This window comes from Saccopteryx bilineata, chromosome 1, assembly GCF_036850765.1.
Source record: "Saccopteryx bilineata isolate mSacBil1 chromosome 1, mSacBil1_pri_phased_curated, whole genome shotgun sequence".
In the NCBI taxonomy this organism is placed as follows: Eukaryota; Metazoa; Chordata; class Mammalia; order Chiroptera; family Emballonuridae; genus Saccopteryx; species Saccopteryx bilineata.
The window spans coordinates 370,260,296-371,413,728 of NC_089490.1; the positions used below are offsets into that span (position 1 = coordinate 370,260,296).

The window sequence follows — 1,153,433 nt, forward strand, 5'->3', positions numbered from 1 at the left end:
TACGTGGAAAATCAAATAAGAGCTATTCCATTTAATTTTCTATCCTTTATCCCTACTGCCCCTGTGCTCTTGCTGCATCTCACTGCGCTCAAACCGGTTACCCTGAGCTTAATGGAGGTAAACTGGAAGAGGTCTGCATATACTGAACTCTGACTACATGGCTGATTAAGATCTCAGAGGCAGGGCTCATTCATTTACCCCAGAGATCTTATGAATACAGTAAAATTGTTGCTCACAGTTTATAAATAGAGTCTAAGGTTGAAAAATAATGAAGTTGCTAGTCCAAGGCTATACTATTTATGAGTGCAGAATTTAGATTTGAACCCAGGTTTGTCTTGCTCCTACTTTTAATCACTGTGCAATACCATCCCTTAGAATGAATAACCCATTTTGTTACACAAGGTTAAAGGGATCAAAATGTAACTTAATGTGCAAGGCTTGATTTGCTCAGGATTGAGAGAAAAACAAGGGAAAGTGGAATGAATTTAAGACAACATACATAACATGCATATATAGTCAAGTTCATTATTTATGCATGCTTCTATAATTATAATCAAAGTGCTAAGTTTTACCCCTGGTAGAATTGAAAATGGCCAAGTAAGACATGTTTTAAATTTTTTGGAAGGCAACGTCAAGGAAAAGACTAACAAATAATTAAGAGGCCACTTTGCTAATTAGATTTACTGAACATAGTGTTTGTGTTTGTTTTAAAAACTGATATTTGTGGAAACATTTAAACACAGTCACTGCAGCAGTCAAATGTTCTTGACTTAGAGCTCCCCCGCCCCCCCAGGGACTGTGCCCTAATTTCAGGATTTTGTGTCCTGCAGAATCCAAAGCCAATCTGCATTTCAAAGAAATGTGTGTGGCTCCAGTCCTGCCAGTTACACTCCTTACAATTATGATAATAGGAGGCTTTACATAAATGTGTTAATAGGCTTTTAGTGTATTCAAGATAACTCTCTGATTTTTTTTTATCTTTAATGAAAAGAGGAAATGCTTGAAGATCTCACAGTACTATTGTCTGTATGCTCTGGCTACCCCTACCCCACCTCTCTTACACTTTCTTTTTAAAAACATCTTTTCTTCTTTCATTATGAAATTGGCAATAGGCAGGCAAATTAGTGAGCTGAGAATACAAATTATTATTGTACACAATGCTGGCAGGCTTCAGAATAGCTAATATTATACCTAAAGAAGGATGAAACAGGGAAACACTTTTGTAAGCAGAGTTAGATGATAAAATACTTATGAAATGGAAAGAGAACAGAGAAGCATTATAATCGAGGGACATATGTTAAATATCTATCAACCTTAAATCTTTAGCCAGATAAGAATAGATATACGTTGAGTTTTTGTTTCTTTGTTTTTTGAGGCTTGTTTGATTTTGTTTGGAAATGTTTTGACCACATCAACAGTTTTTATATTTGGAGTTAATCATACTCTATTTCTTGCAAGAATGGACCAAACAAGACTAGTTTTTTTCCATGTGTCATCACAATTACCTTCAATTCACCTTCATGATGTAAGGAGACTTTATTTACAGATGACAGAATATGTTGGTGTAAGGCCAGGAGCCACAGCCACCATCACAGCTGCCTGGCCAATGCAGGTTCGCATTTGATTCAGACAGACAGTGTAAAGCCAGTAGCCACGGCCACTATCACAACTGCCTGGCCCAAGCAGGTTTGCATATGATTCGGACAGTCAGTAATGAAACAGTGGAGCCAAGAACTGGTGGGCCATCATCTTTAATCCTAGCTTGCTCCTGGCAGGCAAGTAAAAACACACACTGGGCTCCAAAACCCACTCATTCAGTGTTCACAAAGCTACTGACTTATCCGAGTTTCCTAGAATCAAAGGTTTCTAGCTCACTTATTCACCTCTGTTCTCCATCTCCTTCCTTCTCCCTGTACAAACTGGCTTCTCACTCAACACTCCGCCATTTTGGCTGCTTCTCTTGGCCTCCTCCACGTGGCCTTACTCTGCTCTCTGCTCTCTAATGCTCTCTCATGCTAATCTCAGGAACCAAGAGAGCAAGCTCCCGTTCTGCCCCTATTTTATAGTGTAGAAATCCAAACCTTTAATACAATATACAAAGTAGGGAAGTCTCTAATACAAAGTCACTTATCTGGGGCATAATGGGATTGTACCAGCCCTCATCAAAAAGGATGGGAAAGGCTTAATCCCAAAACCAAGCCCCAGGCTACAAGGATTCTTGCCTGCCCACAGCCAGCCATCAACACACATTAATATCACCTGGGCAATGGCCTCCATGTGGGCAGCGTCATCCTTAACAAAGTGAGCATTATACATTTTATCTGCCCAACACCAGTCTTATTCACTTCTGTTCCCCATCTCCTTCTCTCTGCACAAATTGTGCACTATCTGGCTTCTTCTTCAGTACTCCACCATCTTGGCTGCTTCTCCTGGCCTCCTCCATGTGGCCTTTCTCTGCTCTCCTTTTTCTGCTTTCTTCTCTAATGCTAATCTCAGGAACTGATAGAGAGAGAGAGAGAGAGAGAGAGAGCAAGCTCCCAGTCTGCCTCACTTTATAGCAGAAGCAGGGAAACTTTTTGGCTGAGAGCACCATGAACACCACATATTTTAAAATGTAATTCCGTGAGAGCCATACAACAACCCATGTATGTTATGCATTATCCAATAAAAATTTGGTGTTGTCCCAGAGGGCAGTTGTGATTGGCTCCAGCCACCCACAACTATGAACATGAGCGGTAGGAAATGAATGGATTGTAATACATGAGAATGTTTTATATTTTTAACATTATTATTATTTTTATTAAAGATTTGTCTGTAAGCCATACGCAGCCATCAAAAGAGCCACATCTGAGCCATTGGTTCCTGACCCCTGCTTTAATCCAATATACAAACAAGGAAGTCTCTGATACAAAGTCACTTATCTGAGGCATAATGGGATTCCTCATGAGTGTACACCACCCTACATCTAAAGGGGTGGGAAAGGCTTAGTCTTAAAACTAAGCCTTAGGCTATAAGAATCCTGCCTGCTTACAGCCTGTCTCCCCACATCCAATGCAAACTATAAGCGAGCAAACATATATATCATTATTTATGAATTTATTTGACCAACAGACAGTAATGAAACAACAGAACCATGCACTGGTGGGTCATTACCTTTAATCCTAGCTTGCACCCAGCGGGTGAGAAATACAAACAGTGGGAAAACACTTCCCTTTCCATTCAGGGCTCCCAAAGGTACTCATTCATTTCAGTATTCCTAGAATCAAAGGCCCCACCAGCCTTATTCACCTGTTACCCATCTTATTCTCTCTGCACAAACTGGCTTCTCCTTCAGCACTCTGCCATCTTGGCTGCCTTTCCTTTGCAATGCTAATTTCAGGAACCAAGAGAGAGAGCCCCTGGTCTCTCCTATTTTATAATGTAGAAATTAAAGCCTTTAAGTCAATATACAAATAAAGAAGTCTCTGATACAAAGCCACTTATCTGAGGCATAAATGAGATTCCTTGTAAGAGTGCACCACCTCACATCATGCAACAGTCAAGGGTGTGGGGAAAAGTTTAGTGTTGAGAAGATCTTAGTATTAAAAGGGTGGAAAAGACTTATTCTTAAAACTAAGTCTTAGGCTATAAGGACCTTGCTAGTTTACAACCTGTCCCCCACACCCAATGTAAACGATAAGCGAACAAACATATTCATCATATTTGCAAACTTATTTGACCCACAGTTAGTAATACTTTTTAAGGGTTATGTAACCAGAAAATATTGAAGCCTGAATTCAGTTTAGGTCCTGTTGACATCAGTGCTGCTTCTCTTTCAACGAGGGCATCAAAGAAGTCTTAAAAATATTTGAGTATTGCAAGATGCATCTTTAGTAATATGAAGGGATAAGATAACATACTAGAAAATGGATTATTTTATACCTTGATCAAACAGTGTCTGTTGAGTTCCTGTTTGATTAGATGGGTGTTCAAGAGTAAGACCTGTTTTTTTATTAGTTTTTCTAAAGAGACAACATTACAGAGTAAAAACTACATAAAAAAACAAACAAAAAAAACTAATTGGAAAGGAATTACTATTAGGGCTAAATTGTTTGGTGTTAACCAAAGATAGATTAGGCATTCAAGACCCAGAGGAAATTAAAAGTGACTCCATAATTAGGTAGAATTTACTCAGATAAACTAGAAAAGAGAAGCCTTTGTATCATGAAAGATAAATCTCTAAGAGTTAAACCCCTCATTTCTTTAACACTGGATAATTTAGTACTTCAATTTGAATATTTATTGTTTGTATGTACTTAGAATTGTGTGGAAAAACACATGCTCTACTAAATTGGTGTAGGCATTAGCTTGCAGAAAATTGGTTTGACAGGAGGTATTTTGACAACAAAGTCAGGATAGTATGAACAGTTGACAAGAACACAGCCTTGGGCTTTCAGATAGATGAGATTCAAATTCCAAGGTTTTTTTTTTTCACTGTGAGCAGATTGATTTGCTTCTTTAGCTCCCATTTTTATAAACACATAAGTAATAATATGTACAAAATACAACTAAAAAAAATTAGAACACAAACAATAAATATTTAAGATAAAGTGCTACAATTCTTAAAGATAGCCAATGAACTAATAAAATGATAGTTATTAATGTCAATAAATCTCTTCCATTTAAATGAGACTTTTCAAAAGTACAAATCAAATTACATTTTTTGGGCATTGAGCAAACTGCTCAGTCAATAATTTGAGGAATAAGGAAAAATACTTAAACATTATTGGCTTTTAGGTATAGATAGTGCAGGGAATTTCAATGTGTGGTTACTAATATTTATTATTTCATGATAAGCACCATCTTAGTGTTACTCAAATGAAAAAGAATTACCAAAAAAATGATGATATAATCTAGCCAAAAATTCTACCTGTTTTTCTTTCTGAGTTACTTTTCTGTGATCTAGTGCAGGTTGACATTGGCAGTCATGAAACCTGGCATGAATGTTAATGTTGCATTTCTAAACCCACTTGAATGCTTCATTGTCAAACAAACATGCTACAATGTTAGCTATTTATTCTGTTTTCCCATATGGCTTGGATAGCTGTGCATAAGAGAGGGTTTGTAAATAGGGAAAGGAGGGTGGTGCACTCTTTCTGATGCAATGTGAACAGGAAGAGGGCAGCTGATGAGACACTTACCCTTTCATTACACAATTATACACAACATTTAAGTCAGTTCTACTGAAGTGCCCCCAGGAAAACAGACTGAGAATGACTCCCATCATGCTCTTCTTACAACCCCATCTGAAATTTCTAACATGGTCATGTACAAGCATGCCCAGTTGCTATAAATGTGACAACAGATAAGAAGCCAGCACCAAGGAAAATTTTCTACACTAACAGCACAGTGGGACTGTTGGATGAAATTATGAATTTGTTAGAAATGTTAGGGGAGTTTCAGACAAATTGTAGCACATTCAAAGGACAATAGCTGGGGTTAGAAATCATGGCATACATTTGGGAATATGAATCTTTAATCTACAGAGGTGATTATGAATCAGGGATACTAAGTATGAACATTGTTTATATATTTGGAAGCAGTGTCAAGTCAAAGAGTAATTAGAATTTTTTTCTGAGTATCAACGTTGTGTGTTTCAGAGTGTGGGCAAATTCAGAATCACTTGTTAAGGGAGAAGGAAATTCCAGTTTGTATTAAGAGGGAAAATTCTGTTAATTAGAATTATTCCAAATTAAGTTGTATTGCTATGATAAACAGAGAATTCACTTGCAGTAGAAGTACTCAAGAAGAGGTACCAATAAATATAATACAGAAGTTAGTCAATCTTTGATGTGTATCTTCCAATAATAAGGGTCATTAGTTTGCCAAATAATGATGAAATTAGGATAATGTACTAGTCATCTACCTCTTTTCACTGCTCTAATAGTAACTGCTCAGGGTTCAGGATCATTTGACCTACCTTCTAATGGATTAGTCGATATGTATTCTTAATTGAGGGAGAACTTGAGCAGTCACTGGTGCATTTGCCATGAGGTAGAAAGAGAATTTTAGATGAGAACAAAATCTGCCCTGACATTGGTGACACCATTCTTAACATCACTCACCTGAGGTACATGGCTGCATTGTCTGATTTAGTAGGAAGAATACATTCCTAGTTCTTCCAATGGTTAATCATCTGACCAGCCTTATCATTGAGCAGTGTATACAGTTGTTTCTCTCTTCCACCACAAACACAAACAGACAACCTCTTTTTTTTTTAACAGAGTCAGAGAGAAAGACAGAGAGAGGGATAGATAGGGACAGACAGACAGGAACAGAGAGAGATGAGAAGCATCTCAACTTTAATTTGGATATATACTATCAAGATAACTTGACTACTAGCCATAGCGAATTATATTCTGCTGTAAAGTAAGATATTGAAATGGGTTCTAATTATAAATTATTATGAATATAACAACTATGTAAAATCAAAACTTGCAGTGTGCAAGTTGTGAGAACAAAGTTTGGGTATTGTTGGGCAGATAAAATGTATTATGCTCACTTTGTTAAAGATTACGCTGCCCACGTGAGGCCATCGCCCAGGTGATATTAATGTGTGTTGAGAATCCTTGTAGCCTGGGGCTTGGTTTTGGGATTAAGCCTTTCCCACCCTTTTTGATGTAGGGCGGTAAATCCTATCATGCCTCAGAGGGTGACTTTGTATTAGAGACTTCCCTGTTTTGTATATTGGATTAAGGGTTTGGATTTCTACACTATAAAATGGGGACGGAACGAGAGCTTGCGCTCTTGGTTCCTGAGATTATCATTAGAAGAGAGAGCAGAGGAGAGCAGAGAAAGGCCACGTGGAGGAGGCCAGGAGGGGCAGCCAAGATGGCGGAGTGCTGAGTGAGATGCCAGTTTGTGTAGAGTTTGTATTTGGGATAAGGAAGGAGATGGGGAACTGAGGAGAATAAGGCTGGTGAGCTAGAAACTTTTGATTCTAGGAAACTTGGATAAGTCAGTAGCTTTGTGAGCACTGAATGTGATTGGGTTTTGGAGCCCAGTGTGTGTTTTTACTTGCCCGCCAGGTGCAAGCTAGAATTAAAGACTATGGCCCACCAGTTTTTGGCTCCGTTGTTTCTTTACCGACTGTCCGAATCCAATGCGAACCTGCATGGGCCAGGCTGCTTTGATAGTGGCCCTGGCTCTACAGGTATAAAATATCCACTTTCTTGAATTAGTAAATTTCCCACTTACAGGGAGTTTATGGACAGTTTCTTATCCAGTTTAGTTTATTTTTTGGGTTAGGTGTATCTTTCCTAAGATATTGTAAAACATCTTTATATTCTCAAGAATATCATTTAAAACATCTCATATTACATTGCTTACCTTTTAAATGAATTCACTTATAATTGTAAAAGGTAAATTGTTAAATGAATGAGCCCAAACTTTGAATTTTCTAATTGAAGTCTGAATCTTTAATCAAGATGAGATATTTGCAACACAGAATCTTCAAATCAGATTTATTTAGCTTGTTAATAAAAGCAAAGCATACAACTTGGTATAATCATGTTGTATCAGATAAATACTTTAATAATGGATTTTCTTTCTCATGAGAAAAGTGATTTCCTGTCTCATTAAAAATTTTTGTACCAGCATGTTGGGCAGATAAAATGTATTATGCTCACTTTGTTAAAGATAACACGAGGAGGCCTTCGCCCAGGTGATATTAATGTGTGTTGGGGTGGGCTAAAGGCAGGCAGAATCCTTGTAGCCTGGGGCTTGGTTTTGGGATTAAGCCTTTCCTACCCTTTTTGATGTGGGGTGGTACAATCCAATCATGCCTCCGAGAAGTGACTTTGTATTAGAGACTTCCCTATTATGTATATTGGATTAAGGGTTTGGATTTCTACACTATAAAATGCGGTCGGAGCGGGAGCTTGCGCTCTTGGTTCCTGAGATTAGCATGAGAGAGCAGAGGAGAGCAGAGAAAGGCCACGTGGAGTAGGGCAGGAGAAGCAGCCAAGATGGTGGAATGCTGAGTGTGATGCCAGTTTGTGTAGTGTTTGTATCTGGGATAAGGAAGGAGATGGGGAACTGAGGAGAATAAGGCTGGTGAGCTAGAAACCTTTGATTCTAGGAAACTTGGATAAGTCAGTGGCTTTGTGAGCACTGAATGTGACTGGGTTTTGGAGCCCAGTGTGTATTTTTTACTTGCCCGCCGGGTGCAAGCTAGAATTAAAGACTATGGCCCATCAGTTTTTGGCTCCACTGTTTCTTTACCGACTGTCCGAATCCAATGCGAACCTGCATGGGCCAGGCGGCTGTGATAGTGGCCCTGGCCGTGGCTTCTGGCTTTACACAGCACTTTCCCTTAAAACAGCCAATAAACTTCAGTATAAAAGTGGACATTCTGCAAATCATTTCCTATTTCATTTAATATAAACTTGGAATATCAGCAATTTAAAAACTTTATTTCACTTTATATGTCATTATTTAACATGTTTTTTACATTATAAATATATTTTATTTTATTAATTAATTTTAAATTATTGTGTTAACATAGATTCAAGTGTCCCACTGAATACAACACCCTCCCTCATCCCCCATGTCCCTGTCTATACCTCCTTTGTCCCCCTTCCCCCAATTCCCACCTTCCTTCCCTCTGGAACCTGCTGTCCTACTATCTGTATCTCTGTGTTATGTATATATGATTTCACTAATCCCTTCACCTTCTTTGATCCCATCCCCTCATCCCACTTCCCCCTGACAGCTGTACCTCTGCTCCCTGTGACCTTGCCTCTCCTTCTATTTCATCCCTCAGTTCATCTTGTTCCTTAGAGTCCACATATAAGTGAGATCATATGATATTTGTCTTTCTCTGCCTGGCTTATTTCACCTAGCATAATAGTCTCCAGGTCCATCCATGCCATCACAAAAGGTAAGATTTCTTTCTTTTTCACGGCCGCATAGTATTCCATTGTTTATATGTACCACTGCTTTTTAATCCACTCATCCACTGACAGACACTTGGGCTGTTTCCAGATCTTGGCTATTGTAAACAATGCTGCAATAAACATGGGGGTGCATTTCTTCTTTTGAATCAGTGATTTGGTGTTCTTAGGATATATTCCTAATAGTGGGATAGCTGGTTCAAAAGGCAGTTCCATTTTTAATTTTTTGAGGAATCTCCATACTGTTTTCCACAGTAACTGCACCAGTGTGCATTCCCACCAGCAGTGCAGGAGGGTTCCCTTTTCTCCACATCCTCACCAGAACTTATTACCTGTCAGAATGGCTCTTATTAACATGTTTTTAAATTAACATTGGCATCACCTAAATTATCAACACTTATCTACTTAATATTCCATGACTGTCTAAATGCATTTCAATAGCACATTTTATATGAGTTGGTACTCGTAATTTCTGTCTTTGTCTTTACACTATGGTCTATAATTCTTCATTAATTAATTGATGATGTGTTAAAAATGTATCTAAATACACAGAAATATTTTCTTTCTTTTGTTGTCTTCATGCTATATCTCATGAAGAGATACAAAACATCTAAACTCATGAAGATGAAGTAGGAAGAAATATTTTGTGCAAACTAAATTCACCAAACTATTTTATCAAATATATTAAATGCACAAACATTTCATTTTAATCTCTTTGAGTACTAACACACTCAACTAGCCCACTTTATCTCTTGATTCTTTGTTCTGGTTCACTCTTCTTCATGAAGTCTCTAAATATACTGCATATTTGTTTAAATCTATATTAGCTGTCTCCCCTCCAGCATATAAGATATTATGTGTTTTCTTTTCCACTGTACACTCTGAATTTGGGAAAGCACTATATTTGTAATAGGTGCTCAATAAATATATTTTTGAAAGAATTACAAATACATATATTCTCAATTTCTTCTTTGAATTAAATAATACTAATTGAATTTTCATAGTGACTTTCTCATCTGTAACATTTGTAAGCATTGTCAGAATCATAGAGTCTACTCAATTTTTTTTCCTGAAGATGTATGTCTCTTTATTAAATATGTGCATTTATATTATAAGATTAAATTTTCTTTATGTTATTATTCTTACAACACAGAGTAATAGAATTTAGGCTAAAAGCAACAAGAACTATTTCTTACATATTATGTTTTGTTTCATATAATGTAATTTGGCAAGGGTCATAAGAGTGCTTTGCAAAATCATAGGAAAAGTTCACTTTAAAGACTTGGGCAATATATATTGAAATAATAATTTAACCCATATAAAATATTTTTAAAATTCTTTCATATCTTTTTGGTAATATTTTGTGCATATAGCTACTATCAGGATAAGATATGAAAACAGAATATTCAGTTTTGACAGCATCTTATGGAAGCCTTAGTCTCCTAAGCTGAATTGGGAGGATAGGACAAACTTCAGAAATACTCCTCCATAAAGATGTAGGTTTATTTCTGGGTTCTCTGTTCTGTTCCATTGATCTATATGCCTGTTCTTATGCCAGGACCAAGCTGTTTTGAGTATAATGGCCTTGTAATATAACTTGATATCTGGAATTGTGATACCTCCCCACTTTATTCTTCTTTTTCAAGATTGTTGAGGCTATTCGTGTTCTTTTTCGGTTTCATATAAATTTTTGGAATATGTATTCTATATCTTTGAAGTATGTCATTGGTATTTTAATTGGTATTTCATTGAAGTTATAAATTGCTTTGGGTAATATAGACATCTTAATTATGTTTATTCTTCCTAACCATGAGCACAGTATATGCCTCCACTTGTTTGTGTCTTCCTTGATTTCTTTTATCAATGTTTAGTAATTTTCTGAGTACAAGCCTTTAACCTCCTTGGTTAAATTTACTCCTAGGTACTTTATTTTTTTTTGTTGCAATAGTGAAGGGAATTGTTTCCTTAATTTCTCTTTCTGACAATTCATTGTTCGTGTATAAAAATGCCTCTGATTTCTGTGTATTAATTTTATATCCTGCCACCTTGCTGAATTCGTTTATTAGGTACAGTAGTTTTTTGACTGAGACTTTAGGGTTTTCTATATACAGTATCATATCATCTGAAAATAATAAATAAACCCACATCTTTATGGACAACTGATATAAAGAAGGAAATATTACCTTTTGCAACAATATGGAGGGACCTGGAAACTATTATGTTGAATGAAATAAGCCAGGCAGAGAAAGAAAAATATTATATGACCTCACTCATTTGAGGAATCCAAGGAATAATGAGAACTGAGGAATGAAATTGAGACAGAGGAGGGATCAAAGGGACCAGAGAAAAAGAGGACAGAGGGAAAGGGGATGATAGGATGGAATAAACCTGAAGGGAAGGGGGGAAGGTGCTGTAGGGGAGGGCAAGGGAGATGTTGAGTGGAATAGGGGGGAGGGAGGAGGCATTTGGGGTGACCCTAGAATCTCTGTAAACACAATTAATTAAATAAAAAAATGTTAAAAAAGAAATACTTCTCCATCATAGTGGGACATATAATTCATATTTGATAGACAACATTTAACAAGATATTTACCAAACAAACAAACAAACAAAAACTATTACCATCAGTAAGTATTCACTGGGTTCTTACTGAGTTATCCCTTTCCCTGGTTACATCAAATACAAAAACAAAGAACTCAAATTGTACTTCAGTGAAGAAGGAAAAAAGCCTTCAGGTAAGTTAACATTAGTGAAAGAGGATAGAAAAGAAAATAAACTACATTAAATCTCTTTCAACAGAGATATTAGAGGTTGTGGGTTTGATCCTTGGTCAGGGCACACATGGGAAATAATCAATGAGTGCACTACAAATTTTGTACCTACTACAGTGAGTCAAATAGAATAAATGTAATAACTCAAGGACACAGCTCCAATGAGCCTTTCTTCATGGTGCTAAAAATGGGAGGCTATGGTTAAGCCCAAAGATTAATGCATTAATGTTTAGAACTTGGGTTGGAGAATTTGGTTTAAAAAAATAGTCTATGTACTTAATCTATTCACATATGAATTAAAAAAATAACAATGGAGAATTATGTTTATATAGGAAAATATAAACAACTTAAATTTTAGCAGTCAGAATAGAATAACTCAACTGGAGCTGTGAGAAAGGAAGAAAATAAAGTGAGAATTCATAGTTAAAACATCCTAATATTAAATAAGATATTTAATTGGGACTTAAAGTTCTTCAGAATCTTAAATTATAGAATCATAATTTTGAAATAAAAATCTTATTGGAGATAAGCAATGATTTATATCTGTACTGTTCAGTAAAGAATCACATGTACTACTGAGCAGCTAAACTCTGGCTGGTGTGAAATGAGATGTCTTCTATGTGTAAAATGAAATGCACACTAGATTTTAAAGACTTATATGAAGAAAATAATGGAAAACTTTCCTTTAAACATTTGTATATTAAGTACTGAAATTATAGTTTTTTGAATATATTTTGTTAAGTATAGTACATATTAAAATTAATTTCACCTCTTATTTTTTATATTGTAAAATGTGGTTACTTGAAAGTCTAAAATTACATGTGGTTTTCACATCATATTTCTATTAGCACTGGCCTAAAATTTGATTTACCTGATATATTTAATAAGACTGTACCTTTCAAATAATTTCCTTATATATGTTACATATAGTCATATGAACCAAAATGATCGAACATAAATATAATGAAATTATATAACTATTAAAAATAGATTAAAATGTAGTTATTTTCTTTCATTTGAAAAATTTTTTTCAAACAATATGATTGCAATGGAATACTATGCTAAGATTTTATCAATTAAATATCACACAGAAACCTATTGGGGAGAAACAAAATTAACAGCTCTTGTGTGGCTCATGTCATTATTTAACTTGATTTCAGGAAGCTTATTGCTCTTTTCTTTGTTTTCTGTAATTTATTTCAAGGGTAAGGATTCCCAGCATTATTATCTCATTGTTTCTGAGATACAGGCTATATTAAAATCCCATTACTATTTACAGCTACTGTTAAAGCTCTTTCAGATAAATGATTGAATTAAACTAAAACAATATTGATATTTATATTACATTGTTCTTCCTTAGTGCCCTGTGGTTAAAGTGCAGTGAACCTCTTTCATTTCCATCACTCTAATAGTGCAAATTGCTGTAAAGGTCACTTACCAAACTAAATATCCTCACTTTCCTTGACATTAATTAAGGTCTTTTTTAAAAATGTTCTGTTTTCTACATTTTGCACCAAGCTTTTCTCTCCTCCACAGATCTATTCCTGGGTATGTTCTTTTCTCGACATCAATTCCAAAGTTTCACTTATCTCCTCTAGGACGCTGACCTCTAAATCTCTGCCAGCCTAGACTCTCACTGAACTCCAAATCTGGATTCACCCCTGGCTCAAGCTGTTAGAGGCTTTTTGCATCCCTTGCTCAAGTTCCCTTCATATCCAAAGCTAGCAAGTTTTAGCATTGTGGAGCAAGATCTTTTCATACTTTGAATCTCTCTGATCTTCCCCTCTGCCTCATTTTTTCTGCTTCCCCCCCCCCATATTTCTGCTGCTTACAGGTGGCAGATAATCTATAGTAATTTATATATCCTGTATCTGCAAAACTCTGCAAATTAAGAGCATCCTCTGGACAACAACTGATGACCACCAAGGATCAACTGTTCACTTTGCAAAAAAACATTTCTTAAGTCTGTGGAGGTCAAAATTTTTGTCCCTCTCTGTCTTATTTTTATTGTGGGGGGATTACAAACTTTTGTCCTTCTCTGTCTTATTTTTATTGTGGGGGGATTACAAACTTTATTTAATACCGTGTTATATCTATTTCTAGTAAATCTTTACATCCAGCAAAGAAAACGCATTTCCTTACCTAGTGCCTTAACTGCTCTTCCAAGAGTGTGACATGAATTGAAGGACAAAGTTAAATTCTATAGAAGAGTCACTTCCACAGAAATAGCAGTCTAGCTGAGTATGTATTATTATTATTATTTTCCATGCTCTCAAATTGCTGTGTCTGGGCAATCTGAGACCATACCAGGAACATTTCTTGCCTATTCTCTTAGAGACACAATTTCAATTTGAGGGTTATTCTTTATATAAATCCTGACTTAACCCCAGCTCATCTGTATCATTTAATAGATCTAGATAGTTCTCCCACGACTGGATAGGTAGCAGAAAATGGCTTTGACTCAAAGGCATCCATGTGAGGATCCAGCTTCCAATTTTGCATGTTCTTAAGCCTGGTTCCCCAATCTGACTTTCCTGCCATATTCTCTTTATCCCTTAAGTCGCTGTCATTGAAGCTTGATTTTTCTCCCTGAATGCATTTCAAGACTTTTGTCTTGAAAGCTGAAATCTTTAGGCTTTCCAAAAGTTACTTATATATTTTGAATATAAATAATTTTATTTCTGCACTATTTTGGTAGTAGCCTTCACCAATATTTATGGGTACATTCTTTGAAAACATATATTTCCAATGATATGTCAAAGAGCTTTGAAAAACACAGAGGAATTGGGATAGGGAGAAAGGTAGTTGTCAGCTAGAGAAATAAGATTTTTATAGCAGCTGTGGATAAAATACCAACCCTGACGGAAGTCTGTTCTTTCCAATCATTAGAAAAACTAAAGAGAAGGATTATATAAAGTATGACACAGGAAAGAAATGGAAGTCCTGGTGCTATGAAGCAGAACTATGGATACTGAGAACTCCAGTTTTCTGCCCACTTCACACTTTCCATGACATCTAGGATTGTTTAACTTATCAGTTAATTAGTTAAGCACATTAATTAAGTCACCTTTCCTATAGCAATCAGTCAATGATCAAGGTTGTCCTAGTGTCTAAACTTGCCTTTATGGAGAACACTAAATTTTTATTAATGCTTTATGGGAACACACACACACACACAAGTCTACAGAAGTATTATTTTGGTGTTACAAATTTTCTTTGCTAGGAACTATGTTTAACAACAACTATGAAATAGATATTTTATTTACAATATCCTAAAGATATGCAAAGAGGGTTACAATACTTTAGATACTTCGCCATAGTCACAAAGTTATGAAGTGGCAGACCTATTTTTTCTTTTAAGTGAGAAGGGAGATAGAAAGACAGGCTTGCCCATGCACCCTGACAGGGATCTGCCCGACTACCCTTGTCTGGGGCCAATGTTCAAATCAACTGAGCTATCCTTAGCCCCTTAGGCTGATGCTCGGACCAACCAAGCTATCCTCAGTGCCCAGTGCTGATGCTCAAACCAACTGAGTCTCTGGATGTGGGAGGAAAAGGAGAGAAAGGGTAGAGGAAAGGGAAGAGAAGCAGATGGTCACTTCTCACGTATGCCCTGACTAGGGATCAAACCCAGGACATCTGTACACCCGGTCAATGCTCTATCCACTGAGCCAACCAGCCAGGGCAAGACCTAATCTTTGAAAACATGTCTGCTTTTTTTCTAATCAACACCTTAACCACTTATCAAAGTTAATTGAGCAGTACACTTAAATGGGGGCTTATACTGTATGTAATTATACCGCAATGGCCCTGAATTTGAAAAATAAAAAGTAAAGGGTAATTGGGAATATATGGATAATAAGAAATGTGAATCATTTTTGTACTTGTTCTCTTTTGTATTAAAAGCTCACAAATAAATGATATGTAAGCATGCAAAAAAGAAGAAAAAAGAGCTAAATCACTATAGGAAGCCATCTATTATTGACAATAAGGGATGACCTTTGGCATCATACATGCTATATTTAGAAACTTCGCTCTGCACCTAAAAATCTTTGACTTTGGGAAGAATTACAAATCTCCCTGAGTCCATGCCTTCTTTTGCAAAATGGACTAACAGTACTTATTACTTGACTTATGTATGACTTCTTTGAAGATTTAAGGAAATCATAAACATCAACATTTAATGAGATTACTATATATATATAGTAGGCTCTCAATAAGTAGCATCACTATATGTATATAGTAGGCTCTTAATAAGCAGCATTATTACTGGATTGAATGAGTTCCTTCTCCTTTATTCACTGGAGGTGAAGTGGAAAGACATAAAGAAAGTGAAAACTTATGTATTCAAAACACAAAGTGTGGAGAGGCAAGAAAAGAGTGTTGACACATTGCATCATTGCAGGTGTTTGCCACAGGGGAGGCAAAGGACTGTCAAGGAGGCATGGAAAAACAATCAAAGCACCACATGTGTGTCCAATAAGTCTTCTATAAGATGGAAGGTTAAAAGCGGTGTCTTCTGAGTGCCTGCTTTTTTCCTTTGCAAAAAGCTACGGTATTGCCCTTTGGAGAAATTAATTTATTCAGCATATATTTAAGTGATTCAGAGAAGCCAGGTACTGGAAGCTTGTGTCCTGAAACTGTCGGAAATAATCTCAATTTATTTGAGTCATTGAAAAATGGAACTGGAAATGGCCACTGATATGTTGTTGTCCTTTAATATCCAAATACGTGTCTTAACCTAGAATCCCTTCCCTTCTCTCAAACTCCCCCAAGCAGAATCTAATTGTAAATAGTTTATTTGGGAGGTACAATGTCAGGAAAGAAGGACAAGAAAGGGATGTTAGCTTAAGGGTAAATTATGGTGCCAGATTCCACTAAAGATGTCGGATCTTAGTCCTTGGGGAAACTTGGGGAGCCAGTGTGAGGGAATCAGAGTACACCAACCAGCACATCAGCTCCTGCAGAAGGTTGCTGGGTGGGGTTGCAGTTAATTCCTGGATATTTCTGCTCCTCCTAAGGGCAGGCAAAACACTGGTGATAGGGATGTGAAGCACTCAGGCAATGAGAAGCAGATGCTGGCATAATGGAGTAGGGCAAATGTGCACTAAAATTGCCAGGGGAAAAAGACCTGGGTGGGGCTAAAGACTTTCAAAGTCTTAGAGATTACTTTGATAAGAGATAAATTAAGCATATAAAAAGGTTTTATACTGCAGGTAGGTCTTCTTAGTTCTGCTTGTATGTAAACGTTAATACACAAGGTGTGGCTGCAAAGTAGAGACATATTTTGAATGTTGTGTTTCCCAATCTGTTAAAAAAAAAAAAAAAGACAAAACATCTATGTCTTATTTCCTAAGTACCTTATCCAAAAGTGTTTTAGAAATACATGAGGGCTCTAAGGTCTAATCCAATTGCCCAAGTTTCACAAATTAAATTACAAATCTAATTGTTTATTTACAAATGGAGAAAATCACCTCTAGATAACTAGTGATATATTTATAAGAAATAAAAGTGCAGAAATGTATAAAAGTATTATTTTATTTGATAAGAGGTAAAGCAGTGAGATCTAGAACATGTGACAGGAATTTCCTGTTAAATATGGCCTTGTGGTTACTTCTTCATTCTAGTTCAACCTATTCTCCTATTAGCGTTTAATACTGTGGCTCTGTTTTCTAAGACCAAAATTTTTGTGCCCAGCAAGTTATATCTAAAATGCACATTTTATCTTAAATATCATATATATTATGATTATTTAACAAAATGTATATTAAGTATTAGCTGATGTAATGGTATTTCAATGTTAGTTAATGTATTGGTATATTGATATCAATGTATAAGTATTATGGTGTTATAATAAACTCCACCACTCTTTAACAGAAGTTCAAATTCATTATTTTCTATTAATTAACCCTCCAAGAACTCTGCATATGCATATAACATTATTATTGTTTAGGTCAGCAGAGTGAGGCCCAGAAGTATTGGCATTTTCTCAACGTGATAAAATAGCTTATATTCAGAACTTAAATTCAGGATCAAATATTACATCCTTGCTTTTTGACCCACTAAAGCTTAGTGCCAATTTCCCTCTCAATTCAAAGTTCTTCAGTTAATATTTCGGGATAATTTAGTTAGGTTTATAAAGGTATAGAGTCATAGCTCTTTAAAAACACTTTCAATCACCTGGTGGTTCCATGCATGAGTTCTACCAGGCGTACCTTATTAAAATGCCATAATGTGAAGGGAAACCATGAGGAAAGACAGACCAAGTAGCCCCGACACACAATTGGTCACTCACGTTAACAATTTATCCACACAATTAAGTTATTTCTCTGAGTTTGTTACCTGTGTTTAGATTAGCCCTATGTTGTTTCCCGTCCAGGGGATCAGCTACCTCTAGAAAACTACTCTACATGAGTGTGGACTAAACTCTATAATCTTCTTATAACATCAGGGTGGTTCACTCTTTCATGGACCGGCACAAAATTTCTTGCAGACCAAATGTTTTCAGCTAAGTGTCCTAGGAAGAAACTAATGCTGAGAAGAACTCAAAGCAGGAAAGCTTTAATGAGTAGCAAAGACTTAGTTTACCCATCAGAGAGGACATTCTGAAAAACAGCCTTTTCTGTTTGAAGAAGCTCCTTGCACAGATCACTATGGAATAATGTAGGAGTCATTTGGTGGTAGAGAAATACCAAGTGAAGGGGGAAAGACAGAAATAAGCACATCATTTAAAAGATTGCTAAATATTTTAAAGTAAACAATACTACCCATCAGAAACAGAAAAGGTAAGAAAAGGAAAAAAATTGCCCAGGACAGTTCATACCAGTGAACTCTCTACTTTTGACTCATTCTATTATTTGGAAACTGGAAGGAGAGGAATCAAAGGTCTCTTGGTCTCACTATAAACATTGAATGAGTCTGAAGTGAAATGAAATATATTCATCAGATGAAACCCATATGCAGAAATACTTAGGTGAGCAATTTTGCTGGAAGTTTGGGTATTATATTATAAAATCAGTTGATGGTGGCCCTGGCCAGTAGGTTCAGTAGGTAGAGTGTTGGCCTGGTGTGTGTATGCCCAGTAGGTAAAGTGTTGGCCTGGCGTGTTTGATTCTCAGTCAGGACACACATGAGCAGCAACCATCTGCTTCTCTGATCTACCTCCTCTCTTATCTGCCATGCTCTCTCTTTCTCGCTCTCTCTTCCCCTTCCACTTCATGGCTCTATTGGCTTTGGGCACTGAGGATGGCTCCATGACTTCTGCCATAGGTGCTAAAAAAAATATGACTTTGGTTGCAAAGGAAAAATGGTCCCAGATGGGCAGAGCATTGCCCCCTAGTGGTTTTGCTGAGTGGATCCTGTCAGGGTGCATGCAGGAGTCTATCTGTCTGCCTCCCCTCTTCTCAATAAAAAAAAAAAAAAAATTAATACAAATTAGTTGATGGTATTTAAAACAGAAGTTATAACAATAATAACAGAATTAAAAATAAGGCATTTTATGGTCAATTGCAAAAACACTTTCACGGATATGGCCATTTTAATTTTAAATTATTCAAGATACTTGAGAAAAACTGAGGGGATCCATATTGTTACTGTTATCATATCCAAGCTTAAGCAGATGTTTTCTTTTTCTTCTTCTTCTTCTTCTTTTTTTTTTTATATATTTTTCTGAAGTGAGAAGCATGGGAGAGGGAGGGAGGCAGACAGACAGATTCAGACTCCCGCATGTGCCCAACTGAGAGCCACCCGGCAAGCCCACTAGGGGGAGATGCTCGGCCTCTCTGGGGCATTGCTCTGTGGCAATCGGAGCCATTCTAGTGCCTGTGGTGGAGGCCATGTAACCATCCTCAGCACCCAGTCCAACTTTGCTCCAATGGAACCTTGGCTGCAGGAGAGGAAGAAAGAGATTGAGAGAAAGGAGAGGGGGAAGGGTGGAGAAGCAGATGGGCGCTTCTCTTGTGTGCCCTGGCTGAGATTCGAACCCAGAACTTCCACACGCTGGGCCGATGCTCTACTGCTGAGCTAACTAGCCAGGGTTAAGCACATGTTTTTTAAATAAACCAAGTAAATTACAACAAATGTTTTGCTCATTTCCTTAATGTCTCTATTTGTATTAAAATAAAACTTCTAAATAGATGTTCAATCCACTTGATTGTAAAGTTTGGAGAATTTCAATATTCATAGTGTCCATTCCTAAGATATATATCCTTGATTGATAAAATTAAGGTTAGAAAATTTTCACTTTTTTTTTCTCTCTCAAGAATCATCAGTCTACAAAATGATGGGAAAAGCATAAGTTTAGACTCTAAATTTCAGCAACACATTATTTTTTGGAGATGGTAAACTTTATAATGCAAAGTCTATATCATGAAAACCTTGTTTTACTTAAATATAAATATTGCTGTATAGTTTGCTGTGGACATTCCATTTATATTGAAAATCACCTTAAGATTCTTGTTCAAAGAATACTATGAGTTAGAGGAAAGCTTAAAGAGAAATAAAATATATATATATGTTTACTTTGAAAAAACAATATTTAAAAACAATATTTAATTCCTCTTTCACTTCTGAGCCTTTTGCTTACCATACATGATGACTCTAACAATTCAAGTGTTGTGAAATATCCATTACCTTGGACTCACACTCATTTATAAAATTATTTGGCAGTTGCTCTTAAATACAGCTGATTCCGGAGACTAACCTTCTATTTCCAGCTTTGCAGATGAGGCATTTAACCTCTTTTTACCCTTTAAAGATAGTAATAAATTGTTCCTTGGCTTACCTCTTTGGGATGCAATGACTAGTGGTGAGATAATGTCTATGAAGCAATTTGAATGTATCACACAAAAAGTGCCAAAAATTTTCAAAGCAACTTCAGGGATTTTCTCTCTTACCCAGAGGCAGGAAAGGAAACCCATGAAATTAATTCTGTCAATGACTTAATGAAGATTGGGGATGAGTGACATTCTTTTCTGCCTGCAAAAAGAAACCATTGTTCTATGGTTGGAGAAAGGTGCAAGGAGAGAGACTATCATGTCTAAAAAATTTCTGATGAATAGTTGCTGCTTTCACCAGGCCTCACTGGACAGAGTCATGTCAAAAGATGCACATGAAACTGTCAAAGGGAGAAGACTGAAGAAGTCTAACTTTTGTTCCTTGTTTCCTGGTTTGTGGAACCAGCATTTATCAATTTGGCCTAGGTTATAAACCTGGGTGTCATTCTAGTGTTTTTATTTATTCTTCACACTTCATCCATTTTCAAATTCTGGCCACCCTGTCTCATCACTTTCTTGTTAAGCACTACTTGCCTCTTGGTAATTGCTGTAGTGCTTTTTCAGTCTACCACCATGCTTTTAACTGGGTTATTATGGTCTTCTCCCACTGATTACCTGACCTTATATTTCTTTTATTTATTTTATCCTTCACAATCCCTTTGGTCTGGTTCCTGGTGCTTCCATCAAACACTTTACCCTATCGTTACCGGTTATATAGCCTGTGCTCCAGCCATGCAGAATTATTTATAGTTCTCCAAAAGCACAATGTTATTTCTTTCTTCTGGCTTTTGCACATGTGACTTTTGGCAAGGATGCCCTAAGTGGTTGGAGAAAGGGTTTTAGTAGGAATCAAATGCCAGCCTCCTCTATCTTACTAGAGGTCTTCGGGAAAAGTTCTGAATTTCTCTATCCCTCAGTGCCTCCTCTCCAAAATAGAAATAATAATAATAATACCAACAACATAGGTTGTGATGTGATCAAATGAGATAATTTATGCAAATATCACATATTAGGAAATCTAAAACATCAGTAATTGCTATCATATTTTGGCTAAGTCTAGTTAAAAGTTTAAGCCAGAACTTGCTTATTTCCTTTTGACAAACATTTGTTGTCTCCCTCCTCCTGCTGCAGCAGGGTAACTGCTGTCTCCCTCTTTTGTCCTCCTTTATCTAAAGTAGATAGTATAATAATCCTAATGTGTGTTTGAAATTATTTGTTTTCATTGCTGTCTTTTACACAGGAGTGAGAAAATTGAAAGTAAATCCAACTTTTGTTTATTCGGCAAATTCTGGCAAATACAGCTTCTTAATAAATACATATCAAATAAATAAAAGTAGCATCACTGATCTTTATTATAAAATATCTTACAGAGTTAAAACAAATACCTCTCTGTCTTTTTTAGGGCTTCATGGTAAAATGGTTTGGTGTTTATAAATGTGGCTGTCTTTTCCCAACTGACTTCTTCATTGACATGAAAAACTACAATGATTTTTGTCAGTTGAATGTCCACAAAGGTTTGTGGTAAGAACAGCTTAGTTTGCTCTACAATCACGATTTTTATCATAGTGCATTATGAGTTTTACACTTTTTGATAGCTAAAATATTTGGGATTAAAACTGGTTATTACCAATCTGTCTTTACTGAACCATATTGATCACATGGGTTGAGAATGGAATAGTGAACATTTATTTTAAAATGCAGGATTATATGTAGAGTGAAAATTGTTAAATCATAATTAAACCCAACTGTACAAATGTGCATATTTAAGTGGCAGTATTAATAAATCTATAATTATATCTCTACAATATTACAATTTAATTTTAAAATTATGGAAAACTATCATTTTTAAGTATTAGAATCAATGTTGATATTACTATTTCTGAAAGTAATTTCTGTGCTAAATATTTTACAAGCTGAAAGGACAGAAAACATATCTTTGATGATAATAAAACTTAATCAGAAATATGACTGTAGGCATTTGGAAAATATTGAATTAGATTTTTAAGTGACTTGACATTTATCCTTAATGAATAAGTTTTTTTAAAGAAGTAATTGGCAGCCACTTCTATTTGCCTCAGTAATATAACATCTCAGTTCAGTGGTGTCATATAATTAAAATCTGAAGCAGAGACAGCTCTTATTGATGGCTTCTAGAAGACCCTTATTTCTTTTTGTACAGTTTGAGCAGCTCAAGACAGCATCAAGCAAGGTTGGATGGTGATTGTTTAGCCTGCAGCCCTCCTGACTTCTGCTCAGCTCAGTGAATGTCCTGGAGCAGCCTATTCTCAGTTGGAGTCCTTGATGTCCTGTGTAGTATCAAATAGTTTGGGGAAATGTTCTTTATAAAAGGAAGATGTAATATATAAATTTCCATCCTAGATTATAAATCATTCTAAACTATAGGCTCTAGACCAGAAGTGTTAACACTTTTTAGTAGTTAAAGGCAGTGTTCAGGGGTATAAACAAAATTTGAGAAGAATTCTTGTGACCCATCACCATTCTCACATGGGTTGAGAATGGAATAGTGAACATGTATTTTAAAATGCAGGATTATATGTAGAGTGAAAATTGTTAAATCATAATTAAACCCAACTGTACAAATGTGCATATCTTGATATCTCTATTTGAGAATGGTGCATTCTCCCTGTTCTTTATTTTTTAAGAGATTTTTTTTTTAAATTTTAGTCTGTTTTCTACTCTAGGATTTCCTCAATTTATTAAATAACTTATGTTCTTTTTAATTTTAATTTTATTTTAGTTTATTGTGTTTACATAGATTCAAGTGTTCCATCGAATATTATCTCCCTCTCTCCCAACCCCTGAGTTTCCCTTGACACTCCCTTTGCCCCCTCCCCCCAATACCCTACCGCCTTCCCTCCAGGATTTGTTGTCCTGCTCTCTTTGTCTCTGTGTTATACATACATAATTTCACTAATCCCTTTCTCCTCTCTGATCCCATCCTCTCTTCCCCTTTCCCTCTGGTCCTTGTGACCCCGCTTCTGTCTCTATTCCGTTCCTTAGTTCACATTGTTCATTAGATTTCTCATATGAGTGGGGTCATATGATATTTTTCTTTCCTTGCCTGGCTTATTTCACTTAGCAAAATAGTCTCCAGGTCCATCCATGTTGTTGCAAAATGTAAGATTACCTCTTTTTTTCATGGCCACACAGGATTCCATTGTGTATATGTAGAACAACTTTTAATCTACTCATTCACTGATGAGCACTGGGGCTGTTTCCAGATCTTGGTTATCATAAACAATGCAGCAATAATGACACATTAGATCAGTGGTCTCCAACCTTTTTTGGGCCACGGACCGGTTTTTTTCATGGACTGGCCTTTAGGGTGGGACAGATAAATGTATCACATGACCGAGACAAGCGTCAAGAGTGAGTCTTAGACGGATGTAACAGAGGGAATCTGATCATTTAAAAAACATAAAACATTGTTCAGACTTAAATGTAAATAAAATGGAAATAACGTAAGTTATTTACTCTTTCTCTGTGGACCAGTACCAAATGGCCCCTGAACTGGTTACGGTCCGCAGCCCAGGGGTTAGGGACTACTGTATTAGATCACTGTTTTAATAGATATTCAGAACCTTTCACTCTAAAGCAACAGAATATACATTCTTTTCAAGTGATCTCATGGTAGATTCTCTAGAATAGACCATATGTTAGGACAAAAAATGAGTCTCAGTAAATTTAAAAAGATTGAAATCATACCAAGCATCTTCTCTGATCACAATGGTATGAAATTAGAAATTAACTACAATAGAAAAACTGAAAAACATGCAAACACTTGGAGACTAAATAGCATGTTATTAAATAATGAATGGGTTAACAATAAGATCAAGGAAGAAATAAAAAATTTCCTTGAAACAAATGAAAATTAACATAGAACTCAAAATTTATGGGACACAGCAAAAGCAGTCCTGAGAGGGAAGTTTATAGCATTACAGGAATACCTTAAGAAGCAAGAGAAAGCTCAAATAAACAACTTAACACTGCATCTAAAAGAACTAGAGTGAGAACAGCAAGTAAAGCCCCGAGGAATTAAAAGGAAGAAAATAAATGACATAGAAGCTGAAACACACAATACAGAGGATCAATGAAACCAAGAGCTGGTTCTTTGAAACAGTAAACAAGATTGATAAACCTATAATCAGACTCACCAAGAATAAAAGAGAGGACTCAAATAAATAAAATTAGAAATGAGAGTGGAGAAGTAGCAACTGACACAGCAGAAATACAAAGAATTCTAAGAAAACACTATGAAGAACTGTATGCTAAAAATAAGACAACCCTAGGTGAAATGGACAAATTCATTGAAACATATAATCTTTCAAAAATCAATTTGGAAGAATCAGAAAACCTAAACAGATCAATTACAACAAATGAGATTGAAAAAGTTATCAAAAAACTTCCAACAAACAAGAATACTGGGCCAGATGGCTTCACAGGTGAATTTTACTAAATATTCAAAAAACTAACTCCTATCCTTCTCAAGCTATTTCAAAAAAATCAAGAGGAGGGAAGACTTCCAAGCTCCTATTATTAGGCGAGCATAATCTCCATTTCAAAACCAGGCAAAGACACTACAAAGAAAGAAAACTATAGGCCAATATCCCTGATGAACTTAGATGCTAAAATTTTCAACAAAATGTTAGCAAACCGGATCCAGCAATACATGAAAAAAAATCATACATCATGATCAAGTGGGATTTATTCTGGAGAGGCAGGGCTGGTACAATATTTGCAAATCAATCAATGTGATTCATCACATAAACAAAAGGAAGGAGAAAAACCACAAAATAATATCAATAGATGCAGAAAAATCATTTGACAAAACCTGCATCAATTTATGATCAAAACTCTCAGCAAAGTGGGAATACAGGGATCATATTGCAACAAGATAAAGTCCACCTATGACAAACCTACAGCCAACATCATACTCAATGGGCAAAAAATTAAAAGCAGTCCTCTTCCAATCAGGAACAAGGCAGAGGTGCCCCCTTTCATCACTCTTATTCAACATAGTCCTGGAAGTCCTAGCCACAGCAACTAGACAAGAAGAAGAAAGAAAAGGCATCCAAATTGGAAAAGAAGAAGTAAAACTATCATTATTTGCCGATGACATGATACTGTACATAGAAAACCCTAAAGCCTCAGTCAAAAAACTACTGGACCTGATAAATGAATTCAGCAAGGTGGTAGGATATAAAATCAATAGTCAGTAATCAGTGGCATTTTTATACACCAACAATGAACTGCCTGAAAGAGAAATTAAGAAAACAATCCCCTTCATTGTTGCAACAACAACAAAAAATACCTAGGAGTAAATTAACCAAGGAAGTTAAAGACTTGTACTCGAAAAATTATAAAACAATGATTAAAGAAATCTTTGTTCTTCCTTATAGAGATGAAATACTTTTATGATTCTGGTCTACCACCTATGAACAGTGTAGAACATAAGTTACTCAAACTTCCAGTGCTCAAATTCTCTCTCTGTAAAGGCATTTGATCACAGCTACTATATCAGTTTTCTACAGCTACTCTTATAAATTACTGCAAATTTAGTGGCTTACAATAACACAAATTTGTTACCTTACAGTTTGGTGGGTTAAAACTCTGACACAGATCACATTAGCCTAAAACCTAGGTGCTTTCTGTGCTGTTAGATGCTTTAGAAGGCAATCTGTTTCCTGTTTTCTCTAGATTCTGGAGGTTTTCCACATTCTTCTGACAACATTCAGGAAAAGCTCTCCACTTTCTCAAACACAGGGATTTAGACTGGAAACACCAACATAATCCAGGAACTTCTGCAACTCATAGCCCTTGCCTGATCCCATTTTCAAAATCCCCTTTCTCCACTGCGCCACCACTGGCCAGGCCTGTTGGGCATCTTTACCATGGTCTGTATCACTGCAGACTCCACGGGGTTCTGCTTTCAGTCCTTTGTTTCCCCGAGTGGGTCTGTGGACTCCAGTGTCCTCTGACACACAATTTTTAAAATATCTAAACTAATTTTGGTACTTTTAGTGGTATTGTTTATTTACAAAAGCAACAAATGCAATTCACATGAATTACATATCTCAGCATGCCATTAAATGACCTTCACTGACATCACTTTAATGGCTGAAGACTATTTTCTTGAAGGGAATGCAATGTAAATTAATTAACCAAACACTTTTTGGGTTTTGTTTATATTATGTCATACCTTTTTGCCATAATATGATATTTTCACTAGCCATTTTGTATACTCTATGTTTCCTCTCTCAGAATTCAAAAAAATAATTATAAATAATATGGAAGATACTGCAGATTGGCTCATTGAACACTAATTCTGACTCACTACTATGTTCTCTTCTGCACTATGGTATTTGCAATGCTACATTTATCACACTACAGAGCTCCACATTTACCATAGATTCTATCAAAGAAAAACATTTCTTCAGTATGGGAAGATGGAACTTTGAATGTGAGGTGGTGGTCTCAGACAAGGAGAATGACCCTCTAAAAACAGAGATTGTAGGATTTATTGCTCTGGAGCATCTGTGGCTGGTGTGTTGGTTTTAGACCCTGGGAATCATGGTTACTGAGTGATATGTATATTTCATGTTAATCACTGATTCTCTAGAAGACTCTTGAATATTACCTATTAAGTGCTTCCAATGTGCACAAACTGTACAGTCATGCACTGCCTTATGATGTTTCAGTCAATGTGCATCACATAGACAATGGTGGGCTGTAGTACTCCAGCCTTCTGGGAACTACCAGTGTCGCATGGAAAAAAACCTACTCAAAACACAAAGTTATGTCAAAAGGAAAAGAGGGGGAGGCCTGCCAAGGGAGGAAAAAAGAGATACCTCCTGAATCCCTTAGCTTTTATTATCAGAAGCAGAACAGAGGTAACTGGATTACAAGGCAGGGAGATCGGGTGACAAGGGTGTTGGGCAAATAAATTTGTGAAATTTGTGTTGTTTGATTTTGCTCACTTTTATTGTTAAAATGGCCGCTGCCCAGATGATACAGCTAATTACCTTCCTTCTTGGGAAGAGGCTTGGTTATGCTAATGTGTGCTGGAGGAGGGGTTTCACGCCAAAAAGTTTTAAGAAGAAGGACCAAGGATGGGGAGGAGGCCAAGTTTTTGCAGAGAAGCAGCCCAGATGGCCAGGTGCTGAAGGAGTAGGCAGTTTGTGCAGAAGAGAATGGAGAAGGCTTGCAAATGGGGAAAGGGAAGTGACTGAAGCTAGTAGGGCCTTTGATTCTAGGAAAAACCGAAAAAGATTCTCCTGGTTGTGGAACTGGAGAACATGTGAGTAGGTTTTGGTGCCCAGTGTGTTTTTTACTCAGCAGCCAGTTGTGAGGCTATAATAAAGATATGGCCCACCAGTTTTCAGCTCCACAGTTTCATTACCATCTATCTGAATTCAATGAGAACTTGAATGTGCCTGGAGGTTGTGACTGTGGCTGGCTGAGGCTGAGGCCGCAACTACTGGCCATACAAAGGGAAAGAATGGATAATGGCTGTTTTGCTGACATAGAGAAAAGGTTAAATTGATCAGAAAATTTTTTTCTTTTGCTAATTAATGAGCGCAAAGGAAGGGGCAATCTAGAACCTCTAGGCCAGTGGTCGGCAAACTCATTAGTCAGCAGAGCCAAATATCAACAGTACAATGATTGAAATTTCTTTTGGGAGCCAATTTTTTAAACTTAAACTATATATTATAGTTAGGTACATTTCTTATCGAGGTAGCTCCCGCACATGGTACTTTGTGGAAGAGCCACAATGAAGGGGCCAACCACTGCTCTTGAGCCTTGGTTTGCCAACCACTGCTCTACCTACGCTAATTCTCTAAAGCCCGTCCACATGCATTCCTTTGTGTTTGCACAAAGGTCACTCACACTTTCTTGGTGTTTGCATCCAAGAGACATTCACTCTTTAGCTAAAGATCTCCAATTCAAGGCATAGAGGGTTCAAGGTTAGATGGGTGATTCCCTACAGTGGTCCCATAAGGTGATAATAGAGCTGACAAATTCACCCTAATATTGGAGTGCGATGCATTAATCATGTGTTTGTGGTAATGCTGGTATAAACAAACCCACTATACCACCAGTCGTATAAAATTATAATCCATAAAATTATGTACAATACATAATATACTGCTCACAGAAAATTAGGGAATATTTTATAGCTTCCTATTCATTTTGAAATATCCCCTAGTTTTTGTGAGCAGTATACTTGAGAATGATAATAAATGACTGAATTTTACTAGCTTATGTATTTACTATACTAAACCTTTATTGTTATTTTAGACTGTACTCTTTCAACTTGTATAACAAAAGGTTTGCTCTAAATCAGTGCTGTGTTATACCAGCAGCAAACTGCTGCATCTCATGTTTACTGTATCTTGATTGCATCATTTTTCTTGTGCTTGATTTACTTTTGTGTGGTTTTGTACAGTAAAATGCTGTGAGGCTTGTAGCCTAAGAGCAAATGGCTATACTATATAGCTACTAGGCAAGTAGGAGGCTTTACCATGTAGGTTTAAGTCAATTTGTTCTATGATGTTTGAACAAGGTTGAAATCACCTAACAATAAATTTCTCAGAATATATCCCCATGGATAAGTGACACATGACTGTACACATGTATATTATCTAATTGAATTCCATAAAAGCTAATAATTTGGGATTTTAATCATTAACTTATTGTATAACCTGAGATCAACAAGACTCAGTATGTTAAGTTCCTTAAGAATATACTTAAAACAAGTAAATGGAAGTGAGGATCTAAATGCAGGTAATCTGACCCATTAGCTCCCACTAATACCAGTTCATCACCTGTCTGCTTACCTTTACACTCTCTCTCTTGATACATGTCATTCATAAGTTATGTAAAAGTTGTTTCACCCTTAATTACTTGCTGTGAGCAAATAAAGAAATCTGTAAATAAATAACATTTTTAATTTAAATTTTAATGATGGTTGTGAGTGTACCCAACTCTTGTGCTGAAAGATAAGAACCTATTGTTTATGAAAGTTGCTTCACTCCAAGCTAAACCAGTGCGTCTTAGGCCACCTATTCTGATAACTGCCTGCTTTGCACGTACATACAGTGCAAACAGTAAGAAATTGTAACCATGTTTATGAAAACATGATTTGCATACAAGTAGTATGTGTAAATCCCACTCTCATTTACTAAGGACATGAAAGTCCTGACAAGGACAATGCATTATTAAGCCAACAGAACATAAGTGTTTCTAAATTGCCTAGGACCCTAGTTAGTATAAAGAACCCAATCTTTCACTGAGTATCTAAACATAACATTAGTCTTTTCTTTTCTTTTTTTTTTTTTTTTTTTTACAGAGACAGAGAGAGAGTCAGAGAGAGAGATAGATAGGAACAGACAGGCAGGAGCGAAGAGAGATGAGAAGCACCAATCATCAGTTTTTTTTGCGACACCTTAGTTGTTCATTGATTGTTTTCTCATATGTGCCTTGACCGTGGGCCTTCAGTAGACCGGGTGACCCCTTGCTCGAGCTGTCAACCTTGGGTCCAAGCTGGTGAGCTTTGCTCAAACCAGATGAACCCCCGCTCAAGCTGGCGACCTCGGGGTCTTGAACCTGGGTCGTCCGCATACCAGTCCAACGCTCTATCCACTGCTCCACCACCTGGTCAGGCTACATTAGTCTTTTCTTTCCTTTTTTTAAAGTTTATTTTTATTTTTTATCTTTTCTGAGAGTACAGAGTTGGCTGCATGCTGTTTCCCTAATGCTTAAGGTCACTTCCATTATTTTGCAGTTTTGTTAATGAACATACCCAAACAAAGGATCAGTTTGATGCAATATTTGGGAATAAACAGCAAGCAAAAGTAATATAGTGACGAATATCCTGGAACAGTTAGTGCAACCTTCCTTTCTGTTGGCTCATAGCTATTTCATTGCTAAATTGACTGACTAGATGATTGGCTTGTTAAATAAGAATTTACGTGTGTAACAAAGCAAATGGTACACTGTTTCTAGGGTGCCTTTTTTTAACTGATATCTTGAAACCAGGTCTTTTCTAACCTGAGTCAGCCGAAAACCTAAATTCAAAGTGAGCATCCCAATATAATAATTGATATTTGTCTCAGAATGTTTATTTTTCAGGCAAAGTTTATAGCTCACTCTTCTTTGCTTCCTTAGCCCCTTAGGTTTATTTCATTTATTGCACTTATCACATGGTGTTATTTTATCATTCCCTAGATATTTTGCTGCTTGATATTTTTAAAGTACATTAACACTTAGTTCAGCAGTTGATATTGTGAAATGAGAATAACATCAATGAAAGAACAAATAAAACCTTTCTCAATTGCTAAGAGGTAGCTCTAAAATCCCAGGGTATATATAACATAGAGAAAGAAAAAAGATATCAAAAGGGAAAGCTAGAGATAACATTTCCTAGGGTATGTTTATTTGCAAGGACACGTATAAGTAGTTAACACAGAGCTAAAGTTAATGCTACGGGCTGATGTGATTGGTTAGGGGAAAATAGGGGGAAATAGTCACACACAAGAACAGATAAATTTTAGTCTCCATTGAAGCATGATTTTTACAAACAGAAGAAAACAATATTAACACAGAACTAAAATTGAAACACCTGACGCTCTGTAAGCTGCAATGTTTGAATTGTCACCAAATGCTGATAATGGTATTTGATCCCTATATCTCCTAGACTAGAGTATAAATTAGGAATAAATAAGGAAAATAGGGAAACGTCATGAAAGATAGTTGAGAAAGATCACTGTTTTTGTTTGGATTTTGCCACTTATTGAAGTGGTACATGCTACTTAAACTCCCTGACTCTGTTCATTCATGGAAAGAAATAAAGATAACAGTTTTCTGTGGTTGCTGTTTAAATGAAGGATTTCCAGTCCACCCAACAGGGTTTTTCTTACATGTTGATACTGTGCAGAGAATGCTAGCAGGAGGGAGATTAACTGATAAAAAAAGAAGCTGATAGGAAAGGTGACATTAAGGATACTAGCTGAACTTTTCCCCCTTAAAATTACCAGCCAGTCAATGAGGGCAAGGTAGGGGAGACGCTTATGATACTTAAAAAAATTAGAGTGTTTTTTTAACCCAAATATATATAAACAACATTGAATATTCAATGAGTCATAAAAAAAGAGTAGTGTTTTATCTGAATGATCTTCTAATTTCAATTAGTCCAAAGGAAAAAAATGATATTGCTTTATTCCCAGAGTTAAAATCATTTCTAGAGAAAAAAAATGTGAAATAGTAATTGCTCTTAAAATGTTCACTGTATAGTAGGAAAAACAAGGTAATGTTATACATGCAACATTGATTAAATTAAGGTATAACTTGACAAATACCAAAAGTGAAGTATAAAATTTATTATGTAGGCTCTTGTTACAGTGTGGTTAATAAAAACATAGTGTTTGTTACACTGAACTCTCATTTTCTGAAACTTTACATTTAATAAATATTTGTACATTTTAATATATGAATAGATAGGAATTAAGAAATATATTTGATATTTCTATATGGGATGTAGCATTTCCCAAGTGGGATAAGTAGTCTGTTAGTTCTAGATTTTGATCTCTTGATAACAGTGCTCATGGTAATGGTGACCAGCTTCTGTATTAATATTTCAATGAATGATATCACCCAAACAAGAAATTTGGAACTTGTAAATAGCATCTTCCTATACATCCAGTAAATCATCAAGTTCTATTGGTTTTATATCTTTAATATTTCTGAGTGTTTACTAATTTTTGGCCCATTTCTATAATCCTCTCTTTTTAAAAATTATCTAAGTAACATTTATTCTTTCTCTAATATGAAATTCAGTTGTCTTTTCCATTAATATATTCTAGAGAGTCCCAATCTGTGGTAAGTGAAATACCTTTGCACTAGCAGACTGCTCATCCCTCTATCCTAACATTATATATGGTGGTGAAGACTGGGGCTATAAAGATAAATGCATAGAGATTCCAATCACTTCTCTACTACTTTGGAAAATTACATTAACCTTTCCAAGACACACTATTTTAATCTCCTAATGAAGTTTAAATGATAATTAAATTATCAGGTTGTAGTGAAGATTGCATGATATTATGCAAATAAAGCAGAAGGCTCAACACTTAGAAAAGGCTTAATAAATATTATTTGTTGTACCAGCCCTTACCACATTGAAGAAAAAATCACCATGGTTTTCTACTGTCTTAAAAATACCCAGAGACTTGCTCACAAGTAGTTCATAATGATGCCAAGTAATTAAAGCAGCTACAGATAAGTATCACTTCATTTTCTTTGTATAATTTGAATACATTAGCTGAGCAAGGAGGTTGGATTTTTGCCTCTCACTGGCACTAGGAATGCCAGGAATGCTGTATTTGGCTTGTCTTACTGTAAATAGTCTTTCTGTGGCTAGATTCTGATTCTCAGAAGGACTTCCTTTCCAACTGCTGTCTATCTAGAATTTGTCCATTTTTCACGGAGAAGAGCATATCCTTTCTCAATACACAGGAATCATAGGCATTATGATGTGATATATTATATTACAGTAATAATATATTAGGTTGAAGATATAGAATTGAAAATATTTAACAACTTTAAATTTATTTATTTTTCTAATCAAATATATGGGCTTTGAACTCACAATCCTAACCATTCTTCACTTTGGTAATCCTGGAATCTGAGAATGCTTTGTTTAGACAGTTGTTAAATAATCATACAAAAAGTCCTACAGTCTAATATATGAGACATGGGCTTATATGCTTGCATGTATGTGTGTGTATGCACTGTGTATTTGTATGCATACACACAGTCTATGAAGTAATGAAAATAAATGAGGAGAAGAATATCAACATTTTTTTACTGCCTCCCTAATGCTCCACTGCATGTTAAGGGTTCTTTGTTTATTCTTTAGTTCAGCTTCACAGCCTTGAGAGTGTGGCATCATTGCACCCATTACAGAAACAAACAAAGAGGCTCAAATAAGACAAATCGCCTAATCAAAACAATGTATGTTTAGCCAGGTTTTCTACCCTAGCCCAGGTGTTTCAAAAAACCCCTCTTGTTTCTAATGTACACTGCCACAATAATTTTACACTTTCATTTAATTATAATTTATGTCCATATATATCACCTGCAAGTCAAATCAGGACTGGGACATTATTGAATACTTCTGTGAATGCTCAGTAGTTGATGGCATTGGGTCAGTGCAACATGACAGACACACTGCCAATATGCATACCTAGTACCACACCATATAACAGAGGACGGGAAACTTTTTGGCTGAGAGAGCCATGAACACCACATATTTTAAAATGTAACTCCGTGAGAGCCATACAACAACCCATGTATGTTACGCATTATTCAATAAAAATTTGGTGTTGTCCCTGAGGACAGCTGTGATTGGCTCCAGCCACCCGCAACCATGAACATGAGCGGTGGGAAATGAATGGATTGTAACACATGAGAATGTTTTATATTTTTAATGTTATTATTATTTTTATTAAAGATTTGTTTGCGAGCCATATGCAGCCATCAAAAGAGCCACATCTGGCTCACGAGCCATAGGTTCCCAACACCTGCCATATAATCACTGAAACCAGCTATTGACTGTAAAATATACATGCAATTCTGTGTCCTCTATGATAGTAGAAAAACTGCAACATCTGCCTCAAGAAAAAGAAAAAAATCCAACAACTAAAAAAGCATGAGTATTAGGAGTGCCATTCTTTTTTTTTTTTTTTTTTTTTTGTACAGAGACAGAGAGAGACAGTCAGAGAGGGGGACAGATAGAGACAGGCAGACAAGGAGAAAGAGAGATGAGAAGCATCAAATTTTTGTTGCAGCTCCTTAGTTGTTCATTGATTGCTTTCTCATATGTGCCCTGACTAAGGGGCTACAGCAGAGTGAATGATCCCTTGCTCAAACCAGTGACCTTGGGCTCAAACCAGTGACTTAGGCTTCAAGCTAGTGACCTTTGGGCTCAAGTCAGTGACCACGGGGTCATGTCTATGATCCCACACTCAAGTCAGGGCCCCCACAGTCAAGCTAGTGAGCCTGCACTCAAGCTGGATGAGCCCACGCTCAAGCCAGTGACCTCAAGGTTTCTAACCTGGGTCCTTTGCATCCCAGTCCACTATTTACTGCGTCACTGCCTGGTCAGGCAGGAGTGTTATTTTGTCAAGAGATCTAAAATTCTTGAGCCAGTTTATATCACTCCAGTTATAGTGACTCTACCTATAATGTTATTGAGGAAATAGTTTTATACTATCGTAGTAAGAGACAGAATATTGTGATATGTACTATTTTCATATATATTAAAATAAAAGTAATTAAATATGTATATTTTTATAACTTTTTTGTATGGCACTGACTCAATAAATATTTGTGAATTTGTTACTTCTGACCTTTAATTTCATTGTTCTTTCAGAGTTGTTCCTTATTTCATATTCAACTGGGAAAACATGTAGGCAAAAAAGATGTTAAATACTCAAAAAAAATCTGAGATATTGACCATTTAGCCTGTTGTGATAGTTAATAAGTTAAAGTTCAGAAATAAGTTTCCTTGATATAAATCACAATCACTGAAACTGGGGCCTTGTGATTATGTTTATTATATAGTAACTAGGGTTGTGCCTCAAATAGAGAAGAGGTTTCAGGTGTTATAAGGGTCTCCTGGTGCTCTTAGAAACCTGCTACATTAATGTTCTGCTCCAGTGTTTAAAAGGATTTGTTTTAATCATGAGTGTTTTTCTTACAGAACTGAGACTGGTTATTCTTCCTCAACATAATTATGAATGAAGAAATATCAACAATAGCTATAAGATGTTTACTATAACTAACTGGGAAAATGCAAATCAAATCCACAATAAGATATCACCTCACATCTGTTAGACTGGCCATGCATCAGGAAGATGAGTGATAACATGTATTGACAAGAATCTAGAGAAAAGAACCTTTGCTCACTGTTGATGGGATTATAAATTGGTACAAACACAATGAAAAGCAGTATGGAAGTTCTTTAGGGAATTAAAAATAGAACTACCATATGATCCAATAATTCTACTTCTCATTACACAGTCAAAGGAAATGAAAACAGAATACTGAAGATATATCTGAACTTCCACATGTTTTGTAGCATTATTCACAATAGCCAAAATACGTAAACAACCAAGTATCTGTCAGCAGATGAATAGATAAAGAAGATGTGATAAATGTGATAAATGGAATACTATTCATCCATGAAAAAGAAGGAAATCCTGCTGTTTTTAATAACATGGAAGGATCTTGAGGGCATTATGCTTAGTGAGATAAGTTAGGCAGGGAAGGAAAATACTGAAAGATATCACCTGTATGTAAAATCTTTAAAAAAAAAAAAGCTTAAGTTGAAAAAAGAGAGAGGAGAACAGTGGTTTCCAGAGGCTGGATGTGGGCAAGTTGGGGAGGTGTTGGTCAAGGGTACAAACTTACAGTTAGAAAATAAATAAGTTTTGAAAATCTAATGCACAACATAGTAGATTTAGTCAACAATAATGTATTATATATTTCAAAGTTGTTGGGAGACTAAACCTTAAATGTTTTCACACAAAAAATTATGTGACATAATAAGGGTATTAGCTAACACCACATTGACAATTATATTGCAATATATAAATGTATTCAATACTTTGTAAATGTTAAACTCACACACTGTTATATGTCAATTGTATCTCAGTTTAAAAAATACATTTATTTTTTATTGGATTCCATATTATCTCATTGTCTCAATATGACCAAAGTATCATTATTATCTGTTTTATAAAGGACAGAGCTACACATTAAGAAATATAGCACAAAGTTACTGGGCTAATAGAGAGTAGACCCAGGATTGCTATTTAGACCTAACTGACCCCGGTACCTGAGCTATTATCAAGAATTATTTGTTCAAGTAATTCTGTTTGGGAAATTACTATGACACTGAGTATAAATTCCCATCATGAATTTTAACTGAAAGAACATTTATACATTACAATAGCAATAAACACTATAAAAACTGTGAGCAAGTTAAAAGAATAAAATAAGTTATCCCAAATTCTACATATCCAGAGACAACTTCTGTTCACAGCTTTGTGTAAATCTTTCCAAAAAAACTCTTCTGTCAGCCTGGACACATGTCTAAAGGACATATACCTATTCTGATATACTATGTGTAGATCTACATACATACATGAGTCATCCCTTGATCTATAGTGGCTATACCACTTTACATTTCTATCAGCAGTGAACAATAGTTCCTTTTCTCCAAAACCACTTCAGCAACTGTAATTACTTGTCTTGTTGATAATACACAATTTAACAAGTATAAGGTGGTATCTCACAGTAGTTCAACTTGCATTTTTTTAATAGCTAGTGAAGATGAGCATCTTTTCATATATGTGTTGGCCATTTATGTGTCTTCTTGGGATAATTTTGTATTCAAGTCTTGTGCCCAGTTTTTAATCGTATTGCTTCTTTGTTTGGTATTGAGTTGTATGAGTTTTTTAATGTAGTTTGAATATTAATCTCCTGTCAAAACTGTTGTTTGCAAGTATCTTCTCCTATTTGGTTCGTTGACTTTTGTTTTGTTATTGGGTTTTTTTTTTACTGTGCAGAGCATTTTAGTGTAAAATAGTTCCACTTATTTATTTTTGTTTTAATTCCCTTGTTCTTGGGGTCAAATTAATAAAATCTCTAAGACCAAGGTCCATAAGTTTAGTAGCTATGCATTCTTCTATGTAACTTACAGTTTCAGATTTAATATTTAGGTCTTTGATCCATTTAAAATTAATTTTTGTAAATGGAGACACACTGTAGTCTGGTTTTATTCTTATGCATGTGGCTTTCTAATTTTTCCAGCACCAATTATTGAAGAGTCTTTTTTCCCCATTGTGTGTTTTTAGCTCTTATGTCAAAAATTAATTGCTCCTATACATATGGTTTAATCTCTCAGTTCCTAATTCTGTTCCATTTGTCTGTGTGTATGTTTTGCTGCTAAAGCCATGTTGTTTTGGTTAGTGTTGCTCTGTAGTATAATATGAAGTCAGTCAGGTAACGTGGTACCCTCAGCTTTGTTCTTTTCTCTTAAGATTGCTTTGGATACTCAGGACTTTATGTGGCTCCATACAAACCTGATGACTTTTTGTTCAATTTCTTTTAAAAAATATTATTGGGATATTTATAGGGATTTTATTAAATCTGTACATTGCTTTGGCTAACAGAGACATTTTAACTATGTTTGTTGTTTCAGTTCATAATCATGAATTATCTTTCCATTTCATTGTGTCATTTTAAATTTGTTTTAAGTATACTTTGTAGTTTTCAGTTGTCCTTCATATCTTTTGTTAAGTGCATTCTTAGTTATTATATTCTTTTTATTGCAATTGCAAAAGAAATTATTTATTTTTTCTGAAATTATATTTTTATTATATAAGAATGCAGTGGATTTTTTAACAATTGATTTTGTAGTCTGTAATTTTGTTTATTGTTTCTAATAGTTTTTCGGTGAATTCTTTTGGATTTTCAAGAATCATGTCATCTGCAAAAATTGACACTTTCACTTCTTCATTCCCAATTTTAGATGTCTTTTATTTTTTTCTTTTGGTTGATTGCTCTGGCTAGAATCCCTAGTACTATGTTGAATAAGAGTGCTAACAGTATTATACATGCACTGGAGAAGTATGTTCATTCTGATATTCTGGGAAGAATGGCTCTCTAAATGTCAATTATATCTATTAAGTCTTTATTGATTTCTTTGTTTAGATGATTTATCTAGAGCTATTAATAAAGTACCAACAAAACTACTATGATTGTGTTTTTGTCAGTTTTTACCTTAAGTTCTGTTAGTAACTGCTATATATATATATATATATATATATATATATATATATATATATTCCCTAAATCAGTGCTCTCTGATTTGGTGCAAGAAGTGCTATGTCTTCTTGATGTAGTGTCCCCTTCATCATTTTAAAACATCCATCTTTGTCTCTTGTTACCTTTGTTACCTTGAAATTTATTCTGCCAGATATAATTATGGCTACATTTGCTTTTCTGTGGGTGCTATTTATTTGGAGATCATTTTCTATCCTTTCACTTTGAATCTATTTTTGTCTTTGTAGCTAAGATGTGTCTCCTGAAACATATGGTTGGGTTTTGTTTTTCTGATGCAATCTGTTACGCTGCACATTATTATTGGTGGATTCAGTTCATTTAAATTTAAGGTAATTATTGATATATAATGACTTCCTACAGCCATTCTATCTTTTGTTTTCTGATAGCTCTGTGCCTCCACTGGTAATCATCCCAAATGTTAATAAGATGGCCTTTGGACTTAGCTAATTAATTAATTAAAGGTGAATATTCTATTTAATGAGAGACCTTAAATCATTGTTCATTAATCAAACAGCTAGGTACAAAGCATGCTTTTATTCTGCAATTAATCCAATTAAGACCAGAAAGTTCAGTAAACTTTTTAAATTAGGTAAGAGGTCAGTTATATTTATTTTCCTGGTATAGTCATGGGTAAAGTTCATAAAAACTGTACTTATTGTAAAAACGTAGTGATGTTACAAGTGCTTTTATTTTAATACTTATTTTTGAGATTGTTATTGGTACTGGAAGACTCAGAATGAGGTATAACAGTATAATTTTAGCTGCAAACAACACTGAATTATGACTCACTTGGCTTAAACAAAAAAAACATTGATTATAGAAATAGCGCCATAGTTAGTTAAATCAGTGGCCTAACAACGTCATAAAGGATCTAGATTTTTTTCACATTTCTTTTCTGTCATCTTCAGGCTGCCAGCCTAATCTAACCCATGGTTACAAGATGACTAGCAAAGTTGCAGGCATTGTAGGAAGACTGTCATCAGAAAGAGAAGGCTTTTTCTTCCCCTATGGATGATGATCAGTATTATGTGTCAATTTGGCTAGGGTATAGTCCCCAGTTTTATAATCAAACACTATCTAGGTGTTACTATATAGGTATTTTATAGATGTGATTATTATCTACAATCAGTAACTTTAAAAAAAATATTGTGAATACTCTGAGTGGGATTCATTCAATCACTTGAATGTTTTTAGAAACAGACCTGAGGAAAAGGAAATTTTACCTCTGGACTGTGACATCAGCTTCAGCCTGAGAGGGTCCATCCTGCCCCCCTGACAGCTCGCCCTGTGGAGTTGTGACTTGGCTGGGCAGCTCCCACAATTGTGTAAGATAATTTTTTACAATCAGTTTCATAAGTATATGTTGCTTGTCTATTTCTTTGATGAAATCCTGACTGATAAACTGTTTGTTTTAATCGGGGATAAAAGCTTTATTAAAAGGCTCTCCCAGAGGTCCTTCTGCTACATCACATTATCAGAATTGTATCAGATGTTTCTTCTGAAAAGAATTGCTCTAAAAGGTAAAAGAATTTCCACTTATCAGGGTTTAACTTCAGTCTCTTAGAATAGAACTAGACACAGGAACAGAAATGCAGTTTTTCAAATGGGAAGAGGATATGAATAGACACTTCTCCCAGGAAGAAATACAAATGGCCAACAGATATATGAAAAGATGCTCATCTTCTTTAGCTATTAGAGAAATGCAAATCAAAACGGCAATGAGATACCACCTCACACCTGTTCGATTAGCTGTTATTAGCAAGTCAGGTAATAGCAAATGTTGGAGAGGCTGTGGAGAAAAAAGAACCCTCATACACTGTTGGTGGGAATGTAAAGTAGTACAACCATTATGGAAGAAAGTATGGTGGTTCCTCAAAAAACTGCAAATAGAACTACCTTATGACCCAGCAATCCCTCTACTGGGTATATATCCCCAAAACTCAGAAACATTGATACGTAAAGACACATGCAGCCCCATGTTTATTGCAGCATTGTTCACAGTGGCCAGGACATGGAAACAACCAAAAAGCCCATCAATAGATGACTGGATAAAGAAGATGTGGCACATATACACTATGGAATACTACTCAGCCATAAGAAATGATGACATCGGAACATTTACAGCAAAATGGTGGGATCTTGATAACATGATACGAAGCGAAATAAGTAAATCAGAAAAAACCAGGAACTGTATTATTCCATACGTAGGTGGGACATAATACTGAAACTAAGAGACATTGACAAGAGTGTGGTGGTTACGGGGGGGAGGGGGGAATGGGAGAGGGATAGGGGGTGGGGAGGGGCACAAAGACAACAAGATAGAAGGTGACAGAGGACAATCTGACTTTGGGTGGTGGGTATGCAACATAATTGAACGACAAGATAACCTGGACTTGTTATCTTTGAATATATGTATCCTGATTTATTGATGTCACCCCATTAAAAAAATAAAATTATAAAAAAAAAAAAAGAAATGCAGTTTTTCTTAGCAAAGCAGTAGAAAGTCATTACTGAAAAACTTAAGGGAGAAAGCTATCAGCATCTTTTCTTCACAAGCAGGGGTATGATGTTATATAACAGAAACACGATATTCTTGTAGTTCTAGTCCAGGTTCTGTGGTCCCATTCCAGGCTGTATCTCAGAATCTTTATGATATATTAGCTATACCCCATTACCTCCCTGGTCTTCAATTTAATCATTAATAAAATGAAGAAGCTGAACTAAGTGAACCTCCAGCTCTTTCTAGCTTGCTCTGGGATAGAGCCGTAATTCTGTTCCTTATAAACCTGGTGAAATTGAACACATACTCATGACCCAATTCATATTATTTTTCTTATATTAAGTCATCTATTCCTGTCCTAGAGAGTAAACTTCCACTCAGCACTTTATCAAGCCCATATTAGCATACATATAGAGGTTTTCATAGAAGGTAGCAGTTTGTATAAAAGAATTCATAAAACTAAGAAGAATAAAATGTAATTCCTACTTTATCATCCCTTCTCTTTCTGTCCATGCTCCTGATGACCCAGGTCAGGCTTCATTTCCGGCTATTGGCTCCTGATCTGGTGCATGGCAAATACCTTCTTCATGTTAGACTCTGAGTTTTAAAGACCAGTTATTTAATATTTATATTTTATTCAAAACTTTTAACAGTTACTGGGCAGTTTTTTAAAATTTTTTAAAAATTATTGATTTTAGCTAGAAAAGAGAGAGAGAAAAAGAGAGAGAGAGAGAGACAGGAACATAGAGCTGCTCCTGTATGTGCTCTGATTGGGGATCGAACCAACAACTTCTGTGCTTCGAGACAATGCTTTAACCAACAGAGCTATCCTCATAGGGCTAGAGAAGTTTCTAGAATAGTTGTTTTTTTGTTTTCTTTTGCATGAAAAATTGATAAGAGAGTACAATATGCTGCTGTTTCATTTTAATAATTTTTTCTTGCTACTGGACAGTTTTTCATAATTGGATGCATTCTGATCTGTCATTAGGTTACACTACAGGCAAATATATAATCCAAGAACAAAATGCCATTAGACAAAGAAGTCAATTTCACACTTCCTCTAATTAAAAATAAGCTTTTTTTTACTTAGATATCTTTACAAAATACGTAAGTAAGCAGCACAATCAATTTCTCTGTTCTAGATTCCACCATACTATCAATATGTTATGAATAATACATTGAATAACTCCTTGTGACTTGCATAGTTTGGAAAATTAGCAGCCAAAAGAGGTTGAAAACTTATATGCCATCAAAATGTATCTTGAAGTAAGGCATTTTATCTGCTGTCAAGCCATGACAGCTCCCCTCTATGTGAAAATTTAGGACAAAGACAGCAATAATGAGTTTCTAGAGGTGTGCCACTACTTGGTACTTAAACTATGCTCTTTCCAATTTGGTGAGAAAAAAAAGACGCTGCGTGGATGAAAAAAGCAGTTCTTGACAGAAAATATAAGGAGTGGGGCATAATCTGACATAAAAGAGACAGGCGATAAAATTGTGGTAGATAATTATTTTCCTGGAAGAAGTCTAAAATTAGAAATTCTATCATTAATTAATTACATGACCCTGGGAAAAAGCGATCTCTATAATCTAATTATTCTTGTGCATAGAATGAGAAGTTTGAAAGTGGTGATCTTCAATCTTTAAAGTTTCTTTGAATCAGCCCAAAATTGAAAATATCCTATATGTACATTAAAAAGTACATGCACAAACAAATTGTGGTAGGTCTATACAATGGAATACTAGGAATTCTACCATGGCATAAAATGGAATAAATTATAAATGTAACAATATGGATGAATCTAAAAGTAATTATACTGAGTGAAAGATAATAGCAAAAAAATCTAAACACTACATTTGTTGTCATTTATACAAAAGTCTGGAAGGTATAAGTATCTCTGTTGTAAGAGAAAGCAGGTTGTTGTTGCTTATATTGTAGAAAGGGCGGAAGCAGGAGAAATAATGACAAAAGAGCATCTGGATATTTTTAGGGTCATATGTGCTTTCATAATCTCTATCTGTGTTGTTTTCATAGGTGTGTAACAATGGCAAACTTATATGAGTTTCTTAAAGGTATGCCGTTTAATGTATGTCATTTTTTAAAAAGTTGTATGCAGATGTTTTGCACAACTTTGTTAAACCTATTGAGGTACCTTCATACATGAAAGTACTCAGCAGTAAAAATAAAAAAAACTACATGCAATAATATGCATTTCATATCAAAAGCATTGTGCTAGGTAAGGAAGCTAGACTCAGCTACATACTGTACGGTTTGTTTGTTTGTTTGTTTGTTTGTTTTTGTATTTTTCTGAAGTTGGAAATGGGGAGGCAGTCAGACTCCTGCATGAGCCCGACCGGGATCCACCCGGCATGCCCACCAGGGGGCGATGCTCCGCCCATCTGGGCCGTTGCTCTGTTGCATCCAGAGCCATTCTAGCGCCTGAGGCAGAAGCCATAAAGCCATCCCCAGCGCCTAGGCCATCTTTGTTCCAATGGAGCCTCCGCTGCAGGAGGGGAAGAGAGAGACAGAGAGGAAGGAGAGGGGGAGGGATGGAGAAGCAGATGGGCGCTTCTCCTGTGTGCCCTGGCTGGGAATCAAACCAGGGACTCCTGCACGCCAGGCCGCCACTCTACCACTGAGCCAACCGGCCAAGGCCCTGTACAGTTTTATTTATAATATATTCTAGAAAAGGCAGATGCGTTGGGAAAGAAAACATCAGTGAATTTTATTAATGGAAGGAGAAGGAGTTGACTGATTACAAAGCATAAGGGAACTCCTTGAGTTAATAAAAATATTCTGTATCTTTTCTGTGGTAGTGTTTATATGACTGTACACATTTGATAAAATTCTTAGAAGTATGCTTTTAGAAGAGCTAAATTTTACCTATGTAAATTATACCTCCATAAACCTGCCTTCGGGACATTCTAAATATACATTATCAGTTGCCTTTCTTGTCCCTTCAATTGACTATGTTTATATAATCAGCAGTCATTCACTATGCTACGTGCAGGCTGTGTGGTAAACACATTTAGTACATAAGAATTTTAGACACATTCATACCTTTCCTTCCATCTTAATGACCTTCTCACATAAACACATTTCACATGGCTGCACAGTCACAGAGACTCTGGAGCCTTGCTACATTTAAAATAATGCATTATAACATTTCTTACTATACTGAAGAATTAAGGAAAAAGTAACCAAATATGGAAGATTTTCATCATATATGTATATATTTTATTGATTAAGCATTCCCAGTTTTTTAAAATGGTATTTTCCAGCCATTTTTAACCCCTAATTTTCAATTCATGAAAATCTCCCTATGCTGTGTACTTTACAATTTGTATGATGAGAACAGCAGTAATTTCTTAAGTTTCTCAGTTATGAAATGATATTTTAACATCACATGTAATTTTTCAAATACATGTATTTATCCACCCCGTCTTCTCCCAGAATTCCTGTCATCTCATTTTTGTCTTTTCCACGCCCTCTCCTCTTTAAGAAGCCCTGCTCTGCACTGCGTTCACGGCTCCTCTCCAAGTCTCAGGACCGGGACTTAGCCTCCCCTCACACTGGCCCTTCATAACTGCTCTGCTTTGTTTTGCATCTTTTGAACATTTGCTAATAGAAACAAAGGATAGATTTTTATAATTTCATTCTGTCTTCTGATTGGCAGCCTTTGAAATAGTTATTTTAGTAATTAGAAGGTGTAATAAAAATAAAAATAAAACCTACAAAGTTCAAGCCTTCAAACCCCTCTCTCTTGGTCATTATTTCTCCAAAAAATTAGCAACATACCTGCTGATTCCTGCTCATTTTAATCAGACCCCAGTGAACCTTGATATCATGGTTTCAAGAGACAATAGATAAAATAAAAGAGCAAAGGAAACTCAATTGCCTTGTTTGCCTTTGTAGAAAATAGCCCTCGCAGACCTTAATTTTACATGCCTTTTTTGTGCAAGTAAGCATTAACCAAAAATAAATGGAATAATGATCTCCTCCTGAAATACCCAAATTGAAATAATACTTATATGAAAAAATTGACTTTCTATATATGATTAAGTTCTTAAAAATTTATATATCTTACAGTTAATTGAGGATAATCTGGAATTATAACTGTTTTCTAGTAAATCCATTAAACTCTAATTTTTTAAACTGGTCATCTTGATGTTTCTTTAACATGCTAGGTATGTCTCTCACTTTGAGGCTTGTATTTATTATTTATTGATTCATAACAAAATACCTGAATACTCAGTTACTTAAAGCAACAAATTTGTATAATCTCATAGATGTTGTAGTTCAAGGATTTGAGTTATTTAGGTGGGTGGCTCTAGTTAGGGTTTCCCATGATCATGCAGTCAGAATAGTGGCCAGGGCTTCAGTCCCCTGAAGATTGGCTTTGTCTGGAGAATTCACTTCATAATGGCCTATTCACATGGCTGCAGGCAGCAGGCCCAAGTTCACCAACAGAAGACCTCTTCCTGGGGATGTTACATTGTCATGTCCTCAGGACATGGCAGTGTCTGATCCAAAAGAAGATCAAGACAAACTTTCAGTGTTTTTCATGACCTTGTTGTAGATGTGATACATCACCACTTCTGTTTTATTTGACTTATTAGCAGCAAGTAAAAAAAGTTCTGTCCATTTTTTAAAAAAAGGGAATTTGGATTCAGTGCTTGAAAAAAAATATCAAAGAATTTGTGAACGTATTTAAATTTTGAAGGCCTTTGCTTTAGACCCCCGCCCCCATTGTTGAAATTTTCTCCTCATTTACTTCTGCTCGATAACTTCCTTGACTTTCAGTCTTGGCACAAGCCTCCCTGGTCAGTGAAACCCACTATGAGGACTATTGTAGCAGACCCCATTGGCGTTCTGCCCAGATCCACTCATGTTTAGTTTATTTTCTTATGCCTTTTTCCAGCTTTCTTTTCTCTCACTGCCTCTGTGACATGCTTTGGAGGGTTCTTCTCTTTCTCTCTCTCTTTAATTTTTATTTATTGATTCGAGAAAGAAAGAGAGCAAGGGAGAAAGAAAAAGGGAGAGAGAAAAACATTGGCCTATTGTTTTACTTATTTATGCATTCGTTGGTTGATTCTTGTTTATGCCCTGACTGGAGATCAAACATGCAACCTTGGTATAGCAAGACAATGTTCTAACCTTCTGAGCTACCCTACAAGAGCTAGAGCAGGGGTCCCCAAACTTTTTACACAGGGGGCCAGTTCGCTGTTCCTCAGATCGTTGGAGGGCCGGACTATAAAAAAAACTATGAACAAATCCCTGTGCACACTACACGTATCTTATTTTAAAGTAAAAAAACAAAATGGGAACAAATACAATATTTAAAATAAAGAACAAGTAAATTTAAATCAACAAACTGACCAGTATTTCAATGGGAACTATGGGCCTGCTTTTGGCTAATGAGATGGTCAATGTGCTCCTCTCACTGATCACCAATGAAAGAGGTGCCCCTTCCGGAAGTGCGACGGGCCGGATAAATGGCCTCAGGGGGCCGCATGCGGCCCGGGGGCTATAGTTTGGGGATCCCTGAGCTAGAGAATTGTTCTCATGCTACTGGAAGCTCTTTGCCATTTGCAGAGACCACAATGGCTCTGAAATTGACATTCTACCTTATTTCTTCCCTGGGTGGCCTTAGGCAATGAATGACTGGTATGGGGGTATATTCTGGAACGCTCTGTCTGCCCTTCCTTCTTAGGAAATATCCACTCTTTCTGCAGACAATTTTTCTTTAACAAAACTATTTTTTTTGTGAAATTGTCCTTGTCTCTCAAGCAGAATTGATTGCCACCTATTCTCTGTGCTCAGTGGCATCTTATAAAAGACTATTTTAGCCCTAAATGTGTCCAGATTCCTATTTCCAATCTTGACTTTTTACTATATATATTGAACTTGAAGGAAAAAGTCTACCTTATTCAAACTTGTATTTCTTGTGTCTAATATGATGTCTATATAGATTAGATCTCAATAAATATTTGTTGAATTAATAACATTAAGGAAAAGAAAGAGATGCAATATTTAAACTTCATCTTGCCAGCCCCCCAAAATGGGATATTCTCTCAGATATTTTGTGAAAATATATTAGATTAATAATTGTGGGGGAATAAAAGAATTTTCTATAGCAGTGTCTTATCAAAAATATTTTTTATTCTTGATTTCCTATGGTTTTATCTATTATTTTCCAATGATTAAATATCTTTTTCTGTTTTATAATAGGTTTGACAGTGGTAATTATGAAAACCAATCCTTAAATAACTTCACAACAAGTAAAAATACATGTTTTTTAAAAGTCTTCAAATATAGTGTGAAGATACACATTTTTATTTGGCTAAGTAGACAGTTGTGATCTGCCTTCTCAATGATCCAAATATCATTAAAAAAAATAGCAAAGACCAGCACATATTACCAGCTTTATGCATAAGGAGTCCTAGACCTGATCATAGCGTGGAATACAGTTTGTGCTACATTTGTTTGTATTTGAAGCTGGTTGGGTGAAGGTGGAGGAATGTGGCTGGAGCAATAGAATTGGGGAATATAGAAGTGGGTGGTGGCGACTGGGCAGTGAGAAGAGGGACTTTCATGCTACTCTGAAGATGGCCTATTATCATTTTATACTAGATTACAGAATGTCAAGGCAGATGAATAATAGACATTATCTGTTTCCTTATCCTGATCAACCCAGAAACATGAAACAAAAATCTAGTGTCACACAGCAAATTAGTGGTAAAACTGATATGACACTTTTGATGCCCAGGCCAATCTATGTATTTATTTATAATTTATCACCAGGATACTTCTTAGAAGACTTTTTAGTGGCATTTGACACAATATATTTGAAAATCAATATGAACAAAATAGAAATAGTACCATGTCATTGAAAGCACTACATGTAGAAAATGTGTCCATCTATTATTACTCAGTGGGCTAGTTGATTCTAAAATCCACCTCCTTTGGGTTTATCAGGCTGCTGGCAATGGATTCCAGTGCTTATCCTCCAATGAGTTGGAAAGCTTAGGGAAAACAGGGATTACATAGGGGTAAGCACGGTTTATGCCACTCCCTTCCGTGCTCACTTTGTATTTTGCTGTCGAATCAAGAAACTACTTAAGACAAACAGATGAGATCAGTTTTCTGTAAGTGACATACCGTATTTTTCACTCCATATGATGCACTCCCCCCCCCCAAAGTGGAGGGGGAAATGCTCATGCGTCTTATGGAGCGAATGTTGATTTTTTTTTTTTTTTTTTTTTTAGCTGCTGAGGGTTTCCGGACAACTTGAAGAGTATTTGAACAATAAAGTCTCTTCTCATTTGTTAATAACAGTGCTAATGGTTTTTAATACTACTGTTGGGTACATTATTATTATTGTGGTATATTTTATATGAAATATTGTGGTATATTTTATTAAATACATTAACACACCATTTGGTTCAGAGTATGTTTTTTCTTATTCTTCTACTTAAAACTCTGGGTGTGTCTTATGGTCAGGTGCGTCTTATGAAGCGAAAAATATGGTATCTATATCTATATCATAGCTGTATCTATTTATATCTATGTAGGGGTCAGCGAAACCTGGATATAAATAAACAGTAGTATGTTATGATGGAAAGAGAAACAAGAATGTATGAGTTTGTTAACTTGGCTAAGTCCCTGGACCTCGGTTTCTCCATTATATAAAATAATTCTTGACTGGATAGGGATTTTCTAGTCTTGTGAGCGTAAATACAGCAGACAGTTCACCTGTGAGCTCTGGTGCAGCTCTGCTTTGCGTAGAGCTTTATATTCTTTGGTCTCATCAGTCTCTTTGATCAACGATGCTGGTTTGATCTTAATGTCAAGCACAGCTTTCATTTACTCTTGAGAAACATACTTTTCTTTTTTATGCCTTCTCACTCTTTCTTCTGCTTTTCTTAATAATTTGAGGGAAAAATAGTAAATACATATTTTGCCACTGGTCGAATCATTGTCAGTACATTATATTTAACTCTTTATAATGACCTTTTTAAAAAACTGCGAATGCACCAATCTTTTTGAGCCCTCTTCTCATTTCTCCCTTTTTCTTTTTGTCTGGAACTTTCTAAGTACTTTATTACTCTCTGTGGTGTTTTCAGCCCTCCCCATTTCTCCCTACTCATTTTGTCTTCTTTTCCCTCCCTGTTCCTTCTTGGTATGAAATGTTGTATTAGTCTCATCTCAAGAGTTAAATGTCTACAATATACAAAGAAAAGTGGTCATAAGTGACAGACTAATGCATATTAAAAAACAATGCTTTATAGTTTTCTAATAAATAAAAGTCCTTAAAAGTAAAAAATGCAAATTCAGAAGAACAATGCTATTTTTAAGTTGTTCTTAATAGCCTAAGAGTAGAAGCCACTTACCATGAGATTAAAAAAAAAATCCTACACATTCTGTCTAAAATTTCCACTTATGATGGAAGGAATGATCATAGATTTAGCAATCAAATTAGTTTTTTTTTTAATCAAGTGAGAGGCAGAGAGACAGACTCCCACATGGGCCCTGACTGGGATCCACCCAGCAACCCAGGTCTGGGGCTGATGTTCTGCTCATCTGCGGCTGCTGCTCCATTGCTCAGCAAATGAGCTATTTTAGCACCTGAGGCAAGACAGTCATCCTCAACACCCAGGGCCAATTTGCTCATTCGAGCCATGGCTGCAGGAGGAGACAAGAGAGAAAGAGAGAGAAAGAGAGAGAGGCTAAGAGAGAGAGAGAGAGAGAGAGAGAGAGAGAGAGAAGGGGTGGGAGAAGAGTAGGCAAGCAGACAGTGGTTTCTCTTGTGTGCTCTGACTGGGAATTGAACCCGGAACTTCCACACACCAGGCTAATGCTCTGCCACTGAGCCAACCAGTCAGGTTCACAAGCAAGTTCTTAATTCAAGTTTCAGCTTTACCATTTCCCACCAAGAACTGGGCAAATTACTTATTATTTCTAAGCCTTTCTGTCCTTCACTCTTTCACATAATCTTTTTGAAGATGTCAACAATTTTAGTTTTGTGACCTCCTAGTTTTACCAGGTGATTATCAAAGGGAAAAGAAAGACACAATAATTCTAATAGACCGTTAGCTTTTTAAAATCTTCTTTCAAAGTCCTACCTCTCAAAAGAATTCATTGATTTACTCAATAATTCTAATGTGAGACATTTTTCTTAGCCTAAAACTAAGTTCCTTTTTATAGGTTTTTCATGAATATATTAATGAGTATAGAAACTAGAAGAAATGGATCTCTAGGATTTTTAACATTTATGATGTGGCATGTTGCTATACCTATTCTCTTTAGAGTAGTTTAATTATTTGGTGATAAATAAGTAAATTTCTGATAATCAAGTTGTTATTGTTTATTATGAGAGATGAGCTGCTTCATTCATTTCATCATATCAATATCTCTCTGGATACATAGTCATAAACACTGTGACAGAGCCACGTGCATTAAAAAGTTTCTATCTTCATAGAGCTTTATGCTCATATACTACTACTCTGATTTGGGGAACAAGATACTGGTCAGTATATGTCTAGGTATATCACATAAGCATTATCAATTTATACTAAATCTGTGGAAGTAAAGTGTCCGAAGCCCTCATTTTAATTGCACTTTCCAAAACTCTGAAGAAGTCCTAAAGTATGTATTCACATAATCATAAATGTTTTTTCCACTTTATTGAGGTTTGATTGACATAAAATGAATTGCATGCATTTAAATTGTGCACATACATAAACATCCATAAGGCAATTTCCATCTTAAAGAAAATAAACATATACATCACCAGCAAAAATGTTCTCATGATTCTTGAAGATACACATTCTTTTAAACTATTAAAGGTATATAATAATTTCAAGTTTTTCATTTAGTCATTCTACTACATATATACATACATATATAATCAATTCTAGAATAATTTTGCCAGTTTCAAAACTTGTTTTTGTATTAAATTTATAAATCAATTTTGGAGTTATGGACATTTTAACAATACTGATTCTTTCAATCAATATGGATAATAAATTTCTTCATTTATCTTAAGTCATAATTTTTATAAACATTGTATAATATTCAAGTACAGGTCTTACACATATTTATTAAGCTGTATCTCTAAATATATTTTATACTACTATAAACTAGTATTTTTAGAATCTAATTTCTGTTGTTCTTTACTACTAGGTAGAAATATACTTTATATATATATTGATTTTTGTATTCTGCTACCAAGAGAAACTCACTTATTAGTTATAATAGCTATTTTATAAATTACATAGACTTTTCTAAATAATTGATCATGTTGTCTGATTAATAAATGCTACTTATTTATTCTTTTCCAAACTAGAAGGCTATATATCCATTTTTCCTTTATTACTACCAAGAATATCATGAATGATGTGAAACAAAATGAAAAGAGATTTCATTTTTTGTTTACTTTATTCCTGATTTTATGAGAATAGCATTTGTTTTTAAGTATTATGTAAGCTAATAGATTTTTAAAGATATATTTTATTCAGTGAAAAAGGTTTTCTTTTATTTTTTGTTTAATAAGAATTTTCATAAGAAAATGTTGAATCCAGTCAAATTATTATTATTATTATTTTAATTAAGTGAGAGGCAGGGGGGAAGAGAGACAGATTCTCACATGCACCCTGACCATATCATCCTGATTGCGATCCACCCGGCAAGTCCACTTTCAACCTTTGTTTCTCATGCACTCATAAACTAATTACTAAAGAAAAAGGGGCCCTGACCTCTTCTTCCTTAGTAACTAATTTATTTGTGCCATGAGATGAAAATGGTTGTATTTAGTCAGGGGCACTGACTTTAGTAATTAGTGTGTGTTTGTGCCATGAAAAAAAAAGGTTGAAAATCACTGCTAGGGGACGATCTCTCTGTGGGCATTGCTCCATTGCTTGGCAATGGAGCTATTTTAGCCCCTGAGGGGAGACCATAGAGCTGTCCTCAGTGCCCTAGGCCTATTTGCTCAAACCAATCAAGCCATGGCTGCAGGAGGTGATGAGAGAGGGAAAGAGAGAGAAAAAGAGAGAGATAGAGAGAGAGAAATAAGGGGAGGGGGAGAGTGGAGAAGCAGATGGTTGCTTCTTCTGTGTGCCTTGACTGGGAATTGAACCCAGGACTTCCACACACAGGGTTGACCCTCTACCACTGAGCCAGCCCACCAGGACCCCAGTCAAATAATTTTTCTGTTAATGCTTAGCTAATCAGATGATATTGATTTTATGCCTGTTAACATAGCAAGTTACATTGATTAATTTCAAATGTTAAAATAAAATACATGGGAGTGTCTTATACATGGGGAAACATGGTACTTGTATTTCTGGGGAGGGGGAAATTACTTGGAATTGATGGATTACTCATGTTATATAATGTTGTATGTGATTATTTACTTATTTATATATTTTGGAGGGAATATATCCTATTTGGAAGAAGCAAGTATAGAGACAGAGACTAAAGAAAATTATAGTAAAGAAACTTTTTCTTAAAAGAAATGATTTTTTAAAAATGCATTAAAAATTTTTGCACTGATATTTGGTATTGGTCTATAATTTTAACTTATCTTTAGATAGTTTTGATGTCAGAATATGATAGCCTTTCAGTATGAGTTAGTAAATATATCTAAGTATAGCTGCATCTTAAATTTTCTGGAAGAATATTTATAAAATTAATATTATTTCTTCTTAAGTGTTTAGTAAAATTTACCAGTAAACCATAGGCATAGAGGATTTCTGGAGAAAAATTTTATTAACAGATTTGTTTTTTTCAGCTTATCTATTGCTTTTTGACAGAGTGTTTTGATGTTTAATTTGATAGGGCCATGGGATACCCAGATATTTGGTCAAATATTATTCTGAATTTTTCTGTTAACATGTAATTGCTATAGCAATTAAGTCAATAGATTGAATAAAAAAATATTACTTCCCTAGTGTAGGTGGGCTTCATCCAAGAAAGAAAGAGAGAGGACTGACCTGTGGTGGCACAGTGGATAAAGCGTCGACCTGGGACACTGAGGTTGCCGGTTTAAAACTGCATTTGTCTGGTCAAGGTAAAAATGGGAATTGAGCACATATTCCTGCTCCTCACTCTCTCTCTCTCTCTCTCTCTCCTCTCTAAAATGAATAAATTAAAAAAATTTAAACGAAAGAAAGAGAGAGAGAGATAGAAACAAAAACAGAGACAAAAAAAGTCTCATATTCACTGGTTCTATTTTCCTGGAAACTCTTTTTAACACAATACAATGATCTTTTGTAGTTTGTATTTTACAAGAATGTGTCTATTTTATATAAGTTGTCAGACTGACCTTCATAAGTTGTTCAAAATATTTCTTTACCACCTCTTTATGTGTAACTAATCTGTGGTGATGTTATCTTTTCCATCTTTAATATTGGCAGTTTTGTGTCTTCTCTCAATTGCTTAGTATGGTTAATTCTAGAAATCAGATTTATTACTTGAAAGTATAGTGCTTTCCGATATATGGCTGTGGTTGGTTTGAAAAGACAGAATGTTTTTTTTTGTTTGTTTGTTTTTTTTGTTTATTTTTTGTATTTTTCTGAAGCTGGAAACGGGGAGGCAGTCAGACAGACTCCTGCATGCGCCCTACCGGGATCCACCCGGCACGCCCACCAGGGGGCGATGTTCTGCCCACCTGGGGCATTGCTCTGTCGCGACCAGAGCCACTCTAGCGCCTAGGGCAGAGGCCAAGGAGCCATCCCCAGCACCCGGGCCATCTTTTGCTCCCATGGAGCCTCGGCTACGGGAGGGGAAGAGAGAGACAGAGAGAAAGGAGAGGGGGAGGGGTGGAGAAGCAGATGGGCACCTCTCCTGTGTGCCCTGGCCGGGAATCGAACACGGGACCTCCGCACACCAGGCTGACGCTCTACCACTGAGCCAACCGGCCAGGGTAAGACAGAATGTTTTTAACTCCAGAAAAAATTTCATACAATTTTTTTCTTACCAGAAGTTTCTGAGGTGGTTCCTGCTGCCAATTTGTGTAAAACAATATACCATACAAGTGTGTACCTTAAATTCAAAATCTTCAAGAAAACCCTTCAAATTATTTTTTGGTTGATTGATCTTTCCTCTAGAGTCTCATAGGATTTTATACTGGCATTGCAATACAACACACTGATTTGAATTGTAAATATTTACATTTTTATGTTTTCCTTTAAAAAGGGTATTTATAGAACAAGAATTCTTGCCTTGTTCTTAAAGCCCTGTACTTAGAGCCCTGTGACCACAGAATGAATGTATTCAATAAAAAAAAAAAAAAATTTTGTAGCCTAACCTGTGGAGGCACAGTGGATAAAGCGTCAACCTGGAAATGCTGAGGTTGCCGGTTCGAAACCCTGGGCAAGGCACATATGGAGTTGATGCTTCCTGCTCCTCTCCCCTTCTTCTCTCTCTCTCTCTCTCTCTCTCTCTCTCTCTCTCCTTTCTAAAATTAATAAATAAAATAAAAAAATTTTTGTAAAGTTAACCAGTTTGGCCATCTTCAGACTAACAGTAACACGCAAGATGGTCATTTCTCAAGAGGGTTTAGTTGGAAAGAAGTAAGAAGGGGTTAAAAAATAAGGTTATGTGAGAAAGTGAAAGCAGTAAGTTACACTTATATATATATTTTATAGTGTGTGGAACTATAATTTTGGAGTGCAAAGGTTCTCTGACCACTGCTAGGATAATTGACATTAGCATTGGATATTCTTGGTACTTAAATGAAAACTACCGTCTCAATACATACTCCCACTCGTGTGCAGAAAGGCTCAGCTACCACACGATTTAATACTCCTAGTCCCCAAAAATATGCTTAGATTGTTCGGTTGAACTAGTTATTTCAATTTTCTTAATTTTATCTTAAATTTGCCATCACTCTTGCTTTTCATGTAGTCTTTTAGAATCTATTAGAGACTTCTAACATTTTAGACAGTTTTTATTCTCTGTAGCATGTAAGGGGATCAACTTATATAAAGTTAACTTGTTACCTTATGGCTGTCACTGGAAACTCCTGCAAGGTATGAAGAGTGTGTTATTTACTTACCAACACCAGAATTATACAATTTATACATATCGACCCCATTGGTAGGATTGTTTAATACATATCTTTCAAAATGTGTTTAAGATAGTTTGACTTAAAATATAAACTACAGGTAAGTAGATATATATTTATAGGCTAGTCTTTAGGGAGTTTTAAGAGATATTTATATTATATTATATTATATTATATTATATTATATTATATTACAAATTCTTTTTAAAAGGATAAATATTAAATTTTTACATGTATATACATATATTCTAAAGGTATATGTATATAGATATTTCAAATATTTAATCATTGAGAGATAAGTGGATAGATAGATTTGTGAAAATATAGAACTGGATCAGGAATGTACAGTCTCAAGAACAAAAGACTTAAAGAAAAGTGTAGCTACCCAAAGACAGAGGTTATTATTTCCAGAGACACTAACCCTGGAGCCAAATAAAAGACTGCTAGACTTTTGGTTGCATAAGAATATGCTCCAGCATTAGAAAATGAAAACAAAGTATAGAGTGAGCAATAGCCAGGAAATAGTTACTATTGAGACAAGTCAACATAATGACTTGAATGTAAGAAAGTCAGATGATTTCAAATAATAATTCAACTATACTATGTTAAGAAACTGGTCAAATGGTTCACTACTTGAAATCTTCCACTAAGGTAAATTCTGACATGGAAAAGAAAGAGAAAGTGATAAGATAGATTGTTGTTGTATTGAGGATTTCATGAAGAAGAGCCGCAAAGGATTGAGGCAGCGACAATATTGCAAGTGGAAGACCCCAATCTCTTCAAGATTGAGGTGCCTTGGAAAGATCAGCTATCCAATTTATTAAGCAGAAACATGACATCATGAGTAAGTATAAAGCCAGTAGGCACAGCCACCATCACAGCTGCCTGGCCCATGCAGGTTCTCATTGGATTCGGACAGTTGATAAAGAAACAACAGAGCCAAAACCTGGTGGGCCATCATCTTTAATCCTAGCTTGCACCTGGCGGGCAAGTAAAAACACACACTGGGCTCCAAAACCCACTCATTCAGTGCTCACAAAGCTACTGACTTATCCGAGTTTCCTAGAATCAAAGGTGTTTACCTCACCTGCCTCATTCTCCTTTGTCCCCATCTCCTTCTCTCTGCACAAACTCTGCACTAACTGACTTTTCTTTCAGCACTCAACATCTTGGCTGCCTCTCTCTTCTCCTCCACGTGGCCTTACTGTGCTCCCCAACTTGCTCTCTGCTCTGATGCTAATCTCAGGAACCGAGAGAGTGAGCTCCTGGTCTGCCCCCCTTTATAGTGCAGAAATCAAAACCTTTAATCCAATATACAAAATAGGGAAGTTTCTAATACAAAGTCACTTATCTGAGACATGATGGGATTTCACCACCCCACATTAAAAAGGGTGGGAAAGGCTTAGTCCTAAAACCAAGCCACAGGCTACAAGGATCCTGCCTGCTCACAGCCTGCCCCCAACACACATTAATATCACCTGGGTGACGGGCTTCCACGTGGGCAGTGCCATCTTTAACAAAGTGAGCATAATATATTTTATCTGCCCAAAAAGTGAGAAACTAGTAAGCAGAATACAGCGTACAATTTAGTTTTGCAAAACTGATTAGATTTCTCTTGCCCTTTCTGAGACATAACACCACACCATCTGCTGTCTGATTCTGGACCAGGAGAAAGCTCCAGCAGGGCCAAGTATTGTGGCCTTGAGCCTTCTCTGGACGAGACTGCCTTCAGTCACGTATGCTTGGTCTCAATCTTCACTTCTTCACGATGGGAACAGAAAGTCATTCGGTCCTTTGGCTTTCCTCCAACAATATATCATTGGTAATATCTTGTTTTGACCAATTGTTTTGACCCACTGACCATCTTTATTGATAGAGAAATTTTGTGGAGCCAAAAATAGATAAAGAAAGGAAGGATCATGATATTCAAGTTTATAATAGTATATATTAACAAGTGTTAACAGATGAGAATGAGTTTTTATTAACCAGGTCTCACCAATTTTTTTAAAATAAAAAATTATTTAAAGTTAAATTTTCTGTTTATAACAAGCTTCACTGAAGAAGATCAATGCATAGGTTTTAGTTTTAATCAGGCTGCCTTTTACATGGAAAAATTTCAGTCTGTGGCCCAGGGTAAACAGCAGAGTAAACATGTTTATAGTTGATCTGGATAAAGTAAAACATGGAATAAAAGATAGTGTAATAAAATAAAAAATTATTGTGTTGGCCAGTTGGCTCAGTGGTAGAACATTGGCCCAGCATGTGGAAGCCCTGGTTTTGATTTCCGGTCAGGGCACACAAGAAAAGAGACCATCAGCTTCTCCCCATTCCCCCTTGTCTCTCCCTCTCTCTCTTTCTCTCTTCTTTTCCTGAAGCCATGGCTCAAATGGTTGAGCACATTTGCCCTGGGCTTTGAGGATGACTCCATGGCCTCTCCTCAGGTACTGAAATAGCTCAGTTGCAAAGCAGTGGCCCCTTATGAGCAGAACATTACCCTATAGGAGGCTTTCTGTGTGGATCCTGGTCAGGGCTCTGGTGGAAGTCTGTCTCTCTGTTCCCTGCCTCCCCACTTCTTAATAAAAATAAAAATTATTAGCAGTTTTACTAATTGTTACAATTATTGGAACATATTAAAATATATATATATTCAATTAAACTATATTCATTCTCTTATTTAAAAATATAGCTAATAAGCCTGACCAGGCGGTGGCGCAGTGGATAGAGCATAGGACTGGGATGCGGAGGACCCAGGTTCGAGACCCCGAGGCTGCCAGTTTGAGTGCAGGCTCATCTGGTTTGAGCAAAAAGCTCTCCAGCTTCGATCCAAGGTCACTGGCTTGAGCAAGGGGTTACTTGGTCTGCTGAAGGCCCGTGGTCAAGGCACATATGAGAAAGCAATCAATGAACAACTAAGGTGTCACAATGCGCAACGAAAAACTAATGATTGATGCTTCTCATCTCTCTGTTCCTGTCTATCTGTCTCTGTCTATCCCTCACTCTGACTCTCTCTCTGTCTCTTTACAAAAATAAAAAATAAAATTAAAAAAATATAGCTAATAATAAGATGTTTAATACTTCATATTTTATGAGTACTTACATGTTAAATGTTTTACACATATTATCTTGAATCCTAACACAAACCTTGTCAACTATGTTTCATAATTCCTGCTTTAAATAAATGAAAACTGACTATCACCCAATGTAAACAGCTTGCTCAGGGTCACACATATCAAATAATTAAAATTTCCATACTTGCAATTAAATATTTGACAAATATTTAATATATATCTCTTTGGCTAAACATCAAACTTTTTGATAGTAGGGTCTCTGGATATTTGCTACTCAGACCTTCTTCCTGACACAACATGAAGAAATAAATATTCTATTGGGCTGAATTTTCAGGAGTTTGAGATTGCTCAAAAGTAATTAAAAAGGTCTTGCTGCGTTTTAATGAATTTCTTGGTGTACATGTATTTTTGAAATTAAATATCCACATATTTAATGTCACTTTGGTTCAACATACTTTTGGAATCTCTTTTTGTATTTGTTCTGGAAGTTGGACTCAAATCTTGTTTATGAGAATTTTTTGGGTGTGTTAAATATTTGTCATTTGTGGGTAGGTTTCGATTTAAAATGCTGCAAACACTATTCAAAGTTAACTCTAGAATCTATAGTTGGCAAATAAAAGAACAAAAGCACTAGAAATGACATACAGTCATTCAATAAGGGAAAAAATTACCAGGTAGGCATAAAATTGTGCTTAAAATACCCTAAAAAGGATCAAACCGGCAGTCCCTGCGCTTCAGGATGATGCTCTAACCAACAGGGCTAAATGGACAGGGCCTGGTTTTGAGAAGGAAATAAAGGAAATGCATGAATGACCTTCAAAGCAGATTAGTTAAATGCAGTCAGTTTTATTTAGATGTGTGTGTGTATGTGTGCGTGCACGTGCATGTTTTCCCTTATGGAAACTTAATTTAAAAATTAAAATAAGTGATCACTAGCTCCAATGAACATGTGTATAAAATAGTTCCAGTAACCTCTGAACCCAGGTTGTGAAAGCACATACATTTTTCTCCACTAGAGATTTGGCCTACATTTACCACTCCATGAGCAAACATAGGTCAATCTGTACAAAAGAAAAAAGAAAAAAGGATGAAATTTGCTGACTTCATAGTTTGTTTCTGGGCTCTGTTGAAATCAATGTATAAGAAGAACAAGGACACTCAAGTTTCTTCAAGAACTATTCTATTCTGAAAATCTGGAAGCCAGTCCCTCTGCAAATAGAACATTTATCACTGTCTGAAGAAGTGTTCACAGGGGATAACTTGGGAAAAAAATATCCTCTCAAGCAATTCACTTCTCTTTCTGAGTGTTGAAAGAAAAGGATGGAAAAGAATATATTAGAGACAGTTTTAGCCTCATTGGTGATTTGCTCACCTCTCCCATGTCTAAGAAAGTAAATGAAATTGAAAGAGCTCTGGGTAAACAGTACATCGGGGTGTCACTGAAATGCGCTTAAGCCCATATTGTGTTAACTTTGTGCTTTGGACAGATTTAGAGAAATAAGATTGTGTGGCTATTGAGCTTGGTCAGAGGAGATAGCTGTTAGATGGTGAACCTTTCTTTTATGTATTGCTTTAGATTATTTCAAGGTTGCTGTGTTAAAAGTATCAGAAAAAGATCACCTTAGCTGTTTGCTTTCAACCAACCAAGCTCTTGAGAGTTCTGATAAAGCCAGAAATTTAAAAACTCATGCCAGGCATGCTAGCAACTTAATATTTACACATTTCAGGCAAATGAGAAATATGTGTCATTTTCACAAATTCATGAAAGGAGAAAATGTTAAATGAATCCTAAATATATCTGAAACTCCTCTTTTATCATTCTTTATTTCCTATAATTCAGCAAACTTAATATTGAAATATGAATTTCTTTAAATGGGAATAATAATTATTTTAGAGCAAGAAGCTTTAGATAAGATAAAGTTTCAGGAACAAGAAAAGATAATAGAAAGTAAAAATAATATGTCTATGTTTAGTCATTTTTCTTAAATGTTCATTAAGGATAAATTCAATTAAAAAATTTTTTGTGACAGTAGGCGTCATACAAATAAAATGTAAACTAATTTTAGGGAATTGCAAGTAATCAAGACCACAAGAAAGTCTCTGAAAGCTTTATGTTAGTATTTTCCTCAGCTATTGAGCAATCAAAATAGCAACTTTATTGAATCCCATCCATTGTATATACACCCTTTGTGTTGTGGCTGTTCATAAGAGTGACAGTCTCTTGTTGTTGTTTTTTTTTTTTTTTTTTTTTTTTTTTTTTTTAGAGAGGAGAGGGAGAGAGAGAGAGGAGAGACAGAGAGAGAGAAGGGGGGGAGGAGCTGGAAGCATCAACTCCCATATGTGCCTTGACCAGGCAAGCCCAGGGTTTCGAACCGGCGACCTCAGCATTTCCAGGTCGACGCTTTATCCCACTGCGCCACCACAGGTCAGGCAAGAGTGACAGTCTCTTAGAACGTTAATTACTGAATTATTTTCAGATTTCTCTGTATATCAAACAGTATTTTTTAAATGCTAAATTTTATTGAATTGTATTTGGTTGTATCTCCTTATCAACCTCATTTGAGCAAAAACAAGCTATCAACTTGAGCTTTGGAGACACTACACCCCCCACCCAAAAAAACAGCAATAAAGGTGAAAGATTGAGCTGTTTATTCTGTGAGTGTGTACTTGAAGCTAGTCAAGAGACCCTTCTAATTTTGCTTTCTCTTCAATAAAATGGAGCTTGTGCCATGCCTGTCTCCCATGGTTGTTTTCATATTCCAATTAATCATTAAATAACTGACAGGTATGATTGTAAGTAGAGCTGAATGAGACCAATTTCTCTGCCCTCGTGAATGTATATTCTAAATAAAAAGAGAGACAGTAAACAATGGAACTAATGACTGTATAGAATTCTACATCCTATAAAGATAAATACAGCAGAGTAAGGAATAGAAAATATTTCACCACATTGGGTTATCAAAGTAGGCATCTCTATGAAAATGATATATGCACAAAGTACCAAATACAAATAGAGGCGTAAACAGTCTTTGAAATTGGAAATACTTGATATAAGTATAACCCTACTATTTATCAGAGAAAGAAAAATAGAGTTTACTTGAATTCAATGTTAAGCTCAGTTAGTTAAGATAGACTGGTGAGACACTGAGTAACAGCTCAAAATTAAGGAAATTTAAAACCAAACCTAAAGTCAGTTCAATAGCTTTGTTGGAATAGTGTTATCTATCTTCCAGAACGTTTCAGGGGGATTGCAAATAAGATGTATTCTTTCCACTAATGTAGAAAATAGTTACTCTGAGAGAAATAAAGTGAAGCCCCATATCACACTGGCAGCCTGGTGGCTGGTAGTGACAGCTTGGGGACAGTTTATTGGGAAGGAGAAAGTGAGTATGTGGACTCCGTTATGAATGCCTGTCTTCAGTGTTAGAAAAAGGAATAGACCTGCCAGCCTCTTATTTCCCATCACTGATCTGTAAAATCTGGTTAATGCCTGTGCTGTCTCTCAAGCAGAAAATCGTGAGCTTTCTAACTCAATTGCACATATTAAACTCAAATTGTTCAATGTGGGAAAATAGCCTCTCTATTATTCATAAGCATCATGATTTCTTTTCCCTTTTCCTATGCATTTCTTTTTATTTATTTATTTATTTTGTATTTTTCTGAAGCTGGAAACAGGGGAGGCAGTCAGACAGACTCCCGCATGCGCCCGACCGGGATTCACTCGGCACGCCCACCAGGGGGCGATGCTCTGTCATGACCAGAGCCACTCTAGCGCCTGGGGCAGAGGCCAAGGAGCCATGCCCAGCGCCCGAGCCATCCCCTGCTCCAATGGAGCCTCGGCTGCGGGAGAGGGAAGAGAAAGACAGAGAGGAAGGAGAGGGGGAGGGGTGGAGAAGCAGATAGGCGCTTCTCCTGTGTGCCCTGGCCGGGAATCGAACCAGGGACTTCCACACGCCAGGCCGACGCTCTACCACTGAGCCAACTGGCCAGGGTCTGCATTTTTTTTTAGAAGGAGCCACAAAGGTGATTCATGGGAGGTTTGGAGAGCAGAGGAGCATGACGCCATATATGTAGCTCACATTCATTTTTGTTGAACTAATTATGCACCTGCACCAGCTTGAAGCAGCAGTTGAACCTGCAACTGCCCTCCGCTCCCCAGATTCTCCTTCAACTTCTCTGACTAGCTAGATGTGTGTGTATTTAGCTTCATGACAAATGATGCCAGCTTCTGCAGGACACCCTTTTTTACCCAGGACAGAGGTAGTAAGAAACAAAATGGGTTTCAATCGGTCCTTGTAGCTTTCCAGATCATGCTTGTGGATTCCAGCCTGCCTGACCTTGATCTTCTCCACCTCACAACCATCATCACCTCTTCCCTGCCTTCCCTGGAAAGTGTAGGCTGCAACATTAGACCAAAGCCCTACAGCAAAGGCTTAGCCAGCTCCCACATTTGAGTTGGGCCAAGTCCTTGTCACTGAATTGGGTTTTCAATTTACTTCCACATGTTCAACTCTGCACTTTTCACTTAGCAGATGCTCTGCACAGCTGCCTGACAAGTCCACATCATACACATTTCTAAACATTGTCATGAAAAACAAAAGTTTCTCAGTGTAGTGGGAAAAAAATGTAGCTTTGGTCAATTAATTAATCAAAATGAACTTTTGTCTTTGCACATGCCTGGCCATCTCCAGACCTTTAATTGTTGCATGTGCTTTTTGGGAATACACACACCAACTTTTTCTATTAAACAAAACACCATTGCAAAGTCTTTGTATCAGTGACATTTGAAGAAATTCGTTTCCAGCATTGTGTCAGCTTTGTAACACTGCCGGGTTTAGAAAGAACTCCTCTCCTGACCTTTCTGATTATTGAGCTAGATGGAGACCCATGAAAGCAAAATTACACAGCTAGAAATCTAATCATTTTACCAGAATGGATAGCTGTTTCATCCAGCAATTTCCAAGCCTCTCTAATGTGGCAAGGAAGAATTACTAATGTAGAACAAGCAAGACAAATAATCAAGAAAGAACAGTGTTTAAAGCTCATTAGCCCTGTGAAAGACTCTTAAGAGCTCACACACCTAAAGGGGTGATTAGATCATACTTCTCTACTTAAACTTCTTCACATTTCCTATGAATACAATGGTCAAAAGTTTCCTTTTTTATATTAAGTGGTTCATTTGCATGAATGTCCTTGGTCTAGAGAGAAGCAGAGCCTTGGGATTGCTAGCGGCAAGAGTACTCAGTAATGGCAAAAGTGTCAAATATCTTGACAGCTTCCACCTGAGGAACTGACTGTGAGTGATCAGATTTCCAGGGTTAATTCACTACACTCTTCAACTCAATTACCTAAATGCATTTTAAGGGTTTGTAATTTTCCTGAAGTATAATTTTATGTTGTCAGACCTTCGTTCTTGCCACAGCTGTGCAATTTAGTATCCATGTAAATTTTGGTAGGTTATTTTATCCCTTCAAGTCTCAGTTCCTTCCATGTTAAAACAGTTTAATATCTTGAATACCTTCTGCTCTTATTAATTATAAAAATCTGTGAAGATCATAGACCACAGACTTTCAAAGTCATCTGTAGTCACTTAATAATATAAAGAGATTTCTTTTCCTTAAAATGTCTTATAGGGTCCTGGTTAGTTGGCTCAGTGTTAGAGCATTGGCCATGTATGGAAGTCCGAGGTTCGATTCCTGGTCAGGGCACACAGGAAAAGCTTTGCCACCCCTCCCCCTTGTTCTCTTTCTCTCTCTTCCCCTCCCACAGCCATGGCTCAAGTGATTTGAACAAGTTGGCCTCAGGTGCTGAGGATGGCTCCATAGCATCCATCTCAGGTGCTAAAAAATGGCTCTAGTTTCAATGAAGCAAGGGCCTCAGATGGGCAGAACATCTCCTCCTAGTAGGCTTGCCGGTTGGATCCCCATTGGTGTGCTTGCGGGAATCTGTCTCTCTGCCTCCCCACCTCTCACTAAAAAAAAAACACAACAACAATATCCTATGAGAATTCAGATGAATGTCAAATTGAGAAACAGAAGAAGGACATAAAGATGTTTGTTGCTGTTATTAAAGAATGAATTTGATTCAAGGGCAAAATTGACTTTGACAGCTTCTCCATTGAAATGACATTGTAAACATGTACACACATAGAAGAGGAGGAAGAGGTGCTGGTTCCTGCTGCAGAGAAGCCCCAGTGAACTTACTGGTGGATCATTGAAGAATAATTTCAGGCTGAAAAACAGGAAGATACCAAAAAATGGACCCAAAGTGATGCTATACCACATATGTGAAAAGACTATTTTCCCCTAACTTTAACAATCAAACAAATATAATGGGAGGTCAAGAGGTAAAGATTCAATTATTTCCAATATAGTACTTTCTTTTTAGTACTTCCAGGAGGATGGAAATTTGTAGTATTTTCAGCCAAGGTACAAATGCAGGGAGAAAAAGTAAAGTACCATAAACCCTGCCAAGATTGTAAGACTTTGATTATGATATTAGTGACAAAAAAGTGATAGACCATGTCAATGAAGAGATAAAGAGAATCAAATGCCCTTATTTTACAGAATATAAAATTTTCATGATTGAAGAAAATAACCTGAGTGAAATTAAAAACACAAAATCTAAAAGAAGCAATGTAAAATTTGTGCCTATAATTTTCTCTTTGCAAGCAAAAATTTAAAGAAATGATTTATATTCAAAACCAACTATTATTCAAGATGGAATTAAAAGATAGAAGCTAATTCTATTGTCACTAGGGTTACTGGTAGCCAAAGTGATTAAATAGAGGAAAATTGGTGAGAATTTAAAAATCAAATTGAATATTTTTTAATTTTAAGGAAAATTCAGAGCCAGAAAGATGTTCAGAATTTGCCTCTGAAAGTCGTAACTAAGGAGTAAATAAGAAAAATTGAGAAGTCTGGAAGAGTAATATTTTATGATTGCATAACTGTGAAAGATGTGAAAGAAAATATTAGGTGAAAAATATCAAGCTTTCCCAGATGCTATTCAAGGTGATAATTTTTCTAGTTGTCCTGCAGGTAAAACAATCACATGATGTTCATCCCCAGTGCATATATCTAATTAAATCTCAAAGTAAAACATCATACAGATAAGTCACATAGAAGAAAGTCTCAGAAGGAATAGGAATGCATCGTGATACCTCCTGAGCAGAATTACACTACTTAGGGAGGTGAAGAGGAGAAAATTTGTTTGAACAGATGAACTCTCATTTACTTCATTATGCTTGCTCCAGAGAGTATTCATAAATCCAAATATAAAGAAGTCTGTAATCAGAACAAATGCTTGGCCTTAAAGTAAACAAACAAAAAGCAAATGAATTAAGGCACACTGCTCTGATCCAAGCAATAGTAATAACACTACAAAAAGGAGGAAGGTAAAAAAAAAGCCAGAATAAAAAGTAGGCTAAAATGTTATATACCAAAGAAAATTGTCAGAGTAAGACTAAGGAAAAAATAGGGAGAATCAAATATCAGGATCATATTACAAGATTACAGGAAAATACATGGCAGAAAGTAAAGCTTTTGATGACTTAAGATGGTATTGTTTACTGAAGAAAATCACATTTGTCTTCATTGGGTCTCTGAAAATATTACATTTCCCAAAGCTAAAGGTTGCAAAAATGTAAGAAACTATTACAGGTAATTCTGTTACAGATGAAAGTACACGGAGGGAGAAGAGAGATTTATACTCCAGAAAATTCCCAAGAATATGACAATTCAAGTAACATAGAGCTAAAAGTCTTAGGTTATAGTAAAATATAATAATATGTAATATAATGATATAACTTAAAGACAAAGGTTGGAGACTAAGAATGCAACAAGTAAAAGCTAGAACATGAGCTTAAAAAGTTTCTTATTCATAATTTCTTAGTATATCAATATAATAGAGTGAAGTTAAAGTTGTTAGAGTAAACTCTCTGTAAATTCAGAATTAAAGTAGATTTATTCTGCTCAAGAGACAAAGGGCTCAAATAACAAAAACAGTGCTTCCAAACTTGTAGCAATTTATATGTTTAGACAAACCCTTTGCAATGTAGCTGGCATCTCTAAAAAGTAGTATTAATAATAGAAAACATTGCTTATTAAATGCCCTAGCTGGTCTTCCATGAAAGGTAAGCATTACAAAACAGATTCAATCTAAGGGTTCCAACTTTTGATTTTGAGGCTTGTGTTGATCCTAGAACCTGAATCCTTACTACAGATAGGCAGTCAGTACACAGTGATGAGAACTTACTGTGGGTGGATCAGCTACCCAGAGCATTAACAGTACAGGGGAGAAAGACTATGGGATTCAATAGAAAGATAGAAAGTCAGAAGCCAGTAGGATGGTGGTCAGGTCAGAGGTGGTCAGGTCAGAGGCAACTGTATAAAGCAGAGGCACCAATAGAGTAACACACTTGGGTGTAATGAAGAGGAAGGAGAAGGTAAAAGGAGGGAAGGAAGAGAAGGAGAAGAAAAAAGATTTCTTGAAGACTCCTAAACTCAAACTTTTCTTCCTGTGGGTTTGTGTCTAAAAGTTATGCATCTGTTTGGTTCCCCCTCAAACCAAAAAATTATAAGCAGATAATTTATTTAACCTTTCCTGGGTGGTTAAAGTTGCAGAAACATGATGGAAACAATGTAATTTCTCTTTAAAACACTGTGTTTAAATAATTCCAGGAAATAAAGTTACAAAAAAAGTATCATCAAACCTTCAAATAACTTATGAGAGATAGTTAGCAAAATTTAAAAAAAAAAAAATTCCAAAAGCCCTCACCAGTTGGTTCAGTGGTAGAGCATTGCCCTGGCGTTTGGATGTCCCCAGTTCAATTCCCGGTCAGGGTAAATAGGAGAAGTGCCCATCAGCTTCATCATCCTTCCTCCTCCTCCTTCTCCTCCTCCTCCTCCTCCTCCTCTTCTTCTTCTTCTTCTTCTTCTTCTTCTTCTTCTTCTTCTTCTTTTTCTTTTCTCTCTCTCTCTCTCTCTCTCTCTCTCTCTCTCTCTCTCTCCCTCTCCCACAGCCAAAGCTGCATTGGAGCAAAGTTGGCCCGGGCATTGAGGATGGCTCCATGGCCTCTGTCTCAGATGCTAGAATGGCTCCAGTTGCAACAGAGCAATACCCCAGATAGGCAGAGCATCGCCCCCTAGTGGGCTTGCTGGGTGGATCCTGGTCAGGCATATGCAAGATTCTATATACATCTCTGCTTCCCTGCTTCTCACTTCAGAAAAATACAATACAATACAATACAATACAATACAATACAATACAATACAATACAATACAATACAATACAATACAATAAAATAACATTCTATAGCTCCAGACCATCAAAATGTATGACTTTGCACTATCATATAGGGAAATTAAATATATTTAATATGACAAAGAAATAAATTGAGAGTAGTTAAAAATAGTATGAGGTTATTGAAATTAAGGAGACATATTGGAAAAAGATAAATTAAATATCACATAATAAAGTATTATTGATTTAAAATCTATAAATATGTACTATATAAAAAATTGCATCAATATTAGAATTCAATGAACAGATTAAGTTGACTACACATAACTAAAGAGATGTTATAGAATATCAAAATAAACACTTGAGATATGACATAAGCAATAGCTTAGAATACATTTTATTGACACAAGGATGAGGAAAAAAATATGTAATTAAGAATTTACAATATGGAGTACAAAGTAAGAAAATGCAACATAATCCCTGACTGGGTAGCTCAGTTGGTTGAGCATCATCCCAATACATCAAGGCACATACAAAAGCAACCAGTGAATGAATACATAAATGAAATAACAGGTTGACACCTGATTTCTCTCTGTTTTCTCCCCCTCTCTCTATCTCTAAAATCGATCAATAAAAATTATAAAAAATTTTAAAAGAAAATGCAACATAAATCTAATGAGAGAATTAAAAGGAGAAATTAAAGAAAATGTGGGAAAGGATATATGAGAAAAAAAAATGATCCAAGATTTTCTAGAATTAGCAAAAGCTACCAGTTCATACATTTAGGAAATTCAATAAATTCCAAGCAGAATTTTTAAAAAGGATATTGACATCTAGACCCTTCACAAGAAAATTACTAAACAAGAAAGATGAAGAGAGGAATGTACAAGAAGAAAGTAATTAAGTATAACCAAAAGTACTGACAAGAGATTAATAAAGGTCAATTATAGAAACCAATATACTATAGATAATATTGTCATAGTCTTGAGAAAAAAATAGCTGCCATTCTGGAATTTTATGTCTACCATATTTTCTTTAAAGTATGATAATTATGTAACTATTTTGGGCAAAAAATATCTCAGAGTCCATTACCAATAAACAATTCTTTACTAAAGATACTTCTAAGTGTAATCTCTATCCCAGGCAGACACTCTATCCACTGCACCACCACCTGGTCTAAATGTAGTCTTTAGAAGGAAGAGAAATTACCCAAAAATAAAAGTTTTATGTGAAACTTTGATAATAATATATATGATTTGAAAGCAGATTGAATGTGTGATATACTGTATTTCAAAAAATGGCCTCCAAATATTTCTGGTCCTCTATGCTCTTCTGGGATAAGTGGCCACTTACCAAGAGATGGTACATTTGTCCCCTCACCTTTAACTAGGTAGGCTTTGAGACTGCTTCAACAAATAGAAGCAGCAGATTAGTGTCTTCTGATATTAGGTTGTAAAAGTTGATGTGGTTTCTATTTGGCTCTAAAGAGATCGCATGGAAAGACCACATAATATGAGAAAGAAGTGTTTAAACTATCACAATGACTCCTGTCTTTAATTCTTTTGACATTCTTAGCTCTGATCTATACTTGGAAGCTTTCAGAACTTTCCAGCCCCAACCACTGTGTGACTGCCACTTCCTGAGAGAATCAAAGTAAGAACCACCTAGTTAACCCAGCCAATCCTTCAAATCATAATAGATAATAATTAAATATATAGTTGTTTTGATTCACTAAGGTTAGTACTGGTGTCCTACACAACCATAAATACTAGATGTTTTAGTACATGATGGAACAGGAATGTTGAAACATAGAGAAGTGGCATTTGGGCCAGAGAGCAGGAAAAAATTAAAATGACCTTAAATAAATGTAGCAAAAGTCTGATGATTATTGAGGAGAGATTCAATAACAGCCTAAAACGAGGACAGAAATATTAGGAGCTGTTGGCAATGGCACTTGCCTTGTAGTGACAGAAAATTTAGCAACACTAATTACCTGCAGTGACTTGGAAAATACAAAGAGTACTTATTACCCATTATGGTCTAGCTAAGGAGATTTCTAGGGAGACAGTTGAAGGGGCTGAATATCTTCTGGATGTTTAATAAAATGAAGAAGAGCCTTAGGTTAGCACCAGGATCTCCATGGATCTAAAACACAAATGATTTATATTTTTATTATCTTATTCTCAATGTTAAAATTGAGAAATGACTCCTTGGAAGTAAAAAAATCGAGGGTGTTCTCAAGGAAAATAGCTTAAATATGGTATGTGACAAAGATGTGACTTTACAACCTTTTGTGAAGACACCTCAAAAAGATTGAAGGAGGTGGCAGAAACCAAACTCTGCTTAAGGATTTTAGCCACATGTCTTACAAATATTTTCCATTAAAAAGACTCTGTAAACATATAGTATAATAAATGGTATCTTGCTGAAAGTTTTCCTTTAATTTAGTTATTTTCAGAAGTTAATTTTTTTTGTGACAAATACAGAGAGAGAGACAGACAGAAAGAAGGACAGATAGGGACAGACATACAGGAAGGGAGAGAGATGAGAAGTATCAACTCTTCATTACAGCACCTTAGTTGTTCATTGATTACTTTCTTATATGTGCCTTGATGGGGTGGGAGGGGGGAAGGGAGCTAGAGCAGACCCCTTGCTCAAGCCAGTGACCTTGGGTTGAAGCTGGTGAGCTTTGCTCAAACCAGATGAACCCGCGCTTAAGCAGGTGACCTTGGGGTTTCAAGCTTGGATCCTCTGTGTCCCAGTCCAACGCTCTATCCACTGTCTCACTGCCAGGTCAGGCCAGAAGTTAAAATTTTTAAAAGTTGAAATTTCAAAACTCTATCAAAGACTTATTGTTTGGTATCTTGTTTAGGCTGACCCAATAAATTTAGTTTTGTACTTGAGGTTTTTTTAATAGCTTTTATTCTCAGATACATTAAATTCCTATATAACAATTGACTAGCAAAAATAGTAATGTGATTCTAAATTACAGTATGCTTAGGGCACTGTAAACACCATTTTTTTAAAATGACTGTTGTAAGGGTTAAATATTTGTTTCGTTTTCTTTTTCTGTCTTTTCTTTTGATAAAAATACACCTTATTTTGACACTTTGGACTCATTTAAAAAGTGAGTGTACTTTAACTCAATAAAAGTTCATGGACTAGCATATATCAAACATGACAGAGTGGCTTAAAATCTGTCTGGAAAGTATTGGATTTTTAATTTATTTTTCTGTGTTGATTGAAATTCTTATATGGTTTCTATCATTTATTCTACTGACATTTGTATTATATCAATTGATGTCAAACATACATAGAGTTCCGGGATAAACCTCACTTGGTCATGGTCAGAGATGAGATATTGCTGATTTAGAGATGAGAGACAAAGTTGCTAAACTAGAAATGTGGGCCTCCTGTAGATTATGGAAAAGGCATGTAAATGAACCCTTTCTCTGAGCATACTAAGAACTCAGTCATGCTGGCATCTTGAGTTATATCGCGTTTATGTCAGACATCTGACCTACAGAACTATAAGAAAGCAAATTTGTGTTCTCTTTCAGCCAGTATGTCTGTGGTGACTTGGTACAGCAGTAGTGGAAAGTTAAAACAATACTCCTAACTGAAATATTTCTCAGGCAATGACCATGACATAAAATGATGCTTAAATGCAGCATTTTTTCATGTCATTTCAGGCAAATTCTCACTGGGAAATTAATTATGGTCGTTAAGTATATAATCACCTTGGAAAGTATGACAGTGAACACTATGCTGTGTAGACCTTTTTCTTTTCCTTTTGTATTCACTCAGCATTAAGCCTGCATTTTCAGCCTAAATAAGAATAAAATTCAGGCTTATCCTTAGCAATTTATAGAGCATGACAGCATAAGCATTTTAAGCAGTCTGATTTAGTAAAGTATTACTTAAGCATTTCTCTCATTTTTCCCAGTCTGTTACAAGACAATATTATTAAAGATGCAAATATAATTCCAAATATAAGAGATACATATTGCAGTGTACATTTCCAGCTAATGTTTAATTAACAAGATGAATTTTAGGGAGTAGAGTATAAATCAAAGTAGTATGCTCATATTTTAAAATGTTGCAAGGGCCTGACCTGTAGTGGTGCCGTGGATAAAGCATCGACCTGGAACACTGATGTTGCCGGTTCAAAACCCTGCACTTGTCTGGTCAAGGCACATATGGAGTTGATGCTTCCTGCTCCTCCCCTTCCCTCTCTTACTCTCTCTCTTCTCTCTAAATTGAATAAATTAAAAAAATTGTTGCAGAGCTCTTAGTATTTACTAGACCTTGAGAGTATGAAGATGAATAAGACTAAGTATTAGCCATTAGCTAAATCATAGTTTGTTCTAGCAGGTTAAGAAAATATAAACCAAATACAATGCATAAGACACTGTATATAATGCACGTATGCTTCTATAGAATGGAAATAATAAGGAAACAGTGTAGGCAGCAAGATGAAAAATGATATAAACTAAAGCAGGTAAAGTAATCAAGTTATGAGTCAAGGTTATGAATAGCTTTACAACCTGTGCCACTAGGCTTGCACTTAACCCTGTAAAGTGTGTTCCCAATATGTTAGTAATGCATATGGCATTTTTAGAATTGTATTATTTCTACACATCAACTAAGCAAAAAGCCCTTATTTCATAATCTCTGTAGAATATACATAATGAGTTCATTTCTGTCCTATTCTAAGAACAAATATATTCATGAGCTTATGTCACACAGATACATCACACATATCACATACACATGCACACACACATCTATACAAAGTGGGATTCATATTGAGTAAAATTTTTACATGCTTTTCTGTTTATAAATAGTAAAATAGACATTATTATTACTCTAGCTCTATGTTGCAATTTGCCTAGATGTTCATATATATTATAGTTATTTGTGTGTATCTCATTCTCTGTACATAAATATATAGATAGATAAATATATTAGATCTTTAGATATATAAAAATATATGTAATCTCCTTAAAGATCTTTTATAAACAACATTTATAAACTTTATAAATAAAGCCACAGTTCTTGTTCTTTCCGCTGATGAGATGGCTTCTTACACTATCTGATGAAACAGCGATGATTTAGCAGCTGAGAGATGAGTCACTGAAACACTGGAGTTGAATCTTCTGAGTACGGATGGCAGATAAAGGCTGACCTGAGATTACTGTTGGATAAAAGAGATAAAGAGACATAGATACAAAAAGCTAGCAATCTATCAGATAGATGAACAGGAAGCCAACAAGTACCCACGTAGAAGGAACAGGCTTATCCATGGTCAAGAAAAACGTTTCTTGTAGGAGAATGAGGGTTTCATCTCATAGAATTTCTCTTGCTTTAATTCCAAGGGATGTTTATAAAATTTTCTTGGAGGAACAGAATATAAATAAGAAGGACTATAGTCAATATTCAAGACTATGGGAAGAATTTACATTGACCAAGTCAAAGTGGGCGAGTGACCTGAAAGTACTAGAGGGCTCTCGGAGCAAAAGAATAGAAAGTATTAAGGCAAGATGCTAGAGGCAGAGGTAGAAATGAAGTCTGCAAAGAAGTATAGAAAAAGTGTTCCCGGTAGGTAGAGAGATGAAGCTGCACCGGACCAACAACTAAGTGCCCTGTTCAGCTGCACCTTTAAAAGAGATGATGATATTTGGGTGCAGAAAAATTCAGAATAGAAAGATAAATTATAGCATGGGACAACATTAGATCACATGGTAGAAAGCCCTGTAACTGGTTAAAAGCATGGCTATAATCTGGATTCTATATATCACTGTTTTAAAAGTAATATTATTTTAGTTACCATAGATTTGTATTATATTAAATTGTAGAAATAAAATTATTTGAGAGTTCCCAGTATATAAAACAGCTACAAACCATGTTTTTGTAGTTAAAGTAGTAGTAGGGATCCCAAATCTCCTTTTATACCTTCTTTTAGACAAGTAGATCACAGAAATAATAACACAGTTGAATTCTGTAGAACAATCAAGCCCCAATTATAATAAATACAATGATGCAATTGCAAATTTTTTATATTTTTTTCTGAAATTTTCATTGTAGTGTATAGAGATGCAGTAAATTTTTGTACATTGATTTTGTATCCTCCAACTTTACTGTATTTGTTCATAGTTTCTAATAGTTATTTTTGGCAGGGTCTTTAACGTTTTCTATATAAAGAGTTATGTCATCTACAAAAAGTGACACTTTTACTTCTTCATTCCTATTTTGGATGCTTTTTATTTCTTTTTCTTGCCTGATTGCTCCGACTAAAACTTTCAGTACTGTATTGAATAAGAGTGGTGAGAAAATAAATAAAATACCTAGGAATAAACATAACAAAGGATGTTAAAGACTTATATACTAAAAAACTACAAAGCATTATTAAAAGAGATTGAAAAAGACACAAAGAAAGGGAAAAAGATCTTACGTGTTCATAGATTGGGAGAATCAACATAGCTAAAATGTCCATATTATTCAAAACAATGTAATACTGCCTGACCAGGTGGTGGCGCAGTGGATAGAGAGTCGGACTGGGATGCGGAAGACCCAGGTTCGAGACCCCAAGATTGCCAGCTTGAGCGCGGGCTCATCTGGTTTGAGCAAAAACTCACCAGCTTGGACCCAAGGTCGCTGGCTCAAGCAAGGGGTTACTTGGTCTGCTGTAGCCCCACGGTCAAGGCACATATGAGAAGCAATCAATGAACAACTAAGGTGTTGCCATGAAAAGCTGATGATTGATGCTTCTCATCTCTCTCCGTACCTGTCTGTCTGTCCCTATCTATCCCTCTCTCTGACTCTATCTCTGTAAAAAAACAACAACAACAAACAAACAAACAAAAAAAAACAATGTAATACAATCTCCATGAAGATATAATGACATTTTTTAAAGAAATAGAACAAAAAAGTCAGATTTTTGTGGAACCACAAAAGACCATGGATAGCCAAAATAATCCTCTGAAAAAAAGTTATTACACTCCCTGATTTTAAATTATACTATGAAGCAACAATAGTCAAAACAGCATGATATTGTCACAAAAACAGACACACACACCAATGGAACAGAATTGAGAGCCTAGATATAAAAGCACATATATGGACAAATAATTTTTGACAAAGAGCCAAAATCATACAATGGAAGAAAGAAAGCCTCTTCAGTAAATGGTGTTGGGAAAATTGGAGAGCCACATGCAAAAGAATAAAACCAGAACACAGTTTGTCCGCAGGTACAAATATTAATGCAAAATAGAACAAATATTTAAATCTAAGATATTAAATACTAAATTACATAAAAGAAAACAAAGATATTAAACTTATGGACCTTGGTCTTAAAAAAGATTTTATGAATTTGACCCCCCAAAACAAGGGAAGAAAACACAAAAATAAATGAATGGGTCTATACCAACTAAAAAGTTTCTGCACAGGAAAAGAAACTGACAACAAAACAAATAGGCAGCCAACTAAATGGAAGATGATATTTGAAAATGACAGCTGCAATAAAAGATTAATATCCAAAATATATAAAGAACTCATACAACTTAACAACAAACAAACAAGCAATCCAATCAAAAAACAGGCAGAGGACTTGAACAAAGAATTCTACCAAGGAGACATACACATAGCCAACAGATATATGAAAAGATGCTTAATTTCACTAGCTATTAGAGAAATTTAAATCAAAACTATCATGACATATCACCTATACCTGTTAGAATGGCTATTATCAATAAGACAACTAATTATAAATACTGGAGAGGTTTTGGCAAAAACAAAACTCTCATTCACTGCTGGAAGGACAGGTACAACCACTATGAAAAATAGTATGGAGGTTCTTCAAAAAACTAATAATGGAGTTATAACTGTGGGTATCTACCCAAATTATTTGAAAACATTTATTCAAAAGATATATGTACCCCTATGTTTATTGAAGTATTTATTACTCATGGTGGCAAGACATGGAAATAACCAGTGTCCTTAGATAGATGATTGGATAAAGAATATCTAGTATATACATACAATGGAATATTACTCAGCCATAAGAGAAGATGAAATACTGCCATTTGCAACAACATGGACCTTCAGAATGTTATATTAAATGAAGTAAGCCAGTCAGAAAAAGCCGAGAACTGTATGATATCACTCCTATGTGGGATATAAAATTGAAAGTAACCAATGAACAAATAAGAAAAACCAAACAAACAAAAACTCATGGACACAGACAACAACAGTATGGTAGTTATCAGAGAGATAGTGGGTGGCGTGGTTAGTAAAGGGAAAAGGGACCAAATATGTGGTGACAGAAGATGAATCTTGGGTAGTAGACACACAATGCATTATATAGATCATTTATCATAGAAATGCATACTTGGACCATCTTATTACCAATGTTAACCCACTAAACCTAATAAAAATAAATAAATACAATGAATTTACATGTTCTCACATGGAAAATTGTCCCCAATATATCAAGTGAAAATGGATTTTGCTGAATAATATTTATACTATGAACTCTTGTAAAATAATATACATACCATATATGAAGGTATGTGTATTGTATTTATATGTATGTATACAGAAAGATATCTGGTAAAACATTTATTACAAGGTTAATGGTAGGTAACTCAGGGCTGTGAACTACAGATGTAAAAGCATACTTTTTTACTGTTTCAACTGTTTACATTTGAAAATGTATTATTTTATAATAAATACATAGTTTTAAAAGAAAACCCTATTTCATGCTGTCACAGTAATAACAAAAAAACCCCAGAGATTTACTTGTACATTTATTCAACACAAATCAAACATAAATAAACCAAACAGCAAGAATGTTGTCTTAGTGAGGAATGTCATATACAACCTGGGCATGGTGTTCACCTGCCAAAATTCCTGTCTTTTTGGACAACAGTTCTCAAAATCTATGTTGAGCTCTGTTTCACCTTAAAAGGTGAAGATGACAGTTCTTCAGATCAATCATTATCACTTTGCATAGGGAGAACAATGTTCTTAAAAAATTACCTGGACAATAATATACCTGGTAAAGGATTAATCTAAAAAATTTATAAAGAACTCATATAATTCATCACCAAAAAAGCCCAAACAATCTAATTAAAAGTGGGCAAAGGCTCTGAATAGACACATCTTCAAAGAGGACATATATATGGCCAATAGATATGAAACAAATTAAAAACACAGTGAGATATCACTTCACAATAAATCAATAAAATTGTCATCAATAAATCAATAAAATTGTATCTATTTTTATCAGATTGGGTGTGCCACAGTGTTTTCGTAATTAGTTTATGTGTGCCAGGAGATGAAGAAGGCTGAAAATTATTGACTTAACTGTGTATCCAAGACTATGGTTCCCACCTGCTCCTTTCTGCATTAGCTCATGGGTTCTTTCTAGGCCACTGACTATGACTTTATGCAGTGTACAAGCAGAGCCCAATCTAATATTCTAATTTTGATTGCAAGCTGTACCTATTATAATTCCATTTGAAAAGTTGCTATCATGTTAGATTTGGGATTGGGAAGATGAAGGGAGAGATCGGTAACATTTTCCTCAATGTAAGAAGCATGAGAGAGGAATGCAAATGATAAAGTAACATTTTCCCTTACTAGCCCGAGGGCCTGGTTTGGAGATCCTTTAGAAAAGGAAGGCTCTGACTGGAGGTTATGTTGTTGAACAAGTGAAGAGTTTTCCGACAGCAGAGTTGTATTCTCCATTGTATAAATGTAACACAGCTTTTTTTATCCACCCATCTGCTAACGGGCACTTGGGCTTCCAAATCTAGACTATTGTAAATAATGTTGCAATGTACATAGGGGTGCATATATTCTTTTGGGTTAGTGTTTCAGTCTTTGGCTATATTCTCAGAAATGGAATTGCTGGGTCACAAGGTAGTTGTATTCTTAATTTTTTGATGAAACTCCACACTGATGGTGTATTACAGAGTTGTGAACCTGAAACCTGTATAACTTTATTAACCAATGTCACTCTAATAAATTCAATACAATTTTTTTTAAAAAGAAGAAAAACTGTTTTTGAGACTCATTACAGGTTACATTATCATTTCAGAATGGCTTTTACCCTAGAGAGCAACATTTCTATAAGATGCTTATAGCAGAGGCAGCAGTCATTGACACAGCTGATGAGTGGACCAGAGGCAGGAAATGTGGGCTGGCTTGCTCTTGGCCTGTTTGATTCTAATCTGTGGATTGCCCTGACAAAACCCAGGAAGCCTAAGCATTCAGGTGAGCTTGAAAGGCTGAGGCCAAGCCTGAGCAGATGAAAGCCCAATGTTCATGTGATCTAATCCTGACCATAGGCTGAAGATGAAAATCAAGGGCATTTACTCCTGCCTCTCTTGAAGACTAGCTACTCCTTGGGTCTAGCTCATCTATTACCCGGTGTCTGGTTCCTGCTCATGTCTTTTGCAAATTTATTTTGAGTAAAATGTCCCTTGGTGAAAATAAAATTTAGAGAAATAGAAAAAAAATGTAAGTCAATTTTATTGCCTGGTAGGTTTGATTTATGTTATTAGTATTATTATTATTATTTTTATATCCTGGGCTTTGGAATAAGAGGAAACTGTAAGGTATTTTTCCCCACCAAGAAGGAAGGAAGAGGTCCGGAGCCGCAAAGTGTGGAATAAGTAAATGGCTTTATTGAGTACAGAGCGCACACCCTGTCCAGCAAGGTTCCCTGGCCCCGAGGAAAGATGGAGGCCAGAGAAGTTGCACGGATTAAACTGCGTGGGAGATATTTAAAGGGTCCCTCTAGGGAAGTGGAGCTACTATGACGTGGTAAAATTTCACTGGCTGGCAGATGATCGCTTCTTTCCAAATGATTCCTGGGAAGCTTCCTTTGGCGGGCTTGATTGTGGGCGGTTCTAGCCAAAGTGGGTGGGTCTGAGTTCTCCACATGACTATCCCTCTATCCACCGACCTTACATTCTGACCTTTTGTGTTAAATAGGAAAAGGGCGCCGTTTATTCGTCTGGCTACTTCCTGCTGAATAGGGGCATCGTGGGGAGGGGGGATCAGAAGGTGGTGGCTTGGAGGAGTGTTAGGAGGAACATCTGTGTGGCCGTGACTGGAGAAACTTCGCGGATGCGGTCCTGTAAGGATTTAAAAAAAAGAGAGGAGTAATAGGGGAATTTGCAGGGTCCAGCCTTTTGGTGAGCTGGAGATGGATGAAGTCCAGTGGTTCTGACTGCCAGTGGTCCTATAAGGAGGCAAGCTTGAGGCAGAACTGCATGTCAGGAGTGGCATAAAAAGGGGAAAGGGAGAGGGTCCCATCCATTCCCATAACCGAAACCTGTGAGGAAACTAGAGGTCCAGAGTATAAAGGCAAAAACAGAGAAGGCAGCCCCCATGTCCACAAGAAATGAGATGGACTGACTTACCCACTTGTAGAACCCTGGGTTCTCCGAGTCCAGGCCGTGTCCTGGGAGTTCGAGCGATGCACCCACCTGGCTGGATTGGCCTTCCATTTGGGTGGTTTGTCCTCCACGTAGAGGCGCTGAGGAAAAAAACCTGTTTCCCAAAGGAGCAATCACTCCGCCAGTGACTGGGCTGCTTGCAGTCAGGGCAGGGCTCAGTGGGCAGCCTCAGGCAGGGGCCCTGCCGGGACCAGTGGTCCTGCTTGCCACACTTAAAGCAAGCTGCTGGTGGCTCTGCTGGTCACAGGGTTGCCACAAGAGTTTGGGTTTGGAGCGTTACCTTCTGCTGCATGGGGGCCTGGCGAACAGGCCTGTTTCTACTAGTTGGGATCGTTAAAAACTTTAAATGCCATGTCCACAGGTTCCGGATAGGGGTTTGGGGGTTTGGGAATAAGAGGAGGGGGGCTCATGCGGAGCCCGGCATCCAGATCTTGCAGGAAAAATGCTGGAGCCAAAGGCAGGACAGGGCAGGAACTTCCTGTAAGAAAATTGGGGTTGTACATTCTGAAAACCGGTGTAAGAGCCAATGCCAGGCTGAGAAAGGCCTGATGGAGGAGGGACTAGAGAACACAGTGAAGGGAGGGGCCCCTGGCCAGCAGGGGAGGAGAAAGAGATGGTAGTAGATGGCGAATAAGAAACAGGTTTTTGTGAAGGGAGAGGAGGAGAGAGTTTGGAGTCCACGGAGAAGGAAAGATTAGGAATAGAGGTTTTAGGTGAGGTTTCTCTGGCCAGAAAAAGGCCTGCGTGGTGTGGAACAAGTGTTACAGAGATTAAGGACAGGTGTGCGGTTAGAAGCCGTGAATGTAAGAGATCTCCAATCAGTTCCCAGCTTTTTTGGCGATAGTTAAATTGGTGAGGGTGTTAACACCCAAAGTCCCTTCAGGAGGTTGAGTGGGTTCTGTGGCCTGGCCACAGCGGAGAAGAAGAACAGTTTCTTCTTCCTTAGGGAGGGAGATTCCTGTGCACTCACAGCCACACTCAGTTCTCGGAGTGGTCAGACTTGAGTATTAGTGTCCTAAAAACTCAAGGTCCAGCCACGGATGAAAGTGGATGTGCTTGGGGAGGTCTCCACAAGCACACGCTCACTCAGACGGAAAAGAGTTCCCTGACGTAGCTACGGTTTCAGACAGGGAGTCTCGGAGGAAAGAACTAAGAGGAAAGCTGGAGGCAGAGGACTTACCGCACCGTGTGCCAAAGTGGGTTGGAGATCAGAGATCCTGGTTCTTTCTCAGAGATGAGGAGAAAGGAGCGGTCCTTATGGACTTCTAACTCCTTCCCGGGTTTCGGCACCAAAATGTAAGGTATTTTTCCCCCGCCGAGAAGGAAGGAAGAGGGCCGGAGCCGTAAAGTGTGGAATAAGTAAATGGCTTTATTGAGTACAGAGTGCACACCCTGCCCGGCAAGTTTCCCTGGCCCCGAGGAAAGATGGAGGCCAGAGAAGTTGCACCGATTAAACCACGTGGGAGATATTTAAAGGGTCCCTCTAGGGAAGTGGAGCTGCTATGACGTGGTAAAATTTCACTGGCTGGCAGATGATCGCTTCTTTCCAAATGATTCCTGGGAAGCTTCCTTTGGCGGGCTTGATTGTGGGCGGTTCTAGCCAAAGTGGGTGGGTCTGAGTTCTCCACATGACTATCCCTCTATCCATCGACCTTACAGAAAGTGTAAAGTGCTCTCGGGATCTAGAAGAGATTTACATGAGATCATTCTTAATAACATCATTTTGTGAAATTTTGAGACTGTAATACAGTTCAGGTTGATAAGTTCCAAATACAAGGTGAAGCAAAAGTAGGTTTACAGTTGTGAGTAAAACAGAGTTTATTCTTGTGTTACTATTTATTAATTATTGTATTTTCTTTTTTTTTTTTTTTTTTTTTTTTTTTAAATTTGAGAGGTTTTTTTTTGTGTTTTTTTTTTAATTTTTATTATTATTATTTTTTTATTTATTCATTTTAGAGAGGAGAGGGAGAGACAGACAGAGAGAGAGAGAGAGGAGAGACAGAGAGAAGGGGGGAGGAGCTGGAAGCATCAACTCCCATATGTGCCTTGACCAGGCAAGCCCAGGGTTTCTAACCGGCGACCTCAGCGTTTCCAGGTCGACACTTTATCCACTGCGCCACCACAGGTCAGGCAATTATTGTATTTTCTATACAAAAAATTGTAAACTTATTTTTGCCTCACCCTGTATTACAAGGGAAGGGATCATACTGAACTGACTTATGGGCTTCAATTCTTTATGTAGAGGTATTTTTCTTTTTATTAAAAATTTATAATTAGACAATGAAAACTACATGTGAAGAAACTGGCATGAATGTTATCCTGAGCACAGAAATGGAGATTGCCTTGTATGAGTTTGAGTTTGCTAGATTTGCCACACACCAATGTGATACCTCTCCACATGAGTCATTTTATGTATAAAAGTATTTGTGTCACGCCTGACCTGTGGTGGCGCAGTGGATAAAGCGTCAACCTGGAAATGCTGAGGTAGCCGGTTCGAAAACCTGGGCTTGCCTGGTCAAGGCACATATATGGGAGTTGATGCTTCTAGCTCCTCCCCCCCTTCTCTCTCTCTGTCTCTCCTTTCTGTCTCTCCCTCTCCTCTCTAAAATGAATAAATAAAAATTTTTTTTAAAAAAGTATTTGTGTCACTATCTTTTAGTCATGCACCATGGGAGGAAGAGCAAAATAAATATTCTCCTCTGTGTGTAGACTCTATAATCCAAAGAGAGAGCTAAACTTGAAACGAATAGCCACACTTGAATGATAAAATCAGAATTGTGACTGTTTCAAAAGGTAAGATTCATAGCACTCCCAGTTATAGGAGGGTAACTTGATTTCTTCATGGAGATAGAGAAAGGGTGATGAAAGAGAGGTGATCTTTGGGTTGAAATGTAAAAAGGATTGATTACTAATAGTTGAAGAGGAGAAAAAAGCAGTCTGCCTGGCAGAGCATCTGACTGTGCAAATCCCCTGTAGCCGTGCTGAGCAAAGCACCTATGTGGGTGCACTAAAGACAGAAAGAAGCCGGGAGCAGGCCAATGGAGACATTGTTTCTCGATTCACTCTTCCACCACTGATGGGGACTTGGGGAGCTAGTGCTGGAAAGAAAGTATTGTAGAGAATGTGAATTTAGATTTTTGAGCTTCCTGGACACATTTTGTGACCTTGATAGCTTTAGTAATCTTATTGTCTACTGTCTTAATTTCACTCACAGCAAAATCTGCTTTATATCACAAACAGCAAAATAACTTTAGGAAGGAAAATGTGAATACGATCACTATGTATAAATTTTATAAGAACCATCTAAACAAAGAATTCGAGGCTATCATTTTTTTAACCTGAATAATGATTAGCTTTCAGTCTCAGTTCTGAAAGCTTGCCAGCAATATGACACTCCTAGTTAGCCTCATTAGGTTCCATAATCATCACCTCCGCAGTGATGTGGGAAGCTTCCATTGGAGATTCTTCTCACTGTCATCAAATATGTTGCTTTGGTCAACATTGTTACAATATTGAAACCCATGTTGTCACCTGGCTAAGCCTCAGTCAGAGCTTTTTGCTATATTTTTCCAGATTTAAATTCAGTCTGAATATTATAAATGGTGACTTGGAATGTTAGCCCCCTGGGTAGAGAAGTCTCTTCTGTTTCACTCACTGCTGCATCTTTAGCCCCGAGGACAAGGCCTGCACACACTGGTGATTAATAAACATTTATGGAAGGAATGACTTTGAATATCTTCACTATGTACGTGACATCAGAATCTGACAAAGGGGAAAAATGAGGGCCCTAGAGCTAATCTATCCTTTTAAGTACTTTAAAAGATAAAAATGAGTATAAATAGATGGCATGTGCTCACTTTAGAGACCGCAAGTTTACTCTAATAAGGAGCCTAGAAGAGGCCTCTCTCTTATCTACTTACTGACTTTTCTTAGGATCCTGGTTTTAAGCAGACTTTTATTTCTCTTGTAGTTGACATTAGATAGGACTTACTTTCCACATATTTCCATTAGTCCTGTAGGGTTCAATTGCCATGATTTCCATATAAAAACTAATATAATGCCCCAAAATGCATACAAGTCACATATGCCCTATGTTCTTTTTTTTCTTTCCTGCTATTGACCCTGGTCTGTTCTATCATCTCTCTCCAACATAAACTGCTCTTGGAATTTTTTCCCCTAAGTGTCAATAACTGGTTAAGTTTTGTGTGCATGTAAATAGATTTAAAGCCTTTAGTTTAAAGCTTTAAAGGAACATAACTCTGAAAATGAATGTCAAGTTTCTGTGTCAGTCCAAAAGGAAATTATTTATAGCCTAGAAACTCAGTTATCACACATTTTTCCAAATATCTTTTTTCTCTACATAGATCTGGTCCTGAATTGAAAAACAAAAAAGAAAAAAAAGAAATAATAAAATGCATCTTCGGTAGCTATGACAACCCTTTATAGTATTAGTGATGTTCCCATGGAGAATGGCTGAGATTGATGGACTCTTATTGTTCAACTGTGAAAACTGAAGGCCAGAAAAAAGTGACTTTATCAAGGTTTTATATCTTACTATCATCAGAGGAAAGACTAAAATTCTGGTAATTTATACAAAGCCCTTTAAAATTTTATCTCTTTTTTGACATCAAATCTTAAAGTTTATACACTCTTAAAATATAAAACATGAATTTAGTAACAAGAAATATGAATCTAGACAAAAGTTGAACAGTAAATGACCAGAAAAGAATGGAATGGATACAGACTCAAGTAAAACAAAAATCAATATTAATGTAAAGTAACATTTTAAACACTGAATAAATAATCACACTTCATTGTAGTTATTAATATATCTTTGTAAAATTCAGTTATGGCTCTCATGATACCTATAATTATACATGGTTCATAAAAATACAACATGCATGAAACAAAGTATCAGTTGTAATTGACCTTTCATTTCTACAATTTTGGTAAAGCAATTAAATTAATTTTTATGATCAATTTTAAATAATAATTCTGAAAGTTACAGCTCAGTGTATAATGCCTGACTTAATGGATCTCTGAAAACAATTTAACCCAAATAAAGCTGTGAAAATGAAGCAGCTGATATGCAATATATTAAGTAAATAAGTAATAATTTCAGTGAATAGAATAAAGAATAGAAGGGAAAGATAAAAACTTAGATGCCAAGTTGGGGAGGTTTATTTTCGATATCTATGTCTCATCTACCCCATTTCAAAGAGTAATTTATCATTCATTCTAGTTCTCCAGCTATTTGGGCTCTAGTACTATCCACAGATCTATTGTCTATGATATACCATAAACAAAATGTATTTTTCTTTCTTAACATACAAGAATTTTAGCAACTTCTTGAATTACCCCTAATTTTCCTTAAATTTTATAAAGGTCATAATAATCAAAATAAATAAATTTATACTGATAGAATATTAATTCTGTGCCAGGTTTTGGAAGGGGAAAAGGAACTAAGATTTTTGAGCAACAATTATACCTATATTTTGCCATGAATAAGACGCAACCTTTCTGAAAAATTTGGGGTCTAAAAACTGGGTGCATCTTATACAGTGGTTGTTGAAGTGTGACATTTCAAATGCCATAGATGGAACTGAGGATGAGGCCATATCTGAAGACAGTGATTTTTCATCAGACACAGATGAGGACAAGCTAATGGATGGGAGTTTTGACAGTGATAAGGAGTTGTATGAATTTTATGATGAATAAAACTTGAGTTCAATAACTTTTTGTAATACATTATTTTTCAAATTTTGGGTCCCAAAATTAAGGTGTCTTTTATACATGGGAGCGTTTTATGCATGAGGAAATATGGTATATGAATACCAATCTTCACAGTATTATATGTCTAAAATTTTACTTAAATCTCATATCAACTATATGAGGCAGGTATTATCTTGTTTTATAGGTGAGAATATTGATACTTTAATAACTTAGGTTACCTGTATAAGGTAATGTTTATATTCTGTTTGACCTCAAAGGCCATGGGTTTTGTCCTACATGCTTTACATCTTATCTCTGAAGTTTGCATAACCAAAATGAGTTACTAGTATTTCTAGAAATCATGTTCAGTATAAATAGATAATGTAAGCCAGTGAGGTCTGTAGATAATTAATTTTTATATTTTACTTTACAATTAAAATCATTTATACTCACTGAAGAAGACCTAAGAAATAAAATTCAATAGACATAATCTGGACTTTCTTTCTTTCTTTTTTTTTTTTTTTGTATTTTTCTGAAGTTGGAAATGTGGAGGCAGTCAGACAGACTCCTGCATGCACCCGACCAGGATCCACCCGGCATGCCCACCAGGGTGTGATGTTCTGCCCATCTGGGGCATTGCCCTGTTGCAACCAGAACCATTCTAGTGCCTGAGGCAGAGGCCATAGAGCCATCCCCAGCTCCTGGGCCATCTTTTGCTCCAATGGAGCCTCGGCTACGGGAGGGAAAGAGAGAGACAGAGAGGAAGAAGAGGGGGAGGGGTGGAGAAGCAGATGGGTGCTTCTCCTGTGTGCTCTGGCCGGGAATCAAACCCAGGACTCCTGCATGCCAGGCCGATGCTCTTCCACTGAGTCAACCAGCCAGGGCCAATCTGGACTTTCTTAATGTTTCCATTGGCAACATCATTCAAAGATTAAAGACCTAGAAATCATTCTTTTTTCCTTTACCTTACTCATTTTCACTATCCAATAAAAATTCTAGAGCATTGCTCTTTAACAAGTCTGGCATCAATCAATAAGTTTCATTCTCTGCTCTCACCACCCTCTAAGAAAACTGAAATTAACTGCTTTTTCTTTTTTTTTCAAATTTCAAGTAAATTTATTGTGATGATATTGGTTAATAAGATTCTATGGGTTTCAATTCTATAGTATCTGATTTGTATATTGCATTGTGTGCCCACCACTTAAAGTCAAATCATCTCTGTCACCATATATTTGATTCCCTTTACCCTTTATTATTTCTCCATCTTCCCTCTTGTAACCACCTTATATTGCCTGTGTTTACAAATTTTTGTTTTGTTTTTCTTGTTTGTTCATTCATCCCTTTCAGTTTTATATCCCATGTGTGAATAAAGTCATATGGTTCTTAACTTTACCTGTCTGAAGTATTTTGCTTAACATGATATTCTGAAGGTCCATCCATGTTGTCGCAAATTGCAGTATTTCATTTTTTCTTATGGTTGAGTAGTATTCCATCATATACATGTACTACATCTTCTTTACCTAATCATCTATCTAAGAACCCTTTGGTTGTTTTTATGTCTTGCCACTGTAAATAATGCTTCAGTGGACATAGAGATGCATATACATTTTTGAATAAAAGTTTTTAATTTGGGGGAATAAATACCTAGATGAGGGGTTGCTGAGTCATATGGTTAATCTATTTTTAATTTTTTGAGAAACCTCCAAAATGTGTTTCATGATGGCTGTACTAGTATATATTCATACCAGCAGTGAATGAGGGCTTTTTTTGCTCTAAAACCTCTCCAAAACTTATAATTAATTGTCTTGTTGACAATAGCCATTCTAACAGGTGTATAGCAATATCTCACGGTAGCTTTGATCTGCATTTCCCTGATAGTGAAGTTGAGCACATTTTCATATATCTGTTGGCCATGGGTATGTCTTCTTGGTAAAAGTATCTGTGCAGTTCCTCTGTACATTTTTTATTAGATTGTTTATTTGTTTGGTGTTGAGTTGTATGGGTTCTTTATGTATTATGGATATTAACTTCTTGTCAAAGCAGTTGTTTGCAAATATTATCTCCATTTAGTTGATTGCCTGTTTGTTTGGTTTGGCAGTTTCTTTTGCTGTGCAGGAGTTTTTTTTAACTTGATATAGTTCAATTCAGTTTTTCTAATCTCAGTCATGCCTCCTCTAGTCCATTTTCTCAGCAGCCAGACTCATACTTTTAAAAACAAAAATCAAGTTGGATTAGTCACTCTATATATGTGAAGAGGAAATGTTAGGTATTTGGGAGAAAATATTTCATTGATGCTTTTATTTGAATTTCATTTTTGAACATATGAGCTGCAATGGAAGTTATTTTAAATATGTTATGATTTATAGAGTTATATCCTATTTATGTAATACTTATTATGTATGAATAATTATATTTTTAGTAATTAAATATGCTGAAACCTACAAGGAGATATTTCATATTATATGAAGTGGAGATCATTACTTGAAGAATCAGAGGAGGCAGTGTGCATATGGAAAGACCACTATTTTTATTGACTTACTGTGATTATTCTCCTTTGCATTGTTTAAAAAAAAAAACTCCAAGAAATTTCAGAAAATATAATACATGATAAATAATTTATATTTTTCTCAATTACAACACTACAAGTTAAAGTTAACATCTTGCAGTTTTATAGAATTATAGAGGGGAAAAAAACAAACAAAATAACTTCTATAACTTCTAGTCCTTTGCTTTTCAAACTATAGAATGGTGACAACAATTCCAGTGCCATGCGGACTTTTCCTATGGGGAACTTTCCTGGACTCCTGCTCCCTGTGACAGCTCCTAACAGACTGAACTGTGGTTGGGTTGCATCTTTCAGGGATTTGGCATGGTGATGGGGCCAACTTGGACTTGGGGAACATGTTAAGGACACTACTCTTTTAGGGATTCTTGCTGTATTGGCCAAGAGTTTGCTTATAGGCTTTTAATCACTGTAAAAAAATAGAGGACTGGATGAAGAAGATGGGGCACATATACACCATGGTATATTATTCAGCTAGGGGAAATGGTGACATCGGATCACTTATAGCGGAATGGTGGAGTCTTGGTAGCATTGTGCGGGGTGAAATAAGCGAATCAGAAAAAAACAGGAACTGCAGGATTCCATACATTGGTGGGACATAAAAGCGAGACTAAGAGGCATGAACAGGAGTGTGGTGGCTATGGGGGTGGGGGGAGGGAAGGAGGGAGTGAGGGAGGGGGAGGGGTACAGAGAGAACTGGATGGAGGGTGGCGGAGGACGATCTCTCTTTGGGTGATGGGTATGCAACAGAACTAAATGACAAGATAACCTGAAAATGTTTTCTTTGAATGTATGTACCCTGATTTATTGATGTCACCCCATTAAAATAAAAATTTATTTATAAAAAAAAAAGAAATAAGAAGGGAATAGGCAGATCTACAGGAAAGACATATATTGATCTTCCTGAAATATTTTACCTATTATTGGTAAAATAATCACACATTATTTTGGGGTTAAAATGAATACATGAATAATGGAATAAAACATAAAATATATACTATCTTAATACAAACGTTTCAAATCTATGCAACAACTATAGTAGGCCATTTGCTCTACAGCCTCAGAACCAGGGAGATTAGTGTTAACTGTTCCCTGCATTTAGAAATGCTGCCATGCATTCAATTCAACCTCTTCCTTATAGAAATCAGAAGGAAAAAGCTCAGAAGGCCCACATGATCCAACCACATTGACAAAGTTCGTTGAGGCAGAACCAGATTTGTGATAAAGTTTTTCTGATACCAGATGACATCTGTACCCACTTCCTTTTAACTACATTTTATTTTTTTTCCCTAGTCACTTTTATGCTTTAAATACTTAAGGGAGATGTTTTCTCTTTATATATGTATATATATTCTTCTTTTCCAAGTTATAGTAGGGGAGATAGAGAGACAGACTCCCACATGCACCCTAATTGGGATCCACTGGGCAACTCCTGTCTGGGGCCAGTGGTCTGCCCATCTAGGGCCATGCTCACATCTGAGCTGTTTTAGCACCTGAGGCAGAGGCTCCATGGAACCATCCTAAGTGCCTAGGCCAATGTTCTCAAACCAGTTACACCATGGGGAAGAGAGTGTAAGAGAGGAAAGTGAAGCAGATGGTTGCTTCTCCTGTGTGTCCTGACCAGGAATCAAACCTGAGACATCCACACACTGGGCCGACGCTCTGCCACTGAGCCTACCAGCCAGAGTCAATTTATTTTCTTAATGTCAGACATCATATACGTTCATTATGAGAAGCAAGGTTAACCTATGGAATTCTGTAAGTTCACAGTATAGTTGGTTAAACACTGATCTAGATTTTCTTTATGCTTATTATCTCATAAAACCCTATAACAATTCTCTTTAATTAATAATATTATCATAAAAGAAATATGAAGCTTAAAACTATTAAGTCAATTATACAAGGGTTTGTTGGTAGTAACTGGTAGTACCATAATTTAATTCCTTATTTTATGGTTTCAAATCTGTTTCTCTATTTTATCACACTATTCATTATGATTTCAATTATTTAAGAACCAGAAAGGTGTGATTTAGGGATAGTTGTGATTGTTGATCCCTTCATTCCTAAGGAGTAATCAACATGTACATTCTCCTATATTCTCATACTGTCCATTGTTTCCCCATTGTTCATTTATTAATTCAACTAAGGTTGATTAAAAAATGATACTTGGCCTGACCTGTGGTAGCGCAGTGGATAAAGCGTCGACCTGGAAATGCCGAGGTCCCCGGTTCAAAACCCTGGGCTTGCTGGTCAAGGCACATAGGGGAGTTGATGCTTCCAGCTCCTCCCCCCTCTCTCTCTCTTCTCTCTCTCTCTCTCTCTCTCTCTCTCTCTGTCTCTCTGTATCTCTCCCTCTCTCCTCTCTAAAATGAATAAATAAAAAATGATGCTTGCATTTAAGTTATTGAATATACAAAAAAGTATACAAGACAGAGGACTTCATAGTACACAATACAGACATGGTGTACTTTGCATTAATGGTCCCAATTGTTCATCTTTTCCTGCAGCACAGCCTTTGCTGTATGATTTTGTTGTTCTTCTCACTCAAGTGCCAAAATACAATTTTTGACCTCCAAAATCCGGACAGATAATAATCTGTTAGAAGAAAGATGCAGTACATAGTCACCATTGGCATCCTTGCTCCCAATAAATAGACCCATTCATGTTTCTTATAACAGATTCATTGGTGGCAGATGTTTTTTATGTTTGTATTTTTTTGTTTTATAATAAATACAATTTATTTTTTACTTGAATTTTAAAATCAGGGCCTTTTTTTTAAGAACTATTCTTATCTGTTTTCTAACAATGACTCTTTTGACTACCTCAGAGACACATTCAGTTACACCACAAAATTCAGACTTGTTAAGGCTTCATCCAGCCCAAAGATTGTAACATCTCTAGGTCTGTCACAAACTCTTCAATGAATGGTATTATTTGTAATATTATTTTTCTTTTTTTAAAAAAAATTGAATTGTTTTGTGGTCACCAATGATATCTTATATATCTTTGTACTCATATGACTCTCAGAAAGTACAAAGTTAAAATTGAATCCCAGTCATGGAAAATGCTAACAATTGTTAAATTTTTGATCACTTTTGGTTTTCTACTTGACCATTTTCTATTACTAGATCAGTAACTATAATTCATAACTCTGTTTCAATGTAAGACTTCTCAAATCCTTTACAGAAACTAAGTATGTCTAAATACAAATAACTATAAATTTTTTAAAAAGGGAAAATTTAAGGTTTCATAAAAATGCTATAGAAAACCTGATTATATATGTATAGTAAAGTCTGTTCATTTCTACAGAAAGTATATAAATATTTTAATAAAAGTTTCCACATCTTTCATACATATATGGACCAAATTTTCAAAGTTTTAAAATATATAAAATATTTAGCCTTAAATATTTCTAGAAGACAATTTTTAAAATATAAAGTTATCATAATTAAGGGATTTTTCTCATGTTGAGTCACTTGGCATGTGGGTGAGGTATGGGCTTTGGAGTCAGAAAGACCTTGCTTTAAATTCTGCCTCCATTATTTTCTAGCAGTTTGTTCATAAAACAGGGATATTGATCCCATCTGATAGGATGTGAAGAGAAGTAAATGAAACACTATGTATGAAGTGTCAGGCACAGGACAACACAGACTAAAACTTAATTGCTTTCTTCAAATTTTATTTAGCAATTCAAGAGATGTCACAAAGCACAAAACCATCATTCAAAGCCTACATGAAAAGGGGTGACAGTGGTAGTGAGAAATCTGTTCTGGGTTATAAAGTGCTGGTGACCAGTGATTTTACAATTTAGTGCAACAAACTAAAATGTATCTTAAATTGAAATTGGTTTAACTTTAAGACTTTCTAACCTATTAACACTAAGGTTAGTGCTGTATTGTGTTGCACTTTTCAGAGGACTGTAATTCTAAATAGAAACAAGTTACATCAGAACAAAGTGAGTTTTTATCAATGGAAATGACTGAGATTGCTTTATTACATTTTGACTGTAATTTTTTTAAGCTCTTGGCATACACAAACTAATATTAGAATTTAGAGGTAAAGGGAACATTTTTATCCTTTATTTGAACATTCAAAAATGGTCACTGGTATAGTTTCCTGTTTGTATATGAGTATAATATATTTCATATTTGCCAGTCAGGTCAGTTTGTAAGATTGAACTAGTCACTTTGTAGACAAAATTTACAGAACTACCTAGAATTATACTGTTTAGATTAGGATCTTGGTTAACAATTTACTGGTTATAGAACATTAGGCAAGACATTTACCTAATTTGTATCTCCATGCACTGATCTTTGAAGGAGTGATAATTGGAGCACCAACTTCATAACATTGTTGTAAGGTATGGCACTGTAATACTGTACTTAGAACAAAGCTTGGCACAAAATAGGTGATAATAATTATTAAATATTATCTCTTCCATTGAAAAACCAAATGCCTAGAATAAGTAACCCCTAATTTTAACTAAAGTATTCTAAGATTCAAATTCTTCTTTACTTCTCTCCTCCACAAAATATCTATCATATACCTCTGTGCTTTAAACTCTAAATTGCTGTTATGTTTGTTTAAATATTTTACTTTAATTTCAGTTTTCCACTCTATATTTGCATATGAAGCTTGATTCTCTAATACAAATGTCAATGATTTTACGTCATTCTGATGCCAATAAAATGCATCATCACAATGTCAGTTATCATAATGTATGCAATGAATTCATTTTTGTCTGAAATGCCCTGATATATGGTAGTTTTATTTGAGTTTAAGAATTATATTCATTAAACTTTTTGTCTTTATAGTTTTAACTAAAAGAAGGAGGAAAAAAGTCAGACTTATTTGTCACTTCTAAAAGATATTTTTGATTCTCATCTCCCCAAACAACGTTTAGACTAACAGTGAGAAAAGGAAAAAAAAGAAAGAGAAGAAAACAAAAAGGAAGTCCTCTCTGATGATTCATTCAGCATTGATGAATTATAAAGATTCCCTACCCAAGAATGTCCAGGCAGATTTCATCACATTCAAGTGGCTTGAGGTCAGATGAGCAATTCAGAAGTCTGTGAGTTGCAACTTGTTGCTTGTTCATTTGGTTTCTTTTATTATTTATTTTTGCTTGTTTATTTTTGTTAGCTTTTTACTACTATTCTGCTGGGTAGAACTCTGTCATATGAATTCATTTGACTTCAGCTATTGAAATCATTATCTGACTCAGTGCCTTCTTCTCCCATTCAGTCCCCAGACCTTTCTCAACGATATTTTTTCTCTGCTGGCTGAGTCCTTTGCATGAGCTTATATATTTTCTCTGGTCAATTTATAAGCCCTAATTTGATTCTTACATTTTTAGTTACTTCCCTATATTGCCATTATCTTATTCAACTTATAGAAAAATTAAAGTACAATTGTATAAATACTTCCTAATAGAAATCTTTTACTGTATCAATTATCCATATCCATTTCTACTTCCAAAAACAACTTTCACTATCCTTAAAAACTGGAGATAAAATTATTGTGAAATCAAATGGTTAGAATTATGAGGAAGCCTCCAACAAGGTAAAGATTTCCCCCAAAGGCCTTTTCATAAAATATCCATATGTTAGAATTTGGTCTTTGTGCTTACTGCTTTAGAATGGAGAGACTGAAGCTAGTAAGACATAAGATGACTGAATGTGTTTGTTTCTTTTGCACATGCCATGACAAATATCCACTTTAATTCTGACATTTAGACATGAAACAATCTTGTATTGCAGAAAAGGCAAACACATAAAACATTACACCACAACTGTATGATATAAAATAATTTTGCTCCAATATATATTTTATAGAAACTAGAGTCTAACCTTAGAATTAAATGATCAAAATTCATTTACTTTTGCGTATTTTAATTCTAGTTAGTAAAAAATAACTTTTTCCAAATTACTGAAACGTATGTAAAATAATTTTAATTCATTACATAATTGAGTTCCTGGAATTTATTAGCTTCAAGTTTTAGAGTCTTGGCTTATTTCTATCACTTTGCATTTTATTATTGATTTTTGTTTTGTTTTGCTTTGTTTGTTGTGTGTTATAGAGCAGTATGGGTGTTTATGGTTGAGCATTATGGGATGGCAATAACAAATACATTAAGACTCGTTTCCTAGCTTATGGGCTCCCTACTGAATGATGCAAAAGTGGATCCATAGCTGCTCCAAACTGAAAGCATTACAGCATTTCCTTATGTTACAACAGCTTTATGTTTTGTTTTTCTAGATGGCATGATAAGTTTTTGTAAGTCTAGGTATTCATCATTTGTCAATATTGGGGGTGGGTAAAGAACTGAAACACTAATATAGTCGGTTGAATGTCACAGTTGCTGAGATATCATAAGAAAAATCAATGGAGACCTTAAAACGTAAGAATGCTAATACAGAGTAGAAAATATGATTTCTCCCAAATAATTCCAGAATGTTAGAATGCTGGTAAGAGGTGGAAATTAAAAAGAGAAAGTTCTTTGGCAATTTTTATGTAAATATTATTTAAAATGTTTATGCAAAGGGTTTCATCTGAATCAAAGTGTGGCTATTGCCATACTTCAATAGTATTTGGACTGGCAACATAAATTAATAAATTCAATGAGTTTCTATGAGCCATATCTTCTTTTAAATTGCTGTGTTATTCTAAAGGATCACAACTAAAGAAAAGATAGATCCTGAAATTCAAAATTCCTAATTCATCAGTATGTTTCATATTTCTGTTTTTTCCACCACAAAACTTCTATATACACAATTTCACTGATTCAAAACCACAAATAAGAAGTTCCTAATGTCTCATATAAATGCTCAAGCAAAGTCGAAATAAACTTGTCTTTCATAAAGGCTTGAAACAGAAAATAATGTATTTTTCTATTCTTCCCCTATTTTGTTTAAAAGGATTATTTTATTTTACATAAAGTAAAATGATATTGGTGTTATATTGTCCTTGGTACATATGACTCCCTTTCTCCCAGCCTGACAACTTCTTGACTACTTTCTCATGCACTCTCATATCTATGAGAAGTATGACTACATTTTAATCTTTGAAGTAATATGTATGTGATGGTTTCAGTCCAAACTTACTCTCTAATTTTGATTATATACTATAGACAGAACATCCATTACAAAGACAAACCTGTTATAGCTAAGTTTAAAATTATGTAAGAATAAAATAAAATAGAAAAGAGGAAATAGATTTAAACATTCTTTAGAAACACAGCCCACAGCAACTAAACAGATGGTAAACTTAGGTTTTAGTAGAATAGAAAAAGAATAAAATTCAGATATAAATATAACTTGCTGGAAATACCCAGATTCTTACATTGAAAAATAGATTTGGAGATGCCATTTGAATTTCTTTCCTGATCATCATACTTATTATAGTGCTGAAAGTACTGTTTTAAAAACAAAAATAGTTATCTGAAGTTATGATAAATTTTATATTGTTTACTATCAGAAAGGCTTAAATTGTCAGATTAGACTTATAGTAATCACAGCTCTTACCTAGAGTCAACTGTGTTAGGAATTCAAAGACCAGAGAAAATATCAAGACACAGAAGAAACAGAGAGAATTCTAAGACAACTCTTAGACCAAATGTAGTTCTGCCGGTACATTTTTTCACTGCATTTAGATCCATTCTGGTTTAGACAGATCTTTACTAAGTATTCCCTTAAAGCAATGCTTCTCTGACCATTTTATTTATTTTAGATTTCTTACATACCCCATCAATTTCATAGCTTATGCAGTCTTTTACAGGAAATCATACATCCAGACGTTCTTGGTTTATTTACAAGCAACTTATACGGAGTTCATTCTCATGATAGCATTTCTTAGATAATAACTCACTATCCAGTAATAACAACAAAATGTGTTCAGCAAGTGATCTCTCCATAGCATGCTTAAAGGGAACTTGATCTTTTTTCTTTCCCCCAGGACAAAAGAGACACTATATTTAAGGACTGATAATACCCATCTCCTTTCTACTACTATTTTCCCAAATGTAGAATAATGCCTGCAGATAGAAGAGCTAAAAACCAGTCATTGTTAAAATTATGAAGACCCTCCTTTATTGATTTGTTAGCACATTTATTAAAATTAAAATGATAAAACAACTGAGAATAATTTGTATACCAACAATATAGTTACATAAATCAAATGAGTAAACTACATTTGTATGTTAATACTTTGCATGTTAAGTAATTCTCAGGTTCTCCCTTCCATAACTTCAGCAAGAAATTTTGAAATATATTATGTTTGATTTTAAGAAATATGTCAACTAAAAGATATTTTTCCTATAGGTATTTCTTCAACTAGGTAGCCATTTTTAGAAATAATTTAAATATATTTGAAGTTCTAACCATTATAAAAAAGTGCATACAGAGGAATAAATGTGTAGTAAATGTTTTCTGGTAAAATACAGTTATGAGGCAAAAATAATTATATTTTCTTTTATTTTCTTTTTTCTTTTATTATACGTTGATGTGTCTACAATGTCATACTATTACCTTATCTCTTAGTTTCCATGTGTCCCACAGTACTATATTTGTTCTGAAGCGAAGAGAAGTAAAATATATGCAACTTCATATAAAAGAGATGACAACTTGATAACTGAAATGTTTGGAAAATTAGTCCTGTGTCATACCACTAAGCTTAGGGAAAATATGTGAACATTGAACTACATTTGATCAGGAACTAACATTGTTGGCAAATCTGATACTTTTATACTGGTTCAGATTCAATATTAAATGAGAAAATAATAGTTTCATCATTCTCTATTCCTTGAAGAAATGAGATATTTTGATTTCTAATAAGGGCAAATGTTTCTAATATATGTGCTAACCAGCTTGCAAAGTGAGCAATAACAGGTGCTTATTGTACACTAAATTGTATGCTTGGTACTCAATACATTCTTGTTTATTTCATTATTTCAATTATTCAAACTGGGAGATATGTATCATCAATGCTGTCTCATAGATATTGAGTATCTTATCTTTTATATCAGTATTTTAAGATCTCAAAAATCAGGGTTTGTTTTATAAGTAATGATATTCTATAATCAATGTTGGCCAGGGTATGGTTGTTGATGCTTAAACCTTGCAATAGGAAAACTTGCAAATTAGGTGTCAAAATTTAGAAGAAAATCCAAGAGACAATAATGAAACATTGTTTAAGCTTTAGTGACCAAAGAGTTTTGAAAAAGGGAGGTGGTGACTCAAACATGTTTATAAACATTACTAAGATTAAAGTAAAAAATAGGCTAGGTTTACTTAATTTCAAAGTCAGTTTGAGAACTCAGTGCCATTTTGCATTTAGATATTTACTCAATTGTGAGATTTTGCATCACCAATGCTACTTATGTAACAAATGATGGCACTATATGTAAATATAAGGAAATCAATCACTTTGAGTTAACAAAAGAATTGGAAACAGACTGTAAAAGTATTTAGAAAAATCTTAATATTTCACTTATATTTTTATTTTACCTATAGGGGCATTACATTAATAAAATGTCTTATAAAAATTAAAAGAGCTCTTTCAATAAGTACATAATAAAAATTTAGTAAAGATAAAAGTATAATTGGTAGATTATTTTGTCCTGAAAGTACAGCAAGAATGGAGTTTCAGGCAATATGTTGATGGTGTTCTATTAGGTTGTACACTTGAAGCATGTATGGTCTTCTGAACTAATATCATCCCAATAAATTCAATTAATTAAAAATGAAAGAATGGAGGCCCTGGCCGGTTGGCTCAGCGGTAGAGCGTCGGCCTGGCGTGTGGGGGACCTGGGTTTGATTCCCGGCCGGGGCACATAGGCAGGCGACCATTTGCTTCTCCACCCCCCCCCCCTTCCTCTCTGTCTCTCTCTTCCCCTCCCGCAGCCAAGGCTCCATTGGAGCAAAGATGGCCCGGGCGCTGGGGATGGCTCCTTGGCCTCTGCCCCAGGCGCTCTGGTCGCGGCAGAGCGATGCCCCGGAGGGGCAGAGCATTGCCCCTGGTGGGCAGAGCTTCGCCCCTGGTGGGCGTGCCGGGTGGATCCCGGTCAGGCGCATGCGGGAGTCTGTCTGACTGTCTCTCCCCATTTCCAGCTTCAGAAAAATAAAAAATAAATAAAAAAAATGAAAGAATGGAGTGTCAGGACAAATGTATCACAAAGCTGTTTCAGAATAGGTAAAATATTATGTGCCTTTTTTATGGATGAGAAAGCTAATGTTTAGTATGATGGATTCTCTTGCATCATATCCTATAACTGGCAAAGGTCTGAGCTTGCACAGAGAATAGTTAATATAAAAAAATTATATAAGCAAATTGTTGATTCATAAAGTAACATAATTAAACCAACTTGGCATAAAAATTTAATTGTCATAGCAAATTATTCGGGACAGCTGAGGCTGGCTCCTGGGGAAGGGACCCCCTGATTCGGTTACTGCAGCAGAAGGATCAAGAGTGCCGACAAACACCCCGGGCTAGAAGTGCTGGCTCTGCCCTTTCATCTTTCACATTTAATTCAATTCTGGTCTTGTGAAAAAAGAAACTGTGAAACTACCACCAAATCTTCTTTTTCTGTCATATGTTTTCTTGCTCTGCTTCATTCTTTCCTGTCTTATCAAAAATGTGTGTTATGTAACCTATTACAAGTGAACAATCTATGACAGTAGACTGGGTTTGATTTTAAAACACAAAATTTCATATTTAGCAAGTTTTCAATTCACATTATTTTTTGAGAATGCTATCCACTTTCACTGGGCTTTCAATTTGCTAGTCTCTGTGACATCTTAGGACAAGTGGTGCAGGCCACCAGCCATGAAAACTGAGTACATCCAGTACATGGCTGGAGGCAGAAGATAAACAACCATTAGAAATGTAGCAATATTTTCCACTGAATTCTATGTACCCAACATCCAGGGAGCCTTACCTTAGAGACTTAGCCAAGAATAAGGTCAGCTAATTGCACCTCCTCCGCCCTTGTAAACACTGCTTGCTTGCTTAACCTAGATAGCCACCCTATAAAAAGGAGCCATTTTAGAAGTTCGGGGCTGCAGTGTTCCCTTGTGTGGGTTGCCTGCAGTCCCTGCACAGGTTTGCAATAAAACTTATAAAATTCACTTTGGGTTTGCTGTGGTCTGTCTCCTGGGATGTAACACATGGAGGCCCCAGCAAGATAGGCCGTGTAAGACCCCTCCTCACAGAGTGGACTGCAGCAGATGTTGGTAGCTGGCCAGCCTCTGGCAGTTGCCATTTGGAAACTGAATTTGGCTGATTTGAAACATTTGGGGTCTCAAGACTGTCTGGTAAGGAAGCTTCCTCTTTGAATATTTGGAAACAGAGCTCTGGTTAGAAAAGGGTGTAGTGGAGCAGGCGGAACACCACCTGATTTCCCCCCACCAGGTCGGTCAGGGAACGCAGGACGCTGCCTTCTCCCTTTTGGTTTCGGTTTAGAAGTTTTGTTTGTTTCGTGTGCATATTTGGTTTGTTTGTCTGCTTCACCCATTGTTTCCTCACAGGATTCTTTCGAGAGTCAAGGGCCATGGGTCAGGGGCAATCTGCTGCCCTAATGCCTCATTAGTGCTTGCTTGATAACTTTTCTGATTTCTCTCACAGGGCACGAGACTATAGGACTCCTGTTGATTCTGCCATGTTGTGGACTCTTTGTGAACTAGAATGGCCAACCTTTGGTGTAGGGTAGCCCTCGGAGGGCACCTTCAATTTACCCACACTCTTTGCTGTCAGGGAAAATGTCTATTGGGTCCCGCACCCTGACCAGATGCCATATATAGATGTGTGGATTGACATAGCCATGGGAAGACCAGGTTATGTTAAGAAAATTTTTAAGAACTATATTAAGGAAAATTCATAAACAAGCCCACAAATTATTGGAACTAACTAAAGACATAAGAGAGTGCTAGAGGAAATATAGAGCAGAAACTAGTTTCAGATATTCAAATATTCACCTACTGACCCAAAGCAATTTTACCCATTTAGAAAATAAAGGGTAAGAATTAATATTAAGAAGATACATTGAGAACTCTCTGTAAATTAAAATGGCCAACTTAAGAGCAGACTGGCCAAACCAAGGATTGCTAGACCCATAGAAAACATAGAGTCTAGCATACTATCACCAGCACCCACCCGCAAGCAGGTGGCACGGTCTTTATACAGCCCAGGACGGCAGCAGAGGTAGAGAAAGAAGAAAAAGCAGCCAGGCTGCAGCTGGCTGCAGAAGAAGCAGCAAGCTACCCTCACAGTTTCAAGCACCTGCCCCTCCTTCTTGGGCACCGGGAATCCCAGGCACCCTGATTGATTCCCTTATAGTGTATATAACAAAGAAACCTCTTTCTTAGCTCAATGGCTGAGCCACTGCTTAGTCAGGCAAAAGATAACAGCGCAGTAAACTAGAGGCTATCATCACCTTGCTACAGCCCCCTGCTCTCCTCTGCTTTGGCTCCGGGGAATCTCCACCTCCTACCTGGAGCCAGACCCGAGGAGAAGATTTAGGGAATACGGCCCCTTCTAAACCCACTACTTTAGCCATAATAGTCAAGAATTATAAGAAAAGGGTCCTCAGGAAAGTATAGGGTTACTATGCCCCTGAGAAAATTGAGGACCTTAAGTAAACTTAAGAAAATAAGTTTAGGCCCTGGCCGGTTGGCTCAGCGGTAGAGCGTCGGCCTGGCGTGTGGGGGACCTGGGTTCGATTCCTGGCCAGGGCACATAGGAGAGGCGCCCATTTGCTTCTCCACCCCCACCCCCTCCTTCCTCTCTGTCTCTCCCCCTCCCGCAGCTAAGGCTCCATTGGAGCAAAAATGGCCCGGGCACTGGGGATGGCTCCTTGGCCTCTGCCCCAGGCGCTAGAGTGGCTCTGGTCGCGGCAGAGTGACACCCCAGAGGGGCAGAGCATTGCCCCCTGGTGGGCAGAGTGGCGCCCCTGGTGGGCGTGCCGGGTGGATACCGGTCGGGTGCATGCGGGAGTCTGTCTGACTGTCTCTTCCCGTTTCCAGCTTCTGAAAAATACAAAAAAAAAAAAAAAAGAAAAAGAAAAAGAAAAAGAAAATAAGTTTATAAAATTGTGTGTTTTTTTAGTTTACTACCCCGACCCTTATAATGACCTAATGTTGTAAAGCTCTATATGTCAAAAAGAGGGTTAGCATCTCTTTGCCAGCTGGGAAGCCACAAAATAGTAACTACATTTTGACCATTCCTTATTTTTCTCTGAAAATCAGTAGTTCATTAGGGATAGTAGTTTATAATCTCTTATTGTGAATCGTACTAAATTTGTACTAATAGTAAAGCATATAGAATTTTATAGTTTGTCAAATATAAAGAGTTCTTTTTTGTACCAAGGATCTGTTGTTGTAAAAAACATTTTCTATGTTAGAAATGTATATATTATTTCAACAGTCTTTTGTTAATTCTCCTTTTCATTTGCTATTTCATAGCCTGTGATATTAAAATTTTAGTTTAAATATTAGGGGATATGTAATAATTCAGTAATTGTTAATTGTTCAATGTTAGGTCACAAAACCCAGAGTGACAAATATTACTATTGATTAGCTTAATAGAAGAATTCTTAACATAATAGGTAGAGCCTGACCTGTGGTGGCTCAGTGGATAAAGCGTCGACCTGGAAATGCTGAGGTCGCCGGTTCGAAACCCTGGGCTTGCCTGGCCAAGGCACATATGGGAGTTGATGCTTCCAGCTCCTCCTCCCTTCTCTCTCTCTGTCTCTCCTCTCTCTCTGTCTCTCCCTCTCCTCTCTAAAATGAATAAAAAAAAACCATAATAGGTAGAAAAGAGAACTCTAGAGACATAATCCTGAACCTCCACCTGATTTACCACCCTATCAAACTACAATTGTTAATCAGCTAAGTAAATAAATACATTAAGAAAAGTAGAGAGGCAAAACTGCTCGGGTTTTACTTAATATTTCCTATGGAAATGTCATAGATTAGAGCCCTCATAGTTTCAACCGAGTTAAAGGGCAGGGTGCTGATTTAAGGTAGCATAAGAACAATAGTTCAATTACAGCTGATAGTCAAGAAAGGAGAAAATAAGAAATAGTTTAAATTCTTTTTTCCAATTGACTATAGAATTAGAAAGCTCAGAACCCCCTTTTCTCAGAGGAGCCTCAAGCATGAAGAGGACTGTTAGAAATCTGTACTGTACCTAGGCTGCTCCACTTACAACAACTGAGACCACCTTGAGAAAATGTTTCTAATTGCCTAGCCTAAGTGGGACCCCACCACCCAACCAAGTAAAGAAATTTTTAGACACTTTCCAGCAGTTTCTGTTAGCCTGGATCAGAGAAGATACTCAGAAAAAAACCCTATAAGTTTATCTAAGGTGTCAGAAGTTATTCAGGATCCTCAGAAGACCCCCACAGCTTTCTTAGACTATAGAAAGCTTACAGAGTCTATACACCCCTAGACTTAGAGGATCCAGAAGATACTAAGCCAGTCAACTTAGCCTTTACATAGCATTCAGCTCTAAGAATTAGAAAAGAAATATAAGTTTTTCATTAAGTAGAAACATCGGCTGCTAAAATTAAGCATTTTAGAAGGGACATTGCTCCTCCCTCACTCTCATGGCCATAAATAACTCTGGCCCCTAAGATGGCTGGATAGCCAAAAATGGGTAAGATTCCTAAAGCAGGAACAACCTAAGACAGGCACAGTCGAAGAGGGGCCATCAGGAGAAGGCTTAAGATCTAGTAAATGTGAGGCTCAAACCGTCACCCCAGAGAATGCAAGAGACTGCTCTCCTGAAGTAGTGGTCATCATCCACTGTCCAGACCACCTAGAGAGGAGGACTCCATAGAAACTCTCAAGAAAAACCAAGCAAGCAGCTGATGATGCTACCAATAAGGAAGCCCTAAAACCAGTGGGGTTTTAGAAAATTTTAGTAACTTTTCTAGAACCCAGGTTGCCAAAGGTTTTTTTTACAACCAATTAGAAAAGTCAGACTTAGAATCTAATAGAGAAAGCATAATTTCTAAGTGTTTAGTCTATACCCAAATAAATATTAAGTAAAGTAAAGAAATTATAAAGAGAAACAGAGAGAGAATGTTCCCAGGTGAATCTTTAGAAATAGATTTTACTAAAGTAATTGACAGTTAGAAAACATGAATCAGATCTTAAAGGAAACTTTAAACTTGTTTTAAACTGGTAGAAAGTAGCCCACCTTACTCCCCTTAGCCCTCCTTAGGGTGAGGTACACCCCCTACAGGGAAGAATTCACTCCTTTTGAGATAATGTTTAAGAGACTCCCTCCCTTCCTGCCAAAACTCAGAGAGTAAATAAAACAACTAAATTAAATAACCACTCCTTCCTTAAGTACTTTCAGCAGGTGTCCCCAAACTATGGCCCACAGGCCACATATGGCCCCCTGAGGCAATTTATCTGGCCCCTGTCTCACTTATGGAAGGGGCACCTCTTTCATTAGTAGTCAGTGTACTAGAGTACTGTATGCAGCAGCCCTCCAACGGTCTAAGGGACAGTGAACTGGCCCCCTGTATAAAAAGTTTAGGGACCCCTGAGTCTTACAGGGTCTACAGATTACTCGGCAGGCTGTCCAAAAGACTGTCGGAGAGGTGATTCCAGGACTGCCAGAAGACCTAATACATCCTTTCCAGCCTGTAGACTCAGTCTAGGTAAAGAAGTACACACCCAAGGACTGACTCCCATGTGGGCGGGTACACACACCATGATCCTGACCACTCCCACTACTGCCAAGGTAGAATGCATACCCACCTGGATCCACCACAGCCGGCTGAAGCTTGCAGTCCCAGCAGAGACACCCTTGTGGATAGCGGAGACTGACCCCGCCAACCCTTGTAAGCTGACCCTGAGAAGGACAGCATGCCCTGCTTCAGTCACAAACCAGAAGTTGACTGGTCCATGCATAGCTAATGACTAGAGAAACTCACTAAGGACCTCCTTTTAATTAGACTTTAGAGAGGAAGGGAAACTAAGGTCAAAGGAAAGCCAGAACAAGTTGTCTTAAGAGTTAATACATGTACTACTATAAGTCTCTTAGTTAGAAGGGAAGCTACAAGGTAATAAAAAATATATGTATACTTACACATAACCTATAAATACTAGCTACTTAGAGGGAAGACACCCTCAAGAAGAAGTATACTGTAAAGAAAATTACTTATTACCAGCTTAGTTGTCACTAAAGGTAAAGGTTAAGATTTTTAAAATTAAGAGTTCTAACTAAAAGGAAATTATAGTTTCGGTAATAAAAGGTATAAGGTATAGAAATACTTTAGAATGAAAAAGGGAGAAAGTAAGTTATTATAAAGCCAGTTATTTCTAAATAGATAAGAAAGTTCATAAAAATTAAAAGTTTATGTAAGTTGCAGAAGGTTTGTGCAAGTTGTAGGAGGTTAGTACAGAGAAGAAAAATATAAGGCAGAAAGAAATTAGTATGAGAATTTATTCTCTTCATCCCCTTAGCTCACTACATTACTTACTGTTCTTACCGGACCCCTTGTTTTACTTATAGTAGGGAGGTCATCATTGGTCTGTGTATTATCAACTGCCTCATGCAGTATGTACAAAAGAGAATTCAAGCCATAAAGCTTGTAGTACTAAGGGCACACTATCAGCGTGCCAGCACATACTAGGGAGGACCCCTGACCCAATTAGCTTATAGCTACAGCTAAAGTAGAAAATTCTCATGAGCCTCAGCAAATATAATCTTGCTAGCAAAAGCAGGATATGATCCCTGTGTGTCAGCCCTGCAGATATTGCAGGAAGGTAGTTTATTATCTTAGAACAGTGTGTACCTGTATACTTTTGCAAAGATATTGTACAAATGTGCTGAAAACATTGTAACCTTGTAAGTTTCACCTATAAATACCCCTCTCCCCCTGAGCTCATCACCGTCCATTGTCAGAGGCGTAGTAGGCTAATCACTAGCCAGTGTATAAAACCCAAATTGATTACATCAGTTTAGGGTCTAGTTCCGGTTTGTTGCGGTTGCACCATAGCATTTGTTCGAGAAAGAATAGATACTGTAAGACTTACAGTCTTAGCTCAGCCCTACCAGATTATACCCAGTTCAGATGAGCAACACCAAAGTTCAATGGTATGAACTAGTAAGAAGAAAACGGGGAATGTGACATGTTAGGACAAGCGGTGCAGGCCACCAGCCATGAAAACTGAGTACATCCAGTACATGGCTGGAGGCAGAAGATAAACAACCATTAGAAATGTAGCAATATTTTCCACTGAATTCTGTGTACCCACCATCCAGGGAACCCTACCCTAGAGACTTAGCCAAGAATAAGGTCAGCTAATCGCACCTCCTCCGCCCTTGTAAACACTGCTTGCTTACTCAGCCTAGATAACCACCCTATAAAAAGGAGCCATTTTAGAAGCTCAGGGCTGCAGTGTTCCCTTGTGTGGGTTGCCTGCAGTCCCTGTGCAGGTTTGCAATAAAACTTATAAAATTCACTTTGGGTTTGCTGTGATCTGTCTCCTGGGATGTAACAGTCTGTTTTCCAAGAGTCCTTTTCTTCTGTTTCTTCCCCTTCAGTTCAAGTCTCAGTACAAAAGAATGTTTCTTCTTACTAGACATTTCCTTCTCAGGCCCCACTCACCTTGATATTGTTACTGCTTCCTTTTTGTGTTTCTATAATACTAATGTAATGGCCATACAACTGATTATATTTGAGCATTTCTGCTCCTATGTTAAATAGTGAGCTCTTCACTTCAACCCTAAATGTCTACACTATTGTAGGTTCTCCATAAATTTTCAGTGACTGTTAAATAAAAAGGAAAATATTAAAAGGTTACTTAATTTATAAATTTACTCTTCATTATTTTTTGTAGGTGAGTTATTTATCAAAAACCAAAATAATATCATTTTTGAAACAAATTCAGAAAAATAAACCCTTGATGAACATTAAGAATGAGAAATGGTCTTATACTTCAAAAAGTAGAAATTCAGGGACTTAGGAAAATATAAAGATATGATTTTTATCCACTGAAGCAATTTCTGGTCAAAAGTGAAAAGGTTTTTTGTTTCTTTAAAAATATTAGGCCAAGACTGCGTTTCAGTCACCTTGGTTAACTTCTTTTAGTAGATGTTCCTGATGGTTTACTGTACATTTTAGATTTTTACTGTTGCATCATTCAAAATATATTAGCTAACTGAGCTTATAAAAGTATTTCCATTTCTTCATTTCCTATGTATAAATGTTTATTGGAGAGCTTGAGATATTTCTCTCAGAAGAAAAGTGATAGAAGTAATAATTTGGCTTACTACAGTCCTTCAAATGGGTTTCTGGTATTGGACTTTATATTTTATGTTGTTCTTTATAACGGTTGTATTAGAAATGCTGAGATGTTCCACAGGATCTCTAAGATAATGAAAATAGAGTTGACCTCTGAGATTTAATCTTCAAATTGGCAGACAATGAGATGAGCTCGAAAGCTTGCTAACCATCCTGGAGCCACTATCTTGAATATTTAATTGAAAGAAAGATTGTATCAAAAGAAGGAAGTTAACAATTTAGAAAATGAAGTTTAGGTTATCCTCATCCTTGAGTTTTCTCTAATTCTTATTCACCAGAAATGCATCTTCTTGTTATTTTGGCTTTCCAAGAGCTTCAAAAAAATAAGTCTATGTGTGGGAGTGTGTGGATAGAAACAATTTTAATCATCTTATTCCAATTGAATAATGAAGGTCAACTGCACCTTGGTAAATTCAACAAGTTAAAGTCCAGCTGTGAGGCTTTCTATTGAACCTTTCTTGGTGTAAATACCCCCTGTCTTATTACCAGTGTATCTGCTTTACCAAGTTCTGTTGTTCCTTTGATTTTTATCTTAAAAATGTCTGGGACTACATCTCAAATATTTGGTTCTTTTTCTTTCAAGGCACAAGAGTTAAAAACTATCTACCTACAAATACTACAATGATCTCATCTTATGAGAATCCAAGACATGGGTGTGATAATACAAATGGACTGAATTTCAGCTACTAACTGTGTCTCTAAAATAATAAAATACTTTTTTACATCCCCCTCATCAAATGAGAGCTTGTATCTTACATTTTGAAAATTGCGACATCATTGTATAAATTTAATTAGCAGAATCATAGAATCAGAAGTTAAAAGATCATATTATTTATCTAATTTAACTTTCCACTTGAATATTTAATCTCATAAAAATATCTCCAAGTTGTAAAGTGAGGCTTGACGATCTTCAGATGCCAATTACTGAGTCACCTTTGAGGTAGCACATTTCATTAAAGCTCTGATCATAAAAGTGTATATTTCTCTAGAGCTTCCCAGAATGTACTAGGTCATGACTTATGTCATACAGAATGGTAGACCTTCTTCTGTAAATATTACATGGGAAAATACATGACTTTGAAAAAAAAAGAGAAGAAAAATGTAACTTCATGATTCAATCTAAAATATTTTTATGTTTACCATCAAAACAGCAAGATACACATATATACATTTTTTTTCAGAAGTACTTTGTTCCCAATATAATCATATGGGAAAGGAAGCATGGGCTTAATGATTTGGAAACAAAGGTCTTAAAATATCAAAGCAAAAGTTGTATTAAACAAAGTTGAACGGGTAAGAAAGATATTATTCAAGAATACTGTAAGAGGTAAAGAGATCATACACAATCTGAACTCATCTCCACTAAAATGAAGAGCAGAAAGATTTGCAAGAGCTGGGGTGGGAAATGTTTTTGATCATTTGAGTATGCTAATTACCCTTAACCAAACCAGTCAATCCATCCATCCATCCATCCATCCATCAATCAACTTTCTTGTGTCATTATGATGGTGGTAGTTTTACAAGTTGGAGCAGGACACCCACCAAAGTTAGACTCTTACTTTCTCACAGAGGTTGGAAAAAAGAGGCACTATCTTCTTTGATGACTCTATTTCAAAGGAATAGTTCCTAAGTCCTGAGAAAGAGTCCTGGGTTGTAAAATAACAAGAGGTTAAAGAAAAAGAAAAAAGAAAATTTACATATCAAAGAATAAGAGGAAACTTGTATAATGATCATTGTTTTAAAGTAATTGCTCTCAGAAAAGGAAAGACATGGGCTTACAGCCAAACAAATAAACAAACAAACAAACAAACAAACAAAATGCTGCCTAAAGTTTAGTCAAGCTGAAGGGAATGTTCAGTCAACACTTATATAGTTTGTAAATCTGAGTATCAGAATAAAAAACAAACCAGGATTGTTTTGGGCAAATTACTGACCCTCTCCTGATTTCAGCACTCTCTTCTCTAGAATGGAGATTTTTAACAACTGTTTAATCAGATTGATTGTGAGTTTTTCATGAAATAAATCAGGTAAAACACTGAAATCCTGAAGATGTTTTCCCCTCAACACAATAGCTGTTATTTTTATTACTGTCATTATTTTTACTCTATGGAACAATCTTATTTGCTATATACAACATGGACTTACCACTCTGAAATGTTGACTCTGTAAATATTTTAAAATAAAACAAAAGTTTGGCCCCATATCTATGCATTAAAGAAACACAGTTATTATTTTCTTTCTTTTTAATCACTGACAGTTGAGGTTCTACTCTTAAATATACCTTTGACATTAAAATCTATTTTGAACATAAATATAAAAATCTGATGTCAGAAATATACTTTTCATATTTAAATAGGTGCTTCCATTCTAATGAATGTTTGTTTTCTTTTTCTTTTTTTTTTTTTTATCTTTCTTGAAGCTGGAAACGGGGAGAGACAGTCAGACAGACTCCCACATCTGCCCGACTGGGATTCACCTGGCTCGCCCACCAGGGGCGACGCTCTGCCCACCAGGGGGCGATGCTCTGCCCCTTTGGGGCATTGCTCTGCTGAGACCAGAGCCACTCTAGTGCCTGGGGCAGAGGCCAAGGAGCTATCCCCAGAGCCCCGGCCATCTTTGCTCCAATGGAGCCTTGGCTGCGGGAGGGGGAGAGAGAGACAGAGAGGAAGGGGGGTGGGGGTGGAGAAGCAAATGGGTGCTTCTCCTATGTGCCCTGGCCAGGAATTGAACCCGGGTCCCCCCGCATGCCAGGCTGATGCTCTACCGCTGAGCCAACCGGCCAGGGCCTGAATGTTTGTTTTAATACAAAATATTATTTTAAAATATTTTTAAATTTAATGTTAAATTAATTTAACTTATAAATTAAATTAAATTTATTTTACTTAAATTTTAATTTAATTAAAAATTTTTTTTGACAGAGAGAGAGAGTCAGAGAGAAGGTTAGATAGGGACAGACAGACAAGAAGAGAGAGAAATGAGAAGTGTCAATTCTTCATTGCAGCACTATCGTTCTTCATTGATTGCTTCCTCATATGTGCCTTGACCATGGGGCTATAGCAGAGCAAGTGACCCCTTGCTCAAGCCAGCGACATTGGGGCTCAAGCTGGTGAGCCTTGCTCAAACCAGCTGAGTCCGCACTCAAGTTGACAACCTCAGCATTTTGAACCTGGGTCCTCTGCCCATATGAAGTTTATTTAATTTATAAATTAAATAAATTAAATTTATTTTACTTAAATTTTAATTTAATTTTTAATTATGGGGTGTTCTATCCACTGCACCACCTGGCCAGGCAATATTTTTAATATTTTAAAATATATTTTAATTTAATACAAAATGTTAATTTCCAAAAATTATATTTTTGACACTGGGAAACACAGAATCTCAAATCCTATTATTGTTAAGGAAAATTATAAGTTTGTACATCACTATCTGCTATTTGCAAGCTTTATAATTCCAAAGTTAATAGTCTAAATCAGGGGTCCCCAAACTTTTTACACAGGGTGCCAGTTCACTGGCCCTCAGACCGTTGGAGGGCCAGACTAAAAAAACTATGAAAATCTCTATGCACACTGCACGCATCTTATTTTAAAGTAAAAAAACAAAACAGGAACAAATACAATATTTAAAATAAAGAACAAGTAAATTTCAATCAACAAACTTACCAACATTTCAATGGGAACTATGGGCTTGCTTTTGGCTAATCAGATAGTCAATGTCCGGTTCCATATTTGTCACTGCTAGCCGCAACAAATGATGCAAGTGTTCATTGGTTAGTCTAGATTGGGTTGGACATTTTAAATTTTTCATCCTAGAAAATGTCTGTTCGCAGACATAAGTGCTGCCAAAAATTGTTGACATTTTAAGAGCATGGTTCCTGATATTAGGATATGTCTCTGATGAGAGAGAGGCATAGAAATTAGGCAAGTTGTTTGACTTGAATGCGTCTTTCAGAGAGTCACAATTCTGCAGTTCAGCCAGTTCCATTTGGTAAATTGAATCCACGTTTTCAATGTCAATAGAAAATGGGTTACAGAAAAGCTGAATGTCCTGTTCATGGAGATGAAGCTCTTTAAATCTAAATTGGAACTCCTTTTGCAACTTTTCCAGTGAATCCATACATACTTCTTTTGGGAATGCAGTCAAGGGTTTTTCCGCTAACAGATTTTGAGTTAAGGGGAGATGGCAGAAATTTTCCTCCTTCACTTGTTTAATAAGGAGGCCTAATTTTACTTCAAATGCTTTTACATGTGATTGCATATCACAGATGAGCTTCCCTTTTCCTTGAACTTGCACATTGAAACTGTTGAGTAGCTCTGTTACATCTGTCAGAAAGGTGAGGTGCCATTTCCATTCTGCATCATTGAGCTCTGGTACTTCTTTGTTTTTTGAAAGCATAAAAGCTGTAATCTGTGGAAGTAAGTCATAGAAATGTCTCAAAACTCTCCCTCGACTCAGCCAATGGACTTCGGTGTAGTACAGAACATCTTCATAGGCCACATTTAGCTCAGACAGAAATTCCTGAAATTGCCTGTGGTTTAGTGCATTAGTTCTAATGAAGTTAACACAACATACCACAATTTTCATAACAGAGTCCCACTTCAGTGATTTACTACATAACGCTTGTTGGTGGATGAGGCAGTGTATGGCTATTGGATGAGAATGGTTAAGTTTGTCCATCTCTAGGTTAATGCGAGCAATTACTCCTTTCTTAGGCCCCACCATAAGAGGCGCACCATCAGTTGTCACACTGGATAGTTTAGCCCAGTCCAGCTCCAAATCCTTCACAGTTTGGGAAACCTTTTCATAGATATCCTCTCCCGTAGTTGTTCCTTTGATGCTTTGCAGTGCAGCAAGCTCTTCTGTGACGTCAAAATTGTCATTCATCCCACGAATAAAAATTAGAAGTTGTACAGAATCACGAACATCATTGCTCTCGTCGAGTGCCAAGGAAAAATAAGAAAGTTTTCTCACAGAGTTTTGCAAATGCTGATGCAAATTGTCCCCCCCATTTCTTCAATCCTTCATGTTATTGTAGATCCTGAAAGACTAACTGTACTAAATAAGTCTGCCTTTTCTGGACACATCTCTTTGGCAACAGAAAGAAGGCACTCTTTAACAAATTCTCCCTCCATGAATGGTCTGCCAGAGCACGCTATTAGCTTGGCAACTTGAAAACTTGCTCGCAGTGATGAAATATTTAGCTGCTTCTGCTTCACAAAAGTATTTTGCTGAGTTGACAATGAATTTTTTAGTTTTAATATTTTATCTTTTCTCACATCTCCAACCAAACAATCATATTTATCTTTATGTTGAGTTTGATAGTGTCGACGCAAATTATACTCTTTGAACACAGACACTATATTCTGACATATAAAACACACAGCTCTTTCCTTGTACTGCATGAAAAAGTAATCATAAGTCCACTGTTCTTTGAATATACACTCTGAGTCAATTTTTCTCTTTCTTGACGTCATTGTTTCCTAGGGATTCCAAATTGATAATAGTTAAATACCAATATATATATGCTCTCTGCCCCTCCATATAGGTCCCATGCTCTCTGCCCTTCATGTAGGTCCAGGCCTCAGCCTCCCATGTAGGTCCAGGTTTCTTCCCACAATGTAGGTCCATGCCCTCTGCCCCCCATGTAGGTCCAGGTCTCTGCCCTCATGTAGATCCAGGTCTCTGCCTCCCATGTAGGGCCATGCCCTCTGCCCCTCATGTAGGTCCATGCCCTCTGCCCCCTATGTAGGTCCATGCTCTCTGTCCTTATATAGGTCCAGGTCTCTGCCCCCCCATGTATATCTAGGTCTCTGCCCCTCAGGTAGGTCCAGTTCTTTGCCTCCCATGTAGGTCCAGATCTCTGCATCCCATGTAGGTCCAGGTCTCTGCCTCCCATGTAGGTTCAGGTCTCTGCCCACAATGTAGGTCCATTTTTTTTTGATAATTTTATTTTAAATGGGGCGACATCAATAAATCAGGATACATATATTCAAAGATAACAACTCCAGGTTATCTTGTTGTTCGGTTATGTTGCATACCCAAAGTCAGATTGTCCTCTGTCACCTTCTATCTAGTTTTCTTTGTGCCCCTCCCCCTCCCCCTTTCCCTCTCCCTCTCCCACCTCCCCCCGTAACCACCACACTCTTATCAATGTCTCTTAGTCTCACTTTTATGTCCCACCTACGTATGGAATAATGCAGTTCCTGGGGTTTTTTTTGATTTACTTATTTCACTTCGTATAATGTTATCAAGATCCCACCATTTTGCTGTAAATGATCCGATCTCATCATTTCTTATGGTTGAGTAGTATTCCATAGTGTATATGTGCCACATCTTCTTTATCCAGTCATCTATTGACAGGCTTTTTGGTTGTTTCCATGTCCTGGCCACTGTGAACAATGCTGCAATGAACATGGGGCTGCATGTGTCTTTACATATCAATGTTTCTGAGTTTTGGGGGTATATACCCAATAGAGGGATTGCTGGGCCATAAGGTAGTTCTATTTTCAGTTTTTTGAGGAACCACCATACTTTCTTTCATAATGGTTGTACTACTTTACATTCCCACCAACAGTGGATGAGGGTTCCTTTTTCTCCACAGCCTCTCCAACATTTGTTATTACCTGTCTTGTTAATAATAGCTAATCTAACAGGTGTGAGGTGGTATCTCATTGCAGTTTTGATTTGCATTTCTCTAATAACTAACGAAGATGAGCATCTTTTCATATATCTGTTGGCCATTTGTATTTCTTCCTGGGAGAAGTGTCTGTTCATGTCTTCTTCCCATTTTTTTATTGGATTGTTTGTTTGTTTGTTGTTGAGTTTTATGAGTTCTTTGTATATTTTGGATATTAGGCCCTTATCTGAGCTGTTGTTTGAAAATATCATTTCCCATTTAGTTGGCTTTCTGTTTATTTTGTTATCAGTTTCTCTTGCTGAGCAAAAACTTCTTAGTCTGATGTAGTCCCATTCATGAATTTTTGCCTTCACTTCTCTTGCCTGTGGAGTCAAATTCATAAAATGCTCTTTAAAACCCAGGTCCATGAGTTTAGTGTAGGTCCATTTTTAAAATCCAATTAAAAAATAAATAAAAAATATACTTATCTAGTGCGGCAGCCGCTGCCGCGCTGTGGACCTGGCACCTTGGTCTTCAGTCTGTCAGGCCTAGATACGCACGTCGCGACGTGATCATCTAAAGAAGGTAGGACAGTGAGCGCCGAGTGCAATACAGGAAAGAGAGTTCCAGTATAGCGGCGGGCGCATTATTTCAATTGTAAGCGCCAGAGCGCTTACAATTGAAATGAATCAGGGAACCAGCTGAATCCCCGTAAGTGCAACGGGGGCCGGGTAAAAGGCCGTCGCGGGCTGCATACAGCCTGCAGGCCGTAGTTTGGGGACCCCTGGTCTAAATTATTAAACAAAAAGCAATACCTATAAATGTTGTGTTAAATTAATGGTCCCAGGCCAAGGAGGTAATTAGGTAAGTAAAATATGTTCTCGCTTTCAAAAATAGTACTAGTTTTTTGTTCTTTTGATCTCTTTTAAGAAGCTAGATGATGAGTTGATAAGGGAATAAGTAACTGAATTTTAAAAGAATTAAATGTATTTAAACATAAGATTGTTTCTACTATGTGAGGCCCCAATGTATACAGTCATATGTATACTTCTATATACATGCATGTATATATATTATATATATGTATATCTTAAGAGATTTTACTGTACTTCAAAATGAAAAAAATTTTCAGAAGCCAACATAGCTATTGCTTAACTTACAAACCAGAGAAAGAAAAATTATAAGGTGTGAAGCTTCCAAGATAACTGGGAGCAGAGAGGCCAAGATTCCCAGGAGAAGAGAAGTTGCAAATAGGTAGGCTCAACACTGTATTTTATTTCATCGGAGGCATTTACCGAAGTTCTAAGTGGCATCAGGCAAGTAGCCAAGAAATTAGGCAAAAAGTTGCTATAAAACAGAGTCAATTTTAGCAGTGGATTTAATAGTGAAACAGGAAAAAAGTGTAATGTAGGGTCTATGTAAAATGTGAGTCCTTAGTAAATAAGATAAGTTCTCATTTTGAGAGGGCAAATATTAACTTCATATGGACAGGTGGGCATTGACTTTATAATAATTGACCAACACAGCTTTCTGTTTGGTTGTTTTTATTTTTTCATTGAAATAAAGTTACCTCATTCATGATGCTTACCAGAGAATAAGATAAACCTACACTTAAGTGAATATAATACCATACAGATCACCACAATTTTTTAAAAAAATTTCTACTTTTCAGTTATGAATTTTCAAACATAATAACAAATTAAATAGAGAAAGAGATAAAAAGACAGTACATATGAAGATGAGCCAGTTATCTGTTTTCATAAATGAACATTAACATACCTATGGTTAAATATTTCAAGAAAAAAAATGTCACAGTTGAGAATTTGCCTAAAGAAAAGTTATTTTTAAAAATAATTGAAGTTAAAAAACTGAAAACAATGCAATAGTTAAAATTAAAGACTTAAAACATATTTGTTTAAATGTAAACTAGACACAACAGAGGAGAGCATTCGTGAACTGAAATAGAGGTCAAAAGAATATAGGTTTATATTCAGAGAGAGCAAAAAATAAGATAAGTTCATAAAAGGCCTATAATTTTATGGGTAGAAGGCCTGACTAAGTGAAATTAGAATGCCATATGGATGGGGAAAAATTAGGTAGAAGCAATATTTAACGAGATATAGAACACTTTTTTAAAACATATAAAGCTAGGTATTCATAAAACTACAACAAATTCAAGCAATATAAATATCAATACTCAGATATCAATACTGAGATCCATTATAACAAACATGCTAAAGAGAACCTTTTCAAAGCAGTTAAAAAACATATTACCTTCAAAGAGCAACATAAGAGTGGTAAGTGACTGATCAAAGCAATTGGTAAAAAAGAGAATAAATATATATATATATATATATATATATAGTGTGTGTGTGTGTGTGTGTGTGTGTATATATATATATATATATATATATATATTTGTATTTTTCTGAAGTTAGAAGCAGAGAGGCAGTCAGACAGATTCTGGCATGCACCTAGTCAGGATCCACCCAGCATGCTCACCAAGGGGTGATGCTCTGCCCATCTGAGGTGTTGCTCTGTTGTGGCCGGAGCCATTCTAGCGCTTGAAGTGGAAGCCATGGAGCCATCCTCAGCACCTGGGCCAACTTTGCTCCAGTGGAGCCTTGGCTGCAGGAGGTAAAGAGAGAGATACAGAGAAAAGAGAGGGGAATGGTGGAGAAGCACATAGGTGCTTCTCCTGTGTGCCATTACCGGGAATCAAACCCAGGACTTCCACAAGTTGAGCTGATGCTCTACCACTAAGCCAACCAGTAAGGGCAAGAGAAGATATCTTTTAAGTTGCAAAATATTATTACACTTCTCATGAAAAATTTTATAATCCTTAAAAATTATCTTCAAAGTGATAATGCTACTTATGTCTTTAATTTACTTAAAGATATATCAAAATGAATAGAATTGATTAATGACTGGATGGGGTAAATTTAGAAAGAAATAATGTGATAAAGCAAATATAGTAAAATATTAATGGTCATACCTAGGTAGTGACTATACTGGTTCTCACCAAAAAAATCTGTCAAAATTGTTTTATATTTGATTTTAAAATAAAATATTGAGAAAAAGTGACAACATAAAGGTTATCCTAACAGATGGAAATAGAATATAGAAACATCTGATATGAAAAGATATTCAGTATATTTAGTCACCAAAGTAATGCTATTTAAGATTCTAATGGAATATCACTACAGCTTCTGAAAATGGCTAAAATTAATTGAACCAACAAAAATGAAAACAGATAAAACCAAAAGTCGACTAGCATGCTCAGCAGTAGAAATACCCTCACACTGTCAGTGGAGTGAAAATTTATACATCCAGTGGCAATATGACTAACTCAAAGTTATGCTTATTTCAGTTCCCAGCACTTCAAGTTATAGGTATCTATATATGTGAAATACTTGCTATATATAAAATTATTTATAGCAATTTATGTATATTAGTCAAAACTGTAAACTAATTCAAATCAATGCATATATATTTCACCACTGATTGAGAGGTACTGGTCTAGAGCTATAATTTTTTTCCAGCTTTATTAAGGTGCAATAGATCAATAAAATTTTAAGTTATTTAAAGTGTACATTATAATCATTTGATTTATGTATACACTGTTAAAGCATTTCTCTCATTAGTTAATTAAAACATCCATCATTAAGTGTATATGGGCATGCACATTGTGTTGCCTTTTCAAACTACATTCCCCTTACAACAGAAAATTTTCCTATCCTTCTTTTTGAATACCAACAATGATGAATCATTATTTTTTTAAAAACCATCACATCTCCTTATTATCCCATATTTCAGGTGCCAAAAACAAAGCTTAGAAATGTTAAATTATTTGCCCATGGTCATATAAATTATAGATGGTAGTAGACTTATCCAGTTTTATTTAAATTTCACTATCTTCTGGGCATCGTCCAAATACTTTACATTTATTATTCATTTTTAAATCACAGAAAACCAGCAAATGACTTATGTGGTTTATATATTTGATAATAAATTGAATCAATATACAATCCTATCTCAAAATGGGTTTAATCCTTAGGTTATTTGATAGGTCTATGGAAAGTGCACGGGTCCACAACAATAGCAACAAAAAACTTTGGTAGAGTTTTGCAATAGTAAATTTTAAGCTGTATAATAAATAAAGAGAAATTCACAGTGATTTCTACTGTTTCTAGTAAATGCCACAAAGTTTCAGTTACTCTTTTGAGTTTCTGTGGTATCAATTCCTTAAATTTTTCACCAGTATACCAAATAGTACGTAGATACAAAATTTTCTTAATCTAGTTGCCAAATAGAATCATGATTGTTTGCAAGTGATTTATTTGTTTTGTATTTAAAAATTTGATTCAGAGACAAGATGGCGCTAGAGTAGGTGGACATACCAACATCCACCTCCCAGAACCAAAGTGGATTACAAAATAATTTCAAGAACTATCATCTGGAAAAACCAACTTAGGACTAAACTAAGAGGACTCTTCAACCAAGGAACACTGAAGAAGCCACACCAATACTGGTAGAAAAAGCAGAAACATGGAGAGGGCTGCTCAGCTCCCTGGAGCAAATGGCAGCCGGGAGAGACTCACATGGTGGGAAGTGACTTTAGCAGAGAGGGGAGGGTCCTGAGTCCCAGGAACAAAGCTCCAGTCTGCAGCCCCAGAGCCCAGAAGAGGTGTATGGACAGTATTTAGCTGGAAACAAGTCAGGATACTGTTTGTGAGAAAGAGTCTGATTTCTCAGACCCAGGATTTTTCTTAAAGGGACCGCGTAGAAAACCTCTTTCACAACCACTCACCCGGGGCTCTGGGGAATGGGGAGAGAGGAGAGGACCAGAGCAGCAGGAAGAGAGTGTAATCTAGGAGGCCCAGGGAGAAACATTTTGGGAGACAGCCACCCTAACCCGTGGGACAAGTCACTTCCCCAATCTGAAGTAAATATTTCCCCCGGAAACAGCAATACCAGCAAAGGGAAGCAGGACACCAGCCAATCAAGCTCTCCCACGGCACTCAGAGCAGAGTTGCTTAGAAGGAGGGAGCTTTCAGGACTACAGTAGTGAGTCTTAGGGTCTGAGCTGCAGCACCCGCACCCACATGGCAGAGGGCTCCCCCGAGGGCAGGCGGCGAGATGTGGAGGTGCAGTTCTGTTGGCAAGGGCGGAAGCCTACTGGCTGCCACTGGGCTCACATGTGAGCTCAGTCTTGCTCAGCTGGGGAGAAGTAGGCGTGCAATAGCAGTCAAGCCCAGCTGCTGGCAGTTTGTAATTCAGCCTGCGGGAGAAGGGCGGGAACCCCGGAAGGGGTGGAGACCAGCCCTTGAGCAAGGGTTCAGGAGCACAGCCTTGCCCTGCCTGTAGAACCGAGGCTTGTGGCCTGACTTGGGAGCTAGCTCCTCCCACGGGGGTGGAGCCAAAAGCCCAAAACAGGTGGAATTCTGCTACTGAGCTGAGCGTGGGCACGCAGTCCTGCCCAACCAGTAGAGCCAAGGATAGCAGCCATTCCACGAGTGGGCTCCTCCTGCAAGGGTGGGGTGAAATCCCGGAAACAGGCAGAGACCTGCAGCTGAGCAAAGGTACTTGCCACTGCCCTCAGAGCTGAGCATAATGCCACCCACAGGGGCGGGACAAAGGCCAAGGCCACCAAGGCTTGTGGACCACAGCACGTGATCACAGCCACTCCTGTGAAGGAGAGGTGGAAACCACAGCAACAGCCCCAGTGGACAGGCACTGGCAATGCCCAAACCCAAAAGCACAAGGCAGCAACAGAAGAGGGGGTGGCGGGGATGCAAACAGACCATACCTAAGGAACAGAAGCCATACCCAGTGGACTCCAGAGGCCAAAACCTTCCTTTACACCGAGAAAATGCGAAGGCAAAGAAATGCAACACAAATGAACCAAGAGAAATCCCCAGAAAAGGACCTAAATGAATCAGATATAACCAAATTATCAGATGCAGGGTTTAAAGTAACTATTGTTAGGATATTAGAACAACAATCGATGGTCATTACGAACACCTAAATAAAGAGATAGCAATTATAAAAAAGGACATTGAAATAATAAAAAAGAACCAGTCAGAAATGACAAATACAGTATCTGAAATAAAAAACACAATGACAGGAATTAAAAGCAGGATGGATGAAGCAGAGAATCAAATCAGCAAGTTAGAGGACACGATAAATAAAGGCATGGAAACAGAGCAGAAAAAAGAAAAGAGACTCAAAAAGTCTGAAGAAACTCTAAGAGAGCTCTGTGACAACATGAAGAGAAATAACATCTGCATCATAGGGGTTCCTGAAGAAGAAGAGAAAGAACAAGGGATAGAGACTTTGTTCAAGCATACCATAGCTGAAAACTTTCCTCAGTTAAGGCAGAAAAACATCTCACATGTTCAGGAAGCATAGAGAACTCCATTAAGGAGAAACCCAAAGAAATAAACACTAAGACACATCATAATTAGAATACTAAAGCTAAATGATAAAGAGAAAATATTAAAAGCTGCAAGAGAAAAAAAAAACTATCACCTACAAAGGAACCCCCATAAGGATGACTTCTGACTTCTCAACAGAACCACTTAAGGCCAGAAGGGAATGACAAGAAATATTCGAGGTAATGCAGAACAAGAGCCTACAAACAAGATTACTTTATCCAGCAAAGCTATCATTTAAAATTGAAGGAGAAATAAAAAGCTTTACAGACAAAAAAAACCTCAAGGAATTCACTACAACCAAACCAAGGCTACAAGAAATGCTAAGGGACCTGTTGTAAACAGATCAAAGGAGAAAAAGAATATAGCAAAAGAGGAATACAGTTTTAAAGAATAAAATGGCAATAAACAATTACATATCAATAATAACCTTAAATGTAAATGGATTAAATGATCCGATCAAAAGACATAGGGTAGCTGCGTGGATAAGAAAACAGGACCCATACATATGCTGTCTACAAAGACACACCTTATATCAAAAGATGCACATAGACTGAAAATAAAAGGATAGAAAAAAAAATTTCACGCAAATGGAAATAAAAAAAAAAGCTGGGGTAGCAATACTTATATCAGACAAAATGGACTTTAAAACAAAGACTATCATGAGAGATAAAAAAGGTCACTACATAATGATAAACGGAACAATCCAAAAGGAAGATTAACCGTTATAAATATCTACGCACCTAATATAGGAGTACCTAAATATATAAAGCAGACTTTGATGGATTTAAAGGGCGAGATCAACAGCAATACTATAATAGTAGGAGATTTCAATACCCCATTAACATCATTAGATAGATCCTCAAGAAAGAAAATTAACAAAGAAACAGCAGACTTAAAGGACATAGTAGATCAACTCAATTTAACAGATATCTTCAGAATATTTCACCCTAAAACAGCAGAATATACATTCCTTTCAAGTGCTCATGGTACATTCTCTAGAATAGACCACATGTTAGGGCACAAAAGCGGTCTCAACAAATTTAAGAAGATTGAAATCATATCAAACACTTTCTCTGATCACAATGGCATGAAACTCGAAATCAATGACAACAAAAAAACTGAAAAATACTCAAACACTTGGAAACTAAATAGCATGTTATTAAATAACGAATGAGTAAACATTAAGATCAAAGAAGAAATTAAAAAAATTCCTAGAAAGAAAAGATAATGAGCATACACCAAATCAAAATTTATGGGACATAGCAAAAGTAGTTCTGAGAGGAAAGTTTATAGCATTACAGGCATACCTCAAAAAGCTAGAAGAAGCTCAAATAAACAACTTGACCCTACATCTAAAAGAACTAGAAAAAGAACAGCAAGTAAAGCCCAGAGCTAGTAGAAGGAAGGAAATAATAAAGATCAGAGCAGAAATAAATGACATAGAGGCTAAAGAAACAATACAGAGGATCAATGATACCAGGAGCTGGTTCTTTGAAAAGATAAACAAGATCTTGAATCTTTAACCAGACTCACCAAAAAAAAAAAAAAAAAATGAGAGAGAACTCAAATAAATAAAATTAGAAATGAGAGTGGAGAAATAACAACTGACACAACAGAAATACAAAATATTGTAAGAAAATACTAGGAAGAACTGTATGCCAGAAAACTAGACAACCTAGATGAAATGGACAAATTCCTTGAAACATATACTCTTCCAAAAATTAATCTGGAAGAATCAGAAAACCTAAACAGATCAATTACAACACATGAGATTGAAACAGTTATTAAAAAACTCCCAACAAAGAAAAGTCCAGGGCCTGATGGCTTCACAAGTAAATTCTATCAAATATTCAAAGAAGAACTAACTCCTATCCTTCTGAAGCTATTTCAAAAAAATTCAAGAGGAAGAAAGACTTCCAAGCTCCTTTTATGAGGCGAGCATAATTCTGATTCCAAAACCAGGCAAAGACAACACAAAAAAAGAAAATTATATGCCAATATCCCTGATGAATTTAGATGCAAAAGTCCTCAACAAAATATTAGCAAACTGAATCCAGCAATATATGAAAAAAATCATACACCATGATCAAGTGGAATTTATTCTGGGGAGGCAAGGCTGAATCAATGTGATTCATCCCATAAACAAAAGGAAGGAGAAAAACCACATGATAATTTCATTAGATGCAGATAAAGCATTTGATAAAATTCAGCACTCATTGTTGATCAAAACTCTCAGCAAAGTGGGAATACAGGGAACATACCTCAAGATGATAAAGGTCATCTATGACAAACCGACATCCAATATCATACTCAATGGGCAAAAATTAAAAACAATCCTCTTAAGATCAGGAACAAGGCAGGGGTGCCCCTTTCACCACTCTTATTCAACATAGTTCTGGAAGTCCTAGCCACAGCAATCAGACAAGAAAAAGAAATAAAAGGCATCCAAATTGGAAAAGAAAAAGTAAAACTATCATTGTTTGCAGATGATATGATATTGTATATAGAAAATCCTAAAGTCACAGTCAAAAAACTACTAGACCTGATAAATGAATTCAGCAAGGTGGCAGGATATAAAATCAATACTCAGAAATCAGAGGCATTCTTATACAGTAACAATAAACTGTCAAAAAGAGAAATTAAGGAATCAATCCCCTTTATCATTGCAACCAAAAAAATAAAGTACTTCGGAATAAATTTAACCAGGGAGATTAAAATATTGTACTCGGAAAATTATAAAACATTGATAAAAGAAATCAGGGAAGATACAAACAAGTGGAGGCATATACTGTGCTCATGGTTAGGAAGAATAAACATCATTAAAATGTCTATATTGGCCCTGGCCGGTTGGCTCAGCGGTAGAGCGTCGGCCTAGCGTGCGGAGGACCCAGGTTCGATTCCCGGCCAGGGCACATAGGAGAAGCGCCCATTTGCTTCTCCACCCCTCCGCCGCGCTTTCCTCTCTGTCTCTCTCTTCCCCTCCTGCAGCCAAGGCTCCATTGGAGCAAAGATGGCCCGGGCGCTGGGGATGGCTCTGTGGCCTCTGCCTCAGGCGCTAGAGTGGCTCTAGTCGCGCCAGAACGATGCCCCGGAGGGGCAGAGCATCGCCCCCTGGTGGGCAAAGCATCGCCCCTGGTGGGCGTGCCGGGTGGATCCCGGTCGGGCGCATGCGGGAGTCTGTCTGACTGTCTCTCCCTGTTTCCAGCTTCAGAAAAATGAGAAAAAAAATAAAATAAAATGTCTATATTACCCAAAGCAATTTATAAATTCAATGCAATACCGATTAACATACCAATGACTTACTTCAAAGATATAGAACACATATTCCAAAAATTTATATGTAACCAAAAGAGAACATGAATAGCCTCAGCAATCTTGAAAAGGAAGAATAAAGTGGGAGGTATCACACTTCCTGATATCAAGTTATATTATAAGGCCATTGTACTCAAAACAGCCTGGTACTGGCATAAGAACAGGCATATAGATCAATGGAACAGAACTGAGAACCCAGAATAAACCCACACTTTTATGGAGAACTGATATTTGACAAAGGAATTAAGAGCATACATTGGAGTAAAGACAGCCTCTTCAACAAACGGTGTTGAAAAAATTGGACAGCTACCTGCAAAAAATTGAAACTAGACCACCAACTTACACCATTCACAAAAATAAACTCAAAATGGATAAAAGACTTAAATGTAAGCTGTAAAAACATAAGCATCTTAGTAGAAAACGTAGGCAGTAAGCTCTCTGACATCTGTCGCAGCAATATATTTGCTGATTTGTCTCCACAGGCAAGTGAAACAAAAGACAAGATAAACAAATGGGACTATATCAAACTAAAAAGCTTTTGCACAGCTAAAGACAATAAGAACAGAATAAAAAGACAAACTACACAATGGGAGAATATATTTGACAATGCGTCTGATAAGGGGTTAATCATTAAAATTTATAAAGAACTTGTAAAACTTAATACCAGGAAGATGAACAATCCAATCCAAAAATGGGCAAAAGAAATGAATAGACACTTCTCCAAAGAGGACATACAGATGGCCAATAGGCATATGAAAACATGCTCAACATCACTAATCATTAGAGAAATGCAAATTAAAACCACAATGAGATATCACCTCACACCAGTAAGAATGGCGCTCATCAACAAAACAACACAGAATAAGTGCTGGCGAAGATGTGGAGAAAAGGGAACCCTCCTGCACTGCTGGTGGGAATGCAGACTGGTGCAGCCACTGTGGAAAACAGTATGTAGATTCCTCAAGAAATTAAAAATTGAAATGCCTTTTGACCCAACTATACCACTTTTAGGAATATACCCCAAGACCACCATAGCAGTGTTTGAAAAGAAGAAATGCATCCCCATGTTTATGGCAGCATTGTTCATAATAGCAAATATCTGGAACAGCACAAGAGTCCATCAGAGGAGAAGTGGATTAAAAAGCTTTGGTATATATATACTATGGAATACTACTCAGCCATAAGAAACGATGACATCGGATCTTTTACAACAACATGGATGGACTTTGATAACATTATACTGAGCGAAATAAGTAAATCAGAAAAAACTAGGAACTATATGATTCCATACATAGGTGGGACATAAAAATAAGACTCAGAGACATGGACAACAGTGTTGGGGTTGCAGGGTGGGCAGGAGGAGAGGGCAGGGGTTGGGGGAGGGGAGGGGCACAGGGAGAACCAGTTAGAAGGTGACGGAAGACAATTTTATCAATGTCACCCCATTAAAATTAATCAAAAAAAAAAAGAATTTGTCTCACGGCTAATTAAGGCAGTTAGAAGAATAGTATAAGGATGATAATTCTGCTTCTCAGGCCACATCCTGCAAAAGGGGCCCCAAGCAAATTGGTGATTTGGCTCCTCTGATTTTGCCAATTTATTTAAAAAAAAAATAGGTCAGGAACGCCCTGAAATGGAACTAACAATACATGAGCATAAATTTAAAGGTCTTTTAGATACTGGAGCTGATGTATCTGTTATTGCTAAGCTACATTGGCCTCCTTCCTGGCCCACTCATGCAGCAGCCACAGTATTACAAGGTATAGGGCAGAGTAAATCTCCTCAAAAAAGTTCTAGTTTTCTAAATTGGAAAGATTAAGAAGGTCATTTTGGATTTTTTAAGCCTTATGTGCTCCCTGGATGGCCAGTTAATTTGTGGGGTAGAGATGTTTTGAAAAATATGGGAGCGTTGCTTGTCAGTCCTAATAGTTTAGTCAGTACTCAGATGCTTGATCGGGGATTTTTGCCCACCAAGGGACTAGGGAAAGAACGGCGAGGAATTCTCACCCCCAAAGAAGTGGCACCCAATTCCAGAAGGTGTGGATTAAGATATCAAAATTTAGCATAGGGTCCTTGGTAGCTCCTGCTACCTCAATAATGCATTGTGCAGACCCAATTACTTGGAAATCAGATAATCCTGTATGGGTAGACCAATGGCCCCTTTCTCAGGAGAAATTTAGGGCAGCTGCTCAATTGGTACAAGAGCAGCTACAGCTTGGGCACACTGAACCATCTAATAGCCCATGGAATACACTTCCATATTTTGATCTTGTTGCCTCCTGGATTATCAAGGGGCATAGGCAACCCTTACAGCTTATAGGTTTTGAGCCTCAAAATTACTGTCGTTCCTTTTTTCAAAGGATCAACAACAATGACTCTGGGAAACTTCCACTAAATGGCAAATCGCTCTTGCAAATCAATGGACTTTATACTGAAACTGTCCATTTAAAATCAGCTCAAAGACTAGAATTATATGCCATTACCATGGCTTTTCAGCATTTGCCATATTCTCCCTTTAATCTATATACAGACAGCAAATATTTACTTATGGTGTTTCCACTATAAATACTGCAGTCTTAGGGACAAATGCTGATGAACTATTTCAGCACTTCCTCCTTCCTCAAAGACTTGCATGTCAAGATAGAGCTCCATATTTTATAGGACATACTCGAGCTCACTTCATGCTCCCTGGAGCTTTAGCACAAGGGAATGCCCTTATTGATCAAGCTACCCAAAAGAAAATTATTTGGAGCAACCATGACAGATAGAGCAATTCAGTCTCATACTATTCATCACCAGAACGCTGCAGCCTTGTGTAAACAGTTTCAACTTTCTCGGGAAGCAGCACGGCAGATTGGGAAATCCTGTCCAAGGGGTCCTATACTACAATCTGTCCCTTCATTTGGAGTTAACCCTCAAGGACCCCTACCAGGACAACTTTGGCAAATGGATGTTACTCATATACCTTCATTTGACAAACAGTCTTATGTCCACATTACAGTGGATACATATTCTGGATTTGTAGTAACCTCTGTCAGAACAGGAGAGGCTGCTATGCATGTTATAGCTCATTGTCTGTATGCGTTGGTCTATTATTGGATTTCCTAAACAGGTTAAACTGACAATGCTCCTGCATATGGAGCAAAAGCATTTACTGTATATTGTCAAACCTTTTGAATTATGTGTATTTCTTACAATCTTTAAAGTCAAGGTATTATTAAAGTGTACCCAGCAAATATTTTAAGGTCAATTTAAAAAAATTTAAAAGGGGGAGTCATATCCTGGAACTCCTATGGGTCTACCATACCATGCTTTTTACTTAAAAAATTTAAATTTCTTTTGAATGCTGATGAACAGGAGACGCCAAATCTTTTTCTCCTGCAAACTACTATCTTCTTTATTTGATCCAGCTAATAACACTGTTTTGTCTTTTTCCAAATAGCCCCAGATATATGGAAAATATTTATATAGGTGGTTGGGGATCCTCAAACCCCTCAGCGAGATCTTCTGAGCATGGCTTTTAAGATACCAAGAGGCAGAAAAAGCCCAATAGAGATCAGGGGAATACCAGCTTTTAGGATACACCCTTAAAGACTCCAACACCCCAAAGGGGTCTCATAGGATGCCATCTGGGTCCTGCTTCAATAGTGGAAAGGAAGGTCATTGAGCTAAAGCCTTCCAGACGTACATGCCTCTGCTGTGAAGAAACAGGGACACTGGAAGGTAGGCTTCCCCCTCACTCCTCTAAGGGAGTGTTCAGTCTCTTCCAGCCCTGCTCCAGCCATCTATGACCTAACCTTGCCCAGAATGGTGTGGTTTGCCACTGAAGGCTTAAGGTGCCCAGGGCCATCAGCCCCATCTACGACATTGTGGACAAGCCTAGGGTATTGCTTCCAAGAAGCAGGTAAACTGATCTCATTTGCACAAGGGCCACTTAACTATGTCTTGCCTGAATAGTCAGGTTTTTTATTCTTCCCTCAAAGATCTCTGTTGTGGGTGTTGATAGTCCTATTTTCTGCTGCTTTGCTTAATATATAGTGTTTCCTTTATGCCTCCTACCTCAATACCCCACTCATATTTCAGGCTGGACCTACTCCTAGTTAAGAGCTCTCTTTCCCCCTTTTGCCAATTTCTATTATGAATCTACTTTTGCCACCCAGCTTGGTGTATCCCAAGGTTCTCTTTACCAAGCCACAGTCGCAGTGCTCCAGGGTAAAGCAACCTGGTCTCATCTCTCCAGGTAGAGGAGAACAGAAGCTCCATCTCCACACATGCTACAGATGGCTTTTCCAGTCTACCTGAATCATTACCAGCTAGAAGCAGCGGTCACTGGGACTTGGATGTGAGCAACAAAGTACAGAATTGTGACAACAATTCCAGTGCCATGCAGACTTTTCCTGGGTGTGGACTTTTCATGGACTCCTGCTCCTTGAGACAGCTCCTAACAGACTGAACTGGGGTTGGGTTGCATTTTTCAGGGACTTGGCATTGTGTTGGGGCCAACTTGGACTTGGTGAACTTGTTAAGAACACTACTCTTTTATGGATTCTTGCTGTATTGGCCAAGAGTTTGCTTAAAGGCTTTAATCACTGTAAAAAAAAATAGAAGACTGGATAAAGAAGATGTGGCACATATACACCATGGTATACTATTCAGCCATAAGAAATGATGACATCGGATCACTTACAACAAAATGGTGGGATCTTGATAACATTATACGGAATTAAATAAGTAAATCAGAAAAATACAAGAACTGCAGGATTCCACACATTGGTGGGACATAAAAATGAGTCTAAGAGACATGGACAAGAGTGTGGTGGTTACGGGGGGCAGGGGGAGGGAAGGAGGGAGAGGGGAAGGGGGAGGGGAGGGGCACAAAGAAAACTAGATAGAAGGTGACGGAGAACAATCTGACTTTGGGTGAAGGGTATGCAACATAATTGAATGACAAGATAACCTGGACATGTTTTCTTTGAATTTATGTACCCTGATTTATTGATGTCACCACATTAAAATGAATAAAAATTAAAAATAATTTGATTCAATAGCTATCTTATTTTTTTCTAAAATAGTTTTTCAGATAATAGTTTATATCATAAAAGTTAGCAGTATATAAAATTACTTCTATGTGGACTTATTATCCATTTCTTCCTGTAATAAAAAAGAATCCTGTCTGTTTTGTTGACTATTCTATTCCTATCACAGAAAAATGCATGACATAAAAATCTGTAGGATGACTGACCAGGTGGGATGTGCAGTGGATAGAGCATCAAACTGGGATGTCAAGGACCCAGATTCGAGACCCTGAGGTCACAGCTTGAGCATGGGCTCATCTGGTTTAAGCAAAAGCTCACCAGCTTGGACCCAAGGTCGCTGCCTCAAGCAAGAGGTTTCTTGGTCTGCTGAAGGCCCACGGTCAAGGCACATATGAGAAAACAATCAGTGAACAACTAAGTTGTTGCAATGCGCAATGAAAAAACTAATGATTGATGCTTCTCATCTCTCCGTTCCTGTCTGTCTGTCCCTGTCTATCCCTCTCTCTGACTTTCTATCTCTGTAAAAAAAAAAAAATCTGTAGGATTAATAAGTGAATGACACCAAAATATATATTTTATTTAGTTAATCCAGGTGATTCATATACATTTAGTAAGCCACTGGTTGGATTGAAACTGAGGGATTATTGCTCTGGGGTCTGTGATAGACAGAAACATAAGATGGCCTCCAAGATATTTACTGCCCTGGTGTACTTATACTCTATCAACCTGTACCCTTAAGTATGAACTGCAGTCATGAATATAATGGAATATTACTGCCTTGATTAACTATGTTATATGACAAAAGGAAAAGTATTTTGAAAATATAATTAAGGTCTCAAATTTGTGATTTCTGAATTTATAGAAAGAAAATTATCTTTTTTTATATAACTTTTTGTTAATGTTAATGGGGTGACATCAATAAATCAGGGTACATATATTTAAAGAAAACATGTCCAAGTTTTCTTGTCATTCAATTATGTTGCTTACCCATCACCCAAATTCAGATTGTCTTTCATCACCCTCTATCTAGTTTTCTTTGTGCCCTTCCACCTCCCCCTCTCCTTCCTTCTTTCCTGCGCCCCCCCTCCCCCCACCCCCGGTAACTACCACACTCTTGTCCATGTCTCTTAGTCTTGTTTTTATATCCCACCAATGTATGGAATCATTACCCAAAGCAATTTGTAAATTTAATGCAATTCCCATCAAAATTCCCATGACATTCTTTAAAGAAATGGAACAAAAAATCATCAGATTTATATGGAGCTATAAAAAACCTCAATTAGCCAAAGCAATCCTAAGGAAACTGAATGAAGCTGGGGGCATTACAATACTTGACTTCAAACTATATTATTAATATAAGGCCACAACAATCAAAACAGCATGGTATTGACAGAAAAATAGACACTCAGACCAATGGAACAGAATAGAAAACCCAGAAATAAAACCACATATATATGGTCAAATAATCTTTGATTAAGGAACCAACAACACACAATGGAGAAAAGAAAGCCTCTTCAACAAATGGTGCTGGGAAAACTGGAAAGGCACATGCAAAAGAATGAATCTTGACTATAGCTTGTCCCCTTGTACTAAAATTAATTCAAAATGGATCAAAGACCTAAATATAAGACCTGAAACAATAAAGTACATAGAAGAAGACATAGGTACTAAACTCATGGACCTGGGTTTTAAAGAGCATTTTATGAATTTGACTCCAAAGGCAAGAGAAGTGAAGGCAAAGATAAGTGAATGGGATTACATCAGATTAAAAAATTTTTGCTCAGGAATAGAAACTGACAACAAAATAAACAGACAGCCAACTAAATGGGAAATGATATTTTCAAACAACAGCTCAGATAAGGGCCTAATATCCAAAATTTAGAAAGAACTCATAAAACTCAACAACAAACAAACAAACAATCCAATAAAAAAATGGGAAGAGGACATGAACAGTCACTTTTCCCAAGAAGAAATACAAATGGCCAACAGATATATGAAAAGATGCTCATCTTCATTAGTTATTAGAGAAAGATTATCTTTAGTGGTCTTGACTTAATTACGCGAAAGCTCTTAAAATATGGTCTGCGTACTTCCTGAAGAGAACCACAAAAAATTAAGATCCTTTTGCTGACTTTGTAGAAGTAAACTACCATGTTCTGAGAGGGCCACATGCAAGGAATTGTGGGAGCTTGTAGGAGCTGGAAGTGTCCTTTGGGTGGGTGACAGCCAGCAAGAAAATGCAGACAGTGCTACAACTACAAGAACATGAATTGTACTAATAGCACTTGAGCTTTGAAGAAAACTCTAAGCTCCTAGAGTTTAGGGTGCTAAATTTGGAATAATTTGTTATACAGCAACGAAAACAAATATAGGGTACTAGAAATAAATCGAGAATGTGTCATTGTATGGAAAATGTAAGGTCGGTGGATAATGGGGGATGGTCATGTGGGGAACTCAGAACCATGAACTTTGGCTAGGACCGCTCACAACCAAGTGCACCAAAGGAAGCTTCACAGAAACCTTTTGGAAAAAAGCAACCAACTACTAGCCAGTGGGATTTCACCACATCATGTTAGCTTGACTTCCCTAGAGGGACCCCTTTAAATATCTCCCACGCGGTTTAATCTGTGCAACTTCCCTAGCCTCCATCTTACCTCGGGGCCAGGGAACCTTGCCGGGTGGGATGCGCGCTCTGTACTGAATAAAGCCTTTTTGTTATTCCACACTTGGTGGCTCCGAGCCCTCTTCCTTCCTTCTCAGCAGGAAAAAATACCTTACAGAAAATCTTGGACTAAGGGAAAATATCAGGTTTCAAATTCTTATACTTCTAACATAATAGAAAACCATATATATTCTAAATTATTGGACCATCCACAATAACAAAAAAGCATTTGTGACTACTTATTAGGCGTGTAAGATGCTAAACAGTTTGTTATTTTTACGGCATAACTTTATTTTGATGGGTTTAATTTTAAATGCCAGTTGTCACCAAAACAACATTAGCTAGCAACTTATAAACCATGAAATTATATAAAAAACAAAACAAAACTGGGCTGCATGCACAAGAAGATACTTTCAGTTTTGGTATAATTAGAAAAAGCTACCTGTGACTTTTATTTTTAAAAATTTCTAGAGTAGACCACTGCAACATTAACTCTTTGGATGGGAAGCAGGAATAGGAGTGTGTCAGTCAAGTAAAGACCTTTGATTTATACTTACAGCAGTATTTGGTAACTCCCAGGGGAGTCCTAAAGAAGCAAATATATATGTTGTTCTTTTTTTTTTTTTTTTTTTTTTTTTTTTGTATTTTTCTGAAGCTGGAAACGGGGAGGCAGTCAGACTCCCGCATGTGCCCGACCGGGATCCACCTGGCACGCCCATCAGGGGGCGATGCTCTGCCCATTCAGGGTGTCACTCTGTTGTGAACAGAGCCTGTCTAGTGCCTGAGGCAGAGGCCATGGAGCCATCCCCAGCGCCAGGGCCATCTTTGCTCCAATGGAGCCTTGGCTGCGGGAGGGGAAGAGAGAGACAGAGAGGAAGGAGAGGGGGAGGGGTGGAGAAGCAGATGGGCGATTCTCCTGTGTGCCCTGGCCGGGAATCGAACCCTAGACTTCCGCACGCCAGGCCGATGCTCTACCACTGAGCCAATGGGCCAGGGCCCTGTTCTTTATGATAATTCAAGAATTCACATAATTAATCCTACCTTGAAGTTATATGTATTCCATTATTGCCAACTTAGTTATTACGCCTGTAATGTAAAAGATGTTATGACCCCATCGTCGCTAGCTTGAGCCCAAAGGTCGCTGCCTTGAAGCCCAAGATTCCTGGCTTGAGCCCAAGGTCACTGACTTGAGCAATGGGTCATTCGCTCTGCTGTAGCTCCCAGGTCAGGGCACATATGGGTAAGCAATCAATGAACAACTAAGAAGCTGAAATGAAGAACTGATGCTTTTCATCTCTCTCCCTTTCTGTCTGTCTGTCTCTATCCGTCCTACTCTCTGATTCTCTCTCTGTGTCTGTCAAAAAAAAAGAGAGGCTTTTTATGTCTCTTATTTACACCATGCCTTATTTTTCTTTTCTCATAGTTATATTTTATAAACCCTTTTTAGAGTTTGTTTATTGTCTCTCTTTATTGTCTCTCTTATAATACAAACTTCATGTGGGCTATGGATGAAATATCAAACTCACTAGTATATTACTAATTCTTAAAGTAGGCTCTGGCATATAATAAAACATAGTATACACAGTGTGTCCATAAAGTCATGGTGCACTTTGACCGGTCACAGGAAAGCAACAAAAGATGATAGAAATGTGAAATCTGCACCAAATAAAAGGAAAACTCTCCCAGTTTCATACCTATTTAGTGTAGTTCGATGTGGCCTCACGCACAGATTTTTTAGGGCTCCTTAGGTAGTTAACCTGTATAGCCTCAGACTCGTCACTGACTGATGGCCTACCATAATGGGGTTTCTCCACCAAACTGCCAGTTTCCTTCAACTGCTTATCCCACGAGTACTGTTATTCCTATGTGGTGGCACTTCATTATAAACGCGCTGATATTCACGTTGCACTTTGGTCACGTATTTGAATTTAGTGAGCCACAGAACACACTGAACTTTCCTCTGTACTGTCCACATCTCGACTGGCATGGCCGTAGGCTGCTCCTCTGTATATACGGTGTTACGTCATCATCTGCACATGTGCACATGCTGCCACATCATCCTTCAGAAACTGGGAGTGTTTTCTTTTTATTTTGTGCAGATTTCACATTTCTATTGTCTTTTGTTGCTTTCCTGTGACTGGTCAAAATTGCACCATGACTTTATGGACACACTGTATGTGTGTAAGAAAAGAAGGGTTTTTTTGATCCTGTAAAAGTATTATGGGGTTTAGGTGGTCAAAGCTAAAATGATGGTAAGAAGAGAGAGACTCCATTTTATGAAGTAGCAATTAAGGAAAATGTCCCAAAGAACGTCTCAAAGCCATGATTTCTTATCCAAGTTGCAAAGATAGATAGCTCCTTGTGGGTAGGCATATCAGGTTATTGGACCTGACAAACACAATAAAGTACACGCTTTCTTTGTTTCTATCTTTGCAACTTGATTTTAGAATCTTCTCTATGGTAAATTATTATATGGTGCTGGTGGGAAAAAGCAATATAAATTAGAAATGAAAATGTTGAGATAAAGGAAGTATTTTCAAAGTTAAGAACTATTTAAAAATTAACATACATGCAAGGTTGTTGATGTTTGATTCTAAATTCATATACTACTCTAGCTTATTTAAAAATGCTTCAATGTATTTTAAAGCTGTACAGATAATTCTATTGCATCTCTGTAGTTCAGCAAACACTCAACTTTTAGAGATAAACATCTGAGATCAGCAATACTGATACTGAATTCAATAGCAAGGCCGCTTATACCTAAAGCAGAATGAACAATGTGTACATCAAAGCAAACAGAAATAGTAAAACACAGACGTAAACACTGAGAGCCAACTGACAGTTTGAAGCAAGTAACAGCTTTTAGCTTTTCTGTAAATATAGAGCAAGAGGAGACCGCATCTGTGCTTGTCTCCACTGAATCTTTGCTATCTAGTGTATGCTTGGCACAAAAGAGACTTAAATATTATTTGTGAACAAATATTTCCATTTTTCTTTATTCTGTTCAATTTATTTTTTAATTAAAAGGATAAGCAAATATTGCTACTTAGGCTTTTAGATACTTGTAGTTAGAATTATATTCTGATGATTTTGGAAACAATATATTTCCTGGGAGTCCTAAATTTCAGTTTTCCTCAGCCTTGAGCATAAGAGAATTTCTAGGAAGGAATCAAGAAAAAAGAACAAAAGATTCGATTCCCGGCCAGGGCACACAGGAGAAGCGCCCATTTGCATCTCCACCCCTCTGCCGCGCTTTCCTCTCTGTCTCTCTCTTCCCCTCCCGCAGCCAAGGCTCCATTGGAGCAAAGATGGCCCGGGCGCTGGGGATGGCTCCTTGGCCTCTGCCCCAGGCGCTAGAGTGGCTCTGGTCGCAACATGGCGACGCCCAGGATGGTCAGAGCATCGCTCCCTGGTGGGCAGAGCATCGCCCCTGGTGGGCGTGCCGGGTGGATCCCGGTCGGGCGCATGTGGGAGTCTGTCTGACTGTCTCTCCCTGTTTCCAGCTTCAGAAAAAATGAAAAGAAAAAAAAAAATTAAAAAAAAAAAAAAGAACAAAAGAAAGAAAAGAAAAGTTGATTCCACATGAAAGCTTTAATTTTCAAAGTTTAAAGTATTTTCTGTATCCACTGCATTTATGATCTGTTGAAAATCCACTTCACATATCTTGGCATGTTGCATGTGGGAAACATCAAGATCTATTTGTTATGAAACGTCTAATGGAAATCATAAACTTTGGTGGTACTGAAGTGTCCTTATAGTTTCCTCTGTTTCTAGCTATCTCCCTAGAACTTTACTGTGTTAGGCGCAAGAGAGGTCACCTAAGATTTTTATCTCATATTTGTAGCCTTTTTAGAATTGTTCACTGAGAACTGTCCCTTTTCTGTGCTCTCAAACTAAGATGTGGTTTAACTGTGATTGAATCCATCTTCTGCACGATTAGAATGTAAATTCCTTGAGGAAAGATCATGTCAATTCTTTGTACATTATTAGCACACATGAATTTTGTCCTGGCTGGTTGGTTCAGCAGTAAAGCATCCACTCAGCGTGTGGAAGTCCCAGGTTTGATTCCCAGCCAGGGCACACAGGAGAAGCGCCCTTCTGCTTCTCCAGCCTTCCCCCTCTCCTTTTCTCTGTCTCTCTCTTCCCTTCCTGTAGCCAAGGCTCCATGGGAACAAAATTGGTTCAAGCACTGAGGATGGCTCCATGGCCTCCGCCTCAGGTGCTAGAATCGCTCCGCTGTAACAGGGTAGATGGGCAGAGCACCACGCCCTGGTGGGCATGCCAGGTAGAGCCTGGTCTGGTGCATGCAGGAGACTGTCTCACTGTCTCCCCACTTCTAACTTTGGAAAAATATAACAACAAAAAAAAGTGTTTATGAAATGAAATGTTGCTATTAATCTGTTGTGCATTCCAAACACCAGAAGTACTGTAGCACATCTCTCGATGGCATTTTTTTTTTCTCTTAAAAAGTTTTTCTTGGGCCCTGGCCGGTTGGCTCAGCGGTAGAGCGTCGGCCTAGCATGCGGAGGACCCGGGTTCGATTCCCGGCCAGGGCACACAGGAGAAGTGCCCATTTGCTTCTCCACCCCTCCGCCGCGCTTTCCTCTCTGTCTTTCTCTTCCCCTCCCGCAGCCAAGGCTCCATTGGAGCAAAGATGGCCCGGGCGCTGGGGATGGCTCTGTGGCCTCTGCCTCAGGTGCTAGAGTGGCTCTGGTCGCAATATGGTGACGCCCAGGATGGTCAGAGCATCGCCCCTTGGTGGGCAGAGCGTCGCCCCCTGGTGGGCGTGCTGGGTGGATCCCGGTTGGGCGCATGCGGGAGTCTGTCTGACTGTCTCTCCCCGCTTCAGAAAAAAAAAAAAAGTTTCTTTTTTTTGTTGGTTGACTTTAGAGAGACAAAGAGAGAGAAAGAGAGAGAGAGAGAGAGAGAGAGAGAGAGAGAGAGAAACATGTATTCCACTTATAATGCATTCATTGATTGATTCTTGTATGTTCCCTGACTGGGGATCAAACCTGCAACCCTGGTGTATTGATATGATGCTCCAACCAACTGAACCGGGCTTCCAAAGGCATTTTCTTACATGGGCAACCTTCAGCTACCTACTGGTGTTTTTTAATTACCATACTTTTCCTACTAGTTTACCAGACTTCCTGCTGAGATAGCACTTTAAGCAGCTACATATCTTGCCAATTTATCAGAGAACATTGAAATGTTGCCTTTTTAGTAGTGATCTAAACAGTAGGGATGCTGAATAGTTGCCATGGCAACAAGGGTGAGGAAAACTAAAAGGGACTGACAAATTCCATTGAAAGGATGAAAGGACCGGATGTCCCAACAGAAGTGAACTGCTATTTCCCCCAAGACCATGTGCTTTCCTCTTCTAGTTTAGAAACTTAAGGTTCTTTGTGATCACAAGATTATCCTGACTGGACACCCCCCCCCAAAAAATGAGCCCAATATTTTAGTTAAATCAGTCTGTGCTGTCTTTCTTAGTGAATCATGTGGCTCCTCTCTAGACTGTTCCCTTTGCACCAGAAGATTAGACAACAGAATTTTAATCATTCAAAGCTTAACCAGAAAATAATGACATTCTCACCAACTGCTTCAAACTTCTTTCAGCTGCTTTTAAATTTACAAGCAATTCAAGTCTCAACAAGATATGAAAGTTATATATACCTCACAGGAATTTAAATTCTAATACATACAAGAGCAATAAACCATTCAGACTTATAATGCTGGGTTGGAATTTTCGCTGCCAGAATGACTATGGAGTGTAGTGAAGAGATGCAAGACAATATTGCATGCATAAGAAAATGCTGATGTTGGCAATAATGAGAATACATAAACAACAGGGCGATTATTACCTTATCCTGAAAATTTGTTCTGGTCAATTTGATGAATATTCACATGAACATGAAAATAATATAGTATTTTTCACTTATCATGTATACCATTTTTAAATGTTTATTTTATTGATTTTAGAGAGAAGAAGGAAGAGAAGAAGAGAAAAGAACATCAACCTGTTCCTGTTGTGCCCTGACCAGAGATCAAACTGGCAACCTCTGCACTTCGGGACAATATTCTAACCCACGAAGCCATCCAGCCAGGGCAAGTATATACCGTTTTTACATGACAATGTGAGATCATATTTGTTATTTATGTTGTTCAGGCTTTACATCCTCATAGAATTTTTTGTTTGCTTACTCTACTAGCTTATTAGATATGTTTGTAAAATATGTTACTATTATTATGAATCTGTTCATTCTTCTTCAATAAATTCTTTTTTTTTTTTGTATTTTTCTTAAGTGAGAAGCAGGGAGGCAGAGAGACAGACTCTTGCATGTGCTTGACTGGGATTCACCTGGCAAGCCCACTAGGGGGTGATGCTCTGCCCATCTGGGGCCTTTGCTCTCTTGCAACCAGAGCCACTTTAGCACCTGAGGCTAAAATGGTCATGGTGCCATCCTTAGTCCCCAGGCCAACTTGCTCCAATGAAGCCTTGGCTGCAGAAGAGGAAGAAAGAGATAGAGAGAATGGAGAAGGGGAAGGGTGGAGAAGCAGATCGTCACTTCTCCAGTGTGCCCTGGCCAGGAATTGTATCCAGGACATCCACACACTAGGCCAATGCTCTACCACTGAGCCAACCAGCCAGAGTCATTTTCAGTTAATTCTTGATTTATATATGTTAAAGCTAGGTTATTTAGAGGATACAGATTTAAAATTATGATATGTTCTTCTTAGATGCAATTCTTAAATTACTAAACAATTTCTCTTTTTATCCCCAATGATTTTTTAAATTAATATCTACTTTACATGATATTAATGTAGTTTTTTAAAGACTTTATTTATTCATTTGTAGAAAAAGGGGAGAGATGGGGGTGCAGAGGAAGGGCAAGAAACATCAACTCCCATATGTGGTTTGATCAGGCAAGCCCGGGGTTTCAAACCTGTAACCTCAGCATTCCAGGTTGATGCTTTAGCCACTGTGCCACCACAGGTCAGGTGATATTAATATAGTTTTGCCAAATTGCTTTTGATCAGTTGTCTGTTGAAATTAAAAAGGAAAGTTCTCATCCTTGTTTTGAAATTGTTACTCTTGTCAGCAGTATATAAGGGCAATTTGTATTTTGATCTATTCTCCAAACTGAGTCATTAAGTTGAAGAATAATATATATTTACATTTAGTATAATTATTGATATAGATTTCTTTTACCTTTCTACTATTAATTCCCACTTGTGTGATTTGATCTGTTACTTTTTTATTATTTTTTAATTAGTCTAATATTTATAGTTAATTATATATTTTATATTATATATTAGAATATAATTACTGTATGTACATATGATATAGATATCTTTTAAAACTTCTATTAAATTATCATTAAATTTTTTTGTATTTATGCTTTTAGTGAGAACAGAAAGGGGGGAGAGAGAGAGAGAGAGAGAGAGAGAGAGAGAGAGACAGGAATATTGAGCTGTGCCTGTATGTGCCCTGACCGGGGATTGAACAGGCAACCTCTGTGCTTCTGGTCAATGCTCTAACCAACTGAGCTGTCTGACCAGGGCCTAAATTATCATTTGTATATTGCTTTACTTTTCTTTAAATAGTTACTCAAAAGGTTATAACATCAACCATTATTATATTGTAATATAAAAAATGTTTACATTTTCCCCAATATTGCTAGAACCCTAAAATTGAGTAATAGCCACCTTGTGCATCTTTGTTACCATGAATTTTAGTTTCACATAAGTTTAAACTTATCAAAGCAGTATAAATATTTTTATGTTCAATCAATATTCTTTATATTTGCCCATTTATTAACCCCCTTTTTTTTTCTTTTTTTTTTTTCAGAGACAGAGAGTCAGAGAGAGGGATAGATAGGGACAGACAGGAACAGAGAGAGATGAGAAGCATCAATCATTAGTTTTTTGTTGCGACACCTTAGTTGTTCATTTGATTGCTTTCTCATATGTGCCTTGACCATGGGGCTTCAGCAGACAGAGTTACCCCTTGCTCAAGCCAGTGACCTTGGGTCCAAGCTGGTGAGCTTTGCTCAAACCAGATGAGCCCACGCTCAATTAAGCAGGTGACCTCGGGGTCTCGAACCTGGGTCCTCCGCCTCCCAGTCCGACTCTTTATCCACTGCGCCACCACCTGGTCAGGCAACCCTTTCTGTTTTCTTTATTTTCCCCTCTGTATTCAGGTTTCCATTGGTATTTATTGATTATTATATGAATAAATTCCTTTATATATAAGACTGGCTTGATTCAATTTTCCTGTTTTTCTTTGTTTAAAAACATTTATTTCTCATTTTTATTTTGAAGTTTTTTTATGAGTATCAGTTACTGTGTTGGCTTCTATTTGTTTAAGCACATTAAGTATGTCATAACAGTGCCTTCTACTTTCCACTGTTTTTAATGAGAAGTCAGCAACAGCAAATATTTCTTACTCTAGTAATTGTTTTCCCTGTATACTTTCAGGATTTCCACTGTGTTGGTTTTCACCAGTTTTTCTATTGTAAAAAGGGTGTGAGCATGTGTGTGCTTATAGTGCTACTGGTTCACCAAGCTTTTTGAATCTGTAGATATATGTTGTTATCAGTTTTAGAAAACCACTCAATATATTTTCAAATATTGTCTTTTCCCCATTCTTTCATCTTCTCCTTATAGAAGCTGAAATAAAAATGTATGTTAACACATGTGTCTATGTCCTATATTTCTGGTACGGTATCATATTTATTCAATTTTCTCTTTATGTTCTAAATTACGTACTCTAAATTTCATTTGTCAGTCTGTTTTCATTGTCTCTTTTTCTCTTCTTATTAGCCATATACTATTATCTCTTTCCATTAATATTAATTTATAAGAAATTTGGTTTACATCAATTTTCTCTACATGGTTCTTTCAAGCCTAGGAGGTGCTTGTCTCTCAGTCCTATAATAATATTTAGCTATCAGCCACTTTTGCATCTTCATGTTAGTTTTCCAGCTTCCCAGCCTAGGCCGTTTCAAATTTTATAAATACCTCTAAGGAGACTATATGATTGAAGAAGGACCCCCCCTTCCCATGTGTATGTATGTTTTTCTCCTGAGCATGTAGGGACTGCAAGACAGTGAACCTATATATTTTCAAGGTTTTTGCTTAGTTTCCCTGACTTGTATAAAACCCCAGAGTCTGAATTAGCTCTCAATCAGAAGTCACTGAATGATTCACATGGCACTCTAGCCCCAAGTTCCTGCAAAATGCATTGGTGGATTATCTTTCTGCCTGCGGAAGCTGTTGGTCATTAACAAGCTTGATTCTCAGCCCACTTGCAGAAGCAACAAATATCAAAAGAAAAGCAAACACAGCTGGCCATCCTCAATGCATCTCAAAAATGTTCTCTCTTCTGTGAATTTTAGCTCATCTAGGCCTTGTTGCAGCCAAAGCCTTTGATGCCTTTAAAAATATAATTTTATAACGTTTCTGGCTTTACTAGTTGTAACAGGAGCATTACGCTACCACAAACTACCGCATCTTACCTGGGAATGTTCCTTTTGAGATTTTCCTCTGAATTGCACATAAAAATTATATCGTTCATTGGTATCTCTGTAGATATCTTCAGAATAGGACTAGATTTTCTTCTTGCAGGCAGCTAGGTTAGGACCAGATTACCTTAGTGTTATCAGATATTCAGTGCTTCCTATTTATTTCCAGTGAGAGTTCATTTATCTCCCTTTAGCTTTACTTCTTGGACATAATCTTTTGGATTCTAGTAGGGCATCCTGAGTGTTTACCAGACAAGAGCTCAAATCTAAATTTTCATTCTACCATTTTCTCAGGCCATGATGAAAGTGCATTTGGGACCCAAATCTCCAGCTTCAGACTTCTGCTTAGCTCCTCAGCTCAGAAACCATTTATTTTTCTAAACTGGAAAAATACTCCAATAAGAAAAGTGTTTCCAAATGTCTGACTTCTTTTGCTTAGTTTCCTTTGTCTCTGGGAATTATAACCCGGTTAGTCTTTGTTGTTCTCCTATGCTCTCAAATACAATTTTTTTCTTAGTGTTTTTTCAGCTTGGCTAGTTGTTCTGTGAATGGATTGGTCCAAGTAAATTATTGTTCTGCTTCCAAATTGATTATCCAGTGTATATATTTTTACCATATTCTATATATTTACCTTTTTATTTTCAGGGTTTTTTTTTTTATCAATATGCTTCATTTTTTTTTCCAAAAAGAAAAACTATAAAATTTCTTTTAGCATACTCATGCTGCTAATTGATCCTTGGAAATGAAAGAGGATGCAGGTATAATTCTTTGCTGTTATTCAGAACATCTTATGAGAAAAAATGTCTCTACTAAACTCAACCTAAAAGGAAATGATATTTCAAAAATACAGAACAAAATACTAATCCTTCTTCTGCACAGATGATGGCTAATATTTATAATTATTAATTGTTAATTATTAAAATGACAACAAAGGTAACAGAAATAAACTTATAATTTATTTGATTAAAGAGATCAAGGGTCTGTGAAAATGACTGATCATATATATATGATTCATTTTGGAAGACTAGGCTCCATTTTTCATAAGAGAAACATCACTTCAAGATTCGTTCCCTCAGGAGGAGTGCTGACCCTTCTCATTAACTTTTTTCCCCCTCAACCCTTGTCTCCTTACACATTTTAACAAATCTCTAGTATTATTGATGTTTTTTAATCCTCAGATTGAAATGTCAAGAGCCACTTCAAATTCTCCTCAATTTATATCTAACTCAGTGGTCACCTAAGGGCAGAATTGTTAAGATAGAAAAAAAGTTGCATTTGCTCTATGCATTTTTAAAATAGTTTAATAAGTAAAACAAATGTATAATATTTATGTAGAATATAAAAATAAATTAAATTAAATTGTCAAAAGTCCTCTTTAACTTAGTAATTTTCTGAAAACCTATTGGTTGCTATGTGTAAAATTAATTGACTCTCTTGTGCCTTAAATAGACAAGTGGACCATGTTCAGATCCTTCAAATCGTGTACATTACTCAGGTCCCTCTAAAAGAAGCACATTTTTCCTTATCTTAATAGCAGCTAAACTTGGCTAAATTTCCAGGATATTTGGGCTAAATTTCCAGGATATTTGCTACTGACATTGTAAGAAGAGCTTAGAAACCACAAAACACAGGACTTATGGACACATAATTATCTTTACTTCGTGGACTGTTGGCTCTGCAGGAATAGCATACATTTCATTTCAATAACCATTCAATTCTAGCATCAAAACCTTTTCTTTTCTCAATAAGAAAAGGATGAACAATTTTTGATAATACTGAATTTGTCAAAAAGAGAGGAGATGACTTAAAAATATAAAACATACAATTTGCTTTTAATATATTATATATATATATATATATATGCACACATATCTGTGATAAAGACTTAACTTTGTCTCTGCCAGGTAACTTGGTTACATAGGACATAGTCCCAACATGCCATGTAGCAGGTTCGGTCCCTAGCCAGGGCACATACAAAAATCAACCAATGACAGTATGAATGAGTGGAGCAACAGATTAATGTTTCTCTCTCCCTGTCTGTCTCTTTCTCTCTCTCTCTCTCTCTCAATAAATAAATAAATAAAAAATAAATAAATAAATAAATAAATAAATTTAAAAGACTTAACTTACCCCTGACAGTTTCAGCATGCTGTTTTTACTCCTCTAAAATGCTGCATAAGTAGGATGGGGTTGAATTGGAGAGTCACAATGTTTACTGGAATCCCACTCTACGGGGAAGCAGACCTTAAAGCAGGGGTCTCAAACTCGCGGCCCACGGGCCGCATGTGGCCCGCCGAACAATTTTGTGCGGCCTGCAGACTAATCCACGAAGTTCAAAATATTTTGGATAAAATTAAGTAAGCCTAGGGGCCTACTTGTATTTTTCATTTCTCTAGCATTCTAGCTAGATATTAGCTTAGTTAACAGCAGTTGTGATGCGAACTACAGTTTCTGGTCGTTTTGTGACACTGAGTAAACTGCATGTACGATTGTACTGATTTTTATTTGTTTTCAACTGCAGTGAGAAAAGTGTTGCATAATAGTTGCCTTTTGTAGACCTAGTGCGACCCGCCGAAGGGCTGTGATCTTGCTCTGTGGCCCACATGCTGAGTTGAGTTTGAGACCCCTGCCTTAAAGGAAGAAACTCATTTGAGTACTTGAAAGAAGTCAGAGTTACTGAGATGTAAAGTAATTGATGTAAACATTTTAATAAATGGAAGAGCTCTTAGCCATAATCACGAATACTTAGTCACTTACCTTCTGGTGTGTTAATTATTTTTAAATGGACAGAGACAGGCAATTTTCAAGGGAACAAATGAAAGTGACAAATAAACACACATGGACAAATCGTTTCACCTCATCAGTAATTTTGAAAAATCATATTGAAATATTTTTTAATCTGTGAAATTAACAGACTAAATAAATTCTAATGTAAAATTATAAGATGAACAAACAGAAGCATATTCCTGTCAATAGATAAGTAAATTGCTACAATCCCAACACAATCAAATTGATGGCTAAAGAACTGTCAAGAGGTTTGTTTTTAACTCAGAAATTCTCTCAAGAAAATAATCAAAGATATTGGACAAGTATGTATTCCCATAGATATTTATTGAAACATATTTATGACTAAAAAATTTATACATATCCTATATCATCACTAAAAGAACTATAGTAATAGAGGATCTATAGTAATAGGGTGTCTCATGCTTTGCCTTTTCCTCATGAGAAAAAAAATAATTGATGTATGTATCATTTAACAAATAATCATGAGCCATTTAAACAAACAAAAAATTACCCCAATCACACAATAAAATCAAAACTGAATAGTTAATTTATAGAAAAGATTGGAAACTATGATATATTACATTTTTATATTTTTTAGAGTTATAAATATGCTCATCTATACATCTGAAAACAACACTATAACCTGCTTACTTTGTTCTTAAGTGAAAAAATGATGGTCCTTTTAAAGGGAAAAGCCTAAGATTATGGGAAAAATGAAATAGAATTGCAAGAAAAACCTACTTACTGAAATTATACTGAAAACTAGAAGTTCAGTTAATCATAAAAAGAAAATGATTAAGCTCATTTGTCTAAGATATTTGCAATGTTTCAAATATGTCATGTAGATTAGCTGTAGTTGAAGTGTTATAGTCTACTCATTAAAGTAGGCACTGGGAACATGAAGCCCTTGGTCATAAAAAACTGGGAAATGTGTGTACAACACTTAATATAAAAATTAATGTTGCTTTCTAACCTGTATTATCTGTATTTAAGATAAAAATGCTATTTTTAGATCTAAAGAAATGTACACCATAGAAATGCAAGAACGGCAGCAGGATAATTTGGTGATGACAGGATCTTGAAGATAAGAGTGATTAAAAGCATGGGTCTTTAAGAGCAAGAAAACTTGAGTTTAAATTTTAGCTCTGGCACTCATTCGACCTACAATCCTGAGCAAAGTATTTGCTAATCTCTAAGTTGTCACATTTGGGAACTGTGGAAGATCCAATTGCCTATCCAATGTCAACTCTTCTTCATTACCTATGAACAGAACCCTGATGTGTGGTTCAGGACTACGATTAGTCTATGATGATAACCTGAAGTCCTCAAGGCCACTGATTTTTTAAAATCTTTTTCTTTCTTTCTTTTTATTCATTTTTAGAGAGGAGAGAGGGAGGGAGAGAGAGAGAGACAGAGAGAGAGAAGGGGGGAGGAGCTGGAAGCATCAACTTCCATATGTGCCTTGACCAGGCAAGCCCAGGGTTTCAAACCGGCGACCTCAGCATTTCCAGGTCGACGTAATATCCACTGCGCCACCACAGGTCAGGCAAGGCCACTGATTTTTTAAAAGTGGACATATGATGATGTTTTAACTAACATCTATTGGGAAAAACTTCCCTTCCATACTGAAAGGACAAAGTCTTGTGTTTAGCCTTCGCTCTTCTTCTTGCCTGTCAAGCATACAGGGAACCTAATAGGTGCCATCACCAGGAGACAGTGAGGAGGCAAAGCATGAAGATGAAATACCAGGGAGTAGAAAAGAAGAAAATACTATCATTCATGGTGACATTGTGGAACCACTGCACCAGCCCACCAAATTGTAAGCCTTTATTACTTAAGCGAATTAACATCCATATATATTGATTGTTCATAATTGTCAGCCAAAAGCAATTCTGGCTAGAAGAAGAATATTGATGCTTACTTGTGTTATTTTAATACTAAAAGGATGATACTTGTAAAATGTGTAACACAGTTCCTGGTATATATTAAACATTCAATAAGTGATAGTATTAATTATTTATTATTTTGTAATTTTGATTTATTATTTAGTTCTCAGTTTGAGTTCTGGGGAAAAAAGGACTAATTTTTTAAAATTCAGAAAAGGTATGTAACTATTCTGATTCTAAATTTTCTAACACTTCTTATATCACTTGACACATGCAAGTAAAGGAAGCTAAGGTATATAAAGTTGATAACATGTTATCTAGCACAAACAAGGTCTCCTTTCTGTCTATTTTTTCACATTTTACCATGTTAATCCTATAGTATCTCAAGGGAATTCTGTATTTAATTGAAAGAGAAGAAGAAATAATTATTCTGACAATTTTTTTAAGGGATGGGGAAGACAGGGGCAGACAGACAAGAAGAGAGAGAGATGAGAAGCATCAACGCATAATTGCAGCAGTTGTTCATTGATTGCTTTCTCATATGTGTCTTGACTGGGAGTAAGTACAGCAGAGCGGGTGGCCCTTTGCTCAAGACAGTGACCTTGGGCTCAAGCCAGCAACCTTTGGCTTCAAGCCAGAGACTTTTAGGTTTATGTCAGCGACCAGGGGGTCATGTCTATGAGCCCACGCTCAAGCCAGTGACCTACCGGTTTCAAATCTGAGTGCTCAGCATCCTAAGATAACTCTCTATACTCTGCACTACCACCTAGTCAGCCTGGCAGTTCTTTAATGACTGATAAAGTTTGATTTAGACCCTTAGTCACTTACCAAATTAAGTGAAGGGACAATAAAGTAGAATATTTTATATAATTTTGCACTTATATTAGATATCAGAGATTATATGCTCAGAATAAATATAAGGTGGATAGGATAATATACCCAAATTCCTCCATTTTAGAGATAAGAAAAATGAAATTCATCAATGTGAATTTACCATGAAGTCACACAATTAGTAGAACTGTAATTCAAACACAAATGACTTGTCTCCTTATCTTTCTACTTATAAAGATCTCTTTTTATGATGGGAGGCTCTATTTTTCTAAAGCTGATAGCATTGTTGGAATCTGTTTCCAAAACTCTTCTCCTCATATCACTCACTCTCTGTACTTTTCTACAGTATACTCCTAATTTAAGTATGAGTTGTCAGACTCTACTAAAGTAGTCTTTGAAGATCATAAATCCATCCAAGGGAAATAAGAAAGTAAAGAAAGATATTGCAGAATTCTGTAAATAAGGTTTGCATTTAATGCCAAAATCCTCATTTTTAAGTTAGGTTTGACTCCTAACCCCCATTACTTCACACAAACAAGTTGATTTGCAGTCTATTGAGCATTATTGAGCATCTTTTCAGTTGCAGTTGTCAATTTTGAATAGGTTTAACATATTCTTTTACTCAGTAAATAGTTTTGGAGTAAAACTATATACTTTTGGAGATATATATATATATATATATATATATATATCTGGCAAAGAAGAAGAAAGCTTAAGTCTCTGCTCTCATTTAGTTTATCATATATTCTGATGTAGGAAACAGATAAACAGGTAAACAAATAAATATACAATACAATTATAATTGTGTCAAACAGTAAAGACAATAAAATATGGCAATAATTATGAGAGGTTTTTTATTTTTATATAAAAAAATTTAGACATGCTATGTATGGCTATACATGTAAAATGACATTTGAGAAGGGATGTAAATGAAGTTAGATAATCATGCAAAAGTGGGCACAGAAGGAATATCAAGTATAAAATTCTGAGAAACATTAGCTTCTTCCAGGAAAAACAGGAAACAAGTATAGCAGGAATGGTGACCAAGGCAAGAATTGTAAGATATACAAGTCAGGGAGTTGGCATGGGTCAGATCATGTAAGGATTCAATCAATAATTTCCTAATTTATTTTTAAAAAGCAACAGTAATAACAGTAGACCCAGAAGTCATACAGATGAGGGGGAAGAAGTTATAACTTTTGTACCAATAAGTGGCAGATTGGTGGAAGTATCTAAACTGTGTAGCAAAATGGGTTTGATATCCCATGTTAGTGCTGAATTAGTACTAACCTGCCTGTAGCTCACCTGGTGAGGATTTCTCACCATATAGCGGAGAGCTGACTACAATGCATGCCACCTGCAGACAGGCAGATCGCAGCAAAAAGAGACAGAGTTTGTTCTTGAAAATTTATCAATTAGATAGGCCACTGCTTTCAACATGGGAAACAGTAAGGGGTGAAGAGAGATACAAGTAGTGTTACCATCACCCAACATCAAATTCACTGCATAGACACATGATGGTTAGGTGTGAAGTGTTCCTACTTTAGCCCTTTATAGTCCAAAATAATGAGATTTTAAAACATACCAACAAAAAAAAGCAAAAAAACAAACAAAAATAAAACAAAACAAAATCATGGCAGCTGACTCAAAGCATTCACATTCTGCCTGCCAAGTAACATCCACCTTTTTGGATGGTCAAAATTAGCATTTTTGAAAGTTTTTCACTGTTGTTACAATGTGTTTATAAGATAAAAAAATATGGTGTAATGAGAAATAAAATAGATTTTAAAGGCAGAAAGACTATGTTTAAAACCCAAGTTTGCTGTTCACTAGCTTTGTGCCTTGAACAAGTGACTTCATATCACAGATTCTCTTTTTTTTCCATTTGAATATTTGAAAAGTTTGAATTCTACTGCCACCTCAAAAAACTGCTATTGAAATGGAAGGCAACATATGGTGAAGAATCATGAAATATTTCTTTATCCTCTGCACAAATAAGAAAGCTGTTAGTTCTTACTTCTAACTTCCAGATATGGTTTTTATATAATTTTACAGAGTGTACAGACCTTAATAAAGAGGAAAAAAACTTAATTTTCTCTTTGAGTTTCTGAATATGGTGTTTTCAACCCTACATAATGTCTCCAAATATGGAGATCAGAAGCCTTATAACACACCAGTGAAGGATGCTCAATTATCATAATTTGACTGAGTACATAAAAGAGAAAACAAGGCCATGTTTCAATTAATCAAGTGAGAAGAAAAAACTTAGAGCAGACACATTTCTCAAAGTAATTGATGACCAAGCATAGCAGGATACTGTGAAGTGGGTGAGGGTGAACATTGGAATTTGCAGATAAAATCTGAACTTGACAGAGTGATTAACACCAGGCATGGTCACCTTAGGGAGATGCAAACAAAAGACGTCTAGCACTAATGAAATGGTAGATCATTCTCTATAGCTTTATCAGGACCATTTTTTAAATTATCCACTTATCATTAATGAGCTGCTAACCAAGCAGAAAAAGTTTGTTTAAAGCAGACGTACATTCACACTAGAACTCATTACTGTGCATAAACTTCAGTGGCATTCATGCCATATCTTAACTATATGTTTTCATATTGTAGGTGGCCCATCTGCCCAGCCTTCTATCAGTGTGAAAAATTATGGGTATTTTATCCTTTCCTATTTATGTGTGCAGAATTCTCCCAGTTCAATTTAAATTGAGATAATGATTGTTATATAATTAATTATATATTTTTCTTTGTTTTTCCAAATTTGGCAGTAGAGTCGGATGGGCAATGAGAAGATTGGTGGGATTCTTAGCATTTGCAGTCAGAAAACTTGATTCCTGAAGTGTTTGTTTGGTGTCTTTCTTATTTTCTTTAATTATTTTTATAATTGTAACCTGAAGTCTATCCAGCTCTGCTGAGTTCAAGGATAGAACTGAGCTAATTGAGGCTACATCTTACACAATTTAAACTGCTCAACAAATTCACAATAAGTAGGACCAGTTGAAGAGCAATCAGTTTAAAGATCCATTACTCACATAAACATTTTTATATTTATCAAGCCAAATTTCTTTAGTAAATTTTTTCATATTTTGTGATAAAGTAAAAAGGTGATCTCTCAGCTCACCTATCAGTTTTCTTAACTTTCAACACCTAACCAGTCCCAATTAGGGGACTCCTCCTATGTTAGAATAGGATTCCAACTTCTGTAAAATCATATTTAAAAATTATATTGAATGGTTGTGTAATTCCCTTTATTACTCAGCAAGTTTATGTTTTTAATCGTGTCTATTTGACGCAGAGAAAATTTCTCATAGTGGTCCACATCAATTATATGGATTATCAATGTCTTTAGCATTTGTTTCCCAAGAATGGAATAGTAGAGTTTTCAAAAGTTTCTCTCCTTTTTTTCAGTTATTCTAAATCAAAGGAAATATGAGAGCCAACTTCTGAAATTCTCCAACAGGACTGTATCTATTAGGCATCTCTTAGAGGAGATTATTGGCACTATACTTGCAGTGAGTTGAATTGTGTCTCCTCCAAAATTAATATCCACCTGAAACTTAAGAATGTGGCCTTATTTGAACAGAGTGACCTTATTTGTACTTGTAATTAAAATAAGGATCCATATGAGGTAATACTAGATTAGTGTGGGCTCTAATTTCAATGCGCTTATTGTTTTAAAAAAATATTATTTTATATTAGTTTCAGGTGTACAATGTAGTGGATAGACAATTATATAATTTACATAGTGATCTCACTTATAATTCAAGTACAGGGGGTCCTCAGGTTACGACATAGTTCCATTCTTACAATAGTGGCATATCCCAAATTTTGGTGTAAATTGAAACATACTCTAGAAGTCACTTACCTATCTTAATACAGTTGTAAAATCATAATATAGAACATAAAAACACACCTAAGCCACAGAAAATGGAAAAGGACATAAATATACTGTACTGTACACTGTACTGTATTAACAAAAAAAATGACAAAAAATGAGTGTAAAAAATTCTTACCTTTATTCCTATGGTTGGTTTCACACTGGAAGGGGCATTGCAAGGTGGGAGAGAGTGACCTATTGGGAGGAGGAAGCTGGGGAGGCAGGAGAACCTGCAGAAGGTGCTGGAGATACTGGGTCAGGTGAATCAGGATTGCCTAAGAAACATGCAGGAGACGCTAGAGATGATTCTTCCTGAATACAGGAGTTTCATCTCGAAGCGGTTGAGGGTACAGGATCCGATGCAGTCTTCTCTACCTTCTTAAAGAATTATTCCTGGCTAGTCAGGAACTAATTTACCCATGTAACCCGTAAGTACGAAGCTAATGGCTTGAGCTAAAATACTCACATCTCAACTTTTGTAAGTTTTTATAGGAGTGAGTGTCGTAAACTCGAAACATCATCTGTCGAGATTGTCATAACCCAAGGACCACCTGTACTTGAATTATAAGTGATATCACTTTGTAAATTATATAATTACATCAGTGAGCTAATTCTTATGAAACAGAAAAGGACACAGAGAAACAGGGGAGGTTAGCATGTGAAAATTCACATAGAGACTGAAGCAAAGATTGGTGTACAAATTAAGGAACACAGTGAGTCATCAGAAGCTGAAACAGGCAAGGAAGAATTTTCCCCTAACGTTTTCAGTGGAAGGATGACTACAAACACTTTGATATTGAACGTCTGAACTCCAGATGTTGAAGAGGTTTGGTTGAAGTAAAATAAATTTTAACCAACTTTAATTTTGTTTTTGTGTGGGGGTGCGATTTGATAGAAACATACTATGTAATGAATCAATGATTCTAAACTTCTGAGTATAAGTGTAAACATGTTTCTGTCAATAAACATACTCATTTCAGGTTATGATTTTTCAACTCTATTTAGATATCTTAAGATAGAGGTAGGGCACCAAGATGGATATTAGACAACGTGCAAAAGAAAATACTAGCAGTCATTGTAATATGCTGCCAGGAAAACTTACTTCTCCCTGATTTGATAATCACTGGTCTATAATTACCTGCAGTTCTCAACTAACCAGACCATCATTTTAAATTTCAAATTTTAAAATAACATAGAAACAAGATTTTATAAAAAGAGGACTCAAAATAATTTGACATAATAGAGAGAACGAGAAGTATATTTTTTAAAATAGGAGAACACAGAAACTTGGAAAGACCGAATATGTACATGCAAACTTTGGAAAATGACTTAGCTCTCTTTCTTTTGGCCTTTAGTATAATGAGATGATTAGGAAGTAAATTCTTACAAGAACTGACATTAATGAAAGAATTTTCTAATGGCCAGAATTTTCTGAAAATGCAAAGTACTGCCCCAGGTCATAAAGGAGTTGCAGTGGGAAATTGGCTACTGAATTAATTTTTAAAAAGTGAGTTCTGGAATTCTACCCCACGGCTTAAAAAAGACAACTGAATATCCCAGTAGTAGGTTGTAAATATGTTTGACTGCAACCTCAAAAACAAAAGAATGTAATAGAAACAAAAAAATAAAATAGAATGTGGATAGCCTTAGATTAAAAGAAGCCTGAATGGGAGATAAGCATGAAACAAAACAGATTTTAAAAATGAACATGAAATAAAAGATAAATTGAAATAAACTCCAGCTTTTTTATGTTTAAGAAGATTTTTACATATTTGTCTTTATCACAGCATACTTTTATTCTCTAATAATCTGTTATAGGACATTCTCATAGGAATTGAAAGAAATGGAGATAAAGTCAAGAAATGTGTCAGGCTTAAGAAACAGAGACATGAAAGAAGTATGTAAACAGGGAAATTAAATAAACAGGAAAATTAAAACCACAATGAGATATCACCTCACACTAGTCAGAATGGCACTCATCAACAAAACAACACAGAATAAGAGCTGGTGAGGATGTGGAGAAAAGGGAACCCTCCTGCACTGCTGGTGGGAATGCAGAATGGTGCAGCCACTGAGAAAACAGAATGGAGATTCCTCAAGAAATTAAAAATCAAACTGCCTTTTGACCCAACTATCCCATTTTTAGGAATATACCCTAAGAACACCATAGTACTGCTCCTAAAGAAGAAATGTACCCCCATGTTTATGGCAGCATTGTTCACAATAGCAAAGATCTGGAAACAGCCCAAGTGTCTGTCAGAGGACGAGTGGATTAAAAAGCTTTGGTACATATATACTATGGAATACTACTCAGCCATAAGAAATGATGACATCGGATCATTTACAATAACATGGATGGACTTCATAACATTATACGGATTGAAATAAGTAAATCAGAAAAAACTAAGAACTATATGAATCCATACATAGATGGGACATAAAAATGAGACTCAGAGACATGGACAAGAATGTGATGATAACGGGGTGGTGGAGAGGGGGCGAGGAAGGAAGGAGAGGGGGTAGGGGGAAGGGAAGGGCACAACGAAAACCAGATAGAAGGTGACAGAAGACAGTTTGACTTTGGGTGAGGGGTATGCAACATAATAAAATGTCAAAATAATCTGGAGATGTTTTCTCTGAATATATGTATTCTGATTTATCAATGTCACCACATTAAAATTAATGAAATGTGAAAAATAAAATAAAATAAATGGAAATGCAATAAAATGCACTAAAAAATTTCTGCAGGAATTCAGCAGAATTTTATTTTCTTGATTTACATATTCTATTGCTAATCCTTTGAAGCATCAAAAAGTAGAAATTTCTGTTTCTCAGGGTTATTAATTTCCTTGGAAGTCTACAGACAATCCCATAAGCACAGAATAGAATCAACAAAGTAGTACACATGGCTGAATATGATGGCTGAGTTGACTACTAGACATCATTTTAACTCATATCTTAATGAGAACACTTGCTTACATGGTATAGCATAATTGCTGTGAGAAATACAAGGGATTGAACAAAATATGAAGCTCACTTTGGCTGAGTTGTATAACATTATTTTTGTGTGGAGGTCAAGAGATTGATGAACATTCTGGCAGAACTATTTCTCAGTTGGCATTCACTATACAACATTGTCCTATTTCAGCTTTAGTTGGTGAAGACTAAGGTTGCAATTTATATTTTGTATTTGTTAAATATCACCTGGCACTGTGCTTTTTTCATTTGCTCTGAATCAATCAAGGACTTTTGCACAGAATAAAAAAGCATAATGATCTTTCGAAGGGGTGACTTCTCGGTATTTTAACAAGGGCCAGTTGAACAGTAGGGAGTTAAGATAGGGCTTTCCTGGCAGATGGCAAAGTTTAAGAATACATTGGAGAAAACAGGCAGTGTACATGCCTCTAACACTTTTAAGAATAATTTCTAAATTAATTGTAACAACATTCTTCACATTTTATTTGTTCAACATTACTAAGTTCCAAGAATCATGTGATTTAGATATTACAAATGCAGAATTGCATAGCCTAACCTCAAAGAGTTCACATGTTGACAATTAATTAATTAATAAGGAAATATAAATATAAACCTAGTGATAAAGATGGTAAGATATTGAGCAAAGGGAAGGTCACTTCCATTAAGTGTTGGAGTAATGGAAGGACTCAGTGAAGAAGTGATATTTGAACTGAACTTTGATTTTTTGTTGAAAGACATAAGGAAGTAGAGGATGATATGCCACTGAGTGGAAAAAGTGTGCACTGAGGCACAGAGGCAGGAATGTTGGGATTGATGACTATCATTTATAAAAGTTAGACTGTCTGGAATGTAGAACCCATAGTAAAAGAAAATATTATCTCAACCTGAAGCCTGGATCAGGTCACAAAATTATGTTTATAAGTATTTCATTACATCAATAATGACCTTTGAAAAACAAGTTCATGAGCTAACTCATGATTTTCTTATTCAGAGTAGTGTAAGAGCTCTCTAGCCTACATTCCTAATGTTCATTTCTAAGTTTTTATCTCATAGATGCTACCTGGCCATTTTACATTCAACATGACTCCTGTGGTTCAAACAAATCACGTCATTTCCTCAGAGCATCTGAGACCCTTCAAATGATCATAAAGGCGTTAGTTACAAAATACTTGGCAACTCATCTCTATTAATTGGATTTGAAAAAAAAATTAGTCCCCTCATTTCAATAATTTAAACCTCAGAATACACTAGAACATACCATTAAAAAATATAGTTTTACATGATATTTTGATGTACATTTTTTTTTAGTTTTGAATGCTTTAAGAGGTAAAGCTTGCAAAGATCTTTTTACCATTTTATGGAAAATATTATAAATTAAATCCATAGTGATGGTTGGTTCATTCTCTAATTTCAGAAGTCTGCAAATTTAGCTAGATAACTTAATTGATATACACTGCTTTTTATCCTTTCAAAATTGAGCTTAATTATGTTAGTGGAATTATATGGCTCTAAAATGTCAATACAAAAGTATTGACAAACATGAGCAAACTGAAATGCTGAGGGAATCTGAGATCTGAAAGATAACACCCTCATAGTATAGACGGCCCTAGAGAAGTGTCTGTCTGCTCACTGTGTGAGGCTTCTTTAATAAATTATTTCCAGAGTACATATTGTTCAGAGTGATTCTCTATGTTCTTTCCAGCAAAAAAAAATACAATTGTAACAAGGATAAAATAAAAACCCAGAATTTTTTTCACTAAAACTAGCAACAACAACAAAAATGTTGGTTTTTGTGGGAGAGATATTAGTGATTTATTGCTAGCTATTTTTTTAAAAAAAATTATTACTTTTGAATTTACCAGTTTAATTTTTTGAAATGTGCTTCTAATCCAAGGATAGACAATACCCTGCTATTCATGTGTACTTTGATACTTCCTAAGAAAACTAATAAGTAGCCAAGACATTATCTTGGGTTTAAATCCTACTGTTGGGGAGCAGTATTTAGCTTCTAGAAACCTTAGTTTCTCCACCGAATATCTATCCCAGGATAGTTGTGAGCATTTAACAAGATAATATAAATAAAAATTCAGGGACACTTCTAGGTGGCCATTTAATTTAATAATTTAATAAAATTACACATTATATTTTAACAGTGTTACCGTTATTTAAATAAAATCATCAAAAGCCTTTTCACTGTAAAATTGATGTACTCTTTTAAGGTCAGAATTTATTATATGATATTGCCCAGACAACACAAAACTAGTATAATCCCCAAATGAAGTTTCAGGGTAATCTTGGGATTTTGAAGAACTCTAATTTTGTCTCTGTCATTCAATTATACCTTCATGTTCAAAAGCATCAGAAAGGCACATAAAGTATTTAGAACTCTAATATTTGTTCCTTTATTCTATTTTTTTCATACTTACAACTATTGTACCACAATGTCAAATTATTTTGGCTTTAAATTCTACAGATCAAATTCTCCAAATTTTATTTTCTCTTTAAAATTGTTTGGATAATCTTTTTAAACATGTTTGAATTTAAAATTGCATACAATAAAATGTAAAGAAATTAAGAATAAAATTTGATGAGTTTCTTAATATTTTTGCATTGTAAAATACCACCAAATCCATATATGAAGCACTTCTCTCATCTTTAAAAGTTCTCTTATGTTGCCTGACCAGGTGGTGGTGCCCTGGATAAAGCATCAGACTTGGACACTGAGGACCCAAGTTTGAAACCCCAGGGTTGCCGGCTTGATTGCAGGCTCATCCCAACTTGAGCACAGGCTCATCCAACTTCAGCGCAGGATCGCTTGCTTGAGTGTGGGATCATAGACATGAGCCCAAAGGTCTCTGGCTTGAGCCCAGGGTTGCTGGCTTAAGCAAGGGGTCACTAACTCTGCTGTAGACCCCCCCACTCAAGGCTCATATGAGAAAGAAGTCAATGAACAACTAAGGTGATGCAATGAAGAATTGATGCTTCTCATTCCTCTTTCTGTTTGTCTAGCCCTGTCTCTCTTTGTGTCTCTGTCACACACACAAAAAACTATCCTATGTCTTCATCCAGTAAGTTTTCCACTAATGAGATAATGAGCATTTTAATGTCTGTTTTTTAGATTTCTGCATATAGACTCTTTGTATACGGACTCTTTCATGTCTGGCTTTTAATACACGACATGCAATATGTGAGTTTGATCCACAATTTTCCATGCTTCAGTTGTAGGAACATTTTACTAAAGTATAGCCTTCCATTGTATCTACTACAGTGTGTTTATCCACCCTTTTGTTCCTGGGCATTTGAGTGCTTTTGACTTTTTGGCTATTATGAGTTTAGATGCTATGAATATTCTAATGTAAGTCTTTTGTATGCATCTATTTTTTACTTGGATAAACATTGAGAAATAGATAGAGGAATATATATTTAAGTTGATAAGAAATTTTCAATTAGTATATAGTATCATCATACCATTTACATACCCAGCAGAACTGTATAAGAGTTCCAGACATTTCTCATTCATGCCAACATTAATTATTACCTACCTTTTAAAATTTAGCTGCTTTAGAATATTTCAAATAGTATTTCATTGTGATTGTAATTTATATTTTATTGTTATATTTAAGTAAATTTTACATATTTTGTCCACTTAAATATTTTATTTTAAGTGACATTGGTGTCTTTTTTTTTTTAATTCAGTGAGAAAACAGGAGGCAGAGACAGACTCCTTCCATACACTGGGACCAGGATTCACCTGGCAAGCCTACTAGGAGGTGTTGCTCCACCCATCTGGGGTGTTGCTCCATGCTCAACAACTCAGCTTCTCTTAGCACTTTAGGCAAGGCCACAGAGCCACCCCAGCACCCAGGGCTAACCCACTCCAATCAAGCCATGGCTGCAGAAGGCAAAGAGAAAGAGACAGAAAAGTGATGGGGGGTGGGGTGGAGAAGCAGATGGGTGCTTCTCCTTTGTGCCCTGACCAGGAATTAAACCTGGTACATCCACATGCTGGGCTGATGCGCTACCACTGAGCAACCAGCCAGGGCCATATTAATGCCTCCAGTTGGTTGTTTGCCATTTTATTTTTGACTCATATTTCTTGATATATTCTAGATAGTAGTCACTATCAGATATATTTAGATGTCTGATAATTTCATTACCTAGATCTTTTGTGTCCAGATTTTATAGTCTGTTGTTCTTTTCTTCTTGGTTATTGTCATACCTTTTCTGTTTGGGTATCTTGTTATTTTTATTGAATAACATATTTTATATGATAAAGGAGATAAAATGGAACTCTATGTCAGTAGTTCCCAACCCCCGGGCCATGGACTGGTACAGGTCCGTGGGCCATTTGGTATGAATCCACAGACAAAGAATAAATAACTTACATTATTTTCATTTTATTTATATTTAAGTCTGAACGATGTTTTATTTTAAAAAAATGACCAGATTCCCTCTGTTACATCCATCTAAGACTCACTCTTGACGCTTGTCTCGGTCACATGATACATTTATCTGTCCCACCCTAAAGGCTGGTCTGTGAAAATATTTTCTGATATTAAACTGGCCCGTGGTCCAAAAATGATTGGGGACTACGTAGAGCTCTACGTGATATTTTTTTTTTTAAAGATGACTTACCTTTGATTCAGAAAGCGATTATACTTGAAAATAGAACCTCATTTTAATGGTATGCTTATTAAATTACTAAATTGGGCTCTAGTACCTGTAGAGTTTATTTCCAGTTTACTGTTACTCTTATTATATATGATTCAGGATCCCAAATGAATGTCTGGGCTGTTCACCAATACCTCTCCGTCCTGTTAGTCTATGAGTGACAGTTTTGTAACTTTGGCTCATTGTTTGTGTCAACTAAATTCTCTAAATATTTTTGCAATTTCTGCCAAGAAATCTTTTCCAAATCTTTTTACTTTAAAATGTTTCCAGACCTAGAGATAAGATAATCTTAGAAGATCCTTTTATGTTTCAGAAACAAAAAGATTATTTTTCCAAACCTATAAAAGCAAAAAAGATATACTAGATTTTAAAATGTGTATTTTTCCACTAATGGGTCAGTCCACACCAAAGTATTTATTCTATAGTCATCTTCTTAAAATCAGTTGTCCAAAGCTTTGAAGGTCTTACCTGGTAGGCTCAAAAAGGCCCTCTGGATTCATTTGCTAAAATCCTTTTAAGTATTTCTTGAAGTTCACAAGAGATGTCTCAAGAGCTGTTTATATCAGACAATCAGCCATATCCACTCCTTCTAGTGTATTTGTTCACCTTTACAGATATTCACACTGCTCAGCTTCACTGCCCACTGAGTCAGTTATGGAAACATAGCCATTTACACTTCTGTTTCCCCATATGATTATATTCAAGTCAGTGCAACCCAATGTCTCCTGTTAATTCAAAATTTGTCAAAGAAAACCATATTGTAACATAGCGTTTGTAGAAAACGAAACACTCCCTTTCTAATTTTATGCCTTGTTTTGTGTTCTGAACCAAATTCTCTCAAAATATTCCAGTAAAAATAATTTGTGTAGTTCTGGTTTTCACCTCTCAACCACAGGGATTAAACTCAATTCACAGGGCATAGATTCACAGGTCAACAAACTAGCTTTCAGATCAAATCTAGCCTACTGCTGACCAAATTCCTCTCTGTAGTTTCCCTCTCTTTTCCATCTCGATGCTACTCCCAACAAGGTTCTTAATGAAAACCAAAATTATTTTCTTAAATATCTGTCCTAACTCCTTCATTTGTTAGTTTTCAAAAACTCAACGGAATATGCTCTGTGTGTGTGAATTGAGTAAAATAGGATCAGAATTCTTCATATTAGCACCTTTGCCCTTTTGTATCAGCAATTAAAAATGCCCTATTATATTTAAAGGAACATTAAGCTAATATAGAATAAACAGTTAATTTTAGACTAACCTTTATATTACGTTTAGTTATTAAGAATTAGTCATTAGGTTTCAGAATTATATCAGTTCTACTTTTCTTAGTTTTTGTTTTGTTTTGTTTTTTACTCTAAACGACTAAAAGGAACCAATTGATGAGGCTGATGCAGAAACAGATACACTTGCTAACAGCTAGCTGCTGTATAAACACAGTGCTTAGAAGGAATTGTTAAATAAAAGGGTGGTTCATTTTTATCCATTATAGTGAAAGAAATCGCCTCAGAATTTAGGGTTTAAATCAGACATTTCATCATGGATTCTATGAATTGGAGATTTAGGCAGGACTGACCACAGAAGGCAATTCAGCCTTGAGATCATTCACGTAGTTACAGTCAGATAATGAATGGCTGGAGCTGCAAGAAAAGAGGCTGGGACAACTATATAGGTGCTGGGTCGGCATCACTCCCTTTTCACGTAGTGCTCTCTTGTGGGTAAGTTTGGGCTCCTTCACAATATGGCAGCTGCAGACTGCTGACATCAAGACTGACATCTTCAAGAGTGAATGCTCCAGGGAATGAGAGAAAATCTGCCTATGCTTTTCTGACCTAGCCTCACAAATCTCACACGGTCGTATCTTTTGCATTATACTGATTTTAAGTTACTCATAAGGTCAATCATATTCTAGAAGAGGAGGCACGGATATCATATCTCAAATCAGTTGTAAGGTTTTGGAAGAATATATGGGCATATAATATTGTTGGAAAGAAAATGTAAGCTGTCAGTCTGTCCTTTGGCCACAATAATCTATTCCCATTTCACATGCAAAATATACTCACCATCTCCTAAAACGCACAATAGAGGGACAGACAGAAGAAAATCTCAATAGATACTTTCAAAGAGAAAAAAAATAAGGAGGCATAGCAAACACTGGTCCATACTATTTCTATATTCCAAATCTGCATATATTTGCCAGTTCCTCTAGTAGAGCTTATTCCAACTCCATATGCCTTGTTTGTTGTGAGATAGTCCTCCTGAAAATACTAGAAGCTTAGTGATTAACAGACGGCTCTGTAAGGCACAGTTCCCTTGTCTTTGAGAGGTTTTTGTGTGTGTGTGTGTGTGTGTGTGTGTGTGTGTGTGTGTGTCATTGCCTTAGAAATTGCTGAATTCTTTTTATTTTTTTTTTGTATTTTTCTGAAGCTGGAAACGGGGACAGTCAGACAGACTCCTGCATGCGCCTGACCGGAATCCACCCAGCATGCCCACCAGGGGCGATGCTCTGCCCACCAGGGAGCGATGCTCTGCCCCTCCTGGGCGTTGCTCTGTTGTGACCAGAGCCACTCTAGCGCCTGGGGCAGAGGCCAAGGAGCCATCCCCAGCGCCCAGGCCATCTTTGCTCCAATGGAGCCTCGGCTGTGGGAGGGGAAGAGAGAGACAGAGAGAAAGGAGAGGGGGAGGGGTGGAGAAGCAGATGGGCGCTTCTCCTGTGTGCCGTGGCCGGGAATTGAACCCGGGACTTAGGCACACCAGGCTGATGCTCTACCACTGAGCCAACCGGCCAGGGCTCCGAAATTGCTGAATTCTTAAAGGATATTATATAATCCAACCCTGGATTGGTTTTTATACCTCAGCCACTTTTGTACTTTGAAAACCTTTTTCTATACACATATTTGTAGCTTATATACATTTCATGTTCCACACAAAAGAAAAATATTTCATTCTTTAGGTTATCTTACTCCTCTATCATTGCACAAGAAATACCAGATAATACCTTCACACTTGGCATAGAAATCTTATTTTTCATATCAAAGGTCAACAAACTATGGCTTTCAGGTTAAATCCAGCCTACTGTTGACCAAATTCAGCCATTTCTATTTGTTTTTATATTGTATATAATATATATTATGATACAATGGTAGGTGTGGCAGAGGGTATAGCTCACAAAACCTTATTGACTTACCATTTGACCCTTAAAGAATAAGTTTACCGATCCTTGATCAGGACATTTATTTTATTACATATATTTCCTATTTTCCATGTTACTATAGCTGCTCCTTCCTCTAAAACAATGTGCCACTATATAACAAGAGTTTCTATCCCTCTAACTTCTAGTAACATTGTTCTAATTTTCCTTTAAACCATAATTGTCAGCCACCTCCAGGACTGTCAGTAGTATTCCACTAACTGTTTTCTCAAGGTCTCTCCAGTGCCTATCTCCTGCTCAGTCTCAAAGTCAATGACATACTTAGGGATTTTCATTATGAAAGGACCCACTCAGCCCTGGCCAGTAACTCAGTAGATAGAGCGTCTATCTGGCATAGAGACATATCGGGTTTGATTCCTGGGTAGGCCACACAGGAGAAGCCACCATCTGCTTCTCTCCTTATTTCTTTCTCGCAGCCAGTGGCTTGATTGGTTTGAGCAACAGCCTCCGGCACTGAACATAGCTCGGCTGATTCAAGCATTGGCTCAACACAGGGTTGCAGAGTAGATCCCAGTCGGGACACATGCAGGAGTCTGTCTCACTATCTCTCCTCTTATCACTTAAATAAAAAAAATAAAAGAAAATAAAAAAGAAAAGACCCACTCCTAGTACCAAATTTGTTTCAATTATTTTTTGCCGCATAAAAGTATACACCAAAATATTGAAACTAATAGCAACAATAATTATTTTATTATCTTTCATGGTTTCTATAAGGCAAGAATTTAAGAAAGGCTCTGTTGTGTGGTCCTGCATTTGGAATCTCACATGTGGTTATAGTCACATGGGAGAAGGAGCAAACCCAGTGGAAATGACCAGCCATCTTTCTTCCCTTCTTTATTTCCAGGGCCTCTCCTTCTAGTCTCCTCCTATTCTCAGACCATGGCAGCCTCAAGGCTTCTAAAATGTATACATCAAGGCTGAACACTTGAAAAATAACAATTTTAGTGAATAGGTTGAAAGCTGCCTCACTTCCTCTAAGATAGCTCAAAAGTCACATAACTTGACTTCTGCTATACAGTTTTTGGTGACCAATGCATCACAAAGCTGCCCAGATTTATGGGGGAGGGAAAATAAACACCACTTCTCAATAGGGGACAGGCGGAATGGGTGATGTTATTGTGACCTCCACTGGCAAATACAATGTATCATAATGTTTGGCATTTCACATCAAACCTAAATATAAAAGAGGTATTTCTATCTAAAAATTAGGTTTTTGAGGACTCCACTTTATTTTTTTAAATTATCCACCCAAGAGTGAATATTTAATTAATTTTCACAGAGAAAAGCATTATATAAAATTCTTGATTGATATAATATTAGACTTGCTTTCAAAGCATACATTCAACTATTAGTTCAAATTATAAAACTTAAAATTTCTGACCCTTCTTGGTCACAAAGAAAAGTCACAGTTTATTTAGAAGTTCTCACATTAAGTATATCATATATTTCTGAGTGAGAAACACGGTCTTCTCTCAGGGAAGGCTAGTCTATTTGATCAAGGGAAATGTAGAATTACACTATATTAGTGTTAAATAATGTAAACCCTAGCCCAAGAGCTCAGATCAGTTCAGTTAATAGCATTTGAATCTATTTAATGTTAAGGCATCACTGCTTGCTCACCTCAAAATCTCATATCATAAAAAAGCCATATAATAAACATTTATTAAGTGACAATAAATATAAATTACTTTATAGTAGCAGGGATATAGAAGTACATTAAATCAGTGTTATCTAAGATTATGACTACTAGTCGTTGCAGTGGTAGACACAACACCAGTAGTATATTACAAGTGAGATAGTATTTCAATGATATTTGAATAGATTTATATAATATAGTCATTATAAATAAAGTCAGTTAAATTTGAATCATATTTCCATTATCATCACATAATCATATCTCATAAAATATTAACTTTTCTTGAGATCATCATGACCAATGAATGGTATGTTCAAAATTTTATAATTACTGAATAAAGCTATATTTTCACTGTACCAATATAAAGATTTACACTGAAATTTTATTTATTCAACAACACAATGTAGTGCAGTTTTATGTTCCCTCTTTTTATTGTCAATACATATAGTTTATTTTAAGCGATATTTAAATGTTCCATCAATAATTCTTGTTGTCTACATACAACATAATTTTCACACCCCTATACAGAGATTTCCAGTGTCTTTTAACAGAAAATATAGAAATTTTTTGAATGAACTCCATGTTAAATTCCTAAGAAATGTACACATTTTACAAGCAATGCTGAAAACGAAACTCTTTATAGCTTTCTAACAAAAACTAAATGGTTTAAGTCTTCATCTCAAAGAAACAATCCATTGATCACCATTACTTTAAAGCAAGATAGAAATCTGTGTAAAACAATTTTGGAAAAGCACTTAAGGGCTAATTACAGAGAATTAAATCAAATCATGTCCTTAAAAAATCAATTTTAGTAGCTGAAGTAATCCGTAGGACATATTAAATTTCAAAAACCTGTAGGAAAGAGACAGCAAGATCAGGATAAAATTAATGAAGAAAATAATCTCTTATTGCATGCGGGTCCTGTAGTGCCAAGCCCAGCTTGTAATTAATACTAAGTTACTTCATCAAACGTGATTTTTCCTTAAATGCTCTGAGTAAATGTTTTTAAAAAGTCACTAAGGAAAAGGAATTTTTAATGAGATCCCCCCCCCCAAATAAGAATACTAAAAAGAAATCTAGTAAACTTGGATGAAATTTCTTCAGGTAAACTTGTTTGTGTTTATGTGCTTATTTATTGATTTATTTCACACTTGTGTGAAATCTCAATGAATTTCAGTGCAGCAACTATTTGCTCTCTCAGCTGGAGCCAAAACTGTAAGAGGCTTTGAGATTCAGAGATGAAAAAAGCAATCCTTAGAGGGAGTATTATGATAAACCATCTTCATTTCACAATTCCTTTTGCACATTACTTTGCAAAAATACACTTGTTTATCTGATACATTTTTTTGTACCTTTTACTCTGTACCAAGTACTGTGCTAGACTCTGGATAAAATAAGAACAGAATACAGTTTGTCCTCTTCAGAAGCCCATTATTTAACAGTTTAGAACATGTTTTCCAAATCATTCATGGGCACGAGACTGGAAATTGTAATAACATGTTTTCTATCTAAGGTCTAGGCCTATTACAGAGCTGGTAGTTGGAAAGGTATATAAAAATTGTTGCTTTAATTATAATTGTAATTGTATGCTATTTTTAAAGTTGATTTTTAATTAAAATACCAACTTCCTTTGAATTCTGATTAGGAGCATAGTAAAATTAATTTCCCCTAAAAATCTTTGTCCTCATTAAGTTCAAAGAGAATGCAGAGTAGTGATTGATGCTTTTTTCCCTCTGAAGATCTCTGTACACACATTTGAGGTTCTTATATATTTCTTTCCTTCCATATGAGATTATCTTTAAGGAATGTCAATGAAGGGAGTAAAGGTTCATCACATTATCCCCAAAACCCACATTGTTTTTATTTATTCTGGTAAGAGCATTATCACCAGAAGAGGGCTTTTGTTCACTGTACAGGGCTGTTAATATTTTGTACCATGGGGTTTTGTTCTTTCACAAATATTCTGAAATGTGGCCTCCCTGGGCGACCCCTGTGTTTTGGTCGTTCAACCTTCGCCGGGGTCGCGACCAACAGATTGAGAACTGCTGACTTAAATGCTTTGTAGAAAATGCTCAATTGGCCCTGGCCTATTGGCTTAGTGGTAGAGTTGACCCAGCATGTGGAAGTCCTGGGTTCAATTCCCAGTCAGGGCACACAGGAGAAACAATCATTTGCTTCTCCTCTCTCCTTCTCCTTTTGCTCTCTTTCTCTCTCTCTTCTCCTCCCACAGCCATGGTTCCATTGATTAGAGTGCAACCACCTGGGCACTGAAGATGGTTCCCTGGAACTTCTACTTCAAGTGCTAAAAATAGCTACTTGCAAGCATCGACCCTAGATGGGGGTTTCTGCGTGGATCCCTGTTGGGGCACATATGAGAGTCTGTCTCACTATCTTCCCTCCTGTCACTTAAAAGAAGAGAAAGAAAAAGAAAGTCCTCAATCATGGTGAGGTAGGGTCTTCCCAATTCACCTAATTGTGGATACAATGGTAAAACATGAAGGCACTTTCAAAAACATAAAATTTTACTACTTATGATATTTTTTTATTTTTTTTATTTTTTTGGCTTAAAGAACAGAAATTTGTTTTTTCACTGTTCTGGAGATTAGAAGTCCAAGATCAAGGTGCAGCAGGATTAGTTTCTTCTGAGGCCTCTTCTGGTTTGGTTGCAGATGGCTACCTTCTTGCTGCATCCTCACATGGTATCTGCTTTGTACCTGTCTGTGTCTTAATCTCTTCTTACAAGGACACCAGTCAGACTGGATTAATGCCAAACCTCATGATCATATTTTAAGTTTATTAGCCTACTCAAAATATAATCACATTCTGAGGTTTTAGGGGATAAGACCTCAATATATAAATTTGTGGGGACGCAATTTAGCCCTAGATTTCACTTTAACATTTTTAACATATTTTTAAACAGAAGAGATTTACTTAAATGTAAATTAAACTTTATGATTTTATGCTTCAAAGTGTTTGGGGAACATAAATATTCAATATTGTCCCTCTGAAATTGTAACTTAATTTAAATAAAGAAACTGAAGTATCTTCTTGGATAACATTTTTTTTCTTTATTCATTTTTGTTTTATATACTACAAATATATGTAGTAGCGAATTGTCAAATTATTCCCTCATTTGTAAAAATAACATTTGTTCAGACCGTCTATCCACATAAAAACTGACATGGCAGGTATATGATGGTTTCAAGTTACTTTTGCCAATATCTAACGTTCTTTCCAGTGCATCATAGAAAGGCTGCATTTATTCTTCTTTTACACCTTAAATACAAAAAAAAAAATCTCTGCAACAATTCCTCTCTTAATAAATACATCTGTTTGCCATTCTGAGCATAAAATACATTCTAAACAGTATGTATTTACTCCAAATAACCAAAGGGTATGAAGAAGAATGAACTATACAGAAAGAAAAGCCAGACAGTATTGACAGAACTTTTATGTGTACCTAGTTGAGCTCCAGAAGGTCAAGTGTTGAGCTGTTGGGCTCTCTTGGCGCTGATTTCTTTTTATGAATGAAATTAATACTTTACTTTTATACACAGGTCCTATTTTTATGCAGATGAACTTGTACCATCTGTTCTGATAACTCCTAAATGCATAAGAAGACATTTTACTCATTCACTTAATGTACTGTGGGAAAACATTGAGTTGCTCAAATAATCAGGCTGGTCAATAATAATCTTAAGTATACATTTAAATACTTTATATCACACATACATACAAATCAATCTGTTTCATGATAGTATTGGATATAAAAGAGATAAAAGGGCATAAAAGGGTGTCATCAGACTGTGATTCTCTGGGCAATGTCTGGAATGTCCGAAAAGCTAGAAAAAGATAGATATTTAATCAATATACTAAAGGCCTCTCCTTGTCCTCTTCCCCCACACAGTATGAGTGATGAAAGAAGACACTCCTGGTTTGGCAGTCCCTGAAATATTATGCTGAACCTAAAGAATAGGAGGGAATGGTGATTGTGATGATTATATACAAACAGAAACATCCTGGCATTGTGACTATGTAAGACTTTGGCTCCTTGAAAAATTAAAAGACAATGAAATGAGGAAAGAAAGAAAATCACTGGCCAGGTAAGAACCTGGTACAGTGATATATATATTTAAACAAAAGTACCAGAAGGTAAGGGTAACCAGAATGAAAACAAAAACACAGCCTGACCTGTGGTGGTGCAGTGAATAAAATGTCAACCTAGAATGCTGAGGTCACCACTTAGAAACCCTGGGCTTGTCTGGTCAAGGAACATATAGGAGTTGATGCTTCTTTCTCTCCCCCTTCTTCTTCTTCTTCCTCTCCCCCTCTAAATATGAAGTAATAAAATCTTAAAAAAATAAAAACACAATGTCAAAGAAGAGTTTTTAAGCAGGGAAAGTGGTATAATGAACAAAAATAGAAAGAAAAGAAGTGAGTAAGACAATGGCATTCTACTTAAGATTTTTTATTTGAAGTCAGGAATTGAATGACCTTGGATGGTTGCAACCAGAGCTAATAAGCTCTAAATGAAATCATTGTCTATTGTTTCTGGCTGACTAAATACTACATGGGGTCAGCTGAAATAAGAAAGCTATGCTGATTTCTCATGTAAATTAAATTTTTGATTATTAATTAATTTAGTATATATATACTGTTTGAAAGACCACAAGTATATCTTTGAGTTTTCAAAATTTATGTGTTATTTCAGCTAGCATTATTGTGATTAATACAACTTTGCTCTATATAGACTTACCTCCTTATCTTCAATACTGAACACCTAACAACCCTTTCCTACCTAGATCTGTACTGAGAATTTAACTATTAATTAAACCACAAGTTGAGTTGGAGCTAAAGGGAGTTTTTTAAAAGCTATCTTCCCATTGTAAGAAAATAATTCAGTTGTTAAATCACAATGCATATTATGTTATCTCTGCAATAATTCATCAATTCCTAAATATTAATCATATAGTTTTTAATTATACAGATAGTTATAAAATACAAAATATGCTTAATATGCAATAGATGACAGATAACTAAATGTTATGGCTTTACAGAGGGCTGAAACAAATAAAATATAATTTAAAAACATCACAGTGAAATGAGAATGCAGTTTCACAAGCATAATTCAAACCAGTCTAAGCTTCTCTACACCAAATGCAACTACTTATTAAAAAAATACTGGGAAATGTGACAGGATTACTATATGGTAAATTATATTTATGAAGCTCTCCTAATATGTGGATATAAAACAAAAAGTGCCTAATTACTTGGCTCATTAAAATTCTGATATATCACTTTAACCAGTATAAAAAAGAAAGAGACCAACTACATATGAGGAAATTAAAATAAAGAACTGTCTTCATAATTTTTTGCAAAGAGACTAAATGAATGTATAGTAAAGTTTCAGATAGGAAAACAGAAATATTTTGGGGCATTTACTCAGAGATAATTTACATAAAGAATTGCTTATCTAGGTGATAAGAATTTAATGCTTTATGATATAGCACCTAGTTGGATAAGAATAAATATGTTTGTAAAAACTAACAATAGTTGACCAGTAGTACAACTGGTGGCACCTACTAGAGTCTGTGTATACTAAGAAAAACCGGACAAAAGAAATACTAAGTGTTTTTAGTCAAACAAACAAATCTTTATAAAATAATAAAGTAATATCATTTTTCCAAGGTATATGATTTTATTCTGGTTACCATAAGATGTGTACCCTGAATATGTAATGTTTCCTTTACTCTATAATTAAAATAACCTGAGACAGGAGTAATAATCGGACATTACAAAGATGTGTTTTCTTACTTTATTTTGCAGATATTTATTTATTCTACAATTTTCTCTCCTTACTCAAACTTTCTAATATTTTTTACAATAAGACAAAGATATATATTATATCAATTTCCAGAAATTAAGTTAAAAGTTGAATATTTTGTCATTTCTTTAAAGAGAGTTATTGGTTCAGCAGTCGATGACAAAGAATGATACTTTGTCAAAGAGGGAGTGGATCAGGATGCTTGAGGGTTTCCTATAGGGCACTACATTTATACTTGATTCTATAAGATCTAGGCACAGGCATCCCCAAACTACTGCCAGCGGGCTGCATGCTGCCCCCTGAGGCCATTCATCAGGCCCCCACTGCACTTCCAGAAGGGGCATCTCTTTCACTGGTGGTCAGTGAGAGGAGCACTGTATGTGGCAGCCCTCCAACAGTCTGAGGGAAAATGAACTGGGTAAAAAGTTTGGGGACCCCTGAAAACTAGTAAGTCTCTCTAAGTATCATCCTCCAAAGCAGAATAAGAGCTCTCTATATATCTCTACAGACATAGAATGCTGATCTTAGTTTCTGCATTTCTTTTCTTTAGAATTTTTTTAAAACTTAAGCAAGTGGAATGTTTCTAGCGGTGTTCCTTCTATAGACCTCTCTGGAGAATAGTCAGCGCTTAGAGAAAGAAGAAAGCCATTTTTCAAATGCATCCCATCTTTGCTTTTTCCCTTTTTAACTACAACATTATCACTGCTCTGGATATCTAAGTCAGCACATTTCCAAATGTATATAAGTTATTCAATAAAAAAGGTAGGCAATGTTTTGATAGAAACACAATTCATTATGCAAACAATTAAGGTGCTGATAAAAAGTAAAATTAGTTGTCTAAGGTCCAAGATAACATGGAATTCAGGATTTGTTCCCAAAAGAAAGGTTTTACTTGACATACTATATATATCTTCAATGCTTTGCTTTGGTTTTTCTTTGACTGGTTTAATGGTAGTATTGGGAAAGTTACATTTTCTCTTGCCAGATAAGTGCCGGCTTAGCAATACCACACATATATCTTTTAAATTTTATTATAATATCCTTCTTGTTAGAGCTTTCTTCTTTTATTAATTTTTATAACTATGATTCCCTTCCCCCCATGTGTCACTTCCAAAAGGTTCTTCTTTTCTTTGTCTTTTTAAAGAACACCATCCAAAACATTTTTGGATTTAAATCCCAGTGCATGTTTGTTTTTTTCTTCAGTAAATGTGTCTTTTGAAATATGAAAGTATATTTGCTTATAAACTACTCCATTTTGGCTAAGAGAAATTATTTCGAAGAGTTCTATTTACAAGTCTCATTAGAAAAGAAGGGGGAGGTTTAAATAAAAAACACTGAAACATGTTTCCAAAAGGAATAAATTCACTTACTAGAATGGCATTCATACATATTTAAACGAAATAATTGTTATTTTAATAAGCAAACCTGAACCCCTGAGATTCAGAACTATGGTTAGTATGTTTAATTCATTTTTCCAATGGCTGTTTTAATGAATTATGGATGTGCATTTTTACACATGCACTACAGAAATCATCTCTTATGAGCATCTTTCAACCACCATCAGACAAGCTCAGAAATCTAGGAGGATGGTATAATAGCCTAATGCCTTATGAATCTATACTGCCTGAGCTGAATAAACACAGTGTAAAGGTCACTGTTTTTTGATACTAAGACAGAATATTTGGTCTCAAAACATTTACAAGTCTGACCTTTCCAGAGTAATGAAATATGTTCCCATATAGCCATGCTATTGAAAACTCAAAATATATTTTCACTCATTTTCTCGTTGCTAAGTAATCCTTAAGTCCTTAGTACACTGTCACACAAAAGGTTAGTGCTACATTTTAAGGGCTGTAGACCCATCAAATGTAGTGAGAAAATATCTTTCCTGAAATTTTTAGCACTCTTTGTTTGCATAACTCTTTGTTAATGCAATATTGTGGAAAGTAATTAATTTAACAAGCAATGTCAGCAGCAAATATATTCAGTTTTTGAGCTTTTATATGATACTAAACATCCCATAATGCCTTTGTTTTTTCTCTAGATCTTGTTAATATTTCTGATTCTGGAGCAAACACATTAGGGGAACTACTCACAAGTCTTGCCTGGAGTATTCAGCTCTTGGTTCTGGAATGGAATTACTAGTAGAAACTGAGACAATGTCTTTATGGTTCAAGCACAAAGTGAAATATCTAAGCTCAAATATATTTCTGAGTATAAAATCTGAAGAGTGAGACAAAAAAAAAGAATGGGAAATCATGAGGTCAGATATCGAAGAGATTGTGGATTGAAGAGAAATAAAAAAGAAGATGAATTGTTGCAAGAAGCTGAAGGCTCTTTCTACATGATTGTGATGCAAAGTGAGTCTACATTCAGGAACCAGCAGATTCCATTCACTCACAGTTGCTGAAGGAAGTTCAGAGGCTTCTTGTTGGCCAGTCCATGGGGTCTTTTGTGAAGCTCTCCTAAATTTCCTCCCACCTAGCTGGTGTTTTCTTCATAGTTGATTCATGGAAAAAATCCATTTGAGCACTGTATCCTCTTGCCAGGGGGAAAATATCACTATTTCTTCACAGATCTATTACTATCGTGAGAAATCACCTTGAAGCTCCTGAAATCTAAAGAGAAAAGGGAAATATCCTCCTAGGTATAACTTCAATTTTGTTAAGCATTTACTAGGTCAGCACACCTTTATTATCCAGGTGTCATGCCTTTACATTGTCCAGCATTTAGGTTTGCTACTTCATCTCTGCAAGTCTCTCCATTCAAAAAATTCTCCTGTAGAGTAGATTAATGTCTACTACCCAGTAAGTTCTGGTATATAAGAAGTCTCCCAAATGGTCATTCTTTCTTTCCTTTTTCATATGACAGTTCCTGTTAAATGAAGAATAAAATGGGACAAAATAACAAGAAATTAGAAGGGGAATACAGAGAAAATAAAGTATATGGACACATAAAAAATAGAGAATAAAATTTAAACAAAATATCAGTAAAAATATGATATTGTGACAAAGGAAACATGGAAACTTAAACATTATAGATAATCAAAAAATGATATCTTTTTTCTTTCTTAAAATGAACAAAATAGAGTATCAAGTTTCTCTTGCATAAGGGGTCTTTGGAGAAGTGACTTGATATATGATATATTTTATAAAGAAAAATAAATCTGCAGCTTAAGTTGTTTCATCAGATAAATAAATATGAATACACAAAACAGAGAGACAGGGTAAAAGGTGAGATTATAAAAGCATTAAGAAACCAGCTCCATGATGAAAATAAACTCTAATATTTAAAATCTTAGAGTTGCAGGAGAGGTCTGTGTATTTCCAAAAAGACAAATATAAAAAAATCTATAGTATTAGATTAGGGATAAGATATTTGTAGCAACCTCACATAGTCAAGGTTAAGATGCCTTTCCTAAACATCCAGAGGAAACTGACAAACAGCCTTCACAGATCTCCAGGTCCGGATTCTAGTCCCATTGACACCAGTTTGTTCCTACTCTACTACTAATCACAAATTAGTAATTCAACAATGTTTTTGAAAGTTCTTTCTGGAACTTTCTGCCACTTCTCTTCAGTAATGCATAAATAACAGACATCAAGTTCATACATCCTACAAGTTTCTCCACAGTTCAAAAGTACTCATGGTTGGGAAGACTCTTTTGTTAAAAGCTCATCAATGAAACAGTGCCCTCTCTAGCAAGTACTTAGAAGGAAGAAATTGTTTCCCCCAAACCCCAGAAAACAAAAGTAGGAGGTGTGTGAAGAACATTGAAATGGAAATGAGATGATGGATATGGTAAGATGTGACTCATCCAAGACACACAATGAATTATGATGATAGACAGAATTAATTGAGCTCTTTTGACGTGCCAAGTATGAGGACAAATCATCTTACCTGCAGTTGAGCCAGGATATTTTATAAATGAAATAGCTAATCTCATTAATAAGTGAAATATCTTACTAAAAGTATTTTAAATAATGCTGTAGATTTAGCACAAGTCTGTTATATGTTTCTCTCATTTTTCTTGGCTTAGCAGGATAAATTGGGAATTTTCTTCTTTTGTTAATAGCAGGACTTCAAGAGGTTCTAGAAACCCTATGTGATACTTAAACTCAGGCTTGAAACCACCGGTTCCTTCTATCCACATCTGAAATTATGTGACAAAGTTTAATATGGAGATAAATAAAAAGAGGGGTAAACAATAGGGTACAAAATGTAATATTCTACATAACTGCCTATGTTTCACACACTATTCTAAGAACTGAGAATACATAAATAAACAGCACAAAGACTCTTTCCACTGGGAATCTGCATTCTTTTTAAAGATACAGACAGTAAGCAAATAAACATATGGTGTGACGGTTATCCATAAGAATACAGTAAATTTTAAAATGCATGTTAAATGTAAAGAAATAACAGGAATAAGAGAGTTGCCTGTGGGCCAAATCTGATTGTCTCATTATTTTTGTAAGTGAAATTTTACTGAAACAGTCAGTCTGAATGTTAATGTTAGTGTAATGATTGGTTAGTTAGTTGCCAGGAAAGTCTCTAACTTCTACTCCTGGAACCAGAATACAACCAGCATCCAAAAGAGAATTAGTTATTTTCACTAAAACACACACTGTCATTGCTCTAGGGAACACTGAAGTTTGAGGTACTTTGTCAGCACAAAAAAACTTTGCTGCCTTATTTTAGGTTCTAGGTTTTACATTAGAAGAATTCTATTTCTTCCATTATTTGTCAAAGGAGAAAAAAATAAAGCTTATCCCACTGAGAAATTGATATTCTTATTTTTTTTTACCTGTATGATAAGTTGCCAGTTGCCTTTTGCTGACAGCTGAGTAAAGGTTAAACTTACAATATTTGACCACAATGCCATATTCCCAAATGCCAGCATTTGGGCACATTTCTAAATAAAGTCTTAAATAATAATTGTGTTGATCCTTGAAAATAACTCATAGGCTCTTCTCTTTTGTTATCTTCTATAACTAAACAGTATTCCTCTCACTTTCTGTAGTTATGTTATGTCATGTACAATAATAATCAGAAACACATTGTTAACATAAGAAGTCAAAATGTTTGAATTGTCCTTGGTTGTATTTAATTCAGTTTTGTTCTTACAAAGTATTTGTGCTCATGACTTTCAATTGTTTTAAAAAAAAGAGTGAGGGAAAATTCTTACTTTTTTTCTATTCTTACTCCTTTTCTCCCACTTGGCATGGAAGCTGGGTGTTTTCCCAAATAAGTCAGTACATATTAAAGTCTGAAAAACACGAACCATGATGTATTGTCATTAATGAAAAGATAACTAGTTAAAATACATGTTTAACTTACTTTTTCCAGTTCCGTCTTCAATTCTAGTTCTCATATGTTGTACATTTTAGCCAAATTGAATATCTTGGTATTTCTATAGCAGTTCTATTCTTTCCTTGCCGGGACCCCTTATGTCCCCTGCTTGTATGATACAAAACTACATTTTCTCTGATCCACATATACCCATATCCAACTGCTTATCTCAGACTGAGCTTGGGGACCTTTCCTGGCTATGTTTCCCTGGTAATGCATTGCATGAGTAATTTCTTTGATCTCTTATCTTCATTACCTTTCATCAATTTATCTTTTATGATATTTGTCACTTTCTATCTTAGACTAGAATGTGTTTGTACATATGTCCTACTTCCTAAAGGACTCTTAGCTTCTTAGGGCCTAAATGACATCATTAATTTTTCTGAATGACCTGAACTTTAGTTCCTTCTAAGAATGGCAACTCCACAGAATGCATTAAATAAATATCTATGCTTTATTCTATCCTGAGAAAAAAAATTGAGTTAAAAAAGAAGAAAAAAATAAAAATGATCAGCATTAAAAACACATGGACATAAACATCTGTATTATCACCTTTGAATCAATATTAATTTGAAAACATTAAGTGTCATTTGGTATCCTCTGAGATTTGCTATTAATTATGCATATATGTGTTTTATAAACAAATTACTTTGCAACTAAAAAATCTCATTTTATACAATGGAATATATACTACTACATAGAATTTAACTGTTTGTTTGTTGTCAAGATGCTTGAGTTCAAACTCTGGTCTGTGACATAGTATGTCTATAACCTTTAGTGAGGTATTAAAACCCAATGAACTGCAGGATCTTCTGTAAAATGGGGATCATAATACTATTATACCATGGACTTCCTCAAGGGATTAATAATGAAGAAATTCATGTTTGGTAAATAAAAACATTAATAAACATTAACTTTTAGAAGAACTGAAATATAACCATAAAAACTCATGTAATAAAACTATCATTTTTAAATCAATATAAATAGACTTTGTTCCTCTAATATTTAAGCGGAGACTATTGAAGTTTTCTTAAAGTGCATGTCTTACCCATATACTACCACCTGGAATTGTCTTAAGGGAGAAGTTAAAATTTACAAAGCTAAATAAAATGATTCTAAATCCTTAGAAGTTTGACACTTTGAGGCCTGACCAGGTGGTGGCGCAGTGGATAGAACGTCGAACTGGGATGCGGAGGACCCAGGTTCGAGACCCTGAGGTCGCCAGCTTGAGCACAGGCTCATCTGGTTTGAGCAAAAAAAAAAAAAAAAGCTCACCAGCTTGGACCCAGGGTCGCTGGCTCAAGCAAGGGGTTACTTGGTCTGCTGAAGGTCCAAGGTCAAGGCACATATGAGAAAACAATCAATGAACAACTAAGGAGTCCCAATGAAAAACTGATGATTGATACTTCTCATCTCTCTCCGTTCCTGTCTGTCTGTCTCTATCTATCCCTCTCTCTCTGACTCTCTCTGTCTCTGTAAAAAAAAAAAAAAAAAAAAGTTTGACACTTTGAGACCTAGGATCTGAAAGTTGTCAACTGACTTGAGCTAAGCAATTTTAGCTCTGTATTAAAAGATGAAGTACTGGATTTGAAGTAACTTATTTTAGGTTAATTATCTATCATGGTGGAAAAATTACTGTGTTATTAACAAAATCATTAATTTACTGAGGCCTGTCACCTCATTGTCACACACATATACTTAGCTTCTATTTATTGATTGATTTTAGAGAAAAAAAAATCGAGAAAGAGAGAGAGAGAGAAACATCAACTTGTTCCACTTATTCATGCATTCATTGGTTGATTCTTATATGTGCCCTGACTGGGGATCAAACCCGCAACCTTAGCATATTGGGACAATACTCTCACCAACTGAAGTATCCAGCCAAGGCACCTCATTTTATATTGAACACAATTATTCCATTTGAGTGATTCATGAAGATTACTAAAATTCCATGTGTTGAAATATCTTTGCCTAAAAAATACAAAGAAAATGGAGTATACTCTAGAATCTAAAAGCCATATAAGCTTCCTGTGAAATTAACAGCAATTAATTAAAATTCCAAACTCTCTATCTGTCTACCTATTCTCTCAGCATATTAAGACACATCACATGCACTATCAATTTTGTCTTTCTGGAGAATTTTTCCCTACAGCTTTTGGACATGTTATTTATTTATTTTTTAAATTTTTATTGAATTTTTTTTTGTAGTAAAATTGATTATAAAATTATATAGGTTTTAAGTATACAATCCTGTAATACACCATCTGCATATTGTACTGTGTGTTCACCACCCTGAGTCTAGTTTCCCTCTATCACCATTTATCCCCTTCTTACCCTCTTTTACCGCCCCCACCCCCTTTCTCTCTGGTAATCACCATACTAATGACTGTCTATGAGGGTTTTATCTTATTTTTTTGCTTAATCCCATTACCCTTTTCACCCAGTCCCCCAACTCTCAACCCCTCTGACAGCTATTAGTCTATTCTTTGAACCTATGAGTCTGTTTCTGTTTTGTTTGTTTGTTTACTTTGTTCATTAGATTTCACATATAAATAAAATCATGTGATACTTCTGTTTCTCTGACTGGCTTATTTTATTTAATTCTCTTCAGGTCTATCCATGCTGTCACAAAAGGTAAGATTTCCTTCTTTTTTATGGCTGAGTAGTAGTCCACTATATAAATGTACTACAACTTTTTTAACCATTAGTCTACTGCTAGGCACTTGGGCTGTTTCCAAACCTTGGCTATTGTGAATAATGCTACAATGAGCATAAGAGTGAATATATTCTTTTGAATTAGTGTTTTGGGATTCTTCAGACATATTCCCAGAAATGGAATCACTGGGTCATAAAGCAGTTCTATTTTTAAATTTCTAAAGAAACTCCTTACTGTTTTCCTCAGTGGCTGCACCAATCTGCCTTCCCAGCAACAATGCCGGAGTGTTCCCTTTTCTCCACATCACACCAACATTTGTTTGTTGTTTTATTGATGATGTCTGTCCTGACAAGTGTGAAGCAATATTTCATCAGAAGGCTCTCAGGAAGACTAGGCAACCTTAGGGGGTGGCAGAGCAGCCGGTAGGTGGAGACAAACCTAGGGGTGCCTCAGGCTTTTTACTGATCTGGATTGGAGCTGGAGAAAGCCAACATTTTCAAGTAGTTTTGACTCTCCCAGGCACACCCACACTTAGTAGACAGCCACAAACAGCAAATAGCCTACCAGGTGGCTCCCAACAGGCAGCCCAAGGATCCATTTGATGTGTTCTAATGTAGACTGGTTGTCATCTCACCTGATCCACAGCTGTGTTTCTTTGATTTCTGTTTCCGTCATTTTGAAATTCCTTTTTATTCTTTCCTAAATTTCTTATATACAGTGGCTTTTTAATTAATGGTTTTAGAAAATAACTCTCTAATATCTTCCTAAATAAGGTACTTGAATGGCAAAATTTAAGAGCATTTAGATGTGAAGATAATATTATTCTACATTTGCATGACAGACTGGCTGGACATAAAATTCAAAGTTTGAAACAGTTTTCTCTCAGAATCTTGAAAATAGTGTTCCAATATCTTTTTTCTTGCAACGTTACTTATGGGAAGTTTAAAATCATTCTAATATTTACTTTTCAACACATATTTTGGTTTCATTCTTGATTCATTTTGTTCTGGTTATATGGGCTGTTTTCAACTAGATATTAAAGTTCTTACACTAGCAATTATTATTATTTATTATTATTATTATTATTATTTTAGGTTAGAGGTGGGGGTATTGTGAGACAGAATCCCTCATACATCCCGACTGGGATCTACTCAGCAACCCCTGTGTTGGACCGATGCTCTAGTACTGAGATATTTTTAGCAACTGAAACTAATGCTCTGTATCAGAGCCATTCTCAGTGTCAAGGGCCACACTTGAACCAATGGACCCACTGGCTGTGGGTGGGGAAAAGGGAGTGAAAAGAAGGGAAGTGGGAAATGAATGGTTGCTTCTTCTCTGTGCTCTGACTAGGAGTCGAACATGGGACATCCTACACCATCCAATGCTCTATCTACTGAGCCACCAGCCAGGGCCAGCAATTATTTTAAAAAATTATATTAGTAGTAATTTCTACGTCTATTATTTTAGAACACTTGTTATTTGAATATTAGTCTGCTAAGGATTTTTTAGTTATTGTAATTACTTCCTACAATTTTCTAATTTTTTTCCTCCAATGTTTTGTTGCTACTGTCTATGTTTCATTCTCTTTATCTTTTTGGTTTATGTCATTTCAACAATTTGTTTTACTGTATAGTGGGAATCAGGAAGGAATCACAGGGAAAAGTGTAGTTTCAGGGAACTATCTTTACCCAGAACTTGCCAATTCAGATTTCAAAAGACACCAAAAGGTTAAGCTTCATAATAAACAACTGTTTCTTTCTAACTGTACTCAATGAGGAATTTCACAATATGTTTTATGTACCTTTCTGTTTGTTTTTATGGTACACATTGAATGGGAACTCTCGATTTCTGTTTTCCCTCAGCCACTAGCAACCACCATTCTATTCTCTGTTTCTACAAGATTGCCTACTAGAGATAGTCATAGTACCAGAATCATGCAGTACTTGTACTTATGTGACTAGCATATTTTTAAAAAAATTGTTTTAGTTTTATAATGAAATCTAACTCCTTGTTAGTACCTACAACTGAGTTATATTTGTTTATTGTCTATAAAACCGTTTTTAAAATTATTTTTCTTAATTTTTCCATTGATTTAAGAGAGAGTGAGCAGATGTGGGGGAGGGAGAGAGAGAAATAAAAAAATCAACTCATTGTTCCACTTAGCTGTTTCATTTAGTTGTACATTCATTTGTTTCTTCTCATATGTGCCTTGACTGGGGATTGAACCCACGACTTTGCCGAGGTGGGATGATGTTCTATCCAATAAGCCATCCAGCCAGGGTCTAAAAAGCTTTTCATATTTTTGAGGACAGCTAAGATGTCCAGTCAAAATTATACTTGTTGGAAGACTTAATCTGAACATCTGTTCTTTTGATGATTATTTATACAGCAAGCTTTCGAGGCCGACAAACTCTCTTAGATAAACTCCTGATGGGCAGCAGACCACTTATGATTTGCTAGCAAGTATGGAAATCAATAACCTAGATAAGGTCTGACATATGGAAAAATATAGTAAAATGTGGAACTATTTTTATAACTGATATTTTTATCATATAGCTCATCACTGTCCAAAAGGCTAGTCATATCCATACTGAATTTTATACAATATAATTTTTACAGTTTTGTCATAGCTAATCTTTCTTTCATTTAGTCATTTATCAAATTATTTTTAATCCTATACAATTAGATGGGTACTGCAATCTAAAATTATAAGTATACTTTCAAAATCCAACCTAAAAATGAACAAAGCAGAGGACCAATAATACAGTTAGCTTTCAGAATGGGTGCATAATTACATGCTTTGAAAAACCTGCCTGTTGAGGTTTCCTTTCTCTCATTTTCATTCATCTGAAAATCTATAATGACAGCCTAACCTCGAGCAAGGCAGCCTGTGTGGCCAGAGAGCTTCAAGCTGGGACCGATGAGCCAGAGGTATTGCTGTATCAGACAGAACCACTCAGAGGCTCCGGGCTCATTTGTGCCGAGGCTTCAGGCTTATCTTTAGTCTAAGATTCAATGTCACAACGAGTGACAGGTACTTTATATCAAGAAATGTCACTGAGCAATATTGTGCTTATGTGAGTGGAATGGACACGTAGCCTTATAGAAGCCCAAAGAGCTAACAAATGTCCTGTCATATTTTATCAGAATTGTGTGGTGGTAGAAAATTTTCTTTGCCCTGAAAGGGAAGAGCAGAAGAAAAATCAGAGTTGACATGTCATTCAAAATTCTAGAAAGACAGATACTAATATTTGATTCAGGCAGTCAGAGTGTTTCTGTGCATGCAGTCATTATCAAGTGCAGAGAGGGGCCATGCCATGGGGAATATAAAGTTGGAAGGAGTGAGGTTGACTGAGTGATGCTGTGTAGAGAGAAAGCAACAAGAATAAACAAGAAGGTAGCAGGTGGAGGGTAAGGGATTAGACCAGTTGGAGCCATTTATTACTTAGAAACAGCTTTGAGTCCCTTGATGCTGTGCTGTTCCTGCTGCTCTCTCACAGGTGCACCACAGTCTATTTGTAACATGCAGCTATCAGCGACCAGTGTTTAGCAATAATCATTGTCAAGTCACACCAACCATAAAAAAATCACAACAAGCACATAGCCCTGATGAAGAAATTTTATACTTTTGCTATAAATAAACCTCTATTTAATTGAAAAAAGCAATAATGTCACATTTAAAACCAAGTTATGAAAAAAAATACCAATGTTTACAACACTGGGTCATATGTTTTTGCTAATTTGTTTATACTTTATCAAGAGATATTGAACACACTGTCTGCCTTGGTTATATATGTGAATATTTCTCAACAAAAACACTCATCTATTTACAAAACATAGAAGCAAAGGTTCTGGGGTTTCTTTTCATTTTTTCTTGTTATGTTTAGAAAATGATTGTTGTCAGCAGATAGAGGACTATGGTTCTATAGACTAAAAAACAATATCTGAATGTAGGGATGTGGGAGAGATAAAAGAAGCTCGCTCTCTCTTTTTTTTTTTTTTTTGGATGAGGTGTCTATTATTACAAATTGGGTGGTCCAGATCCCCAGTTTGCAAACCCCTTTTGCACCAATGTCTATCTCTCCATTAATACTGAGAGTTAATGAGAAGTTGTTTTACAACCAGTTAGAAGAGGGGGTTGCAGGGCCAAGTACACTTTACAAATGAACAAAGTCAGTACATGAGAGAAAGTGAAAATGGGCTGCTGCTGCTTGACATACACACTTAGAGTGTCCTGCAAAGCAATGGTGTGGGGAAGTTCTCCGAATCAGCAGAACTTTGAGCAATATAAAGAGAAACAGCCCAAGGTAAACATGTCGAGATACTTTGGGGCAGTGGAAATTAACTTAACATAACAATTTGGTCAGGTTATTCAGCTGCTCTGGCCCCTTACCAGAGAACTTGGTACAGTAAGCTGATGAGTGAAGTAACTATGATTTCAAAGACGAAGGCCATATATGAGTGCAGCTATGTGAAATCCCCCTCACCAAAGGTAATGTAGGTACTATCTCTGTTGAATGTTTGAAAAGTCAGCAATGGAAATAAATGCTGAGCTGCCAATGGGCAACTCTTCCATAGAAGATTACTTGGTACCTATTGTCAAATTGATTCCATCAGACTCCTTCCATCCTACAAAGTTCAGTCATTTATCCTGACCAGAATTGACACATGTTCCAAGAATTGATTTGCTTTTCATTTCATCAGAACCTTATCCACCTACATGGACTCTTGCATACCATCATTTCAGAACAAGGGACCCCTTTTGACAAAAAAAGGTGTTAACTATGACCATGAGATATACCACCTCTCCTTCCACATTTCAAAACCAACTAGTCAGTGCTGGTCTGATGGAGTAGGTAGTGGGATAGATATCTTTGGAAGATGCAGCTGGAATGGGCTTGACAATAAAACCATTAAGAATTGGGCACTATTCTTTCTGGATGTGTTTAGATTCTCTAAACTAATAGCCATTAGATGATACTTTGGACAAAACAAGTAGAATTCATTGGCAAAGGACCCAAGGAGTGAAAGTAGAAGTGGTATGGCTTACCAACACTTACACTGACTCAGGAAATGTTACTTAGCCAGAAAATTCTGGTTGTCATGAAGGCATAGTTCCATCAGGGGAAATAGGAAAATTTTCATTAAATTTAAAGTTGAGGATACTGCCTACTCATTAACTTTGAGTCAGTAGACCAGAAAGTTAATAAAAAACAAATGGCCATTATCAAAAAATATAATTACCACTGACAAGGGTAATTAGCTCTGATAATCATAAGGAGATAAAACTGCTACTGCATAGTGGAGGCAGGGAGGAATATGTTTCTCATATGATCCACCAAGATGCTTATTTTTACTTCCAAGCCCCTATTTAATGGTAAATGGGCAAGCATAACAGCATGATATAATAAATATATGGTAACCAAGGTCTCTGACACTTCAGAGATGAAGGGTCAGTCCACCAGCCAAGCCCCTTAGATGAGGAGATGTGCTTACCAACGGAGTAGTAGGGAAGAGTTAAGAATGATTAAGGGGAGAAGATAGCAATAGTCAGAGCTTTGGAAGTAACAAAGAGCAGGAGCTTGTAGTTCTTACCACTAAACATCTTCTTGCAAAATTTTAAAAGAAATGTGGTAAGTCAGAATCCAGATACTATAATGGGTACAATGACTTAATGTGAAATTAAAGTGCAAAGAGTTCACTCTGGTAAATGAACTTAATGCTTCCACTGAAATGTCTATCAGTGTTTCATCCACTGTTAGTGTAAGTGTTGGTTTCTTCAGTTCACTACTAGCCCTACTTTGGAGAATTGCTCTCAGGTGACAGAGAGCTCTGTAAAAAATACCACCCGCTGCTCAGTCTCTCTTACTGCACTCAATGCAGCCGACAGCTCACAGGTAGTGATCAGCTGAAATATTAGTATCGTATCCCTCCCTGGCCTTGAGGGGAGGACTGCTCTGCAATGTTATTTATGCTCAGACTCTCCTATGAATGAGGCCAACCAGGGCCTGACATTATCTGAGGTGATGACATTCTACATTGCCTTTTCCTCCTTCTTATTCTGCTTTCCTTACTTCCCTCAAGGTTTTCCTGACAAGCACTCTTTAAAAAAATCAAATACATCTGAATATTTGTTTCAGTCATTGCTTCTTGCAAATGCAACCCAGCAATAAAATTTTTAGAATATATGCAAGAAAAAATGCATACATTTTACACCATATAACATGTATAGAATGTTCATAGCAGTTCATAGCCCCAAACTGAAAATAAATTAAGTCTATTTAACAGTTGAATAAATATGTATAGTCTTATATCTGCATTTTATTGCATTATATTTAAATACAATATATGACAGATTTTATTTTCCAAAGACAATTGCAAAAAATATCTCCCATCCTATATGCCCTTATTAAAATAGGACCTTAACACTCCTTCAGTCCAATGATGCTTTCTATAATTCCTTCCCTTAAGCCTACTTTTTCCTTTTTTACTGCCTTTAATAATAAAATATGGAGTTGATTTCACAATATGCTATGTGACTTCTAAAATTAGGTTATAAAGATGCCACAATTTCATCTTGATTTCTCAGGATATCCACTCTTGGAACCCAGCCTTCCTGCCATGTGGAAACCCAACTAGCTAGACTACACAGAGAGATAAGATGTAATGTGCCAGCCAACTCCCAGTGGGGGTCCTCGTTGACAACCAGCATCAACTGTTAGACATGTAGAAGCCTCCAAGTGGCTCCAGCCCCAGCCATTGAATCATCCCTGGCCTTCCAGTATCCCTTGCTGTGGCTCCAGACATCCATGCAGCAGAAACAAACTGTCGTACTGCGACTAGTCCACATTCCTGTCCCACGCTGGATCAGGGAGAACAATAAAATTGTTGTTTAATGTAAGTGATTTTCGCAGCACTAATGAAGTACAGTACATTTATACAGTAGTGAGAATTAGCGGCATATGGAAGCGTCTCACATAATGTTGAGTGAGTGAAAAATACATATAAAGATACAGAATATACATTCTGTAAGATTCCATTACAAATATTAGCACCGGGCAAAACTAATGTGTGTTATTAATAATCAGAATAGTAGTTACTTTGGGGAACAAGAGGAATAGCAGTGATTTGTCAAGCATGAAAGGAACTTCTGGGATATTAGTAAAATTCTACTCCTGGACTTGAGCAGTGGTTACACTGGTGTATTCACTTTGAGAGAATTCATCAAGTTATGTAATTAGTAATTTTTTAAATATGTAAAATTTTACAGATTAAAACAAATGAAAATATTGAAAATTAACATTTTTGATATTTTTCAGTTTATCTTTCAATTTTGTACACTATTAATCCTTGAACAACATGAGTTTGAACTGCAGAAATTCATTTATACATGGATTTTTTTCAGTAAATAGATACAGTACTGCATTTGCTCTTCCTTAAACTTATTTATTAATATTTTCTTTTTTTCCAGCTTACTTTATTATAAAATTACAAGATAATATATTAAATAAAAATGATGTGTTAATCAATTGTTTATGTTATCAGTATGATTTCCAGTTAAGTAGAGTATTTTTCAAAAGTTTTTTGGGAAACCAAAAGTTATACACAGATTTTAATGGCAAGAGAAGTCCAGTGCCTCTAACCTCCATGTTGCTTAAGGACTAAATATATTTCATTTGTTTAGTATCTTGAGTTTCACACATTGTTCTCCCAAAATAAATAACTAGCACCTTTTAACTGATCATAAATAACACAATTATTTAATAAGTATGAGGTAATAAAATTATTTGTAAACACATACATTAATATTTATAATGCAATAATTCTTTTAAATATTTCAACAGTTTATACTTAGCATTCAAAAACAAGTGTCTAAAATTTTTTAGTATTTAAAATCAGCCTGACCAGGCGGTGGTGCAGTGGATAAAGCGAAGGACTGGGATATGGAGGACCCAGGTTCGAGACCCCGAGGTCACCAGCTTGAGCATGGGCTCATCTGGTTTAAACAAAGCTCACCAGCTCAGACTCAAGGTCGCTGGCTTGAGCAAGGAGTTACTCGGTCTGCTGTAGCCCCACGGTCAAGGCACAAATGAGAAAGAAATCAATGAACAACTAAGGTGTCGCAATGGAAAACTAATGATTGATATTTCTCATCTCTCTCTGTTCCTGTCTGTCTGTCCCTATCTATCCCTCTCCCTGACTTTCTCTCTCTGTCTCTGTAAAAAAAAAAAAAATAAAAAAATCAATATAACATTTATCAAAGCAAAAAGTGTCTATATGAATAAGTTCTTTTTTTTTTTAGAGAGATGTGGAGATGTGAGGGGAGAGGAAAGGTGTGTGAGGGAGGAACAGGAAGCATCAACTGGTAGCAGTTGCTTTTTGTACGTGCCTTGACCAGGCAAACGAGGGGATTCAAACTGGCAATCTGATCATTCCAAATTGATGCTTTATTCACTGTGCCACCACAGGTCAGGTAATAAATTATTATAGCTTGAAAATCGCTGAAAATTTTTTGTTAAATGAGTAGTGGACTTTTGCTAAGAAGAAATATTTCCACATAGTCTCCTGTGTGCTAGAAATACTTATCTCTAAGATTATGTGTTCTTTTTATCTGGCAAGAATAATCTCAGACCAATAGTTTATTTAAAAGATGCATCTCTTCCAAATATAATATTTCTGTAGTTCTATCCCTTTTCAGGAGTATCTTTCAATATCTTTTAACTGAAATAATTATTTTTTGATTAGAACAACTAAGTGTGAATCTAAGTAGGAAGACCTGATGAAGTTAGGATCATGGTGCATTAAAATAAACAAAATAATGGAATTAGAATTTGTTAAACTGAAATTCCAGAACCTTTTACCAAACTAAGACCACTAAAGTTAACTAAAGTTATGCCTATCTTAACAACAGATGAATTTCAAAACTGATATTTCCCACATCTAACATAGTTGACTAAAGAAAAAACACAATCTTTTTCAAATAAACAGAGCTCATTTGGTATACAGTCCAACATCTAATTTGATTTTTTTTTTAATTTTTATTTTATTTATTCATTTTAGAGAGGAGAGAGAGACAGAGAGAGAGAAAGAGAGAGAGGAGAAAGAGATAGGGGGGAGGAGCTGGAAGCATCAACTCCCATATGTGCCTTGACCAGGCAAGCCCAGGGTTTCGAACCGGCAACCTCAGCATTTCCAGGTCAACGCTTTATCCACTGCGCCACCACAGGTCAGGCTCTAATTTGATTTTTATGAGATATGCTTATATAAAAATGTAAAACTGTTCATGAGGCAGACCAAAGGATTAATTATTTAAAATTAAACAAGCTGATTCCAAGTACAGATTACTTGGACATTAAGAATTATCACTCTAACTGTAAAATTTTAGGTCCTTGAAATACACCAAGGAATGATACGGAGTGATGTTGAAACCTCCTAATAGAGTGCTTCTTGATGATGTATTTCATCAGAAACAGTCTTTTTTTTTTTTTGCAACAATTGTTATTGGCATACTATCAGATTTTTTAGGGTTCCTGAAAACACTTCAGTCTCTTATTGAGTAGTTTTATACATCTTGGATAAATTGAAAATCTGCTTCTTAGGAATTTTGAGACACACACCAAAGTTTTATCTTCATGTATTTTGTGATTAAGAGATTTTTAGAATTAGGCTTTGAGAGTCATTTGATGTGATGGGAAGGCCATGTAAGACTTGGAATAAATCATCTTAAGTTTGAGTATTCACTGCAATTGCAGCTGAGCAAACCGCAGCATTTTATTCATTTAACCCTTCTGAAGTGTAATTCATTCCTCTAGAAAATGTAATATATGTTCTTAGTTCCAAAAACTCGTTCTCATTATTAAATACCATATTAAATTTAAACTAAAGTGCTTATGCTTTAGCTGTAGGAAGATTTTTTAAAAAAGACTTACTTAGTGCACTAAATTTCCAAATATGAAGAAGATTGTTGAACATCCAAGCACAACTTGGCTCTCGCGCAATGGCATTTTGATATTATGAAACAACCTATATTCTTCAATTTACAAAATAAAAAAATACTGTATACCATTTTATTACTTTCCCTGCATATTTTCACAAAGATAATGAAGTCAGTCTCACACACATTTCCTTAGTGTCCCAAATCTTGTTAAGTGGTGGTGACCAGCTAAAGTATCAACAAAAAGGTTGTATTATTATCTTATTTGTAGGACTATTTTATTTCTTATTAATAGAATGGTATACAGTGAGTGAGAAGAGAATTAACAAGGATCAATTTCAACTATTCTTTCTTCTTCAATATCTTCAGAAATAAAAACAAAACATATTAATACGCACAGGACAATCAGATTCATAATTCTCCTGTAGTAAATACAGACCATGGCATTACAAATATATTATATATTTTCTCTCTTTTCAGATTTACTGGTATAGTACACTTTTCTTATAGGGTTTTCTAATTTGAAAGACTAAACTTTTACAAATAGAACACTAAGTAATCAATTATAAGATAGGGACAAATTGCGTTTTATATTTTTGTGTTTCTTTTCCTTCTGAGTTAATTTGTTCCTTGAGAGCCTGGGAGTCATCATTGCAGAAATATTAAGTCTCTAAGAGAGTAAATAATAAGAATAGCAAGCTACTGTATATTTTTAAACATTTTTTTAGCTTGTCTGGATTGGCTTTATAGATAAAAAAAGGACAACCACGGTTACCACTCTTAATAAAATAAAGAAGGACAACATGTACATAAGCACAGAAGAATGTCTCAGTCTCAGAATAGCATAATAATAGGGGTGAGACAATATTTAAAAACTTATATATAATTCTTTATGTGAAAATCTTCTGCTCGAGTTACTGGTGTAATAATAGTCCCTGCATCTCCTGTTTCCCTTTTTTCTTTTTTTTTCACAAGAGCTTTTATTTCCATATTTCACAGAATTTAAAAGCAAAGTCATAGAACTCTGATTGCCTCAGTCTGAATTCTGGTTTTATTGCTTAGTTTCTTGGTGTTGTTTTGGGAAAGTCCTGTTACCGCCCTGAGCCTCTGATTTCTTATCTGCAAAATGGATGGTATAAGCAGTACCTATTTCCTAGCATTGCTGCGAGGACTAAATAAACTAATTGATGCAAGGCCCATAGAGCAGTGCCAGGCAAATAGAAAACTATGAATGTCAGCTATTATTATCATTTCTTTAATCTCCTCTTCACGGAGTTATAGTCACAGGAAAACATAATATACACATGTGTAAATTTCATGCAGTACTCTATGCAAAGCAAAATGGAGAACTTAACTGAAATATACACCTTTTACAGGAAGCCTTTTCAAACCATCTTTTCACCTTCCCACTACTTTGTGTTATGCAAGACATCGTCCCTGCTGTGATCACACTACGCTGCAAATAGCAGCTTTAGAAAACTATTTTCTATACTGAAATGAGAGTCAGGTGCTACATCCCACTCATGCCTCACACACAGCAAACACTTGTGAAATGGTCGAGAAAGGAGAGGGTGACGTAAAGAAGAAAATTTTAAATTTGTTACCGTTTTCCTCAATTTTCAAGACAAAAAAATACTAACCTAAAGTATAATCCCACCCCATCACCTCTAATTGGAGAAACTAGTGTATTTCTTGTGACACAGAAGGGAGAGAATTAGAAATTTATTAAGGCCCGGTGTCGAAGGAGGTTAGTTATCGATCTGATTTGCGTTTAGCGTTAAAGACCTGCTGCTGCACACTGACCAGAATAGGCAGTATCTTCAATCCAAAAAACCTCTCTCTTTTCTATTTCTCGATACATTTGTTAATGAGCGAATGTTTCAATGGACCATAAAATTAAAACAATGAGCTTTCTACTGTGATTGCTAAATATTTTCACTGAACAAAAAAACGTGTTTCACGCTCAGTGGGATTTTCTTTTATCTATTGGTAAACAAGTGAAAAAGACAGCATCAAAGAGGTGTAGGTGTCTGGTGGTTGAATAAATAAATACTCTCAGCATGTGAAAAATATTAAATGATCTCAGACAAAATGAGATCAGAGGCCAACGCAGACAACACAGGAACAACACTTGACAGGCAAAGAGAAAAACTTCAACTGATACTTCAACAGAGGAGCTTGGCCGACAGACCGCGGCTCTTGTGTTTGTCCCTTTGGCAATGAAGAGCGCTTTGGATACTGTGTGCACTTGGGAGAGAGCTCTTCAGGAAATTTGAAGAGAGGAATGATGGAATTTAATGTTGCCATGAATTCAGATAAAATTAAAGTGGACTCATAAACACAAGCTTTCCCTGTCAAGCTAGAACAGCCAATATTCCTTAAACAGACTCCATATTGTCTTGCTCAAGTCTTGTCCCTCTCCATGGAGTCATTTTTCTTCCTTATACCACCCACATTATGATCTTTAACTATCTATTCAAAAATCTTTAAAGGTGCAAAGCATTATCTAATCATTCTAGCCTTGGGTACCGTAAATTAGCCTCCTTGTTTTAGAAATAAATTTTTCTAACAAAACTTATTATATAACTAATTGGGCTTCCCTGGTGAATGTTTGTGAGATTTTGTTTAAAGTTAGAACACATAAAATTTACAGGCACTATAATGAGTAAAATAGATAGCAACAAGAGCCTCTAGGGATGGTAATATTCAAGACTGTGTTTTGGTGGTAAAACAGTTTAGGTGAAGAAGTTGATTTGAACCTTAAAGAATGGAAAAAAATTCTATAGGCAGAGATGATGACAAGACATTGCACACAGGTGTGAACCCAGCAAGAAATGCAAATTAAGAGAAATCAAACTGGATAGGGGGGATTAGAAATTGAACCATTTTGATTCTTGTGTGGGATTAATTTGGATATATAAAATAAATTAAGGCTAACCAAGGAGATTAAATCAAGAGAGGAGAAGTAATTAAATATGAATCATGAGCTTTTGGATTTAGCCTATAAAATATTTTAGGACCTCTGAAGGTTTTCAGATTTGAAGAGATTAATATGATTTCGTACGTACTTTTAAAGTTTGAAAAAATGTTTTACATTTTACTGAAAAACAAAATAGCTACAATGATACTTTAAGAGTGAAAGAAGAAATGAAAAGAAAACTTCTTATACTTGGAGGTAAATAGGCAATTGAACTACATTGATGGCATTGCTCAGATTTGCACAAAACACACTTAAATATAAAGAAATTTACAATGACATTTAAACAGTTGTGGAAAACTTGTGAACAACAGCTAAGTCACTAACAAAAAAACTCATCTGATGCCAAAAATAATAACAAGAATAAAAGTCTGCACGAACATTTCTTTTAAAACTTTTAGTGTCATATAGAAAAGCAGTTTTTATACTCTTGTTGTGATTATCTTATAAAACTTTATAAGGCAAAACATTATCTAGACCTCAGAAAGGAGCAAGTCACGGCCCCATACTTTTCTATTTCCCATAGGGAAATAGTTCACAGCAGTTTAATAGCATGTATTGAGTGTTTAATGTGGGAACAATGATAAACAAGGTATGTCCCCTAACGTACAGTAGAGTACATTGCAGGTGTAGGTAACAAAAATACAGATAAACTTTTTGTGGTATGCAATAGATAATGTGGGGTGAAAATTTCATATTTGAGAGACTATTGTCTTGATCTTTGAAACAAATCTGCTCAACCATTGCTTTATTCTTTATTGGAAATGACATAACTCTTGGAATATACTTTTAAATGCTCTTGCAAATTGCCCTGGGGACTCTGTGCATTGACTTCTCTGCCTTAACACTACAGTAAAGGGGAGACAGCATAGCAAGCCCTTGTTTCCTTAGGCACGGGTCAGGGAACTCATCAGAACTGTGTCTTTTTGGGTGAATCCTTAGGAAGTGCATTATGTTTCTCTGAGTTAAACGATAAGAGAATCCTTTTTGTTACTCTCCATAAGATTTGTTCTTTGGCTCATAATTTGGTCATTTTCTCTATGGAATACTTTTCTTATCCTGATTTCACTAGAAATAAACTCCAGGATCTTTGTATTCAAAGCAAAGTATTTTTTTTTTGGTCTGTTTTGTCTTCTGCTGTATTTCCAGTACTCAGAAAAGTACATAGTAAATGCTCAATAAATAAATGTCCAATGAGTTTTTAAGAAAAATAAGCAATATGCAAAGTTCTTAAGTGTCTTTTCAATCATAACACTGGGAACTTTCAAATTAATTGAGGGTTCAGGGAAGGCTTCCTGGAGAGGATGTTTCTTATATGTTGAGTGTCAGATGACAGATAGGGTAAAGGGGATTTTTAAAAAGCATTCCATGCTGAAAAAGCATGGACAAATTGCACAGAAGGAAATGACATAGTGTGCAGTACCATAATCAATTTGCTATTTTATATCATATAAAAGCAGGGCAGCCCTGTTTTTTATAAAAGGTTAAGAAGGCAGACTCTAGAACAAGACAGACTTGGATTCACATCTCTGCTCTGTCTTTTGTTTTTTATATATCTATGTATGGATAGATAGATAGATGATAAGAAAAAAAATATTTTTTTTTGAGAGTGAGAGAGAGACAGGAAGGGAGAGAGGAGATGAGAAGTACTAACTCATAGTTGCTTTCACTCTAGTTGTGCATTGTCGGCTTTTTGTACATGCCTTGACCGGGGTGAACCAGTGCCCCCTTGTTCAAGCCAGGGTCATTGAGCAATTCACAACAGTGACATTTGGGTTTGAGTTGGCAAGCTTCAGGATTATGTGAATGATTCCCACCCTGCTCAAGCCAGTGACCCTATGCTAATGAACCCGCACGCAGAGCCAGTGACCTCGGGGCTTCAAAACAGTGAAGCCAAAGTTCTAGGTCAACACTTTATTCCCTGTGCCACCATCAGGCAGGCACTGACCTTTTTATTTTAAATAAAACATTATAGAAGTGATTTTGAGAAGTGGCAGTTGAGAGCTCAGATTCAGATCTTGTTTTCCATGGAGAACTTTAAAACGAAGTGTGTCCATGGGAGAGAACTAGCTCTCTGCAAAGATGGGGCTTGGGGAGGACAGTCCTTTTGGAGAAGGAGTCTACAAAGTAAAATAAAACTAGGAAAACTAATTCTAAGAAATGTTTGGAGTAACTGTGTTGGAGAAAGAGGCAAAAAGCTGGAGAAGGAAAATAATATATATAAAAGATAAAAAGATGAATATTCATTGATTCTTAAGTGATGTGACAAATATATTTCTCTAAATAAGTATTTCCATCGCTAGTTTTAGTTTATAATAAGGGTGTCTATTCATTTCTTTATTTTTAAATAAATAATGCATTTAAATTATTCTATCAAGACTACATTGCAACTGTATTTTGAAATGAGATTTATGATTCAAACTGACATACAATCATTATGTTATTATTATGGTTATCACTTTGATTTTCATCTAAAATTATATATCTTAGATTTATTATTCACCATATTTACTAGGTTTATGAATTATTTACTTTTTGGATTTAGAAGTTATAGATTTTGTTTTTCTTCCTTTAAATATATATGTGTATATATTTAGAGGGAGAGAAGAAAGAGACTTAAGAAAAAAATAAAAAAGAAGAAAATATAAAAATAATATATACTAAAAGAACATTAATTTTAAAGAATTTCTACCTGGTAATTTTGCTAATATTTGTGGTAATAACACAAGTTTAGATGGGATTTTATTTCCTGTGTGTTAATGTATTTCTTTTTATATTATCATTATATATTATTATAATAATTTCTAAGGTTATAGACAGTTATATTTCTTCTTCCACAGCCACCCTGCTCAAGCCAGTGACCCTGTGCTAATGAACCTGCGCTCAGAGCCGGTGACCTTGGCACTTCAGGATAGATACTCAAGATAGATAATCAGATGAGTTTCTCAGAAGTGGAAAAAAGAAAAAACTCTGAATCACAGAGAGAATAAAGGCATTATAAAGGTGAAATGGGTTAATAAAAAATCACATCGGAATCTTACTTTTATAACTCCCAAGTCTTTTAATTTTTCTTTGACAAAGAAGAATTATGCTACACAAATTTTATCCTTTCCTCTTTTGTTTCACCTCCTTTTTTTTTTTCAGGGCTTATTAAGCAAAGTCTGCTCCAGACTCTCTTTAATTGAATTGTGTTTTTATATCATAATTTTGCTTGTCCCAATTAATCATATTCTTAATATGTAAAAGATATATGTATGTAATTTAAATCAGTATTGCTCTTTAGCAACAGAACTAATTTTCAAGTGTTTTCATTAGTGACATGCACAAAAGTAATTTCAGTATACTTTAATTAGTGGAAGAGACCTACATCAAACAGTCTACTGCACATAAAATATCTCTGGCTGAGCAATACACCTAGACAAATATAGCATATATTGAACTCAGGGATATGGTTCAAAATGTCACTCTGAGACTACAGCTCAGTGGAGCAATGCTCAACCTGAAACACAGAGAACCTCTTAGTAATGAGATGATTTTTCATTATTAATGAGAAGAGTCTTGTCATTTATAGAAGCATCTGGACTGGAAAAGAGGTTCAGTGGCAACTGACTGCAGGCTAAAATCAAGGTTAGTATGGACCATTGCCCAGTATTATTCAGTTCAACTCTGAGACTAGATATTAACTTCTAGGAAGCACATTAAATAAAAAGGTTAGGTAAGCTATGTTGTGGGTTAAGACATCTATTATGTGATTATAATCATTATTTATTCACAAACCATCCTTTTTAAAAACTATCATAGTTTGGTCCTGGACATGCACCATTCTGTACATTGTTTTCATCTTTCAGCAGTTAATATAGCTTGTTCACTTATTTTTCTCTTGACTTACTTTCTTCTTCAAGCTTCTCTAATACATATTTTCCAAACTTTTGTCCAACTCTAGGCCATATTGTGTTTTCTTATTTTATATGATAATCAAAGGATTGGATTTGGAAGTTACAATGTCCTTCCAAATGATTACTCATCTTTGATAATGTTTTTAAATATTGATCATCATTATATCAATAAACAGATACTTGAACAATAGTACAGATTAATGATTGTAGTTGGCTTACAGGCACAGGCTCTTATCAAAACCCCTTGAAATTTAATTTACATTTAAAGCAAAGAGTCCACATTTTACAAGATGTTTTACAAACACCTATGTTTCATACTAACAGATTGATCATATCAAAATGTTCTTTTTAATCCCCAGCATATCTTTTTATTTTTTTGTCCAGATAGTTTTGGTCCTATCATCATTTTTTGTGTTTTTTGGTTTTTGGTTTTTTTGACAGAGACAGAGAGAGAGTCAGAGAGAGGGACGGATAGGGACAGATGGGGAGAGAGATGAGAAACATCAAATTTTTGTTGTGGCACTTTAGTTGTTCATTGATTGCTTTCTCATATGTGCCTTTCGTGGGGGATGGGGTGGTGGGCTACAGCAGAGTGAGTGACCCTTTGTTCAAGCCAGTAACCTTGGGCTCAACTTAGTGACTTTGGGATTCAAGCTAGTGACTTTTTTATGAGCTCATGTTTATGATCCCACGCTCAAGCCAGCGACCCCGTGCTCAAGCTGGTGATTCCGTGCTCAAGCCAGAGGAGCCTGTGCTCAAACCGGCGACATCAGAATTTCGAACCTGGGTCCTCTGCATACCAGTCCAATGCTCTATCCACTGCACCACTGCTTGGTCAGGCTCAGTTTTCTATTATTGCGTAAGATACCAACCCAAAACCTAGTTGCTTAAAACAATAAGGTTTTCATAAATTTACAAATCGGGTACATCTCATTAGAAGGCTTTTTCTCTGCTCAAATGGCCATCAGCAAGAATGTTGGAAATGAAATTACCTGAAAGCTTGGTCACTCATATGTCTGGCAGTTGAGCCTGTAAGAGAAACATGTCAGAATGTTTTCTTTTTTACGTGTTATCTTGGCTTCCAAACAAAGTGGTAGCTGGGTTCCTCATTACACATCTCAATAGGACTAGGTATAAGTTCTATTATCTTTTTGGACTTGCCGTATAATCTCAAACCCACCAGTATCGAGAAGCAAGGGAGAGAGACGTCCTTTATCAATGGAGGAACATCATGTCACATTTTAAGAAGCATATATAGAATAAAGTACACTTTAAGGCCATCACTGGGAAATAAGGTCTGCCACAGTCGGACCTTTAGCCACAACAGCTTACAATGCTTACACATGCAAAATGCTTTCACACTTTCTCCCCAAGAAACCTCACCAAATCTCATCTATTATAGCATCAGGTTTAAGCTGGAGGTGCAGGACTTTACCATCAAAATAATTTTGAGTGCAGTTGAGGATCTTTGGGTTTGATTCCTTGATTTCAGATCCTTGAGTTTATTCTTTTTTCTTTTTCAGATTTGGACCCTTCTCTTGATGTTTAAAGAGAATTAGAAGCAATTGAATTGACTTCTAATAAAATAAATTCTAATACCTGGTAGTTATGTTTCTGTAAATCTCATACTCTCCTTTGTAATACCCATTAATTACAATGTATTGTTAAAGAATAGATTTACAGTCTGAAAAACAGAACACCGTAGACTGATATGTGTAGCCACAAAATAAATTTGCACAGAACTGCCTTCTTGATCATTTTACAGGATTGATTGTTTATTTACTAAGGGTATTCAGCTTGGCATTCAATATACTGGTATATTTTCCTCAATCTTCTTGTTTTATAATTAGAGGTTTGTATTAAGGTAAGATAGGTTATGTCATATTAAAAATGACAATATATCAACACAAATGGGTTTATTTTTTATGCATTCACAGACATGGTCATAGCCATATGATGTAACCATCAATTTGCACCCCTTTATTTTTTTAATAATAAAATATTCCTTATATTTCTGAGAATAGTTTCTCTAAGAATCGCATAATATTCTATCATGTTCAGGTACCTAAATTAGTTTCCTGGGGCTGCCATAAGAAAATAACACAAATGGTAAGGGAAGCAGGAAGGAGGAAAGAAATGAAAAGAAAGGTGCTATTTCACGCAAAGTCTTAGCTTCCGTTTCATCATGCTGGGAACTGGGGTGGGGGGTAAATTTGTCCTGGATTGGTATCCAAGCAGGGACACATGAACTAATTTTTATGACTTCTGCACTAGTCATTTACTGGTTAAAGGCTCTCCAGATTAGTGCCAACTCAGGCTCGCTCTATTACATCTCTGAATGTACAGAAAATATGTGACTAAAGTAGCAGTCCTCTGAGGGTCTAGTGTATATGGGGCAATGTTTACTATAGTTTAGAATAACCTACCCTTGACAATTGCAGTTCATCATGAAATTGCAACTGGTACTCAGCACTTCTCCTCTACCAACCACTCTTGATTCCTCTCCTCCTGCTCTGGCTTTTCTGGGGTCAAGGCAGTGTTTCTGGTGAGAAGTATTCCAACTCCTGAGTATGTTTCCAAAGAAAATTTGTAAAAAGAAGATGTACAGAGAAATGTTTGTAGTAACAATACTCAATGACAACCAAAAAAAAAAAAGTAACAAAGTAAGGTAAGATGAAAAATAAGAAAAAATAAAAAGGAAAGAGCAGCAGAAAAGACTAAAAATGTCCACAGATGAAAAAGAAAATAATATAGTGTATTTATGCAATTGCTACATGCAATACAAAATAAATTTTAGTGAGCTAATAAAGTTCAAAACCTATTATAATAAGACAAAAAATGAACTGTTTACATTTATGTGTATACATATGTGAAAAAATACACAATCCAAAATAGTGATCTCATTCATGGAAGAGAAATAGAAATAGTATAAGAAAGGCCTATGAGTAAGAAGTTTAATGGTGAACTTAGTAATGCTCATATGTCAACAAAGTCGATAAATACTCGTGGGCTAAAGATAATTATGTACCCAGTACCAAGGATAATCACTAATCTGTCTGCACACCTGAGCTCAATTAAAACATAAAGGTTTACAGGTTGACTGAATTATTGCACTGGATAATCTGTAATGTCACTCAAATATAAAATTATTTCTTTAATAAAGTGAGTCTAGAAATTGTGCTGGTGTGCCAGCCCATGCTGGGACCCCTGACCCAAATTAGCCCAGCACTTGGGAGGAACTGGTACAAGCCTCAGCAGTTAGGCTCAAATCTAATCTTGCTGGCAGATGCAGGATGCGTTCCTTGTGTGTTAGCACAGGAAGGCGGTTTATTATCTTTAGACCAGTGTGTATTTCTACAAGATATTATACAAACATGCTGGGAAAATTATAACCTTGTGGCTTTTGCCTTTAAATACCCCTCTTCCCCCGAGCTCAGGGCTGTTCATTGCTTTCTCGGTGCAACGGACAGTCTACTGGCAAGTGAATAAAACTTTCCAAATTCAATCAATTTGGGCTCTGGTTCCGTTCAGTGCAGGTTGCACCACAACGGAAATGATAGCGAGATATTTTATTTGTGTAAGTACTAAGATGTGATCTTTGTGGAAATTAATTATTTAAAATTAATCAAAGTTTTAAGCATCTTATTTTAACATATAATAAAAGTATGAAACAAAACATACCACATTTAAATTTGATTTCATAATCCCATTCATATACTGCATAAAATTTTCAATAGAAGAAATAAAAACATCTATGGGTAGAATGATTTTAACCGTCTTAAAAGACAGAAACTGCTCCATAAAGTCACATAATCTAAGTCATTCAATTACATTCTTAATAGAGAGTATGCAGAAATATAAAGTTATACTTTGAATAATGAAAAATCAGAGTGCATTAACAAGGTGTAAATTCCATTTTATTCTCCTTATTTCAACAATGCAAGAACCTGATAAACTGCTTTATTCACATGGACACTTTCACCAATTTAAGACAAAGAAGAGCTATAGTATAATAATGAACCTGACATGAAGACAAATGACTCCAATTAGCTTCCTCATTAGTTTTAACTAAGATTACTTCTTTAGTCATGACTGATTTATCTCCCTTTCACTTCTGCAGTGCTTTAGGAAGTTGCCTGCCAGGCTAAAGCCGGGTAAAGAGATTTAATTTAAACTCTAGATAGCAACTTTCCCTTTTTCCTTAGTTTGATCTGTGACTGGCATTCAAGAAAGGATTCACATACATGTTCTTTAGCTGTTATTTCTATGGAAAAATAATTAATATTGAGAGACATTTATATTATATAGTAATGAGTAATATATGTCTATATTTCATATAATGAAAAAAATCTAGATATTTCAAAGAACTAGCTAGAAAATTCTTGAAAAATCTTGGATCAAATTTATGTTCCAGATTATCTCTCTCTGTTTCACTTTTGTCACAATATCACAGAAGGTGAAGGTTGAGAATTGGGATAGGCACATTGGGGGGATAAACTAAAAGCATTCATTAAAAGCTAAAGAATCTTCCTAGGACACTAGAGTTGCTAAACTATAGACAGATATAAAATTGTATTTTTCTTTAGGTTTTCAAAGAGATACAGATCAGCAGTAGAGAGAAAAGCTTTGCTTTTCCTTAGGTCTCAGGTGAAGGTTACATTGTACACTTTTCTGATGATTCAACTTAAAGAGTGTGTTTTAAGCAGGAACTACCCAATTCTTCTGCCTCCGACTGCCTCTGTGTTGATGTGGTATGGGATTGCTGTGATGAAGTCCTTCCCGATGTTAACATTGGAAAAGAGATGGGCTTTCTCTTGGAAAACTGAGATCACAGAAGCTTTCTTTCCACATTTAAATAGAAGAAAAAAAAAGCCATAAAAGCAGAAACTTCCCTGACATGTAGTCATCTCCTTCCTTTCTTCCTTCTTTTCTTCTTTCCTTCCTTCTTTTCATTCTTTCTTTGTCAGAACTCAAGATACATTGTACTGAGTGAGTTCTGGAGTTAAAAAAATACAAACAAACAAACACTAAAATAAAGCAGGAGAAACAGAACAAAACAGTAATAACAAAAAGTCCACTTAGACTTAGAGCCTAACAATGTAAAACCAACATGTGCATCTAGAACAGGAGGTTCATTTTGAAATAGAACTGATGGAAGAGTGCCACCTAGATTCAGGCATTTCTCTAAGGGATTCTGGTTGCTCTCAGTGGGAGGCATTAGAAAAGAAAGTTGTGGTGTCAGAGGTGCTCATTTCTAACTATTGGCACTGCCTCCGGGCCATTTCAATAAAAAGGGTTTAAAGAAAGAGAGATTTTAAAATGTTGAGTCTAAATTAATATTTCCAATTCCATTGGAGTACTAAAATGTTTACTTCAATTTCTTTGATTATAATTATGTCCTCATAGCAATGGAAATTATTGATTCTGAAACCATAACATAATTTCTTACTTGTTTTATTCTACTAAGTAAGGAAAATTATTTTAAAAATAATGATGCTTATGGGAATTATAAGCACTTATATAGTTGCATAAATGTTGTTGAACTATTTTCACCATGCATAATGGTAGATTTATTAGAAAATAAAACCTATCAAATATCCTCAGCAATAATTTTTAATAACAAAAGAAAGAAAACAGAACAGACATAAAAAGGAAGACAAACGCTATGATTTTATTTTAAAGTAATAGTCTTACTAAGGAGAAAGACAGATTTATATACAACAAACTATTGTACAAGGCAGAATGCAATAAGAAAATGACAGAAATCTAGACACAGGCTATAAAATTACAAAAGACAAAACATGTGATTGTGACTTGAAGTTTGGGAAAGTTTTCACAGCATGGGAGCTTTTTAAGTCATAAGAAGAACTGAGAAGTCATTCCAAAGAGCAGAAAGAACTTAAGTCATTCTGGTGAAGATTAATTTTACTATCAACCTAAGCAAACTAAATAATTAGAAATCTAAATATATGGAAAGTATATCACTTCTATCTTGAAATTAAACATGGATGACAGATTACACTAGCTTTACCTTCTCTTAATTGGATGTCTAGATGATTATTGTATTTCATTTCTAATATTTGAGATGAAAGAATATATTTTGTACATAGAATTCTTGAAAATAATTTTATATTACTTCATCTGACTTTCTATTTTTGTCACTTTACTGTTAGCTCTATGATATTTCTTACTTCTCTCTATTAAAATTTTTTCAAGATTATAAAAAACAAGATACATTTTTTAGAGCTCATAATTTATAAGAGAAGTTATGTCATACTTTGAAAGCAAGAAGTTGTACACAAGAATCTTGGAAGGGTATAAAAGTTAGTGATTTTAGGACATATTTTAAAATTGTAAAGAAATATTTATATTCCATATAAAAGTAAATAATTGAGTTTTAAGGCACAGACATTAATGAATCAAATGAGCTCTGTAAATTACTAGGCTCAATGACATGCAGAAAACAAATGTGTACTAGGTATATCACTTCCTCTTCCAAAAAACATAAGACCTATTTATGAAAGTGGCTACTTCAAAAATGACAAATTAAGATAGACAACATTTCATTTTCTCCAGGGTATAATATATATTTTCTGAATCACTTTATTCTTTGACAAATATACACATAGCCCAAAATTAAATGTGTGAAGCTTTATGCATAATAGCAATGTGTGTTACACGCACTTGAGTCAGCTCCAACTATGGTGACTCTAAGTTTGAGTGATGTTCACAACATTTCTGCCTAGCTCCTGTAAATTTATGCCTTTGCTTTTATGCAGATAATCCTTCTGATATTTGGCTAACCTCTTTCCTTGTTGCTTCTATTTTCCCCAGCATTATTGAATTTGCATGATGTGTCCAAAGTAAGATAGCTTCGGTTTTGTAATTCTTTTTTCCTCCAGTGATGTTACAGGCTTAGTTTGCTGTAGGCCCCTTTTATTCGTTTTCTCAGGAGTCCAGAGTGTTTGTAGAGCTCTTCTCCAATACGACATCTTACATGAATCTATTTTTATCCTATTAGCCTTCTTCACTGCCTGCATTTTTCACCTGTACATAGTATTTGGACATATGAAGGTGGGGATGATATTGGCTTTGGTCTCTAAAAACACATTTTTGTTCTTGGTATTTTATTTTAATTTTCTAAAGATAAAACAAAAGCAAAAGATTATTTTTATTCTAGACTACACTTCTATAAATGAGATTTTTATACCTACCCTGGTATGGCATAGTAGAAAATATTAAACATTTATTTCTTATTCTTTCGTCCACATATTAGCGAATCATGTTACCACCTCTCTCGATGTTTGTCTGAAATTATTGAGGCTAAATGTAATAAAAAGTCTGTCCACAGAAATAGACAAATAGAGGTTTATGTGTCTTCATACAAAAAGAATTAGAAAGAAGTAAGCCAATCAGACAATTGACTAATTTTATTAAGAACCTAGATTTATTTCCCCCCTTACCATTCTTAGTATATTGACTTACTCTTTAAAGTCTCATGCTAATTAGTGACCTATCAAGTATTCAGTATTCTCATGCATAGAAGGGAAATAAAAATACTAAGCAAAGGAGAAGAACCCTGATAATTGCATTTGTTTTTGTTTTATTTTCTTTTTATCAGTAAAGCCAGAACTTTGCCAGAAGCTGCACTCTGGCACCTAATCTATCTCTTTCACAAAAATCATGTCAATTTCCTACAGCTACCTACATCAAAATCTTAGAAATCAGGTCTTCAGTTGGGCATATCACTATCTGAAACAAAATCTAGATTATGCAAGCAAGGAAGGGAAATAGAGATATTTACTTAATAAACCAAAAACACAATGCCTGACCCAATAACCTGAGTATTACCATTGACTAAATCAACCTATATAAATGGAAAGATATACCACATTTATGGATCAAAATGTCCTTGTTGTTAATATGTAAATCGAGTCCTAAGTATGACCCAATCTCAATTAAAATTTCAGAAATATTTTTGTAGAAATTAAAAAGCTATTTATAAAAATCATGTGGAAAATAAAGAAATTCAAATTTTTTTAAAAAAAATATGAAGTTGGATGACTCATACCAGCTTATTTCACAAATAACCAGCTGAATGTAATATTAGTGAAAAGATGTAGCTATAAATCAATGGAGTAAAAAATTCAATACTTGAATCTCAGTATAGAGTCTATTGATTTTTGACAAGGATGTCACATTGACAAGAAAGGGGAGTATTTTTTATAAAAGATGATTAGACAATTGGACATGAGCATACAAAAAAAAAGACTCTATTTTGAACCAAAATAAAAAGATAATTTAACATAGATGTTAGACTTAAGTATAAGAACTAAAATAATAGAACTTCCAGAAAAAAACATAGCAAAAAAAAAAAAAAATCTTGTTAGGCATTGATTATTTAGATATGACTCAAAAGGAGAATCTACAAAAGAAAATAATGATCCCTGACCAGTTGGTGGCACAATGAATAGAGCATTGGCCTGGGACGCTGAGGACCCAAGTTTAAAACCTTGAGGTTGCTGGCTTAAGCATGGGTTCATTCGACTTGAGCGTGAGATCATAGACTTGATCTCATGGTTGCTTGTTTGAGCCTAAGGTTGCTGGCTTGAGCCTAAGGGGTCACTGGCTCAGCTGGAGTCCCTCGCAACCGAGTCAAGGCACATATGAGAAAGCAATCAATGAACAGCTAAGGTGCCGCAGGTATGAATTGATGCTTCTCATCTCTCTCTTTCCTGTCTGTCTTTCCCTCTCTGTCTGTTTGTCTTTCTCTCTCTCTCTTGCTAAAAAAAGAAAGAAAATAATGACATACTAGACTTCATCAAAATATAAAATCTCTTCTATTTGAAACTCACTGTTTAAAATATTGAGATGTCAAGCCACAAACTGAGAGAAAATATTTCCAACTCATATATCTAATAAAGTATTTATAAGTAGAACACAAAACAAACTCTCACTTCTTTTCTCTAGTTCTGTCCTCTAGGACCACAGCAGGTCTTTTTTTATTATTCTCTAGAATAGAAAGCTACAATGGAATCAGGCCATCATTCAGATAATTTGAACAGTTTAGAAGAGCAGAATTAAGCATTAGTTGAATAAACTTCAAAGTTTTTTTATAAACATAACTTTATTATAATTTACAGGATTCTTCACATTGATTCCCACTTACTTCTTCAGATTTAATTCCTGCTATTTTTCTATCAGACTACATGTTAAGAATTGCCATCAGTGAAGTGATTTCAACAGCAATTTTAGTTCTGGATACAAAAATCACTTAGAAGTCAAGCTATTCACTGCTTGCTTAAATTCCCAGTAGGGCTGGGTACCAACTTAATGTTATTTGTGAAATTTTTAGCCCATTTTAGACTTTTTGACCCTTTTGATTCCAAAACATACCTTTAATTTTAGTTAATTGTTGATTAACATCCTGCAGACAAAGATATCTGATTGTCTGAAATGACTAAATGGTTTGGGATTATAATTATATATGCACCTCCTGTCAAGAATGGGTAATATGATCAAACAGCAATTAAAATGCAAAGAAGAGATGCATCAAAAAAATTACAAGCTGTTCATATTTACAAGTGAAACTATAATTATCATACATTAGAAAGAAAGTGAAACTAACATTGATTAAGTACCTACTATGTATCAACCATCTTGCTATTTAATTTGCAAATATTATCTCATCCACAGTACAGCTCTTTGAAGTAAACAATAAAATCTTCATTTTAAGTATGTGAAAATGTAGACTTTGGAAAATAAAAATAACTTGACAAGGTCATCTGCTTACTAAAGGAATAATATTGGATTTGAACTCAAATGTCACTCTAAAGACTTCTTTATTTCTGATAAAAATGGCTTTAAAGGAGAGAGAACTATGAATTACTAAAAAAAAGTCACAGTCACTCTGAGGAAGAAAAATAAAACAATTGGAGACAGCATTCAGAATTTAATACCTAATTGCTTCTTGTCCTTTTGGTTAAGATCAAGTGTAGAGATCAGAATTTATACCTTACACCATATTTCATTTTGAAAATATAATTGATCAATTGATTATTCCTACTTTGGTGATTTCTGTTATAACTTCCTAACATTCTTATTTTAGCAAAAAATTTGTAGTTTTTGTTTATAAAAAAACATAAATTATTCTTTTGGCTTTTATTACTGTGTATATAATTCATAGGAAAACAAACTTTTCAAATTATATAATTCTTATGGAAAAGTTTTATGTGTATAAAAATTTTATATATTTTTCAGGGAATGTTTAAATGATATATATTCTGAAATGTTATTCTCCAGAGGATAAACATACACAGTTGATTTCTGTGCAGTATCATTAAGAGAATGTGGATATTTGAAACATAAGGAAGCCAAAAGTAATTAATTTCACCAGATGCATAATAAACTACACTTGGACTAACTTAGAACATTTTCATGAATAATCTTTAGTGTCTGAAAAGTCAAATTTCCAAGTTTTTTACTAAAATCTGCTGAAGTCAATGGACATTGGAAAGGTTATAAATAGCATGAAAAGAAAAATATCCAGGAACTGTAGCACACCAAAAACTGTTCCACTCTCTGAAAGGGTCATGTAACCATTTTTGAAAGACTCAGCACTAGATATGAACTATATTAGAGAGGAACAAATCCAAAGTCATTGATGAATAAGCCATTTCTATACATCAGCAAGTTCTTATAGAGCACAGAGGCTGCTTTTTGTACTGGGCTAGATGCTCTTTACACCTCTGCTGCCCCAAACAATAGTATGTTTTGCTGTATGTAGAATAAGCTGCTAAATGAAATTTACTTCAATCTTAATAGGTGAAACTATATATATATATATTTAAGGCTTTATGTGTTACTAACACTACATGTAAGTCAATATGAAATTTATGTGCCCGAATTTTTCTCCAGAAGCTATATGAATATTTTATTGACATGATTTTGTGGAATATGAATATAGATTAGCTAGAAAACTATAATTAAAGTATAAATTAAATGTGGTCTAATGACTATGCTAATTCTTTCTCCTTCCTGCAGACAGAGATATTTTTTGTTTTTCCTTTTATATCTAGAAGAAATGACTTTATTAATTGCTTGACAAACAACTGGAGTATTTCTTTTTATTTACCTGTTTTATTTGCCACTTTAAAAATATGTCTATAAAACAATATGAAATTTCAACATAAATAACAACTTAACAGTAACTGTTGCATTTGCTACCACTTCATAAACTTATATTTTTGAAGTCAACTCTTAAGTATACAGTCAATGTGTCTGTGAAGTTAAACAGTTGCTGATATGGGACATACTAATGCCATAATTTTGGCAAATGAATAGATCAATTCCCAATGAACAGATCAGGTACTACTGCAAGATTTTCAAATTAAAATAGTCATGATTTTATGGAGCTTTTTAAGATAATAAAAACAAAAGAATGCATTTATTGTCTTTTTTCATAACTCAAACCTAAAAGAGAATGTAACCTTAAACTGAAAAGATTATGGCTCCTAGGTACAAAATACATTGCTTTTCTCTTGTTATGTCTTATTATTTGGCCAAAAGCAACAATTTTATAAAGTGAGACAAAGCAAAGCAAACCATACATATTAAAAATCAACAAATCTTAAACGTATTTCGTGAAGGTGGTCAGAGTCAGGACAGATTACATTCTTCAAAATACAATGCAAAATGATAAACTATGTTATCCCAATAAGTTAAAATAATAATAAAAATAAGAATGATAATAAATACAATGCAAAGAGCAATAAAGAGAGGAATATAGAGACTAAAATTTAAGAATATTTAAAGCCTAAGTGAGGCTCCAAATTATAAACTATTTGAAAATGGCAAACATGATCATTAATAAAATGATCACCCTTATATTTTGAGAATAGTAAAGAAAATCTCTTCTTAATTAGACTTTATTTTTTCAGAGTTTAGGTTTAGAGCATATTTGAGAAAAAGGTACAGGGATTTTCCATGCACTGCTATGCCCTGTGCACTTATCTTTCCCCATCTCAGCATGCTCCACCAGAGTGGTAAACTTTTTTATACTTTATAAACCTGCATTGGCACATCATAATCCCCTAAAACCATAGTTTACATTTGATTTCACTCTTGGTGTTATAAGTTCTATGGGGTTAAACAAGTGTAAAATGACATGTATCCATCATATTAATATACAAAATATTTTTGCTGCCTTAAAAAACCCTCTATTCATCTTTCCCCCTCCCCAATCCCTGGCAATCACTAATGTTTTTACTATCTCCATCGTTTTTATGCCTTTTCCAGGATATCATATATGTATCATATAGTATGTAACTTTTCAGATCGGCTTCTCTCACTTAGTAATATCAATTCAAGTTTCCTACCTCTCTCCTTATGGCTTGATAGCTCCTTTATTTTTAGCAATGAATAATATTCCACTGTCTGAATGTACAACAGTTCATTTATCCATTTATCTACCAAAGGACATCTTTGTTACTTCCAAGCTTTGATAACCATAAGTAAAGTTGCTAACAAACATTTGTGTGCAGGTTTTTGTGTGGACATAAGTTTTCAGTTCTTTTGGGTGAATACCAAGGAGAAAAATTGTTGGGTTGTAAGGTAATAGTAAATTTAGTTTTATAAGAAACCAACAAACTGTATTTCAAAGTGGCTGAATTTTGCATTCTCACCAGTAATTAAGGATAATTTCTGTTATCCTTGTCAGTACTTGGTGTTGCTAGTGGTCTGGATATCAGTCATTCTAATGAGTGTGTAAATGCTATCCCATTGGTTTTTTTTTTATTTCATTTTTCTGCAGTCATAAGATGTGAGGCATCTTTTCAATATAATGCTATTCCATCTGTAATCTTTGGTGAGGTGTCTAAGGTTTTTGGCCCATTTTAAAATCTGTTTGGCTTTGGGCAGTGGCTCAGTGGATAAAACATCAGCCTGGTGTATGGATATCCTGGGTAAGGGTACACAAGAAAAGAGACCATCAGCTTCTCTTCCCTTCTCTCCCCTTCTTCTCTCCCTCTTTCCCTCCTGCACACAGTGGCTTTATTGGTTTAAGCATGGCCTTAAGTGCTGAGGATAGTCTTAGTGCATCAGCCTCAGGTGCTAAAAATAGTTCAATAGCTGAGCATTATCCCTAGATGGGCAGAGCATTGTCCCCAGATGGAGACTGCTGGGTGGATCCCAGTCAGAGTGCATGCAGGAATCTGCCTCACTATCTCCCCTCCTCTCACTTAAAAAAGGAATCTTGTTGTTCATTTTCTTATTGTTGAGTTTTAACAGTTCCTTGTATATTTTGGATAACAGTCCTTTACATCTCATTATCAGATATGTCTTTTGTAAATATTTTCACCCAGTCTGTGGCTAGTCTTTCCATTCTGTTGACATATCCTTTGCAGAGCAAAAATTTTTAATAAGGTCTGCTTATCAATTACTCTTTCATGAATTATGTCTTTGGTGTTGTTTTAATGAATAACCATTATCTCTAAGGTCACCTGGGTTTTCTCTTATGCTAGTTTGCAGAAACTTTACAGCTTTGTTTTTTACAGTTAGGTCTGTAGTTTTTTCTGAGTTATTTTTATGAAGAATGTAAGATATGTATCTAGATTCTTTTTTTTTTTTTGCTCTTCTTCCAGCATCACTGTTGAAAAACCATCTTTGCTCCTTTGTATTTCCAGACTTTTTATATGTTGCTAAAATGAAATAATAGGTTTTTTTTTTTATCAATTCTAATCAGACTGTGTCTTCTATAGCTGTTATACTGTTAAATATTACAGAATAATGGCAAAATTCACTGTGTTTCTAATGACTAGCAAAAGATGAAAATACAAAGTGGCTAGGGAGTAATTATGTAGTGGAGAGCCAGCATAACAAAAATGTATCATTGTTTTCTGGGAAAGCAAAACACTCAGCTAAAAATAAGAAAGCTTTGTTTCTCTGGCTCACATCAGTTCCTTTGATAAACCATTTAAACTTTCTAAGCTGTGTCTTTCTTTCTGTAAAATGAGAGAAAATCCTACCAGAATACATGTGCTCACTGTTTGAATACTTCTTCCTCTCTTTCTGTATTTTTGTCTCTGTCTTTAATCTTCTCCTTCTTCTGTTTCACTCCTTATTGCTTTTTCCCTATTACCTACTCTTTCTCCCAAATAAAGAGAGAGAAAGAAAGGGGGAATAAAAAAATTTCCTTTGTAATACAAGTATGATTTATGTTAAACAAGTTGTTCAATTTTGAGAAAATTTTGAGCTTATTATAATAAACTTAAAATCAGTGTATCGTCTTTTCAAGTAATAAAACTTATTAAGAAAATATATTTTCTTTAAATTAAAAAAATAACCTATTATCATAAATTAAATAGAAGAGCTGGTGAATAATTCAAAGTAGATCCCAATATTTTTTCAGACTTGGCTTGATAACTAGATAGAAATACACGCAATGAAACATATACCAAATCTAAAGTGTAAGTCCCTTTGTACTGGGTTTAATGAATACCTGGTTTAAAATTCTGATGTTGGTAAACAAGTGCTGAAAATATATTCATTTATTTTCTTTTTGATGTAAGTATTGATATGTGTGCTATTAATAGAGAACTGGCTCCATCTTTTAGCCTTCACCCTGGTAGATGTTTGGAGGAAACTTGCATCACCTACTTCTACAGACATGCATTGTAGACTCCATTTTAATCCAATGTTCTCAACTGGTGTGAAACTTGACTTCTTGTGTATTATGCAGTTATTTGATACCACTGATTCTGCCTTCCCTAACCTTTAAGAAGATTGCCTTTTTTGTCCATGCCTTCTCAGTTGGTGTCAGTAAAGGCAGAGCGGACACACTGAGGAGAGATGGAAAGAGTGACATCAAAAGCCATAGAGACAGAGATAGCAACACACAGTTCTGAAAATGTATTTGTCCTTTATTCGAATGTTCAACCCTAGAGTCCTAGACATTTGGCTGCTTTTACATGGTTCTCATTCTGTATCTCACCCTGACCTCTCTTGTAAGGATTGTCGAAGTTACTTATCTGTGGGATTTCTCTCTGTTATTCCATAAACTAATAGAGAGGAATAAATTGGGCTTTTCACCTTTGCATGATCATCAAAGGACCTGGGACCCAGTAAACACTTAAGTAGTCATTTAATTAATAATTAAAAGAGAAGAAAAGAACATGGGATTATGCTACATTTATTATTTTCTATGATTTAAGAATTCAATAAAAACTAGCTCTAAATGGTATGTATATTTAACCTTGAAGATAATTGTATCATTGCACCATGGCTTCTATATTTAAAAAATGATGAAAATATTGAATAGAAGCAACAAAAAGGTTACAAAACTTTTGCTAACAATATTTAGAGAATGTAATGAATATCAAGCAAACATCACCTGCCTGGAGATTGCCAAGGAGCTGCACATCCCTTTTTCTGTGTGTTCTCATGCTAATATTCATCTGTCTCTAAGCCATATTCTTATTCATAGCTCACTAACCAACTGCATTTTATCAGGCTTTACAGCTAAAGAGATAAAAGGCAGTTTATTATCTTAAGAAATTGTGCTTTTTTTCCCCTGGTAAAATACATATGTATATATACGTACATACAAATATAATATCAGACCTCTTTTGAAAGAATACTTATATAAACAATAATGACATATAAAGGAATGAAGGACCGCTGGATTCATTTCAATGCCTTACAGTCAAAATGAAATTTGGTCCTATTTCTCTGCATAAATAAGTCTACATATCTCCCAGAAAGTTAAGAGCCATGTGTTGGAGATGCATGAAGAATAATATAAGAACATTGTTTTGTCATTCTGACCCAAAGTATACCAAATAAGATTAAATTCATGAATATTCTTGTGAATCAACTCTATTATATTACTTGGGTGAAAATTATATAGTTGAAAGAACTTGGTATACATTGTTATAGTAAAAATCACTTAAAGAATTCAGTAAAAGTATTAGCATGCATTTTTTTAAGGAACACTGTAAAGTCCATGTTCTAATCCCCTACCCAATGCAGCTACCTTTTCCTAGCTGAACAACCTGTATCCCCCAACTCTCCACTTAACAAGCCTCAGACGTACTGACCATTCTTCAATGCTATACAGTGCTCCAATATTTCTCTCTATAATCAACAAAATGAGGAGAAAACCAGTGCTCTCTAGCTACTTTCAATCCAGGAAGAAAAGTTGTCTGAGGAGGAACTGGTAAAATTGTGTAGATACAGAAGTGGTATAATCAAATGAAATTTATTCTATCCTGAAGTAAGCACACACTATTGAACTTACTCTGTTAAATTTATAGACTTCATCTGATTTTGGTTCTTACATATTTATTGCTTTACTTACTTTTTTTTTTAATTCATTTTTAGAGAGAGTGGAGAGAGAAGGAGGAAGGAGCAGGAAGCATCAACTCCCACATGTGCCTTGACCAAGCAAGCCCGGGGTTTTGAACCAGCGACCTCAGCGTTCCAGGTCGATGCTTTATCCACTGCGCCACCACAGGTCAGGCCTTGCTTTACTTTCATGGAAACATTTTCTCTGCTGTGTTCTAAACCAAACCACCAAATTACCCATGATGCACTATTTTCTTGTGGTTTGAAAAAATTGCCAACATCCTGAAGTTTAGATGAGACTGTGTAAGTGGGGAAAAGAGAAATATTCCACATTTTCTCTTTCTTGTGGCTCACAGAACATTTAAAAACATGCACTTAGAGGGGACAAGGGAAAAACATAAGGTCACTGAAAACTTTAAATGCACAGTTGAAATGTAAGAATAAATTAGTCAACAAGGGATTATCCTCTTTCTGCCCAGAGTTAAACTCCCCAAAACAGAAATCATACTTGATTTAATTTTCTAGATCTTCATTTCTTCTCATATATGGCTGCCAGAGTGCTCATTCCATTGCTAACATTCTGCTCACTCCTGCTCATGGCAACACTGTCAGTTAATAGTCTCAGACATCTCAGCAATTCATCCATTGAGGGTATAGATCTCTTCTCCCACAGGCCAGGGTTAGAACAACTGGAAGAGTCTGCTTTGAAATGGAAATGAGGGAGGGAGAAGATGAAGAAAAGGAATAAGAACTGAAGGCAGCACTTACAATTTTTTCCCCTTGAAGTACTGTTAATAGCAGAGAGGAGTGGAGACCGGAAACTTCTGAAGTCTGGGGAACCGCCTGAAAGAAGTAAACCATCTCAGGCATGAGTTTTCTTTGAATTGTCAAGTTTAATAACTAAAAATAAGAAAATCTGCATTCTGTTATATAACATAGATGTTTATTTTAGCTTAAAGGAAATGTTTTAAACATGTTAATTATAAATCTGTTACCATGAATGTCCTCTAAACAAAAAAATTGAGAACAAAATACAGGAAGGTGCATGGTGTTTACTCTTACCTCCTAACCCCTCAAAATACCTTAGCTATTTGTCAAAAGACAACCTGAGACATTAGAACTCATACATAACATAACTAGATAACTAAAGAAGACTTTAATAGCATCCCTAATTCTGAAACGTCATAAAATGCAAGCTTATTTTTAAGAATATAAATAATACAAATATAAGATGACATAAATTTTAGCATCATAGAAAATCTAGTTCCTATATTCATAGGACTGAAATATTTTTTTTCTTATTATGTGTGATTCAATTTCTAAAATACTTTTCATAAGGTTCTATAGTTTTTCTAAACTCATTCATTCACTTGCTCATCCTTTTTTTCTTATTGGCTTTATGAGGCACATTTACTTTATACTAAACATTCATATCCAATTGGGCTTATTTCTAGAATTTCTATTTGGTTCCATTACTTTGTCTTTCTATTCATGTAATATCAAATGGTTTTAATTATGGAGGGGTTTATTATATATGAACTTCCCCAATCCTCATCAATTTATTTTCTTTTTACCAGTAGTTAGATAATCCTTTCTTGTTGGTTTTTGCAATGAACTTACAATTATATTGATTAGGTTACAAAAATTTGTTGGTATATATATAATTGGGACCGATTCAAATGTCATGTAACTTAGGTGTATGGCCAGCAGTCACAGCTACCGTCGTTGCCAGGCAGGTGCAGGTTCTTATTGAGTTTAGGCAGAAGGTAAAGAAACAGTGGAACCAAAAAATGGTGGGCCATTCCTTTATTCTAGCCTCGCAATTGGCTAGTGAGTAAATCACACACAGAGGGAAAACACTTCCCTTTCCATTCAGGGCTCTCAAAGACACTGACTCATCCTGTTTTTTTCCTAGAATCAAAGACCCCCACCAGTCTCAGCCACCTCTGGTTCTCCATCTGCCAACATGGCTTCTTACTCTGCAAAAGTGGCTTCTCTCCCCTTCTCTTCCATCTTGGCTTCTTCTTCCTTTTCTCCTTCTTCTTCCTTCTAAAAACCACCTGGGCCCACAAAGAGCACTCCTCCAGCAACATTAGCATAACAACGACCTTTCCCAAGCAGGAAAGTATTTAATTAGCAGTTTCACCTGGGCAGTGCCATTAATGTGGGCAGCACCATTTTTAACAGTAAAAGTGAGCAAATTCAAATAACACAAATTTTACAAACTTACTTGCCCAACATTAGGGAAAACTGATATGTATATCCTGTTATTTTATTTATGAATGTGATTGTAGGTTATAACTCATTTAACCTTGAACCCTCTATGCCTTGTGTAGGATGGTGGGCAAGGGGGGACAGTCATGTGGGGAACCCAGACCCGGGAACTTAGCTAGAACTGCCCATAGTCAAGCGCGCCAAAAGAAACTTCCCAGGAGTCCCTTTGGAAAAAAGTGACTGTCTGCCAGCCAGTGAGATTTTTACCATGTCATATGAGCTTGACCACCCTAGATGGGAGCCTTTAAATATCTCTCACACGGGTCACCACATGCGACTTCCCTTGCCTCTCTGTCCCCAGGACCAGGGAATCTCATCGGGCAGGAAGTGCTCTGTACTCAATAAAGCCTTTTATTATTCCACACTTTGTGGCTCCGGCCCCTTCCTTCTTCCTCGGCGGGGAAAAATACCTTACATTTGGAGCCGAAACCCAGGAGGAGTTGAAGTCCACAAGGACCTTTCCTTTTCCCGTTCCCTCCGAGAAAGAAACAGGACCTCCGACCTTCCAACCACTTTGGCGCACGGTGCGATAAGTCCTCCATCTCCAGCCTTCCCTCAGTTCTTTCCATGGAGACTCCCTGTCCAAAAACGCAGCTGTGTCAGGGACCACTTTCTGTTCTGAGTGTGTGTGTGCCCATGGAGACGTCTCAAGCACATCCACTTTACCTTATCCGTCCATGGCCAGAGCTTGAGTTTTGGGACACCAGTTCTCAAATCTGACCACTCTGAGGACTGTGGGCAGCCGTGGGTGCCCAGGAATCTCCCTCCCTAAATAAACTGTTCTTCTCCACTGTGGCCAGGCCACAGAACCCACTGGATTAGTTTCCTGAAGGGACTTTTGGTTTTAACACCCTCACCAATTTAACTATCGCCAAAAAAGCTGGGAACTGGTTGGAGATGCCTTACATTCAGGGCTTCTGGTTATTTGTGCTCCCATCCTTAATCTCTGTACCACCTTTTCTACCATGCAGGCCCTTTTTATGGCCAGAGAAACCTCACCTAAACCCTCTGCTCCTAATCTTTCCTCCTTTGCCCGACCCCCAACTTTCTCCCCCTCCTGCCTGACCCCCAGGGGTGCCCCTCTCTCAGGATCCCTCTCTGGTTCCTCTGTGGATGTCTTTCGCTCTTTCTCTCGGGTCTCTTCCCTCCAGAGAGCCCACTCCCCTCCCTTCGCAGGATCCTGTTTCTCATTCACCTGCAAATACTAGTCTCTCTTTCTCCTCCCCTGCTGGCCAGGGGCCCCTCCTTCCTCCACTGTGCTCTTAAACTCCTCCTCTGTCAGGCCATTCTCTGACTACTATTGGCTCTTACACTGGTTTGCAGGACCCCAAGGCCCAACCCCAATTTTCTTGTAGGAAGTTCTGGCCCTGTCCTGCCTCTAGCTCCAGCATTTCTGGCAGGATCTGGGTGCCAGGCTCCCCAGGAACCAACCTCCTCTTATTCCTAACCCCCAAACCCCTATCTGGGACCTGTGAACATGGCATTTAAAGTTTTTAATGGTCCCAACTAGTAGAAACAGGCCAAGGCTGTTCACCAGACCCATATGCAGCAGAAGGTAACACTCCAAACGCAGGCTCTTGTGGCAGCCCTAAGGCCAGCAGAGCAACAGGGGCAAGGCACAGAAAGTGTCCACCCCAAGTCCAAGCCACAAAGAGAAATCCTACCAGCAGCTTGCTTTAAGTGTGGCAAGCAAGGTCATTGGTCCCGGCAGGGCCTCTGCCAACGGCTGCCTACTGAGCCCTGCCCTGACTGCAAGCAGCCTGGTCACTGGTGGAGCGATTGCCCCTTTGGGCAACAGGCATTTCCTCAGCACCTCTACGTGGAGGACAAGCCGCCCGAATGGGAAGGCCAAAGCAGCCAGCCAACCACCCATCACTCGAACTCCTGGGACTGATGCCCTGAACTTGGAGACCTTCAACATCCTCACCAAACCTCCGGGTAATGCTGCAAAAATGGGTAAGACCTTATCATTTTTGTGGACACGGGAGCTGCCTTCACTGTTTTGCCATCACACTCTAGACCTCTAATTCCCTCACAGGTCTCGGTTATGGGAATGGATGGGTTCCCTTCTTTTCCCCTTTGCTCACCACTCCTAACATGCAGTTTTGCCTCAAGCTTGCTTCCATGCAGGACCACTGGCAGTCAGAACCACTGGACCCTACCTATCTCCAGGTCACCAAAAGGCTGGACCCTGCAAATCCCCTTATCACTCCTCTTCTTTTTAAATCCTTACATGACCGCATCAACAAAGTTTCTCAACTCATGGCCAAACAGATATTCCTCCTGACACCCCTCAAAAGCACCACCTGCCGATCTTCCACTCCCCACAATGCTCCTAATCAGCAAGAAGTAGCCAGATGGGCCTGGCCAGTTTGCTCAGTGGTAGAGCATCAGCCTGGCAAGCAGGAGTCCCGGGTTTGATTCCTAGCCAGGGCACACAGGAGAAGTGCTCATCTGCTTCTCCATCCCTCCTCCTCTCCTTCCTCTCTGTCTCTCTCTTCCCCTCCCACAGCCGAGACTCCATTGGAGTAAAGTTGGCCCGGGCACTGAGGATGGCTCCATGGCCTCTGCCTCAGGTGCTAGAATGGCTCTGGTCGCAACAGAGTGATGCCTCAGATGGGCAGAGCATCGCCCCCTGGTATGCATGCCAGGTGGATCCTGGTTGGGCGCATGCGGGAGTCTGTCTGCCTCCCCGTTTCCAACTTCAGAAAAATACAAAAAAACAAACAAACAAGTAGCAAGATGGATAAGTGGTGCCCCTAATTAACACAAAAAATCAGAATGTAGGGTGGTGGGCAATGGGGATGGTTAGGTGGGGAACCCAGACCCGGGAACTTAGCTAGAACCGCCCATAGCCAAGCACACCAAAAGAACTTCGCAAGAGCCCTTTGGAAAAAAGCGACCATTTAACAGCCAGTGAGATTTCACCACATCATATTAGCTCTACCACCCTTGTTGGGCAGATAGAATATATTATGCTCACTTTGTTAAAGATGGCGCTGCCCACATGGAAGCCGTCACCCAGGTAATATTAATGTGTGTTGGGGGCGGGCTGTGGGCAGGAAGGATCCTTGTAGCCTGGAGCTTGGTTTTAGGACTAAGCCTTTCCCACCCTTTTTTGATGTGAGGTGGACTTTGTATCAGAGACTTTCCTATTTTGTATATTGGATTAAAGGTTTTTATTTCTGCACTATAAAGTGGGGCAGACCGGGAGTTTGCTCTTTCTCGATTCCTGAGATTAGCATTAGAGAGCAGAGAGCAGAGAGAGGCCACGTGGAGGAGGCCAGGAGAAGCAGCCAAGATGGTGGAGTGCTGAGTGAGAAGCCAGTTTGTGCAGGGAGAAGGAAGGAGATGGGGAACAGAGGTGAATAAGTCTGGAGTGTTAGAAACCTTTGATTCTAAGAAACGTGGATAAGTCACTAGCTTTGTGAGCACTGAATGAGTGGGTTTTGGAGCCCAGTGTATGTTTTTACTTGCCCGCTGGGTGCAAGCTAGGATTAAAGATGATGGCCCACCAGTTCTTGGCTCTGTTGTTTCATTACCGACTGTCCGAATCTAATGGGAGTTGGCATGGGCCAGGCGGCTGTGATGGTGGCCGTGGATACTGGCTTTACATTTGGCGTCATCTGTGGCAGGATTCAATACAGTTCTTTATAGAGTCACCACCACCTTTGAGCGGTGGAGTAGAGGACTGGTTGCTGTTATGGTCCCCATGGGCTGTCCTTTTGGGGACCGTAGGCTGGCTGATATTTACAGTCATGAGTGAGAAAACTGAGAACTCTGTGGAAGAGGCTGCCCAGGACCTGCAAACAGAGCAGTGGAAGGAGCTGAAGCAAATGTAAGAGAAACAGATGCTGACCCTGGAGCTGGAGGAAGCGCTGAAGGGGGAAGCCAGCCAGGTTTGCGAGATTTGCCTGGAAATGGAGCAGCTCCTGGAGGAGGAATCACAGGTTTGTGAGTTGCAGATTGCCCTGGACATTGTAGAGGACCAGCAGCGGCAGGAGGCTAGGGCTGAGGCCCGAGCTGAGGCTGCAAGGCCTCCTGAGCAGAAGGTGGCAGTGGCCCAGGACTCGAGCCCGGCAGTGGGAGCTGGTGTTTTTAGTTCCTCTTTGGAGGATGAGGAGAATTGGGCTGGAGTTGCAATCCGCAGTCTCCAGAAGATGAGAGCCCAGCTGGAAGGAGTACCTGCTATGCTCCTGGTAGGTCTGAGATTTTGGGACATAGGATTGGGCGCCATCAAGCTCTCCAGAGCCGAGATGGAAATGCTGACTGCCATTGCGACGTGCTCCTCTTGGGGACAGTGTAAGACCTGCCAGGACGGCAGGGATGAGGGAGGTGGCTGAAGCCTCATGTGCATGGACTGATTTACTGGACTACGACCAAAGTGGGCTCTGGCTCCTTTGTTCGATGGACTTACAGATTTTGGACAATGTGAAATACCCTGATGGGATGGGGGACTGCTTTGCTGGAGGCCCTTCCCCTGCCCCGGGAAGTTTTTCCCATGGCTAGAAAGAAGGCCGAGGACATTTTGCACTTTTGGCAAAGTGCTCAGAGACTGGTGAAATGTACCTTTGTAATTGTTGAAATTGTATGATTTATCATGTTGTAATTTTTGTAATGTGCCTAATTTCCTTGCACAGGGATGCCAGTGATGTAGATTGTGGGTACTAAAGTGAGCATAGGTGTAGATTTTTAGGCAGATTAAATATATTATGCTCACATTGTTAAAGATGGTGCTGCTCATGTGGAAGCCATCACCCAGGTGATATTAATGTGTGTTGGGGGCGGGCTGTGGGTAGGCAGGATCCTTATAGCCTGGACTAAGCCTTTCCCACCCTTTTTGATGTGAGGTGGACTTTGTTTCAGAGACTTTCCTATTTTGTATATTGGATTAAAGGTTTTGATTTCTGCACTATAAAGTGGGGCAGTGTAAAGCCAGTATACAAGGCCAGGGCCACCATCACAGCTGCCTGGCCCATGTAGGTTCGCATTGGATTCAGACAGTCGGTAAAGAAACAATGGAGCCAAAAACTGGTGGGCCATCATCTTTAATCCTAGCTTTCACCTGGCGGGCAAGTAAAAACACACACTGGGCTCCAAAATCTACTCATTCAGTGCTCACAAAGCTACTGACTTAATCCGAGTTTCCTAGAATCAAAGGTTTCTAGCTCACCAGACTTATTCACCTCTGTTCCCCATCTCCTTCCTTCTCCCTGTACAAACTCTGCACAAACTGGCTTCTCACTCAACACTCCGCCATCTTGGCTGCTTCTCCTGGCCTCCTCCACATGGCCTTTCTCTGCTCTCTCCTCTCTGCTCTCCTCTCTAATGCTAATCTCAGGAACCAAGAGAGCTAGCTCCCGTTCTGCCCCCATTTTATAGTGCAGAAATCAAAACCTTTAAATCCAATATACAAAATAGGGAAGTCTCTAATACAAAGTCATTTTATCTGAGGCATGATTGGATTGTACCACCCCACATCAAAAACAGTGGGAAAGGCTTAGTCCTAAAACCAAGGCTACAAGGATCCTGCCTGCCCATAGCCCACCCCCAACACACTTTAATATCACCTGGGCGACGGCTTCCATGTGGGCAGCGCCATCTTTAACAATGTGAGCATAATATATTTTATCTGCCCAACAGGCAGACTGGGAGTTTGCTCTCTCTCAGTTCCTGAGATTAGCATTAGAGAGGAGAACAAAGAAGGCCATGTGGAGGAGGCCAGGAGAAGCAGCCAAGATGGTGGAGTGCTGAGTGAGAAGCCAGTTTGTGCAGGGAGAAGGAAGGAGATAGGGAACAGAGGTGAATAAGTCTGGTGAGCTAGAAACCTTTGATTCTAGGAAACTTGGATAAGTCAGTAGCTTTGTGAGCACTGAATGAGTGGGTTTTGGAGCCCAGTGTGTGTTTTTACTTGCCCGCCGGGTGCAAGCTAGGATTAAAGATGATGGCCCACCAGTTCTTGGCTTCGTTGTTTCATTACCGACTGTCTGAATGCAAAGTGAACCTGCATGGGCCAGGCAGCTGTGATAGTGGCCGTGGAGACTAGCTTTACAACCCTAGATGGGACCCTTTAAATATCTCTCATGCGGGTCAACTCATGCAACTTCCCTGGCCTTTCTGTCCCTGGTGACCAGGGAAACTTGTCGGGTGGGAAGCGTTCTGTACTCAATAAAGCTTTATTATTCCACACTTCGTGGCTCCTGCCCCTTCCTTCTTCTTCAGCAGGGGGAGGGAGTTGGGTGGGGAATACTTTACACCTTGGATTGGGGAACTTTAGTTAAAAGCCTTGAATGAATGTCTCTTGGATGCAAACACCAAGAAAGTGTGAGGGTGACCTTTGTGTAAACACAAAGGAATGCATGTGAACTAGTTTTAGAAAATTAGCCTAGAGGTTCTAGATTGTCCCTTCCTTTGTGCTTGTTAATTAGCAAAAGAAAAGAGTGTTCTGACCAATTTAGCCCTTTCTCCATGTCATCAAAATGAGCATTAATCATTCTTCTCTTGTCACCTGATCTCCCTTCCTTGTAATCCTGTTACCTCTGTTCTGCTTCTGATAATAAAAGCTAAGGGAGAAGGAGATTCAGGAGGTCTCTCTTTTGTCTCCCTTGGCAAGCCTCCCTCCTTCTTCCTCTTGACGTAAGTTGTGTCTTGAGTAGGTTTTTCCACACGACACTGGTAGTTCCCAGTGTGCTGCAGTACTACTACATGTAATATATCTTTCCATTTGCTTAATTCTTTTTCTGACTATCAGGAATATTTTGTTTATTTTTTTATATATTGTTGGGCAGATAAAATATATTATGCTCACTTTGTTAAAGATGGTGCTGCCCATGTGGAGGCTGTCGCCCAGGTGATAGTAATATGTGTTGGGGACAGGCTGTGGGCAGGCAGAATCCTTGTAGCCTGGGGCTTGGTTTTGGGATTAAGCCTTTCCCACCCTTTTTGATGTGGGGTGATACAATCCAATCATGCCTCAGAGAAGTGACTTTGTATTAGAGACTTCCCTATTTTGTATATTGGATTAAAGGTTTTGAATCTACACTATAAAATGGGGGCAGAACGGGAGCTTGCTCTCTTTGGTTCCTGAGATTAGGAAACAGCAGAGAGCAGAGAAAGGCCACATGGAGGAGGTCAGGAGAAGCAGCCAAGATGGTGGAGTGTTGAGTGAGAAGCCAGTTAGTGCAGAGTTTATGCAGGGAAAAGGAAGGAGATGGGGAACAGAGGTGAATAAGTCTGGTGAGCTAGAAACCTTTGATTCTAGAAAACTCGGATAAGTCAGTAGCTTTGTGAGCACTGAATGTGAGTGGGTTTTGGAGCCCAGTGTGTGTTTTTACTTGCCCGCCGGGTGCAAGCTAATGGCATACCAGTTCTTGGCTCCGTTGTTTCTTTACCGACTGTCCGAATCCAATGCGAACCTGCATGGGCCGGGCTGCTGTGATGGTGGCCGTGGCTTCTGGCTTTACATGTATACTTTGACTATTTCTTGTTATGTTATTCATATTTGTTTTTTCTTTCTATCATAAATATAATTTATTCTATTACATCTCTGAATGATTTTTAATGGCTACTGATTTTGTATGTAAATATTATTACTTTAAACTTTGCTGGTTTTCTTATTGTTAATAAATTTTTTCATGGATTCTTTTCAAGTTCCTAGCTATCTAATCATGTCATAATGAAACTTTTTTTTTGTTTGTGTTTTGGGCTTTCAGATTATAGTATCTCTAACTGATGTAAGTGTCTTTGAAAATACTTTAAACAGAATGTTAAAAAATATTGCAAATTGTTGGCATTCACAATTTTTTCTTCCTGAGTTTACTATTGTAAAGCCAGGAGCCATGGCCACCATCACAGCCACCTGGCCATGCAGGTTCGAATTTGATTTGGATAGACAGTAATGAAACAGCAGAGCCAAGAACTGGTGGGCCATTAGCTTTAATCCTAGCTTGTACCCCACAGGCAAGAAATACACACAGTGGGAAAACACTTTCCTTTATATTCAGGGCTCCCAAAGCCACTGACTTATCCAAGTTTCCTAGAATCAAAGGTTTCTACCTCACTAGCCTTATTCACCTCTGTTCACCATCTCCTTCTCTCTGCACAAACTGGCTTCTCCTTCAGCACTCTGACATCTTGGCTACTTCTCCTCTCCTTCTGATGTGGCCTTTCTCTGCTTCTCCTCCAGCATGGGTTCCTCTGCCTTATTTTATAGTGTAGAAATCAAAACCTTTAATCCAATGTACAAACAAGGAAGTCTATGATACAAAGTCACTTATCTGAGGCATAATGAAATTCCTCATTAGAGTGCACCACCCCACATCATGCAACAGTCAAAGGTGTGGAGAAAAGCTTAGTTTTGAAAACAACTTAGTATTAAAAGGGTAGAAAAGGCTTGGTCTTAAAACTAAGCCTTAGGTAATAATGACCCTGCCTGCTTACAGCCTGTCCCCCATACCCAATGCAAACTATAAGTGAGCAAACATATATATCATATTTACAAACTTATTTGACCAACATTCCACCCCTTTTACTCGCTTCACAATCTAAAGCACAGGTATTCCTGCACAAGGAAATTAGGCACATTACGCAAATTACAACAACATATCAAATCATACAATTTCAACAATTACAAAGGTACATTTCCCCAGTCTTTGAGCACTTTGCCAAAATCAAAAAATGTCCCTTGGCCTTCATTCTAGCCATTTGAAAAGCTTCCTGGGGCAGGGGTAGGGCCTCCAGCAAAGCCGCCCCCACTCCCATCAGGGTATTTTACATTGTCCAAAATCTGTAAGTTCCTGCAACAAAGGAGCCAGTGTCCACTCTGATCATAGTCCAGGAATCCGTCCACGCACCTGGGGCCTCAGTCACTCCCCTCTCCCCTGCTGTCCTGGTAGGTCTTACACTGTCCCAAAAAGGAGCACGTGGCAATGGCAGTCAGCATTTCAATCTCTGCTCTGGAGAGCATGATGGCATCCATCCCTATCTGAAAATTGCATACATACCAGAGGCATAGTAGGTGCTCCTTGATGCTGGGCTCTCATCTTCTGGAGACTGTAGATTGCAACTCAAGCCCGATTCTCCTCATCCTCCAAAGAGGAACTGAAAACATCAGCTCCCGCTGCTGGGCTTGCACCCCAAGCCGCCACTGCCTTCTGCTTTGTAGGCCTTGAACCCTAGCCCCTGCTTCCTGATTCTCCACAATATCCAGGGCAATCTGCAACTCACAAACCTGTGATTCCTTCTCCAGTGGCTGCTCCATTTTCAAGCAAATCTCATGAACCTGGTCAGCCTCCTCTGGTGCTTGCTCCAGCTCCAGGGTTGGCATCTCTTTCTTACATGTTTGCTCCAGCTCCTTCTACTGCTCAGTTTGCAAATCCCGGGCAGCCTCTTCCACAGAGCTCATGCATGGCTGTAAAAGTCAGCCAGCCTATGGCCCCCATAAGGACAGACATGGGGAACCATAATAGCAGTCATTCCTCTACTCCACCTCTCAAAGGTGGTGGTGGCTCCATACTGATCTATTTCAAATCCTGCCACAGACTACGCCAAATGTAAAGCCAGTAGCCACAGCCACGATCACAGCCACCTGGCCCATGCAGGTTCGAATTTGATTTGGACAGATGGTAATGAAACAACGGAGCCAAGAATGGGTGGGCCATTAGCTTTAATCCTAGCTTGCACCCCACAGGTGAGAAATACACACAGTGGGAAAACACTTCCCTTTCCATTCAGGGCTCCCAAAGCCACTGACTTATCCAAGTTTCCTAGAATCAAAAGTTTCTACCTCACTAGCCTTATTCACCTCTGTTCTCATCTCCTTCTCTCTGCACAAACTGGCTTTTCCTTCAACACTCTGACATCTTGGCTGCCTCTCCTCTCCTTCATGTGGCCCTTGTCTTCTTCTCCTCCAGTATGGGCTTCTCTGCCTTATTTTATAGTGTAGAAATTAAAACCTTTAATCCAATATACAAACAAGGAAGTCTCTGATACAAAGTCACTTATCTGAGGCATAATAAAGTTCCTTATTAGAGTGCACCACCCCACATCATGCAACAGTCAAAGGTGTGCAGAAAAGCTTAGTTTTGAAAACATCTTAGTATTAAAAGGGTGGGAATGGCTTAGTCTTAAAACTAAGCCTTAGGTAATAACAACCCTGCCTGCTTATAGCCTGTCCCCCATACCCAATGCAAACTATAAGCGAGCAAGCATATATATCATATTTACAAATTTATTTGACCAACAACTATAAAATTATTTAGTGTTTCTTCTTTAAGTAATGTGTTACCTTTTTAGCCGAGGTATAAGATTTTTTTTTTGTTAAATAATTATTTATTAGCTCTATTTCCTAACTGTTCATAAATTGAATGAGATTTTAATTTTGCCAAATATCTTCTCTAAATCTACAGAGAGATAATCATGTAATTCTTATTTTGGGTGCATGAACATAAAATATTATTAATTTATATCCTTATAGTGTAATATCCTTGTATTCTGCAATTAACTTCATTTGATCATGATGTATAATTTTTATTATGCTGCTGATATCTAACATATTTAACAATTTACTTGAGATATACTTCTCATTTTTTATATTTATAGAATATATTTTAGTTTACTTTGCTGTTGTTTTAGTGGGATTTTTGAATTGAGTATTTATTTCATTTGCCTCCATTAATGAAAGTATTTTTATGCTATAAATATTTCTCTGGCAGTGATTTAGCACTATCTCATGAGTTTGATATATTTTGACTTCATTATCACTAGTACTCTTTTTCAAAATTTTGCAGCTAAATTTTGAATATTTTCTCTGACCCAACAGTTAATAGTGTCTTTTATTTTTAAATTATTTGTAAATTGCAATGACATTTAAAAATTTTTTATATGTTTTATGCTTTAAGTACTGAGAATGATGTTTGTGTTACTTTTATGTTTTGGAAATTTTTTGGAGTTTTGTGTGTAACCTAAAATGTAGTCATTTTTCATTGATAGCCTAGGGTTTTTAAAAGTTGCCTTTTCTATCATCAAAGTTTAGGGTTTGATCTGCATAAGTATTCATATACTTGATTATTTTTTCATTATAAGGAGTGTGTTAAATCAGGCTATGATTAATGTGTGTACATCTCTTCAAATCCCTCTTCTCAATTAATAATTTGGAATAAACCTATACAAACATTTTCAATGATTTTGCAATTATATGAATAGTTCAAACATAATGCCTTTGGCCTTTTAATGAGCAGTGCAGTCAACACATTAAGAAATTTAGACATGAGTTGCCATTTACTTAGTAAGCTGATTTATGCTTAGGTTAAACATCTGTGATAAAGTAGGAAAAGCATTCCTACAAATGCATAATTAACCCCAACTGTGAAAAATATCACTAGAACAGTCACATTTAGCATACTTACTTAAATATTAAATCACAAGGCAAAAACTGAGTTAGTTTTGTTTTATGATCAAATTGAATCTGCTAAATTTTTATATTTTATATACTTATGTGAGAAAAATGTCTAAAAATACTCACAAATATGATTCAAATTCTTGCCTGTTGCACATATTTGCCATAGTTCTCATCTAGAACCTAAGTAAAAGTGATAAGTGATGTCTGCATGGGCTTTCCATGTCTGTATACAATCAATACCTCACAGAACTGAAAATTGTCAAGTCACTTCACATTTAAAGTTCTATTAAAATACTCTCCATTCATTTCCTTTAATAAAATTTCTGAAGAAGCTAGATCTACCAGATAATCATTAAGCTTCAAACAGGTCTTACCTTAAACATTCAAGGTTCCCATAAGAATGGATTAATAAGAAGTTTAAGTCAGCCATGAAAATTACATGCTTGAAATCCAAATGAGAAGAACCAGTTAAAGAAAACAGCACAGGGCCTGACCTCTGGTGACACAGTGGATAAAGCATCGACCTGGGAACACTGAGGTTGCCAGTTCAAAACCCTGCACTTGTCTGGTCAAAGCACATATGGGAGTTGATGCTTCCTGCTCCTCCCCCCTTTCTCTCTCTCTCTCTCTCCCCCCCCCCTCTAAAATAAATAAATAAATAAAATAAGAAAACAGCACAGAAATATTTTTCTCCTATTTTTTTTTCTTATATGGATTTTTATTTGAGTATCTGGTTGGTTTCATTCAAACTTCAGCTTTGCATTCTTGTAGTAGCTATATTAAAATTATTGACCTACTTAGAGAAACCAACACTAAATGGTCTGTTACTATTTATGTAGTATATGGATATGGGGAAATAGAAAAGAGGAAGGGCATAGATAGTTATAAAATTAATTATTTTCATAATAATACTAATAAGTGAAAGCTTTTTATTCCTTTAGTGTTATAAAGATTTTCCAATTAAAAAAAACTAGCTCATAGTTTTATTGATCTTTTTAATTGTTTTTCTGGTCTCTATTTTATTTATTTTTGTTCTGATCTTTGTTATTTCCTTCATTCTTCTGAATCTGTGCTTAGCTTGTTCTTCTGGTACTAGTTCCTTGAGGTGTAAAGCTAGGCTATTTATTGCAGATTTTTCTTTTTCCTTAATGTAGGCAGGTATAGCTGTAAACTTTCCTATTACAACTGGTTTTGCTGCATCTAAATAAAATAAGAGCCCTGGCCGGTTGGCTCAGCGGTAGAGCGTCGGCCTAGCGTGCGGAGGACCCGGGTTCGATTCCTGGCCAGGGCACATAGGAGAAGAGCCCATTTGCTTCTCCACCCCTCCGCCGCGCTTTCCTCTCTGTCTCTCTCTTCCCCTCCCGCAGCCGAGGCTCCATTGGAGCAAAGATGGCCCGGGCGCTGGGCATGGCTCTGTGGCCTCTGCCTCAGGCGCTAGAGTGGCTCTGGTCGCAATATGGCGACGCCCAGGATGGGCAGAGCATCGCCCCCTGGGGGGCAGAGCACCGCCCCTGGTGGGCGTGCTGGGTGGATCCCGGTCGGGCGCATGCGGGAGTCTGTCTGACTGTCTCTCCCTGTTTCCAGCTTCAGAAAAATGAAAAAAATAAAATAAAATAAAAAAATAAATAAAATAAGAAATGAAAGAGAACCTAAAACAACTGATACCACAGAAAGAAAAAAATAGTTGGAATTTTTATTTTAAAAGCATGTTAAATTTTGTCAAATGGTATTTCTGCATCGATTGAAATGATAACATGATATTTATCCATTCTGTTAATGTGGTGTGCTTCATTCATTAATTTGCATATATTGTACCATTCTTGTACCACAGGGATAAATCCCCACTTATTTATTGAATAGAATCCTTTCAATTTAATTATTTTTCTTACAGTGTCCTTATTCAGCTTTGGTATTAGTACTATTGGCCTTGTAAAAGGAATTAAAACTGTTTCTTCCTCTTTAATTTTTTGAAAGAGTTTTAAAAAATTATAGTTAAATCTTCTTTGAATGTTTGGTAGAATTGACCAATAAAACAATCTTACCCTTGGCTTTCATTTATTGGAAGGTTTTTGCTTACTAATTTATTCTCCTTACTCATTATTGGTCTGTTCAGATTTTAATTTTCTTATAAGTCAGCTTGGTAAATTGTATGTTTCTAGGAATTTATCCATATTGAATATTAATACATGAATTCTGTTAGTGTAAAAGAAAAGGAATTGCAGAAAAAAGTAAAAGAAAAATTGTTATAGTAAAACTAAATAAAAATGTTATAATTCTAAAAAGAATATTTTAAAAAATTACATATATACTTAATAAAACATGAAACCATAAAAGACTTTGACTAGCCAAAGCAATCATGAGAAAAAAAAAAAAGAACACTCTCAGATCTAGAGGGATCTCACTTTCTGGTTTTAAACTATATTTGAAACTATACTAATAAAACCAGCATAAAAACAGACACATAGAACAATAGAGCAGAATAGAGAGCTCAGAAATAAACACACATATACAGGATCAATTAATGTTCAACAAAGGTGCCAAGCATCACAATTGAGAGCACATACTCTAAATTACTTAGATTACCCCATTTTTTAAAATTATTTTTATTTATTTATTCATTTTATAGGAGAGAGAGAGAGAGAGAGAGAGAGAAGGGGGGAGGAGCAGGAAGCATCATCCCGTATGTGCCTTGACCAGGCAAGCCCAGGGTTTCGAACCGGCGACTTCAGCAGTCCAGGTCAACGCTTTAACCACTGTGCCACCAGAGGTCAGGCTAGATTACCCTGTTTTTATTCTGTTCTGAGGGTTGTATTCGTGGCATGTAAAACCTAAAATCTTCCTAGATAATTCTAACATTCACTTGGATTGAGAAGCTTTACTCTGATTGCAAAATTCTTCTGCTTCTTGGGCAGCCTTTTACAGAGTATCAGTCACCCCCCCCCTTTTTTTTTGTATTTTTCCGAAGTTGGAAACGGGTAGACAGTCAGACAGACTCTGGCATGCACCCGACCAGGACCCACCTGGCATGCCCACCAGGGGGCGATGCTCTGCCCATCTGGGGCATTGCTCTGCTGCAACCAGAGCCATTCTAGCACCTGAGGCAGAGGCCACAGAGCCATCCTCAGTGCCCGGGCAAACCTTGCTCCAATGGAGCCTTGGCTGTGGGAGGGGAAAAGAGAGACAAGAGAGGAAGGGGGGGGGGTGGAGAAGCAGATGGGCGCCTCTCCTGTGTGCCCTAGCTGGGAATTGAACCCAGGACTCCTGCACACCAGGCCAATGCTCTACCACTGGCCAACAGGCCAGGGCTATTTCCCCCTTTGATATGAAAAAAAGGATGTTGAATAAAGAAGCTCAGTTACATTAGTCTTTCAGGCTTGAAATGAAAAATTAAACTAAATGACATAATATTTTCTACACAGTGCAATAAAATAGTTCTTATAAAACAGTAGTTTGATACTTTACTTTTCTATCCTCAGCAAGATTATATAGAATGGTAGATAAATATGGCACTTTAACTTTGTACATCTGAATGTGCTCAATTTCATACATGTACATCATGAGGACACTAAACTCTTTGAAGCAACTATGAAATGAAGTTTAAATTGCCCTTTTATATTATTTGTATCACATTATTAATTTTCAAAAAGACCTCTGAGGTAAAGAATGATATTATTTTCCTTATTTTACCCAAAAAAGAACATATCAAAAAGTGGTAGACAAGAGTATTATTTTATCATATACCCTTGTTTAAATTTTTTTCTCAGATTTGTGAAATACAGGGCTTCAATATTCAGCTCAACAAACCATTTCTATTGCCAATGTCTTTTGAATAAAAGCTATTTCATCAATCGGAGGCCATATCAAGAAGGGAGGTTGCAATATAAACAAGCATCTTGTAGTCATCAACCAAGATTTACCAAACCCCACATAAGAAACATGTGCTTTGAGTAAGTTGGGACTGAGAAGGTATAAATGGCTGCTTACCAAGAGTGCAGAGAAATCAAATGGTCAAAGCCAAAGAAGTGTTAGAAGTCAAGAGTGTCTAGAGAAGTAAGAGAAAAATTACAAAGGGACAAAGAGCAACTTAATTAAATGTTTTCCTATACTTTGATTATGAAATGAATACACGATGCTTTGGTGTAATCATATTTGTGATATTTGTATCATTATCTGGTGTTCTGTATTGGTGATTTAGACCACGTTCACTCCTTAGTTACTTTAAAGGCCTCTTGTCCTGTTGAGAATCTAGGCTGGATTGTACTTTCTTGTCCTGCACACATGAATTTGATATATAAGGTCATGTATTTTCCTTGTGATATTTCTCCTCCTAGCCTAAAAATGGAACATGTGTTTTAAAACTGTGTCTTAAGAGTAAACATACTTTAATTAAAGAAAAAAAAAATCTTTGAGTCTTTTTATCTCCACACTTAACCTAACAACAAGGCCTATGAATTCGGCCTCGTAAATAATATGACTATTATATCTAAATATCTTCTAAATTTACTGTTATTTTCCTAGTCCACGCCTCCATTATCTCTTGCCTGGCCAACATAATTCTAAATGGTCTGTCCACCTCCACTATTTAACCCTTTAATCTATTGCCACATAGTTCCTAGAGTAATCTTTTTAAAGTTATATTGAAACCTTCAGTGGCTTTACAATATTGTCAAGTGCACTTGAGATTTACCTTGGTCTATACTGAAATGATTATTAATTTATTTCCATATTAGGACACCTTTGAGACTAAAACACAACATTATTAATAATTTGACCAGGAAAGTAAGCAAAACTAATATTCTTCATGACAAACTGGACCATACAACCAGTCCATCTAGGAGCATCTCTGGGACCTGACGTACCTACATCTTCAAACATTCGTCAAATTCTCCTCTTTCACCTGCTCCAACCACAGTGGACTCTTTCCAATTCTTCAAAGAAAATATTTTTTCTGAAGTGTTTTTCTCTTCTTGACATTCTTTCTCTTCCCTCACATGCTTTAAATGCCACCTCGTCAGGGCTCTCTTTCCTGAACATCCCATCTCACATCATCTCTCCACAAAAATAATGATTTTAGGTCCTGTATGCAACATTTTATGTAATGCTATGTAATGATTTAATACATTATTTAACTGTTATTTTCCTCTTACTCACTATAATGTATTGTAATCAGCTGAAGATAGGGATTCTATGTGCAGAAAGCTTGGCACATAGTGGGCCCTCAGCGAACATCAGATAATGAATGAGGAGTGTAGTCTTGACTGATCTTTTTAATGTGTGGCTGGTGCTGCAAGGGTAGTCTTGAAGCATTGCTCCTCTATGATGAAATTTTAAAGATGAGTCAGACCTTATTCCAATAACCCACTACTCTAACCCTTGAGCAATAAACCACAGGAAATGGAGTAGACTGCTTTAAATACGCATGTTGTAATGGTCTATATAAATAACTCCTGATATTCAATTAATAACTAAGCTTAGACTAAAAACATTTTTTAATAGAGGTATTATTTTATGGGGTAAAAAGAGTGACAATTGTAACACTTATTTTAAATAAAAATAAAATTATCATAGTAATAAAATCTCATATTTTTCACCAAATTATAACTGTACTTCACAACCTTAGACAGCGATAAATTCACATCTGTATAATTGCAATTACTATCAATTTTGTTTTCCCTCTGAATTTTTTCTTTACATCATTTAGAAATTAATTTAGAATTAATTAATTTGAACAAAGAGTATCTTTACCAAATTCTTTAGAATTAGTTAGGTGTACCTTAAAGTGTATTATATTCTTAATTTATTTCTTTATTATATCATTTATATCATCTCCCAATTTATCCAATTATATGTTTTTGTCCTCCACTAGAATGAGTTCTCAAAATACAGATGTTATGTCTTAATTTTTATTTCCCTCAGACCAAGCACAGGTTTAATAAGTGGTAGGTTTTACAAAAATGTTGCTTGAAAAAATAATTTTTTTACTTTGTATTTTTCTTACTAGAATTATTCCAATTTCCTCTGTGACCAGTCGACAACTACACAAACACATCAGTTTCAGATTCAAAGCCCACAGAAATCTGACCCCCAGTTTAAATAACCACCCAGTATAAGAAACCCCTGTACTGCAATGTAAGTCAGGTACTTCCCAATTGTAGGGTGATAAATACCACCCAAGAAAATATCAGCTTCTTATGGACTTTTACTTACTTTTAAATTTTTTTGGAATTTTAAAATATGAGGATGTGTGTGTGTAATTTAATATTTTAAAAATATTTGATTAAAGAAAAAGTAGTGTTCTGAGGAATAGGATAATTGCATGTTGCACTAAGGCAATGTGTGAGACTTGTAGTTGAAATGGTTAGATCTTATGGATACAAGATAAAAGCGGACGCTCTGTGATTCTGAGTTTATACATTATCTATAGTGAAGCTTTTGATGTTCTCTTTTTCATTTCTTTTCTAGGTATCTTCAAATAATAATAGATAAAATAGTAGGAGATAAAAGATTACAAAATTTGGTATTATTGAGAGTTGGTTCTTTTATTTTAAAAGTATCATCAAAGCAAATGAAAATAAATTTCTTATGAGGTTTAAGAAGCAGGAAAATGGAAAAAAATTATTTTATTTTTGTGTTTTACTTTCAAAATGAGAAATGCCAATAATGTAATCTCCAGCATCTTTTTGCCATAAAAAATATGACAAGCAGAATAATGAGCAGGAAACAATTTTTTTCTTTCAAAACACCATTACATTATCCTGTGATTCCAAGAAACTATGTTATAAATACACCAGTTTCACTAAAAAATCATTATTTCTTGCCCGTGTTAAAAGTGCTTCTATTTTCTAATATTTCCATAAAAGTAAAACATATTTACACAGATATTTTAGAAAATACTATATCATTGTTATTATGCTAAACAGATTTACATATCATTGTTACCACATTAATTTATTTAAATATATTTTAGAATGATTAATGTTGCTCATATCATTTGAATATCATTTGTTCTTGATTAAAGGAGATGCTTATGATTTTAGGAGTGTAACTTAAGAAAAATGTATTGACTGTATGATTGTTAGTATTAGGAAATCTGATTGAAGTCATATCTTTCCACTAAATGGTCTTCCTTTTCCCAAAATGTACTCAAAGAAGGAGAGTAGCCTGTTGCTTTGTCATATGAGTAATTTTCACCACTATGAGCTCTTCCTACAATCAACTTAGTACACTTTCCATCTTTCTGATTTATGTGCCCATTTCTGCTTTATAAATAATAATGACTTGGTCAGGTAAATTTTTTGAAGATTATTAATTTCAAGTAGTGTGTAAACTAATGTGTTTAACTCATTCAATTCTCTCAACATTTATAATGGGGTAAGGATTATTTTTATTCCCACTTTATTAATAAAGAATCTGAAAAACAGATAAATAATCTGCTCATAGTCACATAATTTTAAAAATGGAAATGGAGTGGGAAAAGAAAAAACATTCATCTTCTATAGTTTACTTTGCTCTGGAATTACTTGAGTGTCCTGTGGTCATCATCCATTTCTAACCTTTACTACAAAGCATTTCCTATCATGCCAGGTCATGTTTCTCTGTCCACTTTAAAAATATTTACCTAGAAAATGGAGAGCATTACCCAGTTCTAAAGTGTTTTATGTGACCCACTTAAGTTTCATGTGGATAAATAAACAGGTAAACCTAACATTTATTCAGTCTATCAGAGATTAAAAATCCAATTGAAAGTTACTACTTCTGTTATTTTATTGAGTAGAAATCTTCAAAACTGACTTTCATAACAAACCATCATAGACTTTAAATGTATTATAAATGTAATAAATGTTTTCAGAAAGTAAGTTACATGATATATGTTGAATGACGAAAGAACTGAGAGTTTATCCATATACTGCCACCGTCTTGCAAGGTGCATTAGTATAGTAGCCTTAGTGAAGTCATCTATTACAGAAGTTATATAGGTAAAATTATTTCAACAATCACCTCCAACTCTATTTTTTTTATAATTTAACCATAGTATTTAGATTGTGAATTTTTGCCATTCTTTAAAGCAGTAGAGTGTTACTGTACTTGCGGTTCTCCTTATGCTGCTATGTTTTTTATTGGAATTTCTCTATTCTATTGAAGATGATCATTTTTTCTCAATGAACTTATGTGCACTGAAACAACATAAATCAGAACAAATATTTTTAAAATGGCAGGTAATCAAGTCAAAAATTTCATATGTCATTTTATTATATTGAGACTTATTTGCATAATGAATCTTTTACTTATTTTTAATTTAATAGTGCAGTGGCAATTTAGCTTTGGAGCTTGTCTACGCAGTTGAATGTTGTTTTATTCATTCATCATTCACATCTGTCATATCTTAACTTTTAGTATAAATTCATTTTTAACAGAAACTTGCATTTATTATTCTAAACATAAGTTCCACAGTATCTCAAGAGAATCTGAGGCATATGATGTTAAATTTGTTTGTCTCCATGTAGTTCAGCTTTTTTCTTTAATTAAGTACATTAAGCAAATTTCAGTAGAATCTGTATAAATGCTCATGGTTGTGGAAATTTCTCTTGAGTGTATTAAACTTAATCAGCAAATCTAAGGAAAAAATTCATTTAATAATTTAGGGAATTTTGTATTGTATAAATATTTAATTGAATAAAAGTCATATAAGTCTTTAATTTTAAATAATAAACAGAAATTCTGATCATAAACATTGCTAAAAAGAACAATAGCAAGTGTAGCCACAACAATGCACTCTTAAGTGACAAAAATTTATAAACTTAGCAATATAAAACAATGTTAGAGCTTTCAAAATTTTATTTGATCACATAAAAATACAGTTGGAAGTGATTATTGAAGTAATTTTACTTATTTACTTTCCATTATAAAAATAATTTAGTATTTATTTATATGAGATATAACTTCCCTTTCCTTTTTTGTTATTTGATTTCTCATAAAATTTAAAAAATGACAATAATTATAGTTAGAAAACAAGCTCACATCTTGAGTCAAAATATTATTTATATACTAGAAAAAAACTTCAAAGTTTAGTGTAACAGTATAATTTTATAGGGCTTTAATTAACCTGAATTACTTTATTTAAAATAAAAGATAGTTAAGATGATAGCCACATCAAAATCTATAAAATGAGGTTCTGAACCTAAAAAATATAAAACATTTGAAATCACTTTCTTTGGCGTCTTCAAACCCTTACCAGAGCATTAGAGCTCAATAGACGATTATATTTTTTTATAAGTACGTATTCAAGAAGTTATGTGGTCTCTGTGTGACACCTCATTGTTCTTATTTTATTTCCCTACTTCCTGAAACTACACATAGCTCCCTGGGTTCATATCAAATTACTAGATTAAGACTGGTTTCCCTTTACTTTTGGAGAAAACAAACAACACTGAGCCACTGTTATCTGCATGGGCATTCTGAGAGCCTTAGATTGTTTAGAATGAAGTAAAATGGTTAAAAAGTAATAAATCCAAAGAACAGAAACAGCAATCTTAAATCTTTAAACTGCCTGATAATAATATATTTCATACTTTGTCATGTTTCGCTTACATTTTTATTTGCTCGATTCAATTAAGTAAGGCATTTGAGTACATACCAAGAGTTATTCTTTTTCTCTTTTTCTTGCATATTTTTACGTTAAATAGGCCATATATTTTATTATCACTAAAATGAACTAATTTTCGACATCATTTAACAAAACCATTTTCACTTTGAAGAATTGAAATATGCTAGAATTTTTTGGTTTCTATAATGTAACTGAAGACTTAATTAGATCAGTATGCAAGACCTATCATTGAAACTCTCTATGGCTGCTCAAACTACATTTGAATGATTAACAGCATGTCATACTAACAACAGCAATTAAAAAAATATTATATTTAATTTTCCCTTTACATTTACAAAGGCAGAGCGTAATTTCATATCTGAATACTTCATTACTTTATTTTGTTTTCCCAAATAAGCTATTTTGGGAAGGTTAAATAAAAAAATTGTTTGGAGATTATGCAAATATTAACATAATGATACATTTTAATATGTCTTTTGCTTGAAACTCTTTGTAACAGAAGTATTTATTGAGATAGAACATACTTAGAGTTCTCAGAATACTTTATTCTTGTGTTTTTTTAAGTGAAAAGAGGGCAGATAAACAGACTCCTGAATGTGCCCCAACTGGGACCCATCTGGCACCCCTATCTGGGGCTGACACTTTGTTCATCTGGGGCAGATGCTCTCAACAAAGCTATCTTTAATGCCTGAGGTGGATCCATCTTCAGCACCCAGGGCCAATGTGCTTGAATCAATCAAGCCATGGCTGTAGGAGGGAAAGAGAGAGACAGAGAGAGAAGGGGAAGGGAGAAAAAGCAGGTGGTCACTTCTGTGTGCCATGACTGGGAATCAAACTCAGCACTTCCACATGCTGGGTCAGTGCTCTACCACTGAGCCAACTTGACAGGGCAAGAATATTTTACTTTTTAGTGAAGTCTACTACCTCATCTAAAAAGCAATAAAATAATTTTTAAAAAGTTCCTTTTAGTGCAAACTATTTATATCATTTTTCTCTCTCCTATTAAAAATGAGTCTTTACTAATTTATTTAAAAAAAAAAACTTGGAAAATCATTGCCCATCTGCTCATTGGCCAGTGTTTATCAGAAACACTTTCAATAATATCTAAACTACAGATAAATAATTTTTTAAATTTTTTCAGCTTCATAACTATTTGAAAAACATTATGAGCCTTTGCTATTAAAGAAAACACTTTACCTTTCAGTAAACTTTACAAGGTCCACAATATATAGAACTGGGAGCTATGAGGCCAAAGGAAGAATAAAACTGTGGAGACCAAACATAAATTATGGTTTTGGAATAATGTTGATACAATTATTTAAAGTTACTGAGGTCATATAACCATCATGATAACAAAAAGCCACTTTTTAGAATTATTTTGGTCATGTAAACTTGCTGTTTGATATAAATCTAAGAAAACAGATATATTTTTTGAGCACTAGCTACAATCCAAGCTCTGTGACACTCATTCTAATTGTGTTGTATTCATTTGTTTATTTAATGCATCCAGAGTTCTAAAAGATAATTTTATTAACCGTTTTACTAATGAGGATTCTAGAATATGGAGAGATTAAGTTAATTGTCTTAAGATAACAGTTAATAAATGGTAGAATCCTGATTTGTCTATCTCCAAACCCTTTATTCATCACCAGCATATATGACCTGCCAAAGGGCCTCACATGAAAGATTCTGCATTGTTGATGCCTCAAATCCAATGTTTGTAAATACCCTTCATGTTTATCTCATACAGTGCCCCTAAACATGTGTTTGAATTGCAATCCTTAATGATCACAGTCCACCTATGGATAAATGTTTCTAAGGAAAAAAGCTGATCCTAGTCTTTTTCATCTTTGGATAGCTTTCTTCTGACTGAGATATTTGTACTAATGCCAGAAAAGTTCCAAGCTTTCAAGATTCAACCACAAACAGAAAGACAAGATCATTAGTCTTGCAGAACTTGCATATTAAAAGAAGTGATAATAAAAATCAAATAAGCGAACAAGAAAATATTAAATATTCATAACAGCTTTGAAGATTCCAAAGCAAGTTAATGAGATGAAAACTGAGTGGAAGCGCATTTTAAATTGGATGGTTACAGGCCTTTCTAAGAACACTTAAATTAAAACTAAACTGATATAGAAGCTCTTAGTTCGATTCCCGGCCAGGGCACACAGGAGAAGCGCCCATCTGCTTCTCCACCCTCCCCCTCTCCTTCCTCTCTATCTCTCTCTTCCCCTCCCGCAGCCGAGGCTCCATTGGAGCAAAGATGGCCCGGGCGCTGGGGATGGCTCCTTGGCCTCTGCCCCAGGCGCTAGAGTGGCTCTGGTCGCAACAGAGCTACCCCCCAGAGGGGCAGAGCATCGCCCCCTGGTGAGCGTGCCGGGTGGATCCAGGTCGGGCGCATGCGGGAGTCTGTCTGACTGTCTCTCCCCATTTCCAGCTTCAGAAAAAAAAAAAATCTCTAGAAGCTCTTAGTATGTGAAGATAGGGAGAAAAATATTTCATGCAGTGGGAAAACTTCATGCATATTTCTTAAGGAAAGAAACAAACATGATCTAATCTAGAAAAAGAAAGCTAATTTGTGTGTCTGAAGAAAGGAAACTGTCAAGGTAGCTGTACAAGAGGGGGAGGGGAGATAGTACTTATAGGCACTGCATATTCTGCTGTGGAAATAAAGTTCTTTTCTAAGAGCAGATGACTTTAAGCAAGGAAGAGACATTACTTATATTTTGAATGGAACAAATCTTGATGCCGTGTGTTGAATCGGTGATAACAGGCCAGAATGCCATTAGAAGCCTGTTGTAGTTAGATGGTGTTACCTCAGACTAAGTTTGTAGCAGTGAAGATGGTAAGTGCATAATTTCTAAATATGTTTCAGAGGTAGAACTCACATGTCTTGTTCATAGATTGCATGTAGAGGGAAAGGAAAAAGGAAACAATAGGCAGTTAGTGGCCCCTTAATTTTTGACTGGAGCAAAAGAATGTTTCTTGGTTTATCTTATTAATATGGAGGTTGACCATCATAAGAAGAGGTTTAATTTGTGCAGTCATCAACGTTGGTTAGGTTGGTAGATCAATAGGGCACAGAACACTCTCTCTGAGTAGTAACTTGTGGTTGTGTGCTAAAGAGAAGATTCTGGAATTCTGTATTTGTCATCTAAGGCTACCAGAACAAAATGCTACAGACTGGGTGATTTAAATAACAGAAATTTATTTTCTCACCATTAATGAGACTGGAAATCCAAGATTAAATTGTTGGACCATTTGGTTTCACCCAAGTCCTCCCTCCTTGTCATGCAGGTAACTGTTTTCTCGCTATACTTTCAAATAGCTCTAATGTTTCTTCCTTTCCTTAGATGGGCACCACTCCTGTTGGACTAGGGTGCCATCTTTATGACCTCTATTACCTTAATTAACTCTTTAAAGGCTCTCTTTTCAAAAGTCGTTAAGTTCAGGATTAAGACTCAAACATATTTATTGGCGAGCAGCACAATTTAGTCCATACCAGGTGCCAATGAAAGGATTTCCAGCATGAGGAGAGAAATATTTCAAGAATATGATAAAAATAAGTGGTTTTGTACAACAGAGTGACATTCCTTTAGTGCAACATAAACTGAAACAATATATAGATTAATACCAAGTCTGGGTAAAACATAGTATATGTTATTACTTAGAATTTTAGTATATTCTTTAAATTACAAAATAAATTTCAAATGAGGAATTGAAAAATTCCTTGATTTTGGATGTTCACCTTTATGTAGGCAATGAGAAATACCAACAAGATAACACCAGAATCAAGAATAAGCGTCTGGTGTCCAAACTATTTTATTTTATTATTATTTTTTATTATTTTATTTAATTTGCTCGAGAGACACATACACAGAGAGAGAGAGGAACAGACAGGGACACAGACAGGAAGAGAGAGAAATAAGAAGCATCAACTGGTAATTGCAGAGGTTTAGTTTTTCATTGATTGCTTTCTCTTATGTACCTTGACTTGGGAGCTCCAGCTGAGCTTGATCAGTAATCCCTTGATCAAGCCAGTGACCTTTGGGCTCAAGCCAGCAACCTTGGGCTTCAAGCCAGCAATCTTTTGGCTCAAGCCAGTAACCATGGGATTATGTCTATGATCCCATGTTCAAGCTGATGACCCTGCACTCAAGCTGCTGAGCCTATACTCAAGCCAAATGAGCCTGAACTCAAGCTGGTGACCTTGGGGTTTCAAATCTGGGTCCCCAGCATCCCAGATCCACACTCTATCCACTGTGCCACTGCTTAGTGAGGCCAAAACTTTTAGACTCTCAGCTGAATCATGAATCTAATTCTAGCAGCTTTCTTTAAGAAAAGTAGCTTGGCCTGATCTGTGGTGGCACAGTGGATAAAGCGTCGACCTGGAACGCTGAGGTTGCCTGTTCGATACCCTGGGCTTGCCTGGTCAAGGCACATATGGGAGTTGATGCTTCCTGGTCCTCCCCTTTCTCTCTCTCTCTCTCTCTCTCCTCCCCTCTCTGAAAATTGAATAAATAAAATCTTTAAAAAAAAAGTAACTTGATTTTGAGCACAATTAGATTTGACAAACTGTCATACTAATAGAACCTAAAACAATTAGATATGCATTCAGATATTGGAAATTTTTCTCCATGAAAAAGGAACAATACTTGTTTGTGTGGTTCAAAGGGAAGAACTGAAACCATTTAGTGTGTGCTACAAGGAAAGTGTAAAGAAGACAGTTTCAACAATTATATTATCAAACATGTTAATGTTTTGCATTATGAAAATGAGAGTTTCACCTCTGCGGGAGAATAAACAAGTGAAACAGCCACTTAGAGAAAAAAGCACACAGGGAGAAATCAAACACTGATTAGACATTAGAATTACATGAGCTTCAGAGTTTCTGCCAGCTCTGAAATCTAACATTCTATAATAAAAGCAGCCTTCATAGTTTATTTTGATATTTAGGGAAGACATTGAAATAGCTTTTTGGAGATATTTAATGGAGACAAAGAGGATATTAGTCAGTAATTTTTCAGCCCATAATTGAGAACTTAAAGCTGCCCAACTTATAATCAAACTGACTATTGTTCCCCATCGAAATTTTCTCTTAAAATCTAATAAAATATAAAAGAATATAATTTTAATTCTCCCTCCTCAAATATGGAACATAAGATTTATAGCATACATTCTTACTGTCCAGAGCCTGAGTATTTTGATTTAAGGTCTTTCAAGAATCCAAGATACATTTTAGTAGTCAACAAGTTCTAAATATGTTTTGAATTATCAAAGTTGTTTCTCTTACTAAAACAAAGCAGTTTATGAAATGTAATTAGAACTGTAACGTTATGACTGAGTTGTAGAATGGAAAGAGGCAATATGAAAAAATTAATCCTCTTCCCAACTCAACTACCCAGACCTACATATCTGTTATATAGATATGAGAGAGAGGACCAAGAGATGCCAGGAGTCTAGGAGATGAGAGAGAGAAGAGAGTTTATTCTACCAAGATGACATACAAGCTTATACCTTGATCTATACCTGAGCAGGTACTTTGCAGATATCAGTGCAGTTATATCCATGGGAGCCAATTCAACTGAATCCATTCTGATTTGCAGACTATCTGAGAAAAAAATTTCTCCCCTGAATGTTTTTCTTAAAACCAGGAGTGGGAAAATAGAGAGAATGCATTCAACCAATGCTTTCTTCTTTCTTCACATCGTCAGATATCACTTTTAATCTTTTAAATAACTGACACAAAGTATCACTTTTAATCTTTTAAATAACTGACAAAAAGTATTCCATTAAGACACGAGGTAGATTAGGGAATATTACAATAGGCTACCTTCGATTACTCAAACTCTTACTGAATCTCTTCTACACTCATCTTTCTACATAGTTCATTCATCGAAGAGCGAATTGTGATAGTCATTACCAAGAATACTCTACATTTAAAAACATTCCTTTTATTTTTTATTTATTTATTTTTTTACAGAGGCAAAGATGGACAAACAGACAGGAATGGAGAGAGATGAGAAGCATCAATCATCAGTTTCTTGTTGCGCATTGTGACTTCTTAGTTGTTTATTGATTGCTTTCTCACATGTGCCTTGACCGTGGGCCTTCAGCAGACCGAGTAACCCCCTGCTGGAGCCAGCGACCTTGGGTCCAAGCTGGTGAGCTCTTTGCTCAAGCCAGATGAGCCCGCGCTCAAGCTGGCGACCTCAGGGTCTCGAACCTGGGTCCTTCCACATCCCAGTCCGACGCTCTATCCACTGCGCCACCACCTGGTCAGGCAAAACATTCCTTTTATTGATAATTAAGGGGGAACCAGAAATCAAATGTTCTACTAAATAAACTATATTATTGATTTTTATAGCACTTAAAAGTAACATTAGATGAGAGGTTATCAGATAGTCACAAAATTGTAAAACAATATATGCCAATTTTTAAAATAAATCCTCATGTTTACAGGTATTGGTGGGCAATAGTAACTAGTTCAACATATTATTTCTTTATACAAATAACATTTTCCAGAGTACCAATACTTTTATATTATAAAAATGTATATTGTAACATTCCAAAATAATGAAATAAATAGACTACAAGAATGATTTGTCATAGTGGGAAAAACATCCTAAATTTTCTCCAGTATAAGGATGGTACATAATCAATTATATGCACCTCACCTTTGAATTTTATCTTTATTTTATTGAAGGTAGTTTATCCACACAAATATGAGTTAGGTTTTATAGTTTCCTGATATTTATAATTTTTTTGACTTATTATACAAAAAAAAGTTTTTTTAACCTCCATTATTAGAATCTAAGAAATATTACTGTACATTTGTAATTCTCAGAGAAAAGCATAAAGAAAGAAAAGGATATAATTATTTTATAGACCTCCATATTTAATATACATATGAATATGAATAAGTATCAATATGAGAACATAATATAAATAGAAATATATCTATATGAATATAAAAATGGTGTAGTTAAATTAGTAAATTTTACTAAAGTGCATGGGAAATTGTTCTGATAAGACAACGAATATTTAAGTGACTGTACTATATCAGAGTTGCCATAAAGCAGAAAGAAAAACATCTATTGTTTTCTACTTGGATGGGAGACTTTATGGGGGAAGGATCTTTGTTTGATGAACACCAGGATACAAAACCAAACAAAAAGTAATAATAAGGAATATTTTGTACATTTATCTGATGAACAGCTTGAATTGTAAACACTCTTAATAAAGATGTTCCTCAAAGCAATGTACTTCTTTTTTGAGAGAGAGAGAAAGAAAGGGTGGGGGACAGAAAGGGACAAACAGAAAGGGAGAAATGAGAAGCACCATTGCATAGCTATAGCACCTTAGTTATTAACTGATTGCTTTCTCATATGTGCCTTGACCAGGGGGCTACAGCCAGTCACTCCATGTTCAAACCAGCATCCTTGGACTCAAGCCAGTGACCTTGGGCTTTAATTCAGTGACCTTTGAGCTCAAGCCAGCAACCATATGATTAAGCTGATGAGCCTGCGCTCAAGCTGGCAACCTTGAGGTTTTGAACCTGGGTCCTCAGCATCCCAGGCCAACGCTCTATCCACTGTACCACCACCTGGTCAGGTCAAAGCAATGTACTTTAAGGTTCAAAATCTATTTTAAGATGTTTAAGGGGATTGCATTTAATTCATGCTCTTTTAAAACTATTCAATAAGAAAAAGGAAATTTGTTAACTTCTGTTTGGGTAACTAAAATTTCATTGTTTCTTATTGACTAAAACAATATTTACATGGTGTAGTGTATTTATATGTTTACTATAATTAACCTATTATTTAATTAGTAATGTAGGAAAAGTAACACTTTATCTGTAAGGACAGAGCAAGGTCAAATGATTGAGTTATTACTTAAGGTTTACTATTAAGCTAGAAAAATGTATTTCAATCAACCAGGAAATTATGACGTGAGATTTTCCCACAAGGCTCAGCACTGGTATATGCAATTATTTCCAGCTACTTTATGTTAGGAAAACCCAACACAGAGGTAAGTAAATTACAGAATGGATAATTTATTTTACAGTTTAAGAGTTTGTTTTGTTATGAAAGATAACAAATGCAAGATTGAGTTCTTGTTACAGTATTCTAAATTATAATAATTAAAATGATAATAATAATTATTATATACTAGTATAATATATGCTAAAAACAATTACACACTAATGATGGTATTAAAAACTTATGATTTATAAAATAAGTTCACATATGTTTATATCAACTGATCATCATGACAACCTTTTTTACAAAGAAGAAAAGTATTACTTTCACCATTTTATAGATGAGAAAACTAATGTAGAAAAGTCTATACCTAATAAAGCAATATTATCTCCATTACAACATATGGCCCCACAGTTATGGCATAGAATCTGTAATTATTGGAGCTAATTACACATACGATTATGAGGAAAATCATAAAGTAACTATGTATACCAAGAGAGTATTTACAAATACTCAAACTACAAAGACATGGATTACATTTTTATTACCAAATCTTTTTCAAGGGTTGATGGTATTTTAACTGATGTGAGTATATGTGATGAAGTCACTTTCTTCATTTCTCTTGATGCATATTTGTCCTCTAAAGACGCCCATGATGAGTTTATAGATTCTACTATTTAATTTTTTTCTCCTAGAATTCTTCTATCTGCAAGATTATAAATGCTCTTTAGACTACTAGTAACATTGGGCCTATTTATTATTACTGCCCAGTCTTACTGCCATCATTTCAAATGTTTATTTGTTCATAAATTTTTGTTCCTGCTTTATATACTACTTTTTAGTTTCTTCACTTATCTCTGCTTTTGTGTTATCTTCTCTAATCTGAGTCTCTTTGCACTGATCGATTGTGTAATAAGCTTAGTAAGTCCCTATTATACATTTTTTCATCTTATGTTTTTAACAAGTATAATTTATCTCTATTTTCTGTGCCATCATATCTTTCTGGATCCCTGCTGGCCATGATTTAATCCTTTTCTACTACTAATTCATACTGCTGAAACATACTGATGTACTTTCCCTCCCTGTTTGTCAGTTATTAAGCTAAAATATTTTTGTTTTCTTTTCTGATATTTTATGGCACTGATAACTTCCCAATTACCAATGGTCAGACTATTTTTCTGCAACTCCCAGCTGAATTTGGCTACATATACTTCTTGTTTCTGGGTTTTTTTGCTCAGCCTTTCTTATCAGATTTGTCTATGATATACTGTTTTGAAAAGTGTGTTTATTTATCTTGCTTTATAACAATGAATTCTATAAACACAAAATTCATACATCTATCTTATTGTTGATAGATATTTGGGGTGGATACAGTTGAGACTCTTACAGTGTTTCTATGGACACATCTTTTACTACATATATATGCACATGGCACAATTCTGTTGGGCATATGGAATTGCCCATATGCATAGAGTCATAGAGTATGTAAATGTTCAGCTTGAGTAGGTACTGCAAAATGGATTTCCAAAGTATTTGAAAGTAAATCATACTATTACCAGCAGTATCTGGGAATTTTACTTGTGTTACATCCATGCCAGCTTATGGTTATATTAATTTTTTTTTGAATTTTAGAATTGTCTGAGGCCAATGCTCATATCAACCAAGCCATCCTCAGTGCCTGAGGCTTATGCTCAATCAAATCACTGCTGTGAGAGGTGATGAGAAAGAGAAGGGGGATGGGAGGGGGTGAGGAGCAAATGATCACTTCTCACGTGTGCCCTGACCAGGAATTAAACCCTGGACGTCTGTATGTCAGGGTGATGCTCTACCCACTGAACCACCTACCTGGTCCCATTTTTAGCATTCATGGGTGGGACAGCGGTAAATTACAGTTTTATTTGATCTTTTCTGATGATTAATGAAGTGAGTAAACATTTTGTATATTAGTATCCATTTGAATAACTCCTTGAGAAGTGCTTATTTAACTTTCTGTCTATTTAAAATATTTAAAGTTAAAATATTACATAATTTTATTTTACAGTACATGTAGCATATATTTATGCATTTCTTTCCTCTTTGATCATATATGTTAATATATTACTCTGTACCTTGCCTTTTCACTCTTCTATTGGTAGCTGTTGTAAGTAGTAATTTTTAATTTTAATACTGTGCAATTAGCCTTGCCAGGCATTGGCACAGTATATAGGGTGATGGCCTGGGATGCTGAGGACCCAGGTTCAAAACCCCAAGGTTGCTTGTTTGAGCATGGGCTCACCAGGTTGAGTGCAGGGTTGCTGACTTGAGCATGGGATCATGGACATGACCTCATGGTTGCTGGTTTGAGCCCAAAGGTCACTGACTCAGCTGAAGCCCCCTGATCAAGGCACAGATGAGAAAGTTGATGTTTCTCATCTCTCTTGCTGCCTGTCTCTCTCTCTCTAGCTAAATATATATATATGAGGTAAATAATCATTATTTTATTTTTTTTCTGGTATAGTTAATGTTTTTTTAATTCCAAGAAAATTTTTGTCTACTCATAGCTAATAAATATATATAATGTCTTATGGTATCTTCTTATTGCTTAACTTTCATATTGAGAACTACAATACATTTGGAATGAATTTTATTCATGGAGTAAGACAGAGACCAAAATTTATTTATAGTTTTCATATGGATTCCAAATGACTGGGCACCATTTATTCAAAAGACAATCTTTAAACCATGACTGCATGTCACCAATGCCATAAAACAAAATCTGCTGGAATTTTTTATCTGAATTTATTTGCATCTATATAGATTAATTGTATAAATTATTTTTTTTGCTTCATAATTTTTTATTACTTTTGTATCTGAAACAAGCTCAATACTAATCATCAGGAATTCTTATTTTTAGGTATTACAAAGTCTTTCTGGTTATGTAAATAAAATAGACATTTTTCTTACATGTGGAGTGATGAGAAGAATTTTTTGGAATGTTTTCCATTCTATCACTTTAATGAGATAATAGCATTTTATGTATGCATAATTCTAAAAATGTCTAATAGTTTTCCCATGCTTTTCTGCTATCTTGGTGCTATGTTCAAAATTGTAACTAAGCAATTCTATCAAGAGGGCAGAATAATATTCAAAATCATTTTTTCAGTGATATTTTAAGGTCTTATACTATTATTAAGTATTATCAACTCTTTTGCCATTTTAGTTTTTATTTTTATGACCTATAAATATTTGGCTATGTTACTAATATTTAAAATGATTTATCCACATTTATTTGATTTAAATATGCTACAGTTTAAATTGATAGAGAGAGACAATATTAGGGAAGGAACTATTGCTTTTATAAAACTGATTATTATTTAGAGATTTAATATTTCAAACAGAACAGGTTTTTCTAAGAGAGCTCATTCCCATTTCAGTTGGCTTAGCCAGAACAGAAGCCCACAGTCAGAAAAGTTCACCTGATGCCCATCTCTTGAAGAGCTGAACCTCAATACATTTTCATTTATACCAAATCAGAGGCTTATGTTATTCACAACTAGATATATGTCAAGCCCTTACTAAGTTCAGATTATGTTAAAATTTCAGGGGTTAGAAGCAAACTAAATAGAAATACAGCCTTATTATCTTTTAACCAAACAAATCTCCAATGGGTGACCATTAAAATTAAATGTTCTTGCTTGACCTGTGGTGGTGCAGTGGATAAAGCATCGACCTGAAATGCTAAAGTCACCAGTTCAAATCTCTGGGCTTGCATGGTCAAGACACATGCAGGAAGCAATTATTATAAGTTGATGCTTTCGGATTCTCCCCTCTCTCATTCTTTCTCCCTTCTCTTCTCTCTAAAAATCAATGAATAAAAGATTTAAAACAATTAGATGTTATCAATTACTAAAGGACTTTCATAAAATCTTTTCATGTCCAAGAATCTACACTCTCCTTTTACATGAAACAATTTGACTTCCACAAGTTGCTTTTTTTTATTCTCTCAATTAATGTTGGTTATTTTTAAGAAATTGCAAGTACTTAAGGTTCATTTTTTATGCAATTTTTATTAAGAGAATAACAAGTAACATTCATGAGATCCCTACAGTACCATCATAGCCTTCTCTTGCCCCTTAAGTTGCAAATTTCCTGCTAATAATATTCAACTTAAAAAGCCGCAATAAAGACAAATCTGCATCCAGGGCTCAAAAATTTTTCTTTTTTCTTTTTATTTTTTTTATTGTATTTATTTTTAATGGGGTGACATCAGTAAATCAAGATACATATATTCAAAGATAATATGTCCAGGTTATCCTAAAGTTCAATTATGTTGCATACCCATCACCCAAAGTCATATTGTCCTGTCACCCTCTATCTAGTTCTCTTTGTGCCCCTCCCCCTCCCCCTTCCCTCTCCCTCTCCCCCCTCCCCCCATAACCACCACACTCTTATCAATGTCTCTTGGTCTCACTTTTATGTCCCATCTACGTATGGAAAAATGCAGTTCCTGGTTTTTTCTGATTTACTTATTTCACTTCGTATAATGTTGTCAAGATCCCACCATTTTGCTATAAATGATCCGATGTCATCATTTCTTATGGCTGAGTAGTATTCCATAGTGTATATGTGCCACATCTTCTTTATCCAGTCATCTATTGATGGGCTTTTTGGTTGTTTCCATGTCCTGGCCACTGTGAACAATGCTGCAAAGAACATGGGGCTGATTGTGTCTTTACAAGTCAATGTTTCTGAGTTTTTTGGGTATATACCCAGTAGAGGGATTGCTGGGTCATAAGGTAGTTCTATTTTCAGTTTTTTGAGGAACCACCATACTTTCTTCCATAATGGTTGTACTACTTTACATTCCCACCAACAGTGGATGAGGGTTCTTTTTTCTCCACAACCTCTCCAACATTTGCTATTACCTGTCTTGTTAATAATAGCTAGTCTAACAGGTGTGAGGTGGTATCTCATTGCAGTTTTGATTTGCATTTCTCTAATAACTAAAGAAGATGAGCATCTTTTCATATATCTGTTGGCCATTTGTATTTCTTCCTGGGAGAAGTGTCTGTTCATATCCTCTTCTCATTTTTTTATTGGATTGTTTGTTTGTTTGTCGTTGAGTTTTATGAGTTCTTTGTATATGTTGGATATTAGGCCCTTATCTGAGCAGGTGTTTAAAAATATCATTTCCCAATTAGTTGGCTGTCTGTTTATCTTGTTATCAATTTCTCTTGCTGAACAAAAACTTCTTAGTCTGATGTAGTCCCATTCATTAATTTTTGCTTTCACTTCTCTTGCCTGTGGAGTCAAATTCATAAAATGCTCTTTAAAGCCCAGGTCCATGAGTTTGGTACCTATGTCTTCTTCTATGTACTTTATTGTTTCAGGTCTTATGTTTAGATCTTTGATCCATTTTGAGTTAATTTTAGTACAGGGGGACAAACTGTAGTCCAGCTTCATTCTTTTGCATGTGGCTTTCCAGTTTTCCCAGCACCATTTGTGGAAGAGGCTTTCTTTTCTCCATTGAGTGTTGTTGGCCCCTTTATCAAAAATTATTTGACTATATATATGTGGTTTTATTTCTGGGCTTTCTATTCTGTTCCATTGGTCTGAGTGTCTACTTTTCTGCCAATACCATGTTGTTTTGATTGTTGTGGCCCTATAATAGAGTTTGAAGTCAGGTATTGTAATGCCCCCAGCTTCATTCCTTTTCTTTAGGATTGCTTTGGCTATTCGGGGCTTTTTATAGTTCCATATAAATCTGATGATTTTTTGCTCCATTTCTTTAAAAAATGTCATTGGAATTTTGATGGGAATTGCATTAAATTTGTATATAGCTTTGGGTAATATGGCCATCTTGATTATATTTATTCTACCTAACCAAGAACAAGGTATATTCTTCCATCTCATAATGTCTTTTTCGATTTCCCTTAACAATGGTTTATAGTTTTCATTGTATAAGTCCTTTACATTCTTTGTTATGTTTATTCCTAGGTATTTTATTTTTTTTTTTGCAATCATGAAGGGGATTATTCTTTTGAGTTCATTCTCAGATGTTTCATTGTTGGCATATAGAAAAGCTATTGACTTCTGTATGTTAATTTTGTATCCTGCGACCTTACTGTATTGGCTTACTTTTTCTAGAAGTCTTTTTGAGGATCCTTTGGGGTTTTCGATGTATAGGATCATATCATCTGCAAAAAGTGATACCTTTACTTCTTCTTTTCCGATATGGATGCCTTTTATTTCTTTGTCTTGTCTGATTGCTGTGGCAAGAACCTGTAGTACCACATTAAATAAGAGTGGAGAGAGTGGACAACCCTGTCTTGTTCCTGATTTAAGGAGGAAAGCCTTCAGTTTTGTGCCATTTAGTATGATGTTAGCTGATGGTTTATCATATATGGCCTTTATCATGTTGAGATATTTTCCTTCTATACCCATTTTGTTGAGAGTCTTAAACATAAAATTGTGTTGTATTTTATCAAAAGCCTTTTCTGCATCTATTGATAATATCATGTGGTTCTTGTTCTTTGTTTTGTTGATATGGTGTATTACGTTAACCGTTTTACGTATGTTGAACCATCCTTGAGATTCTGGGATGAATCCCACTTGATCATGATGTATTATTTTTTTAATATGTTGTTGTATTCGATTTGCTAGTATTTTGTTTAGTATTTTAGCATCTGTATTCATTAGAGATATTGGTGTGTAGTTTTCTTTTTTTGTGCCATCCTTGCCTGGTTTTGGTATAAGGGTTATGTTTGCCTCATAAAATGTGTTTGGAAGTATTGCTTCTTCTTCAAATTTTTGGAAGACTTTCTGTAGAATAGGAACCAAGTCTTCTTTGAAGGTTTGATAAAATTCGCTGGTATAGCCGTATGGGTCTGGACTTTTATTTTTGGGGAGGTTTTTAATGGTTTTTTCTATTTCTTCTCTACTAATAGTTCTGTTTAGGCTTTCTGCTTCTTCTTGACTCAGTCTAGAAAGGTTATATTGTTCTAGGAATTTATCCATTTCTTCTAGGTTGTTGAATTTAGTGGCATAAAGTTTTTCATAGTATTCTACAATAATTCTTTGTATATCTACGATGTCTGTGGTGATTTCTCCTCTTTCATTTTGGATTTTGTTTATATGAGTTCTTTCTCTTTTTTCCTTGGTAAGTCTTGCCAAGGGTTTGTCAATTTTGTTGATTTTTTCAAAGAACCAGCTCCTTGTTCTATTAATTTTTTCTATAGTTTTTCTGTTCTCTATTTCATTTATTTCTGCTCTGATTTTTATTATCTCTTTTCTTCGGCTGGTTTTGGGTTGTCTTTGTTCTTCTTTTTCTAGTTCCTTAAGGTGTGAAGTTAAGTGGTTCACTTGGGCTCTCTCTTGTTTGTTCATATATGCCTGAAGTGATATGAACTTCCCTCTTATCACTGCTTTTGCTGCATCCATAGATTCTGATATGTCGTATTATCATTTTCATTTGTCTGTATATATCTTTTGATCTCTGCACTTATTTCTTCTTTGACCCTTTCATTCTTTAAAAGTATGTTGTTTAGTTTCCACATTTTTGTGGGATTTTTTCCCTCTTTTTTGCTGTTGAATTCTAGTTTCAAGGCTTTATGATCAGAAAATATGCTTGGTACAACTTCAATTTTTCTGAATTTGCTGATATTGTTTTTGTGGCCCAGCATATGGTCAATTCTTGAGAATGATCCATGTACACTGGAGAAAAATGTATACTCAGTCACTTTGGGATGAAATGTCCTGTAGATGTCTATCATATCCAGGTGCTCTAGTGTTTTGTTTAAGACCACTATGTCTTTGTTGATTCTCTGTTTGGATGACCGATCTAGAGCCGTCAGCGGTGTATTGAGGTCTCCAAGTATAATTGTATTTTTGTCAGTTTTTGTTTTAAGGTCAATAAGTAGCTGTCTTATATATTTTGGTGCTCCTTGGTTTGGTGCATATATATTAAGAATTGTTATGTCTTCTTGATTCAGTGTCCCCTTAGCCATTATGAAATGGCCATTTTTGTCTCTGAGTACTTTTGCTGTCTTGTAGTCAGCATCATCAGATATGAGTATTGCTACGCCTGCTTTTTGTTGGATGTTATTTGCTTGGAGTATTGTTTTCCAGCCTTTCACTTTGAATTTGTTTTTATCCTTGTTACTTAGATGAGTTTCTTGTAGGCAGCATACAGTTGGATTTTCTTTTTTGATCCATTCGGCTACTCTGTGCCTTTTTATTGGTGAGTTTAATCCGTTTACATTTAGTGTAATTATTGACACTTGTGAGTTCCTCATTGCCATTTTATAGATTGCTTTCTGTTAGTTTTTTGCCTTGTTTGATTCTTCTCTTTCGTTTTTCTATCTTTTGTTTTTATTTGGTTGTGTTCCATACCTCTTTCCTCTGTTGCTATCTTTTTTAAATCATGTGCTTCTGTGGTGGTTTTTTCAATGGTGGTTACCATTAAGTAATGAAAAGGGTCCCTACCCTGTTCATTGTAGCGAACTATTTTGTGAGTACTTTTGCCCTCCATCGCCCTTTGCTACTGTTAATCTTCATCCTCTCCCCTCCTTTCTTATTGTTGTCACAGTTTAAAGTTGGTTTTGTTATGTTCTTCTTGGAGCTTTTACTTGTGGCTTTGTTGTTTCTTTTTTTTATTCTTTGTATCTGATTGGAGAACCCCCTTTAGTATTTCCTGGAGTGGGGGTTTTCTGGTGATAAATTCTCTCATCTTTTCTGTATCTGTGAATGTTTTTATTTCTCCTTCATATTTGAAGGTTAGCTTTGATGGGTATAGTATTCATAGCTGAAAGTTCCTCTCTTTCAAGACTTTAAATATTGGGGTCCACTCTCTTCTAGCTTGTAGAGTTTCTGTTGAGAATCTGATGATAATCTAATGGGCCTTCCTTTATATGTTGTATTCTTCTTTTCCCTGGCTGCCTTGAGAATTTTTTCTTTGCAGTTGGTTTGTGCCAATTTTATTATGATGTGCCTTGAAGTAGGTTTGTTGGGGTTAAGAAAACTTGGAGTTCTGTTTGCTTCTAGAATTTGAGGTTTTAGGTCTTTCCAGAGGCTTGGGAAGTTCTCATCTATTATTTGTTTGAGTATGTTCTCCATTCCATTTTCTCTCTCTTCTCCCTCTGATATACCTATTATTCTTATGTTATTCTTTTTGACGGAGTCAGATAATTCCTGTAGGGCTATTTCATTTTTTTTAATTTTTGAATCTCTTTCTTCTTCTCTTTGTTGAGCCTCAAGTTGCTTGTCTTCTATTTCGCTGATCCTCTCTTCTATCTGGCCTGTTCTATTAGCTAAGCTTGTTACCTCATTTTTCAGCTCATGAATTGAGTTTTTCATCTCTGTTTGATTTGTTTTTATAGTTTCAATTTCCTTGGAGATATACTCTTTGTGTTCATCTAGTTGTTTTCTGAGCTCCCTAAATTGCCTTTCTGTGTTTTCTTGTATATCTTTGAGTATTTTTAGAATTTCTATTTTAAATTCTCTGTCATTTAACTCCAAGGTTTCCAATATCTTAAATTTTTTCTCCATAGATTTTTCCTCATCTCTCTGTGTTACCTCTCTTTCTTTTGTATCCATGATATTCGATTTTCTCTTCTTTAATGGCATCTGAGGGTGGTTTTCTTGATAGTATTAATGAGATTTTATAAGGAATAAAAGGATAAAAAAATAAAAATAAAAATAAAAAATTGCGCGTTTTTTTTTTAAAAATTAATCATTAAATAAAGAAAAATAAAATAAGATAAAAATTTGAGGAAAAAAAGGGAATAATTCCTTCCCCTCCTTTTTTCCTCTCCTCTCCTCTCCCCTCTTTTTTGAGAAAATCTTGTGATGAACTGTGAATTATATTGTACTAAATAGAACAAACAATACCTGTAGTGGAGGGCCTGAGTTGGGGAGAAGTAATATAGGGGTAAAGGAAAAAGAAAAAAAAGAGAAGAAAAAAAAATAAAAGAAAAAAATATTTATATATAAAAAAGGGGGGAGCAGTATAGACCCACAAAAAGCCAATTAGGAAAAAATTTGGGTCAAGAATAAAATGATTTGCTTTTAGGTGTTGGCTGACTCAGAGTTATGATGAAAGGAATAAGAGGGAAACAGGAAAAAGGGGTGGAAAATTAAAAAATTACTATTGTATTTAGTGGAACAAGAACTAGATAAAATGGAGAGCCAGGGATGGGAGCACTGCTAATGTGTTAAAAAGGTGAAGTAAAAACCCTCCAAAATGCCACAAACTTAAGTTTGAGTCCCAGATAAGATAATTTGTTTGTTATTGAAGTTTGAATGAGAGAAGACGTAAAGGAGAGAGGAAGAGACTAATATAGAGGGAGAAAAGAGAGAGAGAGAGAGAGAAAAGATGGAACAACTTAAAGAAGAAAAAAGAAAAAGGAGGAGAGAGAAAGAGGGAGTTAGGGGTTTTGGATTGCAACCCTCAAAGAGAGAAAGGAGGAGGAAAGAAAAGATAATGGGAGATGTAACACTTATGGGTAGTGTAGTTCAAAGAGAGGCGAGAGTAAGACTGAGAGAGAATTAAATGACCAAATTGGAGTAGAAAAAAAAAATCAAGAATGAAGAAAAGAGACACAGATGAACAAATATAATACAATGGGATAGGTTATAAAATCTGCAGATTATTCTTGATTTTGAGAGGTTGTCGTCTTGCTTTTTCTTTTCTGTCTTTCTGGTCGGTGACTTTGTACCCCGGGTTCTGCCCCTGTGGCACGCTCTGGAAGAGGTTTGCAGTTGATAATTCTCTATGGTAATGTCATGTATTGGGCTTCAGTCTCGTTGGCAGTCGAGGTTCATTAGTGTTTATAGGCTCCAACAGTGATAGGATCTCTCACTGTGAGAGTGTTCCTGGAGCCTCTCTCCTAGTCTTTCCTTCCACAATTAGAAGCCTGATAATCCAGCTATGGGGTTGCTGCTGCCTCTGCCTGGATAGTAAGAGTCTCAAAGAGCTGGCAACTCCCCACTCTATTCCCACTAAGCACAGGGCTCTGAGTAAGGCTCAGTCAGTCAGACCTGCCAGCATAATCAAGCGTGGCTTCCTCTCACTCAAAGACCTCTGGCTCTGCCCCTCTGTGGGATAACTCGAGTGCCCACTCCTGAGGCGTTTGGAGGAATCTCTTGCCCACTCTCCGTGCGCACCCACCAGGATGTCAGACCAGACAGGTCACACTTTGAGTGAAATCCCTACCCACACGGAAAAGATCGAGCTTTGGAATTGGCTTTCGCTCTATCCTCGTGCGGCTTTCCCAAGGGGCTAGGGCTGCCTGAGATTCCGCTCCTGGCCCGCTCACAGACCTGCTCCTCTGTGGGAAAAACACGGGCGCCCACCTCTGAGGAGTTCGGAGGAATCTCCTGTCCACTCTTCCTGTGTGCGCACTGACCAGATTATGAGTTTCAGGCGGGACACCTCTCACTCCGAGAAAGCCCTCTGCCCACACGGAAAAGTTACTGGGTTGGAATTGGCTTTCGCTCTGTCCCCGTGCGGCTTTCCCAGGGCGCTGGGGCTTCCGCTCCTGGCCCGCTCACAGGCCTCTGACTCTGCTCCTCTGAGGGAAAACACGGGCACCCACCTCTGAGGAGTTCGGAGGAATCTCCTGCCCATTCTGCGTGTGTGCGCACTGACCAGATTATGAGGATCGGGCGGGACGCCTCTCGCTCCGCGAAAGCCCTCCTCCTGCACAGAAAAGTTCCGCCGTTGGAGTTGGCTCCAGCTCCCTCCCTGTGCCTGGTCCCCTCAGGGCGCTGGGGCTCCTAGGAGATGCTGCTTTTTGCCCACACATAGGCCTCTGACTCTGCTTCTCCGTGGGTTAGCACGGGCGGCGCCCACCCCTGAAGTGTTCGTAGGAATCTCTTGCCCACTAACCACGCCAACCAGGAGATGCAGAAAATGGCTGCCCCACTTGTCTTTCTTTGTCTGGGTTTGGCGCGCGCGTGTTAACTTGAATTGCCCAGGTTTTTCCACGGCTTGGATCTCCGTGCCACGGCCTGGTTTAGCTGTTTGTACCGCAGCCTGGAACTATCCACTCCCTATGCCCGCCTTAGTTTCTATATTCTCAGTTCTCAGTGAAAGCCATCCTGTTTGGATTAGAGAGGAAGGCGGAGCATTTCTTACTCCTTATTTCCCCCGGAGTTTGACCATATATTTAGCCAATCTTTCGCTCGATCCTACCTTCGGGTGTGTTGTGAAGCATCTGAAGACTCCAAGGATAAGTTTTTCTGTTTCTGGTTGAAGAACTTGTTGAGTTTATGGGGAGATTTTCGGTATCGCTTCCTACCGCGCCATCACTGTGACATCTCTCCCTCAAAAAATTTTCACATAAAGATTACAACTAACTGATAAAATGCATCTCAAGACCAATTTTTTCAACTTTCAAACTTGCAGAAAACACAAAAATAGGTATTGCTTAATGTTAATAAAAGTGTAGCAAAACAGGCAAAATTATATAGTATTTAAACCATTAGAGTTCAATTGACAATCTTTCCAAGTCGAAAATGCACATCCACTAGACCCACGATGTCTACTCCGGAAATGAAAATGCATAAAATAATAGAAATAGTTATGCAACTTTTCTTGTAATACAAATGACTGGAAGCAACCTAACCATTCATCAATGTATAATTCAGTGAAATAAATTGTAGTAGACCCATACATGGGATACTGAGAAACTATTTTAAAAATAGAACTATATTTCTGTTTTGGTATGAAAAGGCAATTCACTTGAGGAAAAGGAAATTTCTATACATTCAGGCAGCTTTACAGCTGTGTAATAAACTACTAAAAAAAGCTAAAAAATTCAAAATAAACAATATATTATTCCTTTCTCTATAGATACTTTGTTATGGTAATATTGTGCAGAATTTTAAAGATCATGGCAGGAATAAAACAAAAGGGACGCTTTCTGGAAATCACAAATTTAAATTTTGTCACCATTACTGCCATAGATACCTTCCAGGCTCCATTTCACTTTAATGTAGAATGTTATAATTAATCCAGGCAAAAATACAAAGTAGTAGTTAGTGGGAAATGTTACATAGCCAAATCCCAAGGCTACAAATTATAAAAGAGCATTAAATTTTGCCTCAAGCATCAGGCTGTGGTAGAAAGCATCTTATTCAAAATTCAGAAATTACTTGTTATTCTGTTAATTATGAATGAATAAAAGATCAAAATTTTATTAACTTATTTTTGAGGGAACTGTTTTAAGGCAAAAGGTTAGATTATTTCTCGTTTGGGAACTGCATCTAATATATAGTTGAAAACACATATCTTCTAACTTTAAAATGCTCTGTGACTAAATATTTTTTCTTAAGGTCCAATGGCAAAGGGAGACAAGTTAAGACTATATATTTGCAAATAAAAAATTTAGTGAATGAATAAAGTCTGTGATTTCTGTATGGTCAAACTTGTCAAGAAAACTGTCTTTTTAAATGTGTATCCCCTACCATGTGTGCTCAGTGAGAAGCTTTTAAACAAACATTTTTTAATTGTCCATGAGTCCCTGCTCTTATCATTTAATTCTCCATCTTTCTAGCCTTATATAATCTCACATTTGACAAGGTCCAGAGAGCATAAAAACAGTATACATATTATGCACATTTACATTTATAGTACTTTATTTAAAAATATTATACTTACAATACCATAACTTAAAAATCAAAAAGACAAAGATCAGAAGGTATTCTACTTCTTTGTAAATCAAACCTTTATGTCTTTATTCCATTCTACCATTTTTATATGTACATCTTCAATTTTGCATAGCTAGCATCACAGATTGTATATCACTTTTTATTCTCTATGGGTGTAACTTAACTTGAAAAATTTGAATTAAGTGCTGTGCACTACATTTTCATCTTAAAAGTTTTAAAAAAACAGGTAAATAAATGCAATTAAAGAATAAACTAATGATGAACATATTAAAATGTAAAAAATGATAAATAAGCATTAAGATGAATGATAAAAAACAATGTTTTTAAAGTTTATATTATATAAAAAATTCTAAATTTTTCTCATTTAAATATTATATCTCTTAACATAGAGATTTTAATCTATATAAACATGTTTTATTGGAAGGAAATATAGGTCTTAGAAGATGAGCATACTGAATTACCAGAAAATAAGAAATTAAGAAAACCAAAGTCCCTTCCAAATCTAGCACTTTTTTCTACAAAACATGCACTGAACAAGGTGGCTTAAAAGACTGAATGGATTATGCCAAATCTCAAGTTACTCAAAGTTTCATCTAATCTGCCGCAACATAGTAAAGGCCATTTATGACAAGCCCATAACTGACATCATAATCAATTGTGAAAGATTGACGATTTTTCATCCAAGATCAGGAACAAGACAGAGGAACCAACTCTCATCACTCTTATTCAGTGTAGTACTGGAATTTCTTATTAATAAGGAAGAAAAGGAAAGAAAAGTCATCAGAAGTGGGAACGAAGAAGTGAAATTATCACTTCTTGCAGATGACTTACTTTTATATATTGAAAATCCTAAAGGCTCCATCAAAAAACTGAGTTCTAATCAACAAATTCAGTAAAATTGCAAGATACAAAGTAACAAACAAAATCAGTAGTATTTATATCTGTTAACAGACTACCTGAAAAAATTATAAAAAATTTATGTCATTTATAATAGTATCAAAAACAATAAAAATGTAAGAATAAATTTAACCAAGGACGTGAAAGTTCTCTACACTAAAAATTAAAAGATGCAAATAAATAGAAAGATAGTCCATGTTCTTGGACTGAAAAAATGTCCTACTACCAAGAGTCATCTATAGATTTAACATAACCCTTATTAAAATTTCAACAGCAGCTTTTACAAGAGTAGGAAAAAATTAAGTATATATGGAACCACAAAAGACCCAAACAATAAACTCCAAGAAAGAGCAAAACAGAAAACATCATACTTCTTGATTTCAAACTATATTTATAAATCTATACTAATCAAAACAGTATGGTGCTGGCATAAAATCAGAAACCTCTGTCAATGACACAAAATCGGGAGCTCAGAAAAAAACCTGTGTATATTCAGGCAACTGATATTTTACATCCTATGAAATGGTCAGCACATACATAAAAAAGTGTTCATCATTAGTCTTAAGGGAAGTGAAAATCAATAGGCCAATTAATTCATACTGAATGCTTCTAGTTTTGCATAATTTCCCCCAGAAATACGATGTTCAGTATAGTAGCCAGAAAACACACATGACTATTAAGCTCTTAAAATGTAGCTCATTTGAATTGAGATATGCTACAAATGTAAACTATCCATCTGATTTTATATTTAATATAACAGCATCTCACTAAAACTTTCATATATATAATGTAATGTATTTAATTAATAATAAATTATACTGACTATATGTTTAAATCATATTTTAAAATTAATCTCAATGGCTTCTTTTAATTTTTTTTTCTTCTTTCCCAAGTGAGAGGAGGAGAGATAGACAGACTCCTGTATGTGCCCTGACCAGGATCCACCTGACAATCCCCTTCTGGGGCTGATGCTCTGCCCATCTGGGGCCATGCTCACAACAAAGCCACTTTCAGCACCTGAAGTGGAGGCTCCATGGAGTCATCCTCAGCATCTGGGCTGATGCCCTCGAACCAACTGAGTCATGGCTGTTGGATGGGGGAGAGAGATAAAAAGAGACAGAAGGGGAAGGGGTGGTGAAGCAGATGGGTGCGTCTCTTGTGTGGCCTGACTAGAAATATCACCCAAGATATCCATGCTAAGCCAATGCTCTATCACTGAGCCAACTGGCCAGGGCCTTTTTCAATTTTTTTTAAATGAGGGTGTGAAAAAATTTAAGTTGGCAATATGGTTTCCATTTTTGGTTTATATTACTATTACTGTGACAGCACTATTCTAGAAGTTTGCAATCAAAAGAACACTTTGAGTCAACAATTAAGCAACATGACCTCTCCTAAAACTTGATATTTATTGCAAAACTAGGGTGACCATGTCCAGGATTCTGGGGTTTGCCAAGATGGCAAATTTTCAATGCTAAAACAGGACAGTCCTGAGCAAATCAGAAAAAGTTTATTCCCAAAATAAAACTTACTTTTTTTCATGGTAAATACAGTTTAGTATCTTTATCTGGAGGTCCCATAAGTACCTAACAATTAACCTGTCCAGAAACTGACTTCCTCATCTTCTCCAACTCCAATCTCATGACTGCCCAACTCCATTAATGGAGTCACACTTTCCACTACTGTAAGACGTAAACCAAACAAAGCCTTAGAATTATCCTTGGTCTTCCCATCAACACTCATATCCACATAGTCATAAAGTTCCGTCAATATTTCTGAGTGTATCATGTGTATAATGCCAATTTTTTATTTCTACCACCCATGTCTTATATCAACTACTCATCATTAATTAGCTTCTTGTGGAAAAAAAATTAACTGTTGGGTTTTTGTACATGTGTGTCAGGTGTTTATGGGCATATGTGGTTATTTTTCAGGTCTCTTGTTCTCCAAACTGATAGATAGTTGCTGCTTGTTATATATAAATGCTACAGTTGTTAACAATAAATTTCAGGAAGAAGATTTATGATCAGTATATAGAAAGTTATGAGAGGGGTTGAAAGTAACATGGAAAAATACAATTAACCAGAAGAAAGACTAGATTTCTCATTCAAGATGATAAATGAGCCCTGGCCGGTTGGCTCAACGGTAGAGCGTCGGCCTGGCATGCAGGAGTCCCAGGTTCGATTCCCGGGCCAGGGCACACAGGAGAAACGCCCATCTGCTTCTCCACCCCTCCCCCTCTCCTTCCTCTCTGTCTCTCTCTTCCCCTCCCACAGCTGACGCTCCATTGGAGCAAAGATGGTCCGGGTGCTGAGGATGGCTCTGTGGCCTCTGCCTCAGGCGCTAGAATGGCTCTGGATGGAACAGAGCAACGCCCCAGATGGGCAGAGCATCGCCCCCTGGTGGGCATGCCGGGTGGATCCTGCTCGGACGTATGCGGGAGTCTGTCTGACTGCCTCCCTGTTTCCAGCTTCAGAAAAATGAAAAACAAACAAACAAACAAACCTTGGACTTGTCCGATCAAGGCACATATGGGAGTTGATGTTTCCCCCCCACACACCAAATTAATTAAAAAAAAGATGATAAATGAAAAACAACGGTATGCCACTTTTCCCTTAAAGTATAAAATAGTAATAATATGAATAATAAAGAAAAATTAAACTATAGCTATATGATTTAATAAAACTCTGAAACTGAAAAATTAATGAAGTCTTGATTGATAATGCAGCATGGTATAGATACAACAGAATTAATTCTTGTCTAGGAGGAAGCCAATTTGTGCAAACAACCTGGGTTTGGTCTACTCTGGTAGACAGCAGAACTGACTGTCTTTTTTTGTGCATGTGTTTATTTCTTTGTAATTTGTTTACAGTTTTTAGGTAAAATTTTTGGATTTTATAATTCCTTATTTTATAATGCCCCTTTGCCCAGTATCTAACAAAGAGATAATGCACTGAATTTATTTATCAACATGGTTGTCAAAATCTTTCAGCTATTACAAACTCATTTAGAAAAAGAAGAAAAATCTATTTATTATTTTGCACTAGACAAACTTATGATTTTCAAGGTTTTGAACACTTAAAGATTATACCACAGAAGACTAAAAAGCATATAAAAGAGTAAATAATAGATATTTTAATAAAGAAGCATTTTAACTTTGGTATTTTAAAACAGACATCTTAAAGTTCTTTTTAATTTTCCTTCAAGTGTGACCTCAAATAGTTTTGAATTCAGGTCAAGAACTGTGAATTCAACACAACACCTGTCTGTTAGTGTCTGTTAAATTTTTGCTATGGCAGATCTGTATTTTTCAAAATATTCATTCATGGTCATAGTGCACATATTACAAACAGACATCTTTGCTCTATCCATAGATTCAAGGTCAGAAAATACTTTAAAAAAAAAACAATTTTGAGAGGATGAAATATTTACACCTGTGAGAGTGAACCCTATCTTATATAGCTATGTGTTCTCAAAGTATCCCATAACTCTCCTAATTCTTTGTTCTCTCTAACTGATATTTACACTGTCAGTGAATTTCTACTAGCTATTTATGAGAATAGAAACAGTTTGGTTTCTATTTTTCAAACTTCTACCTAAAAGGAGTCCTATTAATATCTAGAAAAGAGCTCTCTAAGTAAGTAAATGATAAATGCAAACCTAGAGTTTTCCTGGTATAGACAATGGAGAGCAAGGGGGTCAGCATGGTGGATATGGAGGAATGAAGAGCAGAGTGATACATTATATGAGAAAACTAGCAGAGGGACCAAGTAATGTATAGCTTTTGGCCATTGTAAACATATTAGGATTAAATTTTAAATTTTGAGTGAGGTAAAAAGCTATTGGAGGGTTTTGAGAAGAAGAAACACATAATTTGACATCACTTGAAAACAGTTACAATGACTATTTTATGAATAATAGATTTAAAGGGGGGGCAATGGAGAATGAAGAGACCCTTACAAAGCTGTAGTAATAATTCAGATGTGGTTTGGACTAGAATAAACTTGGGAGAAACAGTGAGATTTTCCAACATAATTTGTTGAATATAATATTGAAAATGAATGTAAAAAAATTGATCTCCAATGTTTTTGGCCTAAACTGGTGGATTTGATAACAGCAGTTTTAATTAATTAATTAATTAAATTTATTTGCAAGCCACTTCATTGAGGTATGATTGACATTTGAGTGCTGTCCACATTAACATACATAACTTAGTGAGTTTAGAGAAAAGCATACATCTGGAAACCATCACCACAATCTATGCTCTAAACATATCTATCACCTCCAAAAGTTTTCTTTTACCTTTATTATTATTATTATTATCATGTGATAAGAACATGTGACAAAAGATCTACCAGCTTTAATAGAGTGCAGTGGGTTTAAGAATGAATGAAGCAGAGGAAGTACATACACATCATGAGAACAGACAACTGTTTAGGTTCTGTGAGAAAGCAGAGCAGGTACAGGAGGTGTTTGCCAGGCAGAGATGAAAGATTCAGAGAAGGACTTGGTAAATTTACATTGGCTGTGTATTCTGTTGATAATGAATAAGTAGAGATATAACAATTAATAATAAAAAAGAAGAGAATACCTTTTACCATATAGTCATTGAATAAGCAAGAAGAATAGAAAAAATGCAGTGAAGGGATGCCCTTATATTTATGAAAAATGTATCCATTGAAATTCAAGAATACAGAATATAGGGTCACCAATATAGCAGATTGGTAGATTAGGTATTGAAGTATGCAGAAGTCTTTTCTGATCTCTTTATTCTCTTCAAAAGAATGGGAAATGAGGGGCTATGTGGAATATTAGATGCAGATGTGTGAAAGAAATGACTTGAAAGAAGAAAATTGATTCACTTGCTTAAATATAATAGAACTGATGGGATCCACTGAAGGCTCATATGGTCATAAATTTAAATTAAAGTCAGCTAGTGGGCTTGTGTATTTTTCTATACCCACAGGAAAAGAATAGTGAAATATTAGTATTGAACTCAGATTGCACGTGTGTTTGGGTAAGTTCTCAGAGAGAGATAGTGGCAATTGCATTAAGGACAATGAGCAAATAAGTCATTGAATCTAAAGCAGGAAAGGTATGGAATAAGAATTTGATGTAGATGATAAGCAGTGGAAAGATCAAAAGATAAGATGTGCCAGTAAGAATATTTTTTTGCCTTAGACTATTAGAGTGAATATAATGGAAACACAATAGGCACTCAGTGAAATGTGAGATGCTTTAAGATTTTGGAAGCTGTGAAATTACTGGAAAGAAAGAAAAAAGGCCAAGGTAATGTTGGGAAAGGAGATTGAAGGTCACAAAATATGGAAAGCCTAAACCCATAAGAGGTCAGAGAAGAGAGAGAGAGTGAGAATGAAAATGACTGAATTATTAAGAAATAAAGGAGAATGACAATCATTTTACAAGAACGAGATGGGTTAGCAGGTGAATTTATCTTATGTAATGCGCTTCAAAGGAAGATATTAAGCAGAAGAGAGTAACTGATATGCAAATGTTAATAAAGACCTAAAGGACACTTTCCTTGAAGTGAAAGATTATAAAGTTGGATTATTATGTGATATTGTGTTCCTGGAGGACAGCCAGATTTCTGTTAAGAGTGAGAAAGTTAAGAGGACATTCATACACGATATTAGAATAGAGGCAACTTTACTAATACCATACAGTATTATGTGTTCCAGAGGTTTCATAGGAAAAGTTTGGGACATGTGGAGATAGGGTTGGATAAACAATTTACAGAAGTGAATGAAGCATATACTATGAATGTTGAATATTCTATAGCTACTGAGGTTAGCACACATATTATAAAGGGTGAATTCACCCTGAAAGTCTCTTAGAAAAATCAATGAGGCCCTATAACTACAGCCTCCTTCCTGGAACCATTTCTTAGACAGATTGTGGTGGTTATTTGCATAGTATTTAGTTTGAAGAAAGAGAAATTCTGCCAAAATTTGCAGAGTTCTGTGGGTTCCCTTTTTAAAACAGCCAACAGTAGTGTCAATGCCAAGCAATTAAAGCATTTCTCAAAGGCATAAAAGTATAATATAGTTGCTATATTTATGGTTTTGTGTGTATTTTGATATAATTGGTTAAAGAGTTTCAATTATTCTTCTGTTAAACAGCAGGTTTTTTAAAAACATAATTTTATGTGTGTTTTTAAATAATACTCTGAATATATAGAAATTATAAATGTTCAGGTATTTGTCTTCTAAGATAATTCAATCTTGTGTTTCTTAGCTAGGAAATGGTAGAGCAATTTTTTTCCCTATTTTCATTAACTCCATATATTTCTCCCCAATTAGAATCCAGTAGAAATAAATAAGATAATATGTAACCTAAAACTAGAAATTCATAGCTCTTATGCACTGTATATAACAAAATTTGAAACCACTTCTATGAAATATACAATGTATCTACTAGATCAAATATTCTCAAAATGTAGTCCATGTTCCACCTTCAATGATCTCCTCTAGAATATTTATTTAGCATACAGATGTTTCTATGCCTCTGGGCACCTCTTGAACCATATTCTTAATGTGTGGGATCCAGGGAGAAAGGAAAGAAGGAAAGAGAGAAAAGAAAGAAAAGAAAGAAAAGAAAAGAAAAGAAAAGAAAAGAAAAGAAAAGAAAAGAAAAAAGAAAGAAGGAAGGGGAAGGGAAGGGAAGGGAAGGGAAGGGAAGGGAAGGGAAGGGAAGGGAAGGGAAGGGAAGGGAAGGGGGGAAGGAAGAAAGGGAAAGAGAGAGAAAATGGGAAAGGGAGAAAGGGAGGAAGGGAGGGAGAAACAGAGGAAGAAAGAATGAGCAGAGAGGGAGGGAAAGAGTAAAGAAGATAGTTATTTATTATAATATGCTAAAATGTGGCAACCATTATAGTTTCAGAGAGTACATTTCAGAAAATGAGAGATTACATATTTATTTTAGTGGCCATTAGGAAAAATTGTTTTAAGAAGTATAAATAACAAGATTATCTTTCATACTTACTCTATGCTGTATCAATCAATACCTCAAAAAGAAACCTTAGAGCCAAAGAAAGAAAGTACAAATAATTGATTTTAATGATGAAGAAAATCTCAGGTAGGGAGAACACAGTGAGGTGATTTTCTACTGTATCAGCTATGTTTCCCACAGTTACCTTCCCTGTATGGTTACAGGTTAAATTTAGCCAAGAGGTAAACTCGTATGAGACTGGGAAGACAGAAGTGAAGCAGCAGCTGTCAGGCTTCGGAGATCAAGGGAGAGTGCCAGAGATTTCTGTCGTTCATGCACCTGCTGTTGATCTAACGGGTCAACTTGTTAGTGTGTGGCAGCAGCCAGGTCTGCAGCTCCTCCAGTTCCCACAATATCGCGATATCGTCCCTCCCGGATTTTGGATTCCTGCACAGCACATGTTCAGTTCTGCGGCAAACAGGTCTAGACTTTTCTATATATCACTGTGCAACTGAGGTAAGAGACAGTGAGAGACAAGCATGGGTCCCTATCTGTCTTCACGGATTCCAATCTGTCTCACTTCACACTAAGCTTCTTCTCCTGAGTTCCAAGCTTGCTGACACAGAACAACTTCAGGTCCCCAACGTAATGCAGGGGCAACGAACCTCCTACAGGCTTTTCTATTAGCTCTCATCATCTTCTAAATTCTAATGCCTATAATAAATTCTTCATTTCATATTTAATAATAGTCATTCTACTTTAATTCACAAGACAAGAAAGGGGAAAAAAAAGTCAAGAGGAAATTATCAAAAAAGTTGCTACTAGAGTTGACTGGAGCTTAACCTCACTGGAGATTCTGCAAGGTGCTATGGAACAAATGTATTAGGATTATTCTAGAAGACAAGGGGTTGAAATGTTTATCTTTCTGTCAATCATTGCTGCTCTCAAGGAATAATTCTCCATGTTTTCTAGTCTGTCCCATCTGTGAGCAAAGCAGGCTTGATTGGCCAGATAAAGTCCATCAGACAAGAAACGCGACTGCTGGCAGATGGAAGACGGGTGACCTGAACAGAGAAGGTGCGGGCCAAGGCCAACGTGACATGTGGGTCACTGACAGAATCAGCCGTCAGAACTTTATATGCATTAGCTCTTTAATATTCACAGCAACTCTACAAGGTATTCAGAATCATACACAAATGCAGTTTTTAAAAGAAATGTGTAGACAGCCAAAGCAAATTTCTCAGTCACAAAGATGATTAGTGGAGGAATTAAGATTTAAACCCAGATATTAATGCTTTCAAAATGTATGTTTTTAACCACTTTGGTAGTTTTAACCACTTTTGGATGTAAGTTTAGTTTCTTCAATTATATATGGCAGCAGGCATGAGCCTACATGGTGTGGCAGAGAATGGCTTCCAGTATGGGGTATATGGCAGACTATTTGGGGCTGCTCAATGCCTTTGGCCCTATCTGTATTATGGAATCTTATTCTAATATATATGCATCTCAACTGAAGATTAACTAACGATACCGCAGTAAAAGATGGGCCTAAACAACCAACCAATACATCAAGTACAGAGTATGGAATATTTTTAAAAGAAAACTCTTTCATTTTTTAGCTTCTTTTTTTCACCATAGGCTCCAACTGCAGTTTGGAGACAAATACAAAATAAAATTTTCTGGGTGAAAGTCAAAAACAGTTGTGTGTTATAGCCAGACTTCTACTCTAACATGAAGATGTTCAGAAGACAGTGATCATAGATGAAGATAAGATGCAGCAACAGAGAGAATTTGTAGAAACTATTAAACCCAAAGTTAATTCAGCAACTGAACCAAGGTATATTCAGCATCCAAGGCAGGAATGAAAACAGAGACAAATCTGAATAAGTGTAAATAGGCTTAGTTCTCCAACCTCACCTTTCCCCAATTTCTGCTTTGTGTTATCTGCTCTTCCTTTATTAATTATCTTGAAGATGCATCAGCCTACTCTACTTCCTTTTGTTTCTGAAACTCTCTATATTTTGATCCCTTTACTTGTAAAATATTTTCTGCTATAACTTACAACATGGCTAATGATAAAATGTTGAACGTTCTTTTCTAATATTAGTAACAAAGAAAAGATGCTCAATGTCATTTCTTAAATTTAGTTATGTACTGAAGTTTCTAGTCAATACAAAAAGGCAAAACAAAAAAAGGTAATTAAAAAGATCAGAACAAATAAAGTAAAACTAAATCTATCTGAAGGTGTTATGAGTGTTTCTGTACACTATAAACTCAAACAATAAAATAATTATTAGAACTAATAAGAAAATTTAGCAACTTTGTCAAATGTGTGGTTATATTAAAAATATAAATTTTATCTTTATATTAGTAGCAAGTAATTGCAAGATAAAATTAAATAAATTACATTTTAAGCTAAAAAACATAAAATGCTTATAAAAAGTTTAGCAAAAGAAATAAAAGATTTCTGCATTGAAAAATACAGAATATTGTGGAGAGAAATGAAAGATCTAAATAAGCTTAGTAATATTGTTAACATGGCATTTATTAACAAACTGATCTATTGATTCATTTAATTTCAATCAAATCTCAGCAAGCTTCCTAATAGAAATAGACAAGGTGATTCTAAAATTTATGTGAAAATTAACTTAAATGGATACAATTCATTATACATAATTTATATCAGAATCAAGTTGACTTAAAAAAACCAAATAAACACCTGTTCAATACTCAGACAATGGTACTTAATTTTCAACACAACTAAATTAGTCTTGGAATAGTAAAGGTCTTTTGAGAATGCCTATTTTGAAATGATAATTTATGACATTATTTGGCATAAGCAAAGCCTAATCTATTTAGAATTATCTGATTTATGTTTGTAGTTTGTTTGTTTTGCTATTGAATTGTAAGTTTCCTACTAATTTTGGATATTAACCTCCTTATCAGGTATACAAATTATAAATATTTTTTGTTCTATTGTTGCCATTTGACTGTTGGTTGTTTTCTTTGTTGCACAGAAGCATTTTAGTAGTACAACTTTTCTATTTTTCCTTCTGTTGATAGGGCTTTTGTAGTCCTATCCAAAAAAAATTGGCTAAGACCAATGTCATGAAGAATTATCCCTATATTTTCTTTTATAAGTTTCATAGCTGAAGTTCTCCCATTTAAGTCTGTAATCATTTTAATTGATTTTTGTGCATGGTGTAAGAGTTTATTTGCATTATTTTGCATGTTGACATCCAGTTTTCAACCTTATTTACTGAAGATACTATCCTATTCCCACTGTGTATTTTTAACATTCTGTTCAAGATCAAATGGCAATCTATGAGTGGGTTTATTTCTGTCTTCTCCATACTGTTTCATTGGCAGATATGTTAGTCTTTATGCTAGTACCATACTGTTTTTATTACCATTGTTTTGTAATATATTTTGAAATAAAGAAGTGTGGTTCTTCAAAACCACCATAAGATATCACCTTACACTTGTTACAATGACTATTATAAAAAAGTTAACAAATGTTGCTGAGGATTTTGAGAAATTAGAACTCTTGTATCTATACCATTGGAAATGTAAAATGATGCAGTTACTATGGAAAACAGTATGGAAGTTCCAGATAAACTTAAAAATAGAAACACTATGATCCAGCAATTCCACATCTGGGTAGATATCCAAAAAAAAAAAAAAATCAAATTAAGGATCTTGAAGAGGTAGGTATCTGCTTTCCCATATTTATAGAAGCATTATTCATAATAGTGAAGATATGAAAACAACATAAATGCCTATCAATAGATGAAATAATTAAGAAAATATGGTATATACATACAATATAATATTATACAGACTTAAGAAGAAGAAACCATGTCATATTTGACAACGTGATGAACCTGGAGGATATTGCACTAAATGAAAGAGGCCAGTAATGGAAGAAAAAAATATTGTAAGATTTCATTTATGTAAGATATCTAATGTAGTAAAACTTTTAGAAACAGAAAGTAGAATGGTGGTTTCCAGGGTGTAGAAGAGAAAGAAATGAAGAGTTGTTATTTAACAAGTATAAAGTTTCAGTTTTGAAATATGAATAAATTCTAAAGATCTGTTGTACAGCATTGTGTCTAGAATTACCAGTATTGTATTGTGCATTAAAATTTTGTAGGGAGGGTATATTTTATGTATTTATACAACAAACATTCATTAATAAATTCTTAAATGCCCATTTTTAAAAAAAGATTAAACCTATGTTGCTGGTAAAAAAGAGTAATATCCAGGTCTAATTTACTGCAGGAGAGAGAGAGAGAGAGACAGAGAGAGAGAGAACAAACAAATATGTCTAGCACCTGTCTAAACAATAGCTTGAAAACAACAAAAAAGCTATTACATGAATATACAATGTTACACAAAAATAACACAATTAAATTTGCTGAGCTGATAATTGATACTTATGTCATTATAATTATGCATACTAGGGTTACCAAAGTTAATAAATACTTGTTAATTGCCAAAGGCAATCTTTCACATTATGTTTGACAGAATTCTGTAGCTGTGCCAGGACAATTTTTGCAGCATAAAAGCTATGCTATAAAGAGCTGCTGAGCATGTCATTTCACTAATAATTGATTTTTCCCCTTTCATTTTTAAAATCATTCAGGTGGAAAAAACACTGACTAATAAATTCATAGCACCACAGGTAGAGATCTTTTCAGATGTTCTGTTGTGATTCTGACATCTTATTAGGCTTCATCAACATGTACACACAATGTCTTATGACTTTAAGAAATATTTTTCAGTACAAAAAACAATTATTGAGTTTTATATTCTGCTTAACTAGTACTGATTAACTTCTAAGATATTCAGCACATTTAAATCAACAGTTTCTGATTGTGTTCTTAGCTTCCTGAGTTTATATTACAGAACTCTGAATATTTAATGTATTCTTTCATCTTTCACCTGTGTTCATTGCTCTGTTGTGTCACATCACTACTATATATAATAATAAAGAACAGAAGTAATTCCCAAAATTACAGCTTTCTAACTACTTAGATACCCATGCTTTAAAAATTTTACATGAAGTTATTAAACGTCTAATTTATATATGTTATGGAGTTCAGTTTAAAGAGAGTTAAGACAGTTTCTGCTCCAAAGCAGTTCTGTCATCTATTGAAGTATGTTAGTTAAGGTTCTGTAATAAGAAATTGAGAAAGAATTATATGTGAAAGTAATTTATTTGGAGAAATGTTTTTAAGGAATAATGAGGAGAATTCATGAAAAGACAGGGAGAAACTTTCAGTCCAGTATGTAGGTCTGACATTTTTGAAGAAGCATGACAAGGAAGTAAGAAAGTTTAGGTAAGAAGAGTTTCAGACTGCAGCATAATTCTAAGAAAGTTTGATAAGGCAGATGGAGAGTCCATGAATCAGAGTTGCGTGACAGAAGAATTGTACATTCCCTAATAATTGTGCGGAATTAGTATCTCTATCATATCAATCACTGAAAAGATGACCCCAGGAAAAATGGTCCTGGTGCAACTGCCATTCTGTATTTGCATGAAATCTCTGGAGTATTAGCTAAAAATGGACTTTGTGGTAAACCACAACAGTGTATTTTCATGACCACCATATAGATAGAACATTGTCTTCTTGTAGTGCAGCAAGTGGCTCTTAAGTGGTTCCCATTGGCTTCTTTTTCTGAGAACCCCCCCCAAAAAAACCCCCAAAAAAACAACAACAAAAAAACACCAACAACAACAACCAAAAAATCTTAGAAAAGGGAGGGAAAAGTATACTGAGACAAACATAGTTTTCATCACTGCAATTGGTCTTAGGTTACAACAGTTCCACATTCTCTCCAGTCAACAAATTCTGGATCAAATAATTGACAAAGGATCATAACTTTTGACTGGAGTTACCACCGTCAAAGCTTCCTGATTTATCTATCATTCTTCCCCTTTTTTGGCTGTAGATTGTATTGTTCAGTACTCCAGAGAAATAGACCAATAGGATATATAAGTAGATGTAAGATAGGTATAGCTATAGATAAAAGATTTATTATAGGACTTGACACATATGGCTATGAAGAGTGAAAAGTCCTATGACCTACCAGGAGCCAGCTGGAAAACCATAAAGTTAGTTTCTATAATTAAGTCTAATACCAAAGTCCTGAGAATCATGGTGTTGATTACGTAGGTCCTAATCCAAACCCAAAAGTCCAAGAACCAGGAGCACCAATGTCTGAGGGTGGGAGTGATAGATACGTGACTTTACCAGGAATTCCAAACTGCCCTTTTGATGTTCCGCTTATCTGTTATACCTCACCCTTGCTTACTGGATAATCGCCCCTGAGGCAGAAGAATTCCAGGAAGCTGGTCAACCTGCCCCAAGAAGAAGCATTCCAGAAAGCTGAAATCATAAAACCATAAAGGGAACATACCAGAACTTTTGACTCAGTACCCCTTCAGGCTCTCCCAAGCCCTATAAAATTCACTCATAGCCTGTAACCAGTGCTCTTCTCCCCGGGAGAAGTGCCTGGCAGGGTTACTTTCTTCCTTTCAATAAAGCCTGTTACTCTGGTCTTTTCAGACTCCCATGGATTCCAACAGGAAGAAGATGGCTGTTTCAGCTCCAGTTGAACAAGAGAACAAATTTACCGTTCCTCCACCTTTTTATTTTATTCCAGCCCTCAACAGATTAGATGATGACCATTCACATGGGGGGAGGTCATTTGCTTTATTCAGTTCACCAATTCAAATGCTATCTAGTTTGAACATGCTCCCACAAACACTTTCAAAAATACAGTTTAACCAGCTATTTGGGTATTCTTTTGCTTAGCAAATTGACATATAAAAGAAACCATCACATGGATGTTAAATAGAACCTTTGTTGTCTGCTCATCCATTTTGCCTCAGGGAGCAAATGCTCTATTAATCATGTCTACCATTCCCCACAGATCAAGCCCCTATAACTTCCTTTCTAACATCCCTGATAATTGAAGTCTTCATACTTCTGGTTCTTAAGCGTTCTCATCTGACCTCTATTATATGAGGTCCTAAAATCCTTTTAAATTTTAATGAGTTGAGCTCCCTGTCACCTCTCCTGGTGTCAGCAGAGGCCTGCACTAGAGAGGCACCACTGAACTTCTCTGTGATGCTGATTCTCCTCTCCTCAGAGCTGTCCCAGTGGCCTTGGTAAAGGATGTGTCCTTTGGGCCCTTCCATGGTATGTAATGCTCAGTGAGTATTCTGTTCTCAAATAACATACTTCTTTTGATATAACCACTTCACCCTCTTTATTTCTTCTTCTGGAATCTGCCAGCACAATTTAGATATTATCTCACTCTTTATTTTCCAGTCTCCAGGTTTCTAAGAGTCACTCACAAAGTAATTTGAATATAGTTCTCAGCACAACCTTGTTAGTTGTAGATATCAATATCCACACCCTGTCTACACTTTTGGAAACCTAGGATCTAAGAGAGAAACAACTAGCCCAGGATTACGTCATTGTAGCTAGACATAACATTCAAATCCGTCTGGCTCCAAAACAAATGTTAAAAAAAAAAAAAAAAAAAAAAAAAGGAAGGAGCAATTTTGCAATTCTGCTCCAATGTTTTCCCCAGAATGTTTAAATCCTATATCTTGAAAAATGAACAAATGTCAGTGAACTCTGGCTTCTTCTGACCTACTCATTTACAAACCCTCAAAAATCCAATTCTGGAGTACTATTCTGATTTTTTCCCAATATACAAATGAGTTTCTTATAATAATTTTAGTTTTAATTACTTTTAATAATCATAGCAATCAACAATTCCTATAATGATAACTATCTAACTAATAATGCATTCTTCCCTTAATAGGCCTAGCATGTCCCTGGTCAGGTTATGATGATATTAAACCTACATTATGAGCCTGATTGCAGGAAAAAAGAAGTGGGTGACTTTGAGGGGAGACCTGCTACTTGGCAATGGAGAGGTTTCTGCAGCGTTTTTCAGCAAAGGAGCAGTGCTAGCATGTATTAAGGAAGAGTGGCTAGGTTCATTCAACTCTGAGATATGGAGATCTTTTTAGCTAACATCTTCAGGGATTCTACCCAGATATTGTCTTCTATGTTTCAGAGTTCCAGGTGTTCTCAATCAGGGCCCTGGACTTCACAATAAAAGACCGACCTTGGCTGAGCATTTATACCACTCTAGAGCTCTGAGGCTCTATTAGGTCAACTGATGCTCAGCTATTCTGGCTTTTCCCCTTCATGATATACAGACTTCTTTAAGCCATCAAGGAACCTTTCTGCTCTTAGTGTTAGGTCTTCACTGCTTGATTATGACCCTAGTCTCTCATCAATATTTACAGGGGAGCCCAAAAGTGAGTCATTTGGTTTCAGTAATAGTAGCTTTTAGTTGAAATGACTAGGAGGTTGTGTAAGGGTTTGGAAATAGTTAATCTGCTGGCTATTCTCTCTTCATGGCTCCTTGGGTTTTACTATGAAATGCAGTGAAAAGTTTACCTTTGCAGGAATGTTGGGGAAAGCTTACATGGGGAGGGACCTAAAAATTAGAAAAGTCTAAATCACAGTAGTTGTTTGTAAAAGCCTGGTCACAGGATTTACTGTAAAAAGTCAAGGCCCATAAATTAATTAGAAATTTAGTTCACCAATCTTAAATCCCTACTTTGTATCCCAAGAAATCAGCAAGTCTTTTTCACAGACAATTCCCAGAGGCAGATGGTCTCAGAAGCACCAGGTCCTGGTTGTTCCTGGGAGACACTTGACTCTGGCTGTCTTGAAGACTTAGCAAGGACACCAGATAGGACATGCTGTTTGGGCCTGTATTACATTAGAAAAAATTGTCGGGGAGGTATTTCTGACAAATGAATCCCCACCTCCAGCTCATTGTTATGTGACAAACTGCACAGTTTGCCCCTGAACCCTATAAACACTGCCAGTACCAGGAGAGTGTGAAGGAAAATCTTTTCAACAGGAGTCCTCTACCTTCCAGTTTTCTGGTAATCTGAATAAAAGGCACTCTTATATCACTCAAATCCATCTCTGTGATTGATTGGCAGCGATGAGCAACTCAATCCCTATCTTGAATGGGTACTAATACCTCTTAGCAGTAGCCAGCCAACTCTGCTGGCTTTGTAGGCACCGTTCCCTCATACATTTCAAATCCCTAAATCATCAAATGTATAATGGGTGTTTCTCAAGGTCACCAGCTATGACAGTAGTTGGGTTATTACCTTTTGCCACCTTATATGACTCAGGATGGTCTTTTCTGGTGGGTGGGAAGAGAACGAGTCTCCAAATCCATTCTTATTGCTTATTCTCTTGTGCCTGGGCTCCACTTATTTTACTTTGGATCTTCTGAAGAGCCAATGACAAGATTATATACACAAAAAACGTAGGGGGAGAAAGGCCTGTGAACAATATAGAAGGGCATGTAATGTATAAGAAGGAGAAACCTTTTCTGCCACTATTCAGTGGTGACAACTATAAAGAAAGGTTGCTGAAGGAACACTGGTTAGAAAGCATATCAGTATGCAGTCCATCTCTCAAAAAGTTTTGATGAAAATCAAATATTTTTCAAGTGAAAGTTTTTTGTTTTTTGTTTTTTGTATTTTTCTGAAGCTGGAAACGGGGAGGCAGTCAGACAGACTCCTGCATGTGCCTGACCGGGATCCACCTGGCACGCCCACCAGGGGGCGATGCTCTGCCCATCCGGGGCGTCGCTCTGTCACGACCAGAGCCACTCTAGTGCCTGGGGCAGAGGCCAAGGAGCCATCCCCAGCGCCTGGGCCATCTTTTTGCTCCAATGGAGCCTCGGCTGTGGGAGGTGAAGAGAGAGACAGAGAGGAAGGAGAGGGGAAGGGTGAAGAAGCAGATGGGCGCTTCTCCTATGTGCCCTGGCTGGGAATTGAACCCAGGTCTCCTGCACGCCAGGCCGACGCTCTATCACTGAGCCAACCGGCCAGGGCCAAGGTTTTTGTTAGAACTCTTCCTCATCTTACAGAATGGGCCTCTGTTATCACTCATGCAATGCTCAGTCAATGTTTGGGAGCCAACTGTGGGAAACGGGCTGGGGTGAATGTGGTAGAAAATCTAGGAGAGCAGCAGCTGGAGCTTAGTCATATTTGTCTCCCTCAAGAGAAGATCTGAGTGACATGCTGTCATGGTATCCACATAGAGGAAGTAATTTACACACACACACACACACACACCAAAATAAATAAACCTCTCAAATAGTGCAAAGCAATCAAAACCCCAAAGGAGATACAGATAAATGAACTGACAGTTTAGGAAAGCAGAAATTATTTGATGGTAGGGGAATCATCAGAGAGTTCTGTCTGGAATTAGATGTGGTCTCTAGAATATTTGATAAAGTAAGTGAAAATAGAAAGAGGACTTAAAGAATGTAAAGGAGGGATGGGGTTGAATTTTTAGGAGCAGAGTGGAACAGCCAGAGGAAACAGTCAAAGCAAAACATTAGCTTCTTTTGGCAAATGACCAGAAATAAAATTTGAACTGTGTGAAGTATTTTTATGGAGGATAGACATGGAAGGGAAGTTATAAGTAGAATTTGTCATTGCTTCCCCATTCTGGGCTTTGAAATCACTTCCTACTGAACTCAATCTACATTTTTTTGTGAGTGTAACCATTCAGAAACTTCATTTCTTTAATATGATTTTTCCCTTTCTTTCATTTTTGATCAAACTGGTTGCATTGAGCACCCTGACTCACTTGTTTCTTTCTCAGTTGCAAGTCTACTTCCTTAATCATTAAGCACTCAGAAAAATTAGGTTCTAATTAGCATCACGTAGCCCAGGGGTCCCCAAACTTTTTACACAGGGGGTCAATTTACTGTCCCTCAAACCATTGGAGGGCTAGACTATAAAAAAAAACTATGAACAAATCCCTGTGCACACTGCACATATCTTATTTTAAAGTAAAAAAAAAAAAAAAAAAAAGGGAACAAATACAATATTTAAAATAAAGAACAAGTAAATTTAAATCAACAAACTGACCAGTATTTCAATGGAAACTATGGGCCTACTTTTGGCTAATGAGATGGTCAATGTGCTCCTCTCACTGACCACCAATGAAAGAGGTGCCCCTTCCAGAAGTGTGGCAGGGCCAGCTAAATGGTCTCAAGGGGCTGCATGCAGCCCGACCCTCGGGCCATAGTTTGGGAACCCCTGATGAAACCTTAGGAAAAAAGCCCTCAGGTCTATTGACCAAAGAGACAGTTTCAATCAAAGTAAAAATAACATCTAGGCCTCAGTTGTGATACAGCTCCAGGTGCGAAAAGCAAGAAACCATGGGTGATATAAGACCATACTCCAGCACTGACCACGCTGTAGAGACCATGATCCTGACCACCCTTATTCACCATGATTAATGATTTTTTCCTCTATAAAACCTATCTCCTGGAAGCCACAGGGGAGACAGGTCATTGATTAGCTCACCCATGTCTCTGGGCATGGGTCACCTCCTCAAGTAATAAACCTTTACTTTCTTTGCTACAAACTCCTGTTCATGTCTTCTCCCCCCCCCCCCGCCCTTTTTTGAATTTTTTGGAATGACACTGGTTCACAAAATTATACAGGTTTCAGGTACACATTTCTACAACACACTATCTGTATGCTGTTTTACGTGTTCACTACCACAAATTAGTCTCTGTTTGTCACCATTTGTACTATTTATCCCCCTATATCCTCCTCCACCTTCTCGTCCTCCTCTTTCTGGTGCTGTAATTGCCATAATGTTGTCTGTGTTCGTAAATCCTTTCTCCATTCGTGTTTTACTTAGCTCTGATGCATGCAGCCAAAGGGATCACTTTAAAGCAGTAGCATGAGGTTGGTTGTTCTGTTTTAACTACTGTAAACACAAGATAAGAAATCTGATTATAATATTTAAACTCTTATACAAAAAAATCTAATAATAAAAATGTTCGAGTGTTAATTAATTACATATTGAGATAAATAACATCTCAGACTCACAAATTTGTCCTCTTAAAATTATTTAATTTATTTATTTATTTATTTATTTATTTATTTATTTTAGAGAGAGAGAAGGGAAAGAGACAGAGAGAAGCATTGAGCTGTTTCTCTATGTGCCATTGACAAGGGAGTTCTAAAGTGAGAAATTTGGCTTCAGTAATAGCAATTAGGTGTAATAAATAGGAGATTGTGTAAGGGTTAGGAAATAGTTAATCTGTTTGCTATTCTCTCTTAATGGCTCTCTGGTGTTTACTTTGATATGCAACGAATAGTTTACCTTTTCAGGAATGTTGGGAAAAGTTTACATGGGGAAGGACCTAAAGATTAGAGAAGTTTAAATCACAATAGTTGTTTGTAAAAGCCTAGCCACAGGATTTACTTTGAATAGTTAAGGTCCTATAAATTAATTAGAAGCTTAGTTTACAAATCTTACATCTTTACTTTTTCTCCTGGGAATATAGGGAGTCTTTCACAGATGATTTACAAAGGGAGAGGGTAACAGAGGGATCAGGTCCTTGCTGTTCTTGGGAGACACTGGACCTCAGCTGTCTTGAAGATTTACCAAGGACACCAGATAGGATCAGGCTAATATGACCTGTAACAACATCAGAACAATTTGTAGGGGAGACATTCCTGCTGCCTGAACTCCTACCTCCTGCACATTGTTACATGTTTAACTGCCCAGACTTTGCCCCTGAACCCTATAAAAACAACCAATACCAGGAGAGTGTGAAGGCATTTTTTTTGGACATTGAGTCCCCACCTTCTTGGATTGCTAACAATCTGAATAAAAGACACTTTTTATACCACTTGGATCCCATTTCATGTTCAGTGGCAATGGGCAACTTGAACCTGGGCTTGTTCCAGTAACCCCTTACCAGGGATTGAACCAGCAACCTTTGCATATTGAAATGGCACTTTAACCAACAGAGCCATCTGGCCACAGCAAAATTTTTCCTTTTTTGTTGTTGCTACTACTTTTCTTTTTTCATCTTCCAGTCAGGTCAATGGTGAATCCAAGTAATTTAAATAAAAATTACTGTAACTAAATCTTTATAATAATCTACATTTCTAATTAGGAACTCCAAAAGTCATTACTCATTTTAATTATAATTTAGTTCCATTACTGTGCTAATATTGTTTTAGATTCTAGTTATTTTACTTAAATTTCTTAATTTCTACTTACTAGGATTTAATTAACTCAAGAGGAGTTTTCACTATATTTTTAAAATATAGTGTAAGAGAGAAGGTACAAGAGGGTTTTCAAACATTTTGAAAATAATCAAATGCTAATTATTGCTTTGCCTTAAATAACAAGTATGGTGACTCCCTTTTTATAAAAAGGTAAAATTTTATATTTTCTATAATCACATTTGTTAAGGAAGCTTGGAAACTAATGTGATAATTAAAGCATAGCATCTTTTCTTCACCTTATACTTGATTTTTAAATTTAATTAATGTTATTATAATTTTTTTATTCTTTACTAAAAGGCTTGAATACATACCATGTTAAAGATCTCACCTGGAATTATAATGCTCTTACTATGCATCTACCAAGCACTTTTCTTAGAGTAGCCCTATGATAGTATCCACAGAGTTCCGAATTCAAGGGCAAAACATAGTCTCAGTAAATAGTCACAATATTTAGAAATATTACCTATTTTATTTTATTACGTGTTTTTAAATGTTATTAATTATTTCTGTTCTCAGGATTTTCAATAGAAGGATTCAGTCACAAAAGCACATAGTTTCAACTATTAAAGTTTTTATACCAAATACAAAGCACTGTTTTTATTTTTCTTTCTAATATATTGGGGTGGCACTAGTTAACAAAATTATACAGGTTTCCAGTGAAACATTCTACAACACATTATCTGTACACTGTTTCACGTGTTCACCATCCCACGTCAGGTTTCTCTCCATCACCATTTACACCATGAATTCCCCTTACCCTCTCTCAACCCTCTCCTGCCCCAGCAACCACCACAGTGTTGTCTGTGCCCATGAGTTTTTTTCTTTTTTGCTTAATCTCTCTACCTCCACCACCCGGTACCCCTAACCCACAGCTACCAGCCTGCTCTCTATCTTTGAGTTTGTCTCTATTTTGCCTGTTAGTTCATTTTACTCTTTAGATTCCACATGTGAGTGCTATCCAGATGTAGATTTAACAGTGGGAGCACCGGGCAATTTTTAACATTACAAGTAAATAATATTTTTTATTTATTTAAATATATGGTTAAAATGTATTTTTATTTTCCCTGTCTCTTTTTTTTTGTCGTGGTCCAGCCACGACGAGTTCATTATGGGGTCTTGAACGGGAAAAGGTATGGAATTGAAATAAATGATAGACAGGGACTTAAAGATGTATATATACAGATGGGTTCAGGAGGACGCCACAGCAAACAGTCTTTAGTGTCCCTTAGCCATAATGTGCCTGCTCCCAGAAACATATCCACTTTTATTTATAGAAAAAAATGTGGCCCATCAGCAATTCAATTAAATTTCCAAGGCAACTCAAAGACAACCCCCACCATACCATCCAAATCTACTTCACACAATAAGAAACTAGCTTCCAGCCTCCTCTGGAGAACATGGGTGAGATAAATGAAAATCAGGTGTAGCTCTTTGTTAACTAGGCAAATGAGGTGGGGTTTGGGACCAGCACCTCTGTCCAGATTGCAAAAATACTCTGTTTATTTCCCTGTTTATTTATATATTCAGTCCCCAACACTTTTTTTTAAGGGGCCCAATATTTTCTTCTGTGCCCAGGGCCTCAACCGACTTTAATCTGCCTCTGGTGATATCATATGGTACTCTCTTCCTTTTATGAAATGTAATCTGTTTATTAATATTTATTAAGTCTTCAAATCTACCATTAAAGCAATGTCATTTAAGTTGAGAGTTTAAAGAGGATCTTGGTTTTTTGAAGTTAGTCTATCGAGATGAAACATGACAACAGAACTGTTTAGTAGAATTTCCTAAAGTACTACTACTTTACTAAAGTATTATTACTTTAAAAGAGTATAAGGTATTTGAGTTTATGAAGTCACTTCTGTTTGGTTCAGTCAGAAGGCTTAAAGTCCATTCTAATAATGCAATGAAGAAAATTTATGTTTTAGATTTTATCTTTTCAAAACTAAAAATTTGGATACTAGAGAAAATTGAACTTTAGAACTAAAAGATCTTGGAAATAATCTAGTATTCGATGGCAAATAAATTTTTCTTATGACAAATTTATTTTATTGTTAAAGGCTACATGAGCTTTCATTTTAGAAATAATTCTAAGGCTGGTGATGGCTTCAATGGTAGAAAAACTATATTAGGGAAAGCAAAACCATACTTGTGGGGAATTGACTAGCCTGACACCTGTGGGATACTTGACAATTTTAATATATGCTGCTCACAAAAATCAGGGGATATTTCAAAATGAATATGAAGCAATAAAAAATCCTCTAATTTTTGTGATCAGTATAATTCCTTTCATAATTGTTAGTAAAGAGAAATTGATTTTTCATGTCATGAAGTAATACTAGTGGATCCCAATATAAAATATTTTATCTTAATTCCTAAGTCAGTGCTTTCTCTACTCTCCCATGTTTTTCCCTGTTAAAGTCCTAAAAACACCTATATGTAGTGAGAATGTAAGTTTTAACTACGATTTAAATGATTATGTATCAAAAACTAAGACTTTCATAAAGGAATTCATAGAACCTAATTTTTGGATAAATTAACAATGGCATAATTATATTAAATCAAATATTATAGTATTACATTTTTTTCTCATTCATAGTAATATTTTTAATAAATGTGCAAGACATTTTAAATAATTGCTTGCTCCAAAGCTTTAAGAAATTAGGTTCATTGAGAACTAATTGTTGAGATCAATTAAGTCTCCACATCATTGAATAATAAAAAATTGTTAAAAGCATTGCTTTTTACAAAACTTATTTCAACTAATCAAAAGATTTTAGTATTATAGAGCAGTGGTCCCCAACTTTTTTGGGGCCACAGACTGGTTTAATGTCAGAAAATATTTTCACGGACCAGCCTTTAGGGTGGGATGGATAACTGTATCATGTGACCGAGACAAGCGTCAAGAGTGAGTCTTAGACGGATGTAACAGAGGGAATATGGTCATTTTTAAAAAATAAAATATCGTTCAGACTTAAATATAAATAAAATGGAAATAATGTAAGTTATTTATTCTTTCTCTGCGGACTGGGACCAAATGGCCCATGGACCGGTACCAGTCTGTGGCCTGGGGGTTGGGGACCACTGTTATAGAGGATAGTGAAAAACTTGCCATGATGTTTTATAAGATTTACTTGAACAATAAAAGTTTTGACATGTTTTGTTGACTTTCTTATCTCAAAATATTGTTTTTTAACAATGAAGATTTTGAAATAGAGTGAAAAATTAAAGTGGTTCTATAGTGGTTATGCAATTGTTTATGCAACAGACATCATTAGGGAAGGTAACGTTCTTTGGGTACTTTGAAGACAATGTATCTGAGGAGTCAGCAAACTCTCTTTCATTTAGTTCTCTGTGTTTACTGGAACATGAACACATTATTTGGGGATTATTGTCACTAACAAGTCAACATTGTCTCCCAGCAGTCACATCTTGTCACAGCTCAGGGCTCATAGTATGATCAATTTACTGATTGGTTATTGAATAAGAGAGAGATAAAAGTCTCCGAAAACCTTGCACCAGAAAACATAATTATAACAGCAAGTGTAGCCATAGATAAGTATAACTTAAAACATGAATTAGAAAAATAGTCATGAGACTTTCTCCTTGTTTTTCTCATTTTTATCTTGATCTTTTTATTATTTGCTATACAGCTTCCTTCAAATACTTTGTCCCATAGCTCACTCCTATTTTATTGATATTTTTCAATTATGTTGTTCTTCATGATACATAGTTTAGATTTTGGGTAGTTGAATATTTTTCCAAATTCTTTCTTCTGCACTGCTATATCTGCTATTAATCTTAACATTATATTTTCTGTTTCTAGAATTTTGATGAGGTTTTTTATATGCCTTTTGTTTTTTTTACATTTCCCTTCCATACACACACAATTTTAAAAATTTTTTTACTACTTTGATCATCTGTGTAATTTTTGAATTTATCTCTATTTATTTATTTTTATTACCACTATTTTAATTTTTATATTGTTTGTTTTTTTAAAAAAGCTTTTCTATTTTGAGCTTTGTTCTGGAATATGATTTAGTTAAATGAAAACAGTTTGGTGCATTGTAAGCTTACCCTTAAACTCTGTAAAATGGGGCCAAAATAGCCTTTTGCATGGCCAATTTCAGTCGTACTCTTAAGAGGATTTCTTTCTAATTCTATCCTAAGAACTCTACTAAAAATCAAAAGTATTAGGAGGCCTTTGCACCTGGTTGGGCCTCCTAATAACGATCAACTTCGCTGGTTATCTTCGTGTTCTGCTTACATCTCTGATTAACCAAGTTCTCTGGCAGGCAGAACGTAGCAGGCTCCTGACTTAACTTGGTTTGACTGTGGTTAATTTATATAGTTCTTATGGCTATCTTCTATGTTAGAACTCCTGTGTCTTTATTTATATCTCTATTTTTTTTTAACATTCCTTTGCTTTCTAGCAAAAGATATTTTGGGCTCAAAGCCTTGGAATCAGTATATTTTCAAAAGATTTCTGGTGCCTTTAGAATGTTATCTTGGAACCAACATCTGAGCTGCTAAGTATATTTTCTATGCATTAAATTATATTTAGTCATATTTTTAGATGAAAAATAACTATTTCATAACTAAAGAAATAGAACAACACAGGTAATTTTCTCAAATTTATGAAAATAGTAAATGACATATGAAAAATGTGAATCTCCATTTCCTGATTTCAGTGGTGCCATGTTAAATAACAGCTGTTTTTTTAAGTTGTATACCAGAAAGCTTATCCATTCATTAAAATGGGTTTCACTGAGCACTTAATAGACACTCTTATAAGTACTAGAGATACAGCATTGAATAAATTGAGTAAAAGCCTGCATTCATGGAACTTATTTTCCACTACGGAAAGGCAGTATATTAGATGGTAAAAATTTCTACAAAGAAAATAAATGAGGAAGTGAATAAAAAATACCAGATGAGATGTCAAATGTACTAGATGCCATTTTAGACAGGTCCAGAAAGGGAATATTAAGAAGATTCCATTTCTATTAAGGCCTAGAGCTGGTAAAGAACATTACCCATGAGTATTTGGGAGTAGAGCATTCCAGACAGAAGAAGAACATGTGCTAAGCACTGATGTTGGAACAAGCCTGTGTATCTGAGATATAGTAAGGAAACCACTCTGGAAGGCATAATATGGGAAAAGAATAGTAAGACATGAGGTTAGAAGTGCCCTGTACTTTTCTCAAGAAAATGAAATAAATAGAATTTACACAGATATCAAAACAAAATATTGATTTAAAAATCAAATGAATACTACACTTTGGGGAAAACTTATAAAAATTATAACAAAAATATAAAAACCAAAATGAAATTTAAAATAAACATATTAAGGTCTGACCAGGTAGTGCTGCAGTGGATAGAGCATCAAACTGGGATGCAGAAGACCCAGATTTGAAACCTTGAAGTTGCTAGGTTGAGTGTGGGCTCACCATCTTGAGTGCAGGCTCATCAGCTTGAGCATGGGATTATAGACATGACCCATGGTCACTGGCTTGAGCCCAAAGTCACTGGTTTAAGCAAGAGGTCAATTGGTGTGCTGTAGCCCCCTGGTCAAGGCACATATGAGAAAAACAGTCAATGAACAGCTATGGAGCCACAACAAAGAATTGATAATACATAAATAAATAAATAAATAAATAAAACATATTAAGGATAAAAAGGCATCATAGAATGGGTATAAGCCCATCTATATAGTGGTTACTTAGGCTGAATTTTAGCCATGAAATGTTTAAGAGAGTAACAGTGGCATATATAGTCAATCTTAGCCACAGAGAATAGAAATTAACGTTAAAACAAACATCTAATGGAAGACTAAAATTATTTCTTTAAAAATCATACTATTTTTTCTTTCTTTCTTTCTTTCTTTCTTTCTTTCTTTCTTTCTTTCTTTCTTTCTTTCTTTCTTTCTTTCTTTCATTTTTTTGTATTTTTCTGAAGCTAGGGAGAGACAGTCAGACAGACTCCCGCATGCGCCCGACTGGGATCCACTCGGCACGCCCACCAGGGGGCGATGCTCTGCCCCTCCAGGGCGTCGCTCTGTCGCGACCAGAGCCACTCTAGCACCTGGGGTAGAGGCCAAGGAGCCATCCCCAGCGCCCGGGCCATCTTTGCTCCAATGGAGCCTCGACTGCGGGAAGGGAAGAGAGAGACAGAGAGGAAGGAGAGGGGAGGGATGGAGAAGCAGATGGGCGCCTCTCCTGTGTGCCCTGGCCGGGAATCGAACCTGGGACTTCTGCACGCCAGGCCGACACTCTACCACTGGCCAACCGGCCAGGGCCAAAAATCATACTATTTTTTCAAATTATTATACAACGGTTATATTCTCACTGCAAAAGAAAATTTCAATATGCAAAATAGAATTAAGAAAAATTAAATTAAACTTCTACACATGGTAACATTATCTCATATATTTGTATATTTTCGCTCTTTCCCTTTCATTCCCTCAACGTATATGTGATCAACATGTCCTGGGTATATATTTATAGTGCAAAAGTCTATTTGCACTAATTTTTATTAGAATTCAAATAGACTTTTAACAGCTAGTTATTAAGTTTTTCTTACAAAAGAGGAAAAATTAAATTCTGTATTTGTAGATGTTTTGGGGGAAGTAGTGTGCTTTAAGGTGTATTATAAGAAGATATAAATACAATTGTATGCTAACCTTTATTCATAACAACATTAACTATTGGAGGTGAGATGGAGACCAGAGAGAGGACAGGATCCTGACAACATCATAGAAGACAAGGTTCTGGGGAGAATGATAGCTTCTGTGAAACTGTTGTTTGCTGACACAATGGCCACACAATTGTGTCAGTACTCAGTTCTAAATACTTTGGGATTTGTGTGAGATAAGACACATATATTGTCTTAAAACTCCAGGAAAATCTGCAAAAATCTGAGGGACTGAGTTATTTAGGGAGTATTAAGTAAAATATACCAGGTTCACAGAAGGGGTTGCAAGTTCAGCTCTTACAAATATGGGAGTTCTAGATGAGTTTAAGAATATAAACTCAAACTATTCTCCTGAATAATAACAACTACCAACAGTTTTAAAAATAACACAACTTTTTCATCATGGTGAACTTTTTTTATTTTAGTCTTTACCAAATTCATTTTCTCCACATATATTATTTAAGTACCTTTCTAGGCCCTGAGGGTACAATATCGAACAGGACAGCCTGCTTTGTTCTCACAGTGCTTACATTCTATCTGTATTTGTGAGTGTTTGAGAGATAGAGGAGATAGGCAGAAGTTGGGGTGAGTATAAAACAGACAATAAATCATGTTTACATGACAAATAATAACAAATAAAGTATATAATTTATTGATGCAAATGAGATGTCATTATGTTAATTGTCTTTTAATTTCTGAGGGTGGATTTCCAGAAAGCGTTTCCTATTTGTAACTGTAATCAAATAAAACTCTATTCTTCCTGGTCTCATTGTCAGCCCTGAAGAGGCTACTCGAGAAGAATATTAAGAATATTAAATGATCTGCCTTTTTTATTAAGTTGGCAATTAAAATCTCTGAGTTCCTTTAGAAGTAAAGTTCAATTCAGTTCCACTACAAATTAACTCCTCTGGGAATTTTTCATTTACTGACAATATTGTAACATATTCAGATCTCATTGTAGACTCAAAAGTGCACTTATCTTTCCTACATTACCTGAAAGCCTTTTTCCCCTTAGTGTAATTTGCTGCTCCCAATTTCTTGAATAATATGTCTAATTTCTTGCCTATTAAACATGAGTTTCCTTTTATACAAGCTTACATTTCACTAAAATCTCTAGTTTTATGGTTGAGATCTTTCATCAATTATATTAAATCATGAGTATTATCCATAAGTGAAATTAAACCCAGAAGCTTACTCATTCTATATTAAGGAGTTGATGAAGCTAATAAATTAACCAATTCAATATGGCTTCATCTATGCTTGTTTGCTCCTTTTCCCTCATTATTGACTACTCTTGCATAGGAACTTAAATTAACAAAGTAGAGACAGACTCATGGATACAGAGAACAGAGTGTCAGCTCTCAGAGAGGAGGGGTGGGGACATGTTGAGAATGAAGAAAGAATTGAGCAAAGGAAAAATAGACGATTCATAGTCACAGACAACAGTCTGGTGACTACCAGAGGGAAAGGGGAGTGGGGAGAAGTATGAAAGAATAAATGAGGGTAAATGGTGATAATAAAAGATTTGACTTAGGGTGGTAAACACAAAATACAATAAATATATGGATGATGTATTGTAGAATTGTATACCTGAAACCTATTTAGTTTTACTTACCAATGTCACCCCTGTAATTAACTTTAAAAATAGAATTCTTAGTGTATTCCATATCTGGTTTTCAATATCTGATTTGCTTTATGAAGTTGTTTTGTGTAGATTATGACTTCAGATTAAAAACAAACAAACCATGATTCTTAAATGTCACTAGCAAAAGATAACAGAGCTCATTAGCAAGCATTTATTAAATGTTCACTATTGTCCAGATACTGCTATAGAAACATTGCAGAATCCTTCCCATGTATTCCTTGTATTCTTCCACTATTTTTTTTCTATGGTGATCTTGAAGTGACAGGGTTTACTAAAAACATTTATAAGAGTGAAAATATTGATTCATGACTTGCTATGTTTTTTCTATGCTCTTTTCAGTTTGGGAGATACTTTTTATTAGAAAATAAAAATGCATTTTCACTAATGTATCTAAACTTTATTGTTTTTATTGAGAAATTTCTGCTTATACAGAAATAACCAGAAACTAAAATATCAGAGGCTCAATAAGGTAAATCATTGCATTTTGCTCATACTTACTAATGCATCAAGGTAGAGGGGCTCAGCCAGCCATAATCACTTAAGGTCTCAGGCTAATGCAAGCTCATTTTTGTGCTTCCAAAACCACCTCAATATGGAAAAAGAACATAGTGACTCACAATATGGCTCATAAAGTTTCTTTCTAGAAAAACACATATCCATTCAATCATATTTCACTGGCTACTGCAGGAACATGGTCATTCTCTTCAAAAGAGGATGAAGAAGGACATTTCTATAATGCCCCCCAAAATAGAGAGTTACAAATATTTGTGAGCATCTCTATTGACTGTCATATGCTTATGGCTTATTTTCTTAACATCTCTTTTCTCATTTTATAATTTAAAAGGTTAATAAAATACCTTTAAAATAACATAACCTTTCAAATGACTTTGAATGCTACCTTTAAAATAACACTACCTTTCAAAAACATAAAATAAAAATTAATTTTTATACAGAATTCTATGATTGTTGAAAGAGAAATACCTCACTCCACTGGAATGAAAACTAATACTTTTTATTTTTGTATTAAGCATGTTAATATTTTATGCCATGGATCACATTTCTGATTCCAATCTGATTTAATTCCTCTTTTTATTCCTTCACATGTTACTTTTTCTTGAATTATTATATAATATATAATATTTTACTGACATAGGAAAGATATGAAAATAAAAATAGTTTCCCTTACAAAACTCAATTTAACAGTACTTGTTTTATTCCCAACATTTTATCTTTCAGGCTTTTATCAAGACGGAGAAATATATTTTAAAATGATGCAATATTAACAATGGATCAGCTTTCTATTTTTTATATTTATATACATACTAATTTTTGTTAACATTATGTTTAGAAATGTAATGATTGATTGCTCCCATACATTGTGATGCAATATTATTTGTTTTCTCTAAATGTCATTTACAAAAATTTATTAGGTAAGTAGCACTAAAATAACTACCATTTAGAAATAATTTTTGGTTTTTTTTCTCTGATTATTTCTTTAGGATAAATTCATAAGGATGGAATCACTGTATAATTCAAAAAGGTCTTGAATCATATATTATGGTTTATTCAATTCTATGCACCTATGATTATACTTGGCAGAATAAATAAATGGAACCTTTTGATTTAAATGAGTAAACATTTTTATATATCTTACAACCTATTTTCTTTCCATTTTAGCCCAAAAGATTGCATATTTTATTTTAATATCTGTTTTGGTTTTTTTAAAAAACTTTTTTAAATTTTTATTTTATTTTATTTTATTTTTTTACAGAGACATAGAGAGAGAGTCAGAGTGAGGGATAGACAGGGATAGACAGACAGGAACGGAGAGATAAGAAGCATCAATCATTAGTTTTTCGTTGCACATTGTGACACCTTAGTTGTTCATTGATTGCTTTCTCATATGTGCCTTAACCATGGGCCTTCAGCAGACCAAGTAACCCCTTGCTGAGCCAGCGACCTTGGGTCCAAGCTGGTGAATTTTTTCTCAAACCAGATGAGCCCACGCTCAAGCTGGCGACCTCGAGGTCTTGAACCTGGGTCTTCCGCATCCCAGTCTGACGCTCTATCCACTGCGCCACTGCCTGGTCAGGCTTATATGTTTGTTTTTATTAGATTTAGATTATATTAATAATATTTTCAGAATACTCTTTTCCATTAAATTTTATTGGGGTGACAATGGTTAATAAAATTATACAAGTTTCAGGTATACAATTGTATAATACATCACCTCTATCTTGTATTGTATGTTCAAAACCCCAAGTCAAGTTTCCTCCAATCACCATTTAATTCTCCCTTTCCTTCTCATACCCCCCCCCAACCAATGCCCTTTCTTTCTGATAATCACTGGGGAAGGGTTTGTGGAGCTGAGTGAAAAAAATGAAGTGATTAAGTAAAAAACAACTTCATGGACAACATATAGTCAATAACATTGTAACAACTATGTATGATGTCAAATGGGTGCTAGATTTATGAAGTGATCACTTTATAAGTTATATAAATATCTAATCACTATATTGTACATGAGAAACTAATATAGGGTATATCAACTATACTTGAACAATTAAATTTTAAAAAATTGTTCTTGGGAAGAATCATTTGGCTTCTTAAATTTTCACTTTCTTAAATTACTGCTGTCCATGATGTCTACAAGGTTCAAAGTTTTGCATAGTAGACTACTACATTTTATCCCAGAGTTTATGAGACTCAAAACAATTAGATTTTTCAAGACTCTGTCATGTTTGGACCTATACTTTAGAACAGTCATGCTCATTTAGTAATTTAATAAAAATTTAATGAGTGCTTTCCTTTAAAATAATTGTGCTAGTTGCTGATTTAGGCGATAAAACCTTTTCAAGCATGGAGTTTACAGTCTAGTCATAAAACAATTAAGAGCATAAATAATAAATTAAAATTAATTGTTTTATTTGATAACAGTCATGGCAAATGTCCCACGAAGATTTATTAAACGCTGTGAAAGTGTACTGTAGAAGCTGGCCTGTTCAGAGTGAGGGCAGTGATTGTCTGGGGAGGGGAGGAGAGGAAGAGAGGTAAGTTTTTCTTAAAGAAATAAAATTTCAGCGGAGAACCAAAAGAAAATTGGTGTGAATCCAGGAGAAACAAGGGCAGCCAAGTACATTATGGAAAAGAAAATTGTATGCCAAGGGCCTGCAGGTAGGAAGAAAAAAATCACTTAATTGATAACAGAAAAAAGGAAAATGTGCTTGAGGCTCATTCAGTAAGCTAGAGAAAACATGACACTCATGTAACCATTTTCTAAAGCAAAGCAATGTCCTTCCACTTCTCTTATATGAGAGTTCACACACTCTAAAACAGTTAACACTATTTCCTCCCCAATTAGGTACCATAACCTCTCTTACCCAAAGCTCTCAGTCCATTTTTGAATTTGATTTGTATCTGTGTCCCTCATTTTGGAGTGTTCACAGAGAAGCTCATGTTTTCACAGACCTAATTGTCTTAACTATGTCTGTTTTCCTATTCATATTGTCCCAGAGGGCTTCTATTATGTCTCACGTTTTGATATATTATCTTTTGTGTCTGTCAAACACAGTTCTTTGCAAAAAAATAAAAATGTTTTTTTTAACTAATGCTAACCAAATTAGTGAATTGTCATGATTAACAAGCCCTAGGCATACACAATATGCTTTTGATTATTTTCAAAACAAGTATTTGTGAACACCTTCTTTGTGTTAGGCAACATGTTTAGATAGGTTCTCTGCAAGTTTATGGCCAGTATCATTGCTGTAAGTGATGAATGAAACTTTGCCTATGAAAGAGCAAGAAAACAGAGGGAGGGATGAACACTAGCAGACATTATTGACCTGTGTTCAAAGAAAATTTAATCTAGTACAATTTAATTTCAATTTAATCTAGTACATAATTGACAACATAAAGATAAGATTCAAATGTATGAAGTCACTTCTGGGGTCCTTGCTAGATTTCCTGGAGGCAAGCCTGAGTTTAGTGGTCAATAAGAAGCTCACAGAATAAGGGACTCAAGATAAGAAGAGTGAAGTAAGAACAAGCTCATGTCCTTATCACCGAGAGATAAAGTCTTATGAGTATACAAGGGTCTGCCTATTATCCTTCTTTGAACAGGTGCTACATTAGAGAACTAAGTAGATAACAAGTACCTCCCATAAAAAGCCCAAAGAAAGAAATGATAATCCCTCATGATTACTGAGTAACATGACTTGACACACTGCTTCTTTCTCAGTAGCTGCACCTAATCGTGAAGTAGTTTAACTCTGCTTTATAGAAAAGCAAAGTGCAGACTGGGAAAAAGAAGAGATCACTGAGTTGGTTCCTCTTTAGTGAAAGATCTCAAATGTCATCCCTTAACTGTCACATTGACCCAAGTTTGGGATTCAGGATAGTTTCTTGGGGGTTGATATTTGTGACCTGAGAGTAACTATAGTAATAAGAGAACAGCTTTTTTTTTCCCACTTAAAAGAACTATGACCTACAGGTTTTTGTAATCTTTCTATAAAAGAACTTTATCTCAGAAAGGTTAAGTTGCAAAGTTTTTAGTCCTCTGTTTGCTTACCTATATTAACCTCCAGAGATGCTATAGTACATGTAAGACATTAAATAAATCTTGTGAATTTGTCACTCAGACCTAACATTTTCATAAGGTAAAAGCATTGAATGCCTTTGTTCTCATTGTATGAATAAATAGAAATTGTCAATCTGAATAATGATATTCAGTGTATTAAAACAAATATTTCCAACCCATGGTTACTTCTCCCTCCATTCAGGCTAGGTCCTCAAAACTATTTTAGAAGTTACAGGGTTGTCTACGGCCATACCACCCTGAACACGCCCGATCTCATCTGATCTCGGAAGCTAAGCAGGGTCGGGCCTGGTTGGTACTTGGATTGGAGAAGTTACAGGTAAAGTGAAGTATTGAATATATCTGCATTTGGAAGGATGAAACTTGAATGTGAATGGATAAAAAGATAGATAAATACATGAGTATATAGTCAAATAACTAAAAAAGAAGGAAATCTTGCTATATGCAACAACATGGATGAATCTGGAGTATGTTATGCTAAATCAAAGAAGTTTGTCACAAAAGAAAAAATACTGTACGCATTCACTTATATGAGTTATTTAAAATAGTCAAACTCACAGAGGCAGAGAGTAGAATGCTAGTTTCCAGGGGCTGGGGAGGGAGAAATGGGGACTTACTCTTCATAAATAAGTTCTAAATATCTGCTGTAAAATATAGCAACTAAAGTTAACAATGCTATTTTACATTCTTTAAAATTTTTGTGAAGAGAGTAGCTGTTGTTTTAAACGTTACTGCAAGAAAAAATAAAAACAACAAAACAGCAAGAGGAAACTTTTAGAGGTGATGACTATGTTTATTACCTTAATTGTGGTTATAGTTTCATGACTAAATTCTTATGTTTAAATTCATCACATTACATGCATTATATGTGTACAGATAGATTATTTTACAGTATATTAATTATAGCTCAATAGAGTTTTATTTTTAAATGTGAAAACAAAAACCTCTTGTGGTATAGAAACTTGAAAATGAATCTCATTTTTAGATTTGTTGAAGGATAGTCATTGCTCTTAAAAATAAGTAACAAATAATTTTGAATACATAAATATGCTTAAATGGAAATTGACAGGACTATGAACATTAACTAACATATGCTTGTGAAACACATGAATTTACAAAGGAGAAAAAAATATAACCTTGTAAAATTATATCAATAATAAAAAAATGGCCCTGGCCAGTTGGCTCAGCGGTAGAGCATCGGCCTAGCGTGTGGAGGACCTGGGTTCGATTCCCGGCCAGGGCACACAGGAGAAGCGCCCATTTGCTTCTCCACCCCTCCACCGCGCTTTTCTCTCTGTCTCTCTCTTCCCCTCCCGCAGCCAAGGCTCCATTCGAGCAAAGATGGCCTGGGCGCTGGGGATGGCTCTGTTGCCTCTGCCTCAGGTGCTAGAGTGGCTCTGGTCGCAACATGGCGATGCCCAGGATGGGCAGAGCATCCCCCTCTGGTGGGCAGAGCGTTGCCCCATGGTGGGCGTGCCGGGTGGATCCCGGTCGGGCGCATGTGGGAGTCTGTCTGACTGTCTCTCCCTGTTTCCAGCTTCAGAAAAATGAAAAAAAAAAAAATAATAATAAAAATACTAGACCAATAGAACAATCACTGCCTATTCCTGAAGGACTACTTTATGATTATATTTAAATTATTGATATAAGGCTAATTGATTTTGAAATTTATTTTCACAAGAAGTTTCAACATGTCATTTATTAAAATTAAAAAATATTAGATTTCAAGATCAATTATACTCTGATGTACAATTTTTAAAAATGCAATTAACCAAATTTGAAGTAATAATGAGAAAACAATCTTGACAATGAGTGATACACACATTTTTAAAGCATTTATTGCTATATTCATGTAAAATTTATCTCTAATAGTTAATAAAATTAAAATAAAAAATCATTTTTAAACACTTTGATCAGAATTATGCATAAAATCTTTATATATATTCATGAAAACAAGATCTAGTTTTTCCTTTAAAAATGAATAAAGATATTGTTTAGAAGTTTTAGATAAAGTTTATATTTAATAGTTTTTGCTAATCTTTATTTTTTTAATTGTATAATTTAAAGAAATTTTGATGAATTATATTACCAGATGTATTATAAATGCCCCCAATCCCTTATATTTCAGTTCAATTTTCCATGAAAGTATCACTTTTCATGACGGTGTTAATCCAAAAACTTTGGGAAACACTGAGAAAGTGGGTAGTGTTCTTTAATTATCTAGAAATGAATGTTTTATTTAGCAAACCAAGTTAATTAATTCCAATGAAATCATGTCATAATAACTATATAGAGTCTCAGAAAATAAGAATATGAATAATTTGGAAGACAAAAAGTTATAAGAATGGGGAAAAATTCCAGCTTTGTATAATAATGGGTCATATGACTTAATGGAGTCCACATCCATATTATTAAAAGTTAAATAAAGGTTAAATACTCTTCATTTAACATACAAGCTAGGAAATTTCTTCTAAATAGGCTTAAATAAGTGGATTCCAAGAGTGAAAGAAGTTGTTATTAATATTTTTTTCAGGATGATACATAAACTGAGAATGTCGTGGCAAACCAAGAATGAAATCACCTCAACAAATATCACAATACTAATACCAGCTAATTCACATTATGCCACATAAGACTGTTGTATAGCACAATGTCAGGGGTCTCTTGTCACAAACTACGTTGTATTCTAGCAGGCACTTATTACAAAGAATTCAAAATGAATGGTATTCCAGAGTGTTGTGCAAATCAATGGATCTATCCGTACTCTTAACCAGGTACATTTCTGTGGAACTTACATTATATTAGATACTTTATTCTCAAAATAATACAGAGGTAGGTGCTATTATTATCCCAGTTTACAGAGAATGAATCTTGCTACAGACAGATAATGGTGAAGCTTAATATAAACCTCGGCAGTGTGGCACCAATAGCTACACTTTATTTGCTTCTCTATTAATATATTTTTTTTCTACAGTGCATTTTCTTTAGCAATCAGTACAGAGACCCAAGAGTATGAAACTTAGGGAGTGCATAATACCTCTCAAAATGTATTCCTTTCAAATAATTTCCATTGCATTTATAAGAAATATGCATACAAAATATACACAAATGAGTTCAAAAATAACTTTTCACAGAGTCTAGCCTGAAATGGCAGATTTAATAAGTTAGAGCTTAACCTATGAAAATTTTATTTTGAAATGTGAAAAAAAATGAATAAATCACATCATACATAGTTTCTTAGAATTGTACTGCTCTGTTTGTTATTCCTGCTTTTTATTTCCTGGTTCAATGAAGATTTAAAGGAAAAAAAAGAGCCCTCATGTGGACAGATTCATACCTTTTCTCCTCCCGACAGTCATTTGGGTAAACAATGCTATGACTTCGCCACATGATCTGAGTGAGCAACTAGTAAAACATTTTTTTAAATGAAATATTTTAAATCAACCTTTGTTTAAAACTCAAGCCTGTGTGAATTGAAAGGCTTGCTCATAATTCTTGAGACCATAGAGTTTAAAATTCATATTTCAACATAATTTTTTTACTGTATTATTCTCATAGATGTGAATTAAAAAAATACTTCAGTGAAAGAGCAGATACACAATAAGAAGAAAGATAAACTGAGAGAGAAGAGGCTTCTATGCAGAAAAGAGCAATTTCATAAAATAAGAGTAAATAATTGAAAAAGGGAAGACAGTGAACGTAAAAAATAATAAAAGAAGTATGATGATGTTTCATTTCACTTTTATATAGCTCTTAATTATTTCAAACTGTAAGTAATGCAAACTTGAAGCCACATTTGTGAAATTTTAGAGTGGTAACAATTTGGGACATTCTTATAAGTGTTTATTTCCCAAACCACCATCATAGTATTAAGACTTCAAGCTTATAAGCAAGCTAAAATTTTATGTACTAGACATACTTCCTTTGAATAAGGAACTTCAATATCTTAAAGAAGTTTCTGCAATTAATCAAAATAAATATATGATTTTCTGCTCATACGTAAATCCTTTTGTATATACTCAATCAAATACAGTAATGGACCATGGTTTCTGTCCATTATGACATCCCATAGAACTGACTGGGTGCATTTTCTCTAACTTTGAGCATGCTTAGAATAGTCTGGCTTAGATATAGAATAAGTAAAATACCAGAAATAATTTTGGGACTGTGAAGAAATATCCAAGAGTCTTGAGAAGAATTAGCAGCCCCAGTAATAAATGTGTGGGTCTTTGGGAGCGTGACAGAGGAGTAGGCCGTAGGAAATCTCAGCAATCCTGATGGAGACACAAACAAGAAAAGCTCATGAAATTGCTTACTAGGGTGACCTGACATAGTATTGATATGTCATGAATAAAAAAAATAACAGAAATGGTTCCATATATGAATGTCAAAATAATTATCATGAGGATTAATGCCTGGACGAGCAGGCATCAATTTTGAAGTCTTAACACTATATAATGGCTACCAAGATAAGCAGCATTACTATATTTAATGTCTCTCCTTCCCACTCACCCATAAAGGTCCATTGGAGGGCAATGCTGTTACCCAAGAAACTTATAGGTGAAGAGATTAAGAAAACAAACAAATATAAAACCCTCATAGACAAACAACAGGATGGTGATTACCAGAGGGAAGGAGAGTAGAGTAAGGTAGGTAAAGGGGGCGTAAATGATAATGATGAAACGAGACTTGACTTGGGGTGATAAACACATAATACAATATTCAAATGATGTTTTATAGAATTATACCCCTGACACCTGTGTAATTTTATTAACCAATGCCATCCCAATAACTTCCTAAAAAAGAACAAAAATAAATTAATTAAAAAAAATTAAAAACACATGCTGTACAAGATAACTAAAAGAGTTTGTGTTATTAAGAGAGTTGTATTTTTTTAAAATGCATTACCATTTTTTAATACAATTTGCATTTTCAAATAATGAATTTCTCACCAAAATGTGAATAATTCAGATACAAAATAGAAATAAAAAGGAATACTGAAAGCACATTCTGTTGAAAAAGCTTAGAAATTTTTTTCCTTTTTTTCTTTATTCATTTTTAGAGAGAAGAGAGAGAGGGAGAGAGAGAGAGAGAGACAGAGAGAGAAGGGGGGAGGAGCTGGAAGCATCAACTCCCATATGTGCCTTGACCAGGCAAGCCCAGGATTTTGAACCAGCAACCTCAGCATTTCCAGGTCGACGCATTATCCACTGTGCCACCACAGGTCAGGCCAGAAAAAAAAAGCTTAGAAATTTAACATTAGTTTTTCCAAGAGAAATGGAGTAAAAGGATTGAATTTACATTTTATTAATGTGTTAAGTCTATTTGTAACTATTTTTGTGGATTTTAAAAATTTACACTTTTAACTATCAAAATAAATCTGAGTAATAAATATTGTCATGACACATTTATAATGTGTAGTAAATAGACTAAATAACCCATTGCTTTTAATATTTCAAGAAAAAAGTGTATATAGTTAGATATTTAAGTCTTATAGTCACCTCACTACTGCACATTGGATTCAAATTAAAGAAAAAGTTTATATTAAGAAGTAAAAATTAGGAGTGACGTCACGGAAATGGCGCCGTGAGAAGCGCGTCCGACAGCTCTCCCCTAAATCACAACAAATTTATCAACTAGAAACAGAAAAATTTATCCTCGGAGCATTCCGGAGTTCCACACAAACTGAAAGCAAAAGGACTGTTATCACTTGAATCTGAGAGACGAGGGTGTGGAGGAAGCTACCGCAGCAACGCTCATTCAAGCCGCCAGGGAGTGCGCCCGCGGTGAGTCAGCCCATATACTTGGGAACCGCAAGCCGCCGCAAGCGGCCGACCGCAAGCCGCCGCGAGCCCGCGAGCTGCCGCGAACCCCCGCGAACCGCCACCGCGAGCTGCCGCGAGCCCCCGCGAACCGCCACCGTGAGCGGCCGCCACGAGCCGCAGCGCGCGCGCCCGGTCCGGTTGAGCACTGCTGACGTTCCCAGCGGCCCGCACACTGCGAGTGGGGGTCGCCGGCCACCGGTGCCCGGAGCGCCCCATTCGCACGCGTGCCTTGGGCATTCCACGCGCCCAGGGCGCCCTACTGGCCCGCACACCCAGGGGGCTCCATTATCCTGCAACTGGTGCGGTCCAGCCGCCAGCGGCGGGGCGAGCGGGAGAGGCTTGGGAGATTCTCTCCTTGGGCGGGGCACCTCACCCAGCCATTCAAGCTAACAATCAAGCGTTGGGGGAGGGGTGCGCGCAGGCAACCTAAAATACCTTCGGAAACACAGCTGCGACCCAATCACTGAAATTAGCTTAACCCATAAAATCTGCGCACCCTCGGTTCTAATTGATAAGATCTCTCTCAGTTCAGCGATCCAAGACAAGAGGCGTGATATTTTTTAGTGCCTCTCCGTAAAGGGGCGGGGGCAACTTCTGATTGATAGAGCCTCCATATTCAGGGATAAACGCTAACAAGAAGGACTTGGCAGATAATAAGGTCTATACTACACTAGTCGTAAGCAGAGACTAGTGCCTCTTCTTCCCTGCAAAAACAGGCTACAAAGTGTGGAAAGCCTGGGTTGAGAGGTCCAATTGAATGATAGGCGCTGAACAGTCACCTTGACAACAATTGACTCCCACCCCCGCCTGATTACACTGGAGGCCCTGACTCTCAGAGCCTTTCCCAAAGCCTTGCACTGAGTGGGGATAGAGTGGGGATTTCCCAGCTCTTTGAGCCTCTTACTCCCCAGGCAGAAGCAGTTGCAGCCTTATAGCTGGATCACCAGGCTGCTAATTCAGAAAGGGGGGACTAGGAGAGAGAATCCAGGAAAGCAAACTCTCTCATCGTTGGACCCGGCAAACGCCAACAATCCTTTACTTCCAGCAAGACTAAAGCCAATTATATGACATTGCCATAGAATCCCATCAACTGCAAATCCCTAACTAAGAGTGACACAGGGGCAAAGCCTGGGGTACAGAGTCACCGACTAGGAAGAGGGAGAGAAAAGAAAAAGGAAGAAGTTAACCTCTCAAAATCAAGAAAAACCCACAGACTTTACAACTTGATCCACTAATTTTGTTGTTGTTGTTGTTGTTGTTGCTTGTTTCTTCTATCTTTTTGCCTTTATTTCCTCCACCTCGGTCCTTCTATTCTCTGCCCATCTTATGCTTCCCCTTTCTTGAACTACACTACCCATGAGTGTTGCATTTTATTTTTCTTCTTCATCCTCACCCTCCTTTAAGGTTATACTCCAAAACACTTAACTCTCACTCTCTCCTCTTTTGTTTTTTTTTTGTCTTGCTTTATTTTGTTTTTTTCTCTTCCTATTTTATTTCTTCCTTCGTTTTTCTCTTTTTCTTATTTTTTCCTTTCTACTCGTTTTTTCTTTTCTCATTTTACTTTCCTCCCATATAATCCTCAATCACGAACAAATTAGTTAATTTGGGACTCAAGGCTTTTTTTTGGTTTTATTTCTTTTTTGCTTTTTTTTTTTTCTCTTGTTTGTTTATTTTTGTGGCATTTTGGGTCCTCCCAACCCAAGGTCTCCATTGTATTTAGTCTTCGCTCCACTTAATACAACAGATTTTTACTTATTATTTTTATTTTTTCTTCTTTATTATTCTTTTTTGGTCCTTTTTTCTGATTCCCTCTTATCCCTCTCATTATATCTCCTAGTTGACCATCACTTACAAGCAAATCATCTTATGCTTGTCTAAGATTTTCTTCCTTTTTTTTTTTTTTTTTTGCATTTAGTAGGTCCCTACTCCCTTTTTTTGCCCCTTGAACTCTTCACCCCAAATTAGGCCCTCCATTATAGGCATGATATTTCCCTGAGGAGGGGAGAGGAGGGAAAGAGAAGAGAGAAAAAAGGGGGAAATAATAAATTATTACTGTTTTTTTTTTTGTGGGGTGTTTTACCCTTTTTTCTTTTTTCTTTTTTTTTCTTTTTACTCTTCATTAATTCTAATTAGTGCTATCAATAAGACCACCCTCAGATGCCGATAAGAAAGAGGAAATCGAATATTATGGATACAAAAGAAAGAGAGGTAACACAAATAGATGTGGAAAAATCTATGGAGAAAAGACTTAACATATTGGAAGCCTTGGAGCTAAATGACAGAGAATTTAAACTAGAAATCTTAAAAATACTCAGAGATATACAAGAAAACACAGAAAGGCAATATAGGGAGATCAGAAAACAACTCAATGAACACAAAGAATATATTACCAAGGAAATTGAAACTATAAAAACAAATCAAACAGAAATGAAAAACTCAATTCACGAGCTGAAAAACGAGGTAACAAGCTTAGCTAACAGAACAGCCCAGATTGAAGATAGGATTAGTGAAATAGAAGACAAACAACTTGAGGCACAACAGAGAGAAGAAGAAAGAGACTCAAGAATAATAAAAAATGAGAAAGCCCTACAGGAATTGTCTGACTCCATCAGAAAGAATAACATAAGAATAATAGGTATATCAGAGGGAGAAGAGAAAGAAAATGGAATGGAGAATATACTCAAACAAATAATAGACGAGAACTTCCCAAGCCTGTGCAAGGAACTAAAGCCTCAAATTCAAGAAGCAAACAGAACACCAAGTTTTCTTAACCCCAACAAACCCACTCCAAGGCACATCATAATAAAGATGACACAAACCAATGACAAAGAAAAAATTCTCAAGGCAGCCAGGGAAAAGAAGAGTACAACATATAAAGGAAGGCCTATTAGATTATCATCAGATTTCTCAGCAGAAACTCTACAAGCTAGAAGGGAGTGGACCCCAATATTTAAAGCCCTGAAAGAGAGGAACTTTCAGCCAAGAATACTATACCCATCAAAGCTATCCTTCAAGTATGAAGGAGATATAAAAACATTCACAAATACAGAAAAGATGAGAGAATTTATCAACAGAAAGCCCCCACTCCAGGAAATACTAAAGGGGGTTTTCCAACCAGATTCAAAGAACAAAAGAAAACAACACCACAAGTAACAGCTCCACCAAGAACACAATAAAACCAAACTTAAACTGTGACAACAAAGGAAAAAAAGGGGGGAGAGGATGGAGATTAACAGTAGCAAAGGATGATGAAGTGCAGAAATACTTATAAGATAGGGTACTACAATGAATATGGTAGGTACCCTTTTCATTACTTAATGGTAACCACCCTTAAAAAAACCACCACAAAAACACTTGACTTAAAAAAGTTAGCAACAGAGGAAAGAAGTATGGAACACAAACAAACAAAAACAAATGATAGAAAAACAAAAGAGAAGAATCAAACTAGATACAAAACTAACAGAAAGCAATTTATAAAATGGCAGTAGGGAACCCACAAGTGTCAATAATTACACTAAATGTAAATGGATTAAATTTACCAATAAAAAGACACAGAGTAGCAGAATGGATTAAAAAAGAAAATCCAACTATATGCTGCCTACAAGAAACACATCTAAGCAACAAGGATAAAAACAAATTCAAAGTGAAAGGCTGGAAAACAATACTCCAAGCAAACAACACCCAAAAAAAAGCAGGTGTAGCAATACTCATATCTAATAATGCTGACTACAAGACAGAAAAAGTACTCAGAGACAAAAATGGTCATTTCATAATGATTAAGGGGAAGTTGAATCAAGAAGACATAACAATCCTTAATATATATGCACCAAACCAAGGAGCACCAAAATATATAAGACAGCTACTTATTGACCTTAAAACAAAAACTAACAAAAATACAATCATACTTGGAGACCTCAATACACCGCTGACGGCTCTAGATCGGTCATCCAAACAGAGAATCAATAAAGATATACTGGCCTTAAACGAAATACTAGAACACCTGGATATGATAGACATCTACAGGACACTTCATCCCAAAGCGACAGAGTATACATTTTTCTCTAGTGTACATGGAACATTCTCAAGAATTGACCATATGTTGGGCCACAAAGACAATATCAGCAAATTTAGAAAAATTGAAATTGTACCAAGCATATTTTCTGATCATAAAGCCTTGAAACTAGAATTCAACTGCAAAAAAGAGGGGGAAAAACCCACAAAAATGTGGAAACTAAACAACATACTTCTAAAAAATGAATGGGTCAAAGAAGAAATAAGCGCAGAAATCAAAAGATATATACAGACAAATGAAAATGAAAATACGACATATCAGAATCTCTGGGATGCAGCAAAAGCAGTAATAAGAGGAAAGTTCATATCACTTCAGGCCTATATGAACAAACAAGAGAGAGCCGAAGTAAACCACTTAACTTCACACCTTAAGGAACTAGAAAAAGAAGAACAAAGACAACCCAAAACCAGCCGAAGAAAGGAGATAATAAAAATCAGAGCAGAAATAAATGAAATAGAGAACAGAAAAACTATAGAAAAAATCAATAAAACAAGGAGCTGGTTCTTTGAAAAGATCAACAAAATTGACAAACCCTTGGCAAGACTCACTAAGGAAAAAAGACACAGGACTCAAATAAATAAAATCCAAAATGAAAGAGGAGAGATCACCACAGACATCATAGAAATACAAAGAATTATTGTAGAATACTATGAAAAATTATATGCCACCAAATACAACAACCTAGAAGAAATGGATAAATTCCTAGAACAATACAACCTTCCTAGACTGAGTCATGAAGAAGCAGAAAGCCTAAACAGACCAATCAGCAGGGAGGAAATAGAAAAAACTATTAAAAATCTCCCCAAAAATAAAAGTCCAGGCCCAGACGGTTATACTAGTGAATTCTATCAAACATTCAAAGAAGACTTGGTTCCTATTCTACTCAAAGTCTTCCAAAAAATTGAAGAAGAAGCAATACTTCCAAACACATTTTATGAGGCCAACATAACCCTCATACCAAAACCTGGCAAGGATGGCACAAAGAAAGAAAACTACAGACCAATATCTCTAATGAATACAGATGCTAAAATACTAAACAAAATACTGGCAAACCGAATACAACAACATATTAAAAAAATAATACATCATGATCAAGTGGGATTCATCCCAGAATCTCAAGGATGGTTCAACATACGCAAAACGGTTAACGTAATACACCATATCAACAAAACAAAGAACAAAAACCACATGATCTTATCAATAGATGCAGAAAAGGCTTTTGATAAAATACAACACAATTTTATGTTTAAGACTCTCAACAAAATGGGTATAGAAGGAAAATATCTCAACATGATAAAGGCCATATATGATAAACCATCAGTCAACATCCTATTAAACGGCATAAAACTGAGGACTTTCTACCTTAAATCAGGAACAAGACAGGGTTGTCCACTCTCTCCACTCTTATTCAACGTGGTGCTAGAAGTTCTGGCCAGAGCAATCAGACAAGACAAAGAAATAAAAGGCATCCATATTGGAAAAGAAGAAGTAAAGCTATCACTTTTTGCTGATGATATGATCCTATACATCGAATACCCGAAGGACTCCACAAAAAGATTATTAGAAACAATAAACCAATACAGTAAGGTCGCAGGATACAAAATTAACATACAAAAGTCCATAGCCTTTCTATATGCCAACAATGAAATATTAGAAAACGAACTCAAAAAAATAATCCCCTTCACGATTGCAACAAAAAAAAAAAATACCTAGGAATAAACATAACAAAGAACGTAAAGGACCTATATAATGAAAATTACAAAGCATTGTTAAGGGAAATCGAAAAAGATACAATGAGATGGAAAAATATTCCTTGTTCTTGGATAGGAAGAATAAATATAATCAAAATGGCCATATTACCCAAAGCAATATACAAATTTAATGCAATTCCCATCAAAATCCCTATGAGATTTTTTAAAGAAATGGAACAAAAAATCATCAGATTTATATGGAACTATAAAAAACCCCGAATAGCCAAAACAATCCTAAGGAAAAAGAATGAAGCTGGGGGCATTACAATACCTGACTTTAAACTATATTATAGGGCCACGATAATCAAAACCGCATGGTATTGGCAGAAAAATAGACACTCAGACCAATGGAACAGAATAGAAAGCCCAGAAATAAAACCACATATATATGGTCAAATAATCTTTGATAAAGGGGCCAACAACACACAATGGAGAAAAGAAAGCCTCTTCAACAAATGGTGTTGGGAAAACTGGAAAGCCACATGCAAAAGAATGAAACTCGACTACAGCCTGTCCCCGTGTACTAAAATTAATTCAAAATGGATCAAAGACCTAAATATAAGACCTGAAACAATAAAGTACATAGAAGAAGACATAGGTACTAAAATCATGGACCTGGGTTTTAAAGAACATTTTATGAACTTGACTCCAATGGCAAGAGAAGTGAAGGCAAAGATAAATGAATGGGACTACATCAGAATTAAAAGTTTTTGCTCAGCAAGAGAAACTGATATCAAAATAAACAGACAGCCAACTATATGGGAACTGATATTTTCAAACGACAGCTCAGATAAGGGCCTAATATCCAAAATTTAGAAAGAACTCATAAAACTCAACAACAAACAAACAAGCAATCCAATAAAAAAATGGGAAGAGGACATGAACAGACACTTCTCCCAGGAAGAGATACAAATGGCCAACAGATATATGAAAAGATGCTCAGCTTCATTAGTTATTAGAGAAATGCAAATCAAAACTACAATGAGATACCACCTCACCCCTGTTAGATTAGCTATTATCAACAAGACGGGTAATAGCAAATGTTGGAGAGGCTGTGGAGAAAAAGGAACCCTCATTCACTGTTGGTGGGACTGTAAAGTAGTACAACCAATATGGAGGAAAGTATGGTGGTTCCTCAAAAAACTGCAAATAGAACTACCTTATGACCCAGCAATCCCTCTACTGGGTATATACCCCAAAACCTCAGAAACATTGATACGTGAAGACACATGTAGCCCCATGTTCATTGCAGCACTGTTCACAGTGGCCAAGACATGGAAACAACCAAAAAGCCCTTCAATAGAAGACTGGATAAAGAAGATGTGGCACATATACACTATGGAATACTACTCAGCCATAAGAAATGATGACATCAGATCATTTACAGCAAAATGGTGGGATCTTGATAACATTATAAGGAGTGAAATAAGCAAATCAGAAAAAAACAAGAACTACATGATTCCATACATTGGTGGAACATAAAAATGAGACTAAGAGACATGGACAAGAGTGTGGTGGTTACCAAGGGTGGGGGGGGAGGGAGGACATGGGAGGGAGGGAGGGAGAGAGTTAGGGGGAGGGGGAGGGGCCCAGAGAACTAGATAGAGGGTGACGGAGGACAATCTGACTTTGGGCGAGGGGTTTGCAACATAATTTGATGACAAAATAACCTAGACATGTTTTCTTTGAATATATGTACCCTGATTTATTAATGTCATCCCATTACCATTAATAAAAATTTATTAAAAAAAAAAAAAAACAAAAAAACAAAAAAAAAGAAGTAAAAATTAGTAACAGATCTAGTATAAAAACAAATGTTTAAAAATTAAAAAAAAAAGTTAAGGTCTTAGAAGTCCTGGTCCTACAAATATATACACAGGATACTACAACCCTCTTCAAATGATTGTGATTTGAAAAGGAATACTACTATCAATCATACTATTTGACTGTGATTTTATAAATATAAATGATTTTAAAATTAATACTAATTAATTATTTAAAAGCATCAGATGAATAATTTTCGGTAAACTTTCAGTTTATATTTTCAAGTTAGATTTAATATGTATTTCTAAAAGTTTTAATGTCACTGAACATTTTTTATAAAAACACCAAAGTTTCATAATTATGCCTGAATTTCTAACTGTTTCTTTTAGATAGATTACTCTATACAAATTTTGAACACTCGACTGTATCTCAGGTTAGTATATATCTATCCTTACACATTTTCACCTTCAGAGATTAGTATCTTATATGAGCAGTTCATAGACGGGGCCCCACCTTCATGTCCATTACTTTATTCAAACTCTTCATGGCCTGTCCTGTGACAGAGAATCAAAATTCATCTGAAGCCTACTCTGGTATGTTTGAGAGAAGAGAAAAAAAGAGAAGAAACACATGTTTCATCAGTGTTTTCTTGACAAGGAAAAAAGAGTGAAGAGCACACCCATCTCAACAGGGTATGTTGTTAAGATAAATCCTAGGCCCATGAACAGATTCACTGCATATTTTACTTAACCTAGAGAAAGGAAAAAAAACACAGGTGTGCTATGGGTTGCAAAAAACAGTAATGAATGAGGAGACCAGTGGCAACACAGACTAATTAGTAGAGATGTTTGATTTATTATACCTTAGATAAAAATAAATAGACATAGATCATTTTCATTATGTTTCCTTAGATATAACCATGTGTCCCTCCAGTTTGGAAATTACTAAATTACATTTTAAAAAGTTGCTGTTCTGACATTAGCAGATTCTTATATGGAGCTAATTCGGCTTTGCAGACATTATTGACAATAAGACAATATCAATGGGTACTTCATATTTGTAATAAATTAATAATTATGTGTCAGAATAATTTCATGGTTTTAGATGGCTGTAGTCTGTCTTTCACAGACATAGTTGCAGTGATGGGGTTCAGCTGGTTCACACAGGTTCAGCAGAACCAATACCTAATTTTTCGTTGAGTTTAGTGAACTGGTTGTTAAAATAGCACTTGTAATCAGGTTTCTCTCTAAGGTGGGCAGGCTGGGCAGCTGCCCAAATTAGAAATCACAAATTTACATTCCTTACTCTTTTTCAGTGTTCATCTGCACAACAGTGTATTCTGAGCCCCTGTAGCTTTGTTTATTCTGTCCATAGTTGAAAAAAAATTGCAAGTGAGGATGCCAATCAAGAAGCAATATGAAAATATCTTAAATAACAATTTAATTGTTTTATGTCAGGTATTATTTAACGTTTTATGTCAGGTATTATTCAATATGTTATATTAATATTTTAAAACTTTCTTTTTTATAACAATGTAGTTTTGTGTACCTCTTTCATTGTTCTTGTTTCATGAAATAACAAACTACCTTTTGATATATCTTTTTTTATGCATAGAATGGTTATTAGGGCAGAGAACCGGTTTTTAAATTATTTGAATCCCACCACTGCATAGTTGCATTTCTGATTCAAGTGGTCATACTTCTATGGACACAGCAGTAAAGTGTCAGTGAAAAGTGTGATATACTAGAGCTGCATTTAGGTTCTAATGATTCTCACTACACCTCTCTGCATTTGGCCTTATTTTCATTATATTTATAATTTTCTACTGAACTTCGTAGTGCTTCTTTGCCTGTCATTGGTTAATAAAATTATGTGTTGTAGGCATACAATTCTATGATACATCTGTATAATGTGTGTTCACCACCTCATGTCACGTCTCTTTACATCACCATTTATCCCCCCTTTATCCTCTTCTACCTCCATTCACCCCCTTTTCCCTTTGTGATCACATACTGTGGTTTCTCTGAGTTATTTTCTTTTTTTTTTCTTTTTTTTTTTTGTATTTTTCTGAAGCTGGAAACGGGGAGAGACAGTCAGACAGACTCCCGCATGCGCCGACCGGGATCCACCCGGCACGCCCACCAGGGGCGACGCTCTGCCCACCAGGGGGCGATGCTCTGCCCCTCCAGGGCGTCGCTCTGCCGCTACCAGAGCCACTCTAGCGCCTAGGGCAGAGGCCAAGGAGCCATCCCCAGCGCCCGGGCCATCTTTGCTCCAATGGAGCCTTGGCTGCAGGAGGGGAAGAGAGAGACAGAGAGGAAGGAGGGGTGGGGGTGGAGAAGCAAATGAGCGCTTCTCCTATGTGTCCTGGCCAGGAATCGAACCCAGGTCCCCAGGCACGCCAGGCCGACGCTCTACCACTGAGCCAACCGGCCAGGGCAAGTTATTTTCTTTAATACTTTTCTTATTAATATATTGTTATTTATATGTATATGAGTGTATTAGTTTGTATGCTTTACAATAGTTTCAATAGAAAATTCCTATTGTAAACCTGACCAGGCAGTGGTGAAGTTGGATAGTTGACCTGAGACACTGAGGACCCAGGTTTGAAACCCTGAAGTTGCTGGCTTGAGCATGGGCTCATTTGGCTGGAGCAAGGGTTCACCGGCCTGAGCATGGGATCACACACATGACCCTATGGTAGCTGGCTTGAGCCCAAAGGTCACTGGTTTGAATTCCAAGGTCGCTGGCTTGAACAAGAAATCACTGGCTCAGCTGGAGCCCCCCAGTAAAGGCACATATGAAAAAGCAATCAATGAACAACTAAAAGTGCCTCCACTATGAGCTGATGCTTCTCATCTCTCCCCCTTCCTGTCTGTTTGTCCCTCTCTCTCTCTAAAAAAAAAAAGCCTTATCAGGCAATGATGCAGTGGATAGAGCATTGGCCTAGGACACAGAGGACCCAGGTTTAAAAACTCAAGGTCATCAGCTTGAGTGCGGGCTCACTTGGCTTGAGTGTGGGGTCAGTGGCATGAGAGTGCGATCATAGACATGACTCCAAGGTCACTTTCTTAAACAAGGGACACTTTCTTTCTCACTCAGCTAAAGCGCCCTGGTCAAGGCATATATGAGAAAGCAATCAATAAACAACTAAGGAGCTGCAATAAAAAATTGATGCTTCTCATCTCTCTCCCTTTCTATCTCTCCCTATCTGTCCCATCTATCTTTCTCTGTTTCTCTCTCTAAAAAAATAAAATAAAATAGAAAAAGAAAAGAATTTCTGTTCTACTAATTTGGATCCATGTTAATATTATATTCAAAGAGCTGCTTGAAATAACAAATCAAACCAAGATGTCTGCTGACTATGAATGAAAATAAAATAGTTCTTATACTTCAAAACATGTTTCATAATGGTATTAAGTACAGACTAACTTACAACATTCAAAAAAATTATGATTCCCAGATTTATTTTTTACCTTTTGGAGGAAGGTGATGGGCAATAAAATTAGAAAGAAAGCCCGGTGTCAGCTCAATGGGTTATTTTCGCACACTCATACCATCTACCTCGGTTATACAGGCAGATTCACTAATAAGATTTCTTTTACCAAATACCAAAAATGTAGGTTAAAAAAAAGCCAACTAGCCCTGGCTGGTTGGCTCAGCTGTAGAGCGTAGGCCTGGCGTGCGGGGGACCCGAGTTCAATTCCCGGCCAGGGCACATAGGAGAAGCGCCCATTTTCTTCTCCACCCCCCACCCCCTCCTTCCTCTCTGTCTCTCTCTTCCCCTCCCGCAGCCAAGGCTCCATTGGAGCAAAGATGGCCCTGGCACTGGGGATGGCTCCTTGGCCTCTGCCCCAGGCGTTAGAGTGGCTCTGGTCGCAACACAGCGACGCCCTGGAGGGGCAGAGCATCGCCCCCTGGTGGGCAGAGCGTCGCCCCCTGGTGGGCGTGCCGGGTGGATCCCGGTCGGGCGCATGCGGGAGTCTGTCTGACTGTCTCTCCCCGTTTCCAGCTTCAGAAAAATACAAAAAAAAAAAAAAAAAAGCCAACTAGGCCCTGGCCGGTTGGCTCAGTGGTAGAGCATCGGCCTGGCGTGCAGAAGTCCCAGGTTCGATTCCCTGCCAGGGCACACAGGAGAAGCGCCCATCTGCTTCTCCACCCCTCCCCCTCTCCTTCCTCTCTGTCTCTCTCTTCCCCTCCCGCAGCCGAGGCTCCATTGGAGCAAAGATGGCCCGGGCGCTGGTGATGGTTCCTTGGCCTCTGCCCCAGGCACTAGAGTGGCTCTGGTTGCAACAGAACGACGCCCCCGGAGGGGCAGAGCATCCCCCCCTGGTGGGCAGAGCATCGCCCCTGGTGGGCGTGCCGGGTGGATCCCCAGTTAGGCGCATGTGGGAGTCTGTCTGACTGTCTCTCCCCGTTTCCAGCTTCAGAAAAATACAAAAAAATTAAAAAAAAGAAAAGCCAACTATAGTATTTTTTTCTAATTACCCAATTAGTTTTATATTTTTCACATGGCATGACTTCCTCCTAAGTCACCATATTACCTTTCCATTACAAACAAATTGCCTTAATTTAGGGACTGCTCATAAATACATGTTATATAAATGGACAAAATTTTATTTATCTTTTACCTATCCAAATACATCTGAAGAAAGCCCTGGATGAGTAATGTTTGTACCATTTCTGGTCTTTATTACTACTATTATGAATGCTTAATTATTAGTCATCCCAGCTCTAGGTTAAAACAACTGATAAACAGATTCACTCCGACAAAGCTGACCATATTGAACAAAACTGCTTTTTATTTCTGAGCTGACCAAAATCTCCTCTCTTGAACTGAGATGACATCGAGTTGTAGGGAATGCACAATGACAGAAAACTGCACTCTTGACTCTTCCAAAGGATTTACCTCTTATTTAAAGGTCTTCAAGTAGAGAAGTGGCTTCTAATCAGATATAAAAAATTACTACTTCCATGAACCAAATTAAATGGTAATATTTCAGTCTTCTTCTCTTCCCTATAACTGTAGCATAATCAATACTTATCTAATAAGCATATCCATAAAATTGAATTATATAATACTACTATAGTCATGTAACATTTCTCAATATTCATTTTGTGCTATTTCTCCAGGATTAAAGAGCTTATAAGAATGACTTCTTTCAAAGAAAATAATCATAACCACAATGTTACTTATACGTAATAACATGCAAATAATTATGAAGATGTGGTTTAAGGAAATAGCAAGGTCAGCCAGAAGAACTTACAAACAGAAGAAATGAATGTGTCTCAGCTCATATTTTAAGATGTTAATAACACATTGATCTGGTAAATAAAATTTATCAAAGGAAATTTTTTAAAATTTCACTTAAAGTCTGAGAATAAAATATCGATATATGAGTTTTTTATATATGTTAAAGTAACCTTTTTAAGTACTTTAAGTGTTTATTCCAAATGTCTGTTTTGGAAGACCTAATGGCACAAGTATTAGAAGTAGTCTTTGCCTCTGATTCTCCCCAAAACAAGGCTCTCAGAGGCAAAATACCCAGCAACTTTGCTCTTACAGGTGAGGTTGCTTAGCAACTCCCATTCACCATGCTGTAGCTGTCTGAATGCACCAGTTCTGAGAGAGCAACTAGCCTGCAGATCAATTACTAAAACGGAAAATGAAGACAAAAATGAAAACGTTAGTAAAGTATCCCATGGAGTAAAAGAGTTTTCAGATATTTAAAGGTAGAAATCTTGTAAAATAGCTCTCCTTATATCTTTTTTCCTGCAGAAACACGTGTGCAAAAAACCTTGAAAGAAAAAAATCTTTATCATTGCAAAACTCATCAGTATTTTGGAGTTAAAAGTAAGGCTATGTGATTTTTTTTATACTGCATCTCGGGGACTTCTAAAGTGATCATGAAAATTTTTGTTTTTGTTAGTATTTTTTTTTAAATGCAGCTTCTGTTTATTACAGGAACTTGGAGGATATGATTTCTGCAATCATAAAAGTACAGTTTGAACTGATACATATATGTCTAGGGAGAAACTACCTAATTTGTGGATTATAGAGTCACTTGATCTCTTTACTTCTCAAGTTTTTAAATTTCTCATTGGAACTACTAAAACCAAAAAAATGACCTCCAGGTCTGGCTGGTTGTCGCCATGAAAACCAATTACGTAAGACATGTATTAGTGAGAAGGAAAGAGATTTATTTAAGCGCCAGCTGCCTGAGAAGCTGGGGGTATTCCTGTCCTCAAAAACCTATCTCCCTCCTTCTTCTGGGGCAGGCAGGGCAGGGGTTTTTGTAAGGAGGAAGAAGGAAGGGAAATAAAACTAGAAAAAAGGAATCAAAAGGAAGGAGTTGAAAGCTCTTTGCTGAGTAGACTCAGCACAATTTTTTCAATGAGTAGTTGAAGCTTTCATACCTCTTGGAGCTGGTACATCTGAAAGCCAGACTTTGTCTCTTTGGTTGTTAAGGGAACTGAAGCTAGCAAGTAACTTATAAACTAGAGTTTTTGTTTTATATAACAAGTGTCCGCAGATTCCCACAGTTGAACTGTCCTCTTTGGGCTTGAGCCAGCGAGAGTCAGACCTGCCAGCCCCCACGTGGTGGGAGAGAGCAGAAGGGCAGGGGCTTAACTTATTCTTCTTTCCAGACGTTAACTCTCGATGTGCATTCACCGAGGGGAACAGGCCTTTTAACTGGAATAAGAACTCAGCCGAGGTGAAAGTACAGGACTGATTATATACATTTGATTTGTTACAGAATATGTAACTATGATAAATAGTAATATTGAATCTTGGTTATAAGATCAGAACACTAGACTGAACATTTTTAGAAATCTTTTTATAAACTTACTTTGTTAGTCCATTCTTATTTAGCTCTGTTTAAAGCAAGTGAGACTAATAACAGTAAATCAGTAATGTAGCATATTTATTTCAGGTTATACTACTGACAAAAACAAAACAAGTAAAAGAAATTAAGTAAAGTAAGAACTAATCACAGCTCAACTCCAAACTCAGACGTCACTTATAAAATAAGAAATTGGAAAAAGATGTTCTCCAGGTTCTTTTCCAGTCATTTTCCACTCTGCCTTTCACTGTAATGTTTCATTTCACATTCTGTACTAGTAATCGTGGCTTATCCTATTTGTTCTCAAATGGAAAGATGTTCTCCTTTTAAAATTAAAAAAAAAAAATCTCTCAAACAGTGTTGATTTCAATTATTGTAATCATAAAGTTAAATGAATATCAAAAGTATATTAGATATACATATGAGTTTAATAAGGCTGCCACAACCAATTACCACAAACTATGTGGCTTAAAACAACAGAAATTTATTCTCATCAAATATTTAAGGCCAAAATTCTGAAATCAAAGTGTCCACATGATTAGTTCCTTCTGAAATCTTTGAGAAAGAATACATTTTACACCTCTCTCCTAATTGCTGGTGGCTGTAGCTATCCTAGCATTCCTCGGCTTGTCTATGTATCACTTCAATCTCCACCTCCATCTTCACCTAGCTTCTTTGTGTCTGTGTGTTTCAAATAGCCTTATTTTTTCTCCTATTAGGATTCTGGTCTTAGACTTAGAGCCTACCCTGAATGTAGAATGACCTGATTTCAAGATCCTTAACTTAATTATGTATCCAAATACCCTATTTCCAAACAAAGTCACATTCACAAATATTGAAAGTTAAGATTTAGATATATCTTTTTGGTAATAGACTATTCATCCTACTATGCCATAATTTTCTAAACCTTTTAGAATTCTACTTTGTGGTATTTATCTAAGAAACCCAAAATACAAATTTGAAAAGATATATGCATCTCTGTGTTCACTGCAGCTTTATTTACAATAGCCAAGATATGGAAACAACTTAAGTATTTATTTATAAATCATTAGATAAAAAAGTGGTGTGTGTGTGTGTGTGTATATATATATATATATATATATATATATATATATATATATATGGAATAGAATATTACTCAGCCATAAAAAATAAAATCTTGCTATCTTCAACAACATAATGGTTTTAGAGGGTATTATGCTAAGTGATATAAGTCAGAGAATGGCAAATACCATATAATTTTTACTTAGATGTGGAATCTAAAAAAACAAAATAAATAAACAGAACAGAAACAAACTCAATATCAAGGACAAACTGTTGATGGTCATCAGAGAGATGGGAGTTTGGAGGATGGGTGAAAAAGGCGAAAGAAATTAAGAAGTACAAGTAGCCAGCTAAGAAAATAGTCACAAAGATGTAAAGTACAGCATCAGGAATATAATTAATAACATTGTGTTAATTATATATAGTGTAACATGAGCACTAGACTTATTTGGAGTGATCACTTTCTAAGGTATATATGTCTAATCACTATGGTGCACACCTGAAACTAATATAATTTTGTATGCAGTTGTAATTTTAAAATGTATTAAACCTTTTTTTAGTGATAGAAGCAAAACTACCAGGCAACAAGCTTCATATTGACAATAATGTTCTAAATAATCCAGCCTTGATTTAATATTTATTTCAGAAAAACACAGCCTCTGGTTCTGTAATACAGATAACATATTTTTCTATTATGACTTCAACATAATAATGCTGAAAATTCTGTTTCTAATAATTATGTTTTATAAAGTAATATCTCATACTTAAAAATCTTTTAAGAGAGCAGTTGTTGAATGCTTTGCTTGTTTTAATAAGGTGAATCTTGCTCACACTCTAAATTTGTCTTTTTCTGTGAAGATAAAGTTAGCTTGGTAGCATATGAAATTCCATTGGGAATCAATAATAAAAATGGTCTCTATTTTTATCACTTCTGCTACAATTTAGTAAGGGAGGCAAATTGGTAAATACAATTCATAGCTGCATCTTTTTATACTTTACCTTTATTAACTCATTTTATTTGCTTTACCAATTCATGTGATATATACTATTATTATTTGTATTTTGTAGGACATTGAAGCATGCAGGAATTATATAAAACTTGCTCAAAATCTTAAAGCCTGTAAATGATTGACTGCTATGTAATAAGATAACTTCTTTTAGTTTTTTTTTTTATTCATTTTTAGAGAGGAGAGAGAGAGAGAGGGAGAGAGAGAGACAGAGAGGGAGAGAGAGGAGAAAGAGACAGAGAGAGAGAAGGGGGGAGGAACTGGAAACATCAACTCCCATATGTGCCTTGACCAGGCAAGCCCAGGGTTTCGAACCGGCGACCTCAGCATTTCCAGGTCAGCGCTTTATCCACTGTGCCACCACAGGTCAGGCCTCTTTTAGTTTTTAAATTGGTTTGGTCTATACTATTTTTCTATCTATTTTAACTGCTATAACATCATTATCAGTTATGAGACATCTTGGTATGAATATGACCATAAATGCAAATATAATGTCCATATTTATTTTCTGTTATTGAGAATATTAAAAAATATCTGGATTTCCCCTATATTATTTTACAGGTTATTAGAAAAATAAAATTTCAGAATTAAAAGTACATTTTTATAATTAAATTAAAGAAAAGTAAAACAAACAAAATGCATCTGTGGACCTTGTTGTTATCAACTGATCTGTGTTTGTGGCTCCCAAAGTCCAGCCTACAGTTTAATGAGGAATTCAAAATGGTTTTAGCAATCCTTAGCAAAAAACAATTGTATGGCCAGTGGCTGCTGCCATTGTGGCCATTCACATACAGGTCTTACTGGATTCAGGCAGATAGTAAAGAAGCAATGGAGCCAAAATATGTTAGGCCATTCCTTTATTAAAGTCTTGCACTGGTCAATGAGCAAACAGGCAGGAAAACACTTCCCTCTTTCTCAGGGCTCACAAAGCCACTGACACATTCTCTGGTTCCACAGCCAGGAGAATCTTCTCTGGTATCTTCTAGAATCAAAGGCCCCATCTGTCTTAGCAGAAATCTCAAAGCCCCTCACCTCTGGTTCCTCATCTGTGCACCTTCTCATTCTCTGCCAACATGGTTTCTCTCTCAGCACTCTGCATTCTCTCCACTCTCTCTGCAAACATGAATTGTTCTTCAGTAAACATAGCAAAACAACAGCCTTTCCCAAGCAGGAAGGTAATTTGCAATGTCATGGACCACATATACCTGGTGCTGCCCAGCCCCCAATGCAAATTATAAGTGAGCAAACATAAAAATCATATTTTACACACTTTTTTGATCAACAACAATAGAAAGACATTGTTGTATATATTTGGTCATTATCAAGAAGGAAAAACATTCTTCACTAATTACATTAATTAGTATATCATTATAAATTGGTAAATACAAAGATGAAATTTTAAGATGAAATATTAAGACACTCATTGACAGTTATTAAATGTGGCATGAGTTTTACATGTTATAATGGATGAAATCTTCAGAACGATTTACAAGGTAGATGCTAATATTATCCCCATTTTACATAAGAGGAAAAAAAGGCACGGAGATATTTTGAACTTTTCTCAAAATCAAACAGCAAGTAGGTGACAAATCCAGGTCATAAATTCAAGAAATCCAATCCCAGAACTTGCACTCTTACACAACATTGCTTCATTGAAAACCACTAAAATTGGCTGAACATACAACCTTACTTCCCCTGGTATCTTTCTTAACCTATAGGACCGAGTTCTGGCTAGTATGATGTATATGGATGTCTAAACTTTATCTTTCTTTTGTTTTGTTCCCTAGAATGTGAAAACCAGCATCCTGAATTCCAAGAATGAGGACCACACACCAGGAATGATGAAGCAGAATTTCTGTATGGCCTTGGACTATATACTGTAGTTATTCATAAAAGAGGGAAATAAATTGTTTTATTGCTAAAATCCTATTAACTTGACCTTTGTTATTTGAAGTTTGAATTAATCTTACATGACAAAGGTAGGAGATTACCAGTTATTTTGCAACTGAGGAAGCTTAAGTGAAAAGATTGAAATGGCCAAAATTGCCACTAAATTTAAAATGAACTATCTCTAATTCTTGAGATAATAGTACATATGCGTGGTCCTCTGTTTTCCCATTCCACATAAATAAGACTATAAAGGTGTAGAATAAAGAATAGCATGTTTTCTACTGGATATAATAGCTTTATATACAGTAATATTTTATTTTCCCTGAATTATCTAGAAAATGTATCACTTTATTTGTTTACTGTACTTGACCTAGCATTATTTTGAGAACCACATATTTCATATGCATTATTTTAAATATCTATAGTTGAGTACAATTTAGTCCTTGAATTTAAAACAAAATAATATTTTATCTCAGTGAAAATATTTCATATTGTTTCATGTAAGCACAATGTCCCAAATTTTCAGATTTAACATAAACAGTGAGTTCACTTTTAAAGACATTTTCTCATTACTCAAACTTTCAAATAATTTAATGGTATAGAAAAGGGATTTTTAATGTAATGACATTAATTTTCTTGTATTTTCATGAAAATAGAAATTCAAAACCTTACTAGTAAGCTCTATAAAATGCCCTCTCAGCCTTAGCCAGTTGGCTCAGTGGTAGAGCATCAGCCCAGCATGTGGAAGTCTCGGGTTTGATTCCTAGCAAGGGCACACAGGAGAACAACCCATCTGTTTCTCCACCTTTCCCCCTCTCCTTTCTCTCTCTCTCTTTCTCTCTCTCTTCCCCTGCTGCAACCAAGGCTCCATTGGAGCATAGTTGGCCTGGGCACTGAGGATGGCTCCATGGCCTCTGTCTCAGGTGCTAGAATGACTCCAGTTGCAACAGAGCAATGGCCCAGATGGGCAGAGCATAGCCCCCTAGTGGGCATGCCGGGTGGATGTCTCTCTGTCTTCCTGTTTCTCACTTCAGAAAAAAAAAAATCCCTCCTTCATTTTTGTTATTAAAATCACTATAAAATATTGCATTCTGCTCATCTATTCATGTTCTCAGTAGTTCTCCTAGGGAAGAACTGGAGCTAGATTCATTGATGGATTTAAATCCAGGTCAAAGCTTCTTTGTACTTGAACTACCTTTTTGGCATAAATCACTAAGTTGCCTTTAATATAAGACTTAAAAAGAATTTTAAAAAGCAAGAAGCTTCCCTATGGGTTATCTATTCCTATTGATGCCATTTTAGTACATTGATTAAGAGCATTAAATTACTGTCAAATGGCCTGGGTTTAAGTCCAAGCTTTCTGGCTCTGTGGCCTTGGGCAAAGTATTAAGTCTTCTTAAGGCTTGTTTTTTTGTTTTTTTTTTTCATCTGTAAAATATTGATGAGTAATATTCACTGCATAGGGTTGCACTGTGTGGGTGAAATGAACAAATGTGTGTAAAGCTTTTAACCCATTGCCTGAAACTTAGTAAGTCCCTGAAAGAACTGTCACCAAGAATGTAAATCAGAAAGAAGAATTCAGAGTCCCAAGAAACAGGAGATTTACAATAAGGAGATCTGAAAGGAAAATCCAAGAAGATGCAGAGAGGAAAACCCAAGTTCATCAGCTTTGCAGCCAATGACAGGAACCCCCCATCCAGACTGGGGTCACACCCGAGGACTTTGGGAAAAGGATCTTCTTGAGAATGAGGTCAGTAGAATAAAGGTTGTGTAAGTATTTCTATGATGTTCACACTGCTGAAGGAGATTTTGGGGAAGCTAAAAGATACATGTATTAAATATTAAGGAACTGGGAGGTAAGGGTGACAATTATATTCTGCTCTTGGGGGGAGATAGGAAAGCTGGATGTCTTTTGTGATGCATGGCTCATAAGAGGAAAAGAGGAGTCCTTCACAGTGAATCTGCTTAAAGGGGAGCTGTGAAAATATAACCAGACCTTTCTCTCTGAGTAGCAGAGATGGGAAGTTAAAGCTTATGATTTTTTAAACAGAGAGAGAATGTTTTGAGTTATACCGCAAAGCCTGCTAGGTTGCGATAACATCAGTAGGTGCCAGAGTCTGTCACAGAGGGAGGATAAAGAAACCTGCGTCGCTACATAAATAATTAAAATACAATACAATGATTGCTGAAATAACATTTATAAATCACAATAGAAACACCAAAGTGATTAAAGCCAACTGCTTGTGTGAGACAGAGAAAATCAAGGTATAGATGCTTTGAGCTTGGTCTTCAGTGTAGAAAAGTGAGCGGCATGCATGCAGACAAATAGCATGTGCCAGGCAGCAAGGAGAGAGGCCAGTGTGAGGGAAGGCAAGTGTTTGGCAACAAGAGAAGGAAGCAAGCTACTGTGGGAAATGTGGTCAGCTGATTTTTGGTTTTAAAAGACTCGGTCCCAGAATAGTAAAAAATTGGTCTTAAAACCTGTGAAAAATGAAATGTTTTCAAACTAGAAACAGTTATCCTGTAAACAGGTCTTTTATTTATTTATTTATTTATTTATTTATTTATTTATTTATTCTAATAATTTTATTTTTTTGATGGGGCGACATCTATAAATCAGGATGCATATATTCAAAGATAACATATCCAGGTTATCTTGTTGTTCAATTATGTTGCATACCCATCACCCAAGTCAATAGCCTTTCTATATGCCAACAATGAAACATTTGAGAATGAACTCAAAAGAATAATCCCCTTTACAATTGCAACAAAAAAAAATAAAATACCTAGGAATAAACATAACAAAGAATGTAAAGGACTTATATAAGAAAAACTATAAACCACTGTTAAGGGAAATCGAAAAAGATATAATGAGATGGAAGAATATTCCTTGTTCTTGGGCCTGACCTGTGGTGGCGCAGTGGATAAAGCGTCGACCTGGAAATGCTGAGGTTGCCGGTTCGACACCCTGGGCTTGCCTGGTCAAGGCACATATGGGAGTTGATGCTTCCAGCTCCTCCCCCCTTCTCTCTCTCTGTCTCTCTCTCTCTCCTTCTCTCTCTCCTCTCTAAAAATGAATAAATAAAAAGAAATAAAAAAAAAGAATATTCCTTGTTCTTGGTTATGAAGAATAAATATAATTAAGATGGCCATATTACCCAAAGCAATATACAAATTTAATGCAATTCCCATCAAAATTCCAATGACATTTTTTAAAGAAATGGAGCAAAAAATCATCAGATTTATATGGAACTATAAAAATCCCCGAATAGCCAAACAATCCTAAAGAAAAAGAATGAAGCTGGGGGCATTACAATACCTGACTTCAAACTATATTATAGGGCCACGACAATCAAAACAGCATGGTATTGGCAGAAAAATAGACACTCAGACCAATGGAACAATGGAGAATAGAAAACCCAAAAATAAAACCACATATATATAGTCAAATAATTTTTGATAAAGGGGCCAACAACACACAATGGAGAAAAGAAAGCCTCTTCAACAAATGGTGCTGGGAAAACTGGAAAGCCACATGCAAAAGAATAAAACTGGACTACAGTTTGTCCCCCTGTACTAAAATTAACTCAAAATGGATCAAAGATCTAAACATAAGACCTGAAACAATAAAGTACATAGAAGAAGACATAGGTACTAAACTCATGGACCTGGGTTTTAAAGAGCATTTTATGAATTTGACTCCAAAGGCAAGAGAAGTGAAGGCAAAAATTAATGAATGGGACTACATCAGACTAAGAAGTTTTTGCTCAGCAAGAGAAACTGATAACAAAATAAACAGACAGCCAACTAAATGGGAAATGATATTTTCAAACAGGTCTTTTAGAAAGACAATAACTTTGTTGTGTTTCAATTGCTTTAAGTTGTAAAACCAACAAAAAATTAAAATTAAAATATATGTGTGTGTTTTAGTTTGTAGGTCTGCCAAAGAAAGTTACTACAAACTTGCAGTCTAAAAACAACAACAACAAAAATGTATTTTTTCACAGTGTTAGAGATAAGATGTCTGAAATTAAGGTGTCCATGTTCTATTTGAAGGATCGTAGGAAGAACTCCTCCTTGCTTCTCCCAGTTTTTGCTAATATACAGCAATCCTTGGCATCTTTGGCATCACTCCAATCTCTGCCCAAGTGTTCACTCTGCCTTCTTCCCTGCATCTCTATCTGTGCCATTTCTCTCTTTTGTGTGTGTGTGTGTGTGTGTATGTGTGTGTGTGTGTGAGACAGAGACAGACAGAAAGAGTGACAGAAAAGGACAGACAGGAAGAAAGAGAGATGGGAAACACAAATTCTTTGTTGTGGCACATTAGTTTTTCATTGATTGCTTTCTCATATGTACCTTGACCAGCGGGCTACAACAGAGCGAGTGACCCCTTGCTCAAGCCACAACCTTGGGCTCAAGCTGGTGAGCCTTACTCAAACCAGATGAGCCTTTGTTTCAGCCAACAACCTCGGGGTTTTGAACCTGGGTCCTCTGCATCCTGGTCAAATGCTCTATCCACCATGCCACTGCCTGGTCAGGCCCATTTCTTTTCTTATAACACTAGTTGTATCTGATTCCAGATGCACCTAAATCCAGTGTGGCTTCATCCTAATGTGATTACATCTTTTAATATCCCATTTCCTAATAAGATCACAAAAATTTGGAGAGGCACTATTCAACCTCCTAGAGGCCACCTTCTGTCCCCATCAATAGTCACATTCAACCCACATGCAAAGTGCATTATCTTCATCACAAAATTGCCAAAAGTCTTAGCTCATGCCAACATTAACTCTAAATCCAAAATTTTATCTAAGTACCATCAACTCAAAAAGTTCCAAATCTGATTATTCAAATCAGGTATGTTTGTCAAATTTTATTTGCATTCAATTTGCATTCAGTGAAAGACCAACTTTTACTAATTGTTATTGTGATTATAATTACACAAGTCAGTAAGAAAAGTAACAAAACATAAATGCAAGGCAATAATTATTGGTGATTTATCTAGATGTTCAGTTCAAAAAGAAGATAAATTCAAAAGAATATTTACTCTATGATTCCATTTATGTGAAGTGGCAACTCTTATTTACAATGATAGAAATTCAGGTCAGGTCTTGGCTGGTTGGCTCAGTAGTAAAGTGTCAGCCTGGCATGTGGATTTCCTGGGTTTGATTCCCAGTTAGGGCACACAGGAGAAGCATCCATCTGCTTCTCCACCCTTCCCCCTCTCACTTCTCTCTCTCTTTCTATCTTCCTCTCCTGTAGCCATGGCTCGATTGAAGCAATTTGGCCCCACACACTGAGTATGGCTCCATGTCTTCCACTTCAAGCACTAATAAGAGCTCCGTTACTGAGCAACAGAGCAATACCTTAGATGGGCAAAGCAATGCCCCCTAGTGGGCTTGCTGTGTGGATCCCAGTCAGGGAGCATGAGGAAGTCTATCTCTCTGCCTCCCCTCTCACTAAATTAAAAAAAAAAAAGAAACTCAGGTTAATGATAATATTGTCAGGGAGGCAGATATTAAGTGGAAGGAGTAAGAAACATAGAAAACTAACTTCAAGAGTGAAGGAAATGTTCTGTCCTCTGAGTTGGTGAAGGGACACAGAGAAATATATGTATATAAAAATATATCTAGCTTTACATTTAAGATTTATGTATTTTATTGAATTTATAATGACCAAATAAGTCAAATAAAAATAAATTACAAAAGAAGTGTATTCTTTCTCATATGAAAACTTCTAGAACCTGACCTTTGGTGGCACAATGGATAAAGCATTAACCTGGAATGCTGAGGTCGCCGGTTTGAAACCCTGGGTAAGTCACACATGGGAGTTGATGTTCCTGCTCCTCCCCTTCACCTTTTTCTCTCTCTCTCTAAAATGAATAAATAAAAAAAAATAAAAAAATAAAAAATATAAAACTTCTAGGAATGCCTTATTTAGACACAATAAATCAGAGAACTAAAAAAATGTTTAAGTAAGCACAGGAGAGGCCAGTATAAAGAACTAGGTGAAAGTCATAATAATCTAAAAATATATATTTTTTCTTCATGTCTCTTCACAGTTCCCTCAGAGAATATTCTATGTATATGATTTCTTTTAAGATAACATCAGAACATCATTTCATACAACTTGTTAAAACAAGTGCCATTTATTGGCATTTGAACATAAGTTAATGTTTTATTATATTTTAATTTAGGCATATATGTACCTTTAAAAGCAATTTCCCACTTTTCTGAAGTTTTATTAACCTATAATCTTTCTGCAGTGATAGCATTCAAATGAAAGGATTGTTAGTATATATAACAGCATCATATTCCTTCATTATTTGAATGTGAAAAATGAATCTCAGAGGCTAAAAGCATTTACATTTAAGTGACAGGATGTAAACATCATATCAGATTCTAAACTTTTTTGAACAGGTTCATTGAGGTATTATTGATATATAAAAAACTGCACATATTTAATGTATACAATGATGAGCTTGGACATAGCAAATACCCATGATACCATCACTACAATCAATGGAGCTTAAATCCTTAATTTTTCAATTTTATTGCTTTCTGAAACTGAACTGCTGTTTACATAGCTCAGACAAGGATGTTACAGTCCTGATCTAGGGAATTCAAATTAAGATATAAGATAGAATTTGTATGTCAAATTCTACTTACATATTAAATAATAAACAATAAAATATCTCATTAAATATATTTATCTGGTAACCTAGTTTAAAAACAATATTTATTAAATGAGTTATTTGGTGATACTTTTGCAATACTTAGTATTAATAACTATAACACAAGAATTTATTTTATAACACTATTTATTTTAACTAAAATATATGCAAATACAAGTTTGTAAAACAAACAAAAAAAATAAGAATTTGCCAGCATGATAAAATCAGTTTGAATGTAGAAAATGTTTAGATACAGAATAGCATTTTCAGTTCCTCAAGACTACAGAGTTTGAGACAATTTTCAGCATATAGTATATCATGCCATCCTTGACCACAAGCAATGAAAGCAAAATTTTATGTACGTTGAAAAAAATCAATATGAAATTGCTTTTAAAAAAAGTCTTTTTTTTCTTTAAGAAGTCATATCATATCAGCAGCTAGAATTTGTAAAAATGAAAAAAAAAATTGTACAAGTTTTCCTTCACTTTCTCAGAGAAGAATTCTTTGTTCTCTGAATATATTCTGCAGGATCTCTAAACATCATTTCTTGCATGATTTATTTATAAGGTGAAAAAAGCAAAAACTCAAATGTTCACATAGTGTCAATAAGTAGTATTTGAGCTCTCTTCAAAAAATAAAAAATGTTCTCATTTAGAATACCACATAATTATGCCTGGCACCTTATTTATTTTAAATGCAAAAATTTGAGTAATATAACAATCAAGGATTCAAGATCATAAATTTTTAGAGAATCTGACAGAAGGAAAGTTTAATGTTGTTCAATTAAAAATCTAAAACAAGAATAAACTTTTATCTTATCATTCCATAGAATTTATTCTAAAAGAGTTCTTTTCTGTCTTGATTTATTATTCTCTTTACCTTGTACTGATTCAGTAGCAGCATGTCATGTTCCTAGTTTACAGTTTCAGTTCTCTTTGCTCTTCAGTTTGATTTGAAATTTAATAGATATGATTAAATATTTCATTTGTCAATTCCCCTTTGAATTCAATAATCCCTTCAGAATCAATACCCTTAAGTACAAAATACTTGATAATCCCTTCATATGAGGATTGTGATCCACTTAGTATTGATAACTATAACACAAATAGAAAAGGCTTATAACACTGGTTCTCAAACGTCAATGTGCATCAGCATCCCCGATGAACTTGAATGGTAAGTTTTTCCAAAACCCCATTTCTATTCCCTGTTTTCTTGCATCATTCCTGGCACCACTTGGATTAGTAAAGGTTTCCGATAAACCATGGTTAAAATGAAATTTGAGGTACAAGAGAAGAACTGGAGGAAATTCTTGGTAAAAGTGAAAGAGAGAGAATAAGAAAAAGTTGGGAAAGAATTCAGAACCAGAGATAAGTGTGACACCTAAGAAGGGAGAGGAAAAAGAAAGATATTTGACAAAAAGGAGTCTCAGACTGCAGCACAGTTTAAAAAACGCTTTGGCAAGACTGAGGCAATGGGCCAATTTGCCTTTTAAAGGAGTCTTGGATTTTACAAGAATAGAGCTTCCTTAGTATACTTGCTTCACTCAGTAGGAGCAGCCTTTGTGTAAAATATAGGGCAGATTCAAAAGGGCTACATTTGGGACCATCTGTTAAACTTGCTGCTGGAGCAGGTGATCTGAGCGTCACAATTTTATGGCCAAGAAAGCTTGCCAAACAAATTTCTGGGCTTTACCTGAGAGAGATTCGTATTTAGTAAGTGGGGGGTCGCTCTGAGAATTTGTGTTTCTAAGAAGTCCATATAAACAGCATTTTTACCTGAGAGAGATTCGTATTTAGTAAGTTTGGGGGGTCGCTCTGAGAATTTGTGTTTCTAAGAAGTTCATATAAACAGCATTTGTTGGTTCAATTTCTTCCTTGGATATCTTGGAGTAGGAAGATAATATATATGCTGAAATTAACTCTTTTTCTACAAAAAACTTCTGCAGCACTTTAGTAATATATTGAATAGTCCAGTGAGTGTTAGTTTAGGAAAATGCATAAATGCTGCTAGATAAACTGCTTTAAACACATTTTGCCGGTGGGAAAGAAAATCTCTGGGGCTCCATTATTGCTCCTTTTTTCTTATTACCACAGCAAAGAGAACCTAACTTTTCTTTGTTACCTTTTGATAGTTAATGACATGGGTATTGAAACAATGCATAGAAAATTCACAATGTACACAGCAATTTAGGTTATGGTCTGAGAGTTTGGTTGGGAAAGGAGATTTATTCAATTCCCCAAAAATACTAAAGACACAGACACAAATCTCAATGCATTGTATCCGAAGCAGGAGAAAAAAAACTGACTCAACTATTCTCTTGCACTAGAGAAACATGCAAATCTATCCAATTTTCTAATGTAGAATCAAAGTAATTTGGTATATGTATGATGTCAAGTAAGGGTCTAATTTCATTCTCTTGCATATGGCTATCCAGTTTTCCATCACCATTTATTAAAAAAAACTATATTCTTTCCCCATTATGTGTTCTTGACACTTTTTTTTTTTTTTTTTAGAGAGACAGAGAGAGAGTCAGAGAGAGGAATAGATAGGGACAGACAGGAACAGAGAGAAATGAGAAACACCAATCATCAGTTTTTCATTGTGGCACTTTAGTTGTTTATTGATTACTTTCTCATATATACCTTGACCATGGGCCTTCAGCAGACCGAGTAACCCCTTGCTCGGGCCAGAGACCTTGGGTCCAAGCTGGTGAGCTTTTGCTCAAACCAGATGAACCCGCGCTCAAGCTGGCGACCTCGGGGTCTCAAACCTGGGTCCTTCTGCATCCCAGTCTGAAGCTCTATCCACTGTTCTTGACACGTTTTGTTGAAAGTTAATTGACTATATATGTGAACATAATAAAGTAATTTAAAAAAAATCCTTATTTGAACTTATCCCCCAGATGTACTCTTTATTTACCCAAACACACAAAACTTGAAATTGTCATCAAGTGCATTATAAGTGTGTCATTCAGTATAGTACAATAATTAAACTACAATTGAATCATACACAGCAGTCCTCCATTATCTGAGGGAAATGTGTTCTAAGTTCCTCAATGAATGTCTGAAACAGTAGATTGTACCCGACCCTAATATACTATAGATATTTTCTTTTTGTATACATATGCACCTATGTTAAACTTTAACTTATATCAAATAAATAGGCACAGTAAAAGATTAACAACAATCACTAATAATAAAGCATTATAATTATAATCTAATTATACTGTAATAAAAGTTAAGTAAATGTGGTTTTTTTCTCTCAAAATATCTAATTTCATGGATAGAATATTTGTTCTCACCTTAGATCTTAGTACGATGATATCATCTTAGTATTAAGATCTCAGCAAACATTTTTTTCTTTATTAAGTTGAGAACTTTTATATTTTCACTTAAAGGGAGCACTTTACAGCTTCCCTTTGGCATATCTGAATTACCAGCACTACTCTCTTGCACTTTCGGGCCATTATTATGTAGAGTGCAGGTGACTTAAGCTCTGGAAACCTTGCCAGTGATCTGATAACCTGCACAGCTTCTAAGTGATTACCAGGTTGGTACTATATACAGTGTGGATACCCTGGACAAAGAGATGGTTCATGTCCTGAGAGGATGGAGGAAGGTGGGGTAAGATTTCATCTTACTCTACTTAGAATTTTGTGTAATTTAACACTTTTAAATGGTTTATTTATGAAATTTTCTATTTTATATTTTTGGACTACATTTGACCCCTGGTAACTGAAACCACAGAAAGCATTTGAAAACAAGAATAATGGGGGACTACAGTAAAAGTAGAATTAATTTTGGTATGGCCCTACAGTAAAATTAGAAGTTTATGTATACATACATGCATACGAGAATTTACTTTAAATTATTTGCTGCACTTTTATATTTCCCTTACATATATATATATATATATATATATTACTATAATGAATTCAAATGCTTCTAATTCATTTTTTTCTATGACTATACAATATTGGAAGAGTTGGAAGAATAATAATTTATTCAGTTATTTTTCTATTATGCACTTATCTTTTCTTTCTATTTTTCCCCCACGTAGTGATATTTTAAACCTGAATCTGAAACTATATACCTGCCCTCTCTCTCTGATCAGAGAGGTCACTACCCACCTCTTGGCTTCACTGACTCACACACCTTTCCATATGTTGAGTTAGATGTACACACACAGATACAGATACACAAACACACAGATACATACAGTTTTTATTTGTTTCCACCTTCTTCAGAATTTAGCTAGGTTGTCACTTCTTTAAGAATCTATTTTTTATTTTTTAAGTAGGGTTTTTACCCAATCAAGTGCCCCCGGAATACCATGCATTAGTATATTGCACTTCTTAGTGTAATGTTATATTAATTTGTGATATTTGCAATTATCAGTCTTTTGGGTTAAAAATAATTTCTATGAATATAAGGATATTTTAATTTTAGTTACATATTTTTTTTACTGCTTTAAATTTTTAACACTTTTTACAAAGTATTGAGTATAGTAACACAATTATTTCACGAATGAATATAGTAAATGTTAAAATGCAAATATATAAATAAAATATTATGACTATTGAAAGTCTAAATTGATATTTTTAAAAAAGAGTAATAAATAGACAAATATGAGTAATTATTAATATTCTAAACATTTGTAATTATAAAAAGTAAATTGAATTTTGAAATATTTTAACAAAAAACAAATAGAGAAACATGAGTGAAATATGTTATACAGTACTTAGATCTAAAACAAAAAAATTTATCTGGGACTTATCATAAAGTGATGATTTTCTAAGAATTTGATTTTTCTTATCTGTCTTTAGAAATTAATGTTTTGGGAATAATGAGAATAATTATACTTGCAAACACTTAAATAGCATTTCTATATGGTTGGTACTTTTCTAAGTACTTTACATATATTTCATGATAAACTCTTATACATCTTAACTCACAGCAAGTCTATTATTATTTCAATTTTAATGAAGATGTTGTTATGGCAAATAGAGATTAAGAGGTTAAGTAACATGGCCAACTTTCTAGAGCTAGCAAGAAAAGTCAAGATGTTCTTCTGGTCAGTACAATTTTTTTTCTTTTTGTCACAGAGACAGAAACAGAGAGAAGGACAGATAGGGACAGGTAGACAGGAAGGGAGAGATGAGAAGTATCAATTTTTTATTGCAGCACCTAAGTTGTTCATTGATTGCTTTCTCATATGTGCCTTAACTAGGGGACTACAGCAGACCGAGTGACACTTTGCTCAAGCCAGCGACCTTGAGCTCAAGCTGGTGAGCTTTGCTCAAACCAGATGAGCCTGCACTCAAGCTGGTGATCTTGGGGTTTCAAACCTGTGTCCTCTGTGTCACAGTCCAATGCTTTATCCACTGTGTGACTGTCTGGTCAGGCTCAGTCAATACAATTTTTAAAAATCAATACTAACACAAATAGCTTAAAGAAAATTCAAAGATGATCCTCCTATGGTTTGAGTTTTATTTTTAACTTCCTCTCTGTACTTGTATTTTTCTTTTGAACCATTTAAGGCACTTTCCATTGCTTATTACTGAGTCACAGATCTAAAAACTTAATGGCAGGAGCAGTATTATTTATTTCTCATAATACTGTGGTGAACTGAGTGGTTCTTCGATTTCACATGGCATAAAATGCATTCAGCTGATGTGTCAGCAAAACTCACAGACCAAAAGGCTTCAATTATAGCGATCTTCCATGTGGTGAGCTCGGCTTCCTCACAGCATGATCTCAAGGTAGTTGAACTTCTTATGGAAGCTGGTTTCAACAAGAAAAAAAAATTGTCATTACTATAAGAGCCTGGGTTGGATTGGAAAGTCACTTTTACAAATTCTGCAAACAAAACATGTCTCAAGTCCAGTCCAAATTCAAGAGAAGGGAGAATAGACTCTACCACTTGATGAGAGAGTGACTATTAGTAAGGAACAGAATGTAAGGACTCTTGCACAGACACACATCAATGTTTTATTATTCTTTTTATTTTTCAAATATTTATTTTCCTACTCAATTTTGGTAGTACTGGAAAGAAAATGTGAAAAAGAAAGTAAGAGGAGGAAAGAGAAGTATAAGGCAAGCTATTTCACCTTGGCCATATTTTAGTATGGAATTGAACTGTCCTCAAAACCCTGATTTTTCTTTAGGCTTATCCACAGGGAAGGAGGAGCCAGAAGTCTGAGTGAATGGCCAGAGGCTAGAAAGAAGAATGTGGTTTTGGAGGATTGCTTGTAAATCTATGGAACTTAAAAAAAAAAATGTACTGAATGAGTGTATTCAGTGTAAGATTACAAAGGAAAGGAAGGGACAAAATGTAGAGGACTCTGAATGACAGGCTGAGGATCTAAACTTGACATTTTTGCCCAGAGTCAGCCCTGGGCTTACTCCTTAAAACTCAGTAGAGACAACATATATAAGGAGAATCAAGAAGTTATTTTGACTCAGAATTGTACAAATCTTGTTCATGTTTGTTCTGTTTTGAAAAATACTTTCTCGGCCTTAAATATGACAAATGTTTTGAGCAAGCATGTTCTCGACAGTGCCAAATTATCCCAGTGTAAAATGTTTTAGAAGTATGCCGTTCTCGCCTGACCAGGTGGTGGCGGCGGCACAGTGGATAGAGCGTTGGACTGGGATGCCGAGGACCCAGGTTCGAGACCCCGAGGTAGCCAGCTTGAGCACGGGCTCATCTGGCTTGAGCAAAATAAAAAAAAGCTCACCAGCTTAGACCCAAGGTCGCTGGCTCAAGCAAGGGGCTACTCGGTCTGCTGAAGGCCTGCTGTCAGGGCACATATGAGAAAGCAATCAATGAATAGCTAAGGTGTCGCAACGAAAAACTGATGATTGATGCTTCTCATCTCTCTCCGTTCCTGTCTGTCTGTCCTTATCTATCCCTCTCTCGGACTCTCTCTCTCTGTCCCTGTAAAGAAAAATAAATAAATAAATAAACTTAGAAGTGTGCCGTTCTCAGAGAAAATATTTAAATAAAGATCCTTCTTAGAATTAAAGTGAAAGGGGATTATTAAAAATGTGTTTTCCAATTAAAATATTTTTAAAACTCTATCTAGTAACTGTTATTAGTACTGTTGAGTAATATTTTAAATTATTTACAGCCTAATTTCTAAATAAACTCTGGGTACATCACTATGCTCCTGTTCTCACAGGCACCCATGGCCCAGCCATGCTTGAATATTGGCAGCAATACACCTATCACCAAAGGTAGAGAAAATAAAAGGAGAAGTATTGATTAAAGTATTTGACATAACTTTATCCTTTTTTTTTTTTTGTAATTGGAAGCATGGCTAATGATAGACGTCTAATAATTTTACATACTTTTAAACAATGAATATTTTGCTACTAGAAAGGCTGACAAAGCTTGTTTTCTGGAAAAAATAAGCTCTGACTGTTAGTAAAAATAATATAGAGTGAAATAATGAGGGGAATTAACTGTTTCATTGATATAAGGAGTTGGAAATATTTGTGTCATGGAGGTGAACATACAAAATTACTCTGTCTTTAAATTAGAAAATAATAATTAAAAAATATCATTTTCTTGCACTTAAAAAATCACATTCAATTTCCAGTATAAGATATATGGGGGGAGGGGCAAAACATTATTTACTTGAATCTTTTTAAATATTCAAGTATGTAGGCATCTAAGATTTACATAATTATATAAACCTAAAGTTAAAAAATACAATTCTAGGTATAAGGGGATCAGCAAATTGTCTGATTTGAGATCTGTTACCTTCTTGAACTACTTTTGTTAAAGGGTTATAAAAATGATAAACAGTATTAAAAAACTAAAAATTTCTACATAAAAAAAATCATATTTTTAAGATGGCAACTCATTAAGAAAGTGTGAATTAAACCAAAGTATCTCTCTTTTCCTTTCATTTCTCCAAGTCCATGAAGATTGAAGACCTAGGTCAAAACAGGAATCTTGGTAATTATAAGAAATATATGTTGTGAAATTACTTTTTGGAAACTATAAAAAATATTAAAACATAGAATTTTGTTTTAAAAAAACAAGAAACAAAACTCATCTATTCTCAGAAGAAGAAAATACATGTTTTTCTGAGAACATACTACAAATATGTAGTAATTTTAAAACTGATATAATTTACTTTTTAAATTTCTTAGTATTTTGCTAACAAGATATTTTTCTCTATGATTATTTCCCAAAAAACACCTGTCTATCCACAGTAACACAGGCTTATCTGAAGTTTCTAAAGTTAATTAGATCTGGTTACCCAAAAGATAATATATATCAAGAAAATAAATACCATGAAATAAAAATATTTTTTAATGATTTTTGAAAAATAAAATTTTACTTTTTTTTTTTGCATTTTTTTTTCTGAAGCTGGAAACAGGGAGAGACAGTCAGACAGACTCCCGCATGCGCTGGACCGGGATCCACCCGGCACGCCCACCATGGGGTGACGCTCTGCCCACTAGGGGGCTATGCTCTGCCCATCCTGGGCGTCGCCATGTTGCGACCAGAGCCACTCTAGCACCTGAGGCAGAGGCCACAGAGCCATCCCCAGCGCCTGGGCCATTTTTGCTCCAATGGAACCTTGGCTGCGGGAGGGGAAGAGAGAGACAGAGAGGAAGGCGCGGCCGAGGGTTGGAGAAGCAAATGGGCGCTTCTCCTGTGTGCCCTGGCCGGGAATCGAACCCGGGTCCTCCGCATGCTAGGCTGACGCTCTACCGCTGAGCCATCCGGCCAGGGCCCAAAATTTTACTTTTTATACTTGTTTAAAATCATTATAATTCTCCTGAGTTAATTTTTTTTTTTGGGGGGGGGGGTTTGAACCAGTATTGTGTGGATCTTATGACAAGCCTGTGGATGTTTTCCAAATGATGGCACATTTATATGTAAGGACCTCCCTGTCAAAAACTTGTCAATATGTACTATATTTTATAGTGGGTAAGATATTGCTTAACACACAAATATTCTCTCTGTCAGTTTGCATTTAAAACAATTTTCCAGAACTATTAAATACAGTGTTTTGTGAAAACTCAAGCAAGTGGTAGCATCTGACCTCTCTGAAGCACTGTAGCAATGAGTGGGATGGCAATCTGAGTCACTGAGACAGCCCCTGTTCTGATAGTACATAAGAGTTCTCTGGTGAGAACTGAAAATAAATATGAGTGCCTTAACTCAGATCTAATGAACCTTCAGGGAACAGGTTCCAGGCATTGTTAATAAGCTTCCTAAGTGATTCTGATCTGTCTAATTTATAAATAATATTTGAGAACCACAGGATTAAATTAAAAAAAAAAAACACGTACACAATGGAAACCTTTCTCAAGTCAACAAACTATAAAGAATAAGTCATATTTGAAGTGCGTCCATTATTTATTTATAGAATTCTGAATTAACCCTTGCTCAGCTAAACGAATTACAGAAAATGAGTCAATTTGAAGTGTATCCATTACTTATTTATAGAATGCTGAATTAACTTTTACTCAGGTAAATAAACTGTAGAAAATGAGTCATATTTGAAGTACATCCATTATTTATTTATAGAATCCTGAACTTTGAAGATTAACACAAAATTTAGTTTCTTCATTATAATCTGGCTCTCTATTAGCTGGATATGTGGTTTGAATGACAGATTTTAGGGGAAACAGCTTTGCATTTTTATTCTTGCAATTACATTTTCATTCATATATTGTGTGCCTCCTAGATTCAAGGCATTATTGTCTTGAACTTCTTGACATTGCAAAGTCACTACTTACTAAATTTTTTTTTGACAGAGACAGAGAGAGAGTCAGAGAGAGGAACAGACAGACAGGAAATGAGAGAGATGAGAAGCATCAATTCTTTGTTGTAGCAGCTTAGTTGTTCATTTATTGTTTTCTCATATGTGCCTTGACCAGTGTGGGGTTACAGCAGAGTGAGTGACCCTTTGCTCAAGCCTGCAACCTTGAGCTCAAGCCAGCGACCTTGAGCTTCAAGCCAGCTATGTTTGGGCTCAAGCCAGCAACCAAGGGGTCATGTCTATGATCCCACGCTCAAGCCAGCCACCCCGTGCTCAAGCTGTTGAGCCCACACTCAACCAGCGACCTTGAGGTTTCAAACCTGAGTCTTCCACATCCTAGTCCAATATTTTTTCACTGCACCACCTCACAGTCAGGCACTACTTACTAAATTCTGACCTCTAATCCTAGAACCTCCCATACGTATCTCTTTCCTTGGTACAAAGCCTATGAAAAGGCTTTGATTACTTTAAATAACCAATCTAACTCCAAAATAGATCTATTTTAATGATATAACATATGTGGAGAAGAGTTAAGTTTAAGCAGGTTTCCTCCTTCTCTAAGAACATGTGTCCTGGAACTTAATCACTATACAGCAGAAGGCAACACAAAAACTGTAAGTATTTTCGGCCTTTATTCAACATTAAATCTAAGTCACTGAGAAAATAACTTTCTTTTTATTTAAAAAAATTTTTTTTTGTGACAGAGACAGAGAGAGTCAGAGGGACAGACAGACAGGAAGGGAGAGATGAGAAACATCAATTCTTTGTTGCAGCTCCTTAGTTGTTCATTGATCATTTTCTCATATGTGCCTTGACCGAGGGGCTACAGCAGACCGAGTAACCCCTTGCTCAAGCCAGTGACCTTGTGCTCAAGCTGGTGAGCTTTGTTCCAACCAGATGAGCCTGTATTCAAGCTGGCAACCTTAGGGTCTCAAACCTGGGTCCTCCACATCCCAGTCCAATGCTCTATCCACTGCGCCACCGCCTGGTCAGGTGAGAATCTTACATTTTAAATGAATATATATAACAAATGCAATACAGAAAGACAAGAGATCATTTCATAAAGAATGGTCGTGAAGGAGATTAGGATTAATAATCTCTTAAATACATAGTATTTATGAAAATGTAAAAGGTGAAAAACATTTCAAGTGTGAAAAATAGGCTGACCAGGTGGTGGCGCAGTGGATATAGAGCATTGGACTGGGATGCCGAGGACCCAGGTTCGAGATCCCAAGGTTGCCAGTTTGAGTGTGGGCTCATCTGGTTTGAGCAAAGCTCACCAGCTTGGACCCAAGGTCGCTGGCTCGAGCAAGGGGTTACTTGGTCTGCTGAAGGCCCACAGTCAAGGTGCATACGAGGAACCAATCAATTAACAACTAAGGTGTCACAACGAAAAATTGATGATTGATCCTTCTCATCTCTCTCTGTTCCTGTCTCTCTGTCCCTATTTATCCCTCTCTCTGACTCTCTTTCTGTCTCTGTAAAATAAATAAATAAATAAATAAATAAATACATACGTGTGAAAAAAAATGTGAGCAAAGATATGAAGGTTGAATCTAGTTTACCAAATGCCATTTCTCCAAGGAACCATAAGAAATTCACTTTTTGAAGTAGTCAGTGTTTATGTGGAAATAGTCTTCTAAACTATAGTTACACATGAACAAGAATTTGTTAAACTTTTATATTCGGGCCACATAGAAATACAGAGATAATTTCTTTTCCTTGATGATCTATTCCACAGACACTGTAATTTTACAGAAGCAAAACAACAACAACAACAAAAAGTATAAAGCCAAGCTTTAATACTATAAATCTACCTGAGTTATGTTGTTGGTGAAAGTTATCAGTTTTCTGGAGGTAGTACATGGGATTTGTAACCTCAATCCCCTAGGACATCCTACAAAATAGAGACAGTTCAACATATCTCTTAAGAGACTTGCAATAATAATGAAGTAAAAAAATATATATATATATTTTGCCTCCTGGATGCCTAGATTGCAAAATAAAAACCTGGAGCTACATTAGTTCTGTTATCTGCATTTTCGAGCTGTTCACAAATAGTGGGCTGGATGATACAAATTTATACATTCAATGCAATATATTGAAGCAGGAATAATAGTTAGCTATTTGATTATTTAGTAAGTATGTGCTATCAAAACATAATTTTCCACTAGAAATTTTTTTGGAAAAGAAATAACAGTGAGTCCTAATGTAAGCTTTGTGCTTCAAACACTCAAATTCTATGACATCATCCACAAATTCACTTGCAAGTCTTATTTTCTACACACATTCATTTTAAGTCTATGAATGTTCAAGTAGAAAATGTGATCTATCTCAAAGGGAAAAAGCTTGTGTAATCCTATTAGAAGTTCAGCATCTTCTCCCTAAAAGCTAACATTTTAAATATTATAGACTTGCTCTCAGTCCAAATGTGAATCAAACTACAATTCATTCTCTCTTCTACTCCTCTCAATCTGGCTGCTTACTCTTAGAGAACAAATGACATGAAAAAAAGGCAGTTTGCATTTCTATAAAACAACTCTTAAAATTATTTACTTTAAAAATAAAAATATAAATTTTATTACCTAATATTACATGTTACCTTTATTGATAATTACTTTTTATTAAATATATGTATAGAAAGAATACTTCATGCATATTAAACTTTCTTATAAAAGTTAAGCTAAATATTAGTTGCACTTACTAAGTCAGACATTTTGTTATTGTGAATATATGTTTTCATTTCTTTTAGATAAAAAAAATGGCTAGGTCGTATGGGCAGTGTATGTTTAACACCAAAAGAAACGGAGTGGTTGTATGATTTGTCACTCCTATAAACAACATATTAGAAGTTCTAGGTGCTCTATATTCTTGCTAACCTTTGTTATTGTTGGCCTTTCTAAATGTGGTTTTAATTTGTATTTTTCAAATGATGAGGATCTTATTTACTTTTGTACATTCTTTTGTAAAATACATGTTCAAATGTTTTTATTGGCATGCTTAACACTTTTTGATTCAGTTATAAACGTTTTACTTTCTGGATACAAATAATTTTCTACCAATCTGTGCTTGTCCTTTCATTTTCTTAACAATTACATTTGAAGTTAATTTTTTAAATGAAGTTCTTAGTTATCTTTTTAATTTGATTTTTAATTTATTTTTCCCTTTTTAAAGATTTTTATTTACTTATTTTAGAGGGGAAAGAGAGAGAAATAGAGAAGTGAAAGAGAAGGGGGGAGGAACAGGAAGGAAGCATCAACTCCTATATGTGCCTTGACCAGGCAGGCCCAGGGTTTTGAACCAGCAACCTCAGTATTCCAGGTCAACACTTTATGCACTGCACCACCACAGGTCAGGCCAACTAATTTGATTTTTAATTTAGTTTGCCCATTTCAACATCATAAAAATTTTCCATATATGGTATTTTCTTCTGGGAATGTAAAATTTTACCTTTATATTATGTTTATGATAAGTTTGGAATTATCTGTTGTGTATGTTAAGAAAAAGGATTCAAAATTCATTTCTTTCACATGGCCATCTGTTATTCTAGCACTATTTGTTTAAAAAACTTTTTTTTGTCTCAATTTAATTATTTTAGCAATGTGCAGTAAGTGCACAAACATGTCTGAAAAAGGTTTGGTCTTGCCCAGCTCCTGGAGAGTAACTTCTAAGTCTGATGAATATCTTTGATAATAAGACTTTGTTTACCTGGGGAATCTTGACCCATGTCAGATCACAATTTGATTTATAATGGAAGCCTTGTGCTATGCAACATTATCTGGATGTTTGGAGGTGCTGGAGAGTAAGGTCAGCCACACAAGTGGTCCATCATGCATTCTTCACTGACCTTCAATAACTTTCTTAGCTACCAAGGCTTAGCTGAGCTCTGTGTTGGACAATACTCCATTCTAAGAGAAGTGAAGTTCTGTTTGCATGACTCACTTAAGTAAAAGAGCACAAGCAAAAGTTTGTTCCTCGAACTCTTTGGGGCTCAACCCTATGTGTCTTTACCCACTGATTATTTTAATCTCTATCTTTTCATTGTAATAAAACATAACCCTGAATATAATAGCTTTGCTGAGTTTTATATGTCCCTCTAGCAAATTATGAAACATGATGGTGGTCTTAGGGATACTTCAAAATGTATGTAACTGTTTTTATATTAATTGATCATATGTGTGGTTAATGAGACTGTATTTTTAATTGCTTATTGTTTAGTTAACTCACTATTCTAAATAATATAGCTTTATATTATGTTTTGGTATTATTAACTATAAGTTTGTATATTTGTCTTTAAAAAAAAATTAGGGTGAAACCCTGTCCAGATAGCTCAGTTGGTTAGAGCACTGTCTTGCTCTAAGGTCATAAGCACAATCCCCAATTAGGGCAGAAATAGTAATCAACGAGTTAATGCATAAGTAAATAGCACAAGAAATCAATTGCTCTTTCTCTCTCTTCCTCTTTCTTTGAAATCAATAAATAAAACTTAAAAATTAATTATTTAAAAATGGGCTATGCTACATGGCAGCGGAGTACGCAGACACACAGTCTGTCAGCTCACACCACCGAACTGGATTACAAACTAATTTAGGAACAATCAGCATGAAAAATCAACTCTGGACTACAAGAACAGCTCTCAAAAACCAAGGAGCAAAGATGCCACAACAAACCTGGTAGGAAGAGCCTGAATCTCCCCTGCTTACAGGAACAGAGGGGGGGGGGTGAGGCTGAGAGGCCAGAGGGGATCTCACTCCAGGGAGAAAAGAAGAAAATACTGCTCACAGTCACTTGCCTGACAACCAGTGAACGAGGTGTGTTGAAAGGCCCAACTTGTCTTCCAAAAAGAAAGGGGGGAGAGACAGAGAGAGACAGTGAGGGGCAGAGGAAGGCAGGGGACAAACCGAGAAGCTGACCCATCCAGTGCTGAAGTCGGCCATAACTGGGAGAGGGGCTGATCCTTTGACAAAAAAAAGAATTAGGTACTACCAGGTCACAGATCTCCAGACATCTCTCCAGCTCCAATCAGCTCAACAAGACAAGAAGTGGGGAGGAGGGGCATAACTCAGGTCTCCATGGAGATCTGAGATTCACCTCCCCCTACTGAGGCTGAGAAAACACCCTGCCCCCAGAGAGACAAACTGGCAGAAGAGGCCTTCAGAGTCTCAGGTTATACCCACCACATTCCTGGATATAGTTTCAAATAAGCCCCCTACTGAGTTCAGTAAACAAGACTATCACCTGTTAAGAAAACAAACAAATCAAGACTTCAAAGTGGCCCAAATCTGAAAGTGGATTACAAATAATAGCTGATGCTAACCCAAGAAGACCTAGAAATAACACAATTGAAAACAAGAGGCAGACAACACCAAGCTTAGACTCAACCAGCTCTACAAACAAAACACTCAAACACACAGATATAATGAGAAGAAAGAGAAGTGCAATCCAAATGAAACCACAAGAGAAACCTCCAGGACATGAACTGACTGATATGGAAATAACCAAACTTCCAGATGCGGAGTTCAAAATAATGATTATAAGGACGCTTACAGATCTTAGAACAACAATGGATGGTCATTATGAACACCTAAATAAAGAAATAGCAAGTATAAAAAAGGATATTGAAATATTAAAAAGAATCAGTCGAAGATGGCAAATACAATATCAGAAATGAAGAACACCATGAAAGGAATTAAAAACAGGATGGATGGAGCTGAGGATCAAATCAACGAGTTGGAGGACAAGTGGAATGAAGGCATGAAATCAGAGAAGAAAAAAGAAAAGAGACTCAAAAAGTCTGAGGAAACTCTTAGAGAGCTCGGTGACAACATGAAGAGAAATAACATCTGCATCATAGGGGTTCCTGAAAAAGAAGAGAAAGAACAAGGGGTAGAAACTTTATTCAATCAAATCATAGTTGAAAACTCCCCTAAATTGATGCAAAGAAGGGTCTCACAAGTTCAAGAAGCATGGGGAACTCCATTATAGAGAAACCCAAAGAAACTTACACCAAGACACATCATAATTAAAATACCAAAGCTAAGCGATAAAGAGAAAATATTAAAAGCTCTAGAGAAAAAAAAGGTATCACCTACAAAGGAGCCCCCATAAGGTTGACATCAGACTTCTCAACAGAAACACTTGAGGCCAGAAGGGAATGGCAAGAAATATTCAAAGTAATGCAGAATAAGAATCTATAACCAAGATTACTTTATTTAGCAAGGCTATCATTTAAAATTGAAGGAAAAATAAAAAGCTTCCCAGACAAAAAAAACACCTCAAGGAATTCATTACAACCAAACCAATGCTGCAGGAAATGTTAAGGGGCCTGTTGTAAACAGATCAAAGGGGAAAAAATATAGCAAAAAAAGGAATACAGCTTTAAAGAATAAAATAGCAACAAACAACTACGTATCAATAATAACCTTAAATGTAAATGGATTAAATAATCCAATCAAAAGAAATAGGGTAGCTGCGTGGATAAGAAAACAGGACCCGTACATATGTTGTCTACAAGAGACACACCTTAAAACAAAAGATGCACATAGACTGAAAGTGAAAGGATGGAAAAAAACATTTCAAGCAAATGGAAATAAAAAATGCTGGGGTAGCAATACTTATATCAGACAAAATGGAATTCAAAACAAAGGATATAGTAAGAGATAAAGAAGGCCACTACATAATGATAAAAGGAACAATCCAACAAGAATTTATAACTATTATAAATATCTACGCACCTAATATAGGAGCATCTAAGTATATAAAGCAGACTTTGATGGATATAAAGGGCGAGATCAACAGCAATATTATAATAGTAGGGGACTTCAATACCCCACTAACATCACTAGATAGATCCTCAAGAAAGAAAATTAACAAAGAAACAGCAGACTTAAAGGACACACTAGGTCAGCTTGATTTAATAGACATCTTCAGAACCTTCCACCCTAAAGCAGCAAAATATACATTCTTTTCAAGTGCTCATAGTACATTCTCTAGGATAGACCACATGCTAGGGCACAAAAGTGGTCTCAACAAATTTAAGAAGATTGAAATCATATCAAGCACTTTCTCTGATCACAATGGTATGAAACTAGAAATCAACTACAACAGAAAAACTCAAAAATTCTCAAACAAATGGAAACTAAAGAGCAGGTTGTTAAATAATGAATGAATTAAGAATGAGATCAAAGAAGAAATAAAAAAAATTCAAGAAACAAATGATAATGAGCATACAACAACTCAAAATTTCTGGGACACAGCAAAAGCAGTATGGAGAGGGAAGTTCATAGCACTACAGGCACACTTTAGGAAGCTAGAAAAAGCTCAAATAAACAACTTAACCCTGCATCTAAAAGAACTAGAACAAGAAGTAAAGCCCAGAGCTAGTAGAAGGAAGGAAATAATAAAGATCAGAGCAGAAATAAATGACATAGATGCTAAAGAAACAATACAAAGGATCAATGAAACTAAGAGCTGGTTCTTTGAAAATGTAAACAAGATTGATGAACCTTTAACTAGACTCACCAAGAAATAGAGAGGACTCAAATAAATAAAATTAGAAATGAGCATAGAGAAATAACAACTGACAAAACAGAAATACAAAATATTGTAAGAAAATACTATGAAGAACTGTATGCCAAAAAACTAAACAACCTAGATGAAATACAAATTCCTTGAAACATACAATCTTCCAAAAATCAATATGGAGGAATCAGAAAACCTAATCAGACCAATTACACCAAATGAGATCAAAACAGTTATCAAAAAACTCCCAACAAAGAAAAGTCAGGGGCCTGATGGCTTCACAACTGAATTCTGCCAAATATTCAAAGAAGAAATAACTCTTATCCTTCTCAAGCTATTTCAAAAAATTCAAGAGGAAGACTTCCAAGCTTCTTTTATTAGGCGAGCATAACTCAAAGAAAAAAAATTATAGGCCAATATCTCTGATGAATTTAGATGCTAAAATCCTCAACAAAATATTAGCAAACCGGATTCAATAATATATGGAAAAAATCATACACCATGATCAAGTGGGATTTATTCTGGGGAGGCAAGGCTGGTACAATATTCGCAAATCAACCAATGTGATTCATCACATAAACAAAAGGAAGGAGAAAAACCACATGATAATTTCAATAGATGCAGAAAAAGCATTTGATAAAATCCAGTACCCATTCATGATCAAAACTCTCAGCAAAGTGGGAATACAGGGAACATACCTCAACATGATTAAAGCCATCTATGACAAACCCACAGCCAACATCATACTCAATGGGCAAAAATTAAAAGCAATCCCCTTAAGATCAGGAACATGGTAGGGGTGCCCCCTTTCACCACTCTTATTCAACATAGTCCTGGAAGTCCTAGCCACAGCAATCAGACAAGAAGAAGAAATGAAAAGCATTCAAGTGGGAAAAGAAGAAGTAAAACTATCATTTGCAGATGATATAATATTGTATATAGAAAACCCTAAAGTCTCAGTAAAAAAACTACTGGACCTGATAAATGAATTCAGCAAAGTGGCAGGATATAAAATTAATACTCAGAAATCAGAGGCATTTTTATACACCAACAATGAACAGTTTGAAAGAGAAATTAAAGAAGCAATCCCCTTCACTATTACAACCAAAAAACTAAAGTACCTAGGAGTAAACTTAATCAAAGATACTAAAGACTTGTACTTGGAAAATTATAAAACATTGATAAATGAAATCAAGGAAGATACAAGCAAGTAGAAGCATATACCATGCTCATGGTTAGGAAAATAAACATCAATAAACTGTCTATATTACCCAAAGCAATTTATAAATTCAATGCAATACCAATTAAAATACCAATAACATACTTTAAAGATATAGATCATATATTCCAAAATTTATATGGAACCAAAAAAGAACTCGAATAGCCTCAGCAATCTTAAAAAAAAAGAATAACGTGGGAGGTATCACACTTCCTGATATCAAGTTATACTACAAGGCCATTGTACTCAAAACAGCCTGGTACTGGCATAGAAACAGGCATATAGATCAATGGAATAGAACAGAGAACCCAGAAATAAATCCACAGCTCTATGGACAACTGATATTTGACAAAGGAGGTAAGGGCATACAATGGAGTAAAGACAGCCTCTTTAATAAATGGTGTTGGGAAAATTGGACAGCTACCTGTAAAAAAAATGAAACTAGACCACCAACTTACACCATTCACAAAAATAAACTCAAAATAGATAAAAGACTTAAATATAAGCTGTAAAACCATAAGCATTAGAAGAAAATATAGGCAGTAAGCTCTCCAACGTCTCTCGCAGCAATATATTTGCTGATTTATCTCCATGGGCAAGTGAAATAAAAGACAGGATAAACAAATGGGACTATATCAAACTAAAAAGTTTTTGCACAGCTAAAGACAATAAGAACAGATTAAAAAGACAAACGACACAATGGAAGAACAGATTTGACAATACGTCTGATAAAGGGTTAGTAACCAAAATTTATGAAGAACTTGTAAATCTCAACACCAGGAAGACAAACAATACGATTAAAAAACGGGCAAAAGAAATGAATAGGCACTTTTCCAAAGAGGACATACAGATGGCCAATAGACATATGACAAAGTACTGAACATCACTAATCATTAGAGAAATGCAAATTAAAACCACAATGAGATATCACCTCACATCAGTCAGAATGGAGCTCATCAACAAAACAACACAGAATAAGTGCTGGCAAGGATGTGGAGAAAAGGAACCCCTCCTACACTGCTGGTAGGAATACAGAGTGGTGCAGCCACTGTGGAAAACAGTATGGAGATTCCTCAGAAAATTAAAAATCAAACTGCCTTTTGACTCAGCTATCTTACTTTTAGGAATATACCCTAAGAACACCGTACAACTGTTCCAAAAGGAGAAATGCACCCCCATCTTTATGGCAGCATTGTTCACAATAGCGAAGATTTGGAAATAGCCCAAGTGTCCGTCAGTGGACGATTGGATCAAAAAGCTTTGGTACATATATACTATGGAATACTACTCAGTCATAAGAAATGATGACACTGGATCATTTACAGTAACATGGATGGACCTTGATAACATTATATGGAGTGAAATAAATAAATCAAAAAAAATTAAGAACTATATAAATCCATACATAGATGGGACATAAAAATGAGACTGAGAGACAAGGACAAGAATGTGATGGTAATGGGGGTGGGGTTTGGGAGGCATGGAAGGAGAAAGAGGGGATGGGGGAGGGGCACAAAGAACACCAGATAGAAGGTGACAGAAGACAATTTTACTTTGAGTGAGGGGTATGCAACATAATCAAATGTCAAAATAATCTGGAGATGTTTTCTCTGAACATATGTACCCTGATTTATCAATGTCACTGCATTAAAATTAATTTTAAAAATGGGCTATGCTATGTACTTTTTATTTCTCTATTCATTTTAGAATCAGTCTTTCATCTGCTATTAAACATTCTGTTGATATTTTGAATGGGGTCGTGTTAAATCTAAGACCAATTAAGAGAGAATCGATATCTTAAAATATGATACATTTAAATCATAAATATAGGTATCTGCCCATTTATTTAGTCCTCTTTATTTTTTCTTATCATTGTATATATTTTTAAGCTTATTGAATTTTATTTTATTTTTTTTAATTGAATTGACTGTGGTAACATTGGTTAACATTATGATACAGTTTTCAGATACTCAACTGTTCAACACACGTCTGTACATCATACTGTGTGTTCACTCCTCCCCTAATTCAAGTATTCATCTGTCACTGTTCTCATCTCCTCATTCAGTCTCCTCCTTGCAATTACCGTAGTTGTCCCTTTCCATGAGTTTTTTTTTGTCTTTTTTTGCTCAGTCTCTACCCTTCTCACTCAGCCTCTCCACTACTGAGAGCTGTCAATCTCTTTTCTACGTATGAGTCTGTCTCTATTTTTTTTTGTTAGTTCATTTTGTTTATTATATTCCACATATAAGTAAAATCATATGATATTTATCTTTCTCTGACTGGTTTATTTCATTTAGCATAATGTTCTCCAGCTACAACCATGCTATCACAAAAGGTTTGATTTTTTTTGTTGTTGTTGTTATGGCTGTGTAGTATTCCATTGTGTAAATGTACCAAACTTTTAGATCCACTCATATAATGATGGACTATTAGGCTATTTCCAGGTCTTGGCTGTTGTAAATAATGCTGCAGTGAACATAAGGCTGCATATATTTGTTAGAATTAGTGTTTTGGCATTCCTAGGATATATTCCCAGATGTGGAATCAATGGATCTAAAGGGAGTTTTGTTTTTAATTTTTTGAAGTAACTCCGTCACCATAAAAACAAACAACCTTATTTAGAAATGGTCCTGAATATATACTTTCCAAAGAGGACATGCAGATAGCCAATAGATATATGAAAAGATGTTCAATGTTACTAATCACCAGAGAAATGCAAATTAAAGCCACAATGGGATATCACCTCTCACCTGTCAGAATGGCTATTATTAATAAACAACAAGTGTTGGTGAGGATGAGGAGAAAAGGGAGCACTTGTGCACTGCTGGTGGGACTGGTACAGCTACTTTGAAAAGCAGTATGGAGTTCTCTACATTATATTCTTGCCTCTTGACTTTTTACAAAATATTTGTTTTTTCACTGCATCTGTTTCCCAGCATATAAATTGCAATGAGTGCTTTAGGACTTTGGGAATATTATACTTCTGTTGCCAGAACAACAGAGCAGCTCAGTCCTCATGGTACAGGACAGAACCACTGAGCAACAAGATGGGCCTCTGCCCAGATCTGAAATAACTTCTCAATGTCACCCCAGAAACCACTAAATATTAGGAAGAGGATAATGACATAGAGGAAGAAAAAAAAATGAAGAAAGAAAATAAGTGAAAGAAAATATTTTTTTCTTAATTACTGTAGCCATTTGGAGAACAGAGACCATATTTTATTACTTTGTGTCCCATACAATTACCCAACCTATATATATTATAAACATTAAATAATTAAATATAATCTAAAGCAAAATATCTATTGTATATTACTTTTATTTGTCCCTTATTTGTTATGAACCAGTTTTTAGTACATTCAATATTTAAAAGATAAAAAGGTGCTATATTTACAACTTTGATTCATGTAAAATTTTAGTATTAGTTGTGACAACTCCCATATCTAACTATATTAATAAAAATCATAGAAAACTACTTCAAAAACAATTTATAGAGTTTTAAAGATAATATGTGTCTTTCCAAGTTGTACTTAAATACTAAAAAAGAATCAAGATTTGACTACCAAAAATACATCTACCTGAAAAGACAGTTTATATGAACACTTACAGAAAAGTTTGTCAAGTTTCATGACATATTTTCAGTTGATTTTTTAAAATACAAAATGATGTATACTAACATTTTTACAAATTCTTGATGTTTTTAACTTTCATAACACATTTTTTTCCTTTACTCTGCAGCAAAATTGTCATTTACTTTTCTAATTTTCATGGTATTTTTAATGTATGAAGGCACATTCTGTTAACTATAAATTATCAGGCTTTTGATAGATTCAGTCTTTGTTCATTAGGTATAAATCCTCATTATTTAAGGCTAGTAATAAAACTGAAACTCTACATAGCAAATGCCAAACCAATATCAAGTTTGTTATATTTTATGTGCTCTTGTACATTGGTGAAGAGGTAAATGAATAAACCTACTTATGAGACATATTAGCAACCAGAAGAGTGTAGAAAAATATCTAGTAGAAGTTATTTTCATTCCCTGTTACGTGTTTGTTCTTTTCAATAATGGACGTAAGGAGGGAAAAATGATATGAAGTGTATTGATGTGTTTTTGTTATTTTTATAGATTTCTGGAAATTTAATTATCAATGATGATGTTAAATGTAAGATCTTTGCGTCACAGGGTAATCCACATTTGGGAGCATCCATCAGAGAAGGGCCACTGAAAAACAAGTGGAGAAAAATATGAGACCTGTTAAAGTCAATTACTTTCTTTCTCAACCATGCTTCTCAAACCATGGAACATTCATGGACTAACTGTGGTCACAGATATGGATGGTATGCATAGGCCCAAGTACATGGATCCTTACTTATGAAGGTGAATTTAGATATAGTTGTTCCTATTGCAAGCAGCAGAAACAAACCTAAATTCTAACTACAGTATGATTTCTACAGAAAATTGTTTAGGCACTTACTTGATTTGATTCCTTCAACTTTATAAGGGGCTAAAATTCATGCTAACAAAGATTGACACACAGTCCAAGTATGAGTTTGCCTGCCAAATAATTACCCCCAGGACCACCATCTGAGGGCTTAGAGAATGTTTGATGCATCAGCACGAGATGCCAGATAGCAACATAGCAAACCAAGGGAGCCACAGAAAATAGCAAAGGCTCCGCAGGAGTAGACAGATGATCATAGGATTTACCAGTCATATGACATATCCTAAACCTAAAGTCCGCCAACGTAAAAAATTTATTAAAATGCCCATTGAAGGCAAATCTAAAGCACCAGTTTGAAGTCAATTCTTGGCTAGGGATATTTGCTATCTGTAAGGATTCAGTAAACAACTTAAATCAACTTAAATCAACAAGTTTTATGTAGTGCTGTAACTCCATAACATTGAGGCTAGGAGTGACCCACTTATTCTAAATTCCAATGGTTTTGGGGGGGAATTCGTGCTTTCTGTTACTGCAGATCTGGGTTTTGTAGGTTTCAAGGTCTTATTTCCCAAAATGGAAATACTTCTTTCAGAGAAAAAAAAAAAGAAGATACCTATTAAACTATCTGCTACAGCAAGGGTCGGAAAACTTTTTGGCTGAGAGAGCCATGAACACCACATATTTTAAAATGTAATTCCATGAGAGCCATACAAAGACCTATATATGTTACACATTATCCAATAAAAATTTGGTGTTGTCCTGGAGGACAGCTGTGATTGGCTCCAGCCACCTGCAACCATGGACATGAGCGGTAGGAAATGAATGGATTGTAATACATGAGAATGTTTTATATTTTTAACGTTTTTATTTTTTTATTAAAGATTTGCCTGTGAGCCAGATGCAGCCATCAAAAGAGCTACATCTGGCTCATGAGCCATAGGTTCCCGACCCCTGTGCTACAGTATAGTTCTGACTTTAGCACTTTTGTGCCAAGGAACCAGCAGACAAGAAAAGGAGTGATTTTCTCAGCAAGGAAGTAAGGCAACACTATAGATTATAGAATAATATGTGTTGACACCCAGGTGACCCTCTTAGATGTCTCTTGATATGCTCTTGTGCAATTTTTGTGGTAGATAGAGAGAGAAGCAAGTATGACTTGCCCAAGTTATAGTAATAAAGAGTTTGGGCTCTTACTGGATGACTCTGGGGCATGCCACCACACTAGTCATACAACCACGAGGGGTTCTAACATTGATGAGTGTTCAGTCGAGGGAGATGGTTAATATCATTTGTGTCTCAGTATCAGCCACGGTGAATGAGCCTGTTATTTGCCTCTCTTGATCTTCTATATATATATTTTTTCATTAAAAGAGGCCCACTGGAATATTGGAGGAGCTCTTTCCAGAACTTAATAGTAAAAGTAGATTTTAATGCTTTAAAAAGTTTACTAGGGTGGACACTGGGATATACAGCCCATATTCTTCTTCAGAAATGCACAGTTTATAGCTCTAGCTGCAGAAAAGGCAGCAGAGCAAACTTCAACACTCAGTCAACTTTAAATATGGTTTCAATTAAAGAAAACTTTCTTGTCCAAGAACGTATCAGTTGCTGGAAAGTGTGATCCAGTGACTATTCAATGTGGAAATATAAAGGTCTGGTCGCATTGCCCCAACTCACAATAACTCTGAAGGGTCATCTCAGCTTCTGAGCTCTCTACAGCATAAATTGAGTCCTTCAGTGAAAGAGCATTGTGGTCCAACTTACCTCTGCCCAGTCTGCTTCTCTCCCTTTCCTTAAGTGTCACTTCCAGAGGTATTATTACCTAATAAACTTTCTGTTCACCAATTTCCATCTCAGACTGCTCCCAAAGAAACCCAACATAAAATATGATCTCCAAGATGCTAATTTAAAATAAAGGATGTCGTTTTTAAAATACTATTGATTTGGCCCTGGCCAGTTGGCTCAGCGGTAGAGCGTCGGCCTGGCGTGCGGGGGACCCGGGTTTGATTCCCGGGTTCGATTCCCGGCCAGGGTACATAGGAGAAGCGCCCATTTGCTTCTCCACCCCACCCCCCTCCTTCCTCTCTGTCTCTCTCTTCCCCTCCTGCAGCCAAGGCTCCATTGGAGCAAAGATGGCCCGGGCGCTGGGGATGGCTCCTTGACCTCTGCTCCAGGCGCTAGAGTGGCTCTGGTCGCAGCAGAGCGACGCCCCGGAGGGGCAGAGCATCGCCCCCTGGTGGGCAGAGCGTCGCCCCCTGGTGGGCGTGCCGGGTGGATCCCTGTTGGGCGCATGCGGGAGTCTGTCTGACTGTCTCTCCCGGTTTCCAGCTTCAGAAAAATACAAAAAAAACCAAAACAAAAAACAAAAAAATAAAATGCTATTGATTTGATTCATTTTAGGAGTATTGCAAGAAAAATATTATAAATAAAAATGTTTTTATTTATATATGAGCTATTATTGAATTATAATTTAGAGACATAGTTAAACCAAGATTCTAATTCAAATAAACTTTAAGAGATATTTTGTAGTTACTATATATAGACTATAAGTCTACAGTTCAGATGAAAATCTACTTCAACACTGGATGATTTATTCATTCATTTAATCTATTAAATGACAAACATTTTTATGAAAAGTGATATTTTATTTTTATAATAAAACATAAGTTTATAGCAGTTAGGTTTAGAATAATTCTTTTATTGGAAAAACTGGATGGATATAAATAATAAAAGGTAAATAAAAACAATTTTACTAATTGCAATATAGTAAATAACATTGGATAATAATTACTTACCTAGCTTTATCACAATTGCTTTATCATTTTACAGTGATGCTAATTAAAGTAAAATTTAAATTGATTTATTATAATTAAAGTAAGACTTGTATAAGCATTTATGAAGTAATGAGGTCTTTCAAGTGTGTTCCATAAAATAAAGTTGCATAACATATTTTACCATTAGAAAAAAAGAGACAAAAGCATTTGTAGTCAAATAAATTCTGAAATGATAGAATATTAGACCACATCTTGGATAATCACAGTTCACATTAATATTTTAACTCATTGAAAGAAGGCAATAAAATATTCTTAACTGTTATCTGAGATTCTACCAATTTAATTGATATTAATTCAATCATTTGGGATGAACCCTTTATATTTTTTAAAAAGTTAACATATGGATTGAGAAACACTAGTTCAAACATACCCCTCACTTATTCTTATTCAACCAATATTTAGTAAGCACCTATTTGTGAATTTTTCACTTCTTGTAAGCATAAAACAAAAATAAAATATCAGTTTTGCTAATTCAAAATAAGAGAATTCCAGGTATAATATAAGAGAAACATAGTCTTTCTCATCTGAAACAATTAAAGGGGAGAAAACCAGATAAATAATCAAGTAAATTAATATAATAGGTGTTAAATAGTGTTTAAAATTAACCACAGATATATTAAACTATAATGATGGCAAAATCATAAAGATGTTTTAAATCGTGATCCCAACCTTGATTTATTTACTTGGTGTACTTGCATTCATAACATAAAATAAAATAATTTTTTAGAGTTGTAATGGATATTTAGTTATTTAATGTTATTTAGACTCAGAGTATTTTAAAGTCCTATTTGTGAATTTTTTACTTCTTGTAAGCATAAAACAAAAATAAAATATCAGTTTTGCTAATTCAAAATAAGAGAATTCTAGGGAAATATACAACATCCATGATCAATCATCGTTGAAAAATATTTTAGTTTTTTTTTCTTTGCTCCGAGAGGTTTATTCTATAATGATGACATTAGGCTTCTGTTTTGGCCTGGGTAAAATGTGAATTTAAATACTCAGTCATTTGTCCTGCCACAATGTGTATCTGGCAAACCTATGAAATTTAGTGTTGAATCAATTCAATCCCTGTTTAGAGACTGGAATGCTTTCTCCTTCTCAAGGACAGCAATGTATCATGTGTTCTTTATTTACATAATCTATAAGCTCAATCATATCTAAAGCCCAATTTTAACACTGCTACTATTTCTCTAAATAAGATTCTATATTATCAATTTTTTCACTGGTCTTATTGCCTCTCTATTTTATATTTTAATTGTGAGATATTTCAATGAGGTAGTTCTGAATATAGATCTGCAGAGGAAATAGTTTAAACAACCAACGCGATTAAACAAATATCAAAAATGTTCCCAATTAATTCTCATTTTAATACCAAAGAAAAAATCTGACTAGTGATGTCACAGTAGATAGAATGTTGACCTGTGACGTTGAGTTCCCAAGGTCAAAACCCTGATATTGTCGGCTTGTTTGTGGGCTTATCAGGCTTGAATGAGGAATCATTGACATGATCCCAAGCTCTCTGGCTTGAGCACAAAGGTTGCTGACTAGAAGCCCAAGGTTGCTGGCTTGAGCAAAGGGTCACTGGCTCAGTTGGAGCCCTCTTGGTCATAGGAGAAGCAATCAATGAAGAACTAAAATGAAGCAACTACAAGCTGATGCTTCTCACTCTCTGTTCTTCCTGTCTATATCAATAATATATATATACATATATATGTATATATATATACACACACACATATATATATACATATATATACACACACACATATATATACATATATACACACACATTCTCCCTAGCAGCAAACAGTAAAGTTGGCATACCTTGTTGCTGAACTTTACAAAATATCATCAAATACCTTCTTAATAAAGCAGCATTTACTTTATTTAAACTCACTGAGGTAGGGATAACATTACCTTTACAGAATATATTTGTAGATCTTCCAGTCAGGTGTCAAGTGGTTTCCAGTTTATCTTTCAAAGTAGGACATTATTGCAATTTTTAAAAAGTTTGTGAACTAAGAGTTTAGGAGATGATGACAGTAAATTGAGGGTCTTGAAATGGGTCTTTTGTTGTTGTTGTTGTTACTTTTCTAAAGTTAGAAAGGAGGAAGGCAGTAAGACAGACTCCCACATATGCCCAACAGGGATCCACCCAGCATGCCTACCAGGGAGCAATGCTCTGCCCATCTGAGGCATTGCTCCATTGCACTTGTAGCTATTCTAGCACCTGAGGTGAAGGCCATGGGGCTGACCTCAGCACCCAGGCCAACTTTGCTCCAGTGGAACCTTGGGCCTTGGCTGCAGGAAGGGAAGAGAGAGATAAAGAGGAAGAAGAGAGGGAAAAGTGCAGAAGATGATGAGCATTTCTACTTTGTGCCCTGACCGGGAATCAACCTGGGACTTCTACATACTGGGTTGATGCTTTACTGCTGAACCAACCGGCCAGGATCCAAAATGGGTCATAATAAGTGAGTGTTTGATAAGTGAGCTATTTGCCCGGGTGAGCAGCTTTTTATCTCTGAATAATTGATTTGTAGAAATTTTCCTGGAGCAAGCAATGAAAATATCTGTGGGTTTAGTCTTACCTTCCCCAGGCAAATGTTTCCTAGAATAAACAACTAAGTCATTATAACATCGATTTTCTAGACCATAGATTGATGCTAATGGTTTCAGTTTTTAGTGTCATGTGTATATGTGTGTTTTATGCTCACTATTGTGTATTTTTCATAAATAAGCTCTATTTCATTGAAACTAAGGCACTGTCAACTGTAAGACATGCTATTATTTTACGTGTCAATAAGGCAGAAAGCTCTATGCCAAATTAACTACAACTACATGCTGGCAAGATTCAATCATGCTTCAGAGAACTTCCTATAAAAATGCATATTTTAGTATTGTTGTAAACTTAGTCTGAAATAGTATGAGTCTAAAAACATTTTGTGAATATGTTGAAAATATTTTGTAAGAATAAGCTGTTATCAAATTAAATGGCTAAAAGATTGGTTTGGTTCCTGAGGACTCTTTGGATGTTAGAAAACCCTAAAAAGAGCAATGTTTTCTATTTTCTGCATATATTCTTCGTACAGTCACATTCTTTTATTAAAGAGACAATCCTGTTAGGTCACACTTGCAGATAAATATTATTTCTGGCTGTGATTTTGTTCTGTTTTAGAGAGGGAAGTGCTATTTGTGAGACAATGGACACATATCCAAGAATCTTTGAAAGTTCTGGTCTCCATTTACTCAAAAAGGCCACAGGTGTAGACCATTTTAGAGGACAGTCAAAGCAATCTTAACCTCTTAGTTCGCAAGAGCAAGGTCGAGACTTAAAGAAAATATGGTTGAGCATTTTAGAAACGTTTACAAGTTAAAGTCAGTTCCTATGGTGCATTCAGAATCAGTTAACTGTACACACAAGTATCTATTCTGTGCCCATGAGCATCTGCTTGCAGATAAAAATGTTCTGGTTAATGAAAAAAGAACTTGCAGAGAAATAGTAATATCTGTCATTAAAGATTTAGCTCTTAGAATTAACAGACAGTTAAGCTTTTTAAAAACTTATCACTACTACCTAAATGTATCTTCTCTGCCCTAAAAAGTTTCCAACATTAAAATCTAAGAATAACCAACCACATGTATTATTTAGCACCTAGTATATTTTCATTCTTCAGGAAGGTATCTGAGCTGTAAGTATATATAATATATAGTGTGTATATTATATTCAGTATAATACATGTATGCACATATAAATATGTATGTGCACATGTATATATATATGCATGCATGTATATTTGTGCAGATATATAACAAAACTATCACAGAGCAAAAATATTCAAACCTCTTTATTTTTCAACCTTCTCTTGGGGCATCACATCCACTTGGAAACTTTATAGACTCCCTCTTTGAAAAAGGTCACCATCCTATTTAAGGATTCCAGTAACCTCTGTGGACCTTTCTGCAAACTGGAAAGAGAGGTCTGTTTTAGGCTGATAAATTAGAAAAGTTTCTACCTTACCTACCCTTCTGGTGGTTCAGAATACAAAGACCACTTTTGTGAAAAAAATGCTGCCTCCCCTCCCTGCAAGCTGACTTAGTCTTTCCCTGGACACTATAATATCCAACATAGACTAGTTAGGGTTGAGATCTAATTTACACTTGAGTCGTGTGTCTGTGTGGTGTGCAAAACGCACAGCCATTTGAGGCTGCTTTGCCTATTTTTGTAACTATACTATGTGTAACCTTTTAAAAAATTTTTATTTTCATAAAAATTTAGTTTAATCAACACATTTATCTACTTTTATTTTTAAAAATTGTAGTTTTCCCTGTAGAACAATTCTTGTCCCTTACACTATTATCTTCTAATTAGCCTTTTCCATTCACTGTGGTAATCTTCACATGCTATCTTCCTTACCATTTATGAGCATTTAATTCATTTTCAAATGGCTGCTTCTAAATTATTGACATACCTTTTTTTCTCACTTTATAGACTTTAATTCAGGAAAACTATTAGACCATATACAAATATCTTACTAATCAAGAAGCATTTTTATTTAACAGTACTTTCATTTTTACTTTTAAAATACCTTGAGTTTTTTTATATATCTTCCTTTCACTGCCTATAAAACTCAACTCATTTCTTTGTGTTCCTGAGCACACAGCTATATTCTATTTCCTACCCAGCCTTGTAAATTGAGTGTAACCATGTGACTATTGATTAAACCATCTCCAACCCTGGCCTGCCAAATCTCCTAAATTATAACGCTCTTTCCCCACTCACCTGTGTAGTGCAGACAAGTACAGCAAAGGTATAGGGCACTTAACATGGCGATATTAGAAATAGAGGAGAATCAACAACTAATTGCAGAATCACCTCTCTGTTGTGTAAGCAAAAATTACACATCAGTTTCTTTTGAAACATTATATATTTGGGGGATGTTTTTTACAGGCATTAACTAATACACAACCATAACATTAAAGTAGAAAATAAAGCAAGTACTTGGAATTGAAAACAAACAGAAAATTCATAATTAATATAGGTTTCAAGTTATATATTTACTGAGTTTTATTTGGATGAATATTTCTATTTCATATATAGGTATAAGCGTACAGTGATACCTTGAGATACGAATTTAATTCATTCTGTAACTGAGCTCGTAATTCAGTCAACTCGTATATCAAACTGCCGATACTGGACCCGTGTGCCAATGCGCCAACTAGCAGCAGCTTTCTGAATCACGACTCATATCTCGGAATTTCGCTTGGATCTCAAACAAAAATATGGATCAAGTCGCAGCTCATATCTTAAAAAAATTTGTATATATGTTGGTCTGTTGGTATCTCAAGGTACCACTGTATATGTGTGTATATGTATTCATGATCATGCATATGGATTCCATAATATGTATTACACTTTTTCTACATCATATATAGTATATCCAATTTAATAAAATGTTTCAACAAAAAGAACAGAGAGAGAGAAAATGGTGTACAAGAATTCAAACATTAAGAAAATGTGGTCTACTAGAAATAGGATATAGGACAAAAGGAATGGAATAAAATTATTTTAAATCAGACACAATATTAGGTTGGAGTGTTTTAAACTATTGTATTCTATTATTACAATTTTTGAAATATTGTACATAAATTTTGCAAATAAGATACATGGTTCTTAACTTTTTTTTTACTAGAGTAATGTCACATTGACATTTAGGAATTCTATATGCCTGAAACTGAACAGCTGTCTCAAGTTGTCTAAAAGTTTAAACTAAAAGAATTTTAAAATATTTTTATAATCCTCTGTAAGTGAACTTTTCATATAGTACTAGAGTGAGATTCAAATTAATACCTAATTGTCAGAAACAAGGCTGGTCTCACTTATCTTTGCTACTTTAGAGACCTTTATATTTCAAAGTGCTGTCCATGTGCCCTTTGACTAATGACTTTCAAAGAAAGTTGCAGTTCACTGGTATATCTATAAATATTTTCTAAATTAGAGACAGAGAAGTAATGGTCTTAAGAGAGCAATTGGCAGAAAAACTATTAGACTGTGAATAGTTAGAAAACATTTTAATTATAAAAGCATGTTCATATCTATCTAAATATCCAATAAATAATTTAAGACAAACTTAGTAATAATTTACAGTATTGAATCATTTAAATACAATCAGCAACCATTGCAAATGACTAATTTATTTCCATTGTTATGTGTTTCTCAAAAATACAGCTTTAAAAATGGGGGTAAAACATCTCTGTCTCTCAATTATATTAATTATGAATTACATTTTAATCTAAGATTTCTCAGTGAGTATGGTATTTTTAAAATGGCATGTAACTTTACAAATTACCTCATGAACATTTATTTAAAGTGAATACTGAAATAATGAAACTTTAAGGTGACAAATCGCCATCTTCTGTTGTTTTAAATTAAAAGTCATTTCTCTTCATTTTGAGTACAAGAAATGAATATCAAAGACAAGAAAGTGATTAATTATAAAATTCAAATCTAAAGTAGCTTTCAGAAGAATATAGTGAACATGTACTTTAATAGATCATTTTAACATGAATTATACTTATTTTGTGAAGATCAAATTGATTCATTAAAAGAATTCGTCACTCCTGGTGGAATATTGCTTCAGAGAAAAGTAATCAGCTGCATGTGTCCAATTGACACTCTCTTACAACCCTTGTACCTCTGTACCAGTTTGGACATAGAGAGGAAATACTCATGCTCGAAGTCAATGGATTGGTTCCCAATGACAAGAATAACATGCATTTTCCACTTACTCATACTAATGTTAATGGAAAAAATGGAATGAAACATAAAGGAAATATATAATAAATATAACAAAATCAGGGTAACATGCAGTATCTATTGTTAAAAACTCATTGTATATGCTACACAACAGTAAAATGAAAAAATAACCTATCATATTTAATCTTACAATGTATATTTTGAGCATAATGTTTTATTTATTCTTATATTACATTATTAGTCATAATTTGACACACTTATTATAAACCAAACACTTGGCTAAGAGTTGCATGCATTAACTTCTTTCATCTTTGCAACCATCTCATGAGGGATATAAGAATATGCTCAATTACAATTTATTTTTATTTTTTAAAACAAATGCCTGTGATGCTTATCATAAGCTAGGGCAGTGTTTAAGTGCTTCATAAATATGAATTCAATTCTTATTACAACTTTTTAAGCAGATACCATTATCACTCACATTAGCAGATGAAAACTGAGGCAAAGAGAAATTAATTAATTTGCCCAAATTTGCACAACTATTAAGTTTTAAACTAAAAATTAGAGTGGTTAAGACATTTATCTAAGAGCAAGCAGCTAATTAATAAAAATGAAATATTAATCTGGGATCTACCTGTAAAACTTCCCTTAGACTCAGATAAGAGAGTTCCTTGCTCTGGATTTAAAATCAGGGACCCTCTCCTGGCCCTCCTTGTGCTGTGCCTCTTTCCAAGGAGAAAGAAGTGCACAGAGCCAGGGAGATATACAACCTAGGAGCCCTTCCCAACGCTCTCCTAACCACCGTACTGGTACTTCAGCCTAATGTCCTGCATGTAAGACTCACGGTTGCTTGCACAGCCTGCTTAAACCTCTTTCCAATTTCCATTCTCCTAAAGGTGACCACACTTTCAGTTGTGAAAATTCCTGTCCAAGGAATGCCAAGGGTGGCTTTTGCAGGACTGGGAACTGAGATTGAACATGCAGGATGAGGAGTTTACAAGTATGCTCTTGAAGCCATTCGTGGTACAGGATGAGACAGGGGGTTCAGAAGGAATGGACGAGCCATTGTCCAGGGTCCTGCAGCTAGCTCTCTCCCAGTACCACCATATCCCTGGGGATCTCAGAGTTTGCAAGAATTCTAAGTCAAAATCTGAACATCCAGATAATATAGAAAGATATAAAATAAAAAGTTTTATTTATTTTCTACTCTTGTCTTATACCTTAAAAACATTGGGGGTTGTTCTTTCCAGAAAAATATATTCCTTTTCTTTATGGCACTCTACATTTTAAATTTGCTATTAAACGTGCAGATAAATTACAGAAAATGCCACCTTATCATTAACATGGTAAAAGAAAGTGATTCTCCCTCTCCTCTCAATTATATTTTATCAATCTTGTATGGGCAGATCTCTTATGAATTAAAAATATGCAGGAGTGTCCCAAAGCTGAGAATGAAGATGCAAAGTCTTGATATAAAAAGAATGAAGCAATCCTTAAATCGTTTAGCTGATAGTGCATCTAAACAGTCGACTGATATGTAACCAACTTCAGGATTCCCAGCCTTTCATAAGCTACCACCATTTCCTTAAATTTTCTCATAAAATATTAAGTATAGATGGTGAAATTTTTGCTGCTGAAATACTCTTCATACATGTTTTGTTTTCCCTATACTTTATATAAAGGAAGCAAAAAGTTTTCTTCTGAGTTATTGCATCAGGTTAGCTGTTCAGTGTGGTGTCTCTCAGTGAATAGTATATCATTTGATCCAGACACGCTTCCAGTTTCAAATTAAAATCAATTGTAAAAAAAATTCATATTTTATTAGCTTTGACCTTAGTAGAAATATGTGAAGATTTGAAAATAGTATATGAAGATGAGGAAAAAGGGATAAAGAAAAAAAAAAACAATCATAGAAGTTCAAAACATTTTATCCAAGGTAGAACTCCCATATCAAAAATAATAATTTTTTATTAAAAGTTAAATTATTTTCACTTCAAAAATTGAGCCTTTAAAACCCTAGCTATGCACGAGTATAAACACTTAACTAGGCTGTACAGAGCCAATCAATAGTGGAATGTATGAGCCTTCAGGGGAAAAAAGAATACTATGACAGACAACTTCCTTTTTTTTTTTTTTTTTTTTTTTTTTTGTATTTTTCTGAAGCTGGAAACAGGGAGAGACAGTCAGATAGACTCCCGCATGAGCCCGACCGGGATCCACCCGGCACGCCCACCAGGGGGCGACGCTCTGCCCACCAGAGGGCGATGCTCTGCAGCGACCAGAGCCACTCTAGCGCCTGGGGCAGAGGCCAAGGAGCCATCCCCAGCGCCCGGGCCATCTTGGCTCCAATGGATCCTTGCTGCGGGAGGGGAAGAGAAAGACAGAGAGGAAGGAGAGGGGGAGGGGTGGAGAGGCAGATGGGTGCCTCTCCTGTGTGCCCTGGCCGGGAATCGAACCCGGAACTTCTGCACACCAGGCCGACGCTCTACCACTGAGCCAACCGGCCAGGGCCAATTTTCATTTTTTTAAAGAAAAGCTTTATATGTGACTTTTAAAAATAGTTCTTTTAGATTATTATTTTATAAAGGTGAAATGAAAGTACTTGTCATATGTAGCTAACTCTCTATAAAACATCCCCAATTCTATAGGGAAAGGCTGACCGTAATGCTTAATCAGATTTCAACTTTTTTCTATCCTTAAGTTCTGCTTTTTCAGCACGTTATGATTGCATGGTTCAGTTCAACTGTCCAGTTAGAGACCCCAGCACTGCTACGGAAGGGCATCTGTCTTCCTAAATTTTAGTCTTTATAACTCATTTTTTCTTTTGTGGTACGTCAGGAGATATTTAAATTATAGTATAGTCTCAAAATAACTCCCTATTTTTTAGCATTGGCACTGAAAACAAAAAGAAGATAATTACCAAACTTTTTATACAAGAACAGTCTCTAAGGGAAAGGAGATATACAGCCTATCATTTTATGGCTTGCCCATGCAGTCCCCAGAATGGTCATGTTTAGAAAAATGGAAGATGATATGGACTTTTCTGTTGTATCTTGTAAATACTGGTGAAAGCCAAAATAGAACCACACATGTGGTCCACTAGAAAACTGCATTCTGTTACTCAAAGAAACAGGAAAACAGATGGCTGTAGAATTTTAGCATAGATTTCGGAAAGCATTTATATTTGTATTGTATTATTGTGTAAGCTGTGATAACACAATGCCAGAAACATTTGAAAAATGACATATCTCCACTACACTTGATCTTAGCCAAAAGGCCGAGAAGCGATGAAAAAAAATGACATATCTCAACAAATGTTCAATTTCTTGGATAAACTAATTTGACTAACTTTCTCCCTCCATCCCTTGCCCCCTTACCAAGAAATAAAAAAAATTAGAAGTAGATGTACAAAAGCCACACATTTCAAGAGTTTGCAAATCTTTTGACTTTGCTGAAGTTATTTAACCTATCTTTGCTATTTGACTAACTTATGCTGAGGTAGCATATGGATAAATATTAAATGTTATACGTATTTGCGGCATTCAACAAATGATACAAAAGTGAATATTCTATGGGAACATAATTTAAAGGCAGATTCTATTTAGAATCAAATGTAAATGAAAATCTATGGTGCTGAATATTGGGGATAGAACAATAAGTATAACATAACTCCCTTTGCATGATGAAATGTACGTTTTGTAATGCATAATACAACTTATTATATATAAAGCTTAATACAATTTATGCTGTATTAATGATCCTATTTTGACAGGTAAGCACATGCAAGACACAGAATATTCACATTAAATCATATGAGCTATGTTGTATAGGAAAGTTCAGGTTTTAGGTGAGTCATCCTTTGCCTGAATGTACTGATTCCAAGAATTTTGTATTCTCATGTTCAATAGAGTTAATTTTATTATGGTTTACCACATCAGTATACCAAGTGAGAGGCTCAACAGCTGCTTTGGGGTTGGTTTGTTATTAACCTCAAGATTGCAGAAGTGAAAAGCAGGTTTTATTCATGTTTCTTATATTTCCAATTTATCAACTGACATTCTCTGGCATCTTTTCCACTACTCCTGCAGTTCCTGAATCTCAATGATCCTTAATGATCTTGTATTATTGATCTTTTCTTTTCTTTTCTTTTTTTTGAGTGAGAGTGAATGAGACACAGGAAGGGAAAGAGTTAACCCATTATATATTTTTAAATAACTGCATGATGTAGGGGGTATAACTATTCTTCATTTTATAGATGATGACTTTATTTTGGAAGTAATCAGTACCTTTTTAAATTAATTAAGTGGTTCATTAATTTCTTTATATATTCAACAACTATCTATTGAATACTTAGTTTTTTCCAGACAATAAAATGAACATGATGGCATCATCTCCCCCCAAAAACCCATATTCACGACCCATATGAGCTTCATTCACAAAATTTATAATCTAATGGTGAAAAAGTTAAATTAAGCAATAGGATTAGTGTAATAAATTCTAATGAATGTGTGTAGAGATTGCCTTAAGTTCATAAAAGAGGTCCATATAACACCTCAGGAATGATCATGAAACACTTTCTAGTATAGCAACCCTTAACCATGTAACAGTTATATAGCAAAAAGTTCAAGTGGGAAGCTAAAGTTGTTTTAGGCAGAGAGACAACATACATGAATGCAATTTGATTTGTAAGCAGTCACTCCCTGTTGGTAGCTATTTGTACTTCTGATGAATTTAATCAGATATTCTGCAAGAATGATGGGAGAAGTGGGTCTTTAGCCAGTAGAAAGCATAACTGAAGGCCCAGCAGTCAAATTCCAAGGAATTTGTGTCTTACTTAATTCACAAGAAATCTCACGATATAATGAAAGCTGTGTCTGGTTATTGTAAAATTTAAGAATATCATTAAACTTTATGTGAGCATATAGTTAGGATATTTGGTTGGGGGAAGGAGTAGGATGAGATCCTAAAGAAAACTGGAAACATTACAAAATTTCTCCATCATAAAGCTCTTGGAAAAATATCCATCTTGGATGGTCTCCAAACTGTTAACTAAGTAAGTTGAATATAGCTCTGCATAAATATATGTGATTTCCCCCTAACTGCTTCTTGCTACTAAAGTCATTGAAAATATGCTGTTGTATATTAATAGATTATATTATTTGGAATAGAAATTTTACATTACTTTATATTTTAGTGACTTCGTGATCCAAAATTATCTTACATTAAGTATTTCAAGCAGGCAGGATAGAATAGCATTTAGATGATCACTCTTAAATCAGACACTTAGCCTTCCCTAACCCTGGCAGTGCAGGTAATCCCAACAGCCTTATTTCATAGAAACTATCACCAGTCTTATCATTTAGGCTTCTCAGAACTGTAGGTTGACCAGTTAGAGAATTTTAGATTTTTAAAAATTTTTAAGGGTGTGTCAGTCATCAGTTCTTTATGATTATGCTGGCAAGCAACACATTTATTTTTATGGGACAATGCTATTCTGAGCATTTATTCATGCAGAGTCTCCAATAACTAAAAGATAGGCTGTCTCCAGGCATTCTGTTCTCAGAGTAGATCTCTCTGGATTCTCCCAGGAGAGGAGGGAGGATTGAGTTGGCCACAACTTCTCCCCAAGTTAGAATGTGAATGATGGACATGGTGATGGTGGAAGTGACACCTGACAATCTTTTTTAACCAGATGCTTCTTGTGGCCATAAAGTTTGGGGAACATGGGTTAATAGAAAAAGTGGTTGGAGAGTCTGGAGATCTGGTCCATGATCTGTCCTGGCCAACTCTGACAACAAACTATAGTATTTTACTTCTCTGGCTCCCTTTGTCCCCTTTCTATCTCAAGCAGCACATTTTAAACATTTATATGAAACACTTGAAACTTCTCACTTCATGAGGGTACAAATGGCAGCCCCTGTATTACTTTCTATTTGTAGGGACTTATAGCCATGGAATAGCTCTCTAAATAAATTTCTCTCCCAGTACAAGGTGAGACAAAAGTAGATTTATAGTTGTATGTTAAACACAGTTTGTTCTTGTATTATTATTTATTATTGTATAATTTTCTATATGAACAACTGTAAACCTACTTTTGCCCCACCCTGTATGCTTCTAAACTCTTTGAATCCAATTAAATTCTAGAAGTGGGGGAAAGGGTACATTATGAAACAGTTATACTCTATTCTCTTTACAAAATATACATGGAGGTCTGGGAATGCCTTCATTCTGTTTTACTCTCATTTTTATAGTTTTAAAATATTTAAAATAGTGACAGAAATGCCATTTGAGTATCATATTATAAAAGAATTTAAAATTAAATCCAACCTTATGAATGTTAAAATTGCTTTCAGTAGTTCTCTCAAAATATCAGTTTAACACATAATTTAAGAATCTCAAAGAATAAAAGCTTAATCTCATTTTAGTCATATAGTCATGACCCAAAGATGCACAATCTTTGTGCCCACACTCTTGGGTCCATCCACATGCTGCTTTCTCAGACTTGTTTGTCCTTAGATCTCTGACTTTTATCCGGGATGGCTCATGATCACCATTCCTGGGTTCATTCCTACCATTGACCTGACTACTTTTTTCTCAACATGAAGTAGATAAGTACACTAACTAAGTTGCATCTACTAAAAATTTTTCCTTACTATACTTTTCAAAACTATTCAGAACAAGTTTTTGGGAGCATAGCAGTTCATTGGTGGTTTGCACTCACATATGGGACATAATTCATCTCCAATTTAAGCTTAGCGTTTACTTTTTCTGAAAGGTTATTATGAAAAATACTCCATTAGAGAATAGGTGGGAGCTGAGGAAAAAGAACTGACACAACAGTGATAGGAACATGAGGCACAGAGCAGTTGTTCATGTAACTTCCCTGTGCTTTGTGGATCTGTTGAAATCCAGTTCTACAGGTGCCACTTTCACCTTTTCTGTTGTAGCTGGGCTCGCTAGAATTTATGACTGGGTGTTCTGACACAACCCAGCGCAGAATGACCTGCTGAGGCTACATCATCACTTGATTTTTTTTGTTGGTTTGTATGTTTTGTTTTGTCTGTTTGTTTTTCCCAAGGGAGAGGAGAGGAGATAGAGAGACAGACTCCTACATGTCCCATTTGGCAAGCCTGCCTGAGGCCAATGCTGTGCCCATCTGAGGCCTATGCTGTGCCCACTTGGGGTCATGTTCACAATCAAGCTATTTTTAACATCTGAGTCAGAGGCTTGTTGGAGCCATCCTCAGTGCCTGGGGCAATGTGTTTGAACTAATTGAGCCATGGCTGTGGACAGGGAAGAGAGAGAGGGAGAGAGGTGGAGGAGCAGATGGTCACTCCTGTGTGCCCTGGCTGAGAATCAAACCCGGTACACACACATGCCGGGCTGACGTTTTACCACTGAGCAAACCAGCCAGGCCACCACTTGATGTTTTAGATCAGGCATTCCACCTCTACCAGAGTACAGTGTCATGCAGACACAATAATGTTTTTCTCGATTGTCCATCTGTCTTGTCCCTAGGACCACCATGTGTTATTAATAATCTCCAAAAAAACTCTGTGGTTGAGGATCATCCTGATTTTGCTGAAAACTGCACTAATTATATAGTCCAGAGGGTTCAGAAGTATCTAAACATGCCAACTTCTCAAGGTCATCTGTGCACATTCACGATCCCGGGTTTCAAGGTCCCACAATTTTCTCTTACTTTCCTGATTTTGGCATGCTAAGTTTGCTTCAACTAAAATTCCATTTTTCTTTAACACCTAGCAAATTTTAAAATTAGGCTGTATGCCTGATGTTCATCTCCACTTGTCCCCAAATTGCAAGAGATGAGTGTGTCTTTAAGTGCCACAGAGGAACTAATTCTCTAATTCTTACATTTTGCTTTAAATTGTGGATTAATAGATATAGATTCTCATTTTTTTCCAGTAAATCAATGGTACTTAGCAACAGGCACTAAATTCCACACTAAATAATAGTTGTTCATTCTCCCATGCTTGCCCCAAACCAATGATTTTGGCCACGTAGGCACCATTCATCTTATATCTGGTTTAAGTCTATTACAGGTAAACATCTAGGCAAATATACTGCTATGACCTTCCAGAGATTATCAAGATACTATTTATTACCAGTGATGGAGTCCTTATTGCCATTGGTTGATGGATGATTCATCTCCAGAATCTTAATTTAGAGTTGACTTCCTAGGAACATGCCTGGTACCAAGTTCCTTAGATTAAACTTCCTAGCAACAGAGGTGAAGATATGATTTCTTTTAAAAGTCATTTATTGATAGAGTAATCTCTGGGTGGATGGAGGACAAAAAGCAAACAAAACAACAACAAACCTTGTAAGTAAGATAGCAGAGAAGGAGAGTACAAAAGGAAAAGGTGAGAAACAATACAGTCTCAGAAAGTTCTTGGCTATGGCTGAATTCATTGGAGGAGATTTCTGAGAATTAATGGATCAGCAGTGCTGCTGCCTTTGGAAGACTGGAGCTCTCTTCATTTCTTCCTCAGTAGCAATTTTTGTCTTTGGGTTATCCAGGGAATTAGAAGGCAAATATAACATCAGTGTTAAAAATAGCACTAGCCAGTAAAGAGTTATTTTCTGGAGAAAGAAGGTAACTGTGGGCCATTAGTAGCTGACAGCAACTGGGGAATGGGTATGCCAACCGCAAGAAAGATAGGAGAAATTTCAGCCAGAGATATGGGTGGGACAACACAATTTCTCTTATAAAAATAAATATTTTTATCTGTGTGTGTGTGAAGTTTGAACAAAGGTGAGGAAAGAGAGAGATGTGAGACACACACACACACACACACACACATAACATTACTTTTGCTTTCAATATGGGAAAGTTAGGCCTGAACTTGTGGCCAAAATAAGTGGGGAAAAAAGTAAAACCTTAAGATAATTAATACCAACTCGGTGGAATTAATCTTTGCAGTATACAAATGAGGACTGAAAATGCTATAGAGACTTCAAACACAAGGATGGGAGCAGGAGCAAGCAGAAATTTGACCTTATCCTGCCCTGACAGTGACTGTCAAGAACATGGGATAAAAAAAAAATCTTATTAGACCCTTTGAAATTTTATTATCTCTTCTTCAGAATTCTATGCCAGACCTCCAGAAAATAAATAAAAAGCAACCACCATACAGATAGGCCTTAGGGTATCTTTGAGGCATTCTCCTGTGAAACACTATTTCAAAATGTAACAGTAGTGAAACCAACACTGAGTGTAAAATGAGTGATTAAATAAAATGCAGTCACCAAAAAATGGTGTTAAATGCTGTAGGGGAGGAGTCAGCAAAGTATGGCCCTTTCAGTTAAATTCAGGTCATGCCTGTTTGTTTGTTTTTTAATGGCCCATGTAATTACAATAATTTTTTTTACATGTTAGAAGGTTGTAAAAGAAGAAGGCCAAAGCAGAAAATGGAATACGACTTTCCCAAAACAAAACTCAGTTTATTGCTACTTGTCATGGGAAATATGTCTTCGTAATGATGAGACTATATGAAGCCCTGATGCAGGATATACTTTCCCAGCAGGGAGATATTTGAGTAGACAGACTTTTCATTAGAGGTTTTCCCAAATTATAATATCAATAGTTTGTGAATAATATTCCCCTAATGGTCAAAGTGAACTAGTGATCTTTTACTAGACAGTTACAAAGAATTTCTCTCTAAGCTACAGAATGCTCAGGGCTTTTTGTTTGTTTGTATATAAATTTGTTTTGTTTTGTTTTGCTTTTCCCAAGCAGTGAACCTCCTTACTATAGTACCGGATTCCACAACAAAGTTTAATCTCCATACTATAGTTTTCTAAGACAAACACTTCCCTTATATTCACCTCATCCTTCTCAGTTCAGGCATTGCCATGGTGATACTGTGTGCTGTCAAGAGTGTATGTCAGAGTAGCTTTCAAACCTTTCAGCATCTTTTATTTATTTATTTTTTAATATAACCGACAGTAAAGTATACATTTATATCATGACTCATCTACAGGTTTCACCAAAAAAAATGTGTGTGTGTGTGTGTGTGTGTGTGTGTGTGTGTGTATATATATATATATATTTCTCTTACTAAGTGTAATGTGCTTTGTGTTTTTTGTATTTCTTATACACACCCACTAAGTTGATTTCATGATTCATGAATAGGTTATGACCCTCAGTTTGAAAATAATAATCGATTCTAGGGTAGAAGCTCTGAAACTGCGGAGAAATTAGAGACAAACTATTTAATAATCATCAATCAAAGTGCATATTTATTATAAGAAAACCAGTAGGGCACTGGTTCTAAAATTTGCCATTCATTAGAACCACCTGGAATTCTTCCTAATACACAGATCATTACTAGGATGCACTCCTGGAGACTTGATACAGTAGACATGGTGAGCAACCCAAGTATTTGCAATTTGAACAGATTCCTAGGTGATGTTATTTTTTCTGGTTGTGGGGGATACACTTTGAGAAAGTGGTCCAGGGGGAAAATCAAGGATTTTCTCCCACTGTGTTCATTTCCTTAGAGCCTTACTCAGAGCTCTAAGGATGCCCCCTTGTGGTAATCCAAAGTAAAAGTTTAGAAAATGCTACAAAGAGTGGTAAACACAATTAAAACACTAAAATTAAAGACATCCCCTCCATCTTCCTTAGGAATGAGAACAATGATTATTGTATGTGATATAAAACAATACTTAAAAGGCCAGACTTGAGATTCAGATAAACTTGGGTTCAAAACTACTTCTTTTGTGTATACACTGGGCGAATTACTTCTCTAATTCAAAGCTCTTTAGCCATAAAGAGATATGATAATATTACTTTATACCTCTACTGATATTATTGTTAAAATTAAATATATCATTATATGAAGGCTGGAGCATACTGACTTATAGTCCTGGGTGTGGATAACCATGTTTTCGTTAGTGTTCTGGAGTATAACTCTTGAGCTTACCCATACATCCTCATGTCAAGCCCTCCACCTAACGCATCTTTCTCAGATATGGCTAGGAAAAAGGGCTTGCTTACTGCAAAGGGCCAATAAGAATTCAGAACTTGCCTGACTTGTGGTGGTGCAGTGGATAAAGTGTTGACCCAGAATAATGAGGTTGCCAGTTTGAATCCCTGGGTTTGCCTGGTCAAGGCACACATGGGAGTTGATGCTTCTTACTCTTCCCCCTCTTCTCTCTCTCTCTTCTCTAAAAAAAATGAATAAATAAAATCTTTAAAAAAAAAAGAATTCAGTATTCAACTATACCTCTTGTCTCTGCAGTACTTTAAAACTGTTTCTACCACCTGAAGTTAGTTGCTCCAGAAGCCATTTGCTGCACAGATCCTTGCTGTTGTCAGAGCCAGTGGCTGATTGGCACAGCTGAACCCAAGACATTCCAAGGGATCCTGTCCTTACTGCTGCAGACATGTCTTAAGTATGTGGTTAGAACTGACCCCCATGCCCTGCGACCTGCTGTTGCCACAATGTAAATGTCTATTTCAGGCTCCAGTGGTTATTTGATGGACAAGGTTAGAACACCTGTCCTCTCACTGCTGTGCTCCGCCACAGGTGTGCAATCATCAGTTGGGCCTGGCTCCCTAGAAAGCAGCTCTTTAGAAGCACTCAGTAATTTGAACACCCCACAAGCCCATAATCTAAAAACAGCCATTCTTCAAAAACAAATTTGAAAGCCATCACAAAATAAAACTACTTGTTTTTAAGAAAAATAATAGGGTATATATCTTCCAATAGTAATAATTTGCCTATTTTCTATCTGAAAATAATAAAAAGAAATTATAATGATCAATTCCTGCCTTAAGGAGCTCACTGTATAATTGAAGATGTAAACACATATTGAATTTCTTTAATCTAAACATAATTCTATTTTTCCACATTTGAATATTTCTAACATCTAGATAGTTTTCAGTGTAGTGACGTTCATTTTTCTCTGAAAAGAAAACCTGTTAATCAACCAATGCTGTATTTACAGTCGTTGGTGTTTCAGAGTAAAAACTAGGAAAGGGAGAAATTAACTATGATTCAATATCAGGGCTTGTGTAAGGGTCTGGCTGAATAATTTTAGGTTATACATCTAATGGTTGTTATGTAACAGAAAAAGGCTTGGGAATGGAAAATGTAGACACTGACTTCTATACAAACACACACACTCACATACACATTTACCATATACCCTCAAACCACCAACAACACTATTAACACCATCATCACCCTCATATTTCATACATAAGTTTAAAAGAGTTTTGATGTGAAAAGTGCCTGTTCTTCACCTCTAGGAACCAAGCAACCCCAAACAATATTAACAAGCATAGAATATTCCTTGAGCATTGGTAAATAATAATATAAAAATAAATCTCAGCAAAACATGTACAAATTTCAACATAAAACATTAAAATATGTTAATAAAATACAAAACTGCTCTTGGCCCTGCCGGATGGCTCAGTGGTAGAGCGTTGGCCTGGCGTGCAGGAGTCCCAGGTTCAATTCCCGGCCAGGGCACACAGGAGAAGCGCCCATCTGCTTCTCCACCCCTCCCCTCTCCTTCCTCTCTGTCTCTCTCTTCCCCTCCCGCAGCCGAGGCTCCATTGGAGCAGAGTTGGCCCCGGGCGCTGAGGACGGCTCCATGGCCTCCGCCTCAGGCACTAGAATGGCTTTGGTTGCGACAGAGAAATGCGCCAGATGGGCAGAGCATCGCCCCCTGGTGGGCATGCCGGGTGGATCCCGGTCGGGCGCATGCGGGAGTCCATCTGACTGCCTCCCCGTTTCCAGCTTCAGAAAAATACAAAAAAATAATAATAATAATACAAAACTGCTCTTGTATTCTTTAAAAAATGTCTCTTTCTTGATATAAATAAATATTATGTGTAAAGTTTTAAAGCTTAACTTTGAAATTTTAATTGCAGAACTAAAGATAAAATAATATTGGTTTAATAAGTTTCATTGAAAAGGGAATAAAAAAACCCATAGTTTGACAAAAAAAGGCTACATTCGCCTAGAAATGATAACAAAAAATAAATGACTCTTTCAGAGAAATGCTGTCATTTGTGAGCAAAGGTTGCCATCTGAACTGGCTTTGAATCAACATCTCTAAGCTCTGCAGTCTAACTAGAGCCCTCTATGGATTAAAATGTTTTTCCAATGCACATACAGTTTTAGAAATGCACAATGTGTAAGGTGCCCAGAATTTATCTGTGTATTTTTTAAACTGGCATCAACTAGGAAAAATGAAAGTTTGTCAGGAGAAGCATTCCCCTCTACGATGTACATTTCCCTTTACAATGTCACATTTAGCAACATTACAGCTATACTGTGTGATGTTGAAAATATTTATGAATGGTGCTCAGTACTCTATCAGGATAATTCATTCGATATACACAAACAGATGCAAAATACATTGAACCTATTTACTGAAATAGAATAATAAATCGATATAGTATAACTTGAGACTCTAAGGTTGATGTTAAAATTTGCCTGACTTTGGGCAAATGAAACTATTTAAGTCTTAGTTTTTTCATATCTAAAAAGAGATGACAATATTCAACACATGAGCTGATAAAAGTACTTATAGATAATCTATGCAAAATGTTGTATCTGGCACCTGTTTAGGAGCTCAGTAAATTAAATTTTCATAGCTTTATTACAGATAGTCAGAGTAGAGTAAAAGATATACATGACATGAATTAAATGCTTTGCATATCCTAAAAATATGTGCCAAAAAATGGAAATATATAAACGTCCCAAATCATATTAGAGAATGACTCTTTTCCCTTTACACACAAACCCACTAAAGGGTTTATTTAAATGCCACACCCTGGCCAAATAGCTGAGTTGTTGACAGTGTTATCTCAGTATGCCAAGGTTGTGGGTTAGATTCCCAGTCAGGGCATATACAAGAATCAACCAATAAATGTGTAAGTGAAAATACAGATCAGTATTTCTCTCTCTCTTTCTCTCTCTCTAAAAATCAAACAAATTTCTATAAATGTCACATTCCTTGAATTCACTTAAAACCTGATTTATAAAATTTTGGTTTGTATAGAACTTTATAAGAGCATATATTGTATGAACATATATAGACATATATATTTGTCAAAGTTCATATGCTTTATAGATCTGCATATTAAAAGTTATTATTTCATCTGAATATTTCTATGCTTCAGAAGAACTTTTTGTTTACAGTAATGGACATTGTACATTAATTGTGAAATAAGTAAAATCTGGGCCTAGAGATCTACAGAGAGACAACATCTAACCTCTTAAACTCCACACACATGGCACACCTGTCGTTGTAACTGTGGCTGTGACCCTGGGGGTGGAAAAAGTAAAGCCAGAAATGGTGACTAGAGCTCCTGTCTTTTTTACAGGTCTGTAACATGCTAGGGTCTATATAAAATTCTGGCTGGTTGTGTCCTCGGAGGTTTCTTAGTGAGAGATATTAAGGAGATATTTAAAACTAAGAAATGAGCCCTGGTTGGTTTATTCAGTGGAGAGAGCATAAACCTGTTGTGCCAATGTCCCGGGTTCAATCCTGAGCCAGGGCACATATAAGAAATGACCGTGGCCTTCTCTTTTTCTCCCCCTCTCTCTTTCTTCCGGCCTTGCAGTCAGTGGCTCTATTGGTTCAAGCAAGGGCCTCAGGCACTGAAGACAGCTTGGTTGGTCCAAGTATCTGCTCAAGATGGGGGTTGCTGGGTAGATCCCAGTCAGAACACATGTGGGAATTTCTCTGTCTCCACCTTCTCTCACTAAATAAATAAATAAATAAATAAATACTAATAAACGATTTTAGTAGAATATATATCATAAGCTTTGGCCAACACTGGCATTGATGTGAAGGAAGAGGGTGATTTTAAAATATTTAAGAGTATGCATTTTTTTTATAAATTATTTACTGGTTCTTTCTGTTTTTGCTTCCCTTACTTTCTCCATCAAGAACTTAGACCAGTGTGATGCAGTACCAGGAAAAGAAAATAAGACAGGAAAAAGAGAGGAGAGAGTGGGAGGAAAATAGAGAGGAAGAGAAGGGACTAATAGTTTGGTACAACAACATCAACATAAAGTCTAGGAAACTTGGAAATCTGAGAGAAATCAGAACCTTCTTCATGGTCCACTTTGAAATTCTTAACACACTGATCTCTGAACTCCTTTTTTTTTGCCTGCAGTCTGATGAATAATGGGACATTCATGAGGACAGAGGATATACACACAATATATGTGATCCTGGCTCCCACTTTTTGTGCCACCTTTTTGTATATCACTAGTGATGCTCTGTGAGCACAGAATTATGAGAGACCCCTGAGTTCAAGGATATGCAAAGTCAGTACATGGTAAGCATGTTATGTCAACTACTTAAGTCAAGTGCAGAGAAACTTGTTACAAATCCAGAAAGAAAGCAGAAGTGTTCTAAGAAAAAAGAATAACAAATATCCCAATCATAGCCTTTCTTACCCTTTTTTTTTTATATATTAGCCAAATAGTGATGTTGAAATTATGACATAGAAGGAAAAAGGTATGTCAAGGCAACCTGTTGTTCATTTTCCTTTGGGTCCTGTACTCATGGTAAAGCTGAAGGTAGAGAATACTGGTTGGGTGTGCACACATCAAGCGGAAACGTTAAAAAGAGCTGAGTGATGTTTGTATATTTCCACTGTTCTGGTAAGAACAAAACCCATATGTATGCAGGAGCCACAAAACATGGTTTTCTGGTTTTAGTGATTATGCATGCAAGTTAAATGTTCTTATTTAAAACTAACCCTCAAAATTATTATTATTTTTTAATTTAAATAGAGTTGAGTCCTGGCTGGGTGGCTCAGTTAAATGGAGTGTTGTCTGGATATGCCAAGGTTGTGGTCCCCAGGGCTCAGTCAATCAATGGAGGCATAGATGGGTAGAACAACAAATCAATGTTTCTCTCTCCAACTCTTTCATTCTCTACCTCTCTCTCTAAAATCAATCAACAAATTTATAATGAGAAAAATTTAAGTAGAGTGAGTATACAATTTTAATAAGTTATATTAGCTTCAGGTATACAATATAGTGATTTGGCAATTTTATGACTTACTACATGAATGACCCCACTAATCACCATGCACACTTATCAGAGTATTATCCATTATATTCCCTTTCATCCTTTTTACCCATCCTCCCAACTTCTCCCCTCTCATAACCATCCTTTAAAATTCCTTCAACATGAAAACATTTAAAATTTTATTTAAAACATTTATGAATTTACACAGATATGTAAGCAAATTTAAACAAAAAGGATACAAATATAACACATTTAAAACTAACATTGCACAACACAAGGGTTCATGGTAAAAATCATGCCATCAATTTTGTTTTGGTTTTTCTGTACTTAGAATACAGTTGAATTGGGATTAGACACCACTGTGACAAGTAGAGAGAGAGTGCACTGACAGCACATTTTTCCTGCTTTGTGAACAAGGCACCTTGCACGTTCATTTATTATTGGACCCTGCAACTTATGTAGTCAGCCCGACACAAAGTTAATATAAAATTTAAAGGGAAGAGAAATTAGAGGTTTTTTTCTACATCAGTAAACAGAGAAGTGTAATGCCACAACCAGGAATACTTGTGGGAAAACTTCTCATTACTCAACTCGTTTAGGAAATCCCTGGCTGCTACACATGGACTCTCAAATATGGTCCTCCCCTCTGCCTCATAGCCTCTTCTACTTCTTAGTGACATTAATTAGCCTCATAGAGTTCCATCTCTTAATGAAGGGACAACCCTTTATGCATGCCACTGCTTCTTTATTCCTAGGTCTGCAAAAAAGCACAGGTTATTCTACAATAATAGGCTATTCATTGATCCAGACCATTGCTGTCAGTTTCATCTTTCTTTCTTTCTTTCTTTCTTTCTTTCTTTCTTTCTTTCTTTCTTTCTCTCTCTCTCTCTCTCTCTCTCTCTTTCTTTCTTTCTTTCCTTCTTAAAAGAGACAGAGAGAAGGACAGATAGAGACAAACAACAGGAAGGGAGAAAGATGAGAAGCATCAATTCTTCACTGCAGTACCTTAGTTGTTCATTGGTTGCTTTCTCATATGTGCCTTGACCAGGGAGCTCCAGCAGAGTGACTGATGCCTTGCTCAAACCAGTTATCTTTGGGCTTAGGCCATCAACCATGGGGTCATGTCTGTGATCCTACACTCAAGCCAGCAACCTCATGATGAAGCTGGTGAGCCTGTGGGTCCTCTGCATCCCAGTCCAACGCCATGACTGTTCGTTTCACGCAAAACAGTGGTTAGCATTTTACTGAAAAGTTGCAGTGAAATCATCTAGAGAACAGGGTTCAGTTCCCATTTAGCTATCTAGAATCAAGGTGAAGGCAGCAACATTAGGACATAGATATACATTGCAGATTTTTTTTTGTATTATATCTAGGCTTCATTCATAATCATAACCAAAAATCTTAAGTGTATGTCCTTGGTCACAGAAGGCAATCCTAGAAATTGATGAATTTGGGAGTTTTTCATGGGTTAAAATCAAGATTCTACCACTTACTAGACAAGTTAATCACCCTCTGAATAGATTTCCTCATTAATAGTGAGATGGTTATATCGCATTCATATTTTATTTTCTCACAAAACACAGAAAATTTTAACTGAAACGAATGATCAATGATAAAGAGAAAAAGACAACAGGCTGCTACATGAATATTTGTGATTCTTGGGAAATTTAGAATCTGAGGTCCCTTTGCTACATTTAGGAAATCTCCTCCTTATGAAACAAGGTCCTCTGTCAAAGTATGAAATGTTAGATATTCATTCTTCTCTCTAGCAATGAAACTAATTGATATATGCCAATATCCTCTAATCACACACACTCACCCAAGAATTTGCATTAATATGATACTGATGGAAACAATCGGACAATCCAGAATCTTTCATGCAGAGGCTACACCTGCAGCTCTAACTGCACCAGGTAGAAAAACCGGAAAGGGTGATTGTTCCAATGGCAGTGCCATTGTCCAGTGTCAATGGAGTAAGCTCTGGTGTCCATTCCCAGTGGCAACAACAGTAATGTCTGTGCCAGGGCATCATGGAATCTTAATTTATGACACTGTTTCTTTGCTGTCTATGTATCCATCTTAGTTCTCTGCCTCTCTTAGAGAGTCTGAGTGGCATGATGACCTTCGAATATATCTACAGCATATGTTGGCTTGAGTTGTTTTGTTCCTTGAACTAATAGCTCTGATTGATGTAGCAATTGATCGTATGTTCAGATAGCCCAAGAGACCTTGACAAATGATATAGAGAGAAATAATAATTCATTCTAAGCAAAGATTTTTATACTTTACAAGAGTCAGCCAAATCTAATTGAATATTACACTCAGGAGGATAAACAATGGGAAAATTTATTTTATATTGTGTTAGAGAGATAACTACTGAATCTAAATGTACAAGAGCACTTTTAAAGGAATAAGTTAGCCTGAGGAGAAGAGTATCCTTTGCCTCATGTTTGTGCAGATTGTAAAAAACTCCCCACACAGTATAGCACTGTTATTCCTGAAAGATAACAACAGATCCAGGCCAAGAGCATAGAAGACTCTCAGAAAAGACTTTTTGACTTGACTCTATAAAGCACATTAGGAGGAAATGTCCTATGTATATTCTTGGTATCTCACTTGCTGAACAAGAAGGCCAATATTTCTGATGATCTTATTAAAAAAAACTAGAAGTCATATTTGGAGCTCTCTGATGACTATGAGCCCTCTCTTTACACAAAAGGATGTGTAAAGTAAGATTTTTGTTCTAAAAAGAGATTTAAAGGGTACTGGAATTTTAGAAAAAAGAATCCACCGATCTCAATTTGTAGTATAAAAAAATCCAGTAAGTTCCAGTTTGAGCATCAGAACCTATCTGTTGGATTTTTTAACCTTCCTACTTGGCCTTTGTTCTGATATATGTTCTTTTATTTGAAGATTCTATGAAATTGTTTGGTTGGCCTCTTACTACAAAATTTCAGTGTGCACCTTAAATGTTATATAAAACATTGTTTTGGGGGGGTTTTGCTTAAAACTATGAGATTTATAATTTAAAAGGACACAGTGCCAGGCATTATGTTTTCCTTTTGGGACTTCAGACTTCCTCCTCCTTCTGACCACTTAGCTGACCTCTGTCTAGCTAAGCTGTTTCTTGACATCAGTCCACTATCCAATGTCCCCTTGTTCTAAAGGGTGCAAGAAGAGAACCAGATTCCATATTTCTTAATGACAAGCTTTCAGTAGCAAAAAACACAAACTCCAACTAAAGCCAGCCTGAAAAAGAAATAACCAACCCCTCCAAAATAGACACTATATCATTCAATAAGAGTTTTGTATTAAGAAGTTTCAGTCACTGAAACTTGGTACAGTCACTTAGCAATAACATGAGTGACCCAGAGTCATCACAATGTAGAAAGAACACTTGCAGTATCTCTCTTTACTGTTCCACTATTTCAGCCATTCAGGCATTTGTTCCCTTCTGACAGAATGGTATCCCAAATAAAAAGGAAAGAAACAGAGGTTAAATGGGCTTATCTTCGAATGGTTCTCTGCTTTTACCAAGAGGCATCTTTCTAAGAATCTCCTAAGAAGATCTTATTCATCTCACTGCGTGTCTCTTCCCATCCAGAAAAATAAGTAGTAATGCCCTAGGGTAGACTCCTTATCAACAAAACAATAACTGTATTCACTTAGCAGGAAAGAATTAATTATTTTTTGGATAGGTAGCCAACCGTGGGCTTAAAATCAGAAGCTTAGAATGATAACTGAGATTACAATAAACATGTTATATTTATTGCGACTAATGCATAAATTGCAGCATTCAGTCCAAAAGTGGAACCCTGTAGTCTCTCTAATAAATATCTTTGTTTCTGTTTCTTTTTATCATAGTTGAGGCATGCAATAAGGCAGAGGTGATTGCAGCAGCAGTGAGCTGAACCATCCACAGGAAGAGATGAATCACGCCAGTGTATTTTTCTGCAGGGTTTTAAATCACAGCAGGTGAAGGAGGATGACTGTATGTAGAAGACAGATGAGTCACAAGCAGAATTAAAGCTTGCTTTGTTTGAGCCACTTTGCCCTGAAGAGCCTGTGGAGACCTGATCCACCGTGATAAGTGTTAGATAAAAAGGAAGAGGGATTCAGTTAAAACCTCACCCGCACCAAAGAAAAGACTTCTGATGTGTGGGGGCATCTGCTAAAATAGAAGAAATGAGAATAGGTATTTAAAACATAATTTATCGCAGAACAGAAAGTCCTTGGTCTATTTCCATAGGTATATAACATAGTTTGTAAATACTGTAATTACCTGTGTCAGTGTAATAAGTTTGACCAAAACTATCCCCACACACTAGAATCTTTTCAGTATCTTTTATTCTTTCATCATATTACCTGATCCAGAAAAAAATCTTGAACTTGACTTAAAACCTTATTTTATCTTTAATAACTGCATTTGAAAAATGTCAATGTAAAATGACAGCAATGTCAGTAGCAATCGATTTTAGGGAGGGTAAGCGTAGCAGTAGCAATTGAATATACAGACATTTTCTACTGATATTTTGTTCTCCTGACTGGATGAAGTAGCTAATAATAATAATGATTGTTTCCTTTTTACTTGTGCTAAGGACCATACTTCCCATGTGTTGTCCTTAACAGTTATAAAAACCCTGTCTCCAAAATAACTAACCCAGCTTCATTTACTCAGGGCTATGCGATGCAGCTAGTGAGCAATGGAATTAATCTTGCTTTATCTCTAATAGGCTGCTTCAGAGAAACCTGTGTGTTCCACAATCCCTATCATACTTTGGGACAATGACAGAAGTTTTCTTCTCAAGGTGTCAGGCATAAGAAAGAAGAATGGAAGAGAACTACAAAGAGTTACTGTTCCTGTCCCAAATGGAAGGCACAGAAGAAGTGGTCATAAGGCTCATAAAATATTGCTTTCATAGTAGGTATATAAGTTAAAATTCTCCAACAACAACGAAAAAGAAAACCCACACATATACATAGTGTATGTGTATATATATATAAAATATATATATATAAAATATATATTAAATATATATTAAATATATATATTATATTAAATATATATAATATATATATTAAATATATATATATATATATATATATATATATATGAAGGAGGTATTTATTTTAGGGAATTGGTTTGCACAATTATAGGAGCTGGCAAGTTTGAAATCTGCAGAGCAGGCTGGATAACCAAGGAAGAGATGATGTTGCAACTTGAACCTACAGGGAGTCCATAAGCAGAAATTTCTTCTTTCTCAGGGAAGTGGCAGCTGAAAAATGCTACACAAAATACTGGGGGGAAAGCATAAACATACATATTAGATATTTAAATTATTACCTAGTATTTTCTACTGCTATTAAATTTTAATTAGTGTTGGCAACCTTCACAATGTCAATAGTTACCGATCACATCCAGCAATATCACTTTCCCTAAGTCAAGATAATACACAGAAACATCTTCAGCAGTGTTAATTGAATCACTTAAGTGCTTACTAAAGATTTGACACCTGCCATGTAACATTCAAGTACTGGATTCACAAAGAGAAAATGACATAGTCTCTGTCATCTAGGGACTTGCAGTCTTTGAGGGGAGCAGGGAAAGAGAACCTCTGCATAAGAAACACTTTGATCCTTTCACTACTAGCTTCAGTGTCAGTGTCATTTATTAAAGCAGAATTATGTTTCCCTTCTCTGATAGGCTGCTGAAGGTGAGCTTTATAACTCTGGGGATGTTTCTTCTCACAAATAATTTCCCAACACTAGTAAGAATATTAACAAAACTTTTCAGATCAGTAATAACAGCTTGCTGAAAATGCAATACATGGACAGTAGAAATAAAAGAATGATAAACGACAATAATTTAAGAAAATAGTTACATTAGAAGTTGTTTTATTTATGTATTTACATTAAGCTTTTAAATATTTGCATGCCACATAGGTACAAAGCAAAAATATGAAAAGATTATTGCTCAGAGAATTATTTAGAAAATTTTTTATTTTTATTTAGAAAATTAAATGTAATGTGGTAATGTTGACCAATGAGAGTACAGAGGTTTCAGGTAAATATTTCTATAGCATCTGAACTGCTGATTATGTTGTGTGCCCATCACCCAAAGTCAAATCATTTTCCATCACCTTATATTTGTCCCTCTTTACTCCCTCTTTAGAGCACTAAAATAGAGTCATTGGTCATTCTCAGAATCAGTGGAAAAACAGGTATTTTTGACTTGGATCTGAGTTTAAAAATCTGCTTTGTCACTCACTACCACTTGCAACCTTGAGAAAGCTACTTGAATTGCAAAGCCTAATCTAGTTTCCTGGGTAATAATATCAATTGTTTTTTACACTTATAGAGATTAATTATGATTGCACTTGTGGAAGTGCCAAGCAGTAGCTGAGAGTAATGTGCTCTTAGTAAGGATGGTTTCCTTATTTGTATTAGATTTCAAACTTAAGAGAATGCAGGAGAATAGCTCATCACTTTATGGTTTTATGAAACTGCTTGTTATATTCTGCATCATTTATATCTTTTACTTTGGTATTTAAATTGCTAATGTGATGTGAAATAAAATTTTGTCTGTTTCCCACCTGATCTGTAGCTAAAACACACACACACACACACACACACACACACACACACACCTCCTGGTGAAATATGGCATTCAATTCTACATTACAAAATTATCATTGTTAGAGATCACTACAATAATTTCTTGCTCTCACTTAAAGATTTCTCAAGTTATCCAAAAGGTAACGTACACTGAAAATACACAGTTTTGTACAAGAATAACTAACAGGCTTATACAAGAAGCTGTTGAAAATACCAGACTAAAAAGGTAAAGGGAGCTAACAGACAGGAATCATGAGCCTGACCTTTGTTATAGTCACGCTCTTACTATCCCTAGTCTACAGCTAGCACACTTAAGAAGGCATTTGCATTGCTATGAGATATAATTGGGGAATATTATGTCCTCTGAAGCTACACAATGATAGATGTGCTTTCCGTACCTTTTGGTTCATTCTGGAAAGCAAGACTCAAATTTTGATGAATGTTTCTTTAAACACCATGTAAGAATGGAGAATGAGAAACTAAATATCAAATGTGGAGCTCTTCCGCTTAGATCACAAATCTTGAGAGATGGAAGAGCTCTCATGGATCAAGCTTCTCCTTTTAAAGAGGCAGTAATTGAAATTCAAAGAATTTCAGGTCAAATTGTTATAAGAGAGAGGGCTTACTTTTCTTTTCATTCATTATTAATTCAAAAATCATAGTTTAGCACTTAGAAAAAATGTGAAAATAATCTGTTTTGGACACTTAGAAAAGTAGTGAAAATAATTTCTTTTAGAGAGTACAAAAGTTACAAAAATGTAAAAATAAACCATGTGCTTGTTAAATTAGGTACATTATTGTGCTTTCCCTTATGGTCTTTTGACATTACACAGACAAAAATCGCCTACATTTAGAAAATGAACTTCTCTATCTTAGGACTTTAATGTTGATAATTTTGATAAATGGTAAAATTAGGTTTCTATTTTTAAATCTTAGGATTAGAAACTTCCTGAGCTAAACTATATATATTATTAAAATATTTTTTATTTATTGAAATATGCATAGATGCATTTAAAATCAGGTGTTAATTTTATGTATATGGCTTGTTGTATTAATTATAAAATATCTGAATTATAAAAAGTAATATATTTAACACATATAAAGTAAGTTACATATATGTCACTTAGATATGTAAGTAACTTAAATATATAAAGTAAGTTAGCCATAACTGGTATGTGTAATAATAATATGGAGAGTTGTGAGTACACTCTCTAACTTCAAGGTTTTTTTCTGATGTTTTACCTTTGGACATGTATTCCTTCATTTCTTCATTTTTCTTGCACCCTTGTATTAGTTTCTGTGCTTTAGCTAAAACAGCCACCTCTCCTAATCTTGGAAGACTGGTTTTGTGTAGCAGACAAGCCTTATTCTTGTTCAACCCTTCCCTGGTTCTTGGTTGTATCTCAAATCTTTGTGATTGTCTGAGCCTATTTATTTATAATGACTCCTAGTAGGAAAGGGCGTGTGTCAAGCCAGTAACCACGGCCATTATCACAGCTGCCTGGCCCATGCAGGTTCGCATTAGATTCAGACAGACAGTAATGAAACAATGGAGCCAAGAACTGGTGGGCCATTAACTTTAATCCTAGCTTGCATCCAGCAGGCAAGAAATACACACTGTGGGAAAACTCTTCCCTTTCCATTCAGGGCTCCCAAAACCACTGACTTATCCAAGTTTCCTAGAATTAAAATTTCTACCTCACCAGCCTTATTCACCTCTGTTCCCCATCTCCTTCTCTCTGCACAAACTGGCTTCTCCTTTAGCACTCTGCCATCTTGCCTGCCTCTCCTTGCAATGCTAATTTCAGGAACTGAGAGAGAGAGAGCAAGCCCCTGGTCTGCCCCATTTTATAGTGTAGAAATCAAAACCTTTAAGCCAATATACAAATAAAAAAGTCTCTGATACAAAGTCACTTATCTGAGGCATAAATGGGATTCCTCATAAGAGTGCACCACCCCACATCATGCGACAGTCAAGGGTGTGAAGAAAAGCTTAATTTTGAAAAGATCTTAGTATTAAAAGGGTGGGAAAGTCTTAGTCTTAAAACTAAGCCTTAGGCTATAATGACTTTGCCGGTTTACAGCCTGTCTCCCACACCCAATGCAAACTATAAGTGAGCAAACATATATATCATATTTACAAATTTATTTGACCAACAGTGTGCAGTAACCCTCAACTATCTCCCAAAGGGGGAGATCTCAGTAGCACCCAGATTTAGGCTGATTGAAAGCCAGACTGTCAGGCAGAAGCTTTTCAAGTAGCAAATTCATGCATACAGTCCCATGGGACCACAAAAGCAAGCCCAGTGGTCACTGGTGCCAGGCGAGGGAGATGCATGCGGCTGAGGAAAACCAGAGCAGCAGACAGAACATAAACCCCTGTAAAAGCTTTCCTCAGGAGCCCACGAAGGGGGAAGAAGATGCAAAGATGACACTAGCCCCTCTCTGTTGTCCTGGATAAGCCCCAGCTGTCCCCCAAATATATGTCACATCAGAGGCTTGCTCTCAGACCAACACTCCAGGTAACTGGGGACACCTTGATCAGCCCCTTGCTCTGGGCCCTGGGGTAAGGGCGTCTGTGTGTAGGGCAGATAATGTGTGAACTCATGCCCATGAGCCTTTTAAAAGCCTTTCCTCAGATTACTATAGTTTTTGGTGTCTCCCGGACACTAGCCAAGGTGCTTTCCAAAGCTAGATGTTTGGGAGCTTGTTTCTCAGATGCAGGTTTTAACAGTTGGGGATGCCTGGTGTGGGGTTCAAACCTGCCCTTCTTCAGGGAGGAGCTCTGGGTTTTGAGTTCTCCTCATTACCTGGTGTAAAGCCAGAAGCCACGGCCAGGGCCACCATCAGAGCAGCCCAGCCCATGCAGGTTCGCCATAGTCTTTAATCCTAGCTTGCACCCGGCGGGCAAGTAAAAACACACACTGGGCTCCAAAATCCACTCACATTCAGTGCTCACAAAGCTACTGACTTATCCGAGTTTCCTAGAATCAAAGGTTTCTAGCTCACCAGCCTTATTCTCCTCAGTTCCTGTAAAGCCAGGAGCCACGGCCAGGGCCACCATCTGAGCAGCCTTCTGGCCCATGCAGGTTCGCATTGGATTCGGACAGTCGGTAAAGAAACCATGGAGCCAAAAACTGGTGGGCCATAGCCTTTAATCCTACCTTGCACCCAGCGGGCAAGTAAAAATACACACTGGGCTCCAAAACCCAGTCACATTCAGTGCTCACAAAGCCACTGACTTATCCGAGTTTCCTAGAATCAAAGGTTTCTAGCTCACCAGACTTATTCACCTCTGTTCCCCATCTCCTTCCTTATCCCAGATACAAACTCTACACAAACTGGCATCTCACTCAGTACTCCGCCATCTTGGCTGCTTCTCCTGGCCTCCTCCACGTGGCCTCCTCCCGCTGCTGGCTCTATTCTCTCTGCTCTCTCATGCTAACCTCAGGAATCAAGCGCCCAACTCCCGCTCCATTCCCATTTTATAGTGTAGAAATCCAAACCCTTAATCCAATATACATAATAGGGAAGTCTCTAATACAAAGTCACTTATCTGAGGCATGATAGGATTGTACCACCTTACACCAAAAAGGGTAGGAAAGGCTTAATCCCAAAACCAAGCCCCAGCCTACAAGGACTCTGCCTGCCTTTAGCCCACCCCAACACACATTAATACCACCTGGGTAACGGCCTCTTTAACAAAGTGAGCATAATACATTTTATCTGCCCAACAGTTCCCCATCTCCTTCCTTCTCTCTACACAAACTACACAAACTGGCATCTCACTCAGCACTCCGCCATCTTGGCTGCTTCTTCTGGCCACATGGCCTCTTTCTGCTCTCTGCTCTGCTCTCTCTGCTCTCTCATGCTAATCATCCCAGGAACCAAGAGAGCAAGCTCCCGTTCTGCCCCTATTTTATAGTGTAGAAATCCAAACCTTTAATCCAATATACAAAATAGGGAAGTCTCTAATACAAAGTCACTTCTCTGAGGCTTGATGGGATTGTATCGCCCCACATCAAAAAGGGTGGGAAAGGCTTAATCCCAAAACCAAGCCCCAGGTTACAAGGATTCTGCCTGTCCACAGAGACACACATTAATATCACCTGGGCAACGGCCTCCTCGTGGGCAGCGTTTTTTTACAAAGTGAGCATAATACATTTTATCTGCCCAACACTGTTCATGATCTATGTTGTAGCCTGAAATTCACAATCTTAAATGTTAGTTTTGATTCCAGCCATAACATCTCTTCTTTCTCAGACTCAACTCTAAAGTAATGTCATACTTTACCTCCTGGTATTTGGAAGAGTAATTCTGACCAAACCTAACAGCAGAACTAATAATACTAAAAAAATTTGACCTTGAAATGAAGGGGGATGAATATCTGTGAGAGGCTAAAAGGGCTAGGCTCCTAGCAGAGAAATTTAAAGATACTATCCAAATTTAGAAATATATTTAGTTTTGGTAATTTTATTTCTTTCAAATTTTAGAATAATTTTATTTTTATGCACGTGTAGTGTATAACGTAGAAAATGAAGACAAGAATTGGGACAATTTCTAAATGAATGAATTCAGAAGAGCTTTTCTAAACCATATACATAAAAACAAAACAAAACAAAAAACTTGTGCATTAATAGCAATTAACATACTCTCTCTTTTATGTGGTTCTTAGTACTCCAGATAAACACAGTCTACATTATGAGTGCCTTTTAGGTGTCAAGCATTGTTTTTAGAGCAGGGAATAAGCAAAAGTGAAGACAGAAGGGATCATTGACTGACTTTGTCAAAAACTAAGCAGATGCTTCCCTAACTGGTTTTCACTGGGACTTGACATTTTTACCCTTAGTTTACCTAGCAATTAAAGGACTATCTTCTAAAGTTATGTTTTTATTCCTAGAACATCAGCATGCAAGCAATCTATTAATTTGATATTTTTAAAAATTATATTGTTGAAAATGTGGTTATAAACAGAGTTTTCTCTGTTGGGGACACAGGGGCACATTCCACAGTAATGGAAGCCTACTCCTGGTAGAATTTAAGCCACTTTTCTCTTGTCCTGAGTAACTCAACTCTGCCTCCAAAATTGAATACTAAAAGCCAATTTAAAAAAGTTACAATTAACAAGGATGGCCCTCTTTTAATTTTCCTAATTATATTAAAGCTCTTTATACATCTTGTTTAAGTGTAATTTCATTATTGTTAAGTGTACTGTGCAGGGCAAACATATGCAGTTTTGCGTATCCCCTGTAGTTTCCTATCCAGAGTCTTCATAATTTTCTTAACTCTTTCCCTTTTACTGGACATTGAAGTCATCTTAAACATGTGATCTCTCTAACACCCTGTATTGCTCTTTGCACTTAAAAAAAAATGTGCTACTGATCATACAACAAATAAACTGCAGATAAAAAGAAGGCACTCTGTATTGAAAGTTTGCCAGAAAGAGTCCAGTAAATAGTTGGAGGCATCAATCATTTAGGATCCAACAATAAGGGTAATTCTATAACATAAAACCCCTTCAACCAAGCCAGGCCAGTCCAGAGTTTAACAAGACAAAGCCATCATCTTTATCACCAGTCAGGTCACCTCAGCGTATGAGGACATGACAAAGACAGTTTCATTTCCGAGAGCAGCAAGTGTTTGTAAGATTCCAGATACAAGAGAGACTCTAACAAAGATGAATAGTTTTGAAGAAGGTTTCCAAATAAGCTTCTGCTCTGACATACTTTTCCAAGTAATGATACTTCTTTTTATGATCTATTTTAAAAAATGCTACCTACTAATAGTATTGCCATCATCAACTGCTATTGCAAACACCATTGTAAGATGATGCCATTTTTTTAAGGTCTTAAAATGTGCCGACTACCACAATACTCGCCTCCCATATTCTATTTTTCTGAATCTGAAGAACTGATTTAAAAATAGATATTATAATTCCAACTTTTACAGGCAAAGAAACACAATCCGGTTGTTTACTTATATAATTGACTTCACATCATTTTGGTTTTATCTCAAATGGTGCACTCTTAGGCTCAAAGAAGACCCATTGTTGTGCAGACTCAATTGTATTGCTTCATGTACTGCCTGTCAAATTTCCTATAATCTGCTTTACTCCACAATACGCATCAATGCCCATCATATTATTTTAATCCACGGGGACTGCCATTTTATGAAATTATTTTTGTTAAACTGTTCATTGTCGTCTATTTTTTCCATAAGAATGCATGCTCTTTGAAGGCAGAGAATATGTTTGAGTTGCTGCAGTACATGCAGAGACAGAACTAGCACTTGGCATGTAATTGGCACTCAAGAAGTATTTGTTGAATGAAGTGAGGGAGCAAAGGAATATCTTGAATGATAATCTGGTAAGTGGCAAACCAGGAAACAAATTCAGGTCTTTAGCAGCCAAAGATCATATTTTCTTTTATTTATTTATTTATTTATTTATTTAATTTATTTATTTATTTTTTTCATTTTTCCAAAGCTGGAAACGGGGAGGCAGTCAGACAGATTCCCGCATGCGCCCAACCGGGATCCACCCGGCATGCCCACCAGGGGGCGATGCTTTGCCCCTCTGGGGCGTCGCTCTGTTGCATCCAGAGCCATTCTAGCACCTGAGGCAGAGGCCACAGAGCCATCCCCCAGCGCCCGGGCCATCTTTGCTCCAATGTAGCCTCGCTGCAGGAGGGGAAGAGAGAGACAGAGAGGAAGGAGAGGGGGAGGGGTGGAGAAGCAAATGGGTGCCTCTCCTGTGTGCCCTGGCCGGGAATCGAACCCGGGAATCCTGCACGCCAGGCTGACGCTCTACCACTGAGCCAACCAGCCAGGGCCTATTTATTTTTTTACTATATTCCACAGCCTCTTAGATTAAAATGATCAGGTTGTATATATCATTATGTTGAATTTCACAATATTTGAAGTCTTTTGTTCTATTAGGTTAAACCTAGCCCTCCAGGTATGAGATACTTCCATCAGCATTTATGTCTATTTACAATCACATTACCAACGTAGAATTCATTCTTGGAAGGGAATTATGCCCTCTTTGAGATCTACTAGATTGTAACCAAGATGAGACAAGGCTGGATTCACTGAGAGCATATCAATCTCCTCATCAGCATAACAATGGCAATAATTCTTAAAAACTTCATCCAAGTTTGGACCTGAGTTCAGCTACTGAGAAGTACAACATTAAATAAAATTTTTAAGAACAGTTTTGTGCTTTAATTATAACATCAATATCAACTAAAAAGATCATGTTGTAAAAACAGATAACATAAATGTAGGTTGTTTTAAAAGATACTCTTTCTAAAATTCAAAATGTTTTGAATTTATTACAGTTGGCAGAATCTAAGCTAATTGATTCATTCAGTCATGCATTAATTTTTTTTCACAAAAATTTATCGTTCACCTACTGTGTACCTTTATAACACTGGAAAGAATGTGCAGTTGCAAATGTCACATGTCAGAAGAAATGCTAATTAATATAATAGATTAATTTAACTGTTCAAGCGGATAACATTTTATTTTCTGTTCAGTCTGAAAATCTAATGATCACCAAACTTTCTGTATTAATGTTGTACTTGCCTTGTGAATTTTGTTAATTCTTAGGAGAAAGTATCACTTGCTTCTGACACACTACTTTTGTGCAGTCATTTGTCCCATAACAATATTCATAAGACTGACCAAAGTCCCTTTGCCTCTGAGTTGCTGGCTTAGAAGTTCTTCATTTATTCAAAATGTAGAATTTAAATCTGATTGCCACTTTCCCAGGTTCAGGATATGCATGTAAGCTATCACTACTTGTGCAACTTCAATAAGTTCTTTTGTTAATAGAAGAGAAGCTGGATAAAGTTTTGTAAGTCTTGGTGATCTCTGAGTTCTTCTTCTTAACCCATCTCATCTGCCCTTGTAAATACATTCCCTAAACTCTTGAATTATAACATCGCCATCAGCCTAGTTATGTGGGCTTGACTACAACTCTTGTCATTTTTACTTCTATCTCCTCCAATAGCTCTATATTAAAACAAATGTATCAGCAAAATTCATCTCAAGTCCTGTTCTTTATCTGCCTCCTGAATGCTCAGTCTTTCTAGAACTGTATGGAGGCAAGGCATCTAAGACCATTCACGACCTGGCTCAAACCATTATTTTAGTCTCATCTTTCGGCCTTTCCTGGGACTCCTTCAATATATATCCTCTTCCCCAAACTTCACCTAACCACAGTTTGTGCCTCTCATACTTGACATTTATTTTCCCATCTCCGTAATTCCACTGGTATTTTCATTTTTTTTGCTTAAGGTCTGTTTGATTACTTTCTATTCATGCATAATAAGCCTTGGAATAATTCATGGAATAAGCCTTGGTGCCCTGGCATAGATGCCACCTCTGATGGGACTTTTTCTAATTTAATTGGCTTTGTGGTAATCTGTGTATTTATTTATTACCATAATAATTGTAATGATTTTCATTTCTTTTAGCCTTTTTTTGTGATATAGACAACGTGCTTTCCTTTCTGTGACTCTGTCATACTTAGAAGAGGGACATGTGTATATTTGACAATCAACATTACATGAGTGAACTAAAACTAACAATAAGATGTCATGGTTCTTTCAACTACGTAATCTCTCCAGGTGCTTAAATGTGTGATTAATTTTAATCAAACAGCTATTACAAAAACAATAAACATATCTTCTGGCTTTCTACACATAACATCTTTTTCTTATTTTTTATGTGTGTGCCAGAGTGAAAATCTTTATTTTGGGGGGATATTTTACCACAAAAAATATCTGTTTTAAACAATAATAAAAAGAACTTCTTCATTACCTGCTTGCTTACTTAAAAATAAATGCTTAAAAGTGCTTATACTCAGGTGCAATATATTATTTGAAAATCTCTGTGATAAAGATGTGAAGGAAAAATTTAGTCCCAGAAAGGTAATATGAATCAGATCAATGTATAGAATCACACTATATGCCATAAGAATTTTATGGGCTTAAATTTACATTTCAAATGTGCAAAGTAATGTAAAATTGTACATTGGCAAAGCACTCTAGATAAAATACCAAAGAAACCTGGAACTATTTTGAGCTTCAAGAATATTATAAATTTACACTTCCTTGTTTATATGCATATATTGCGCCAGAGAGATATAATTGGTTTGACTGCACCATCCACATACCCTAGGCAAATGGTGTTTGAATATTGAGGTGAGAAAGGAGCAGCTACTCTTGCATATGCTTAAATCCACTGCAAACCTGTTTTTCCTAAAATAAATGTGATTGTCACTCTCCTGATTACATTTGTTAAATGCTTCTTAAGATGTAATTGGAAATTCCTTACGTGTTAAGGAAAACTTTTCAAAAGCTGGTTCTTATCACCTGTCTAAAATCATATTCTGACCCGCTGTATACTACACAGGTTATGCTTCAACTATACTCTGTTCCTCTGTCTTGTGCACCACCCCCAACCCATAGTAACTCAACGGCTTCTTCTCCCATCTGATCCAGTCCAAACACAACCTAAAGTTCTGCAGGTTGAGGGGGATGCCTGCTTCACTTAACAGACTCTTGAAGTTAAAGAATGATAAAGGAGGCCCTGGCTGGTTGACTCAGCGGTAGAGCGTCGGCCTGGCGTGCGGGGGACCCAGGTTCGATTCCCAGCCAGGGCACATAGGAGAAGCGCCCATTTGCTTCTCCATCCCCACCCCCCTCCTTCCTCTCTGTCTCTCTCTTCCCCTCCCACAGCCGAGGCTCCATTGGAGCAAAGATGGCCCGGGCGCTGGGATGGCTCCTTGGCCTCTGCCCCAGGCGCTAGAGTGGCTCTGGTCACGGCAGAGTGACGCCCTGGAGGGGCAGAGCATTACCCCCTGGTGGGCATGCCGGGTGGATCCTGGTCAGGCGCATGCGGAAGTCTGTCTGACTGTCTCTTTGCATTTCCAGCTTCAGAAAAATACAAAAAAAAAAAAAAAAAAGAATGATAAAGGAGGAGAATGAGTGGACCTGGCTGTCAGGTATACACAATAAAGTTCTATATATTAAAGTTAGCCATGGAAAACTTAGTGAGAAGAATGAGATTGAAGTATTTAAATGATGTTTTCTGGGCTTACATATGTACCTCCCAAGATTTCTCAAACCTTTCCTCTTCGGTTCATCATACTTCTTTGTATCCACATTGCATGTTGACTCATGTATGTATTACTGGTGAGATATGACATCTGTTTATTCAATTCTTGAGAACCTATTGCATTTTAATTTAAAATCCAAATTTCTTTCCTGTAATCTGAAATTCTGAAGTTTCTACATCCCAAGTTTATGTTGGTAAATTGAAGGGTTCCTTCCATTCCATAAACAAGTCACTTTTCTGCCTTTATTTGGCTACTTTTAACCTGCCAGATTATGGCTTCAGCTGTCTAGTTTGCTTACTCATTTTATAAAGTTTAGAAAATATTATTTATATGTCTTCTTCTAAATATGAGCATGTATGCCTGGGTAAACTGCTTCAATCAATCATTTGTCATTAATTCAAACAAGTGTCTTTAACTTTCACTATAATTTTCAGTCTGGCAACTGTCTTGAGACAAAGGTACTTTCAATGGTGATCTTTGGGAGTGATTAGCAGAAACTAAGGTCCTGCATATTTCTACTCCTTAATCACAACAGAAAGAACATTTGGAAACTTTCTCACCATCTACAATCTCATTTGACAAAAGCTGCTACTTAGTATGTCTTGTACTGCACAGAGTCAGAGGAAAAAATCAATAACAATATATGCTGTTAAACAGTCAGTAAAACACATCAAACATCCCATCTTTAGGAATAAAAAATCCTCTATTTATAGTATAAATTAGGCAATGTTTTTACCTGACTTTGTTTATAAGAAAAAGCAACTGTTTTTAAAGTTGAGGATATAATATATTATTGGAATTTGTCTGTGACTTTAAGTTGTAAATAAACAGCTAAAAGAAAATGGCTTAAACAATGACCAGAATTAACTAGCTCAAGTGACTTGCTCGTTTAGAAGTATGGTGATCATTGGCATCAGTGTGAGCCAACACATTCAACTGGTGACATCCAAGCACCCGGTTTCATTCTTTAGCTCCCCTCTGTATTCTTCAAGTGTCAGTTTGCTCTTTTTCTTTCTATTGATGGCTAATACCTGCTTCAGAACAAAAAATATGCATCACTTTTTAGATTCAGAGAAACTACAAGAATCTTCTCCTCAAATATCATATAAAAATCCATGACTTCAACCATTATTAAAATACCTGGTTGACTATACCTGAGCTGGTTATTGTGGGTGTTGATTGACATGAACTAGAGTTATAAACTGTAATTTGAAACATTAACAATAACAAAGAATATGAGATTTTGTTGACTGGAAAAGCCTATCAAGTTCCAATCCCTGTAGCTAAAGATATGTTCAGTCCCACCAATCATGTAAGCCAGTGGTCCCCAACCCCCGGGCCTCAGACCGGTACCGGTCCATGGGGCATTTGGTACTGGTCTGCAGAGAAAGAATAAATAACTTACATTATTTCCGTTTTATTTATATTTAAGTCTGAATGATGTTTTATTTTTAAAAAATGATCAGATTCCCTCTGTTACATCCATCTAAGACTCACTCTTGACGCTTGTCTCAGTCACGTGATACATTTATCCGTCCCACCCTAAAGGCCGGTCCGTGAAAATATTTTCTGACATTAAACCGGTCTGTGACCCAAAAAAGGTTGGGGACCACTGATGTAAGCTATTAAATGAGGGAGGGTGGATGAGTGGAAGATCACTGTATTCACACATGATAAGTGGTGAAAAATTTTTTTTGATGAATTAATGAATAGATTGATTAAATTAAAGGGCATTCTAAGCTTGCCAGTTAGTAGCCTTATAGACATATACTTCACTATACAACTTCTATGTCCTCATCTTTAAAAGGAATGTAGTAACTTTATGGTATAGTTATGAGAAATGGAAAAAATAATACATGTGAAATATATATTTATAAAATAATTTTTAAAGTATCCCAGCATCATTCGGTAAAACAATTTGCAGTGCAGTATAACTTTAAATTTTGTTAAAATTTAAACAGTCTTATATTAGATAATCTTATGTTTTAATGATAGAACTTTTAAATCTGAGTACTTGAAAGCCAGTGTAATAAATTAATACACAAAATACAAAATTCCTTGAAAGAAAATTTTCTTCTTAAGTGTAGAGTGCACCAAAATGTCAAGAAATTATATCTTTGTGGCAAGAACCGTACTGTTCTTTTTGATTAGAAGTAAATAATTTTGAAGAGGTACATAATAATCAAATAGATAATTGCTTTAAAAAAACATATTTATAGAAACTTGTATGAAATAAGTCCACTCATTTTTTTCAATGTTCCATTATATCTTCACTTGTTATGGAGGGTGGGAGTTGGGGGTAGAAAGGCTAACTTTAATTTCTAAATTCCAGATCTTAACCAAAAATTGGGGGGAAAATCCTAGAAAGATTATTTCAAAGGACAGGGAAATAATTATTATTATTATTATTATTATTATAAATTACCTTTGTTTTTATCAGTTTAATCCTTAACCAAAAAGTCTTATCACCAAAATAGATGAGATGAGATTTCCCTCCACATACACTGCATATATCTGAATTAAAATAATCAATCCAATCTTTACCACGTAAATAATCTTTTCATCTTACCTTGTAAGAATTATTTTATTTCATCTGCCCTTTTAGACTTAATTTTAAAAAATAAGAATGAAGTTGTGCTGCATATAAATCATCATATTTTAGAACAAATAGGCAATTTATTAGTTCATTTATCTAGGTAGATTTTCCTACAACCAAATACAACCAAACTAACAAGAATACATTGAATATACAATATTTAAAAGCATGCTCACTTACATTTTTTGTAATTAGAATCCTATCTTGAATTTCACAGTAACACTGATTACCAATAACTTTGACATAGACTTGATGAGAACCAGCAGCTCCTGGAACAATCAGAGAGCTTGATTAACCAAAGAATATGGAAGTGTTTTTTCTTTTTTTCCCTTTGGCCTGTGATGTCTGAAATGCTTGCAGCCACTAACTAGAACAAGACAACAAGCGTGAAGAGTAAAGGAAACAACAATACATGAAGCTTGAGACAGCAAATGCATAGTTGCTCATAGTTTTGCGTTTTTGAAATAAAAGTGAACCTGATCTGTGGTGACCTGTGGATACAGTGTCAACCTGAAATGCTGAGGTCACCAGTTGGAAATCCTTGGCCTGCCAACTGACAGTTGTTGCTTTCTGCTCCTCCCCTACCATTTTTCTCTCTGTCATCTTTCTCTAGAAATCAATAAATACAGCTTAAAAATAAAATAAAATATAAATTAAAAAGTGCTTTCAGTATCAGATATACAATAATAATAAAAATAATAATCATAACTGCGTTACTGAGTGCTGTCTATCAGGCACAATGATTTAACTGTGATTAGGTTATTGAATCATAAAGAAAAGGTTTGAATCCCAGCCCCAACTTCTGCTAGCTTGAATTAGGCAATTTCCTATGTAATTTCCTGCATTTGTTTTCCCACCTGAAAATGACAAACCTTCTTGGGTTGTCATGAAAATTATATGATATAATATATGTAAATAATCTTCTAATTTAGGTTTTGGAATATCATAGGTGCTTATATAAATTGTTAAATTATTATGTTAGATTATTTTTTTAAAGTTATGTTTAACTTTTTCTTTCTTTTATTATTAATTTTAATGGGGTGACATTGATAAATCAGGGTACATATGTTCAGAGAAAACGTCTCCAGGTTATTTTGACATTTGCTTATGTTGCATACCCATCACCCAAAGTCAACTTGTCATCCGTCACCTTCTATCCAGTTTTCTTTGTGTTCCTCCCCTCTCCCCATTTCCTCCCTCTCCTCCCTCTGCCCCCCTGCCCCGGTAACCACCACACTCTTGTCCATGTCCATGAGTCTCATTTTTATGTCCCAGCTATGAATGAAATCATATAGTTCTTAGTTTTTTCTGATTTACTTATTTCACTCTGTATAATGTTATCGAGGTCCATCCATGTCATTGTAAATCACTGGTCCCCAACCTTTTTTGGGCCATGGACCAGTTTAATGTAAGAAAATATTTTCACGAACCAGCCTTTAGGGTGGAACAGATAAATGTATCATGTGACCAAGAGAAGCGTCAAGAATGAGTCTTAGATGGATGTAACAGAGGGAATCTGGTCATTTTTAAAAAAATAAAACATCATTCAGGCTTAAATATAAATAAAACGGAAATAATGTAAGTTATTTATTCTTTCTCTGTGGATTGGTACCAAATGGCCCACAGACTGGTACTGGTCCGCGGCCCAGGGGTTGGGGGCCACTGTCATAAATGATCTGATTTCATCATTTCTTATGGCTGAGTAGTATTCCATAGTGTATATGTACCACATCTTCTTTATCCAGTCATCTATTGAAGGGCTTTTTGGTTGTTTCCATGTCTTGGCAACTGTGAACAATGCTACAATGAACATGCGGCTGCATGTGTCTTTATGTATCAGTGTTTCTGAGTTTTTGGGGTATATACCCAGTAGAGGGATTGCTGGGTCATATGGTAGTTCTATCTTTAGTTTTTTGAGATACTACCATACTTTCTTCCATAATGGTTGTAGTACCTTACAATCCCACCAACAGTGGATGAGGGTTCCTTTTTCTCCACAGCCTCTCCAACATTTGCTATTACCTGTCTTGTTAATAATAGCTAATCTAACAGATGTGAGGTGGTATCTCATTGTAGTTTTGATTTGCATTTCTCTAATAGCTAATGAAGATGAGCATTTTTTCATATATCTGTTGGCCATTTGTATTTCTTCCCGGGAGAAGTGTCTGTTCATGTCCTCTTCCCATTTTTTTTATTGGATTGTTTGCTTGTTTGTTGTTGACTGTTATAAGTTCTTTGTATACTTTGGATATTAGGCCCTTATCTGAGCTGTTGTTTGAAAATATTATCTATTTAGTTGGCTGCCTGTTTTGTTGTCAGTTTCTCTTGCTGGGCAAAAGCTTCTTAGTCTGATGTAATCCCATTCATTTATCTTTGCCTTCACTTCCCTTGCCTTTGGAGTCAAATTCATAAAGTGCTCTTTATAACCAAGGTCCATGAGTTTAGTACCTATGTTTTCTTCTATGTAATTTATTTTTTCAGGTCTTATATTTAGGTCTTTGATCCATTTTGAATTAATTTCATAACAAGGGGACAAACTGTAGTCCAGTTTCATTCTTTTGCATGTGGCTTTACAGTTTTCCCAGCACCATTTATTGAAGAGGCTTTCTTTTCTCCATTGTGTGTTGTTGGCCCCTTTATCCAAAATTATTTGACCATATATATGTGGTTTTACTTCTGGGCTTTCTATTCTGTTCCATTGGTCTGAGTGTCTATTTTTTTTGCAATACCATGCTGTTTTGTTTGTCATGGCTTTATAATATCATATAATTTGAAGTCAAGTATTGTAATGCCCCCAGCTTTGTTCTTTTTTTCCTTAGAATTACTTTGACTATTTGGGGTTTTTTATAGTTCCATATAATTCTGATGATTTTTTGTTCCATTTCTTTAAAAATGCCATTGGAATTTTGATGGGAATTGCATTAAATTTGTATATCGCTTTGGGTAATATAGTCATTTTGACTATATTTATTCTTTCTATCCAGGAACAAGGAATATATTTCAATTTCATTGTATTTTTTTCGATTTCCCTTAACTATGCTCTGTGGTTTTCATTATATAGGTCCTTCACGTTTTTTGTTATGTTTATTCCTAGGTATTTTATTTTTTTTGTTGCAACCATGAAGGGAATTGTTTTTTTGAGTTCATTTTCTGATGTTTCATTGTTGGCATATAGGAAGGCAATGGGCTTTTGTATATTAATTTTGTATCCTGCAACCTTACTGTATTGGTTTATTGTATCTAATAATCTTTTTGTGGAGTCTTTGGGGTTTTCAATGTATAGGATCATATCATCTGAAAAAAGTAAAACTTTTACTGTTTCTTTTTCAATTGAATGCCTTTTATTTCTTTTTCTTGTTTGATTGCTCTGGCTAGAACCTCTAGTACCACATTAAATAAGAGTGGAGAGAGTGGACAACCCTGTCTTGTTCCTGATTTAAGGGGGAAAGCCTTCAGTTTAGTGCCATTTAATATGATGTTAGCTGATGGTTTATCATAAATGGCCTTTATTATGTTGAGATATTTTCCTTCTATACCCATTTTGTTGAGTGTTTTAAACATAAAATTGTTTGTATTTTATTGAATGCCTTTTCTGTATCTATTGATAAGATCATGTGGCTTTTGTTCTTTGTTTTGTTGATATGGTGTATTACATTAACTGTTTTACATATGTTGACCCATCCTTGTGATTCTGGAATGAATCCCACTTCATCATTATGAATTATTTTTTTAATGTGTTGTTGTATTCGATTTGCTAGTATTTTGCTTAGTATTTTAGCATCTGTATTCATTAGAGATATTGGTCTGTAGTTTTCTTTTTATGTGTTGTCCTTGCCTGGTTTTGGTATGAGGGTTATGTTGGCCTCATAAAATGTGTTTGGAAGTATTGCTTCTTCTTCAATTTTTTGGAAGACTTTAAGTAGAATAGAAACCAAGTCTTCTTTGAATGTTTGATAAAATTCACTGATACAGCCATCTGGCCCTGGACTTTTATTTTGGGGGAGGCTTTGATAGTTGTTGCTGTTTCCTCCCTGCTTATGGGTCTGTTTAGGCTTTCTGCTTCATTATGATTCAGTCTAGAAAGATTGTATTGTTCTAGGAATTTATCCATTTCTTCTAGATAGTTGAATTTAGTGGCATATAGTTTTTCATAGTATTCTACAATAATTCTTTGTATATCTATGATATTTATGGTGATTTCTCCTCTTTCACTTTGGATTTTGTTTATTTGAATTCTTTCTCTTTTTTCCATAGTGAGTCTTGCCAAGGATTTGTCAATTTTGTTGATCTTTTCAAAGAACCAGCTCTTTGTTTTATCAATTTTTTATTGTGTTTCTGTTTTCTATTTTTCTAGCTCCTTAAGGTGTGAAGTTAAGTAAGTGGTTTACTTTGGTTCTCTCTTACTTGTTCATATACGCCTGAAGTGATATGAACTACCCTTTTCTTACTTCTTTTGCTGCATTCCAGAGATTCTGATATGTTATGTTGTCATTTTGTTTGTCTGTATATATATTTTGATCTCTGCTTTTATTTCTTCTTTGATCCACTCATTTTTTAAAAGTTTGTTGTTTAGTTTCCACATTTTTGTGGGTTTATTTATCTTTTTTTCAGTTGAATTCTAGTTTCAAGGCTTTATGATCAGAGAATATTCTTGGTATAATTTCAATCTTTCTGAATTTCTTGATGTTATCTTTGTGGCCCAACATATGGTCAATTCTTGATAATGTTCCATGTACACTAAAAAAAATGTATACTCTGGCACTTTGGGATGAAATGTCCTATAGATGTTTATCATATCCATTTGTTCTAGTGTTTTGTTTAAGGCCAATATTTCTTTATTGATTTTCTGTTTGGATGAACGATCTAGAGCCATCAGCGGTGTATTGAGGTCTCCAAGTATGATTGTATTTTTGTCGGGTTTTTTTTAGGTCACTCGGTAGCTGTTTTATATATTTTGGTGCTCCTTGGTTTGGTGCACATATATTAAGAAGTGTTATGTCGTCTTGACTCAATGTCTCCTTTATTATTATGAAATGACTGTTTTTGTCTCTGATTACCTTTGCTGTCTTGTATTCAACATTGTTAGATATGAGTATTGCTACACCTGCTTTTTTTTTTCAATGTTATTTGCTTGGAGTATTATGTTCCAGCCTTTCACTTTGAATTTATTTTTATCCTTGTAGCTTTGATGTGTTTCTTCTAGGCAGCATACAGTTGGATTTTCTTTTATAATACATTCTGTTTTTTTATTGGTGAGTTTAATCCATTTACATTTAATGTAATTATTGACACTTGAGGGTTTCCTATTGCTATTTTATATATTGCTTTCGGATAGTTTTGTATCTTGTTTGATTCTTCTCTTTTGTTTTTCTATCATTTGTTTTTGTTTGATTGTAATCCATACTTCTTTCCTTTGTTACGTCTTTTTTTTTCAAGTCATGTGCTTCTGTGGTGATTTTTTCAGGGGTGATACCATTAAGTAATGGAAAGGTTACCAATTATGTTCATTGTAGTACATTACCTCATGAGTGCTTCTGCACTCCGTCCTCCTTTGCTACTGTTAATCTTCATCCTCTCCCCTTTTTTGTTTTTGTTGTCACAGATTAAATTTGATTTTATTGTGTTCTTGATGGAGCTTTTACTTATGGTTTTGTTTTGTTTTGTTCTTTGTATCTGGTCAGAAAACCCCCTTTAGTATATCCTGAAATGGGGGTTTTCTGGTGATAAATACCCTCATCTTTTCTGAATCTGTGAATGTTTTTATTTCTCCTTCATATTTGAAGGATACCTTTGTTGGGTATAGTATTCTTGGCTGGAAGTTTCTCTCTTTCAGAACTTTAAATTCTGGGGTTCACTCTTTTCTAGCTTATAGAGTTTCTGCTGAGAAATTTGTTGATAATCTAATGGGCCTTCCTTTATATATTGTATTCTTCTTTTCCCTGGCTGCCTTGAGAATTTTTTCTTTGTCATTTTTTGGTGCCAATTTTATTATGATGTGCCTTGGTGTAGGTTTGTTAGGGTTAAGATAACTTGGTGTTCTGTTATTTGTTTGAATATGTTTTTCATTCCATTTTCATCTCTTCTTCTGATACATCTATTATTCTTATGTTGCTCTTTTTGATGAAATCAGACAATTCTTGTAGGGCTTTCTCATTTTTTTTAATTTGTGAGTTTCTCTCCTCATCTCTCTGTTGTGCCTCTAGTTGCCTGTCTTCTATGTCACTAATTCTTTCCTTTATCTGGCCTTTTCTATTAGCTAAGCTTGTTACCTCATTTTTCAGTTCATGAATTGCATTTTTCATCTTTGATTCATTTTCATAGTTTTAATTTTTTGGTAATATATTCTTTTGGTTTGTTTAATTGTTTTTTGAGCTCCCTAAATTGCCTTTCTCTGCTTTCTAGTATATTCCTGAGTACTTTTAGGATTTCTATTTTAAATTCTCTGTCATTTAACTCCAAGGTTTCCAAGCTATTGAAATTTTTTTATAGGTTTTTCCTCATCTATCTGTGCTACATCTCTGTCTTTTGTATCCATGATATTCGATTTTCTTTCTCTTAATGACAGTTGAGGGTAGTTTTGTTAATAATACTAATAAGAATTGATAAAGAGGAAAATAAAAAAATAAAAATTAAAAATATAAAAATTAAAAAAATTTTTTTTGAGAAAATACTGTAAAAATATGAAAATTATATTGTGCTAAATGGAACAAAAACTACATAGAATAGAGGGCCTGAGCTGGGGAAGAAGTGACAAAGAGGCAAAAAATGAGGTAAGGACCCACAAAATACTGCTAGGAAAAAATTTGGATCAAGAATAAATAACTTGTTTGTAAATGATAATCAAATGAGAGCTATAGTGAAAGAGAAAAAAAGAAGAAAAAAATTAAAAATACAGTGAAAAATGAAAATTCTATTGTATTAAGTGAAACAAAACCTACATAGAATGGAGAGCCGTATTTGGGGAAATGCTAATGAGGTAAAAAGCATAGTAAAAAGCATACAAAATGCCACAAAACAAAAATTTGAATCCAAAATAAAATATATTTTTTTGTGTGAGTTAGAATCAAATGAGAAAAAAGAAACCAAAGTGAAAGAGAAAAAAAGAAACCAAAAGAGAGGGAGGAAAAAAAGAAGTTAAAGTTTTTGGAGTGTAATCCTCATAGAAATAAAAAGAATGGAAGATGTAACACCTATGGGAAATTAAGTTCAAAATGAAAAGAAAAGAATAAACCAGAAAGAGGATAAAATAGCCAAGGTGGAAGAAAACAAGATAAAAAATGAAAGAGAAAAAAAAAATTTATAAAGACTGGATTTTTCCTGATTTTGAGAGGTTATCTTCTTCTTTTTTCTTCTTTCTCTCTTTTTTTGGCCAGTGGCACTGTACCCCAGGTTCTGCCCCTGTAGCACTGTTAGGTAGAGATTTTCAGTTGATGTGTCACTATGTCGATGGCATGAACTAGGCCTCAGTCCCGTTGGTAGTCATGGCTTGTTAGCATTTGCAGACTCTAACAATGGGAGAGTCCATTTTCCCCAAGCTTCCCCGCAAGTCTCTCCTTCCTGAGCCAGTAGCCCAGGGAACCCAGCTGTGAAGTTTCCGCTTCCACTGCCTGGAGAGCAAGAGGCTCTAGGAGCTGCCAAATGCCCCCTTTATCCCCACTCAATACGGGGCTCTGGGTAAGGTTTTGCCTGCCAGAGCTGTCAGCATAATCAGGCAGGGCTGGGAGCCAATTGCCTTTTAGGTGTTTTTCTATGGCCCTTCAGGCATGTCTAGTATGCCTCAGCACTCCACAGGACCACTCTCTCCAGGCTTTTTTGCACTTTTAAACCTGTATCGGCTGGCAGGAAGAAGCCTCAGTCACTGCCTGCAGAACAGGAGGTCTTAAAAGCTGCCAAGTCCAGGTGCTTTTAAAGCACAGTCCTGGGTATGAAAGCTCTGCTGACCAGAGCCACCAGCTTAAGCAGGCAAGGGAGTGAGCTGACTTCTGGTCAGGCTCCTTTCTAAGGTTCCCCGGATATGTCTGGTTAAATTTGCCTTAGCGCTTTGTGGTACTGCTCTCCACAGGCTTCTCCCTTGTTAGGAAGCCTACAGCTTAGCCTGCCCAACTTCTGCAGTGTTCTCTGAGGTCTGCTCCATAGGAATATGTTTTTTAACCTGTATTGGCTGGCATAAGTTGCCCCAGCCAGTGCTTGCAGAGCAAAAGGCCCTAGAAACTATGAGGTCTCTCCTCTAGCTTCTCTTAAATAGCAGACATGGGAAAGAAGACCTTGTCAGCCAGAGCTGCTGCCAGGATAAGCCAGCTGGGCGGTGAGCAGACTGCAGGTTAGGCTCCTTTCCATAAACCAATCTGTGGATCTGCTCTCCAGAGACTGTCTGCAAGCTGCCTGCATGCCCCTCCTTCTAGTACTTCCATATTTTTCTTCTCTGGGAATGTGCTTTGTTAGTCTGTGTGGCTGGCAGAGGTGCCCCACCTTGAGAGGTCCAGGTGTAGGAAAGCCGGCTTTATGTGCTCCCTGCATGCTGTTGTTCAGGGAGCAGGGACCACATAGAGACTCCTGCCACAGCCCACGCAGAAGGCCACTGCTGACAGTCTCCAATCCAGCCCCTCCATCCAGGATCACGGGCACCCATGCCTGATGTGCCAGGAGGAACAGCTCATACACAGCCCTCGCTTGCTGAATGGGAGACCAGAAGTAAACAAAGTCCACTCTGCGGGCAAGCCACTCGCTCACCTCTGCCGGGGCCTGTACCGGTGTTCACTCCGCATGGGCCAAGCTGCAGGATCACTGTCTCCTTGGCCCAAATGTCTCTGCTCCAGCCAGCCCACTGTCACTGCCCTAGCTCCCCTTCCTCTCAGTTCCAAGTGAAAGCAGACCTTTCTCAGGTCAGTGAGGGAAGTGGAATACTCCGTTCTCCGTCCTATTTTCTTCAGATTTGTTTATATATTCAGTCACCTTTTTGCTCAATCGTACCTTTGTTTGGTGTATGTGTATTTCAGATGCTTCTGGGATTGTTTTTCTGTCTCTAGTTGTTGGATTTGTTGATATTTTAGGGAGAGGTATCAGGAGCCCCCCTCACGGCGCCATTTCTCTGACATCATTCTCTAGATTATTTTTTAAAAATCCAAGTAATAGAGTATCATTTTGCTAAATGGTCAGAATTTTCTTTTAAGGAAAACCTAGGGACATGGATATCACAAAGTACTTTTCTTTAGAGTATGAAAAACCAACTCTACATGTTTTAAATTTCTATATGCACCAGGATTCTATGCAGTCATGCAAGACTCAAAAAGTGATGAAAAAAAACAAACCTCTCAAGGAACTCACAGTCAAATTTGTAAGCTAGTATTTTTTTAAACATAATATTCTAATTCAGACATCTCTTTAGTTTGAGAATTAGGTTAGGAAAAATTAATTTTGACTGAATTATTGGGTATAAAAATGCTTTTCATAGAACTTAACCAGGCAATTAATGGGTGTTTATGATTGAAACACATCATACTAAAGACTTACGTCTTGATTTACAGGAAAAAGCAATATAGAGGGGCTTGTGTATTCTAAACAGATATAAAAGTTTCAGTGATCTTATTTTTTTTTTACAGGGACAGAGAGAGAGTCAGAAAGAGAGATAGATAGGGACAGACAGACAGGAACAGAGAGAGATGAGAAGCATCAATCATCAGTTTTTCGTTGCAACACCTTAGTTGTTCATTGATTGCTTTCTCATATGTGCCTTGACTGCGGGGCCTTCAGCAGACTGAGTAACCCCTTGCTTGAGCCAGCGACCTTGGGTTCAAGCTGGTGAGCTTTTTTCCTCAAGCCAGATGAGTCCGCACTCAAAGCTGGTGACCTCGCGGTCTCGAACCTGGATCCTCAGCATCCCAGTCCGACACTCTATCCATTGCGCCACCACCTGGTCAGGCTGATCTTACTTTTTAATGAGGGTTTCTTATGGCAGCTTTGACTGCATGTTTTATTCAAAGGAGAAACAATGGTAAAATACAGAAGACAGTTTCTAAGTCTGCAAAACCTGGCCCAATTCAAGTCACTTTTATATTATAATAAATTATTAGAGCTAATTGTACTTTGAGGATTTTTCATGTAGAAATGTAGTTCTTAACAATGTTATGAGGTATCTTATGCTGGTGCTAACATGAATTTGAAATTGTTGTTTAATATTCAATGAAATTGCAATGCTCCTATTATATTCCAAATTCATAAAATTTTGATTTTTGAGATGCAAAATATTATGACTTTAAAATGTGGGTGTTTTTAAATGAAATAATTATCTCTCAAAAAACTAGGTTGTAATTGTAGTGCTGCACATTACCAGAATTTATAAGGGTTCACATGTTTTCTACGTTTTCACATGAGGTGTATTTTGAAGAGTTATGATTGTTGAATCCTCTACTTCCCTCACATTCAGCCATATATGGCCTTGGGAAAATATTAATCTCCTTCCTGGGCCTTGATTACTCACCTGCATAATAAAGAAAATATTGTCGTGTTTTCCTCATGAAAGTTTTGTAGAAATAAGATGAGCCTTTACATTTACATTTAAGTAAGGTCTTCTAGTTCAGTGATTGTGATCTTTTGAGCTATAAAAAATCTGCAGAAGTTTATCCTGGATTATTATTATTTTTTTTTAATATTGTTATTATTTTCTAGTTTACCATTTGTGTAATTCCAATATCATCAAGCACTTTTTTTTTAAGTGAAAGGAGGGGTGATAGAGACACAGACTCCTGCATAGTCCTGACAGGGATCCACAGAGCAACCCCCATCTGTGGCTGGTGATTGAATTAATGAAGCTCTATTCTATGCCCAGGGCCCATGCTCAGACCAACTGAGTCATTGGTTTCCAAAAGGGAAGAGAAGAGATGGGTAAGAGGAAGGGAGAGAGAAGGAGATGGCCGCTTTTCATGTGTGCCCTGATTGGGAATTGAACCCAGGACATGCATACATGAAGTCTCTGAACCCTATCCACTGAACTAACTGGCCAGGGCTAAACATTTCATTAATAATTTATTCTAAAAGTTTAAGCTTTGTCTGTCATATTTACATATATAAATTCCAGAATATGCTGTGACTGATATGAGAGATCTAGTTTTACTTTATATTCTATCTCGATAGGTAATTTTACTAGTATTATATACTAGAATGCACTCTTTCCTGCTGATTTGTAATGCTAACACTTCATATATAAATTAATTTACACAGACAGGTCTTTCTCTGGGCTCCCTTTTCATTTTCATCATTTAATTTATTTATCCTTACGCTTACTCCACACTATTTTTTTAAGACTACAGTTTATATTTCATATCATTCTATACCAGTTTCAAATATAAAGCAAAGTGGGCAGAAAACTATGCATTCCTCAGAGTGGTCCCTGCTGCCTGAAGCACCCACCTGACCCCATAACCAGCTATCGTGGCATTATTGATTATGTACCCCTTGCTGCAATCTGTATCTCTGTGGCTATTCTGCAACTGCTAATTTGTGCTGCTGATCCCTTCACCCTTTTTCTTCTTTCCACCCTGTAAGGCCAGTAGTCACCACCATTGTGGCCATGCACATGCAGTGTAAAGCCAGTAGCCACGGCCACCATCAGAGCCGCCTGGCCCATGCAGGTTTGCATTAGATTCAGACCGACAGTAATGAAAAAATGAAGTCAAGAACTGGTGGGCCATTAACTTTAATCCTAGCTTACACCCAGTGGGCAAGAAATACACACAGTGGGAAAACATTTCCCTTTCCATTCAGGGCTCCCAAAGCCACTGATTTATCTGAGTTTCCTAGGATCAAAGGTTTGTACCTCACCAGTCTTATTCACCTCTGTTCCCCATCTCCTTTTCTCTTCACAAACTCTGCATAAACTGGCTTCTCCTTCAGCACTCTGTCATTTTGGCTGCCTCTCTTCTCCTCCACGTGGCCTTCCTCTGCTCTCTTCTCTAATGCTAATCTCAGGAACCGAGAGAGAGCAAGCTCCCAGTCTGCCCCATTTTATAGTGTGGAAATCAAAACCTTTAATCCAATATACAAACAAGGAAATCTCTGATACACAGTCACTTATCTGAGGCATAATAGGATTCCTCATGAGAGTGCACTACCCACATCATGCAATCAGTCAAGGGTGTGGGAAAAAACTTAGTCTTAAAACTAAGCCTTAGGCTATAACGACACTGCCTGCTTACAGCCTGTCCCCCACACCCAATGCAAACTATACACGAGCAAATATATGTATCATATTTATAAACTTATTTGATCAACATGCAGGTTCTCATTAGATTTGGAATTGATGGTAAAGAAACAGTTTAGTAAAAAAATGGTGGGCCATTCCTTTATTCAATTCTCGCACCAACTGATGAGAAACACACAGGGAAAAAAACACTTCCCTTTCACTCATTCAAAGCTCACCAAGCTACTGACACATTATCCGGTTCCACAATCAGGAGAATCTTCTCTGGTTCCTCTTAGAATCAAAGTCCTCACCAGTCCCAAAGCCCCTCACTACTGGTTCCCCATCTGCCAACATTGCTTCTTACTCTGCAAAACTGGCTTCTCTCTCTTTCCCTGCCATCTTAGCTTCTTTCCTCTTCTCCTTTTAAAACTTTTCTGGCCCCAAAACCACTCCTCCAGCAACATTAGCAAGACAATGGCTCTTCCCAAGCAGGAAGGTAATTTGCAATTTCATAGATCACATACCTGGCGCTGCCCAGCACCATTTTTAACAATAAAAGTGAGCAAACTCAAAATATACAAATTTTACAAACTCATTTGCCAACACCCCCCAAATCTCTCCCCTCTGTTTGCTGCATCCATGAGTCTGCTTCTATTTTATCTTCAAGCTTATTTTGTTCTTTAGATTCCACATATAAATGAAATTATATCAACTTGTCTTTCTCAGATTGACTTATTTCACTGAGCACAATATTCTCCAGGTCCATTCACACCATAACTTACTGTCAAAGCTAAGTTCTTTTTTTTTTTTAATCTTTAAAATTGGTTTGATTATTCTTGAACTTTTACATAATGCTAAGAGAAACTGGGTAGGGATTTTTATAGGAATTGCATTGAACTGAGGATTAATTTAGTAATTGGAGAAATTGGCTTTTGTGTCACATTGAATCAACACATACACAAATGCTACATACGGCCTGACCTGTGGTGGTGCAGTGGATAAAGCATCGACCTGGAAATGCTGAGGTTGCCGGTTCGAAACCCTGGGCTTGCCTGGTCAAGGCACATATGGGAGTTGATGCTTCCAGCTCCTCCCCACCTTCTCTCTCTCTCTCTCTCTCCTCTCTCTCTTCCTCTCTGTCTCTCTCTCTTCCTTTCTCCTCTCTAAAATGAATAAATAAAATAAAATAAAAAATTTAAAAAAAAAAAAAAAAAAAAAAAAAACAAATGCTACATACCTCAGTTCTTCTTTTATGTCCTCTATTTGTATTTTTAAAATTTTCTCCAGTAAAGTCCTTTTCAACTTTGGTTGGTGAGAATATATTTCTTTCTTGGATAATAAATAATATCACACAGTTTAACATTTTATTCTGGATTTTGTCAGAAACTGTATTTCCACTTTTCACATACTTTTCACTTTCTATTAACAATAACATTTGTTTTAGATTTTTACTAATATTATGTTAAAAATTGTTGAGATTAAATCATAACCTTAGCTTCTTTTATAAATTATTTAAAATAGGTATCTACAAATGTTAAAATAACAATAAAAATTATAAATGACGTACAAGAAAAAGTTTCCCTTTTATATTGTTTAACAATATAGGTTTAATTATTTATTATTTAAGTCTGCTGAAACCAACAGATCAAGATAATCCTGACATTAAAATGATAGTTTGTTATTTAAAGGTCTCAAGTGGAGAAGCCATTTTTCTTTATAGACGATCACATGGGGAAGCACTAGGAGTGGCTAGGAGGCAGGGGAGATGAGTGAAAGTGATGAGCAAGAACCTTTAATGTGGTTTTAACAGGAGGTTTAGAAGAGACAGAGTAAACAGATTCAGGATTAGATATTTTGAATGTCAGGATAAGGCAAAAGGCTTGTCCCTACCTACCTGGTACTTTACCCTTAGACCAAGGGAATGGTATGCAGAATCTAAGAGTGTAATAAAGTAGGTGGTTGGAGTGAGCTCTGAAGTGGTTGGTTTGCACATGAAAGGACTGCTAACTGGTGAGCCTTTTATTGTTTCTAGGGATTGGCTAGCCTTGAGAGTGGTAGTTTCTCCAAAGTCTGCAAATGTCAAAGCTTCAGAAATACAGAAAATAAAAAAAACATGACTATTACTCTGTCTCTTTTCTTTAACTACAAAAGTCTCTTTCAGGGAGAAAACAGTATTAATTATTATATGTTCAGTTAGAATCTATGTATTTTTAAATAAATGTAATTGTGAGGGGTTTTTTTTGCACAAAGAATTGCATACTGTACCCTCTACTATAATTCAATTTGCTTTCAGTTAACAATATAGATAGAATAAATTTTCATACTGGTGCATATAATTCTCTTTGATTTATTTTATCAGTTCTGCAGCATTTCATTATATTGATATATTATGATTTAGTTGGCCATTCTTACTGCAGAAGGACATTTAGTCTGTTTCAATCTCTTGCTTTTACAAATAATACTTGTAATAAATATGCTTATATGTAATTAACAGTTGTATGATTATTTATAGGACTAGAGAAAATGCTAAATTAAAGTGTCATGCATTTAAAATTATGATGCAATATATACAGACAAATTTTTCTTCATAGAAACTTTACCAATTTATAATACCACCAATAATGTTTGAGAAAGCATGTTTTCTTTATGCTCAAGGTCATTGACAAAGTACCTTTAACCACCAGGGTAAACATTTTGAATAAACCAGCAGTTTATCTAATTTCTTTTCTTTTGTAAACAGTCTTAGAACTTCTATCTTCAGAAAGAAAAGTACACTTAAAATACAGACAAAATATAGTGAAGGTTTTCTACTCATTAAAATTTGCCACCAGTGGTAAGAAGAATGTTTATGAGACGGAGGTGTGATTTTGGTGAGAGAAATCACTTTTGATACTTCCCAATTTATCCATTTTTTTATATTGAGATAAATCTTTTTTTTAATTTTTTTTTATTTTTTTATTTTTTTTTATTTTTATTTTTTCATTTTTCTGAAGCTGGAAACAGGGAGAGACAGTCAGACAGACTCCCGCATGCACCCGACCGGGATCCACCCGGCACGCCCACCATGGGGCGATGCTCTGCCCGCCAGGGGGCGATGCTCTGCCCATCCTGGGCTTCGCCATGTTGCGACCAGAGCCACTCTAGCGCCTGAGGCAGAGGCCACAGAGCCATCCCCAGCGCCCGGGCCATCTTTGCTCCAATGGAGTCTTGGCTGAGGGAGGGGAAGAGAGAGACAGAGAGGAAAGTGCGGCGGAGGGGTGGAGAAGCAAATGGGCGCTTCTCCTGTGTGCCCTGGCCGGAATCGAACCCGGGTCCTCCGCACGCTAGGCCGACGCTCTACCGCTGAGCCAACCGGCCAGGGCGAGATAAATCTTATTTTGATGTGTATATATCAGGCAAGTATAGTATACATAAAACACACATTTATTTATATTATACATTAATATAGTGATATATTTAGACACATTTTGTAAAAGGAAAACAAAACTAGACTCGGGGATATCCATCACCCCTTCTGTCAATTTTAAAAAGAGATGAATACTGAGTAGGTACCAAGTGTGTCTTTTATCAGAGAAACAGTAGCCCTGAGAAGGCAAGGAAATTCTGTTCACAAACCTGCGGTAACATTTTCCTGGTGCTGTGGTTTTTATAAGGTTCAGGGGCTGTTAGTAATGGTGTATGGAGCAAAAGAAAAAAGAGAAAGAGTGTGCAGTTAGTCACATAACAATATGCAGGAGGTCAAGTTTCAGCTGCAGGAACATCTCGTCTGCAAGTTCTTTTGATGTCACACAGGCTCAATCATCATGGTTCTATCTGGTGTCCTTGGTAAATCTTCAAGGCTGCAGGGGCAGGTGTCTTCCAAGAACAGCTGGGATTGGGCACCTCTGGGACCATCTGCCTCTGGGAATTGTCTGTGAAAAGACTCCTTGTTTTCTTAGGATACAAAGTAAAGATTTAAGATTGGTGAACTAAATTTCTAATTAATTTATAGACCATGAATTTTCATAGTCATTCTTGTGGCTAGGCTTTTATAAAAAAACTATGATGATTTAAACTCCCCTAATTGTCAGGTCTCTCCTCAATGTAACATTTCCACAACATTCTTGCAAAGGTTAATTTTTTACTATATTTCAACATAAAAGTCAGGGAGCTATTAGAGGAGAATAGCAAGTAGATTAACTATTTCCTAACCTTTACATATCACCTATCCATTACATTTAAAAGTTACCATTACTGAAGCCAGATTTCTAACTTTGGGGATCCCCTTTTTATTATACTTAAGATATTTATAGTTAGGCTTAAAATATTTGTCTGGAATAGTCCTTTCTCATATTTTCCTTTTATGGTTTTGATATCAATCATCTACTAGTTTTATAAGATATGTTTGGGAATCTTTCCTCTGTTTACATTTCTTAAATATTTAATAAGGATTACAATTTTCTTGAATATATGTTAGAACTTGTCTTAAAATTGTGTGACTTGTTTCTTTAATCTGTACATCAGAGTTATTGATTCTCATCCATGTTTTTTGTCTATGTTCTATTTTAGAATTTTGTTTGTCGTCTAACTTTAAGAAGTTTTAATGAAGTTCAAAAGTTTAGAATTACCTCAGTAGTCTATTGCATTCACAAAGAATGGTGCCTAAATAAAGAAATAAGTTGCTCAAGAATAAATGCATTGTAATTTTTTCAATAAATACACATTCTCTCAATTGTTCATACACACACACACACACACACACACACACACACACTGCTAAAGACTTCTAGTAGCACTAAGAGTAAACCACTAAGCATATTAAGCATATTTTCCTTGATGTTCTCTTTAATTTATTTTCCTTTTTGTTAATGTATTGGTCTCTAGGAGATAGAAGACACATCTGGGTTACTGTAGCTGTCAGAAATATTTTATAAGATACCAAAAATCATCACATGTTACAAGTATGCTTATTCATCCTAACACATTAAGAGTAGGTTTATCCCCCTCCCCCACCTAGATTTGATCACCAGCCTTACCCTGTTCCACTGAAACTCAAAAGGAGAAACACCCTCATCCATGAAATGAGTTCCTCATTTCACCTCATTTGGTTCTTAAGCTTGAGGTTTTTTTACTTTGTTTTTCCATGAGGAATTAAAACCTCTTTTTACAGATGAGTGAGAGTAAGAATGACTAACGTCATCCTTTATATTAGCATTCTGCTTCCTAAGTAAGCTGGTCTTCTCTTTAGTACAAGTTCATTGACATAATAATAGCTTAACCCTACAAAATTTTCACAGAGCTTACAAAATATTTTATATAATACACAATAAGAAAGTTACCCAGGTCACCATGTTTCACAAATTGAAACAAAAAAAAATCTTCTCAATAAAAATTTTACAATAGAAGGATTTGCACTTCTGCTATCTTTTAGAAGAGAGAATATCATGCCTTAAGTATGTGAGTTATTATTATTTTGATGTTTTTGTTTCATGTTTTTTACAGCTAAAGAAGTAAGACTCCTCCAGGTTTACAGAGAGAGGTATCATTTAGTAAAAAACTGAATTTTTTTTTACCTACTTGCAGGTATTCTTATGAGTCCATCATATTGGCATTGTTATTACGAGCTTTTCCTCAAGGGTAAAAAGGCAAGGTGCTTAGTACACTTTTATTTATTTATTTTTATTTATTTATTTATTTTGTATTTTTCTGAAGCTGGAAACGGGGAGAGACAGTCAGACTCCTGCATGCGCCCTACCGGGATCCACCCGGCACACCCACCAGGGGCGACGCTCTGCCCACCAGGGGGCAATGCTTTGCCCCTCAGGGGGGTCGCTCTGCCGCGACCGGAGCCACTCTAGCAACTGGGGCAGAGGCCAAGGAGCCATCCCCAGCGCCCGGGCCATCTTTGCTCCAATGGAGCCTCGCTGCGGGAGGGGAAGAGAGAGACAGAGAGGAAGGAGGGGGGGGGTGGCGAAGCAGATGGGCGCTTCTCCTATGTGCCCTGGCTGGGAATCAAACCCGGGTCCCCCTCACGCCAGGCCAACGCTCTACCGCTGAGCCAACCGGCCAGGGTGCTTAGTACACTTTTAATCAAGCATCAGTTGAGAACATTCTTCCCCTTCTGACAATTGCATCATGAATATTACCTCTATACAACAAGAGAGGTTGAAAGAATAGTGAGGATACATCAGATCTGAGTGAGCTGTATATTTAAATACCTTCACTTTTGAAGACTCATTTCAGAGTACGGCATTATATTTGTGGAAAGTTAATAGATACAAATTAATATTTAGTGTGACATGTCAGAGTTTATTTATTTTTTGATGCTGAAATTATTTTCCCTAGACAATGTGAATTAGAAAAAAAAAGATATAAAAAGCAAACACAGTCTCTTCTTCCTTTGGAATTTCAGCGAACTAATGTGTGGTTAAACAGTAAGTTAATTATGATGCCTGAGTTCTTTAAAAAATGCATTATTAGCCCTGGCCGGTTGGCTCAGCGGTAGAGCGTCGGCCTAGCGTGCGGAGGACCCGGGTTCGATTCCCGGCCAGGGCACACAGAAGAAGTGCCCATTTGCTTCTCCACCCCTCCGCCGTGCTTTCCTCTCTCTCTCTTCCCCTCCCGCAGCCAGGGCTCCATTGGAGCAAAGATGACCCGGGCGCTGGGGATGGCTCTGTGGCCTCTGCCCCAGGCGCTAGAGTGGCTCTGGTCGCAACATGGCGAAGCCCAGGATGGGCAGAGCATCGCCCCCTGGTGGGCAGAGCGTCGCCCCTGGTGGGCGTGCCGGGTGGATCCCGGTCGGGCGCATGCGGGAGTCTGTTTGACTGTCTCTCCCTGTTTCCAGCTTCAGAAAAATGAAAAAAAAAATGCATTATTAGTGTGGAAATTAAAAAAAATAAAGAAAATAAAAAAAATTACACCAGTGACAACAACATCTATTCACTTGGTTTGACTTTAAGAGTTCAGTTTCAAAAACATTTGGCAAGCAAATAATGCTTTAATTAGGACGTTTTCCCACCTATAATCATTTTGAATTGCCAAATTTCAAGGACTGTTTACAGGATTCATTTAAGGAATGAGTACCGTATACCCAAATAAGTTAATTGCACCCATGAATACTCAGCAAACATAATTATACCATCATACCAAAGGAGAAAGCTGTAAATATGTGCACATCATGTTCTCCTAGGACTGATTATAATGAAAATGACATTATTGCTATTTTAATAAGTGCTACTAGAATAGTTCTTCCTTTTTTCCCCCTTTCCAGCAGCACCAAGTTTTTCTTTTGCACAATTTACAAATAAGAGGAAATACTTGGCTCCAATTCCAGTACCAAGGGTTACCATTTCAGTGCCTTGTAAAAATGAAGAATTGGCTAGACTAGAATGAGTGAAAATATCTTAAGCTATTTAGAACCAATGAGCCATGAAGCCAAATGTGGTGACATTTAGCTACTAGATTATACAATAATGTCTTTTTTTATTTTTAGTTTCTTTCAAAAGCTGTCTTCCTTTTCCTATTTGATAAATATTTTGTAAATTATTTAATACTTCAAGTATTAACAATGATGCATAATTTCTTATTTGAACTATACATGCATCATAAAATAGTGCAATTTTCTGAACTGAAAATTAACTTTATAATTATTCTGCCTAAATCCCATGCTTTACAGAAACAGAAACTGAGGCTTAGAGATAGAAGAGGACTTGCTCATAGTCAAACAGCTGGAACCTATAATCCTGCTAAGCACTACTGTATACTTTTGCCTGATCATATAGATATTTTATTCTCTAGATTCCTGATATTCAGTTGCATATACCTAGAGAGCAACTTGCTTTATAATGTAGAGCACTTCAAATGTCTTTTTAAAAGAAACTTTTCTTACTTCCCTTTTAATTCTAGTACAATATGATCCCTCCTTTCTCTGTATTCCCATAATCCTTTGTTTTGTAACCTTCAGATTCTAAAACCAATTCACTCTTAATATTGTTGTTTATTTGTGTTAACTCTTTTCCATTCTCCTTAAGCTGTAAGTTTCTTGCGGACAAACGATAACTTTATTTGTTTTGGATATTCTCTACTACATCCAATAGAGAATCTGGTATTAATCAATAAGTAAATATTATATATTTGGGGGACATTAAATGTGCAGCTGTATTTTAAGTTAGGGTCCTAACTTTTGACTCTTAAAGCAATGCAACATTTTTCACACCATAGTGCATAGTGGAAAACACCCCCATACAAGTTAAACAGACAGAGGAGACATTATTCATGACTACTGCAATAGAGAAGAGAGATCAAACTCAACTTCTCCCTCACAGAAAGCAGGATAACTTTTAAACACTGAAAAGAGCAAGTGGAAAAGTAGACTATTAGTAAATATTTTGGTAACTGTGATTAGGACCTTTGTATTTACTAATTGGCTCCTACAGAGACTGGGGGATAGTGATGTTATCTTTTTATTATTACATTTCAAAGAATAGCTCTCAGGTTCTTGAGAAAGATATTCCTGGATTGTAAAACTGGCAAGAGGTTGGGAGAAGATTCAAAAAGAAAAGAGAGAAAATACAAATTTTCTAAAGTAAAGGCTGTAAAACAAAACAAAAGAAAGATCTATGGTTTCTATAGTCAGGAAGAAACATGTCTAAAATTTAGTGAAGTTGAAGAAACCATCTTGGTAACCATCTAATGTGGTAAAATTACTATGATATTGTAACATTTATGCTGCAAGTAAAAGAAAACTCCTGTCAAAATTACTTAATTAGTAAGGAAATTTTATTGGTTCATATAACCAGAAGTTCCAAAGCAGTGAGTTTCCAAGGTTGGCTCACTGAGAGTCTTAAGGATGTCACTAAAGACTGTTTATTTTCAGTATCCTACTCTGTTATGGCCCTCATGCTTGCTAAGTCCTGCTCATGGTAGCAAAATTAGAACTAAGTCTTCTTACAATGTTAAAAAATACATGCTACATAAAAAGAGTTTCTTAATCAGCTCCTAGGAAATATCCTCTTACATTTTGTTGGCTAGAATTTCATCATATGCTCCTTCTTAATCTGAACCTAGAGGATGAATCATAAGCTCTTGATTTAGCATGATCAGAATGTAATCATGAATTCCTTTAGAAAATAGTAGATTTAAAAAAATAGTTTTTTGTAAGAAATAAGGAAATGATTATTGAGTAAACAATTAACAGTGTCAGGGGAAGACACTAAAAACTCTATTAAGAGCTAAAACTTCTTTATTGTGATAGTCTCATTTTAGAATAAATAATTGGATTAGGATAATATAGAGTTCCATAAACAACCTTGAAACATATCTTCTTTCTGAATTTATCAGTCTTTTTGAACATATGTCCAATAATAATCTAATTTCTAAATCTGATGATAATAAACAAGGTAGTTAGGACCAACTTAGTTACATTCTTCAGTAACCACATACCTTTCTTTTCCATGCCTTGTCTTTGTAATTTTTCTGTGTATATATGTAAGAATATGCTATGAAAATATCCTGAGTTAGGATTACAGTTAGAGACAGAAAGTCACCGTAGGGTGAAAGCTCTGAGCGGACGAGAGTCCAGGGGCCTCTCTGATACATACTGGAAACAGTGCGTGCTGGAAACAGCAAAACAGCAGGATAAGATTCAGCAACACAGATTATGTTTAGGCTCTCAGAACAGAGATTACAAGTCAGAATATCCTATGTCCTTACTTTACCCCCTGAAAACTTCTTCTGTCTGTTTCCTTGTGTTATTTGGACTGGCTAATAAACATCTGAGCAAGACAGAAGAATGAGCTTCAGTCCTACAGTCGGTTGCCTGGGACTGTTGCCTCCACTTAGCCCGTCGAAGTATTTCATCTGATCTCTGAGCAGTACATTGTCATTGTTACACACATATACATCTATATATAATATTTACAATTATTTTACATGTATCAAATTTTATATAAATGGAATATTATGTGACATGTATTTTTGCAGTCTGCTTTATTTTCTCAAATATTTTCTCTGACAGTTTAGTCATGTTGAAACACTACAAGGTAGAGTAAAAGAAGGTTTACAGTTCTTTGTATGAAAAATGATACAATAAGTAATAATTAATACAGAATATACTTTGTGTTTCATGTACTCATAACTGTACACCTACTTTTGCCTGCCACGTTTACCCATGTATATGTAGCTAATCCATCTGGCATTTTTTTGCAAATGGTACCTATAAAGAAAACGTTATTTTTACAATATAAATAACCCATTTTCTCAGACTATTTATTAAATAAGCTTTAATAAACATTTATTTTCAATAATATATATAATTTTTCTATGATCAATAACACCACCATATAATATATTATACCTAGATCTAATATAGGTGAATATTTCTCTCAACTTCATGTTGTATTAATTTTTTCATAGCTCAGGGACAGTGTTCTGTTCTCAATACATATAGCTTTCAAATAATTCTTGATATTTGGAAACAGAAACATTTCACCTTTTTTTTTTTTTTTTTGCATTTTTCTGAAGTTGGAAATGGGGAGGCAGTCAGACAGACTCCCGCATGCGCCCGACCGGGATCCACCCGGCATGCCCACCAGGGGGCGATGCTCTGCCCCTCTGGGGCGTTGCTCTGTTGCATCCAGAACCATCCTAGCGCCTGAGGCAGAGGCCACAGAGCCATCCTCAGTGCCCGGGCCATCTTTGCTCCAATGGAGCCTCGGCTGCAGGAGGGGAAGAGAGAGACAGAGAGGAAGGAGAGAGGGAGGGATGGAGAAGCAGATGGGTGCTTCTCCTGTGTGCCCTGGCCGGGAATCAAACCCAGGACTCCTGCACACCAGGCTGATGCTCTACCACTGAGCCAACAGGCTAGGGCTTTTAAAAACTATTTTAAATATTAATAGGCCATTATTTCTCAATATAATTTTTAGTTTCTATTTGTCAAATTTCAATTTTAAAAAAACTTCCTGCAGTTATAATTAAAATCACATTGAATTTAAATAGTTATTTGAGGACAACTGACATAAAATCATTGAGTTTTTCTTTTCAAAAACTTGGAAAATTAATAATTAGATTTTCTCTAATGTCACTCACTAGTTTATAGATTATATATTTCTACAAAGATCTCAGCTATATTTGAGATTTATTTCTAAGGATCTTATGTTTTTATTGTCATAAATAATACATCTTATATTTAAAAATTTTATTTTTTGCTGGTATAAACTGTACAGTTTAGCTTTAGGTTAATTTTTAAATCTAACAACTTATGAAACTGGTTAATTCTAATATTTTATTTTATTTATTTATTTTTTTGCGAGGGGGAGTTTTTTGTATGTAGGCTATTATCATCACTTCTCCAAATATCAACAGTTTTACTTTCCTCCAAATCTTCATATACTCTAAATCAGAGGTCGGGAACCTATGGCTCATGAGCCAGATGTGGCTCTTTTGATGGCTGCTCAGACAAATCAAATTTTTTTGGTTCTCAGACAAATCTTTTTTTTTATTTTTTTATTTTAATGAGGTGACATTGATAAATCTGGGTACATATGTTCAGAGAAAACATCTCCAGATTATTTTGACATTTGATTATGTTGCATGCCCCTTACCCAAAGTCAAACTGTCCTTTGTCACCTTCTATCTGGTTTTCTTTGTGCCCCTCCCCTCCCCCAACCCCTCCCTCTTCTTACTCCCACCTTCCCTCCCCCCTTGTTGACAAATCTTTAATAAAAAAATAATAACATTTAAAATATCGTATATAAAACATTCTCATGTATTACAAACCATTCATTTCCTACTGCTCATGTTCATGGTTGCGGATGGCTAGAGCCAATCACAGCTATCCTCTGGGAGGAGACCAAATTTTTATTGGATAATGCGTAATGTACACGGGTTGTTGTATGGCTCTCACGGAATTACATTTTAAAATATGTGGCATTCATGGCTCTCTCAGCCAAAAAGGTTCCCGACCCCTGCTCTAAATTATTGCCTTGGTTACATCTTTGGGTCAATGTTGAGTAGGATTGGTGATACTGGGCTATCTATGTTCTTGATCTCAAAGTGAGTTTTGACTTCGGAGTTTGGATAGTTTTTAACAAGTTAAGCAGTTTTCTTTTTGTCTCTTAAAATTTGTTATCATAAAGTATAATTGATTTAAAATTTTTATGTATTTATTTCTAGAATTTCTTTATGAGGTTATATAATGCATGCAAAACCTGACCATATTCATATAATTATCACCAATTAAAAAACAGAACATTAACAATACCCACAAAAATCCTTTATTCTTTTGCCAGTCACTTTCTCTTCCCTTTCCCTTCTATTCAAAAAATGACTACCATTTTCTAAAATTATAGGACAGTCATGCCTGATTTAAAAGTTTATATTAATTTTAAAGTCTACATTGAAAGGAAACATATTAGGTGCTTTTTAGCTTTAAGCATCTTCTGCTCAAATATATTTATGATATCATGTCATTATGTGCAGTTATAGTTCTTTCAATGCCACTGATGAGCACTATTCAGGGATTTGAATGCTATATATTTATGCATTCCAGTGCTGATGGACATTCATGCTTTTCCAGTTCTGCATATTATAAATAGCATTGCTCTGAATACTTGTGCAGATATTTTAGAGAACTCATGTATGCATTTTATATTGGATACAAACCTAAAAATGGAATTTTTAAAACATAAATTATGGATATTTTCAGCTTTGGTAGATACTATTAAATAGGTTCCCAAAGTGATTGGACCAACTTACATATCCATCAGCTGTGAATGTAAGTAACAATTACTATATTTTTTACAAAAGTAGATATCTATGTATCTATGCATCTATGGTAGGTATGTATGCATGCATGTACCTGTAGATTGGTGTGTCATTTTTCAGTTTAGTTATTTTGATAAGTGTATAGTAGTCTTGCATTATGGTTTTAATTTGCACTTCACTGGTAACTGATAGTAATGACACATTTATTTCATCATTTGTAAAGTGCCTTAAAGTATAAATTGGTGAATCTATTATTGAAAAGAGTGTGGAAATTCTTAAAGGAATTAAAAATTAAATACAAAAATATGATCCAGTAATAATCCCATCTCTAGGTGTATACCAAAAATAATTGAAATCAAAATCTTGATGAAATATCTGCACTCCAATGTTCATTGTGACATTATTTACATTAGCAAAGATATGGAAACAGTCTAAATGGCCATTGACAGATGAATGGATAAAGAAAATGTGGTGTATATAAACGTAATGAAATATTAATCAACTTTAGTAAATGAGGAAATCCTGCCATTTATTAAAATATGAATATGCTTAGAAGACAGTATGCTACCTGAAATAAACCAGACATAGAACAAACACTACAGGATTCCACTTATGTAGGGATCTAAAATAGTTGAACTCAGAGAAGCAGAGAGAAAATTGGTGGATGCCAGGGGCTGGAAGAAAGGGGAATCAGAGACCTGCTGCACAAAGGGTACATAGTTTCACTTATGCAAAATTAGTACTTCTTCAAAATCTAGTTAATATTGGCCCTGGCCAGTTGGCTCAGCGGTAGAGCGTCGGCCTGGCGTGCTGGGGACCTGGGTTCGATTCCCGGTCAGGGCACATAGGAGAAGCTCCCATTTGCTTCTCCATCCCCCCTCCTTCCTTCTTCTCCACTCGCCCCTTCCACTCTGTCTCTCCATTCCCCTCCCGCGGCCAAGGCTCCATTGGAGCAAAGATGACCCGGGCGCTGGGGATGGCTCCTTGGCCTCTGCCCCAGGCGCTGGAGTGGCTCTGGTCTCGGCAGAGTGACACCTTGGAGGGGCAGAGCATCGCCCCTGGTGGGCGTGCCGGGTGGATCCTGGTCGGGCTCATGCGGGAGTCTGTCTGACTGTCTCTCCCCGTTTCCAGCTTTAGAAAAAAAAAAGAAAGAAAGAAAGAAAAAAAAACCTACTTAATATTTATATAGCCAAATTTATGTTTCTAGCTCATAAGTTAGTAAATAAATTTTGTTTACATCCAAATTTTGAAATATTTTGTTATCTATTCTAAACGGTTTTTTTTATATATATATAATCTGTGTTTGGCATTTAGGTTTAGATTTATCATTCCTCTACTATTGATTTTTGTCTGTGACATTTTATTCTGTGACTGATACAACAGTTTGTCACAAATTTAGTGGCTTAAAGTATACAAAGTTATGATCTTACAGTTCTATAGGTCAGAAGTCTGACTCTAGTCTCACTGGACTAAGAATAAGATGTCAGCAAGGCAGTACTTCTTTCTGGAGGCTGCACCAAACAGTCTGTTCCCTTGCCTTTTACAACTTTAACATTTATCCTCTTTTACTGGTTCATGACCAACTTCTATGTTCATAGTCAACCAACACAATTTGAGTACCATATTAAATCACTCTGAACTCTTCTTTTTCTTCTCTCATTTTTAAAGACCTTAGGAATTACATTAGGTTCACTCAGATACTATAGGGGCATTGCTCTATTTTAAGGTCAAATGACTAGCAATCTAAATTTCATATGCAGCCTTAATTCCCCTTTGCCACAGAAAGTAACATATTTACAGTTACCAATAATTAGGACATGGGCATATTTGGGGGCCATTTTCTGCCTCTCAGAAGGACAAATTAGAGTTCAAGTTTCATGTTTTTCCCATTTTGGTAGTAAATTGACCCAATAACACTTATTAAACATGTACTGCACCGTAGCATCAAAACTCAGCTGTGTTGTCCTTTTCCTAACCTTTTCTGTTTCATTGGTCTGCTTTGTGTGGACAACATGTAGTCTTAACTCATTTTTTTAAATTACTATTGGTATATGCTAGTTTCACAACTATATTATTTTACTACAAGATTGCCTTGGTTTATCTTGGTCTTTTGAATGAATAGAAACATTTCAGAATGATGTTGTCACTTTCCAAAATTGATAAAATTTTCATTTAGATTGCATTAAACTTGGGAGCAAAATGAAACCTTTGTAATATTTATCAGCATATTGAAGTCTTCTATATATTTCTTTTATAATTTTTTTTCAGAGTACAGTTTTGTAATTTTTTAAGATTAATACATAGCTTTTTGACACTTTTGATACTATTTTAAAATATATCTTTGCTTTTCAAATTTTGTTTTCTATTTGATGTTGGTACAGAGAATGCAGTAGACTTTTTTATACTCACCTTTTATTCCGTGACCTTTTTATATGCACTTATTGATTTCAATAACTTCTCTGTGTACAGCCAAAAACCCTGTTCTGCTTTTAAGAAGTTTTAAGCTAAATTTTGTAGGTCTTTATCCCCAGGAAGCACGAGAATTAAAGAAATGTCACAACTGAACATGTATAAAGACAATTGATTACCTAATATTTTCACCCAAAGCTCTGCTAAATGGCCTGTCCCTCACCAGCTTCCCTTTGCTCAGGTAAAGCTTGAATTTTCAGACTCCTGTTCAAACTCCAGATCAACAAATACCCCCAGAGGAAAATCAGCCTTAGAAAGTCAGCTGACTTCTCTGTTTCTGAAAACATAGATCTTAGTATTTCTATTTAGTATTTCAGTATCTCTCTGATCTTTTCAAACAGAAGAGTCTTTAATTATACTTGATTTCTCTAGTTATTTCTGGGCTAATCATCATCGTACATTAGAATGGTTAATTCATGTTGAATTTTATCAAGTTATTTATATAAATGTATTGAAGAGTACATGGGTTTTCTTCATTACTTTTAAAATCAATTTTGATTGGTATTATTTTTTAATAAAATTTCTACAGCACTTTATTTTTTCTACATTTTTTCATTTATTTTTACTTGTTTATCTCAAAAATTTAGTTTGTCAATTTTTAGTCTTTGTTTCAAATATAAATATTCATATTTATAAATTTAACTATAATTATCATTTTAAACATACTTCATGGTATCAAATAGAGCATTCTAAATATCTGTAATATTAAATATTTTAATATATATTTTAATATCTCTTGTAAAATTTTTTGATGCAAGATATTTAGAAGAGTATTTATATTTTCACTAATATAGGCATAGTTTAAGTGTGATATTAATACTTAATTCTAATGTAATTAAATCATAGTTAAAGAACATAATCTAAAGAAAATAAGCTCTTTGAAGTTTCTTGAAATTTGCTTTTGATCTAATACTATGTGCCTTGTTTTTTGTTTGTTTGTTTGTTTGTTTTAACAAGAGAGATAGAGACAGAAGGAGACAGAGAGGGACAGATAAGGACAGACAGACATGAAGGGAGAGAGATGAGAAACATCAAGTCATAATTGTGGCACCTTAGTTGTTCATTGATTGCTTTCTCATATGTGCTTTGACAGGAGTGGGGTGAGGTGAAAGGGGCTCCAGTCAGTGACCCCTGGCTCAAATCAGCAACCTTAGGCTCAAGCCAGCAACATTCAGCTTTAAGCTAGTGACCTTTGGGCTCAAGCCAAGGACCATGGGGTCATGTCTATGATCCCACGCTAAAGCCACGGACCCCATGCTCAAGCTGGTGACCTCGGGGTTTCAAACCTGAGTCTTCTGCATTTCAGGCTGTTGCTTGCTCTATCTGCTTCTTCACTGCCTGGGAAGGCTATTGTGCACATTGTTAGAAATATTTTCTTTTGCATTTTTGAAAAGAATATATATATTAAATTTGGGATACAAACTTATACATATGCATATCCAGCTCAAATTTGCAAATAATTGCTATTTAAATCTTCCACAACTTACTTTTTGTTACTCCTGCAGGTTGATTGTTTTCTCCTTTCTCAGATATTTTTCTTTTAAAATATGACTGGTGAGTATTTCATCATGGCTTTAACTGGGATTTTCGTAAGTGTAAAGTTTGTCCTGAGCATTTGTCTTTCCACACAAATTTTGGATTCATATCTACCAGACACCAAAGGAGTACTATCTACCTGGTCTCAAATTTGCAGTTAAATTTGTTATGTAAGATTTCAGTTTCTCTTTTTTTCTTCATAATAGATTACCTTCAATATTAGAATCTTTAAACAAATATTTATTGTAATTTATTAACATAACATTTATAAATTTTGAGATACCTGATCTTTGTTGTGGTTCAGGAATTCTGGAGTAGCTTACCCTGTTGGTTTTAGCTCAAAATCCCTTATGAAGTTATAGTTAAAGCATTGATAAAATTACAATTATCTGAAGGCTTGAATGAGGCTGAAGGAAGAAGTGCCTCATAGTTTGTGTACATATTTTAAAACTATGTCAGCAATTTTTATAGAATTTGCATGGATATAAATTCATCACTGATGACTAATTAAAGAAAATTGTTTAATATTTCTTTTTAATTTTTTTAGAAAGAGAGGGAGGGACAGAAAGGGACAGGCAGACAAGAAAGGAAAGAAATGAGAAGCATCAATACATAGTTATGCCACCTTAGTTGTTCATTGGTTGCTTTCTCACATATGCCTTGGCTGGGGGGGTTCCAGCTAAGCCAATGTCCAATTGCTCAAGCCAGACACCTTTGGGCTCAAGCCAGCGACCATGGGTTCATATCTATGATCCCACTCACAAGCTGGTGAGCCTGCTTTCTAGCTGGTGAGCCTACGATCAAGCCGGTGACTTCGGGGTTTCAAACCTGGGTCCTCAAGCATCCCAGGTTAACATTCTATCCACTGTACTACTGCCTGGTCAGTAGTATTTCTTAGGAGAAACATTCTTTTTTCTTACTGAACTTCAAGGCTCAGACAAATTACCTTTCTCTCTCTTTTTGAGTTATATTTTGTTAGTTGACTCTTTTCTTTGAGATTTTCAACAATGCAGCTCTATAAGGGAATGTTGCTTCCAAATTCTTTTTAAGTAAATCTGGCTTCATGACTCATTACCTCTACACAGCCACTAACACTGAAACCACGTTATCACTAAGATTGCCACATAGCTTTGGATCACTTGATGCACTCTTTGAGGATACTGTGTTGTATCCTCTTCTTTGATTTTTAACTATGGGAACTTCCCTTGCTTTCTTGAAAGCACAATCATAAATTTAGAAATGATGTTTATTATACATTATCCTAAATTTTTAGGATTTTTAAAAGAGGTTTTACAGGATAATCACTCTACTTTGCTTTAGGAAATGGAAGTCTCTGAAGAGAGATTTATAGTGCAGACATGCTTAACCTTAAGTGAAATACTCATTCGACTGTTCCATAATAAGCTTTTGGCTTCCTCTCAGGTAGTAATTTTCACTGACGAGTCCCATCTGTCCATCTTTCTAAGATTACCTCTCTCTTCTATTAATTCTTTGACTTTAGGTGATACATCTAACTCTTTTGCTGGTTTCACACTTTTGGAAGGTGGCTGATAATCAAGTCCTTGTTATCCCACTTTGTATTTACAAAACATTTCCAGTTTTCTTTTTTATGAAACTTTGTTCCCTTCTAAGAGTAAGTCTGATAAATGCTATTATTACATTTCCCTTTATAGAAGTCTATGAATTTTATCTATCTATCAATCTGTTGTTGTAGTTCTTATTTTTATAACTATAAAGTATGAACTACACTGCTCACAAAAATTAGGGGATATTTTATAGCTTCATATTCATTTTGAAATATCTTCTAATTTTTGTGAGCAGTATATTTTGTCACCATTTAGCAAAATAATTTAAATTCACCAATATTTACTAACTTTTTAATATTCACAAAACAGAAGGCTAGACACTACAGGAAAACATAAAGATCTAGTTCTACCTTTACAGAGCTAAAATTATAAACTTCAAAGAAAATATTGGTGACACAATGCACTAAATTAAATATATCAGTCAACTGGTTTTGGAATAACAATGAGAAGAGGGAATATTTTCATATGAATTGGAATAGAAGAGGGAAAATAACAGAGATTGCTTTGCAGAGACAGACTGAGTTGCGCCGCAAATGATTTAAAGAAGTTTTTGAGTTGAACCTGTGAACTAGTAGAGGGGAAGAGAGTAGCGTGAGAAGTGATGCAGATAAAAAGACAATGAAAGTACAGACTGAGAGAGTCTCAGGAAGATCTATGAGAATAATGGCATGACAACGTGAGAGCCTGAGGAACATTCAGGCAACAACAAATATGTATATGGTAAGGTATACAGTGGTTGAATGGGGGAACAACACAGAATGATAGACAAGATTGAAATGTGTTTAGGCTTTGAACAGGTTAATGTAGATTTCACACTTTATCCCATGGGGCATGGAGTATAAACAACATGGTATGTGATATCCATGAAAATGAGAATTCCCATGGTGAAGTCTTCAAATGCAAAAATGTTCAAAACTACTGCTAAATAAATGAATGTTAGGGATCTTCCCAGGCTCAAGGCATATTCTGACCAATTAGATTTGCTTCAGAGCACATATTCTTTCTTTAGTTATTTACTTATTTTTTGCGTCTTGTTGACTATCGATTGTGTATCTGAATTACTTTTCAGGTGAACTGATTACAGTTATTTAAATTTTTGAGTCTGTTTTTCTATGTGTTATTAAAAAATACTGGGGAGAGGAGGTATAACAATTATATCTACTTGACATGATTGCTCTGAATCTAAGATGACAATATGTTGAAGAACAAAGTTTGGACTGCATAATTTGAAAGCAATTCTTAGTATAAAGTAAGTGTTTGATGAATGGTTTACACTTTTACTTAAATGCTCATGAATTAATCCAATATGAATTTTTTTTTTTGTATCATGAGCCAGCCATGTTTGATGCTTTTGTAATAACATGACTCCTTATGGAAGTTATTTTAGGTTGAATCCACTTATGTCAGAGAAGAAATAATTCTACCAGATAAAAGTGACAGAGTCACATCAATCAAAGTGATTTTAGTAAGTACCTGTGGGAATTTTTGCCAAAATGGATTTAAGTTAGTCATATTTATGTTTTATGAGCTTGTTTCCCCTGGCTTTCATTCATTAGATCAAGCAAGGACACCTGATTTTAGGTTGGTCAATAAAATTTTAAATTTTTATTTTAGAAAAAATCAACTAAAGGATAATTGAAAAAGGGAATTGTGAGTTTAGACACAAAAAATCTTCAGGTCTATAAAGTCATGAAAACATATGACTAATACCTCCAGTTCTGTTTTGTTTCCCATTACCCTGAGATCTCGTTGCTCATATTTCTTTTCAGTTCATGAAATCAATTCACAGAAATTTTATTTTCTATTAAATAAATTTATGAAAGATCTAGAAGTTTAACTGCTGTTCTGAGCACACTCAGATCTCCCTCAGCAATGTCATTAACCATTTACTGTGTTCCACGAATTTTCTTAATTCAAGATATAATATCTGAAATATGATTTAAACATATATCACTCTGTCAGATAATACATTTTTATAACATGTAAAATTTAATATGAAAAAATGTCCTTAGAGTGACTCCTCTAAGGATCATTTTTTCACTTACCTAACTTCATTCATCTTAGACTTAGCAAAGTTTGGGTTGATTAAGCAAAAAAGAAAACATTCAATTGATAGGGTTTTTATGACTACATACATTTCCTCAAGCCATGTAATACTCATCTCTTAAGCAACCATGAATCAGATTTTTGTGTGTGTGTGTGTATGACAGAGACACAGAGAGGGACAGACAGACAGGAAGAGAGAGAGATGAGAAGCATCAATTATTCGTTCCGGTTCCTTAGTTGTTCATTGATTGCTTTCTCATATATGCCTTAACCGGGGGGCTACAGCAGACTGAGTGACCCCTTGCTGGAGTCAGTGACATTGGGCTCAAGCTGGTGAGCCTTGCTCAAACCAGATGAGCTCACACTCAGGCTGACGACCTCAGGGTTTCAAACTTGGGTCATCCACAGTGTGCCAGTCTGACGCTCTATTCACTGCACCATTGCCTGGTCAGGCCATGAGTCAGATTTTATACTTAAAATTGAGTTGCTCTGGAGACTGAACAGAAGTGAGAAACAGACTCTCTTTGGGATTACTTTGAAGCAATAAGAACTTGAACCCTGACATTCAGAACAACCTGGTTTCAGTTTCCTTTTACTTACTAAAGCTGAAACTGTGGTTAAGACACATACATTCTCAGTGCCTCAATTTCTTCACTTTATATTTAAAACAAGGCAGGGAACTTGACTTGATTTTTTTCATTGTTGTATCATTAGCACCTTTAGTGTCTTTTGCATAAGGTCTCAATAATATTGAATGAATAAATGAATTCTCTTATGTCTGGTTTTAGGTTTGCATGAAACAATGTGTTTAAAATATCTCAAATGGTGCCTGACCTGTGGTGGCGCAGTGGGATAAAGCGTCGACCTGGAACACTGAGGTTGCCGGTTCGAAACCTTGGGCTTGCCCGGTCAAGGCACATATGGGAGTTGATGCTTCCTGCTCCTCCCTCCCCTTCTCTCTCTCTCTCTCCTCTCTCTCTAAAAATTAATAAATAAAATATAAAAAAAAAAATATCTCAAATGGTAAAGTTATCTTCAAGAGGAAGAAACCCCCCCACACACATAAATTACTAAAACAAAGCAATACTAAAAAAATAAATAACAAAAAGCATTATCATTGGTTAACATAAAAACAACTGCTTATACAGCAGTAAATCTTTCTATAGAGCTACAGGGATTTTTGGAAATAAGGCCTTTAAAACGAAAATGCTGCATCTCAATCTGTTTTCTCTGAATGTTTTCTCAGTTCTATCACACAAAATTATCCATTAAATAAGAAAGCAGGCCACCTAATCCCAGGCTCATATCCTTATCTAGCTGCATGAACAGAGGGGAAAAATGGTTTTCTCTCTCAGTTCCAATTAAAAGAAAAAAGTCTGGAGAAGTGTTCTGATTGGAATGGAGAAGTGCATCCCTATTATCTTAGAGAAAACAAAGATTCTTTGCAGAAAACAAAACAAATAACATTAAAAACCACTTAAGGCCCTGGCCAGTTGGCTCAGTGATAGAGCGTCAGCCTGGCATGCAAGAGGTCCCGGGTTCGATTCCCGGCCAGGGCACACAGGAGAAGCACCCATCTGCTTCTCCACCCCTCCCCCTCTCCTTCCTCTCTGTCTCTCTCTTCCCCTCCCGCAGCCGAGGCTCCATTGGAGCAAAAGATGGCCCGGGCGCTGGGGATGGCTCCTTGGCCACTGCCCCAGGCGCTAGAGTGGCTCTGGGCGCGGCAGAGCGACGCCCCGGAGGGGCAGAGCATCGCCCCCTGGTGAGCAGAGCGTCGCCCCCTGGTGGGCGTGCCGGGTGGATCCCGGTCGGGCACATGCGGGAGTCTGTCTGACTGTCTCTCCCCGTTTCCAGCTTCAGAAAAATACAAAAAAAACCCAAAAAACACTTAAAACGATGTTTTGCACATATCAACATGCTAGGTAATATTAACATTGTAAGATTTTCTTGAATTCTTTTTTTAATTTATTGATTTTTAGAGAGAGGAGAGAGACAGGGAGAGAAGACAGAAAAAGAGGGGAGAGAAGCAAGAAGCAGTAGTAGTTTCTTCCTCTATGTGCCTTGACTGAGCAAGCCAGGGTTTTGAGCCAGCAACGTTAGTGTTCCAGGTCAACACCTTATCCACTGCACCACCACAGGTCAGACACTATTGTTTATTTACAGTTAGGAATGAAGGCATTCTGAATAGGCATTCAGAAAATGTAAAACTTAATCTCAGCTCTTATGTTATAAAGGTGACTTGTGGTAAATTAATATGTCCCTCTGAGCCTCAAATTATGCAGAATGTAAATGAGAAAACTAGCTCACTGGGCTTTTACCTTGATAAAATAAGATAAAATGTGGTTATAGTGTCTATCACAGTGTCTGGCACAAGGTAGATAGTTAATAAACTCCAGTTCACTCTCCTGTCTTTTTGATAAAAGAATATTTTTCATCCAAAGTCTGACATTAGCTGTGAGACCTCAGAAACTCACGAAACATCTCCTCTGTCTCCACATCCCATACATTACTCAGCTATCACATGTGATGACTGATTCCTTCCTGATGAAACTGTTTGGAGGTGAAATGAAACACTAGAAATTATAGCACATTGAGAAGTTTCATTTAATATCTGGACATAAGTGGTTATTACAAAAGATGAAAATAATTTTCCCCATTTCACTTTTAAAAAGCTAACAATAACTCAGCTACCCACTGAAAACAATAAACTAAAAAAATACATTGTAATGTTCTATAACTTGATACTATCCAGTTATCACTGAGATTAACAACATATTCTAATATCATTATATAAAATATTAATGCTGTATAAATATGTGGTTATAATAATTGAAGCTATATAGTAAAAGATAAAAATGATTAGAAATAAATGTATTTTAGAGAAAGCCCATCATGCTACTGCTGTTAGACTCAGGAAAAGATATCTCCTGAATCTGAGTGTAACAGGCTTTTAAATCTATCCAAAACACTTCATCTTTTTTAAAGTTTTTCTTATATGATAGATATTTTTACTATCCTTCCTTTTTAAAAATGTGTATATGGATCTTCAAAGAACTATTACTTACTCATCACACTAAAAAAAAGTCAACTTTTGTATAAAAAGAACCTAGTTACCCCAATGGTAAAATTCTAAAGGTGAATAAATTAAAGAGTACTGAGTTTAGGCAAGAAAGCAAGATTTCTTTGTCAGAAGGAAAGAATTTTACCCACAGAAACTAGTACTTCTGATGATTGCGTAATTTTTAAGATAAAGAGAGTAATGCCATATGTTGTGATAAAGTGTATTTAAGTGAGGCAGAGAAATCTGGGATTTTGAGAATTTTCTAGAAGGGGAATGAGTTGTTGAAAGACTCATTTGATGAACAATAAAATGTTTGAAAGTTATATGTGGTGCCAGGATTTAATGGCCTGATCTGGTGGGCCAGGCAGGAAAAGAAGCTGTCTACTTTATTCTGAATGATTTGATTCTGTGATGTATTCTGCCAGTTAGTCATCTTCTCCCCCAGCCTACATGCCATGTGTATCCTTGTTTCCATGTTTTTGTCAATGGCGTTACTCTACCTGGACTGCATTTATTCTACTTTTATTTATTTATTATTTTTTTGGTAAATTGACTTATTTTAAAGCCAATAGCCACGGCCACCACCATAGCCGCCTGTCCTGTGCAAGTTTGCATTAAATTCAGACAGACAGTAATGAAACAATGGAGCCAATACCTGGTGGGCCATTAGCTTTAATCCTAGCTTGCATCCAGCAGGCAAGAAATACACACAGTAAGAAAACACTTCCCTTTCCATTCAGGGCTCCCAAAGCCACTGATTTATCTGAGTTTCCTAGAATCAAAGGTTTCTAGCTCACCAGCCTTATTCACCTCTGTTTCCCATCTCCTTCTGTCTGCACAAACTCTGCACAAACTGGCTTCTCCCTCAGCACTCCACCATCTTGGCTGCTTCTTCTGGCCTCCTCCATGTGGCCTTTCTCTGCTCTCTCCTCTAATGCTAATCTCAGGAACCAAGGGAGAGCAAGTTCCTGGTTAGCCCCACTTTATAGTATAGAAATCAAAACCTTTAATCCAATATACAAACAAGGAAGTCTCTGATACAAAGTCATTTATCTGAGGCATAATGGGATTTCTTATGAGAGTGCACCAACCCACATCATGCAATCAGTCAAGGATGTGGGGAGAGGCTTAGTCTTAAAACTAAACCTTAGGCTATAATGACCTTGCCTGCTTACAGCCTGTCCCCCACACCCAATACAAACTATGAGAGAGCAAACATATATATATATATACCATATTTACAAACTTATTTGACCAACATTTATCTTTTAAGACAATATAAGTTTTCATTTTCTGGGGGTCATTAAAGGACAGAAAGTTTCTGTACAATGGATTACAAATTCATTCTTTGCCCTTTTTTTTTTTTTTTTTTTGCATTTCATTGATAATTTTTAGTCCTTTTGTGGTTCATAATACTTTTAAAGGTGTTTAATGTTTTTAAATTTTGTCGTTGATTTGAGAGAGAGAGAGAAAGGAAGAGAAAGTAGGGGATGATAGAAAAAGAGAGAGAGAGAGAGAGGCATCAACTCATGGTTTCACCTAGTTGTTTTGTTTAGTGTGTACTTATTGATTACTTTTCCAAAGTGCCCTGACAAGGTTAAACCTATGACCTCTGGCACACAGGGTCACCCTTTATCCATTGAGCTACCTGCTAGGGTCAGGGGTCGGGAAGCTTTTTGGCTGAGAGAGCCATGAATGCCACATATTTTAAAATGTAATTTTGTGAGAACCATATAATATGTTTGACACTAAATACAAGAAAATGTGTGCATTTTATGTAAGACCAACACTTTTAAAGTACAATAAGTCTCTGAATTCTTTTTAATAATGTTGTTATGCTGTTGCTAACCAATGATGAATAAAGTATTTCTTACCATTAATGTGACTTCTGGTGCTGCATGGTTTTGCTGATGGCTTTGTAGTCTGGTTGATATGTGGTGAGGTTAAGCTTCATGCAGGCATTGAGATTTCCATCCATTAAACATGATTGCAGGTTGGTCTTAACGTTCTTTAGATGTGAGAAAGACTGCTCACATGCATACATAGAACCAAACATTGTCACTGCAATACTCACACACTGCAGTGTGAAGTATGTGATGGGAAGCTCGTTCCAAGTTTTGACAATCAGCTGGTCCGCTGGTTGAAGTTTTTTTATTTCTCCCCACTGTGTTTGCTCGCCAACTCTGCTTGCTGTCATGCAAGTCTTTCCAAATCTTCATTCAGTGACTTGAACTTATTCACCCACATGTCTGAGGCATTCAGGTCAGCAGCTTGTAGCTCAAAATCTCTGACAGAGACACCGGGGATGTATCTCAGGTCAGCACTGTCCACTGCACACTCATGTGGATAAGTGATGAACTTAAAAAGATGAGTGTGCTCACGAAATTCTCCAGAGTGCTCTTTGAATGACTGCAGGAGATTGAATGTGAAGCCTGCTAGCTGCTGGAGATCAAGATGTTGAGCAGGGTCACTTGCTGTGCATGCATCTTTAAACTCTCCCAGTTTTTCAAAGTGTAGTAAACAACCTGTTTTAATGTTGGCGATGAAGAGTTTCAGTTTGTTTTCAAATGCAAACACTGCTTGTTGAAGGGATAAGACTATTTCCAATGTCTTGTATTTTCACATTGAGCTGGTTCAGATGTTCAGTCATGTCCACGAGATAGTAGAACTTTAGGAGCCACTCAGTGTTAGCTAACCCAGGATGCTCAATGTTTTTTATTTCAAGAAAAGTCCAGATTTTGCTCAGACAAGCTGCGAAATGGCTGAGCACCTTCCCTCTTGACAACCAATGCACATTGCTGTGCAGAAGCAAACCAGGATAACTATTCCCAACTTCATCCAGCAGTGTTTTAAACTGGCGATCATTTAAAGCTCAGGCAACAATAAAGTTGACCACCTGAATCACCAGCGACATCACCTCACCAAGCTGCTCACCACACATCTGAGCACAAAGTGCCTCCTGATGTAGGATGCAGTGAAAACTTAGGATGAGTCTCTTTTCATGTTTACAAAGAAGTGCTATGAATCCTGTTTTTCCTCATCATGCACAGAGCACCATCAGTACACACCGAAATAAGTTTATCCATCAGTAGATATTTTTTAAGTGAACTCAGTGAAAGACTTGAATAAATACTCCCCTCTTGTTTCTTTCATAGGCAAACAGCAAGACTTTCCTCATGTAGTGTGTCACCAACAGCGTACCTTGCAATCACGCTGAACTGGGATAAATGGCTTTCGTCTGTTGACTCATCCAAAGTGAGAGAAAAGAATGGTGCTGTATTTATGTCCTTCATTTGTGTTGCCTCAATTTGATTTGCCATCATGATGGTACAATCGTGAACAGTTCTTGCCGACAGAGGCACGTCTTTTATTCATTTGATTATCTTGTCTTTATTCGAAACATCATCAAAAAGTTCATTGGCAACATCAAGCATGAATGTTTTGGCATACTCCCCATCTGTGAATGGCTTTCCGTTTCTCACAATTACTAAAGCACCAGCAAAGCTAGCCGAATTCTAGTCACCTTCTTGGGTCCAAACACGGAGTTGCTGCTGACTAGCTTGCACTCTGCACAGTAGCTCTTGACATGCTTTCTTCCTGCTGTCCCCGCTGGATATTTTGATGCAAATGTAGTATGGCATGTGTCGAAGTGCCGCTTTATATTTGACCGTTTCACCGATGCAATTTTATCATTGCATATTAGACACACTGTAGAACCTGCTCTCTCCACAAAGGTGAATTCCTCTGTCCATTCCTGCTGAAAAGTACGATACTCCTCATCTTTTTCTCTTTTAGCCATCTTCTTCATCAAAGGGTTTCTGCAATTAGCTAGCTGACTACTTGGTTAAAAGGAGGGAAGTTTACTTCCTGACCTCACAACGAGCCATGTAGGGTACGCATTTTCTAATAAGAATTTGGTGTTGTCCTGGAGGACAGCTGTGATTGGCTCCAGCCACCCTCAACCATGAACATGAGTGGTAGGAAATTAATGGATTGTAATACACGAGAATGTTTTATATTTTTAGCACTATTATATTTTTATTAAAGATTTGTCTGCAAACCAGATGCAGCCATCAAAAGAGCCACATCTAGCTTGCAAGCCATAGGTTCCTGACCCCTGTGCTAGGGCCTTAATCATAATTATTTTTTATTAACTTTTTAATTTTTAAAAACTGTAGATTCACATGCAGTTAAAATCCTATTGAGAGATCCTGTGTAGCATTTACCTACTTTTCCAAAAGGTAACATTCTGAAAAACCAGCATAAAAATCAAAACAAGATATTGGCACAGTGAAGACTCAGAACATTTCAATTATTACAAAAATGCCTCCTAATGCCCATTGATAGCCACACTCACTTATCTCCTATCCCCACCATGACTTAATCCTCAGCAACTATTAATGTGTTTTCTATTTCTATAATTTTGTCATTTCAGGAATGTTATCTAAGTGAAATTATACAATATGTAACCTTTTGGGGATTTTTTTTTCAAGCAACATAATGTTTTGGAGAATTGTACAACTTGTATATATGAATAGATATATTTTGAATAGATTTTGTTTGTTTTGTTGTTATTTTATTATTGATAGTATTCTATGGTATAAGTCTAACTTATTTTGTTAATATCCATCTATTGAAGGGTATTTGGATTATTGCCACTTTACGGTTATTAAGAATAAAGTTTCTTTAAACATTAATGTACAGGTTTTATTTATGTGGTATAAATGCTCAAGAGTGCAATTACTGAGTCAAATATCAGTTGCATATTTAGTTTTTTTTCTTTTATTTTAGTAGCATACTGGAAAACTGTTTCTTAAAGTGTTTGTACCATTTTTACATTCTTACCAGCAATGTGTGCATGATCCAGTTTCTCTACATCCTGCTTCTCAACATTAAATATTTAACAATTTAAAAATAATTTAAATAATTTTGATATCTCATTTTTTTATTTGAATTTTTGTAATAGTTTATGGTGAACATTTTTTTATATCCTTATCTGCATATCATTGTGGGTAAAATGTCTCTTTCTGGGTTTTTTTGGTCTATTTTCTGACTGATTATTATTGACTTTTGAGAATCTTTTCAATATTCCAGATACTAGCTCTTTGTGGTATATATTTTCTTGCAGTCTGTAGCTTGTCTTTTTATCTTCTTAGCAAGAAATTTCATAGAAAAATAGTTGTTTTTTTTAAATTAGTAGAAAGTACAAATTACTAATTTTTTTCCTTTCATGTACCATACCATTGGTATCAAGTCTGAGAACCCTTTGCCTATCTCTACAACTTGAAGATTTTCTCCAAAATAGTATGTTTTAAATTTACATCCATTTATATTTAAAGGGGGTATTTTATATTTTCTAGGGGGGAGAAGTGCCATTCTTATTTGGGCTTCTCTAACAGCATAATCATAGTGTTTGGGACACCTCCTAATAAGCTGTCCTCTAAACCTTTCCTGATATGGCTAGGAGTGGGTCACTATTTTTACTATGATATGTGACAGAATTAGAGCAGTTATTTTCCAAACATTTTCTGTCCTGCTATTTGGACTTTTCCTTGGTCTTGGCTAAAGAAATCATGCTTTCGTTGTTTTTTTTTTTCTTTTTTGACTGTTGGAATTTCTGGGTTGCCATCATTTTTGGCTCTAAGTGTAGGATATTTGAGGCAAAAAGAAAATTTAATGAACTCAACAACCTCTTATTCCTTAGGCTGAAATGTTTCTAGCCAGCCTGACTTCTTGTCTCTAATTTTTATAGCCTTCCTATGTTTGTTTTATATATTATATAATGTCTAGGTTTTTTAGTTGTCCTAGTGGGAACAAGAGGACAACTAAATATGTTTCTAGGCCTCTGAAGAAACATATTTGCAAAAGTGGACCTCTGAAAAAACATATTTGCAACACGAGGACAAGGGAAAATATATGTCTTGTATGTTTTTCCAGGATATTTTAATATTGTTTTAAATTTTATATATCTATTCTATCACCCAGATAAGCCTTAGTTAGGTCTTTGAGAATTGATACAGTGTTGTAAGGTTTGGCAGTTATGCCATCTCACCTGAGTTCATGGTTGTGGTGATGTTACTGGTTTAACTTAACCTTCCCATTTGGTGCCTATCAGCAAAAGTGGGCCTCTGAAGAAACATATTTGCAAACACGAGTAAACATCTCACTCAATCTGAATGACCTGAAGTCCAGTGCTTGAGAGAGTTAAATAAAAGGCAGAGGTATGTGGGGAGAAGAAGAGTGCAAAGATGACCATGGAATGATTGAGGAAGATAACAAGATTGTTTTCATTTCCTCAATGTAATAAAAAAAAAACCCCAACTTTCGAACTGAAGGTAGACATATTCTTCCATATGGGATGAGAAAATTTGTTGAAGAAAGAAAGAAAGAAAGAAAGAAAGAAAGAAAGAAAGAAAGAAAGAAAGAAAGAAAGAAAGGGAAAGGGAGAGAGAGAGAAAAAAAGAAAGAAAGAAAGAAAAGAAGAAAGAAAGAAAGAAAGAAAGAAAGAAAGAAAGAAAGAAAGAAAGAAAGAAAGAAAGAGAAAAAAGAAAGGAAGGAAGGAAGAAAGAAAAGAAAGGAAGAAAAGAAAGAAAATGAAATTAATATACAAGAAAATCAGAGTGGACCCTATTTCTATCAATGGATAGAGTGTCGGCCTGGCATATAAATGACCCAGTTTTGATTCCCGGTCAGGGCACACATGAGAAGTGACCATCTGCCTCTCTCCTGCTCCTTCCCACCACCAGTGGCTTGATTGGTTTGACAGTGGCCCCAGGCACTGAGGATAACTTTACTGGAGCACATCAGCCTCAGATCTTAAAAATAGCTTGGTACTGGAGCATTGGCCCAAGATGGGGTTGCCAGCTGGATTCTGGTCAGGGTGCATGCAGGGGTCTGCCTCATTATCTCCTCTTTTCTCAACTAGAAAAAAGGAAAAAAATCAGAGTGAAAAACAGAGAAAGAGCACTGTTAGGTTGAATGTTGTATTTAGACTCTTGTTCTAAATCCTTTCTACAACAGGCCCCATTTCTGCCTAATATTTTATGTCCCTTGCTCCATCTTATTACTATTGTAACTAAATTTGGTTCCTTCTATTTGTTATGAAATAATCATAATTGTAAATTTGATAGCTTATACATATGAGTTGTGCATTTTTACATCTGTAGACATACATTTCATAATTTCTCCCACTTTTGCTTTCATTTATTTTATGGTCCTTTCTTCTTGGTTCTCTCTTAGCCTGTGTTGATAATAAATAAGTAGCAGAATTGCAGATAAAGAAATAGTAGGCAAATATTTTAATTTCTTGTCCCCACACCTTCTACCCTCAAGACTTCCCAAATACATGATATTTATAAAATTTACATCTGGTAATGACTAGCAAATTACAGTACATTAAAAACATCCATTACTTGAAAGTAGCAAAAGATTGAGGTTCATTCAGTTTGACAATATAAATCTAAATGCCCTCTTATTTTGACTGCAGTAACATTATAGATACTTAAGAACTATGAAATATTTATATATTTTTCTGACTCATAATTTTAAGTAGCTGCATCGACTATGTTCTGAGGACCTTCTGACATTTGGAGTTTGTCATTATTTACTTCTTTTGGAGGAGAGATATTAAAGGTGTTTACTGAAAGTGCAAGAAAGGGTGCCTTTTCCTGTAAGCATGATGATTCATGAACTGGGGGGAAATTGCTCTTCTTTTGACACAAGATTTGTTGGAATTATCAACAACAAATTCTGGAAGTCTAGGACAGATCTATGCTCTTTTTAAATGTGAACTTAAAATGTTTCCTTCAATAGGAAAATTAAACAGAGGTACTTTCCAAGCCTGCTTATAAAATTATCTCTTTATATTTTTTAATGGAAACATCTGTCAGTAACACAACCTCATTGAATCTCTAATGTATTGATTACTGTGATTGTTTACTTCTGGAAATTACTTATATTTTAGGGTATATTAATACTGGCAGTATGTTTGAAAAAGAGTTAGAAAAATGTCCTTGTTTAGCAATAAAGGTAAGGGGACTTGTGATTTTAATTGCAATTATGATAACACAATGGATCTCCTTTTCTTTAATCAAATTCACAAGATGAAGGACACATAGTTACAAACTAATCAAATAATAATTTATGGAGCAGTAGTTATATGTCTGGCATGGTGAAATTAATTCTCTGTATTCATTGTCTCCCCCAATTTTCACAAACGTCCATAGAAAAAGAAATACTGGCTATTTCATGTACGTAGGATCTAAGTGTTTTAAAGAGATTAATTCACTTGTACATGGTCACATAGACAGGAAGTAGCAGAATCAGGATCTGAACTCAGATCCAACTACAAAAGCTGTCCTGTTAATCAAATTGCTGTTATCTTTCTGTGAATGTTAAAAAGTTTTTATCCCCCAACCCGGCCCAAGATTTCTCAACATAGAAGTTTTTAGCAGAAGTTAATTGATAATTCAAATTTTCTAGTGCTTCCCTTTAATTCACAGTATTCTTTTGGAATTACTAATTTCCTTTTACAAAATAAAAGAATTAAAGAGGATCTGAGGCCTGACCTGTGGTGGTGAAGTGGATAAAGTGTTGACGTGGAAACACTGAGGTCGCCAGTTTGAAACCCTGGATCTGCCTGGTCAAAGAACATATGGGAGTTGATGCTTCCTGCTCCTCCCCCCTTCTCTCTCTCTCTCTCTCTCTCTCTCTCCCTCTCTCTCTCCTCTCTAAAATGAATAAATAAATAAAAATATTTTAAAAAGAGGATCTGAAAATGGTAGAAATGGGTCTAGTTTATCTCAAGCATTATCAAGGATAAAGAATTGAATCTTCCCATAATTTTTATGCTACCATACAATTTAAATAGCTACATTTATATATCATTCCCTTACCCTATCTGTACTTTTATTAATACATGCTGAGCTTTAAGAGATTCATTCTTTACAACCTTGTATTTTTCATGGTTATGCAAAATGTAATAAAGTTAGTCCTGTTGATTGAAATCTTAACAACATAGATTTCACCGCCTTGTTCCAGGGAAAGAATTTTAATAAAGCAGCAAGAACATATACAATTCAACTTGCAAACAATATAGATTTAGCCAAGAAAAGAGCAAGATCCAGGCCCTGTTCCCCAAAGAAAAAATTATATATAGTCTATTGGAATGACAAACTGTTATTTAAAGTGTTATACATGAAAAAGATCTATCAGATTTTATTTTATTCATTTTTATTTCTTTATTTTATTTACAGGGACAGAGAGAGAGTCAGAGAGAGGGATAGATAGGGACAGACAGACAGAAATGAAGAGAGATGAGAAGCATCAATCATCAGTTTTTCCTTGCAACAGCTTAGTTGTTCATTGATTGCTTTCTCATATGTGCCTTGACTGCAGGCCTTCAGCAAACTGAGTAACCCCTTGCTTGAGCCAGTGACCTTGGGTCCAAGCTGGTGAGCTTTTTGCTCAAGCCAGATGAGCCCGCGCTCAAGCTGGCAACCTCGGGGTCTTGAACCTCATTCCTTCCGCATCCCAGTCCGACACCCTATCCACTGTGCCACCTTTTAAATGTGAGAAAAACCACACCTGGTAGGAAAATTGAGAGAGACAAAGCAGGAAGCTCCTTAGAGGATATAGTTGAGGAAGGACTTGTAGGATTGGCCATAGTGAGAGGGTTCATAAGAGATGATAGATGCTCTTGGAAGTGGGATAAACGTGAGGAAATTTGTAGACGTAGGAGAGGCTATGAAATGAAACATTAGGCATCCTAAGTTTAGAGCAAGTGGTCTAGGTGACTGGTAGAAAGTCATGTTGAATGCCAAGCTAAAGCTTCTGCATATAATTTTATGAGAAGTCTTGAGGAGTTCTTTGGCGTAGTTTAATTTTGTTCTGTTTGAAGATGGAGCTACCCAACATTACCACAGTAGAAGAGTCCGTTATAAAGAATAAATCGAGCTGGGGTGATAATGCATCCCTTAGCTCATAAGCACATCACTTGATGATGAGTTTGGGGAAATACAAGAAGCAGAGTATGCCAACTGCAATTATCTAGGCAGCAAAAAATGAATATCTCCCTAAAAGTTTAACAGAAACGGAAAGGAAAAGATCTGTTCTAGAGATACTAAGAAGTTAAAGCCTTAGGTTTTGGGAAATGGGTATATGGTAGAAACAGAGAAAATACATGCATTCATGAGCACATTCAGAAAACAATGAAAAGAAAACAAATGTATGAAGATCTTTTTATTCTTTGAATCACTCCTATAATTAAGGATTTATTGCAATAATATACATGGCAGCAAAAGAGTTTGGAATCTAAATAGAACTCCAGGAATTGTTATACTGCCAGGCTGCATAAAGACTGGATGATTCATAATCCAAAGCTGTGCTAGAGGTTAAGATGTCCTACGGCTTCCACTGCATCAGGAGTTTGTTGATGTTTGATGAGCACTCTGCATTATCATCGCTCAGGCACTCTGTGACAACATGTTTTGGTACAGCTTTTGTTGCAGATCCCACTGCAAAGCAGGGATCTTCCCTCCACATCTACATCCTGAATGCTAAATGAGGGAATAGAAGGACACTCCTTCTATTTGACACTCCTTTATGCTTGCTGTCACTCCTGTCACTTAAGCCACCATCCAGTGATATTTGTTACAATCTTTTTTTTTTTTTTTTGTATTTTTCTGCAGCTGGAAATGGGGAGAGACAGTCAGACAGACTCCGGCATGCGCCCGACCGGGATCCACCTGGCACGCCCACCAGGGGCAACGCTCTGCCCACCAGGAAGCGATGCTCTGCCCCTCCAGGGCGTCGCTCTGCCACGACCAGAGCTACTCTAGCGCCTGGGACAGAGGCCAAGGAGCCATCCCCAGCGCCCGGGCCATCTTTGCTCCAATGGAGCCTTGGCTGCGGGAGGGGAAGAGAGAGACAGAGAGGAAGGGGGGGGGGTGGAGAAGCAAATGGGCGCTTCTCCTATGTTCCCTGGCCGGGAATCGAACCATGGTCCCCCGCATGCCAGGCCAATGCTCTACCGCTGAGCCAACCGGCCAGGGCCTGTTACAATCATTTCTGACTGAGAATAGTAAAGTCACAAAAAATAATAACTCAAGGCCCTGGCCAGTTGGCTCAGTGGTAGAGCGTTGGCCTGGCATGCAGAAGTCCTGGGTTTGATTCCCGGCCAGGGCACATAGGAGAAGCACCCATCTGCTTCTCCACCCCTCCCCCTCTCCTTCCTCTCTGTCTCTCTCTTCCCCTCCTGCAGCGAGGCTCCATTGGAGCAAAGATGGCCCGGGTGCTGGGGATGGCTCCTTGGCCTCTGCCCCAGGTGCTGGAGTGGCTCTGGTCGCAACAGAGTGACGCCCCGGAGGGGCTGAGCATTGCCCCCTGGTGGGCAGAGCGTCGCCCCCTGGTGGACGTGCCGGGTGGATCCCAGTCGGGCGCATGCAGGAGTCTGACTGTCTCTCCCCGTTTCCAGCTTCAGAAAAAATACAAAAAAAAAAAATAAAAATAACTCAAGCAAAGTCATTTTTTTCCCTACATATGAAGGAAGTTTGAAGGTAGAACAGCCAGGAATATGCCTCAAGGAAGTGGTGTCCTTCCTAGTGTAACTTCTATTTCTAGGGTGACAACAAGACTGTGACACTTCCACCATATGTTTACATTCTGCACATCAGGAAGGACAAGGAAAGTGGAACCTTCATAAATAGAATGAATCTCATGGGTGTCTTATTCATCCATTTCACTGGCCAAAACTTAGTTACAATGTTAAGCTGAAAAAGAAATGTAATTGTTTAATTGGGTAGCCATGTCCCCAATTGAAAATTGGAATTTGTTTACTAAGAAGGGAGAACGGGAATGAACTAATGGATACTGAAAGACAAATCATAGTTTCTAACTCAAAATCATAAAAGATTGACTGTCCTTGGTGTCAATGCTTACCAATGGTTCAGTGTGCTGTAGTTGGTGTTGATGTAAGCATTAAACCAGCTAGAACTGCCTTATGCTGCTCATCACTAACGAATATGGCTAGGCAGTTTTTCTTAGACAGAAAGCACAAGCAAAACAAACATCAAGATTGGCTTGCCCAGGACATGGAATTTGAGTAAAGAGCCGATTGAGGTATAGTAATCCTGGTAGTGACATGGAACTGATGAGACCAATTTTATCCTCATTAAGATTTTACTGATGGTGGGACATAAATGCCAATAACTCTGTTTCTGGAGGCCACATAAAATTATTGCAAACTAGGCTTTAATAAACGTTATAATAGTAATTTGGAGTCTTTGCAATAATAGTCCTATTTCCCAAAGGAAACAGCTGGCCTTTTACAGTGAGCAACTCTTACAGAATTGCTTGTACTTTTCTTCTAGTAGCCAAAGGCTTTTTCTGCACTTTCACCTCTGAAATCATGCTTAATGAGAGCTCTACATTTACTTGCAAATGGTAAATGGTATTTTGTATGAAGCTTTCAGTCTTGCTTTCCAATGTATCCTTCTGCTTCACAAAATAATGTGACAGGGTCAGGACCATGGCTCATTTGTACTTCTGAACAAGCAAAAAAGGACAGTGAGTCTTCTAGAGGAGAATTCAGAGACAATTTGTCTTTTTTTCTTATCAAAGAGCTCCTATTAGAGAGGCCATATAGTCAATGCAGCCTGGAGTAGGGAGGCACCAACCCCTCTTATGAGTTAAAGTTTGAAAAGATTATCCCCATCAAGGGAGTTATATAGGAGGATCCACCCAGAGAGACACAGAGCAGTTGGAAGTAACTTCAAGATATTTTTTATGACTTAGGCTCTCTTTTCTGGGAAGTTGGATTATCTGCCAAAGACAACATGGGTTAAAGAAAAGACATGACTAGAAAGGTGTCCAAACTTTTCCTAATCTGAGAACCTGGCCTTCTTTTGCTTATCATTGATAAAAACTCAACCATCTCCCCAATAATTTAATGGATGGATTCAACAACTCTTTCATTCTCTCTTTTCTGACATGAACATTAGATTTAAGGGAAAGATCCAGAAGTCAGTGCTAGTTTAACCTGAAAAATAAGCCTCTAATTTAATATCTACCCTTTATTTTTAACCTTCCTTATAGTTTTTGTTTTTATTCCACCAACCAAAGGTCATATGGATCTGGTCTAGTTTCACTTTTTTATTCATTATTGCTCAGTCATGACTAACACTAAAAAAACATTGTCTCTCTGTGGTAAAATTCTCAATAGCCATTATGAATACTATGGGTGCTGTTCCCAATATTGCCATCAGCTATGAAGGACAATATTTATAAGTGGTGATTATAAGTCTTCCCCTTCTGAAGCCATGGACAGACTTAGGAAGAATGTATGGAGATAAGAAAGAAAAGACTGAAAATTATTATTCAATGATTTATTTTAAGCGTATCCTTATATGCCAGGCTTTTGAGCTTCTGTAATTCAATAGATGTGTAAAGTCTGAACTACATGTATATATAATAGTGGTAGCTTCAAGAACTCTGAACTAGCAATAAAAAGGCTCTGATTTTAGGTTAAATTCTGCCATTGAATAGTGCTGTGACTGCGAGCAAATCAACTGTCCACTCAGGGACTCACTTGTCTCATCCATAAAATAAGAACCTCAAGGTGGATAAAACCCATAAGTCTCTTCTTCATCTAAAATTCAGTGATACTTGTTCCTTTATGTAACATTTTTTTTATTCATCTACAAAATGAGAAAGTTTGTAGGAATGGCTTACTCCAGTGATGATAAAAAAATGTTTTTCAAAAATATTGAGTGCTATATAAATGCAAAGCAGTTGCAGTCAGGTTTAGATATGTTTAATGCTTTGCTGTTAACTTTCAAAAAACAGAACAACATTTGAGCATCTTTTATATTTCGTGTGTGTGTGTGTGTGTGTAACAGGGAAAAAAGAACTTGATTTATAAATCTGTCTCTTAGAACAGGTCCAAAACATTTGTTTATTTTTTTTCCAGCAAAAGGTATTTTAAAATGTAAATTAAAACTTACTACTAAGTTTTTTTTATTTTTACTAATTTTTTTATAACTTTTCTCTTCCTTTTTCTGCTTCCTTACTGAATAGTCTTGTGGTAAAATAATACGCCCTCTTTGCTGTGTTGCAGGTGACTTTCTTACTGTTCAGAGGTTGAATGTATCTGTTACTCCTGAAAAAAAAATGCATCTCTCTGCCTTTATACCTACACTCTTGGGGTCTACTAATTAGTGCTATTGAAAGTTCTGAGCTGATCTTACATACAATAGTGAAATATGCTGAAAATACATGTGGACACTGAATTGTAGGAGCTGAAAAGTATAAAGGTGAAGTGGTTACCAAAGAGAGAGGGATGTGGGGGAGAGAGTGGGAAGGTGTAGAGTGGGACAAATATATGGTGACAGAAAATGATTTGACTTTGGGTGATAGGTATACAACATAATCAACAGTTCAAATGCTATAGAAATGTTTACCTGAAACCTATGTACTCTTATTGATCAATGTCATCCTGTTAAATTTAATTTTCTAAATAAAATTTTTTTAAAAAGTGTCCTTGCTTTTTATTCTCAGAATGTCTGTTTTTACTAACAGTTATGCACTTAGTTTCTTAACTTTTCTGAGTCTGAATAATCTTCCTAGAAAAATGACTAACGTACTTCTTGTTTCTTTTGATGTTAAAACAAGTAGTAAATACCTACCAGATCACTTGGTACATTGTAGATGATCAGTAAAGTTGCTCTCCCTCCTCCTCATTCTAATACCCTTGCAACAATGTGTCACTTTTTATTATTCTCACTTATGAATAAAAAATCTAAATATGTATCAAATACTTATTTATTGACTTGTGTGTTTTCTGTTTCTTCCAATAAGTTTCCAGGAGCATGGCTATGACTTGTTCATTGATACAGTCTTATCACCTATTACAGTATAAACAACAAAGTAGATTCTAAGCATATATATCTATTAAACAAAAGAATGTTCTATATTTGTATTATGATTATTACCAAAAGTATTACAGAAAGTATCAAGAAGAGAAATGTATGCTGACCGGCAAATAAAACAAAAAATAATGAAAAGTAAATGAGGCGAGGTCAGAGGTTTTCCTCTCTGTGTCCCACACTAACACATTAGAATTATAGGCCAGTTGCAGATTTGTTATGAGGAGAAAATCAAACTAAAATTAAAAGGAGCAAAGCAAGTCAATGTTTTCTGGTTTTCCACTGGTTTTTCTCTATAACCCTACTACATATAAAAGTATTATATTATTGAATTTTAGAGCCAGCAGGGACCATGAAATCCTCAAGTTATTATCATTTTCAGTGCTGTTAAACACTCACATATTGATTGAGTACTTATGTCAAGTGGAAAACAAAAACCTAATCATAGAAAGCTCGTATCTTTGTCTTTTTAAAGTTTGCACTATTCTTATGGATATGGTCAAACGTTCACCCAACATGCATTCATCGTGTAGCTATTAATCTGCTTGAGGTCATATATTTTGCTATATGTTTGAGACAAAGAAATAACACACATTATCTTTCTAAAAAGAGCTCATTGTCTCAAAAAGGGGTCAAGTAAATAAGCCAATAATGATTAAATAGCATGATATAAACAATATTAAATGTATATATAAAATACTAGGGAGGCAAAAGCACAGATTCTGGTGACCAGCAATGGCATAGTGTATTATGTAATATATGAGCGTAATCTTAAAATACATGTAAGATTTAATTAGATACAGAAAAGAGAAAAGGTGATAAGTCTAAAGAGCCTGTATGGTAAAGAGAGAAAGGTGAGATTAAGCATGCATTTGGTGATCTGAAGTAGTTCTATATGGGCATAAAGGGAATAAGGGCTTCCTGGGAAGTTATAGGTTATGAACAGGGGAAGTAAATGGAATTAATAGTTTGAAGCATCTAATGTGTTGGACTGCATTCTAACTTTATAGTTCAGGTCCTGAGGACAGGTAAGATGGTTACCTGATAAAGCATTATAGGCGATGGAATGAAGAAGAGAATGGTATGCTTTTGAGCTAGACTTCCGAAAGAACAAGCAGATAATTAGAAAACTAAAATCATAGACAAAATAACTATGGAAATAAAATATAAAAATATTAAAGACTCCCTTTTAAATATAGAACATAAAATATGGTGGATAGTAGAATACTTTGCCAAGATCTACCTTCCAGAAGAAGATGTATTTCCCAAGCAGCTACTTCTGCTGGTTGACAGCCTTCAGTTGTCAATTATTTTTGATAATTGCCTCTAAGTCCAAAGTGAGGGTCCTCTCCCAAAAGCAAGCTTACCCTAGGTCTTCTGCACCCAAAAACTGACTGAAGCTGCAACATAAAAGTCTTGACCTAATACTAAAAAAGCTCTGAAAAGCTTTGAAGGGTATGCTAATTTCAGAATTATCCATAGGTCCCATTGAACTACATCACAGCTGCAAGTCTCCCTTTGTTGAACCCTGTTTATTCTCCTTTCCTTTCACAAATGTTGATTCTGAATACTTTCTTTAATTAATTGCCTGCATACTAACTTCCATCTCAGAGTCTGCTAGCCAGTATCAAACAGGGAGACATGAAATTTTTATTTTTCATATGATATCTTTTGTGAATTTTTTTCTTCTTCTGCTAAATTTAGTTTAATTCCAGAACTAAATATTTCCAATACTGATTTTAACTTTATTCAACTTTCACAAATACTACTCACATCAACTGTCTAGAAACAAAATTTAAAATGTTGATGCTCCAATCACATTGCTGTGTAATCAGTTCACAGAATGAAAAAGCTGTATTTTACACTCGACAAGAACAGTGGCAAGCTCATATATAGATATTTTAGCTTTAGAATCATCACTGTAATTTATAAACTCAGGTTAGAAGAGACAATTTTCTTCTTTGTTTGAAAGCAATTACAAAAACCCAGAGAGAATAATGGGTGACTAGAGTTCTGACAAGATATGTGACCTTTGATAGAGAAACACAGTCAACCGCTAGAGGACACTGTAAGGTGAGTTCCAAGACAATAAAAATTCCATAATATTACTTATCCCTTGAAGTTTCTTACTGATTCTTCCATTAATCCAATCTAACAAGAAACAAAGAGGCAAGGAAAACAATTGATATAACATTAGCTTTTTGTTGATTAGAGCATGAAGAAAAAGGATAAAGCATGGTTTTGAAAGAGAAACAGAAAATATCAAGCACAAGTCACAAAAAGCTAAAATTGTCACAGAGAATATATCTTATTTGGAAAGAAGATTGGTAGTAATTATGAAGATGGTGAACAGTTACCTTTCTTAATATAATGATTATTTATAACCTTTTCTTAATATAATGTGTTTATAACCTTTTCTTAATATAATGATCATTCATTAGTGCTATGATGAAACGCCAAAATAATATTTGATGAATAATTAAATTAATGAATGAATAAATCTATTGTCCTTTGTCATACAGCTCAAGACTCCATTCTTGGATTTCACAGAGGAAAAAGAGCAGAAACTACTGCTCACAGCCACTTACCTGGCGACCAGGGTGCAAGGTGGGTTGAAAAGACCAGCTTATCTCCCAAGTGGAAAGGACAAGGAGAGGGACAGACTGTGAGGGGCTAAGGTATGCAAGAAACGAAATAAAAAAGCTGACTCATTTGTGCTGGAGGCGGCCATAGCTGGGGGAGGGACTGAACCTTTCACAAAACAGAGCTGAAGTGCTTCCGGATCAGAGATCTCCAGACATCTATCCAGCTCCAATCAGCACAACAAGACACAGCTGAAAACAAGAAGTGGGGAGGAGGGGCAGTAACTCAGGTCTCCATGGAGATCTGAGATACACTTCCCCCTACTGAAGCTGAGAAAAAACCCTGCCCCCAGTGAGATTAGTTGGTGGAACAGACCTTCAGCGTCTCAGGTTACACCCACAGCATTCCTGGTTACAGTTTCAAGGAAGCCCCCTGCTGAGATCAGTTAACAAGACTATCACCTGTTAAGAAAACAAACAAATCAAGACTTCAAAGCTGCCCAAATCCGAAAGTAGATTACAAATAATAGCTGATACCAATCCAAGAAGACCTAGAAATAACACAACTGAAAACAGGAGGCAGAAAACACCAAGCCTAGACTCAAGCAACTCTACAAATAAAACACCATTATGAGAAGACAAAGGAGTGCAACCCAAATGAAACCAAAAGAGACACCCTTGAGAGATGAGCTGAGTGATATGGAAATAATCAAACTTCCAGATGCGGAGTTCAAAATAATGATTGTAAGGATGCTTAGGGATCCTAGAACAACAATGGAGGGGCAGTTTGAAAACCTAAATAAAGAAATAGCAAGTATAAAAAAGGATATTGAAATATTAAAAAAGAATCAGTCAGAGATGACAAATACAATATCAGAAATGAAGACCACAATGGAAGGAATTAAAAACAGGATGGATACAGCAGAGGATCGAATCAGTGAGTTGGAGGACAACTGGAATGAAGGCAAGAAAGCAGAGAAGAAAAGAGAAAAGAGACTCAAAAAGTCAGAGGAAACACTTAGAGAGCTCTGTGACATGAAGAGAAATAACATCCGCATCATAGGGGTTCCTGAAGAAGAAGAAAAAGAACAAGGGATAGAGACTTTGTTCAATCATATCATAACTGAAAACTTCCCTAAATTAATGCAAGAGAAACTCTTACAAGTCCAAGAAGCACAGAGAACTCCATTAAAGAGAAACCCAAAGAAACCTACACCAAGACACATCATAATTAAAATACCAAAGCTAAGCGATAAAGAGAAAATATTAAAAGCTGCAAGAGAAAAAAAAGTTATCACCTACAAAGGAGCCCCCATTAGGATGACATCCAACTTCTCAACAGAAACACTTGAGGCCAGAAGGGAATGGCAAGAAATATTCAAAGTAATGCAGAACAAGAACCTACAACCAAGACTACTTTATCCAACAAGGCTATCGTTTAAAATCGAAGGAGAAATAAAAAGCTTCCCAGACAAAAAACAACTCAAGGAATTCATTACAACCAAACCAATGCTGCAGGAAATGTTAAGGGGCCTGTTGTAAACAGATCAAAGTGGGAAAAGAATATAGCAAAAAAAAAGGAATACACCTTTAAAGAAGAAAATGGCAATAAACAACTACATATCAATAATAACCTTAAATGTAAATGGATTAAATGATCCAATCAAAAGACATAGGGTAGCTGCATGGATAAGAAAACAGGACCCATACATATGCTGTCTACAAGAGACACACCTTAGAACAAAAGATACACATAGATTGAAGGTCAAAGGATGGAAAAAAACATTTCATGCAAACAGAAATGAAAAAAAAGCTGGGGTAGCAATACTTATATCAGACAAATTGGACTTTAAAACAAAGGATATAGTAAGAGATAAAGAAGGCCACTACATAATGATAAAGGGAGTAATCCAACAGGAAGATATAACTATTATAAATATCTATGCACCTAATATAGGAGCACCCAAATATATAAAACAGACTTTGATGGATTTAAAGGGCGAGATCAACAGCAATACTATAATAGTAGGGGATTTCAATACCCCACTAACATCACTAGATAGATCCTCAAGAAAGAAAATTAACAAAGAAACAGCAGACTTATTGGAAACAATAGATCAACTCGATTTAATAGATATCTTCAGATCCTTTCACCCTAAAGCAGCAGAATATACATTCTTTTCAAGCGCTCATGGTACATTCTCTAGGATAGACCACATGTTAGGGCACAAAAGTGCTCTCAACAAATTTAAGAAGACTGAAATCATATCAAGCACTCTCTCCGATCACAACGGCATGAAACTAGAAATGAATCACAGCAGAAAAGCTCAGAAATTCTCAAACACATGGAAACTAAATAGCAGGGTGCTAAATAATGAATGGATTAAGAATGAGATCAAAGAAGAAATCAAAAAATTCCTAGAAACGAATGACAATGAGCATACAACAACTCAAAATTTATGGGACACAGCAAAAGCAGTGCTGAGAGGGAAGTTCATAGCACTACAGGCACACTTTCAGAAGCTAGAAAAAGCTCAAATAAACAACTTAACCCTGCATCTAAAAGAATTAGAAAAAGAACAGCAAGTAAAGCCCAAATGTAGTAGAAGGAGGGAAATAATAAAGATCAGAGCAGAAATAAATGACATAGAGGCTAAAGAAACAATACAGAGGATCAATGAAACTAAGAGCTGGTTCTTTGAAAAGGTAAACAAGATTGATGAACCTTTAACTAGACTCACCAAGAAAAAGAGAGAGAGGACTCAAATAAATAAAATTAGAAATGAGAGAGGAGAAATAACAACTGACACAACAGAAATACAAAATATTGTAAGAAAATACTATGAAGAACTGTATGCCAAAAAACTAGACAACCTAGATGAAATGGACAAATTCCTTGAAACATACAATCTTCCAAAAATCAATCTGGAAGAATCAGAAAACCTAAACAGACCGATTACACCAAATGAGATCCAAACAGTTATCAAAAAACTCCCAACAAAGAAAAGTCCGGGGCCCGATGGCTTCACAACAGAATTCTACCAAATATTCAAAGAAGAACTAACTCCTATCCTTCTCAAACTATTTCAAAAAATTCAAGAGGAAGGAAGACTTCCAAGCTCCTTTTATGAGGCGAGCATAATTCTGATTCCAAAACCAGGCAAAGACAACACAAAGAAAGAAAATTATAGGCCAATATCTCTGATGAATATAGATGCTAAAATCCTCAACAAAATATTAGCAAACCGGATCCAACAATATATGGAAAAAATCATACACCATGATCAAGTGGGATTTATTCTGGGGAGGCAAGGCTGGTACAATATTCATAAATCAATCAATGTGATTCATCACATAAACAAAAAGAAGGAGAAAAACCATATGATAATTTCAATAGATGCAGAAAAAGCATTTGATAAAATCCAGCACCCATTCATGATCAAAACTCTCAGCAAAGTGGGAATACAGGGAACATACCTCAACATGATAAAAGCCATCTATGAGAAACCCACAGCCAACATCATACTCAATGGGAAAAAATTAAAAGCAATACCCTTAAGATCAGGAACAAGGCAGAGGTGCCCCCTTTCACCACTCTTATTTAACATAGTCCTGGAAGTCCTTGCCACAGCAATCAGACAAGAAGAAGAAATAAAAGGCATTCAAGTTGGAAAAGAAGAAGTAAAACTATCATTATTTGCAGATGATATGATATTGTATATAGAAAACCCTAAAGTCTCAGTCAAAAAACTACTGGACCTGATAAATAAATTCAGCAAAGTGGCAGGATATAAAATCAATACTCAGAAATCAGAGGCATTTTTATGCACCAACAATGAACAGTCAGAAAGAGAAATTAAGGAAACAATCCCCTTCACAATTACAACCAAAAAAATAAAGTACCTAGGAGTAAACTTAACCAAGGAGACTAAAGACTTGTACTCGGAAAATTACAAAGCATTGATAAAAGAAATCAATGAAGATACAAACAAGTGGAAGCATATACCGTGCTCATTGATAGGAAGAATAAACATCATTAAAATGTCTATATTACCCAAAGCAATCTATAAATTTAATGCAATGCCAATTAAAATACCAATGACATACTTCAAAGATATAGAACACATATTCCAAAAATTTATATGGAACCAAAAGAGGACACAAATAGCCTCAGCAATCTTAAAAAAGAAGAATAAAGTGGGAGGTATCACACTTCCTGATATCAAGTTATACTACAAGGCCGTTGTATTCAAAACAGCCTGGTACTGGCATAAGAACAGGCATATAGATCAATGGAACAGAACAGAGAACCCAGAAATAAACCCACAGTTCTATGGACAACTGATATTTGACAAAGGAGGTAAGGAAATACAATGGAGTAAAGACAGCCTCTTTAACAAATGGTGTTGGGAAAATTGGACAGCTACCTGCAAAAAAAATGAAACTAGATCACCAGCTTACACCACTCACAAAAATAAACTCAAAATGGATAAAAGACTTAAATGTAGGCCATGAAACCATAAGCATCTTAGAAGAAAACATAGGCAGTAAGCTCTCCAACATCTCTCAGAGCAATATATTTGCTGATTTATCTCCACGGGGAAGTGAAATAAAAGACAGGATAAACAAATGGGACTATATCAAACTAAAAAGCTTTTGCACAGCTAAAGACAACAAGAACAGAATAAAAAGACAAACTACACAATGGGAGAATATATTTGACAATACGTGTGATAAGGGGTTAATAACCAAAATTTATAAAGAACTTGTAAAACTCAACACCAGGAAGACAAACAACCCAATCCAAAAATGGGCAAAAGAGATGAATAGACACTTCTCCAAAGAGGACATACAGATGGCCAATAGGCATATGAAAAAATGCTCAACATCACTAATCATTAGAGAAATGCAAATTTAAACCACAATGAGATATCACCTCACACCAGTCAGAATGGCGCGTATCAACAAAACAACACAGATTAAGTGCTGGCGAGGATGTGGAGAAAAGGGAACCCTCCTGCACTGCTGGTGGGAATGCAGACTGGTGCAGCCACTGTGGAAAACAGTATGGAGATTCCTCAAAAATCTGAAAATCGAACTGCCTTTTGACCCAGCTATCCCACTTTTAGGAATATACCCCAAGGACACCATAGAACGGCTCGAAAAGGAGAAATGCACCCGCATGTTTGTGGCAGCATTGTTCACAATAGCGAAGATCTGGAAACAGCCCAAGTGTCCGTCAGAGGACGAGTGAATTAAAAAGCTTTGGTACATATATACTATGGAATACTACTCAGCCATAAGAAATGATGACATCGGATCATTTACAATAACATGGATGGACCTTGACAACATTATACGGAGTGAAATAAGTAAATCAGAGAAAAAAAAAAAAAACTAAGATGAATCCATACATAGAAGGGACATAAAAATGAGACTCAGACACATGAACAAGAATGTGATGGCAACAGGGGCGGGAGGTTGGGGGAGGGGGGAGGGGTTGAAGAAGGAGAGAGGGGTTAGGGGAGGGGAGGGGCACAAAGAAAACCAGATAGAAGATGACAGAAGACAATTTAACTTTGGGGGAGGGGTATACAGCACAATCAAATGTCAAAATAATCTAGAGATATTTTCTCTCAACATATGTACCCTGATTTATCAATGTCACTGCATTAAATTTAATAAAAAAAAAACTGAAAAAAAAAGACTCCATTCTTTATTTTTGTTTTTTCACTTACTATATGGACTCTCTTTGGTTTACATATCTTCTAGTTATGATATTCAACTGTTGATGGACAATGTTTGATATGCCTGTCTCTTGGACCCAGAATTAAGATTTTATCTGTTCATTACCCATATTTCCATTTAATTGCACTATCTGGCATTTGGTATTTTAAATTTACTTTTAACCTGTCTACTTCTCTAACCCTCATCTGTCAATACCTTACCTCATAAAACCATAATGTTTTCCCTGACCTATTAAGACAGATTCCAAATCTGATGTCTGCAAAAAGTTTAACTTCACTTCAATCTTTTCTCTGCCCTGCTATCCTAGTAATTTTTCAAATTTAAAATTTGATTATATTTTTCATTAAAGATCTTTTAGCAGCTTCTATTAAGATGAGATAGTAGAGGTCTTGTACAGCCCTCTGCAATCTGGCTTTGTTTCATTCTTAAATCACATATCTCATCATTCTCTACCATGTTCTATAATTCTCTCTGATTCAGCTAAGCTGAACTTATTTGACTTCTTCAACATGTTCATTCTTAGTTCTGCTGCATGTGGATGTTCTTTATCCTGGAACAAGCCTCACTCCCACCTCCATCCAATCATTGCTTCTCTTCAGGATAAACTTGTAATTGCCTATGTAATATCTGTTTCTGAGACATTTTAAGTTCTAGTGTCTTTCTCTCTCTCTCTTTCTCCCCTTTTTCTTACTCCTGTTTCCCAGATATTAGCATAATAGTTGGCATTTAGTTTTGAGTTAATAAATATTTGTGAAATAAATTATGTCCACTTAGAGAAGGCTTCATATAATTTTAAAAAATGTATTGAAATACATTTATATTCTAATAATTAGGAAGAACATAAAAATAAAGTTGGTATTTAATGAGCAAAATCAACTTCTTCCTTTCATCCCTCAGCAAAAGTTACAGAGAAACATCAAGTGTTTGTGCTTATTTTCTGATACAAAGATCTAAGAACTAAAACCTTTGGTATCTTAAATAAATTGATCACCTGACTACTTCTCTAAATTCTGTCACCACCCTATTTCATAAAACCATGATGTTTTCCTGGGACTGTTAAAACAGACTCTATCTTTGACTCCTATAGCAGTTTAATGCTGTATTAAAATGTTCTCCAAACTGCTATCTTTATAATTTTCTAAAATACCAAGAATGGGTAATAAATAAAAATCTAGGCCAAACCCTGTTGATGAGGAATTTCATCAGACATCCAAATAAAGTAAGAAGTACTCTGGAGAAAAAAAAATCAGACAGAGGAAACTGTTTCAAAGGACTTGAAAATGGATCATAGTTAGTAAGGCTGTTAAAGAGCAAGGAAGTCAGTATTACCAGAGGGGACTTAGTAAATGAGTTCAGAGATATAGCAAGGATGTAGATTATGGACACGGACTGATGACTGATCTTTACTTTCAGATGGGAATTGACTAGAGGGTTTGATCAGTGGAATAATATGATATTAATTCATTGTAAAAGGATTATTTCAGATGCTGTGTTGATAAATGACTGCAGGTGGTCATTAAGAGAACTAGAAGATAAACTAATCTGGTATAAAAAATGAAGATGGCTTGGCTTGAGGCAATTGTAGTGGAGGTAATAAGAAGCTGTCAAACTGAAGATGGAAGAAAAAACTAGCTGAGTTCACTGATAAATTGTAGGGGAACTAGATGAGAGAAGAGAGAATCAAGAATGATGCCAAAGCTGTTTTTCTTGATCATTCATCATGCAGGAAGGATGAAGGTGCCATGAAACTCATAGGGAAGCCAATGAGATTTGGAGTTTTGAGAAATTAGAAGTTCAGTTTTAGAGAAATGACATATATTATACCTGTTAAAAATTCAAGTGTAGATGTTCAGTAGGCGCAAGACTATATTATGTTCAGAAGAGCAGTTCAAGTTAGAGTTATATGTTTTTTAAATTATATTTATTGAGGCAACATTGGTTCACAAAACCGTACAGATTTTCTGAGTTGTTTCAAGTGTACAACTCAACAAACATCACTGACACACTACATTGTGTGCCCATCACTCCAAGCAAAATCTCTTTTCTGTCCTCCTTTTCTTTCCCTTTTCCCACCTCCACCTAGCCCTTTCAAATCATTGGCTTATAGATGTGGAGACAGTATATGATCTATGAGATTAGTTACTATCACATAGAGATCAAGTACAAATTTGAAAAAAAAGCTGGAGAGGAAGTTCATGCACATGCTAATATTTACTGTTTGCGCATATAAGAACAAAACCCAAATAATTTGAAACAAATAGGCCAATGATATCAGATGAACAAAGGAAGATTGGTATTACAGAAGTCAAGTATAACAGGTATTAAGGAAAAGTAATTATTCTGTTCAAATGTGGTTATAGGGAAATAAGGGAAGGATAAAAATTGGTTTTTGGGTTAACAGTCTTTTGCTATTTGTACTGTCTCCTCATTTTAGTTAAAGTTTATGTTTATTTCATATTCAAATAACAACCAATGGATACAATTTTTCCTTGTGGTAATGAAAATAAATTCCAAACTCAAGTTTTAAATGGTTGCATGATTACTCAGATAGAGATTTCATTTTACAACTTCCCTTGCTTTGTGACTATGGACAGTCCACGGGCTATAATATAACTGATGACTTCCTGTTTCAGGATCAGGTTGTTAGAGATGCTGTTCTTTATCTTTTTTTCTATTTTAAAAATCATGATATGTGGAGAAACCTTAGAACTCCTGTATTGAGGATAGATGCTCATAGCCCTGGATTACTCACTTCTGTTAATTGCATGAGAAAATAAACTATTTTTTATGTAAAACCACTGAATTCTGTGGTCATTTTATTGCAGCAGTTTAGCATGCACCTTATCTAAATTGAAATCTGAATTTAGAAAATTTAAATCCTATAGAATAATGAATCACTCTAAGTAATTGCTGAAGGTAGGCCAGAAATAAGGATTTTATTGAAAAATGTCATCAAGATTCTAAAATGAGATTAGGAAGTATCCTATCACTCCCCTGGGTGAGGACCCATTAGTTTCCTTAAATATTTCTATAATCAAAGACATTTAATAAATGTCTATATATGATAGTCTGGTGTTCTCTCTTACTTATACTAAGTGCTTAGAGGAAATATTATATAAGTAAACTCTTATCTTCTTAACTTAATTCCTGCTGTTAGTGTATTCCAGTGTTAACATTTTAATATATGTGGCTAAGTGATTTAATCTAAATTAGGGTCATACTCAGGATTAAGATAATAGCTCACTGGTATTGCTATCTATAGAAATAAAACTTACATTGGTGAAGAATGTAGACAAGAGTTTTCATTTGCTTCTGCCATTATCACAATTTTTAATATAATTGCCTATATGGAATTTGTATTTTCTTCAAAAGTGATAGTTAATGTATATCATAAAGAGTCCTGGTCTTGCCTAAAATTAGAAGATTTATTTTTGTGGGAATCTAAGTGGTAACCTTAAGTTAGCTGCAGGCAGAACTCCTCATAAATGCATGAAGGGCATTAAATACAGCTTCAGGTGACAGGAAAGATGACAGCTTCAGGTGATGGGAAAGGCCCTCTTCTAAACCATTACCCTGCTCCAACCACCTGATGGCATATTTAGATTCAAATCATGGGCCTCTTCTTTGACAATGACTTCCAAAACTTACTTAGGCAAGGCCATCAGGGAAGAAACCCATACGGGCTTTCACAATACTGTCTGTTAACTCTGTTGCAATTTGAGCAGACTTCTGGTATCATAAAAATATTATGTTGTTTATCTCAAGATATTGCTTAACTTTTGTCAAATTTGAGCTATCTTTAGGTATGTAAAATATCTGTCTAACCTATAATGAATAATTCTTATATGTGAGATTGTTTTTTTTTTTTTTTAACAGAGTCAGAGAGACAATCAGAGAGAGGGATAGACAGACAGGAACAGAGAGATGAGAAGCATCAATCATTAGTTTTTCATTGCGCGTTGCAACACTTTAATTGTTCATTGATTGCTTTCTCATATGTGCCTTGACCGTGGGCCTTCAGCAGACCAAGTAACCCCTTGCTCGAGCCAGCGACCTTGGGTCCAAGCTGGTGAGCCTTGCTCAAACCAGATGAGCCCGCGCTCAAGCTGGCGACCTCAGGGTCTCGAACCTGGGTCTTCCGCATCCCAGTCCGATGCTCTATCCACTGTGCCACTGCCCAGTCAGGCTATGTGAGATTGTTTTAATTACAGTAAGTCCTCACTTAACATTGTCAACAGGTTCCTGAAAACTGCAACTTCAAGCAAAATGACACAAAGCAAAACCAATTTCAACATAGAACAACAGTCAAGTTTCTAAAGCATATTTTAGTTACAAACACATACCTAAACTTCTAAACAAAGAGCCAAAAGACTTCTAATATTAATCTTGACAGAAATGTGGGCCATACATACATTTAAGAAAGATTAATAAAAGCAAGTAAGATAATTCTTTTTTAACCCACTTATACACCTTCAGGGCCATGGGGATTGGATCCTGCCCCAGCAGCTCTGGACTCAAGACAGACATCTATCCTGGACAGGACATTCTTCCATAAAAGGCACACTTACACCTTCACCCACGCTCACTTGGACGAAGACAGTGTAGACATGTCAGTTCACCTCATCTGCACATCTTTGGTTTACGGAAGAAAACTAGAATCCTTGGAGAAAACCCAAGAAGACGTGGAAAAAATGTGCAAACTCACACTTTTGTTTCCTGGCTAGGAAATCTATTTTTTCTTCCTCACCAACATTATTATCAAAATGACATTGAGCAAAAATGACATTATTCAAAGATCTGTTATACTTTTTCTCACTTAATCCTCACAACTCTGTGAAGTATTGACTATTACTATTTCTATTTTACAGATAAAGTAACTGAGGCAAAGAGGGTGCGAAATTTACTCAAGGTTACACTGCTGACACTTATTAGAACCAGGATTTCAGAGGAGTTAGTATCAAACTCGGGGATTATAACTCCAGCTTTATATTTGTATTTACAGTCTAACAATCTACAAAGTCTTTATTATCATAAGAATGCTTAAGTAAGATTGCCCTTTGAAACTTTTAGAAAAGACAGGAAGTCTTGTTCTCTGATTATAAAAAAAAAAAATCTGGGGAATTAATACAACATTTTGGTAGTATTTGCCACTGTTAGATGTTTTGACTGAGAATGCACTTTGGGCTATTTTTCCCAACTAAAGAACAGTGAGATAATGCATTTTGTTCATATGGTATCCTTTAAGAATTTTAAAGAGCTCTCCAAATGTTGTCTCATTAATGATCTCATCACCTCTTTATCATACAATCTGTATGTGAAGTAGGTAGCAAGTAATTGAAGCACATTTGTATTATATGACTTATCCAAGGTCACAGACCGAACCCATCACAAACAACAAAGAAAAAATGTGTGGGTTAATTTAGTTTCGGTTCTCTTGAGACATTATTGTATATCAGCCAAGGTTCTTCTTCAATTATAGTCTTAAAGCAGAGTTTCACTCTTATTTTGATGGGTTCTAAGATTTAAAAAGGTTAGATCTTAGGTTCTAAAAGGTTGATATCTCTCTCTTTGGTACAGCAATGATAAGAAAAACATTTTATGTTTCTTTGGTAGTTGATAAAAGTTTAGTCACTTTTAATATACTATTTGGTCTCCCAGATATCCTAAGAAGTCAATAGGGCAAGTATAATTATTCTCACTTTTCAAATGAAAGTACTGAAACTTAGAATAATAATTAAAAGTTTTATTGTTTACTATATGCTGAATATTTTTAAAGTTGAACCTCTTTTATAAAAATAATTTTACATGTTAGATACTGAAAGTATATATATTGTATAAGTGAATAACTTAGAAATAGTTACTCCAATAGGTTAAATGGTTTACTGCAATTACAACAAGCTGTATTTTCTCATACTGTCTATCCCCTATGTTGCAGGACCTGAAGTCCCAGGTAGTCATCAGCTGTAATGTTGGGGGTCAATTATCTCTGCATATCACACATTCATGCACACACACTCTCTCTCTCTCTCTCTCTCTTTAATATTATCATTATTTTCAGTGTTTGAGATTTGGATCTCTGGAAACAAACTGAGACCAAGTATTGCATGCAGGTTAACTGGGAAGAACTGTCAGGAGATTTGCTTGAAATAAAGTAAACTTGGTAGATTAGATAAGAGAAGAAGGTGACCTCCAATGCACCTAAAGCCTCAGAGATCTTTTGAGAGGCTTTGTTGTTGAGAGATGACTCTTCAGAGTTTTATCAAATTGAGAAAGTTGAGCCTTTCTATCTACACATGAACCTGTCATTGACCAAAAGACAACCCCTGGAATGGGATAAAATGTTGGGCAAGGCAGTTCTGTACAGAAAAGTATAGTTATCGTGGAAGGAAACAGTTGTGAGCCATTTACAACAGGTATTTTCAGCAGAGATGGTGGATATTTGGGCCTTGGAAGGGTTCTGAGCAAAGTGTCCATTGTAATCACCAATATATATTAGCCATGTACCTATGTCAAGTCCTGTATTAAGAACTTTATATACAAGATCTCATTCAATCTTTATAACTTTAAGAGATGAGTGTTATTATTGTTCTTACTTTATTGTTGATGAAATTAAGAATATTTGCCACAATCACACATGTGCCACCTTTCCAATTTAATCACCATTGGGTATTGCCTCTTCGTATTCAATACCTGTTCCAAGATGTGTCAAGTTTTACAGATGATTTAATTTCCCTAAAGTTTCAAAGATATATTTCTTATTTCAAAATTGGTCTTTTGGCAGGTTAAATGAAATTAAGTGAGATCACAAATGTAGAACTGTTTCAACTGTTATCAACTATACCACAATTATAACACATTTTTCATATTATTACTGGCACATAGAATGTGTTCAACAAATGGTAGTTCATTTGTATATCCATTTATCTGAGAGTGATTGGTTTTAATTGTGGTTACTTAGGACACAGCACTTCCTCATAAATGATAGAATATAAAAATTTTACAAGTCACTTTATATAAAAAAAACCATTCTATTTTATCAATGAGTGACTTAGTTTGTATTTCTTGTTGCCTGAGACTATGAAAGCATAACAGAGATATAGTTCAGGAAAATACCTAAGAGCAGAAACATCCATCTCTCCTCCTGGACCCTTGCCATATAGTACAGATCTACTGTGTGACCTGCCTGTGCAGTGAACTTTAACTTGACTTTAGTTACTCCCTATCATGCATCAAGATCTTTCATTGTCATCTTGAGAAAAAAATTTTATGTCATAATCAAAAGATTCTGAAGTCCCTGGCTACAAAGGACACAACATTTCCTGAATAAAAATTACAGGATGAGTAGAGACCTATAGACTAATTAGGCAATTTTATTTTGAAGTTTTTATATGGTACTCAATACATGTTAAAATCAGAAAAGGAAATAAAAAATTGGCAAGAAATTCCAAGTATCATCACAGATGTGAGATGCTACATTCTTCACAGCGCTTGAAAAAAAAATGCCTAGCACAGCTGGTACTCAACTAAAAATGATTACAAAATAATAACGGTAATTAGAATAGCAAACTAATGTTCTTAGTTCTATATTAAAATCCTAGATCTTTTATCAGCATTCAGGGTGACCTTAGAAGTCACTTACCTCTTTGTGTTTCATTGTTCTGTCTGCTACAGTAGTAATATTTATTTTTATTTCCTACATACTTTGAGAATTTCAGTGGGCTATAAAGACCAAGTTTTATTATCCAATTACATTTTTATGCAATTGTAACCAAAAGAATGTGTGTAATCAGTTTTTTTAAAATAGGTACATTTTCTATTGGAATCTGATTGATTTTGCAATGAGTGGCTGACGTCGCTGCATAAATCCATGCAGTTGTTTAGTGGGCAGCCTGATTTCCATATATACCATGGAAATGGAATAATGTGAATGGACACTTAAAAATATTATCAAATGAAAAAGAGATACCTGAAAGAAATACAAGCTTAAATAGTGTGAGGATTTTACAGTTAGTTTCACATTCAGATGCTGAAATGCTAAAATACAATGAAGGAAAATGTGCTTGAGATATTCCAATGAAGCAATGCATAAAAATAATGGAAATCTCAATACTTCTCGGTACAAAACAAAAATCAAGAAATCATAACTGGGAGTTTAGGAGGACAGTATGGAGAATAAATTTTGGGAGTTGTTTCAAGTGAATGCAAATAGTAAAAGAGGGGTCACAACTAGTCGCTAACAGTGAAGGAAAATAAAATGGGATTGGCAATAAATATTTATTTTGGATATCACAGAAGCTACAAAAATCAAGTAAAATGGAAGTCCATATGTGCTTTGGATAGGCTGAAGAGGCTAGCGTTATTTTTGAGATTAACCGAAGTGTTATGGAATTGTATGCACGGTTGCTTTACATCCACAATAACCCATTCTTCCACCAATATTATGACCAAAAGTATAAAACATAATAATTAATCAGCCTTGAGGACTACACTTACTTCTAGAAGTGAGATATTGTGTAAACCTCGCTCAAATCACAACTGAGGGAAGACAGAGGTGTCTCTCCAAAGAAAAATCAATGTTTATTTACAGAAGCAAAATATTGGAGGTGGAGCAAGCAGGCAAAACAGCAGATGTTCACTGAGGCTGAACATGGACCGAAGCTTTATATACATACATATAATATTTGTATATATGTATGTATATACATATAATACATATGAGTATATATATATAATTCATAAAAGATATATATATGATTCTTTTCTGTTTTTATGTCAAAATAATTTTCCTCTATATAACTCTTTCTTCATAAGTGAGTTTATTCTACCTGATCTGCACATGATTAAAAACATTATGTAAACCAAATAAACATTTTGAGATCTACATTCATTTTTTTATTTTTCTTAAATTATGTTATCCAAATAGATAATTCATAAGATATAGATATCCTATGAATTACATATTTATATAGAAACATATACATAATCATATATATATGCATACTATGCAAATTATGTGTATCACATAATAAGTATAATATTCTCATTTAATTATTTTCTACTCAAAAAAAGTAATAAAACAGCAGATATTTGGTGGTAATGGTCTCTACGCAAGGTCACCTTCAGTTGGATTTTACATGAAATTTGCAGCTTGAGTTAAGTAGCATGTACAGAGGCATATTTGAGATCTATTTGATGAAATGTAAGACTTTGCCCATGTGACAAGATAATAATTACATTTCTTGGTGTGGCTCTTTGGAATTAATGTCATAATTACTAAAAAAGTCCATGGTTTAATTTGGGGGTTTTGTTGAAAAGATACACAAAAGACTAAGGAAAGGAATTATTCATACATGGTACTCTGTTTTCCCTATGGAATTAGTTTCTTCAGTACTATTTTAATGTTGAGGTTATTTATTACCATTTTTTTCCCTAAAGAGACTGCATTTAAATAAAACCAAAATAGTACACTTTAATAAAACTGATAAATAGGCAGTTTTAACCACAGGGAGAGTGGGGACAATACTGTATTAGCATTGTTCACTGCCAAAATTTAAATATGGAAAAAATTTAAATATGGAAAAGTTAGAGATCTTGTATGTTAACTGTTTAAAACAGACATGGCAGCTCTATTATTTGACACATAATGTGCTTGCATTACATTAATAAGAATCGTGGCTCTGGCCGGTTGGCTCAGTGGTAGAGTGTCGGCCTGGCATGTGAATATTCTGGGTTCGATTCCCAGCCAGGGCACACAGAAACTCCCATCTGCTACTCCACCCCTCCCCATCTCCTTTCTCTGTCTCTCTCTTCCCTTCCTGCAGCCAACCTCCATTGGAGCAAAATTGGCCCGGGCGCTGAGGATGGCTCTGTGGCCTCCACCTCAGGTGCTAAAATGGCTCGGGTTTCAATGGAGCAATGCCCCAGCTGGGCAGAGCAGCGCCCCCTTGTGGGCATGCCAGGTGGATCCCGGTTGGGTGCATGCAGGAGTCTGTGTCTCTGCATCTCTGCTTCTCACTTCAGAAAAATAAAAATAATAATAATTAATAAGAATCAAGAAATGAGTATAGTTCTCAAAATGTTTGCTTGGTTAATATAATGCTATTTTTTTATTGTGTGGAGGTAAGGTAAAACTAACTAATTTGCTTATTAAAAAGAGTTATACAGTGAAAAATTATTTTTAAGTAAAAAGAGAAAAGAATCAGAGTGGAACTGAGAAAACTTGAGCTCACTGCCTCCATGGCCATTAGTGAACTATATTGACTTTGGACTAGTTATAGGCTCTCAGTTTTTGTATTTTAAAATAGATAAATTGAGTTCAAATCAAAGCCCTGAATCTTATTAGCTGTATGAACATGACTGAGTTATATAACTTCCAGAGTTCAGCTTTTGTATCTAAATACTGACGATAAGAATTTTGTATCCATACACTACACAGAATTGTAGTGAGCATTAATTAATTCATACTTAAAAAGCTTGATGTAAATACTAAAACAGCATATAGAAGTTAACATTTGTTGCTAAAGAATATAATGGTTTTTGAAAAAATTAATAAATGATCTTCAAAATGTGTAATAGTTCTGAAAGATAAAAAATTTAATAGGATTTAGCAAGTAGTACATTAAATCATCTATCCATAGGATTTAGCAAGTAGTGCATTAAATTACCTATGCAAAGTAAGTTATAAAAGTTTTAAACACAAATTTGGCTATAACAAAGATTGACATTACTTATTGGATAAGTTATTGGAGCATAAAAATTATTGCGAAGCACTGCAGCATAAAACAAAGAAACAAAAAATTTTATTATTTCAGATTCTGTTCATGAGGAATCTAAGAGAAGTTTAGATTAATAGTTCTGATTTCTCACAAGTTAGCATTCAAGTTTTCAGCCAGAGTGCAATTGTCACAATGCTTAACTGGGCTGAAGGGATTCACTTACAAGCTCATTCATGTGGTTGTTGATGGTTGTTTACAGGCCTCACTCAATTCCTCATCATGTGGTCCTGTCTGTGGGACAGCATGGCATCTCACTGCCTTCCCCTAGAGTAAGTGACCAAAGACAGAGAAAGCGAAGGAGTGAGGGAAATGAGGGAGAGAAGAAATAAGAGAGAGTGAGAGAGAGAGAAGGAGAGAGAGAGAGAGAAACTCCAGAAGTGACTTGCAGTTTCTTTTCCATGTTCTATTGGTCTTAGAGCAACATCAATACTATGTAGGAAGAAATTAATTATTATGTGAAAAGAATACTCTTTGAGGACTGTTTTGGAGGCTACAATAACATTCCTATTTTAAATATTTCAATTATTTATCATTTCTGGTATAAAATTCAAATTTTTTCTGTTTTTTTTTTTTTTTTTTTTTTAGTTAAGAGGAGGGGAGACATTGAGGCAGACTCTCAAAATCCAGGATCAACCTGACAACCCCAAATGGGGCCAATGCTCAAGTACCAGCTACTTTTAGTGCCTGAGGCCAAATTGTTCCAGCTATCCTCAGTGCTTAGGGCCACGCTCAAACCAATTTAAACCATGGACTGCAGGAAAGGAAGAGGGAGAGAAGAGAAAACAGGAGGGAGGAAGAAGAAGATTGTGGCTTGTCCTGTGTTCCCTGACTGGGAATCAAACCTGGGACGTATATATGCAAGTCAACCCTCTATGCACTGAGCTACCTGTCAGGGCCAAAATTCAAATTCTTTACAATGGTAATTGAGGCTCCTTAGGACACTGACTTTTCTTACTCTCTGGTTTTGTTTCTTACGCTCTGTCATCTACTTAAACACTGTTCTAAATAATATTTTAGTATTCTTCACTTTAAAACATAAACTATAGTTTTTAATAAAATGATATCCTAAAGATATAGTTATGTTATAACTACTATTTATTAAACACTCCCTGTAGTCCCCCTTCTTTTTTAATTAGGTGAGAGGCAGGTAGGCAAAGAGAAAGACTCCCACATGTGTCCCTACTGGGATCTACCTGGAAACCCCTGTCTGGGGCAGATGGTCTGCCCATCTGGGGCTGCTGCTCCATTGTCCAACAACAGAGCTATTTTAGAGCCTGAGGTGAGGCCACAAACCATCCTCAGTGCCCAGTGCCAACTTGCTCAATTGAGCCATGGCTGCAGGAAGAGAACAGGAAGTGAAGGGGGAGAAACTGATGATCATTTCTCCTCTGTGCCCTGACTAGAAATTGAACCTGGGACTTTCATATACCGGTTGATGTTCTACTATTGAGCCAATTGGCCAGGGCTTAAATATAGTCTTTTTATAGACATATTTAATCTTTATAGTAAGCCTTTGAAACAAGTATTATTATTATTATTTTTTATAGATACAGAGAGAGAGTCAGAGAGAGGGACAGCTAGGAACAGACAGACAGGAAGGGAGAGAGATGAGAAGCATCAATTCTTTGTTGCAGCACCTTAGTTGTTAATTGATTGCTTATCATATGCACCTTGACCAGGGGACTACAGCAGAGTGAGTGATCCCTTCCTCCAGCCAGTGACCTTGGGCTCAAACCAGCAACCTTGGACTTCAAACCAGCAACCTTTGGGCTCAAGCCAGCAACCATGGGTTCATGTTTGTGATCTCATGTTCAAGCCAGCAATCCCACGCTCAAGCTGGTGAGCCCATGCTAAAACCAGATGAGCCTGTGCTCAAGTTGGTGACCTCGGGTTTTGAACCTGGGTACTCCATGTCCCAGTCCAATGCTCTATCTACTGCACCACCATCTTGTCAGGCTGAAAGAAGTAGTATTATTTTCCAGAGAATCATGTAAGTTCTCAGCCACAGGGTAAAGAAAGGGTAAGCTGTAGGCTTGGTTATGCAATCCTTGCATGGTCTTAGGACTGCCTGGAACCAGGATTCATCCTTGGCCAGTGCCTTCATGTTCTATAAGTTGATGATTGATGATGTCATATTGAATTCCTGTAGAACAATGGGACATGATATGCATGCTTGTCAGGATTGCTTAACAAGATTTCTATTGTACCTTTGTTTTCTATGCTGGGTCCTGTGTTTTAGTTATCGTGATTGGTCACATAATAGAAATGTGCCTATAATGACCAGTCGCTATAAAAGTCTTAACCTTTGAGACTCAGTGAGTTTCATGCAGAGATTTCTCACATGTGTTCCTGTTGTTCTCTGACAGAAAGTGAGTCCTGTGAGTCTCTGCTAAGAGAAAGAAGCAGCAGATTTCACCTGACCTCTCTTGACTTTTTTTCAATGAAATTGATAACCTTGTTACTTTGACTTTCTGTAATTTGCTGTAATAAAAATCTTAACTATAAGTATTATCCACCATTGAGTTTTGTGAGTTCTGATGAATTCCTAAACTGGAAGGTAGTCATGATAACCCCAAAACAATTTTATCTCTACCAGTAGTTCTATAATAAATGTACAATTATTTACCAAAGAATCAGGTTACTTTTTAAAGTCTCAGAACTAGTGAGAGGCAATGTGACATAGAAATTGAAATAGTTTGCCTGTAGAACCAGAGCTCTATTATGCCCTTGGATCAACCCTGACAGTCTGACAGTCATGTATTTTTTGTTGTTTTTGTTTTATTTTGTTTTGGCATTTTGTTTTATTTTTTTGTTTTGTTTTGTTATTTTGCCTAGTAAAGTCCTTCTTATTCCTTGTGATTTATGTACATGTTATTTTCTTTGAGGTTCTTTGATTCCAAAAGCTTAATTAGAACCCTCAAACAGTAACAGTTGATTACTCTTTCAGAAAACATATACAATTACCTTTAAATTTCATATTTATATACATTGCAACTCCATTGATATCTGCATATGATCAGTGATTGACAAGTAAAATTAGAATGCTCTGAATATATTGGTTAAATGAATGGATAGATGAGTATATAGATTGATAGATAGATAGGTAGATAATTTCCTAGCCTAATTTTATTAGAAACAATAATGACTATCATAATAAATCATATTTTACAAGTAAATTTTATGTAAAATGAAATACACAGGTCTTGAGTGTAAATTTTTATGATGATGTCTTAGTAAAACTGATAAAATAGTTACATTAGATTTTAAAACTTGGATAAAGCCCTGACAATATAGCTTGGTTGGTCAAAGTATTGTCCAGAAGTGCAGAGGTTGCTGGTTTGATCCCTGGTCAGAGCATATACAGGAAAAGATTTAAGTTCCTCCCTCTCTGTCTGTCTGTCTTTCCCTCTCTCTCAAATCATTAAAATAAACATTAAAAAAAAAGACAGAGCCTCATTTAAAAAAATAAATGGATGAGTTTTAGCAGCTTTTAATACAGTGGAACCAATACCCTAATCAGGATATAAAACATTTTGATTGACCAATAAAATCTTCTTGTACTCAATTTCATTAAAAAAAAAAATGTCCCATTGGCAACCATTGTTCTGATTTTTATTACCATAAACTTGTTTTGCTTAAATTGAATTTCATATAAAATGAATTAATTAGTATGCACTTCCTTATGTCTAGCTTCTCTTACAAAAAAATTTATCTCCTGCTTTCAGGAGGAAAAGGAGAGGTGAGAGTGCTTGTTTTGTACCTACTATTCTTTAAATGCCTGCAGCTCAAAAATAAATAAACAAACAAACAAACAAACAACTGATAACTACATGAACAGAACACAAACTTACACCCATTTTCTGTTGATAGACTTTCAAATTGTTTATCAATGCTGGTTACTATAAACAGAACTGCTATAATCATTATCATGCAAGTCCTTTTATGAATACACACCATCATATCTGTTGAATAAATAACTAGGTCTGAAGTTGCTGAGTCATAGTGTATGCATGTATTTATAAGAAGCGACCACTATAAACTGGTTGTGTCACTTTCTAATCTAAACAGGTTGAATAAAGAGTTCAAGTTTTACCATATCTTTTCCAATATTTTATGTCATTAGACTTTCATTTTACCCATTCCAGTAGCAGGGTTCTCATTTTGGATTCATTTCACGCTCCTTTGATGACTAATGCTGTTGAACACTTTTTTTATATACTTACTTTGATATCTTAATGTTCTCTTATGTGAAGTTCTCATTCAATTTATTTTTTGCCAAGATTTTTGTTGTATTGTTTGGCTTTTGATTGTTGATTTTAATTGTCAAGTACCTATTTATAGTACAATTTATTGCTAAAATAATATTGCCATTTTCCCTCCCAACCTCTGCCTTTCCTACTCATTTTCTTAGTGTCTTTTACCAAAATTAGGAGTATTTTATTTTTTGAAGTACAGTTTATCAGTGTATTTCTCTAATATTTTGCACTTTTCTGTCCTACAGGGCATAAAACCTAAGTCACAAAATAACTCCCTTATGTTTTGTTCTTTAAGGTTAAAGTAGTGTGACAACATCCTTGCTTTATTCTCAATCTTACTAAAAATATTTTTATCTTATCCCTCTGAAACTCCAAATAAATATATACTAGATTAGACAACTTGATAGGATATCATAGTTTACTAAATTCTTGTTTATATATTTGTATAGCCAGCAGTCACCGCCATCGCTGCCAGGCTGGTGCCAGTTCCCATTGAATTCGGTCAGATGGTACAGAAACTTCAGAGCCTAAATGTTGGGCTATTCTTTTATTCTAGCCTTGCAACTGGTTGGCAAGTAAAAACAAACACACAGGGCACCAAAACCCCCGCACACATTCTCTGATTCTACAACCGGAAAATTTTTTCTAGTTTTTCCTAGAATCAAAGGTCCCCCAGCAGTCTCAGTCACCTCTGGTTCCCTTTCTGCCAACATGGCTTCTTACTCTGCAAAATTGGCGTCTCTCTCCTTCCCTTCCATCTTGGCTTCTTCTTCCTCCTTCTCCTTTCTCTTCCTTAAAAACTATCTGGGCTCACAAAGACCCCCCCTCCTCAAGCACACATTAGCATAACAATGGCCCTTACCAAGCAGGAAGGTAATTAGCAGTTTCACCTGGGCAACACCATTCACATGGGCAGTGCCATTTTTAACAATAAAAGTGAGCAAACTCAGAAATCATATTCTACAAACTTATTTGCCCAACAATATTTCTTAATTATTTTCTTTTTTCACATAAGCTTATTTTAGTTTCTTCATTTTTACTAACCTTTTCTTTTTTAATATTTAGACTTGTGCATTTTTTATGCCATGTATTGTACTGTCATTTTCAGAATTTTCATTTGTTTATTTTTTTATAGTTTAAATTTTTATGAGTGTTTACTTATTTTAAAATTGGTGTTACTTTTGTATCTGTTTCTGATGATTGCTTTTATTGATTGTGAGTATTTTATATGCTTGCTCACATATCTCAAAACTTGATTGTATGCTTGACATTGTGCTAGATACACTGTGGAATGCCTAAATTATATATATTTTTAAAATTCACTGTAGACAGTTAAATTTTTGGTAGCTATTTTCAATACTGTAAGGCTTTTTAAATTTTTTTTATTTTTTATTTTTCACAAAGACAGAGTGAGAGTCAGAGAGAGGGATAGACAGGGACAGACAGACAGGAACAGATAGAGATGAGAAGCATCAATCATCAGTCCTTTGTTGCGATACCTTAGTTGTTCATTGATGGTTCTCTCACATGTGCTTTGACCGTGGGCCCTCAGCTGACCGAGCAACCCCTTGCTTGAGCCAGCAACCTTGGGTCCAAGCTGGTGAGCTTTAGCTCAAATCAAATGAGCCCATGTTCAAGATGGCGACCTCGGGGTCTTGCACCTGGGTCCTCCACATCCCAGTCCAATGCTCTATCCACTGCACCACCACCTGGTCAGGCCAATATTGTAAGGCTTTTAAAAGTTCTTTTCATGTTGAGTCTTTATTATAAATTTTGGTTTTTGTTCTAAGATACATCTCTAAAACTAAGGCATGGCTCTTACTCCAAAAGCCTAATGTTACAAAATCAACCAAGAAATTTAAAAATTTTATTTGCTTTATTAAAAGATTCATGAATTGGACAATTGCCAATATAGCCAATAAGAGGAAGTTCTAAGGAGTTGTACAAAATGAAAGGCTTTTCTAGTCAGAAAAAGAATGGAACAAGGAAGTTAAAAGAGTAAATTATATCAGACAAGGCCATTTTCCATTGGGGGGGGTCTTAACAGGCCATTACTTCATTGGTACTCACCAGGAAATTCCAGATTGTCTGGTTAAAGGTCACATTGTTAGGACAGGCTGACAATGCAATCAAGTCTTGTTTCGCTGACATGGATTTTAGCACAAGTGAGTCCATTTTGGGCCTGTTGTTTCTTTTTAGCAATGCTCTTTCTGGAGTTTTAACTAAATGCTTGATGTATCTGTAAAGTTCTTTTGGTGTTTTCCATTCTGGCTGGATGACAATTCCAATATTTATGGTAAATAAAGCCTTACTGCTGGTATCCCTGTTCCAGCCTCACTGTAAATGAAGGTTAGCAGAACTGGCCCTTTCAGAGTTTGGTCTGTGGTGATGCAGCCTAGCTGTCAGCCAGGCCCCCATGGTGAAACCCCATTCATTATTTTTATGGTTATATGCAGAACTTTTTTTTTTCTGCTACTATTTTCCACAGATCCCAGGCACTTTAGCAATCAAAACTTTAATTTTGCCTCCTTAGCTCAGTAGGATTACTGTATCCCTTGTATTTCATTTTCCTGTACCATGGTAGTTACAATGCTCCTCTCGGAGCATGGGCTTTCTTTTTATGATACCACTTTCCAGCTTCTCTCTGCTTAAAAATAGTCATATCTTAAGTTTTTTCAAATTTTATATTTGTTTATAGTAGGTGGACAAGTATGGCACCAAGTATTCCTTTATGCCAAGAAGCAGAATTGTCATCACTAATTCTATTTTGAGTTAAATATAATATTGGATGAGAGGATCTTTGAAAACCATATGTCCAATGTTACGTACAATGAGCAAGAAAATCTATGCCTTAGAAATCCTAGTTTAGCAATGGTTTTATAATAAGAAACATTAATAAAAGAGAAAAATTTGTCCTTGTTAGAAAATGCACTGAAATATACAAATATGTGTGACAAAAAGCTATCCACAGGTAATCCCAGAAAATAAGAGATAACCATTGAGCTAAAAAGGTAGGTGGAATTTAATTGATCCGGGGAATAAATTGGTTGGTGAGGTCAGGTTCTTTTGTAAATATACAATAAAAATATGAAAATTCTAAAAAAAAAAAAAAAGAAGCAGCAGCTTAAAATTTTATAAATTAAAGCAGCATTACTCAACTGGTATGCCACAAGAACTTTTATTGATTTATTTATAGATTAATCCATTTATTTGTTAATTTTAACTTTTTATTATCTTTTAGTTCATTGTATATAATTGTTTGTATCTGTGAAAAAATTTAAATTTATTGAATAAAAGGCTTTGTTTATGATTTATAAAACAAACTAAAAAATAAGTTGTTGAAAGGGGTAGCATTTAGTGAATTAAATGATACAGTTCAGGAGGGAATGATTTGCCATTGAAGTATATTTTATTGAAAAATAAAGTTTACTAGGTTACCATGCAGATGTATGCAACCAGTAATTGTAGAAAAACACAAAAAACTAAAGTCGTGTGTGATCCCAACAAAGTACCCTTTCTGTGATCATAAAAGAACCAAGTATTTTTAGATGCCAAAGTAATTAATTTTACAGAAGTGCAAAACACTAAACAAAAACTTTATATTTTTAAGGAAAAGGTATTTTTTCTCATTTTCTATGCTTCGCATATATTTAAACTTTTTCTGGTGGAACCAAAACCTCCTGAACTTGATTCAGTGGCATCTAAAACTTGAACTTTTTCTGTTTCTGGATAAAAAATTCCATTCACAAATGAGCTATCCAATTCAGTCATTTCATTTATTGTCTTTAACTTCACATTTTTCTTTGTCAAAATTAAATAATACACACCGTTATTTCTTCTATCATCTTTATGTATGACACCAGCTCCTGTGTTTATTAAATATGTTATAGCCAAACCAGAATGTGGAGCTGCTGTTCTATAACTCTTAGCAGGAAGAACTATCTGAATGTCATTTTTCACAAGGGTTTTCTCTCTGGGCGGTATATAGGCACTGTACAGGTCATACTCCAGGGCCACACAGACCTCTTATTTGTGGCGGTGGTTGCTCCCTTAACTATAAGAAGCGGAGACACATGTGGCCCCCATCCCCAGATAGGAACTGCTTTCTGGGGGAGATGGTTGGTGTCTCTTCAGAGTACAGCATGGCAGAGCAGGTCCCCGAAGTAGGTGGAAGTACAGGAAACGAGAGGCTGCAGGATTGCCTTAAAATTTTTGAAAACATGAAATAGCTGACTATTTAGTGGGGGCATTAACCTATTTTCCCTTAGTTTATCAAATAAAAAAAATGACAGCAGCCAACACAATAGTTTTTGAGTTTGAATGAACTAAAATGATACCTATTTTTTTGTCATTTTGGCAAAAATTATATATTTTTGGTGTGCCACAGAATTCCAATTTAATTAATTTATTTATTAATGTATTTTTGTGACAGAGACAGAGAGAGACAGAGAGAGGGACAGATAGAGACAAACAGACAGGAAAAGGAGAGATGAGAAGATCAATTCTTCACTGCAGCACCTTAGTTGTTCATTGATTGCTTTCTCATACGTGCCTTGACCCGTGGGGCTACAGCAGACCGAGTGACCCCTTGCTCAAGCCAACAACCTTGTGCTCAAGCTGATGAGCCTTGCTCAAACCAGATGAACCCGCACTCAAGCTGGCAACCTCAGTGTTTCGAACCTAGGTCCTCCATGTCCCAGTCTGACGCTCTAGCCACTGCACCACTGCCTGGTCAGGCTAATTTGAACATTAACATTAAAATGTAATAGTTTAATTTAGTAATTGACTTACATGTGCCATGAGATGAAAGAGGTTCAGTTCAAATCATTGGATGAAAACATTGCTGTGCTCATTACAGAAGAATTCTTCATTTTACAAAGGAATTCGTTGACGTCTCAGTACTATAGTGGATTCCCAATATAATTGTTCGCCAAAAGCTAATGTACAATGTATCTCCTGCTTTTGGGTAAAACGAAGCAAAACAACTATTTTCTTTATTGCTCTGTTTATTTCTTTCTTTCTAGTGAGTAGATCCAGTCCCAGGGTAACTCAAGTACATGGTGATGCTAGCAAAGAGGAGGACACAAGATGGTTTCCAAGGCAACAAGCATAAGTTAGCAGAAATCTCTGAGTTCTTTTTCCTCTTGGAGAAGTCCTACTGCAAAGTTCTTGCACTGACTTCTCATCATTCATATAAACCAGCAGGATGACATTAGGAATGTGGGGTATTCAGTGAGTCAAAGCTGTTCAATGCATTAAAAGAACTAGAAGGTGTAGAGTTTGGTTTTTCATTGATTTTTTTTTTCTTTTTTCCGAAGCTGGAAACGAGGAGAGACAGTCAGACAGACTCCCGCATGTGCCCGACCGGGATCCATCCAGCACGGCCACCAGGGGCGAAGCTCTGCCATGATCAGAGCCACTCTAGCACCTGGGGCAGAGGCCAAGGAGCCAACCCCAGCGCCTGGGCCATCTTTGCTCCAATGGAGCCTTGGCTGCGGGAGGGGAAGAGAGAGACAGAGAGAAAGGAGGGGGGTGGAGAAGCAAATGGGCGCTTCTCCTATGTGCCCTGGCCGGGAATCGAACCCGGATCCCCCGCACGCCAGGCCGACGCTCTACCGCTGTTTTCATTGATTTTTATGTGTGTTATTTTTCTCTTGCTTTGGTATAGGATACAGACACCTGTATAGTGTGGAGCAAAAATAGGTTTTCAGTAGTTTGTATGGAAAATAATATAATATAAATAATATAATATATAATAATTCTTGTCTTAAATAATAAGACTCGAATAAATCCTATGTTTTGTGTACTCACAACTATAAACTTACTTTTGCCACACCTTGTATTAGCTTTATATTTTTCTCCTCTTTCTGAGGGTGTATTTGGTAGGAAAACAAAAAGATAATTTGCCTTATTAAAATAAATTTTCTTGTAAATAATTTTCATGGCCAATTATAAACCTGAGAGCCTGAAAGCAGTAAATACATTTTCAATGAACCATGTACAACATTGTTTTATGGTCTTTAACCTCCAGGTTTATAGATACATAGTAAAAATGTAATTCTTATAATATCCTTACCTACCTTAGCACTGAGGAAAGTGAAAACTGTCTCTCTATTATTCCTAATGTATTTACAGTACTGAGGAACAGAAATATATAATTACAAAATAACACTATAAGTACAATACCAAGTCAGTCTACCTCATGTCAGAAGACTCAGAAAAGGGAGACTTTACCAAGTTTGTTGTGGCAGATGGGTTAAGGAATGTATTTTAGTTACAGATGACAGCCTTAGTAACTCTTAAATGATTCAAGTAAGGTACAAGTGAGGTGAGTGAGAAAACTGAAAAATTCTGTTACTCTGGAGTACAACATGGGAGTTGAAGAATAGAAAGAGGACATGGATTGAACCTATCATTGAGAGTTATTTCCCAGGAACTTTAAGGCAATAAATGTATTTTCAGAATAGGTAGATCATACTGGAAGAATGGGTTTGAAAAAAAAAAACCCAACTGCTGAGAGTAAAGAATATACTTGAGAATTAAAAGATGATAAACCCTAAAATAGAGCCCTGGTGACAGGCTTAATTCAGGGGTGGGGTGACTGGTATAAATACTTAGGAAGTGAAATCTGTAGGACTTGTTGGTTGACAAAATGTGTGATATGTAACAGGTAAAAGTAACTGATGACTCCCAAGTTTGTAAATTGCGTGGTTGAATTGATGGGGATATGAGGAAATAAACAGAAAAATGATCAGGCAGGGGAATAACTACATCTCAGTGAGACTGAGTTTGACTTTGAGGTACCCGAAGAAAACCTAGGTAACTTCTCCTCAAAGAAGTCTAAACTAGTTATACATTTTTCACTTAGGACCATGTTGAAGATAATAAAAATCATAAAAATGATAAGTTCAAAAAGGGAAATAAAATCACAGAATTTTAAAAGACGGGGTTCAAAGGTGAATTTCTAGAGAATATCAGAGTTTAGAATAGAAGAGTTGAAAAAGAAAATCAGAAATGATAAAAATGTTAGGGTGAGAGAGAACGAGCATGGCAATTTAATGGGGAAGAGAAAAGGCTCTTCAACAACTGATGATAGGACAACTGAACACCCACATGCAACAAGTTGGACCCTTGTTTCATACTGTATACTAAAACTGACTCTAAATAAGTCATAGCTAAAACAGGAAAATTCTTAAAAGAAAATGCACACATATATTTGCATGACGTGGGTAAAACGAAACCATTTTAGATACCAAGGACATAAGTGACAAGAGAAAAAATAGATAAATTAGACTTTGTGAAAATTAAAAATATTTTCCTGAAATTAACACAATCATGAAAATGAAATATTAACCCAAGGATTGGGAGAAAACATTTGTAAATCATGTATCTAATAAAGGAAATGTCTTTAGAATGCATAAAGAACTCATAATTTGGAAATAAATCAGAAATGACTCAATTAAAATGGATGAGTAATTTGAATAAACATGTCTCCAGAAATAGTAGATAAATGGCAAATAAGCATGTGAAAAGATGCTCAATATGATTAAATATAAGGTTAATACAAATTAAAACCACAATGAGCCTGACCTGTGGTGGCGTAGTGGATAAAGTGTCAACCTGGAAACACTGAGGTTGCCGGTTCAAGACCCTGGCTTTCCTGGTCAAGGCACATATGTGAGTTGGTGCTTCCTGCTCCTCCCCCTTCTCTCTCTCTCTCTCTCTCTTTCTCTCTCTCTCCCCCCTAAAATGAATAAATAAATAAATAATTAATTAATTAAAAAAATTAAAACCACAATGAGATACCACTTCACATTTACTGGGATGGTAATCATAATAATAATAATAATAATAATAATAATAAGAAGAAGAAGAAGAAGAAGAAGGAGAAGAAAACTGCAAACACCAAGTGTTGGCAAGGATGTAGAGAATCGACATGTTCATGTATTGCTGGTGCAAATGTATAATGGTGCAGCTATTTTGAAAATGATTTGGCAATTCCTCAAAAATAAAAATAACCACAGTGTTGTCATATGACCCAGCAATTCCTCTCCTAGATGTATACCTAAGAAAATTGAAAACTGATGTCTACAGAGAAATTTTTATATAAATGGTCATAGCAGCATTATGTCTAATAGCCAAAACATTGAAACATCCCTAATGTCAATCAAACAATGAATGAATAAGCACCATGTGATATGTCCCCACAATCAGTAGTAAAAAGGAATAAAGTTCTCATACATGCTACAATGTAAATAAATGAAACATGAATATGAATGTAACCAGTCACTTAAGACCACATATAGTATGTCTCAAATTATATATAAAAAATTAAGTACCTTCTTAGAGATAGTAAATAGCTTAGTGGTTGCCAAGGGTATGAAGAAGAGAAAGAAGGTAGTGGTGAGTGATTGCTAGTGAGCATGGGGGTGAGAGAAATCTTCTCAAATTAGATAATGGTAACAATTTCATAACCTTGTGATAATATTTTAAAAACTTGAAATTATACATTATATAATGGTGAAGTTTGGTACCTGAATTAAATCTTATAAAGCTTTTTTTAAAAAATGATCTTTTGTATCTTCCAATTTCTGAATTTTATGGAGACTAGACTTTCAGTATGAACATGCAGGTTTTTGCGTCCTTTATCCAGACTTGAGTGTAGTTACTGTGAAAACTTTTACTGAGCTCAGTGTTGGGACTCTGCATAGGTCAAGTGGTTTCAGCTAGGTGAGCCTCCGGCCTACACTGCTGCATCTTTCAAATTTACATACCAAATCTCTGAAACCATGAAATTAATTCTTGATTCGAGTTTTCCTGTGATAGTGTGAACAGAATTTCCTGAGTGATAGAAACTTATGGTCTTGTAGCTTCACAAGAAGAAAAGACTTCTGCTGAGAGGCGAATCTAGACTTAAACTCAGAGTACAATACCTAATACCTCAGTTCTGTAAATCTGTAGGTCTCTGAAATCTCACTTAGCTTCCCTGATGTGATCATTCCCTCCTAAGTTAGATGTCTCCTTGATTTCTCCTTTAGCTGCTTGCAAAAATGCAAAAAGGCCAACATATCTTGTGGCTCTTTATTGGTATCCAATATAGAGGCACAACATGATCATGACACAGGCTAAATAAAGTTCATTCTGATACTTGTCTTTCTTGGTTGACAATTTATAGTAGTTTGTTGTTTTCTGTTATACATAGAATAAAAAAATAGCACAATTTAGTTTGGGGAAAAGCTTTTATTACATAGATATGTTTAACCAAACGTTTTCCTGAAGAAAACAAATGATTTAAAATGATGCAGAGTAAATTTGAATGCCATCTTCACTTACAAATTACTGAGTGACATTGAGGAATTACTTAACCAACCTGGATCTGTCACCTCAACTGCAAAAAAGAAGAAGAATAGAAATGGTCATAGTAATCAAAACAGCATGGTACTGGCATAAAAACAGACATAGAGATCAATGGAACAGAATAGAAAGCCCAGAAATTAACCCATATGTTTATATTAATTAACTTATATTAAGTAAATACTTAATATTTGACAAAGGAGGCAAGAACATACAGTAGAATAAAGATAGTCTAGTCAATAAATGGTGATAGGCCTGACCAGGTGCTGGCGCAGTGGATACAGCATTGGACTGGGACTTGAAGGACACAGGTTCAAAACCCCAAGGTCACCAGCTTGAGCACAGGCTCATCTGGTTTGAACACACCTCACCAGCTTGAAACCCAAGGCTGCTGGCTTGAGCAAGGGGTCACTCAGTCTGCTGTAGTCCCTCGGTTAAGGCACATATGAGAAAATAATCAATGAATGACTAAGGTGTCACAAAGAAGAATTGATGCTTCTCATCTCTCTCCCTTCCTGTTTGTCTGTCCCTACCTGTCCCTTTTTCTGTTTTTCTCTTTGTCTCTGTCACAAAAATAAAAATAAATAAAAGTAAATAAATGTGTTTGAAAATTGGATACATGAAAAAAATAAAACTGAATCACGTTCTTACGCTATACAGAAGAATAAACTCAAAATAAATTAAAGACTTAAATTATAGGATTGAAATTATGCAAAGCCTAGAAAAAAATCATAAATAATACAATCTCAGAAATTTCTTGTAACAATAATTTTTCTGATATGTCGTCTTAGTCAAGGGAAACAAAAGGAAAAATAAATAAATGGGACGACATCAAACTAAAAAGATTTTGCACAGCAAAGCAAACAATCAGCAAAACAAAAAGACAACCCACTTGAAGGGAGAACATATTTGCTGATTCATCTGATAGAGACTTAAAACCCAAAATGTACAAGGAACTTTAAACTCAACCAAAATACAAACAACCCAATTAAGAAATGGGCAGAGGACATGAATAGATAGACACTTCTTCAAAGAAGACATACAGATGGTCAATGAGCATATGAAAAGATACTCAAAAATTACTAATCATTGGTGAAATGAAAATTAAAACCACAATAAGATATCACCTCACACCTGTCAGAATGGCTAGCATCAATAAACCCACAAACAAGCATTGGTGAGGATGTGGGGAAAAGGGAAACCTTCTGCTCCATTGGTGTGAATGCAGACTGGTGCAGCCACTGTGGAAAACAGTATAGAGTTTCATCAGAAAATTAAAAATGTAGCTGCTTTATTACCCAGCAATTCCACTTCTGGCAGTATATCCAAAGAAAACTAAAACACTAATTCAAAAGAATAGATGCAACCCTATGTTCATTGCAGTGATATTTATAATAACCAAAATTTGGAAGCTGCCCAAGTGTCCATCAGTAGATATCTAAAAAAAAAAAAATCTGTGGTACATTTACACAATGGACTACTACTCAGCCATAAAAACAAGGTCATCTTACCTTTTGTGACCCCATAGACAGACCTTAAAAGTATTAAGGCTAAGTGAAATAAGCCAGTCAGAGAAAGACAAATACATAAGATTTTACTTATATACAGAATCTAATGAACAAAATAAACTAACAAACAAAATACAAACAGACTCATAGATACCAGAGAAAAGACTGACAGTTGTCAGAAGGGATGGGGTTTTGAGTGCTAGATGAAAAAAGTGAAGGATTAAGCAAAAATAAACAAATGCATAGTCACAGACAGCAGTACACAGATGGTGTATTATATAATTATACACCTAAAACTGTATAATTTTATTAATTATGTCAAACCTCAATAAATTCAGTAAAAATAAAAAAAAAATGACTACTACACTTGATTCCTGTGATTAAGGCACAGATAATAAGGTCCCTCTTGTTATGTAAACAAGAATGTGTTCTATAAATCTTTATGTTAGCTCTTAGCATATACACCATTTTTATTACCAAGTACTGTTGTATGTCTTTGTTGAGTATGCAACTCAATGGTCACCTTTGAAACTGAATAGGAAATCAGTTCTGGCAGAACCAAAACTGAAATACATTATTTTTCTTCGAAGTCATAGTTCTGGTTTAGCAAAGTGTAGTACAATTTCCCTACTTAAATGACATGCTATTCACCAGTGAGCTGATTTGTGTATGCCCGGTTCTATCTGTTACGAATCTTACTATCGCCCAAGGAGCAGGCATCCAGTTTGCAAAAGTTATTACTCATCTATTTTAGCCAGGAGTTTTAAAGCAATATCTGTTCTGAGTGAATGTTAAACTTTATTCCCCTTAAAAGGAAAAACAAATCAGTAAATTAGATGGTTAATTATTTCAACTTGTATACTCTGTAAAATAAAGGGTTTATAACAAATACACTTTTCCTACAAATAATGTCTTAAAAGTTAAGTTAAAGAAGGTGCTTAATCCAAATTTTACTGTACATGGCTCATCCCTGAATAACGGAATATGAGCTGAACTTTCTGCATAGGAATTCCTGCAGACCACCTGACCTTTGCTCTGAGGCCTTTAGTACATTTTAGTGTTCATTGAACATCAACTCCATGTTAATCACTCTGGCCTAGTTATGCTGAGTGTAATGTTCCAGGTAACAGCAGAGTTTGCTTCAGATTTAGAAAAACCCAACTCTTTGTTTAAAAAAAAAATCCAGCTCAAATAGATGATTTTTAGTTTCTTTATCTCTATATTAGGAAATTATATATATATATATATATATATATATATATATATATATATAAAGTCTCTTGTGAGGATCAAATGAAATAATGTGTGAGGATGTGCTTTATAAACATTTACTTAACCAAGATATCCTACTGGAATATCAAAAATATACCATGTTGTAAAGATCCTAGAATTGAATATTTCAGTAGATGTTTACCAGAATTGCTTTTGCAATATGTTATTTTGCATTAAAGTTGTATTTCATTTTACTAATTAACTTTTTTTCACAATAAAGATTGTTAAATATAAGAAGCCCACTCTTTAAAAAAAATGGAAAATATAGAAAACAAAACAACACATAAAACTTTCTGCCTTCTAACACCACTTCTCCGAGTTAATGACATAACATTTTGGTGAATTTCTGAGTTATACTTCCTCATCTGAATAAAACAACCTCTTCAGGTGCCCGAAATTGGGCCATCAGCTCCAACCCATACATGCAGACTGAATAAAATCAGAGGAAGGTCGGAAACCTTCAAACCCAGAAGCAGCCTTCTCAACTGTCCTGAAACCCCCTTATCTATGGTTCACGTTGGAGGACTAAGGAGCTTGCCGTGGCATTGTGGGCTCAGTGTACATTTCTGGAGGCTGCTGACTCCTGCTGTCCTTACGTACACATCAGGCGAATCATTCTGTATTTCTAGTTAGGATTATATTTTAGACACTCTCTCCAGAGCCAGGTATTTCCAAACACTGTTTTAGTCAGGTGAGGGACACCTGCCCGCGATCTAAGCGTGTGACAGTCTTTCCCAGGGACTCGTCTAACCTCCTGCGGAGCACGCTGGTGCAATTACTGGCAAATTAGACTTCTCCTCGACCCCGCCCAGCTCCTCCCCATCCTCCGGGAAAGCTGAATAAATGATCAGCCCCGTGCGGGTGTGCCGACCCGGCGAGCGCAGCCCGTGGACCGGAGCGCGAGGGGCCATCGCGGCGCACCTCCTCCCTCTCCCCGCGCCGCCTCCAGCGCGAGTGACAACGCGTCCTCCGGGCTCGGAAGCGGTGGCGCCGCGCGAACAATCCCGGGCAAGGCTCAACTCGCCGCTGGTGACATCACTCCCAAAGATACTCTCGCTCTCAGTGCTTGCTTTCGCAAGGCGTTTGTCCGTTTGTCCGTTTCCGCCTGCTGCTGGAGAGGGCTGATCGCCGGCCAGGGACAGAGCCGGGCACCAAGGAGAGGCAGGACCCGGAGAAGACGCGAGCGAAGGCAGCGAGCGAAGGAGGACCCCGGCAGGCGACAGCATGAAATTCAGCCCAGCGCACTACTTGCTGCATCTCCTGCCGGCGCTGGTCCTCAGCACCAGGTGAGTCCAGGAGCGTGCGGGACCTGAACCCAGGGGCGCTGCTTGCAGGTTGGTCCTACTGCAGGTCACCCGTGGGGACCAAGGACAGACACTTAAGCTGTTTGCATCTACCGCTTAAATTCGAGGGTCCCTCTAGTTTTAGGGTTCAGAAAACCTTTGGGGAGAGCAGAACCCTTTTCTAGTTATCTCAGTCCTTTAAGAAAGTCTCAGCATTGCTCCCAGCGAGAGGACCAAGAGCTTTCCTTCCCAAAGACGTGTCCCTCCCGCGCTGGTATTAGCAAAAGAGAACACGCAGTAACCAACGCACAATAAAGGACACGGAGGGGCCAGGCGGGAACTGTTACTAGGCAGTATCTTTACATTGGAGCTGTCACAATAGTCACAGAGCTTCCTTGTCCCTCAAGTATGTATGTGTGTTATTTTAAGGTCCGGGAACCAGAGAAACATGGTTAACCCCGGAAGATGGTGAGCCTTACACAAAAGTTCCTGGACTTCTGAAAATGGCCTGTTTTAACATCTTGCGTAGGCTTAGCGGTAGGAATTTTCATTTGGCGGTCTTATGAGCAGGTCTAATTAAGGAGCACACGAGGTGATTGAAACTTAGAAGACACTCTCAGAGTGCTGATGCAGGGACCCTAGTCAGAAACAATTAAATACTGTACTCCATCACTGACCATAGACCGGACATTAAGCTCCAGCACAGAGGAGCTATTTTAAGTGGCGTTTAAAATGCAGTGATTGAAAAGAGTTTTGTGACTCCTCACTGTTCATCGAGTCCCGAAGTTGGTGATGGGCTTGCATTCTTCTTCCACAAGAGCAGCACAAGGGTGGACTGTTTCATTGCCCAGCACTGAGCCTTTATTCTGCATGCCCTTAACATCATATTGGCAGCCACCTCTTTCCCTTGGCTACTATAAAATAAAATAACCCACACAAGATGAGGATCTTTTCAAACCTATGTGAATGGAAACATTATCAGAATGTGGATCTGATGGAAAATGAAAAGGAGAAAGGAGTTGTATCTAATTCTGAAATTAAATGTGTGAAGATAACTCATTATGTATGAAAAAATCCAGGCAGTAAAATTCTTGAGTGCATTCCTAATCTACATATGCTCTCTAAGACTCTTGTAGCCAAACTTTCTTTTTGGTGTGAGGACTGTTAGATTTGGCCCTGATAGTTGATGAACATAATTTTTCCTTGCAAATAAAGCCCAGGTGACTTTCCCAGATGAAAATAAAATGATTTGCAATCTTCATGTTCTCTGAGGGTTGCTGGTCACTTCAGTTCACAAAATGTAAATAATTTTAAAATCACTTTGCTGTCCGTTATAATAATTTACTCCAGTTACAGAGTTCATTTTAATATTTGTGGTTTACTGTAAGCAGCTCAATGCAAATTGTGCATCACAACTATTGAGTGAATTGCTTTGCCATTTACTTAGAACTTTTGTGTTGTGGTTTAATAATTGTGAAGTTTTCTAGAAAAAAAGGTAATTATCAAAGTTTGACACAAATTTTTTGCCTCTTAACATATATATAAAATAATAAATATTTAAACAAAACCGAGACCAGAGTGGTTCTAAAAGTACATTTGCTTTATATGGATGCTGTAATCTAAGTGGCATAAAAGCTCTAAAGTCACTAGTTTCCAAAGTTTTAATGTTGGTTACATAGTAGAAAGAGTAACAGAGAATCATCATCTTCCTTTTATGCAAGTTGTAAGTTTTTAAGGGTAATTTTTAAAAAGAGTCAACCCATTTATTACCAGAAATATTAGAACTAGTCATTCCTAGTTTGCTCTAGGCATGAAATTTCTTTAGTGTTGATTGTATGTAAAAATTGTGACAGTTCTTTATATTTTCTTTCTTGCTTACTCAACAAAAGGATCGTGATGGACCTAAGAGAAACTTTTCATAATCAGTGGCATGTCTGTTATTGTGATTACTCAGTAACAATTTGTTTTACTGGATACCCAGAATACTTTGTGACAGTGTTCACACTAAAAAATGAGCATGAGACTACCAGTATGTCATTTTGCAAGAAGAGATTGTGTTTTAATGTACTCTAACAGAAGGCCATTCTCTTTGTAATATTTAAGAGTTGTTGTAGACATAAGGTTTAATGTGTAAGTTAGAACCTCACTTGTACAGGTTTGCAAGAACAGTTGCATTAGTAGAGGTGAGTTTATTGTCCTGCTGAGAAAAGCAGTGTAGCTCAGCCATGACCACCTGTGACAGGTGGTTTTCTAGCCAAAGACTTCTGTTAACTTAGTTTCTTAGTCGGTGGTCCTGTGTGTGAAGCAAAAGGCATTTCATATATTTAGACTGTGTTGAATGCATTAGCAAAGTGACTCTTGCTAGATTTTCCTGCAGTCTTTATAACTCATTTTTAATTGTCAATTTTTTTTTAAAGTGTGAGAAATGTAGATCTGAGACTCTTGATACAAAAATGTATCTGTTTCAACATCTCTTTCTCTGGGCCTAGCTCTTTAATGCCTTGCTATTATCTCTCCAATAGGTTTAAAGTTCACTTCTATTTTAAAATACAAGAATGTGTTCAGTAAAAAAAATGAGGAAACTAGACAGTAACTATAGTATTCTATCCACAAAAATAAAAATTCTCAAACAATTCTGCTTTTTAAACATGAATTTTTGAATGTCTTTCTGTTTGTGTTTGCTCCTCATTTACACCTTTTTATAGCAACTTTAGATGCCATAAAATTCCATAATTTTCATCACAGTAAATCATTTCAATGCCTCCCACTTGGAGTTACTTTATTTGCCCTGAAAAAAAGCTAAATGTTCACCTTCCACAATAGCTAAGAATTATCTCTTTTACTGGTAAACCCCATTGAATTATAAAGAGCAATTTAATTTTCTGACACTTCCTCTTTTCTGTTTAAAAAGTTCCCATAAATTCAGAAAATTTAATTTAATGTTATAAATATGTGGTTAAAATAGAAACACATTTAATTTGTGTACAAATAAATTAATGTGGTCAAAGAAAACAAACATGTTGGTTTAATAGCTTCAGAGTAGACTGACTATACATTTTAAATAGCCTCATTCTATAGAAGGGTTGAATTGCAATTCCAAGAAAGCCAGCAATTTACTTCAGAAAGAAGTAGCATAGGTACTAAAAGAAATAGCAAATTGAAAAAAATCTTTAGAAGTTCTTGGTGAAAAAGGACCCATGGAGTGCTGGAGAAGCCTTGTGCTTTCAGACTGCTGAACCTCTGTTGCTTTACACTGTGATTCTACTCTTGAAGCCTTTGGTTTATTAAGTTTTAAATGACTTAAAGGGGAGAGAAGCATGGCAGGGGAGGAGTGAAGGTCTACTGACTTCTGGTGGTTATCCACTGAGGAAAAAAATTAAGCAGATGGTAGGGAATAGTCCTCCCAATAGGAGTCACCTTACAGGTCTCTACAGTGCCCTCTGATCAGCAATCACCACATGTTTACTTTGGAATCCATTTTTAGAGGATACTATACATTGAACATGCGCCAGGCTCTCATTTGTTCTGTGCTTTCATCTGTCCTGAGAAACAGTTTAATTTATAGGATAAAAAAAAAAGATAGACATCACAATAAAGACATAATAAACACCCAAAGTTTTTATTTTAAAGCATATAAATCTGATGTAGGAAACATTCTTATTTTAACTCCCCCAAACTGATCTGTGGTAAAGTGGAGTGATTCTCCCAAGCCCTGTACATAGTGAGTGTGGTCACACACACACACCTTTAATCTGATCGCACACGTATTCCATGGTGATTGTCATTACCAATCTGTGCACTAGGGTTAGAGAAAAGTCTCTTCTAAACTAAGAAGATAGCAATCAACTGTTCTGACTTCTCAGAATTCCAATTTGGAACTTAGTTGCCTATTTCCAATAGCAGCTTTTTAGATGATTTACAGTATTTGGAGATTATTTTATTCAATTCAATTTTCCTATGACTAGTGAAAGGGAAATCTGAACTATGTATATTTATGGTTTGACTGTACAGTGGTCCTAGACCACTCTCTATGTAATTGAAAGAAAGAACTTGACCTACCAACCAGAAAACAAAAATTACTGAAACTGCTGAGGGGTATGTGGTTCTAATGAAATGATGTTTTCTCATGTTATGAAAGTGTTTGTGTGTGTGTGTGCCTGTCTTTAACTGACTTCTGAAGGAAAATTACTTTAATAAATAGGGGTAAATAATTTAAGTAACCTAATTACACAGATAATGTTTAAATCAAAGTTTTCTTCTCTGGAAAACAAAAATAAATCAATTTCTATTTGTCTTTATAACCTTCAGAAATCTTTTTTATGTTTTTATTAGCATATATTAAAGTGTGTTTGCAATGAGTCAGTTACTGCATAAGGCATCAAAACAATAATATAATATATTAGCTACAAATGCATATCCTCATATTCTATCATGTGCAGAAATAATTATGTATAAGACAAAGTAACAACCAATGTTTCTGACAAAGGTGTAAGTGTGAATAGTGGAAAGAGTGAATGATATCAATTAAGGAGTATCAGAAGTAACTTCTGTTTTCCGAGGATGAGAGAAATAATATTTTATAATTGTATTTAATAGTGTAGACCACTTGCTGGCTGTGAAGTATTGGGTAAATATCTTTACTTCTCCATTCGGTTCTCTCGTGTGAAAAATAAGACTACATAAAAACTACCTGTGAGGGTGTGGTGAAGATTTAATCAGTTCATGTATAAAGAAAGTTTACCTGGAACATATCAAGTGCTCAAAAGAGTCAGACTGTGCAGTATTACTATTTTTATGAAATCTTTCTAATTGTTCTGGATATATCAGAATAAATGGGAGGTTAGATACAAATCAACTGGATGACACAAAATGAACAAGAATGACTGGCATCACCCAGAAGATAGAAAATATTAGCAAAGAAACTGGAGAAATAGTGAAGATTACTTGGCAACCAGGCTGGTTCTTTCAAAAGTGCTTTGGTGATACTTTTAGCTTAGATCGTGCTGTGTACTTTGATGAATACCATGAAAAACTGCTCTGAGGTCCACAGAAGGCAGCTGAAACAAGAACTCAGAACTTGCCCCAATCCACTTTCTGTTCTATCCTGTAAATGCTCTCCATGATCTATCTCATCTGCAGTCAAGCCACATTTATATAGTTGGTACATACAATATATTCAGAACTATTCTAATTGTTGTGGAGTATAAAATAATTTTAAAACTAATTCTCTGATGATATAATATAGAACAACAGGTTATTGTCAAAGGTAATTATAGTTGTTGAAAAACCGTTTATTTGCCTATACTAGGTCATTTTCAAAATCCATAGCAGAGTCATTAATAGTTCCCATCTTTGTACACAGTTTAGCTCTAAAGAGATACACTTATAATGGTTTCTTTTGATCTCTCAGATGTATTGTTAGATGACATTTTTGGTGACCTTGGGGTCTTTTTTTTCTAATTTTAATGGGGTGACATTAATAAATCAAGGTACATATGTTTAGAGAAAACATCTCCAGGTTATTTTGACATTTAATTATGTTGCATACCCATCACCCAAAGTCAAATTGTCTTCTGTCACCTTCTATCTGGTTTTCTTTGTGCCCCTCCCCTCCCCCCCTTTCCTCCTCTCTTCCCTCCCCCGCCCCCCTCAGTAACCACCACACTCTTGTCCATGTCTCTTAGTCTCATTTTTATGTCCCACTTATGTATAGAATCATGCAGTTCTTAGTTTTTTTCTGATTTACTTATTTCACTCCGTATAATATTATCAAGATCCATCCATGTTGTTGTAAATGATCTGATGTCATCATTTCTTATGGCTGAGTAGTATTCCATAGTATATACATGCCACATCTTCTTTATCCAGTCATCTATTGAAGGGCTTTTTGGTTGTTTCCATGTCTTGGCCATTGTGAACAATGCTTCAATGAACATGGGGCTGCATGTATCTTTACGTACCAGTGTTTTTGAATTTTGGGGGTATTATTATTGAAGCTATTTCCTATAAATATATTTCCTAGCTAAACATTTGTTTATATATTTCTTACCTATTATGTCTATGCTGTGTGTGGCATTGTTCAATGGGAAACACACTTAACTATCTTATAAAGATGAGATACTAAATATGTTCACTTCCATCATTAATGTATGGTGATATTACTTTTCATTGGTGGATATGTCCTTATATTTTCATTATGACCCATGAGTAATTTATAGTTATATAATATTTTTTAGGGTTAAGTGGTCATAGATTTAACTTTATATGTGCATATCACAAGCTCTTTGCCTTTGAATAGGTTTCTCAATTACTCTGAGACTTAAATTTCTCTTCTATAAATTGGAAAGGAATGATATTCAACATTTAGGGTTAAAAAATATGTTAAAGTTGTATCTTAGTGCATGCATATAACTATACTTGTTGTCTTTTGGGATATCCTAAGAATATATTAGTTATTATTTACATAAAGATTACAATTTATTGTGTTGCTTTTATACTGGATACCTTAAGCAACCAACACCTAATTTAGTGATATTATTAAAAATCAAAATAAATGACCTGACCAGATGGTGGCACAGTGGATAGAGCATCGAACTGGGATTGGAGGACAGGGTTTGAGACCTCAAGGTCACCAGATTGAGCACGGGCTCATCTGGTTTGAGCAAGGCTGACCAGCTTGAGCCCAAGGTTGCTGGCTCAAGCAAGGAGTTACTTGGTCTGCTGTAACCTCCTGGTCAAGGCACATATAAGAAAGCAATCAATAAACAACGCAAGGAAGAATTGATGCTTCTCATCTCTCTCCATTCCTGTCTGTCTGTCCCTATCTGTCCCTCTCTCTGACTCTGTCTGCCTCTGCCACAAAAAAAAAAAAAAAAAAAGAATTTTAAAGTTCTTGACTGGTATAGCCCAAATAATAAAATCATAGTTTTATTTTCTAGTAAGATTCTTCTGGAAGCAAGGTGGGAAGAGAATGAGCCCAGTGAATGGTCCTTAGAAAAAAAATGGAACAAAAACCAGAGAAGGACTTGCTGTCTTTCAGAGTAGTCTTTGCAGCTGAGCTATGGTATTGGCAAAAGCTAATGCAGCTTCTGGGCCAGCCTCCACTTCACGTCCCTACAGAAGATGTTACTTTCTGTGGCTTTCTCTTGTCAATCCCCTAGAGGGTTATGAGGATTTCTAATTTATTACCCTTCAGACTGATTCAAAACAGAACTCTGATCATCTAGAAGCACTTACTAAGTGAGGAGCTGATTAATGGGATAGGGGTTACAGGAAACGTTTTCCTTGTTACATGAGTCAAATCCAAAGACAATGGAATCAAGCAGACTCTGAATCAGTATTACTAGCTACATGACCTGGAAATGTCGATTAAGATTTTTGGCCACATTTTTCTCATCAATAAAGAAGTGGTAACAGTGTCTTTCTCATAGATATTTTTCAAGAGGATTAAATAAGGTACCGTACATAAAGAATAGTGTCTAGCACAGAGAAATACAACAGGGTTGTTTTTTTTTTTTCCCAAGCTCATGCAGATAATTTCAGGCCAATGTGAAAGCCATTTCTGGATCACCCTAACCAATCCCAGTTATGAGAACTGATTAAACACCTATAACGTCCTCTAGAAAAATAAGAAAAACATGTTTGACCTGACTTAGTTTCCATTTTGAATGTAAAAAGGATGAATTATGTTGATTGATCTGGTGAAATATTAAAAATAATTATTAAGACCCTGGCCGGTTGGCTCAGGGGTAGAGCGTTGGCCCAGTGTGTGGTGGTTCCAGATTTGATTCCTGGCCAGGACACAAAGGAGAAGTGCCCATCTGCTTCTCCACCCCTCCCCCTCTCCTTCCTCTCTATCTCTCTTCCCCTCCTGCAGCCAAGGCTCCGTTGGAGCAAAGTTGGCCCTGGGCACTGAGGACGGCTCCATGGCCTCTGCCTCAGGTGCTGGAATGGCTCCAGTTGCAGTGGAGCTATGCCCAGATGGACAGAGCATTGCTCCCTAGTAGGCATGCTGGGTGGATCCCAGTCAGGTGCATGCGAGAGTCTGTCTGCTTGCCTCTCTCCTGCTTCTCACTTCAGAAAAATATAAATAAAATAAAATAAAAAATAAAAATAGTTATTAAATTATATTACCTTAATTAATATCACATGAATGCCTTGATTAAATTTACCTAAAGATGACAGGTCCAAAAGGTATCTTTTGATACCTTTAAACTCAGTCAGACATCATAAACCCCAAAACCTTTTGACAAGTTGAAGGTTCTGGACTTGTATAATTAAGTGGTCTTATAATGGAGTGAGGTTGGTCATGATCTCCATGGAATGGGTGAGAAGGGGCTAGAATGGCAGAGGGAAGTGAGACCTAGCACACAGGGCTCCTTGTATGCTGTGTGATTGGACAGAGATGTAGGAGTGAAAGGAAAGTTCCCCAATACTAGCCTTCCTGTTTGTTAAAATTTTTTTTTTAAACTAAGGCTTTAGTATTGGACAGGAAAGGGGAAGGATAAAACCCTCTAAAGGATAAAGGAGGCAAGAAACTGAAGTGACAGGTTGGCAAGAAGCAGAGATGGTTGAGGAAGCATATAGTATTGTTAAGAGCATGTAGCTTTTTCCTTCAGATGCCACGAAGTGAAATGTGAGCTCATTCCACAGATAAGAAGTTCACATAAAATATGGGGGCAATCTGTTCTTTTCGGGATACTCTGATTAGAGAAAAATATTGAAAGATATTGAATTCTTTTTTTGTGTGTAATATATTTATATATATTATATATTTCTGTGTAATATATAATATATATATATATTTATTTCATTTTATACAACATGTAAGTTATGGGCTCGGCCAATATTTTTTAGCACTAAGTCTTGCCCTGGAAGTATGTTAGATGCTTACTCTCTGTCACTTAACCCTCACTTCCTGGCAATGCATAGTACTTATATATGTTTTATCACTAGGAGACTGAGTTTTGGACACTTTAAATGATTAGCCAATATTCTCTCAGCTGGAAAGTGGTCAGATGGTAGCTCATTCCTGAGAATTGCTTCCTGAAAGCAGCTATAGCACTGTCTATAGAAACTAATCTCTGTAGAAAAACACACTGAGGAAAAATGTAATGTTTAATACAAATAAGAATGCTGAGACTAAACCATGTTGGCAAATAGCCTTATGTTTTCGTGGCTACATTAATGTATTCTTAAAATAAATTAACCAAAGGAATTCATTGTTTTTGTCACCAGCCAAGCTGAAACATTTATTATGAAAACAAAAGTTGCCAGCTAATTTCAATATATCTGTGTAGAAAACATATATCTCCTTAGATCAATGTTTCTCAAAGTGTACTCCTCAGTATAGCTAAATGAGAATCCCCCAAAATGCTTGTTAACAAAAGCAACTTCCTGATCCCATCCTAAATATATTAAATTAGGTCCTTTGAGGAAGGAGGCAAATAATTTTTATTTAAGGTGGAACTGGATGCTTCTGCTGTACAGGAAAACTTGGATACCACAATTTCAATACTTAAGAACTAGAGAGTCTAGGTCACCTCGATATCTTTGGCATTTTCTCAGTTTGGAAACTACAGCTGATGTCAGGAGCTTGGAACAATGGTGATGTTTTGGCAAAAAAAAATCACAATTATTTTTACATATATATATATAAAGAAATTTAAAAAGTGAGTATCATGTATCAGGCTGCATTTATCAGTCATTATCTGAACATATAACTTTCGCTAAAGGGCTAAAAGAATGTTCATATAAAGTTAATGATGTCAAACTATATTAGTTTGATACATCAAGGGCGTACTCTATTTAGAAAGCACTTGACAGCAAGTGAAATCTAGGGATATATGGAGAAGAGTGAAACTTAACTCCACCTCCCACCTCGTGTTCATCACTTTAAGTTGTATGACAAAGAGGTGATGAAAACCAAGACCTAAACATGAGGATGGATATCTATATCTATATAGATAGATATAGATATAGATATAGATAGATATACATACAGTATATAAATGTGTGTTGTTTTCTACTTAGGGCAGGAAATCTGAGTTTTAAGACCAAGGAGAAGCAATAGTTAGCCTTGTAAAAATAAAAGTTTTGATCTCTTGCTCTCCAATCTTTCCCATTTCAGTAGTTGGTTCGTATGATGTGAAAAGTTGTTGTTTTTTTTCAATTAATTTTCTGTCTTAAACACAATGTGCAGCTATGGCTGGAATATTGCTTTATTTCTTTTTCTTTCTCTATAACAGTTAGTTCTCATGAAATAACAAAGAAAGGCATCAAAAAAAGGATACAATAATAAATAATAGCTAACATTTTATATCTTAAACCAAGTTAATCCTCACAATGAACTTCTGGGGTGGTTATACCATTGTTGCCTCCATTTTATATACGTAGAAATTAAGACACAGAGGGTCGGATTACTTGCCCAAGGTCCTAAACTGGTAGGTAGTAGATTTTAAATTCAAATGTTAAATATACAAGGGAGGCCATTCTCTTCACCACAATGCTGCTGTTCCTCCTAGTCTGTGAAATAAAACACTAGAATAAGCCAATGTCAGCCCAAGTGTCACCCTTACTCATGAGTTCTGCTTTATTCAGTGAGAGATGAAAAGAAAAATATAACTTCCTATCAGATATACTTCAAGTTCACAACCAAAGATGAAAAGTTCTCATTAAAGTTCTAAATAAAATAATGTTTATCTTGGTTTTGATTATGAAAACAAATAATATATTTGTATACTATTATCTGTACTTATGGATGCTTTTCCCCAAAACCACACCAGTAAACTGCAGTGTTCTACTGCCCAGCTGCGGATGGCATCCTTATGGGAACTGTGGTGGGAGCCAGACTGACCTGCATGCTCCTCGCACCTCAGTACCTGCTACCTGTGTGGTCCCTCACAGCTATCACAACTGCTTGGGCTCGTAACTTAGTTTTTTAAATGTACAACAGTAGTTCGAAGGTTTTTTTTTTCCATGTGTAAGAAATGTACTACACAGTTCTCTAGGGTTGCTTTATTTTATGTTTTTCCATACTCATGAAGGTATTTTGTAGATTAGAATGTTAGGGATTAGAGAAGTGAATATATCTATGGTCATGAGATTACTAAAAGGTAGAGTGAAGTCTGAGCCCATTTTAATAGACATAGCCTCCAGGTGAGGAACCTCAGACAATAGAAGCTAAGAACAAAATTTGTGGCATCAGGTATTTGGGGAGTAACTCAAAGACAAAATCACGCGCAGAATAGTGTAAAAGGGACTGTGTCATACACGCACAAGGTTGCATGACCCATGGGGTCTGGCACACATTAACTTTATGCCCGGTTTGTACAGAAACCCTCCCAACATCCCCATGTCATAAATATGTCACCTTTTGTTTTGCAGATATGAAAAGCAACAGGCACAAATCATTTGAACTTAATCTATTTTGAAAACTGACAATAATAATAATAATAATAATAATAATAATGGCAGCCAGAGGTTTTCCTTAGGGAGTTTGCTTTTACTGAAGCTGCACTTCCAATGATAGTCAGAAGATGTCACTGTGAAGTACAAAGTACAGTATAGTCATAGCTCTGTTCAAGATTTAACTCACATTCGTCTCAAAATTAGTATCTAATAAAACGGCTTGATTTCATGTCACAGTAATTAACATATAGAATAACATAAATATATGTATGTGTATTTGTGTATATATGCATGTGTGTATATAATATATACTACATAGTATACATGGTATAATATATACTATTTTAATAAATCATATATATTACACATGTATATTTTATAGTTTTCTGAGAACTATTCCTTGAAGGTGGGTTTTTTGGTAACACACTGCTGTTAGTTTGGTTCTACTCATCATTACAGTAATTCTTACATGTTCAATGTCCTCCTTAAGAGGAATTAGACTTGAAAATTTAATAATATACCCATTTTCCTATATACTTTTATACTCAATTAACAACATATTAAAGAGATTAACAAGGACAGACTCAAAGGCTGGTGGGGGATTAAGCATCATGTGATGGGGACATAATATCTGAAATTTATAGGTTACATTTGAATTTTCATACATGCCCATACATTTTACATCTCCTTGTGTAGCGACTAGGAATAATCCCATTTTATCAATAAAGAGATTGTTTGTATTGACAACTTGGTGGTCTGGACCTATGGCTCTGAGTTCTACTTTCACAGTATCAAAGTTACGTTGGGATTTAGATTTAGTGCCTTCAGCAACAAACAAACATTAGCTTCTCAACTTCCCGAGGCCTGGAAGTTCCAGACTGAGGTTCTGGCAAATCCCATGTCTAGTGAGAGCACTCTTCCTGGGATGCAGACGGCTGTCTTCTCATTGCATCACTGTGTGATGGAATGCAGAGAGAGAGGCACACTCTGAGGTCTCTCTTTATAAGGGTACTAATCTCTTCACCCTCAAATGCCCCACCTCCTAATTTTATACCAGTGAGGGCTGGGGTTTCAATATACACATTTTGGGAAAACATAAAAATGCAGTTTGTGACATGCTCCTGGCTAACTCCTGTGTCTTAAGAAACGGGTAGAGTTTGGTGGCTCAGAGCAACCCTACCTGGTATTAGATTGTGCTGGTCCTTGTTTTTAATTTTAGAAGATGAAGTATGGCTACTAGCCTGGCAGGATGAAAGGAACTGGTGCATATGCAGCATTTGATATGTTTTTTCATACAGAGTTTGGATACTGAACATTCAGGTTCTTGGATGTGCCATAAAACTCCAAATTATAGTGTCCTGAACAAGATATGGGTTTCTCTCTTTTTCACATAAGAGACACACAGAGGTAGGAAATGCAGGGCTAGTTCATTCTCCATGGTCAGCAAGCAGGTTCGTGTTATATCTTATGTGGACCTGAGTTAATTTTACTTTCATCAACTCCTTCCTTCTTTAAGTATCATATATAATATATAATTGTGATTGTTATATATATATAATGTATTAATATAACATTATGTTTTATCTTAGTATAATATTACATTTTCTTAACCTAAAGGTTTATTTTTTAATTTAAGCTTAATTTGTAGACCTCTAAAAGTACTATGGACCTGAGGCACTATCCCCACTGTGCCCAATGGTCACGTTAGACCTGTCATCAGGGACCCAGGCTCTTTCCAGCTCTCAGCTCTGCAGAGGCAATTCCCCTCAGGGCCCAACAGGACTGCTGACACCCAGATCATCCTTTTGAACAGCAGAGCTTGGAAGAAGAACATACCATCCTTTTTTACAAATACTTCTCTTCTGTTGGTCTGTACTGAGATAAAAGGGAAGGGGAGATGTATAGCCTTTTTACCTGGACAATATATTCAAGTAAAGATCACAAACTTCTCTGAAAGATAAAAGAATGAACATTGTAATTGTTGACATGACAAATAAAAAATGAAGTTACTTGGGATTGCTATTGAATTCAAAAATGATTTGATCATGTCTGAGCTAGAAACATCTATACATGGAAGTATTCAGCATCATAAAATGGTTAGTCATGATTTTATACCAATCACTGATAAAATTTTATTTCATTTTATTTTGATAATTATTGTAGCAATTACGAGATTTGTCATGGACCAACACTATGTCTTACAGGATGTTCAGATATTAGGAAAACATGATTTATCAATAGCTACTTTAATTGTGACTTTATTTAGGAATTAAACATGTAAGGATAATTTTTTTGAATATGCTCAGAACCTGGATGATACAACCCATATGGTTCTGTCTGTGCTTCTTCTCTGTCCACCATCTCTCTCTCTCTCTCTTTTTTTTCACCATCTCTTAAAGCTAAAATAAGTTTCAGGTCTAAAATGTGGACCCTGGACTCTAGTTGCGAAGCTTGTACCACGGAATTCAGAATCTAATTAGTACCAACCAAAGTCTAAATTCTGGTAGAAAAGCATAAATTGCTATTTCAGGGAGCCACTAGCTTTTGTCTACATGGAACCTTTCAGACGCTCAATGTAGCAAGTGTTTATCCAAAAGAACTAATGAGGAGGTGACAGGCTGGGAAAATTGGTATTGCCAGACAGTGGAGGGCCATGTGAGAATGAAACTGATTTAGAGTTTTGATGTGTGCATTATGTTTTGATATTGTGCATTATGCAAGCATCATCAAGGTTTCCTGGCTGTGTTTTGTAATAAGAAGTACATCTGTCAGGGGCAGGGGGAATCACAGACCTTTGAAAAATATAATGTTTTAAGGATAAGTGGTGAGCAGTAAGCACAGTTCCATAAACAGATGCCTGTGGTGCATCATGGGCATTGAGCTACAGTTTTGGGAAGGGTATCTGTTGGTGGAAAGAGAAATCTCCCACCAAAAATAGTGGCTTTTTGTTGTGTTTTTTTCATAATATTTTATCTGGCACTAAAAAGGACATACGAGAAAAACTGGCAGAGAGAGGGAGATATATAGTTGGTGGTAATGAGTCCCTTATCCCTCATTCATAGTGAAACTGAGATTAGAGTAACGTGAGGAGAATGGGTTCAGAATAAGTGAGCGTGCCTCACATCTGAGTGACCCTGAACAGATAGACAGCTTCCACATCTTAGGCAAACTAGAAAGGGAGAGACCTAACAGGCTGAGGCAGGAATGTAGAGGGCATGCTCTGGTATTAAGAGAAAATATATAATAAGAGCATGCCCCTGCCTCCCTACAGCCTGGCATGCAACTGGATACTTATCGATTTCACTTTGTGGAAGATGGTATGGTGACATCTTTATGTGGAACCAATTGAATTTATGCTGTTTATGTAAAAAAAATTCATGCAATTCTGTGGTTAGATTTTTTTTTTTGCATCCTTCTGTTGCTATGGTTGGATACTGTCAAGAATGTGGAGATAAGGTTATGATAGCAGTATTACATGAAACTGATTACCGGGACAACTTTTTACAAAACCTCACACCTCTGGTGTTGGAGAAAGCAATGCTGTTGGAATAAGCCCCTCAGACGAGAACACTTCTGTTGGAGTGCATAGCTCAGGGAAAGCCAAACTCACAAAGCCAAGGAATGGATGGGACCCGCTAACGTCATTTAGGGTTGAACAAAAAATTTGAGTTTTGATATGACTTTGCTTTATAAATCCCATAAAAGAGAGTAAATGAACTATTAATAACAAGAACAAAAGTTGTAGTGGACAATCACTGTCATTAAGACTTTCTGTGATTTGAGCTCTAGAGTGAAGAGCAAGGAAGGGTACAGAAGGTCGATTCTTTGCTGTTTTCCAGATTTGTGGGGAGAGATGAGAGCCAGGAAGCCTGTCATAAATTCTTGGAAATTAATCCATTAACCCAGGACCTCTGTTGCAGGGGTTGTAGATTCATCCTGACGTAGCTTCTGCAATCATATACTGTGCCCAGTAGTCCAGGACGTGTTGGCTAATAGGAGGGAAGTGGATAGTTATGCTTGGGAGGCCACATCTTCCATTACTGTCTTCCTAAAGGAGAGATTTAGTCTCCTGAACCCAAGTGACCCCAGCTATAAATGACATGAGGCAACTAGCAAGAGTAATATCTTAGAAATGTATTGGTTTAATAATAAATATGTGTAAATTAAATCAATTAATATTTACTAAGCAGCTAGTATATGCTAGAAAATAATGTTGAGTGCTGGCAAGCCCAGTCACATAGATGAAGCCTTGCTAGATAGAATGTGAGTGAGACCAAATGTCCAAAGAGAAAAGTTCCCCACCTCTGGAAATAGAGAGGAGAGAATTATAGATGTCACAGAAGCAAATGACTTTTTTTGTGGGTTTCAACACTTAAAGGAAAGTATTCAGGCAAAAATTCTACTTGAGAAATAAATTTCTGGAAGGGAGTGGCAATGTATTTAATGAAACTAAAATTAATAATAACAGTAATATTAATAATAAAATTCAAAATAGTGATTTATAAGAAAAGACTATAAAGGATAGATGGACAATTTGCCCATTTTTATACTAAAAATATATCCTTCTTATGATTATATAAAGTTGGATTAAAATATGTCACATAAATGAATTTTGTATCATTTAAGGAGCCCAAGCAAATTTTACATTGAATTTCTATATAACTAATGTATTGTAGTTAATGTATTGTCACTATACACAAAGACATTTTTATAATTTCAAAACATGAGTAAGATACTTTATTGGTTTAATGAATAATGGATACAGATCTGACTTTGAGCAGGCACCATACACACTCACACACACACACACACACACACACACACACACACACTACATTTTTAGCCTTGTATAAAATTGTATAACGACTGCACAGTTTTGCACAGTTTTTATCACAGTAGGGAATCTGATTTCTCAGGATATAAGTGAGCCAAAAGTCCTCAGGATAAGTTCCTACTTCCCTCAAAGAACGATAGAATTAGAGAGAATGCAGCAGGCAGAGAAAATAACATAGATCTTCCAATGAGTTAACAGAACATGGATATTGTTTCAGTCAAATATACAACATCCTAGCATGTGGAGTTGTCATATGAAGAAGTGACATAGTATAATGGATTTTAGAGATTGTTGTATATCTTGGTACCTGGTCCAGATTTTCTTCACTATATTGCCCCCATTTGCAATGGCTAACAAACATCTATCTCCAGAAAATTGGCCCTGAGCATGCTGAGATTGACATTCTTCCCCTAACGCTGAGCTTTATTCATCCTTTCAGAGACAACTTCTCTCATCCCTAACCTCCCCTGAAAGGGTTCCTCTCCCTGCCCGAGGGTATGAGTATATTTTCTCGCCCATCTCACTCACCCACCTATGCTTAAGTAGGCTTTTTGCCCCTCCCTGGGTATTATACACCATCTCTATCCATGATCCCGCTGTCCCCCCAAAACCCTGGGGCTCTCTGTACTGCACCCCTATGGCCAACCATGTTTCTGACTAAGGCATAGGTAAAACCAGAGGCCTCCTGCCTTACTGTGGGTCAACCTCTGCAATTTGTGCTCCAGAGCTTCCTTAGGAACCTAATGAAGCTAGTCGTCTGCTGTGACCACTTTCTTGCTGAACGTTTTTGACCTATCATGTTTGCTTCTCACCTTCTTTCGGAAGTATTCATCCAGGTAAATTAATTTCCAAAGGAAGCCCCTCTTAGCCTTTACTTTTAGGGAAACTGACCCCAGCTAAAGGATTATCCACCTGAGTTTGAATCCCAGTCTTCCACATTATGGTGTGATTTTATGTGAGCTGTTGAACAATTTTTTTTTATTTTGGTTAGTTTCATTTGAACTGGGAAAATAACCAATCTCAAAGTCCTGTTGTAAAGATTAACAGATTACAAATCTAAAATATTTGATACTTACATAATTTGCTACTTTCTTTACTATTTAATTATGGAAATGAATACAAAACCCAAAGCTATTTCTATGAGCTGAGAGTAGGACTGATGTGAATATGAACGTCTGTGATCACTCACGTCGGAATAAGCGCTAGCTGTGAAAGGATCCATGCCCCAAAGCATTCTGTATGGCTTTTTCTTTCTCCAGGTTTGAAAATTTCTCATTGCTATCTATATTATTTTTCTCGAGTAATCCTTTCTATGCAAAATACAGAGTATATTTTTAAATTATGTTTTCTATGCTTTAAGTTGAATCGTAGAAATGAAATCTTATTTGAAAAAGGCAGTTTCCTGTCCAAGGAATTATTGCTAAAGGTTAAGAATTCTATGCATGAATATCATCTTTTATGTAAAAGCTTTCTACTATTTCTTCAATTTCATACTTTTTTTGTCTAAACAATGACTCAAAAATTATTAACCATTTTAATGAAAGCATCAATCACATCACTTGCAAAAAAAATTTAATTATTTGTGGCAATGTCTATATTTTTTTCTTCAAAAAAGTTTAGAAAGTTGGATTTATCAGCTAGTTGAACATATTTAAAAGAGAATTTAATCTTGATTTATTGAGAAATGTGTTGCTGCTCAAGGAATTTTCATGTTATGCCTGGAGAAAAATAAAATTTTTGTGTCTAATGTGGTGTATAAAAAGGGTCTTTTTAATTACATCATAGTCTTGTCTTCTTATTGCTGAGGAAATAATTATCCTCCCATAAAATAATAATTTCCTTCATCCTTTGGTTTTTTAAATGACATATTCCAGAACTGTTTTTAAAATATGAGCTAATTAACACTTTTTATCCTTTAAGGTTCTACTGCCTTGTGAAATAAAATGAAAATGTTGAAGAGGAAGCTATTTTTTGAGATGGAGATATTAACAGGCCTTTAATTCATCATACTTTATTAACAAATTAAATAAGAAATAATAGGGAATAAATAGACAGCACTTAAGTGTTAGATATTATCTTATTTCATCTATTTTTGCTTACTTTAATTAATTTAACACATGTGACCTATAGGTGAGTATACTAATGCTTAGGTGGGAAACTTGTTTCTGCTAGTCAACTAGTCAATGGTGGAATCTGAATTCTAGCCCAGAGATGTTTGAACCTATGGTCTAGGTTCTTCATAACTTTAGCCTTAACTGTTAAAGTATTTTGATTATTTTTAAGAAAAAACTGATATTTCTATATTACCTTTATAGTAATATAGAAATATTATTTACAATTTGATCTGATGCAAAATATAAAGCTCTTTGAAGATATATTTTCCTTCCTATAAATCTTTAGGGAGGAATCTTAATTAACTTGATTTGATTTTAGTGTAGGCTTTAAATATCTGTGTCTACCTGTATTTTTTTTTGTAGGTCTTTATTTCTTGTTCCCATTCTCTCTTTCCCTTCCTTTCCCTCTACTGGCTTCCAGCTCTGCCAAAATGAGCCCCCCCCCACCCATAACTAATAAAATTGAATGAGAACTTCAGTAGGCAAACAGGTTCTTAGATTTTGGTGTTTGGAATAAGGCAAAGTGAACTCTAGGGATAGAAGATTATAGTTTCAGAAACAAGAGATATTTTATCTCCAGATAATATAAGGAAGTGTAATAGTCTGGGTAAGAGAGGTGTGCAGGCTCTTGCTCCTTGAGAAGTTATTAAAGGGAATGTTTATTGAGCCTCCCTAATATAGTCATAAGAATATTAAGTGAAGATTGAAATGCAAAAAAAAAAAAAAAATGATAGTGGACAGTGGATCGTAATGTAAAACTATTGAATTGGTCTTTCCACTGTTTATTTGTTCCTAGTTCAAAGCTAGCCAGTAAATAGAGAATGGCTTCATAAACTAGTTTATTCTCACAGTCCTATTCTCTTTTCTAAAGCCTTGCTTCATATTTTAACTATAATTGTTTTTTCAGACACTCTAATACTTTATTGTAAATGAATCTTGAGTTTCAGAGAGTCCTGTATTTCGTAGAAGAATATGATCGACCACCAGGGAGAATCTAGGAAGTTAAATGTAAATTTAGTGAGAAAGACAAAGATTGAATTAAAGTTTCTTTTGTTCAATGTTTTATTGTTTTCATATACAGTATTTAAAAACACTTTGTCTTTAAGTCTATTAAAAGCACAATGAAAGAAAAGAAGCATGAGATTTCCAGGATTAAGATTCGATTATGAGCATATTAGAAAGATAGGCCTAGTCTCCCTCTAAAACTTTCCCTGTGCCAAGTCCTTTGGAAAGGAGCTGCATCCATCCAGGATGAATTTCAGGGAGGCCTCTCTGCACTCGGACAGGAACTTGTCTTCTCATGTCTTTTGGGGGGTGAGGATTTCATTTGTTTATTGTCTGTTACAGGAGTTGTACTTCAGATTTTAGTAATGTATTGCTCTCTCAGTTATCTTATAGTAACAGTATGCATTTTCAAAATAAGATTAAAAACAAAAAACAACTACATTTTTTCAAAAAAATATTTTGGTCCTTTTTCTTTTCTTTATTTTTATTTTTAATTTGAGAGTAGACACAATTATCAGGAAGTTTTTCATTTCAGCCAAGCTTTAGACATGGAAATATTGACAGCACAGGCCTGGAATATGTCTTTGCTCCTCTCTACTAACTCAATGTGACACCACCAATAGCAACTACTGGTGTTTAGACAGTCATAAATGCTTTATTTCTATTATCTCATTTCTTTAGTTCCATTAGGCACCTAAATTTATTATCTGGTTTCAGAAACTTCATAGGTGTGTGACTTTAAGTAGCAAAATGTGACTTTATGATGCATAAAATCCCTAATATCTCGGATCTTTAATTTGGAGAATTTTAATGGGAGGGTTTGAATTTTGGAGATCATATTCTCACAAAGGGTAATCCGGTAAAAAGACAGCTGTCAAGTTGCAATAAAATTATTACCAACAGAATGAAGTGAATCACATTTTACAAAAAGTTGCTATCTACTCCAAAACTCACTAGTGTATGACCAGACCAGAAAGAACGTTTGGAAATGGAACTGTTATCAACATGAAGGAAAGATAGAATTGAAATGATTGAAATGAATATCTGTGTTTGTGATTGCATTAGAATATTACTTGGAAATACTCTCTGCCATGGAAACCAGGTGTGACTTTTGTGGGTATTTTTTAATTTTTTTTTTTTGTTCAGGGAAGCATATATGTACAACAAAAGTCTGCAAGTTACTGTGCTTGCACAGAAAAATATTTGTGTGCAAATTTAAAATTCAATAAGTTGGTAACTAATAAATAGTTAGTGGAACTTTTACTGATAGAAAGGGGATTGGGAAATGTGGTCTTGTCTCTTTCTTACATCTTCCTGAAGGAGAAGATGGTACAATGACACATGGGGAAACATAAATTCCACTTATGCAAGATCTGAAACCTGGGCCCGACTAGATTTAGGAAATCCAAATGCTGCAGTTAGATAATCAATCATGATACCACAAAGGGCCAGAAACTTTGGGGTTTGTCAGCAAATAAGATAACTCATTAATTAAACACATAAGAGGTCAAAATATAAACTATTCAATAAAGCTCTAATATTGTCATTGTAGAGAAGTTAAAATTCAGAAGCTATAGATAGTAATGTTTTCTGTTTTTATTATTGTTACTATTATTTTCATTTTTCAATTACAGTTCACATTTAACACCATTCTGTGTTAGCTCCATATGCACAGCACAGTGAACAGAGAATCATGCACCCCAGAGTATGGTGCTCTTCTGCTTCAAGCACCCACCCAGTCTCACACAGCCATCACGACAGGGCTGAGGACATTCTCTATGCTGCAATCCACTTCTCTGTGACTATTCTGTAACTACCAATTTGTACTTCTTAATCCCTTCACTTTTTTCACCCAGCCTCCTAATACCTCTCTTCTGACAACTGTCAGTTTGTTCTCTGAGTCTGTGAGTCTATTTCTATTTTCTTTGTTCATTTTGTTTTTTACAGTTCACAGATAAGTAAAATCATATGGCATTTATCTTTCTCTGTGTGACATATTTCACTTTTCATAATATCCTCTAGGTCCATCCATGTCATCACAAAAGGTAAGATTACATTTTTTACGGCCAAGTGGTATTCCATGTTTGTATATATACCATACTTTTTTATCCTCTCATCTACTGAGGGCACTTGTGTTGCTTTTATATCTTGGTTATTAAAACAATGCTACAAAGTACATAGAGGTGCATATATTCCTTTGAATTTGTGCTTTAGGTTTCTTCATATTTATGTCTGGAAGTGGAATTGCTGGGTCATAAGGCAATTTCATTTTTAATTTTTTGAGGAACTTCCACAGTTTTCCATTGTAGTTTTACCAATCTGCACACCTATCAATAGTACAGGAGGTTCTCTTTTCTCCACACTTTCACCAATACTTCTTGTTTGTTGATTTATTGATGTTAGTTAGCCATTCTGTGAAATGGTGGTATCTCACTATACTTTAGATTTACATTTCTCTGATAATTAGTGATGACACTAGACCATTTTTTATACCAATATGAGAACAAACTCAACATAAATTAAAGACTTAAATGCAAGACTTGAAACTATAAAACTCCTAGAGGAAAACTTAGGTAATAAGATTTCAGACATTTTTCTTAGAAATATTTTGTTTTGATATATCTCCTCAAGCAAAGGAAACAAAAGAAAAGATAAACAAATGGGACTACATTAAACTAAAAAGTTTTGGAAAACCATCAACAAAATGAAAAGATACTAATGTTTTTTTAATCATGGCTTTATGTCTCCCTGAAAAGAAATATTCATGGGGTAGCCATATAAAATCAGGTTGCAATAATAATGACAATTGTAGCAGCTAATGCTATCTTTTATTTTAAAAAATTTCATAACTTTTAACACTGTGCTATGCTCTTCATGTACATTATTTTATTTTCTTGAAACTTGATAGTGTAGGTTCTTTTATCATTGTCATTGTACTAATGAATACTAATACCTGGAGAAGTTAAGGATGTGCACAAACCTCACATTGGGTCAATACCACAGGTAAAATTAGACATATGTCTATCTTTCAGCAGATGTAGGAAGAACTTGGGATTTTTACCACCATCCATGTGAGCTTTAATTGGGAGTAGTAAGTAATCTTAAGAAATGTGTCATCCAAAACACACTGTGACTTAACTGTTCATATTTCATTTATACAAAGAATATCTAAACAGTGGTTGGTTAGTCACATTACATTTCTCTTTTTGTCTAGTGAGAAATATTCTTATTTTTTCTATTTTTTGGCTTTTGGAATGAATAATTTATATGTTTTCTTACTTACCTATGCCATATGCATATCTAGCCTCCTTGATACTATATTTAGATCACTTTGAAGGAGATTTGTATATACCCCACCCTCTGATACCTTCACATATTTCCCCAAAATAGATACTTATCTTTACTATGAGTGGGCTTCGCCAGGATATGTCTATGTAACCCTTTTCTACCTTCATTTTATAATGTAACACTGCTGTCTCCTCCACAGTTGGTTAAAGGAGGCTCTCCTCATCAGAATCAAAACTTTCATAACATCATCTATTGGACTCAGACTTTGAATGAGAGTGATTTGCCAGCGTAACCTTGAGGTCTTATTTAAAATAAGCAATTTAGATTAAATAAGCAATTGTTCTTAGAGAGAGAGCTTAACCTGGTATAACCAGAAAAACGAAAGATTTGTCTTTAGTAGTGTGCAATTATTCTTTCAGAATCTAAGACTTTCACTTCATATAATCATGACTCTTTCAACGTATATTTTTATCAACCTGGACTGCACTAAAATAATACTTAGCCTTGTTTTGAATAGTTTGGGCTGCAGCTCAAAATAATGGCCTATTTCTTTAAAAATTGACACTGTATTTCAACCAAACCTTGTTGACCCAACAACAATATACATCTACTTGTGCTTAAGTATGAATCAGGAATAATGGCTAAATATCCTAATGCTTACCAAGCAACGTAGTTACATTTTACTAGCAGTTCCCTGAAGGGATAAGCATTAGTTGTAGTGGCAATATTTAAATCCCAGACACAGTAGCAGATCATATGTGCTGATCCACCTGTAGAACACAGCTCTCTCCCTTAGACCAAAACAAGAATATTTTGAGTTTAATGACAAATATAAAAAGAAAATGTATTAAGATAAGAATTTATAGATAGTTTAAATTAAAGTAATCCATACATGCCTTTAAAACTAGGAAAAACTGGAAACTGCTATAAAATACATTTAGAAAACCTTTGAGTTAACAATATGAAACTAGCTTCTTTGTCACTATCAGGAATCTTAAAACTTTATGACAGAAGCAGTGATTTAATGAGTAGCATTTTTTAAATTGCTTTTTCTCACCCCCAAATTTTCTCTTAAGAGCTTATGAGTCACACTAGTTTTTCACTATGAGAAGTCTGGCACACAAAGATTATTCAAAAAAATATTTTTGGTTGAAGGAATAAAAATCCATTTTCTGATCAATACTGTAGATTCACAGATGAATGGGCAAGACAACCCGCATTCTAAGAGCATATAGTCCAAAGGAGAGATTTTTTTTCTATAAAGGTCTCTTATAAAAAGTAAGTAATAGACTATCCTATACAAATACATATTTAGTGTGTTATAGAAGTCACGAGAGCTTACATTCTGCTATGGCAAGGAGAGTCTATTCAAAAATGTTGTAATTAAGACTTAAAGAGGCTGGATCAAAGGGATCAGAGGGAAAGAGGTCAGAGAAAGAGGCTGGATCAAAGAGATCAGAGGGAAAGTAGAAGAGAAGATAGGATCAGAGAAGGGAAAGAGATTAATGAAATTATATATACATAACACAGCATTATAGCAAACAGGATAGCAAATCCTGGAGGGAAGGGGGAAGGCATTGGGAGGAGGGGGCATTAGGGGGTGAGGGGGAATAAGGGGGTGGGAGGGAAATATATGCGGTGGGATACTTGAATCTATTTAGATACAATTTAAAATCATAAAAAAATGAAAGACTTGAGCTTCACAGCTAAACGTTTGTTTCTAAACTTGTATTATATCATAGAGTACATTATCCTCAAGGATTGCTAGAGTTCCAGGTACTGAAACTTGGTCATTACAGCAAACACTGTACCAACAATTTTTCAACGATTTGCAGTCAAGTCAAGAAGAACATTATACAGCACAGTCATCTACCATGGTTAGTCCTAGAGGGAAGAGGGATGGTGGTGAAAGTAGACATGCTTTTAATTCCTTAGATGTGTTTTTCTCTACAATATCTCTGTGGATGGGTACTGCTTTTTGATGTAATCTTTAAAAAAACAGAGTATCCTACAGCAACAGAATTATACTTGAATACATCAGGAGAATAAAAAGAAAACTCACTTTACAGTCTTTACAGCAATGCTTCTTGGGGTAGGTAATAAGGGGGGTGGGGAAGCATAGCATTTCAAGGTTAAACAAGGAAAACTTGCTTATGAACTTTGTGGCCTTCTAGCACACCTATTTGATGACTCAATTTGTCAGTGCCCACCTTACTGTTCAAAAAGCAATGAAACAACTTGCATATAAATCCTACACTTAGTTTAATTAAGAAGAAATATATTTGGAATTTTAAGTTTAATAACTCCAGTGCCAGTGATGCAGATCACAATGGGGAGCAGCTGCTTTGTAATTCAAAACAGATGGTGCCTTTCTTTTTCTATTCATATTTCCCTTTTGGACATGATACATGCATTGAATATCAGTAAAGCTATGATTTGAAGCCTCTATGTCGTGAATCACAATATAGCAGAATGATGTTAAAAAGGTCATAGTTTGCATGCATGTTTCTTTGATAATTGATTTGTAACTGTTACCAAATGAGATAAGAAAAATTATTTTGCCCTGGCTGGTTGGCTCAGCGGTAGAGCATCGGCCTAGCGTGCGGAGGACCCAGGTTCGATTCCCGGCCAGGGCACACAGGAGAAGCGCCCATTTGCTTCTCCACCCCTCCGCCGCGCTTTCCTCTCTGTCTCTCTCTTCCCCTCCCGCAGCCAAGGCTCCATTGGAGCAAAGATGGCCCGGGCGCTGGGGATGGCTCTGTGGCCTCTGCCTCAGGCGCTAGAGTGGCTCTGGTCGCAACATGGCGACGCCCAGGATGGGCAGAGCATCGCCCCCTGGTGGGCAGAGCATCGCCCCTGGTGGGCATGCCGGGTGGATCCCGGTCGGGCGCATGCGGGAGTCTGTCTGACTGTTTCTCCCTGTTTCCAGCTTCAGAAAAATGGAAAAAAAAAAAATTAAAAAAAAAAAAAAAGAAAAAGAAAAATTATTTTATTATAAAATAGAAGAAATTAGACACTGCAAGTGGATCTTTTTTTAATTTAAATTCATTTGTTCTTTATTTTATATATTGTATTTGTTCCCATTTTGTTTTTGGACCATAAACTAAGATATGTGCAGTGTGCATAGGGATTTTTTCATAGCTTTTTTTAAATTTTTTATTAATTTTAATGGGGTGACATCAATAAATCAGGGTACATATGTTCAAAGAAAACATGTCCAGGTTATCTTGTCAATCAATTATGTTGCATACCAATCACCCAAAGTCAGATTGTCCTCTGTTACCTTCTATCTAGTTTTCTTTGTGCCCTTCCCCCTCCCCCTTCCCCTCTCTCTCCCTCTCCTCCCCCCCCCTCCCGGAACCACCACACTCTTGTCCATGTCTCTTAATCTCATTTGTATGTCCCACCTATGTATGGAATAATACAGTTCTTGGTTTTTCTGATTTACTTATTTTACTCCGTATACTATTATCAAGATCCCACCATTTTGTTGTAAACGATCCCATGTCATCATTTCTTATGGATGAGTAGTATTCCATAGTGTATATGTGCCACATCTTCTTTATCCAGTCATCTATTGAAAGGCTTTTAGGTTGTTTCCATGTCTTGGCCACTGTGAACAATGCTGCAATGAACATGGGGCTGCATGTGTCTTTACGTATCAATGTTTCTGAGTTTTGGGGATATATACCCAGTAGAGGGATTGCTGGGTCATAAGGTAGTTTTATTTTCAGTTTCTTGAGGAATCACTATACTTTCTTCCATAATGATTGTACTACTTTACATTCCCACCAACAGTGAATGAGGGTTCCTTTTTCTCCACAGCCTCTCCAACATTTGCTATTACCTGTCTTGTTAATAATAGCTAATCTAACAGGTGTGAGGTGGTATCTCATTGTAGTTTTGATTTGCATTTCTCTAATAACTAATGAAGATGAGCATCTTTTCATATATCTGTTGACCATTTGTATTTCTTCCTGGGAGAAGTGTCTGCTCATGTCCTCTTCCCATTTTTTTATTGGATTATTTGTTTGTTTGTTGTTGAGTTTTATGAGTTCTTTGTATATTTTGGATATTAGGCCCTTATCTGATCTGTTATTTGAAAATATCATTTCCCATTTAGTTGGCTTTCTGTTTATTTTGTTGTCAGTTTCTCTTACTGAGCAAAAACTTCTTAGTCTGATGTAGTCCCATTCATTTATCTTTGCCTTCACTTCTCTTGCCATTGGAGTCAAATTCATAAAATGCTCTTTAAAACCCAGGTCCATGAGTTTAGAACCTATGTCTTCTGCTATGTAATTTATTGTCTCAGGTCTTATATTTAGGTCTTTGATCCATTTTGAATTAATTTTAGTACAAAGGGACAAACTGTAGTCAGTTTCATTCTTTTCCATGTAGCTTTCCAGTTTTCCCAGCACCATTTGTTGAAGAGGCTTTCTTTTCTCCATTGTGTGTTGTTGGCCCCATTATCAAAAATTATTTGACCATACATATGTGGTTTTATTTCTGGACTTTCTATTCTGTTCCATTAGTCTGAGTGTCTATTTTTCTGCCAATATCATGCTGTTTTAATTGTCGTGGCTCTATAATATATATATATATTGAAGTCAGGTATTGTAATGCCCCCAGCTTCATTCTTTTTCTTTAGGATTGCTTCGGCTATTTGGGGTTTTTTATAGTTTCATATAAATCTAATGAATTTTTTGTTTCATTTTTTAAAAAATGTCATTGGAATTTTGATGGGAATTGCATTAAATTTGTATATTGCTTTGGGTAATATGGTCATTTTGATTATATTTATTCTTCCTATCCAAGAACAAGGAATATTTTTACATCTCATTGTATCTTTTTTAATTTCCCTTAACAATGCTTTGTAGTTTTCATTATATAGGTCCTTTATATTTTTTGTTATGTTTATTCCTAGATATTTTATTTTTTTTGTTGCAATCGTGAAGGGGATTATTTTTTTTAGTTTGTTCTCTAATGTTTCATTGTTGGCATATAGAAAGGCTATGGACTTTTGTATATTAATTTTGTATCCTGCGACCTTACTGTATTGGCTTATTGTTTCTAATAGTCTTTTTGTATATTCTTTGGGGTTTTCGATGTATAGGTTCATATCATCTGCAAAAAGTGATACCTTTACTTCTTCTTTTCTGATATGGATGCCTTTTATTTCTTTATCTTGTCTGATTTCTCTGGCTAGAACCTCTAGTAGTACATTAAATAAGAGTGGAGAGAGTGGAAAACCCTGTCGTGTTCCTGATTTAAGGTGGAAAGTCCTCAGTTTTTTGCCATTTAATATGATGTTAGCTGATGGTTTATCATATATGGCCTTTATCATGTTGAGATATTTTTCTTCTATACTCATTTTGTTGAGTGTCTTAAACATAAAATTGTGTTGTGTTTTATCGAATGCCTTTTCAGCATCTATTGATAAGATCACATGGTTTTTGTTCTTTGTTTTGTTGATATGGTGTATTATGTTAACCGTTTTACATATGTTGAACCATCCTGGTGATTCTGGAATGAATCCCACTTGATCATGATGTATTATTTTTTTAATATGTTGTTGTATTCGATTTGCTAGTATTTTGTTTAGTATTTTAGCATCTGTATTCATTAGAGATATTGATCTCTAGTTTTCTTTTTTTGTGCTGTCCTTGCCTGGTTTCAGTATGAGGGTTATGTTGGCCTCATAAAATGTGTTTGGAAGTATTGCTTCTTCTTCAATTTTTTGGAAGACTTTGAGTAGAATAGGAACCAAGTCTTTGAATGTTTGATAGAATTCACTAGTATAACTGTCTGGGCCTGGACTTTTATTTTTGAGGAGGTTTTTAATAGTTTTTTTTTTCTTTCCTGCTAATTGTTTTTTTTAGGCTTTCTGCTTCTTCTTGACTCAGTCTAGGAAGGTTGTGTTGTTCTAGGAATTTATCTATTTCTTCTAGATTGTTGAATTTAGTGGCATATAGTTTTTCATAGTATTCTACAATAATTCTTTGTATATCTATGATATCCATGGTGATTTCTCCTCTTTCATTTTGTATTTTGTTTATATGAGTCTTTTCCCTTTTGTCCTTGGTGAGTCTTGCCAAGGGTTTGTCAATTTTGTTGATCTTTTCAAAGAACCAGCTCCTTGTTCTATTAATTTTTTTCTATAGTTTTTCTGGTCTCTATTTCATTTATTTCTGCTCTGATTTTTATTATCTCCTTTCTTCGGCTTGTTTTGGGTTGTCTTTATTATTCTTTTTCTAGTTCCTTAAGGTGTGAAGTTAAGTGATTCACTTGGGATCTCACTTGTTTGTTCATATAGGCCTGAAGTGATATGAACTTCCCTCTTATCACTGCTTTTGCTGCATCCCATAGATTCTGATATGTTGTATTGTCATTTTCCTTTGTCTGTATATATTTTTGATCTCTGCACTTATTTCTTCTCTGACCCATTCATTTTTTATAAAGTATTTTTTTTTTTGTATTTTTCTGAAGCTAGAAACAGGAAGAGACAGTCAGACAGACTCCCACATGCACCCGACCGGGATCCACCCGGCACGCCCACTAGGGGACGACGCTCTGCCCACCAGGGGGCGATGCTCTGCCCCTCCAGGGTGTCACTCTGCCGTGACCAGAGCCATTCTAGTGCCTGGGGCAGAGGCCAAGGAGCCATCCCCAGCACCCAGGCCATCTTTACTCCAATGGAGCCTCGGCTGCGGGAGGGGAAGAGAGAGACAGAGAGGAAGGAGAAGGGGAGGGGTGGAGAAGCAGATGGGCACTTCTCCTGTGTGCCCTTGGCCGGGAATCAAACCTGGGACTTCTGCACGCCAGGCCGACACTACCACTGAGCCAGCCAGCCAGGGCTGACCCATTCATTTTTTTAAAGTATGTTGTTTAGTTTCCACATTTTTGTGGGGTTTTTTTTCCTCTTTTTTGCAGTTGAATTCTAGTTTCAAGGCTTTATGATTAGAAAATATGCTGGTAAAATTTCAATTTATCTGAATTTGCTGATGTTGTTTTTGTGGCCCAACATATGGTCAATTCTTGTTTTGTTTTGTTTTTTTTATTTTTCCGAAGCTGGATATGGGGAGGCAGTCAGACAGACTCCCGCATGCACCTGATCAGGATCCAGCTGGCATGCCCACCAGGGAGCGATGCTTTGCCCCTCTGGGGCATCGCTCTGTTGCATCCAGAGCCATTCTAGTGCCTGAGGCAGAGGCCACAGAGCCATCCCCAGTGCCCGGGCCATCTTTGCTCCAATGGAGCCTCGCTGCCGGAGGGGAAGGAAGAGACAGAGAGGAAGGAGAGGGGGAGGGGTGGAGAAGCAAATGCCTCTCCTGTGTTCCCTGGCCGGGAATCAAACCCGGGACTCCTGCATGCCAGGCCAATGCTCTACTGCTGAGCCAACCAGCCAGGGCCACATATGGTCAATTCTTGAGAATGATTCATGTACACTAGAGAAAAATGTATACTCTTTCACTTTGGGATGAAATGTCCTGTAGATGTTTATCATATCTAGGTGCTCTAGTCTTTTATTTAAGGCCAATATATCTTTAATGATTCTCTGTTTGGATGAATGATCTAGAGCCATCAGTGGTGTATTGAGGTCTCCAAGTATGACTATATTTTTGTCAGTTTTTGTTTTAAGGTCAATAAGTAGCTGTCTTATATATTTTGGTGCTCCTTGGTTTGGTGCATATATATTAAGAATTGTTATGTCTTCTTGATTTAGTATCCCTTTATTCATTATGAAATGGCCATTTTTGTCTCTGAGTAATTTTGCTGTCTTGTAGTCAGCATTACTAGATATGAGTATTGCTATGCCTGCTTTTTTATTTTATTTTATTTGCTTGGAGTATTGTTTTCCAGCCTTTCATTTTGAATTTGTTTTTATCCTTGTTGCTTAGATGTGTTTCTGGTAGGCAGCATACAGTTGGATTTTCTTTTTTAATTCATTCTGTGTCTTTTTATTGCTGAGTTTAATCCATTTACATTTAGTGTAATTATTGACACTTGTGAGTTCCCTATTGCCATTTTATAATTTGCTTTCTGTTAGTTTTGTTTCTTGTTTGATTCTTCTCTTTTGTTTTTCTATCCTTTGTTTTTGTTTGGTTGTATTCCATACTTCTTTCCTCTGTTGCTATCTTTTTTAAGTCATGTGCTTCTGTAGTGGTTTTTTCAAGGGTGGTTACCATTAAATAATGAAAAGGGTTCCTACCCTGTTCATTGTAGTACACTGTCTTGTGAGTACTTCTGCACTCCATCATCCTTTGCTACTATTAATCTCCGTGCTCTCCCCCCACTTGTGTTGTTGTTGTTGTCACAGTTTAAATTTGGTTTTATTGTGTTCTTGGTGGAGCTTTTAGTTGTGGTTTTGTTTTGTTTTGTTCTTTGTATCTGGTTGGAAAACCCCCTTTAGTACTTCCTGGAGTGGGGGTTTTCTGATGATAAATTTCTCATCTTTTCTGTATCTGTGAATGTTTTTATTTCTCCTTTATATTTGAAGAATAGCTTTGATGGGTATACTATTCTTGGCTGAAAGTTCCTCTCTTTCAGGAATTTAAATATTGGGGTCCACTCTCTTCTAGCTTGTAGAGTTTCTTTTCAGAAATCCAATGATACTCTGATAGACCTTCCTGTATATGTTGTATTCTTCTTTTCCCTGGCTGCCTTGAGAATTTTTTCTTTGCTGTTGGTTTGTGTCAATTTCATTATGATATGCCTTGGAGTAGGTTTGTTGGGGTTAAGAAAACTTGGAGTTCTGTTTGCTTCTTGAACTTGAGGCTTTAGTTCTTTCCACAGGCTTGGGAAGTTCTCATCTATTATTTGTTTGAATATGTTCTCCATTCCATTTTCTGTGTCTTCTCCCTCTGATGTACCTATTATTTTTATGTTAGTCTTTTTGATGGAGTCAGACAGTTCTTGTAGGGCTTTCTCATTTTTTTTTAATTTTTGAGTCTCTTTCTTCTTCTCTCTGTTGTGCCTTAAGTTGCTTGTCTTATATTTCATTAATCCTACCTTCTATCTGGACTGTTCTATTAGCTAAGCTTGTTACTTCATTTTTTAGTTCGTGAATTGAATTTTTCATCTCTGTTTGATTTGTTTTTATAGTTTCAATTTCCTTGGTAATATATTCTTTGTGTTCTTTGAGTTGTTTTCTGAGCTCCCTAAATTGCCTTTCTGTGTTTTCTTGTATATCTCTGAGTATTTTTAGGATTACTATTTTAAATTCTCTGTCATTTAGCTCCAAGGTTTCCAATATATTAATTTTTTTCTCCATAGATTTTTTCTCATCTATCTGTGCTACCTGTCTTTTGTATCCAGGATATTCAATTTCCTTTTCCTTAATGGCATCTGTGGGTGGTTTTGTTGATAGTACTAATGAGAATTAATAAAGAATAAAAAGCAAAAAAAATATTTCCCTTTTTTTTCCTCTCTCTTCTCCTCTCCCCTCCTTCTTGAGAAAAAAATTGTGATGAACTGTGAATTATATTATGCTAAATAGAACAAAAACTACCTATAATGGATGGCCTGAGTTGGGGAGAAGTGATAAAAGGGCAAAAAGGGGGTATGGACCCACAAAATGCAAAAAAGGAAAAAAATTTGGGTCAAGAATAAAATGATTTGCTTTTAAGTAATGGTTGACTAAGAGATATAATGAGAAGGATAAGAGGGAAACATGAAAAAGGGGAAAAATTAAAAAAATTACTATTGTATTTAGTGGAGCAAAAACTAGATAAAATGGAGAGCCAGGGTTGGGAGCACTGCTAATGAGTTAAAAAAGCGAAGTAAAAAACATCCAAAATGCCACAAAGAAAAATTTTAGTCCCAAATAAAATAATTTGTTCATGATTGAGGATTGAATGAGAGGAAAAGTAAAGGAGAAAAGAAGAAACTAATATAGAGGGAGAAAAAAAGAAAGAGGAAACAACAAAAAGAAGAAAAAAGAAAAAAGGACAGAGAGAGAGAGAAAGAGAGAGAAAGAGAGAGAGTTAAGGGTTTTAGAGTGCAACCCTCGTAAAGAGAAAGGAAGAAGAAAGGAAAGAAAATGGGAGATGTAACATTTATGGGTAGTGTAGTTCAAGAATAGGAAATAGTAAGACCGGCAGAGAATTAAACAACCAAAGTAGTAGAAGAAGAAAATAATCAAGACAAGAAGATGAAAGAAACAAATGAACAAATATAATAAAATGGAAAAGGTTATAAAGTCTGTGGATTTTCCTTGATTTTGAGAGGTTATCTTCTTGCTTTTTCTTTTCTCTCCCTCTTTCTGGTCAGTGACTCTGTACCCCGGATTCTGCCCCTGTGGCACGCTTAGATAGAGGTTTGCAGTTGATAAGTCTCTATAGCGATGTCATATATTAGGCTTCAGTCTCATTGGCAGTCAAAGCTCATTAGCATTTGCAGCCTTTGACAATGAGAGAGTCCGTTTTCCCTGAGTCTCTCTCCTAGTCTTTCCTTCCTGAATTAGCAGCCTGATGATCCAGCTATGGGGTTGCTGCTGCCTCTGCCTGGAGAGGAAGAGGCTCAAAGAGCTGGCAAATCCCCACTCTATCCCCACTCAGCACAGGGCTCTGGATAAGGCTTTATCAGTCAGAGCTGCTAGCATAATCAGGAGGGGCTGGGAGCCAATTGTTTTAAAGGTGACTTTCTATGCACCTCTAAGCATGTCCAGAATGCCTCAGCACTCTGTGGGACCATTTTCCCCAGGCTTTTGGCACTTTGTAACCTGTTTTGGCTGGGTAGAAGATGCCTTAGTCACTGTTTGCAAAGCAGGAGGACTTGCTGCCAAATCCCTCTTTTTAACATACAGCCCTGAGTATTAAAGCTCTGCGAATCAGAATTTCCCCCACCCCTACGTGCATAGCAAGAGACACTAAAAAATATCACTCCTCTTGTCTTAGATTGCTGAACTGAGAGAGATCTTGTCATTTAGGGTCGCACAGGTCAGTTGGGAGGAGAGCAGACTGTGGGTTAAGCTAATCCTTCCCAGGTCTGTTAGTTTGTATGGCTGGGTGAGGCACCCCACCCGCTCGGAGAAGTTCAAGCACAGGGAATTTCACTTTCACGCACTCCCCGCGGTGCCACTCTTCAGGGCACAGTGGCGATACCGAGACTCCGGTCACAGCCCACGCAAAGGCCTCTGACTCTGCCTCTCTGTCTGGGAACACGGGCACCCACTCCCAGGGTGCTAGGAGGAACCTCCCGCCCACTGTCCGCACTTGCCAATCAGAATATTGGGGTGGCTGACTGTCACCGGGGTGAGGCACCCTGCCAGCCCAGAGAAGTTCGAGCACAGGGAATTTTGCTTTCACGCATTCCCTGTGCGCCGCTCTTCAGGGTGCAGAGGCGGCACCGAGACTCTGATTACAGCCCACGCAAAGGCCTCTGACTCTGCACCTCTGTCCAGGGACGTGGGCATCCACTGCCGGGGATCTAGGAGGAACCTCTCGCACACGATCTGCGTTCGCTGATCAGGATATTGGGGCTAATGGCTGTTGCACTTGCCTTTCTTTGTCTGGGTTTGACGTGAGCATTAGCTTGTGTTGACTGGGTCACCACAAGCACAGTCTTTCCTTGGCTTGGACGTCTGTGCCACAGCCTGGCTCGGACATTTATGCTGCAGCCTGGCTCTATTCACCCCCTTTGCTTGCCTTAGTTCCTATTTTCTCAGTTCCAAGTGAAAAAAGCCCCTGTTTAGGTTAGTGAGGAAGGTGGAGCATTCCTTTCTCTGTCTTATTTCCTTCGGGGTTGATTATTAGTCAATTTTTCACTCAATCATATCTTCGTGTTCAGTGTGGGACTTCTAGATGCTCCAAGAATAGATTTTTCTGTCTCTGGTTGAAGAACTTGTTGAAATTTTGGGGAGATTTATCGGTATCACTCTTTACGGTGCCATTTCTCTGATGTCACTTGCAAGGGGATTTTTTTGAGCAGTTTAGTACTTGGCAATAACTCACCCAGAGTTTTTATAATAGGTTCAAAGAGCTGATTTAATTAAGAAGGTATATTACCTGTGAGTAAAACATTAAAGAAAGTGCTATGAAAGAAAACTACAGAAACAACTTGTTCATGATGCTTTCATGATAAATCATAAACCTTTTAATATCTATACCTTTAAACTCAGAACAGAATTTATAGCACTTTTTGTCAGAAGATAGTGAATAATAATTGGCATAAATATTCATATGTTTTTACTAAGCTGATTCTAACTTGATTTTAAAAACTAAGTGGTCTTTGTCTCACATTGACCACATTCTTTGTCTCACATATATATGCTAATATATATATATGCTAATTAGCATATATATATTCCTAAAAGAATCAAAATCTGTTTCATTCACTAACTATGCAATGCAAATATACCAATATAGCCATTGAGCCTGTGTGCACCAGTAAGCAAATCCTGGATATATAATCAAAGTGGAGGCTCATCAGTTAGTCTGAAAGTCCTCTGAAACCAAGAATTCTTTTTGTCCTGCATAACTCATTGTCAAATGTTTGACCCATGTTCTGAATAAAATGTTACTTAACAAGTTGTCAGGTTGCCTGCATTTGAGGCAACATTGAAATCTTATTCCCAGTCCTAAAGTGTTTAATGTTGACTTTTATACAATCAAGTAGGAGAAGATGTGAGAGTAATTGGGCTGCACAATCATCCTTTTAACAGTAAGTTCCTGAGGTTGAATTTTTGGCTTAGATGCTGCTCAGAATGACTATAATATTACAAAACCAGATTTACATAGAAAAGATAGTCTGTATTTATGATTTATAAAAGTCAATAAAGACACTTTAAGACATATAATCTTTCTATTTTCAATTTCTACATTCAAAAATGTTTTTGATGCGCACATACACACAAACACACACAACATACTTTGTGTCCAACTTTCTTTATTCTTCAATCATGTACTAACTTCAACCTGAAAGTCTTCCCTTATATTTTTTTCCACCATTCCATACTTGATGTTTCAACAATCATGTTATCGAATTGTTTCTAAAACATAGTCTTTTGTAGTTATTGTAGGATAAACTTTTACTGACCAGTGTGCAATCAGCATTGGGCTAGACTGTGAGAAAACCTCTGTCATCAACTACTATTACATTTTTCCTTATAATTGCTTTTTAGTTTGAGAAATTTAAGTCTTCTCCATGTTTTATATCTCTATAGATAAGGATGGATATGACACTCCTCAAGTCTGAGGCTCAAATAAATAGCTTTTTTTTTATCTAAAGTAACTTTTAATTTAAAAAAATATTTTATTTTCATTATACTATAGACAATGGAAAATATAGATAACATAAATGAAAAAAATCTCTACTTAATAATAACATTTTATATAAATTTTCATATACCAGGGAACATGCATTATTAAGAGTTTAATGGTGTTTAGTGAATAAATTAGTACATGTCAGTTCACTTAAAATAGTGTTTTGATTTATTCAAAATTAATTTCAATATGTGAACTCACAAATAAGAATCTATTACACTGCAGAAAGTGATAATAATGGTGCTCATTTTGTCTGGTTAAAGTTTGTAGATTACATACTTAGCTGTAAATTGGGATCCTGGTAACCAGTATCTACAGGTAAATGAGCCATGGGCAATAGCATTATTATTTTAATTGAGGTCCTACCTAACCTGTCGGGAAGGTAAAGATACAATGAACTTGACTTATTACAAGACTGCATCATTACTTTGTAATATAGTAAACCTGACCCCAATGAGATCTTTTTAATCTTAGGTCTTAGAGGCAGTGGGGCATAAAGCATTTGGTAAAAATGAAAATGTTATTTATATTTTGTATGCAATGGAAAATAAAAATATTTTTATATACTTGCCGTGTCAAGTCTCCTTCAAACACAGGGGTCAAATGAGATAGAAGGGCAAAGAAAGGCTGAACTGATATCTCCACTCATTTACCTCCTGGGTGAGTCAGAATTCCATTTACCCATACACAATAACAGAAAGTGTTGGACAGAGGCAGATATGGGACAAGAGTCTAGTTTTCAAATTAATTTTCTTGGGTACTGGAAATGTTTCAGAAAATGAGCTGGCCAGTTACATCATCTTCTGACAAGTGATAAAGATGTTCCATGCTACATTTTATTACAAAAATAATATATCAAAATATTTTTAAAAATTTAGTGTTTGAGCTTACACCTTGCGCTTCAAGTCATAGCTCCTTGTCTCTTGTGCTACTCACCCAAGGTGATATAACGTGACTAATTTTAAAAATGCATGGTCTGGTTATAGAGAATAATTATGTATGCTAATGGGAGTTTAAGCTTTGATGAAACATGCTGATATCAAGGGTGTTCTTTTGCAGGTAAGGGCTCTTCCTCAGAAAGATTCTATTCTATTGACTTCTGAGGCATCAAGTTGAAAAATTACCTTTTTATTTTTTATTCAGAGCTCCATTCCCTTAGATAGAGCTTAGGCAATTGTAATCCACCTCTTTCCTAAAATTCACTGTAACCCATAAAAATGCTATTTTTACTGAGCAAGAGTAATGCTGTTTATACTTTAGTCAATAAACTCTTTCAAATTCCTTGGCAGGGCATCTGTGTGGACAACAACTAAAAATACAGTTTCCACAAAGTAAACTGATTCACTTAATTAGGAAATATTCAATAGTATTTTTAAAAAATTAAAATGAATGGGAACAGTGTGCTAGGTCAGTGATGAGAATATGATAGTTCTGGCCTGTAATACCATGTTATTTAAATAAGTTCTCTATCAATTTAGATGATTTAAAAAGTTACATATTATTCTTTTCTGATGTTTCCATATCATGTTCTCAAAAATCACTGAATAACAAACATTTGACTCTAAATAGTCTATCATCTACAAGACTTATGAAAAAGTGATGGGTCAGGAAACAGGTAAAATGAATGTGCCCTTGAAAAGAATTCAGTCTTCTTTCTTTGTCTTTGTTAAACTTCTTTTTCTTTAGTTTTTTAATATTTTTATATGAGGCCCTATTGGTCAAATAAGTTTGTAAATAATGATATATATGTTTGCTCGCTTATAGTTTGCACTGGATGTGAAAGGACAGGCTGTAAGCAGGCAGGATTCTTATTGCCTAAGGCTTAGTTTTAAGACTAAGCCTTTCCACCCTTTTTGATGTATGGTGGTGTACTCTCATGAGAAATCCCATTATGCCTCATATAAGTGACTTTGTATCAGAGACTTCCTTGTTTGTATATTGGTTAAAGGTTTTGATTTCTATAATATAAAGTGGGGCAGACTGGGAGCTTGCTCTCTCTCTGTTCCTGAGATTAGCATTAGAGAGGAGAACAGAGAACAGAGCAGATAAAGGCCACATGGAGGAGAGGAGAAGTAGCCAAGATAGCAGAATGAAAAAGGAGAAGCCAGTTTGTGCAGAGTTTGTGCAGAGAGAAGGAGATGGGGAACAGAGGTGCATAAGTCTAGTGAGCTAGAAACCTTTGATTCTAGAAAACCCGGATAAGTCAGTAGCTTTGTGAGCATTGAATGAGTGGGTTTTGGAGCCCAGTGTGTGTTTTTACTTGCCCCCAGGTGCAAGCTAGAATTAAAGGTAATGGCCCGCCAGTTTTTGGCTCCATTGTTTCATTATCGTCTGTCTGAATCTAATGCAAACCTGCATGGGGCAGGGAGCTGTGATGGTGGCTGTGGCTACTGGCTTCACAGGCCCTGAATAAATAATAGCCTCTTCTGTAGAGAACAAAGAGAAGCCTTGACAGTTAAAACTTTCTCTGATTTGACATGCTGTTGTGATGTCATTTTCATGTAAATATAGAACTTGAAAGAACCCTAATGGTAAGTGACCTTATTTAGTCTTCAGATATACTCTCATTCTCTTTTCAATAAATCAACAACTACTTTTATTTTTGTTTTACTTTCATTTAAAGTTTAAGGTGGTTCAAATATATATACAGATATAGATATGTATATATGTGTGTTGGTCAAATAAGTTTGTAAATATGATATATATGTTTGCTCGCTTATAGTTTGCATTGGATGTGGGGGCACAGTCTGTAAACAGGCAGGATCCTTATAGCCTATGGCTTATTTTAAGACTAAACCGTTCCCACCCTTTTTGATGTGGGGTGGTGCACTCTTATGAGGAATCCCATCATGCCTCAGATAAGTGACTTTGTACTAGAGACTTCCCTATTTGTATATCGGATTAAAGGTTTTGATTTCTTCACTATAAATTGGAGCAGAGCTGGAGCTTGCTCTCTCTCAGTTCCTGAGATTAGCATTAGAGCAGAGAGCAGAGTAAGGCCACGTGGAGGAGAGGAGAGGCAGCCAAGATGGTGGAGTGCTGAAAGAGAAGCCAGTAGTGCAGAGTTTGTGTAGAGAAAAGGAGATGGGGAACTGTAAAGCCAGTAGCCAGGACCACCATCTCAGCCGCCTGGCCCATGCAGGTTCGCATTAGATTCGGACAGTCGGTAAAGAAACAAGGGAGTCAAAAACTGATGGGCCATCATCTTTAATCCTAGCTTGCACCCAGCAGGCAAGTAAAAACACACACTGGGCTCCAAAACCTACTCATTTAGTGCTCACAAAGCTACTGACTTATCTGAATTTCCTAGAATCAATGATTTCTAGCTCACCAGATTTATTCACCTCTGTTACCCATCTCCTTCCTTCTCCCTGCACAAACTGGTTTCTCACTCAACACTCCACCACCTTGGCTGCTTCTCCTGGCCTCCTCCATGTGGCCTCTCTCTCCTCTCCTCTCTGCTCTCTCCTCTAATGTTAATAATCCCAGGAACCGAGAGAGTAAACTCCCGTTCTGCCCCCATTTTATAGTGTAGAAATCAAAACCTTTAATCCAATATACAAAATAGGGAAGTCTCTAATACAAAGTCACTTATCAGAGACATGATAGAATTGCACCACCCCACATCAAAAAGGGTGGGAAAGGTTTAGTCCTAAAACCAAGCCCCAGGCTACAAGGATCCTGCCAGCCCACAGCCTGCCCCCAACACACATTAACATCACCTGGGCAACAGCTTCCACATGGACAGTGCCATCTTTAACAAAGTGAGCATAATATATTTTATCTGCCCAACAGGAACAAAGGAGAATGAGGCTAGTGAGCTAGAAACCTTTGATTCTAGGAAACTCAGATAAGTCAGTAGCTTTGTGAGCATTGAATGAGTGGGTTTTGGAGCCCAGTGTGTGTTTTTACTTGCCCTCCAGGTGCAAGCTAAGATTAAAGATAATGGCCCACCAGTTTGTGGCTCTGTTGTTTCATTACCGTCTGTCCGAATTCAATACAAACTTGTACTGGCCAGGAGGCTGTGATGGTGGCCGTGGATACTGTCTTTACTATGTGTATGCAGAAAAATATGTATAAAAGACTAAAATTAAAAAGACAAATACTGCAACATAATTTTTTAAAATTCAAAGATAAATTTATAGCAAATGAATACAGAAAAAAATATTGACAAAAACATGTAAAAATATGGAGAAAATACACAATTAAACTAAAAGGAGAGCGAGAAATTGGACATAAAATTGGTGCTGTTTGGTAGTCAGAATACACATTCACACACACATATTCACAGTTGAAATTATGAAAATCACAGTTACTACATAATTTTAAAAGTATTCATTGTTTTCGGGAAAGTGCAAATTTGCATGTCACTGAGATAGAGAGAACATACTTTTATATCTTCCCAGAAATAATAGCATACAACAAATTAAATGGGCTATTTTCAACATTCTTAATACAAATAAAACAATTAGTTGTGCAAGACTATTTTTTTATGATAATCAAAATTAACTGCATATAACCCCAGGGTAAAACAAAACTGAGACTTGGATAAATGATCACCCCAATCAATCTAGTACACAACTGAAACTATACAGAGTTATTACAGTGTTATTTACTGTATAGCCTATGTTATATTTTACATTCTTGTGACTATTCTGCAACTACCAATTTTTACTTAATTCTTTCACCTTTTTCACTCTTCCCCTTATTGCTTTCCATCAAATTTTTCTTGATGAATCTGTTTTTGACTTGTTTGTTCAATTATTTTGTTTTTTTTGAGTCTCCATATAAATAAAATCATATGGCATTTGTCCTCTTCTATCTGTCTTATTTTACTCAGCACAAACCCTTCTAGTTTCATCTATGTTGTTGCAAATGGCAAGGTATTATTTTTTATGACTGAGTAATAATCCATTGTATATATACACCACTTCTAATTTATTCATACTTCAATTGATGGAGACTTATGCTGCTTCCAGATCTTGGCTATTATAAATAATAGTGCAATGAACATATAAATGTAAATGCCTTTTTAATTCAGTGGTTTGTATTTCTTTGAATACATAACTTTCTTTATCTCCTGTTATATACCTTTATTTTAAAGTTGATTTTGTCTAGTAGAAGTATTGCTACCTCATATTTTTTGTTTATTTGTTGCCATTTTCATGAAATACTTTTTTTTTTAATTCTTTACTTTCAATTTGAGTGTTTCTTTCAATCTGAAGTGAGTCTTTTTTTCATCACATATTTAAAAGTCTTATTTTGTTGTCCATTTAGCCATTGCATGTCTTTCAACTGGAGCATTTAATCCATTTGCATTTGAAGTAATTGTTGGTAAGGATGTGTTTATATTTTTGTGTGTTTTTTTCTTCTTCTCCTTAAAGAAGACCTTTTAACATTTCTTGTGCTCTGGTGGTAATGAAGTATTCTTTAGTTTTTTTCTCTGGGAAGCTCTTTATCTGTCCTTTGATTCATAATGATGTCTTTGTTAGGTAGAGTAATATTGGTTGTAAGTCTTTGCTTTTCATCACTGTTAGGCAGATAAAATATATTATGCTTACTTTGTTAAAGATGGTGCTGTCCACGTGGAAGCCTGTTGCCCAGGTGATGGTATTGGTTGCCCTTTTTGCTTGGGATGGGCATGATTATATTAATGTATGTGGGGGCAGGCTGTGGGCAGGCAGGATCCTTGTAGCCTGGGGCTTCATTTTGGGACTAAGCTTTTCCCACCCTTTTTGATGTAGGATGGTGCACTCTTATGAGAAATCTCATTATGCCTCAGATAAGTGACTTTGTACCAGAGACTTCCTTGTTTGTATTATATATTGGATTAAAGGTTTTGATTTCTATAGTATAAATTGGGGCAGACCAGGAGCTTGCTCTCTCTCTGTTCCTGAGATTAGCATTAGAGAGGAAAACAGAGAAGAGAACAGATAAAGGCCACATGGAGGAAAGGAGAAGTAGCCAAGATGACATAATGGAAAAGTAGAAGATAGTTTATGCAGAGTTTGTGCAGAGAGAAGGAGTTGGGGAACAGAGGTGAATAAGGCTAGTGAGCGAGAAACCTTTGATTATAGAAACCTTGGATAAGTCAGTAGCTTTGTGAGCATTGAATGCGTAGGTTTTGGAGCCCAGTGTGTGATTTTACTTGCCCGCCGGGTGCAAGGTAGGAGTAAAGGTAATGGCCCACCAGTTCCTGGCTCCATTTTTCCAGTACTGTCTGTCCAAATCCTATGCAAACCTTCATGGGGCAGGCAGCTGTGATGGTGGCCATTGCTACTGGCTTTACAATATCTTTGAGTATTTCTTGCCAATTTCTTTGGGACAAAAATATTTCTCTGTTGAGAAATCAGTTGAGAGTTTTATGACCAGAACCCCTATCATATTCTTGAAGTGACAAAATTATAGACATGAAAAACATGTTAATGGTTTTCAGGTGTCAGGTATTGGGTGAGAGTGAGTAGAGGAGTGGATAGATAGTAACAAGGGAGGTTGTAGTGATGGGAATCTTCTGATATGAACCACATCAATATTAATAATCTGATTTTGATATTGCACTATAGTTTTCAAAGTGTTGCCATTAGAGGAAACTAGAGAAAGAGAATCTGTGAATTGATCATTTTCTCAAAATAGAAATTTTAACTAAAATAACTTGATGGAAGAATGTTGCAGGGTGATAGTACATATTAGGTTTTCTCAGTCTAACCCAACTGAAGAATGTATTTACTATGTTTTTCTCTAAAATTTTGTCAATACTGTCCCTCCTTCCTGGTCTTAATAACACCTTGAACCAACAGAAATATTTTTCCCATAATAGTTTTCTTTAATCCAACTTATTTTCTTTAACTTAAGTGCATGTATTTTCAAAGAACCTTTTTTTGCTGCCTATTAAAGAAAACAAATTTAATTTACCATTGAAAAAAGGAAAGCCCTAAAATGAATTTATAACTATTTCATCTATTAAAAAATTGTTCTTATACTACTTAAAATTTTTACAGCTGAAACTTGTGCACCACATTTTGGGAAACACTGTGTGGCAATATTAATTTCTTCTAAAATCATTCATTTTTAGGGTTATATTATAAATATTTTCTTTTTTTTTTTTTTTTTTTGGATTTTTCTGAAGCTGGAAACGGGGAGAGACAGTCAGACAGACTCCCGCATGCGCCCGACCGGGATCCACCCGGCACGCCCACCAGGGGCGATGCTCTGCCCACCAGGGGGGATGCTCTGCCCTCCGGGGTGTCGCTCTGCCATGACCAGAGCCATTCTAGCGCCTGGGGCAGAGGCCAAGGAGCCATCCCCAGCGCTCGGGCCATCCTTGCTCCAATGGAGCCTTGGCTGCGGGAGGGGAAGAGAGAGACAGAGAGGAAGGAGGGGGGGGGTGGAGAAGCAAATGGGCGCTTCTCCTATGTGCCCTGGCCGGGAATCGAACCTGGGTCCCCGCACGCCAGGCCGATGCTCTACTGCTGAGCCAACCGGCCACGGCCTATAAATATTTTCTACATGCTCATTTTTAGAGTAGATGAAAGGTACTCTATGACTAAAAAATGACTATAAACATTAATACATAAGAAGGTATGAAACAGATAGCATTTGTATATAAATTTCCCTATTTCTACTAATTTTGAGAATATTGGTAGCAGTGGTTGTAGTCATACTCATAGGTATCAGGAGTGTCTGTTCATTTAGTCATCAAATATTTAATGAGTACCTACTATGTGTTAAGCTCTTTTTTAGGTAGGGGAGAATCAGAATATCCACAAAAGAAAGAAAAAAAGAAATCAAACCTCTTATGGTACTCACTTTTTTCATTGATGGTAATACTGAGTGTTATGGTTAACTGGAGCCATTTTATCATATCTGTAATCATGTGTCTTCAGTTCCTGCAATGCAATAATTTGAGAGCTAGAATGGCTGTTAAAATCTTAAAAAATAATAATATTGACTAAATAGAATACTTCATACTTTAAAGTAAATTAACTACTTCAAACCCAATTCATAATAACCTTATTAAATTTAATTTTATAAATAAAATTAAGAAAAAGTCTATTATACATGTATAGTATTTTTATAAGCATAAAATGTATATACATTCCAAGAAATTGTCTATATCATCTCAAGTTTTTTACCCTATTTAGAACAGCTACCCTAACACAGTATTGAGAACAGAACAACGTATAAAAGATATAGTAAAAATGTTACCAGGAAAAATAATTTGCAGTTGTTAATAATCACCATGGCCTTAAGAGGCACTGCACATATTCTTTAATATTCCCAACTGCTTACACCAAATCTCAAATATCACTCATTTCAAATTTTTATCTACATTAGTAAAGAAAAACATGATTTGCCTTTCAACATGTACCATTGGTAGAGGTACAATTTTTATATATTTTTTATTAACTTACACAACCTAACTTAACTAGCTAAATACAAAAGAACAAAGGACATCCCTCTGGCAATTATAAGGCCATTCTGAGCCATTCTTTCCTAACAAATTCAGACAGACACTAAGGGGACATATCAGAGGTTTTTGTTCTGTTCTGTTCAGTTTTTTGTTTTGCTTTGTTTTTGTAAGTTCCAGTTTTCTCATCTGCAGAATGAGGTGCTATTGGAACATTAGTGATTAAATGAATGGAAAGTAGTTGGCCTAGGACCTGGGATACAATGTGCACCTGATAAATGCCCGCTTCTGTGAGACAGATGCTATGGGAATTAAGTGATTCTTCTCTGTGTGACCTTAGTACATTACTTATACTCTTTGTATCTCAATTCCTTCATCTGTAAAATAGTGATGATAATGGTAGTTACTTTATAAGCTTATTGTGAGGATTAAATAAATCAATACACATAAAGTGCTTAAGACAATGTCTTCACCTACTAATGCACAGGTACATATACTAAAAATATTAATCACTATGATTCTTATGCAAAGCACTTAGTGCACTACATATTATATGTTATCTATTAAGCAAACAGAGGCTCTTATTTATTCTTTCTTTCCTTTTAGTAAAACTGATCTACAGATTAAGTGGTATCATTGTAACATTTCTAGGTCTTGAACAATATTTATTTTTATAAAATCAAGTTATAGGCCTGTATTTATAACTCCATTTTTAAGTTAAAAATAGAATGTGTTGGTGCATTAGATTTCTATTATTGCTGTAACATATTACCACAGATTTAGTCATAGTTTTATATTTATTATCTTATAATTCAGTAGATTAGAAGTACTACGTGGGTTTTATATGGCTAAAATTAAGGTATCAGCCCACTGTGTTCCTTTCTGTAGAATCATTTAGATCAGGGGTAGTCAACCTTTTTATACTACCACCCACTTTTGTATCTCTGTTAGTAGTAAAATTTTCTAACCTCCCACCAGTTCCACAGTAATGGTGATTTATAAAGTAGGGAAGTAACTTTACTTTAAAAATTTATAAAACAGAGTTACAGCAAGTTAAAGCACATAATAATAATTACTTACCAAGTACTTTATGTTGGATTTTTGCTAAGTTTGGCAGAATAAATCTTTATAAAACAACTTACTATAGTTCAATCTATCTTTTTATTTATATTTTGGTTGCTCTGCTATCATCCACCATGAAAGCTGGAACGCCCACTAGTGGGCGGTAGGGACCAGCTTGACTACCACTGATTTAGATGTTAGCAGAATTCAGTTCATGTGGTTGTAAGATCCAGGTCTTCATTTCCTTGCTGTTAGCCCAGGGCCTCTGTTAGCATCTAGTGGCCACTCTCTGGCCCTTACATATTGCCCTCTACCTCTCAGAACCAGCTTCAAGGTCCCAAATCCATCCCATGACGAAAGCCAGCAAATGTTCTCTGCTTTTAAGTACACATGTGACGAGACTGGAGCTACCAGGATCATCCAAGCTATTTTCCCCAGCCTTAAGGTTGTTAACTTTCTTTTTTTCCATTCTTTCTTCCTTCCTTCTTTCCTTCCTTCCTTCCTTCCTTCCTTCCTTCCTTCCTTCCTTCCTTCCTTCCTTCCTTCCTTCCTTCCTTCCTTCCCTCCCTCCTTCCCTCCTTCCTTCCTCCCTCCCTCCCTCCCTCCTTCCTTCCTTCCTTCCTTCCTTCCTTCCTTCCTTCCTTCCTTCCTTCCTTCCTTCCTTCTCTCCTTCCTTCTCTCCTTCCTTCCTTCCTTCCTTCCTTCCTTCCTTCCTTCCTTCCTTCCTTCCTTCCTTCCTTCCTTCCTTCCTCACTCCTTTCCTCCCTTCCTTCTTTTGTTCTTTTTTTCCTTCCTTCCTTTTCTCCTGTTTACTTTTCTGTCATTTTTTTATTTTCATATAGGTTGAACATTGTTTTAAGGGAGCTATTCATCAGAGTTCATGAGATAATCTGAATAAAGTGTATATCACTCCTTCTGGTACTGACAAAGCAATTCTCTCTGAAACCAGATTCATTCAGGTGTTATTCATCAACTCAAAAGCCATGGTTTGACATATTTAATTATTAAAGCAGGAGATATAACTTTGGTTTGAGAATGCAATTTTAATCTCCTTTTTCACCTTAAAATAAATACACACTCATACACACACACAGAATATATATATATATATATATATATATTATATATATATATAATGCTGAAAGAAAATTTAAGAGATATCAATTATAAACTTTCACTTCTTAATTTGGTCTTTGTGATTCATGATCACAAAACTATATTTTTCTTTTCTTTGGGCTATGTTCAATATGATTTTGCTAAAGCATCTCATGATTAAAGAGCATTCAGCCAGATTATAATTATATAATATTAATACTTGCTAGTCTTTGATGTTTACTATAATGTATTAGAAACTAATGACTAACCTGAGCTTTATTTTTAGGCTTCTCAAAATATGTGTTCCTTTCTTTCTTCGCTAGGCCCTCTACTGATTTTTAGTCACACTGAGGCAGAAGTTTCATGTTCTCACTAGGAAAGGACCAATCCATCAAAGAGTTTCCTTCCGCTGTTCCTTTTGTTTTCCAATGCAATGCAGCAATATTCAGACAACACTATACTCAGGCCCTAGGTACATCTTGAAGGTGGGATTTTGCACTGTTCTAAGTGGTCTTTGACATGACTTGGCCCAGCTCACCTTTATGAGGATGGTAATCCCGAATGTTTTTGCTCATAGCTAAACTTTGTGGGGAATGGGATTCTAATGAGTTTCATTATCTTTTTTGGAATAAAAACAATGAATCAGTGCTGACTCTCAATCATAACTCTCATTGCATTTGGGATTGTGGGAACTAAGTTTCTTTTCTGTAATAGAAGCACTGAAAGAAAGTAGAATAATTGCCAGTCAAAGATACTCTGAGCAATATATTCTGAAGTTATTACTTTTCTCTTTTCTCAATATTGTTTATCTCTGGAAAAGAGGCAGACATGTCTTGGTGTACACTGCTGAAAAAAAGAAGACAATAGTTAGGTCTACTCTAAATGTCTTCATACAAAATAGATTGTAATAAATTGTTAAAAGGAAATTTTTAAAAAGTGATCTTAATTAATTAATTAGTTCAAAAGCATTTGCCTTTATTAAAATGTTGTGGCTTTTCCAAGCTTTAAGTGTAAAGAGGTATAATCACACTCTCTCTGACAAGTAGCTGTATATTGGATATGTTTTGGAATTTTTCAAGCTATAATAATTTACTGTTAAGTACAGTGGGAGAATCTTTACTTTTGTAAATAAGTCTCTCTCTGTATGTGGTTTATGTGTCTGTTTCTCTTCCTGTTTTCTGTCTCCCACAATTACACACACACTCTTTTCTCTCTCACACACACACACAATCTGTAGTTTGTTGACATCTTCTGGAAATTTCTCTTTGTTCTCTCAGTGCTTTTATTCTTCAGTTCCTACCCTGTCCTCCCACACAAAAAGACAACAATCCCCACTTAATCCACCCTTGAGAAAAATCAGACCTTACATTCAACATGCTTTTCTCCCCTTGCAAATCAGGTCACTCAACAGCCTGCTTCTGGGTCTTTGAACAGAACTAAATTGCAATTTATAATTGGTAGTGCTAGAGGATTTGGGTTTGGAACCAGAATGCAGCATCCTAAGAAGCAGGAAATTGCAAATTCACAGGGCTACATTTCCGTTCGTTGTTAGATGTCTTTACAGAAGTATCTCAAATCCTGTTATTGAAAATATGGCTCAATTTCTCTGCGTGTTTCATGGAACAGTAGTTTTGTAGACATTAGGAAGCATTAAATGACAAAATAATCCTCTTGTGGGAACCACTGGTTTAAAAAGTTAAACAAGTTTCTTTACTGCTGGAGGTTTCATAATCTTTGATATGCTAATGCACATGAACCTCTAAGGAGTGAATAAATATGCAGAAATTATCAAATGCATTCACCCACCAAAGAACATTTCATGGAAACACAGGGTTCTTTGAAATATGTTTTGAGAACATGTTATAAATCCTGCCAGCATAAATAAGTTTTTGAAGGGTGATTCTAACCCAAAGAAACATTTTGTAGAGAGATAGTAACCCGTCTTAGGGAAAGTGTAAAGACAGTAGCCAGGACCACCATCTGAGCCGCCTGGCCCATGCAGGTTCGCATTGGATTCGGACAGTCGATAAAGAAAAAAATGGAGCCAAAAACTGGTGGGCCATCATCTTTAATCCTAGCTTGCACCCGGCGGGCAAGTAAAAACACACACTGGGCTCCAAAACCCACTCATTCAGTGCTCACAAAGCTACTGACTTATCCGAGTTTCCTAGAATCAAAGGTTTCTAGCTCACCAGACTTATTCACCTCTGTTCCCCATCTCCTTCCTTCTGCCTGCACAAACTCTGCACAAACTGGCTTCTCACTCAACACTCTGCCATCTTGGGGTCTTCTTCTGGCCTCCTCCACGTGGCCTCTCTCTGCTCTCTTCTCTGCTCTCTCCTGTAATGCTAATCTCAGGAACCAAGAGAGCAAGCTCCTGTTCTGCCCCCATTTTATAGTGTAGATTCATAACCTTTAATCCAATATACAAAATAGGGAAGTTTCTAATGCAAAGTCACTTATCTGGGGCATGATGGGATTGTTCCACCCCACATCAAAAAGGGTGGGAAAGGCTTAATCCTAAAACCAAGCCCCAGGCTACAAGGATCCTGCCTGCCCCCAGCCCACAGAGACACACATTAATATCACCTGGGCAATGGCCTCCACGTGGGCAGCGCCATCTTTAACAAAGTGAGCATAATACATTTTATCCACCCAACATAGACAATGCTCCTCTTCCAACAAATATTAATATATATAGATACTTGTTCATAGAAAGAATCAATAGGTATATGTCTTTTAACTGTCTAAACTTTAATTATAAATAAATAAAATTATTATTTTGCTCGAGATTACTGGTAGAAAATTATCCATACATTGTGACATTAACCCTATTTAATAAGACAAATGAGTATGGTTATTTTATAAAATCAGTCTATAATATAAAATTAGGTGTCAGTCATTCCCTCACACAACCCACACCAGGATCTTTTCCTGTGTCTTCACCAGATTGCTAATTTTATTTAAGAAATTTTATTCAATTCTACATATAGGAGATGTCATCTTTCTTCTTCTTCTTCTTCTTCTTCTTCTTCTTCTTCTTCTTCTTCTTCTTCTTCTTCTTCTTCTTCTTCTTCTTCTTCGCTAGCATTGGTCCACCATCCCAAAAATGTTTCATTATTTTATATCTTTGTTATCTCCTAGTGATTCAATTGTTTATATTGCTGAGATTGATATTCTCATATTTGTTTATTTATTTGGCAAAATAATTCTTGCCTCATTGTTTTATCTTTAGTTTCACTTAAAATAAAACCTCCAAGGTCCAAATCATTTACTTTCCTTTCAAACAGTTTTCCCTGTTTCTCTGTTGGATTTTCAAAAGGATATGCTAAGAATTTAAAATATTTTGGTCTTCTGATATAAAATATGTGAACATAAAGTATTTTCTTCCTGGCTTCTGTTGCATATTTCATTTAACTTTCCTTTATTACACCAGGGCCTTTGGTAGAAGCTTTTAATATTCTAAAATAATAATTATTTGTTTTGTGTATAAGTTTTGCAGTAGCTACTTACTAGATGTAGCAATTTGTTGAAGTTGTCTATCTCTTTCTTAGTTTACACATATATAAAATTCAGAATAATAATATCAACCTTGCCTAATATTATAATCCCAATATTAGGATTATATGAAATAACTGATGTGTAGCAAATAAACATTCAGTATACTTGCATCCCTTTTCTACCTCCCCAGTTTGTACTTTCTGCTCCTTTATTTTGTAAACACCATAGAATAAAAAAATAATTTCACAAGGATAATAGTTGTTATTCTCTTTTTAAAAATATGCATCTATTTAGATAAAATACGGTTAATAAACCTTCCCTAAAATCAAATCAGCTCTGTGGGAATGAAAAGGAAATTGGCTCTCTGTGTTATTTCTCTCTTTGTTTATTAATTACATGGCTTTGAATCTTTACAATGTGTTAATGACAGGCTAGTGTTGAAGTTTTAAGGTGTCTTGGTCAAGTTGATATGTAGAATAAATATTTTTCCATACTCTGCCTCTTTCTTGAACACGTTTGAGGTAAAATTTGAAGAGGGAAAAGTGGGCCAAATAAATGGTGACTGAAGGAGACTAAGCTTCAGGTTGTGACCACACAATAGCGTATAGGTGTCATATTATATAGCTGTGCACCTGAAATTTATATAATTTTATTAACTAATGTTACCCCAATGAATTTAGTAAATATATATGTATCTTAGTTTTGACAATAAATTACATAAAAACACTAATAACAAAAACTAGCATACTATCTGACCTCTCCTAAGTCAGATTATTTAAGACAGTTTCCAATCATATGCAAAAAGCAGTGTTTGTAACTGCTTTCCTCCTCCACTCAACAGTTCTTGGGAAATTATTGTTCATGGAGTAAATAGCATTATATTATATTCACAGACTTGTTAAATACTAATTATACTGTGTACAGACATAACCAGTAAAACTGAATAATCAATAGTACTGAACATAAAGGTACATGGAGAGCTAGTTGATATATTAGCCCAAGGTGCCATAGAGCAGTGATCTCCAACCTTTTTTGGGCCACGGACCGGTTTAATGTCAGAAAGTATTTTCATGGACTGGCCTTTAGGGTGAGATGGATAAATGCACAAAATAAAATTATGCGACCGGCGTAAAATCTGTGGTGTTTTTAAATATAATTGTCGAACTTACGATATTTATTGGGCTAAGTTAAAGGAGGAACGAGCATGTCCTCATTATTCAGGCTGTATTTAAATTTGTTTTTCTGACAACATTTCATGTCTGACATCAATATGTAATATGATAGGTTCAGGCTCGCTACCAATCATGAACCTACAACAATAAAAATAAACATGAATCCACTGTGTACTCATATGCAACTTTATTAGAAGTGTCCTCTTAACATCGCACCAACAACATAACACGAGTAACATCCTCTCTGCCTCCAAACACTTTCCAGTCACTATGGTAATGTTTAAACATGCCTTAAAAAATAAGATACAAGCAAAAAGAAATATAAAGTGCATGAAAAATACAACTCACCATTGTTATGAATATTGTAAGTTAAGGATTATTTATTATAATGTTTATATAGAATGAGAGATAGTAGCCTATCTCTCAACAACCATAACGCTAAATCAGTGGGAGCCCTGAGCTTGTTTCTCTGCAACAAGATGGTCCCATCTAGGGGTAATGGGAGACAATGACACCCGAAGTGTGTTGCTTATGTCCAGTCTATTCCATAATTTTGTTTTGGTTGCTGTCACTGCAGAAAATCCCACTTCACACAAATAGGATATCAGAAATGGCAACAGGGTTTTTAGTGCTTTTGTGGTGATCTCGGGGTATCTGCCATGACTAATCCAGAACACTGGCAGAGTTGTAGTCTTGAACATATTTTTAAGGCCTCCATCATTTGCGATCTCCAGTAGTTGATCCTCTTCTTGCATAGACACGCTGGATTCACCTGGTTTGTTGACAAATGGATCGCAGATCCATTCCTTGCCAATTCGTGAGTCTTTTGTGGTTGGGAAGTAGCATTCAAACTCTTTTAAAAGCAAATACAGGTGATCGTGTACCAGCTGGGACAATGAAGGTTTGGTTGGGCTCAATCTCTTCCAAAATTCCTGCGAATGTTTGAAACATGTCAAATATACCCCTGTTCACGATTCATCCCCACAAATCCAGTTTGGCTTTAAATGCAGCTACTTTATCTGCTAACTTGAAGATAGTTGTCATTTTCCCCTGAAGTGACCAATTGAGTTCATTGAGGAGGTTAAATAAGTCTCACAAGTAAGCGAGTTTTGTGACCCATTCCTCGTCACTGAAATGTGCTGCTAGTGGTGACTTTTTTCTGAGAGAAATCTCTGCAATGGCTCTCGTAATTCAAACACTCTGGCCAGGGACCTCCCTCGGGATAACCATTTTATTTCTGTGTATAAGAGAAAGTGTCTGTGCTCCATGTTCATTTCCTCACAAAGCTGCTCGAACAGGCATGAGTGAAGGGTGTGTGCTTTGATGTGGTTAATAACTTTAATGACATCATTCAATATGCTGTTAAATTCTGGTGGTATATTTCGGCTAGCCAGCATTTCCCTGTGAATGACACAGTGTGTAGACTCGCATTCAGGTGCAACCTCCTTAATCTGAGTAGTTAAACCAGACATCCTTCCGGTCATGGCAGCAGCTCCATCTGTGCATATGCTGACACAAAAAGACCATTTCAGTTTTCCTGATATATAGTCATCCAGCAATTTAAATAGTTTTGCGGCTGTGGTTTTGGTTGGCAATAATAGTGCACATAACATATCCTCGTGCATATCCTCTTGATAAAGATAATGCACGTAAACAAGTAGCACTGCCTTGTTGTCAATATCTGTAGATATGTCAACCTGGAGAGTGTACCACGGTGATTTATAAATCCTTTCCAACAATTGTGATTCAATGTCCTCTGTTATTTCCTCAATGTGCCATGTGACAGTGGTAGCTGAAAAGGCATATGTGTTATCTTTTTAACCTCAGCCTCTCCTAGAAGTTCACGACAAATGTCTTTAGTGGCTGAAAGGATCAATTCTTTACCAATGGTGAATGGCTTTTTATGCTTAGCAATACGATTAGCCACCAACTATGATGCTCTCAGTGCATTCACATTTTTTGATGTAGTGGCCACCAGTAATTGTTTCTGTCCTTCTTGTTCATGCTTTTTTCTTTAGAAATACTCAGAAATCTTGTCTTTTAAAATAAGGTGCTTGGTCTCCAAGTGGCAAAGCAGTTTTGAAGGCTTCATTGCCTCATTACTTAGCCGGTCACCACATATTATGCAGAGCAGCCTTGATGCGCGAAAATTACCAGTTGCGATAAATCCATACTTCCAGTAGGACTCCTGGTATTGTCTGTTAAATGAAGCCTTCTTTTTCTTTGAGGTCATAGGTTCTTCTTCTGTCTCCTCAGTGGCTCTTTTCCACTTCGCAAAAAAGCTTTCAATGGAATTTTGTTTTTCACTCATTTTGCTAGTTTAAGGGTTTAATTTTAGCGGCAAAGTATCATGTGATCAAGACAAGCGTCAGGAGTGAGTCTTAGATGGATGTAACAAAGGGAATCTGGTCGTTTTTTAAAAATAAAACATCATTCAGACTTAAATATAAATAAAATGGAAATAATGTAAGTTATTTATTCTTTGTGGACTGGTACCAAATGGCCCATGGACCGGTACTGGTCTGCAGCTCGGGGATTGGGGACCACTGCCATAAAGCATAGATTTGAGTGAGAAAGGATCACCTTAGTCAGAAGCTAATGCCTAGCCCTGGCCGGTTGGCTCAGCGGTAGAGCGTCGGCCTGGCATGCAGGGGGCCCGGGTTCGATTCCCAGCCAGGGCACACAAGAGAAGCGCCCATCTGCTTCTCCACCCCTCCCCCTCTCCTTCCTCTCTGTCTCTCTCTTCCCCTCCCGCAGCCAAGGCTCCATTGGAGCAAAGATGGCCCGGGTGCTGGGGATGGCTCCTTGGCCTCTGCCCCAGACGCTAGAGTGGCTCTGGTTGCGGCAGAGCGATGCCCCGGAGGGGCAGAGCATCGCCCCCTGGTGGGCAGAGCGTTGCCCCTGGTGGGTGTGCCGGGTGGAGCCCGGTTGGGCGCATGCGGGAGTCTGTCAGACTGTCTCTCCCCGTTTCCAGCTTCAGAAAAATACAATAAATAAATAAATAAATAAATAAATAAATAAATAAGAAGCTAATGCCTAAACATATCAGCACTAACCAGCTTTGGAAAAGAACATGGCTCAGATTAATCCATATAAATAATCTAAGAACTTTCTCTGAACGTACTAAATCACTCAGAAAATTCTAACTTCTGTTGTAGTTTTTTGTTTTTTTTGTATTTTTCTGAAGCTGGAAACGGGGAGAGACAGTCAGACTCCCGCATGCGCCCTACCGGGCTCCACCCGGCACGCCCACCAGGGGCGATGCTCTGCCCACCAGGGGGCGATGCTCTGCCCCTCCGGGGCATCGCTCTGCCATGACCAGAGCCACTCTAGCGCCTGGGGAGGAGGCCAAGAAGCCATCCCCAGTGCCCAGGCCATCCCTGCTCCAACAGAGCCTCGGCTGCGGGAGGGGAAGAGAGAGACAGAGAGGAAGGAGGGGGGGGTGGAGAAGCAAATGGGCGCCTCCCCTATGTGCCCTGGCCGGGAATCAAACCTGGGTCCTCCGCACGCCAGGCCGACGCTCTACCGCTGAGCCAACCGGCCAGGGCCTGTTGTAGTTTTTTTTATTGTAACATCTTCATCATCATAATTATCAATATAATATATACATATATATGGTCAGTACATGAATTATTTTACATTTCTCCAGTAAAGATGCCATATATATTTTTAAGTCAACAGGAATCTATAAATTTTGTTACCATATGAGAAATGACTTGTATTTTTAAACTATACCGTTTTGGATTTTTATTTAAGAAAATACAAAAGTATACCAAGCATAAAACTAGGTAAATCATGTTTCTTTTTTTAAAATTTTTTTTAAATTTATTTATTTATTTTAGAGAGGAGAGAGAGAGAGAGAGAAAGTGGGGAGAAGCAGGAAGCATCAACTCCCATATGTGCCTTGACCAGGCAAGCCAAGGGTTTTGAACTGGCGACCTCAGCATTTCCAGATTGACGCTTTATCCACTGTGCCACCATGGGTCAGGCGGTTTCTCTTTTTTATTGTTACACTTTAGATATATAAGAAGAGTAGAAATAGCACCTTACTTGTCCTTTGTAAGAATTTTAGAGTAACTGTTACCTTGATACTACTAAGTTAACTTTGCAGGGATGAAAGATGGGAGAGGATAAATTTGAATATTAAAACTGTTCAACAATATCTTTGATATTTTTAGTGTTTTAAATGGATACAATTATGATAGTGTTTTTAAAGGAATCATACCTTTAAATAAAACAAAAAAGCACACTGAAAAACAACAGATTAACATTATTTAAATAATTACTTAGCTTTTTCAAAAGAGCCATCATAAAAATCTAAGCAGTTAGGTGACTGTATCCACTGAAAGCTTTTCAGTCCAGAAAATTAGATATCAGATCACTATTGGCTTCTTGAAGGAAAAGTGTTACATAAGGTTTATCTTAGTCATAATTTATCAGTATGTCTTTAACAGTTAAACTGGGGCCTTTTGATTTTCTATTCTGTTGCTACACCTAATATAGATACACTAAAAACACAATTTTGTATGCTAGGATCACAAAGTAACTAGTTTCTCATTTTTTACTATCTTTATTTCCAGTATAAACATTTTGTTTAACAATGATTTGTTTAACTCTCAGTTTGAGATTGATATATAAAAATATCAATTAAACATGTGGTAGAAACTACATGTTTAAGCAAAATAGATGTATTCAAATCTTATGTCATATGATCTTCTACACATCATGTGATTGATCTCTAATTGTCAAGTGACAAGTACTGTATAAGAATAAAACTTGTATTTTTAAGCAAGAAAGAACACATAGATCAATACAGCCTAAAATTCTAAAATCATCATTAAGCAGCTTCACTATCCATAGTATAACTACTTTTAGGCTATTTATATAAGAAAACATATGCTTAAGTAACCATAATAGTGGTTTCTGTTATTTGTGATCTGATACATTCCTGAGAACTATAATAAATTGACATTTAAGAAAATAAATGGTATATCAAAGAGGTTAATTCTAATTGAGTTTAATCCCATGAACATGACAAATGCACATGTCAGTGATATAGCCTTGCCAACAATGTATATTGGAAAGAGAAAGAGGTCCTCAAGTAGCCAGGAATAACATGACCAGGAGTTAAAAGTGATAGAAAAAGAGTGATGATAGGAAAATTGAAGATGATATATAATAAAATTACTTCAGTATTACCACCTGTTACTTCTCCCTACAACTCAATACTCATCATTTGTTCTCTTTGCTAGAAGATAACAGTTCTGAGTCAAATTTCAGAATTGTGGGAGATCCTAGTAAATAGCAGAGAACAAAACATATAAGAGAATTTAAAAACCATTGGATTTTGGAAGTCATGAGATGATGCTCACAACCAATCTTTTAGACACGATTACCTCTTCAGATACAATAAAGAAGAAAAGTATGCTTAGAAGAATTAATACTAATTTTTATATATTTATCAAATTGATAGTTACGTTATTACTAGATGTTAAATATCAATTTGAAGAATATTCTTTGTGTAAAAAACTACTAGTTATCATGATTATAAAGAATATGTGTGTGGAGAAGCAATGAAGACCTTCAAATTTCATAGTCAGTGAAAAAATTAATATAGGCCAAAGGTAGGATAAAACCCTTATTTGGGAGCTAATTATAATTATACAGAACAGTTTTTGGCAATATGCTAATTTCCTAGTTTAATAAAAGATGCTAATCACTTTTACTTATAAAAATAGAAGGTTATTCTTTTGAATGTTGGGTCACTTTTAACAATTTGATTGTCACTCAGAGATTGCTGGTGAAGATCAATGGAGCAGACTATATTTTTGCAGTAGTGAATACTGAGAAGGAATATCCTCAAGTAGGGTTGCCCCATATCATGAGATTTCTTGGCTTTGAGCAAAAGAAAAAATATTACCTATTCATTTATGTCTTCTGGGAAGATAGGGCACTACATTAAATATTCTAGAAGTGGACAATCATATTTATCAGAAAAATTGTGTTCAAAAATCTATTGGAGCTTATTTATATTTTTTGGGATACATTTACATTTAATTTACAAATGAGATAATCATAGTAAATGGTTTAAATTTCTATATAAAAATTGAATGGTTTAGGAAGAACCAAAAAATTAGGTTTGATTTATTTAAAATATATAGAATGAATTAATGAAAGTGTTACATTGACTTACTCTAGCTACTGTAGCAAGCTTGCTGGCATTTATGGGAGAACAAATGCAGACATAGGTCACTTTCAAATGTACTGTACCATTCCCAAGGAACCTATATACAACTTTGTATGACTGTATTTATGTGACCATAACCCTGGTAAGAGGTGTCCCAGATGCTGTGTACTATCCCGGAGCTGTTTGGAGGCTCCCAAAGAAAATAAAAGACTTCTCAATGATTCATTTGGAAACTGGCCGCAAGCACGGGAAAGCCAAGGTTAACTGCAATATTTCTGGGTAGCCCAACTCAGATACTATTGAAGTAGATAGTTTTGAATGAGACATATTATATGACTCTAAATGCCCATAACTTTAGTTAAAGCAACCTAAATGTTCTTGTTGCTATTTATGATAGTATGGGGAAAATCAGTTGAAAAATTCAGTAAAATATAAAAAAATTGCCATTTAGAATGGAGATATAAGAAAAGGCCACTATGCTCTGGGGTTAGAAAAAGCCTAAGGGTAAAAATATAGAAAGAGAAAACCAACTCTCTTATGTAATGTCTGACTTCTAAAGTATATCCTGCATGACAACTTTAAAAAATATTCATACTATTATATAAAATCTTAAGGTGGCTGGGGATTTGAAAACATTTATGACTTTATTTCACTGTTATATAGAGTAACATGTCAATCTCATTACAATGACTCAAATGTGCTAACTCTTCAGGGACTAATTCTTAGAGATGACAGTGTTCTAGAAATGTTTTAAAATAGAATCTGCCTACATTAATGTATTTAAAACATAAATCGAAGGCTTAATTTGAAAAATAATTTTGAAGTTTTATTTTGTCTTATTTTTAAAACTGTACCCTTGTTGAGGTAAGAAATCAGTGCTCACATTATTTCAAATTTGACAAACAAGATTATAAAGAGAGGAGCTGGTTTCATTAGCTACATAGTTTGCGAAAGCGGCCTAATAGAATATTACGTTTGTTTTTTTTAATTTTTTTATTAAATTTAATGCAGTGACATTGATAAATCAGGGTACATATGTTGAGAGAAAACATCTCCAGATTATTTTGACATTTGATTGTGCTGTATACCCCTCCCCCAAAGTCAAATTGTCTTCTGTCACCTTCTATCTGGTTTTCTTTGTGCCCCTCCCCTCCCCCAACCCTTCTCTCCTTCCTCGCCCCATCCTCCCTCCCCCCACCCCACCCCAATCGCCATCACATTTTGTTCATGTCTCTGAGTCTCATTTTTATGTCCCATTTATGTATGGATTCATATAGTTCTTAGTTTTTTTCTGATTTATTTATTTCACTCCGTATAATGTTATCAAGGTCCATCCATATTATTGTAAATGATCCGATGTCATCATTTCTTATGGCTGAGTAGTATTCCATAGTATATATATACCAAAGCTTTTTAATCTACTTGTCTTCTGATGGACACTGGGGCTGTTTCCAGATCTTCGCTATTGCGAACAATGCTGCCACAAACATGGGGGTGCATTTCTCCTTTTGGAGCCATTCTAAGGTGTTCTTGAGGTATATTCCTAACAGTGGGATAGCTGGGTCAAAAGGCAGTTCAATTTTTAATTTTTTGAGGAATCTCCAGACTGTTTTCCACAGTGGCTGCACCAGTCTGCATTCCCACCAGCAGTGCAGGAGGGTTCCCTTTTCTCCACATCCTCGCCAGCACTTATTCTGTGTTGTTTTGTTGATGAGCGCCATTCTGGCTGGTGTGAGGTGATATCTCACTGTGGTTTTAATTTGCATTTCTCTAATGATTAGTGATGTTGAGCATTTTTTCATATGCCTATTGGCCATCAGTATGTCCTCTTTGGAGAAGTGTCTATTCATTTCTTTTGCCCATTTTTTGATTGGATTGTTTTGTCTTCCTGGTGTTGAGATTTACAAGTTCTTTATAAATTTTGGTTATTAACCCCCTTATCAGACATATTGTCAAATATGTTCTCCCATTGTGTAGTTTGTCTTTTTATTCTGTTCTTGTTGTCTTTAGCTGTGCAAAAGCTTTTTAGTTTGATATAGTCCCGTTTGTTTATCCTGTCTTTTATTTCACTTTCCCATGGATATAAATCAGCAAATATATTGGTCCGAAAGATGTCGGAGAGCTTACTGCCTATGTTTTATTCTAAGATGCTTATGGTTTCATGGCCTAAATTTAAGTCTTTTATCCATTTTGAGTTTATTTTTGTGAGTGGTATAAGCTGGTGATCTAGTTTCATTTTTTTACAAGTAGCTGTCCAATTTTCCCAACATCATTTGTTAAAGAGGCTGTCTTTACTCCATTGTATTTCCTTACCTCCTTTGTCAAATATCAGTTGTCCATAGAGCTGTGGGTTTATTTCTGGGTTCTCTGTTCTGTTCCATTGATCTATATGCTTGTTCTTATGCCAGTAGCAGGCTGATTTGAGTACAATGGCCTTGCAGTATAACTTGATATCAGGAAGTGTGATACCTCCCACTTTATTCTTCTTTTTTAAGATTGCTGAGGCTATTCGTGTTCTTTTTTGGTTCCACATAAATTTTTGGAATATGTAATCTGTATCTTTGGAGTATGTCATTGGCATTTTAATTGGTATTGGATTGAACTTACAGATTGTTTTGGGTAAATATAGACATTTTAATGATGTTTATTCTTCCTAATCATGAGCATGGTATATGCTTCCACTTGTTTGTATCTTCCTTGATTTCTTTTATCAATGCTTTGTAATTTTCCGAGTACAAGTCTTTAGTCTCCTTGGTTAAGTTTACTCCTAGATACTTTATTTTTTTGGTTGTAATAGTGAAGGGGATTGTTTCCTTAATTTCTCTTTCTGACTGTTCATTGTTGGTGTATAAAAATGCCTCTGATTTCTGAGTATTGATTTTATATCCTGCCACCTTGCTGAATTCATTTATCAGGTCCAGTAGTTTTCTGACTGAGACTTTAGAGTTTTCTATATACAATATCATATCATCTGCAAATAATGATACTTTTACTTCTTCTTTTCCAACTTGAATGCCTTTTATTTCTTCTTCTTGTCTGATTGCTGTGGCTAGGACTTCCAGGACTATGTTGAATAAGAGTGGTGAAAGGGGGCACCCCTGCTTGTTCCTGATCTTAAGGGTATTGCTTTTAATTTTTGCCCATTGAGTATGCTGTTGGCTGTGGGTTTGTCCTAGATGGCTTTTATCATGTTAAGGTATGTTCCCTGTATTCCCATTTTGCTGAGAGTTTTGATCATGAATGGGTGCTGGATTTTATCAAATGCTTTTTCTGCATCAATGAAATTATCATGTGGTTTTTCTCCTTCCTTTTGTTTATGTGATGAATCACATTGATTGATTTGTGAATATTGTAGCAGCCTTGCCTACCCAGAATAAATCCCACTTGATCCTGGTGTATGATTTTTTCCATATATTGTTGGATCCGGTTTGCTAATATTTTGTTGAGGATTTTAGCATCTATATTCATCAGAGATATTGGCCTATAATTTTCTTTCTTTGTGTTGTCTTTCTTTGTGTTGGTTTTGGAATCAGAATTATGCTTGCCTCATAAAAGAAGCTTGGAAGTCTTCCTTCCTCTTGAATTTTTTGAAATAGTTTGAGAAGGATAGGAATTAGTTGTTCTTTAAATATTTGGTAGAATTCAGTTGTGAAGCCATCAGGCCCCGGACTTTTCTTTGTTGTGAGTTTTTTCATAACTCTTTTGATCTCATTTGATGTAATCGGTCTGTTTAGGTTTTCTTATTCCTCCATATTGATTTTTGGAAGATTGTATGTTTCAAGGAATTTGTCCACTTCATCTAGGTTGTCAAGTTTTTTGGCATACAGTTCTTCATAGTATTTTCTTACAATATTTTGTATTTCTGTTGCATCAGTTATTTCTCCACTCTCATTTCTAATTTTATTTATTTGAGTCCTCTCTCTCTTTTTCTTGGTGATTCTAGTTAAAGGTTCATCAATCTTGTTTACCTTTTCAAAGAACCAGCTCCTAGTTTCATTGATCCTCTGTATTGTTTCTTTAGCCTCTATGTCATTTATTTCTGCTCTGATCTTTATTATTTCCTTCCTTCTACTACATTTGGGCTTTACTTGCTGTTCTTTTTTTAGTTCTTTTAGATACAGGATTAAGTTCTTTACTTGAGCTTTTTATAGCTTCTTAAAGTGTGCCTGTAGTACTATGAACTTCCCTCTCAGGACTGCTTTTGCTGTGTCCCATACATTTTGAGTTGTATTCTCATTGTCATTCGTTTCTAAGAATTTTTTTATTTCTTCTTTGATCTCATTTTTAATCCATTCGTTATTTAACAACCTGCTATTTAGTTTCCATGTGTTTGAGAATTTTTGAGCTTTTCTGTTGTTGTTCATTTCTAGTGTCATGCCGTTGTGATCGGAGAAAGTGCTTGATATGATTTCAATCTTTTTAAATTTGTTGAGACCACTTTTGTGCCCTAACATGTGGTCTATCCTAGAGCATGTACCATGAGGGCTTGAAAAGAATGTATATTCTGCTGCTTTAGGGTGAAAGGATCTGAAGATATCTATTAAATCGAGTTGACCTAGTGTGTCCAATAAGTCTGGTGTTTCTTTGTTAATTTTCTTTCTTGAGGATCTATCTAGTGATGTTAGTGGGGTATTGAAATCTCCTACTATTATAGTATTGCTGTTGATCTCACCCTTTAAATCTATGAAAGTCTGCTTTATATATTTAGGTGTTCCTATATTAGGTGCATAGATATTTATAATAGTAATATCTTCCTATTGAATTGCTCCCTTTTTCATTATGTAGTGGCCTTCTTTATCTCTTACTATATCCTTTGTTTTAAAGTCCACTTTGTCTGATATAAATATTGCTACCCCAGCTTTTTTTTCATTTCCATTTGCATGAAATGTTTTTTTTCATCCTTTTCCCTTCAATCTATGTGCATCTTTTGTTTTAAGTTGTGTCTCTTGTAGACAGCATATGTATGGGTCCTGTTTTCTTATCCACGCAGCTACCTTATGTCTTTTGATTGGATCATTTAATCCATTTACATTTAAGGTTATTATTGATATGTAGTTGTTTATTGCCATTTTATTTTTTAAAGCTGTATTCCTCTTTTGCTATATTCTTTTCCCACTTTGATCTGTTTACAACAGGTCCCTTAACATTTCCTGCAGCATTGGTTTGGTTGTAATGAATTCCTTGAGTTGTTTTTTGTCTGGGAAGCTTTTTATTTCTCCTTCGATTTTAAACGATAGCCTTGCTGGATAAAGTAGTCTTGATTGTAGGTTCTTGTTCTGCATTACTTTGAATATTTCTTGCCATTCCCTTCTGGCCTCAAGTGTTTCTGTTGAGAAGTCAGATGTCATCCTTATGGGGGCTCCTTTGTAGGTGATAACTTTTTTTTCTCTTGCAGCTTTTAATATTTTCTCTTTATCGCTTAGCTTTGGTATTTTAATTATGATGTGTCTTGGTGTAGGTTTCTTTGGGTTTCTCTTTAATGGAGTTCTCTGTGCTTCTTGAACTTGTGAGAGTTTCTCCTGCATTAATTTAGGGAACTTTTCAGCTATGATGTGATTTAACAAAGTCTCTATCCCTTGTTCTTTTTCTTCTTCCTCAGGAGCCCCCATGATGCGGATGTCATTTCTCTTCATGTTGTCACAGAGCTCTCTAAGCGTTTCCTCAGACTTTTTGGGTCTCTTTTCTTTTTTCTTCTCTGCTTTCATGTCTTCATTCCAGTTGTCTTCCAACATGCTGATTCGATCTTCAGCTCTATCTATCGTGTTTTTAATTCCTTCCATTGTGGTCTTTATTTTTGATATTGTATTTGTCATCTCTGATTCTTTTTTATACTTGCTATTTCTTTATTTAGGTGTTCATAATGACCATCCATTGCTGTTCTAAGATCTCTAAGCATCCTTACAATCAATATTTTGAACTCTGCATCTGGAAGTTTGATTATTTCCATATCACTCAGTTCATCTTCTGAAGGTGTCTCTTGTGGTTTCATTTGGAATGCACTTTTTTGTGTTCTCATTATGTCTATGTTTGGGTGTTTTGCTTATAGAGCTGGTTGAGTCTAGGCTTGGTGTTGTCTGCCTCCAGTTTTCAGTTGTGTTATTTCTAGGTCTTCTTGGGTTGTTATCAGCTATTATTTGTAATCTACTTTTGGATTTGGCCAGCTTTGAAGTCTTGATTTGTTTGTTTTCTTAACAGGTGATAGTCTTGTTCACTGATCTCAGCAGGGGGCTTCCTTGAAACTGTATCCAGGAATGGAATGGGTATAACCTGAGACTCTGAAGGCCTCTTCCACCAACTAATCTTTCTGGGGTAGGGTGCTTTTTCAGCTTCAGTAAAAGGAGGTGTATCTCTGATCTCCATGGAGACCTGAGTTACTGCCCCTCCTCCCCACTTCTTGTTTTCAGCTGGGTCTTGTTGAGTATATTGGAGCTGGAGAGATGTCTGGAGATCTCTGATCCAGAAGCAATTCAGTACTGTTTTGTGGGGAAGTATCAGTCCCTCCCCAGCTATGGCTGCCTCCAGCATGAATGAGTCAGCTTTTTTTAGGTCGTTTCCTGCATTCCTTAGCCCCTCACAGTCTGTCCCTCTTTCTTTCCTTTCCACTTGGGAGATAAGCTGATCTTTTCAACACACCTCTCTCCCTGGTTGCCAGGAAAGTAGCTGTGGGTAGGGTAGTATTTTCTGCTCTTTTCCCTGGAGTTAGATCTCCTCTGGGCTCTCAGCCTCACCCCCCACCCTGTTCCTGTAAGCAGGGGAGATTCAGGCGCTCTCTACCAGGTTTGTTGTGGCTTCCTTTTTGCTCCTTGGCTTTTGAGAGCTGTTCTTGTAGTCTAGAGTTGGTTTTTCATGCTGATTTTTCCTAAATTGATTTGTATTCCAGTTTGGTGGTGAGAGCTGGGCATCTGTGTGTCTTCCTACTCCACTGCCATCTTCAGGTCTCCTAGAGTATTACATTCTAAGGCTGAAACAGTATTTGAATATCTTGTAGTTCAAACTTTAGGTGTGTCTACCTAGACTCGAGGTGTTTCAATGTGTATGACATACCAGTGTAGCTTGACCACTATTAGAGACAAGAAATTTATTTTGCTATTGAAAATGTATAAACATTTACAAACTGAGTCTGTTTGGTGCACTAAAATCAGTCCCACCTAAAAATGTCTTTCTTCATTATGTCTAGTTCTACATTGAGGCAAAAAATATATCATGACGTTTAGCCTTTTAAACCTACAATAAAAACTGTTTTTGTTTATTTAAACAAAACAATAATTAAATTGAGAATGATTATCATTATAATTATTCATGAAATTTTGACTAAAATTTTTATACTATTTTATATTTTGAAATCAGTTTTGTTGTTACTCAGAATTAAAAAAAAACGGTTGTCTTAGAATATTAATTTACTTAACTCAGGAGAAAATTTAATTAATAATTAAATATTGTGGAATATAATTAAATTTATTAACAAAAGAATATATTATTTTTAAAAATAACATATTTAGATAACTACAAAATGTAATGTTAAATAATCCTTTGGTGAAAAGAGAAATCATAAACATAACAATGTTAAAACTAAATAAAAAATATGGTATATCTATACAATGAAATATTATTTGGTAATTTAAAAAATGAAGTACTGATACCTGTTACATGGAAGAACTTTGAAAACATTTTGCTAAATATAATAAGCCACTTTTTTAAAAAAGGATTTTATTTATTGATTTTACAGAGAGAGGAAGGGTGGGAGAAATGAGAATTAGCAACTCGTAGTTGCTTCACTTTAGTTGTTCATTGATTGCTTCTTATATACTAGGCAAGCTTTGAGTTTTGAACTGGTGACCTCAGTGTTTCATGCAGATGCTCTATCTACTGCACTACCACATGCCAAGCAAACCAGTCTTAAAGGACCATATGGTGCATGATTTTATTTATGAAAATGTCTAAAATAGCTAAGTTTATTAAATATAAATTAGGTTATTAGTTCCTAGTTTCCAACCCAGTGTGATTGGTTTGGGAAAGAATAATGGGGAAAGGCTGGTAATGGCTTTTGTCTTTCTTTTTGGTTGTTGAAGATGTTCTATATTTAGATTTTAGTGATGGTAGCACAATTCTGTTTATATACTGAAAGGCAATGAAATGTCTACATTAAATGGGTGAATATTATGCTATGTGAAATATATCTCAAGAACTCTGTTAATAAAAACTGAATAGAGCAAACAAAATAGCAGAACACAATATATCCAAATTTAACTCAAATTATTATTTAATGGAAAGTATATAACTTTAACTATAATGTAAATTATAAAACAATGTAAATAAGATTCATTAAGTTTGTAGAAAAAACTGACTTTTTATATGAAAAAAATAAAATTAATCTTTTCTTATACAGAGTGATGATTTAGAGTCTGGATACATTAAAAACGGATGAATTAAGTTAAACTATAAATTCAAGAAACTATAGAATAATATATTGCAAGGGAGGAACATAGAGTATTTTTTGAACTGCAGGAAATGGTAAACTAATAATTAATAAGATGATATCAGTATTAAAACATCCTTATTAAACACCTGACACCTGACAGAATTGGAAGAAATTTTTTTTTTCATTTTTTTTCTGAAGCTGGAAACAGGGAGAGACAGTCAGACAGACTCCCACATGCGCCCGACCGTGGGGCACCCACCATGGGGCGACGCTCTGCCCACCAGGGGGCGATGATCTGCCCATCCAGGGCATCGCCATGTTGTGACCAGAGCCACTCTAGCGCCTGAGGCAGAGGCCACAGAGCCATCCCCAGCGCCCGGGCCATCTTTTGCTCCAATGGAGCCTTGGCTGCGGGAGGGGAAGAGAGAGACAGAGAGGAAGGCGCGGTGGAGGGGTGGAGAAGCAAATGGGCGCTTCTCTGTGTGTCCTGGCCAGGAATCGAACCCGGGTCCTCCGCACACTAGGCCGACGCTCTACCGCTGAGCCAACCGGCCAGGGCCATTGGAAGAAATTTTTTAAAAATTTAAAAAGAATAAGAAATTTATGCCTAGAATAAAAGCATGCATATTGATTATACACAGCAAATTAGATGAAATGTATAAGCAAAGACTCTTTACAAGATATAAACAAGACTTTTTTTCTTATAAAGGCACTTCTCAGACAGTATCCTGATGCTTTAAAAAGGCCCCTCTCTCTTTTCTCTTCTTGTGATTCAATTTTCTTGAAGTGAGTTGAGTCATAGACCAGAGATACAGAAAGAAAAAAAATGTAGTCTTGAGGTAGGCTACAGTATGTCTATAGCAACATTGTCTTTGGTATGTGTTTCTCCTTAAATGTCTATAATTAGAAATCTATTTCTTTCACCTTAGAAAATTATTTTTTATAACAGAGTTGTAACTGTTACAACCCTTGAGGATTTTTTTTTAATTTTTAATTTTATTTTATTTATTCATTTTAGAGAGGAGAGAGAAAGGAAGAGGGAGAGAGGAGAGAGAGACAGAGAGAGAAGGTGGGGAGGAGCTGGAAACATCAACTCCTATATGTGCCTTGACCAGGCAAGCCCAGGGTTTTGAACCGGCGACCTCAGCATTTCCAGGTCGATGCTTTATCCACTGCGCCACCACAGGTCAGGCTAGAAAATTATTTTAAAAAGAACAAATTAACTTTAAATTAATCAGAAGAAAAGAAATACTAAAAATTAGAGCAGAAATATATGAAATTGAAAAATTGCAATCAAATAGAGAAAAACCAATAAAACTAAAATCAGATTTTTTGAAAAAATTAATAAAATTGATATACCTCTATATGGGCTAACAAAGGAATAAAATATAAAATACTTTTTTCTTCTTTACTAATATCAGAAATAAAAGAGGAAATATCACTACAGATTCTATGAATTTAAAGGATAAAAAAAATACTCTCTGCCCAGAAATTTGATAGTTTAGCTAAAATAGACCAATTTTTCACAAGGTACAGTTCTCCAAAACTCATGCAAGAAGAAATGGACAAACTAAATGGACCTATATTTATTAAAAACACTAAATTAATAATTAATAACCTTTTAAAACAGAAAGCACCAGGCCCAAACAGGGTCACCAGGATTACACCTATTTTCTACAACCCCTTTCATAGGCTGGATGTAAAAGGAGATATTTGCTAATTCAGTCTGTGTTGACAGAATTACTCTAATGCCAAAACCAGACAAAGATAATACAAGAAAACTATAAATGAATGTCTTCCATAAACATAGATGTAAAAGTCCTCAACAGAATATTAGCAAATAAAATCAAACAATGTATAAAGATAATTATATATACCATAACCAAGTGGATTTATCCCAGGTATGTAAATCTAGGTCACCTTTAAAAAATCAATTAATCATTAAGAAGCTATAAAAGAAAAATAACAAAATTATATCAGGAGATGCAGAAAAAATTTTATTTTGATCCAATACTCCATCATAATGAAGAGTCTCAGTACAAAGTACTTTTAAAACTTAATAAGAAAACAAACAACACAATTAACATATGAGCCAGGACCTTAACAGACACCTCATCAAAGATAAACAGATGGCCAATAAGCATCTGAATATATGACATCCAATGTCATTAGAGGAATAGAAATGAAAACAATGAAATACCATTACACACTTGTTAGAATGGTGTTTGGTGAACACAACAAGTGCTGGGGAGGATGTGGAGCAACCAGGAACTCTCATTATTTTGCTGATGGGAATACTGTTATTTGATGACTTCTTACAAAACTAAACACACTATCCATACAATCCAGCAATTGCATTCCTTGATATATATCCAAAGGCATTGAAAACCTATGTCCACGCAAAGACTTGCACAGATGTTTATTGCAGCTTCATTCATAATTGGTAAAACTTGAAAGCAATCAAGATATCCCTCAGTAGGCAAATGAATAAATAAACTGTGGTACATCCAGACAATGGGAACCTATTCACTGCTAAAAAAGTAATGAACTACCAGCTCAGAAAAAGACCTGAAATAATAATAAGTGCATATTATTAAGTGAAAAGAACCAATTTGAAAAGGCTACATATTGTACAATTTCAACTCTGTGACATTCTGTTAAGGCAAAACTCTGGAGATGATAAAAAAAAATACCAGTGGTTGCCAGGGAGCTAGGGGTGGGAGGCTGCTGATTAGGCAGAACATAAGAGAATATTTTATTTAAGGCAATAAAAATATTCTGTATGATACCAATAGTATGTGTCACTCTTTGATAAATGTTTCATATGATACCAATAGTATGTGTCGCTCTTTGAATGAATGTATTTATCCAAACTCATACAATGTACAACACAAAGAGTGAGTAAGGTAAACTATGGAATTTGGGTGACTATGATGTGTCACTGTAAGTTCATCAATTATAACAAAAGTACCCTTCTGTGGGGGACAATGGAAGAGGCTCTCCATGTATGGGACTAAGGATATATAGTAAATCTCTTTGACTTTCCCTTTATTTTGTTGTGAACCTAAAACTTACCCCCAAATAAAGTCTTCATAAAAATAAATATATTAAAAAATCTATTTTCATATATGCTTTACATGGACAGGTCATTCTTTTTATTGGTAACTGCTCTTTTTGTGAGAAAAGGTGAGTCAAACTGCCATTTTATGAGTGTCCTCTATCACCCTTAGGGATGGAGAGAGAAAGTATTTCCCCCTCTCAGCTCTGAGACAGGAAGCCTTTGTGTGGGCCACATGAGCAAACCCTCTTTCCTCCTGGCACATTCCCTTTTCACTGTGGGTGGAGCACAGAGTGCATTCCTAGCAGCGGTGGCTGATGCAATGCTGTGAGAATACTCCAGCTCCCAGAAGCCTCGTGGGCATACCCAGGAAGGGAGTTCACCTGCAATAAGAAAGTGACTTAGCACCAACCACGCTGCTCCCTGATTTTTTCAGCCATTGGCTATGAAGGACACTCTGTAACATCCTATAGGCTGAACCCATGTATATAAGCTTGCTTACTTCCTGAGTAAAGTGGATCTGCGTCACTGAACCTGGTCCCTGGAGTCGGGTCTCTGTGTCTCCGTTGTCCTCACCCCCAGCAGGACTTGTCCACATTTCACTGCACAGAAGACTGGGGGTTTGATGTTTGCTTTGCTTTAGAAATGTGACATGAAGTTGAGAGCTGAGTTTTAACTTCTATATCCAGTCTAAAGCGCCAAGAGAGATGGTGTGAAAACCAGAATTTGAAAACTGTGATTGCAGACAACAGAAATTATGTAGATAGAGATAATCCTATTTTCTTATGAGCTGTTTCTTTGCTTCATTATTCTATGAATTTATGTGTGATGTAGTTCTACATGTATCCTGTGGAGTTTGGTTCAAAACTGAAAAAAAATCTTGTGTGCTCATAATGAAATAAGTAATTGCATCAAATGCTATTTAACATTATGAAATAAAATCTTAGTTATCCTCAAAGATATTTATATATTTTAAGAGTAAAAATTATTTTCTGAAATGTTGCCCTGTAAGATTTGCTTTTCAATTTAATTTTTAAAACAATAATAAAATCAGTTTATTTTTTCTTATTTTTAATGCAGCCTATTGTAAAGTCCTTTGAAAATAAAATTGACTCTCCAGATCTTTCTAACTACTAAGAAAATTCCTAGAATTTTTGTTAAAATAATTTTGAATAAATAACTGTTAATGATTTATATTATATATATAATCCAGGTCTGTGGTTTTATGGCATAAACCACTAGACTCTTGCTGTTTAAAGATTTATAGTTAAGGACTGCTAAGAATCTAGCAAGTATGTGACAGATTATAAAGAAATGGATCAACTCTGAAGCTATCTCTAAATTTTATTTTGTTCAAATTCTGTAGTTGGGATAATAAATAATTTTATTGGCATAATAAATAACAGCCCAATTAGAAACTGGGAGATGCAGTTTTACTTGTAGCAGGTTATAAAACTTCTTTATAATCTTAGCCATACATGTAGTAAGGTATCAATGTGAATTGGTTTCTCAGAAAACTATTAAGGAATCATGAGTAATACTTTGTTCAGAGTAAAATGAATGAGGCTTCTCCTTGCCTGGTGCAACTATCTTTGGTGTCCTGTGTAAATTTGGTTGCTGGATTGTAAGAATAATGAACCCAAAACTGAGCCCATTTAGTTAATCAGGCCATTTCAAACACGTTAGCTTTAGATATACCTGAAGAAACTAAATGTGTTTTGCCTAGCATATAGAAAATTTAAAAAAGACATATAAGATAGTACCGAGTATTGGAAAGTAGTACATAGTGGAAGGTTTTTTCATCTGTAAAGCAAAAATATATTTTTTCATTTGTAATTTAGGACATTGCTATGTAAAGATAGAATAGAGTTATTTAGTAAAACCTTAGTAAATATGTTATTGCTGTTATAATGTTATAGCTCCTTTAACTTTTTACAAAAGAAAAATCCCCAAATGGCAAAAATTTTAAGTCCAATCAACCATCTCACAAATACTGTATTCATAGTACTTATGTAGAATAGCAATAAAGGTTTAGACAACTGAAGTCAACCTCTCTCTGCTACTTCTGCTTATCTTCATAGAGTAGTTCAGTAGTTGGCATCTATCTGATTTAAAAATGAAAGTCAGAGAGCCCATTTCAACACTCTGTGAAGTACCAATACACTCAGTTCAGACAGTCATTCAAATAAGTGGCTAATCTCCTTGTCCTGAGAAACATATGCTATTCAAAATTGGATATCATTACCTTACCTTTCTTTTAGACTATGTTCATGGTCGATTCACCTGTAAGTTAGTGTAGTGTTATTCGGTCTTTATATGAGTGGGTGTTGGTGCATTTTCAACTGAAAAATAGTTTGCATTTTCAGCAGCATCAGCTAAACTAACATGATCCACTTGAAATTAATAAAAAAGAATGGATGTATTTCTGCCCTTACTACTCCACACAGGGTTCAGAGCTTAGAAAATAATGCTTCATTGTGTATCCAGTCCTTATTATGGCCTGAAAGTTTTCTGCACAATACTAACTTTCCATTGTGACTGATGTAATACTTGTCAATTTAACAATTTTTGAAACTATTTTGTAAAGGGGATGCTAAAATAATTATCTAGTACCTTCTCTCAAGGACCTAGTTTAGTAGGAGAAGCTAAGTTTAAAATATCTCTATATCAAGGCTAATTTTGACATAAAATATCAGAGAATAAAAATGTTATACAGACTTAGAGAGGAGAAAATGCATTTATTTAGTAAACACAAAGAAATATTTCAGGAGGGATGTGGCATGTGAAGGAACAATAGGAATGTGTGGGATTAAGGTAGAGATAGAAAAGAGCGTCCCAGAAAGACAGAAGAGAATAGAATAGTCTCAAATCATATCCTCCTCATACTACAGCATAGGACATTAATTTGCTGAAAATCTAAGAGCATGTTGGCAATTATCATACTCCAGTTGATTTAGGTCATATTTATCTCTATCCTAACCATGGTTTACAAGGACCTGCACGACTTGACTTCAGCCCCATCTTTTGTCACTTCCTTTCTTTTTTTTTTGCCTCCTCAAAACAAGTGTCCAAAAACCCTCAAGTGTGAACACATATACAAACATGCTCTGGACATTTGGTATTTCACTTCCCCAAGTCTTCTAAGTTCTGTCTGGCCTTTGTATTTGGTAATATATCTCCCTATAATGTTTGATATTTTTATCCAGCCTCTATCCTCCACCTTTTTTGTGTTAATTTTCTCTTTTCAAGTTTTCTCTTAGTTACCATTTCCCTCAAAATATATTCCCTGATCTTTCACCTATTGAACTATCTCTATCCTGTTCTGTCTATCTTTCCCCTGAAGGATTTATCCCACTGTGTTATGACTGTTCACTTATCTTTGCCCTTAATCAGACTGCAGGTGTTATGACAACAGGAGTCCTTATATCTCTGGCCACCAGAAATTAGCACTGTGACTGGCTGATAATAAATAAATGATATTATTTAATCAGTGAGTGGATAAATAAATGTGTGGTGGAAATGTTAAGATCATTCCATTACGAGTTAATGTAAATATATTCCATTCAAGGCCAGTGTAATAAGAATGGAATGGTTATGCTTACAAGCAAAGTGATCTATGCATCTCAAACATTTCCTTTGTTATGGCTGGACAAAAAGCTCTCTTGGGTTTCAGTTCAAAGAAAGCAAATACATGTGTGAAAAATTAAGAAGTAATGAAAATGGATGAAAAAATATTTTTATATTAATATATCTTAAAACCATAGAAGAAATATCAAAATCAAAATCTGTGAAAAAAATCAAGACTGTAACTTTATTTTATTTTACTAGATATATATCAGATTGAGTAATGAGTAATTTTGCATATTGATAAATAAAATTCTAAATCAATGTATAGTTTTTACCAAGCAAGGTCTTTTCTATTGAATATTTAAATAGTTTTAAACATTCGTGAAAGAAATCCTGCTTGTTTTATTTGTGGATGGTGCTAAATCAAACATGTTTACTAATATATTCTGAAACACAAACAAAAAAAAAGACAGTCATACAAATGATAAAATTAGTCTCAAATCTAGATAATTTTTTGAAAAAACATAAATATAATAATAGGCTTCAGAACAAGTAACACAACTATATTATAAATAACTGGCTGAGAATAAAAGTATCAGGCAAATTATTATAGGTTATATTTGACCAAATTTCTTATAAAATTATATTATATTATAATTTTTGATAATCAGAATCTCTCTGAAAAAAGATAATTTAACTATCTATACACTTCATATATAGTTATGATAAATTTTAAATATATGGATATAATATAAATAACTTTATAAAAGGAATACAAATACGCTTTAAGTAGAGGCTGAATAATTAAATATGTTACATTATTTATTCTAAGGGGAAAAGGACCTCACTGAAAGGGTTATAGATTTATACAAGGTAAGATTTTTATGGTAGATAGCTCACTATGGGCTTATAAAGAAAATATCAGAGACAAGGAAGACAGATTCAGGGCAACAAGTCAGACTTAACTCTAGGTGCACTTAAGAATCAGCTTTGTAGTTTTTAATTTGAGTACTGTAACCCCATCTCGTTTTAAATATAATGAAATTGAGGACCAGTGTCTCAGCAGGAGAACTAGAGTTCAAATTCTGTTTCTCTTGACTGTCCTTAAGAACTATGCATCTGGAACAACTTGATGCAGATGAGAACCCTAAAAATGTATTTTTCTTAATTGGGCCTTGAAAGATATGTAGATTGCCAAGGAAGAAAGGCAGGAAAAGAAGTCAAGAAGGAGAAGAGAACCTATAAAATACTGCATTTGTTTTTATGTGAAACAACTGAGATCACGTGTGGCTGGGAAGTAAAATGTGAAGAAAGATGCACAAAAAATAACAGTGGAGTTCTGGTTGAGGGTTAGGGAATGAGGGATTTATGTGGAGTTTGCAAATTTGTTTTGATTTTTTGATTTGATAAGTGGCATAGAGAGGGTGTTAAAACACACATTAACAGTGAGTTATATAAAGAATTAAAATATAGAAAATAAGTGTTTTGTAGGAAAGCTTTGAAATGCTGAGAAATGTTGGCATTGTATATTTAAATTGAGAGGGTATAATTTATAGCATAACATGAAAGATGATAAAAGACTCAAAACTGATACTATAATCTTGTTTGATGTGTCAAGAGCCTGGGTTATAACTCAGTGATAGTTTCTAAAAGAAATAAAGTATCTGTTTAATATGGTATGGTAACTGAGAGATACATGGCAGTTCAATTTTTTTTCAAGGGTGGGGCTTTGATTTCACAAATGAGTCCTGGTAAGAGAAAATAAGAAAGTGAGGTATAGGAAAGGATTGAGATAGAAGTAAGCCCACCAGGACAAGAACCATCAACAAGACCAATAAACAAAGGCTATAATTGACAACTGGATTATGAGATAAGAAATGAGGTAAAAATGTGATTACAGAGCTTAGAAGGAAGGTAAGAATCAAGGAATTAAAACTAAAGTGCTGCATTGGTGCAGACTAGTTACAAAACCCTCTTCAATGTAAAACCAATATATTACTGGAGCTGATTAATCACCTTTGTCTTTGAAAAAATGAAATGTGATGAAACTACTACCTATATATACTGAGAAGCTTCATCCAAGTACAAGACAAGGCATTGTGGAAGTCAGGGATAAGGAAGAGTCTGACAATTTCATCTTCCTATTTAAAATTAAGAAGAATACAGTATTGAGAAGTTAGAGTAGCAAGTGAAGAAAGTGAAAGATCATCAAAACAATAAAGTACCTAGGAGTAAACTTAACCAAGGAGACTAAAGACTTATACTCGGAAAATTACAAAGCACTGATAAAAGAAATCAAGGAAGATACAAACAAGTAGAAGCATATACCATGCTTATGGTTAGGAAGAATAAACATCATTAAAATGTCTATATTACCCAAAGCAATCTATAAATTCAATGCAATACCAATTAAAATACCAATGACATACTTCAAAGATATAGATCACATATTCCAAAAATTTATATGGAACCAAAAGAGAACACGAATAGCCTCAGCAATCTTAAAAAAGAAGAATAAAGTGGGAGGTATCACACTTCCTGATATCAAGTTATACTGCAAGGCCATTGTACTCAAAACAGCCTGGTACTGGCATAAGAACAAGCATATAGATCAATGGAACAGAACAGAGAACCCAGAAATAAACCCACAGCTCTATGGACAACTGATATTTGACAAAGGAGGTAAGGAAATACAATGGAGTAAAAACAGCCTCTTTAACAAATGGTGTTGGGAAAATTGGACAACTACCTGCAAAAAAATGAAACTAGATCACCAGCTTATACCACTCACAAAAATAAACTCAAAATGGATAAAGGACTTAAATGTAAGCCTTATTGTTGGAAAGATTAATGCAGTGACATTGATAAATCAGGGTACATATGTTGAGAAAAAACATCTCCAGATTATTTTGACATTTGATTGTGCTGTATACCCCTCCCCCAAATATACCCCAAGAACACCATAGCACTGTATGAAAAGAAGAAATGCACCCCCATGTTTATGGCAGCATTGTTCACAATAGCCTTAAAACTATAGACATATTAGAAGAAAACATAGGCAGTAAGCTCTCTGACATCTCTTGGAGCAATATATTTGCTGATTTATCTTCACGGGGAAGTGAAATAAAAGACAGGATAAACAAACGGGACTATATCAAACTAAAAAGCTTTTGCACAGCTAAAGACAACAAGAACAGAATAAAAAGACAAACTACACAATGGGAGAACATATTTGACAATACGTCTGATAAGGGGTTAATAACCAAAATGTATAGAGAACTTGTAAAACATAATACCAGGAAGACAAACAATCCAATCCAAAAATGGGCAAAAGAAATGAATAGACACTTCTTCAAAGAGGACATACTGATGGCCAATAGGCATATGAAAAAATGCTCAACATCACTAATCATTAGAGAAATGCAAATTAAAACCACAGTGAGATATCACCTCACACCAGCCAGAATGGCGCTCATCAACAAAACAACACAGAATAAGTGCTGGCGAGGATGTGGAGAAAAGGGAACCCTCCTGCACTGCTGGTGGGAATGCAGACTGGTGCAGCCACTGTGGAAAACAGTCTGGAGATTCCTCAAAAAATTAAAAATCAAACTGCCTTTTGACCCAGCTATCCCACTGTTAGGAATATACCCCAAGAACACCTTAGAATGGCTCCAAAAGGAGAAATGCACCCCCATGTTTGTGGCAGCATTGTTCGCAATAGCGAAGATCTGGAAACAGCCCCAGTGTCCATCAGAGGACAAGTGGATTAAAAAGCTTTGGTACATATATACTATGGAATACTACTCAGCCATAAGAAATGATGACATCGGATCATTTACAATAATATGGATGGACCTTGATAACATTATACGGAGTGAAATAAATAAATCAGAAAAAAACTAAGAACTATATGAATCCATACATAAATGGGACATAAAAATGAGACTCAGAGACATGAACAAAATGTGATGGCGATGGGGGTGGGGTGGGGGGAGGGAGGATGGGGCGAGGAAGGAGAGAGGGGTTGGGGGAGGGGAGGGGCACAAAGAAAACCAGATAGAAGGTGACAGAAGACAATTTGACTTTGGGGGAGGGGTATACAGCACAATCAAATGTCAAAATAATCTGGAGATGTTTTCTCTCAACATATGTACCCTGATTTATCAATGTCACTGCATTAAGTTTAATAAATAAATTAAAAAAAAAAACAACAAAAAAAACACAGTTCTGAAAATATTCTTGATCTTAAGGGCAAATGAGTTCCTTCTCATGGAATAGGACAATATGAACACATGTGTTCTATGACATTGAAGAAATTTTGTGAAAATGTAATTTATTAAACACACTTATTGAGCAATTTTTATACCTAAGAGTTCTCTTAATTTTAAAGATACAAAAGGAAATTAGACTAGATAAAGATAAAGACTAGAATCTTATGGATCTCACATGTTAATATGGCTCAAGTTCTTCTCTTATAAATTAGGGATAATTTATTATATTGTTGGAAAGATGAAGTAAGGCTTTGTCAAATTTCACATGATTTCAGTTACTTCATGCCATCCCTTATTTCATAGTTCTTTCTAGTCCTCTGATCATCAACGTAATCATGTAGCAATATAGGTCACTCTGGTAGTTATTTGACCTTAACCTCAATTTCAGGGAAAGTAATTCTTCTTTGTAGGCATAATACAGAAAATAGAAGATGATGAGGAAACAAGACGTGAACATAGAAGACTTAAAAAATGTTTATATTTTTTAAGGTGGATAGCTCCTCTCTAATTTTACTCTGCATTTATTTCACTTATTTTACCTTTATTATTTTATAAAGTATGCATTTTATAACTTCACTCTTTAAAAAGAGTTATTTGTGAAGCAGAGCGATGATTAGATGGAATATATCTTAGTCTCTAAAATAAACTACATTTTTAGGAGGAAATGAAAACCTAAGGGAGGTAAATAAGCTGCTCTAATTTAGATTCCAAGTTAAACCCAAGAGCAGTTAGTTCACTTGACTTGAAGTCCATTGAACTAACCTCTTTACTTGATTGCCTTCCCTTAGATTTGCTTCCAGATTTGAAAATATGTAGGGCTTGAGCTTTGAATATATAACATTTCCTCTCAAAAAACATATATACAAAAAAACCCCCAAAACTTTGCATTCTAGCTCTGAACTCTTTTGATGTGCTCTGCAGGCTTTAATATTAAAATATTCTAGTTCTGAAAGTTTTTCTCTTTCCTCATTCAAAAAATAAAACCAGTACTACGTACCACCTAGCCACTTGATTTTAGAATGCTACCACAAACTGCATCACAAACAAGGTGAAGGTTGTTTTTAATACCTATGAGGTTAAGATTTAGAATTGTAAAAGAAGACGTGAAATTATTATTATAAAAGATACCACATTCTCTTTGGACTGTTGTAAGAATGCAATGTAATTTGGACAAGTCATGCAAATAACAACTTCTTTTTCAGTTACTTTAAGGCACATGTTTATATTAAATATTTCACTATGGTTCTGTATAAGCAATCAGAAAGGGCAGCATAGTTGACTGCCCTAAGCCAGAAGACTGCCCTAAGCCAAAATACAAGAATTATCCATAGCCAGTCAGCCATATTTATCTAGAAGCTACAGCTGGCACAGCATTTGAGGGGCAATCAGGCCTTTGGTTTTAGTTGACAAGTAGATCAATAATTAAATTTGTAACCAGAAGAGTGTTTCTCATAGTTATTTGAATGATATTTGATCTTTTCAGTTAAGAATGTCCTCTGAGGATTGAGTAATAAAAGAAAATTTTCTCATTTTGATTACTAAAGATAAAAATTTTTAATTGAGTATCATGATTTTGTAAATATGTGTATTAAATTAATATGAATCTGAAGTAGATTATAAACATGAATATCAAAAACCTTAGGTGCGTATTGTAAAAAAAAATAACTTAAAATATACCATTAATTATCATCAAAGGAATTAACATATTACACTGGAACATACCCACTTAATACAGTATAAAATTAGATAGTCATAAAAAGTAGAGGAACAAAAGGGACATATGTGTGGAAAAGCTAATGGCAGAGAATTCAATAATATCACTAAGAATGCATGAGGATAGATTAAGCTATCTAATCAAAAGGCAGCAGTAGTCATTATCTATTTTAAAAATTCAATTATGCACTATCTACAGTAGATACTTTGAATTCAAAGATTCAAATAGTTTGAAATTAAAAGGAAAGACTTATTATCCCTTGAATATTGCAACATTAAGGGAATTAGAGTGCGTTAACATGAGACAAAATAGACTTCAAAAGAATAACTGTCATAAGAAGAAGGTCATTTTATAATGCCGAAAGGATCGATTCATTAATAAGATATAACAAAAACATGTATGCCCCTAAAAGCAGAGCTCTAAAATTCATGAAGCAAAACCTGAGAGAACTGAAGGGAGATATATAGAATTTAACATTGTACTCCAACAGACAAAATGAAATAAGCAAAATTCTCAGGAATGAATTATTACAATGTGTATTATTAAAAAAAAATTGAGGACTGGCCCTGGCCGGTTGGCTCAGCGGTAGAGCGTCGGCTTGGCGTGCGGGGGACCCGGGTTCGATTCCCGGCCAGGGCATATAGGAGAAGCACCCATTTGCTTCTCCACTACTCCCCCCTTCTTCCTCTCTGTCTCTCTCTTCCCCTCCCGCAGCCAAGGCTCCATTGGAGCAAAGATGGCCCGGTGCTGGGGATGGCTCCTTGGCCTCTGCCCCAGGCGCTAGAGTGGCTCTGGTCACGGCAGAGCGACGCCCCGGAGGGGCAGAGCATCGCCCCCTGGTGGGCAGAGCGTCGCCCCCTGGTGGACGTGCCGGGTGGATCCCGGTCGGGCGCATGCGGGAGTCTGTCTCTCCCCGTTTCCAGCTTCGGAAAAAAATAAAAATAAAAAATAAAAAAAATTGAGGACTAAAAGTAGCACTCAAGCATTTCCAGTTAGGATTTGTTCTAAGTTTTTTAAAATGTTAAACTTTTGAAAAAATTTATGTTTAAGTGTCTAAGATTTGGCCTATATAAATATATTCAAGTAGAATGTTAGGAGGAGTTTAAAGTTGTTACTTTTCTTGCTTTGATGAATGCAGTCAATAGATTTTTCTCTGAATATTTGATATAATAGTAATAATATTATTTATTTTTATTTCTCTTTAAATTAATGAGAGCTATCATTATAATTAAAAGTAAGATTAAAATTTTCAGTGAAAATAAATGAAATTAAACACAATGCTTAGCAATAAGCATTCTAAAAAGATAAAGCAAAGTAGATGTCAAAATTTCAGAAAACCTAAACACAATAACAGAAATAATATAAACTATGATGAGAAAAAATGAAGTAATTAAAATGTCTTATTCAAAGACCACATCCTTCAGATTGTGTTTAAAACACTGATATCAACTATATTCTTTCTTTAAGAAGGACTGATAAAACATGATTCAGATAGGTTCAGTGTACAAAGAAAATCTATATATCTATATTTGTATCTACTGATATATTGATTGACATATCAATTAATTGATCAATTGATTGCTCAAAGAAATACAAAGCAAAAATTAATCAAATATTTAGTAGTATTAGGCAGGAATTGAAAGCAAAGATAATAGATTAATGACATTTTTATACTCATAAATGATCTAATATGGTGCTTCAAAAACTATAATGTAAATACAAATCATCTGGACACCATTATAAAATGCAGATTTGAATGTAGAGTAGGTCTGGGATGGGGCCTGGGATCTTACATTTCTACCAAGCTTCCTGATAATGTTCATGCTACTTTGAGACTACATGTTGAGTAGTAATTCTCTCAGATACACACTTCTCTCTCCTGTCAGATAACCAGTTCTCTACATTTCAGTAACATAGGAAAGTATGTAATAAAATATATGATGTGATATAACAATACTGTAGAAGAAAAAAGAAGCTGTGTTCCAGTTGTAATGCTGATCATAGAGATGCTTAATTTCTTTATAATTTCACATTCCATCTCCAGATTATTAACTAAAAACAGATGCTAAAAAAATAAGCAATTTTGGCCCTGGCCGGTTGGCTCAGTGGTAGAGTGTCAGCCTGGCGTGTGGGGGATCCAGGTTCGATTCCCGGCCAGGGCACACAGGAGAAGCGCCCATTTGCTTCTCCACCCCCCCTCCTTCCTCTCTGTCTCTCTCTTCCCCTCCCGCAGCCAAGGCTCCATTGGAGCAAAGATGGCCCAGGCGCTGGGGATGGCTCCTTGGCCTCTGCCCCAGGCGCTAGAGTGGCTCTGGTTGCAGCAGAGCGACCCCCCAGAGGGGCAGAGCATCGCCCCCTGGTGGGCAGAGCATTGCCTCTGGTGGTCATGCCGGGTGGATCCCGGTCGGGCGCATGCGGGAGTCTGTCTGACTGTCTCTCCCCATTTCCAGCTTCAGAAAAATACAAAAAAGAAAAAAAAAAAAAAAGAAAGAAAAAAAAGCAATTTCTAAAGAACCAATAGGCCTTGCATAAGCACATAAATTGCTGACATAACTATAATACTTCTCTTAGAGAAAAAAATAGCTTAATATAAGGCGTCAACAATTTTTTCCGATAGAGAGAGTCAGAGAGAGGGATAGATAGGGACAGACAGACAGGAACAAAGAGAGATGAGAAGCATCAATCATTAGTTTTTGGGTGCAACACCTTAGTTGTTCGTTGATTGCTTTCTCATATGTGCCTTGACGTGGGGCTACAGCAGACCGAGTAAACCCTTGCTCTATCCAGTGACCTTGGGTCCAAGCTGGTGAGCTTTGCTCAAACCAGATGAGCCAGCACTCAAGCTGGCGACCTCGGGGTCTCAAACCTGGGTCCTTCCGCATCCCAGTCCAATGCTCTATCCACTGTGCCACTACCTGGTCAGGCAAGAGTCAACACTTTTTAAAGTTTGTTTTATCTTAATTTAAACTGTTAGTAATTGTTTTGTTTTATGAAATATCAAAATAATAATTTTATCTCATCCCCAAATAATTTATTTTACATGTTTTCTCTTTGCGTTTCAAAAATTTCTCATTATTGCATATTGAGAAATTACTAAAGTGTAATTAGAATTACTACTGTGATACATATCTATCTGAGATGATTATAGTCTTAACAATGAATAGAACATTTTTGTGTGTGTACAAATAACTCTAAAATTTACACCATATCAGAAGGAGAGTAAAAAAAAATAGGTAACATTCCTTACCTAGAGTATTTTGCTCATTGAATCATAAACTAACTAGAAAATTGAACATGATTCAATAATCTGGTATGATCTATAAAGAAACGCATTGGTGTTTCTAGAAATTTCAGAGGTATGAGTAGAAAAATGTCTTTAAAAAGCCATTTTTAATATGCAAGAATAGATTTTTGAATGAGTTCAATTCCTGACATTTGCATCAGTCATGGTTCAGGCTGTTGAACGTGTAATGTTTAACTGTATTTTCAAAGGATTAACCATTTATGATAAATTAATTTTTTCTATAACAAAAGCAGGAAAGGAGCCTTCACAGTAAAATAATTTCCACACCTTGCATGCAATTATAAAGTTGACTGATCTTTAAAATGAGAAATGTATTGAAGACATCCTGCATTTCAAGAAATTTATTGAAGACTCATCATCCATATTTAAAAGAGAGTGAGATGGATTAAAGTTATCTTCAGCAATGACTAAAATAAATACCTAGATATTTCACTTCAGAAATAGTACAGAAATGTACAACTAGAAAAAATTTAAAATCCGTATGTGTTGGTATTTCCCAAGGTCTCTTCAAAAGAGCTTATGATTTATTCAGATGTGTTTGCCTGAGGGATTTCTAAGACATCAGTCCAGAGGCAGAGCGATGGGGTTCTTAAATCCCCCCTCACTTTTCATATACAAACATTCTACTACTAAATGGTTTTAAATATTTCCTCTTATAGGTTAAGTAATTTAAGGTTAGATAAGAAAGGCTTTCTCTGAAATCATAAAAGGTAAAGGAGATACGAAGTGTAACATAAAAGATAAAAATCTATGTTCAAATATTTAAAAAGGCATTCTATTGAGGCCCATAGGACAAAAATAGGATCAGTGAGTGGAAGTTGGAAGATACAGAGAAATAGACTATAATTCCATCCAAAGGGGGGAAAATATTTAGTATCATAAGTCGCTTAAAGATCGATGGGTTGCCACATGAAACAATGATTTTCTCAGCTGTTGAGATATTGTGAAAGAATCTGGAATTCCACTCATTCTTGGTAGTGATATTGAAGATGGATACATCTGATCAAAGGTTTGATGATATATCTCTGAAGACATATTCCAGCTATACAGATTCTGTGATTTATTTTATATATAAAAAAACCTTCTTTAGCTGGTGTTTCTCAGCTATGGAAGATTATACTAAAAGCAAAATTGAAAGTGTCATTGTGCTTGTCCAGACAGTCTTCAGGTTTTTCCCCTTATCCTAGGAAAGATATGTACATATTATAAAAATATGTATCTTCATATTTTCCTGCCTGATTCTTGTGTTTATCATAACAAATACATTTAGTTCAAATCCTGGCTCCAAATTAGAGTAGCTACCTTGAGTGTGATGCAATATGTAATTCTGATATGTAGTTAAGTTCATAATGAGGAGACAAATCCTATAAGCCAGGTATTAGGTATCCCCAGTATAAATCACCAATCAAGCTAATAGGTAATTTGGTACATGGAGAAGTCAACATGGGCATACAATTTAATACATTACAGAAATATATAACTACCTTAGGCATATATATTTTTATTATTCAGCTATAATTTTTGAAGTCCAAAAATTCTGTTTAATTTCTTGAGAAGTAGAAACTATTAAGTCTCTTTGTAACTTTTACTGATTTTACCAGCCTTTTTTTTTTAGATGTATTCCATTTAGATTATTTTTTTTAATATTATATTTATTCGCCTGACCTGTGGTGGCACAGTGGATAAAGCGTCGACCTGGAAATGCTGAGGTCGCTGGTCCAAAACCCTGGGCTGGCCTGGTCAAGGTACATGTGGGAGTTGATGCTTTTGCTCCTCCCTCCCCTTCTCTCTCACTCTCTCACTCTCCTCTCTAAAAATTAATTTAAAAAATTATAAAAAATATTATAGTTATTCATTTTTATTAGAGAGAAGAGAGAGAGAGAAGAAAGAGATAGAGAGAACAGGGGGAGAAGCAGGAAGCATCAACTCTCAGGCAAGCCCAGTCTTTTGAACCAGCGGCCTCAGCATTCCAGGTCGATGCTCTATCCATTACACCACCGCAGGTCAGGCTTTACCAACCTTTGAAAGCTTTATCCATCTACTGAGATAAGGAAACCATTGTTAGACTATTAGACACCAACTTTCCCATCAGAATGATATGCTTCTTTTTCTTCTAAAGCATCTCTAAGAAGGCATTTCCAAGGAGACAATCTCAGTTTAGAAACTGTCACAGATACATTTTGTTTTCCTTTTTGAGGAGAGACATTTCACTTTCACTTTTGAGGAGAGCCATGCGTATCCAGTCATGCAAGTCTTTGTACTTTTCTCTGTGAAGGGGTACAAGGTTGTCTTTTATTTCCATGTTAATAAGTGAGAAAAATTATGTATATTTTTACTCTTTGGATTCTGGTAACTGATGTATGTAAGCACATAAAATAGCCATTGGATGAGACACATAAGAATCATAACTGGTGGTAGATATATTAAATGAGAGCACAATAAGTAATATTGTGATGATGTCAAGACATTATGTTGCCTGACTTGTGGTGGTGCAGTGCATAAAGTATCGACCTGGAAATGCTGAGGTCGCTGGTTCAAAACCCTGGGCTTGCCTGGTCAAGGCACATATGGGAGTTGATGCTTCCAGCTCCTCCCCCCTTCTCTCTCTCTCTCTCTCTCTCTCTCTCTCTCCTCTCTAAAATGAATAAATAAAAAAAAATTTTAATAAGACATTATGCATACTCTGCTTACAACAAGCATATAGCAAGGTTTACTGTAATACTATATTAATTGAACTGAACCATTTCAATTTTTAAACATTGTAAAAGTTTTTATTCTTTTAAATTCTTTTAAAATATAATCTCTGTTGCTATTTTATCATATCATATAAACTTTAACAGATCATAAATCTTTCAGTTTATATACCTTTTTTCTAGAAAAAAAATTGCTCTAAAGATTCATTATACTCCTGTTTTGCAATATATAAATATTGAGATTTATTTATTTATTTATTTATTTATTTATTTAATTAAATGAGAGGCAGGGAGGTGAAGAGATAGGCTCCCGCATGCCCCCTAATTGGGATCCACCCAGCAACTCCTGTCGGGGGTTTGATATTCTGCACATCTGGGGCCACTGTTCTGTTACTCAGCAACTGAGCTATTTTATCACCAGAAGCAATGCCATGGAACCTTCCTCAGTATCTGGGAGCCAACTTGCTCATATGAGCCATGGATGCCAGAGGGGAAGAGAGAGAGAGAGAGAGCAAGAAGAGAAGAGGGGTGGAGAAGCAGATGATGGTTTCTCCTGTGTGCCCTGACCGGGAATTGAACTTGGGATTTCCACACACCATGCTAATGCTCTACCACTGTGCCAGCTGGCCAAAAGATTCTTATTCTATGTATAAACATAAGACATCTCAATGCAGAATAGAAAGAACAAGGGCTATTTCTAAATCTGACAATGCACATACCATACACAGTCAATGTTCTCTTCACAGTTTATCATGTATGTAACTCTTTCCTGTGTGCAAGGATGGCGACATATGAAGCTAAAAACAAAATTGAAGAATAAAGCTCATTCCTTTTTCTCTTTTTCAAGCACAGAGATAAATTGCAATTGAGAAAATTCAACCTTAGATATCAGACACATGTTTGAAACTTTTTATTAGGTTATCATTAATGTGTAAAAAGTTGTATATATTTAATGCATACAATTTCATGCTTGAGATAGATATACATCCATGAGACCATCACCACCATTGGGGCTATAAACTTATCTATCACCTCCCAAAGTTTCATTCTTCCCTTTTATTATTGTGTGTGTGTTAAGAACATTTAATTCAAAGTCTACCCTCTTAGCATATTTTAAATATTAAATTGGCCCATCAATATCTGTGGATTCCTTATCTGAGTATTCAACCAACTGCTGATGGAAAAAAATCTTTTTAAATATTGCATCATTGTCAATGTGTACCATGTAGTTAAACCTGTGATGGTTGTGTCTGTACTGAACATATTCAGACTTGTTTTCCCTGTTATTATTCTCTAACCAATACAGTACAACAACTATACATAGCATTTACATTGTCTTAGGTATTTTATGTAATCTAGAAATGAATTAAATTATGGGAGGATAAGGATGTGCAAGCATTTTATGCAAATGCTATGCCATTTTGTATAAATACCTTGGGCATCTGAGAATTTTGGTGTCTGCAGGAAGGTTCCTGGAACCAATCTCCCATAGATATGAAGCATTATGCTGTGCAGATGCCCAATATTTATCTATCTTGTATCACTGAAACTTTGTACCTTTTTTTTTTTCTTTTCTTTTTCTGAAGCTGGAAACGGGGAGAGACAGTCAGACAAACTCCCGCATGCGCCCCCCCGGGATCCACCCAGCACGCCCACCAGGGCGATGCTCTGCCCACCAGGGGGCGATGCTCTGCCCCTCCGGGGGGTCGTTCTGTCACGACCAGAGCCACTCTAGCACCTGGGGCAGAGGCCAAGGAGCCATCCCCAGCGCCCGGGCCATCTTTGCTCCAATGGAGCCTTGGCTGTGGGAGGGGAAGAGAGAGAGAGGAAGGACAGAGAGGAAGGAGGGGGGAGGTGGAGAAGCAAATGGGCGCTTCTCCTGTGTGCCCTGGCCGGGAATCAAACCCAGGTCCCCCGCACGCCAGGCCGATGCTCTACCACTGAGCCAACCGGCCAGGGCAAAACTTGGTACCTTTTTGAACATCACCTTCCCATTCTCCTTCCCCTCAGCGCCTGGCAACCACCATTCTACCCTTTGCTTCTATGAGTTTCACTGTTTTAGATTCCACATAGTAGTGAGATCATACAGTGTTTGTCTTTCTGCAGACACAAATTTTACAAGTATTTGGAAGACCAAGAGAGAGACTATAATATACTCTAGTTGGCTACTAGCTATATGTGAACAACAACAACAACAATAAAAACAGCATTAAGCCATAATATGTAGGTAATAAATAAATATATAAATAAAAATAAAGTATTTTCAAGTGTGTCATTTTAAAGTAGAAAAATGCCCAAGGAAGAATCATTGGTACATAAGAGTAGAAAGAGTACTGAATGTAAACACCTCACATAATGTAAATGCTCATTTTTATATACTCCTATAGTACCTAAGAGTCTCAAAGCTGATGTCTTAACTCAGAATTTGATATCATACTTAGATTTACATTTTAGTTTTGGAAATTACTAAATCTATGTTCTTTTTTAAAACTTTTATTTAAAACTTATAAAATGACAATAATAAGCAGGGCTTCCCAAAGTATTTGTAAATCTTTTTAAAGGTGCATCTGAAGGACTTCTTTTTATAGTAATGAAACTATAGGTACTCAGTAACTGCTGTATGTACTCAACTATTTATTATAGGAAGAAACAAAGGAAGGAAGGAAGGAAGGAAGGAAGGAAGGAAGGAAGGAAGGAAGGAAGGAAGGAAGGAAGGAAAGAAGGAAGGAAGGAAGGAGGGAGGGAGAGGGGAGGAGGGAGGGAGGAAGGAGAGGGAGGGAGAGGGAGGGAAGGAATGAGAGAAGGAAGGAGGTTATGAACACTGAAATTAAGCTTATAATCTAATTAAATTATGCCACATAAAAACTTTAGTGTGTCTGGTATTGACACAAACACTTTTTTCTGTATTTTTAGGTCAACAAGAATTTTCACTTAGGGGAGTTTGAAAAGTTGTCGAATTAGAGCAAGTTGTGGGGGAAAAAATCTTTAAAAAATTAATTATGCATTACTTCCAGTAAACCAGAGGCATAACATATCTTGTAAATTCTACATTTCAGGCTAAATGTATTATTATAGTTGGAAATAAAGAAAAAAGAGATGTAACAATGTAAGAATACCTCTATTTTGTAATTAAGTCATCAAGTATCTGAATGTCTACCAGGATTCATCAGAAAAAAGAGCATCAAGTAAAAGATAAAAAGAAGGACTTGCTTTTAAATACGACACAAAATAATAAATGTAAATTTTGTGGTTTGCATTAAAATCAGTACTTTAATTCAATTTAATTTTACCCTCCCCCAAATCTATGAAACAGGAATTGCTCTTATAGCTTCTGTATTAATAAAACACTAAAATTAAGAGGCATTTTGGTTCATAATTATGTAATGATGCAGTTAGTTTATCAGTTTGAAATTACATTCAATGTCAAGAAAGGAACTAGGGAATAGTGGTTTTAGTGAGAGGTTTTGTTTTGCTCGTATGATGAAAAGTCTGGAGGAAGTCATCATTCTGGGCCTGGGATGATAGCTCCATTATGCTATCAGGGTTCTGGACTTCTTTCTAATGGCTCATCCATCTTCAGCATGCAGTTTTTTCCTTATAGTGAAAGCTACAAGACTATATATTTTAAGGAAGAAATAAAAGGGAAAAGGTCAAAATGTAAATGCTGTTATTGCAATTCTTCATTTTAAGAAGCTTTCTGAGAAATTCCAGTCAACAACTTTTACTTAAATTGCATTGTTCTGGCAAGAGAAGTGAAGGCAAAGATAAATGAATGGGACTACATCAGAATTAAAAGTTTTTGCTCAGCAAGAGAAACTGATATCAAAATAAACAGACAGCCAACTATATGGGAACTGATATTTTCAAATGACAGCTCAGATAAGGGCCTAATATCCAAAATTTACAAAGAACTCATAAAACTCAACAACAAACAAACAAACAATCCAATAAAAAAATGGGAAGAGGACATGAACAGACACTTCTCCCAGGAAGAGATACAAATGGCCAACAGATATATGAAAAGATGCTCAGCTTCATTAGTTATTAGAGAAATGCAAATCAAAACTACAATGAGATACTACCTCACTCCTGTTAGATTAGCTATTATCAACAAGACGGGTAATAGCAAATGTTGGAGAGGCTGTGGAGAAAAAGGAACCCTCATTCACTGTTGGTGGGACTGTAAAGTAGTACAACCATTATGGAGGAAAGTATGGTGGTTCCTCAAAAAACTGCAAATAGAACTACCTTATGACCCAGCAATCCCTCTACTGGGTATATACCCCAAAACCTCAGAAACATTGATACGTGAAGACACATGTAGCCCCATGTTCATTGCAGCACTGTTCACAGTGGCCAAGACATGGAAACAACCAAAAAGCCCTTCAATAGAAGACTGGATAAAGAAGATGTGGCACATATACACTATGGAATACTACTCAGCCATAAGAAATGATGACATCAGATCATTTACAGCAAAATGGTGGGATCTTGATAACATTATAAGGAGTGAAATAAGCAAATCAGAAAAAAACAAGAACTACATGATTCCATACATTGGTGGAACATAAAAATGAGACTAAGAGACATGGACAAGAGTGTGGTGGTTACCAAGGGTGGGGGGGGAGGGAGGACATGGGAGGGAGGGAGGGAGAGCGTTAGGGGGAGGGGGAGGGGCACAGAGAACTAGATAGAGGGTGACGGAGGACAATCTGACTTTGGGCGAGGGGTTTGCAACATAATTTGATGACAAGATAACCTAGACATGTTTTCTTTGAATATATGTACCCTGATTTATTAATGTCATCCCATTACCATTAATAAAAATTTATTAAAAAAATAAAAAAAATAAAAAAAATAAATTGCATTGTTCAGAAATATATGATATGGATCATAATATAGCTTTTTGTATGGATACTTTGCTAACATCAACAGGATAATTATAATAAAAAACAGAGAGAAAGAGAATATGTATTTTATGTAACCAGAAATCTCATTCCTAGTTATTAAGAGGCAGAACTGGGATAGAAACAATGTTGTCTAATTCCAAATTTGGGCTCTTAATCTCTTTTTTATAGAATATTATTTTATTTTTCTAGTATACTCCTTTATTTTAAAATGTAGATGTAACATAATTAAAGGCTATATCCTATATTAAATTTTTGATTGTGTAAATTTTAAAAGTATTTATTAAATTAGTAAGAATTTAAAGGGTCTTGGAAAGCTATAAAGATGTTGACATACATTGCATATGTGATTATTTAAAAATTTTATTTCATTTTTTTTATAATATGGCTAGAACCCATAAGTTATTTACAGTTTGACAGATCAACTTTTCTTGAGTGAATTAAAATTTAAATATCAGATAACCATTTTGAAACTTCAAGAATAGGAGAAATTTACTCTGTAGATATGACACAATTGCTTACAGGTGTTGAATAGTGTTAAAGACTAACATGGCTTGCCCCAGCTTTCCCACTTTTAGGAATATATCCTAAGAACACCAAATCACTGATTCAAAAGAAGTTTATTGCACCCATGTTTATTGCACCATTGTTTACAATAGCCAAAATCTGGAAACAGCCCAAGTGCCCATCAGTGGACGAGTGGATTAAAAAGCTGTGGTACATATACACAACAGAATACTACACGGCCATGAAAAAGAAACAAATCTTACCTTTTGCGACAACATGGATTGACCTGGAGACTATTATGCTAAGTGAAATAAGCCAGGCAGAGAAAGAAAAATATCATATGACCTCACTCATTTGAAGAATCTAATGAACAATGTGAACTGAGGAACAGAATAGAGGCAGAGGCTAGATCAAAGGGACCAGAGGGAAAGTGGTCAGAGGGAAAGGGGATGAGAGGATGGGATCAGAGAAGGGAAAGAGATTAGTGAAATTATATATACATAACACAGAGTTATGGAGAACAGGACAACAAATCCTAGGTGGAAGGGGCAAAGGTATTGGGAGGAGGGGGTAAGGAGGATGGCAAGAGGAACATGGAGGTTGGAGGGGGAGATATATTTGGTGGGACACTTGAATCTATTTAAACAAAATAAATTAAAATCTATAAAAAATTTTAAAAAAGATTAATATGGCTATTTTGATTTATTATAATTGCCATCCTTATATTTTTCAATAGCCTAAAAGTCTAACTCTGTAGAACTGCAGAGAGCAAAGCTATTTTAAATGCTCTAAGTGCTTCTGATTTCAACTTTTAATTCTTTTGCTTTACAAATGCATACTTGACAAACCCTCTTACTCAACTACTGAATAATGGTAGAAATACAATAATTGTGCAATTGTATTAATTTCTTATTATATGCTTTGTTTAGAAGTCAAGTAGTTCAGATGATACATTCATTTGTAGATTGAGTAGCAGCAGTTAAAGGTCACTTGAGAGTGAGTTAATAACTTCAACAAAATGCAAAGATAAATACATTGAAAAGAGAATCACTTATCAGGAATATTATGTAAAGAAAATCAATGTAAATATTTTTTATCTCTTTAAAGAATATTAAGAAAATGTCTTACCAATATTAATAAATCAAACTTCTATATTTAGGTAAAAAATTCTAAAATCACATATTAGAAATTACCACGTATTTTGTTGATTTAAGTATTATTGGAGCACATATTTTACACTAGACAATACTCTTTTAATGTGTTAAAGACCATCTTTACCTCAGAAATAGCTTACACAATTAGGTACAAGGGAGTTGCAGGCAACTATGTCTGCTCGTTATTTTTATGTTTATAGTAAGCAACTTAGTGGTCGATATAAAATAGGTTATACAATATTTATGAATAAATTAAAATTTATTAAAATTAATTGATTAAAGACTATTTATAAAAGTCTAGTTTTGTTTCTGATTCTCAAAAGAAGTATAAGATAGCCTAGGTGTTATTTTCTGTTTAGTAAGATTTAAGATTTCCCGAGTTTTCTAATGTTTAATGATGTTTGACTGTAACTCACAGATGTTTATGTACACAACTGCAAATCCTTTTTCTTTACTCAGTTCTGGGAACCCATTTAACTTACTGAGAAGGAACTCACTTTGTATTTTATTACATTCTGATGCTGGTTAGGACAACATTGTTTAAATTTTTCCAATTGTTTTAAAAGTTGTAGATCAGGCAATTAGAAGTAAAACAGCTGTGTATCTCTTGCCTACAATACTGGAAAGATTCATTTTCATTCTCTATTGCCTGTCATATCAAATAAAGAAACTGAGAGTTTATCTGTGATAAATGCACTTTATTTAATGCAATGGGACAGTCCCTTAATTTGAGTACCTAGCAAAGTGTCAGACTAAATCTATTTCTCCTGATTTAATTAGCAAAAGCTCCATGTTAATCACTTTGCAATTAAACTTTTTGAGTCTCACAGTGAAAAAATATATAATCCTCTCACAAAATAAAAAAAAATTTTAAATGAGCTCAGTAATAAAAGTAATTTGCATTTTTTATAGCAAATGGGTTAAACAGCTGATGAATTATTCAACACTTTGTGTTGGTTCCACACACTTAATGAGCCTCTCTAATTTGGCTTCCATAAAATTTATAAATTTTATTCCATGTTTATGAATTGAAAGTGTTCATTAGCAAAATGCATTCATCAATGTACTGTATATTGTTAATAAGATTTTTTTAAATTTTGCTCTAGTATAACAAGTAGAATGTCTTCCACGAATAAAAATAACTTAATCACTATTATTTATTTTACTGTCATATAAGCTGTGAGCAAAATATAGGTGCAAATCTACTCATTTTGTTATAATTTTATTTTTTTTCTAGATGCCGTATGTTGAAAAGTGACATAAAACCTGATTATACATCTAGTTTTCAAAGTCCTAAGGCCATTTTAGTTCACTTCAGTCTTAAGGGGCATAGTTTAAAGTTCTAATAAGTTAGAATTCAATATATACTAAGACTAATATCATAATTTTTTTAAAAAAAGGAAATAAAGCATTTGTAAATCTTCAATTGTACAATTTTTCACTGAAAATATAACAATTTATTTAATAATAAAATGCTATCATTAAAATAAAAATTACAAACAAAAAGTAACAATGATCTTAGTTTATGCATGATACATGAGAGAGAGAGAAAGAGAGGGGAGGGAGAAAAGCATCAACTTGTTGTTCTATTTAGTTGTGTGCCCACTGATTGCTTCTCATATGTGCTCTGACCAGGGTTTGAACTGACAAACTCGAGTTTTGAGCAGGCACCCTTAGGATTAAGCCTGGATTAGTGACCCTGGGATCAAACCCATGACCTCATCACTCTGGGATGATGTTCTATCCACTGTGCCATTAGCCAAGGCTTCATTTTTTAAACACTGCAATGCATGTAAAATGCAGCAGATATACCAGTAATCTAAAAGTAACAGGCATATACAAATATTTGCTAACCTGTAATGAATATTTGCTATGTAGTTGGCTCTATTTTAAGTACTTTCACATGATTCTTATTTGATCCTCACAACAAATAGCATTAGCAATGAGATGCTGTTGTACTGTTTTGTGTTTTTTTTTAATGAGGAAATTGAGGCTCAGAAAGTTGAGTCAGTTTCCCTGCTAACTGACACTGCATACCTGCCCTATTCAAGCCCTATTCAGGCTGATTACATTGCCCATGCAGGTAATTCTCACTTCCTCTCTAAACCACACTGGACATGTTTTTTATGATCCTCAGCCATTATTATCTTTTGAATAATTTTATTTGGGGGAATATAAATGTTATGCCCTTCTACCACATAAGGTTAATAAAATGATTCATAAAAGAATTAAGCAAGTTCTGATTTCTTCTAACTGAAACTATCTAATCATTAACAGATAATCTAATTAATAGCTTATTTGTATGTTATAAGTTTTTCATGTTTCTTTGGCAAGTGTGCCTTAGGCAGGCAATACTCAGATCATTATTTAGTAGTGATTTGGCTCACTGTAACCCTTGCCAGAGGACAGAGTATAAAGATAGATGAAACTGAAAACTTTAAAATCATTGGATTGGGAGTTGTATCTGACATTTTACTGTAAGATTTAGATTTTGGATTTTCTAAAATGAGTTATACTAATCCAAATCTTTTCTACTTTCATCCATTTGCTGTTTCGTGAAAAATTTAAAAAGTAATTCTTAAGAATTTATCTTAAGTCCTTGCACATAATGGAAGTTCCATAAATATCAATATCCTCCTGCTCTTACTTGACACATTATAAAGATGTCCAGGGGTGGTGCATGCAGTTAATTCTGTGATTCTCTGTTACATTTGCAACTCCCATTCATCACGTTGGTCTAGTAAAATTTGTTCTTGATTCCAATAGTTTTTTTAATCTAGGTTAGTAATTTTGAAGTTTTATTTTATCATTTCTTATATTTATCTTGTATAAAGAGGCAATTTATAAGTTAATAAATGAGGCTAAAAGGTATGTTTTCAATAATGAGAGAATGAAAGGAAGTATATCAAACAGGCTAATCACTCCAGGTGTATTTGCATTTGAGACAGGGTTCTAGAAGAAAGGACATCTCTAAGACCAACCACATGCAGCCATAATTCAGATTTGACTAAGGTTGGCTATGGGCAATAGCATGAAAAGGAATAGTAACAAGGTGGTTTATGGGCTCGTCTGTGGCCAACTCTTAGAGTTATGCTTTAGCCTGGTTTTCTCATTTTACTCAGTTTTTCTAAATGATTGATATATCATCACTCTAGAATGTATGTATGCACATACGTATATTCACACATATATATACACATATAAATAATCTAGGGTGATGTTAATTCTTATCAGAAAACAAATGTGATTTTCTAGACAGTTGCCAGAAACTAGTTTGAACTCTTTCCCTTTATTCTCTACTCTGTCAAGGGGTTCTTTTCTTTCTACACAGTGGTGTAGACTCCAAAGAGGTTTGTGTTAAGATAGGCTTAATAACATATTTGTTAAAAGCAAGAACACTGGAATGTGACTGAAGTGTGTGAGAAACCTATCAGGAAATATACTATCATTTCTTGCTAAGAAATACCTCGTTTCAACTTTCTTTTATTTACTTCATTTTGAATAGATCTTATTTTAATTAAATTTATTGGGATGACATTGGTTAATAAGATCATATAGGTTTCAAGTGTATATTTCTATGATACATGATTTATATATTGCATTGTATGTCTACCACCCACTTTTCAACTTTTAATTTTCCAGGTAACCAAGGAACAGTTTATTTAGCACCCTGTACCCAGCACATCCAAACTCCAGTTCTAGATTTTATTTTTCTCGTAAGAGAAAAACAAACATTCTTCATCTTTCTCATCTCTAGTCTTGTTTAGAAAGAAAATAAAACGTAGTTACTTTAGGTGGAATGACCAGGAAAGGTCAGAGCGTGCCTTGCTTTTAAATTATTTCTAAGTATGTTATTTTGTTATTTACTCAATTCAAATACATATATATATATAAGTGCCTATCATGTACTAGACTCTCTATCTTTGGAGATAAGTCAGTGAACAAAGTCAAGTTCTACCATCTGGATGCTGAATTCTGGGCTTGTCTGGAAAAATCAAATACAACCTGCCAGTTTTTTTGTTTCACTCTGACCCTTAAATCTCATAACGCCTGCAGTCTTATCTTCAACCTCACCTCCACTCCACCTCTGCCCACTCAGTCAATTAGTGGTGTGATATCCAATTATCCTCCAGTATTTGATAGACTAGAAAGTTGTTCTTTTGATTTAACTAAGCACTCTTGTGCTAAATTTGACAGCCATTATTTTTCTGTTCACCAGAGAAGAAAACAGCTGGACACTTTCCAATCTGTAATTATACATGCGATCTATTGCTCCTAGAATGGTTAAATATAGATAAAGGACTTAAGTCTCATGATCAGAGTCCTCAATAAAGTTTTGTTACAGTAATGGCTTTTTTTCGCAGTTGTTTTGATCTCTTGAGAGAAGTTACTAAATTCAAATTATCTTCATATTAGTAATTAACATGTGTTCTGGTGGAAAGGAGGGAACTGATGGGGGAGCTCCTTGATGAGAGGGCCTCTAGTGAGAGAAGGATCTGTAGCACCTACCCTACTGCCTGCATCTATTGTTGCTTAATAAATTTTTGCAAATTTATATGGTGCACCACAGGCATACTGCAAAAGTGGAAATTAGGTACTAATTTGGCCAGGCTAGAAGAATAAATTTCTGGAGTCATTTATTGAAGCCTCAGTTTTTGTTAAAGGTAAAGTTATAGGTTTGGAAATGCATTGGTGTTTGCAAGTGATCTTTGCCCTTGAAAAATACAAAATTTATTTTAATCAGAGATTATAAAAACACACACACAATCTATACACACACACATTCCACTTTAACACCAAAATCAACATGCCCATCATATAACCTAAAATGGTATGAATATGGAGAGTGCCACCTGTGATTGTGTATGGTGTTCATTCAAGGCACATATATAGAGCATGCCCCTGCTGAGTAACTCACTCCCTCTGCTGCTTAGCTAAGAGCCAAAGTCAGGTTCTTATGGATATTCTGTAAAGTAAATATCCATGTCCTCATAATTCTTAACTTTTTCTGGTTACTTCTGGTTAAAGAGATAGTTTTGTTTCTTGCTAAATTTTCATGGAATAACAATGCCACAAAGCATTTTTATTTTGGAAAGATGCTGTTTTCCGTTTGTATAGGAATCTTTGAGTTTTGCAGTGGTTTGCTGTTACCATTACAGTCATCAGAGTATTGAAAATGTAGGATTATTGAAATTAGGCCAGAATTATTTTTACAATGTAGCATTCAGAACCCTATTTATAATTTATGTATCTTTTGAAACATAATCCTATAATCAGATAACTTTGAAAATACTATATTTTATATTGTCAAATTGGAAATTCAGTATGAATAAGAACACACTGACAAACAAAATCAGAGTTGCTTATCTTCAATTAACTAAACATTTCTCAAACATACTTGACCATAAACCCTCTTTGTTTATTTCCTTCTGTATACATCGTTATCGACACATATTCTGAAGAACATCTTATCTTCGGCTGAATCTGTATAAATGCTAGCATGGCTTTTTGAAGTTTCAGTTATTTATTTCTTGTTAAATAAATGTCCTATATCAGCTTTTTAACTTGCCATTTTATTACAGTTTCTAAGAGTATAATGCCTCCTTGAACTTCCAATATTTATATTTCAGAAAAGGATATCAATTTCCTATTAAAGTTGTATATAATCACCATAAACTTTTTAGTTTGACAAATGCAAAAGACTCCACATTTAATTTATATGCACCATGCAGTTTTAGAATAATTCTTTTTTAGCTTCTTGGAGAGCACATGTCTTGCCCTACTGTTTAACACCAACAAAGCTGTTAAGGACCTCTCTCCATCTAAATTTCTCAATGGCATATGGTTGTTGCTTATTTGAAGAAGGTAACCACCAAGGTCAAACTGGCCTAGTAATAAATAAACATAGCCACTGAAGAAAGGTTAGAGGACTTGAAACTCCAGTTGAGAAGACAAAGAAAAGACATAAACAATTGACCTTAGTTGGCCAAAAACCTCAAAACCACACTTAGAGTTCATAGCTTAAAAAAATTGCTTCTGTTTATGAAAACTAAAAAGAGCTAAGCACTTGTATGCATGTCACCTACATGATCTAATTTTATTCTCCTGAGAACTCTGTGAAATAGATGCTGGTCTGCCTATTTTGTTGATAAGGGCTTATTTTTCTTGAGGTCATATCCAGAGAGAGGCAGAGCCAGAGTGTGAATGATGATGACTCTCGCCTTCGTTGATCAGTACTTACGTGGAACACTTAGATGCTCTCTTTGTATGGTCTGAATGCTAAAAATGTGCAAGGACAGGATAAACATAGGTACATTTAGTGAAAAACAGAGAAAACAGACTCTTTTCCTCAAGTGATATTCAGTGTTTATTTAATTGACTCATGCGTAATTGAACCACAGTAAGCAGACCTCGGTGTTGCTGTTTCTAGAGAAAAAGTTCTGCCCCATACAGTTGGAAACTGTGAGACAGGGCTTGCCTGGCTGCCATTAGCCAGAATTCACGACTGAGGCTTGTTTGTGATTCAATAGCCAGTGGCAGGTCCAAATTAAATTTTATTGCTGTTAGTTTCTCGAGTCATCATTTTATGTCTCACTGCATTGCTACAACCAACAGAAAGGATTTTTGCACTTTGCTTTTTAATCTTTTTTCACTCTGATCTCTGTACTTCATAAGCTATTGTATGTATTGCAGTCCTTTTAAGTAAGTGGTGTAAATTCTTCTCTTTTTTAACTGAATATATTTAAATATATCCATTCTTTGTTCCCTGGATTCTGCTGAAAAAAAAAGTGTTTTCTTGGAGTCCTTGGGTTATTGAACATAGCAGTAACACCCAAGTAAGGGGAAAACAAAATTACAAATACCCACTTAATTGTATCTTTTATACATATATATGAAATAGTTTCATATGTATTCATACATATATGAAGTAAGTAGTGTTAAAATATATATATTATTGATTTTATTTGGATTACATTAATTAATAAAATTATATAAGTGTATAATTCTAAAATACATCATCTGTATATTGTATTGTATGTTCAGTACACAAAGTATAGTCTTCTTTTGTCACTGTTTATCTGCCCTTTACCCTCTTCTGCCTGCTACTTCCCCCTTTCCTTCTGGGAGTCACCATACTGTTGTCTGTACTCAGTAATAAAAAAGAAGGAAATCTTACCTAATATAACAGCATGAATATACCTAGAGAATATTATGCTAAGTAAATTAAGCCAGGAAGAGAAAATAAATACTAAGATTTCACTTCTATGTGGAATCTAATAGACAAAATTAAAAAACAAAAACAAAAAAGAACCAATCATACAAACAGAGAGCAGACTGAAAGCCATGGGAAGGAAAGGGGATGAGGGGACTGGGTAAAACAGGTGAAGGAATGAAGCAAAAAAAATGGGTCTTTCTTAAAAGATGCTCTCAGACATCATTGTAATATGGTTTCAGAATACTATTCCAAACACTAAATATTATATGATTAATGAAGACAAAAATTAATCAATTTATAATTATCCATGCTCAGCGGGAAATAAACCACAGCAAACTTTAAAATGCATTTTTATTAACCTTTGCTTTTTATTATTTATTTTAAACTTTGTTGGGCAGATCAAAAATATTATGCTCACTTTGTTAAAGATGGCGCTGCCCACATGGAAGCCATCGCCCAGGTGATATTAATGTGTGTTGGGGGCAGGCTGAGGGCAGGCAGAATCCTTGTAGCCTGGAGCTTGGTTTTGGTACTAAGCCTTTCCCACCCTTTTTGATGTGAGGTGGTACAATCCCATCATGCCTCAGATAAGTGACTTTGTATTAGAGACTTCCTATTTTGTATATTGGATTGAAGGCTTTGATTTCTACCCTATAAAATGGGGACAGAACAGGAGTTTGCTCTCTCGGTTCCTGAGATTAGAATTAGAGAGCAGAGAGCAGAGAAAGGCCACGTGGAGGAGGCCAGGAGAAGCAGCCAAGATGGCAGAGTGTTGAGTGAGAAGCCAGTTTGTGCAGAGTTTGTGCAGGGAGAAGGAAGGAGATGGGGAACAGAGGTGAATAAGTCTGGTGAGCTAGAAACCTTTGATTCTAGGAAACTCGGATAAGTCAGTAGCTTTGTGAGCACTGAATGTGAGTGGGTTTTGAAGCCCAGTGTGTGTGTTTTACTTGCCCGCCTCGTGCAAGCTAGGATTAAAGATGATGGCCCACCAGTTCTTGGCTCCATTGTTTCATTACCATCTGTCCAAATCAAATGCGAACCTGCATGGGCCAGGCAGCTGTGATGGTGGCCATGGCTACTGGGTTTACAAACTCCTTTTACACATTTTTTTTTTACTATGCTCAACAAATTTAGTTGTCATTTTCCTTTATCTTTTTCAAATAATTTGTAGAGAGGCAAAGGAGCAACTAAAACCCACAAAATATCAGGAAAAAAACAATGTTTTTAATGATGGTTCTCTGCACTTTTCATTCTTAAGAAAAGATAAGTGATCTTGTGTGTTGTTATTACGATTCAGCTCTATATTTTAAATTAGAAGACTATGAATGGACCAAGCATGAAGCTATTGGTGTTAAAATTCTGATGTGTAAAATTGATAGAAAATAATTAATCCCCACTAGGAAACTGTTGGGCAAATAAGTTTGTAAAATGTGATTTTTACATTTGCTCACTTTTATGTTGAAAATGGCCACTGCCCAGATCTGTGATCTGTGAAACTGCTAATTGCCTTCCTGCTTGGGAAGGGCCATTGTTATGCTAATGTGTACAGGAGGAGGGGTTTTGCACCAAAAAGTTTTAAGAAGGAGAAAGAAGGAGGCCATGTTTTTGCACAGTGAGAGCAGAGAGGAAGTGTGCTGGAGAAGAAGCAGTCAAGATGGCAGGGTGCTGAAGGAGAAACCAGTTTGTGCAGAGATGTGAAGTGGAGAAGGTCTGCAGATGGGGAACCAGAGGTTACTGAGCCTGGTGGGGGCCTTTGATTCTAGAAAAAAACGAAAAAGATTCTCCTGGTTGTGGAACCAGAGAATGTGTGAGTGGGTTTTGGTGCCCAGTGTGTTTGGTTTTCTCACTGGCTGGTTGCGAGACTAGACTAAAGGGATGGCCCACCAGTTTTTTGGCTCTGTTGTTTCTTCATTGTCTGTCTGAATCTAATGGGAATCTGAATCTGCACATGCCTGGCTGTGATGGACCCAGTTACTGGCCATACAGAAACACAATCCTGTATTTTCTAACAAGATGATTCAGTCATAAATATTCGTTGTGGACCTATGATTTTTGTATTTCTTTCTTAGAATATTATTAATACATACCAGATTCTTCTAACCAGTTTTAATTCATTGTATTAACTTATAGTCAACTTTTTATTTGAATTATCAAAATCTTTTACACTTAGGTAGGTAGTACAAATTAGAAATAAACACATAGCTTTACTGACTATCCCAAATAATATTTTTATAAATAAGTCAGTAGAATTTTCTCTTATGGCCAAAATAAAATGTATTGTGAATGTTTTCCTTGCAAATGGTCTGCCAAACAGGCACAAATATTTAGGTTCTTACATCCAGTTAGTGTAAATGTGGGCCTATGTTGGTTTTCTGCTCAGGTTCAAATGTATTATTTTGTGAGATGCTTATTCTTGATAATATACATAGACTCCTTCCCTTATGAAAAGGCTAGAGATCCTTGGAGCAGGATATTAACACATCTCCTCCTTGGCAGGGGAGATGTGTTAACCTGGGAGAATCAGGTAATGATTTTACCCAAATATATGATTTCAGAATTTTCTGCCTGGAATTAGTTTCACCAGTCCCCCAGGATGAGAGAGAGAGAGAGAGAGAGAAAGAGAGAGAGAGAGAGAGAATATATCTGAATGGAGGGCCTTCTTTCTCGGCTTCTGAAAGTTTCTATCGACAAGTGTTCCCATCCACAATATCTGACACTGTGTGTGATATTCCCTCTACATTTTATAAAACCAGTTGTGAAACACAACAGTATGAATGTTGTAAAAATATATTTAGAATATTTTGGAAACTAAATATCCAGTAACAATTTCTTAAGTTACTAGTAGATACCTTTCACTCCTCATAATCATAGAATTAAATGAGACAGTCTCTGCCTTCAGGAAAATTTTAGCCTAGTCATCTTCATCATTGTTGTTAAGTAAGTGAATATATATGACTAATGTGAAAATACTATGGGAGAGGAGGGAGGAAACAGCACATCATACATACATATCAGAAGGGGTTCTTCAAGACATCCCATGGATTCTGAACATGATATGTTCATCTGAATTTTCTTTTTAGGAAGGGGCAAGATATCCAGAAAGATGAGTCCACAGTGACTCAACATTTATCTCTTAATTTGCTGAGCCACCAGAAGGTGAGGTTTTAAAGGCGTAAACACCAGAGCCTCCTATTTATCAGCAAATAAGAAATTTTAGCACAAGAAATGGCAGTTTCCCTGAAACTGAGATTGATAGCAATGTATATTCTGAGTGGTAACTTGTGATTTTCTTTAATTGGGTCTTTGAGGATGTCGAGAGAATTAGATATTTTTAAATTTAAAAAGTGGTTGAAGAAATGTAGATAGTGAAAGAAAAAATACATATCTATCTTTATATGGCTTTGGAGGAAGGAACCTGATTTTCTACTTTGTTCCCAATTACTTTGGATAAAGATATTTATGTCACCAGGGCAGTTACTCAGCCTGTTACCCATTTCCAAGTCTCAGGTTTGGGCTTACTTGAAAACAAATAAATTATTCTTTTTTTTCCAGAAAAAGGAAACTAATAGTAATACTAATATTAATACTGGCTTATTTGTGTTGAGCATTTATGGGATTCCAGCCCTCATTAAAAACAATTTACATTAATTTTCTCATTCTATCCTCACAACTCTGTAATGAAGCTATTATAGATGAAAAACAGAAATGTAAAGAGGGTAATTAATTTTTTCCAAAGTCAACAACTAATACAATGATTCTGGCTTCATATTTATACTTTTCTTACCTTCAAATACCTGTATGTATTTGCTAGCTACTTGAGCCTCAGCTGCAGCTCAGAGGGCAATCGTCCCTGCTTTCTTTCTTGCGGTCAGGGAAAAACTTCTGGACCATCTCAGACTTCAATTATTAATTTGATCTGTGCATCTCATTCTGTTCTTCCATCATATGTAAATAAACTTCTGTCCCCACAAATACCAGAGCTCATAATGTCATAGCCATTGGACATGTCTTCTGGGAGTGTTCTGTAGATTTCTAGTTATTTCTGGATCTCTGATTCATCACTAAGGTCATCTCTGAATTTTCTCTGCTTCTCTTTAAAACCCCAGTGCCCCCGGGACTTCTTCTGCCCCCAGTGTACCTCCAAAGGACACTCTTTTAGTTTTGTTTCTCTAGTTAATTTGTCCTTACTTCACAAAGCTGCTATAGGAACAAGTCAGATGATATATGTGATAGTACTTTTAAAAACTTCATACCTTACTTTTTTTCTCCTCAGTAAAATGAAGAGGATTGAACTAGATAGTCTCTGAGGTTCTCAAGATTCTGTGATTCCATTATCTGTGATTTATTAGCTGCTATTTAAGTTCAAGCTACTCTGACATCAGACTCCAAATCCTAGTTTATTGCTGAGTCAGGCTTTAGTAGGTATTGAGTAAACTGAAGGGAAAGTGTATACACTCAAAAACATTCAAAAGAATTTTTATATTACCTTGTTCTTAAACTGGTTATTAGGTAAGGTTTATGTAGAGAGGTCTTACCATTTTCTTCAAATCAGGTGAAGCACATACATAATTGTAAATTACCATCAAAAAGTCTGACTACTGCTTACAATTATAGATGATAAATTCTCTCTCCTTGCTCAGTTTGGCCTTGACCTGCCGCCTTCATTTTTAGTTTGGCTAATAATTAAATGTTGAATAGAGGCCTTTTCAGCTCATCTGATCCCAAACTGAACATTTTCAATTCAAACACTGAATCTTGGGCACAGAATTACAGCAATTATATTCACAACTGAAATGATTGAGCTTTGAAAAAAAAATAGTTGAATAGTTTTTTTCCCTAAAGTTTGAAATTCTGGTTAGGGCTTCAATATTTGTAATATTTTAGTTTGATTTATGTGCATTTAATATTGTTCCATTTTCTCTTTTGATTCACAAAAATTAAATCATCTTCCTGGCATGTATATCTGTCACTCAATTTTCCATGGAAAAATATGATGGTTTTATAGAATATTTTTATATTACAATCATCTGCTCAGTCCTCAAAATCAATTAAAAGTGTATAGGTATAGCAGATTATCAGGCTTTAATTTCACAGGTGATAATATTTTATTGAATATCATCAATTATTTAAAGTACAATTAATTTTATTAAAAACTTTAATTAACTCTCATGAATGACTCTACTATCACCTATACTTTCTGATAGAGATAAAATTGGGAATTAATAATTATTTTTTCCTCTTAGTGAAGAACCATTTCAAAGGTATCCACAATGTCATTAAAAATTATGTTACCTTATTACTAAACAAAGATATCATTAAGCCAGAATTATTAAAATGATAATTGAGAATGGAAATACATTAAACATATTTATGCTTTCAAAAATATATGCTCCCCCCATAAATGTCTTATGTACTACCGTGCTCTATTTTCAGCATAGGTTATATATAGAGAGAAATTTCCAGAAACATTCCTACTTTGGCTTATATACAGATTTAAAATACATTTTAGACCATTTATAATGTGAATTTTGGAAAAAATAGTTATATAGCCTTAATTCTTCAAAATAGACATCACTGTCCTTTTTTTAAATTTATTTTATTTATTCATTTTTAGAGAGGAGAGAGAGAAAGAGAGAGAGAGAGAGAGAGAGACAGAGAGAAGAGAGAGACAGAGAGAGAGAGAAGGGGGGAAGAGCCGGAAGCATCAACTCCCATATGTGCCTTGACCAGGCAAGCCCAGAGGTTCAAACCGGCGACCTCAGCATTTCCAGGTCGACGCTTTATTCACTGCACCACCACAGGTCAGGCCTCACTGTCCTGTTTTCATGTGGGTAAACCAAAATGGAAGAAAGCTATGTACTGGGGGCCCACAGTTTATGAGAGTCTCGACATATGATGTTTCGAGTTTACAATGCTCACTCCCCTAAAAACTTTAAAAAGTTGAGATGTGTGTGTTTCAGTTTACACCGTTACAGTCATCCTTACTGAGTACACGGGCGAACTTGTCTGATTGCGTGTGGTGGAAGGATATGCAGCTAGCGGTAGATGAGTGAGAAAGTGGGTGTTCCCCGGTATACATCCTATGCCATTTGAGATTATTAAAAGTGCAAATGTTCTGACTGTGTTAGGCTGGGGTGTATTACAACTTACACTAAAATTTGAGTTACATCATTGTTTTAGGAATAGAACTGTGTCATAATCCAAGGACCCCCTGTACTTGACCAAGATCATACACCAAGGGAAGGGTAGAGTCATGCTTCAGACCCAGGCCAGCCCAAGTACAAATGCTCAACTCTCTATATCCACTACTGCTGTCTTTTCTGGTTTCATTTATTAATAGTTTTAGATATCGGTTAATTTAATTAACTTCTACAGACTATCTTAGTCACAATTATTTTTCCTCTGCATTCTGTTGGGTGAAAAAGATAAACTGTGAACGTGGGAAATTATAGTGAGAATGAACATAGAGTTAACTTTATTCAGATTCCGACTTTGTCTTTGAATTGAAACAGGATATGATCTAGAATCTCTAAAATCTATAGCATGGCTTCAGCTGGAGATCAATTGTATGACCTTGAGAAAGTCATGTCACTTACCAGCAGTTCTGTTTCTCCATCGTAAACATTGTGATAATGATAGATAACACCAGAATGACATTCTGTGAAGTGCAATGCAGTCACCTTCACAAAGCAGGCTACACTTTGTGGAAGACACTTTGTGACTTTCAATAAAATAAAAAGCAACTATAACTTTTAATAATATTTATGTCTATGATAGCCACTAAAAATATTTGAACAATTATTGCCTAGAATATATTCTCTTTTAAATAAAAATAAATCCCTACCAGCTTTCTTTATAATCCTTTTCACCAAATGTGACTGTTCTGTAATAAGCTCATTACATCTTATGCAGATGAACAAAGAGCCCCTAGGAAAAACAAACTCTAGTGATGGTGCTGACCGGAAATGGAAAACTCACCAGGGCATATTTCATGATGAGTGCTTTTCACTATAAATTTTATTGGTTTTGTCCTAAGCAAACATTAACTACCATTAATTGGGGTATCATTTCAGCATCCTTACGTTTATTCTTTCTGACAACATTCATTGCAGTTATTCCATGTCTTAAGGCTCTTGATGTTTCATTCAAACAGATCTATTTTTTTTAAGAATAGTGGTAATTAGAATTTGTGGAACCTTTTACATTTAATTTCAGATTTTGATTTCCAATAACCTTCTAAGCACGAGTACTGTCAGCATGATAATATTTTTTTAAAATGCAATTGTTTATTTAAGGGACAGATCCAAAATGATATGAGCAAAAGCATATGACATACTAATTTAGAGAAGTTGTGTGTTTTATATTTCTCTAAATTTATATTGTCCTCCATTCTCATTATCTCAACATGGCTGTCAACATGATAAATGACCTGATAGCTCTCTGGGAAACTTACCCCAGTTTTACTTAGTGCCCCTGACATGATCTTCTGAATGCTAAACCCTGACAGGACACGACACACATTTGCAGCATGGTCCTATGTAATTCAATTGAAACAATGGGAATATGCTTGGAGAAAATCTTATTTTGGGTGTCACCCTCTGTTTTGAAAGAAAGCACAATAGAAAAATGACTTTCTAAATATACTGGCTATGAAGATTTTACCCAGTGTGAGGAGAGTTAGTAAACTAATGCTTTGAGAAGTCTGAGCCATATAATAACAGAAATAGGCAAAGGGAACTAAAATTACATAGAAAAGAGGACAGTCTTTCAATGGAATGCTTTGCATCTTCAGGAATAGAATCCAGTACCACATCTATTAGTGATGCACAAAAGTCAAACACTGCTCATTCTTTAGTTTTCCTGATGTCTCAAATGGACTTTTACTTTTTTCCTATAAGATTTGAACAATTTTGACTATGAAACTTTGCCTTTAAAAGCTGTTTTTCTTCATTTCAAAATGCAATGGAAGAGGTAGTGGGATAAATGGGATAGAAGGCTCGGCCTGCTCCGAGCTTTTCATGGTAGTTCACATTTAGTCAATCTCACAGTGCTGGTGGCGAGGCTCTCCCAGGAGAACTCTCAGCCTCTGCCGTGGATTCTGCCCAGTCCTGACAGCACTGCTAGATTCATCTATTTAAAACTCGCCTGCCATTCAACTACTTCCCAAATAAGGGCAATAAAGGTCTGCTATCACATAAGTCTCAAATTAATTTACGCTATTCCTTTTTACTATTTTACCTTCATTATCCCCTCTCCATTTCTGCCTGTCCAAGACTACGTGATGCTACTTCCCTCCTTAGGCTGATCACTTTTGACCAGTTAGTGAAAATCATCAATTCTCTGTTCAGATACCACTGTAACTCAATCTTTTGTATAACATTTTATCATTGCATTATAAATGACTTGCGTTATAAGTGTTATTTACAATTACAAGTTTTCGGTATCATGTATAATTATTTTGGTTATCTTGAACTAAGAAACAAACTGCCCCCCAAAAATAATTTATACCTACTTCTTATGATTTCGGGGCTGATTGGGTTCATCTGATTAGGTCTTCCTTAAAGTCTCTGATGAGGTTGCAGTCACATGTTAACAGAAGTCTGTCCACGATAATTCACTCACACAGTTGCTGGCTGGTGTAGCTGTTGGTTGAGAGTTTATTATTAATTCTTACTGAAATTAAAAATTACATTTAATTTTGTTTATATTTTTTAAAAATTATATGGTTGACAGTGAAAATTTTGGATCAGAAATAAAATAAAAATGTACTAGAAAAAAATGTATGCTTCTTATTCCAAGTTCAATGCTGGGCACTGTCAAAAGTCTTAATAATTTCAAATCTTGGGCAATGTTTTAATAGAGGCATGAATAAAGTTTGGAAAAGGCAATAAGTAATACTGCTGTTGAGAAATTCATGCATTATTTTATGCACCTACAATAATTGGAGTAAAATAATTAAACTAAGAAAAACCCTTCTCATTTTTGCTCTACCTCTTACATTTATACTTATGGTGCCCTGAAGAAAAGCATTCTTCCCATTAAGCAAGAACCCAAAAATACTCTCAAGTTAAGCATGAACCCAAACTTTGGTGTTCTGGTAGAACATGTCATCTCTGTAGATGAAGAGTCCAGCTTTCAATAACTTGTCCTGTATTGGTTTTATAAACAATATTATACTTATTTGTCAATGATTTACAATTACATTATGTGCTAATTTCTCCCAAGTTAAGGATCTTCATCTACACATTGGCCTTAATAAGCTGACACAGTAATTTTGCAATGATAATAGTGCTTTTGAATATTCTTAAAGATCCATAAAAAAAATTCACTTCAGGGATGGGGAATGGTGTGCTTCTCAAATTTTTTTTAAAAAGGCAGTTTAATCTTTGTCAATATATGGGGCCAATCCTATTAGATTCACCAAAAATGGGTGGTCACAGTGTGTGGGCATTTCTGACTGCTTTTATTACTTGGGCTGAAGCATAGAAGTTCAGCTCTGTTGAATACCCAAATAGAGTGCACTTCACAGATCAGGGTGCCTCTAATTGTTTCCAAATGTCAGGTTCTCCAAGCAGAAGTGAAGCAGCACAGGCAGTGGAGAACTAATTGGTATTGGGGCATGAAGGTGTTCTAGGTCACTGATTTACACGAGGCTCAGGTCATTAGTAACTCAAATTTATTCTCTTTAATGTCAGTAACTTTATGGAAAATCAGCCCTCAATGCTATCCCTTTCTGCTGCGTGGTGTGTGTGCCTTAAAATGAACATACAAAAAAAATTCTCCTGGTATTAGGAGTTATTCATATTTTCAATACCTGACTTCAGTGTTAAAATATTGCATTTTAGAAAATAAGTCCGTGCTTCACAATAGCAAGATTGTGACTATTGTTTATATAGGTAAGGATAGCATCAAAATATTCCAAGAATAAATATTTCAGATACCACTACAGAGATAATGAATGACTATAAAACAAATTATTACTTTATTTTAATGAAAAGATGGCAAGTTAATTTGCCAATGGAATCTAAAAGAGCTATTATTTATTGCCTTTGTTTTCAAGAATCTTATACTGTAGGACAAGGTCTCATGCCAATGCCTCGTTCCTGGGAAAATTTTGGCTCCAGAGACAGGGAGTTAATTTAATAACTTTGATTGTTAAAACTTTGAAAATTTTTGTGCAAAATACTTCAGGTTTTATAAGCTAAGAAACTCCATGTGCATGCTGAATTGTTAATCATACCACCATTTCTCCATGCCAAAATAGCTTAGCTTTATCTCTGTCCTGGAGAATTGATCAACTACAATAATAGAAACTTATAAGTAGCCCATAAATATCTTTATTTTTGTCCATTTGGGTTCTATATGCCACAAAAACAAAAACAAAATATAAAATCCAAGGCATAATCAGTTTTGTATTTCTTGAGGCATTAATTCAATACCTCATATCTATCCTGCACTTTACTTCTCCTGTATATACCAAATAGTACATTACTTCTTTATTTCCTATGTGTCTGCAAATAATCATATATAAGGCAGAATGTGTTCTAAAGTCAGATTTCATATTTTGTGTGTATCTTAAGAGAGGGAAAGATTAAGTCACCTGGGAGATTAGGTAAGATTCATGAAGAGTGTTGTTTCTGAGCTGGTTTATGAGAGATCAGTAGGGATTTTATACCAATAGTAAAATCTAGAGATGGTATTTTCAATTTAGGGAACAATAGTACCATAACAATGATGACAAAGTATAATGAATATATTTAGACAAATATATAATATTTATTTCTAGGAATAAGTTGTTTATTAATAAGTTAAATTGGTATTGGCTAAAGTAGTCAGGTGTTTTATTATAGAGCAACTAAAATGATGCCAAGAAAATTTATTCAGGAATCTCTAAATAGTAGCTATTAACAGCCAACTCCAATTTTGTCTGTGTTAATCAAAAATGAATTGTTTTGGAATGATCACTGTCCTCAAAGACTGAAAACCTTGGTTCAAGAATAAGCAAAACTTATGTTATTTTTATAGATTAAAATGTAGGGACCCAAACTGCAGTAACAATGACATAAAAAATGATCTTCTATTGTTACAATCTGTTATCAACTTATAAGACCTTCTTGCTCAGGAAAAATAGTAACAATTTTTATTCTCTATATTTCAGCTAAAATGTCAAAATATGGAAAGGATATATCCAGTTGGTCGATGTCATTATGAAAAGAGGACACTGTTTATTTCTGTTGTAATGGTGAAGTTGTAATTGCAATACTTGTATAGGATTTAGAAAAAAAATGGGTTGAGTAAAAATACTACATAATGCATTACCAAGTAATTATTATGCAAACGTAAAATAAATTTTAAATATTAAATACGCACATTGTGAATCTGTGCATATGTATACATATAGATATATATAAAAATTTAAATTTCTAAATTATTAACATGTTCCTGAAATTTTATAAACATATACATATACATGCCATTGTATTATCTTTGGATTATTACTCAATTCATAGGGAAATCTCATGTGTAGTAATATACATGTTTGCTACAGTAAAATTTTTTTAAAAGAAGCTTTATATGAGATTAACCATATTTATACTTTTAATCCAAATCATTATATTCAGCAGATAGCCTCTATACTCACAAGTATCAGACTATATGTTCAGTGCTTCCCATAGTACACTAGAGGCTATATAATATTTTAATGCTTATTTTTATTGACTTTAGAGGGAAAGAGGGTAGAAGATAGGGAAGGAGAAAGAGAGAGAGAAAGATACAAGAACATCAGGTTGTTCCTGTATATGCCCTGATGTTGGGGATCAAAAAATAAACAGGATTTTTAGAGTTTTGAATATCTGGGGACAGAGGTGCTGGGAGATGACTGTAAGCTGACAGTCTGTCCAACCCCCCACCTCACCTGCCTGATTGAGTTGCAAGGGGCTGTGCTTCAGTATTCATCCTACCTCCCATGTTCCCCGGAAGGACGGGAGGGAAGTTACTTCTTTGTATAAGGTTGTGTATGTTAAGTATGTTAAGTATTGTTGGGGGGGGGGTTCTACACATGGTGGAGTTCTTGGGTTGTCTTGGAAACATCATTGAATTGCTAATTTCCACCTTGCCCAGAGAATAAAGAAGGAAGCAGCTAGGGCGGCAGCCATATTTTTGCGGCTCTGCCAGGGCAGTAATTTTACTTCTGGCAAGAAGCTGTGGCTTCCTCTCGAAACCCATCTTTTATATGTCTTTAATTCTTTGTCTATACTCATTAATTTCATACCATTCCTGCTTGAGACCCTGGAATAGACTCGTTGAATGGGTCGCGACACCCTGACCAGAGATTGAACTGGCAACCTCTGTGCTTCCGGATGATGCTCTAATTAACCAAGGTATCCGGCCAGAGCTAGGTGATACATAGTTTTAGAGGTCTTTTAATCAAGGTAGATTTAAGTATGTAAATATACTCAGATTTACTGTGAGAACAGGACATGATAAGCCTCCAAAATAGGATAATGAGTTTTTTTGTGACAAAAATTAGCACAGTGCTAAACTCTAAATAAAAGTGTTTGGAATGCCCTTGTATTTCATGACTATAAGTTCAATGATGTACAAAGCAACAAAACTGCAGTTGTCTTGAAATGTCCTTTTGGTGAAACTCCTGTCACCTTCTGCCCTCCTCTTATACAATAATACATTAGAGGTCAGTTTAAACTATCAGGAGAGATGTTCATTCATTTATAAAACAAATATTTATCAAGCGCCCTCTTTGTGCTATATAGTTATAAAATTATTACGCCAGGCCCTGAGTGCAGAAAAGAGATTGAGTTTCTTCCTCCAAGCAGTAGTCTTATGGAGGGCAAATAAACAAATGAATGCCCTTAGTAAAATGTAAGCCATAGAAACATTCTGCCATTTTTGTTCACTAAGCAAATAATTAAAAACAGGACATTTATTTTGCCTGAAACTTTTATCCTATGAAACTGCCAAAATATAGAAGTTTCCTAAAACTGGGATGGAAATGGTCAGCATTATAATAGATGAGTTTTCCTAGAAGCAGCTTTCTGATTTAAACTTTTAAGCAAAATTTGGTCTCAGATAAATTTTAAAAAAAAAGGTAAGTACATTGACATATTTGGTGGAAGTGAGGACAGGGAGAAACTAACATACAAATCTCTGTATCTCACTGTGTTCAGAGAAATACAAAACAATATATATATATATATATATTCATAACAATATAATAATATTCATATATTATTCCTGAAAATAAGCTGATCATTTCCAAAGAACAAGGATATCACAAAGAAATATTTCTCCAAGGCAGGTTATCACAACATTTTCAAAGATAGAGCCTTGCAATAGTCAGAAATCAGGCTGATTTTGTTTCTCTCTAAAGCAGCCCCTGATAGTGCCAGGGAAGCCTGCAGCTGTTGACAGCGCAGTGGGAAGTCGTTGCCTCCAGAGAAACAATTTCAAAAATGGGCTTGTTGCCAGCACTGCAAGCCCGCTGACACCAGAAAGTCAGGGCAAATGAGGGGTTGGTGTAGCAATTACAGCAAGATTTTAGGTCTGTTCGAATGGCCAAATGGTTGTTTTCCATTCTTCAAGCTATACCGTACACTGTGGAATCTTTTTGTAACTCAGTAATCTAGGGAGGTAACAGATGGCCAAGTTTCTCTGGTGCTGCACTAATTGGGTTATCCGCTATGTGCTTAGCTGTCAAAAACTGTGCTTTCCTTTTAGCTAGGACATGTTTTCCCCATCAACAAAGCAATGAGCATATAAAGACTGTTACCCCTTTAGTCTAGAGACTTTAGATTTAGAAAAAGAGATACTAACACCTACATTCCAAAGGAAAATGGCTTTTCTTGATTGGAACCAAGAACACGATCTACCATGCTGTACATTCACAGGTGTGGGGGTGGATCATCAACTGTCATCAACTGTTCTAAATTTTTGAAAGAATCCCCATTACATTTTTCCAGAAGTAATCTGACTTCTTTTGATAGCTCAGCCCCCACTTACGTAGATTTCTTTCACATTTGGCCACTTTTATTGTTCAGAATATCCTTCCTCACTTTGTCTACCTTCCACTGTTCTGTGCATTGTGTAATCATTGTTCTGCTTCAGACTTGTCTAACGTTCTAGTTTAAATGGAGCAAACATGGACAGTTAGCTGTCATCTGTCCAAACTAAGAAACTACTGATCCTTTGATTTCATTCTAATCTGTTATTTTGTTTGTTTGTTTGCTGTCTTTTCTACCTCCTTGGTGACTATCTTCTACAGTTTTTCTATGTTCCTCTTAAAATGTAGAATCACTTCCGCATCATTATAACTGAGATATATTGAGGTATTTGTCAATAATATTCTCAATATTTTGGTGACCTTATTAAATTTGACAACAGCACAAGAAAATAAAAGAGCTGTTTTATATTTGTATGCACTGTGTGAAGTTATAATTTTCCATAAGTCAAATCCCTTTTTACTTATTTTTAAACCTAAGTATGGATTACATTTTGATGGTGGAGAAAAACGCAAATTTCAATAATCTTCTTGCTTTTTAAGATAACTTATGTTCTAAAAGCAATAGCTGCATGGTGTCCTCCAAAATGATATGTTGAAGTCCTAATCCCTGGTATTTGTTAGTTTGACTTTACTTGAAAATAAGATCTTAATGTGAGTTAAGATAGGGTTAAAATTCAGTAAGGTAGGACTTCAATTCAATGACTGGTGTTGTTATAAGAAGAAGATGAGACACACCTTTAAAGATGCACAATGAATAATGGATGGAAGTTTATCATGTGAAGAAACACTGTGGGAAGACTGTTATGTAACAACAAAAGCAGAGATTGGAGTTATGCAGCTGCAAGCCAAAAAAAATATCAAGGACGACCATCCACCACCGATATTATCTTCCATGGCAGAAAGGACTTTGCAAATGCCACTAAGTTTATTAATCAGATGACTTAACAATATGAAGAGTATCCTAGATTATCTGGCGGGGCCCAGTGTAATCACTTGAGCCTTTGAAAACAGAGTTCTTCCCCCCAGGTGAAGGCAGAAAGAGAAATCAGAGTGATTTGAAATATAAGAAATTGCTGACTTAAAGATGAAGAAGTTCATATATCAAAGAGTTGGAGACCTTAGTCCTACAAATTCCAGAAACTAATTCTGCCTTCTGGACAGAGCTTGGAAATGGATTCTTCCCCCACTACTCCTGAAGGAAACAAAACCCTACTAATACCTATGTTTATGTCTTGTGAGAACCTGGCTAGAAATTTCAGCTATGTGGTGCTAAATTTCTGATCTACAGAAGTGTGGTACTGTTTTAAGTTATTAAATTGATGGTTTTTCGTTATAGAAATAGAAAACAAATGAGTATAGCCATGTCAAATTAGAAAAAAGAATATAAACCTGATTCCTTATGTTAAAAGTTAAACGGAGACATATTAAATTTTTAAGATTTTTATTTAAATGAAAATTGCTTCAAATAAGGCAGTGCCAAACCAGAAGTGGTTAAGAGCACTTCATAGATAGGAGCCAGGGAATCCTGTAAAGAAAGAGAGGAAGCAAAGAAAGCAAACAATTTGATTAGCTACAGCTTAAAGCCTAGATGGTTCTTTTTGATTGGTTGCACTTAGTGTTTGGATTTTATAACTTAGAGGATTTTAGGCTTAGATTTTGGTTTGCTTACACAGCCTTTAACGGCAGTAAAACCACATCAGTCTAATGGCCTCCCTATTTTGATGGCCTCCCTGTTGTAATGGTGAAGTTGTAATAGCAATACCTGTATAGAATTTAGAAAAAAAATTGGGTTGAGTAAAAATACTACATAATGCATTACCAAGTAGTTATTATGCAAACATAAAATAAATTTTAAATATTAAATATGCACATTGTGAATCTGTGCATACGTATACATATAGATATATACAAAAATTTAAATTTCTAAATTATTAACGTGTTCCTGAAATTTTATAAACATATACATATACATGCCATTGTATTATCTTTGGATTATTACTCAATTCATAGGGAAATCTCATGCATAGTAATATACATGTTTGCTACAGTAAAATTTTCTAAAAAGAAGCTTTATATGAAATTAACCATATTTATACTTTTAATCCAAATCTTTATATTCAGCAGATAGCCTCTATACTCACAAGTATCAGACTATATGTTCAGTGTTTCCCATAGTATACTAGAGGCTATATAATATTTTAATGCTTATTTTTATTGACTTTAGAGGGAAAGGGGGTAGGAGATAGGGAGGGAGAAAGAGAGAGAGAGAGATACAAGAACATCAGGTTGTTTCTGTATATGCCCTGATGTTGGGGACCAAAAAATGAACAGGATTTTTAGAGTTTTGAATATCTGGGGACAGAGGTGCTGGGAGATGACTGTAAGCTGACAGTCTGTCCAACCCCCCACCTCACCTGCCTGATTGAGTTGCAAGGGGCTGTGCTTCAGTATTCATCCTACCTCCCATGTTCCCCGGAAGGACGGGAGGGAAGTTACTTCTTTGTATAAGGTTGTGTATGTTAAGTATTGTTGGGGGTGGTTTCTACACATGGTAGAGTTCTTGGGTTGTCTTGGAAACATCATTGAATTGCTAATTTCCACCTTTCCCAGAGAATAAAGAGGAAGCAGCTAGGGTGGCAGCCATGTTTTTGCGGCTCTGCCAGGGCAGTAATTTTACTTCTGGCAAGAAGCTGTGGCTTCCTCTCGAAACCCATCTTTTATATGTCTTTAGTTCTTTGTCTATACTCATTAATTTCATACCATTCCCACTTGAGACCCTGGAATATACTCGTTGAATGGGTCGCGACACCCTGATCAGAGATTGAACTGGCAACCTCTGTGCTTGCCTATTTTGACTAATTTAATTCTTGTTTGTTTTCTCTTTACTAGCTTCCTTAATTGATTATATCAATTTGGTTTTTTGTGGTTTTTTTTATTTATTCATTTTAGAGAGGAGGGAGGGAGAAAGAGAGAGAAAGAGAGAGAGAGAGAGAGAGAGAAAGGAGGGAGGAGAAGAAAGCATCAACTCCCATATATGCCTTGACCAGACAAGTGCAGGGTTTTGAACAGGCAACCTCAGTGTTCCCAGGTCAACACTTGATCCACTGCGTCACCAGAGGTCAGGCTCCATTTGGTTTTGATTTAAACAAACAAATTTCTAGGAAAGGTGAATATGAGAAGTCATCCATTATTTTATCAGGTAGCCAATTCAAATTAGTTTTCAATTTGACTATCCAATAAATTTATGGTACCCTAAAAGTATAATTTAAGTTTAGTGCATTCTATGAGTAAAAATTAAATGAGCTCCATTACTGATAGCACTTAACAGTGATAAAGAGACAACTACTTGAAATTGCTTAAATTTTTTGTGACTTAGCAAGATATGCTAGTCCTGGACCATGACAGAAGTACAGCTTTGTTCAGACATAGGTACTCACAAATGAACATGGATAAATATATGTGTTTTTGTTGTTGTTGTTTTTTGTTTTTGTTTTTGTATTTTTCTGAAGCTGGAAATGGGGAGAGACCGTCAGACTCCCGCATGCGCCCGACCGGGATCCACCCGGCACGCCCACCAGGGGACGACGCTCTGCCCACCAGGAGGAGATGCTCTGCCCCTCCGGGGCATCGCTCTGTTGCAACCAGAGCCACTCTAGTGCCTGGGGCAAAGGCCAAGGAGCCATCCCCAGCGCCCGGGCCATCTTTGCTCCAATGGAGCCTTGGCTGTGGGAGGGGAAGAGAGAGACCGGGAGGAAGGAAAGGGGAAGGGTGGAGAAGCAGATGGGCGTTTCTCCTGTGTGCCCTGGCCAGGAATCGAACCCGGGACTTCTGCATGCCAGGCCAACGCTCTACCACTGAACCAACCGGCCAGGGCCAATATATGTTTTTATACATACAAGAGAAAAGAAACACAAGGACTACTGACACATGTAATTTTGTATAAAGTTAAAAAGTGGACCTAATTCTATATACCTTGAAATGCTCTGTGGGGGTATTTTCTTATTGGAAGGTTCATATTTAGGATTCGGAATAGAAATTTTGCCTCTATTACTTCCTTTTAGATTTTTTTGTGTTTGTGTGTGTGTTAAAATTTGAGGGTGACAATTACTTATAGTCCTGAAGTTTTCTCTAATCTAGAATAAATTTTACAACGCAAGCAGTAAATGAAAATGTCAGTTTTTTTATTGAAAATGCTAAACTGAAATATTGTTTTGAATGTAGAGCTACACCTAAGCTCTCTTGTATTTCCTTGAATCCCAAGCTTATCCACTGATATGAATGATTCCCTTTCAGATAAACCACTCTTCATTCCTTGCTAGAAGAAATGAAGTGAGAATAGGAGAAGGTGGAAGATTTCTTACTATTATTTCACAAAGGACAGAACTTATTATATATTTTATGGTAGAACAACTATCACGGGTAGAGCAATAGAAAGTATTTATTTTAAACTCCAAAGCATGAGTAGAATAGCTAGGCATCAAAATGTTTACACATTACTATGATTTCCAAATTTCTAAAATTTTGCTTATTATCTATTTTTTGTGCCACTTAGAGGTGGTTATGTCACCTTCATTTCCAAATACTCTATAACAGGTTCTATATTTTGTTCCAGTGATGTAAGTAGTAAGCTCATTTAGAAAGTGCAATGGTGTGAGCTCCCCAATATGAAATCCCAAGGTAGAGAGGTTGGCAAGGTTTCAGACTGTGTGGACTTTTTATTCTGCTTTTGCATCCAATTCCCAATGTATGACTCCAAAACTTATTTTTGAGTGACCCAAAAAGTCTCTGTTTGACTATCATTTTTCTAAAAGGGAAGACAATTTTCTAGGAGATGATTTAGTTCATTAGCTTACATGTCAGAGGAATCTTTATCTGAGCCTTACAGATGTTAATGTATTTTTGGACTATTTGAATATCATCCAAGTGAGAACCAGAAATATGTCACAGAAACTATAACATTGTGAATTCGGGAGAAAATGTATGCATCCGGCAATAGAAGATGTGATTCTTCTCATGATCACACTGCTCCTTCAAAGAAATATTTGGGAAAATGTATAGTAAAAGAAAAGCAAAAATTTAAACATCTATATATGTATAGATATGTACATATGCATATATACATATAAGCATATGGCCTTGTATATAAATATAAATTTTCTTCTGTGCCTACATTATTCTAATAAGTAAAGATGTAATCTGATTTATAAATTACTTTCTAACAAGTAGATGCAGATATTTTTTGCCTCAAAGAAGCGATGAATTTTATGTTTCTCTTTTTTGCTTTTTTATAAAACCTTCCCATGAGGCAATAATGGGAGAAAAACACAAAAACATAGGGTGTGCAGCTAGTCATAGAACCTGGTTTCATGTTCTGTTTTCAGCATTTCTTTAAAGTTTGTGATATTAGGCACATTAGCATATTACATAACCTCTTTCTATGCCTGAGTTTCACCATTGGTTAGGTGAGATTTAAAAATATTACCTATAACATGTTTAATTGTATGGATACAATCTTAGATCTTTCTGTGTAAATTAGTATGCAATAAACAAATGTATAACTTTTGTCCAGTTCAATACTAAATAAAATAAGGAGTACTATTCCACCTTCAGACCTTACCAATATGCTATATACCTCATGGTACTTAGCAATTTTTACCATACCTTAGTGGTATTAGCCTTACTTTTTCTATTAAAATGTGAGGTTCTTGAAAGCATAGTTTATTTTATTCATGTTTTATCTTTTATTGAACACAGCATAAATATTTTTCACATAGTCCTCATATTACTATCTGATGGAAAATTAATTCATACAACAGAAAATTACTGAAGATAGAACATTACCCGGGTTGTGGTGGTATGTGCTAAAAATACAATATTAAGCAATGGAGAAGCCATGCCTGCATCTAGAGTTTTAAACAATAAGCAAAAATAAACTAACAAGAACATTAAAAATCCAGTTAGCTTCCTCTTCCTCTATTATAGAACACATTTTTTTTGGTCTCCTGTAGAATTATAGGAATAAAAATTATGTGATATTTTATCAAGAAAGTGAGGACATTGGAAATAAGGTGGTGACACAGAGATTTAATATAGAGGATAACAGCATGGTCTGTCTCTTTGACAGTGATCAACTAACATATTTTCCATTTTGGCTCAGACATTTACTCTGTGTTTAACTTTAAATATTTAAATTTGCAGTCATTTAGCTTTTTTTTTTTTTTTTTAGTGTGAGAGAGTGTTACTTAGTTGTTCATAGATTGCTTCATTTAGCTTTCTTAAATAAAATTAACATGGACAAGTACTGTATTCTCCATGTATAAGATGCACCTTTTGTCAAAAAATTTGGTGTCTAAAAACTGGGTGAATCTTATAGAGTGGTTATAGATCTTTTTACTTTCATTTCCTGCTTTTTTGCTCGGATGAGGAGTTGTATGAATTTTATGTGAATAAAACTTTAATTCAATGACTTTATGTAGCCTGACCAGGAGGTGGCACAGTGGATAGATAAAGCATCAGACTGGGATTCTGAGGACCAAGGTTTGAAACCCCGAAATCACCAGCTTGAGCACGGGCTCATCTGATTTGAGCAAGGCTCATCAGCTTGAGCCCAGAGTTGCTGACTTGAGCAAGGGGTCATTCTGTCTGCTGTAGCCCCCTGGTCAGGCACATATGAGAAAGCAATCAATGAACAACTAAGGTGCCACAATGAAGAATTGATGCTTCTCATCTTTCTCCCTTCCTGTCTGTCTGTCCTTATTTGTCTGTCTCTGTCACAAAAAAAATAAAATAAATAAAATAAGATAACTTTATGTAATATATATATATTTTAAATTTTGGGCCCAAAATTAAGGTGCATCTTATCCATGGAAGCATCTAATACATTGGCTAATAACTTAGCATAAATCTGAGAATATCTACTAAACCTCTTTGAGAACAGGGAGAGTTGTGGCATTGGAGCTACACTTTGCTTCATATTACTCCCTCCAAGCTCAGTATAATGGAGAGATGACTTGGGCTGGGTGCAGACAAGAATCCTGGTCTCCTCTCCACTGATCCCAGTCAAAGGCTAGAGTATCTACTCCAGAAGGGAGGCTGCTTTCTTTATATTTCAGAGGCTCTATCCCAGGCAATAGCACTTTTAGAGGTCAAGATCTTTCTTCCTTTGTCCAACCCCAACTTGTAAGTTAAAGACTTATTTTAGGCTCAAGTGACTGAGCACTCATCACCCTTGCTCCACTTACCTCATAGCACAAAAGTTCCATGTCAAGAAGCAAGCTAAAATAACAAAATGTAACTGTCCCAGCCCCAGGCCTATCATCCTAGCTCTGTAGTGTTTGCCAAATTTACAGGCTTTATGAAGAAAGAAGCATTCTGCAAGTGATCTGCTTTTATTTGGAGCAGTGTGGAGAAGTTCAAGACTAAGCATGCTCCTGAAAACAATTCAGATTGTAACAGATAAGACGAATCTGGTAGAACCATGAGAGTAGCAAGCAAAACTGTCAACCAGCCAGAAATTCACCAGAAAACAAGGGAAAGGGCAAGCTAAAAAAACAAAACAAAACAGAATCCCTCCTGAGGACACAAGATTCTTCCATGACTGGCATCAAGGATTACCCTTCCAAAGGAGACCAGATTTAATTGGAAAAAACAATTTAAAACCCAGGAAATAATCAAAAGCAATAGGCAACCAGGTGGCACTTAACCAAGGCCGACAATTGGGTGTAACAACTGAGAGAGCTGGTTTAACAGGGAGTTTAATAAAAGAGACAATGAATGAGATATGTTCCCAGGTTTACAGGTAAGGGAATTGTGGCTCAGGAGAGGCTAATGAATATTTTGCCCACGTTTACCCAGGAAGGAAGAAGAATAAGAAGCTGTTGGTCCCTCCCATTTGCTATTTTATTCTAAAATTCCTAGTTCTCTCATATGTTTTCTGGATTATTTAGTACACAGTTTCTCTCCAGGCACCAAAAGAAAGGGCAAGAGTTCAGCAACATAACTGTCTATAAATTATCAAATGACTAAGATCTTAAGGGGTCACACAGCATAGTAACATGTCGGTATCTAGGTGGACAAAGTACACATTTTCTTAAAGATATAAAGATGATATATTTATTATTAAAATGCATCTCTTGTGTGTTCAGGTAAGTACCATGCTGAGGTATTAGAAAAAGCTTTCACTTAAGGCATTTTGTATTTCGGCAGAGTCTGCTTTTTAGTCTCCTGAATATTGATTTTTTTTGGCATATGGAAGCAGATTTGTAGTTATTAAAACTAAAAATCTAATGTTTGAACAAATACTAAGTGACTCATTTAGGGAGGTTTTTGCAAATACACAATAACTATCAATGTCCTAACCCACTGGAAAGCATAGGTTTTAGTAGAAATTCAGACATGGTTTTTAACATTTGCTTTCTGCAGGAGAGAGAGAGAGAGAGAGAGAGAGAGAGTCTGTGTGTGTGTGTGTTTGGAAGTGGGAATATTTACCTGAATTCTTTATTATCCTATATATCTAACCAGCCTTATGAAAATACCTTGAGTATGTTTGTCACTTGCCTTCTATATCAAATGAAAAGCTCTAGTATGTTCCTAACTCTGACATATTCTTTCCTAAGAACTGTCTTTGACCCAGTCAAGAAGCAAAAGGAAAGAAAGCAGTAAAGGTTATGTCAGACAGAAAATAAAAGACTGTGGCATTTCTCGGCTTGAGTTTACCTTTTCAGAAGCTTCTGGGACCCACATGATTGATTTTTAGAAGCTATAATATATGGGATTTGAAGTCAGGTAGAACTTTATTCCACCTCCAGCTTAAACCCGCTGTAGATACTGCTACTTGGGTAATTTACTTACCCTTTATTAGCTGCTTCTGCAAACAATAAATAATGACACATTTCTCCCACTCATATTCTAAGTTTTGAATAAAATAATTCCTTTGATGCCTAAGAGGAAGCTTGAAATCTGGGAGGTGTTGTGTTTATCCTGTTTTTCTTCCCGTTTGACACCCTTGATTAGAGTTGTATTTTAGGCACACATTGATATATTCTTAAATTGAGCCCTGATAAAATAACACTTGATCTTTTCATGAAACACTGTTGCTGCTTAAAGCCAATTCCCTCCTTGGATTCTTCAATTACAAGGTCAGGATCTTGCCTGCTGTATAAGTGTTACAGTAACTCTACCATGACCTCAGTGAAGATTCATTAATCTGTCAATTATCTTCTCTGATACAGTCAGGACCTTGAGAATAAACACTGTGCTTTATTTTGAGATATTGCTAGTTCAGTCATATGTGATACATCCCACTTTTTTTAGATGATATCTTGCTTTAGATGTCAGTGGGAATATGTAACATAAGTACATTGCATAACAAAACCACTTGGATGGTTATCTATCAACAGGCATGAAGACCCATAATTCTCTTATTTAATTAGAGGGGCTGCTATGTGGTGAGTCAATAATTTACTTTTATACTTTACCAAAGTTTAAAGTAAAAAAAAATAAAGAAACAATTAAATGTCCTAAAACTAACATTACCTTTTAAATTAGGTTGCCCAATATCAAGGGGTTTTTGGTTTATTTCAATCAGAAGAGTTGTAGTTAGTTCTTAAGAAATACAACATTCTATTTTTTAATTAATTTTGTTTTCTGTTCTAAACATTTAAAACAATAGTTTTTCTCCTCATTGATGGATGAACAGTGTCATGTGCCGGTATGGTGTAGTAGAGAAAAAATGTGAGGTAAGTAGACAGAGAATTTAGGGTCAATCCTATCCTTGGTATTGTCTAGTCATGAATCCTACAGACAGTGGCAAGGACAAAATTATCTATTCTCATCTTTGGCCTTTTTTCCTGTGTGTAAAATGTTGCTGTTGTCTTGCTGAAATAATGTGTGAGATTATCGTAAAACTCAAATAAACTAATGATATTCTGTTTGTTTGAAAGAGAAATTGAGTTCCAAATTTCTGGCTTAAAGTCATTTAGGACTCTTAATTAGTTGAATAAACTTAGAAAATTACTTAAGTTCTCTGAGACTCATTTACTTCCCACAAAAAGAGAGATTGAACTAAATCTTCAAAGGTGTTCCGGTTATGATTTTTCTTCACTGTAATGCCTGACACATATTTAAGGTAAATATATAATCACTATACTCTGTGTGCATGTGATGTGTTTGTGTGCATCTGTGTGTATATATGGAAAATACAGATTGTATGTAAATATGTTTTAATTGTTTAACTATTAGAGATGTATTTTTGAAATTCTGGGAAACTGTGTATTTATTGTGATAAAGACCGATTTGCATTTCATTGTACTTCTGTAATATCTAGATTAAAATCAGCATAAGAAATAATGTCTGCATTTCAATGTAATCTCAGCTATCTGTTATTTGTGTAAAAGATGACAAGTCATTTGAGCTCCTCTTAATGTTATTTGTAACATTGTCCTTTGTAAAATAAGCTATACACATACTTTGAAATTGTTGGGAGGATTCCAAGGAACCATATACATGACAACTCTGAAGCAAAAGTACTTGGCTCTCTAATCTGATTTTATTCCCTGGTTGGCCTGAACGGATGTCCCCAAACTTGTTATCCCTTCATCTCTCACTTTCCAAAATTCATCTCCCATTCCTGGAGGGAAATCCAAAAATATATCAGAACATGGAGATAGGAAGGTAAAATGGGTCTAACAGAAACTGCCTAGAGTGAGGTGAACCAGAGTAAACATAACTCATATCCTAGGTGGTTAAACACACAGTGATAAATGGTGCTTTCAAATAGAAAGGATTGTGAGGGTTGGAAACAGGAATCAAAGATTAATGGGTTGGAGGACATCAAAGGCTGAAAATATGCAGAACTTAAGAGCAACTATAAAAGCAAACAATATGAGTGAAGACAACTTACACCAACATGACCACATAATAGGCATTTTTGTTTATTTCTTATCGACCATAGTACTGTTTTAGCACCTTTGTGACACTTGTTCTCATAAAACTGATAGATAACTTATTTTGTGATACTTTAAAAATTACTTTCTATAAATAAAAATAAAAGGAAGTTTTATTAGTGAGAGGAGGATGAAGCAATGCATTTAGAAAACTGAAATTGTGGGGAGACTTCCAGACCACAGGAAGTGGTAGCCACTTAATTCTCTGCACTCAGGTCTGGGTTTTGTGCAATAACATTTCTGCTGAGCATCAGGTATATGTTAAGGAAAGTCTTACTGTTACTGGACAAAGAGTGGACCTGGAGCGGCTCTGCCTCAGGCCGGCCTGGAGTGTGTGGGTTCTTGACTTTGTGCAGGAAAGATTTCACAATGTGAGTCCAGATGATTTTGAGATTGTGTTTATTAAATCTGGGTACAGTGAAACAAAGGAAGGACTTGGGGTAGAAGAAGCAATAGGAGAGAGGCAGTGCTGTGCTTTGGCCGTCTAGAGATATTATATGAAAAAAGTGAGCCAAGGCAGGGCTGCTTTTAGTTCACTGGAATGTCAGAGAAAAGGCAACTTTAAAAATAGGTTTGGAGGGTAAACCCACGATGCATTGCTTCTGCTTGTTACTCCCCTGTTTGAAAGTCTCATAGGGACCCTTATAGTTCAGAAGACAGGAAGTAAAAGTTTTATGCCTGAGAAGGGGCAGGGGTGTGCTCTCTGGACCGAGCCTAAACTATGTCTTTGTTTTGAGAGTTGTTTATGGGTGGGAATCTTAGGGAGTGAACCCAGCAGAACACTCAGTAGCTTTCTAGGTATGTTTTTAATACACTGATGCATCAAATTGAGCATATAGGGGAGTTTGGGATTATTCTATGGCCAGCTTCACTGCTTTACTTTTATCTTAGGTCTGTCAGGCTTAATTGGGTTTTTGTTATTTGTTCCTCTGACTTAGTCTGTGTCCTTGCGTTTGGTTGGCACCTATAGCATTAACTTAGTCTTTGTCCTCTATCTCCCTAACCAGGGTAATTTAAGCTATTTACTGTCTGATATGAGAGGATATAGATAGATATAGATCATTTGTTCTCAGATGCCCTTAGAGAATATAAGGTCTTGTGATCCCCTAACTGTCTGTAAATTGGTCAAATGGTTGGGACTTGTTTAATTATTTTTGCCTCAGTTTCTCTGTTCCAATTGCCCCCCAAAATTCTTAGTTTCTTACTATCCTGGCTCATTACCTCCTTCCCACAAAGACAATATCCACAGAGTAATCTGTATACTACATCAAAGACAGACAGAACTCCTGAGATCATTAAAGTTGATGCAGCTGGTTGTCACCTATCCAGTCTAGTGTCTGCATTCTTAAGATGGACTCACATTCTTCTTCTGCACTGAGAATTCAGCTTGGCTAACTTGAGTGATGGGGTTTTTCACTGAATAGGGACCATTGGTCTATGTAGAAAAACTCTCTGCAGCATCGCCATCTGTTACTGGGAAGCTGACACATGGGAAATTCAAGTTGAGCCATTACAAGACAGCAAAGTGTGACTTGTGCTGATTGAATGTTGTGCTTCTGCACAAAGTGACATGTTATCCAGAGAAGTATTGTTTAGCTTCTAGTCCTTGGGGAGCTTCAACTTCAATTTTAGTCCTGGTCTGCTGCTCTAAGGCCAGTGAGAAGTCATCAAGAATTTGTTATACCAGTAGCAACTTGAGGTGCTTAAAAGATTCATTTTCAGGAATTTTAGGGCATCTTAGAATGCTGACTGCATAGCTTTCTGGTGAAGATTCTGAATTTTGATGAATAGAACTGGAAAATTATAAAACAAGGAAGCAAATGTGATAAAAGGAAGACAGAAGCATGTAAGGAATTATGGACTGGAAAATGAGCACATAGCATGTAGACACATCCTCACTTATGCTTTCAAAAAATCTTGTTTTATCAGTCTCTATCTTTAAAAATCTTGAAAATAAGAGCTATTCTGGAGTAAAATATCCCACTTTCCTAAATATTCTGTAGCTTCTGCTTACTACAGATTAAATTCAGCCCAATTCTGTAACCATTTATAGAACAGTAGTCATGGGCCAATCTGCTACGTGATGGAGATTTAATATTTACAATAATAGTGAATATTTAAAGAGTGCCTACTATTTCATTGTCTTCTTTGATCTTCATGCATATAAGTGAGGTAGGCATATTTATATTCCCGTTTTACATAGAAGGATTCCAAGATCCTTATTCAAAGTCACATAGCTCATAAATGATCACATCTAGGACTTGAAATCGATTCTGTGTGACTGCAATTTTTTTTAAACAATAAGATATACTTCTATTGAATGAAGAGGACATATTCTATCATCTCAAGAGCTCACTGCTGAGTGGGAGAGTGAGATATGTAAACAAATCACTTTCCCCTTTAATCTTCCCATTGACTTCAAGCACACTTGTAGGAAGTGATGGTTTCCCTACAGTGGACTCTAACTTCCTTCATGAACTAATCACTAATTTTTTTTGGATCCTTAACTCCTACAGCCCTGTCTGCATTCACTCAGAGCCAGCCATATTAATCTTCTCTAGTCTCTGCATTCTCCCCAATTCTGGGCCCATGTCTTTAGTATAATCTTTATTATTTAATTCACTAGAACTGAGGATTGTAATTAAATATAAAATCTTAAAGAGGCCTTTCCAAAAGCACAGCTCTACGTTAGTTCAGACTTTTGTATTCTCTCATTTCACTCTGTACTTCTTCATATCTCTACTATAATTTATAATCATATATTCATTGTGATTGTTTGTTTATACTCTGTCTCCCCAATAGTCTTATAAGTCCTGTGGGGAAGAATTATGTATATTTGTAGTTTATAAATGTTGTATAAAAAACACATAAATGAGTGTATTGTAGAAGAGAAATTTCTTATCTCTTTTCTACTTAAGAATGTTGACTTTAGAAAAGAACCTCTTTGATGTTAATCCAAAATAAAATAACATTTCAAATCTCCCGTCTACTTGGTCATAATTTGTTATATATGAAGACACTGTGATAAGATAACATCTGTGAATAAGTAAAAAGTAAACATTTGCTGAATGAGTAAATTGAATCAGTTTATCTAGGACATCTTTTCCCTACAGGGAGACATTTGTTTATGATGGTTCAAAAGGATATTTAGGAACATAAATTTCACGTGATCCAAGGATACTAATTATGTTCTATGAGTTAGTTTCATTAGGTGCTTAACCTTTTTCCTATATGCATAGCTTTCACTAAATTTTTAATTTTAGGGTAGGTAAAAAACCTGCATAGTAAAGTAACTTTTGATAAAATTATTGGGATTTACGAATAGTGACCCTTTTTCCCCCTAATGTGGATATATTATGTGATAATTAAATTTTTACAATATTCCTTATTTGACACAATCTTTACCTATATGAAATAAAATATATGTGATTTTCATTTGTCTTATATTTTTAAATTTTATAAAATTAAAACACTTGGATTATTTATTCAAAAAAATCTCAATCCTTACTATATGCCAAGGTAGTACTGGCTACTAGGGATATGATAATGTCATCTTCACCCTTATAGAACTCATAAGTGAAGAGGAAATATAATAAAAAAATAATTCTTGAGAGTCCACTATTCAATGTAATTTACATATCTAACCCATTTACTCTTTATAATATCCAGTAAGATAATTACTATTTTATCTCAAGTATATATGAATACATACAGATATATAATATGTAAATTTTTGTTCACTAAAAAAAATAAAACCATTAATGTTGCAATGTGATGGGTGCTATAATACTGATGGGTGTGCTTAGGCAATGTGTTTTAGATTGTGTTAAAGAAACATTGAATCAGAGTTTGCCAGGTAGAGAACTATACTAGAAATGGAGACTGTTACTGGAAAATACAAATGACACCTACAAAAGTATAAATGTGTTATTCTTCATCATGATTATTCATCATCATCATATCTAGTATTTATTGACACTCAATATATGTTATGTTTATTACCAGGAGCTCTATATGAATTTACTTCTAATCTTCACAACAAGTCAAGATGTAGCTGTCACATTCATTACCATTTTACAAATGAGAAGTAAATGCACAAAGACATAGTTGTTATTGTATGTCTGACTCTCAGAGGAGCATGGTATATCTGGGAAGTGGCAAATTCTTCCAGGTGGTTGTATTATTAAAATAATCATAAGAGATAAGGAATATAAAACTAAATCTGGGTCTTATGATGGCAAGAAATTTGAACTTCAAAAAATGTCTCAGTGTTAGAGCATTGGCCCAGTGTATGGATGTCCCAGGTTTGATTCCCGATCAGGGCACCCAGAAGAAACACCATCTCCTCCACCCCTCTCACTTCTCTCTCTCTCTCTCTCTCTCTCTCTCTCTCTCTCTTTCTCTCTCTCTCTCTTCTCCTCACACAGCTATGGCACAATTGGAGCAATTTGGCCCCTGGTGCTGAGGATGGCTCTATGGCCTCCGCCTCAGTTGCTAAGGAGAGCTAGGTTGTTGAGCAATGGAGCAACACTCCAGATAGGAAGAACATCACCTCCTAATGGGCTTGCCTGGTGAATTCCAGTCAGGGTGCATGGAGGAGTCTATCTCTGCCTCCCTTCCTCTCATTGAATAATTAAGAAATAAAAGTATGAGCCCTGGCTGGTTGGCTCAGTGGTAGAGCGTCTGCCTGGCGTGCAGAAGTCCTGGGTTCGATTCCCGGCCAGGGCACACAGGAGAAGCGCACATCTGCTTCTCCACCCCTCCCCCTCTCCTTCCTCTATGTCTCTCTCTTCCCCTCCTGCAGCTGAGGCTCCATTGGAGCAAAGATGGCCCAGGCGCTGGGGATGGCTCCTTGGCCTCTGCCCCAGGCGCTAGAGTGGCTCTGGGCGCGGCAGAGCGACGCCCCGGAGGGGCAGAGCATCGCCCCCTGGTGGGCAGAGCGTCGCCCCTGGTGGGCGTGCTGGGTGGATCCCGGTTGGGCGCATGCGGGAGTCTGTCTGACTGTGTCTCCCCGTTTCCAGCTTCAGAAAAATACAAAATAAACAAACAAATAAATAAATATATACTTAAAAAAAAAGAAATAAAAGTATGAGAAAAATGTGTCACTGATGATTTCCTGAAGAATTATGGTAAGCCTGTCCAGGTGGTGGTTCAGTGAATAGAGCATTGACCTGGGATGCTGAGGACCCAGGTTTAAAACCCCAAGGTCACTGGCTTCAGCGTGAGTTCATCTGGCGTGAGGGCAGGCTCACCAGCTAGAGCGAAGGTCACCGGCCTTAGCATGGGATCATACACATAACCCCATGGTTGCTGGCTTGAGGCCAAACATTACTGGCTTACAGCCTAAGGTGGCTGATTTGAGCAAGAGGTCACTGGCTCTGTTGTAGTTTCTGAGTCAAGACTCATATGCAAAAGCAATTAATGAACAACTGAAGTGTTGCAACTATGAGTTAATGCTTCTCATCTCTCCCCTTCCTGTCTATCTGACCCTGTCTGTCTATATATAGCTAAAAAAAAAAAGAAAAAAATGTTAAGATTTTTTGTGTTTTTTTTCAAAAGGTTATGTAGTAGAAAATGAGATCAACAAATACCAATGAAGAGAAAAATGTGAAATTCTAAGTCAAGAAAGATAAAAATTAAAACAGAGAATAGTTTCAGTGATAGAAATAATGAATTTAAAAGTAATTAAATTTAGCATGGAAATGATAAATGTAATCATTTGAATGGCAAAAGTTTAGATGAAAAAGAAAGAAAGAAGAAAGAAAGAAAGAAAGAAAGAAAGAGAAAAAGGGAAGGAAGGAAGGGAGGGAGGGAGGGAGGAGGGAGGGAGGGAAAGGAAGGAAGGAAAGAAAGGAAAGAAAGAAAAAGAAAGAGAAAGAGAGAAAGAAAGAAAAAGAAAGAGATAAAGAAAAAAAGAAAGAAAGGAAAAAAAGAAAGAAAAAGAAAGAAAGAAAGAAAGAAGAAAGAAAGAAAGAAAGAAAGAAAGAAAGAAAGAAAGAAAGAAAGAAAGAAAGAAATGTTGATTATAATTTCACACTTGGACAAATTGATGGAGGAGGAATGGGGTTTTTATCAGAGATAGAAAATGCAGCAAAGAAACAAGTTTGATAGAATTTAATTATTTGTTTTTGAACAGATTGAATTTAAAATATTTGTGGTATAAGAAAAAAATTGTAGCACTGCCTAAAGTTTTTTTTTTATCTAAAAATAAAATCACTGTGACTTTAGAAATCTATACTCTTTGTAAGTAGAGATTATTTTGCCATGTTATATTTTTATTAAATAGGATTTATTTTTAGTTTCTATTGTGATAATATTTGCATTGAAGATAATCTATTAGTACTAGTATCATCTTTGAAAGTAGAGTTTAGTTTACATCAAAACTTTGTTCACACACTGCTACAGTATTGCATAGGGAGCTAGCTCGCTAGCTTCATTCTCCTTTCAAAGAGAACTGATGGTTAGCAATACATCAATACATATGTAGATATTTAAATTATGTCTTTTCTTTTGAATTGAAATATTTCAGTTGAGTAAGAATTTCTTTCATCATCTAATTCATTTTTCTTTACATAATTATTTACATTTAATTTCTTCTGTAAAAGCATACTATCATGCACGTTTTATGGCTGTATGGCCAGTAACTGTGCTGCCATCAAAGCCACCTGGCCAACGCAGGTTTGCATTGGATTCGGACAGACAGGAAGGACTCAACAGAGCCGAAAACTGGTGGGCCATTTTCCTTTATTTTAGATTCGCATTGGGCAAGTGAGTAAAAACAAATACACTGGGCTCCAAAAACCACTCATTCAACGCTCACAAAGCTACTGACTCATCAAAGTATTCCTAGAATCAAAGGCTTCCACCTCACCAGTCTTATTCACTTCTGTTCCCCATCTCTTTCTCTTCCCTGAACTGGCTTCTCCTTCCCCCATTCCACCATTTTGGCTGCCTTCTCCACGTGGCTTCCCTGCCCTGCTCCAACCTGGGATCCTCATCCCTACAAGAAAGTGGCCACTCTCCCAAATGGCCTCTTAGCTCTACCTTTTAAAACCTTTTGGTGTGAAAGTTCTCCCCCAACACACATTAGCATAACCACATCCCTTCTTAAACAAGAAAGCAATTAATATTATCACCTAGGCGACACCCATCCACATGGGCAGCACCATCTTTAACAAAGTGAGCAAAATATATGTTTTATGCCTGACAATGGTATTTTCTTTTAAGGATAGACTTGGACTTATTCATTTTCTTGAGTGAGGTACATCTGTCCCATTCTCCAGTAGAAACCTATCCACTTTTTAAATTCTGTAACTTGATCTTTGCTTCTGCTATATTAAGGAAACAATCATGCTAATATTCGTTAAATGTAACATTTGGCAAACAGTTGAAACATATTTTCAATGAATTCACAGAAACCAGTGTTTGCCATTTCTACGCCAGGACTACATCGCGAATATTAACAGAAGAGACCTTCATCAGTCATCTCTCTCTCTTCCCAACACTGCAGCAGCTACTTGGATCACAATTCTATTGTCAGAAGTGTTTCCCTGACCTTTGAATTTTGAGAACAAATGAAAAGATTTATTTTAGTGTGACATAGAGATGATGGTTTCAAAATTGGCCAGGAAAGAATTTCAAACACACACACACACACAAACATACACACACATTCTTTCTTTCTATCTGTGTTCTATATTAAAGACTACTAAGTGGGTAACTTTAAAACCATAAAGCAAAAAGACATGACAGAATAAATGTGTGTAGTTACATTTAAAAGCTCACCACATTTACCTTTTTTAAATTATTCAAACTTAGAAGGCAGAACATTTGGTTTTTAATGAGTTCCAGTTCACATTCTTCTGGAAGAAATCAAACCTGCACATGTTGAATTTGAAATGCACGTGGGAGAGGAAGCAATGAAAGTCTAGAATTAGCTGAATCTACATTACTTTGGAAAATAAATTCAAATATAGATAATATGAACAATGAATATTTCTGACTTAAGGAGAAAACAATAGAGTGTTTTAAAAAATTAATTAGAAAAAAAAGGAAAGAAGAGAAATCACATAGAGAATGATGATGAAGACCTCAAGACTATCATTTAAAAGACATTTCTAATTATGACTCAGTCAATAGCTCTTTCACAATTCTTTGCTCTGGCCTTTGTTTTCGTAGTGTTTGGAGAGACTTCCAAATACTGTATGCTTTTTTTTCCAAAAAATGCCACCTTTATACATCTTAAAAATGCAATGAAAATATTCTCTCTTTATATGTTCTTACTTCTATCTTACATGTTGCTCTCCACCTGATTCCATTACTATATTAAACTCCATTGTTCAATAACATATCGCTTGTCATATGGGCCTAAATGAATAAATCAACTTTATCCTTGAAAACTAATTTATTTAAAAATAACTAGATTATATAGTTATCTAAATAAAAATCAAAGGATTATCCTTGATTCCTTTTTCTCCCCCCAGTCTATTCAAAATCTGTAAGACCTCTCTATTCTAGAAAATGTACCTTTTTATTTATTTTTTATTTTTTATTTTTATTTTTTTTCTGACAGAGACAAAGAGTGGGACAGATAGTGACAGACAGGAAGGGAGAGAGATGGGAAGCACCAATACCAATTCTTCCTTGCGGCATCTTAGTTGTTCATTGATTGCTTTCTCATATGTGCCTTGGGTGGGGGGCTACAGCAGACCAAGTGACCCCTTGCTCAAGCCAGCGACCTTGGGTTCAAACTGGTGAGCTGTGCTCAAACCAGATGAGCCGGTGCTCAAGTTGGCAACCTTGGGGTATTGACCCTGGGTCCTCTGTGTCTATCCACTGCTCCACCACCTGGTCAGGCTAGAAAACATACCTTTGATCAGCTTCTTTTCATCCCCACTATCTCTACCACCATAATCCAAACTATCATCATCTCTTTCTTGGGCTTCTGTAATATTATATATTTTAACAGATCTTTATACTTCCCACTCTTGGCCCACCTATAATCTATTACACATTTTGGAATATTCAAAGCATATTATTTTATTTCCTCCTATAACAACTGCTTTTCATCATCACTAGTAATAAAACAAAAGTTTCTTAGTATTGAAAATAAGGTTTCACATGAATTAACTGTGGCTTATCTATCTCTCAGATGTTATCTGCCAATTTTTTCTTTACTCTTTATACTCTAGTTACTCGATCTCTGTATTCTTTAAATACAGAAAAACTGCTACTAGTAAAGGACTTCCTGCTGCATTTTTTCTTTCCTGGAAAAACTCTTTCATTTACTCCTTTGTGTTTTCAGAGAAATGTTAGTTGATGACTCGCCTAAAAGTCACCTCACTTGATTGTCTCTACACATTACTGTCACACCAGCACCCTATTTTTATTTCTTTATTCTTGTATTCATTATCACTTAAAATCATTTTGTTGATTTGATTATTTCTTTATAGATTATCTTCCCAATTTCAGTGTAACTTCTTGGCATCACTGACTTTATCTGTCTTGTGTGTGTTTCTATTTCAAGAAAACAGAACAGTGCTTAGCATACAATAATAACACCCCAAAATTATGTGTTGAATGTAAATTAAATTAATAAATCAATCTTCAAGTCCTCTTTCAGGTTCAATAGTTAAAGTTTAAAGCTTATCACTAAGATCTTTAAATTTTTATTGTAGATTTAAAAATATATTTTATGGGTTTATTTACTTAATTAAAAGTTGTTTTTTTAACTTTAAAATAATTGTAGATGTACATGCAGAGGTAAATAAAAGAATATCATTAACTTTACCTAATTTCTCCAATGATAACATCTCAAAAAACTATTCTACAATACTACGAGCAGGATTTTGACATATAGAATATCAAGATACAAAATGTTCCATTATCCCAATAATTTCTTGTGTTGCCCTTTTGTAGTCATACTCACTTCACCCACATACTCCACCCCTTAGTTTCTGAAAATCTTCTAAGTTCTTCTCTATCTCTAAAGTGTTGGTATTTAGAGAATAATGTATAAATAAATGACACCGTACCTAAACTTTATGGAGTTTGGTATTTTTTTTCTACTCAGCATAATTATTGTTTAATTCATAGTTTATTTCATTTTATTATTATTATTATTATTATTCTGGAAATCTCAATGTACCACAATTTGTTTGAATAGTCATCTTTTGAATGATATCTGAATTTTATTTTCTTTATTAAGAGTTATTACCAATACAGATGCTATGGACACTTGTGAAGAGTTAGTGTATGAACATCTTTTCACTTCTTTGGAATAGATGCCCAGGACTGCAGTTTCTGGGTTGCAGGGTAGTAGTATGTTTAGTTTGTAGCCAGACTGCCAAATAGTTTTGCAGAGCAGCAGCAGAATTTTACCTTACCTCCATAGTACTTTAGTGATGCAGTTTCTCTGCATTCTTTCCTTTGTATTGTAATAATAATGGGTAATTATTTTAGCCATTCTGATAACTGTGTGGTTTGTTAACCTTAAAACAAAAAGCCAGTGTAAGAGGGAACAAGCATTTATTTGAGATCTTCAAAATAACAATTTGGTAAGCACTGATGTAAATATAAAGGCAAGGTTTTCTTTCCTTTCCTTTTCTCTTTTTCCTTCCTTCCTTCCTTCCTTCCTTCCTTCCTTCCTTCCTTCCTTCCTTCCTTCCTTTCTTTCTTCTTTCTCTCTTTCTGTCTCTCTCTCTCTCTTCTTTCCTTCCTCCCTTCCTCGCTTCCTCCCTCCCTTCCTCCCATCCTTCCTTCCATCCTTTCCATTTCTTCCTTTTTTGTGAGAAAGGAAAAGGAAATAATAAATAACATGAATAAAAAAAAGAAATTCCTACTGGTGCTAATTGGCTATACATTGTGACATTCATTCTAAAGAATGTCTTTAATATTTAGTCTTTATAACCAAGATGTCTGTTTTTCTTGTTAGTTTTACAAAGAGTTGTTTGTAAGATAGTGTTGGCTTGATGCTCTACAATGTTATTACACTGAGTTCAAACATTCTAAAAGTTTAGGAGTAAGACATGCAAGACCTTCTCCCAGGGATAGCAGCTCTGACTCCATTTCAAAATGATTCTTTTTATTTCATTTTAATTTTATTTCACTTCTATTTTCCAAGTTATATTGTATATCATTATTCTGTTCATTTGCATTTCCTTAATGATTAATGACTTTGAACAGTTTTTTTTCATATGTTTAAATACCATCTTTATATACTTGATAAAATGTCTCTTTAGGATTATGTTTCATCAGCATTTTAAAACTTTGAGCATAAAAGTCCTTTATAGTCTTTGCTAGATTTGCATCTAAGTATTTCTTTGTTTCCCATTTGTGAATGACATTGAATTTTTAATTTTAGTGTAATGTGTTCACTGCTGGCACATATAAATACAATTTATATATATATATTTATATTTATATTTTATATTTATATTTTATATAAATATAAATTTATATTTTATATAAATATATAAATATAATAATATATAAATATATAAATTTATATAAATATATAAATATATAATAAATATATAAATATAAATATATAAATATATAAATTTATATAAATTTATATAATATAATTTATATAAATATAATTTTATATAAATATATATTTATATTTTATTTAAATATAAATATATAGATAGATAAATATATATTTATCTTTTATACTTTAACCTGTTGAATTTACTAATTAGTTCTAGGACTTTTCTTGTTTTCTGATTTCTTGGGATTTTTTTTATGTAAAAATTAACTGCAAAAAAAGACAATTTGTTTTTTTTCTTTCTTTCTTTCTATATGTTTTAATTTCCTTTTCCTATCTTATTGCACTGGTTAGGAAATCCAGTGCTATATTAAATAAAAGTGGTGAGAGTAGATATCTTTATATTTTTTTTCCAATCTTAGGGAAAAAGAAGATTCAGTCTTTTATCATTAATTGTAATAATATTACAGGGTTGTTTTATTTTGGTTTTTTTTTTTTGAGAGTCTATGAAGCGTTTTTTTTTAAATTTTATTTATTTATTTATTCATTTTAGAGAGGAAAGGGAGAGACAGAGGGAGAGAGAGAGGAGAGATAGAGAGAGAGAAGGGGGGGAGGAGCTGGAAGCATCAACTCCCATATGTGCCTTGACCAGGCAAGCCCAGGGTTTCGAACCAGCGACCTCAGCATTTCCAGGTCGACGCTTTTATCCACTGCGCCACCACAGGTCAGGCTATTACAGGGTTTTTATAGATATTTATTACCAGGTTGAGAAGACTCTCTTCTATTACTAGTTCTCTGAAGAATTTTTCTGCATAAATATGATCATGTGATGTTTCTTCTTTAGTCTGCTAGTATGTTAGATTGCAATAATTAATTTTCAATATTTAATCAGCCTTGCATTTGAGGTATAAACATCACTTTATAATAGTAATTCTTCTAATATATTGTTGAGTTCTATTTTTTAATGATTTGTTAAATATTTTTGGTCTATGTATATGAGAGATATTTATGTTTTCTTATGGTTTTTTTTTCATTTTTGAATGTTTTTGAATTATTATATTTGGTTATTGTAATCCAGGTAATACTGAATTTATAAAATGAAAGGAAAAGTGTACCGTTCGCTTTTGTTTTCCTTACTTAGATAGAATTACTATTAATACTTCTTTAAAGATTAGGTAGAATTCCCCAATGAGACCTCCTGGGCTGGCAATTTATTTTTTGAGTTTTAAAATGATAAATAACTGTTACCTTGAATTGCCGTAAAGCTCTTCAAATGATCTATTTTATTCTAAATGAGGTGTGGTAGTTTGTACTTTGTGTTTGTAGAGTCCTTTGTAGTATTCCATTTTGATATTTGTTGGGTCTGTTCTGACATGTTGTACTTCAGTCTGGTATTGGTAATTGCTATCCTTTCCCCTCCTCTGCAGTCTTGCTGGAAGTTTGTCAGTTATACAGAGAATTTTAGAGAACCACTGTTTTATATCACTGATTTTCTGTATTTTTAAAATTTAACTAGTTCTATTCTTATCATTATTGTTTTCTTCCTTCTTCTTCATTTGGGTTTAATTTGCTGTTCATTCTCTAGATTCTTTTAGTAAGAATGTATTCATTTGATACATTTTCTTTTTTCACATGTAAGCATTTAGTGCTCAAAGTTTTCCTCCCTGCACTGCCTTAGCTTTGACATGTAGTAATTTTATTTTTATTCAAATCAATGCATTTTAAAATTTTGCTTGTCTAATTCCTATTATTCACAAATGTGCTATTTAGGTTCTAAGTGTTTAGATATTTACCAATTATCTTTCTCTTACTCGTTTTGTTTGATTCCCTTGTAATCTGAGAACACACTGTGCATGATTTTTATACTTTTAAAATCATTGAGATTTATTTTGTGGCAGACAATATGATATATCTTGATAAAGTTTTCTGTTTACCTGAAAAGAATGTGTATTTGCTATAGTTAAATAGAGTGCTGCATAAATGTTGATTATATCTTATTGGTTGATGGTATTGAGCTGTCCTATATCCTTGCAGCTTTTCTGTTTAGTAATTGTATCAATTGTCCAGACAAGGAAAGTAGATGTTTTGTTGCAGTTTCAAAGGTTAATGAAGCTCTGATATTTCTTCAGTCTGTTTTCTCTGTTATATGTATTTGCCAATTTATTTCATTCTATCTTTGCTAATTTATTTCCCCTCTGTGATTTTTATTCTTTATTTGAACTCATCCATTGCATTTTTATTTAGATTACTGTATTTTTTAGTTATTAAAACTCCATTTTGTTATTCTCTATAATACCATTTTGCTTAGCTCTACGCTGAGGCTACCTTCATTTGTTTCAAGTGCATTTTCAATAACTCTCTATTTTTTTTCTGAAGTGAGAAGCAGGGAGGCACAGATACAAACTCCTCCTGCATGTGCCCGATGGGGATCCACACAGCAAGCCACCAAGGGGGTGATGCTCTGCCCATCTGGGCCATTACTCAGTTGCAACCAGAGCCATTTAGCATGAGGCCATGAAGCCATCGTCAGTAGCTGGCCGACTTTGCTCTAATGGAGCCTTAGCTGCAGGAGGAGAAGAGAGAGATAAAGAGAAAGGAGAAGGGAAGGATAGAGAAGCAGATGGGTGCTTCTTCTGTGTGCCCTGGCTGGGAATTGAACCTGGGACTTCCACAAGCCAGGCCGATGCTCTACCACTGAGCCAACTGGCCAGGGCCTGCAATTACTCTTGAGGCATTTAAATAATGACTTCTTAAAATTATTGTCTCATCATTTTAACAACTTTGTTATCTCAGGGTTGGTTTATCCTGTCTCTCATCACTTTGAGATGTTCATACTCCTTGCTGTAAGTTTGTTTGTTTTTTAATTGAAAGCTAGACATTTCAGAAATTATGAGACTCTGGGTCTTATTTAAACCATGTACTTTAGCTGGCTTTCTGGTACACCACTCTGACAAGGTAAGAGCACAATGTTTTGTTACTGTCAGGTAGTGATAGCAGTACCAGTTCCCCACTAGACCTCCTCTGACACCCTATGGGAGAGGGAGACCTCTCATTACCACTGGGCAGGTGGAATTTTCACTATCTATTCAGCCTGCACGGATACCACTCAGGACAGCAGTGAAACTCTTGACTCTCTGTTAGGCGACACGTGACAGAACTGCAGGTGGGAGTGGAAAGAACATTTCAGTATTGCTCATTGGGTGTATTGCAAGCTACCCACAAGTCTATATAACACTTTGGGGAGAGGTTATCACTACTGCTTGGAGATGAAAGTCCTCTCTGGCATCACGCTGTTGCAGGGATTGGGCTATTTCATGACTTTGCAGTGACGCGGGAGGTTAGGCTACTCACTAGTCCCTTTCTGACATGAGTCGGAATAGGAACCACAGGTATTTATCGGCTATGCTTGACTGAAGTAGGAAAATTTCTGCTTATATTTTTTGACTGGACAGGTTGTTCCCTTTCACATCCTTTGGCTACAGAGAACAAGCTTTTGTTAAAACTTTTATTTTGTCTGTATTTTTCAACTTTCTGAGTTGTGGGTTTCTTCAGTTTCAAGTTTGAAATATATAAGATGAAAAGAAAACCAAAAAGCTCACCAGCAATATCGCACTTGCCACTGATTCACTGGTCAGTCTATCTTACTCCACCTTTGAATGTCTTCTTTCAGCATAAGAACAGGATTTACTCACATTCAGAACACCTAGTCTAGTACCCTACACATGAAAGGCACTTGCATGATTTTCCCATAAGAAAAAAAAAAGTTATTTGTACTTATTGACGTTTCATCAGATGTGTAAAAAGTTGAAATCTTTTATCGTATTTCAGAAAAAAAATCATCTAAAAATAGCTAGGACTTTTTAAAATCATTAGTAATTTCTACAAATACTTTGAGTATTTTAGAGCTATATTTGCTAAAATAAACATTGTTTCTATTTCTCTTCTTTGTCTCTTATTTGGAAGGCTTGACATTATTTTTTTCTAATACCAGAGTGCTTTGTAGATTCTAGTTTCAGGCTTAATTAAATAGGCACATTTCAGTAAGTGAGGCTAAAGCCAAAATCTAATTATCTGTAATTTCACAAAAAACAGTCAACTGAAATAAAAGCATTTAGGATGGGAATTTTATTTTGTCACTTGTGTGCTTTATCAACATTAAGAAATAATAATTTTCAAACTTTTTTCCATAAAAATCAAAGTGAGAATTTTAACCGCTTTTTAATTCGATATGTAAAAGGTTTTTCATTCTAAAATTTTATGTTAAAGTAAGTTGATGTGCATTTTAAAGTACAGAAATATTGACTCTTCTTTTAGTTTCAATAAGGTATTAAATTTTCTACTTTAAAATTTTTACTTATTTAAAATGATGATGATAATATTTGCCCCTTTTTACTCAATAGTAATATTGCAACTGAAGACACTTACTTAAAGAAAATTTTTAAGTTATTAAACATGTACACTGTCTACCTCTCCATGCATTTGCATTAATTGAATAATGACAGGTATGCAGTGAAAGAGAGTGATTTGACTTAGGGTGATGAGTACACACACAATCAACAGTTCAAATGCTATACAAATCATTACCTAAAACCTAGGTACTCTAATTGATCAATATCACCCCATTAAGTTTAATTTTTTAAATTAAAAAATATTTGAAATGTCAGAATCTTAAAGTATGTTATTGTTTCTGAAGAGTTTTCCATTTTAGGTTGGTGACATGGTTCCAAATATGGTGCAGAATATGGTATCAGAATCACCAAACTCCAGAGCAGTTATTTACAATTTGTAAAGTACATTGTTTAAAGTACATAATTTGACCTACCTATGGATAGTTATAGTTAACATCTATGGAGAACACATACACAAATACACACACATACACCCTCACACACCTACACAAACTCACAATGAGATCAGGAATATTAAATTATTACAGACTAGATCAAGGCAAAATCAACTTCATGACATGACTTACCAGAAGTTTCACTTAAATTCAGGTCTGATTTTCAGCGACTGCATAGTAAGTGGCCATGTTGTTGCTAAATATTAAGAAGTGTTTATACCAGTTGGAAAAAATCTGTCCACCTGGACCTTTTCTCTGGAACTCTGATGCTTAGGACACTCCAGAGGTTAACACATGTGTAAGCAGGGCTTCCATGGTTCTGCTCCAGTGCTAAAGCAACTCCTTACCTGGAAGGTAAGTGCTTTAACTAGTTTGATGCTCATTTTCTCTTAACTCTTTTTGAAGACAAAGAATGGGAGGTTAAGTTTGATATTGATTAGCTTGAAACTTCCTTGATCTTGATGAAGAAAGGAAAGGAAATGGGCTGAACTTCCAAATTTGGCTTGCGTTTTACCTCTGGCCTCACATCTCTCAGCTTTAACATCTCTATCCAGAGATGAAATTTACTGAGCTACTGTGGCATGCTTGCCACTGTATCTGTTTTCTGGCCTGCAATGTGTTTTGGGGTTTTTTTTATGTCTGACTAATTTGTTTTCCTCATATAGAAACTAGAAAGCCTGGCGGTCATACGAAATGATCGCTGTTCTAGATATTATAAATTGTAATTAAAATGATTTGTGCAAAGGTGTCTGCTAATTCAAACTGAATTTCCAGGGCAGGCGGTGAGGACACCCCTTTGCTTAGTGCCCCACGGGGTTTCCCCCTTCTACTTGCTTAATTGCTTAAAGTAGAGTGCAATGAAGGAAACCACTGGCGGTACATTTCTTAAGAGCCACCGCTAGCTCAATAAATAAAGGTGATTTAAATAATAAAATGTTAATTCACATGTCAAAGATCTCTTTGTACACAACATTTCTTGTGTAGATCTTTCCATCATTTTTAAGCTCGCCTTGCAGAGGAACATCAATTATTTTTCATTTTACCTCTGTTCTTTCACGAACTCTTGAACAGGCAACATAAAGTTGACCGTGTCCAAATGCAGGCTCAGGTAAAAAAATGCCAACACGCTTAAGCGTTTGGCCCTGAGATGGTCACCTTATTGATGGTCATAGCAAAGGCAAGTTTTACAGGAAATTGTCTACGTCTCAATTGAAACGGCACAATCACAGACAATGACCATGGCAATGCTGATTGCAGGCTCATTGCTTGCTATAGCGTTAGAGGCCAACTTTTTTTCAACTTCATGCATCATTTTATATGCAGTAGCAAATGGGTTAATGTCTTGAAATAATTCCCCCATTTCATTAAGTAAGGTCTCAGGAACTCTTTTATTCCATTCTAAACGTGCCGAACTTGCTTCTGAGGGATCAAGTATATATAATTGAGCAAACTTTCTTTTCCCGTCAGAAGGATGCAAAGTTCCAGTTTGATGGTAAACTTGACCATGAAGTCGAAAGCAATAAAGTTCTGGTCCAGGCAAGTCAATTGGTTTATTTCCCATGGACGCAAAAGCAAACAAACTACTAATGGATCGAATGCTATCCATGTACTGTTTGCTATTTGGATGCTGATTAGTTAATAATTTATTCAAGAGTGGTGGATAATTCTCAATTAGTGAAACTACAATGTTTCCGTACTTGCAACATTGAGAAAATCCTTTCTTGCCACGGTCAAATCAATTAGTTTCTAACTTGAAGTTTAAGGACTGACAGTGTTTACATTTAATATTCATGTCACCAGAGAAATGCTCAAAAATTAAAGTTTCTCCATTTGAAACTGTTTTAATACTTTTTGCATTTCGGGTCAGCATTACTCTGTCATTTTTTTTTTTTTTTTTTTTTTTTTTTTTGCATTTCTCTCCTGCCTTTTTTCAAGGGACTCATTTTGTTGAGACAGGCTTTTGTGTCTTGCATCTGAGGCAAGCCTTGTTTCTCTATGCTCATCAGTCTCATTTTGCCGAGAAAGACGCATTTGCTCTGCGACTGAAGCAAGCCTTGTCTTTCTCTGCTCAGTGGTTTCTTTTTGTTGAGAAAGCCGTTTTTGTGCAGCTTTAGCTCCTTTTCTCTCCTCTTCAGTGCTGTATTTTCTAGGAGGCATTCTTAAAAGAAATTACGTTAAGACATAGTTTTTATGTAAAACAGATGATTGCCAATGCAAACAAATGTTCACCTTCCCCCTGACACGCTCAATTTGCGTTCAGCTGTGGCAACTTCACCCCATTTGTTAGTACAGTTACGCAAGCAACCAATAAGCTATCGGTGACAAACAGACACTTAAGCCACATATAATAAAGATGTAAAGGAAAGAACACATTTACCTGTCTCTGCAAAGCAGTGAGATATTACTACAGGGATAGCTAGAGCTTTAAAGTCAGACTCCAGTTTAAACCCAAGCAATGTTGCTATATCACTAACCTTGAGTAAGTTAGGGTCTTTCTGTGAATCTCAATTCTCTTGTCTCTTAAAAATGGTAATTAAACAAGCTATTATTTTTAAAGAATCCAGCAGAGAAACTATCGTAAGCTAAACTTCAATATAATGAGTTATTTAGGCATTTATCCCTGACACTATGTAAAAAGCTCATGAGAGGACAATTTCCACTCTAAGGAAGTTGAAATTTATTGGACAAGACATACAAGTAACTCAGTCAGTAGATTAGGAGGATGTAGTCTATAGATGGATTAGTGAATAGTACTATAAGAATACACAGAAGTGCCACTCAGGTCTGTCTAAAGTGTCAAGACTTTTACACAGAGGCACTGTGCCACTGGATAAAGGGGATAATATATATTAAAGACTTCAAAAGTGTTACTTAAATCTACGTAAGGCAATACTGCTTAAAAGAGTAAAGTCAAGGTTACTTGAGAAAAGATCTGTCATAAACTTAACTACCAATAGAAAAATGACTTGTATATTTTGATTTTTTTGCCATTTGTTTTGCCATGGCACAGATTCATATAGAAACACAGTGGAACTGGGTATTGTTTAATGAAAAGAGAAAAAGGACTTACTTTGGATCCTTTCACTAGAGGATACACATATGTGAGCTGAAAGTGTATCTCTTTTGTTATGGCTTCCCCTCCATCATTTACAGGGGTCCCCAAACTTTTTACACAGGGAGCCAGTTCACTGTCACTCAGACCAGTGGAGGGCTGTCACATACAGTGCTCCTCTCACTGACCACCAATGAAAGAGGTGCCCCTTCTAGAAGTGCAGTGGGGGCCACATAAATGGCCTCAGGGGGCTGCATGTGGCCCACGGGTGGGCCATAGTTTGGGGATGCCTGAGAATATTTCTTAATACTTATTAAGTACTCAATAATTAATTGTTGAATATTGTCTTCCATTCACCAAAGTGAATGCTCTATGCTTAGGAAGAGACAAATTTGTCAAATATTAATTTCTGACACTTTATAACTATTTATACTTTATATAATAGATGTTTATTATATTATTATTATTATTATTATTCATATTCATGGTTTAATTTCATCTTATAAACATCTTTCAAATGTATTTAATTCTAAAAGTATTGATAGACTGAATATCATTTCTAATTTATGGAGAGGAAAACAGAGAACTATATAGGTAAAATGGATATCCTAGTCTTACTCAAGTAGTATAAGTCCAGTACTGATCTCAATGCCAAAATCTCAGATTTTATAGCCTGGTCAGTATTCATTCATAGTGTAGTCACCTATTTATTAACTAAAATGAGTAATACTCAGTATAGTACTTAGTATGCACTTAGTGCTGGGAATAAACATACTAATGTTCTTTGTCTTAAAAAAATCTCATATTTCAGAGACAGAGATAGAAAAGTAAATCAATGATGATAATATAATGAAGTGAAACTCCTAGTCAAACATAGAAAGCTGAAGATATTTTTTTTTTTAATTTTATTTATTCATTTTAGAGAGGAGAGAGAAAGGGAGAGAGAGAGGCAGAGAGGGAGAGAGAGGAGAGAGAGACAGAGAGAGAGAAGGTGGGGAGGAGCTGGAAGCATCAACTCCCATATGTGCCTTGACCAGGCAAGCCCAGGGTTTCGAACTGGCAACCTCAGCATTCCCAGGTCGACGCTTTATCCACTGCGCCACCACAGGTCAGGCCACAATGAAGATATTTTTTAATGTTCATTTTTTCAAGAGCCTCTTAAATTGAAGATAAAAGAATATATGTGGCTTAAGTGTCTGTTTGTCACCGATAGCTTATTGGTTGCTTGCGTAACTGTACTAACAAATGGGGTGAAGTTGCCACAGCTGAACGCAAATTGAGCGTGTCAGGGGGAAGGTGAACATTTGTTTGCATTGGCAATCATCTGTTTTACATAAAAACTATGTCTTAACGTAATTTCTTTTAAGAATGCCTCCTAGAAAATACAGCACTGAAGAGGAGAGAAAAGGAGCTAAAGCTGCACAAAAACGGCTTTCTCAACAAAAAGAAACCACTGAGCAGAGAAAGACAAGGCTTGCTTCAGTCGCAGAGCAAATGCGTCTTTCTCGGCAAAATGAGACTGATGAGCATAGAGAAACAAGGCTTGCCTCAGATGCAAGACACAAAAGCCTGTCTCGACAAAATGAGTCCCTTGAACAAAGGCAGGAGAGAAATGCAAAAAAAGACAGAGTAATGCTTTCCGAAATGCAAAAAGTATTAAAACAGTTTCAAATGGAGAAACTTTAATTTTTGAGCATTTCTCTGGTGACATGAATATTAAATGTAAACACTGTCAGTCCTTAAACTTCAAGTTAGAAACTAATTGATTTGACCGTGGCAAGAAAGGATTTTCTCAATGTTGCAAGTACGGAAACATTGTAGTTCCACTAATTGAGAATTATCCACCACTCTTGAATAAATTATTGACTAATAAGCGTGTTGGCATTTTTTTACCTGAGCCTGCATTTGGACACGGTCAACTTTATGTTGCCTGTTCAAGAGTTCGTGAAAGAACAGAGGTAAAATTAAAAATAATTGATGGTCCTCTGCAAGGTGAGCTTAAAAATGATGGAAAGATCTACACAAGAAATGTTGTGTACAAAGAGATCTTTGACATGTGAATTAACATTTTATTATTTAAATCATCTTTATTTATTGAACTAGCGGTGGCTCTTAAGAAATGTACCGCCAGTGGTTTCCTTCATTGCACTTTACTTTAAGCAATTAAGCAAGTAGAAGGGGGAAACCCCGTAGGGCACTAAGCAAAGGGGCGTCCTCACCGCCTGCCCTGGGTAATTCAGTTTGAATTAGCAGACACCTTTGCACAAATCATTTTAATTACAATTTATAATATCTAGAACAGCGGTCATTTCGTATGACTGCCGGGCTTTCTAGTAAAAGAATAAACCACATATAAAGTCACAGTTTTAAGGACTGAGCTTTCCAGGAATGATTTCCCTGAAGGGAAAGAAGAAAAGAGAACTTTTGGATATGATGATGTATTATTAAAGGTAGAGATCATATGAATCTAAGGCAAGGAAACGGCATTGTATACTTACAAAGAAAAAAAAAAGTGTGGACCTTGGAATAAAAAAGGCAGGCCTGCTCTTTCATCCTGATTATGTCACGGCTCAATGTGTAGTCATGATGCTTTGTTTTGTTTCTCTGATCCACAGATATAATAATATAAAGTGCTTTATATAGTGCCTCTTGCATAGTTTTCAAAAATGGTAGTATTAGGCTATATTTTAAAAAGTGACATGGGTAGTTAAGAGCCAGGGCTCGGGAATTTGAAGGTTGCCACATTCTAAATTTTTCACCTTGAATAATTTGCTTAGGGTCTTCAGAGTCTCAGATTCTTCTATTATAAAGAGCCATCTTTATACATTATTGCTGTTATAAATAGGCACTGTCTATGAAATGCTGGGTGGAGGAGTGGTCCCTGATGATTCCTCAGCAAATGGCGGCTATCTCCATTCTCCTCCTCCCCCGGAGAAAAGCTGGGCAAGAGGGTGGTCCTGGAGAAGAACAGGTGTCAGCTAAGATAAGGAACATCAGAGAAGAGCCAATACTCTCTAAATTTTGCCATCCTATTATCTGCTAATAAATTCAACAACCTCCAGCCATCAGCAGGATTTAAAACACTGGCTCACAAGCAGGAGAAAACAAATTAAACCACTTCTCAACTGTGAAGTTTCAAACTGCATTCCCAAATGGAATTGCACAATGAATTAAAATCGCATGTTCCCCCTTTAAACATTCCATCAATAATTCCTCTTGCCTTTTCTCTTTGTAGACTTTCATCAGTGAGAAGGTAAGCTTTCAACCCGTTATAAGGGTGAAGTGGGAGGCCGCAATCAATGAATCACACAGACTTTGTAAATGACACAGCTGGTTTGATAATATCCCTCTAACCTTTACTGAACTTTCACCAATTATTTGGAGAGAAAAGACTAGTGTGAAACAACTCTACAGGCTAACATAATGATGAAGACCAGTCGATATCAAAATGACTGTTAAAATCAATACAAAGAATATGGCATCTTGCTCCTGCTACTCTGCTCAACATTAAATTAATTAATAAATACCGTGAAGTTGAGCGTCAAGTTCACTTTATCACGGCAAAAAAGGAGGGGGGGGGATTAAGCTTTGATTTAAAGTCTGAGATCCCATGTGACAAAAGATCAGAAGTACAATGTTATTTCATGTGTCATATGGAAGGGTATGTTCTAGGTTTCTTTCTGATAGGGATGTGCCAACTCCAGCCCAAAGGCCAAATCTGCCTTACTGCTTATTTCTAGACACCAGATTGTATCGGGGTACTCACATTTGTTTACACATTCTCTCTGGCTAATTTCATACCGTGTTGAGCAGTTATGTCAGAGATCCTATGGCTCCTAAAGCCTAAATTATTTACTTTAAAGAAACAAATATTTCAATCCTTGCCATACACATTAAGGAACTTTGAGGAATAATCAGTTATCCTATTTTTTACTACTTCATTAAGGCATGAATTTATTTACAGATCTTCATAGGTGACACATTATTTTCTATTTTATTGGTTTTAAAATAATAGGTTCTATGCTTTACATCTTAAACATACCAGTGAGAGTTTTATTTTACCTCAACACTAAAATTTCATTTGGGAAGAAAACAAAACTTGAACTTTTTATTAGATGCAGTCTAGCATCACTGTTAATACTTTTTTGGGGGAAAAATTCCCAAAGCATGCTTGAATCACACAGACTAAATTAAGTAGACTTTGGGATATTTTGATCATTTTGTTGTTTAACTAACATAAAGAATAAATTAATACTTTTGCTTGAGTGGAAAGACGAAAGTAAATCAGCCTGTTTAAAACTCTTTTACCAAAGATATGAGCACACAGATATGACAGAGAGATGCTCCCACAGTACAGGAACATATGTGAAATGTCATTCTTTGAAAATTAACATTTTAAATCAACATTTAACACTTTGTAGCAGACACAGGCAAAGGCATGTTAATGGCTCTGAGAACAGTAAGCTTTGACCATCATCAGAAGATTGAATATCAGAAAACTGTGCTTAGTGCAAATGAAGTTTTTCAGCCTTGAAAAGAGAATTCTTGATTGCAGAATTGATCATATATATTCAGGCGCTGAGAAGAAGCCCAGTGCTCCCCTTTAGTACTAGCCTGTCTCCTCAGGGTGGCAAGTGTATCACCAGAGCAGAAAGCCTGACATAAACCCACTTTTTTCTACAGTCAAATGTGTGACTGTTATAATTGACTTAACTTGTTCTGATCCCAGGCTGCCCAAGAACATCCTGATAGCCATTTGCTTTGCCATTTAGGGGCAGAACACAAAAGCCAGGTGTTCTCTTGTAGCAAGTAGATAACTAGTGTTCTGATTCAAACACCCATCTCTGCGAGACTGCTTAACTGGAATCTGCCCTGCAGAATGTGACCTCTTTGAAGCATTGGTGATTCAGGTGCTTGAGCCTGCAGAGATCGGAGCCAGACCCTGGGCTAAGAAAGCCTTACAGTGTCACACCACCTGTCACACCTCTTGGATTCTGTATGGCTCCTCCTTTCTAAATGTAACTCAGGAGATTACAGCCCCTTCCCTAACTATGTGTGTGTGTGTGTGTGTTTAACTGAATTTTATTAATTATTATTATGTATTCTAAATAGGCTAATCATAACCAAAACCATTCAAACACATTAGACTGAAATATTTACTGTTTTGGGAATTCTCAGTGTTTGGCACTCTGCTGAGCTGCTGATGGTTCCTCCATGTCAAAAAATAAAAATTAAAGTAAATTACACTCTGCAGTCGGCACACTTTTTATTTGTATGCTTTTAAATTTAAATGATTTTTAAAATAATTCTTATAAAACAATCACATGCACACACATCTGGGAATATGCCTTATCTATGCTTGTAGCTTATGTTTGTCTTTAAAAAACACGCTGGCCTTTGATCATTTATGTTTCTCTGCCTGCTCAAAGCACTAGAGAAACTTATTCAATCATACCATGGATTTCCATGGAAATGAGACTGATGATTGGTTTCTTCCCTGCAATTTCACAGATACCCACTTACACATTTAAGACTGACTAGAATCATGGTTTTTGAGGTACTTCTTTCTTTTCTCAAGTTAGGTGCAACTGAGTGCTGATTTATTTATTATAAAAACATTAGCTAAGTAATTACCTCATGGTGGTTTGTTTTTGCATGTAGAAAATAAAGACAAGGGAATATATGTGTGGCTATATGTATACGTGTACACTTAGATACATATACAACATACACACATACATGTGCACACAAAGCAATATCCTAAATAAAGGAATTAATACAATAGATTATATATAATATATATTACATATAAACAAAACAGTGTGCTAAGTGCTGTAGGGAATGCAAAGCTTTCTGGAACAAATTCATCATTTCAGCTGAGAATATAGATTACTATAGGAAAGAAGATGTGTGAATATAATGTACAAATTGCTAAACCTGACCCAACAGGCAGATAGCTTGCTGCTACTATCTATTTTTGGCATTGGAAGCGATCCAAAATGGAAGCGCGATACAATGGACTTCTTTTGGTTGTTACAGGACTCAGATATTTATAGGTATCCATATTTTATATTAGTTTTCAGAATAGCTGAGTAAAGCTGGTTGACATCTGAAGATATGTCAATACATAATAATTCATTAAAATACTGTAAGATTCTTATATAGGAACCAAGTTTGTTTATTTTTGGTAAGAAAGAGAGAAAGACAGCTAGGAAGGGAGAGAGATGAGAATGATTAACTCATAGTTGCATCACTTTTAGTTGTTCATTGATTGTTTCTCATGGGTGCCTTGATTGGAGGGGCTCCAAATGAGCCAAAGACACCTTGCTCAAGCTAACGATCTTGGGCTGCAAGCCAGCAACCTTTGAGCTGCAAGCCAGTGACCTATGGGCTCAAGCTAGTGATAGTGAGATTATATTCATGATCCCATGCTCAAGCAGGTGGCTCTGTGCTCATGCCAGATGAGCCCTTTCTCAATCTGGTGACCCTGAGGTTTTGAACCCAGGTCCCCAGTGTCAAGTCAATGCCCTATCTACTGTGCCACCACCAGTCAGGCAGAGCTTGCACTTTCTGACCCAACAAGTATTTTTTTAAATGAAGAGTTTGAAATAAATCTGGACCAAATGTCCTCTAAAGGAAACAAAAACTTTAAATATCAGTACAAGCATGTCATTTGGAATATTCCAGCAGAATCTTATACAGGAATCACAGAATGATCCTTGTATGAAGCCCTTGTCTCTAAGTTAATCAGCACTTGAAAAAATTCCTCTTTGCTTATCAGGGCAATCTTGATATTATCTCCATCAAACAACCTCTATATATCAAAAATAGGTGCACTTCAGTATTGCACAAATCTTGCCTAAGGTATGTGGAGAGGGTAAACAATTACATGCACTAACTTTCATCACAAAAGGAGAATGAAACTTCCCAACATGAAAGGAAATACAAAATGTCCTGCATAACATAGATAACTTAATTTACTCAGCTACAATTACCTTGCAGGGATTGTGGGGATATTAGGACTCATCTAACTTGTTTGCAAGAACACGATTTTAAACTCATTCAATAAAGTGGCATGTTAGAAAATGACATGAACTGCATCAATGAATATTAAATGACTAAAAAGATTGCTGAGCTCTTGTTTGGAAAGGAAAAATTAAATCTTAAGGAATGATAGGGTCCAGAAGAAAACGTTTTTATAAGAATTGCCTTTCTCAGCCCTAGAGATCTTCATGTGCCCTTCATGTTAGCCAAATATAAAATTTTCCTTTATTAGTATATTGCCTTTTTGCAAATTTATTTATACTTGCCCTGTGCTCACATTTATAGGCATTCAGAAGTAGAAGACACATAAAACAATTCTACTCAAAAACAATACAATTGTGTTCCCACAATGCTTTCAAACATCTAAAAATAAAACTACGGTATATAGGTCACCTCGAATCAAACCCAAATATATTATGGTTGACTTTAGGTGTCACTTTATTCTTAGCAAAAGATACATAAGTTAAGCCATTCAAAACTTAAAAATAATTTTCTGAAAGGTCAAGAACCCATTTTAGTAACATAGCCACCCCAGTAAAAACATCAATCCATTATATTCTTAAAAGTGTAAGATAATTGAAAGGTGAAAAAATCATGGGAAAAGCTATACATTTTGTGTATTTTTATAAATTGCACATTAATATATTTTATTAAAAGGAAGTCCCAATGAGCATAAATTAAAATATTCATGCAAGAAAAAAAGCACAATTATATTTTTAAAATGATGTCAGGGAGAAATACGTTTTACTCTCCCCTTCAAAGATCTTTGTCTGTTCTAATAATTAAGAGTTGACGTGTCACAGATTAACAGGAGAAAATTCAACAGCTCTATTACTGCAACAGACGTTTTCTCTAAATTATTTTAGACAATTAAAGAGGTGGTAACAAGAAAACCTTCCTGAGTCTTCTGTTTCTTCAAAATAATCAGCCTAATTTAAGCCTCATGCCAAAGAGACACATTTTGGGGTAGTGAATTTTCTTCCCATGCAATCTCAATTTGCTTTTATGAAAAAATTTATGTAGAAAAATTTACTGTAAATTATGACCCATTTCACATCTTTTCTATCTCAAAAAGAATTAATAAAGGTCTCAAAATATGGCTACTGGTATTTATACAGTTATGCAGTAACCATAAAGATTTTATTTTCTCTCATAAAATGAAGTTAACTTTTTTTGTAAATAACATATAGAGTAGTTACTATCATTCACTTTAAAACTACTTTGAAATCTTTCAAATTTTGAAAAAAAGAAGCATAAGCGTATTTTGAATTTTAGCTGTTAAATACTATTTGTGTCTGTCTCTTGTGGAGGAGGGAAAATTGCCCCTTCCACTCGTGGATCTTAAAATGACATAGAAGATTAACAGGAAAAATTCAAGTTTTAGTATGTAAATAAGGGAAATTCACAAAATTATGAAAATTTCAAAATCAGTAAGGCACAATAAAGCATATTTATCATTCTGGAAAAGGTTGGAGTCTGAGAATTCAAAGGAAAGTAAGGCAAAGGAGGTGATGAGTTAATGTTTTGCAAACAAAGGTGTGCTGGGCCATCTGGAAATGGGTTACAGAGAAGACCTTTCTGTCTGCAGTAGCAGGTTAAACTATAGTTATCTATGTTAATAGTTCCTTCCTGAAACAGGCCTTCTATTTTAATTTCTTTTAGCTGTTAGAAGAAGCCCAAAATTTCCTCTTGAACTTTCTGAGCCTTAAAAATAACCAGCTTAAAATAATCAATATCCCCAGTAGACATATTTTGAGGTGACAAATAAAAGATAATAAAGTCTAAACTAAATTGTTAAAACAAAGAAGTTAAAAGCATAGACTCCAAAGACCATATCAGGGCATGATCTTGATTAATAAAACACATTACTTAATTTTCTATGGTTCAAGGATTTATATACATAAATGGTGAGGTTTTAAAATTTTTGTGATCTCATAAAGGACTTAGAATAAAGTACAAAAAAATAAAGCTAAAATTGGACAAAAGAAAACATGGTAATAAAAACAAGGTAATTTTAAAATATGCTGAAGAGACCCTTAGAAGTTCTGTTCCAAACCATTAGGCTGAGAAACAGACATTAAGAAATAAGTTATGAATTGGCAGTCCACTGGCTAAATGTGCTTTGTTTAGCTGTCACAGGATTGGTCCATATAATGTCTTTTACTTAAAGTCGTGACTAATATTTATGCATCAGAAGGTATGACTAATATCAGGAACATGCTTTTAGATTAGGGATTTGCTTTTTATTTTCCCAAATTCTCATTTTTTTTATTTCCCTCACACTAGAATCCAGTATTATTATCTACAAGTTTTCTTACTCTTCTGCATAATTGTTTTCCTAAGCAAATGTTCCTTTTATGGATTTATGAAAAATATTCAATAAAGAATAAATTTTAGAGCTATGTCATTTTTTCTCTCCAGCTCATTCTGTTACCAGAAATAGGACCCGACCCTTAGTGGTCTGCCTAGTGCAAGGCACTAGTATGAGTTCTTGATTTTGTTCAGGAAAGATTGCACAGCACATGTCCAGGTGATTTTGAAAGTACATTAATAAAGCTGGGGACAGGGGACTGAAAAAAAGCTAAGATAGGAACAGCAATAAGAGAGCCTAGGTGGGGATACTTTGGCTCTCTGGAAATGCTATAGGAAAGAAATGAGCCACACAGGGCTGCATGGACTCATTTAAAAGTCAAAGATACAGTGACAGAAGTGGGCCAAGAAGCTAATTTTAACTCAGTGGAAAGACAGAGATAAGGGGGACTTGGAGCAAGGTTTTAGGGGTAAACCTGGGATAAGCTGCCACTGGCCACTGCTCCCCTGGTTGCAAGTTTTGCAGAGACTCATTGAGTCTACAAGATGCATGCCTATGGGGGAAGTAGAGAGGGAGGGTGATTTACAGGAGAAAATCAAGTTTCTATATGTGTGCATAGGGAATTCACTTAAGCATTAAAAATTTCAAAGTCAGTAAGGCAAAATGAGGAGTGAGTGTGAAAGAAGGATGTAGGACTTCAAAGGGAAGTATATTAAAATTAAAAGGGGAAAAATGTTACTGAATTAAAGAGTTTTATTTGCCTGTACACATCAAAGCCAAATTAAATTTGAATAATAGTTTGCAGCAAAGAAAGTAAATATTTATAAGTTCAGAAAATGACACCAAACCTCGAGTCACAGATGAGTTACTATTGACCTAAGACCTAGAGACAGCTTATATATGGGAAAAATTATTAATCATGGTGATTAAGAGAGTTAAGTTCATGGTCTCTACAGATTGGTTGGGGCCAGAGTAGGGAGGAGTTGATAATTGTATCAGGTCCTGATGTCAACCATTGTTCTGTCCACTTTCATAAGGTTGTGGTCTGTGGGATCATGTCTCTTTCATGGGGCTGAAACACAGTTGAAGTCAATATGTTATCTTTAGTTTGACCTAAACTCTGTTCCCTTGATTAATAGGCCTGAGGCTTTTTCTTGAGACTTTTTTTTTTTTTTGTATTTTTCTGAAGCTGGAAATGGGGAGAGACAGTCAGACAGACTCCCCCATGTGCCCGACCGGGATCCACCCGGCACGCCCCACCAGGGGCGACCCTCTGCCCACTCCGGGGCGTCGCTCTCTTGCAACCAGAGCCACTCTAGCACCTGGGGCAGAGGCCAAGGAGCCATCCCCAGCACCCGGGCCATCTTTGCTCCAATGGAGCCTTGGCTGTGGGAGAGAAAGAGAGAGACAGAGAGGAAGGGGGGGGGGGTGGAGAAGCAGATGGACGCTTCTCCTGTGTGCCCTGGCTGGTAATCCAACCCGGGACTTCTGCACGCCAGGCCGACGCTCCACCACTGAGCCAACTGGCCGGGGCCATTCTTGAGACAGTTTGAGGCTGATCAGAACCTGATGTAAGAACTTCAAAGCTGAACGGGAAAGAAAGAAAGGAAGTAAGTGGGTCATGGTGCCATCAGACTGGACAAGGCCAGTTTAAATAAAAAAGATAGGAAAAAGAAAAGCTCATGTGAAAAATGAAGAAATAAAGTTTGTGCATTTTTACAAAAAGGGCTAATGTTTAATAAGCAATGTTTGTTGGGTCATCATGAAGTAACAAGACACAAAGAATACTTTAATCAAATGAGCTTTGCTAGCTAGGTCTTCCCTGTCTACTTTACCTAATTCAGATTAGATTGTAGTTATATATGCTAATTCCTCCCTTCCTGGAGTAGGTCTTCTATCTTAAATTCTTTTCAATAATAAAGGGAGTAGCCAAAGGTTCTTTCTTTTTTATGTTAGCTGTAGTAATTATTTATTTTATCAGTTTAGATAATAGCATGCATGTGCTGTGCATATTTTTCTTTTTTTCACTTTTTCTATTTTTAATATTTTTAATTTTTATTAATTTTAATTCATTATGTTAACATGGGCCTTTTGAGCCTTGATTATTTTCATCTCAAAATAATCAGCATTCCAAAATGGCACATCTTGGGGTAACTTGTTCTGAACCCCCACAATTACTAGAGATTACATACTGTCAACCTAAGAAATGTCCCAACCTCTAGAGAATTTTCGTAAGAGTTTATCTGAGCCAAAATGATGACATGCTGTAAAGTAAGATCCCAAATGTTCTGAAGAATGACAATTTTGCAGGGTTTTTTTATACATTTGGAATTAAGGAAGGAATTTAAGAAAGATATATGAAGGTGGGTGAAAGCAGGTTGTTTATGATTAGATTACAGGGTAGTTAACAAGATAATGTGATATCTTTAGGGTGGTTATTATGACTCGGAGGGGGTCTAGAAAAGAGGATTACGTCTTGTATTTCTAAAATATGTTAACCTAGATGCACAAGAACAATGGACAGGGCTTTTTTTAAGGCAAAGATATAAATTGTATAGGCCTGGGGTGAGGGTGACTTCCTACTGTGACCTGTCTACTTAAGAATTTAGGATCAGGTCATCGTGCAAGGCTAGTTTAGTTCACTTGCCTCATCAGATATATTACAGAGCCCCCTTTTAGTACACAATATAAGCATTTGTAAGTCAATCTTGTAATAGGTCAGTCCCTCATTTGACCTCTGTCAGGCACCATAGTGTCTTTAAACCTAACATAAATGTATCCTTGCTACTTCAAAAATCACTATCAAAAAGAGAATAAAATAATAATTATAGAAATTCTACTTTTTACTTGAGAATTAAAAGAACGACGCTATTGTAATTTGTTAAAAAGTACTTCCAGTTACACTTGCTTTTTTATCTCACATAAAACAATTATTTTGTTTCAAATTTGAATTTCATATGCTATATATGAGATACCAAACATGAAGTCAGGAAATGTAATGTGTGTACATTTACAAGCTGTAACATATAAATAAATTTTAATCTTTATTAACTATATTTTGTCACCAAAATAGAAAAGGTCAACGTGATATTTAATTCTGTGGTCTATAAAAATATATTCTTTTTCCTTAAGTTAGCAAATTTAGTTAAATAAAGCTAATGCTAATTTGCTTAAAGATGTCAGAATATAGGCATTTTCATCTCAATGTCTTCTATAAAACAATTGAAAAAAAACTAAATAAAAAATTCCTTCAACTTTAATGAAACTAGTTGAAAAGAGAGGCTGTCTGACAGTGTAAAACTTAAAACAAATGAACAAAGGGTGTAGGGAGGACATTTGAAGTACAGTGAAAACATTGACTATAAGTAAATCTCAACACTCTGGGGGGCCCCACAGCAATACTTTACAAGAAATACAAGGCCTAGGGTGAAGGCAGGTTTTGCAGAACTGTCCAAACACTTGGAGACTGTGCAGAAATATATGAATAGCAAGGCTGGGGAAAAAACAACAACTGCAGAGACATGCTACTCTTACATGTCACCAGTATAACAGGAAGGAGGAGTAGAGGAGACACAGGGTGACAATCCACTCTGGAGCTTCTAATTACGGTCAACTGAAAAGAAATAAACTGACTCTAAATTACTCCTGAGGGAAATAATCTTGGACAAGTGAGATATCTCTGAGATTCAGAAAGATGTTCTTATTTGTTCCATGGGACTGCAGGTGACAGGAGAACACTGAGTATTATCTGCTAGATGATGGTGTAATGTTGTTCAGAGTAAGTATCAATAAATCTCCAATTAAAAATGCTTTTAGCCACAGCTGACTCCTCAGTTCTGTGTGACTAATTCTGGACTGGTGAGAACATCCTATATCAAAAATAATGACTAGAATTGAAAGCACCCCACTTGAAACCCTGGCCGAAATAACACAGTGCATTTGTGGTATACAGGTTAAGAGTGTGGACTCTGAGCCCATAATACTTGGCCTCGCATTCTGAATCTGTCTTATTGAGTGCCTTTTTTGTACCTCACTTTTTCCATCAATAAAACAGGAGAAAAAGAGTAACTTATCCGTATTTTTTGCTCCATAAGATGCACTCCCACCCCCCAAATGGAGGGGAAAATGTCCGTGCATCTTATGGAGCAAAAAATACAGTACTTTATTAATTTTTTTTTTGTATTTTTCTGAAGTTGGAAACAGGGAGGCAGTCAGACAGACTCCTGCATGCACCTGACCGGGATCCACCCTGCACGCCCACCAGGGGGTGATGCTCTGCCCATCTGGGGCAAAGCTCTATTGCAACCAGAGCCATTCTAGCACCTGAGGCAGAGGCCACAGAGCCATCCTCAGTGCTCGGGCCAACTTTGCTCCAATGGAACCTTGGCTGTGGGAGGGGAAGAGAGAGACAGAGAGGAAGGGGAGGGGGAGGGGTAGAGAAGCAGATGGGCGCTTCTCCTGTGTGACCTGGCCGGGAATCGAACCCAGGACTCCAGCATGCCAGGCCGATGCTCTACCACTGAGCCAACTGGCCAGGGCCTATTAAATATTTTAACACACTATTTGGTTCAGAATTTTTTTTCTTATTTTCCTCCTTAAAACCCTAGGTGTGTCTTATGGTCAGGTGCATCTTATAGAGCAAAAAATACAGTATATTTTTGTGGGAGTACAAAATAATGTTATACATCTCACCTACTTAAAATAACTAGTACATTCACACACATAAAAATATATAAGGTCTACCGGAAAGTTCTGTCCGTTTCTATCACAACAAGTTTCAACACATAAGCTCGTTTATTTGGCGCATTTGTGCCTCTCTATTTTTATCACTTAATGTATACATACTGACATAGCAAATTAACTAAAACAAAGTTGATTCACGTTAGTCTTATGTGTGAAGCCATAAGACTACTGATGGCTACTGATAAAGTTTATTTACGCCACTGTAATTTTTATGAATTTCAACAAGGAAGAAATGCTACAGAAGCATGTCTGTCGCATCCACCATATTCCCTGGACTTAGCACTCTCTGACTATCACTTGTTTTTGTCCTTAAAAAATTTTTGAAGGGCAAAAAATTCAAAAATGAAGAAGATATCAAACAAGCACTGGTTCAATTTTTCACATCAAAAGATAAAACATTTTTTCAAAAATGGGATATACAAATTGCCCTCACGCTGGCAAGAAATCATTAATAATAATGGCAATTATATTATTTAATAAAGTTTATTGACGGTAAGAAAATTTTGTATTTTGTTTTATTCCAAAAACGGACAGAACTTTCCGGTAGACCTGATATTATCTTCTCTTTATACAACTATAACTTGCCTGGACTACTTTAAAAGTCTTTCAAATGCTTTCTATTTTTTCTGACCCTCACCCTTCATTCTATTCTTCAGAGGTCAGTGCACATGCGCACACACACACACACACACACCCAGAGATACAATATAATAGAAGTTAGAAAATAAAAACAGCTGTAAATACATATATATAAATAATGTATATTGTATGAAGCAGTATAAAATAATTAAGTATAAACATTTATCATTCCAATAACTAAAAATGAGATAAGCCTATTTTTCTATTATAAAAAGTGATTTTCAGATTCTATTTTAAAAACTAATAATAGAATATATTGATACATAGAAGACCCACTAGCAAAATTTTTGAATCAAAAGGTACAAAGCTAAAATTACTGGTTAATGTCTTGAAAAGATTAACATCTGATTGATAACCATATAATCTTGTTCCTTAAGAAGTGAAAAAAATCCAAAAACTGTAGAGAGTGAATGGAGAGTTACAACCTGACAGAAATATAAAAATATCTTATTTAAATAGTCAATGAAGAAACAAAGTTGGATTTATGACAACAGTATTTTTTAAAATATAGCTCTAATTTGTCATGTATTAAATTGCATGACTTTGAATCAGATAACTACTTTTCTTTAAATTGTTAATAAAATATGTATAAAATTTATTATGTATTTAACTATAAAACTAACATGAATTCCCCGTAGTAGAAATTATACAGATTTAATTTCTATCTACAGTAAAAATACATTGCAAGAGGTTGGGGGTTTAGTGTAATCATGAAGTGATTAAGCAAAGGAAAAAAAAATCTTACGGACACAGACAACAATGTGGAGATTGCAGGAGGAAAAAGGTTTGAGGGAGGTGGTAGAGAATGGGGGGGGGGGAATGGTGATGGAGAGACACTTGACCTGGGTTGGTGAACACACAATGTAATATACAGAGGATACATTGTAGAAATAAATGTACACCTGAAACTGACTGGTATAAATTTATTAACAAATGTCACCCCGCCTGACCAGGCAGTGGCGCATTGGATAGAACGTCAGACCGGGATTTGGAAGACCCAGGTTCAAGACCCTGAGATCGCCAGCTTGAGCGCAGGCTCATCTAGTTTGAGCAAAGCTCACCAGCTTGGACCCAAGGTAGCTGGCTCAGGCAAGGGGTTACTCGGTCTACTGTAGCCCCACGGTCAAGACACATATGAGAAAGCAATCAATGAACAACTAAGGTATCGCAATGAAAAACTGATAATTGATGCTTCTCATCCCTCTCCATTCCTGTCCATCTGTCTCTATCTATCCCTCTCTCTGACTCTCTCTCTGTCTCTGTAAAAAAAAAAAAAAGATTTCTAAAAAAAAAAATACAAATGTCACTCCAATAAATTCAATAAAAATTGTTAAAAATAAAAATGACATCAACCAATAACAAAAAATAAGTTTATAATGTCAAAACCCAAAAATTCCAAATTCCAGGATATTGTAAACAAAAATTTTTAGAGTAGTCCTAGGAAAAAGATTGTTTAACAAAACCAATCTAAAACTGCAAACTAGGCTAAATAAAATTGAAAATTTTGAGTGTACAGTATTTAATAGATGCCTACCACAGGGCTTAGATGACAATTCATCTAAGACTTAAAAATAGTACTAAGCAAGAGGATAGAAGCAAATTAAGCATTTTGTTCAAAAATTAGGACAACAAAGGTAAAACAAGCAAACAAAATGTATGATAATAAAAATAGAAATTATTGAGTTGCAAATTAGAAACAATTAGAACTATTAAAGAAACAGTATAAAATCTTTTTTTTTTTTAATTCACTGGGCATAGACAGACTCCTACATGTGTGCTATCATGATTCATCTGGCAAGCCCACTGGGGGCAATGCTCTAGGGTAGAGCTCTGTTGCTCAGCAACAAAGCTCTTCTTAGCACCTGAGGCAGAGACCATGAAGCCATCCTTTGGGCCCAGGGCCAACTCGCTCCAATTGAGCCATGGCTGAACGACTGAAAGAGAGACAGAGAGAGAGAGAGAAAAGAGAGAGAGGGGGGGGGTAGAGAATAAGATGGGTGCTTCTCCTATATGCCCTGACCAAGAATCAAACCTGGATCATCTACATGCTGGGCCAACACTCTACCACTCAGCCAATCATCCAGAGCAGTTCTGATTGTTCAAAAAATATAATTAATACATACAACACTAACATAATAAGAAAAAATCTCAATGTAAATAAAGGAATGAAAATGTGTAGTCATGTGTAGCCAATTAAATAAATATTTGCAAATTGAATATAATTCTAGTTTGTATGCAAAATGGGTGATTTTTCCAGAAAAATAATTAACTAAAAAATTAGCACAGAGAATTTTCAAACTCTAACCGTACTAATTATCATAGGGGAAAGAGGACATTTTTAAAAAGTTGTCCAAGAGCTACTATAGTAGTTCTTTCTTATCATCAGTTTTCCTCTCTGTAGTTTCTGTTGCCTTAGGTCAACTGTAGTTCAAAAATATTAAATGGAAAATTCTAGAAATAAACAACAGTCAAGTTTTAAATTGTCCTTTTGGAGTAGAGTGATAAAACCTATCATCCACTTCCATCCAGCTCAGAATGTGAATCATCTCTTTGTCCAGTGTACCCACTCCGTAGAGCTACTCCTTAATCGCTTAGCAGCAGGTTCAGTTATCAAACTGGTTAGCAGGGAGAGAGACCACATTCACATGACTTGCTGCATTATACTGTTATAACTGTTCTTTTTTATATGATTTACTGTTGTTAATCTCTTAATGTGCTTAGTTTATAAATTAAACTTCATGATAGGTATGCATATATGTATAGGGAAGAAACACAAACCGTATATGTAGGGTTTGGTACTACTATCCAAAGGTGTAGGCTTCCACATGCGGTGTTGGAATTTATCTCTTGTATATAAGGAGGGACTCCTACGAAATCCAAAGGCACTAGGTGTTTACCTTCTCTGCACTGCTCCAATCTTCTGACATTTCTTCACAATGACGAACTTTTCCTCTACAACAATTTCAGTTATGTCATTAGTTGCGAACTCTAATTTGTTTATTGTGTTTCTGGATTGGAGTCATTGTGTTTCTCTATTTGTTTTTTTAATTCTGCAATCTACATTTTCACTTTGCTTTGCTTTATCTTTAGATTTATGTAATCTATCATATCGAATAGATTTTCTTATTAAATATTTATAGTAATATTTTATAATCAATTATAATGTTTTCTTTGAATTAGATATTTTTCCCATTTCCATTTTTTTTCAGCTGCATTCTGTATATATAATATGTTTCCTTTATTTTGTTTTTTCTTGTTTTATTTGCCTTTTACTAAACTGCTTTTTATTTGTTCACTTTTGTTGTTGGTTTTGTTTGATTTACTGTGGGTAGTCTGGACAGATGAACTATTACTTCTACTGTAATCCATATAAATTCTCAATCTCTCCACTTCCATTTTACCTGAAACTTCTTTGCCTTCCTCATTCCATTATCTTCCCAGTGTCCTTTCTTCTGCACCTTAATGCAAATAGGGAAAAGAATAATTCAGTTGGAGCTCTGTGAATCCTTTATTTAGGAAATACTTCTGCTTTTCCCTAAGGTGTGTGTTAAATGTCTTATTAAAATGTTATCCATTGTAGACTGACCAGGTGGTGGCGCAGTGGATAGAGCTTTGGACTGGGATGCAGAGGACTCAGGTTTGAAACCTCGAGGTCACTGGCTCACCAGCTCGAGCATGGAGCTGCTGGCTTGAGTGTGGGATCATAGATATGACCCCATGGTCATTGGCTTGAGCCCAAAGGTCACTGGCTTCAGCAAGGGGTCACTTGTTATGCTGTAGCCCCCGCGGCAAAGCACATATGAGAAAACAATCAATTAACAACTAAGGTGCCGCAAGGAAGAATTGGTGCTTCCCATCTCTCTCTCTTCCTGTATGTCTGTCCTTCTCTCTGTCTCTGTCATATACACAAAAAGTTATCCATTGTTTTGCTAATTGTTGCTTATTGCAGTTAGGCTCCTATCCTCCCATAGACACTGGTGGTCAGTCCTTGGTGTGCTATTTCCTTTGATGATTGATTGCATTTCAAAAGGATGAATCCTAGGTCCTTGAGAAGGGATTTTTCTAAATCATAGAAGATTCAAAGAGGCTGAGAAATATTTCACAATGGGAAGTTTTCTAAAATAATGGCTCTAAGAGGTCTGGGGGCTGGAGTCAGTAAGAATCATATACAAAGTATAATTAAACCAGGAAAAAGTAAAGCCATCTTGGTAACTAATGAGAAGTAAACAAATAAATATACAATATTATACAGTACAAGAGAGGGAGATGGGTTGCTGGTTGGCAGAAGTTATTTTTATAGATGGGGGGTAAATGGGGAACCAGAGCTGAAGGGCTTTGCGAGCTCTGCTAAGACTGGTGGGGCTTTTGGTTCTAGGAGAAACCAGAGAAGATTCTAACCAGATTCTATATGTCAGGGCTTTGTGAGCTCTGAAAGAGAGGGAAGTGTTTTCCCTGTGTGTTTGCTCACCTGCCAGTGCAAGACTTTAATAAATGAAATGGCTCACCATTTTTTGGCTCCACTGTTTCTTTACCCTTCATCCAAATTCAGTGGGAACATGCATGTGCATGGCCATGACAGCCGCGACTACTGGCTCTACATTACCCTAAAAAATCACCTCTGCTTCATCTGTTCATATCGTCCTCCTCCATTCATTGAAATATCTCAAATCCAATTTTATTTGAATATACGATTCTATATCTAGAAACATTTGAATATCATTTTTGTGGAAAGTGAGGAGTCATTAAATAATTTTATGTGAGAGGATAATATGTTCATATTTGAATTTAAATATCTCTCTTGAATAATGGAGAGATAGAGAGGTAGAGAGAATTCTGAATGGCTAAAGTCTAGACAAAATGTAATGATAGCTTAAATTACTGGACTTGAAAATACAGATTGAAAAGAGATTAAAGACATGAAAAAATTTAGAAATACTTTAATAAAACTAAAACCAGGATGACTTATGGCTGGTTAGCGCTGGAGAAATAACAATGCATGTTCCATAAGCATAAGTTTTATTGGTAGAACTGGAACTAGGAGCCAGTTATTTCTACTGAACAATAAAACAAATACATTTGCCCCATGTAACTACTATGAGGGAAGTGCTAATTTTCTTGCAATTGCACAGTGCAATTGGTCTCCCTTAAAGCTTCTTATTTTATGCCAGCTACATGGGGTTTACTCACTAACTTTAAAAGCCAGTGAAAAATCAATAACACGGTAGGTCCAATGATCCTGAACAACTCCTGGGCACTGACTGTATAAGGCAAATGGGAGCAGTTAAATTTATTCAGTTATCCTTAATTATTATTATTATTATTATTATTATTATTATTATTTTGTATTTTTCCAAAGCTGGAAACGGGGAGAGACAGTCAGACAGACTCCCGCATGCACCCGATCGGGATCCACCCGGCACGCCCACCAGGGGGCGACGCTCTTACCACCAGGGGGCGATGCTCTGCCCCTCCGGGGTGTCGCTCTGCCGCGACCAGAGCCACTCTAGCGCCTGGGGCAGAGGCCAAGGAGCCATCCCTAGCGCCCGGGCCATCTTTGCTCCAATGGAGCCTTGGCTGCGGGAGGGGAAGAGAGAGGCAGAGAGGAAGGGGGGGTGGAGAAGCGAATGGGTGCTTCTCCTGTGTGCCCTGGCTGGGAATCGAACCCGGGTCCCCTGCACGCCAGGCCGACGCTCTACCGCTGAGCCAACCGGCCAGGCCCTTAATTATTATTTTAACACACAAATTTTCACTATTTTCTTTTTTAGAATAGATTTATTAAAGCTGGGGCGATGTAACAAGGGAAGGGCTGAGGTTAAAAAAAGCAACAGGAGAGCCTAGGCAGAGTCTCTAGAGAGCTTTGGTTCTCTAGAAACATTATAGGAAAGAAGTGAGCCACACTGGTCTGCGTAAACTCACTGATAATAAAAGTCACAGGGAGAGAAGTGAGCCAAGTCAGGACTGTTTTTAGGTCCCTGGGAAGTCAGAGAAGAGGAGACTTTGGAAACAGATCAGGGGGCTACTCCAGGATGAGCCACCACTATCCATTCCTCTCTTGGTTGCAAGTCTTGTGGGAACCCTTAGAGTTTAGGAGAAAAAAATAAAAGAGAAGAAAGCCATGGGCATGCTCTAGAACAGTGGTAGTCAACCTGGTCCCTACCGCCCACTAGTGGGCATTCCAGCTTTTATGGTAGGCAGTAGTGGAGCAACCAAAGTATAAATAAAAAGATAGATTTAACTATCGTAAGTTGTTTTATAAAGATTTATTCTGCCAAACTTAACAAAAATCTGATATAAAGTACTTGGTAAGTAATTATTATTATATGCTTTAACTTGCTGTAATTCTGCTTTATAAATTTTATAAAGTTACTTCCCTACTTTATAAATCACCATTACTGTGGAACCGGTAGGCAGTTAGAAAATTTTACTACTAACAAAGATACAAAAGTGGGAGGTAGGTATAAAAAGGTTGACTACCCCTGCTCTAGAGAGGGCTTGCCTCGTCACTAATTTTTGGAAATAAGATATCTAAAACAGGACATTCTGTGCAAGTTTGTTGGACTTCCTTGTTGAATGACTTACAATGATAGAAAATTATGTTCCCTATTGTTGTACATTTCACTCTGGGATAATTGTAAGTAATAGAATATTCTTACTACTTTCATATTGTAACTGTTCTCTATGTATACAACTGTTACAAGATCAGCCTAAATTCCAGGGCTAAATAAAACAAATTATATTTTCTCTTCAACATAACTCTATTCCCCATTATTCAAGTAATTTTCACATTTACCCACCATGATTCATAATCACTTAAGTAGATTCAGTAACTCCCACCCCAGAATTGACTATTATAGGAGAAATAATTCCACCTCTTGGTGTTTTTTGTTGTTGTTGTTTTATTTTGTTTTGAAAGTATGCAATACTCTATACTTTGTTATTTCCAGCCAACACTCCCGTTGTCTTGTTTGAAAGAAATTTTTGTCTCTCTTGTGTTTTTATAATGTCAATTGCTAGCAGCTATGCCTGCTGACACACTACCAAGTGCAACTTTCAGATAAGAACAGTAAGAACAGCATGATCGTTAATCCTTCACAGTCTGCTTTTCCTGGGAACTTCAGTACAGCCCACTCAGATGCTGTTTACAATTTTACAGTGAAGGTTAAGTTCTCATCTGCTCTCCTCCTCCTGTTCATGCTGCATCAAGTAGAATGCTACACATGTTTTCCCCTTTTTTCAATTCCTCCTGTTTTTGCTCAGCTACTCAAACCACATGGATGCAGCTAGGGTGGATAGCCAAAATGATCCAGTGATTTGCAGTGGATCATTTGTTCTATGAGTATTTTTATCCTGCATGCAGATCACAGAGCAAATGAAAGAGCCATCAATTAAAGGACTCAAGCAGGGATAGAAAATACAACAACAGCATTGATGCCAATGTTCAAGTCAGCCAAACTCCCAAGTACTAGGTTGCAGGAAACTAAATCACAAAGAAAGGCAGGTGGATTTCTGGACTACATCAATCCATAAATTTCTTGATCATTCTTTTTATTATTATTATTATTAGTTTGGTTTGGATCCCTCATTTTATTTATATTTTGTCATGTCAGTAAAATCTTTCTAGAACTAAGTACAAATAAGACCACTTAAGTAAAATCAGTTGCTGGGAAAGCATTTAAAATAGAAAATAATTTTTAAAATATTGGCCTGAAGATTCAGGGGTAGTAACTATTTAAATAAATCACTTTACAGAACCCTGATTATAGTACCCATTTTATTATCTTTCCTTGACTGTGTCTTTCATTTGTCTAAGTCTACATATTTGCTTCCAGATTTCAAGCCAGTTAGTATATAATATTAGTTATGTGTAGCCTGTTGGCATCATGCCTAATAATGGTTTGCAATCTCACCATACTAACAGACTGTCTATTTCTGCCCATTTAAAGATTAAGAGATAAAGAAAACGTTTTCAAACAGAGGTCATAGACAACGATATGGTCAGATACTCAAAAATCTCCACCTTCCTTTCCATTAGTAAGAAAAAAAATCTTGAATATATTCCCATCCAATTATACATTTGTCAAACATTTTCACAAATTTTAGGCTTTAGGAAAAGAAAAACATCATGTGTCCAATTTATCTAATTAACAGAATTCCTGCTAGCTTGGTCTATTAAAAAATTTTCAGTCTTTTTTCCTTAAAAAAGCTTTCACAAATAGTAAAACGTAGATATAACATGGGTGCTATTAATTTTAGTGGTGCTAATATTTGGTACTTATTAATTATTTTACGAGAATATCAAGTAATAATTATGTAGTCAACTACAAAAAGAAAAAAACCCACTTAACTTGAATATATATCTTGCATGTTTGTGTGAGTGCGTGTGTGTATTCCTAGAGATATTCTTTTTTCTTCTTTTTCCATAAAAAGTAAAATGTACATAAAAATCTCATTAACTTGGTCCATTAAATCTTGTATTAAAAACCTTGTAACATTCATTTTAGGAGGCAGAGGTTATACTGAACGGTGATTAGAAATAGGCTCCCTTACAGAAGACAGACCTGGGTTCAAACCTGACATTGTCGTCTCTGAGTTGTGTGCCTTTGGGACTGGTTACACTTGTGAGCTTCCAGTCCTTCACCTGTAAAATGTGAATTGTAGCTGCACCAGCCTCAAGTGTTGTGGAAGTGATTCTATCTATCCAGCCTTAAGGACATAGCCTGGTCTTCATAAAAGCTCAGTGAATGCTGCTTTCTGTATTTGCTGCCACTGAGCTCAGAGTAATTAGACTGAGCACAAGCACTGTGTGCCTTTAACAATGAGAAAACAGAATTGGATATCTGATGTTTGATTTCCAAATAAAAAAGAAAAATGTCAAATACTTATAACAACTCGTAATAGTAATGTCTTTTTATTTTTTCTTGTAATCTTGCATGATGGAAATCACCACCAACAAGGTCTTAAGATTTTGGGTTTAATTTCCTCATCTAGACAAGTAGTTAGGAGGTGTATTCTTACTGGCATTGGTTCAGCTGGTCAGTGACATAATCAGGGTTTTCTGTCTTTAAACTTCACCACATTAGTATTTGAACACCTGTTCTTCTACTTATAATCTGATGGTCGCAAGATGACTGCTTCTGCTGAAATCACCACATCCATGCTCAAGGAAGGAAGAGAGATGGGATGTGTAGGGTGATCAGTGCTGGTTTTTGTTTATTCAGAAGGAAAATACTTTCCCACAGACCTTCAAAAGATTTTTGCTGATGTCTCTTTGTCCGTATCTGTGTTCTGTGGCTTCTCCAAGGTGCAAGGTGACTGGGAAAGCAAGTACTTAGTAGGGGACTGTACTCTCCAAATGTTGTAGTGGTTGCATTAGCAGGATGCAAGTGGACAAAGGAGCATCAGATGAATGACTAGGGGATCCTGAAAGAGTCATCATGGGAAACAAGAGTTATTTGGTGTGACTTCCATACACTCACTTTACGATTTAATATTTATTATTTTAAATTGAATTACATATGGGGAGGAGGAGGAGGAACCATTAGCTTTTTATTACTTGGGTAATTCAGCTCTATTAGAAGGAATAATTCATTCTGCTGTTGGATTTTTATGAGCAGTATGTGTGTGTGTGTGTGTGTGTGTGCTTTTTTGCCTCAAAAAAATAAAAAGCTGGTGGGCCACATGCCACTTGAGGAATTGCCCCCCAACTCATTTCATTCCACCCTCCACCTATGCTCACTGTGTCTTTCTATTTTCTAAAGATGTCAAGCTCATCTTCACTCAAAGGCATGGACAGTTGTTTCTTCAGTCTGAGAAGTTACCCTCCAACTCTACACTATTTGATTAATTTAACACCTGCTTAATTTAAGCACCTAACTTTATTTTTCTGCTTTGAGGTACTATGTTTTTAAATTATTATTGGTAAAAAATTAATCAAAGTCATAGAGAAATAAAGCTATGGATACTCAAAGGATAGTCAGTAATTAAATGAACGAAAAAGAAAATAAATTTTCTACCAAATAAAAAAACTCATGGAAAACTTATAGCATTACTTTCCCAAGGAATATGTGCCTGAGCAATACGTGATGATTCCAGGAAAATTCTAGAAATTATATTCTCCCACGAAAAATTGTTTTTAACTTGATGAAATAAAGTAAAATGTAATTATATACAAAACATTTTGCTAACTGCAAATCATTCACACAGACATAAAAAACAAATACCACTTTGGGTATATGGCTTATACTATTATATAAGTTTCTCAGAGTAAATTAATGATCTTTTCTGATTTGTTTATTTTTCTCAAGAATGATATAAGCTCTCATTATAATTGCCTCATTATTTCTGATATAATTTGTTATTTTAAAATTTGTGTAATTTTTAATGGCTTCAAATATTTTTTGCCTTTTAAAAAAATTTAGCCAAAATATATATATTTTAAAATGTCTCTGTTTCTATATCACCTATTCCCCTTGAATACTTTGGTATTCCAGAAATATATCACACCCCCAATCCTCACCATCAATCATTGTAATGAGTCAAGATGTCTAGAAGACACAAGATTTTACCAAAGAATCTTTCTTCATTTCCATCATAGTTTACTGAAGTCTTACATTTTGAACCTCTTTTCTCTACCTGTTATGCTGGTAGGTTTTTTCCTCCAAGAATCTATTCTTGGCTATGCCAGCCTCCTTCTGGATAAGTCCCATGACTTCACTTATCTCCTCTCGTATGGCTTTTAATTCTGTAACCTAACTCTCATCTAAGTGCCAGATATACATTCACCAAGGACACAAAAAGATTTTCCTGTTTAAATGTATAGATCATTTTAATTTAACTTTCCCAAAGCTGGTCCTATCTTACCTTTCTGAGCCTAGACACTCTCCCTCTTTTCAAATTTCCATTGACTGCACACATATATTCATGTGCTTATCTGTGTATGCAATCTGGTAGTTAAAACTATTTCATAATAGTTTTATGAAACTATTCTGTAATAAATTGTTGATCATTGTTAACATTATTATCTACTGACATTATCTACTAGTAGCACTACCAAACATATAGATTTTTGTTTGTTTCAGATTTAAAAAATAAGATTCCTCAGCTTCCTGGATCTCAGTATTCTCTCTCCTACCCTTCTCTTCTTCTACTCTCTCACTTCTCTCTCTCTCTCTCTTTCAGTCTCTCACACACATACATACACACACAGAGAACCTCTCTCTAGTCATTTCTCATATGTACTACTTTTAGGGAATTCGTTGTAAAAATTTTCAGGTGACCTGGTATATACAGCCAGTAGTCTTATTCCCTACTACCCATCCAAAAATGTAGGTGAACATTCTTTATCATCCTGTGAAACCAATAAATGCACTAGTCAACACATAAATTCTGACTTATATGGACATATATAGTCAACCTGAGATGGGCCATAACTTCCAGGAGCTAAAGTTTAGGTTTTATTGCAAGCTTATGGGAGATGAATCAGGTACAAATGCACAATGGCAAATGAATCAGGTACAAGAATGGGGGTCCACATTGGAGGCTTTGAATCAGGGTTGAGTTATGATCTTAGGAAATAAAGTATACAGTAAAAATTGAAGCTACAAAGGCTACATAAATAAATTAAAATGACTTTATTAAATTCTTCTACTCTACTAAGTCAGGTGTGCCGAAAATGTTCCATAATTATTTTTTGTTAATGGGAACCTTCATATATTTTCATCAAACCAATGAAAAATTAATTTTTAGTCACTATCAAGGTTTTCTCTTTACAATAGGGACTTTTTAAAGCACACACTGCTCATTCTGTCATTAATCTCCCCTAATATATTCATGCAAAAAGATTTTATACATGCTTAATTGAGAGGCAAATTATTGGAAGAACATACATATCTTAATAGTTTGATATAATCTTTACTCTTATATAGCTTTTCTTAGCAAATAAAGTAAATTTTTATTCCATGGGCCTCATCTGTCCAACTCAAAATTAGTGATTATGGTGGATAACCAGAGTATAGCTTCCCAGTATATAGGGAAGGTAAGCGATAATTTTCCAGGGATCCCAAAAAACTCAGTAGGGACTATTTGGATCTTGGCTCCCTTTCTTACCTACCCTCTTTAAGAGACAGCTTCCACTGAAGGAATAATTTCTATAAGTGTTGGCTTAAACCCATCTCACTTGGATAACATGTGGGTAGAATAAGCCTCCTAAATGATTCTAGTATGAGAGAGGTTTTGGCTTAATGGGATCCCTATAAGTATTAAATTTCCAATTTCAAATAGTCTTATGTGAAGGACTCCCATTCTGAATCTTTAGTCATATTCTCTTTTTTATAAAGTTCTTGGCACTGAAGCACTATTTAAAAGTGTTAATAACCTGGGAGTCTGATCTAGTCAGGGGTTCAGATTATATTTGATCTTAAGGTATTTCTTCTCCATTTTATTTTTAGCAATGTGCTTTCATTAATAGTCATGGGCGTCAACTCCTCAACTCAGAAGTTTTATTTCTGGGGGCCTGGGACTGCAGTTTTGATAAAAGATCATTTCTATCAGAGGCAAACAGCCCTTCTTATTGTCAGGATTTTTATTTTTGTTTGTTTGTTTTTTTATTTGGCAAGAGAGAGAGTGAGAGAGCAAGAAAGAGAGCCAGACAGGGACAGACAAACAGAAAGGGAGAGAGATGAGAAGCAACAACTTTAACTGCAGCACTTTAGTTGTTCATTGCTTCTAATATGTGCCTTGATGGGGGAGGAAGGTTCCAGCTGAGCCAGTAACCCATTGCTCAAGCTAGAGATCTTGGGCTCAATCCAACAGTATTGTATATTTGATTTCAAGCCAGTGACCACTGGGCTCAAGCCAGCTACCATGGAGTCATGTTTATTTTCCCACACTCAAGCCAGTGACCCTGCACTCAATGCTGTGAGCCTGTGCTCAAGCCGGATAAGCCTGAACTCAAGTCGGATGAGCCTGAGCTCAAGTTGGCAACCTCGGGGTTTAGAACCTGGGTCCTCAGTGTCCCAGGTTGATGCTCTATCCACTGCACCATCAACTGGTCAAGCCCCTTTTGTCAGTTTCAACTTACTCTCTGAAGTTCAGGCTTGAGATAATAGTATTATTATTACTGTCTGTGTCTCAGGAAGCTTGAACCCCTGCGGATCTTCCTTCAGAATTGAATTTATTTAACTTTCAGGAATTTCAGAGTTAAACAGAGACTTTTCTTTATCTTTATTGAATTTATTGGGGTGTCATTGGTTAATAAAACCATACAGGTTTCCAGTGCACAGTTCTATAATCCATCATCTGCACACTGCATCGTGCTCTCACCACCCTTTGCCCTCTTTCACCTGCCCTGCCTCCCTTTCCCTCTGGCAAAATCATCGCTATGCCCTTGCAGTGTGTATTCTTCTCGGAGACCAGAGATAAATTAATCCTTGCAGCAAATACTGAGACTGCAGTTTATGTTGCTTTTCTGCTTTTGCTGACCATCCTATATCTATTCGGGTCTATTATGATCTTCTGGAAAATGGTGTCAGATTCCATTCATTCAGTCTTTGGTTATTTTCAATATCATACCAGTTTCATTTCTACAACAAGATTTCCATCAGAGCCATGGCCATTTTCTCCAAATAAACTGGTTAGAGGTGGTAACATTCCCACGTGAAGATAAGTGCTGTGCTCAGGTTCTTAGTCATCCAGACAGTCTCCTCATCAACAGAAGTGTGTGTGAAAAGTACAGGGTGAGCTAAAATATCTCTATTTCTATTATACCTAAATCACCTTAAATCTGACTCTGGAACTATATTCTATTATCCAGGGATTTTGTACATTCCGTGAAAAACTAGCAAACATCCTACGCTTTTTCAAAGGCTCTAAACACACATCTTGTGAAGGTGCCAGCACAGGTTGAATCAGCATGTGATAAGTGTGAGTTCCTTCCCTGTTTCTTGTCCTCATATACTGAGGTCATCTCCTCCTTGACACCTTTGTCCTTGTCTTTCTTTTCTTCTTATTATTAATATCTTACTGTCCCTTTACACTTCTGAACAGTTCAATGTTTGTAAGTTCAGACCTGTTTTGATTCACTTATTATGCAAACTATACTTGAATAACATTAATCAGTTCACCGTAAAACTGGACCATAAACTAGTCTGTGAAATAATAGGCAATTATTTTCAACCTGGCATCTTTTGATAGCTTGCTTCCTATTTACAGCATATTAATTCACTCTTTAGGGACTCATTAGCTTGTTGAGAGTAGGAATTATGACTTCTGTCTATTTTCTAAAGTACCTAGAACAGGACTGCGCATTTAGCTGGTAAATCCATGTTCACACACACACACACAAAAAAAAAAACCAAACCAACAACAGAAACAAAAAACAAAGTGACACTAGCTAATTGTATTCCACTGAATGGGCTTTTACTAAATGTAGGGATGGAGAGAGAGAGAGAAGCCAGGTAAAGTTTGCAGGTTACCTGTCTGTTACTGGGCCAGACAATTTGTATTTAAGTCTCCACAGTAACTAGGTTAAATAAATTCTATTGTCTTCATTCTAAAAATAAAAACTAATAATAATAATAATTAAAATACTCAAGGTCACATAATATTTACCATAATTAATTTTTAAATGTCAACTTGCTGGCCTCAGTATCCAGATATTTGGTCAAATATTATGCTAAAAGTTTTTATGAAGGTATCTTCTAGACAAATGTAACATATAAATTAGTGAACTTTGAGAAAAGCAATTTACTCTCCATAATATAAATAAGTCTTATCCAACTAGTTGAAGGCCTTACTAGAGAGACTAATCACTCTAAACAGGAAGGAATTCTAAACTGTAACTCATCCCTGAGTTTCCAGACTGAGGGCCTAACTTCTAGATTTTGGACTTGCAAAGCCTCATCAATAGCATGAACCAATTTTTAAAAATCTCTCTCTTTCTTTCTCATATTCAGCTAGCTATATACAGCTATGTCTAAATATAGATACATAGATACATGCATACATTTTGTTAGTTCTAAAATAGTATTTTATCTCTAAAAAGGAGATTTTTAAAGTTTTTGAAACCACTTTATTAAGATATGATTGACATATAAAAAGTTGTACATATTTAATGTATACAATTAGTCAAGTTTGATAGTAAATATATACCAGTGGAGCCATCACCACATTTATACCATAACATATCTACCACCTCCAAAAGTTTCCTTCTGGTCTCATTAGTGTGTGTGTGTGTGTGTGTGTGTGTGTGTGTGTGTGAAAGAATACATAGAATCTACCTTCTCGGCAAATTTTTTAAGTATACATTATAGTATTTTAACTATAAATACTATGATGAACCGTAGATCTCTAAGACTTACTCAGTTTGCATAACAAACTTTGTACCTTTTCACTAATATGAAACCAAAGTCCAAATTAATCTTATTAAGTCAGAATCATGAATAATTCAAGGAGCAGTATGTCAAAATACCAATTTTTTTCTGTGTTTATGAGTTTATTCTGTTTTTTTTGTTGTTGTTTTTCGCTTAATCTCTCCACCCTTTTCACTAAGTCCCCAACCCCCGTCTCCTCTGACAGCTGTCAGTCTGTTCCCTGTATCTATGAGTCTGTTTCTATGTTGTTTTAGTTTATCTTGTTCATTAGATTCCACATATAAGTGAGATCATATGGTCTTTCTCTGACTGACTTATTTCACTTAGCATAATGCTCTCTAGGCCTACACAAATGGACATTAAAAAGAGAGGTAATTCAAAGTGAAAGAATTTTACAGAGAAGCTGTCATAGGTGAAGAATATTTAGGGTTAACAGATATGTAGAAGGAAAGAAAATATCCCATTTGTACAGGAATAATGAGAAAACATCAGCTATGAAGATTTTAAATAATAAGAAACTGTGCATATGTCCTATGGAAAGTGAAAGATAAATGAAAACAGTACATTAGTAGAAAAAAAAGTGAGAATCATGTTCAGTATTCTAAGTACACAGAAACTGAAGCCTAAACTAAGAGATTCATTATGATTCCAGAAGGAAGAGTTTGAGTGATCTTTCATGAAAAGTGAGTCCAAATATCATTTAAAATATCTCCAAATTTGTTTCTTTAAAATATTTACTATGTTTTTGATAATGCTCTATGCATTTTAATGCTTTTTATGTCTGCCACACTTCTTGGTAGGTGACAAATGATGTAATGTCAAACACTTGAGGTCAAACCACTTGTTGGTAAGAAAGTAAAAGTGTTAGTATTTTAACCAACATTTGTTAAATTCTTATTTGCCAAAACAGTGACAAATGTTTAATGTAGAAAATTTAGAATTGTATCAAAGGTTAGAATTAATGAGCTAAGTCCAAAAGCAGGTGTGGGTGGGGAGCAGATTCTGTGGGGCCTAGAAGACAAGTAAGGAGTTTGGTTTTTATTCTGAGATGGAAAGCCACTGAAGTGTTTGATTAGAAGAGAGATGGAGTGTGACAGATTCTTCCAAGATCACTTTGGTTGATGTTCTGAGACTAGATTCCCAGTGGGACAGGAAGTGTTGGGGACCGAAAACCAACTGGGGAACTGGCAGTAAGCTGACAGTCTGCCCACCCTCCCACCTCTATCCCCCAAAAATCTAAACTGCAAAGACCCTGTTGACTTTCAGTCCCCAACAAGGGAGGAAGCATGGAAACCAGTTAGAAGACTAGAACAGTAGAGTAGGCAAGAGAAGATGATGGTAGTTGAGACTATGATGGTAGCAGTGCATATATGTTAGAAAATTCTGGTTATATATTATTTAAATAGATTTTATGATATTGTTTTGGCCTGATTAAATATTGAGTGTGACAAGATTAATGAAGGGGAACTGTAAAGCTATGTATGTATGTATGTATGTATGTATGTATGTATGTTTGTATGTATTTTCAGCTTGGATAACTCAAAGGAGTTGACAGTTTACTCTAAACGAGCGTATTAAAGAAGCCAGCAGATTTGGGAAATCACAACATTTACTGATTTGTTTGCAATTTGTAATATTTTATATGGTAGTTTCACATCAAAGTGAGTATGTCAATGCATTAATATGAACTCAGGGAAGAGGTACTACATATATTAATTTGGGAGTCTTTAGCATAGATATGGCATCATGATCACATAGTCATGATTTCAGTGAAATTATCTAGCAAGTGAGAGTAAGCAGGAGAGAAGTGTTCTAATTGCAACCTGGGGTATTCCTAGCACCCACTATCCCTAGGGCTGGGAATAAGAGAAAGAAATACCTCAGAGGCCGACAAGTAATCACACTGAGGCAAAAGGAATATCCAAAGTGATTAGTCCTAAAAGCCATGTGAAGACAGTTTTGTGAAGGCAATCTGGTATTGTCTATTTGAAATTATTAAGAATAAAATATTAAGCATTCTCACCATATGCACACACAGAATTAACTATGTGAGGTGAGGGATGTGTTAGTTATCTTGATTGTGGTAATTAATTTTTGCTACATAGCAGTCTATCAAATCCTTATTCTGTACACTTCAAATAAGTACAATAATATGTATTTGTTAATTATTCCCCAGGAAAGCTAGGTGAAAAAATGCATGCTCTCCATGGGTTAAAGTAAGTTGTGAATTGAAAACCAACCATTGGTTTCAGTAATCTAAAGGTCACTAATAACTTTCATAAAATTTACTTTAAATGAGCACTGGGAGTGAAAGTACAAGTGATGTGAGTCTTAGAAGAAAGTAAGAAAAAAGGTAAGGGAGTGCAGATAATTCTTACAAGAAATTTTGTTGAAGAAAATGAATCAGAGATACTAGAAAATAACCAAATGACGCTCTAAGACTAAGATAGTTCATTTTCCTAAGATGGTTGTTTTAGGTATATATTTTTTAGTGTTTGTATTTTAAGAAATATTGTAATAGAAAAAAGAGAATGGATAATTTACTTAAGGTGAGGTCCACAAGGAGAGGAAAGAGTGTCAAGTACTAATGTATTTACTGACTTCATCTTGTTTATAATTTTATTTAGAAGATTAAATTAAATCGGGTGACATTAATCAATAAGAGAACATAGGTTTCAGATAAACATTTCTATAGCATTTGGACTACTGATTATATTGTGTACCTATCACACAAGGTCAAATCATTTTTTGGTCATTGTATATTTGACTCTCTTTACTCCTCTCCCCTCAACCCCTACTCCCATCCCCCTCCCCTACATCCAGCTCCCCCTGGTAACCACTTCACTTTTTTATCTATGTCCCTGAATATCATTTTATATCCCACTTATATGTAAACTTAAGTATTTTGAGTTTGAATAAAAATGTGTGAGCAACTTTAGCAATTTTCTGTATGTAATCTTAGCTCTACTACTGAGTCACTGAACAAATGGTGAAGAAGAAGCTGTAGATGTATAAGAAAATGGGTAGAAGAGGCCATATGGTTCACGTAGAATAAATGGAAGGAAGACGAAACCTTTGTCCTCATCCTTAGTAATTTCCTGGAAGTGAAAGTTTGATGATTTAATTTTTATAAACAAGTACATTCTTGAATTTTTTATAATGCCATATGAATTGAGAGTATAAACTGAGAATTTGGTAGAAAGTTTTCAGAAAAATAAAGATGTACCTTGGTTGTTTAGTTTCTTATTTGGGGTACTTATTTAAATAAAGTTATCTATAATAACCATGCAGTTGGACTTAAATAAACAAAAACCAACTCCCATATAATTTTATTGTATTGAACATGATGACTAGTGAGCTGCAGAAAAAGAAGAAGTACAGTTTATAATTCATTGGAACACTGGTTGTTTCACTGCGAAGGGGCAATTAAGCATGGAATAAAAAGGGTTGTTTCAATTTCACACTGGCATAATTAAGACTTTGAGCTCGTTTGTGCCAACAGGGACTTTTGTCAAGGTTAAGACAAAATTTGGTCTTTTGTTAAATGTACTCATGCGGTTAAAATTATAATTATGCAGGATTTCATTACTTCAAACACCTTATGAAACTGAAAAGGGATTTGAAAAACAGCCGTCTCTGTACATCCTGAAACGATGATATCCATATTGCAGCTTTTCTGTTATATAGGTCTTTGAATAACTAGAGGTAGTGGGAATATTTTGGATTATGTTCTAGAAAATGAACTGCAAGTCAGGAGTTTGCCTGTTAATGTTAAACATTCAGGACCTAGATATCGTAACTTCTTTTGATTATAGGTATGTAAGAGGCTGTAATAAAAGGTAAGAGCATGATAATTGATCAAATATTAAGTAACTATTATACTTTTGACATCATAGAGATGTGTGCAGAATAGACTGATATATTGTTCAGTTTCTGTGCTACATATGTAGGAAATCTTACAAGTAAACAAATGTGTGGTCTGCAATGCTAGAATAGAGTGTTAGTGTTTGGAACATAGTGACTAACCCATCTGTTCACTGGAGTTTGCTGTAGCTAAGTGATATTTCCCCCTGTGACTTAAAAGAAGGGTCTTTTCTATGTTTCTTACCAATCCCTGGCATAAATTTAGAAAACTAAGATTTTTTGAGTGCCTCATAGTTGTTGGGCACTGTGCTAAGTGAGCTTATAATATGATAACTCTATTTTCCCCTAACTACTTCCCTAGATAAAGATTATCTAAGTTTTACACATTATAACATTGGCACTCTGGAATCTTAAAGGATTAGCCCACTGTGAGAAATTAATGAGATTTGTTCGAAGTTCTTTTAGGCGTCTAAGTCCTTGTTCATTTCTCAAGAAAAGAAGGCAAATCTCCAAGAACTTGTTATAATGATTTAGAAGTTTCTATTATTCTTCAAAATAAAACAGGTAAAATTCAAAATGAGGAAGATACATCTATTCAGATTAGATTCTTAACATTGATCAGAAGTGTACTAATTTTCTAGGAAAAATACATTGTAACTACTGATTGCCAGCTAGATAGTTTCAAAACTGATATCCTTATGACACTAATTTCCTATTGCTTTGCAATAAATGACCACAAATTTAGAGGCTTAACTGAGAAAAAGACCCATGTGGCTAAACAAGGTAAGTAAAGAATAAAAGATAATCTAGCAAGTAGGCAGGGACCTGGTTACCTAGACCCACATGGACATTGTATTGGTTTTCTATTGCTTCTGTAACAAAAGCAATAGAACAACACAAATGTATTATCTGACAGTTCTGGAGGTCAGAAGTCTGACATGTGTCACAGAAGTAAAATAAAGGTTATAACAGGGTTTGGTCCTTTCTGTCCTAGAACAACACAAATGTATTATCTGACAGTTCTGGAGGTCAGAAGTCTGACATGTGTCACAGAAGTAAAATAAAGGTTATAACAGGGTTTGTTCCTTTCTGGAGATGTTGGGGAAGAATCTCCCAAATTCATTCGGATTTTGAAATAATTGAGTTTCATGCTGTCATAGGACTAGGTCTCGTCCTTGGTAGATGTTGGCTGGCTGTTATGCCAAAGGTCTCATTCATTCCTGTGTCTACAAAGCCTTTCTTCAAATAGAAAAGCCACCAACAGCAGGCCAAATCCTCCTTATACTTTGAGTCTCTCTGATCTTTTTTCTGTGTTTTGCAATATCTTTGCGCTGCCTGCAGCCAGAGAAATGTGTCTATTTTGAGCTCACCTGGACAATCAGGATAATCTTTCTATTTCAATGTCTATAACTTTCCTTACATCTGCAAAGTCAACTTGGCCATGTAGTAATTATCCACAGGTCCTGGGGGTCAGGGTGTGTCCTTTTTGCCCGACCAGGGAGCCCAATGTGGAATACTATTCTGCCGAAGTCCTTGCTCCACGGACATAATAAATCATATTGATTTTTTTTCTTTTTTATTGAAATGGTAAACCATCAGAGGCTTTCATGCAGATAAGAGACCTGGTTTAAATTATATTCTCCAAAAAGAGAATGATAGGTGGAGAAAAAAATAAAAGAAGGCAATTTAGAAGGTTGTTGTAATAGTAATAGTAAAAGTGAAAGATACTAAAAGTATAATTTGAGGGGATGTGGAAATGATAGAGGTGATTGAATTTGAGGTATATTTTGAAGCCATGCTGACAGGACCAACGGATATGTTAGATATGAATTATTAGAAAAAGTAGAAGGAAGGAGAATTTTGAATTTTGGACTGAGCAATTGAGTAAATGATGTACGTTTAGAACTAGGATTTTTTTAAATCTTTTTTTGTTACATAAATAATTTTTGTAGCCTAGTGAAATCTATGAAATTTTCTCTGATTGTTTTTAAATACATAAAATAAAATGCATAAGATTAAAAATAGCAATTTATTGAAAATACTTATCAAAATATACAGTATCAAAAAGAAAATATGCATAATATATATCTGCTTCTTCATTAGTGTATTATATAATATAGTAGAAAGTATTTTAAAAGGATCTCAAAATTTCTGCCCCTGAAGTATACAACCTTCTTCTGTATGAGCAGAATGTCTAAATATAATGAAGAACGTTCCTGTGATTAGGTTATATTATGTGGCAAAGGTGAAGAGACCTTTGCAGATGTAATTAAGCTCATAATCAGTTCACTCTGAGTAATCAAAAGGAAGATTAACCTGGAGGGGTCTGACCTTCTAAGGTTAGAGACTGGAAGCAGCAAGAGACAGTTTTTGTTAACCTTGAAGAAGCAAGCTCCCATGCATACTACAAATACAACTGTCCGAAGTAAATTCTTCCAACAACCATGAAAGCTTGGAAGAAGACCAAGCCTGAGAATACAAATGTTTGTGGCTTGATTGCCAGCTTGTGGAACCCTGAGCATAGAATCCAGTTAAGCTGTGCCTGGACACCTGACCCATGTAGTTTTATTTTTGTTGTTGTTTTTTATTGATTCTGACCCATGTAGTTTTATTGTTGTTGTTGTTGTTTTTCAGGGAGCAGGGAGGAACAGGAAACATCAGTTTGTACTAGTTGCTTCTCTTATGTGCCTTAACAAGGAAAGCCCAAGGTTTTGAACTGGCAGCTAGAACCAGCGGCCTCAGCATTCCAGGCTGATGCTTTATCCACAGCACCATCCCAGGCAGGGCAGACCCATGTAGTTTTAAATTTGTGCATAATTTAATTTACTATGCAGCAACAGAAAACAAGCATGCACAAAAGGACCTAGCAATGGGTCTGATCACTTCTGACAACTGATTTCAATGTACTGATGAACATAAACCACATAACTAGATTATTTGCCACATCATAATGTGATGTGAAAATACCTATTTTCTACTCATTGCAAAGTCATAGAAATTGCCAATTCAATATGAGATATTGCTGCCATTCATAATGGAAGGAAATACTAAAATTTTGTTTAGGTTAGTAAAAAATATGATGTAATTTTTCCTCAATCAAGTTTACAAATACCTTCTAGTCTATCTGTATTGCAGAGAGAGCAGTTATGGACTCTGGTGGAAAATCCCTGCTCATAAAGGTTCTTTTTAAGAAAGAATGTGCACTGATTCTTTTTTGAAAGACTTTGACTATCAATACTGAAACAAAAACATTTAATTAAGCAGAGTATCCTTTCAGTTAATATGTATTTTATTATGTTAGGGAATGCAAATAGAAAAACAGTTAGGAAATATTTCTAAACTATATTCTTTTTAATTAGACTACTTTAAAAAACACATTTGGTTATCTTATGATAAACAGCATAAAATAATTCTGCTTTAGTAAAAACCTACATTGCAAATTGATTCACATGTTTGGGAGATAAGAGAGTGTTTCATCAGAAATCTAGATTCTTAAATTCTGTTCTGGTATGGTAAAGTAAAAGAGTACAGTTTCTACATGAATGACAATCACATGCTGCTCCATAATTTTACTCTATCCAAAACTATTCAAGCCATACCTTTAAGAGGAGAAAATTAACTTTAGAGAGAACATTGATTTTATCCATGAAGTTACACGTATAGGTGTGTTTTTAACAGAAATATCTGACATCATTCTTTTCATATTTTTTGAAATTTAATGCACTAATAATCTGGAAATGCAATGTGTTTTCACTTTCTTCCTGAGTCCTCCCTGATGTGCAGGCAATGATAAAATATTAACTCACAGCAAAACTGCTGCCCGAGCTGCTTTGCTTGGTTGACATGTGCTTGCTAATTGGAAGAAAATTCCGATGTTGGCATATGAAGTTGAATGAAACTTCATGAGGACTGTGCCAACTTAGAAACACCCTCAACACCTGGTGCCTTTTTAAAACAAGTATTGTCTTTGTTAGATTTTGCAGAGCTGCTCAATGGGCTGCAGACAGATGCCTCAATCAGATGTCGCCCTTGCACAGCTGGGGCTGCTGAGGCAGCACGGACTTCTGTCCTCCACTCGTCTCCTTGTCAGCACAGCTGTACTTTTTAGTACATTGGATTTGATCGTTGGGAGAACCACTGAGCTCAGTTTTCTTTTGTGTTGGAAGTCCATCTTATTATAAATGCCCACAAGCCTCTGTTTTTTGGGTTAAAGTTAACTGTTAAACATACTTTCACAATTTTCTAAGATTTGTTATTTAGTGATCACAGTTTAAAACAATATTGTTGCAAATATAGTAAAATATTAACCATTTGTGAACCTAAGTTGAGGGCACATATCCATTTCTTGTAAAAGAGAAGTATGAGTGAAGTATACAGGAACCAGAACGGGGTGAGGAGACAGCCTGTTCCTGAGAGAAAACCGTATTCCGTGGAATATTTCTCCTTCACTCTCCACAGTGGTTTGGTACTTCCTCACAATTAGCAGATGCAACTTATAGTAAACTGAAACATGTCTGCAGACACCAACAGGGAATTTCTAATGCAATAGCAAGCATAGATTTAATTAAAACCAAAAATTTTGGAAAAACATATAAAAATAATTAAGCTGAGAAGTACTAAATTCAAAACAGAATAAAACCCAAAACACAAGGCACTAAGAAGCTGAATGTGAGACTTTTAATTAAGTGAAAATTTAGCCTTAGAGAGATGGGAAAACATCATATCCATAAAACAAAAGTTTATCATGAAAAATCATCAATGCAGATCTTATCTAGATTTTAAAATAAGAAATACTGTTTTTTGGGGTTTTTTTGTTTGTTTGTTTTTTTCTGTATTTTTCTGAAGCCGGAAACGGGGAGAGACAGTCAGATAGACTCCCACATGCGCCCAACTTGGATCCACCCGGCACGCCCACCAGGGGGCGATGCTCTGCCCCTCCGGGGCATAGCTCCACTGCGACCAGAGCCACTCCAGCGCCTGGGGCAGAGGCGGAGAAGCCATCCCCAGCGCCCGGGCCATCTCTGCTCCAATGGAACTTCGGCTGCGGGAGGAGAAGAGAGAAACAGAGAGGAAGGAGAGGGGGGAGGGGTGGAGAAGCAGGTGGGCGCCTCTCCTGTGTGCCCTGGCCAGGAATCGAACCCAGGACTTCTGCACGCCAGGCTGATGCTCCACCACTGAACCAACTGGCCAGGGCCAAGAAATAGATATTGTTTTTAAAATTCTTAACTAGCAGAAGAACCTAAGCTAGAGAATAATATATACAATAGAATGTCCAGATTAAGATTTCTATCGACAATCAGAATAGAATATAAAATCCCAATATAGCTTTATAAATATTTTAAGAGAAAAACAGATATTTGAAGAAATTAAATATCAAAGAAATATTACAATTTTAAATATTTTAATTGCAATAAAAATAGAGGAAAATATGATGGGAAGAACACATGAATAGACTTGTACTCTTGTTCTGTCCTGGTCTGCACTCCATTATTCACTAATGCACTTGTGGAAAGTCACTAAACCTTTTCAGCCTACTCATCAGTTTTCCTGTAAAATATTTTCATGAGCATACAATGAGATAACATAGATACAGTGTTTAATAACAGCCAAGTGCTATATACATGTTAATTGGCATTGTTAATATTGTCTGTGAGGATCTTGCAACTATTCAGAAGCATATTCAAAATACACAACATTTCAGCTCCCCAAATGATGTGTTCTTGAGTATATAAATTTAAACATGTAATTTGAATACATACAATGTTATAGAAATTAGACTATACACTCTATAAAATACCAGTTAGGGTGAAGTGAACAAAGAATTTGTACATTCAAGAACTAATTTTCATTCCTAAGATTTTGACTTGCAGTCCAGATTTCAAAGGACATTTAACTTCCAGCAACCCAAGGACTTGAGCAAGCATAGCAGATGATAAATCAGCTTTGTCAAAAATAGAAAATATACCACCTGAGTAGAAAGATGGGTTCCTGGAGTTCAACAGTGGCCTTGAGTAGGGTGCTGTTATCATTGGCTTTGCAGAATTGGCTTCTTACTGATGCACGTGACCTAAAACTCAAATCTTCTCACTCCTGTCATGACATTAAATTTGCCATTGCAAAAGCTCAAACAAGAAAATTTATTGGACACATGGATGGATACTTTTTTCTAAGAATTTATTAGCTAACTTTAGAGTATAAGAACTATAAAGCAGCAAAACTTATGATAACTAATATATATCAGTGTCAGGAAGGCAAGCACTATTGGGGACAAATACATGCTATCTACAACTGAAAGAATTACTGTAGCGAAATATGGAAACGCTGATAGATTGTTTACAGGTGATATAAAGGCCTACAAGGTGGCTCCCCTAACTAAATAATGTGCTTTTGCTTGGAGGGTGGATAGATATGGAAAAACAAAGCGACAGATGTCTGTTAGACTGCACAGCCCTTGCCCTCTAGTTTTCGAAATAGCTTAACTCTGAAACTCAAGTTTCATTATAAAAAATGAAATGCACATTTGTCTATTGGCCATCTGTATGTCATATCACCAACTGAAAAAAAGAAATGCACCCCAATGTTTATGGCAGCATTGTCCACAAAAGCAAAGATTTGGAACAGCCCAAGTGTCCGTCAGTGGACATGCAGATTAAAAAGCAGTGGTACATATATACAATGGAATACTATGGGGCTATGAAAAGAAGGAAATATTACCTTTTGCAACAATATGGAGGGACCTGGAAACTATTATGTGGAGTGAAATAAGCCAGGCAGAGAAAGAAAAATATCAGATGACCTCACTCATTTGAGAAATCCAAGGAATAATGAGAACTGAGGAACGGAATTGAGACAGAGGAGGGATCAAAGGGACCAGAGGAAAAGAGGACAGAGGGAAAGGGGATGATAGGATGGGATAAACCTGAAGGGAAGGGGGGAGGGCGCTGTAGGGAGGGGGGCAAGAGAGATGTTGAGGGTAATAGGGGGGAGGGAGGATGCATTCGGGGTGACCCTAGAATCTATGTAAACACAATTAATTAAATTAAAAAAAAATGTTAAAAAAATGAAATTCTGGAATAGTTGTCAAAAACAAATGAAATGCACAAAACGTAGATGAGGTGACAGAGGCAAAGATTGAAGTGTGACTTTGCGCAACTGGAACTTGAGAATGCAGTCTATTTTCCTGGAGAGTTACATGTTCATTACATCCCATTTTCCAACCACGGGTTTCAAAATGCTGTTCGGAGAATGTAGTCAAACCTGAATATTTTTTTAAAATTTAATTTAATTTTATAAGTTAGAGAAAAATAAGTCAGGCAGCGAAAGACAAATACCATATGATTTCACTTTAATGTGGAATCTAAAGAACAAAGTAAACAAAGAGGAACAGACACATAGATACAAACTTGAATTAAAAAAAAAACAACCAAAACTCTTTTCTCTTTAAGCAGAAAGGTTGGGTTTAAGTACCTGGTTGAAATAGACTCTCATTAACTTGCTGCTTCCAAGCAGCAGGATACCACACTGTAAAGGGAAATGAGAAAAACTGAGTTAAAGAGCTCTGATAGTAGCTGCCTCATGACCTTGGAACAATGTTCTTTTTGACTTCAGCTTTGTCACGAGCAGAATAGAATGAAGGAGTTAGAGCAAGCAATGCTGTACCAGGCTTAGCCAGAAACTAAATATGCAGTTTGTCCCCCTCCCAGCCATCAACCCTCTTCCAAATTATTCCTGTGCCCAGTTATTTTCAGTTTTACTCAAGCATAGTTTATCACCCAGTATTTTGCAATCCTATCCCTGGAATAAAAAATTAATTTTGTTTGGACTCGCTAAATGGTTTTCTGACTGATATTAATGATTTGATTTTATATGAGCTGTGCATTTTCATAGAGTAAACCATTGGGGATTACAATGAATGCTGCAATTGTTTTAAACCATTAGAGGAAACTGCCAATGAGTCTTTTCAAAAAAAAATTTTTTTTTTATCCCAAAGTTCTGCTTTGTGAAATAGGCCACCCTCAGATATGCAAATATATTGAGGTTTTTGGATGGAGGATAGGGTGTTTTGGTTTATTTTAAGCAGGCCCATTTTGTAGTAACTGCCAGTAGTTACACTTCATTGGTTTTATTGTTCGCATCCATATTCGAGGAATTGTGTTTTGCTAGCGCTGTGCCAAATAAGGACCGGTCCCTTCCTAGATTTTAAAAAGGCAGGTTTTTTTTTTTGTTTGTTTGTTTTTTATTTAGGTCATGAATCTTGAAAATTTTTGTCCTAAAGAAAAGGGAGGAGAAACAGAATTTCAATTGAAAATCTTGCTAACTGATCAGATTGCTTTTAACTATCTTTGTCCATGAACTTTTTACTTTAAATATCCAATGGTAGGATACTAAGCACATAGAGACAGCAATCAATTGTATGTTTATTTGGTTGTATTCTGAAATAATAAAAAAATTTAAAAAGTACTGAAACATATTTCACTATAGCAATTTATTTTAATAAATAACTAGAGTTAAAAGCAATGTTATAGATTTAAATTGAAAGAGGAAAATATAGTCTAGTTTGTTTCTTTGAAAAGTTACTTGAGATAATGTACTAATTTCCATAGTTAAAAATATAGTGTTCACACTAACCGTACTACGTTTGGAATCAAAAACACTGAATGGGGTTGCAACTCGAGCACTAATTGCCTGATTCATAGATGTCACAGAGTGTCACTGTTATTAACCTTAAGTACATGTTTTAAAAATAGCAATTATATTATTGTATTTTCTCATGTGAGGATTAGTTCTTAATAACTTTCACAGACATTCTAAGTTAACTCTACGATGTTATCATCACCATTTTACAGATGTGCTGAAGCTTCAAATAGTTAAATATTTGTTAAGATCAGTCATAGCAGCTTATGAATTCAGGCCCAGCTGAGCCCAGTGTGTAAGCCCTGGATATACAGGTGTCTTATGTATCACATAGAATGTCTACCCTTCCAGCCCAATGTGGACCATCTGCCAGATTGCAGCATGGAACTCTTACTACTTTGCTGTCTTTTGAAAACACACACACACAGAGAAGCACAGACACTAAAACACAACTACACACACATTTATTTTGGACTAGATATTTTTATAGCTCTATTGATAAATTTGCAAACCTGTTTTGATATCTGGAGCTCTTAATTAATTAATAGAAGCTCCCATTTACTTAAAATTATTTGTAAAAAATATGTTTTTAACGTGTATAGATGTACATTTCATTAAAAAAATTACCAATTAGGTATCCATTTAAGCTCACAAGAAATTAGTATTTAAATTTATATTTTTCTCAAAAGGGCTAAACTACAACTCCTGATTGAATGATCTATCTTTGCTCACTGTTTATGAGTATGCTAGTTTCTATGTAGCAGTCCATCTGTAATTGAGTCCATATTAATCTGAATTAGTGTATTTTCAAAATGCACTTTCATTTTCTACTAAAGGTAATTCTCCCTCATTATTTTTCCTTTGCAAAGATACCCAGAGTGTGTTATATACTTTTATCCTAAAGAATTTTAGAATAATTTAAAAAATATTTTGTAAAATAAATGCATGTGGTAATTAACATTCACTAAATTAATATTATTAATCTAGGGTAATATTATTGATGTGTTATTGTGAATCTTTTATTTCAAGAAAACTGAAATATGCCTTTGAATCATTCAAGTCCCCTTCTGTAGCTGTGTGGAGTTTTAACATTTTCTTCTTTATTTTTATTTATTTTTATTTTGTTTTTAGTTGAGAGGAGGGGAGATATTGAGCAGACTCCTGCATAATCCCCACCCAAATTCACCCAACAACCCCATCTGGAGCTGATGCTTGAGTACTGAGCTATTTTTAGTGCCTGAGGCTGATGCTTGAAACAACTGAGCTATTCTCAGCACCTGAAGCCATGAGCTGGCTGGATGGAGGGCAAGAGGGAAATAAGGGGGAGAGGGAGGAGAAGCAAAGCAGATGGTCTCTTTTCCTGTGTGCTCTGAGAATCAAAACCAGGATGTCCATATGCTGGACCAACATACTAACCACTGAGCCATTGGCTAGGGCCTAATATTTTCTTCTTATAAATCTTGTCTATTTATTGTTGAACTTATTCCTAATGGTTTTATTTTGTTTACAAATTATACCTAAGGGTTTTATCCTAGGGCTGCAAACATTTCCCTTGCACAACTCTATTAATTCTCATAGCTGTCATTTTATTAATGAATTAACTGACTTGTAATATTTGTTCTGAAAATTAACACTGCTAGGAACAGATCTGCATATGAAAATTTGATTTATACATTATAGATATTGAGACAGATATAATAAAATACTAGTTACTAAAGTATTAAGGACTTTTCTTTCTTAACCAATTATCACATAACCCCCACACACATAAACTTTCAAAGCAAATTTAAAATAGTACAGCCTACACAAAGACTCTGATGTTCTTTCTTTTAGGTGTGTAATTTTCAATGTGGGGTAACTTTAACGAATGCATTGGACAGTTGGTAATTTTTTGTTTGCCATGTTTCTTTATTCTACACAATTTAAACAGCTCCCCTTACTTTTTAAAAATTTTTGATCTTTTCATTGATATTTTTTTAAATGTATGTTAATTGTTTTTGTAGCATGCCATTTTTTCTGGGGGCGTCCTTGTGCTTAGACTGAGATTAAACATGTTTGGCAAGTATACCTCACACATGACATCAGGTATTCCCTTTGCTCATAATGTCAAGCTGTCCCATAACTGGAAATGGAAAAGTTTGATTATTGGTTATGGTAGTATCTACTGCCGGATCTCTCCATTGTAAACATACTTTTTCCTTTTTTGTAATTTTTAATATGTGGGTAATACTTTGAGATTGTGTGATTATGTGTTCCCAAATGACATTTTACCCAATACTTTTAGTATTCATTGTTAATACATGTCAGAATAAATAATTACATTGATATTGCACAATAAGGCTTTTCTAATTGTATTATTTCTCTACATTCATTAAGTAGTACTTTTTTGTAAAGACGTGCACCCTGACACCTTTAAAGTGTCTTGTGGACAGGTGGTATTCTGTGAAGGAAAATCAAAGGAAAGTTTCATTCCCTGAACAACACACTAAATGGGATAAAATATGTGTAATAAATTTCCCAGACCATTAATGGCTTTATTTATGATTGTAAGATACAAAAGGAATTGATATGGTCACTTGGCTAAATAGGTGAGGGAGGATTATTTTAATTTAGTTTTTAAAGCAATAGAGACATTTATTAATTTATTTTCTTTTCCTATTACTTGCTTTCAACAAAAAAAAACCCACACTCTACTTGGCGTGCATAGAACTTACTAACAGACTGACAACAAATGTGAAGGAAGAGGTTGTACAGCAAAATATATTCTGAAACAGTTGTATTTTTAACTGAGAGATGTCTCTCATAATGTATAATTTATTAAATGGTATGCAATCTAGTGCTGTGCAAGTGTTGAACACACACAGTGCTGGAAAAAGTTGCATTATATATTCTAGGTTATGTAACAAAGCCAACTTTTTCTTGCTTACTGAGGCAAATATTCTACTTAAACCTTTGGTTTCTTTAGAAATAGTTGTAAACTTACCAGCATAAGTAAATTAGTCTCCCTGAGTACAATAAAGTACTAAATATGAAAATAGAGTTAAAATTATAATTTTTATATGTCCAATTTATTTGCTATTACTTTGGGACTGCCACAATGAAATCATTAATATTTATCTTCTGGCAAGAGAATTTATATTTGTTATATAATTGCTGTATATATTAGCATATCCCATTGTATTTAATTTTTTATGTTTAATTGCATTAAGTCAACAGCTCAAAATAGCTGTTTCTGATAAGGCCTTTTAAGATTAAGTGAGTTGTCCAAGATTACATAGCTAGCAATGAAAAGAATTATGATTCTTAGACCTCTTTTTTCAAAATTCCTGATTTACCACTGCATGAGCTATTACTTAATAAAGAAGGAGGGATAAATCCTTATCAAGCATTTACCTTGAAGGCCCATAGTAGAGATAATATATCCAATATAAATAATTCCTCTCAATTTTAAAATCTATCAAATAGCTCTTTTATTAACCCCATGAGCAGTAATTTTAATTGAAGACTACATATTTGAATCTTTCTTCCTGAAGAAAAAGTTACTAAAATTATGATGAAACCCTACCAGGTGCCACTTAAAAATTTTTTGCTTTCTGCCCATGAGAATACTCTGCTTTGGTGTCCAGGAATAGCAATATAGCTAGAGAAGCTATACCATGTTTAGTCTCCATACCAGCTTTAGTCTTTCCACCTGATTCTAGAGGGGTCCTGGATGTGCCTAGCAGGGAACAGTGTTTGCAATGGGTGAGAAGAGACCTCTCTTTTGATTTACAGATTCTGCCTTCTTAGAGATCTGGTTTCTTCTGTTAGACTTTTTCTCTCTTATATATTTTATTGAGGCAAACAACCATTTTTTTAATCTGAAATTAACAAACCTTTCTTGATCCTTTTAGCTTAGGGTTTCTAAACTCAGAAATGTTGAAAATTTCAGTTAGATAATTCTTTGTTGTCGAGACTTGTCCGGCACATTGCAGGACGTTTAACAGATGTGACAGACCTTTAGTTGTATCAGCTAAAATGTCTCTCGACCTTTAGACCTTGTTAAATGTTCCATGGAGTGCAGAACTGCCCCCAGTTGAACAGCACAGTATGAGCTTCCTTCTTTCAAAGCAAAGGTTCTTTAGAATCTTGGATCAATTTTCCTTTTTATTTTGTTTTTAGAAAAAATTGAAGTGTAATTGACATACAAAAAACAACTTTATATATTTAATATATACATCTTGATGAGTTCAAATGAAAGTATACACTTGTGGAACTACCACTGTAAATAATGCCATAACCATAATGATCAGTTGTAAAAATTTCTTCCCCCTCTTTTTTTGTAATAAGAACACATAAGGATCTATCCTCTTAAAGAATTCTTAAGTATACAATACAATATTGTTAACTATATGCACAATGTTGAATAGAAGCTATATAAGACTTATTCATCTTGCATAACTAAAACTCTGTACCTTTTGACCAACATCTCTCTGCCTTCTCCTTCCTCTAGTCCCAGATAACAGCTCTCTGCTTTTTTGAGTTGACTATTTTAGATTTCATATATAATAAGTGTGATCATATGGTATTTGTTCTGTGTCTGGCTTATGTCACTCAGTATAATGTCCTCCAAGTTTCCTCATGTGGTCGCAAAGGAAATAATTTCTTTTTTAAAATCAAATACTATTCCATTTTATTAAATATACCACATTTTATTTATTCATTCACCTTTCTATGACCTTTAGGTTATTCCACGTCATTTGCTATTGTAAATAATGCTGCAATGAACATGAAAGTGCAGATATTTTTTAAGATACTGATTGCAATTCTTGTGGGTAATTACTCAGAAGTGAGATTGCTTGAGACAGTAGTTCTATATAATGTTTTTAGAAAACTCCATACTGTTTTTTATAATGGCTGAACCAATTTGCATTCCTACAACAATGTACAAAGGTTTTCTTTTCTCTCCACACCATTGCCAACATTGTTATCTCTTGTTTTAGTTATCTTAACAGGCATAAGGGGATATCACATGTGTTTTCATTTGCCTTTTTTTAAATTGCATTTATTGAGGTGACATTAGTTAATAAGATTATACTGGTTTTGGGTGCACAATTCTACAATACATCATCTTTTGAAATCTGCTTCCTTTAGGTTACAAAGTGTGATACTGTCCTCAGCTTCACAGTGGACATGACCTTGATGTTTGTTTTTCATCCTGTAATCACTTTAAGAAAATTAGACTGTAGTTTAGCTACAAGATAAATCAATAAAGCCTATTCAGTGAGACTGGATTATCTGAAAAAAAATTTTATACCATCAACAAATGCCTCTGTAAAAAAATGACCCTGTTTTTCCTAACCAACTTCTGAAAAGAAACATGTTTGGCATTTCCAAACTTTGTACAAGATATATTTTGGCTTATAAAATATATTTGCTATTAAAGAACTAGAAAATATCTCAATTTTTCTGAGAATCTTTATGGCAATTTTAGGGACTGTAGATGAATCTAGTTATTGTTATAAATTATAAAGTAATCTCCACAGGGTCAAATTTTGGCTCATTTGTTTGATTATAGAAATTGAATATTACAATGTGGAATGCTATAAATGCTAAACTGTTCAACAGAAAGTTATTTCACCTTTCACCGTAGGGAATTTTTTGTTTGTATTTTTCTGAAGCTGGAAATGGGGAGAGACAATCAGACTCCCGCATGCGCCTGACCGGGATCCACCCGGCACGCCCACCAGGGGCGACGCTCTCCCTGCGGGGCGTCGCTCTGCCACGACCAGAGCCACTCTAGCGCCTGGGGCAGAGGCCAAGGAGCCATCCCCAGCGCCCGGGCCATCTCTGCTCCAATGGAGCCTTGGCTGCGGGAGGGGAAGAGAGAGACAGAGAGGAAGGAGGGGGAGGGAGGTGGGGAAGCAAATGGCCGCTTCTCCTATGTGCCCTGGCCGGGAATCGAATCCCGGGTCCCCCGCACGCCAGGCCGACGCTCTACCGCTGAGCCAACCGGCCAGGGCCCGTAGGGAATTTTTGAAGTAGAATCTCTGTAGTAGAAAATAGAATATTATCTCTATAACCATCTCTACTGAATGAGCTTTATATTTGAATAAAAATTGCTGTAATAATGCTGTAGTAATTACTTTTTAAAAGTATGTGATGACAATAAGAGAAAATACAATTTTTATAATTCTTTGAATGATACTTTCAAGAAACACCTAATTGGCCATTTTATTATTATTAATATCTTTGTCCTACAAAATTCCCCAACATTTTTCTTATTTCTCAAAGCATACAAAAATCAACACAATATTATTGATATATTTTAATATTCTTCATCTTAAATGGCAGAATTAGAAGAGAAAATTAGAAATCTCTGAAGTAATATTCGATCATGAAATAGTTTTTATAGAGAGGTAGTTTTAATATAGATAAAAACTTTTCCTTCGTGATCCAATAGATATGATGTACAAAAACCACATATATAATTTATGGATAATTGGTTGTGGATGTGTTTATTAAGTGGGTTCTTTACAAATTCCTTCCCCAAATCCTAAAACATTAATTACAATATAATCCAAACACTTTTTATAAAAGCTGTTTACCGACATTAGAATGTAACAATGCAAGGATTAAAATATAACTATTACATAGTATAGTTGAGACACTGTGCTAGATATAGGGAGTAAAGTAAAGAATCTTGGAACTTGGAACCTAGCCAGATTTCTCAGTAGATAAAGTATTGCCCTGGTGTGCTGAGGTCATGGGTTTGACCTCAGGTCAGAGCACCTATGAGAAGCAGCCAATGAGTGCACAATTAAATGGAACTAAGTGGAACACTGAGTTGATGCTTTTCTCTCTCTCTCTCTTTCTCTCTCTCTTCCTTCTCCCTCATTTCTCTCTCTTTCTTAAATCAATGGAAAATATTTTTAAAATCTTGAAACTTGAAAAAAAAATACTTATTAACTTCAACTAACAGGTAAAGAAAATTTTAAAAACTGACTGACTTCATTATGATCTGATAAATTCTGTTGGATGCAAAAATTTTACTAAAAGTTTCTTAGTGATATCTGATTTTATAATATTCTTTAATAAAATCACTTACATTTTTTATAAAATGTATAACTCTAAGAAAACACTATAAATAAAGTAATTGAAAATTTTCATGGAGAATACAAGCAACAGACTGAGAAGTAACTCATTCTATGTTTCTGCTTCCACATATATATTAACTGTATTTAATTTTCTCTATTTCCACAGTCACTTAGTCTAAATCTCCATCCTCAGCTGCCTGGCACTATTATAAGAGTCCCCCTCTTGCTTCCACTCTAAACTCTTCTCTACTTCCAGGCCATCAAAATCTTTGAAGTCATAAAGTATTCTCCAAAATCAATTCATTTTGCATTTAGATTAATATACCAATATTTTTCTGAGTCTTCTAAGTCCAAATTTAATCTTGTCTTTAAATGACCTTGTATTTAGCTCATCTTATACTATCTTCTTCCCTTCTCCAGCCACAGCAGACCTTTTAATGTCCTTGAACACTCAAGACTGCTCTGATCCCAGAGTTTTCACGCATGTTCTCCTTCGAGCTGGAACCCTAAAACCCCTGTCTTTGCAGGACATTCTCACATTCTCAAGACTCTTCATGTTACGTTTCAGCAACATTTTTTTTTATCACTCTCTCTAGGTATAACTATCATACTTATATTCTTTTTCTTATTGTTCCTTTTTATTTTCTATAAGTTACTTGTGATATTTATAAATATGAATATTAAATATGTACATGTCATAAGAGATAAAATTGATAGTAGATAATATATACACAGCTGAGAGAGAAATGGAAGGGGAAGGAATTGAAGGGGATTAGTAGATAGGTGGACTTTTGGGTTTTGACATGTTTATTTAACTATTGCTAACTCCATAAAGGTAAAGACCATACATATTTTATTCAGTACAGTACATCCAGTGCCTAGGATAATGCTTGGCCCATAATAAGTGTTCAATAAATTTTTATAGAATCCAAGGATTAATGAATGAAAAAAAAGAGTGCATGTCTAATTTCACACATCTAGATGGTTGTAAAACAAATCTTAAGAATTTCAGTCCACATTCTTTCTACCATGTAAGATTGGACCTCTAACAGACAGCAGAATGCCCACAACCAATGTACAGCTTTTCATTACCTACTACTTTTTTACTGAATTTATAAGTAGTCCTTATGTGTTTATTATAACTGTCCTAAAATCAAGTATTTTATTAAACATTGTGTTTTATATTTTATATCCCCAACTATTACTGTTGATCAATGGCCTTCTCAAGTCTTACACATTATTTCCTTTTAAGAAAAAAAACATTCAAAATGTCTAATATATCTAACATAATATAGGTCCTCAGATAGATTCCTATTTTAGTAGTATATGCTTATTAACATTGAAATGTCTCAGAAGAGGATAAGGTTGTCTCAAAGACAAGCCTTTCAGGCGCTCTAGAAAGCATAATACATCTCCCAGTATTAATTTAGGCTTGACAAATGAGGGGTGAATTTATTTGTAAGAAAGTTCATATCATCATTGAGAAGCATTTATTCTTCCTTGAAAGGTTATTTTCCACAAAATAAGATATAGTGCTTCATCCAGGCACCCAGCCTGCTCTGCAAAAGAACAATTCTTGGCATTTAAACTAAGTGTTATGTCCTCTAGCTAGAAAATGACTTGTGAGAGGTGTTTTTCATTTCTGACTTTTGATGGTAGTAACATTTTCAAAAGCTTATACAGAGACAGGTACTGCTAAGCAGCTTTATTTTCACTGGATCATGAAATAACATATGGGTGGAAAGAATTCAGTTATTAACTGAAGGAACTGTATGTCATGTGAAGACCATATGTTATGTTCGATGAGATGAGTCTGACAAATCAGAGTCTATATCTCAGCTCCAACCTTTATTTAGCATGTGTGGCCTTTGGTAGGTGTTGAATGTCTATAAACCTTTTTACTCATATGTGCTATCATAAACATCTTCATAAGGGGACTAAAATTTTAATGACATATTGAATATTCAACACATTGTAACTTAAATCAACAATATTAATTGAGAAATGTTACATTTCATCAAACCCAACAGAACTGAGACATGGAAGTAAAGAAATTTCATTCTTATCACTAGCTTTTTTTTAATTTATTCATTATTTTAAAAATATAAACTAGCCCTTATGAGGTGACAGGCACTGAGCTAGATATGAATTTGAATAAAACCATAGTAGTATCTTCTCTCATGGAGTTATACTTTTCATTGTTTTCTATTTTAAGGATTTTTTTAAACCTAGTTTAAAAATGTTTAATTTTTAAAAGTTATAGTAGGATTAATGTTGCATTCTTCAAGTTTTATTATTTTATGTGCTAAGTGTTAGAATTATTGAAAATTGCCCTCAATCTTTAGGAAAATCATGGGATATAGAGGTAACAGATGGTGTTTCTAGAATTTGTTCATGTAGTGACCTGTAATTACATTATAACTCTTACTTACCAAGATTACAATCACTAGTGTAAGTGTCTCTTTTACTGGAATATAAACTCCTAGCTATAGTAATTGTATCTGCCTTATTGCTATTACATACACATTATATGCACTCACTGGATACAATTGAATGAATTAATTGATGAACAGTTGAGTTTTCCCCATGATTACACATGTCATGTGAATTATGTGTAATTATAAATTTTGGAAGTTTACCACTTAATTTTGAAACTGATGTAAAAAGAAAAGAAAGAGAAATCATGCAAATTAAAGGAACTACATTAGGGATATCTTAAAATTACTTCCACTAAAAGTGAGTAGAGATGACTGTTGGAAAATGAAGAGTAATTAGTCTAATATGTTTTCAGTAAATTGTCAGATTATCAAGGGAGTTTTAAGAAATCAAGATTCTCAAATAAACAAGCCCCCTAAATCAGTGAAGCTGACCCCTCTGCACTACCTACTGATGTGTGACAAGGATAATGTGATTAGTTCAACTCCGAGATAATCCTTTAAGTACTCACAGTCTTTATTTAGTCTCTGCTCAAGAAGTTTAGGAATCTGACTAGAAAATGTAATGAAATGAGGAGCACAAGTTTCAAAATTTTGTGTGTGTGTCTAGCCTAGCTAGATTACCTTCTAATAAATAAAAATAATTGTGCATAATTGGTTACAGAATCAAAAGAAGAAAACTAAAAACTTAGATAAATCTTTTTTTTTAAATATTACCTCTTAAATAGTTGAGCTGGTATGATGTTAAATGAGAGCCCATGCTTGTCTTTAACACAACGTCTGCCATTCACAGTCATAACGTACCTTCCTTAGTTCGAATAAACAGATATAAATAGAGGGCAAACCTTATTGAATTTGCATTTTGTTCTCTTTTAATGTGTAATGTGTTATTCATATAGTTTTTGCTACATTCACAGTAAAACTGGTGAATATAAACTATCTTGGAAACATTTCTTATTGTCATCAACTCAACTGTTAGCTTATTCTGAAATAGATTTCTTAAAATAGTGTTTAGATAAGAAAACTTAATGAAAACAATTTGTAATGGTACAAAAATTATTCTTGCTGGCTAAAAATATTACAAAATTTTTCTACATGCATTTAGATGTTTTGCATTTTAACCAAAGTAACTATTGGTTTAGGGTGCTGTTTTATTCTTTTAAGAATGAAACTTATTCTTGGAAAAATGCCATCAAATCATAACAAATTAGCTTTGTGATACCTGGTTAACTAATGCAAATAGTATGCAGTACAAATAAATTAAAATAGGTTATGAATTTTGGGGAGAGCAATGTGAAAGTTAAAATTATATTATATTTTATATGAATATAAACACTGCACATGTCTAGTCTATTGATTCAAGATATGCTGAGAATGAAGCTAATTCCTCTATGTAACACTTCTATTTGAGTAAGAATATATTATGGATGGATATAGAGCAGATTTAGGAGTACAATTAGATTAGATTGACTAGATAATTTACCAAAAAGATATATATAGACTCTAATATCTATTGTGTTTCTACTGCCATCTCCTAGACATGAAATAGTAAGGGTAAAGATATTATTAATAGAAACTTTAGGGGCCATAAGAGAGTCAGATTCTGTTAAGAATTAGGAAGCTCAAACAAACAAACAAAAGAAAGAAATGGCCGTCTCAGTTCTTAATTCACAAACTGTTAATCTCCTAAGTCTTTTTACTTTCTAAGCAAATAAAAAACTTTAGAATCTCACTGAATAAATGTTTGGGAAGACTCCCAAGATTACAAATTCCAAGAAAAATGTCTTTTACAAAAGTTAAGGAACACACAAACTTTGAGTATTTATTAAGTATAACTGCCTTATTTGTGCATGACAGTTGGTGTCACAATCTGTCTGAAGTTAGAAACGCAGTTCTGGGTGTTGGACAGAGTGTGAACTTTGTAGTCAGGAAAGCTGTGTTCAAACCAACTTTATGCTGTTATTAGCCTTGTGACCTTGGGCAAGTCAATTGCATTTAAATTCTGAGCCTCAATTCCCTAATCTATGAAATGAAGACAATAACATGCATTTTATATTGTTAACTAATCAAGAGGTTTTAAGCTATAACAAAGGGAAAAAAAAGCATTTAATTGAGTAAAAAGTGTTGTGACTCTGGAGGGATTTATTCAGGCAGCAACTTAAAGCCAACAAAAAAAAGGCAAGGTTTATAAGGCAAAACCACAAGCATAATTCTTCTGTGTAAATGAAGGATCACTGACCAGGTTAATAGGGATTGGTTAGTTTTGATATAAAAATGGCGGAGGTGAAAACCTCTAGGAAAAAGTAAAGTCTGTATATGTCCATGCAACAGTTGGTGAAGGATAAACTGCTCAACTTATCCTTGAGCTGAATTTAGCAACAGGTTAGCAATTTACTAGCTGCTCTGAAACTGAGGACCAAGATATGCCTAGGTCCTATTTCCTTGTTAATCTCCCAACTTTATTTTAAGTGACTCTTCTAGAAATACTTATTCCATTTTATTTTTTTCATTGCCAACATGAACTTTTGTGAATATTATTCCAGACTGGTGTGTAAAATTCCTGGCCAGTCATTATGATTGTGTTCAGCAGAAAGATCACTGGTTCCACAACAAAATTTTTCTAGGTAATGATTTCAAAGCACGATTTAGAAATCTACTACAGCAATGCTATAGCTAGAAAATAGATAAGATGAAGACACTTTCCTCTAAATCAAATCCAAAACAGAGAAGAAGATGGACCATTTCACTCCAGGTCTAACTTCTTTCTTTTTGTCTACTGACCATGTCTTTCCCCTTGTAAGAAAACAAAATGGTTAAAGAAGGACTTAGACACTGAAAAGTCTGGCTAAGGCGGGAGCCCATTCAGGGCACTGCTGTTACTCCCGCTCTGTGAAAGCAGAGCCCTGGGGCTATCTTTTAAAAAGATTTAAAAACTTCTGACAAGTTTGCCATCTAAGCAAGTCTAGTGCTGCTATAGAAGCTACGCAGGGAAGCTGGGAGCAACTTTTAAAAGTATAAAAATAATGAGCCTTGCTCCTCTTTTGCAAAAAGGGTATTAGCAAGTCTTTGCCCGCCCTTTTCGCCTGCTTGAAGGGGAGAATTTACTGTAGGCACTACTCTTCTTCTCTTCTCTCTCTCTCTCTTTCTAATTTTTCTCGCTTTCTCTATTTTTTAACCTTTTTCCCACTTTTCTTCTTGCTCTACCACTATAAGCCATGCAGTATTAATTGATCTTCTACTGTTTGAAAGTCCCAATGGTGCCAAGGTGTACAAAATAAATGTTAATTTCCTTTGTCAGACTACTGTCAGTATCTCTTTGCACATGGGCAGTGCACTTCTGATAGAGTTGGCAGTTAGACAGTCATGAATAGAATAGAAATGATAGGCCAGGTATAGAAGGTCACCAAGGTGAAAAGCCCTGGGTATCTAGCAACAGGCAAAACTGGGGTGGGACCTTTCCACCCCCACCCCACAGTGACCTTTCCTCCCTGGTCATGTAGTTGGACCCTCCCCTGACTTAACCTCCCCTAAGACACCATTGGTCATTTGGTAGACCTCCTTTCAAGAGGAAAAAAAGAGGTCAGATAAGAGCCTTATAGGACTCCCACACAAGTCCTTGCATGACCACACCTTTAAGCATTAAGCCCTTAAGACAATGAGGTTTTGACCAGTGGTGGGACTCAAGTAATTTAACAACTGGTTCTCTGCTCTAATGACCATTTTAAGTATAAAAAAACCCAATATACCAAAAGGTAGTTTATTATTTCATGCATTTACTACTTAAATAAGAACAATAAAAGAGGTATACAAAAATGGATTATGTTATAAGAAATAGTTTTAAAATATTAGTGAAAAAATATTAAATAATACTTGACAAATAACAGTAAAATGTTATTTAAGATACTGCCAATGACAGCTTGTCACCCTCTGGTTGTTTGGCACTTTTTCTCTTTATGCTATGTTTTTGTTTACCGAAGTAACAAATGTGAGTGAATTAAAATGTGGTATTTCATCAATGGTATAATAAGTTTTATGAAATGAATAAATAAATATTATAAGCATAATTCCATCAGATTTTTTTCACCTATGGACAGAATGAACATTACTAGGGAGCTTAGAATACACTGTTGCACAGATGAACATTATAAAGGAATAAGGTATTTAAATTTGTGATTTCCACATTGGGCAGCTTCCCAGGTGCCCCCCTTAGAGAGAACCCTGATTACAATTCTATTTTAACAACCTGCTCACCAAACTCAACAAAAAATTTGGCATTGGTTCTGCTGAACTGGTGCAAACCAGCTGAATCCCACCACTGGTTTGGCCCTTATCAAATCATCTTAAGAACAAAGTTGTGGTTGACCACAGAGACCAAGTTTTTGTCAAGCAAAAGATAGCGTCTAGTTTTCAATTGTGTATAAGCTCCAGGTCTAGAAAATAGCAAGGCCAGGAAGGGTGAAGCCATGGCTGACATCAGGACCAGATGCAATGACTAATGACTCAAGCGCTGCCAACCAATTAGTACAGACCAGAACCCTGAAAAAACACAGTTGGAAGCTGATGAATATTTTAATGAGATCCTGTGCTAGGACATCCCTTAGGGTCCCACCTTTAGAAAGCAGATAAAAGCCTTCAAGACAAAGGACTCCCTAACCATCACCTCGGTTTTCTTAGGTTCTCCTTCTCTCTTTCAAGCCTGCCAGTGCCTTTCCTTCCCCCTTTCTTCCATCCACAACTTACTTCTGTTACTTCTGTGACTTTCTAAATAAACTATTGCTGGCATTTGAGTTCTTGGTTCTGAATTCTTTTCTCAGCCAAAGTCAAGGACTGAGACCTAATGTTCTTGTGCAGTTCACCGTTGACATTTCCAAGGAATGTAGCCTCATCTCTCAGCACTGCTTAACACAGTCCCTTTCCTTTAACTGGGGATATTGTTTATCTGTTCTTATACACATCTTATTTGTTTCTCCCCCATGACACCCAAACATTGCTTGCTTGCCAGCAGTGCCTCTTGTACTTATCACTATCCTTAAGCTAACTCATGTCACTTCCTTTAAGAAGTCTTAACAAGAAAAAAATAGAACTTACTATTTCTTTATTGTTACCTACTTTCAGCATGAAGGATCCTGTCCTGAGTTCTTGATCTCAGTGGAGAGAAAACCTCACCAAACAATCTGTTATTTTTTTCCCTCATGATTTATATCAATACACTAACCAAATCTTATAGAAGAATTCCTCTATAATGTCCCTCCTGTCTTTCCCTCTTATTTTTTTTTCTTGAAGTAAGAAGAGGAGAGATAGTGAAGCAGACTCTTACTATCTCTGACAGGGAGATACCTGACAGGGAGTGCCCTGACAGAGACCCACCCAGAAACCCCATCTGGAGCCAATGCTCCAGTACAGAGCTGTTCTTAGCTCCTGAGGCTGATGCACTCCAAGGGAGCTATCATCAGTACCTGGGGCCACACTTGAACTAATCAAGCCACTGGCTGCAGGAAGAGAAGAGGGGAAGTAGTGGAGGGAGAAGCTGATGGTCACTTCTGTGTGCTCTGACCAGGAATTGAACCCAAGACATCCATATGCCTGTCCAACGCTGTATCCACTGAGCCACCGGCCTAGGCCTATCTTTTCCTCTTCTCACTTTGTTCTCCATCTTTCCAAATGAAATCCTCAAAACTTCTCTCTAAGGTACTTTCTTTTTTTATTATTATTAAATTTCTTGGGGTGAAGTTGGTTAATAAAATTATAAAGGTTTCAAGCATACAATTCTATAATACTTCATCTGCATATTGCACTGTGTGTTTACCAGGCAAAGTCAAATCTTCTTGTCACCATATATTTGAACCCCTTTACCTTTTACCAATCCCCATCCCTTTCTCCCTTTGATAATCACCATATCAATGTCTGTGACTATGAGTTTTTGTGTGTTTTTCTTGTTTATTCATTTGTTGCTTTCATTTTTATATTCCACACATAAGGACATTGTATAGATGGGACAGTTCAGGGGAAATTAGGGACAATATGAAAATCAGTTCTAGAGTCTAAAAGGAGTGAAATCCTGCTGAGACAGGATTGAGAACAGATAATCTAAGCATCTGTTTAAGAAGTATTTTTCCCCTACAGATAATTATAAGACTAAGACAAAGTTTGAGCAGTAAAAGCGATATAAACAAAACTATCTTTCTGAAAGATCATGTAAGTAATCAGGTGGACAATGCCATAAAAGGGAAAAGAGTGCTGATTGGGATGTTGGTAGGAAGGCTATTGAAAATACCCTGGAAGGTTCAAATCCAAGTTTGAAAGTAGAAGACTAATGTGTCCACTCAAAGACAGACAGAGAGGAAGAGAATTCTCTCTTACTCCACCTTTTTGTTGTTCAGGCCTTCAGTGGGTTGGATAAAGCTCACCCACAATGGGGATGGCTATTTCCTTCAAAGTCTAGGGACTAAAATGTAAATCTCACCCAAAAAGACCTCACAAATGGACCCAGAATGTCTTGTTTTGTTTCAATTTTTTTATTTAAATTTTTCCAGTTGTATTAAGGTATGATTGAATTGTATATTATAATGTACAACATGCTAAGTTAATATGTGTATACATTGTGAAATGATTACCACAGTCAGGTTAATATATCCATCATGTCACATAGTGATCATTTTTTGTGTGTAATGTGATTGAAACTCAAATTTCAAGCATATATTACAGTGCCATTAACTATAGTCACATTACTGTACGTTAGCTATCCAGAACTTATACATTTTATACAAAAAGTTTGTAGCCTTTGACTAACATCTCCCCATTTCCTCATCTTCCCCAGTGTCTAGTAGTCACTATTCTGGTTCCATGAGTGGAGCTTCTCTAAATTTCACATACAAGTGAGATGACATAGTACTTGTCTTTCTGTATCTGGCTTATTTCACTTAGCCTGATGTCTTCCAGATTCATCCAAGTTGTCACGAACAGCAAGATCTCCTTTTTATGGATGAATGACTTGTATTTACACATTTTTCTATTAATGGACATTTAGGTTGTTTCTATGTCTTGGCTATGGGACAATGAACATGGGAGTGCAGGTATCTCTTCAGGACATTGATTTCAATTTTTTAAAAATATGTAACCAGAAGTGGGATTGGTGGATCATATAATTGTTCTATTTTTAATGTCTTGAGAAACCTCCATACTGGTTTTCATAGTGGCTGTACCAATATACATTCCATCAACAGCGTACAATGGTTAACTTTTTGCAAATCTTCACTGACACTTCTTATTTCTTGCCTTTTTGATACTAGCTACTTTAACTGGTGTCCAGTGATATTTAATTGTGGTTTGGGTTTTATTTTCCCCGTATTAGTGATGTTGAGCATTTCTTCATGCCTCTGTTGGCCATTTGTGTCTTCTTTAAAGAATGAATAATTCAGATTCTTTGTTCATTTTTTGATTATTATTTGTTTATTTTTATTTGTATTATTTTGCTATTGAGTTGTAAAATTTCTTATATATTTTGGATATTAATTCATTAGCTATATGGTTTGCAAATATTTCCCCCCATTCTTTATGTTGCCTTTCATTTTAGTAATCCTTTTATTTTTGCTGAACAGAAACTTTTTAGTTTGATGCAATTACATTTGTTTACATTTTGCTGTTGTTTTCTGTGCTTTCGGTGTCATTTAAAAAAATCATTGCCGGATGACGTCAGAGTAATGGCAGAGTAGGAAGCGATACCGATAAATCTCCCCCAAAACTCAACAAGATCTTCAACCAGAAACAGAAAAACCTATACTTGGAGCCTCCAGATGCTTCGCAATACACTCGAAGGTATAGTCGAGTGAAAAATTGGCTAAATATATAACCAAACCCTGAAGGAAATAGGGAGTAAGAAATGCTCTGCCTTCCTCACTAACCTAAACAGGGCGGCTTTCTCTGGTTACTGTGAATATAGAAACTGAGGCAGGCAAAGGGGGTGAATAGATCCAGGCTGCGGCACAAACGGCTGGACCAGGCTGTGGCACGGAGATCCTAGCCGAGGAAAAACTGATCCTGTGGCAAGCCGGGCAATACAAGCTAACACTCGCGCCAAACCCAAACAAAGAAAGACAAGCGGGGCAGCCATTTTACCCGTTCTCCTGATTGGTGCGCAGTTAGTGGGCAAGAGATTTCTTCCTAAGCCTCAGAAGTGGGTGTCCGTGTTACCCCACAGAGAGGCAGAGTCAGAGGCCTTTCTGTGGGCCGAAAGCAGAATCTCTGGGAAGCCCCAGTGCCCTGGGAAAGCCGCACATGGGAGGGAGCGAGAACTAATTCCAACGGTGGAAATTTTCCGTGCTGGTGAGGGTTTCACTCAGAGGGAAACGCGGCCGGCCTCATATCCTGGTGTGCGCGCGCAGATAGGAAGTGAGCGATTCCTCCGAGTGCCTGGGCAGTGCGTGCCCGTGTTATCGCACAGAGGGGCAGAGTCAGGGGCCTTTGTGTGGGCAAAAGCGGAATCTCGGGCTGCCCCAGCACCTTGCAAAAGCCACGCACGGGGATGGAGCAAGAGCGAATTCCAACGCTGCAACTTTTCCATGCGGTTGGGGGTTTCACTCAGAGCGTGAGACTGCTGGCCGGATATCCTGGTCTGCGCACGCAGATAGTGAATGAGAGTTTCCTCCAAGCGCCCCGGAAGTGGGCGCCCACCTGTGTTACCGGACAGAATGGCAGAGCCAGAGATCTTTGAGTGGGCGGAAAGCCCGCCTGATTATGCTAGCAGCTCTGACTGACTGAGCCTTACCCAGAGCCCTGTGCTGAGTGGGAATAGAGTGGGGAGTTGCCAGCTCTTTGAGCCTCTTACTATCCAGGCAGAGGCAGCAGCAACCCCATAGCTGGATTATCAGGTTACTAATTGAGGAAGGAAAGACTAGGAGAAAGGCTCCAGGAACACGGACTCTCTCACTGTCGGAGCCTATAAATACTAATGAGCCTCGACTGCCAATGAGACTAAAGCACAATACATGACATTGCCATAGAGACTTATCAACTGCAAACCTCTACCTGAGCGTGCCAAAGGGGCAGAACCCGGGGTACAGAGTCACCGACCAGGAAGAGGGAGAGAAAAGAAAAAGCAAGAAGATAACCTCTCAAAATCAAGAATAATCTGCAAACTTTATAACCTATCCCATTTTATTATATTTGTTCGTTTGCTTCTCTTATCTTCATTCTTGATACTTTTTTTTCCTCCTCCAATTTGGCTGATTAACTCTCTGCCGGTCTTACTCTCTCCTCTCCTTGAACTACACTGCCCATAAGTGTTACATCTCCCATTATCTTTTCTCTCCTCTTCCTTTCTCTCTATGAGGGTTGCACTCCAAAACCCTTAACTCTCTCTCTCTCTCTCTCCTTTCTTTTTTCTTCTTTTAGTGGTTCCCTCTTTTTTTCTCTCTCTCTCTTTCTTTTCTCCCTCTATATTAGTTTCTTCCTTTCTCCTTTATATCTCCTCTCATTCAAACCTCAATAACAAACAAATTCTCTTATCTGGGACTCAAACTTATATTTGTGGCATTTTGGGGGGTTTTTACTTCACCTTTTTAACTCACTAGCAGTGCTCCCATCCCTGGCTCTCCATTTTATCTAGTTCTTGTTCCACTAAATACAATAGTATTATTTTAATTTGTCCCCCCATTTTTCTGTTTTCCTCTTATTCCTCTCATCATAACTCTTAGACAACAAACACCTAAAAGCAAATCATTTTATTCTTGACCCAAATTTTTTCCTTATTTGCTTTTTGTGGGTCCATACCCCCCCTTTTTTTTTCTTTTTTTTTTTTTGCCCCTTTATTACTTTTCCCCAATTCAGGCCCTCCATCACAGGCATTGTTTCTTATAATTCACAGTTCACCACAAGATTTTCTCAAGAAAAAAGGGAGAGGAGAGGAAAAAAGGAAGGGGGGAATAATTTCCTTTCCTTAAAAATTTTTATTTTATTTTACTTTTCTTTATTTCATTATTAATTTTTTTTAAAAAACAACTCTTTTCTATTTTTCATTTTTTATTCTTTATTAAATCTCATTAATGTTATCAACAAAACCACCCCCAGATGCCATTAAGGAAGAGAAAATCGAATACCATGGATACAAAAGAAAGAGAGGTAACACAGCTAGATGAGGAAAAATCTATGGAGAAAAAATTTAATATATTGGAAACCTTGGAGCTAAATGACAGAGAATTCAAGATAGAAATCCTAAAAATCCTCCGAGATATACAAGAAAACACAGAAAGGCAATTTAGGGAGCTCAGAAAACAACTGAACGAACACAAATATATTTCCAAGGAAATTGAAACTATAAAAAGATATCAAACAGAGATGAAAAACTCAATTCACGAGCTGAAAAACGAAGTAACAAGCTTAGCTAATAGAACAGGTCAGATAGAAGAGAGGATTAGTGAAATAGAAGACAAGCAACTTGAGGCACAACAGAGAGAAGAAGAAAGAGACTCAAAAATTAAAAAAAATGAGATAGCCCTACAAGAATTATCTGACTCCATCAAAAAGAATAACAGAAGAATAATAGGTATATCAGAGGGAGAAGAGAGAGAAAATGGAATGGAGAACAAACTCAAACAAATAATAGATGAGAACTTCCCAAGCCTGTGGAAAGAACTAAAGCCTCAAATTCAAGAAGCAAACAGAACACCGAGTTTTCTTAACCCCAACAAACCTACTCCAAGGCATATCATAATGAAATTGACACAAACCAACAGCAAAGAAAAAATTCTCAAGGCAGCCAGGGAAAAGAAGAATACAACATATAAAGGAAGGCCCATTAGATTATCATCAGATTTCTCAGCAGAAATTCTACAAGCTAGAAGAGAGTGGACCGCAATATTTAAAGTCCTGAAAGAGAGGAACTTTCAGCCACGAATACTATAACCATCAAAGCTATCCTTCAAATATGAAGGAGAAATAAAAACATTCACAAATACAGAAAAGATGAGGGAATTTATCATCAGAAAACCCCCACTCCAGGAATTACTAAAGGGGGTTCTCCAATCAGATACAAAGAACAAAAAAAAAACAGAGCCACAAGTAAAAGCTCCAAGAAGAACACAATAAAACCAAATTTAAACTGTGACAACAACAAAAAGAAAGAGGGGGAGAAGATGGAAATTAACAGTAGCAAAGGACGATGGAGTGCAAAAGTACACACAAAATAGTTCGCTACAATGAACAGGGTAGGGACCCTTTTCATTACTCAAAGGTAACCACCATTGAAAAAACCACCACAGAAGCACATGAGATAAAAGAGATAGCAGCAGAGGAAAGATGTATGGAATACAACCAAATAAAAACAAAAGATAGAAAAACAAAAGAGAAGGATCAAACAAGACACAAAACTAACAGAAAGCAAAATATAAAATGGCAATAGGGAACCCACAGTATCAATAATTACACTAAATTTAAATGGATTAAACTCACCAATAAAAAGGCACAGAGTAGCAGAATGGATTAAAAAGAAAATCCAACTGTATGCTGCCTACAGGAAACTCATCTAAGTAACAAGGATAAAAACAAATGCAAAGTGAAAGGCTGGAAAACAATTCTCCAAGCAAATAACATCCAAAAAAAAGCAGGTGTAGCAATACTCATATCGGATAATGCTGACTACAAGACAGGAAAAGTACTCAGAGACAAAAATGGCCATTTCATAATGGCTAAGGGGACACTGAATCAAGAAGACATAACAATTCTTAATATATATGCACCAAACCAAGGAGCACCAAAATATATAAGACAGCTACTTATTGATCTTAAAACAAAAACTGACAAAAATACAATCATACTTGGAGACCTCAATACACCGCTGACGGCTCTAGATCGGTCATCCAAACAGAGAATCAACAAAGACATAGTGGCCTTAAACAAAACACTAGAGCACCTAGATATGATAGACATCTACAGGACATTTCATTCCAAAGTAACTGAGTATACATTTTTCTCCAGTGTACATGGATCATTCTCAAGAATTGAACATATGTTGGGCCACAAAAACAACATCAGCAAATTCAGAAAAATTGAAGTTGTACCAAGCATATTTTCTGATCATAAAGCCTTAAAACTAGAATTCAACTGCAAAAAAGAGGAAAAAAATCCCACAAAAATGTGGAAACTAAACAACATACTTTTAAAAAATGAATGGGTCAAAGAAGAAATAAGTGCAGAGATCAAAAGATATATACAGACTAATGAAAATGACAATACGACATATCAGAATCTATGGGATGCAGCAAAAGCAGTGATAAGAGGGAAGTTCATATCACTTCAGGCATATATGAACAAACAAGAGAGAGCCCAAGTGAACCACTTAACTTCCCACCTTAAGGAATTAGAAAAAGAAGAACAAAGACAACCCAAAACCAGCCGAAGAAAGGAGATAATAAAAATCAGAGCAGAAATAAATGAATTAGAGAACAGAAAAACTATAGAAAAATTAATAGAACAAGGAGCTGGTTCTTTGAAAAGATCAACAAAATTGACAAACCCTTGGCAAGACTTACCAAGGAAAAAAGAGAAAGAACTCATATAAACAAAATCCAAAATGAAAGAGGAGAAATCACCACGGACACCGTAGATATACAAAGAATTATTGTAGAATACTATGAAAAACTTTATGCCACTAAATTCAACAACCTAGAAGAAATGGATAAATTCCTAGAACAATACAACGTTCCTAGACTGAGTCAAGAAGAAGCAGAAAGCCTAAACAGACCTATCAGTAGAGAAGAAATAGAAAAAAACCATTAAAAACCTCCCCAAAAATAAAAGTCCAGGCCCTGACGGCTATACCAGCGAATTTTATCAAACATTCAAAGAAGACTTGGTTCCTATTCTACTGAAAGTCCTCCAAAAAATTGAAGAAGAAGCAATACTTCCAAACACATTTTACGAGGCCAACATAACCCTCATACCAAAACCAGGCAAGGATGGCACAAAAAAAGAAAACTACAAACCAATATCTCTAATGAGTACAGATGCTCAAATACTAAACAAAATACTAGCAAATCGAATACAACAACATATTAAAAAAATAATACATCATGATCAAGTGGGATTCATCCCAGAATCTCAAGGATGGTTCAACATACGTAAAACGGTTAACGTAATGCACCATATCGACAAAACAAAGGACAAAAACCACATGTTCTTATCAATAGACGCAGAAAAGGCTTTCGATAAAATACAACACAATTTTATGTTTAAGACTCTCAACAAAATGGGTATAGAAGGAAAATATCTCAACATGATAAAGGCCATATATGATAAACCATCAGCTAACATCATATTAAATGGCATTAAACTGAAGTCTTTCCCCCTTAAATCAGGAACAAGACAGGGTTGTCCACTCTCTCCACTCTTATTTAATGTGGTACTAGAGGTTCTCGCCACAGCAATCAGACAAGACAAAGAAATAAAATGCATCCATATCAGAAAAGAAGAAGTAAAGGTATCACTTTTTGCAGATGATATGATCCTATACATCGAAAACCCCAAAGAATCCACAAAAAGACTACTAGAAACAATAAGCCAATACAGTAAGGTCGCAGGATACAAAATTAACATACAGAAGTCAATAGCCTTTCTATATGCCAACAATGAAACAACTGAGAACGAACTCAAAAGAATAATCCCCTTCACGATTGCAACCAAAAAAATGAAATACTTAGGAATAAACATAACAAAGAATGTAAAGGACTTATATAATGAAAAGTATAAACCATTTTTAAGGGAAATTGAAAAAGATATAATGAGATGGAAGAATATACCTTGTTCTTGACTAGGAAGAATAAATATAATCAAGATGGCTATATTACCCAAAGCAATATACAAATTTAATGCAATTCCCATCAAACTTCCAATGACGTTTTTTAAAGAAATGGAACAAAAAATCATAAGATTTATATGGAACTATAAAAAACCCCGAATAGCCAAAGCAATCCTAAAGAAAAAGAATGAAGCTGGGGGCATTACAATACCTGACTTCAAACTCTATTATAGGGCCACGACAATCAAAACAGCATGGTATTGGCAGAAAAATAGACACTCAGACCAATGGAACAGAATAGAAAGTCCAGAAATAAAACCACATATATATAGTCAAATAATTTTTGATAAAGGGGCCAAGAACACACAATGGAGAAAAGAAAGCCTCTTCAATAAATGGTGCTGGGAAAACTGGAAAGCCACATGCAAAAGAATGAAACTGGACTACAGTCTCTCCCCCTGTACAAAAATTAACTCAAAATGGATCAAAGATCTAAACATAAGACCTGAAACAATTAAGTACATAGAAGAAGACATAGGTACTCAACTCATGGACCTGGGTTTTAAAGAGCATTTTATGAATTTGACTCCACAGGCAAGAGAAGTGAAGGCAAAAATTAATGAATGGGACTACATCAGACTAAGAAGTTTTTGCTCAGCAAGAGAAACTGATAACAAAATAAACAGAAAGCCAACTAAATGGGAAATGATATTTTCAAACAACAGCTCAGATAAGGGCCTAATATCCAAAATATACAAAGAACTCATAAAACTCAACAACAAACAAACAAACAATCCCATAAAAAAATGGGAAGAGGATATGAACAGACACTTCTTTCAGGAAGAAATACAAATGGCCAACAGATATATGAAAAGATGCTCATCTTCTTTAGCTATTAGAGAAATGCAAATCAAAACGGCAATGAGCTACCACCTCACACCTGTTCGATTAGCTATTATTAGCAAGACAGGTAATAGCAAATGTTGGAGAGGTTGTGGAGAAAAAGGAACCCTCATACACTGTTGGTGGGAATGTAAAGTAGTACAACCATTATGGAAGAAAGTATGGTGGTTCCTCAAAAAACTGAAAATAGAACTACCTTATGACCCAGCAATCCCTCTACTGGGTATATACCCCCAAAACTCAGAAACATTGATACGTAAAGACACATGCAGCCCCATGTTCATTGCAGCATTGTTCACAGTGGCCAAGACATGGAAACAACCAAAAAGCCCATCAATAGATGACTGGATAAAGAAGATGTGGCACATATACACTATGGAATACTACTCAGCCATAAGAAATGATGACATCGGAACATTTACACCAAAATGGTGGGATCTTGATAACATGATACGAAGCAAAATAAGTAAATCAGAAAAAACCAGGAACTGCATTATTCCATACGTAGGTGGGACATAAAAGTGAAACTAAGAGACATTGATAAGAGTGTGGTGGTTACGGGGGGGAGGGGGGAATGGGAGAGGGAAAGGGGAGGGGGAGGGGCACAAAGAAAACAAGATAGAAGGTGACAGAGGACAATCTGACTTTGGGTGATGGGTATGCAACATAATTGAACGACAAGATACCCTGGACTTGTTATCTTTGAATATATGTATCCTGATTTATTGATGTCACCCTATTAAAAAAATAAAATTATTAAAAAAAAAATCATTGCCAGGACCAATGTCAGGAAGCTATTTCAGAGTAATATGTTTCCAAATATATTGGCATCCATAGCTTATCATCTTGACTCATAAAATTAACCATCACAAGCAAACAGTAAAACTACAACTATGAAAAGTCGTAAAGGCCTTGCTAGGAATATGAGTTTTTTTCCTAGCACAAACTTAACCTTTTCTAATCTGAGATTTCAATGTATACTTAAATTAGCAAGAACTATAGCCAAATTGCTGTTTTTATGTTCATTGTAATACTATCTGTTACCAAAATCAGTGGAAAACAACTAGATATCTTAGTCTCTACAAAATATTTAATATCATTATTTCACATTTAGCACAATTTCATCATTATAAAAGTACCTAGTTAAATAATCAACAATTTTTATCAAACACATATCATACCATTTGGCACATATTTCCAAAAAAAAATTTAATGACAAATGTTTTATGTATATAAAATTAAACGTATATCCAAAATTGATAAAAATTATGCTAAGTATTACCACTTACTTTTTATTTAGGAGAAGAGTGAATCATTCCTTTCTAATCCATAAAACAAGGAAAATACACTTAAGGTTAAAATCACTTAGCATTTCCCTTGCAAATAGCTACATATGAAAATCTATTTCATTTTCACAGCTGGTATTCCATTTTTTCTTTAACATTAACTCACTTTCTTGTGACAGTTATTTTTTGTTTCTCCTGGATTTTACAAAAGGAGACTAAATTATATGTTTTATACTAAATGTAAGTAAAGGTTCGATTTTGAAAGTATATTGGAGACCATTAAAATAATTGATTAATAATTAATAGTCTCAGCTTTCTTCTATTAAGTATATTATTTTATTTTTATGGTTTTACTTTATTTTCTAATTTTATTTATTCTTCTGTATCCTTGAATTGTTTACGTTTGACTTATATCTTTTGCTTAAAAAAAGCAGCATGGTTTTTACAGCATTGGGTAATTTATTTTGCTATTACACTTCTAGACTGACAATATTTTCTGTGAATTTTTACATAACAGATTATAAAGGCAGTTGATCCCCCCCCACAGGACTGTCTGAGCAATAAATCTTCAAAAGTAATATGATAAGATTATTTTAAAATTGGAAATATTAATATAATGAGAAGTGATATATGGTACATGATTTTAAGTGACTCTTTCATATATTTTTAATCTTAGATTATTAGTGCTCACCATGAAAGTTAAATTAAATTATATGTTGATTAAAGAAAAATGAATAAGACATCTTATTTTTATACAATGAGACACATGATAAAAATGTATAATGGCATATTTTTACCATGGAAACTAGATGTTAGCTTTTCATAAAAAGGAAGTACATACAAAGTTGGCCATCTACATCTGCAGGTTTCACATTATGAATTCAATCAACCTCAAATTGAAAATATTTGGGAAAAATGTTACAATGTTGAGAATGTGTACTGTGCAGTTAGGGCTATGATGGTTGCATCTGTACAGTCATGTGCCACATAAAGATGTTTTGATCAATGATGGACTGCACTTACAATGATGGTATATCATATAACCTAATATGTAGTAGGGTATATCATGTAGGTGTTTGTAATTGCATTCTATGAGATTTGCACAATGATGATATTGCCTAGCAATCCATTTCTCAAACATATCCCTATTGTTAAGCAACACATGACTACACTGAACTTACATAAACATTTTTTCTTGTCATTATTTTTAACAATACTATATAACAACTATTTACATAGTATTTACATTGTACTAGGTATTATAAGTACTCTAGAGATAATTTAAAGTATTAAGAAAAATCTGGGAATACCCTAAAAGTCCATCAGTATAAACTATGGTTATATCCATTCTAGGAAATATTATACAAGACTTAAATTAATGTAAAATATTTATACATTATCACATGAAATGATATAAAAATATATACTTAAGGGACTAAAGCAACTTTTAAAATCAGTAAGACATGATCTAATTGTATGGAAGGAGGGGAGCATCTATTTTAAACTTCTCTCTAAGGATGTATTCCAAACTAATAACAGTCATTACATGTGGGAAAGAATATGTGGCAGGATGGGAAAACACATGTGAAGAAGAATTTATGTATTGTTGAGTAATTTTTAGCAAGAATATAATGATGTATGTGTGTGTTTTCAAAGTAAAAATAGAATTAATGATTTGACAAGTTCAGAAGAAAGCCAAATCTCTCTGGGATGAGATAGCATTTGAGTAGAAACTTAAAATATACATGCACTTTAGAAAGCAAAGCCTGTGAGATGGAGAAAGAATAGGAAAATGGGATATTTGAGGTAGAAGGTTAGATTGGAAAATACTTTAAGTGGTAGAGGTTACTAGGGGAATTTCAGTTAAACAATTCTAATGAGTAGAAGCTATTTTTAAGATTGAATTGCTCAGATCTGGAAAAGAGTGAGTGAGGCAGTTATAAAAGACTTTGCCCACTGGGTTAGGATTGGGTAGTTAAGTTTATATAAATGGGAAGACATGGGGGAGAATGTGAGGTGATTTTATTTAAATAAAATAATATCTTGTTAAAAAAATGCAATTTGATGAAAATTTGATTGACCCTGTTGGGCAGAATAAGGCAGTAAGAAGAATGTATTTCACCTTATCCCAACTAGATGTCTTTAGAATATGCTACAGACCTTCTGACAGGGATGAGGACCTCTGAGGACAATGAGTCACAATACAAACAGACGTGACCTTTACATTATAACCGTAAGACAAAGATTTCTGTTTATTTGATTTTCTCCCCTTTCTACCTACTTTATCTTTAGAATAGGAATATACCAAATATAATATTAAAAGTCACTGTAGCTATATATGTGAGCAAACTGTGATGTTTTAAAAAATTATGTTTTATATTTGCCAAATTTAATTGCATTTTTCTTTGCTTTATGATAACAGATTCATCTAATTTCTTCAATTATGTATTAAATAAAAATTACTGTGTACATTCTATGAGTCACTAATTCTGGTAGAGTCTGGGAATAAAATGATAAGTAAAAATAAATTAAAAAAACAAAGTAATTCTGGAATATAATAGGAAAGATACAAAATATGATGACCAATGAAAAAATTAATTTTGAAAGATATGAAGACAGAAAATAAGGAGGAAAAGTGAATGCAGATTGTAAGCATTTTTATATACAATATTAACAGAATGTTGTAATGGGAAAACATGAGTACTGTTTTGCTGTCTAACAACAACAAAAATAAGGATAATAGGAACAATAAGTGAAAAAGGGGGCATGTATCAGACACAAGACTACTTCTTGACTTTGTATTTGTCACTTTCTGTCTAGAAAGTTCTTCTCCAGCTTGCAGTATGGCCATTTCTTTCATCCTTCAAGTCTTTCCTCAGATATCATCATTTTAGTCATGTCTTCCCAGATCACCTAATTTAAAATCAACCACATCCAATACTGACACTCTTTACAATTTTCTTTTCTGCTTTATTTTTCTTTCTAACACACAAAAGATAACATATTATGTAATTTACTCAGTTTATAAAAAGTTTCCTCTCACTAGAAACTGACACAAGAGAGCTAAGATTTTGTTTTGTATTAAAGCTACCATATCTTCAAAATTTAATGTTGGACTTATTGGTAATATTCAATAATTTGTGGACATGAATAAAAATAATTATGAGATTGAATAGAAATAATAATTTATGTTTAATAATGTGTGGCTTTGAATAGAAAACATCTATTGAACTAGTGGATATTGATACAAGATTAAAATGGTTTTAAGAATGAATGGGAGTTGAGCAAATGGACACTGCATGTAACCAGCTCTGTGGGATTATTTTGTTATTAAAACCAGTAGAGAAGTAAGGTTTGGAAACACCTCCACTTTAAACTGAGAGAAGACATATGCAGATAAATTCACGAGTCTAGATTTGACTTGGGAAAGATGAGGCAGTTTCTCTGTGTCTTCAGTTCTTTTAATGAACTCTTTGACATAGTGCAAGTGAAGCAGGAATAATATTTGTGGGAAAAAGGAAGAAAGAAATGAAATTCACTAGTAAATCCAGAAGATGAGTTTTAAAAGGGGAAAGTGGTACAATGACCAAGTAGTGTGAATTTCCTATGTGAATTTTGTCATTTTGAATTTCAAATGAGAAAATCCAACTTTTTATGTCAACATCACCAATTACTACATGCTGCTTAAGTACAAAGAGAAGGTAAAGTCTTCTTTGTTTAACCACATAGGTTTAACTAGTCAAATGGAGTAGAGAAGGATGTGATATATGTTACATATATATTACAAGTAATTCTAATGGTAAAACATGGAATCTATGCTGGACAAACAAGTGAAAACAGAAGGAGTCTGAAAGAAATAGAAAAGGTAGCGAGGATCAAAAGATACACATTACTAGCTTCTACATATAAGTGAAATCATATGGAATTTGTCTTTCTCTAACGGGCTTATTTTATTTAGCATAATAGTTTTCAGATCCATCCATGCTGTGCCAAAAGGTAAGATTTTCTTTTCTTTTCTTTTTTCTTTTCTTTCCTTTCCTTTCCTTTCCTTTCCTTTCCTTTTCTTTTCTTTTCTTTTCTTTTCTTTTCTTTTCTTTTCTTTTCTTTTCTCTTCTCTTCTCTTCTCTTCTCTTCTTTTCTTTTCTTTTCTTTTTCTTTATTTTCTTTTCTTTTCTTTTTTACAGCCAAGTGGTATTCCATTGTGTAAATGTACCACAGATTTTTTTATCCACTCATCTACTGATGGGTACTTGGGTTGCTTCCAAATCTTGGCTGTTGTAAATAACACTGCAACAAACATAAGGGTGCAATATATTCTTTCAAATTAGTATTTCAAGTTTCTTTGGATATATTTCCAGAAGTGGAAACACTAGGTCATAAGGTAATTCAATTTTTAATTTTTTGAGAAAACTCCATCAGTTTTCCACAGTGGCTGCACATCTGCATTTTCATCAACAGTGCACAAGGGTTTCCTTTTCTCCACACCTTGTCCAGCACTTGTTGTTCATTGATTGATTGATAATAGCCATAATGACAGGTGTGAGGTGATATATCTCATTGTGCTTTTAATTTGCATTTCTCTGATGATTAGTGACATTGAACATCTTTTTATGTCTATTAGCAATCTGTGTGTCCTTTGGAGAACTGATTATTCAGGCCTTTATCAAATTTTTAATAGGGCTTTTGTTTTGTTTCGTTTTTCATGTTGAGTTGTATAAGTTCTTTATAAATTTTTATGTTAACCCTTATCAGATATATCTTTGGTGAATATTTTCTTCTACTCAGTGAGTTGTCATTTTGTTTTATAGTTCCCTTTGCTAAGCAAAATATTTTACAAACAAAATTGAAACAGACTCACACATACAGAGACCAGTCTTACAGCTGTCAGAGGGAAGGGGACTTGAAGGGCTGAGTGAAAGTTATAAAGAAAAGAAAGCAAAGAATGAAAAACAATTCATCAACGCAGACAACAGTATGGTGATTACCAAAGGGAAAGAGCAGTGGGGAGAGGTAGGAGAAGATGAAGGGTGATAAATGGTGATGGAAAGAGACTTGGGGTTGTGAACATACAATACAAAATATAGGTAATATATATATATATTATATATATTATTTTTTTTTTCCTTTTCATTTTTCTGAAGCTGGAAGCAGGGAGAGACAGTCAGACAGATTCCCGCATGCGCCCGACCGGGATCCACCCGGCACGCCCACCAGGGGCGACGCTCTGCCCACCAGGGGGCGATGCTCTGCCCATCCTGGGCGTCGCCACATTGCGACCAGAGCCACTCTAGCGCCTGAGGCAGAGGCCACAGAGCCATCCCCAGCGCCCAGGCCATCCTTGCTCCAATGGAGCCTTGGCTGCGGGAGGGGAAGAGAGAGACAGAGAGGAAAGCGCAGCGGAGGGGTGGAGAAGCAAATGGGCGCTTCTCCTGTATGCCCTGTCTGGGAATCAAACCCGGTAGGTAATATATTATTAACCAATGTTACCCCAACAAGTTAAAAAAATTAAAAAAAAAGAATTTACATGTCACTGCTATAAGTTCAAGGAATTATAGCAGAATACATGGTTTAATGTAGTCATTCTGAAGGTATATTCTCCATTACTTAAGTAAACAGATGCTTTAGGTAGTGCTCTATTAATCATCTATCATAAGATTTCTCTCATTGGTCTATATATAGGTTTGTAGTCTTTCAGTATTCTCATGTACCTGGGGGTAACCAGACAAAGCTATCAATGGTAAGTAAGTATATCTTAAGAATCCATGCATATGTTATAGGTCAGTGGTCCCCAACCCCTGGGTCGTGGACCGGTACTGGTCCATGGGCCATTTGGTACTGGTCAGCAGAGAAAGAATAAATAACTTACATTATTTACATTTTATTTATATTTAAGTCTGAGTGATGTTTTATTTTTTAAAAATGACCAGATTCCTTCTGTTACATCCGTCTAAGACTCACTCTTGATGCTTGTCTTGTAAGTTCGACAATTATATTTAAAAATACCACAGTTTTCACGCCGGTCGCATAATTTTATTTTGTGCATTTGTTCGTCCCACCCTAAAGTCCGGTTCGTGAAAATATTTCCTGACATTAAACTGGTCCATGGCCCAAAAAAGGTTGGGATAACTGTTATAGGTGGTCTGGACTCTTATTCCTGAAAGTTAGAGATACAGCATTTTAATACAGAAATGAAATAGGTTTTAATTATTTATTTTTTGAAACTTTTAAGTTTGAATAAACTGCTTTAAAAAGGCTTTATTCAGAACAATAATATAAAAAATGCTACTGAAATAGACACAGTAGGAAGATTTTCAGGCTTCATCATACTCATTCACAAAATTTTTTTTTTAATTTTTTTTTTAATTCATTTTAGAGAAGAGAGAGAAAGGGAGAGAAAGACAGAGAGGGAGAGAGAGTGACAGAGAGAGAGGAGAGAGAGACAGAGAGAGAAGGTGGGGAGGAGCAGGAAGCATCAACTCCCATATGTGCCTTGACCAGGCAAGCCCAGGGTTTCGAACCGGCAACCTCAGCATTTCCAGGTCGACGTTTTATCCACTGTGGCACCACAGGTCAGGCTCATTCACAAAATATTTTAATGTCTTTAACTGTACAGCTAATTCTCTAGGGCTCAGTTCTGCTTTAGTAATAGACTTGTGAAAAAAGAGAGAATACTGACTGTAGCATCCACTGGGTATGAGAACAAACGTCAGAGACTTTCAGGAGGTAAGATGTTACTTTATTGGCCAGTTTAACCTGCGCAGGGGCGAACTCCCGAGATGTTCGGAGACACCATGCTCACAAGGAGCTGCAAATGGGAGCTGTGCCTGGAGTTTACAGCCAGGCCCTTATATATCCTAAGTGAGCAAGCATATTACAGAAGCAGATGTGGCAGTTTAGCTATTGGCTAGGGAGGTCACACGCAGCATAGCAACAGGGGCCGGCATAGCAACAGAGGCCGGTTTTAGCTTAGTGGCGAATTTCAAACCTAAACTTTTGATAAGGGTCTCTGACCTTCTTTGTTCCCAGCCTCACAGGAGCCATATCAGCACTTACTGTTCCTTCAATAGTTACACTCTTTGGCAGCCCCAGTCCTCCCTGAATCTAACACTGACCTGTGGTGGCGCAGTGCATCAAGTGTCAACCTAGAATGCTGAGGTCGCCGGTTCAAAACCCTGGGCTTGCCTGGTCAAGGCACATATGGGAGTTGATGCTTCCTGCTTCTCCCCCCTTCTCTATCTCTATCTCTTTCTGTCTTTCTTCTTTAAAATGAATAAATAAATAAAACTAATTTAAAAAAAGAGAATAATTTGATTTTCTAAACTAAGTAACATTTTACATCCAATATACAGTAATATAAAATTTTATCACATACTCCCACACACACATGTGCACTCACACATTTAACAATACAGAAACATGTGGGCACTAGATTACCAGGAAATCTCTGTGCTTTAGTGTCTTAAGAGGGGAAAAGAGTACATAAACCATGATATAGTCATTTTGAAAAAGCTAAAAGAGTTTAGTAAAAGAGTTGAACTCATATTTACATATGCTTTGTAAAAAATAGCACATGTATAAATGGCATATATATTCTATAAATATATATATATAATAAAATATTATACTGTTATTCTTAAGCATATTCATGTTGATTTTATGACTTTTTTTTTTTAAATCATTCCTCTTACGACCATGAGCAGTATTTGTTTCTGCCCAGGCAAAAGTGTCCTGTGGTAATTTGCCTCTTTAGAACCTGAGAGAGCACTGTGAGTGGTCAAACCACTGCTTGTTCTATAGTGTGGACACTTAGGGTCTGCACAGAGGTGCTTGTAAGATAAGTTAGTGGAGGTGAGTAGAACAGCTTTTTTTCTCAGGGCAGTTGGAGCTTTAGCCTAACTCCTTATTCAGCCTACTAAGCAATTTCCAGTGTTATGTCAACAATGAGTCTTTCTTTTTCCTCCTCTTTTTAAAGATATTGTTTAGTGTGATTTACTCAAAATCGGTCTTCACTGCCTCCTTTATGTGATTTTCTTTTCATGAAAGGAGGAAAATGTATTACACCGTGGTGCACTTGTGGGCTTGTCAAAAATATCCTTTAAAGCATGAGTGCTATCCCCTGCTGGTCGTGAACACAGAGCAAGGTCAATGCAATATTGATCCATTTCTTTCTTCTCTACTAATTAATGATATTTCTATCCTAGATATTTTTTCTCTAATGTGTTAAAACATAGTCCAAACTATCATTTTGTTGTATTTTTTGAAAATGTTCTTACAAAGACTATGTAGAAGGAAAAAATAAGATCGTGAATGAGTGTCACATTTTAATGTTTTTTTCTACCATGGCATTATGTACATAGTTGAAGCTTACATTACTGTCATTTGAGTAAAAAATATCTGTCAGTGAGTTGATTGAGTATATATGAAAGAGTTAAAACTACATGCTCTTTGGTATTACCATAAAAAACCATATGTTCAAATTTATACATATATTAATGTTTCAAACAACTAAATTTCTAAAGGGAATATCCTTATGCAAATTTTAGTTAATTTATCTGTGTTTGAAATGAATAAAAAACAGAAGGGATCATCTAACTCTCTGAACTTTTTGGGAAAATAATCGTATTAAAAGTGACAATGGGCCCTGGCCGGTTGACTCAGCGGTATAGCGTCAGCCTGGCGTGCGAGGGACCCCGGTTCGATTCCCGGCCAGGGCACATAGGAGAAGCGCCCATTTGCTTCTCCACCCCCCCCCTTTCTTTCTCTCTGTCTCTCTCTTCCCCTCCTGCAGCCAAGGCTCCATTGGAGCAAAGATGGCCCGGGCGCTGGGGATGGCTCCTTGGCCTCTGCCCCAGGCGCTAGAGTGGCTCTGGTTGCGCCAGAACGATGCCCTGGAGGGGCAGAGCATCGCCCCCTGCTGGGCAGAGCGTTGCCCCTGGTGGGCATGCCGGGTGGATCCTGGTCGGGCGCATGCGGGAGTCTGTCTGACTGTCTCTCCCCATTTCCAGCTTCAGAAAAAATACAAAAAAACAAAAAGTGACAAGGAAGAAAAACACATAGTGCACATGTGACATCTGGAACCACAGAATCTCTATAGATATTTTTACCTTCAAAAGAAATCTCAGGGCAGAAAAGTTATTACCTATATAATTGATAACCAAATAAGTTATTACCCATATAATTGATGACCAAATAATGAGGCTCAGTCTCACACAGTTTTAAAGTGAGCAGTCATGTCTGTCTGTGTACACATTCACATGTGCACAGCCACACAAATATATATATATCCTTATGTTTACTTGATTATGAAACTTGAAAGTTCTTCTTGTACATTCAGGACATTTTTGTTTTCATCACTCATTTCCTCCTTGAAAATAAAATAAATCTAAAATAAGACCGTTTGGTTGATATCTGATAACAAGAAAAGTGAAGATGTTCAAACCTTACCTTCTTACAATTACTTTTGCTCTGGTTTAGATTTTTGTATTTGGATTAGACTGTTCTTGCCCCTTTAGAAAAGCATGAAGGAGGAGCAGATGCATATAGAAACAAATGGGAAGGAAACAAGAATGCGGGTGTGTGGCAGGTCATTTCAAAATCCTAGTTTATTTCCCCTTAATTTTTTTTCTAACCCTGTTTATCATTTGATGAGAAACCAAACTGTCCCAGATGTGTAGTCTGTAACAGACAAGTAATGAAATCATAGGACTAGTAGAGTGTTTCAAGATCTGAGACAGGGGATTGTAAAGGTTTGGTATGACTATCTACTGAAATTAGACCCTGCTCTGTATCTTTATTGAGACACATTGATAATAACAAACAGCTGTGCCAGTTGAAAACTCTGCAGTTGCAACACACTGACAAGATGAAATGTGGATTGCCCCAGCTTCAGAACAGGAAATTGAAGACAGAAACTGAACAACTGCAGTGACAATGTTGCAAATGACCTCTACTAGTTGGATTGTTGCCCACTGACACTACTGCTCACCTTGATTAATAAGAATCTTTTACAACACCTGGACCATTAAAAAAATGACACTTTAAATTTTCAAGCTTGGTTATGAATTTAATCTATATAAACATAGATTTATCACTTGTGATAAACATGCGCATCATTTCAAATAAAAATGACATATGCAAACTGTAGGATTATGACAAAGTGACTACTCAAGATTCAAATGTGAAATATAGGCTCATAAAACTGACAAAAAAAAAAAAGTGTCCTAAAGCTGCTGATTGCCTTTTTGGAAAGTGCTGCATGATAACTTAAACTATAGTTTGTAATTCCCAAGATGAGACTGCCTCCAAGGGCCATGGAACGATGTTCACTGTGAGCTGTGCAGTGACTGAGGCTTGACAGTCTCTCCCAGACGGCAGAAGGAATAGCCATAGCAAAGTAGAAAGCATAGGAAATTCCCTGGGTTTGAATGTCTTGTTTTATAACATGATTAGATGATGAAGATAATGATGATAAACACCACTTTTTCCAATAGTTTTATCATGTGAAGGGGGGAATAAAATCTCTAACATAACATTTAATAATTGTTAACATCACATAACATTAAATGTTGACAGCTTGTTACTGATTTTGTGACAACAAATGTCAGCGATGTGGTTGTTGCCAAGACTACTGATTTTCTCTTTCATACATATTTACAAAATTTGTGTCTGCGTTCCATCCCATAGGAAGAGGGAAACCCACATTTCTCTCTCTCTCTCTAGTAACACCAAGACTCTTGAAGTCTCTCATCTCTTTTAAAAAAGCTTGCTAAGATTTCTTGTTTCTACTAAACATTGCACGATGTCCTTTCCATCCGTTCTGTTTGTTGCCTTCTCAGTTCTTTAATCTCTTATGTATAGTGACCCTAGAGAGAGCAGCCCCACTATCATGTACTGTCTCCCAGGGTGCCAATAACAGGAACTGGATCCTACAAATCGTGGGTGGTAATGGAGTGAAACAGGCATAGCTTGAAACCAATACAATATTTAATTTAGACAAGCCTCATTTTTGAAAGACTCTGTCTCATCCGACTACGAGGCATTTTCCTTGTACCAAGTTTCTTTTTCTTAGTTCCCAGTTTCCCACCATTTGCTGAGTAATTTCCCTCTCTTACATCCATTCACTTATTCTTCCCTGGGCTGTATACCATAGTAAGTCCTTCAGAAAGCCTTTCCTTTCTATTTCTGGACATTTTTCAATAAAAATAAGCCATTTGTTTGTTTGAAAACTGTTCTGAAGCTCTTCTTTACATATCCAAATAATCAAAGCACTTTGCTAAAAAAAAAAAAATTAAAAGGAAAAGGAAAGAACAAAAGATGAAAGAGAAAAAAATTGAAACTTTTTTATTTCTTTTTCATATTTGCCATGTTTTACAAAATATTTACAACAGTTCTTCAAGAAAGGTGATAATATCTCCAATTTTCAAATATGAAAATGTGGCTCTAAGATGTTACTCAAGCACATAATTCACATGACTAACTAGTCCATGGCAGAACTTGTATTAAAACTAGAGCTCTCTGCCTGACCAGGCGGTGGTGCAGTGGATAGAGAGTCAGACTGGAATGAGGATGAGGAGGACCCACGTTCAAGCCCACAAAATTGCCAGCTTGAGCGCAGGCTCATCTGGTTTGAGCAAAGCTCACCAACTTAGACTCAAGGTCTCTGGCTTGAGCAAGGGGTTACTCGGTCTGCTGAAGGCCCACAGTCAAGACATATATGAGAAAGCAATCAATGAACAACTAAGGTGTTGCAATGGAAAACTAATGATTGATGCTTGTCATCTCTCTCCATTCCTGTCTGTTTGTCCTTGTCTGTCCCTATCTATCCCTCTCTCTGACTCTCTCTCTGTCTATGTAAAACAACAACAACAACAACAAAAATATAGAGCTCTCTGTGTATGCATTTTACACAAAAAGCTGTATCAAATATATCGTGCAAGAGTGACCAGAAGACCCTATCTGCCATTGTCCAGAGCTATCACATGGCATGGCTTTCTCTACCTGCAAGAGGGACTAAGAAATAGTCTCTGTGGCACTTACACATACACAAATAGGGAGAAAGGTTAGGTTCTGCCAGTAAGAGCAGAGAAGAACATGGCTAACGGTCAAGCTACCGACTATGTCTAGCACATTCTGGAAGGATGAAAGAAGAGTTTATCTGATTAGAATGGCTCTAAACATTATTTCAGGAGAAGAGCATGCATATACAAAGACACAGAGTTGTAAGGGTATTCAGGAAACAGAACAAAACACACTGTGCCTGGAATATAGAGTACACAAAACTATCAGGAAAACGAAGCTAAAGAGAGAGATAAACATATATTTTTTGCAATTGTTATCTACATTCTTTAGTTATCCCACACCTATTCATACTCAGTACAAAATGAATGCTTTCTCTCAAGTTATGATTGAGGAATCAAGTTTTCCAGAAATCATTAAAAAAAAAACACACACCTTTCAAAGTATAAGCTTCTTATGTTGACATGTTCCCACCAAGTCATAATAACTAGCTGATCCAGCTGATTATGAATAAATTGGAATGCACACAACTTTCTGTCACACCTTTATTCTTCGTACAAGTACAGCCATATTTATGTCTGTCGGCCTCAGAAACAATCAGAGAGGGAGGACATGGGAGGGAGGGAGGGAGAGAGTTAGGGGGAGGGGGAGGGGCACAGAGAACTAGATAGAGGGTGACGGAGGACAATCTGACTTTGGGTGAGGGGTTTGCAACATAATTTGATGACAAAATAACCTAGACATGTTTTCTTTGAATATATGTACCCTGATTTATTAATGTCATCCCATTACCATTAATAAAAATTTATTAAAAAAAAAAAAAAAAGAAACAATCAGAAGGGAGGAGCAAGGAATCGAGGGCAGAACTTAGTGGTTCTTTCTGTAGCCCAATAGTGTGAGTATATGGAGAAGAGCTTGTGGAATAAATAGGGGCTGAAGTGTCTACCTCTCTCAGCTGATGGTTTATCCAATCCTTAGAACGTAAGTCCAGTCCTCTTGTTCTATGTTCCCACCTGGGGAAGTATTGGAAACTCATTCCTCCAGGGAGAGGCTTTTCTTTTGCCCCCAAGTTAACTATCATTTGCTGGGATCAGACCCATTCAACATTTCAATAGGCCTCTGCCTGTAGCTTCCAGAGTGAAAGTGAGTCAGTGAGGTGAGCTGTCTGAACCACTGGGGAGTCCTGAAAGGAAAAGAGTCAGTGTAAGTAAACAGTGATTTTATTCTTGTAAAGCACCTTTGGAGTGTTCCCTTTGTAGAATCGGGAGTATCATGCAGGCTTTATAGATCTCCCCTCCACGTGTGCACCCCAAACCTGAAAGTATCTAGCTACAAGCAATTTTCACAATGACAGGATCTGAAATGTCTCAGAGGCTTGCAGAATCACTGTAACTCTCTGTCAGACAGTGAGCAGAAAATTCATTTCATGTATCAAACAGAATGCAAAGCCATGATATTTTACTTCTAGTAAAATGTATCTCTGTATAGATACATAAAGTTAATAACCACTTACCACACTGATCATTTGTTGGCAAGGCTATTTTTCTCTGTGATTAATGGTTTCTCTGTGATTAATGCCCATATTACATCATGCCCTCCTGAGATTTCCCACTAATTTTAGAAAGTAGCCTAGTCATCGTTATTTTCTGGTATGGATTTCCTCAATTAGAAAGGATTTTTACTACTTGAATTATCCACTAAAAGTACAACCTACACTGTCATCACCATAGAACTTAATAAATGTTCTTAGCATTAAATTTATCACATATTATGGCAATTATGTATTTGTATCTACCATATTTTAGACCACGGGCCAGGAATTTTTTGGCTGAGAAAGCCATGAACACCACATATTTTAAAATGTAATTCTGTGAAAGCCATACAATATGTTTAACACTAAATACAAGTAAGTGTGTGCATTTTATGTAAGACCAACACTTTTAAAGTACAATAAGTCTCTGAATTCTTTTTAATAACGTTGTTATCCTGTTGCTAACCAATGATAAATAAAGTACTTCTTACCATTAATGCGACTTCTGGTGCTGCATGGTTTTGCTGATGGCTTTGTAGTCTGATTGATACGTTGTGAAGTTAAGCTTCATGCAGGCGTTGAGACTTCCATTCTTTAAACGTGATCGTAGGTTGGTCTTAAAGTTCTTCAGATGTGAGAAAGACTGCTCACATGCATACGTAGGGCCAAACATTGTCAGTACAGCAGTACTCACACACTTCAGTGTGTGGTATGTGACAGGAAGCATGTTCCAAGTTTTGACAATCAGCTGGTCCACGGGTTGTTTTTTCATTTCTCCCCACTTGTGTTTGCTGGCCAACTCTGCTTGCTGCCGTGCAAGTCATTCCAAATCTTCATTTGGTGACTTGAACTTATTCACCCACATGTCTGAGGTGTTCAGGTCAGCAGCTTGTAACTCAAAATCTCTGATGGAGACACCAGGGATGTAACTCAGGGCGGTGCTGTCCACTGCACACTCGTGTGGATGGGTGATGAAATTAAAAAGACAAGTGCGCTTATGAAATTCTCCAAAGCACGCTTTGAATGACTGCAGGAGATTAGATGTGAAGCCTGCTAGCTGCTGGAGATCAAGATGTTGAGCAGGGTCACTTGCTGTACATGCATCTTTAAACTCTCCCAGTTTTTCAAAGTGTAGTAAACGACTTGTTTCAATGTCTGTGATGAAGAGTTCCAGCTTGTTTCCAAATGCAAACACTGCTTGTTGAAGGGATAAGACCTTATTTCCAATGCCTTGTATTTTCACATTGAGCTGGTTCAGATGTTCAGTCATGTCCACAAGATAGTATAACTTCAGGAGCCACTCAGTGTTAGCTAACTCAGAATGCTCAATGTTTTTCATTTCAAGAAAAGTTTGATTTCACTCAGACAAGCCACAAAACAGCTGAGCATCTTCCCTCTTGACAACCAACGCACATTGGTTGCATTGCTGTGCAGAAGCAGACCAGGATAATTATTCCCAACTTCATCCAGCAGTGTTTTAAACTGGCAATCATTTAAAGCTTGGGCAACAATAAAGTTGACCACCCGAATGACCAGCGACATCACTTTACCAAGCTGCTCACCGCACACCTGAGCACGAAGCGCCTCCTGATGTAGGATGCAGTGAAAACTTAGGATGGGTCTCTTTTCATGTTCATAAAGAAGCATGCATCTTTATGAACCTCTGTTTTTCCCCACCATGCATGGAGCACCATCAATACACTCCAAAATAAGTTTATTCATCAGTAGATTTTTTTTCTTTAGTGAACTCAGTGAAAGACTTGAATAAATCCTCCGCTCTTGTCTCTTTCATTGGCAAAACAGAAAGACTTTCCTCACATAGTGTGTCACTGACAGCATACCTTGCAATCACGCTGAACTAGGATAAATGGCTTATGTCTGTTGACTCATTTAAAGTGAGAGAAAAAAATGGTGTTGCATTTATGTCCTTCAGTTGTGTTGCCCCGATTTGATTTGCCATCATGATGGTATGATCATGAACAGTTCTTGCCGACAGAAGCATGTCTTTTGTTCATTTCATTATCTTGTCTTTATCCAAAAAGTCATCAAAAAGTTCAATGGCAACATCAAGCATGAATGTTTTGGCATACTCCCCATCTGTGAATGGCTTTCTGTTTCTCACAATTGCTAAAGCACCAGCAAAGCTAGCCGAATTCCAGTCACCTTGTTGGGTCCAAACACGGAGTTGCTGCTGACTAACTTGCACTCTGCACAGTAGCTCTTGCCATGCTTTCTTCCTGCTCTCCCCCTCTGGATATTTCGACGCAAATGTAGTATGGCATGTGTCGAAGTGCTGCTTTATATTTGACTGTTTCATCGATGAAATTTTATCATTGCATATTAGACACACTGCAGAACCTGCTCTCTCCACAAAGGTGAATTCCTCTGTCCATTCCTGCTGAAAAACATGATACTCATTTTTTTTCTTTAGCCAATTTCTTCATCAAAAGGGTTTCTGTAATTAGCTAGCTGACTACTTGATTAAAAGGAGAAAAGTTTATTTCCTTAGCTCACAACGACCCGTGTACATTACGCATTATCAAATAAAAATTTGGTGTTGTCCTGGAGGACATCTGTGATTTGTTCAGCCACCCGCAACCATGAACATGAGCGGTAGGAAATGAATGGATTGTAATACATGAGAAGGTTTTATATTTTTAACGTTATTTTTTTTATTAAAGATTTGTCTGTGAGCCAGATGCAGTCATCAAAAGAGCCACATCTGGCTCACGAGCCATAGGTTCCCGACTTCTATTTTAGACTAAGAACTCCATAAAGGCAGGGGTTGTTTTAACTATTTCTGATTTTGAGACATAGCTCAAAAACTAGTTTAATAATAAGTAAGAAGCCTGACCAGGCAGTGGCGCAGAGGATAGAGCATTGGACTGGGACTCAGAGAACCCAGATTCAAAATCCCAAGGTTGCTGGCTTGAGCGCGGGCTCATCTGGTTTGAGCACAGCTCATCAGCATGAGCCTAAGGTCATTGGCTTGAACAAGGGGTCACTCATTCTGCTGTAGCTCCCCAATCAAGGCACATATGAGAAAGCAATCAATGAACAATTAAGGTGCCACAACAAAGAATTGATGCTTCTTATTTCTCTCCCTTCCTGTCTGTCTGTTCTTCTCTCTCTCTCTCTCTCTCTCTCTCTCACACACACACACACAAAAAAAAAACAAACATAGTTAAATATTTTTAATCAGCTTGAATAAAAAAGTAATGCCAATATTTATTGAGGAGATCATATAAAATAGCTTTATACCCTTCGAGGGAATAAGATCAAGGTAGATTTCCAACTGTGCCTAAACATCTTGTGATATTTAATATGTGACATGGTACATACACATATATGTATGTATAATAGATAATCTGGGATGAAATGGGACCAGTGTCTCTCTTTGGATACACTCTCCCTGCATGTCACAAACTTCTAGACTCTGCAGAGATGAGCACCTTTCTGAACCTGCCACTGACAAATATTTGTAAACACTTTGTCTCTCTGTAGCTTAAGTCATCACTGACTCCAAGAGTCATCTTATATCTGAAAACAATTTTTTGAAAGAACAAAAATGCTAAAGATCCCTAATGACCCTCTACTTCGAGAGCAGTGCTTCTTCCCAAGGAGACTGCAGCTTGTGCACAGATATCTGCCCTGGCATCAAAGTCTCTTCCCTTCAAGGGGTCTGTGCACCCTGTAAACTATTATGTATAATTTTCTTATTTTCTAAGTGTGTGGAAATGTTTCAAAGGAGAGCATTCTTATTTTTATAAGAATATCAAAGAGGCCCTGGCCGGTTGGCTCAGCGGTAGAGCGTCGGCCTAGCGTGCGGAGGACCCGGGTTCGATTCCCGGCCAGGGCACATAGGAGAAGCGCCCATTTGCTTCTCCACCCCTCCGCCGCGCCTTCCTCTCTGTCTCTCTCTTCCCCTCCCGCAGCCAAGGCTCCATTGGAGCAAAGATGGCCCGGGCGCTGGGGATGGCTCTGTGGCCTCTGCCCCAGGCGCTAGAGTGGCTCTGGTCGCAACATGGCGACACCCAGGAGGGTCGCAACATGGCGACGCCCAGGATGGGCAGAGCATCGCCCCCTGGTGGGCAGAGCGTCGCCCCCTGGTGGGTGTGCCGGGTGGATCCCGGTCGGGCGCATGCGGGAGTCTGTCTGACTGTCTCTCCCTGTTTCCAGCTTCAGAGAAAAAAAAAAAAAAAAAAAAAAAAAAAATATCAAAGAGGCTGATAACCCAGAAAAGTATAAGAACCACTGCTTATGAACTATCATAGTGGAGATTAGCATTCAAATTCTAAAGTCAGGGTGTAAGGCAAAATTACCTCTAAATTTTCCTGAATATACCATAAAGATAGTATGCCTTTATCTATTAGTCATATATATATATGTGTATATATATATATGTGTGTGTGCATATATGTATATATATACACACACACAAACATTTGTATGTATATGTATAAATATAAAACGTATTATTTTAGCTTTGGAAAAAATTGCTCTTTCTTTGGTAGAAAAACTCAGTGTCTTTTATGTAGTATTAGATTATCACTGAGAAGAAAAGAGGTTATTTTTTAAAGTAATCAGATATGTAGAATCAGTAAACAAAATAAACTAATATATAAACAGACTCAGAAACACAGAGAACAGATTGACAGCTATCAGAGGGGTAGAGGTTTGAAAAGGGTTGGGTGAAAAAAGTAAAGAGAATACCAAAAAAATGTTCATCTTGTCACAAATGGCAATATTTCATCATTTTTTATGGCTGAGTAGTATTCCATTGTATATATGTACTATATTTTTTTAAAATCTAAATTCACAAGTCATGGAGATGTATACTTAAACCTACATGTTCTTATAGACCTATGTCACCCCATTAAATTCAAATTCTTAAAAAAAAACAACCTCATAGGCACAGACAACAGTATGGCAATTACAGGAGGGAAAGGGAGCTGGGGGAGGTAGAAGAAGGTAAATGGGGATAAACAGTGATGAAAGGAGACTTAACTTTGGGTGGTGAACACACAATACATTACACAGATTATGTATTATAGAATTGTACACTTGAAACCTATATAATTTCATTAAAGAAAGTGACCATACAAAGAAGAAATAAGCGCAGAGATCAAAAGATATATACAGACAAATGAAAATGAAAATACGACATATCAGAAACTCTGGGATGCAGCAAAAGCAGTAATAAGAGGAAAGTTCATATCACTTCAGGCCTATATGAAAAAACAAGAGAGAGCCGAAGTAAACCACTTAACTTCACACCTTAAGGAGCTAGAAAAAGAAGAACAATGAAAACCCAAAACCAGCCGAAGAAAGGAGATAATAAAAATCAGAGCAGAAATAAATGAAATAGAGAACAGAAAAACTATAGAAAAAATCAATAAAACAAGGAGCTGGTTCTTTGAAAAGATCAACAAAATCGACAAACCCTAGGCAAGACTCACCAAGGAAAAAAGACACAGGACTCAAATAAATAAAATCCAAAATGAAAGAGGAGAAATCACCACAGACATCATAAATATACAAAGAATTATTGTAGAATACTATGAAAAAATATATGCCACCAAATACAACAATCTAGAAGAAATGGATAAATTCCTAGAACAATACAACCTTCCTAAACTGAGTCATGAAGAAGCTGAAAGACTAAACAGACCAATCAGCAGGGAAGAAATAGAAAAAACTATTAAAAACCTCCCCAAAAATAAAAGTCCAGGTCCAGACAGTTATACTAGTGAATTCTATCAAACATTCAAAGAAGACTTGGTTCCTATTCTACTCAAAGTCTTCCAAAAAATTGAAGAAGAAGCAATACTTCCAAACACATTTTATGAGGCCAACATAACCCTCATACCAAAACCAGGCAAGGATGGCACAAAGAAAAAAAACTACAGACCAATATCTCTAATGAATACAAATGCTAAAATACTAAACAAAATACTAGCAAATCAAATACAACAACATATTAAAAAAATAATACATCATGATCAAGTAGGATTCATCCCAGAATCTCAAGGATGGTTCAACATATGTAAAACAGTTAACGGAATACACCATATCAACAAAACAAAGAACAAAAACCACATGATCTTATCAATAGATGCAGAAAAGGCTTTTGATAAAATACAACACAATTTTATGTTTAAGACTCTCAACAAAATGGGTATAGAAGGAAAATATCTCAACATGATAAAGGCCATATATGATAAACCATCAGCCAACATCATATTAAATGGCATAAAACTGAGGACTTTCCACCTTAAATCAGGAACAAGACAGGGTTGTCCACTCTCTCCACTCTTATTTAACGTGGTGCTAGAAGTTCTGGCCAGAGCAATCAGACAAGACAAAGAAATAAAAGGCATCCATATTGGAAAAGAAGAAGTAAAGGTATCACTTTTTGCTGATGATATGATCCTATACATCAAAAACCTAAAGGACTCCACAAAAAGATTACTAGAAACAATAAACCAATACAGTAAGGTCGCAGGATACAAAATTAACATACAAAAGTCCATAGCCTTTCTATATGCCAACAATGAAATATTAGAAAACGAACTCAAAAAAATAATCCCCTTCATGATTGCAACAACAACAACAAAAAAAAATACCTAGAAATAAACATAACAAAGAATGTAAAGGACCTATATAACGAAAACTACAAGGCATTGCTAAGAGAAATAGAAAAAGACACAATGAGATGGAAAAATATTCCTTGTTCTTGGCTAGGAAGAATAAATATAATTAAAATGGCCATATTACCCAAAGTAATATATAAATTTAATGCAATTCCCATCAAAATTCCTATGACATTTTTTAAAGAAATGGAACAAAAAATCATAAGATTTATATGGAACTATAAAAAATCCCGAATAGCCAAAGCAATCCTAAGGAAAAAGAATGAAGCTGGGGGCATTACAATACCTGACTTTAAACTATATTATAGGGCCACAATAATCAAAACTGTATGGTATTGGCAGAAAAATAGACACTCAGACCAATGGAACAGAATAGAAAGCCCAGAAATAAAATCACATATATATGGTCAAATAATCTTTGATAAAGGGGCCAACAACACAAAATGGAGAAAAGAAAGCCTCTTCAGCAAATGGTGTTGGGAAAACTGGAAAGCCACATGCAAAAGAATGAAACTGGACTACAGCCTGTCCCCGTGTACTAAAATTAATTCAAAATCGATCAAAGACCTTAATATAAGATCTGAAACAGTAAAGTACATAGAAGAAGACATAGGTACTAAACTCATGGACCTGGGTTTTAAAGAACATTTTATGAACTTGACTCCAATGGCAAGAGAAGTGAAGGCAAAGAGAAATGAATGGGACTACATCAGAATAAAAAGGTTTTGCTCAGCAAGAGAAACTGACATCAAAATTAACAGACAGCCAACTAAATGGGAACTGATATTTTCAAACAACAGCTCAGATAAGGGCCTAATATCCAAAATTTACAAAGAACTCATAAAACTCAACAACAAACAAACAAACAATCCAATAAAAAAATGGGAAGAGGACATGAACAGACACTTCTCCCAGAAAAAAATACAAATGGCCAACAGATATATGAAAAGATGCTCAGCTTCATTAGTTATTAGAGAAATGCAAATCAAAACTACAATGAGATACCACCTCACCCCTGTTAGATTAGCTATTATCAACAAGACAGGTAATAGCAAATGTTGGAGAGGCTGTGGAGAAAAAGGAACCCTCATTCACTGTTGGTGGGAATGTAAAGTAGTACAACCATTATGGAGGAAAGTATGGTGGTTCCTCAAAAAACTGCAAATAGAACTACCTTATGACCCAGCAATCCCTCTACTGGGTATATACCCCAAAACCTCAGAATCATTGATACGTAAAGACACATGTAGCCCCATGTTCATTGCAGCACTGTTCACAGTGGCCAACCATGGAAACAACCAAAAAACCCTTCAATAGAAGACTGGATAAAGAAGATGTGGCACATATACACTATGGAATACTACTCAGCCATAAGAAATGATGACATCAGATCATTTACAGCAAAATGGTGGGATCTTGATAACATTATACGGAGTGAAATAAGTAAATCAGAAAAAAACAAGAACTACATGATTCCATACATTGGTGGAACATAAAAACGAGACTAAGAGACATGGACAAGAGAGTGGTGGTTACCAGGGGTGGGGGGAGGGAGGATGCAGGAGGGAGGGAGGGAGAGAGTTAGGGGGAGGGGGAGGGGCACAGAGAAAACTAGATAGAGGGTGACGGAGGACAATCTGACTCTGGTGAGGGGTATTCAACATAATTTAATGACAAGATAACCTAGACATGTTTTCTTTGAATATATGTACCCTGAATTATTAATGTCATCCCATTAACATTAATAAAAATTTATAAAAAAAAAAGAAAAAAGAAAGTGACCATAATAAATTTAAGAATTTTTTTAAAAAAAAAAGAAAAAGAAACTTCTCATCTCTTTATGACAAGGGATAGTTTTACAATTTGAAGGGGGTAGGTACCTGCTCATGGTAAGGTCTTACCCTCCTACATAAACTGGGAAATAAGGGTGCTATATTTTTTTAATAATTAACATTTCAAAGAGATGGTTTCCAGATCAATTGTGAAAGATATTTTGGGGTCTTAAAGCTTGGCAAGTGGTTTACTTATCTTTTAAGAATATTTACATACATGTTAAAGAGATGAGGTACTTTAAAGTTTTTTCTAGATTAAATGCTCTGAGGAAGAAGGAGATGGTCTTTTACTTACTTTTAATAGGAAAAATTAATATTTTACTGTCAATTTCTAGTTGCTTTTCACTGTAAAGATATTTTCTTGAATTTTATTAATTTGTAAAATTTAATTTATTATTTTGTAGATGTAAAACTGAGGCCTAGAGAATTATAGTAATTTTATTAATATTTGACTTGCTGAAACTCAACTTATGATTTTCACATTTTATATGTAATATATAGTAAAACATGTAGCATATTTCTCTACTTTTCATACATTTTTAAAATATTTCCCATGCCATGTTTTTAAATTTGGAAACTATTTCTCTTGTGGGGGCTAAAAATATCAGTACTTTTTCTCTCACCTTCTAAGTTCTTCTGGCTGAGCTGATAACCTAATTAACAGACAGATGAACAGAAAATCAAAGTTTAATATATGTGCATGGGGAATTTACATAGACATAATAATTCCTGAAAATTCCAAAGACAGTGAGACCATATTGGATATAATAGACATCTTTGGGCAACACAAAAAAAAGCGGGGAATGAGGTATTAGATTTCAGCAGTGAGAATAAGCAATTTATAGGTAGTTTAGGAAGAGTAAAACACACAGGAAAATCCATGCTAGTAGACTCAGAAACAATGGGACACAGGGGTATCTAGCTAATCTGCACCTGCCTGCAACCTTTTTGTTTACTAGACTTAATTCAAATTAGGCTAAATCTGATATCCTGAGATCTCCTTCCAGAAGCAAGTTTCTCTCTCTGAATCTCCTAGGCAGAAAATGAGGGAAGGACAAAGGTTCTGAGTACTTTGTTACATAATAAACAGCCTAAAATCAATATACAAAAAAGCAGCTTTAGGGTGGTTTCTTCACTCTGATAAGGATAGCTTTTGGTAGTATTGTTATCAGGGAATTCATGCAGTGACTGCATTGCTCTGAGGGTTGATAGTGGGAATGGAGATGTCAACATATGTTCTTGGCAGTGTTTTTTAGGACAAATCCATGGAGTTCTTTTTATTTCTTATTTACAACATTTTATGTAAGTTCTTTATACATACATACTTTTATATAAAGGCAGCTCATTTTATTTTCTCTGTTATTTTCTTGTCCTTTTCTCTTGTAAATTTCTTCTGTCAACACTTCTTTGCTCTCTGTGTAGCCATTCCCTTTCAAATTTTTATTTTTACTAATAAAAACCTACAGAGGCATATGTAGACAGAAACACACATTTTTGCAGTTGTAGGGTGTTGGGAAAATAAGTTTATAAAGTCTGTATTTGTAGGGTATGCTCACTTTTTAAAAAATGATGCTGCCAACATGAATTATGCTGCCCAGCTGAAACTGCTAATTACCTTCCTGCTTGGGAAGGGCCATTGTTATGTTAATGTTGCTGGAGGAGGGATTTTTGTGCCAAAAAGTTTTAAGAAAAATGAGAAGAAGAAGGAAGAAGGAGGTCATGATTTTGCAGAGAAGACAGCCAAAATGACAGGGTGCTGAAGGAGAAGCCAGTTTGTACAGAGAGAAGCAGATGGAAAAGCAGAGATGACTTAGACTGGTGGGGGGCCTTTGATTCTAGGAAAAAACAGAGAAGATTCTCCTGGTTGTGGAACCAGAGAAAATGTTAGTGGGTTTTGGAGCCCTCTGTGTTTGTTTTACTTACTCACCAGCTGATTACAAGGCTAGAATAAAGGCATGGTCCACCAGATTTTGGCTCCACAGTTTCATTACTATTTGCCTGAATTCAATGAGAACCTACCTGCATGTGAATGGCCACAATAGCAGCAGCCCCTGGCCTTATGTAGGACATTATTCATTAAAGCTAGTGTTATATAAATGTATAACATTCTTGAATCCTCTTATTAATCAAAAATACTTCATGAAAATCTTTCCAAGTCATTTTATAGCTCTAACTGATATATGATTTAATCTTAAAGTACTATACCATGTCTTGTTGTGAAAGAAAATAAAAAGTGGATAGTAAAGTAATGAAAGTAGATTTTATTCAAAAACTATTGCAATTGGGGAAAAAGAGATCTAAGTATAGAGCTGGGCTCCACTTTGGACACAGCATGGACTATTGGAGATTTAAAGCAGTAAATGAAAAATTGCTAAGAGGAAACATTAAGAATAAGGTAAGATTCCAGCTAACCCAACTTGACAAGTTAGGCCTGCTGATATCAGGCCTAAGTCATTGGTTGTTATCTGGTGATTGGGGGAATGATAAAGAATTTGCTCTGATAGCAAAGATAATCAAATATCTATGGTGGAGGTTTTGGCTAAACTGCTTTGGCAAGATATATACTTACTACAACTGAGTGATGTAGGTATAACCAAGATCTATCCCAAATTTGAAGTCTAGTTGTAAAGAAGGTTTACAGGAACTTGACTAATGTTTAGTCAAGGGGTGTGTCATTGCCAATATATATAACATTATTTATTCAGGTTTCTTATTTTATTTCTAAACATTTATCTATGATTAGTACTGCTTGAAATTTATATATCTAAGGACTGGAATTTTTATTTTCATAAATAGATTGCCAAGTGTAGAATTGGTGGGAAAGAGCTTTATATTTTCAGTTTAAAAAAATTTTGCTGAAAGGCTTACAATACATCAATCTTTAGCTATATTTTCATGAGTTCTTCCTGCCCCAAAAGGTACTTTTCAAGAAACCTACCTGTTGGGACACAGAACTCATTCTGCCAGACATCCACTGTGGGCTTTGCATTATTTTCTTAGTTTGCATTGACAGACCTTGAAAAAAATATGCTATGCAAATATCCTGGTAGTCATATTGAATGTTGGATCTGATACAAAGAAAAGGAAAAGAACAGCTTTAATAATACAGATGTGCCTTAAAAAAATAATTGATCCTTGCCAGTTATTCAGTGGATAGAGTGTCTACCTGGTGCATAGATGTCCCAGGTTTGATTCTTGGTAGGCGCACACAGGAGAAGCAACCATCTGCTTCTCCCTGCCTCTTGTTCCTCTTCTCACCCTCTTTCCCTCCCACAGCCAGGGGCTTGATTGGTTCAAGTTTGGCTCCTGGCGCTGAGGATAGCTCCATTGGAGTGCATCAGCCTCAAGTGCTGAAAGTAGCTTGGTACTCAAGCATCAGCCCTTGATGGGATTGCCAACTATAACCCAATTGGGGTGCATGCAGTAGTTTGTCTCACTATCTCTTCTTCACCTAGAAAAAACAATGGTCTTTGTGTCAAGATTCAGAGAAACTTTATAGTTTTCTTGAATTTCCTGAAGGCAAGGATTGCAAATATTTCCCAGGATACAACCCCTCATAGTCATGAATTTTAATACCCTGGCCAAGCCAAATAAAAGTCACTTTTATTTAATCTTCTTACCTATGAATAAATAAGAATCTGCTCTTTGCAAATAGCTTTTACAAGTGGGGGTAGAGTAATTTAAATTTCTTTTTCTTTTTGATGTGCTTTTGATTTGGAAATCTGACTATACATATCCTGAAATACAGTGGTCCCCAACCCCCGGGCCACGGACCGATACCAGTCCGTGGGCCATTTGGTACCAGTCCACAGAGAAAGAATAAATAATTTACATTATTTCTGTTTTATTTATATTTAAGTCTGAACGATGTTTTATTTTTAAAAATGACCAGATTTCCTCTGTTACATCCATCTTGATGCTTGTCTCAGTCATAGGATACATTTATCCATCCCACCCTAAAGGCCAGTCCGTGAAAATATTTTCTGACATTAAACCAGTCCATGGCCCAAAAAAGGTTGGGGACCACTGCTTAAATATATATCTTTTTTGGTAATTCTCAACAATAAATTTCTCATTGAAATCATTTAAAGCTCCTGATAATAGCATGTGAGAGTTGTGACAATTTGAATCTTACCAACTTCTTTGAATTTCAACCAATAGTCTGATGAGTGCAATTAAGACTACATTACTTGCTCATTTGAGATTTATATGCACTCAGCACTATCCCAAATGCATTGTCATTACATATATTGTTCCCTCTTTTTATAATACTTTTTTTTACTGCATTTAATAATCTTATGCATCATTCAAGGCCCAACAGAAATACTTTTTCTTCAATAAAATTGTTCGTGATTGTTTAATGTAGCATTGATCTTTTCTAATCACATTTTGTCATACATTATTCTCATTTTTATGTGTGTTCTATTTTACCTATATATTGCAAGCTACTGGATGAGGTATAATGTACTGCTAATGTTTATAATTTTTCAAATATTTTTACATGTAGGAGAAACCAGGAAAATATTTACTGTGTTCATGTATTACACAGAGATCATGTAATGCAATATTTTTGTTATCAAAGATATATAATGTTTAAGACTACCAATATCATTTGTTATTGGTGTGACCTAGACAATTTATCCTAAATCTCTGCTTTCTTGCTTGGAAAATGGCTATAATGTCACTTGCATTTCTAGATGATTATGATAATTAATGATATATGTAAAATGTCTGCAATATGTCTGATATAAACTTGTACATAATAAATATTGGATAGTTTTGCAGAATAAGTAACATAAAACTATAGTACGGGTACTATATAATAAAGAATTATTTAGTTATAGGCAGAAATGCTGCAAACAGGTCAATGGAAGTTTGTATTTCTGGAATTATTGTTTTTCAGTTTGGGGAAAAACAAACCTTGAGATCTCAGAGCACTACTCCAGGGCTTTGAATTTTATGAGGTCTAAATTTGGAGGCATTTGCCACACACTTGTAGGATATTTTTTATTTAAAACAAAATGTAAAAAACAATTAAAATAGAGTTAAAGCATAAAAGGCTATTCCATGATAAGCATCATTGATTTTTATTATTTCTGCATTTAGAATAAACACCGAGAAATGTTGGTTATTTCAGGGCATCAAAGGAGCCGCATCACAGAATACAGGAGCCAAGTTGAAGACAATGTAAACATCAAATTAAATAATAATAGTTAGAAAAAAAAGAAGAGATACATGGTTTGAAGCACTTATTCTATAAAGGCTATAGTATAATCATGTTTTTAAAAATAATAACTCTAATAATTAATTATAAAATGAAGTAGACAGACTATATGATATGGAATTCAGAAAAGGGACTGATCACTCTAGAAGGATATTTCATACTGGAAGTGAGATAAGGTAATTTTTCTACTCAGATTGACAAACAGAGTAGTTAAAGGCATCTAAAATCAATAAATGAAATGTAAAAACAAATAAATAAATGAAGGCCCAGGCTGATGTAAGAATTTAAGAAAAAACCAGAAGTGACATTTTTTTAACCAACCTACATTTATTAGGCCCCTCACAATGTGCTATTAAGTAAAAAGAACTTAGACTTAAGGAAATCATTTATTCAAAAATGTATTGCAATAAGAATACATTAACCCTTGAATATTTAAGCATGTGAGAGTAAAAACAAGAGAATTTTTTTCTTTTTAAAAGCAAAATAATTAAAGATTAGAAAAAAAGTATGTGTGGGGAAGTAGAGTGGGAGGGGATGTGATCAAACAACCGAATAAGAAATGGCTTTAATTATTTATTTTTTTAACAATCAGCTGATCCTCAGAAGGAACTGTTAAGGCTGGGAGAGGTGGTGTGGAGTTCTATGTTCCAGTGCTTGCTTCAGCTCCCAATGCTAGTTTAAGCTCAAGGTGAGAGATCCATCAAGGGCCTGGGGGAAGGAGAGAAGCCTGACAATATTGGTCAGATAAAGTTAGCAGTAATTTTATCCAGATTGGTAAATGGGGACAAACCATTCAGCTAATGATTGACAACACAAAGAGTAGGAATTTGGAGGGTCTATGTCTGATTTTGTCATAGATAAACAAAGAGGTTATCTGTGAGTCTTGTATAAGTCATCTGGGAAGAATGATTCTTTAGGGTAAGGTATTTTTCAGAACATAGAAATTAGGGGTGGGGTTATTAACTAATTAACTACTGCTCATTGCCAGCAGCACAGGGTTCAGGTGCAGTTCAGCATCATCAGTACAAAATGTTATGCTAAACAAACGTGGTAGTAGACTCATGCCATCAAGGATTTCAATTTTGGGGTGAGACACATATACAAATTATATACTATTAATACAATATAAAACTTTGAAGAGAGGTAGAGAATAGAGAAAACCTTGAAAGGGAGATAAGGTTTGAGGAGACCAGTTTGATGTATAGGGAGATTTTAGGTTGTGAAATCAAAAGTGGTAAGACTATATAGAGTATGATGGTTTTTGAAGGCCTTGGCTATTTGGAAAAATTTAATATCTGATTACTCAGGAGGGTTTTTTTTTTAAATTTCTATTTCTACTAATTCATACAAATGAAAATAAACAAAAACACAGGTAAATATTTTCAAGAAATTCTTTTTAGTTGATGATTAACCAGACATCAGACACATAAGAAGGAAGAGATGACCTGAGCAAAGGACGCTGAAGGAGAATAGAGTTTCAAGCCACAGGGCAGATGGTCTTGACCTCGACATAGCCAAAGAAGGCTCTGATTCTTTGAACTATAAGTTGATCCAAATAAAAATTTAATTTTAGAATGTCTCATTTGAAAACAGTGCATTAAACAAATTGGAGAAGTATTTTTTTAAAAAAATAGTATAATTAACGTAGTGCTGTGAATATTCAGATAATGAGGACTGAAACTAAGCCAGTAAGACTGGGTAGTTGCAAATGGAACTTCAAATATTTAGACTCGGAGAAGAGATGGGCTTCAATTTAAGTACTGTGTTTGAGAGTTAAAAAAAAAAAATTAAATGTCCCGGAAATGTCCATCTTTGGTGAAATTGGATACATTTGTTGTCAAACAATGTTGAGACTAATGGAAAACTGAAAACAAAAAAAAGTAAAGAAATTCCTTTGAAGGCATTGGATAACCATGAAGAGAGAAGATAGTAAATACAGGGTGATCTCTGGCAATGAAATGCAGGCGCTTACCTAGTAATTGGAGTTATGTAACAAATCATTTGCAAATAGACCATAGTTATTCTTCTCTTTATAAACATGCTCATTTACAATGTGACTTTCAAGCTTTCTTCATCAAGAAATAAAATTATTTCTTTCTCTCTTGAATCTGATCTGTTTCCTTTTTTTTTTTTTTGTATTTTTCTGATGTAAAAAGTGGGGAGGAAGAGAGACAGACTCTCACATGTGCCTAACCTGGATCCGTCTGGCATGCTCACCAGGGGACCATGCTCTGCCCATCTTTGGTGTCACATTGCAACTGGAGCCATTCTAGCACCCAAGGCAGAGGCCATAGAGCCATCTTCAGCACCTGGGCCAACTTTGCTCCAATACAGCCTTGGCTGCGGGAGGGAAAGAGATAGATAGAGAAAAAGGAGAAGGGGAAGGGTGGAGAAGCAAATAGGCACCTCTCCTTGTGCCCTGGCTGGGAATCAAATCCAGGACTTCCACATGTAGGGTGGTCATTTTACTGCTGAGCTAGCTGGCCAGGGCTGATCTGTTTATTTTTTCATAATTAATTTTATTGGAATGACACTGGTTAACATAATTATAAAAAATTTAGATGCCCAATTCTACAGCACATCTCTATACGCTGCATTGTGTGTTCACCACTCCTCAGTCAAGTCTTTGTCATCACCATCCATCCCCCCATACCCTCTTCCAGCTCCCTCTGCTTCTGCAATCACAACACTGTTGTTCATGTTCATGAGAGTTTTCTTTGTGTGTGTGTGTGTGTGTGTCTGCTTGACTTGTTTTGTGAACTCATACAATTTGGCAGACATGATGTTATCCTAATTCCAAGTCTAAGCCCCCAAAACACTCTTTAACTTTTGCTAATTCTCTTAGAGTCTTGTTCAACTGGAAGATGAATGAACCCAGGCTAATTTGCTGGATGGAGAGAGACATATGGGTCAATTACCTTTATTGACAAACTGACAGCCACAGAAGCGGAGACACTTAGTTGACCAGAAAATAGCCACAGAGACAAGAGTAAGCCCAGCCAAGAGGAGGACTATCCAGCTGAGCTCAGACCAAATTACTGATATTCAGAATCATAAACTAAGTGACTGACAATAAAATTGAAAAACTACTAAAAATCATGTGCCTTACTAATATTGACAGAAGGACAATTGGAATAGCTGAATAGTTACAAAGCAAAGCATTGAATCTGTAAATAAATACCTCCCACAAAGGAAACTTTATAGACCAGATAATTTTACATTAGTTCTATTAGTTCAGAAAGAAATATTACTTATGTAAATTCTTTCAAATAATAAGAAAAGAGGGAGTACTTCATAATTTGCTTCATGGTCTAAGCATAACCTAGATGCCAAGCTAGCTTTATAAGAATATGATGAGAAAGGACATTTAGAAATTAATATCTCCTGTGAGAATAAATGTAGAATTCTAAACAATTATTAGCAAACTAAATCTAACAGAATTATATATAATAGACAAAAGGTTTGATTTCAGTAATAAAAAGATTGATTTAATGTAATCATTACTCATATATGTAAGATGAATCAATGTAATTCAGCACATTAAAAGTATAAGAGAATAAATGTATGTGATCATTTCAATAAATACATTTATGAGACAAGGTTTTGCTGTAATACAGCTACATTATAAATTACTCCAGGACTCTAATGGTTTATAATAACAAATGTTATTTTCCAAACTCAGGATAAAGGGTCACTGGGTGTTTCTACTTCAGAATATGCATCAAATTCAAATTTGTTCTACATTTTTTTTTCTGAAGCAGCCTGAAGGTACAGTTGTTATTTGGGGAAATTTCTTTACGTACCTATTAGCAGGAGAACAAAAGGCTAAGCAAAAAGAGACAAATGACATTTAAAGTCTTTGATAACACTGACTGTATAACTCTGTTAGAGCATCATCCTGGTATGCAAAGGTTGGCTATTTGATCCCTGGTCAGAGCAATACTGGAAGAGATAGAAAGAGGTTTTATCTCTCTCTCTCTCTCTTTCTCTCTACCTCTTTCTCAAAAAAACAATAAATAAAATACTTAAAAACAAAAAATCTTTTAAATTTTGATGTGCCATGCCCACTAACATTCTATTGGATTGTCACATGCCCAAGTAAAGGGTGTGGGGTTTCTCTTCTACCTATAATTGATACAAGACAAGTGAAAAAAATTCCACCTATGAATCAATAATAAGCAATGGACAAACAAATGAAAAAGACAAGAAATGTGGACAGGTGTTCTATAAAAGATAATGTATAGATATAATCTTTTCTAAAGTGCTCTTTTATCAGACACTAGTAAAATATAAATTATAGTTTAAATGAGATACTATTACACAACTATTAAGGTGACTGAAATTTAAAAAAAATGCAGTGCTGGTATTGATAAATATGTGCAACTATTGGAATTCTGCACCTCATCTTCTCTACAGCTAAATTGGAGAATTATTCAGCAGAAAATACTAAAGTTGAATAAAAGCATGCCCTATAATAAAGCACTTCTATCCCTAGATACATAATCAGTATACATGCATTTATACTTTAAATACAAGACATATAAAATAATCACGACTATCAAGACCAGGTATATTGCAGTATAATTATTCACTTCTATAATAAGCAGTGCTAGTAATTAACAAGTTATTTCTCTACACAGTATAGAAAAGTTTCACAAATCACATATTGTATAAAACAAAACAAACACAAAATAGAGCATCTGGTGATTCTATTGGTATTAATTTCAACCAAAGGCAAATACTTATAGTGCAATATTAGAATATTGGTTCATTTGGGGAAGAAAATGAAAGTGATAAATAAGTGAGATCATAGTAAAGCTTCTACTTGTAAATTTTTTGCATATTTACTTTGTAATAATTCATAAAAGGTGCCCTTGAGATGGTGCATTTATTTCTGCATGGGTGTTATAACTCAACAAAATTTTATTTAAAAAAATAGCCTGAATAAAAATGGTAATACCTGAAAATTGGAGCAAATAATTGCATACTTTTTTACTCAGTGATGAAACATAATTAATTTGTCTATCTTAAAGCCACAGATAAGAGAGAAGTTGTGCCATCATTTTCCCTATTCAACACAGTTTTGGAGGTCTTAACCAACACAAGTAGCAAAGGGAGAACAAAGAAATAAAAGTTCTAACTATTAGACAAAATGATGGTTGATATTATTCAAAGAAATATTACCTCCTTCCCAGAAAAGTAAAGCAAATTCAACAGAATAACAATAACAACTAATAAGTTTGTTTAATAAGATATCTAGAATCAAGATCATCTTAGAGTGACATGAGCTTTAAAGAAACCAGCAATATCCCATAGAGTTAATTGAATGGAAAAAATCTATTCATCATAATGACAGACAATATGTCTAATGAGAAATGAGTAAGTATTCTTTAAAGTAACTGTACAGCTTTACTAATCTTATAAAAGCACTAGAATATAATTTATGTTTGGGATTAGAAATTGCCCTACTGTTAACTATATACCTAGACATAACTATAATATGAATACAATTTCAATTAAATTCCCTGTAGGATTTTTTATTGTTTACAAACTGAGTCTAAATTACCTAAGGGGAAACAAATACAAAAAAGTATCAATAAAACTATAAATTTGGCTCTGGATGATTGGTTCAGTGGGCAGAGCATCATCCCAGTGTGTGGACATCCCTGGTTCAATCCCTAGTCAAGGTACACATGAGAAGTGACCATGTGCTTCTCTCTCCCTTTTCTCTCTGGTTTTAATTTAACTATCCCATCTCACAGCCAGTGGGTCAATTGGTTCAAATGTTGGTCCTGGGCATTGATGATGGCTTGGTTGGTTCTAAGGTCTGCCTCAGGCACTGAGGATAGCTCTGTTGATTAGAGCATTGGCTCCAAGTGGGGGTTGTTAAGAGCATCTCGGTCTAGGGCCACGTGGGAATCTGTCTCTCTATCTCCCCTCCTCTCATTAAAAACAAAACAAAAAAACATAAATTAAACCAATAGAGTGGCAAATCTAGGGGATTATCAAAATGTAGCATACAGTTTTAATAATTAAATCATTATATGGCACTACAACAAACAAATTCATCAACAGATCAGAATAGGGGATTCAAAATACACAATAAAAATAAATTTGTCACATCAGAGAGTGCCATTTCAAAATGAGTGGGGAAAGGAATGTTCTAGTGGTTCCAAGACAAGTCGCTGTCCTTACCTAAATCATATTTTTAACTTTTACTAAGTATATAAAATATATTCCAGCCCAGGCTGGTTGGTTCAGTGGTAAAGCATCAGCCCAGCGTGTGGAAGCCCTGGGTTTGATTCCCAGCCAGGGTACACAGGAGAAGCACCCATCTGCTTCTCCACCCTTTCCTTCTTCTTTCTCTCAATCTCTCTCTCTCTTCCCCTCCTGCAGCCAAGGCTCCATTGGAGCAAAGTTGGCCCAGACTCTGAGGACAGCTTCATGGCTTCTGCCTCAGGTGCTAGAATGGCTCCAGATTGCAACACAGCAATGTCTCTTAGTGGGCATGCCGGGTGAATCCTGGTCTGGTACATGTGGGAGTTGGTCTGTTTCTCTGCCTACCTGCTTCTCCTTTCAAAAAATACAAAAAAATAAAATAATATATATATATTTTAAAAATATATTTTACATTATTTTAAAAATATATATATTTAAAATAATATAAAATATATAGATATAGACAGATTCCAAAATTAATTGGTAGCTTAGCAGTAATTAACAACTAATATATTTTCATAACATACAGAAACTTTTAAAGAACAATAATACAAAAGTAGAGATCTATCTGTGCAAAAGCAATCTAAATTCCATAAAGAACAATATATATATATATATGAAAGAAATTAAGGTCTAGTAAATTTAACTATCAATAAGAAAGTTGGAAAATATTTTCTATATTTTCTATATAATGACAATAAACTAAAAACCATACTGAGAAGGAGTTTCTATACATCAATAGATTAAAAACTGTTGTGTGTTGATTGTATCCACCCAAAAATTCTTACACTGTAGTCCTAAACCTAGGAACCTGAGGTGTAATATCATTTGAGGATGGGTATTTGCAGAAGTTATTGAGTTAAAATTAGGTCATCAGAATGAATTCTAAACCAATAAGACAGGTGTCCTTATAAGAAGGGGTAATTAGGCACAGAGTCACACATAGAAGCCACTGTGAAGAGACCTAGGGAAAAAACAGACATCTACAAGCCAAGGAGAAAGACCTAGATCAGATGATTCTTCCATGGGCCTCTGAAGGAATCAACTGTACAGACAGCTTGAATCTAGCTTCTAGAATTGTGAGACAAAAAATTTCTGTTGTTTGAGCCACCCATTCTGTGGTTACCTTGTTAAAGAAAGCCCAAGAATCTAGTACAATATTTAACCCAGACTATAAATGGGTAAAAGGCATACACAGATAATTCATAAAGGAAGATATACAAGTAGTGATCAAGTTGTAAAAATATAATCAATCTTCCTAATGCAGCGATTGGAACTTGTGTCAGAAAAAAGGTTATCACTTTTCACTCATTTCAATAAATATTAAGTAAAAGAGGGAGATAATTACAATAAATGTGTTGAGGAGAATATAAAAAATATACCTATAATAGAAGTATAGACTAACTTATAGGAAGGCAATTTACTAGCACTTATCAACATTAGCTTGTTAACTTTGGAGTAAATATTTCCAATTTTAGGAACGTAAATATAAGTAACAGACATTTTCAGGAAAATATATTTGTGCCCACATGTGTGGGTTGTGATACCTTTTAAGAGAGAAAGAAAAAGTGTTCAGTGGTAAAATATGTTCCAGTGCATTCATAATGAGTTTTAATATGTCCAGACGTGGAGAGAGCTCCGGGGAGAACAAGCCAGTTGCACAACAAAAATGTAGAGGATCATATTTTTACATTTTGTTATGGGAAAATATAAAAGGTATTAGAATATAAATATGCACTCATTTGTAAATACAAGAAAATCTGATAAAATGCTAACCAGTGTTTCAAGTTTTCCTGATTTGTAAGGATCTTGAATGATTGAATCTAGAGTGTTACCATTAGCACTTCTGGCTGCATTTTCTTGATAAATTATATCCTCTTTATGGTTCTCAGTGCATTTACCAGAAAATAAAGGGATTTTAAATTGTTGCTCTTTTCTTCAGAAAGTCATTGAAGACCAAATATTGGAATTAAAAGATGATTATAAATAATAAAAAGGTGATGATATTTATAATTTTATTACCTGGAGACTAACAAATGGCAAATAAATCCAATATAAAAACCATATATATTATATATATATATAATATATATATATATCAGTTCTGTGATAAGTACAGTAAATGTTTAATTACAATAAACTCGTAACCAAGTAAGAACGTTCTTACAGCATAATAGCTAAGGCATTGGGCTATGAAGGTTGATTGATATATCAGTTTCTTAATAAAAATACATTCTTTTTTTTTTCTGAAGCTGGAAACGGGGAGATACAGTCAGACAGACTCCCGCATGCGCCCGACCGGGATCCACCCGGCACGCCCACCAGGGGTGACGCTCTGCCCACCAGGGGGCTGATGCTCTGCCCCTCTGGGGGGTCGCTCTGTTGCGACCAGAGCCACTCTAGCGCCTGGAGCAGAGGCCAAGGAGCCATCCCCAGCACCCGGGCCATCTTTGCTCCAATGGAGCCTCGCTGCAGGAGGGGAAGAGAGAGACAGAGAGGAAGGAGAGGGAGAGGTGGAGAAGCAGATGGGCGCTTCTCCTGTGTGCCCTGGCCGGGAATCGAACCCGGGACTCCTGCACGCCAGGCCGATGCTCTACCACTGAGCCAACCGGCCAGGGTCAATAAAAATACATTCTTGAAAGTTTATATCTCTGTGACTCAACTGTAAAATGGGATTAATATTAGTGATTATTTCATACAGTTGTTCAGAAAATTAGGTAAATATATATGGCATAACTTACATGTAATACATTGTCAATGCATGTTAATTTTGGAGATATGTTCATTGTCACATTCAGGAGAAACAGATTGGACTATGAAGTAAAGTTGTACTATAAGAATTAGGTGAAAATGAGCCTTACCGTTCATTATTTGACTTCTCCAGTGAAGTGAGAGAAAACTTGGGACATTAATAAGTAACTATCTGGTTCAATGGTGAAAATCAGAAGACCAGGGAAAATATTAAAGTCCTTGTCATAAGGGCATTCCAATTTCCTTCAAACAAGAAGAATGTGAAGGGTGCATGAGACCTACATTTTGAAAATGAGCAAAAGCAAAGCATTGTAATAAAAACTTATTGTAGATGACTCACATTTATCATCAGTAAGGTCAATGATAGAACCAGTTCCTTTATAATTCTGCAGAAAGACAACCAATTCATTAGACTTGTCTGTAATAGAAAATAAATTTTTTAATTAAGTAAGAGCAGGGGAGGAAGAGAGACAGGCTCCCTCATGTTTCCCAACCAGGTTCCACCCAGTAAGCCCCTATGGGACCATGCTCTATCCATCTGAGCAGTGATCCGTGGCTCCGAAAGAGCTATTTTTAGGGTCTGAGGCAGAGACTCCACGGAACCATCCTCAGAGCCTGGGGCCAACTCCCTCAAAACCAGCCAGCCATGGCTGCAGAATGGGAGCAGAAAGAGAGAGATGTGGAGAAGCAGATGATCGCTTCTCTTGTGTGCCCTGACTGGGAATCGGACCCGGGACATCCATCCAGATGCTGGGAGAAGCTCTACCACTGAGCCAACCGGCCAGGGCTGTAACAGAAACTTGATATATATTTTTAATTAATTACCTATTGTAGGTTCAAAGTTTTACATACTTTATTTAATACATAACAGTCTAAGAGAAACAATGTTAGTTCTGCATTTTACTGATAAAGAAACTATAGATGAGAGTTTGAGCCATTTTCCTCCAAGCTTTAAATTTAAACTTGTCAACAAAACTTGCATTGAAAACTGTGGACCCTGTGACTTCTCTCTCAGGGAAGGGATGCCTCCAATAGTTGCCTAAACCAGAAACACGCTATCTTTAGTAATTAAAGCACCACTCCTGCTCTCTCTTTCCCCATGACACACACACAGACAAAATGTTTTTTAAATTATATATTATTGATTCAATTTTCCATGTTTTGCTGAAATCAACGCAAGCTTCCCTATCTCCACTGCTTCTAATCTAATTTAGGCAGCCTCAATCATTTCCCTGGGTTATTGCTGGATTAACTTCTTTTCACCCAGTTTTCCCTCCTCCAATTCACTCCCCAGTTTTAACCAGGAAAATATTGCCAAAAATAAATCAGACAATGTCAATTATTTCCTGTATAACCTTTCAGTACTTCCTCTTGTTTTTAAAACAATGCACAACTCCTACCCGTTACTTAAGAGTCTTGCATAATTTTGCTTATGCTTTTCACATCCTCATTTCAAAGGCAAACCTCCCACAGCCTAATTAGGACTCCAGACTATTTGACACTTACATACTTTATTTTTAATTCAGTAAGCTCATTTTTATTAGCGTTTACACATACTTTTTCCCTTTATATAGCTCAGTTCTACTTATCTTTCAAGGAGCACGTTGTATATTTTATATCACTTTCTCCAGGAAGTTTTCCCTGGATTATCAACTCTCTATGTGCTCCAATTAATCATTTAACCTTCCACAATCAGTTACAGTTCTAAACGGCACTGTAATTATCTGTTTCCTTTTCCACGTTACCCTGATACACACACAGACACACACACGCACACACAAAAACAGACACACACACACACACACACACACGCTCATTCATTTCTTAAATAGAATTTTAGGGTAGTAACTTAATTTCTCTAAACTCATATATGTGTATTTTCAAAATAAGAATTACAATATCTTTCTTATTTTCTCACAAAGATTACATGAGAAAAATGGAAATATATATATATGTATGATACTGATATAAATGGCATTTTTTTAGTGGCAATTGTTAACAATTCTGTTCAAATTTCACTGGATCTATTGACTGATTTTAATAGATATTTTGTCTCTCCCAATAGCTCTTTAATAGCAACAGAGACTCTTAGACACGTTTGGAAAGAGTGCCTTTTCAATGGGCTTTCTTCCCTACCAGCCAGGGATGAAGCAAGCCCCTATATTCTGTTCTGCCTCTACTTCCAAGTTTGCCTCCCCCCATGTCAGAACCTGTTTATGTCTTCAAAATACATTGGTTCAAATCATATTGTTTGTTGTAAAACTTCAAGGATATTTGAAAAAAAAAGAAGAAAAAAGCTGTTTTCATGTTATGAAAATATCTGTTTCCAGAGAGGAACCTGATAAAAGATGTTCTATAGGTAGAAGATGTGCAATACCGCTCTGGAACCTCTCTGTAGCCTGGAGAGCCCACAATGCAAAATGAAGTCCTTATTATAAAACTATTTGGTTTTTCAGTTTTACCCCTGTTGATGAAAGAATAAGACCAAAACATCCTATTAATTAAGGTTCCTAGAGTGTGCTTTAAATGCAAGGGCTTGTGACTTTGACTGTGGTGGAAGCACTGGGCTCTCACACCGTTTCTTTCTGTGTTAGACAGGACTATGAAGGGCTACAAAAGCAGCTGAAAGAAATCTTTAAGGAGCGAAGAGCCATGCTCCGGCAGCTAACAAAGACATCAAGAGAACTTGATGGAATTAAAGTCAATCTTCAGGTGAGATGAGAGCTCATTTTCCTAGCAGCAAAGGAGAAAGAGGCTCTTGGTTTGTTTCAGTAGATTAACATGTAAAGATGCCTGCATTATTATTTTTTTTTTACTAGTTTTAAATATGTTTCTGGGCTTGACCATGAAAGTGATTATTTATTACATGAACTTTGAAAGGAATTGTCAATTAAAATGCAGTCTGGGAATGTGTGGTTTTCAAATTCAGAAATGATAAAACTGTGTGCTTGGCAAAGCCATTATTTTTTCACTGCTTCTAAGATCAATTTGACCCATGTATTTTTTTTAATTATGAAATGATGAAAAGTAATTATGATCAAGAGTTGATTAAATATATGCGTATTCCCTAGGAAAATAATTTAAATTCCACAAAGATTAACTCTGAAGATTTTTTAAATAAAACTCATTACTAAAGTAAATGCCTTAAAAAGAAGTGTCATCTATAAAAATGTATTAATACTCAGTGAAGTCCCAATCAAAAAACCAAGACAAGATCTACATAAGAGAAAAACTTTCTAAAATTTATGATAATATATTTTAATATGAGTTTAAATATTGTATTGATTGACTATATAATATGTACCAAAAACCTTGGCTGATTTATAGAATTTAATTTCCATAATGTATTTATGAGGTAGATATTATTAATATGATTTTTCTTTTTACATATATGGAATCATGTTTTGAGAAGACCATTTATTTTTGAATGTCACAAGGAAAGGCAGGATTAAATACAAGCAATCTGGTCCCAGAGTCTATTAGTTATTGCCCTGAACCAAGTTTCAGAAATACATGGAGTCGTCACTGTCCTCAGCACTTGTCCCATGAGGATGATGATAACAATGACGAAAATCATTACAGTGTCAGTAACCACTACAGTTTATGGAGCATGATCAAGGTCTTGTGTTAAGTACTCTTTCCAAAATTTTTAATTTTCACATGACAACTATACTCTGTTTATCAGTAGTTTCATTTTGTAGGTGTGAAAACAAAGTTAAAAAATAATTAATAAGCTATCAAGAACACAGGGATAGTTAGGTGGCAGAGCTAGTATTTGAACATAATGCCCAAGCTTTTGTTCCAGAAGCTGTTACATCTGAAAACATGAAAATAAGAGCAAAAGATAAAACATTCACTTTCCAGTAGGACACAAAGACAGGTATCAGGATAACAGTGCAGAATTACCAGCCCTGTGATAAAAGTATTCACAGAGCATTAGGGAAGTACTGACTAGGATGAAAAGGGATGTAAATTGATTTTCATAGGAATCTGAATCAGAAATGCATTTTATCATTAGCTAGAAACTCTTTAAGTTTCATGAAGCTGCAATGAATTGTCAAGACACCTGCACCTACTCATGGCATGAAACACCTGGCACTTTAAAAATATGTCAAGCCTCTGGTGAAATGCCTATGAGTGGTCAATGCTTATAATATTCCCAAGACACTCAGTCTCTGTATACTAGTAGCCTAAGTTAAGACATCTAATTACAATCTAAAAAATTGTTTGAGAAAAATATATAACTTTATAGAGATACATTTTTGAAACTGTAACAATCCTACCACTAAATGTAATTGCAATTTTTAAGATAACTGTTTATTTTGTGCTAACCATTGTGCAAAGTGGTTTTTATTTTTTATTAAATTCTCTTACCAACCTCTCTACAGAATTATGATAATATTATATACTCTTTGTTAAATGAGGAAACAAGACTCACATAAGCCCAAAGTCATACATTTAATAAAAGGTGGTTCCAAGTTTCAAACTTATTGTGAATAACTATATAGTCCACTGTACATATCTTTTCCCAGTAATACTTCATGAATGTGGGAGCTTTGAAACTATTGTTTATAATCATAGTCTCTGAATGGGATGGTAATATAAGTTAAACATTATGCTGATTAATTAGTAGGTCTGTCAACCATCAATGTCCTTTAATTAACCAAGAATATTTTCTGAAACATATACTCTATTTCTTTGGATATTGGTGAGGAAATAATAGTCTCATACACTCTAACTCTTCTAAATGGATTAGCTTTGCTGACATCCAGTAGATGATTAATAAATGAGTAAGCATATTTTTCATTGCACTTTTCATCAAGTGCTTTTCTACATCTATTATCCCATTTCTGTTTTCCATTAACTGTCTAAAGTAGGCTTTTCAAAATTCTCATCCTTGTTTTCACATAAGGAAGCGAAAGAACACATTTGTGACCTCTCGAGGTCATAGGACCATGATGCACTTTGAACTTTAAATCCCAGGATTGGTTCTTTCACCCATACTGTATTTCCTTGTCCTATTTTCTCGGTATTTTGTGTGAAGCTACTCTTCCCAAAAGGTAGACCTTCTTGGATTGGCTGTTTTCTAATCAAAGCTGTCATTTTAGGGAAGAAGTTTCTCATGTGAATTTAAACCTACCACATCCCTATCAGAATGCTTATCTTACTATATGAAAATCATCTGTTTTTTTTGCATTAGATTGGAAATTTTGTGAAAGCATATGCCATGCCTTTGTACATGTCTCTGCATAATTCAAGATAGATACTTGTTAAATTAATTTTAAATAGTGTTTACTATTCTTTGTATTGTCAGTTCCTTACCTGTCACAGCTTCTGTTTCTATAAACAATATAATTGCCTCTCAGCTTCAGCTTTTAATATTATGAAAAGTAAGTTGCCTTATTAAATAATTTACTGAGTATAAATAAGAAAGTGCCTAGGGAATGCTGACTGGGGCAGACTCTAATGAGTAAGTAAGCTCAGTGGGCTTTCTGTTTTAATTCATGATCTGGGAATGCTGAATTTGCCAGAGTAAATAAATGTTCATGACTAAGGTGGTATATTTTTCCTTAATACCTATCTGTACAGAACAGTTATAATTTTACATGGCCCTAGTTCTTCTTTGTATTCTAATGTATTATTCATAAATATAAACAGACAAGGCCACATAGGTGAATGCTTCTTGGCTGCTTTGATCTTGAATTGTATTATTATTTAGCTTATTCAGGGAGGCCTATTATGTCCCCTGAATTCTAGACACTAAACCAGAGTTGGTTTAATATGCCAGTGGAGGACACTGTAAAGCTTCAAATCAGGAGCAGAAGATGTATTTTATATTCACTTATTAAGAGACCTAGATATTTGGAGAGCACGTTCCCCTCCATTGAACCTCTAAAGATCCAGACTCAGCTCATTCCCTTCACCCACTGTGCATGCACTACCTTGTGTCATAAATTCCTGTGTGCATCCTCAGAACCATGCAGATGGCATGGCCTCATTTGCACATTCTTGTTCCAGGGCATACGTGCAGTCACACCTTGTGCCGTAAAGACAAAAGTAAAGTGAACCTCAATTTATCACTTGAATAAGACTGCCTTTTCCTCTTTTCCTTGTTAGTCCCTGAAAAATGAAGAGAAATCAGCCAAAACTGATGTTCAAAAGCTTCTGGAAATAGGCCAGAAACAAAGGTAAGACAGTGCTTCCCTTTTATTTTCTTAGTTCTTTTTTTATTCTCCATAGTGTTGAACTCTATTCAGAACCTTTACAAAAAAAATCAGTTCATTTGAAATGTGTTCATTTATTTATTCTCTTAGACTTGAATGGAAGAGATTCTTGTTCAAAATGCAGATTTTTATACAGGAAATCTAGGGTGGGGTTTGAGAGTCTACATTTCCAGAAGATTCCCTGGTGATAGTGGTACTGAGGCTGCTTGCAGACCTCAATTCCAGTGTTTACAGATCTGTAGTATTTTCTTGTATTACCTTAGGTAATGGCCCCTGATAAGTCTGCCCATCAACAGACAGATCCAATGACACTGACTTCAGTGGACCAGTTTTTAATAGTATCAAAACTCAACCGTGCTGATAATGGTGGGGGTAGAAAAGAATGGAGTAATCTTATTAATAAAATGGGTAGGATTAATACAATGTGGTTGGTGTTGGTTTGCTTATTTTTGAAGGAAATGTATTATGAGATTGATTTCTGTGCAGTATAAAAGCTATATAATTTGAAATTGCTTCTCAAAGGAAAAGGTAGTTTAAGGTTGAAGTAAGCTAGCATTTATTATGCATTTACTTGACACTTTGCTAGATAGTTTACATATATTTTCTTGTTTCATCTTCACAATTCCTTTCTGAAGTAGATATAATCGTATTCACTTATCTGATAAAAAATTGCTGCTCAAAGTGCTTAAAGGAATTTCTGAGAATTATGTTAATTGAAACCAACTCTTCTGTGTTCGTACCCAGTAGCTACACCCTTTCATTTTAGTTCACCGAGCACAAAGCAAAAAGCTGAGAAAAAGTTTAAGCACACTCTCTTCCCACTGTTTTGTACCTTTTCCACTGACCTTCCTTATTGCCTCAGAAATCTCTCACTGGCGTACATTTGAATTGAGTTAATGATATGTTAAAAAATATCAAAGCTTTAATCTTATATTGACCATTTTTATTAACATGGGGTTATTAGATTATTATTTATTGAACATTAAATTCTTTTCAAATCCAGTATTAAAAAGAGCTTGTAAAACCATTGGTCTCAGCATATTTCTAAAAGTATAACGTTTTAAATGATTTTATTGGTTTGAAGTTAGCCACCTCTTAAAGCATTTTTACTCAGTATTATCACAATGATTTGTGGCTCATTGAGTTAGTGTTGGAAAATCATAAACAGCATTTTATTTTATTTTATTTTTCCTGTATTTTTCTGAAGCCGGAAACGGGGAGAGACAGACAGACTCCCGCATGCGCCCGACCGGGATCCACCCGGCACACCCACCAGGGGGCGACTCTCTGCCAACCAGGGGGCGATGCTCTGCCCCTCCGGGGCGTCGCTCTGTTGCAACCAGAGCCACTCTAGCGCCTGGGGCAGAGGCGGAGGAGCCATCCCCAGCGTCCGGGCCATCTTTGCTCCAGTGGAGCCTCGGCTGTGGCTGCGGGAGGGGAAGAGAGAGACAGAGAGGAAGGAGAGGGGGAGGGGTGGAGAAGCAGATGGGCACATCTCCTGTGTGCCCTGGCCAGTAATCGAACCCGGGACTTCTGCACGCCAGGCCGACGCTCTACCACTGAGCCAACTGGCCAGGGCTATAAACAGCATTTTAAATAGAAATAATTAGTCAAGAGAGATGAAGAGACACTGAAAATGTTGCTTTTTATATAGCATTCCATGGTGGGAGATGAAAATAAAAAATGTGGAAACAGAAGTGCCCTTTGCACAGTGCATGTGCAGCACCACTGAGAGGGTTGTGTGATCAAGGAAGACAGTGAGTCAGGGAAGCTCAGAAATTAAAGCTGTATACACAGCCTGGGACAAAAACTTTTAAAATTCAAAAGAAACCCATTTTAGGTAGCTCCATGAAAGAATGATTACAAATTGAAATGTATTTTAGGGGGATTATTCTGCATTGTTCAGGTTAAGAAGAAAGAGACATAAACCAGATGAAGAATGATGGCTTAAAAATGAGACAAGATCTTAACAGTGAGAAGCATGGAGGGAAGGAGCAAGAAAGTCTGTCTTTCTTCATTGCAGAGGAGACACAGATGAGGAGACAGGTTTATGCTTAATGGTGACAAGAAAAAGCCTATTCCTTTGGTTTACTGATATTGTCATAAATTGCCTTCGGCTGTTTCTACATGACACACAAAGTACTCAGGCAAACCAGTAAAAAATGTTGTTAGGTTTACTGAGAATTTCTTAATCAGTGCCTGACCTCTGGTGGTGCAGTGGATAAAGCATTGACCTGGAATGCTGAGGTCGCTGGTTCGAACCCTGGGCTTGCCTAGTCAAGGGACATATGGGAGTTGATGCTTCCTGCTCTTCCCCCCTTCTCTCTTTCTCTCTCCATTTTAAAATGAATTAATAACATCTTAAAAAAAAAGAATTTCTTAATCAGCATTTACATATTTGGTACAGTTTACAAACTATCAGGTAATAGACCACATCTTTCAATAAAAGGATTTAATGAAACAGATATTTTGGTATTGTAATTTCCAAGTTATACCCCAAATTAGAAAACTCATTCAAAATGCATAAATCGTATAATGTACACAAAATTAGAATAGAAATTTCAATAAATTCCTATAATAAGTAATATCTCAAAAGGATATAACTTACATATTAATTTTTGCTATTAACTTAGAAATATATAACAATCATAGTTATTTGAATGTGAGAATGGCTGTGTCTCATTCCAAAATTAGAGATATTAATAAAAGAGAAAAATATGATCTTAGAATATAAAATATATTAACTGGTTGCAAATTTAGAAATATTGTTTGAGTCTGAAAAACATATAATATGTTGTAGAAGTCATTGGCTATAGTCCTGGTCTTCTAGAGAATCTTGCCATCTGGACTTCACCTGAGAAAGTAGTCCTTAGAAGTCATGCTTTTTTCTGTGACTCTGACATCATTGGCACACTTAACTGGTTCAGAGGTGGCCACCAAAACAAAACTAAATTAGAATTTGCCTTTTCGAATTAGAACCAAGAGGCAAGTAACCAGTATCTCTGTGCAGCTGAAACTAGACTAATGAAACTAGACTAAACTCAGAGAATATGGCGTGGCCATATATGTGGAGAGAGCAAAGAGTAGAAGAGAGACAGAGAAAAGAGTGTGTCTGTGTGCATGTGCAGGCACGTGCACATGCATGTGTATGTTTGTATATTTTTATATGTGTGTGTGATGGAGGGAGAGAGAGAGTTGGTTTAACTCTTCAGAGTTACATTTTCAGGAATATTTAGCCAGCCTGGATAACATTCATGGAAAACTCTCCAGGTTGATAGAAAGCAGAGAGCTTTTGTGTGTGTGTGTGTGTGTGTGTGTGTGTGTGTGTGTGTGTGTGTGTGGTGACAGAGACAGAGAGAGGGACAGAATAGGGACAGACAGACAGGGAGAGAGATGAGAAGCATCAATTCTTTGTTGCGACACCTTAGTTGCTCATTGATTTCTCATATGTGCCTTGACCAGGGGCTACAGCAAAGCGAGTGACCTCTTGCTCAAATCAGTGACCTTGGGTTCAAACCAGCAATCTTTGGGCTCAGGGAAATGACCACAGTCAAAACAGCTACCTCACCCTCAATCTGGCAACCTGGGTCCTCTGTGTCCCAGTTCAACATTCAATCCATTTGTGAGTGTGTGTAACCATATACTAGACACTCTGACACAGAGGGGAGTACCCTAAAAATTCTGAAAGACTGTGTTGAGAAAATGGTAACAGAAAACCTTTTATTCTCTCTGGTGGTTGGTGGATAAAGATTCCTAGAAAGCAGTTTGGACTCTGTGTACTAAATGATGTAACAATTTTCTGAAAATGAAAAGGATGCCTGGTGTAGTGGCAAGTTCCCCATCTGTGAGGTTGTTTAATACAAGCTGGTAACCACTTGAAAAAAGATGCCTTCTTGTAGAGTGAGTGTGTGTGTGTGTGTTTATGTTTATAATTTAGGATGGAAGATATATGAAACAGCTCCCCATTAAAATCCTCGAAACCGAGAAATTCCATGAGCAAGTCAGGAATTATCTCTCTTGAGTATAAATTAGTAAGTCTGTGTGGCTTAACTATGGGGACAGCTAAAGCATCAGAGCAGTGAGAATGTGCGCAAATAAGCTTGGAAGGCAGAAAAGAAGATGGATTCAGAAGATTCAAAATACGTACTTTAACATTCTCTGTCTGATAGCTTTCCTTGCCATGAAAATGTGCCAAATTCTCTAACTTTTCCAATCTTGTTAAGACCTTTTATAGTTTATTTCTTTTTCTTTCTTCTTACAGTGCTTATAGATATCAGATATCAATTTTGAATATATACATGTGATTATTTTTATAAAGTATATATTTTATAATTTAATTAAAATATAGATATAGCATTTAAAAACTAAAAATTTAAAATCTAAAATATTTAAATAAAAATATAATATTAAATGATAATTGTATGACATTTTGCTATATTCTTTTTATCAGTTGGGAATAAAATATTTGATTATTTTTATTCAGTGCTTGTTGAATATTTGAGTGTCAGGGATAGGATATAGATACTTCCTCTCTCTCTCTCTCTCTGAAATTGAAATTGGGACCCAATTCTTACTTTTCTAGAGTAAGAATTCTGGGGGCATTATTAAATCTCATTGGATGAAAGAACAGCTCATGGTTGTACAGGATGAGGTGGTCCAAGAATGAACGTAAGGCCCCAGAGGTGTGCCAGTGATTGTGACAATAATCTCAAATTTATTAAGTGATTATTTTTCAGCCATTATGGTACGAATTTTGCTTGCATTCTGTCTTCTAAGTCTCACTACAAACCTATGAGGAAGTTCAAATATTTTACCCATATTATAGATTTTAAAAATAGCCTTCAGCGGGTACTCTCCTATCCCTTAGTGTCTATATTATGGTTACACACCAATGTTCCCAATGTAATCTTTTGGCACTAGATTGGGAATTTTAAATTAGCTTGGTTGCTGATACAACTGAAAAGGTTTCTGCTTAGTTGTTGCTGTTACTTAAAGTTTATTCCTCATGCCAACATTAATGCACACACACTCACTGACACACTAATCTTTACATGAACTTTTTGAAATGATAGTTTAGATGATAAAATTAAGTCATAGAAAAATAGTATGACACCTGACCATGCAGTAATGCAGTAGTTTAGAGCATCAGCCTGGGATGCAGAGTAGTCAGGTTCAAAACCCTGAGGTCACCAGCTTGAGAGCAAGCTCATCTAGTTTGAGCATAGGCTTACCAGCTTGAGTGTAGGGTTACTGGCTTGAGTATGAAATCATAGATATGACCCCATTATAGCTGGCTTGAAGCTCAAGATCACTGGCTTGAACAAGGGGTCACTGGTTTGGCTGGAGCCCTCCTCCCCCAGTCAAGACACATTTGAGAAAACAATCAATGAACAACTAAAATACCACAACTATGACTTGATGCTTTTTATCTCTCCCTTCCTTTCTATCTCTTCCTGTCTGTACACCCCTCTCACTAAAGAGAGAGAGAGAGAGCATGACAATCATAACTTTCAAAGTGTTCTTCCTGACATTTCCAGTACCCACCTGACACCATACATAGTTATAACAGTATTATTGACTACATTCCTTATGCTGTTTAACATCCCTATGAATATTTTCTAACTACCAATTTATACTTCTTAATATCTTCACTTTTTCTACCACTATGCTGTACCTCTGAAACTAATATAAAATAATATTGAATGTAAAATGTAATTGAAAAAGAAATTTAAAAAGATAGTACAATTTGCCATAAATGATTAAATTCTAAACCATTGAGAAAATGCATATTTATGAAAAATTTTATACTTTTAACAAGTGGACTGGGTCCATATATATTTGTAAGTTGGAAAAACAATAATTACACATATGCAGACAAGTATTTCTTTTATTATCCCCAGTAAATGAAGCAGCCCTCAAGTTAGAAATGTCTCCTTTCTTGCTGTTTTTATAAAAAGTCTCAAGCATTATAAAGGCTGTCTAAATCACAATGCTTTAGGGTTAATCAATTAGGAGCATTCGAAAGAAACAGTAATTCTATCCTATCAGCAATCTATGGTAAAATTTTCCTACCTGGCATGCTGTCACTAAAATTAGATTTCAATACTAATTATTATATTGATTTAATTTAATGTATTATGCAGCTCACAGATGATTCACAGTGTGGGATTCTTATAAGATGCAACAGAAAGGCAATTTCCTTGAAATATAGCTTTCTTTTAATACTTGTGTGAGTGAAAAAACCCTTTATTACCAGAATCTTGAGATACACTCTCTATGCTTAACTGTGTCTCTATTCAGTTCTGGTCATCTGTTCCCTAAATATCCATACCAAGAAGAGCCTCCTTTCATAACGGATACAGGATGTAATAATTGCATTACACCTCTCTTTTGCTCTGTTTCCTACTAAACTAGAGAACAAATGAAGTCTCTCCAGGAGGCCCTGCAAAATCAACTTAAAGAGACGTCTGAGAAAGCGGAAAAACAACAGGCTACCGTAAGTGTCTTTCTTTTTTGTGTCCTTTGATTTGGAGCTAGGTAATTGCTAATTTTTCTTTTTCAAAAAAACTAACAAAATAGAGACAGATTCATAGAGAGCAGGCTAACAGCTGTCAGGGGTGGAGAAATTGATCAAAATAGAAAAAGGAGAAAAAAATTATGGACACAGGCAAGAGTGTGACGATTGCTAGGGGGAGGATGATGGGAGCAGGTGAAGAAGGGTAAAGGGAGGATAAAGGGTGATGGATGGAGACTTGACTTGGGGTGGTGAACACACAATACAGTGTACAGATGATGTGTTGCAGAATTCTGCACCTGAAACCTGTGCAATTTTGTTAACCCATTTCATCACCTCAATACCTTCAATAAAAAGGTAAAAAAAAATCACTGTGGAACAAATACAAGTGTAAAAAATAAAAATGAATACACAATAAAGAAAATGTAGTCAACAATATTATAAAAACACTTGATCAGCATTCATTCCAAAAAAATATTTTTGTTGTATGTGATCCTTAGGGGACTTCTGATTTTCAACTGTCATTTATAGATTAAAAATTGTGGGCAAAAGTGGAACGAGAGTGATGTGGTCCCACATCAATGCAATTGTTTTTGAATTGTGGGGTGTAATTGACATTGAACTATGTTAAGCTGTACTGGTCCCTAAGCCACACACCACATCTGCTGAATAAAAATCTATCAAGTGATGACATGCAAGCTGCTTATTCAGTCAACTCCACAGGTAATTCTGATACAACCCAAAGTTTAAGAATCAAATATCTCTCCAGATGTTCTCTTTCAGATGATGTTCTCTTGATGCCTTCTCCCCCATTTTAGTTCTTATAACTCATATGCACCATAGGCTGGAGGGATGCTGCTCCTGAGTGCAGTGCTAAAAACTAGTTTTCTTCCTTACTCAGACACCTTACACAACATTTATGGGAACTGGAACTGTCATTTGTGTCCAGAACCTGTACCTGTTTTAAATATAATACATTGATAGAAAATTTGAGGTATTGTAAGACCAACAGAAAACAACTACCAAGAGAGGCAGCATGCCCCATGACAGGGACCACAAGAAAGAATTGTGTGGGTCACAAGGCAGAAGAAGGCAGGGGAACTGAGGGATAAGTTTAACTGTGGTTTCTGTGGAAATTAATGGGGGAGGCATGGTAAGCAGTCTTAGGAATGACTAGTTTAAATGATTTCATTGGGCTGTGGGGCTAGAAACCACCCTGAGCTGATTAAGGCTGGTGGCCTGGAATGTGAGAACCTAATACAGTTGTGGTTGGGGTTGTAGGCTCTGAATTAGTAAATCTGCATTTGAAAAGCATAACATCAGAAGAAAGACACTTTTGGGGAGGTTGGGGAAAGAGAATCAATGCAAGGAGGAGAAGGTTAAAAAATATTTGAGAGTGACTCAGACATTATTGGGTTGTCCATAACAAGACATGCCTGCATATATGTGTAGGGTAGACTCTAAAGCATCAAGTTTACAGAAGATACAAACATGCATAATACAGAGTCTCCATCCAAATTGGTTACCTGGGATCCCAGCCCCTCTAATAACTGTCAGCCTGCCTTTCATTTGCAAAGCTTCCTTGAATAACATGGATTAGAGTGTGAAGTTTTGCTTCTGAAACTCAGCCTTGCCCATCATCTGGTACACTTGCTTCCTGATGACAATCTAGCTAATAATGACTGTTGACTTTCCTCAATACAAAATTGTTCTTACTAGTGGATTCACTGTTACCTGTTCTGCCCACTTATAAGGACAAGCCTGTTGACTCTTCTCTGCTATGCCATGCATGGCAACACGCCCTGCTCACCTGCAATGTATCCTAGTGCCTGGCATTCCAGACATTAGATGTTACATAAAAGAACAAACTTTCAGCAACAGCATATTGATCTCTTCTCTCAACACTGCCCTCATCCATAAGGTTGCCCACATTTCAGTCCTATTTCTGACTTGACCTATCACTTATTCTGGATTTCATCATAGCCTGGTTGCAAGTGATAGCATTTGGAGAAGAAAAGAAGTGCTCACACGTACAGTTGTCTCAGATCCTCACAATAAAACTACACACATTTTTTTTTCTGACAGTAACTCAGAATAAGTAAGTTTCTTGCTTGTATTTACACAGTGCCAAGGCATGAGCCATGCTTATTCCAATATGTTATGCAAACTGTGCCTATCATCCAAAAGAAGACAGCTATAACTTTTGAAAGAGCATGGCCAAAGTTAGAACATGGGAAATGTCATGGACAACAGATGCTTAGTTGGAAAGAGGAAGGAGGCAGGACTGGCCCAGTAACCCATGCCCTCATCTCAGCGGACTTGTAATGCCTTTCGTATGACCAACCTTGTATCCTGAGGGAGGGTTTCCCTCTCCCACCCTGAAGTTCTCTACTACACTAGAAACGTCCTCAGGGTATTCACAACCTAGCATGTGCTCCAGAAAATGATTACTCTGGATTTAAATTCCTAGTGGATCATCTTCTAGCTGTGTGATTTTTAACAAGCTCTTTACCTTCTACAAGTCTCCTTATTTGTAGATTTTGGTGATGATTCAAATTAAAATAACATACATGATTTCCATAAAATCATATCTGGCATATAATAGAGAGTAAACATTAATATCATTCCCCTTTGCTTTCTCCTTTTTTATTTTTTTCTGTTTCATCTGCACCACTTCTTAGCTGAGCAAATATAAGAAAGTTGTTTTAGATCTCAGGCTCTTTTATTGTGCTACTTATCTAACAATTTATTTGGTGATTATATGAGCTGATGCAGGCAAGTGCTGAACAGTGTTTAATCAATTATAAGCAACCTCTTTATCAAAACCTTGCAAGACTGTTTTCTACCTTGCACTTCAGACACCCGCCACTCACAATTCCAATTTGTTCCCTGTGCTTCTGACCTACAAGTTATAGATTGGAGGTTCTAAAGAACTCCTTCTTTGATTAATTTTCTAGAGTGGTTCACAGAACTCAAACATTTTACTTACTAGGTTACTGGTTTATTATAAAAGGATATAACTCAGAAACAGTAAGCTGGAAGAGACACATAGGGCCAGGCATGGGGGAAGGGCATGGAGCACCCACGCATTCTGAGTGTAACATTCTCCCCATATCTTCCTGTGTTCGCCAATCCAGGAGCTCTCTGAACCCTGTCTTTTGGGTTATTATAGAGACTTCATTACTTAAGCATAATTGGTTAAATTATTGGCTGCCAACAGTTTGTTCAACCTCCAGACTGCCTCTCTTCTCCAGAGGTCAGGAGACGGTCATTAAAGTTTTAATCCTTTAATCACATGGTTGTTTCTCTTGGCAAGCACCTCCCATCCTCAAATGCAGTTCAAAAGCACTTAAGGTTTTCTAAGGTTCTTAGAAGTTGTGAACCAGGAACTATGGAGAAACCAAATACATGTTTCTTACTATAAAGGACAGTAATCACAATGAGCTTTTATCATCGTAATCATTACAATTACCATTTCATCTTTATAGTCATTTAAACCTTTTGTTATTTATTAATATCATAGGAAGAAATATCAGGAATGAGAGAAGAATGAATACCCAAAAAAACAAAGATTCATCTTTGCTTATATTGCTTTATAAAATAATTTTTTAGGCACATTGCCAGTATCAGTTCTTAAAAACTGCCTTTGAATTGTTTGAGATTGCCCTAGAGTTTTCAGAAAATTAGAAACACTTTTTTATGGATATTAGACATTTTACCTACTAGTGATCAAAGTTAAATATGGCTTTATTTTTACTAATAAGAACTAGATAATTGAGGTAACATTTTACCATTGGCTTGCATTTTCTTAACTACAGACTGATTTTTTCTTTTATTTACTATTGTTTTCAATTTTGTTTTTATATACCATACCTATATAAGTCTTGTTTTATGCAGGTTTATACAAGTATATATATATATATACAGGTGCAATGATGTATGTGAGTGTATGTGTCTGTGTGTATATGAAAAGACAGAGATAGACACACAGAGAGATAAGGAAGAGAAAAACAGTATATATTTCAGTGCAAGATTTTTTATTCATTATTACTTTATAAAATTAAAATATAAAAAAATTGGCATATGATATGAAAACCTTCAATTAAAAATACAAATGTTGGTATAACCAAAGGTATACCTTACTACTTTTTTAAAGTTAAGAAATGTCTATACCCATGTCACCATCTGATGACAAAGTCAGAAAATGTATGCATTACTATAGTGACAGTTCACAGTAGAAGCAAAATTTTTAAATGAATTTCAAGAGAAGTTTTACTGGAGCTGTCCCAATGTGTAAATGAGAAGTTACTATCTTGGTCTTTGGTCTTTGCCAGAATGTATAAAAGGAGATTAGATGATGGAGAATGAACAGAAGAGAGTAAGTTTCAGACAATTTTAAAGTCAGAAGGCTTGTTTCTCCAATGGGAGCCTCTTTTTTATGGGGTTACAGTCCTGGTAAGAGAATTATCCACTTGTGACATTCTGGGACAGGGGCTGATAAAAACTTTACATTATCTATGATAAGAATACTGGAGACTTGTACTTATACCCTAGGGAAATGAACATCAGACATAGAAAATAGACTGGTCTCCCTTTCTTACACAGATAAATGCACACTCTTTCACCTAAATTCAGACAAAGAATTTCTGAAACACTTCACAGAACAGAGAACTCATCTCTTGGGATCCCATTCTGACTTTCATAGACTTAGTGCCCTTCCATGTGGGACCCTCCTATATGTTATTACAATAACTTATGCATACTTGTTATTACCATATCATTGTGTTATAATTGCCTCTTTATGGATTTCTATAGGAGAAGAAAAGAAAAAATGGATATAGTTTGTAAATCTGTTAAAAGCAAGATATTTTTGATAGTAGTCTATCTTTGTAACATACACATGCACACACAAACTGATGTTTTCATAAACAAGAATGCAATCATCATTGGCAATGTTCTCCAAATATTTTGCATGTTGATAGCTTACAATAATCTATTCAGTAAACAAACACAAAAGCAAAAATATCAAACACATTCACTTTGGAGTCACTCTTCTGGAAAACTCCTTGAATAAATTATATATTCAATTGTTTTGTAATTTTTTATGACTAAAAACTAAAAATATCCCTCAAATTTCTCTTCTCTGTTTCCCACACCTACTAGAACAGTTCATTATAAATATGATTGTGTTTTTAATCACATTCAATATATATGCACATATACACATATAAGTAAATTCCTGTTTATAGCTATCATGAAAAAGTTAAGTAAACGACATGTACCTTTCTGTATGATAGCATATGCTTTTATAATTTCTACTCTAATCTATTTTTTTAATGGTGATCTTCACTTTCAACATTTTTTATTAAAAATGTATAGAACATGGCCAGTTTTGATACAATTCTATCAGAAGCTTATTGCTTATATAGCTATTTGACAAATGATTACACTGGGGAACAGAATTTTTGTTGCATCCACAAAAACACATGTTCTTACCTAACTCAATTGTTTTGATCCCAAATCTGACATTAGTTTTTCTCTGTAAGCTACAGGTTTTTTTTGAAATTCAAGATTTTAGGTTTTCTTCTTATTGTAAAATTTTTAACATTTAGTTTAACATAATGAAGTAGAATATCTTCTTGGGAATCATCTCTGTGAAAATATAATAATTTATACAATGCAGTAAATACACTAAAAGATATGATTGTATCAGAATTTATCTACGATTTCAAAATAGAACATACTAAAACACTTGTTTTAATCACAAAATTTGCATAAAACATTTAAATTCTATTCAGGCAAAAATTTGCATTTATAGCTCTTGTGTTTGTGTACTTCTTGAGGACAATCTCATTTGATGCTCCAGCAGTCATCTACTCACCACTAACAGCTCCAAGATTTTTGGGAAACTTATCAAGGTGACTGTTTAGGAAGTGAATCTTAATGCTCATGTTATATTCAATGTCGCGGAAAGCCAACAGCATTCTTTGAACCAGAAGTTCATAATTTTCTGCTTTTTTGTTGCCAAGGAAGTTTTTTGTAACTGCCACAAAAGACTGCCATGCTGCTTTCTCCTCCTTATTCATCTTCCTGGCAAATTCTTCGTCACGTATGAGGATGCAAATTTAAGGTCCATCAAATACACCTGTTTTTATCTTCTCAAAAGACAAAGCAGGAAAATAATAAGTTGAAAGCATTTAATTTCTCTATTCAAAGCCTGAACAAACTGCTTCATTAAGCTAAGTTTGATATGAAGTGGGGGGAAAATGATAGTGCCTCAATTAACTACAGGTTCATTCACAATATTTTGCATCCTTACTTCCAGAGCTTCACGTTTCAGCCACTCCTTCTGTGTCCAGTGTTTCTCCTGAGTTTGGCTGTCCCACAAACACAGAAAGCAAGGATACTTTGTGAAACCTCTCTGTTGTCCTAGCAGGAAATTTACCATTTTAAGATCCAGACAAATAATTCAGTTATGCGCCTCATACTTCAGAAAGTTGAGGACAATTTTTATGTCATTCAATTTAGGTTGGCTAAACTGCTGAAGGGTTAATGACTGCTTGGCATCAGAAGAAGACCCTTCAGATTCTATAACCATTTCCTCATGCATCTTTTCAAAATACACTTGATCACCATGTTCACTTTCTTTGTCCTTTGAAGAAATAAAACCATTGAAAAATGGAACCATGAGTGTCTCAGAGTGTGGGATAGGTCGTATTGCTGAAGGAATAGTAGGATATGCGATCATATGCTATTTTTTCTTGCTGATGCCCTTTGTATGGATCAGACAGAAATAACAGTCACTGCTGCGGTCCTTAGGTTCATGCCAAACCATGGGAATACCAAAAGACATTCCTTTGTGTTTTCCTTTTGTCCAGGCACAAAGCATTTCCTCACAATTATTACACACAATATGAGGAGCCCAATTCTTGTCTTGATCGCCAAGGGGAACTTGAAAATAGGCAATATATGCATGTGTCACAAAAGATGAAATATTAAGCCTTTGACATTGAAGTGTGTAACAGCCACATATATAACAGAAGGTGTAAGGACTATTCTTTATACCTTACTCGAAGAAGCCATGATTCAATCTTAAAACAAAATAAGAGGGTGCTTTTATCAGATAAAAATTTTTACATTTAAAAACAACTACAATTATGAAAAAGCGATGTTTGTAAAACATTAATTGCCTTATGGTTATGTTCAACCCAAGTGTTGTTACCCTTTTACTCCAACTTAAAAACCAATGCATGCCATTAACTATAACAAAAAATTAAAATTGCATAAAAACTAGAGCATGCACTGAAAAACAGATTTCATATTTAGAATCAGTGATGCAGAAATATATAGAATCAGTTCTAAAACTTCATGCAACATAAAATGAAGAAAGATTGATCCCTAGTGTTATTAGCCTTTTAGTAAGAACTAGGAATCTTAGAATAAACCATCTCTTTTTTTTTATTCACATAATCAGATGCACTTATTCAATACATAATTCTTGAATTGCTATCCTGATGACATACTGATGACATTGCTAACTTCTTCCTTGAAAATCAACACTAAAGAAATTACAGAAGTTGGAGGAAAATATGGACCAAAGAATAGACAGGAACAAATACAGAAAACAAACAAAGTCATGAGTATCTCCTGGGAAGCTAGATGTCTCACAGGAATGAGTGAATGCGGGCTGTGGAGGAGTGGTTGCTGCTGGTGGGCAGAGGGCAGCTGCAGGATACAGGAGAGGGTAGGCTGAGGGCCCATTGTTTCTAATCTTTTGAAGTATCACCTCTCTCTCCTTTATCCTGGAATCAGTAGCAACAACTCAGGTCTCTATGTCATTATTGTAACATCAGCGCAGCCTACAACTCTGCTGAAGTGAAGAGCTGAAGGTGTCAGAATGTTGTAGTCTTTACTTAACACTTCCACACACCTTGGAACCCTCAGCAGAATTCTGTGGTTCTAAGTTCTCTGCCCTGGGTTTTTGCTTTACACACCAGGACAGCTGCCTTTCTTCCCCCCACCTCTTTCTTTTTCTATATACCTGTGGTTTTCAACCTTTTTACACTTGGGAACTGTGAAAATAAAATTATTTCAGGGACTACTAAGGTGGAAATCATCCTGAACATAAGTGAATTTGACTAAGATCTTTGGTGGTATAATCTCCATTTAACATCAGGGTGCTTAATACTTTTGAGGACCAGCATGAAATTATTGGTGGATCAGTCCACCAACTGGAGGTTAAAAATCCCTGCTTCACATTACCACTCAGAGTAGTTAATAACCCTAAGAGAAAATAAGCTAAGAAGCTCGCATAACATAATATCTGAGATCTGAAATATAGAGCTACTAAAAGGAAAGAGGTGTGCATTGGACCATATGTGTACTCTGAAGCAGAATTTTTGAAATAGATGTAATAAAATTTTAATCTAAACATATTAAATACATCCAAGGAGATAAGGGGAGAATTAATAATACAAAGAAAAACATGAAGCCATAAAAATATGCTAGTTGGAAATATTAAATATAAGAATACCCAATACCCAAAATAAAGAACACACTAGATTGTGTAAGTAGCTAAAATAAAGTAGTATGTAGTAGTAATGATAAAAAAGAATTACAAAACACAGCAGGAAAATAATGCACAAGAAATAGAAAAAAACATTAAAAGATGTTTCTTTAATACTACTGTTCAAACTCAGTGTAATAAGAAAAGAAACATCTATAAAGACTAGGGAAAAAATCAATAAAATAGAAAAGCAAACAGATGAATTTATTTTCTGGGAAAATTTTGATAAATAGATTTTAGAAAGATTGTATATTAATAAAAAAACAAAAAAGAAAAATAAGAAGACAGAATCAAAATTTAATATATGAAATAAAAAAAGAGCAAATAGCTATCTTCACAATAGAAGTTCAAATAATGGCATTATAAAAAAAGCAATTTTTAGTGATAAATTTAAAAATTTGTATGTAAATTCTTAGATAAATAAATATAATATGCTAAAGAAGAAATTCATTATTTAAATAGCCTACTATGGGTGGAATTTATTGGGCTAAAAGACCTCTATTCCCAATACTTTCAGGACCAGAAAGTTTTAATGGTGACTTCTACCTAATTTTTAAAGATCAGTTAATTCCTAACAAATTCAAAGGCAAATATGTTTCTGGAAAACAGAATAAAGTACAAACACTGTAATTTCATTCTGTATGTACCTACATTTATGATTCTAAATCAATTAATGATGATATACACAAATAAGCTAATAGCCATTTTTATTAGTGAACGTAGACACAAATAAACTATATAAACCAATTCAACAGTATTTTAAAATATATCATGACCAATAAATGCAAACATCTACAGCTTAAATAAATAATGCTTATATCTGTGAAAGAATTTGTTCTGTTTTGAATTGAATGATTATATTCTAAAACTACAGAAGAAGGTGGCAGAAACCTTAACAAATAGGAGAATAACATATACATTTTAAAAATATTTTATATAGTTATATAAAATATATACATTTATATAAAATGATATGATATATAATATAATATATACAGCATATCAAATTTATATAAATATTACATATTAAATATAAATATATATATTATAGATTATATTTATATAATTTTAATGTCTATTTGGTAGAATGTAAGAGAAGTCATATTTTATATTACTGAGAGTCATGATACTTCAAATTTTGATAAAGATTCACTTTATGCTTTTTCTCCTTATTTCAAGATTGTAGGTTAACTATGGATTAAATTAATATATATATATATTTGGAAATAATTCTATAATTATTTTTTTGCAAAGAAGACTATAGTGGTATAATTGAAGTTTAGATAAGAAAAGAAAACTAAGATAATTGAAACTGCACACTCTCAGAAAAAAACCTTTTGCATTTGATTCTGTAAATATCATTGTGCTATTTTAGATTTAAGAGCATATAACAGATATGTGCTCTCCTTGATTATATATCTAATTATTATGTCTTTTTTCATAAAAATATTAGATTTTATATTTTATTCTAGTGATACTGCAAATACCCCACATCATTTGACACATTCATAGTAAAATGCTTGAAACTTAACAATGTTATTGCTTTTAAATCATAAAGCATAAAAGATAATCTTCTGAGAGTAAACTGGAAAAATCTTGATCTAATCTGTTGAAAATATTTTTTTATGAACATGTGAACATTTGTTTTCATCTCCAAGCAAATAATGAAGTGACAAATCTTTCAAATCTGTGCTCTTCATCAAATAGCTAATAACAAGAAAGAATGAGCTCTCAGGTGTAACCAGAATAATTAAAAATATTAATACTCAATGGAGACATTTTCCTACTCTTGTTAATTTTTATGGCTTAACTTACCTTCAGAAATAATTAGTCTAAAAGCAAGAATTAACATCAAGTTTTGACTCTTATTAGGAATAAAAGATTGTTATATTCTTTGAATCATAATTCAAAGTAAATAAATGATACTTTTTTTGTTTCTGAGAATTGTTTCATAACTATCTGCTAGGAATGCTTATATTAACAAGGATGTTAAAACCTGCTGCTATTCTAGACCAATGGTTTCAAAATGCTAATTTTTTTTAATATTCTGAGTATATTTTTAGGTCCTGAATGTTTTTTACAATTTACTGATTGATTTTTAAAGAGAGAGAAAGAGAGAGACAGAAACATCAATCAGTTTCTGTATGTACCCTGACCAGGGACTGCGACCTCTGCATATCCAGAGGATGCTCCAACCAACCAACCTATCTGGCCAGGGTCGGTCCTGAATATTTGCGTATGATATTCTTAAGATTTTTTCTGCTCTACTTTAACATTTAAACAATTACATTCTTGACATTGCAATACATTTTCACTGTAATTGTAATTGAAGATGATTGTTAATTAAAGATAACATAACAAATACTATCAAAGTGTTGATTTACAGTGGAAAAGCAAGATATTAATATAAACAAGATGGTTTTAAATAGTTCATGACTTAAATAAAAGAGTAAGCTGTAAACAACAGAATTTTCTGGTGCTCATGAAGTGATTGTGTAGATGTCATTAATGTGTTGACTGACAGTTGTTTTTGTCTGTTTTGTAATGCAAGCGCATGTCTTAAGCTTTGATCACAGAGGCATCCACTGCAAAGAGCCATTTCTTTCCAAGATGACTATCTGAAATTACTACACTGCCAGCCACAAAAAGCCCGCTGTCTGTCCCCTCCTTCCCCCATGGCCACACCCTCTCCTTTGCTTTCCACAGATTTTGGTTGATTTACATAACTGAATGGTAACTGACTCTATGGGTTGCTTGTCTTTCTCTTTCCATGCTCTAAATTTCTATTAGTATGTTGTAAATTCATCAATAGTGAGTGAGCCCATGACACCCTAGCCAGTGGTTCTCAAACTTTTTGAAGTAGGGGCGCATTTAAAATCCTATAAATAATTGTAGGTGCATTATATACAAATTTCTGAGAAATATGTTATAATAGTTATGTCAAATATTAAAGAAAAAGATATAAAGTTCAAGCGTGCTTTTATGGTAGTTAAACAAAATAAATATGACAAAATTAAATTTATTCTGACATTAAAAAACATTTTCATGTTACATTTTTTGAGTTATACTTTTTAGAATTCATAGAAAAGAGGGGTTAAAAAATTAAAAAATGACAAAAAGTTATCTTTTTATATATATATATAAAAATACATTCTTAGTAAGATTTAGTAAATTTGGCAGGTCCCGTGGCAAATATGTTAAATTTTTTCATTCTTGTGTTTATGAGAAACATGAGCCTGTTGTGTCCTAGCGATTTCTTCAATATTTGGGCATATATTTGAAAGGCAAACTCTCATTTTCTCATCAATACACTGAAGAATTCCTCCCTTTTACTCTTAATTGTGTTGAGTGCAGAAAAAATCCACCATACATATCATCTTAACTTTACACCAAACAAAGGATAGAAGAATCTTGCCTCCCGTCTTTCCAGGGAACATGGGGTAGTGTAAACAATCCAGCACCACAGCTTAACAGCCTTTTACAATCTAATCAGGCAAGTAAGGTGGGGGATTGGGCAGACTGTCAGCTTACAGCCAATTACCCACACCTCTGTCCCCAAAAATCTAAACTCCAAAAACCTTCTTGGGTTTTTGTTCCCCATCAGGTACATATTTCTCTAGAATACCATAGGGCATACCTGGAAATCTTCTAGGGTGCACCAGCGTGCCCTGGCACACACTTTGAGAACCACAGCCCTAGGCCCTCACCTTCAATCCCAATGAAAGCAGAACCTTCACACCACCCCTCTCTCCCTTCTCTGCCTTCATTGTGTGGTTCCAGGTGTGCCATGTTAGGACATGCAAGTAACAAACTTTATTTTATTTATTTATTTGTTCATTTATTTTTTTTTATCTTTAAACAATTTTATTTTAAAACTTGTGTTATGGTAAAATTTCAAACTCAAAAAAGAAAGAGAACAGTATAGTGAATAACATTCTCAACAGTGATCAACACAGCTAGTCTCACTTGTCCCCAGCAATTCTCATTTTCTTATTTTTTATTAATTATTGTGTTCACATAGATTCTAATGTCACCCATGTTCCCTTGTACATCCCCCGTTTCCCTCCCTGTAACGCCCTCTGCTCTTCCCTTTAAGATTTGCTTTTCTGCCCTCATCCCATCCTATCACCCTATCATCCCCTTTCCCTATGTTTGTTTTCCTTCTGGATCCTTTTATTCCGTCTCTAATCTGCTCCTCAGTTCATATTGTTCGTCGGATTCCTCATATGAGTGAGGTCATATGATATTTTTCTTTCTCTGCCTAGCTTATTTCACTTAACATAATAGTTTCCAGTTCCATCCATATTATCACAAAAAATAATATTTCATTCTTTTTCATGGCCCCATAGTATTCCATTGTGTATATGTACCAAAGCTTTTTAATCCACTCGTCCACTGACAGGCACTTGGGCTGTTTCCAGCTCTTGGCTTTTGTAAACAATGCTGCCATAAACATGGGGGTGCAATTCTCCTTTTCAAACTGTGCTATTGTTGAGGTATATTCCTAAAAGTGGGATGGCTGGGTCAAAAGACAGTTTGATATTTATTTTTTTGAGGAATCTCCATACTGTTTTCCACAGTGGCTGCACCAGTCTGCATCCCCATCAGCAGTGCAGGAGGGTTCCCTTTTCTCTACATCCTCGCCAGCACTTGCACTGTGTTGTTTTGTTGATGAGCGCCATTCTGACTGGTGTGAGGTGATATCTCATTGTGGTTTTAATTTGCATTTCTCTAATGATCAGTGATGAGCATTTTTTCATATGCCTATTGACCATCTGTATGTCCTCCTTGGAGAAGTGTCTATTCATCTCTTTGCCCATTTTTTGATTTGACTCCTTATCTTCCTGGTGTTGAGTTTTACAAGTTCTTTATAAATTTTGGTTATTAACCCCTTATCAGACATATTTTCGAATATGTTCTCCCATTGTGTGGTTTGTCTTTTTATTTTATTCATATTGTCTTTAGCTGTGCAAAAGCTTTTTATTTTGATATAGTCCCATTTGTTTATCCTGTCCTTTATTTCCCTTGAGCGTGGAGATAAATCAGCACATATATTGCTGCGAGAAATGTCGGAGAGCTTATTACCTATGTTTTCCTCTAGGATGCTTATGGTTTCGTGACGTACATTTAAGTCTTTTATCCATTTTTGAGTTTATTTTTGTGAATAGTGTGAGTTGGTGGCTGACCAAGTTTCCCAACAACATTTGTTAACGAGACTGTCTTTACTCCATTTTATGATATCACCACTCCTGTCAAATATCAATTATTCGTAAAGGTGCAGGTTCATTTCTGGGTTCTCTGTTCTGTTTCATTTATCTATATGCCTATTCTTATGCTAGTACCAAGCTGTTTTGAGTACAATGGCCTTGTAGTATATTTGATTTCCGGAAGTGTGATACCACCCACTTTATTATTTTTTTTAAAGATTGCTGAGGCTATTCTTGTTCTTTTTTGGTTTCTTATGAATTTTTGGAATATTTGTTCTATATCTTTGAAGTATGTCCTTGATATTTTAATAAGAATTGCATTGAATTTATAAATTGCTTTGGGTAATATGAACATTTTAATGATGTTTATTCTTCTTAACCATGAATACTATATATGCTTCTAATTTTTTTTTCAGATTGATTTTTGAAAGATTACATTTTTTAAGAAATTTGTCCATTTCACCTAAGTTGTCTAATATTTCTTTGTAAGTTGTCTAATATTTTGGCATACAGTTCTTCTTAGTATTTTCTTACTTCCTTTATTTCTGCTATGTCTGTTGTTACTTCACCACCCTCATTTCTAAATTTAACTTCCTTGGTTAAATTTACTCCTAGGTACCTTATTTTTTTGTTGAAATAGTGAAGGGGATTGTTTTCTTAATTTCTCTTTCAGACAGATCATTGTTGATGTATAGAAATGCCTTTGGTTTCTGAGTATTAATTTTATATCCTGCCACCTTACTGAGTTCCTTTATTAGGTCCAGTAGATTTTTGACTGTGACTTTAGGGTTTTCTAGGTACAGTATCATATCAACAGCAAATAATGATAGTTTTACTTCTTCTTTTTCAACTTGAATGCCTTTTATTTCTTCTTCTTGTCTGATTGTTGTGGCTAGGACTTCCAGAACTATATTGAATAAGAGTGGTGAAAGGGAGCACCCCTGCCTTGTTCCTGATCTTAAGGGGATTGCTTTTTACTTTTGTTCATTGAGTATGATGTAGGCTGTGTACCTGTCATAGATGGCCTTTTTCATATTGAGATATGTTCCATGTATTCCCACTTTGCTGAGAGTTTTTATCATAAATGGATGCTGGATTTTATCGAATGCTTTTTCTGCATCTATTGATATTAACCTGTGGTTTTTGTCCTTCCTTTTGTTTATGTGATGAATCACATTGATTGATTTGTGAATATTGTACCAGCCTTGCCTCCCCAAAATAAATCCCACTTGATCGTGGTGTATGACTTTTTTTTTATGTATTGCTGGATCCAGTTTACTAATATTTTGTTGAGAATTTTAGCATCTAAATTCATCAGGGATATTGGCCTATAGTTTTTTTTTTTCTTTGTGTTGTCTTTGCCTGGTTTTGGAATCATAATTATACTCACCTCGTTAAAGGAGACTTGGAAGTTTTGCCTCCTCTTGAATTTTTTGAAATAGCTTGAGGATAGGAGTTAATTCTTCTCTGAATTTTTGGTAGAATTCACCTGTGAAGCCATCTGGTCCAGGGGCTTTTGTTTGTTGGGAGTTTATTGATAACTCTTTCAATCTCATTTGTTGTAATCGGTCTATTTAGGTTTTCTAATTTTTTTTTCAGATTGATTTTTGAAAGATTATATTTTTTAAGGAATTTGTCCATTTCACCTAAGTTGTCTAATATTTCTTTGTAAGTTGTCTAATATTTTGGCATACAGTTCTTCTTAGTATTTTCTTACTTTTTTTATTTCTGCTGTGTCTGTTGTTACTTCACCACCCTCATTTCTAATTTTATTTATTTGAGTTCTTTCTCTTTTTTTCTTGATGAGTCTGGCTAAGGGTTCATCGATATTGTTTACTTTTTCAAAGAACCAGTTCTTGGTTTCATTGATCCTCTCTATTGTTTTTTTAGTCTCTATGTCATTTATTTCTGCTCTGATCTTTATTATTTCCTTCCTTCTACTTCCTCTAGGCTTTACTTGCTATTCTTTTTTTTTAGTTCTTTTAGTTGCAGTATTAAGTTTTTTTTTATCTTTTTCTAGCTTCATAAGGTATGCCTATAATGCTATGAACTTCTCTCTCAGAACTGTTTTTGCTGTGTCCCTGAGAGTTTGAGTTGTTTATGCTCATTTTCATTTGTTTCAAGAAAATTTTTGATTTCTTCCTTGATCTCATTGTTTACCCAGTCATTGTTTAATAACATACTATTTAGTTTGCAAGTGTTTGAGTGTTTTTCAGTTTTCCTATTTTAGTTGATTTCTAGTTTCATGCCATTTTGGTCAGAGAAGATGCTTGATGTGGTTTTGATCTTCTTAAATTTATTAAGACTCATTTTATACCCTAATATGTGGTTTATCCTAGAAAATGTACCATGAACACTTAAAAGAATGTATATTCTGCTGCTTTAGGGTGAAAGGTTCTGAAGATATCTATTAAATCCAGTTGATCTAGTGTATCACTTAATTGTGTTGTGCCTTTCATAATTTTTTTCTTGAGGATCTAGCCATTGATGTTAGTGGGGTATTGAAATCCCCTACTATTATAGTATTGCTGTTGATCTCGCCCTTTATGTCCATCAAAATCTGCTTTATATATTTAGGTGCTCCAATATTAGGTTCATATATATTTATAATGGTTATCTCTTCTTGTTGGATTGCTCCCTTTATCATTATGTAGTGACTTTCTTTATCCCTTACTATAGTCTTTGTTTTAAAGTCCATTTTGTCTGATATAAGTATTGCTACTCCAGCTTTTTTTTTCATTTCCATTTGCATGAAATATTTTTTTTCCATCCTTTTACTTTCAGTCTATATGTATCTTTTGTTTTAAGGTGTGTCTCCTGTAGATAGCATATGTATGGGTTCTGGTTTTTTATCCATTCAGCTACCTTATGTCTTTTGATTGGAGCATGTAATCCATTTACATTTAATGTTATTATTAATATGTAGTTGTTTATTGCCATTTTATTCTTTAAAGCTATATTTCTCTTTTACTACATTCTTTTCCCCATTTGTTCTGTTTACAACAGGCCTCTTAACATTTCTTGCAGCATTGGTTTGGTTGTAATGAATTCTTTGAGTTTTTGTGTGTGTGTGTGTGTTGTTTTTTTTTTTTTGTCTGGAAATCTTTTAGTTTCTCCTTCTATTTTAAACAAAAACTTTGCTGGATAAAAAAGTCTTGTTGCAGGCTCTTGTTCTGCATTACTTTGAATATGTCTTCCATTCTCTTATGACCTCAAGTGTTTCTGTTGAGAAATTGGATGTCATTCTTATGGGGGCTCCTTTGTAAGTGATAGCCTTTTTTCTCTAGCAGCTTTTAATATTTTCTCCTTATCTCTTAGCTTTGGTATTTTAATTATGATGTGTCTTGGTGTAATTTTTTGGGGGGGATTCTCTTTAATGGAATTCTCTGTGCTTCTTGAACTTGTATGACTTTTTCCTGCATCAATTTAGGGAAGTTTTCAGCTATGATTTCATTGAACAAGGTCTCTAACCCTTGTTCTTTCTTTTCTTTTTCAGGAACCCCTATGATGCATATGTTGTTTCTCTTTAGGTTGTCACAGAGCTGTCTTAGAGTTTCTTCAGATTTTTTTAGTCTCTTTTCTTTTTGCTGCTCCACTTTTGTGCTTTCACTTATCTTGTCCTCTAAGTTGCTGATTCAATTCTCTGCTTCATCCAGCCTGCTTTTAATTCCTTCTAGTGTAGTCTTCATTTCTGATATTGTGTTTGTCATTTCTGTCTGGTTCCTCTTTATGATTTCCATGTCCTTTTTGATGCTTTTAATTTTTTTACTGCAGTGTTCTTTAAGTCCATCCATTGTAGCTTTGAGATCTTTCAGCATCCTAAAAATCATTATTTTATAGTCTGCATCCAGTAATTTGAGTACTTCCAATTTGTCCAAGACTTTATTGGAGGATTTATCTTGTTGAAGCATATGACTTATGCTTCTTTGCCTACCCATTATTCTCTATGACTTGTAGGCTTCTTTCAGCTGTGATCTCCTTACCTAGTGTAGCCTCTTTAAAGTCTTGATTTGTTTGTTTTCTTTTCAGTTTTCTTAACTCAGTAGTCGTCTTGTTTACTGATCTCAGCAGAGGGCTTATTTGGAGTTTTATCTAGGAATGTGGTGGGTGTATCTTGAGACTATGAAGGCCCGATCTGTGCCAGCTTCTCTCTGGGTGCAGGGTGTTTTCACAGCTTCAGTAGGGGGAGGTGTATCTCAGATCTCTATGGAGACCTGAGTTATTACCCCTCTTCCCCACTTCCTGTTTTCAGGTGTGTCTTGTTGCTCTGATTGGAGCTGGAGAGCTTTCTGGAGGTGGGTCACCTGGAACCACTTTAGGCTTGTGCTTTGTTGAGGGTTCAACCCCTCCCCCAGCTATAGCCACATCCATACTGGAAGAGTCAGCTTCTCAGGTCATCCCATGCATTCCTCTGCCTGTCACCATCTGTCTCTCCCCACTTTCTTTTTGGAAGACAATCTAGCCCTCTCAGTTCACCTCATTCCCAGGTCCCCAGGCAAGTGGCTGTGAGCAATATTCTCTGCTCTTCTCCTTGTAATGAGAGTCCTTCTAGGCTCTCAGTCTCATTTCACCTTCATTCCTGGAAGCAGGGGAGACCCACCACGCCTTGGCACTCCCTACCAAGCTTGGTGTGGCTTCTTCTTTGCTCCTCAGTTTTTGAGACCTGTTCTTTTAATCCTAAATTGGTTTTTCACACTGATTATTCCTAAATTAATTTGTAATCCAATTTGGTGGTGTGAGCTAGGAGTCTGTGTATCTGCCTATTCTGCTGCTATCTTGGTTCTCCCAAATTTTATTTTTTTTAAATAGGACAGACTCCTCCCACATGCATTCCTACCAGGGATTCACTTGGCAACCCCTATCTGGGGTAGATGCTGGAATCAATTGAGCTATTTTAGCTCTTGAGGTTGATGTGCTGGAACCAATGGTGCCACTGGCTGGGATAGGAAAAGAGAGGGAAAAGGAAAAAGGGACAGGAAGAAAAGCAGATGATCACCTCCCTTGTGTGCCCTGACCAGGAATTAAACCCTGGACATTCATACACTGGACAGAGCTCTATCCACTGAGCAGACTTGCCAGGAAAGTAATAAACCTTTTTATTCCAAGTTTACTGATGGTTAGTGCTGAAGATGTCTTATAAATCATAATAAAAACAAGGGCTGGTCCAGTCATTATCAATAATCTAAGACCTGCACAAAAGAGTAGAAATGGGTGTAAAAGCTGTTTACTAAGACACACACTCTTGCTCTGCATACATATCTAATTTTGAATAACATCAAGTCCTTTCAGTGATACCTCTGTTTTATCAACCAAATTAAGCTTTATCCCCTTAATGCAGGGGTCTCAAACTCACAGCCCACAGGCTGCATGCGGCCCGCTGAACAATTTTGTGCGGCCCGCAGACTAATCCATGAAGTTCAAAATATTTTGGATAAAATTAAGTAAGCCTAGGGGCCTACTTGTATTTTTCATTTCTCTAGCATCCTAGCTAGATATTAGCTTAGTTAACAGCAGTTGTGATGCGAACTACAGTTTCTGGTCGTTTTGTGACACTGAGTAAACTGCATGTACGATTGTGCTTGTTGTACTGATTTTTTTTTTTGTTTTCAACTGCAGTGAGAAAAGTGTTGCGTAACAGTTGCCTTTTGTAGACCTAGTGCGGCCCGCCGAATGGCTGTGATCTTGCTCTGTGGCCCACATGCTGAGTTGAGTTTGAGACCCCTGCCTTAATGGGACAATGAAATTGACTCCTGTCTTTGGATTCCTGTCAGTATCTTCATAGTTTTAGCTAACTTTGAAAATCATTGTGGCCAATAAAATGGACATAGTAACCGTTCTCAGGCTTCTACTTTATGTGTAATTTGACCACCAAAAATTATTCGGTTTTGGTTACCATTTTGATTTGAGGGAACAGTATAGAGACACCTATACAGCCAGAGAAGAAGGGTGTGTTGTCAAGCTTTATATAACACATAGTAAGTAAACTGTAGGAAAACATGCACAAGATTAATGCACATAAACTTCAGCACAGTTCTTACCTCTAGGGAGAGGAAAGGAAGAAAAATTAGATAGGGCTTCAATAGTATCTATAACATTTTAAAAATAAGGTTTGGAGACAATTGGACAAAACATTTATTTATGTTCCTTTTTAGGGTTGAGCCCAGAAATGTTTTTTACATATTACTTCTTGTTCTTTTGTTTATGTTTAAAATGTTTCAGAGCATTTTTTAAAAAGTCTGTATATATGGCGAATAGTAACTTATTGTTTATCTGATTTCCACTAACTTAGTCTATCTCCAGAAATAATTCATATTGCAAATCTTTTGTATCATTCTAGGGAAACTTTAGGATTATGTTGTTGAATATATAACCAATAGATGCATGAGGCTATCTATCATTAAAAAATAACTAGTTGAGGCCCTGGCTGGTTGGCTCAGTGGTAGAGCATCGGCCTGACGTGCAGAAGTCCTGGGTTTGATTCCCGGCCAGGGCACACAGGAGAAGCGCCCATCTGCTTCTCCACCCCTCCCCCTCTCCTTCCTCTCTGTCTCTCTCTTCCCCTCCCGCAGCCGAGGCTCCACTGGAGCAAAGATGGCCCGGGAACTGGGAATGGCTCCTCGGCCTCTGCCTCAGGTGCTAAAGTGGCTCTGGTCGCAACAGAGCGACCCTCCAGAGGGGCAGAGCATCGCCCCCTGGTGGGCAGAACGTCGCCCCCTGGTGGGCGTGCCGGGTGGATCCCGGTTGGGTGCATGCGGGAATCTTTCTGACTGTCTCTCCCCGTTTCTGGCTTCAGAAAAATACAGAAAAAATAAAAAAAAAATAACTAGTTGAAACTGAGATGTGCTGGAAGTATAAAACTCTCAGTAGCAGTCTACTACATGTTAAAATAATAATATTTTTAATATAACTCAAATAAAATATATAAGTAAATTTAATTAATTTTACCTGTCTCCTTTTACTTTTTAAATGTGACTGCCAAACTTGACAGTTGGAAAAATTAAATGTTTATCCACTGTCATACAGTTAGCTTTTATTATAGTGAACCCTCAGTGATAAGTTTCAAATCTTAGCTACTTTGCTATATTGACTTTTTTTCTGAAGTACACGGGGTCCTTGAGTTACGACAGTCTCAACATATGACATTTCAAATTTACAACACTCACTCCCATAAAACCTTAAAAAAATAAGATGTCAGTGTTTAGCTTTATTAGTGCTAAACTTATGGACTACATGGGCAAGCTAGTTTGATTTGTACAGCAGAAGAAGATACAGTAATGTGGCATATGAGTTAGAGAGTTAACATCCCCCTGTTCACTTACCTATGCCATTCTGGAATGTTAAAAACACAAAGGTTCCGTTTGTGTTAGGCCAGGGTAGGTGTGTTTTGACTTACTCCAAAATTTGGGTTACATAACTGTTGTAGGAACAGAACTGTGTCATAACCCAAGGTCCCCCAGTACTCAAGTGGATAATGTGTCATGCTTATGTAAATATAGTTTGAATTATTGACTTAAGTTTACATATCTCAGCAATATTATACTCAACAGGAAATATGAGTTCTTTGGTAGAGTATTTATAACATTCTGTGTTTTTGAAGTTAAGGATGTCACTAAGTAACTGCTTTCAAACATGGTCACAAGTTAAAGTGACCTGGGGAATGTTTTAGGAATAGAGATTCCTAGGCCTGACCCTAAATTCTAGTGTTTTTTTTTAAACCACATTTTTTAAAAATTGAAGTTTAAACTTAGAACCATATTTATAATGTGCATGGGTTCTCAGTTAAAAAAATGAATCTTTTATTATATGAGAAAAGGATATTTTTATATACTCAGTAGATAACATATGTATGAATTGGTCAATAAAAGTTTAGTTAATGAAAATTTTAATCTTTTGTCCTTTCTCAATATTTGTTGATACAAAGATGATTTTATTAAACCCCCAAATCATAAAAATTATGAAAGTCACAAAAATTAATAAGAAATGTGTCTACATATTTTTTAATTTATTTTCAGATTAATTTTTTGAAGACTGAAATGGAAAGAAAGAGCAAAATGATTCGAGATCTTCAGAATGAGGTAAGACATATTTCAGGCAAATTTTATATAAATCAAGAAATATACATAAACTCATTGGATTTGCCAAAAGCTTTGGAGTATTGATCACATGGAGATTTGATCTTTACCTATATACTAATGGAGAAGAACTATAAAGTTAAGAATTTCAGATTAGATAATCCCTACTTTTACATATATTTAATAAAGTTATGTCTATATATCTCTATTTTCTTTTTAACTATATTTCACTTTAGATACATTAAAAATGTAATTTTAGTTTATAAATTTGTTTACAAAATGAATTCACAGACATGAAGAAGAGAGCTGGCTAGAAATTAACTTCATGCTAGCAAGAACCTATTTAGACTGAAAAATGTATGTGTGAATTCTAGAGTAATGTAGATTTGAATAAAATAAGCTGTAACCACTTTTATTATAGTCTTTAAAAGAAGTGTCTAATACTTGTATTGGCAGTTTAATATCTTCAAACATCTTTTAAAAAATGTTTTCACTGCACCAAGATATCTGGCTAACCTGTGAGTATAGCAGGTTATTAATATATCCCCTGTACTAAAACAAGTTATTAGTGATAAGAATGCATCGAATTTAAATTTTGATGATAATGTTTTATTAAAAGTCAATTCCCTTTAGGATTCACATCTCAAAGGAAAAAAAAAACCCATTAAATTCTAAAAGTAAGACTACAAAGAATTGACTATAATTCTTGGGATAAATACCAGAAAATATTAAAATGTGGTTGTCTTTTTAGTAGTATTGTTGTTATTTTGTTATATGATTACAAAGTTACACTGTAAGTGACCTTTCTCAATCATATTTTTCACATACACTTTGTATTTTTAGTGCATGAACTTGTAGAACATGAGGTTTCCCACAATGTAAATATTGATTGATACTAGATATGTTGCCATATTTTATAACATACTCTCTGTAATTCTGATGTCTCTTACGTAATTCATCTGTGTGAATTCAGTTGCTTATTTTTCACTTTGTATTTAAAATATTGTACCAGAAAATAAAACAAATAAATATATAGAAAATTGGGTTTTTTTTTATGACTTCCATATATTTTCTATATGTCCAAAGATCAGAATTCTATTCCACTTTACACTTTCAATACATCCTCTCTCTAATTTCATTTTTAATTTTCTTTAGTGTTATTTATTCTCCACCCTAGGGTAAAATAAATTTATTTATATTGGTCCTCAATGTAAAAAATATTATTAATAAATATAGATATAGAAATACTAGGCAAATCAGGCATTGGGACAAAAATCTTTGTGTAGTTGAAACTCCTTAATGCAATGTGTGTAATAATGTTTAGGACTTTATAAATTGCTATACTTGGCTTAGATTAGTATTGAAATAGTTTATATTAAGTTAGCATATAGAGTTAAAGGGAAGAAAGAGATCGAAAAAGGAAGGAAAGAAGGAAAAAAAGGAAGCAAGGAAGAAAGGATGAAATAAAGAAAGGAAAGATAAAAGGAAGGAAAGAAGGACAAAAGAAGGAAAGAAAGAAGGACAAAAAAAGGAAGGAAGGAAGGAAGGAAGGAAGGAAGGAAGGAAGGAAGGAAGGAAGGAAGGAAGGAAGGAAGGGAGGGAGGGAGGGAGGGAGGGAGGGAGGAAGGAAGGAAGGAAGGAAGGAAGGAAGGAAGGAAGGAAGGAAGGAAGGAAGGAAGGAAGGAGGGAAGGAGGGAAGGAAGAAAGAAAAAGGAGGAAGGAAACATTAAACCTCATTTCTCTTCTATAGTGAATGCTTTAAAATAGATTCTTATGATTAATTTTTTAGGCTTATTCAAGATAGTTCAAGTTAAGGATAAAATAAGTAATAATACTAAATAATAACAATAATAAAATCAGAAACCAGTGGACTTTCTCCCTGTTGATGAAAATCAGAAATTTGTCAAAGCTACTGTCTCTCAGTGACAGGCTTTCCCCTCTTACTATTTCATGGCTCAAGTTTTCCTGTCTCTCAGTTCCTTGGCTCATCTGTTTTTTTGCATGGCTCATATAGTTGTTGTTGTTTTTTTAATGATTTTTTTAATTGCTGTTATAAGTGCATGGAAGGAAAATCTTGCCAGAAGTTGTCATTGTCCATCTGTGAATTTAAAAATAGTTTTTATAGCCATTGATACATATCCAGGCATATAAGGAATAGAACCTGGGTTTTTAGGAGCAATCTACCAGTTTCTGTACTCAGTTTTTTGTTTTGTTTTGTTTTGTTGTATTTTTCTGAAGCTGGAAACGGGGAGAGACAGTCAGACAGATTCCCGCATGCGCCCGACCGGGATCCATCCGGCACGCCCACCAGGGGCGACGCTCTGCCCACCAGGGGGCGATGCTCTTCCCCTCTGGGGCGTCGCTCTGCCGTGACCAGAGCCACTCTAGCGCCTGGGGCAGAGGCCAAGGAGCCATCCCCAGCGCCCAGGCCATCTTTGCTCCAATGGAGCCTTGGCTGCGGGAGGGGAAGAGAGAGACAGAGAGGAAGGGGGGGGGTGGAAAAGCAAATGGGCGCTTCTCCTATGTGCCCTGGCCAGGAATCGAACCTGGGTCCCCCGCACGCCAGGCCGACGCTCTACCGCTGAGCCAACCGACCAGGGCCTCTGTACTCAGTTTTGGCAAAAATAAAAATTCTCTGATAAAGAGAATAAAGTTCTGGAACATGGCAGGAGTCACATCAACCACGCAGAGCCCAAAGTGTAGACAAGAGAATCTATAGCAAACACCTGGATGCAGGTGGGCTGAGTTTGATGAGAGAGGCAACCGCAAGGAGGGGTGAGAGGGTTAGTTTTATACTCTGCTGCCTCCTTCTGGCAGTTTCTGTTGATGCTGGAAAGCAGGCCTCCTCTGGCCTGGGTAGAGCTATTCTTCTGTTTTGCCTCCTGCCTCCATTGGTAACTAGCTCCTTCTGCTGTTTCGTCTCCTGCCTTCGGTGGTACAGGGCTGTTGTGGTAACTGACTTCTGTTTGGGCAACTTAAAGATTAAGTACAATTCATCACATTCTGACTGAGGAAGGTTTAGGAAGAGGCAGTTTTGATCCCTGAGGATTCATTTTGCCCTAACAAATAGCACTTATTATTAAGACATATAGGGATTTCACAAAATTGTTAGAGGAGCTAAATATATAGCTTGTATGCTGAGCTTTAGGAACAACTCCATAAGCGTACCCAGTACTTGTTGTCTTAAGGCAGGCAGGGCTATCTCTGCAAGATCAGGAAGCTGCAAGCCAGCTTGATGACCTCATCTGGTATCCCACAGCCTTATTCCTGGTATATAAGACAATGAATAACATCTAAGATCACTAGTTTCTGTATGTACCTATTGCAGGGTTCATATCTGATGAGGAAAACCTAAGTCTGCCCTGGAGCTTCAGTGAAACTTTAGAAATATAGAGGATATATTTGTTTTATTTCTAATTTGTCTGTGTTGATTATTCCTTTGAAATCTGGGATTAGCACTAAAAAATGTTCACATCGTGAAATGTGAAACTGTTTTCAAAATTTTGTAACTTATGTATTAATTAATTTTTTTTAAAAAAAGGTAGGGGTCAAGGTAACCAGTTTTAATATATGACAGATCATCATTGAAGGGTTTTGAGTAACTCAGAAATGCACTGTAGGTACCATTGATAGAGCATTCAGTTGTGCATATGTGTATGTTAAATATCTTGTGTGAAAACATGGCATCTTGCCTACTTTTTTTTTTTTTAAGTGAGAAGTGGGGAGGCAGAGAGACAGGATCCTGCTAGGGGGTGATGTTCTCCTCATTTGTGGCCGCTGTTCCATTTGCTTGGCAATCAAGCTATTTTAATGCCTAAGGTGAAGACATGGAGCCATCCTCCGAGTCTGGGGCCAAATTGCTAGAACCATTCAAGTCATAGCTGTGAGAGGGGAAGAGAAAGATAAAGAGAGAGAAGGGAGGAGAGAGTGTAGAAGCAGATGGTCACTTCTCCTATATGCCCTGACCAGAAATTGAACCTGGGACTTCCACATCCAGAGCCGAAGCTCTACTGCTGAGCCAACCAGCCAGGGCCATATCTTACATATTCTTATGATGTCTTTTCACTATGCTTTGTCTGAATTATTTTCTCAATTGATGCTTAATCTTTGAAGTTAGAATCCTACCTTCTCTAGATGAAACATTACCATTAATTTTTTTTTAATCAAAGAATCACAGGGCCAGGAATTTGTGTACAGTGAAAATAAATTAAGAGCACACTTGCCTGAGAAGTCTGTGGTGCAATAGATAGAGCATCAGACTGGGATGCAGAGGACCCAGGTTCAAAACCTCGAGGTCACTGGCTTGAGCACAGGCTCATCTAACTTGAGTGTGGGGTTGTCAGATTGAGTGTGGGATCATTGACATGACCTCATGGTTGCTGGCTTGAGCCTAAAGCTGTCTGGCTTGAAGCCCAAGGTTACTGGCTTAAGCAAGGGTTCACTTACTTTGTTATAGTCCCCGGTCAAGGAACATATGACAAAGCAATCAATGAAAAACTAAGAAACTGCAATGAAGAATTAATGCTTCTCATTTCTCTCCCTTCCTGTCGGTCTGACCCTTTCTCCCTTTCTGTCCCTGTATCTCTCTCTCTCTGTCTCTATCCCAAAAAAACAACCACACTTAATCTGTCTGTTCTTAATACCAGTGAATTACATGAATTGAATAAACTTTGGACACTACCTCCAAATGTGGACTTTGAGGCAGATTTACCTAATTTGTTATATTCTCTACAGTAGGGATGCTTAGAGACCCTGCAAGATATAAAGATTAATATCAACTAATCTCAGATCATTCTGAAATTATTTGATAACAAAATAAGTGTAGGTGAATATGCATATATATATTCAAATGATAGAGTCTGGATTCTGAGAAGTTCATGAATAAAAGAAAACAAAATAAATAAATAAATAAATAAATAAATGTTAATAATCTTCGATCTAGAGAGAACTCTAGTAAATTTTAAGAAAAAAAGCATTTTGGTTTAACTCTCATGGCTGTAAATCTCTATAATATAAACTATTCCATCTTTCCTTAATGAACACATTCAAGTAAGGATGATGGGATATTTCATAATATAATAGAATGTACTTCAAGGTCATCACTCTGAAAATGGATTCTCGTGCTTGCCTGCAGATGAATAAGTGTAAGAGTTTGAATCAAATATTTACTGAGTCCAGGACACCCTTGAGATGCTTTCAAATAATTCCATTACATGTTTTCATTTTATTTCTGCTCATTTGCCTTTTCCAGTGATTATTTCTGAGAAGTTTTGGTCAACTGGTTATTCTGGTGAGTTGTATATACAGTGTTTAAAGTTTACTATAACCCATCTACTATATTTTAGACGCTAAGGCTACTGGATCCTAGTACTCCAAACTGATTGGCTTAGAACAACAAACATGTACTTGTAGTTTGCAAAGCTAGAAGTCTAAAATCAGTGTCAGCAGGACCATACTCCTTCTGAATATCCTAGGGAAGAACTATTTTTTCATTTTCTGACTCTCTGGTGTGTCCTAGCCATTCTTGACATTTTTTGGTTTGTCAAGAACCTCTACTTCAATCTTTATATGGCCTTTTCTATGTGTTTCTTTGTGTTCTCCCCTATTCATATACAGATACCAGTTACTGAATTTAGGGCCTACTCTAATCCAGTATAACTTGGTTGTAACTTAATGACATGTGCAATGACCCTATTTATAATTAAAGTCAAGTTTTGAAGATTCCAGGTAGACATGAATTTTGACTTCATCATCTCTGGCATTTTGTATATTCCAAGTAAACAGTTTAGGAATTTATTTTTTAAACCAGGAAGGTGTGAACATAATATTAAGTATAAGTCTGTCTATAGAAGTACTTTAATATTACTTATTTAGTTGCATATATAAGGTTTATTGTCTATACAGTATATTCATTTCTAGAATAAACGTTACTTCCTTCTTAGTTTTGTTCCAACATTAAATTTCAATTATAACACAATAACTTCTGACCATGAAGACTGTAAACATTTTAATATTGCATAGTAATATTTGTCCATGTAATATATAATGATACAAAAATAATAAAAACTACACAAAACAATTACAATAAATACATTGAAATAAGCACTGTACAATAAAATATTGTAAGGGGACAGATAAGGGCAATATCTTCAGTGAAGGGGTAGCTTTTGAAAGAAATGAAAGGATTAGATTGTGCAGTGATTTTTTCATGATCAAAACAGCAATTATAGAAGTGGTTGAGCTTTCAAAAGTTTCCATATAAGTGAAAAGATGATTGTTTATTGCTGTGAAGAAAGCAGTTAACTTTTTTTTTTAAATTTAAGTGAGAGGTGGGAAGGCAGAGAGACAAACTCCTGCATGCTCCTGGGATCTACCTGACAATCTCCCTACCAGGTGAAGCTCTGTCCATCTGTGGCCGCTGCTCCATTTCTTGGCAACTGAGCTATTTTAACACCTGAGATATGTCATGATGCCATCCTCAGCACCCAGGGTCAACTTGCTCAAATCATTTGAGCCATGGCTGTGGGAGGAAAAGAGAGAGAGAGAGAGAAGGGGAACAGGTAGGGGTGCAGAAACAGATAGTCACTCTCCTGTGTGCTCTAACACAGAATTGAACCCAGTACTCCCACACACCTGGCCAACACTTTACTCCTGAGCCAACTGACCAGGGAAAAGCAGTTAATTTTAATTGTAGCTGAATCCAGTTTCAGTTCAGCTTACTTGAAAATCAGTGCTGTAAGTGTGTGTTATAAGAAGCCGTTGGGCCTGCCTGTCAATCAGATTGATTTGGTCAAAGCATAGTACACAGAAAAATAAATCTGGAAATTTTCACTATCAGATAAAACTACAATATATCAGTGAACTTTCTACTGTGAAAGCACACAGAATTTTTACTCAGCATTTCAGAAGTAAGCCAAGGCTGCTGTTTTATTAGAGATTAGGATCTACCTTAAATTTTGTTTTATTTACTGTTGCAATCAATTATTTCTGCCAAGTTGTAATTTCCTGCTTCTGAATGTTGGCTAGGTGTCAACATTGTAAACAATTTCAGGAATGATTCTCAGTTGAAATTGCGTGATGTCTGTGCCCGGATGCATCTGGGTCACTCTTTCTGTTCTGTGATCGAAGGATATATTGTTTTCTCTGCTAGGCTTCAAGTAAAAGGAATGATTTGATTTTTATTTCATGCCTTTCATAAACATTATTTGATATGTTTTAGTGCTTCAGAATGTTGCTAATTTTGTAAGTGAGAAAAAATGCATAGGAGACATTTAACACATATTTAGACATTTCATCATCATCGTTATCATCATGATCATCATGTTCATGGGCTTTAATTAAGGCATCAATAGGCAATGCTATGTAAAAATAAATATTTGCCTAGGAAATGATTCTCGACATACAAAGGATTACACAAAATATCTATATCTCACTCAAATAAAAATATCAAGGTAAGACAGGAATCTATCTTTTTAACTTCTAGATAATATCATTCTATTCTCATAGTCTCTCTCTCTCTCTCTCTCCCTCTCTCTCTCTCTCTCTCTCTCTCTCTCTCTCTCTCTCTGACAAACAAGACAACAAAAACCATTTGATTCACATCTTATCAGCTAAGAAAAATATAGCCAAAAGAGACTGTCATTTCAGACTGCACCAGCAGATACATCCCAGGAAAAATCTTAACTTGTGTTGGGCAAATGAGTTTGTAATATCTGTATTTTTGAGTTTGCTCACTCTTATTGTTAAAAATGGCACTGGGCAGCACCAGGTATGTGATCTGTGAAGTTGCAAATTACCTTCCCGCATGGGAGCTGCCATTGTTTGCTAATGAGTGCTGAAGGAGAAGCCTCTTTGTTCAGAGAAGGAGAGGAAAAAGGAGGAGGGAGAGAGAAGCCAAGATGGCAGGGAAAGAGAGAGAAGCCAGTTTTGCAGAGTAAAAAGCCATGTTGGCAGATGGGGAACCAGAGGCGAGAGGCTTTGGGACTGGTGAGGCCTTTGATTCTAAGAGGAACTAGAGAAGATTCTCCTGGTTGTGGAAACGGAGAATGTGTCAGTAGCTTTGTGAGCTCTGAATAAAGAAGGAAGTGTGTTCCCTGTGTGTTTGCTCATTGGCTGGTATGAGGCTTGAATAAAGGAATGGCCCACTGTTTTTTTGGCTTCACTGTTTCTTTACTGTCTGCCCGAATTCAATGAGAACCTCCATGTGCATGGTCACAACAGCTGTGACTGCTGGCCCTACAACTTGTTTGCATGTCTGAGTCAATCACCATAACCAGGGGAATGGGGCACTTTATTTGGTCAAGTTTGAGTTACATTTTTACCCTTTTGTTAGATAGCATCAATTTTACTCAAACACAGATAGATTTGCCACAAGAAAGGAAATTTCATTCCAAGGGTGACTAGGTATTAGACTGATGAAATAAAATGTACCTAGAGAACCATCAAACGCATACCAATTTCCTTACTATCCCTCAGATCAGAGCATGTCAGAAATATTTTCATCACCATAGCTTTTTTAGCAATGCTCCCTTGCATACAATTCAAACCCATACCAAACATATTAAGGATCATCACTTGTCTCCTTTTCTGTTTACTTGCTACATTCAAATTCTCAATAAAAAAATAGCACTAAGGAAGCTGTAGTAAATATAACATTAGGTAAACGATTATCTCTATCTCTGTACCTGGAAAGAAATTGGAGAACTGCTTTGTTTTTCATATCAGAGAGTCACTATTCTGCTCTATGTGATTCTCAGCCCTCCTTCACTTTATTATCTCCTCCTTTGTGTTTCATTCTTTCAATATTAGTACAGGAAACTGTGTAACCATTCTCTGTGTCCCAACTTGAAATGGGTTTCATATCCTCTATTATACCTTTATACTTTAAGTAGTTGTTAACTCAAGATTATTGAATATGAAAGTGTAATGGAGCTACAACTAGGTATAACAAAAGGGAGTTCATGAGGGACTTTACTTAAGCAAGTTTGAAGGAATGAAATGAGACAGAAGAAGAAATAGATCCAAATAATTTGTGAATACCTTCAAAAATAAATGTGCACATAAGATCCCATTTAATCCATAGTAGAAATCTATAAGATACAAGTTTATAAATTTTTGTATTAGTTTTATTGTTAGAATTACTATATGGGCCTGACTTGTGGTGGCGCAGTGGATAAAGCGTCGACCTGGAAATGCTGAGGTCGCCGGTTCGAAACCCTGGGCTTGCCTAGTTAAGGCACATATGGGAGTTGATGCTTCCAGCTCCTCCCCCCCTTCTCTCTCTCTGTCTCTCTCTCTCCTCTCTAAAATGAATACATTTAAAAAAATTTAAAAAAAAAGAATTACTATATGGAATAGCTTTTTGTTTATGCAAACTTTTAAAATTCAAAAATGTTCATCTGTATTTTTGAACACACTAGGGACAAGTTTTTTCTTATTTCCTTAATAGAGCAAATATATAAGTATTAATTTTATAGTGTTTATTTCTTAGGGAAAATTGGCATGGTAATCAACTATTTTTTGAGTTTATCTTTGTGTAATTTTATTCCAGAAAGCCATCATGTATCTAAAATAATAAATTTTTGTTTCAATGAAAAACAGCAAATTCATTTTACTATAACAAACTACTAAAATATAAGGCCTCAATTTAAAATAACTTGTAGCCTTGTTCTAAAATCTATGACTAACAGAAAAATCTGGCACCCCATCTTGGTTTTTATTTTTTATAGCCGTTAACACTTGAAATTATATTATATAATTTATTAACTGTCCACTATCATTCTTCTCCACTGTTTTTGCTTTTGTGTGTGTCTCTCTCTCTTTTCCATTGTAGTAAAAACAATCAAATAATGGTGAGAATGTAAAATGCACTTTGGAAGGCAGTTTGGCAGAGTCTTACAAAATTTATTATACTCTTACTTTACAATTGAGCAATCATGCTTGTTGGTATTTATTTAAAGATGCTGAAAAGTTAAGTCCACATTAAAACCTGCATATGGATGTTTATAGTAAGTTTTTCATAATTTCCAAAACCTTGTAACAACCTTTGTCAGTAGGTTAATGCGTGGTCCCCAATCCCCGGGCTGCGGACCGGTAGTGGTCTGTGGGCCATTTGGTACTGATCTGCAGAGAAAGAATACATAACTTACATTATTTCTGTTTTATTTATATTTAAGTCTGAACAATGTTTTATTTTTTTAAAATGACCAGATTCCCTCTGTTACATCCATCTAAGACTCACTCTTGATGCTTGCCTTGGTCACGTGATACATTTATTTGTCCCACCCTAAAGGCCGGTCCGTGAAAATATTTTCTGACATTAAACCGGTCCATGGCCCAAAAAAGATTGGGGACCACTGGGTTAATGGATAAATAAACTGTGAAAATCCAGATTATGGAATATTATTATATTCTAAAAAGAAATGAGCTATAAAGTCATGAAAAGACATAGAAGAAAATTAAGTATATATTACTAAATATAAAGAGTCAATTTGACAGGACTACATACTTTATGATTCCAATTATATGGTGTTCTGGAAATAGCTAACCTATAATAGAAGTAAAAAGTTAGATGTAAAACTGAAGGTGCTAGGGGTTTGGGGGTGGGAGAGATGGATAGGTAGAACACAAAAGATTTTTATGCAATGAAACTACTTTGTACGAGATACTATATTGATGAATACCTGACGTTAGACATTTGCCCAAACTCATGAAATGTGCAATACCAAAAGTAAACCATAATGTAAACAATGGATGATGGATGGTAATGATGTGTTTGTTAATGTAGGTTCTCATTACTTACATCTACCTCCCTAGTACGGGACTTTGATAATGGGATAAGCTATATAAAAGTGAGGGCAAGGGGTTTATGGTAAATCTCTATATCTTCCTCTAAAGTTTCAATGAAACTAAAACAGCGCTAAAAAATAAAGTCTATAAAACACTCACACACAAAATGTAATCTGCCTTATTCATGATTTTTAAAATATTCAGTACAGTGTTTTTAATAACATTTTTTATTAATTGTGTTTACATGGATTCTAGGGTCACCCGAATGCCTCCCCCCTCTCCCCTATTCCCTTCAACATTTCCCTTGCTCCCCCTCCTTATAACACCCTCTGCCCTTCCCTTCAGGTTTATCCCATTCTATCATCCCCTTTCCTTCTGTCCTCTTTTCCTCTGGTCCCTTTGATCCCTCCTCTGTCTCAATTCCGTTCCTCAGTTCTCATTATTCCTTGGATTCCTCAAATGAGTGAGGTCATATGTTATTTTTCTTTCTCTGCCTGGCTTATTTCACTCAACATAATAGTTTCCAGGTCCCTCCATATTGTTACAAAAGGTAATATTTCCTTCTTTTTCATAGCCTCGTAGTATTCCATTGTATATATGTACCACTGCTTTTTAATCTGCATGTCCACTGACGGACACTTCGGCTGTTTCCAGATCTTTGCTATTGTAAACAACTCTGCCATAAGCATTGGGGTGCATTTCTTTTTTTCAGTCGGTGATCTGGTGTCCTTGGGATATATTCCTATAAGTGGGATGGCTGGGTCAAAGGGCAGTTCCATTTCTAATTTTTTGAGGAATCTCCATACTGTTTTCTACAGTGGCTGTACCAGTCTGCATTCCCACCAGCAGTGCAGGAGGGTTCCCCTTTCTCCACATCCTCGCCAGCACCTATCATGTGTTATTTAGTCAATGAGCACCATTCTAACTGGTGTGAGGTGATATCTCATTGTGGTTTTAATTTGCATTTCTCTAATGATTAGTGATATGGAACATTTTTTTATTTGTCTATTGACCATCTGTATGTCCTCTTTGTAGAAGTGTCTATTCATTTCTTGTGCCAATTTTTTGATTGGATTGTTTATCTTCCTGGTGTTGAGTTTTACAAGTTCTTTATAAATTTCAGTTATTAATCCCTTATCAGATGTATTGTCGAATATGTTCTCCCATTGTGTGGTTTGTTTTTTTATTCTGTTCATATTGTCTTTAGCTGGGCAAAAGCTTTTTAGTTTGATATATTCCCATTTGTTATCCTGTCTTTTATTTCATTTGCCTCTGGAGATAATTCAGCAAAGATATTGCTGCAATAGATGTCGGTGAGCTTACTGCCTAAGTTTTCTTATAAGATACTTATGGTTTCACGATTTACATTTAAGTCCTTTATCCATTTTGAGTTTATTTTTGTGCATGGTGTAAGTTGGTGGTCTAGTTTCATGTTTTTTGCATGTAGCTGTCCAGTTTTTCCAAAACCATTTGTTAAAGAGACTGTCTTTACTCCACTGTATATTTTTACCTCCTTTGTAAAATATCAGTTGTCCATAAAGATGTGGGTGTATTTCTGGGTTCTCTTCTGTTCCATTGATCTATATGCCTGTTCTTATGCCAGTACCAGGCTGTTTTGAGCACAATGGCCTTGTAGTATAACTTGATATCAGGAAGTGTGATACCTCCCACTTTATTCTTCCTTTTCAAGATTGCTGAAGCTATTCGTGTTTTTTTTTTTTTTTTTGGTTCCATATAAATTTTTGGAATATGTGTTCTATATCTTTGAAGTATGTCATTGGTATTTTAATTGGTATTGCATTGAATTTATAAATTGCTTTGGGTAACATAGACATTTTAATTATGTTTATTCTTCCCAACCATAAGCATGGTATATTCCTCCACTTGTTTGTGTCTTCCTTGATTTCTCTTATCAGTGTTTCATAATTTTCTGAGTACAAGTCTTTAACCTCCTTGGTTAAATTTACTCCTAGGTACTTTTCTTCATTGCAGTAGTGAAGGTGATTGTTTCCTTAATTTCTCTTTTTGACAGTTCCTTGTTCCTGTATAAAAATGCCTCTAATTTCTGTGTATTAATTTTATATTCTGCCACCTTGCTGAATTCATTTATCAGGTCCAGTAGTTTTTTGACTGAGACTTTAGGATTTTCTATATACAATATCATAACATCTGCAAATAATGATAGTTTTACTTCTTCTTTTCCAATTTGGATGCCTTTTATTTCTTCTTCATGTCTGATTGCTGTAGCTAAGATTCCCAGCACTATGTTGAATAAGAGTGGTAAAAGGGGGCACCCCTGCCTTGTTCCTGATTTTAGGGGAATTGTTTTTAATTTTTGTCCATCGAGTATGATATTGGCTGTGGGTTTGTAATAAATGGCCTTTATCACATTGAGGTATGTTCCCTATATTTCTACTTTGCTAATAGTTTTGATAATAAATGGGTGCTGGATTTTATCAAATGCTTTTTCTGCATCTATTGAAATTATCATGTGGTTTTTCTCCTTCCTTTTGTTTATGTGGTGAATCACATTAATTGATTTATGAATGTTGTACCATCCTTGCCTCCCTGGGATGAATCCCACTTGATCATGATGTGTGATTTTTTTCATGTATTGCTGGATCCGATTTGCTAATATTTTGTTGAGGATTTTAGCATCTAAATTCATCAGGGATATTGGCCTATAATTTTCTTTCTTTGTGTTGTCTTTGCCTGGTTTAAGAATCAGAATTATACTCGCCTTATAAAAGGAACTTGGAAGTGTCCCTTCCACCTGAAATTTTTGAAATAGCTTGAGAAAGATAGGAGTTAGTTTTTCTTTGAATGTTTGGTAGAATTCACCAGTGAAGCCATTGGGCCCAGGAGTTTTGTTTTTTTTAGAGCATTTTGTTAACTGTTTCAATATCTTTTGTTGTAATCAGTCTGTTTAGGTTTTCTGATTCTTCCAGATAGATTTTTTAAAGAGTATGTGTTTCAAGGAATTTGTCCATTTCACCTAGGTTGTTTAATTTTTTGGCAAATGGTTCTTCATAGTATTTTCTTACAATATTTTGTATTTCTGTTGGGTCAGTTGTTATTTCTCCCCACTCCTTTCTTATTTTATTTATTTGAGTCCTCTCTCTTCTTTTCTTGGTGAGTCTTGTTAAAGGTTCATTGATCTTGTTTACCCTTTCAAAGAACCAGCTCTTGATTTTATTGATCCTCCGTATTGTTTCTTTAGCTTCTATGTCATTTATTTCCACTCTGATCTTTATTATTTCCTTCTTCTACTACCTCTGGGCCTTACTTACTGTTCTTTTTATAGTTCTTTGATGAAGGGTTAGGTTGTTTATTTCAGCTTTTCAAGCTTCTTAAGGAATATCTGTAGTGCTATGAACTTCCTTCTCAGGACTGCTTTTGCTGTGTCCCATAAATTTTGAGTTGTTATTTGCTCATTATCATTTGTTTTTAGGATATTTTTTATTTCTTCTTTGATTTCATTGTTAACTCATTCGTTATTTAATAACATGCTATTTAGTTTTCATGTGTTTGAGTATTTTTTTCAGTTTTTGTGTTGTGGTTGATTTCTAGTTTTTTGCCATTGTGATCAGAGAAAATGCTTTATATGATTTCAATCTTCTTAAATTTGTTGAGACTACTTTTGTGTCCTAATATGTGGTCTATCCTAGAGTATGTACTATGAGCACTTGAAAAGACTGTATATTCTGCTGCCTTAGGGTGAAAGGTTATAAATATATCTATTAGATCAAGTTGGTCTAGTGTATCCTTTAAGTCTGCTGTTTTATTGTTAATTTTCTTTCTTGAGGATCTATCTAGTGATGTTAGTGGGGTATTGAAATCTCCTACTATTACAATATTGTTGTTGATCTTACCCTTTATATCATCAAAGTCTGCTTTATATATTTAGGTGCTCCTATATTAGGTGCGTAGAGATTTATGATGGTTGTATCTTTCTGTTGGATTGCTCCCTTTATCATTATATAGTGACCTTCTTTATCTCTTACTATACTCTTTGTTTTAAGGTCTATTTAGTCTAATATAAGTATTGCTACCCCAGCTTTTTTTTAATTTTTATTTGCATGAAGTATATTTTTCCATCCTTTTACCTTCAATCTATGTGCATCTTTTGTTTTAAGGTGTGCCTCTTGTAGACAGCATATGTACGGGTCCTGTTTTCTTATCCAAGCAGCTACCCTATGTCTTTTTTTTTTTTTTTTTTGCATTTTTCTGAAGTTGGCAATGGGGAGGCAGTCAGACAGACTCCCGCATGAGCCTGACCAGGATCCACCCAGCATGCTCACCAGGGGGCGATGCTCTGCCCATCTGTGGCATTGCTCTGTTACAACCAGAGCCATTCTAGCACCTGAGGCAGAGGCCACAAAACTGTCCTCAGCCCCCGGCTGACTTTGCTCCAATGGAGCCTTGGCTGTGGGAGGGGAAGAGAGAGACAGAGAGGAAGAAGAGGGGGAGGGGTGGAGATGCAGATGAGTGTTTCTCCTATGTGCCCTGGCCGGGAATTGAACCTGGGACTCCTGCACACCAGGGCGACGCTCTACCATGGAGCCAACCAGCCAGGGCCCTATGTCTTTTGATTGGATCATTTAATCCATTTACATTTAAAGTCATTATTGATATGTAGTTGTTTATTGCCACTTTATCCTTTAAAGCTCTATTCCTCTTTTGCTATATTCTTTTCCCACTTTGATCTGTTTACAACAGGTCCTTTAACATTTCCTGCAGCATTTGTTTGGTTGTAATGAATTCCTTGAGCTTTTTTTTTTTTTTTTTTCTGGGAAACTTTTTATGTCTCCTTTAATTTTAAATGATAGCCTTGCTGGATAAAGTAGTCTTGGTTGTATGTTCTTGTTCTGCATTACTTTGAATATTTCTTGCCATTCCTTTCTGGCCTCGAGTGTTTCTGTTGAGAAGTCGAAAGTCATCCTTATGGGGGCTCCTTTGTAGGTGATACCTTCCTTTTCTCTAGCCACTTTTAATATTTTGTCTTTATCACTTAGCTTTGGTGTTTTAATTATGATGTGTCTTGGTGTGGGTCTTTTTGGATTTCTCTTTAATGGAGTTCTCTGTGCTTCTTGAACTTGTGAGAGTTTCTCTTGCATCAATTTAGGGAAGTTTTCAGCTATGATTTGATTGAATAAAGTTTCTATCCCTTGTACTTTCTCTTCTTCTTCAGGAACCCCTATGTTGTGGATGTTATTTTTGTTCATGTTGTCACAGAGCTCTCAGAGTTTTCTCAGAATTTTTGAGTCTCTTCTTTTTTCTGCTCTGCTTTTATGCCTTTGTTCATCTTGTTCTTCAACTTGCTGATTCAGTCCTGAGCTTCATCCATCCTGCTTTTTATTCCTTCCATTGTGGTCTTCATTTCTGATATTGTATTTGTCACCTCAGACTGATTTTTTTTTAATATTTCAATGTCATTTTTTATACTTGCTATCTCTTTATTTAGGTGTTCAGACGACTATTCATTGTTGTTCTAAGAACCCTAAGCATCCTAGTAATCATTATTCTAAACTTTGCATCTGGCAGTTTGGTTATTTCCATATCACTCAGTTCCTTTTCTGGAGATTTCTCTTATGGTTTCATTTGGATTGCACTTCTCTGTCTTCTCATTATGTTTGTGTGTTTGGGTGTGTTGTTTGTAGGGCTACTTGATTCTAGGTTTGGTGTTGTCTGCCTCCCATTTTCAGTTGTGTTATTTCTAGGTCTTCTTGGGTTGGCATCAGCTGTTATTTGTATAATCCACTTTCAGATTTGGGCTGCTTTGAAGTCTTGGTTTGTTTGTTTTCTTCTCTCTTGTAGTCTTGTTTACTGATCTCAGCAGGGTCTTATTTGAAAATGTATCCAGGAATGTGGTGGGTGTATCCTGAGACTCTGAAGGCCTTATCTGCCATTTACTCTCTCTGGTGGCAGGGTTCTTTCTCCGCTTCAGTAGGGGGAGGTGTATCTTAGATCTCCATGGAGACCTGAATTACTGCCCCTCCTCCCCACTTCTTGTTTTCAGCTGTGTCTTGTTGCACTGATTGGAGCTGGAGAGATGTCTGGAGATGTATGATCCAGAAGCACTTTAGTCTTGTGTTATTTGGAAAGATCAACCCCTCCCCCAGGTATGGCCGCCTCCAGCACTGGATGAGTCAGCTTCTCAGAACCTCCCATTCATTCCTCTGCCAGTCATTGTCCGTGTCTCTCTCCCTCCTTTCCTTTTGGAAGATAAGCCAGCCCTTTCAACACACCCCATTCCCAGGTCCCCAGGCAAGTGGCTGTGAGCAATATTTACTATTCTTTTCCTTGGAATTAGAGCCCTTCTGGGCTCACACCCCCTTTGTTTCTGTAAACAGGACTCACCACTCTTCGGCACTCCCTACCAGGCTCAATGTGACTTCTTCTTTGCTCCTTGGTTTTTGAGAGCTGGTCTTGTAGTCCAGAGTTGGTTTTTCACGCTGATTGTTCCTAAATTAATTTTTAATCTCATTTGGTGGTGTGAGCTGGGAGTCTGTGCATCTGCCTACTCTGCTGCCATCTTCAGGTATCTCATATGTTCAACCTATACAGTACAATATTATTAAATATGTGTACATTTGCTTTTTAAAGTATAAGAACAAGAATATCTTTTCCCTCATTATATCCTCTGTATCTTTTCTGTAACATACAGGAACTTGATGAATATTTGTTGCTTGATGATAAATATTGCTTAAATTGGCTATGTCTGTATATATTTTATATGATAGATCACTGTTCATAATTCATTGTAAGATTCCCTAATTAGGAGAAGTAATTCTTAAATCAAACTTGCAATGACTTAGAAAGTTGAGGAGGTTTAGAAAACCTCATACTGATCAGGTGCTGCTAAAACTAGTTATCCCAAAGCTTTTAATATGAGGATAGAAGGCAGGGTATTATACTTTTGGTTACAGATGTGCTGCATTGAAAGAGAGAACAGAATTTTCAAAAATCACCAAAATAAGTAAAAAAGAAATAGAAAAAAAGAAAAGGATGGAGAGGAGAGGAAGGAAGCTTTGAGAAAGAACCTTGACTTGGGCTTATTATTGAAAGAATTGAGTTTTTAATCAGTAATAAGACTTACTCACTTTGTCATTTTTAATAAATCACAATTTTTATTAGTTGGTATTAGCTTTTGGTGAATATGGGATTTGAATGAATTGATCCTCATGATTTCTTAAATTTCAGCTTCAGATTCAAAGTTTATAAATTTTCAGTCTGTAGGAACAACAACACCTAAGATGTGAGTTAATAATACCTGGGTACTAGAAACTCAGAATAAATTTCCAGTGGATGGCCATTAATATTTTAAACAAATCCCTAAATGACCATAAATTGTGTTTAGATTTGCTGAAAGCTTTTCAGAATATTCTAAGAGTGTTTTACAATAACTGTAAATTGTGTTTGGATTTGCTGAAAGCTTTTCAGAATATTCCAAGAGCATTTTAAAATATTGAATACAAAAGCAGGCTGTTCTCTAGTACACATCATAAATAATTATAACATGCATAGTTATCAGGTCAGCAATCAAGATTATTTTCAAAAAATTTCATTAGTCAACCTGTGTTTTTGGTGGTAAAATGTTAAATAGAGTTCATTTAAAAACATAGTTTGGTGGTTTATTTCTAGTGAGTGTACAAATTTACAGACTGTCAGATATATTTGAAACAATTGTTAGACAATTATAAATTGTTTTACCCCTCAGGTATATAGAAATTACTAGTGTTTGGAAGGACAAAAGTAGGTGTCATGAGTAGTAAGTAAGTTAGCAGAATTAAAATAGAGAGATAAAATATATATTTATACCAGCTTCAAATTGCTTCTTTGACACCCACTATTTGTAATACTTAAAGGTAAGGAGCAACAACAACATCCACCCCAATAGTTGTTCTGAGGATCAGATGAAATACTAGTTATGAGAATAACTATCATGTATCCTTCCTTGTTCTTTCCAGAAAATTTTATCTTCTAACACATGGCTGTTCAGAAACAAAACATTTCTTTTCATGTCATATTCTTAAATTAGCTCTCATGTAGAAAATATATTTAGGGTTGAAAATGGCCCAGATAGTAGGTTCTAATCCCTGAAACCTGTACGTTACAGGGAAAAAGGCTTTTTGCCAATGTAATAAAATTGAGAATTTTAAGACTGTGAGATTATCCTGAACTATCCTGGTGGACCTCAAAGCAATCAAAAGTGTCCTTAGTGGACAAACACATAGAAGCAGACAGAGCAAAACTGGTTTAACGATAGAGAAGTTGCTATCACAAAATTAGCAAATGTCTGTGGCCGTGAGACTGGAGGAGACTGAGAGATGATTTTAGCCTGGAACTACTGAGTTTTAGAACTGTTAAATCAGGGGTCTCAAACTCGCAGCCCACGGGCCGCATGCGGCCCGCCGAACAATTTTGTGCAGCCCGCAGACTAATCCACAAAGTTCAAAATATTTTGGATAAATTTAATAAGCCTAGGGGCCTACTTGTATTTTTCATTTCTCTAGCATCCTAGCTAGATATTAGCTTAGTTAACAGCAGTTGTGATGCGAACTACAGTTTCTGGTCGTTTTGTGACACTGAGTAAACTGCATGTATGATTGTGCTTGTTGTACTGATTTTTTTTTTGTTTTCGACTGCAGTGAGAAAAGTGTTGCATAACAGTTGCCTTTTGTAGACCTAGTGCGGCCCGCCGAATGGCTGTGATCTTGCTCTGCGGCCCACATACTGAGTTGAGTTTGAGACCCCTGTGTTAAATGATGAATTTCTCTTATTTTAAGCCACCTGAGTTGTGATCATTTCTTACAGTGGCCTCTCTAAAAACTAATGTGGTAGAAATTGAATGGGCATGTCTCCAGGCTATGATTAGCAATATTTACTAAAGTGTATTATATGATGGAGGATTTTATCTTCCTCTATTAATTTGGAAATTAAGCAGAAATATGCTACAGTTTATAGATCATGGGAAAATACACATTTGTATCATCTTAAGCCATTATTTATTTCAATCCTGGGTCCTAGGCAGTGTGCTAGTCAAACATGGAGAAAAAAAGGATAATAAAACCCTAGAACTTTGTTGCAAATCTTTGCCTTGTATGGGAAAGATTTTTCAACATACATGATAAACCAATATAATGTTAATGTAATACTTACTGGGGGACCAAACATTTTACTCATTTATCCCATAAAAAATATTGAGGGGGAAATTTGCTAGCACTTGGATACACAACAACAATGATGATGATGTTGATATGATGATAGCAATAATAGCTAACACTTTACTAGTATTCATTCTGTGCATACTATCAGCCAGGCTGTTTAGTGGTCTATGTGCATTGCCTCATTCGATTTAAGCAACTATTTTGTTTGTTTGTTTTGTTTTGTTTAATGTACTGAACTCTGATATGCAGACTTGAACCAGTCATGATCTGTGGTTCTACAGTTCCTGGAAAACTTTATCATGTGATGTTGGTTCTGCACAGATTTTCTAATTTTTTTTTGTTATTTTATATGAACCCTGGTAAAGAGACTGACCAATGTGTGAGCTCTACCTTGCCAGCAGTCCCTTTAGCATCATCATTCACAATTTTTAAATGAAGAAATTGAGGGACAGATAAAACTTACATAGTCATTCATTTTGCTGGAGTTTGAACCCAGGCTGTCTAACACTATAGCTAATACTATCTGCTTGTAAATAAAAGTTATTCAAGTGACTGAGTTCAATCTTTTATCATTTTTCCATTAAACCTAATTGAAGTTTAAAAAACCTTTCTACCTCTTTTAAGTGCTATTTCAATAATCCACTGAAACACTTTGTCTTTAGTCCCTTATCTCCTCCTTCCCCTTCCTGTGAATCATTCATATAGTTAAAAACATAGGGGTGAAACATTAATACACAGAAATTCTTTGCACTCTTTACTAAAATAATAATTTTATCATGGTTGAAATACAGTGTGTTCGTAAAGTCATGGTGCACTTTTGAGCGGTCACAGGAAAGCAACAAAAGACGATAGAAATGTGAAATCTGCACCAAATAAAAGGAAAACCCTCCCAGTTTCTGTAAGATGATGTGGAAGCATGTGCGCATGCGCAGATGATGATATAACACCATGTATACAGTGGAGCAGCCCATGGCCATGCCAGTCGAGATGTGGACAGTACAGAGGAAAGTTCAGTGTGTTCTGTGGCTCGCTAAATTCAAATCCATGATTAAAGTGCAACATGAATATCGGCGCATTTATAACAAAGTGCCACCACATAGGAATAACATTACTCAGTGGGATAAGCAATTAAAGGAAACCAGCAGTTTGGTGGAAAAACCCCATTGTGGTAGGCCATCAGTCAGTGACGAGTCTGTAGAGGCTATATGGGATAGCTACCTAAGGAGCCCTAAAAAATCTGTGCGTGAGCCCACATCAAACTGCACTGAATAAGTATGAAACTGGGAGAGTTTTCCTTTTATTTGGTGCAGGTTTCACATTTCTATCATCTTCTGTTGCTTTCCTGTGACTGGTCAAAAGTGCTCCATGACCTTATGGACACACTGTAGATTGAACGTACCCAACTTGTTTCCCCCCACACCACAAATTGGGTCCTTTTTCATCTTACATCTGAAAGTTGCAGAAGGCAATATTAGATGGGTCACTGTTCTCCATCCATCACTGAGACCTGTACTTCAAGAATTTTTATAGCCACAGGAAAGAGAAACTTCTGTTTCTATTACCATTTTCCATTTTCTCTAACATAGACCCTTTAACACATCATGGTGCATATTAGTAACCTACAGCTAAAATCAGAAAATGTTAAATGAGTTCCTATTTCATAGAAACTTCTAAAATACATTAAGAACCCTTCTGCCTCTAAAGCCATGTATTACATTCTATTTAAATTCAGCATATCACATTGATGAGTAATCTTTTCCTTATCCAAAACATTTCTAAAACAAAGTCTTCCTCCATGCTTCTAAAACTTAATGAACACGGGAAACACCTGAGGATCTTGTAAAAATGCAGATTCTGATTAAGATCAGGGCCTGGAATCTGCATTTATAACAAGTTCCCAAGTGAGGCAGCCACTGCTCATGTCACACTTTGAAGAGCAAGGCTCTGAACAAGTGGGTCACAAATGCTGCTCAGTGGGCATGTGCTGGCTGACCAGTAAAGATCATTGAGAACTTCTTTAATATATAGATGCCTGAAAGCTAATCAATGTCATCCCAATAAATTCAATAAGAAACTCTTTAAAAAAGCATTTCAAAATCAATATATATAACTTGAGGCTTGGCCATCTGAATTTCTTAATTTTGGCAAAAGGGATTTTATTATTCAGGTGAAGAGTTCACAGAAATGATGGGGAAGCTATTGCTGTGACAATTCTGAAGGGCTATGAAGGGAAATCTTTGAGTGCCTTCCTATGTTCCTCCTCTTCCGCCTCCCCTCCTCTTCCTCTTCTTCTTCCTCCTCCTTCCTCCTTTCTCTGTCCTCCTCCTCCTGAATCACAGCTATCACTGCTGTTTAAGAACCCAGTGCCCATCACCTAGTAGATATTCCGTAAGTACTTGTGAACTTTATATATATTATTTTCAATGAAAATATTTCACCAAAGGAGTAATAAAAACTGCCACTGCCATTGCTACTCCTGTGGCTTGGTTACACGTGTAAATTGCATTTCTTGGAGGCAAGCACTTTATGTGCATGGTTTCACTTAATCTGAACAACTCAGATGTCAAACAGAACATTTTCCAAATGGAAAGGAGAAGTAGGGAAAACTAAATCTTGCAGACTTTCCCAGTTGCTTAATTTCATAGAACTAGAAGAAAGTGGAGAAGGAACAAGGCACTTAATTTTCCTTTTCCCTTCATGAGGCTTTTCTCCTTCTACCTACTGGTCTCCCAATGACTACAGACATTGAAATAAATGTGAAACTGACCATCTGAATAACTGCTTCTTTTAGTCTTTTCTATATATCACATGCATGTGTCTGTGTTCTAAACTCACTCTTCTTGCCACAACTATGAGAAAATACACCTTTTCCTTTTGCATTCTTCATAAAGCTGTTTTGTCACGTTAGATTTTATACCACTCATATGGTTGGACAACAAATGCATATGAATAAATGCATAGACATGCATTTATATATAAATGTCCAGATCTTAGATAGATCTCATTTGGGATCAGCTTTTTGGGAAACAGTGAACTTGATCTACATACAGATTTCAGAGCTTTGTGAAAATGGGGAACCCACTGCTAATGTCTGTAATGCTCCGTGCCTCACATAGACTTCCTTTCTTTCTGCCAGACACCATTCAGGCCAATTCCTCTTTGAAGGACACCTCTGTGATGCTTTTCAAACCCCTCTCATAAATTAATTGCCTTCCTCATCAGTCTCTATCACAGGTGGCACGTACCTCTATTATGGTTTGCATCACTATTGCTAACTCTGTTCTGTTACTGTTTCTGTATTATATGCTAAACTTAGGAATGCCCCACTCTAAATTCTTCAGTGCAATAAAGAAAAGAGAAAGGAGGAAAGAAGGAGTTAAGTCTAACACTTAATAAATGAAAGAGTAGGTGGATTTATGGTTAAAAATTTGTTTAAAATATGCCAGCTTTGATTATGTGTACATATATGAATTATTAAATAAATCATGGACCTTGCTTTGAAATGTTAACTGAGTAATTTCAATAGTCCTTGGCCCATAAAGACATTGTTATGTATTTGGGAATATCAATGATATATCTGTGGCAGAGTCTGACATTTTATTAGGAAGTTTAATGAGTTTGACAAGATGATCCTGGTGGTCAATTCAATCCTAACATATTATTATAATATGCTTAGAATGAAGAAGAAAAACTCAGTTATGATAAACAAATCAATATACCTGACAATAAATTTTTGGCTAGGATTCTACATAAGTAATATTAAACACATTTTTAAAGCCAGAGGGGAGAGCTCTCAGTCAGAGTCGACCCCACCATTCTCGTTTGTAGCTGAGAAGTTGGTGGAGAAGTTGATTATTTGCGTGGTTAGTTTATTTCAAATTGACACTGGTTATAACTCATAGGAACTATGTAATTAATCTCCTGCAAGCATTCTCCAAGTGTATTGATTTTAGTTTGTGCTTATAAAGTAATTTTTAGCCCTTCAGGTAGAGTTGAGGGTCATGGCACTGCACGCAACATTGTATTAACTTATGTTTGCTTGGGGGGACATTTTTCTCCTGCTGGCACTTGGTAAATGATTACATTTTTTATCTAAGCTCTCATAAATTTCTCAGGATTGTGAAGAGATTGTAATATGTGTCGCAGGGAAAAAACAAGAAGCACATTATTTATAAAATATGTATGTAATATATATTTATATAGGTAATAAAATCCCCTAAGAGGTCATTTATTTCTCAGTTATAATTGCATGCATACATGTTCCATGTAGAAATAAAAAATGTGAACAAAAAGTCATGGAAAATTGTTCTGTCATCTTATAATGGAAAATATATAGAATATACGAGCTTATCTAACAAAGATAGTCCCAACCACTCTGTAGATGGAATATATTGTGTTTTATTTTCAAATCAGTATCTGTGCTATTTCTTTCTTTTCTTGGTACTGAAATTTTTGGTAAACATCAAATTAATGGCTTCTTGTTTATAACACTGTCCCTCACCTAAAGAAATTATCTATGTGTCTGTCTAGGTACACTTATCTGTGTATTAGATTATCTAAAGTATATATATTTCTATTGTGAAATGAATTAAATAGTCACCTATATTTTTTCCAGATGTTTTTGTGATTAACCAGATTTTCAATAGGAAACCACTGTATCAGTAAATAGAATGATGCTATTTTAACATTCTTTAATAGGATTTGTATTCTTGGAAAATAATGACCACCACTAAAACACAGAAAGATTGACAGCTTTTCTTATACAATGAGACACAGTTAATCAACACAGCTGAGGAATGAGTGGGTTAATTGAATGTTTCTATTAACTTAAGTTACACGAGCTCTGGCCAAGCTCTCTGATTCCCTGAAATGAGTTTTAAAAGACCTTATTATTTCAACAGCTATCACTAGGCATCGTTCTGAAACTCCACCCAAGGAAGTGCTTATAAAATTAAGCTCCTTTGATTGTCCTGTCTCTTACAGAGCCTCAAGCTCAACATTTACATACCAGTGTGATTTTACATGACTCAAGATGTTGAAGTTAAAAGAAATTGAATTGAATGTATATGGGTTGCAAGTTAAGTAATTTGGGGAGGTTCATTCTTACTTTTCTTAACTGTAAAATAGAGATAATCCTGATATCTACCACATAGATTTATTGTGAAAATTTAAATGTATAGTGAAAACAGCAACTGGCTCATAGCATCTTATTAATGTTACCTATAATTACAATTGTTATTAGCATTGTGAATTAATAGTAAAACTGATAAAACTGCATATTACTCTTAAGTGATTTTTTGTTTATAGTTAGTAAACCTATCAGTGTGTGCACTGATACAACTGTGAGTGAAACTCTCAATTGATATAATTTTTTTTTCTGGCTAGTCACAGTTTACTTGATTCTCCCTCTAACACCCACCCCTAATTATTTTCTCAAGATCTTTCTGTCTCTCGCATGTATTTTCTTTGCAATACATTAAACACAGAGGTCAAAGTCAGATGTTTATTCAATTGTCCTTCCAATAACAAAGCTAGGTTTGCAATGCAACACGTTGGATTGGGGTGTCCCTGGGTATTAACATAATCATTATTATCAAAACTGTGTAATTGCTATGCAAAGCCCTGAGCCATGAAAGAGCTGGTGACTGGGACACCACCTAAGCAGAAAAACCTGGTTTTATCTACTGCTAGTTCCAACAATTACATAGAAACGTCAAAAACAAGTTAAGATAATTATGGATGGATGTGCTCTGTTCAGAGATGGGCTGCAGAATAAAAAATGCACATCTTCCAGAATTTCGGCTGTAAAGTAATAAAAAACATCCTGACTAAATCATGCCAAAGAAAAAAACACACTAGACAAAGTAAAACAGGCAAGGAAAACTTCATTCAAGCTCCTGCAGCAAAGGAGAGAGGCCGAAACAATGTCTGCACTCACAGCTCACTGAATGGCAGGCAGTTAGTTCATCGCTGGGGTGAAAGAGTGCAAAAGTACTGGTGGAAGTGAAGGAAGGGGCTGTTCAATGGAATGCATGAACATTGAATTATTTCTGGATCTGCAAATGGTTTTCTCTGTGGTTCAGTCAACTGCGCTTGCTCACCTCTGCTGTGTAAATTAGGCGCTCACCTTCCCACACAGACTGGAAGGTGGGTGTGCTATCTACTTTGATGATTTTCTTTTATAGAGACCTCCAAGTCCTTGAGGAAGATATTTCTGAGTTGTAAAACTGGCAAGACGTTTTTTAAAAGAATTGCATCTCCAAAGAACAGACAAATAATTTGTAAATATATAGAGTTTATTAAAGAAAATGCCCTAAGAAAAGGAGGTGAGAGCCGAGAGACAGAAAAAAGTCTGTCTAAAATTTAGTCAGGCTGATGAAATATTAAAACAGTTTTGGTCAATGTCATTGCCTGTAAGATATTACTCATTATTCATAAGTCATTTCCTGCATGTTACCCTCAGCCTACCTATTAAACAATGTGAGGCCGCAGCAGGTGTTTTAACATGCTTTTATTAGCTGCCATGAGAGATTTTATTTTTTTCAAACCTAGGGAAAAGTAGGTTATATTTGCATGCATTTCTCCTTTGTCTCTTGTCTGATTATCATTAATCATTTATCAATAGGCTACCAGAAAAGTACTTTTTCTAATAATGAGTTTGAGAAAAAGTTATAATCTGTATTTTTTTTTAACTCTGATCTTGCATTTGTCATTTCAAGTAATAAGTTAATAGAGATAATGTCTTTAAATTGTCAGCTTCTACATCTGGTTCTAAGTAGAAGGGTCTTTCCTCTTACCAAGATGCCTGGGCTCGCTGGCCTTGCCAGATTCCCTTAGCTGACTTGCATAGAGTATGGGAAAGAAGCACCATCAAACCCTGACTCAGAACAAGAATAAAAATCAAAGGGTTTGCAGGGGAGGAAATTTCACAACCCTCTTAGGATCCATGTCTGAAAATTAAACTGACAAAGACAAACAGGGGAAAAAGCATACACATTTATATAATATATAAAAGTTTTATATGACACAGGAGCCTTTATATGGAAATGAAGATCCAAAGTAAAAAAGCCTCAAATTTTTTTTATGATCAAGGGTGGGCAGTTGTGTAAAAATATGATCGGTTAAGGAGTATGAGATAACCTTAAGAAACAGGGAGTAACAGTCAGGCTTGCTTGTTAGGGTTTTTCATGGTATCCCTTTCTCTTCAGAGACAGGATGCTCCCTTCCTCTGGATATAAGGAAGGCATCTCTCACATGAAGATTTTATAATCTGTTTCAGAAGAGAAGGGTGAAGAAATAACAGAGTGATCTTATTTTTTTCCCCAAACCCTTTATGCTTAAAATATTCCAAGGTGCCATATTTTGGGGTAACATTTCCTGAACCTCCTCAGATTTATTGCATATTGTGATACTCAATATATTCTGTGATAGTCTACCAACTCCACATACTCTACACCTAATAGACTCGTCTTCAAGTGCAGAGTTCTAATTTTATTTTTTATTTGGACTGCAATAATAGGGGATGACTGTGTACAAATTCATGCTCATTCTTTTTCCCAACCCCAATGGTACTCAATAGTTGTGTGTTTTCAGAATGGCTGAGATTGGAGCTCATGGAAATAGAATAAAAAAACTAACAAATATAATGAAAATTAGTCACAACATCACAATCCTGGCCATTCTGCTCTACAGACTTGGACTTTATACTCCTCCATATTATTTTAGCACTTTAAATGAAACAGGAGGTAGGGCTAGAGCTATACAACTGGTTGTGGATTAAAATCAGTTTAGTATGCCATGATTTGGACAAATAAAGTGTGTCATTTTGTTGATGTGTCAATTACACTTACCTTTCTCATTTATATTTATACAATGCAAATAATATTCTCTGACTCATCTTTCTCCAAAAGGTTTTATAAGAGTCAAACAAAATATTGTGTCATAGGTACACCTGGAACTAAAATATATAGTATATCATACCATCAGTAAAACTGAAGAATAAATGTGATGTTCATAAAAACTTTGTACACCAAGAAATTAATTTCAGGATTATCAGACTTCAGAGTTTGAATGCATTGGCTGATAGTTTGGTCACAGATAACATCTTTGTTTATTTGTTTATTTACATTAAAGATAGTGGGCAGATGGAAGTTAAATATTGTCAGACTTACTCAGAAAGTAGAATTCAAATATAGTTCCATAACCTCCTAACCCATTTCACTCTTCAAAGTTTCTGTTTAAATGAGACAGCTCATAATTATTTATTTATGTTTATATTTATTTCTGGTACAGTGATCATATATATAATATGCATTATTTATTATGAAAATATGTCATTATGAATGAGCTTGTCATGCTGTAATATTGACATCACTTATATAAGTGGGATTTCAGTCCTTGAAAAATAAATTTTTATTTGTGTGATTGCTTTTTACTCTGTCTTCTCTTGGGAATAATTCATAGAAGGCCAGCAATAAAATATTTATTTTATGTTCAAGAAGTTCTCTAATTATTCACTAACTCTTTCTGATCTCTACAGCATTAAAGGAACACAGGAATATGAATAACAGAATAAGAGCAATAAAATTAACAAGTGTGAAGAGAATACATCTGAGAAAGCATCTTTATGAGTTTTATTATATATAACTCTCTTAATGTCTATGTGCAGGTGAATGTACTAACCTCATTTCACTGATTAGGGAGCAGGGACCAATGCTTTATAGGAATTAGTGAAAAATCTCAAAATGGAACCAGATCTCCTGACTAAAACCTGAGCTCTTTAAGGGGTTCTGAGTTGTGGCTACATCATTTTTTTCAGTGTTCTATAGTTCCTCTCCTCCTTTTACAGTGTTCAAATGCCATTTAGACATTGAATATTCAGATTAGAAAACTATAAGAAACACTGGGCACTCGACTACATGGAGATTATGTGGTCCATTGTCTCTCTCCTATGTCCAAGCACTACACAATTACATACCACCTGCCTAGGTTCTGCACATGCCTGCACGATCTTGGTTGGCAACAGAGAGCACTGACATAGTGAAAACAACCATGATCCATTGACTGAATTGTTATAAACCAGATTTCTTACTGTACTGTCTGCCCAATAAGTTGTCAAGAGATTTCTTTTTCTCTATTAACACTGCATATAATTATATTGAGTTTTCTCAGCTGTGTCAAAGTTTTGTCTTTTGAGCAAAACTTTGAATTTTGGACCCAGGAAGAATTCATTTGAAACACAATGTGGAAAAAAAATTGGACAGGCACGAGCACAGTTTTTTAGTTGCTTTCAAGCCCTTTAACAAGTGGCCTGACCAGGTGGTGGTGCAGTAGATAGAGCAACAGACTGGGATACAGAGGACCCAGATTCTAAATCCAGAGGTTGCCAGATATAGTGCAGGCTCACCAGCTTAAGCACAGGGTCGTTGGCTCGAGCGTGTGATCATAGACATGATCCCATGGTCACTGGCTTGAGCCCAAGGTCGCTGGCTTGAGCAAGGGGTCACTTGCTCTGCTGTAGCCCTTCAGTCAAGGCATATATGAGTAAGCAATCAATGAACAACTAAGGGACCATAAATAAAAACTGATGCTTCCCATCTCTCTTCCTTCCTTTCTGTCTGTCCCTATCTATCCCTCTCTCTGTATCTCTCTTTGTCTCTGTCACACACAGAAAAAAGAGCTTAAGCAAATGGGACATGCAAAACAAGTTGCATTCTTCCAAAATTACTTGGATTTATCTTTTTTAATAACTAGATTAGAATTTTTTATGGTTATTATGTTCTGCCTTTCTGTTTCCTGCCACTCTTCCAGTTACACATTTTTTGGCAATAGGCATAATGTTATTTCATTCTTAACCACAAACAACTTGTCATTCACTTTTCCAATTGATATTGTTTGCTTATCACAGCTACCATCAACTAAACCTTTTACTTGATTTAGAAATAATAATGCGTGTGTGTGAGAGAAAGAGAGATCCAGGATAGAGAAAAAAAGGTGATAGTAAAAGAGAAGCCCAAGACATGGGAACAACCAATGTGTCCCTTAAGGGAGCATTGGATAAAAAAAGATGTAGTACATATATACAATAGACTACTAGTCAGCCGTAAGAAATGATGAAATATTACCATTTGCAACAACATGGATGGACCTTGAGAATATTATGCTAAGCAAAATAAATAAATTAGAAAATGTTGCCCTGGCTGATTGACTCAGCAGTAGAGCATTGGCCCAGCATATGGACTCCCCAGGTTCAATTCCCAGTCAAGGCACACAGGAGAAACAACCATCTGCTGATTCACCCCTCCCCCTCTGCTTTCTCTCTCTATCTCTCTCTTCCCCTTCCACAGCAATTGCTCAGTTGGATAAAGTTGAGCTGGGTGGCTCAGGATGGCTCTATGGCTTTGCCTCAGGTGCAAAAATAGCTTGGTTATTAAGGAACAGAGCAACAGACCCAGATGAGCAGAGCATTGTACAGTCAGGGGCTTGCTGGGTGGATCCCTATTGGAGCATATGCAGGAGTCTGTTTCTCTGCTTCTTGGTTTCTCATTTTAAAAAATTGTTTTTTAAATTAAAAAAAAAGAAAAAGAAAAGTTAAGAACTGTATAATTTTACTCATAGGTGAAATAGAAAACTGGGATTCATAGACATAGACAAAAGTGAAGTGGTTATTTTGGGGAGATGGAAGTGAAGTGGGCCAGATATATAGTGATGGAGGGTGTTTTGACTTTGGGTGATACGCACATGACAGAATGAATAGTTTACATGTTGTGGAGATACATACCTGAAACCTAAGTGTTCCTATGGACCAATATTACCCCATTAAATTTAATTTCTAAATAAAAAATCCAGAAGGTATATATAACTCTCTTTGCCCCTGATCATACTGCCTAAAAATCTTAAGACTGCTTGTGACCAGGTGACTGGTAAGCTCTGGTGGGGTTCAATTTTCTTATGGTCAAATTGGATTGTACTTTTTTAGATGATAAAACAATGATTCCAATACTAGCTTTTTATGTGAACTATTGCCTCATACTTGATTTAGATAATACATAGATTTTGTTTGTTTTGAAGTACATATCTAGCAAACTTAGTTGAATGAATTATTCAGATACATAGATAAATAAAAGGAATCATTCCTAAGAATAATGCAAACTATCTATATTTTTATGCTGTATCTTGTACAGTAAACTATCCTTATGTGAAAGGAACAGGCTAGATTTAGAGACAACAAAGCATGGTGGATAAGTAGTCAAGCTTTCAAGTCAGAGTGTCTATGTTGGAATCCCAGCTCATCACTCACTAGCTGTGTGACCATTTACAAGTAATTAAAAACTTGCAGCTTTACTTTCTCATGAATATATGGAAAAAGCAATGGTACCACTCATAGGTCAGTTGTAAGATTTAAATAAATCCGTATGTGTAAAGCACATAAGATAGTATATAGCATATACTAAGAATTAAGTACTGTTAGTTCTTATCATTATCACATTATGATATAAAATAATAAAAGATTCTGAATTTTTGTTTGAAATGACCTATGTTTTAATTCTCATTTTTGTGTACTTTTTAGTTGCCACAAAAAACCAAAAACAAACAAACAAAAATAGCTAAAACCTGTGAATAGCACATAACTTTAAAACTAAATACTATACATATCTCTTATCTTGGTTGGATCTTTTCATTAACATTCAGTCATTCTTTGACTACTATTATAATAGTTCTTGGCAAATTTGTTATCATTTGAAAGCATTATTTTAGCTTCAATAAAATAGTGTGGTTTTTTTAATGGAATGCTGTAAGTGTTAAACTAAATATCATGAGTAAAATGTCTAATACCTGATAAAGATGTTACTAAAATTTCTAAATTTGTAAGACCTATGGGCTATAATCAGATTTGAAGATGAAACCAGGCATATTTTCTAAATATTGTGTTTTCAAAACATGCATACTGGTTTAAACTTAGATTGTGTGTCAAATGTGTTGGGAAGGTATCAATATGCAGATATTGGTATGGCAAACATTCCTACAAACACCTCATGGCCCTGTCACTGGTATCAGTCATATAGAAGAGACATAAAAATATTTGTTTCTCATTTATGAATTGATTACTTATATGTTAATTGAATTTTTATTGACAAAATTACTCTCTCGTTTAATAAAAAAACTATGGCATCCAACAGTTAGAGTCAGATCTGACTCAGAATTTATAATTAGATTAATTAATCCAAGAAAGAAATCTTGAAAGCCATAGATGATGATGATGTCCTTGAAAATGGTAGATGACAATTTTGTCTTGAACTTGATGTTTTACAAACACTGCATGAATTTGTTTTTATGTAAATCATCTCTTTTAATCTTAAAAACAATTTTGAAAGGTATCTTTTTTTTGATTTTCTACATAAAGAAACTGGAGCTCAGGTAGTTTAAAAATCTTATTCAAGGTCATAAAGCAAGTGAAAAGAGTCAAATCTGAAAGCTCTCTGACTCTTAACTGCTAAAACTGCCAGTCTACAATAAAGATGCTCTCCTTCAATCTGTAGATCATAATTTAAGAAAAACACGTTTTGTCATTAGCATCTTTCTCTTATATTGGTCAGATAACAACTTTTAGGATTCATCCCAGAAAGTCTGCAATTCAACCGACTTAGCTTAGGAGTGCTATTTATTGCTAACGTTCTCTTAGAAATTTGCTGACAAGACACTGGTAAGAGTTATTGGCAAAAGTTGAGTACAACTTACCAAATTTCACTTTTTCCCCATTTATTGTTTTCAAGACATTTTGAAGTCTTCATTATTTGTAAAAGAAAACAATGAGAATATACATGTGTCACAACATTAAGAAAAATATAAAGAGAATACCTAAGAGCAGGACCAATTTTCCAAATATGATAGGTAACTCATAATACTGGGAGCAATGTTGCTTTGTGGATTAAAAAATGGTGGTTTTTTCTGTTTTTTGGCTTTGATGATCTGTGAAATGCACATGTGTTTTGTTTTTTGTATATTTTCTTATTTAAAAAAATATTGAAGCAGAATTAGTTTTTTCTCATGAAGCCAGAAATATCATAGCTATTTTATGTTATTTTAATTTGAAAAACTTACAGTCAATTTTTACCACAACAAGGAAAGAGTCCCCTATGTTTCCATTTGCTTGAGGGCAACACCAAAGTCCAATGCAAAAGGGATACTCAGCCTAGGGAGTTCAGATGGAAAAAACAGACTTCCTTCTGCTGACTGGGCTTATAAACACCAGCATCCTCTTTCTCCCTGCATCCCATTAGGAGAGGGGAAAGAGTTTCCTGAACTTGGGTGAGTAGAGTAAGGGAGAGAATCAACTGCATATCTGGCTTCAGGAATGGACTCAAGATGTATTTTCTATAAAAAATAATGTTGTAGGCCTGTCCGGTGTTGGCTCAGTGGATAAAGCATCAACCTGGAAGCCCGAGGTCACTGTTCAAAACCCTGGGCTTGCCTGGTCAGGCACAATGGGAGTTGATGCTTCTTTCTCCTCCCGCCCCTCTCTTTCTCTCTCCCTATCTCCCTTCTCTAAAATTAATTTTTTTAAAATCTTAAAAAAATAATGGGGTAAATAGTGAGTAGGAGTGGCCAAACAAGACCACGAGCACAAGAAGTGGACAGAATAGTTAAAATTATTTTGGAAGTAAAGTTTCCTTCCTGTGTGCTTATTTTTGCTTCTTAGCTAAAGCAATTTCTGAGGGACAAGCAATCTACAAGCTAAGTTTTATTACAGTGGCTGAAGCTTCAACCACTAGAGAGAAAGCCGTTTACTCATTGCAAAGGTGTGATTTTTTTACCTTTGATCATTGTGATTTTTTTCTCTCTTTGCTCCTCCTTCACCATCATCATTGTTCTTGTGATTATCATTATCCGAAAAATAAGCAACCATAATGGAGCCCTTTCAATGTGTCAGGCACTATTCTAAGTTCTTTGTCTATTTGAACTCAGTCATCACAACATTGCTAGGAGGTAGCTACTCTTGTATCTTTATGTAGAAAGTAAACTGAGGGAGGAGGACACGATGGGAAGAAACTCATACAAGTTATTAAATTTGAACCATGCTATCTGACTTGACATTGTTTTCCTGGAGAGGAATGAGCTCATGAAAATTACATCTGACAGAAATGGGTTTAAATATCAGCTCTGCCAAATACTAACTTTGTGACCATGGTAAAGTTATGTAGCATCTTGAGTCTGTTTCCTTATTCATAAAATGGGATATGTAATAATGGCTATCTCCTAATAATGCTGTAGATATTAAATAATTTATGGAAAAGTCATTCTTATTCATGACAGTGGGAACTACTATTGGGTTACAAAAGTAATACTGTAATATTATTATTATTATTTAATTAGAAAGAGTTAAGCAAATTTAATATTCCCTGAAGTTCAGGTATTGAGCATATTTTGCTAATTGATTACTACAATAAATGAGAATTTTAATAGAAGTGCTTAATTAATTTAGCTAATTAGCTAAACAATTCTAGACATCACTGGGAATAAAGCAAGGCAGGATTCCAGATTTGATTTTTTATATTCCATTCCAAGGACTCTGACAATCTTCTCTCTCCTTTCTGTTACTCTCAATAATATATTGCTTTCTCCCTATTTCCACTTTCTTATTTTCAGAAGGTAATAGCATTGAAAGATTAACCCCTTGCAAAACAGAAAATAGTAATAGAAATAAAAACAATAAGGGATATTTTAAAGTCTTTTAGAATTTATAAAGCATGATCACTACCAATTGTAAATCAACAAGTTAAACATGGAAACAGAAGATGCCAGTGTAGTTATAATGGTCATGTTGTTAAGTTCGACTACTTCAAGTAATTTTTTTTACATTTAGACAGAATAAATTGTAATAATGTTTCACTCATGTCTGTGTGAAGGTCACTAATGTGTTATCTTGTATTTATTTAAGCTTCTGATTAGAGTTGCAGGGTACTCAATTCTGAAGATTGGCAAATTCCAATACTCACCTAACATTTCCTATAGATATTATCTGATAAAATGAGGCTTAGAAAATTTAATTCTTTCTCTGCCAATCTGTGGAGTGGAAGAAACAGGTCTCAAATCTAACTTCTAACCCCAACACCCAGTCACATTTTCCAGTATAGATAAGCTTTAGGACACACAGCTAAAAACCTAATATCTTGACTTAATTAAAGTTTATGTACAGAATGACTCTGTGGTAAACATTGCAAGAATAAACCTGTCTGGTTCATGCACTAGTAAAAGATTTAATTGTGTACGTTGATCTCCACATTAAGCACCACTCAAAATAAGGTTGAATATCTACAATCCTTAACCCCAAAATATGAAACAGTCAAATGTAGCATCCCAGCTATCAATTACAAAATTAAGAAAAAGATTTTCAATTTAAATTCTACATCTACATATTGAAGTATAGGCTAATTAATTATATAAAATGATGGCAGTTATAATATAACCAACTCATCAAATGACTGTAACACATAAGAGCATATGTACTTGGTCAATTGATGATGTTCTGGGTCATGTTTTACATGTACCTTTATTTAAACAAATAAATTTCTACCTAAAAAATATGTTAAGAAAGACCTAGAGAAAAAGGAATATCTTAATATGAGATTCAACATCCTAGTTTAAAAAAATCATGAGTTTTCCCCTAACATAGGTTTGGAAAACACGTGTATAAATTAAAAAAAAAATGTGAAGGAGCAGAACCAGAATGGGCTAGAAATTTTATCAATAAAATTGAAGAAATAAAATAAACCCTGACATTCTGTGTTATAGAAATGACCACTGAACAAACTGCAAATGGACTGTAGCACTAAAAGATGGCTTTACTAAAGAGATAATTTTTCTATAAGAAATTTTCCTAGAAGTTCTATGTCAATTTAGAATTCATGCGGCTTAAATTAGAGATGAGAACATTTTTTTGTATTGATTTATAGTCATTTTATCTCATTTCAGCAAATAAGTGAAGGCAGTCCTTTTAGAAATAGAAAATACAAATGCTTAATATATTACTTGGTCATTTGCATGTTTTTCTACTAAGAAATGGTGGCATGACTTAGCTGGCAAAGCAAAAAAAACAAAAAAAACAATGATATAATTGAAAGCATTGTGTTCCTTTGTGAACTCTATGACTTATTACATGTATGATTCTAAAGCTGTTTCAAATCATTTTGCCAAAATGCAAAGTAAAAACAAACATATAAGTAAGTAAGTAAATAAATAAAATGCATATTAGCTTGGATAATTTTATTAATCTCAAGTCATTTAAATGTGAAGTTGGAAGAGGATAGTCTGTCTGACTTCGCAGAATTGCAGACGAAGCAAACTAGCAGATTGCTGACATGTCACGGATGACCAATGAGTTAGTTTTCTTTTTTAACTGTTCATTCTTTTTGCATCCTATTTTTCATTCTCATTTCAGTATCTCTCTCAAATCTGCCACCACAAATTCCAAGGACACATTTTTTTTTCTCCTTCGCCATACTAGAAGTAGAAGCCCATTTCCTCTTAAATTGTGCTTGCGTAAGTGTTTGAATAGCACAGTCAATTCTTAAGGTGGATAGAAAATAAATAACGGAGGAGAAACATATGAGAATTACTTCTGTTATATTGAGGGATTTTTAATCCCTCATTTAACACTATGTGGATTTCAGAAATGAGAACTATATTTTTTAATATCAGAAAGTCAAAGGAGAAAATCCGTACATGACACACAAAACACACACACAGATCAATTTTATTTTTAGACTTAGCAAGATTGCTGTTGCATTTTTCTTGAGTTCTAGTTAGCATTTAGTTGAGCTGTGTGAAATTGCCATTTCTGTGGGTTAAAAAAGAATTTGAAAATAGCAATCTCATCTGTTTCAAACTAATAAATGAAATAGACACAGCTGTTTTCAAGGATCTTTATAAAGATAAAAGCCATTCTTTCTGAATGAAATTCCATAGAAGGTGATTAATATAATATGCAAAAATTTAGTCCATTTTATTTAATTTTTAAAGTAATACTTCTTCATTCAATTCAGTCTATATTATTTCATACATATCATGCATAAGAAGAGGGAAACACTGTTTAACAGAGCAGGAGATATACTTGCTCTCATAAAGCTTACATTCTAGTGGGCGAGAGAAAATTTAAGTTCCATAAATAAAATAGATGTTCGGTGTGTTCTAAAATTAAAAGGGACAAGAACACAAATAAAGCAGGGACAGGGATTTTGTGTGACACAGTGGCATCACAATTAAAACTGGTGGTCTGGGAAGGCCTCAAGGGAAAAATGAAGTTCTGACATCAGTGAAGGGTTAGACCTATGAATGTTTATAGAAGAACAGGAACCATTATGCTCTGAGGTCAGGTGCTGTCCAGCACATGCTCAGTGTCACGAATCTGCCACTCAACTTGTTGATATGGATCAGTTGCCTGGTTTGCAGCTCCTACAGTGTCTATAGAGTCTCATCTTTCAACTTCCTGCACCAGGAGTTCATGACCAGCAGCAACTTCTGAAGGTCACACTCATTGTTGAAGTTAGAGATAGTGAATAAACATGGGTTTTCTTTTGTTCCCTGTGTTCTGATTAGTTTTTGCAGGTTTTGGTTTGTTCTTGAAGGTTCTACTTGCTCACCTTGTTTGTCTTTCAGCTAAATAAAGCCTGTAACTACCCAAGCCCTATGAACTATCAATAACCATTTGCCAGTTGCTCTTACACAAGGAGCTGATCTCATAGACTGAGCTTCTATTTCTAGCTCCCCAGATGAGTCATTTAGCGCTTCTTTACCTTATGAAGATAGGGATAAATTATTCCGCACCAAACACAGAGATAATGTGAATATGGGTGCGATAATATTTGCAAAGCTATTTGAATGTCTTACATACAACAACAACAAAAAAGGTGATATTATATTGTCCCTGTGGGTTTGCATAGATTAGGAATGAAAAGAGATTATTTTTATTATTTGGACTGAAAAAAGAAATGGAATTCTATATGTTTGCCTGACTAAAGCATTAAGAAAATGATATACATCCTCAGATTGCTTGTGGCTAGTGATACTTTCACTAGGCATATGCCTATCTTAAAGATATCCAGGATAATTATAGTAATCCTGGAAATCTGGTTCCTCGGAAAACAACTTTCATCTTTTTTTTTGGCCATGGTTTGTGCTATACATTATATTATGCTATCCAGGTAATATGCCTCTCCAAATCTTACCCTTCTCCTTAGCATTTTGCTAAATGCCGATTACTACAATGACACTGATTTATTTTACACTGTCCCTATTTTTTATGTTTATGAATGTGGTTATCTCTCATCTGATCTCTTGACCTGCAGTCTTACATTTCTCTATTTCATACTCAGTGTGCGTGGTATACATATCCTCACTGTTGTCTGTGTTTCTTCCATCCAATCTTATTCTTGCCATTTCCAAATAGAGTTTTTGTTTCAGAAATGCTAAATTATTTAATGTTACTTTGTATTTCTGGCTTTTGAATATTTATTACAAAAGATATCTCTTCCTTCTATATGGGGGGGGTGGCAGCCAAGTGTAGTAGACAGGAGCTAATATTTTTTAGAAGCTAAGTTTTTAATAACTAAATGCAGTATAATGGATTAGTGCCAGGTGGGAATACTGGAGTCTCTACTCAGGAGTGAGGTTGGTTTGTATTGGCATGTCTGTCTTTTCTTTCTTTCTAACAAATAAATTAATGACATTTTTGAGGTTGATAGTTTTATGGACCATGTTAGCTTTAATTTTTCTTTAATTTGTTAAGTTTGAACATTCTGTATCCCGCTGACAGTGACAGTTAGATAAGGTAACATTTTAGATTCTAAAATGAATGGTGGGATTAATTAGAAATTAGTGATTTTAGCCTCCTTAGAGAATGATTTAAAAGATTTGAAAAAAATATATGGTGATGTTAAGCAGAATAAACCTTTTTAAGTACTTAAATACTTAAAAAATACTATACACGCTTAAACTATTTTTATTTTTATATTGAAAGTATTTTGATCTAATTTAATAATATAAGATATATGAATTTCATATAACATATGTACATATGTTAATAATATAATCCTACAAAATATGGCAGTATAGCAAAAATACTTCCCAAACCAAAAGTTGACTTTTATAAAAAATTGATGCTATAAAATCAAACATCTGGGAATCAGGATTTGCTCCACTATTCAGTAATTTTGGCAAGCACTATATTAAGTGTTTTACAAATATCAGTTATCTCCCTTAATTCTAATGGTAATGATTGAGGTGGGTACTAGCAAATTGTCTATACTTTGTAGCTGATAGGTGACATACAGGACATGTACATGATGCACTTTCTGTTAGTAGTTTGGTTTTCTTAAAGTGTGGTAACTTTAAAACTGTTTTTAGTATTTTCAAATAGTTGTGTAAATATTTTAACCAAAACTAAGAAAGAAAAAATTGGTTGTTAATGTTCTATCACATGCTTTAAGTACTGACCACAGGGATGACATTTAGAAAGATAATTACTTATAAAATTATATGAAAATAGTAAAGCACAAAACTTATGTGCTATAAAGTCAAGCACTTGGATTCAGATTTTATTGTTTGATAACTTATAAATGTTATACTTCATTGCTTTGAGGTGGTAAGTAACCCTACCTCACTGCTGGTCATTTTCATCATCTGTATAATGTGAAGAATAATATTTCAATTTTACATATTTTTCTGAACAAGAGATGGTTATCATTAATAATAATAATATACTTTATATAGAGATGCAGCAAAATGTAATAGCTAAGAAGACAGATCTTTTAAAATTAGGTTTCAGATTTTAACTCTGCCACTTATAGCTAGATAACTAAGGGTATCATATGAAGGCATATAATTTGCCTAAATTAAAAATCAAGAACAGTCTTAAAGAGGTTAATTTGGCCAATAAAAATTTTAGAACTAATAAGTATGGAGTTGGATTCTGCAGTCCAAATCTCAACAGATCTTTCTGTCTTTAAGAATAACATACTTTCTTTTTTTTCCTTTTTTTTTTTTTTTTACAGAGACAGAGTCAGAGAGAGGGATAGATAGAGACAGACAGACAGGAATGCAGAGATGAGAAGCATCAATCATCAGTTTTTCATTGTGGCACTTTAATTATTCATTGATTGCTTTCTCATATGTGCCTTGACCATGGGGCTACAGCAGACCAATTAACCCCTTGCTCAAGCCATCGACCTTGGGTCCAAGCTGGTGAGCTTTGCTCAAACAAGATGAGCCCACACTCAAGCTGGCAAACCTTGGAGTCTTAAACCTGGGCCCTCTGCATCCCAGTTTGACACTCTATTCACTGTGCCACCACCTGGTCAAGCAAGAATCACATACTTTCTAATTAAGCTATAAAGATTGGAAATACAAGATCTGGAAATACAAAATAATTCAAAACTGCTGAAGATTTGATGAGAATAATTTACCTTTGCTAAAGAAAGCCTTGAAGTAAAGGACTAATTTTTTTTTTTTTTTTTTGTATTCTTCTGAAGCTGGAAACGGGGAGAGACAGTCAGACAGACTCCCGCATGCGCCCGACCGGGATCCACCCGGCACGCCCACCAGGGGCGATGCTCTGCCCACCACGGGGCGATGCTCTGCCCCTCCGGAGCGTCGCTCTGCTGCGACCAGAGCCACTCTAGCGCCTGGGGCAGAGGCCAAGGAGCCATCCCCAGCGCCCGGGCCATCTTTGCTCCGATGGAGCCTTGGCTGCGGGAGACAGAGAGGAAGGGGGGAGGGGTGGAGAAGCAAATGGGCGCTTCTCCTATGTGCCCTGGCCGGGAATCGAACCTGGGTGCCCCGCACGCCAGGCCAACGCTCTACCGCTGAGCCAACCGGCCAGGGCCAGGACTAATGTTTTTTAAGTCTGCAGTATGGGGAGCCGATCTCTGTCCTTAGTAAAGACAAGACCTGGTGGCTCTATTAATTGCAGTGTGAAATGCAGTTTTAGAAAACTACTGTGCAGGAAATGAAATTATTAAGTACATCACAATTTTATATACTACTTATTTTTCCTGTTCCATGTAGCAGTGTGTCATACACTTTGTAATATGTTCATGTCTTATGGACTTACCTCCCAACTCATTTTTGCAAATGTGTAGATAATAAAATTATTAATGTGTTTTGTCCTTACTGGCAGATTACAAGTGCTTACTGAATAAGTGCTTTTGAAAAATGTCAGGCATGGGTCACATTATGCTCAATTAAATATATTAGCTTAAAGAATTCCCCAAGCATTTTGAGTGGCAGCAACTTATTGTTTTAAAACAACTTTATCTTCATTTCTGTAAATTGGCAAAATAGAGTTAGCTGTCAGTGGAAGAATTCTCAAGAAACAACCTTTGTGGACAAATGACAAGATGGATGATGTGACTTTCAGGTGGATGATGACCAGGTTCTTTGTGTCAAGAAGGCAGACAATGAAAGTGATTGCATTCTTTGGGAAAATTCAGGTAGAGCAATATTCTTGGCCTTTATGAGAATAATGAATTCATTAGCCAAGTTGAAAAATACTGGAAGCATTTTAATTCTATACTATAGATGAAAACTGGGTTTTTAGAAATTAACATTGTGTTGGGAACTCAACATACCACATATGATTCTGGCTGTAACAACTCGTATCTAGAGGTGAGACATGTAGCGCGGACGGAGCCACAATCATTATAGGATTCTAGTCTATAGAATTATATATAAATAATTTTTAAAAGATGAAACCTAAAACAAACATTACAGAAGTTTGTAGAAAGTATATAAAATTGAAGAAAAGTTTTACTTTGCCATTTATTTGTTCACTCAGAAAATATCTCCTGTGAGCTGGCTATCTATCATGCTCTGTGTTAGCAATAGACATAACTCCTGCTTATTTTTATGGTTTCAACATAAAGATCACTTTTACAGAGGAGTTTTGTTGACTTCTATACTTGGCTTGACACTTACACTGTATTCTCATATATTCTTTCATATTCTATCGTATTTTTCTGTTATTGCTTATAATGTCTGTCTTTCCCAATTTTAATAGGCTTGCAGATCAGAAGTCATATCTGTTTTATTAATTCTTTTAACTACAGTGCTCATAGCAAGAGCTCAATATTTTCAATACATTAAAAAAGGTAAACATGAAAATAATAAAAATATTAAATATTACACTTAATGTAATTCTATTAAAATGTACAATGAACACACAAGGCAGGCAAACACATGTTGTATGAAGGGGTTGTGACAGCCGAGGGTGGGAATGGAACTAATTCACTCATTGGACATTTATTGATTATTTGGTATACACAAGAAAATAAGTTTATTCCTTCGAGGGGTTTTGTGCCTAGTGAGACAAAGAAGAGAAAGTGTGGAAACTCTTATAATTGGTAAATGCCCACAGTGACTGGCAACAGAGCACTTGGCCTGTGGACTTCAGAGAAATGTTTCTCAAGGAGATGGCATGCAGCTCTGTCTTGGGCAAGTACAGGAACTCATCAGACAGAGCCTGAAAGGAAATAGCAGAGAACAGCATGCCTACATTATGGACAAGTAGAAATGCATATTAGATTCAAAGAAGTATGATGTGTATCTGTATTGGTTAAAAAGAGTAGGTTCAGGAAGTCCTAGAAAAGCTACAAGAAAGGAGAATGTAAAGTTAATTCACAGCTAGAGCTGATGTAAAGCTGCCAGAGACAGTAACATAGGGAGTGCTAAATTCAGGTTTGTCCTAGGAAGAGTAATTCCACACCCATGTACGGAGTGGGTTGGACAGACAGGAAGTTAGGAACAAGACCTGACTACAAATGAAATTAAGATATTGGCAGTGGGACTAGTGAAAATTGTAAGAATTTGAAAGTCATTTCCAGGATGACTTTTGGTGACTGGACAAGGGAATGTAGGGAAAAGTTGAGAGCAATAATGGTTTAGAGATGACATAGTAGTTGAATAAGCAGTGTTTCATAATCCAAGAGCAGAGGACAAATATTAAAATGAGCAAATCTGATGTTGTGAAAGGCATAAGATAAGAAAATCTTGGAAGTCACATACCAACATATTTTTCATATACCAAAATTTACTGTATGAGAGGTGAATTTTTTGAAGTTTTCGAGTCAGTGGTAACTTCAGTGGAAAGTTGAGCCAGGGAAACTAATATAGACAATCATATTTATGTTCCACCTTGCAGCTAATGAATGAATATGCATAACAATGTGTTAGGGAGGAGAAGTCATTGGGACAGTGTTGTAGAAATAATGATTGCTAAAACTTAGTCTCTTATTTTATGAATATGCTATATTAAAAATTAGCAAAATTAAAAAGCATAGCATATAGATTGTTTTGTGTAATTGTTTTCTTTTCTTGTAGGGCAGAGAAAGATTTATCAGTTGTTTGGCTAGTTCATTGTCCCATTGTATTAAGATTTATTTATAAGTAGCACCCACAAATGTACACATTTTTTTTTTTATAATTTTATTTTTTTAATGGGGTGACATCAATAAATCAGGATACATATATTCAAAGATAACAAGTCCAGGTTATCTTGTCGTTCAATTAAGTTGCATACCCACCACCCAAAGTCAGATTGTCCTCTGTTACCTTCTATCTTGTTTTCTTTGTGCCCCTCCCACCCCCTATCCCTCTCCCATTCCCCCCTCCCCCCCGTAACCACCACACTCTTATCAATGTCTCTTAGTTTCACTATTATGTCCCACCTACGTATGGAATAATACAGTTCCTGTTTTTTTCTGATTTACTTATTTCGCTTCGTATCATGTTATCAAGATCCGACCATTTTGCTGTAAATGTTCCGATGTCATCATTTCTTATGGCTGAGTAGTATTCCATAGTGTATATGTGCCACATCTTCTTTATCCAGTCATCTATTGATGGGCTTTTTGGTTGTTTCCATGTCCTGGCCACTGTGAACAATGCTGCAATAAACATGGGGCTGCATGTGTCTTTACGTATCAATGTTTCTGAGTTTTGGGGATATATACCCAGTAGAGGGATTGCTGGGACATAAGGTAGTTCTATTTTCAGTTTTTTGAGGAACCACCATACTTTCTTCCATAATGGTTGTACTACTTTACATTCCCACCAACAGTGTATGAGAGTTCCTTTTTCTCCACAGCCTCTCCAACATTTGCTATTACCTGACTTGCTAATAACAGCTAATTGAACAGGTGTGAGGTGGTATCTCATTGCCGTTTTGATTTGCATTTCTCTAATAGCTAAAGAAGATGAGCATCTTTTCATATATCTGTTGGCCATTTGTATTTCTTCCTGGGAGAAGTGTCTATTCATATCCTCTTCCCATTTTTTTATTGGATTGTTTGTTTGTTTGTTGTTGAGTTTTATGAGTTCTTTGTATATTTTGGATATTAGGCCCTTATCTGAGCTGTTGTTTGAAAATATCAGTTCCCATTTAGTTGGCTTTCTGTTTATTTTGTTATCAGTTTCCCTTGCTGAGCAAAAACTTCTTAGTCTGATGTAGTCCCATTCATTAATTTTTGCCTTCACTTCTCTTGCCATTGGAGTCAAATTCATAAAATGCTCTTTAAAACCCAGGTCCATGAGTTGAGTACCTATGTCTTCTTCTATGTACTTAATTGTTTCAGGTCTTATGTTTAGATCTTTGATCCATTTTGAGTTAATTTTTGTACAGGGGGAGAGACTGTAGTCCAGTTTCATTCTTTTGCATGTGGCTTTCCAGTTTTCCCAGCACCATTTATTGAAGAGGCTTTCTTTTCTCCATTGTGTGTTGTTGGCCCCTTTATCAAAAATTATTTGACTATATATATGTGGTTTTATTTCTGGACTTTCTATTCTGTTCCATTGGTCTGAGTGTCTATTTTTCTGCCAATACCATGCTGTTTTGATTGTCGTGGCCCTATAATAGAGTTTGAAGTCAGGTATTGTTATGCCCCCAGCTTCATTCTTTTTCTTTAGGATTGCTTTGGCTATTCGGGGTTTTTTATAGTTCCATATAAATCTGATGATTTTTTGCTCTATTTCTTTAAAAAATGTCATTGGAATTTTGATGTGAATTGCATTAAATTTGTATATTGCTTTGGGTAATATAGCCATCTTGATTATATTTATTCTTCCTAGCCAAGAACAAGGTATATTCTTCCATCTCATTATATCTTTTTCGATTTCCCTTAACAATGGTTTATAGTTTTCATTATATAAGTCCTTTACATTCTTTGTTATGTTTATTCCTAAGTATTTTATTTTTTTTGTTGCAATCGTGAAGGGGATTATTCTTTTGAGTTCCTTCTCAGTTGTTTCATTGTTGGCATATAGAAAGGCTATTGACTTCTGTATGTTAATTTTGTATCCTGCGACCTTACTGTATTGGCTTATTGTTTCTAGTAGTCTTTTTGTGGATTCTTTGGGGTTTTCGATGTATAGGATCATATCATCTGCAAAAAGTGATACCTTTACTTCTTCTTTTCCGATATGGATGCCTTTTATTTCTTTGTCTTGTCTGATTGCTGTGGCGAGAACCTCTAGTACCACATTAAATAAGAGTGGAGAGAGTGGACAACCCTGTCTTGTTCCTGATTTAAGGGGGAAAGCCTTCAGTTTAGTGCCATTTAATATGATGTTAGCTGATGGTTTATCATATATGGCCTTTATCATGTTGAGATATTTTCCTTCTATACCCATTTTGTTGAGAGTCTTAAACATAAAATTGTGTTGTATTTTATTGAAAGCCTTTTCTGCGTCTATTGATAAGATCATGTGGTTTTTGTTCTTTGTTTTGTTGATATGATGTATTACATTAACCGTTTTACATATGTTGAACCATCCTTGAGATTCTGGGATGAATCCCACTTGATCATGATGTATTATTTTTTTAATATGTTGTTGTATTCGATTTGCTAGTATTTTGTTTAGTATTTTAGCATCTGTATTCATTAGAGATATTGGTCTGTAGTTTTCTTTTTTTGTGCCATCCTTGCCTGGTTTTGGTATGAGGGTTATGTTGGCCTCATAAAATGTGTTTGGAAGTATTGCTTCTTCTTCAATTTTTTGGAAGACTTTGAGTAGAATAGGAACCAAGTCTTCTTTGAATGTTTGATAAAATTCGCTGGTATAGCCGTCAGGGCCTGGACTTTTATTTTTGGGGAGGTTTTTAATGGTTTTTTCTATTTCTTCTCTACTGATAGGTCTGTTTAGGCTTTCTGCTTCTTCTTGACTCAGTCTAGGAAGGTTGTTTTTTTCTAGGAATTTATCCATTTCTTCTAGGTTGTTGAATTTAGTGGCATAAAGTTTTTCATAGTATTCTACAATAATTCTTTGTATATCTACGGTGTCCGTGGTGATTTCTCCTCTTTCATTTTGGATTTTGTTTATATGAGTTCTTTCTCTTTTTTCCTTGGTAAGTCTTGCCAAGGGTTTGTCAATTTTGTTGATCTTTTCAAAGAACCAGCTCCTTGTTCTATTAATTTTTTCTATAGTTTTTCTGTTCTCTAATTCATTTATTTCTGCTCTGATTTTTATTATCTCCTTTCTTCGGCTGGTTTTGGGTTGTCTTTGTTCTTCTTTTTCTAGTTCCTTAAGGTGGGAAGTTAAGTGGTTCACTTGGGCTCTCTCTTGTTTGTTCATATATGCCTGAAGCGATATGAACTTCCCTCTTATCACTGCTTTTGCTGCATCCCATAGATTCTGATATGTCGTATTGTCATTTTCATTAGTCTGTATATATCTTTTGATCTCTGCACTTATTTCTTCTTTGACCCATTCATTTTTTAAAAGTATGTTGTTTAGTTTCCACATTTTTGTGGGATTTTTTTCCTCTTTTTTGCAGTTGAATTCTAGTTTCAAGGCTTTATGATCAGAAAATATGCTTGGTACAACTTCAATTTTTCTGAATTTGCTGATATTGTTTTTGTGGCCCAACATATGGTCAATTCTTGAGAATGATCCATGTACACTGGAGAAAAATGTATACTCAGTCACTTTGGGATGAAATGTCCTGTAGATGTCTATCATATCCAGGTGCTCTAGTGTTTTGTTTAAGGCCACTATGTCTTTGTTGATTCTCTGTTTGGATGACCGATCTAGAGCCGTCAGCGGTGTATTGAGGTCTCCAAGTATGATTGTATTTTTGTCAGTTTTTGTTTTAAGATCAATAAGTAGCTGTCTTATATATTTTGGTGCTCCTTGGTTTGGTGCATATATATTAAGAATTGTTATGTCTTCTTGATTCAGTGTCCCCTTAGCCATTATGAAATGGCCATTTTTGTCTCTAAGTACTTTTCCTGTCTTGTAGTCAGCATTATCCGATATGAGTATTGCTACACCTGCTTTTTTTTGGATGTTATTTGCTTGGAGTATTGTTTTCCAGCCTTTCACTTTGAATTTGTTTTTATCCTTGTTACTTAGATGAGTTTCCTGTAGGCAGCATACAGTTGGATTTTCTTTTTTAATCCATTCTGCTACTCTGTGCCTTTTTATTGGTGAGTTTAATCCATTTACATTTAGTGTAATTATTGATACTTGTGAGTTCCCTATTGCCATTTTATATCTTGCTTTCTGTTAGTTTTGTGTCTTGTTTGATCCTTCTCTTTTGTTTTTCTATCTTTTGTTTTTATTTGGTTGTATTCCATACATCTTTCCTCTGTTGCTATCTTTTTTATCTCATGTGCTTCTGTGGTGGTTTTTTCAATGGTGGTTACCTTTGAGTAATGAAAAGGGTCCCTACCCTGTTCATTGTAGCGAGCTATTTTGTGAGTACTTTTGCACTCCATCGTCCTTTGCTACTGTTAATCTCCGTCTTCTCCCCCTCTTTCTTTTTGTTGTTGTCACAGTTTAAATTTGGTTTTATTGTGTTCTTCTTGGAGCTTTTACTTGTGGCTCTGTTTTTTTTTTGTTCTTTGTATCTGATTGGAGAACCCCCTTTAGTAATTCCTGGAGTGGGGGTTTTCTGATGATAAATTCCCTCATCTTTTCTGTATCTGTGAATGTTTTTATTTCTCCTTCGTATTTGAAGGATAGCTTTGATGGGTATAGTATTCGTGGCTGAAAGTTCCTCTCTTTCAGGACTTTAAATATTGGGGTCCACTCTCTTCTAGCTTGTAGAGTTTCTGCTGAGAAATCTGATGATAATCTAATGGGCCTTCCTTTATATGTTGTATTCTTCTTTTCCCTGGCTGCCTTGAGAATTTTTTCTTTGCTGTTGGTTTGTGTCAATTTCATTATGATATGCCTTGGAGTAGGTTTGTTGGGGTTAAGAAAACTTGGAGTTCTGTTTGCTTCTTGAACTTGAGGCTTTAGTTCTTTCCACAGGCTTGGGAAGTTCTCATCTATTATTTGTTTGAGTATGTTCTCCATTCCATTTTCTCTCTCTTCTCCCTCTGATATACCTATTATTCTTATGTTATTCTTTTTGATGGAGTCCGATAATTCTTGTAGGGCTATCTCATTTTTTTTAATTTTTGAGTCTCTTTCTTCTTCTCTCTGTTGTGCCTCAAGTTGCTTGTCTTCTATTTCACTAATCCTCTCTTCTATCTGACCTGTTCTATTAGCTAAGCTTGTTACTTCGTTTTTCAGCTCGTGAATTGAGTTTTTCATCTCTGTTTGATTTGTTTTTATAGTTTCAATTTCCTTGGACATATATTCTTTGTGTTCATGGAGTTGTTTTCTGAGCTCCCTATATTGCCTTTCTGTGTTTTCTTGTATATCTCGGAGGATTTTTAGGATTTCTATCTTGAATTCTCTGTCATTTAGCTCCAAGGTTTCCAATATATTAAATTTTTTCTCCATAGATTTTTCCTCATCTAGCTGTGTTACCTCTCTTTCTTTTGTATCCATGATATTCGATTTTCTCTTCCTTAATGGCATCTGAGGGTGGTTTTGTTGATAGTATTAATGAGATTTAATAAAGAATAAAAAGTTAAAAAAAATAAAAAAATAACAAATCGAAAAGAGTTGTTTTTTTTTAAAAAAATTAATAATGAAATAAAGAAAAATAAAATAAAATAAATTTTTTTTAAAAAAGGAAATTATTCCCCCCCTCTTTTTTTCCTCTCCTCTCCTCTCCCCTCTTTCTTGAGAAAATCTTGTGGTGGACTGTGAGTTATAACAAACAATGCCTGTGATGGAGGGCCTGAATTGGGGAAAAGTAATAAAGGGGCAAAAAAGAGAGAAAGAAAAAAAAAAAAAAAGGGGAAAAAAAAAGAAAAAAGAAAAAAAAAATAGCGTATGGACCCACAAAAAGCAAATAAGGAAAAATTTTGGGTCAAGAATAAAATGACTTGCTTTTAGGTGTTGGTTTTCTAAGAGTTATGATGAGAGGAATAAGAGGAAAATGGAAAAATGGGGGGACAAATTAAAAACTTACTATTGTATTTAGTGGAACAAGAACTAGATAATATGGAGAGCCAGGGATGGGAGCACTGCTAGTGAGTTAAAAAGGTGAAGTAAAAACCCCCCAAAATGCCACAAACATAGGTTTGAGTCCCAGATAAGATAATTTGTTTGTTATTGAGGTTTGAATGAGAGGAGATGTAAAGGAGAAAGGAAGAAACTAATATAGAGGGAGAAAAGAAAGAGAGAGAGAGAAAAACAGAGGGAACCACTAAAAGAAGAAAAAAGAAAGGAGAGAGAGAGAGAGAGTTAAGGGTTTTGGAGTGCAACCCTCATAGAGAGAAAGGAAGAGAAGAGAAATGATAATGGGAGATGTAACACTTATGGGTAGTGTAGTTCAGGGAGAGGAGAGAGTAAGACCGGTAGAGAGTTAATCGGCCAAATTGGAGGAGGAAAAAAAAGTCTCAAGAATGAAGATAAGAGAAACAAACGAACAAATATAATAAAATGGGATAGGTTATAAAGTCTGCAGGTTATTCTTGATTTTGAGAGGTTATCTTCTTGCTTTTTCTTTTCTCTCCCTCTTCCTGGTCGGTGACTCTGTACCCCGGGTTCTGCCCCTTTGGCACGCTCAGGTAGAGGTTTGCAGTTGATAAGTCTCTATGGCAATGTCAGGTATTGTGCTTTATTCTCGTTGGGAGTCGAGGCTCATTAGCATTTATAGGCTCCGACAGTGAGAGAGTCCGTGTTCCTGGAGCCTTTCTCCTAGTCTTTCCTTCCTCAATTAGTAGCCTGATAGTCCAGGTATGGGGTTGCTGCTGCCTCTGCCTGGATAGTAAGAGGCTCAAATTGCTGGCAACTCCCCACTCTATTTCCACTCAGCACAGGGCTCTGGGTAAGGCTCAGTCAGTCAGAGCTGCTAGCATAATCAGGCGGGCTTTCCGCCCACTCGAAGACCTCTGGCTCTGCCACTCTATCCGGTAACATAAGCGGGCGCCCACTTCCGGGGCGCTTGGAGGAAACTCTCACTCACTGTCTGCAACCAGGATATCCGGCCAGCAGTCTCACGCTCTGAGTGAAACCCCCAACCGCAGGGAAAAGTTGCAGCGTTGGAATTGAGTCTCGCTCCGTCCCCGTGTGCGGCTTTTGCAAGGCGCTGGGGCGGCCCGAGATTCCGCTTTGGCCCACACAAAGGCCCCTGACTCTGCCCCTCTGTGCGATAACACGGGCGCGCACTGCCGAGGCACTCGGAGGAATCGCTCACTCCTTATCTGCACACGCAAACCAGGATATGAGGCCGGCCGCGGTTCCCTCTGAGTGAAACAGCCTCCAGCACGGAAAATCTCCACCGTTGGGATTAGTTCTCACTCCCTCCCGTGCGTGGCTTTCCCAGGACGCTGGGGCTGCCCAGAGACTCTGCCCTCAGCCCACAGAAAGGCCTCTGACCCTGCCTCTCCGTGGGGCAACACGGGCACCCACTTCCGCGGCTTAGGAAGAAATCTCTCTTCCACTAACTGCGCACCGACCAGGAGACCGGGTAAAATGGCCGCTCCGCTTGTCTTTCTTTGTTTGGGTTTGGCGCGAGTGTTAGCTTGTATTGCCCGGGTTGCCACAGGATCAGATTTTCCTCGGCTTGGATCTCTGAGCCACAGCCTGGTTCAGCCGTTTTTGCTGCGGCGGCCTGGATCTATTCACCCCCTTTGCCCGCCTCAGTTTCTATATTCACAGTTACCAGAAAAAGCCGCCCTGTTTAGGTTAGTGAGGAAGGCGGAGCATTTCTTACTCCCTATTTCCTTCGGGGTTTGGTTATATATTTAGCCAATTTTTCACTCAATCATACCTTTGGGTGTATTGCGAAGAATCTGGAAGCTCCAAGTATAGGTTTTTCTATTTCTGGTTGAAGATCTTGTTGAGTTTTAGGGGAGATTTATCGGTATCGCTTCCTACTCCGCCATTACTCTGGTTCTTCTTCCAAATGTACACATTTTTTAAACACCAAACAAATACTTAGAATGCAGTGCATTTCCAAAAACTACTTGTAGAATGAATGAGTGTATGCAAAAATTGAATTGGTTGAGTTCTCCAGATGCTATCTTCAGACCATTATACCAATAGCACTTTGAGTTGTAAAATCCGACTTATTAATTCAAACCACACTTCTATTAACTACCTTATACAACTTCATGATTGTTTCAGCTGACATTAAGCGCAAAATTTACTTTATCACACTGTTCTCATACCCTCCTTTTGACCCTAGATCTTTTCACTAGGCAAGATTTATGTTAGTAAATATGACTTTAAGTCATATTTTTTCAGTTGAACCTAGCTGGTTGCTGCCTTCTATCCACTGCTAGTTTCTATTAAAAGAGCATTTTTTTAGGTTTTTTAAATGTATAATTATATAAGAATAGTTAAGAAAATGATAGGAACTACAATTGAGGCATACAGAAGTGTAGCAGACTGCAGTTTTTTTTTGTTATTTTTGTTTGTTTGTTTGTTTGTTTGTTTTTTGTTTTTTTTTTTCTGAAGCTGGAAACAGGGAGAGACAGTCAGACAGACTCCCGCATGCGCCCGACCGGGATCCACCCGGCACGCCCACCAGGGGCGACACTCTGCCCACCAGGGGGCGATGCTCTGCCCATCCTGGGCGTCGCCATGTTGCGACCAGAGCCACTCTAGCGCCTGGGGCAGAGGCCACAGAGCCATCCCCAGCGCCCGGGCCATCTTTGCTCCAATGGAGCCTTGGCTGCGGGAGGGGAAGAGAGAGACAGAGAGGGAAAGCGCGGTGGAGGGGTGGAGAAGCAAATGGGCGCTTCTCCTGTGTGCCCTGGCCGGGAATCAAACCCGGGTCCTCCGCACGCTAGGCTGACGCTCTACCGCTGAGCCAACCGGCCAGGGCCCAGACTGCAGTTTTTACAAATATTTTTCACTGTACAATAGTTATTAAACTTAGGTACAAGCAATGTCAATAGAGATATTTAAATGCTTGTGGATTAATATTAACAACAAAATAGATCATATGAATTCTGGAGTCACACTAACTTTGTTAATATCCTAGCCTAACCTGTGTGACCATTGACAGGTTTCTTAATTTCCAACAGTGTTTTTTTGTTGTTGTTGTTTTTGTTTTTTTCCTTTGAATAATTGGGATAAGGCATGTCCTTTAGAACATTGTTATGAGTATTGAACTCCAAAGCATTGTCCTGAATGCCTTCCAGTGTGGATCAGAGCAGATTATTTGTAGATCTTTCTTTCTCTTTCTTTCTTTCTTTCTTTTTTTCTTTCTTTCTTTCTTTCTTTCTTTCTTTCTTTCTTTCTTTCTTTCTTTCTTTCTTTCTTTCTTTCTTTTTTCCTTCCTTCCTTCCTTCCTTCCTTCCTTCCTTCCTTCCTTTCTTCCTTTCTTCTTTCATTCTCTTTTCTATTTTTTCAAGTGAGAGGAGGGGAGATAGAGAGGCACACTGCTTGCATGTGCCCCAAGATCTACCCAGCAAACCCAGTCTAGGGCCAATGCTCTGCCCATCTAAATACTTTTAGCACATAGGCGGAGGCTCCACAAAGCCATCCTCAACCACCCCAGCCAATATGCTCAAACAATCGAGCCATGGCTGTAGTAGGGGAAGAGAGAGAGAAAGAAAGAAGGGGAAGGGGAGAGTTGGAGAAGTAGATTGTCACTTCTTCTATGTGCACTGACAAGACTAGAACCTAGGACATCACATGCCGAGCTGGTGCTCTACCACTGAGCCAAACAGTCAGGACCAAATGTTATTTTTCATTGAAAGATGATATCATCCAAGATGGAGTGAGGACTGTGGAGTTTCTATTCTGTATAAAGAAGCTAAGCCTCCATAGCGATGCATAGACAGTTGGCCTGATAGCTTATTTCCTTTTAGTACCGAGTGATAGGCCATTGTCTGGATTTACCATAATTCATCTGTTCACCTGCTGAGGGACATCTTGTTTGCCTTTAAGTTTTCATAATTATGAATAAAACTTCCACAAACAAATAAGAAAGCAAAAAGAAATGACTAGGGTATTCAAATGGGAAAGTTATTGGCAATTAACTGTAAAAGGTACCTAAAATGTACTAATCTTCTAAGAGGCATTCTGTTGTTTCCACATGGTGGCTAAGACCAAGTTTGGTCTTTAATGATGGGAACAGAAACAAGCTTTATTTGAATGCCTTCTGCGATGAGGAAACTCCTTCCATCAAATTTTGCTTTAATGCTTAAGCTTCTGTACTCCTTATAAAATGTCATTTCATTAATCAATTATTGATAACACAATAATATAATTAATTGTATTTTCCCTAATAAACTGTATTTTTAGGACTAAAAAAAAAGATTATATCATCTACTACAGAAGTTAAAAGCCAATATGGTTTTCTGTCTTCCTTCCTTTCCTTCCTTCCTTCCTTCCTTCCTTCCTTCCTTCCTTCCTTCCTTCCTTCCTTCCTTCTTTCCTTTCTTCCTTTCTTCCTTCCTCTCTCAATCTCATTTATATGATCTGATAATATTTACCGCTGGCCTCCTTTTCCCCCCCTTGCTTATTTTACTTAAAGTGGTGTTCTCAAGATTCATTAATGACATTGTAAATGGCAGGATGACCTTCTTTTCTAAGGCTGATAGTCCATTTTATGTATTTTATCTACTTAGCTATCCATGGACATCCAGACTATTTCCACAACTTGACTATTGTGAATAGTTTAGGGAATGAACATAAGAATGCAGGATCTTTAAGAACTTGATTTCAACTTCTTTTGGATTCTCTTTGGGATTCTCAGATCATATAGCAGTTGTATTTTTAATTTTTTGAAAGACATCCATAACATTTTCCATAGCAGCCACACCATTTTACATATCTACTTACAGTGTAAAAGAGTTCCAAAATCTTCATAACTTTACCAACATTCGTTTTATATCTATTTTTATAGTAACCATTCTCCTTGTGTGAGGTGATATCTCATTGTGGGTTTGATTTGCATTTTCCTGGTAATTAATGCTATTGATTACCTTTTCATATACCTGTGGGCCATTTGCCTATCATGTTTGGAAAAATGTCTAGTTGGTCCTTTGCCAGTTTTTAAGTTTAATTATTTGGGGTTTTTTTTTGAGCTGTATAAGTTTTTAAAATATATTTTGGATATTAACCTCTTATCAGATATATGGTTTGCAAACATTTTATTTTATTTGTTAGGTTGTTTTTATATTCTGTTACTTTTTTTTCTTTGCTGTGCAGAACCTACAGTAATTACAACAATTTGGTACTGGTATAAAGATTGACATATAGAACAAGGGAACAGAAGAGTGAGCTGCAAATTAAAGCCACATACCTACAAAAACTGATGATCAACAAGGGAACCAAGAACACAAGATGGGGAAATGACAATCCCTTAAACAACAGTGTTGGCAAACTACATATCCACAAGTGGAATAATAAAAGTGTTCCCCTATCTAATACAACACACAAAAATAAACTCAAAATAAAGACCTAATGTTAAACATGAATCTTTAGAATGCCTAGAAAAAAAAAACCCATTAAAAAAGGCTTCTTGACATTGGCATTTGTAATGATTTCCTGTGTATAACATCAAAAGCACAAGCAACAAAAGCAAAAATAGTCAAGTAGGACTACATCAAAGTGAAAGGCATTCTTTAAACATGTAGTTTATTCAAGAGTGTTAGCTTTTAAGTATTATTGCCGGAGTATCTCTTTGTACATATCCCATTCTTTGTGTTGCTTATCATTCTCTTTGGATTCTAAGTCCCAGAAAGTGTCTGATACTGCAGTGTTGTCCTCTCTTCATTAGTAACTCTTATTCAATGAATGACATTTTTTGTCAAGAATCTCAGCCTGCCCACCTCCCTGACCCATTATTACCTAGTGACTGATTCAAATATAAAGCAGTGTTGTTTTTTCATATTGCTTCTAATGTATTTTGAGATTAAATCTGAAAGCATGATTTAAAAAATATATTTTATATATATTTAAGTAAATGAAATTTTCAGTAGCTTTAATGATTGTTGATATGTTCTAGATTATTTGCCTATATGATAGCTTTAAAATTTATATTACAAAAATCTTATTTTCTCCCTTACTTCCTTTACGTGGATAAAACTAGACAATCATTCATTTGTTCAGCAAATTTTTTTTTTAATATATTTTTATTTCATATCGTGAACTCTTCTGGAGTTTGAATTTCAGTGAAGAACTATCCAGACAATATTCTTGTTGTTGGAACTCACGTTTTAGGTAGATATAAATGCTATAAAGTTAATACAGACAGATTATATAACAAAGGATAATTATTGGGACCAGTCATCATAGTAAGGTTCTCTAACATGTGCCAAAACTTAATTGAATCTTAAATATTGGGAAGAAGGTGGCCATATGACAATTACGGTGAAACATGAGTGTTTCAGGCAGAATTGAAAGCCAGTTCAAGGGCACTGAGATGGCAAAAGTCTTGGTGAGCTTTACAAATACCTTTATAACTGAAGACTAGTGCACAAAAAGGTGATCAAAAGGAGATAAATTCAGAGAGGTTGAAAAGATTTGCATCATATAGTGCTTTTGATTTGTATTGTTTAACATGAAATATTGGAAAACTTTAAGTAGGTTATTAGTATAAACAGATATGCACTAACAAAATTATTATGCCCATTTGTGAAGAGTAGTTTATAGTGGGGCAGTGATAGAAACAATGGGTACCACTTTGTGACTTCTGCAATATTTTGAGTGATGAGAAGAGTAACTTAGGCTATGTTAGCAAAAGTGAAGATAGAGAAGTGACCACATTCTAAAGAAAGTATCTATAGTACCTACTGAAGGTACAGTGGGAATGTGCTTATATACAAAAATGAATCAGTGATTTCTCTTAAGTTTTGGAGTTGATGAAATGAGTGGTATCACTTATTGCAATTGACAGGATTTAATATAAGAATAAATAATAATTAATAATAATACAAGAATAAACTGTTTTGCTTACTCACAACTAAAAACTTATTTTTGTCCCACCCTGTATTTAGTTTAAAATACCCCTTTTTATCTATTTAATTCAAATGTGGATTATCATATTTTAAAAGCATATAATGAAATGTTTCTGTGACTAATCTTTATTAAATAAGTCAAGGTAAAAGAGAAATTTGCATTGCCATTACATCTTCACCCCATCAAGGGCAACTTATATTGTTGTAATATAGTTTTGTCAAGATCACCCTAATATTTACATCAACTCCCCAGAACTGAAAGCCTAATCACTTTGTATTTAGTTTTTTTTCTCTTCATCCTTCCCTCTCTTGAGCCATGCTCTTCCTATTTTCTCATGTAGTCAATCACAGAACTGTGTCTATCCTGGTGTTCAGGGTCTCTGTGCACATTTGAACTTTTAAGAAGCAGTCGACCTGACATTGCCCTCAGGAGTGAAATGCTGCACACCAAAATGATTTCAATAAAGCATACATAGTATCTGCAGGCAAAGAGAGTAGAGTCTTATTTTCTCAAAGAATGAAGATATTACTTGAAAAAAATATATATTTTCTTTGGGTGAAGACTGTTTCCATGCTCATAAATTTTACAATTTATATTTTTTTACTTACTTATTTTACTGTATCCCGAAAGTTGGCCCCCAATGTTTCTTCCTTTTGAATATTATCAATATATGAAAGATTTTTAAGCACTTTGGAGTAGATACCACTTTTATTGTTTGTTAGAAATTATTTAAATTTCTATTGTAAATGCTTAAAAAAACAGTAACAGTTGGCTTAGAGTAATTTAAGATTTTTTGATCTGCCTTATCTCATCTTGCCTTGTGTTTCTAAACTCTCAAAACTGGTTCTCTATAATTAAAGTCTTATAGATATTGAATGTGGTATGTAAGTTATGTCCCTTTGAGACTCAGGGATTTCTTATAGGAAGAGAAAGACTAAGTTGACTGCTTTTAAGTTTGGGAGATTATGCTATCTCTATGTGATCCAAAATCATACAGAGACACACACTGATTATATATATATATATATATATATATATATATATATATATATAATGTGAGCTACAATCTGAGAAGGTTAAAATGAATGTCTACACATGACAGGGAATTTTCGAAGATCCATACATTAGACTGGACCAAGCTAAGCAATAGTATTTTGTAGATCTTCAAATTATAGGTTTTCTAACTCCAAAGAAAGAGAAAAACTGACAGACAGACAAAGACAGAAACTAAAAAAAAAAAAAGAGAGACAAAAATAAGATGTTGTTTTAATGACCTATTTTGAATAAGACAAAAATGATCATGGTTTGTCCCAAGGCCCAATCTAAATAATGGCTATTTTATATCTACTTTTCTGCAAGTTACATTTGCTTTTAATACCACACAGTGATAGAGCATTTGGATCAAAACACATAAATATGCTGAAATGATTGTTTTTTTTCAATATTTAAGACCACAAGCTGTTTAAAGCCTGTTTCATGTACCTTAAGGTATTTTTTTAAATTACCTTCATAAAAACTTTGCAATGTTTTATATGTTATTGAAAATATAAAAATTCCACAGTCAAAGAGGTTTAGAATGAGAAAAACATGACAATTATGAGTTAGTAGTTAGAAAAAGAAAACACTGATATGGTAGTTATTGATCCCCTGATCTGCAACTACTGTCCCTGTGGCAGAAACATGTATCTCCAAATATTTCTTGTCTTGCTTAGTGGCTTGATGTATTTTTATCAGCTTCTGAGTGATGTATCATAACTCAAATTAAAGAAAATAAAAAAGCAAAAATTCAAAGCCATGATGTCTCAGTGTCTGCCCAGTGTTTATCTTCCATGAGAAGAGGGGGAAGAAAGACAGCTGCCCTGAGACTTGGAGCTGGGCTGGAAAAGTCAGAATCAGGAATCAGGGCCAGAACGAAGAGTCAATTTACTTTGAGCTTCTTTGTAACTTACTGTGTGTAGTTTTTTATTATTACTAGGAAGCAACAAATGGTGGACATATGAGTGGTTTTTTATATCAATCTTTATATTTTCAACTGAAGTGTTTTTTGGGGTTTTTTTTCAACAAATGAAGCAGTAAAGTACTAAAATATTTTCTTAGGGCAAAAGAGGAAGTTCTATGCACTTAATAATTCCAAATTATCAACCAGACATCATTTAAAAGGATGAAGGCATTGTGTGAAGATTTGAGGAAGGAGCCCAAGAGACAGGGTTTAAAGCTTTGAGTCTAAAACTAATTAGAGGCATGATCCTGGGTGAGCAACTTTCTTTTTTCTTTTATTTTTTTTTCAGCCTTAAAAATATTTAAAGTGTCCCTGGCCAGTTGGCTCAGTCAGTGGTAGACAATCAGCCAGAGTGTGGATGTCCTGGGTTTGATTCCCAGTCAGGGCATACAGGAGAATCAACCATCTGCTTCTCCACACCTCCTCCTATTGCTTCTCTCTCTTTCTGTCTTTCTCTTCCCCTCTTTTAGCCATCGCTCTATTAGAGCAAGTTGTCCCTCGGCATTAAGAATAGCCCCATGGCCTCTGCCTTAGGTACTAATAAGAGCAATTGCTGAGCAATGGAACAATGCCCCAGATGGGCAGAGCATTGCCTCTTAGTGGGCTCGCCTGATGGATCATAGTCTGAGCACATGTGGGAGTCTGTCTCTGCCTCCCTTCCTTTAACTGAAAAAAAAAATTAAAGTATAGTTGACATATAATATTATATTAGTTTCAATCTATATGTACAGTTTTTAAAACTTAGGATTTATAAAAAAACAACAAATAGGAGGGAAATAGACCTCTGAGATTGCTGTAGTTAAGAGAGCAGACATCCATCAAATGGCACTGGGTTCCAACTTCAAATCAAAAGGAGAGAACAAGACGCTGAATATTTTTCTTTGTCTTCTTCAAAGGGAGGCCGTGGCATGATGAAACCATATTAGTTTCCTTCAGGAAGAATCGGTTGACTGCCCAGAGAAAAAAGCTCCACTGCTGTTTTATTCCCTGTGAAAAAGGAAGCAGAGGGAGGCACTATGCCTGAGTAACCTGCCTCAGAGAACAAACAAAAATGAAATGCCGGGATCACAAAGGAGAGAGAGCGTTCTAATAGACTGCAATGGAAAAAGAATGCTTAACAATAATTTAGCATAAATAAAAAGGTTTGAGATGAAGTAGGGATCATCACAATGACAAAATGTTACAAAACATCAAAGCGCAGTAAAGGAAAACTCCAAAGGAGAAAATAAGAAATCATTAAAAAAAAAAAAAAGTTGGTAAGAGAAAGCACAGCTCTTTTTCTGAACAAAGGACTTGGAATTTGAAAGTCAGTATTTTGAAAGTACTTAATTTGTAGTAATATACAATAAGTTTCCAGATTGTTGGATGAAGGTATATATATATATATATGTATGGTAGAAAGTTCTCGAGAGAAAAATATCTTATTTATGTCTTTTGTCCCATGTGTCACAATGTCTGGGTCACAGTTTGAACTCCTTAACTCAAAAAGTAAAGCAGTTCTGTAAACTTTGTCTAGAAAGGTTTGATATAGAAAAGTGCCATGAATTCATGGGATCAGCATTGAGTCACTTACGTAGACATTTTCCATGAAAATAATTAGGATTTTAAATGAGACTAACATCTTTGAAGAATGAATTTTAGAAAAACCTCAGAAACTCACTTTAGAAAATCAGAACAAGATGCTTTTGAAAGAAAAGACAGGCCATACAGTACATATCCTTAAAAAGAGAAAATAGCCTGACCAGGAGGTGGTGCAGTGGATAGAGAGTCAGACTGGAATGCAGAGGACTCAGGTTTTAAACTCTAAGGTCTCTGGCTTGAGTGCAGGCTCATCCAGCTTGAGCATGGGCTCACCAGCTTGCTACCTTGAAAGTGAGATCATTGACATGAGCCCAAAGGGCACTGGCTTAAAATACAAGGTCGCTGGCTTGAGCCTAGGGTCACTGGCTTCAGAAAGGGGTCACTCACTCTGCTGTAGCTCCCCACCCTGGTCAAGGCACATATGAGAAAGCAATCAATGAACAACTTAAGGTGCTGCAATGAAGAATTGATGCTTCTCATCTCTCTCCCTTCCTGTCTGTCTGTCCCTATCTGTCCTTCTTTCCATTTCTCTCTGTCTCTGTCACACACACGCACACAAAGAAAATGTATCAATTACATTTTATTAGTAACTGATTATCTTAAGATCAGACATAAAGAAGAGCTTGGGGATAGGAATCAAGCACACCCTTGATTACTACGAATATGTTGTTTAATGAATATATGCATGCAATTTTATTGTGTGCACCTATTGTCTTTTAAATGAATAAAATTAACCAATTGTAGTAGGAAGAGAAAGTCTTTCAAAATGCTAGAAAGGACAACATAAAACAATTCCCCCCCCCCTATTTTCTAAAGGAGGACCTGTCATGCACAAATGTACTGTATATAGTGCAGGTGTGCTAAAGTGTAGAATTCTAGAAAGAGAAAGAGAAATGTCTTAAAGAAAGTAGTCTTACTGAGAACTGTGTCAACATATTTATTGATACATCCCTAGTGCCTAGAAGAGGAGTGGAAGATATATATTAGATATAAAATATGTGTAGAACTAATAAATGCATGAGTAAAATACGAATGTATGTCTTTTGAGATCTTTACCTCAATAGAATATAGCAGAGTTCTTGTTATATGTGATAGAAGAGAAATCAAATGTATCTATGGAGTAATGAAAGCCACTACTGAGAAAATAGACTTTGAAAATAAATAAAAGAAAATATGAGAGGATATTTACATTAGAATATTTTGATGTGATCACTTGGTTTGGTATAGGTTTATTATATGATTGTAATGATCTATAGCAGACCTGACCCTCAGCTACAAGAAAAATGAAATAATAAATAATAAATAATCTTGCTTACTCATTTGAAATTAATATGACTTTAAGGTAATAAAGCAGACATTACAATAAATGTAACATCTCTTATTTTTCAAAGTGGGTATTTTCCATTTAAAAAATTTGCTTTGGAAGTACAAAATAGAATACTATCTGCTACAATGTAGTTGTCTATAATATATTGCTAATGATTCATTCCTTTTCATTCAGAAATATTGGAACATTATTTAAAAATATGCAAAAATGGCAAATCATGTAAAGTTATTAGTATCCATGGCAACAAAAGATTCAGAAATACTTCGGTTATAATAAAATTCTATATATAATTATAAAGTAATGAAATTAGAATGTTTGTGTCTTATAATGTATCTTACTGTGAATTCTAAAAGAGAAGTTTTTAAAATATTTACAATAATATCATAGTTAAAAGAAGATAATATTTAATTAGATGTATATAGTACCATATATTTTTATTAAGTATAAATAAATACAATACAGCAAGTCTACTGTATTTTAGTATATTTTGCAATGACATTTGTTTAATGGAAAGAACATTCAACTTTGAGGCCACAAATCTAGATTTAGTTCTGACAAACTCTTTAGGTCCATTTGGAAAAAATTACTTAACCTCCTTGAGCTTCAATGACCCTAATTATAAAATAAAACCGTAAAATGCACCAAGGATCCCTGAGTAATATCCTAAAGAAATATATGATACTCTTCAATCATAGTTAACAAATCAAAAATGGGTGCAATGGCATAGAAAATACTATATTATTTTTTTTGTATTTTTCTGAAGTGAGAAGCAGGGAGGCAGAGACAGACTCCCACATGTGCCTGACCAGGATCCACTTGGCATTCCCACTAGGGGGCGATGTTACGCCCATCTGGGGCATTGCTTCATTGTAACGGAGCTATTCTAGAGTGTGAGGCAGAAGCCTTGGAGCCATCCTCAGCCCTCGGGCCAACTTTGCTCCAATGGAGCCTCAACTGCAGGAGGGGAAGAGAGAGATAGGGAGAGAGGAGAAGGAGAAGGGTGGAGAGGCAGATGGGCTCTTCTACTGTGTGCCCTGACTGGAAATTGAACCCAGGACTTCCACATGCCAGGCCAACGCTCTACCACTGAGCCAACTGGCCAGGGCTATGTTATCTTTTAATATAATATTTTATTAGTATCAAATTTGCAAATTGCAGAGCTTAGAAAAACTTAGTAGTAGTTGAACAAGTCAATACTCTGAAAGATAACATTCATGAAACCAATGAAAATTGCTAAAATTAAAATATCACCACTATTAATTTTGCTGAGCAAAACTGATTTTCAGTAAATGTTTCTTAGCTTATTGAGAAAACTATTTGTGTATTTTCACTCTTAAGGCTATGCATTATTGTAAGAGCTCTATAAAGGTTAAGACTCATTACCTGGTTTCCTGGTCAGACAGCCATCAGTAGAGTTTCACCCTAACCCAGAATCATTTCTGGCACTTTTATTTAAAAATGAAAGAAAAGGGAAGGAAAGAAGGAAAGAAGGGAGGAAGGGAGGAAGGGAAGAAGGAAGGAAAGAGGGAAGAAAGGAAGGAAGAAAGGAAGGAAGGAAGGAAGGAAGGAAGGAAGGAAGGAAGGAAGGAAGGAAGGAAGGAAGGAAGGAAGGAATCAGAATTTGTGGATGATGGAGCTCAGACACCGGTATTTCTTAAAAATTTCCCCCATTTGATTCTATTTGCAGACAAATAGAACAACTATGAGCTTACTGTTCTACATCATAGTCATTAAATTAAATTTAAGCTTAGTGTGACCCAGCTGCCCTTGCCCAATCCCAGTAGAGTTGAGACAGCTATTGTGATCTACCTTAACATGTTTCTTCTGGGGAAACGCATAGAAAAAGGTCTAGGTTACTATTCTATAAGAAAGGAAAGCAAATTATTAGCATTAATAACATGTGTTTATGGTTCTTAAAAGTGCCCCCTCTTTTATACTTAGTAGTTTTACACTATATTAAATGTTAGATTTTTAAAGTTACACTATACTTTCATAATCTAATCCAAATCATTCAGTTTTCAGATAAAAATATTAAAGTTTAGCAAGTGAAAATGGCTTACATACAGCAAAAGAGCCCTGAACTGGCAGAGAGAAATCAAGATCCATCTGGCCATTGTCTGTCTACAGGTAAACTCCTCATTCCACTTAAGTTCCAGCTCCCTGTACTTCCTGCCCCCTTACATGTCCTTCTTGGCTCAGGCTTCCATCACCCATTTTACCTACTTTGGGATAATCCTCAGCAAATTCCTTGAAAGCTATCTAGTTTGAGGTCTCCATCAACTTCAATCATTGGGAAGTCAGGTTTTTTTTTAATTGCTATTTTTTAATCTGTTTCCTATTTCTTTAACTACTATTGGGCATAAAAAAAAGCTTTAATGATAATATTAACAACCATGAACACTTCATGAGGACTTGCTCTATGTATGGCGATGGGCTAAAATCTTGTTCCACTTTTCTAAGCTAATCCTCAACAGTACTCAAACTGGATGTTGCTGTCATTGTTAACATCATCATCTCTTCTTCATCCATATGCTTATGAGAAAAATCAGTCCAAGTGCCTCACACATGATCCCTGCAGCCCCAGCTTTGAAGGCTGAGTCACAAGAATTTGAAACCAACTCTGACTGCAAAGCCCATGTTGTTGACTAGAGCACTACAGGGTGCCATATGACATCTGCACTTCCATCTGGAGGGCAGCAGACCTGATTAAGATTTCTTTTTATCTCCTTTTTCAGAATTTCAGAGTGAATTTATTATAAATAGCTCCCTGATTGACACCTCATAAAAGTGTTTGACAAATGTAAGGAAAGTAGTAAGCTGTGTAATAAGTTAATGTTCAGTAAGAAGATTAGTAAAACTAATAAAATGCATACTATTTAGGTAACAAATATGCGTAAGTGCATTCTATATCGAGGAATTTAAGACATTGAGGTTGTTAATGCCAAACTTCAAAATAGGTATAACAATTCTCAGACTTTTCTGTGTCAGAAATGAAAAATATCAGGGGGCAGCAGGGTTTAACATGCAATGAAATGGATATTAATTTCCATTAATGAAGATGAGATGATGAAGATGATGAGATGATGATGTTAACAATGACAGCAACATTCAGTTTGAGTACTGTTGAGGATTGGCTTAGAAAAGTGGAACAAGATTTTAGCCCATCGCCATACATAGAGCAAGTCCTCATTAAGTGTTCTCGGTTGTTAATATTATCATTAAAGCTTTTTTTATGCCCAATAGTAGTTAAAAAAATATGAAACAGATTAAAAAATAGCAATTAAAAAAAAACTGACTTCCCAATGATTGAAGTTGATGGAGACCTCAAACTAGATAGCTTTCAAGGAGTTTGCTGAGGATTATCCCAAAGTTGGTAATATGGGTGATGGGAGCCTGGGCCAAGAAGGACATGTAAGGGGGCAGGAAGTACAGGGAGCTGGAACTTAAGTGGAATGGGGAGTTTCCCTGTAGACAGACAATGGCAATAACAGGAGATTGCTCGTGTGCAGGGGCATTGATTGGCTAAATAATTAAATATGTAAATGAAAGGGAGACAGGTTTATTCCTTTCCAAGAGGGAAGTTAGAACAACAGAAAAGTAGAAAAACTATATAGTATTAGATTATCAATGGAGTATGACCATGCATAAATGCATATGTATACAATGTGTATATGTGTATGTCATATATAATGCATATAAGTATTTCTATCCCCTACCTCCTAACTCTACCACCAAAGGACCTAAGATCAGTGATACCCCAATAGCTATAAGCTCCCTTAGAACTCAGATAGAATAGAAAATGCACCTTTAAATTAATATTTATGTATTGTTTGAGACCTGAGACACTTTTGAAAGGAAGCTATTATTAACCTAAGACGTGGAATGAGGACAAAAGTAGAATGTTATCAGATAATAATCAGGCCTATGGATAAAATATATCAGGATGACAACTGCTCTACATTTTAAAAATGACTTGTTGGAAAATAATATCTCAAACAGGAGAATCTATGTTCCCAGAAACATGCAATGGTTTATTTCACAGTGGATGGATTCAGTCCTTGCAAACAGAGACATACGTTTTGAACTCCAAATGTGCCAAACTGTTTTAATTATCATCATCTCAGTGTCTTTATCTGTAAAATGGATATAACTAGTTATAACTAGTGGTTATTTTAAAGCTAAATGACTTGGAGTGTGGAAAAATCTACTTGGACCCTTCACCGTATGTGCTCACTATGTAGTAATTCCCTCCACTGCTCCCCATGCTAGCATTGTGGCTTTCTTGTTACTAGAGTGTTTGTGTTTGATTTTCACCATACCCCTGTGAAAACTAACCTTCTCTCTTTCAGATGAAGAAACTAGACTTTAGGCTTAGTTTTATGATAAGTATTTATATGGGCAATTAATGAATGACAGATTATATATTAAATATGTATGTATAAGGGCCTACAGCAATCCCCTTATATACTAAAACCTTACTTGTCATATGTTATTAATTTCTCCATTTAACATGTGATCTAAGAAAAGCTTAGAAGAAAGTTGAGGGGATTTTTCCAAGACCACATTGCTGGTAAATAGCAGTGCAAGATAAAACTACATCTATCTGATACCCACAATTCAAAGAATTAGTATACCCTACTGAACTTACTGTGGAGAAATGGGTATATTTTGCCATTAGTATTTATAGCAATAATTCTTAGTAGTATTTAATATATTTATAAATTGTTTATATAGAGATATACATGTATGTATACATGTGTATCCTAACTTATATTCTTATAATCTTGTGAAAAAGATGCTGCTCAGTTTTCCCTATTTTTTTGTTTTAGAGAGAAATTGAGAATCTGATAAATTAAGTCACTTGTCCAAGACTGTAGATTAGCTGTGACATAGTTCAAGTCTTCTGACTCTAAGCACAGGGCTCTTTCCCACGCCCTGTCCTCACTGCACTGTTTGGCTATTAACACCTTTCTTACTAAAACCTTGTTTATTGTAGGTTGTGGGAGTAGTAGCAGAGCATTTGGCTATTGTCCCTAGGAAACCAGCTAAGAACATTTCAGCTCACCTTTGTGATGATAATCTGGATGTTAAATGACCATTCAGAGTTGTTTTTTTTTATTAAATTAAGCAACATAAATGATTGCTTATTTTCCACTTCAAACTGCATTCATATATATTCAGTACATCAAGGATTTGGTTATTTGTTGTGTTTTGTGACTACTGGTATTTAAAGAATGAGGGAAGATTTGTACATGTTCCTTGAAAAAAATGTCTATGTTAAAAAAGGTTTCCACACCATTTTAAAAATGTGGAAGTTTTTATCAAGCCCATACTTCGAACCTGAATTAAGAAACACTTTCCTTTCCCATCCCTACCACACTGTTCCTGTTAGAATACGTGTTCCGCGCATTGTTCTAGATGCTTTAGACTTGGTATCTTAGTTTACTCTAATATGATATAATTATAATTCTCATTCCAATTTTATATATGAGCAAATCCAGTTGCAGAATTTTCAGAATTATCATATCTAAGTGTACCTCTAATTATCTTTCACTTTGTCCATACTTATTATTCCAAATAGTTTATTAGAAGGTTCACTCCAACTGCTTTAGGAATTATCCTGTAGGAATTCCATTTTGTGCATTTCTATACCCTTGGTAAAATATCTCCTTTGCTGCAAACCTGAATTTTGATCGTTAATCAGGTTGAATTAATGGTGTACTATTTCTGGAACAAAGCCCACACAAATGGATGAAATATCTTTGCTATATTTTTTCTTTTTTCTTTTTTTGTTAAGAAGCCACCTATTTTTAGAGAAGCTGAACCTTTTTGTAGTCTGCAGAAAATGAGATACCATGAAAAATGGTGCTAAATATAATCAAGTCAAGTTATGAATTATTACTACCCCAAATTGCATGTGCTGCTGCATTTAGTACTATAATACAATTCAGTATTGATGAAGAGAAAAAATCTTTAGGCTTTGATTTTTATGGAATGCTTTGTCACTGCTAAATGATCATGGCAAATGTTCCCAAAGATAGGCTGATGACTTACCTACTCATAGACATCTTACTGTTAAAACACAGTTTCTTTAAAGGATTATGAATTCCCATGAAACTAACAATGAACTGAAGACATTGTACACTCTTTGTGACAGTCAAATTACAGCTGTTTCAGGTTGTTCTTGTCTGATCTTTCACGATTCAGAGGCAGGAATCAAATGATAGTGACTGAGTTCGAATATAAATGGAATAAGGCTTGACTCTTCGCCTTGATAATGATGACACAGCCTAGTAAGTAACGTAATTAGAACATTTCTGGACATAACCGTGGCATAAATTTCTATATTGATTATTGGCTCAAAGATCATGGCAACACGCCCCTGTCATATTTTGCCAGAAAGAGAAAAGAAGTGGTCCACTGCTTCTCATTAATAATGCTAGTAAATTAATGAGAATGACAAATATGACTTAATTTCATGTAACAGCATCTTTAATATGTCTGTAGGAAAAAAAGGCAAGATCTTTTTCCTCTACTTGTATCTAAATAGCAATCTTTTTTAAGAAGCAAAAGCTAAGAGGCCCAGATTTGTGGACTGTCACTTTAATGTTTTTTGAAAATTTAATTAATACCTTTGATTCTTATTTTTCTCAAGTCTTTTTTTTTTTTTTATAATGTCTATGCCTCCCACCCTTAGGCTTGAAATAGAGGAAGATTTTTCCCAGTGCACGCTCAGTAACAGGAGCATACTCAGGAAAAGGAATAGCCTCATATAAGAAAAGTTTGAAAGAGAACCAATGGTTTTCTGATACCAAATTATCTCTTATTCTAATTTTTCTTCAAATTAGAAAGCTCAGAAAAGATCACAATATAAAAGTAAAAAGGGATCTTAACAATTATCAGAGTCCTCACATGGGAAAGTCCTATGAGTGCTTAGATCAGTAGATTTTAGTCCTTTCTGACACACAGTTATTTGTGAAGCTTGTAAAAAAATACCTGCATTCAACCTTCTCTCTAAAATATTCTGCTTCTGGGCTTGCACTCGAAAAATACTCGGAATATTTGGATGCATGCTTTAAGAATTGTTATTATATTTTGAAGATCCACAAGTGATTCAAATGTATAGTCGAGGTTAAGAACACAAGGGTAAGTGCCTTTTTCAAGTCTACAAATGTATTAAATCCACGGCAAAAGAGGAAGTATATTTTTAAGGACCAGATGTATATAAGTCAAGTCACATTCCATGTCCTTTTAATATGTTGAGTTATTAGTATCATTCGATCTACCGAGAGCCATAGATTTACTAATCAAAATTAGTTCAATACAAGTCAACATGTTCAACATTTCTGCAGGCTGTTAATAAATACAAGTAGACATGCTATTTATTGCAAAATTTGTCATTGAATTTAATATGGAATTGTGGTTATTAATTCTTATGAGAATGAAGTATTATGCAGTAATGCAGTGGCTATGGGTTGGAAAGGGTCTTTGTACAGTGCAGATATGGTGGGTAAGAAGAATTCAAACTGAAGTAGTAGCAGGTGGAATTCTGCTTCTGATCATATACCAAATTTTATATTCAGTAAAATATTTTTGCTCAATACATTTAGTTTTTCATAAATTATAACACATATTATTTTAAATGCTTTTCAAACTCTCAAGAGAAAAATCAATTCTTAAATGCAAATAAACAGTTGAAATAATATTATTAAATGTACTTAAAGACAAGCAGTATCTTAGGGGCAAAAGCCCCATATAAGATTAACTGGGACTCTGACCGGTTGGCTCAGCAGTAGTGCATCAAAGTCCCAGGTTCAATTCCTGTTCAGAGCACACAGAAGAAGTGCCCATCTGCTTCTCCACCTCATTCTCCAATGTCTCTATCTCTCTCTCTTTATTCCCATCCTGCAGTCATGACTCAAATGACTCAAATGGTTCAAGCAAAGTTGGCCCTGGATGCTGAGAATGGCTACATGGCCTCAGGCGCTAAAATAGCTTGATTGCCAAGCAACAGAGCAGCGGCCCAATAGGCAGAGCTTTGCCTGGTAGGGGACTTGCCAGGTGGATCCTGGTCAGAGCTCATGCGGGTGTCTGTCTCTGCCTCTGCCTTCCCACCTCTCACTTAATAAATTAAAAGAAAAAAAAGATTAACTGGATGTCCAGCTGCTAAAATTAAGGCCATGAATAAAGTTGGGGTAAAGGGACTATATCTATACTGAAAAGTGTAGTTGAAGGTGAGTAAAAGAGACAGCCAAGGAAAATTTTCTGCCTCTCTTGTTTTTTGTTCTTTTTGCACATATCTGTCCAATTTTTCTGACACCATTTATTGTGAGTAGACTGTTTTTTCCTCATTCTATTTTCTTGCCTCCTTTGTCAAATATTAATTTACCTTATAGGTGCGGGTTTATTTGGGGGCTCTCTATTCTGTTGCATTGATCTTTCTGTGTGTTTTTATGCCAGTATCATGCTGTTTTGGTTATTATGGCCTTGTACTATAGTGTGATTTCAGGTAGCATGATTCTTCTAACTTTTTCTTCCTCAAGATTTCTATGGCTGTTTGTGATATCTGTGGTTTCTTATAAATTTTTGGAGTATTTGTTTCAGTTCTTGATAAAAATTATATTGAACCTATAGATTACTTTGAATAATATGGACATTATAATGATGTTAATTATTTTTATTTATGTATATGATATATGCTTACTCTTGTTTACATCTTCAATTTTTTTCTGCAGTGTCATAAAATTTTCCAAGTATACATCTTTTATATCCTTGTTTAAATTTAATACTAGGTATTTTATTGTTTTTGAAACAATTATGAGTGGTATTTTTTTTTGCTTTTTCTCTCCACTAACTCATTATTGGTGTATAAAAATGCAATGGAGAACATCAATAAAATGAAAAGACAACCCAACAAATGGGATAACATATTCACCAATTTAAAATAAATGATTAATATCCAAAATTTATAAAGAACTTATAAAACAACATCAAAAAACCAAAAATTTAATTAAAAACCGGGCAAAACACATTAATAAACACTTTCTAAAGAGGACATACAGATGGGCAATAGACATATGAAAAGATGCTAAATGTCACTAATTCTCAGAGAAATGCAGATTAATACCACAATGACATATCACCTCACATATGTCAGAATGACTGTCATTAATAAATCAACAAACAAGTGCTGGCAAGGGTGTAGAGAAAAGGGAACATTTATTCACTGGTTGTGGAATGCAGATTAGCACAGCCACTGTGGAAAGCATTATGGAGTTACCTTTAAAAATTAAAAATGAAACTACATTTTGACCCAACAATCCCACTTCTGTGAATTTATCCTAAGAATTCTGAAACACAAATTCAAAATAATATATGCACCCCTTTGTATACTGCAACAGTATTTATAATAGCCAAGATCTGAAAAAAGTTCAAGTGCCCATCAGTAGATGAATGGATAAAATTGCTGTGGTACATTTACACAATGGAATACTAAGCAGACATAAAAAAGAATGAAATCTTACCTATTGCAATAGCATGGATGAACCTGGAGATCCTTATGTTAAATGAAATAAGCCAGTCAGAGAAAGAGAAGTACCATATAATTTCACTCATATGTGAAACTTATTGAACAAAATGAACTAACAAACAAAATAGAAACACTTATATCTGAGAGGAGGCTGACATCTGTCAGGGTGGGTGTTGGGCGAAGGAGGTAGAAAGAACATAAAAGGTAGAAAGAAAGAAACTCATGGACATGAAAAACAGGGAGATGATTGTTAGGGGGAAGTGAAGGAGGATAGAGGGGGTATAAATGGTGATGGACAAATACTTGATTTAGGGGTATGAACACACAGTATGTGTACAGAGATGTGTTGTAGAATTGGGATCTTGGCCTTAGCAGATCAGTTGATAGAGCATCAGCCCAGCTTATGAAGTCCCTTAGTTCAATTTTTGGTCAGGGCACACAAGAGAAGTGACCATCTGCTTTTCTTCCCTTCCCCCTTCTCTCCTTCTTCCCCTCCCACAGTGAGTGGCTCAATTGGTTCCAGTATCTGCCTGGACACTGAAGATAGCTTGGTTGATCTGAGCATCAGCCCCAGACAGAGTCAGTGGTTGCCAGGTGGATCCTAGTTAAGCACATGCGGGAATCTATCTCACTAGCTCCCCTCCTCTCACTTAAAAAAAAAATTGGGTTCCTGAAAACTGTATAATTATGTTAACCAGTGTCACCTCAATAGCATTACATTTAAGAAAAAGATGTAAACTATTTTATAAACAAAATCAACAAGGTTAATTCAGTAAGTAAATGTGGACTTCTTCCCCTAACAATTATAGAATGCACACTTTTTGCAACTACAAAATAAAATTGGTAACCTGACAACTATAATCTGACCTTTAAGCTACTAGCTAGTAACAAAAATGTACTTTTTGGTTTATAAATAAATACTTCTAAATAGCTCATTGGTCAGATAAAAAAAACAGTAATAAGATTTTCAAATATTTAAACTGAAGTATAATGAAAATACAACACTAATATTGATACAATGGAGCTTTAATGATATTCCAGGGGAAAGATTCATATAAATTTTTATATTAAGAAGATTAGCTAAAATATTAATGAGCTGGTATCCGACTTAAAAAGTTAAGAAGAAATTAGTGAAAAAGAAAGTAAGGAAAATAAGCAATGACAAATTTAAAAAAATAGTAATAGATTTCAAAGCTATTGGTCAGAAGATAACTATAATAAATAATATTATAAATTATTATAAAAGGAGGATGTAACTACAAATATCGAAATATATTGCAAAAATAAGACAAGAGAATTCTATGAAAAAAGTGTGATAATATATTTTAACATACAAATATGTAGTAAATAGGTATAAGTACCAGAACTGACTCAAAAACATACAGTGAATTGACATAACCATTAAAGAACCCAAGTTGTCAGTATTCCCCAAAGCGAAACAACCAATCCTATTTGTTTTAGAAATTTTACCAAAACTTATTAGAGCACATTTCTTTTACAATTTTTCAGAATATATTGAGTGGGTTCTTGCCTACAATTTTAGTATAATATTAATATGAAAAACATGACAATTTTGAGAAGAAAATTGTGGTGAGACAGCTTAATTATAATTAAACATTTAGTGTGTCAAAATCTTGTTCCCCACTCATTTTACTTATGAAGCTCTGCAACAGAAGGGTGAAAACCTGGTCTTTCTAAGCAATGCTCTGAATTGATTCCTCACATTGTCCTTTTTCAGGTGAAAATTTTTGAATAATATTTTTTCTTCTGTGTCTAATGGCGCAGTACTTTTTAGAATTGTGAATTCTAAGTTGTAAATGCAGATCAGTGTTAATATATGTAAAGCACTTAGAATGGTACCTGGCGCAGTACAGGCACTTGATAAATGTAAACTATAATTATTTTACCATCTTGAGCTGCACTTTGGGATGAGCTCATGTAAATTCCATAAAATAGTTCATTTATAATTTAAAATAACTTAGAATGCTTCCCACCATTACCTCCCACCCCATTCTCACTCTTTCACTATAAATCTCATATTTTTAAAGCTATAATCCTTGATATATTTATCCGGACTCCACAGAACCCCATTTAGATGCAGTTGCTTTCATTGGGTTGTATCCTACTTCAGATACTTTGAATCTTGAATTCCTTATGTATGGGATTCAGGCAGGCTTTCCAGACCCTTAAAGTGATATGCAGATTCATATGTGCAAGAATTATTGTGTTTTTCACCAGTTAAAGAACCCATAACTTTCACCACATAGTGTCTCTGACAACTATGTCTAGAATTGTTCCCAAGCAACCACAACCTTCCACACACCCTGTACTAAATTAGCTTCAGTATATCCTCTTCAGTGACAATTGTTGAGTACACTTTTAGGACCCTGTGTTAGAGAGGCATCCTTTTCTTTTTATTCTGAAACTGAATTTTGTCATCCAAGCCTTCTTTTCTCCCAAGAATAAGAAACATAATTATTTTTCTGCCTTATTTCTTTTTTCCTGAAAACAATATTATAACCACTCTATTGAGAGATGCTCTTTTCAAAGATAAAGCTAGTCTTTTCAGACAGCACAATGGTTTCCAAGGCAACCCAAGTAACTTACTAGGACAAAGTTGTTCGCCATTCTCACTGGATGAGAAAGTTTCTAAGCAGTTGCTATTATCACACCTAGAGAAAATGGAATGTAAAATAATGTTACATTGCTCTGTATATCCACCTGTGTTGATGGTCTCACCAGGAGCATTTGGAAAAATAAGAGAGCTATTGCCAAATGCATAGAAATTTAACGATCCATATAAAGTTAGAAAATATTGCAACATCCTTGCCTGTTGAATGACATTAAGTCTGTGAACAGTGTAATCCTTAGAATGAAAGGATGCTTTTATGCAAAGCAGGAGCAGGTGTGGTATGTCCTCCTGGTTGCAAGTTGCCACAGATAATCAATTCATCTACAGTCAACATTATGAAAAAGAGCAAATGTTTTGAGTACCATTCTGCACAGATGATTTTTTTTTTAGGTGAGAAGAGTCAAGATAGCGAGATAGACTCCCACATGCACCCAAACTGGGATCCACCTGACAAGCCAGTCTGAGGCCAATGCACAAGTACTGAGCTATTTTTAGCACCTGGGGCTGATATGCTCAGACCAACTGGGTTATCCTCAGGGCCTGCAGCCATGCAATAGGAAAGGAAGAGGGAGAGAAGCGGAGAGAGAAGGAGGGAGAAGCAGATGGTCGCTTCTCCTGTGTGCCCTGACCAGGATTCAAACCCAGGATGTACATATGCCAGGCCAACACTCAATACACTGAGCTACCTACCAGGGCCTACAGATGACTCTTCTTAAGTTTATCATTCTGACCAAGGCAACGAGGCCTGTGAACTGGTTTATGATGGTTTACAAATCCTATTCCTTGAGACAAGAAGAAGAGAAGTTATCAAGATGTGGAGCCACAATCAAATTCAGGGTGTTTTCATAAGAAAGCTGGAGGAAGGAAGATGTACATGGATAGGGAAACAAAAAGTGTTCACTGAACTCCATTTTAAAAGATGATGTTCAGAGAATTATAGATTTATTCAGAATCCCATAGCTGGACACTGGTGGGAAAAGAACTTGAATACAGCACTCTTCATTCCATGAGTTGTCTATTTTCACTAACTCTACATTATTCATTGAAGGTGTAAAGTATTGATGCTGGTTGATATGATAATGAAGGGTGCTGTGGCAAATGTCACACAAAGCTTAGATGATAGAACGTAGCAAAAAAGTGAGGTATTTGGAGTTGGAAAAAGTTGAGTGTGAACAACAGCTTTGCCACACACTTCTTTCGTGACCTCAAAAATGTGGGTTAGTTCCTCTAAGGTACTTTCATCTGAAAATGGATATTAAATGATTAACAAAATTTCTAGAACTTGGAAAGTTTTTAGTAAATTTTAACTCTTGTTTCTGGTTTTGTTAATACTTAAACATTTTTCTCAGTTATCAAGTAGAATCTTTTAATCTACCTTCAATATCTGTTGAGAAGTTTTAATAACAGTGTATGTAAAACCTTTGGTCTGGTTAATTTGACTATGGTAAATATTTAATAAGTAATGATTTCAAAATGCTAAGATCTAAAAAGTTAAAATCTTTTGGTTCTGTTTTCCTGGTTCCTTTAAATGTCCTTGGCTTGCCCATCCAGCTCAGGCCGTGGGGCATAGCAGGTGTAGCATGGCTATCAAAGACCATCCCCTACTGCCACCAGCTCTCTTATTTCCTCCTTAGAAGACTCTGTTTGCTCTTCATTCAAACTAAATGTCTATAAGATAATTTTCCAGTAATAATCTTGACTCTGTGGAATAATAGGGGTTTTTTTTGGATTTCTCTTTTGTTGCTTATATTCTTCTTCATAAATTGTCACGAACATTACTTAGTCCTCTTCTCCCCTAACAACCTTAGAAGTCTATAACTATAAAAGAGCTCCACACAATACCTATTCATAGAAAGAATTAAATAATCTTGGGGAGTGGAGGGGTGATGCTCTGTATAACCACCCCATCAGGGAAGGAAAATAGCATATTTATTGTTGAAGTCTTCTTCTTATTCTGTTGGCCATGTCAACCAGCTTGGAATATGATGTTCTAAGGAAAAACTGTTCAAGAGTCTCTTTCAGAAGCAAAGTGACATCTGCCAGATTTAATGATCATTTATTAACACACAGACAACCACATATTTTTTTCATAAAGTAACAAATCTACTTGAAAGAGGTGATGTGGTAGATAATGCTTATAAAATACTGCTGAGTGCAGAGCACGAGACTTCATGCAGACAGAAACAGAAAAAGGAAGCTACTATTTCTCTTTAATGATAGATGCATCTGTCAACATAATAGGTAATGAGAAATAGAAAAATGTGTTTGGGGTCTTTAGAAACCCAGGAAGTCTTCAGAGGAAAGGCTAGTTTTTGCTAGGTTTGGTGGATTTTGTAGGCGTTCAATCCATGCAGAAATGTTGAATGTGAGGAAATGGCAGACATGAAACCATAGTGCTTGAAATATCATGAGCTTAAATAGAAAATGTGATTGTCAGAACTCCCAGGAGTTTGTTGGAAGAGTCTGAGGATAGACTGAGGCCATGCTAAGTTGTATAGGTGCTCAAAAATGGTAGCAACTGCAGTCTTAAAACCTGTTTCCCAGGAAAACAGGGCACCAGCAAAAGCTGAGAAACATACCTTAGCTTCAAAAAGTCTTTTGAAGAGTTACTAAGCAACCCAATTAAGTGGCTGAATATAAATTATGGACCTTAGTCTTTCTTCTTTTTCTTTAAGAGGATAAATTAATAAAATGGTATATTTTCACCAAAGGAAATAAAAAGAATTTATTATATGAGCCAATATTAACCACTTATATTCTCATGACAAAAAAAAAAAAAAGACCACAGAGAGTAGGAAAACTTAATGTGAAGTCCCCAGGGATGTACAGATATAATTTTTACTTCCATGATAATCTGTCTGGGTTAATGGCTGTTTTTAGGTTTTGATATTTTTTTCTTTGACAACATTTCAAAAGATCACTGGGTTTAGTACATACAAGAATGAGAAAAAATAAGTTTATAGTTGTTCATGTGGAAAAAGACATGCAGCTTATAGTCATAATAATACAAAGAATAAACTCTGGATTTCACATAGTCACAACTATAACCTAACTTTTGTCCACACCTGTATTTTTCTTTGAAGCTACTTCTCTCCTCTCTCTCTCTCTTTCTCTCTCTCTCTCTCTCTCTGCTTCTCTCAGCCATTTAAGGTTTGGTGTTTAATTCTTCTGCCCCTAGTGTTCTTGAATAGAAATACCAGTTGACTTCCTCTTGTTACTGAGGTTTAAGCTAATTTACGCATCTCTTTCGATCGCAGTTTCTTAGATTCCTTGGACAGGACTGCTTCACTGTCATGGTGACTTGAAATGCTCCTGTTATTCTTGCAAGAAATGGCCTCACTGCTCTAATTCTCATGATGTGCATTTGTTAAAGAACTTGAAATGAGTTTTCAGGACTAAAAGTTTCCAGGATGAGATGGTTTTGAATTCCTTCCACACATACACACACACAGAGAAAAGCCAACATCCCACTTGTCTACATCAGTAACTTTCAAACTGTGGTACAGTGAATCCCAAGGGAGTTATTTTTGCAATGTCAATTTAGTTCTGTGTGTCCCGATCTTACAACTAATCGGTTTGATATGGGAACTTGATTGAATATCAGTTTAAACAAGAACTTTAGGTGATTCAAAGATATTCAAAGTTAATGCCAACTTTTAAGAATTGCACATATGTGAAAGGTTACAAATATGCCTGAAAAAGATGGAAAAAAAAAGCTCATGGACATATCAATAATATTAGTTATGTAAACAAATTATTGAATAGTTGCCTGCATTCCTGGTCTCCTAACCACATCTAGCAGAAAGCTTCCATTAGGTAGTCATGATCTTTAACACTGATAGACAACTTTGACAGAACGGAAACTAAATTTTCTGTTCTTATTCATGGCCGGGATTCCCCTAGTTTTTTAAAATTATGTCTAGCCAGCTCCTGAACAAAGAGTCTCTAATTGGAACCATCATCATAATTTATTTATTTGAAAATTTTAATTAATTAAATTATTGGGGTGACCTGGTTAATAAGGTTATATAGGTTTTAAGTGTACATTTTCATGATACGTGATCTATATATTGCATTGTGGGGCCACCACTGAAAGTCAAGTTATCTTCTATCACCATATATTTGGCTCCTTCACCATTTATTATGCCCCCAAACCCCTTCCCTCTGGTAACCACCATAATGTTGTCTGTGTCTATGAGTTTCAGTTTTATATTCAACATATAAGTGAAATCATATGGTTTGTTAGCTTTTTCTGACAGTTATTTTGCTTAGCATAATATTCTGAAGGTCCATCCATGTTGTCACAGATGACAGTATTTCATCTTTTCTTATGGCTAATTAGTATTCTAATATATATATATATATATATATATATATATATATATATATATATATATTCAATATGTACCACATGTTCTTTATCTGGTCATCTACAGACACTTCTTCCAAGAAGACATACAAAGGCCCAACAGATATATGAAAGATGTCCAACTTTACTAGCCTTAGAGGTTATGCAAATCAAAACACAATGAGTTACCACTTCACAGATGTTAGAATAGCTATTATCAACAAGACAAGTAATGACCAGTGTTGAAGAGATTGTAGCAAAAAAAGAAACCTCATTCAGTGCTGTTTGAAATGTAAACTGGTACAATCACTATGGAAAGTAGTGTGAATTTTTCTAAAAAAAAAAATTAAGAATAAGCTACCATATATAACTCAGCAATCCCGCTCCTGGGTATCTATCTAAAAATTTTGAATGTACCCTTATGTTCATTGTAGCATTATTCGTGGTGGCCAAAATGTGGAAACAATTGAGGTTTCCTTTGATGTATCATCATAATTTAAACAAAATGATCTAAGATGAAATGCTACAAATGCTGTGTATTGATAAGCCCCTGGTTTGGGCCCAAGTACAACAATTTTAGGGTGAATTAAAATCCTCCCCCAAAGTCATTGTAAGTTTTAGTAGAACTTGTGCCCTGCAGCTGTTCCTAGCTCTTTGAAACTTTGTCTCCAACTCTTGCTAGTTTAAACTCAAGCAGATTCACATGCTCCTTGTCAAAGTTGTCTATCAGTGTTAAAGATCATGACTACCTAATGGAAGCTTTCTGCTAGATGTGGTTAGGAGACCAGGAACGCAGGCAACTATTCAATAATTTGTTTACATAACTAATATTATTGATATGTCCATGAGCTTTTTTTTCCCATCTTTTTCAGGCATATTTGTAACCTTTCACAAGGCCATCTTTGGGAATTTATCCCACGAATGGGAAACGTTTTCCATCTATGATTTAGTCTTTCTTTTGGGAGCTTTTAGAGCCAGCTAGGTAAATTAGGGAAGTCTAGAATTAAAAACACTGTCCTACACATACTGGAAAAAAAAGTAAAGGGTTGCAGAAGGTGAAATGGGATTAATTTTGGATCAGAGAAAATATATTAGTGTCTGTCTTCTAAGCATATAAATACTTATTTCATTGACCTGCTATGTAAAATTGAAGTTTCTTCCTTTCTTATTTTAAGAAAATATTCCCACTCTATCTGTTTTAACCTTTTCTGATGTAGGTATAACCTCAGCCCTCTCTACTTTTTCCCCATAGTAACCTGGCATTTAAATCCCCCCTCTCCCATGGACAAGGCTATATATCATTATAAAAAGCTGTTCTTTTCTTTTATTGTTGCCTCTAGTGCCCCTCACATGTTCTGCTTCCTCATCAAACTTCACTTGTCAGATACCTTCTTAATACCTGAGCCAATCTTACTGAGGTTGTGAACTTTTCTGAAGTCCCCTCTCTACTCCATGCTTAGCTGCAGGTTCAATGTTTGCATGAGTTAAAAGTACAGGCCTCTCTTTCTCTTTCTCTCTCTCTCTCTCTCTCTCTCTCTCTCTCTCTCTTTCTCTCTCTGTGTGTGTGTGTGTGTGAAAGAGAAAGAGAGAGAAATAGAGCTAGTGCTGAATTTTTCAAAGTAAAATGTAAATATTAATTTTGCTGAAAAGTGTTCCCAGCTTCCCAGAAATGCCAACTTTCCCTCCTCTGGGCTCCATAAAAGCTAGTTGATATCAATAACTAGCATTTACCGTGTCAGTAGTATAGCTTTTTCTGTCTGTGTCTATATTTCTCAGTGCATTAGGTATTGAAGCCCGATGACAAGCCTCATTCATCTTCATATCCCAGTTTCAATCAGAAAGTCTGATATATAGCAGAACCTCAGTAAGTGTTACTAGAATTGAGTAGGATTAAAAGCACAGTGAGGGGCAATCTATCTTGCTATTCCAGACACATCATCTGTTTAGGAAAATTTTCTTTAAAGAGATTTTGGGAATTATTAACACACATGAGTAACAGGAGGAGGCAGTGGATATCCTAAATAAGTAGAAAATAACCTTGAGAACTTGCATGTCAATTAGAGAAGGAAAGTACTATACTTGTGTCTCCTCTTAAAGGATGACCACCCTTGACTCAGTGACTGTCTATCCTAGTGAGACAGTTAAGCAAAAACCAGAGATAATAAACTAAATGACAAATGGAGTGATAGTTAGGACAAGCAGGTAAGACCTGATACACAAGAGCAGCCTAAATAGAATTATCTGGCAAGTCACATAAACATGGTTCAGTAGATACTACTCTGGAATAGGAGTGAGCAGGGGTCTCTCAAAATGAGAGGAAACATTATAAAGAACATGATTTTGTGAATAGAATATTCTATGGTTTCTATAATTGCCCTGCAGTACAAAGTGGCCTGGAGGCACCTGTAGCAAACTGTTAACTCTTGACTGTAGGACATCCAACCTATCATCTTTTTCTATTAGCATCTTGTTCTCCCATCTGGAGAAATTTCCACTGGGTGTAGTCTTGCTGCCTCCTTCTGCTGCCTTCTGTTTCCAGGAGCAGAGGGAGGCCAGACCTTTCCATTTGTTCTCTTGCAGTCAGATTGCCTAAGCGTCTTGATCATACATTTTCTGGCAGGATTTTGAAGGCTTAGAGAATATTTTGGAGGACCCATTAACAGTATCTGCAGTCTAATCTTGACTGTTGTTTCTCTGCACAGCCTCCTGAGTTCCCATGGACTCTTAGCAAACAGCTGTTTCTGTTACTTTCAATCAAGAAACCTGTCTCTTAAAGGTGTTGTTCCCTGGTTTTAGCAACCCTGTGTTTTTGATACTGTTCATTCAAGAATTACCCAAGAATTTTGGTTTATTTTAATTTGTCACAGACTATCAGTTATAGAAAAGTCTCAAGGGGATTGTTCTTGGTTAATATCTTTTATGAAAAAAAAAGGATTCATTTCATTGGCATTTTATTCTAATCATTATTGGTAGAAAATGCAATAGCTGTTCTTTTTTACTAGTGTCCCAGATTATAATCTAAATGTAAGGGAGACAATGTGAAGATAAATGGACCATAGATGAATATTTTTATTTATACTTAATAATCTCTTCTGGAAAACATTTTTTTTGTTGCTTGCATTTTTATATTATTATAAAATATAAAATGATGAACAAGTTTTGCTTAGTAATTTTTAGATTCATTATTAAGAAATGATAATACTGAGTTATAATGTAATAATATTTATAAGATAATTAACTATATTATCAAATTATTTCTCAAAAGGGTAATACAAATTTATCATTTTATTAGCAGTGCTTAAAATATACTTGCATTATACTTCCACTTTCTTTCTCTTTCCAAGTACTTCGTAGTCTCTAAATTTTTTAAACAAATTTGATACATTAAAAACTGTTATCTGTTTATATGAATGGCGTTGATTACTAGTAAGGTTGTCATTCAGTTTTCTCTATGGATAGAGTCAACTAATGATGTTAAATCACTAATATAATGTTCCTTTTTATCTGGCTATAATTAGTCTCTTGAAATTTTGTCATCTCTCCTATCAATCAACTGCTATCAACCAGTCATCAAGTATACTTGATTCCAGAGAGCACCCATTCTGTAAGTTGTGCTGTCAACATAAATCTATCCCCTCTGGGCACTTCATTCTTGATTTGAATTGTCAGAAAGGCTTTTGAAGAAAGCCTGAATTACACTAGAAGTACCAAACCTCCAGCATGCCCTTGAATACTCATCAGTCTGTCTTTAAATCATGTTCTGAGATGTCCTTCAGCAAAGAATAGTGCATCTCAAATTTATTTAATCAAAGAGTTGTTTGTCATGCTCTGACTATTATTACTTCATAGAGCCATTACTCCTTAAAACCTACGTGAAGAATTGTTTACTAGCATCTGGAAAAATTCTTTAATTCAGAACTTTATAAAGTCAGTTCAAACATTTCTTTCAGAATTGATGACCCACATTTTGCAATGAGCTTTAATGTGCAATGTACCATGGAGTTACACTGGGAAGTAATTTTTCCAAACTATAAGGATACACAGGTCCTTATCAGGTTATCTTTTCATTCCTTTTCTTGCCTTACTGAGGAAGTGACGGAAACCTGAACCTCCCATTAGTGCTATTGGTTCTGGCCTTCCCTGCTTCTCCTCTTCCTGCCTCTCTTCCTCTCCTTCCACTTCCTCTGCTCTCTTGTTTTTCTCATCCTGAGCCCCCTCTTTTTCTTCCTCCACCTTCTTCCTCCTTATTATAATAATTGTTCAGGTTGTTCTGACTCCTTCTTATGTGTCTCAACCCTGTTTTTCCCCACACCACCTTGCATGAGTTATCTATTTTTTTTTATCAGAGTAGTGACTATTGTAGGCAGACATTTCTCAGTCATTACCTACAATTATGGAAAGTTCACCTTTATATGCCAGGGCTCATCTAATTCAGTAGCATTCTGAAGGAGGTTTGTTCCCTCTAATGTGCTTTCCACACTGTTTGCTACTAATTATGGGTACTTATATCCATCTGGAATGGTTTCGCTGTGCATTTGCTTGCTCTGTTTGCTGCAGTCTCAGTTGTGCTCCACGATCCAAGCACTGCTTTCTGCCCAGGCTGCAGTAGCTTAGTAGATGCAGCTAGTAAACCATCTGAGGAGATGAAAGCACTTTGGAGGATTAAAACACATATTTTAAATGGTAATTACAGAGCAATTCTTCAGCAGTCCTCTCTTCCCTCGTGTTCTGATCCCCCACTTTATACTCATCAAAATGGAGAGTAATTTAAGCATATGGATGCAGTAGATGCACATATGGATTTTTTTTAAATCAACCAATAAACCTCGTATTTTAGGTGAAACCTGCACTCTGTAGGTTTTAGTTTAAGCTTTCCTCTCAAGGACATTTGAGTGTATGGCATTTGAAAATTTTCCTTTTTTACATTTACAAAGAACTTTCACATTTATTGTTTCCTTTTATTCTCACACTACCATAGTGAAGAGGCAGGCACAATTATAGATAGAGACACGAAGGTTTAGAAATGTCACAGAACAGATATGTCCATGGTAACAGCTTGTAAATGGGAGACCCAGGACTTAAATATATATGTCTTGTGAATTCTGTTTCATGTTTTTCTTTTTTCCTCTCCAGCACTCTATCAATTAAAAAGTGAAGTCTTGCTTTTGACTGCAAGGAGAACAGTATTAGAAGACTTCCCACTTGTTCTTGTCTAATCAGCCAAGTACAGGTGCACACCACATGAGCAGATGGAAATGTAATTAAGACAGATGTGATGACAGTTCGTTCACAGACTCTAATGCTTTAAAACCCCAGTAGTAGTCTAAAAGTGCATATCACTGCAGGCATACCACAAGAAAAATCAAATGTAGGCATAGGATTTGTACAAGCTGTAGATTTTACCAAATTTTGAAAGTGAAATGGCATTTAGTGATTTCAAACTCTTATATTTAGTCATAACTTCCTTAGGTAGTGAATATTTTTTATATTGTGACTTCATTAGAAAACAATAAAGGTTAATGCAGGATCATTGCTCATTTATACTATAAGCCCAGTATTAAGTTAGAATTATAGTGACAAAAACTTTAGGCTTTTGGAGTATGAGTTATGAGTTACTGTACCTGTATTTTGTGAAGAGGCCAGATTAGTGCCCGGCTCAGGTATTCAGAATCATATTCCTCCCACTTCCTTCTGGAAAACCTTTGACCTTAGATATAATTTTCAACATTAAAACAATGCTAAGTTAACCTTCTAGTTGTGATAAATCGTAAGCACTGAGGAGTGAGGCATTAACATGAACGTTGTCATGAGTCGGCATTGGCAAAGCTGAAGCCACATGAGGGTTATGCTTGAGTTATGCTCTCAACCTTCTCATTATTTGGGAGATAGTTTTTAGAAGGTGAAGAAAAGCATAGGACCTGTAGTCACATAAAGTCAGACAAAAATCTCAGTTTATCTTTGTCTCTTAAGAGTTGTGTGGCTTTGTGCAAGTCTTTTAGCTCTCGGAGTTTCAGTTAGGTTTGCTTGTCTGTTAAATAGGAACACTATATCTTTTTATCAACCTCACAGAGTTGTTATGAAGCTTGTGTAAGATAACACCTGAAAGTTGATTGCTTTTGGTGATTTTATATATCTTCTGTAACATTTGAGAGCTAATACCGGCCAGGGACTAATAAGCATAGAAAAACAACCTGCAGATACTGAGGAAAGTTATTAGAAATGAGAAGACAAGATAAAATAAAGATACTTTATAGGAATTAAAATCCATTCTTTCCTCTCACTCTGCAATGGTTTCAATGTGCATAAAACTTTCTTGGGAGTAATTCTAAAATGTAGGTTTCTGGGCTCCATAATCAGAGATTGTGATTCATCCAGTCTGGGCAGGAACTAGGATTCTGATTTATTATCAAATAATCCAGGTGATTCTGAAGGTAATTTGAAAACCCTAATATTAGAAATCATGACTAAGCCTTTCATCTGTGATACTTTCTCACCATATGGATAAAAGTGACTTGGGAGCAAAACACAAAATTTATAATTAATTGATTTCTGAAAACTCATAAAACATGAGGTACTAAACTAATGTTTTTAGCTGAAAATGGTGTTTCTTATGTATTCTAACTTTAGTACTGAATATTTGTTATTTACTTGTTTCCACTTCCTATGTTGAGTTAAAATCCAGGTTCTGAACTGAGGTGAGAGTTAAGGGTAACCAAATGTGGCAAAGATTGATAATTCTCTACTAATAGCTGTTCTTTCCATTCTAAAAAGGTACTTCAATTTTATTCGAGCAAAACTGACACCTGGAATAAACATTCCTCAGACTGCTTTGCAGCTGTTTGGAGCCAAGTACCTAGGTTCTGGCCTCTGTTCTGTAAACAGAAGAGACGATGGCACCTTCCAGGCTGTATCTATAAAGGAGAAAGCAGTTGCTCGTCTCCTTTCCTTTCTTCCTTCCTTAATGGTAGAACATGATATAGAGGTGAGGACATCATGGACTAAATAGGCAGGGGCTACAACAGAGAGATGACAACACATCAAGTGAGAAGGAATCTGGCTGTTTAACACTTCAAGAATTACAACACTTTGACTTTGTGTCAGAAATTCAGAGAAAGAAATTCCTGCCTTCTTTCAGATTCTGCTATTCTGAGTCTCTATCACACAGAGCTAAACACAGGTTTATCTAACTAATAAAAGCATCAAATAAGCACCCACAATTAGAACAATGCAATATTATAATATGAAATGTGCAGACTTAGTTATCTCACTTACAAAATGGTCATTCTAGAACCTCCCCCTGAGATTATTAGAAGAACCATAAAAGATAAATCTGCATGCAAAATGTGCAATGAAATAATGTCTGCACTTTATATATGAGTGGCCTTGTATTTGTTTTTATTACTAATGTGTTATTTATAAATCATTGTTTCTGACCATAAGTCATTGACTTTATGATTAAGAAATGTACTGTGCTAAGGTTGGTAGAGTAACTTAGAAATAAAGCTACCTCCAACTCTAAGCTTTAAGTGCAACTTGAGTGTACTCCAAGCCAAAACACCTTGAGGGAAAACCACTAACGGAGTCTGCATTTGACATCAAAGCCCTAAAGAGCTTGTTGGGAACTATACTGCAAGTCAAGCAATGGTGATGTTACGTTTCAAGGCCCTTACAATATACTGTGAGGATGTCTGTGAGAGTGGCTATTAGAAAGGTTAGGACTGGCTGATTTATTATTCATGAAGAGTATGCAGTGCAAGGTTTATATTAAAGACTATTTGAATCATATTTCCATCATCATGAAAAATAGCCTTGTCACTGTACTGCAGCCAGAAAGATTTATGAGTGTGCTTTTAACATATTGGAGAGGTCTGCTTAGCAATGACACTGGGTAGCCATGTGTTAGTCAGATAATTTGTATTATTTAAAACCACTCAAGGTGGGTTGGTGGAGTTGAAAGAATGGGGGTAGTAAACTTCAAATATTTGTAAATGATATGAACTAGAGAGATTTTTATTGAGCAGTGAGCACAAAACCGGAAATGACATGCCATTAGATTCTGTCTCAATCCGGGGCAAGTTCTCACATGTGCTTTCAGCAGCGCCTCTCAAACGTGACTGAACAGCAGTCACCTGAAAGGCTTGTTAAGTGGGGTAGGCAGAACCCTTCCCCCATCAGAGATACTGATTCAGTAAGTTTTGGTCAATTGGGGGTCTAAGAATTTGTATTACTAGTAAGTACTAACAGAAAACACATTTTGAGGCCCATTGGTTTCAAGGAAGACCCTGTAAGCTTAAGAGATTCACTTAATCTAAGTGTCCTCACCTCACTGTTACATGGGTGTCATCATGCTGATTATATTTCAAGTATTTCATAATTTAATGCATTAGAAGTTCCTATTATATCACTGTTAATTCACCTGAGAGCTATTTGGTTCTAGCTTAAAGTTATCTTTGGTAAAGACATTTAGCAATAAAAAGGAGGGCCTGAATATTTGCAAATATAAATATATATACAGTTTTGTAAAGTGTGTTTTAGCAAGAGAGGTTTGTGCAATGGAAAAGAGATAAAGCTAGATCTGAGAATTTGTCTTGTCTGTAAGGTGAGTAAACTGGGTGAGTCATGTGTAAGGAAGTTGATGGGGTGTACTTTTGCATGAGTTCTTTACTATGAAAGCTGGAGCACTTAATTGTGTGTATTTGGGATAAAAAGGAAGAATAACTAGAAAAGGTTGACCATAATTTGATTTTAAAATAAGATAGTTTCAAATATTTTGTAAAAGGTAAATATTATTTCTTCACCATACAGATTCTGTCTTCCTAGAACCACAATATTAGAAGCAGGAGTCATAATTTTGAACCATACAATGAAGATAATCGCTCAAATGTTAATGTAAACATAAATTAAAATAGAAAATGTTTGCTGACATTAAAGACAACTGCAATAAAGTGCTTTTAAAAGCATTTTTATGAAAACTTATGAGCAGATTTTATGAAAACTTTATAAATACCAAAATAAAAGACAAACACAATTGTATTAATTTTTAAAATGTACATTTTAAAAATATGTACATTTTTAAAAATATATCAATTTGAAAATTATTAATGTTTTTTTAATTTAGTGTGCTTATTTATTGTTTTTTTGTTATTTTAGCAAACATCAAAAAGGATATAAATAAAGTTTAATTTATGGTCTCTGCAATATAGTTCATTATTTCAACAGATCTTAAGTTCTTAACTATTAATTTGCTACTTTAGAAACTTTCAAAGAGTTTTTCATGGTGTAAAGTTATGAAAATTAAGGTAGTTTTATTATAAATTAAAAAATAATTTTATTCATATTCATCTCTCTATACAATCATACTGATATTCTTCAAGGAATATATATTTTATGTGGGAGATCCAGTACAACTGGTTTAAATGGTGAATATACAATTATTTCAGGCTATTGTTTTATAGATTGTGTGGTCAGATATTATTTTGTTTTTAATAAAATTGAATAAGTTTATTTGCTTGTTTTAGTAGATTTTATTTTCAAAGTAATTTTAGGTTAACAGAAAAACTGAGTGGAAAGTACAGATAGCCATATTCTTTATTTTCGATACACCTACAGTCCCCTCAACTATCAGTCTCACACAAGAATGATACACTTATCATAATCAATGAACCAAGTTTAACACATTCTTATTACCCAAAGTCCATACCTTACATTAAGGTATACTCATTGTATTGTATATTCTGTGGGCTTTGACAAATTTATAACATACATCCACCATTTTCTCTGAAAATAGGGCTGTTGCCCTAAAAATTCTCTGCGCTCTGCCTATTCATGTCCCCCTCTTTCAAACTTCTAGCAAAGAATGATTCCTTTACTGTCTTCATAATTTTACTTTTTTTCCAGAATGTTATATAGTTGGAATCTTACAGTATGTAGTCTTTTCAGATTAACTTTTTATACTTAGTGATGTACAGGTATCTTTACCTTGTGTCTTTTCTTAGCTTGCTAAATCATTTCTTTTTAGCACTGAATAGAAATCCATTGTCCGGATATACTGCAGTTTGCTGACTCATTCACCTACTAAAAGATAGCTTGGTTCTTCTCAAGTTTTAGCAATCTTGAATGAAGCTTCTATAGCATCCTTATGCAGGTTTTATTTGGATTTGCGTTTATAATTCCTTTGGGTCAATATGAAGGGATATAATTTCTGAATCATAAAGTAAAAGTATAACCAGTTTCATAAGAAACTGCTATACTGCCTTCCAAAGTGGCCGTAATCTTTTGTATGCTCCCCAGCAGTGAATGGAAGAGTTCCTGGGGTTCCCTATCTTTCACAGCATTTGGTTGTGTCAGTAATTTGAACGTTTGCCATCCTAATAGATGTGTAGTGGTATCTCATTGCTATTTTAATTTGCAGCCCTTCATGATATATAAGGTGGAACATTGATATTGTATGTTAATATGTTTTTGTACCCACCATGTCTTTTTCTATCCACCGTACATGGGTTGCTGGAGTCCTTACTGAATATTTGAAGACTGAATGAATGAATGATAAAATGAATCAAATCAAAACTAAGGCTTCAATGTTAGTGGTAAATATTCTGACACAATTACAGGCCAAAACTGAAGTGGAGAGAGGGAACTCTGCCATGAGGTCCTCTGGTGTCATTGGGAAAGCAGCTGCCTCTTCCAATGCATTCAAAATGCACTCTGCACACAGATGTTTTCTCCAACAGCAATTTAATCATTCACATGCAAAAATAAACTTTCTTTCAGAGGAAAAGTCTACGTAGAACCAGCAGTCTTGCTCTTCTCACAGCATGCCCTATCACTTTGAGTACAACTGCTGTGGCACAATGATTAAGTTTTAAATAAGCAGGAAAAGAATACTGGGAGAATAGTTAATGCTAACGGTACATGAGCAAACTTCCAGATAGGACTGAACAAACTCGTGCTTAAGGAAAAGGTAATAGCAGATGTATTTGACCTTAAATAAAGCACATTTTGATTTTAGGATTTATTTTTTTTTCAATCTTCTTCATTGATCAATCTGAGCTTCTTTAGTTTCACAATAAATACTAAACAGTTATCTTTAATTGTTGTCAGCAGCGCCTGACCTGTGGTGGCGCAGTGGATAAAGCGTCGACCTGGAAATGCTGAGGTCGCTGGTTCGAAACCCTGGGCTTGCCTGGTCAAGGCACATATGGGAGTTGATGCTTCCAGCTCCTCCCCCCGTCTCTCTCTCCTCTCTCTCTCTGTCTCTCTCTCTCTCTCCTCTCTAAAATGAATAAATAAATAAATAAATAAATAATTGTTGTCAGCAGCTTTAATCAGGCTCAAGGATGGTTTGAACAGATATTCAGAAGAAACTAACTAACCAGTGCTAACATCTTAGCACCACTCAATTTGTTCTACTCATTAAGTCAGACAGAATCCAAATCACTCTGTAATAAAAAGAAGTGTATCATTCTAATGAAGTGAGTGACATTAATCAGACTGAACTGTTTACTAAGAACTGGCCTTTGAATCAGTGCTGATTAGGCCCGCCTATAGTTAGAGGCACTCAGAGAAGAAATTCTATTTTATTTTTGTGTATACCTATAAAATAGGCATATTTACTTCATGTCAGAAAGTAAAGCAAAATGTCCCATCGTTGATTTTTCCACCAATGTACCTATATTAATGCACTCATGCTTTTTATCTGTAAATACTTTTCTTCCTTATTCCAAACCATAATTTGAACTTTTTTAGATATTCACTATTTATAAACATTTTGCTTATATCACCTCAATTAATACATCTACCCCATTAAGTTGGTCACTACACATTATAAAATTAGGACTCATGTACAGTTGCTCTGTCCCAAAAATACAGCCACTGTATTGTATTATTTTCATAATATTTGAAAAGCTATCTTGTAGGTATGAAATGAGGCTAACCAGAACACAGACTATCTAATTAGTTTAGTCAGTGAATTGAGGTGTATTGCTATTATATCTTAACTGACTTAAAAAAATCATTATTTCATGTCTCTAATATCACTTGTCACTGGTGGAACAATAACCCTGAAGCTGTAAGAAACCTAAGAGCTGATCTTGGCATTCTTCATTATTTCACATATGTTGACACTGGGTGTCTAAGGGTTAAATTATTTTCATTAAATAGTATAGCTAGTTGGGTGCTAAGTTAAAATGAAACTTTCATGATACACTCCTAAATTTTCTAATAAATGAGATCCACCCTCTTCCTGAGATAACCTCAATGAGGAAATCTTTGAGCACTTGTAAAACTTATGTTACACCTGTAAACAATTTAGATTCAAGTTGGCAATGGCTATCTGCTATCAGTGGGATGATTGTGTGGCTGTCTGAGGGCTTTGTTTAAATACTTATAGAATGAATGATTCTGTCACATCTACTCAATTCTAAACCTTTCTGTAAAAATATATTTTTTATTAAAGTAGAAATTAGTCTATATATATTTTAAATCATAGCCTTATATTTAAACAAGGAGATTCTTTAGAAAAATGTTAATGCAAATATTTTGTTTCAAGAAAACATCTTTATTGCTACCTGCATTATTTTCCTGTGATCCTAAAAAGAAAGTCCTTAAGCCTTTTTTGGACTAAATGTATGTCAGTGGTTAAAAGCTCTGCATTTATGGTGTAATACAGATAGGTGGCTGATTCCCATTGGTCTTTTTCTCCATTTTCAATTTGAAGCTATTTCATAGACAATTTTTCTTCCTCCATTTTGAAATTCTCCTTTTTTTTGTTTATGTGGCATACTGTATATACATTTCTTATTTTCCCTAGTTTCTTGACAGCTAAGCTTTTCTAAATGAAAGGAGAAACTGTCCCTTGACTGACCTCTTTACCTCTTATTTTAAAACAAGAACTTCAGAATAACAATCTTTAAATTTAAAGATTCATCAGTTTTAAAGTGGCTTGTCTGACTTAAAACACATTTTCTTTTGCAATCGGGGGAACCACAAATACACAACATGAGCAGGATCTAATGTTGTAGATTATATCATGATTTCACAAACATTAAACAGTGAAAAATTTCATCTAAAAATTGATAAAACAAACACTCATTGTTTAGATCTCAGTCCCTTATCTCATTCCTTTCCTGAGGACGCTCAGGGAGTTTTTGAAATATCATAAGGCCTGCTAATATATTAGAAGAAGAACATTTATGTTTCATATTACCCCTAAATTCTACTGTTTTCTTTAATACAGGATATAAGATTTCCAGTTGCAAAATGACTATTCAAAAGGCACACCCACTGTCCTGGTATTTTCAGAAAGCATTTAAATGGAAACAAATGTGCATCTCAAATAGTCACATGTACTGGTTTTTGCATATCAGTTTTAGAAAGTGCTAAAGTAGGAGATGATTTTCATAGTGAGACACAGCAATCTCTGGTTTTATTTTGAATACCACTGCAGGTGTTTTTCCTTTTGGTTCACATTTAATTGCATGTTAAACACATTGACATGTTTTCAGCTGCATAGCAGCAGAGGTATATTTTATTGAAATCCAGAAAAGAATGTGATAAACACATTTCCATAATTTATTATATTTGACAGTCCTAAGCGTTCCCAGGGTCTGACTTGCACCTTGGAAATTCATTGAGACCTCATCATTCTACCTTGTAATTAAGTGCAGTGATTTACAGTCTCTCATTTAGTTGTCACAATAACTCTATTCCTGTCTTATAATTATGGATCCTTCCTCCACTGGCTTCCTAAATATCTTCTGAGTCTTATTCCCCGGGCTTTCTCTTTATTCTAAATAAAATCCTCACGATATAAATTCATGTTTTGCTTGTTTTGTCAATTATTAGTTTCTATTATTTGTAAACAAAAATCCCAATTAGCACCTAAGCTCATTTTAAAGCACCAGGGTAAAGTCAAGACTCACAATAATTTCAGAATTTTTACATTTCCATATAGCAAAATTATAGAGATATACTAGGTGTAAATTTATTTCTGTTTTACAGCCCAGGATGTTTGTTGAGTTTGCGATATCATGTAAAATATACTAGAAGATGTAAAGTTCATAGGCAAAAATTAGAACTAGATTAAGCAGATGTATTACTTGTTAAGACACAGTTTCTATTACTATCAGATTTGAGTTTGAGTTTTATCATATGAATATTATAAAATAATAAATAGCATTTTTTAGACACAGCTAAGATGTATACAAACTGGGTTCCCAAGAAGGTTGTAGGGGCATTTATTAAAAAAAAATTTAGAAAATTAAATTTAACTGGGTGACATTGATCAATAAGAATATATAGATTTCAGATAAACATTTCTATAGTATTTGAATTGCTGATTATGCTGTACACCCATCACCCAAAATCAAATCATTTTCTGTCACCATATATTTGTCCCTCTTTACACCCTTCCCCATTCCTCCCCCACAATCCTCTCCTCCTGTTAACCATTTCACTTACCTATCTCCATTAGTCTCAGTTTTATATCCCTTCTATGCTTGAAGCCATACAGTTCTTAGCTTTTTCTAATTTATTTATTTTATTCAGTATAAAGTTCTCATGATCCACCAGTGTTGTTGTAAATGCCAATATGTCATCATTTCTTATGGTTGAATAATATTCTATTATATATCAATATATGTATCACATCTTCTTTGTTGTTTTAATCTACACAAATTTTATACAATATCAAATGGTACAAATTACCCAAATAGGTAATAAGCAAGATCTTTTCAGAAAAGGTAAAACACATGAATTGGTCTTCTGCCCATGTTCTAATAAGCCATGGAATTAGTATTAAATGTAAACTTGGTTACTTGGATATACTTGTAGAGAAGAGGGACCAATGACATCAAAAGGATTTAGTATTTCTCTATATATACCCAAAAATTCTTTTTCTATGCTAGGTCGATTCTCTGATAAATTCTGATTTAGTGATGACCCTCAGCATCTTTTCTTAAATTTCAAAAATTAAATGCTTCTTTTTCAGTCTCATCAATAATGTTTTTGTAACTTTACCAAATCTGGACCAAGGCTTAAATTGGCTGGGCTTGAGTCTTATTCTTTTTCCTTGATATAATGTGCAGAGTTGGTGTCCCACAAGCCACATAGAATTAGCATGGAAATTATTTCTCATAAGAAAAATCAGGGTATGGCTATTAGAAGAAGAGATTGTGGAAACGAGACATGCAAAAAGAGCAGACATTTAAACATTTGATGACTCTTAATCTACTTTTATTTATATCCCCTCAAATGAGTCACAATCATAATTGGATGCTGGCATTGTGGGTATACTTACCTGTGTAAGTTGTTATTTTAAATCTTAGAGAAATATTACTAAGTTTGATCTGGATGAGATCCTTAGTTTGCAAGGTAGAAAAACTGTTAAAACTATGTTTTTAATGCTTAGATAATATCAAGCCATAATTTTTTTCCTGGAATTAAAGAAGTATAGCACTAGGTTAAATCAGTGTATTGTCTGGGAATCAGTATTCTCTCGCCAGTGCTCTGTGCCATCGTGTTTCTCAAGAACATGCCATCTAAGAACAATCTCAGCATGGACTTTGATGAGTTTTCTTTATGTACCACCATTGACCCCATGGTAGGTGATTAGAATTAATTATCCCCAGTTCTGGACATGTTTCAAGGTAGTGAAATAATGTAAATCTTGAGCTCTAGAAATAATAGTTACCTTAAAGGAAACATATTGCTTTACACAGTAGCCCAGAATTACCCGCTGCCAGAGCAGACTATGGACATAATATAATCACTGCTTGCTTTTGGATGCCCACAGAGATAGCCATGTTGAGGATGCAGCCTGCCCAGTGCCAATCCAAGTACATTGTTCAAGTCTAAAGCAAATATTTTCAGTGAAATAACATTTTAGTCTCTGTTTTACCTCTCTCCTTAGAATTGAATCAAATGAAAAAAAAAAAAAAAGAAAGAAAAGCTTTAAATGAAGATGCAAATTTGGAGTATTATAAGTTACATTTAATATTTCTTAGATACATTAATTTTATAAAAATTTCTAATACAGTTAACCAAGTGTGGATGCTTTGTGTTGATACATACAGCTTTCTATTAGATGTGCTTCATTCAATTTGTAGTTATGAACTTATTATATTTAAACTATATTTTTAGATATTTTAACTATATATATATATTTCCCCCCCCCTACAGAAAACAGCATGGTAAGTTAATACAGAGTTATCATGTACCTTTACCCAAAAACCTCTAATGTAACTCCATGGAGAGTGATCAGACAATTACTAAACCAATAAATTAACATTAATACAACACTATTAACAGACTACAGACTTTATTTGAATTGCACCAGTTTTCCCACTGAAACAATATAACCATAAAAAGATGAAATATATGTGAGTATCAAATCTCTGAAGATAAATTTTTCTATACAAAACAATAGAAATAAACAGGGAAAAATGGGCCATTTTACAAAAACTTTTAAGATTGTATATGTCAAAAACATCATAGACATAAACAGAAATAAAAGTAGGGATTGTTTAACCTACAATCTAAACAACACAGCAGAGTCAGAACCATAGTATGGGTACCCTTATTGTAGTTTACAAGCTTTTAAGTATAGAAATAATGCATATTATTAGTCTCTTTAAAAACCATAATCTTTTTCTTGTATGATGTGTACAACTATTTTCAAAAAGACATTATTTGAGTGAATTTAGATAACTTCTCATGTGCGTAAAATATTTTATGGTACTGTAATTCTAAAGGAGTGTTTTAGAATTTCAACTAATAGCTAAAGAGGAAAAAAAATTTACAAAGGATTCTTCTGAACTCTTTGCATGACATGAAAAATAGAAAAAGATGCTCCAAATCAAATGAGACTTGTGATTGAAGAGTTCTTCAATCTGAGGTATCCATTTATTCAGTTATTCATTCACTCTGCATAAAAGTTCAGTTTGTTCACATTGCTCATCAAATGTGACTCTCTTAGAGTCATGCAGGAGATGGATATCGCCATCCCACTCTGTTCTTATAGAGACATTATGGTGTCAAAATCCTGTGAGTTTTACCAGGTTTCCTGCTCTTCTTTAGCTGCCTCTCTAAAAGGAGTCTGGGTACTACTGGGTCAAAGACTAAAAGCTTGAGTGTATGAGACAGATATAGTTGAAAAGCTCTAAGGGGTTTAGATTCAGATGGCTAAGAACATGTGGCTTTCATGGCAGAAGTAATGCACATATATCTAAGAATTTAGGTGAAAAATGAGAAGTTCAAAGGTTAACTGATCTGTCTGTATCCAGACACAGCACAGAGAGCAGCACACTTATGAGGCCTGGAAAAAGAAAGAGTTTCCGAGTGTCAAGAAGCCTTTTGAGAGCAATGAACTGGTGTCAGGACTATGCGAGGACTCTAAAACTAGCTCTTTAAAGAGCATGCCGACCCTAATGGGTCTGTGGTTATATTACAGCAAGGTGCAAGGTGACCAGCATACAGGTGACGCTAGGAATAAAAGTTAGTTGTTCAGAGGGGTGCTTTCGGAAATCAGCATCGAATGCAGATTTGAAACTAAAATTATAAAATGATTATATAAAATAACATATAAAAATGTAAATGGAAGCTAATATAAGGCCAAATAAATTTCCATTTTTTAATTGAATATGTTAATGCTAATACATCCAAATTTTAACTGAAGTAACAGTCTTTTTACTGTATTACCAATTCTTATTTTATCTAAATCGATTGTATCTCTTATCATAAAGGACTTATTCATGAACAAGAGATAGAAAAATGCAATGCTGCTGACATTTATTTAAAGGAATTCTTAATATTTTATCCCTTTTTAGCAATAAAACTATGTTTCTTTCCTCAGAATAAAAGCTTGAAAAACAAGCTGTTGTCAGGAAACAAGCTGTGTGGCATCCGTGCAGAAGAGGTGAGTACATTTTCTCTTCTCATTTCAACTGGATAGAAACAATATTAGTGCCAGGTATTGTTTCAAACTTAGACATCTGGTGACTTTTTTCTCATTCTAACATAAATGAAAACATTGGAATGAGTGAAGGAAATTTTTGGATATTTTTGGTTGTTTTAATATTGTATGTCCAAAAAAAATATCATGCATTTCTTGGGGGGCAAAAAGTTATTATGCTTGATCCAGGCTTAACTAAAATCAATTTCCTGTATCCTGATCTCTCAAATCTATTGAAACTTTATGCTTTCTGATTTAGCGTTGTAGAAATGCAGCTGAGAGTAAGTAATTTTTAGTGATAGAAATGAGTGAATAGTGACAATGTCAATAGTAACTGATTCTTTATACCTCAAGAGAGGAGACCAGAGTCATTGGGTTAGTTGGTTCCTCCATGAAGCACACACAAGGATGAGATTACTTGTGCCAAGATTTATTAGTGGAAAACCTGTGAATAATAAGGAACAGACATGAGAGTCTTCATACTACTCTGTCTAGCTGATACCTGTGAAGGAAGGGGGAAGGAAAAGCAGATTGAGTAGACCAAGAACAGTGGCTTGCACAAGTTAGAAACTGACTGCTTTATTCCTAACAATCTGATGTAAGGCACAAAGCTGGTGAAACCCCATCACTTCATGCATATGCAGAAAACCTTTCTTTCTAAGACCTCTTCTTGTTATTATCAAATTCTAGCAGGAGAGACAGGAAAGATTACCTGGTGACACACAGGCACTGCTTTTCAGGAGTCCTACTAGGAAGTAGTGGCACATATCTCAAACTAAACAATAGTCCTTAAAAGGGAAAAATGAGCTTAGCTAAAATGTTTCATCAAAGACTTCCTGTTTTCCCCACCTTCTTTATCTTCCTTTTTGAATAATTACAATCATCATCATAATAATCATCATCAGTATCACCAACTTTATTTTTTCTGTGGACTTGAGAAAACATCATGACTCACAGGTCCAACACTTAAATTACATTTAAGATCATTAGCATACTTAAAATTACTAAAATATAGCAATAGCTCAATTGTTTGAAGAGTACCCCACTGATTTTTAATTTTTTGAAATGATACCAACAAGCTAAAAGACAGCAGTTAGTGTAAACTGGGTTACAAATAAATGTGCATTACACAATAAAGATGCACTCACTCAAAATGTACTTATTTTGCTTTGCATATTCTCATCAGATATTTAGATAGGATTTTGCTCTTTAACTCATTAAAAATTAGAAGGAGACAGTTATATAGAGACACAGAGAAGTGATAACTATGAACAAAATTTCTTAAAAAGTTTTTAGATAACCATAACTAAAATCAGGAAATATAGCTGTTTATATTCACTTAGTGCAGAAAAAAGAAATGTAGGATTTTATTATTGTTCCTGGATAAATTACTACTTAATACAAAATTGATATTTTAATAATGAATCCAAGTTATGAAAAAAAAGTTTAAATTATATATTGTGCATTCAGTATAAGTTTGTAGTAAAAATAGTGAATACTCAAAATGGTTAAAATGAGTCCTGAGGCCTAAAATATAGAACATCAAATGTGTTGAATAAAAGTGAAATTGGTCAAATCATACACACCATTTGTAGTGATAATTTCTCAATTGATATTGGTCAATATTAGTTTTGGAGAAAAAATGAAAGTGTGTTTTCCGAAGAGACAGTCCTGGTTATAGATGAGCTCTGGACAGCAAATTGCAATGGCATGAAGAAAATGCTAATCAACTGTGCATTTGAAGTTGAGAAAGATAATAAAAATGGTTCTTTATTGAAATCAGGAGCACAAAATTAAGTATAGTTATGAAAACAAGGAAGTATCTTGGAGATAAAGTTTATATAAATAAAGAGAGATGTTATGTCTAAACATTATTATTTTAGTCACTTGCGAATCTTTGTGGGAGAAAGAGAAAAGTTGTAGTAAATGTGGAGTCCAGAAGTAGTAGTTTAAGTCCAAGGGTGATTTAAAACTCGGGTGTGAGTTTTGTTCTTAAGAGCCAGTACCAAACACATGCACACACTGATGGCTCTTTGTCGTCTTATGCATTATCTCATGCATTCTACTTTTATTAACCATATCAAGAAAAAGAGGAAGCTTTTTTAGGAGATAGAACCTTCCTAGATTTTAAGAAACCACAAACCCTTGCTGATTCTGGATATAGAGTTTAATTGCATAATTCTGAATTGTTAATATGTCAAACTCTTCCTCCCTTCCTCTCTTGCTTCCTGTTTCTCTCATTCTCTCTCTTCCTCTGTCCCCTCTATCCTTTCTCCTTCCTCCCTCTCATCACCCCTTTTCCCTCTCTACTGCTCTCCTACCTTATTTTATCATTTTTATTTTGTTTTCTTTTTTGTTTTCTCTTATCAGCTTCCTGATTCAATAGATTGCAAAACTCAGTTGGCTCAGGATAAGGATGTCAGTGAAAAAGTGTGTTTCCAATTGAAAACCTGGTAACAGTGTATCATTTACAACACTTTCAATATTATACTCTAATTGATAGTCCTTCCAACACTGGATAATGATTTAGAAATTATAACAGCATTATAACACAGTCTCCCACTTTGCAAATTCTACTACCTTTAATGGTAGAAATGTTCTGAATATAATAAAAAAACAGACCCTGTAGACTTGCAGGTAGTTCAGTGGAAGACTCATATACATTCAACAAATGCTTGGAAAAGTATAACATTTCAAATATAAGAGTGGACTTTATTTATTAAAGAGGACTTCATATCAGCAGAGTTTAATAGTATATCATAGTACAATGAGGGTATTGTGTTTATCATGTACTATGGCCAGCCACTTTTAAAAATGAATTTTTTTTTGATGGCATTAGATATTTAATACATTTCAAATCACAGATGAATAGAATTGAATTTTTTTATAGTAATGCAAAAACTTGAAAAAAAAGAGAGAGAGAGATAAAATGAAGTTATAATGAGAGAATACCTTCTGTTATTCTGGTTGGAAAATTCAGGGCTGTATTAAGTAATTCAATTCTTGTCTACAGAAAAAGTCTAACATGGTTTTAAAGGAGTCATATGTCTTTAAAAAGCTAACTAGGGATTGCCTTTATTTAAGAGGGAAAAAAAGACTCAAACCACTTGATGATTCCAACACTATTCATGACTTGCAGTGCTGACATTCTATAGATTGATGGAGTCTTCAAGTGTGAAAATACTGAGTCATATAGAAGATGAGATGTTTTAATAATGAAAAAAATATTTATGCAGTCAGCAGATTGTCAGTTAAGGTGGTTTAGATTATAAGAGTCACCCAACAGCGACTGTGGTAGATTGTAAATTATTCTAACTGCACAATCTTTTGTAAATGAGTAAAGAAAACTTAGAATGAATTGATATACCCTCAAATTCCTTAACTTATTTTTTTCTCCCCCTCTTTTTTTTTATAAATAAATTTTTATTTTAATGGGGTGACATCAACAAATCAGGGTACACATATTCAAAGAAAACATCTCCAGGTTATCTTGTCATTTAGTTCTGTTGCATACCCATCCCCCAAAGAGAGATCGCCCTTTATTAAGATATAATTTACATAGAGTTTATTCTATTTAAGTATACAGTTTTAATAGTTTGGATCAATGTATGTATTCAAGGTGTACAACACTACCTTTAACCCAAAAATTCCCTTTTGCTATTTTATAATCTTCACTAGCCATTCCCAGACCGTGTCAGGAACTAACCTAATTGTTGTGCCTCTCCTTTTGTTCATAATTTTTTGTGCGGTATCATATAAATGGTATTATATAAAATTTAGCTTCTAGTGACTGGATTCTTTTACATAGTGTAATGCATCTGAAATCCATCTACATTGTTAAAGGTTTCAGTACTTACTTCATTAGAAAAAATTGCTCAGCAGTATTCTAGCTTTACATTTCACGAATGTATCATGATTTGTTTACTATTCATCAGCTAATAGATATGTCGATTTTTCCAACATTTGACTATTATGAATAAAGATACTGTAAACATTTATGTATATATAACATATTCTCTTGGGTAATTATAGAGCAAAGAATTGCTCTATAAGGCAGTATGTGTATGTTTAATTCTATAAGAAACTGCCAAATTTTTTTCCCAAAGTGGCTGTACTGTTTTATATTCTCATACAACTATTTTTTCAAATTATCATTTTTTATGTGACTATGATAATTATTTGTTTATGTTCTATTTCTTCTACTGAAGAATCAAGCCAGTAATCTTAGCTTGGAAAGACAAAAAACTGAGATTCTTAAATTAGAATCTTTGATATTGGGTCTAGTCTGGAAAAAATGGGAAGCAGTATTATAATCTGTGGTTTGTAAGAACATATGTTAATGTGGTAGCCCAACCTGAGAGAGCTTTCTGTTATAAAGCACTTTTATATTTGTAATGGTCCTCTTAAAAGCTCATCCTTCTGAAGGGCAAATACCCTTCACCTCAGCACCGTACCACTCTAAGTGCTTTCCTTTGCTCCCGTCTCATTTGCTTGTTACCTTCTCCTTAAAAATATATCTATTTCAGATTTGATTGTCAATGTAAATATATCCCTATTTAATCTTACTTTAATAAATAATTGAAATAAGCATTGAAAACTGAAGCATACAATTACAGAGATATATTTAGCATCTTAAATTAGAGTGCTGGCCATGCCTGGTTGACTAAAATTCTTTGGGTGGGGGTAAGAACTGCAAATGATGATCATGCTTCCCAGTGTTTCCAGAGCTGACCCAGTTTCAAACATTCTCACTTAAGAACCTCAGTCATCTGTCTCTCTCTCCGTCTAAGATTACTGGCTCGGATTCTTCAGTAGAAGAAATAGAACACAAACAAATAATTATCATAGTCACATGAATAAATGAGAATTTGAATAAAGCTACCTTTCTTGGAATGTTACCTTCTACTTTTTAAATGTTGAATTGTATTTATTAAGGTGACACCAGTTAACGTAATTATATAGGCTTCAGGTCATCCAATTCTACAACATATCTCTGTATACCATATTGTGTGTTTACCTCACTCAAGTCAAGTCTTCCTCAATTACCGTTTATGCCCCCATACCTTCTCCCACTCCCCCCCTGCAATCACCACACTGTTGTCTGTGTCCATGAGTTTTTGTGTGTTTGTGTCCTTTTTGCTCTGTTCCTCTACCTCCCCTTCCCAGCCACCCAACCCTCCATACCTGTCAGCCTGCTCTCTATGTATGAGTCTGTCTCCATTTAAACAGTATGTTTCCTTTGAACAGATCTTGGCTTTCTCCACCTTCCTAACATAGCTGCGCATCCAACTCCCAAAGTAGAGATTAAGCTTTTCTGTTTCATTTCCAAACTCGTTGGACTGTTTCTGCTTGGCTGCAAAATTCATTTTTGTGAAGTTTTGAAAGAATTTTAATCACCAAGTTGGAAAACAGAAATGAAATTAAGGCACTAATCCATGTTTCTGCTCTTGCAGTCAAAAAAAATCCAAGCCCAACTGAAGGAGCTTCGTTACGGGAAGAAGGATTTATTATTTAAGGTGAGCATCTTTCTCTGGTCACCCTCCAACTTGCTAGCCCAATGTGTACATTATTTAAAATATGATTTAGCTTACATTCTCAGGTTTGCACAATAATTAGAGTTGTATTTGACTGCATTTGAGATGCTTTTATTTTTTTACCTACTTAACTGATGGAGATATGGTTTTCTGAGCACATTGTTAATTAAAGGCTTGCATCATTACAAAGTACTTAAAGTCCCTTTGTAACTTTCAATTACTTTAGTTCAGTATTGAGGAATACTATCTTTTGGAATATTTTTTTTTAAGGAGAGCATATCTAGTCTTCACAAAAGCGAAACAAGAAGGCCTAAGTAAGAAGAAAGTTATGTGACCTCAGAGGCTAGAAAGAGAAAAAAATGTGAAGGCTTTCCCCGACTATAGCCTCCAGAACCAGCCCTGCCAACTCCTTGATTTTAATACCATAAATTTCATTTTAGACCTCTGGCTTCCAGAATTGTAAGAGAATAAGTTTGTGTTGTTTTTAGTCACATAGTTTATGATAGTTTTGTGATAGCTACAAGGAGAAACTACTACAGATAATTTATTTTTATCTCCCTTGGGCACAGGAAACAAGAGGGAGGCAGTTACTTTACATTGTAATGCTTATGGTACCTTTGCATTGCCAAATGCAGTAGAATAATAGGATATTAGGCGCTTAGTAGTAGGAATAATAATTAGTTTTAATAAATAAGATGTGCAAATGACTTTGACTACATTATTGCTTTTTAAGAATGTTTTCACTACAGTGATCGGCCCAATCTACAAATGTCAGGTTTAAAGAGGGATAATTCCTCATTTTATTTAACAGTTGGAAAATTCTGTAGTTTTTAAAGTGAAAACAGTAGAGAAATGACTTGTTCTCTTCTTTGGCACCTTCACTTTTGGCTTAGAGCCATGGGAGAGTGTTTCTTTTAGGTCAACCAATATTTACTAAATACTCATTTTTTTTTGTGAAGCGCATCTTGCCACTTCTTCTTCCCTATGTTCCCTGCCATTCTTTTGACCTCGTTTGTGACAAGACATTACCCAGAACACCAAGAAAACTGTTCATTCATTCTCATTAATGCTTACCGACCCCCACTTCTCAGCACTTTGCTCACTGCATGTTATAAATAGGTAAGATGGAAGTTTGAAGCACAAGGCATTCTGCTAACTTTAATCTTACATGCTAACACTCTTGAGCTCAGGATACCTTAATTCTTACATTCAGTTTGGTCCTAGCTTTTCCCCCTCATCAACAATAATTAAGTGAAATAGGAAAGGGAAGTGTGTTTTCATTTGCAAACAAACTTCTAGTTCTCTGTGAATTAGTTTAACTTAACATCAGGAATGTAATAAAACAAATTTAACCTTCCTAAAACTGATAAATTTTAGGTATTAGGCTGACAGATTTATGTGAACAGAGAAAATCATATCAGTCTTTTAAAATATTTTGAACTTCTGTTCTTAAAAAGAAAGAATTAAAGAAAGAAAAGTTGGAAGAAGAGAATGAGATCTGAGATCTAACAGCTTTCAGTGATATACTTCTTTGTAATATACCAGTTGTTGAATATAGATTAGTGATTTATCAACTTTCAGAAATTACCAAAATGAGTAATTTTTAAAATCTTTACATCGAAAATGAGACATTATATGTAAGCCTTGTTATTTCATGTCACTTTGAGAGGAGCGCTTGCACATGAAATCAAGTGAATTGTGTATAAATAGACTATGAAGCTGCATAGATTAAAATGTCCTCAGTTTATACTCTGCCCAAAAGGCTGTTCAACAGAAAGATTTCGTAAAAATTTTATTTATTCATTTTAGAGAGGAGAGAGAAAGAAAGAAGGGAGAAAGAAAGGGGTAGAGGACCAGGAAGCATCAACTCACATATGTGCCTTGACCAGGCAAGCCCAGGGTTTTTGATTACCAGCGACCTCAGTATTCCACGTCAAGGCTTTATCCACTGTGCCACCACAGGCTAGGGCAGAAAGATTATTAATAATTAAAATAACAAGAGGTCTAGAAGCATGAGAATTTTATAGTTTGTTCAACTTGAGAAATTTTATAGTTTTTTTTTTGTACTTTTCTGAAGCTGGAAATGGGGAGAGACAGTCAGACAGACTCCCGCATGTGCCCAACTGGGATCCACCCGGCATGCCCACCAGGGGCGACACTCTGCCCACCAGGGGGCAGTGCTCTGCCCCTCTGGGGCGTCGCTCTGCCATGACCAGAGCCACTCTAGCACCTGGGGCAGAGGCCAAGGAGCCATCCCCAGCGCCCGGGCCATCTTTGCTCCAATGGAGCCTTGGCTGCGGGAGGGGAAGAGAGAGACAGAGAGGAAGGAGGGGGTGGGGTGGAGAAGCAAATGGGCGCTTCTCCTATGTGCCCTGGCCGGGAATCATCCCAGGTCCCCCACATGCCAGGCCGACGCTCTACTGCTGAGCCAACCGGCCAGGGCCAATTTTATAGTTTGTTAAGCATTGTCAAGAAGGACCCAGGTTTTCTTACATATTTGTTTGGTTTTCCTGCTTTCCAGTATGTGATCCTCAACTTACTAACTTGTCCTAAGCTTCAATTCTTCATTGTATTATGATAGTAAATAAATATCTATATGCTGCTCTTGTCCAACTGTGTACAAAGTCAGAGAAGAATTGGGGGCACTTGTCTTTCAGTGTCATCATTTTTATAAAGAAGAAAAAAATTTTTAAGTCTTTTCAATTTTATCATGTATACACTCAGAAGTAAGACCTTAGTGTTTTCAGCTTCTATTGTGAAAGATTGCTTCTTCTTCTTTTTTGATATAAAAGAAGGGGATTACTGATTGGGAGGCACAGAATGATTTCTGCTACAATGCACTCATCAACTCATCTTGATAGCAGTTAACTCAGTCTAATGTGTTTACTACTATACCCACAGTGTACATTTAGGTCTTTCGTAAACATATTTTAAAGGAATGAATACATACACACATATATACATATGTAGATTGATGTGTCAGGGCAGCAGAGAGTAGAAAATGATATACGGTAGGTAACCCTAAAAAGTATGTGACCACAGAAATTCACTTATGCACCTCTAAAACTGAGGCCACAATATATATTTGGTAATATTTTGCAGAGCCCTGAGATGGCTAGGGGGATATTCCATTTCCAATGATTTCCCTGAGAATCTGCTCAATTTTGAATAGATTTGATGGGTCTTAATAAAGATAGACTATAAGGGAGCAAGGCTTGTTGTTGAAGCGCTTAAATTTCATCTTACAAATAATGGCATGTGCTGACAATTGCAAGACATGTTGATAAATTGTGTCCTTGTTAATGTTTGAGAGCTGGCTTTTGATTTGGGAAGGTGGCCAGCAGCAGTAAACACGTCCTACTGAAGAAAGCAGTGAGGCCTGCTTACTGGGAGCTGCCAGGGAAGGGAGTTTCTCTTTATCCTCCTTGATTGCTCTTGGAGGTGATATTCTTTGGAATTCCTACTCTTTGTTTTGCGGCTCTATTTAAATCCCTTTATTTCAAAAGTATTATTTTCTCATTGTAGTCAAATTTTAATAATGTCCAAAATGATAAAGCCAAAAGAAAACATTCAAAAAGTTTCATCACTAAGAAGAAACACAGTATTTTGAAATACTTTGACCCTGGTTGATTGGCTAAGTGGTAGAGCATCAGCCCAGTGTGTGCAAGTCTGGGTTCAATTCATATTCAGATCAAGGCACACAGGAGAAGTGACCCTCTGCTTCTCCATCCCTAATTCCACACACATCTCTCTCTCTTCTTCTCCCACAGCCATGGCTCGAATGGTTTAAGCAAAGATGACTTCATGAGCTAAGGATGGCTCCATGGCCTCATCACAGGCACTAAAATAACTCGGCTGCCACCAAGCATACAGGAGTCTGTCTCTGCTTCCCCAACTTTCACTTAATAAAAAAAAAAAAAAAAGAAATATTTCTATCCAGTTACTTTAGTACTAGGTATTATCTGCTTTGTGATTAGCATGTATATGTTACTATATATTATATCCTCTACTTTTTCATATAATTTTAAAACATAAAGACATTTTTTATAATTTGCTATTAATTGATTTTAAAGATAGAGATAGAGAGAGAGAAAGAAACACTAATTTTTGTTTTACTTGATTGTTTCATGAGCCCTGATTACTTGGGATTGAATCCACAACCTTGTTGTATCAGTACTATGATCTAACTGACTGAGCTACCTAGCCAGGGCTTACAATTTTTTTCCACAAAAATTTAAATGAAGAATATTCTATGATACCTACATGCTAAAGTGACTTATTTTTTTTCTTATAAATATGTGTGGATCCATATGTATATTTGGATAATATAATTTTAGTTTATAATATGATGAAAAGTGCTTATTTTGAACATGAAATATAGTTTTTGTTGAATGTATATCTAAAATAATTGAAAAATGTTAGATGCTAAGTAAGGATACTTAGTACACATTACTTTTTTTTGGATTTGGATATTTTATAACTTTGTTGAGGAGTAATTGACAAATTTAATAGTATATATTTAAAGTGTACAACATGATGACTTAATGTACAAATACAAGGTAGAATGATTACCAAGATCAAAATAGTTAACACATCCATCACCTCACATAGTTGACTCTTATTTTTCTGTGTCTGTGGTAAAATGATTTAAGGATACAGTGTATAACAACAGTGCCAATGTATATTCCCATCAACAGCATGCAAGGATTCCCTTTGCTTTACATGTTTATTAACATCTGTTATCTCTCATCATTTTCATAATAGCCATCCTAACAAGTCTGGGCAACTTTGAATTGTACAATACCCTATTATTTGTTGTAGTCATCATGCTATATGTTTGATCTTCAGTACTTATTCTTATAAACACAATTTTGTATGCTTTGACACCCATCATTCTATTTCTCTTTCTCCCTGACCCTGACAACAACTATTTTCTTCGACATTTCTATGAAATAATTTTTTTAATGGGGGTTGTTTGTGTGTTTCAAGATTCCATGTATTCTACAAGTAAGTGATGCCATACAGTATTTGTCTTTGTCTAGTGTATTTCATTTATTCTAATCACCTCATAAGTCTTTCAATGTTTGAAATAAAATAATCAATTAATTAAATTAGTGCTTACATGGACTTTTTTAGTCTAGTGATAAAATAATACTTTATGTGCATCAATTACCATGTAATTATTAATATATTATGTATTAGCATTTTATACTGACCCTGTACATTATTTCACTTGATTCTTACTACAATCCCTGAGAAAGAGAAAGGAAATTATAGGATTTACTTCACAATGAGGGAGTTGAGGCCTTGAAACAATTGACACTCAACATCACCAAAATAATTACTTACAAAGCAAATTCATTAACAGATTGAAACCATCAATATTCTAATATATGTATTTGTTTATTTTAAAGTGAATTGACTTGTTGGAATATTATGAATCAACTTTATTTGACAAGGATTTGTAGTTATTCTTTTGATAACTATTTCTCTCTCTCTCTTTTTTTTTTCTGAAGCTGGAAATGGGGAGAGACAGTCAGACAGACTCCCGCATGCACCCTACCGGGATCCACCCGGCACGCCCACCAGGGGGTGATGCTCTGCCCACCAGGGGGCGATGCTCTGCCCCTCCAGGGGTCGCTCTGTTGCAACCAGAGCCACTCTAATGCCTGGGGCAGAGGCCAAGGAGCCATCCCCAGCTCCCGGGCCATCTTTGCTCCCATGGAGCCTCGCTGCAGGAGGGGAAGAGAGAGACTGAGAGGAAGGAGAGGGGGAGGGGTGGAGAAGCAAATGGGTGTCTCTCCTATGTGCCCTGGCCGGGAATGGAACCTGGGACTCCTGAACGCCAGGCCGACGCTCTACTACTGAGCCAACTGGCCAGGGCCTTGATAACTATTTCTATAACATTTATTTATACCAGTGGTAGTCAACCTGGTCCCTACCACCCACTAGTGGGCATTCCAGCTTTCATAGTGGGCAGTAGCGGAGGGACCAAATGGCGCTGCGATTACATACTAATTGACTAACTATTGACCAGTGGAGATCAGGACAGCAGTCAGACTCTGTTACAGGGTATTTATATTGAGACTGCACCCAACCTCTTTTGCGACCTCCTGGCCTGCATCTGTGAGCTGCCAGGTACCTGACCCTGGGTCCACACCTGCTGCCCGATCCGGTGGGCAGTTTATGACTGCTATTGTCGCCCAAAAACTAGCAGTTTGTCATTTTATTACCCATAGACCAGGGGTCTCAAATTCAACTCAGCATGTGGGCCGCAGAGCAAGATCACAGCCCTTCCGCGGGCCGCACTAGGTCTACAAAAGGCAACTGTTACGCAACACTTTTCTCACTGCAGTTGAAAACAAAAAAAAAATCAGTACAACAAGCACAATCGTACATGCAGTTTACTCAGTGTCACAAAACGACCAGAAACTGTAGTTCGCATCACAACTGCTGTTAAATAAGCTAATATCTAGCTAGGATGCTAGAGAAATGAAAAATACAAGTAGGCCCCTAGGCTTACTTAATTTTATCCAAAATATTTTGAACTTCATGGATTAGTCTGCAGGCCACACAAAATTGTTTGGCGGGTCGCATGCAGCCCACGGGCCGCGAGTTTGAGACCCCTGCCATAGACAAAGAACTCCATGGTTCGACACTTCTATGACAGAAACTGCCAGACCATGAAGACATCAATTAACTCATATTTTCGTCTCGATTCCCGGATTTTAAGGTGATAGGGTGATATTCTAGGAACCCCCCCATGGACTGCCAAAACTAGCCGATGTTTTGCTACTTCCCCCTGATCGCAAAGAAGTTATGCCACTGGCCAACACCCGTTACAGAAAATTTTATAAAACACACAACCACGGATACTCACTACTTAGTTTCATCTTGACAAACTCTCCCTCAACCACAACACTTGTAACATCACAACCACACAACAGACTTCAAGTGCGTAAGTTTTGTTCATGTTATGTAAGTGAAGCTAAATTGTTATGTAATTGAAACTGAAGTCAGTATGTAGTTAGATTTCTGAGAGCAAGCACGTGCTTACAGCTTCAAACAAAATATTGTGAAATATCGTGAACCCATGTCTCAGAAAAAGAAAAAAAAAAAAATATATATATATATATGCACGTGGCTATTCGCCAGAGTATCTGAAGATGGGTTTCATAGACTCTGTTGCAAATAAACAATATCCAATGTGTTGATTATGCCATAAAACATTATCCAATGAGGCAATGAAGCCAAGCCGATTGCGAGAATATCTTTCTATAAAGCATCCAAATGCAAGGACAAGCCCATTGAATATTTTCAGGAAATATATAAAAAATTTCAAAATTGTTCAACTATTGTTGCATCATTTAAGAACCAACATACAACGAATGAAAATGGATTAATTGCCACTTATCACATTTCACAAATAATTGCAAAAAGTGGTAAAAGCTATAATATTGGAGAAATTGTAATAATACCCTCTATAAAAGAATTTATCTCAACAGTAATGCATCAGGATATACCTCAAATTTTAAAAATGTTGCCCCTAAGCGATAGCACAGTAAAGCGACGGATTGATGAAATGGCAGTTAATGTTGAAAACAAACTTATAAGTATTCTCCAAAACTCTTCATTTTCCATGCAATTGGATGAATCTACCATTGCAGATAATGATGCTTTATTGATGGCATATATACGCTATTTTGATGAAAACAATATTTACGAGAAGAAATGCTATTCGCAATAAATCTCATCACAGATACAAAAAGGTTATCTATATTTAATACTGTGAGAACATACTTTACAAAAAATAATATTCCTTTGAATAATGTTGATGCATGCGCTACTGGTGGAACACCATCAATGGTAGGTCGCTATCGTGGATTTGCTGCTTATTTGAAGCAGGAAGTGCCAAATGTTTTATGTATTCATTGTGTGGTGTACAGACAACATCTTGTAGGAAAACATCTAAGTACAAGTCTTCATTCATCATTAACTATAATAATTTGAGCCGTAAACAAGATCAAATCCAATGCAAAGAATGATAGAATGTTTTGGCAGCTTTGCAAGGACAATACAGCTAGTGCTCGACTTACGACCACAATTGGTTCTGACAGACTGGTTGTAACACAATTTGGTTGTAAGTTGAATAGGCTATATGTACAGTACTGTGAAATGATGTTATAAAAATTTTTAAGTCAAAGACAATTTCCTCTTGGTAGACATCTTGGGAGGGGTTTGATGGAAAATATCCAAGACATAAAACACAAATTGCTGTACCGCATCTGGGATAACAGTTGAAATGGTGCATGCAGAGATGGTAGTGCTGCTGGAAGCTGGTCTGCACTGTCATACGTCTAGCTGGGCAACGCTTGTGCTGCCAGACGCGGAGCAGTCATGGCTAGCAATTGTGGTTGTAAAGTCGAATGGTCATAAGTGGCATAGGTTGTAAGTTGATCAATACCTGTAAGGAAGATTTTATTAAGTTACTTTTGCACACAGAAGTTCGGTGGCTGTCAAAGGGTACATCTTTGACTAGATTTGTAGCATTATATGATAGTGTCATATAATTTTTTGAAAGTAATAATTATACCAATCTGTGTCAACAGTTAAAAATAGTAAAGAATGATGCCTTTTACTTGGCAGATATATTCAAGAGATTTAACGATATCAATTTGCAGCTTCAAGGAGCTAATAAAACTCTTATAGGTTGCCAAAGTATTGTGATATTATTTATTGACAAACATGAACTACTTCATCAGAATCTATTGAAGAGAGGATTTCATCAGTTTCCTCAATTATCATCTATAAAAAATGATGTAACTCCAGAGGCTATTGACAGATTCAGTAGCCACCTCAACGAACTTAAATTGGACATGGAAAAAGATTTGAAGATATTTTGAAATTGAAGATATATGACTGGATAAAAAAATCCTTTTACCACAAATATGGAAGAGGCTGCTACAACTTTCCAAAAAGACTTTAGAAATTAGATATGATGAAGAAAGTAAACATAAATTCAACAGTGGTGGCTATGAAAACCTATGGCAAAAAAAAAAAAATACCAGTCTTATATCCAAATATGTGGAAAATGGTATTCAGTTTATTGATACTTTTCCCTACCTCATATCTTGTGGAATCAGGATTTAGTGCTGTTAATCTTATTATTATTATTATTATTATTATTTTTGCATTTTTCTGAAGCTGGAAACAGGAAGAGACAGTCAGACAGACTTCTGCATGCGCCCGACCGGGATCCACCCGGCACGCCCACCAGGGGGTGATGCTCTGGGCGTCGCCATATTGCGACCAGAGCCACTCTAGTGCCTGAGGCAGAGGCCACAGAGCCATCCCCAGCGCCCGGGCCATCTTTTCTCCAATGGAGCCTTGGCTGCGGGAGGGGAAGAGAGAGACAGAGAGGAAGGCGCGGCGGAGGGGTGGAGAAGCAAATGGGCGCTTCTCCTGTGTGCCCTGGCCGGGAATCAAACCCGTGTTAATCATATTATGATGAAAGAAAGAAACTGCCTGAATATTTCCGAAAGGGGAGACCTTCGTTTGTTCTTCACAAAAATTGAACCAGATATTCAATATTTAGTTTCCCATCATCAGCCTCAGGGACCCCATTAATAATTCAATTAACTAATGTAATTTTTATGTATGCAAAGTATAAAGGATAGAATTAACTATAGTAAGTTGTTTTATAAGAATTTATTCTGCCAAACTTAGCAAAAATCTGACATAAAGTACTAGGTAATTAATTATTATTATATGCTTTAACTTGCTGTAACTCTGCTTTATAAATTTTATAAAGTAAAGTTACTTCCCTACTTTATAAATCACCATTACTGTGGAACCGGTGGGCAGTTAGAAAATTTTACTACTAACAAAGATACAAAAGTGGGCGGTAGGTATAAAAAGGTTGACTACCCCTAATTTATACCATTGTTTCAAAATTTGGCATATTTGGTAATAAATTAAATGCACTCACTTTCTTCTGAAACTCAGACATCTAAATAGCATGTTTTCATAGTAACTTTCTCTAGAAACCAGATGTGCTGCTCAACTTGGTATCTCCACTGTTGTCTGCTCCTGGAGACAGAAACATTGCAAAAAATTTTCATGTATGGGTACCAAATCATGTCATATTATTTACTGATGACTTGTAATTTGTGAAGCAGTTGCCCCTTCATTTTTAAACCCTTGTGTAAGTTAAGGTAATTTTTTTACATCTGTCTCTCATCAGCTTACATTTATCTCATTCACGTGTTAAATCATTTTTTAATGAACAAGGCATTTTTAGTGCCATTTGTTTGCTGTGTGTCAATTCACCTTCAATTAAATGTGCTTTGGCCCTAATAACATAGGCACCTTGCAGAATTGGTTAGAGTGATTACTTATTTTCTTTTCTTTCATATTTCAATAAACATTAAGGTTTTCAAGACACATTATTTTGTGCCTCAAAATAATATGAGAGTTTAGTCGGGCAAGTAATTTTGTCACCTCATCATGTAGCAGAAAAATAAGACCTAGAGAAAAAGACCTGCCTGAAATTATAAAACTAATAAGCAGCAGAGTTTAATTCTAATCTAAGTCTTTGACTCTGCTGTATCCTATTTCCCTTGTTATAGTCCTACTTTGTATTTTATAGTGATTTATAAACTATACTTTTAAGAAATATATTCTAATGTACTTTAAGTTCTAAAGGGCAAATATGCATAGCTGGAAATATAATAATGACTTTAAAAATCATAATTTTTTTGGTAAATAATTCAATGCATTTTCTTAAAAACAAGCTTTTTTTTTTTTCAGAGACAGAGAGAGGGATAGATAGGGAAAGACAGACAGGAACGGAGAGAGATGAGAAGCATCAATCATCAGTTTTTTCTTGTGACACCTTAGTTCAGGGGTAGGAAACTTTTTGGCTGAGAGAGCCATGAACCCCACATATTTTAAAATGTAATTCCATGAGAGCCGTACAATAACCCATGTACGTTATGCATTATCCAATAAAATTTGGTATTGTCCCAGAGAACAGCTGAGATTGGCTCCAGCCACCCTCAACCATTAACATTAACGGTAAGAAATGAATGGATTTTAATACATGAGAGTGTTTTATATTTTTAAAGTTATTATTTTTTTTATTAAAGATTTGTCTGTGAACCAGCTGCAGTCTTCAAAAGAGCCACATCTGGCTCACGAGCCATAGGTTGCCAACCCCTGCCTTAGTCGTTCATTGATTGCTTTCTCATATGTGTCTTGACTGTAGACCTTCAGCAGATTGAGTAACCCCTTGCTCAAGCCAGCGACCTTGGGTTCAAGCTGGTGAGCTTTTGCTCAAACCAGATGAGCCCTCGCTCAAGCTGGTGACCTCAGGGTCTTGAACTTGCATCCTCTGCATCCCAGTCCGACTCTCTATCCACTGCACCACCACCTGGTCAGGCAAAACACATAAGCTTTTTTTGTTAATAATAAGATGCTTTCAGTTTAGATCTGGCACTTACTTGAGACAGAGGTGACTTTTCTGACTCCCTGTATTATTGTGATCCACCTAGTAGTTTTTAACTATAGAATGAGTGTGTATTCTTTTACATAAAAAAGAAGAAAACTTATTGATGTCCAAATCAACCTAAGTCTTCAGACGTGTTTTTTCCATACTAAAAACACAGCCTTACCTAACTAGCCTTAACTATTTTATTTTTTTAATCTACCACATAATAGAGGAGACATACAGGCTTTAAAAGAATACATATTTTATTTTATCAGAAGTCCTGAAAAATTTAAAATTATTGAACAATTTTTTTCTCTGAAAACATTAGGAATATCCCAAGTACTGAAAATCACTACAAGTACAGGACTTTTTAAGAAAACAAGCCCAAAGTTTTAAAGTGATTTATTTATGATTGCATAACTTCAATACAAGTCCCTTGAATTCATGTTTAATCATGTGATGAAAATTATTGATTGAGCATGTGTTATCTGTCAGGCATTGAACAAAGCATGTATGTGTGTGTTTTATTCCCATTTGACCAAGATTCCGGATTTCCACATGCTTCAAAGAGGAATCTGAATTCAATAGATGCATTTCCAAAAGATACTGACTCCTCAGATTTTTTTCATAATTTTTATGGTTTACACATGCCATTTTTCTTGAATAGGAGTTTATATAACTTGTGAGATTATCAAATGGTCTATAAGCATCTACAGTTTAACAATTTAAGAACCAAACTTTACATACTGTCCTTCACCTTCTACTATTCTAAACACTTTTTTGGGATGGTTAGCAGAGCTTCCTCGCGCTGTTATTGGTCGTACAACGCTCATTTCATTGTTTGGCTTTTTATTTCTTACTCTGTTCACTTATAAGAAAATTCAGGTGTATTCTATAAGTGCCACACTGAGATACTTTTTTTGAAAATGCTTTTAATTTTAATGTTTTTAAATTTTTAGTATTTACCCAAGCTTACCGTTGTTAGTCAAATAAGTTTGTAAATATGATGTATATGTTTGCTTCCTATAGTTTGCATTGGGTGTGGGGGACAGGCTGTAAACTGGCAAGGTCCTTATAGCCTAAGGCTTAGTTTTAAGACTAAGCCTTTCCCACTCTTTTAATACTAAGGTCTTTTCAAAACTAAGCTTTTTCCCACACTCTTGACCAGGTGTGGCCAACAGTTCCCCCTCACCCCCAGGCCAGATTAGAAAGAAAATTTTTTTCATGGGCTGGATGAAATATTAAAACTAAAAAATGTTAAATACAAAAATGATTCATTTAAATAAACAAATTTTTATGTAATCTGTTTATGAATAAATATGAGTGAAAAAATTTTAATATACAATATTATTTTAATAAAAATATATTTTAATAGAAATATAATTGCATACCATACAAATATCCAAACTGTGTCACAATCAATAGAAAAAATATATTTAATTAGTAGAATGAGCTTGAAGGGGTTATATCAGAAATAAAACAATTATTTCGTTTTACAAACAGCCTAGACACATTTTCAGTTATCAGCTGCAGCTATTGTCTATGCTACAATGCCACTTGATTCAGCACACTTGACCACAAAAATAACAAATTGTTTGACTTTGAGTGCACACTGCAAACTCCGCCTAAAAGAATGTGGGTTTCACATTGCCACTAAACATCAAAAAGTTCACATCAAGTACAGACGAGCACAAAAGTTGTAAATTTTTATAATGGAATTTTTAAAAAAAATAAATAAGTATCGCAAATCCATTCGACCAATTATTGAAAGTTAACCCTAGATTAGTCACAAGCAGAATTCTTTTCTGCATTTCACTTTCTTAAATATCTCGATTTCCAATAATCAAAGACGCTTCTGCTTCTAAGTAGCTGAGATTTTAAAATAGTGGAGAATATTACAAATTTAATCGTGGGCCGCATAAACTCATTACATGGACTGGATCCAGCCTGCGGGCCGTATGTTGGCCATGCCTGCCCTTGACTGTTGCATAATGTGGGGTGATGCACTCTTATGAGGAATCCCATTTATGCCTCAGATAAGTGGCTTTGTATCAGAGACTTCCTTATTTGTATATGGGCTTAAAGGTTTTGATTTCTACACTATCAAATGGGGCAGACCCCAGGGTCTCTTGCTCTCTCGGTTCCTGCAACAGGCATTGCAGAGGAGAGGCAGCCAAGATAGCAGAGTGCTGAAGGAGAAGCCAGTTTGTGCAGAGTTTGAGCAGAGAGAAGGAGATGGGGAACAGAGGTGAATAAGTCTGGTGAGGTAGAAACCTTTGATTCTAGGAATACTCAGATAAGTCAGTGGCTTTGGGAGCCCTGAATGGAAAGGGAAGTGTTTTTCCACAGTGTGTTTTTACTTGCCTGCAGGATGCGAGCTAGGGTTAAAGGTAATGGCCCACCAGTTCTTGGCTCCGTTGTTTCATTACTGACTGTCCGAATCAAATGCGAACCTGCATGGGCCAGGCGGCTGTGATGGTGGCCGTGGCTACTACTGGCTTTACAATCATTAATTCAAGTTTAAAAAAATTTGTGACCTATCATAGAAAAACAAAAGTTTAAATGGTTTAATCCAGGTATTGTAAATACATTTTAAAAAGTGAGTATCTTTGTGTGTCCCATTTCACATTTTCTGCCAGTTTCATACTTACCTAATTAATAGGCCATGGTGCTTTTTCCCACTAAGCTTGTATCTAGCCTCAAAATCATTCTCATTCTGAGCTCTGAAGAAGCTCCTCAATGTTAGTCACAGTTGGGACTCAAGAGAAACCTGTTTGGCCAGTCTATAGTCTCTTGAGAGCTATTCTTGCAGGATTTGCTAGCTATTGTATTACTGTTCCAGTAGATGATAATTGTTTTATTATTGGCAAAGACATTGTAAAGAAGTTATCTATAAACTAAGGAGTGTTAAGAAAATAAAGCACACATGAAAATCTTAATGCAGAAAGTCAAAATGAAGACAATTAACTTAAGACCAACCCTGGAACAATCATCCCTGGGTCTGAGGGAGTGGGATGAACCTTGAACTGCTGACCTTCCCCACCTACTCATGTCCTATTGATAATGTTGCATGTTCCTTGGCTTACCAAGCTGTATTCCCACTGAGAAGGGCCCCAACCTTTACTAGGTTTAGCTGACTTTGCACATTTCATTGTTTGGAACATATATGGAGCAGTGTGCCATCATGAGAACACTGGGGGAAATCACTCCTGGTGGGACTTGCCTGAGATATGACCAATGCAATAAATACCAGCTGATGGCTTCTTTAGGTCTAACATATTTCTATGTTCAGTATATTTAGAATATACTGAAATATATATATATATTGAAATATATATATATATTTTTTTTTTCCCCCAATGTGAGACATCTCTTTCCTCTGAGCACACTGTAAATTCAAACTCAACACGTGTTTCTGATCAGAACTCACCTTAGGTTCTAAAATGATAAGATTAGAAATCATGGCCTATTGTAGAGAAAAAATCGAGCTCCTTGGAAGTACTGCTCAGGAATGAACCATCCTCAAGTTGCTTTTATCTCTAATTAAAGTACGGAACAATTATAGGTGTCTCTATTCTAAACATAATTATTTTTTTAATTTTGAATCTAAGATAAAAGGAGAGTAGGAAAACATACAGCAATTTCATTCATTATACAATTTTTAACAAATGCCTTGTTTTCCCTGTTCTTTACCTTAATGGTGATGCCAATTGTAATTTCAGAAAACAACAGCAAGTTATTTTCCTCTGCTCAATACTTTTTTGGCAACATATTTAGATGTTTCCTTTTGTTGTGGCAGAAGACATTTCAGAAGCATATTTGTAAATTGACTTGATTTAGTTCACTTCATATAATTGTTGTTACCTAGTTCCTATGGTGTTTGTTAAACTATGGATAATAAAAGAAAAAAGTCAATTACTTCTGAAGGCAAGTGCATAGAAAGCTGCTACAATAGACACAATTTAGAGACATTTTAAAAAGGAGAGTTCTCCGTAGTTTACAAAAAGGAATATACAGGTTGTGTAGGCGTGAGCAGAATGCCTAAGCAAATAGCACACCCTGGAAGTCCTTCACTATGGTAACACTATCACTTCAATTACTGTCCCTAATACATCTCTCAAAGAAAGATTTCGGGTATCTTTGTCTCTACCATTTTCATTTGGACTGAACTAACCCCATTAGAGAAATGTCCAATCAAGTTACTTCCCTGAGTTTTCAACATAGAACCTCCACATTAAAAAGGTCCTGTAACACTTTTGATTCCAGTCTCTCGCATGATATTGACTGATCTCCTTGACAGCATTGCCCCTGGCTATAGATGTTCCATAATTAGGGTTCACAACATTCCCAAGTAGATTTTTTTCTTCTTAGACAATTCTGACAGCTTGAGAATCCTTTTCTCACTCCTAGTTATGATTAATTTTTTACATGCCTGTCTGATTCCCACAAACATGCCTGTTTCCCCAGACTTCTTTTATTGAGTCCTTCTTTATTCTTTGACTCTATTTGCCTTTTCTATCCTCTGAGTCTATTCTTCTAAGGCCCTTCAGAAGGAAATTTTGAGTTGATGATATAATTGATTTAAAGTCCTAGGAACTTTATGGTAGAACTCAATTTACGGCCAACGGGGAAATAAACTGGAGAGGTGAAGTGGATGGATAGGTAACAAAATCATTTCAGTGTTCAGAACTCATACTACTTAACCAGAAGCCAAAATATAGTCACCAACACACATTTTTTTTTCCTTCAAAATTGTATAATCTCTTCATTTGTCAAAGTTCCAACTAGCCTATCCTTCCATCCTGCCCCTAACCATTGCTACTCTGCCACTAGAAATAGCAATGTGAGATCCTCAAGGCTGGAGATATTTACATAGGATATATTAAGTAATGTGTGGATACTCTGTGAACATATTTAGGGTAGAATCTTTTTTCCTTCATCAGTGCTTCTTACAACAAGTCAGATAAGTCACAGAGCAAGATGAAAAAGCACTTACTTATGGGACCTAGGAGTACATTTGCTGTAAAAGAAACAAAACAAAACACTTCTAAAAAAGATTATTTTATAACTTTGACACACATACACACATATATGTTCTTACCTTATGTCAGTTCTAAGCATCATCTACTGACTATTTTGTCCATTTTTTCTTCTGTAGTAAATGTGCATTGAGACAGTAAGAAGAATACAGAATTGCTGTTATCGGATGGGGGTTCTCCATTAACTCTTTCACTTACTGGAAACTGGAAACTGAGCTGAAGGAGCCACTTAGTCTTGTTGGGTATCAAATCTTCTGTCAGAAAACAATAAATAAGATAAATATGCACACCTCAAAGTTATTTAACAGGATCAAATGAGATTAATATGCAAATTAATTTTACAAAATATTTTATACACATTTTATTATTAATGATTTTTTTTCCAGAGGAAAATTTATTTCTCAAGGTCTTACAAGGTTACTTTTTCAGTCTATTATCTTTTAAGTCTCATTCAAGAACTGCATCACACACAGCCTGCCATCTCAGGGATGTATAAACTACATTCTAAGACCTTTTGTGTCCTTTAAGATATAGAGCCACCTTAGAAACCAGAGGAAAAGCAGTTCATCCTCTTCATCTCAGTCAAATATATATTTTTTACTCATTTATAAATGAATAAAAAATGAGAACATTTTAGAGAGAAAACAGCTTTTATTAGTATTTATACAACAATCAAGGACTAAAAGCATAATAACTTTTCAGAAATAAAATTGTTGGGATATGTATATTTTCCTAATAAAATTTTTATGCAACATTTTTATTAAAGATAATAAATAGATATAGAGACCAAGAACTAAATGAAATTTCTTAACATAATTGCCATTGATTATTGTCTGGAGACAGAGATCTGAGAGATTACATACTTGAATATATTATTTGTAAGAATAATAAATGGAAATTGTCTCTAATCTTAATTGGAGGTATAAAAGCTCTTGCTATAGTAATGTGATTTTATTCTTGGTTCTATCTTAGACACATTGATATGCTGAATACTCATAATTTATTCATTAAAATCTGTAAAACATTCTACAGTAATAGTAAAAAATAGCAGTCTGGGTTTCTATTTGTTTCAAACTGTACACAAAGACTATATTAACTCAATCTTACATCATTCCCCCTTTCTTCATTTATTCAATCTGTTTTTACTTCAGATACATTGTTTAAAATTGCAATCCCATAGTTCCATTTTCACTTTTTGGAGCTTTTCTATTGACATGCTGCTGAGATTTTAATGTTACATTAGTCTGTATGAGTCCAGTAGCAATCAAGCACAGTCTGATAGATTATCTGTTCAATTCTAGCTGTTTTAGTAATAATACCCAGCTTTACTAAATGAGGATATTCTGGTTGATGTTTGATAACTTTTAACATGTGTAAGGATCACTTGGGCATCTTGTTAAAAGGTATTCTGCTTTAGTAGGTCTTGACTGGGACTTGAGATTCTGCATTTTAAACGATCCCCTAGAAAGTGCTGTGATGGTCTATAACCACACTTTGAATTGCAAGGTTTTAATCATTTAATATCTCTGATGTGAAAAGTTTTTTTTTTTATTTTTCCTTAATTATAAAGTTCTATAGACAAGGTGTATTAGAAAGAACCATCTTTTGAAACCAGATGATCTGAGTTCCTTTTCAGCCCTTCTACTTAACTTACTAATATTTCATTTGCATCTAGACCTCTGAAAGAGGGTATTTATATTTACTATTTAACATCCTTTTTCCTCCCTTTCTGACCCTCCCTAATAACTGACATTTTGCAGCACACATAAAGAGACAAAATTGGACCACAAATTGATCTGCCCTCAGTCTAGTAAGGAGACAGATTAGTTTACAATTAATTTTAATACAACATGGAAAGTATCTTATAAGCCCTTCATTTACCATTCTTGGGACAGGGATCCATGAGGGGAGGCTCAGAGCTCAGTAAACCTGGGGACAAGCTTCATGGGTAGTGACACTGAATTAGACCCTGAAGGTAACATACCAAAGACCACACTTTGCTAGATACCCAGTAAATATTTGTAGAAAGGAAAGGAAGTGTCAATAAGTGAGTGAGAATACTGTGTTTACTGAGAAAACAGGCTATTCTTGTCATAGGGAGGGCAGTTTGGACATACACTATTGTTTAGAGAATGCTGAAATGTGTGGTGCATATGGAAGGAAGAAAGGGGAGAGACTGGGAAGACAGGATGTGGCAGATCACAAGGGGCATTGATGGTGTTCTTACTAATTTTTGGAGAAAAGTGTTAATATTTTTATGATCCGTGCCCCTCTTTGTTGGAGGAGGAAAGGTTCAGTCTCCTGTCGGCTTGTGTATGGAAATCAGCTTCCCTCTCTGATTGGCTCTTCTCCTCCTTTTGGTCCTCCTGGATGGCTTATCTTTGCAGCCAGTGAGGCATGTGCCTGCAACAGTTTAACACCACGCATGTGCTTCTGAAAGGTCAGGAGGTCCACAGCTTGTGGTTCTGTTGTTGTTTTTATAAATCATTTAACAACTTAAATGTTATTTGACTTTAAAGCAAATAAAGGACAAAAGGAGAGAGAGAAAGAGACTGATGATTTAGAAATATTATACTCAGAAAATAAATCCCCCCAAAACACATCACAATCTAATATTTTCATATTTTAAGTGCATTTTGAAAGTCTGGTTTTAGGAGAGATTAAGTGAAAACTAAAGAGAACCATTCTCATGGAAACAAGGAATTGAGCTCTAGGAAATGAAAAGTTCAGTAAGAAGTTAAAAATGATGCACTTGTATGTTCACTGTTTCAAATCTTTTTTTAAAATTTAATTTAAAAATTAAATTTAATGAGGTGACATTGATCAATAAATAAGATTATATAGGTTTCAGGTACCCATCTCTATAGTATTTGAACTGTTGATTGTGTTGTGAGTTCACCACCCTAAGTCAAATATATTTGCCCCCCTATACTCAAATCTTTTAAAGAAACTGTGGCATAAATGGTACTAAGTCAATAATGATTTATTTAATGTTATGGTATATTTTTGATTATATGGTTTTTCTTGTGTTGTGTATCATGCTGAGGTAACTTTAGACATTTAAGTTGCATGTATTTTTAAATTTATTAGCCCAAGAAGAGAACAAAATAAATATTTTCAACTATACATAAATTTTCTTGTTTTTTATAATAGTTCATAAATCGTAGCCTCAGTTTTTATTTTAATCTTTCATTATATAAACATGTCCCTTATTTTAAAAATGTTTTTTAATGATTGATTTTAAAGAGAGAGAGAGAAAGAGAGAGATGAAAGAGAGAAAGAGAGAGACATCGATTTTTTGTTCCACTTAGTGTTCATTCATTGGTTGCTTCTTGTATGTGCCCTGACCTGGGATGGAACCTGTACCCTTGGCATATAGGGAGGACACTTTACCTGACTGAGCAAATGGGTAGGGCCAAAAATATATCCTATTTACAGGAATTTTGTTTTTTCTTTTTCCTCTTTTGCCTGGGTTATTCATAGTACCTAACTAGCTGTTTAGAAGCCACTTTATCTTCCTGAATAAGGTCATTTCTTAGAAACATGGGCCTTTCACCTGTGAGCCAGGTAGAAAAGAAAAAAAAAAATCTTCCGAAACTTTGTTTTCAAATTACTTTCCATTTATTTATTTATTTATTTATTTATTTATTTATTTATTTATTGTTAACTCTCAGTCTTCACTTTATCAATGACTTTTTTTCCTCTCTAGGAGGTGAAAGGTGGTCCTCTATGTGACTCCATATTTATATAAGTTCTACCTCAATCCATATGAGCTGTGGGTCCTCAAATGGGCTCTGAAGTTTGGGAATGAGCACCACAATTCTGTTAGAGGTCTCCGTGACGTCCTTGCAAGTGACCATCTTGCAGGCTCCCTTCTGTGCCATGCTTCAGATGCAGAGTGTCATGGTGGGCAGCAGCAGGCATCAGATGCTCTGTGTCTGAAGTTGAGCTGCAGCAACCCCAGTGAGCATGGGGACTGCAGTCGGTCTCAGGCCCTTTCAGAGTGGTGGTGAGAGTCCTGTGATGGGCACCATACCCAGCCAGTGCCTGGTCTGCTTTCGGAGATGTGTCTGAGGCTTCACCCCTTAGGGTGTGCCTCTCAGGGACCTTTCCCCAGATCCTCTGTCAATCTTGTTTGGGTAGTTTCGGGGTTTTCACATTTCTTTTTATTTAATTTTATTTTTTAAATGAAAGAGACAGAGAGAGAGAGAGTTAGGGAAAGATGGACAAGAAGAGAGAGAGATGAAAAATATCAATTCTTCATTGTGGCACTTTCATTGGTCAGTATTTGCTTTCTCATATGTGCTTTGACAGGGGACTTCAGACAAGCCAGTGACCCTTTGCTCAAGCCAGCAAACTTGGGCTGAAGCCAGTGAACATGGGGTCATATCTATGATCTCATGCCAAAGCCAGTGACCCCATATTCAAGTTGGTAAGACCACACTAAAGTCAGTGTGGCCTTGGGGTTTGAACCTAGGTCCTCTGTATACTAGGTTGATGCTTTATCTACTGCACTACCACCTGGTCAGGCTATAGTTCTTTTTAGTAAGAAATTTAATGAGATTAGGAGCTCTATTGATACTTAAGGGGGTATAAAACTTTTCTTTTTTACAGTTATCTCCTAGGCTGTAAGAGGAGAGGAAGACTTGAATATTTTGAGTAATAAAGAAAAAAAAATGAGAGACCTTGGGTGGCTTTCACTTATTTTAGACATTTATTGAGCTTGTGTTTCATTCAAAAGTGGGCTTACTGTCTTCATCTCCAATGAATACAAGAGAAAGAGTTTTATAATACTTAACAGCTGAGAATCTGTGTTTAATATTTTTAATTTCATTATAGATTTGAAGATGACTAAACACGTCTCTGTTTTCTCATCTATAAAATGAGATTAATGTGGATTGTACAGTGAGCATGAGAATCTAATGAACTGATATGTGAAAATTATCAACTTGTGATAGTGTCTAGAACATATTAATTACACAAATATTAGCTATCATTATTTCAAAATTTAAAAAATAATACTTTTTCTTTTAATCATAATATTGATAACCAAGTATTTTGAGTTCTTAAAGTAGCATGGGTAAAAATCTACTCTTAAGTGAATTGTATAACCTCTCTGAGCTGTTTTCCCAACTGCAAATGGAAATTACCTCTACACTATAGAAAGGCTGCATGTTCTGATAAGGGATGTGAATGAGCAACCTAGTATGTACTTGGCAAATGCTGGTTGCCTTCATCTTCTCTTCCAGATTGTTTTTTAAATATATGCAGACAAAAATAGAAGGATAAACTTATCCTCCTTTTCCATGTCACTCATAGGCAAGCCTGAGAGAGGATTGAGAGGAACTGTTGTGTTTAGATAAGAGGGACATAAATGGGATCCACAGGGTATGTCTCACTGGGCACATGAATCCTCTCATCGTCTCAAGGAACTGTGGAAAGTCAATTTCTTTCCAGCATTCACATATGAAGTCGCTGTGGCGCCCTGAGGGGTTGGCTATCAGCATTATATTTTATAATTCTACCAAGCTTTCTCTCATATCATAGTTGTGTTTCACTTTTCTTCATGTTAATAGGGATTTTCCAAAAAAGTGATAAGATTTTCATTCACAATTACACACAATGAATTATATTACATTTTATTTTAAATTTCTACCTGGTTAGTTGAGAGAAAAGCATATTAATCACAGGCTCTAACTGCACAAATATAAAAAAGAAAAGAAAAGCTAGTCTGCAAGTTAGAGCTAAACTGGGGTTAAGCAAAAATTAATTCTTTCCCAAATAGCTTCTAGTGTCACACTGTATTAGGTGCAGTTTTTTCAGCAATAAATAACCCAAAGAAGCACTTTTATAGGGAGTTTATGGTTATTTCATATATAGAGAGACTTTGGGGTATTACTGAGTGTTTCAAAGCACTATCATTTAAGAAAAATTCTTGCCAGTAAATTTATGTATTCAAGCATTCATTTACTTATTCATTTAAAATTCAGTTCTACTGAGGTATAACTTCCATTCAAAAATTTATCACTTTTATTGAACAATTTGTTGACTTTTGATATATACATATACACATACATATATATATATATTGATACTATGTAATTGTCAACATAATCAGACATATAACATATATCATTTGAAAGTTACATTGGGCCCCTTTGCAGTCAGTCCCCTCTCTCTACTTCAAAACTATTATTTTGACTTTTGTGGCATGTCATGCAAATAGATATACTCAGTGTAACGCTCTTGAATTTTTATTTATGTGTACGCATCTGTCGGTCATTTGTTTCATTTCAATTTTATTTCATCTAATTTCAATAGGTTGTTTCCAGTTTGGGACTGTTATGAACAATGCTTCTATGAATACTCACACAGAAGTCTTTGTGTGAACATATATTTTTATTTTTTATGTGTAAACCTTGGAATAGAATAGTTAGGTCATGTGATAACTATGCTTACTTTTATAAGAAACTAAAAAATTGTTTCTAATTTTAACATACATCCTCACTTGGGGAGTATAAGAGACCTGCATTATCTTCTTTCCTGCCAATATTTGGTTTGATTAGTCTTTTAAATTTTAACCTTTCTAGTGCATGTGTATGGTAGAGCATATGGTTATTGTTTACATGTCCCTAAAATTTCTGGTTTTGAAACTTCATATACTCATTTTAAATTTGTGTATCTTTGTTGAAATGTCTATTTTAATTTTTTGCTTTTAAAATATGATTTTATTTTTATGCTGGATTGTTTTCTAATAATTGATATATTCTAATTTTTTTTAACAGGGACAGAGAGAGAGTCAGAGAGAGGGATAGACAGGGACAGACAGACAGGAACGGAGAGATGAGAAGCATCAATCATTAGTTTTTCGTTGTGCATTGCAACACCTTACTTGTTCATTGATTGCCTTCTCATACGTGCCTTGACCACGGGCCTTCAGCAGACTGAGTAACCTCTTGCTCAAACCAGCGACCTTGGGCTCAAGCTGGTGAGCTTTTCCTCAAACCAGATGAGCCCTCCCTCAAGCTGGCGACCTCAGGGTCTCAAACCTGGGTCCTCCACATTCCTGTCCAATGCTCTATCCACTGCACCACCACCCAGTCAGGTGATATATTCTAAATTTTAAAAATAAGATATGTATTTTGCAGATGATATTTCCAAATATGTGGATTTCATTTTCATTTTCTTAAGTATAACTTTAAAAGAGAAATATATGTTTTATTTTTTATGAAGTCAATCTTACAAATGTTTCTATGATATTAGAGCTTTGTGTGTCATCTAAAGAATATTTGCCTAAGCCAAGGCCATAAAGGTTTGCCTCTGTTTTCTTTTAGAGACTTTATACTTTTTGGCCTTTAAAAGTAAGTCTGTGATCTATCTTAATTTTTGTATAAAATGTGTATTGAATGGATTGGGGGTTTATTTTTTATTGATAGTCAATTGCTTTTGTTTCAATATAATTTATTTTATTATTATTTATTTTTGATAGAGACATAGAAAGAGTCTGAGAGAGGGGCAGATAGGTACAGACAGATAGGAATGGAGAGAGATGAGCAGCATTAATTGTTGCGGCACCTTAGTTGCTTTCTCATATGTGCCTTGACCTGGGGCTACCACAAAGTGAGAGACCCCTTGCTCAAGCCAGCGACCCTGGGCTCAAGCCAGCAACCTTGTGCTTCAAGCCAGCCACCTTTGGACTCAATCCAGCAATCATGGGGCATGTCTATGATCCTTTGCTCAAGCCAGCAACCCCTCTTCAAGCTGGTGAGCTCGTGCTTAAGTGGGATGAGGCCCTGCTCAAGCAGGTGACCTTGGGGTTTAGAACCTGGGTCTTCCTTGTCCCAGTCCGATGCTCTATCCACTTCGCTACCACTTGGTGAGGCATAATTTATTTTTAACATTAAAAGGATTAAGCTGAGAATTAACCCACTGATGGGTACAGAAACACACCATGAGTAGTTACAATTCTTTATCCCACTTAAGTCCTAAATTTCAGCACAAAAAATCCATAGAAAATTCCTTTGATTAGAAGTGCATGGCAATTCTTTGGTCTTACTGTTTATTATGATGGTTAAGTACTCTATCTAGAGAGTAAAAAAAAAACTCAGAAATCAACCCTGGGTTTGCCACTGACTAGGGTGATTTGGGGCAAATTTTTTTACTCCTGAGTTTTAACTTCATTATCTGTAAAATTAGAGAGTTCAGTGTTTTGTGCCATGCCTAGTAGAGGATCAAATGCCTTATAAATAAAAGTTAGTTTTTATTATCCTCCTATTCTTCCTCTTCTGTCTTTTTATTTTCACCTCTCTTCAATCAGAAAAATTTCCTTCTCCTGAGTTTCCTCTGCACTGGTCATAGAGCTCTATGCTCAGTTGTCCCCTCTATGTTTCTCTCTAGTTATCCATGTGTCCATCCTTGTCCTGTGTTTGGGTGATGAGAGGAGTAACGAGGAACAAATATATGGTGACAGAAAATGATTTTAACTTTGGGTGATGGGTACACAGCTAATCAACAGTTTAAATGCTATAGAGATGTTTACCTGAAACCTATGTGCTCTAATTGTCACCGCTTTAAATGTAATTTTTTTAATGAAATTTTTTAAAAATTGAAAGCTCATGTTTTGAGGGAAGTTTATCTAATGCTAATTCATTATAATTTACTTAATCAAAAATAATGTATTAAGTTCAACCATCCCCGTATTCAGTATCTCACCTATGTGTATGCCATGGACAGAAACAAATATTTTTATGTTGTTGATCATTCAGAAAGGTCCACAAATAATAACAACAACTATTATTTTTTTTTTAACAACAACTATTATTTTAAATGTCTAACATTGGCCAGGCAATGTGCTCCTATCTCATATGTGAACAATCACATATTCCTCACAACAACTTTTTTAGGCAATGTGTCCAAATTTCTATGCACATTAGAATTCTGTGAGGCTTTTTAAATTTCTAAAGGCCTGTTAACACCAGTAATACCCTAGGCTTATTAAATATAAAGTGTTCAGGAATGGAACAAAAACATATTTTTTGAAGTTTTCTTCTTAATTTCAATATAAAGACAAGTTTTGGAATAGCTGCTTTAAGGTCAGTTCTACTATCAATATTATCAACCACAGATGTGGTAACTGGGCTTATGAGATAAAGGCTCTCTGAATTCAGACCCCATGCCTCCGACATGACATCATATACATTTTAATGAAATGGAAAACTCAAACTACATACATATAATATATGCATATTTACACATAAATATACTTATAAAATATGCTTATGTACATATGTAAAGACAGGTTAGAAGTATGTGAGAATTGATATAGAGTAGTAAGGAGACATATTGGAAAATCTAACATCAATTTTGGGAATGGTTGAGAGTGTGATGTAGTAGCCGGAGCCTTAAAGAAACATTTTGAAGAGAAATGAAGGTTTCAACTGAGTTTGGAAAGAGTAGTTATGCAGGTATAAAAGCTGGGGCTGTTTCTTGTTTCTTTGGAGGCAGATGGAGCAGCATAATCAGACAGCCCAAGGCATGGGAGAGAGCATGGGGTTTTCAAATTTGGCAAAGAGTGACAGGAGATTGTGGTAACCTGGCAGAAGCTGAGACCTGGAGTTAGAGAGGCAAGATGTGCCCAAGTCAGATCATAGCATGTCTTGTATTCCAGGACAAGGGCTCAAACTTTACTAAATAGCTTTGCTGAATTTAACTACATATTAATTTTTTTGAATTTAACTAAATATTAATATTGCTAGTTCTACCATTACTATACATTATGTTCATATCTACATTTATGCCGAGTTTTGATTTTGAATATGCTGCATTAGAAAACAGTAAGTGCCAATTCTCTTTAAATATGTGCAGTTGAAATCCTAAATTCATTGCAAGCTGGAAACCACATTTTAGTATTAATTGCCAGATGCCACTTGGCAAGAAGCACATTTCCCTGAATAGACTCCTTTTTGCCAGTTCCAGAAATTAGCAGTATAATCGAATGTCAAAAACACATCTCTTCTGCATCTTTCTCCACTCCTCCCTGCTGTTTTCATAACAGAAAAACCTGATAGGAATAAGGCAGATGATCTTAGTATCTAATTCTGGAACTCAAAAGCCTACAGTAAGAGTCAAAGGAATATTTCCAATATGATGCACATTTATTTATAACCACACAGAAGGAGTGACTGTACAGTAATCCTTCTAAAGATTGTTCTATATCTTCACCTTCTCTGTGTGTGTCAGTTCAGCCTCTCTATTGCTGAATTCCTGGAATGGAGTGAGGGACAGTCCCTGACTTCAGTCTTTGCTTCCCCAAGCGATCTTCTACACAGTCAAAAGAAGTGTTGTCACTTTAAGTTTTAAATTTGCCCAACATTCCACTTCTCAACCCATCATTACCTGTTCATTTCTGATAGGACTGAGTCTAACCTCCTTGGTAGGGCTTGCAAGGCACATCCCTCCAGCCTTATTAATGTTGAACTCTAAACCATTTAAGACTTCTGTGTCTTATAGTTTTCCATTTCTTCTATCTATATTTTTCTTCAGCTTTCTTTCCCCAACCTGGCTTTCCAGCCTTTCTTTACTTAGTTAATATTTAATAATGTGTTAATTACCTGCAGAACTCATCAGGGTTAACCCTGCCTCCCCCCTTGGGCAAAACCTGTATCCCAATACACCTAGGCTATCAGTGAAGACAACTACTGTTTTTTTTTCCCCCTGAAATGATACTAGCTCTACAAGTGAGCATGCCTGGGAATGCTAGCATCTGGCCTTCTTAGCTTGGCCCTCCCTGGGTATAACCCCTACCTTATGAGTGACTAGAGTAGAAAGTTTGGCGCTGATCAGGCCTCAGTATTCTTGTCTCGTCATACACAGAATAGTTTGTTTGCCAACAGTCTTAGGGGGAATAAGAAATACTGTTTGCCTGCCCCTGACTGGGTGAGACCACAGTCATAGACTGAGAGCTTAGGGGAGAGCTCACCCTGGCTTCTTGGCTTCACTCTCCTAAAGTAAACCCTCAGGGTAGAATTAAGAGAGAGGGGTTATTCTGCTTAACAAAATATAGTAGATTTTTTGAATGAATACTTATTCATATTCTGCCTGCCCCTAAGACAATTTCCTGTGACTTTTAATGTTGTTAAAAAATAATTTGTGGCCCTGGCTGATTGGCTCAGTGGTAGAGCGTTGGCCTGGCATGTAGGAGTCCCGGGTTCGATTCCTGGCGTGGGCACACAGGAGAAGCACCCATCTGCTTCTCCACCCCTCCCCCTCTCCTTCCTCTTTGTCTCTCTCTTCCCCTCCTGCAGCCAAGGCTCCATTGGAACAAAGTTGGCCCCGGGAGCTGAGGATGGCTCTATGGCCTCCGCCTCAGGTGCTAGAATGCCTCTGGTTGCAACAGAGCAGTGCCCCAGATGGGAAGAGCATCGCCCCTTCATGGGCATACCGGATGGATCCCTGTCAGGTGCATGCGGGAGTCTGTCTGACTGCCTCCCTGTTTCCAACTTCAGAAAATACAAAAAAAAAAATTGTACCAGCTAAATGATTGTTTCACTGAAGAAAATGTCATTAAGCTTTTCCTACTGCTATTCTGGAAACCTTGTCCAATTATTACTCAATTTTAAAATGAGAGCTCTGGTGTTGCCTCCTCTCAGAAACATTTCCTGATGCTGTGTATTGAGGTATGGGACCATTGTCTTCAACAACAGTATCTTTATCATGTCTTTTTATGTTTCTAGTTTCCTCTAGTTCTAATTTCCTCACATGCTTTCCTACCCATCTATCTTATCAACTCAACTCTTAGTCTTTAAAATTCAATTAAGGTCACTACTCATTAGCATTCTCTTCTGTCTTTTCACTCTCAAGTCTAGAAATACTCTTGGATGCTTTGTGAGTACCCTAACTATATCTCTATTTTAGTGCCGACTACACTACATTTAAACTATATTTGTTTCACCTCAATAGTGTCTATAAACTCCTCAATTACATTTTATTTCCTTTATGCCTCTATTCTCTGGGCCAACACTAGACACATACTAAAAACTTATGAGTTGCCTGACCTGTGGTGGTGCAGTGGATAAAGTGTCAGTCTGGAATGCTGAACTTGCTGGTTGAAAACCCTGGGCTTGCCCCTGTCAAGGCACATACGAGAAATAACAACTTTGACTTGATGCTTCCCACACCTACCCCCACTTTCTCTTTTGTCTCTCTAAAATCAATAAATAAAATTTTCAAAAATAAAACAACTTATGAGCTAATTCATCACATGCATATTGAGAACAAATCATGTGTTACATACTGTACAAGTTATTGGGAATACAAAGTTGTAAAATAAAATATGCTATACCTGCACTCAGGTAGCAAATGACCTAGTAGATAAAACAGGTATCGAGAAAATAGTTAAACAAATAAATTTTAAAAATTAGAAGTACAGAGATGAGTCTATATGTGATATACAGAAAGTTAATAATGTTAATTGATATTCCTAGAGGTGTGATGAAGAAAGCAATGAGGAAGGGACAACTCAATGAAGTAAAAAGTACCTGCTGTTTAATAGGCAGAAAGGATCAGTGGGCAGTGAGTATCAGCAGAGGGTTATGTATATCCCCCACCCAGCACAAAGTGAGCACAGAGAGTCAGGATCTGAGCGCTTCCCGTGGCAGAAAGACCAGTACAAGTAGTGATGTAGTTAGTAGGGTAGGTGCAACTCACATAGTGGGGGGCCAATGGGGTATGTTTAAGATTTTGGATTTTATTCTAGAAGGATTATGAGCAAACTACAGCCAATTCCTACCTGTTGCTACCTGTTTTTATATGGCCTACAGGCTAAAAAGGGATTTTGAATGTTTAAATGATTTTTTTAATCTACAGAAAAATTTCAGGATGTGTGAACATTATTTGAAATTCAGTTTCAGTGTCAAAAAAACAGAACAACTGCCTTAATATTGGAATACAGCCATTCTCATTTGGTTCTGTACTGTCTATGCCTGTGTTTGTGCTACCGGGACAGAGTTAAGTTGTTGCAATACAGACCATATGGCCCCCCAAATTATCTGGCCCTTTATAGGAAAAATATTTCTCAACTCCTGTCCCATAGTGAAGGAATGTACAGCAATGTTTTGTTTATGTTTTTGTTTTAATGAAGTGAAAGGCAGGAAGACAGAAAGACAGTCTCCCACATGTGCTCCAATGAGGATCCACCTGGCAGGCCCCCTACTGAGCAGATGCTCTGCCCATCTGGGGCTGCTGCTTCATTCCTCAGCAACTGAGCTATTTTAGCACCTGAGGTGAAGCCATGGAGCCATCCACAGCATCCAGGGCCAACTTGCTTGAACCATTTGAGCTATAGCTGCAGGAAGGGAATACAGAAAGAGAGAGGAGAGGTTGAAGAAGCAGATGGTTGCTTCTCCTGTGTGACCTGACCGGGAATCGAACCTGGAACTTCCACATCCTGGTCCAGTGCTCTACCACTGAGCCAACCAGCCAGGACCCTGAAATGTTTTAATCAACAAGTTTTAAGGAGACATAATCATATAACCATGTTTTGTTTGTGGAGGAAAGCAATTTAGAGGAAGGAATACTAGTTATAAGGTGTGTTAGCAGTTCCCAAGACCACCCCTGGGTTGCATGACTTGCTAGGAAGACTCATGGGGCTCAGCGAGTAGTCACACTCATGGCTATAATTTTAATATTACAGCAAAAAGATATAAAGCAAAATTAGCAAAGGGGGAAAGGGCACAGAGCAAATTCCAAAGGATACAAACTCTAGATTCCAAGAGTCCTTGCTCAGTGTATTCACACACACGTGTTTAATTTCTTTATTAACATGTTCTGATAATATGTATAACATTTTTACTATTAGAGAAGTTTGCATGAGCCTAGGAGTTCAGAGATTTTATATATACTAAACATGTGGGCACCTTTTACTCAGCATATACCATAATTCCAAACTTTCAGAAAGAAAACAGGTTTTTGACATAATTTATATTGCTTGCAGAGAGAGTTGTACTGAGCCTCTCTTGTCAGTGAATAGTGGAATCTTCCCAAAATCCAGTTTCCCAGATGCTAGTTAAAAGCTAAACTAGCCTGCAGGTCTTCATACGGATAACAATTTCAGTACGACTATTTAAGTGTTTTCTACATATAAGGTTATCACAAAAGTACAGAAAGAAATGGTAGTAACTTGGACTGAATTGCTAAAGTATAAATGAAGAAAAGTAGACAGAGTACAACAATATTTGAAAGGAAATACATAAACAATTTAACCTTGAACTGAATGTTAAGAAGAGTAAGAAGACATCAAAGATTGAGCAGGAATTTGGCTTATCAGTTAATGTTTAATATTCTATTCTAAAGTTGCATAGCAATTTCAGTTGAAGAATAAACTGGCAGTGATGAAAGAAAGAACTCACCTGGTCAATTTGCTTATTTCACATTTCAAAAAGTAGTTTTATGTATGTCTACAGATATATATTTAGTTTAGATACCCATATATACATATACTTATATATAACTTGTAGGTTTTTCTGAAGGTATTATTAAAATGACATTTTCAACCTTAAAGTCTGAACCAGTTGAAAAATAGCAAAGCTTTTTAAATAATAAAAGGAAACTTTCTCTTGAAACTACACACACACACACACACACACACAAACACACACAGACACACACACACAGAAAGAGAGAAAAAGAGAGAGATCTGGTTTCTCTCCTGTTGACAAGTATAGTGGTAAGGCAGTTCTAATTTTTTTTTCTCTTTAGCTAGTTGCAATGGCTTAATTTAAACACCTACATTTATGAAACATTTTGAAAGTACTGATGTTGAAGTTACCTATCTCTTTGAAATATATGAGGTTTATGTTATTTGTTAAGCATAAGTAAGTCCATGCGTGTTCTCCTGAGACATGCCAGGAAATCAGCACCTTCACTGCAAGCCACACTGTGTGGCTCTTTTGAGCCACTGTGTGGCTCTTATTGCAGGATTTGTGTCAAAATTTATCTGCAGATATTTCAAAACACTAAAGCCCATGATAAGCTACTTGAGCTTCTGCCTCAGATGACTTGGATTGGAGAATGGTAATTATAATAAATAGTGACATTGATCTAAGGATTTATGACTGAGGTGTGTAAAGGTACACAGGTGAGAAATGATCAGAATCTTTGGAGATGATCTGAAAGTTTTATGAATTCTCTACCTGGAAAAAATCAAGTTTCTCTTTCTTTCATATCTAAGATGAGCTTAATGTGACCCTTTTCTATATCTCAAATATCCACCTTGAGCTGAAATAGGTTACTGAATTGAGAAGGTGAATTAGTGCATGCATCATGAATGAATAGATGAAGAGGAAAATGTATAAATAAATGGATGAATGGATGGACGTTTGAATAGGTATATGAATGAATACATGGATAATAGAATATAGGGCGTGTCAATGGGAGAATAAATGAGGAATGGATGAGTTTACTAGTATTTGAATTGATGAATGAATGGGTAAATGAATGCCAAAATAGAGGAGACATAAAAAGAATAGCAGCCTGACCAGGCGGTGGCACAGTGGATAAAGCATTGGTCTGGATTGCTATGGACCCAAGTTCAAAATCCCAGTCACTGTCTTGAGCATGGGTTCATCTGGCTTGAGCTAGGGCTCACCAGCTTGAATGCAGGGTTGCTGTCTTGAGCGTAGGATCATAGATATAATAACCCCAGGGTCGTTGGCTTGAAGCCCACAGTTGCTGGCTTGAGACCAAAGTTGCCAGCTTGAGTGTGGGGTTACTGGCTTGAGCAAGGAGTCACTGACTTAGCTGTAGCCTCTGGTCAAGGCACATATGAGAAAACAAAGCAATCAGTGAACAACTAAGGTGGTGCAATGAAAAATTGATACTTCTCATCTCTCTCCCTTCCTGCCTATCTGTCCCTGTCTCTCTCTCGTGAAAAAAAAAAAAAAAAAGGAAAGAAAGAACAGCAAACCTTATAATACTTTCTTACAATGCTTAAATCTACCAAATTACTCAGAAAATAATGTGTTATATGGTCAATAAAAATGTGTCATTACAAGAGATTTATTTGTTCATTAATTATCCAATTGTAAGTTCCTTAGAATTATATGATGATCATTGACATAGGAATTGTGCAGGCTACGTAAATAAAGCAAAATGACAACTCTAAACCAGGTGACCATTTTGACAACTACATTACAATTAAAGGCATATGATCTCTCTAATCTAAGGATAGAGCAACCATGTATGAAGAAAGCCAACAAAAATTACATAGGCAGGTTTTAGTTTGTTTGTTTTTAGAGAAGCAATCTAGCTACAAATTGTTCTACAAAGATCAAGTGTGCTGAAAACAAAATGGCAGCTTTAACTTCATGATAATTATTCCAAAGACAAAATTAAAAGTTGTGTATCAACTTTTTTTGCATTTACTACCTCATTTACACTTGAGAACAAGCCTTTGATGTAGTTAAACATTTTAATACTATTTTATTAAGAAGGAGATCCCACTGTGGTACTTTTTTAAGGTTTTGTGTAGCTCTAGATTTTTAAGATGACATTTTTCACATCAAAATTGATTCATCAAGACATAGAGGAGGCCCTGGCCAGCTAACTCAGTGGTAGAGTGTTGGCCTTGTATGTGGAAGTCCTGGGTTCAATTCCTGGCCTGCGCACACAGGAGAAGTGCCCATTTGCTTCTCCACCCTTCCCCTCTACTTTCTCTCTGTCTCTCTCTTCCCCTTCCGCAGCCAAGGCTCCACAGGAGCCAGATTGGCCCGGACACTAAGGATGGCTCCATGCCTCCGCCTCAGGAGGTAGAACAGCTCTGGTTTCAATGGAGCAATGCCCCAGGTGGGCAGAGTGCCACCTCCTGGTGGACATGCCAGGTGGATCCTGGTTGGGCATGTGCGGGAGTTTGTCTCTCTGTCTCCCTGCTTCTCTCTTCAGAAAAATACAAAAAAAAAAAAAAAAAAAAAAAAAAAGACAGAAGAAAAATTTCCTCACTGAGTCTGGCAAAAATTTAGATCTGGTAATAAGATGACTGGATATTAAATAAATTTGGCAGTATTATGATTAAAAAATATGAGAACATCTAACTTTAATTGTAATATTATTATTATCTTTATCATTTGTTGGGCCTGAACTATATGCCATGATTATGTTTAAAAGTGTTTCTAATCCTTACAGTCATTCAAACTCATAATATAAAGGTAATGCATTCAGTCAATAAGTTTTTTGAGAGACTAATATTGCCAGTTACTTTTCCAGGTGTTTATATGATTTCTCAGTGAATAAAAGGTCCCTACTTTAGTAGAGCTTACATGCAATAGGTGTGATAGGCAATATTTAATGAACAGAAAACAATATTTATGTAACATACTAGAAAGTTAAATGCTATAAGAAAAAAAAAGTAGGGAGGAATAGAGGATTGGTGATGCCAGGTGGGAGATAAGAAAGTTTTCAATATTAATAGTTTAGAATAGATTCTTGAAGCACGTAAGCCTGGAACCAAGAATTAAGAGTGATGAATTTGAGAGAGAGAAAGATAGGCTTTGGAATCAACATGACACAAGTTTGAAGGTATTTATTCTACTTCTTTCTATATAGTTCTCTGTGACAAACTTCTGTTTGTTGATTTAGATAATTACAGAAAAGAACACTGACTTTGTCTGGCTGTTCGACCTTTCAATTTATGTGGAAATTGTTTAGAACATGACTTGCATACACTACGCACTATTTAATGTATGTTAAAAAAAAACAAGAAGAGCTAAAAAAGAGATAGCTCCTGTTATATACAATTGCATGACAAAATGAGATAGTGACATGTTGCAAAATGCTTAGTCCCCATCTCTGAGTGAACCTCTTATTTCTAGGGCTTTGAATTTTCGAGTTTTTTCTTACCTTTGTCATTGCAAATTTTATTTCCTTTTGGTTCTACTTTTAAATTTAAGTGAAAAGAAAAAAGTCCCTTAAGAAATAGGCGATAGAAATATATTTAAAATCTCTACTAAAAATGCATTAAAAAGAGTTTAATGGGAAAAAAAACACATTTAGAGGAGTAGGAAATTTGACAAGTTGGTATGTAAATGTTTTCATACCTGCTGTTTTCAACAGAATTTACTTAGTGGAGTAAAAATTTTTAAAGGATGTTTAAGAAGAGCATTCAGAGCAGCTGCTGTATTTTGGCAGCAATAAAATTGAACAGTTGGCTTCATCCAGCATTCAAATGGCAGGACAATTTGCACAAATAGAAGGGATCATGACATTCAAGCAGATTCACATGAGGGAGGAAAAAAAAGTACCTATTCAAAATATTTACCATTGACTTAATTCTGACATCTACAAAATTTTGTGCCGGATTGTACACACCATCCCTCAGTGCTCTTGTCAGTAATATTAATAAACCATCATTCTTGTGTCTGCTGGAAGGAAGGGCAGCCTCCGCCTGGCATGTCAATTAACTGCCAGAGAAAAGAAATTTACATGACAGACTGAAAAGACTCACACACGAGCATTCTTTGGAGTGTTAAAATGAACACTGAAAATCCTCAATTTTTAACTAGATAGGGAGTTCTAGTAAACACAGGGCTCTTCAGAAACAAATGAGAAGAAAAACAATTAAGTGCTCTGGAGAAAGCTAAAAAACCTGTTTTCTTAGAATACAGTATGTAATGGCAGCATCAAATGTCCTCATTTATTCATCCAATATTTATTATTCATCCACTACTTACCTGGCACTATTCTAACAATTATCTATTCAATTGTTAGCAAACTGGAAGCAATCCATATTGTGAGTGAGCTTATTGTCTATGAAGAAATGAGACATTAAAAATCAAACAGGTACATGGATAGATGACAATTGTAATCAGTAGGGATGGAATTTAATCAGTCTGCATTGATATGGGCAGGCAAATTATTCAAATATTAAAGCACTTCTATATTAACAGGGAAATAATGATTTCCTTCTTCATCCTGGCCCTTTTCCTGTAACCCTTCATCTCTCCCTGTCATTTAGCTGTCATTCAGCAATTAATGGTTAACTTTTCAGCACAGCAGAATGGCTCTGCCATAACACCGCAATAACCTTGCACATCTCCACAGAGAGCATATAGGCAAGGCTAACCTGTGATTACTCAAGGCTTGCTGGAACGCCCAGTGATACTCCATGGAGCATAGGGTGAATATGTGGTCTTGTTAGAAGCTGTTCGAAGACTGTTTCTACCTCCCTAGCTCACAGGAGGCTCCCTGAGCAGTTTCCTCTCTGTCTTCCTAATGCCAGTGAGGCATACCACTTTCCATATCACAGTTTGCCCCTCCTTTGGATACAGCTACAGGCTATCAAGCCATTCTGCTCTAGTTAGAGTTGAATTCACTGGGGCAGTAGACCCATCACTTGAATGCAAGTCTGTCATATAGCACCCCTGGTTTGATGTCATCTAGTGAGACCAGAGACATGAACAGCCAACACCATGCTGATCTTCCTTATGCTTTCAGTGTGCATAGTTTTGTAATTAATTTAGGCTTATCTGTCTCCTGGCTGAATTTTTGGGAATGTGGCAAATCTGCTTAGGAGCTGCCACAGTGCTGCTGAGGAGGAATTACCTGACTGCTCCCAGGACCCTGCCCCAATTTTCAGGGAAGAAGCAGACTTTATTGGTTCATGCCCATACCATACCAATTACTTTTTGCTTTGACTATCACAACCGGTGTCATTATATCTCAATAGAATATAATAAGACAGCTAAAATTCTATTTGCACTTCAGAAACAAATCTCTCTGAAAATTAGCATTTCAACTGAAACTTAAAAGGTGTACAGGAATGGACCAGGGGGAACAGAATAGCAAATTCTAAGCAGAAAGAACAAGTCCATTTGAAGACTCTGAGGTGTAGAAGAACATTCCTCATTCCATGAACAATGTGGAAGGCCAGGGAGACATCATGTAATGCACTTGGGTCAAAACATCTCATCTCTTCTGAAAGCTTGCCTAGTTTTAGATTTAGCCTAAGGTAGACTTTATACTAGTAAACGGTCACATAATAAATATTTTAGTTTTTGCAAACTATACGGTTTCTATGACAACTACTCAAATCTACCATGGTTGCACAAAAGCAACTAGACAATACATATATACATATGTACATACATAAAATAAAGGTAGCTGTGTTCCAATAAAATTTTATTTTTTTAAAAAAGTAGTTAAAATAAAAAGTAGTTTACAGATTTGGCCTTCAAGCTATAGTTTTTCAACCACTCTTTTAGTGCATGGATATTAATCTAAAGATGCCTTGTGGTGTTACTAGGTTTATAAATGTCTATAAAATACCAACACCTTTCTGCAGTGCTCAGCCTGTAGTGTTTTATTCTGCTTTTGGCCATAAAGCAGTTACTTTGTGATTAGTCTTTTGTAATACACTATCCTGTTTATATGCGGTCCAAGTCTCCCAAGGCCTTGTAAGAATCCCCAGACTGACTTTTAGAAGCCCTGCCCTTGTTCATGTCCTTCTTCTCTGCTGCCGTGCTGAGTTTAATCTAGACATTTGATCTGGCCCAAGCTCTTGTCTCTACCTCCACGGTTCAGAGAAACTGCAGTGATCTGCTTGGGACATAGCCCTTTGCACCTCAGTCAGGAAATTGGCCTCCGGCAAAAGGCTGATATAGTCATGGATCTCACCGAGGAGTCTTCTGTATTTCAGGGCTCACAGCCTGGCACTATTAGCTCATGGTTGCTTATGGGAGGAGAATTTGTCCCATGTCAGTTACTGTGTCATGCCTACAAGCAGAAATTTTGAATCTTTATTTTTATTTTTTTATTTTATTTTTATTTTTTTTTATTAATGGTAATGGGATGACATTAATAAATCAGGGTACATATATTCAAAGAAAACATGTCTAGGTTATTTTGTCATCAAATTATGTTGCAAACCCCTCGCCCAAAGTCAGATTGTCCTCCGTCACCCTCTATCTAGTTCTCTGTGCCCCTCCCCCTCCCCCTAACTCTCTCCCTCCCTCCCTCCCATGTCCTCCCTCCCCCCCCCACCCTTGGTAACCACCACACTCTTGTCCATGTCTCTTAGTCTCATTTTTATGTTCCACCAATGTATGGAATCATGTAGTTCTTGTTTTTTTCTGATTTGCTTATTTCACTCCTTATAATGTTATCAAGATCCCACCATTTTGCTGTAAATGATCTGATGTCATCATTTCTTATGGCTGAGTAGTATTCCATAGTGTATATGTGCCACATCTTCTTTATCCAGTCTTCTATTGACGGGCTTTTTGGTTGTTTCCATGTCTTGGCCACTGTGAACAGTGCTGCAATGAACATGGGGCTACATGTGTCTTCACGTATCAATGTTTCTGAGGTTTTGGGGTATATACCCAGTAGAGGGATTGCTGGGTCATAAGGTAGTTCTATTTGCAGTTTTTTGAGGAACCACCATACTTTCCTCCATAATGGTTGTACTACTTTACAGTCCCACCAACAGTGAATGAGGGTTCCTTTTTCTCCACAGCCTCTCCAACATTTGCTATTACCCGTCTTGTTGATAATAGCTAATCTAACAGGAGTGAGGTGGTATCTCATTGTAGTTTTGATTTGCATTTCTCTAATAACTAATGAAGCTGAGCATCTTTTCATATATCTGTTGGCCATTTGTATCTCTTCCTGGGAGAAGTGTCTGTTCATGTCCTCTTCCCATTTTTTTATTGGATTGTTTGTTTGTTTGTTGTTGAGTTTTATGAGTTCTTTGTAAATTTTGGATATTAGGCCCTTATCTGAGCTGTCGTTTGAAAATATCAGTTCCCATATAGTTGGCTGTCTGTTTATTTTGATATCAGTTTCTCTTGCTGAGCAAAAACTTTTAATTCTGATGTAGTCCCATTCATTTATCTTTGCCTTCACTTCTCTTGCCATTGGAGTCAAGTTCATAAAATGTTCTTTAAAATCCAGGTCCATGATTTTAGTACCTATGTCTTCTTCTATGTACTTTATTGTTTCAGGTCTTATATTTAGGTCTTTGATCCATTTTGAATTAATTTTAGTACACGGGGACAGGCTGTAGTTGAGTTTCATTCTTTTGCATGTGGCTTTCCAGTTTTCCCAACACCATTTGTTGAAGAGGCTTTCTTTTCTCCATTGTGTGTTGTTGGCCCCTTTATCAAAGATTATTTGACCATATATATGTGGTTTTATTTCTGGACTTTCTATTCTGTTCCATTGGTCTGAGTGTCTATTTTTTTGCCAATACCATGCTGTTTTGATTATCGTGGCCCTATAATATAGTTTAAAGTCAGGTATTGTAATGCCCCCAGCTTCATTCTTTTTCCTTAGGATTGTTTTGGCTATTCGGGGTTTTATATAGTTCCATATAAATCTGATGATTTTTTGTTCCATTTCTTTAAAAAATCTCATAGGGATTTTGATGGGAATTGCATTAAATTTGTATATTGCTTTGGGTAATATGGCCATTTTGATTATATTTATTCTTCCTATCCAAGAACAAGGAATATTTTTCCATCTCATTGTATCTTTTTCGATTTCCCTTAACAATGCTTTGTAATTTTCATTATATAGGTCCTTTACGTTCTTTGTTATGTTTATTCCTAGGTATTTTATTTTTTTTGTTGCAATCGTGAAGGGGATTATTTTTTTGAGTTCGTTTTCTAGTATTTCATTGTTGGCATATAGAAAGGCTATGGACTTTTGTATGTTAATTTTGTATCCTGCGACCTTACTGTATTGGTTTATTGTTTCTAATAATCTTTTTGTGGAGTCCTTCGGGTTTTCGATGTATAGGATCATATCATCAGCAAAAAGTGATAGCTTTACTTCTTCTTTTCCGATATGGATGCCTTTTATTTCTTTGTCTTGTCTGATTGCTCTGGCCAGAACTTCTAGCACCACGTTGAATAAGAGTGGAGAGAGTGGACAACCCTGTCTTGTTCCTGATTTAAGGCAGAAAGTCCTCAGTTTTATGCCGTTTAATAGGATGTTGGCTGATGGTTTATCATATATGGCCTTTATCATGTTGAGATATTTTCCTTCTATACCCATTTTGTTGAGAGTCTTAAACATAAAATTGTGTTGTATTTTATCAAAAGCCTCTTCTGCATCTATTGATAAGATCATGTGGTTTTTGTTCTTTGTTTTGTTGATATGATGTATTACGTTAACCGTTTTGCGTATGTTGAACCATCCTTGAGATTCTGGGATGAATCCCACTTGATCATGATGTATTATTTTTTTAATATGTTGTTGTATTCGGTTTGCTAGTATTTTGTTTAGTATTTTAGCATCTGTATTCATTAGAGATATTGGTCTGTAGTTTTCTTTCTTTGTGCCATCCTTGCCAGGTTTTGGTATGAGGGTTATGTTGGCCTCATAAAATGTGTTTGGAAGTATTGCTTCTTCTTCAATTTTTTGGAAGACTTTGAGTAGAATAGGAACCAAGTCTTCTTTGAATGTTTGATAGAATTCACTAGTATAACCGTCTGGGCCTGGACTTTTATTTTTGGGGAGATTTTTAATAGTTTTTTCTATTTCCTCCCTGCTGATTGGTCTGTTTAGGCTTTCTGCTTCTTCATGACTCAGTCTAGGAAGGTTGTATTGTTCTAGGAATTTATCCATTTCTTCTAGATTGTTGTATTTGGTGGCATATACTTTTTCATAGTATTCTACAATAATTCTTTGTATATCTATGATGTCTGTGGTGATCTCTCCTCTTTCATTTTGGATTTTATTTATTTGAGTCCTGTGTCTTTTTTCCTTGGTGAGTCTTGCCAAGGGTTTGTCAATTTTGTTGATCTTTTCAAAGAACCAGCTCCTTGTTTTATTGATTTTTTCTATAGTTTTTCTGTTCTCTATTTCATTTATTTCTGCTCTGATTTTTATTATCTCCTTTCTTCGGCTGGTTTTGGGTTGTCTTTGTTCTTCTTTTTCTAGTTCCTTAAGGTGTGAAGTTAAGTGGTTTACTTCGGCTCTCTCTTGTTTGTTCATATAGGCCTGAAGTGATATGAACTTTCCTCTTATTACTGCTTTTGCTGCATCCCAGAGATTCTGATATGTCGTATTTTCATTTTCATTTGTCTGTATATATCTTTTGATTTCTGCGCTTATTTCTTCTTTGACCCATTCATTTTTTAGAAGTATGTTGTTTAGTTTCCACATTTTTGTGGGTTTTTCCCCCTCTTTTTTGCAGTTGAATTCTAGTTTCAAGGCTTTATGATCAGAAAATATGCTTGGTACAATTTCAATTTTTCTAAATTTGCTGATATTGTCTTTGTGGCCCAACATATGGTCAATTCTTGAGAATGTTCCATGTACACTAGAGAAAAATGTATACTCTGTCGCTTTGGGATGAAGTGTCCTGTAGATGTCTATCATATCCAGGTGTTGTAGTATTTCGTTTAAGGCCACGATATCTTTATTGATTCTCTGTTTGGATGACCGATCTAGAGCCATCAGCGGTGTATTGAGGTCTCCAAGTATGATTGTATTTTTGTCAGTTTTTGTTTTAAGGTCAATAAGTAGCTGTCTTATATATTTTGGTGCTCCTTGGTTTGGTGCATATATATTAAGGATTGTTATGTCTTCTTGATTCAACTTCCCCTTAATCATTATGAAATGACCATTTTTGTCTCTGAGTACTTTTTCTGTCTTGTAGTCAGCATTATTAGATATGAGTATTGCTACACCTGCTTTTTTTTGGGTGTTGTTTGCTTGGAGTATTGTTTTCCAGCCTTTCACTTTGAATTTGTTTTTATCCTTGTTGCTTAGATGTGTTTCTTGTAGGCAGCATATAGTTGGATTTTCTTTTTTAATCCATTCTGCTACTCTGTGTCTTTTTATTGGTAAGTTTAATCCATTTACATTTAGTGTAATTATTGACACTTGTGGGTTCCCTACTGCCATTTTATAAATTGCTTTCTGTTAGTTTTGTATCTAGTTTGATTCTTCTCTTTTGTTTTTCTATCATTTGTTTTTGTTTGTTTGTGTTCCATACTTCTTTCCTCTGTTGCTACCTTTTTTAAGTCGAGTGTTTTTGTGGTGGTTTTTTTAAGGTTGGTTACCATTAAGTAATGAAAAGGGTACCTACCATATTCATTGTAGTACCCTATCTTATAAGTATTTCTGCACTTCATCATCCTTTGCTACTGTTAATCTCCATCCTCTCCCCCCCTTTTTTTCCTTTGTTGTCACAGTTTAAGTTTGGTTTTATTGTGTTCTTGGTGGAGCTGTTACTTGTGGTGTTCTTTTCTTTTGTTCTTTGAATCTGGTTGGAAAACCCCCTTTAGTATTTCCTGGAGTGGGGGCTTTCTGTTGATAAATTCTCTCATCTTTTCTGTATTTGTGAATGTTTTTATATCTCCTTCATACTTGAACGATAGCTTTGATGGGTATAGTATTCTTGGCTGAAAGTTCCTCTCTTTCAGGGCTTTAAATATTGGGGTCCACTCTCTTCTAGCTTGTAGAGTTTCTGCTGAGAAATCTGATGATAATCTAATAGGCCTTTCTTTATATGTTGTACTCTTCTTTTCCCTGGCTGCCTTGAGAATTTTTTCTTTGTCGTTGGTTTGTGTCATCTTTATTATGATGTGCCTTGGAGTGGGTTTGTTGGGGTTAAGAAAACTTGGTGTTCTGTTTGCTTCTTGAATTTGAGGCTTTAGTTCCTTCCACAGGCTTGGGAAGTTCTCGTCTATTATTTGTTTGAGTATATTCTCCATTCCATTTTCTTTCTCTTCTCCCTCTGATATACCTATTATTCTTATGTTATTCTTTCTGATGGAGTCAGACAATTCCTGTAGGGCTTTCTCATTTTTTATTATTTTTGAGTCTCTTTCTTCTTCTCTCTGTTGTGCCTCAAGTTGTTTGTCTTCTATTTCACTAATCCTATCTTCAATCTGGGCTGTTCTGTTAGCTAAGCTTGTTACCTCGTTTTTCAGCTCGTGAATTGAGTTTTTCATTTCTGTTTGATTTGTTTTTATAGTTTCAATTTCCTTGGCAATATATTCTTTGTGTTCATTGAGTTGTTTTCAGATCTCCCTATATTGCCTTTCTGTGTTTTCTTGTATATCTCTGAGTATTTTTAAGATTTCTAGATCTCTGTCATTTAGCTCCAAGGCTTCCAATATGTTAAGTCTTTTCTCCATAGATTTTTCCACATCTATTTGTGTTACCTCTCTTTCTTTTGTATCCATAATATTCGATTTCCTCTTTCTTATTGGCATCTGAGGGTGGTCTTGTTGATAGCACGCAGGCGCACTCCCTGGCGGCTTGAATGAGCGTCGCTGCGGTAGCTTCCTCCACACCCTCGTCTCTCAGATTCAAGTGATAACAGTCCTTTTGCTTTCAGTTTGTGTGGAACTCCGGAATGCTCCGAGGATAAATTTTTCTGTTTCTAGTTGATAAATTTGTTGTGATTTAGGGGAGAGCTGTCGGACGCGCTTCTCACGGCGCCATTTCCGTGACGTCTGAATCTTTATTTTTAAATAAAAGAAAATTTAAACATTTTACAAAAATTTAATTAATACAATTAAATTTTATTTACTCATTGACTGAAATTACAAGGTTTATTTGACTCAGGTATGATTTGGTGAAGAAGTTTTCCAAGTCACCAGATCCTGTTATACATTTATTTGTTAATTTCTATGCTTTGCTCTCTTTTTATAGGACAGTTTTAACCTCATATTTTACTCTTTTATTCTAGAAATAATCTCTATGAGTGCTTAGACTTAAGCATCCTCGTTCTATACTACCAAGAATGAAAAAAATATACTTTTTATTTACTCAGATGAAGAAGAGAGATAGCTTTTATACCAGCAGTTACCAGTAAATATCTTCCTGTTTCTGGCCTAAAGTTAATTAGATGCTCAAACCCAATCTCAGTCATTTGAAAAGAGAGTTGAGAAAGAGTAATTATTTTAAGACATTACATCCCCATTTGTGGAAGTGATTGTTGAGTTCTCTACTACAGCTGAGAAAGGGTATGAGGCAATTTTCCCCAAAGTCTAGGTGTTTTTGAGAGGAGAAAGGGAATCAATATAAAGCATATTATAAGAAATTATCCATAATAGATTTTGTCTAAATGGCTATTTGTGCTAAATGCATATGCACATGATGGCACGATGATACTTATAAAAATTTAAATTTGAGGAAAATTATATGTCTGCTCTTATTTCCCAATAGAAAGGCTTATTGAACTTTCTAACTTTAATATATTAAAATTTACCTTTAATAGCAGTTATAACCAGATGTTATGCTAAGTTATTCCTGTGTAATTTGAGATTTAAATTTGGTTCTTCTACATATATATATTAGTCATGCAATTCCAAGTCTTTCAGCATTACTCCCAAGTTAATAATGTTGAAATGAGCAGGTGTTGCATCAAAGAAACTGATAGCCAAAGATAATCTTGGTGCTACAACTTTAGACTTCTATGAGAGTGAGGAGAAGCCGGTGGGAGTTACTGACTGCCTCTTTGCACCTATAGTAAAATGGACTGTAGATATGGTGGTGGTGGTATAGTGGTCTGTGTTACATCTCTGGAGTTTTATTTACAGCTAGGTTAATGCTGCTAAGCAGAGCATATGTTCTTCACATTTACTAAGAGAGGCATCAAATTTACATAAAATATTTAATCTTCTCATTATCCTTTCCCCACCTACCAAGTATGCCCTACTGAGTACTTGAGACCATCTTTATGGGTTTATTATCCTCATTGTATGAGTAATCTCAAAAAACCCACAACACTCTAATCTCCTAAGTAATCTCAAAATATTTTTTAATTATAAAGCTTATTAATAACCTTTAAACACATGTCATCCAATGTATGCATATTTGTTAATTATAAATTAATATACTCATATCTTTAATGAGGCAAAAGACCAGCTGTGGATCTAAACTGCCTAGACTTGAATTCCAGGTCTGTTGTTTCCCAGCTGTCACCTTGAGTAAGATATTTAATAAATTTGTGTCTCAGTCTCTGTATTAATTTTTTAAAATTTATTTTAGAGAGGAGAGAGAGAGAGAAAAAAAGAGAAAGGGGGAGGAGCAGGAAGCATCAACTCCCATATGTGCCTTGACCAGACAAGTGTAGGGTTTTGAACCGGTGATTCAGTGTTCCAGGTCAATGCCTTAACCACTGCGCCACCACAGGTCAGGCCCTCAGTCTCCCCATTTTAAAAGAATAGAAAAAATACTAGGTACCAAGTGAAGTTGTATATATTCAAGTTCAGGTTTTTATTATCATTATTATCATATTACTATTTACCACTGCATTCAGTATATAATAAAAGAAAATGGAAAGAAAGCAATGATGACTTTTAGAAAATATAAATATATAAGTTCTGAATGTGTTTTAATACTAGAATGACCATCATTTATTTTTTGAATAAAGATGAAGAATACAAAATACTTTATAAGGCTCTGGCTGGTAACTAGGTGGATAGAACATTGGCCCTACATATAGACATCATAAGTTTGATCCCTGGTTAGGGCACACAGAAGAAGCAAACATCTACTTCTCCTCTCTTCTCTCTCCCACTTCTTTCCCTTTCCCTCCTGCAGCCAGTGTCTCAACTAGTTGAGACATCATCCCCAGGCACAGAGAGTAGTTTGTTTGGTGAGCAGGTCAGCCTCAGGCAATAAAAATAGCTCAGTTGATTTAAGTATCAGCCCCAGATGGGGGAGAGGGGTTGCCAGGTGGATCTCTATCAGGGCACATGCAGGAATCTGGATATCTCCCCTTCTCTCACTTAAAAAAAAATTAATTTTTTTTTGTATTATTCCAAAGTTAGAAGTGGGGGGCAGTCAGACAGACTCCCACATGTGCCAGACCAGGATCCATCTGGCATACCCACCAGGGGGCAATGCTCTGCCCATCTGGGGATTACTCTGTTGTGGCTGGAGCCATTTTAGCACCTGAGGCAGAGGTCATGGAGCAGTCCTCAGCACTGGGCCAACTTTGCTCCAATGGAGCTTTGGCTGCAGGAGGGGAAGAGAGAGGCAGAGAGAGGAGAGGGGGAACGGTGGAGAAGTAGACGGGCGCTACTTCTGTGTGCCCTACTGGGGAATCAAACTTGGGACTTCCACATACTGGGCTGATGCTCTACTGCTAAGCCAACAGGCCAGGGCCAAATATATACATATATAAATATTTTTATAGTACCACCTATTTATCTATTTTACAATGTTGAAATCTAAAACTAAAAGACTGGAACATGTCTATATTTTTGCTTCTTTTGCTGGAACACAGCTATATGTTCTTATTGGTTCCAAAACATGGTGTAAGAACTATGTTATTAATTATAAAGTAGTAATACTATCGTTGAAAACCTCTAAAAATGTCTGACCTGTGTTTGTTGACACCACCTGAAAGCTTGCTGTAATGCCGTTTGTCATATACACTAAACTACTTAGGTTGTGGTTCTACATGGACCTGTCCCCAGTACATGTTTTAGCACATCTTCCAAGTTCATGATAAGTTTGCAGTGGCCAGAATGCTAGGAAGGAAGGGTCTATTCTAAATTTCCTATTTAATGTCTGCATACATAGTTTCCTAATCTGGCCCTTGATTAGACAATTTCCAGTCTAAGTCTTTCCAAGCAGAAGACCATGCCAGAAAAGAGTCTTGCTAGACATCATTATGCTGATAACTTGTGGCACTTCTTTTCTTCTATTTTATCAAAAGGTGAAATAGCTGAGACTTTAGTTAGATTCCAACAGACTGTGCTGGTCCTTATATTTCTGAACATTACCTAATACAGTGAAAATTTTAATTTTTTAAATGCCATTTACTCATTATGCATAAGGCAAGGCTAATTATTAAGACTCAATGGTGACAAAAAAAGGAGTCTAGTCTCTTATATCATAGTCTCTAAGCTGTTTAGCTCTCATCCATATTTCAATCAATCTTCTAGAACAGGTGAGAAACAGTAGAATTATTGTCCCTGGCCGAGGAGAAAAGTAAATCCTGTGACCTGCTCATACTGTTTTTTGTGTCTTGGTGGAGAAACATATACACAAATGCAAACACACATTAGTGTATTTTAGGTGTTCCGCTTGGTTTGAAATGAACCATAATCTTGACTGTATTTTCTTGGCTCCTAAAAAGTTGTTTTAAGAGTTGAATTGTAAAATCTGTTTGTTATAATTTTATATTAGAACCTGTGCTTGGAACAACCATGCACCATCTGTGCTTCCGGTATGTTTACTATCTTTGATAATGAGAATGTGGAAGCCAGCAACATTTCCTTTATACCTGGCTGCCAGAAGTCTTGGAACAAATTTAGAGCTCATTCAACACAAATACACAGAACTGTGTGGACTCCTTCTGCTGTCACCACCCGTTATCTACTGCCACATCCCATTCACAAGACATATGTTTTAAAATAGACCTCATATGTTTTATTTATATTAAAGATTTCAATACTTCGAGTGTTAAAATTCTTTCAGATCCTTTTTAGCAGAAATGAGGAATAAATATTTCTATGTTCTGTAAACCTTGGAGAACTCTGCCAGAAAAATTAAGAATAAGATGGCTAGATATTATTTCTTAGAGAGGAGGGGATAGGGAAAGATTAAAATAGATTGTGTCAGGAAGTTTTCAGAAACATTGAGTCACAACCCTAATGTATGAATGGTGAATTTGAACCTTGCAGGTTATAGCCACTTGCCAAAATTTTGGAAAATGAATCATTAAAATTTCAGATAAAATGTAACTGCTTAACATTAGTCCTGTCTATTTGCTTCATGGATATATACTGGTGTTGCCTAAAAGGAAAAAAGAAAAGACAGTTTTTGCATTAAATACAACACAGATGTTATACTTTGTAATCTAGCTCATTTTCTTGAGAAAAACAGCCAGAATCAGCTTCAAAAGCGATAAACTGGATGGTGAATCTAACCTAGGCCCAAGGGTTTTGTGGTCTATAAAATCTTGGAGCATTATAGTTCCCAAAAAAGAACACATGATAGAGATAAAATGATAGAATGTACACCTATGAGAAGTAAATGTGTTTGTTGGTGTTACATTGATTAGAAAGAAGACACTAACTTGTCAGGCTACACCAAGGAACCCCTTTCTCATTTTGTTTTAGCTTAGACATACCTTCAATCTATTAGTTAGAATCTCACAATGTGATTTACATAATTTCTAGCTAATGTGTATATTCAACCTATTAGACAGATGATGGTATCTAGTCTCAGGAAAAATAATCACTGAGTACATACTTATTCAGTGATTGAATGTAAATGAAAGCTGCTCTAGAAACATGACTAGCTCCTTGTAAGTAACCCTATCTTTACTTCACAGGTGTTAAATTGAGAAAACAAATACACATGGCTTCAAGTAAATAAAATTCACTTTCTGATAAAGACCCTTGTGTTTCACAGGTCTCCTGATGGTTTACCATGCCTAGAATACTTCCTGTGTTATATAATTTTATAATTACTGCATATGAATTAATCCAGTAGCTAATCCTTTGTGAACTAGGACCACAATATAATAATATGGCTCTGAATATGCAACTTCTAGGATCATTTTATTTTATTCTTTTTTTAACTTCTGTCCTCCAAGATCTCTTGGCTATAATCTTACCACATTCAATGAGTTCTTAGAAGAAGTAAATACTTGAAATATTAGGAGATGATGGTATATAACTTTCAAGGGTATATTTAGTGTTTCTGTTAGAATTCATTTTATCTGCCTTGATACAAGTTCACTGGATTACTGGATTACTGTACATCCTGAAGTAATCTTTAAAAGACTCTCTTACTCTGGATGACAGGATTTGTGCTGAAATCCATACAAGGTGGAAGAAGGAAAAGGGGAGAAAGTTCTGTATCTATGCAGACCCCTCTGGATTATATGAGGTCCTTTGCAGCCATTACCCAAAAATGTCAAGTGGCACTGAAGCTGGTATAGACACACTTACCCTTTCTCTTGAGCGTCAAGGAGAAAAGTGCCCACAACCATTGCCCTACTGAAGCCCATCCACTACCTCTCCCCATTGTCCCTACTCCTGTCTTAAACCCAATAACTAGGGAGAGACATAAGGGTCATTTTTCTCTTTCTTTGTATTGGGGCTCTTATCAATGGACAGAAGGTGGTTTAGGTAGGCAAGACCTGCTGCAGCTGGAGACTGTCATAGTGCGAATCATAGTGTTTGGTGGTTGAGAATGTAGATAGGCTGGGCAGCAGTTATGCAGGGTGGGCAGAGTGGCCTGAGCATGGGGCTGAGAATCTGAGACTGAGGCCCATTATTCCAAAGGGGGTGAAGCGTCTGCTGTGGAAGTCAGGACTGAGAGTTTATGGGATATTGCCCACTGGTAGCTGTCCTCCTGTTGAAAGCTTACTCTCTTCATCAGCTCTCTGTCTGTCTGTCTCTCTTTCAAATTCAGAATAATTTTATTTTTAAGCATTTTATATATATATAAACAATATATACACACACACATTTACAAGTGCATATATGATATCTTTTATGTGCCTGGATTAAGTAGCTGTTTAAGGAAAACAGGTGTCTACTGGAAATTATTTTCTACAAGAGTAAGATGTAGAGAATAACACAGATCAATTTTGGAGACAAAAATTAGACATGAATACAAAAAATGGATATAGGTTTTCAGAATTAAGGAACTATCCTAACTACCTCCTCCCTTCTAGGTGGTCAACATAGAGCAAAAAAAAAACTTTATTGAGGAACAAAGTTTCATCCGGTGCCCAGACTGTGAGGGAGAGGAAAGATGAGCAACAGATCAATGGGCACATTGCTAGTTGGCTACAGCCTTGCTACAAGCCCACAGCATTTGAGCACCTAGACTTGTAACGTCCTGGTCACTGAAGAAATGATAAGCCTCCCACTGCTGATTTCTCCCTGGCAGATTCCATCCCCTTGCCTTGTAAGAATATCAGAAATGTCCTCTGTTCCTTCCAGCTGTGGATTCTTTTTTTTTTTTTTTCATTTTTCTGAAGCTGGAAACAGGGAGAGACAGTCTGACAGACTCCCGCATGCGCCCGACCGGGATCCACCCGGCACGCCCACCAGGGGCGATGCTCTGCCCACCAGGGGGCGATGCTCTGCCCATCCTGGGCGTCGCCATGTTGTGACCAGAGCCACTCCAGCGCCTGAGGCAGAGGCCACAGAGCCATCCCCAGCGCCCGGGCCATCTTTGCTCCAATGGAGCCTTGGCTGCGGGAGGGGAAGAGAGAGACAGAGAGGAAAGTGCGGTGGAGGGGTGGAGAAGCAAATGGGCGCTTCTCCTGTGTGCCCTGGCCGGGAATCGAACCCGGGTCCTCTGCACGCTAGGCCGACACTCTACCGCTGAGCCAACCGGCCAGGGCAGTGTATTCTTTTTATTGGTTAAATGTAGGAGACAGGCACAGTCCAGGGGTATAGAGGTCCTGAGCCAGCAGGGTACGCAGGCTCTTCTGTACACCTTTAGTGAGCCTGCTGTACATCATTTTGTCAACATGTAGTTATAGAGGGTAAGACAAAAATAGGTTTACAGCTGTTTTATGTAAAATAATACAATAATTAATAAATAATAATTCAAAAAAATTTCAGTTTCATGTACTCACAATTGTAAACCTACTTTTGCCCCATCCTGTATAGCTAGAAATTGATGGAGGCAAGACTTTATAGCATATCTTCTAAAGCTGAGGCCATCACTCTTCTCTTCAATAGCATGGTTATGGCACTTGCAGAGGTATAGAGATATGGTGGGATGGAGAAGTGCTTTGGACTAAAACTCAATAATAAAAAAGAGTAAATACTATTACATTAGTCTGCTCAAGCTGCCATAGCAAAATACTTCAAAATGGGTGGCTTAAACAACAGAAATGTATTTCCTCATAGTTGGTGGCGGGGGTGGGGGGGAGGGGGGGCTAGAAGTCTGAGATCAAGGTGCTGGCAGATTTGGTTTCTAGTGAGAGCTCTTTCTGACTTATACACATGGTGCCTTCCCACTCCTACATGGCCTTTATTCTGAGTGAGCATGGAGAGTGATATCTCTGCCACTTCTTATAAAAAACACCCATTCTATAATATTAGGGCCCCACTCTCTGACCTCATTTAACTTTAATTACCTCCCTAAGGCCCTATTTCCAAATACATTCACATGGGGGAGGCTTAGAACTTCAGCATATAAACTTTTGGGGGTGATAATTCAGTTCTTAGCCACTAGAAACATACTGTTGGATTTACATAACAAGTTATTTTTAGGAACTGGACATTTTGGTCCAGTGCATGTTTAGTGGAAAGTCATCTGAAATACATTATTTTCTGCAACTTAATCAAATGACCATGTACTATGGAATTTTAAACTGAATTCTTAATACATTTTCTAAGATAATTTTTAAAAATTCTATGGCAGTAAATGGCAGATGCTGAAAGAAGGGGATTATAAAATTTACTTAACACATTAGCCTTTCTTTTCTTTTACAGGCCCAACAGCTGACTGATCTAGAACAAAAATTGGCTGTGGCTAGAAATGCACTGGAGAAAGCAGCTCTTGACCGGGTAAGTTTATATCCATGAACTTTGGTTTCTGTAGACGAAGCTCAGGTATGTTCATTGATTTCCTTGATTTACGAATGCAATTTCAGGTGCTCTTCATGTAAGGCGGTTACAGAATTTACGAGTGCTTGGCATTCCCTTTGGAACTCTGTTTTGCTATAGTAAATTGACTCAAGTTTCAGGCTCTTTGAGTTCAGGCTTTATTTTTCATCTTCCTGTTATATTTGTTCTTTCACACCATAAATAAACATGCTCTAAAGCAGCAACAAAGATGACATGTATTAACTTTGCATGAATGAGTTGTAAAGCAAATAGAAGTAGTCATTGACACATATCATTCTGGGAATCTTAAATCGGAATTTTGGAGTTTGAAGCATAAAAGTATAAGGAAGCTCTCTTAACTTCAAAGTCAGTTTGTGTAAAGATAATGCCAGGGTGGGTGACAGTTCATCTTTATAACAGATTTATTGAAATATATTTCACATACTATAAAAGTCACACTTTTAAAGTTCACAAAGTCGTGTTTCATTACCGCTACTTAGGAAAGATTTTCTTCACCTTTTTTTAACTAATATATTTCATGTCAGTTGTATCCATCTCCCATTGTGTTACAATTGTGCCTACTCAGGATAAACCACAAGTGCCATCCAATGTCTACTTTTGCCTTTCAATGCTATTCATATGGGTCATGCATGGAAAATAAAGAGTTAGAATATGTAAAAGCAAATCTACTATATATAGAGAGATTGGTCATATAATTCAGAACTACATTTCTGCTGTTTAATAGTTATGGTATTAGTAACATTTCTTAATACCTCTCACTTTCTTTTCTCATTTTTAAATCAATTTTACAGGTTTGGGAAAATACAGGTTTGGGAAAATACATATTTTTTTCTTCATTTTTTTATTTAACTTGACACAGAAAGGTAGAGTGATTTTAAAATAATGTACTTCTTTGTTCACTAGGCACCCATTCATTGAACAGCCAAATGTACTTTCCTTTAACACATAGGACATGTATCTATCTCATCTTAATACAGAAAACTCTGAAGCTGTAAAGTGAATCATAGTATTTTATTTTTTAAATATAAATTTTATTTTTCAATTACAATTTATATTCAGTACTATTTTGTATTTGTTTCAGGCATGCAGGATAGCAGTTAGATAACCATATACTTTACAAAGTGTTCCTTCTCCCCACAGATATTTTCAGTACCCACCTGGCACCATACAAAGTGAATCATAGTACTTTATTTAGACTTGAGAATATGAAGAACCACATCGCTTTCAATCAAAAGCACGAAGAGTCTTAACAACAGAGCCAATTCTTATGTAATCACATTTTACTAAACTTTCAACAGATCCCATGACAGACATCAATTATTTTTTATAGTATATGTGCTGCCGAAGAGAGCACCAGAGATCAATTATTGATTAGATTGGAGTTACCAGCCATCATTCTCACAGTGAAAAGATAAATTGTCTCTAAATAGTCTAGATATCATCTAAATATTTTTTAGTTAACATATACAAATTCTGAGATTTAATAAAAGAATTTCTCAACATGTGGGATGAGAATGCAATCTCTTTAATATACAGAAGAGGAATAAGGGAAGCATACTTGGAGCTGATTCAGATTTTGGTGTGGGTATTAGAGAAAAAATAAAGAAATATAACAAAAGAGATAAAGGAGAAAAATTTTCACTCTATGTACTCTTTATATATAACCAAGTAGATATTTTTGAATTAGGGCATTATAATGAATGTGATTAAATATTTGTTTAACTGATGTGTTTAATAGCAGATTAGGTTATTAGACATAATAAAACTGAAGACTAGTAAAATAAAAATTATCAAATACCTATACCAATGTATAGAATGTAAAAACAAATGAAAAGTAAACAGAGAATAAGAAATGTATAAGACAATTTCAAATTTTTAAAAGTATTTTTAATTGTTGCCCTAGAAGGAGTGACAAGCAAAGCAATATTTATAGAGATAATGGCTGTTTTCTAAAGCTTTGAAAGACATCAAACATAGATTCAAAAATGTAATTCACAGGCTGGTTAAAAACAAAGATAACCACATTATAGTCAAATTGTGGATTGTTAGATATAAAGAAGATAAATAGAACAAAAATAAAAAATAAAATGGAATATATCAACTTAAGTATGTCAGTAATTATATTTTTAAATGATCAAAATATTCTAAATTTAAGGCTGAAATTTAAAAAGCTACATTAAACTAAAACTCTATGATTTATACAAAAGACACGTTTAAGTAAAGAAATGAGAGTCCATTAGTAAAATAAAAAGGGAAATATGTAAACTATGCAAACAGTAATTGCATCTTGTGTAATCAATACTAGTCTCATTTAAAGCAGACTTGAAGAATTTTTAGTGATATGAAGGGGGTTTCTGTATATGGACAGAGATGCAGTGGTTACCAGGAGGAATGGAAGGGTAGAGAGAGAGGGGCTTAAAGAGAAACAAAATAAAGGGTGACAGAAGATGATTTGACTTTGGGTGATGGATATACAACATAAATCGACTGTCCAAAGGATGTGGAGATGTTTTCTTTAAATCTATGTACTCTGATTGACCAATACCACCCTGTTAAATTTATTTATCTAAATAAAAAAAGAAGAAGGGAGTTTCATATGAATCAGCCTGAGAGAATGGTATTACAATCTTAAATTAGTAGACACACAATATTTCTTAAAAATGTTCATAAATTTGCAAAAGTACAATCATGACCTATGCACTTTCTTATTGTTTGCTATATTTCAGTAAGATTTGTTAGCAAAATAAATGATACTTAATTTCAGAAAAATGGAAATGTGAACAAAACAATTATCCATGTTTTAGAAACATGTATAAACAGTAAATACAGCAATATTTGTATTAATAATGAATAGAAATAATGTAAATGTTTACTGATAGAATATATACAATTGACATTTTTTAAATATGTCATTTATATACAAATTCTGAGATCTAATAAAATTTTTTTCAACATATGGGATGAGAAAGCAATCTGATTAATATACAGAAGAGAAATAAGGAAAGCATATTTGGAGCTTTTTTTAAATAGTAAGAACTTTTTTTAAATAGTAAAAAAATTAATATTAATAAATAAATATAAAGACTTTTGTATCAATGTTGATGCATCTAGGGCATATACTGTTGAGTGAAAATATCAGAATTATACATGTGGGATTTAACAATTGTTCAAATACAAAAAACATATTTTACTTTGACTACATATCAAATAAATAAAAATAGAAAGATACACACCAAATTCATAGACACAATTGTCTTGGGGAAAGATGAAGTGAAATAGTACTAGGGATGCTTACAAATAATTCTACTTGTTTCATCTTCTAATAATTGTGTAGACATAGATAGTCTTTAATTCATACATGTACATATATGTATACTGTGTACATTGTATGTATTATATAATATATGCATTGTTTATAAACATTAGATACAGGTAATGCATGTATATATGTATATCAAAAATATGAATATGCACATATTTTATATCTGTTTAATTAAATTATACTATTTTGTATATAAAATATATATCACATAATAAAAATGAGGCTTCTTAACATTTCATTCAAACTGGTATTTAATTAATATTTATCATATTTTATATAGTTCCTTATATACCCCTATATTTTTCAAGATTAGTTGTTTTTAAAAATGTAAAAAGTGTTCTGTTTGCAGTCAAGAGCTTTCCTTTGTGATCACTGATTAGCAGAAATTTTATTTAGAAAATTAAACAAGTAAGGTGATGGTATTCATAGATTTATTTTGTAAAAATATACTGTATTTGTTTAGCAGTTTTGTAAAGGCAGGAAGTTGCCTCCTCACCATCAATTTGAATCATGAATGTTTTGCTATAGAGTAGAGGAGAGGGAACATTTAAGGCTGATTTACTTTAAAGCTCTTGTAGTATTACTGTACTTTCTTACTTTATGCAGTAGTTGAAAAAAGCAAAGCTAAAATTCTACTTCCCAATGACTTGTGTCTCACATAGGCATTTTCTCCACTTAACCTACAACCAAAACCTCTTCAAAACTAACAGTTAACTTTTTAAACCAAATATCTAAAAACAGTTGTAGTTCAGGAATTAATAAGGATATTTGTTGAATTCTAATAATTTTTTTCTCCTAGGTTTAGATCTTTGGGACAAATATGGCTTTTTTATGAATAACTAGATATTTTAACACCTTTACTTCTTTGTGATTGCCATTTTAAATTAGTTTATCCAAGTAATTAACATAACATTTATTAGTTTTAGGGAAGTCTACCTGCTATTTTGTAGGCTAGGCCAAATATAATTCATTTTACAAAGGTTTCAGATTTATATTTTTTTAATTTATGAAAAACAAGTTTATACCAATTTATGCTAATTTCTGACCATATTCAACTCATGATATATAATATTATTTTGTAAAAAGGGAAAGGACTTCTCATAGTATTGGTAAAATCATGTAATCAGAGGAATATATTTAGTTCTAAAGTTCAACTAGAAAATCTTCTTTAAAAAAAGTCTTTCTCTGGCATTCCTGCCATGATCCTTGTAATGTGCCTGAAATCCGAGAAGCATGTTCATGTCCATGGTCCTATGGTAGCACAGCCTCCTCTGAGTTTATAACAACTCTGACTCTTAGAATGATTTTTCTTACATTAAAGTCTTTTCCCTGAATTGATTCCAGGTAATCCATTTAGCCAATCAATGCTAAATAAGTTTGACATTGCTTTCTGCGTGACCACCATGTGCTAAGTGCTATGGGAAACAGAAAACACTTATGATACGTAATCTTGGCTTCCACATCTCTCACTATCTTGGGAGGGCATCAACAATCAGGAAATAACTGATTAGAGAACAATGAGGTCATCAAAGCACCAATTATTAATCTGTATACATATAGATAATTCTTTTAAGTGAAAGAAAGGGAGATGGGCAGACTCCAGCATGCACTCCAACTAGGATCCACCTTACAACTCCTGTCTGGGTCTGATGCTTGAATCAAATGAGTTATCTTCAGTGCCTGAGGCTGATCTGAGGCTGATGCTAGACCAGTCAAGCTATCCTCAGTGTTTGGGGCCAATGATGGAACTAATCGAGCCACCGGCTGAGAGAGGAGAAATGAGAGAGAAGGGGAGGTGGGGCATGGAAGAGATGCAGATGGTTGCTTCTCATGTGTGCCCTGACTGGGGATTGAACCCAGGACATCAGCAGGGACGACACTCCACTGAACCAACTGGTCAGGTTGAATCTGTGTATTTTAAGTACATGTGGGTTATGTGGACTGGTGTGGTCATATAATACTTCATAAAAAGTTGTAATTTAGCCTGAGTTACAGATCTTGAGGTGTAGAGTTTTTTCTTCCTTCCTTTTACTCAACTTAGGCTTTCTTTCTGCCTCTCCATTTCTTCCCACCCCCACCGCCACCATCCCTATGGGCATAGCCCACACCATGCCACATTCTGGATTCATAATGAGAGGCAATACGTTTAAGTTAAGGTCTGCAATGCCAGTCTATGTTCAGATCATAATTTTTCCTTTGAATTACTGTGCTTAAATTCTTCCAACCCTGAATGCTTCACTTTAATGTGAAATAACAATAAAACTTACTTTATAAGGGTGATAAGAAAATTATATGCCTCAAAAAAGTCACATACTGAGAAGAATTCTTGGCACCTGGAAGACACTCAGTGAGCATAGTAATTATTATTATTCGTGAATGAGATCACGGAAGAGATTGCCTCTCTGTGAGCATTTCTCTCTTTACCCTTCAGCAACTTATCATTTCTTTTGCTACAGTGAACTGTAAAAGCCTTTCCCATTACTGTAGGTTAATTTCATTAAATTTCATGTATGATATGGCTGAGGCTCAGAAACTGCAGTTATAAAGTCAGGTGGAAATGCTAGCTCACTTCAAAATGATTAAAAACCTCAGTTTAGTGAAATTGTTCTTCCCCTCTCTTCATCATCTTTACATCTTTATGTGAGGCTTTTTACTCCCTTCAGGTGTTTAACTTCTAAGAATCTTGTATCTGGGCATCAAATAACCTTTAATTCCTTATAAATATCAAGAAAACAACATTTCCCACTCCAACTTGCTTCTGATAACATATTTAATGAAAGAAGCCTCAATTTATTATCCCCATATAAACAATAAGAACCTCAAAAGCTAAGAATCAAAATTGTTTTTTAAGTAATCAATTACGTATTTGGCAATATCTTACAAATTATAGTTAACCTCATCTAGTGGAATGTAAAAACAAATTTATGGTTGTATCTTGCAAACTTCCATATTTTAAAAAAAATGTTTCTATTACATCTAATCATCAAAAAAAATTTTCAGGAAAACATACATAATATCATCCATATTCCAGATGACACAATACTAGGCAACGTACATAGATTCCTGAGACTAGTGGGAGAACAAGAATATTCTTTGCCACAATGTCTGGCACATAACAGGTGCATGGTAAATAGTCATTGATTGTCTAGATAAATGAAGATCTAACTTCATCAATTAATAAGCATGCTATTCATCTTACATAAGATACCTAAAGATCACCAAGAGCAGAGAGCCTAAAATGTTAAATGACCTGTCAGGATTCGAGGAGCTGATTTCATGGCAGAAATGAAGTTCAATGAGAAGCCCTTGGATTCATAGCCCCTCATGGCTTTCCAAAGCCAGCAGCTGATATTGCACCCTACTCTCTCTGATGATTTGACACTGTCATATAAGTGCAATAAGATAAACATGAATGATATCTTTTGATTTTATTTGTCAGGGGAGGAGAAATTCAAAGTACAATTGTCTTTGCAAGGTATTTCTAACTGTTTCTAGAAAAAAAATGCATTTTTCTGAGAAAGGTACTTACAGACACAAAAAGGTTGCCTTTTATATTTTTCATCTTCTTAAGATCACATATTTATATACACAATAATTTTTTATAATCATTACATATTATAAAGCACAAGCACTAGTATTTTATCATCTGAAATAATACTTACATTAAAAATACAAGGATCAAATGCAATTTATTTAATCATTTTCTCATGTAAAATAATACCCACTTACATCTTCCAGAAGGTTGACTTTATGAATTCATGTAACAAGTATGTATTAATTTAGAGACTGGTGATGCTGCAGAAAAGGTAGTGGGTGTCAAAGAAATAACATTGTAATAGGAGTAAATAAACAATAAACATATAAACAATAAGATTATTTGCAGTGGTGACAAGGGCTACATACGACATAATTTAAGAGCTGTGATAGAGATTTTAAAGAGAGTATTCCTCAAAGGGTTATCAGGGTCTGTGTTTCCAAGAAGGTATTATTTAAGCTGAGACCTGAATTTTAATTGGAAGTTTCCTATATGCCTATTTGGAAACAGGCATCTGCAAGCTGAGGAAATATGTATAAAGGCTCTCAGATGCAAATGAGCTTGAAATATTTGATGACCTATAAATAAAGAGCATTGTGACAAGCAAGTCCTTATTAAAGAATTTGAATTATACTTGCTTGTGGATAAAATGGTTTAGTGTGAGGAGAAGGGCAAAAACAAAACTGACCTTAGAAGGGAACAGGTCATAAGATCCAGGGCAAAATATATATTACATGGTTTACATCATATTTCTTTTAAGTGACATCTTGTTTTGAACAATAGCTTGTAGTTTCAAAACAGACTACAGCTAGCAGTCTGAATAGAAATGTAATGATGTGGTTTAAAATCATTTTCTGGGTCCTGCTTATGGAACTGGGTCAAGCCAAACCTGAGGAATATCAGTGGTTAACAAGCTCTATTATCAAGATTAAGTAGAAATCTGGTTTTTGTTTTGTTTAGGAAAGATGGTCAGGTTAAGGCAGGGCTGCTCACAACAATCTCTTGTCTCTGTCAGAAAAAAAAAATCTATAATATAATCAAGGACTGGAGCCAGAATCTAAGGTAGAGTGAAAAGTCTTGGACTTACGGTTCAAAAATAGAATAAAATATGAGGCTAAAAGATAAAGACTAGGTTGAAACACAAAGAAAAGTTAACTTACTACTGTGGCTACGAAAACTGAGGAGTTGGAGATGAGGTCTACATGATGTTGCTTTTATGACCTAAGATATCCTGAAAATGTCTGGAGAGCTGTGGAAACAGATGAGATGATTGCATCAAAGTTTGGACAATTAAAAATACGACATATATACACATCCTTATTTATTGTTTTGTTGGGAAAGTTGTCCTGCCTAAACAATGATTATTAAAAATTGATGTTTTAAAATCAATAACTTGATGCTATTTATTTTCAGCATCAATTTTATCCACTACTTCAGAATTTGTCTATTAGAGCAATTTATACCATAAGCCAGAAACAGATACAGTTTTAAGATATAGGTGTGTTAAGAGGAGCCAAGTTGTGAACACAGTAATATAATAACCATCATTACTCTCTGCATGATCTGAACATTGAGATTCTGTATTTCAAAGACATTACCATTGAGTCCTGGCAAGACTTACCTGACCCTATTACATTAGCACTATCTGTATGATCTCACTACAATATGCAACACAGAGAACATTTTTAAATTGTTCACTGTGACCTAGAATATCTTACTCCAGACATGGTACCCAATTCCATGATCTCCTCTTCAATAGTGAGAGAAGATTATGACAAGGAACCAAAAGGAAGAAAAATCTGAACTATTACTTAATTTTTTTTTATTGCTAAAGCTTGTCAGTTTTCTTCTCTGACATACAGAAAGAACAATTTCACCTAAGTTTGTAAGCCACTTATTCAAAAAAGATTTTTGTTGAGTCCCTTTCATATGTCAGGAATTGTATTAAGTGCTAGACACACAGTTCTGAACAAAATAGGCAACTTATATGTGTGCATATGCATAATATTATAAGTGAAAACTTAGTGATTATGTAAAAGAAACATCAGGGTTAACCATAGAAATTAATGTGGTAAGGAAAGAGCAAGAATCTAGGAACTAGACAAGCAAATAAAAAGGGCCATTTTGAGTATAAGTTCATTATCCAGCTTAGCCCCTTTCTGTCCACTTACTGATATGATACTTCTCCATCCACATCCTTATTAGATTCTGACTTTGTCTTAGACAATTTCATGGGGCAAGATGAATGAAAGGGAAATGCATTTCTGCTCTATGTCTTACATATTTCCAGTTGTTGCTCTTACTGCTGCTTTTTAAAAATTGCCATGACCACAGTAAGTGATTTCTTAAGCTGACATTCCAGCAAATGACGCTCATGATTTAAAGATAAATATTATTATATACCACATATACATAGAAATCACAAAGGTAGGCATTCGGAAGGATCTAAGTTATAGCCACTACTCTCAAGAAACTGATCATGAGGGCTCTATAGGAAGGAGGAAACAGGGGAGGATGCTATGTGAAGGTGTGTATCTGGCATGGTATGTGAAAGGCTAGTAGTTTTGTTGGGCATAAACAACTTGGACACGCAGAGAAAACAGACTGCTGCTTCATTCATCTATGAATGCATCAGAAAGGTAATCTCCACGTGGGCCAGCTTGTCCCCAAATCTTGGCCTCAGTAACTAATCTTATTCTTTATCTCTCTTAGCTAAAAGGCCATATCTCATGTTTTTAAATCCATGTTTATGTGACATTTTCTTATCGGGGCCTGTTAACCATGACCCAAATTTCCCTTGAGTCACCATGAAATTTCCTCACAGTTGTATTCCTCTCTTCATGTTGCTCATGAGGATCTCTCTGTCTTTTGTACTCAGCTTTATATTATTAATTTTAAGTTCTCAGCATGTTAAAATGTTTTTAAGAGTGTAACCTGGGGATTAGATGGGAAATAGAGATGGTTGTCAGTGTGAGTTTAGTCTGCCTTGCGATGTAACCCAAAAATAAACTAGTCTGAGCATTTTGAACTTTCTCTTTTTCATAGTAAAATTATAATAATACTGCCAGTCACAGATGTTTGAAAGCATAAAATTATTTCTTGCATTTGAAAGAGCTTGGAATATTATAATATCCTATGGTAAAAGAAGAAAGTATTAATATTATCATTTATAGTCAAAGCAAATTAACTCCAACTTCTTAACAAGGCCCAGAGGAAATAAGAGTTTTTTAAGAAACAAAGTTACTGTTTCCAATATGTAGGAAAATTGAGTTGCTAATATAGGATAATCTGAGAAACACAAGGGCTTACATTGCCAGGAGGTTGATTTGTAATAAAGGAAGTTGATACTAATAGAAAGACAGCAGATTTATAAGAAGGATATTTTCTACTTCAGAGTGACCTTGGAGTATATTTTCCTTAGCAAATACATTCTACAAAGTATCATGATTGAAATCATGCCAATTCAATGGAAAGAATAAGATATTTCTCTGAATTTCAGTGTTCAAAAGATATCATAAAACACATTAACTCTTACAAACAGACTGAGTGTGCCTTATACATGAACTTATGAGTTAGGCAGTTATGTTTGAAGCCTGACATGTATTTGTGTGAGAAGTGAGTGAAGATTAGGATAAAAAAGAATCTAATCAAATATACTGCTCACAAAAATTAGGGGATATTTTATCTCTTCATATTTATTTTGAAATATTCCCTAATTTTTGTGAGCAGTATAAACGATAGCCAGAACCACACATACAAATGGTAATCTTTCTTGTTTTTTGTAGGAGTCACAGCTGAAAGCATTGAAACAGACCGTACAACTCTGCCTGTCGACTGTGTTCCGTGATCAACCACCCCCTTTGAGTCTAACCAGGTCAAATCCAACCCAGGTGTCCATTCCACCCGGCACCAGTGACATCAAGAGTTTTGATGCAAGGACAAAAAGCAAGGTACACTGTATTAGTGCTTTGAAAAGTAAAATCAAGTAATGTATTGTATTGTACTGTATAGTTCATTCTGTGTGATCATCCGTGTGGATCCAAGTAAGCTATCAAAATGATTAAAAGATTCGGAAGTCAATGTAAGACAGTAACCTAATTTGTAAAGTCTCCATAGTCACATGGAAACAGAATTCAACAGACAGCTGATTCTTGGGAAGGATGATCTAATTTAAAAAAAAATGATTATGATCATTATTATAAGTATAACAATTATTAGTTCTTTCTAAAATAACATTCTAAAATTATTATAAAATATACAATAATAACTGTTATCATTTTATAGTTAGTTAAAAGAAAATATCTTGTATTACATTCCAATACACCAGAAGTTTAATATGGGAAATATTTTCTCTTAGAGTATAACTCTCATCCTTATAAAAGTAGTCCATAGTTCTCAGCACTGCCTGCACGTCAGACTCACTTGGGATATATTTTTTTAAATTCTTAACCATTGGGGACTCAACCCCAACCAACTAAATCAAATTCTGTGTGGTTGGGCTCCAGTCTTTAGTTTTTTTTAAAGGTCTCTAGGAGATTTCTGCGACCAACTGACAAGCAAATTTTCCTCCAAGTCCCCACCATCCTGCTTCAGACAGGGTACGGGGGAAATTCTGCTTTGGTTTCAATTGCCAGAACCTGCAATTTGTAGGCTGTACACTTACGTCAGTTTGAAAGAGTTCCTGGAGAAAAGAGTATAGTTTCAGACAGTGTATATTTATTTGAAAGTGCTGGCTCTCTTATCACTTGCCCTAGGATCTCTCCTTGTTAAAATGAATGTTAGCGATACCAGATCCACTTTGTAATGCAAATCTATAAAAGGTGGACCCTGGAAAACCTTAGAACCACCTAGGCAGTTACAGGATGGTGCATATACATCTGGGTCTTATTTATTTTTTATCTTTGGTTTTAAATTTATTTATTGATTTTAGAGAGGGAGGAAAGTAGAGAGAGAGACAGAAACATTATTCTCTTCCTGTATGTGCCCTGACCAGGGATTGAACCTGCAACCTCTGCATATTGGATGACACTCAAATCAACTGAGCTCTGGCCAGGGCTGAAGCCAATTTGTTACTGCTTATTTCTATGATCCACTGTCTTTGGATAAAAGGGAAGGGGATAAATGGTAAATTAAAAATATACTGTTTTCAAGGTAGAGACTCAAAAATGAGTGAAACAAAAAAAATATACTAATGTACAGTTTTTATCTGTAATTTTGTTTATGGCTGCATGGGTAAATCTGAATAATCTCAAATTTCTCTATCAATTAAAATAGGCATTTCCATTTCATCCTATTATTCTATTTGGTTTTATTATGAACTGAAGGATCTCAAAATGTTTAGGCTTTTATTTTTTTTCTTTATTTTTTTCTGCCCCTTCTTAGAAAAATCTAGGTTTAAAGTGTTTGTTTATTTAACCAAACTAAGAGAAAAGTTGCATACTAATGTATTTTTTAATCCTGCATAAATTTCTTGAATCTAGTCACAGATTAAATACACAACTACCTACAAAGGTCTCTCCCACTTACCAGGAAACTATCACTGCCTCCACTTACCTAAAGGTGGAGTAAATGTTCAGCCTTATGTTTGGTGACTCCATGCAAAGCAGCTTTGTAATTTCATGAATATATTACAATTGCCTCCAACTCAAATATTTGATCAAGCTCATTATTAAAACTGGGCTCTTTATAACCCTGACTGTGTCCAGGAAATTAACGATTGTTGCTTTAACTGATTTACCATCAATAAATGTATATCCCCTCACTGAATAAATAATAAATGTTTATCATTTCTCTCGGTTTATCACGGAAAAATATAAGAAGCATTCAGATGAATCTGGCTTGAGGAGTTGTCATTTTTCAAAAAATAATGACAGAAAAATCCAGTTGTTTAAAATAAAGTTTAACAAATTTAAATTAATGTACTAGAGAGCACTTTATTTTACAGATTAGCATTAAAAGTTTCTCTGGTTTTACCTTTGCCCATGTTTTTTATCTTTTCAATAGTCATGGTAATTTTATTTTATATATACTTTTGGTTTATGTCTATGTAAGGATCTCACAGATATGATTTTAAAATCCTGAATAATAAGTCATATGGTCTGTGTGTAAGAGAAACAAACTCTTCCATCATGAAATAATTTTTTCTAATAACTTTTAAAAGAGATTGTTTCAGTGGTAAGTGTACAGAGCTGGCTAATTCTGGATACAGCGCTATGTAATTGTTGTGAGGCAATCATATCACTTTACCTCTTTGTGTCTCGGTTTCCCCAGTGCTTAGCTCTAAGTGTTGTTGTGATATAAGCATTAAAGAAATCATTCTATTTTTTTATAATATATGACTGGTCTTACCTACTTATATTTGGGTTTTTAATCCTCAATTTTTCTTTGAGAAGAGTATTTGGTTATTCTGGAATTCTGGGAAACACATTCAAGTAAGGAAAATTCAATCCACTTCTGGAAAAAGAGAAAATAGCTCTCCCAAAATGTCATTTTATCTTTTTTTTTTTCTTTCAGAAGATTGGGTGATGGAGTTAAATTTTTAAAGCATAATAACTATGTATGCATCTAGGTATATATCTACATACACACAGATACACATACATACATATACAGGTACATAAATATTGTACATAATATTCATTGTGGATTTTCAAAGCCACAGATCCCATCAGATGGAGAGTTCAATATTATAAGAACTTACCTGGTAAATGGTAAAAGCTTAAAAAATAACTTATAAATTGATAACCTTTACCTTTAAAAAAATTTTGGAGCACACATGTTACATGCCCATTTAGCCCTTTAGGCTAAGTTTCTGCTGAAGACTGTTAGGTCTATCAGCCTCTTTCCCTTCATTACATTGTCTGTAGTTATGCGTAAGTCTCTCTTAATTAAAGTGTATTTTTTCTTACTTTCTCAGTTTGAATGACTCTATTCTTAGTGCTCCAAGTACAGTATTTGTTTCCCATGGCTCTTGGAGGTATCTTGAATACAGTGATGGCTGCATAGTCTCCCTTCTTAAGGGAGATGACTGTATTTAGCTCTTCAATTTTCTCTACAGTAATGTCCAGAGCAATGTTTCTAGAGACTTCATGTGAAATAACACTTGTATTTTTGTTTTAGTTTACTCAGGCTACTCTAACAAATGCCATAAACAAAGGGACTTAAACAGCAAATGTTCATTTCTCACAGTTCTGAGCGTTGTGAAACCCAAGGTCAAGATGCTGCCAGATTCAGTTCTGGATGTAGGTTGCCGGGGTCCAGCCCCGGGGGGGGGGGTGGTCCAGGGGTCCCACAGGAGGAGACGGCGTCGGCGAAAATGGAGTGAGAGAGCCGAATTCTTTTCTTTCTCTTTATTCTCCGGTTAGCATTTACTGCCAGGCATCTCCACCAAATGCTAGTATAGCTCCCTTTTTATACACGCACACCGAGTTACAATCACATGGTGTTATTATTTTTGTTTCACTATGTTTGCATGTTTCCGGATAACAGTTAATTTACATCTATGAGTCACAAACCAGGTAGCAAATCATTCAAAATACAAAATAACTTGAATAGCGATAACAACATCAGTAAAAGCTTTTAGAGTATTAGTCTGTTGTGAGTTAAGGGACAGAGAGAGATTTAGCAGACGACTAACAATGGACCACCGCTTGCTCAGGTAAATGGCCTTGAGTTTATGCAGTGTCCTACTTTTTCTCACAAGATTCTGAAAGGCTTGCCTCTAAAGAAATTAACATAACATTAAGAATAGCTTTCACCCAAAGACATGCAGAGTGCACCTGCAAGATAGCCCAGCAGCAACACAAGACATTCCATGGATTTCCCTACATTTTTAAATCTCATGAGAACATCTCATTGAGAAAGCCTAGCAATTGCCTTTAGTCAAAAGACAATTCTCTTAGTAAAACATTCTTTTCTTGCTGACTACGCTCTCATCCTAGGCCACACAATGGGCCATCCTACTATACCTTACCTAAGATACTATTGTCTAATCAAATATTACTTATTTATTATATTTAAACACTAGTTAAATTCTGACTCTATTCTTCTCAGAATATACCACTATTTGCAGATCAAAGAAGAAAGGAATGTTTCTCTACTTATCACATGAAAAGGCTAGGGAGAAAAATGTTAAGTGAAGGCCAAAGGGTGCTCTGTGCACAGCCACTGCCTCCTAACCATTCACAAGTCACAATCTATTCTTTTTATCATGATTAAGAAGGAATTCTCCTACAAACTTAACCCTTTACGAGGGATATCATAGCCAGCCACTTATGTCTATGAGCCCAGTTCAAGGGGCTTACAGGCTTTTCTGTGGAACTCATACCCTCTGTACCCTCTGTCTCATTTCCAAAGAAATCACTACGAATCTACAGGGAAAGCACAGTACTATTATCCCTGTGCCACAAATAATAGCACACACCCAGAAAAGGAAGGATATAAGGCCAGATTAATTCAAAAAGTCAAAGGGGGAAGTATCATTGTGCCTTTCCTTTGCGGTGACTTTGTCACCCCACAGCCATTGGTCTTCACTGCTGTGACTTTGTCAATCAGAAGTTTTTTATCTTCTTCTGCTGTGACCTTGTCAGCCAGCAGTTGTGGGTCTTCTTCTGCTGTGACCTTGTCAGCCAGCAGTTGTGGGTCTTCTCCTGCTGTGACCTTGTCAGCCAGCAGTTGTTGATCAGCTCCCGACAGTAGGTCTTGTTCCTGAAGAGCAGTCAGTCAGCTGCCTTATAGCTGTGTGCTTACACAGTCTTCACTATGAGTATGTGCATGGAGGTTTCCTGGTACTTTTGTAGGGACACATTTTCTTCTTTGTAAGGACAGTAATCCTACTAGGAGAGCCCCACCCTCATGACTTAGTATAAGCCTAATTGCTTCTGGAAAGTCCTGTTTTCTTTCTTTCTTTTTTATTTATTAAGTGAGAGGTGAGAGGCAGGGAAGCAGAAAGACTGGCTCCTGCATGTGCCCAGACGAAATCCACCCAGCAAGCCCCCTATTAGGTGATGCTTTGTCTATCTGGGGCAGCTGCTCTGTTGCTCAGCAACTGAGCTATTTCAGCACCTGAGGCAGGCCATGTAGCCATTATCAATACCCGGAGCCAACTTGCTCAAATCATTTGAGGTATGGCTGCAGGAGGGGAAGGGAAAAAAGGAGGAAAGGGGAGAGGGAGGGGTGTAAAAGTAGATGTCGCTTCTCCTGTGTGCCCTGACTGGGAATCAAACCCAGTACTTCCATACATGAGGCTAATGCTTTACCACTGAGCCAACTAGCCAGTACCAGGTCCCATTTCTTAATACCATCACACTGGGTAACCCCATAGGGTTTAATGTAAGAATTTTGGAGCACACAAACTTTCAATCCTCGACAGTGTCCTCATCTTGCTGAACATTTTCCTTATTTAGAAATTAAAAATGTTATTACTGACTGTTCACTAAGTACTTAGTTTTCAACTAAATTGACTTCTATCTGTATTCTGAAACTGTGCTCATCACCAGGGATTCTAATTTAAAATGACACAATCCTGACCTTTTAGAGATTGCTATCCAATTCTCAGTAAAGAAAAAACAAGAAAATAAATGTGAGGGGTGGGTATTTTATTTTTGTATTTGGAATTTTGTATTTTAAATAGCCTTGATTAAATATAAAGACTATGGAGATACATAAATTTAAATAAATGTACACTAGATGATGTATTTTTTGTGTCTTTGTTATGAGATTTTGTATTATGTAGAAAATACTATTCAAACAGGCAGGTAAAGAACAAAGATATGAGCCAGGAGATCTGATTTACATTTTCCATGAAACGACTAATCTAGGTAGAAGCAAGCAAACCAGTGACAATCAATTTCATTCATTTATGCCAGAGATGATGGTGACCTGATTTGTGGTACAGAAATGCAAATGGGGTTTCAGATGCAACTGAGGCATAGAACTGCCATGACCTGGTGATTATGCGGGAAGCATAAAGGGGAGGAAGTAAAGAATGAAGAAACAAAGAAAACACTCAGTGCTTGTATTCATTCCCTGTGGTGGGGAAGTAAGAGGAGCTTTTAAAGGAGACCCCAGATGGGTTTGTTTTTCAGCCTGCTAAGTGTTAGACACTTTTCATAAAATCAAGTGTCTATTTCCAATAGGTGTTTATTCAGAGAACTCAGGGAAGACATCTGAACAGAGATAAAGGATTTGGCATCATCACCATGGAGAACAATTAAATGATGGAAGTAAATCACCTAATGAGACAATGTAAAGTGAAAAAAGATGAGAGCCACATTAGACACCAGATAACAGAAGGAACTTTACTTTGGCTTTATTTAAAGTCTAACAAATAGAGTGTTTATGGTGAAAGTGTAGCTATTTCCCCCTGTTTGTTTTGGTTTTGGTTTTTTTTTGTTGTTTGTTTGTTTGTTTTTTGGGTTGTTGTTTTTTTTTGTTTTTTTTTTTGCCAGCATGCAAGAAAGAGGCAGAGACAGAGAGGAACAGACAGGAAGGAAGAGAGATGAGAAGCATCAATTCTTGGTTGTGGCATCTTAGTTGTTTATTGATTGCTTTCTCATATGTGCCTTGACAAGTGAGATCCAGCAGAGCTAGTGACTCCTTGCTCAAACCAGTGTCCTTGGGCTTCAAGCCAGCAACCACGGAGTCATGTTTAAGATCCTATGCTCAAGCTGACAACCCTGTGCTCAAGCTGGTGAGCCCATGCTCAAGCCAGATAAGCCCATGCTCAAGCTGACAACCTCAGGGTTTCAAACCTGGGTTTGAAATCACGTTCAGCATCCCAGTCTGATTCTCTAATTACTGCACCACCATCTGAGAAGGCTAGATACTCTTTATTATATATTTGAGCTGAGAATCATTGCTTTTATATACTTGTTTTTACAGTACAAAAACCAGAATATGTATGTTATTGTGCATATTTAGAATGGTTCCTACTCCAGTGGTCTGCTGGAGAAGACTCAGACTTGCTATAAAAGATGACTATTACATTTTTAAAATTTGTATTAGTAAGCTTTTTATAGTCATTATTAAATATTAATTATATATTTACAATTAAGTAAATTATACTAAAAACAAATGTGGTAAATACCAAAACTACTCTGTCTTGCTATTATCTCTGCCCTTGAAGATATTATGTCTTTTGGATCCATATAGTAGAAATATTATAAAATGCTGTGCTACTGATATCTTTTTCCAACTTCACGTTCGGTTATACCATGTGAGTAAACTGAAATTGGTAGAATTTATTCTATAGAAATGGGGAAAAACTATAAATCAGGGTCCTCTTAATCCCCAGAGTTAGTGAATAATACACTCATATCTGTGTGTATGAGTGTGGTGTGTATATATTTGTGTTAAACTTTTAAGGTAGGCCTACTGGGCATAAGTAATATACAATACAATACATGGTCAAAATGTTAATTTATTTTTGTCTTCTACTGCTTGCAGGGTAGAGCTAGAAACCTAGTAAGAACACAACAAAGGTAGAATAATTATATATAAGAAAAAACTTAATGGCACATTCTGGAAAACTAAGGATTTTATATACCCATTGTACTATTTTACTTAATTATATTATTTTATTATAAAACATTAAATGTGTCTTTAAAAATTTAGACAATATATAAATGTAGCTGGAAGATCAAAATATATTACAAGAAGATCTATACTTCTAGGTAAGGAAAATATGAAGTATCAATAATACAGTAATGTTTATAGCTGCATGGTACCTAATTTAAAAGCTAGGATTAGCTTTGCACAGGGGTGATGATATTTACCTCTCATTGTCACTGAGAAGAATAAAGGAGATGAGAAAAATGCTGGACCTAGGGCCGTGGCATGTTAGTCAAAGGGAGTTTCCAGCCTCTTCCCTCCTTTCTCCTGTCCTTCCCAGGGCAGATGTCCGTGTGAAACAGGATGTAAGGGACCATAGCTCAGCAGGCAGGAACTTTGTTTTTCCCAACCTTTGTTCCTCTGCTCAGACGTGGGCCTCTGGGAAGAAGACGTGGCTACTACCAGGTCTCCGCAGGTCACGTGCCTCATGAGCAATACAGGCTTGGTCTCTCCCTTCCACCACAGAGTCATGGGCTCTCTGGCCCAAGAGCCACCATTTTAAAAGACTGAAAAGGCTCATGATTCTGTGCCAAGTGTTCCAGCCAAGGGTTGAGGGGGAATTCTGCTCTGTAATTAAGTTGTCCTTTTCATTGACATCCCAGAAATTTTGTGTAAGGAGCATAAATATGCAGAAAATTATTTTTAAAAAGAGAGAGCTAAGATTTGCTAGTCAGACCGACTAAACATGTTTTCTGCAATTTTTTTTCATTTTAAAATCTTTATCAAATTATTTAACTTATCTGAGACCCATCTTCCATATGTATAAAATTGAGACAATAACAGCACCATCCTTTCAGAGCTGATATGAAGATTAAAAAAAAATTCACATACAGTATTTAGCAAATACAGCCACATCTGACACTAAGAAATAGTCAATAAATGCATAAAATAAGTGTTATTCTGGAAACCAAGATTAACACTGAAAACATTTGAGGAAAGTTTCTGGTAGGATGTTACTTTAATTGAAACAAAATCTGATTACCTTGTTTATTTGTTCAGAAGTGAGAGTGTAACACATCTATTCAATTAAGTACAACTACAGCTTTTAGCATAGAAGTGTGGAAGAATTCTCACAATAATTTTTTTTTTTTTTGTATTTTTCTGAAGCTTGAAACGGAGAGAGATAGTCAGACAGACTCCCGCATGCGCCCGACCGGGATCCACCCGGCACGCCCACCAGGAGGCGATGCTCTGCCCCTCTGGGGCGTCGCTCTGCTGCGACCAGAGCCACTCCAGTGCCTGAGGCAGAGGTCAAGGAGACATCCCCAGCGCCCGGGCCATCTTTGCTCCAATGGAGCCTCGCTGCGGGAGGGGAAGAGAGAGACAGAGAGGAAGGAGAGGGGGAGGGGTGGAGAGGCAGATGGGCACCTCTCCTGTGTGCCCTGGCCGGGAATCGAACCCGGGACTTCTGCACGCCAGGCCGATGCTCTACCACTGAGCAAACCGGCCAGGGCTCACAATAAATTTAATGTCAGTATTCATAATAATAAATGCCAGAAAGAAAGGAGAAAGTCAGAAGATAGCAGAAGTGAGAAACAATTCAGAAAAGCAATGCAATAAAAATAATGATGAAATTGTGTTATGAAAACCCATTGTTAGTTCATCCCCACCCCAGGCAGTCACCATCTTCTGTCTGTCTTTGTTTTTCTTTCCATGACACTCATTGCCTTGGGTTTAGCTGCAGTTGACATTGATAAGGGTCACAACTGTGGTTTCTACTTAATTGGACAAGGATGATTTGTTAATTTTTTTCTTGTTTGTTAGAAATGCCAAAGTTATTTGAAGGCAGCAAGCATCAGTGACTCTATTCTTAGGATCAAGGCATCCAAGCATAAATTTAATTCTGTAGGTGCCGGGAGGTTTAAAGCAAGGTGGATTTCTATTTCTTTCTTTTTGTCCAAAAACCTGTTACAAAGTAATTTCCAAGAATTCTCAGAGCAGTGAACCTGGCATCATCATAGACCCAAGGGTCTCAACCTAGGCTACTTTTTTAACAATTGGGAGCTTCACTTACACCTGTCAACACACACAATTCTGATGCAATACAGCTGATGTGAAGGCTGGTATGGGAGATTATTTAAATCTCCCAGATTATTCTAATTTATAGCCAAGGCTGAGAATTCTTAAAATCCAATCTCTAGAAATGGGAAAGGAGTCTAAGAAGTAAACCTGCTCTTTCCCTAACTTTTCTGCTTGTAGAAGAGATTTCTCAACTGGCTCAGATGTGATCAGTTACAGATTGGTTTTTCTACCAGTTGTTAGTCATTAGCTAAACATTTAGTTATCTCTAACATCTATTATCTTTTGGCATTTTTTCCATGCCACAAAAGTATATTTTATATCTTTATATGCCCACAGTTATTGTGAGGATAAAAACAAAGACATAAATCTAAAACATTTTTATAAAATATAATATTACATTTAAGGAATTATATTTGTGTTTTATACTTGATCATGAGGTCATAATGGCTGTTTACTACCCAACAGATATGGCATATACGTGGCAATAAAGTTAAATTAAAATTAAATCTGTAAATATATACACACATAAACATTTGAAAACTTATAAATTTTAAGATATATATTTAATCTGGCAAATACAAAAAATAAACTGACAAAGACTGGTATGCAGATTTGTACCCTGTAATCATCTGAACCCAACTTCTCATGAGCTTTTCTTTATTCTTTGTCCATGATACATATATAATAAGAACATTATAATAGGAATTGATTGGTTGGCTATCTCTATGAACATCTTTCAAAAACAATTGTTATCAGCATAAGGATATAATTCATTTAACCTTCTAAAACTAAAATAGCATAGGAACAAAACACTTTTGGTGGAAACATTATCGTACATAAGTCTAGAAATTCAGAGAAATTATCACTACTGAATGTCTTCTATATCACAAAATACTGACCACCAGGTTTCATTTTTTATTATAATTGAAATTTTATTGATTGTTTTGTGGATCGATGCACAGATATTTTCAATTTGTACAGAATTTTTACTGTACCTACTGAAAATTTAAAAGGCATTCAACTGTGTTTCTTTACTAAATACTTATTCCAGTGAATTTCCAACCTAAAAATATAATGCAGATTTTTCTTAGAAGATATCACATACCAATATTCTTTTTTTTTTTTTCTTTCTGAAGTTGGAAACAGGGAGACAGTCAGACAGACTCCCACATGCACCCGACTGGGATCCACCCAGAATGCCCACCATGGGGCGATGCTCTGACCATCTGGGGCATTGCTCTGTTGCAACCAGAGCCTTTCTAGTGCCTGAGACAGAGGCCATGGAGCCATCCTCAGCACCTGGGCCCACTTTGCTCCAATGGAGCCTTGGCTGTGGGAGAGGAAGAGAGAGACAGAGAGGAAGGAGAGGGGGAGGGGTGGAGAAGCAGATGGGCGCTTCTCCTGTGTGCCCTGGCCAAAAATTGAACCCAGGACTTCTGCACGCCTGGCCGACGCTCTACCACTGAGCCAACCAGCCAGTGCCCCAATATTCTTAAATGTTGATAAATTGTTAGATCATACTTTCCACTAATTCAATATCATATACACTACGTACTCAAATTTTCAGTCTTTCATAGAACTTTAATAAAGTTACTAAGGAAATTAGACTACCACTACCAAAGATGTTACAGATGGCATGGAATTCTAACAGGTAGAGCTGAGGTCAAGCAATGGTGTCCTTTAGGAAATAATTCTACTAAAAAACAGTACGAGACTAGAAGTGATTTTAAAAGTTTAAGATATATTAAATTCATGACTGTGACTCCAAATTACCAGATAGTGTGTTGTGTGTTATAAGATATAAAAACTACTTTCTTATCTATAATATATTAAGCTAACACCCAAGATAAAACCTTCCATACTCAAAAGCCCACTATTTTCTAATTGTACCAAGAAAAGTAAACAACCAGTAAATGATTTTACCTCTTGAAAAGAAGCATTCATTTAAAATCTGCATGAGATATGATTCTCTTTTCTTAAAAGTGTTTCTAGAGCTACTAAGAAACTTTTATTTACAACATAGTTAATAAAGATATTCCTCCGGATTACAGAGGGGAGGGGATACAAGGACCCCTGATGAGACATAGCATATGATAACAATGACACCTGGCTTCTTTATGGCCCTTTTTCATCAGAGGCTGGACTAACCTAGCTTTTAGTTTCTCCATTATCTGCTGGTAAATCTTTCTTTAATGTCTTGGTCAGCCAGTTGGCTTCTTTCATCCAAAGAAATCCTAAGAAATGAAGAGTTGATTTGAACAAAATGCAGCAATATTAAAGTTAGTATTATACTTAAAAATGACGCAGACTAAATTAAAAATAAATTTAAAACAAAGCTAGTAAATTCATGAATATTTGAGCAACCATAAATTTGTAAATAAAATGTACTGTAGAATTAAAATCACCTAGAACCTTTCATTTTGCCACTGCTCATTCTTCATGACTTAATTTACCATTGTACATTAATCCGTTCATTTCTGATAGAGTTGAAACATATATAGGAGATCCCTCGCTATCACCAGTATCAAAGAATATAGATAACAGGGAGACTCTGTGGATGCTTATGTAAAGTCACAAGAGGGAGCATTTCCTAACTTCTTTAACCATTTGTAAAACCAATATCTTATGTTCATGGATTAGGAATTCAATTTTCTATTACTATTATGATTAGGTACTTCTATGAATGCATGAATGCCAGTCGGCTTTGTTGAGCACTTAAGAAATCTTGATAGACATTTTCGCATTTCTTACTTAGGAAAAGATAATATTTTCCTATCCCCAATATCTCTATGAGTCCCTGACTTGAATAATGATAGTGTTTCATCTGACTGATTTAAATCTCTTTTTCCAATTTCTCACACAGTTGCCCAACCATGCTTAAACTGGCCTCACCCCTCAGACATTGTATACATTCTCATCCTCCCACCCCAGGTACAGTCATTCTTCACAACCAGGAAGGTGTTCTTATATCTTTGAAGCATCAGTCTTCACTTCATCTCATCCCTCCTGCTGATGCTGCTAAAGCCCAGCGATGGCCCAGGAAGAGCCCAAATTGCATTACACCACTCACTGCTGAGATAGTCAGATGCCTAACCTTGGCTTCATTAAGCTTTTACTTGAACCACATTAAAAATAGACCTCTTATTGCTTCTCTGTATGCTTGATATTTTATTAACACAACATAGATAAAATGTTTTATTTAAAAATTTTAAAATATAGTGAAAATACATTTAATAAGACTATGCCTGACTTTTTTTCAATTGTAGCTATTTGTTAATACTTTGAGATTAAACTGATATTTTAAAAATGTATATACAGTGTGAATTTTTTTGTCATTAGCATGCTCATACACATGAAGCCATGTAACAACCATTTATGACATTAACTTTTCTAAAATTATATTATTCTTTTTATTATGAAACTAATACTTATTTGTCACAATTTTACAAACTAATGTTAATAGCTATAACAACAATACAGATATTTATTGAGATGTACTATGCTCACATGAACTTAAATTCTCCTCATAAAATTCTAGAAGGAGTAAATATCATTGTTTATTTTTTAATGAATCTTTTTTTGGAATAATTTTAAACTAACTAACTAACTAACTAACTATATATATATATATATATATATATATATAGAGAGAGAGAGAGAGAGAGAGAGAACTCCTTTATACTCTTCACTCACCTTTTCATAATGTTAAGATTTGATAAACTTGTATTTATCAAAATAAGAAATTAACATTGATATTATACTGCTACCAAACTATAAGTTTATTTGGGTTTCACCAGTTTTTCTACTAATGTCTTTTTCCCATTTCAGCATACAACTCAGGGTACCATATTGCATTTATTCATCATCTGTCTTTGGTCTCTTCTGGTCTGTAACAGTTTTACAGTCATTTCATATTTTTATGACCTTGACATTTTTGAGTAGTAATGGTCAGCTATTTTGTGAATGTCCCTAAGGTGGATCTGTCTGAAGGGGTTATAAATTTTGTAAATAATACCACAGAATGTGATGTTCTTCTTATTATATCAAAGATACATAACATTAGTGATGTTATATCCTCATTACTTAATAAAAATGGTGTCTTCCAGGATTCTCCACAAAATTTGGATTTCCTTTTCCCTACTTTAGTCTTTAGAAATGAGTCACTAAGTTCAGCCTACACTCAAAAAGAGTGTTAAAAGTTTATCTAATGACATGAAGTATCTACATATATTACTTAAAATTTTTTATCATAAATGTTTGTTTTTTCTCACCTATTTATTTATTTAAGCATAAATTATATCAGCATGAACTCATGATTATTTATTTTATATTTTAGGTTATAATTCAATACTATTATCAGTTATTTTTTCTTTTTAACTAATTTAGTTATCAGAGCAGTTTTTGGTTCACAGTAAAACTGAGCAGCAAGTACGAAGAGTTCTCACATTCTCTGTACACTGCTCCTCACACCCAGCCTTCAATCCCTGACCAGAATGGTGCATTTGTTACAACTGATGACTTGCATTGACACATTATTCCATTTAAAGTCCAAAATTCACTATAGGGTTCACTCTTGGTCTTGTGAATGTTTTATGTTTTGACAACTGTATAATGACATGTGTCCACCATTATACGGAATGTATCCTCATTATTTATATAAGTAAACTGAAACACAAGGATACTAAGTTGTTCACAAAATATAACACAATTGGTTAACTTTTGAGAATAACATAACACATTTCATTGAAACAAGTACATTTTATGTGAATTATTTCCAGTTTCTTATACACTCTAAATGATTCAATGTGTTTCCTTTTTTTGAAATTTTTCCATATTTTCATCTTAATAAACATACAAGTAACATGTAGATAATCATCTTTCTAATATTCCTTCATAAAAATAGAATCTGGGAGGAGATATCCTGATTGTTCCTGCTTACATTCCACAGAGCCTTACACTGATAGAGTAGGTGATGAATGGTTGCCAAATGAATGATTACCCAGTACGTTTTGAGCTTCAAGTTATGTCGGGCACACCTTTGAAGCTGACATTAGAGAGGCTTGATTTCTGAGGTTTCTTAAGGCCACTGTCAAAGGTAGAATTGTGAGTAGAATGGCTTGTTTTATTTAGTGTCCCTCACTTCACCTTCTTAAAAATGACTTGAGAGTTTCACATCCTGGAGTGTGCCTTTGTAGAATATTATTTAAAGCCTCATAATATTTCAGAGAAATTTATAGTTCATCTGTGTTAACACCCATCTGTGAATTGCTGCAAGCATGTGATCAAGGTTTCAGAGCTGTTTGAAAATCCAACGTTTTTTCTGAAATCTAATTTTTATGTGTAAAAGTGGGAATGGTTCTCCAGTACTTGGGCACAGAAATGAGCAACAACTACAAAGGACCATTACTTTTAGGAAGATCTCTTTGTATAACACCACATACTTAGTCTAATATGATGAAAGTCATAGTCTGAAAATTTTTAAAAATAAAAGTCCAAGAATGAACATCTTTTATTTGTGATTTCCTAATACAGTATAATCATCTTCTCCCCCTTTTAAAATTTTTTTTTTTTACTTTTTTTGTGTGGCAGAGACAGAGAGAGTCAGAGAAAGGGACATATAGGGATAGACAGACAGGGAAGGAGAGAGATGAGAAACATCAATTCATCGTTGCAGCTCCTTATTGTTCATTGATTGATTTCTCATATGTGCCTTGACCAGGGGCTACAGCAGAACAAGTGACCCCTTGCTCGAGCCAGCAACCTTGGGCTCAAGTTGGTAAGCTTTGCTCAAACCAGATGAGCCCGTGCTCAAGCTGGCCATCTCGGGGTCTCAAACCTGGGTCCTCCACATCTCAGTCTGACATTCTATCCACTGCACCACTGCCTGGTCAGGCATCTCCCCATTTTTAATTTACTATATTTTTCCCCCAGAAAAGCCAGCTACACCCAGACTATTTTAGCACTCTATTTTCTGAAGCTGAATATGAGATTTTTAGAACAAAATATCATTCTTCTTGATTTGGAGAATTATTCTTAACTGCAGCATGATACATCCTTTTATGTTTCCTTAATTACATCTTTCTTATGTACAGTGAATGGTGAATGTTTGGAGTTCTGGTCATGAGATGATGAATAAGGTAACTGAAAGCTATAGAAAGAAGTCGAAGAGCAGTTTTAAAGGAACTTCTGTGCCCAAACCCAAGAAATTTCATGTTAACCTGAACATAGAAGGCAACCAACAGAAGAAAAACAACACAATTCATTTCAGCATTGCCCTTAATTATTTTCACCTGTCAGCATTTTGTGGGATTCAATATAGGGGAATACAGAAAATCTGTGAAGGCTGGAGATGGTGATGAAAGATGATCTATATAATATGGATGATTCTTGGGGTAGAGCTAAAAGTCAAAGTTGGGAGAAAGAATTAGGCAGACATTAACAGGATATCCATGCCTTCCACAACAATTGGATTTTTTTTTTTACCATTTCTCATTTTCCACCAAGCATATTGCTTTCCTTTGGTTCCGTAAACTTAGTAAGGTTCCTCCCTTCCTTCCTCAGATCCCTCCCCCACATGTCCCTGCCTAGTCAGTTTCCTCATCTGCAGGGCTCCTCACCTGAAGATCCACTGCTCATCCTTAGGTCTCATTTTCAGTACCTTCTTCAGAGAAGCTTATGTGACTCTCCAGATGTGTCTGATCACCCTATTGTGTGCTGTGCTCTCCAAGAAATTTAAGTCTTCTTTCAGAGTAATTATCCAAATTATATTTAATTAATAGCTTATAAAATTACTTGTTTGACATGCAGTTATTCCATCAGACTGGGTTTCAGGAGCCCAAGAACCAAATCTGTTTAGTAGTCTGCCACAGTCTGGTCACATTATAGTAACCCAAGAAGTAGTTTTTGAATAAATGAACAGATGAATAATATACTTATTACTATATTAAAAGAGAGAGTGTTGCAAGGCACTAGGGCTGTGGCAAAACTAAGAGATGAGTTTTAAATAAGTTGTGTTTAATTATTTGGCATTTTGCAGATGCTTTAATAATTTTATAAAAACATGGACTCTCTCCACAGAAAATAATACCTATGATTTTATATCAATGCACATCAGGTTCATAAACCTCATTTTAAAGTTTATTAGAAATTTAAAAATTGAATTTGAAAGTTATCTGAAGAAAATACTGGACAGTAGCTTTTAACTTCTTTTTATTTCTATCAAAATGAGATAAATAGAAATAAATTTAAATTCTTAACAGAAAAGTTTTGATTATACACAGGAATCGATTATTTAGTGTTGGTAATTACAGACTATTTAACCTTTGTAGATAAGTTTTTACATTGTTAATACTGTTCTTTCTCATATACTTCAAGGATGCTTATTTTTAAAGTGACATATATACAATGTAGGTAAAAAAATAACAAGTTTCTGACTTAAAATGTCAACATTTTCTTAGTAAATTTTACAGTGGTTCATGGTTCAATATTAAGATTCACTATGATCAAGGAGTAAGTATTTGAGTGAGCTCTACTAGTTGCTTGCTTCTTGATTTTGGACAAGATTTTTAAACTCTGAATTGTAGTTTTTTCTTATTTTTAAAAGGTAGCATTGGTTAATGGGATACAATGCAAACATTAACTTATCTTGAAGTGCATAGCAGGGGCTTTATAAACAATAGGAGCTTTTATTTTCGTGCTACTCCCTAGTCTCCTCAAGGAAAAACAGAAGCAGATAACACCAACAGGAACTTTTTAAAAATTATTTTAGTTTTTTCAACTTTGTAAAACAGTATAATACTGTACTCCCATCTAAATTAACTTCATTGTTCCAAATCAAGAGTATCCAAGCACTCTTCAGTACATTTACAAAGAGTTTTATATATGCATATTGGACACACACAACAGTACAGGTAATATCAATCAAGTTCTCGAATCATTCTAGGATCTTAAAATGGTCAGTAATACCACAAGACATAAGCAATGTATTTCCTGATTACTCCTAGACAATTATCAGTGCCAGAAAATTAGTTATTGTTAAATGATTTAAAAAAGAATTTATGTAGCTTTTTAATATTAAGAAACATTTATTACTAATAAAGTAGTTAATTCAGTTTAGTGCAGCAATATTCACATTGGAAACACCTTGAAAACTATATTGTATCTCCAATGATTAATTTAGAATAATTATCTTAAATAATATATGCCATTAACTACATCACTTTTGCTTCATAATTTATTACTAACTTTATGGTATTTAGAAATAAAGTTTAGAAATACCCATGAAACCCTTTTTCTCAATTTCAGACCTATAATTTATATATATGTGTATGTGTGTTTATATGACACTTTATCTGAATTGTGTGGCAATGACAAGTTATAAGCACTGATTCTATGCATAATTATGTCTAAAACTATCAGGATGTTAAAAACTACTCTTTAGATACCATATAAATACTAGTCAACAGTTACTGAATAAACTCTAAACTCCTGAATGTGAAAGTCAAAGCATCAACTAAGTCAATAGAGCACACTTTTCTAGTATGGAATTTCCTCTTTGGAGCATGTTTGTGGACATAAAATTCCCACAAACCTCATTCTGGTCTAGAGCTCCCTCCATTTTATATTTTCTGAAATCTGAATCCTCTTCTGAAATTCCTCTATTTTTCTTGTCAATATCTAATTTTCTTTGTCCTCAAGTACAGTTTCTAGTTTCAATTCCTTACAATTCTTTTCACTAGAATTAATCTTGCTCTAACTTCTTGTTTTAGAATCAGTCTATGCTATTTTAAAAAATAGAAATAAACAGAGAGCAGCAAAATTTAAACAACAGCATAAAACATTCACATAATCTCCCTGAGTAAAAAAAAGCAATTCTCACATATTTTCTGTTACAAACTTTGCACATATCCTGTTATAAGTTTTCACAGAACAGAATGTTAATTCATGTACATATTGTTTTGTGAACCCTTTTCTTCTTCTCCTCCTTCTCCTTCTCCTTCTCCTTCTCCTTCTCCTCCTTCTCCTTCTTCTCCTTCTTCTTCTCCAATTGAGAGAAGGGGAGACAGACAGATTCCCACATGTGCCTCAATAGATTCACCTGGCTACTCCCATTGGGGGCCATGCTGGCGACCAAAGTATTTTTAGCTCCTGAGGCTGAGGCTACATGGAGCCATCCTCAGCACCTGGGGCTGATATACCTGAAACCAATGGAGCCACGGCTGTGGTAGAGGAAAAGAGAGAGAGAGAGAAAGAGAGAAGAGGGAAGAGGTAGAGGAGAAGTGGAAAAGCAGATGGTTGCTTTTCTTGTATGCCCTGACCAGGAATCAAACCCAGGTTATCCACATGCTGGGCTGACACTCCACCAATGAGCCAACCAGCCAAGGCCTTTGTGAACGATTTTCAATTAACAAAGTGTGAAAATTTTCTATGCCAATAGATATATATTGTAACTGACATATTAATTAATTATTTTATGTTATTATTTAAGTTCTATACATAGTACAACAAATACAAAAGACCAGCATAAAACATGATTAACTGACCTGTGGTGGCGCAGTGGATAAAGCGTCGACCTGGAAATGCTGAGGTCGCCGGTTCGAACCTCTGGGCTTGCCTGGTCAAGGCACATATGGGAGTTGATGCTTCCAGCTCCTCCCCCCTTCTCTCTCTCTCTCTCTGTCTCTGTCTCTGTCTCTGTCTCTGTCTCTCTCTCTCTCTCTCCCCTCTCTAAAAATGAATAAATAAAATAAATTTTAAAAAACATGATTAAAACATTATTGATATTACTGATGTTCACTTTACATTTTTGCACAATTCCGATCCTAAATTTTCTGTTTATTATTCCTCCAAAACTGTCTGTGTGTGGATGCATGTATTTACCCATACACATTCCTCTTTATGCAGTATAGCAAATTTTGATTGTTTTTAAATATTATGAAAATATTATCCTTCACTAACTTTCTGCAATTAACTTTTATCACTGAATATTTATTTGGAAACTGTATCCATGTCTGTAGCTTGTAGTTGTAGTTCAATTAATTCTCATTACATGCTTAATTGAAGTATAAAATAATGCTACAACTTATTTCTTCATTCTTCTATTGGTAAACATCTGCATTAATTCAGTTTTTGCTTTTATGCAAAATATAGTTTTGAATAATCTGTTTAGTATCTCTGGGTATAGCTCATACAAGATAGTCTAGAATATATAACTAGAAGAGAGACCAGGATTAAAGACCATGTGCCTATCAATATCACAGGATAGAGAAATGTTGTTTTTCCAAAATATGTACTTAAAATGTATTACCTACTAATATTGAGGACATCTATTTTATTCTTTATATTTTACCATTTCTGTCATGAAAAGATATCATAAAGCTGGATATAACTTTAGTACCGCCTCTTATGGACATGTTATTAAATGTTGTTGCATCTTTTTACATTTCTTTAGAATCACAGAGATACTATTTAAACCTGCCTAATCTTCCTGAAGTATTTCTAAAGGAAGGTGTGATTGAGTTGGACCCAATGGCCCCAGTAGGACCCATTATTATCGAGTCAAGGAAGAAAGCAAATTGGCAGAGAAAGAACAAATTGAACAAAAAGCGCAGAGAGAGAATAGTGTGCGACTTGTTTAGAAAACTGAATTCTCTGAGGTTGCTGCAAGGGATAGGCCCTATTAAAAAATATATATTTTTATAATTGGAAGAGTGCTTATTTTGACTATTTATCACAATCTCCATTCAAATTACTCCAAAGGGAGAGCTGAGCAAAATCCTAGATTTGTTTTTGTTAAGAAGGTAGTCAGCTATTTAGTTTCTAGGGTATAATTTGTTACCTCGTTTAAAAATAACTCTATTACATAGAATCCCCCAGGAAGGTTTGTTTTCCCTCTTAGCAACCATCTAACTTTGGCATGCAGTCTGAGACCAAAGAACTGGAGAAAATCAAAATGCCAGGAACCTTTGGGCTTTCAAGTGAAAGCTGTTATTCTGGAAACACCAGCAGAGTGCAAATATAGAGGTAACAAAGGGCAAATGGTGCACTTGTTTGTGGCTGAGGCAAAACAAAGAAACTTATTAGAATTAGGAACACAGAACATAAAGAATATTAACTCAGATATGGAAGTTGTATATTAACTAACAATATTTCTTTTTGATAGTAGCATATTATCTTACCCTGATGATCTAGAGGGAGGTAAAATTTAAAAAAAGCAATGTCTTTTTAACATTTAAAAAAAATACTCTGAGCCATCGTCCTAAAAAAAACCAATTTTTAGTCATCACCACAAACCACTTTTATGATTCACCCTCTTTGTCTTATTTTATTTATATACATGAATTAAAGTTGAAGGACAAATGATTCTGGGAAGATTAGAGGTGGATAATAGTCCTACCACTTTTCCTTATGAATGTAAATGTCAACAACCTATAAATATATAAAACCATCAGATTTTGAGTAGACCAACAGGAATGATGATGTAGGAAATCAAATAATATTTTGACAAATTTAATTTAATAAACACATATGGACATTTGTATCCTTCAAATAGAGCATCATTTTATGTTATTTATTTATTTATTTATTCTTAAAGTAATTACTTGGCCACAAAAAAGCTTTGGTAAACTAAAAGCATGTTTTAACAAACTGGGCTAATGCTAGTTGTGAAGAGTTAGAGAGATGAAAAAGACATTGTCTTTGTCTTTAAAATATTCAGGATCTCATTTTCTTGCCAGGACCTTTGGGAACTAAATTAAGTTAGCTAAACAAAATAACAATTTCTATCCCTTCATTCAGCTATTTATGGCCCTCATTACAAAAGAAATTCGACCCATGGTTTAGATTCTGCTGCATGTGTAGGCTTTGACAAAATTCCTCCCTCTCAACTCACCTTCACCCTCTTTTAATATTCTTCTGGATATTTCCAGCACGAAGAACATGAATTTCTACATCACCTGTTCCCATCTCCTCATGTTAGCTGTTAAAGATATGCAAAGACTGCATAAAAAAATTAAATTAGAGGAAAAGCACATATGTAACATGCATGTTATATTTCTCCAACTGAACATAAAAATGAATAAGATATGTCATTTATTCTGAAATTCTTGATATGAAAAGTATACTAAGAGGTTCCAGTTTTATTCATTTACAAAATAGTTTTTTTGTATAAGCGTTCTCATATTTAAGATGGATTCTTAGTAGATTTTATTTATTTATTTATTTATTTATTTATTTATTTATTTTTCTGAAGCTGAAACGGGGATAGACAGTCAGACAGATTCCCGCATGAGCCTGACCGGGATCCACCTGGCACGCCCACCAGGGGGCGACGCTCTGCCCACCAGGGGGCGATGCTCTGCCCCTTCCGGGCGTCGCTCTGTTGCGACCAGAGCCACTCTAGCGCCTGGGTCAGAGGCCGAGGAGCCATCCCCAGCGCCCGGGCCATCTTTGCTCCAGTGGAGCCTCGGCTGCGGAAGGGGAAGAGAGAGACAGAGAGGAAGGAGAGGGGGAGGGGTGGAGAAGCAGATGGGCGCTTCTCCTGTGTGCCCTGGCCAGGAATCCAACCCGGGACTTCTGCACATCAGGCCGACGCTCTACCACTGAGCCAACCGGCCAGGGCCACTTAGTAGATTTTAAAGGTTTAGTTTAGGAGATTTTTCATCAGAAGAAATAAGAGAAAGCCTTAATTATTCCATTTAGAGAATATTAAATTATTTTGCCATGATTAGAAGCACAGAACGAATTTATATGCTGGGAAAATTTGTCTCCAATACATTTCTAAATTACTGAAGGAATACTTCATTAGTTTCAAATGGTTACTCTAACAAATTACTAAAAACATGCTGGCTTAAAATAACACAAATTCATTATCTCATATCTCTCGAGGCTAGAAGTGTGAATGTGGAGGATCGTCCTCCCCAAGGAGACTGTCAGGCAGATTCAGTTCCATGCCTTTTCCAGCCTCGGCTAGCTGTGTGAACATGCCTCGGCTGTGGCTGGATCACTCCTGACTGTCTCCATCTTCATACTGTCTCCTCTTCCACGTCTATGTGAAATCTCCTTCTGCCTCTATCCTATGGTAGCTCAACTTTGAATTCTTTTTAAGAAACCTCCATACTGTTTTCTATAGTGGCTGGAACAATTTATATCCTTACTAACCGTGCATGAGGATTCTCTTTTCTCTACATCCTCACGAATGCTAGATATTTTGTTTTTTGGTAATAGTTATTCTGACAGGTATGTATGTCTTCTTTGGAAAATTTTTGAAATCAAATTATTTGGGGGTATTTGCCATTGGGTTGTATAAGATTTTTTAATATTTTGGATAATAACATTTATCAGATATATGATTTGCAAATATTTTCTTCCATTTGGTAGGTTGTTTTTTTATTTTGTTGATAGTTTGGTTTGCTGTACAGAAGTACCTGTTTTGCTGAATTCTTCTGATAAATGGATGTTAAATTTACTCAAATGCTTTTTCCATATCTATTGAGATGATCATATAATTTTAGTCTTTCTTTTTGTTAATGATGAATGTCCCATTTACAAATTAACAAATGCTGACCCAGGCTTTCCTCTTTGGAATAAATTCCAATCAATAATGGTGTATAATTCTTTTAATGTTGAATTCAGTTTGCTAAAATTTTGTAGAGAATTGTTGCATCTATTTTTGCAAGGATATTGGTCTATATTTTATTTTTCTGGTGGTGGTTTTGTTGGTTTTGGCATCAAGGTAATACTTGCTTTGTAAAATAAAGTATTTGGGAGTGTTCCCTCCGCTTCTGTTTTTCAGGAGAGTTTGAGAAGTGTTGGTAATAATTCTTCTTTACATGTTTATAATAATTCACCAATGAATCCACCTGGTCCTGGTCTGTAGTAAATCCAGACAATTTAATACTAATCAAAACTAGAAAGAAATGAGCTATTAAGCCAGGCAGAGACATGGAGCAAGCTTAAATGGATATTACCAAGTGAAAGAAGCCAATCTGAAAGGCTCCACCTTGTGTGATTACAATTATAAGATATTCTGGAGAAGGAAAAGCTATGGAGAATATTAAAAGGTTAGTGACTGTCAGGGGTGATGAAGGGAAGATTGAATAGGCAGAGCACAGAGAACTTTTAGGTCAGTAAAAATATTCTGTATGATAATAAAATGATAGATACATGTTATAATACATTTGTCCAAACCCATAGAACATACACCGCCAACAGTGAGCCCTAATGTAAACTGTGGACTTTATGTGATTATGATGTGTTAGTAATAGTTTCACCCTTGATAATATTTGCACCACTCTGGTGAGCGTGGTAATAATGGGGGAGGCGATGTATGTGTGGGAGATGGAGCTATGTGTGAAATCTCTGTACTTTCCTTTTAATTTTGTTGTGAACCAAAAACTGCTCTAAAAATATACATTTAAAACAAAACAAAAAATGACACGCACCCACACATATAAAAATCATACTGCAGCTTAGGTGTTCTTGATCTACCTCTAACAAAGCAGCAGGAAACAGAGGTCTCGCAAAATTATATAAATTGTCTAAGGCCTTAATTTACTTACATGCAAACCCAGAATTGAATCCACATTTTTTCAGCTCCAAAGTATGTTATATTTTCCCAAAGCCAATTCCCATTCTGGGTTAATTTATCAGACACAATAAGGAGCCATCTCACTGATAGTAAAGGACTGTATTAAAGATTGCATGTATTACGTTAAATGCAAACAGTTCTTTAATTAAATGCTATATTAAAATTTTTTTATTGATTTGAAAGAGGGAGAAAAAGAGGGGAAGAGAAAGAGAGAGAGAAAGAAGCCTCAACTTGTTCCACTTAGTTATTCCATGTAGTTGTACTCTCATTGACTGATTTTTATATGTGCCCTGTCTGTGGATCGAACCCATGGCCTATGTGTGCGGGGACAATGTTTTATCCACTGAGCCACCTGGCTAAGGTATACTTTTTATTCATTTTTAAAGTAATTTTATTTTTCATGCTTTATTGTTCAAACTGGTGAGGTGATACATATTTTTTTCCATTATTAAAAGTAATTAATATCTAAAAATTTTCAGAAGAAAAATTGAGATAACATCAGTATTGCTACTGAAGTTTGTAACCAGGCACTCAATTAATTTAATAGATGAGGACAAGGCTATCCTTGTCCTCATCTCATGGAGAAAGAAATTTGCACTGTCATTCAATCTTCCCATTGTTTTGTGATTTTAGTAGTTAATAAAACCCCTTTTAACTTCTGTCTAAAGTAGCAAAAGCCCTAAAAAATGGATGGATGAATGGATGGATGGATGCATGCATGGATGCATAGATAGGTAGATAGGTAGATGATAGATAGATAGATAGATAGATAGATAGATAGATTTAAAAAAAAACTTTTATTATGGACATATTTGTTGCCTCATCCTCATCATCAAAACCTGGGAGCATTTTCATAAATGCTCAATATTTGCACTAGAAACTGTAATAAACATTAAAATTTATCAATATGTTACATATTTATATGTTTAGGAAGATGTTGAATGACTACCCTAAAATGTAATTGTTAGTGAAGCTGGAATTATTCTTTAGAGCTTCCCAACTGAATTAGGTTTCCCTCTTGTTGGTTTTCATAGCAAACTTCTGTCTTTGCCTTTATGTTGTGCTGTCTGTTTTATGGATTTGACTTCCTGCTTTGTCCAAGTTTATGCAATACATGCAACCAACACTGGTCCTTAGTATTTTAAATGACGAGGCTTTATTGTTACAGTATCAGGAGCTCATAGTTTCCAGGAGAAGACAGAAGAAATAAGGCTGGGAATGGATAAAAATAAAGGCTTCAGAAGACTGGGAAGCAAGAACCATAAGAAGAAACTTATTTCAGAAACAACATGCACAGGGAGCCATACTGAAATTAATGTACCAAACTACTTGTAGCCTCTTCTGAATCTAGTCGATAATAGATTTCAAGAATGAAAGTTTCAATGACCTAACTTGAGCCATGTGCCAATATTTTGGATAAGTCAGAAAATTTGATATGTAAAAAAAAAATACTTGGAATATAACATACAATGAGAGAGTTAGCCCTTCAGAATTAAGTCAGGGACTATTAGGAAGGTAGAAGAAATGTTGGCTACTGATTGAGGAAAAAATTGGAGCTCTCTGAGATCAAGAACTATCTTTATCTGACTCATTGGGAGGACTCATTCATGTGGCCATATTTTGGAAAGATTTCTGTTCCATAAATATATCCATTCTTTTTCTTTCAGTACTGAGCTTTCATTCTTATGCTTTTTAGGCTAAGAAACATATCTTAAATACATGATTAAAATATAAAAAGAAGTGAACAAAACTTATTCAAATATGTACTGTCTTCAAAGAATGAATATGTAAAGAATGAATACGGCATGGTACCTTTACTTCAGGCGCTCTCAGCCTATGTGAAGAGTCAGATTTATTTATTTATTTTAGTTATTTTCTTCTTTTTCCAAGTGAGAAGAGGGGAGATAAACAGAATCCCACATGCATCCAACACAGATCCACCGGCAAGGCCCCTCCAGGGTGATGCTTTGCCCATCGGGAGGCATGCTCGCAACTGACATATTTTTAGCAGCTGAGGCAGCAGCTCCATGAAACCATCCTCAGTGCCCAAGGCCGATGCCCTTGAGCCAATTGAGTCATGGCTGTGGGAAGATAAGGGGGAAAGAGAGAGAGATGGGGGTGAGGTGAAGAAGCAAATGGTAGCTTCTGCTGGGTGACTTGACCGAGAATCAAACCTAGGATATTCATATGCCGGGCCAACACTCTACTACTGAGGCAACCAGTCAGGGCCAAGAGTCAGATATTTAAACCAATGATTATATAATATGAATTATTAGGCAGGCTACTACTGCAAATATCTTTTTTCACAACATAGTGTATATAAGCTAAAATTCAAAGCCATCAAAAAATTTAAGTCTAATATACATTTTTTGCAAACTTATTCTATGACATATTGTTTAGACCAGGGTTCTCAAACTCGTGGCCTGCGGGCTGCATGCGGCCCGCCGAACAATTTTGTGCGGCCCGCAGACTAATCCATGAAGTTCAAAATATTTTGGATAAAATTAAGTAAGCCTAGGGGCCTACTTGTATTTTTCATTTCTCTAGCATCCTAGCTAGATATTAGCTTAGTTAACAGCAGTTGTGATGTGAACTACAGTTTCTGGTCATTTTGTGACACTGAAAAGTGTTGCGTAACAGTTGCCTTTTGTAGACCTAGTGCGGCCCGCCGAATGGCTGTGATCTTGCTCTGTGGCCCACATGCTGAGTTGAGTTTGAGACCCCTGGTTTAGACCTGTAAAGGTTACCTTTATCTTGAGATTTATTCTTAAATAAAAAATATTTGTCATATATATAAAAACAAAATAAAAAATGACATGAACACTATAATTTGTGACTATATAAAATATTAATGTATGTCAATATGGACAAGGACTAGACAATAACATTGAGAAAGAAGACAGTTATTGCTGGAATAACAGATATTTTATACTTTGATTTTCTTTAGTGATGTTATACATTCAATTAACTTTAAAAAGGTGTGTTGGGACTACTTATTCAGTCATTCAAATTGTTTAACAGAAACAAAGTATACTAAAAATTATTTTAGTTTTTGAAAACATTTACTCCATTCTTTATGTTTTTGCAGTTGTGGTTTTTAGTGTGAATAACAAGGGTGACTTTTCCTCACTGTCATTGTTTATTTTTTTCCCCTCTATTCTTTTTAACTAATTTTCTCAAACTATGTGTGACTTGCAGATAATGAGAATACAAGTGGTGGATGTACTGTAGATTTTAGCTAGATTAAATGGTTGTTTTGATTCTTGTCAATATTTTTTAACATTGTAATCCAATAATGTTAAAAACTATCTATTTAATAGTCCCAAGTGTTTTAAACTTTTTACTAACAATATACAAGTCATCTTCTTGCTAAAAATCTACCTTCTTTCTAGATTTCTTTTTCTTTTATTCTTTTATTTTTTTATTATTATAATTTATTTATTTATTTTTAGCGAGCACATGTGCGCACAAGAGAGAGAAAGAGAGAGAGAGAGCATGCAGGACAGACAGGGATAGATAGACAGGAAGGGAGAGAGATGAGAAGCATCAATTCTTTATTGTGGCATTTTAGTTGTACATTGATTGCTCTCTCATATATGCCTTGATGGAGACTTGGGGAGACTCCAGCAGAGCAAGTAACCCCTTGCTTAAGTCAGCGACCTTGGACTCAAGCCAACAAGCAACCTTGGGTTTCAAGCCAGCGACATTTGGGCTTAAGCCAAGGACCATAGGGTCATGTCTTTGATCTCACACTCAGGCCAACAACCCCACACTCAAGCTGGTGAGCCCACGCTTTAAAAGGCGAAAGATTTATGCGATCTGAAGAGAAACCAGAGTGTGAGCCCACGCTTTAGTTGGCAACCTCTGGCTTTCGAACTTGGCTCTCAGCATCCCAGGCCAATACTACATCTATACAATACCATGTGCTCAGGCCAGGTTTCTCTATTTTTGTAGAGGTTTTCAATTTGTAAGTTCTAAGCTTTGCTGTCAATATGTGGTCACTGCCCAATCTCTTTTGGATTGCCCAAATCAATACTTCAGTTTCTCCTTTATTATCAATTACTTGGTCATTTTTTATTGCTTCTTTCATAGTTTCCCCTGCCTTTTTCTCTTCTCTTCCACTGCTGCTGAATCATAATAACAGAGACATTGGCCATTTCATATTCCTGCTTCAAATATCCAGTGGACTTCCTTTGGCTACTAAATGAAGTACAAACTTTGTAGCTCAATTTTGTGGTTTCCCTCTACCCTGTAACATTTTTATCATAATCATTCTATTGCTGTCTTCTAAACTAACAGGACAACATCTTACTCTTCTTCCTAAATATATTTTCTTTTTTTTTATTAACTAATTTAGTTAGACAATTAAATTTAACAGGGTGACATTGGTAAATCAGAGTGCATAGATTTAGAGGGAACATCTCCACATCCTTTGGACAGTAGATTATTCTGTGTACCCATCACCCAAAGTCAAATCATCTTCTGTCAACTTATAATTTGTTTCTCTTTAAGCCCCTCCCCTTCGCCTCCATTTCCTCCCCTTTCCTCTCTTCCTCCTCCCCCGTAACCACTGCACATTTACCTATTTTCTTATAGTGTTTTTCATCATCTGAAATGCCCTTCCCTCGTTCTTGCCTTAATCATTTAGAGGCCCATTTAAAGATTACCCTTTCTATCATACCTTTGCTTATTACCCCAAATGGATTAGACATCTGTCCTTTCAAAATATATACAGCTCTGCTTGTGTCCCCTTTCATTAATCTGCTTTATATTAGAACTATTTATGTAAATAATAATCAAATTATGTAAGTTTTATGAAAAAAAACACATTTCTCATCTTTATATTCACTAATGCCATGTAACCCGGAAAAAAGACTTATTTGAAGACACTTTCATTTTCCTGTTTAGTATTTTTCTTATTCCTAAGGAAGGCACAAAGGGGAGATCAAGAGACAGTGTTCTTTTTTTTTTTTTTTTTAAATAATTTTATTTTTTTAATGGGGTGACATCAATAAATCAGGATACATATATTCAAAGATAACAAGTCCAGGGTATCTTGTCGTTCAATTATGATGCATACCCATCACCCAAAGTCAGATTGTCCTCTGTCACCTTCTATCTTGTTTTCTTTGTGCCCCTCCCCCTCCCCCTTTCCCTTTCCCATTCCCCCCTCCCCCCCGTAACCACCACACTCTTATCAATGTCTCTTAGTTTCACTTTTATGTCGCACCTACGTATGGAATAATGCAGTTCCTGGTTTTTTCTGATTTACTTATTTCGCTTTGTATCATGTTATCAAGATCCCACCATTTTGCTGTAAATGTTCCGATGTCATCATTTCTTATGGCTGAGTAGTATTCCATAGTGTATATGTGCCACATCTTCTTTATCCAGTCATCTATTGACGGGCTTTTTGGTTGTTTCCATGTCCTGGCCACTGTGAACAATGCTGCAATAAACATGGGGCTGCAAGTGTCTTTACGTATCAATGTTTCTGAGTTTTTGGGGTATATACCTAGTAGAGGGATTGCTGGGTCATAAGGTAGTTCTATTTTCAGTTTTTTGAGGAACCACCATACTTTCTTCCATAATGGTTGTACGACTTTACATTCCCACCAACAGTGTATGAGGGTTCCTTTTTCTCCACAACCTCTCCAACATTTGCTATTACCTGTCTTGCTAATAATAGCTAATCGAACAGGTGTGAGGTGGTATCTCATTGCTGTTTTGATTTGCATTTCTCTAATAGCTAAAGAAGATGAGCATCTTTTCATATATCTGTTGGCCATTTGTATTTCTTCCTGGGAGAAGTGTCTGTTCATATCCTCTTCCCATTTTTTTATGGGATTGTTTGTTTGTTTGTTGTTGAGTTTTATGAGTTCTTTGTATATTTTGGATATTAGGCCCTTATCTGAGCTGTTGTTTGAAAATATCATTTCCCATTTAGTTGGCTTTCTGTTTATTTTGTTATCAGTTTCTCTTGCTGAGCAAAAACTTCTTAGTCTGATGTAGTCCCATTCATTAATTTTTGCCTTCACTTCTCTTGCCATTGGAGTCAAATTCATAAAATGCTCTTTAAAACCCAGGTCCATGAGTTGAGTACCTATGTCTTCTTCTATGTACTTAATTGTTTCAGGTCTTATGTTTAGATCTTTGATCCATTTTGAGTTAATTTTAGTACAGGGGGACAAACTGTAGTCCAGTTTCATTCTTTTGCATGTGGCTTTCCAGTTTTCCCAGCACCATTTATTGAAGAGGCTTTCTTTTCTCCATTGTGTGTTGTTGGCCCCTTTATCAAAAATTATTTGACTATATATATGTGGTTTTATTTCTGGACTTTCTATTCTGTTCCATTGGTCTGAGTGTCTATTTTTCTGCCAATACCATGCTGTTTTGATTGTCGTGGCCCTATAATAGAGTTTGAAGTCAGGTATTGTAATGCCCCCAGCTTCATTCTTTTTCTTTAGGATTGCTTTGGCTATTCGGGGTTTTTTATAGTTCCATATAAATCTGATGATTTTTTGCTCTATTTCTTTAAAAAACGTCATTGGAAGTTTGATGGAAATTGCATTGAATTTGTATATTGCTTTGGGTAATATAGCCATCTTGATTATATTTATTCTTCCTAGCCAAGAACAAGGTATATTCTTCCATCTCATTATATCTTTTTCAATTTCCCTTAAAAATGGTTTATAGTTTTCAGTATATAAGTACTTTACATTCTTTGTTATGTTTATTCCTAAGTATTTTATTTTTTTTGTTGCAATCGTGAAGGGGATTATTCTTTTGAGTTCGTTCTCGATTGTTTCATTGTTGGCATATAGAAAGGCTATTGACTTCTGTATGTTAATTTTGTATCCTGTGACCTTACTGTATTGGCTTATTGTTTCTAGTAGTCTTGTTGTGGATTCTTTGGGGTTTTCGATGTATAGGATCATATCATCTGCAAAAAGTGATACCTTTACTTCTTCTTTTCTGATATGGATGCCTTTTATTTCTTTGTCTTGTCTGATTGCTGTAGCGAGAACCTCTAGTACCACATTAAATAAGACTGGAGAGAGTGGACAACCCTGTCTTGTTCCTGATTTAAGGGGGAAAGCCTTCAGTTTAGTGCCATTTAATATGATGTTAGCTGATGGTTTATCATATATGGCCTTTATCATGTTGAGATATTTTCCTTCTATACCCATTTTGTTGAGAGTCTTAAACATAAAATTGTGTTGTATTTTATCGAAAGCCTTTTCTGCGTCTATTGATAAGATCATGTGGTTTTTGTTCTTTGTTTTTTTGATATGGTGTATTACGTTAACCGTTTTACGTATGTTGAAGCATCCTTGAGATTCTGGGATGAATCCCACTTGATCATGATGTATTATTTTTTTAATATGTTGTTGTATTCGATTTGCTAGTATTTTGTTTAGTATTTTAGCATCTGTATTCATTAGAGATATTGGTCTGTAGTTTTCTTTTTTTGTGCCATCCTTGCCTGGTTTTGGTATGAGGGTTATGTTGGCCTCATAAAATGTGTTTGGAAGTATTGCTTCTTCTTCGATTTTTTGGAAGACTTTGAGTAGAATAGGAACCAAGTCTTCTTTGAATGTTTGATAAAATTCGCTGGTATAGCTGTCAGGGCCTGGACTTTTATTTTTGGGGAGGTTTTTAATGGTTTTTTCTATTTCTTCTCTACTGATAGGTCTGTTTAGGCTTTCTGCTTCTTCATGACTCAGTCTAGGAAGGTTGTATTGTTCTAGGAATTTATCCATTTCTTCTAGGTTGTTGAATTTAGTGGCATAAAGTTTTTCATAGTATTCTACAATAATTCTTTGTATATCTACGGTGTCTGTGGTGATTTCTCCTCTTTCATTTTGGATTTTGTTTATATGAGTTCTTTCTCTTTTTTCCTTGGTAAGTCTTGCCAAGGGTTTGTCAATTTTTTTGATCTTTTCAAAGAACCAGCTCCTTGTTCTATTAATTTTTTCTTTAGTTTTTCTGTTCTCTAATTCATTTATTTCTGCTCTGATTTTTATTATCTCCTTTCTTCGGCTGGTTTTGGGTTGTCTTTGTTCTTCTTTTTCTAGTTCCTTAAGGTGGGAAGTTAAGTGGTTCACTTGGGCTCTCTCTTGTTTGTTCATATATGCCTGAAGCGATATGAACTTCCCTCTTATCACTGCTTTTGCTGCATCCCATAGATTCTGATATGTCGTATTGTCATTTTCATTACTCTGTATATATCTTTTGATCTCTGCACTTATTTCTTCTTTGACCCATTCATTTTTTAAAAGTATGTTGTTTAGTTTCCACATTTTTGTGGGATTTTTTTCCTCTTTTTTGCAGTTGAATTCTAGTTTCAAGGCTTTATGATCAGAAAATATGCTTGGTACAACTTCAATTTTTCTGAATTTGCTGATGTTATTTTTGTGGCCCAACATATGGTCAATTCTTGAGAATGATCCATGTACACTGTAGAAAAATGTATACTCAGTCACTTTGGGATGAAATGTCCTGTAGATGTCTATCATATCCAGGTGCTCTAGTGTTTTGTTTAAGGCCACTATGTCTTTGTTGATTCTCTGTTTGGATGACCGATCTAGAGCCATCAGCGGTGTATTGAGGTCTCCAAGTATGATTGTATTTTTGTCAGTTTTTGTTTTAAGGTCAATAAGTAGCTGTCTTATATATTTTGGTGCTCCTTGGTTTGGTGCATATATATTAAGAATTATTATGTCTTCTTGATTCAGTGTCCCCTTAGCCATTATGAAATGGCCATTTTTATCTCTGAGTACTTTTCCTGTCTTGTAGTCAGCATTATCCGATATGAGTATTGCTACACCTGCTTTTTTTTGGATGTTATTTGCTTGGAGTATTGTTTTCCAGCCTTTCACTTTGAATTTGTTTTTATCCTTGTTACTTAGATGAGTTTCCTGTAGGCAGCATACAGTTGGATTTTCTTTTTTAATCCATTCTGCTACTCTGTGCCTTTTTATTGGTGAGTTTAATCCGTTTACATTTAGTGTAATTATTGATACTTGTGAGTTCCCTATTGCCATTTTATATCTTGCTTTCTGTTAGTTTTGTGTCTTGTTTGATCCTTCTCTTTCGTTTTTCTATCTTTTGTTTTTATTTGGTTGTATTCCATACATCTTTCCTCTGTTGCTATCTTTTTTATCTCATGTGCTTCTGTGGTGGTTTTTTCAATGGTGGTTACCTTTGAGTAATGAAAAGGGTCCCTACCCTGTTCATTGTAGCAAACTATTTTGTGAGTACTTTTGCACTCCATCGTCCTTTGCTACTGTTAATCTCCATCTTCTCCCCCTCTTTCTTTTTGTTGTTGTCACAGTTTAAATTTGGTTTTATTGTGTTCTTCTTGGAGCTTTTACTTGTGGCTCTGTTTTTTTTTTGTTCTTTGTATCTGATTGGAGAACCCCCTTTAGTAATTCCTGGAGTGGGGGTTTTCTGATGATAAATTCCCTCATCTTTTCTGTATCTGTGAATGTTTTTATTTCTCCTTCGTATTTGAAGGATAGCTTTGATGGGTATAGTATTCGTGGCTGAAAGTTTCTCTCTTTCAGGACTTCAAATATTGGGGTCCACTCTCTTCTAGCTTGTAGAGTTTCTGCTGAGAAATCTGATGATAATCTAATGGGCCTTCCTTTATATGTTGTATTCTTCTTTTCCCTGGCTGCCTTGAGAATTTTTTCTTTGCTGTTGGTTTGTGTCAATTTCATTATGATATGCCTTGGAGTAGGTTTGTTGGGGTTAAGAAAACTCGGTGTTCTGTTTGCTTCTTGAATTTGAGGCTTTAATTCTTTCCACAGGCTTGGGAAGTTCTCATTTATTATTTGTTTGAGTATGTTCTCCATTCCATTTTCTCTCTCTTCTCCCTCTGATATACCTATTATTCTTATGTTATTCTTTTTGATGGAGTCCGATAATTCTTGTAGGGCTATCTCATTTTTTTTAATTTTTGAGTCTCTTTCTTCTTCTCTCTGTTGTGCCTCAAGTTGCTTGTCTTCTATTTCACTAATCCTCTCTTCTATCTGACCTGTTCTATTAGCTAAGCTTGTTACTTCGTTTTTCAGCTCATGAATTGAGTTTTTCATCTCTGTTTGATTTGTTTTTATAGTTTCAATTTCTTTGGACATATATTCTTTGTGTTTATTGAGTTGTTTTCTGAGCTCCCTAAATTGCCTTTCTGTGTTTTCTTGTATATCTCGGAGGATTTTTAGGATTTCTATCTTGAATTCTCTGTCATTTAGCTCCAAGGTTTCCAATATATTAAATTTTTTCTCTATAGATTTTTCCTCATCTAGCTGTGTTACCTCTCTTTCTTTTGTATCCATGATATTCGATTTTCTCTTCCTTAATGGCATCTGAGGGTGGTTTTGTTGATAGTATTAATGAGATTTAATAAAGAATAAAAAGTTAAAAAAATAAAAAATCAAAAAGAGTTGTTGTTTTTTTAAAAAATTAATAATGAAATAAAGAAAAATAAAATAACAAATTTTTAAAAAAGGAAATTATTCCCCCTCTCCTTTTTTCCTCTCCTCTCCCCTTTTTCTTGAGAAAATCTTGTGGTGAACTGTGAATTATAACAAACAATGCCTGTGATGGAGGTCCTGAATTGGGGAAAAGTAATAAAGGGGCAAAAAAAAAAAAAAAAAGAAAAAAAAGGGGGGGGCGGTATGGACTCACAAAAAGCAAATGAGGAAAAAATTTGGGTGAAGAATAAAATTATTTGCTTTTAGGTGTTGGTTGTCTAAGAGTTATGATGAGAGGAATAAGAGGAGAACAAAAAAATGGGGGGACAAATTAAAAAAAATACTATTGTATTTAGTGGAACAAGAACTAGATAAAATGGAGAGCCAGGGATGGGAGCACTGCTAGTGAGTTAAAAAGGTGAAGTAAAAACCCCCCAAATTGCCACAAACATAAGTTTGAGTCTCAGATAAGATAATTTGTTTGTTATTGAGGTTTGAATAAGAGGAGATGTAAAGGAGAAAGGAAGAAACTAATATAGAGGGAGAAAAGAAAGAGAGAGAGAAAAAAAGAGGGAACCACTAAAAGAAGAAAAAAGAAAGGAGAGAGAGAGAGTTAAGGGTTTTGGAGTGCAACCCTCATAGAGAGAAAGGAAGAGGAGAAAAAAGGTAATGGGAGATGTAACACTTATGGGTAGTGTAGTTCAAGGAGAGGAGAGAGTAAGACCGGTAGAGAGTTAATCGGCCAAATTGGAGGAGGAAAGAAAGTATCAAGAATGAAGATAAGAGAAACAAACGAACAAATATAATAAAATGGGATAGGTTATAAAGTCTGCAGATTATTCTTGATTTTGAGAGGTTATCTTCTTGTTTTTTCTTTTCTCTCCCTCTTCCTGGTCGGTGACTCTGTACCCCAGGTTCTGCCCCTTTGGCACGCTCAGGTAGAGGTTTGCAGTTGATAAGTCTCTATGGCAATGTCATGTGTTGTGCTTTAGTCTCGTTTGGAGTCAAGGCTCATTAGCATTCATAGGCTCCGACAGTGAGAGAGTCCATGTTCCTGGAGCCTTTCTCCTAGTCTTTCCTTCCACAATTAGTAGCCTGATAATCCAGCTATGGGGTTGTTGCTGCCTCTGCCTGGATAGTAAGAGGTTCAAAGAGCTGGCAACTCCCTACTCTATTCCCACTCAGCACAGGGCTCTGGGTAAGGCTCAGTCAGTCAGAGCTGCTAGCATAATCAGGCAGGCTTTCTGCCCACTCAAAGACCTCTGACTCTGCCACTCTGTCCGGTAACACAGGCGAGCACCCATTCCCAGGGCGCTTGGAGGAAACTCTCATTCACTATCTGCGCGTGCAGACCAGGATATCCAGCCAGGAGTCTCACGCTCTGAGTGAAACCCCCAACCGCATGGAAATTTGCAGCGCTGGAATTTGCTCTCGCTCCGTCCCCGTGCGTGGCTTTTGCAAGGCGCTGGGGCGACCCGAGATTCCGCTTTTGCCCACACAAAGGCCCCTGACTCTGCCCCTCTGTGCGATAACACAGGCGCGCACTGCCGAGGCACTCGGAGGAATCGCTCACTACCTATCTGCGCGCGCACACCAGGATATGAGGCTGGCCGCGTTTCCCTGAGTGAAACCCTCACCAGCACGGAAAATTTCCACCGTTGGAATTAGTTCTCGCTCCCTCCCGTGCGCGGCTTTCCCAGGGCGCTGGGGCTGCCCAGAGATTCTGCTTTCAGCCCACAGAAAGGCCTCTGACCCTGCCTCTCTGTGGGGTAACACGGACACCCATTTCTGGGGCTTAGGAAGAGATCTCTCGCCCACTAACTGCGCACCAACCAGGAGAACGGGTAAAATGGCTGCCCCGCTTGTCTTTCTTTCTTTGGGTTTGGCACGAGTGTTACCTTGTATTGCCCGGCTTGCCACAGGATCAGTTTTTCCTCCGCTAGGATCTCCATGCCACAGCCTGGTTCGGCCGTTTGTGCGTGGCCTGGATGTATTCACCCCCTTTGCCCGCCTCAGTTTCTATATTCACAGTTACCAGAGAAAGCCGCCCTGTTTAGGTTAGTGAGGAAGGCGGAGCATTTCTTACTCCCTATTTCCTTCAGGATTTGGTTATATATTTAGCCAATTTTTCACTCGACCATACTTTCGGGTGTATTGTGAAGCATCTGGAGGCTCCAAGTATAGGTTTTTCTGTTTCTGGTTGAAGATCTTGTTGAGTTTTGGGGGAGATTTATCGGTATCGCTTTCTACTCCGCCATTACTCTGACGTCATCCAAGAGACAGTGTTCTTAAGAAAGACCACTTAAGGAGAGAAAGAGGGAGTAAGAAGGGGTGACTTCTGGATCTTGCACAACTCAGTCAAACTTCTTTAAGTATAAAAAAAGAGGAATTTTATTTGTTTTACTTATTTATTATTATATATAAAGCCTAATATCTGGGTGACTTGATATAGGAATTATTTTCATTAACTAACATGCTTAATTTTTATTGTTTTTCTAATATATTATGTTTTATTAATTTTTTTACATTTAATATTCTATTAGTTTCATTAAGTACATTTGGGATTTTTTTAATAAAATTATTATTTTTATAAGAATGTCCCTCTGCTAAGGACTACAACTGCTATGGAAAAAACAGAGCAATATTGTTTAGAGTGTAGCACAGAGAAAACCTGAATGGGTTTGAGTACTTTGACCAGACTCCAATGATTAGAATCTTCTTTTCCTGTCTCCTGTGTCTATCCTGAGACCAAAGTTTCAGATCTAAACATGTTAGCACTCACTGACCAGGTGTGGCACAGTAGATAAAGTGTGGATAAGAGGGCCCAGGTTTGAAACCCAAGGTCACTGCCTTGAGCATGGGCTCATCCAGTGAACAAACACAGGTTCACCAGCTTGAGTGCAGGGTCATCGGCTTGAGCATAGAATTATAAACATGACCCCACAATTACTGGCTTGAAGTCCAAAGTTGCTGGCTTGAACAAAGTATAATTGACTTGACTGGATCCCCCAAGCAAGAAACATATGAGAAAACAATCCATGAACAACTAAGGTGTCACAGTTACGAGTCAATGCTTCTCATCTTTCTCCCTGTGTGTCCTCTCTTGTTTAAAAAAATAAAAAAATTAGCACTCACTAGTTTAGTGCTATAATAATGCCGTCACAGATTAATGAGCAAAGCAACATATTCAAATTAGTCCTGCCCAAAAAACATTCATTTGAGTAGATAATCTTAGATCAGCCTAGAAGAATATTTACATATAGTAGTTATGGTATATTAGTATACCAGGTCCCTCGTCAGAACCTGAAAAACTGCCTTTTTATTTTACATTATTTTTTATTTTAGTTTTCCTCAAGAGATGACTTTTAGAATCATATTTTAGGTGTCCAGAAGTATAAAGCAACAATTAATCAGTTAGTAAAGCATTAGCATGAATATAGTCCTCTGCGCAAATTACAATGAGACGTTACAAAACATTTTTTTTCTTACTGAAAAATATAAGGCGTGTACTTAGTATTTCTCAGCTCTAATGGAAGTTAAAGAGAAAATAGAAGATTTCTATTTTTGTTAAGTAAGATGCTTAATATAATCTCATTGGATATCACTAATATAAAGTTGAGTAGAAAATATTTCCTTTAATATTAAAGGTAAGAATTTTTAAAGTACAAATTTTAAAGTCTCATGTATACAAATTTACATGTTACTTTTTTTTTTGCATGTGATGTAGCCACTGTAATGTATTTCACAATGTCATATGAATTTATTTGTTGAATCTATTTCCTCTCTCTCTCTGTCTCTCTCTTTCTATGTTCTCTCTTTCTTTCTGAAGCCTGAACAAAGCACTCCTGGCAGCAATGAGAACTTTCAAGTTGTAACAACAAAGGAAGAAAAACGGAATGTTCCTGAGTGCAATTCTGAAAATGTAAGATTAACTAAAAATAGTTTTTACAGTATTCTACCTGAAAACAAGAACATAAGCATTTTAACAATCCTAGTTTGGGCCATATGAAATTTACTACTTAAATATACTATCTACTATCTAAACACTTTAAAAAGCAGATGTTCTTTGGTTGTGAATCAGGTAGGTGTTCCAATAAGAAACATAACCAGATGCCTAAGAGCACTTAGTGAACTCAAGTTTTCAGATATAAAGAGGATGACCACACATTCAGCGGTGTGCTCATTTCCACAGCCACATGACAGAAACCTGTTAAAATATAAGGTCTACCGGAAAGTAGACAAGTTTCGACACATAAGCACATGTTTATTTGGCACATGTGTGCCTCTCTATTTTTATCACTTAATGTATACATACTGACGTAGCAAATTAACTAAACAAAGTTGATTCACGTTAGTCTTATGTGTGAAGCGATAGTGTACCCATGGCTACTGATAAAGTTCATTTACGCCACTGTAATTTTTATGAATTTCAACAAGGAAGAAATGCTACAGAAGCATGTCTGTCACATCCACCATATTCCCCGGACTTAGCACCCTCTGACTATCACTTGTTTTTGTCCTTACAAAATTTTGGAAGGGCAAAAAATTCAAAAATGAAGAAGATATCAAACAAGCACTGGTTCAATTTTTTGCATCAAAAGATAAAACATTTTTCAAAAATGGGATATACAAATTGCCCTCATGCTGGCAAGAAAGCATTAATAATAATGGCAATTATATTATTTAATAAAGTTTATTGATGGTAAGAAAAATTTGTATTTTGTTTTATTCCAAAAATGGACAGAACTTTCCGGTAGACCTTATATTAAAAGCAAAAACAGACACAAGCCAAGCAAACAAAATCTCAAGGAATGTGGTTTTACAGAATTTTTCCCATAATGCAACTAAACCTAACATTATAGAGAGATTACATTAGAGGAAGGGAGATTCTTAACATGATAATAGGAAACATGGACCTTTTACCTTGTGGGTTTTATTTAAATTATAGTAAGTGTAGTGAAATTTTAATTCTGAAACATTGGCACAACTACAGATTTATCATGTCTGGATTTGAGAAACAGCAAATGACGATTGTGTTGAGTAGAGTCTAAGTTAGGCCTCAAGACTAGGTAACAGAATGCAAGTATCTATTGAAACTATTTATAACTGAAAATAAATCAGGCTATAGCAATAAAGAAAGTCAAAATAAAAACATAGGTTAACCAAGTCAATCTCTTTTTCTTCTATTGGCTGCCAACATGACCTTAGAAATATGAATTTATCAACAATTTGCTTTCATATCTTTGTATATTTAAACACGTACTAAAGCCACACAATTTAGAACATATAAGGTTAATGAGAAATAGACATGATACTCTTCAATTTACTTCCAAGCGAGGAATAAGGCAAGAAGATTTGGGGTAGGAAGGAACACTTTGCTGTAGTTTGAAGGACAGATGGATCTCTGATGGTGTGAGCAAATGTGCAGAGAGAAGACAACAATAACATGGCTAGAAAATTGAATGCAGAAATGGTGGGATATGAGCCAAAAAAGATAATTTTGGACTTAAGGGTGAAGGGTCCTGGATTTCTAAGATAAGGAGTTTTTCTTTGAATTAGGGACATAGTTAAAATTTCCAAACATTTGTGTTCAATTAAGTAATAAGATCATTGGTTAATATTAACAACAGTATTTTTATTTCTCGATATATTTTCTTAAAAGTAACAAAAATATTTAGCAATATATACTCATATGAAATATTATATAGCTGAAATTAACACAATTTATATGTCAATTATATCTCAATTAAAAAAAGATTCGTGGGGGCTTCTGGCCTGCACCTTTACAGGTAACGCCTAGACTTGATCCTAAAAGGTCTCCTACTCTGAGCCCTTTCTTCAGACGGATTCAGTTACCTTATCCCTGCCTCTGTACCGAAAGGGCGTGTGCCTTGAGCAAATCATTCTTGTAATGTGGTGGCCAAAGCTTCTGAAAGAGCCAAACACAGGGACTTCAGTAAGCTTACCAAGCCTGTTCCCATTGAGGCAAGCTTGAATTGAGAAGTTCTATGTGTTTTGCTAAGGTTTCAAAAGCAACATTCTGGTCTACTTTTCCTACCAGGAGTAAAACCTGATCAAAACCATAAACTGTTTTTTTTTGTTGTTGTTATTGTTCCACTCTCTTTCTACTTTTGCTGTCCTTCCTTATTACTGACAACTCCTCTCCTATCCATAAGTCCCATAAACAGCTATCGCTTTGGTGTGGAGTCCCTTCAAAAATCTGCCTCCACTTGCACTAACATGAATGGTCTCTGTCTAGATTTTAGCCCTTGGACTCTACTTGCAAGACATTACATTTTCTAGCATAGAGAATGTTCAGTAATAATGAATTTTCTGCTTCCTCCACTCTGTTACATTTGCATTTTAAAGAAGGTGATAACCAAATAAGGCTCTGTAATACTAGTACTGAAAGATAGTGGTGTGGTTTTTGATAGTGGGTCAGGGCAATTCATCAGAACCATTCATTTGTAATAGAGCCAGTCCATAAACATGGCTGTCTTTCCATTTATTTGTATCTTTTATAATCCCTTTAGCAATGTTTTATAGCTTTTCAGTGTACAAATTTCACCCAATAGAAGTCAGACAAAGTCACTTAGGAAAATGATCTCTGGTTGCCTTGGTGCCCCTTATTTTTTTTTCCAGGAGACTTAAAGAAATTGCCCAATGATTAACAGTATCATTGGACTATCAGTTTGGGGTATGTTTAAATTACCTTGAAAACAGCGTTACTTAAATGATAGCATTGGAGTCACGTGGAGAAAGCAAACAAGGTACCTGCTTTATCCCACTTTCCCGCAGTTCGCAAATGTACCTCATATTGTTTAATAGCATATCAAGAGTTAAAGACAGTGAGCATTTTGTTTTAATTTTCCCTTAGAGATTAAGACTTACTATTCAGTGCAGATGTGTTTTACATTGATCTCAACTGCAATAGGCAGCAAACAATTTTTCACAGTGTTTTAAGAAAATAAAAAACGATGGCTTATGTTTAGTACTGTAAGATCTTGGTCAGTCTCTTCCATTATACTTGCTCACAAGTACCTGACCAAAAGTAGTTCATACAACAGAAAAACAAGCCTTGTCTAAGGAAGTGACAGGAAAAAGTGTACAGAAATAAATCCTAGAGCTGGGGTTAAAAATTATGCCAACTCTGTCATTTTAAAACAATTTTGTCACATTTAAAAAGTTAGTTTGCTTATTATATCCAATACTCATTGTGTGACATTTGACAGCCCTAATAAGTTGTTGGCAGAAGCATGGTTAATAAAATTTTATGGGCAATTCATTCCCTGCTCTAATTGGGCTGAGACCACCACCTACCAATGTCTTTCTGGGCTAAACTCCATTACACCATCCGAAGAGGTTGGCTTCATACAAGGTATGTTTTATTGAGCTACTGTGGCATTTTTCTTAAGAAGTAGGCATCCATCCAGATAATGTAGATTGTTCCTTAAGGTCTTTAGAACAATTAGCTATAAATTGCTTTTCACATTAGATATAAATGTCCATGTTTATTCTCCTGTGACAATTAATTTGAAGAATAAAAAAATGTGAACTTAATTTTAATTTCTTATCAGAAATAATATAAAACCTAATAATGTTTATTAGTTTGATAAATAAAAATAGCTCAATAAACATGCTAATATTTATTATAAAGGATATTGGCCAAATATAGATATGCAAGTACAAAACTTAATCTGGTCAATAATATCTTCCCTGAAAGACATAATGGCTTTCTTCTCTGGTCCCCATCATGCTTGGTTTATACATGCATTTTATTTAGATCCCATTCCATCTTGCACATTGATTATATAAGATTCTCATTTTGCACTAGATTATATGCAATTTGAGGACAGAGACTATGAATATTTGACAAGAAAGGAGACAAGAACATAAGATAGAGTAAAACCAAACTATTTAATAAATGTTGTTGGGAAAATCAGATAGATCTGAGCAAAAAGGTGGAACTAGACCACCTCCTCATACTGTATCTTAATTAAATAAGCAGAGTGAGCTGTCAGAGATATTTTGTGTTGGTAGCATCTTAAGTTGATTTTCCAGTTATACGTTTGCATTAATTATTTTGAGGGTTTTAAAAATGTTTTAGAGAAAGGTAGTAAGAGATATGCAGTAAGTCCCTAAGATACAAACACTTGACTCACATCTCATACTTATGAATAGAATGCCGTAAAGGCTATTAGTAATTAACTGCAGTTGAACACCAGTGAAAATATCATAGTTACTTGACTCCCATGGCAAAAACTAACCAATGAAGACCTTATGGAACTAGAGGATCAGACAATAGCCTTTAGGGAAGAAAACAACAACATAAAATCTCCAGAATCGAAAAGTTTTCTACAAAAGAGTTTGGTGATGCTTTTCATTTCATTGAAGCAGAAATGGCCAAGTTAGAGGAGCAAGATCCTGATCCAGAGAGGTTTACTAAAATTTACTGTACAATTACTAAAGGCCTCAAATGCTAATGAGCCCTTTATGAAGCGAAAAAGAGAAGCTCTGTACAAACCTCCCTTGATGCCTACTTTAAGAAACTGACTCAAGGCCCTGGCCGGTTGGCTCAGCGGTAGAGCGTCGGCCTGGCGTGCGGGGAACCGGGGTTCAATTCCCGGTTCAGGGCACATAGGAGAAGCGCCCATTTGCTTCTCCAACCCCCCCCCCCTTCCTCTCTGTTTCTCTCTTCCCCTCCCGCAGCTAAGGCTCCATTGGAGCAAAGATGGCCCGGGCGCTGGGGATAGCTCCTTGGCCTCTGCCCCAGGCGCTAGAGTGGCTCTGGTCGCGGCAGAGCGACGCCCCAGAGGGGCAGAGCATCGCCCCCTGGTGGGCAGAGCTTTGCCCCTGGTGGGCGTGCCGGGTGGATCCCGGTCCAGCGCATGTGGGAGTCTGTCTGACTGTCTCTCCCCATTTCCAGCTTCAGAAAAATACAAAAAAAGAAAAAAGAAAAAAAAAAAAGAAACTGACTCAAGCAGTTTCTTAAACCTTGACTTTCTAACACCAAGAATCAAACCTTAACTTTCTGACACCAGTCCCATCCTCTCCAACAAGTTCATCATTTTCTGCATTATCCAAGAATGTTTAAGGTTTGTTTTTGAAAATGTTTAAGTATTTATATGTACAAAAATGTAAAAATAAATACTATGTTAAGACAAATATCTAAGTTGTATTTAATAGGTAAGTGTACTTATTCCAACTTATCTACAAATTCAACTTAAGAATAAACCTACAACAGTGGTCCCCAACCCCCCAGCCGCAGACCGGTACCGGTCCGTGGGCCATTTGGTACTGGTCTGCAGAGAAAGAATAAATAACTTATATTATTTCCATTTTATTTATATTTAAGTCTGAACAATGTCTTATTTTTTAAAAATGACCAGATTCCCTCTGTTACATCCGTCTAAGACTCACTCTTGACGCTTGTCTTGGTCACGTGATACATTTAGCAGTCCCACCCTAAAGGCCGGCCAGTCTGTGAAAATATTTTCTGACATTAAACTGGTCCATGGCCCAAAAAAGGTTGGGGACCACTGACCTACGGAACCTATTTCCTTCATAACCTAGGGACTGCCTGGGTATCAGTATATAGCATTGTGTGCCCACCACACGAAAGGGACGAGTAAAAGAAAAAGGGGGTCAAAGATAAGGTGCTGAGAGATGATTTTACTTCTGTTTCTTTTTCTTTTTTTATGACTCTGCCACCAAAATCTGTAGCTATTATTCAATGATTCATTCCATTATACTTCTCACTCTCTGATGCTCTCTTTTATATGTCCTTGTGTATGTCTTTATTTCTGCTTCCTCCATTAGAATTAAGCTCCAATAAGTGTAAAGATCTTGTCTATATTTTTCACTGTTCTATTTCCAACCCTGTAATAGTGCTTGGCTTGGCTCAGAATAAGAACTCAATAGGAATATATATATATATATATATATATATATATATATATTATATATATATATTCTTGCTAACCAATGTTCTCACTCTGTAACATAGATTTGCTAAGTGAAGAGGGTTTTAAGAATTTCATGATGTGATTTCCAAGCCAGCTGCCCTAGAAGTAGACCCATTGGTTTAATTTCATATTAAATAATTGTGAGTATAACTTCAAACCAAATTTTATTGAATATACCTTTAAATATATAAACACAATTTTGCATAACTTTGAAACCTCTATTTTCTCATCTCTTTTTCTCCCAAAGAAATATATCAGTTGTATTTTTATTATTTTTTTATGTGTAATGTCAAAAGGGAAGTATTAGTACTATATTTTTATATCCTTTTAAGTAAGCACACATTTCTCTATTTCCTTTTCTTCTCTGCCTCTCTGCCCTATCTCTGTAAGGATGTCAAGCCTATAAAGAGTCTTTTTATAAGAGTTTCTTTGAGCCAAACTAATGACATATGCCAAAAGAACAAAATCTCAAATATTCCAGAGAATAATAGTTTTGCAGTTTCTTTTTATATATTTGGAATTAAAAAGAAGATATAAGATTATATGAAGATGGGAGAAAGCAAGGTGCAGAAGAGATTATGTGCTTCCTTGAGGGGAGTTATGCCTTGAAGGGGTCTGATAAAGAGGATTACTCTAGCATTTCAAATGTGTATTAACCTATATGTACAAGTACAACTTATGTCCTGTTTAAAGTAAATGTAAAGCCTTAACTAAAGAAGTTATGTAAGTCTGGGGCATGACAGCCCACCGTGACCTGCCCTGTTAGGAATTTATGGTCAGATCACCCTGTGAGGTTACTTTTGGTTACTAGACCTGTCAGATTTATTTAAAAAATTTCCATTGACCTCCCACTCCTTTTCTCTTTATCTTTTATGTGTGAGAATTGCATGACTGTTGGTTGTGCAGCATACTTTATATTTGTTTGTGTGTGCATGTATACAGTTCCATAATACATAGTCTATTGTACTGTTTGCTCACTGCCTCAAGTCAAGTTTTCCCCATCGTCATTTATCCCCCCTTTACTCTCTCAACCTCTCCCCCTTTCCCTCCAGTAATTTTAGTGTCAGTGCATTGTAATTGTTTGCTTATAATCATTAATGGCAATAATAATAATAATTATTATTATTATTATGAATTATTATTATTATTATTATGACAGCCCAAGAAGGATAAAAAGAATTTTTATCATCTGTTAATATTTGGGGTAAATATTTTTATACATTTTTAATTTAATCCTCAAAATACCCCTATGATAAATTAGCCCCATTTTACAGTGAAATAACCTGAAATACAGAGATAAGTAATTGATCAAGTTATTTGATCAAGATTACTTACTACTGATAAACATCAGAACTAAAACTTGAAGGAAAGACTGTTTTACTCCAAAGCACTTTAAACTATTTGACAAAACTACATTTATATTGCAATATGGCCAATTCTTTTTGCCTTCATTGACTACTCTCTCTGGGATTTTTGGCAATCTGGGTGATTTTGCAACTAGACTGAGAAAATTCCACAATGGAACCACTTATTCTCACCAAGTTAATGCTTGCTTCATCAACAGCTATAAAGTTAAGATGCCTATGAAGGCATGATACCTCACATTATTACCCTTTTGTCCTTTATCTGCTGTTTCTCTGAGAAACACTAAGAATTTTATGAACCCCCATGTCATGAATTTTCCACAATGCCTGTGAGGCAGAGAAAAAGGAAACTTAGAGGTCCTGTTCATTATAAGATCAAAGTATCAACAAAGATTTGAGCTGTCTTCCAGCCACATAATATTTTCTTTAATGTTGAAATTTAATAAGTTTTCATTGTTCAGATGATCAAAGGCTTGTCTCAAATATTCACGAGGTTTGCATTAATGAAAGCACATACTCCGCTAAAAATCCTGCACAATTTTTCGCATGACAATGACCTAAAGTGATTCTCCACACACAAAAAAAGTTTTTGAGGTCAAATAGATTTGGGAAATGCTTATATCAAATCTCCATCTTAGAGATTTTTAAAGTATTTGTGCATTATGCATTATGAAGAAATCGATTTCACTTTTTACTGTGCATTTGAATTACTGGAATGCTGCTTAAAAATGCAAGCTCCAGACACATATATAAGACTGAATTATAGACTGAATTATCACCCTCAAGTATTATTTTTTAAATAATCACCTTAAGTCATTATGTGGACAGATCATTCAAGACCAAAACTCTAAGAAATTCTGTTTTGAAAGTGCTGAAAACTATTTTAAATATAACTGATTAATGTTCAAATAAACTTTTTTTTCTAAACTTCTAGGAGCTATGATCTAGACTATTCCAAAATATATTTTGGAAATTCTTCACTCTACTGGTTGATCTCTGTACTTATCTTGTTTTTTGAGCTTGATTTTATGTACTTACTTTAGTTAACTTTTGAAAGGCTGAGCCCTGGCCAGTTGGATTAGTGGTAGAGTGTTGGCCCAGCATGTGGATGTCCTGGGTTCTATTCCTGGTCAGGGCACACAGGAGAAATGACTATCTGCTTTTCTATGACTCCCCCTCTCTCTTGTCTCTCACTTCCCCTCCCACAGCCATGGCCTGATTGATTTAAATGTAGCAGCCCAAAGCATTGAGGATGGCTCCTTGGAGCCTCTGCCTCAGGCACTAAACATAACTCAGTTGTGAGCATAGCATGGTGCCAGATGGGCAGAGCATCAGCCCCAGACGGGGGTTGCCAGGTGGATCTTGGTTGGGGAATATGAGGGAGTGTGTCTATCTCTCTCCTCTAATTTGGAAAAGAAGGAAAAAAAGAGAGAGAGAAAGAGAGAGAGAGAGGCTGAATGCTAGTAAAATAAAAACAAAGACCAGTTATGTTATTACAATAAGAACTAATTATAATTCTTCCAAAGTAATTTTAGATTCTATGTTGAACTCAAACCATGCCACATAAAATGAAACAACTTATTTCGTAGGTAGTATAAAAGATTCCATTGTACATCTGCCTAAAATTCTTGAAAAGAAGCTCATCAAAGTTTTGACTACCTATTTTATTATTATAGTTACAATCTTACTTTCCCACTCACTACCTTGTAGGCTTATTTAGAAGAAGAGATGGTGTGTAACCATTTTGAAACTCTATCAAATATAGTCTAAATTTAATCCTTTGAAAATATCAGACATTTATTAAAATTCTCAGAATTAAAATATCTTTGTAACCAAAAACCTGTTTAATTTATTATTTATTCAAAGACTATATATCAGTCATTTGCTATTTGGCAAGCATCTAGCTACTGTCTAGGACTGATAAACATTGATTCTGTCTTTAAAGAACTTGCAACATATTGAGGAGCAATACATGCTTATATGTATACAAGCAGTGTTAAGTGCTAAAATTTGTATATTCATTGTACCTTTAGAATAGGAAAGAATTACTAAGTCTATTAGTGGTAGAGTGATGTTCTAGGGAGGGAATGAGTACCTAGTTTTCAGGATGTTCCAGTGAAGAGAGACTTTTACTGTGGTGAGGTGTCCTATCCAGAGGTATAGGAAAGTAAAGTAATATGGTGTGTGTTCAAATAAGGACAATGTAATGTAAGAATAAGAAGTGTTTAAAATAACTTTGTTCTCAAATAGCTTTGTTATAAAATCTGAATGGAAATATTTTAAATTTCTTAGGCAAGCTCTTTAGTTATCACTTATTTATAGAATTTACAGAATGTTACAGTTCAAAACCAGCTTAGGTATCCTCTGTTTGACACCAAGGAAACAAATGGACTTGTTCAATATCAGAGCAAACTGGTGGGCATAACTATTGTACTTCTAGGCTCTGCTTCATACAAGGAAAGGATTTTGGAAAATACAAAAAATAAAAAGGAATATGTTCCTACACGAAGTGATTTTTATGGTTACTTTAAAAACATGTGTAAAATATAAAGAAAGAAAAAAGGAAAGGGAGAAGGGAGGATAAGAGATAGTAAGGAAAGGAAGATGGAAAAGAGGCACACTAAGAAGGAAAGGAAGAAAAAGAGGTGAGAAATAAGGAAGGAGAGAGGGAGGGAGGGAGGGAAAATCAATATTATGAACTTAGTTTTAATGGAAATGAAATCCAATTGAAGTACACTGCCAGCCAGTCACTTTTTTCAAAATACCTGAGGCTAATAAGTAGATGAGATGTCCTGGTTAATAAAATAAAACATAGCCTGATCAGGCGATGGTGCATCGAACTGGGATATAGAGGACCCACGTTTGAGACCATGAGGTCACCAGCTTGAGTGTGGGATCATAAGTGTGACCCCTCGGTCGCTGGCTTAAACCCAAAGGTCACTGGGTTAAAGCCCAAGGTTGCTGGCTTGAGTCTAAGGTTGCTGGCTTGAGCAAGAGGTCACTCAGTCTGCTGTAGCCCCCAGGTCAGGGCACTTATGAGAAAGGAACAACTAAGGAGCTGCAACAAAAAATTGATGCTTCTCATCTCCCTTCCTGTCTGTCTGTCCCTATCTGTCCCTCTCTCTGTCTCTGTCACACACACACACACACACACAAATAATAATAATAAAGATATTATACCTAGAAATATAGTAATTTTTAAGGTATTGAATCTATTTTTCTAGACAGATTGATGATCATAATGTTTAAACTGCTTTTTGAATCGCAACATTGATGTTCCTGCAAGCATACAGACCACAGAAATGGATATCTTAGAGGCTAGACACACCAAAAAGTACTGGTTTTGTAATTTTTTCTTTTTCTTTTCTTTTTACATAGAAAGAATTTTGCATCGAAATTAAACTTTGCTGTAGTAATTGACTGCTTTAATTACCACTAAATTCCCAAACCCATGGTGAATGCACAGCTGCTTGAGATCCCGTTCAAGTTGTGATGATTTTGTCCCAAGTTTGCTTTTTCAGCTTGTCTCAAGGTGAAGGAAATGTCTCAATGGGAAGAATTCAAAGGAGTTTATGGTCACCTTCCTATATTTAATTTAATTTCATTGACCTATTTTTCATTGCAGCTTTTACAGGAGGACAGAACATGTTTAACAAAGCGTAAAGAAAATCCCCCAAGCAATAGCACTGGAGAACCAGAGCCTACCCAACAGGTATTTTTGTGTTGGTTTATCTTGGTTATGACAAAAATCACTTCTTGAGTCCATTTGGCTCCAAGATTCTTCTCTCTCACTTTAGCTGAAGCGGGGATGTTTTATGGACAAATAAAAGTTACTTGTTTACCTAATGCTTCTGGACCTTTCCGTGACCACTATGCCTGCCACTAAGTGTTCAGTTTTATTATTTGAGGTCCTCAGAAGAACAAGAGTGAGGGAAAAGTCCCTTTTCTCCCTCACAACCAAGGAACAAAAGATTTGGAAAAGCAGAAGAGGTTTCCCTCACAGAAACAAACAAACACAACTCAGGAGCTTAATTCTGAACTTCTTACTTGTACTGTTCTATATGGGACTAAAACTATTCTATCATAGCAATTCTTAGGTTTCATTTTACTTACCTAAGTTTTTCAAATTTGAGGTTAGATTAATTAAAGTTGAAAGTTTTGTCCAAAGTTTTCTCAAAAGATTTTGAAAAATCTTGTAGACAATATATTATGAATTTTCATGAAGTATCAGTAATAACATATTTACATTTATTTTATTTTTGTTTGGCATTACTTTTCTGTAAGATATGTGTTGAGATGTACGAATTTAAATTACTATTCTATTACACTCTAATTTTGATCTAATATATATTTTTTATTCTGACTCTTTTAATTGTCTTTTTGTATCATTTGGCAGAAGTTGCAAACACCTCCTTGTACTGGATGTGAAGTAGAAAAAATCCAAGAAAAAGAATTTACCAACTTTGAAGGAAGGGAAGAAAAAATACTGTAGATACCAAGAAACTTTGTTTAAAAAAATCCATGTGCTATTGTCTTCATCTCCTTTTCAGACCACAGGCTTGATGAAAATACTAAGTTTTTAAATCATGCAACTTTTTTACAATTTTATGTACTTTATAAAGTAGTCTGCACATTTTCCAAAAGATTCTAGACCAATTATAATCCTTAAGCAGTAATCTAATTTAAATGAATATTCTCAGTCTTGAATAGTCATTGTCATCAGTAAATTGCCCAATATCAACTGGTCTGTGTTGAACTTGAATGCAATATAACATTTCTTATGAATCATTTGAGTATCTAGTACTTCTATGGTCTAGTACGTTTAATCAGCTGAAGGACAATAAAATGTTTTGCATCCTCAGCATTTTTAGAATCCAAATTGCCATCACATCATAAAAGAAAAATTGGTCATACTGGGTAATTGGAGCCATGTTCTTCAAGTTTGGAATCGGTGTCAACCTAAATATAGTTTTTGAGAGTGTTTATTGCTCTTCTAATTATGTTGAACCATGACTAAATTATATAAAGGCAATTCTGTCAGGGATTTAAACAGTTAACAGAATTCATTAAATGTGGTTAGTATAATGTAGACAGAATATCTAAATAAATGACTAAATTTCTGACATAACTGTTTAGATTTTTTGACATTTTATAGACACATCCTTATGATTGTCTTCTGGAATTACTCCAAGTTAGAAATCAAGTTATTTGAAATAGTTGGCATAATTTTTTATGTGAAATTTGGGTAGTAGAATGTGAGATGGAAAGGAGGTTTCAAAACACAAATTTGAAAGCAGATAATACTGATTTTCAAATGGGGATTTGATGACAGTAAAATCACCATGAAGAGCCAATAAACCCAGATTTGTATATCTTGACAAAAAAAGTATTATTAAAATAAAACAAGGCTGTGATAATCTTTGAAGTTGTAACACTATGTAGGAATATCACCGATCATTAACTCACTCCTGAATAATCTGAACATCACTCACAAACAAGAAGAATGGACACTTGAATAATTACCTGATTAATAGGGTGATTATAACATCAAACTTACAGACTCAAATTAATGGGTTACATGATCAAGTGTACTTTGTCTGCATCAAATATATACATAAGCCCATGTGCAGAAAGCATATAGAACCGTGGGATTTAAACAATGGATATGGCAAGCACTGGAACACTGAATTCTGGCAGGCTGTGTTAGAAATACTTAATCAAAAAAATTATATATATATAAAATTTATTTACTCAGTAGATGAAATTAAATTCAGGGACACAATCACACACTTTTGATCACAATAACACAGTCAAAGAAGTGTAGTGATTTGGAGAAATGGCAATCGATCCTTAACAATAAAAGTAATATTGTGATATATTTATGTAGCTGTTGTATTTACAGAAAAAAAAAGACAGTGCCATTTATCAGCATGTTGCAGATCACAGGCTACCTAAGAAAGAAAGAATTAATTTTATAGATGATTCATAGTTTTCAGATGAAATGACCATGATAGAAGACAAGATCAAGGTCCAAAGTTTTTGCTGACTTCTTGCTCTAAAAATGTAATTCTACATTTGGAACATGACTAGTTTCTCAAGTCCTGTTGTTTCTCATTTTGCCACTGTACCCATAAACCCTCACCATCTCCATAAGTTTATGAAGGGGAAGTAGGTAATTTAGTTTTAATTTAGGTTCATTTCCTACTCTCACCCTGTACCCCAGCTTAACTCCTAGACTCTCTGGATCTTGTGGAAGGTTAATCACTTATTTCACCTAGTATATTATACTTAGGAGACATCTTTGAAACTAATAAAATTAGAATTAAGCTAATATTTTCTCAGATTTTTTTAGTATATCATAATGAAAAATGAGAATTTAGCTTAATATTAATCAACTTTGAACAGTTTATTTGTAAGTTCTTTTTTCTTTTATGCTCAAAATTTCTATCCCAGTATTGATAACATAATCAAGTTGGTTATCTTAATTACTGTCATGACCAAGTGGGCTTCAATTGAACTTAATGTATATACTTTTTCTTTAATGATAGATAGCATTATGTGTCTTGCTGAGTTTCCTGTGGTATATTCATTGCATTATTTGTTTCAAAACAAAAGGAATTTGTAGCAGCAGAGCTCTATAAATATTTTTTAAAAAATATTCTGAGAGCTCCTTTTAATAGTTAAGAATACTTTCTTAGTATGTTCTATGATTTTACTCTAATAAATGTGTCTTGTTTTTCTTAATCCTTTAATTGCTTTAAAATAGCATCAGGGAGGTTTAAAATATATGTGTGGCTTTTGTCTGTAAGAGAGGTGCTATTTCTTATTATTTCTATTAATTAACAACTCAATAAACAGAAGGTTGTTTTTGAGGAATTAACGTTCATAGCTTCACTACCTTTAAATAGAAAAAAACATTAACCTGAATGTTGTCTATAGATAATATGAATTCTATTATGTACCTATAATAATAAGCAGTGAAATATTTCTTATTTTTGCAGAATAAGAATAGATTTCTATTGAGAAACAAACATGCCTTCTGATGAAATATCAATATAGGGATTACCAGAACTACAAAAATTTATTTCTCTCTAGTCATTTTAAAATATATAATAATCATGCTATTATTCATTTTAAATTAGAAATTTGTTTTGGACTTTGTGTTACCTTTTATATTTATTAACTGTGTAAATTAAACTAGTGCCTAAAATGTGTAAGACCTAAGTGAATGCTGACTATGTTTATCCAATGCCAACAATCTCAGCTGAAATGTGAAAACTTCAGTATTTCATCTCGATGTGATTTTCTGTGTGATCTTAAATCTCTGAACAATGACTGTATTAGATACCTAACTATTTCTTTCATTCTTTAATCATATATTTAACATTGTAGTGCTGTTTCAGACAATTCTGTTTTTTAAAATATACTGGACTACAAGTCTAAGACAGTTATTTGTGAAGAAGACATTTACTCTTTTAGATTGACAATGTGGATAGCTGGATTAAAACCATATCTGTGAACTCTGAATAATGGAATCTTTTATTTTTATAGTTTAGGGACTGTAATTAAGTACTAATTGCAGCAGAGGCTGAAATGTTATTGACACCATAGAGTAGGGTGAGCTGGCCAAACTTAGAGACTAATGAAAACATATATCTGTTTACTTAGGGGACATTTTCTGTTATGTGTACAGTCTTAAACCTCCCCAAACTATTTCTTCACCTGGATTATGTACCATAGTATTAATGACCAAGTGATAAAGGATAAAAGGTACTGAAAGATGGCCTATTTTTCCTCAATAAAGATTTGTTACCAAACCTACAATGTATATTATTCTACATAAACTAGTTGAAAAAAAAAAACAACAAATATTAATAGTAAAAATAGCACTTGTTTCTGTGTATCTAGATTTAAGAACCATCCTAAAATGTCATCCTGGAAGTTTCTTCAATCTCTCTATGCCAGTGTCCCAGAAATCTTTTACTTAGAGTGTTTTTCTTAGAAGAGTTTGATGATGGCACAGATTTTTGTCTTTTTGTTTGTGAATGAGTTTCAAGTGCTGAGAACTAGCTGCCTCGTAGAAAGTATTGAATGAATGAAATCAGAACCTGAAGCAGCAAGGGAGAAAGAAAAGGAAAATAAAGGGAGCATAGTAGGATGACAGGGAATCATAAGACCAGTCTACTAGGAAGAGAAAATAAACATTGTCTTTATGGGTTTTGCTGTTGTTCATTTTTTTTTAGGCCTTTTTTCCTTTGCCTTTTTCCCTGAAAGTTTTATGAATGGACCTATAGCTGTGATTTTAAGCAGAGTAGATATGACAGTGTTGGATGAATTTTGGAATGCAGTTGAACGTTACAGACATAATTCACAAGGCATTTCTGTGTTTTAATTGGAATCCGACTTTGACATTCACCCGGACTTGTGCAGGTCACTTAATTTCTTTTAGTAGTAGTTTCTAGCTCTTGGACCTTACATAGTTGGACTTAAGTCAGAGATTTTTTCTCCTCTTTTCTTCTGAGCCTAGTCCTTTAGTAGATATAGCTCAAAGGCTACTGAGGAAGTACATGAACATTAGAGGATGGGGCTCTGATTCTACAAACCCTCACCCTCAACTAAAGTATCTGTTCTTTCCTTTAAATTTATTTTTCAGTTACAGTTTACAGTCAGTATTATTCTGTATTAGTTTCAGATTACAGTAAAGTGGCTAATACTTTAAAGAGTGGTCCCCCTCTTACTTCAAGTACTCACCTGGTACCATTTTGTATTTATCTCTATACTGTTGACTACATCCCCTATGCTGTAATACACATAATATACAACTACCAATTTGTACTGCTTAATCCCTTTATCCATCCCTCCAACCCCCCACCCTTCCAACAGCTGTCAGTCTGTTCTACAGTATCTATTCTTTTATATGCTCTTTTGTCAGGTTTGCATATTCTGCATATATACATACTTTTAATAGGGTAAGGGAGTCCAAAGTCCAATTTCAAAGTGATTTGAATGTCAGTCAATAAGATAATCACTATCACCCCTTCTTTCCATTTGTTCATTCAGTAAGCCAGTCATTCTGCCATTCTACTTTTCCATTGAGAATTTAGTGATAAGCAAAAGAATTAACTGAATACTAACATTGCACTTAATGTGCTGGTCATCTTTAAGATAAAGTGAAGGAATTAAGCAAAGAAAAAAACCCTCCTAGACATAAGCAACAGTGTGGTAATACCAGAGGAATAGCGGGAGGTAGAAGAGAATAAAGGGGAGATTAATGTGGATGGGAGCAAACTTTACTGGGGGTGGTGAGCATACAATACAATATACAGATGAGGTATTATAGAACTGTACACCTGAAACCTATATATTTCATTAACCAATGTAACTCCAATAAAAAAATTTAATACTCTCAAGATTAGTTAGAACTTATTACAGTTATCTTTATTTCACAGATATGGAAATTGAGGTAGAAAATGTTAATAAAATCCTGAGATCATACAGCTGGTAAGAGGATGAGATAGGATATAGACCTGACTAGTGAGTTGCTGAAATCTGTTTACTTAACCATTTCACCACACTTTCTCTACTGCAGAGGCCAGAGTTCTGCATTTATGGAGCTTACCACTTAGAAAAATGACAACCATTAATGAAGGAGGTACATAGATACAAAGAAAGGTGAGGGTTGTTTTATATTATACCATGGGGAAGAGAGAGTGAAGTATCGGGTAACTTGGTTTATAATGGTTTCATTCAGAAAATGATATTACACTAAGATTAATAAATAATTATTTTGTATAGGTGTTCAAAATCTCAAAATTATAGGCATTATTCTAGCAGTTTCTATATACATTTATGCTTTCTGGCATTTGTGAACATTTTAGTTTATAATAGATGCATAAGTTAAGTATATGAATATTATCATATGTTTACATCTTTATCCATGTATGTACATGCCTATATGCATGTATTCATGGATATTAAATTAGCAAAACATGCATATATCAGTTGAATGCTTTTTTTTCCCTATCCTGATCCATTCCTATGCACATGATTCATGTTGTTTTAACAGGAATTCTAAGAGCACAGTACATAGCTGTGTATGTATACTTAAGTGAATGTCCAATGTTCTTGCAATGAATACATGATGCTAATTGGGGCTGTGCAAATGGATACATGAATTAGCATCTCCAGTCAGCTATTTGATATAGACAAGCATCCTCATCCCCCAAATGCACAGGCTTGGCTCATGTTCTTCTATATGTCTGTTCATTTGTTAGCAGTTAGACCTAGTCTAGAGAGTTATATTTGGAGTTATCCACCTCATATCCTAAAAAGAAGAATTTTTTTCAGCATGGTTTTAAATGCATAGACTCTCAAAGGAATTTTAACCAACTATACTTACGGTGACAAATTATTTTTTACTTGAGCAAAAATTAGGTAATTATACTAGTAATTATATTATCCATTCTGACTGTACTAAATAAAGCACAGGTGTGCTGTTGGAGAAATAAAACTGAATTTGTAAGATTAAGGAAAGGTATTTTATTTATCTCAAATGGTAATGAGAGAATGTTCTTATGATAGAAGTTTGTTGAAAAAATTTCCAGAAATGGATTACATTGAAGTAACTACACTTTTGAAAACCAGTATCTGGTTTTATGAAGAAATACTTTGCTGAGGTTTTATCTTTCTCTCTCTCTCTTTTTAAATAAAGTGATGCATTGTTGTTTTGTGTTTTTTCTATGTGTTTTATTTGAAATTTAGGTTAAATAGAATTCATTAAATGACTATAATTTTAGTATAAAATACTAATTAATCCATGGTACTGTTGCCAAGGTTAATTGGCTTTTATTTAAGCTCTGATGTGCTTTGTATGATTTGATTTTCTCTGATAAAGACATATTTCTCTGATTGATTTATACTACACAGTTTCTACGAACTTCCAGTGTACCAGATGATCGATCTGGATGGTAATTATTCTTCTACACATCATACAATTTGATGTCTTCCTTTATTCCCTTAGATATGCATAAACAATGCAGACTCACTGAGTCTCTTTTCTGAGGCCTGCCTGCCTTGCATAGGCATAGGAGTAGGAAGAGACCATGGTGTTAATATTTTGAAAGATATTCTCAGAGGCCTTTCTGACCTTAGGTCTCAATTTTATGTCTTAATATATACTACTTCTAGGCCATCTTTATCAGAAGTTACTTTATTACACACACACACACACCTTTAAGAGTATGCATATAATATTAGAAGTATTAAACATGATTATAAGAAAAAGACTTTGGAGTCAGACTGCTTGCAGTAAATTCTCTGTTCAGCTCCTAGGGAAATTAATGTCTGAGCTTCAATCTCTTCACCAGTAAATCGGGAATAATAAGATGGCTTACCTCGTGATAATGATAGAGAAAGCCTTGAAGTATTAATAAGTTATAGAAATAGGAAAAACTGTAAAATTTAATAAACACTACTTATTTTAATTTCAAAGGTATCTACACATACATAAAACATGCACAATTCCCAATAGAAAAAGTATTATGAATGTGGAATTGAACACATAGAAGTATATTTCTCTTTCTCTGTATGTGTGTGTTGTCTGTGTAGTGAACAGAAAGTATAACTTGTCTAAAAATAAATTATTTTAATTTTTACTATCTGAAGAAAAAGACTGAGTTTGTCTAGAAAATGCAATGTTGAACACATGTTCCTTAAAATGAATGGAGATATGATCATCCTTTTAAAACCACCAGGTAATGGCATCAGGTATCTCTCCATTTATTAGACACAATGATAGTCAAACATTTTTTATCCTAAAATTATCTAAGTTCTTTCTTTTGTTGAGAGTCAAAAACAATAATTTTATTGACAAATAATTTCTGTTTATTTGTCTCCTAAGAATTTTATAAGAATATAATTATTTACTTTACACTTCTGGTCTGAATTACTTTCCAGATTGGTTTTTTAAAATTATTTTTCTTAATAGGTAATTAATAAAGTTTTGGGTAAAATGAGAAGTATATTTACCATAACTTGCAACCATAACTTTAGTAAGATGTAGCATAGGCTGTAATCCAAAAAGATAGGGGACAGTTTGTCTCATAAATTAAGTAATGATGTCTATGAATAAAATATTTACATGCTCCAGTGTTATTTTTATAATAAAAGAAAAAAATATATGCATCCCAACTTCTTTTGCTTTCTGAGCTTTAAACTTGCATAAGTTGAGTACTACTTTTGCTGGGACCTCTAAAACACCAATAAAACATTAATCAAAACCAAGACTCATTTCAGATTTCATGGTAAAAATGATTCTATGCACATTCATTACTTTTTTGAAACTAGAATTTTATTCTCATTTGGGAAAAAGGAACTCCACTTTTCTTTTTAATCTTTTTTCATTCCCGTTTCAAAGCTTCAAAGCCTAGTGGACTTCTTTATACCTCCCTAGATCCCTTCCTCCCTTTTAATCAAGAGAAATATGTGCACAGACTCCTTCCTGATGTGCCCTAAATATTTTTTTTTTCCAGAATCAATAAGGCAAAATCTCTGAGGCCCTAAAATACCTTGAAAATTTTAGAATTCCTATAAACAACACACTCATTAAATATAACCTTTTTATACTTTTGAACTGCTCTAAGAGTTTTCTAAATTGTCATTCTGTTCCAGTCTTGCTCATTGTAATTTATTTGCCACATAATGTTTAAACTGATTATTAAAAACATTTTTTTAAAAAGAAAAGAATTCTTTATAATGACATTTCTCTCCTTGAAACTATCTAATGGTCTCCAATATCACTAAAAATTATATTTAAAAGTATATTATTTCATCATGATCTAATAGGCCCTACTGTGCTGGGCTCCCTTTTCTTGGCCTCTTTTCCCACTCCCCTCCCAGGGGCTCACTTGGTTCCTTTTATACTGGGCTCTTTGCTGTGCCTTGAAGTTGCTGAGCCAATCCTGTCTCAGTGTTTAGGACCTGCTGGTCTTTGACTGGGATGGTTTTTCTCCAAATATTTATTTATCTCATTCTCTACTCAAAGTTTATGGTGTAAGGATTATCCATGGTGCTCCTGTCTAAAAACATGCCACTTCCTCACCAGTCTGCTGCTGTCACTGTGTATCCCTGAAATTTGCTTGTCTTCTCTGCATAAAATGCATCACTTTATGGTGTTATATTACATATTAAGTTGTATATGTTTTATCAGTCTGCTTCTTCTAAAATGTAATCTCTTGGAGAGCAGGTTTGTTTTTTTTAGTTTTCTTCATTGCCTTATCCCCAGAGTCTGAGACAAGTGAGTGTCCAATGGATATTAGTTGAATAAACACATATAGAATACACTTTCTCAAATGGCTTCAATGCTCCCTGTTATTGTACTGAGATGAGACTCACTCTGAATGCTGAAAAAAAATTCTCAGGCCAGGTTGGCTCAGTGGTAGAGCATGGCAGTGCATGTGGATATTCGGGGTTCAATTCCTAGTCAGAGCACACAGGAAAAGTGACCATCTGCTCCTTTACCCATACCCCTCCTCTCTCTCTCTCTCTCTCTCTCTCTCTCCTCTTACTTCTGCATCCATGGCTGAATTGGCTCCAGCAGGTTGGCCCTGGGAGTTGAGGATGGCTCTCTGGCCTCTACCTCAGGTTCTAAAAATAGCTCCATTGCTAAACAACAGAGCAATGCCCCATATAGGCAGAGCATCGCTCCTTGGAGACTTGTCCAATAGATCCCTTTTGGGTACATGTGGGAGTCCATCTGCCTCCCATCCTCTCACTTAATAAAAAACAAATAAAGAAAAATAAAAAAGAAAAGAAAATCAGCCTATTGGTATTGGGTTAGTCACTTAAAAGAGCAGAGAGATGGTTTAATCATTTATATTTTTCGGGGCTATGAGCATTGGCACTTATTCACCCTTATCCAAATTTCCCTAAAATCTGTGATGTAACTACTTGTTAAAAATAAGTATAAAAGTTTGACTTTAAATCCAAAATAGAAAAAGAGTAGCTATAAATTTTCCTAAATAAATGATCAAAGAATTTGAAACAAGAATAAGTGAGTAAGTAAAAAAGTTAGCTTTCATAATAGATTAATTTATCAGATTATATGTGATCATTAAAAACTTTAGGTGACCTTCCCAAGGCACATGAAACTGAATTTGAGTTTCTTTCTCCTTTTAATTGATTTTAATTTATTGTGTTTACATCGATCCCTTCCTCCTTCCCTTCAGGTTTATCCCATGAATTTGAGTTTCAAAACACCCAAGTTTCAAAGTTGGTGTTGCATACCTACCTACCTAGCATTTAAGATACCCCTTGCATCTCACCTTACTTTAGTATTATAAAAACAGATTCCTGGGCAAAATTTTAGACTTACTGAAACAGATTTTCTTGTGCGGGATCTGAAGACCCCGTATTTTTTTAAACTTCATTTTGTATTAGTTTCAGGTATATAGTTTAGTCGTTAGACAATCACGTAATTTACATAGTATTCCCTTCAATATTTCCAGTGCTGCAACTGGCACCTTATATAATTTAATGCAATGCTGTTGCTATATTCCTTATGCTAGACTCTGCATTTTTATTTTCACTCAAAATAAACCTTGCAAACTTATCTTTAAACCACTGCAGTATGTATGACATACCACCTATGTAGTTCTTATTTTATACATCCTAGATTTGTCCCATTTTTTTTTGTTGTTATATGAGATATACCTACTTACACAAATTTACCTTATTCTGTTTTTCCTTGAAGTACATTTGCAAGCTTTTCATAACAGGAAATGTGTCCACCATCTTCCAGATACTGAAGATTTTCAGCCAGTAGTGAAGCAAAGTTGCTTGTGTTCCCATTTCTGTTCTACATCTTACACAATGAATATGCCAATGATGTCACCAAGTTGGCAAGGCAATGGCTTTCTTTCATTTTTCTGTTTGGATATATTAAGATGTTGAACATGGTTACAGAAAAACGATACCACTGATAATTGTTCTAATAGCAATGATCTGACTGCCATGTAGGGTGTCTGCAATGAGATCTTCATAGCAGCAGCCCTTTTTAGAAGCTACTAGAGTCATTATCTTTATGGAATCATAAACTGTTTTGAACTGTGAATTTATTTCTTCTTCAGGATAAGAGGTTTGATATTTGCAATCAATTTTAGGTATTACAGAGACCTTCAGATGTCTTAGAATGAAGGAACAAAAACTGTAATCATAATCAAGATAGGGAGTTTAGAGAGAAAAGTAAATTACAGAAACTAGAAATTTGCCTCCACCATGTCAGAAAAGTGACTGTGAAGTAACAAATTGATCATTATTGATGATTATAAAAAGGATTTCTAAAAAGTTTGCTAATGGGTAGGTCATTAAGAAACTGAAACTTGGACTATTTCTTGAATACATTACAGTGTTGGCCTCAGGCTTTCTGAGCCTTCAAAGAACTCTAGGGAGTACAGCTGGCCTTGAATTCACTGAAGTTGCTATATTATCTCCCTCAAGAAGCCAAGAATTAAAAAAATTTACTCTATTATTTTCTGAGAGGCCTTTGAGTAAAGAAACTAGCCTAAATCTTTAATAAAGAGATGGTAACTGAAGGAATAATATGCAAATTAGAACATTTCACTCTTAATTTTTGACATTTCTATTAACTTAAAGTTCAAACTTCTCACTAAGTACCTCAGAGCCTTACAAGATCTGGCCTCTGACTATTTCATATTTGGCCACATCTCCTGCCACTCACTGCTTCCCATTCTGCTCTCCAGCAAAGCTGCTGGCAACCTACTTACAAAACATGCTAGAACAATTTTGCTAGTGCTACTAGTCATAATAGCAAATACTTGTATAGGTCTTATATACTTGTATATAATAACAAATACAAATACTTGTATGTATATATGTTCCAGTAATTACTGTAACCACATCCATATAATTTAACCCAATCTTCACCAAACAGTGAAAACAAATTATATCAATGTCTCATTTTTATTTGCGGACACTGAAGCACAGAGAATTTAAATCATCCGAGATTACAAACCTATTAAGCAAATCTGTATTTAAGATCAGACAGTCTGACTTCAGAGCTGATATTCTTAACCACTGTGCCTATCTACAAACCATACCACAGCTCTCCCTTGATGAATGCCCTGAAATGTTTGGCCAACTTAACTTAAACTAAACTCCAATGTAGGGGTTCTTTGACTTCTGTTTCTTGTCTATCCTTTAAATCTGTCCTTTTCCACAAAACCAGTTATATTACATGCAGAATACAGAATAAATTACATGCCCAATGCTGAAGGAAAATGTGGTGTCATTGTCCAAAAATGGTTAATAATTTATGACAGTGACAGTAGAGCATTTAACCAAGTGTAGAGCCCTCCTGAAATTCAGGGACTTCAACTGTAAAGGTAGCACATCCATGATGCTGGCCCTGTTTTTGCACCATTCTCTTCTTTATTCATTGAGCTCAAGATAGAATATCCTTCCAGCTGCTTCTTGTGTTTTTCAAGTTCCTTCTGCCTGAAGCTTCTACAATTTCAGATATTCTTTCTGGAAAGTTGCCTTACCTACCATCTCAAAGATATGTATAGCAACATTAGGTATACCAATATGGGTATCATGGCAGTTCCAGAAGGAAAGAAGAGTGATAAAAAGAAAGAAATAACATTTAAAGAAATAATGGCATAAATCTTTTCAAGTATGATTGAAAAACTTAGACATCGAATTGTTCTATGAACTTTGTTTAGTTGCAACTAAAATAAATTCAGACCTAGATACTTTATATTTAAATTGTAGAAATCCAAAAATAATGTGATAATCTACAAGAAACAAGAGAGAAGTGACTTAACACTTTTAATGAATTTTCAATACCATTAAAACCCATTTTTCATCAAAATCATGAAGTACAAGAAGGCCATGGATGACATAGTCAATGAATTTAAAAAAAGTCTCAACCAAGATTTTTATATCTAGCAAAAGTAGATAAAAAATAAGAAATTAAGATATTAACATAAAAATAATAAAGATAAAATTTTAACAAAATAATATCATAAAGGAGGGAAGAGATAATAGAACTAAACAATTTTTGTACACTATTGAAATTAAATTGATACTAATCTGGTCCAGACTGTTATAAAATAAAATGTTAACTGCAATCCCAAGTAAATCACTAATAATAATAACCTAGAAAATAGTAAGATAAATAACACTTGAATTGAGACAGAACACTAAAAAATATTTATTTAACATGAAGAAGGTATCAACAGACTAATGGGGAAACAGAAAATAAAAGAAAAATTAAAAACAATTAGAAAAATTACACAATTTTTAATAAGTACTTTATAAGTGGTCCTACTTTATAAGTAATAAACTTAAATGTAAATAATTAAAAACCTCAAAGCAGATATTAGAAGACTGGATAAAATGAATTATGATTCAACTATATATTCTCTAGCAGAGATGCACTTTAAATTAAAAGACATAGAGGTTGAAAGTAACATAATCATGTTCCTTCCAAGACCCCAAATATCCAGTCCAGTTGTTGGTTGCTACTCAAGAATCCATGTACATTTAGACCTCTGGCCATTTCTGTTTCTAAGTAAAGTGAACAACCAGATGCATTCTGCCCACTAAAAGAACTTCCCTTCAGGACAATACTTCAGGAATGTTCCAGAAAATCTGAAGTGTGTTCCATATCAAGATGGCATCAATTCAGATGTAATTCCAACCGGAATTTAAATTTTAAGGCAAGTTACTACCAGTACTCTTTAAGTAGATAGCAAAGAAAAGCATTAAAAACAAAACCACGCCTGACCAGGCGATGGCGCAGTAGATAGAGCACCGGACTGGGACACGGAGGACCCAGGTTCAAGACCCCGAGGTTGCCAGCTTAAGCGTGGGCTCATCTGGTTTCAGCAAGGCTCACCAGCTTGAGCCCAAGGTCGCTGGCTCAAGCAAGGGGTCACTCAGTCTGCTGTAGCCCTGGTCAAAGCACATATGAGAAAGCAATCAATGAACAACTAAGGAACCGCAATGAAGAACTGATGTTTCTCATCTCTCTTCCTTCCTGTCTGTCTGTCCCTATCTGTCCCTCTCTCTGTTTCTCTCTGTCTCTGTCACCAAAAAAAAAAAAAAGAAAGAAAAGAAAGAAAGAAAAAACAAAACCACAAGTATAGCAGGAGACTTCAACATTCCTTTCTCAACAAAGCACAGAAATTCATCAAAGAAGAAAGTCATCAAAGATAAAAAGGTAAAGCTACTTCTAGAACTCTCCTAGAATCTAAGTTTCTACATTAAGAAACTAAAAAACAGAGCAAAATAATTTTAAGTAGAAAAGAGGGAAAGCATTTATAAATAGTAGAAATCAATGAAACTGAAGATAGAAAAAAAAACAAAAGAAAAATAAAACAAGAAAAGCAATTTCAATATAAAAAATAAAAATGATCAATATCTAAAAAACTTACGAGTAAAAAGACACAAATTTAAAGGATAATATAGAAATATATGAACAACACTATACAAATAAATTTGACATTTTATAAAAATGAACCTGAACCTCAAACACTAAAATATCAACACTCACCAGAGGAAATGCATAACATCAAATTTCTTACAGTTTTTAAAAATATATTTTATTAAAAAGACAGACCTGAATGGAAGAAGCTATTATAAATGTCACTCCAGACATGACCCAATAAAGAGATACATAATTATTTATATTTTAAAAACTGTTATAAAATTAACTTACTATAAATTAGTCATTTTTGGAAATAATTTTTGTAGAACTCTTTTTTTATTGCAATTGAGAAAATGGCATGTGTATGACATTATATTACCATTTTTAAAATAGAATTTGTAAAAATTCTATAAAAAAATATAGGGAGAGGACATTAAAAGAAATTTCTTCTGCAGAGTAATTTCAGCCTGCATCTGGTAAGCTATTTAAAAGCAACCTGATGGTGTAATTAGTCATTGTTGGATTAAACAACTTAAGACAAACAAGGTACATCGAAACAGAATCACAATGATTTACATCTATACAGTGAGCTGCATTTATCTATTGACTTGACTCCAACCAGTTATGCTGTCTTATAACATATATCTTTCTTAATTCACTGACAGCATCAGCCAAAGAAACAGTGTGGATAAATCACTACATTGCTGATAAATGAGAGGAAGTCCTGGGAAAGATATTGTCACATACCCACATGTTTTGCCTACCCAGAGAAATAATGATTACAAGCAACTCTCAGGTGACTCTTATCTAGGAGGTATGGCTCAGCCAGAGAATCGCATGTCATGGAAGCCCTAGGAGTGAATTCAAGAGAAGGACACTGCTCTGTCCATAGAAGCAAAGTGGACAGCTTGGGATATACCCTGTTAGGAAGAAAAAAGAGGAAAGCTTAACTGTGGAGTTAATGTCTAAACTTCATGATGTACTACACCAATGATAGTGATGAATAAGTCATATTAAATGATGTCTATGCACTAGGCGCATTGCAATAATAACAGCCCATGAAAGGGACTCATTTATTTCCCATCCCTTAGATAAAAGGGAATTGAGGATGTTGTAGGTGTACCTGACAGTGTTTAATTATACCTGAACCCCATGCTTCTGGAAAGCAATGATTATTAAGAAATCTCCCACCATTCTGCGTCTGGAAAAGAGCTTGCCACTGAGAACCATCCTTTCCTAAGTGACTTACTTAGGATTATGGGTTGGTTCAAGCCCTGGGCAGATTCCTGGGTGAAATCTGAAACCAGCTCCAACCATCACATGGCAAATGCACATTCCCAATGCACCTCATGCATGTCCAGCACAACTGGAGGGCAGGGAGAGGCTGAAGAGAGAGGCAGGCCCCTCCAAATTGGTAAGAGACAGGTATAATAAGCAGAGGAACTTTCCTGAGAAGCTAGTCTCAGCATCTTATGTGATGTAGATCTCCTCACCTGCCCACCAGAATTTAAAGGGCTCATACAGAAACTTTCATGGCTTTGAGCACAGGGAAGGCAAGTAGAACCAATAAAACAAGGAGAGAAGAAGAGTGGAGAGCCTCCAACTGCCCTGGTCTAGCTCATGTCCATCAGCCCTCACAGCCTCTCAGTGACCCTCACAAACAATCGTTTTCCACACTGTCTCTTGACTTAAAATAAGATCTTGCCATGGCTTCATTGTTTACCTGTGACAGGGTAAGGCACAGATATTTCACCTTTGAAATGATTCTGTTGGTTAGGCTGGACACAGATTTTCCAACTCCCCATTCTTTGTGTCATGAAAGATTAGCTGAATTATGTGACACCCCGTAACTAGCTACAATGATAAACATTTTCTCACCATTTTACTGAGAGTAAGGTTTCTCTTATAAATCACCCAGGTACTCCTTCCTATTCAAGTATAAGACAAAATCCTCTCACCAGGCACTCTGACCTTCAGGTAGAGGGACCTCCCCCTATTGCAATAGCCTTAATAAAATCAACTCCCTGGATTGTTGGGGTTTTATTTTTTTGTCTTTTATATATTTATAGGTCTTTGCCTTTATATGAATTACAATTTTATCTGCAATTTTACAGATATCCATAAGAATATGCTATGAAGACTTGCAGAGTTAAGGTAAACAATTAGAGACAGCAAGGTGACGAAAGCTCTGAGTGGATGAGAGTCCAGGAGCCTCTCTGACCCATACTGGAAACAGTGCATGCTGGAAACAGCAAAACAGCAGGATGAGATTCAGTAGCAAAAAATGTTTAGGCTCTCAGAGCAGAGATTAGAAGTCAGCATGTTTCTTGTCCTTTACTTTGCCCCCTGAAAACTTCTTCTGTCTGTTTTCTTAAATTATTTGTACTGGCTAATAAATATCTGAGTAAGGCTGGGGACAGGGCTTCAGTCCTCTGGTCTGCTGACTAAGGCTGTTGCCTTCCCTAGGCCCCTTGGAGCATATCATCTGCTCTCTGAGTAGTTTATTGTTGCCGCAGCAGAGATCTCATTTGATTCTTACAGTTTCATTTTAAAGTTATAGAAACTGTGGCTCCAGAAGTTTTGCAGATGTAGAAGCATATTTCTCATTCTTAATAATTGTACAGTGTGTTTTATTTTCTGAGATATACCTAAGACAGTTTCCTAACCTTATGCATAAGTAGTTTATTTCTATTAAAGGTATTATTATCTCCAAAGCTAACTTATGCATGAAGAACAAGACCTCTTAATCTTCCAACTTTGAGTTGTCACAAAAACTACAGGTGTGAGAGCTATGAAAGATTTTTTTAGGCATTTGTTTGCTCATCAAAAGCTGTATTACTTAAAAGATAGTTCTTAAGAATGATTATAATTGATAACATGAGATAATTGGCTTGAGTGAATATTTTGCTTAGTGATATAAATTTAAATTTTAGAAGTGTGGGTTTTACACTGCATGAAGAAGTCAGTATAACATAGGAAAAACAAAAGAGCAGCTCAATCTATGAACCAGGACAGAGCACATCCTACATGACATAGTGGTGGAACAGAACCATGTCCTGTGTGATTTAGTTGGGAGTGACCACGCTAAATGTTTTAACGTAGGTAAAATGAACATTAGTCAAATACAATTTAGTCTCAGGTGAGAAGTAGACATTTCACAAGGTTTTCTCTTTAGTAGTTTTGGCACCTTGTAAAATCTTAATGTAAAATCTATTTTTCAGGATTAATATTGAATAGAAAGCAGGGTATGAAATCAGGTGAGTTCCTTAAATATAATGCATTAAGGATATATAACAAAAGTCACAATTTTAATGGTGATACACTAAAAAGGTTTATCATTATTACATAATACAGACTACCAACACATTACAGTTTCTCTTAATACCGCAATATCTTTTAAGACAGATACTATTTCAACTCTTAAACATTTTTACTGAAAGTAAATGTAGGATTCAACTAGCATCAGTTGTAGGAAACTCCATTTACCTACATTAAGTAGCCAGATGAGTCCCATTTCATAAAGACATTATATGAATCAAAGGGCTAATATCATCAGAGGATTGCAGAATGATCTATCCCTATCATAATTTTCTGTTTAATTTAAAATTTTTTTATCCCACTCTTATTTTATTCACTTTTATTAACTCATTTCAAATACCAGCATGTAATATCGCCAAAATCTGTTAATTACTCAGCATACCAGAGCATAACAGACACATTTTATTACATTATTTATCCAGCCATCTTTTCATTGATTAATTCAACTGCATTCAACAATGTACTCTGCATTTCAGCTTACAAATAAAACTATGTACAATGACCTTTTGCTATTTATGATCCCCTAATACAATAGACAAAATCTAAGTGAGTGGGAACCCTCTTTAATTTGCTTTCTGTTATAATTTTAGCAATTAACACATTTTGGGACACACAAGTAGATGCTTAAAATATGGTTGATATTGATTGACATATTAAAAGATTTCAAGAGTTTAGACAGAAATTTATAATCTCCCCTAATAGCACAAGATTCTTTACATACAAGATTATTAATCTCAATGCTGAAAGGTAACCTCACTATTCTCCTGTATGAATAAAAAGATTGTACCTTGCTCAACCATAGTCTCTTTAATTTACATAAATCAAAAACCTCATAGTTGCCTGACCAGGCGGTGGTGCAGTGGAACCGTGGATAGAGTGTCGTACCGGGATGTGGAGGACCCAGGTTAGAAACCCTGAGGTTGCCAGCGTGAGCGTGGGTTCATCTGGTTTGAGCAAGGCTCACCAGCTTGAGCCCAAGGTTGCTGGCTAGAGCAAGGGGTCACTCTGTCTGCTGTAGCCCCCTCACCCCCGTCAAAGCACATATGAGAAAGTAACCAATGAGAAACTAAGGTGCCTCAACGAAGAATTAATTCTTCTCATCTCTCTCTCTTTCAGTCTGTCTGTCCCTCTCTGCCTCTCTTTGTCTGTCACAAAACAAACAAAAAATCCATAGTTAACAGTTGTCACCTTTAATTTTAAATCTCACTTTTATACAAGCTATCTAAAATATGTAAATTGAGTTTGGACCCAAACTGTGCAGATTAAATATACAATGAGGAAGTGTGGACAAGGGCACACTAAAAATGTGTAAAAGCATTATTTTAAAGCATCATTGTAATTTAAAATATTATTACTCTGTGTGACTGGACAGTCCAAAGTTTTTGATGTCTAGCTGGGCAAATTAGATAACCTCTCTACAGTTGCTTCTTATCTCCGTAATCAAGCAATTAGATTAAATGACATACAAGGTTGCTTTCAATTCTGAAATGTTGTGACTATTACATCTATCTAATTTATTACTAGTAACAAGTTGTTAGCATCTGGCAAATCTTGCTTATTAGAAAAGATTTTAAGGTTGTACTTCCTGCACTTGGCGTAATAATTTCTTTTTTTTATAAAATTGTATTCAGCTTTCTTTTAGAAAAGAAAGAATGTTTTAATTCAATGTTTTCACTAGTATTTTATAAATTAATTATTACTTCTTAAGAGATCAACGTGGGTGCCAACTAATTTATCTTAAATTAAAAATAATTATCATGTCAATTATTCTTGAAGAATATTAAAACCTTTAAATAATCTACTTGTTGGAATTACTATTTCTAGTAAAATGGTTATTTTTCTTAAACAAATAGTTTTAAAATGACTTCTTATTAATCTGATAATTTACATATATCTGATGAACATATTAATGGTCAGGCCCTTTTAATAAGCCATATAATGGTGATATTTTGGCTTTCTTGATCTTCAGAATATATTTTTAATTCTTCCATGAGAATAAATAATATTCTTGAAACAATATGGAAAGAGAAAAGAAGTATTTAAAGTAGGTGTAGATGACTACTTTTAAGATTTTGAGGTTACCTAAGGTAGAACGAGATAGAGAAGACAGAATAGATAATTCCACTATAGTTAGTATTGTTCAAATAATTTTTTAAGACACCTATGAAAATAATAATAATTTAGTGGACTAATATAGTATTATGTAACAAATTCTAACCTTTTAAAAAATGTCTTTTGTTAAATTTTTTATTTTGTCCAAGAATTATGCACTTATATTTACTTTGCTTTTCATTTCTATTTCTATAACATCTGTATATGGGAATTAAGTTAATGTTTGAATTCATAGCTTAAGTTAATAATACATATTATAATTTTGTACTATGTTTACCATTTATACTTAACTAATAAGACCACCAAAGTGACAAAAAATAATTAAAATTAGCTTAAAAAGTTGCAAAATAGTACAAAATACTCTGCCTTCCAACCAACTTCTGAAATATCACATCTTATATAACCATAAAGTAAATGCCAACAGTCTAGGGTTCTTCATCTTTAATATAGTTTTTCTTTCTCTTTAGTCTACTTTCATTTAAGAAAAAATTTATATCTTCCTTTTTCTATTATGACTGTGACCTTTAGAGAAGTAATGGACTATATAATTTTAGACTACTATTCAGTTTGGATTTGTCTAATGTTTAATTTTTTTTAATGCCACAGAAATGGAATGAGTGACTTCTTAGTACATCATATCAGGAAATACATAATGTTGATATGCCTGATTACAGATAGTCTTTCTTTTGATCAGTTTAAGGTAGTAGTTCTTGTTTTATTAATTATAAAGTTAACTAATTTTTATTTATGATTAAAAGGTATTTTAGTAGATGATACTTAAAGTATGTAATTATTCTATTAAGTGTGATAATTTTATGATCGATTACTATGGTATTTATTATTCTCTTGCCATTATTATTTAGAAATATACTAAAAGCTACTTGTTCTCCCCATGATTTATTATTTATTTATATAAGTTTGAACTTGATGATATTTATTATTTATTTTTTCCTATGGAAAAAGAATAACAAATTGTTAAGTTCACAGTACAGTATTATGAAATATCAGTACAGTGTTGTGCACATATTTTTAGAATTTATTTATTCTGTATATTTGGAACTTTATACTTGTTTAACTGTCATTCCCCATTTCCCCTTTTACCTAGCCCCTGGAAACAACCATTCAACTCTCTGTCTCTATTAGTATATTTTAAATACCTGTATAAGTGGAATTATGCAGTATTTGTCTTTCAGTGGCCAACTTAGTTCACTTAAGATAATGTTCTTAAGGGTCACTCATGTAATCCTAGTTGCAGAATTTACTTTTTTTTAAAGGCTGAGTAATATACCATTTTATGTATATACAACATTGTCCATTTTTCCATTGGTGAACATTTACACAGTTTTCATACCTTAGTTATTATAAGTAATTCTCCAGTGAACTTGGGAGTACAGATAGTTTGACAAGATCCTGATATCAATTGTTTTGTATAGACACCCAGAAGTGGTATTGCTAGATTATATGGTAGTTATTCAAGAGAACTGTGAAAGGTTAAATACCCTAAGCAGTCTTGAGAAAGAAGAACAAAACCAGAGACATCAAAATTCCTGATTTTAAAATGTATTACAAAGCTATAGTAATTAAAAAATAATGGTTCATTATACTCAGTGAAATAAGTAAATCATAAAAAGTTAAGAACTGTATGATTCCACACATAAGTGGGACATAAAACTGAGACTCATGGACAAGATAAAAGTGCAGTGGTTAAAGGGGGGAGGGGAAGGGAGGAGAGGGAGGGATGTGGGAGCAAAGGGAGGGGCATAAAGAGAAACAAATTATAGGGTGACAGATTATTTGACTGTGGGTGATGGGTACACAGCATAATTGACTGTCCAAAGATGTGGAGATGTTTTCTCTAAATCTATGTACTCGAGTTGACCAATGTCACCCTGTTAAATTTAATTCTCTAAGTACATAAATAAATAAATAAAATGGTTCTTGCTTATAGACAGATATATAGACTAATGGAACAGGATAAAAACCCAGAAATAAACCATTCATTATACAACTAAATAATATTTAACAAGGATGCCAAGAATATATAATGAGTAAATAATAGAGTCTTCAACAAATAATATTACAAAAACTATATATCCTAAAAACAGAAGAATAAAAGTTGGCCCTTATTTTATAACACACACAAAAATAAATTCAAAATAAATAAAGACTTAAGTATAAGACCTGAAAATCTAAAACTCCTAAAAAAATGTGGAGAAAAAACTTCTTGACTTTGGTCTATGCCATGATTTCTTGGATATTACACCACAAACAAAAACAATAAAAGTAAAAATAGACAAGTGAGACTATATCAAACTTAAAGATTTCTGCACAAAAAGGGAAAGAGTCATCAGAGTAAAAAGGCAATCAATGTAATGGGGAAAAATGAGAAAATTGTTGGCAACCCACATCTTAGATAAGAATTAATGTCTAAAATTTATAAATAACACCTTAATTCAATAGAAAGAAAAATCTGGTTAAAAAGTGAGCACAGGGTTGAATAGTTGATAGACTTTTCTCCAAAGACATATATCCAATAAGTATACAAAAAGATGTTCAACATCAGTAACCATCAGGGGAATTCAAATTCAAACCTCAGAAATAACACCTCATACTTGTTAAGATGACTATTACAGTCTGTCCGTTTTTGGAATAAAACAAAATACAAATTTTTCTTACCTTCAATAAACTTTATTCAATAAACTTTATTCAATAATATAATTGCCATTATTATTAATGATTTCTTGTCAGCATGAGGGCAATTTGTATATTCCATTTTTGAAAAATGTTTTATCTTTTGATGCAAAAAATTGAACCAGTGCTTGTTTGATATCTTCTTCATTTTTGAATTTTTTGCCCTTCAAAAAATTTTGTAAGGACAAAAACAAGTGATAGTTGGAGGGTGCTAAATCCAGGGAATATGGTTGATGTGACAGAATTTCCCAACCTAGTTCTGCAATTTTTTGACGAGTCCCCAAAGCAGCATGTAGCCTGGCATTGTCATGATGCAGTATGATGTTCTTCCTATTGAACATTGCCGGCCTCTTTTCTTGGACTGCTGTCTTTAAATTATCCAGTTGCTGACAATACTTCTCCTTATTGAGCTTTTCGTTTGGTTTTAAAAGCTCATAGTGTATTGTTCCTCGAATGTCCCACCATATACACAACATTCTCTTATTCAGAGTCAAATTTGGTTTAAAGGTGGAAGGGCTAGGTTTTCCAGGGTCACAATATGCCATTTTCCTTATGATGTTTTCCTAGGTATCCACTTTTCATCCCCAGTTATCATCCAGTTCAAGAAGGGCTCGATTTTGTTCTGAGCAAGCAGAGATGTGCATACGATGACTCGATCATCCAAATTCTTCTGACTTAATTCATGTGGCACACATCTTGAATATTTCCACACCAATCCTATCTTCTGAATATGGTCCAAAATGGTTTGCTGAGCTGAATTAAGCCTTTCTGCAATCTCCAATGTTATCATAAAAGGATCTTGCTCCAACATGGTCTTAACAACATCGTCATCAATCAAAGATGGTCGCCCAGAATGTGGCTTATCAGAAAGATCGAAATCACCTATTTCGAATTTTTTGAACCATCTTCTGCATGTCCTATCAGAAACTGTACCTTCACCAAACACTTTCAATAAATTTCTACATGCTTCTGTAGCATTTCTTCCTTGTTGAAATTCATATCAAATACAGTGGCGTAAATGAACTTTATCAGTAGCCATGGGTACACTATGGCTTCACACATAAGACTAATGTGAATCAACTTTGTTTTAGTTAATTTGCTATGTCAGTATGTATATATTAAGTGATAAAATTAGAGAGGCACACATGCACCAAATAAACATGTGCTTACATGTTGAAACTTGTTGTGATAGAAACGAACAGAACTTTCTGGTAGAACTGATACTTAAAAATTAAAACAACAACAAAAACAAAACAAAATTTAAAAACCTCAGGAAATATCAGCAGAAAGTTGTAGAGAAATTAGAACTCTGCACTGTTCATGGGAATGTAAAAAATAGTATATCTTCTATGGAAAACAGTATAGAGGTACATTGTTGTTATTAATTTTGTTGCTCAATTTGTTCCAGATGAGCCACTAGAGCTCTTTCAAGTTGACTATGTCACCTTCACATGTCCATTGAATTTAGTATGTGTGTGTGTGACAGAGACAGAGAGAGAGAGAGAGAGAGAGAGAGAGAGAGAGAGAGAGGGACAGACAGACAGGAAGGTAGAGAGACGAGACATATCAACTCTTTGTTGCAGCTCCTTAGTTGTTCATTGATTGCTTTCTCATATGTGCCTTTACCAGGGGGCTACAGCAGACTAAGTGGCCCCTTGTTTAAGCCAGCAACCTTGGGCTTAAGCTGGTGAGCCTTGCTTAAAGCAGATGAGTCTGTGCTCAAGCTGGCAACCTCGGGTTTCGAACCTGGGTCCTCCACATCCCAGTCCAATGCTCTATCCACTGGGCCACCACCTGGTCAGGTTGTCCACTGAATTTTTTAAAAAGTTTTTCTTAGTTTCTAGAACAAGAAGATATTCTAGGCAAATCTTATGTAATTTTCCTTCTCAAACCAATACAACATCATGAAGTTCACCGCAATTCTACATTTTCCAATCTGTAACTCTTTTCTCCAGCAGTTAGAAACATGGCTCTCATTATCCAGAATATATTTCATTTCTTCAATTTCATAATAAATATATACTTGTTTTGCAATTTGTAGTACAATATTTCTTTGAAAATATGTTTCTAACTAGAGTACTATTTTTATAGTTTTTTTTCTTTATCCTTCATACACATACACACACATATAGTCAAAAGACTCTTTTGAATGATAAAAACCTCTCTTCAAAAATAATATTTAAGTTGAGTCTTGAATAGTAAAAAATTAATCTAGGGCAAGAGTAATTTAAGGGTATTTTTCCAGGTGGTAGGGTAGATGAGGCATGATCTAAAGTAGAGAGAAATTTTATGAGTGTTAGAAACAGACAGATTCACAGTATAGATTTTGTGAAATCTTTATCTGATTTTCAAGAGCAATTAACTGTGTACCCTAAAGAAACAAGCTCTTTTGGCCTGACCTGTGGTGGCGCAGTGGATAAAGTGTTGACCTGAAATGCTGAGGTCACCAGTTCAAAACTCTGCACTTGTCTGGTCAAGTCACATATGGGAGTTGATGTTTCCTGCTCCTCCCCCCTTTCTGTCTCTCTCTCTCTCTCTCTCTCTCTCTCTCTCTCTCTCTCTCAAAAATGAATAGAAAAAAAGAAACAAGCTCTTTTAGTGTCACAGGAAAAAATGTGAAGGTGTCATAGATATTTGTGTCATAGATATGGTTTTAATTGACAAACCACGAATCACCCCAAGTTTTTCTTCCATAGGCATTCCTAAATAGAAATAATATATATTTTAAAATAATATTGCCATCTGTAACTGGGAAGATCAGTGTGACACTTTCAAAAAACACAGAAAAACATCTACCTGCAAACCAGATCTTATACTTATCTACATTTCTATCATACTCCTTAGTGTCAACTTAATTCAACCACTATAATTTTTTTAAAACTTATCTTCCACTAAACTTATATGCTATTCTGATATTTTCAGAAGTAGATCATAATCAGAGTAGCAATTAACCCTGTTGTTTTCTGTCTTAAAAATTCCTTTTGACAAAAGTGTTATAATTTGAGTAGTTATTTATTAGTTTCTTTATGAGACATGTGAAACCAAACATTACTTCAGATCACTTGAATAATAGTAAGAAATGCTGGAAGAGGAATAAATTATAGATGTTAACTATTGTTATTAAAATAAACAAATAAACTTAAATATCCTGTGTTTCAAGAAATTCAGAGACAAGTAAATTTCTACTCTGGTGTTGGGCAAATAAAGTTGTAAAATTTTTGTTTTTTGAGTTTGCTCACTTTTATTGTTAAAAATGGCGCTAGGCAGTGCCAGGTATATGACTTGTAAAATTGCAAATTACCTTCCTGCTTGGGAAGGGCCATTGTTATGCTAATGTTTGCTGGAGGAGAGATTTTCCTGCCAGAAAAGTTTTAAAAGGAAGGGGAAGGAAAAGATAGAGAAGCTATTTTTTTGTTTGTTTTTGTTTTTTTTGTTTTTTGCAGAGTTAAAGCAGAGAGGGGAGAAGGTATGCAAATGGGGAGGTGAAGGGCTTTTGTGAACTCTGCTGAGACTGGTGGGGTTTCTGATTCTAGAAAAAAATGGAAAAGATTCCCTTGGTTGTAGAACCAGAGAATGTGTCAGTAGCTTTGTGAGCTCTGAAGAGAGAACTGTTTTCCCTGTGTGTTTGCTCGTCAGCTGATATGAGACTTGAATAGAGGAATGGCCCACCATATTTTGGCTCCACCATTTCTATACCATCTGCCCAAATTCAATGGGAACCTGCATGTGAATGGTCACGATGGCAGCGACTATTGGCCATAGATCTGCCTAAATATTCGGCATTGAAGTTCGTACTGTCTGACTTCTGGACCCCTTTATTTGTGACTAATTGTGTCAGCTCTGTTTCTGTTTCACTGTCCTGCGTTTATTTTCAGCTACCATGTGTTGCATCTAGGGTTACCAAAATTGCTTTATCTTTTAACCTAAATCATGATTCTGCCACTATTGCCACATAGTTCTACTGCTTCCCTTCACTAAGGCTCATTTTAAGAATAAGACTGAAAGAAAGATTTTGAGCTGAAGGGATCAAGAGTAAATTTTATAACATATTTTCATAAGTTCTGAGGCAGACAGAGGAATGAGATCCAGAGTTAGAATAATATTGAATGTAGCAACCACATTCTTAATGCCTTGATAAGGAAAGGAAGACCAAAGACTGTACACCTCAGTGCTTTTATACCAAGTTTGATGAAGAGTGGAGAATTATGGAAATATGTGAGTCAAAGAATATGTATAAGTGTAGTAAACTAGGGAAATCTTACTTAGCGAAGCTTTATCGTTCAGATTCCTCTCTGTATCCTTTCACCTTTAGAGATAAAGATCTCCTTTTCCCCTTGAGTTTAAAGAGGACACTTCTTATGTGATGGCCTTTCTACCTCCTTCAGTAGTTCAGGAAGTTTCTACGAGATTTTACGAATTGCCGCAAGGGAAGGTAAGAAAGTTTTTTTCTGCAGATGTCCTTTCTCAAATTCCTTAAGCTTGAAATAGTCACTATATCAAAGTGCCATATTTTGAGGTAGCATTTCCTGAACCCTATTACAAGGAATTACTTTCAACAGGAAATGGACAATCCTTACACTCAAAATGTATTGACAACTAACTTATGGTTTTAGTAGTGTTTAGTTCATTTGTTTTTGCTTTTCTTTCCTTGTTTTATTGGTTTCTAAAGTAATTACTAATATTAATTATGGCCATCTAAGTTTGCCATCAATTATACTTTTAAGGGGTAAAATATAATTAACTAGGAAAATGCTAATGTGTTCCCAGTTTCACTGCCAGTAGTTTGAGGTTCAAGTTCAGAGCTGAAGGCAATGTCCACTTATTGCAAAAATGGGGTGTAGTCCAAGAAACACAAACAAAATATTTATTTTAAGAATTAATCTGGCAGATTGGAACTTACTTGTATAGTGAAGGTAGACACTCTCTTTCCACAAGCATGATTGATTAGAAAGCAAGGAGTATGTGTGAGTGTGTGTGTATGTTGGGGAGAAGGTATTTCAAGGTAGAGAACATATGTGTTTTATGGGATATAAGAAAGTCTTTGTTTTCCTTTAAAGGAGAAGGGGAAATCTAACCTGAAGAGACATCCTTGGTTTGAAATGTGTATGTGTTATATTGACTAAGAATGATAAGGCTAAGTGACATCTCAAATTATTCCTGGGTGGTTCTTGTACAATTGGCTTCCAGACTTTCATTAGAAATTTGACCCTTCCAGACTCTCATTAGAACTCTAAATACCACACAAAATCTGTCTTTCAGAGAAGTTGTTGATTGCTGCACTTGTCCTCCTTCTTAAATAAAGTCACTGCCAATTATACTGGTCTAAGGATTTTACTTAGATAAAATAGTTATATAAAATTGTGGAATTCTGTAAATTTGGATTTTACTTACTGGTGCATAGCAAATTTTCTTTTAAAAAAAAACTCTGCAGGAACTTCAGAAGATATATGGAAAACTTAGAGATATTTTGCAAGTAATTTGCAATTATAAAATTAGTGAAAAAACATCAGGAGGTAGTGCTTAGCACATGAGATTTCATTTTTTACATTTTCTCATATTTTTCATAATGTGTTCTAAATTCATCACTGCTTTCACTCAGGCTGAGAATAATTTTGAATGAGCTCTTCTGTTCACAAATAAGTCACAGGTTCTTGATTCTTGAAATAGCAATTAAGGTAAAATAAAGCAAGGCACTTACATTTTTTTCTTTCAAATATATCTTAATCAACTTTCAAAGAAATATACTATGTTACATTTACATTTCTTTAGCTATCATTTAAATATTCAATTTACAAATCAGCAGGGAGTCAGTGTGGAGAGAGAAAAGAATATTGAATTTGCTGTCAAATGGATTTAAGGGCCCTCTCAAAGATTTGCTTTCTTTACATAAGTTATTTAACCTTTCTGGGTGTCAGAGTCTACTACTGCAAAATAATAAAACTACCTCTTGTATAGGGTTATTGTAATAACCAATGACAGTACACCTGAGAGCATATTATAAAATGTTTTAATGCTCTAGCAAAGTTTGAAAAATTCTTATTTTTGTCCAGTATGTGTAATTTTGGACAGCACTGATGCAGACTTTTTCTAAGGTTTTTATGCACAAAAGGTGAGGAAGAACTAGCAGGCTTACAATTGATTGCTTTTAATTATTGGGAAATGCTCAAAAAAGAAAAATAACTTCAAGTCTTGTAAATGCTAATGGCTGGCCTTTTGACAAAAACACAAATACTATAGACTACCAGAAGGGTCCACATCTACAAAATGCTTTTAGCAAGGTATATATGGTTCATCTAAGATTGTTATGGTTATAACACAAACAAAAACAGAAACATTTAACTGAAATATAGGGCATTAACTATATTTAAATATCAGATTAACAATAGTATATTTCATAAATGCATTATTATAAAGTAGCTGTAAAGCCAGTATCCAGGGCCACTATCACAGCAGCCTGGCCCATGCAGGTGTGCACTGGATTCGGACAGTCGGTAAAGAAACAATGGAGCCAAAAGCTGATGGGCCATCATCTTTAATCCTAGCTTGCACCAGGTAGGCAAGTAAAAACACACACTGGGCTCCAAAACCCACTCATTCATCTCTCACAAAGCTACTGACTTATCAGAGTTTCCTAGAATCAAAGGTTTCTAGATCACTAGCTTCATTTTCCTTTGTTTCCCATCTCCTTCTTTCTACACAAACTCTGCTCTAATTGGCTTCTTGTTCAGCACTCCACCAACTTGGCTGCCTCTCCTCTCCTTACCCTGCTCTCCAACCTGCTGCTCTGCTCTAATGTTAATCTTAGGAACCGAGAGAGCAAGCTCCTAGTCTGCTCCACTTTATAGTATAGAAATCAAAACCTTTAATCCAATACACAAAATAGGGAAGTCTCTAATACAAAGTCACTTATCTGAGGCATGATGGGATTGCTCATGAGAATGCACCACCCTGCATCAAAAAGGGTGGGAAAGACTTAGTCCTAAAACCAAGCCCAAAGATACAAGGATCCTGCCTGTCCACAGCCTGCCCCCAACATACATTAATATAATCAAGCCCATCCCAAGCAATCACCTGGGCAACAGGCTTCTACGTGGACAGCGTCATCTTTAACAAAGTGAGCATAATATATTTCATCTGCCCAACAGTAGCGTACCTTAATTCCATGGGTTACATAGAAACGCCAAGGCAGGATATAGAAGAAGTTTTAGGAGGAGATTTATTAATAAGCCGGCTACATGTGACTTGCATGGGGCATAGCTAACCCAAATCGTGCAGCCTTGAATATAGCTCTGAGGCTAGTTATATAGTATATATGATCACATACAGGTTGGGGGAGCATGATACAATAGTTAATTACTAACAAGTATGCAGTATTCATTTATAGGATCTATTGAAAGAAAAAAAACATTCCTCCATATTAAAACTTACAAGATAACACAATAGCAAAAATGTTTTATATATCAACACAATATCGATAAATGTCATTTTACATATTAAAAGACATTCCCAAATCTTCTAGTGTCTACCTCCTATCCCTGTAACCACAGCAAAATGGTTAGCTTAGGATAAGGAGAGAGGCCAAATGAAAATAGCCTTGGAAACCTAACAAGCTAATCCCCGCTTGTTTAGTTTACAAGTTTTCATACATATAAAGGATTTCAAGAAGGATGATTATAAAATGTTACAGAATGCAGGTTTTTCAAGCAAGGGGGAGTGGTCTCGTGACCCCTTTGTCTAGAGGTACATACATCAATCACAGGATTTCAGGATAGGAGGGGTTTACATGATGTCAGAGGATAAGTGTTTATAAATCTCCCATTAAGGAGAAAGAAAGGGGAGAGGAAAGGGCTACTCAAATCTCTCTTCCCTCTCCCGCATTCCTGGCTGGCTGTTTATCTTCTTCCTCACAGGTGTGGAGAAGGGAGAGGGTCCAAGTCTCCTTCCTCATTCCATTCAAAACCTAGTACAAAAACCTCTCCATTTACAACATAACAGCTTTTCTTAAGCAGGAATGTGATCGGCTATCTTGAGTTGGTGTAAATCACACACAAGTATAAAAATCATATTTAGAAACTCTCTCTGAACACTTGGCCTAAATCATAAAATGCCTTTTAAGCCTCTTAGTAAAAGGGGGTTTCTTATCTCAGTACATAGTATGTCCTTGTAAGCCAGGAAGCTCCCACATTCTTCTCCCTCCATTCTCCACAGAAAGGAGGGGGCAAGAAGCCTGATTTTTCCTCTTTAAAATGGCATTGTCAATACTAATTTTTACAGTTCTTTGGCACCTTATCACGGCATGACCAAAATATTTCCTTTATGTATGAGATACACATACACACACACTGTTGGGCAAATGAGTTTGTAAAATTTGTATTTTTTGAGTTTACTCACTTTTATTATTAGAAAATGGTGCTGGGCAGCCACTTGTGTGTGTGCCCTCCTAACAGGGCAGTTGATTGCAAATTGGGGATTGCATTCCTGCTTTGGAGGGCCATTGTTTTGCTAATGTTTGCTAGAGGAGAAGTTTTCATACCAGAAAGTTTTGAAAAGAGAAAGAGTGTAAAGCCAGAAGCCACGGCCAGGGCCACCATCACAGCAGGCTTCTGACCTATGCAGGTTCGCATTGGATTCGGGCAGTTGGTAAAGAAACAGCGGAGCCAAAAACTGATGGGCCATAGTCTTTAATTCTAGCTTGCACCTGGCAGGCAAGTAAAAATACACACTGGGCTCCAAAACCCAGTCACATTCAGTGTTCACAAAGCCACTGACTTATCTGAGTTTCCTAGAATCAAAGGTTTCTAGCTCACCAGACTTATTCACCTCTGTTCCCCATCTCCTTCCTTATCCCAGATACAAACTCTGCACAAACTGGCATCTCACTCAGCACTCCGCCATCTTGGCTGCTTCTCCTGGCCTCCTCCATGTGGCCTTTCTCTGCTCTCCTCTGCTCTCTCTTCTAGTCATCCCAAGAACCAAGCACGCAAACTCCCGTTCTACCCCCACTTTATACTGTAGATTCAAACCCTTTAATCCAATATACAAAATAGGAAAGTCTCTAATACACTCACTTCTCTGAGGCATGATTGGATTGTACCACCCCACATCAAGATGGGTGGGAGAGGCTTAATCCCAAACCCAAGCCCCAGGCTACAATGATCCTGCCTGCCCCCAACACACATTAATATCACCTGGGCGACGGCATCTTTAACAAAGTGAGCATAATACATTTTATCCGCCCAACAAGGAGAAAGAGAGAGAAGCCATGTTTTGAAGGGAGAACAGAGAAAATGCAGGGTGCTGAAGAGAAGCCATGTTTGGCAGAGTGAGAAGGAAGGTGTGCAGATGGGGAACCAGAGCTGAGGGGTTTTTGTGAGCTCCGCTGAGACTGGTGAGGCCTTTGATTCTAGGAGAACCTGGAGAAGATTCTCCTGGTTGTGGACCCAGAGAATGTGTCAGTGCTTTGGGGAGCCCTGAATGAAAAGGAAGAGTTTTTGCTTGTGTGTATTACTCATTGGCCGGTGGGAGGCTTTAATAAAGGGATGGTGTTGGGCAGATAAAATGTATTATGCTCACTTTGTTAAAGAGGCCATTGCCCAGGTGATATTAATGTGTGTTGGGGTGGGCTAAAGGCAGGCAGAATCCTTTAGCCTGGGGCTTGGTTTTGGGATTAAGCCTTTCCTACCCTTTTTGGTGTAAGGTGGTACAATCCTATCATGCCTCAGAGAAGTGACTTTGTATTAGAGACTTCCCTATTATGTATATTGGATTAAGGGTTTGGATTTCTACACTATAAAATAGGAACGGAGCGGGAGTTTGTCGCTTGGTTCCTGAGGTTAGCATGAGAGAGCAGAGAGAATAGAGCCAGCAGCGGAAGGAGGCCACGTGGAGGAGGCCAGGAAAGCAGCCAAGATGGCGGAGTGCTGAGTGAGATGCCAGTTTGTGTAGAGTTTGTATCTGGAATAAGGAAAGAGATGGGGAACTGAGGAGAATAAGGCTGGTGAGCTAGAAACCTTTGATTCTAGGAAACTTGGATAAATCAGTAGCTTTGTGAGCACTGAATGTGACTGAGTTTTGGAGCCCAGTGTGTATTTTTACTTGCCCGCCGGGTGCAAGCTAGATTAAAGACTATGGCCCACCAGTTTTTGGCTCCATGGTTTCTTTACCGACTGTCCGAATCCAATGCGAACCTGCATGAGCCGGGTGGCAGCTCTGATAGTGGGCTTGGCCCTGGCTCCTGGCTTTACAGATGGCCCACAATTTTTTGGTTCTACTATTTCTTTCCTGTCTGTTTCAATTCAATGAAAACCTGCATTTGTATGGCCATGATGGCCATAACTCCTGGCCACGCGCACACACACACACACACACACACAGATTTCTTTTGCTAATATCAGAGAATGTCTTAATTTGCCAAGAAATAAAGTATGAAAAGTATGATTATTGGGCAGATAAAATATATTATGCTCACTTTGTAAAAGATAACGCTGCCTACGTGGAGGTTGTTGCCCAGGTGATATTAATGTGTGTTAGGGGCAGGCAGCCTGGGGCTTGGTTTTGGAATTAAGCCTTTCCCACCCTTTTTGATGTGGGGTGGTACAATCCAATCATGCCTCAGAGAAGTAACTTTGTATTAGAGACTTCCCTATTATGTATATTGGATTAAAGGTTTGGATTTCTACACTATAAAATAGGGGCAGAACAGGAGCTTGCTCTTGGTTCCTGAGATGATTAGCGTGAGAGAGCAGAGGGAGCAGAGCAGAGAGCAGAAAGAGGCCATGTGGCCAGGAGAAGCAGCCAAGATGGCGGAGTATTGAGTGAGAGGCCAGTTTGTGCAGTTTGACGCTGGAGAAGAACGGAGATGGGGAAATGAGGTGAATAAGTCTGGTGAGCTAGAAACCTTTGATTCTAGGAAACTCGGATAAGTCAGTAGCTTTGTGAGCACTGCATGTGAGTGGGTTTTGGAGCCCAGTGTGTATTTTTACTTGCCTGCCGGGTGCAAGCTAGAATTAAAGACTATGGCCCACCAGTGTGTGGCTCCGTTGTTTCTTTACCGACTGTCCAAATCCAATGCGAACCTGCATGGTCCAGGCGGCTGTGATGGTGGCCCTGGCCCTGGATTCTGGCTTTACAATGATAGTCCCTACATTCCAATAATCTATCTTTACTTCATCTGTGCTTCTCTATTATTTGTATCTTTGAAATAAGAATAAATATTGCTACTTAGATCTTTGATTCTTGTGAGTCTGATTTGACAATTTAATCATTTGTACTCTCTCTAACAGATATTAAACAAAAATAGTCAGCTTTACATTAACTTCATCCACATCCAATTTCATCCTAAAGATTTTAAATATTTTATAGGTCAGCTTATATAAAGTACTTTTTTTATTTAAAAAAGATTATTGGCTTTGTCCTCTGCTGTATGCAACATAACTAAATGACAAGATAACCTGGAAATGTTTTCTTTGAATGTATGTACCCTGATTTATTGATGTCACCCCATTAAAATAAAAATTTATTAAAAAAAAAAAGATTATTGGCTTGATCAGGCAGTGGTACAGTGGATAGAGCATTGAACTGAGATGCAGAGGATCCAGGTTCAAAACCCTGAGGTCACTGGCTTGAGTGTGAGCTCATAAAGTTTGAGCATAGCTCAACAGCTTGAACCCAAGGCTGCTGGCTTGAGCAAGGGGTCACTAAGTTTGCTGTAGCCTTCCAGTCAAGGCAAATATGAAATCGCAATCAATGAATAACTAAGATGATGCAACAAAAAATTGATGTTTCTCATTTTTCTCTTCCTGTCTGTCTGTACCTCTCTCTGTCTGTCTCTGTCACACACAAAAAAAGATTTTTTAATCTATTGCATTCTAAATATTGAGTTAGCTTGTAGCTACTGGGAAACTCATTCCAACATGGGCAAGTAAGAATAAAAATTAAATGTACCCAGGACTTAGGTTAAAAACACATGACATATTTTTGAAATTGCAAGTAGTTCAGTAAAATTCACAATTCTCGTCCTCTTTCTCTCTCTCTCTCTCTCTCTCTCTCTCTCTCTCTTATAAGTAAATGTGTAGAGATATTATCTTTGCTTATGAGCATATTTAGTTAATTTTCTTAGAGTAACCCTTTTTTATTTTTGTTATTATTCTGTATCATGTAGAGAGCATTAATCATGTATTCAAGAATAAATAAGACTTTAATTTTGTGGTACCATGGAATAAATGAGTATTCATATAGATGATTAATTCCTCATTCAAAATATTCTCATATGGTGAAGATGTCTGGGTTTTGTTTTGTTGTTGTTTTTTTGTCCTGCTTTGCATTTTTAGTGTATTTATTTGTTAGGTCTCAACATATTTTTTTTTGCATTTTTCTGAAGCTGGAAACAGGGAGAGACAGTCAAACAGACTTCCGCATGCACCCGACCGGGATCCACCCGGCACACCCACCATGGGGTAACGCTCTGCCCACCAGGGGGCGATGCTCTGCCCATCCTGGGTGTCGCCATGTTGTGACCAGAGCCACTCTAATGCCTGAGGCAGAGGCCACTGAGCCATCCCCAGCGCCTGGGCCATCTTTGCTCCAATGGAGCCTTGGCTGCAGGAGGGGAAGAGAGAGACAGAGAGGAAGGCGCGGCAGAGGGGTGGAGAAGCAAATGGGTGCTTCTCCTGTGTGCCCTGGCCGGGAATCGAACCCAGGTCCTCCGCACGCTAGGCCGATGCTCTACCACTGAGCCAACCAGCCAGGGCCTCAACATATTTTTTGCTATAGTTTTTATTTTATAGAAATTTTCCTATGGTGTATAATCTTAGTATTCAGTTAGAAAGATCTTCACATGCATCCCAAAGATTCTTATACAGATCCTGCCTCTGTCCCTACCTAGCTGTGAGGCACTGTGCAATTTCCTCAACCTGGCTATGCTTCAGTGTTGTGTTGTCATTTGTATAAACAAAGGGTTTTACTTAATAAACTTCCTCTGATTATTTAACTGCCTGAGTCAAAGTGCTTATTACCCATCTTTCTTTGTAATTCAAATTAAGGTTCAAGTAAAAAGTTATTTATCTACCAGTTCTTGTGCTTTACAACAGTGGAATTTAGAAAGACATGTGACCTTTGTGTACTTTTATCTTGGTATTTGTATTAGCATCTTCTTCTACTGTTAATAAAAACATGAACTCATTAGACAATAAAAGGCTATTACCTACAAAGGAGACCCCATAAGTTTGACATCTGACTTCTCAACAGAAAAACTTGAGGCCAGAAGAGAATGCCAAGACATATTCAAAGTAATGCAGTAAAAGAGCCTACAACCAAGACTTCTTTACCCAGCAAGGCTATCATTTAAAATTGAAGGAGAAATAAAAAGCTTCACAGAAAAAAAAAAAGTCAAGGAATTCATTACAACCAAATTAATGCTGCAAGAAATGTTAAGAGGCCCATTGTAGACAGAAAAAAGGAGGAAAAGAATATAGTAGAAGAGGAATATAACTTTAAAGAATAAAATGGCAATAAACAACTCTGTATCAATAACTTTAAATATAATGGATTAAATGCTCTAATCAGAAGACATAGGGCAGCTAAATGGATAAGAAAAAAGGACCCATACATATGCTGTCTACAAGAAACTCACCTTAAAACAAAAGATACACATAGACTGAAAGTAAAAGGATGAAAAAAAATATTGATATTTCACGCAAATGAAAATGAAAAAAAACCTGGGGTAGCATGACTTTTATCTGACAAAATAAACTTTAAAACAAAGACTATAGTAAGGGATAAAGAAGGTCACTACATAATGATAAAGGGAGCAATCAAACAGGAAGAGATAACCATTATAAATATATATGCACCTAATATAGGAACACCTAAATATATCATATAAAGCAGATTTTGAATGACATAAAGGGAGAGATCAACAGCAATACTATAATAGTAGGGGATTTCAATACCCAACTAACATCAATGGATAGATCCTCAAAAATAAAAATTAACAAAAAAACAACAGAATTAAGGGATATACTAGATCAACTGGATTTAATAGATATCATCAGAACCTTCCACCCTAAAGCAGCAGAATATACATTCTTTTCAAGTGCTCATGGTACATTCTCTAGGATAGACCATGTGTTAGGGCATAAAATGAGTGTCAACTAATTTAAGAAGATTGAAACAATATCAAGCATCTACTCTGACCATAATGGCATGAAACTAAAATCAACTACAATAGAAAAACTGAAATACACTTGGAAACCAAACATCATGTTATTAAACAACAACTGGGTCAACAATGAGATCAAGAAAGAAATAAAAAATTTTCTTGAAACAAATGAAAATGAGCATACAACAACTTAAAATCTGTAGAACACAGCAAAAGCAGTCCTGAGAGGGAAGTTCATAGCATTATAGGCATACCTTAAGAAGCTAGAAAAAGCTCAAAAAAACAACTTAATCCTACAACTAAAAGAACTAGAAAAAGAATAGCAAGTAAAGCCTAGAGGAAGTAAAAGGAAGAAAATAATAAAGATCAGAGCAGAAATAAATGACATGGAGACTAAAAAAGCAATAGAGAGGATCAATGAAAACAAGAGCTGGTTCTTTGAAAAAGTAAAGAAGATCAATAAACCCTTAGCCAGATTCATCAAGAAAAAAAGAGAAAGGACTCAAATAAATAAAATTAGAAATGAAGGTGGAGAAGGAATAATGAACACAGCAGAAATACAAAGGATTGTAAGAAAATACTATGAAGAACTGTATGCCAAAAAATTAGACAATCTAGGTGAAATGAAAAAATTCCTTGAAAAATTTAATATTTTGAAAATCAATCTGAAACAATCAGAGAACCTAAATAGACCAATTACAACAAATGAGATCAAAATAGTTATCAATAAACTCCCAACCAACCAAAGTCCTGGGCCAGATGGCTTCACAGGCGAATTCTATCAAACATTCAAAGAAGAACTAACTCCTATCCTTCTCAAGCTATTTCAAAAAAATTCAAGAGGAGGGAAAAATTTCAAGCTCCTTTTATGAGGCAAGCCTAATTCTGATTCCAAAACCAGGCAAAGACAACACAAAGAAAAAAAAATATATCCCTGAAGAATTTAGATGCTAAAATTCTCAACAAAATATTAGCAAACCGAATCCAGTAATACATGAAAAAAATCATATACCATGATCAAGTGGGATTTATTTTGGGGAGGCAAGGCTGGAACCATATTCAGAAATCAATCAATGTGATTCATCACATAAAAAAAAGGAAGGACAAAAACTACATGAGAATATCAATAGAAAGAGAAAAAAGCATTCGATAAAATCCAGCACCCATTTATGATCAAAAGTCTCAGCAAAGTAGGAATACAGGGAACATACCTCAACATGATAAAGGCCATCTATGAAAAACCCACAGCCAACATCATACTCAATGGGCAAAGTTAAATGCAATCCCCTTAAGAACAGGAACAAGGCAGGGGTGCCCCTTTTCGCCACTCTTACTCAATATAGTTCTGGAAGTCCTAGCCACAGCAATCAGATAAGAAGAAGAAAGAAAAGGCATCCAAATTGGAAAAGAAGAAGTAAAACTATCATTACTTGCTGATGATAACCCTCAAGTTGCCGTCAAAAAGCTACTGGACCTGATAAATGAATTCAGCAAAGTGGCAGGATATAAAATTAATACTCAGAAATCAGAGGCATTTTTATACACTAACAATGAACTGTCAGAAAGAGAAATTAAGGAATCAGTTCCCTTCACCATTGCAACCAAAAAAATAAAGTACCTAGGAATAAATTTAACCAGGGAGATTAAAAACTTGCACTCAGAAATTTATAAAACATTGATACAGCAATACTCACACACTGCAGTGTGTGGTATGTGATGGGGAAGCGTGTTCCAACTTTTGACAATCAGCTGGTCCGTGGGTTGAAGTTTTTTCATTTCTCCCCACTTGTGTTTGCTCACCAACTCTGCTTGCTGTCGTGCAAGTCTTTCCAAATCTTCATTCAGTGACTTGAACTTATTCACCCACATGTCTGAGGCCTTCAGGCCAGCAGCTTGTAGCTCAAAATTTCTGACGGAGACACCAGGGATGTAACTCAGGGTGGCGCTGTCCACTGCACACTCGAGTGGATGGGTGATGAACTTAAAAAGACCAGTGCGCTCCAAAATCGTCCAAAGTGTGCTTTGAATGACTGCAGGAGATTGAATGTGAAGCCTGCTAACTGCTGGAGATCAAGATGTTGAGCAGGGTCAGTTGCTGTGCATGCATCTTTAAGCTCTCCCAGTTTTTCAAAGTGTAGTAAACAACCTGTTTCAATGTCGGTAATGAAGTGTTCCAGCTTGTTTTCAAATGCAACACTGCTTGTTGAGGGTATAAGACTGTATTTCCAACGCCTTGAATTTTAACATTGACCTGGTTCAGATGTTCAGTCATGTCCACAAGATAGTAGAACTTCAGGAGCCACTCAGTGTTAGCTAACTCAGGATGCTCAACATTTTTCATTTCAAGAAAAGTTCGGATTTCGCTCAGACAAGCCACGAAATAGCTGAGTACCTTTCCTCTTGTCAACCAACTTACATTGCTGTGCAGAAAGAAGCAGACCAAGATAATTATCCCCAACTTCATCCAGCTATGTTTTAAACTGGCGATAATTTAAAGCTCGGGCAACAATAAAGTTGACCACCCAAATGACCAGCGACATCACCTCACCAACCTGCTCGCCACACATCCGAGCACAAAGCGACTCCTGATGTAGAATGCAGTGAAAACTTAGGATGGTTCTCTTTTCATGTTCACAAAGAAACGCTACAAATCCTGTTTTTCCCCACCATGCTTGGAGCACCATCAGTACACACTGAAACAAGTTTATCCATCAGTAGATTTTTTTCTTTAGTGAACTCAGTGAAAGACTTGAATAAATCCCCCCCTCTTGTTGTCTCTTTCATAGGCAAAATAGCAAGGCTTTTCACACATAGTGTGTCAATGACAGCATATCTTGCAAGCAGGCTGAACTGGGATAAATGGCTTACATCTGTTTACTCATCCAAAGCGAGAGAAAAGAATGGTGCTGCATTTATGTCCTTCACTTGTGTTGTCTCAATTTGATTAGCTATCATGATGGTATGATCATGAGCAGTTCTTGCCAACAGAGGCATGTCTTTTATTTGTTTGATTATCTTGTCTTTATCCAAAAAGTCATCAAAAAGTTTATTGGCAACATCAAGCATGAATGTTTTGGCATACTCCCCATCTGTGAATGGCTTTCCATTTCTCACAATTTTTAAAGGACCTGCAAAGCTAGCTGAATTCCAGTCACCTTGTTGGGTCCAAACATAGAGTTGCTGCTGACTAGCTTGCACTCTGCACAGTAGCTCTTGCCATGGTTTCTTCCTGCTGTCCCCCGCTGGATATTTTGATGCAAATATTTTATGGCATGTGTTAAAGTGCTGTTTTATATTTGACTGTTTCATTGATGCAATTTTATCATTGCATATTAGACACACTGCAGAACCTGCTCTCTCCACAAAGGCAAATTCCTCATTCCATTCTTGCTGAAAAGTATGATCGATACTCCTCATCTTTTTTCTTTTAGCCATCTTCTTTGTCAAAAGTGTTTCTGCAATTAGCTAACTGACTACTTGATTAAAAGAAGGGAAGTTTACTTCCTGATCTCACAATGACCCATGTAAGTTATGCATTATCTAATAAAAATTTGGTGTTGTTCCAGAGGACAGCTGTGATTGGCTCCAGCCACCCGCAACCATGAACATGAGCAGTAAGAAATGATTGAATTGTAATACATGAGAATGTTTTATATTTTTAACGTTATTATTTTTTTATTAAAGATTTGTCTGCGAGTCAGATGCAGCCAGCCATCAAAAGAGCCACATCTGACTCGCGAGCCATAGGTCCGACCCCTGCAATAAGCTCTCCGACATCACTCGCAGCAATATATTTGCTGATTTATCTCCATGCACAAGGGAAATAAAGGACAAGATAAACAAATGGGACTATATTAAACTAAAAAGCTTTTGCACAGCTAAAGACAATATTAGCAAAATAAAAAGGCAAACCACACAATGGAAAAACATATTCAACAATACGTCTGATAAGGGGTTAATAACCAAAATTTATAAAAAACTTGTAAAACTCAATACCAGGAAGATAAATAGTCCAATCAAAAAATGGGCAAGAGAGATGAATAGATACTTCTTCAAAGAAGACATACAGATGGCCAATAGGCATATGAAAAAATGCTCAACATCACTAAGCATTAGATAAATGCAAATTAAAACCACAATGAGATATCATCTCACACCAGTCAGAATGGTGCTCACCAACAAAACAACACAGAGTAAGTGCTGGTGAGGATGTGGAGAAAAGGGAACCCTCCTGCACTGCTGGTGGGAGTGACTGGTGCAGCCACTGTGGAAAACAGTATGGAGATTCCTCAAAAAATTAAAAATCAGGCCTGACCTGTGGTGGTGCAGTGGATAAAGCATCAACCTGGAACGCTGAGGTTGCCGCCCGGTCAAGGCACATATGGGAGTTGATGCTTCCTGCTCCTCCCCCCCTTCTCTCTCTGTCTCTTTCTCTCTTCTCTCTAAAATGAATTTTAAAAAATAAATTAGTTAATTAAAAATCAAACTGTCTTTGGCCCAGCCATCCCACTTTCAGAAATATATCCCAAGAACACCATAGATCTGCTCCAAAAGGAGAAATGCACCCCCATGTTTATGGCAGCATTTTTTACAATAGTCAAGACTTGGAAAGTGTCCATCAGTAGACGATTGGATTAAAAAGCAGTGGTACATGAACACAATGAAATACTATTGGGCCATAAAAAAATAAGGAAATATTACTTTTTAAGACCTATGGATGGAACTGGAAACTATTATAAGTGAAATAAATAAGCTAGGCTGAGAAAAACATATCATATGACCTCACTCATATGAGGAATCTGATGAACAATATGAACTGAGGAGCAGAATAGAGATAGAGGCAGGATCAATGAATCCAGAAAAGGAAAGCAGATAGAGGGTAACAGGATGATAGGGTGATAGGATAGAACAAGAGCAGAAAAGCAAATTCTGGAAGGAATGGGGGAGGGTGGTATGGGGAGGGAGACAGGGGGGATGTACTGCGGAACACAGGTGACATTAGGATCTATGTAAACACAATGAATTAATAAAAAAAATATGAGCTCATGTAGAGATGGCTTATTAGATCTGTTCATATACTGATTTCAAATAAAACATTCTTGGAAAATAGAAGAGGGGTTATCATTTATTAAAATTCAATTTATAATACATTTTATTTATGTTTTAAGTAAGCAAGGTAGGTGATTTTACTCTCATCTGACAAATGAGAAAAAATAATTTTTAAGAGTAGATAGGTTTATGTTGTATGTATTTTGCCACAGTAAAAGTAATTGTTTAGAAAAAATTTAGGTGCTTAGAATTTTAAAGTAATTAAATGTGTATATAACTTCAACCCAGATCTGTATGGAAGCCAAGTCTATATTGTACTATAATTTTTCTCTATTATGAAACAGGTTCAGTCATAGATCCATTAAGTCTTGACTGTATCTAATTTGAGGGAGACCTTCCATCTTATCCATCTCCCTCTTGGCCCTTAAGTTCTCCTTATTTCCTCATTTATCACTTTTTCACCTTCCAGGAACTTTTTCTCAGCTTTGTATATCTGTTAAAAAGATTAAAATTGATATTGGCCTTATACCACTCACATCACTAAAATATAGTGAAACATGAAATGGCAGAGTGGTTAGGTCCACCTGCTGTGGAACTGGCATTTGTACATTGGAATCCGCATTGAAGGAAGGTTTTATTAGGTTTGTGATATGTGCATGATAGGTGAGCTCTCTGTGCCATTATTTCCATGCTGGTAAAGTGGTGATTATAAAAATAGTCTATAAATTAAAAGATTGATATAGGGTGAAATGGGCTAGTTTATGAAGAAGTATTAAATACAGAAAATTAGATAATAATTCTAGGCATTCTCCTTATACCATTGCAAGACTGTAGAACTGGAGTTTTAAAGCTACTCCATTTAATTTGAGCTTTCTGTCCTCATAGTAATAACAACCCGTGCATTTTGGAGACTTATGTGACTTCTAAAATCTTTTTCCCAGTGTTTTTTTTTTCTTTTTACCTCATACCTCTGTGATACTCTATCATTACTCCAGACTCTGATCAATCTCAGTATTTCTGAGCCCAAATTGTAATCAAAACTGTAATTGCAGTGTTTTACTTTATAGCATGAGTCTGAAGTTCTTGATGCCAAGATTGTACCCAGTAGCTTAGTAACCCCACTGTGGTTACTTTGAAGGAAACTCTTGAGCCATTTATTCTTATCCCAGAGAGCTTTATCAGATTGACTACATTTGTAATTAAAAAGAGAACTCTGAAAAATTGGGAACTGTGAGCTTCATTTGGCAGAGAGGTAAATGGAAAGTAAGGTCCAGAATATAAGTTGCTACTCAGTAGAGATAGTCTGACCCTTTGTTCAGAATGTAATGGATGGAGGTACCTTCTGCTTGGTTAAATGGGAGATTTATCCACAAGATGGTGCACACTGCTTATCTTTCTTAATAAATTTTTCATCTTGAACAAATACATTAGGTATTGCATTTTCACAGAATGGATAGAATAATATATTTTGTTTTGACAGGTAGATTGTGTGTCATGTGTTACAATCTGTCATATTTTGTATTTCAAGTGCTAATATGTTTTGGACATTTGCTGAATGTGTGTGTGCATTCGTTTCTACAATATCAAACTTGACTCAAACTGTACTAATCTTTACGAAATAATATAGACCTAGGACATATTTGGAGGCTGGTGGGAAGATAGACATGCCAAAAGGCTGACTGTTAAAATTTTGTGAATTTTTTTGCCAAAAATAAAACAATAAGAATATATTAATTATTTTGAAACATATTTTTGTGTAATGTGTATTTATATACTTTTTATATTTTTAAATACAGTTATTTTATAAATGCATGGTTTATACCTTTTGTTTCCTTTGTAATTCTCTCACAAGTTTTGTGTAAGTATTCTTCACAGTTATTATTCAGATGTGATTGACAACTTATTATAGACTAGCAATAGCTACAACTGAAAACAGGCAAGAAATACAGGTGCCACAAAAACCAATTACAAAAGAGGATATAATATAGAAAAAACAGCAGCCACAGAAATGAAGCCAGTTGCTAATGCATTTATGGCTTGTTCAAACCTGATCTCTTATATACCACTCCCACTGGATGCAGAGTTGCTGGGAAAACCCAGTTGGCAGATATGGGGAAAATGGGTTAGTAGGCTTGCTCTCTTGTCTTGCTGCGACTGGAAGTATATGTAGTCATCATAGCTTATGTAACTATGATACAGCAAAAAGAGGCACTGCCTTAAGTAAGAACCAATGACATGGTCATTGGCTGAAAGCCACTCTTGTGCAGGTAGCCCATATATGGCTGTGGCTGTTTTTCTTGGGGGCAGTTTTCGCCTGTCTGTCCACTCAACCCACTGCCAGGAGACTTCAATAAATGGGAATGACACACCACTCTCTGAATCCACATTTATTCTTTGGTCTGGCCAAATTGAGTGTGAATCTACCTAGCGTTAACCTTCTGCATTACAGTAAATCAGACACCACCTGGTTAGTAAAGCATTAGGTCACATGATAATTTGATGAGCCATGGAAAGTTTTCCATTTTTCCTGAGATCATATAAATCAGAAACTACTGTTCCATAGAATAGCTCTATAGAGAGAAAGAAATAGTGTGGCTCCAAAATCCTAAAGCCCTGTGCTGTCATTACCTCATAGGGAACCACAGCATTCTTATTCAGTATACAGACTTCAAAAATCATCACTGTTTCCAAAGTCCATATAGCCCATGTAGCTTGCCAAACAGCAGAATCCCATTAATATGACTTTTCTTACTTTGAGTTCTACTCAGAAGTGGCAACCACTACAGTGGGGCTGGAATAACATACCCTAAAAAAGCATATAGTTCTCCAAAATTCAAAGTGGTTCACCTCAGTATTATGCTTTCCTTCATCTTTGAAGAACTACAACTGTAATAAATATATGTATAATATATATTTATATATGGAAAGAGAGAGAGAGAGATGGAAAGAGAGAGAGGGAAACTTTATAAATGTGAAAGGCCATTTAATTTTGTACTTCTTACCCTTTAGTACACATGTTTCTTATCAAAGTATCTAGTTTTGTTATTACTTCTGGCTCATCAGCTGCAGTCTGCATGACATCAATGAAGTAGATACACATGGTATACAAAGTAGAGCAATGACCAGTGTCCCCAAGGTTAGATTATGACTTAATTAGGGTAAGAAAATGAAGCTGTGTTATTGGATCTGCTAGCTGTATGCAAACTGTTTCTGAAATCCTTACTAACAGGCAGAGAGAAAAAAAAACACACAACACATTAACCAGATCAATACTTGAATATCAGGTGCCAGGATGTGTTGATTTGTTCTAGCAAAGAAATTACATTTAGAGCAGCAGGTGAAATTGAAGCCACCACTCGATTAAGTTTACAATAACCCACTCTTTCTCTAAAATCCATTTGTCTTTGGCACAGAAAAATAATTCCAAGTGGAATTGGAACGTGATTGGAATCATCAACCCCACATAATTCAAGTTTGTGATGATGAAACTAGTCTCCCAGGCCCTCTAGAAAGAGAGCATTGCTATTGGTTTGCTATTTTGGTAGTTAGAGAGAAACTCATGAGCTTCCACAAGTCCTTTTCTACCTATAATTGTCCTTTCTCCACAGGTCAGGTAACTAAAGTGAAGTTTCTGTTAGTTGCTGGCATATTTGTTCCACCTATGCCAGTCAGAATGGAGAAAACAACTATTGCATGAGGTTGTGGTCCAACTGCGTCCACTATGAGATGGGCCTTAACCACATGGCTTCCATAACACCGTGTGCTGACTGGTAGACCAGAGTGGCAATTATTGACTTCAGAAATTAGTTTTAGTTCAAAGTCAGTGCCCAATAATCTGTAAAATCTGGTTATTATCTGTTCTTCCTTAAAAACAACCACCTTGATATACAATGTAGGTTCATTGGGGAAAGACTAGAAGGAAGATTTATAGAATATCATTTTAGAAGGGCAGTATTTATTCCTCTTCTCCGTTACTTTCAAGGGTTGTGGCTTTGTAAACTTGTTCAAGCCTGAGATACGCAGAGAAGCCAAAAAGCTCTACCATGACTTTTTGAAATAGGATTTATGATCCAGACTTTGGACTTTCAAGTAAAAATTTAATAGCCGGATCATCTATTTCAATCCCAGAGATACTATGATAAATAAGTCAGAATCAAAGATCTCTTTCATTTTCTGCTGCCTGTTTCAGAAAGCATTACACAATTTGTCTCTATGAGTTAAGTGTAAGCTGTGTTCTTTCTAAAACTCCAGTATTTATCATTTCCATTAAATTCCAGAATTTATTTGAGGATAACAATTCCTCCTGTCACTCTTGGCTGTAGAAACTAGCCCCTGAAAAACTCATTAAGGATGCTGGTGTTCCACCTGCCAATGTATGTTTTAAAGCCTTGGTTAAGAGAGTATCCTCCTCAAAGAGGGAAAGTTGGGGCTTTGGTAAGTTGATGTCATATACCATAATATATTCAATCTTGTAATATAATCTTTTCTTTTGTGAGAGGAGGGGAGATAGTGAGACAGACTTCCACATGCACCCCAATGGGTATCTACCTGGCAAACCCTCTCTGGGGCTGATGCTTGGAATCAATCAAGCTATCTTTAATTCCTGAGGTGGATGTGCTTGGACCAGCTGTCAGCTCCCAGGGGCATGCCCGAAACAATTGAGCCACTGGCTGTGGGAGAAAAAGAGAAAGAGAAGAGGGAGGGGAAGAGAAGCAGATGGTCACTTCTCATGTGTGCTTTGACTGGGAATCAAACCTGGGATATCCTTACACCAAGCCAATGTCTGTCCACTGAGCAAAATGGCCAGGGCCACAGTACAATCTTAATATGCCTTAGGAAACTTTCCTGTAGAGTAGGATTGTCCAATAGAACTTCCTTCAATGATGGGGATAGTATATATCTGTGTTATCTAATATGGTAGCCACTAGCTATATTTGATTTTTCAACACTTATAATATGGCTAGAACAACACAAAACAACTTTAATTTAATTCTAATTATTCATAATTTTTCTTTGTTTATTATTGAACTAAATAATTTTGTTTCCTAATACAAAATTATGATAGTAATACATTTTATTATTATATACAATTTATGAATGTTTAAATTGAGAACAATGTTATTGACTATATTTCTTTAAAAAAATTGACCCTGTAGTTTACTGTTTGTAATAGAGCTATATGAAGTGTTAGTCTGTCAGTTTGTGTTGATGCCTTAATTTTATTGCTGCCCTAATTGCTATAATATTTACTCAATTTTTATGATTTTATTTAGTTCTCATGACATTTATTCACTTCACTTTTCTATATTTTTTACCACAAAGATCATCTGTTTTGTGGTGTGATATTAATTTTAATAACCAAATGTGTCTAATGCTATCATATTGGAAGTCACAATTTCATATACAACAGAGAAGTTCTGGCATCTTACCTTCATTAGGAATAAGTCACATTTGACTTTGCATTCAGGCAAGCAACCAAGCTGACTCCCTGCTGCTTGAACAAACACACTGAAGTCAGCCTCTGATTAGTCACTCATATGAATAATATCAGCTTCATCTAATATTAGGTTCTCCCTGATCTAGCATCCTTAAAATCTGTTATGCCTTTTAACTTTGTCAAATCAAGAAACCAATTCCAGGTTTCTCACATTAAAGTTTTTTTCTCCCCAAGGGAACCACTTTCTGGTGCTAATAACAGTTTTAGTCAAGCACCATCAAGGTAGCACAACTTACATCATCACTATGAGTCTGATGTAATAAGAGATTTATTTATAGAAATTAGACCATACAGAATTATTTCAAAAGTGCTGGAAGAGAGAGTTGGAAATTCAGAAAAAAAGTATGCACTGACTTGGATAAACACGTTGAAGCTTACCATGGACTCTGAGAATCCATTTCAGCCACGTAAGTGGGACAATGAAGAATAACCTTTGGATTGGTCTACAGCAGTGTTAGTCAACCTGGTCCCTACCGCCCACTAGTGAGCATTCCAGCTTTCATGGTGGGTGGTAGCAGAGCAACCAAAGTATAAATAAAAAGATTTAACTATAGTAAGTTGTTTTATAAAGATTTATTCTGCCAAACTTAGCAAAAATCTGACATAAAGTACTTGATAAGTAATTATTATTATATGCTTTAACTTGCTGTAACTCTGCTTTATAAATTTTATAAAGTAAAGTTACTTCCCTACTTTATAAATCACCATTACTGGAACCAGTGGGCAGTTAGAAAATTTTACTACAAACAGAGATACAAAAGTGGGCGGTAGGTATAAAAAGGTTGACTACCCCTGGTCTATAGGGTGCTGTTGACTGATTAGCTGTGAGTCAGCGGACAAGTGTCTGATGATGGAATGAGGGCCATTGTTTGTTATCAACAACACAAACATTAGGGAATATAAGGAGGACAAAAATAGAGAAAAGAAAGGATAAGCTATAACCTTCCTCTGCTTCCTCTGCATCTATCACCCTATCTGGTTGTGAAAACCTGAGCATAAGCACCACTGCTTATTTTTACGTCTTTAGAGCTTCTTTTTTTTTTTTTTTTGCCAACACTAACCTGAGAACATACAGGGTAGTGGTTCTGAGAAGTGCAATTTCCATCTTAACCAAGTTTACACTAGTAAAATTTATCACACTTTCCAATTTGGATATTTATTTCTTGGATTACTGATGATATATCCTAAATAATATTTACCTCTGAGTTTTAAAGAATAATTGATTATAGTTGATGAAATTTGAGAAAAGATAGTATATGATATTATAATACAAACTAGATATTAAAATACAAACATTGTTATGAGAAAGCTATCTTTCTATTCCCTGCTATGAATTAGTCTCTGCATTGAAGAAAGGTATGGCTGTTATGGTTCTTGCTGGTCTGAGAATACCCATTGGTCTGCTAATGCAGGGGGACTCAAAAATTGGTTTACAGTTATAAATATTCAAAACACAATTTATTCTTGTATTATTATTGATTAATTTTTGTATTATTTTTATACAAACAACTGTAAACTTACTTTTGCCCCACCCTGTATTTTATAAATATCTGTTTTATAGGAATCATGTCTTGTAGGCATATTTTTTTGAGAGGAAATTGAATTCATTTAAATATGTTTTAACTTTATTTGCTATGTTTCAATGCAATGTACAAAACCTACTTGGTTTTAGTTTGGGGGAGTTAGATGAGATGATGAGACCTGGAAGAACCCCAATAGACTAATCACATTCAGGTATTAAAATATATATATATATATATAGTATATATTTAGTAGTTATATATATACTATATATATATAGTAGTTATGTTTCTGAGCAGTTGCTTTGTGGGGGGGGTAGAGAGGAATTCAACATTCCATAAAATAATATATGGTGCATATTACATGAGTAGTTCCTCTCTACCTTCTTGTGTGGCCACAGACTAGTGTACATTTTTGCAATAAAAAACAACAAATTGCCATGGCCATTATATCTCCAACCACCCCTTGTGCTAAAACCAATATATTACACAATCATAGTTTAGACTACTCAGGGCAGGAAGGAAGTATGAAAACACAAGGCACATGATTTGAAGAGAAGTCAGTGTTTCAATTTCTTAGAGATCGTGAACAAAAGGAAACATGCTATGCTTAGATAAATAAAAAGTCTGTGTAGTTATAAATTCTGGGTAGCAAATATAGTTCTAATAAACTGAAACTACAGAGAACAGCTGTTTTCACTCTAGTTTCTATTTAAAATGCCCCAATCGATATGGCTCCCACATTTGAATTCCTTCAAATAATGGTATAACGGGCAATAATCATGAACTCATTTCTCAACCTATTTCCATTCTACTGGATAGCCCAGCAATGATAACTTCTTAATATTGCCCGTGTATTACAGCTCCATGAAGATAGATTAGAAATGTACAAGGAAAACAGGATTAAATATTTTATATGAGTAAGTCAGTATAATAAAGTGGTTAAAAGAGCAAACTCTACAGCTTAAAACCTTGGACAAAAGATCATTATTCCTCAATATCTCATATATAAAATGAGGATGATTACAGTACCTACCTGATAGAGTTGTGATAATTACTTGAGGTCGTACTCATAACACACAAAACATGTTAAACATTTAATATGTGTTAAACAATTTTACTAATATCAATCATATTTACTTTTGTCTCCAATATAAGGATGTTTTCCCTCATTTTGAGAGAATACTCTCATGAGAAACCTGTGTGTGCATGGTGTTCTAGGATCATTATTTTGTGGAGATAATGGTACTTTTCAAGTTGAATAAGAACTACTTTGTACATTTCTCATGGTAGCTGCCAGTAATCTCACAGCCAAGATCATAAATCCCTTCTTGTATCATGAGTCCCAATTATACTGAAACAAAAGTCTTTGAAAACAGGAGTGTAAAGACAATTTTTCCAATTTGTTCATTGTGTAAACCATGTTTCTTAGTTGTTGTATTTTTAAATCACTTTATGATACTTGAATCTTTTGTTTTAATCAAGTAAGGAGCATTGAATGGAAATAAAAAATGATCAGTAATATCCTAAAGGGAAAGAAAAAAGAGAGAATATTTTATTTCAGAAAATATAAATATGTCACAGTGAGAGTCAAAGGGAGATCATCTAAAGCCAGGACATAACTTATGAGATGTTCCATCTAAGGCACATACAGGTGGGCAAGACAGATCAATGGAATAATCACCCATGACAATATAGTTAGTTATTTACATTGTTTGTAAACTAATAGTTGTATAATGTTTAAGATGATTTGATAATTACTTGTTTTTAATTTTCTCTGGTCTGAAAATCAGTGATGCCTCAAAAATCATGGTATGCAGTGATTTTTTTTCATTCCTCTCATATAGTTTGCCCATAAGCTAGTATGTAAGTAAGTGGTATGTCTGTATATGTTCCTAATTTTGATTGAATCACTCAGTGGAAGGCTTTGTTTGTTTGCCATATTTGTATTTCTTCTTTTCTATCTATAAACGCTAAACCTTCATTCATTGTGGCTTGCCAATGTCTACTTCCCAGTACTTCACTTTTTCTCTCTATGTGTGATAAAGTCTATGAGATGATAGAAAAAAAAGTACAAGTTAGTTGAGAACTATGTATTTTTAACAGTTTTCTCTTCCAGGAACTTTGAGATGATTTTTGCCTCCTCAATTCACTTTTGCAGGACTCCTCCCTGATACAAATCTTAGAATCAGTTTCCAGAGCGGGATGGGGTTTTAGGCATTGCATTAGGGTTAAGAAGACGAAGCCTGGCCTGACCTGTGGTGGCGCAGTGGATAAAGCGTCGACCAGAAAATGCTGAGGTCGCTGGTTCGAAACCCTGGGCTTGCCTGGTCACGGCACATATGGGAGTTGATGCTTCCAGCTCCTCCCCCTTCTCTCTCTCTGTCTCTCTCTCCTCTCTCTCCTTCTCTGTCTTTCTCCTCTCTAAAAATGAATAAATAAAAAAATAAAATAAAAACCGAGAAAATTAAAAATAAAAAAAAAAGAAGAAGACGAAGCCTGGAATGTGGCTCTGAATCTCCACAAATCAGAAAACTAACCTATTTCTAGTTTCCAATCTGTACCCTGTTGCCACTGCCTTCCATCCATTGCCTTCTCAGTAACCAGATTTGTTCACTTGTGAGTGCATATTCATCAGGATAAAATGAAGAAAATTATCAGTTGAAACTACATTGCTGATAAATCATCATTTAAACAGATGAGCTTAGGATGGCTTAATTCTGATTTCTAGATTTAGAAAAATAAGTGCCCTCTCTCCATACAGATTGTAAAATTGAGCTTTTGGTTTAGTTGAAACACATAGCTGGTTCTGTAGTTTGACCTCCATTTGTTGTCCATTGATCACACTTCTGAGGAAGCTAGAGATGAAAGCCTGGGTCATTTGATCCACAGGCTCGCACACTTGTGCTCATGGAAATGCTCTTCGATCGGCACTGGGGGACATTCCTTTCATCATACTCAGTCATGAGGAGGGCTGTCAGCAGTTCCCCTGCTTGTGATCGCCTCAACTCAACACACGTTTCCCACTGTCTTCATTATCACTGTGACTTTTCAGCATTCCCTGGAAACAGTCAGGTAATTTGAAATATTTGACAGCACAAAAATTTTGAGGAATAGCACAGTGTTAAATTTAGAGAAAATTAGAATATTAAGACTTGTTAATTGAGAAGTTAATGGGTAGAGTTCATGGCCTTCTTTTAGGTAAGGCATATGATAAAGAAAATTATAATTATATTTTATAGTTTATATTATCTCTCTGTTAGAATGAAGAAATGAGTATCTCTATATTAACTTATGTTCAGCTCAACTTAACACTAGGTTAGGGCAATCATAAAAGTGACTAAAAAAAATAACAATACCTTGAACAACATAGTTTTATTTCACTATCATGAAAAAAGTGACAGATAAGCATAAATCCATTATACCATCATTCTTCTTCCCTATGGGTTCTGTTTATGTGGCTACTACCTTACGATTCAGGAAGTTTGTACAAACTCTAGCCATTGCTTCTACATTTCAGAAAATACGAATGAGAAATTCACAAAAGACACACCTCTTTGTGTCAATGTGCTGGAACTGCCATAACAAAACACCACAGTCTGACTGGCTTTACAACAGAAATTTATTTTCTTATGATTGTGGAGGCTAGAAGTCCAAGATCAGGGCATTGGCAGGGTTGATTTCATTCTGAGGTCTCTCTCCTTAGCTTGTAGATGGCTGTCTTCTTCCTTTGTCTTCAAATGGATGTTCCTCCCTATGCATTTATGTACTAATCTCCTCTTCCTTTTTTTAATTGAATTTATTTGTTAATTAAGTGATAAGTTAATGAATGGTGTTTGTGGCCTTATTTTGGGTAAGGCATATTAGGTATGCATAGCGGGAAAATAAGTGGTAGTAAACAGAGACTTGACTTGGGGAGGTAAACATACAATATAGTGCACAGAAAATGTGTTGTAGAATTGTGCACCAAGAATTTGCATAATTTTGTTTAAATTCAACTAATCTCCATTATGATACTAGTTAAATTGGATTAGAGCCCACCATGAAAAACCTCATGTTGTCTTAATTATTTTTTAATCCTATTTTCAAATATGCTTATAGTCTGAGATGGTAAGAATAAGATTTTCAACATATGAATTTGGAAGGGTGGATGCAATTCAGCCAGTAATACCTTTATTTTAAGGATCTTTATCTATTGTTGTACATACTAAAGACTCTTGCATTCTTTTAACTAAAACTTAGTCATAGATAGCTATACATATAAAGCCATCTGGCTAGTTAAATGTCCAGATTTCTATTACTGAGAAAGACATTATAAATAGTTGTCAGGGGATGAGTAGCAATTTCAATTACACTCATTGTGAAAAAAATTACAGTAAGAACTAAAGACGATTAGCAATCCACAAAGAGCTTTCATGTCTTATATACTTATGAAAATTATTTGGTTGCAAACAAAAGAAAAAGACTAATTTATCTGAAAGGGAGGTGTCTTGGAAGGAAATAAAATGAGGGCATCCTAACAATCAAAGGAAAAACTGAATATTCTGGCATCAAAGAGATATATTGGAGCAGGTTCAGAAATCTGGATAGATGTAGTTAAGGAAAGCATCTTCAAGCTTGCACAAGGGGAATGGGACTTATCCCTCAGTTTTTAATTTAATTTCACCCTTGAAAATTCAAATTTCTAGGTTAAAAATTCTGGTAGTATGGAAAACCCAGAAATAAAACCACATATATATAGTCAAATAATTTTTGATAAAGGGGCCAACAACACACAATGGAGAAAAGAAAGCCTCTTCAATAAATGGTGCTGGGAAAACTGGAAAGCCACATGCAAAAGAATGAAACTGGACTACAGTCTCTCCCCCTGTACTAAAATTAACTCAAAATGGATCAAAGATCTAAACATAAGACCTGAAACAATTAAGTACATAGAAGAAGACATAGGTACTCAACTCATGGACCTGGGTTTTAAAGAGCATTTTATGAATTTGACTCCAATGGCAAGAGAAGTGAAGGCAAAAATTAATGAATGGGACTACATCAGACTCAGAAGTTTTTGCTCAGCAAGAGAAACTGATAACAAAATAAACAGACAGCCAACTAAGTAGGAAATGATATTTTCAAACAACAGCTCAGATAAAGGCCTAATATCCAAAATATACAAAGAACTCATAAAACTCAACAACAAACAAACAAACAATCCAATAAAAAATGGGAAGAGGACATGAACAGACAGTTCTCCCAGGAAGAAATACAAATGGCCAATAGATATATGAAAAGATGCTCCTCTTCTTTAGTTATTAGAGAAATGCAAATCAAAACTGCAATGAGATACCACCTCACACCTGTTAGATTAGCTATTATTAGCAAGACAGGTAATAGCAAATGTTGGAGAGGCTGTGGAGAAAAAGGAACCCTCATCCACTGTTGGTGGGAATGTAAAGTAGTACAACCATTATGGAAGAAAGTATGGTGGTTCCTCAAAAAACTGAAAATAGAACTACCTTATGACCCAGCAATCCCTCTACTGGGTATATACCCCCAAAACTCAGAAACATTGATACGTAAAGACACATGCAACCCCATGTTCATTGCAACATTGTTCACAGTGGTCAGGACATGGAAACAACCAAAAAGCCCATCAATAGATGACTGGATAAAGAAGATGTGGCACATATACACTATGGAATACTACTCAGCCATAAGAAATGATGACATCGGATCATTTACAGCTAAATGGTGGATCTTGATAACATTATACGAAGTGAAATAAGTAAATCAGAAAAAACCAGGAACTGCATTATTCCATACGTAGGTGGGACATAAAAGTGAAACTAAGAGACATTGATAAGAGTGTGGTGGTTACGGGAGGAGGGGGGAGAGGGAGAGGGAAAGGGGGAGGGGGAGGGGCACAAAGAAAACTAGATAGAAGGTGACAGAGGACAATCTGACTTTGGGTGATGGGTATTCAACATAAGTGAACAACAAGATAACCTGGACTTGTTATCTTTGAATATATGTATCCTGATTTATTGATGTCGCCCCATTAAAAATAAAATTATTAAAAAAAAATCTGGTAGTATGGACTACAACAAATCTATTTCTAAGTGATGGTGACCTTGAGAGAGGCAATAAAACTGAATGCAGTAGAAGGTTAGGAAGGGGAGGATGGATACTTAGAAGAAAATCAATGTGTAGAAGATGCTCTTAAAAGAGAGAGTTGTAATGAACACTGTCCAAGAAATAAAACAAACAAACAAAATTGCTACTTAAAGCTGGAGATTCCAAATTATACATCTCTTAATAAGTGGAGGTAATCTAAATACTAAATTTGAATGTATAAAATAATTTAAGAGTAAAACTAGAGGTAAGACAGAAAAAGGAGCTCCAACTCTCTGCCTCAGAATAATGAATGAGAACTAACTGCAAGAAAATGATTCTAATGCATCTATTTAGAATTAAACTATCTTCTTTATATAAAAATACAAACACGTATGCATTAATTAAATATCCAAAATTGAAATATTGTTAGAAAATAATGAATATAATAATGTATTCTCTTTTTGTGTATGTGACAGAAACAGAGAGAGTCAGAGAGAGGGACAGATAGGGACAGACAGGCAGGGAGAGAGATGAGAAGCATCAATTCTTCTTGTGGCACCTTAGTAATTCATTGATTGCTTTCTCATATGTGCCTTGACCAGGGGGCTACTGGAGACCGAGTGACCACTTACTCAAGCCAGCGACCTTGGGCTCAAGCTGGTGATCCTTGCTCAAACCAGATGAGCCTGTGCTCATGCTGGAGACCTCGGGGTTTTGAACCTGTGTCCTCCACGTCCCAGTCCAACACTCTATCCACTGTGCCATCGCCTGCACAGGCTAATAGTATATTTTTGAGGCAAAGATAGATAGCATTCCAAAAAGAGGCACAAACCTCATTAAAAAAGTAAATGGATTTGACAGCATAGAAATTGCAAAAACCTATACAGTTAACAAACCAAGCACTTTGATCTCATTAGAATCTTTTGTGACATCTCTGTGCTTTTTAAGAAGCGAATAAAAAACTAGCAGAAAGAAGTCACATGAAATTGCAATCAAGTTACACTTAATCTTATGGAAAATTCTAACCATCGTATTTCTAAAGATCTTCAGTATAGAGAAGCATTTTCTACATAACATTTTTTTCTTTGTAAAGTGAAGACTCTTAGAATAAAACTGATGTTTAAGTGTGTCATCGTTGTCTTTGATCCCAACATATATAATTTAAAGCAAGGAGTGTGGCTTCCCCTTACAGATTATAGTGGCATTAGGTACCAATTTACCTGATCTTCATGTTCTGCTTTTTAAATTTTTTAATTAAAGTTTTTATATTAAAAATTCTGCTGTCATCATATATACCCACATATAACCACATATATATATATATATAATATGTGTAGGTATACACATGCAATGATGTGTATATATACAAATAGATATATGCACACATATATACATGTATACACATACTTATAAACATACTGCACATAAGTATTTATATGTAAGTAGATATGTACGTACATAGTATATACATATATACAGTATACGGTATAGTATTTATATGTATATACATGTGCATATGTGTATAAATATAAATTATATTATATTTAACATTATATACAAGTACATTAATTATTTTAATACAAAAATATATATAAATTTATGTTAGGAAGGTACTCATTTGTTTTTTTAGATATTTACCCTTTACAGCTTGTTTCTTTTTGTTTTGTTTTTTTTACTGTTGTCATTTTTTTTTATTTGGCAATCTAAAGGAAAAGAAGTTCATGCCCCTGACTAAATAGTCAGGTACTAAATGTTTTATAAACTCTTGCAGCACACTGGTTGAAAATCGCTGTTTTAAGCTGATTTTCATATCATATATGCAGTCACATACAAAAACTCTACACTTCTACTTCTCCATCTCACTTTATGTCACAATTAATATCTTTTTCACATTGCATATCCATTAATAAATTATTGTAGCTATAGTTATTTTTAATACTTTAATCTTTTAACCATTATACTATATTTTCCCAGACCTAAATGCTTAAGTCTCTGATTCAGAATCTGATTTTGAGAAACCACTGTGTGCTTTTGATTTACAGGCCTGTTCCACGATTGATCTTCTGCAATGGTTTTGTGACATTCTCCTCCTGAAATAGGCCAAGAAATAGATAAGATAATGCAATTCTATTTATTTACCAGGATTTTATTTTATTGACTGACATCTGAACCCAGAGTTAGTATCATTTCATTTTTCACTAACAGGGTACATCAAGTTTAATTGTCACCTAAATGCTGCCATATCAAATATCCTTTATATCATTCCAAATCCAGTAGAATGCTTTCCATTATTCTGATCACAAAGCCTGGAGCTTAGTTTCTTGCTCCAATTTATCATGATTTATATGTAATTGAGAAGAAGCCAATTAATGTGCTTTATCATTTTGTTATTAAATAGTAGATATCTTGGAAATCTTTGCCAGAACTAGAATCTTTCTAAAAGTTTTAAAATATTTCTTCTTTTCACTTTCTGAAATGATGGTATAGTTTCTATTTTTTTTGAAGGTGACTGGAATTCATAGCTTGAATGCTAATACAAACAGTTGAAAATGGTACTATCAAAATAATAGCTTTTCCCTACAATTACTTGAAGCTTTAAAATAAAAAAAAGAATAATTGGTTGTTATGTCTATTTTATGACAGGTTCAGAAACTATTTTAAAATGTTCACTCTTTTATCCCTTAATATTCCTTTTGTGAAAGTAAAATAATCAGCTAAAATCAATCATGTAGAGGAAAAACAAACGCTTATTTCTTTGAAGTAATGGAAAGATTTAATTATACATAAATTAATGTTCAGAATCTTCCTCAAACAATCCTATTCAGAAGATTTGTACAAGTCAACTGTCATTCATAGCCAAGCCATAAAGGTTTTAATTCATCTTCTTTATAGCTGGGCCATAAAAGGAAACATACTAAAAAATCCCAACTAAACACTTCAGATGTTAAAAGTCTTTGAGCATTTGAGCTTCCATACTCAATTTTCCAAAATCCATCTAATAATTTAGCATGTATCTAATGCAGATATATCAGTATAAGGATTTACTTCCAAGAATATTAAGGAAGACAATGAAGGACGAATGCAAAATAAAATAATACCACTAAAAGGTAGCAGGAAAAGAACCTCTATTAACATCCCCCTCTTTTTTTTTATTTTAAACCTCAGTATAGGAAGCAGAAATTTTGTAGCAGTGTGTTAAGACGTACTACGTTCAAGGTACCCTCCTCTGTAGACAAATTATGTCACTTTCCCAGGCTGACCCCTCAAAAGATCTTCTGTCAGGACAAAGGAGGTAGTTTTAACTAGACAACAGTTTTATTCACAGCATGCTCAGCAACATGTAATAAAAGCAAAGGTATCAAAGAATATTTAGATTACCTTTTCAAGCTACAAAGATGTGCCTTTTATTACACTAAAAGCTGGCTATTTGAAGAGTGAGTAATGGATCAGAAACATGAGCATTACCTAGATTATTAATCACACCCTTGTCCTCACATACTTTTTCAGAATCATTAAAAAAAATCCCTTGGTGATGTGTATGCATCATAGTCTTAGAAACCCTGATTAACAAATATCTTTTCCAAATGCTTATCCAGATTCAGTATCTTTAGTTACTGAGTAATCTATAAGGGATAGTCAACCTTTTTATAAAAACCGCCCACTTTTGCAGTGCTGGTCAACCTGTTCACTACCGTCCACTACTGGACATTCCAGCTTTCATGGTGGGCCAATCATGGCGCCGTTTGGTTGCTCCACTACTGCCTACCATAACAGCTAGAACGCACACTAGTGGGCGGTAGGGACCAGGTTGACTAGCACTACAAAAGTGGGTGGTTTTTATAAAAAGGTACATTGTTGGAAAACTCTGATTATTATGAAGATCTTCCTTTTACTATATTAAAGCAAAAATCGATTTCTCTGTTACCTACATCTAATTTAGTTCAAATTCTTCTAAGGCCAATCAAGATAAGAATTTTTTTTTTCTCATCCAGGGAAGATTTTTGGGTCCTTCAACTTATCACTTATTCTATTTACTTACTCTTTTCTTCTCCCATTCAGTTAGTCAGTCCTCGCATTATAGTTATTTCTCTAGCCATGTTGGTGCTCTATATAAAGTCTACCTTGATGATTTGGAAGCAAGCTGTGATCTCTTGATTTGACATGTCCTCCAGTGATCAATGCAGACTTGAGCAAAAGTGTTGCCTCCTACATTCTGCACATTCTTGTTCTATTAGCACAGCCTAAAAATTGTGTTGACCTCTTTTTTGGTCCCAGAAAGGAACTTAAAGAAGCTGACCATGCATTTCTACATGCGATGTTCTGCATTCTCACCTGAAGCAATTTTCCTATAAAAGTACCATGTTAGACAGAGTACATCATTTCAGATTGAATCCTGATTTTTCCATAGTATGAGTTTGCCACTTTTTTAGTTTAAAGCCTTTTGAAAATGTATGCAATTTTCTGCTACTATCCAATATATTAAAGTTCTGATTTACTTCTCTCATGCTACTGTTTATATCTATCAATCTATTTATTAATCAATTAGCATCATCACCTACCTGTATTTTTGTTTGCTTAAATAAAGAAGCTTTTGTGTGTGTGTGTGTGTGTGTGTGTGTGTGTGTGTGAGAGAGAGAGAGAGAGAGAGAGAGAGAGAAGGGGAAGCAGAGGCAGACTCCTGCATGTGCCCCAACCAGGATCCACTTGGCAAGTCCACTAGGAGGCAATGCCACTTTATAGTGCCTGAGGTGGAGGCCATGGACCCATCCTCAGTGCCCGCGGCCAACTAGCTACAATCAAGCCATGGCTGATCTTCCCATCTGGACCATGCTAACAACTGAGTTATTTTTTAGCACCTGAGGGGGAGGCTCCACTTCACCCATGTGCAATTGAACCAATTGAACCATGGCTGCAGGAGGGGAAGAGAGAGTGAGAGAGGAAGGGAGAAGCAGATGATTTCCTCTACTGTAATCAAACCTGGGATTGCCATATGCTGGGTTGATCCTCTATGGCTGAAGCAACTGGCCAGGGCCTCCTATTCTATTTCTTACAACCCTACTCAAAGCTGTCTTATAAATAATACCTATCTTAACCACCCTGACACTTCCTGATTCTATTTTTTTAATGCATTAACATTTCCATAGCTCTTAACATTACTTCAATACTAAATTTTACTTATTTAATTTGTTTATATTCCTCACCACCCCACATACATGCCCTCAAATGCAAGCTTGTGTGTTTTGTTCACAATTTTATCCCCAGAACCTAGAATGATGCATGACCCTCTGTAAGCACTCAAAGCTGTATACTGAATGAATAAAGGCATAACTTCTTTTTTCTCCTCTGACCTCATCTGCATTTCAGTGTGCTCATTTACAGATTGAGGGAAAATAACACTTCTTTTGCAAGGTGGTTGTGAGAATTCAAGGCAATGATAAAGTTCCTAGCCCCTAGTAGACCTTAACTGCTGTTACCCTCACAATTTTATCTCTCTGGCAGTGAACTGAACATCCTCAATCCACAACTGCCAGTATAACAAAATTGAAAGCGTTAGTAGACAAACCTGTAATCTTTTTTTCCTCTTTCTTTTCAATTGCACCATTGTTAATAGTTATAAAAAAATTAGAATTATTTTAATATATAAATAATTTCTGTTTCTTCATTCTGGCTGCTTTTGCTGGAAGTCATCTTTTTACTTTCCCTGTTGGCTCATAAATTAATGCTATAGAAGTGATGAGAATTAATCCCCAGTTCTTCCCTGGAGGAGTAATGGACCTTGGAAGGGTCTGCAGACATGCATGCAACAGCTTTTGATAATATTTCTGCTCATTAGCCTTCCCTGAATTCTCAGTGATTTTCCCCTAGACACTTTGCTTGTCAAGAACTGAAAAGGGGATGGGAGCTACTTAATCTATTTGTGGATCTAAATCTAGAAACTATGGTTTAAAAAAAAAGGAAACTTTTCTGAGGTATCTTCTATCCAAATTCAATCTTCTGTGTATCATGCAGCATTGATGGCCATGTGCATTGATTTTTTTCTACTAATTACAGACTAAAATAGCAGCTAGAAAAGATTAACTCCTTCAGAAGTAGTTAAAGGTTAAACCATTTAGAATGTTTAGTGCTAATTAATAATACTGTTGCCATTTATCAAGGATCTTACCTTTGGGCTACTGAAAGAAATCTGGTTTCTCTAGGAAATTTTTGTGTACTTAAGACTTAAAAACAGCGGAGAAACATCTCAAAATAAAAGTATGCTTTTTTACAGGTGGGGCTTTAATTTGTAGATTTATCTGTACCACATATTCAAATAATGTCAGGTTTAATAACAACTCATGTTTTAGAAGGCACCGGCTTGCCTTCTTATCACATTTTCTATGCATAAAAAGTAAGAAAGTATGTTTAAAATACACAGGATTTTGTATAGTATTTAATACATTTCAATCCCTATGAGCCACTTTCTATTCATATAGCATGCACCCCAAAAATAAAAGTATTCAGACTCGAATAGTTCTTTAATTCCTGTCTTTGTGAGGAAAATAATATTGCATGTGTGTGTGTGATTTTAATAATGATTGGTGAAAGATGAATGAATGTATATGTCTCTTACTTTTTATTGTCTTGCTGGAACAACCAGTTACCTAGTAAGACTTTGATGTCAGATGCTAATTTTTTTATTTTGCTAAAATTCCTACCATCATTTTGCATTTCACATAAAAGATCATTATTGTTTTGTGGAAAATTAATGGCTAATATATTATTTTATTCTTTAATTTTTATTTTTTGCTTTGAATTTTATCTGTACCTAATTCTCAATCAATGTCATTAGAAAACTAATTATTGACATTCCTCTTTTTTCAAAAGTGATGTTCCTTCTGCAGTCCCTTAACAAAAACTTTTTCAGATTCATTTATTCTTGACTTTCTAAAGAAAGTTCTTCAGCGAAAAAGCTCCAACTGTCTTTAAAGGGAGCCAGTCCAGTACATGGCAACTCTTGTGAAGATGTGGAGGCTAGGTTGATATTCAACCCACAAATTGCTCCAAGTTCAATGTCTGACGTAAAAACACAGGAAGTTTCTGATTATTGGCTTATGTTTGAGCTCCTTTATCAAAAGAGTGTTCTTCTTGGGCCCTGGCCGGTTGGCTCAGTGGTAGAGCGTCGGCCTGGCGTGCGGAAGTCCCGGGTTTGATTCCCGGCCAGGGCACACAGGAGAAGCGCCCATCTGCTTCTCCATCCCTCCCCCTCTTCTTCCTCTCTGTCTCTCTCTTCCCCTCCCGCAGCGGAGGCTCCATTGGAGCAAAATGACCCGGGTGCTGGAGATGGCTTCATGGCCTCTGCCTCAGGTGCTAGAGTGGCTCTGGTTGCAACAGAGCGATGCCCCAGATGGGCAGAGCATCGTCCCCTGGTGGGCGTGCCCAGTGGATCCCGGTCGGGCGCATGCGGGAGTCTGTCTGACTGCCTCCCCGTTTCTAGCATCAGAAGAATACAAAAAAAAAAAAAAAAAAAGAGTGTTCTTCTTAAAATCCAATATATAAAATTAAACACAAGACAAAAACATAAGCATCTATTTAGTTTTTCAGTTCTTTAGTAAAGTTGAAAGGTAATTTCTTTCTGCTGAAGAATGGGCATTGCTAGGAATAGCTGGAGGATAGTGTACAATTTATAAAACTAGAATTATCTCTCCCTTATATTTGTTCTGTTGCTAAAAAGAAGTCTGGTCAAACTAGTGTTAATGTTTTAGAAAAGTTTCCCTTGAGGATTAGAAATGCTTTCTATATGTTTCCATATCTTTATCACTTTCCTTTTCCCCCTGAGAAGTAGAACTGTGTTGCTACAAAAGTTTTATTTCCATACTTTGAAGGCTAATGGAACAGACTATGAATTATAACGAATTTATTCCAAGGGTGTCATTGAGAGTGAACAGTGCTCCTCCACACTTCAGTTTTGCTTTGAAATTGAATCAAAGGGGACCACATTCAGGCGTCCCCAAACTACGGCCCGCAGGCAGCATGTGGCCTCCTGAGGTCATTTATCTGGCCCCCTGCCACACTTCTGGAAGGGGCACCTCTTCAATTGATGGTCAGTGAGAGGAGCACTGTATGTGGCAGCCCTCCAACGGTCTGAGGGACAGTGAACTGGCCCCCTGTGTAAAAAGTTTGGGGACCCCTGTTAGCTATTGCCTTGTATCCTCTTCCTCCAGTACAGCTCTACACATAATGGTTGTTTAGAAAAATAATCATTTCATTTCACTGTATTTAGAATTGTTTGCCAGAGAAATTATTGTTAGCTATTATTGGATGAGAAAACTGTTAATATATAAGTTTATTTAAGAATTTTTTTCCTTTGATTTGAGAGACAGAGAGGGGAAAGAATAGAGAGAAAGATAGAGAGAGAAGCATCAACTCCTTGTTCCACTTAGTTGTTTCAGCTTATTTTTTTAGTTGTGCACTCATTGACTGCTTCTTCTATGTACCCTGACCAGGGATCAAACGTGAACCTGAGTGCACTGAGATGATGCTTTTCCACTGATCCACCTGGCCATGAACTACAAGTTTCATTGATAGTATATATAGCCACCTCATGTGCCAGTATGACTTGGAGAAACGATGTTTTTCTTAGGCTGCAAATCAGAATGAGAAGACTCAGTTTTGTAATGCAAAGACTCTGATTTAAAACTTTGTTCTATGGTATGTCAATGGTAGATCTTTCAAAATCACTTCCTTGAATTTCATTCCTGTGTCATCAGTAAAATAGAGAGATACTACTCATCTAATAAGGTTACTATACAGATTAAATAATAGAGTAATAATAACCCTTGTGGAAGTACTTATGAAGCATGCTTCAATCTCTGAGCAACATGATACAGTGAATATCACTTTTATCTCCAATTTATAGTAAGGAAACTGAGAGATTATTTAAATTGCCCAAAATCATAGACTAGTTACTGAGAGAACTGACCTTTGAATCCAGGCTGTCTGGTTATGGATTCTATGTTATCCTGCGCCCTATGCTATGCAAAATACCTGGCATAGAGTTCACAACCATTAAATATTTGATACTCTTTCTTCCACTGACTGCACTCACATACTGAATAAGAGATTAAATTTAAGATGCCTTTAAAAGTTTTCTTTGCAGCATTTTAATAATCTATGAGTCTTTTGTGTTTGATGAATGCTGAAGATGTTCAGCAATCTGGTTATGATATATACATTCCATTCTTTAGTATCTTCCATCAATTTCTCATCTCATCTTCTACAAAAGATGCTTCTGCTGACTTTAGATTTTCTCTCCCCTTATGTTAGAATACTATAAGGATTTATACTTTCAATTTAGGTCATTCTTATTTCAAGGAATTTTTTTTTCTTTTCTAAGATAAAACATTTTTCCAGTGTTATTTCCTTTTTCTTCTGATTGGTATTGTCTTTTCTGCTGATTCTTCCTTTTTCTGCACTAACTCTCTAAATGTTAAAATTCTCCCTCCTGGATTAAACCTGTACTTCTCTACATATGATAAGAAATCTCAGATTTATCCTGCTAAAGACATATGAAGATTACAGTTAGAACTATAAACATTAAAGGATGTAGTACAGATTTAGGGACTCACTATTAATTCTGTTTTCTCCATGGGCACATATCTTCTTGTTCATGGTGTTCTTTATTCTCTGTGTTGTCTATACATTCGTCTTCCTGTGGTAACTAGAATTCTCTACTTATTTCATTATGTTCCTTCTTAATGTTACCTTTGTATTGTTCCCACTGCAAGGGGATCCATTCTTTTAGTTACCTAGTTCAAATTTTCAAGACAGCAAACATTTTTTAATGACATATGGCACTCTGTATGATCTACTAGGTATATCTGTCCCTCCTCATTTTGAGCCATGGCTAGCATATTCACTGCAACTTGTAACATTGCCTGACTTCGTATTAATTAAATGCCCAAATCTTATGCTACCTTAGGGCCTTTGCATCTGCTGTTTCTTCTACCTTGTAATAGCCTATTGATCTAATTTTACATGACTGATACTTTCTCAACCAAAAAAACACCTTTCTGACCGTAGACCTAATAAATATCTCTAAAGTTACTTTATATTCCTCTATTTTATTTAGAGCAATTTTAATATTTAAATAGCTTACTTATTCCTCTGCTTAATTTTCTCTTTAGTATATATTTTCTCCCACCACCACATGAATTCAAAATTCATGGAAAGAAAAGGCAAGGTTTGATATTTCATAACAGCACCTTCAGTATATCCTACAGTGTCTCATACTATCATTTAATTATTTTCACATCAATTTAGAGCAATTTTAGTAAGATATAAAAACTAGAGACATCTTCAAATTGTCCAGACAGCCTTATCAGTAAGACTAAAGGAATTATTTGGTCTTAGAATCTTTCTATTTAATATAAACTGCTGTAATCTGTGCAGATATGGAAATATCCCACCCATATCCTCCTTCAGGAAAGATCAGCTATCAGCTCTTTTAAGGTTGGCTTCAGCTACAGAGCGCTAATTTGCCCAAGGTCATGCCCATGCCAGGGCATCCCATATATTTTTTTTAATTTTTATTAATGTTAATGGGATGACATTAATAATTCAGGGTACATATATTCAAAGAAAACATGTCTAGGTTATCTTGTCATTAAATTATGTTGCATACCCCTCGCCCAGAGTCAGATTGTCCTCCGTCACCCTCTATCTAGTTTTCTCTGTGCCCCTCCCCCTCCCCCTAAATCTCTCCCTCCCTCCCTCCTGCGCCCTCCCTCCCCCCAACCCTGGTAACCACCACACTCTTGTCCATGTCTCTTAGTCTCGTTTTTATGTTCCACCAATGTATGGAATCATGTAGTTCTTGTTTTTTTCTGATTTACTTATTTCACTCCGTATAATGTTATCAAGATCCCACCATTTTGCTATAAATGATCTAATGTCATCATTTCTTATGGCTGAGTAGAATTCCATAGTGTATATGTGCCACATCTTCTTTATCCAATCTTCTATTGAAGGGCTTTTCGGTTGTTTCCAAGTCTTGGCCACTGTGAACAGTGCTGCTATGAACATGGGGCTACATGTGTCTTTACGTATCAATGATTCTGAGGTTTTGGGGTATATACCCAGTAGAGGGATTGCTGGGTCATAAGGTAGTTCTATTTTCAGTTTTTTGAGGAACCACCATACTTTCCTCCATAGTGGTTGTACTACTTTACATTCCCACCAACAGTGGATGAGGGTTCCTTTTTCTCCACAGCCTCTCCAACATTTGCTATTACCTGTCTTGCTAATTATAGCTAATCGAACAGGTGTGAGGTGGTATCTCATTGTAGTTTTGATTTGCATTTCTCTAATAACTAATAAAGCTGAGCATCTTTTCATATATCTGTTGGCCATTTGTATTTCTTCCTGGGAGAAGTGTCTGTTCTTGTCCTCTTCCCATTTTTTTATTGGATTGTTTGTTTGTTTTTTGTTGAGTTTTATGAGTTCTTTGTAAATTTTGGATATTAGGCCCTTATCTGAGCTGTTGTTTGAAAATATTAGTTCCCATTTAGTTGGCTGTCTGTTTATTTTGATATCAGTTTCTCTTGCTGAGCAAAAACTTTTAATTCTGATGTAGTCCCATTCATTTATCTTTGCCTTCACTTCTCTTGCCATTGGAGTCAAGTTCATAAAATATTCTTTAAAACCCAGATCCATGAGTTTAGTACCTATGTCTTCTTCTATGTACTTTATTGTTTCAGATCTTATATTTAGGTCTTTGATCCATTTTGAATTAATTTTAGTACACGGGGACAGGCTGTAGTCGAGTTTTATTCTTTTGCATGTGACTTTCCAGTTTTCCCAACACCATTTGTTGAAGAGGCTTTCTTTTCTCCATTGTGTGTTGTTGGCCCCTTTATCAAAGATTATTTGACCATATATATGTGGTCTTATTTCTGGGCTTTCTATTCTGTTCCATTGGTCTGAGTGTCTATTTTTCTGCCAATACCATGCAGTTTTGATTATTGTGGCCCTATAATATAGTTTAAAGTCAGGTATTGTAATGCCCCCAGCTTCATTCTTTTTCTTTAGGATTGCTTTGGCTATTCGGGGTTTTTTATAGTTCCTTTTAAATCTGATGATTTTTTGTTCCATTTCTTTAAAAAATCTCATAGGAATTGCATTAAATTAATATATTACTTTGGGTAATATGGCCATTTTAATTATATTTATTCTTCCTATCCAAGAACAAGGAATATTTTTCCATCTCATTGTGTCTTTTTCTATTTCTCTTAGCAATGCCTTGTAGTTTTCTTTATATAGGTCCTTTACATTCTTTGTTATATTTATTCCTAGGTATTTTATTTTTTTTGTTGCAATCGTGAAGGGGATTATTTTTTTGAGTTCGTTTTCTAATATTTTATTGTTGGAATATAGAAAGGCTATGGACTTCTGTATGTTAATTTTGTATCCTGCGACCTTACTGTATTGGTTTATTGTTTCTAGTAATCTTTTTGTGGAGTCCTTTGGGTTTTCGATGTATAGGATCATATCATCAGCAAAAAGTGATACCTTTACTTCTTCTTTTCCGATATGGATGCCTTTTATTTCTTTGTCTTGTCTGATTGCTCTGGCCAGAACTTCTAGCACCACGTTAAATAAGAGTGGAGAGAGTGGACACCCCTGTCGTGTTCCTGATTTAAGGTGGAAAGTCCTCAGTTTTACGCCATTTAATATGATGTTGGCTGATGGTTTATCATATATGGCCTTTATTATGTTGAGATATTTTCCTTCTATACCCATTTTGTTGAGTCTTAAACATAAAATTGTGTTGTATTTTATCGAAAGCCTTTTCTGCGTCTATTGATAAGATCATGTGGTTTTTGTTCTTTGTTTTGTTGATATGGTGTATTACGTTAACCGTTTTACATATGTTGAACCATCCTTGAGATTCTGGGATGAATCCCACTTGATCATGATGTATTATTTTTTTAATATGTTGTTGTATTCGATTTGCCAGTATTTTGTTTAGTATTTTAGCATCTGTATTCATTAGAGATATTGGTCTGTAGTTTTCTTTTTTTGTGCCATCCTTGCCAGGTTTTGGTATGAGGGTTATGTTGGCCTCATAAAATGTGTTTGGAAGTATTGCTTCTTCTTCAATTTTTTGGAAGACTTTGAGTAGAATAGGAACCAAGTCTTCTTTGAATGTTTGATAGAATTCACTAGTATAACCATCTGGACCTGGACTTTTATTTTTGGGGAGGTTTTTAATAGTTTTTTCTATTTCCTCCCTGCTGATTGGTCTGTTTAGGCTTTCTGCTTCTTCATGACTCAGTTTAGGAAGGTTGTATTGTTCTAGGAATTTATCCATTTCTTCTAGATTGTTGTATTTGGAGGCATATAGTTTTTCATAGTATTCTACAATAATTCTTTGTATATCTATGATGTCTGTGGTGATCTCTCCTCTTTCATTTTGGATTTTACTTATTTGAGTCCTGTGTCTTTTTTCCTTGGTGAGTCTTTCCAAGGGTTTGTCGATTTTGTTGATCTTTTCAAAGAACCAGCTCCTTGTTTTATTGATTTTTTCTATAGTTTTTCTGTTCTCTATTTCATTTATTTCTGCTCTGATTTTTATTATCTCCTTTCTTCGGCTGCTTTTGGGTTGTCTTTGTTCTTCTTTTTCTAGTTCCTTAAGGTGTGAAGTTAAGTGGTTTACTTCGGCTCTCTCTTGTTTGTTCATATAGGCCTAAAGTGATATGAACTTTCCTCTTATTACTGCTTTTGCTGCATCCCAGAGATTCTGATATGTCGTATTTTCATTTTCATTTGTCTGTATATATCTTTTGATCTCTGTGCTTATTTCTTCTTTGACCTATTCATTTTTTAGAAGTATGTTGTTTAGTTTCCACAATTTTGTGGGTTTTCCCCCTCTTTTTTACAGTTGAATTCTAGTTTCAAGGCTTTATGATCAGAGCATATGCTTGGCACAATTTCAATTTTTTTAAATTTGCTGATATTGTCTTTGTGGCCCAACATATGGTCAATTCTTGAGAATGTTCCATGTACACTAGAGAAAAATGTATACTCTGTCGCTTTGGGATGAAGTGTCCTGTAGATGTCTATCATATCCAGATGCTCTAGTATTTCATTTAAGGCCATTATATCTTTATTGATTCTCTGTTTGGATGACCGATCTAGAGCCGTCAGTGGTGTATTTAGGTCTCCAAGTATGATTGTATTTTTGTCAGTTTTTGTTTTAAGGTCAATAAGTAGCTGTCTTATATATTTTGATGCTCCTTGGTTTGGTGCATATATATTAAGGATTGTTATGTCTTTTTGATTCAGTGTCCCCTTAATCATTATGAAATGACCATTTTTGTCTCTGAGTACTTTTCCTGTCTTGTAGTCAGCATTATCCGATATGAGTATTGCTACACCTGCTTTTTTTGGGTGTTGTTTGCTTGGAATATTGTTTTCCAGCCTTTCACTTTGAATTTGTTTTTATCCTTGTTGCTTAGATGAGTTTCTTGTAGGCAGCATATAGTTGGATTTTCTTTTTTAATCCATTCTGCTACTCTGTGTCTTTTTATTGGTAAGTTTAATCCATTTACATTTAGTGTAATTATTGACACTTGTGGGTTCCCTATTGCCATTTTATAAATTGCTTTCTGTTAGTTTTGTATCTTGTTTGATTCTTCTCTTTTGTTTTTCTATCGTTAGTTTTTGTTTGTTTGTATTCCATACTTCTTTCCTCTGTTGCTACCTTTTTTAAGTCAAGTGTTTTTGTGGTGGTTTTTTCAAGGGTGGTTACCATTAAGTAATGAAAAGGGTACCTACCATATTCATTGTAGTACCCTTTCTTGTGAGTATTTCTGCGCTTCATCGTCCTTTGCTACTGTTAATCTTCATCCTTTCTCCCCTTTTTTTTTCTTTTGTTGTCACAGTTTAAGTTTGGTTTTATTGTTTACTTGGTGAAGCTGTTACTTGTGGTTATGTTTTCTTTTGTTCTTTGAATCTGGTTGGAAAACCCCCTTTAGTATTTCCTGGAGTGGGGGCTTTCTGATGATAAATGCTCTCATCTTTTCTGTATTTGTGAATATTTTTATATCTCCTTCGTACTTGAAGGATAACTTTGATGGATATAGTATTCTTGGCTGAAAGTTCCTCTCTTTCAGGGCTTTAAATATTGGGGTCCACAATCTTCTAGCTTGTAGAGTTTCTGCTGAGAAATCTGATGATAATCTAATAGGCCTTCCTTTATATGTTGTATTCTTCTTTTCCCTGGCTGCCTTGAGAATTTTTTCTTTGTCATTGGTTTGTGTCATCTTCATTATGATGTGCCTTGGAGTGGGTTTGTTGGGGTTAAGAAAACTCGGTGTTCTGTTTGCTTCTTGAATTTGAGGCTTTAATTCTTTCCACAGGCTTGGGAAGTTCTCATCTATTATTTGTTTGAGTATATTCTCCATTCCATTTTCTTTCTCTTCTCCCTCTGATATACCTATTATTCTTATGTTATTCTTTTTGATGGAGTCAGACAATTTCTGTAGGGCTTTCTCGTTTTTTATTATTTTTGAGTCTCTTTCTTCTTCTCTCTGTTGTGCCTCAAGTTGCTTGTCTTCTATTTCACTGATCCTGTCTTCTATCTGGGCTGTTCTATTAGCTAAGTTTGTTACCTTATTTTTCAGCTCTTGAATTGAGTTTTTCATTTCTGTTTGATTTGTTTTTATAGTTTCAATTTCCTTGGTAATATATTCTTTGTGATCGTTGAGTTGTTTTCTGATTTCCCTAAATTGCTTTTCTGTGTTTTCTTGTATATCTCTGAGTATTTTTAAGATTTCCATTTTAAATTCTCTGTTATTTGGCTCCAAGGCTTCCAATATGTTAAATCTTTTCTCCATAGATTTTTCCACATCTATTTGTGTTACCTCTCTGTCTTTTGTATCCATAATGTTCAATTTCCTTTTTCTTATTGGCATCTGAAGGTGGTCTTGATGATAGTGTTAATTAGAATTAATAAAAAATAAAAAGGAAAAGAAAAAAAAAGAAAAAAGGAAAACACTCCACAAAAAAAAGTAATAATTTATTATTTCCCCCTTTTTTCTTTCTTCTCTTCCCCTCCTCTCACCTTTTTAGGGAAATATCATGATGACCTGTGAATTATATTATGCTAAATGGAACAAAAACTGCCTATAATGGAAGGCCTGATTTGGGGTGAAGAGTTCAAGGGGCAAAAAAGGGAGTAGGGACCTACTAAATACAAAAAAAAAAAAAGTGAGAAAATCTTAGACAAGCATAAAATGATTTGCTTGTAAGTGATGGTCGACTAAGAGATATAATGAGAGGGATGAGAGGGAAACAGAAAAAAGGAGAGAAAAAACAACAATAAAAGAAGAAAAAAATAAAAATAAAAATAATAAGAAAAAATCTGTTGTATTAAGTGGAGCGAAGACTAAATACAATGGAGACTTTGGGTTGGGAGAAATGCTAGTGAGTTAAAAAGCAATGTAAAAAGTGCCCAAAATGCCACAAAAACAAACAAATAAAGGAAAACCAAGAACAAAAGCAGAAGAAGAAAAAAAAGAACAACAACAACAAAAAAAAAAACCCACAAAAACTTAAGTCCCAAATTAAATAATTTGTTCGTGATTGAGGCTTAAATGGGAGGAAAAGTAAAAGGAGAAAAGAAGAAATGAATAGAAAGGAAAAAATAAGAGTAAGAGAGAAACGAAGGAAGAAAAAAAGGAAAGGAAAAAAAACAAAAGGGGAGAGAGTGAGAGTTAAGGGTTTTGGAGTGTAACCCTAAAGGAGAGTTAGGATGAAGAAAAGAAATAAAATGTAACACTCATGGGTAGTATAGTTCAAGAAAAGGGTAGCATAAGATGGGCAGAGAGTAAAAGGACCGAGGTGGAAGAAATAGAAATAATAATAAAGGCAATAAGATAGAAGAAAGAAACAACAACAACAAAGAATTAGTGGAACAAGTTATAAAGTCTGTGGATTTTTCTTGATTTTGAGAGGTTAACTTCTTCCTTTTTTCTTTTCTCTCCCTCTTTCTGGTCAGTGACTCTGTACCCCAGGTTCTGCCCCTGTGTCACTCTTAGGTAGGAATTTGCAGTTGATGGGATTCTATGGCAATGTCATATATTTGGCTTTAGTCTCGCTGGTAGTCAAGGCTTGTTGGCATTTGCAGAGTCCAACAATGAGAGAGTTTGCTTTCCTGGAGTCTTTTTCCTAGTCTCCCCTTCCTGAATTAGCAGCCTGGTGATCCAGCTATGAGGTTGCCACTGCTTCTGTCTGGGGAGTAAGAGGCTCAAAGAGCTGGGAAATCCCCACTCTATCCTCTCTCAACGCAAGGCTCTGGGTAAGGCTCTGGCAGTCAGAGCCTCCAGCGTAATCAGGTGGGGCTGGGAGTCAATTGTTGTCAAGGTGACTGTTCAGCGACTATCATTCAGTTGGACCACTCAACCCAGGCTTTCCACACTTGGTAGCCTGTTTTGTCTGGGAAGAAGAAGCACTAGTCGCTGTTTGCTTTATGGATCTTAATATCTGCCAAGTCCCTCTTGTTAGGTATATCCCTGAATATGGAGGCTCTATCAATCAGAAGTTGCCCCCGCCCCTTTAGCGAAAGGCACTGAAAAATATCACGCCTCTTGTCTTGGATGCTGAACTGGGAGAGATCTTATCAATTAGAGCCCCGTGGGTGCATAGATTTCGTGGGTTAAGCTAATTTCAGTGATTGGATCCACAGCTGTGCTCCAGAAAGTATTTCAGGCTGCCTGCGCGCCCCTCCCCCCTGCACTTGATTGTTAGCTTGAATGGCTGGGTGAGGTGCCCCACCCACGGAGAGAATCTCCTGACTAGGAAAGACAGCCTTGGCGCCCCTCCCGGACCGCGGCTCGGGGCGCGTGCGCTGTGCCAGGGACCACGGCACGGGGTGTGCGCACGGTTTCTCAGCACGCCAGTGGACGGGGACCACGGCACGGGGTGCGCGCGGGTTTCTCCACATGCCAGTGGCCGGGGACCGTGGCACAGGGCGCGCGCGCGGTTTCTCAGGGTATGCTGGGGCCCCCACCAGTGCCCAGGCTGCCGTCCCCGAGTGTGGGCGGGCAGCTGCACGTGTGGGTTGACTCACCACAGGTGTACTCCCTCCTCGGCAACAGTCCTTTTGCTTTCAGTGTGTGTGGAACTCCGGAATGCTCCGAGGATAAATTTTTCTGTTTCTAGTTGATAAATTTGTTGAGATTTTGGGGAGATCTGTTGGACGCGCTGCTCATGGCGCCATTTCCATGACATCACTCCGCATCCCATATTTTTAATCAGTGTGTGGCAATGAGGATTCCTGGCTATTCTGAGACTTTATCCCTTTCCATCCACAGATGCTGATTCCTAATAAGTATCTTATTTTCCTTTCTTACCCCAACCTAAAAAAATTGATAACAAGGAGTGCTGTAAAACAGCATATGATAAAGTAAAATTTAGGAGTTGAACCACTTACTTCAAGCTTGGCATTGTTATGGGGCTCAAGGTTAACATCCAGTTGTTAAAACTCAGTGTTGGTAAGTTGAAATCACCCAGAGGTGGAAGGAAATGTAAAAGCAGATGTGAAATAGCAAGCATTGGGGAGTTATGGAAATCCTAATAGCACCATATTAACTGAATTGAATGGCCGCTGTCCACACCACTGATGCTTTACAGAAGATTGAGAATAGCTGAGGTGAGAAACAGGCAATTGAAAGCCAGATGTGAAAAGAGCATCCTTTAGTTTTAAATTGAGGAGCCTAATCTGCATAATTAAGGTGAAGAAAGCAGAGGGTAAAAACCAGGAATTGATATTCCAAGGAAATTAATATCAAATAAGTTAATTGTCCAAAGTCAGTTTTAATATGACAAGATTGGAGCCCTCCTTTGGAAAACCTTAGATTTTCAATATGAAATGGAGACATCGGCAATGTCCCTGAAAATTCTGACCCTAATATTTTCTAATTTGCAGAAGTGGCTCACATCTCCGTTATGAAAGCCAATACTTAACTCCTTGTTAGAAGATAACAGTGAAACTTCTTTCTTGCTAGGCATTAAGTATAAAATTTTCTTTCTTGGCCATCAGCCATCAGTAATTACGTTGAATAGCATTATGGTCTAGCTTGAAGTGGATCATTCTGGTACAGAAGTAACCTCAGAAAAGTCAGAGTAGTACACATGAGACTGAATTCTGAGAATGTTTGGTCAAGGAGGCTGAACATAACATTCATTGCATGGGAAGAGTATTGAGGTGGCACACTCATCCAAGATACAAGATTTACCACCTGGCAAGAACCCTAAAAAAATGGTGTGTATTTATTACTTAGATCTCTCCTAAAATGGAAAACATATGATTTATTCTGGATTTTTAAAATTAAATTTCAGAGATGACGTCAGAGTAATGGCGGAGTAGGAAGCGATACCGATAAATCTCCCCCAAAACTCAACAAGATCTTCAACCAGAAACAGAAAAACCTATACTTGGAGCCTCCAGATGCTTCACAATACACCCGAAGGTATGGTCGAGTGAAAAATTGGCTAAATATATAACCAAATCCTGAAGGAAATAGGGAGTAAGAAATGCTCCGCCTTCCTCACTAACCTAAACAGGGCGGCTTTCTCTGGTAACTGTGAATATAGAAACTGAGGCAGGCAAAGGGGGTGAATACATCCAGGCCGCGCACAAATGGCCGAACCAGGCTGTGGCATGGAGATCCTAGCGGAGGAAAAACTGATCCTGTGGCAAGCCGGGCAATACAAGCTAACACTCGCGCCAAACCCAAACAAAGAAAGACAAGCGGGGCAGCCATTTTACCCGTTCTCCTGGTTGGTGCGCAGTTAGTGGGCGAGAGATCTCTTCCTAAGCCAAAGAAGTGGGTGTCCGTGTTACCCCACAGAGAGGCAGGATCAGAGGCCTTTCTGTGGGCCGAAAGCAGAATCTCTGGGCAGCCCCAGCGCCCTAGGAAAGCCGCGCACAGGAGGGAGCAAGAACTAATTCCAATGGTGGAAATTTTCCGTGCTGGTGAGGGTTTCACTCAGGGAAACGCGGCCGGCCTCATATCCTGGTGTGCGTGCGCAGATAGGTAGTGAGCGATTCCTCCGAGTGCCACGGCAGTGCGCGCCCGTGTTATCGCACAAAGGGGCAGAGTCAGGGGCATTTGTGTGGGCAAAAGCGGAATCTCGGGCCGCCCCAGCGCCTTGCAAAAGCCGCGCACGGGGACGGAGAGAGAGCGAATTCGAGCGCTGCAAATTTCCATGCGGTTGGGTGTTTCACTCAGAGCGTGAAACTACTGGCCGGATATCCTGGTCTGCGCGCACAGATACTGAATGAGAGTTTCCTCCAAGCGCCCCGGAAGTGGGTGCCCACCTGTGTTACCGGACAGAGTGGCAGAGCCAGAGGTCTTTGAGTGGGCGGAAAGCCCGCCTGATTATGCTAGCAGCTCTGACTGACTGAGCCTTACCCAGAGCCCTGTGCTGAGTGGGAATAGAGTGGGGAGTTGCCAGCTCTTTGAACCTCTTACTATCCTGGCAGAGGCAGCAACAACCCCATAGCTGGATTATCAGGCTACTAATTGAGGAAGGAAAGACTAGGAGAAAGGCTCCAGGAACACGGACTCTCTCACTGTCGGAGCCTATGAATGCTAATGAGCCTTGACTCCCAATGAGACTAAAGCACAATACATGACATTGCCATAGAGACTTATCAACTGCAAACCTCTACCTGAGCGTGCCAAAGGGGCAGAACCTGGAGTACAGAGTCACCGACCAGGAAGAGGGAGAGAAAAGAAGAAACAAGAAGATAACCTCTCAAAATCAAGAATAATCTGCAGACTTTATAACCTATCCCATTTTATTATATTTGTTCGTTTGTTTCTCTTATCTTCATTCTTGATACTTTTTTTCCTCCTCCAATTTGGCCGATTAACTCTCTGCCGGTCTTACTCTCTCCTCTCCTTGAACTATACTACCCATAAGTGTTACATCTCCCATTATCTTTTTTCTCCTCTTCCTTTCTCTCTATGAAGGTTGTACTCCAAAACCCTTAACTCTCTCTCTCTCCTTTCTTTTTTCTTCTTTTACTGGTTCCCTCTTTTTTTCTCTCTCTTTCTTTTCTCCCTCTATATTAGTTTCTTCCTTTCTCCTTTACATCTCCTCTTATTCAAACCTCAATAACAAACAAATTATCTTATCTGGGACTCAAACTTATGTTTGTGGCATTTTGGGGGGGTTTTACTTCACCTTTTTAACTCACTAGCAGTGCTCCCATCCCTGGCTCTCCATTTTATCTAGTTCTTGTTCCACTAAATACAATAGTATTTTTTTAATTTTTCCCCAATTTTTCTGTTCTCTTCTTATTCCTCTCATCATAACTCTTAGACAACCAACACCTAAAAGCAAATAATTTAATTCTTGACCCAAACTTTTTCCTTATTTACTTTTTGTGGGTCCATACCGCCCCCCCCCTTTTTTTTTCCTTTTTTTTCTTTTTATTTATTTATTTTTTTGCTCCTTTATTACTTTTCCCCAATTCAGGACCTCCATCACAGGCATTGTTTGTTATAATTCACAGTTCACCACAAGATTTTCTCAAGAAAAAGGGGAGAGGAGAGGAAAAAAGGAGAAGGGGAATAATTTCCTTTTTTTAAAAATTATTATTTTATTTTTCTTTATTTCATTATTAATTTTTTTTAAAAAAAACAACTCTTTTTGATTTTTGATTTTTTTAACTTTTTATTCTTTATTAAATCTCATTAATACTATCAACAAAACCACCCTCAGATGCCATTAAGGAAGAGAAAATCGAATATCATGGATACAAAAGAAAGAGAGGCAACACAGCTAGATGAGGAAAAATCTATGGAGAAAAAAATTAATATATTGGAAACCTTGGAGCTAAATGACAGAGAATTCAAGATAGAAATCCTAAAAATCCTCCGAGATATACAAGAAAACACAGAAAGGCAATTTAGGAAGCTCAGAAAACAACTCAATGAACACAAAGAATATATGTCCAAAGAAATTGAAACTATAAAAACAAATCAAACAGAGATGAAAAAAATTCAATTCATGAACTGAAAAATGAAGTAACAAGCTTAGCTAATAGAACAGGTCAGATAGAAGAGAGGATTAGTGAAATAGAAGACAAGCAACTTGAGGCACAACAGAGAGAAGAAGAAAGAGACTCAAAAATTAAAAAAAATGAGATAGCCCTACAAGAATTATCTGACTCCATCAAAAAGAATAACATAAGAATAATAGGTATATCAGAGGGAGAAGAGAGAGAAAATGGAATGGAGAACATACTCAAACAAATAATAGATGAGAACTTCCCAAGCCTGTGGAAAGAACTAAAGCCTCAAATTCAAGAAGCAAACAGAACACCGAGTTTTCTTAACCCCAACAAACCTACTCCAAGGCATATCATAATGAAATTGACACAAACCAACAGCAAAGAAAAAATTCTTAAGGCAGCCAGGGAAAAGAAGAATACAACATATAAAGGAAGTCCCATTAGATTATCGTCAGATTTCTCAGCAGAAACTCTACAAGCTAGAAGAGAGTGGACCCCAATATTTAAAGTCCTGAAAGAGAGAAACTTTCAACCACGAATACTATACCAATCAAAGCTATCCTTCAAATATGAAGGAGAAATAAAAACATTCACAGACACAGAAAAGATGAGGGAATTTATCATCAGAAAACCCCCACTCCAGGAATTACTAAAGGGGGTTCTCCAATCAGATACAAAGAACAAAAAAAAAAACAGAGCCACAAGTAAAAGCTCCAAGAAGAACACAATAAAACCAAATTTAAACTGTGACAACAACAAAAAGAAAGAGGGGGAGAAGATGGAGATTAACAGTAGCAAAGGACGATGGAGTGCAAACGTACTCACAGAATAGTTTGCTACAATGAACAGGGTAAGGACCCTTTTCATTACTCAAAGGTAACCACCATTGAAAAAACCACCACAGAAGCACATGAGATAAAAAAGATAGCAACAGAGGAAAGATGTATGGAATACAACCAAATAAAAACAAAAGATAGAAAAACGAAAGAGAAGGATCAAACAAGACACAAAACTAACAGAAAGCAAGATATAAAATGGCAATAGGGAACTCACAAGTATCAATAATTACACTAAATGTAAACGGATTAAACTCACCAATAAAAAGGCACAGAGTAGCAGAATGGATTAAAAAAGAAAATCCAACTATATGCTGCCTACAGGAAACTCATCTAAATAACAAGGATAAAAGTAAATTCAAAGTGAAAGGCTGGAAAACAATACTCCAAGCAAATAACATCCAAAAAAAAGCAGGTGTAGCAATACTCATATCGGATAATGCTGACTACAAGACAGGAAAAGTACTCAGAGATAAAAATGGCCATTTCATAATGGCTAAGGGGACACTGAATCAAGAAGACATAACAATTCTTAATATATATGCACCAAACCAAGGAGCACCAAAATATATAAGACAGCTACTTATTGACCTTAAAACAAAAACTGACAAAAATACAATCATACTTGGAGACCTCAATACACCGCTGACGGCTCTAGATCGGTCATCCAAACAGAGAATCAACAAAGACATAGTGGCCTTAAACAAAACACTAGAGCACCTGGATATGATAGACATCTACAGGACATTTCATCCCAAAGTGACTGAGTATACATTTTTCTCCAGTGTACATGGATCATTCTCAAGAATTGACCATATGTTGGGCCACAAAAACAACATCAGCAAATTCAGAAAAATTGAAGTTGTACCAAGCATATTTTCTGATCATAAAGCCTTGAAACTAGAATTCAACTGCAAAAAAGAGGAAAAAAATCCCACAAAAATGTGGAAACTAAACAACATACTTTTAAAAAATGAATGGGTCAAAGAAGAAATAAGTGCAGAGATCAAAAGATATATACAGACTAATGAAAATGAAAATACAACATATCAGAATCTATGGGATGCAGCAAAAGCAGTGATAAGAGGGAAGTTCATATCACTTCAGGTATATATAAACAAACAAGAGAGAGCCCAAGTGAACCACTTAACTTCCCACCTTAAGGAACTAGAAAAAGAAGAACAAAGACAACCCAAAAGCAGCCGAAGAAAGGAGATAATAAAAATCAGAGCAGAAATAAATGAATTAGAGAACAGAAAAACTATAGAAAAAATTAATAGAACAAGGAGCTGGTTCATTGAAAAGATCAACAAAATTGACAAACCCTTGGCAAGACTTACCAAGGAAAAAAGAGAAAGAACTCATATAAACAAAATCCAAAATGGAAGAGGAGAAATCACCACGGACACCATAGATATACAAAGAATTATTGTAGAATACTATGAAAAACTTTATGCCACTAAATTCAACAACCTAGAAGAAATGGATAAATTCCTAGAACAATACAACCTTCCTAGACTGAGTCAAGAAGAAGCAGAAAGCCTAAACAGACCTATCAGTAGAGAAGAAATAGAAAAAACCATTAAAAACCTCCCCAAAAATAAAAGTCCAGGCCCTGACGACTATACCAGCGAATTTTATCAAACATTCAAAGAAGACTTGGTTCCTATTCTACTTAAAGTCTTCCAAAAAATTGAAGAAGAAGCAATACTTCCAAACACATTTTATGAGGCCAACATAACCCTCATACCAAAACCAGGCAAGGATGGCACAAAAAAAGAAAACTACAGACCAATATCTCTAATGAATACAGATGCTAAAATACTAAACAAAATACTAGCAAATCGAATACAACAACATATTAAAAAAATAATACATCATGATCAAGTGGGATTCATCCCAGAATCTCAAGGATGGTTCAACATACGTAAAACGGTTAACATAATACACCATATCAAAAAAACAAAGAACAAAAACCACATGATCTTATCAATAGACGCAGAAAAGGCTTTCGATAAAATACAACACAATTTTATGTTTAAGACTCTCAACAAAATGGGTATAGAAGGAAAATATCTCAACATGATAAAGGCCATATATGATAAACCATCAGCTAACATCATATTAAATGGCACTAAACTGAAGGCTTTCCCCCTTAAATCAGGAACAAGACAGGGTTGTCCACTCTCTCCACTCTTATTTAATGTGGTACTAGAGGTTCTCGCCACAGCAATCAGACAAGACAAAGAAATAAAAGGCATCCATATCGGAAAAGAAGAAGTAAAGGTATCACTTTTTGCAGATGATATGATCCTATACATATAAAACCCCAAAGAATCCACAAAAAGACTACTAGAAACAATAAGCCAATACAGTATGGTCGCAGGATACAAAATTAACATACAGAAGACAGTAGCCTTTCTATATGCCAACAATGAAACAATTGAGAACGAACTCAAAAGAATAATCCCCTTCACGATTGCAACAAAAAAAATAAAATACTTAGGAATAAACATAACAAAGAATGTAAAAGTCTTATATAATGAAAACTATAAACCATTGTTAAGGGAAATTGAAAAAGATATAATGAGATGGATGAATATACCTTGTTCTTGGCTAGGAAGAATAAATATAATCAAGATGGCTATATTACCCAAAGCAATATACAAATTCAATGCAATTCCCATCAAACTTCCAATGACATTTTTTAAAGAAATAGAGCAAAAAATCATCAGATTTATATGGAACTATAAAAAACCCCGAATAGCCAAAGCAATCCTAAAGAAAAAGAATGAAGCTGGGGGCATAACAATACCTGACTTCAAACTCTATTATAGGGCCACGACAATCAAAACAGCATGATATTGGCAGAAAAATAGACACTCAGACCAATGGAACAGAATAGAAAGCCCAGAAATAAAACCACATATATATAGTCAAATAATTTTTGATAAAGGGGCCAACAACACACAATGGAGAAAAGAAAGCCTCTTCAATAAATGGTGCTGGGAAAACTGGAAAGCCACATGCAAAAGAATGAAACTGGACTACAGTCTCTCCCCCTGTACAAAAATTAACTCAAAATGGATCAAAGATCTAAACATAAGACCTGAAACAATTAAGTACATAGAAGAAGACATAGGTACTCAACTCATGGACCTGGGTTTTAAAGAGCATTTTATGAACTTGACTCAATGGCAAGAGAAGTGAAGGCAAAAATTAATGAATGGGACTACATCAGACTAAGAAGTTTTTGCTCAGCAAGAGAAACTGATAACAAAATAAACAGAAAGCCAACTAAATGGGAAATGATATTTTCAAACAACAGCTCAGATAAGGGCCTAATATCCAAAATATACAAAGAACTCATAAAACTCAACAACAAACAAACAAACAATCCCATAAAAAAATGGGAAGAGGACAAGAACAGACACTTCTCCCAGGAAGAAATACAAATGGCCAACAGATATATGAAAAGATGCTCATCTTCTTTAGCTATTAGAGAAATGCAAATCAAAACAGCAATGAGATACCACCTCACACCTGTTCGATTAGCTATTATTAGCAAGACAGGTAATAGCAAATGTTGGAGAGGCTGTGGAGAAAAAGGAACCCTCATACACTGTTGGTGGGAATGTAAAGTAGTACAGCCATTATGGAAGAAAGTATGGTGGTTCCTCAAAAAACTGAAAATAGAACTACCTTATGACCCAGCAATCCCTCTACTGGGTATATACCCCAAAAACTCAGAAACATTGATACGTAAAGACACATGCAGCCCCATGTTCATTGCAGCATTGTTCACAGTGGCCAGGACATGGAAACAACCAAAAAGCCCGTCAATAGATGACTGGATAAAGAAGATGTGGCACATATACACTATGGAATACTACTCAGCCATAAGAAATGATGACATCGGAACATTTACAGCAAAATGGTGGGATCTTGATAACATGATACGAAGCGAAATAAGTAAATCAGAAAAAACCAGGAACTGCATTATTCCATACGTAGGTGGGACATAAAAGTGAAACTAAGAGACATTGATAAGAGTGTGGTGGTTACGGGGGGGGAGGTGGGAATGGGAGAGGGAAAGGGGGAGGGGGAGGGGCACAAAGAAAACAAGATAGAAGGTGACAGAGGACAATCTGACTTTGGGTGATGGGTATGCATCATAATTGAAAGACAATATACCCTGGACTTGTTATCTTTGAATATATGTATCCTGATTTTTTGATGTCACCCCATTAAAAAAATAAAATTATTTAAAAAAAAAAAATTAAATTTCAGACTCTCCATGATAGTTGGTTAATGAGAATTAAAAAAGCTAAGGCAGCGTCGGCCTAGCGTTCGGAGGACCCGGGTTCGATTCTCAGCCAGGGCACACAGGAGAAGCGCCCATTTGCTTCTCCACCCCTCCGCCGCGCTTTCCTCTCTGTCTCTCTCTTCCCCTCCCGCAGCCAAGGCTCCATTGGAGCAAAGATGGCCCGGGCGCTGGGGATGGCTCTGTGGCCTCTGCCCCAGGCGCTAGAGTGGGTCTGGTAGCAACATAGCGACGCCCAGGATGGGCATGGCATCGCCCCCTGGTGGGCAGAGCATAGCCCCTGGTGGGCGTGCTGGGTGGATCCCGGTCGGGCGCATGCGAGAGTCTGTCTGACTGTCTCTCCCCATTTCCAGCTTCAGAAAAATGAAAAGAAAAAAAAAAATAAAAAAAGCTAATGGAAGTGGCTTATTTTATACAATTTGTAACACATGATTCTTTATTTAAAAAAAAATGATGCCTAGCCTTCTAATAAAAGAAATAGACATAAATGTCTCCCTGTATCAGAGGCCATTAAACTTGGGACCATGGTTACACTGGTCAGGCTCAAATCAATAATATTCTTATTAATAATATGTACAAATATGAAGCTGAAAATGAAATGGTCACAGGCTGAGGCAAATATAAAGAATGAAAGATGAGTATGCCTCTTTCAGGATTATCTAAGATCGATATTTACCATATTTATATTATTTCTACCCATAAAAATATTGAGGATTTTTTAATAAATAAATAAAACGTTGTATTTTTTACTATGGCCATGAAATATTTGGGAAGCATTTTTTTTCTTATCAAGTTCAAACTAAGTTTGCTTTCATATCTTTGAGAATACCGGAGGTTAATTTCTTTATAATCTTATTAAAAAGGTTCAGAAAAAATATGCAAACTTAATTCATTATGCTAGTGAAACTGTTGCAAATATCCTAAGGTCTTTGAGTCACCTAGTGCCCTATAGCCTCATGAACTCAGTAATTAATCAGCTTTGACTGCTCAAGCTATGATTTGACTTTGAAGATCCTAATAAAATATCACATGCATGCAGATGCATTAAGTGTTTTGCATTTCTGTTTTTAAGGTTTAAAAAAGCTTATTTAGAAATTTCATTTAAAAAGAAGTAAAGTAATATATATTATATAACATATATTTTACATAACACACACACACACACGGATTATGATTTTTATAAGGAACAGACTATCTTTTTCCAGTGCAATTTTTTCATAAATGGAAATAACAGTTGCTGTCTATTAACAAGACTCTAATCAAACTGCACAGAATGTTAATTTATTTACAATTCATTTCAGTGATGCAGCACTATGATGGCATGAATTAAAAGACACACAGCAAAACACTAAAGGTTAAAGAAAGATATATTCTAATTATTCTGACCATCTTCTATCTTTTCACTTCTCTGAAACAAGATTAATTCTATATATAGTAAAGAAATGTGCTTCACTGAGATTTGAATTTGAGAAGCTATGTTTAAATTGAATAAATTTCTAGGTATCTTGTCAAAAACACTGACATAAGAAAATACTTAAATATACCGTAATCCACACATAATTGACATTGATTGAGGAAAAGTCCAAGCTCCCAAATATAGGGAAACTACTCTAGTGAAAGAGGTGTTTATTCTCTACTTTTGTCAGAGTTCAGTAAAAACTATTCAGAAAAATCAGTCTCAGTAATAACAAAATGAGTCATCAGGAGAAAATTATAGTAGCTAAAGAAAAATGAGTTTTATGGGTGAATATGAGATTCTCACAATATAGTGTGAGCTGCCTCACATGATGTGTCATAGACAGGCTCTCATGGGGAATCATTGGATACAACAAGGAATAAGGCTCCTAGTCCAGAGGCAAGTAAAGGCAAAATATATCTGTATGTGCTGGGATGGCCTCATTTTATCTTTATAGCATTTTCAGTTGGAGATATCAAGAAGGAAGTGATGATAGAAAGTAATGATCAATCCATTTAAGCATCAATTTAAAGATGAGGAGTCCAAGGCACCTAAAGCAGATGAATTAATCCAGTGTTTTAATCAGGCAGGTCAATAGCAAAGCCAAGACAGCAGTTCAGCTCCAGGCTCTTAGTTTTGATAATTTCCAATACGAACCACTGAAAAATATTATTTAATAAAACCACAATGAGATATCACTTCATAGCTGTCAGAAAAGCTATCATCAATAAATCAATAAACAACAAGTGTTGGTGAGAATGTGGAGAAAAAAGGAACCCTTGTATACTGTTGAGGGGCATGCAAATTGGTGCAGCTACTATGGATAATAGTATGGAGGGTACTCCAAAAATTAAAAATGAAACTTTCGCCTGACCTGTGGTGGCACAGTGGATAAAGCGTCCACTTGGAAATGCTGAGGTTGCCGGTTCGAAAACCTGGGCTTGCCTAGTCAAGGCACATATGGGAGTTGATGCTTCCAGCTCCTCCCCTCATCTCTCTCTGTCTCTCCTCTCTCTCTCTCTCTGTCTCTCCCTCTCCTCTCTAAAATGAATAAATAAAAAATTTAAAAAAATTAAAAAAAAAATGAAACTTTCTTATGACCTAGTGATTTCATTACTGGGTATATATCCAAAAAACCCCAGCATACTAATTTAAAAAATATTTGTATTCCTATTTTTATTGCAATACTACTTATAATAACTAAACTATGGAAGCAACCCAAGTGTCAATCAATAGAAAAGTGGAATATTACACATCCATAAAAAATAAAATCTTATCATTTACCACAGTATGGATAGACCTAGAGCAAGGGTCGGGAAACTTTTTGGCTGAGAGAGCCATGAACACCACATATTTTAAAATGTAATTCCATGAGAGCCATACAACGACCTGTGTATGTTATGCATTATCCAATAAAAATTTGGTGTTGTCCCGGAGGACAGCTGTGATTGGCTCCAGCCACCCGCAACCATGAACTTCAGTGGTAGGAAATGAATGGATTGTAATATATGAGAATGTTTTATATTTTTAACGTTATTATTTTTTTTTTATTAAAGATTTGTCTGCGAGCCAGATGCAGCCATCAAAGAAGCCACATCTGGCTCACAAGCCATAGGTTCCCAACCCCTGACCTAGAGGGTACTGCCGCGACCCACGCAATCAGTCTATTCTAGGGTCTGGAGCAGGAAATGGTACAAAATTGAATGGAAAATAGAGACTTAAAGATATATACAGGGTGGGTTTGGAGGATACCACAGCTCCTTGCCAACAGTCACTACTGTCCTGGTCGAACCGCAAGAACATGGTCACCCCAGAAAGATATCTGTCTTTATTTTCCGGGTAAGGTGGGCCATTAGCAATTCAATGATGTTCCCAAGGCAACCCAAGAAAACCACCAGGTGCATAAAAACCCCCACCATCTTAACTTTAAGCAAAGAAGTAACTAGCTTCCAGTTCTTCCAGGGAACATGGGCAGGCAGGATGAGTACTGAAGCAAGCCCAGCCCTTTGTAACTTAATTAGGCAGGTGAGGTGGGGGGTTGGGCCCAACATCTCTGTCCCCAGAATCCAAACTGCAAAGCACCCCATTGGCTTATTTGGTTCCAAACAAGGTACTATGATAAATGAAATAAGTTAGACAAAGAAGGACAAATACCATATGATTTCACTTAAATGTGGAATCTAAATAAAATAAAAGAAGAGTCATAAATAAAGAAAATAGACTGGTGGTAGCCAGAGCAAGGAGGTTTAAGGAGCTGGGTGTAAAAGATAAAGGGATTAAGAACTAAAAATTGGTAGTCACAAAATTGTCCTACAGATGTTAAGTATAATGTAGGGAATATTGTCAATAATGTTGTAAGAACTATGGAGGGTGCCTGATGGATACTTGAAATATCAGGGGAACACTTGTAAAGTATATGATTGTTTAACCACTATAATGTACATCTGAAACTAATACAAAATAATATTGAATGTAAACTGTAATTAAAGAATTCACAACCCACACATTCTTTGATGAAATGATATTTGGGCTCATTAAGGCAAATACACATCTGAGTTGATATCAGTCAAAAACAATAGCAAATCCATCAGTGTCAAGTTAGAATAATTTCCAGAATGAAAAGTATGAGAAAACTGAACTTAGTTTTGATCATTTTTTGTGAGATCTGAATTTCTTGTAGAATTTAAGACTAATTTGCAAGATTTTTATAGTAAATGAAATGGTTATCCTCAATGACTTGAAAATTCAGGGGCATTAAAACTGGAGACATTAATATTATAATTTTAAGAGTAAGAGAATATGAAAAAATTTTGCACAAACTCTGATGACCTGTATATACATTTTTATAGTATTATTTTAGAAATCAGAAGATGTAGTTTCTATTTTTGTTTTGTTTCTAATACTATTTCATCACTTGATTTAAAGAAATTATTTAAACAAAACCTATGAAAGTAACATGTCTAACTTTTAATCCTACTCCCAAATTTTAGAAATATGAACATTATAAAGGCATTACCAATTATAGTATAGAAGATCACAGAAAAATAAATTATTATTAGACCTTTTTTTTCCATTTTTTATTATTAAATTTAATGCAGTGACATTGATAAATCAGGGTACATATGCTGAAAGAAAACATCTCCAGATTATTTTGACATTTTATTGTGCTGTATACCCCTCACCCAAAGTAAAATTGTCCTCTGTCACCTTCTATCTGGTTTTCTTTGTGCCCCTACCCTCCTCCATCCCCTCTCTCCTTCCTCCCCCCTCCCCCCACCCCTCCACCCATGTCTCTGAGTCTCATTTTTATGTCCCATCTATATATGGATTCATATAGTTCTTAGTTTTTTCTGATTTACTTATTTCACTCCATATAATGTTATCAGGTCCATCCATGTTATTGTAAATGATCTGATGTCATCATTTCTTATGGCTGAGTAGTATTCCATAGTATATATGTACCAAAGCTTTTTAATCCACTCGTCCTCTGATGGACACTTGGGCTGTTTCCATATCTTCGCTATTGTGAACAATGCTGCCACAAACTTGGGGGTGCATTTCTCCTTTTGGAACCATTCTATAGTGTTCTTGGGGTATATTACTAAAAGTGGGATAGCTGGGTCAAAAGGCAGTTCGATTTTCAATTTTTTGTGGAATTTGTCTGTGTTTTGTTTGTAGAGTTGGTTGAGTCTAGGCTTGGTGTTGTCTGCCACCAATTTTCAGTTGTGTTATTTCTAGGTCTTTTTGGGTTTGTATCAGCTATTATTTGTAATCTACTTTTGGATATGAGCAGCTTTGAAGTCTTGATTTGTTTGTTTTCTTAACAGGTGATAGTCTTGTTTACTGATCTCAGCAGGGGGCTTCCTTGAAACTGTATCCAAGAATGTGGTGGGTGTAACCTGACACTCTGAAGGCCTCTTCCACCAACTAATCTCTCTGGGGGCAGGGTGTTTTCTCAGCTTCAGCGGAGGGAGGTGTATCTCAAATCTCCATGGAGACCTGAGTTACTGCCCCTCTTCCCCACTTCTTGTTTTCAGCTGTGTCTTGTTGCACTGATTGGAGCTGGAGAGATGTCTGGAGATCTCTGATCCAGAAGCAATTCAGTACTGTTTTGTGGGGAAGGATCAGTCCCTCCCCCAGCTATGGCCACCTCCACCACAAATGAGTCAGCTCTTTCTAGACCGTCTCCTGCATTCCTTAGCCCCCCACAGTCTGTCCCTCTCTCCCTCCTCTCCACCTGGGAGAAAAGCTGGTCTTTTCAAAACATCTCGCTCCCTGGTCACCAGGCAAGTGGCTGTGAGCAGTATTTCCTGCTTTTTTCCCTGGGGTGAGATCCCCTCTGGGCTCTCAGCCTCACCCCCCCCTCCGTTTCTGCAAGCAGGGGAGATTCAGGCGCTCCCTACCAGGTTTGTTGTGGCTTCTTCTTTGCTCCTTGGTTTTTGAGAGCTGTTCTTGTAGTCCAGAGTTGGTTTTTCATGCTGATTTTTCCTAAATTGATTTGTATTCCAGTTTGGTGGTGAGAGCTTGGTGTCTGTGCATCCGCCTACTCCACTGCCATGCCATCTTCCCATTTCAGTCTATTAGATCTTCTTTTATCATTGAATTCTAAATTTATTCCCAGGCCTGGCCTGAGTATTCATGGATCCTGTTATCAAAAAGCAGTAACACTAGAGTTGAGTGTTAAAACATTTTAAAGTAATTTAAATTAAATAACAATTGTGATCCTTTACTGACCACTTACTAAGTACTGTTACATAATAAATTCTTTTTCACTTAATTTTTTAAATATAATATAAAGTAGTCTGGGTTGATACATTTAACATAAAAAAACACTAGCTTTGTGAAAGTTCATGTTCTAACTGAAGAGTTGTTTAGTGTGTATGCCATAGAAAAAATTAAAAATTTAGGCATACACTTCATAATTTCATCCATAAATTGCTGGGAAAACAAACAAAACAAAAGAAAAACTAAAAGACTAATATTACCCTAAGTACCATTTGGTTGGTACTGTTTTAACTCTGTTAAGTGGAGAGGAACTTTTGTTCCCAGAAGCTCTTTTCACATGTCATATGGCAGCATTTTTATCCCCTAGGGACAGCTTGAAACTGAGCGACAGCAACTCTTAAGAGAATTGCCTGCATGTTTCGCTAAATTCTTAAATGTAGTGTTACTTAGATTTTCAGATGTCCTGGGAATATTTCTAACTGTTTCTCCATATTTCTACTTGCTTCAAATCAATACTCCATTAGGCACAATGGTTTTGCAGAACTCAGCCATGAAATTTTATGACTATGTTTTCCATCCTCTTGTGTCATTAAAAGACAAAGGTTCTTATTGCACAATTTACAAAAAAATTTCATACAAGTTTTTTTGATTATAGTGAATTAAAACAATATTAGTAAATATAGTCTGACATTCACTTTAATAAAAGTACCCCCTACCATCACTATAGATCATCAGAGATATCTTATGGGTTTATTTGAACTTGTTCAAAGAGAAGTTCTTGGCAAGTTTTACATAAATTGTGATATAATCAACTTGCTTGAATAACATCTAGGAAGCCAGATTAAATGTTATTTAAAGCAGCTAAGTGAGAGATTTATAAAAATTATTTTTAACTTTATTAAAAATAATTTATTGGATTTTAAATGATTCAGAGAGTTTAGGAGATAGCTAATATTTTGATTTCAAAATAATATCTTCAACTTACTAAACTAAATTATCTCTGAAGTCATAATGTCATATGCAGTGTTTCTCTCTTTAAAATTTAAACTAAATCTTCCCAATAAAGGGTTTGGGGAAATATACAAATAGACATATGCATTAGGACTTATAAAATGGAAACTAAATCAAGTACACAGAGAATGTAAGGAAATTGTTATCTTTGAAAAGTAGGCCCATAGTGTTACTGCATTTGAGCATTAACTTTATTTCTGAAGCTTTTATAAGTTTAGATTAAATAAAGGATATTCTATACATAATTTTATTATGTATTACATATTTTATATTATGCACGTGCATATTATATACATAAAACTTTCTCATAATTGTCATAATTGGAATTTGTTGTTTAATATAATAATATTTCCTAAGAACAGTCAGATCACTACTTTCGTTTTAATTCTCACAACAAATTTTGAACCATATTAACTCAGTTTTCCTACTTTATAGACAAGAAAATGCAGCCTTAAAGAAACTAATTTATCCAAAATCACACCGCTTCTGTATGTCAGAAACAGCTTACAAATTTAAATGTGTCTAAATCTATAACCAGAGTATTATTTTGCCAGAAAGTAAAAACCCTTGGCCCATGATAGTTAATTATATGATAAACTGAATTTATATTAGGTCATTGAATTTCACAATAGGTAGCATTTGCCCAATTTTATTGCTATTATTATATTTTTTGGACAAGAGTGTTTTAGATACCAACTGTATATATTTTAATATTTGAGTGTTGCCCTGACTATCTAATCTTGCTATGACATATATAAAACTAATTTCTGCACATGAATACTAAATAAATTGTGTTTATTACTGTAAGCCTCAGTTTTTTAATATCTAAAAAGAGAATCATAATAACTAATTACATATCTTTTGGAAATGTATAAAGAAGACAATGTATGTAAATTTTCTAGCACAATTATTCACATTCAGTTGTGTTCAATAAATACTATTTCTCCCACTGTTAATGTGGGACTAGAGCTACTTAACAACTAACTGATTTTTCTGATTTTATTAATCACCATTGATTTGTCCATCATTCAAAAGATACTTCTAAATCTCTGATTCAAATTTCTTAACAACCTGTCCATCTTTCCAACAGGCATCCAGTGAAGCTATGGATAGAATGAATAAAGGTTTCTAAGTCATTTCCCCCCTGGTGGAAACAGAGAAATGACATCAGCATGTGCTGTGGAGGTAATCCACCATGTCTTCCACAGCACTGAGCTGGGAGGCTTAAGTATTAATCTAAGCAATATTGTTAACCTGCTGATTAATTCAGTTAAAAAGTTAAGAAAAATTAGTGACGACACATATCTAAAATTTGAATTATGTCTGCTGTAACTTTTAAGTTCAATCAAACCCTTAGAAGCACTATAAAACAAATATAGAGACAGAGAATAAGTAGAGGAAGAAAAAAAATTTAATATGTGCTAATGTAAATACTGCACTCACATATGAACGTGTTCTTTGAGAGAAAGAGACAACGAAAGATGAGAGACAGAGAGGGTGGCAGTGATAAAAGAGGGAAGACAGTTTGCAGGTAGGAATTTTCTAGAAGATGGGCCATTCTCAAATAGCTACACTTAATAGGAGTCATTCAACACTTCTTTGTGAAGCACTATTACATGCTTTTAAAATTATTCTTTGTAAGGATGGTAGACATTTTAAGAAAAGTAATAAATATTTATCACCAAGGTATAAAAAAATTAAACTTCAATTCCAAAGAAGAAGATGGGAAAAAATTGATTCTATGTATTCTCAAATGAATTTGGTTTACTTCTTTCTTATTTGTACATTAGGTTTGATGGAATTGTGTATAGATAAATGCCATCATGATATAACTTTTTGTAGGGCTGGGTGTTATGATTAGTACGTGTTCTTTTAAAGTGTTGCATTTCTGTGCATTAGGGTACCATGTTCATCATACTGTATTCATAAAATTTAATCTGAATGGTTTAACAAAGGATGGAGATTATTTGATATTGGAATGGTTTGCTTTAGAGGAAAAAGTAATTCACTATGTCTATATGAGTTCAATAATAACATAAGTCATTCTTCTTATTTCATCCCTTACCCTTCTATTCTGATTGCTATATATAACATGAAATGTTAGGTGAAGTTTTAGATGTGACAGGGAAAAAAAGAAGAGGGGAAGGAAGAAAAAAATACTTAGTCTTTAAATTAGTTTAATGATGTCATGCATGTGGTTAGCAAGAAATTCATAATAGTAATATTTGAAATATTTATATGTCATAAAATATATAGTGAGTTTAAGTAGTCACAATTATCTAAAAAGACAATAGTTTTAAGAATCATTCAGCTATCCTTGACTTTAGACTATAAAGTTCAACTTCTTTTCTAGTAGCAAATGAAAGTCAAGTGAAATGAGTCATTTAATCTATAGTCATTTAATCATTTAATCTATATGCTCTCTTGAAACAACAAGGTCAGGCCCTGGCTGGTCAGTTTAGCGGTAGAGCATCGGCCAGGCCTGTCGAAGTTTGGGTTTGATTCCCCATCAGAGCACACAAGAGAAGTGACCATCTGCTTCTCCACCCCTCCACCCTTTCTCTCTTTCGCTCCTGCAGCCATGGCTCTGGTTTGATCTAGTTGGCCCCTGGTGTTGAGGATGGCTCCATGGCCTCACCTCAGGTGCTAAAATAACTTGGTCATGGAAAAACGAAGCAGCAGCCCCAGATGCGCAGAGCATCCCCTGGTAGGAGGCTTGCCTGGTGGATCCTGGTCGGGGCACATGTGGGAGTCTCTCTGCCTTCCCACTCTCACATGAATTTATCAGAATAGAGTAAAACTTTCTCCAGTAAGAAGATGTGATTTCCTTCTAGGTACTTTATGTGTTCTTTTATATATATATATTATATGAGGTCAGGAAGAACTATAGAAAATAATAAATCCTTGAAGTATAAAAACTACATTGTTGTAGGCAAAAACAGGCACAGTCAGAGTAAAGGATGAAGGATGTTTTTCATTTTTTAAAAAGTTGACCCTTATTCCCCATACTCTACCAGTTCCACTAGCAGCACTCTATTTCCAACTGAAGAGTCCAAGACACTGGCACACAATACTTTAATAGCAATATGGGCCAAGATGAAGACTAAGACATTAGCTGGTAAAGGCTGTGTCTGGTTCTTATTCAGGAAGAATTTGTGAATCTTGCAATACAAAGTGGTGGGGGTTGAGTTCCAATAAGAGAAAAACGTTTAAGGTGATCATTTATCCTGGTTTCACCAGGACTGAAGTTGTTCATGGGACTTTCAATGCTAAAACAAGGAAATTCTAGGGCAAATTGGGTTTACTGTGTGTGTGTGTGTTTCACCCATTGATTTGAGAAACAGAGAGAGATGGAAAGTAAGAAAGAGAAAAGCATCAACTCAACACACTTAGCTGTTCCATTTAGTTTTGTACTCATTGGCTGCTTCTCATCTGTGCCCTAACGGGCTCATACCCGCAACCTCAGGGCATTGGGGCAATGCTCTATCTACTGAGCCACTCAGCCAGGGACAAATTGGAGTTACTGTTAATCCAAGAAGAGAGAGATGGATAAAGAGTTAAATATGTAAAAGATTCATATAAGACAACAGCTGAAGTCCTCAATGGTTTTGACTTGGAACATTGTCAAGCTCACTTTACATTCTTATATGGTAAAGCTCAGTCTTTTATACTTAGGAGCTTAAAATCTGGATGAGGAACACAGTTACCTTCTTAATCCCTCCCCAAATTCCAAAGCATACACTCAGTAAAACACAACCTTTTACAAATATGTCTTTAATCTTTTTATTGGTAGCCCCTCTATGCATTTGCTTTGGGAAAACATGTATGTTTCCACATGTGACAATTATATAACTATAATTATATTATATGATTTACATAGCAAATCTTCTTCCCTCCATAATTCTCCTTAGTCTTTATGTAAATATCCATTTAATGGACAAGTAAACATCACTGGTATCAATATACCATTTCAATATGAATTTGCATGTCACATTAGGTTTTTTTCTTAAATGGTAAATGATTCATAACTTGTTATGTTTGTTGAGTTATAACCTTAGAATAAATTTCTGGGGTCAGATCACAAGGTCTGTACACATGTATGTCTTTATAAGTATCATGAATTTTTACCTTGCTATTTTCAAGAAGTATATACCAATTTGAATGCTGATGATACTAGATTTATGCTTCAATTTTATTGAAACTATCTTAGCAATGTGTGTTTTAATTGATTCTTCTAATAACTTTACTAATGTAAAAGAGTAACTCAGGGTTATTTTAATTAACATTTCATTAATTATTCTCAGGCATAAACATTTTTCCCCCTGTGTATGTTTACTCTTTTCTTTTTGTGTCAGTTGTTTCTTTGCAGTCACTTAACTTTTAAAATTGCACTCCTATACGTGAAAGTTTACATTCAGGCATTTTCTTCTTTTGGTAGTTAAGAATTGCTTGCAAGGCTAAAAGAGGAAAAAGAAAAGATTTCATTTGGCATTTCCATTTGCAACACTGTTACATCCATTTGAGTGAATGACACATCATGTCACAGTGAGTGATATGTATAGATGATAGGGAAGTTGAAGAACAACACTCTTTAGATCATGTGTATGGCTTCAGTGATGCCAGATGCTCTTTTCCTAAAGCTGCCTAAAGCTGACTGAATTTAAAATGGCTAACAGGCAAAATAAAATTAAAGAGAAGAAGTATGATAAGTGAGCATTTGGAAAGCAATGTCAAGGATATAAACAGGTATCCTTTCCCTTGAAACCATGCTTTTAAAGACTATAATTCTTCTGAACTACATAATATAAATGGCATAGAAATTGTCTTTAAATTGTAATTGATTGCACTGTTTATGGGAATATATAAATCAGGAGACCAGCAAGACATAGTAGGACATCTAAAAAGAAATAGAATGTGAAATTATGGCATGAGAATGATGAAGAGAGATTCTAAATTGTTAGAGAAATTATAAGCTCTTGATTTTTACTTTTCAGTTGTTAATGTGATTAACATAACATGAGAATTGAAAAATAGCATGCCTGAGCTAAGTTCTCATGAATAGACTATAGTCTACAGTATAATTTTTACTTGGCCATAATTAAATAACCTCTTCCTCTTGCTTATAATGGTATACAATAGATAAATGTTGAAGACAGGTTGTGAAGGAGTGGAAAATTCCTCACAGTCATGTCTCCCACTTTGGCTATTAAAACATCCTCTATGAAGTCCAACTCCTGCATTGAAGCTGACTCATGCTGCATGACTTCAGGCCTATCTACACTTGTGCAATTTTTGTCATGCAACATGGACAAGGGTGTTCCTGCTATCACTAGGCCTTCAATACATTTTTGTGTAGTTGTAAGTCTAAAATTTTTTGCTTGAGATGATTGGAGACTGAATGGAGACTGATGTTATGAGAATAGAAGTGTTCTTCTCAATGGTTTAGACATACAGTGTACAAAGTTCAAATTCCAAATCTACTATTAACTCAGGTGATGTGGGTCCTGGAAAAATGACTTAATATTTCTTGGTTTCCTATTTTTCCCCCACCTGCAAAATTTAGATAAAATGCTGTGTGATATTATCTGGAGGGTTTAAGAAGAGTTGTCTTTTAGAAATTTTCTGATAAAAGACTTGCCCCTTAGAAGGAAAATAACCTTTCAGATGTAATTTTCTCTTTTTTACCTTTATTTCTATTTTAGCTGGTGGTAGTATAGCTGATCCACAGCCAGTGTTCAAGGTATTTCATTTGCTTTCACTATTTTTCTCTAGTTTCTGGATAATTGAAGAAATGTTCAATAGACTTTAGCTATGCTAATACCTCTACACTTGGAATGTGTAGGTTAAAGATTCTAATGAACTTTGGAAACAGTCTTAACAATGGACCAATCTGAGGACTGTCACACCTGGGTAAGTAAAGTGCAGAGACTGACATATATATTTATGTCTGTGTGTATACTTTCACAGAAACATACCATACTCATAAAATGAATTCAGCCTGACCAGGAGGTGGTGCAGTGGATAGAGCATCGGAGTGAAACACAGAGGACCCAGGTTCAAAACCCCAAGGTCACCAGCTTGAGCACGGGCTCATCTGGTTTGAGCAAGGCTCACCAACTTAAGCCCAAAGTCACTGGCTTGAGCAAGGGGTCACTCTTGTCCTCTGTAGCCTCCCGGTCAGGGCACATATGAGAAAGCAATCAATAAACAACTAAGTAGCTGCAAAGAAGAATTGATGCTTCTCATCTCTCTCCCTTCCTGTCTGTCTGTTCCTATCTGTCCCTCTCTCTGTCTCTCTCTGTCCCTTTCACAAATAAACAAATATATAAATAAAAAATAAAATGAATTTAACATATACACATACAGTATCATAATCTGATTTTCTCTTTGTAGCACTGATTCATGAAAAATGTCCCATTTCTTTTTTTAAGTATTCTTTAAGAATACCTTTAATGGCTATATTCTATAGCCATTAAAGGTGCATTTTTGAGTGTCATATCTTTAATAATATTTTATTGAAAGACATTTGATGACTTTGGATTTTATGATTAAAATTTTAATAAAGTTATCTGCAGTAAGCTTTAATAAGTTGTATTTATGTTATGTTTAAGATAGAGTTATAAAAGGTATAGTATTATCATTATGGATAGAAATTTGTTATATTATAAAGATAGACATTGCCAAATTACCTTATAGTATACTGTATTTGGTGATTGAGGGAGACTTGAAATGGGGTAGTAAACACATAATACAGTGTACTAATAATGATGAGTTGTGGAATTGTGCACCTTAAACCTCTATAATTTTGTTAACCAGTCTCGCCTCAATAAATTCAATGAAAAGGAATAAAAATAACAACAGAAAACAAACTAGTGCTTGCTTACAGTGTGAAAACACTTGATGACAAAGTACCAATAAAGCTCAGAATATCTTCTTTAGACCACCTTTCACTGACTGGTTTTTCTATTTTCTTAGGATAAGAGCTTCAAAGCATGAAACAATACCACACATTTTTAAATTCAAATAAAAATATTTTGTGATTTTCTTTAATTTAGAGAAATCCTTAATGTTTTTAGAGTACTTTAACCTTTTAAAACTTTTACATATGCCTTATTTTGTTTCTAATTCTAACAAAAAATTATGGTAAACGAAAAAAAAGTCTATCTTCTGATTTTACTTTTAAGCATAAAACTGAGAATTAGCACAAGCAGAATGTGAAGCTCAGAGCACTATATAAAGAGGTTCCAGAGGAAGGGTGTTCTGTAATTTGCAAATACTAATTTATGGTACTGATTACAAACCATTGTACTGCACGACACAAAATAAATATGTGTGTTAGTCTTCTAAAAATGTTTTGGAGATGTATATTAATACCCTTTCTTCCATATTTTTTTAAAAAATAAGCTAATAAAATGATTGTGAAAAATTCGAGGGATAACAAGAAGGAGCAGATGATAATAATATGTTTCTAATCTTTTTCATTAATAGCAAAATGGAGGAGGTTGCCCAGCTAGACCTCTCAGAGGAATAAGCAAATTCTATCAACTCCTAACCCAAATCTGTTTAGTAGTTGAGGATGATCACTTCCCATCTATATTTTAGGGGCGGGCGGGGGGGAATGCAGATATTAGGAATTAAGGATATGGGCCTTATTGGGAGAAAATAATTCAATATTGTAGCAAAAAAAAAAACAACATGATTTTTTTTCAAAGAATAAGAAATGTATTCTCTACCACAAGTAAGTAGTATAAATTACAGAATGTTTAAAACTGATTTTAATCTAGGCATGAGAACAAATAGCAACTTTATGTCTTGTGTTATGATAAGATGCAAGCATATTATTCTCACTCTCAAGTACAGAATTTCTCTATATAGAATATAGTTGAGGTATCTTATATATAATGTATTTTATTATTTTATTATTTATATTATTTATTATTATAATTATTCTGGTTATTTATTTATTTGTGGCAGAGACAAGGAAAGTCAGAGAGAAGGACAAATAAAGACAGACAGAAAAGGAGAGAGATAAGAAACATCAATTCTTTGTTGCAGTTCCTTAGTTGTTCATCTATTGATTTCTCATATGTGCCTTGACCATGGGGCTACAAAACACCGAGTAACCCCGTGCTCCAGCCAGTGACCTTGGGCTCAAGCTGGTGAGCTTTGCTCAAACCAGATGAGCCCGCGCTCAAGCTGGTGACCTTAAGGTCTCAAACCTGGGTCCTCCACATCCCAGTCCGATGCTCTATCCACTGCACCACTGCCTGGTCAAGCTTTTATATATATAATTTAAATAACATTATATTCTCTTAAATAATGCAGATTTATTCCAAGGAAGATTGATGATGTCTTTGACAAGCTTACATGTCTCACCTTCTAATATAAAAGAAAATCTGGGAGACAGTGACACCTACACTAGCCAACAAATCTTACTAATAGCAGAGCTATTAGTAAACTTTGATATTATCTGCTACAATTTTGTTTTTGAATGATGACTCCGTCCTCTTCGCTTTTATGTTCCAAAATCTCTTTCGGCCTGTGCAGTTAAAACACCTGTGCCCTTTGTTTTCAATCAACAATAAAGAATTCATTTGGGTTCACCACAATGCTCAGTGAGTCATTTGGTTTTCCATTCAAAGAAGGAGAGATGTATACACTTTGTGCACACAATGGTATTAGATGATTCTGACCTTATTTGAATAAATCTTTAGTGGTGCATTAAGGTTATTATGATTCAAAATCCTTCCCTTTAGCTGAAGCCCTCAACTGCATCTCAGGAAATTTTTCAAATAATAATTTACCTTTCTTGTGAAACCCCATAAAGCCCTTCTAAAGTATTTCATCTTTATAACACATTGTAGATTAGATTGTGTTCCAGTTATTTTATCTTTCTTCCTTCCACACAATTTAAGTATGCTTACAAAGAATAGAGAAAAGATGCACAAAAAGCAAAAATAATAATAATAATAATAATAAGGTAAGTATATGAATAACAAAATTCTGTAGCTATTTTGTAAGGTGCTTTGATAAAATTAAAGGAAGCTGAGTAAAACAAACTCAGACAATGGCTATATACTCATGCTCTAAAAAACAAGGATGAGACATGTCTAAGAGAGATTGAGTAAATTCATTTATTCATTCTTGTATTCATCCAACAGATGCTTATTGCCCAATTATGAGTCATGCACCTACTAAACACTGAGGATGGGTAGATAAATCCAAGGTAATTCTTAACCTCATGGAATTTATAGCCATTAAATTAATGATTCCACTAATAGTATAGTAAACCAATTATAACTGAATGATTCAGGCCAAACCTTTTAAGCATTGTTGATGGAGCTGACATCTTGTTTATGTTAGGCACATTAATTGGGAGAGCTGTCCTGTATCCTTGTGGTGCAACTGTACTAACAGAAGATCCTACTATGCATTTCTATTTTAAACATTCACATTTTCTCAATCTCTTTTGAACAACAGAAGGAAAAAAGTGAGAGATATCCCCAAATCACAAAAAAATGACAACATACTAAAAAACTAAAGCTAAACTGTGTACATTGTTCATTGTCTTCACTATGATGAACACGGTTCTTCTGCTTATTTTGTGATGTTCTCAAAAACATAGCATTAATGACTTTTTCCTCAAACTTATATTGATGTAATAAACTGGAAGGTCAAATATTAAAATGTAATTCTATCCAATTCCAATTATTCTTGCAGTATTATCTAAGATAATCTTCAATACACCCCTAACCATTATCATGGCTAGTAAATGAGGCTACCAGGTTTCAAACTCAGGCTTATAAACTCAAAAAAAGTCCTAGCTCTTTACATAACATCTAGCACCTTTCTTAACTATAATTAATTATTTCATCTTTCACTGATTACAAATTGCATAGAATATAAAACAGAGTTAACTTTACAGCATTTCTTAATCAGTTCTATTTATAGAGGTATAGTGGTGCAATCACTCTGATAGTTACCTAAAACAAGATTATAATTAGTCTCAGCAGGTGATTAAATGTGCAGTAGTTTTTTATTTAGCCTCGATTCTCATTGGTAATCTCTGTATCATCAAATAGTCCAATAACAATAAAATATTAACTATTCACTGTGATAAATAAAATATTTTTCTCAACAACTTGCTTTAAGACAGACTAAACAGAAATAAAAGGACAGACGGGGGAGATAGACACTGGAGAACAGCATGACTTTCTTTGCAGCAAAGTGCACACCCACTTATAACAGCTGATTTTAAATTTTAATGAGATTAGCACTTGCCCTGAAAATTGCTTGGTGCCCATGGTGAAAATCATCCTGGTGACTGAGGGAAGTAAATTGTATAATAGCTCTAGAGCTATGAATGTCATGGTTCAATGACAAGACCCTGTATTCAGGATGACATTAAGAAAACTGAAATACAGGAAGTGAAAACATTTATTATTCATTCACTGTCAGGTGTATCAACACATGTATCAAAGGAAGATAATTTCTTTCTATTTTTGCATAGGGGAAAATAGATTCAGGGAAGATTTAATGCTTTGAAAAAAGCAAGATAGGATGAAAAAAACCCTTAAAGTTTCTAACACCTGTTAAACTGAGAGGAGATAGCATGTTGTCAATTTTAGCAGCATTGAATATCTCAAGTTACCAGGCAATGCCTTAACTGCTGGGGGTATAGAGGGGAACAAGATAAATTGTTTGACTTTTGGGGAAGAAGGTAGGAAATGAAGACAGCACATAAATAGCTATTACTCTCAGTGAGTGATAACTATGAAAGAAGTAAAGAGGCCCTGGCTGCCTGTCTCAGTGGTAGAGAGTCATCCCATCACGTGCATATCCCAAATTTGATTTTCAGTCAAGACATGCAGGCAAGTTGACCATTTGCTTCTCCACGCCCCCCCCCTTTCTCTCTCTCTTTCCCTCCGTCAACCTTGGCTTTATTGGTTCGAATGCATTAGCCCAATGCAGAGGACGGCTTTGTGAAGCCTTCACTTCAGGCACTAAAAATAGCTTGCTTGTAACATGGCCCCACATGAGCAGAGCATCAGGCTCAGACGGGGATTGCCGGTTAGATCCCAGTCAGGGCACATGTGGAAGTCTGTCCCTCTATTTCCCCTCCTCTCACTTAGGAAAAGAAAAATAAATAAGTAAAAGTAAAGAATGCACAGAAAGAAATGTGATGAGAAAAGTGCTTATATTTTGGATAGTCAGATCACAAGTTTCACAGGAAAAATTTGAACAATACTCTAGTGATATTAAAAGTAGGAATATGCTATGAAGACATACAGAGCTAGGAGGACAATTAGAGATAGCTAGGAGCCCTAAGCATGAAAGCCCTAAGCAGATGAAAATCCAGAAGCCTCTCTGATCCATACTGGAAACAGTGCATTCTGGAAACAGCGAAACAGCAGGATAAAATTCAGCAATAAGAATATGTTTAGGCTCTCAGAACAGAGATTAGGAGTTAGCATGTTCCTTGTCCTTCATGTCACTCCCTGAAAACTTCTGCTGTCTCCTTGAATTATTTGTACTGGCTAATAAATATCTGAGTAAGGCTGAAGACAGGGCTTCAGTCCTTTGGTCTGCTGACTGGAGCTGTTGCCTTCCCTCAGTCCCTTGGAGCATGTCATCTGGTCTCGGAGTAGTTTATTGTCACCACAAAAGTTAAGGAGCAAAGTTATGCAATGGCTTGAAGTTGGTCTTTTAGGTCAAGATCCTGTGTTGCAAATGAGCCTGAAATATTCTAGGAATTGCAAGAAAGCCAGTGTGGGGGGAGCAAGAAGAGTGGTAGAATACGAAGTCAGAGGCAGAGGCAGCACTCTGACCATGTCGGGCCTTGCAGGACTTCAAAAGAAGTGAGCGGAGTATTGAGATAGTATGATTTTAGTTGTTAAAATATTGTTCCTAATATAGAGTGAATAGACGTAGGTGACTGTTACTATTAAAGGTTGGTGAAGCTATAGGTGATGAGAAGTGACTAGATTTAGAATGTGTTTTTAAGGCAGAATCAACAAGTATTGTTTATTAAATGGATTAAAGAAAGAGAGAAAGAAACAAATTAAGGTTTCTTGATTGATCGACATTGGATGATATTACCATGAAATAAGATATAAAAAAGTCTGTCCCTGTCTCTGTCTTTTTTTCTCTCTCTCTTTCTGTGTCTCTCTTGCTAAAAAAATAAATTATTTTTAAATAAAAAAATTAAGATATAAAAAATAGAACATGATTTAAAATTATTTTTCTTGATTGGACTAATAAGTTCTATTTTAGAAACGTTATCTTACATGATTCATAAATCTTATGCACAGCCTTTCTTCATATTTAATCAAATATAATATGATAGCATATTGAAATTAAGAAACAAAGTCCTCATTTATTTAAAGCTGTAGAGACAAGGCACAAAAAGAAAGCATCTGCTGAACCTCCTGGTTACCTCCTACAGTCCTTGTATTTTTGTTTTGTAGTCAGGGTCAATGACTCAGATCAGTAAAAGGAGTGTTGTTGTTTTTTCTGCAACTTGACTTAGCAGCAAATGTATAAGAACATCAATCACATGACCATGACTGTCTTCTCTCATGGAAATATTCCCACTTCGAGTGACAGTTTCCAAACTCTACATGCTCAACCTTAAAAAAACAAAGATCAAATTTTCTTAAGTGGGTTGTTAAATGAATGGAGATAGTGACTACTCTCATCTTCACTTCTTGAATTCTGGATATGGGTGTTATAGCTACAAGAAAGGCTATGCTGTATATTGTCCATGTGTTTAAGGCATATACTACATCCCCTCTGACAGTGATTTTCTCTTATATAGTGCATTCTCCAGTAACAAAGATTTTAGAAGGCCATTCTACAGTTCCCTCAAACAAGCACTTTCTTTTTATTTATTTATTTTTTTTCTACATGTTTTTATTCAGTGAGAGGCTGGGAGGCAGAGAGACTCCTGCATGCATCCTGACTGGGATTCACCCAGCAAGGCCACTAGGGGGCAAAAGCAAACTCATTCTGAGTGATGAGCTGTGAGTAAAAATGACTAAAGGCAACTCTAAGAGCTTGAACCAATTTATTAAATCTCAGGCAAGTTCATCCATATTGATAAAGTCAGCCTTATCAATTGTCCTGGCTTGGTTTTTCTTTTTCTTGTTTAATTTTTTTTTCTGTGCCAGGACTTTTAGAATTCACTCTCATATATGTTCCCCAACACCCTTCAGACTCAACTTGGCTATGTCCTATTACCAGTGGAAGCACTGTCTAGTTACTGTTAGATAGGCCGTCCCATTTCTGGTCTGATCTATCTCGGATCCAGCCCTCATTGGGGGCTCGGTGATAATTAGAGATAGTAAAAATATGTCTCTTCTGGCAAAGAATATTTAGGGGTTTTCGAGTCCACAGTTCTCAGCCTTGTCTCTATTGCCCTATATTGTTTCTCAGAGTCCAAGTCCTTCCCCACCATTGCTGCACTTTTAGTAAGGGAGCTGGCAGTTCTGAACACTGAATTCTTTCTGCTATCTTCAAAAACCTTTACATTCAAGCCTTGGGACAGCCAGGTCATGTCTGTTCCATAATTACATAAAATAAGAAAATTTAAAAATGTGCTATAGAGACTTCCTGATTTTTTTCTTGTGTTTTGAGTTGGGCAGTGAACCTTTTTACTTATCCATTTTTTTTGGTATATATTTTCTCATTTTGCCAGAAGTCACAACCTTCTGATCTCTTAACTGTTGCCTCCCACTCTCTAAAATGCAAACAGAGAACTCAAGTGATATGTAACATATGGTCATACTCCACAAAAGTCAGAAGAAAGTACAGAATGATGGAGAAAGGGCCTAACACAACCTAAGTACACATGGAGCACTGTCACCTTTCTCTCCTGCCATATTAACAAAAAGATGTGGCATCTGTGAATTCTATGTTCTGAAGCTCCGGGCATATGGAACTAAACTTGCCACTCCTTATTTGTTCTCCAACTCTGACTCTGACACCTCAAGTTTAGGTAATTTGGGCTAGAAACTGCTTCACTAGTCTGCACTTTCACGTGCTTATTTTTATGAACAGCGTTACACAGTGATAAGCTTTAGAGTCATCTGAAAAGGACAATGTTTTTGTTCTTTTTTTCTTGAAAAGCAAACCAAACAGGCCAGTTGGACATGGAAACTGCATCAAATCACTGAAATATCACGGCTATGATAACTCTTTCACTGGCAGCAGATTGGAAATGAACTGGCAGAGAAAATGCTCTGCACACTTATTATATCAGGCTCCTTGGTCTCCTACTGAGGAAATAAGACATTGTGATGAGGAAATAAAAATAATTTGTAACATACACTTTATCAAACATATTTTAAATCTTGATATCTCAGTAAGGAAATTTTTTATTATTTTCCAAACAAACTTTATGAGTCTTTAATTAATAATGTTAATACAATCAATCCATATATATTTATTCATAATCTATTACATGCCTAGTACTATAATAATCTGTTTTTAGTACACAGAGATGATTAGATACCTCACTTAAACAGGAAATATAACTGACTTTGAAAATAAAAATGTTGACTGTAAAGGCAGAAGCCACAGCCAGGGCCACCATCAGAGCAGCCCAGCCCATGCAGGTTCGCATTGGATTCGGACAGTCGGTAAAGAAACAACGGAGCCAAGAACTGATGAGCTGTCATCTTTAATTCTAGCTTGCACCCGGCGGGCAAGTAAAAAACACACACTGGGCTCCAAAACCCACTCACATTCAGTGCTCACAAAGCTACTGACTTATCCGAGTTTCCTAGAATCAAAGGTTTCTAGCTCACCAGACTTATTCACCTCTGTTCCCCATCTCCTTCCTTATCCCAGATACAAACTGCACAAACTGGCCTCTCACTCAGCACTCCACTATCTTGGCTGCTTCTCCTGGCCACATGGCCTCTTTCTGCTCTCTGCTCTGCTCCTTCTGCTCTCTCATGCTAATCATCCCAGGAACCAAGAGCGCAAACTCTCGTTCTGCCCCCATTCTATATTTTAGCTTCACAACCATTAATCCAATATACAAAATAGGGAAGTCTCTAATACAAAGTCACTTCTCTGAGGCATGATTGGATTGTACCACTCCACATCAAAAAAGGGTGGGAAAGGCTTAATCCCAAAACCAAGCCCCAGGCTACAAGGATTCTCAACACACATTAATATCACCTGGGCGACGGCCTCCTCGTGGGCAGCGCCATTTTTAACAAAGTGAGCATAATACATTTTATCTGCCCAACATTGACCTCTGAATCAGTCAGGTTTCCATTTGCAAACAACAAATCCTACAATGACTAATTTAGGCAGAAGAGGACTTGATTAGGAGACGCCAGGTAGTGCACTGTATTTTTGAGAAGTACAGACTATGAGGTATATGGTCATGGAAAACATTCAAACAAATCAATAGAAATGTTTCATCAAAGACCTTCTCAGACAATCAAAGTAGAGCTACTACATCTCATAGGGTGAACTGAGCATGAAAATCTCTTTTATGCCATATTGTAAAACTGAATGTCCAATTGCATATTTTTCTACCAACGAGGAATATGTTGCTTAAAAAACAGTTATTAATTACTAGTAATATGAATCTAATCAATAAACATCACAACAGAAACATTTTAAATTAAACTGTAATGCTTATAAGTCAAACCTCATTTCTTCCTTACTAGAATAATGTATTTTTTGAAACTCCTGTTTCTTTAAATCATTTTATTCCAGGACACAAGATAAATAAGAAATGCAGAAGTAATTTTAAGGTCCAGGTCCTTGAGAATCAGCATTTTAGGTTTTCAAGTAAGAGAAGTATTTAGATGTGTATAGAGATTTGGGAGATGTAAGAAGCTTAGAAGCTATACCTCTTTTCTTTTCTACAAAGAGGAATTAGTTTAAGATTGAAGTATAAATTTCTTCCTTGCTTATATGACTCCTAAGTGATAGAATTCAGAAAATATCAAGGCTTTGAAATTAGTTTAAAAGCTGCAGGGGTCATCCAGCTCAATAGGTTGGACTTAGCAATAAAAAGCAAAGTTTACACAAGCAGTGGTTGCTAATAATTGGTATGTAGGAAGCCATATTATAAGTCAGCAGTAATTCTCTATTGGAATGTTATTAAAATGAATGTTCTGGTGCAGTAGACTTAGCCTGAAACCTGAGACATGCATTTCTAACTAGCTCCCAGATTATGGCTATACTGCAGGTGTCAACCCACACATTAAATAGTATGTTTCAAAAGAATATATTACTAAGTGGTAATAATAAGTAGCCTATGATAAGGACATTCAACAATTAAGTCAGTTAGGGAAATCCTGTCTTAAAATCTGTCAGTCTTCTTTTTTATAAACTTCTCAGAGCCATTAAACAAGCTAAAGCACATAAAGGCAGCCCAGGGCATGAAGGACAGGGAGGATAAGGGAAGGTGTCAAAGTATATAATTTTGCCTTTTCAAATGACTCTAAAATACTTATTCACACATAATTTGAAGAAACTACTACCTGTTATAGATATTCTTGAAAAAAAATGGTATTAGACTGATAAGCATTATAAGTTAATTTCAAATTTTTCTAACATTTATTAATTGGATTTATATTATTGATAATTAATAACAGTGTTTTCAAAAGAAATAGCCCTCTTTGGTAAAAAATATGCAACTGGACTATCTATTAGAAGACTGTGACCTCTCAGGAGAAAATAATTACAACCAGCATCTATGATTGCAGTATATAGTGAGAGAAACACAAATTTACAAAATACCTAAAAGTAAATATATATAATATATACTGGTATATATTATATACCAGTATAATGTATAATCAATATGGATAATTGCAAGATCATTCCATGGAGATGTTAGAAAACCTCCCATGATAATAAAAAATTGTAAAGCTTACTGTCTTTTCATAAGCTGTTTCAAATTAATATTTTTCTACCACTATTCATTTGTTTATTAAATCTTTTGAATATTTGGTATGCTCCTAGTATTCAGTTAGGCATGAAAGAAAAGAGAAAGTATTAAGTATTGATGAGAAACAAAGAATATGCCTGACCTGTGGTGGCGCAGTGGATAAAGCGTCAACCTGGAAATGCTGAGGTTGCCGGTTCGAAACCCTGGGCTTGCCTGGTCAAGGCACATATGGGAGTTGATGCTTCCAGCTCCTCCCCACTTCTCTCTCTCTGTCTCTCTCTCTCCTCTCTAAAAATGAATAAATAAAATTTTTAAAAAAATTTAAAAAAAAAGAAACAAAGAATATTAAACTTGAAGAAACATGGAGAAAAATGTGTCTAAAAGCCATCAAAAAGTGAAGTACTCCAGCCCACTGGGAACTACCGATGTCACATGGAATAAACTTAATCAGGACACAGACTTATGTCAAGAGGAAGAGAGAGGGAGTCCTGCCAAGGTAGGCAAAGAGAGACCTCCTGAATCTCCTTCTCCCTTAGCTTTTATTATCAGAAGCAGAACAGAGATAACTGGATTTCAAGGGAGGAAGAACAGATGACAAGGGGCAGAATGATTAATGGCCATTTTGCTGACATGCAGAAAGAGCTAAATTGATCAGAACATTCTTTTCTTTTGCTAATTAATAAGCACAAAGGAAGGGGCAATCCAGAACCTCTAGGCTAATTTTCTAAAGCCAGTTCACATGTATTCCTTTGTGTCTGCACAAAGGTTACCAACTCACACTTTCTTGGTGTTTGCATCCAAGAGATACTCACTCAGGGCTTTTAACTCAAGTTCCCCAATCCAAGTCATAGAGGGTTCAAGGTTAAATGGGTTACAAGATGTTGGTCAAATAAGTTTGTAAATATGATATATAGGTTTGCTCATTTATAGTTTGCATTGGCTGTGGGGGACAGGCTGTAAGCAGGCAGGGTTGTTATACCCTAAGGCAGCGGTTCTCAACCTGTGGGTCGCGACCCCGGTGGGAGTCAAACGACCAAAACACAGGGGTCGCCTAAAGCCATCGGAAAAATATGTGTTTTGGTCGTTCGACCCCCACTGGGGTCGCGACCCACAGTTTGAGAACCACTGCCCTAAGGCTTAGTTTTAAGACTAAGCCTTTCCCACCCTAAGTGACTTTGTATCAGAGACTTCTTTGTTTGTATATTGGATTAAACATTTTGATTTCTACACTATAAAATGGGGCAGACCTGAGCTAGCTCTCTCTCGGTTCCTCAGATTAGTATTAGAGAGAAGAGCAGAAAAAGACCATGTGGAGGAGAGGAGAAGCAGCCAAGATGGCGGAATGCTGAAGGAGAAGCCAGTTTGTGCAGAGAGAAGGAGATGGGGAACAGAGGTGAATAAGACTGGTGAGGTACAAACCTTTGATCCTAGGAAAACTTGGACAAGTCAGTGGCTTTGGGAGCCCTGAATGGAAAGGGAAGTGTTTTCCCACTGTGCGTATTTCTTGCCTGCCGGGTGCAAGCTAGGATTAAAGGTAATGGCCCACCAGTTCTTGGCTCCATTGTTTCATTACCGTCTGTCTGAATGAAATGTGAACCTGCATGGGCCAGGCGGCTCTGATGGTGGCCGTGATGACTGGCTTTACAAAAGAAAGCACCTAACATTCACTTACAATGTCAAACAATTTAGCATGTATGTAAATGGAGTCCCAGAAGATGAGAGAGATATAGGGTAGAAAAAAGGTGTTGAAAAATTAAAACCTAACAAATATTCAAATATACAACTATTATATTAAGATGGGAGTGCCAGAAGTGGGAAGGTATTTGTTGGACAGATAAAATATATTATGCTCACTTTGTTTAAGATGGCGCTGCCCACGTGGAGGCCGTCGCCCAAGTGATATTAATGTGTGTTTCTGAGGGCTGTGGGCAGGCAGGATCCTTGTAGCCTGGGGCTTGGTTTTAGGACTAAGCTTTTCCCACCCTTTTTGATGTGGGGTGGTACAATCCCATCATGCCTCAGATAAGTGACTTTGTATTAGAGAATTACCTATTTTGTATATTGGATTAAAGGTTTTGGTTTCTACACTATAAAATGAGGGTAGAATGGGAGTTTACACTCTTGGTTCCTGAGATTAATATTATAGGAGAGAGCAGAGGAGAGCAGACAAAGGCCACGTAGAGGAGGCCAGGAAAAGCAGCCAAGATAGTAGAGTGTTGAGTGAGAGGCCAGTTTGTGCAGAGTTTGTATCTGGGAGAAGGAAGGAGATGGGGAACAGAAGTGAGTAAGTCTGGTGAGCTAGAAACCTTTGATTCTAGGAAACTCAGATAAGTCAGTGGCTTTGTGAGCATTGAATGTGAGTGGGTTTTGGAGCCCAGTGTGTGTTTTTACTTGCCTGCTGGGTGCAAACTAGGATTAAATTGATGGGCCACCAGTTTTTGGCTCCATTGTTTCTTTACCGACTGTCTGAATCCAATGTGAACCTGCATGGGCCAGGCGGCTGTGATAGTGGCTATGGCTACTGGCCATACAGTATTCTATTTCGTTTTTAGGTACATTGGCAGTTCTTTATTAGCTGTAAGGTATCAAGGAAGTGGTTTGGGGATTTCAAAAAAGGAAAAAAAATTCAACATTAGGAACCTGTTGGGCAGATAAAATGTATTATGCTCACTTTGTTAAAGATGGCGCTGCCCACATGGAAGCCCATTGCCCAGGTGATATTAATGTGTGTTGGGGGCGGGCTGTGGGCAGGCAGGATCCTTATAGCCTGGGTCTTGATTTTGGGCCTAAGACTTCCCTACTCTTTTTGATGTGGGGTGGTGCAATCCCATCATGCCTCAGATAGGTGACTTTGTATTAGAGACTTCTCTATTTTGTATATTGGATTGAAGTTTTGATTTCTGCCCTATAAAGTGGGGCAGACCGGGAGCTTGCTCTCTTGGTTCCTGAGATTAGCATTAGAGGAGACAACAGAGAGTAGAGAGCAAGAAAAAGGCCACGTGGAGGAGGCCAGAAGAAGCAGCCAAGATGGCAGAGTGCTGAGAGAGAAGCCAGTTTGTGCAGAATTTGTGCAGAGAGGAGATGAGGAACAGAAGTGAATGAGACTAGTGAGGTTAAAAACCTTTGATTCTAGGAGAACTCGAATAAGTCAGTACCTTTGTGAGTACTGAATGAGTGGGTTTTGGAGCCCAATGTGTTTTTTTACTTGCCTGTTGGGTGCAAGCTAGGATTAAAGATGATGGGCCACCAGTTCTTGGCTCTATTGTTTCATTACTGACTGTCTGAATCCAATCTAAACCGTCGTGTGAATGGTCATGATGGCGGCTCCTGGTCTTACAAAACCAAAGATTTTCTGAGGCTGGTCTTTTGCTGGAACAAAATAGGGATCTATTGGGAGCTTCTGGGGGTCAACCAGTTGTAATGGCCCTAATGTTAGAGAGGAGAGATGTTGTGCCTGACCATTTCACAGTGTAGAAGGAAGAGGGATAGGATGATAAATATAACAATTCTAAAAATCAAAAGTCCTAGACTATTTCTTGGTTTTATATTAGCTAAGGTTCTCCAGAGAAGAGAAATTAAATACATATTATATAGACATAATTTATTATAAAAATTGTCTCATGTGATAAAAGTGGCTGATAAATTCTAAGACCTGGACAGTAAGTCAGAAAGCCGGAATCTCAGGAAAGTCAATGATGTCATTCTAGTCAGGAAGTTGTCAGGCTTGAGATCCACAAAGTGCCAATGATTCAGTACAAGTACAAAGGCATAAAAAATCTGAATGTTAACTGGAAATTTTTCAAACTCCATATTAATGAAAAACTGAGATGGTAAGAAACACGGTTAAGTGATGGCATAGAAAAAGAAAAAAATAGATATTGTTGTTTATGGCCAAATAAATGTATGTAGTTTTCCAAATAAGATTATATAGATTTAGCAAGAAATATTTTTACAATCCATAAAAATTTATTTCCACTTAGGAAATAAAGTTGTTGTTGAGTGAGAAACTTAGAATCTGGAAATAAAGTACCATCCTTTATTCCAAAATAATCATTCAATAAGCATCTTGAATTTGAATGGATTGAATTTGAATTGGAGGGGTATCTAATTCTGTTAGCTTTAATGTTAAAAAAAAAATCCACAAACTGGCTACTACTGCTATCTTCCTGTGGTGAAAATATTTAATTTTTTAAATTTAAATTTATTGGAGTCATATTGGTTAACAGAATTATATATATATATATATATATATATATATATATATAATTTCACATCTGAGATGTGAAATTCTATAGCACATCATCTGTATATGATTTAGATTGTGTGTTCATCACCCCAAGTCACATCTCTTCCCGTCACCATTTATTCCCCTTTATCCTATTCTACCTTTCCCTACCCCTCTGTCCATCTGGTAATCACTGTGTCTATGAGGTCTTTTTGGTTATTGTTGTTATTTAATCCCTTCAGCTCTTTCACCCAGCCACCCAGCCTCCTGACATTTGTCAGTCTGTTTTCTATATCTAAGAATCTGTATCTATTTTGTTTGTTTATTTTGTTTGTTTATTTTGTTCATTAGATTCTAAACAGAAGTGAAATTGTATGGTACTTGTCTTTCTCTGACTGACTTATTTTACTTAGCATAATGCTCCCTAGGTCTATCCATTCTGTTACAAAAGGTAAGATTTTTTTTTAATGTTGATTAGTATTCTGTTATGGTTGATTAGTATTCTGTTATGCAAATATACTATGGCTTTAAAAAAATTATTTTTATTGATTGATTTTAAAAAGAGAGGAAGGGACAGAGACAGAAACATCAGTCTGGTCTAGTATTATATATATATATGCCCTGACTGGCATCTTATGAGCATTTGGGCTGCTTTCAAATCTTGGCTATTGTAAATAATAAGGGTGCATGAATTCTTTTGATTTAGTGTTTTGGGTTTCTTTGGCTATATTTCCAGAAGTGGAATTGCTGAGTCATATGGCATTAAAATGCTGAGTTCACTTTTAATATTTTGTGGTAACTCCATGTTGTTTTCCACAGTAGCTGCACCAATCTGCATTTCCACCAACAGTGGTTTAGGATTCCCTTATCTTCACATCCTCCCCAACACTTGTTTTTTCTAGATTTATTAATGATTATCATTCTCACAGGTGTGAGGTAATATCTATTGTAGTTTTAATTCACATTTCTTTGACGCTTAGTGATGTTGAGTATCTTTTCATAAGTCTATTAGGCATCTGTGTGTCATCTTTGTAGTGTCTATTCAGTTTCTAAACCCATTTTTTAATTGGATTATTTTTTATTTTGTCCTAGCCACAGCAGACAAGAAGAATAAATAATAAATGTTTTAAATAATATAGCATAATAAAAATATCCTATGGGAAATTTGTTTTTATTTTATAATATTTTATTGAAAATATATTGAATGTCAGATGTGGTTGATTTTTTATTCCAAACCAGTTATTCTCAGCTCAAGGCCGTACAGTAAGGAGTTTGTAAGAAGTTTTCACTTTGTCACTTTCAATTTAAGCAACTTGAATGTAAAATGAAGAAGTAAATTTTTTAAAGTCTCTACTAAAATGTACAGTCTTAAGTATAAACTGGGAGAAAAAAGAGTTTCAGGTCAATGATGCACCTGATTAATTAAGAGATATTTTTATACATTGGTGAACAAACTTACGGTTCTGAACTAGCATACATCATAGTGAATATACTGACTTTAACTGGAAAATATTGTAATTATTAAAATTGGAAATATTTATGAAAGGCTTATAAGGGTAAGAAATATAACTGTATAATGTTCTATGTTTTCTGTGTGTCGTATAAATAAATAAAGCCTGTCAGAATGTGAAACCAAAAAAGTGTTATTGCTGCCAAAATCAATGACAGTAGTATCAAAATACACATTTCTTTAACTTGCAATATTTTGGAAAGTGATATGAGAGGCAGAGGTCAATACAATCTCTGTAGTTTATTACTTGGGCAATTGTGAGCCTCTACTGAGAAAGGTGCCTGTGTGTGTGTGTGTGTGTGTGTGTGTGTGTGTGTGTGTGTGACAGAGAGAGTCAGAGAGAGGGACAGATAGGGACAGACAGACAGGAAAGGAGAGAGATGAGAAACATTAATTTTTTGTTGCGGTTCCTTAGTTGTTCATTGATTTCTCATATGTACCTTGACGGGGCGGGGGGGGGGGTTAGGTCACAGCAGACCGAGTGACCCCCTGCACGAGCCAGCAACCTTGGGCTCAAGCTAGTGAGTGAGCCTTGCTAAAATCAGAGAGCTCGCGCTCAAGCTGGTGACCTCGGGGTTTCAAACCTGGGTCCTCCACATCCCAGTCCAACACTCCATCAATTGCACCACTGCCTGGTCAGGCGGCCCCTCTATTTTTAAGTAGTCATGGTTTTATATTAAGAGAGCACAGACTCAGAATGATGAAGGAGTACTATTTTTGGGATAAGCAGTATGTCATTTATAGCCCTGGATTTCATTAGTTTGGAGAGTATGGTGGACTTTTTGATGCCTGTACTTTTAACCCCACTTAACCTCCTGATAACTATCCTTCCCTCTCTACCATTAGCCATAGATGGCCAGTATAAGGAAAGATGTTCTTTACCCAGGGAAATTAGCATAAGTATCCTGAAAGCTCCAATGTGATAAAAAAACAAAAAAACAAAATTAACCTACAGTAATCTGATTTAGAAAAACATTTATTGAGCTGCATCAAGTCGTGTTGTAATCTAATCATCTGAGATAGAAATGAACAGACATGGTTCTGCCTCCAAGGAACTATCTTACTGTTTTAGGTGATTTAATATATAATTAATTGAAATATAATATAATATAATCAGAATAAAATAATATACAAGAATATAGAACTGATGGAAAAAGGATAATTATTTGAACTTAAGCTGGGGGAATATTTTAGGGACAGCTCAATGGGGAAGGTTTTATTTAATATGAAATTTGGAAGATGTTGGGCAAATAAGTTTGTAAAATTTGTATTATTTATAAGGTTTTGCTCACTTTTATTGTTAAAAATGGTGCTGCCCACATGGGGTGGCTGATTACCTTCATGTTTGGGAAGGAGGCATGCAGAGGAGCTAGGGGGCCATTTTGAGAGAAGACCACATGGTTGTAGGGGAAGAGGTAGCCCTAAATGGTGGCGTGTAGAGGGGACTGAGTAAGACTAGTGGGCCTTTGATTCTAGGGAAAAAAAGGAGAAAGTCAGTGGCTTTGGGAGCCGTGAATGGAAAGGGAAGTGTTTTCCCACTGTGTATATTTTCTCATCTGCCAGTTGTGAGCTGGAATAAAGGATGGCCCACCAGTTTTGGTTCTGTCATTTCATTGCCATCTGTCTGAATCTAATGAAAACCTGCATAGGCCAGGCAGCTGTGATGGTAGCCGTGGCTACTGGCCATACATTTGGCACTGTCTGTGGTAAGATTCAGATCAGATTGGTATGGAGCTGCCACCACACTTGAGCAGTGGGGTAGAGGACTGGCTGTTGTTATGGTTACCCATGGCTGTCTTTTTGGGGACCGTAGGCTAGGTGACTTTTACAGCCATGTGTGAGGAAACCAAGAGCTCTGTGGAAGAGGCTGCCCAAGGCCTGCAAACCAAGCAGTGGGAGAAGCTGGAGTAAGTGCGGGAGAAAGAGATGCAGAACCTGGAGCTGGAGCAAGTGCCGGAGAAAGAGGCCGATCAGGCTCGTAAATTGCACCTGGAAATGAAGTAGTCACTGGAAATGGAGTTACAGCTTTCCCTGGAAGTTGTGGAGAGCCAACAAAGGCAGGATGCCAGGGCTGCCAAGCTCACGGGGCGGCTGATGGCGGCTGCCTGGGGCTTGAGCCCAGAGATGGGAGCGGGTGTTTCATCCTCTTTTGAGGATGAAAAGGCTTAAGAAGCTGTCTGCAGAAAGAAGGTGAGACCCCAGCAGCAAAGAGTACCTACTACACCCCTAATAGGTCTGCGATTTTGGGACAAAGGGGTGGATGGCTCGGGAGCAGAGATGGAAATACTGACCACTGTTGCCACATGGTCCTCCTTGGGAAAGCTTAAGAGTTGCCCGGACTTCAGGGATGGGGGGGCCTGAGACCCCATGTGTGTGGTCTGATCCCTGGACTGCGACTGGAGTGGGCACTAGCTCCCTTATTGGATGGACTTAAGGATTTTGGACAATGTGAAAAATCTTGATGAGGGTGCAGAACTGATGGAGGCCCCCTGCACCCGGAAGCTTTTCATTCTGTTGGAGTGAAGCTCTGAAGGTATTTTGCACTTTGGACAAAGTGCTCAGAGACCCTGATGGGAGAGGGCAGCCCTGGTGAAGTGCATCTTTGTAATTGTTAAAATTGTATGACTTGTGCTGTTACTGTGATCTGTTTGTTATATGTCTAATTTCTTGCGCAGGAATGCCTGTGGTATAGATTATGAATTGCAAAGTGAGCAAAAGGGGTGGAATTTTGGGCAAGTAAGTTTGTAAAATTTGTATTATTTGGTTGTGCTCACTTTTATTGTTAAAAATAATGTTGCCCATGTGGAGCGGCTGATTACTTTCATGCTTGGGAAGGGGCTTGGTTATGCTAATGTGTGCTGGAGGAGGGATTTTCATGCTCAAAATTTTTAAAAGGAGGAGCTAGGAGGCCATTTTGAGAGAGGAAACCATGTTGTTGCAGGGAGAGAGGCCACGTGGTGGCAGAGAGGAAGCAAGCAAGATGGCAGGGAGCTGAAGGGTAACAGAGGTGAGGGGCTTTGTAAGGTCTGCTAAACTGGTGAGGTGGGAGACTGATTCTAGGAAAATTAGGATGTGTCAGTAGCTTTGTGAGCACTGAATGAGTGGGCTCTGGAGCCCAGTGTGTTTGTGTTTATTCACTTGCTGGGTGCGAGCTGGATTAAAGGTAATGGCCCATCAGTTCTTGGCTCCATTGTTTCATTACAATCTACCCAAATTAAATGGGACCCTGCATGGGTCAGGCAGCTGTGATGGTACCCATGGCTACTGGACTTGCATTGAAGACAAAAAGGGAGTTTTCCAGGAAAACAGAGTAGAAAGTGATATTTCAAGATAAGGAATCACATTTACAAAATCATATTTACTAAACCTGCAGTGTTTAGATTTGGTTGTAAGAGACAAAAGAGAGGAATTCCCAGAATTCAAATTTTTCCTGTAGAGTGCTGTTTATCAAGATGGAATGTATAAAAGGCACAACAGTGTCTTGAAGAGGTCAAAACAGTGACTTAAACAAACAAACAAACAAACAAACAAAAAATGAAACTGGGTTGTATCAGCCACAACACAGACATGGCAAAAAACAGGTAGCACACCAGAATTAGGCAATTTGCAGAGTTTATATTAAATAAATTATTATCAAAGGTGTGTGAAGGATCAGGTAAACCACAGGGTCAGTATAGCAGAGTATCATGACCACCTCTATGGTGAGGGAGCAGTTACCTGCACTGGGATTCAGATATGTGTGGGGACAAGATGATTGTTTTGACCACAGAAAGGCAACTTCCACAGAAAACCCCATAGGAGGAGAAGCTATAAAAATAAATACCCTGACCTCATTATGTTCTCTAGGCTGTGTCTATAGTTTTGACTAAGCCAAACAGAATCTGGAAATGCCTGTGAGTAATTAATGCAGTCCAACTTGGGCACCACACAGACCAGAAAAGAAATTTTTTTTTACTAGATTATATTCTTTTTTTTTAAAGTTCCCACATTTATTTACACATATTTTAAACAGTTACTCCAAGAAATTATTTTGCTACCCTATTTAATATTTACAGATTTCACTGGTTGGAAATAAAAAATAAAACACAGCATACCCAAGTAACTTATCCATGTCCCATTTATCTCCCCAATTCTATTGCAATCACTAAAACAGAGCTCACTGCCCTTTTGTCATCTTGTTTCAGCAGAAGAGCCAAAGTTACACAGGTGGAAGTTCAGCTATAAAGTCACAGAGTTTGCTTTGATTTTTTTTTTCCATCCTCCAGATCACAGAGGAAGCTGTCACTGAGCCCCACAGAGTTGGTACTTAAAAATGTGGGAATAAATTGGTTTAAACAAGGTGACTAAAGGATTGAGTAGTGACTAAAACAAACAATTAAGAAAGACCTTTGGGCCCTGGCCAGTTGATTCAGTGGTAGAGTGTAGGTCTGGCATGTGAAAGTCCTGGGTTTGATTCCCAGCCAGGGCACTATATTATATTCTTAAAGAAGTAAGATTGGATTCCATATACAAAGCCTGATGTAAATTTTATATTTGAATATGTGTTCATATATATGTATATACATATATGTGTAATCATATGAATATAATATCTACATATGTGTACTATTAATTTATATATGTAATTCATATGTGTGCACATATGGATATAGATATCTAGATATAGATGTGCATTCCATATGTGAAGCATGGTATGAATTTTATATGTTTATGTAACATAAGTATATATATATCCAAATATAAAAATCATACCATGTTCCATATGTGGAATGCATATATATCCATATATTTATATCTATACATTAATATAATTTATACATATATTTATATATAACACAAATTCATTTAAATTTCAAAAAAGTTTTTGTTGCATCCATTGGGTACGAGAACAAACATCGGAGACTTTCAGGAGTTTAGATGTTACTTTATTGGCCAGTTTAACCTGTGCAGGGGCGAACTCCCAAGATGTGCGGAGACACCGTACTCACAAGGAGCTGCAAATGAGAGCCGCGCCTGGCGCTTACAGCTAGGTCCTTATATATCCTAAGTGAGCAAGCATTAGACAGAAGCAGATGTGGCAGTTAGCTATTTGCTAGGGAGGTCGCACGCAGCATAGCAACAGGGGCCGGAGCATAGCAACAGTGGCCGGGTTTAGCTTAGTGGCAAATTTCAAACATAAACTTCTTTGTTCTCAGCCTCACAGGGGCCCTATCAGCACTCCCTGTTCTGGCTCCTTCAATAGTTACACTCTGGCAGACACAGCAGGGCCCTATCAGCACCTCCCTGTTCCTGCTCCAAAAAGTTACACTCTGGCAGCCACAGCACGCCTCCCAGAATCTAACAGTTTTTAAGATATTTGTTTCTATTTTTTAACTAAGAAAACCTAGGCAAAAAAGTAAATATGTTAAATTTATTGCTTGATGTAAAACTAGGATGTTACTTTGACAACTTGACTCCAGCCTGGCTCCTGACACTCAGCTAGTACAGTATGGTTTACAAAGTACTCACAAAGTAGACTGTGTCACCCATGTAACAGTAAAGCTTTTATATACAGAATAGTATATGACATTATTGTGACTGAAAATAAACAAAGTATGTGATTTGTATGGTATCTGTCCTATAGACAAATACAAACTTTATGTAGAGAGTAAGATGACCTAAATTAAGATCCAGTTTTACCACTTACTTACTTATGACATTGGGTAACTTGCACACTAATACAAGCTAACATTGACTGAGATTTTACTATTTGAACAATTCCACCTAAGGAGTTTTTATATTATCGTATTATATAATACCCATAAGAAAATTCTGAGACAGATAGTATTGTTATTTCATTTCATCATTAGGAAAATTGAGAGGCAGAGAGCAGAAGCACTTTGGAGTTTTTATATTATCATATTATGTAATACCCATAAGAAAATTCTGAGATAGATAGTACTGTTATTTCATTTCATCATTAGGAAAATTGAGAGGCAGAGAGCAGAAGCACTTCTTGAGATCGTCCTTACCCTAGGGAGTAGTGAGGTCAAGATTTTAACCTTACTCCAAAAACCCAGCTTCTAGCTACTCTGCTGCACTGTTTCTTACCTTTGACTGTGAACCTCATTTCTCTTATCTGCTACAGGAGGATAAGAGCCACTACATTATTATTATGATGATGATCAATGGATGAACTTAGAGGCTTTGGCATGAATGACCCATGGAGGGTAAAGGAGTTCACATTCTATTCTTTTCCCACTTTTGCTGAACGTCCTTTCTTGAATTAGAAACAGAATTGAAGTGCTCAGTCTCAACAGTGCATAGAAAAACCCTAATATGGCAGGGCTGCTTTGTTCAGGACATTTCAATGGAAATCCAAAGGTTTTTTTTTGTCTGGAGTTCCTGAATAACAAGTTGAAGACTAGCCATGCTGTTCTAAAATTAACCAATGGGAAAGGGTGCATTCTTCTATGTTTTATATTTCCATCTCTACTTAGAAAGCCACACTTTAGTCTCCAAGAAATTGTTTAACTGAGAGCAAACTAGAGTCCAGGGAATTACAGTACTTATTCAAGGTCACATGTTGGAATCTCCTGACTGAGATGTCAATGGCCTGAATTTCAGAAGATAACAACATTTTTATATATTACATATTAAAAACAATAATATATGCATATGTAAATAACATATATAAGTATGTTAATAAACAAGATAATCAGAGTTTGGGTTATATAAAAGTATAAGAAACAATCACCAGTTTCTGTATTCATTTATTTTTTGCAGACTCTGTAAGGACTATGTGGAATTGGTAAAGCTTACAAATTAAGAGCATGGATTTTGAAATTCTGGAATGTCAGAGAAATTGGTATAAATGATGTCAATTTTGTAGAGTTGTGAGAATTAAATATGAAAACATATCTCAAGGATTCAATTTAATACATAGCTGTAGTTGGTGCACAATAATAGTACATTTTATTAATGGAATTATTTAGGTATACCAGTTCTAGTAAATTCATAAATGCTTTAAAAAGTAAAAAAAAAGCCCTCGCCAGTTGGCTCACGGGATAAAGCAGTGACCTAACATGCCAGAGATTGTGGGTTCAACCTCTGGTCAGGGCATGTACTAGAAGCAATCAATGAGCACAGAACTAAATGCAACAACAAAGTAAAACAATGAGTTTGTGCTTCTCTTTCTCTCTTTCTCTCTCCCTTTCCCTTCCACTCTCTCTCTCAAATCAATGGAAAAAAAAATTAAAGTAAAGGAGTAGAGTCACATGAACTAATTTGAACTAATTTAAATTCATAAAAGGAAAACTGAGAAATACATTGTGAAAAGTGAGTATTTTTGTAAATGCACTTAGAATTTGATATTCTTCATTCAAAATGTTTCTTAGGATGTGTCTAATGTCAATGTTAAGATCATGTGCCAATAAGCAGGTAAAGATAACTTATTTATAATTGAAGAAATGTTAATAATATATTGCAGATACATTTACTTTTTGAAATAATTATAGTTATTAGAAAGTCTTTATTTTAATTGGCTCAAATTTCCAATTAGAAAAAGTATACATAAGTAAAACAATACTTAATAATTTATTTTAACCTGATAAACAATGTAATTTTTTTCAGGACAGAATATATTATTTAGTTAAACATATTCATGATACTTTCTCTGGGTAAGTTTCCACACACAGGTATTAGATAAAACCATACTGTGTTAATACTATTTTTACTCTCTTTTTAAGAAGGTTATTTACTAGCTTGTAGTGTTTGTTTTGTCTTTTGTATTTGTTTTTTTCCTAAAAGACCATCAATTACAGATGTTAAGTGCATAGGCTCTTGAAATATCTCTAGAATGGGGATGATAATTGTAATTACACCTACCTCTTAGAATTACTGTTTAGGCGCAGCGTGAACATTCTAAAATGATAGCTGCTGTAAACCTGAAATCATCTTTGACGTTTTTCATTTTTGTTACACTCCACAGTGATTCCATTAGCACATCTCGTCAACTACAGTTTTAAAATATATTCCATCACTAAATCCATCTCGCAACCATTAATAAACACCATGTCTAATCCAACATTATCTTTTACCTGCACTACTGGCATTCACCTGCTAATTAGTCTCCCTGCTGCTGCTCTTAGCAGTAAAGCATATTTCCACATGGTAGTCATAATGGTGGTTTAATACATAAATCAGATTATGTGACTTTCTTACTCAAACTAATTTTCCTCCCCCAAAAATCTATGTGAAAAAAATCCAAAATATGCATGTACAACAGCCCAATATGATTTTCCCCTTGCTGGATCCCGTCGGGCTCACTGACCCTCACACATTTCTAGCACATTCTCTCGCCACAGGCTTTGTCTGGAGAATGGTTCCCCTGATGTTCACTTGCTCACTTCCTGCTGGTGTCTCTGCTCAGGAAATACTTCTTGAGAACTCATCTTTGACTCTCTTTTACAAGCTATCTTCTTCATCACTTTTGTTTCTCTCTAAAGGGTTAATCACTACTGTTGTTTCACTAAATATTCATCTGCTGACCATCTTCCTCACCAGAGTATACACTCCATGAAGCTAGAATGTTTGTCCTGCTAAACAGTGTTTTATTAATGCCAAGAGATGTTCCTGGCAAATGGTGGACTATCTATATATGTTGAATGGCTAGATGCTAAGCATTTTGAAAACATGTGCTATTTATTCTTCAAAATATTCCTGAAAGTGAGTAACATGCTTCCTGTTTTGCACCTTAAGAAACTGATCAAGAAGGTCAAAATAATTATCTGGGGTTATACCACACATCACTGTGAGTCAGGCTGTAAATCCAATGAAATCTTAATGATTTCAGGGGGCCCACAATTTCTATCTTGCTTTGTTCCTCCTTTTATCTTTCTTAATCAAAAGTCAGGCAAATGATGCATTTACCTCTGCAGCAAGACATTATCAGACACTATAGGTCAGTGTAAGCTCTCCATTAAAAACAGTCTGTAAGTTTTCAAGGACTTCATCTTCCATTAAACCAAAGTACTGTATGTTTTTTATAATGTGTTTTTATATAGCTTATTAACTACATCAAATATACAAAAGAATTCTTCATTTTTAAAAATCTTATACAAATTTTGAGTCTAGGCATTTTATATTTCTCCATAATCTTATAAACCTCTATTCTGACTCAGTATTCTAGGACTCTTCCTAAGATGGAATTGAGAGCTTGCTCTAAAATACACCCTGGGAACCTTGGGACTTTGTTCATCTTAGTATAAAGCTACCGTTTTCTTCTGCTTTAGTCCTTTTATGAAGGCCTTTAATTGTTCTTGAATAAATGCATAACACAGCCCAATAACTTTCTTATCAATAGCTGATTGCCACCAAAACTCATTTTCAGAAACACCCAAATTTTTAATTCTCCTTCACTGAATTGAGCACCTTTGATTTAAAACAATTATGGTAATTTGAGAAACACAGGTATGGATTAATAAATTATATTTATCCTAGGAGATGACTTATAAAGCTATTGTAAGTGTTTCAGAGGACTGATACATCCAAATAAATAATTTTTCCATTATGGAACTTTGAAATTTGTAATAAGCTGGCTAACATAAATATTTCTACTGCAAGTATAATTTTTAAATATTCATTGTGTGTAAAATTGTTTTTCATAAGTTAATTTCTAAAAAGTGTTTTGCGAACCTCAGGGCACAAACACCCACTATTATGGGAACATGCATCACCTCTGTGCACTGTGTATTTTAGTCAGGTCAGATAACAGTTTACTATAGGTAGAGCAGAGAGCACATTCCTAGCAGCTGTGGCTAATGCAATGCTGTGAGAACACTCCAGCACCTGCAACCCTCCTAGGCACACCCAGGAGGGAGGTCACCCGCTATAAGGAAGTGACTCAGCACTAACCAGGCAGCTCCCTGACCTTTCAAGCCATTGGTTTTGAAGGACATGCTGTAACACCCTATAGGCTGAACCTGTGTATATAAGCTAGCTTACTTCCTGAATAAATCGGATATGCATCACTGAACCTGGTTCCCAGAGTTGGGTCTCTGCATCTCTGTCGTCCTCAACCCCGGTGGGCCTTGCCCACAGTTTACTAAGCAAGTGATCATGACCTTTTGAAGAAATTGATTTGGATGTAAAGTCAATTTGATTGATTATGGAATCCTGCACAGTTGCTGTTTTAAACATAACATGTGAGAAATTGTGCATATCTACTTCTGAAAATTTTGCTTGAAAGGATAAAATAAGCATTTTATATTTGAAGCCAAAAGCCAGTTTGATTAAAGAGGAAAAACAATCACTGTACTTAAAGATGAATGTATATCAATAATAGGTCTTTTTTAGACTTGTCTCCTGTTATTTTGTTCAAAACACACCAATTTCACTAACCCCTGTGTTCAGACTACATCCGACCTTAGCCTTCTTCTCTGATTGTAAGAGTTCAGTTAAATCAGCTAATTTTGTCAAACTCAACACTAAATTCTTTAGAGCTAATTAAAGGATACAAAGTTTGGTATTAAAGTATTTTAAATAACTGAAAGGCTTTTGTTGGATATAATATTAAGAGTTTCCAAAGCAGAATTAAGCAAAGAGCTGCTGAAACATGCATTCCTTCCAGCCTCAATCCAAGACTTTCTAGTTCAATAAGTGTAAGATGGGACAATGGAATATATAATTTTAGCATGATCCTTCTAGATAGTTTGTTAATCAACTAAAATTGGAAACTACTAACTTAGATTAAGCCCCATTTACTGATTATGAAAAAACTGATGTTCAGAGATTTACCTACTGTTTCAATATTTTAATATAGTTTCATGTTAACCTTTAGAAGGTAGAAATGTGATGTTATAAAAGAAAGATATTATTTGTTTGCTTGAACTTTTTTTGACACCATGAATTCTGAAGCAGGTAAAAATCTGATGGTGATGCTGGTGGGGAGAGGACATAAAGAGTTAAACCCTGTCTTTAACAACAATCAGAGGTTAAAACAGGATTGAAATGAAAGCCAGAAATCTTCAGGTTACAATATATAAGGAGAGAATATGAAGTATTTTAAAGCATGTAAGCAAACATATGGTTACTAAGTTGAAGACATGTCTTATGAAGATTTTATATTTTATAAACATTAAATAACATGTTTAACAGGCTGTAAGCTATGTAATTTTTATGTGTGATATTTTAGTTAGTAAGATTTAATAATTAATGAAATCTTACCTTGTCTAGGTGATTCGGTGAGCTGGGAACTATGGTTAATCTGTTAAGGGGATCACTGAGTTTAAACAAAATGGTAGATCTGGAAAATAAACAATGAAACCATTCTTTTGGGTTCAGAAGACATAGATTGCCTTGAAAATTGCTTTCACAAACTCCAATAGTCTTTTTTTGTTTGTTTGTTTGTTTGTTTTTTAAGGCTTTAAACCCCTTGGGATCTTAACCACATTTACTTCATAGATTGCTCCTTTGTTTTATAAATTCCTAAGCACTGTACAATGAGGGTAGGGAGGGAGAGTCCTCCCTAAACCCACATCAGAAGTGCCAATTTAGAAAATGGAGAAAGGGTGATCCTTAACTGCACATCAGAAAGGGTGTAGGCTGCAGGTCCCAGATACTGCTCTCCTGTCCTGTTAAATATATTTGCATTCAGAAGCAATCACAAAAGAAAATGTGCTAAATGAAGTTTAGCAACAATGAACAAATACAGTTCCCAACAAGCAGGAATTCTCAAACTCACATGAAAACCAAACACAGATCTCTTCAGTGATTGAGAGCATGTAGAATACAGGGAATTGTTTTTACTAATGCTCACATTACATTTCTTTCTATGCATTTTCAAATGCCTTAAAACAATGCCTCATGCAATGTTCTCTTAAGCAAAATACAGTAGACTTCATAATGTTCAAATTATGGATGAATTAATTTTCTTTATTAATGAACTTAACAGAGAGAACAATTTATCAACTTTAAACTTCTTAAAAACAATGGTGACTTTATTCTACTTTTCACAAAGGAGAAAAATGAGGTAAAGAAGTTAAATAATGTGCTGTGGCTCACAAAGCTAGTTCTTACAAATTAGAGACTAAAACTCAACTAAATAGTGATTTAGAGATCAATTTTTGTAGATTATTGTGAGTGTTCTGAATGCATTGCTTAAGAAAAGTATAAGTTTTTATGGAGATAAAAAATTGTGGAATTAAGTACAAGAATCCATTTTGTAACAAAATCTGAAACTCAAATCTCAGTTACCATATATCCTAGTTGATCAGGATTAGTTCTGATTTATGTTGTGTCCCCACTTCCTATGCTACTTTGCATTTTTGTTCAATTTTTTTTTTATTTCTTACACTATACTTGAATTAATTTATGGTGGATAGTTTATCTAAAATTTCATTAAAGTGAACTGATATAATCTTGCTTTACAAATAGAAGCAATCTCATATGTCAGACATGTAACGGATGAGTATAAATTCTTCATTTTTTTTAACTAAACTGTAAATTTTAGGAACAGATTTGATGTTTAAAAATATAGCGTAGCAGTTTGCAATTTTTCAGCATCACTAATTTTTTGTGAATGTTTTATCTTTAAAAACTTTTTAATGTCAAACTGAAACTGTTTTAGTCTAGTTGCACTTTATTCAGAAGCTGCTGGAAATCTTGAACCAAATATAAAATAATAAAACATCAAAGGTTTTGTTTTAGAAGCTTTAATAATTTTCAGTCATTAAGACATAGCAGGCAAGTAAATATTGATTAAAATGTAATCCCTTCAAAATCAAAGAAGGAAATAAGAAAATCTTAGCTCAAGGACAGTAGAAGATCTTAGTTTCATTCTAGTATTGCATGATAAAATGTTTTGACTTGGGAAAATAGTATTTTGAAGAAACTCAGTTTTAATTGGCTAAATGTGTTCTCTAAATTTAAATAGAAAAGAGAATGAGTGCTTGCATTTTTGTAGAATCTGAATTTTTTTAATTATTTAAATATTATAAATATACATAAATATGTATAGCTTATTAAATTAATATGCTGGGGATGTAAAATGGCAGTAGTTGTGTAAATATTTGAGCTAAATATGCTTTAGCATAAAATATATCATTGAAATTTTTTTTAGCAGAATATATGTTTATACCACTTTAATGTGTAACTAAATGAGCATAGTCTCATATAATATACTATTTACTGCAAATTTTTCTAGTAATGATGGATTAGTTTGCTAAAGACCAGTGGCAAAGCTGGAAAAATACAATGGCAACACAAAACAAAAACAACTGCTTTTATTGTGATTGGCATCAGTGAGCTTCCAAGGCAGCCATGTTTAATAGGAAGATAGAAAATAGAAGAAAAAACATTCATTGAGGTAAAAGCAATATTTTGCTTTGGTTTTGTTCTTCAGTCATTTAAATTTTATAAATGCTGTGTGTCAGAGAACCTACAAAATCAGGAAAAGACAAGTGAAATATTGAGACTCTGAGCAGTCTGTCCTTTCACAAATCCAGTAGAAATAAAATTTGGAATTCAAGACAATCAATTAACCATTACCTGAAAGATAAAAATGTTGAATAAAAGAGAAGCACATTGAAGCAAGCCTTATATTCTGCATCACTTCATCCAAATGGTTGTAAGGGTAGGGAAGCAGTCCTGAAAGCTTCAGCAAAGAGAAACCCAAGCAATAAGCTTTCTCTCTGAGCTTGGGTCGATAACAATCAGAGCTGATATATTATGAAGAAGGAAAGTCCATAGCAAATCACTCAGGCTTCCACTTCTATATTCTGGGAATAAATAAGAACTAGATACAGACCTTGTCTCTCAGAGATTGGAACTAGCATTAATAAAGCTACATTTTGGATAAATAAAGGTAATATGTCCTAAGTTGAACTTTCTGTCAGAAAGCACAAATATTCAGTGGGAAGGTAAGAGTAGCCTTCACTTACAAAGTATCTATTCAGATCAATGTAAAATTATTTCCAGGTTTGCCAGAGGGGAAAAAACATAATAATAATAATAATAATAATAATAATAATAATATAATTACACGGAGATAATAAACATAGATACAAAGTGGAATAGCCAAACACAAACTTCCCATGATTGTTATGTTCACATGTAAATCATCTGGCCCATATTTATGAGAAGTATTGGCCTGCAGTTCTCTATTCTTTTAATGCCTTGGTCAAGTTTTTATTTTAAGGTAACAATCATATAAAACAAAGTGGAGATGATTCAACCCACTTTATTTTCCAAGAAGTTATATAAGAATTATATACTTTATTCATAAAGATTTCATAAACTTACTATTGAAGGCCTTTTGGTCTAGAATTTGTTTTATGTAAAAGCTTTAAATGGTAAATTTAGTGTATATAACAGGCGTACATGAATTGAGATATCAGTTTCTTCTTTGAATTGTTTTGAAATTTATCTCATTCAATAATTTTTCTGTTTTATTTAATTTGTCACATTTATTATTACATTTCTTTATTATCCTTTTTGTTTATTCATGATATACAGTGATATTTCTTCTCTTTTTTGAACTTCAAAAAGATGTATATTAAGTTATTAATAGTTTTCCAAAGGATAGGTAGCTTTTATCATTTATAGCTTTTTAAGATTTAAATTTAATGGATGAAATTGGTTAATAAGATCATATAAGCTTTTCACTGCTTAAATTTAGATAGTTTTTATTTATGTCTTGATGTCATTGGCCATTTATTCCTATAATATCTGTTCTGCTAATCAGCTCCTGCAGTTGATTTTTTTATTTAAAGAATTCTAATTTTCAGCTTTGGGGTCACATTTTTATATGTATAATATTTTATGATCACTTATTTTCCCCACTGTTTCATGACATTTTTGAGAATATTATTACATATATATTTCAATGCTCTTGCTTGAAATTTTATCACATCTGCATCCTGACATTCTTATTTATCTTTTTATCTTGGCTATTGTTATATATTTATATTTCTTCACATTCTAGTAATAGTTGATTGGATAGTAGATAATGTAAATTTTACATATATTCACTTTTCATATTTTAAATGAGTGTTAGAATGACATGTTTTGAATTAAACCTATCTGAAGTAGATTCAGAGAGTCAGCTGCAGGTAAATTTCTGGTAATCCAGAGGAACAGATATTCATTTATCAAATTACCAGTATCTATACAAATAGTTTACAGAAAACCTACCCAGTGGTAATGCCAAAGGATTTCAATTTCAACTAAGGTCATTCTTTGTTTTTTTCCTGAAGTTTCTTATAGGTGGTTTCCTCTGTGTTGTTGCACCATTTTACCAATAGTGATCCACAGATTACAATATTAGTGGAGAATGTTTTGAACAAACAATATCAGTAGCCAAAATATTTGAAAAAAATGCTATGATCAACATCTTCTCTTTAGGGATTCACAATGCACTATTTCATATAGCAGATATTGAGAAGTTTTGCTTTAAAAAAGTAACTTGATTAATTTTATTCTCTTAGAATCACAAATTTTATAGGCCCTTATGACCCCAAGTAAATGTTGGCCATTCAAAAAATATAGCATGGCATTCTCTAGTAGAATCCAGGGCAGGAAATATGAGCCCATTAATGATGCTAAGCAAAATTTTATACATGAAGGCAGGTTGAATTATGGATGAGGATTTTATATGACTCTTAGAAATGAAGACGTTCACTTAGCACTATGGTATTTATCTCTGACATGGGCTACACTTAATGAAAGTGAACAAGTCATGAGTAAGAAAAAATATTTATTAATTTTGAGGAATAAAACATTTTTTCATTAAGCAAACATTAATTGGATATTTAAAAACTGGGCTACATGTGAAAATAATAAAAATATGTATATATTAGCAAGAATAGATCTTTTCACTAAAATTTATAGGATCCAATAAGACTCATCACACCATCCACCAGTTTTGTCTTTTCGCCCCAGTCTCCTTTCTACTTAGCATAGTGTTTACTGCCTGTAACCCGACTGATGAAAATTTAACAACTATTGAACATCTACCATGTCCCGGGGACTATATAATCTTACAAAACACGATAAAGCATATTTTTCACAAAAACACAATAAAGCATATTTTATTATTTGCATTTTACTGTTAGAAACTAAACTCAAATTTCATGCATAATGTAGAGATGATAGGACCTGGAATATAATTCCAAAGCCCAGTGTATTTGTCAACGCAGGCTGCCGTAACAAAATACCATAGACAGGGTGCTTTTCTCACAGTTCTAGGGGCAAGATGACTCAGGTCAAGTTCCAGCAGATTGCATTCCGGTGAAAGCTTTTTTTCTGTCTTTTGGGAGAAGCCTGCTTGCTGTGTGCTCACATGGCCTTTCCTTGGTGTGTATGTGGAAAGAAAAACCTCTCTTCTTCTGAAAAAGTCACCAATTATATTGGATTAAGATGTCACCCTTATGACCTTATTTAACCTTAATTACCTTCTTTAAAAACCCTATCTCCAAATACATTTGTGAATCCTGGTCAACATAATGGAATTTGGGAGAACACATTTCAATCCTTAACACCAACCTTACTGTTGGGGGAGTTTTACTATTCTCCTATACTAATAAACACTAAAAAATCAGAGATCTAAATTTACATTATCAAATTTGTATTTGAATATTAGATGCTGAAACAATTTAATTTCTATTTTGTCTTTTAATCAATTCACTTTATACTTTCTTCTTCAGTCACTCTCACAAGGTCTACATTTCAGATTACTCACAAAACTCCAAGAACTAAGCTGTTCTACTAACATGTTAACTAGGCCTGGTTGTTAAGTAAAAGTCTTAATGATTTCTCATGTCAATGAGTTTAACTAAAGATTGACTTGGGGAAGATTTCCAATAAAAACATGTTAATTTTTGTTTTTGTTTTTTAACTTGTGAGGGCTAAATAATAATTCTTTAACAGTCTGTCCTCTACTTGAAACAAAAGACAAAGGATAGTTATTTTATTGTCTTCCATTAGTTACTTTTATATTCAGAATAACTAAAGATTGTTTTTTATTAACACTAGATGTTGTTTAGAAAAAAACTTAAATAAGAAAGCCTTCTGAGAAATATGGTGTTTTCAGAAGCAAAAATGGCTTTGGAGATGCCTGGGCTATTATCTGCCGCTCTGCCCACTTCTCCCACGATGCCCATTACCCATTACATAACCTATTCCAGACGTGGTTTTCTCATTTGCAGAGTAAAAACTATTGTATATAGTAACTACTATATCCAAGTGTTCGTTTCTTGTATTGGTAACTGACCACTAAGGATAAAAACTAGGCATTTCTTTTTTATAGGTTTTTTATTTGTTTGTCCATTTTAGAGAAAGGGAGAGAGAGAGAGAGCGAGAAAGAGAGGAGGGGGAAGGAGCAAGAAACATCAACTCCTATATGTGCATTGACCAGGCAAGCCCAGGGTTTTGAATCTGTGACCTCAGCGTTCCAAGTCAACACTTTATTCATGGTGCCACCGCAGGTCAGGCTAGGTACTTCTTTCTCCCAACTTTTCTCATATAAAAATATAAAGTTCTATAAGAAAAAAAGATAAACATGTGTGCTAAGCCTAGAATAAAACATATACCAAGCTAAAAAGATGTCATCACATAAGTAATTATTTGGAAAAAATAGATACTAAACTTTGGAATTTATGTACATCATTTCTTACAACTTACAAGACAATGACATGACATAGAGACTGCTCATTCACGTCCTAAATGTAGGAACTGAAAGTCAGAAAGGGTAACTAACATGCTCAGGATTGTTTAGCTAGTGAGTGGTTGAACTGGTATTTAAACACTTTGTAATTCCAAAGTTCAGTCTCTGCTAGCTATGTCTAAAATTGATTTTCCCACATGACGTGTGGTGGCGCAGTGGATTGCAGAGAGCCCACTGCGTCTGAATACAACTGGCCTACATACAGCTGAGAGCAGAGGAAGGGCCCTGCTCGGCCTTGAGTGACCTGGCAGGGCAAGGTCACTAAAACAACTTGAAGGCTGTTCATGGTATTGACGTCAAAAGCAAGGTGGCAAGCACACAGTGCTACCACAGGCTCAGACTCAGGATGTCCTGATATGCTTGTAGGATAGAGTATTACATAGTTATCACTTCCACCCCCACACCCCCCAGCACAATACCTTCTAGTTTAAGCATATAAAATAAATAGGTTTTCCAGGATCGGGGTTACTGTGTCTCCATCACAGCACAATGTCCCACCTGGCCCAAACTCTATCTATGTCTTTGTGTTTTCATTAATCTTCCATTGCCTACACTCAGGTCTTCACTTCCCTGAGCAAGCTGCAGCAGTGGATAAAGCATCCACTAGGAATGCTGAGGTTGTCGGTTCAAAACCCTGGGCTTGCCTGCTCAAGGCACATATGGGAATTGATGCTTCCTGCTCCTTCCCCCTACCCTTCTCTCTCTTTCTCCTCTCTGAAATGAATAAATAAAAATCTTAAAATTGATCTTCCCACAATTAATATAAATTTCTGTCCACATTTTTCACATAGCACATATATTGAAAGTCTCTGATTTTTCAGAATTAAAACACTTGTGTGAAAACACCCTGCTGACACAGCATTATCAGTGTCTGTGCACTGTACTACATCAGTGCCCAGTCTATCTCTTCTACATTATTACAGCTATATGCAAAACAACTTTAAAAAGTCAGTAGCATGCATTGCAAAGAACCTGGCTTTTTCAAATCTCTCAGAGCCTTGGTTCACTCATATCGTAAATGGAGATAATATCTATCTTGCATCTTGAAGGGCTGCATGTATTGGGATTGAAGGTACATATATTGTTTTTTCAGGAAAAATGTTATTACATTGTTATAAGAATATGCTGAATATGTTCCATTTTATATCTCAAGAGCCATTATATTGTTATAAACTGTTATATTCCAGAAACCATTCATATATATATATATATACTAATACCTTATATATATAATTCTAATATATATATAATGATTGCTCAACAAACTTTAGCTATTACTATTAAAAACAGCAAAAGCACAAAACATTAAAAACAAAAATATTTTGTATAAAATATTGTGCTTGTGGCTTAATATTTTTCAGATGTAAGTTTACCAAAACATAATAAAACCTTTCTACATCCAACTTTCTAGAGGACTCTTGCTCAGTTTAAATTTCAGAGATCAAACATTGCCATGGTCTCATTCAGGTAGAAAGAAAAAGTAAATCACCCTCTTTTTGGGTCAGGAACATTTAGCTTCCAATTTCAGCTCAGTGTGTAACCTTTGTTGGGTAACTTTGCCTGGATTTTATTTGATCTTTATCTCAATATCTGCATTTTAATAAATAAAAGACAGATAACTTTTACAGAGTTTGTTAGTTTGGGAGTGACAGAGTATGATTCAATTAAGTATTTTTATTTTATTGGGCAATGAAGCTTACAGAATATGTACTCTGTAGATGTTGAATCATTGTTTTCCTTCTCTCAAAACTTTAAGATGTTTTTTCTAGATTCTGGATCTTTTCTCTATTGTCCAGTGAATCTCTTCATCCTATTAGAACTGTACTGGTTTATTGGGTTCTTAAACTTTTATTTTGTGACCCCCAAATAATTTCTTTAGCATATTATCCAAGAATTAAGCATGAAATAATCACAGAAGAATATTAAGTTGAAATAACACACCAGTGTAAACACACACACGCAATCCAGTAGAGACAATTGGAGTAATGGGAGCTTCCGCTCTTTGAGGCATTGCTTGAGTAGAAAGGCTGGGAGTAAAAGAATGTAATAAATGTTTTATATCATCTTGATAGCGATATTTTTTACATTAGTTGGCAAAATATGAACAAAGGATTGTTTCCTAAAATTACTTGCTGTACTAAAGGGAGAACAGAGGACATTGAGAAAGAAGAAAAGTAATATTTTCAGATTATAGCTTTTACAACATTCATACTGCTATATAAAGAGCCCTTAATATGAACTTTTTATGAATATAATGTCCAGTTATAAAGGTAATTACTCAATTTAAATTATTAATGTTAAATTTTTTTATATGAGGTTTGGGGTAGTATCAGGCATTTTATTGTTAGTATGCTACTTTGCACTTTCTCATAAGTACTGTAAAAGAAAGATTTGTGCAGCTTTTGGTAATATAAAAACATTACAGGTAAATTAGGTTTGTCTCATTGCATATTGTTTCTTGTTTGTTTCTATGCTTGTGTCTACCTTAACTTTTATGTATGTAAAAGTCAACTTTTTAAAACTTACTGTAAGTAATAGGTAACTTATTCCTTAGAAACATTCACATTTGATATCTGAATAAACTTTTCATTTTGTTATATAAGCTCTATTTAAACAGGAATATGATCTGTGTTTGCTCAACAGTATTGTCTCAGTGCCTAGGAGACTGTCTGGTATATATTAAGTGCTTAGTAAATAATGATGTGTAAATACATTGATAACTATTTTAAAAGTAATAACTGCAAATATCTGAAAGAGAGTTGTGGGATAGGACAGAAAAGGAGAAAGTTCAAAAGAATTGATATTTTAGCATGAGCAACTCTGAAAGTAGTTTGTTTCTAAAGTTGAGGGACTTACAAAAGCCAGGCTCACAAAATCCTCCTGGATGATTCCTACAGGGATTCCATGAGTCCCAGAGTGAATGTCTGGCTCTAAGACTGCCCTGGGTCATGGATATCATCCAGGAGAGGAGAAGCAAAGAATATCTATGAAAACATGTCTCTCGTGCCCCAGAGCAATTCTGGTAAAAATGAGCTGGCCGTGCCGGGCAGACATCGCCCTTCCTTGTGAAGTTTCCAAAGTAGACTATTTAGTTATAATTGTTTTAAAACTTTGGTTGTCATTTATTCCATTTGTCATTGACCGCTTTTGAAATGTAAAATAAAAATTGCCCTTGGCTTTTCTTCCTTATAAGTTAGCATGCATTTTATGTAGGAGGAATTTTGCCCTAAGTGAATATATTCTCCTCACCTGTGCTCAGAGAAAGGGCTCTAAATTTCAGGATGATTGATTCACTACAGGCCAATATCATTTGTCATTTTTAGAGCTCCCAAAATGAAAGGAAAGTTTTAACCAAATAATAGAGCATTAGACTTACTTCTGATGTCCTACATGGCTGTAGCTGCCAGCTGACGATGCCTTTTCACGATGGCCATGGTGACACTGCGAGTGTAGGTAGTGTGTGTATTTGTCATGGCGTCTTTCCTCAATCTGCACAGGTCCTGAGGTCATGTACTCCTGTGTCTGATATTGGTCAAGGTCGTAGCATCAGTGCCGGTCACAGTGCCTGCTATAACGTGAGTATTTTTATTGTTGTTGAATTTACATGTGCAGTTCATATTAGCACTAACAGTGCCAGGGTAGGTGTTGGTGATAAGAAATGGATTAGACAGACTTTGTAGTCAGGAGATCTCAGTTTAATGGAGGAAATAGATATAGGTGTGTGTGTGTGTGTGTGTGTGTGTGTGTGTGTGATTATTACACAGGTTGGTAAAAACTATCAGTGCTAACAGCCCAGTCCCATAGCAGCACAAAGAAAGGACACTAAGTTCATACGTATGTAGGTAGGCAAGATCAAGAATGTATTTTTAGAGATGGCACTAGAGTTAATTGTTTAAATAAAGCTAAAATTTAGACAACTAAAAAGGAAGAAATAGCTATTCTAGGAAGAGACAATACAAACAAATGTGAAAAAAAAAAGTCCCAATTAATATATAACCAAGTCAAATATAGCGGGAAGAAACTTTTTTCTCCCTTTGGTTTTCTTGTTTTTCTATTCCTCACTTATTCCCTTTTCCCCCCTTTATTCTAATAGCAGCACCAACATAATTTTATCAAAAGAAAGAGAAACTCACTAAAAAAAACAATGATCACAGCATTTCTCAAAATGGCATAAAAGTCAGATTCTCACACTAGAAAATGTGAAACAGTGATCCTATGTAGAGCACCTGCACTTCTTTAACTTTTCCTATGTCTTGTTAACAAGGCTTTATCTTTTATCACGGTGTTTTATCTGGAAAATTATCTTTTGTCAAGGCTACATGGTGCTAAACTTTCAACAGAGGGCACTGATGTGAAGGTATGAGCAAGGTTTCGCATGCAATGATATACTAACAAGCCTTATGATCATTTAATTCATTTAATTAAAACTGATGGTTAGATAACAGTCCAGTTCAATCCAGGGTTACTTCTTCATTTTTCTTGTAAAACTTTTGACAGTTAAGTTTTATTAGATAAAATGAACTACAAAAGTGCTCGCTTCAGTAGCACATAAACTAAAATGAACTACAACATTCTACTTTAACTAGAAATAAGTTAAGAAGCAATTGTGGCTTGACTGGTATTGGTGCCATGGATTGAGTGTTGGCCACAAGGTTACTGACTAGAGTGCGGGTTTGTAGCCTTGAGTGCAGTATGCCGGCTTGAGTGCGGGATCACTAGCATGATGCCACGGTCACTAGCTTGAGCCCAAAGGTTCCTAGCTTGAACCCAAGGTCGCTGGCTTGAGTAAGGTGTCACTGGTTGAGCCCCCTGGTCAAGGCACATATAAGAAGCAATGAATAAACAACTAAAGTAAAGCTGCTAAGAGTTGATGCGTCTCATCTCTATCCTCCTCCCTCTCTTTCTCTCATCATGTCTCTCTCTTCCTTTTTTTTTTAAAAAAAAGTAATTGTACACAGCAGTGAATATTTAGCCAGTTTTAATTAATGCAAAAGTTATACACCAGGTATATAATATGCCAACTCTGATTCTCTTGTTACATCAAGTTTACGAACTAACAATATTTGAACGTAATATTATTTCAACAGGTGATATGACTATAGCTTAAGCAGCTAAAACATGTTTCTATGAAAGTGGAAATATGTAGAATACTTTTATTCTGGTCCTGAGCAAAGGGAAATAGTGAGTTTGAAAACATTTACAAAATAGTTTGCTTTTGTTGAGAGGAGAGAAATTTCTTTTCAGTCACAGTGCACTCACTATGCTTCCTAATTTGGTAGATTAGGTGACAGTACCCATAACAGTAATTCTGGTGTAATTATTAATGCTTTATAAAAATGTTACATCATGTCTATTTTTTTATAGTTTCTTGTCTAATCACAAGGATGCTTTTAAAAGCATAGGTATGTATATCTCTATCCCAAGGGGCTGTATTATTTGGTGAAAACTGTAGCCTTCCTGGAAGAAAAACTCATTAATGATCAAATCAATGAATATAGGTTTAGTTCATTGAAATTCAGCTCACTTACCTATGAGTTATGCAGTGGACTTAAAGTCCTTGACTTTATTCCTTTTGTCAAGAGAGATGAATTTTAAAAGACCACACAGTTGACAGAGAAAATCCTGGGCTTTAGCAGTAGTTAGCCCAAACTTAAACTTCAGCTTTGCAATCTAACATCTGAGTGTCAGTGAGGAAAGAAAATGAACTGAGGTTCAGATTTTGTGTCTTCAAAATACAGAGCAGAATAATATTTGCCTTGCTGGGTAGATATGAGAATCAAATGAAGTATTATATCAAAATACTATGCAGTGCCTATGTATCAGTTATCAATTGCTATAATAATATATATTTTATATCTACCAAACTTTAATAGCTTATAACAATAAACATTCATATATTTCCATAAGTTTTTGCATCCACCTAATATATAGATCTTTTCATCTGTGCTACATGAAACTGACATCATCTGGATTTCTTCATGAGTGTGTGATGAGTTAGTAGGTGAGGGAAGGGGTACCTTGTTTAAGATGCCTCTGGCTGGGATGAATTGATTCTCTTTTATGTGGTCTCATTGTCAGCCATCCAGCATGCTGGCTGGTACATGTTCACATAGTGCTGATGGTGCTGGATGGAAGGTATAGGGATCAAGAATAAAAATAGAAATGTGCAAGTCTTTTGAGCCCTTGGACTTGGAACTAGCACACAATTATTCTTACTGCTTACTACTTGCAAAATCAAGTCACAGGGCCAACTCATATTTGAAGTGTGGAGAAAGAGACTCCTCTTTTTTTTTAGGAGGCTTTGTGAAGTCTTTCGAAAGGGGCAAATATCAAGACAGAACAAATTGGGTGCATATTTGCAACCAATCTACTAAAATCTGGCCCAAAGGAAGCAAAACACAAACAGAATAATTCTCACCTCTACCTATAAACACTGTGTATAAAATAACTGTCAGATACTCCATAAAGTGCAGTATTTGATATATAAATAAATTCAAAATCCAGAGAATTGATCTTTCTAAAGTGTAAACATAATGATGTAATTTTTTGGTAAATACTCTTAAAGATTTGACTTCAATTTGCATATAGGGCCTTATGCAGCACACCTGCTGGTCACCTCTCTAATCTCATCAGCACTTGCCAATATCCATGGGAAACTTCTTACAGGAAGTCCTTATTATCTTCTTTTTTCTTATCTCACTGATACCTTCACACACCCAAACTTTAGCTCGGGCATCCACTGGTTCCACACTCAGTGACCTCCTGTGCCTATCTCTTTCACAGCTTGGGATTTTTCTGCCAGCCTCCTCTACTAGATCATGACATCCAGTAGGAAGAACTTTCAGCTTTATTTCTGTAACCTCAGTGCCTGGAACATAGACTGACGTAATGTATGCTTGATGAAAGAAGGAATGTTCTGGCCCTGGCCGTTTGGCTCAGTGGTAGAGCGTCAGCCTGGCGTGCAGGAGTCCCGGGTTCGATTCCCGGCCAGGGCACACAGGAGAAGCGCCCATCTGCTTCTCCACCTCTCCCCATCTCCTTCCTCTCTGTCTCTCTCTTCCCCTCCTGCAGCCAAGGCTCCACTGGAGCAAAGTTTGCCCGGGCACTGAGGATGGCTCTGTGGCCTCTGCCTCAGGTGCTAGAATGCCTCTGGTTGCAACAGAGCGGTGCCCCGGATGGGCAGAGTATCGCCCCCTGGTGGGCGTGCCGGGTGGATCCCAGTCGGGCGCATGTGGGAGTCTGTCTGACTGCCTCCCCGTTTCCAGCTTCAGAAAAATACAAAAAAAGAAAGAAAGAAGGAATGTTCTATAGAGAATGGCATCGCATATATTTAGTTCCACTTTTTAACATCCTAGGGCAGAACACTGTACCAAAGATTGTGGCATAAATGTGACAGAAGTGGAAGATTATATTGCTAAGAAGACTGATGGTTTAGAAAGGGGGGGGGACTACATCTACAGAGAAATATCATGAAATACTACATGGATTTTCACAATGAATTCAAGTTTGGAAGTTAACCTAGCATGTTTAATATCCAGAATGCTTTCTCCAGTAGAATGAAATAACAATGCATCTGAACTGTAACAATTTTGAAACACTTTAGTTTAAATGGAAAATCTAGTAAAAATTTGCTGAACTTCTTTTGAAAACTCTAGTTTATAGGTTCTGCATTTTGTTTTGATAGCTTGATCCTATATATAAGGTCTACTGGAAAGTTCTGTCCATTTTTGGAATAAAACAAAATACAAATTTTTCTTATCGTCAATAAACTTTATTAAATAATATAATTGCCATTATTATTAATTATTTCTTGCCAGCGTGAGGGCAATTTGTATATCCCATTTTTGAAAAATGTTTTATCTTTTGATGTGAAAAATTGAACCAGTGCTTGTTTGATATCTTCTTCATTTTTGAAGTTTTTGCCCTTCAAAAAATTTTGGAAGTACAAAAACAAGTGATAGTTGGAGGGTGCTAAGTCCGGGGAATATGGTGGATGCAACAGACATGCTTCTGTAGCATTTCTTCCTTGTTGAAATTTGTAAAAATTACAGTGGCGTAAATGAACTTCATCAGTAGCCATGGGTACACTATGACTTCACACATAAGACTAACGTGAATCAACTTTGTTTTAGTTAATTTGCTATGTCAGTATGTATACATTAAGTGATAAAAATAGAGAGGCATACATTGCCAAATAAACATGTGCTTACGTGTCGAAACTTGTTGTGATAGAAACGGACAGAACTTTCCGGGTAGACTTTATATATATTGGCTCCATTTGTAGATTCAATAGAAAATAAATAATTCACATTGAGCAACAAGGCAGAAGAATTTATTTTAAAATCTCTAGGATTATTAAAATTAATATACAATCCTTCTAGAATGATATGGAATTTGAAAAACTAATATGTGATAGTAATTACCTACTGACTTTGCCTGAGACAATTATTTTGGTTAAGGTAGACATTTGCAAAGAATTTTAGGGACAAATATCAAGTTTAGCTATTATGGTTTGTCAGTGGCATGCTCATAAATTGTCTTCTCTCATCCTTCAAATGGCAGGAGGATTTGTTCTAATAGAGAGGACCATTACATCCAATCATAGTCAACTATATAGATAGGAGTACCTATAAAAAATATTTACCACTGACTTCAAATTCTGATACCTATATAATTTTGTTATGCATTTTATCCCTAGTTCCTAAGGATGGTTGCCCATAATATTAATAAACCATCAGTTCCTGACTTTGGTAGTAGAAAGTATAGCAATTGTCTGTCAAGTCAGTTACATGATGAATCATAATGGCTCTTAAGGAAGAATTCTTGGTCTGTTAAGAAGTAAACTAAAACTATTCCAGTTCTCAACTAGGTAGAGTGTCTTTACTTACAATGACTAAGGCTTTTCAAATACAAATTGGGGAATGATAATTCTAGGAGATTTGGAAGAGAATATAGGGCCTTTTTTTCTGAGTAATATAATCCTAATAAAGCATTAAGCATCGGGATCGGTTGTTTATTTATTAATTAGATCTAGCTTTTACAGTTTAAGTGGTTATTAAAAGAGAGGCAGTTGTTATTTTGATGGAATATATTATCTAATGAGAGAAATGTGCAATAAACAATAACTTGGGTAGACAGGCAAATAGAAACTGTAATAAGGAAGTCAGAAATATAACTGTATGTGCCACTATAACATTAAGAATTCAAATTAATTATCAAGACCTGGCTGGTTGGCTCAGTGAATAGAGCATAAGCCCAGTGTGCAGACACACAAAAAACCTAGTCATGGTAACTAATAAATTTTATTGTTAAAAATATAAAATCAGGACATTTTTGTTGTTCCCCGATAATTTTCTTACATATCTTTGTAGTTAGTCCTCTTTCACCACCCTAAAACCCTAGAAACCGCTGAAGTTACTTCTGTATTTATAGTTTTTACTTTTTTCAGCAGATCGTATAAATAAAATCATACAATAAATAGACTTTAAGCCATTTTTCTATGGCTTTTTTCATTTAACATAATGCTTTCAAGATTTAACCATGGTTTTACAAGTAGTATGTATATATGCACATATATGTGTATATATTATATACATATATATATACACATACTATTGTGAAGACTGATAAAAATTTAATTTTTCTGCTTTCTTACAAAAGAGACTTATATAAAACTTTAATCTATTAAAATGAAATTCATTTTCAGTAGCATAGTAACCAGATGTTCTGCTCAGCTATTTCTGTGTAATTTAGGAACTAAATTGGCTCCTTACACATGTTAATGATTCAAGACTAATTCTTTCAATGTTAGTCACAAGATACTATCTTTGATAGGACCAGATGTCACAGCAAAAAACTGAGAGTCAAAGTTAATTTTAATTGTTATGTTTTACTGTTTGTGTGTGAAAAATGTGTGTGTATATACACACACAATGTCCTGATCTAAAAATGTCTTTCTTTTGTTAGTTGTATCTCTTGTACCACCTTCCACCACTACCCTCCAATTTTGTACAGACCCTCAGAGTATTTATACATACACACACACACACACACACACACACACACACACGCCCATATATATATATTCACATATATCTCAATAGAGAGAGAGAGAGGGAGGGAGGGAGGGAGAAACAAAGAGGAAGAGGAGAAGGAGAAGGAGAAGGTCTAACAATTTTTTATCACAGCACATCTTATGTACCTCTGCCCTGGTCAGCAAACTGAGGCTTGCGAGCCACATGCAGCTCTTTGGCCCCTTGAGTGTGGCTCTTCCACAAAATACCACGTGTGGGTACTGCCTCGATAAGGAATGTACCTAGCTATATAGTTTAAGTTTAAAAAATTTGGCTCTCAAAAGAAATTTCAATCGTTGTACTGTTGATATTTGGCTCTGTTGATTAATGAGTTTGCCGACCACTGCTAGAGTCACTGCAACTTAGTTTTGAGACTACTTATTACTCATAGTTCTAATCATTATGTTGAAATACTTTTGTGCATTGTTATTGGCTCCAACATGACTGAGAAGTTACATTTATTTAATAACATTCAAAATAACAACCTCTTGGCCTGACCTGTGATGGCGCAGTGGATAAAGCGTCGACCTGGAAATGCTGAGGTCGCCGGTTCGAAACCTGGTCAAGGCACATATGGGAGTTGATGCTTCCAGCTCCTCCCCCCTGTCTCTCTCTTCTCTCTGTCTCTCTCTGTCTCTCTCTCTCCTCTCTAAAATGAATAAATAAAAATAAAAAAATAAAAAAAATAAAAAAAAGAAAAGGTCATTTCCTTAAAAAAAGAAAAACAAAACAAACAAACAAAAAAAACCCACAAAATAACAACCTCTTGTTGGATATCTTGCATCAGGACTTTGTTTCTCAAGGTTTCTTAATTATGATGCTATGACCAAAGTTTCTGATACATGTGTCCTCAAAATCCCCAAATCTTGAGACAATCTAATACATTTTTCTTATGACTTTGGAGACATCAGTATGCTTGCAGTAAACCAATATTCCTTGGATCTGTTCTCCAGTACGTTTGGAGAGTCAGAACTACTTGCAATCTGAATCTCGCCTGCAATTGTATAATCCCAAATTTTCTCTCTAAGCAAGAGGTAGTGCCATAAAGAGCCTCTGTGAGCATGAATATCCCAATGCTCAGCTTTTATCACTTTATACCATATTTTGTCATTAAATTAATTGCCTGAGAATTTAGGCACTATTCAAAGATGCATGCTTGCCCCCACACCCCTTCAGTAGGCCCAGTATTGCTCAAGATTAAATTTTTAAACATCATTTTAAATTGTTTATCTACACAAAAAATATTTATTACATATCAGACACTGCTAGTTGTTAAGAGTACAGCATTGAAGAAAATGCTCTAGTTTATCACATCAGAGTATAGAATGAACTCTGTGTTGCTTGTATTTTAGCCCATCCTCTATGTGAGGGACAATGAGTGAAATGCATACAATGGAAATGAAGAAAAGTCTCTGACTGTTCATCCACTTCAGGAGGAAAACCATAAAAATGTTGCAGTTTTATCCTTGATTGAAGAATAACCAGGAGTTTGATTCCTTGAATAATTGATTTTCTTGAGTTGAATTATAACCTTGGCTTGTGCGAATTTTATTTTAAACTTATTGTTTGGAATAGCTGTGCTCCTTCTATACTTTTGGTATCTTTTCTATTCCTTCATAATGTGAATTGTAAAACAGGTTGTGTTGTACTTTACATTTGGAACCTTTAAGGAAGGTTAGAATTAAATGTACAACACACACACAAATGCCTTGAATATTTTGACCTTATTATCAGTCTTGTTTTCTTCTACCATTCACTTGCATCCTTATTTTGCCCACCCTGGTCAATCTTATAATTTATATTTTATCTAGAACCAGTATACTGCTATTCACATTTAATATTTTTATTTGTGTTTGAAGTTTTACATATAAAAGAACATAGGTTGTATAATATTATAATCTCTAAACATCATAGAAATTTATACTAAGGTATTACATTATTTAAGTTAAGTTCATTTAAACAAATATAACTAACCAAGCCCATTGAGCCTTGTGAGACTTTTGTTGGTTTAACACTCTGAAACATGTTCTCTAAATATGTGTTTTTATTACCTTAATGCAAGAATTAGTGCAAACAAAATGATTATTTTAGGTATAGGATCAAATCAATCACAATGTGGGAAATTACCCATAATTCCAGTAATCACTTTGACTTACTCTTTCTGTTTTATTCCAACATCCACAATCCCTTAGCTAGTTTATACCAGACTCAATGAGGCCCTGTACAATTTTTTATTTTTTTTAGAGAGAGAGAGAGAGAAACAGAAAGACAGGAAGAGAGAGAGATGAGAAGCATCAATTCTTTGTTGCGGAACCTTAGTTGTTCATTGATTGCTTTCTCACATGTGCCTTGTCCTGGCCTACAGAAGAGCGAGTGACCCCTTGCTCAAGTCAATGATTTTGGACTCAAGCCAGTGACCTTAGGCTTTAAGCCAGTGACCTTTAGGCTCAATCAAGCCAGCAACCATGAGGTCATGTCTATGAACCCACGTTCAAACCATCAACCCTATGCTCAAGCCGGATGAGCCCATGCTAAAACCAGTAACTTCGAGTTTCAAACCTGGGTCCTCAGCGTTCCAGTCAAACACTCTATCCAGTGTGCCACCACCTGGTCAGACAAGGCCTTGCACAATTTAAATAATGAAAATCCTGGGAGTTGTGACCTTATAGCTTTAAAGATATACTCACTATTCCTGTTAGAAACTATTATCCCACATTACACAAGAAACAAGTTGCCCACATTACACAAGAGTTAGTATTTGAAGTCCAACTCTCTTGTTCCAAAGTTTATCTCCCACCAACTCAGCTGCTATCTCTCCAAAAAATAGTGAGTGTCACAGGAATTAGCATGTTAATAGATAGAGAAAAGGAGCACCTTTGGTTCTGTATAAGCAGTTTTGTATGTTCATTGTGGATGACGTCGTGAAGGATGGATCTCAGCCGTAAGACAGAACATGTGTCAGCCACAGTTTCCATCTACTCCACAAGTTTATGTTCCTATGTGACATTTAACACAACTATTGGACTAACATTGATGCATTATTATTATCAACTAAAGCCCATCCTTGATTCATTTTTCCAATATATTACTTTATGTCCATTTTTTATTTCAGGTATCCCAACAAGACACCTCATTACATTTAGTCATTCTCTCTCTTTAGGCTTGTTTTGCCTATGATTTTCTAATATTCTCTGTTTTGATAATCCAGACAGTTCTGAGCAGTGATTATCCACAATGTCCATCAAGTGAATTTGACGTTTTTCTCATGATTAGACTGGAATTACATCTTTTGAGGAGAAAAACCACAGAAGTAAAATAATTTTCATCTTACAATATCAAGGATATATGCTATGAATAAGGACTTATCACTGTGGATGCTGAACTTAATCATATTATCACATTACGGAGAGAGTGCTTGTGCTATTTCTTCACCACAAAGAGACTTTGTTCCCGTTTCTGTCTGTCCTTTTGAAGAAGTCACTAGAAGGTGAAGTTATAGTCTACCTTCTTTAAGACGGAGTATCTTCATAAATTTGGAACTTTCCTGCACAGGAGTTTGACTTATAATTTATTTATATAACTATGGATTTATGGATACTTATTTAATATATTGTGTTAAAGTGCAAACCTAGTTGTTTTGTTGTTGTTGTCATCTAAATTGTTTCAGCTTTGGCAGTCAGGAACTCTCAGTTTCAGTCGATCCCTGTATATTATTGATATACTCCAATTATTGTTAGGTATTTTGGGACATTTTCTTACTTTGAGGTACTGTAACATTCTCATATATTTCCTGCCCCATTTCTATAATCAATCTTTTCTCCATTGAGCCCTAGTCCTGCTATTGGGGGATGGCTTTAGAAACTAATACAGAGTTACTAGGAGTAATCGTTGCTCTTGGGGTTTCATATTTTCCTACTCAACTAACAAAGGAAATGGGTGTGTTTAAAACTGATCTGTGCATATTCACATATTTTTAAATATTTTTATATGTAGCTACCTATAAATATATTGAACAAAACATGAATCTATTCTGAAGTTTACAATTCTAATTCCTTATCTATTGGATTATCGTAAACTCCTTGATTATTTATAAATTCTCACTCCAACAATAAGAAACTGGCCCCCACCATCTTCCATCTATTTACTTAATTTTTCAATCCCAGTGTTATAAATCTTAAATTTTGCCCCTGAGGGAAACAACTATGACAAGTAGAGCACAGTCCTTTTGTATAGTGCCATTTGTCTTAAGTCTTACAGACACTTCATTTATTTCCAAAATGACTTAGGTCAAACCTTTTTATCACAATCCCTTCAGTGTACACAATTTTTAGTGTATTTATAATGCATTTAGATTGATTTTTTTTTGTATTTTGCATTTCATGCCATAATTATCTAAAGTCTTGAATGATTTTTTTTTTAATTTTATACATTAAATTTTATTCTTTCTGCTTAAAGTTCTATGGGTTTTGACAAAGGGATAGTGTCACATATTCCCTCAATGCAGGTTCATGTAGAATAGTTTCATCTTTCTAAATATTCCCCTGTGCATCAGCTATTCAACTCTGTCCATCTCCTTTTGAGCATTTAGAAGCCACTGCTTTACATACCATCTCTATAGTTTTATTTTTTATAGAATTTAATGTAATTTGAATCATATACTATGTAACCTTTTCAGACTAGCTTCTTTCACAAAGCAATGTGCATTTTGATTTATTCATTCATTTTCATTTCTTTCTGGCTCTAAAAATAAAGTGAAACTTAATTTTTTTTTTATGGTTCATGTTTTTGTTGTTTTATCTAAAAAACTCATCATCATATCCAAGGCCACAGAGAGTCTCTTACTTTTTCTCCCAGAATTTTTATAGTTTCTTATTTTTCATTTATATCTATGGTCTATTTTTTGTTAATATATCTGAAAGGTATAAAGAATGTTTTCAGGTTGAAATGTCTGCCTATCAATGTCTGGTAGTTTCAGCATCATTTGTTGAAAAGATTGTTCATTTTTCATTAGCCTGTGTTGCTCCACTTTTTTTTGTTGTTTCTTTGTTTTATTTTATTGAATTTATTTGTGTGCCATTGGTTAATAAACCATACAGGTTTCAAGTATACAACTCAATAAAACATCATCTGTATACTGCACCGTTCACTCACTACCCAAAGTCAAATCTCTTCTATCCCCATTTATACCTCTTCTGCCCACTTCTCTCTCTCCCCACCCTTCTTTTCCTCTATCTTCACACTGTTTTCCATGTTTATGTACCATATATGTGTGTGTGTGTGTGATTTGCTTAATCCCTTCATCATTTCACCCAGTCCTCCTACCACCCCTCCCCTCTGACATGTCAGTCTTTCCTATCTACCTATGTTTGTTAAATTATTTTGGTTGATTAGATTCCACATATAAGTGTTGCTCTTTTTTTAATGATTAGCTGGTTATATTTATGTGGACTCATTTCTGGGTTTCCTAGTTTATCACATCGATCTATATTTCTATACTTTCACCAGTACCAATGTTGTCTTGTTTATGGCAGATTTACAGTACAACTTGAAATTGGCTAGAAAGTGCCCTTTAAGTTTGTTTTTCAGGCACGTCTTTTTATGATGATGCAGAAATGATATATAAAAATCCAAACATAAACACCTTAAAAGTGTCTGTTTACATTTTGTCTGCTGACATCGCACTTGCCAGTGTGAGTTAAATGGCCAATTTCAGGAACAATAAGGGGAAAAATATACTTTACCTCCTTGTGGAAAAAAAATTCTTAATTCTATACAAAGGATTGGTTTCAGAGGAGGAACAAAAAATTGCTTCCATCAATTAAATCGACTACATTCTAGTCCCTATTGCAGCTTTATTTTTTTCATAGCACTTACTGCTATCTAAAATTGTCTTTTTATATTTATATGTGATTATTTATATTTCCAACTGTAAGATAAGCTCCACAAAGGGAGATATTGTCTTTTTTATCATTATACCTCTGGTGCACAGAAAAGTAATTGTTATAAATGAAGAACTAAGTGAGCATTTGATGAACGAGGGAATTAGGAAATTTATGCTGATAGCATAGAACAGCATTCACAGAGCATATTTTTCATGTTGGCAGCAGGTTTTTAAACCATAACTAAGTCTAGCTCTGTTCCTAAACTCTAACAAGGAAAGTGACAACTTAAAAACAATTTACATGTAGACAGGAACAGAAAGATAAAAGAGAATTATAAATTAAGAAGACAAATTAAATGGCTTCTCTTCTCACCTACTTCTCTTGGACTTCTCTGTTGCCGGTCACACTGTGAACACAACTGTCTCAGGGGAATTCTTTTTGTCCTTTATCACCTGGGATCCCTCATTCTCCTGATTCTCCAATTTTGTGTCTGCTTATTTATGTATTGGTTTCCCCAACATACTCTCTTGTGTATAACATGAATTTACAGTATTTTCTGCTTTGATTTTCTCTACCATCTTCATACATATAGCTACTGCTCTGTTTTTTAATAAAATGGTCATTGTTTTTCTAGCCCACCTCCATCACCTATGTGCCTGTTCATTTACATCAACATTACATCAATAATTGGGTGTCTTTTTTCCAGATGTCTTTCTTCTCATTTGCTCTGCTTCATCAGTTTAAGCTCCTCACATCAGCATTTCTGAAACCTGAACTCTAGTCTTAACACTTTTCAGATTTGAAAACACAGAAAGCTTCCTCATCATTACTGACTAAGTTATAGACTTGTAAACTGTCGTTTAAACCCCTCTGTAGTCTCCCCTTTATCCACCCTTACAGTCTTCTCTATGACTATCTCTACTATCTTTATTTGGAAGAAAGCAAGAAAAATCTGCTTTGTGGGTAGTGATTTTTTTCTTAATCTAGGTGCTAATTATACATATGTTAAATCAAGATGATGTTTCAATCTGGTCACCTATGCAATGTGTGTCCTTTCTATGTACATTATACTTTATTAAACAGTTAAACAATAGTTAAAGAGAAGATAAAAGGGGTTATGTTCATTAAAACATTTCTGTTATTTTTATGCTTGCCAAGAAGAGACTAAAGCTGTGGATTATATTTAACTCTAAGACACCCATGTCTTCTAAATATTTTATATTTCTCTCTGAAAGAAAGGAAAAATTTTATAAAGGCCTATAAAGGCCAAATTAAAGAAATTTAAAAAGAACTAAACAAAATTCAAATAAATAGAAACAGTGAAAAAAACAGAAAAATTATAGCTAAACCAAAGATACTAATGATGATAGCAATAAAGCTATTATAAGGTGCATGAAACTTTTAGAGAGAAGTATTACTGAACAACACTCAAAAGATATAAAGAATGTAGCAATATCAAAAGGGTATTAAAAATAACTGAGTAAATATAAAGACATCTAAATTCAGATAGAAAGTTTAAATTTTATAAAGATATTTTTTTAACCCATTAATATATAAATTCACTGCACAGGAACTAGATAAACTTCTTTGGGAAACTGATTATCAGTGTTTATTTAAGCTGAATATATGCATAACTTATGGCTCAACAATTGCACTTCTAAGTGTGTGTGTGTGTGTTATTATAAGTTGTTATAATATATAATAAAATTATAAGCAAATTTTAACCTCACACATTAAATTTTCTTGTGCTGCTGACTTACATGTCTTATAAGATAGTCTGTGAAAAATACTTCAGGAACAATTTTGGTAGCTTAAAGAGAAATTTTAGAATGGTAGGTGGAGATAAAAGCTTATTTATTTTTTGAGTCGCGGCAGAAAAATGCAACTTGTCCGAGGATAAAGTCATCCATGACTTTAACTCTCACTTATTTATATATACCTTTAACTCTTCACATGACAGTACAAAATCCCCACAATGATCTGGGTTCAAAATCAGCCACTGACCATGGAACAGTCCTGGACTATTTATATACCTGTTCTGCAGCAATTTTGATTCTAATTTAAATATAAAATTGCTTATAATACTTAAAATACAGAATTTCATAAAAATTCTTTCTTTATAAGCATCTATTTTAAAACAATGTAAGTACATTTATTTTTAATTTTCTAAGTACTTTCCATCTGCCAGTTACTGTTAAAAATAGAAAAAACACGACAAAAAAAACCTGCCTTCAAATAAATTACAGCCTAAGGGAGGAAGCTGTATGGTAAACACAAATACTTTTGATAATGCAGAATAGTGGTGAGCTCTGTAAGACAGCCACTAACGAACTGTGATAGATAATGTCTTACGGACTTGGAAGCAACAAGCAGGAGTGAGCAGGTGTGTATCATCATAATGATATTTGAAATGGCACAAAAACATGAAGTGGAAGACAGCTATGTGAATTACGTGAGAAGATGTTCCAGGCAGGGTGCTCACAGGCCCTGAGATAGAAATGACGTAGCTATATTTGAGGAACAAAAAAAATAAGATAATATGATCTGGACATGAAGGTGGTAAGAGGTGACATCAGAGAAATAGTTGCTATAGACCTTTTATGTGTTTAGTTTGCATTTTATTTTAATATTAAGTACAAAGCAGGCTGGAAGGACCTGTTGGTTGGCTGTTGGGAGAAAGGCAGGTCAAAATAAAAGACAGTCCTTGGAAAGAGTTGTAAGATCCAGGGAAGATGATATCATATAAAGTTCACTGCATACATCATCAGGTGAAATTTAGTTCCAGTGAACCTCAAGGGGAACGGTGACCTGTATGTTCAAAACAGTTTTACCAAGCAGTATGAAATGAACATACAGTTATGTTCTGTGGTATAATGAATGTTCAGACCCTGCTGCTGGGACTGGGTAGGCCAAGCCTGAGTCGTGCATGCTGTTCCTTTTCAGCATCTGAATGCAATGGTATCTTACTTTTGTAAAATTTGTTCTTAATTAAGATAGATCAATTAAGGCAAACTATACTTTAAAGCTGTTACAGATCTAACTTCTTGATACGTGATTTGGTAAGACAAAGCCAAGATTTGAATGAAGAGAAATGTGATCCTCGGACAAAGAGATAATAACCATTGTTGCTTTCTGCCTGATCTGAGTATTTAATGTCTCATTTCAAAGCCACATAGGCTTTGGATCCTGTCCAAGACATGACCCTGTCACATTGACTCGATCCCATTATCCCACAGCAATACACAAGAGAGAACATATTTAAATTGCTTGGTGCCAGCTGGCTGATTTCACTCCTGACACAGCAATAAGAGACTTTCTGGCTCGTTGTGAGAGAAAGGGAGCAGCAGCCAAAATGATATCCATAGAAACAGTAATTCAATCTATTTCATTTTATGTTTCCTTGCCAGTAAAATAGCTTATAACTTTCTTTCTCTGCCATAAGGAAAGGATATATATGTTATGTGTGTTAAATCATCCACTGAGAAAACAATATGGTTAGTCCTAGGTACAGTGTTGAAAAGGATAGACAAATTTTATGTTTGTATATATATGTGTTTGTAAATTAAAATACATTAATAGTTGTAAGACTAACAAATGCAAAGTGATTAATATAAAAAAAACAGACACTGTCTATGTGTTATTCGTATCTGTTTAGCATTCTTCCTACCATGTTTCATCATCACTCCACTCAGATGTTTACCCTGTCTGAGACAACTTGAGAGGCAAAATCAGTGATTAGAGCATGTCTATCCAATTCCTAATGCATGCTAGTGATGACAGTAGCTGCTTCTATTACATCTACTCTTAAAGATATCATTTTAATATGCTGAATATGATTAGAACACATAATACTAAGGACTGGGAATGACCTATGTCATGGTTGCAATCCTCAAGAACTGGTCATTTTAACTGGAGGACTTATAACAATTGAGGGTGCTTTAGGAGGTTTATCCCTGGTATGTATTAAACAGGGTTAATTTTGTCTTGGTACATTATTTTATCAAGCAGAGAAAATAGCCATATGGCTTTGCTGATGCAGTGAGTGTAGTAATAGGTCATTTCTTTGCTTTAACTTGCGCAGGAGACTTGGTCTTAAGAACTAAGATCATCCTCTATATCTGTCTTATCCCCAGGGCAACAACTTATTTCCCTAAATGGATGCTAACAAGCCATCTAAATTGCTCCTAAAATCATGTGTTTTTTTTTCTCCTGCCACTTTATGTCCCTCAATATTTTGATGTCTAAAATCTCAGTTCCATATGAGCTCAAATTTATATTTTTGGTTATATTGTATTAACATTTTTAAGTACTTTTAACAGTGGGAGCTGGACAGGAGAGAAGAGTATAAGGGACTATCCGTATTAGTTCATTCTGCCTCATTGCCTAAATCAGAACTCACCCATGTAAAATGTTCAAGTTGTGCTTTTTCATATAGAAAATTCTAATCATTATGCAAGATTTAGAACAGGTGACAAAAAGGCTCATTTTTTTTTTGTTTATTTGTTTCAGAAAATAAAATAACATGGCTATATACCTTAAAAATACAGACTTGATTTTACTCTGGGAAAAAATATATATGCAAAATATAAAGAGTAACCATACCAGGCCACTTATCCATTACTATCTTACATATTGAACAATAAAAAAGTCAGCATCTGCAAGGAACATGTCTTGCTCTCTAGGATTAGAAGAATACTACTCCATTTCCAAGGGGATCTGCTTGTCAGCCAGGGCCTCCCATCCAAATAAAGCTTCTACTGCTACTACAGCAACATGTTGGGAGAAGAACTCTTACCTGTTACTGAGCTACTAAGGCATTACTCAGCAACCATGAGGAAGGGAGAAATGATTTGTATGAATGTGTAGTAAACACGCTGAAATCTACACCTTTATTTCCAAACGATGCTAGGAATTCAGGTTTCTACTCTAACATGTAAAGAGCTTGGACTTCCTGTCTCCCACCTTAACAACAAAGAAAACTGAACAAATGCAAAACCAGGAACATTTTTTAAGATCCATTAAAGAGTTGAGGTCACCGGACAAACCTCCATACTGAAACCTAGTGAGACAGGCAAATACTGTACAGAGAATACAGGTCAGTTTACCTGAAGCAGAAGCTACTTAAGCCAGCAACCAGGAAGAACAGTAACTCTGAGGGACTAAGAGTGAAAATCTTCTGGAAGGAGCCCCAATCCAAGGAGATTGCTATTCTTTCATGTGTTTAACCAGTGGTGGGATTCAGCTGGATCACACCAGTTTGGCAAAACTGATACCTAATTTTTTGTCGAGTTCAGTGAACTGGTTGTTAAAATGGCACTTGTAATCAGGGTTCTCTCTAAGGAGGGCAATTAGGCAGCCGCCAAACGTGGAAATCACAAATCTGCATTCCTTACTCTTTTATAACATATATCTGTGCAACAGCGTATTCTAAATGCCCGTAGCAATGTTCATTCTGTCCATAGGTGAAAAAAATTGCAAGTGAGGTCACCAATCAAGAAGCAATAGCAGCCTGACCAGGCGGTGGCGCAGTGGATAGAGCGTTGGACTGGGATGTCGAGGACCCAGGTTCGAGACCCCGAGGTCACCAGCTTGAGCGCGGGCTCATCTGGCTTGAGCAAATAAAAAATGCTCACCAACTTAGACCCAAGGTTGCTGGCTCAAGCAAGGGGTTACTCGGTCTGCTGAAGGCCCGTGGTCAAGGCACATATGAGAAAGCAATCAATGAACAAATTCAGGTGTTGCAACGAAAAACTGATGATTGATCCTTCTCATCTCTCTCCATTCCTGTCTGTCTGTCCCTATCTATCCCTCTCTCTGACTCTCTCTCTCTGTCCCTGTAAATAAATAAAAAATAAAATAAAAAAATAAAAAAAAAACATTTTTTTTAAAAAAAAGAAGCAATAGCAAATATCTTAAATAATAGTTTTATTGTTTATTGTCAGGTACTATTTAATATTTTTTCATTAATATTTTAAAACTCTTTCTATAACATAATATAGTTTTGTGTACCTTTTTTAGTTTTCTTATTTATATCTCAAATGCATGAAATAATATACTACCTTTCAGTATATTGGTTTTTTATACGTAAAACAGTCATTAGGGCAGAGAACCAGTTGTTAAAATATTTGAATCCCACCGTGGTGTTTAACCTCCAGGAACTGCCTCTGTATCCTCCCCAACTTCTAGAATACACAAACATTTTAAGATTTCCTGGAAGAATTAAGACTTTTCTAGGGGTCTTGAAAGAACTTAGAGGAATTAGGACTTCACCAAAGGAAAGATCTATTTGCTTATTCACAGACATTGGGCATTTCTTTCATATCTAGCTTTTTATTTTTATTCCAAATTTCATATTTTGAAATCAGGTCTTGATCATCAATCATGTGACCTAGTGCTACCACCTCTAATCTTCTTTCTCCTCTTGCCTCCTTCTAATCACCTTGACCACACTGCTGACTTCTACTGTCTAAATCATCAATCTGCATTATATAATTTCTCAAGCCAGAAATCACCATCATGTTCAGCAACTACCAGATCAAGTCTCTATATGGCTCATTATGAACTAAATTTAATCTACCATTCTAGCTCGTAATTTTGTACTTTTAGTCCCACTTACCCAAAGGGTAATATTCCATTCACACCAAAATACAAGTTAATGATGTTCTTGTTTAGGGACCTTGATTCATTTTGTTCTTTCATTTTGAAGTGTCCAAAATAGAGTACATTAATTTCTAGATGGTATCTGCATGCAGAGCATATTCATTATAAATTTGATTTTATGGAGAATACTCCTCATTTACCAAATTTAATTGTCCGGGAACTGTTACTGTGCCATCTTGATAGCCTGAGGGAGATTCTTCATGAGTTTTCATTATGCGACCAGCATTCTTTTTAAATGTTTATGAACTAAACCTCATAGATTTAAAATTGAATTCTTATTACATCAGTATTTCTTATTATTTATTTATGTTTGCTTGTTTTCCAAATCTCATGAAAAATGTCTCACTAAATACATAGGTATTTCATAGAGTAACACGGAAAGTATGTGTTCATCCTTTTCTTAAATCCCAACAATAATTATAGTTAAATATTTATTTAAAAATTATTTGCTGGAACCTTAAAATGCAGAAAGTACTATTCCAATCACTTTTCATGAATGAACTCATTTAATACTCATAACAATAGGTCCTATTATTATCTTAACAAATGAGAACACTAAAACACAGAAAACAAGTATATTGCTGAGTATTACAAAATTCACCAAATATTGAAGCCTGTAATTCAATTTAGACTATTCTGGTTCCAAATCCTGTGAATGATAAATTAATTCTCAAAAAATGCCTTCTTCATCTATATTAGGAAAGAGGGGATTTTTTTTTTTAGAGAAAGAGAAATGTTATTTTTGTGTACTTGAAAATTATAGTACATAATATGACATATAATAACATGTCATAAATTAATATAGTCTATCAGCTAGAAATTGCCTCCGTTGTTAGATAACATTGCCCCTCTCTTTCAAATGTAAAATAGCGTATTTTCATCTGAATATGTGTATTCATTTCAGTATCTAACACAGTCTAAGAACTTTCTATAATTGTTGAAATATAAATATATATTTTTAAATGCATAATGTTGAAAAGATTGGCCTTTAATCATCTTGAATCAATGGCAAAATTTTGCTATTTAATAATGTTTTATTATCACTGTTAAGCCTAATCCGGAGGGACCCAAAACATTGAAGACACAAACAAAGTCCGTGGATTACACACGAAAGCTTTATTGTCTAGCTTGGCCAAGTGGCGGCAACTCCGACAGAAATCTGATGGAGAGCGCCCTGGCCCTTTGTTTTACTTAGTTTTTATAGTTCTGTAAGTGGGAAGTACAGAAGCAAAAATTGCAATTAGGAGCCCTTTACCACTATTGGTTATAGTCATATGTCCTTTAACATGATAGGACCATGTTCAATTTGCAAGCCACACATCATTTTGGAGAAAACAAAATTTATAAGTCAACACAATGGTAGAAAAATGTCTTTTTACATATTAAAAGGCATTCCTATATTTTCTAGTGTTTATCTGCCATCTCTCTGTCCAGAGTCACACGTATTAACCATACACATTTACATAGGAGAGGTAGTTTCCATGGGGGCAAATGCCCGCAAATGGCTCATTGCTATAAGAAAAGGTTTATTTTGGCTTTTCTCTCCCTGCACCTGGTTAGCCATTCACCCCTTTCCCCACAGGTGTGGTGGAATGTCTGGGAATCCATGTTTTCCTTTCCTTTGCATTTACAATACAATGCCAAGGGCCATCCTGGTCATGCCAATCACACAGTACAGAGACTACTCTCACAATTTCTCTGCACACCTTAACCCAAATTAATAAAATGTTCTTCAAGCCTCTTACAATATTAATATTAATTCTGTAGTTTTTGGTATCTTACAACACCTGCGGGTGAAGTGGAGCAGTGGCTCCTCAATCACCGCTATTTTAATTTAATTTTACTATTTTGTATATATGGAGTATATTATAATTCCAAATGATCAATACCTTCTTTCTTATTCACTTGGCTTTATTCCACTGTAAATCAGTAGAACCCTGAGACAGTCACATTGAATGTTATTTAATTTGACCTTCAGTACAAAAAGACATTCTGTGATTTTTGATAAATTCCATTAGCAATTAAATTCACAGTGAATGTGACCAATTTTATTCAAACTATCTCTTTGCACCTATCACTATCTAGCTCTCCTGATGTCTGGTATCACACACTATCAAATATTGGATCCCTAACTATTGAGAAGTAAATTAAAATTTATTTTTTTGGAATATTAATTATAGTCCTTTATACTTTGTTAGTACCTTTCATCCAAGGACTTCAAAAGGCATAGAAGTATTATTAATTAAACCTTTGTGGGATTTTTATTTCTTTTTAGATATGTGTGGAAAAGGATCACAATATCATTATATATTACTAGAAAGTAGAGTCACCTAAATAATTTTAAAGAAAACCCTACTTTTTCCACTTTTCTTAATTTTTAGTATATATGAAAAATCCATAATTATTAAATGCAATACCTTTATAAGAATCTCAACATATTGGAGCCTAATATTTAAAACTTGATCAAAAGAAGTGCTATATATATAATCATGGAGTAGGAGAAAGAACATTTTTAGTGATAAATAATTTGGTCAAAGTTAATACAACTTCTTTCCAGTCATTCCTAACATAAACTCCCTCTTATTTTTCATCTTTGCAACTAATTTTAAACAAACCTTCCCAGTTTCTTTCTAAAATAAAAGCCAACTTTTTTTTGTCTCTTCTGACTTACCCATGATGCACTTACCAATAATTCATTTTCCTTGTACAGCTGGCTATTTTACATTTTTGAGGTTCACACTTCCTTCTAAAGAGTTTTAGATATATTTATTACATTTCTTTTATATTATAGAAAATATGTTCTAAAGTATAGAAAAAAAGGCAGATAAAATTAGATGCTAGGCACTTTAGAGTAGGACACGGGAATGAATCAAGACATCATCATGTTTCCTGAAAATTTGGATTTGACAAGCACCTTACTATGGATTCTAGTTTGATCAGTTTATGAAACATTTTGTGTAAAAGAAACTTTTAGAATACTGTTCGGCAGATAAAATATATTATGCTCACTTTGTTAAAGATGGTGCCTCCCACGTGGAGGCAGTCGCCCAGGTGATATTAATGTGTGTTTCTGGGCAGGCAGGATCTTTGCAGCCTGGGGCTTGGTTTTGGGATTAAGCCTTGCCCACCCTTTTTGATGTGGGGCGGTACAATCCAATCATGCCTCAGAGAAGTGACTTTGTATTAGAGGCTTCCCTATTTTGTATATTGGATTAAAGGTTTTGAATCTACACTATAAAATGGGGGCAAAACGGGAGCTTGCGCTCTTGGTTCCTGGGATGCTTAGAGGAGAGAGCAGAGCAGAGAGCAGAAGGAGGCCACGTGGAGTGTAGAGTTTGTATCTGGGATAAGGAAAGAGATGGGGAACTGAGGAGAATAAGGCTGGTGAGCTAGAAACCTTTGATTCTAGGAAACTCGGATAAGTCAGTGGCTTTGTGAGCACTGAATGTGAGTGGGTTTTGGAGCCCAGTGTATATTTTTACTTGCCCGCGGGTGCAAGCTAGGATTAAAGATTATGGCCCACCAGTTTTTGGCTCCGTTGTTTCTTTACCGACTGTCCGAATCCAATGCGAACCTGCATGGACCAGGAGGCAGCTGTGATAGTTGCCATGGCCCTGGCTTCTGGCTTTACAAACACTAATTCTAAACTTTTAGAATTCTCAGTCATATTTTAAAATCTTGGCTTTGGATTTGGGCTTTTTCAGCACAGAGTATAAGTGAAACCCTGACACATTCTACTAAGGAATCATTTAAATGGATAACTTTGAGTTTGGGTCTTCGACAACATTTGTTGTTCAGTTACTGAGTTTCTAAAATGTTTACTAAATTACTGAAAGATTGTCATAATTTTTCAGACTTTGTCTTATCCTTCAAGGCACATCTCAAAAAAAAAAGCTTTCAACATACTTTCTCTTATTGTAAATAGATCTCAATATTTTAAATTAAAACACAACTTTCAACACAAAACTAAAACTTATTTCTCTTTTTTAAATATTTAATCTGCTTTATATTGAAGTCATTTATGTAAGCAATAAATCAGATTTCATAATCTCTGTGAGAACAAGAGCTACTATTTCTTATCTCATGTCCACCGATTAGCATCAATCTCAATGTGCTAGCTTAAAGGCCACTCCAAAGCTTGATTTCCAGCCTAATCAACTTAAGTATTTTGCTAATTTGGAAGGAATATTTAGACTATCTAACAGAAAGCATCAACATTTAGGACAAAAGCAGGCTGAGTGACAAAACAGGGAAAAGCAGTATTTCTATTAGTATTCCACAACTATAAGTAAAACTCGGTTAAGTATAAAGGAAGAGGATTATTACTTTCTACATTTATTATTTATCCATTTGCTACTTAAGGCAAAGTAGATAAGGTTAGGTATTATTTCAATGAAATGGTGACTTCTTTTTTTTTTCTTTTTATGTTAGAATTATAAGAGGTTGAAGAGATACATTCATCTATCTCTTAAGTAGGTAGGGAGTTTAGACATTGTTCTGTCATAATTCTAGTTGCTACAGTTTCTGTATGACTATTATGAACCTTCTTTTAACTTTTCTGTATTAAGAGTTGTACAGAAAAAAAGACTAAGACTCAATTTTCTGAGCCTCTCATAATGTAGAACCAAGTAACACAGGCAGGGAGCATACATTCTAACACAACGAAGACTTGTCAAAGAATCATTGTCAAGCCTAAGTCTCTGCATTGGCTTTACTTTTCTTATCCTTCTTTTTTAATTGGAGAGACTTAGGTCACCATGAGAACACCAACCCCCCCAAAAAAACAAGAAATGATAGCCCCCATTTAAAGGCTTTGCAAAACATAAGCTGCTGACCTCAGTTTCAGAGCTCTTTGGTATATGTCCTTTTTAATATAGATTTGATTCAATAAAAATTTCCAAATGCAGTATTTGCATTTAAACTAAAGCTGCATTTATACAATAATAAAAAAAATTCAAATGATAAATCAGATATCTCTTGTTTAATAATCTGATAGCTATGTTTTAACTAATGTGATAACAGCAAAATTAAAGTGAATAAATATTGCTGTTTCTGCCCTCATAGAATCAATTCATTTATTCTTAATATATAGATATTTTGATTGAAAAAAATAAAACTGAGAAAAGGAATGAAGCAAACAAAACATAATTAATCACCTGCTATTAGCAATATAGTTCATTAGAAATGTTCATATATTTTGATTTAACCTAATTTTCAACAATCCTTTAAAATAAACATTGTTTTATCAGCTTTACAGAAGAAGAAGTAGACAATTAGATAAAGAAACTTTCCCAAGTTGATACAGCTAATAAATACTAAAGGAATTTGAACATGAGTGAGCAAAGTTCTTTCTTTTTTAGTATGTTGTGTTACCTTCAGAAAGGGCTGGAAATTAACACACACTTGTTTTGTACCTACTGTGCATTTTCCACATGTATGTTGCATTCATTATTTAATTTTAATTCAATGTAAATATGTTAGGAATATGCATCATTATACCCATTTTTACAAAGTGGTTAAGTCTATTTACCAAACACTAAACCACAAATGAATAATTTGTGATAATGGTTTCAACAGTCCAAAGATATAGAAAAATAACCTGTAAAAATGAGAAAATGGGGACAAAATACTGACTTCTCTATAAATTGGTTTATTTTTTATTTTTAATTTAAAGCATGTTAATTACTTTGATATTGAATAATTCTTATGTTTTGGGTGTTATAATGTAAAAGGTAGTAGTTGGATTTGTTTTTACAGCTTATTTGTTTCAATGTCAAATTTTGCATCTCTTAATTCAATTTTTGTTATTGGTACTTAATGTTGATATTTTATACAATGCAAATGTTTAGGAACCTTTATGTTTTCTTTTTTTTATTGATTTTAATTTATTGTGTTTACATAGATTCTAGTGTCCCCCCAAATGCATTCCCCTCTGCTCCATGTTTCCTTCAACATTTCCCTTGCCCCACTTCCCACAACGCCCTACCCCCTTCCTTCCAGGTTTATCCCATCCTATCATCCCCTTTCCCCCAGTCTGCTTTCCCTCTGGTTCCTTTGATCTTGCCTCTGTCTCTATACCATTGCTCAGTTCACACTGTTCATTAGATCCCTCAAATGAGTGAGGTCATAGGATATTTTTCTTTCTCTGCCTGGCTTATTTAATTTAAAGTAATAGTTTCCAGGTCCATCGATGTTGTTGTAAAAAGTAATATTTCCTTCTTTTTCATGGCCCCATAGTATTCCATTATGTATATGTACCAAAGCTTTTTAATCCACTCATCCACTGAGGGTACTTGGGCTGTTTCCAGATCTTGGCTATTGTAAACAATGTTGCCATATACATAGGGGTGCATTTCTCCTTTTGAATCAGTGATATGGTGTTCTTCAGATATATTCCTAAATTGGGAGGCTGGGTCAAAAGGCAGTTCCATTTTTAATTTTTTGAGTAATCTCCATACTGTTTTCCACAGTGGCTGCACCAGTCTGTACTCCCACCAGTAGTGCTGGAGGGTTCCCCTTTCTCCACTTCCTCGCCAGTACTTATTATGTGTTGTTTTGTTAATGAGCGTCATTCTGACTGTGTGAGGTGATATCTCATTGTGGTTTTAATTTGCATTTCTCTAATGATCTGTGATGTTGAACATTTTTTCATATGGCTATTGGCCATCTGTATATCCTCTTTGGAAAAGTGTCTATTCATTTCTTTTGCCCATTTTTTATTGGAATGTTCATCTTCCTGATGTTGAGTTCTACAAATTCTTTATAAGTTTTGGTTATTAATTTCTTATCAGACATATTGTCAAATATGTTCTTTCATTGTGTGGTTTGTCTTTTTATTTTGTTCATATTGTCTTTAGCTATGCAAAAGCTTTTTAGTTTGATATAGTCCCATTTGTTTATTCTGTCTTTTATTTCCCTTGCCCATGGAGATAAATCAGCAAATATATTGCTGTGAGAGATGTCGGAGAGCTTACTGCCTATGTTTTCTTCTAAGATGCTTATGGTTTCACAGCTTACATTTAAGTCTTTTATCCATTTTGAGATTATTTTTGTGAATAGTGTAAGTTGGTGGTCTAGTTTCTTTTTTTTCTTTTTTTTGCAGGTAGCTGTCCAATTTTTCCAACACTATTTGTTAAACAGTCTGTCTTTACTCCATTGTATGCTCTTACTTCCTTTGTCAAATATCAATTGTCCATAAAGGTGTAAGTTTATTTCTGGGTTCTCTGTTCAGTTCCATTGATCTATATGCCTGTTCTTATGCCAGTACCAAGCTGTTTTGAGTACAATGGCCTTGTACAATAACTTGACATCAGGATGTGATACCACCCACTTTATTCTTTTTTTCAAAATTGCTGAGGCTATCCATGTTCTTTTTTGGTTGATATAAATTTTTGGAATATTTGTTCTATATCTTTGAAGGATGCCATTGTCATTTTAATAGGAATTGCATCGAATCTATAGATTGCTTTGGATAATATAGACATTTTAATGATGTTTATTCTTCCTATCCATGAACAAGATATATGCTTCCACTTGTTTGTATCTTCCTTGATTTATTTTATCAATGTTTTATAATTTTCTGAGTACAAGTCTTTAACCTCCTTGGTTAAATATATTCCTAAGTACTTTATTTTTATGTTGTTGCAATAGTGGGAAGGGGATTATTTCCTTAATTTCTCTTTCAGACAGATCATTTTTGGTGTATAAAAATGCCACTGATTTCTGAATATTGATTTTATATCCTGCCACCTGGCTGAATTTGTTTAGCAGGTCCAGTATTTTTTTTTTTTGACTGAGACTTTAGGGTTTCCTATGTACAGTATCATATCATCAGCAAATAATGATAAAAGTTTTACTTCTTCTTTTCCAATTTGCATTTCTTTTATTTTTTCTTGTTGTTTGATTGTTGTGGCTAGGACTACCAGAACTATATTGAATAAGAGTGGTGAAAGGGGGCACCCCTGCCTTCTTTCTAATCTTAAGGGAATTACTTTTAATTTTTTCCCATCAAGTATGATGTTGGCAGTGGGTTTGTCATAGATGATCTTTATCATTTTGAGGTATGTTCCCTGTATTTCCACTTTGCTGAGAGTTTTGATCATAAATGGGTGCTGGATTTTATCAAATGCTTTTTCTACATCTATTCACATTACCATGTGATTTTTCTCTTTCCTTTTGTTTATGTAATGAATCACATTGATTGATTTGTGAATATTGTACCATCCTTGCCTCCCCAGAATATATCCCATTTGATCATGCTGTATAATTTTTTTTCATGTATTGCTGGATTCAATTTGCTAATATTTTGTTGAAAATTTTAGCATCTAAATTCATCAGGGATATTGGCCTATAGTTTTCTTGCTTTATGTTGTCTTTGCCTGGTTTTTTAATCAAAATTATGCTCATCTCATAAAAAGAGCTTGGAAGTTTTCCCTCCTTGTAAATTTTTTGAAATAGCCTGAGAAGGATAGGAGTTAGTTCTTCTTTGAATATTTGGTAGAATTCACTTGTGAAGCCATCAGGCCCAGGGCTTTTGTTTGTTGGGAGTTTTTTTTATATAACAGTTTCGATCTCATTTGTTGTAATTGGTCTGTTCAGGTTTTCTGATTCTTCCAGATTGATTTTTGAAAGATTATATGTTTCAAGGAATTTGTCCATTTCACCGAGGTTGTCTAATTTTTTGGCATAAGTTCTTCATAGTATTTTCTTACAATCCTTTGTATTTCTGCTGTGTCAGTTATTACTTCTCCATTCTCATTTCTAATTTTATTTATTTGAGTCCTCTCTCTTTTTTTCTTGGTGAGTCTGGTTAAAGGTTCATCAATCTTGTTTACCTTTTCAAAGAACCAGCTCTTGGTTTCATTGATCCACTGTGTTGTGTTTTTTAGCCACTATGTCATTTATTTCAGCTCTGATTTTATTATTTTCTTCCTTCTACTTCTTCTGTGCTTTACTTGCTGTTGTTTTCTAGTTCTTTTAGATGCAAAGTTAAGTTGTTTATTTGAGCTTTTTCTAGCTTCTTAAGGAATGCGTATAATGCTATGAACTTCCCTCTTGGAACTGCTTTGGCTGTGTCCCACAGATTTTGAGTTGTTTTATGCTCATTTTCATTTATTTTAAGTAAATTTTTTATTTCTTCCTTGATCTCATTGTTAACCCATTCATTATTTAATAACATGCTATTTAGTTTCCAAGTGTTTGAGTGTTTTCAGTTTTTCTATTGTAGTTGATTTCTAGTTTCATGCCATTGTGATCAGAGAAGATGCTTGATATGATTTCAATCTTCTTAAATTTGTTGAGACTCGTTTTGTTCCCTAACATGTGGTCTATCATAGAGAATGTATCATGAACACTTGAAAAGAATGTATATTCTGCTATTTTAGGGTGAAAGATTCTGAAGATATCTGTTAAATCCAGTTGATCTACTGTGTCCTTTAAGGCCACTATTTCCTTGTTGATTTTTTTTTGAGGATCTATCCAGTGATGTTAGTGGGGTATTGAAATCCCCTACTATGTTAGTATTGCTGATGTTCTTGCCCTTTATGTCCATCAAAGTCTGCTTTATATATTTAGGTTCTCTTATATTAAGTGCATAGATATTTATAATGCTTATATATTCCTGTTGGTTTGCTTCTTTTATCATTATGTAGTAAATTTCTTTATTCCTTAATATAGCCTTTGTTTTAAAGTCTATTTTGTCAGATATAAGTATTGCTACCCCAGCTTTTTTTTTCATTTCCATTTCAATGAAATATTTTTTCCAACCTTTCAGTCTATGTGTTTCTTTTGTTTTGAGGTGGGTCTCTTGTAGACAGCATATGTATGAGTTCTGTTTTCTTATCCACACAGCTACACTATGTCTTTTGATAGAGCATTTAATCCATTTACATTTAAGGTTATTATTGATATGTAGTTGTTTATTGCCATTTTATTCTTTAAATCTACATTCCTCTTTTAATAGATGTTTCCCCCCTTTGTTCTGTTTACAACAGGCCCCTTAACATTTCTTGCAGCATTGGTTTGGTTATAATAAATTTTTGAGGTTTTTTTGTTTTTTGTTTTTTTATTTTGTTTTGTTTTTTTCTGGGAAGCTTTTTATTTCTCCTTCAATTTTAAATGATAGCCCAGTTGGATTAAGAAGTCTTTGTTGTAGGCATTTGTTCTGCATTTCTTTGAATATTTCTTGTCATTCTCTGCTGGCCTAATGTGTTTCTGCTGAGAAGTTGGATGTCATCCTTATGGGGGTTTCTTTGTAGGTGATTGACTGCTTTTCTCTTGTAGCTTTTATTATTCTTTCTTTAACTCTTAGCTTTGGTGTTTTGATTATGATATGTCTTGGTATAGGTCTTTTTTGGTTCTTCTTTATTGGGATTCTCTGTGCTTCTTGAACTTTTGTGACTTTTTCCTGCTACAATTTAGGGAAGTTTTCAACTGATTTTTTTCAATCAGATTCTCTATCCTGTGTTCTTTCTCTTCTCCCTCAGGAACCCTTATGATGAGTATGTTATTTCTCTTCATGTTGTCATAGAGCTCTGTTAGAGTTTCCTCAGACTTTTTGAGCCTCTTTTCTTTTTGTTACTCCACTTCTGTGTTTTTGTTTATATTGTTTTCTAAATCGCTGATTAAATCCTGTGCTTCATCCAGCCTGTTTTTAATTTCTTCTAGTGTATTCTTCATTTCTGATATTGTATTTGTCATTGGTTATTTTTTTATTATTTCAATGTCTTTTTTGATGCTTGTTATCTCTTTATTTATGTGCTCATTATGTCCATTCATTGTTGCTCTAAGATCTTTGAGCATCCTAACAATCATTATTATAAACTCTGCATCCAGTAATTTGGTTATTTCCATCTCACTCAGATTTTTTTCTGGAGATTTCTCTTGTTGATTCATTTGGATAGTATTTCTTTGTTTTCCCATTTTGTCTGTGCATACACTCTTCCTTTGGGGGTGTTGTCTGTGTAGCTAGCTGAGTCTAGGGTTGGTAGACTGCCTCCAATTTTCAATTGTGTTGTTTCTAGGTCTTCTTGGTTTGGCATCAGCTATTGTTTGTATTTTGCTAGGGCTACTTATCTGCTATCACTATTCGTTTTGCTATTTGTGTTAGCATTTTCTGTCTTTGCTGGGTCAGGTGTGAGGAGCCCTTCCTTAAGCTACCACTCTAATAAGAGTTGTTAGGTCCTTAACTGATTCTCTCCACTGAGTGTGCCTGCCCTGGAACTCCCTGGCCAGAGCCTGATGCAGATCAGTAGAGCTCACTGCCTATGACTGGCTTTTATTGTCCTTTTTAGAGCTACAGGTGATCCAGATATTGTGGATGTCTCTGCTGGGCCCAGGTGCCATTGTAAATATCAGCTGCATTCCTAGGTTAGCTTTTATCTACTCTTGGCCTGGGGAAAGTTCCTTTAGAAGTTCAAGTTCCCCTGAGATCTGCTTTCTGCTACCATTTGTTCCTGGGTATTTGTTGTGCTCAATACTGTAATTCAGTGATTAGGTACAGTTTTGGATGTGACTTGCCACTTAGCCTCAGATGTCATTCTATCTAGACTTTTTATTTATTTTATTTTGGTTTTTTCTTCTTTTTCAACACTCAGAAGTGTGTGGTCACAGGGGTACTGTGGATGTGGCCTCTGTGCTCCTGATGTGTGGTCTGTTTGCCAGCCCCCTGCCACTGCTATTGCTGCATAGGGAGTTTGGGTTCAGATTTTGCCAGTGCCAGCCCTCCTCCAAAGCTGCCATAGCTTCTGACACCCATGGTGGGTTCATGTGCCCATCTGGATCGCTTCCACTGTTGCCCAGGCTTCTGCCTCTGCCAAGGGCACTCTCATGCTGCAGGCAGAATTGTGTGCAAGCTTGGACCTTCGCAGTGGCTACAGTGGCTTCTGCCTCTGCAGGTGGGCCCGAGCGCAGCCACTTGAGAACCACTTCTGCTGTTGTTTAGGCTGCCTCTGCCTCCAAGGACAGGCTTGTACTGTGGTTGGGATTGCGCACAAGCTTGGACCTCCACAGCTGCAGCTGCAGCTTCTGCCTCTGAGGACAGGCCCACACATGCTCGTTTAGATCGCCCTGACTCCTGCAGCTACACTCTGCCACCACTGGCCTGCCTGACCCCAGCGAGCACTCAACATTGTGAGTGGGTGGTGTGGTTCAGACCTCAGCACTCACTACCTGTGTACCTAACATGCTGCCTGTCTCTAAGTACCTCTTTGTTTTGACTGAAACAGGTGAGCCTCCAGTGGGTGGGGTAATTTCTTCCCTTTGCTGGTGTTGCTGCTTCCAGGAAAAATGTTCACTTTAGATTTGGGAAGTGATTCAGCCCAGGGGGTAGGGTGTCCATTCCTCAAGTGTCTCCTCCTGTGCCTCCAAGACCACACTCTCCCCTGGCAACTTCAGTCCTTCCAGTGCTCTCTGCTCCCAGGCAGGTGGCTGTGAACGAAGTTTTCTGTGCATTCCCTTTAATATGAAACCTGGGTCTGAGAGTCCTATCTCCTTTACTCAAACAGTATCTAGGCTCCTTTCTCAGCCAAATTCAGTAAGATCACCCCCTCCAGGCTCCAGGGTTCTAGGATAGTACTTCAGTTCTGGGACTGAGGACCCACAACTCACTGGGCAACACTCCCCACAGCCTTGAGAGTTTCTCCAGGCCACCACTCGCTCCTGGGAGCAGGGAAAATCCTTTCTGCTTCTCAGCCTTTCCTACCAGTCTCAGCATGTCTTCTTTGGTGGTCTTTGGCTATAGAATCTTCCTAGTTTAGTCCAAAGTTTGTCTTTCAAGATGATTGTTCTCAAAATTAAGTTGTAATCCACTTTGGTTCTGGTATATGGGATTTGGAATGTCCGCCTACTCCATGGCCATCTTGTCTCTCTGGAATCTTTATGTTTTTAACTTATATTTTCATGGCTAGCACTAGCTATATTTGGGACTCAAGTTCAGATCAAATTTGTTCCTCTTAAACACACAGAAAAAATAAAACTACAGACCAATATCTCTACTGAATAGAGATGCTAAAATCTTAAACAAAATACTAGCAAATTGAATACAACAACACATTAAAAAATAATCATGATCGAGTGGGATTCATCCTGGAATCACAAGGATGGTTCAACATACGTAAAATAGTTAATGTAATACACCATATCAACAAAACAAAGAACAAAAAACATATGATCCTATCAATAGATGCAGAAAAGGTATTCAATAAAATACAACAGCATTTTATGTTTAAAACACTCAACAAAATGGGTATACAAGGAAAATATCTCACTATAATAAAGGCTATTTATGACAAACCATCAGCTAACATCATATGAAATGAAAAAAAATTGAAAACTTTTTCTCTAAAATCAGGAACAAGACAAGGCTGCCCACTCTCTCCACTCTTATTTAATGTGGTGCTGAAAGTTCTAGCCAGAGCAATCAGACAAGAGAAAGAAATAAAAGGCATCCATATTGAGAAAGAAGAAGTAAAGGCTTCACTTTTTGCAGATTACATGATCCTGTACATCAAAAACTCCAAGACTCCACAAAAAGACTATTAGAAACAATAAACCAATACAGTAAGGTCACAGGATACAAAATTAATATGCAGAAGTCTATTGCCTTCCTATATGCCAACAATGAAATATCAGAAAATTAACTCAAAAAATTTTCTTTTACGGTTGCAACAAAATAAATAAAATACCAAGGAATAAACATAACAGAGAATATAAGGGACCAACATAATAAAAACTACAAAGCATTGTTAAAGGAAGTTGAAAAAGATACAATGAAATGGAAAAATATTTCTTGTTCTTGAATAGCAAGAATAAATATAGTCAAAATGACCATATTACCCAAAACAATATACAAATTTAATGCAATTCCCATCAAATTTCAATGTTATCTTTTAAAGAAATGAAACAAAAAGTCATCAGGTTTATATGGAACTATAAAAAACCCTGAATAGCCAAGATAATTCTAAGGAAAAAGAACGAAGCTGATGGCATTACAATACCTTACTTCAAAATATACCATAGAGCCACAATAATCAAAACAGCATGGTATTGGCAGAAAAATAGATGCTCATACCAATGGAACAGAATAGAGAGCCCAGAAATAAAACCACATATATATGATCAAATCATCTTTGATAAAGGAGCCAAAAACACACAATGGGGAAAAGAAAGCCTCTTTAATAAATGGTGCTGGGAAAACTGGAAAGCCACGTGCAAAAGAATGAAACTCAACTACAGTTTGTCTCCTTGTACCAAAATTAATTCAAAATGGATTAAATACATAAATATAAGACCTGAAACAATAAATTACATAGAAGAAAACATAGGTACTAAACTCATAGACCTTGGCCATAAAGAACATTTTATGAATTTGACTCCAAAGGTAAGGAAAGTGAAGGCAAAGATAAATGAATGGGACTACATCAGATTAAGAAGCTTTTGCACAGCAAATGAAACTGACAACAAAACTAACAGACAGCCAACTAAATGGGAGATGATATTTTCAAATAACAGTTAGGGCCTAATATCCAAAATATACAAAGAACTCACAAAATTTAACAACAAACAAGAAAACAATCCAATAAAAAAAATAGAAAGAGGATATGAACAGATACTTCTCTCAGGAAGAAATATAAATGGCCAAAAGATATATGAAAAGATGTTCATCTTCACTAGCTATTAGAGAAATGCAAATCAAAACTACAATGTGGCCCTGGCCGGTTGGCTCAGTGGTAGAGCGTCAGCCTGGTGTGCGGGAGTCCTGGGTTCGATTCACGGCCAGGGCACACAGGAGAGGTGCCCATCTGCTTCTCCACCCCTCCCCGTCTCCTTTCTCTCTGTTTCTCTCTTCCCCTCCTGCAGCCAAGGCTCCATTGGAGCAAAGTTTGCCCAGGCGCTGAGGATGGCTCTGTGGCCTCTGCCTCAGGCTCTAGAATGGCTCTGATTGCGGCACAGCGACGCCCCAAGATGGGCAGAGCATCGCCCCTTGGTAGGCATGCCGGGTGGATCCTGGTCAGGCGCCTGAGGGAGTCTGTCTGACTGCCTCCTCGTTTCCAGCTTCAGAAAAAAAACCACATCTAGAATGTGATAATACCACACCCCTTGTTAGATTAGCTATTATTAACAAGACAGGTAATAACAAGGAGAAAAAGGAACCCTCATCCACTATTGGTGGGAATGTAAAGTAGTACAACCATTATGGAAGAAAGTATGGTGCTTCCTCTAAAAAGAATAGAACTACCATATGACCCAGTAATCTCTCTACTGGGTATATACCCCTAAAACTCAAAAACATTGGTATGTAAAGCCACACACAGTCCCATGTTCATTGCACCATTGTTCACAGCATTGTTCACATGAAAACAACCAAAAAGCCCTTCAAGAGAAGATTGGATAAAGAAGATGTGGTACATATATACTATGGAATACTACTCAGTCATAAGAAATGACGACCTAGGATCATTTACAACAATATGGATGGACTTTGATAATATTATACTGAGTGAAATAAGTAAATCAGAGAAAACTAAGAACTGTATGATTCCATACATAGCTGAGACACAAAATTGAGACTTATGGACATAGATAAGAGTGCAGTGTTACCAGGGGAAGGGAAAGGCAAAAGAGGAAGGGAGTGGGGAGAGGGGAGGGGTATAATGAAAACCAAAAAGAAGGTGACAGAAGGCAATTTGACTTTGGGTGATGGGTATAAAACATAATCAAATGTCAAAATGATCTGGAGATGTTTTCCCTGAATCTATGTACTCTAATTGATCAATATCACCTTGTTAAAATTAATTGCCTAAACAAAATTAAAAAAAATTGTTCCTCTTCTTTCTACAATGGAGTTATGATTATTTGTAAACACATCAGTACAACACTTCTCCCATCGTGGATTGTGTGTTCTTTTTTCATGCAAAGACCTAGGTAATTAGATGTATTTACTTACATCTAAAGTTTTGGTGTTATCTTTCATGTTCTTATTGTCATATTTTGGAAGATGGCAGATGGCAGTAAAAAAGCACAGAAATAAATTGATTAACTGATAGTGTTCATGGAGATTTGTATGTGAGAGAGAGCATGTGCAATTATTTTAATAAAGATGCATTCATGGCTCATCCCATTTCATAATTTACAGACCCAGCTGTGCTCCTCCCTAGGTCTTCTGTGTAATTAAATGGGCAAGCTGCATATTGAAACAGCTGAATTTATGCATAATTTACTGATCAAACTGCATATTTTATTACTTAAATTTCCAAAGGCAGGTAATTTTTTCTAATCAGGTTGAATTTTTAACTAAGATAAGGGTTTTTTAAGACCTGTGCCTAGCATCTCATTGAATGTTTTGTTCAATTCTTAAGCCTATCACTTCCATTTTTTTTTGTTCCCTTAAATCTATAAAGTAGTTCTTCCATAAACTTAATCAATCACTCATATATCTAGATACATGCATAGCTATTATTTTCAAATTACGATACATTATTTACTTTATTGTGAATGAAGGAACGTTAGGTATGAATTTCCATTTATTCAAGAAAGATAATCTTCGGTTCAAATTGATGAAGAATATAGAGCCTATGTTTTCAAACACTATATTGGCTTAAATATATGTATGTATAAGTATATGGGCCACCTTTAAACAGATACTTTGTGTTTTTACAAATAGCAGTACTTCTTTATAAAGTGACAGAACAATCATGCCCACATAAAAAAAATTTTTACATAGTAGAACTAGATTGATAGATTCATCTATGCTAGTTTACAAGTAACAATCATAAAAAGATAAAATAAATAACCAGTAGAAAGGTAAGAGTAAGGGATAACTTAGGTGAAACAGTGAGGTGTTGAGATTAAACTATTAAATTATAAAATTGTTGCTACTTTAAATGCATATACTAAATATATTCATTTGCAATAATTACAAGCTATATATTATTAGCCTATTTTTTTTCTGATGACAACACTAAAATGGAGTACTTGTATAGTTTTTTCCAAGGTCATCCATCATCAAAGATATAGCAGGTGGCAGACCTAAAACTTAATCCAGGTCTGTCTAATGTCAATGCTCATTTTTTTTATCCCCTCCAAATGATGCTGTATTTTTTCAGACTGTAGTTGGTGCTGAGTGGAAGTAGAACAAAGTTTGTGTTAAGTCAATTTAGGTTGAATTTTATTCTAATATTTTTTAAAAGTTTGATCTGTTGCCAATGGTATACATTGTACTACTCCTTTCTTCTTTGCTGAGTTAGAGTGGAAAAATTAGGGAAAAGGAAAGGAAAAGAGTGCGTGGGCAAGAAGTGGGGTTGGGGAAGGAAGGAAGACGGGAAAAGAAAGCAAATGAGAGAGAAGAAAAAGAGAAAAATTTGATACTTTTCATTTATATTTCTCCCTCTCCCTTCTCCCTTCATCCCTTCCTCCCTGTCTCTTCTCCTTCCTCCTTCCCCATCTTATATGATTACTTCAAAGGTATATTCATTAGAAAGTTTGTAGTCCTTGACTTGTGAGTCTGTGGTGAATGACAAAGTGACTTCTTAGTAGACGTTTTCCATAATATGAAATTTTTATTTTCGGTGATCGGTGTACATTCAGTCCAGTTGTTCCCTTTAGCAGAATTCAGACACCTGTGCTTTGTTTCACTGTATTCAGGAAGCTTGTCCCCAGAAGCATAATGATTCTCAATTTTGAATGACTTTATTACATGTACTCAGAATCTTTTGCAAAAATATTATGCAGTAGAGTTTTTACCTAAGAAACTTTACCTCTACTTCTTTCTCCTAAAGGAAACAATATTAACACCTTCATCTTTTTAATTTTATTCATTTTATATAAACAGATTATTTCACATCATCAAAATACTCATCTCAATAATATGAATTTTATACTTCTACCATATGCATTTCTCATATTACTAAACATTAAGAAATGTTATCTTCCTTATATCATGTTATTGTTATTATATTAGTTAATTAACAATCCTACTTTTATATAACCACTTATTTTGTTCTCTTATCATATAAACTTTGGGTAAAAAACATATCAAATATATTTTAACTGGCCCTGGCCTGTTGGCTCAGTGGTAGAGCATTGGCCTGGCGTGCGGGAGTCCTGGCCAGGGTACACAGGAGAGGTGCCCATCTGCTTCTCCACCCCTCCCCCTCTCCTTCCTCTCTGTCTCTCTCTTCCCCTCCTGCAGCTGAGGCTCCATTGGAGCAAAGATGGCCCGGGCGCTGAGGATGGCTCTGTGACCTCTGCCTCAGGAGCTAGGATGGCTCTGGATGCAACAGAGTGATGCCTCAGAGGGGCAGAGCATCACCCCCTGGTGGGCATGCTGGGTGGATCCCGGTCGGGGGCATGCGGGAGTCTGTCTGACTGCCTCCCCGTTTCCAGCTTCGGAAAAATGCAAAAAATATATATATATATTTTTTTTTAACTTAAAATTTTGTTCAAAATGATTGCATTACTTATTATAATAGTAATTTCTTATTTAAAGAAAAAGAACAGAATAATTTAATTTTATCACATTCTAACCAACAGTGAGCATATGTTTTACTTGTGTTTGACAAGCAAAGTGGTGATTATTGCATCAGATATAAATTTGTCTGCAAAGCTAAAAACAGAATTAAATCTCTTATAAATTGGGTAGGTGACAATAACCAAAATAAACAACTAGCATTTAGCGTGCATGTGTATGTAAGGAAAACTGCTATGATAATAATAATAAGTATACTTTATTGAGAATATAGCATTTTCCAGACACTATATGTCTGGGATGGGAAATTTTTATTCTACCATTTTAAGTTCTTCTGGCTGGCTTTTGAATTAAATTAATACTTCTCTACTCCTCTCCCCCCCCACTTCTCTCTCTTTCCCTCCTACAGTCATGGTTCAAATTATTGGAGCACAACCTCAGGTGCTGAGGATGTCTCCATGGAGCCTTTGCCTCAGTGCTATAAATAGGTTGGTTGTGAGCATGGCCCCAGATGGGCAGAGCATCAGACCTAGACAGGCGTTGCTAAATGAATCCTAGTTTGGGTGCATGCAGGATTCTATCTTCTATCTCCCTTACTATCACTTGGAAAATAAGAAAAAGAAAGAAAAATCAGCTCTGGCTGGTTGGCTCAGCATTAGAGTGCTGCCTGGTGTGTGGAAGTTGGGGTTTGATTCTTGGTCGAAACACACAGAAGAAACTACCATCTGCTTCTCCATGCCCCATCTCTAGTCTCTCTCTCTCTCTCTCTCTTCCCATTCTACAGCAATGACTTGAATGGTCTGAGCAAAGTTAGCACTGATCACTGAGGACATCTAGATGGCATTGCCTCAGGCTCTAAAATAGCTCAGTTGTCGAGCAATGGAGAAGCAGCACAGACAGGCAGAGCATCACCTGGTAGGAAACTGGCCGGTGTATCCCAGTCAGAAGTCTGTTTCTGCCTCCCTTCGTCTCACTTAATAAAAAAAAAAGAAAAGAAAAATTAGCTAATCAATAAATAATATGCCATTTTAACATACTTTGGGATAGCCTGCTTTAAACACCAACATATTTAAGTATTTTATATTGTTATTTTGCTTAATCTTTAATATCATCAACCTCATGGAGTAAGTTCTACTTCTATGTCCTATCCTTCATTATGTGGTAAATGTAGATAATAAAACACAAAACTTATGGAAACTAGCCCAATGTTATACAGATTAACAAGTGATAGCTTGTTAAATGTGTCATTACACTAATTTTAAGGGAACTCTAGAAAAACTTCATACCCAAGTCTTCCTTTTCCAAAATCTACCTTGCTGAATTGTGGAAATTCTCACTCAGTTTTTAGATATGGACATCCATATTAGTTTTAATTTAAACCACACCAAATACTATTTTTTCCCACTTTGACTATCTCCATTGATCCTTGAGGACAACAGATATTTTATACATTTATCATTTACCCATAATGTTTAACTTAATTATTAATTCTTTTTTTTTTTTTTTTCTGAAGCTGGAAACAGGGAGAGACAGTCAGACAGACTCCCGCATGTGCCCGACCAGGATCCACCCGGCATGCCCACCATGGGGCGACACTCTGCCCACCAGGGGGCGATGCTCTGCCCATCCTGGGCGTCACCATGTTGCGACCAGAGCCACTCTAGCGCCTGGGGCAGAGGCCACAGAGCCATCCCCAGCGCCCGGGTCATCTTTGCTCCAATGGAGCCTTGGCTGCGGGAGGGGAAGAGAGAGACAGAGAAGAAGGCGTGGTGGAGGGGTGGAGAAGCAAATGGGCGCTTCTCCTATGTGCCCGGGAATCGAACCCGGGTCCTCCGCACGCTAGGCCGACACTCTACCGCTGAGCCAACCGGCCAGGGCTAATTATTAATTCTTATTAAAATAGTGTTTATATACATTTTTCAATGTTTTTGTTTTTGTTTTTTTTTGTGACAGAGACAGAGAGCGTGACAGATAGGGACAGACAGAGAGGAAAGGAGAGAGATGAGAAGCATCAGTTCTTTGTTGCAGCATGTTAGTTGTTCATTGATTGCTTTCTCATATGTGTCTTGACTGGGGGGCTACAGCAGACAGAGTTACCCCTAGCTCAAGCCAGTGACCTTGGATTCATGCTGGTGAGCTGTGCTCAAACCAGATGAGCCTGCGCTCAATCTGGCAACTCAGGGTTTCAAACCTGGGTCCTCGGCATCCCAGTCCAATGCTCTATCTACTGTGCCACTGCCTGGTCAGGTTACAATGTTTTTGTTAAAGTAAAATGTATAATATGTATTAAATTACCTAGCACATAGCACTTTAATTGATGGTTCAATTGGTTAATGTAAATCTCCTTTATAATTACTTTCCTTATTTTGTCTTACTTTATTGCATAAGATAAATCACTTAAGAAATATGAATAGGATGTATTTTCTGTACATGTACAAACCATATTACAACAACTTGAAGCCAATATTTTTCTTCTTAACAAAGTATGATTATCAAATGATGAGAGATACATTTGAGCTGTGACACCAAGTATATCAACTTGGCAAATTAGTTTTCTTTCATATTATTTTATAAAAATCTCAAAAGTGGAAGTGAGGATCTTAAATATGACTGAATGCAGCCATTGCCTGAATTTTTTTTATGATAGCCATGAGACAGGGCTCTTCAGGCTTGGCATAAACATTTATAGAGTCAGGGACTACAGTAGGTCTTAAAATAGTAAATTCCACTTGAGGATATATCTAAATTTAAGAAATGATCACTGGGGAACAAAATTTTTGTTGCATCCACAAAAAACATTTGTTCTTACCTAATTCGAGTGTGCGCTGATCTCAAAACTGACATTAGTTTTTCTCTGTAAGCTACAGTTTTTTTTCCAATTCAAGATTTTAGGTTTTCATCTTATTGTAAAATTTTCAACATTTAGTTTAACATAATGAAGTAGAATGTCTTCTTGGGCATCATCTTTGTGAAAATATAATAATTTATTTAATGCAGTAAATACACTAATACCTAAAAGATATGATTGCATCAGAATTTGTCTACAATTTCAAAATAGAACATATTAAAACACTTATTTTAATCATAAAATTTGGGTAAAACTTATTTAAATTCTACTCAGGCAAAAATTTGCATTTATAGCTCTTGCATTTGTGTACTTATTGAGGACAATCTCGTTTGATGCTCCATCAGTAGTCTGCTCATCACTAACAGCTCCAGGATTTTCAGGAAACTTATCAAGGTGACTGTTGAGAAAGTGAATCTTAATGCTCATGTTACATCCAATGTCACGGAAAGCCAACAACATCCTTTGAACCAGAAATTCATAGTTTTCTGCTATTTTGTTGCCAAGAAAGTTCTTTGTAACTGTCACAAAAGACTGCTATGCTGCTTTCTCCTCCTTATTTATCTTCCTGGCAAAGTCTTCGTCACTTATGAGGGCTCAAATTTGAGGTCCATCGAATATATCTGCTTTTATCTTCTTGAAAGACAAGGCAGGAAAAGCAGAAATAATATGTTGAAAGCATTCACTTTATTGAAAGGTTGAAAAAAATGCTTCATTAAGCCAAGTTTGATCTGAAGTAGGGGGAAAATGATCCTGTCTTGATTAACTACAGGTTCATTCACAATATTTTGCATCCCTACTTCCAGAGCTTCACGTTTCAGCCACTCCTTCTGTGTTCAGTGTTTCTCCCGAGCTCAGCTGTCCCACAAACACAGAAAGCAAGGATACTTTGTGAAACCTCTCTGTTGTCCCAGCAGGAAATTTACCATTTTAAGATCTACACAAATGATCCAGTTATGCTCCTTATACTTTAGAAAGTTGAGGACAATTTTTATGTCTTTATAATATTCTTGCAGATGAGTTGAATAACCAATTAGAATAGCTGAAAATAGGCAATATATGCACATGTCACAAATGAAGAAATATTGCGCCTTTGATGTTGAAGTGTGTAACAGCCACATATATAATAGAAGTTATCAGGACTATTCTTACATTTACGCCTACTCGAAGAAGCCATGATTCAATTTTAAAACAAAATAAGAGGGTGTTTTTATCAGATAATAATTTTTTTACATTTAAAAAAACTACAATTATGTAAAAGTGATGTTTGTAAAACATTAATTGCCTAGTGGTTATGTCCAACCCAAGAGTCATTGCCCTTTAACTCCAATTTAAAAACCAATGCATGTCATTAACTGTAACAAAAAGAAATTAAAATTGCATAAAAACTAGAGCATGCACCAAAAAACAAATTTCAGATTTGGAATCAGCGATGCAGAAATATATAGAAACAGTTCTAAAACCTCATGCAACAGAAAATGAAAAAAAATATTGTTCCCCAGTGTTATATTGCCCATTCCATTATAATTGGAAAAGCTATGAAGTAACACATACTAAGGCATCCCCTCCTTCCTCATGGCCACTATTTTAACATTTGAGATATGGGTGCACCTTGGAGATTTTCTGGGTTCTGTTCCAGACTACCCCAATATGGTTAAGATCGTAGTAAAGCAAGTCAAATATTTTTTTGTTAGTGGATGGTCTTGTCTGCAATTTGCAAAAAAAAAAAAAAAGTGCAACATCTGTAAAATGCAATAAAGGGAAGTTTCATAAAGTAAAGTGTGTCTGTAAATTTTACCACATTGATAATGGTAAAGTGATTAGAATTGACTATTAGGCAATTGTTTGAATAGTAGCATTTACTTTCTATTCTAAGAGAACTTAGTATATTCCGACAAAACAGTAACACTAATCAAATAACTAGACCAGTAGAATCATTAGCTTTGTTTTAGGAATAAGGAAAATAAAAATGAAAAATGTGAAGTGACTTATTCAAGACAGAGAGTTGGCACATAGTAGTTTTAAGAACTTGAACATTGGGTTAGCCAATATAATTAAACTATATACTTGTTCTGTCATAAAATATTTTATATGTGATATTCTCTGCATCTCTTTCTAAGAGTTACATATTTAAGTAGACTGCATTGAGAAGAACTTAAGAAATGTATTTTTATAATTACTCAAATCATTGTTGGCAAATAAAATTAATGCTATACTAGGAATAATTAATATAACAAATGCCTCATTTATGCTTGCTTTTATATTTATGAGTATAAAAAAATAAGCCTGTGTTTCCAAATCAGTGAGTGCAGATTCTTTTTTTTCTAAGGCAGAAGTATTAGTCTCATGACACCCTAGCAATGATTTACCAAGGTAAGTAGGTTGACCACCATTCTGTTTTTCCTGTCACTTCTTTAATAAAAGTCTCATCCATCTTTTTATTCTTAACTTGCCTTACTCCTTTCTCATCATGCCAGATGCACACAGGAAGATAATTTGTACAGAGAATTTGGCAATACATGTTTTTACCCTGACTATAAAAGCAGACAGGCTTTCAAATGTAACTTTGCTCACATAAGGAAAGCTAGAAAAAAGCCAGTAAGGGATGCTTTCTCAATAAGAAAGGTATTTTCATTCTTGGAATTGTTTGTTCACACCAATTTTTTGGCACTTGAGTATCTCTTACTATTTCTTGGTGTTACGTGCAGAATATTTAAGGAGGGGACAAATTTTGGTTTTGTTACTTTAAAGTCCTGTGATACTGTTTTATTTTGGAAAAGCAGGTGAACTAGCAGGCTACAAAGGATGCCTTTACCCTTTCAACTCCACAGACGTTGTTATCCTTGAGGATCCGTCCTTTAACTGCTCATTAAGAGGTAGGTTGCCATTAGCCATGTGGACCACTTTAAAGAGGTCCTCAGTGGACCTGGATATGTGAGCTTTCAGAACAGCATGGGAAAATAAGTAACAGGCTGAGAGTACAGCACTGAACACAAACTTAGTGATGGGGACTAGGAACAATTTCGTTCTTGGATGAAGGGCTTTAAATGTAGACAGGCTGTCTTATGAGTCTGGATGCTATCTTGTAGGGAAATGAGAAGTCATACATTTTGGCAGAAAATGAGTAATTTTTTATTTATTTTGATTGGATTTAAGTTTGGTGTATTACCTAATATAATATTTCTGATTTAAGAGAACACCTTTTAATGTGACTATAGATAAATTAGAATAATAGGTGGCTAAAGAGAATTAGAGAGCTTAATGTAGCAATTCAGAGAGAGATGCTATAAGCAAACCTTAAATGTTTGAATGTGAGAGGAGACCTTAAACCTGGCTGACAGCTCACTAATACCTAATTTTCCCCAGTTCTAACTCTACAGCCATTTTCATTAGAATTCTCCATGGGTTTTATGCTACATGTCTGAAACTGTCTGCAAAATCTATAACAGGATTGAAGGCACAACATTTGGGCAGCTATTAAAAAAAAATCCAGAGTCCAAAGTAGAGCTCTTAGGGTAAGGGTTCCTGACACACTCATCAGAGTCTGTTACATGTGTGACATTCTCACTAAAATAACTTATTTGCACTGATCGTCTTGGACCATCTACGCAGAGGTGGAGAATAGATGCAGTAACTCAGGGATTTTTAAGTTAGTTTCTTGAGAAGTAATTGACAGCCTTGCCCACTGAAGGACAGCTTCCTGCCACCATCAGCAACTTTTACTTTCTATTATCAAGACAAGGCTTTATTTCAGAGTACGGAAATAGTGCATCTGTATGCAGCAAACAAACCGGACAAAGTTTGCTGTTTGTTTACTTGTCTTCCTGTTTGAACCTCTTACCTTCTGGTCAGTGGGTTTAATGAACAAACTTAACAAGGTTTCCTGTTTCTTGATTTGTCATCCATGAACATTAAAATGTAAGATAATATGACATCATCCTTGTGCAAGTCTTCTGTCTTATGCCAAACATTAAGGAAGGAAAGAAAATTGGAAAACCCAATACATTAGACAATAAATGGAGCTTCAAATACATGCATGTCAGTCACAGGAATAAGGTAGTTTATTTATAAAATGGATTTTGTTGTTATTTAGTTTTAAAATGAGACATAAATTTATTAACAATTTATTCTTTAAATAGGTGCTATTAATACTAATAATTTACTACTTAAAAGTGTCTTATATTTTTTCATTATATAATACTTCTTACAATGCTAAAACACTACTGTATAGTATTTTTGAATACATACTGTAGTCTAAAGTATACTTTTGTTTTACATCATTAATTGTTGTTGAAATAAAATGAGAAGAAAATCAATGATACAATTAAGAAGTTAAAATGCACTTAATATATGTGAAATAAGACCCACAAGATTATTTTTTAATGTTAGGTTTTTAGTAAAGATTAATTGGGTATATTCGTGTAGCTCTATATGAGTATTCTATTCTGTTCCATAGATATCTTCAACCAATTCCCATACAGTCTTAAATATATCATCAGGAAGAGTGTTTCTTCCCACTTAATTTTTATTTCTTTTAATTATTTTGGCTATTCTAGTACAATATTTTTTCTATATGAATTTTAGAGTAAATTTTATTATGTCTACAAATATCTATACTTTGCTGAAATTCTAACGGGAATAATGTTAAAGCTATTGATCAATTTAGAAAGACCTTACAACTTTGCTGTGTTAAGCCTTGAAATCCATAATACCTTTTTCCAAATATTTAGATGTTTTTGTCATTGATGAAGTCTTGCCTAACTCTCTGCCTCCCTCCCTACCCCGCCCAAGGTAGAAATCAAGAGAGGAAGCGGAATAGATTCATAAGAAAGGGTTTACTGAAAACAAGGTGGAGGAGATGACGTCAGAGTAATGGCAGGGTAGGAAGCGATACCGATAAATCTCCCCCAAAACTCAACAAGATCTTCAACCAGAAACAGAAAAACCTATACTTGGAGCTTCCAGATGCTTCGCAATACACCCAAAGGTATGATTGAGTGAAAAATTGGCTAAATATATAACCAAACCCCGAAGGAAATAGGGAGTAAGAAATGCTCCGCCTTCCTCACTAACCTAAACAGGGTGGCTTTCTCTGGTAACTGTGAATATAGAAACTGAGGCGGGCAAAGGGGGTGAATAGATCCAGGCCGCCGCGGCACAAACGGCCAAACCAGGCTGTGGCACGAAGATCCTAGCCGAGGAAAATCTGATCCTGTGGCAACCCGGGCAATACAAGCTAACACTCGCGCCAAACTCAAACAAAGAAAGACAAGCGGAGCGGCCATTTTACCCGGTCTCCTGGTCGGTGCGCAGTTAGTGGGCGAGAATTTCTTCCTAGGCCCTGAGAGTGGGTGCCCGTGTTGCCCCACGGAGAGGCAGGGTCAGAGGCCTTTCTGTGGGCCGAGGGCAGAGTCTCTGGGCAGCCCCAGCGCCCTGGGAAAGCCACGCACGGGAGGGAGTGAGAACTAATTCCAACGGTGGAAATTTTCCGTGCTGGAGGGTGTTTCACTCAGAGGGAACCGCGGCCAGCCTCATATCCTGGTATGCGCGCGCAGATAAGGAGTGAGCGATTCCTCCGAGTGCCTTGGCAGTGCACGCCCGTGTTATCGCACAGAGGGGCAGAGTCAGGGGCCTTTGTGTGGGCCAAAGTGGAATCTCGGGCTGCCCCAGTGCCTTGCAAAAGCCGCGATGAGGACGGAGCGAGACTCAATTCCAATGCTGCAACTTTTCCCTGCGGTTGGGGGTTTCACTCAGAGCCTGAGACTGCTGGCCAGATATCCTGGTTGCAGACAGTGAGTGAGAGTTTCCTCCAAGCGCCCCAGAAGTGGGCGCCTGCTTGTGTTACCGGACAGAGTGGCAGAGCCAGAGGTCTTTGAGTGGGCGGAAAGCCCGCCTGATTATGCTAGCAGCTCTGACTGACTGAGCCTTACCCAGAGCCCTGTGCTGAGTGGAAATAGAGTGGGGAGTTGCCAGCTTTTTGAGCCTCTTACTATCCAGGCAGAGGCAGCAGCAACCCCATAGCTGGATTCTCAGGCTACTAATTGAGGAAGGAAAGACTAGGAGAAAGGCTCCAGGAACACAGACTCTCTCACTGTCGGAGCCTATAAATGCTAAAGAGATTCGACTGCCAACGAGACTAAAAAACAATACATGACATTGCCATAGAGACTTATCAACTGCAAACCTCTACCTGAGCGTGCCAAAGGGGCAGAACTCAGGGTACAGAGTCACCGACCAGGAAGAGGGAGAGAAAAGAAAAAGCAAGAAGATAACCTCTCAAAATCAAGAATAATCTGCAGACTTTATAACCTATCCCATTTTATTATATTTGTTCGTTTGTTTCTCTTATCTTCATTCTTGAGACTTTTTTTTCCTCCTCCAATTTGGCCGATTAACTCTCTACCGGTCTTACTATCTCCTCTCCTTGAACTACACTACCCATAAGTGTTACATCTGCCATTATCTTTTCTCTTCTCTTCCTTTCTCTCTATGAGGGTTGCACTCCAAAACCCTTAACTCTCTCTCTCTCTCTCCTTTCTTTTTTCTTCTTTTAGTGGTTCCCTTTTTTTCTCTCTCTCTCTCTTTCTTTTCTCCCTCTATATTAGTTTCTTCCCTTCTCCTTTACATCTCCTCTCATTCAAACCTCAATAACAAACAAATTATCTTATCTGGGAATCAAACCTATGTTTGTGGCATTTTGGGGGGTTTTTACTTCACCTTTTTAACTCACTAGCAGTGCTCCCATCCCTGGCTCTCCATATTATCTAGTTCTTGTTCCACTAAATACAATAGTAATTTTTTAATTTGTCCCCCCATTTTTCCGTTTTCCTCTTATTCCTCTCATCATAACTCTTAGACAACCAAAACCTAAAAGCAAATCATTTTATTCTTGACCCAAATTTTTTCCTTATTTGCTTTTTGTGGGTCCACACGCTCTTTTTTTTCTTTTTTTTCTTTTTTTTTTCCTTTTTTCTTTTTTTTTTTTTTTGCCCCTTTATTACTTTTCCCCAATTCAGGCCCTCCATCACAGGCATTGTTTGTTATAACTCACAGTCCACCACAAGATTTTCTCAAGAAAGAGGGGAGAGGAGAGGAGAGGAAAAAAGGAGGGGGGGAATAATTTCCTTTTTTTTTAAATTTTTATTTTATTTTATTTTTCTTTATTTCATTATTAATTTTTTTTAAAAAAACAACTCTTTTCGATTTTTTATTTTTTTTTATTTTTTTTTTTACCTTTTTATTCTTTATTAAATCTCATTAATACTATCAACAAAACCACCCTCAGATGCCATTAAGGAAGAGAAAATCGAATATCATGGATACAAAAGAAAGAGAGGTAACACAGCTAGATGAGGAAAAATCTATGGAGAAAAAATTTAATATATTGGAAACCTTGGAGCTAAATGACAGAGAATTCAAGATAGAAATCCTAAAAATCCTCCGAGATATACAAGAAAACACAGAAAGGCAATTTAGGGAGCTCAGAAAACAACTCAATGAACACAAAGAATATATGTCCAAGAAAATTGAAACTATAAAAAGAAATCAAACAGAGATGAAAAACTCAATTCAGGAGCTGAAAAACGAAGTAACAAGCTTAGCTAATAGAACAGGTCAGATAGAAGAGAGGATTAGTGAAATAGAAGACAAGCAACTTGAGGCACAACAGAGAGAAGAAGAAAGAGACTCAAAAATTAAAAAAAATGAGGTAGCCCTACAAGAATTATCTGACTCCATCAAAAAGAATAACATAAGAATAATAGGTATATCAGAGGGAGAAGAGAGAGAAAATGGAATGGAGAACATACTCAAACAAATAATAGATGAGAACTTCCCAAGCCTGTGGAAAGAACTAAAGCCTCAAGTTCAAGAAGCAAACAGAACTCCAAGTTTTCTTAACCCCAACAAACCTACTCCAAGGCATATCATAATGAAATTGACACAAACCAACAGCAAAGAAAAAATTCTCAAGGCAGCCAGGGAAAAGAAGAATACAACATATAAAGGAAGGCCCATTAGACTATCGTCAGATTTCTCAGCAGAAACTCTACAAGCTAGAAGAGAGTGGACCCCAATATTTAAAGTCCTGAAAGAGAGGAACTTTCAGCCACAAATACTATACCCATCAAAGCTATCCTTCAAATACGAAGGAGAAATAAAAACATTCACAGATACAGAAAAGATGAGGGAATTTATTATCAGAAAAACCCACTCCAGGAATTACTAAAGGGGGTTCTCCAATCAGATACAAAGAACAAAAAAAAAACAGAGCCACAAGTAAAAGCTCCAAGAAGAACACAATAAAACCAAATTTAAACTGTGACAACAACAAAAAGAAAGAGGGGGAGGAGATGGAGATTAACAGTAGCAAAGGACGATGGAGTGCAAAAGTACTCACAAAATAGTTTGCTACAATGAACAGGGTAGGGACCCTTTTCATTACTCAAAGGTAACCACCATTGAAAAAACCACCACAGAAGGACATGAGATAAAAGAGATAGCAACAGAGGAAAGATGTATGGAATACAACCAAATAAAAACAAAAGATAGAAAAACGAAAGAGAAGGATCAAACAAGACACAAAACTAACAGAAAGCAAGATATAAAATGGCAATAGGGAACTCACAAGTATCAATAATTACACTAAATGTAAACGGATTAAACTCACCAATAAAAAGGCACAGAGTAGCAGAATGGATTAAAAAACAAAATCCAACTGTATGCTGCCTACAGGAAACTCATCTAAGTAACAAGGATAAAAACAAATTCAAAGTAAAAGGCTGGAAAACAATACTCCAAGCAAATAACATCCAAAAAAAAGCAGGTGTAGCAATACTCATATCGGATAATGCTGACTACAAGACAGGAAAAGTACTCAGACACAAAAATGGCCATTTCATAATGGCTAAGGGGACACTGAATCAAGAAGACATAACAATTCTTAATGTATATGCACCAAACCAAGGAGCACCAAAATATATAAGACAGCTACTTATTGATCTTAAAACAAAAACTGACAAAAATACAATCATACTTGGAGACCTCAATACACCGCTGACGGCTATAGATCGGTCATCCAAACAGAGAATCAACAAAGACATAGTGGCCTTAAACAAAACACTAGAGCACCTGGATATGATAGACATCTACAGGACATTTCATCCCAAAGTGACTGAGTATACATTTTTCTCCAGTGTACATGGATCATTCTCAAGAATTGACCATATGTTGGGCCACAAAAACAACATCAGCAAATTCAGAAAAATTGAAGTTGTACCAAGCATTTTTTCTGATCATAAAGCCTTGAAACTAGAATTCAACTGCAAAAAAGAGGAAAAAAATCCCACAAAAATGTGGAAACTAAACAACATACTTTTAAAAAATGAACGGGTCAAAGAAGAAATAAGTGCAGAGATCAAAAGATATATATGGACTAATGAAAATGACAATACGAAATATCAGAATCTATGGGATGCAGCAAAAGCAGTGATAAGAGGGAAGTTCATATCGCTTTAGGCATATATGAACAAACAAGAGAGAGCCCAAGTGAACCACTTAATTTCCCACCTTAAGGAACTAGAAAAAGAAGAACAAAGACAACCCAAAAGCAGCCGAAGAAAGGAGATAATAAAAATCAGAGCAGAAATAAATGAATTAGAGAACAGAAAAACTATAGAAAAAATTAATAGAACAAGGAGCTGGTTCTTTGAAAAGATCAACAAAAATGACAAACCCTTGGCAAGACTTACCAAGGAAAAAAGAGAAAGAACTCATATAAACAAAATCCAAAATGAAAGAGGAGAAATCACCACGGACACCGTAGATATACAAAGAATTATTGTAGAATACTATGAAAAACTTTATGCCACTAAAGTCAACAACCTAGAAGAAATGGATAAATTCCTAGAACAATACAACCTTCCTAGACTGAGTCAAGAAGAAGCAGAAAGCCTAAACAGACCTATCAGTAGAGAAGAAATAGAAAAAACCATTAAAAACCTCCCCAAAAATAAAAGTCCAGGCCCTGAAGGCTATACCAGCGAATTTTATCAAACATTCAAAGAAGACTTGGTTCCTATTCTACTCAAAGTCTTCCAAAAAATCGAAGAAGAAGCAATACTTCCAAACACATTTTATGAGGCCAACATAACCCTCATACCAAAACCAGGCAAGGATGGCACAAAAAAAGAAAACTACAGACCAATATCTCTAATGAATACAGATGCTAAAATACTAAACAAAATACTAGCAAATCGAATACAACAACATATTAAAAAAATAATACATCATGATCAAGTGGGATTCATCCCAGAATCTCAAGGATGGTTCAACATACGTAAAACGGTTAATGTAATACACCATATCAACAAAACAAAGAACAAAAACCACATGATCTTATCAATAGACGCAGAAAAGGCTTTTGATAAAATACAACACAATTTTATGTTTAAGACTCTCAACAAAATGGGTATAGAAGGAAAATATCTCAACATGATAAAGGCCATATATGATAAACTATCAGCTAACATCATATTAAATGGCACTAAACTGAAGGCTTTCCCCCTTAAATCAGGAACAGGACAGGGTTGTCCACTCTCTCCACTCTTATTTAATGTGGTACTAGAGGTTCTAGCCAGAGCAATCAGACAAGACAAAGAAATAAAAGGCATCCATATCGGAAAAGAAGAAGTAAAGGTATCACTTTTTGCAGATAATATGATCCTATACATCGAAAACCCCAAAGAATCCACAACAAGACTACTAGAAACAATAAGCCAATACAGTAAGGTCGCAGGATACAAAATTAACATACAGAAGTCAATAGCCTTTCTATATGCCAACAATGAAACAACTGAGAAGGAACTCAAAAGAATAATCCCCTTCACGATTGCAACAAAAAAAATAAAATACTTAGGAATAAACATAACAAAGAATGTAAAGGACTTATATACTGAAAACTATAAACCATTGTTAAGGGAAATCGAAAAAGATATAATGAGATGGAAGAATATACCTTGTTCTTGGCTAGGAAGAATAAATATAATCAAGATGGCTATATTACCCAAAGCAATATACAAATTTAATGCAATTCCCATCAAACTTCCAATGACATTTTTTAAAGTAATAGAGCAAAAAATCATCAGATTTATATGGAACTATAAAAAACTCCGAATAGCCAAAGCAATCCTAAAGAAAAAGAATGAAGCTGGGGGCATAACAATACCTGACTTCAAACTCTATTATAGGGCCATGACAATCAAAACAGCATGGTATTGGCAGAAAAATAGACACTCAGACCAATGGAACAGAATAGAAAGTCCAGAAATAAAACCACATATATATAGTCAAATAATTTTTGATAAAGGGGCCAACAACACACAATGGAGAAAAGAAAGCCTTTTCAATAAATGGTGCTGGGAAAACTGGAAAGCCACATGCAAAAGAATGAAACTGGACTACAGTCTCTCCCCCTGTACGAAAATTAACTCAAAATGGATCAAAGATCTAAACATAAGACCTGAAACAATTAAGTACATAGAAGAAGACATAGGTACTCAACTCATGGACCTGGGTTTTAAAGAGCATTTTATGAATTTGACTCCACAGGCAAGAGAAGTGAAGGCAAAAATTAATGAATGGGACTACATCAGACTAAGAAGTTTTTGCTCAGCAAGAGAAACTGATAACAAAATAAACAGAAAGCCAACTAAATGGGAAATGATATTTTCAAACAACAGCTCAGATAAGGGCCTAATATCCAAAATATACAAAGAACTCATAAAACTCAACAACAAACAAACAAACAATCCCATAAAAAAATGGGAAGAGGATATGAATAGACACTTCTCCCAGGAAGAAATACAAATGGCCAACAGATATATGAAAAGATGCTCATCTTCTTTAGCTATTAGAGAAATGCAAATCAAAACGGCAATGAGATACCACCTCACACCTGTTCGATTAGCTGTTATTAGCAAGTCAGGTAATAGCAAATGTTGGAGAGGCTGTGGAGAAAAAGGAACCCTCATACACTGTTGGTGGGAATGTAAAGTAGTACAACCATTATGGAAGACAGTATGGTGGTTCCTCAAAAAACTGAAAATAGAACTACCTTATGACCCAGCAATCCCTCTACTGGGTATATATCCCCGAAACTCAGAAACATTGATACGTGAAGACACATGCAGCCCCATGTTTATTGCAGCATTGTTCACAGTGGCCAGGACATGGAAACAACCAAAAAGCCCATCAATAGATGACTGGATAAAGAAGATGTGGCACATATACACTATGGAATACTACTCAGCCATAAGAAATGATGACATCGGAACATTTACAGCAAAATGGTGGGATCTTGATAACATGATACGAAGCGAAATAAGTAAATCAGAAAAAAACAGGAACTGTATTATTCCATACGTAGGTGGGACATAAATGTGAAACTAAGAGACATTGATAAGAGTGTGGTGGTTACGGGGGGGAGGGGGGAATGGGAGAGGGATAGGGGGTGGGGAGGGGCACAAAGAAAACAAG

The 1,153,433-nt window shown here is 35.8% G+C and overlaps 1 protein-coding gene, 1 non-coding gene and 1 pseudogene across 3 annotated transcripts; 2 read left to right on the forward strand and 1 right to left on the reverse strand.

Annotated features, from left to right (window-relative positions):
• Positions 1-353,239: 353,239 nt before the first annotated feature.
• LOC136321480 (U2 spliceosomal RNA) lies at positions 353,240-353,379 on the reverse strand (annotated as a pseudogene).
• Positions 353,380-472,365: 118,986 nt separating this feature from the next.
• Positions 472,366-971,117, forward strand: LUZP2 (leucine zipper protein 2). Of its 2 annotated transcripts, none has more exons than XM_066251151.1 (12): positions 472,366-472,775; positions 722,180-722,293; positions 725,699-725,769; positions 732,220-732,301; positions 754,105-754,167; positions 849,696-849,758; positions 855,248-855,310; positions 906,289-906,363; positions 917,066-917,230; positions 955,807-955,899; positions 966,932-967,018; positions 967,703-971,117. In XM_066251151.1, the coding sequence occupies exons 2-12, from the start codon at positions 722,234-722,236 to the stop codon at positions 967,796-967,798; spliced, it is 918 nt and encodes a 305-aa protein (XP_066107248.1). In that variant the 5' UTR covers positions 472,366-472,775; positions 722,180-722,233; the 3' UTR covers positions 967,799-971,117. The 2 variants fall into 2 exon arrangements, with proteins under 2 accessions (XP_066107248.1, XP_066107246.1); XM_066251149.1 differs by having other exon boundaries at positions 472,590-472,775; positions 722,176-722,293.
• On the forward strand, positions 600,534-600,609 carry TRNAA-GGC (transfer RNA alanine (anticodon GGC)). Its single transcript has one exon. It is a non-coding gene; the product is annotated as a tRNA-Ala (tRNA).
• Positions 971,118-1,153,433: the final 182,316 nt, after the last annotated feature.

What these genes read in the sequence shown, in the direction of transcription:
- LUZP2 (XM_066251149.1), top strand. Translation starts at nt 472,714, where the DNA reads ATGAAATTCAGCCCAGCGCACTACTTGCTGCATCTCCTGCCGGCGCTG. An exon ending in GAAATAGGCCAGAAACAAAG is followed by an intron (nt 725,770 to 732,219) that starts GTAAGACAGTGC and finishes CTACTAAACTAG; the next exon opens with AGAACAAATGAAGTCTCTCC. An exon ending in CTGAGTGCAATTCTGAAAAT is followed by an intron (nt 955,900 to 966,931) that starts GTAAGATTAACT and finishes TTTTCATTGCAG; the next exon opens with CTTTTACAGGAGGACAGAAC.